General features: G+C 42.7%; 3 protein-coding genes and 2 pseudogenes across 5 annotated transcripts; 1 reads left to right on the forward strand and 4 right to left on the reverse strand.

Annotated features, from left to right (window-relative positions):
- The first annotated feature begins 7,046 nt into the window (after positions 1–7,046).
- LOC126354292 (O-phosphoseryl-tRNA(Sec) selenium transferase) lies at positions 7,047–93,074 on the forward strand. Of its 2 annotated transcripts, XM_050003838.1 has the most exons (10): positions 7,051–7,431; positions 7,774–7,947; positions 11,335–11,464; positions 25,505–25,648; positions 37,450–37,608; positions 38,846–39,110; positions 39,213–39,334; positions 66,165–66,350; positions 69,161–69,301; positions 85,616–93,074. In XM_050003838.1, the coding sequence occupies exons 2-10, from the start codon at positions 7,834–7,836 to the stop codon at positions 85,912–85,914; spliced, it is 1,560 nt and encodes a 519-aa protein (XP_049859795.1). In that variant the 5' UTR covers positions 7,051–7,431; positions 7,774–7,833; the 3' UTR covers positions 85,915–93,074. The 2 variants fall into 2 exon arrangements, with proteins under 2 accessions (XP_049859796.1, XP_049859795.1); XM_050003839.1 differs by lacking the exon at positions 7,774–7,947 and having other exon boundaries at positions 7,047–7,431.
- Positions 93,075–123,021: 29,947 nt separating this feature from the next.
- Positions 123,022–844,478, reverse strand: LOC126354819 (integrin alpha-PS2-like). Of its 2 annotated transcripts, XM_050004759.1 has the most exons (21): positions 844,059–844,478; positions 586,840–586,967; positions 449,211–449,305; positions 345,638–345,764; positions 273,031–273,092; positions 212,279–212,327; positions 200,705–200,779; positions 198,118–198,293; positions 193,163–193,375; positions 192,883–192,985; positions 183,065–183,299; positions 175,138–175,304; positions 174,245–174,393; positions 173,955–174,154; positions 168,694–168,940; positions 157,743–157,912; positions 145,494–145,669; positions 145,233–145,324; positions 130,750–132,228; positions 130,370–130,600; positions 123,022–125,599 (listed from the first exon to the last, which is right to left on the reverse strand). In XM_050004759.1, the coding sequence occupies exons 1-21, from the start codon at positions 844,232–844,234 to the stop codon at positions 125,504–125,506; spliced, it is 4,446 nt and encodes a 1,481-aa protein (XP_049860716.1). In that variant the 5' UTR covers positions 844,235–844,478; the 3' UTR covers positions 123,022–125,503. The 2 variants fall into 2 exon arrangements, with proteins under 2 accessions (XP_049860716.1, XP_049860717.1); XM_050004760.1 differs by lacking the exon at positions 200,705–200,779.
- Positions 476,845–476,962, reverse strand: LOC126356684 (5S ribosomal RNA; annotated as a pseudogene).
- On the reverse strand, positions 575,060–575,177 carry LOC126356656 (5S ribosomal RNA; annotated as a pseudogene).
- A 146,545-nt stretch (positions 844,479–991,023) lies between the features above and the next one.
- Positions 991,024–1,022,691, reverse strand: LOC126356244 (tRNA methyltransferase 10 homolog A-like). The gene is made up of 6 exons (XM_050007074.1): positions 1,022,203–1,022,691; positions 1,021,694–1,021,859; positions 1,003,242–1,003,385; positions 995,492–995,638; positions 992,253–992,358; positions 991,024–992,169 (listed from the first exon to the last, which is right to left on the reverse strand). The coding sequence occupies exons 1-6, from the start codon at positions 1,022,505–1,022,507 to the stop codon at positions 991,742–991,744; spliced, it is 1,296 nt and encodes a 431-aa protein (XP_049863031.1). The 5' UTR covers positions 1,022,508–1,022,691; the 3' UTR covers positions 991,024–991,741.
- Between the last annotated feature and the right edge of the window lie 60,426 nt (positions 1,022,692–1,083,117).

Raw genomic sequence — 1,083,117 nt, forward strand, 5'->3', positions numbered from 1 at the left:
TGGAAATTCTTATTTTCCTCTCTATCAAAAATCTTGGGGTACAATCTGCTCTTAGCTGGAATTCTGAGGCTATCCCTATAAGGTTACCTGTCACGTGAACAGCTATTGTCTCGTTTATCTCACAGTTCTAGAAGAATGAAACAGGGGATAAAATATTAGTCTTTTTGTTGTGCTGTGCTAACACAATGTTCCACTATTGCAAATTTATCTGGTTGTATGACAACAGTGTTTATCATATTTAATTTGCATTCTACAGCATTTCGAGCAGTATGTGACATTTCGCAGTATCTCATATATGTCTTTTTCCCTAAAATCTAAGTCTTCATTGAAGAGGGCCCAACAAATTCTTCATTTTTGTAGGGCTCCAAGGACTCAGATAATGTTGTGTCTTACAGTCACAGATGTGAATATGGGCAGCCATCAGCTGTATAATGGAATGACGACAATGAAACTTTGAGTCAAATTGGGACTCGAACCCAGATTTCCCACTTCACACAAGCGATTGCTTTAATCGTTTTGGCTGTCTATGCGCGACTCAAGGCCAGAACCTAACTGCCGTAGGTCGTCATTCCTGAGCCACAACATGTACTTGTACACACATTGTGTAATTCCCTACAGGGGAGGACATTTTAATTGTAAGTCACTGCCTGGAATCAGTGGATAAATGCAACATTGCAGTGCCTTCGTTACTGAGAAGAATTATGCACTGTTCATTCGGACATGCATGTCTAAAGGAACATTTCTCAACAAATGACACACACACACTATAGTATGTATACATCGTAATGTTGTGTCTGCTGAGGACTCTTAACGATTCTTGAGGAAATACCAGCAAAGCATGTCAAGAATGCCTTAATAGTGGGTGCCTGTGTCTCTTCATTTTTTCTCTTGGTACTCTCTTTTTCGCTGTCTGCAACGAATTTGTTTTTTAGAACAGCATTCTATCAGAAAAGTGATCACTGGGACTCTACAAGGATCAGACACGATGCACGCTCTGTTAGCGTAATACACAATCACATTGTGTATTGTACTTGATGGTGACAACTTGTAGCTTGCATATACAAATCACTTTGAGATGGCTTGCAGTACACGCTGTGCCCCAGTGTGCTGTCAGCTCCCTTTTATAATAAAACGTCTACAATGTGTAATGCACCATCTGTTATCAACTCCATTGTGAACTGAACGTTCAGGTCGTGTGAAAATCGCATGCAATGTTAAAGGAGCATAGTTAACGTTTCTGTTCCATGATCCTGTACCACAAATGTATCAGTGACATGCTGTAGAAAGCAGGACACTTATAACATGGCCAGCTGTATTGCTTTCAGTTCATTATACATATGCACTGATTCACGAGGGGATGTCAACAAGTAAATGGACTTTTGAGAAAAGGAATATTTAATTTTAATGATAGCAAACTGAAACAGGGATTATTTTTCTGCCTAACCTCCCTCCACTTCAATTCATTTTGTCCACCGTTCCACAAGTTTTTTGATTCCATCGGAAAAAAGTTTTTTGGTTGCTGCAAATCGTCTTCCCCTGAGCGCTTCCTTTAATATATGGAATTCGCTTGGAACCAGGTGTGGACTTTATGGCGGGTGTTCCAGCAATTCAAATCATAACTCCTTTACTGTTTCGGCCGTCCATTCGGCAGTAATTGGCCAGCTTCATCTTGCTCCAGGATGACACCATCTCGCAGTTTTTTGCGACGTTTGGTTCTAATTGCAGGTTTCAGTTTATTTTACAACACATCACAATAGTGCCCACTGTTCACATTTTCGTCTCTTGTGGTGAAATGAAGGGTTACCACACCTTCCATGTGTTCAGAATAGTGTTAGCACAAATCTTACCAGCTGATGGTTGATGTTTCAATTTCTTCACTTCTGGTGATCATGGACGTTTCCAGACCTTGCTCACAATCTTATTTTCTGATTCTTGATGATGCACCCACGTTTTGTTCACAGTAATGAATTGCTGTAAAAATTCATCTCCCTTGTGATGGTAATGGGCCAAATGTTTACGACAGATGTCCATATTTTGCACTTTATGCTACACTGATAATTCTTTCGGTACCCTCCTTGCACACACTTCCTGAAAATTTATCCTCTTATGTAAGATGAAATACGCTGAACCATGACTGATATGTAAAAGTATTGGCGATTTCGTCCAATATGACCCATCTGTTTCCCATTGTCATACGCTCAATGACTTTCACTTGTTGACGTCGATCACCTTCCTTATCTTTCCTCAGCACATAGAGAAGTTCTTCCCTGTTAGAAGCTCTCTATCCATTCATAGATATTGCTTCACAATAAACAGCTGTCACCAAACTGCGGATGCATTCGACGAATATTTTCCGCAGGTTTAACACCTTCTGCAAACAAAAAGCGAATCATTGCCCTCATTTCCTCCTTGGTGTAGATCGACAATCTAGGTGCCATGTTTCGCGGTCTCCCACAATATGGCGACTAATGTGGGAATAAGAATGACATGTTGAATAGAACTCTTGCAGACGACGATATTTCAGCCCTCAATACTAGCAGAGTCATCAAGTCCTATGACGTGAAATCGCAAAAGTCCCTTTGGTTTTCGACTTCTCCTCATACAAACAAGAAATGTGGAAAAGAGTACAATTTGTCTGTGATATCACAACCATTCACCCAAAAGGTTTTGCTGTACCATACTTTTATTTGTAGTCCTTTTAATTAAGTTTTGTTCAGAAAATGTCTCTGGGCCCTATCTTCAAATATTGGCAAAGAGATATTTCCTCCTAGTCAGTCTCATTGAATTTTAGTACAATTTTTGTCACACACTAGATACTGCTTACATGAGGACTCCTGTTCAAACCCAAACAAGAAACTGCATTCACCCATGCAACTCAAACATAAGCAGAAAGGAAATGTTTTTGGAGCATTAGTACCCTAATTTCAAGAAATAAGGTACATGTAACTCCTGTTCCTCATTGATGGCTAGATTATTCTCGTTATCTTATCTTCAGAAATATAGTTGTGGCTGATAACTTCGACATTCTAAATATTATAAGTTGTAGACCAGTATAGATATAAATTGGAAACCTGCTATCCGAATGTCATTTGGGAGAACGGCTGGAGGAAAAGAGGAACTGCAATCTGACGATGTACTAGAAGAGGAAGTGTAGATTTAAAGTGGATCGACACAGGAATATAGCATCGATGCACAGAACAGATAAAAACTCCCAGCTCCCTCCAAACTGCTTCCCCTCTTCCTCGGCACATTATGTTTCAATGAAATGCAATTCATCTTGTGTCCATTTATTATTATCGATTAGCTTGGTTGGCTGATTTGGTATTTGTGCCACAGTCTCTCTTCAGAAACAATGAATTCGTAAGATTATAAAACGTTTGAGACAAGTGCCATTGGAGGATATGTGATTTCTCCTCAGTCAAACAAGTCATTGTTACTCAACAGTGTTGCTGAGCTCATCTTATATTGTCACTTGAAGAGATTTTTTGTCTTGTGGTAATAATGGGGTGACTGGTATAAACTGGGAATGATGTTATTAACTTTATTAACGCATTCTGTTTGCAAAAATTATTACAGGTTGATTACCACTGGTCGTCAGCCCAATACAAAATGGAATGAGGATCATAAACTCTAAAGCTGAAGTTTAGTTTTTATGTAACAAATAATGATTAAAAGTTGCCTGAACTATAGAGTCAAAATGATGCTAGCTTTATGGCCTCATTCTTTCACTGTATATGTATGAAACATTTTGATGCCTTCAATAATCAAAGAACTAGAAAGTACATTGACTCGATAGTCATCGGTAAAAAGAAGATTAAGTTTTAACAGGAGAAACTTTAAGTTCAATCTTGTAGGCAAATTGGGATTCATTTGATCTTGTAGAACAGCCAGTGATGGTTAAATAATATTTCTTGTATATGTTCCCGAAACTTCCAATGTAATGGCCACAACAATATGCAGAGATTTCAACAATATGAACAATATGTTAACTGTAAATTTGCCGATCAGCTCTAGTCCTGACTTGGAAGAAAGGTCGATTCACACTACGTATCAACAGACTGGAACAGACTCTCATGTCATGTCATCATCAATTGGTGGAGGATTCACACTAGATGGGCATCAAAATTATGTCAATTTACTTAGCTCAGTACTGAATGGTGAAAGTGAGGTTATGAGATATAACCTATAAAACTAAAAGTCAGAGTGTAGTATCAGAATTGAGGAACTAACAAGATAAAGTTTATTATGACCAAAGCAAATTTAATAGCAGATATTCTTCATCAGTTTTATGTGGTAAATTGCTGAGAAGTGAAACATTTCAAAATCGACATTTAATTGCCAATAAAAATATGTAAGTACAATATATATATGAGGGAGTACACAGGGCCTGTTTACCTTGTTATAATGTTTTTTTTCCTACTTAGAAAATGATGTCATTTTTCCCCTTGGGATAGAGGTGATTTTTTTTTCATTTTATAAAGGGTTATGTAAAAAAATGCTTCATCAATTGATGTTCTCATTTATGCAAAATGTAGAAGCTCTGTTCTGGCATTGTAAAATCTGAATTATTTTTCTCTTTCAGATATCTGGCCTCTCTTAAAGAAGAATACTCAATGGAAAAAAATATTCAAGTCATCACGGAACATTTGCAATTTGTCACGGAAACAAAGCAAATAATAAATAAATATTAATAAGAAAAAAAGCGCGAAACCCACTACTATAAATTGAGTGAACGCGACGATAAAAGGTTAACTCCTGCCGTTAGCAGAGGACAAAACGATTCCCCTCACCAACGTCAACGTCAAAACTATTTTCCTGAAAACCTTATGTGATAATTTGTTTTTGCTTACAGCTAACGTTGGTTGCTATTGTTACGAAAAACAATGATTTTGACCTCCGTGCGTAATGCAAGAGGTGCCTCCACAGCGCGAGGCAGGCATGGCTTGTTACCCCCTCCCACCGCAGCTCCTCAGCCCTTATCGATAGCTTTGGTGAGCTTGCTTACTCCGCTCTCTACAAACCCACAGGTGATCGGGCAATTACAGTTAACATACTGTATCAGCTAGCCGTGCTAATTAAGCCCTCTTAAAATTTCCAGTGAGGAAAAAGTTTCCATTGTATATCAATGAGGCGTTTGATCCCAAACATAAGGTTTTACGCACTTTTTTCATTATCTTGGCTCTTGTTATCGAACGGAGGTAGGCATAGGTTATTTCTTCAGTTTGCTTGCCATCAGCGATCGATACAGACGAATCTGTTGTAAAAGGTATTGACGCGAATAGTTCTTAAGTTTTCTTTAATTCCGATACGGATCTTTGCTAACAATGCAAGTGAGGTGGAGTAGTTGTAGCAGTTTCGGTATTAAAATCTCTTTCTGGCCACCATATGTACTTAAAAAAGGTCTCTGTGGCTTGTTTGAGTTATTTCGGACGAAATCTGGAATGGATCCTTCAACAATTTCAAGGGAAATCTCAGTCGCTTTCTTTCCAATGACTGCGCTAATGACATCGATATCAGCACTCTCATTAACATTTAAATGCTAGTTTGGACTGAGACAAAAATTTTCTGCTTTATTAGCGTTTTCTATTAGTTTTAATACTTACTTAGCGGTATTCAAAATGTTGTCATTGGTCTGAATTACTGTTTCGTCAATATTTTTTCCAGAGACGTGTACCTGGAACTTCTGCGGATATTTGCTTGCCGGAGCATGTTTATTACTCCATCCTAAAGCCCGGTCCACACGCAACGATCTGTCTGCGCAGACGTCGGCGCAGATGTCCGTGCATGCAAAAGATCACAGCAAATGTGGTGTGTTCACACGACACAAACCCCAATCTGCTACTCGCCCGCCATCTGTCGGGGTAGAAAAGAAATATCCGTGGCAGGCGACTATGCTCCCCGTAAACGTCAAAAATTTAATTCAGTTATTTTGAAATACAGAAACAGAGGAAGTTCTGTTGAGGTCTGTGTTCGCAACTTGTGTTGCAAAAAACATTCAGACCAACTGCAGGAAACAGAAAGCGGTCAAAATGGTGTAGACAGTGGCTGCTAAAGCGAAAGCAGTTTTCTCACGAAAATTTACTTCGAGAGTTGCAGGGCGAACCTGTTTTGTTTTACATTACCTCGTGTTCCATTTACTGGCACATTGACGCTCCAATTTCATCTTCGATTGTACTCCTGCTTGGTCTTGGCGTTTCTTGATCACTAAGAAAGCCAAGCAGATCAAAATACCATAACGTTGGCTGGTATACTTGATCTACTCTTACACCAGATTTATAGATTTCTCAACTTTGGATAACTCTTTTCGGTAAATAGTTCGCTGACAGACTTAATTTACTTGACTTGCCTTCCTGAACTCATCCTTCAGGACAGCGTAAATAGCTTAACATATGTTGGGTATTATTTTAATCGACGCTTGTTTCGATATTGCAGTTGAAAATTCCAAATCCTTGTAGCTCCTTCCTGTTGCTAGGAATCTTAATGTTACCGCCAGCCGTTCATGAGGAGAAATTGCCCTTGTCATACAAGTATTTTTTCTCATAATATGAGGGGTTACAAGCTTTAAGAGATAATTATAAGTTTAGACATCCATCCGCAAATAATTTCGCCAGTTTCTCTGTTTGCCGAGGCGTCCACTGCCCGCATTTTTTCAATTAGAGCATTGTATGCTGCTGTCTTTTTGTCTCGGTCACTATATTCTTTACTTTTAATCTTCCACTAACATGGGTGGTTTCTATGCACTTCAATGAATTCACTTACAAAGTCTCGAGAACGCTGACGAGTATCAACCATTTTAATGACCTGTGCGCACAAATACAAACACTAGACTGATCAAAAAGCTGTTTCGCGCCAGATTTGCGGCGATCTCCTGTCCACACGTTCCAACTTGTCTGCGCAGATGTGGTTTGAACCCACAGATTTGAGAGGTTTCGCGCAAACCTCCAACTCCAACTTCCAGGTTTGCACACGTCTCAGTTTGGTGCAAATCTTCTGTCGACATGCAACGATCTGTCTGCGCAGACAGATCGTTGCGTGTGGATGGGCCTTAATGTAAGAGGACTTGATCCGACTCACGCCCCAAACTGCAATTACGTTTACAGCCGAAAAGAATTGAAATATTACAAGCATTCTTATTTCGCCGGTGGTTTACATAGTCTTTCCTCGAGCGCTATAGTACGCTTTGAGTTAATGAATACGAGATTATTAAATGCCGTTTTTGGTATTTGTTTTGATGTATTCGTGTATGAGCTACTGGACACATTCCTAATTGTGAATACCTTGTAATTAGAGCGCCTGTATAGAGTCTACTACTAATCTACAATTAGCGGCATCTGTTGAGTAACACTGCTACTAAAACCGTGAACAGACGAAATACCTAGCGCGCATGTGTCAAGGGAAAGAAAGCAACGAAGGAAGGGTGTTGAGGTTTTGGTACGTGGTTTCTGCAAATTTTATGCTATTTCAGTATTTTCAGTGAGCACTTGGGATTGTTTTGAAACAAAAGTCAAAAATATTTCATAGAAACGCAGGCGAAATGCTGGAAAGTGTTAAAAATTTGTAGTTACGAGTTTTGCAGTTTACGTGTCAAGTGCATCGTTAATACGTTCCCCGATTGTTTTAATATAACAGTGCATTCTTGAATTAATGTTCATGTTGAATTAGTATTTGTACTTGGGGGTATTCTCTTCATTTGTCTGATAGTGCTCGCCATCTATGACACCTGTTTTCATTTCTATATCAACATCATACCTCATGTGACGCACTGTTTATTAGGAATGGCAGTTACAAATTAGCACCGCAAAGCTCTCCAGCCGACTCCGATTTTGTGAAAATATGAATAGTCACAGTTTTACATTAGCTGAACGGCTAATTCCGGCGACTTATTTACAACAAGCGGCAGCAGCAAAGAAAACGAGAGAGAGCCTCGTCAGACAACTCATTGAACAGGTAGGCCCGAGAAAGTTTTACCATCACATCTTGAAATACGAATAGCCCATAAATATACCCACTGTCATCCGCAGTCTGTTGAAACTTGATAAGCACTATTAATGTCTACGTGTATTAGGGGTGTGAATTTGTGTTTGTTTAGCGTGTTGATAAAATTTGGCGTTAACACGATACTCTGTAGTTTTCATATCGCCATAGGGTAATATTACTTACTACCTGTGTTTTAAGAAGCGTTTGTTATAAATGTAAATGGTTGTTGTACATTTGTGTGCGGGATTGGTCAACATTCCAAGTGTTTACATCCCACTGACAACCAGTATGTACAATTTCTTGGGAACTGTCGATTCATTTTTTGCACATTTAGCAGAGTTCAAAACTGGAACATGCACTTCTCTGGCTAATGTAAGCTTTGTAAGGCTTATGCAATCCACTTCATTGTAAAACAAATACAGTGCATTGATCACTAAGTAAGTGTACCCTCTGTAGGGATGGTGTTCCTCCTTGTTAGTGGGAAGTTTTTCCGTTGAAGAAGTTCAACATAATCGGTTGCCAGAAGTGTCAGTAGCTTTACTTTATTAGGCTATGTGGGATGACACAAAGATCCAATGCCACTTAGCAAAACATTATCATCACACTTTTTGTTTTATTTGTTTTTGTTTTTGCAGTTTTAAATTAACGTAGTTTTAATGTTTTGTAAATTTGTATGATTAAATTAGAGAGAAGCTAGAAGCACGTCCACATAAATAAGTTGACACTATTTTGTTCAATTAAATGTATTTCTCGTGGATAGATCTTTCAGCTTAGCTTTGTTACAGGAAAGTGAATAATTAAAATGGCCAGTAAGTATGGCTTTGTATGCTGTGTAGTACTTGTGAATGTGTAGCCTTAACCCAATGGTTTATTATTTTGCTTACAACATGCTATCATTGTTAACACCTAGCCATAACATTAACAATATACCTCCTTTTAGTAAATGCAAATTGCTACATAGAAATGAGTATATTCATAGGACATGATTGTGTATTTGAAGAATTACATGTTCACCATCAGCTATACAGATTTATTAATTATTTTCTTCTAGTTTCAGTCATAGCAACTATTGTCACTGAAAGACTATACATGGATTAGAATAAAAAAATGATTGCCAGTTAAGCATGAAAGATGGGCATGTTGTCAGTTCACTTTTATGCGCAAGCACAACATGGCTCCGGTAGCACTAGCTGTGCAGTTCCGTACTGAATATGTTCACATGTTCCCTATTAACATGCAGTCTTCAGTTCACTTTGCAGGATCCCTCTGATCTTATCACTTTCGTAAGCAATTTCACTGTTTGTGTCACTCATTCTGTTAAAGAAACATACCACATAGAGAAGCAAAACAAAGAGTAGATCACAACAATTAAGTGATACAGCACAATTTTCTGCTGCTGAGGTAATTGAGCGGTATGGCAGCAGTGCACATAGCAGAGAGTGTAATCCAACTAGTGCAATGATTGGTTGTTGCTATAGTAGTGTAAACAACTAACTCTGTCACTATGTTCACTTATTTTTGTTGGATAAGAATAACAATGTACACACAGGATAAAAAGCATAAGTTGTCAACTTTATCAAGGAAAATATGCAGAAGTACTAAAAGATCTGTGCATTTGATGGCTAGGCAATTCAATTTTCTTTGTAATGCACAGCTTTTTGATAAGTATCTTAAGTACTTCCACTTATAACAGTGATCAACCTGACAGCTTACTTGCTTTATCTTGTGTGTACATTGTCCATTTGCTTTTGTTGTTATAGTGTTCCCGTGAAGATGGTTGCTGTGACTGATACTGGTAGAAAATAATAATAAATTTTCAGCTGATTGTAAACATCCAATTCTTTAAATTCCTGACAGACATATTGAATCAGTCTGTTAACCTATAACAAACATATACAAAACTATACAATAACACTACCAAATTATTTTAAATAAATTGGCAAAATAGAGGAAGGAGGATGATAAGAAAGGTAAATAAATTAAAAGTGAGAGGAGCAGCAAATATTCATTGATTTACAATAATGAAAGCACTTTATGGTATAAGGAAGTTCTTTAGTAGCATGATTTCCGTTCTGCAGTACGAACTGAAGGAGTGACAACTTTTGTGAATACATTAGTGAATGTTTTTTCGTCCCCAACATAATTTTAATAATCTCCTGTAGTTTATTATCAAATTAAAAATAAGATTATATGACACAGCAATTATATGCTATATTTATATTCAAGAAAACTACATTTGTGGTGACAAATATTTTCTTGCAGGTCAGTAGCAATGCAAATAACATTTCCCCACAAAAACCAGTTGTCAACTTTCTCGCACCCTGCTTAGCATAAATATTTCAGTGAAGACGTCGCTGTTGCATCAAATAATAATAGAACTATAGTATTCATTAAAGCGAGTGTTCGTATGAAAATTTACTTGAATCTAACTCAGCATGTGACTAGCAGAGAATTCATCTCCCTTGATTAATGTCTAATCTGTATTTCTCTTTTACTGGCGGGACTATACTTTTGTAAGTTATATTCTGAAGTTCTGCCTGCTCAGTCTCGTGCTATTTCCACAGTAAACTGATATGCTTACTATCTTTCAGTAAATATGAAAAATAATTTTTGTAAACTAATTTTTTTTCTCTGTATTAATGTACTGAATATTTATATACTATATAAATAATATTTTAATTAGCGGTATAATGCTGTGGACACATTATCTCTAATTTTTTTTTAGTCCTGCTATTTAAATTCATAAAAATCTACATGATTGGTAGATGCTGTGGTGGTGCTGAGAACAATTTCTACCATGTTTATGGCTTGAATAAAATAACTTTTTGATTGACAGATTGCAGTGGTTCAGTTGGTGGAGGGGCGGGGGTGGGAAGGCAAAGCTTCGAACATGCTGCCAGCCATACTTGATGAGGCTCCACTTGTGGCAACTAAACGAGCAACACATTGAGCATGTGGCTCTTGAGAAAAAAAACTAAGGTTGGCTAGTGACTGGCCAAATGACAATCACAAAATTATTTTAATCTAAATTAGACATAGGTGGCTCTCACCGGGTGTTCGGAAGCAAGATGGTGGATTGACATCTAGTTTTATGTTGCCAGTGACAGAATAACAAAAGGCCTGTGTTGTGTTGGTGAAAGTAAGCTAAACTTGTAGGTCCCAACCTAACCCCAACCACAAGTTTTACTTTATGTCCGGCATTGATAATATTGATTGATCTGTGACCTCCCGTTGATACCTAAAATTGCCCTCTGATTGCTTATGTGAAATGCATTACCAACATACTAGCAGTAGTGGAAAAATGTTTTGGTCTTCTGTCTCTACTGCTGAAAATTGATTTTTGTGTTCTGCTTACAGAGAAAATGGCCAGAAGAGGGATGGGATGACACCACTATAGAGATGTTTCTCACTGATTTGTCTCAGATGGACAGTAATAATTTCCCTGGTAACTGTGGCATTGGTGAGAGAGAAGCGAGAATTGCCTCAGGTGACTGCACAGATTTAGATATCAAATACACAGAATAAGATTTTTTCCTGTCTTTGGTACAGAGAGTGTTAACTTTTTTGCATTCACTTTGTATTTTAAAACAGCATTTAACTGATTTTTGATATACTGTTAAGGATACAGGCTACTTTTCTGGCTCAGTATTATGTAAATATCAGCACCTATTTCTTTCAGGCACTGTTTATAATGTATAGGTTTTACAGATTTTTTGTGAATATCAGATAATACAGCACTCTTTCTAAACAAATTAGAAGTATTTTGGACATTTTCGAACCTGATTAGGGTTATTAAAAAAATTACAAAGAAATTGATGCAATTTTTTCCCCCCTAAATGCATCCTCAAATTTGAGGTACCATTTAATCCAATGTTACGCATTTGTAAGAGACCAGATTCGTACCAGATGTTAATGACATAATTGCTGAGGCACTAAACTAATTTAATTCTACCTATTACGTATATTATAAAGATAAAAAAAATCACATCTTACATTTTAATATTCATAATTTTTTCTTAATAAAAATGTTATTTTTTCTATAATTTAGTCGATTTTGCAGTAAAGGTTAGGGCTACTTTGTGAGTATGGACTATTGCAAGTTACAGAGAAAAATTAGAGCAATGCTTTATAAACTGTAGGAAATATTTGCACCTGAATTCTGAAAAATACAACTTGCGGGAAATTGTGAATGAAGATATGAGTCCAATTAAACTGTGCCTCAGAACATTCCTGAAGAATAGTCTTCATCCTTTTCATCTTCAAGCTTCCTCTTGGCATTACTTTTAGCACTTCTTGCTTCTTTGCTAACTGGAAGAGCGAATCTTTCAGTTTCATGCACCCGTTGTCTGTCACACGCAAGCAATTGATCTTCCATATTAGAGTGACATTTTATGCTTAAATTTCTCAGTACTTCCAACCTTCCTATCACTCCATCATTGAAACATATCACTGCATCTAGTAAACCAACTTTAATTGTTTTTAGTCCTACAAAAACATTTTTGGGTAATCTTTCACATATGCAATGGTTGAAACTTTCATTTGTATTCTGAGTGCCCCCATGAAGACATTTACTAAGCAAAACAGCGTTACTCTGGTCTCTAAAAATTGGTTTTATTTCATCCATAATAGGCACGGGAAGAGAATGCTTATGATGGCATATTTGACCACTTTCTTGTGTTATTTGGTAACCATACCAAGAATCTGTTCCTTTAGGGCAAAGTCTGTGAGCAGGGTGGTCATCTGTGGACAACTTACGAAAGTAGGTGGCCCATACAGCTTTTATCATTGCTGTAACATCATTCAGAGGTGCAGTTTGTCTAATAGCCAGTCCATAATAACTCAGAAGGGTGTCTATTTCAGTTTCTGTAAATCTGCCTCGGCCAGACGGAGCTTTTCCATTAAATAGCAACTTTCCTTTCGTTTCTCTTCGTGGCTTCCTCAATCTAGCACCCATCCTCTTTTGCACAAGTCCACAACACTCCAATTCTGTTACCAAGGTATTACCATAAACATTGAACTTGTTAATTTTATTGAAAGCATTAGAGTCCCCATCACGTTGGTACTTCGTATATCTAACGTTATAAATGGGCACCGACCTCTGAAGTATATTTAGAGCTCCATCACACTCCATACCTCTTCTTAACCATCATAATTCTTAGAACAATGATGTTCAATATGTCCTTCAGTGCTACCATAGCAGGTGTGGCAGTACTTACATAAGCACTCAACAACAACTACTTTTCTATTCTCCAGAGAAGTAGCACTCACAACACCATTCAAGGAATGCTCTTCTTGATGTTTCCATATCCCGTCAAGTGCAACAGCAGTGTCCCTGGTTTCACTAATATTTTTAGTTTCTTCTACTGCATGTTTCATAGATGCTTTAGACACAAATGTCAAGGCACCTAAAAGTATTTTTATGTACTAGTTGAACCTACTAGGAGGAGATGGAGGAGGAGGGAGGTCCATCAAACCACAAAACGTTTGAGCAGCCTTTTTTCCTTGTCCTATTGCAGACATTGCATACACTAGCTTCAAATTCACATCATAATGAATTATGCACAATGTTTGAAGTCATTTTCGAGGTAGATTTATTGCAGGATCTACACAGAACAACTAATTGTGATGCTAAACCCTTCCTTATACTTTGTTGTTCAGTTATTTCCAGACAACGTACACAATCACACTGTGTACATTTCGCCACTTTTCTTTATCAAAGAAGATAAGATGCCCACATCAACAACAACAAATCCACTACAAACAGCATTGATTTTAGCACAAAAATTTGAATTACCAGGAGATGTGCCACGTAGGAGTTTCTTCTTTGAAGAACTGATACATAGGTTACTTTCAACAGTGTGGCTTACTTTGTGTGTGAACTGGTTACCACGGAATTTCCTTTAATGAATTCCTTGATGCTTGGAATAATTTTTATTTTTTGCACACTAAAGGATATGTACTTTCACAAATATTTGTAGCACTTGGGCAACAAACATTCAGTAACACCTGAACAACTGCTTCACCTAAACAAAAGTAAATACTGGCAAAGATAATCATTTACAGACACTAGAAATCTGCACTGTTACCAACATATACCATGTATCATATGTATAAACACTGGAAACAGAAGGTTCACAGTTCTTTTCAAAATAATACTGGTTTCTGTAACAGAAATAAAGGGGGCGGGGCAGCAGACATGATCATAACTTTAAAACTTGGTATATATAGGTCATTTTTCATTTGAAAGCCTATAATGTATGTATCAATGTAATCAGGAAAGACTGTAGAATTTAATAAAGTCATAAAAAAATTCTGTTTTTTCCACCATTTATAAGTACCCCCGTATCCTTAAAAGATAAGTCATTTTATTTAATTAGTCCTTTAAGAATTGGCCTGTGGAATGATCAGTTTAAAAGACTCTGATAGGGTACATTAGTTTTGCAAAAACTAGTAAGTGAAATCACAGAGGTAAAGAAAAACAAAAGCACCAGTATCAACTTGGTTGTGATGTTTGATTGTATCTTGCGGAAGGATGCTACCATCATTTGTAATCATCGAATTAAACTGCAGTATCAATTGTATGTTGATGTCTGGTTTTAAAACAAAGCACTAATGCTATGTTCTGCCAAAATTGTTCACTCTGGGATGTTTTATTTTGTGAAGTGTGTGATCATTATATCCTGCAATTATTGGCTCTTTTGGAATCAGGTTGTGGTGTTAATTATGTTGTTAATTATTGACATGCCTTACTGGCTATGATATAATAGCCCCAAGGACAATAAAGAAAAAAAAGGCTTTCAGAGAAAACGAGATAAGGTCTTTCACAATACAGTATGATTGAATTTGGGAGTGGGGCAGAAGATGAGACCTTAGAGAGGGACTTAAACTTCTGTGGGGATAAGTGTTTTGGAGAAAAGGTTTATGACTCTTTTTTTCGGTCTGCTTAGGTTCTCGATTCTGTGGGGTGTTGGGAGGGAGTTTTTGTGGATGGGGTAAATATAGTAGGTCTGCGAGGCAGGGTTTGTCAGCTGTGGAGGAAGTGGGGAGGTTTGGAGGTTGTTGTAGAGGTCGTGGATAATGTAGTCCAAGACAGGAGTAGGAAGTGAACAGGTTGGAGAGTTTTTTGAGGGTGATGATGTACATGCTGTTCTCGTTCGTGGAGGGCAGTAGTTTCATTGTGTGATATGGAATCCAGGAATTTGAGATTGCATAGCAGGAGAATTTTTTGGATGGAGAGGAGGTATTGCAAGATGGTTTGGGCCTGATTGACATGGTTTTGCAAGTCTATGTTGGTGAAGGTTGAGGGCTTACAGAATATGAACATGTGGCAATTATCATGAAGGGAGGGGTTGTAACCGATGATGGGTAATTAGGTGGTAAGGCCATTTGGGGGCATTCCATGAGCCTAGCAACAACACAGGAAAAGTATTTTAGAGTTCGTTCTGGCGAGACATACGGAAACTTTTCTGTATTGATGCAGATGGAAGGGGCAAGGGTTCATTGTGGAGGATAAAAATTCATAAAAAATATGTAAAAAATGTAGACATAGCTGCAAAAAATACCAAAATACATTGGACAAATCACAGAGTTGGGGTGGGGGAAGAAACAGATGAATGATGAGGAAACAAGATGAAACCACAGGGAGAAGGCCTATAGTAAAAGGTAAAAACAACTGAAATTAATGTGAAAACATAGTGAAATCAAAGAAAAAAAACGCATAAAAAGATTGTATTGTGGATTGCAGGTCCTTGGTCAGATAAGTGCGAAGAAGAGGGTCAACAGATGTGACTAGATTACATGAAGCTAATATGTGCAAACTGGAATAAGAGAGGAGAAGGAATGGGGGGTTGGGGAGGAGTTGGTGGGATGAAGTAGAAGTTCACGTGGCACAGGAAGGTATGAAGAATAACATGCGAAAATATCTTGAGATTGAGGCAGGGAGTGTGACCAGTTTGAAGGTCTAGGATTACTGATATCGGCGGGAGTAATGTGGGACAAGAGATGCTACATCAAGTCAGAGCAGTCTTGTAGCCATCTGTTGTGCACGGACAAGATGTTGTTACAGTGTGGCTCATTGGTAGAGCATGCATTGCGGTTTTGGGGGTGACAAGTGAAACACAGGCAAGAAGAGAGTGGAAGATGGGTACGGAGTATAGTACTGCATTAGACAATAAAAACAATGGAAAATTCAGGATGGGATAATGACAATATTGTGAACCGTAGGATGGATTGTGTCTCACCATATAGCAGAAACATTGAGTCACAGATAGGTACAGTAAAAAGACTGTCAAACAGTATGCTTTTGGCCAAATAGGTCTTCATCAGAATTAAACAACACACATACATATGAATGCAACTCTCACACACATGGCCACAGTCTCTGGCTGCCAAGGTCAGACTGCGAGCAGCAACACATGATGGTAGTAGCTGTGTGGGTGGCGGGGGGAAGGGCGGGGAGGGTAAGTATTAGCAATATAGGAGTGGGGGACGTAAAGTACTGGTTGTGGGAGCATACTGGTGCAAGCAGGAGAGAGGGTAGGGCAGCTAGGTGCAGTCGGGAGGTTAGACGGAGGGCAGGGTTGGGAATGGCGTGGGGGAGGGGGGGGGGATGTCAGCAGGAAAGGAGAGATGTAAAGTGTGTGTTGGTGGAACAGTGGTCTTTTTAGTGCAGGAGTGGGAAAAGGGAAGGGGATAGGTGGATACAGGACAATGACAAATGAAGGTTGAAGCCAGAAAGGTTATGGGAATGTAGGATATATTGCAAGGAGAATTCCCACCTGTGCATTTCAGAAAATTTGCTGTTGTTGGGAAGGATCCAGATGGCACAGGCTGTGAAGCAATCATTAAAATGATGAACATTGTGGAAGCATTCTTAGTAATCATTAAAATGAACATTGAGAGGTATTCTCAGCAACTGGGTGGTCCAGATGTTTCTTGGCTTCAATCTGTTGGTGGCCATTCATGCAGACAGACAGCTTGCTAGTTGTCATGCCTACATAGAATGCAGTGCAGTGGTTGCAACTTATCTTGTGAATCACATGACTGGTTTCACAGACAGCCTTGCCTCTGATGGGATAGGTGATGCTTGTGACAGGACTGGTGTAGGTGGTGGTGGAAGGATCTGTGGGATAAGTCTTGCATCTAGGTCTGTTGCGGGGATATGAGCCACGAGGCAAGGGTTTGGGAGCATGGGTTGTGTAGGGATGGATGAGGATATTGTCGGTTTGGTGAGCGATGGAATACCATTGTGGGAAGGTTGGGAAGGATAGTGGGTTGGACTCTCCTCATTTCATTGCAGGACGAGAGGTAGTTTTAACCGTGTTGGGAAATATGATTCAGTTGTTCCAGTTTGTGTGGTACTGAGTCACAAGTTCCCGCATGGTACTAACCTAAGCCACACTATTTGTGGGCTATCTAAAGGAATCCTTTCTAAATACCCAGACATCCAAATCCCTCACCTGGTTCAGATTCATTGATGATGTCTTTGTGATCTGGATCCAGGATAAGGACACTCTATTCACATTCCTTGAAAACCTGAACACCCTTTCCTATTCACTTCACCTGACCCTCAAACCAACAAGCCACCTTCCTGAACGTTGTTCCCATCTTAGAGATGGCTGCATCAGTACCTTTGTCCATACTAGCCTACCAACCTACAGCAATGTCTTCACTTTGACAGCTGCCACCCATTCCATACCAAGAAGTCCCTTCCATAAAACTTACACACTTGTCGCTCTTGCATCTGTAGTGACAAACAGTATGTCTCAAAATATAACAAGGGTCTCACTGAGGCCTTCACAGACTATAATTACCATTTCAACCCTATACAGAAACAATCTCCCATGCCTTCTTTCTCATCACCCTCACCTCCAAAAGTTCCACCATGCAGCTACAGAGGAGCATTCGCCCCATGACTCAGTACCACCCAGGAATGGAGCAACTGAATCATATTCGCCACTAGGGTTTCAGATAACTCTCATTATGCACCAAAGTGAGAAATGTCCTACCCACTATTATTCCCACACCTCCCACAGTGGTGTTCTACCACCCACCGAACCTACACAATAACCTCGTCCATCCCTACACAACCCCCGCTCCCAACCTCTTGCCTCATGGCTCGTATTCATGCAATAGACCTAGATGCAAGGCTCGTCTCGTATATCCTACCATCAACACCTACTCCTGTCCGGTCACAAGTGTCATTTATCCCATAAGGCAGGGTTACACCTGTAAAACCAGTCATGTGAGCTACAAGCTAAGCTGCAACCACTGTGCTTAATTCTATGTTGACATGACAACCACTAAGCTGTCTGTCTGCATGAATGGCCACCGACAAACTGAAGCCAAGAAACAGCTGAACCACCCAGTTGCTGAGCACACTGCCCACCACGATGTTATTCATTTCAGTGACTGCTTCAAAACCTGTGTCATGTGGATCATACATCAACTTATCCTCTTCCCTGTTCCCACTCCAACACTACACACCCCTGTGTTCTACCAACACATCCACAGTCTTTTTACCTCTCTCCTTTTCTGCTGCTGTCACCCCAACCCTGCCCTCCATTTAGCTTCCTGACTGCACCTGGTTGCTCTATTCTCTCTGCATCTTGTCCCTGTATGCTCCCACAAGCAGCACTTTTCCATCTCCCATCCATATACAGCTATTCCTCTTCCTTCCCACCCCAACCCTCTTCTTAGTCCCACCATCTAGAGTGCTTCTTCCATCACACGCTGGTGCTCACAATCTGACATAGGCAGCCAGACACTGTGGTGATGTGTGTATGACTTCTGTTACGTGTGTGTGTGTGTGTGTGTGTGTGTGTGTGTGTGTGTGTGTGTGTGTGTGTGTGTGTGTGTGTTTGTCTGAATTCTGATGAAGGCCTTTTTGGCTGTAAAACTTACATGTTTGACAGTCTGTTTGTTGTGCCTGTCTGAAATTAAGCATCTCCGCCATGTGGTGATCAGCAATTTATCCTTTTCACAATACTGTCATTTCTAAAACTGTACTGCACTCTATTCTGTTTTTATAATGAATGTAATAGGGGTTTTCTGATCAATTTTTATACAAAGTCAGCAATCTCTGATGCTAGCAAAACACCTTTTGGACAGTTGACTACAAACTAAATATCTGATATGACTAACACTGTACAGATAATTTTCTGACACATTTACCTACACAACAAATTGGAAACTATAACACACTAAATTACAAAATTCCCGTTATTTTTTCGAATACACTTTGGTAGTAGAAACCTCTTTTTATAACAACTACTCAAAGTGAACTTGTATGGACATCACTATTTTACAGCAACACAATCTCTGTTGTCTCATTTAGATTTTGCACATCTTGTTGAAAGTTACAGGTGGCTAAATGGAAAGTTGGCCCAACTGTAGGGTGATTCAGCTAAACTGTTCATCTAAAATATTTCATAATTTTGTGTTCACCCATAACAATTGAGAGACTGTCTCACGAAATGACTTATACTTATTTTCCATAACTATATTAACTACAGGTTTATTAGTATCAACCTCACATTTTCAAATGAAATTACTATAATTTTTGCTGCTAGTATCGTAACTTTAAAGGAGATGAATTTAATGACATTTCACTGTTCAAAATCTGATTGGTAGTTATGAAGAAATGACAATATTTAGAACTTAAGATTTATCTGTTTGGAACATGAAACTGATTGCTGTCTTATGTAGAACTTCATTATTTCATATCCAAATAATGAAACTTGTCACATGAGATAAAGAACAAACAGTGTGTTGGACCACTGCATTACTGGTATAAAATGGGCACAGAGGAAATGTAGCATACGTTCTGCATTGTTCAAGTGCTGATAGTTTTAAAAATTAAATTTGTTTCAAGAACCAAGACAAACTAGATACTTTACTTGTTGTGGAGAATGCAGAAGGCATGTGAAGAAAACAGCTGAGCTGTAAACACAAAGATATCCTGACAGATGATGTGTGGAAAGTGTGACAGGTCAGTGAATGTGCAAACATTATTATTATTGGAAAGGTGCTGGAGTACTACTCGTAGGAAAATAGGCAAGCCTGCCAAGAGTACAGCAGTTGAAATAATTTTTTCTGTAGCTGTTGCTTGTAATCCACATATTAGTACCAGAGAAATTGTGAATACCTCTGGAATAACTCAGTCCACAATTGTTCGTATTTTGTGCACAAACAGCTTACATCTGTATCATGTGTTACTACAGCAAAAGATAAAGCAATGGGATTGCAGAAGAGGCATAGGATTCTCACACTCAGTTATGATACATGATGACATTTATTCACTGAACTTTAAAGTTTGCTTCCTATTCTCAGGCCTAGCTGTAAGAGTCAAACTGTACTGAAGACCATCCGTGCTCCAATTGTGCTGTTGATAAACAGCTGCCATGAATGACGATCATTAAGAAAATTAGAGACAAACATCTGGTTCTCAGTGGGCAATTGCTTAACAATAAAGACATATGCTTTTGATTATAGGATCAAATATAAGCTTTTAATGCAAAACATTAGCAGTCAAAGTGTGAAGAGATTGTTTTTCCTTATAACTAAATAAAACTCTCATCTTCCAATCTATGCAGACTGGTAGGTATGCTGCAGATCTCTATAACCATTTTGCATTCACATCCATAGGCTCATGACCTTGCAGACAAACCATCACATTCCAGTCTGACCTAGTCCTCAGTAAGTGCTGTAGGTTGGCCTCTCTCAACTAACATTTTGTATTTCATATAAAATAATGTATAACTATTTCAATGTAACAGGTGAGCTAACTGCTAATGTATCAATACCAAAAATATTGATGTGTGTCAAATGCTGAAAGTGCTGCCCAGGCAACATGTAAAGTTCATTTGTAGCATGCGAACAGCCCTTTAAGAAATCAAACTGTTTCAAAAGTTTTGTTAGATGCCCCTGTTATGATCAGTAGGGACTGCAATAAATATAGGGAGAAGCAGTTGTAATAATAGAAAGTATAAAGAATGAAATAATACTATTGTACCTATTTGACACAACTGTGAGATTGAGTGAGATGGCACAGTGGTTAGTACACTGGACTCGCATTCGGGAGGACAAAGGTTCAAACTCGGATCTGACCATCCTGATTTAGGTTTCCCATGGTTTGCCTAAATTGTTTCAGGCAAATGCCGGTATGGTTTATTTGAAAAGGCACGGCAGACTTCCTTCCCCATCCTTACCTAATCTGATGGGACCAATGACCTCGTTGTAGAAATACAGCAGATGTTAGACCACTATGTAGATAAAAAATGTTGGGTAATGACTTTTTGGTAGAGATGCTGGAAAATTGGGTGGTCAGTGGATGCATGGATTAGATTAGATTTTGGATTCCATTTGCTCACAGAGATGCTTGTGAAGATGAGGAATGGCTGAATAAAGATTCTCCTTCGTAATAGTACCTATTAGCTTTAACAAACAAGTGAATGGTGCTGTACGTGCATCATGGAATGGTTGTTTGTCAGGACTGAGCACTTGGCACAGTGGTGATAAGGTTGACCCACATTCAATTCACCCTTGTCTGATTCTTCAGATTTAGGTTTTCTGTGGCTTCCCTCAACCAATTAAGGTAAATGATGGGATGGTTTGTTTGAAAAGTGTATAGCTGACATCCTTTCCCTTTCCTCTCTTATTTTGTGTAGGTTGATAAAATTATGCTCCACTACACAGCATCGGAAGGTGTATTTCAGTATAAATGTCATTAAGAAATGCTTGTTGTAACCGTGAAAGAAATGAAAGTGGGATGTGAAGAAGACACGTACATTAATGAATTGAAGAGCAAAACAGAAGTTGGTACTAACGGGATTATTCTACTGTTTCAAGTCAATGTCTCTCAGCAAATACAGTAAGAGTTATGTACAAACTATATGTAAATATATTAGGCCAGTTAGTACTATTAGTTTTTTGTAAGTGTTTATCTTGTATTTGTAAATTGTATTTAACTTGTGGTGTATGGAAAATAGGAACAACTAAAAATGCACATAGTAGCTACAGGTTCTATCCTTCTGCACAATTTTCTAATTGTGTGAAATGTGTTTCTGTCTTCTATACAATACATGTTATCTAATGTAATGTTGTGGTGTAAGGAACCACAGAATTACTGCATCTGTATTCCTATGGTTTTTCTTCTGCTTGTGGCAATGTTATGTTCTTCACTAATTTTTGATACACTCATGGAATGTCTCACATTTTCATGTGTGTTAAACACGTGTCGGTGCTGTTTCACTCCGTACTCATCAAATTACATTCCATAGAATTTTAGGAAAGTACTTGCAATCATAGTGGAAATTAATTTCACTAGGGACAGAAGTTGGCTGAAACCGGATGTAAACAATAATGAAATCCTAAACTCATATTGGAATGTATACCGCAGAGACAGGCTGGACAGTGAAGGGGGAGGCGTGTTTATAGCGATAAGAAATACAATAGTATCGAAGGAAATTGACGGAGATCCGAAATGTGAAATAATTTGGGTGAAGGTCACGGTTAAAGCAGGCTCAGACATGGTAATTGGATGTCTCTACAGGCCCCCTGGCTCTCCAGCTGTTGTGGCTGAGCACCTGAAGGATAATTTGGAAATTATTTCGAGTAGATTTGCCCACCATGTTATAGTTCTGGGTGGAGATTTTAATTTGCCAGATATAGACTGGGAGACTCAAACGTTCATAACGGGTGGCAGGGACAAAGAATCCAGTGAAATTTTTTTTAGTGCTTTTTCTGAAAACTACCTTGAGCAGTTAAACAGAGAACCAACTCGTGGCGATAACATATTAGACCTTCTGGTGACAAACAGACCCAAACTATTTGAAACAGTTAACACAGAACAGGGAATCAGCGATCATAAAGCGGTTACTGCATCAATGATTTCAGTCGTAAATAGAAATATTAAAAAAGGTAGGAAGATTTTTCTGTTTAGCAAAAGTGACAAAAAGCAGATTTCAGAATACTTGATGGCCCAACACGAAAGTTTTGTCTCAAGTACAGATAGTGTTGAGCAACAGTGGACAAAGTTCAGAACCATCGTACAGTATGTGTTAGATGAGTATGTGCCAAGCAAGATCATAAGAGATTGAAAAGAGCCACCGTGGTACAACAACCGAATTAGAAAACTGCTGCAGAAGCAAAGGGAACTTCACAGCAAACATAAACATAGCCAAAGCCTTGCAGACAAACAAAAATTATGCGAAGCGAATTGTAATGTGAGGAGGGCTATGCGAGAGGCGTTCAATGAATTCAAAAGTAAAGTTCTATGTACTGACTTGGCAGAAAATTCTAAGAAATTTTGGTCTTACGTCAAAGCGGTAGGTGGATCAAAACAAAATGTCCAGACACTCTGTGACCAAAATGGTACTGAAACAGAGGATGACAGTCTAAAGGCCGAAATACTAAATGTCTTTTTCCAAAGCTGTTTCACAGAGGAAGACTGCTCTGTAGTTCCTTCTCTAGATTGTCGCGCAGATGTCAAAATGGTAGATATCGAAATAGATGACAGAGGGATAGAGAAACAATTAAAATCACTCAAAAGTGGAAAGGCTGCTGGACCTGATGGGATACCAGTTCGATTTTACACAGACTATGTGAAGGAACTTGGCCCCCTTCTTGCAGCGGTGTATCGTAGGTCTCTAGAAGAGTGTAGCGTTCCAAAGGATTGGAAAAAGGCACAGGTCATCCCCGTTTTCAAGAAGGACGTCGGACAGATGTGCAGAACTATAGACATATATCTCTAACGTCTATCAGTTGTAGAATTTTGGAACACATATTATGGTTCGAGTATAATGACTTTTCTGGAGACTACAAATCTACTCTGTAGGAATCAGCATGGGTTTCGAAAAAGATGATCGTGTGAAACCCAGCTCACGCTATTAGTCCATGAGACTCAGAGAGCTATAGACACAGGTTCACAGGTAGATGCCGTGTTTCTTGACTTCTGCAAGGCGTTTGATACAGTTCCCCACAGTCGTTTAATGAACAAAGTAAGAATGTAGGGACTATCAGACCAATTGTGTGATTGGATTGAAGAGTTCCTAGATAACAGAACGCAGCATGTCATTCTCGGTGGAGAGAAAAGTCTTCCGAAGTAAGAGTGATTTCAGGTGTGCCGCAGGGGAGTGTCGTAGGACCGTTGCTATTCACAATATACATAAATGACCTTGTGGATGACATCGGAAGTTCATTGAGGCTTTTTGCGGATGACACTTTGGTATATCGAGAGGTTGTAACAATGGAAAATTGTACTGAAATGCAGGAGGATCTGCAGCGAATTGACGCATGGTGCAGGGAATGGCAATTGAATCTCAATGTAGACGAGTGTAATGTGCTGCTAATATATAGAAAGAAAGATCCCTATCATTTAGCTACAATATAGCAGGTCAGCAGCTGGAAGCAGTTAATTCCATGAATTATCTGGGAGTACGTATTAGGAGTGATTTAAAATGGAATGATCATATAAAGTTGATCGTCGGTAAAGCAGATGCCAGATTGAGATTCGTTGGAAGAATCCTGAGGAAATGCAATCCGAAAACGAAGGAAGTAGTTTACAGTACACTTGTTCGTCCACTGCTTGACTACTGCTCAGCAGTGTGGGATTCGTACCAGAGAGGGTTGGTAGAAGAGATAGAGAAGATCCAATGGAGAGCAACGCGCTTCGTTACAGGATCATTTAGTAATCGCGAAAGCGTTATGGAGATGATAGATAAACTCCAGTGGAAGACTCTGCAGGAGAGATGCTCAGTAGCTCGGTATGGGCTTTTGTTGAAGATTCGAGAACATACCTTCAACGAAGAGTCATGCAGTATATTACTCCCTCCTACGTATATCTTGCGAAGAGACCATGAGGATAAAATCAGAGAGATTAGAGCCCACACAGAGGCATACCGACAATCCTTCTTTCCACAAACAATACGAGACTGGAATAGAAGGGAGAACCGATAGAGGTACTCAAGGTACCCTCCACCACACACCGTCAGGTGGCTTGCGGAGTATGGATGTAGATGTAGATGTAGAAGTCACTTAAATTTGACAGTAGAGAGAGAACAACAAACTTCATAGGGTGAAAAAGTGTATTGGAACCTGATGTTTACAAACATGAAGTAGCTATTTGGATGAATTTTCTTCATGTAATATATTTCTTTAGTTGGGAAAGTTTTTTTTTTTTGTGTGGTACCATCTATTCCTGTTGTTTTTTGTGACTTTTGGGTGGGAGTATGTAGGTAATAATATAGATGATATGGACACTTATTGGTGAGAGTTTCAGATTTCAAGTATAATGAGATTTTGATTTAGACAGTCTCAATTTCAAAACGTTGTTCCCCTCTGCTCATTCATTTTCATCATTCATTTGTGTTACATCAAATTAGCAAACTGAATGAAACTGATGAATGTGTGTAGCTGGGAAACCTCATTTATGGTTTATGCTGTTGCTATATGTCATATTATTATTGAAGTGTAATATGCTAAGGTTACACACTGCAGATGTTCATATTCAGTACTTGGTTTCTTTCAGCACTTGTGGCAAGAAGACATTATCGACTGGGTCATGGCATTGGGCGTTCTGGGGACCTGGGGGAAGTACAGCCAAAAGCTGCTGGTTCCAGTCTCATGAACAAGCTCACAAATTCTCTTGTCCTGGATGTGATCCGTTATATGGGTAATATTATCTGCTGAAGAATGAAGTTTTCCTTTTAAACATCTGCATAATGTTTCTTTTAAGTGGCACCTTTTATTTTATTTTATTTGTTAAAGCTTAATTATTTGCTGTTACATGATTTTGTATTGTGATTGTCCTAATGTACAAGAAGTAATCACTCATGTGTTTGAGTGTATGACAGATTTTTGAAAGTTCCCTTTTATGTTTAAACATGTTTGGTCTCTAAGATCGCAATTTTTGTTTAATATAAGAAATACAAACTGAAAAATTTCAGACTTAATCTTTTATCTGTGATAATGGTTTCTCTGCTTGTTCATGATGATGTTATGTCCAATCTATTTTGCACAGTGCAAATAATTTTTTTGTACCTGTTATGTCAGATTAGTCTTGTGCAATATAAACTAAGAGAACCTTTAATAAATGGCTACTATTCTCCTTTATGTCAATATAATGTCTGTCAACAGAACTGATTAAGGTGGAAATGGTTAAGGTACTGTACTCATATTAGGGAGTTGTCACCACCATCACCATCCATTTGATATTCACTGCTGGATAGAAAAGCATATCAGGTGGCTGCCAGGATTGCTTCTTTCTTTTTTAGAAAATGACCAATCTCCATTCTCATCCATGTTGAATGTTAGCTTTATTTCTTTGTGTGATGATATTGACAATCAGGATAAACTCAGTTATGCAGAACTCACCAGCTATGAATAAACAGTATCACAAACGTTTATATACATACTCTGTAAATCACTGTGAAGTGCAGGGTAAAGGGTACCACTTTGGGGTTTCTTGTACTCCATTCGCACATGGAGTGTAGGAAGAATGACTGTTTAAAAGTCTCTGTGCACATTGTAATTAGCTTAGTCTTGTATTGACAATTGCTATGGAGTGCTATGTTGAGGGCTGAAATATATTTCTACATTTTTCAGTTAGTATTCATTTTTGAAACTTTGTCAGAAGGTTTTTGCAGGATAATTTACTTCTGTTATAAAGTGTCTGCCAGTTTAGATTTTTCGCCTTTTTTATGCTGCTCTCCATAAGCGAGACAAACCTGTTACTATTTGTGGTGCCCTTCTTTGTATATGTTAAATACCCCCTTTGTAGTTCTATTTCATATGGGTTCCACACACCTGAGCAGTATTGTAAGGTAGGATCCACAGGTGTTTTTAAGAAGCATCCTTTGTACAGTGACCGTCTTTTCCCAGCAACATGTCACTGAACCAAATTCTGCTTCCAGCTTTACCTGCTGCAACTGAGCCTGTCATATTCTTACAAATTTCTATGCTCATGTATTTGTTTAGGCTGACTGGTCCCAGTTGTGACTCACTGATATTATAATCGTTGGGTACTACTTTTCTGGATTTTGTGAAGTGCACAATTTATGTTTCTGAAAATTTAAAGCAAATGCCATCTCTACACCACATCGAACTTTTACCTGGGTTGTCAAGATAATTGTGGAGCTTTTTTTCAGACACTATTTAATTATAAATGACTACACCATGAGGAAAAAGACTGAGATAAATGGTCATTAATGTACAACATGAATAGCAGATTTTCCTATATACTTCCCTTCACCCATGATAACTTGCTGCATCCTCCCCACGAATCCGGTCAAAAATTTTGTTTGATACCACATATGATTATACTTTATTAATAAAACATTAGCATGGTACTGAGTCAAAGGATTATTGAAAGCCAAAAGTACCGCACTCATCGTATTACCCTGACCCATGGCCTGCCGTATGCCGTGTGACATAAGTGCAAATTGGGTTTTACATAACTGATATTTTCAGAATCTGTGTTGGTTGGCATATAGGTCATTCTGTTTGAGGTATCTCATTATCTTTGTACTCAGAATATGTTCTAATATTCAACAGCCGATGGTTGTCAGTGAGATTAGACAGTTATTTTGTGGATCACTTCTGTTAGCCTTCTTGTAGTTTTGTGTGGCCTATGCTTTATTCTAACTCTTCGTCCCAAGTCTTTTGTTTGAGGGATCTGCATTATATTAAGAATAAAATAGGAGCTAACTCTGCTGAAAAACTTTGTACAGAATCAGGGGAAGATTTCATCGGGCCCTAGAGCCTCATTTAATTTTGATGGTTTCAGCTGTTTCTCCATGCAACTGACACTAATACCTGTATCATTTATCACTACATCAGTGCAAAAATTAAACTGCATCATTATTTCTGTATCTTCCTTTGCAAATACATTTGAAAATTGAGTTAAACAAATAACACACCTATAGGAATGTGCTTATGGTGTCGTTGTGAATAGCGAAACTGATGTACATGTCATACACCTGATGTACATGTCATACACTAAACATACATCAATACATTTTTAAAGGAAAAAAGGAATGAAATACATAGATTTTGAGAACATATTTCTTAAAAACACTGTTATACAAAAAATTTAGACTACAAAAATACAAAGAAACCATAAAATAAAACACCATTCAGCAAACAAATCAAACATCGAAAAAGTAGAAACAGTATAATAAAAAAATTACCATACATGTTTTCTTCCAAACAACCCCTCCACCACAATCACCAATAGCCATGTTCATACACTAAACTCCAAACAATTTAAAATTAAGTAAAGTATATAGAAACACCTTTTTTGGAACAAACCAAAAGAAACAGACATAAAACTTCCCATTCAGGGTATTGTATCCCTCCAATACCTGTCCCCTTTGTGTCAGCAATACAAAGAGTTTGTACCACCATATCAGCACCCAAATCTCAAGCTGAAATTACAGACCCAAACCAATCCTTCCTGTTCCCACACCCCCTCCCATAATTCAGCCAACTTCCTTTAGTATGTGCATCATTTCCATAAGTTAAAAAAGAAAAACACTGAAAAGCTCAACAATTATCAAGCAAACTCTTCTGCCAGCAGTACTCATCTAAGTGATCCTAAAAGGTAGATCATCTTCTTTCACTCCTCTCAAAAATGGATTTAATGGGTGCTCACTACCCTCTCTCCAAACCCCCTCCCGATCACATCCCCCCCCCCCAATCGCAACACCCCCCCCATTGCAACACCCCCCCCAATCGCAACACCCCCCCCCCCCCCCCCCCCCGCCACTCTATTGTATTAGTATGCGATGCAGTCTCATTTCCAAATTCCAGTCTATCATTTGAAGTTTATTATACCCCTTTTCCCCAAATCCCTGTAAAGAGCAAAAAATTTCAACTCTGCTGTTAACCCCACAAGCACCGTCTTCATTCTTTCCTCAAATACTCTCAAAATATTATTGGAACCATAATCCTCTGATGCAGCAGTTCTACACATCCCAGTACTCACAACTTTCTTCCCTTTTCCATACTTCACTTTTTCCAAAGTAGACTCATAAGTTTGTGAATAGGAAAATTGCTATTCACCATGTAGCGGAGATGCTGAGTCGCAGATAGGCACAACAAGAAGACTGTCACAAATATGCTTTCAGCCAGTAAGGCCTTCATCAAATTAGATGACACACACACACACACACACACACACACACACACACACACACATATATATACACACACAGATGCTACCAAAACTAAGAAACCAAGAAAAATATGTTGCTGATTGCCAGTCTAAATTTTTCAAACCAGGTTTCGCACTGAATAAATCTTGTCAAGTTGTCTTCCCACAGCACCATATAATAGTGTAGCATTTTCAGGAAGGGACAACTGTTACCATTTTTATTTCCTTGCTACAATGGTGACTCTCCACCAATACAACATACTTCTGGAGTAACTTATGGTGCTCAGCATATCAACCATGGTTTTCACCAAGATACAACTCCTATATTTGACAGTTAGATCCATTACACCTCAACTCAATAAATGACCTTCTACAAATAGCAGCATTCCTCACATTTTTTTCTGAAATTGAAATTTTTCACCTGAGTATGCTGCCTCAAGCATCACACCTGTTATAGAAGCCCTCTTCTCATATACCAACCTTAAAATACTACACCAAAAATACACACCACAATGTCATTATGTAATGCATCAAAGTCAGCAAGTATCAAACATTGGTTGTCCTGAATATTTAAATGACCAATGTCATGAATAATCCATCAAAGGAATTTCTTTGCTATTCAAATTGCAGTATTGCTCAGATAATCTGAGTTACTTTCTAAAAAAGCGATACAAAACTGAAGCTTCAACATTTGGTTCAATTCATTATGCAGTGCTAGTTTTATTAATTAATTATTTCATATATCCATCACATTCCAAAGATCCCATTATAAAATATAACCATGTGGGACAAATTGAGATACACATTAACAGAAATAGATTCAGCAGTTAAAAATTATTTCTGTATACTATATTAACAGAAAGAATAGCACTATGCTACATTATGTTAAACTGGTATGGGAAACTTAAGGATGAGAGTAACTTTCACATGGTGTGGCGTTGCCAGGTAATGTAGCTCGATGAAACTTGGATCTTACATAAAAATAAACAGAAGGTAACTGAGAGAAATATGCAATTAGATGAACAGAAATGACACTTCTATATAAGCACAATAATTACACTGAAGTCACTGCTATTTGTAATGGTCCCCTGGATATTACAAAAGGTGGGACATGGTGCTTAATAGGGCAGTGCTTGCTCTGCAATGTGCTCCCATGCACGTTCTTGTGGTGAGGTGTACCATTCATCCTCCAGTGCAGTTCACCATTGTTGGATGGTTGTGGGTGCATTCGGAAATGTTGCCATACATGACTCCAATGCATCCCACTCATGCCTGATGAGATTTAAATTGGGGGAACAGGCAAGTCAGTCGAGTTGCTGAATATCCTCTTGTTTTAAAAACTCCTCCACCTGTGCAGTTTTATGTGGCCATGCATTGCCATTGATAAAAATGAAGTCTAGGTAGAATGCAGCCCTGAAAAGATGAGGAAGGAGCACAGCGTCGCAATAACATTATCTAGTGAGTGTACCATGTTCAAAGGTTTGTAGGCCAGGATGCCCATGCAACATTATGCCTCCTCACAGCATAACAGCTAGACCACCAAAATGATCATGTTCAACAATGTTCCTGGATGCCTTACTTACTGTTCTTAGTTGAGAGATGAGAAAAAATTGCATATTTCTTTCAGTTATCTTTTGTGCTATACTTTAGTAGTTCTTTTCATGGTCCAAGTTTACTTGCCAGTGACGCATCATGCAAAGTATTGCACACTAGTGTGTGTGTGTGTGTGTGTGTGTGTGTGTGTGTGTGTGTGTGTGTGTGTGTGTGTGTGTGTGTGCGTGTGTGCGTGCGTGTGTGCGTGCGTGTGTTTGCACAGTCTAAATTTAAATACTTAGTTAACAATGCAAAGATGATTTAGAGGGGAAAAATGCTGCTATTCCTTTACACTTAGTAGCTGCTTTTTGGACAGATATATAGAGTGCATCCACAAATCAGAAGTATGTTATGGTTCTAACCTACACTTTAAAAAACCTTGCAACAGATCACTTATATAAAATGCAAAAATGCGGCAGTGATAGTTAGCCACAACATGCTCAGAAATGGACCCACAAAATCAACATGAATGCATCCTTAGGGCTGGGCTGCTGTAGACCATGGAGAAACGATGACTTGCCAGCTGTCTTTTGACTAGCACACCGAGAATACACAGCAACCAAGTGTTCCAGTTCTCTGTCAATGCCGAGTATGTAAACGTATCTGTATAAGCCAAGGCTTTTAATACGGGAAGCACCCCAGTGCCTCATACATAAAAGCTGTAAAACTTTCCATTGCACACTCCAAGGAGTGACCACCCGGGAAACTATGTTGTCTGTGGAGATGAGGAGGACCCCATCTGAGACCAAGAGATGATGGTGCAAGACCGAATAGTTGCGAAGCGGGTCTGATAAGTGCCATGGATGACAATTACCAACCCTGCTGGATGAGAGGGATTACTTGCCTGAGGACTGGGTCAGCCGCTGTTGCCTTGGTGACTCCAGCACCAGTGATTGGAATATCTTCTACTGCTTGGTGAGAGGAGACATGCAAAAGAAAACACAAGAGCTCCTCACTATTGAAATTGGGGTCTGAACCAACTGTGCAAGGATAAGACGTCCATGTTGGCATGACACCCTGTGGGGTGAAAATGAGTGTCACACTTGTACTTGGAGAGGAACAAGGCCCACCTCTTCACCCTGTGAGCTGCCTTCTTGGGGATCGCGGCAGGCAGACTAAATAATGAGGTTAAGGGCTTGTGGTGCATAGTAAGTTGGAATTTGGTGCCATACAAAAAAATTGGTGATTGTATACACAATGGCCAGAGCCTCCTTGTTGATTTGAGAGTACTGGACCCGTGCTGGACTGAGAGCTTTGGATGCAAACGCCGGTGGCTGCTCCGAGCTGTCTGCATTCTGATGGATGAGGACCATCACAGTGCCATGCTGTGAGGCATTCACAGCCAGAACCAATGGTTTGTTGAGATCAGAGATAGGTAGACACGGTGCTGAGCAGAGCCAATCCTTCAGTGTGGTGAAGGCCTGGCTGCACACTGAAGAGCAGACAAAGGGAGCACCGTTTCATAGAAGGAGATGCAGTGGGTGCACGTTGGTGGACATCCTGAGAATGAAGTAGTGGTAATAGGCAATTTTACCTAAAAAAGACAAAACCTGCAGTTCACACAACGATGTGGGATATGCAGTCCATAATGGTGCTGACAAGACTATCCTTGAGTCAGACGCCCTGGCTTGAACTGATGGCCATATACTCAAGAAAGGGTTGGAAAAAATTGGACTTTTGGAAATTACAACACAGACATATGTCAGGAGTTTTTGAAAGTGGGCTCGGAGATTGTGCAGGCGCTCACTTGTAGTTCACCCAGTAATGATGATGTCATCCAGGTAGTTGATGTAGTGGGGAATATTGGAAGTTACCTGGTCCAAATAGCACTGAAAAATTGCGGGGGTACATGCCACCTAAAGAGCAACAGATGATATTGATAAAGGCTGAGTGGCGCATTAATGATCATGATATGCTTCGATTCATCATCAAGGGGTAACTAGAGATACACTTTGAAAAGATCAAGTTTGGAGAAGCTAAGCGTGTGAACAGTTCGTCAAGACGTGGTGGTGGGTATGTGTTGACCAAGGACTGTGAGTTCGCTATGGCCTCAAAAGGTGCAAAGGTGCAATTTGTCAGAGGGTTTCTTAACAATGGTAAGGAGTGTGGCCCATTCATTAGAGGAAATGATCACAACTCCAAGAGAGGTGAGCCTGTTCAGCTCCCAGTTGACTTGGAAGTGGAGAGCCAGGGGATCTGCCTAGCATGAAAAAAATCTAGGGTGGGCCAACTGTTTCTAGGCTATGTGGCCTGTAAGTCTGTAGTGCAGCCCAGGCCTTCCGCAATGATATCCTGAAATTCGGATCACTGTATAGTGTCCATGACTGAAAAGCCAAAGGCCTGAAAGGCATCAAATCAAAGAAGGTTTGCTGAACTAGCATCGTGAACAACAATAAAAGTAATGGGTCGAGTCACTGGATTTACAGGTGAATTCCACCATGAATTGGCCAAGCAATGGGATTTGCTGTATACCGTATTCCCTGAGGCGTCTGACGACTACCGAGAGCTGAGGTCTGAATGAGTTTGGGCATTCAGCAGGGAAACTGGTACACTAATGTCTACCTGCTGGAACAGCTGCCAAGAGAGAAGTAAAATCTCAATGAAAACCTTGTTTCAATCATGACCTGGAACTGTCCCTGACGATGACGGTTCCTCAATATCCATATCCATCGTCTCTAATGCTGCATTCTGTGCAGTTGCATGGCAGACTATCACAATGTGGTCTTTTTGCCAACATTTACGGCAGGTAGTCCAACATTGGGGGCAATGTAAACTGTCTTGTTTGGAGTAACATGGTGGTAACAGAGAACAGTGGCAGGAACACAGCATGTGCGCTGTGGGGGTGCCACTGGATCAACCAGTTTGCATTGCCATAATGTCGTCCTTCCCAGACACCTCTGGACAACTCTGTACCACTGTGACATCAAACTGGGCTTCCAGTTGCTGACCAGCAGCTTGTGAGACCTTCTATGAGGGAAGGATTTTGTAGCCGGACTTCTTTATCTAGGGTGGAGCGGATGATAACATTGCAAACCTTGACATCTGTTTATGACTATTTTGGCTTGTCCATGACAAAATGGCACTTTAGACTAAGGTTGTGGAGGGACATTGCCCGGGCATGCTGAGACTGGTGGTGCTGCTTCTTGCTCTGGTAAAATTCAACCCTAGTGGCCATGACGTGTGCGGTGGCGATAATAGGAAAACAACAATAAAGGTGTCAAATGACGACAAGGAAGGTTGCTGCAACATCTGGCACAAGATGGGAGGAATCTATCACAAAAACAGTGCATCAAATACGTGTGCATCCATAATGTGGAAGGTGTGAAAATGCTGCTGTGAGTGGTTTTGTATATCTCCCAATCTTCTGCCCCTTGTTGAACAGTGGGAACTGAGATGGAAGTGCAGATGAATTTTTGGAGAGCTATACTGGCAAACCTGTTGTATGAATGTGATGAGGTCCTTCTGTTGCTGCATCAACATTTGAATTGGGGACTTCATGCCAAGACAAAACGCTAAATTCAACTGCACTACTGAAAAACACTTGAAATTATGACCCTATTCATTGCCATTGCATTTAATCTGAAAGAGACCAACACACGATGTCTGACCAAAACAAACTTTATTCAGTGTAAAAAAACAAATTATAATAGATACGTAGCCCAAAGTGGCTCAAAATAACAGTTTGATAACCCCTGTGCAGTGGTAGACATGTAACTGAGTTAAAGCTGGCCACGTCCGTATATTAAAGCCGTCGGACCGCACCTTATGAATTTGTGGCATCTCACTACAGGTCTGGTTCGCAAAGTTTAGAGGTATCAGATAGTTACATTTTGTGATGTGGACCAGAATGAGTAAAATTTAAGCAGCAGTGAGTTATGGTCATGTCACAGTCAGGAGGAGAGCACTTATTGCTGATCAGTATTACACATGGCAAACAGCCGGTAAGGAGACTAAATCTTGTTGGCTGCAGACAGTTAGTGGTTGAGGAAATGTGCATAACATTCGAAATTAAGGCCATATTTCAATGCGATGTTTGCTGTAATACAGAACCTCTCATGACCTATGATGATAATTACAGTTGACTTGGACGTTATAAATATCTTGCCATGCCACAGTTCCATAAATAATTAATAACTGCAGTGTGCATGAATGTGGGCAATCTACATCTACATTTATACTCCGCAAGCCACCCAACGGTGTGTGGCGGAGGGCACTTTACGTGCCACTGTCATTACCTCCCTTTTCTGTTCCAGTTGCGTATGGTTCGCAGGAAGAACGACTGTCTGAAATCCTCCGTGCGCGCTCGATTCTCTCTAATTTTACATTTGTGATCTCCTCGGGAGGTATAAGTAGGGGGAAGCAATATATTCGATACCTTGTCCAGAAACGCACCCTCTCGAAACCTGGTGAGCAAGCTATACCGCGATGCAGAGTCTGCCACTTGAGATTGCTAAACATCTTTGTAACGCTATCACGATTACCAAATAACCCTGTGACGAAACACGCCGCTCTTCTTTGGATCTTCTCTATCTCCAACATCAACCTGATCTGGTACGGATCCCACACTGATGAGCAATACTCAAGTATAGATGGAACGAGTATTGTGTAAGCCACCTCCTTTGGTGATGGACTACATTTTCTAAGGACTCTGCCAATGAATCTCAACCTGGTACCCCGCCTTACCAACAATTAATTTTATATGATCATTCCACTTCAAATCATTCCGCACGCATACTCCCAGATATTTTACAGTAGAAACTGCTACCAGTGTTTGTTCCGCTATCATATAATCATACAATAAAGGATCCTTCTTTCTATGTATTCGCAATACATTACATTTGTCTATGTTGATGGTCAGTTGCCACTCCCTGCAACAAGTGCCTATCCGCTGTAGATCTTCCTGCATTTCGCTACAATTTTCTAATGCTGCAACTTCTCTGTGTACTACAGCATCATCCGCGAAAAGCCGCATGGAACTTCCGACACTATCTACTAGGTCATTTTTATATATTGTGAAAAGCAATGGTCCCATAACACTCCCCTGTGGCACGCCAGAGGTTACTTTAATGTCTGTAGACGTCTCTCCATTGATAACAACATGCTGTGTTTTGAAACTTCCTGGCAGATTAAAACTGTGTGCCCGACCGAGACTCGAACTCGGGACCTTTGCCTTTCGCGGGCAAGTGCTCTACCATCTGAGCTACCGAAGCACGACTCACGCCCGGTACTCACAGCTTTACTTCTGCCAGTACCTCGTCTCCTACCTTCCAAACTTTACAGAAGCTCTCCTGCGAACCTTGCAGAACTAGCACTCCTGAAAGAAAGGATATTGCGGAGACATGGCTTAGTCACAGCCTGGGGGATGTTTCCAGAATGAGATTTTCACTGTGTTCTGTTTGCTAAAAACTCTTATCAAATGATGCTGGAATGCTGTTTCTTGTATGTACATTAATACTTGTTGCACACCGCAATTAGTTCTTTAGTGTGCTGTACTTTTCTTATTTCATTGTAGTGCCGAAGTTGTTTGAAGGTCATCTGTGCTTTCAGTTGTGCACATGTTTCTTTCAGAAGAGTAAAATTACTGTCTTTTACCTTCAACCATATGATACTTGAAACTCTACAAGCATTTTGAAAATTGTAGTTCTGTCACTATTCAACACTTCTTTGAAGTCAGAAGCTAAAAATAATGCAATAAATAATATTTACTTTAGCAGTGTTTTACAGCCAACCCAATTAAGGAATACAGTATCCACCTCTCTTGGAATCAGTTATTACATGTTTATGATTGATGGTCAAAATAATGTCTACTGCAAAACATGAACAGATTATGGCATAAATACTATGAATCCTTATGATGATGGTGCAGTTATAACTGTTTTCATATTCAGGTAATTAAGGAAGCTAGATATATTTGTAAAAAATATTTGCTGTATGTTATTTTTTTGTGGAAACATGGATGAATTGAATTGTTGCAGCAAAGTGAATATCCTCTTCTTGGCTATGTTGTACTGACTGATCTATCTGATCACTTATCATGAGCCATCTCAGTATCTAATTTTGTCGTCACGTCTCTCTCTTACATTACAGGATCCACAAAGGTTCCACAAGCCTAGCGAAAGACCAAATAGATAGAATACACAGTTAGAACTGTAACATGGTTTGTGTGTTGTGGTTGTTGCTTATTCAGTATGTGTAAAGTTAGGGAAGAGAGGAGGGTTCATGACTGCTTGCAGCATCAAATTAAGTCATGCTACTTCATGCAGATAGCAGAGAATTCCTTGCAAAAAGCAAAAGCAACCACATGAATTATTGTGGTGATATCAAATTGTAGCACCATCTGTACAGACAAAGTATACAGTGACGGTATCTTTTTAGAATAATAGAGGATATCACTTTTTAAAGTAAAATTTAATTATGTAATGTTATTGAAATGACACTATAAGTGTCTGCAACTGTGAACCTTTGTGAAGGGGGGGAAAATCGACTCTGTTGTTAGCTTTCCCTCGGTCGCTGCAATTCTGGTTCAGAGGTAGTACCCTGGAAACTAAATTCTTTCTCTTAATATAGCAAATTTGTTTGTCTCGTGCTCTACTCAGTTGCATTTTATATGAGAAATTATTATTTTAGCTATATATTAAATTGAAATATTTCACTTCATGTCATGATACTACATAATAATATTATGTAATATAAAGCTTAAACTTGATCTGCAAATTCTAATGTTTCAGGTGTTAAGACTACTGCTGGTTGTTTTGTTGTTCCTATGGCCACTGGAATGAGCTTGGTATTGTGCATGCTTACTCTGAAACAGGAAAGGCCAGATGCCAAATATGTTCTTTGGTCCAGAATTGACCAAAAATCTTGCTTTAAATGTATAATAACGGCAGGTGAGATTTATAATATGTGTTTAGATTATGTCTAATCAGTATTTGTGAAAATGTTGAACTTCCAGTGCAATCTGAACATTTCAGTGGTAGATATGATTTTCTTCTGCTATAAATGGCTTTAAGGCAGTGTATTTGATTATATCGTTAAGAGCCACTTTATATTTAGTGCTGAATAAGCACCACGTGCGAAGTTACATGATGAGCTTAATCCCAAATTAATTCTTGTTGTATCTTATACCTCTTTATTTTATAGTTTGTCATTATTTCTGACATGTTTTGTGTTTATCTTTTTTACAAGTTGCATTTCGTCCAAGGTGCTCTACCCCTTGTTTTTTCACATGTTGCCTTCTCTTTCACAACGACCAACATTACCACAACCACAAGTGTGACACTATACTATATGTACGCACATCATAATCACCTGTATGTGACAGCTTCAGTTGAGACATGTAACAAGTGAGCTGTCTAAGTTGCATCAGCAGACAAAACTTGAACCAGGCCATGAGCCACGAGTGAAATCTCTCTTCCTGTAACCCTTTTTCTGTGCTAGGTAAAGACTACAGTGATTTTTTCTCAGCAGTTAATGAGGTTCCTTTTAAAAAATTCTGTAGGTTTAATGGATTACTTCCAGCTTTTCAGTCATTTGTATTGCCATTTTTGCACAGTATTTTGATGACTGACCCAGTCATTGAAATATTGTACGAAAATCGTGATACAAACTCAGCTGAACACCCGAAAGTACATCATTAATCAGGCATGCCTAGAAAATATAGTATTTGCTGTTTAATTTTTATTGAAACAAGGTCTGATAAGAAGGAAAAAACAGATATGTTTGCATTAATAAGGAACTATTTGTCATGGTGTATTAGTTTACAGTTGTTTTTCTGGCTTGATATATTATGTTTTACATTTTTTCAACAAAATTGACCTACTCGTTGACAGTGAATGATCAGTTAAGTACAAATGAGTTTTTGAACTTCACCAGAAGATAAAAATAGAGGAAGGCAACCACCAGTAACTCAAAATAGTTGATAAATTGATTAGCTTGTCTTTTAAATTGTACACATTACTTTCAGATTTTTTTAAAGGCCTTGTGTATTAGAAAACTGTTCTTTTAATGTTTTAGATCAGCATACCTCATTTGTGATGAGCTCTTGAAAAAACTTGGCATTCTGATTTTTATTAGCACTGTAAATAACTTTTAAATTTATTAGAATTTATATTTTTGTGTTAATAGGTTTGCAGCCCATTATAATTGAAACCATAACATCAGGTGATGAATTGCGAACAGATCTAACAGCAATGGAGCATCAGATAGCAACCTTAGGAGCAGAAAATATTTCTTGCATCATGACGACAACGAGCTGCTTTGCTCCAAGAGCTAGTGATTCTGTAGAACAAGTTGCAGTTTTATGCAGTAGATACAATATACCACATGTTATAAATAACGCTTATGGTTTACAAAGCTCACGATGTATGCATATAATTCAAGAAGCAGCAAGGTAAGTAATGAAGTAATCTAACCCTATTTGTTTCATTGTGGATTCTGTGCTCATTGCTTTCACATATTGCTTACTTGGAATACACTGTCAAACAATTTACAGGAAAGGAAGAGTGGATGTGTTTGTACAGAGCACTGACAAAAATTTTCTTGTCCCTGTGGGTGGTGCAATAATAGCAGGATTCGATAAAGGGCTAGTTGAGCGAATATCTCGAATGTATCCTGGTATGTACTTGTTATATTTAAATATACTCATTTGTGTAATTTTATATTTTTAAATTGGTCTTCAACTCCAAATTTTTTTTTTTATGAATGTAGAATTTATTCCATTCCATTCTGGTCAGCTGGTTAAGCATCTCTTTTGAATTGCTTCAGAATGACAAACAGCCTGGGATGCAAAGGTTATATATTTCAATAACCCATTTCATCATTTTGGGGCATCATCAGATTCTCTATAAAATGGGAAAACAATCCATTAAAAACAAATTAGAAGGAAGGGCATGTTCACATCTTCTACATCTACATAAGTAAATTAACTGAAATATATACTAGAACTTATGTAAAAGAACTGGATACAAAACCCATTCATCATAAAGTCATACAGAATGAGAGGTAGACCTGATTTTTTTTTTTTTTAAAAAAAAGCCACCCCATATATGAAGAAGACAGAAACACTTTTCAAAAAGTGACCATTTGTTATTGTAACTAATTAATGGAAAATCTCATATAAAGATGTGAAACAATTACTAACAAAGAGATAGAGGGGCTGGCCAGTACTTACCTCAGCTCAGTACAGCCGATAGAAACACAAAAAACAACCGAAAATTTAAGTTCCTAGCTTTCGGAATAAATGTTCCTTCATCAGGGAGGAGAGAGGGGAAAGAAAGGGAAGAAAGGAAAGTGGATTTAGTTACTCACAACCCAGGTTATGAAGCAACAGGGAAAAGAAAACAGGAAAGGTAGCAAGGATGGAGGCATGGTTGTCTGAGGGAAGCCAAAGATATCTTTGGCTTCCCTCAGACAACCATGCCTCCATCCTTGCTACCTTCCCTGTTTTCTTTTCCCTGTTGCTTCATAACCTGGGTTGTGAGTAACTAAATCCACTTTCCTTTCTTCCCTTTCTTTCCCCTCTCTCCTCCCTGATGAAGGAACATTTATTCCGAAAGCTAGGAACTTAAATTTTCGGTTGTTTTTTGTGTTTCTATCGGCTGTACTGAGCTGAGGTAAGTACTGGCCAGCCCCTCTATCTCTTTGTTAGTAATTGTTTCACATTTGTTATTGTAGTCACACTAACAAACATCACCTCAGCAGCACAGCATAGGACCATGCTTACACAAGTATAAATGCAGTATCAACTGCAGATCTGTTTACCAGTCACTATACTTGTCTCAGAAGGGAAGCCTCAAGCTGTGTGATGGAAGCCAAAGCAGCCTGTAGCTGTGAGCAAAGGGTCGCCAACTCATCTCGCATCTGTACACACCAATCACAGTTCCTATCCATTACTGCAGTCGCTCCTGTTTGAAGCTCATAAAAAGATGCAACAAACGAACAGTGTACTTGCCTTATTAGCAGTGGGAAATCAAGGTGCTGTCTCACTGACAGTCTAACCGACCCTGAGCTGTTCTAACCAAACAAACAAAAGCCTGTGCAATACAAGGGTCTATAGCAACGGTGTTACTGCACACTACACTGTTATTGAATTAAAAGCTTGTGCCTAGTAAGAACTCAAACACACAAAAAATTACAAAATTAAACTAGTAACTACCCAGAAAAGTGAAAATAAGTCGCTCCTGTTTGAAGCTCGTAAAAATACGTAACAAGCGAATGGTGTACTCGCCTTATTAGTAGCCGGAACTATTGGTGCACTCTCACTGATGGTCTGATGTTTTTAATTGTTATGGATGGATTGATTTTATTGATTTACACAGGGAGACAAAACAACAGTAGTCTTAGTCCACAGTTGCCTGCACTGAAACTGAGTTTATTGTCTGGTATCTATCCCTGTCATTGTACTAAAGTCAGCCAGTACTTTAAAGATAAGTGTGATACCCTTTACTAGTTCTTTCTTAGAAACAGTTCCTCCATGGCTTAATGACTCAAATTTTCCTGTCTCTCTTGACGTCCAGTGCTTCACATTGTAATATTAAATGTGATGGGGTTTGTGTCCCCTCACCACTTAGGGGCTTTTTCCCCTGTAACCACCGTGCACAGGTGTTTTCTGAGTTTCTCATGGCCAATCATCAGTCCTACCATGAGTTTAATCTGTCTCCTATTCAAGACAAGGATTGCAGAACTTCTCTTAAAAAATGGCCCTGGCATTGTTAGCTTGCCACATTTTTGTTTGTGAATCCATTGTTCTTTGTGCTGCCTCCTTATCCAGCTACGGATTTTTGATTTTACTATCACCTTAGTGATTACGACATGTTCCATTATATCAAATGGTTTCTTTACTCCTGTCCTGGCTAGCCTGTCAGCTTGTTCATTTCTATTACTTCCTATGTAATGAGGAACTCACAGCAAGTTTACCTTGTTGCTTTCCCTGAGGTAATGGAGTCACCACTTCTGTCTTGGCCAGCCTATCAGCTTGTTCATTGATATTACTTCCTTTGTAAGGAGGAACCCACAACAAATTTACCTTGATTCTTTCCCTTAGTCTCACAAGGGCTTCACAGCATTTTGCAATTATCTTTGATCTTGTTGCAGTGACTGATGGAAATATGTCTACTACCTGGTACCTACAGTGCTGTTCTTGCTACATCTCACTCCACGAAGGATGTGGCCATGCAGAGATACAACCTCAAATTTAACAATGCGGTTGTGAAGTAGCCCAGCATCATGGTAGCGTCCCTGTCTTCTCCTCCAGCTGTGCAACATACCACCAGACTTTCACCTCACGGGGTGGAGTCGAGAGCAATACAACCGGCAGGCCCAAAAGGACAGTGGGAAGACTGCATAAGTCCCTCTAGCCAACCAACATCTGAGTCTTTTTCTACCAACAGGGTAGGCTCCAAGCAGTCAAACAAAGGCAAATGGTCTTCTCCTTCACCGACTCAGAGATCATCTTCGACAGTGTCGCCATGTGATACTCTTGCCTGGTCAACCTTCATGTTGCCAGTGTGCACCACCAACTGTATTTGTGCCGTGGACTCCGCATGCCGACATGAGGACGATGTCAACACTTTTGTAAACATCATAGAGCAGGATCCTCCTGCCTCTGTTCCCTGTAGCAACGAGTCTTTGAAGTTTGCAACCTGCTGAGGTGACATCCCCTTCATTTTTTCCTTTTCATGACTCTCCGCCAATGGAACATTCACAGTCATTGATCCAACAAAGAGGATTTATAGTTGCTCTTAGAATCCCAATGTCCACATGTTCTCTGCCTTCGGGAAACAAAATTGTTTTGTCATGACATTAGTCTGTTTTCACCCCCACCCGTGCTCCCCTGAGGACGACATTCCATCTCATAGGGGAGTCATGCTGCCCATTCGGGATGATGATCATAGTCAACCCATCTCCCTGACTACCTGCCTTCAAGATGTTGCAGTTCGCCTATTTCTTCCCCTCTTGAACTTTTCCCTTTGTACTGTTTGCATACCTCCATCATATGATGTCACCAGGATAGATTTCCTCCAGCTTATTGGGCAGCTATTCACTCCTGTCTACTACTCGGTGACTTTAATGTGCACCATTCCCTTTGGCGTTCTCCCAGAATATGTCTGAGAGATGCCCTCTTAGCTGACCTTCTCAGTCAACTTAACCTCTTCTGCCTTAACAAAGGAGAACCTTTGTTCTGTTCAGAATCCCCCCCAAGCACACCTTTTCCCATTTGGACCTATTATCTCCACTGCCCAGCTTGCCCATTGTCTCGAGTGGTCCATTCTCTCTGATACATACAAGAGCAACCATTTCCTGTGTGCTATCCATTTACTCACTCCTTCCCACCTACGCGCACACCCAAATGGCAGGTTACTGAGGCCGACTGGAGGCTTTACTCCTCCCTGGTGACCTTCGATGAACAACATTTCCCGATTAGTTGAAACTACTGGGTTAAGAGGCCATGGTTGATCTATAAAACTTCCTCTTCCTGACATTTTATTGCCAACTGCGGGCAACATCTTCTGAGGAGGTGAGTCAACAACTGGCTGCCAGGCCGTGGAGGTCCCGTTTATATAGAGCCCATAGAGGGCTCCACCATACGTCATGTGGGGCCGACTGTAAGACTATCTCTGACTAATGTCATTATTCTTGATTGAAGGAAATCGATTGTCACATCGTTGGTGCAAAGCTGACCGCCATATCTTATCTAACTTCAAGCCTTCCTCTTTCCTATTAAAATTATTGTGGTGTTTCTGAATCTCTATAGCTTCTCTGTGCATATATGCATGCATAATAATAAGAAACTAAGGGAAACTAATATTTACTGGAGGGGATGTAGAAGAAAAATGCCTGTTAGCTGAAAAGAAATCTGCTAAAGAGTGTCTACAAAAATGTAAGCTTAATACCATTAAAACAAGCAAAAGTTCTTTCTTGATGCACTGGAATATAAATCTTCCAGCAGGCTAAGCTACAAATTCGGTGAGTTACACATTCTTCTCTCAGAATATAAAAACATAAAAATTATTTGTTTAAATGAACACTGACTTAGCTATAATAGAATAAATATTTTAAATACAATTGAAAACTTAAAAGTTGCAAGCAGCTATTGCACTGAGAAAAAATTTCACGGAGGTTGCTGCATACTACTGGACTCTTCCGTAGTCTATGAAGTGAAAACAGATTTTAATTGCATAAATGAAGAGTGCATATTCAAAAGTTGTTGCGTAGAGTTTAAATACCTTAATATGTTGGTCATTTCAATGTATATAATTCCAGAAAGGGCTTTAGTCACGCCATTCTCTCTAAATTCCAGTGCTTGCTAGATAAACTAAGGAAAGAAAAGAATTGTAATAGCAGCAGATTTTAATATAAACACTGCAAATGAGAATAAAGAATCAACGTCATTTATTGATTCAATTAAAAATCTGGTTTTAAACTAAATTTTTTGGAGTTCACCAGCGAAAATATTCACTCAGCAACATGCATTGACAACATTGTAACAAATTACTACTTTGATAATGTACATAAATTCTGTGTAGACTTGGGACTTTCTGATCACTCAGCCTTATTTGTCTCACTGCCAAAAACTGATAAACATAATATAATAAAAACATATACCAAAAGTTTCAATTAAACAGATATTAAAATATTCTATGAGAAACTAAGTAAAGTTAAGTGGTATTTTGGGGATGGTGATTCAACAAATGAAATCTTTAGTACATTCTTAAACAGTTTTCTTGAAGTATTTAATGAAGCTTTCCTACCAAGATCATATTGCAACAAAACATCAAGTAAGATAAGATGGATCACACCAGGAATAAAAATATCGAGTGAGAGGAAAAGGAATCTACACAATCAACTGAAGTACAACAAACATCCTGATTTTGTAAAATATGTTAGAAACTATAAAACTACTTTTAAAAAGTTGTGAAAGCTTCAAAACAAATGGCAAATAACAAATTCATTCCAAGAGAGAAAAATAAAACAAGGGCAGTATGGTCTGTAGTTAAGTCTGAATTAGGTGTCTGAAATCATAAACAAGACATTTTAGAAATCAAACTTAAGGAAAAATTGGTTTAAATCCAGTCAAATATCTGAGTGCTTCAGTGAGTACTTGATAAATGTAGCAAAATCTGATTTAGACATAGCAAATAATGAGCAGAAAGTAAATAGTTTTGGTTTAAAAGGCAATACCAGTGAATGTCTCAAAAAATTCAACACAGTCTCAGAAAAATGTGTTGAAAATGTCATACTCTCCTTAAAAGACAAAAACTCTGCTGGCTGGGATGGGATATCCACTAAAATAATTAAAAAGTTTTCAACATAATAGCTCATCATCTCTCTCTTTCTCTCTCTCTCTCATAATAAACAAATACTTTGAAGAAGCTTACTTTCCTGATCTCCTGAAATACACAGAAGTAAAACCATTGTTTAAAAAAGGTTCAAAAGAAGATGAAGTTATTGCCCCATCTCTATACTCCATCATATCAAATATATTTGAAAAAATTGCTGCTTTACAGATACAAAGCTTCATCACACAGAATGATATCATTTCACATAATCAATTTGGCTTCCAACAAGGCAAAAACGCAGCAGATGCAATAAATGAGTTTATCGAAAAAATTACTTCATCACTAGATAGGAAAGCTAAGGTTGCAGAAATTTTCTGTGATCTTACAAAAGCATTCGACTCTTACTTTTAAAACTCAACAGGTATGGAATAAGGGATGATGCTTTGAAATATATCTCTTGGAGAGGAAACAAAGGGCAGTAATCACCTCAAATGGAGCAGGTAACTTCAAGTGGGGAAACTGTGTCACAAGGTGTTCTTCAAGGCTCAATCCTTGGACTCATTTTATTCCTGTTCTATGTAAATGAACTGCCTCTCAATATAAATACTTACTTAACTTTGTTTGCAGATGATACTTCTGCCCTAATTGAAAATGAAAATTCTGACAATATACCACAGTGTCATGAATACATTAAGTAACCTAGAAACATGGTTCAGTCAAATGGCTTAAGGCTAAACATTTCAAAAACCCACATGATGTGTTTTAAAACCGTACATTCAAAAAGTGAAGATATCTGTGTCACTCACAACAATCAAAAAACGGAAGAACTTGACTCAGTCAGGTTCCTGGGAATACACTTAGACAGAACTTTGAGTTAGAATTCTCATATAGAACATGTAGCAGATAAATTAAACAGCCTTACATTTGCAATGGAAATTTTAGCCTGTGCCACTGATATAACAACCAGGAAAATAGCATATTATACCTACTTTGAATCGGTTATTCTATATGGAATAATTTTTGGGGGAAACTCGGGAAACGTTAACACGAATTTTAAAGTTGCAAACAAATAATCATTCACAACATGTGCTCTGCACAGCCGAGGGCATCATGTTGACCATTATTTAAAGACCTAAAAATATTAACTGTCCCCTCTTTATACATCTTTGAGGTGGTTCTTTTCCTATGCAGCAGAGCTGATCTATTAAAAAAATCATTTTGAACACGCACATGACACAAGACATAAAAAGAACTTTATGCTCACCTCTCATCACTTAAAACTGCATGCTCAGACTCCTCAGTAAAAAGTCATGAAAATTCACAGCACAATAAAAGGGTGTGACATAATGATTATGAAGATAAATATTTTAAAAAGCAAGTTACATGATTTTCTAACTGAACGATGCTACTACTCTGTGGAAGATTTCATGAAGGATGAAGTGAGCTGGATCCCAAAAATGGAATAAAAATTTCTGATAGTTATAGTAGATGTAAATGCTGGAAGTTTGACAAATTGCAAGTAAGTAAACGCTCCACAAAGAATTATTGTAAATGTGACAAAATTTTAAATAAGCAAATTGTAACCTTCACATGTCTCCTGTACATCAGACATGTGTTCTGAGATTGTGTACGTTATGAGATGCATAAAACACATTTCACTTGTCCTGGCTGGCATGCTCATCTCACTAAATTTTATTTAACGATCACCACCTTTGAAACGATGTTTCGCTACAGCTGATTTGTCAATATGTCCAAGTTGACAGTTCCTTTTGTGTTTGATTATGCGGGTATTGACACTTCTTTTTGTTGTTCCAGTATAAACCCTCCCACAGCTACACAGAATTTTATACACCACTGGAGTTGCTAAGGGGCGTCGAGCATCATTCGCTGAACTTAAACTCTCACTAATCTTCTTGGTGGGTCTAAAGATTGTTTCAACTTGGAACTTGGCCAAAACTTTCCCAATGCAATCCATAATATTGCGAATAAATGGAAGAAACATTTTTCCAGCTGACATTTTTCTTCTGGGATGGAGTGCTCGATCTTTCTCGTTGTCAGCATATATATTTTTCTTAAAAGCCATTTGCAAATGATTTAGTTCACCTTGCAAATAAACTGGCTCACAGATATTATTAGCTCTGCCGACCCATTTTTTAATGACACCCCTCTTCTGCCTGGGATGGTTGTTCAAATCCTTATGGAGGTAACGGTTGGTGTATGTATCTTTTCTATACACTCCTCTGGTGTATAAAATTCCATGTAGCTGTGGGAAGGTTTATATTGGAGCAACGAAAAGAATTGTCAGTACCTGCTTAACCAAACGAAAAAGGAACTGTCAACTGGGACATATCGATAAACAACTGTAGCGGAACATGTTTTTAAAGATGGTGATCACGAAAAAAAAAATTTGGTGAGACCAGTGTGCTAGCCAGGACATTGCATTATTATGTACGAATGAATAGAGGAGCTATAGAACCACAATAATTTTAATAGAAAAGATGAAGGTTTAAAGTTAGATAAGATATGGTGGTCAACTTTGTACCAACGACGAGACAATCAATGTACCTTCGGTCGAGAATAATGACCTCAGTCAGACATAGACTTACAGTTGGCCCCACGTAACATATGGTGGTGCCCTCTATGCGCTCTATATAAATGGGACCTCCACGGCCTGGCAGCCACTTGTTGCCTCACCTCGGAAGATGTTGCTTGCAGTTGGTAACAAAACATCAGGAAGTAGTAGTTTTATGGATCGACCAAGGCCTCTCTGCCCGGAAATTTTAACTAATGAAGACGATGGCCATGAAAGCGTACATATTATGAACATTTCCCCAGTTGTATTGACCCGGTAGTATATATTACAAACATTATCCTTACTGCCGCAGAACATTACGTTCCCCCTCTCACTTCCTCTTTACCACGCCATGTCCCGGTCCCTTGGTGGACTGAGGCATGCCGCGATGCAATTCACGCTTGGAGAAATGTTTTCTGTGTTTTTAACTGTCATGCTACGATGGCAAACTACACTCATTATAAATAATTGGGTGTACAGTGTTGACATGTTTTTTGGGATAGCAAAAAAACTAGCTGGATTTCATTCACTAGTTCTTTTAACAGTTTTACTGTCTCTTCTGCCATTTGGTCCAACCTCAGACAGCTCTCCCCAGTTTCCAGCCTGACAGTAGCGGACAATGTCATCATGGACCTTGTTGCTATCTCCAACATTATGGAGATTTTGAGCTCATCCCTCTGTCGACCTGCCTTCCTCCTCCAGAAACGAGCGGAGGAGGCTCAGACAATACACTTCTCTTCTCAGAATCGTGAGTGCTACAGTGCCGTTTTTACTATGAGGGAGGTAGATCGTGCTCTCCCTTCATCCCGATCCTCCCCCCCAGGGCCTGATGATGATCACATTCAGATGCTGCAGCACCATTCTCTTGCGGGCAACCACTTTCCACTTCATATGTACAACCGAATATAGGGAGAGGGCACATTTCTCAGATGCATGAAGCCAGTGTCGTACCCATACCTAAGTCACAAACAGCTTCCTTCTAGCTACCGCCCCATTTCTCTCACTAGCTGTGTTTGCAAGGTGATGGAATGTATGATTCATGCCCAGCTGGTGTGGTGGCTTGAGTCTCACAATTTACTAACTGCTGCACAGTGTGGATTTCAAGTGCTCCGTTTTACAGTTGACCATCTCGTCACTTTGTCGACCTACATCATGAACGGTTTTCTGTGGAAATTCCAGACTGTGGGTGTGTTTTTCGATTTGGAGAAAGCCTACGAGACCAGCTGGAGGACTGGTATCCTCCCTGTACTCTCTACACATGAGGTTTCCGTTGCTACCCACTCTGTTTCCTTCAGGAATTTTTAAAAGACCTAGTTTTCAAGGTATGTGTGGGTTCTGCCCTGTCGGACACCTTTATCCAGGAATTCTGTGTGCCTCAGGGTTCTGTCCTGAGCATCATCGTCGTTGAAGATTTTGCCATCTATTCTCCATGGACCGTCTCATTGAGCAGCATCTTCAGTGGTGTCTCGATCATCTGTACTCGTGGAGGATCAACAATGGCTTTAGCTTTTCCACAGACAAAACCATTTGTATGAATTTTCTGGCAGTGCAGTTGGTTTCTTCCAACATCTTTATATCTTGGGCCTGTTGCTCTTCTGTTTGTTGAAACTATGAAATTCCTGGGACTTGTGCTCAATAGGAAATATTCTTTGTCCTCCTGCTTGTGTTACCTGGTAGCCCGCTGTATGTGATCCCTCAGTGTCCTTTGTGTCCTCAGTGGTACTTCCTGGGGAGCAGATCAAATGACCCTCCTCCATTTGTAATGGTCTCTTGTCTGTTCAAAACTAGACTATTGGTGTTTCGGTTATGCATCAGCATGCTCATCCCTCTGATGCCGTCTCAATACTATCTACCATCGTGACATTCGTTAGGCCACTGGCGCCTTTTACACTAGCTAGTTTGAGTGTCTGTCTGCAGAAGCTGCTAAACTACCACTGACCTACCACCATGACTTTCTCCTATGCACGCTGTTTGTCTGCCATGCATGGCCACCGATCCTATGCCTCCTTCTTCAATGACTCCTACAATTACCTCCTGGAGTTCATTTTTGATATTTGCTCCAGCAGCTTAACTTCACGCTACCTGCAACTTTCCTGGTGGGTGTAAACCCTTTACCACCTTGGCATTGTGTGGCAGCCCTGTTCACCTTGACCTTCATTCACATCACAAGGACACTACTCCAGCTTCTCTCTATTACCTTCAGTTTCACAGACTTTACATGGGACGTCGCTATTGTACCTTTGTGTACACTGATGGCTCTTGGGCCGAGCGTGGTGTCAGGTTTGCCTTTGTCATTGGCACCAATGTTTTTCGATATCGGCTTCTGGAACACTGCTCAGTATTTACAGCAGACTGTTCACCCTGTATCAGGCCACACAGTACAGCTGGTGACAAAGGCTTTTCAATTGTGTCATCTGCTCAGACACTCTTAGTGCCCTTCAAAGCATCCGTGTGCTGTACACTGTCCATTCTTTAGTGTGACTGATCCAGGAAAGCTGTCACTTGCTCACTCTTGATGGAGCCACTGCAATGTTCATATGGGTTCCTGGTTGCATTGGTCTTACAGGAAATGAGGCTGCTGATGCTGCTGCCAAGGCTGCAGTCCTCTTACCTCAGCCCACTAGTTCCTACATTCCCTCAGATGATCTCTGTGTTGCCATCTGTCAGCAGGTGGTATCACTTTGGCATCACCACTTGTTCTCCCTTCATAGGAACAAGCTCGGTGTTATTAAGCCTCTCCCAGCAGTTTGGATTACCTCTTCTCGGCTCTCTTGCCACGAGGAGATCATTTTAACTAAATTGCGTATTGGGTGCTTTCTTTTTAGCCATCACCATTCGTTAACTGGTGCTCCCCCACCACTTCGTGCACAATGCACTCAACTTTTGACTCCCCACCATTTCCTGACAGAATGCTCCTTTTTTACCTGTTTATGTTCTCGTTTGTGTTTGACGTCTGAGTTATCGGCCATTTTAGCAAATGATGTGCAGGCTGTCAACCATGTTTTACTTTTTTTCCATCATAGCAATATGGCAGAGGCCATTTATTTATTTATTTATTTTCTGGACCTCCGTTTCTCTATGGCGTATTTTGTAGACCTTTCTCCACATCCCTGCTTTTAGCTGCCTTCTCTTCTGTTCATTGGGATTGACATGTAGTTATTTTTAACTCCTATTTGTCTTCGTGTTCTGTGCGCTTGTGACCCTGGTTATTTTTGCAACAAACAACATGTGGTCAGCTAAGGATGGAGCCATCGTCACATGCAATGTTCGATATAACTACCAGTTAGGTTGGACCCAAACATTATGTCAATTACCACTTCCCATCTTCTGTTGCTGAATCTAGGTGCCATACCCTATTCAAGATCTACAAATTATTTTCCAATACATATTTCAATAGTACTCACCTCTGCTGTTGGTATCACTCCTTCCTACATCAGATTTTAGGCATTGGTGTCTGCACCAACCAACATTTTTTTAAATTGAGCTGCAAGCAGCAGTCTATCATAATGAATAATTTACACTCTGCAGCAGTGTGTCCACTGATACTGAACTTCCTGGCAGATTAAAACTGTGTGCCGGACTGGGTCTCAAACATTGGACCTATGCCTTTCGTGGGCAAGTGCTCTACCAGCTGAGGTACCTGAACGCAACTTATCATCTGTCCTCGCAGACGTACTTCTGTCCGTTTAGAAGGTAGGAGAAGTAAAGGTAGAAGGACAAGTTGTGAATTGAGCTGTGGTACCTTGGTTGGTTGAGTTTTGCCCACAAAAATCAAAGGTCCAAAGTAGCATTCTGACACACAGTATACTTTGTCAGGAAGTTTCATATCAGCTGTCTACCAGTCTTGTCACTTCCTTGTCTACAAGCCTTGTTACTTCCTAGGAAGGAAGAGCACTGTCCTCGTAAGGAAGGTAAGGTGAGGCCAGTAAAAATTCCCTTGTGCTTTCTTCCTCACACTGTTTCATCCGGATGGTCACGAAATCCCTAGAACAAAAAAGTCCACCATTGGCTTGAATAAAATTCTGTTCTTAAGATATAAGCATGTTCTGAGGTCTTTTAGATTTCTAGCATAAATCAACTTACCTACACTTCCTCTAAGGCCTGATACATCCCCTGTTTGTAAATATGGTTCCTGGATCAAGGCCACATCCACCTCCCATCTTCACAGATGACTCAAGGCAGCAGGTGCCTGGCAATCAGATACAAACTTCCTGTGATTGCCCTCCAGCCCTCTGTCTAGATTGTCTAGTTCTGCACCTCAACTTTCTCAAACAGAGTCTTGGAGGAAAATCGTTAAAAAGTTTTGGGGATCAAATTGATACCCTTGTAGTCTTGAATAATTTCGCTGCTGTCTTGACCCGCAGCTTTACCTCTTCCCTTGGAGATATTTTGGACATCATCTCCTTAATCCTATACACTGTTGCCATCCCCTCATAAACAAAAATTAGACCTGTAACCCCTCTCCCCCACTGGTCAATCTTCTCGTAGAGCCATCTGAACTAGCTTCTCATGCTATGAGGTGATATTGAACAGTCTGTATCACAGTTGGTTATCCATCATCTTAACAGCTGAGACTTCAGTAGTATAGGTTTGTTTCCCTATTTCTTGCCTCGGATTTTCTGGGTCCAGTTATCCGAGACATGGGAGTATTAGATTCCTCCCTTATTCTCTTGTTCCATGTGTCTAGGTGCGAGGGGTCTCTTTACCCCCTTCTCTGTGAGGCTGCCTTTTTTTTGGGGGGGTCTTCGGTTCAAATTTTCAGTAACATTTTCCAATTCCTGGCCCTGTCTGTTACCCAGTCCAGTAGCAGAAATGGTTCCATCAGTTTTAACCCTATGTTTGGGTAATTGAATTATCAGCTTCCACAGTTTTTGAACTATTTTCTGTGTTCTCTGTATTGATCCCATGAGAAGTGGGGACATATCAGGTAAACACCAGTGGAGCTCCATGCTGATGTAAGGCTAATTACCCAGGGATATCATCTGACATGTTTGAGGCTCTGTCCACAACACAACTTCCTCGGTGCCTGCACTCTTTGACATGGACTGTACATCTTGGGATGGGTACCTGGGGGGGGGGGGGGGGGCAGTTATAGTAGCAGTACTGCAGTTCTGCACTCACATTCTGACAGCAATAAGAGAGAGTTTTTTCCATTACAGTAAATGCAGCATAGTTAGGAATTTAAAAGATGATGCAGTTGACAGATCCTCTGATTGTGAGTGCTTTGACAAGATTGTGACTACTAACGTGCTGAATGTCATCTGTTGCTCATCCATAAAATGAAGTTAATACTGAAAGTATTGGACAATGAAAACAAAAATGTTGCATATTCTACAATATTAGGAAAAATTTTGCATTTCCATTATGAACTATAACAAATTACTTTTTTTGAGATTACATCGTAGAACTGGTAACTGAAAGTACATTTACACATTTAGATGCAAACAGCATGTTGTTGCATTCTTTGAATTCAGTGCTAGAGAATGTGAGTCATAATGACTGTGGTGCTGTGCACAGCATCATATAACATCACTGCATGATGCATTAAATGCCAATGCCAGTACCAATACCCCCATTCATCTCACAGATAATAGTTTTCAAGCAATCCTCCCAACCTTTGCTCCCATCCTCCCACACTTAGCTCCCTTCTTTGGCTCCTACCTTCCCTCCCTCCCTCCCCCCTTCCTTCCTCCCTCCCTACCCCCTTCCTTCCTCCCTCCCTCCACTTACTCCCTCCACCTTGCACTTGCTTCTTCCTTCATCCTGCTCCCTCACTTCCTCCCTCCTCCCTACAAGTAGTCCTTCCTTTGACCTGCTCCCTCACTCTCTGCACTTGTCCTCCTTCCACTTGCTCCCACCTTCATTTGTTGCATGCCTTCCTAATTCCTTCCTCCCTTTGTTGGCTCACTCGCCCATTTGAACTTCACTACTTCACTTATTTATCATGCCTTTCGGGTGTAATTTATTCTCTTCCTGCTCTATTCACTCCCTCCCTCCCTGTTCACTCCCTCCCTCCCTGTTCACTCCCTCCCTCCCTATTCACTCCCTCCCTCCCTATTCACTCCCTCCCTCCCTATTCACACCCTCCCTCCCTATTCACACGCTCCCTCCCTATTCACTCCCTCCCTCCCTATTCACTCCCTCCCTCCCTCCCTATTCACTCCCTCCCTCCCTATTCACTCCCTCCCTCCCTATTCACTCCCTCCCTCCCTCCCTATTCACTCCCTCCCTCCCTATTCACTCCCTCCCTCCCTATTCACTCCCTCCCTCCTTATTCACTCCATCCCTCCCTATTCACTCCCTCCCTCCTTATTCACTCCCTCGCTCCCTCCCTCCCTATTCGCTCCCTCCTTCCCGCTGTTCGCTCCCCCCCTCCCGCTTTCGCTCCCTCCTTCCCGCTGTTCGCTCCCCCCCTCCCGCTTTTCGCTCCCCGCTCCCGCTTTTCGCTCCCCCCTCCCTATTTGCTTCCCCTCCCTATTTGCTCCCCCCTCCCTATTTGCTCCCCCCTCCCTATTTGCTCCCCCCTCCCTATTTGCTCCCCCCTCCCTATTTGCTCCCCCCTCCCTATTTGCTCCCCCCTCCCTATTTGCTCCCCCCTCCCTATTTGCTCCCCCCTCCCTATTTGCTCCCCCCTCCCTATTTGCTCCCCCCTCCCTATTTGCTCCCCCCTCCCTATTTGCTCCCCCCTCCCTATTTGCTCCCCCCTCCCTATTTGCTCCCCCCTCCCTATTTGCTCCCCCCTCCCTATTTGCTCCCCCCTCCCTATTTGCTCCCCCCTCCCTATTTGCTCCCCCCTCCCTATTTGCTCCCCCCTCCCTATTTGCTCCCCCCTCCCTATTTGCTCCCCCCTCCCTATTTGCTCCCCCCTCCCTATTTGCTCCCCCCTCCCTATTTGCTCCCCCCTCCCTATTTGCTCCCTATTCATCCCCTCCCTCCCTCCCTCCCTCCCTCCCTCCCTCCCTCCCTCCCTCCCTCCCAATTCACTCCCCCCCTCCCTGTTCGCTCGCTCCCTCTTTGCTCCCTCCCTCCCTGTTCCCTCGCTCCCTCTCTGCTCCCTCCCTCCCTGTTCGCTCGCTCCCTCTCTGCTCCCTCCCTCCCTGTTCGCTCGCTCCCTCTCTGCTCCCTCCCTGCTCTCTCCCTCCCTTCCCCCTTCCCCATTTAAATCAAGTTGCCAATCTTTGCACCACTTTTAAATTGTGTTAAAATTTCACTGAATATTTATGCAGCTTCAGTCAGACAGTACTTCATCATAGCGCATGTGTGTGATGGAGACACTTAACATTTATAATATCATCTCTCTTGGATGCCTATGTGCTATGTATGACAATTTTGTAAAGCCTGCGTGTTGTCGGCAACTATTGATATCACCATTGTCTGCCTTGATTTTGTAACCTGTATGTGTCCTAAGATCTGATGATGGTGGCTGTAGTTTCGCCGAAACTGGTAATCATGGAATAAAAAGAATTTCTGTGATCTTGGCTACCAGTTTTATTGTTTCACAACCATCTAGATCACTCCCACATGAGCACAATGTGCTCCCTAAAAAAAAATTGGTTCCAGTGCATGTCACAGTCTGCAGTTGGTTGCACACTGTTCCCTCAGGGGGTGCTGGAATAGACTCCTCACCATGTTGATTGTCCCCAGGAGGTTCGCCACTCTTTGGCAGGTTTGTGCTTCGGGACTGTGGGGCCCCAGCCTTTGCAGCATTTTTTCCCGTCTGTGCTGCATGTCTTTCCTTCTTGCTATCCTTTTCCCCTCACTTGGGGAACATGTCTGGGATGTTATTGGGAATGTTCTGCATCGTCTGTTGCTGACGTAAGAACAGTCTCACCTTTGTTTTTCACTACCTTTTCCTTTCTGTGTTTCCCTTCTCCTCTCTTTCCTCCACTTCAGTGTTCAAGGTTTCTCTTTTTATTTTTTCTCCCTGTACCGTCCTGAATCCCGCCCAACATGTCTGATGCATAACACGTGACTTGGTAACAAGTAATTCCCAGTCCTGGGTCGACAGGTAAGGTGGTAGGGTTCGCATGTACCCCCTGGTACAGGCCAGGACCAGGGAGGGGTGACTACGTGAGCTGCAACCTTCCCAAATTGCCAATTGGTCCCTCTGTCAGGTGTTCGGGAGGTGTGACCTGAGGTGTCACCAATCACCTAAGGCGGATGTGCCCCTTGTGAAGGAAGGAGCACCCCATCGGAGATGCTGGCAATTGTGGGGGATTTACTCGCAATGAGTCAATCATCTTCCCAATCAGTATCTACGAATCGTAAACGTAAAGAGGCTAATGATTCAAAGACCGTTCCTGCTGTACCACAGTTCCTTGTGGTCTCACGTACTGAAGACAGTCAGTCCTTCGCCATGGTAAATCCGTTTATTATGCAGAAATGTGTTGATGCCATTGCTGGCCCAGAGAAATCCTGCTCTCGATTACGGAATGGCATTTTGCTTTTGCAGACTACTGCTGATTCTCAAGCACAACAACTACTTGCTGGGTCGCTTCTCCATGACTACCTTGTTCGTGTCGAGGCCCGTAAAACTTTGAATTCTTCATGTGGTGTAATTTACACGAGACTGCTCGACAGTCTAACTGAGGCTGAAATCCAATCTTACCTCTCTGATCAGGGTGTCATTGCCATCTATTGTGTAATGAAAAAGGTAGACTCCTCCTTATTGCCCACCTGCACTCTTTTTCGTACCTTTGGTAGAATGGTGCAGGCTATGAAATTACCACAGTCTGGCCGTATATTCCAAACCCGATGCACTGCTACCAGTGTCATCGTTTCAATCACACTAGAACATCTTGTAGACTCCTGGCCAAATGTGTGTCACCTGTGGTAACGATGCGCACGAGGTCAATTGTCCGCCTCCTTCTCCCCGCAGTATCATTTGCAATGGCAGCCATGCCACCTCCTCTCGGGTTGTCCTGTGAATCTTGATGAGCAGGCTGTCCAAGAGACCCAGGCGAAGGAAAAAGTGCCTTACTTAGTGGTTCACAAGTTACTGGCTAATCGTAAACCCTGCATTCTCCCGCCTGGCACCTATAGTTCTGTTCTTATTACCCCTCGCTCCAAGAAGGACATGGCCACGCAGATGTGTCACCTCTAATTCAGCCCTGAGGTTGTGAAATCGCCCAGTGTCAAGGTAGCATCACGATCCCACTGTCCAGCTGTGCAACAAGCCGTCAAACTCTTGCCTCAAGGGGCAAAGCCACTAGCTACACAACCAGTAGGCTGGAAAGGACAGGAGTAGTACTCCCGTGAAGACTTCCTTCGTCCTTCCAGCCAAACAACACGAAGTCTTCCTCTATCCGGAAAGGCCCGAAGAAGTCCACCAAAGGCAAATGGCCTTCTCCTTCGCCAACTCGAAGATCCTCATTGACGGTGTCGCCACATGATGCCTTAGCCTGGCCGGTCTCTGTGTCACTGTTATGCAAAACCAACCGTTTTTCAGCATTGGAGTCCACAGGCTGACCGCACAAGCAAGCCTATGCTTCTGTGGACCCCATGGAAGAGGATCCTTCTGCTTTTGCACCCTGTAGTAGCGACTCTTCACGAGCTGTCACTCGGCAGCCGCCGAGGTGACAACCCTACGTCTCTTCCTCATCATGACTCTCCTCCAATGGAACGTTAATGGCCTTCGGTCCCACAAAGAGTATTTACAGCTGCTTTTAGCATCGCAGCTTCCCCTTGTACTCTGCCTTCAGGAGACGAAATTGCACCCTCACGACCACTTTGAGTTTTCACATTTCGTACTGAATCATTTTGAACTTCCCCCTGAGGTCAGCATACTACCTCGTGGGGGCGTCATGCTGCTCATACGGGATGACATTCATAGTCAACCCATCTCACTGACTACCCATCTTCAGGCTGTTGCTGTTTCCCTTTTTCTTCCCCACCTGACTTTCTGCCTCTGTACCATTTATGTCCCTGCGTCATTCAGTATCACCAGGGAAGACTTCCTTCAGCTTATTGGGCAGCTGACTCGCCCATTTTTGCTGCTCAGTGACTTTAATGTGCATCATCACCTTTTGGGTTCTCCCAGGAACTGTCAGAGAGCTGCCCTCTTGGCTGATCTTCTTAATCAACTTAACCTCTTCTGCCTTAACACTGGAGCATTCACATTCCTTTCTGATTCCTCGCACACCTCTTTCCATTTGGACCTATCCTTCTGCCCTGTCCAGCTTGCCCATTGTCTTTAAGTGGTCCGTTCTGTCTCACACCTACTACACGAGCGACCTTTCCTGTGTGCTGTCCATTTGCTGACTCCTGCCCCATCCACATGCAGCCCAAATGGCAGCTTACTGAGGCTCACTGGCAGCTTTACTCCTCCCTGGCAACATTCAAAGAGCAAGATTTCCCCAGTTGTGATGATCAGGTGGATTTCAAGCACGGCATTCTGCAGTTGACCATCTCGTTACTTTGTCCACCCATGTCATGAATAGTTTTCTGCAGAAATCCCAGACTGTGGTTGTGTTTTTCGATTTGGAGAAGGCCTACGACACCTGCTGGAGAACTGGTATCTTCTGTACTCTTCGCATGTGGGGCATCCATGGCCGCCTGCCCTGTTTCCATCGGGCATTCTTAAAAGATCGAGTTTTCAAGGTGTGCTTTGGTTCTGCCTTGTGTCCCTCAGGGTTCTTCCTTTAGCGTAGTCTTCTTTGCTATTGTCATTAACCCTATAATGGCCTGTCTCCCACCAAGCATCCCCGGGTCTATTTTCTGTTGACGATTTTGCCATCTATTGCAGTTCTCCATGGATCTGTCTCACTGAGTGGCATCTTCAGTAATGTCTTGATCGCCTTTACTCCTAAATCATTGACAGTGGCTTTCGCTTTTCCACTGACAAAACCATCTGTATGAATTTCTGGCGACGCAGTTGGTTTCTCCCACCATCTTTACATCTTGGGCCTGTTGTCCTTCCATTCATTGAAACTATGAAATTCCTGGGGCTCATGCTTGATGGGAAACTCTCTTGGACCTTCCATGTGTCTTACCTGACAGCCACTGTAGGTGGTTCTTCAATGTCCTGTGTGTCCTCAATGGTACTTCTTGGGGTGCCAATCGAACCACCCTCCTCCATTTGTACCAGTCCCTTGTCCATTAGAAACTAGACTATGGGTGCTTTGTTTATATATCTGCACGTCCATCCATCTTAAGTCGTCTCAACACTATCCACCATTGTGGTATCCATTTAGCGATGAGCACCTTTTACACTAGCCTGCTTGAGGGTCTGTATGCTGAAGCTGCTGAACTATCATTGTCCTATACCCATGACTTTTTTCTCAGCAGGTATGCATGCCGTTTGTCTGCCTTGCGTTGACACACATCCTATGCCTCTTTCTTTGATCGCCAGTTTGGAGCATGTCTCTCTTCTCTGTTACCTCCTGGAGTCTGCTTTCAGCACTTGCTACGGTGACTTAACTTCAGACTACCTGCATCATTATCAGTGGGTACGAATCCTTCATCACCTTGGCTTCGTGAAGTGACCCATGTTAACCTTGGCCTTCATTCTCTTCCTAAGGACACTACTCCAGCCTTGGTCTCTCACCTTCAGTTTCACAATTTCAGGACCTATGCATGGAACTTCACGATAGTACCTTTGTATACACTGATGACTCTTGGACTGACCATGGGGCCGGGTGTGCCTTGGTCATTGGCACCCCTGTCATTCAATATCGGCTCCTAGCACACTGCTCAATATTTATAGCTAAGCTCTTCACCCTGTATCAGGCCACAGAGTACATCCAGTGACAGTCTTTTCGATTGTGTCCTCTGCTCAGACTGACTCAGCACCCTTCAAAGTCAATGTACAGTGTACACCACCCATCCCTTAGCGCAGCGAGTCCAGGAAAACTCTCACTTGTTCACTCTTGGAGGAACCAGTGTGATGTTTCTGTGGGTTCCTGGTCATGGCAGTCTGCCAGGAAACAAGGCTGCTGACGCTGCTGCCAAGGCTGCTGTCCTCATACCTCAGCCTGCGAGCTGCTGTATTCCCTCTGATGTTCTCTGTGTTGCCTTCTGTGGGGAGGTGGTGTCCCTTTGGCATCACCAATGGTCTCTACTTCACAGGAATAAGTTCCAGCTTGTTAAGCCTCTCCCAGTGGCTTGGACGACCTTCTCTCAGCCCTCCCCGAGGAGGTCACTTTAAGTAGGTGAATCGGGCACTGCCTTTTTAGCCATCGTTATTTGATAAGTGGTGCTACCCCACCACTTTGTACACATTGTGCCCAAGTTCTAACTGTCTGCCAATTCCTGATGGACTGTTCATTTTTTAATCATTTATGTTCCCACTTGGGTTTGCTGTCTGAGTTCAAAAATGGTTCAGTGGCTCTGAGCACTATGGGACTTAACTTCTGAGGTCATCAGTCCCCTTGAACTTAGAACTACTTAAACCTAACTAACCTAAGGACATCACACACATCCATGCCCGAGGCAGGATTCGAACCTGCGACCGTAGCGGTCGCGCCATTCCAGACTGTAGCGCCTAGAACCGCTCGGCCACCCCGGCCGCGCTGTCTGAGTTACTGGCTATTTTAGCAAATGACTCGTGGGCTGTTGACTGCATTTTACTTTTTATCCACCAAAGCAATATGGCGAAGACCATGTAATTTTTAGTTTTGGACCTCTGTTTCTGTATGCCTGTTTTTAGCTGTCTTCTATTATGTCCATTGGGACTGTCATATAGTCGTGTTTTTAGTTTTGGCTTGGGTGTGTATGGCCCCAGTTGTTTTTTGTGTCCTAAAGCAAAACAAAGCCAAACCAAACCTAGTTGAGTGAGGTCTCTCAGGCATACTCACTGAGTGTGTATGGTGTCCTTGCTGCCGTTTCCCTAGGGGTACCATCGTTTGCCATATTTTTGAGCTTCCTATTATTAATAGACCCTACCCTTCTGCATTTACCTCTTCTTGTGGCAGGTTTCCCCAAAACAGGTAAAGTGAGTCCCACTGACTCGGTATATTTGTTTCAGTCTCAGTGAAAGGTAGCACCTCATACGTCTTGGTCAGGGAGATCTGTATGACACATCGAGTCATCCCTGGTCGCTGTCCACCCTGTACAGGATGCCTACTTCTACCATTGATAATGCCACTTGCATTCAAGTGGATGAGTAATGACAGATGCTGCATATCCTTCAGAGAAGACAAGAACCGGAAGAAAAGATAATACTTGAGGTACCTTTGGTACCGGTACCATAAGTGCATGACTCTCTGGAACTCCTCAAACACCCCGATTTTCAAGTGCTGCCAATCGTTTGATAGTAGTTTGGGCAATTTCAGTCTACCAACTCATACTGTGTTTGAGAACAGCATTCACAGTGAGGCTGCGTTTTGGCTTGTCCATTGTATTCCAGAGCAGTAAACAAATAAGCCCACTGATTATCTTGTGATCCTTTCAGCTAAAAAGTTGTTAGTTCCCCATAAGAATTGAAACAAATACATAAAATGAGATTTCTATTACGGCAACACAAAAACCTTCAGTAAAAATTTCTAGTTTCTGAAAACCCGTCCTCCATCCCTCCGGTCTTTTTTGGCAAAAACATTATGTGAGTGATGAGGTGTATAACAACAGCAACACAAAAAAATGACCAAAAAGTTTCATTGCAGTTTTTGACAATATGTCTATCATCATTTGAGGCATAGTTGTTGATCAAAACAGCATGTAATGCAAGTACCTTTGCTATTATGAGAACAGCTAGATTCTCGAAAGGAGTCACACTGTGATCAAAAGTATCCAGACACATGGGTGAAAATGACTTAAAAGTTCATGGCAACCTCCATCGGTAATGTTAGAATTCAGTATGATGTTGGCCCACCCTTAGCCTTGATGACAGCATCCACTCTCACATGCATCATTCAATCACGTGCTGGAAGTTTCTGTGGGGAATGGTAGCATTCTTCACAGAGTGCTGCACTGAGGAAAGGTATCAATGTCAGTCAGTGAGGCCTGGTACGAAGTTGGCATTCCAAAACATTCCAAAGCTGTTCTATAGGATTCAGATCAGGACTCCATGCAGGCCAGTCCGTTACCGAGATGTTATTGTCATGTAACCATTCCACCACAGGCCATGCATTATGAACAAGTGCTCCATCACGTTGAAAGATGCAGTCCCAATCCTCGAATTGCTCTTCAACAGTGGGAAGCAAGAAGGTGCTTATAACATCAATGTAGGCCTGTGCTGTGATAGTGCCAAGCAAAACAACAAGGAGTGCAAGCCCCGTCCATGAAAAACACAACCACACCATAACACCACAGCCTCCGAATTTTACTGTTGGCATTATACACGCTGTCAGATAACGTTCACTGGGCATTCACCATACCCACACTCTGCCATTGGATTGCCACATTGTGCACCGTGATTCATCACTCCTCACAACATTTTTCCACTGTTCATTCGTCCAATCTTTACTCTCCTTACAACAAGCGAGACGTCGTTTGGCCTTTACCGGTGTGATGTTTGGCTTCTGAGCAGTCGATCGAGCATGAAATCCGAATTTTCTCACCTCCGGCATAACTGTCATCGTACTTGCTGTGGATCCTGATGCAGTTTGGAATTCCTGTATGATGGTGTGGATAGATGTCTGCCTATTACACATTACGACCCTCTTCAACTGTCAGTGGGCTGTCAGTCAACAGACGAGGTCAGCCTGTACACATTTGTGCTGTATGTGTCCCATCAGGTTTCCACTTCACTATCACATCGGATACAGTGGACCTACGGATGTTTAAAAATGTGGAAATCTCTTGTACAGACGTATGACACATGTTACAGCCAATCACCTAACCACGTTCAAAGTCCATGAATTCTGTGGAGTGCCCCATTCTGCTCTCTTATGATGTTTCATGACTACTGAGGTGGCTTATACGGAGTACCTGGCAAGAGGTGGCAGCACAATGCACCTAAAATGAAAAACATATGTTTTTGGGGGTGTCCAGATACTTTTGATCACAAAATATATGTCAGGGCTCTGGTGACACTTCCCCTCCCCCACTGTTCAACATATACGTCATGAAATTGCCATCTAATTTGTTACTGCTGAAGTAAAAGTTGGAAGGTGTCTTTTGACCCTGTTCAATGATCCAGTGTTAAATGTTCCTTTCACAGTGGACAGTGTGTATCAGTTTGCAGCCAGTGGTGTCCCAACAAGACAGCCTGTGGCCAAAATGCTAAGAACAAGAGCATTATTGCAGATTATGATGTGACACTATTATTCAGGCATTTTTAATATAGAGGACAACATGCAAAAACATTTTGTCCCAAATATATAGAAAACATTGTTGATCCGCCATTTGCCTATTCTTTAGTTGTTAAAGACAGTGGGTAATACAGTTTTAGATTATTTTCTGTTGGAAAAATTGGAAGCATGAGTGGGTGAGCAAAAACCAATAACATGCAAGCTATAATATTAAATTATAGTTTACTGATAGGAATGACAAGATCATTGTACACTGAGGTGTCAGAAGTCGTGGAATATCGATATGGGCATACACAGATGGCAGTAGTATCACATTTTTTTGTTGTAGTTTTTGTTATTTTCATCGCTGTTGTTGTCGTTGTCATTGTTGTGTTCTTCAGCCCAGAGACTGTTTTGATGCTGCTCTCCATGCTACTCTATCCTGTGCAAGCCTCTTCATCTCCAAATAAATACTGCAGCTTACATCCTTCAGAATCTGCTCAGTGTATTCATCTCTTGGTCTCCCTCTATGATTTTTACTCTCCACAGTTCCCTCCAATACTAAATTGTTGATCCCTTGATGCCTCAGAACGTGTCCTACCAATTGATCCCTTCCTTCTTCTAGGCAAGCTGTGCCACAAATTCCTCTTCTCCTCAATTCTACTCAGTACCTCCTCATTAGTTACGTGATCTACCCATCTCATCTTCTGCATTCTTCTGTAGCACCACATTTCAAAAGCTTCTATTCTCTTATTGTCTAAACTATTTATCGTCCACGTTTCACTTCGATACGTGGCTACACTCCAAACAAATACTGTCAGAAAAGACTTCCTGACTCTCAAATCTATATGTGATGTTAACAAATTTCTCTTCTTCAGAAATGCTGTCGTTGTTATAGCCAGTCTACATTTTATATTTTCTCTACTTTGACCATCATCAGTTATTTTGCTCCCCAGATAGCAAAACTCATTTACTACTTTAAGTGTCTCGTTTACTAATTTAATTCCCACAGTATCATTTGATTTAATTTGACTATATTCCCTCATCTTCATTTCGCTTTCTTTGATGTTCATCTTATATCCTCCTTTCAAGATATTGTCCATTACGTTCAACTGTTCTTCCAAGTCCTTTGTTGTCTCTTACAGAATTACAATGTCATCGGCGAAGCTCAAAGTTTTTATTTCTTCTCCATGTAATTCCTACTCTAAATTTTTCTTTTGTTTTCTTTACTGATTGCTCAATATATAGATTGAATAACATCTGGGATAGGCTACAATCCTGTCTCACTTCTTTCTCAACCACTGCTTCCCTTTCATGCCCTTCGACTCTTATAACTGCCAACTTGTTACTGTACCGATTGTAAATAGCCTTTTGCTCCCTGTATTTTACACCTGCCACCTACAGAATTTGAAAAAGAGTATTCCAGCCAACATCATCAAAAGCTTTTTCTAAGTCTACAAATGCTAGAAATATAGGTTTGCTTTTCCTTAACTTATCTTCTAAGATAAGTCATAGGGTCAGTACTGCCTGTGGAATACAAGTTGATCTTCCCCAAGGTTGGCTTCTGCCAATTTTCCCATTCGTTTGTAAAAAACTCGTTTTAGTAGTTTACAACCCTATATCACACTTAGTATCACATACACAAGGTATAAAATGGCAATGCATTGACGGAGCTGCTTTTGTACCCAGGTGATTCAGGTGAAAAGGTTTCTTATGTGATTACGGCCAAATGAAGGGAATTAACAGACTTTGAATGTGGAATGGTAGTTGGAGCTAGAGACATGGGACATTCCATTTTATAAATCAATTGGAAATTCAGTATTCCGAGATTCACAGTGTCAAGATTATGCCAAGAGTACCAAATTTCAGGCATTTCCTCTCACCTTGAACAATGCAGTGGCTGACGGCGTTCACTTAATGACTTGAGAGCAATTGCGTTTGTGTAGAGTTGTCAGTGCTAACACATAAGCAACATCGCATGAAATAACTGCAGAAATCAATGTGGGCATGTGACAAACATATCCATTTGAATAGTGCAGCAAAATTGTCATTAATGGGTTATGGCAACAGACAGCCAACGTGTCTGCCTTTACTAATAACACTAGATTGCCTGCAACACCTCTCTTGAGCTTGTGACAATGTTGGTTGGACACTAGATGACTGAAACACTGTGGCCTTGTCAGATGAGTCCCGATTTCATTCGCTAAGAGCTGATGGTAGTGTTAGAGTATGGCACAGGGACCCAGGTTATCATCAAGGCACTGTGCAAGGTGGCGGCAGCTCCATAATGTTGTGGCCTGTGTTTACGTGGAGTGGACTGGGACCTCTGGTTGAACTGAGCTGATCATTGACTGGAAGTGTTTATGTTCGGCTGCCTGGAGACCGTTTGTAGGCATTCCTGGACTTCATGTTCCCAAACAATGATGGAATTTTCACAGATGACACTGTGCCAAGTCATCAACCCCCAGTTGTTTGCGATTGGTTTGAAGAATGCTTGGGACAATCTGAGAAAATAATTTGGCCACCCAAATGCCCAAAATGAATGCCATCAAACGTTTATGGGACATTATTGAGAGTTCAGTTCGTGCACAAAACCTGGCACTGGCAACAACTTTGCAAATGTGGGTGGCTATAGAGGCAACATGGCTCAATATTTCTGCAGGGGGCTTTTCAGCAACTTGTCGAGTACATGCCGCATCGAGTTGCTGCACTACCCAAGGCAGAATGAGGTTCAGTTTGGTATGAGGAGACATCTCATGACTTTTGTCACCTCAGTGTATATCTTCTGTTTCGTTTCATGGTAATATAGCCATATTGCATACTTTGGTAATGATACTTTTTTCATTAACTTTGATTTCTGAAAATAGAAATACATGTAGCAGCTACTGCTTTATTCAAAGAACCATTTTTACAAAACTAGTAAAAGTCTGGTAATAAGTGGAGAAGTAACATAAAATTGCTCATCTAGTGCACAATTCTGGGTTTTTCAGTATGTTAGAACTGCTGTAGTGGCAAGTGAGATGGCTGCAGCAAGGAGACATTGAATCATAGTTGCTCGTAGATGCCACTAGTAAAAGTAGGTGGCGTACTCCAAGATGAAGTGTAATCAATCAGTTGGTAATTAAGACTACATGAATTATTTGAGAGCAGAATAGAGTTGCTTGGTTGCTGTGTTATTTGGTTGGCTGCTGAAATTTAGTCTTTTATCCGTAGGAACACTTAAATAAAGATAAGACCCCTGTTCATTTATATAACATGCTAATTAACTAACTGTAAATCTCATACACAATATATACTGGTCATCAAAATGCCATTTGTAGTTTAGTATAATTTTTGATGAAATTGCTATTTGTAGAAAAAGAAGTGCATTTTCTGTGTTTGTTATAGGAAGAGAGTTTGTTTAGTTTTACATGTATTTTATTTTTCAGGCCGTGCATCTTCCAGCCCTGCAATGGATGTTTTCATCACACTTCTCTCACTTGGTGTGTCAGGGTACAAAAACCTCGTTACACAGAGGAAAGAAATGTATAACTACCTCAAAGAAGAGCTCACCAAAGTAGCATTGAAACATGGTGAACGCCTGCTTGATACAAAAAATAATCCAATATCAATAGGTAATACTGTCTCAAATATGATGCAGCCTGTTCTTAAACTAAAAAATACAAGGAGAGACAGAATGGCTGGCCAGTACCTGCTTTTAGGAGACCTAATTCCATCACTGCCAATGGACAGATTTAAAATTACATAACACTATCCTAGCTTTTGCAACTACTAGTGACTTTCTCATGTCCCACTTGTTGTGAGGATGATGGGAGACATAATCAAAAGTGGAGAGTTGCAGCTTGTATACTTAAATGAAATGTGACAGAACAGTCGCAGTTTGTGATAGGCATATGAAGGAGGTAGCAAGTGAGATTATGACTTTCTAAGGCTGTTCAGAGATGATTGTTAGGCACAAGAGTCACATGTTAGAAAATGGTTATGAAGTGCAGTGAGATCATGAATGATAAAATACTTGGGAAAAAGACTGGCACGTGTCCTAACAAAAATAATGTACCGTATTATATTGTAGCATAATTATTATGGGATAAAACCAACATTTCAGACATGGTTACATAAGTCCCATAAGGTGAGTGACCCACTGGTAGCACAAATAACAGATTTCTAGACAGTGACTGGAGAAACAGAATATAGAGCTTATATATTATGTTTTTGCATTCACTACTTTCTACCTGTCACAGTTTTTATGGGTGCTCATATCCAGCAGTGTTACTTTGTTCTTGGCAATATCAGAAACTTATAAGCATTTTTCTGCAAAATAAAGCAACTGTTTCATTAACTCTCCATTACACGTACCTACTAAAAATTTCCGTGAAAAATGCTCATCTTGTAGCTGATAATCATGGTAAGTCCTCAGCCATTTTACGTCCACTGCTGAATAAAGGCTTCCTCAAGATTTTAATGTGCATTTATACAGTCTTTGGAAATATGCATGCGTGCTGTTACTGCATGTTTTCCAATGGCATCTATCCATCTTCCATTTGGTCATATTTTCTTCTTTCTTGGCATTTGATTGTCAAGCCTGATAGTGCTTAACTTCAGTGATATGGTGGAAACTTGTGTTACCATTGTGGCAAGACCATTGGCTAGTACTTGGCTGGGTGGCTGTTTGGATCAGTCGGACACTGTTGGCATGTGGAGTTTACTCAGTCCTTGTGAAACAAATCGAGGGGCTACTTGACTGAGAAGTCTCATGAACTGACAACAGCCGGGAGTGCGGTGTGCTGTCCACATGCCTCTCCATATCCGCATCCACTGATGCCTACGGGTTAAGGGTGACATGGCAATCAGTCATTACCAATGGGCCTTCAAAGCCTATTCGGATGGAGTTTAGCTCTTGTCCTGTGGAATCCAGCAGAAAACTTTCTTGGGCCATCATCAATTTGGCTCATATCTGTTCCATTTTTATTACAGTCATAATTTTCTTCTACTAATGTTTGTTCACTGACCATTTCTTTATTTTACTGTCTCTAGCAGTTTCTAACACCCATCTCGTCACTCTGCTTTGTGAACAATCCTTAGGTTTTTAAGGGATAGGGATTTTGCATTGAAAGTTCATGTCTCACTGCTGTAAGTATTATGTAACGTAGGTAACCAGATGCTTTGTACAGACCTTTAACTTGCTTCCCAGTGGGTTTATTCCTTAATGGTATTAGCTGCTGATGAAATCAGTTTCAGTTGAACTGTGTTATGCTGTCACAATTTAGGTCTCAAAAAATTGTGTAGTCTTTTCTCCATCTAGAGTGTTCAGAGTGGAGTTACATACACTAATGAAAGGTATTCAGCAAACTCCAATGTAACAAAAGCCTTGATTCATTCAATGGGATCTTTGGAACATGATTAATGAATGGATGTACATCGTATGTTAAGAAGAGCTGGCTATTTGTTCCAGTTTGGGGACCTCTATAATGTCAGTTTGTCAGATTTATTGCGAACTTCTGTCACTAGATGATGTTAATGAATTTAGGGTATTGATATTTTGTCTAACAAAATTATATATGTAAGAAAACCACAGATAAGTTTTTTTTGTAATTAATTCATTTTATAGCAGTCATGAACCCACACAAAATGTGAGTTGAATAGTGAATTTCAGTATCAGAAATTTCTTTGTATGGAAAGGAAGTCAAAGATATTGAAGGAAGTGAGAGAACGCTGGATTAGTAGTGAAACCAATAAGGATTCAAGGATTAGTCCGATTAGTAGTGAAAACAGTAAGGATTCAACAGCAGCACTATTTTGACCTTATTGGGACTATGCTTGTTAAATCTGCCGAGTGACGTAGTTTCTACATTGTAGTAAGGCAAAGATCAACAATGATTATAGTAGATGCCGGCCGCGGTGCCTGTCTGGTTCTAGGCGCTACAGTCCGGAACCGCGGGACTGCTATGGTCACAGTTTCGAATCCTGCCTCGGGCATGGATGTGTGTGGTGTTCTTAGGTTAGTTAGGTGTAAGTAGTTCTAAGTTCTAGGGGACTGATGACCTAAGATGTTAAGTCCCATAGTGCTCAGTGCCATTTGAACCATTTTTTTTAAATTATAGTTATAACCATTCAGTTGTCACGAAAATGCTTTGATGAACACAGTCCGTTGCTTGCCAGTCCTTAAATGTATCACTTATTAATTTGGCTGTACCTTAAGACTTTATTCTTCTGATGTACTCCACATATATATTAAATTCCTGTTAGAGATGGTAGTTCATATTGTCATTTACTTTCTTTATAATACAGGTCACAAGATAAACAGTTAGCAGCGTGTTGGTATCTTAAGGGTGGTGACATGCATGTTCCATAGTAGACATGTTTATGGATATGTACACACACTTATTCATAATTATGTGAACATAAAATGTTTTTTCTGTTACAGGTATGACACTGACTTCTCTGGTTGGTACTGATACCAAAACCATAACAATGCTTGGGTCTATGCTTTTCCTCCGTTGTGTATCTGGTACAAGAGTTGTTACAGGAACTGATATAAAGGAGGTAGCAGGTCACAAGTTTGAAGGTAAAAAATTGATAAATATACCAATGGACCCTGACAATACACTGAGATGAAAAAAGTCATGGGGATATCTCGTAATATCATGTCGGACCTCCTTTCGCCCTGCATAGTTCAGCAACTCAATGTGGCTAAACAAGTTGTTGGAAGTTGGCTGCAGATTTTGAGACATGCTGCCTCTATAGCTGTCCACAATTGCAAAAGTGTTGCTGGTGTCAGATTTAGTGCACAAACTGACCTCTCCATTATGTCCCATAAATGTTCTATGGGATTCATGTCGACCAATTTGGGTGGCCAAATTACTCACTGCAATTGGTCCAAAATGTTCTTCAAACCAATCATGAACAATTGTTACCCACTGTCACGGCACTTTGTCATTCATAAAAATTCGATTGTTGTTTGGGAACATGAAGTTCATGAGTACTGCAAGTGGTCTCCAAGTAGCTGAACACAACCACTTCCAGTCAGTGATTGGTTCAGTTGGACTAGAGGACCCAGTCCATTCCATGTAAACACAGCCCACACCAATATGGAACCACGACCGTCTTGTGTAGTGCTTTGTTGACAATTTGGGTCCATGTCTCTGTGTGGTCTGTGCTACACACAATCCGTACCATCAGCGCTTCCCAGCTGAAATTGGGACTCGTCTAAGGTCCAACCAATATTGTCACGAGCCCAAGAGAGATGCTGCCGGTGATGTAGTGCTGTTAGGAAAGGCACTAAAATCGGTCATCTGCTGCCATGGCCACTGCATTGCCCAATGATAGAGCTCATGCCTGATAATTTGTATTCTTGGCATACTCTTTACACTATGGATTTTGGAATTTTGAATTCCCAAACAATTTTCAAAATGGAATGTCCCAAGTGTCCAGCTTCAAGTATCTTTCCCCATTCTGTGGCCATAATCATGTCAGAAATCTTTTCACTTGAATCACCTGAGTACAAATGACAGTTCTGCCTGTGCACTGGCCTTTTGTACTGTGTATATGCAATACTACCTCCATCTTCGTATGTGCGTATCGTTATCCAATGGCTTTCATCACCTCAGTGTAAGTGGACAGTATTTCACATTTATTATTTTATGTAGTATTGTGCACCATGATATTGGTAGAAACTTTTACAATTTTTTAATTGGATAGTACTTGATGCTTTTGTTTAACTTCATTTACTACTTGACAAGGGAACTGTAGACTTGGTTGTGGTGGCAACTAACTTGACCCCTTACTGGTTACAGCCGCATTACAGTGCAAAATGGGTCGCATTGTTACTCTGCAGGTAAGTATGGGAAATGATTGCAAGAAATGCTGTTGTGGGTGACAGTAATGGCTTGCCATTGACACCATTGAATTTATGGGCAATAAGGAGGGAGAAGAAGGTGTAGTGTAGAAGGAAAAGATGACAGAACATACGTGGATTGTGTTAAAGTGTGTACAAACTGGCTGGATGGATACAATGTTGAGTGGAGTTGGAGTCAAGTATCGACCCCACAGAAAAAGAACAAAATGCACACAGAAATTTCCCATAGGTGATACGATTAAATGTGTAATGGGGCAGAAATTTGTTCAAGATTAACTATACAAGGAACAACCAGTTTTCCGAAGCTTTCACAGTTTTTGTCCCACAAGACTGGACTTCAAGCTAAGTGAGGCATTGACAAATAGGCTTGTTGTGTATGATAGCATTCCACCTATAAGAATACTTCAGTGAATACTATTACTACTGCCTCTCCCAGTTTATTGAGCATAAACACAATGGTGCTGCCACCCTTGTCATGTCTTCAGCTTGTTTTGTTATGAAATACAATACCATCTAACCATTTTTGAATTGTTTTCATTACAAATAAATAGTTTTGGAATGCTATTATAGGAGTAGGACTGACAGTCAGTCACGCAGAAAATATCCCCCCAGGGGACTCGCCACTCTTTGTCGGGTTTGTGCTTGGCTACCAGGGGGCCCCAGCCTATGCAGCACTTTTTCCCTTCCGTGCTGTCTGTGTATCCTCTTGCTATTCTTTATATGGGTGTTATTGGGAATGTTCCGCATTCTGTTGCTGACCTGCGAACAGTCTCAACTTTCTTTTTGGCTCCCTTTTCCTCTCTTTGTTTCCCTTCTCCTCTCGTTTCTCCGCTTCGGTGTTTGAGGATTCTCTTTCTTCTTCTTCCTCCCTGTGCGCTCCCGAAGGTCGGCCCACATGTCTGACACATAAAAGGTGACTGGGTAATGCAGAATTCCCAGCCCCAGGTCGACAGGTAGGGTTTGCACCTGCCCTCTGGTACAGGCCTTTCCAAACTGCCCATTGGGCCCTCTGTCAGGTGTTCGGGAGGTGTGACCTGAGGGGTGAACAATCACCTAATGCAGGTGCGTTCCCTTGTGAAGGGGGCCCCCAGTTGGAAGGAGCGTGCTATCGGAGATGCTGGCAATCGTGGGCGATTTCACGCGATGAGTCAGTCATCCTCTCCATCAACGTCGACAAAACATAAACGTAATGAGGCTACTGATTCGAAGACTCTTTCTGTTGTACTGCGGTTCCTTGTGGTATCACGTACTGAAGACGGTCAGTCCTTCGCCACGGTCAATCCATTTATTATTCAGAAAGGTGTTGATGCCATTGCTGGCCCTCTGAAATCCTGCACTCTTTTACAGAATGGCACTTTGCTTATGGAGACTGCTTCTGATTCTCAAGCACAACAACTACTTGCTGCCTCGCTTCTCCACAGCTACCCTGTTCGTGTCGAGGCACATAGAACTATGAATTCTTCTCGTGGTGTAATTTACACAAGGTTGCTTGAAATACTCTCTTACATTTCTGATCAGGGTGTCATTGCCGTCCATCGTGTAATGTAAAAGGTCCATTCCTCCTTGGTGCCCACGCGCATTCTTTTCCTCACCTTTGATAGGGTGGTGCTGCCGTCCAAGGTTAAAGCAGCCCATGAAATCATCACAGTCTGGCCGTACATTCCGAATCCGATGTGCTGCTACCAGTGTCATCGGTTCAATCACACTAGAACATCTTGTCGATATCCAGCCAAATGTGTAACCTGTGGCAGGGATGTGCCCAAATGCGATTGTCTGCCTCCTTCTCCCTGCTGTATCAACTGCAATGGTGGCCGTGCCACCTCCTCCCTGGATTGTCCCATGTATCTAGGTGGGCAGGTCATGCATGAGATTCGGGTAAAGGAAAAAGTGCCTTACCCAGTACCTTGCAAGTTACTGGCTGGTCACAAACCTGGTGTTCTCCCATCTGGCTCCTATAGTTCAGTTCTTGTTACACCTCGCTCCATGAAGGACATGGCCACGTTGACATGAAACCTCAAATTCAGCCCTGAGGTTGTTAAGTCGGCCAGTGTCAAGCAGGATTTCCATCCTCCCATCCCACTGTGCAACAGACTGTCAAACTCTCACCTAAAGGGTTGAATCTACCCACTGTACAATGGGCAGGCAGGAAAGGACGGAAAGAGTACTCGCGAAGACTCCCTCCATCCCTCCAGCCAATTGACATCCAAGTCTTCCTCTAACCAGAAGGGCTTGAAGAAGTCCGCTAAAGACAAACGGTCTTCCCCTTCACCAACTCGAAGATGCTGCTTGACGGTGTTGCCCCGTGGTCTCTTAGCCTGGCTGGCCTCTGTGTCGCCGGTCTGCACCACCAACCGTTTTTCAGTGTTGGTCTCCACAAACCGACTGCACAAGCCTGCCGATGCTTCTGTGGACCCCATGGAGCAGGCTCCTCCTCCTTCTGTGCCCTGTACTAGCGACTCTCTACTGGCTGTCCCTTGGTGGCCACAGAGTTAACATCCCTGTGTATCTTCCTCCTCAAGACTGTCCTCCAATGGAACATTCATGGCCTTCAGTCCCACAAAGAGGATTTACGGCTGCTTCTCGAATCACAGAATCCCCTTGTGCTCTGCCTTCGGGAAACGAAATTGCGCCCTCAAGACCGCTTCGGGCTTTTGCATTACTTACTGATTCGTTTTGACCTTCCCCCTGGGGTCAGCATCCCATCTTCTGGGAGTGTGATGCTACTCATAAGGGATGACCTTCGTAGTCAACCCGTCTCCTTTACGACCCATCTTCAAGCTGTTGCTGTTCGCCTTTTCTTTCCCCAACTGACTTTCTCCCTCTGTACCATTTATGTACCTCCGTCCTTCGATGTTACCAGGGAAGACTTCCTTCAGCTTATTGGGCAGTTACCTCCCCCGTTTTTGCCACTTGGTGACTTTAACATGCATCATCCCCTTTAGGGTTCTCCCAGGACCTGCCAGAGAGGTGCCCTCTTGGTTGACCTTAACCAACTCAACCTCTTCTGCCTTAACACTGGAACACCCACTTTCCTTTCTGCCTCCTCGCACACCTATTCCCATTTGGACCTATCCTTTCTGCACTGCCCATCTTGCCCACCGTCTTGAGTGGTCCGTTCTTTCTGACGCCTACTCGAGTAACCATTTTCCATGTGCTCTACTACGTCTGCTGACTCCTACTCCATCCACATGCATGCCCAGATGGCAGCTTACTAAGGCTGACTGGCAGCTTTACTCCTCTCTGTCAACCTTCACAGTACAAGATTTCCTCAGTTGTGATGAGCAGGTGGACTATCTCACCAACGTTATCCTCACTGCTGCAGAACATTCCATTCCTCCCACTTAGTTACCAGGTCGTGTCCTGGTCCCTTCGTGGACTGAGGCATGCCGCAACACAAATTGTGAATGCAGACATGCTCTCTTCGTTTTTAACTGCCTCCCTACACTGGAAAACTGCATTCATTATAAACAGTTGCGTGCAAAGTTTCGTCGAGTTCTTCGGAATAGCAAAAGAGCTAGTTGGATTTCTTCGTTCACTAGTTCTTTTAAAAGTTCCCCACCTTCCTCTGTTGTATTAGCCAACCTCCGATGGCTCTCTGGAACCAAGATACATTCCCCCATTTCTGGCCTGACAGTAGGTGCCAATGTCATCGTGGATCCTGTTCCTCTCTCCAACACCTTGGGCCGCAATTTTGCAGAAGTTTTGAGCTCTTCCTAATACCACCCTGCCCTCATCCATCAGAAATGAGTGGAGTAGGCTCTTGTGATACCCTTCTCTTCTCCGAATCGTGAGTGCCACAATGCTGCCCTGACTATTGAAGGAGCTAGATCATGCTCTCAGTTCATCTCAGTCCTCCACCCCGGGGCCAGATGCTATTCACTTTCGGATGCTGCAGCACCTCTCTGTTGTGGGCAAGCGCTTTCTACTTAACACATACAACTGCATCTGGGCTCGGTGATCATTTCCTGGACACTGGCTTGAAGCCACCGTCATACCCACACCTAATCCCGGTAAGGGCAAAATCTTCCTTCTAGCTACCGCCCCATCTCTCTTACCAGCTGCATCTGCAAGGTGATGGAACGTATGATTCATGCCCGGCTGGTGTTGTGCCTTGAGTCTCACCATTTACTCACAAGTGCATAGTGTGGATTTCGAGAGCGGCGTTCTGCAATTGACTGTCTCGTTACTTTGTCCACCCATGTCACGAATGGTTTTCTGCATAAATCCCAGACTGTGGCCGTGTTTCTCGATTTGGAGAAGGCCTAAGACACTTGCTGGAGAACTGGTATCCTCTGTACTTTTTACATGTGGGACTTCCGTGGGCGCCAGCCCTATTTTGTTCGGGCATTTTTACAAGATCGAGTTTTAAAGGTGTGTGTGTGTGTGTGTGTGTGTGTGTGTGTGTGTGTGTGTGTGTGTGTGTGTGTGTGTGTGTTCTGCCTTGTTGGGCACCTTTGGTCAGGAAAATGGTGTGCCCCAGGGTTCCTTCCTGAGCGTCATCCTCTTTGCTATCGCCATTAACCCTATAGTGGCCTCTTTTTGTCGATGATTTTGCCATCTATTGCACTTCTCCGTGGGCCTGTCTCACTGAGTTGCGTCTTCAGCAACGTCTTGATCGCCTTAACTCCTGGAGCATTGCCAATGGCTTTCACTTTTCCTTTGACAAACCGTCTGTATGAATTTATGGCGGCGGAAATGGTTTCTTCCACTATCTCTCTATCTTGGGCCTGTTGCTCTTCCGTTTGTTGACTGTATGAAATTCCTCGGGCTCATGCTCAATAGGAAACTCTCTTGGCCCTCCCATGTCTCTTACCTGGCAGCCCACTGTACACAGTCCCTCAATGTCCTATGGTCCTTAATGGTACTTCTTGGTGTGCCGATCGAACCACCGTCCTCTATTTGTACCAGTCCCTTGTCCGTTATAAACAGAGTGTGGTGCTTTGTTTATGCATCTGCACATCCGTCTCTTTTATGCCGTCGCAACACTATCCATCATCATGGCATCCATTTGGCCACGGGCGCCTTTTACAGTAGCCCAGTTGAGAGTTTGTATGCTGCAGCTGCTGAACTACCACTGTCCTACCGCCGTCACTTTCTCCTCAGCAGGTATGCGTGCCGTTTGTCTGCCATGCGTGGCCACCCCTCCTCTGCCTCCTTCTTTGATGATTCCTTAGATTATCATAATGGGGCTCGTCTCTCTTTTCTGTTACCTCCTGGAGTCCGCTTTTGCCACTTGCTACAGCCACTTAACTTCACATCACCTGCAACTTTCCCAGTGGGTGTGAACCCTTCACCACCTTCGCTTCGTGATGTGGCCATGTTAACCTTGGCCTTCATTCTCTTCCTAAGGACACTACTCCAACTTCGGTCCTCGGTCTATCGCCTTCAGTTTCACGATCTTCGCATGGAACTTAGCGATAGTACCTTTGTTTACACTGATGGCTCTTGGCCTAACCATGGGATCTGATGTGCCTTCATCATTGGCACCGTGTCTTTGGATATCGGCTTCCAGCACTTTCCTCGGTATTTACAGCCAAGCTTTTCGCCTTGTATCAGACCACGGAGTACATCCGGCGACACAGCCTTCCCAATTTTATCTTCTTTTCAGACTCATTCAGTGTTCTCCAAAGTCACTGTGTGCTGTATTACTGATAATCACTTAGTGCAGACTCTCCGGTGTGGCCAAGCGGTTCTAGGCGCTTCAGTCTGGAACCGCGCGACCGCTATGGTCTCAGGTTCAAATCCTGCCTCGGGCATGGGTGTGTGTGATGCTCTCAGGTTAGTTAGGTTTAAGTAATTCTAAGTTCTAGGGGACTGATGACTTCAGATATTAATTCCTATAGTGCTCAGAGCCATTTGAACCTTACAGCAGTGGGTCCAGGAAAATTGTCACTTGCTCACTCTTGGTGGAGCCAGTGTCGTGTTTCTGTGGGTGCGTGGTCATGTCGGTCTGCAGTTAACGAGGCTGCTGACACTGCTGCCAAGGCTGCAGTCCTCGTTCCTCAGCCCGCGAGTACCTGTATTCCCTCCAATGATCTGCATTGTTGTCTGTCAGGAGGTGGCATCCCTTTGGCATTGCCAATCGTTCTCCCTTCATGGGAATAAGTTCCAGCTTATTAAGCCTCTCCCGGCACCTTGGGCGACCTCCTCTCGACCCTCCTGCCAGGAGGAGATTATTTTAGCTCGTCTGCGTACTGGACACTGCCTTTTTAGCCATCGTCATTTGCTTAGTGCTGCAGCTCCACCATTTTGTATGCATTGCACCCAAATTTTAACTGTCCACCACTTCCTGCTGGAATGCCCTTTTTTTTACCAATCCACATTCCAGCTTGGGTTTGCCACCTGATTTTTCAGGCCTTTTAGTGAATGATGCGTGGGCTGTCGACTTCATTTTACTTTTTATCCACCGATGCAATATGGTGAAGTCCATTTAATGTCTGGTTTTGGACCTCCATGGTGTTTTTTTAGCTCTTTCTCCATGTGCCTTTTTTAACTGTCTCCTATTCTGTCCATTGGGACTGACATATAGTCTTTTTTCATAATGTGGGGTCACAGTCATAATATATTTCTTTAAAGTCAGTACCGCCATTAGACTGTTGTTTATTTACAGTGTTACATTTACACTTATATAATCATGATTTTGGCTTCAAAGTGCCATTATCAAGTGTTTTCTGAGAGCATATTAGACAATAACTGTGAAATACATAACAAGTGATATAACCATATAAGAATCCATATTTATAATGCTTACTTACAAGTGTTATACAGTGCCTAAGATGGCATACTGCCGTATTTATAATACACTGTTAGACACATTGTCTAAGAGCTGATATTTCTGGCAGAGCCTACTGCTTTGTTTCATCACTGAGTATACCATCTTGACTGAATGACAGTTGACAAAGTGTCAAATTGTCTTGGTCAAAGAAATTTCTGTTACAAGCAGGTGACTTTTTCTTTTAATCTTTGGACTCAGTGTCCGGTAGGATAGGAAAGGTTAGGAGCAATTTATTTTCTTTAGAAGTTGTTACATCTTCGCAGTACCTGTTTATCTTAGTGTACAATGAAGTTGCCTGCTCATAAACATAAACAGTAGCAGACCTCTGGATAATAATCACTGCATCCATAAATATAACAGTCCAGCTAATCATTGACGTTGTTTAAAGTACATTTAGTAGCTAAATATACAGCTTTGTGAAATTAACACATGGCCAACTCTAAGTTGTGTAATTTTGCCTCAATTCAGAATTAATACAATACAGTGCAATTACTTATTCTATTCACTCATTAATTGACCAGTGAGGTTTGAGGTGATATTTATGATATGCCTTAGATGTGCTGTTCATGCAGTACTAACTGTTTACACGATTCTGTGGCACAATGTTGTAGTAATTGTAAAATTTTTCTTTGAGGCAGTTGGTCATTATCAGTTGAAGCTTTGCCTGTATAGAGATGTGTATAGAGAAGTGACAAAGTAATCTAGATGGTTTGGAGAGCATAGATGTGTAGAGGAAGGGGGGGGGGGGGGGGGGAGGGGCTGTAAGGCTATTACAGGAAGCATGTGCAGCTAGAACTCACAGCCAGAGAAATGAACTACAGACCTTACACCGACAAAAATGGGAAGCTTGTCCTCAATAGATCATTGTGTTTACACTCAAACATATAGTTCATACCCAGTCCAGTTGACCGTTAAGCACCCATTGGCACTTTAAATTTATTGATCTGTGACCTGTGATGATTTATTTCCCCACACATCACTGTGGCACACTTTTGAAGTGTTATGAATATCCTTGTTGATTAATTTGTTTTCCAAACACATTCCAACTGATTCTTTAAAGAAGAAATGCTGAAAGGCCGAGTTGGCTAAGAGGATCGTGATTTCTTTGTACTTCATTTCATGGTGTTTATTACACTCTAACTGATAATGTCAGATATTTCTGTCTTATCTAATCTAGTGTGACATTGATGTTCATTGCATCTTATCTTTAAAGGCTTGTGGAAGACAGAGGACAAAAGCACTTCAGTCAGCAGTTAATGAAACCTACTTGTTTTTCATGTTGCCACATGGAGACACAATGCTAGATTTATTCATAGAATATTGAAAATCCCTCCATCCTATAATTATTAGTTTCACATTCGAAATGAATGAGAATGGAAAGTACCTTCTTGTGGATGTTACATGTTATGATAAAATCACTTCTTGTAATGGCGTTGAAAGATGGTCTAACATCTCTCCATCAGCTACACGAAATCACAGTTGATTGTTTAAATTATTCTTTTATTAATGTACTTTTTATCTAAAAAATTTAAACATATATAAAGATCACTTCTCCATTCCACAGCATTACGATGGAATGTGCAAGTGATTGATGGTACATGAAACTAATTAACTAACTATAATTCATTTCTGTGACTGTGGTTCAATTGAAGATTTTGTTATCTTTTGAATGACATTGTGTACAGACAAGTACACCCTCTGATCAAATTATCCAGGCACCTATTGGTGGACATTAATATAGGGTGTGTCCACCTTTTGCTGTTAGTATCGCTTGAACTCAGCTGGAGACACTTTCAATGAAGTATCTGAATGTCTGTGGAGGACTGGCGGCCTGTTCTTCCTTAAGAAACCAGAGAAGGTAGTGATGATGGATGCTGGGGTCTGGACTGAAGTCCACTTTTGAACTCGTCCCAAAGTGTTCCATCAGGTTCAAGTTGGAGCTCTGAGCAGGCCAACACATTCCAGGAGTGTTGTTGTCCACAAATCATTGCCCCACAGATGCTGCCTTAAGACAGGGTGCATTTTCATGGTGATACAGTCAGTCTGTCTCCAAATTGTTCCTCTACTGTACACAGTAAACAATGGTTTAAAATGTGTTTATATCTTTCCCCTTTTGTCATTTTGTTAAGTGCAATAGGTGGACGATACCGTACCCATTAAAAACACACCAACACTATAACACCACCTCCTCCATACTTAACTGTTGACACTACACATGATAGTAGGTAAAGTTCTCCAGGCATTTTCCAGACGCAAACCTTTTCATCAGTTATGACCCCATAATTTGATACCTTTGACCGTATCAATCCAAAGCAGTCCAGAATCTTCGATCAGATTGTCACAGGGTATAGCATGAGTTATCACTCCAAATCAGTCATTTCTAGTCATCTGCTGTCAAATGACATTGCTCTTTGCACCAGCTCCAGTGCCACTTATCATTGACTACAGACTTAACGAGCATCCGCTTAACCATTTTATCCCATTCTTTTTAACTGCCTACACACAGACAGTGATTCTGTCCAGTGATTTCATGTGTCTTTTACTATTCTCCAGAATATTCTAAAGTGCCTGTCTGTAGTACCTGAGGTTGTGCCTGGTCTTTGTTTAGCTGTGGATTTTCTGTAGTTTTACCATTGCACAATCATATCACCAACAGTTGATGTGGGTAGCTTTAGAAGGATTGCAATACCTCTTATGGATTTGTTACTCAGGTGATAACCAACCCATTCTGCTTTTTCTACTGACAACACAATATTCCCTGCCTCCATTTATACTGGTGGCATCTGGTTGACAGTTCTGCATTCTGTAGGGTTGTCTGGATGCATCTGATTGGACAGTGTAGATGTTGATCCTATAAATAAAATCAGGATGATGATGATGATATGCTGAGTCAGGCTTGACATGTAATGTCATTAAGGGTCTTGAGAAGGGTGTTCAAAAAATCTCTCCGCTGTGCCGTATAATTGTTAGCTGCGTGTGCCGTATGATTGTTCTCCTGCCTGGATTTATTCCCTTCAAGGGGACTCTCCCAACATTCCACTGTTTCGTTTATCTCAGCCAGCAGTAGTATCATTGGTGTGTGTCGTTACGTGTTGATGTGAACATTTAATTTTAGTTCCTTTGTTCGTTTTTGTCACTGTTAAAATGCTAACCATTGAAGAGTGTGTGTTTTTAGTCGAACAAGTGTTCAAAGCTGGCAGTAAACACACAGTTTCAGTTCACTAAACAATTAATTCAGTTTTCCCAGGGACAACACTCCCACATTGGGATATTGTTCAAGATTTGATTAACAAATTTCAAAGTACGGGTGCAGTGACAGGTGCACAGAGAAGTGCTCATCCTAATGTTTTGTCTGATGATAAACTACTCGATATTTCCGATAAAATGTCCACGAGTCTGAATAAGTCAGTAAGAAAACTCGCACAGTAAATCGATGTTAGTGTCGGAACAGCCCACACAGCTATAAGGAAAAAATTAGAACTTCTCCCTTACAGAGTGACAGTCATGCAAGAACTGAAAAATACTGATCCTGGCAAGAGACTGCATTATTATTAATGGTTCAAAAATTTCGTTCAGCAAAATGGAAGGGATATTCTTCATGAAACGTTTTTCACTGATGAGGCATGGTTTCATTTATCCGGGTACATGAACTCGCAAAATTCTTGTATGTGGAGTACTACAAATCCATTGTGTAATCACGAGGAACCGCTTCATTCTGTGAAAATAGGAGTTTGGAATGTAATTTCTAGATGCCAGATTTTGAGTCCCATATTTTTCAATGAAACACTAAACACACAATGATACTGCAGTGATATTCTGTACCCATACATAGGAGAACTTGTGTTAAGTGAAATACTGAACGGTTATTTTCAACAAGATGGTGCAACTGCACATACTGCTCGTGTTTCAATGTCACTGCTTGCTGATGTTTTTGGTGAAGGCATAATTTCACAGAGACTTTGTGCTCCACAATCCCCTAACTAACCCCACCTGACTTTTTCTTCTGGGGTGCAGTGATGGCAGCTGTCTATAAAAACCATCCAGAATCCTTCGGTGAATTGAAAGCTGCAATATCCACTTTCACTGCTTCTGTTACAGAAGAAATGTTGCATCTTGTGTTTTGAAACTTGATTAGACGAACTGAATTGTGTGTTCAACAACAGGAGGGACACTTTCAACTTTTAATGTGAACATTTGTAAGTAAAAATGAATATTCAATAAATTAATAACTTGTGTTTTTCTGAGTTTCATTTCAGTATATTCACTGCAGCATACGGCTTGTGCGGCTAACAATCATACGGCACTGCAGAAAGACTTTTTGAACACCCTGTATATGGCCTCTATGTGTTACACAAAGCAAGCATTCCTTTAACGTCCATAATTAGTAATGTTAGTGCACCTGCATACCAGCTAGCTAAATACCTTAAACCATTCTCAGCGAGAATATGGGGAAGTCCAAACATCACATTTGCAACTCAGTTCACTTTTCACACCGTCTCAGTCAATTGGGACACTGGAAAATGGATGTCATGGTCAGTTGTGATGTAATGGGAGTCCCATTTTGTGAATCCTTGAAAGTGATAATGGAAAAGTTTGACAATTGTTTCACTGAATTTTTTAGGCATATTCTGACTTTAGCTTATTTCATGTTTGATAAAAGGGTAGTTTATCACTTGTTGTGACAAACCTATACACAGAACACTTTGGAGGAAAGGCACTAGAATTTGCCAAATTCAAACCAGTGTTTTACTATTTGCATGTTTATGGTGTGGCTACAGGGAACGAGAAAAGTTACATGTTCATGGAACATTTAAACTCGATCAGTTGGAATATAGAATTCACAGTGAAACTTGAAAAAGAGGGCCAGCTTACTTTTCTCAACATGTTAATTAAGACAAGACTGGGCAGATTCTTGAGTCATAGTTAATATAGAAAACCCACACACACTGACCTCTACCTCTGTGCCTCGGGCCACGCCCATCTGTCACAAAGAAATTCAGTGCTAAAGACTCTTGTCTAAAGAGCTTGAACACTGAAAGACAAGGAGAGCTTCACCAAAGAATTAAAAAACCTACAATTAGTGCTCCTTAGGAATGTGTAACCAGATTGTCGAATTGAGTGGGTGTTGCAGTCAAAATCAAGAAAGCCTAAGAAAGAGATTGAGACTTCGACACAGAAAAAGAAGCCAAGAATAACTTAGACAAGTTATTCTTAAGTTGACCATGTATTCGGAAAAGTCAGTAGACTCGTGTTGAAAGTTGACATCCTGTGTATTTCACTCCTGCAACCAATTATAGAAAGTCTCCTTTGTAGTGTTAGTTGGTCTAGGTCTCCAAAAGCTGGACTTGTACAGCTGTCCATACAAATATGGCTTGTCTTACATGATGAGGATTATTAGAACAGTCAAGAAGAGATACAAGGAACATCAGTGACATGGCTGACTAAAACAGCCAAATCAATCAGCTGTCACTGAGCACTTCCTCTACTATGATCTTTAAATGAAATATAATGAGACTAGTATTGCAGTGCATACACTAAGTTTCTGTGGGAGAGTAATTAAGGAGCCTATTGAAATAAAGATGTCAGAAAACATAATAAACAGGACTGAAATTTCAGTTTAAAAAAGACGTGGGGAGCGACTCTCATTTTATTATGATCTTGATGGCCATCACCTGTCGGAGCAGGGAAATGCTTAGAGAATGTTTAATGCCATATCAGTGCAGGCTCTGAAAAACAAGGGTGTGTCAAAGGGTGTAGTGAGTGTTGGGAATCATACTTAAAATCAACTATTATTAGTGGCTTAAGACCAAGAATAGTTTTGTGTCTGCGTGATGTCCAGGTAGTGAGAACACACAATGGCACAACTCACAGCACCTGAGGAAGACAACTAAGTCGATTATTGAAGTATTGTGCATAAAATGGAAACAACAGCTTGGCTGAACACTCAGAAGTACATCATTATTGAAGAAATTTCTTGAAAGAAAACAAACCAGTTGTGTTTTGCCTGAATGGGTGTTTATTTTGTTACTACATAGTTTCCAAATCCATTGGCTCATCATTAGATGACAATAAAGACTGGAAGTGTGTCATATCAGAGACGGAAGTACAAATTGCTGATTAGTAACAAAATTAAAAACTGTTTTGATGGCAGGAAAAAATTACATAATTGTGTCACGGCTTTAAAGTATGTCATGAGCAGATGATTCACCACTGGTTTCACACTTTTGAAGCAAATATGTGGCCAACTGATATCTCAAAACTGGTCAGTGAGAAAATAAACTACCATATGTGCTGAAATATACCTTTGGTTCCATCAGATTCACCTGGTCCTACTCCAAATCACATGCCACTTTCCTTGACGTTGACCTCCATCTGTCCAATGGCCAGCTTCACACGTCCATCCACATCGAACCCACCAACAAGCAACAGTACCTCCATTATGACAGCTGCCACCCATTCCACATCAAACGGTCCCTTCCCTACAGCCTAGGTCTTCGTGGCAAACGAATCTGCTCCAGTCCGGAATCTCTGAACCATTACACCAACAACCTGAAAACAGCTTTCGCATCCCGCAACTACCCTCCCAACCTGGTACAGAAGCAAATAACCAGAGCCACTTCCTCATCCCCTCAAACCCAGAACCTCCCACAGAGGAACCATAAAAGGCCCCACTTGTGACAGGATACTCTCCGGGACTGGATCAGACTCTGAATGTGGCTCTCCAGCAGGGATACGACTTCCTCAAATCCTGCCCTGAAATGAGATCCATCCTTCATGAAATCCTCCCCACTCAACTAAGAGTGTCTTTCTGCTGTTCACCTAACCTTCGTAACCTCTTAGTTCATCCCTATTAAATCCCCAAACCACCTTCCCTACCCTCTGGCTCCCACCCTTGTAACCGCCCCCGGTGTAAAACCTGTCCCATGCACCCTCCCACCACCACCTACTCCAGGCCTCAACCTCTGCTAATTTCAAGTTGCCGCCGCTCATACCTCACCTGTCTTTCAACAACATCTTTACCTCTGTACTTCTGCCTCGACTGACATCTCTGCCCAAAGTCTTTGCCTTTACAAATGTCTGCTTGTCTGTGTATATATGGATGTGTGTGTGTGTGTGTGTGTGTGTGTGTGTGTGTGTGTGTGTGTGTGTGTGTGCGCGCGCACGCGAGTTTATACCTGTCCTTTTTCCCCTTAAGGTAAGTCTTTCCACTCCCGGGGTTGGAATGACTCCTCACCCTCTCCCTTAAAACCCACATCCTTTCATCTTTCCCTCTCCTTCCCTCTTTCCTGAAGAAGCAACCGTTGGTTGTGAAAGCTTGAATTTTGTGTGTATGTTTGTGTGTCTATCGAGCTGCCAGCGCTTTTGTTTGGTAAGTCACATCATCTTTGTTTTTAGATATACCTGTATTTAATGAAACTTCTTACACACTCAGTTTCAACATCACATTTGACTTATTATGTGAGTTGAAACAGTTACAAATAGCACAAGAGAATAGTGGTTCTCAGATGTACAGAAGTAATTTAAAACAATGTATCCAATATCTTCCAGTTTTTACCTGTGTTCAAAATTACTGTGTGGGAAACGTTAAGTGTTAGTTTAGTGCTTAAACAAGGTGCAGATTTAGTTATTAATTAAAGTAAAGGTACATACAGGTCCGCATTCTGGCCCTAGATGACCAATCAGGCCAAACTAACGGCCATGTTGTCCTCTGCCAGTGGTGTCAGCGGTTACAATATGGAGGAGCTTGTGGTTAACACACCGCTCTCCTGGACGTTGTCTGGTTCCTTGACCTTGGAACTAGTCCAGCCATTGTCTGGTTTCCTGACCTTGGAACAGCTACTAATCAGTCAGATAGAACTTCAGTTGACCTCAAGAGGCTGAATGTGCTCCTAGCAGTCCTCTTACCAAGGAAAAATCCTTGACAGTACCATAAATTGAACACGGGTCCTCCACATGGCAGTGAGCCAGACCAACTGCTCAGCTATGAAGGTGGACTAGCAATTAATTGCTGCTTATGCTCTGTTAGTGTGTACCTTGATTTGTTTCACATTCCTGAAATGTTTCCTTCTTGATAGTATCTGTGGAACATTATGAATAAATGAATGAAGTATGTGAAATAAGGGACAGAATAGTTGCTTTTAAATACTGCACTTTTCAATGTGTGTTATCACAGAATCCCTTATGCACTCTACAATCTCTTCTCCAATCAGTGTCGGTAGTAAATTTTGGTTTACTGTTTTTTGTTGCAGGCTGGGGTGCACATAACAGTAGTTACCCTGTGCCATATCTGACAGCTGCAGCAGCACTCGGTATGCGCAAAACAGATGTAGATCTGTTTGTACATCGCCTAGACAAGGTCCTAGGAAAACTGAAGGGACGTAGTGCTCCACCAACACCAACCTCTGCAGAAGAGCTGGCAGCCATGCGCCGTGTTATGCGTGGCGGATCGAGTGCACTTAATGGAGAAGCGAGTGGTGGCAGTGAAATGCAGAGCCAGAGCAGCAACAGCACGTCACTCGCCAGCAGTAAGGACTCTTTGCGCAAGTGATGGTTGGTGTCCGTCGATGCCCGCTGTGACTGTCACCGCGGTGCATCCGACGATAGTGATAATGCCTCCAATGGGAGCCTGCCTTAATGGTATAAGCTCCTTGCTACCGTCTTAAGAAATTTTAATTCCAGCCATGAAGTCTCCATGGGTGTATCAGTTATTCCATATTTGCTTGGGGTGAAGACTTGCTGTTACATCTCTCTGATCTGAAATTTTAGGTACTTTATGTTTCTACAAAATGATTTACCCATTTTGTACAAAAGGACAACTATTTTTATGTTTGCCCTATCCAAAAGTGGCATGTGGCAAGAGTATCTGCAATGTAATCATTACAATGCCCTGACATTTTGCTACGTGTAAAATATATTGCAGTGACATTATTTGCATTTGTTACAAATTTGACATGTTAGTGGCATCATAGTAGAAGTGTACCCAAGCCTTCCAGTAATATTTTTAAACTAGTGTGTTTTACAAATTGTCAAAGGATGTGGCTGGCATTCATTAAGCTGAAGAGAAAATACATTAATCACCTTTACACAAAAGCAATGTTTTCCAGAGATCTTGGGGAGCAACAAGAATAATTGAAATAAGTGTTGATATTGTATGTCAGTATGGGTCTCTTAATAGAGTTTACTTAGAGGTGTCACTATACAGACACAAGTGTAAAGCCAGTAATAGACACAGAGCTTAAATGCAAATGACAGGAAATGTACAGTACTGTGTTACCTGCTTGAAGATAGTTTTAAAGATATAAATATTTATGCTGCCTGGTTTTTGTTTTGCAGTTTGTTGAATTGTCCATAAAAATAGTTTTTGATACTTGTGTAGTATACATGCATGTACAAAAGTTAATGTTAACCATGTTTCCCAGGTAAAAACTTTGGATGTTACTGATCTGTTTTGTTAGTAAATTATTAAATGTAATAGTTGGGTAAAATCTGATTTGTATCAGCATAGCCACAGCTTTTAATGTATATGTATTATTTTTCCAGCCAGATTAAGGTTTACAGTGAAGATTTGATAGGCACAAATGTATTGTGGATGTTATGATCTTTTATTGGTGTTGAAGTGTGAGGATGTGGTATGTCCTTGCAAGACTATTGTGCCTGTGAGTTAATGTGAATGTTATAATAGGCTGTATGTCATCAAAGTCTTCCATCTCTTTGATTTAGTGAGGGGTTTATATTTAATCCACTTGTTAAAAATAATTCATAGTTTATGTGGTGCCTTGAAAGACTTTTAGATTATCATTTAACTTTTGATTGGCTGTAGCAAAACAGTAATAATTTGGTTTCAGTTAATTTTGATAATTCTTCCTGGAAATTGTGGTCTGACAGGTTTTGCAAAGCCAGTATTTGATGTGAATGGTGGGTTTCTTACATTGTACATGAGTTAACATTCACAGCTGACAGACGCTTCGTTGCAGAACACAGGATGGGAAAAAAATGAGACAAGGTTTTGTTAGGAAGTGAGAATTCTTTTAGCTGAATCTTTCTTACAAATTATTTCTAACTGCCAGAAAATTTATTTTCTCTGTCTTTTGAAAGTTATATTTAATGTTGTTAAAATCTACTCTTTAGAATTTGTTGGTCAGGAAACAAGAGACCAGTTAAACTTCACAGTGTTATTGGGTACATGGTAAATAATATCTTTGAAAATAATAAGAGCATTGAGAATCTGTAACAGTCAGGATGCACTTCTGTTTTCAAGGACTTATTTCTTTAATCATCTGCTATGAACTCAATGGAACATGAAACTATTGCTTTAGAAATTTTGGTACCTTTTGCTATTGTGATAGTGAGAAGAAAATAACTAATTGCTATGTACCTGGTATGTATTTTAAAATTTCAGTGTAACAATGTTTGACAAATGGGTTTATGGTTTTGATGGAATTTGCTTGATCATTTGAATGGTGTTTGTTTTGTTGTATGAGATGCTAAAATTACTGTTGCTGTAGGCATGAGAATATTACATCTAAGTAATTGAAAGTGATGGGTTGAGGCTCAGAAAATTTGTAATATATAGCAATACTTATTTCAATTCTGATTAAGCTGGTTGATGCATTTTTGATGTTGGCAACCAAGAAAATTGGTTATAAGATGCTGTTAGAAGCATATATGATAAAGGGAGTGATATGTACAGAATAACATTTTGTTAAATGTATATTTGTTAAGTATGTGATAATGTATAACCTGTTTATTGAGACTCCATTACACCAAATTAGTGGAGGTTGTTTTTTAGTTTTTTATGAGTGATTTGTATGCCAGTACTAGGCTACATGGAATGGTGATACATTAACTGAAGTTAATGACTGAATAAATATTTACAGAATTGCATGATTAGTACAAACACATTTTATATCATGCATGTAAGGAAACATGCAGAGGACATTTAAAAGAAAACAAATGTTTCGCTGTTGGAAACTGGAATAGTGCAGTGCATGAGTGTTAAGAATACATTTTGATGCACTGTAAAAGCTTTTGTTAATGTTCCTAATTTTATTTGTGATAGGTTTTATGGAATTAAAATAAGAGTCATCTTGTTTTACTTTAGTAACCAATTTACAGGATTCCAAGATTCAGATAGTTTCTTGTACAGAGTTACAATCTGAATTAAATAGTAATATTTTCCAGCCAATTATTTGTTGAAATGTTCTTATGAAACTGTAATATTTAAATCTGTCGAAATTAGCTGCCGAATTTATGATTGATTTTTTTAAAACTAGATTGTCATTTATTTATAAAGGCTGTTAGTCTTAGCTACATTTGAAGGTAAAATGGGTGTTCTAGCATTAAACTATCTACCAAAGAAGATTATGAAAGTAAAAGAAGCTACAGAAGTGAGTTTTAAGTGTTGCAATTATACTCCTGTTGATCAACATCGAAAGGCTCAGGAGAACACTTCTTTTGCTGTGTATAGCCTAATCTCTCGTAAGAAACAATGTGTGCTTGCAAAGCATTTTCTTACCTGTTATTACTTAAAAAATAAACATTGTCATGTAGTGTTACAGTATTCCATTGAAATGGGGAACTTCTGTATAACATGTGCCTGTAGTCTGCATGCATACACCCAACAGGTGCATGAAAAACAATAGCTAACATTTGATTGCCCAGTGGAAAACTTTTGTTTAAAAGTATTGCCATTGTTTTTACAACGAAAGCCGCATTGGCTGGAAAACAAGAAGAAAATTGAAATACTCTGTGATTAGTATAAATGTTCTGCAGTCTTGCTCATCATCTGTTCTTCAGCAGTTATCAAAGCAGTACTATAATTTTGCCCTGTAACCTGAAGTTTGGCATGTGGTCTGATTTTATTTGTTTTATTATTTTTTTTTCTACTGCTATTATTAGTAATTTTGGTGAAATGTTAATCTTCTCCGTGCCCCATTTATAAGTTTTTGGCAGCATACAATTGGTTCTTTCTCATACTACAAAGCTCTGTGAGAGGCAGGTGTGCATGCTTCAGATGTCTTCTATGTTATTCATTTATGTCTTTCAAAAGATACCTGTTCTGGAAATATGTTTTCTGAGAATGGTTTAAGTACTGGAGGACATCAGTTTGAGCTAAAGTGTAATTTTAATTCTGTATTTAGTGGTATAAGTCTGGAATTAAACTCTTTATTTATTGTGGTGCAAGACATGCATACTGGCATGAAAACAAAGCATGTCACTGATTTGTGTGAAAGAAGAAACATGTTTTAATGATGTCTCAGGTGCAGCTTGGTAAATCGAACTAGGGTTAACACTGAAGTGCCAATTTCAACATTTGATGTAGGAGAAATAACTGAAAAATACTGCATGTTGTTGTTAATTTTTTATCAGAACTTGTCTTCCATTCCTTTGAGACCACTAATAAGTGACAGAAACCAAAGGAAATAGTTCACATTGAATAACAGGTGTGCTCCGCACACTGACAAAGGAAGACTTGAAAGTTGGTTGTTGTATCCATGTTATATTTTGTCACTTGTCAGTCTGTCAAAACACTTTGTATAATTTTCCTTTGTTTTTTACATTTTTTAACTGTGTTGGTTTTATAAAGGCATTTTTTCCACTTATTGTTTTCTTGTATTTTGACTGAGCCTTTTTCTTTCTTCAACAACAATAATAATAATAATAATAATGTATTTTAAATATTGACTGATCACATCATAACAAATTACCTTTTCAGAAATGCTCTACATTACCTATTTCCCTTCAGCAATTCCATATTTCTTTCTGTGAGATAACTTTATTTGATTTGTTCTGTTTCCATTTTTAGACACTATTGGTTGCTTTGTGCTAGTATGTCATGTCTGTTTGAGAGGTTTCAGGATTATTTTCTTCTCTGTGTTGTAATATGACCATTATTAATTTGCTACGTTTGTAATATATTTTGATGTGTGATGTTACATTACAGGTGTACATCTTGTTCTGATGTCACGTGATAGGCTTTCATCTAAATTTTCATTGATGTCATAGTTTATGAATTTGCCTTATCTGTTCATTGGTTCTCTTAACAATATTTTATTTAATGATAGTGAATCTAATTATGGTAGTTTATTGGGTCAATAATAAAATGAATATTTGTATTCTTGAAGTTATTACATCGGTTGCAGAAGGAAAAGTTGTTGAAAAATGCTTTGCAAACATACAATATTGATGTTAGTTGCCTCTGTTGCCATGCAACTAACAGTAATATATTACAACAAAAAAAGTATGTATTAAGGATAAATGGTAGTGTTAATTCAGTGTCTTCTGTTAATTGCCATCAGATGAAAGTTTTTTTAAATTAATTTGTGGTAGCAGTTTGTGTGTGTGTTTGTGTGTGTGTGTGTGTGTGTGTGAGTGAGAGAGAGAGAGAGAGAGAGGGGGGGGGGGGGGGTGACGGTGATCGTAGGGGAGTTGATATCTATGGATATTATGTGTATATGTGTATCTTATAGTCTGAAAATTTAGAGAAACTGACAGTGTGCTTCATAAAGTAGTTGAAATTATTTTTAGAATTTTTATTGGACAGATAGAGAAAAGAAAGGTGTGTGTGTGTGTGTGTGTGTGTGTGTGTGTGTGTGTGTGTGTTTTAGAGAGAGACAGAGGGGGGGGGGGGGGATTTCCTTTTAAGGGAATGGAGAACGATGATGAATAAGTACTGAGCTACAGCATGTTGGGATAACATTGTTTCACAAACTTCTTGCTTTTGTGCAGTGTCTATTGTAATCTATAAGTGTGTAATACATGAGAAATGCTCTCCATCCTTGTTCTTCACTTTTTGCTGTAGCTAGGTGTGCTATGGAGGAAATTAGTATGGGGCCCATTTTCATTGTTGCAAGTTGTTTTTTTTTTCCATGTGGTGGTATATGGCGAAACATCAACAACAAGATAAGGGAAGACTGTTGCAATGAGTTCATTTGACATATTGTCTGTCAGTGTTTCCCAGCCAGAAGCCAGTTACAGTTGTAGCACAGCAAGGCATAAGTAATGAAATGATTATTGATGATGTACAATGTGTAGCATTGCATAGAAGTGCTGTAAGTTTATGGACATTGTGTTTCCCGTTATAAAATGAAATGGCATAATGATCTGTAAAATTTGTCATTATTTATTGTTTATGTAAAGCTAAACTGGCATTCTTTTAAAAAGATGAGACACTGTTTACAGCATATTTTGAGAGTATTTTAATTTTCCATAGTGGTGAGAATTAAAAGTGGGAAGAGGTAGCTGAAACTGTTAATGTTTATAACTGTTACTGTACAAATGTTCTAGGCTGCTCAAAATCATAGTGGCTTTCACTGTTAAGCAGGAAGGTATAGTGTGTCTATGTTATGGTTATTCCATAAATTTAATAAATGGAAGCTGCCAACTTATGCTAAAATATTTTTAGGACCAGCAGCTTAACATGTGTGGATATTTGGATGTTATGCAGGTAGTTACAGCCAAGGCTTAATGTTGCAAATAAACTTCATGGACTTATTACTTCTGAGCAAATGTGCTAAGACATTATCATCATTTTTTGTGATACCCTAAGTTAATTTTTATTGTCAGGTGCTATGCAAGCACTAACACATGCATTCCTGTGATAGTGATTTTAGACTTCTTTTCAGTTACAATTTCAAATTTAGAAAATCTAAAATTTAGTTGAGGATTTGTAACTTAATGATATGCTGTTAGATTGCTAATGTAAAAGGCACCATTTTAGCTATCATGGTATCAGATATTAGCTGTATTGTAGTTAGAAGATTTTATTGAGCTTAAAATACAGTTCCACATACTGTAAGATTTTTCTAGGTTTTGGAAGGAAGTAATGATCACACATCTAACACATTTATTGTTTGGTATCTCTTGCATATATTACAATTTCTTCAAAATGTGCAGCAGTCACTGATAGTTTTCTTAAAAGCTTTCAGTGTATTACTTTCTTCCTGTTGGTATCCAACAAAAAGAAAGTCCTAAGTTAGACATATTTAATGCCAGTTAATGACATTTCAGCGACTAGATGCATAATGGATGAATGAATGATGCTATTATAACATTCTGTTATCCATACTGACAGATTACACTAGTCTAAAATTTGAATTACTGACAAATCATGATATGTGTCATGAGGTCCCAATATATTTTATGGCTAGTAGATTTGGCTGGTGTACTGAAGCTAATATATGCCAGTGCATACCAAGAAATATACTACCGGTAATGAAGCATAGCTGAATCTTTTAAGTTTCGTGTAAAGAAACTTAAAGGCTTATGAGAAGCAACGGAACAGTTAAATTAAAAATTTTGCGATATCATTTGTGACGTGCATTGACACTGCCCATGAAATTTTTGGTATTTCAACACTTTTATTTAAAATCATAAAACAAGTTCCATAAGGCATAATGTGTGTTTTTCAGCTGTCCTAAATCTTTAATAAGTGTTTAAATGCTTTTGAAACTATTTATGAGATAAAAAGACTCACTAGTATTACATATTTATTGTACTAAATAAACAGTGCCAGCCATTGCGGGTAATTTTAAAGTCAACGGACTATCCTTAAATGATTCCACAAATTGTGAATATATGATTAGCAATAATTTTAATGCTCTTATTTATATATTTTTGTGTAGTCATCACCAAGAACTTTTGTGATTTCATGATGTCACAAAAATGTTTTATTTTTATTAAATACAAAAGTATTTATTTGACCCTGATGATTACCTGACTTTTATATTTTTCTAAGTGAACATCAGTTGTATAACACAGAGAAAGGACAGAATTTAGAAGAGCACATGGTACATTCATTTAATATTACCTCACTGTCTGTTAAGTCTTATCACTCCCACACTTTTCTCGTAATACCACCATATATGTTCACCACAAGACAGGAAACAGCTTTTATTGCGAAGTATAGGTTTCTTACCAAAAATTACAAGCTGCAGAAGTGTACAGTATTATACCGCGTGAACATTAATAAAACCGACAAACTGTGATTACTGCGAAGTCCACCACCTCCCAGCACATTCGTCCATCTGAAAAGACCCTTGACCACACAAATGAACAAAAAAAGGGTTTGAAATGTTGTTTGATGTTATTAGTGTCTGTTAGTGCACTTGTTTTGGTATAGCCTTGCTGCTCTTAACCATTTCCATCTGCTTGGCATACACGAACGCCATGTTGGCTTGTTCCCCTACATGAATACCAGACCATTCTGCTGCTTACAGTACACTTCGTCAGTAAGGCAGCCTACAACACATGAGGAACACATGGCTCCTGGTCAGAGGAACTATCATTTGTCAATGCCATCTACTGTGGCAGTGATGCATTTCTGGACACATCTTCATAGGACCTTTTTCTTCTATTTCCAGTCAGAACCCCATCCTGCAGTTTGTTGGTTTTATTGATGTGGTGAATATTTCTTATCATGACAGGGGCACATTGCCAATATCAATGGATTTTGTATTCGTTACATCAGTGAATGGATTTCTTAACATCAGTCAAGTGTTGCTTTGATGTAAGAAACTCTCTTATTTATGTGGATTTTATAAGCAATGGATGGAAACTGAAGAACCTGAATCAGTTAAAAGAAGCCAATCTCACTTATGAGTTCACCTTCTGGAACAGGTGTGGACATTGGTTTCTGGGATGCGAGAAAGAAACCCCTGATTTCTAATTTTGCAAAAGGTAAAACAATAATTTTTAAATACCGAACAAGTCTTTTGGGCCAATTCTATAAAAAAATTATGTGATGAGATGCCTGCAGTACAAGGAGTGTAGGGAGGAGGAAGGTGGGGGGGGGGGGGGGTACAAATTGCTGAAACATACACCAACAAGTCTTTTGGACCAATTCTATAAAAAAAGAAAATATAATAAATTTTTAAAGTGCCTGTCATACATATAAACTGCTCCTCTGGTAGGTTCATTGGATGGCTTTGTTTCTGCAAACTTGTCCTTTCTACTATCACGGAGTCTCTGAAGAATCACAGTAACATAATTAGCCTGGTATACTGGAGGTGTGAAAAGTTTCCTTACTGCTCCTTAAAACAGTTCCTGTTGTTTCTGGTCTGATGTCCTGTTACCATCCTAGAGTGCTGAACAGTGAGCATCGTTTGGAAGTTCAGCAGTAGCCACCATCTTATTGTCAAGAATATTATTGTAAGCAGACTGACTCAAGGGATTCAGCAATAATCTGTAGTTTCAATTCCCGCACCATCACAAGCCTTGACCACTTCTCACATTAGATCTGTCACATGGTGTTTGTTGTAGAGTCTTACTTCTTCAGGCTCCATTATTTAAGTGGCATGGTGAAGACTTGTTAAAACCCAAAACATTTCCTGCTAACTACGTTCCAGAATTTGTGAAGCCATCTCTGCACTGGCATGCATGTTGATGTGCAGGTGTAAACAGATATTTTGTAGAATCCTCAATTTTTCTGGCCATTTCTTGCGCACGTCAGTTACACTGTTTCGAGATAGACAATTTCTAACTGCAATACTTGTCTTATTGTGTTAAACATTTAATATGAGATTATACCTCTTAATAAGGAGAACATGACAACATCCTAAATTTGGTCAATAATTGCACTAAATATGCAAAATCAATTCTTTTCACGTGGAAGCCCTAAGATAGGCAACCTGCAATTGGTATTGGGTTCTGGGCTAGTGATTTAACAATATATTTATCCTGTCACTTGGTTTGAGTGAATGGGGAAAACTGAAATTAGGATAATTGGACTGGGTAGACAAGCAGGCTTCATCTTCACATGAAGAGCTTTCATACATCATTAAGAATTTTAGTGATTTATAGTTGTAGTAAGCTGATATATTGACAGCAAGGACATCATGCCACTTAACTTCAAAGGTATAGATCCACATAACAAAACAAAGTAGAGCTGACTTGTCTTCGCAGGGAATAAGATTTTGTCACAGGAAAAACTTTCTAATTTGGGTTCAAAAGCTTATGGCTTGCCACAAATGGGATTAAATTAAAATGGAAGCCTATAGAAAATATATGTTACAAAGTGCTGCACACTTGTTTGATTAGTAGTTAATAATGCTCTTGGGATGTAGAGATACTCATTTATCACGCGTTCACCAAACGGATGATGCACTTTTTAAGCAAATTCATATCCTCATTTTTTAAATATCATGGGGATTTATCTTTCTTGCATGAACATATTATGGGAGGTATAAATTTTAAAAATGTGTTTACAATTAGATTAAAAATGATTCAGAGAATGTTTTGTAATGAGGAAGAAATGTGTGGTGCCTTCATCATACATATAGGACAAACTTGTAGCTTGGAAATATGTGCACAGATGTGCTGTAGTATTGTAAAAATTGTGGTGGTAAATAAATGAAGATACTACTACAAATTTAAAGAAAAGGACCCAAAAAACTTAACTGACTCTGATAAGTCTGGTTATAGACATTGCATCTTGAACACTAGGGTGGTGAAGTGTTCCTTGCATCTATCAGAGCACCATGTACGTGAACTGATTATGAGCAGAGTGGTCTGAGACAGTCCATGAGAGCTGAATGACTGAAAGGAATAGAATGGTTTGTTGTAGAAAGGAGGATTTTCCAAGTTTTTAGTAATTAAAAAGAACATTTGAAAATCAGAATTTTCAGGTTTGTCAAATTTTTATTCTAATGAAATTCCATAATGGTTCTTAGATATTAGGACGGCATTTACACTTTAAAAAAATATGTTCTAGATATTGTGGCACATGCTTCATTGTTGGACTCACCCCTTTCTTGCCACCGTACATATTTAAAAAGGTTTCTTTTTTTGTTTTTGTTTTTTTAGGAAATGGATTTCATAAAAAATTCGCTGCAAAATTGTAATTATTTATTTAATGAAAAACTGGAGAGATAATTAATTTTTGCTTCACAAATAGAATTATATTTTGCTTCACAAATAGAATTATATTTTTCAATCTTTACATTCTCCCTTATAACATCTGCAGTACTGTCTGTGTGCAATCCATCATAAAACCACTTACAATTTTTGATGACATATTTGCTGATTAGTTCCATTATGTTATGTATATTTATCCATCTTTAGTGGGCAGGAGTGAAAGTTTCATTGGTGACAGTTATTAATGTTAAGGAGGTATTGTTTTGAATGTTAAACATTTTTATTGTTGTGTTTTATTCACTTTTCAATGATTCCAAAGGCACAGTCACAGGTCACAAAACTGCGATCAAGTTCTAAGTACTTTTAAATAAATTATGCAGACACCTACATTTAACCAGAGAAAACTGGCATTGCATTAAAAGGTGATTTTTATTTTTGGAGATGAGAAGAAATAAAGCACATTTATATCTTCAATCAGCACTGAGTGTGTATAATGCTGTGGGAACTGATTGAATGATATGGGGATCTTTTGCCAAAAATAATCATCATATATGTATAAATGATTATTCTTAGGTTTGGTTGACAAAATCCCAAATTCCTTTTCTGAATCACCCATTATTCTTTATTATTACCACAAGAGAGTACATATAAGTCCAACTACCACCTCCTCCTCGCACAAACCCTTCAGTTGTCAATAGCGTGCAGAGTTGTAAATATTTTCTGTAAATCACATTCAATTATTTTTATAAGGTGTATTGCATAGAAGATTATTTGTCTGTTGTGGTTGCTTTGACTTTTTGGAATCTAATGTTAAAAGATGATAAAATGGTGTGCTTTTATAAATTCTGTGAAGACTGAAATTAAAAATAATTTGATAAAGTACACATTGGGATGTTCGAGTAATGTGGCTTAGCAGTAGTATTATTTGTAGATACAAAACATTCACTTTCTGCTTAAATTGTTGCATGTGTGTGCCAAGTCAAACAATATTATGTTACAGAGATTTTATTATTACTGCATTGGGTGTATTAAATGATCTGGTTTTTCTTGAGTGCTTTGTGGTTTAGGTTAGCCCTTTGTTTTGGTGAGTGCAATATCATACTTTAATGTTCAAATTTAAAGCTCACTTTCATTATGAAGCCTAGTTTCTGGAGGGATAAGACTGTGAGATAATGATAATTTATTTGTATGTAGTATTGTGTGTTCCTGAGGACCACAGGACCACACACATATCACTGTGGATATAAAATACGTCAATATTATCAAACATCCTGGCAGATTAAAACTGTGTGCCGGACCGAGAGTCAGACTCGGGACCTTTGCCTTTCGCGGGCAAGTGCTCTACCAACTGAGCTACCCAAGCACGACTCACACTTCGTCCTCACAGCTTTCCTTCTGCCAGTACCTGTAGCTGTGAGGACGGGACATGAGTCATGCTTGGTTAGCTCAGTTGGTAGAGCACTTGCCCGCGAAAGGCAAAGATCCCAAGTTCGAGTCTCAGTCCGGCACACAGTGTTAATCTGCCAGGAAGTTTCATATCAGCGCACACTCCGCTGCAAAGTGAAAATCTCATTCTTGTCAATATTATCGTTACAAAAGATTATAGAATGCTTGACCCTACCACCACTGAATATACTATTGCATTACACAGTATTGGTACAATTTTATTTTTAATTAGGCTAAGTTTGATGATACATAATGAGATACAACAGCTATGTGATGATAATCTCGTATATTCAACACTTATATTAACACTTGTTTCTGATGGTTGTTCATTTTTTAAAGTTTGCTTTTGGCAACTTGCCAACATATTAGAAAAACTATTCCATCAAATGTTTACAGTTTTTTTAGAGAAAAAAGTTCCTAAGGTTATGTCAAATCATGCCAACTTTTGTGCAGCTCCTTAACACCCCCTCTCCAAACCAGTCCTTACTCAGGCACATACATCATCCTTTTCTATTACATACCAGAATTTCTAAATAGTAATATTATACATAAGTCATAAAATTTTGATGTAATTGCTGGTTAGGCACATACATCAGCCTTTTCTATTACATACCAGAATTTCTAAATAGTAATATTATACATAAGTCATAAAATTTTGATGTAATTGCTGGTTAGTTCAGGAGGTGAAGTATCAAGTACTACCAGTGGACACACATGAAATTTTACTAGTGTTTGGAACTATTAGTTCCCTGCTCGGGAAAGAGAGAGGAAGGTTAAAAAGGAAGGGCAAGGGCAGGTAATTTGGCCCCCAGGATGAGATGGATCCCCCACCAGTTGTGAGAACATGGAGAGATGAAGATGAAGGGACAGGCATTATGCTTAACATCCCCATCCTGTGTATGGATCACCATTAACACACAATACAGAGTAGCTTGGAATTTAGTCCAGGACATTTGTGCAAAGACTGTGCTATCTAAATACCAGTAGCGAAAATTTCACACACTTCATAGCACCAACATGTAGATGTATGCTAGTGAATTTGAATACAGAAGAGGTTATATTGGTAATGAAACGTATCAAATAATAGCCACATGGGGTAGTGGCCATGGAATAGTAGAGAAAGAACTAAGCTGAATCCCTTTTGTGGTGGATGGGCAGAAGAAACCAGATTTTGCCCACTTCTAAGTAAAAGAAGAAATGTGCAGTGATTGGTAGACACCATAAAATAAAAAAGAGAGAGAGAGAGAGAGAGAGAGCCACTCTTATGCAACTGGCACAAAATTTAAATAGACATCATCTGTTAGATTTAGGAAAACGTCTACCAACTTTCACACATGTCGCACAACTCCTACTGGGTGTAGCGATTTTTTTTGCCATCAGAGTATATATGAAACCCTACAGTGTAAGAAACTTGTTAGCAAGATGATTAGATACTTTTTTGTTAAATAAGTATTGTTTATCATGTTACATAATTATTGTTATAATTCAGAAGATGGTAGGGATTAATATACACAAAAATAAAGTACTTGTTTAAGTCAAAAAGCAAAATACTTTAAGTGGGGTCAAAATGATCCCTTTCTGCCAATTTCAGAATATTAGAACCTCTAGTGTTAATGCTCTTCACAATGACAATTGAAAATCAGAACTGCCAAGTTGTGGAATGTTTTGTTTAACTTAACCTCTTCGACGAAATCGTATTATGAAGGGAAATTATCAAAATCTCGCCATTATGGGTACTGGCTTCATCAACTGCCAACTCCTGAAAACGTTGTGTCCACTGAGTGACTTGGCAAGCCCATGATATACTTCTTTTAAGTCGAATTGCTTCCCTTTTAGGCCTGTCATGATTTGGGGGAAGAGGAAGAGGTCACTTGGAGCCAAGTTGGGGCTGTAGGGTGGCTGTGGCAGTGCTGTCACATTGAACTTGACCAAAACTTCGGCGGCGATGCACGACGTGTGAGCTGGTGCATTGTCGTGGTGGAGAATCCAATCTCCCACTTTTCGACTGCGGTCAATGACACGCTCTCATGCTGCAAGCGATGTGCACTCTCCAGGGTTCCATAGGCAACTGCCCCAGTGTCAGTTCGTTCCCTGTGAGCCCCCACTACTTACCCCACCTGGCGGAACTGGTCCGCGCGCACTCCCCTTCTGAGTAATGAATCAGTCTTAAAACTTTTATATCACACCTTGTCTATGTTGTAACAGCTGTGACCTTTAGTTACCTTTGAGGTTGGAGGTGGTGAGTTCATGTTATGAAGCATGCCTTTAAGGTCACAAATACGCCATTAACAACACCTCACTGAGTTTGAATGAGGTCATGTAATAGGGCAACGAGAAGCTGGATGTTCCTTCTGCAATACTGCAGAAAGGCTTGACAGAAATGTAGCCATTGTACATGACTGCTGGCAGTGGTGGTAACCAGAATATAGGGTTGCAGTAAGACCACGCTGCAGATGTCATGTGGCACTACTGAGCGGAAGGACCATTGAGTTTGGCATATGGCTCTGGTGCATCGAACTGCATCTGCAGCAGCAATTTGAGTGGAAGTTGGCATCACAGTGGCACAATGAACTGTTACTTCAAGGACAGCTCTGAGCCAGATGCCCTGTAGTGTGCATCCCACTGTGCCCAAACCAAAGTCATTTATAACTTCATTGAGGTCAAGCAAAAGCTAATTGGAGGGCAGGGTGGAGATCTGTTGTCTTTTCTCATGAAAGGTGATTGTGCCTTGGAGCCAGTGATGGCCATGTGTTGGTTAGGAGGAGGCCAGTTAAGGGCCTGCAACCACCCTGTCTGCGAGCTAAACACATTGGACCTACATCTTGAGTTAATGGTGTGGAGCGTGATATCGCATAACAGCAGGAGCTCTCTCATGGTGGTCCCATGCACCACAACTGGAAATTTGTATGTAAGTCTGGTGATTCAACGTGTTGTGCTGCCATACATGAACAGTTCCAAGGAGGTGTTTTCCAACAGGATAATGCTCACCCACATATTGCTAACTGACATCCAGCACTTGTGCAACATAATGCATGCTTGTTTGAACACTTATGTTCAACATTCTGGCAGTCACAACAGTTAGTAATGTACCGGAATTTCACATTTGCAATGGCTTATCTTGCTCTTACATTAACCTGTGATACTGCAATGTTCATCGCTTAAATATGTTACCTAGACAAATGTATACCCAAAATTTTATTACTCTATGTTAATTATTTTTAGGTGTTGTGATTTTTTCCTTCAGTGTATTAACTATCTGTCAAATCTATATGCTACATATTATAGCCACATGTGTTTACAAACAGCTTTGTTACACTTTCTACTCGCGTCATTCAAATTTGCTAGATGCACTTGCTACAAGCGATTTGTGTTTTATGCAATGGAGAAAATATAGCCATAGACAAGCAGAAGGGAGCACTTTCCATGTGGTTCCTTGTCTCTCTGTCTATTCTGTTTCCCGAGGTGTGGGAAAGTGTTAGATATATGCCTCATGCCCACATTGGCTGAAATCCAGAATTTGAGATACTGTTTTTCAAGTTTATTGGGAAAAAACTGTGTGAACTTACATTTAGTTTTCTTTGTAAAAGTTGCTCATCTATGGTTACATTTTCTCTGGAGCAGTAAGAATAGTACTGATTTCCATGAACTTTGAGGTACAAGAACAAATATGTTGGCTGGTAGGCATTCAACTCGGGTTGATTTTTCATGAAAATGGAGAAGTGTGAGAAGCTCCTGAAATCTGTCTGTCGGCATAATGTCTTTGATTAATGTAGCCCCCACCCCCAAAAAGAAAATGTGACGAAAGATTATCTGCAGACATACCTCTTGCACAAGTGACACCCCCCCCCCTCCCCACTTCCCCCCTGGCCCCATGTGACACTTCAATATTGCACTTTCTGAGCATTTGATTCTGTGTATTTCTTCATGCTGCTTCAAAAATATGATGGAAAGCACTGGTGGCAGTCATCTAGTCTTTGGAAAGCTTAAGCAGTGGGAGCTCTTCTGGAAAGTTCACAGCTGACCTCTTTCCAGAAGATAAAAAATCGGCACTCTCATACCCAATTCCCAATTAGCAACCATCTTTGTAGAGGCATTCAGTTGGAAGTACTGTGACGGATTACTTGAGAATTGATATAGATCAGTATTTGAATCCTCGACTAATACTTCCTCATTCACAATATCTTCACTTATCTGTGGTACAAAATCCTCACCTTCATCATCCGCAGCTCGTGGTCGTGCGGTAGCATTCTCGCTTCCCGCGCCCGAGTTCGATTCCCAGCGGGGTCAGGGATTTTTCTCTGCCTCGTGATGACTGGGTGTTGTGTGATGTCCTTAGGTTTAAGTAGTTATAAGTTCTAGGGGACTGATGACCATAGCTGTTAAGTTCCATAGCGCTCAGAGCCATTTGAACTCACCTTCATAAGTGAATTCAGTTTTTGATTCAGTGTCGGAATTCTCTAAGGGAAATAACATCTGTCTATCAGAAAGTCCTCACTGACAAGACATATTGAAAACTGTCTTTCATGGACAAATAATATCATATGAATGACATGACAAACAGTGGCACATTGGAAGGTGCATATTCAAAGACATAAAAAAGGGCCAATTCATGACACTTCATTGTTGCATTATTTACTTACATTCAGAAGAGAGATTACAGTAGTTTCAAATTGACCAGTTACATCATTCTAGGTATACTGAATGAAATGTAAATGAAATACATGTAATTAAATTAAAATATTTTGTAAAATGTAATACACTGTTGTAAAGAGGAGGGAAAAATAGGAAATTTCGAATAATTTCATGAAATAAGTAAGAAAAACTGGATAGATATTGAAGAAAAAAGTATGACACTTCGTTTTTACCCATTCTGCCATCCTAATGTTAATATGAGATATATTAGTCAATTCCTGCATGGCGTGATACAGTGAAATACATTAGTCAGTCAATAAATATTGAAGGCTGGTGCCCCTGGAAAATGTTCTAGACAGTGATGATCCATTTTTCAGAGCTAACGATGAATACACGATGTCTGTTCAAAAAATTCCATAACTTTGTCCATAAAATTTCTGTACGCTTACGTTTTACTTATTTTGCATGGTCTCCTTCAAAATACTCTCCTCCAGAATGTTACACCAGTTCCAATGCTGTTTCCATTTCTAGAAGCAGTCCTGATACTCCTCTTACTAGATTGCGTGAAGGACCATCTGCGAGTTTTCTTTTATCTCATTTATTGTTGCAAATCTTCAATCTTTCAATGGGATTTTCAACGTTGGAAATAAAAAAAAAGAGTGTGCAGGGGCTAACTCTGAAGAGTACGGAGGATGAGGCAGCACAGTGATTTGGTTTTTTGTGCACTAGTCCTCCGCCAACAGCGATGAATGTGTGGGTGTGTTGCCATGATGCAAGAGTCATGAATTGTCTCACCACAATTCAGGCCATTTCCTTCTCACAGGCATTGCAACACGATGGCACAAATTCATGATGAACTAGACCTCCAAGTTAAAGAAAACTATCAGCATGGCTTTGACATTTGAACTGACCCTGCAATCTCTCAGTCAGTCTGCCTTTGATTAGCTTGCACAATTACGTTGTGTTCCTGACTTTAGTGTCATCAGTAGACGTTGGAGGGCATCCTGAATGAGGGCCATCTTTAACTTCTATCCGGCCATATTTAAACTATGTCAACCATTCATAACACCAAGTACAGCTTAAGCACACATCACTGTAGGCTTCCTGCATAATTTGGTGCGTCTCTTTAAAGGTTTTCTTTAGTTTCACGCATTGCTCCTCTAACTCTGCCATCTCGAAATCTGCAAACTGTGTGACCCAACATTCTATTCAATATAGCACTGAATAGTAACTAACAGACTTACAACAATGAAACTTACGGAAGTTACACCCCATTAGCGCAAAATTACGAATGTTCCGGAATGTTTTGAACAGACCTCATATTGTGAGAGTATATGGATGTTTAATGATTTTCCGCCTTCAGAAGAAGAAGAAATTTTGGCATCATAATGAAACAGCAGCAATTGTACTTAGAAAAAAAAGGTAGTCCAGTTTTTTTTTTTTTAATTTTTAATGTTGGTTACCAATTTTGGTCTACAAGACCATCCTCAGACCAAGGCTCCAGATGATGTGAGGAGGCAGTGTGCAGGGCTGCAGTTTTGTATTGACTGGTACCTTGCCGTGACGGATACGAGTCAGTACTACACAGCAGCTTTATGCTCTGGCCTTTGTCTTACAGGCCAAAACTGATAATCAAATTTAAAAAAAAAAATTATTTCAAGTTGCACTGCCTTTTATTAAAATACGTCAGGAGAATGCTGTAATTGGAGTAAGGTGGGAATCAAGCTCCACTGCCTTTTATTAAAATACATCAGGAGAATGCTGTAATTGGAGTAAGGTGGGAATCTGCTAGCCCCTGCCATGACTCTTGTCACATTTTTTAGAGTAGTCAGAGGTCAGTTCCAAGACTGTAGAAACAAGCATTGAATAAAAAATATGTAAATGGCCTGTATTCATCTATAGTAGCACTTGGGAGATTTAGGTGTCATATTGATTTGGTCTACATTTTGTTGTGCATCTGATTTAAAAGAAGCTATTTTTTGAGTTGGATTTTTGAAAAGGAGGCATTCTTGTTGCTGTGATGGTGTTTCTACTAGAGTATTAAAATCTTATTCTGAGTTGATATGTTTTTTGTTAGTCAGTGAGTACAGATACATTTCCTGTTAAGGATAAATCTGTAACACCCTTCTATAAAGTTAAGCAACTAACTTCTAATGCTGAGTTCCATATGCATAGATAATACATATGCATGCCCTCACCATTAGCTTTCTTTGCTCAAGACTGTCAGCCTACATTTGGAAACAACATAGTGGCACTGCATGTAGCACTTATGACACTCAGGAAAATTGAAAGTCATGTAACTTTCTGGCATGACTTCACCTCTACCTCCCTCCCTTCCTTTTGCCACCATCACATCCAACTAAGAGCTTCCACTGTCGACTGTAGGTGACACTAGATGATGAACATTTATTAATTCTGCTTCCTTTGCTTCACTAGCATAGCACTTGATTTGTTTATTTATTGACTTAAATACAAGTACTAACAATGGATATATTGGTCTAGGGGTAGCATCTTTGACCAGTAATCAAAACGCCCTGGGTGCCAGGTTCTGTTCTAGCAACCATTAAATTCTGATTAAAATCATTAGCATTGGTGGCTGAAGACTTCAGTTTAAGGAGGTACCCATGTCTTACCAGTGGCCTAGTCAAAGAGGGATGAGAAGGAAACAGAGGTTCAGGGTGCTCTCTTGTACTTTGAGTGGGTAACGGCCTCAAAAAGTTGGAAGAATCAGCAGTGAACAATGGCACAAGAATGCAGAATTCAATGGAAACAACTGTGTTAAAGACACTTAATGTATATCTACAGGACATATACTTATAATTGGAAAAGTGTCATGATGATCTCTCCATTGGCAAAAGATTCCAGGTTAATCAGCTGTTCATATATCTGTGAGAGGACTGCAAAGAATGAGGTGACCATGAGGAAAAGACTGAATAACCAACAAAAGGGTGACTCCTACCAGTGGCTGCATGGAATGTCAGAAATCTGAATGTCATAGGGAAGTCAGAAAATCTGAAAAGAGAAATGTAAAGTTGGAGGCCAGCAAAATGATATTTAAGAAGATAAGGATTTCTGGTCAGACAAATATAGGGTAGCATCAAAAACAGCAGAAAGTGGTATAAGGAAAGTAGGATTTGCCGTGAATAGAAAAGTGGGCCAGAGAATGAGCTACTGTGAACAGTTCAGTAATATGATTTTTGTAATCAGAATTGACTGCAAACTGACACCAACAACAATAGTTCAGGTATACAGACCAACATCACAAACAAAATATGAAGACAGAAGGAATGTGAGCGAATTAAATGTGTAATATTCAGTGTGAAAGGGAAATGATAATCTAATAATCATTGGGGTTATTGAACTTTGTAGTGTGGAAGGGAATAGAAGACAGAGTTACATGAAAATATGTGTTTGGAAGTAGGAATTAGAGAAGTGGAAGAATAATGAGTGCTTAAATAAATTTCAGCTAGTAACTACAAATAAACTGTTCAAAAATCACAAGCGGAGGGGCATATTTGGAAATGGCCTAGAGGCAATGTAAGATTCTAGTTACATTATACCATGATGAGACAAGAGATTCTGAATCAGATAGTGGATTGTAAGGCATATCCAGTAGCAGATGTATACTCATATAACAATTTGCTAATGAGAAGTGGAATACTGAAATACTGAGGAATGATACCATCAGGTTGTTGTTGTTGTTGTTGTTGTTGTTGTTGTTGTTCACTATACGAATTAAGTGTAAACCAGAGAAAGATGGAAGTAATGAGAGCAGCAGAAATGAGATTAGTGATAAACTTAACATTGAAATTGGTGACCATCAAGCAGATGAAGTGAAAGAATCCTGCTATCCTGGAAGCAAAATAATGCATGACAGACATGTCATGAATGATACAAAAAGCACACAGGCAAAGAGTCTCCTAGTATCAAATATGCACCTTAATTTAAGAAAGAAATTTCTAAGAATGCGTGTTGGAGCACAGCTTTATATGCAAATGAATCACGGACTACTGGAAAACCAGAAAATGATAGGAACTAAGGATATGAGATGTAGTACTGTTGAAGGATGCTTAAAATTGGATTAACTGATAAGATATGTGAAGTGGTCCTCTTCAGAATCTGTGAGGCGAGGAATATGTGGAAAACACTGACAAGGAGGAGGATTAAGATGATAGGACACCGAGGAATAACTTCCATGGTCCTTGAGGGCACTGTAGAAGGTAAAAACTGTAGGGGAAGACAGAGATTGGAAAATTGGATACAAGTGCTATCTGAAATAAAAGGGTTGGCACAAGAGAGGGATGTCTAAACTACAATATAAAGACAAGTTGTATTCATTACCAAATATGTCGAAAAGTTCTTGACTGACATTCAAACAGACATAGGCTGTATATTTTTAGTTTATACATATATAGTATATAGATATTCATACTATGTAAAGAAGAAATGAAGTTAGCAAAAACTTAAAATGTTCTTGACCAATTTACTTCAAATTTTTACATGTTACGAATATCAGCAGACGTAGACTACATATTTTTTAAAAAATATATGGCATGTAAAAACCTGTATCTATCCTACTATATAAAAATTGCTTCAATAAACTTTCAGATGGACATAGGCTACATAACTTTTAAATATATGTGGTATATAAGTGTAATATGTAAAGGGAAAATGTTGTTAGCAAAAATCTGAGTTCATGACCAATTTATATGAAATTTTTACGTGATGCACTTATAAAAATTAGACAGATGTAGGCTGTATATTTTTAAATACATATAATACACTGATCAGCCAGAGCATTATGACCACCAACCTACTATCGATATAAACCCGTCCAGGGAGTACCGGCATCACCTGCTGAGGAATGACTGCTAGTCAGACACATGCATCATGCATGTAGTATCAGTGACTGTGGTTTCCATGTGTAGAATGGGGAACACATGTGATCTATCTGAATTTGGCCAAGGGCAGATTGTGGCATTTCAGAAATTGCATGATTTGTTGGGTGCTCAAGGAGTCCTATGGTGAGCGTCTTCAACAGGTGGCAAAACCAAGGTGAAACCATGTCCAGATGTTGTGGGGCTGGACAGCCACCCCTTATTACAATTGTCAGATGTTGTAAGCTAGACATACTGCTAAAACAGGACAGGCAGTGAACTGTGTTAGATCTAACATCAGACCTTAATGCTGGGTGGAATACAAATGTGTCTGTACATGCAGTGCAACAGACACTCTTAACAATAGGCCTCTGCAGCTGAAGACCCATGCATGTGCCAAAGTTATTCCCACGACTTGGCAACTACAACTGAGATTGGCATGTGACCATCAGTACTGGACATTGGCAGATTGTTAGTTTTGCATGATCTGACGAATCCTGATACCATCTTTGTCGTGCTGATGTGGGGACACGATCCATCATCTTTCAGGGGAACAACTCCTTGACATCTGCACTGCAGGATGGAGACAAGCTGGCAATGGTTCCATTATGTTGCAGGGAACATTCTCAAGGGAATCCATGGGTCCAGTAGAGCTTGTGCAAAGCACCATGATGGCCAAAGGGTATCATACACTGGTTGCAAATTACATACACTCCTTCATGATGATCCTGTTTCCTGACACCAGTCACATTTCCCAACAAGATAATGCACCATCTCACAAGGCAAGGCATTTGATGGAGTGGTTTTGAACACAGTTGTGAGCTCCAATTGATATGCTGGCCCCCAACTCACCAGATTTGAACCTGACCGTACACATCTGGGATATGATTGAACATGGCGTCAGAGCTCATCGCCCCGCTCCCTGGAATTTATAAGAATTAGATGACTTGTGTAAGCAAAGGCACACACACACTCTCTCTCTCTCGCTGTGTGTGTGTGTGTGTGGGGGGGGGGGGGGGGGGGGGGCGAAATATGTGTGATGTAAGAAATGTGTATGAGGCAAAAATTCTTGACCAATTTACTGTGTTGTTGTTGACCTGGCTTGTTCTGTTTATCTGCAGTGATTGTTTTTGATAGTGCTGTTTTGTTCTTGTTCCGTTTTTTATGATGGAAAGTTTAACTGAACAATGTGCAGCTGTGAAATTTTGACTTTTACTCAATAAAAATGTTGCTCTGGGAAAAACTCAAGTGTACAAGTGGTTTGCATGACTTAAAAATGGCAACATGTCGATTGATGACAAACCTCATTCTGCATGTCCATCAACTGCCCAAATCAACAAAAATATTGAAAAAATTTCAGAACTTGTGCTCACAGATCATCGGCAGACAATAGATCGACTGTCAAGAGATTAGTTTGTTATCTTGGAGTTAGGCTCAGTGAATTTTAATACAAGATTTGTGACTGAAAAGGGCTGCTGCCAAATTTGTTGTTTGGGTTCTGGCTAACAATCAAAAGGAACATTGGGTTGAAACATGTCATGCTTTGAAACAACAGCTTAAAACAGATCCAGATTTTCTCTCAACGGTCATTACTGCTGATAACACAGGATTTTACAGTTACAACCCATAAGCAAAGCAACAGTCTAGCCAATGGAAGATGTCATCATCACCCCATCCAAAAAAATGTCATCAAATCAAATCAAACATGAAAATAAGACTATTTTCTTTTTTGATACCAAGGCCGTAGTTCGTTCATGGTTTATTCTCCCAGGCTGGACCGCCAATCAAACCTTTTACTTGAAAGTTTTAAGTCAAGTGTGCAATAGTGTTCATCTAAAAAGACTTGAATCATGGCAGACAAGAGACTGGTTCTTCTAACATGACAACACACCTGCACTCACAGCCATCTCTGTTCAACAGTTTTTGGCTAAAAATGATGTGGTTCTGCTGCCCCATGCACTTCACTCACCTGACCTGGCTGTATGTGATATTTTTTATTTCTACATATGAAATGGGGCATGGAAAGACACTGATTTGACAACATTGGAATAGTCAAGAAAAAAATGGGCCATTTCTAAAGATAACTACAAAAAATGTTCGAGTAGTTGAAGCACTGATAGGACAAATGTATTAGTTGTAATGGAGAGTATTTTGAAGGGGATAAGGTCATTTTGTAAGCAATTTGAAAATATTTGTCTTTTAAAAAAGTATTCCAGTTTTCTTGGGCATTCCTTCGTATGGTACATAAATATTTATGTAGCACGTAATGACAATATTATGAAAATGATACTTGGTATTCACCATATAGTGAAGATGCTGAGTCACAGATAGGCACAACAAAAAGAAGACTGTCAAACAAATCTTTCAGCCAAACAGGCCTTCACCAGAATTAGACAGACAACAAACAAACACACACACACACACACACACACACACACACACACACACACACACACACAAAACTCTTATACACATGACAACAGTCTCTGGCTGCCAAGGCCAGACTCCTTCATGTTATATGTAAAGGGGAAATGTTGTTAGTAAAAATCTCGAAGTTTTGATCCATTTATTTATTTCTTCATGATACTCTAATAAACTGTTGGATTTATATAGCTTACATAGTTTTAAATGTATAGGACAAATAAATTTGTTTGTAGTTTGCTGAGGGGTAACATTGTTAGCAAAAATCTGAAAAAATACTTGAGCATTTTACTTCAAATTGTTACATGACACTCTACTAATATTCACATGGACATTACCTATATATTTTTTAAACAACTATGTACAGATTTTCTGTTAAAAACAACTACAAGAAAGAAAGTACTATGCTCTTAAAATGTGTGGTTCAGTTTTTTTCCTTGCAGTCAGTTTTAACCTGGATATCAGAGTATTAAACCATTACAGAAATGGTTTCTTTCACATATATTCTTACACCTTATATATAATTTTGAACAAAAACAGTGTGTTGCCTTGTTTTCTTCATAACAATCAGTTTTAAGAGGTAAGAGGAACGTTCTATTTATAGCTTACCCACTTAAGGTTAGAATACTACTATGGAAGCTGAATCATCTGAAACTTTGCTGTCCAAATTGTTCACAGATTAAAGCTATGAGAAATACTGTCACTGAAGCTACTATCTACACTGATCCAGTAGCTGAAGAGGCAATCTATTTGTTCAGATGCAAACTCTGTACAGCAGTACACCACCATTCTCACCTCAGCCTCCTCTGGACATAATTACCCCACCAGCCTAGTTCAAAAACTGGTTTCCTGGGCCATCACATCCAATCCTGTTACTGCTGATCCCTCTAAAAAACAGCTTTGGAGTACACCACTTGCCTCACCATATTACCCCAGAAGACCACATCCCTGTTGTACACCCTTTTTAATCCGATTGCTTTGTTCTCATATTGTGTGGTAAGTCTCTCCTGGCCTCTCCCAAACTCTACCCCTTTTCCAAAATCTCACCAGCCACCTATCCAATTACTTGTATGCCCAATATCTTGTTCGCTCTCACTCCTGAACACTATATCTTCTGCCACTCTTCTTTCCACTCATAGCCCATTACACTTTTCAAATTTGCTTTCTCTGACAACTTTCTCCAAGGTGAGATTAAACTGTATGAATGACATTAAATCTCCCTGCCTGTAACAGTTCTTTTCAGGAAAGGTTGTGAGTATGCTCCTCATATTCTTACTATATTCCTTATACTACTTACACTATAATGTATAGCTTAAGATACAATGTATAGCTTCTGCTTGTTTTTTTATCCTTAATGTATAGCATAACTTGTATCACACCCCAGAAGGATCTTGATGGAATATACCAAACATGCCTGATGAATGAAGTAGATTTATTGCCACATAAAATATAACATCAGATATTAATTTTGCCAAACCACAAAAATCATTAATACTGTAGCATTCTTATGAAAACTTTCATTTCTTTCCCAACATTGCTGTTTTAATACATTAGTGGATTACTAGTTTCAGCAATATAAACTGCTGTCTTCAGATTTATATAAAAAAAGAAAATGCTTGATTACAGGGTTAAAAAATTATGTACCCATAAAACTGGGCAGTGGCAGTTATGTTATACAATGATTTAAACCGTTCTGTCAGAATAAGAACACACAGTGTCCTGTAAGATAATAAATCTCATAAAACTCTGTTCATCTGGATGGATACAATCCAAAGTCAGTATACAATAATAGATAAATCTGTTAACTAAAAGTAAATAAAAACATAATAAGAAAGTAGAGGCATTACAATAACATGCCAGATGTACAACCATAATGTATGTACTACTTAGAATTTGTATGACATGAACAAAACATGTGGCATATAATGTTGTTTCATGATTGAATTCCATGTTGACTTTGACAGATTAACTGGCAACTAGACACAGAGTACAACAGAAGTGCTAAATGCTGAGACGTAGCACCAGTGGCAGCCTGCACTGTGTGACATCAATTACAAAAAATGTAATACAGTTCCATGTTTGTATAACATTAGAGTTAAAGAAGTCAATTTAAATAAAAAATAATATACATCAAGTAATCATAATGACAAAATTACATGAATTATATTTAAAGAGAAACAATGTGCTGTGAAGTGTTGTACATGGTGGCCCAGAACATAGGAAGAATTCAATGAAAAACATTTTTGACGTAAAAATGACATAATATAGTTTATGCAATATTAACATATTGTATCAAACAAAATATAAAACAGAACTGCCTTCAGAGGAAAACTAAACCATCCACACCTACAGAGAAACCAAATAGGACTTGATCTTATTGGTCAGTTTTGCTGCAAATGAAGGATTATAATAATCAACAATGTTAGGAAACTGCAAAACAAGCCACTACACAATATAGGATAACAATATAGAATACAGTTAATGTACAAAAGTTTTTTATAAGAAATTGTGCACCAGCCTCAAAATATATGTATAACATAAAATTGCCTTTAATTCTAATGTTATACAAATGAGGGATCCCAGCACATTATTTCTAATTGATGTCACACATTGCAGACTGCCATCTGGTGGTACCTCTCAGCACTTAGCATTTCTGTTGTACTCTGAGTCTAGTCGTCAGTTAGTCTGTCATAACCAACACGGGATTAAATCATGAAATGACATTAAATGGCATGTGTTTTGTTCATGTCATAGAAATTCTAAGTAGTACATACATTATGGTTGCACATCTGGCATGTTATTGTATTGGCTTATTGTGTTTTGTCTTTGGATTGCATTTGTCCATATGAACAGAGTTTTATTATCTTACAGCAGGCTGTGTGTTTTTCTTTTCATAGAATGGTTTAATTATTGTATAACATAACTACCATTGCCCAGTTTTATGGGTATGTAATTTTTTGTCATTGAGTTTTTGTGAATACCCTACTGTGTGTGTGTGTGTGTGTGTGTGTGTGTGTGTGTGTGTGTGTGTGTGGTTTTTTTTTTTTTTTTTTAAGGAAAGTCTGCAACCTCAGCATATTTTCTTTCATAAATCTGAAAATGGCAGTTTATACTGCCAAAACTAGTAATCCACTACTGTATTAAAACAATAATGTTGGCAAATAAATAAAAGTTTTCATAAGAGGACTACAGTCAAATTTACAGAACACCTCCTGCACCAACTGATCATGCCAGGTAACTACAAAAACCATTAGGTCAATGAAAAGCAGTAAATATTATGGCTATCATAGCATTTCAGTCAAATTATTAAAATTTATTGCAGACTTAGTACACTACTGGCCATTAAAATTGCTACACTGAGAAAAAATGAAGATGATTAATGGGTATTCAATGGACAAATATATTATATTAGAACTGACATGTGATTACATTTTCACGCAATTTGGGTGGATGCATCATGAGAAATCAGCACCCAGAACAACCACCTCTGACCGTAATAACGGCCTTGATATGACTGGGCATTGAGTGAAACAGAGCTTTGATGGCGTGTGCAGGTACAGCTGCCCATGCAGCGTCAACACGATACCACAGTTCATCAAGAGTAGGGACTGGCGTATTGTGACAAGCCAGTTGCTCGGCCAACATTGACCAGATGTTTTCAATTGGTGAGAGATCTGGAGAAAGTGCTGGCCAGGGCAGCAGTTGAACATTTTCTGTATCCAAAAAGCCCGTACAGGACCTGCAACATGCGGTCGTGCATTATCCTGCTGAAATGTAGGGTTTTGCAGGGATCAAATGAAGGGTAGAGCCACGGGTTGTAACACATCTGAAATGTAATGTCTACTGTTCAAAGTGCCATCAATGCTAACAAGAGGTGACCGAGATGTGGAACAAATGGCACCCCATACCATCACGCTGGGTGATACGCCAGTATGGCGATGATGAATACATGCATCCAATGTGCGTTCACCGCGATGTTGCCAAACACGGATGCAACCATCAAGATGCTGTAAACAGAACTTGGATTCATCCGAGAAAATGATGTTTTGCCATTCGTGCACCCAGGTTCATTGTTGAGTACACCATCGGAGGTGCTCCTGTCTCTGATGCAGCATCAAGGGTAACCGCAGCCATGGTCTCTGAGCTAATAGTCCATGCTGCTGCAAATGTTGTCGAACTGTTCATGCAGATGGTTGTTGTCTTGCAAATGTCCCCATCTGTTGACTCAGGCATTGAGACATGGCTGCATGATCCGTTACAGCCATACGGATGAGATGCCTGTCATCTCGACTGCTAGTGATACAAGGCTGTTGGGATCCAGCACGGTGTTCCATATTACCCTCCTGAACCCATTGATTCCATATTATACTAACAGTCATTGGATCTCGACCAATGCGAGCACCAATGTTGCGATATGATAAACCGCAATCGCGATAGGCTACAGTCCGACCTTTATCAAAGTCAGAAACGTGATGGTATGCCTTTCTCCTCCTTACACGAGGCATGACAACAACGTTTCACCAGGCAACACCAGCCAACCACTGTTTGTGTATGAGAAATCGGTTGGAAACTTTCCCCATGTCAGCACGTTGTAGGTGTCGCCACCAGCGCCAACCTTGTGTGAATGCTCTGAAAAGCTAATCATTCGCATATCACAGCATCTTCTTCCTGTCAGTTAAATTTCGCGTCTGTAGCACGTCATCTTCATGGTGTAGCAATTTTAATGGCCAGTATTGTAACACTCCTCTTGAGTATCTCTATCAAAATGTGCTTCCTGAAAGACTAAAGCACACTGTGGTAACAGCCATAAAAATGGAGATAAGCAAGTGACCCACCTCTGTCCTTCCCATGTTCTTAGTAGCTTAAAATACTAAATACTACAGTTCTGACAGAACTAAACAAGAAACATAATCTTGTTGGCATTTTCTGTAATTCTGCAAAGGCAAGGTTATAAAATTTTACTACAGATATTACATACAAACATATCTTAATAACAGTTTGTACAGGGCCACATCAACATACTGCTGGGAGAAAATAAATTGAGACTGAAGAAACATAAAATAAGATGACCCTCAAGGTTCCACAAGTTAGCCGACCCTTGTTCTTATTCAGCTACAGCTGTTGTCTGTGACACATCTCTAGGGTGGCAAGTTATGTACTTAGCTTTTCCTGTGATTTCTTAGTAGTATACATTGCTTAAATTTCATGCGTTTTTTTTTTTGTATGTAAAAAGTTTAACGTTGTGTTGTGCAAGCATAAATTCAGAAAATATGCAGCTCAGTAGGCGTTTCTTCTGAACAGCCAGCTAAACAGTTCATTAAGGTATCAGTGTCCATTGGTTACCCGTCAGGAGGATAAGTTGCATATCTAGCATGCCCGGATCTACCAGGGGAGGGGTCAGGGGGGAGGGGAGAGGCAGATCAGGGTATCTTCTCCAGACGGCAATTTCAGGGGGGGTGCCAAATTTATATACTTGAAGAAAAAAAAAAAACTTGTTTCACAAAGCGCCTGGCATCCACTACTATCAAGTTTTTGCCTCAGTTTGAAAATTTCGTAGATCCAAGCCTGATGCCTGAGGTGTCCAACCATACAATGCACCAGATTCTCCACCCCAGCTAAGCCCTGAAGCATCAGACTGTAGGCAGTTGTTATAGCCTAAACCACATTCAACAGTTCACAAACTGTGGTCAGCTCCTCCCACGTCGGCACACAGCATGCACACATCCTGCCCATGCTAAGAAGACTAAAGGAAGAAGTCAACTATAAAAGCTGACAGATACCTCAGCCACAGATATACAATATTTGCAAACCAGGGCAAAAACTTGATAGTTGTGTCCCCCACCTCACGAGCATTTGGGGTAGGATGTAAAAAAAAAATTAAAAATATGTTCATTTTGTATTGCACATCTTTCTGAAGAATTTGATGTATAAAACATATATGATTGAGGAACGGTAAGACATATTATTTTGTTGTAAGTGTGTCAAAGTGCAGTGCCATGCCTCTTCCCACAATATTATTCTATTGCGTGTCACTGTACTTTGCTCTGTGGAATTCAAACATGTATATTTCGTAATGGCAGCCATTAAACCAATATTCAGGACAGTGGAAATTAAGATGTTTTGTGGTACCTCTCCTGCTCCAATCGACCAGTTTTACATCCTATCTCCCTTTTAAAAAAAAACCTCACAATTAATATTGGGTGAGATTATTTATGACAAGGAGAGTAGAATTCTTCAGAAAATTTGCACTCTTTCTTGTCTATTATCTAATAACTTTCTCTTTAGTCTGAGATAAAATTAAATAGTCGAGACAAGGGACAGGTATGGCAGTAAACATTTCTTCAGTCCTCAGGTCCCGGAATTTTTTTCCATCTAATTTTGCTGCAGGTTTACATGGCATGCTTTCCTTTTTACGGAAAAATCTATTATCTCATCAAAGTCTGTCAAATGTTTTGTTACATGAGAAACCAAAATGTCATTGTCTAACACTGAAAAAGCAGTTAATATGAGTAGTACCCAAGGCTGGTGTGGTTTCTTGATTTGATTTTGCGTATTTTGTCACTGTCTGCTAGATAAAATGAAATAAAACTGTCTAATATTGCAGCAGTTGTAACATATGCCAAATAAACGAGACGGTTTTGGCACAAAAGGCCATTTTTATCTATCTCATATACATAAATAACAGGACAGAATATAATTCATGAACTACCAATATCAAATGCCTATTAGGCCTTTTACAAGAAAAAAGTCTTATGTTAGGAAATAGCTTCATATTTCATTCATACATTTTTTTGCTTCAAGTATACCAATTTGGCACCCATGAAATTTCCACTCAGGGCAGATGCCATGGTACTTTGACGAACAAACACTAGTCAATATGCAGATAGGGACATCGGACCATGGTCAGAGTTAAGGCACTTCTATTGCCAAAATTTCATCAGAAAATTATCAAAGAATTTGTAATGAAGTTCCCAAATTTTCTGCCTTCCAGGAAAGTTCTTGTGCTCAAATTATTCTTGGGCTCAAGAGATAGCTAAAATCCAAAGCAGAAAGCCCTAAGATACTTAACTAATTCTGGAAGATTTATTGGAAAGGCAGATGAAGGGGAGTGTTCATTTCAGATTCCATCCAATTCTGCTGTGTCAGTTCTAGAGTCTACAGTCAGTAGTGACTCAATACCCAGATCATACAGTACTAGCTGGAGGCAACTTTAACCTACTAATTCTCGATTGGGACATCTATGGATTCATTTGCAGGGGGTGCAGAAAGACAATTTTGTGAAGTATTTTTGAACACATTTTCCGAAAACTGTCTTGAGCAGCTAGTTTGGCAGCCCAAGTGCAATGAAAATATCTTAGACTTTATAGCTACAAACAGGCCAGACCCTATTGATGACATCAATATAGAAATGGGGATTAATAATTGTGATGTCATAATAATGACTACGGTTACAGAAGTTAATAAATTAGTCAGTAGGGCAAGAGAGAATGTTCCTGCTGTAAAGGGCAGAAAAACAATTGACATCATTTAGTTCCAGTATGATGGGCATAGAAGGATTATGAACAAAGTTTAAACTGATTGTAAATCATACTCTGGACAAGTATGTGTCTAGTAAGTAGATTAAGGATGGAAAAGACACGCCGTGGTTTAGCAATAATATTCGGAAAATGATGAGGAAGCAAAGGCTGTTACACTATCAGTTCAAAACAGAGTGTGCAAATGTAACAGGCAAAAGTTAGTAGAGATTTGTGCATCTGTGAAAAGATCTATGCATGAAACTTTCAACAACTACCACCATTCATATCGCAGCAAAATATTTAGCTGAGATATGGTCCTATGTGAAATCACTAAGCAGGTCTAAGGCCTCCATCCAGTAACTCATTGACCAATTCGGTGTGGCATTTGAAGAAAGCAAAATGAAAGCTGAACTTTTAAATTCTGAATTTAAGAGATAATTCATGCAGGAGAGTCATACAAACATACCATAGTTTTACCATTACACAGAGTTCCATAGTAATAAGCATCCCCGGCCTAGAGAAACAACTGAAAGAGTTAAAAACAAACAAGTCCCAGGTACAGATAGAATCCTAGTTCGGTTTTACAATGAATACTACATGGTATTGGCCCCTTACTTAGCTTGCATTTATGATGAATCTCTCACACAGCGCGAAGTCCCAGGTGACTAGAAAATAGTGCAAGTGGCTCCTGTAAAGAAGAATGCTAAATGAATGGATGCACAAAATTACAAACCAATATCCTTAACATCAGTTTCCTGCAGAATTCTAGAATGTATTGTGAGTTTGAATGTAACAAATTTTCTAGATACTGAAAAGCTATTGTCCGTCAATCAGCACAGTTTTAGGAAGCATCGGTTGTTTGAAACTCAGCTTGCCCTTTTCTCACAAGATTTACTGCAAATTATGGGTGAAGGGCAGCAAGCAGATTCCATATTTCAAGATTTCTGAAAAGCATTTGGCTTGGTACCCCATTGCAGATTGTTAATAAAGGTACAAGCATACTTAATAGGTTCCCAGATATTTGAGTAGCCCAAAGACTTCCTAAGTAATAGAACCGAGTGTGTTGTCCTTGGCAGTGAGTGTTCATCAGAGACCGGGATATTGTCAGGAGTGCCCAAGGGATGTGTCATAGAACTGCTATTATTCTGCCAGGATGGTTCCTTTGAAACGGCATGGCTGACTGCCTTCCTCATCCTTCCCTAACCCATTGGGACTGATGATCTTGCTGTTTGGTCCCCTCTCCCACATCAACCAACCAACTGCTATTATTCTCTATATACATAAATGATTTAGGGACTGGGTGGGCGGCAATCTGTGGTTTTTCCTCGCGATTCTGTGGTGTACAGTAAGGTGTCAAAGTTGATTGAATTCAGGAGGACAGAAGATGACTGACAAAATTTCTAGTTGGTGTGATGGATGGTAGCTAACTCTAAATTTTGAAAAAAATAAGTTAATGCAGGTGAATAGGAAAAACAAACCCATATTGTTTGGATACAGCATTAATAGTGTCCTGCTTGACACCATCAAATTCTTTAGATATCTGGGTATAATGTCGCGAAGTGATATGAAATGGGACAGGCATGTTAGGATTGTGATAGGGGAAGGCTATTGGACGACTTCAATTTATTGGGAGAATTTTAGGAACGTGTGATTCTTCTGTAAAGGAGATTGTTTGCAAGACATTAGTGTGACCGGTTCTTGAGTACTGATCAAGCATTTGGGATCCGCACAATGTCATATTGAAGGAAGACATCGAAGAAATTCAGAGGCAAACTGCTAGATTTGTTATCTGAAGGTTCGAACAATGTGCAAGTGTTACAGAGATGCTTCGGGGACTCAAATTGGAATCCATGGAGGGAAGACGATGTTCTTTTCAAGGAACACTTCTAAGGAAATTTAGAGAATCAGCTTTTAAAGCTCATTGCAGAATGATCCTACTACTACCAACATACATTTTGCATAAGGACAATGAAGATAAGATACGATAAAAAGAGCTGATATGGAAGCATGTAGATTGTTGTTTTTTTCTTGCTCTGTCTGTGAGTGAAACAGGAAAATAGACAACTAGCCATGGTACAGGGTACTGTCTGCTATGCACCTTATGGTGACTTGTGAAGTATGTATTTATATGTAGATGTGAATTATGTGTCCAGGACATTGGAAGAATCTTCAAAACTGTGATGTCTACTAATGAGACAAATATACTGATAAAGGACCCAAACATATCCATACCAGATACAACCACAAGAATAATGGAACAGGTTTACAACTGGTCAAAGAAAACAGCTTAACCTTTAATATTGCAAAAAATTGTAATAGGCAGTTACAAACAGGTACCAGAGATGAAAACCAATGAATACACACAGTAGATAAGGCATCATGACTGAAAGTCATAGGATACAGATGAAGCACCAGCATATGTGTAAGGCTGAGTTCTGCCTGCTTAGCACTTGTATTGACCCACAATCTGGATTCTTAGCTACTTTCAATCAGCACCATCCATGGCATAATTATCTGGGCCAAAGCAGCTAAGATAAAAATATTTACTTTAAGAACATTGTTCAAATTTCATAATGGAAAATCCTGCAGAAACTTCTTCAGGGATCTAAGCATTTTAATGATATTTGTGCTTGCTATAAATTTGGATTTAGAATGAAGAGCGAAATTCGGCCACAATACTGGAAGCAAAAATAATTTCCATGTAGATTAAGCATCTCTTTTAAAGGTTTCAGAATGGAGTTTTATATTCTGATACAAAAGTTTATAAGAGATTTCTGGTAGACATCAGGAGGGAAGTTGTAAACCCCAGATACTGAAAAATTCAGTAAAAATCTTTAAGCTACTCCTATAGTGTATCAGAATATTTGTTCTAAGGGATACAAAATAACTCAAATGTTTATACACTGATGGAAAAAAATTGCATCACAAAAAAAAGGTAGTGAAATTTCATGATACATTTGTCTAGGTGACATATTTAAGTGACTGACATCGCAAGATCACAGGTTAATGTAAGTACGAATAATCCATTGTAAATTTGAAACGCTGGCACATAAATAATTGGTGTAACTGCCAGAATGTTGAAAGCAAGCATGCAGATGTGCTCTCGGACAATAAGTAATGGTTATGTCAGTTCTCGATGATGCAGGAGTTGTTGCCTGATGATGTGCCATTTGTGCTAAACTGGAGATAGATCTGGTGATCCAGCAGGCCAAGGCAATATACCAACACACGGTAGAGTATGTTGGGTTACAACAATGGTATGTGGGCAAGTATTATCCTATTGGAAAACATCCCATGGAATGTTGTTCATGAATGGCAACACAATGGGTCAAATCACCAGATTGACATACAAATTTGCAGTCAAGGTGTGTGGGATAACCGTGAGTGTGCTCCTGCTGTCATATGAAATCGCATCCCTGACTATAACTGAAGGTATAGGTCCAGTGCATCTAGCACGCAGAAATCTTGGTTGCAGACCATCAACTGGTCCTCTCCTAACCAAGACATGGCCATCATGGGCATGAAGGCAGAACTGACTTTCATCAGAAAACACAACAGACGCCCAACCTACCCTCCAATCTTTTGCTTGATACCATTGACGTTACAGAGGGCAATGGTTTGCGGTCAGTGGAATGCATGCTACAAGGCATCTAGTTTGGAGCTGTCCTTGAATCATCGAAGTAATCAATTTGTACTAGTTTGTTGTGTCACTGTGGTGCCTGCAGCTGCTCAGATTGCTGCTGCAGATGCAATACAATGCACCAGTCATTCTCAGTAGTGGCACATGCACAGTCTTCTTGCAATCAAACATTCTTGTAACCATCCCTGCCTGCAATCATGTACAGTGGCTACATTCCTGCCAAGTCTTTCCAGTATTGTAGAAGGAACATCCAGCTTCTCATAGCTTTATACACAAACTCATTCAGACTTAGAGAGGTACTAGTAATGGTGTTTTTGTCACCTTGGGCTGATTAATAGTTGCTAACAATCTAGCAGTCTTCAGATGTAAGATATAAAACAGTTTTTCCTTGTATTAGCAACATACCTAAGCTTACAGAACTGGCGACAATATCGTAGCATTGTTCAAGAGTATACACAAAAATTAATTACAGAATACATACCATAAATCATTCTTGATTAGTGTTGGAAATGATACAATGAAGGGACATGACACAATCAGTATTTAAATCACTTTGTAACAGAAGTCATCATATATATGGTGATGTGATGTAGTGTATGTGAATAGAATGGCAGTTTCTGTCCCTACAGCATGCAAGAAATGCTACATTTGGCATATGCGTAGAATACACACTATGGTGGACTGGGAACTTATGGCCACTAGATTTTTGTGATATGTTTACATTTAGTCATTAGAGTAGATAGTCCCCTACACAAATACTGTTCTATTTTCACTGCTTCTTCTCTATATTAATGTATATTTTAAAAACAAAGATTCCAAGACTTACCAAGCGGGAAAGCGCTGGCAGACAGGCACATGAACAAAACACACAAACACACACACAGAATTACTAGCTTTCGCAACCGATGGTTGCTTCTTTAGGAAGGAGAGGGAAAGACGAAAGGATGTGGGTTTTAAGGGAGAGGGTAAGGAGTCATTCCAATCCCGGGAGCGGAAAGACTTCCCTTAGGGGAAAAAAAGGACAGGTGTACACTCGCGCGCACACACACACACACACACACACACACACACACACACACACACACACACACATCCATCCGCACATACACAGACAACAGACACAAGCAGACTAATGTATATTTTCAGTTTTATGACTGTGCTTCAATTACATTGGCCACAAATAACAAAAGGCTGTTTTTAATTGTGTCATGTACGGATGTTGTAATTAAAAAAAAATATTTTAATGATATGTGAAGCCATAATGGCAGCAACACTAATCAAGAATGTTTTATGGTATGTGATCAATGATTAATTCATGTATATACTCTTGAACCCTGCTACAATATTATCTGCAGTTCTGTAAGCTGTTGTATCTTGTTAACACGAGATCTTCTTTATATCTTAGATCTGAAGATGGCTAGATTGTTAGCCAAAACTATTACTGAAACCAAATAAAAAAGATTTCATGCACGATCTTGACTTCTGGGTTTTTTAATTCCTAACATAAATAATAATAATAAAAATAATAATAATAAGCTACAGGACTCATATCACACAATATCCACCAGTACATCAATGCAATACAGCTACATCCAAACGTATATATACAGCTACAGAAATCTGTAATTATTGATACATGTTCAATTACCCAAAAGTTCCTAAATGCAATGTAACATATACCGTACAGTTAAAAAGAAGTCACGCTTGATCAAGGTGCGCGTCACTTTCCATTTTTAACCAGACATAACGTCTGAGAAAGGAAAGAAATAATAATAATATTGTGATTAAAAATTAAGTTTTAAAATTTTTTAATACTTTTTTCACAAAACATGTTATATGACTAAAATAGTTTTAGAAAGAGTCAATTTATATTATATAGTTGCACATTTTTGAAGAGTTTGAGAAGTTTTTTACTTCCACAATATCTTATGGAGAACATTAATGAAGTTTTAGCTTTTTACTGAAACAATACGAACATCTGGACATGCATGCACTCTACTGAAGCACAATAAGATATTCAGTTAAAAAAAACAAAGATGATAGAGTACAGGTAAAGAATATGCTGAGACTTAATATGTGTTGCGTGCATAATCACATCTGTCTCTCTCTCACACTCATGCACACTCTTTCTCATTCACACACTAAATGATGAAGACAGGAGCAACTAATGCATTGTACTCACTATTTCTGCAACAAAAAAGGAGTACATTTATTCACAAATGAGAGTCACAAGGAAACTACATGGTGAAAGAAACACAACATACCATCACTATTTTTGATATTAAATAGATTTATTTACATTATTTTTATAGTATGTACATAGCAAAATATGCAGTAACCATTTACATTTTACTAAAAATGTCAGCAATACATTAAAAAACTTCCTGCATGTGCATAGAAAATGCTGGATAAGTGATGTTTATTTTCACATCAAGAATATTCTAAGGCACTTTTATGATAACTTGTTAGGAACTCTTTACATTTTTTTTACAGACATAGATGATGTGATTGGAATTCCATCAATGAATACTCTATGGTCATATAGAAAAACTTCATTTTTTACCTCATACTGACGTTTTGTTTTAGAATATTTGCACACATTTGCATCGAATGGATATAACTTTTCGTAATATTATCCTAATGAGATGTGCTTAATTTCTGTAGATTTGTTACATTAAGAAGTAGTAGTTTAATAGTTAATAGCAATGAAGGATTGGAAATGAAGCTCTTATGATGAAAGTCTGTGGAGAAATGCAGGTCTTATGGATTTTTTCAGCACACATGTTAGGAATGGATGATATACTAAAACCTAGGAATATAAAAATGAAGTAATTTCATTAAAATACAAGTAATAAATATGCAGATTACACACCAACAGACATGTACTGTACAGTAATTAAATTTTAACAAGCTCTGCTGCAACTATGTTACAAATTTCTTACAAAAATCATGATACAAACAGACATACAACAGTCACACATCATATACAAATGTAATCATACATACATGTGGCATAACAATATTAAGGGAAGAAGTTACGCACATTCAGCTGTTAAAAAGCAATATAATTTTGTACAAATATTAAGTAAACAAAACAGTTAACTATCACAAAGCTTCGGTTCCTACAACTTACATACATTTTCATTGAAACGTGGTGAACTAATAATGGCCTTGCAGATTACTACATGTGAAACTGTGGAATAATAGTTGAATCTTTGATACACAGGTTGTATATTAAATTTTTGTGTGCAAAAAAAAACATTAACTATGTTCAGTTGATACAAAACAGATGTGTATCTTGATTTCTACAAAATGTAAAGCCTCAAGTTACAGACTTTAGACGGGAGGTAGCTTCCAAAAAATTGAAATATGAAAACAATAACGCATTTTCTGTGTGCTGAAAACCTTCTAAAATAAGCTAATTGCATTGTAATGAACCTTTCTAAAACTTATACAAACAAAGGAAACAGTCTGTGTGAGACAGAATAAAACCATTCATATAAAGTTTGTGAAAAATAAGGGAAATAGTTCATCCAGATCTGTAACTCTATAGAAAGTGCTTTTTTGTAAAATGCATAACACTTAAATAATTTCAGGATTCAGCTCTTTCACGTATGATAGTCATTTGACAACAGTCTCTCTACTGTGCATGGTACTTATATGATTCCCCATTCCACTAAGTCTGCCAATTTAAATACTGCATCTTGACTATCTATCTATGATGCTTACTCAAATGGTAATATTTAATTTACAAAAGATTTATTGGCAGTGTTGCATTGTTCATAATTTGCCATGAACAGTAAATGTCAGATTGTGTTTTGATTAATGATTCCAACTTGATTATTAAGTGTGAATCATATCATATAAACAGGATATTTTGTAGTTACTGCATTATGCTTTAACACAAATAATATGAAATAACAGACTTTTGTTATATAGATCATTTTATAGGTGTACAGGAACATTTATACAACAAAAAAAGTTTTTTAATCTTTGCTATTCATGCAACAAGGTATTGACCAGTTGAATGATCTATTTGTTCTGTGTTGCTTAGTCAGAGAATGTGTGATAGAAGTGAAACAAATAAAAACAAAAAACTTGAGCACTAAAACTGGACTGTTAAGCAAACTAAACAAACAAACAAATAAATCAGTCAACCAACCATCTGTATAGTATAGTAATGCACAAGAACAACTATTGGCGTTCTGTATCCTTTATGAAGGATTTTTGCAGTCTCCCCTTCTTTAGCTACAGTTAAACAGAAACACACAGAAACAACTTATACCAGTCTCACTGCTATACTAAAGCTGCCATATTAGACTCTAAAGTATATGACACAACCATAGGTAATTCTTTCATCTATACTGTCATATGTGTGTCAACATCCATGTTCTTTTATGCCTTTTTAGGTTGGAGGTTACTGTTAATTATTCGAGTATCTACTTGACGATCAACAAAATAATAGTTCCACTAGGGACTGAACTCCAAATTCTGCACATGCATTAGGGAGTGCATGCCTTACAACCTGGCATAGAAGAATATGAAAATAATTATCCTTCCTTTTGACTTAGTATTTACATTAAACATAATCAAAACTGATTAGTTTAGTTGCCTCAATAACTTAAATACTGGAATTGGTGTGGAGCTTCAGTTCCGATTCAGAACATTGATCAGTCTTCTCAAGAAATGTTCTACATTTCCAGAGCCACAAATGGTACAGAAAACAGGTTGCTTGTCTTCTGTTTCTATCCTTCACAGCGCTTCATCACCATTAGAGTAATGACCATTACGATTCAATGGTTCTTTCTCTGGTGTGTCAGTTGGTCTGTTCCTCTTGAAGAAGCCACACTGAAATGGTTTAAATTGTTATTTTACACTTCTTTTGAAGTAATAAGACACTTCACTCAGTTTACATCAAAGAAAACTGTTAATATTTGTATAACTGTTATGTATTGTGAAATTAAATGATTGTAAGTTGGCTACAGCTGAAAATCATAACCATGTAGAGAGCTGAATGAAGAAAAATGTGCATAAAAATGATACATTATTCAGCAAGGTATATTTTTAAAAACTCTTAATTCAATACTGCATTGACAAAACAAGATGAAAATGTTTTAGTATGGGATATGATATTTCAGCATACTGTTCTAAAATGGTGACTCTGAAAACTTCACATCATGAATGGAATAGGCTACTGCCTGTTACCTATTACGAACAAAGTAAAAAATAAAAAATAAAATAAAAAAATAAAAAAAAATAACGTGTAGCGCCTTCAGTGTACATATGGGCCAAAAACGTACTGGCTAGAGGGATGGAATCTCTTATGTAAAATCATCTTCACAATTAATTTACAGACAACAGCATATTCCATGATGCACAACACAGATTTTAAAAGATTAGGTCCACTTCTATGACTGTGTGTATTCTGGTAAGAAAGATAATCAAAATGTATGGAGAGTCAGAACCTATAGAATTAAAATTTTGTGATGTTAATGAATCATTGGACTGCATATCACACAACACCTTGCTGCGCAAGATGAACTGCTATGGCATTACTGGTGTTGTTCTGAAAACCTCAGTCCTATATAGAAAACAGCTGACAGTATACATCTGAGGAACAATATCATGGATCAAAAGCTAGAGTATAGAATGTCTCAGATATCCATACTTTCGTCTCTTTTATTTTAATATTTATAAATAACTTGGACTCTATTGAACAGATTTTCTAATTTGCAGATGGTATGAGGTTATACCTAATTCCGAAAATCCTAATAAAGAAATTCATGAAGCTGAGGTGTTATTCACTATGGACAAAGAGCAACTCATGCTAAACAGAATGAAAAGAATGATGATAAAAACACGAGTAGATATTATATAGCCTTGGTGGCACAATGTTCTTGGATAACACAGGTGCTGTGAAACACCTTGGTGTCATAACTGACAAGAAAATGCTGCACATGTGCATGAAAAACTTCCATGTGTTGTATACCTCTGGAGAAAATGAAGACGTATAATAACAACACATTATCTTTTAACAGTGCACCATGCACTCCTTCACAATATCAGTTATGGATTACAGTTGTGGGGCCACTTAACAGATGGTAAAAAGTCTTACTACTCCAGAAGAAAGCAAAGTTGGAACACCAATGGACCACTCGATACCTATGTTTGTAAAGCTATGAGTAATGACAGTACTCAATCTATTTGCTTTCAACAGCCAGAATTATGTAAAAGAAAGCCAAGAAACCATCCCAAATTGTCACTTATCCAAAATGTGTTACAGCTTATCAGTATCAGCATTGAAAATATTTAATATTTTACCTCTTGAAGTATAATAACTGGCACAGGAAAAGTTCTGAACAAAAATTCATAATAGTCTATGACTGTGACCATTGTATTCCAATGAAATTTTTGAGTCTGACGCGGAATGCATGTGTGAAACTGCATGAGCATGTAGCTAAATGAGATAGTGTTGATATGTTATGAATAATTTTATATTATTAATTTGCAGTGAGTCCTGTATTCCTGCAACTTTCACTATCAAAGTATTTTGATGCCTGATTTTGGCAGCAGCCAGCCTTTCCTTCACAATTTGATATTTTTGGTTGTTGTATCAACAACAATACACAATGTATATCTGTAGGAATGGCTGCTTTGATAACGTCAGTGCAGATGCACAACAGGATCCATGACTCTTGGAGGACTACAGGACTCACTGCGAGCAAGTAGGTGAACAGGAAACGAATGCTACTAGTGTATGACATGTTGATAATTTGAGACAGATGGGAAGCATGTTAGATGGTTGAGGTGGTTACGTCAACCAGTTGGGTTAAGTGGGAGATCTGTTCTCAAGTCCTGGTCTGGCAAAACTTTTTAACTTTCTCCAGTGGATTATTTTGATGCCTGACTGTGGCTGTGGCTGGAGTCAGTCTTTCCTTCAAAATTTGTATATAAGGCTGCTATATCAAACAGCCGTGGTGTGAAATGTCCAACAGAACAGACAACACCCACACCCACCCTCCCATCCACACAAAATATATATCTAAAAACAAAGATGATGTGACTTACCAAACAAAAGCGCTGGCAGGTCTTTCCCTCTTTCCTGAAGAAGCAACCGTTGGTTGCGAAAGCTTGAATTTTGTGTGTATGTTTGTGTTTGTGTGTGTGTTATTGACCTGCCAGCACTTTAGTTTGGTAAGTCACATCATCTTTGTTTTTACATATATTTTTCCCACGTGGAATGTTTCCCTCTGGTATGTTGATAGGAGACAACAAAAAACACACACACAAATTTCAAGCCTTTGCAACCGAAGGTTGCTTTGTCAGGGAAGAGGGAAGGAGAGGGAAGGACGAAAGGATGTGGGTTATAAGGGAGAGGGTAAGAAGTCATTCCAGTCCCGGGAGCGGAAAGACTTACCTTAGGGGGAAAAAGGGATGGGTATACACTCGCGCACACACACACACACACACACACACACACACACACACACACATTCATCTGCACATATACAGACACAAGCAGGAAAATGTCTGCTTGTGTCTGTGTATGTGTGGATGGATATATATATGTGTGTGTGTGTGTGTGTGTGTGTGTGTGTGTGTGTATAGCTGTCCCTTTTTCCCCCTAAGGTAAGTCTTTCCACTCATGGGATTGGAATGACTCCTTACTCTCTCCCTTAAAAGCCACATACTTTCGTCTTTCCCTCTCCTTCCCTCTTTCCTGATGAAGCAACCGTTGGTTACGAAAGTTTGAATTTTGTGTGTATGTTTGTGTTTGTTTTTGTGTCTATTGACATGCCAGCACTTTCGTTTGGTAAGTCACATCATCTTTGTTTTTATATATATAAAAATGGTGGCAGTGAGAATCAAACCTCAGCTGACAAACTGCCAGTTGGCATCCGCTTGAGCACTTAACCACAGCATCGTTACATCAGAGGGTGCCCAAAAATATTTAGAGAGCATTTTACCTTTTCCTATGGCCTACTCAAAGTATAATACGAATTTGAAAGGCACATCTTCCTGTTTCTACTCAATTAGTCTGAGCCAAATAAGTGAGCTCCATCTCAAGCCCACTGCTTGTTAGATTTAAATGCACTTTCAAAGAGAAATATTGACGTGGTGGTGTGAGCAACTTAGCAACAATAAGCACTCGATACTGGTTTCTACTTATCTTGGAGAGGGACTACAAAACGTGTTTTTGACCATTTTATTTGCATACTAACATGGCACACTCTTAACATAATTTCTGGCTCGCATTCAAATGGAAATGGCATAATTTAAGTTCAGTATTTAGTGTGCTGTAGCACATTAGCACATGATCGCCAACCGCTATTGTTATCACTACATGTTTGTTTCTTTTATAAGCTGTAAGCTGGCTACTGTGGATAAGGAGGTGGGGCTTCTCAGCAACCAATGTCACTTCCAGCATCCTCTGCTCAGTATCCAAGTTAAAGTGTGCAGTCTGTATGTCATTTTACTTTCATTTCCAAGTATTGGTGTGATAATGAGTGAAACACTTTTCAGAAGTTAAGAAATACTACAGCTAACCAATTGCCTTACATTTTTGTAATCCAGACTGGCTGGTGTGGAGAGGGTAATTTTGTTTGAAATACCTTATTATGTCTGAGCTCAAAATATTTTCTAAAATCCTACAGCACATGGATGTTCATGTAATGGAGAGTACTTTTGTGAATAGCTTCTGCTACTTTTCTTGTAAATGATTGTTTTCTGTGCTTCCTTTCAACTACTGGGAACATTTTTCGTTCCAGGGGCCTACATCATATTATGGTTCCAATAAGGTTGTATACAACCCAGTTTCTATGTAGGACCTGACAGGCATTCATTATTCAATTTTAGTGATTTCAGTTGTTTCTCACAGACACTAATATCAAAGAGACTAGTTCCAACAGATATCACCAAAACAAACAAATGTACTGGGCAAACTCCAGGTGGATGAGTCTCAATAAAACCTACAATTTTTGTGCCAGGTTAGTAAAATATTACATTCAAGCTCTGCCTTGTCTGGCACTGAGATAGTTTTGAACTCTTAGTATTTCACTCACAATGACGTGGCTCTTGTGTGTACAGATAATTTCCAGCATGAAATATCTGTGGGTTTTTACAGACTTTGAATGTTATCAATGCATCACTGTTCAACCTTCATAACATATCATTCAATTTTTGTGGAATCTTGACTCGAGCATTGCTGTGTGGACCTCTCAGTTAATGTGAGTAACAAATGATTTGTGTTAGTTTCTTGTGAGAGACTGCAGTAGTGATGAGACCCAAATTCTATGTGCATTATTCTTTACTCCAGTGCAGTTTTTTGTAATAAAGATCAAAATATGAAAAAATGGGAAGCTAGTACTACATAATAATTTTTGTAACACTTGTGCACAACACTTGATTCTTGTAGCAGCTGGTGCAATGCAAAAAATTTAAATTGTGAATATGATACACACATGGACAAGATGTAAAGCAAACAGAGTATAATGTAAAAAAGAAAAAAAAAAAGGTTAAATTTTCAGTATAATTGTATTGAGATATATATTAAATTAAACTCTGTATATGTTGTTACTAAGGAAAGCAATGTATTTTGAGTGTGTTTGTAATGCATACCTTCCAAAGCAACAGTATTAACAGCAGCAATATAAGAACGCCGGCACATGCAGACAAAACTACAACCCACAAAGGCACAATCTCTGGCTTTGTGGGTACATCTGTTGATATAGCATCAGTAAATACTTCTTCACTTCGAATGATAGGACGATAAGGCTTGCCAATGTAGGGCAGTTGAGTAACTTGCATTGCTAACAGTGAGGATACACGAAGTCGTTTGTTTGAAGCCACCTATAGAAGAGGAAAATGTAAAAATGAGAATACAGATTACAGTTTGATAGGTGTAACTTCTATTAAAGGTTTAATTAATTGGGGTTTTGCTTACATTTAATTCTCAATAGACATTATTAGAAAAATAGTTACAAAAGAGGATCATTTACCTTCTTAAGAGTTTGTACCCATGCTCGAGAGCGTATCTGTATGTTCACTTCCTGATCTTTGGTAAATTTCTTGATTACACACTTTAGTCGTACACAGTTTGTGGAATTACACTGAAGCAGCTGATCAAAGTCAGTATCTGCTTGCAGATCCCTTTTATGCCTACCATAAGGCACTGCTCTATCTTGCTGATAAGGAGTTCGATGTGCAGTGATGGTTTTCTTCTGAGAGTTGTATGTTTCTGTATATTCAGATCCGTCATCATAATAATCATCCTCATCACCATCATCATCATCTTCTTCTTCTTCAGCTTTTTCTTCATCATAATCTTGCTCCCCATCAGCTGTACTCTTGTGTTGTTCTTCCCAGTGAATGGTAGCTCCTGGATGCTTACTACTCCACTGGCGAGAAATATACTGTTTCACACCACTCCCATTATCTTCATTGCTAGTTGCACTGTATTCTATACTACTTTGAGTCATACCTCCTCTCGCTTCTGGAGATGGATAATAATATGAGCTGCCTCCTTGTACCTCATGATGTGAGCCACTTAAATCATTCAAATTGGTATGTTTTCCCTGCTGAAGAACTGTGTTTGAGCCACTGTTAACCCAATAGTGCCTCAGCTGACCATCAGAGGCTGTGGAACCATGAAGCAAAGTTCCCTCAAAATTATCAGGTGATGGAGTGGGCTTTCCTCCTGCAAGTTGCCATGCAGGAATAAACCGGATTCCACTCTCAGATTCATGTGCTCCTTCATCAATATGACTGTCACTCGCAAGAGCAGATCCATTGTTAAGGGAATGATATGAAGAGGATGACGTGAATTTGTGAAAGGTGCTAGAAGAGTTATTTGCTCCATCCGAAAAATCATAAGTATCATCGCCATCATCATGATCATCACTTGACCACTGTGCAGAGGAGGACCCAGTATCATCAGAAGTAGTGAAACTATAATTTTTATATTGATGTACTGGTTTGTCATTCTCTCTCCAAGTGACTGAGTAGTTGTGAGAAGTATGTATCTTCTTTTTATGTTTCCCTATTTTGTCAGCCATTCCATAATGAGATGTTATATTGTTAATTTCATGTCGACCAGCACTACCTTCCTGCAGTGTTTCACTGTGTGGTACAAGACCACTCTTCGAATAAACAGCTCCAGATTCACCAGTACTAACGTTTTTACTATCAGTTGTGTGTTGATTATGTTTCTCGCTGAGCATGAAATCACTTTTTCTGGGTTCTAAAATATCACCAGTTTTCTGTGTATGCTTCTCTTCTAGGCTTCCACTACTTCCTTGTATCTGAGTTCTGCTTTGATGCGAACCATTACTGAAAGTCTCATAATGAGTACTGGTGCTTGATGTTTTGTGATATTTCTCTGTGCTCTTTTTTCCTGAGGCTGAGCTGCCTTCCACTTCCACCATTCCATATTGTGAATGATGAGAAGCTGCTGCTATACCTTTTTTCTTCTGCTCAATCTGCAATTAGAAATGGAAACATAAAGCATACATTTAGAATTTCAGTACTTAAAATTAATTTTATCTTATTCCCAAAGTGAAATCTTCTGCAACAGTGAGTAAAAGCCAAAGTGTAGCAGGAATTATACCGGATAGCATCTACATTGATAAAAACCAATATATAAGTGTATACATGTATATGTGTGCATGTTCTAGCATAACTCTGGAATTCCTAGAATAAATTCAGCCAAACTTGGTACACAAAACTTAGTGTCAGTCACAAAAATACCACAAAGATAAAATTAGAGAGATTAGAGCCCACACAGAGGCTTACCAGATATTGTTCTTCCCACAAACCAGTCGCGCCTGTAACAGGGAAAAGGGGAACAGACACTGGTACTCAAAACACTCTCTGCCACACACCATGAGATGGCTTGCAGAGTACAAATATATATAAACTGGGAGAGAAGTACTGTGGATGTAAGATGTCCTTGTATAGTATAGTTGGCAAAAGAAGACTGCTGATGATTGGCAGCACTCTTGCCAGTTTTAAACTGTGTAACACAAGTGGCAGTGTCTACAACACTGAGGTATTGCCATAGAGATGCACACAAAATTGTGTTACATGATTTCTTGATGTAGCATGTGGTGCAGCCATGCTAAGCTGACATTAACTGTCAGGGATCTTCTTTTGCCAATTCTACTACGGCACCCATATTTGTGGGGACACAGTAGGGAAGAGATGAAACTGAAGCATAACTCTGGGATGCCTTGGGAAATTTCAACCAAACTTTACACATATATGACTTTCTTTTTGGAAAAATATATTGTTGAAAAGAACACCACAAGCAGCTTATGGGCAGCGTGAAGCTGTGAAAAGAGTGACACATAAAAATAACAGAATATGAACAGTATTACCACTGAGTAGATAATTTTCATATGATGTGAAAGATTACAGACTTCCTCAGGCTGCCCTTTATTGATGATGATTATTATCTATACAACATACATGACTTATTTCAAGATACCCATTCCATAATCATCATATGTATTTGTACACAATACAAGCACCAGAAAATGTTACCTTTCTTGTATTTAACAGAAAGTTGTAATGTAAAAAATGTAATACAAGAATGAAATGAGAACACACAACTATCATGCATGTTATAGTTTCCAAAAGTAAAAGTATGTATGTAAAACCAAATTTATGGTACAAAATCCATTTAACAGAAGCAGATCAATAATGTGACAAACAGACAATTAGATAAATAAGCTACTGGTGTAATCAGAAAGTTATATTTTTTTATTTTTAATATTCATATTCATACTGAACAATGAGCAAAACTTCAGAAAATAAAAAAACATATTTCCTTGGTATCAGGACAGCTCTGGAATTGTGTTGATAAATAATGTTCAAACAATCCTCCCCAACAGGAAAAATATATACACTATGTGATAAAAAGTATCTGGACACCCCCAAAAATATATGTTTTTCATATTACGTGCAATGTGTTGCCACCTAGTGCCAGATACTCCATATCAGCGACCTCAGTAGTCATTAGACATGGTGAGAGAGCAGAATGGGGCACGCCACGGAACTCATGGACTTCAAACATGATCAGATGACTGGGTGTCACTTGTGTCATAAGTCTGTATGTCCACACTCCTAAACATCCCTACGTCCACTGTATCCAATATGATAGTGAAGTGGAAACATGAAGTACATGTACAGCACAAAAGTGTACAGACCTTTTCTGTTCACTGACAGAGACTGCCGACAGTTGAAAAGGGTCGTAATGTGCAATAGGCAGACATCTATCCAGACCATCACACAGGAATTCCAAACTTAAGATCCACTGCAAATACTATGACAGTTAGGTGGGAGGTGAGGGAACCTGGATTTCATGGTCGAGCAGCTGCTCATAAGCCACACATCATGCTGGTAAATGCCAAACAATGCCTTGCTTGATGTAAGGAGTGTAAACATTGGACAACTGAACAGTGGAAAAATATTATGTGGAGTGACGAATCACAGTACATGATGTGGTGATACGATGGCAGGACGTGGGTATAGCGAATGCCTGGTGAATGTCATCTGCCAGTGTGTGTAGTGCCAACAGTAAAATTTGGAGGTGGTGGTGTTATGGTGTGGTCATGTTTTTCATGGAGGGGGCTTACACCCCTTGTTGTTTTGCCTGGCAATATCACAGCACAGGCCTACATTGATGTTTTAACCCCAGCACCACTGAGGGGGGGGGGGGGGGGGGGGGGAGGGGAGGGGGGGGTAGTGTAATATATCTGTTTGTTGGAGTGAAGAAGCAAGAATTTAGGTAGTTCTAGAAAAATATCTAGAGTATGTACTATCATGGTTTTATAATTTTTATGAATTATTTAAATCAACCTATTATATTTAAGTGAGGGCAGTTTTTGCCGCCCCCCCCCCCCCCCCTTAGACATTGGTGAGACGACTTTTCTCATTAAAATATTTCTCAATATGGCAGAAAGAAGTGCAGTTTCTGACTGTTGGTACTGCTGCATTGTGTTGACATTGTTGTTTTGAAATAAATCTCCTTTTTTGTTTGAGCAGTTGTACATAACTCGCAGTTCCAATAAAATGAGTCGTCACTATCAGAGGTTTCTCACAGATGAAGAGGTGTCAGCTATAATAAATGAAGCAAGTGAAGGTGATGAAAGTGATCTAGAAGAAGATGATACAGTTGTGACATAAGATAGTGACACAGCAATTGAAAATGAGTCAAGTTCATGTTTTCATCCCCTGATGAACATCATGTAGTTGCTTCCAGCATCACTGTTACAGCAAAAGGCAGTAGGGAATATATTACTGCACCTCCAAGGCAATTATGCAGGCCAGTGCAGAATATAGTGAATTTTTGTGAATGTTTGACTCATGACAGCTTGATCTCTAGTGTGTCAGAATCTTTTAAAAAGTCTACAACTCCCAAAATAATGAAGATTATCATGGACTATACAAACCAAGAAGCTCATAATAAGAACTTAAAACTTACAACCATAGAAGAAATCTATGCTTTCCTTGTTATTCTGATACTGATGGACACAAATAATGACACAAGACTGGCTCTTGAGGACTTATGAGTGAAAGTACTGGGAAAGAATATCTACATAGCTACAACGAGTTGTATTTGATGAGAACTTCTGTCCCTGACTTGATTTGATGATAAAGAAACAAGAACTGAAAGACGAAAGCAGGATAAGTTTTGTCTCTTTCATGACATTTTCGACGAAATTGATGAAATGTTTGTGAAATGCTACATACCACGTGCAGATCTAACGATCGATGAAATGCTCTCCCTCTTTCAAGGAAGATGTCTCTTTAAGGTCTTTATGAAAGACAAACCTGGGAAGTATGGCATATTGATTAGGATGTTATCAGATGCACACACCAAGTACGTTCTAAAAATGGAGGTCTATGCAGGGAAGGATGAACGACCTGCCGAGGAACGGAGTGCAAACGCAGTTGTTAGATGCCTAGTGAACCTGCTGGCAGGAAGTGGAAGAAATATAACAATGGATTGTTATTATACATCTACAGACCTAGCCGAGGAGCTTTACAATGATGACAAGTTAAGTTTGGTGGAAACATTGAAGAGTAACAGAAAACATACACCAGAACAGCTAAAGAAGATGCAGGGACGAGAGCTAATTTCCTCTAAGTTCTTTTTCACAAATCTGAAAACAGGCAACACCATTTACCTTGGTTTCATACATTTCCAAACTGAAGCTGGTTTCATACATCTCCAAACTGAAGCCTACTAAGAATCTCCTACTTCTTTCCACATTACATAATGATAAAAAGATGGATGAGTTAACACAGAGAAAAAAAGAAAAACATCAATCTCTACTACAATGAAACCAAAGGGAGCATAGACAGCATTGATCAAATGATGTGACATCATTAAGTAAAATGAGGGACGAGAAGGTGGCCATTATCTCTCTTTTTCACCTTGACAGATGTTGCCTGTCTCAATGCTGGAATAATTTTCATGATAAACAAGCCAAACTGGAATAAGAAGAAGCATACTGTAAGAAAGCTGTATCTGCCATAATTAGGTCAACATCTCATTAGGCCAGCTGTGGAAGGGAGAGAAAAGAATACCATGGGTTTAGAAAAGCCTATCATCTCTGCAAAGGAAAGTGTTCTAGGGAAAACACTACCCAGCATCACTGCAACTGCTCAGTCTGTTGAATTTTATTCAAGAGGATGATGTTACATCTGTTTGAAGAGTAAAAACTCTAAAGAGGAAAGACAAGATGACAAAAGTGTCTATAGTTTGTTGCAGGCATTCCAAGTATCTGTGTTCCATTCATTCTGCAAAATGTATCATATGCAAAGGTTGTGAAATTGAAAGTGAGTAGGAAGGAAAAATCCAATTGTGATTTCTGACTTTGATTTTCTGTTTTCTTATTTGTGGTTTGCTATTGTACATTCTTTTATGATTTCTTAATACAAGTCTGATGTATATGAAAGCGTTAGTTTCATGATAAAAATATAATAATATTTCTCGTACTTATTACTTTATTTATTCTGTTTGTATATGTTATAATGTTCCTGATAACCACTGAAAGTGTGTTGCAACCTAGTAAAGAAATTCCTAGTTCATTAAACAATCAAATCAAACCAAACAAACAAACAAACAAAATGTTAAAAAGTGAAAAGAGTGTGGGGCAAATTTTTGCCCCTACCCCCTAGACATCCATGTGACGGATCCCAGCTTCGTGGTGCTAGGGTTAAGCACCTTCTTGCTTCCTACTGTTGAAGAGCAATTCGGGGACGGTGATTGCATCTTTCAACAAGATCGAGCACCTGTTCATAATGCACGGCCTGTGACAGAATGGTCACAAGACAATAACATTTGTATAATGGACTGGCCTGCACAGAGTCCTGACCTAAATCCTATAGAACACCTTTGGAGTGCTCTGGAACGCCAACTTCATGCCAGGCCTCACTGGCTGACATCGATAAGTCTCCTCAGTGCAGCACTCCATGAAGAATGGGCTTCCATTCCCCAAGAAACCTTCCAGCACCTGATTGAACGTATGCCTGAGAGAGTGAAAGATGTCATCAGGGCCAAGGGTGGATCAACAACACCATATTGAATTCCAGCATTACTGATGGAGGGTGCCACGAACTTGTAAGTCATTTTCAGCTAGGTGTCTGGACACTTTTGATCACATAGTGTAAATCCCTGTGAGGGCAAAAGGACACAAAAAACATCCCAAAACTTGAAATGTGTATGTCCAATGACAAGCAATCATGGCCTATGTGTTCATAAAACCACAGTCAAGGCCACATACAGGGAAAAAACCCTGGTTAATACAGGTGCAAGCCAGGATTAAAGAAACGTAAAAAAAAATGGCAGCCAAATACACTCCTGGAAATTGAAATAAGAACACCGAGAATTCATTGTCCCAGGAAGGGGAAACTTTATTGACACATTCCTGGGGTCAGATACATCACATGATCACACTGACAGAACCACAGGCACTTAGACACAGGCAACAGAGCATGCACAATGTCGACACTAGTACAGTGTATATCCACCTTTCGCAGCAATGCAGGCTGCTATTCTCCCATGGAGATGATCGTAGAGATGCTGGATGTAGTCCTGTGGAATGGCTTGCCATGCCATTTCCACCTGGCGCATCAGTTGGACCAGCGTTCGTGCTGGACGTACAGACCGCGTGAGACGACGCTTCATCCAGTCCCAAACATGCTCAATGGGGGCAGATCCGGAGATCTTGCTGGCCAAGGTAGTTGACTTACACCTTCTAGAGCACGTTGGGTGGCACGGGATACATGCGGATCTGCATTGTCCTGTTGGAACAGCAAGTTCCCTTGCCGGTCTAGGAATGGTAGAATGATGGGTTCGAGGACGGTTTGGATGTACCGTGCACTATTCAGTGTCCCCTCGATGATCACCAGAGGTGTACGGCCAGTGTAGGAGATCGCTCCCCACACCATGATGCCGGGTGTTGGCCCTGTGTGCCTCGGTCGTATGCAGACCTGATTGTGGCGCTCACCTGCACGGTGCCAAACACGCATACGACCATAATTGGCACCAAGGCAGAAGCGACTCTCATCGCTGAAGACGACACATCTCCATTCGTCCCTCCATTCACGCCTGTCGCGACACCACTGGAGGCGGGCTGCATGATGTTGGGGTGTGAGCGGAAGACGGCCTAACGGTGTGCGGGACCGTAGCCCAGCTTCATGGAGACGGTTGCGAATGGTCCTCGTCGATACCCCAGGAGCAACAGTGTCCCTAATTTGCTGGGAAGTGGCGGTGCGGTCCCCTACGGCACTGCATAGGATCCTACGGTCTTGGCATGCATCCGTGCGTCGCTGCGGTCCGGTCCCAGGTCGACGGGCAAGTGCACCTTCCGCCGACCACTGGCGACAACATCGATGTACTGTGGAGACCTCACGCCCCACGTGTTGAGCAATTCGGCGGTATGTCCACCCGGCCTCCTGCATGCCCACTATACGCCCTCGCTCAAAGTCCGTCAACTGCACATACGGTTCACGTCCACGCTGTCGCGGCATGCTACCAGTGTTAAAGACTGCGATGGAGCTCCGTATGCCACGGCAAACTGGCTGACACTGACGGCGGCGGTGCACAAATGCTGCGCAGCTAGCGCCATTCGACGGCCAACACCGCGGTTCCTGGTGTGTCCTCTGTGCCATGCGTGTGCTCATTGCTTGTACAGCCCTCTCGCAGTGTCCGGAGCAAGTATGGTGGGTCTGACACACCGGTGTCAATGTGTTCTTTTTTCCATTTCCAGGAGTGTAGATCATATAAGAGGTCTGTTCAAAAAATTCCGGAACTTTGTCTACAACATTTTTCTACACTTACATTTTACTTTTCGTGCATGGTCTCCTTTGAAATACTCTTCTCCACAATTGATACACTTCTCCCAAAACAGTTTACACTTCCAGAAGCAGTCTTGTTAGTAAAGCACTTCTGCAAATTTTCTTTTATTTCATTTATCATTGAAAATCTTCATCCTTTCAACAGGGTTTCAACTTTGGAAATAAAATAAAAAGTTCACAGGGGCCAGGTCTGGAGAGTACGGAGGATGAGGCAGCACACTCATTTTGTTTTTTGTGCAATAGTCATCCACCAACAGGGATGAATGTGTGCGTGTGTTATTGTGATGAAAGAGGCGTGTACTGTGTCACCACATTTCAGGCTGTTTCCTTCTCTCATTTTCTTGCAGGCATCGGAACACATTGGGATAGTATCATCAATTAACAGTTTGTGCCTGTAGCATGAATTCATGATGAACTAATCCTTCAAAGTCAAATAAAACTATCAGCATGCTTCTGATATTTGACCTGACCTAATGAACCTTTTGTGGTCATGGAAAGCTTTCCTAAACCATTGTCAAGATTGAACCTTGGTCTCAACATCACAACCATAGACCCATGTCTCATCACTAGTTACGAATCTCTTAAGGAACATCTCATTCTCATTTGCATGATTCAAAAGCTCTTCATAGGTTGTGAAGTGAAGGTCTTTCTGATCTTGACTCATGAGCCATGGGATGAACTTGACAGCAATGTGATGCATTCCAAGATGCTGTGTCATGATTTCATGACATGATCCAACTGAAATGTTGCATTATTCTGCGTCTCTCATGCAGTCAGTCTTCGACTGGCATGCACAATTTTGTTGAGCATCGTCAGTAGGCGTCATACGGTGTCCTGAATGAGGGCCATCTTTAACTTCTGTCTAGCACTTTTAAACTGCATGAACCACTTGTAACACCAAGTTTGGCTTAAGCACTTATCACCATAGGCTCCCTGCATCATTTGGTTTGTCCCTGTTCTTGAGTTTCACACAAAATTTTATGTAAATGCGTTGCTCCTTTAATTCTGCCATCTCGAAATTCGCAAGCTGTGTGACACAATGTTCTACTCAATACAGCACTGAACAATAACTTACACACATACTGAATTAAACTTCTGGCAGTTACATAGTAAACACAGTCATGTGCAGGGATGCCAACCACATTTTGCTCCAACACACCATTGGCGTGAAATTATGAATTTTCTGGATTTTTTTTTTTTTTTAATCAGATCTTGTATATTGTATGAGAATAATCAGTATCAATAAAGTGCAGTCTGACAAAGTCTGCAACCCTTAACATAATAAAATATGTTGCAGCTGCTTTCCTCCCAGATGTCATCAACAATGGTGGAGTGATTTAAAGCACAACTTTCAGACTTTCAAAGACATTTTGCCCCTGGGAGTAGGTCGAGAGTTTGAAATGGGCGACATGTAAAAACAATGAAAAATGGCCAATATTATCATCAGATTCACTGGTTTTAACATTGTTAGGTTGAATGATTGGTGACAGTTTTAGACATGTTTGTTCCCTATGTGTTTGAGGGGGGGGGGGGGGGGGGGAGGGAAATTGGAGAAATGGTCAAAGGGGTAACATAAAAATAATTAAATAATCGGATATGCAAGAAATTAGTGTTGAATCAACAGCATTCAGAGTGGCTAGGCTGAATGGTAAATCCTGATGACAACTGATCCATAAGGGTGAGTGTGGGCTTTGGAAGGATGTGACACAAAGTGTAAGTGTTGAAAGAATGGAGTAAATCCAACAAAAATAATGTACAGATACTGTTTACTACCTGGAAAAACAATGGGGTTGAGATGTGCCTAGCACCCCCAAACCTGAGATGGGAAGCTGATGACATGAGAAACAATAAAAAAATGTCTGAAATTATTGTCATATCGAAATACTTTTGGGGTTGCTGACTAACTGGTTGCAATGAAGAAGATATTTCACCACCTATTGGTGGGGCAAGGGTGAGAATTAAGTGACATAAAAACATTAGGTTGGTGCATAAGTTCATAGTTGTTTTTTTTTTTTTTTTTTTTTTTTTTTTTTTTTTTTTTTTTTGCGTGTTGGTATCCTGGTTGCTATGGATTTATTTATTGGCTGTCATTTTTTATTTGTAGTTTTTGAGTTTACATATTGTCATTTTGTCATTAATAGATAGTGATTAGAGCTCTGGGTGCTAGAAAATGAAGCATGAAGTGGAGAAATCAGAATATTTCTGACATATTCTTCAGTTTGAGTTCAGCTGAGGGGTGACAACAGTGGAGGCAGCCAGAAAAAATTTCACCATGTATGAGGATAATGCATTGGACAGACCACTGCAAAAAATGATTTTCTCGTTTTAAGGAGCAATGTTTTGACATTAGTGAGTCTCTGTATTCAGGAAGCCCTTTGGGGTTTGAAGAAGATCATTTAAATTCATTACTCCCCAATGGTCCACATCATTGTTCTCAAGAACTGTCAAATGTGATGGAACTTTGAATATTCCTCATCATGTGACATTTGCATGCAAAGGGGAAGGTTAAAAAAATCGGGTGTATGGGTACTGCATGCTCTAAGCCAAAATCACAAAACTTGTGGGGAGGTCATAAGTGTGAATTCTACTTGCTCATCATCAATTGACTAAGGAACAACACCAGCCACTCCTATCCTGTATCATAAAAAAAAACACTAAACAGGAGTTGGGTTCGGAAGTCATTCCACACCCACCTTATCCACCTCATCTCACATCCTCAGATTTTCATACTTTTCTGCTCTCTATCAAACAAACTTCAAGGAACTTCCTTTATGGATGAAAATGCACTCCAAACATGGATCAATGAGCTGGTCACCTAAAAGCCACGTGGTTTCTACAATCCTGGGATGAAAAAGTTACCCCAGCATTAGCAGACAATTGTAAATAGGGGAAGAGAATATATTATTGATCACATAAGTCTCTGATATTTGTATCTGTTTTGTTTAGTAAACTTACAGAAAAACACTACAAGCTTATGGATCAACCCAATAACTAAATAGGCAGCTTTTGGATAACCAGTGATGTACACAAGAACAGAGACCAGAAAATTCTTCACAATTATTATCATGAGCAGCCATTTGATAGCCATTGCTGGATAAGCCCTTCTCTAGCCATCTCTATAACATTGGCAACACGGTCCCCATGGGATTATTGTGAACTGTCATCTTAAATAAGTAAATAAAGTGTTAGAAACTCTCCTCCACAAGGTGTTTTTATGTTATATCTTTTAAGGTCTGGGACTCCCCTCTGGCACTGTTTCAACTCTCTGTACTTTTCCAGACAGATCCTTTCATCCATAGGCTGCACTCTTTTCAGTGCCATACTACCAAGTTTTCACGTTTGCCCCCACTTCGGTTGAAGGCGACATTTCTGCATTGTCAACTGATAACCCTGGCAGCCTGTAGTTTCTATGTTTAGTGTTGTCACTATCCACATTCACATAGTGATACTCCAGTTCTGGTCCTTTTTGCTGCACCCCGTCTGTCTGCTGTTGGGGTGGCAGATCCTTTGAGTGTCACACCCAGTCCTCCGAGCACAACAGTACAAGACTGTAAACTTTCTCTTGCTTTTGCCACTTACCAACCAACAGAGGGGCCACGTATTGGTCTCCAAATTAACATTGGGTGTGGTCCTCCTTTTTACAGACATCCTTCTGCAAGCTCCAGGTCTGGCTCCTGTTGACGACTCTTTGCATGAGTGAGCTCTCTGGGCCAGTTACTCAATGCTGTTGTATCTCATCATTCACAGACTCGTGAGGGCACCACTGAGACCTCTGATTGCAAAAGCCAGCTGCTGACCACCACTGTGTGGCATCACTGGCATTATTGCTAGGTTTTGCTGTGGCTTGGCCTCTCCACCAGGGTGTTGTGTGACCTTCAGTGTTGTATATCATTGCATTTTCTTGCCATACCTTTTCCTTCCAACATCACAGTCACTTGTGGCACACACATCTTCTGTTGGACACAAACACCCCTTTCTCTGACTTTTACTAGTCTCATGCAATTCCACTTCTTTCAGAAAGAAGATTCAGCAAGCTGCAGCCTGTCGGCCTGTGGTCCACATGAATTTGCTCCATACAAAAAGGGTCCTCCGGTGGATTACAAAGTGGTCATCTCCAGGGTTGTCTTTCCTCCCTCAGGTCGGCCATGGCACAAAATACACTCCTGGAAAAGGAAAAAAGAACACATTGACACCGGTGTGTCAGACCCACCATACTTGCTCTGGACACTGCGAGAGGGCTGTACAAGCAATGAGCACACGCACGGCACAGCGGACACACCAGGAACCGCAGTGTTGGCCGTCGAATGGCGCTAGCTGCGCAGCATTTGTGCACCGCCGCCGTCAGTGTCAGCCAGTTTGCCGTGGCATACGGAGCTCCATCGCAGTCTTTAACACTGGTAGCATGCCGCGACAGTGTGGACGTGAACCGTATGTGCAGTTGACGGACTTTGAGCGAGGGCATATAGTGGGCATGCGGGAGGCCAGGTGGACGTGCACGTGCCCGTCGACCTGGGACCGGACCGCAGTGACGCATGGATGCACGCCAAGACCGTAGGATCCTACGCAGTGCCGTAGGGGACCGCACCGCCACTTCCCAGCAAATTAGGGACACTGTTGCTCCTGGGGTATCGGCGAGGACCATTCGCAACCGTCTCCATGAAGCTGGGCTACGGTCCCGCACACCGTTAGGCCGTCTTCCGCTCACGCCCCAACATCGTGCAGCCCGCCTCCAGTGGTGTCGCGACAGGCGTGAATGGAGGGACGAATGGAGACGTGTTGTCTTCAGCGATGTGAGTCGCTTCTGCCTTGGTGCCAATTATGGTCGTATGCGTGTTTGGTGCCGTGCAGGTGAGCGCCACAATCAGGACTGCATAGGACCGAGGCACACACGGCCAACACCCGGCATTATGGTGTGGGGAGCGATCTCCTACACTGCCCGTACACCTCTGGTGATCGTCGAGGGACACTGAATAGTGCACGGTACATCCAAACCGTCCTCGAACCCATCGTTCTACCATTCCTAGACCGGCAAGGGAACTTGCTGTTCCAACAGGACAATGCACGTCTGCATGTATCCTGTGCCACCCAACGTGCTCTAGAAGGTGTAAGTCAACTACCCTGGCCAGCAAGATCTCCGGATCTGTCCCCCATTGAGCATGTTTGGAACTGGATGAAGCGTCGTCTCACGCGGTCTGCACATCCAGCACGAACGCTGGTCCAACTGTGGCGCCAGGTGGAAATGGCATGGCAAGCCGTTCCACAGGACTACATCCAGCATCTTTACGATCGTCTCCATGGGAGAATAGCAGCCTGCATTGCTGCGAAAGGTGGATATACACTGTACTAGTGCCGAAATTGTGCATGCTCTGTTGCCTGTGTCTATGTGCCTGTGGTTCTGTCAGTGTGATCATGTGATGTATCTGACCCCAGGAATGTGTCAATAAAGTTTCCCCTTCCTGGGACAATGAATTCACAGTGTTCTTATTTCAATTTCCAGGAGTGTATGTGGGCAATCAGTCAGACTTCCCTGGTTCCATGATTGCTCTCTCTTGGAAATCTACACAGAAAAAGTCCTTACTGTAGAACTGCCTTATCATCAGCAGTGCATGGTTCTCCATGGTGTAGTCACTACATTCCTTCTCTTTCCAGATTCACCCAGGGTAGTTCCCATGCTAATTACAGATTCTGCAGCCAAACTTGGGCCATCCACACCAGTATCTAGATGCTTCTTCATGCCCTCAGGTCAGGATCCTAGGGATTGGTGCTTAAACTACATGGACACCCACATCCATGGATAATCTCTGTATGACATCAAGATGTCTCCATCATCTTTTTCCCTGATGGGGGAGTGGGGTGGAGAAGAGACTATGTATCCCTCACCTGAGACCATGTCTACCCGCATCACAGATATGGCTGACAAGTCAGCTGCACTTCAGCTTCGCAGGGGAAACTCCTGTGGCAGACTCTGATGTCAACAGTACTGCAGGCACAACATATAAATGACAAAAAGCTGGGTTGTGTTCAGAACACATTAGACTATTTTCAAGAATTACTTGAGAGCATTCTGTCTTATCAACAGTAAAAATATAGGCCTCCTCAAAAGAAAGTTACTGACCTTTAGCTGCAGTGAATTTACCTCCTCCAACTTCTCACAGACGACAGGGCCTGTAACTTCAGGCTGTTCCAGGATGTAGAAAAAAGGGTCACCTGAGGACAATTGTGATATTTTATGTTAATATAGTGACTGGACTTATATTTAGGTAATTCTAAGGCAATTGTATCTGAAAAATAAATGAAAAATGAATATAAAGAGCAACAAACAGATCTAGGAGTAGTATATCAATAGATTTTCTGTTTAACTCAACATGCAACTAACCTGACAGTGTGTACATGGGCCACAGAATGTACAGGTCAGCCTCCACAATGTCAGCTGGTCCATTGTTGATTACAGTATAAGTGTGTGTTAGCTGAGGTCCAATTTCTGATTCTCGTGTTACATTAACAACATTGTATCCTGTAGTATTGTAATACAACTCTTGTGGACTAGACACCCTAAAAACAAAAACAAATTGGCAATAAAGACTAATAAAAATGTTTGATGTGAGATCAGCCACAAGAATAAAGAGGTTTGATGCGAGTTTTTAGGCGAATGTTAAAAAAAAAAAAATCCTGAAATTTTATTCACTAACAAAGACTATATATTATTACCAAACTGTAAATGATAACAATGATTAAGCAAACCATTACTTACAGTGGCTTCTTAACTTTTTATCTCTTGAACCAGTTAACTGTTTCTGAAAACCATTAAGTAGGTGATGATTTCGATAATAAATGTCAAATAGTAGCAAAATATTAAGACCTAACTGATTTATCAGCTTGCCAATGCTTTCCTATCAGTCATAAAAAAATGTATTCTCATTCATTTAGAAGCTAATGTGAATTTTTGTGACTGTACTTTAAGGAATTAAATTGAGATGGGAGATTTACATGAATATCATGTCACATATGACATATGTGATTTCATTCCACCCATTTTTTAATTCACAAATATTTTGTATTCCACATATACCAAGAATTCTTCTTCAGAGACATGCTGTAGCTTCATGTTAGGAATTTGCAGTATATTTTGCATTTTCAATTAATTGTAATTCATCAACCATACTCCATTGCATTTGGAAAGTCTATAGATGAAAATAATAAAGTCAGCAGAAATTCTGGTACCATGAGGGAGGGGTGGGGAAGGGTGTAGGTTCTTGCGTTGCCCTGAAAGGGTCCTATTTATATGAGGAATGGTTACCAAGATCTGTGATTAATATTCTTCTAATTGTGCACAGATAGCCAATATGTTATCCATGTATCTGCAACAATCTTGTTAGAGACTTTAGAACCATAATCTTCACTCTGAATCCCAGAGAAGACATAGAGTCTTCAAGAAAAAATTCAGAAATTGATTTCTGTATTGTCAGAAAAAAAAGGTTGGTACATCTGGAAAGATGATGTTGATTTTGATCCGATGAAAGCATATACCATCTGGGGGATAGTAGATGTACTGATAATGCTATCAACAATGTCCGCCACCAGATAGGATAGTGGAATAGCTACCAGAGCACCATCTGTGTCTACCGATTAATAGGAAAAGATCACAGCCAGAGGGCTCAGCCTGATGCAAACGTATGAAGTAAGCAGGCAACCATGCTATGGAGATCTACTCGTGCTTCTTACAGCCAACAGAGCTAGCCTGAAAGGGGTCAAACTATGGCATTCCGAGTGGTGGTGGTATAGTCATTTTGAAGGACTACACAAGCTGGAGCTGCATCAGTTTTGCAACAGTACTGGTGTCATTGGTCACGTGAAAATTCTCACACCCAAAGATAAGCTGCAGGATGTCCACGCAGTGCAGATGCCCACCAGGACTGTCATATTGTAAGGGCAGAAGTGGCAAATCATACAGCTACCACAGCACAGACAAGAGGGCTTGTGAGCCCATATGTGTCAACATGAACTGTTGTGAACTGGTTATTAGCAGTGGGGCTACAGGCATACACAGCTCTAGTCTGTCTTCGACTCACATCACAGCATTGACATGCATGGCATGAATGGTCCAAATAGCATGCCGTGGTCTACAGCAAAGAAAGCAGATTCTGCCTGCATGCAACTGATGGTCGTTCATGTGTGTGATGTAGACCTGGTGACTGCAGTCTCATTAAGTGTATTTGTCCAAAATACACTGGCTCTACCACAGGCTTTAGAGTCCCAGGTTCCAAGAAGGTACAACTCTCATTCATCTTTGGTGTTTCTGGAGGGGACACTAACCAGTACTCGGTATGTGCAGAAAGATGTTAGCCCATTCTTTTTCCATTCTTGCAACAGGAAGGTGATGTATTGTACCAACAGGATAAAGATCACTTAACACACTGCCTGTGAAATTCAACATGCCCTCAAGACATGCAACAATTTCTCTGGCCAACATGATCTCCAGACTTGTCTCCAATCAAGCAGAATTACATAAACAGGTTTAGTGAGCATGGCATAATGTATCCCACAACAGTATTCACCATCTGTATGATCAACTGGATGCCAAAGTCAGTGACGGCATTACCACCTGTGAGGATTACACCATGTACTAATATGGGTGTTTCAGCATGGGTGATACCTGGTACCTCTGACCACTTAAGCTATTGACCTGTAAATATTGTCATTTCATATACTCCACATCAACTTTTGCAACAATAAATTTTTAGTGAATCAAAAACTTTAAAAGGGCATATTAATTTTTTTCCGACAGTGTATACATAATGCTTTTAGGACATGAATGTCCTAGGAACTGTAACAATTCCATGATCTTTGAAATTGTCCGTAAGATGTGTGTTGTGTAGTTTAAACACTGCTCCTATTGTTTATTATTATGAGCAAATACTTAACTGGCTGTATATACTATGTGATCAAAAGCATCCCGACACCTGGCTGAAAATGATTTGCAAGTTTGTGGCGCCCTCCATAGGTAATGCTGGAATTCAACATTGTGTCGGTCCATCCTGAGCCTTGACGACAGCTTCCACTCTCCCAGGCATATGTTCAATCAGGTGCTGGAAGGTTTCTTGGGGAATGGCAGCCTATTCTTCATGGAGTGCTGCACTGACGAGAGGTATCGATGTCAGTCAGTGAGGCCTGGCATGAAACAACCTCTTCATCTCAGAGTAGCACTTGCAACCTACGTCCTCAATTATTTGCTTGACGTATTCCAATCTCTGTCTTCCTCTACAGTTTTTGCCCTCTACAGCTCCCTCTAGTACCATGGAAGTTATTCCCTCATGTCTTAGCAGATGTCCTATCATCCTGTCCCTTCTCCTTATCAGTGTTTCCCACATATTCCTTTCCTCTCCGATTCTGCGTAGAACCTCCTCATTCCTTACCTTATCAGTCCACCTAATTTTCAACATTCGTTTATAGCACCACATCTCAAATGCTTCGATTCTCTTCTGTTCCAGTTTTCCCACAGTCCATGTTTCACTACCATACAATGCTGTACTCCAGACGTACATCCTCAGAAATTTCTTCCTCAAATTAAGGCCGGTATTTGATATTAGTAGACTTCTCTTGGCCAGAAATGCCTTTTTTGCCATAGCGAGTCTGCTTTTGATGTCTTCCTTGCTCCGTCCGTCATTGGTTATTTTACTGCCTAGGTAGCAGAATTCCTTAACTTCACTGACTTCGTGACCATCAATCCTGATGTTAAGCTTCTCGCTATTCTCATTTCTACTACTTCTCATTACCTTCGTCTTTCTCCGATTTACTCTCAAACCATACTGTGTACTCATTAGACTGTTCATTCTGTTCGGCAGATAATTTAATTCTTCTTCACTTTCACTCAGGATAGCAATGTCATCAGCGAATCCTATCATTGATATCCTTTCACCTTGTATTTTAATTCCACTCCTAAACCTTTCTTTTATTTCCATCATTGCTTCATCGATGTACAGATTGAAGAGTAGGGGTGAAAGGCTACAGCCTTGTCTTACACCCTTCTTAATACAAGCACTTCGTTCTTGATCGTCCACTCTTATTATTCCCTCTTGGTTGTTGTACATATTATATATGACCCGTCTCTCCCTATAGCTTACCCCTACTTTTTTCAGTATCTCGAACAGCTTGCACCATTTTATACTGTCGAACACTTTTTCCAGGTCGACAAATCCTAAGAACATGTCTTGATTTTTCTTTAGCCTTGCTTCCATTATTAGCCGTAACTTCAGAATTGCCTCTCTCGTGCCTTTACTTTTCCTAAAGCCAAACTGATCGTCACCTAACACATTCTCAATTTTCTTTTCCATTCTTCTGTATATTATTCTTGTAAGCAGCTTCGATGCATGAGCTGTTAAGCTGATTGTGCGATAATTCTTGCACTTGTCACCTCTTGCCGTCTTCGGAATTGTGTGGATGATGCTTTTCCAAAAGTCAGATGGTATGTCGCCAGACTCATATATTCTACACACCAACGTGAATAGTCGTTTTGTTGCCACTTCCCCTAATGATTTTAGAAATTCTGATGGAATGTTATCTATCCCTTCTGCCTTATTTGACCGTAAGTCCTCCAAAGCTCTTTTAAATTCCGATTCTAATACTGGATCCCCTATCTCTTCTAAATTGACTCCTGTTTCTTCTTCTATCACACCAGACAAATCTTCACCCTCATAGAGGCTTTCAATGCATTCTTTCCACCTATCTGCTCTCTCCTCTGCATTTAACAGTGGAATTCCCGTTGTACTCTTAATGTTACCACCGTTGCTTTTAATGTCACCAAAGGTTGTTTTGACTTTCCTGTATGCTCAGTCTGTCCTTCCGACACTCATATCTTTTTCGATGTCTTCACATTTTTCCTGCAGCCATTTTTTCTTAGCTTCCCTGCACTTCCTATTTATTTCATTCCTCAGCGACTTGTATTTCTGTATTCCTGATTTTCCCGGAACATGTTTGTACTTCCTCCTTTCATCAATCAACTGAAGTATTTCTTCTGTTACCCATGGTCTCTTCGCAGCTACCTTCTCTGTACCTATGTTTTCCTTCCCAACTTCTGTGATGGCCCTTTTTAGAGATGTTCATTTCTCTTCAACTGTACTGCCTACTGCACTATTCCTTATTGCTGTATCTATAGAGTTAGAGAACTTCAAACGTATCTCGTCATTCCTTAGAATTTCCGTATTCCACTTCTTTGCGTATTGATTCTTCCTGACTAATGTCTTGAACTTCAGCCTACTCTTCATCACTACTATATTGTGATCTAAGTCTATATCTGCTCCTGGGTACGCCTTAAAATCCAATATCTGATTTCGGAATCTCTGTCTCACCATGATATAGTCTAACTGAAATCTTCCTGTATCTCCCAGCCTTTTCCAAGTATACCTCCTCCTCTTGTGATTCTTGAACAGGGTATTCGCTATTACTAGCTGAAACTTGTTACAGAACTCAATTAGTCTTTCTCCTCTTTCATTTCTTGTCCCAAGCCCATATTCTCCTGTAACCTTTTCTTCTACTCCTTCCCCTATAACTGCATTCCAGTCGCCCATGACTATTAGATTTTCGTCCCCCTTTACATACTGCATTACCCTTTCAATATCCTCATACACTTTCTCTATCTGTTCATCTTCAGCTTGCGACGTCGGCATGTATATCTGAACTATCGTTGTCGGTGTTGGTCTGCTGTCGATTCTGATTAGAACAACCCTGTCACTGAACTGTTCACAGTAACACACCCTCTGGCCTACCTTCCTATTCATAACGAATCCTACACCTGTTATACCATTTTCTGCTGCTGTTGATATTACCCAATACTCATCTGAGCAGAAATCCTTTTCTTCCTTCCACTTCACTTCACTGACCCCTACTATATCTAGATTGAGCCTTTGCATTTCCCTTTTCAGATTTTCTAGTTTCCCTACCACGTTCAAGCTTCTGACATTCCACACCCCGACTCATACAACGTTATCCTTTTGTTGATTATTCAGTCTTTTTCTCATGGTAACCTCCCCCTTGGCAGTCCCTCCTGGAGATCCGAATGGGGGACTATCCCGGAATCTTTTGCCAATGGAGAGATGATCATGACACTTCTTCAACTACAGGCCACATGTCCTGTGGATACACGTTAAGTGTCTTTAATGCAGTGGTTTCCGTTGCCTTCTGCATCCTCATGTCATTGATCATTGCTGATTCTTCCACCTTTAGGGGCAATTTCCCACCCCTAGGACAAGAGAGTGCCCTGAACCTCTATCCGCTCCTCCACCCTCTTTGACAAGGGCGTTGGCAGAATGAGGCTGACTTCTTATGCCGAAAGTCTTCGGCTGCCAATGCTGAATATTTATCAAAATTTAGGCAGTGGCGGGGATCGAACCCAGGACCGAAGACGTTTTTGATTATGAATCAAAGACGCTACCCCTAGACCACGGGATGTCCATTACAAGGATGTTATTGTCAAGTAACCACTCTGCCACAGGCCGTGCATTGTAAACAGATTCTTTTCACTTTTTAACATTTGTTTGTTGGGTTTGATTTGATTATTTAATGAACTAGGAATTTCTTTACTATGTTGCAACACAGTTTCCACAGTTATCAAGAACATTATAACATATACAAATACAATAAATAAAGGTGCAAGCCCCCTCCATGAAAAATACGACCACACCATAACACCACCACCTCCGAATTTTACTGTTGGCACCATACCCACACCCTGGATCACCACATTGTGTATAGTGATTCATCACTCCACACAACATTTTCCCACTGCTCAGTTATACAATGTTTACACTCCTTACATCAGGCAAGGCGTCGTTTGGCATTTACTGGCGTGATGTGTGGCTTATGAGCAGCCGCTTGACCATGAAATCCCAAGTTTTTTCGCCTCCCATCTAACTGTCATAGTACTTGCAGTCGATCCCAGTCCAGTTTGGAATTCCTGTGTGATGGTCTAGATAGATGTCTGCCTATCACATATTACAACCATCTTCAACTGTCGGCAGTCTCTGGCAGTCAACAGACGATGTCGGCCTGTACACTTTTGTACTGTACTTATCCTTTCACATATCCACTTCACTATCATATTGGAAACTCTCCATACACCAAGAGCATGTTGGTTTTTTCTGCACTGGTAAATCCCATTGATCACTCATGACCTACTGCTCGGCTGCTTGGACTGCCACACTAGCAAGTCGCATTGCACTCAAAGAACACACAAGCATACTGTAAGCAAACATAATAACATGGTACCTAGCAACTAAGCAGGATGAACGGCACAAGAAAGTGTTAGTCTGGAAACTTTTCAAAATATGATCTCTCATAAATGACTCATGCTAGAATCCTGCTACAACCACTACTGACATTCTAATTTACCCTACTTTCAGTTTATTAATGTCAATACGCATTGTTTCATTTAAAAAAGTGTGTTTGCACAAAAAATACACTTTCTAAGTATTATTACAATCTGTGTATTGGCTAAGAATATGTGCCCCAGACTAGTCAACCATTCTGTGAAAATTGCACATCAATAGCACTTTCCATTTCCACAATATTTGGGGTGCAAGTTTTAGGTGATTCACCTTTTATGAAGGACTAAACAGAACACATGCACTATCATTACTTCTGTTTTGGCAACAATACTGAAAACTGCTTTAAAAGATTGTTTAATGAAGATCAACAATATTAGAGAAGGAAAGTTGCTACTCACCATGTGGTGGAGCTGCTGAGTCGTGATTGGCACAACAAAAAGCTCCGCTACATGGTGAGTATCAACTTTCCTTCTCTAATATTGTTACATTCCATCCTGGATTTTTCATTGTTTGATTTAATGAAGATCATATATAGGTAGAACACAGTATGTAATGAACAGCATGGTTTCAGGAAAAATAGGTAAGCTAAGACATCACTAAAATCTTTCTATCTTTCACTTCAAAGATGTTAGATAAAAAATGCTTGTGGATTGTTTCTTGATCTCTCTAAAGGTTTGTACTATGTCTGTCACAATATTTTAGTAAAGAAACTACATCATTATAGCACAAGGGAAAAGTCACCTCCTATTATAGGCTCCTTCAAGAAACAGAGAGAAAAGTGCATTGAGATAAAATATGAAATTAACAGTAGTATTGTTAATGTCTGTTCTGGATGCCTAAAAGTGAAGTAGAAAATGCAATAAGGTTCAGTGCTAGATCCATTACTTTTCATTCTCTACATAAATGACTTAAAAGTTGAAGAAGTTGTCAAGGTCATTTTGAAGAACTTCAAGAACCACTATCGAGTATCAAAAATTCAAAGTAATATTTCAGCAGCAACAACATGTCTGGGTATAAATGGAAGTAAAACACACACATGCAAGTACATGCCAGTAGAACCAGTCCATACTGACAGTGTTAGACTTGATCTAAGAAACTTAGCCCAGCTGGAAACAAACCACTACAACTTCCTAAGTATGGACATTGAGAGTTATTTGACTTCAAAACACTACATAGATAAGATCTGCTCAAAAATAAGCTGTAACATATTTCTAATGAGGAAAATGTCAAGTACAGTGAATGAAGATGCTTTATTAAAAATTCTCTCTTGTGTGTGTTCCTCATGTAGTTACTGTATACTGACCTGCATTGCACTGCAGATGTACAAATACTAAGGCTGCAAAAGTTTCAAAATTAAACTACTAGATGCACTGCCCAAATATCTCCATCAAATGTTGGATGGATAAATTTAAAGATCTGAAGATTTAACTGTCCTGTTGAAGCCATTCTTTTCTAACAACTTCATTAACACTCGAGTGGGTGTTCGTATGTATAGTGTGCCAACCGCAAATAACATTGTCTTGAACTGTTCCACTGGTGTTTCACAACTATGTGACTATACCTGTTCCTTCATTATTGTTTCATTTAACACAGTGATAAGTTGTGATGTTATACTACAAGTGAGCAGTTGTAATATACAACAAATAGTAAGTTAGGTGACAAAAAATTTACGATCTGTGCAAAAAAATGCCCCAGATTCTGAGCTAGCAGCACAGCCCCACAATGAGGTAGTTGGCTATGAGATAGTTAGTAACTGAATATGTGTTTGGATGGAATCTGCTGCAACTGTGCTGTTTAATGGTTTAGGTGGGTCATTACTGTGTGGTAACACTTGTATGTGGCAACATAGTGACATAATGAAAGTTTATTTTATTATTGTTTAATTAAACAGTAATTTAGCTCGTGTAAGTTTATTTTATCATTTTTTAACTAAAATAAGATTAAACTGTTATCTTGCTCATACATATTTACATTAGTACAGCTATTCTTCATGTGTGTACAAAGTATGCCATGCACCTGCTCTTGTTACGTACTAAGTTAAATATGTATGAACAAGATAACAATTTAATCTTAGTTTAGTTAAAAATGTTAAAATAAACTTACATGAGCTGAATTACTGTTTCATTAAACAATAATACAATAAACTTTCATTACGTCACTATGTTGCCACATACAAGTGTTACCACACAGTAATGACCTAACTGAACCATTAAACAGTGCAGTTGCAGCAGATTCCAGTCAAACATCTATTCAATTACTAACTACCTCGTAGACAACCACCTCCTTATGGAACTGCATTGCTAGCTCAGAATCTGGAGCATTTTCTTGCATGGATCGTAAATTTTTTCTTGCCTAGCTAGGTCGTGAAGAGTGTAATGAGGTCCAGAAGTCATGCAACAACATCCAGTTCTGTAGTAGTAGCAGTGAGCAGTAGACATGCTGCTGCAGAGGCACCTTTCCTTTTCCTTTTTTTTAAAAAAAAGAAAAAATAAAGAAGTGGAGCCCCTCTTACCTTCTAAAAATCTGTGTGTCCACTCAAGGGTTAATCAGCCATTTTCAACTAACATATACATGATTACAACAACTTAATAGGAATTATCCTGGGCCCCTTGCTGTTCTTACTTTACATAAATGACCTTCCTCACAGCCTACCAAACACAAAAACCCTTTTGTTTGCTGATGAAACCTCTATACTCATATCTGCACCCGAACAAATTCTCCAATCTCATATAGATAGGACCACAGATCAAATAAGTCGATGGCTTCAAAGTAACAGGCTGCTGCTAAATGCAAAAAAGACAATTGGAATAACCTTCCACACGGCCCAAAACAGAAATCCATTACTACCAACTATATCACTGGAAAAAAATAATGTTAAACTTGAAAATTAAATAAAATTTTTGGGCGTCACTATTACTGAAAAGCTCACATGGAAAAGGCACATTGATGTTACCAGCACAAAACTTAGTAAAGTATGCTTCATGATTAGATCAATAAGGAATGTCACTAACACAAGTACGCTAACCACAATGTACCACGCACTCTTTCACTCTGTACTTAGCTATGGAATCATCTTCTGGGGCCAAAATTCTGAATCAATTAAGATATTCAAACTGCAGAAGAAAATAGTCAGAACAATTATGTTAAAAAAACAAAGAGACACTTGTAAAGCATTATTTAAGAAACTAAATATTTTGCCCCTCCCATGCAAATACATACTAGAATTATTATTCTTTACCAAAAAAAGTGTCAACAAAATTAGCAAAAATATGGATTACCACGATTATGACACAAGATCAAAAACCTCTCTAAGAATACTTACCCACTAAACAAAACTGTACAGTGACGGTGTCAAGTGTATGGGAATAAAATTATATAATCATCTTCCAACTTTTATACAAAAAATCCAAGAAATAAATAAATTCAAACAGACAGTGAAGTCTCTTTTAATAAAAGACTGCTTTTATACCATCCAGGAATATTTGGTATCAAAATTGTCTTAGTGCATGATAATGTATCAAAGCTGAATGTTGTTAAGTCAATTGTGTCACATCATGTAACAATTCTCTGTAAAGCCGTAACTTTAAGTAACATAATTCTGTAAGTAATGTAAAATAATCATTCTTCTGTGTTCTTGTTTACTGTTTTAGACTCCTGTAAACCGTATATTTGTATTGACTTATCCCATATCAGTTGTACAAGCCATTGTACTGATTTGATCTATGGAACAAATAATAAATAAATAAATAAATAAAAATAATCACCTTAAACTCATGGATAAAGATCAAGTAGGTACAGGTAATATTTTCTACAAGCACACAACAAAAAGAATATCAAAGCATTATCAGTTTTTACAAATAAAAAAATAAAAAACTATCTGAGCTTGACTTGCTCATACAATTCAAATTGCACATAAAGTTCAACAGAATACCTGAATTCCAATGTCTTGTAACCCCACCAGACACATCAATGGAAGATGTGAAACTACTGAAAATTGCCATTATGACTAGATCCGCAAAGATTGCTGTCAGCAACTCTGGCTGATCAATCACACGAGACCAGCTAACTAGCCAATTTAAGCATGAGCAGCCATGAGCTCCCTCTCACTCTCTGGTAGTTAGCTGATGCCCAGGTCTGATCAAACTGATGTTTCTCAGATGATTGCACTATATTTATGGACTCTGCTGGATAGCAAAGCTGACTCCTCTCACTGTTGTGCAAATTGATTGTGTCCATGTGCAAGATTGCTAGCTTCAGGAGCTAAAAACTGCTGTACTTATACAGCCAAGCAAACTAACTAACTATTGCAGTGGTTCCCACTTCTGTCTGGCAATATTGCTCCACCTGTGTTACTATGTGGTCTCTGGCTTGTAATCCGTGTAACCTGTGGGCACAGTATTATTTGTTTGCAGCCCCCCCCCCCTCCCCCCACACCTTTCCTTGCACCAGTAACAGTATTTAACCCTTATGTGAAATTAATTTCAAAAATTATAGCTCAAATGTAATATCCAGTACTGTATGTTGCAACTTATGATGAAGAAGCCTGATTAAGGAAACTGATAAAGATTAGTGGCTGTAGGAGTGCTTATATTGTTACCTGTATGAATGGAAACAACAAAAGAACAATGTTACAGCGTACCAAGTGAGGGCAATGCAGCAATAGTCTTGCTGGACTTGCATTTGTGAAATGAGAGATTCTTATTTCTGCTGGCCATCCTGATTATTTATATTGTAGTTTCCCTAATCATGTAAGGAAAATTCCAGATAGTTCTCTTGAATTGTTCAATGTTTCTGCCCCATTTTAATTGCAGTATAAACATTTTCTTGGTCTTCTTATGTTCATATGTAAATTACTGTGTAATGTATCTTACACAATATTATTGTAAAAATTGTATACGAACAAACAGAAAAATGAAATTAAATCACAGTATTATCATCATCAGCATAACTGTGATGAGAGTTCAGATCTTGTGAATCTATTAGATAATTGTCACTCAGGAATATTAAACAAATTTAACACCCCAATGTTGAGAGCCTTGCTGAGCTATTCCATTTGCTGAGCTCACAGCAATACTATGTTTTCAACAAGTGGCTACATGTAATTCATTTGTGCAGTAGTATATTTAGTTACAAGGTACTCTCATAGTAGACGATTAGGGATCCATATGCTTTTGTCTAATGTAACTAATTACATTCACTGCCAAAGGAGTAATACTCTACCTGTTTCATCCAGATTTTCTCCAAATACTCAGATTTTTTATGCAAAATATTTCTGCAAAACATATCTAAGATTCATGTCTGCTTACCCTATAATAGAGACCCCAGTCCTTATAGATATGGGAACTTCAAAACGTATCACATTATCAAGTGTAGAACTCGACTCTTCTGGATTTGTACTGTTCACTTCCATTACAAATTCATATTGTGACTTCAGGTCCTCCTTATAGAATGGTTGTAGATGGACTTTGAAATGTAGCTGCAAAATCCACAAATACTCTACTTCAAACATTCTCATAATATTTACATTTAGTTTGTGCATGCAAACAATCAAGAGATTTGCCATAATAATAAAATATGCCCATTCTCTTAAACAATATATTCTCTGTAATTAGCTTAAGCACAACAAACTGTATTCTACCATTTTCAGGCATTGACATTTCCTGGAACTTGAAGTACATTAAAAATATTATAAAAAAGTGCATGAAAAAGAGGATATTAATCTATGTGATTTATTTCAATTTTAACAAGAATTACTTTGTAATGTAGTTACTATAATAGGGTGGAGTTTGAAGAAAGCTGAGTTGTGACTTTGAGAAATATAAACAATTTTACTGACAAGGAAACATTCCCTAGCATCAGTCAGAATGATCTTGATGAAACTTGGTGGGTGTTTATAGGAGGCAAAATAATGCAGTACATATATTTTTTATTTGCACCCAACTTCAATTAGGTACACTACTGGCCATTAAAATTGCTACACCACGAAGATGACATGCTACAGATGTGAAATTTAACCGACAGGAAGAAGATACTGTGATATGCAAATGCACCTCAGAGCATTCCCACAAGGTTGGCACTGGTGGAGACACTTACAACGTGCTCACATGAGGAAAGTTTGCAACCGATTTCTCATACACAAACAGCAACTGACCGGTGTTGCCTGGTGAAAGGTTGTTGTGATGCCTTGTGTAAGGAGGAGAAATGCATACCATCACATTTACGATTTTGATAAAGGTCAGATTGTAGCCTATCGTGATTGCGGTTTATCATATTGTGATTTTGCTGCTCACGTTGGTCGAGATCCAATGACTGTTAGCAGAATATGGAATCGGTGGGTTCAGGAGGGTAGTACGGAACACCGTGCTGGATCCCAACGGCCTTGTATCGAGATGACAGGCATCTTATCTGCGTGGCTGTAATGGATTGTGCAGCCACGTCTCGATCCCTGAGTCAACAGATGGGGACGTTTCCAAGACGACACCCATCTACACGAACAGTTCGATGACGTTTGCAGAAGCATGCACTATCAGCTCGGAGACCATGGCTGCGGTTACCCTTGACAGGAGCGTCTGCAATTGTGTACTCAACAATGAATCTGGGTGCATGAATGGCAAACCGTCATTTTTTCGGATGAATGCAGGTTCTGTTTACAGCATATGATGGTCGCATTTGAGTTTGGCAACATCACGGTGAAAGCACATTGGAAGCATGTATTTTTCGTCGTCATACTGGCATATCACCCAGCGTGATGGTATGGGGTGCCACTGGTTACACGTCTTGGTCACCTCTTGTTCGCATTGACAGCACTTTGAACGTGGCCATTACGTTTCAGATGTGTTACGACCTGTGGCTCTACCCTTCATTCTGTCCTTGCAAAACCCTACATTTCAGCAGGATAATGCACGACCGCATGTTGCAGGTCCTGTACGGGACTTTCTCAATACAGAAAATGTTCAACTGCTGCCCTGGCCAGCACATTCTCCAGATCTCTCACCAATTGAAAATGTCTGGTCAATGGTGGCCGAGCAACTGGCTCGTCACAATATGCCAGTTACTACTCTTGATGAACAGTGGTACTGTGTTGAAGCTGCATGGGCAGCTGTACCTGTACATGCCATCCAAGCTCTGTTTGACTCAATGCCCAGGCGTATCAAGGCCGTTATTATGGCCAGAGGTGGTTATTCTGGATACTGATTTCTCAGGATCTATGCACCCAAATTGTGTGAAAATGTAATCGCACGTCAGTTCTAGTATAATATATTTGTCCAATGAATACCTGTTTATCATCTGCATTTCTTCTTGGTGTAGCAATTTTAATGGCCAGTGGTGTAATTTGGCATATTAGGGTTAGAGCAAATAGCTGCAAAATCATGAGATATAAAAAAATGTGTTTTCTATAAAAGTTGCAATGTAACTAACATTTGTAAAAACTGAATAATATATTTTTGAAAAAAATCTGAAAATTTGCTGACTACCCCACCACAATTAATGAATTTTGCAAAATGGAAACTTCTGTTACAACATAAATTAAAGATGCTTCCACACCACAAACATCCATGTGTAGTAAAGCTGGTTTCTGTAATACCATTTTTGGAAAAAAAAGTTGTACACAATGTGCTTTCAGAGTATGTACAACACTCCTGATTAAAATATATAAACACTCATTATTATTCTAATTATTTGTTTTACTTATTTTGGTTTATGTTTTAAATTGTTATATTCCGTTGTAAATTATTCTATTTTGCTTCCTTTTTTTTAGTTTACTGTTTCACATACGTATTTTGTTAGTTGTAAATAAAAAGTAACCCATTATTATGATACTAAATTGTCAACATAATGAAAATCAATATAGAAATGATTACAATGTAATGTATTTTACACTATGCACACACAACAAATGAATTTTCTCCGGCACTGGGAAAGACATCTGTCAAATATCATTTGACTTGTTCAGATGTTAGCTTACCAGATTTTGATGCTGTCACAAGAACATTTGAGGCTTCAAAAAGAGATTCTCTAGGTCTCAGTCCAAACTCTCCATTCATTTCTTTTAAATGAAATGGGGCAGCAGGGGGAGGGGATGGAGGCATAGGTAAGCAGTTTGCTAGTTGCAGAGACTGTAGGCTGAATCGAGTAACTGATGGCAATGAATGCATAATGGATTAAACTTTCTTTGCACCCTTTTGCAACAAAGTATGTCCAGAGTGCAACTCCAGGTTGAATTCACTCTGAGATGTACACATTTTCAGGCACCAAAATTCTGATGTGCTGCTTAAATTGCATGACAAATCGTAAAATGACCTTGTCGAGATCATTTTTATTGTTTATATATTGTCTAGCTATAAAGTTAGTTATTTTCTGAGATACAATTCTATGTGCCTTTTCAAAATTCAATAGCCATTTGTGGCTTGCCTTGAAATTATATAACTATATTTCCCAGGTCATTTGCAAGGCCTACTTTTGAAGGTCAGTATCAGGGATAACCATTCAATGACCCATAGCCTCTAGTACTTTTTGTTGAGTCCAGCAGTGTATTGCTTTCATCTTATCACATTTTGAGTCATCAAGAAGAACATACTGGGTCAATCCAAATGAAGTGGACCAATAAAAATTAAGTTGGTTGCTTGACCATTTTTACATATTTTAATTTTTTTTATATGTGATTGCCCTATAACTGAAAAGTTCAAAACAGTTTTTAAAAAATTTTACCTTTCACTTTTACTGAATGGCGGCCATTTTCATTTGTAAGTGCGCGAAGATGTTTCAGTTTAGAGACATTAGAAAAAAATATGAATATCTCTGCAGTCAGTTAAGTTACAACATTGCAATTGTATTTAGATAAGTGTCCTCTCCAACATTTTATATTACACAAAATACCCTAAATTCAAAAATTACCAGTCAAAACTGACCTCCAAATTATGGTATCCAAATTTTCAAAAATCCACATTTTAGGCCCAAAAATAACAAACAGGGGGTGATTTAGAGTGTTTATTTTTTCCTATAGTTATATATCATACATTACTAGCCTCATATAGAGCAAGAACACATACAAATGTTTCCTTAATTTTCTATGAATTTTTGAAATTTGAAAATTTCATTTCGATATGCAACTGTTCCTAAACCTGGTGGTGAACGTTGAGAACTTCAGACAGCTTCTGTGATATAGAATAAGACTTCCCAGTTGCTGTGGTAAGTTCAAGAACTGAAAGTCTCCTTAAACCATTTTTCATTGGTATCCAAACTTTGTCACTAGTAGATTTCTTGAATGATGTTCTCCGGGCCATTAAGGTGGTAAAAATGCACAAAACATCATTGTTCTCCAAAATTATTCTTTCAACCTCTGCATGCCACCACTGTCCACTATACACACATGCCACTATGTCATTCAACATTAAAGACAGAGATGTAATTTTACTGACACAATGATCCTCATAAATTTCAGTTTCTGATGCTACATAGCATCGAACTAAGTTTTCTGCAGTTCCAAGGAATTTGTGGAAATGCCTTGTTCCTTTTATTGCTGTACAGTTTTCAAATCTGGTTTGAAGAGTTGATTTCATATGCAGAACTATTTCTTCTCTCTTGATCAGAAAATAGGTAATGCCTATAATATTATGCTTGCAAAAGACATACATGTCCTATACTGTGAGAATTTGGTCTGTGGTTGGTCTTTGTAAGCTAGCTTTACTTACTTCACATTTTGTTCTACCACCTACTCCATCAAATGCATTTTTACCAGGGCAAGATGAAAAAAAGTGCCATTCAGCCTCCAACCCTAAGCCTACTTTGTGGTTGCACAGATTTGAAAAATTCTTTTTGTTCTTATACTGACTACCACTTCCACCTGAAAAGTATATCAGCTTCTCAACCCTGGGAAAGTTTTCTTTTATGTAATTTATTACATACTTTTGAAACACATGTACAGCCGAAGTGTTGTGCTTCAAGTAGTCACTTAGAATGCAAATTGAAGAACTGCTAACTTCATCTTTCTCATTTTTAAAGTAGAGAATAAATTGATGCACTGTTGCCTGGTCATTGACCCAGTGGTACCCTTGTATTGCATCCTGAATCACAAATGTAAAATTTTCTGCACCATGCGTTCAGATTCATGAAGTTGTACTTATTTGTCCAAAAACTTACTTTGGATTTTAGAAACATAGTGGTGAATTTTGAGATTTTGTAAGTTATCAATTAAAGATTCCAAGTACTCTTCCTGATATTTAACCACTGTTATCATTTCTGTCCTGTCAGTTGTGACCCACTGTTTGAAGGTAATACTGTCTAGCATTTCCTCATCATATTCGTGAAACAATTCAGTAATGGTTTCCTTACCAGGGCATTTATTACACAAACTCATCATGCTGTCATAGCTGTTAGTGTCACAGACCATTAAATCTAGTAACTCTTTGTAGTTAAGATCACTGAGTTTTGCAGCCTCATTTTGATGATATAAACAAACACATATGGAGTGAGTCCCTGAGGATCCAGCCAAAATACACCACTTAGGGTGGAGGTCACAAAATTTTGACCATCCAATTTTGCATTTGGGATGAGAATTTTTGAAAGCTACATAAAGTTCATTTAAATTTGGCAGCACTAGCTATTTCTGCTTTGTTACTCTAACTCCATTTATAACAACTCTTTTACTATCTTTGCAACCTGGGCACATTCTACTGTTTTCATCGTCTTCAAAAAAACTGCTGGATCTTTTTTAATTTTTTCTTCATTTATACTTACTCCTTTCTTCTTTCCTAAAACTGGAAGAATGCCTTGCTCTTTCACTAATTTTCAGGTCAGTTTAACCAAACAATGAGAAATGTTGAATTCTTGAACTATTTTTTCTTTTGACCATGATTCAGGGAACAAACTTTTTCCTCATTAGATGTCACTGCACATTTAATTTTTAATTTCTCTATTAAGCTCAAACATTCAGTGTCAGATGATACTGGTGGTAGGTTTTCTTCTTCTTTAGAAATAATGTTGGTATCTGTATTATTAAAGCATGATTCCAAGTCTTTTCTAATTTTGTCTGAAATTTGTCATACTTTATTTTCAATAGCTCGTTTTATTATTCTGCTGCTTAATTTTATTATTTTCAAAGCATTAGATACATCTAATTTAGAACAAGCAAAATCCAATATGCTAACAGCTTCCTCATCAGGAATATAAATGGCATTAACAAGGTTACATGATTCTGGTTCTGGATTCACAAAAAATATTTTTGAGTAACAATTTGGGCACAGGGAGTTCCAGGAATCACATTACGTTTCACTTGGGGAGCTGTTTCACTCTCACGTAACAAGGACAAATGTTCAACTTTTATTTACCTCAAACCTTTATTAATAGGCCTTTTATGAACTTTATGTGGATCACAGCACTTTCTTCCAAAAATGTGGTTGTACTTCAGAATATATTTGTTCTCGTGATACTCAACACACTGATGTTACATTGGATTGTTTGGGGGAAGAGACCAAACAGCGAGGTCATCGGTCTCATTGGATTAGGGAAGGACGGGGAAGGAAGTCGGCCGTGCCCTTTCAAAGGAACAATACTGGCATTTGCCTGGAGCGATTTAGGGAAATCACGGAAAACCTAAATCAGGATGGCCGGACGCGGGATTAAACCATCATCCTCCCGAATGCGAGTCCAGTGTGCTAACCACTGCGCCACCTCGCTCGGTCACTGATGTTTCAGAAGAACTTACTCGAAATTTAAATAAAGTGTGCATAACTTCATCAAAGTCGTTGACTTTTTCAAGTTTTTTGAAACTGAACTGTAAACTGTGACACACTTCACTTGCTATCTGTCCAACAGAGCACCATTCGTCCATGTTATTGCATTCCAGTTAATCTCTCAAAATTAATTAAATATTACACACAGAACAAAGAACATAACATATTCTACCCTCTCTATGAAGTATGTAAGTTTACATCCACTCTAACAGAGGTTTCAGTACAGACTGACTACAGCAATGCCACACCCAGAAATAATGTACTTCCACAATGCCACACCCAGCAATAATGCACTTCTTTATTGACAATAAACCTAAACATAAATGAGCATTTTTATTACCATACAACAAAAGTGAAAGCTCCTATTGTTTAATATTGCATTACTAAAAATAAATAAACTAAATGAATATTGGGTGATAGTGTTGACTAAATATATGTCACAATTAAATTTTATTACAATGAAACAATAAACCATTTAAATAGGCAACAGCCATAAGATCGGTTGTAGAGTAATTGAATTATTTCATTTTCAAAAATTCATTTCTTTGTTCTTAGTCAGATATCAATGTTGAAATTTCAAAAATTCATAGAAAATTAAGGAAACATTTGTAAGTGTTCTTGCTCTATATGAGGCTAGTAGTGTATGATATCTAACTACAGGAAAAAATAGACTCTCATAAATCACTCCATGTTTGTTATTTTTTGGCCTAAAATGTCAGATTTTTGAAAATTTTGATACCAAACTTTGGAGGTCATTTTGACTGGTTATTTTTGAATTTAAGGTATTTGTGTAATAGACAGTGTTGTAGAGAACACTTTCCTAAAAACAATCATGTCAATTGCAATGTTGTAACTTAACCCAGTGCAGAGATATTCAAATTTTTGCTAATGTCTCCAGACTGAAAAATTTTCATGCACCTGCAAATAAAAATGGCTGTCATCCAGTAAAGGTGCAAGATAATTTATTTTAAAAAACTGTTTTGAACTTCTCAAATATATGGCAATCACATATAAATATAAATTAAAATATTTATGGATTGACCTTACTCTACCCAGCAATAGAACTGTTTCACTGCTGTAATTTTGCAAAATATATGCTGCCTGGATGTAAGTGACCTTCTTCCCTTCTTTGCATTTTTTTCAAAATTCAACCACAGATTTCTTATATTCGAAATTTAATTCCCTTTCTCAAGAAAGGACATTGCCTGCAATGAAGGACTCCTCCTATGTTCCACAATCAGATATGACACCATCATCAATGATAGCTATGTCATGGAGCTCAGATGCATCAAACCACAGCCCATTATCTTCTTCCATAATATTCAAATGTCCATCAGTGTTGTCAAAAATCAATGGCGCAATGGTGTCTTTCACTTCCATTTTTTTGCAAATTGATAGAACCCTCAGGGAGGCATTTGACACAGTTCCTCACAGTCGTTTAATGAACAAAGTAAGAGCATACGGACTATCAGATCAATTGTGTGATTGGATTGAGGAGTTCCTAGATAACAGAACGCAGCACGTCATTCTCAATGGAGAGAAGTCTTCCGAAGTAAGAGTGATTTCAGGTGTGCCGCAGGGGAGTGTCATAGGACCGTTGCTATTCACAATATACATAAATGACCTGGTGGATGACATCGGAAGTTCACTGAGGCTTTTTGCAGATAATGCTGTAGTGTATCGAGAGGTTGCAACAATGGAAAATTGTACTGAAATGCAGGAGGATCTGCAGCGAATTGACGCATGGTGCACGGAATGGCAATTGAATCTCAATGTAGCGAAGTGTAATGTGATGCGAATACATAGAAAGATAGGTCCCTTATCATTTAGCTACAAAATAGCAGGTCAGCAACTGGAAGCAGTTAATTCCATAAATTATCTGGGAGTACGCATTAGGAGTGATTTAAAATGGAATGATCATATAAAGTTGATCGTCGGTAAAGCAGATGCCAGACTGAGATTCATTGGAAGAATCCTAAGGAAATGCAATCCGACAACAAAGGAAGTAGGTTACAGTACGCTTGTTTGCCCAATGCTTGAATACTGCTCAGCAGTGTGGGATCCGCACCAGGTAGGGTTGATAGAAGAGATAGAGAAGATCCAACGGAGAGCAGCGCGCTTCGTTACAGGATCATTTAGTAATTGCGAAAGCATTACGGAGATGATAGATAAACTCCAGTGGAAGACTCTGCAGGAGAGACGCTCAGTAGCTCGGTACGGGCTTTTGTTAAAGTTTCGAGAACATACCTTCACCGAAGAGTCAAGCAGTATATTGCTCCCTCCTACGTATATCTCTCGAAGAGACCATGAGGATAAAATCAGAGAGATTAGAGCCTACACAGAAGCATACCGACAATCCTTCTTTCCACATACAATACGAGACTGGAATAGAAAGGAGAACCGATAGAGGTACTCAGGGTACCCTCCGCCACACACCGTCAGGTGGCTTGTGGAGTACGGATGTAGATGTAGATGTAGATGTAGAATTCCATACTGCTAAATGATCATTTAGAATTCAGCGAATATTTACTGGGTTAATGGTTGGCATCTTCCCTATTTGTAAACAGATGTACTTTATACACAAGACTAAGTCTCATGACAGGTCAGCAACAAGTTTGCTCAGCACCACAGGTTCAGTACAAGTACAAGCAGTGCGAAGTAGAAACAGAAGAAACGCCCGTGTTGATGGCCATGTCCAGAAATCCATGCAATGCACAGTAATAGAAAGAGCATTCAATGAGAGAGAGGTCCTGAAAAGTGTAATGAGGCCCAGAAGTCATGCGACAATGTACATTTCTGTAGTAGTAGCAGTGAGCAGTAGACATGCTGCTGCAGAGGCATTTTTTCCTTTTTCTCTTTTTTTTAAAAGAGAGAGAGAGAGAGAGAGAGAGAGAGAGAGAGAGAGAGAGAAGAAAAAGGAAGTGAAGCCCCCTCTGCAAGTTCACAGTATGTGGGTCTGTGATGTTGTCTGTACATCTGGGTAGGACTACTCACTACTATGGATCGCTCAGGAGATAGTAGTTGAGAGATATGCATGAAGAAATAATGGATTTAGGACAGAGGGAAAGAAACACCACGAGACAGTCTGGATGGGTAGTAAGGGCAGTATCAGACTTGCTTAGTACCTATGACAGAGAATACAAGGGTAGGTTACATTAGTAGTGGGTATCACACAGCTCGATACCATTGTCACTGCCATCTGTCTGTCATAAGAGCCCAGTCCAAATCTGTGCGGCAGCACCATGTGCTGCTGCGGAGAAGGTCAGTCAGCCCAGGTTGGTGTTATTACTGTTCTTTGGGTGCAGGGGTGGGTGGCAGGCAGCCACTGCTTGGTGCATCTGTTGGGTCTCTGCTACCAGTGCAATGAGTGCATTGACAGTTTTCTCACTTTGCTCAGCTTGGCTCCATGACATTCCCTGCGCCATTTAGAGCAGCTGTTCCTTGGGAGCACTTTCCAGTCAATTGTCACACTCTTCAAGTCATCCCAGTTGACTTGCGATTTCCCTCTGGTTGTCTGGAGTGTCACCAGTCTCTCTTCACTTGAGACAGTGGCGGATGCAGGTGTCTTCATTTTGGGGGTTCTCCTAGCAGTCTCTCACATTTATGTGGGTACTGAGAGAGTCGCTCTTAGCTCAGAGGCTCCTACTTCCACTATCTGCTTAGTGGTTGGAGTGGTGGCAGGAAAAGGCTCCTCTTCTTCTGCTGGTGGTCTACTCATGAGATCCGAATGCAGTTGCCACAGTTGGTGGCATGCTTCCTCGGTCTCTGCTGCCAGGGCAGCTGTAAAAGCATCTTTCTCTGCTCTATGGCAGCCATGAAGACTGCAGTTGCCACCTCAGTTGCAGCAGCCACCAAGGAATGAACATCTGTGGCAGGTAATGTCTGTTGCTCTTCGGCTGGTGGTCAGTCCACTGCTCCTCTGTCCTTGGTGGGGTGCTCCGGATGACAAAACCAGCTTTATTACACATGGATGTATGTGGTGTGAAAGCTTCTTTAATTTATGTTGTAACAAAAGTATCCATTTTGCAAAATTCATTAATGGTGGTGGGGTAATTTGCATATTTCAAATTTAAAAAAATTGATTATACACTTTTCAAGAATCTTAGTTACACTTCCACTTTTATATGAAAAGACTTGTTTTATATATTTCATGGTTTTGAAACTATTCCCTCTAAACCTAATACATCAAATTATCTTTTGAGGTGCGCTTTTCTCCTTAAAGCGCCAAAGAAAAAAAAATACAAATTGCATTTTTTGTCCCTTTCTACATACCCACAAAGTTTCATCTAGGTCACACATTGACACCTGGGTGGGACTGATTGGTTGACAGGCATCTGCTTACTGAAAACAGTTGCATATTATGGCTTCTGCTTACTGCAAACAGCTGCATATTCTTTAAATATTTTGGGAATGCCCTTCTATCAAAGATGTCTCATGATCTGTAAGATAATCTACAAAATAGACTTAATGGCAGATATTTTTTTTATTTGTGCACATTTTTGTTCACAATAGAGAATTTACATACCGGCTTGTTGCTGGGTAAAGGGTTGCCAATATCACATTTTAGAGTGTAATTGTTTTGTAAAGATGGAGCAGAACACAGGACTGGAATTTCACGCTCATTTTTATCAATGCGCTCTATTTTACTGTAATTAAGACCAGGTGGAATCTTCAAGTTATAAGTGGCTTCAAATGCATCTTCTCCAGTATTGAGAATCTTGACTTCCAACTCTAACCTTTCATTTGATCCAAGAAGGTATTTGGTAACAGTTCTGTAACAAAAGTATTTCAATTATCATTCCACACTCAGCCATTCCATATTACAAAAAGTAGACTCACATTTTAGTTCATGTTTATAGTACATTAATATTTTGACTTTGTGCACAGCTTTCTTTTAATGAAAGAACTGTTCAAATCCTTGTCACTTAAATCATATAAGAAAAGAGATAACATTGTCTCGAAATTTGGTAGAAAATCCGAAGAAATTCTGGTCGTATGTAAAGTACACAAGCGGCAAGACGCAGTCAATACCTTCGCTGCGCAGTGCCGATGGTACTGTTATCGACGACTGCGCCGCTAAAGCGGAGTTATTGAACGCAGTTTTCCGAAATTCCTTCACCAGGGAAGACGAATGGAATATTCCAGAATTTGAAACACGAACATCTGCTAGCATGAGTTTCTTAGAAGTAGATACCTTAGGGGTTGCGAAGCAACTCAAATCGCTTGATACGGGCAAGTCTTCAGGTCCAGATTGTATACCGATTAGGTTCCTTTCAGATTACGCTGATACTATAGCTCCCTACTTAGCACTCATATACAACCGCTCGCTCACCGATAGATCTGTACCTACAGATTGGAAAATTGCGCAGGTCGCACCAGTGTTCAAGAAGGGTAGTAGGAGTAATCCATTTAACTACAGACCTATATCATTGACGTCGGTTTGCAGTAGGGTTTTGGAGCATATACTGTATTCAAACATTATGAATCACCTCGAAGGGAACGATCTATTGACACGTAATCAGCATGGCTTCAGAAAACATCGCTCTTGTGCAACGCAGCTAGCTCTTTATTCGCACGAAGTAATGGCCGCTATCGACAGGGGATCTCAAGTTGATTCCGTATTTCTAGATTTCCGGAAAGCTTTTGACACCGTTCCTCACAAGCGACTTCTAATCAAGCTGCGGAGCTATGGGGTATCGTCTCAGTTGTGCGACTGGATTCGTGATTTCCTGTCAGGAAGGTCGCAGTTCGTAGTAATAGACGGCAAATCATCGAGTAAAACTGAAGTGATATCAGGTGTTCCCCAGGGAAGCGTCCTGGGACCTCTACTGTTCCTGATCTATATAAATGACCTGGGTGACAATCTGAGCAGTTCTCTTAGGTTGTTCGCAGATGATGCTGTAATTTACCGTCTAGTAAGGTCATCCGAAGACCAGTATCAGCTGCAAAGCGATTTAGAAAAGATTGCTGTATGGTGTGTCAGGTGGCAGTTGACGCTAAATAACGAAAAGTGTGAGATGATCCACATGAGTTCCAAAAGAAATCCGTTGGAATTCGATTACTCGATAAATAGTACAATTCTCAAGGCTGTCAATTCAACTAAGTACCTGGGTGTTAAAATTACAAACAACTTCAGTTGGAAGGACCACATAGATAATATTGTCGGGAAGGCGAGCCAAAGGTTGCGTTTCATTGGCAGGACACTTAGAAGATGCAACAAGTCCACTAAAGAGACAGCTTACACTACACTCGTTCGTCCTCTGTTAGAATATTGCTGCGCGGTGTGGGATCCTTACCAGGTGGGATTGACGGAGGACATCGAGAGGGTGCAAAGAAGGGCAGCTCGTTTTGTATTATCGCGTTATAGGGGAGAGAGTGTGGCAGATATGATACACGAGTTGGGATGGAAGTCATTACAGCATAGACGTTTTTCGTCGCGGCGAGACCTTTTTACGAAATTTCAGTCACCAACTTTCTCTTCCGAATGCGAAAATATTTTGTTGAGCCCAACCTACATAGGTAGGAATGATCATCAAAATAAAATAAGAGAAATCAGAGCTCGAACAGAAAGGTTTAGGTGTTCGTTTTTCCCGCTCGCTGTTCGGGAGTGGAATAGTAGAGAGATAGTATGATTGTGGTTCGATGAACCCTCTGCCAAGCACTTAAATGTGAATTGCAGAGTAGTCATGTAGATGTAGATATGTGAAAGTCTATTTGGAAATGAAACATCACAATAGCTTAGAAACACAACAGGATCAGATATTTTTTTCTTTTCTTTGTACTGTTTCCATGACTTTTACAAAAAAGCAACATCTTCATAGGAAGATGTCAAATTTGCCTTTAATCATCATTATCATACTAACTGTGTAGATTCTCCTCTTGTACTCTATTAGAGCCTTTTCATTATTTTTGGGATATATTTATTCTCTTGTATGTGCACAAAATGAAAATGACTTTAATACTTTAATATTAAAATCTAAACCCTTATGAACAAGAGATTAATAAAATACTATTATTCTGAAAAATGTCTAGAGGCTAGCATAACATTTAAACAGTGCGATACGCAAATGTGCATAGCTTGTTATGGTTTGGTATTAAGTTCTTGGAAGATGCAAGTTTCATAACACAAATATTAAAAATAAAAAACACAGCAATGGACTACTAATAGGGAATCAAGCAGGAATATTTTTTAAAAACTTAACATTTTGATATATATTTTTTTTTTTCATTGTGCATTTGACTTTATTTGCCATTATTTTCTCATGTACATTAAATCAAAAATAATGCAGCATTAAACCACTAAGTTCACAGTTATGAAACTAAACATAGGAAAATGATTTTCACAGAGTACTACATAGACAGGTCTTATATCATGAACATAAATTAATCTTCAGTATTGGGTTTTGTGTGTGTGTGTGTGTGTGTGTGTGTGTGTGTGTGTGTGTGTGTGTGTGTGTGAGAGAGAGAGAGAGAGAGAGAGAGAGAGAGAGAGAGAGAGAGAGAGAGAGATAACTAAGCCAAAACTTTGTTTCCATACTATAATTTCTGCATTATGCGTGCTGTGCTGTAAGCTTCTTGCGACTTATTCCTATATTATACAACATTACCTAAGTGTCAATAAATGTAATAATATAATAATAATAAGTATAAATAAAAATAACTGTGATATAATCATTATTATATTTAGATAAACGTAAAGGCTCAAATTAGGTTATACTAAGCTGTATCAAAATGGTCTAAGCAGAAAATGATATTGTGATCCCTGAGCTTAAACAAATTTATTGTATTATGAATGAGTTAGCAGAAGGATAAGAGACAGTGGAGTACATTAATCCAAGGCCCAACAATTAGATGGACGAACAATAAGATGGAATTATGAACCGAAGAAATCATGAGTTGAAAAAGCAATTGACATAAGTTGTTCCTCTACATGTTACAGTTTCCTCCTCTTATGTGCGATGTTAACTTTTCCTTGGTCATCCCATTTGCCTCTCTCTTCTTGGCTGATCTAGACATGTCTTTTTGGAAACAGGTGTGTATGCTTCACTCCATATAAATAATTTGTACTTTATTTAAAAAGTTCAGCGTTTGTAAGCTTTGACTTCCTCACAATTAAGTGATAAATTTATGAATATAAAACAGATTCTTACATAGGTATCATTTCTGTAGGGACCATGAATCACCAATTAATCTAATTAAAATGCACATACAGGCAACTGAGGAGTTATTCTTCCTGTGCCACATACATAAATGGAATGAAAAGGAACATGTTAATGTGAAACAGAATATTCCTGCAGATGCTTTGTTCCAGATTGGCAACATCATGAAAGGATTGGATTTTGAGACATTTGCATCAGTGGGTGGGCTTCTCACAACCCCATCAAGTTACCAGCTTTGACATCTAACACTACCAAACAAAAATGTAACTGTATTGTGACATTTCCATGTCTGCCATCTCTTCACTTCAGTGTTTTGCATCCTGGAGTCAAAGCTACTACACATTTAGTCAACATTTATCTGGTCCAGTACTGAGAGAGACTACAATGTATTTATTTGTCACTGCTCGATAAAATGACATAATTACTTGTCACACTGCAGGTCTGCTGAATACCTTCACCTCACCATAAATGCTTTTCAGTCACATTCATATTGACATTGATATGCTATGACTGCCATAAAAAGACCTTTAAGTGAGAATAATCTGCACATTCTGGATTGCCCTATCATGTTATAAATGACCTGGTATGTAATTAGACTACTGTTTATTCAAACCAATTTTGCTGGATGTGAAACATTTGGGCAATCGCATATTAATCAGTTACAAACAGCATTGTAGACAGTCTGCATCACGGCTCAAGACTTCAGTCAGATGGCATATCGTTATTGTTGAGCACTGGACTCACAACCTCCCAGTAGTTCTACACGGTCTATGGCTGACACTCAAGAAGGAACTCAGCGTGGTGGTTCCTAAAGTGATGTGTGGTAAAAGTGCAGCTGCTGCAGCAGAAGCAGCTACATCACTTATTACTAGACTACCTTCATTAGGCATCATTGTTATACAGATGACAAACCTGGCTACTGTGTAAAGCAACTGGCTCCTCCAAAACTAAACCAACAGCAGCTGCTAAGACACACACCATGCAGAACATCTGCTGAGCATACATCAACTGCGAAATGGATCTCTAGACTATGTCTGCAGCAGTCCCGACACATGAGCAATCATCCAGCACAACACCAGGATGATGATGCCTGCAGCCCCCACTACTGATGCCATTCCCAACAGCCTAGTGAGTACTCCACAGAGTTACACCATAAAATGTAAGACTATTGTTTAAGTAGAAGGAAGATATATGCCTAAATTTATTAATTCATTTTTTGCTGAATACTTATGGGCATGAATTTTGTTAGTCTGTTGTTTATATGAGGTCCATAACTGGTTGAAACAAGTTTTCTATGACAGAATAGTTTTGAATGTGCATATAGAAAAATCCGTTGGTGATTACTCCCAGGCCATGTAGATCTGATTACACTGAACAGAAATACACAAAATCAAATCTAAGAAATATAATTGGCACTTCAGGCTTCTTCTACATGCTCAGAAAAAAGGAAGGAGTTGGATGAGATATCTGAGTGGGATAGGTCACATTTAAAGCAAAAGTAATGACAGGCCAAGAAGTTACCTGAAAATAGATAGGTAAGTATTTCATCTTCTGTGGAAATCAAGAATACATTTATCACAATATATTAGTTTTAGTATGATAAATTGTGAAATATGCAGTTACTTACGGAAAAGCATCAAGAATGAGATTTGGTATGCAAATATTATCAGGGCCACAATTCTTTTGGATACTGACAAAATCATGCTCTGAGAGTGGTTTATGCTGGTCAAGAACTGGTGTCAAAGAACGCTGGACTCTTTGTTTACTATACTTTGTATTATATTTTACTTCCACTTCCAATGGTGAAAGTTTGTCTCTTATACCAGGCTACAACATGAAACATAATTTTCATTGAGAGAAACATCTAAGTTACCACTGTTAATAAGTATAAAAGTTTCAAAATAGAAATTATCTCACCTTTATATAAACTACATGACTTTTACAGTATTTGGAATTATTGTTCAGAGTTGCAGTGAAGTTCTTCATATGTTTTCCTTCATTCCGATGAAAAAATAATCGAGGACTTTTCATTTTCTTTGCATCCAGAATAAGCTGAATTTCAAATTCTGTTGATACGTAGTTAAGAAATAAAGTAGCAGATTATTATTTGGCAGAAAAACTAGTAAAAAAAAAGTTGTTATCAAAACTGAAGTTCTGAGTTTATTAGAAAGAAAAGAAATGACATCATGTGCTACTTTTAAGTTTACCAGGTTGAAGAATAGGGCATAAAAATGAATCTTTATTACAAAAAATCTTTATTAAAAATAAAAAAGTACAAAATATTCTATATTAAAAAATAAAAAAAGCTTTATTAAAAATAAAGTAGGAATGTACAACAAGCTTTGTTCTCATGAAAGAAGATTCTGTTCTGCACAAAAAAGAGAATGCAAAGTTCCTGTTCCTTTTTATAATGTAACTTAATATCTGTCTTGATTGCAAATTTTTTTATTCGTATGACCAGTTTCGGTTCATTCAGAACCATCTTCAGATCTGATATTTCAGTTACAGGAGTAACCCGTCCAAATCCAGCAATTTTCACATGCTACGTCATGGATTTTAAGTAACATTATAAAATCACTGATTGCTGTTATCCCATAAGACATTATGCCTGTTTTTGTACTGTTCCTTTTTCTCCTCTTTTCCTTAACTTGTGCTTAAGAAGACTATCATCATAACCAGAAGACCTCCTCTTTACTAGACAACATAATAAGGTCACAGTACGTTGCATTTTTAGTGACTGAAAAGTCAACCACTCACAATTAATTAAATGTTGCATAATTAGTCATCATTATCAAGCACAGTGTTCTCACCATGTTCTGGATTGACACCAATTCCACTGTACTCGAAACAGGCTGTGACTGTGGTACATGTGGTTGGTGTACCATCTCGAAGAGTGCAGTTTTTCTCATCAAGGCTTATGAGTTTTGATTCTGGACCAATTGTAACTTCAGCATCCATGAGTATTACTGGCCTTGATCTGAAATTAAATTTCATATGATTTATTGTTGAGAAGGGAAACCCTCCAAATATGTTTTGTAGTTAGAGAACAATGTTACTGTAGTTTTCAGTACTGACAACATAAAAATAGTCTAATAGCTACCTCCAACTAACAGCTTGGGCATGCACTTCAAGCTCCTGAAGAAAGAAAAATCCACAATTTTTGCCCAGAATACTCTCAAGAATGAAGACATTTTGGATGACATAGACAGCGTTTCTTCATCAGAGAAAATATGTGGGACCAAGTGAGGTGGTGCAGTGATTAGCACATTGGACCTGCATTCAGGTTCAAATCCTTGTCTGGCCATCCAGCTTTAGATTTTCTGTGATTTCCGTAAATTGCTCTAGGCCAATGCTAGAATGGTTTCTTTTAAAAAAGAGCATAGTCAATTTACATCCCAATACTTTTGTAATCCAAGTGTGTGCTCTGTCTCTAATGACCTCACTGTTGATGGGACATTAAACTCTAATCTTCCTTCCTCCTATTTGTGAGGAACAGGAAATTTATATGCTGAGACAGAATTACCTGGCAAAGCATCACGAAACCAGCAGCCAGGAGTTTTCATAGCTTGTGAAGCTTTTTAATAATATTACTATGTGTATGATTTTTCCATTTTTTGTAAATAATTTTTAGTTTGTAACTGTTTGCTGAGACAAATTAAACCTAGAGAAAAAATGTATATTTTATTTATCAATCAATACATACTACTAAGTTGTATGCAGCATTCATACCACACAGCACATACAAAGGAATAAACAATGGTGGTTAGAGATTAATTTTATTAAAATGTTATCTATGCTGCAAGTATTTGATGCCATTACCAGTAAAATGAGTGGAACACCTCTACAATGAGACTGCATATGTATTTGCTTCTAGATTCAGCCTTCAAAGAAAAATTAACTACAAATCTGGAGTAGTCGCCTACATAAATAGGAAACAGGTGAAAGGTTTGATGTCAGGAGAACACTGGTTAAATTAGTGTCCTATAGTAACAAGGCCATAGATGCGAGAGACTTTGATAAGCTGTTATGTAGAAGCCACATTACAAACAAGGAGGCCTGTGTCAATCACAGAACTGTGGAAGGATGGTGGAGGAAGTGGTTAATGTTTTGGATGTCAGAAGGAAGACATCCTTTGTGAAGGCTTTGACTACTTCTCAACATTTCCGGAGATGAGGCATATCTACCCAAAATCCTATCCCTATCGAAAAAGGAGTGTTCTATTGTCCCCCACCCCAACCTACAAAATATCCTAGTTCTTCCCTCTACCACTCCTCCTCCCTATTCTGCATCTCATTCCACTGTTGATGATTTACATATAAGAACTCTGTACGGACACCTACCACCTTATATATAGTCTTGTCGCATGCTTTTCCTATAAGATCAAAGGTACACTAAAAAAAAAAAAAAAAAAGCTAGTGTTGTTAGAGCTTTGGGTGTCTGTTGGGTTATACCTGTGAGAATATGTACTTAAATAGAAAATACGCAGAAAATTAAAAACTAGTATGTGCTTTCACATGCATCTATATGCCATGCATCTATCATCCACAGGTAAGATATTGTTTTTCTTCTTTTCTGTTTATTTTTTCTATATTGGGATGTCAATATAATGGAGTACTTCATTTACTTTACCTAAATGCCCTGAGAAGATAATTCATTAAGGCAACAGGAAGTCAGAGTATGTAAAATAACAGATATCTTTAAGTGATAAACATACCATATTGGATTTCTTGATTAGTTTATCTATGTCTACATCCAAAATCTATATAAAAAAACTGTGAAGTGCATGGCAGCAGGTACTTCCCATTGTACCACATTGTAGTGTTTCTTAACATTCCATTCACATATCACACATGAGAAGAATGACTGCTTAAGTGATTCTGTGCTCACTGTAATTAATTTAGTCTTATCTACACAGCCCTATGACAATGATATGTTGAGACTGTAGTATATTCCTTGATTTCACACTTAACACTGGTTTTTTAAACTTCATAAGTAGGCTCATGTGGAACAGCTGATGTCTGTCTTCAGGTGTCTACCAGTTCAGGTTTTTCAGTATTACTATGAGACTCTCCCATAGGTCAAATGAACCAGTGCCATTTTTTGTATGTGTTCAATATCCCCTATTAGTCCTATCTGATACAGCTCCCACTCCCATGCACTTCAGAAATATTGTAAATGGGACACATGAGTGTTCTGTAAGCAAATTCCTTTGTAGGATGGCTACCTTTTCTCAGTATCTTTCCAATGAACTGAAGTCCGTCACACATTTTGCCTAGAAAGTCTTATCTGACACTTTCTGTATTTAAAACACCAAGTGAAAATATGTTACATATAAGAAACTGAATCTAAGTTTCAGTATTTTCAATAATGACTCCATTTTAAATTTCTATTACTGCACTTGAAAAACACAATATTGATTCTATTTGCTCACTGAGTAAGAATTCTATGTGTAATTTTCATTCGTGTTTTCCTACTTTGTAAAACTGTTGAATGTTTTTGTAGTTTCTTGATGTGCTAGTTACCCTTAGATGGAGACCAATAAATTGTTTTTCTGGCATTTGTTAACATGAGTGGTACGTTGTTATTATCAAAGATTCACTTACTGTTATGGATGGGATGGAATCGAGCCCATAGCTGGAGGTTAGTACCAACAGTAACACTCTCTAAGAGTATTTTGCTGGCTGTTGGTGATGTGGTTTCTAGGTGGTTCTCTGTAGGACAACATTTCTGTATGGGGGTAACAAAGATTCTGTTTATTCTGAAGAAAGAATGAAAAACTCTAAAAATAACTAGAGGCTGGATTCCTTCCTTGCAGTAAACTCCGACCATATGTAGCAAGTCAGAAAAGATGTTAGTAATTGCCAGAGAAATGTTTACAGGTAATACTGGTGTGGGTGCTTATAACTGCTGCCTGTGGGTTTTATTCCAGTACAAAGTATATGAATTTTCCGTTATGCCATCTGTCTGTGTTGCTGGAATGTCTGAAAACAGCCACCAGCTAAAATAATGCCAACTGTTTTGTATTTTATTTTGATAATTCTGTATACATAATTTGTGGACTGTTTTGATGGTAATTGGTTTAGATATTGGAAATAACAAAGTAGGATCTTAATTTTCACATTATATTGCAAGAAATCAGTGTGCTCCCTGCCGCCATTGGATAAGCAGCTGCAGCAGCAAGTCGTATAACCCTAGCTTACTTATTTGTTAGATAGTTTAATTAATTTCTTTGCGTGTTTTTGGGTACTTGCATTGTTTAATTCATATATTTCGGGCGTATTATAGTATTTGAGGGTTGTAGCATCGCGCCTTAGTACCTGAATAGTGCAAATTCGCGTAGTCGTCTGTCTTCTGTTTTTGTTGTGAACGGCCAGTGTCGGTTGGTCAGTCAGTGTGCTCCCTGCCGCCGTTGGATAAGCAGCTGCTGCAGCAAGTCGTATAACTCTAGCTTACTTATTTGTTAGATAGTTTAATTAATTTCTTTGCGTGTTTTTGGGTACTTGCATTGTTTAATTCATATATTTCGGGCGTATTATAGTATTTGACAGTTGTAGCATCGCGCTTTAGTGTTTACTTCGTAGATTCTTATTTAAATTGCGTGTGAGTTTCGTATAGGAGGTGCAATTTCGAGTTTTAGTTACTGTAATCATAAATTCAGCAGATTGTAGCGCAGTCGTTAGGCATTTGTACAGGTTAGTTGATACATTCTTTGTGTGTTCCGCTTGCGTTATCTAGGCACGGACTCGTGTTTCAGTAACTGTTGTTAAACATCAATTAGAATGGACAGGGACTGCGATTGCTGTGTTCGGATGAGGGCTGACTTGGCATCCCTTCGCTCACAGCTGCAATCGGCGCTGACTTCGGTCGCGCAGCTTGAGGCTGTTGCCAATGGGCACCACTGTGGGGAGCCGGACTCGGGTATCACGGGGATGTCAACCTCATCCCGTCTGTCCCCAGATCGGTCTGCCGCTGTGGTTGCCCCGGTTGCTGCCCACAGTGGGGCTGAACCCTCACCTGTGGTTGATTGGGAGGTCGTTCCAAGGCGTGGCAGGCAGCGAAAGGCGTCCCCGGATGCTGATCAGAAAGCCTCCCCGGTGCGTCTGACAAACCGGTTTCAGGCACTGTCTCTGGCTGAGCCAGATGCAGCTGCCTGCCCTGTTTCAGAGGATCATTCTCAGCCTTCAAGGTCCGGGCAATCGCAGAAGGTGGGCTTATTGGTAGTTGGGAGCTCCAATGTTAGGCGCGTAATGGGGCCCCTTAGGGATATGGCGGCTAAGGAGGGAAGAAATCCAGTGTGCACTCCGTGTGCATTCCGGGAGGAGTCATTCCTGATGTGGAAAGGGTCCTTCCGGATGCCATGAAGAGCACGGGGTGCAGCCAGCTGCAGGTGGTGGCACATGTCGGCACTAATGACGTGTGTCGCTTTGGATCTGAGGAAATTCTCTCTGGATTCCAGCGGCTATCTGATTTGGTGAAGGCTGCCGGTCTTGCTTACGAGATGAAGGCAGAGCTCACCATCTGCAGCATCGTTGAGAGAACCGACTGCGGACCTTTGGTGCAGAGCCGGGTGGAGGGTCTGAATCAGAGGCTCAGACGGTTTTGCGACCGTATTGGCTGCAGATTCCTTGACTTGCGCCATAGGGTGGTGGGGTTTCGGGTTCCGCTGAATAGATCAGGAGTTCACTACACTCAGCTGGCGGCTACACGGGTAGCGGAGGCTGTGTGGCATGGACTGGGCGGTTTTTTAGGTTAGAAGGCCTCGGGAAAGTGCGGGATGGGCTGCAATGTCAAAGGGTGCTTGGCAATTACAGGACGTGCTTGGATCAAGGAACAGTCGGAATTATAGTTGTAAACTGTTGTAGTTGCGCTGGAAAAGTCCCTGAGCTTCAAGCGCTAATAGAAAGCACAGAAGCTGATATCGTTATAGGTACAGAAAGCTGGCTAAAGCCTGAAATAAGTTCTGCAGAAATTTTTACGAAGTCTCAGACGGTGTTCAGGAAAGATAGATTAGGCAGAATTGGTGGTGGAGTGTTGGTGTCTGTCAGTAGTGGTTTATCTTGTAGTGAAGTCGAAGTAGATACTCCGTGCGAATTGGTGTGGGTGGAGGTTATACTTAACAGCCAAATTAAGTTAATAATTGGCTCCTTCTACCGACCCCCAGACTCCGATGATACAGTTGCGGAACAGTTCAGAGAAAGTTTGAGTCTCGTAACAAATAAATACCCCACTCATACGGTTATAGTTGGTGGGGACTTCAACCTACCCTCGGTATGTTGGCAAAAATACTTGTTCAAAACCGGTGGTAGGCAGAAAACGTCTTCCGAGATTGTCCTAAATGCATTCTCCGAAAATTATTTAGAGCAGTTAGTCCATAAACCCACGCGAATTGTAAATGGTTGCAAAAACACACTTGACCTCTTGGCCACAAACAATCCAGAGCTGATAGAGAGCATCATGACTGATACAGGGATTAGTGATCACAAGGTCATTGTAGCTAGGCTCAATACCATTTCTTCCAAATCCATCAGAAACAAACGCAAAATAATTTTATTTAAAAAAGCGGATAAAGTGCCACTAGAAGCCTTCCTAAAAGACAATTTCCATTCCTTCCGAACTGACTATGCGAATGTAGACGAGATGTGGCTCAAATTCAAAGATATAGTAGCAACAGCAATTGAGATATTCATACCTCATAAATTGGTAAGAGATGGAACGGATCCCCCGTGGTACACAAAAAAGGCCCGAACGCTGTTGCAGAGGCAACGGAAAAAGCATGCGAAGTTCAGAAGAACGCGAAATCCTGAAGATGGGCTAATATTTACAGACGCTCGAAATTTGGCACGTACTTCGATGCGAGATGCCTTTAATAGGTTCCACAACGAAACATTGTCTCGAAATTTGGTAGAAAATCCGAAGAAATTCTGGTCGTATGTAAAGTACACAAGCGGCAAGACGCAGTCAATACCTTCGCTGCGCAGTGCCGATGGTACTGTTATCGACGACTGTGCCGCTAAAGCGGAGTTATTGAACGCAGTTTTCCGAAATTCCTTCACCAGGGAAGACGAATGGAATATTCCAGAATTTGAAACACGAACATCTGCTAGCATGAGTTTCTTAGAAGTAGATACCTTAGGGGTTGCGAAGCAACTCAAATCGCTTGATACGGGCAAGTCTTCAGGTCCAGATTGTATACCGATTAGGTTCCTTTCAGATTACGCTGATACTATAGCTCCCTACTTAGCAATCGTATACAACCGCTCGCTCACCGATAGATCTGTACCTACAGATTGGAAAATTGCGCAGGTCGCACCAGTGTTCAAGAAGGGTAGTAGGAGTAATCCATTTAACTACAGACCTATATCATTGACGTCGGTTTGCAGTAGGGTTTTGGAGCATATACTGTATTCAAACATTATGAATCACCTCGAAGGGAACGATTTATTGACACGTAATCAGCATGGCTTCAGAAAACATCGCTCTTGTGCAACGCAGCTAGCTCTTTATTCGCACGAAGTAATGGCCGCTATCGACAGGGGATCTCAAGTTGATTCCGTATTTCTAGATTTCCGGAAAGCTTTTGACACCGTTCCTCACAAGCGACTTCTAATCAAGCTGCGGAGCTATGGGGTATCGTCTCAGTTGTGCGACTGGATTCATGATTTCCTGTCAGGAATGTCGCAGTTCGTAGTAATAGACGGCAAATCATCGAGTAAAACTGAAGTGATATCAGGTGTTCCCCAGGGAAGCGTCCTGGGACCTCTACTGTTCCTGATCTATATAAATGACCTGGGTGACAATCTGAGCAGTTCTCTTAGGTTGTTCGCAGATGATGCTGTAATTTACCGTCTAGTAAGGTCATCCGAAGACCAGTATCAGCTGCAAAGCGATTTAGAAAAGATTGCTGTATGGTGTGTCAGGTGGCAGTTGACGCTAAATAACAAAAAGTGTGAGATGATCCACATGAGTTCCAAAAGAAATCCATTGGAATTCGATTACTCGATAAATAGTACAATTCTCAAGGCTGTCAATTCAACTAAGTACCTGGGTGTTAAAATTACGAACAACTTCAGTTGGAAGGACCACATAGATAATATTGTCGGGAAGGCGAGCCAAAGGTTGCGTTTCATTGGCAGGACACTTAGAAGATGCAACAAGTCGACTAAAGAGACAGCTTACACTACACTCGTTCGTCCTCTGTTAGAATATTGCTGCGCGGTGTGGGATCCTTACCAGGTGGGATTGACGGAGGACATCGAGAGGGTGCAAAGAAGGGCAGCTCGTTTTGTATTATCGCGTTATAGGGGAGAGAGTGTGGCAGATATGATACACGAGTTGGGATGGAAGTCATTACAGCATAGACGTTTTTCGTCGCGGCGAGAGCTTTTTACGAAATTTCAGTCACCAACTTTCTCTTCCGAATGCGAAAATATTTTGTTGAGCCCAACCTACATAGGAAGGAATGATCATCAAAATAAAATAAGAGAAATCAGAGCTCGAACAGAAAGGTTTAGGTGCTCGTTTTTCCCGCTCGCTGTTCGGGAGTGGAATAGTAGAGAGATAGTATGATTGTGGTTCGATGAACCCTCTGCCAAGCACTTAAATGTGAATTGCAGAGTAGTCATGTAGATGTAGATGTAGAACTGTTTTGAGATTTCATTTCTTGTATTTGTTTGTAATGAGGTTACACAGACAGCTCTTCAGCATATGGTGATTAGTTAAATTGGTAAATAACCTTACTTGAAGAAAATAGCTGTATCAGCATCATATGCACCAACCACTATGTCAGGATACTGATTGCCATCAAGGTCAATTCCGCCAGAAAGTGAAAATCCAAATGTTGTTATCTGACTATAGATACTTTCTCCAAATATAACTTGTGAAGCTTCTTTCATAATGCCAGTAGCTGATCCATGATATATGTACACAGCACCACCACCTTTCAGGCCATCGTAAGGAGCTCCAACAGCAATGTCTAGAATTAAAAATGAAAAAAGATGATTATACATACAGGTCTCAATCAAGGATTCATTATAAACTTTTTTCCTGCACTCACACCACCTTATTGTCTTTTAAGAAGCCACTTATGATCAACCCAGGTGATGAGTTAATTACACTACAGAATGGACAAAAATGTTAATCTTACGTTAGTTTGCATACACTTATGAGGTAGAAACAATATAGTTGTATAGTAATACTACAGTAAGCTTCAAAACACATAACAACTGTAGAAAACTGTTGATTTAAACAACATATTATTATGCTCTCATTGTCTTCCTCAGTTGAGTTGAACTAATATAGAATTCTCAGGTTTCCAGTCACATGAGTCCACTGAAGTAGCACAATATTTTATGAACTCACTCAATTGGAAACCCGAGAGCTTTATATTGATATACGAATAATTTTGAAAATTAAAAGTGGTGAGATTGTTTCAGGTCTACTAATAAGTATACATACCTGGCAACTTGAAAGACTTGGCTTTCAAGGTACTTAATACTTTCAACTACATTACAAACAAGTCATACGGTGTACTGTGAACTTGTCTGTTTCATTTTAACACATATCTGTAGTGTTTCAGATTTATTATTTTTGTATGCATGACTTTACCAAGCAGTCTTAGCACAAAGTTTTAAGTGCACTGCATCATTAGAAAAATTTGCTGCAACAGGTGCATTTAGCATAAGACCTACACCCAGTCTCTGCAATGGGACTGGATGCTGGACACATAACATAAGGCAGTACTTGCTTATGTTGCAGCAAATGAGCAATGAGATGTAGTAGTTATAAGGTAAATGAAGTCACATTGGAGAGGAGAAGCTCACAAATCCCATTTGGCATCTTCATTTAAGTTTCTTGTGATATGCTTCATCTCTAATGGCCTTATATTTGAGAGTATGTAACAGTCTTACCAACATGGGGAACCATCATGGCATTTGCCTGAAGCAATTTATGGAAATCACGGGAAACCTGAATCAGGATGGCAGAATGTGGGTTTGAACCATTGTGCTCCTGAATCTAAGTCCACTGTGCTAACCACCACAGCACCCAGCTCAGTACCAATGTTTTTTGTATTCCACAAATCTACATTAATAATAAATCTGCAAAACTGTAGTGTGTGTTTGTGGGTTTGAACACACTTCTCCCAAACTACCAGACAAATTTTCATGTGGCTTTTGCAGGTAACTTGAGCATAGCTTGCTGGCCGGGGTGGCCGTGCGGTTCTAGGCGCTACAGTCTGGAACCGCGCGACTGCTACAGTTGCAGGTTCGAATCCTGCCTCAGGCTTGGATGTGTGTGATGTCCTTAGGTTAGTTAGGTTTAAGTAGTTCTTAAGTTCTAGGGGACTGATGACCTCAGCAGTTAAGTCCCATAGTGCTCAGAGCCATTTCATCAAAATTGGTTCACAGAAAAAGATATTGTAACTGAAATTTTTATCCATACTAAGATCATAAATGTGAAAGTCACTCTATCTGTTATGTTTTCATAAGGAGCCTGCTGAACTGATTTCAATGAAATTTGGTATGGAGATAGCTTGAATCCCGAGAAAGAACACAGTCTGTTTTAGAAAGTGTGTAGTACAAGTTACTTATTGATTTGAAGAATGTTATATGGTTTAGAGAAAAATGTTTACTCTTTGAAAATGCTATTTATTCTTTGACATTGGTCCTTATCACATTTGTGTAAATGTTTTTATTGGTTGCTAAGTGCTGTGTGATATGATTAAAAGTAATGAATACAATGCTTATACAATCTTCAATGTGTGTAATCCAACTTCTACGCTATTTGTTGCATAATGTACTGTCAATGAGGAAAACTTTCTACCAGTCCGGTTATCTTCGTACCAGTTGGTATTTCTGTTTCAAAAATGTGGTGTTCCACATACTGGCATTACTATATACTAAAAGTAACAGTTTTATTTCCTCTATGATTTCTGCTTAGTATTTCAGTTACCTCTCCACTTTCCTACAGCCCCTTAGGCTTGTGATAGCTCTTTAATTGCATTGGCTACAAAGACAGTTTCTGATAACAGTGATTAAAGTTGAGCATTGCCATGCTAATATTAATACGATATTTCAAAGTTAACCTGAAATACTGTATTAACATTGGTTACTTTTACTTCTTATTGACGACTGATCCCCTTTTGGCATTATCTGAATTTATTCAGAGCATTTGATAAGGGAAAAATACTATGTTTTTTTAAGACTGGTCTAAAGTTAACCTGAATGACAGTGTAACATTGTACCAGTATTAAAACTGGATTTTTACTCTAGTAAGGCATAAGTAGTATACATTTTCACTTTCCCAAGCACTCAATAACTGTAGATGTAAAATGTTACAATGGCTGTTGTGATGTGTAATTTATTTGTGCCCAATATTTTAAAAAATGTTAAAAAAAGTGGTACAACAAAATCACCCCAGTTGACTGTGCATGTTGTATAATGTGTAGCTACTTCAATGGCATGATGCACAGATGCACACTCCTACCCATGCCCCTCTGTATGCACTGCTCAGCAGTGATACTGTGTATGCCAATGCAACATGCATTGGGACAGCTTTGGAGGGGGAGAGCAGGGAGCACATCATGAGCTACTCTTACCCAAACAGGCAGGAATGTGAGGCACCTGATGTTACTACATGTACAGTAGCTTACATACCCCCACCATCTCTCCTCATAACAAAACTACTGATATGCAAGTGCAGCCACAGTTAACAGCTAGTCTATACATAGTACTGCTGTTCACTTATCCATGAAATGGTATTTTAATAGTGATTTTTCTCTATGCAGTTCATGCAAAAAAATGATAAGTGGGGCATTGGTGAAATCCTGTTAGGAATAGCTAGCCAATTGTGAATAAGACCAGGAAAAGGAATTCCTGTCCCAATGCAGTTCTTAATTTATAATATTTTATGTAAGCAATGTAATACATAGTAATTAACTGAATGTCAAAATACAGAGGTTTCTTTGGCTACTCAGTCATTTTTCCTGGCCATTCTTTCAAAATATGTTTCAAAAATGAATTCAATGTGTACAGTGCACAGTTGCATGTGACCTCTGTGAGACATGAGAAGATGAGGCACAATCAAAGAAAGAATTTTCTCCACTGTCCCAATTCCCTTAACAATCTACATAGAATCTAGGATACAATATCAGTCACCCTCTTAGAAGAGCACATTGGTCACTTGGGAGTGCTGTAGATGATGCAGATCAGGCAGTCACATGGCCCTCCATTGCTTGAAACAGTCATGCAAGTGAAGTGGTGTGTAAGAGATGTGTTAAAAAAGTATTGGGAATTTCCATTTTTTGGAAATGATTTTATTTTATGTTTTGCCTAAATTAATGTTATCTCCTTCAAAGTAGTCCCCATTAGATGTCCTACACTTAAGCCAGTGCTTCTTCCAATCCCCGAAACACTTATACACCACAATCTTTGGGACAGCACTATGTTCTTTTAGCAATACACTTTTAATCTCATGTATGCTCATAAAATGATGGCCCTTCAAGGTTCTCTTTATTTTTGGAAACAGAAAAAAGTTACATGCACAAACAAGCAATAAAGTGTGAACAGGTGCATTATTGTGGTGCTCAAGCCATTAACTGTTTTGTCACAAATCTGGGTGTTTTTTCAAGATTCCTTCCTGCAACCAGCATTGAACTTGTAAGTAGTACTCCTTATGATCGTCTAGCTTTATAACAAGAACTCATAACGCAATACACCATTAAAATTGATGACAACAGTGAGCAGAACCTTCACATTCGACTGAACTCAGCAAGTGTTTTCAGTACAGGTGATCCACAATGCCTCCACCGACACAACTGAGCCCTAGCTTCAACATGGTACCTGCATGAAATGTTTCAATAGTTCTGCATTGTTGTTGACTTCATTTATTGACTCTTGAGCAACTTCTCTTCACCACTGCTTTTCCTCAAATTGTCTCACCTTTGGCACAAATTCTGCAGTACACATTTCATTCCCAAAAATATCTGAAAATATTTCACGACATGAGGCAGTTTATATGCCAACATCATCAGCAACTTCTATGATTGTGCTTTGGCAATCTTTTTTTTCACTTTTTCCACATTTTCATTGGTTGTTCATGTGCTGGGGTGTCCGGAATGCCATTCATCTTCAACATCTTCACAACAACCTTGCAAATGCTTATGCCACTAGTAAATCCCTGTTTCACTCATAGCAGACTCACCAGAAGCAATTCAATATTTCTAAAACCGTGTTACATTTTCTTCCATTTTTGTAGCAAAATTTAATGGAAATTCTCTAACTGAGCCATTTTTAAAGCAAATCAATAATGGCCACTCTTAAGCAAACATGTGTAATCTTCCTGACAACTGATGACAGAGTAACATATGATATGGCTACACATGTACAGATACATTTCAGATGCTGTTACCAACACAGCAATGAAAAATCACTTGGCTCTGACTAATACAACCCACAAAATTACAAAATACCAGATACTCTTTAAAACACCCATACATGCCAGTGGACTGTATGGAAATAGTGCAGTAAGATGAGGAGAATGAGAGAGTGGCAGAAAGGAGCTATCATGTTTGAACATGTACATTACCACACTGTGAATGAAATTACACAATTTGTTGGGGTATCAATGCAGACAATCCACCACAATCCAACATGTTTACACAGAATGGTGTACTACTCAAAACCCTGTAACACAGTGTAAGAACAGTTTTCGTAACATATTTCTAACCATTAGAGACTAGAGCTGAGCGATGTGCCTAATCAATGACAGTTGTTTTTGAATCTTACATAAATTGCTGATATCAGTGCATGGTGGTCCATCTCCGCCAGATTATGAGTGAACATTGTGAAAGGTACTTGTATGTATTGAACATATGGAGTCGGGTACCTCTCAAAACAACATGACTTTCAGCAGTACTCAATGCTGCATGTCTTCCATGGGCCAAACAACATCAAAACTGGATAGTAACTAACTGGAAGCAGGTAGTGTGGTCCAACAAGCTGCAATTTGCCTCTTTTCAAATGTTACAAGGTGTCAAATATTGAATGAGGTATTTAATACACAGTGTGCAGAGCATGTCAGTCAGGTCAGAGGTGGTTCTTGACCTTTTGGGGGGTGTTTTTCACACCATGACAGGCTTACTCACACTTATTACTTTCAGCAAAAACCATGATGTTTATTTCAACATTCTCACAGACAAAGTGTTGCCCTCCTTCTGCATCTCCATTACGCTCTGGATATCCCATCTTCCAAGATGACAACAGCTATGTTTACAGAGGTAAATGCACATGCTGCTGGTTCCACAAACAGCAGGCACCCTATCACACCTGGAACTGCTTATTAAATTCTATAGAAAGTATCTGGGTCCACTTGTAAATAAATATTGGGCAGGTGCGAGTAGGACTTGCATTTGGGGGTTCTGTTTGAATTTAATTATGTATGCAGACATTTCATCCTGGAATCAAGAATCTCAACAATTTTTGCCTGTCATCAACAGTGATGCTGTGATGGTATTGATCCCAAGAAATACAACACTTTCAGGAATGTTTTAATTTAAGCTTTAAGACAGACAACAAATGAACAAAAAAATCACATTAATAACAAACTGATACTTCCTAAATTTTTTTCCTTTACATGTACTGTTAAACCCTGTTTTTTCACAAAAATCATGATTCTAAGCCAACAGTAAAATTACTTAATAGGATAGATAAAAAAATCTACTCACCAAGCAGCAGCAGAACACACACATAAAAGGTGGTTGTAACTGGCAAACTTTTGAGGCCAGTGGCTCCTTCTTCAGGCAGAAGGGTTGAAGGGGAATGAAGAAGGGTGAAAGAAAATGACTGGAGAGGTCTGGAAAAGGGGTAGATTTTGGTTCCCAGAACCATGGATCAGGGAAGACTTACCATACAGGATGAGAAGGAAACACTGATTGTTGGGGACTGCATCGGATGAGATTTGAAAATCTGAGAGCTTAAAAGGTGGAAGACAGGTTAATATGCAGACAGAAATTGCTGCTTAAACATCATGCATGAGTCAATAAGAGTAAAAAGCTAAGTGCATTCTATGTAACAGAGGTGGGAGGGGGACAGTGAAAAATAAATGGGAAAGACATTGAAATATGCAGAAAACTAAAAAGGGGTGAAGCAAAGAGTAGTTACAATGAACAAATGCTGAGATGGAAGAATGTAAAATATATTAAGGGTAGGTGGGTGGTGAGAACCAAGGACATTGTAGTGCTAGTTCTCACATGCGGAGTTCTAGGGGAAGAATCCAGATGGCACATGTGGCGAAACAGGCACTGAGGTCATGAATGTCACGTTGTTAGTATACACCCTCTGCCCATTCATCCTAATTGATAATTTGGTGGTACTCATGCTGATGTAGAAGGCCAAACAGTATTTATGTAATAGCTGGTATATGACGAGTCGTTTCGCAGGTGGTTCTCCCTTTGATATTATATGTTTTGCCAGTTACAGGGCTCTTATAGGTGGTGGTAGAAGGGTACATAGCGCAAGTCTTGCAGCAGGATTGGTCACAGGGTTAGAAGCCATAGGATAGGGAGATGGGTTCAGAAGGAGAAGATCTGACAAGAATAATGTGGAGATTGGGAAGGCAATGGGAAGATTATAGGAAGTCATGGCTCTGCCAAAGTAGCTGATCAACATATTCCAGACCAGGATAATACTGAGTCACCAATGGTGTGCTCTGAAGCTGTTTTGTGGAGGGGTTAACAGTGCCAGGATAGGATGTGATGGCCCGGGAAATCTGCTTTTTAACTAGGCTGTTGGCATAATTACATGCAGTGAAGGCTGAGGTGAGAATGGTGGTGTATTAGTGTAAAGAGTCTGCAGCCAAACATATATGTTTATCTCAGATGCCAAGGCTGTGTGGAAGGGAACATTTGACATGGAAAGTGGCAACTGTCAAAATGTAAGTACTCTTGTTCGTTGGAAGGTTTAATGTGGACAGAAGTGTGTAGCTGGCCTTCAGTGAGGACAAGATCAACATCAAGGAAAGTGGCATGGGATTCAGAATAGGACCATGTGAAATATAATTGGGAGAAAGTATTCAGAGATTCCAGGAACTTCAGCAGGTCAGCCTCACCATGAGTCCATATGGTAACAATATCATCAATGTAACCAGGGGCTAAAGACTTATGGATCCTGGGAAAGCCCCCTACAAGTGACCCATGAAAAGGTTGGCATAGGATGGTGCCATCTTGGTTCCTGTGGCTGTACCCCGGATCCGTTTGTATGTCTGCTCCTCAAAGGTGAAGTAGTTGTTGGCAAGTATAAAGTTGATTAAGATGAGTAGGAAAGATGTGACAGGTTTCGAATCAGGTGGGTGCTGACCGAGGAAATGTTCAGCAGCAGACAGACCATGTACATGGGGGATGTTGGTATAGAGGGAGGTGGCATCAATGGTGACAAGCAGGGTGTGAGGTGCGAGTGGGACAGGCACGGACTTCGGATGATCTAGGAAATGGCTGATGTCTTTGATGTAGGAGGGGAGTCTTTGTACTATGGGTTGCAGGTGTTGATCAACTAAGGCAGATAAACGTTCAGTGGGTGCTTTGAAGCCAGAAACTATAGGGCGGCCAGGATGATTGGGTTTGTGGATCTTAGGAAGAAGATAAAAGATGGCGGCGCATGGTTTTGGGAAAGGGGGGGGGGGGTGAGAAGTTCTATGGATTGAGGTGTTAGTCCTTGTGAGAGACTTGAGGTTTTAAGGAGGGACTGCAGGTCAGTTTGAATCACAGGGATGGGTCTTGATGGCAGATGCTGTAAGTAGAGCTTCCTTCACCTTCAACCCTTCTGCCTGATGAAGGTTCTGAAAGCCTGCCAATTACAACTGTCTTTTAAGTATGTGTTCTGCTGCCACTTGATAAGTAGATGTTTTATCTATCCAGTTAAATAATTTTGTCAATAATTGATTGTTTTTGTTGTTATAAAAAGTCTGTGGTAAGTACTCCATACATCTTGATGATATAGTTCGTGAGTAACAAAATACGTTATTTAAATGGCTGCATATTTTAACTGCTTCAACTTAGAAGCTTACATTCGCTACACTGCCTAGGAATGATAGACCTTAGCGCATGACATATATTTCAAACTGATAGGTCTACCTGTTCTTGATAAAAAGGGGGTCTCAACAAACACAGAGACAGATGGACAACAGTTCACAAAAAAAATATTTTTTCATATGATATAATTACAAATATGCATATTCCTGATATCTTTCTATGGTTGTACTGTGAAACCTTGCTTCTTGCCAAATTTCATGATTTTAGGTTAAGGTAATCACCCCACAGGTTTTAAGAGTGAGTTTTCATTTATCAAAATATCTGACATAAATGGATGTATCTTTTGGTTGCACTGACTTGGAAGGTTCAATTTTTTACCAGTCTTAAATTTCAACTTGATACATTTACCTGTTCCTGAGGAAATCATTTTTAGCAGTCGGTCAGGGAGACAAACAGACAGGCAGACAGCACAGTTATCCTATAAGAGTTCTATTTTTAGTTACTGAGGTATGGACCCCCAAAAACACATGAAAACGTAGCCATCAAAATCCCCACAATTTTATAGAGCTCTACAGGCTCTAACCACCAACAAATGGCTTCATCTGGAAAATTGTGGACTCTCTTCGTAACTGAACTGAGGCCGTTAACATAACTAGAGGTGGTGCTATGCAGTATTGGCATGAAGTCTCCAGGGGGTTACTATTTTTTTTGCTTGGTCTGCTTATCCTGCATGGAAAATTATCCAAAGTATCTGTTATTCCCTTTTCCATCTATCAACACAAGGAGATAGATGGAAAAGGGAAGTTAACGGTATAACAGGACACTTTGGAATCCCTGAAACCAAGTAAGCTGAAAAGGAACTTGAGGCAGCTCTTCAGTGTTGTACGGAATCATCACCCAAACACAGCTGGTTCAAGGAATCAAATGACAAAGGGAGGCAGTACAACTGGAAATATAGAACAATTCATTGCTGTCACAGAGATAAAAAAAATTGTCCCTGTTGTGTCTACTCACAGCACTCTGAAATAGTAAGTGCCCGATTCTGTAGATAGCTCTGCCCTCTGACCCAAAGTTTCCTACTTTGGTTAAAAGGCTCACCAGTTTTTTTGTTGTTATGAATTATGTTTCCAGTAGGAAATGTTTCAAAAATGTTTAATGTAGCAGAAAACCTACACACTGTCTTAATGACAGAACAAGTGTATTCTGTATTTTACAATGTTGTATACCATCTTAATTCTAGAATCTTACTGTGGTATTCAGTGTCCAAATACATAATCACTGTATCCTCGTATCACTATCACAAGCAAAAACACAAAGGAGCAGTTCAAGAAAGGGATCTAGGATTGCTAATTACTGTCAATGAAGTCACGAGTTCCTTTATTTGTAGGCTCAGTTCTTTTCACTTTTCTCTATATAAAGAGTCACCCTTCAAAATTTAATTTTCTTATTTATTTTATGTACCAGAGCCACATCTCCAATCACTCAGACTAACTAAAGTATTGTGGTTTACAATATTATGATATATTACACTGACCTCCATATCCATCTTTATTAAGATCTCCAACTGATGCTAAAGAAAGGCCAAATCGTGATTTAGAATTTACACCATCACGCCAATGATGAGTGGAAAATCTGTTCTGAAATATAAAAAAGCAATGAAAGAATGAAGTTAGGGTAAATAGTTGGGCAGAACAAAAATTACAGAACATTTCAGTTTCTTAATTAGTAAAAATGTTCTATTGAAAAAGTTTTTAATACATTTTTGTTTGCACTGGTAGTTATGTTAATTTTGCACAACATTTTTATCACTTTACCGTTCCCTTTTTTTGGTAGATTACGTAGATGCGGCCAGTTTCATATTTTCCTTCATTATTTTGAAGGTGGGTGTAGAGGGGTGCACCAACAACGAGATCATCAGTTTTGTCACCATCCATATCTGATACACAAAGTGCATACCCAAAGTATGCACCCATCTGTTCACCAGTGAACTCCCCAACTTTTTGCAGGAATGATGAATATAAGATGACCTATGTACGAGACAAATATTCAGTATTTGTCAATGCCATTTCTTGAATACAAAACTCCATAAATAAAATAGAAAGAAACTTCCACATGGGAAAAATATATTAAAAACAAAGATTCCAAGACTTACCAAGTGGGAAAGCGCCGGCAGACAGGCACAATGAACAAAACACACAAACACACACACAGAATTACTAGCTTTCGCAACCGATGGTGACCCACATCCTTTCGTCTTTCCCTCTCCTTCCTGAAGAAGCAACCATCGGTTGCAAAAGCTAGTAATTCTGTCTGTGTGTTTGTGTGTTTTGTTCATTGTGCCTGTCTGCCGGCGTTTTCCCGCTTGGTAAGTCTTGGAAACTCCATAAATAATTATAAAAACAATATTTGCAATATTCGCTTCATTTTAATATGATATAGATTCTTTACTGTTTTAATATATGAACCTTTGAAATTAAAATGCACTTATTCAATTAAATTTAAAGCTATTATATATTAAATAAGAATTATTTACTCACCTGAGAGGCAATATGAGAAATAAGATATATTTTTAAGTGATGTGAAATAAGAAAGTTGTTCTTACAGATAAAATCTTAAATATTTTGTTAGCACACTGTTTTAAGTTTTACAGAATAACTACAATTCATTTGACATAAACACTTAAGCAATTGAATTGGAAATAGCTGCTGTCACCACAAAAAATGTATAGTTCAATGTGTCATGTCAGTAGGATTTTTTCAGGCCTACTGGTAGTCATCATTGTGACTCTCAAGTGCACTATGAACAAGCTGTGCAATATCAATGCAAGTCATCATGGGTGTCTGATGCATGGGAAAATCCATTACCAAGATTGTGTAGGCAATGGGCTTCTCATGTCCCCCTGTCAAGAGTGCATCTTGGTGCCCTATCTGGAGAAAACTGACACCAGAGTCAACAAAATGGGGATGTCACTGGTCATCAGTGGTGTAGTAGAGGAGGCGGGGGGGGGGGGGGGTCTACCACGCTTTGGGCACCACTTGCAGTGGGGCACCAATAGTCTCCAAGACGACAAACACGATTTTCTGGAAAATGTATTATTATTATTAGAATAAATTCTACATATTATATTACTATATGTGTTTGTGCTGAGGGTGGATGCCAGAGGAGGAGGGGGGCAGGGAGAGCGCCAATAAAGTGTTGTGCCCCGGGAGTCGAAGGGGATGGGGGTGACAATAAGGTGTCATGGTCTGGTCACCAGTTATCTTCACTACACCATTTCTGGTCACAACTGACTAACAAAGATTACATCAGAGGATAGATAAGACACAATGCAGTAAATCACTCATCAATTCTATGCCAGACTGCAACAGCCAATGAAAGTTACATAATCCAGAACCACCTCCTTGATAGGGGTGCAGAAGCCACAGACCCACACTTGAACCTGTTTTTGACATGTTTCACGGTAGAAAAATTAACTTGGGTAGTTACTGGACACTCAAAGTATAAAAATATTTCCTGGACTGATAAGTGATGAGTTTGCATGTACCTGAGTTTGAATTGATGAAGTTATGAGCATGTTTTATTGCAGATGACAATGGATACAAAAGCCTGTGGTCGTGAAAAATATGATTACGCTGGAACTCACCTCGAGATGATAAATCATGCTTGCCAACAGATCTCAGTTCAGGTGGACGGTGAAGGTATTCACGTGTGAATAACAAAAACATGGGATAAAATGATGCTACTGATGTGTCTGTCATCATCTGTCACTGATAAATGATACAGAAGTCCACTGTCGGATCATGTATATCCATTTGTTCACTTATGTCACCCTGCCAACATTCTGTACTTTCAGTAAGGCAATGCACCATGCTATTGCTCCCAAATAGTGTCAAATTATTTGAGGAACTTTCTTTGAATATGAGGAACATTGGTTGCCCTCCTGCTCCCTTTCCTCCAGGTCCTACTGAGTACTTGTGGGATGCCACAGAATGAGATGTGCACATCTCTCTCTGACCAATCTCTATCTGTTATGGGCTACGGCTCAGCAGTCACATGTCATGAGCTGCCCTGAATGTTTTCGATCTCTCGTGGAGTCTTTTGCCAAAAACTGTCACAGCCTTCAAGATGGTGAAAGAGAATGGTAGATGGTACTAGGTAAGTGTCTCTAATCCAAGTTCACATGAGTGTATTTCTTATGTCTTTTTATGTGATGAAAACAAATAATTGTAGGTAAGGTCAAAATCTGTAACATGTACCTTTGCACACTGTAAACAATAGTGTGGATTGTGTTTCTGTTTTGTGTATTTATCTTAGTATGTTACTTGAGACACTAAGATATTATGGAATCAATGATGTCTTATGTGCAAGAATAACTTGACCTGCCAATTCAATCATCTCAGATGCAAGCAAGACCATAGCTGAACGTGGTTACAGCTGCCACACTGAAAAATCTTTGACACTTAATTTTGCAAAAAACCTATCTTATACAGTCATAAGAAAATAAGAGTAATTTGCAGTTTCTAAAAATTACAGATATTGTTTACTTATCTCTGTCTTGTGAATTCTTGGCCCACCGGACACCTATTTGTCTGGCTACATTTTACAGCCAGCTCCACTTCATTTTCAATGGAGTCCTAATTACGTCAACTACTCAAGTCCCTGCCTCACAAGGATGCCTGTACGACAGTTAGTAGGGGGTGGGGGCCTAGGCCTGGGGGATTTGGAGGGTTTTTATGTTTTGGAAAATGAAAGGTGACTTTCAAAAAGCGATTACAAAGTTCCAGTTCCAACCATGTTAAAAATCTGCTTCATACCAACTTTGAAATAATTTTATTGAAAGAAAAACGCCTGAATATACTATGCTTTTTTCCTTTTCCTGAGAGGTGGGGGTAGGGATGGGGGGAGGCTCTCTTTCCCCATGGATATGGGTGCCCTTAATGTTTCACTGGCGAACAACAAAACTGTTAATACACTCTAATTCCATTTCAGACACCTTGAAATCTTTGTTTTAGAAACCCTCTTTAGTTTGCCCAAAGTACTCTAGGTTGTTATTGCTCTTCTATTTATTTTTCTCCTTTTCTATCCAATAACTACATTCAAATGCTTAAGTACAAAATTTATGAACTGGTTCTGCAACTTCATTGGCAGTTTATATTATTCTCCTTTGGATTATTTTATTACACATTATTTGAATCTTATTATAATTGCTCTGTTAAGTCTTCCATTGTTTTTGAAATATATCTGTACTAGAGACAATCAGTGCAATCTTATGAAGATTGCTCAGGTGTGTACCAATAACCAATATCCTGTCCTTGTTTTCCACTTTTAAGGATCTACAAACTTAGTCCATGGCTCCTGAGATTAGTTCTGATGATATGAAATCTTCTTGCCTGACTTTTTTTCAGTTTGGAATTTCCCATTACCTTGATCATATTTAACACAATCTGTGTGCTTTCCTTAGTGTCCAAATATTGGTTGAATCAGTGGACAGTTAATACAGGTATTGTTGGAAATGAAAGAAAAGTTTTCACAGAATTCATGAATCCCAGGTAAAGCTGTTATTTGTATTCATTGCTTCGTTCTACAGCTTTCCTCCTGGCTTGTGAGGGGTCCATTGTGTTCTACCCACTTCTAAACCCAGCTTGCTCCTTTGCTTTAATTTCAAATGAACTGTGCAAGATGTAAAAGTTATTTGTTACTTGACAAATTAAACTGTGGCCCATCCACAGCAGAAGCTGACTTGATCACATGACTAAGAAAAGCCATGCCCTAGTTTAAAGTGGTGCACAGTGCAAGTTGTTACCTCTCAGTTCAAGCCTGGAAAGTTGTCACAGAAAATGTCATTATGTGCAGACATGAGGGTACGCTGCTAATGTCATTAAATTTATTAACAGTGAGAAAGCAAAAGAAGTGAAGGAGCCAATGGGGAAGCTGATGGAAAAGTTACAGGCAAAGATGGGGAAGCAAAACAAAATTTCATTAAGATGATGGTATGAAAATTACAGAAGAAGAGACACTGTGCCGAGCAGAATGGGATTCAAGATCTATTCCAAAGAAAAGAAGCAAAGTGCACAAACAAATACCTCATTGCAGGTACAGTTAGATATATTAGACAGCAATTTTTGTGACTTTATAAACAATGCAAGGAAATACCAGTGTTGTAAAAACTTCATACTATATCTCACAGAATTCAACTGCCTAATTATCAAAGAAAATCCAACAAAAATGGCTCTGTCTATAGTTTTAAATATTGCAGAATGAACACCATGTGAGAATAGGAGAACATTGTTGCAAGTAGGGCATACAACATTAGATTTTTTACACAAGTACCAATCAAAGTTAAATGGTTGTGCATACAGGAGATCACATGACTTTCATTCCTGATTTACTTCTTGCATGTGAGTCTAACACCAAAAATTCAGGCTAAAAACCACACCCAGACTGGCTGGCACACTGATCCGTGTCGTTAGTCTGAGAAGCGGATTTGATCCTCAGCCATCTATCTCCCTGTGTCCCATATACTTTAGCACACTAGGTTATGTGGGTGGGTTAACTGCATCTGGATCACCATTATGTAAATATTAGATGCTTCTACATTTCAGACTTTTCTTTTACAATGGAGTCTTTAGAAATTATGTGTGTCTGTGAATAAATGACTCTATCTACTTAATCTCTCATAGCCTTGAAAACTTTGTTTTTAAAAAGGAAGTACATGAAAAAAGATATTTGTTTCAAAATAAAAAAGAGCTAAATTAGTCCTTATCATTACCTTTCCAACTAGTCTGTTCCCTCGTGGCATACCAACAGCAGCACCACTGGTTCCATCCCCGGTGAAATCACCAGTAGCCACCGAATATCCAAGGTAAGAATCATCTGACTGTTTTGGACCTTCAGGGGTACTAATAACATCAGGTCGATTATATAGACTCTGTGAGTAAACCTGCCCTGAAAGAAGTCACACCTTCTGCATACTTATTTCTTTCAAGCCAAGTGAGTGAGTGCTCACAAAACAAATACAAAGATTTCCTTCCACAACAATAATTACAAGATGTAACAACTACTTATAGCAACAGCACATACCAGTATTTACAATTATTCCTTCTGAATTTTGAAATTCTGATACATATTCTATTATGACTGCTGTAATGTTTGAACTAGAGAAATAAAATCTTTCACTTGGAATATACTGAAATGTATTTATATATAAAAGGCGTCAGATAAATAATAATGCAAACTTTGGCAGAGTCATCCCAGAGGCAACTGGGTCTTAATATGGCGACCTTGCTCCCTTTGCCCACTGCCACTTTTCTTGCAAAAATAACCAAGTTTTGTTTATCAATTTATGTTACTGCTGCAATCAGTGTATACGATCTGAGAAAGAGACTCATCTCTGAGAAGATTTATAATATTTGAAATATATCATTTATTTTTTCATTTCAGATGCATAGTTATTTTTTGTGTAAAACATATGACAAAATAATAAATTTTAAATACCAACAGCAATAACATATACCAGTTTTTAAAATTATTCCTTCTGAATTTTGAAATTCTGATACATATTCTATTCATACAATGAATTTGTTGACAAAGCGATTCACCATAAGCCTGGATGGCTAATAAGAGTACAGCAGTTAAGCAGCACTTTTGGGTAGCTTATTTTGAAATTGATGGAAAATGTTTCAAACAGATACTTTGGAAATATTAGCATTAAAGAAGTATGGAAATACTGTATAAAATGTATAAAAACTATTGAGGTGGCACACTGGCAAGACAATGAGCGACAGTTCAGTTCACTGTTCGCGCACCCATATTTAAAATTTGATGATTTACCTCATTACGTAAGGTGAATGTTAATATGGTTCATTATAAAGAGCATGGCTAATTTCCTTCCCCATCCTGTGCTTCTGCATAATCTCTAATGACAGGATGTTAAACCCTGATCCAACTTCCTTTACAACCGATTATGGGCTATTATTCAGAAATAGGAATTTTTTAAGCCATATGTTTACACGGATTTTTCTTGTGTTGGTCCCAGAAACATATTCCAGAAATTTGTACCATTATTTATCTGACGTTGTATGTTATTGAAGTCTGTATAGAATTAAGGACACTTGATGTAGTCATAATGTTTAATGCATTTTACACATAATTCCATGTTACTAGTTATTTATGTTACTAAACATTAGCCATCACCTATGAAGCATTATAATGACTCTACACTGTTGTCTTTGAAACAAAGGAAAGTCAGCTGCTGACATAGCCAAGATATAGTCTCAGTGGACACAAAGATTTAATGGAAACAACATAGTTACAGCATACGAGAATCTGTAGATGGTCATGCAAAAGTTGACCATCTGCTTATTAAATTACTGTACTCTAAAGCATCGAACTAACTTGTCAAAATTAGGGCCACATTGATGAGGAGTTAATGAATGAATATGACTTTTATTGGCTATGAGTTGGCTTGTTTCCAATGTCCACATACAGAAGAAGAAGACAACAATGCAAAACTCGATTGCAAAAATACCTTGTTTGTATCATTAAAAGCATATAGTAAGCTATCATCAAGTAAATGAATATAAGAAGCAGCTAGGCCTTTGTGGTACACTTTCTTATCAACACCTGTAACCCTGAAAAACTACTTACAATATTTTATTTAATGTTAAGCATATTACTTTAATTTTTAAGTGACACTATCAATTATAGTTAGATTTCTTCAGTATATATCAAAATTTCTGAAAGTAAATGTTAGCTCAGATAATCAACACTTCAGTAAACTTCCCTCACATAGAGAGAAGAACCACTGAAGCTTATATGTGTATTAGCATGTTTTATTTGAATATAAGATATTATTTATTGTATCAGATTTATTACTTGCCTATTTATTTTTAAATGTTACTTTTTACTTTATTTTAAGCAATATTAAGCTTACAGTTACAGCTGCTGTTAATTTGAAATTTACTTGAAAATAAATACAAAATTTAGAGTTGCGAGGAAACACAAAAATACAATAGTTATGTTCCCATGAACCACAACAGATGTAATGCAGATCTTACAGATTGGCTGGTAGATGATTATACCTTTCAGACCTTCAGAAGAAAGCTTGTTACAAGTATTATGCTTATACATTTGGCTGGGGTTTCACCAACTGTTCCATATAGAACGGATTTGTTACTGATTTTGCTGTCACCAAATTATGTTCATTTTTAAAAAGAATGGGATTGTGGTAATTGCACCATTAGAATCCAGTATTTACAATGGTTGCTTTGTTTGTAGCAGTTGCAGGGTTGAAGACTGAGCACTGGTGTAAGCCATCGCCAACACCTCCAGGAAGTAAGTTTATAAATTTAAATTACCTGGGGGATATGAGAAGTTGTAGACTGTATGAGACCATTTTAAAGATGCATATGCATTAACGGAGTACAGCCTTCCTATAAGGTGAAATGTGAAAAATAAATTAATTAATATACATTAATGAAGAGGCAAACTCTGCAATACATGCCACTGCTATTTCAATCTCAATAACTCACTTCCACATGAATTCTATGAACTATAAGAAAAGAGGCAAAAGTCCAACGACAGAATATGACAAGAAATGGCAGTTTGTTTCTGAAATTTGAGAAGGCTTCATTTATGGTTTCAAGACAATATTAACATAAGCTGATGCATTCAATGTGTGCTTTTGGAGCCTTATCTATGATGGACCTCGATTGTGTTATTTTAATGTATTTAAATGGCAGTCATATACTGTGCCCTAATAACATTTATCTCACTTTGATACTAGTTGCAAGCATTATGACAGTAGCTGTAATTCAAGATAACAGCACAGGAGGGGAAAAAATCTGTTGGCCTACTGCAGTGGTTACATATAAACATGGCATTTCACAGATATGGACTGATAAAATTAAGATGCCTCAATAAATGGCGACAACAGAAAGGGACATATACAATATTATCCAGAGATAATGCTTTATTTCAGAAGGACAAGGAGCAACGATAGCTATCGGCAAGACGAAAAATCTTGTCAGTTTTATTGAAAGTTTGTTATTTGTAACTAGGAAGAGAACAGACACAAAATAACTAATGTCTTTTAAAACTTTTTCATATAAGAATGTTTACGGACCAACCTCTGTAGTTCTATGTTTTACTATGTATTCTCCATAAGCTTGTTTTCCTGTTTTACAAACCTTTTCCTGATCATCCATCAGGGATGTTCTGTAATACACCATGCAATGAGTGTCCATCACAGTTCTTTCAAATATTCTTCTTTCCATTCTTCTCTTCACAGTGACTTTATAATCTAAGTGGAGCATAGTTAAAGTGCTGGAGTATATCAGTGTATCCATCACTTTCGATCCACCTCCTTAACTTTTCTTTGAAAAAATCATTAATGAGATAATCAGAAGCTGTAATAATGAGATATTGAAATTCTAGAGATTCATATGATGATCCACCTAAGGAATTTATCTGCTAAGTGGACCTACTGCAGAGAGTAGACAAAGTTTTGCCCTTCTTCATTTTGGAAACCACAAGCTGGGTATTCTATCTAACATCCCTCATTTCTACAGTCAGTATCACTGCCTGGCCTTCTGTGCTGTAGATGACTAACCTACAATATTTATAGAGACTGAGAAGACAGTAAGCATTGGATCAACTCCATCGAATGATCTGGCTGTTGAATGATGCATTCACTGACAGAGCAGCATGGTAAACAAAAATTATGAAGAAAATTATCTTTCTGGTCAAAAACTTTCACTGTAACTTTGTACCACAAGTACAATAAAATGTCGTTAAAAATAAAATCAGCTTTGCAAAATTCGCTGGACAGCTGCAGTGTGTTGTATTATCAGCAGATCTACACTGTTCATGTCCCCATTTACATAGAGAGATCACAACTAATCATAAGTTGAGTCAAGCTGTAGATTTTCTTTACTTGACAGATTGTATATTTCATTTTATGTGTAAACTGTGGCTGCTGATTTCCCTGACATTCATGTTCCCACTATCACAGCAATACTCTTTCTTCAAAGCACACTGGTGGAAATTTTACTCTCTACTCATTCTTTATTTCATTTTTGTATATGCTAACTCCTAGATTTGGCAATGATTGAACATGTTCATATGCACTGATAAAATACATGAACAATAATGATTATTGACTGTAATGTAAGTGTGTCATCCTGAGGCGAGGTCAAATGTCTGCTACTTCATATATGTATACCACAAATGCAGTTAATTGTGTGTTTGAATAAAGGACTCAGTTCTATAAATCACCTTGCAACTACTTCATTATTAGAAACAAGGTCCTCTGATCTCTGAAATCTCTAGAAAAAAGATACACAGAAAAGAGTTACAACCCCTTTCTGAAAATGCTTCAATTCCTGGTGATAAAAACCAATTAGAGCTCCATTAGAAAGCTCAACCACATGTTTTCAGAGGGACAATATTTTTCAACTTGAAATTCCACAGTCCTAAACATTATTCGAACTTCATTTAATAATGGACAAGTTAAAACAAAGTCATCACATAAGCAGTGAACTTTGTTCGTGAAAACTGTGTGAATGCTGTCTCACAATTTGTGTTTCGAAATGTAAACTTTTTCATTCAACTGCATGCATTACACATATTTTTTTCTTTGCCGTATTCATAAGGCTTCCCATTTCTGCAGAAACGTAAGACAAAGTACTCAATCCAAAATCTGCATTTCTCATTAAATGCTTTTGAGAAGAATCAAATTACCAATCCAGTCACTTTGAAGCTCAGATCAAGAATCTACATGTACATTTTAACCATACTCTTATGTCTAAATTCTGCCTATTCTTCACTGAGCTCCAAGGGTCTCTCACAGATTACCCTCTATCAAAGTCTATCCAACTTATCACCCACATAATAACACATTCACTTCTGTATCAATGAACCATATGTTCACTGGTTACCCTCCCTTCACCTATTTATTCTTTTCAGTGGCACCGCTTTGCTTAATGTTGACATTTGGCAAGAACTTTGGCTGTCAGTCACCTCCATCCTACAGCACAAAAAAATTCCTTTAATGTCATGGAAAAAGCCATTTAATGTTAGGTTAAGCAGTGTCTTGAGCTGTATCTTTTATCTCCTTTTGTGGACCTTTCCAGAAATAGAAGTTTTTAGTCAAGGAACATAAAAAATTTTATAATCATTACTGACAAGGATGGTTGTCCTTTATTTGAAACATTAGAATTCCCAAAACACTCAGAATTTTTCATACCATTAACCAGTATGACAATCATTATCACTGGTCACAATAATCTTTGAGGTACAACTAATGTCTCCAAACTGCATCCCAATCACACTCAGATAACTGCTCTACAAAACATTTTTTTTCTTACACACATAAATGATATATTGCAACACTGCAGCTCCCTCTGACTTCTCTTTAGTTGAGAATTGGCTGAAGAAACGAACCAGATGTTCAATAAGAGTGAAGTAAGAAAAACCACGGAGGTAACTCCTCAACATGTATATGAATCAAATAATGGTACACAGTGTTTAAGATGGATGAATTATATTTAGGAGTAGCACAACAGTTCACAAGAAATATGAGTATGACTATTCATTTTGTGTTATTTGGTCATATAATTTAATGTGAGTGCTGAGACCAATTCTTAACTCAATCCATCCAACTGAGCTACTGTTCCATCTGTAAACACGCTAGCAAAACTGTTATGATAATGTTGATGATGATAATAATAATAATAATAATAATAATAATAATAATAATGTCTGAGAAAGGAAACATAATAATAATAACAATAATAATAATAATAATAATAATAATAATAAACTATCTGAGGCTATTTGTGAGTTTATCAGTAATTTGACTTTATCAGTAATTTTACAATCCCCTGGCTGCATTATCAGCACCGTGCACATTAAGTTGCCTGATGGGGCTGCCATCTTAAGGAATTGCAACATGTCTAATTTTCTGTCGAGGTTGTCTCTCTTAGAGAAGCTTGTTTCTCTGTGCCTGTAGAGTCCTCTCTATTCTAAATTTTGGGGTACACTCTGTCTGTGCCAGTAGCAATGTTACTGCCAGCACAGCACTTAGCTTCACCGAAGTATGCAAACCCTCCCACATGGCACTTAAGGTGCATTGCAGATGAAGGGCTGCACAAGTTGAGACATGATAAGAAATGAAGATATTAGAGCAGTACTAACTATTTTCAACATGATTGACAAAAATTAAAAATAATATGAAGATTGAAGACAACACCTCATGAGCAAGCCAGGTCACAGAATTCCTCAGAAGGTTCTGAACTACAAGCCAAATGAGAAAAGAGATGTTGGAAGACTTTGAAAAAAAAAAAAAAATTTGTTTATGATTTCAGAACAGGCAACAGCCTATTCTTTGAAAGGAAAATGATGATGATGATTGTGATAGTAATAATAGTAATAATAATAATAATAATACTAATAACAGTAATAATAGCAGTAGTAAACTGCAATAATACACAATTTATCTACAGCAAGTGAAAAGATTAGGATATTACCAACATGTTTTACATAACAGCTAAATTGAATAAGCCAAAACAACAAAATTACTGAGCCATTGTTTTTAATGCTTGTCAGTTACTGTTGGTGCCAGATTGATTGCTACATAAATGATTTTACATAACAATGTCAGAAAATCATTGCTTTTAGTCTTTGGCTAAACTTGTGTTGTGCCACCAATGTGTAAAAGCTTCTTTGCACTAATTTAGGTGTGTGTATAAAATGCATTTTGGTGCACAAATAAGAGAGAATTACTGCCTTTCTTGCATAACTTTGAGGCTATTCATTATTGAGAAAGTGAAAAAAAGGCGTACCAACCACTAGTTGCTTGTGTTAAAATTTAAGTGTTTGAAGGACTATTAAAGTGCAAACAGTTCACAGTTGAAATTTTATTTTTGTCTGTATATCATACCAGTTTGTTAAGCATTAAGTCATGAACTAGCATAGTGCCAATTTTTGTAAGATTTAAATAATTAATGGCTGGGTGATGGCCATAGTAATGAAAGGCTCACCATGTAAACAAGTCAGTCAACTGAAAGAGTGTCACTGCATGAGTCAGCTGAGAGAAGTGGTAGTGCTGGGTGGGCATGGTGATGTGGCAACTAAAAACTAAAAACATGGAAAGAGGGAAGTTGAGTATGGCTGTCTTAGAAGAGGTCAACAAGTCAAACAGAGCTACTGTTGATGGATAAATGCAGTTTTGCCAGATCTATCTGATTTCCATTAGGAAGGTCTCTGTGAAATGGATGTGTCAGATGATCACTGTGCAAAGTGGTGGAAGATGGTTAATCAAATAAACTGATCAAAGTGTTTGGTATAGTCCTTCATATGTAACATCAATGTACAATGAATTACAGATAGTTATAATTATGAACTTAACAACACGTTTCGTCAAACCTCAAGTACCTTCGTTTTGTTAAATCTGTTTTTTACTAAACAGTAAACTCCCTCTTGTGTCATCTATAGCTTTAGTGCCAAGAGGTACCCCGGTTTAGAGCAACATGCAAATAGTTTGTTGTACATTACAACTTACTACAGAAAACAGTTGAAGCAGAATCATTCAAAAGATGTCATTGCTGAATTGTATGGTATGTAAATGGACAAAATGCTCTCTAGGGACAAGGGTGGCAGTCTTATTGTTCTTTGAGAGTACAATCTTTGCAAATATTGTTGCTGTGTCCTGCTACCAGAGCATGCAAGTTTGGGTGCACCGAGAGAGAGAGAGAGAGAGAGAGAGAGAGAGAGAGAGAGAGAGAGAGAGAGAGACTGTGTGTCTGTGTCTGTGTGTGTGTGTGTGTGTGTGTGTGTGTGTGTGTGTGTGTTGTGTGAGTGTGTTTGCATGCTCGAATCGGCTGCCAACTGTATCAGCATAGGCCGACCACTGGAGGTTGCCTGTGGGAGACAAGCACTCAACGTAGTCTCTGTCGCACCATCTGTCAATCACTTGCACATATATATGCATGGAGCAGCGCTGACTGACTCTCTGTATGTTCATCCAGTTGTACCACTCAAATCAGTTGTTCTGTGTCTTGTTATAAGTGAATTCATGAGAGCCATATTCGTTATTGTTCAGAGGTTTATGAATAAAGCCATATTTGTGTTACTACAAGACTCGCAAAGAGTTTGGAACGATATCCACGTGTGCAGTCATTAGTGTGGTTTCATCAAGTTAGTCACTATGGACGTTCAAGTTAGTCACTATGGGTGCCGTGATTACTTTGGCAGTAACTGACGCTGTGCTTACTTTGGCAGTAACTGACGCTGTGCTTGCTTTGGCAGTAATCACTTTGTCAGCTTCCATTAACAGCTTTCTGTTAACAGACAGAGTATTGTTCCACCGATCCATCCACTCATTTTTCCTCCATATGATGGCTCACTGAGGATTGGGAACCCTACAAAAAAAGACTCAGACAGTCTTTTTTTACTTTTGATGTGGCACACTTGAATTTGTGCAAAGCCTTCTTCCTCTTGTGGATTCCACCTAAAATGTATCAAATAGTGCATCAACTTGCCTCTTCATAAGAACCGGTTCATATTTTTGTCCACCAACCATTGCAAATGAAAGCACGTCATAGCTGTGCAATTTGAATTATACTGATGCTGCCAGAAACCAAACCTGCCATACACTGCCTGGGCACCTGAACTTCACAGCTTTAGGTGTAAGTGTTAATTCATTACTGATGTCCGTAATGACTCATGCAGTCTCTATGGTGTGTGACGCAGTTATCTGTTTATCTCCAGGCAAGGACATGCGCCAGAAGACCTCACTCTGTGAGAACCCCATTGGCAGAAGTTTTGCAAATAGCACAATCTTTTGAAGTTTCTTGGGCAGTGGGTGACCAGATTGAAGTGTGGAGCAATGTGACAGCAGTGTCATAAGCTTGGTCCACTATGATGATGTAGAACTTGCATGAGGAAGCGGGAATAGCTGCAGTAATTATGTCAGCCCATCGCCGCGCAGACCAAGGTCGGCCCAAGCAGCCGCAATTGCCAAAGCACTAGCGTTAGCGTTCCTGTTTCCATCTTCTCCTTTCTGTTTTGTCCAGCATGAATCTTTGGCATGCTGTAGGCACTGGGCTACTTGTAATGCTTGCCAGGAGAGAGAGGCCACATCGCCTCTATGTGTCGTTTGCCAAAGTTTGATCAGGACATGGACATGGACATAAAATGTGGGACTCCAATGCTTGTGACTACTCCCAAGCTGTTTATCGAGTAAAGTGTTCTTCGCCAAGTGCTCTGGCTACAGGTCAACACAAGTGCTGCAGTGACATTACTGAATTCAAACCTATGGAGTTTAGGCTCACCGTCATTCACACCAGTCACCTGGAAGCTGGTCAGTTACAACAAACACAACATTGCACTGTTGGGACAATTTACAGCATCTACATCTTACAAGCCAGTAGTTTGTTCCATTACATTCTTGGTGGTTGCTGATATTGGTGTTGAGAACTTGTTCGGGATGGATGCACTCCAGGTGTTTGGGTTTTCTGTCACTGAAGCAGTTCATTTTGTGTCCTATCAGGCATTGGAAACACTGTGTGAATTTCTTTGAAACCCACAGCTCGGCCTCATTTAAGTCTTGCATGTCCCATTCCTGTCACCCTGAAAGATCAAGAGAAAGCAAAATCAGAGAGACTTCAGTCTCTAAGGTTAGTGCAACCTGTTATAACTAGTGAATGTCATCTCCACTGAATCTAGTTCTGAAGCCACAGGGTAAACTTCACCTCTGTGGCAATTTCAGTACTACTGTCAACGCGCAGTTGATTGTGGACATGTATCCTCTCCCTTGCCAGAAGGAACTGTTGGCAATTATATCGAGTGGGCAATACTATTCTAAAATTGACTTTTTTGAAGCGTATCTACAAGTTCCTGTGGACAAAGAGTCTCGGTGAGTGCTGGTTTTGAATGCTTGTTTTGGTCTCTATCAACATTTGCACCTTCTTTTTGGTGTGGCTAGCACTCCTGCTATTTTCCAATGATTTTTAGAGCTATTGATTATTGCTGTTCTCATTTGCATTAATTATCTGGATGATATTGTTATGTGAGCTCTTCCACGGCTGATCACTTGAAAAATCTGAGCACTTTGTTTTCTGTCTTACAGTCCACAGGCTTATGGTGTAACCTTGTCAAATCTCAGTTTTTCAGCCTTCTATTGTTTATTTGGGGTTCAAGGTATCACAGGATGGGCTTCAGCATCTGCCAGACCACATCTCTGCTGTTCTGTCTATGCCTCACCCCTCACCCATGAAAGAACCTCAGGCTTTCCTAGGTAAAATAGCCTACGACCATAAATTCCTGTTGAGGGCAACCACATTGGCCCACCCATTGCATGCCTTGTTATGCAAGAATGTATCTTTTTGCTAGAGCCCAGACTGCAAATGTGCTTTTCAAATGATGAAATCCAAACTACTCTTGGCCCCTTGTTTAACTACGTTCTCTCTGGACCATCTCGCAGATTTGGTAACTGATAACCCACACTACAGTCTCACTGTGGTCCTATTCAACCAATAGGCTGATGGTTCTGAGCAGCCTGTTACTTTTGACTCAAAATCTCTCACTCTGGCACCACAGTGTTTCTCTTAGGTAGAAAAAGAGGCTTTTGTCATAGTCTATGCCATCTGGAAATTTCATGTTTTTGGTATGGCTCCAAGTTCCACTTTACACTTACCATAAACCCTTGGTTTGCTTGTTTAACCGTCATACTTCTTTGCCTGACAAGGCAGCATACCACCTACAATGCTGGGCACAGTTCTTGTCTCTGTACAATTATGAAATCCATTTTTGACCTACGTTTATGCATGCCTTGTCCCACCTTCCTGTGGGTCCTGATACCGATTTTGATTGTGAAGAATGGCTTTGCTTCCATCTTACTATCGAAATACAGGCTGCAGTCAATGGTTTCCCATTTACAAGCTCACGTGTAGCAGCTGCCATTGTTGCTGACATGGTTCTCTGTTGGATGGTTGTTTTTGCATCAGGGCTAACCAGATGAACTGCCAGATTTGGTTTTGGGCCCCCTGTACAACTATTTTTCCTTACAGTATCGCTCCTATTTTTGATTGTGTTTTGCTGTTGTCCACAGAAAACCACTCTCCCAGAGTAGTCATTCCTTCTGTGTTACAGTGTGAGGTTCTATGCCCTCTCCACATGAGCCATTGAGAATTTCATGCACTGAACTGTTAGCTAGGAGACATATTTTTTTTGGCCAGGGTTTGATGGCAAAATTGTCCATTTTGTTTCAGCTTGTGAGCTGAGTGCCAAATAACAGGCAGCTCCCAGGGCATCCCTGTCCCCATAGCACGCTCCCCAGTGGCCATGGGAATGCATTCCTGTAGACTTTGCGGCTCCCTTCTAAAATTGTCATTGGCTCTTGGTTGTGAATACATTAACCCAGTTTCCTTACATTTTCTGGTAAGGGTTGACATTGGATGAGGTCACAATTCACATGCTGTTGAGGCTTTTGCCTTGTACCTTAGTTTCCAACAGAGACCTCCAGTTCGTTTCTCACAACTTTCAATTGCTTTTTTGTTCCTGTCAAAGAATTTGTCATGTGCTCCACCTTCAATGAGGCCTAATGATTTATGCACATGTTCAAGTCCCAGATGAAGAAGTTTATTGCGGATTCTTCACCCGACAACTCCCTTATCCATTTTCTGAGCACCTATCACTTCACACCTGTGGAGGAGTGGAGTCCGGCTGTGTTGCTTCTTGGCCAGGAGTCATGCATGCTCCTCCACATTCTGCAGCCTGTGCCACACTTGCCACCATCAGATTCATCCGGCCACTTTGTGCTGGGATTGCCGGTGTGGGCACAAGTGCTTGATTGCAAGCTCAAGTGGATACTGGTCACTGTCGTCTGCCTGCAGGGTCGCCGTCTTTGTGATGTCTGTACAGCTGATGGGTTGGTGACTTGCCACTTTGATCAGTTGAATCTCCTCCTCCCTGCCAGAAGCTACTGGTTCGTGGATGTGACCCCTGTCACCATAGCCTGCCCCACTGCCCTCCACCTCGAGTCTGCCATTGCTTGCTGTGGAGATGTGCCCATTCATTTGGCTGCCTCCTCTATGTACAGTGCCCTGGGGTTCCAGATTGCTGGCACCGGGCACTAGTCCATCTCTGGCCTCAGTTCCATTGCCACAGCTTGCTGTTCTGGTTGAACCACCTCCACCGGCCCCCTTTCCATCATTACCTTTGCTATCATCACCAGTGTGTCCAGCCCCATCTATGCAATGGGACCTGCCTACTGATGATGTTGCAGAAATGGTAATTGCAGTCTCCTCTGCAGTGATGTCATTGGGTGCTGGCTGCATGGGCCCACTGTCCTCAAGCATGCCCGCATCCTCATGTGTTCTGGCCCTGTGCCTGGCACATTGTCTCATCCCTTCTGTCTCCATCAGCTGCCACAGCTCCGGATCCTATGGACACGTCCCTCATCGGGCTGACGGTGTCTCATCCATTGCATAGGCACCAACTTAGCTCAAGGGAGAGGAGTGTTGTATCCTAATACTAGTGCGTGTGAGTGCGAGGGCACCAAGTGTGGTGTCACCGCTTGGCTCTGATTGGTGCAGTCTCTGCCACGCCGTCGAGTTGCATTTATATATGCATGGAGCAATGCTGACTCACTCTCCCTATGTTCATCCAGTTACACCGCTTGCATTAGTTCTGTATCTTGTTATATGTTGAGTTATGAGAGACATCTTTCCGTTATTGTTCAGAGATTTATGAATAAAGCTATATTTGTGTTACTTGGATCGGTTTCATGTGTTGTCTGGTTACTACAATTGTCATCTTTCAACTGGTCAGTTTATTTTAAAATGAAATCAGTAAATTATGCAAATGACAGACAGTTACAGCTGAGTGATAGTTTGTTCTATGTGTTTAGAAAAGTGTCAGGGTGCTAGTTATAGGAAAATTTGCCAGAATCCATAAGAGCACACACTGTGGACCCATTTAAAACAAAATTAAAATCTTTTCTTGTAAATAAATGTCTGTACTCACTGAAAGAGTTCTAAGCTGTATGTATTATGTATTAATCTTTGTAGATAATCTGTTGTGTATTACAGCTTTATATACAAATATAATATGTACTATAGCTTTATAAACACTACAACATTTGCAGAAGTCATCATTTGATGACTACATGGCAAAAGGAATGTAAATAAAAATAGGATTTGTGGTGCTGAAATTAAAGGGATTTTATCCCTGTATCATCAGCAGTTTACATCAGAATGAGATTTCATTTCTGCCATCAGCCACCCAAATACCATGTCATTACAGGATTATGAGGGCTCACCCAACAAGATAAGAGGCTGACAATTTCACATTGTTATGCCAAAATAAGAAATGTACCTGGCATTCACTAACTAGTCAAAACACCGTTAGCACTAATTATCAGATAATAGTTGGCACAAAAAAACTCATTCCACTAACTGATTATGTATGCCATCTTAATTTGGAATCAAGCATAACATGATGCAATCCTTCTGTAATAAGATTACATTGTGCCATGTAGTTTTTCTTACAAACATTTCAATTTTTTGTCAACATTTCTTTTGAGTATGTCACTGTGGTAACACTTAAAACAGTCAAGTTTTTTTACAGGCAGCTACCTTCTAACAATGTCTAGCACAGCGGTGTACTGGTGGAGTCTGAGTCTGGCCGTGGCCAACTAAATCCAGTATTCAGGTACAACATGTTGCACTTGTCTCACTCATTTTTCAAATAACAAGTTAGTTCAGGCACTATCATCTGTATAATGATCATAAAATGAGTAACAACTGGGTGAATATGGATCCTTCGACCAGTATCATTGAATGACATGAAACAGCATTATGAAACGTGAAAAGTCAGGAGCTGGAGAGAGTACAATAAATATCTTTAGATCAATGTGAACAAAAACTCACCTTGCCAATACCAACTTCCTGGTGCTCCTATGAACACACGATCTCCATCCTGCAAATAATAGTAATAAAATATAATGAATGCAATAAAGACAAAGATATGACCACAGGAATTATGATGTGTGACAAATAACTTCTGAACTGAACATTTAAAAAATTTGCCGGAGAAATAATCCCATCCATGGATCATTTTTGTTATGGAATATTGGCACCATTGTTGATACTAAGACCCCTTCTCTGCAGTTCATAATCTGCCTAGAGTAAAAGGGCTTCAAAAAGTATGGTGAAATTTCTACACTGGCAGAAAATAATTATGAAATATAAGGAACGACATTTCCATATTTGTTGCCAAATAAAAATTGCACTATGGGGACTGACACCTGTCAATATTTATGAAAGTGATCTCTAACTTTGATGTAAATAAAACAGAAAGAAACTTCCACATGGGAAAAATATATTAAAAACAAAGATTCCAAGACTTACCAAGCGGGAAAGCGCCGGCAGACAGGCACATGAACAAAACACACAAACACACACACAGAATTACGAGCTTTTGCAACTGGCAGTTGCTTCGTCAGGAAGGAAGGAAGGAGAGGGAAAAATGAAAGGATGTGGGTTTTAAGGGAGAGGGTAAGGAGTCATTCCAATCCCGGGAGCGGAAAGACTTCCCTTAGGGGAAAAAAAGGACAGGTGTACACTCGCACACACACACACACACACACACACATATCGAGGTGGAATCTTCCAGTAACACACATAGGAATACAGTAACTTTTTTTTCATACCGCACTTTGAAATAACCAAGGACATACGAGGGTATCGGAAGCAATGTGATATAAGTAACATTTTCTTAACTTCAAGATAGATACATACGAAATTAAGGAAGACATTATAAAATTATTTCTACTTTAATGACAATCAAATTTCATGGTAGTGGTTCATGGTATCTCAGTGCTTACCAGATGAGAAAAGGAAGCAAAGTTAAACTGTCTTTCCAGCTGCACATGGGCCTAAAATCGCTTATATTACTTTGCAGTGTAGAAGTTTTAGTGACAAAAAGTTATGTAAGTGTAATGTTGACAGATCCATTAAAAAAAACTTAATCAAATCATAGAATCTATTTTATTGTAAAAACAAAGATTCCAAGACTTACCAAGCGGGAAAGCGCCGGCAGACAGGCACATGAACAAAACACACAAACACACACACAGAATTGCTAGCTTTCGCAACCGATGGTTGCTTCTTCAGGAAGGAGAGGGAAAGACGAAAGGATGTGGGTTTTAAGGGAGAGGGTAAGGAGTCATTCCAATCCCGGGAGCAGAAAGATTTCCCTTAGGGGAAAAAAAGGACAGATGTACACTCGCACACACACACACACACACACACACATATCCATCCGCACATACACAGACACAAGCAGACATATTTAAAGGCAAAGAGTAAGGGCAGAGATATATGTCTGCTTGTGTCTGTGTATGTGCGGATGGATATGTGTGTGTGTGTGTGTGTGTGTGTGTGTGCAAGTGTACATCTGTCCTTTTTTTCCCCTAAGGGAAGTCTTTCTGCTCCCGGGATTGGAATGACTCCTTACCCTCTCACTTAAAACCCACATCCTTTCGTCTTTCCCTCTCCTTCCTGAAGAAGCAACCATCGGTTGCGAAAGCTAGCAATTCTGTGTGTGTGTTTGTGTGTTTTGTTCATGTGCCTGTCTGCCGGCGCTTTCCCGCTTGGTAAGTCTTGGAATCTTCGTTTTTAATATATTTTTCCCATGTGGAAGTTTCTTTCTATTTTATTTAAATCTATTTTATTGTAATGATCTGAGTGTGCAGACTATCATGTTATGTCATGTACTACAATGTTATGCAGATCACTTGTTAATTAAACTAAGAAATATATTATGCACAGTTTGGCCTTGGTCACTGTCCATTATATCACTAGCCTCTCCTGAGTCGTTCACTGTGTTTTGTGGACCCTACCAAGAACAAGAACCAAATGGATGTGGAATGAGTTAAGGTGTACATGAACAAAAGACAAGGAAATCACATAAATATATTCTTTATCAAGAATAAGCTATCAATAAACTGCTTAATGTGATTCTTGCTTATGACAGATAAATTTAATCGCATAAATTAGGAAGAAATCCGCTGCTTTGCAAAACAGCTACTGCCCCTTCAGTTATAATAAACAGGTGTTTTTTTTATATTATTGATAGCTTAATATTTACTCAATTACAATTTTCAAAGAAAATATTTATCAACACCTGTATATACTGAGTCCTATTTGCAGTTCATTACTACTTGCTATGCAGCTTTACAATGAACACTGCTATTAACAATATAACTAACAGGTCATTTCAATAACTGAATCTAGATCATTTGTAGAAATAGTGGCTAATGAGGCATATTTCAGTTTTCTTTTGAATTGATAGGAATTCCCTATTTATTGCTTTATCCTCAAAGAATTTTCACTCTGCTGCAGAGTGTCTGCTGATTTTACACTTCTTTGTGGATTAAAACAGTGTGCTGGACCAGAACTCAAACCTGGGACCTTTGCCTTTCATAAGAAAGTGCTCTACTGACTGAGCTGTCCAAGCACAACTTATGACCTGATCCCACAGCTGTGTAAGTAAGTTTCTTGCTTTATGTTAGATGGAAGCTTTTGAATATATTTGCAACAGAGTACATAATTCCAGTATGAGTACTAGACAAGAAGGCAAAGTCTGTGTGAAATTTATTTTTGTGTTTGTTTTGTAATTGAGCGAATCAATATCTCACCTGTAACTGATTTTTAACTATTGGCAAGAAAATCTGTCAAGGAGAGGTGGGAGGATGTGAGTGCAAGATTACAAAGACTCTTAAAAGGCTTCTGCAAGATGTCCATGGAAAAAAATGATTGTATGGCATCAGCGGCCGGGAGTTCCCAGGCGGGAAGTTCGGCCGCCGAGTGCAAGTCTTATTGAGTGCGACACCACATTGGGTGACTTGGCGTGTCAACAAAGGGGATGAAATGATGATGAGGACAACATAACACCCAGTCCCTGAGTGGAGAAAGTCTCTCACCCCAGTCGGGAATCGAACCTGGGCCCCTGTGCGTGGCATTCCAATGTGCTGACCATTCAGTTTTTGGGGTAGACCGAGATGTCCATTTATCTACTTCAAGCAACATTCTTACTGTTCACTTCTGGTGCACAAACACTACAGCGAGTGAAAATCTTCAAAATAAGGCAATATTCTTCTGTTTAGGTTAACACAATGGGAGATGCTTCAAACGGGGAACCATGTTGAATTGAGGTTCTTGATTCATTAGTTTACGCTGTTCCAATGGAAAGTTCAGTACCTATGCAATAAGTTAATAAAATTATAAATAATTCTTTCAAATGAGTTAATTGATGCTTCTATAGTATATCTAAATGAGCATTGGTTAAGAGAGGATGGGTTACAGAGTGAACATAACAAAATATGAACTGACACCCTACACAAGTAGAAAGCAAACCCAGCATGGTGGAAAACTGCGTCTTTTCAAAACAGGAGTAGTTTCCGAACATCTAGAACTAAAGCCACTAAATAATTAAAAGGATTTGGAAATATCAACCACAGAATTATGATCATTCAAAAAAAATTGTTGTTTGTCTCTACAAATCTCCAGATGGAGGCATAAAAAAACTCTCATCACCATCACGAAACACACATTAATTGGAACTGGTAATTTTAGTATAGACTTTAGCAAAACCCTTAAATTACGAACAAGATTACTGAATCTCTTAGACTTTTATAATATGGAAATCACAATACATTCCTACACATGAGAAACTTGTTATACAAAATCCACAATAAATCAAATAATAACTAACTAATCAACAATATGAAAAAACAGAAACAGTTGAGTCTGGACTGGAGACCACTATGGGCATGCTACAAGTTTCAGCACTAAAAGTGACAAGACTAACAAACTGACAAGCACATATTTTAAGAAAGAGTAATGGGAGCACGGTAGTAAAATATCTTTGAGAAATTTAATATCTTCACTGATACAAGTAAACAACATTTTATGTAGCATTACCAGTTAAAACTAGGAGGTAAAAACTCAAGTCACACAAGCAAATGCATCACTCCAGGTATAAGAAAACCATATGCACAGAAAAGATTGCTGTACGGAACTACTAAAATGTGTCAGGTATCACCTGAATTAAGCTACAAAACAATACTCAAGAAGGTAATATCAAGCACCAAAATGCTGGAAAATGACAAATACATCAGAAACACATCCAGTAAAATTAAATCTCTTTGGAATATTGTAAAGGAAGAAACAAAAAGTAACAAAACTTAAATTAATAACTTACAATTGAATGAAAATTCGCAGACTATCAGCAAACCAAAGACTGTAGTTAATGTGTTTAAGTTATTTTATAAATGTAGTACAGAATTTATTGAGCAAAATGTCACCCATAAACATCACACACATCTAACATCAAAAACAGAACAGGTATGTAGCACAATATTTCTCATGCTAAAAATAAGCAGGATTACATTAAGAAATTAAGCTTCTAAAATCAAAACATTTGTCAGGAATAGATAATACCAGATTTTGTTGGAAAACAAATGCTTATCTCATCACTGAAGCACTGACTTCTCTTATAAACATATCCTTCTCAACTGGCAACTTTCTGACTTTATTAAAAACTGGGTAAAGTGAAACCACTTCACAAAAAAGGAAACTAACATGAGAGTCAAACTTCACACCGATTTTTCATTGACTGTATTTTTAAAAATTCTAGAAAACCTAGTTTTATAAATGAATGAAAAATCTCTGCCCCTATCTAGGATTGAAACCATGATCTCTATGGCCAGAGACTAGTGCTCTACTCACTAGACCACCACAAAAAAGTAATGAACTGAAACAGTTCCAATCCAACTGTGAAGGATTACTTGGTAAAGCACTAATTATATATAGTGAAGGAGTCCCTGCAAAAACAAAACTGTAGCACCAGATACAATTGCATTTGTAAAGTGTATTCGAGTAATAAAATATTGTGGAACATCACTTTTTGCTAAAATGATGTGTGTAAAAAATTTCTAGCTGTTGGCAGAATCTTCTGCAGAATGAAACATGTCGTCACAACATTGCCATACAGTGATGTAATGTCCACTGTGTTAGTATTTTACTCTCATCACGTACATGGGCTCAGCGGTGGTGAACATCTTTAGCAGCATTACTGGCAGGGTCACTATTACTAACAAGTTGTTTGTTGCACTCGTCGCATTATGTCATAGTGTCCGAACGAGGGCATCGAAACCTCAGATAAAACTGCTCATTTAAGACATATCTATAGACCAATTCTTTTATTTTCTTTTCCTTCCCATAGTTCTGAGTAAAGCTAGTACATACTGATTTCGACAACTGGGCTGTAATGCGAGACAGACATGGGGATGGCCTCATATGCTTTTCAATAGTTTGCAGTTTACTTTTATATACGTACATGATGTCTTCAGACAGTAAGTTAAACATGTATTCCCACACTATGACCATTTCACAACAAGAGTGGCATATTGTAAGAAGAGAGTACATGGTCTGGGTTTTCTGCAGACACTCCTGCTGTGGTATGGGTAGCTGTTACATCACAGTGTGTGATTGGAATGGTGTAGTAACTGGAAACGTTCTCCAAAGTAGAAGTACATGCGGCACTGCAATTCTTGTGGGCAGAACATCTAAACTGCACACAAATTTGCAATGAAATTGTGGAGGAATATGGGCCAACGCAATATCGCGTCCAGCCATAGTGAAATGGTGTCAAAAATTTGACCAAGGCTGCACAGACAAGGGCGATGTTGAGAGGGATGTCCATATGTTGCACCATAGGATTTCGGTCTTTTTAGTAAGCAGAAAGAACATATGAGGAGGGGGGGGGGCAGAGATTTTCCAACGATGAGGTCGTTCACCCACTGGTTCTTATATGAGGAGGGCACAGATTTTCTTAAGAATGAGGACTTGTTCTTAAACAGCTCCATGACGTAGGCTCGGATTTCTATTGTCGACGAATTGAGATATTAGTAAAGTATTACGACGGTAAGTCGGCGACTTTATGGAGATGTTGAGAAATAGTGTCATGTATCTGTGACATTTTGAAGTGTAGTGTAGCATTCAAAAAAGGTACTTGGTCTGCAACGATAATGTGTAACTTACTTTCTGAAGTCCCCTTGTATTTTGTTCGATGGCACGTTTTCTCCACTTTGGTCTGCAAGTGATATTCCAGGGCAAGCGAAACGGACATAAAGAAACCTTTAACAGAGTTCGCAAATTCTAATGCCGTACATTTTTATTATTGTGCTGTGTTTCCTTGCTGCTGTATTTCTTTTTCTGTGCTCTGGATGTCTGAGTTCAACACATCCAGAAAAATAGCAAATTTCAGGAATCAAGTGCCCAAATATCTTTAAATATCTTGTGTCCTTGTTTTTCAGAACAATTTCCTTACATTTATACCTATAGTTGTGGTTACTGTCACAGACAATCATTGTTATAAAGTTGTGAGACTTCGTAACGAATAAAAACCCTTGTGCCCAAATACCAGGAGTGGGCAGATGTGACTGTCTTGTCCCCTACTGCGGAGACCTATGCACGTACTTTTTGCTACATTTCTGTACATGAAGAGGAATGTTAAAACTTGATACAATGTTAGTTTAGTTTCCGTAGCTCTTCAAGTAGCCTATACCGATACCTAATACACTACTGGCACCTAAAATACCAGTATTGAGTTATTAACAGCATTTTATGTTTCACAGCTTACCTTTATCCTTTCTGACAATAGAATCAACAAAGTTCAGGAAGCCGGGTGCATAACGACACAACAATGTAGGTTTAGTACGTCAGACAGTATTGAGTTATTAACAGCATTTTATGTTTCACAGCTTACCTTTATCCTTTCTGACAATAGAATCAACAAAGTTCAGGAAGCCGGGTGCATAACGACACAACAATGTAGGTTTAGTACGTCTGCTCTCACCTCAATTGCAAATACCAAGCGGCATTTAATAAGAGTTAAGTCAATAGGTGGCAGCAGCGAACATAGCTCCATATACCAATATATTCCAAGAAACCATGCGCGCGAAAATGTGATATTTGAAGGGGTCATATCTCCGGTGATATTGATCGCAGAGATCAAGTGTTTTGGATAGATCTTGGTCTAGCGATCATTTATAAACTTATCGGAAGAATGGGCTATTCTACAGTACTGGGTCAAAATTTAGACATTATACACTTCCTCCAACCTATGCAAATTGAGCAAATCGGTTGGTTCTTTTGCATTAGGTGTGGTCTATGATGGGCCTTAGACGGCTTATATAAGCATCATTTGTTCATGGGCGGTTGCTCAGGAACTAAAAAAAACATCATGGTTTTTGGTTATGAATAGTACAAGTTGTGGGTACTGCCACTCCTGTAATTACTATTCATGGCACATCGTCGAAATTTTTATCATATGTTCTTAACATGATGTTCTCATGGAAATTATTTTTTGTATCATTATCCGTTACCGAGATAGAGGTTCAAAGCTACGCAAAAGCATCAAAAGATGGTTTTAGCCGTTTTCTCATCATGGGCTGCAGTCATCTAAATAATAAATCGTAGAAAATGGCTCAACACGCTTTGAACATTTATCGAGAAAACCCATTTTCCCGTTTTCGAAAATCTTTATCCGTTATCAAGATACGCCAAAAAAAAACCATGAGTTCATGGGTACCAAAAGTACCTATTGTGGGGATGGTCACTTCTACCATTTCTACTCACTGCAAATCGTCAGAACTTTAACCATGTGTTGTCAAGATGATATTCTAGGGGAACTTTGAAATTTTTTTCGATATCATTACCGAGATCGACAGGTGCAAAGGTGCCGTACTTATGCACTTAATAGCCGGTCTGGGGCATAAATGTAGTTTTAAATGACGTAGTGAAAACATGGCAAGGGCTCTGGGTCATCGCAAGGGTTCTGAAATTACTGAACTATGTTTTTGGTCACCATTTTTTCACCAATAAAACTTGGTGACTCCCTTTTTGTGCATAATGGGCAAAACCCGGCTGAATGGGCTGAAATTTTTGGATGGCCCCTCATAAAAAAGTATTTTGCCACACGAAATTCTTTGTTCTTGGAGGTGTAGCCTAAAAAATATTTTTGTGTAAAGTAATGTAAAGTAGTTTAAAGCGAATTTGTGTTGAGTGGGAGATGATTTTTATTTAACCCTAAATTATGAGTACTTATTTGTTGTGTATGTGTGTCAAAGTATGTGAATGTTTCGAAGTACATAAATAAAATGTCAAAACTTTACTGACATACAGACTTAATATTTTATAATCAGCATATCTTGCTATACAGGGAAAAGAAGAGAACCAGCTGAAAAATGCTCCTCTCGCAGAGGAAAATGGCGAATATGCTTGTCTTCAACCCTCCACTGGTCGCGCAGTTGTACTTGGTACTACACCAGGCTTATTTTAACTGCCCATCGCTTCCGGTCAGCTTCTCGGGATACTGGCGCCAGCTATTCCGTGTGACAAGGCTCTTCTGCCGCGAGCCTCTCCCCACCCCTTTGTTGCGGCTACTTTTCAGCCCGTAAACAAGTATTTTATAAAATGCATTGTAACCATAAGCTGTTTTTTGTCCCATTAGTCATCTACCGGATTCGGTTATTAACCATCATCCAGGAACTGTTCTACACTACATCTTGAATGATGGTTTATAACCGAAACCTGTAAATGACTAATGGGACAAAAAAGTCGATGGTTAAAACACATCTTATAAAAGTACTTACAGCTGTTGAACCTCACTTTATGGAAACATTATATAAACAAATAAGTACAGTTTTTTTATTTTTCTGAAGTCAGTGAGTAGAATATATACATTTGAAATGTTTTTATTAGGTGGAGCCCGGTAAAACTTGTAGATGTTCCTAGACTTTTCAATTATTAGGAGAAGAGTATGAAAAAAGATCTCGACATCAATCAACTCGACGTTTTGAGTAAAGCAATTCCGATTTGAGTGAGGAAGAAACAATAAATGCTGACCACGATTTTGAAACTGAAACTGAGTATATTGACGAAGAGGACGAAGATGAAACAGGAACTGAAGACTTTTATATGGGGAAGGATGAAGTTACGAAATGGTGCATATCAAGTCTATCGAAATCTTCAAAAATTAAGGAAAAAAGTAGTAAAAGCTGTGCGTGGTGCTAGAACAATAGTAAGGGATTCTGCAACTCCCCTTGCTCTACTTTCCAAACTTTTCAATGTAAACATGACTGATGAAGTTCAAAGACATACTAATTCAAAAATCGAAAACTTTTGCCTAATGTATGCGTGACTGAGATTGTACTGATCTATTGACCACTATCGCTATACTTATTTGAATCGGGTTGAAAAAGGAATGAATGGTAAATGTGCAGGAGTTATGGGCAAAGGATGGGACGGGAATACCACTTCTGAAAGCGGCATGTAGTCTCGGAGGTTTCCACTAATTTTGAGGAGCCTTCGATCTAATGATAGCACAACCTAGCAGGGAAGAAGGAAGCTTGATGAACTTGCTGGCACAAGATATACAATTTTTTTCTTTTTGCGTTTCATCTCATAAAAATGTAATACAATTATATACCCAAAAAACATTCTATTTTGAACATAAAACGGTTAAAATAGGTAATTTAACACACTTAGTACACAATAAGACCAATAATTGAAGCAAAACGACGCGTTGTTTTCTCTGCAACGCATGATCGCTCATTTAACAGATACTGGCGCGACCAATGGAAGGTGAAGAGAGAGTGACAGAAAAGTGAGGAACCAGCTGCCTCAGTCCTGATTCCACCTTCCTCACCACAAATTTTGACCTGCGTACATATTCGCGCTTTTTTGTGCTAAAAGAGAATAACAGAGAGACAGTGACAGTGGAAGACAGAGGAGACAGTGCCAGTGGGAGAAAAAAAGAGAGGAGATAGTAATAGTGGGAGAGAGAAAGTGGCACAAGAGAAAGGGAGAGGGATGAAGGCAACAGCAGTGAGAGCCAAAGAGAGAAGAGACAGTGAAAGTCAATGAGAAAATCACAGTAAAAGAGAAAGAGAGACGGAGTGAGACAGTAGCAGTGGGAGGAAAGGGAGAGGGGACAGTGGAAATGAAAAACAGAGATGAGTGGAGGCCATAAATAGGCTTGGTGGGTCTGGACCTTCCAGACCAGCGTATGTAAAAGCGAAAAAAATTGCCCACTTTCCCCCATCCCCTAAAACCACGCGTTAAAGTTTCCCTGCTGGCCTTTGTGGCCGTGCGGTTCTAGACGCTTCAGTCCGGAACCACTCTGCTGCTACGGCCCCAGGTTGGAATCCTGCCTCGGGCATGGATGTGTGTGCTGTCCTTAGGTTAGTAAGGTTTAAGTAGGTCTAAGTATAGGGGACTGATGACCTCAGATGTTAAGTCTCAGAGTCACTTGAAGCATTTTTGAAAGTTTCCCAGTGTAGGGGACAAAACCTCGAACAAATCATCCTCAAGGGCATGTGTGGAAAGCAGACAATGTGATCGTCAGTGTGATGCAAATATTGTCAACTTGCTTTAAATAACAGAATACATATTGGTTACAGTATCAATGAGTCACAATTGCAATCAGTCAACTCATGCAAATACCTGCGTGTAACATTTTGTAGAGATATGAAGTGGAAAAATCAAATAGGTTCATTAGTAGGTGCATACTAGGCTAAAGCACTCAGTCCACGAAAAACTCTCCTGTGATCCATCTTAGAATATTGTTCAAATGTAGGGTGACCAGATGCAATTGTTTAAAAAGGAAGACAAACAGCTTCAAAAAGGAGGACAAAGGAAGAAAAAAAAGAGGACACATCAAACGGTTCAAATGCAGATGAGGATACAACTCGTCAGCTTTGGACAAGTCACGTGACTGCCGGGAATTACCGGTAAAACTAGTAGTTAATTGTTAGTGGTGGTCAGGAGTTGATTCCCAGAACAATATTTTTTAGGAAAATTTTAAATAACTGATATTTGCATTCGCTTATAGGTTGATCAACGATAACATGGACGATCCTGGTGCCACCTACTAACACCGCCTTCGTGCGTGTTTATCACGAAGGCTGCACCAATAGTTAAAGTATTTAAGAAAAGAGCAATAGAACGGGACGAATTGTGAATTTAACTGTATTACGCTCAACTTTGCAAAATAGCCGGACACTGTAAAAATCCGCCCCGACCCCGGACAAGGAACTAAAAAGGAGGACATGTCCGGATTAGTCCGGACGTCTGGTCACCCTATTCAAATGGCACCCAACCAAAAAGGACTGGCGGAAGACATGTAACAAACAAAAAGAAGGGCAGCACGAATGATCACAAGTTTATTTGGCTCACGGGAAAGCATCACGGAGACGCTGAAACACGTGACTGGCAGGTTCAAGATTGATGCAAACTATAGCGCGAAAGCTTCCTTACAGAGTTTCAAGATGTGGCTTGAAGTGAAGAATCCAGGATATACCAAGGAGCTTTCAATAAGCAACGCAACACATTATTTTCCCGGCCAGTCTCCGTTGAAAATATGCAGAATTTATTGTAGAACATCGTGGTATATTCCCGCTTCAGATCGTATAGTTACATGAGTTTCCGACAGGAGGCGACGTTATACGTAGTTTTCAAAATGGCGTCTGTAACAGTGATGCGTTCCAAGAGGAAATCTGTCACTGAGTTACTTTTGGCGGAAACCCGGAAGATAGCAGATATTCACAGGCGCTTGCAGAATGTCTGTGGGGACCTGGTACTGAATAAAAGCACGATGAGTCGTTGGGAGAGGCGTCTGTGTTCATCGTCATAAGGTCATGTAAACCTGTCCGATCTTCCGCGTTCCGGCCGGCCGCATACAGTTGTGACCCCTGAAATTACTGGAACATGCTGACATTCTCAATCGAGGTGACTGACAGATCACAATCAAACATTTCGCTGCGTAACTGGATGTCTCTGTTGGTAGGACTGACACACTCGTGCCTGCTGGGTTTTATCACTGCCTAAGGCCGGTATTACACTATCAAATTACTTTGTCAAAGATTTGATCAAAGATGTGATCAAATATTCGTCAAATATATTTGACAAAGATCTTTGACGTGGCGCTAAAAAGGGGTATTACAGATCATATTTTTCGTCAAAGTTCAAGATGGCTGACAACAACAACTTGTCATTAACTGCAGCAGGTGCATGTACCACGATTTCACTGTGTGCACATGCGGAAGAGAAGTGGGGGAAAAAAGGAAACTTACCTGGGTGAAGCTGTGGGTTTTACTACGACACGATAAAAGCATTCAACAAAACTTGTTGTCTGAGCTTATAGTAGAGGACGTCAAGTCGTACATCAGTTACTTAAGAATGGATGAGCATACATTTTTGTATGTGCTCAGTGAAGTGTATCCTCATGTGACAAAGCACAATACTCACTTAAGAACTGCTATATCTGCAGAAGAGTGTCTCACAGTAACACTCCAATTCCTTGTTCCTGGCGGGGTCTGGGATTTTCTCTGCCTCTTGATGACAGGGTGTTGTGTGATGTCCTTAGGTCTTAGGTTAGTTAGGTTTAAGTAGTTCTAAGTTCTAGGGGAGTGACGACCATAGATGTTAAGTCCCATAGTGCTCAGAGCCATTTGAACCATTTGATTCCTTGTTACAAGAGAGAGTTATGTTAGGTTAGGTCAGGCCTCCAATCTTCTTAATCTATTTTTGTATTCAGGGTGCCTCACGTTATAAAGCGCCTCATCAGCTTCATACATCTCTATTAATTTTGTAGTTGTCGATACACACCAATTGTATTTACCGACAATGTTTATAAAAACACTACAGAAGACAGAATGCTGCATCGATGCTAGCGCTCCAAGTGAGAACATGTCACATTGCAATGAACAGAAGACAAGCGACTTCTTTGATCAAATCTACAGCGAGGCCCTAGATTTGATCAAATATTTGAAGACATTTGATAAAGTTCCCTATTACAACACCAAATTTCTTTGACAGAGATATTGGACAAAGAAATTTGATAGTGTAATACCGGCCTAACAGAAGATCAGAAAGAGCAAGGAAGGACCATCTGTGCGTAATTGCTTGTGCATTACTTGGATGATCTGGAGGCTACTGATGCAGAAAGATAGCTCCGACGTCGACAAGTGGAATGGTACCGTCCAGACATATAGGACCTTCCAGTAATGTGGGGTAAGGCTGTCTTATTGAATGGAGATTATGTTGAAAAATAGGGTTTTGTAGCCAAAAGAGAGGGGAAAAATATGGTATACTGGAGTCTTCAATAAAATCAATGTGTTCTCAGACTTTACTTTGTCCGATGGTGGAAGGATTCATCGATGTCCTCACAGGCATCGTTTCCAGGGAGCACCGGCTTTCCTAGACTGCTTTCAAAAAATCTGCCGCATTACCTATTGAACGCCCCTAGTGCTAAAGTTCTATGCGTATCGCCCTGGGAGGTATCACGAAAACGAAGTTAGGCTAATTATAGCACACATAGAGACGGTTAAAGCAATCACTCATCTCGCACTCCAGACAGGACTGGAAGGTGAGGAAGCCGCAATAATTGGTGCAAGGAGAAGCGCGCCCCCCCCCCCCCCCCCCCCTATCATACACTTGACAGCGGTTCGCAGAGTATCAGTGTAGATGTCGATATGTGCTGCGAGAAATGATGAGGCATTAAAGAGTGTTTTGAGCCGTGTGAAAGTATCGATTCTGTCAGATCAGGGTCGAGTCGTAGTATTTCGGCTGTTTAAGAGGCGTAAGCTGAGCAGCTGGTCTATATTATCGATGTCTGAGTGTTGTAGAGAGGGAGCTGAGTTGGAGAGCAGATCTGTGAACCGAGCGGCGAGCACGAGCGTAGCGAGGCTGTCTGCGAGTAGCTGTGGTGACAAAGCGAGGACGCACCGGGCCGAGCAGTACGCTACTGCTGGCCGCTGACAACACACAGCACGGAGTGCGGTGGACTCTGCAGCTGGTGGCGAGGCGGACCGCGCGGGGAATAAAGCTGTATCCGTCAGATGCTGCTCGATTATCCTGTATCACTGTGCGTGGACTGACAAGGAATCAGCGAGGACACGGGGACGTGTAGCTGATGTTCGACAACGTGCTAAGATAGACGGTGCGTGGATCTGGAGGATCGGCAGATGTAATGACAAGAGAAGTGACGCTTTCGCCATGTGATCGTGCTCGCGAACATAATTGAAGTGTTCCGGCATATTGACAATTTTTACATATGGACCGTCTGACAGCAACTGAATAAAACACAATTTTAGTGCCATATGCGTTTCGACTTTATTTTCTGCAAGGCATCATCAGTGGCCTGGAATATGTACCTATGTTTGCTATTTAATTTACATTTTTGTCACTGTACCTATAGGTTATAAACAGTTCTGGTGGTTGGTATTTCCTATTAAGTAGTAATGTTTTGAACTGTACTTACAGGTTGCGTGGACAGTTTCTTACGTATTACGCTCCTGTTGCATTTTTGGTGTTCTTCTTCTTCTTCTTCTTATGAATGCCAGTTTGAGTCAGAAAACAAACATGTGATAAATGAACAAACACACATCAGCACCGGCTCCCTACTACACTTAATAAAGGAAATGATAAGATAAAACAAAACAAAACTATACCCCCTTCACCTTCTGGACACACACAAACACACACACGCACAGCCCACAAAAAAATTGTATCACACCAAAACACGCACACGTACACACACACACACACACACACACACACACACACACACACACACACACACACACACAAACCCAAGCACATCCCACTATACAATTGTTGTTGTGCTGGTCTTCAGTCGTGAGACTGGTTAGATGCAGCTCTCCATGCTACTCTATCGTGTGAAAGCTTCTTCATCTCCCAGTACCTACTGCATCCTACATCCTTCTGAATCTGCTTAGTGTATTCATCTCTTGGTCTCCCTCTACGATTTTTACCCTCCACGCTGACCTCCAATACTAAATTGGTGATCCCTTGATGCCTCAGAACATGTCCTACCAACCGATCCCTTCTTCTGATCAAGTTGTGCCACAAACTTCTCTTTTCCACAATCCAATTCAACACCTCCTCATTAGTTATGTGATGTACCCATCTAATCTTCAGCATTCTTCTGTAGCACCACATTTCTAAAGCTTCTATTCTCTTCTTGTCCAAACTATTTATCGTTCATGTTTCACTTCCATACATGGCTACACTCCATACAAATACTTTCAGAAATGACTTCCTGACACTTAAATCTATACTCGATGTTAACAATTTTCTCTTCTTCAGAAACGCTTTCCTTGCCATTGCCAGTCTACATTTTATATCATCTCTACTTCGACCATCATCAGTTATTTTGCTCCCCAAATAGCAAAACTCCTTTACTACTTTAAGTGTCTTATTTCCTAATCTAATTCCCTCAACATCACCCGACTTACCCGGCTACATTCCATTATCCTCGTTTTGCTTTTGTTGATGTTCATCTTATATCCTCCTTTCAAGACACTGTCCAATCCGTTCAACTGCTTTTCCAAGTTCTTTGCTGTCTCTGACAGAATTACAATGTCATCGGCGAACCTCAAAGTTTTTATTTCTTCTCCATGGATTTTAATACCTACTCCGAATTTTTCTTTTGTTACCTTTACTGCTTGCTCAATATACAGACTGAATAACATCGGGGAGAGGCTACAACCCTGTCTTACTCCCTTCCCAACCACTGCTTCCCTTTCATGTTCCTCGACTCTTATAACTGCCATCTGGTTTCTGTACAAATTGTAAATAGCCTTTCGCTCCCTATATTTTACCCCTGCCACCTTTAGAATTGGAAAGAGAGTATTCCAGTCAACATTGTCAAAAGCTTCCTCTAAGTCTACAAATGGTCTGCCTTTCCTTATTCTTTCTTCTAAGATAAGTCGTAAGGTCAGTATCGCCTCACGCGTTCCAGTATTTCTACGGAATCAAAACTGATCTTCCCCGAGGCCGGCTTCTACTAGTTTTTGCATTCGTCTGCAAAAAATTCGTGTTAGTATTTTGTAGCTGTGGCTTATTAAACTGATAGTTCGGTAATTTTCACATCCGTCAACACCTGCTTTCTTTAGGATTGGAATTATTATATTCTTCTTGAAGTCTGAGGGTATTTCGCCTGTTTCATACATCTTGCTCACCACATGGTAGAGTTTTGTCAGGACTGGCTCTCCCAAGGCCGTCAGTAGTTCCAATGGAATGTTGTCTACTCCGGGGGCCTTGTTTCGACTCAGGTCGTTCAGTGCTCTGTCAAACTCTTCACGCAGTATCGTATCTCCCATTTCATCTTCACCTACATTCTCTTCCATTTCCAAAATATTGTACTCAAGTACATCGCCCTTGTACAGACCCTCTATATACTCCTTCCACCAGCCGGTCGCGGTGGTCTCGCGGTTCTAGGCGCGCAGTCCGGAACCGTGCGACTGCTACGGTCGCAGGTTCGAATCCTGCCTCGGGCATGGATGTGTGTGATGTCCTTAGGTTAGTTAGGTTTAAGTAGTTCTAAGTTCTAGGGGACTAATAACCACAGCAGTTGAGTCCCATAGTGCTCTCCACCTTTCTGCTTTCCCTTCTTTGCTAAGAACTGGGTTTCCATCTGAGCTCTTGATGTTCATACAAGTGGTTCTCTTATCTCCAAAGGTCTCTTTAATTTTCCTGTAGGCAGTATCTATCTTACCCCTCGTGAGATACGCCTCTATATCCTTACATTTGTCCTCTAGCAATCCCTGCTTAGCCATTTTGCACTTCCTGTCGATCTCATTTTTGAGACGTTTGTATTGCTTTTTGCATACTTCATTTAATGCATTTTTATATTTTCTCCTTTCATCAATTAAATTCAATATTTCTTCTGTTACCCAAGGATTTCTACTAGCCCTCGTCTTTTTACCTACTTTATCCTCTGCTGCCTTCACTACTTCATCCCTCAAAGCTACCCATTCTTCTTCTACTGTACTTCTTTCCCCCATTCCTGTCAATTGTTCCCTTATCTCTCCCTGAAACTCTGTACAACCTCTGGTTCTTTCAGTTTATCCAGGTCCCATCTCCTTAAATTCCCACCTTTTTGCAGTTTCTTCAGTTTTAATCTACAGGTCAAAACCAATAGATTGTGGTCAGAGTCCACATCTGCCCCTGGAAATGTCTTAGAATTTAAAACCTGGTTCCTAAATCTCTGTCTTACCATTATACAATCTATCTGATACCTTTTAGTATCTCCAGGGTTCTTCCACGTATACAACCTTCTTTCATGATTCTTAAACCAAGTGTTAGCTATGATTAAGTTGTGCTCTGTGCAAAATTCATCATACATTTCTTCAATTTCTTCATCATCTGCAGAGCTAGTTGGCATATAAATTTGTACTTGTGTAGTAGGTGTGGGCTTCGTATCTATCTTGGCCACAATAATGCGTTCACCATGCTGTTTGTAGTAGATTACCCGAATTCCTATTTTCCTATTCATTATTAAACCTACTCCTGCATTACCCCTATTTGAATTTGTGTTTATAACCCGGTAGTCACCTGGTCAGAAGTCTAGTTCCTCCTGCCACCGAACTTCACTAATTCCCACTATATCTAACTTTAACCTATCCATTTCCCTTTTTAAATTTTCTAACCCACCTGCCCGATTAAGTGATCTGACATTCCACCCTCCGATCCGTAGAACGCCAGTTTTCTTTCTCCTGATAACGACATCCTCTTGAGTAGTCCCCGCCCAGAGATCCGAATGGGGGACTATTTTACTTCCCGAATATTTTACCCAAGAGGACGCCATCATCATTTAATCATACTGTAAAGCTGCATGTCCTCAGGAAAAATTATGGCTGTAGTTTCCCCTTGCTTTCAGCCGTTCGCAATACCAGCACATCAAGGCCGCTTTGGTTATTGTTACAACGCCAGATCAGTCAATCATCCAGACTGTTGCCCTTGCAACTACAGAAAAGGCTACTGCCCATGTTCAGGAACCACACGTTTGTCAGGCCTCTCAACAGATACCCCTCCGTTGTGGTTGCACCTACGGTACGGCTATCTGTATCGCCGAGGCACGCAAGCCTCCCCACCAACGGCAAGGTCCATGCTTAACGGGGGTGGGGGTGGGGGTGGGGCAGGGGGGGGGGGTCGGGGGTTGGGCACTATACAGGGTGTTACAAAAAGGTACGGCCAAACTTTCAGGAAACATCCCTCACACACAAATAGAGATGTGTCCGGAAACGCTTAATTTCCATGTTAGAGCTCATTTTAGTTTCGTCAGTATGTACTGTACTTCCTCGATTCACCGCCAGTTGGCCCAATTGAAGGAAGGTAATGTTGACTTCGGTGCTTGTGTTGACATGAGACTCATTCCTCTACAGTACTAGCATCAGGCACATCAGTACGTAGCATCAACAGGTTAGTGTTTATCACGAACGTGGTTTTGCAGTCAGTGCAATGTTTACAAATGCGGAGTTGCAGATGCCCATTTGACGTATGGATTAGCACGGGGCAATAGCCGTGGCGCGGTACGTTTGTATCGAGACAGATTTACAGAACGAAGGTGTCCCGACAGCAAGACGTTCGAAGCAATTGATCGGCGTCTTAAGGAGCACGAAACATTCCAGCCTATGACTCGCGAGTGGGGAAGACCTAGAACGACAAGGACACCTGCAATGGAAGAGGCAATTCTTCGTGCAGTTGACGATAACCATTAGGTCAGCGTCAGAGAAGTTGCTGCTGTACAAGGTAACGTTGACCACGTCACTCTATGGGGAGTGCTACGGGAGAAGCAGTTGTTTCCGTACCATGTAGAGCGTGTGCAGGCACTATCAGCAGCTGATTGGCCTCCACGGGTACACTTCTGCGAATGGTTCATCCACAATGTGTCAATCCTCATTTCAGTGCAAATGTTCTCTTTACGGATGAGGCTTCACTCCAACGTGATCAAATTGTAAATTTTCACAATCAACATGTGTGGGCTGACGAGAATCCGCACGTGCTTGTGCAGTCATGTCATCAACACAGATTTTATGTGAACGTTTGGGCAGGCATTGTTGGTGATGTCGTGATAGGGCCCCATGTTCTTCCACCTACGCTCAATGGAGCACGTTATCATGATTTCATAAGGGATACTCTACCTGTGCTGCTAGAACATGTGCCTTTATAAGTACGACACAACATGTGGTACATGCACGATGGAGCTCCTGCACATTTCAGTCGAAGTTTTCGTACGCTTCTCAACAACAGATTCAGTGACCGATGGATTGGTAGAGGCGGACCAATTCCATGGCCTCCACGCTCTCCTGACCTCAATCCTCTTGACTTTCATTTACGGGGGCATTTGAAAGCTCTTGTCTACGCAACCCCGGTACCAAATGTAGAGACTCTTCGTGCTCGTATTGTGGACGTCTGTGATACAATACGCCATTCTCCAATGCTGCATCAGCGCATCAGGGATTCCATGCGACGGAGGGTGGATGCTTCTATCCTCGCTAACGGAGGACATTTTGAACATTTCCTGTAACAAAGTGTTTGAAGTCACGCCGGTACGTTCTGTTGCTGTGTGTTTCCATTCCATGATTAATGTGATTTGAAGAGAAGTAATAAAATGAACTCTAACATGGAAATTAAGCGTTTCTGGACACATGTCCACATAACATATTTTCTTTCTTTGTGTGTGAGGAATATTTCCTGAAAGTTTGGCCGTATCTTTTTGTAACACCCTGTATACCAAAACAGGCGCTTGCGCTTGCGCGCGCGCACACACACACACACACACATACACAGCACAAAAAAATTATATCACACCAAAACACACACACACATACGCACACACAAATGCATATACGAACAGATCACAGATACTTCAATAATTGCACTCGAAAGTTTGGCAATAACATTCGATCTTTGGCAAAAACAATTGACAGTCGGCAACAGAAACAAAAAAATTACATTTAAACAAGCGTTCAGTTCATAGTGCTGCGGAATGTGGAAAAAAAGACGTAAATTGGCATTCATAAGAAGAAGAAGAACAGCAAAAAAGGAACAGGAGCGTAATACGTAAGAAACTGTCCACGCAAACTGCAAGTACAGTTCAAAAAATTACTACTTAATAGGAAATACCAACCACCAGATCTGTTTATAACCTATAGGTACAGTGACAAAAATGTAAATTAAATAGCAAACATATGTACATATTCCAGGCCACTGATGGTGCCTTGCAGAAAATAAAGGCGAAACGCGTATGGCACTAAAATTGTGTTTTATTCAGTTGCTGTCAGACGGTCCATAAGTAAAAATTATCAATATACCGTAATATTACACGCAACTGAGGAAGAGAGGACTACAAAAGCTGATGTCAATGCAGCTATAATTGAAGCGCATTGCAGCTCTATTCAATACATGTAGAGTCTGACTGTGAAGGAGGTAGGTCTCTTGTCCTAAGGTAGCTGGTAGCTGACGATTAGTAATTTGATAAACTATGTACAGTGTTTTTTTTTAATTTTTTTGTTGAGCGAGGTGGCGCTGTGGTTAGCACGCTAGACATGCATTCAGGAGGACGACGGTTCAATCCCGCGTCCGGCCATCCCTATTTAGGTTTACAGTGCTTTCCCTAGATCAGTTTAGGCAAATGCCAGGATGGTTCCTTTGAAACGGCACAGACAATTTCCTTCCCTAATCCGAGCTTGTGCTCCGTCTCTAATGACCTCGTTGTCGACGGGACGTTAAACACTAATCTCCTCCTCTTCCTGTCCAGTTTTGCTGTCTTGTTCGTCACAGAAAAAGAGTAACGTTGTCTGAATTTTTTTGCCGGTCGAAGGCATAGATAGTGCTTAAGAAGTAAATTGCTTTTAATAATTGGGTTTAAGGTAATTCTTGTGTGTATATTTTATATGGCTTTTAAATGCGCAACCGCAAGAAAAGCTTTATAAATTTCCTGCCTTATTGTCAAATTAGTGTGTTTAGAGCATAGCTGGTCGAAGCTCAGTGTGATCTGTAAAAGCCTAGTAAGACAGTTAACAGCGTATGAAATTTTTTTATGAAGGGAAGTTTTTGTTAATTGGTGTTCTATATAAAATTTAAAACAGAATTTATTTGTGTAGACAATTTTTCGAGAGTTAATCTTTTTCCTCAGAATTAAGTGATACGATAGATCACAGTACAGCCGTGCAGCAATGTCCGATTCTTGATTGCGTTACTGATGTCAAATAATTATTTTTAAAAGTTTCTCCTGACATTCAGAAAATCTCTAGTGCCTTCCACTCCCCTAAATCCGTGTCATGTCATTGTTCGTATTTACCCCTCTTTTGTCTTCGGTCATATCGTTTATTTTATTTTATTTTTTAGATGAGCCCCTGTAAAATTCCGTTACATTTTCATCAATGATGATGGAATTTCGTATACGAAACACTGGCCTTGCCATCGCCCTCGGAGAGCGACCTAGCGGTGAAGCTAATGGTACCCTCGCTCCCTTTGTTGACCCGCCACAATTAATGACTGTGTCTGCTTTATGACACGCCGGCTATCGCTCCGTTTGCCGCTTTTATTTACTCGGGTCCCGTCCTGAAAGACAACTAATGGAAGGAGGACTTTAAGCAGTCACCCGCCAAGTCGGGGAAAGCCTCGATAAGGCAAATGCGGGGGCGGTAGTTTACATATCGCCATCCGTGCGTCGGCTCTTGGGTTATCTGTCTCTCTCCCTCGACCGTGGAGCGGGTAAGCATTAAAGGTTAGGCCCGGACGAGAGGTGGGGACCAGCCAGGCCCTCTTTCCTCCCTCCGTAAGGACACCAAGCGGTGGAGCAAATGCCCTGAAGCGCCAAAGAAACTGGTATAGGCATGCGTACTCCAATACATAGACACGTAAACAGGCAGAATACGGCGCTGCGGTCGGGAACGCAAATGTATAGGACAACACGTGTCTGGCGCAGTTGTTAGATCGTTTACTGCTGCTACAATGACGACTTATCAAAATTTAAGTGAATTTGAACGTGGTGTTGTATTCGGCGCACGAGCAATGGGACACAGCATCTCCGAGGTAGCGATGAAGTGGGTATTTTCCCGCACCACCATTTCACGAGTGTACCGCGAATATCAAGAATCGGGTAAAACATCGCTGCGGCTGTGAAAAGATCCTGCAAGAACGGGACTAACGACGACTGAAGAGAATCGTTTAGTGTGACAGAAGGTCAAGCGTTTCGCAAATTGCTGCAGGTTTCAATGCTGGGCCATTGACAAGCGTCAGCAAGCGAACCATGCAACGAAACATCATGCATGTGGGCTTTCGGAGCCGAAGGTCTGCTCGTGTACTCTTGATGACTGCACGATACAAAGCTTTACGCCTCGCCTGGGCTCCTCAACACTGTTGATGATTGGAAACATGTTGCCTGGGCGGACGAGTCTCGTTTCAAATTGTATCGAGCGGATGGACATGTTCAGCTATGGAGATAACCTCATGAATTCATGGATCCTGCATATCGGTACGGACTGTTCAGGATGGTGGAGGCTCTGTAATGGGGTGGGGCGTGTACAGTTGGAGTGATATGGGACTCCTGATTCGTCTGGATACGACTCTGACACGTGACGCGTACTCAAGCATACTGTCTAATCACCTGCATCCATTAGTGTCCATTGTGCATTCCGACGGGCTTGGGCAATTCCAGCGACACCTCACATCGTCGCTCCAGGAACACTTTTTTTGAGTTTAAACACACGCTGGCCACCAGACTCTCCAGATATGAACATTATTGAGGAAATCTGGGATACCTTGCAACGTGCTGTTCAGAAGGGATCTCCACACGTTCGTTCTCTTGCGGATTTATGGGCAGCCCAACAGGATTCACAGTGTCAGTTCCCTCCAGCACTACTTCAGGCATTGGTCGAGTCCGTGCCACGTCGTGTTGCGGTACTTCTGCGTGCTCGCAGGAGCCGTATATAATATTAAGCAGATGTAACAGTTTCTTCGGCTCTTCAGCGTATTTCAACTTTACTCATTAGCGAATAATTAGTGCTAAAACCTACACATCAAGGCATTCAGCCTCAGCTGTTCCATTTTAGTGACAGTAAACATCAATGACAGTGAGTTCAGATGCTAAGGATGACAGTATGCTGGCTAGTGTCCACAGTCAATATTTTGTTTAATTCGTTTGCGGAACTCACAAAAAACATTAACTTTCCACTTGAGGCAGTTTAGATTTCGATATTGGGGCGGTAAATTTGTGGAATTGACTGTTACATGCTTCGAGAGCGGGACGCACCAGTACATAGGTCGGATGTATTGGGTTGTGAGTAGAGATGTAGTAACAACGGAAAGGGTCACTCAGGAGAGCTCAGTGACTTCGAACTTGGGCAAGTCATTGGTTGTCACCTGAGTAACAAATCCTTGAGGGACATGTCAACCCATCTAAAGCTGTACAGGTTGACTGTTGGAGAGATGAATATTCGAATATAATGAATTTCCTTGAGACAGAGAAGTTGCTGTCCATGCGTCAGCACGGCTTTAGAAAGCATCGCTCCTGCGAAACGCAACTCGCACTTTTTTCACATGATATCTTGCGAACCATGGGTGAAGGGTATCATACGGATGCCATATTTCTTGACTTTCGGAAAGCGTTTGACTCGGTGCACCACTGCAGACTCCTAACTAAGGTACGAGCATATGGGATTGGTTCCCAAGTATGTGAGTGGCTCGAAGTCTTTTAAGTAATAGAACCCGGTAGTCCTCGATGGTGAGTGCTCATCGGATTTGAGGGTGTCATCTGGAGTGCCCCAGGGAAGTGTGGTAGGTCCGCTGTTGTTTTCTGTCTACATAAATGATGTGATTCTTGAGTTTCTCCCGGCGTATTTGATAATCAAAATATCCAAGGGTGTACTGCCGGTCTATAGTGTCCAACGGGCACAATATTTCGGCGATCAAACATGTCGCCATCATCAGGTGAACTGATGGACTGAACTCCTGTGAACGTGCCGGCACGGAGATCCATACGCTATGGCTGCTCTGCCCTGAGCAGCCATAGCGTACGGATCTCCGTGCCGGCACGTTCACAGGAGCTCAGTCCGTCAGTTCACCTGATGATGGCGACATGTTTGATCGCCGAAATATTGTGCCCGTTGGACACTATAGACCGGCAGTACACCCGTGGATATTTTGATTACATAAATGATATTTTGGATAGGGTGGATAGCAATGTGCGGCTGTTTGCTAATGATGCTGTGGTGTACGGCAAGGTGTCGTCGTTGAGTGACTGTAGGAGGATACAAGATGACTTGGGCAGTATTTGTGATTGGTGTAAGGAATGGCAGCTAACTCTGAATATAGGTAAATGTAAATTAATGCAGATGAATAGGAAAAATAATCCCTTAATGTTTGAATACTCCATTAGTAGTGTAGCGCTTGACACAGTCACATCGATTAAATATTTGGGCGTAACATTGCAGAGCGATATGAAGTGGGACAAGCATGTAATGGCAATTGTGGGGAAGGAGGATAGTCGTCTTCGGTTCAGTGGTAGAATTTTGGGAAGATGTGGTTCATCTGTTAAGGAGACCGCTTATAAAACACTAATACGACCTATTCTTGAGTACTGCTCGAGCGTTTGGGATCCCTATCAGGTAGGATTGAGGGAGGACATAGAAGCAATTCAGAGGCGGGCTGCTAGATTTGTTACTGGTAGGTTTGATCATCACGCGAGTGTTACGGAAATGCTTCAGGAACTCGGGTGGGAATCTCTGGAGGAAAGGAGGCGTTCTTTTCGTGAATCGCTATTGAGGAAATTTAGAGAACCAGCTTCTGAGGCTGACTGCAGTACAATTTTACTTCCGCCAACTTACATTTCGCGGAAAGACCACAAAGATAAGATAAGGGAGATTAGGGCTTGTACAAAGGCGTATAGGCAGTCATTTTTCCCTCGTTCTGTTTGGGAGTGGAACAGGGAGAGAAGATGCTAGTTGTGGTACGGGGTACCCTCCGCCACGCACCGTATGGTGGATTGCGGAATATGTCTGTAGATGTAGATGTAGAAGTGCGAACGCGAAAGAACAACCACAGCGAAAGGAAGGCCATACAGACTTCATGTATTGACGAACAAGGACCGTCCAGCATTGTGGAGGATAGTTGTAAATATCGCATGAAATAAGTAGGAGGAATCACCCGTGAGTCCCAAAATGCTGCCAGCAGTTCAGTGACCTAAAAAAAGTGGGGTGCAGTGGTCGAGCTGCTCTTCATAAACCATGCATTTCTGCGGTCAGTGCTAAGAGACGCTTGACTGGACAGTGGATGACTGGAAACGAGCGATTTGGAGTGATGAATCACGCTATACCTTGTAGCAGTCCTGTGGAGTGATTTGGGTTTGGCGAATGGCTGCAGGACATTACCTGCCGTGTGCCAACAATAACGTACGGAGGAAGTGGTGTACGGGGGTGGAGGGGTTCGTGGTGAGGTTGAGGACCCTTTATTGCGATTAAGAAAACTCTAAATGCGGAAGGACAGAAACATATTTTACAGCGTTGTGACTGCATAAAGTAGAGCAACAGATGGGAGATGATGACTGTTTATGTCAATATGGCAATACATCTTGCCATAAAGCAGCATGTGTGAAGCAGTCGTTTGTGGACAATAACAGTCCTGAAATCGATTGGCCCGACAAGAGTCTCGACCTGAACACAATGGAACAACTCCGGGTTGAGTTATAACGTCCATTTCGCCCAGAATCTCCAAACCCAACATCAATATTTTTCTCTTGTTTTGCTCCTCGTGGAATAATGGACTGCCATTCCTCCGCAGACACTGAGACATCTCACTGAAGGTGTCCCCATCAAAGATCAAACCGCCACAGAGACAAAGGGTGGACACACCTCATATTAATGTCCACTCGTAAGTTCCTGTATATTTTTGATCAGATAGTGTACAAACAATTGCACATAGTGGAATATTGTGACGCAGTCTATTAATTGTCACTTCATGGTCATTGACGATATTGGCCAGTGTAAATACACGAAGAGTACGAGTTTGAAAATGACAATGCAGGTGCAGAAGGAAGCAGTGAAACAGATCAGGGGAAATCTGATGCTTATAACGAAATTGAAGAGAAAAGGCACGAAGACAAAGCATTTGGTTTGAAGAAACAGCTTCAAGAATTGAATAGTATACACCCAGAATGTGACAAACATTTTCATTTTCTAAGCACTAGACAAAGTACTTCTGACGACTAACACAGGGATATACATTCCGCTAGCTTGACTATTATTTCCATGTTCCATTCATCACGCTAGCGATTAATGATTGTGATTGTTCAAATGGCTCTAAGAACTATGGGACTTAACATCTGTGGTCATCAGTCTCCTAGACTCAGAACTAACCTTAGAACTAACCTAAGGACATCACACACATCCATGCCCGAAGCAGGATTCGAACCTGCGACCGTAGCAGCCGCGTGGTTCCGGACTGAAGTGCCTAGAACCGCTTGGCCACAGGGGCTGGCTTCTATTCCATGGTCAATTGTTTCGATATCTGTAATTTTGTCGTTCGTGCGACGATTTACAGGAGGAACTAGTGCGCGATGTTCGTCTGTGAAACAGTTTTTGAAAAAGACGTTCAATATTTCGGCCTTTTCAGCGCCATTATGGTGCAGGCTGTCTGGACACATAGATTTGATCTATTTACTGGTAGAAGACCAAAATTTCCGCAGATTTTCTGTCAAGTTCATAGATAGACGTTTACTTTAGAATTGGCTGAGCGCTTAACACATGGGCCTCCTTATGCTAATTTTAGCTTAATTAAGTTTTTGTTTGTCCGAGAGCGTTTGGCTGCATTTAACTGAAATTTGACTGCTTGAATATACGCATAAAAGTTAAGCATATAATTGGTTCTTGTTGTGATTACGTAGGCTTTTCCGGCGTGATAAGTCTTGAAAGTCTCTTCGGGTTTGCTGCCGGAGTCTAAACTCAACTTGATATTTCGGCGATCCAACTGGTCACCATCTTCAAGAGAATGCTGCTTCTGCTGATGAGTCCCGCTTAGAACTGACGCCAGGTCGCAAATCGACGCCGCTGCGATTAGCCGAGCGGTCTAGGGGGCTGCAGTCATGGACTGTGCGGCTGGTCCCGGCGGATGTTCGAGTCCTCCCTTAGGCATGGGTGTGTGTGTGTTTGTCCTTAGGATAATTTAGGTTAAGTAGTGTGTATGCTTAGGGTCTGATGAACTTAGCAGTTAAGTCCCATAAGATTTCACATACATTTGAACATTAACTGCAAATCGACGTCCTATATAGGCCATTTGCATCTGTAGTGGCTGTGCGCCTCCGTCCAGGTATCGGTATAGACCTCAACAAGGCGGTTATGAATTTGTGTGCCTGATACTCCACGTGCCCACTCATAGCGGATAATAGCTCTCACTTCCGCCTTTGACCACGACTCCAAAACGCACCTTCTCTCCATGGCTCCGGGTAAAGACTGAGCGGCTGGCCTCCGCTTTGCACGGGCACTGCGACAGCGCCATCTGCTGGATCGCGGTCGACCTTTACCCAATGGTGTACCGGTGTCTTGCACGCATGCGTTCACCTGTCGTGTCGCCTTTCGCCCATATCACACAACTCTGCCCACAGTCGACAGGGGAAACTTATTTTCCAACTCCCTCTCGTATTATCATTGTTCATTTCGTAATAAAACTAGTTAATATGATTTGTTGTCCGCCCCCGGTATCTGAGTGGTCAGCGCAACAGAATGTCAATCCTAAGGGCCCAGGTTCGATTCCCGGCTGGGTCGGAGATTTTCTCCGCTCAGGGACTGGGTGTTGTGTTGTCATCATCATCATCATCATCATTTCATCCCATCTACACGCATGCCGCCGAAGTGGCGTTAAATCAAATGACTTGCACCCGGCGAACGGTTTACCCGACGGGTGGCCCTAGTCACGCGATATTTTTATATGATTTTTTTGCTGTTGTCTTGCGATCCGAGAAGGCCGGCTTTCTAGGCCCCACATCAGTGACGACAAGGCAGGATTCAACAGGGACTATGCTTAACTTTTTTGATAAGTGTAGGAATTCCAGAACTGTACCTCAGCAATGCTGCTCAAACGCTTAGTTCGTTAAAATCGGTCAAGGAGTTTAGAAATCATTGATTTGAAAGGTAAGTTCATGTGATCCATTGTCAATAAACAGCATTAAGTTACTTCGACAGAAAGTGTGTTTAGATGTACTTGCCCGCCTCGTTACTCTTTTTAGCGTGGTGCCATTGCCTGTTCTGTATCTTTATTAGAATCGATTTTACGTATGTGCGGCCGTGAAAGAATTTGAGCCTCTCAAGTCTTCATTATGGCGGCAACCCCATGCCATTAGCGTAACTGCAAGAGCCACTTGTCTGGGGAAAGCCGGTTGCAAATAACCCTTTAGACCACTTGCTGCCTATCTGGCAATCGGTTTACTTCGTAGTCTGTATACTTAGCCAGTAGCAGAGTCTGCTGGACAACCTCCTCGCCAGCTATGTTCACTTGTCTCGGGACCTCTGCCGCACTGCCTCTCAGATCAAGCGTGCGTCTAGTCGCGCCTGACTGTCATCTGACATGATATAGTCAAAGTGTACTACTTGTCTGTGGTCTCGTAAAGTGCGCAGCTTTACATCGCGCTACATTAGGAATCGTGCAGCATCCCCGAATGCAGCGGAGCGGTGCATTGTGGGTGCGGGGGACGGTGGCGCCGCGCCGTGGGAAGTCATAAAGCTCAGCGCAGCGCGCGCGCTCTCTCGCCGGCTCCATTTGTCACGGAGCGGTCCGGCCGGGAGGACTCATTGTGTCTTGTATTCCGTATACTGCCGCCGTATTGTTCCGCGCCGTCTCCCTGGGTGGCTACCGCGCGTAATCTCATGTCGCATACATGAATCTTAAGGCCTCGCTCTTTCATTTACATTCGTCCGAGTCAGAACTGTGTACAGAATTAATAACACAATAGCTCCTCCATACGAACTGTTTTATAATGCCCCTGCCAACAGTTTCAGTCGAGCGTGGAATACCGCCATCGATCTGGGCTGACTCAACTACTAACACATTTATTTATTTATTTATTGATCTACTTATACTGGCCAGATTACGGCCTTCTCACCTTATCTTATAAATAACCAGGCGTACTAGAAACATATTTTGCATTACATTCATTCCGCTAAGCATGTTACAGCTGGCTCCTAATGTACAATATTATAAAACATTTGGTAATTACTGTAGTGCTGAAAGAGAGAAAAAACAAACGCTATTTATATTCATTCATGAGTACAATAATAAAGAAAAGTTACAAGAAAATAGTTTTAAACTATGAGGTCTAACAAAAATGGACACGAGAGGAATTTTGGAAGACAGGGAGAAAGAGGAATATGATAAAACAATTAACGAAGACAACAGAAAAGAAAGTGACACGACTGGTTGAGAAATAAAAAGAGCAAGAAGCATAAATGAGAGAAGTCGCGGCATTTACTTTACTTTTAGACAGAAGTAAAACTTATGACAAACGTTAATTTTTGGGCGATGTTAGAAGTATGATAGTAGGAAGTGTTTCAGCTTCTTCTTAAAAGCAACAGGGCATTCTATTGTGCACAGAGTGCAGGGTTGCTTGTTCAAGAGGCGGACAGCACTAACGGTGGAGTAGTTAGCGAAAGTTTTTGTTTTATGGATACTGGATAAGCTCACTGAACAAAAAACTGATCACCCCAGTGTGTACTCACAGATGAATCATTAAGCTTTTATAGATGGTGCAATAATCGAGTAAAGTGCTCAGCGCCGGCCGGAGTGACCGAGCGGTTCTAGGCGCTTCAGTCTGGAACCGCTATGGTCGCACGTTCGAATCCTGTCTCGGGCATGGATGTGTGTGATGTCCTTAGGTTAGTTAGGTTTAAGTAGTTCTAAGTTCCAGTGGACTGATGACCTTAGAAGTTAAGTCCCGTAGTGCTCAGAGCCATTTGAACCATTTTAAGGTGCTCAGCCGCGTGCGCACTGCCTCTACGTGAGGATAACGAACTACTGGTAAGTGAGACATTTTGCAGCCACTGTGAATCAAGGGACAAAGGAATTTATAGACATTAACTGCCAGTGGGACTGATTTACATCAATGGGGCAAGTTTAAAATTTGTGCCGGACCAAGATTCGAACCCGGGTCTCCTGCTTACTAGGCAGATGCACTGACCACTACGTCATCCGGACACAGTGGTCCCTCCGCATCTGCATGGACTACCTTGGTACGCCTCCCATCAGATCCAAATTCTCAATTTGTACCATACACTACTGATGCAGTGCGCCTGCTCATTTGCCTGATTATACGCGGCATCACGCCATTCCCCGTAAGAGTTCGAGATTGCTGCACTGAAGGGATCATTGGCCGTCATCGCCTTAATTACATATGTGGTGTATGTTCTTTCAGGCATGAAGAACAGACCAACGCGAGTAATCGTTTTGTTGCCACGTCCCCCAGTGGTTTAGAAATTCAATGGTATGTTATCTAACGCTTCTGCTTTGTTTGAATTTAAGTCTTCCAATGCTCTTCTAAATTCTGGTTCTAATACCGGATCCCCTACCTCTTCCCTATCGACTTCTGTTTCTTCTTCTATCACGTCATCAGATAAGTTCTCCCCCTCTCAGAGTCCCTCAATGTACTCTTTTCACGTCTCCGGTCTCTCATCTGCACATAACAGTGAAATTCCCATTGCATCCTTAATGTTACCGCCCTTATTTTTTAACTTCACCGAAGATTCTTTTGTCTTTTCTATATCCTGAGTCATTCCTTCCAACTGTCATTTCTTCATCGCTTTCTTCACTTTTTTCATGTAGCCATCTCGCCTTTAATTACCCGATACTTCTGTTTGTATTTCTATATTCCTGAATTTCCCTGAACATTTGATACTTCCTTCTTTCGTTGATCAATTGAAGTATTTCTTCTGTTATCCATGATTTCTTCTCAGTTATCTACCTTGTACCTACATTTTCCTCTCCAACTTCTGTGGTTGCCCTTTTTGGAGATCTCCATTCCTCTTACACTGAACTTCCTACTGAGCTATTCTTTATCACAGTATATATAGCCTCAGAAATCATCAATTGTATCTCTTCATTTCTTAGTACTTCCGCATCCTACTGATTTTAGAAGAACGTAGAAGAACGAGCTCTGGAAACCGCTAAATGCAGTTTCCAGCATTTTCTGCTGTTCATTTTCTTGTGTTTTGTGCGGCTTTTGTAAATATTACATATTCTACATATTTATCACAGCTATATATCATAGCTATTTGGAGATATTTGTTAATTCTTCAGTTACAGAGGATAATTGTGAGTAAAAGTCTGTGTATTTTTAAAACTAATTACATAATGTGTGGACGGTTAAGCCATACTTCGTTAGTCGCACAGCATCTTGCACCTTGAAATAGAAGATGATCTTCCACCTTGGAACACGTGATATTGCCAAATGAACTGAGTTTCTTTAAGGTCTTAACAATTTTTCCTATCCTGAAAACGGAAATTGTATTACTTGTCAATAGCTTCTATTTAAAAATGTTTTTAACTTGCAGCAGGTTTTTGATACTGTTTCTTTTAACTTTGTTTTCAGTTACTGATTATTGACGTATGGTATAGAAATAATGTTGCGTGTAGAGTATTTTCTCGATTGCAAGAATTTTAAATTTGAACAGAATATGTATTGTGATTCTTCAGTTTCTCCCGGCGTATTTCTTGCTCGAACAGTCCACGGGTGTACTGCCGGTCCATAGTGTCCAATGGGCACAATATTTCGGCCATCAGACATGTCGCCATTATAAGGGGCGCTGACGAACTCAGCTCCTGAGGGCGGGCGGCCGTATTAAAGCCACTCCACTCGCGAGGAGTTCTCTCAGCGGTCCGCGCCCCCGCTTCAGCGGTCGCTGAGACGCTGGCGTCGGCGGCTGTGGTGGCGTCGGTGTAATTGCCTCGTCCACCCTAGTCGCCCGTTCGTTTCTTTTGGTGAGCGTCTTTTTAATTGGACTCAGTGTTGGTTCCCATGCTCTGCTGAGGTTGTAGCCGCAATCTCGGTTGATGGGTCCGTCCCATGTACGAATTTCGATAGCCTCTCTAACGACGCTGTCCCAGAGAGGCTCCTTACAATCATGTACACCCACTCGCTCTTCGGAAGACCCGTACCTAAAGACTGGTAAGTTACACAAGTCACACCAATACCCAAGAACGGAAATGGGAGTAGTCCGCCAAATTATTTGTAACATGTGGAGTATAGTCTCAGTTGCGCGACCGGATTCGTGATTTCCTGTCAGGAAGATCACCGTCTGTAACAATTGACGGAAAGTCATCGAGTACAACAGAAGTTTCCAAAGGAAGTGTTACAGGCGCCCTGCTGTTGCTGATCTACATAAACAACACAGGAAACAATCTGAGTAGCTCTCTTAGATTATTTGCAGATGATGCAGTCATTTACTGTCTTGTAAAGTCATCAGATGATCAAAACCATTTGCAAAGTGATGTAGACACTAAATAATAAAAAGTGTGAAGTCATCCACTTGAGTACTAAAAGAAATCTGCTAAATTTCGGTTAAATGATAAATCAGACAAATCTAAAGGCTGTAAATTCAGTTAAATGCTTCGTGATTACAATTACGAATAACTTAAATTGGAATGATCACATAGATAATGTAGTGGTAAAGTAAACCAAAGACTGCAATTTATGGGCAGAACACTTACAAAATGAAACAGGTCTACTAAAGAGACTGCTTACATTACGCTTGTCCAGCCTTTTCTATGCGCTGTGGGATCCGCATCAGATGGATCAGATGGGGCTGACGGAGGACAGTGAAAAAGTTCAAAGAAGGACAGCTCGTTAGTATTCATCGCGAAACAGGGGAGAGAGTGCCATGGACATGATACCTGAATTGGGGTGGCAGTCATTAAAACAAAGGCGCTTTTTGTTGCGGCAGGATCTTCTCGTGAAATTTCAGTCACCAACGTTCTCCTCCGATTGCGAAAATATTTTGTTGACACCTAGCTACATAGAGAGAAATGATCATTACGATGAAATAAGAGTAATCAGTGCTCGCACAAAGAGATTTAAGTGCTCGTTTTTCCCGCTCGCCGTTCGAGAGTGGAACGGTAGCGAAATAGTTTGAAAGTCGTTCGATGAATCCTCTGCCAGGCACTTAATTGTAAATTGCAGACCAATCATGCAGATGTAAGCTATCTAAGTAATCCTTCACTTGATCAAATTTTTTACTATCGGGTACTTTGTAAATCGGTTTGTCTCAGTAATCTCTTTAATCTCCTTAGGCAATGTATGTACAATTTCATTGCTTGATAGAAAATGCTGCTTCGAGTTTTATCTGTATTATTCCATAGTAAGTGTAAGTTCAGTCTAGATCTTGTTCCAAGATCATAGATATTTGTACAGTAATCATCAACTTTTTCATTGCTACTATTTGGCTGAAAAATGTGCTCACATGGCACAATTAAATCCTCGAATGTATTGAAAAATCTTTACAATTAGCGATCAATATTTGTGGTGATTATCCTCGTGGTTCTTTCCTACAGTTTAAAACTGTGTTCGCATTTAGTCATTCGTCCCCCGTTAAACAATTCCATAGCTATGAACTGAATGTATGACGAACAGAATGTAATTAAATGTCACTAGTTACTACACAACCAAGACAGGGGATCCAAGGTCATAATTTAGTGATGACACACTCTATGTATCATGGTGTGTTCACAGCACTCCAGTGAATAGCCAATATTCATTCCTAGAATTTCTGTGTTTGCAGCGCAATCTACAGAGATAACATTTAAGTTAAGAGTCTTAAAGTCCCTCTTCAAACTGAAATTAACTACACATTTGTTCTCTGTATTCAACGAAAATCTGTTGATGTTCACCTATTGCTAACTTTTTCGCGTATTTCATTTTCTTATTCTGAAATAGTTTTTTTTCAGTGACTCTGAGACTTTTTAGCATTGAGTACTACGGAAAGTCATTGATGTGTATCAGAAACAGTATCTGGCCTAATACACTACCCTGAGAAGTTTCTATATTACTATGTTTTGCGTTTGCTAAGTGTTTCGCTAAAAGCTTAGCTTAATTGTAGATTTTGTTACCTCTACACTTTGTACCACGTCTGCTATGTAGAATCGGAAACGGTCATTAAGTACGTCTCTTATACCTTATGATTGTAGCTTATTTAGCAGAATCTTCTGCTCAGCAATACAAATGCGTTGGACAGATGTAACTATGAATGTCCCTATCGAGGTCAGTATGTACCACTTTTCTAAATACTGTTCGGGCTGACACAGTACGTTTACCACTTTGAAAACCAATCTGTGACACACTTCTAAAGTTAAATTTACTCAAGTAATTCATTAATCTGTCTTTCGTAATTGATTCTATTACATTTGGAGAATTATGACAAAAACTGAAAATAAAAAGTCAGCAGGCTTAGATTAATTACCAATCGGTGTGCTGAAACAATACATATTGGGCATAAAAGCTGGCTTAAAAAACATTATTTATACTTGTTGTATACTTTTACTGAATTTTTGCTCTGTGGTTGTTAGTAACATCAGTGAATTTAGTGCATCATCATTTACACATGTTTTTAGGGTATTTTGTTGTAATTTATCTATAGTGCTCGTTCACAAAATTTCCTTAGACCTCATTCCTTATTTGTATGTTACTATGCTTTTGTTTGTCTCTCCCCGCTTCTTGTTGTAAGACTTTCCAGGCTACTTTGCTTTTATTCTCTGCGTTACATGTTATGCCGTTAAAATCTTTTGTAGCAATCAGTATGCTACTGTAAAATCTTTTGAACTTGTGTTAAAAATTTAAGCACTCTGTCACACTATGTCTCATTATCATGATTTAAAAAATGAGATATTGTAACATGTAAAGCAGTTTTATAATTTATTTTTAATTGTACAACCGGTTTCAGTCAGAGACCATTTCCAGTACAAATTTCTGGGAGGGCTTTGTAATACCAGATATGATTATATATATTCTAATGATCCCATTTGTCGCAAAGTATGATGATTTACTACGAAACGAACATTTGCAGGAGGCTTTGGGGATCCTGATGTGGAGGGAGGAGGAGAATTAGTTTAAGGAAACCATACTGAAAGGAAAGAAAAAGCGAGAGAGAGAGAGAGAGAGAGAGAGAGAGAGAGAGAGAGAGAGAGAGAGAGAGAGAGAGAGAGAGAGCATATATTTTACGATGTAAAGGAGAATAATCCATATAGAGTTGAGGAATGTTTCACTTCAATTTCTTCAGGAAAAGCTTGCTATATCTATAAGATTAATGGTTCTTCATAATTTCTCGGAGTTTCGCAGCTTTTTTATTTAATTTTCATCGGGAAAAAGAAAACAGCAGTTAACGGGCAATTGTGATAAGACGAAGCCTCATGTGTTCAACACCCAAAGATCCGAGGTCCACCGTTATCATGAATACTCATTCATTCAGTGTTTAACATTTACTTTTCAGGCCAAATAGCATTACTTAGACTGCGAGTCGTGTTATTATTTCAGTGTGGTTTTGTAATTTACTTATTAATATGTTGTATTTTTAGGATTGATAAAGCAGACCCGGTCAAGTACTTTCTAAAAGCGACTCATAATGACCGATGCACCGAACCAACTTTACTCCTCCGAGAGATTTGATACTGATCTGTCTCATCCACTTTCCCTTGTAAACTACGTTACACTAAACGAGCTGGTCAAGGAGCATAAGACTGACGAACTACTTGCGGTTACTTAGTCTGAGCTGTTTCACATAAAATATTTTCTAAAACCTTGATGCTTATTTCCTATTTTTAGGCGTACCTTCCCCCCTTCTTCGTGTTGTATCTGTTGAGTTGTTCCTTTGCGAATACTAACAGTAACGCAGATGTTGATAGTATCACCCACTCTCCCGTTTTATCCCAGTAACAGACATATCCCCCCATGAACCATGGACCTTGCCGTTGGTGGGGAGGCTTGCGTACCTCAGCGATACAGATGGCCGTACCGTAGGTGCAACCACAACGGAGGGGTATCTGTTGAGAGGCCAGACAAACGTGTGGTTCCTGAAGAGGGGCAGCAGCCTTTTCAGTAGTTGCAGGGGCAACAGTCTGGATGATTGACTGATCTGGCCTTGCAACATTAACCAAAACGGCGTTGCTGTGCTGGTACTGCGAACTGCTGAAAGCAAGGGGAAACTACAGCCGTAATTTTTCCCGAGGACATGCAGCTTTACTGTATGATTAAATGATGATGGCATCCTCTTGGGTAAAATATTCCGGAGGTAAAATAGTCCCCCATTCGGATCTCCGGGCGGGGACTACTCAGGAGGATGTCGTTATCAGGAGAAAGAAAACTGGCGTTCTACGGATCGGAGCGTGGAATGTCAGATCCCTTAATCGGGCAGGTAGGTTAGAAAATTTAAAAAGGGAAATGGATAGGTTAAAGTTAGATATAGTGGGAATTAGTGAAGTTCGGTGGCAGGAGGAACAAGACTTCTGGTCAGGTGATTACAGGGTTACAAACACAAAATAAAATAGGGGTAATGCAGGAGTAGGTTTAATAATGAATAGGAAAATAGGAATGCGGGTAGGCTACTACAAACAGCATAGTGAACGCATTATTGTGGCCAAGATAGATGCGAAGCCCACACCTACTACAGTAGTACAAGTTTATATGCCAACTAGCTCTGCAGATGACGAAGAAATTGAAGAAATGTACGATGAAATAAAAGAAATTATTCAGATAGTGAAGGGAGACGAAAATTTAATAGTAATGGGTGACTGGAATTCGAGTGTAGGAAAAGGGAGAGAAGGAAACATAGTAGGTGAATATGGATTGGGGCTAAGAAATGAAAGAGGAAGCCGCCTAGTAGAATTTTGTACAGAGCACAACTTAGTCATAGGTAACACTTGGTTTAAGAATCATGAAAGAAGGTTGTATACGTGGAAGAACCCTGGAGATACTAAAAGGTATCAGATAGATTATATAATAGTAAGACAGAGATTTAGGAACCAGGTTTTAAGTTGTAAGACATTTCCAGGGGCAGATGTGGACTCTGACCACAATCTATTGGTTATGACCTGTAGATTAAAACTGAAGAAACTGCAAAAATGTGGGAAATTAAGGAGATGGGACCTGGATAAACTGAAAGAACCAGAGGTTGTACAGAGTTTCAGGGAGAGCATAAGGGAACAATTGACAGGAATAGGGGAAAGAAATACAGTAGAAGAAGAATGGGTAGCTCTGAGGGATGAAGTAGTGAAGGCAGCAGAGGATAAAGTAGGTAAAAAGACGAGGGCTGCTAGAAATCCTTGGGTAACAGAAGAAATATTGAAATTAATTGATGAAAGGAGAAAATATAAAAATGCAGTAAATGAAGCAGGCAAAAAGGAATACAAACGTCTCAAAAATGAGATCGACAGGAAGTGCAAAATGGCTAAACAGGGATGGCTAGAGGACAAATGTAAGGATGTAGAAGCTTATCTCACTAGGGGTAAGATAGATACTGCCTACAGGAAAATTAAAGAGACCTTTGGAGAGAAGAGAACCACGTGTATGAATATCAAGAGCTCAGATGGCAACCCAGTTCTAAGCAAAGAAGGGAAGGCAGTAAGGTGGAAGGAGTATATAGAAGGTTTATACAAGGGTGATGTACTTGAGGACAATATTATGGAAATGGAAGAGGATGTAGATGAAGACGAAATGGGTGATACGATACTGCGTGAAGAGTATGACAGAGCACTGAAAGACCTGAGTCGAAACAAGGCCCCCGGAGTAGACAACATTCCATTAGAACTACTGACGGCCTTGGGAGAGCCAGTCCTGACAAAACTCTACCAGCTGGTGAGCAAGATGTATGAGACAGGCGAAATACCCTCAGACTTCAAGAAGAATATAATAATTCCAATCCCAAAGAAAGCAGGTGCTGACAGATGTGAAAATTACCGAACTATCAGTTTAATAAGTCACAGCTGCAAAATACTAACGCGAATTCTTTACAGACGAATGGAAAAACTGGTAGATGTGGACCTCGGGGAGGATCAGTTTGGATTCCGTCGAAATGTTGGAACACGTGAGGCAATACTGACCTTACGACTTATCTTAGAAGAAAGATTAAGAAAAGGCAAACCTACCTTTCTAGCATTTGTAGACTTAGAGAAAGCTTTTGACAATGTTGACTGGAATACTCTTTTTCAAATTCTAAAGGTGGCAGGGGTAAAATACAGGGAGCGAAAGGCTATTTACAATTTGTACAGAAACCAGATGGCAGTCATAAGAGTCGAGGGGCATGAAAGGGAAGCAGTGGTTGGGAAAGGAGTGAGACAGAGTTGTAGCCTCTCCCCGATGTTATTCAATCTGTATATTGAGCAAGCAGTAAAGGAAACAAAAGAAAAATTTGGAGTAGGTATTAAAATTCATGGAGACGAAGTAAAAACTTTGAGGTTCGCCGATGACATTGTAATTCTATCAGAGACGGCAAAGGACTTGGAAGAGCAGTTGAACGGAATGGACAGTGTCTTGAAAGGAGGATATAAGATGAACATCAACAAAAGCAAAACGAGGATAATGGAATGTAGCCGGGTAAGTCGGGTGATGCTGAGGGAATTAGATTAGGAAATGAGACACTTAAAGTAGTAAAGGAGTTTTGCTATTTAGGAAGTAAAATAACTGATGATGGTCGAAGTAGAGAGGATATAAAATGTAGACTGGCAATGACAAGGAAAGCGTTTCTGAAGAAGAGAAATTTGTTAACATCGAATATAGATTTAAGTGTCAGGAAGTCATTTCTGAAAATATTTGTTTGGAGTGTAGCCATGTATGGAAGTGAAACATGGACGATAACTAGTTTGGACAAGAAGAGAATAGAAGCTTTCGAAATGTGGTGCTACAGAAGAATACTGAAGATAAGGTGGATAGAGGGAGACCGAGAGATGAGTACACTAAGCAGATTCAGAAGGATGTAGGATGCAGTAGGTACTGGGAGATGAAGAAGCTTGCACAGGATAGAGTAGCATGGAGAGCTGCATCAAACCAGTCTCAGGACTGAAGACCACAACAACAACAACAGACATATTTTAGGTGAATTAAGTAACGATGGACCAAAAATAATCTCAAGGGAGTGCAGCTTGCAAAATTAAACCAGTAACATCTTGAAAGCTCTTAATCTGCGCTGAAGCTCGGCCGTCTGAAAAAAATTTGATTTAACGCCTTCCGAGGTTAAGCGCAGCACCACACGACAGTTGCGCATCGCACGTACGCATATCTTACAGGGGCGAGGCACTCCGAACTGACTTTTCACTTATCTTTTGGTACGGATGCAACTTCTTTCAACTGCTATGTAAATGCTATTTCAGTGTCTTCTGTGAATGTCTTTTAATAAATCTCTGTCTACTGCACTTACAAAACGAACCTGTGACGAAACGTGCCGATCTTCTTCAGATCCTCTCTATCTCTCTTATCAATTATGCCTGAGGTTTTTCTAAGCAACCACTTTAGTGAATAATTACGTTTCATTAGGATTTTTCAATGAATTTCATCTTGGCATTTGATTTACTATCTAATTTTTGTGCTAGTTTCGCTTTAAATGGCCTCCGACTCACACTCTTAGATTTTTAACGGTCAATACTGTCTCCAGCGATTAATAATCAATCCATTCATTTATGCTCGATGATGGCATTTTTCTTCAGCTTGCCTGCAATTTTCTGACACAGCGACTGTCCTACATGCAACAATATCATTCGCGAATAGACTCTTGGAATTTTCGTCGTATCTTGTACCTTGAAGTATGCCCTTAGCTATTCTGACGTTACACGGTTTCTCCCCAACACAAATTACTGAGTTAGACTAGCTAGGCAGTCTCGCAGTCAAACGTGAGATTACATACGACAGACAAGGTCGTGACTCTACTGCGACACTGACTGGATATCTCCTACCCAAGTTTGCAGATGAAAATTATGTACCACTGAAAGTGATGGTTTGTCCAAAGTATGTGACGTACAATCTGGTGTCTGGGTAACTCCGTATTTAATTCTCAACGATTCCAGAAATAAAGTAGCAGTTCTGTGAGAAATTAATTAAGTACTTGAACGAAATGAGGTTGCGTATTGTTCGTCGCACTTCCTTCAAATAAAGAGTTCTAAACAATGATTAGCCTGTTTTAGACCGAACTAGGGAGTGTTCTGAGATTGTACTCCCCTTCAAATTAGGGCTATGATTAAAATGTACATGGACATCAGGTCTACTATACCTAGCAATGCGTAAGGAAACGTGTGAAGAAACAAAAAAGGAACGGAAAATTCGACAGTAAAGGCACTCATCCTTATGTTTGTTTCAGCAGTACCTTGAGCACAAATGGTTGATTCCACATCTACGAAACCTTTATAGACCTCTTGCACTATACACACGCCGAATTTGAAAGCTTGGCTTGGGACGCATTTAGTTTCCGTTCTCTTCTTATAAATATTATTCACATGTATTCCCAAATAATATGTCTGGTAAGACTGACAAACTTTGAGTAATGAAAGTACTGCACCTCAAATCTTTTTACGATCATTCTTAAGTCTAGGTATAGTAGAAAATTGAGATACATGACGACTAATAGTGAACCCAAAATAGAACAACATGGGACTCCATTTGTTACATCTTCAGCGCAACCAAAATTTTCTCTTTCTGTTGACAGATAAAGTGGCATGGAGATTGTAAATTTCCTCTGTCGTGCCTATATACTGACGTGGATCCTTTTGCAACTGCTGAAGATCAATGAAGCTGTTTTATCAATCTTTGGCCTGGGTTGTTGGTGACGTGCTTCTCAAGTATTACCAGCCTGGCCCAATGGACGAGCTTAAAACTCTCTCTTAGTAAAGACTATAGCTGATCTGCTAGAGACTGTATGGAACTCCTAATTTCAGTGTTAGTGCCCACCGACTATTAATAAACGGATTTCCTGACGGACGGATAGAAAGAGACATATCAACTCCTTGGTCTTCATGTTCTCAGGACCTAAACCCACAATACTTTTATTTGTTGGAGCATATTAAAGCTCTTGTGTACCCAACCCTGGTACAAAATTCAGAAAATCTTCATGTTCGTGTTGTGGAGGACTGTGAAACCATAAGCAAAACTCTATGGTAATCCAAGCATCCGTTATTCAGTTTGGCCGCGGGTTGATGTGTGTCAATACCAACTGGTTGCAATTTATGGCATTTCGTATATGAAATATTTTCATACGGTATGCTCCTGCGTGTTCCCTATTGTTAATGTGCAACAAATAGTTGTAGAAAACGTGTTCTAATATGGAAATGAAATGCTTCCAGGATTGTGTCAATGTAACTTTATCGATTTTTATGTATGAGAAAAATGTCCTCAAACTACAGCTCTACCTTTTAGTTACACCCTGTATACAGGTTCAAAATTCCTATTACAGGCTTCTATGGATTGTAGAGTGTACGTAGTAGACAAATTTTTGGTAAGGAACTTACGAGCTTAAATGCACTGTTCAGATAAAAATTAAGTTTGACGATCGGATCACGTTCAAATCTCCCGCTTCACGGTACGCACACAAAACGAGAAGAGGATACCGTCGTTAGCCCCTATTGTAATTATGACAATGCATACTATTTTCATCCTACTGCAAAAAATGGCTGCAAAAAACGGGTTCGTTTCTAGGGTGGTTGTATGTGACGCTACATGGATGTGCTCCACTCTCGACTTTGAAGAGGACTTCCGTCGTCCCATAAAAGAGACGCCGATGACCATTAATCTGAACATTGCCATTGTCAAGGGCTTCTGCAGAGCACACATTGTCACTGCTGGCTTTTAGCAATGTGCAGGGGACTTGGAACTGACATGAGCGTCAATCGTACTTATTATCCAAAAGTATATTTCCAGACACGGGTTCTTTATCGAAACTTTATCTCCACTGTTTGCTCTACAACCACTAGATCACTGCATTTGGAACTGTGTAACACTGTTTGGTTTTCTCAAGCGATATTAATCGGCATTCGGAACCATACGAAATACTGCAGTCTAGAAGCATTTTCTGTCTACTCTGAAGAGCTTCTGATTCTCAAAAGTTGACGACGTGCTTCAGTATCTTTATTTATTTGTGTGTTCGACAAAAGCCATATTTTCCGTCCATGATCCTATTATTTATAAATGTTAATTAAATAATACTGACACTATGATTAGGGGTTAAGAAATTATTATTTTTACCTCTGCTATAGCTACCACCACTACTATAACTATTAATACTACTAACATTTAAGCAGGGACCGACACAGTAAAGTAAAAAGTGAAAGAATTCTCACATCTAGGAAGGAAGGTTACTCCGTACAGTAGAAGCCAGGAAGAGATCGGAAGAAGATGGATACAGGACAGCAGAATAAGAGAGATTTATTCATTAAGAGATATTGGTATTGAAATAAGGAAGAATGTATTTGTGTGGAATAGAGTATTGAACAGAAACAGAAAGCAAATACGCAATCGGCATGTGGCACACGTGGGGAGAGCGGTAGAGATGGAGGTTACAGGTACGCCCTGTACGGGAAATGCCAAACGTTGGAGAGCAAGTGCCATTCTACACTGAAGTCTACCCTCACATTTATTATAAATATTAAATGAGGCCCCTCCATGCCCACGCTTGAATTGTGAACAATCAAAAAGATCTACTGTGACCACTGCTTTGATTAGTATCTAAAAAGAATTCCGTCGAAAATGCAACAAATACAACGATTTATTTTCACCTGGCTTGTTAACTATTTCTAACATTGAGAAGTGTCATGAATGGCGAATTTTGAATAAAATTTACACATTTCTGTTGCTATCATGTCCAAATTTGCTTGTTTTGCAAAAACAGAGCAGAGTCTACATCGTGTCATCTCACTAACATTTTGTGCAGACGCAATTGCAAGAGAATTCTGAAACAGTGGTTTATTAAGTGAGGAAGTGAGGTAACGTAACGTCAGCAGCTTATGAAAATGCATATCATAGGTACAAAAATAAACGTGTAATGGCTTCACTCATCTTGTTCCAAAACTTAAAGCAATTCTCGTTTCAGCAGCTATCGCTGGCCCTTATAAACTACATTCTTTCATTGAAAGAGCCTGTAGTTAGTCGAATAACACGGTAGATAATGGAGTTTTATATAATAACCAAATGGCAAAATACTTTCCTCTTTGAATGCAATCGTCTGCCAAAATCTCATTTCGATATCTCAAACCATTTATGAAACACGATGAATATTGCGGATATTTCACTCCGGCTTTAACGCTGGAGCTCAACATCGCAAATGAGTGTGCTACATCAAATTAATTTTCTCGGAATCTGAGACAGATACACTACTGGCCATTAAAATTGCTACACCACGAAGATGACGTGCTACAGACGTGAAATTTAACTGACAAGAAGAAGATGAAAGTATTTGAAATGTGATGTTGTCGAAGAATATTAAAATTTTAGTGGTCAAATAGAGAGATACTGAAAAGAATAGGTGACGAAACAAGTCTTTGGGTGAACCTTGCTACCAGAAGGGTCAGGTTAATTCTTGATCTGCTACGCTATCCGCGAATAGTTAAGATCGCGCTCAAAGGACCAGTAGAGCCAAAGATTAGATTGAAGGTCGTAGGAGTGAGATGAAAAAAAGATTAGCAAGCACGTCATGTGTCGCTTAGTGTTGACACAGAAATGTGTGGATTATGAGAAGCTGCTCGACAATTGTACCCGATTCTTTTTGACACCATATGCACGGTAACGTTGCTAGATGGTCTACTGATAGCACTTTGGAACACACGAGCGATTCATGCAGCTGCCTTCATGTAATTTCTTACAACGACCTTCTACAGTACTTGACGGTTCCTGTCTGTCAGTACATGAGATCTGTCTGATCTTGATTTAGCTGTCGATGTTCCTTCACGTTTCCACTACATACTCACATCGGCAACAAGCATTAGGAGGTTTGAAATGTCCTTAATGGATTTGTTAATCTGGTGACGTCTAATGACTAGTCCAAATTCGAAGTCTCTGAGCTCGCCTGACCGACCAATCTTGCCATTACTGCTTTTCCTAACAATGCTACCCGCCTCTCTTTATACTGGCGGGCCCATTTCTCGTGACATCAAGTGGTCAATTCCGCGTTACAAAGAGCTGTCTGGGTACTTTTCATCATCTACATCTACATCTACATCTACATACATACTCCGCAATCCACCATACGGTGCGTGGCGGAGGGTACCTCGTACCACAACTAGCATCTTCTCTCCCTGTTACACTCCCAAACAGAACGAGGGGAAAATGACTGCCTATATGCCTCTGTACGAGCCCTAATCTCTATTATCTTTGTGGTCTTTCCGCGAAATATAAGTTGGCGGCAGTAAAACTGTACTGCAGTCAACCTCAAATGCTGGTTCTCTAAATTTCCTCAGTAGCGATTCACGAAAAGAATGGCTCCTTTCCTCCAGAGACTCCTACCCGAGTTCCTGAAGCATTTCCGTAACACCCGCGTGATGATCAAACCTACCAGTAACAAATCTAGCAGCCCGCCTCTGAATTGCTTCTATGTCCTCCCTCAATCCGACCTGATAGGGATCCCAAACGCTCGAGCAGTACCCAAGAATAGGTCGTATTAGTGTTTTATAAGCGCTCTCTTTGCAGATGAACCACATCTTCCCAAAATCCTACTAATGAACCGAAGACGACTATCCGCCTTCCCCACAATTCCTATTACATGCTTGTCCCACTTCATATCGCTCTGCAATGTTACGCCCAAATATTTAATCGACGTGACTGTGTCAAGCGCTACACTACTAATGGAGTATTCAAACATTACGGGATTCCTTTTCCTATTCATCTTCATTAATTTATATTTTTCTATATTTAGAGTTAGCTGCCACTCTTTACACCTATCACAAATCCTGTCCAAGTCATCTTGTATCCTCCTACAGTCACTCAACGACGACACCTTGCCGTACACCACAGCATCATCAGCAAACAGCCGCACATTGCTATCCACCCTATCCAAAATATCATTTATATAGACAGAAAAAAACAGCGGACCTACCACACTTCCCTGGGGCACTCCAGATGATACCCTCACCTCCGACGAACACTCACCATCGAGGACAACGTACAGAGTTCTATTGCTTAAGATAGCGTACCTTAAAGAACAGCGGCAGCACACTGACAAAGGGCATAGAATATTCCATTCATGTTAACTCTCGGGTTGCGAAGGATGTCCCCCAGGTCAGAGGACGCGTCGTCATATTCTATTCAGACTGTCGACGTGAAAAATTAGTGTTAGCCACACCCGCATCAAAAAGGCAATTCTTCTTTCGCACTCCAACGGGTCGGGTTGCTGCACGAAAGATCGAGCAATGCTATGTGACTGCAAATAGCCAATGCGCCACCCACTTGGCTCAAAACCGTAACAGGAGGGCGCAGCGTGGCTACCGCTGCAGTTAGCGTGTATGATATCTTTGGAAATCGCCCTCTGCAGGATGCCATTGGTGGTGCACGGAGAGCTGCCCGCATTCGGTAGCCGAGATGTCAGCGACCGACAGCTCCAGATCGGCGCTTGCATCGCGCAACGCGCGCTGCGCCAGTGCAACATTTGAAAACAATGGCTGACCCGGGCGTGGGCGCGCTGCACTTTGCAAATGACGCCGCCGACAATGCTCAATTTGCAAGCGCTGCGCCGCCGCTTTTCCACTACAAAAGACCGCGAGCCGGGGCTGTGTGTCTGCCACACGCATCCCCAATAAAGTAAGCTTCGACCGCCTCTAAAAACAAAGAGTCGTCCATACGGCACGCGAAAATAGCTCAGATAAGCGGCGTGCCGCGCGTCCGCCGGTCGGCCCGGCACAAAGGCGTGCTGCGGGCCGGTGACGGCGCGTTTTATGTCGAAGGACGCCGGCTATATGCGAGAGGCTGCCCGCCAAGCCACTGCTCGCTGTCCTCTGTCCACTCAGCACCAGACGCCCCGCCGCCACCCGCCTACTTAGCTGCCTTCCAACATCAGATTACACGGGGTGATTCAGCTGCCCCTACCGATGGGTTTTATGCTACCCGCAATGCCTTCAAAAACCTTACTCGAGATTTTCGTATTCTGTTGCTCGGTATGCACAAACTGTTAGTCGTACAGAGAAAATGAAGGCTATATTTTTGTAGAAAATTTAATGTAATTAAATTTTGTATGGGGATACGTTTTTGCTGGAGGCCACAGTTTTCCAGTGATTAGAAAAAAAAGCTTTTTAAGTTCACTTTTTAACTTTTTTTCATGAATAATTCGAAAACTACAGCCTTCAGAAAAATCATGCCTGTGTATAAAATTTCTTGTTGTTGTTGTGGTCTTCAGTGCTGAGAATGGTTTGATGCAGCTCTTCATGCTACCCTATCCTGTGCAAGTTTCTTCATCTCCCGTTACCTACTACAACCTACATCCTTCTGAATCTGTTTAGTGTATTCATCTCTTGGTCTCCCTCTACGATTTTGACCCTCCAAGCTGCTCTCCAATACTAAATTGGTGATCCCTTGATGTCTCAGAATATGCCGTATCAACTGATCCCTTCTTCTAGCCAAGTTGTGCCACAAACTCCTCTTCTCTCCAATTCTATTCAATTCCTCCTCATTAGTTATGTGGTCTACCCATCTAATTTTCAGCATTCTTCTATAGCACCACATTTCGAATGCTTCTATTCTTTTCTTGTGTAAACTATTTATCGTCCACATTTCACTTCCATACACGGCTACACTCCATACAAATATTTTCAGAAACGATTTCCTGACACTTAAATCTATACTCGATGTTAACATATTTCTCTTCTTCAGAAACGCTTTCCTTGCCATTGCCAGTCTACATTTTATATCCTCTCTACTTCGACCATCATCAGTTATTTTGCTCCTCATATAGCAAAACTCATTTACTACTTTAAGCGTCTCATTTCCTAATCTAATTCCCGTAGCATCACCCGATTTAATTCGACAACGTTCCATTATCCTCGTTTCGCTTCCGTTGATGTTCATCTTATATCCTTCTTTCAAGACACTGTCCATTCCGTTCAGCTGCTCTTCAGGTCTTTTGCTGTCTCTGACAGAATTACAATGTCATCTGCGAACCTCAAAGCTTTTTATTTCTTCTCCATGGATTTCAATTCCTACTCCGAATTTTTCTTTTGTTTCCTTCACTGCTTGCTCAATATACAGATTGAATAACATCGGGGATAGGCTGCAACCTTGTCTCACTCCCTTCCCAACCACTGCTTCCCCTCTTATAACTGCCTTCTGGTTTCTGTACAAATTGTAAATAGCCTTTCGTTCTCTGTATAAAATTTAATTACATTAAATTTTTCTACAGCAAATATGTAAATTTCTTCTGTAGGTCTAACAGTTTGAGTGTAGTGAGTGAGAGAAAATGAAAATCTTGCACAAGGTATTTGAAGGCATTGCGGGTTGCATAAAACTCATCGGTATGAGCAGCTGAATCACACTGTATACCCCTTCAGGCGAAAATGTTTTGAGATGGTGGGTTCAGTGCTTCACGTAACAATAACAATAATAATGTCAGTCTGCAGGCTTTCGTGGCCGTTGTCACTGACGTTAAAATCTTCTGGGATATTAGGCCGCGTCTTGTTTCTTCTAAAATGATCGACGTGATCTAGAATGTTCTAGCAGTAGTGGAGAGCAGAAGATCCTGAGGAAGATCCCAGCAGAGGGGTCGAAACGTCGATCATTTTAGAAGAAACATGACGCGGCCTAATAACCCAGAAGATTTTAACTTTAATAATAATGTCTTATGGCACAATAGTGTGATGCATTTCTTGTTAACTGGACGCAATTTCAGTGACCTACATGCCCCTATACTAACAGCAACCAGTGTTCCCAGGGGTCACCCATCGAATTATTCTGGTGTGCAAAACTTAAGGACTTTTGCATGATATGTCACTGCCAAGTAATGTAATTCAATAAAACTTCTACCATTCGTAAAAATAAATGCTACAGTATAGTACAGATTGTAGCTAAAAGAAATACGCAGTGACACAAAACAGAACCGACACTTCTATTCCTAGACAATAATTACACGAAGTCACTGCGATTCATGGTGGTCCCCTGGACATGACAAAAGGCGGGACACGGTTCCTAATAACGTGTGGTATGACCACAGACGTCATGGAATGCTTTGCAACGTGCTACCATGATGGCAAGGTTGGTAAGGAGTTCTTGCGGTAAGGACTTCCATTCCTCCAGCACCGGGATTGAAAACTGCTGGATGGTCGATGGTCCACGCAGATACGTCTCTCCAACGTATTCCAGAGGTTCTGGATGAGATTTAAGTCGGGGAAATGGTAAGGCCTGTCTATTTGACCAATATCCTGTCGTTGCAAGAGTTCCTCCACTTGTACTGCTCACACTAAGCCTCTCCACATTGTAACATACTGTAACACTAGGACCACCAAGTTCTACAGTGTGTCGGCGCGCATTAGATGTTCTCACCTCTTCGCGATATGAGGGTAGTCCAGTATTGTCGGCCATGGTCGTTTTCATATTCCAGGTGTTTTGATGGGGGGGGGGGGGGGGGGGTTATGATGTTGCCTGGGCGTACCGACTTCCAGATCTTAGAACGTGACACACTCGCCGGCCAGTATTGTACTACTTCCACATGTGCAAATTTTCAGAGGTGCATTCGGCCCTGACTTCGTTTTTGTGTATGACAAAGCACGACTGCATCAAACAGCGCGTGGAGAGCACATTCGGCGAATGGACGGGCCTGCCGACTCCCCCTAGTTAAACCCGATCGCGAAACTGTGGTATGCGTTGTAGAGACGTATAGCAGAATATCCATATGCACCATCGTCCATCCAGCACCGACCATCCAGCATTTGTCAACAGCGCTTGTGAATGAATGGAACGCCTTGCCATAAGAACTTACCAACCTGGCGACCAGCATTCGAACACATTGCAGAGGTTACATCGCCGTCCGTGGAGTTCACAAACCCTGTTAAGAACCATGTCCCGCCACTTTGCCGTCGGTGGGTAGGCTTGCGTGTCTCAGCGATACAGATAGCAGTAACGTAGGTGCAACCACAACGGAGGGGTATCTGTTGAGAGGCCAGACAAACGTGTGGATCCTGAAGAGGGGTAGTAGCCTTTTCAGTAGTTGCAAGGGCAACAGTCTGGATGATTGACTGATCTGGCCTTGTAACACTAACCAAAACGGCTTTGATGTGCTGGTATTGCGAACGGCTGAAAGCATGGGGAAACTACAGCCGTAATTTTTCCCGAGGGCATGCGGCTTTACTGAACGGAATGGACAGAGTCTTGAAAGGAAGATATAAGATGAACATCAACAAAAGCAAAACGAGGCTAATGGAATGCAATCGAATTAAATCGGGTGAAGCTGCGGGAATTAGATTAGGAAATGAGACGCTTAAAGTAGTAAATGAGTTTTGCTATTTGGGGAGCAAAATAACTGATGATGGTCGAAGTAGAGATATAAAATGTAGACTGGCAATGGCAAGGAAAGCGTTTCTGAAGAAGAGAAATTTGTTAACATCGAGTATAGATTTAAGTGTCAGGGAGTCGTTCCTGAAAGTATTTGTATGGAGTGTAGCCATGTATGAAGGTGAAAAATGGACGATAAATAGTTTAGACAAGAAGAGAACAAAAGCTTTCGAAATGTGGTGCTACAGAAGAATGCTGAAGACTAGATGGGTAGATCACATAACTAAGGAGGAGGTATTGAATAGGACAGAAGATAAATTTGTGGGACAACTTGACTAGAAGAAGGGATCAGTTGGCGGGGCATGTTCTGAGACATCAAGGGATCACCAATTTAGTATTGGAGGGCAGTGAGGAGGGTAAAAATCGTAGAGGGAGACCAGGAGATGAATACACTACACAGATTCAGAAGGATGTAGGTTGCAGTAGGTAGTGTGAAATGAAGAAGCTTGCACAGGATAGAGTAGCATGGAGAGCTGCATCAAACCAGTCTCTGGACTGAAGACTACAACAACAACATTATCTTTGAACTAAGTGTTATTTCTGTTCGTCTTACTGCGTATTTCTTCCCGTTAGCTTCTAAATCATACTGTAGCAGTTTTTTCTGTGTATGGTCCAAGTTTCATCGAACTTTGTTACGTGGCAAGTTATTTTCGTCCGTAAGTTTTGCGCAGAAGTGTACTCACCAGCCCTGCGTTGCTTAACTCCGGTGACCGTGTGAGAATATGTGAAGCCAACGTGGCAAACAATTGGAAATGCTTCAGTTGTTCTACTTTGCCTCGCCTTACTTGAGTACAACGCACAGAACCTTCATAAATGATGTGAAACTGCCAGGAAAGTAGTTCTTTGGGATATTGCTCTACACATGCGTCAAATTCACGTCTTCTTCGGTTTTAGTGAACCACCAGAGACCCGATCTACAATTTGTCGTTTTCTGGTTTCGTATTTATAACATCAAGTCTCGTCACCTGTGATGATTTTTTGGCATCCCGTGACGTAGATGAAGATAACTGAGTAATGCAGTTACGCAAAAGTCAAATATTTTCCAGAAACATGTAGCAAACAATGCTTACTACAGTAAAAGACGTTATTTGTAAAATTGTTGTTTAAAACAAGTAACTTAACCCTAAAATTGTCCGCTCCTGTTAGCTGAGTGGTCAGCGCGACAGAATGTCAATCCTAAGGGTCCGGGTTCGATCCCCGGCTGGGTCGGAGATTTTCTCCGTTCAGGGACTGGGTGCTCTGTTGTCCTAATTATCATCATCATTTCATTGCCATCGACGCGCAAGTCGCCGAAGTAGCGTCAAATCGGAAGACTTGCGCCCCGCGAACGGTCTGCCCGACGGAGGCCCTAGTCACATGACAACCCTAAAATTAATTTGAAAATCCAATGTACTGCACGAGGGAACATGTACAGCACCAACAAAGTCTTACCCTTCTCTCCTTACATCATATCTGAGGTTGACTACGTTATACCGGTTATATTCAGTTTTTTGTCCCTGCTGGAAACCTAGGAAATGTGGACATGATGCTTTTCTACAGTAAAACGTTCACATGGAGTCAGAACAACCCACGTGTATATCCCATGTTCTTCAGTCGCAGCGAGTCGTGAGTAGGCACTAACGTCCCAACACCAGTAATCGGTGCTCTCCACATGCATCAACATGTTTTGCGAAATTGCGTGTACACAATGTATTGTGTCCGATCACATGAACATGAAAGCTCGACAAACAAACAAACAAACAAACAAACAAAAATTGGCCATGTGCCTGTTTACGGTCAGAATAAAGAAGGAGGGCATGTAAACCGCTTGTCGTTTTCCTACAGTTTCTTCGAAGTTCAGCAAAACCGCTTGCTACAAAACTTAACGAAATAAAAGGTACCCCTTTAAGCAAGTGCTTCGCAAAAATTGCAGAAATGGAAAGTGCTAGTGATGTGCGATTTTCACAGAACGGCTTTGTAGTCCACATGTTCACATGTGTGTTAATTCTTAAGGGACCAAACTGCTGAGGTCATCGGTCCCTAAGCCTACACACTACTTAACCTAACTTACGCTAAGGACAACAACACACACACCCATGCCCGAGGGAGGACTCGAAACTCCGACGGGGAGGGGCTTTGTAGTCAGGGGCTCGTATTGGTAGTCAATACACAGATCGAATTAATACGTATAAAGTGTATTTTTGTGCAAACTTGCGCTTTTTTAAATGGAACAATACCTATTGACATTAACAGAGTAAAAGTACGGTAACTTTAGAATGTCAGTGATGTTTTTTGCAAGATTCTATTCTGAGTCGTTTACGAGATATCGTATTGTGCAAGGTTTAGGCATTTCAGCCTGTGTAGTCACTAGGTACGATACTACGTATGATTACAGTGTGCTTGTGTGGCCGTTGAGTGCATTGCGACTTGCTGGTCAGTTAGGTCGTGAGTGAACGATGGTACTTACTAAAGCAGAAAAAACCGACATGCTCATGGCCTATGGAGAGTGTAGTAAGAATGCAGTTCATTCTTGCACGGTGTATGCGACAAGATATTCGAATAGACGTCAACCATGTCGCCAATTATATATCAACCTCTTCAATCAGTAAAGTGAAAGTGGTAGTGTAACACCTAGACAACATAACAGAAGGAAAGAACTGACGACATAAGATGTTCTTGCTGCTGTTGCAGTTGATTCGCACTTTAGCTCCCGCATAATAGCAAGAGAAAGTGACATCAGTCAGGCAGTTGCCCTACGCATTCTCCATTGACAAAGGTTCCATCCCTATCACATCTTTCTCCATCAAGAGCTCCTTGGAAACGATTGTGAGAGTCGTGTCAACTTCTGTACATGGGTATTAAAACAGAATGCTCCACAGCCAATACGTATCTTTTTTAGTGTGAATTCACATTTACCAATCATGGCCAGATAAACCACCGAAACGTGAACTACTCGTCTGCTGACAATCCCCGTTGGCTTTGTCAGGTAAAGTACCAGCATGTTTGGAGTGTAAACGTGTGGTATGAGACAGTGAACCATTGGCTCATTTTCCCGTTTTTCGTGACGGAAACTGAACGTGCTCAAGTGTCGCAGCCTGCCAACAGACGATATTCCACGGATGGTAGAAGACGCTCCTATGTAGGCTAGGAGGAACATGAGGTACGAACATGGTGACTGTCCAGTTCATAGTGCAAGAAGTGCTACAGTGTGTCTTCGCGATTTATTTCCAAGTCGTTGAATTATCGCAGGAGGCCTGTACCGTAGCCGGCCCGTTCCCTAGATTTGGCACTTGTAGACTTGAAACTTCCTGTCAGATTAAAACTGTGTGCTGAACCGAGACTCGAACTCGGGACCTTAGCCTTTCGCGGGCAAGTGCTCTACCAACTGAGCTACCCAAGCACGACTCACGACCCGTCCTCACACCTTTAACTCCGCCAGTACCTCGTCTCCTACCTAAAGCTGTGAGGACGGGCCGTGAGACGTGCTTGGGTAGCTCAGTTGGTAGAGCACTTGCCCGCGAAAGCCAAAGGTCCCGAGTTTGAGTCTCGGTCCGGCACAATTTTAATCTGCCAGGAAGTTTCATATCAGCGCACACTCCGCTGCAGAGTGAAAATTTCATCCTGAAAACTTGTAGCCTTTTTTTCTGTGGGGAAAGCAGAAGGAGGCTGTTTGTAAGGACATACTAAGTACACTCGATAATATGCAAAGACGTAATACTGCAGCCTGCACGGAGGTCTCGGCTGAAATGCTAGCACGTGTGTTCCCTCAGGGGCACATCTAACAATTCTATCAGTCGCTTGCATAAGGACCAGATGTGGATGAAATGTGTTATTGATTTACTTGATTTGTGAAGCTCTTCCTCTTGAATAAATCATCCAGTTTTTATGAAACTGAAATCATTTGATTGCATATACCCGTACATCACACCTGCCGGTTTCCTCTCCATTCGGTCAGTTCTTTCGTGGCGTGTCATATTTTCGTTTTAGAATATACCGGGTGATCAAAAAGTCAGTATAAATTTGAGAACTGAATAAATCACGGAATAATGTAGATAGAGAGGTACAAATTGACACACATGCTTGGAATGACATGAGGTTTTATTAGAGCCAAAAAAATACAAAAGTTCAAAAAAGTCCTACAGATGGCGCTTATCAAAATAGCAATAATTAGCATAACAAAGTAAGACAAATAAAGATTATGTTCTTTATAGGAAATGCTCAATATGTCCACCATCATTCCTCAACAATAGCTGTAGTCGAGGAATAATGTTGTGAACAGCACTGTAAAGCATGTCCGGAGTTACGGTAAGGCATTGGCGTCGGATGTTGTCATTCAGCATCCCTAGAGATGTCGGTCGATCACTATACACTTGCGACTTCAGTAAACCCCAAAGCCAATAATCGTACGGACAGAGGTCTGGGGACCTGGGAGGCCAAGCATGACGAAAGTGGCGGCTGAGCGCACGATCATCACCAAACGACGCGCGCAAGAGATCTTTCACTCGTCTAGCAATATGGGGTGGTTCTAATAAAACCCTTGTCATTCCAAGCATGTGTGTCAATTTTTACCTCTCTATCTACATTATTCCGTTATTTATTAAGTATTCAAATTTATACGGACTTTTTGATCACCCGGTTTACAGATTGTTACAAAAAGGTACGGCCAAACTTTCAGGAAACATCCCTCACACACAAATAAAGAAAAGATGTTATGTGGACATGTGCCCGGGAACGCTTAATTCACATGTTAGAGCTCATTTTAGTTTCGTCAGTACGTACTGTACTTCCTCGATTCACCGCCAGTTGGCCCAATTGAAGGAAGGTAATGTTGACTTCGATGCTTGTGTTGACATGTGACTCATTCCTCTACAGTAGTAGCATCAAGCACATCAGTACGTAGCATCGGCAGGTTAGTGTTCATCACGAACGTGGTTTTGCAGTCAGCGCAATGTTTACAAATGCGGAGTTGGCAGATGCCCATTTGATGTATGGATTAGCACGGGTCAATAGCCGTGGCGCGGTACGTTTGTATCGAGACAGATTTACAGAACGAAGGTGTTCCGACAGGAAAACGTTCGAAGCCTTTAATCGGCGTGTTATGGAGCACGGAACATTCCAGCCTATGACTCGCGACTGGGGAAGACCTAGAACGACGAGGACACCTGCAATGGACGTGGCAATTCTTCGTGCAGTTGACGATAACTCTAATGTCACTGTCAGAGAAGTTGCTGCTGTACAAGGCAACGTTGATCACGTCACTCTATGGAGAGTGCTGCGGGAGAATCAGTTGTTTCCGTACCATGTACAGCGTGTGCAGGCACTATCAGCAGCTGATTGGCCTCCACGGGTACACTTCTGCGAATGGTTCATCCAACAATGTGTCAATCCTCATTTCAGTGCAAATGTTGTCTTTACGGATGAGGCTTCATTCCAACGTGATCAAATTGTAAATTTTCACAATCAACATGTGTGGGCTGACTAGAATGTGCACGTAATTGTGCAATCATGTCATCAACACAGATTTTATGTGAACGTTTGGGCAGGCATTGTTGGTGATGTCTTTATTGGGCCCCATGTTCTTCCACCTACGCTCAATGGAGCACGTTATCATGATTTCATACGGGATACTCTACCTGTGCTGCTAGAACATGTGTCTTTATAAGTACGACACAACATGCGGTACATGCACGATGGAGCTCTTGCACATTTCAGTCGATGTTTTCGTACGCTTCTCAACAACAGATTCGGTGACCGATGGATTGGTAGAGGCGGACCAATTCCATGGCTTCCACGCTCTCCTGACCTCAACCCTCTTGACTTTCATTTATGGGGGCTCTTGTCTACGCAACCCCGGTACCAAATGTAGAGACTCTTTGTGCTCGTAGTGTGGACGGCTGTGATACAATACGTCATTCTCCAGGGCTGCATCAGCGCATTAGGGATTCCATGCGACGGAGGGTGGATGCATGTATCCTCGCTAACGGAGGACATTTTGAACATTTCTTGTAACAAAGCGTTTGAAGTCACGCTGGTACGTTCTGTTGCTGTGTGTTTCCATTCCATGATCCATGTGATTTGAAGACAAGTAATAAAATGAGCTCTAACATGGAAAGTAAGCGTTTCCGGACACATGTCCACATAACATATTTTCTTTCTTTATGTGTGAGGAATGTTTCCTGAAAGTTTGGCCGTACCTTTCTGTAACACCCTGTATACTCAGCAGCTTTTCGTCTACATAGGATTCGTGTAAATTTTACTTGATTTATTATTCTCTGCCGTAATTACACATACTGACTCGTTCCATGCTCATGGAGACTGGCTCCTCACTTTGCTCCTGCGGCGCTAGAAGTGTAAATAAATAAAGAAAAAAAAAAAAGTTAAACGCCAGGGTGACTTCAAGCCACGTGAATAGTTGGAGTGGTGTGGAATGTCCTTCGCGGAACCAAAATTGTTCTTACGGCTGTACAGCTCCGTCGGTCGGCCGAACGACCGCGACCTCAGACAGAGCACGGCTATTAATACATTGGCGCCGCAAGGCGGGTAAGGCTGCAGCGTGGCGCCGCTAAAAGCCGCCAAATATCTGCGCCGCGTTCGGCCCGGCGCCACGGCGGGTCGTCCATTGTGGTGTGTAACGCGCCGCCGTTTGCAAATGACAATGGTTTCGGCCTAATGTATACGACGTCGCCGGCGCGGCCGTCACGTATGGAAATGGCGGTAAATATTTATGAGCGGGGGACTTTATCTGGCGAGCATTGTCATCGGGCGCCCCGCCACAAATCGCGCTGTCTTGTCCGGTGGCGGCGGCGGCCGTGTACCCGCGGGTCACCGGTTCGTCCTCCGCCATCCATCGTCAGCTGCCCCCGGCTCTTCTGTTCTGTTTTAGGCGGCGCACCGCGGCCAAAGCATTCCGGCGGGACTCGCTGGCCTTTTTTGCTCCGCCGGGCGCGAGACATTAACCTCCCATCGGCAACAACTCCCGCTTGGCGCCCCGTTCATTTCCTACTGTGACCGCGGCGAGGCACTCAGGCCTCTCGGTCTAGGGCGCTCCCCATTGTCATTAGCTTCTCGCGTTTCTTTTGACATTTAAGTGGCGCGACGCGGCCGCCCTCTAAAAACTTCAGTCCTCTCGTTCTAAAATTTGTACAGCGGTCCATCACCACGGCTCCGTATCCAAACTACCTAAAGCCGTCGGCACACTGACCGTGCATCCGAACGTTGAGCGTTGAACGTGTCGACTTTCTGACGTCATAGCGTGGAATAGCACGTTCGGGAGTCTTTCCGAACGTGCAGAGCAATACCTGGCATGTCAGATATTCTGAGCGTGCGTCTGAGCGTGGACCAATGAGATATCACAACGCCAACTACGTCACGCGCTCGCCGTGTCCCTTCAATACAGAGATAATGAGGCGCCATATTGGCATTCATTTCAAGCCTATACGTATATATTCCGTTTATGAGCACCATCAAATTGAGAATCATTGGAAAACCCGCTGTTAATTGTGTATTTCGTTGCAAAAAAATAATGAGAAACATCATATTCGAGGAAAAGAATTATTGTAACTTGCGTATTATGAGAGTAGGCTATTTGAAGGCAGCGACACACTGAGATCCACCCAAAACGCATTGTTCTGGGTACAATTTGTGACAATTAAAATTCAATTTATAACATAATCATCTACGACTAACCTTTTTAGCAATGGTTAATATGTTTACAGATATAGCGCGTATAGTTGGTTTAGCGTAATGGGTAGCGTCATTATTCCGCAATCACTTCGTCCTTGGGCGGAGATTCGCGTCCAAACACTGCCAAATTTTTTTCCTAACATTCGCGTTTTTATTAGGTTCTGATACTTTCTTATTAATTTAATATAAGTGCATGCTATAATATTTGATGTTATGTGAATATAAGTTCACCTTTTTTGAGGGGTGACTTTGTTCGATTGGCTTAATTTACAGGACAGCTGGCGGTACTTGTATAAAGATATTTTGCTCCTTTTTTTTTACGATTCGTAATTCACATGTTGCAAAGATTCTGATACTGGGTAGGAACAGTGATCAAACCTTGGGGTTTTACTAAAATGTGGGAATGATGAAATAATGATTATATTATGTGGAGAAGTATTCCAAATTTGTACCGCACTGTTTGTAATGGAACTTTTATAAGCCTATGTCCTTATGGTTTGGACATAGCACATTCCCTTTCGTGGAAGATGGAGGAAATGTGCGTTTTAATAGAGCTAACGTTGGAATTTTACGTGCTCCCGTTGAGTAAACAGTGTGATTTACAAACTAAAAACATCCCTCAACTGCCGTTGGAGTGCGTTGCGATCGCGTTTACCACGTTGGGGCCCACGTACCGTATGCACGAGTCGCTTCGTTCCTGAGCGTTCAGCAGCACGTCGAACTTGGCACGCTCAACGTTTAACGTTCGACAGCACGGTCCGTGTGCCGACGGCGTACCGCTCGCAAGCGAGGCAATACTCGATCTGCATCTACATCTGGGCTCCACAAGCTATGTTACGACGTGTGGGGCAGGTTACTTCTGATACCATCTTTCCCCACCTCTCCTGTTCCATTCACAAATAGCGAGCGGGAAGAACGACTATCGCCAAACTTCCGTGTGAGTTCTAATTTTTCGTCATATTCATTTGATAAAACATACAGGTGATAGGCAAAATAATGTTAATACGTGTAGTTACCTGGGAATGGTTTATCAATAAGGGTTTGGACCCCCATTTACCAGTAATACAGCTGCGACTCTTCTTGGAATACTGGCATGTAATCTACATCCACATTTATATTCCGCAAGCCACCCAACGGTGTGTGGCGAAGGGGACTTTACTTGTCACTGTCATTACTTCTCTTTTCATTACCTCCCTTTCCTGTTCCACTTGCGTATGGTTCGCGGGAAGAACGACTGTCGGAAAGCCTCTGTGCGCGCTCGAATCTCTCTAATTTTACATTCGTGATGTCCTCGGGAGGTATAAGTAGGGGGAAGCAATTTAATCTATACCTCTTCCAGAAACGCACCCTCTCGAAACCTGGTCAACAAGCTACACCGCGATGCAGAGCGCCTCTCTTGCAGAGTCTGCCACTAGAGTTTGCTAAACATATCCGTAACGCTATCACGCTTACCAAATAATCCTGTGACGAAACGCTTGGCTCTTCTTTGGATCTTCTCTATATCCTCTGTCAACCAGACCTGGTAGGGATCCCACACTGATGAGCAATACTAAAGTATAGATCGAACGAGTGTTTTGCAAGCCACCTCCTTTGTTGATGGACTACGTTTTCTAAGGAAGTGAAATGATCATATAAAATTAATTGTTGGTAAGACGGGTGCCAGGTTGAAATTCATCGGGACTTTCAACCTGGCACCCGCCTTACCAACAATTAATTTTATATGATCATTCCACTTCAAATCGTTCCGTATACACACTCCCAGATATTTTACAGAAGTAACTGCTATCAGTGTTTGTTCCACTATCATATAATCATACAATAAAGGAGCCTTCTTTCTATGTATTCGCAAAACATTACATTTGTCTATGTTAAGGGTCAGTTGCCACTCCCTGCACCAAGTGCTATCCGCTACAGATCTTCCTGCATTTCGCTGCAATTTTCTAATGCTGCAACTTCTCTGTGTACTACAGCATCATCCGCGAAAAGCCGCATGGAACTTCCGACTCTATCTACTAGGTCATTTATATATATTGTGAAAAGCAATGGTCCCATAACACTCCCCTGTGGTACGCTAGAGGTTACTTTAACGCCTGTAGACGTCTCTCTATTGAGAACAACATGCTGTGTTCTGTTTGCTAAAAACTCTTCAATCCAGCCACTCTATAGTCTCCAGAGGAATGTTATGTTACTCTTCGATCAGGACCTCTTCTAACTCCTGTAGTGACGAGGGAGGCAGAAATCTGCTCCGTAGTCTCCAATACAGCCCACAAGAGTTCGATAATGTTCAAGTGCTGGTCAGGGAAGACGCTGCAGTTCAGTTACGTGCTCCTCGTACCACGATTGTCCTGTCCTGACTGGGTGAATGTGTGCATTATGGTCCTGAAATACGGCATCGTTGTTGGGAAACAACATTTGAATCATAAGCTGCACCTGATCACCTAGAATGTTCATATAATCGTTGGCTGTAACACGTCCTTTGAGAGTAATGATGGGACTAGCAGAATACCGTGTATGGCTACACGCACTATCACACTTCCACCGCCACACTTAACCGTCTGTCATCATTGCAACAAGGTCGCGCAAACCCGCCCAACTTCCCGCTTGCCGACCGGCTGCCCATAGCTGCGACCCCTTCAGTGTTGGAACGTGCGGACACTCTCATTCGAGGTGATAGCTGGATCACAATCAAACACCTCACTGCACAACAGGAAATGTCTGTTGGCAGCACTGACACACCCGTTGGGTTACTCAAAGGTGTGTGCTGGCTGGTTTCAAAAAATGGTTCAAATGGCTCTAAGCACTATGGGACTTCACATTTGTGGTCATCAGTCCCCTATACTTACAACTACTTAAACCTAACTAACCTAATGACTTCACACACATCCATGCCCGAAGCAGGATTCGAAACTGCGACTATAGCAGCAGCGCGGTTCCGGACTGAAGCGCCTAGAAACGCTCGGCCACAACAGCTAGCCCGTTGGAATCAAGTAATGAGGATCGTAGGCTTCTTTTGGCGTTCTCCAGACAAGCCCTGCCCGATGTCGGTAATAACGAAAACGTTGACTCGTCGGACCAAATGACGTGTTTCCTCTGACCAGCGGTCCAGAATTTATGCTCCTGACCCCATGTTTTATGCTTGTTTGTTTTATGTGTCGTCACTAATGGTTTGGGTATAGCAGCTAGCCCATGAATATTTGCTTTATGAAGTGCTCGGCGGACAGTGGCTATAGGGAGCAAGTCACCTTTCTTTTAGACGTCGCTTTACCCAGCACCTGTGTTTCGTAAGCCACCTGCTACGAGAAGTTGGTCTAATTCAGTGATTTGGTAGATGAAGTGAAAGCCAGGTGCGAACAGAAGTCTGCGCACGTTGGACAAAGGCGTTTAGCGGACACATTGTGAAGAGCCTACGGGACATGAAGCTGCCTCTTCACTCTGCTGGCAACAGTAGAAAGGAAGTGTGCTTTGCACCTGCAGAATAGTTCGTCGATTTTCAGTACAACATATTAATTATAATAATATTTTGTTCTTTGGAACAGTATCATTGTGAATACTCAAAAATGGTAAGTCAGCACTTAGTAATTGCGTGCGGTATGTGAGACTTTTACGATCTTACCTTTGACAAGCATGCACTGAAGCCAGCCTGACAGTATCCTTGACGATGGTAACCCCATTCACCTGTAACAAACAAGTACTGATTAAACAGACGACAGACACTTTACCTGATGTATAGAAAATTATTAGTGACCTGATGCTAAAGCTCAGTCACTGAGATTAAATTACAGAAGCTTCCAAGAACATTTATACTCTAAACTACAAAGCGTTGCTATCCAACGGAAGTTAGCTGAAGTGCCGTAGATTTGCTCCAGAATTTTTAGTACGAAGTGCTCCAAGCGCTATTAATACGAATGATAAGTGTAAAAGAAATGATACAGACTCAACACTGATAATCTTATACCGAAGTGTGTCTAGTTTTGTCAGTTCTCAGTAACTTGAAGGTCCTCGACCTTTTCATTAAGAAATTAACTGCCTCAAAAGGAAAATAATGAATATTTTGCAATCTATCTAGAAATGGAAGCATCAAAGGAACCATCCCGGAATTTGCGTGGAGTGATTTAGGGAAATCACGGAGAACCTAAATCTGGATGGCCGGACGCGATTTGAACCGTCGTTCTCTCAAATGCGAGCCCTGTGGCTGAGCACTGCACCATCTAGCTCATTGAAAGTCTCTCAAACATAATTAACGAAATAGGCCGATAATTTTGTTTCTTTTAGATGAAATTTTCCTCCCATATTTCGGAGTCTTGGTAACAATGCGACATATTAACAGGCAAGATTTAGATTGGAATCTCTGTCACACCATCTTATAACTATCAAGCCATCTGCTGTAATAAAAAACTAAGTGAAAGTTCAGTAGATGGGATTTGATAGATGTCATGCGATATCCGCGCATAACTGCTGAAGAATAACAACGACGAAACAAATAGAAAGAAAAAAAGACAAACTGAAAAAATCGGTAGCTCTCAATATTGATAAACCCTGGATCGATGGTTCGGATCTCGTTTCGGTCGTGATTTTTTTTAAAAAAAGTGATTACTGTCGATGACTCTACATCGTGTGTTCGATTTCCAGCCGGATCGGCAGTTTTCTTTGCTCGGGGATTGGATATTTGTGTCGTCCTAATCATTTCATCTCATCTTCATCGACTCGCAAGTCGCTGAAGCGGCATCGAATAGAAATACTTGCAACCGCCGTCAATACGTCCATTTTATTTCCTAGGAATTCCACTAATGACTCTTCGCCGGAAACTGCTTTCCCTACGACTATACTTACGTGGTAGTTACACTTTAGGACGCGTTGGACGAATACCCTGGGTATTTTACAACAAAAAAAAGGTTCAAATGGCTCTGAGCACTATGGGACTTAACATCTGAGGTCATCAGTCCCCTAGAACTTAGAACTACTTAAACCTAACTAACCTAAGACATCACACACATCCATGCCCGAGGCAGGATTCGAACCTGCGACCGTAGCGGTCGCTCGGTTCCAGACTGAAGCGCCTAGAACCGCTCGGGGTATTTTACAGTTGTTACTGTTTCCCCTGGTTTATAAGCAACAGTGTCTGCCGCCTTATCTGGTTACGTTAACAACGCTGTCGCTCTCATATGGCATGCAACAGGCTCACAGAACTTTGAACCTCAATTTATCAAAAATTGGTGAAAAGCGCTTCGTACCTGAGCAGCACTTGTTATGGTTCGATATGTGCTACAGTCCTTTATTCTAAGTTATGGAATAATGGATGGGCAGTAACGTAGCTGCTAACGTTACAATGCCCAAAGAAATTTCGGACTTTCAACCAGTCGTCGTTTACTACAGTCCACGATATTTCGACTGGGCATCTGCCAATCATCTTCGGCTGAGCCACTGAAGGCAGACGAGAACTTCTCTCGCTCTGTAATTAATCAGCGAGAATCCCACACATGCAACTAGAGCGTGGTGGTACACTGATCACACCACCCCGTGGGCAGCGTCGTCGCTGGTGGAGTTGGAACTCAATTGTTCTCAGGCTGGCGCTCGCCGCGACCTTCGTCGTACTCTGGAAATGACGTGGTCCACGCATTATCCAAATGGTACCCGCCATCGCGGTTCATTACATTCTCTTCTACGCTAATTTTGGCCGATCTTTTTAGTTATAAAGCCCCAAAAAGATGTTACTATGGCTAAAATTATTCTTTTATTACACACCATTGAGAGTCCTTGGAGATGAATTTTCAGCCATAGCAGACTTGGCTGCAAAAGGCAAGTGCAGCATTGATGCTCGGTGCAGCGTTCTTCTACTGTGCTCGTGGTCTGGTCTATGTTAGCCGTACCACACTGGCAAGCAATTTGGTAAATTCCACCGTTCTTAACAACAGACCGTACTTCACTGATCCCAGTAGGTCTGTAATCTTTGATGGTGGGCGGAAAACCACTCTGCCCTGATATTTTCGGATGATACTGTCTGTCTTGAACGATATACTGGAATACACTACTGGTGATTAAAATTGCTGCACCATGAACATGACGTGCTACAGTCACGAAATTTAACCGACAGGAAGAAGATGCTGTGATATGCAAATGTTAGCTTTTCAGAGCATTTACACGAGGTTGGCGGCGGTGGCGACACCTACAACGTGCTCACATGAGGAAATTTTCCAACCGATTTCTCATACACAAACAGCTGTTGACCGGCGTTGCCTGGTGAAATGTTGTTGTGATGCCTCGCGTAAGGAGGAGAAATGTGTACCATCACCCCTCCAACCATTTTCGTGGAAGACCCATTATTTCAGGTCTTTCAACCAGTGGGTTGGCACTGCCTTCACGGACCGGAATAAATTCGCAAGAGACACGACTGTTAGATTGGTCACGGGGTTCGTTTTCTTAGTGGTGGAGACAGTGTGCCGTTGGGTCTTCATACCCAACAGTGACAAGAGACGCCATCAGTTGAAGCCATTTCTTAGCTGGAGCCGCCTAGTGATCATCGTCAGCTAGTAAGCTGCCACTGTTATGTACGGATGTGCATGGTTCCTACATCTGTAGCGGCCACTGATTGCGCGACTCGCTACGGTACTGTTAGTAGTCAGTTTGACCGTGCTAATCGTAACAGTTCCGACGCGTGCCGAACCGTGGGCTCGGAATTGCAATCTTAACTTCCCCTTCATGGGCCGCTCTTCTCAATTCATATAACTATCAGCATTTCAATTATCTCTTGGCCCACTCTCTCTTAATTTAGATTTAAAACCATCAGAATGACAGTAATTTGTTTCCTGTTTAATTGTTCTTGTGAACTATTCCGCAGCAAGACTAGTTCCCGCCAGATTCTTAGCTTAATTTCCGTACAGTAACTGTTATTCACTTGTAACAGGCTATCTTTCATTTGATACATTCTTCTCGAACAATAAATGCTACAAGTGCAACACTTTACCACATCGGTCTGTCTTTCCTCTGGCTGTAGCTTCCCCCTGTTGTCTCTCTTTATTATGAATTCGAATAAATACTTCAAATGGCTCTAAGCACTATGGGACTTAATATCAGAGGTCATCAGTCCCCTAGAACTTAAAACTACTTAAACCTAACTAACCTGAGGACATCACACACATCCATGCCAGAGGCAGGATTCGAACCTGCGACCGCAGCAGCAGCGCAGTTCCGGACTGAAGGGCCTAGAACCACTCGGCCACAGCGGCCGGCTTAATTCGAATACTGGAACCCCACCTAGACGGGATGGAGCCTGATGTCGGCTGCGATCGGGACAACAGCAGAACCGCAGTTGAGATTTAACATCACCAGCTCATTAGTGGAAAAAGGCAAACAGAAAGCCAATTTAATCACTGCTTTCATGCTTTCAACTAATCTCATCATTCACGACTTTACAAGAAATAGCAGCCATACTCTGTTTCCTGAGTGAACTGAGTATCCTTGTGAATCGAGTTAAGGTAATCTAAGAACTCCGTTAATTTATCTTCTTTATGAGGTAAGATTCATGCATATACCTCTGATTTCAGTGACCTCTCATTTAAACTCGCCGGGATAAATTTTAAAATGCGCATTACAGTGCTCTCTAATAAGAATTTGACGATGTTAGGGCACACACACACACACACACACACACACACACACACAGAGAGAGAGAGAGAGAGAGAGAGAGAGAGAGAGAGAGAGAGAGAGAGAGAGAGAGAGCGGGAAGACATATCTAGTCACTGCTCTTCCTCAACGACGGGGATGGGGTAGCGAGATCCCGCTACGTGTTCCCCGCTCCCTGCTTCTGCACTACGCAGCAAGAGGCGAGGGGCGGAGTCGCATAAATCAGAGAACGCCTCGTTACAGCGCGGGGCGGGACGGCGTCTCATTACCATCTGCAGTTCGTGGCCCGACATATCCCACTCGACGCCCACACTTATCACGGCGGCATGGCGCCGTCGAGGCGCCTTTGTGTCAATACGGAACGGCGGGAGGACAACCGAACCGTGCGTCGCTCTATGTACTGTACGTCCCCGCCATTGTTACGATGAAGTCGTAGGATAGGACGCACACACAGGAAAATGCGAGGGCCGCCCCGTAAGTAATGCAGCACATTCTTTTCTTGGACAATTTTGGTTGAAAAAATGCTGAATTTGTTGTGGGACGTCGTGGAATATTCCCGCTCCAGCGTCTCTAGTTTCCTGAAGTTCTGATACGTGGCCGAACTGTAAGTAGGCTTCGAAATAATGTCTGTAACGGGGATGCATTGCAAGCAGAGAGCTCTCACTGAATTTTATTTTGACGGAAAACCAGAACATCGCAGACATTCTTAGATACTTGCAGAATGTCTGCCGAGACCTGTAAGTTAACAAAAGCACCGTGAGCGGTTGGACGAGGCGTCTGTCATCATTGCAACAAGGTCGCGCAAACCTGCCCGATTTCCCGCTTGCCGATCGGCTGCCCATAGCTGCGACCCCTTCAGTGTTGGAACGTGCGGACACTCTCATTCGAGGTGATAGCTGGATCACAATCAAACACCTCACTGCACAACAGGAAATGTCTGTTGGCAGCACTGACACACCCGTTGGGTTACTCAAAGGTGTGTGCCGGCTGGTTTCAAAAAATGGTTCAAATGGCTCTAAGCACTATGGGACGAAACATCTGAGGTCATCAGACCCCTAGACTTAGCTGGCTTGTTTCCTCGCCGCCTAACAGAAGACCATAAAGACCAACGTAGGACCGTCTAAGTGGAACTGCCTGCGCTCTACGAGGCTGATCTTGACAGTTTTTTGTCGAACATCGCCACAGGCAATGAAACATGGTTTCATCACTTCACAAAACGGCAATCCATGGAGTGGTACCACACCACATCTACACCATGAACAGATTCAAAAACGCACACACAGCCAGTCGTCTGAGACTCTCAAGGGGTTGCTCTGACTGATGATCTCCCTCACTTTGCAACGATCAACTCTGAAGTCTATTGTGCTACCCTCAGGAAATTGAAGAAACGACTTCTGCCTGTTAGTTGCTACAAATATGCAAACCAACTTCTCCTTCTTCATAAGAACGCAAGGCCTCACACAAGTCTGTGCATTCGACAGGAGCTCACAAAATTTCATTGGACCGTTCTCCGTCTTCCACCCTACAGCATGAATCTCGCACCTTCCCACTTCCATCTGTTTGGTCCAATGATAGGCGCCCTGCAGTACGTGTTTGATGGAGAGGTTATTCATGCAGAAAGACAACGCCACAGCGTAACACTAGTTACTCCGCAGTTCACAACTGGCACTACGGATGATGAGAGGTAACATTCTCCAGCGTCTATAATGACCTCGATGTCGATGGTAAGTTAAACCAAACCTTGTGCGGTTCTAGGCGCTATAGTCTGGAACCGAGTGACCGCTACGGTCGCAGGTTCGAATCCTGCCTCGGGCATGGATATGTGTGATGTTCTTAGGTTAGTTAGGTTTAATTAGTTCTAAGTTCTAGGCTACTGATGACCTCAGAAGTTAAGTCGCATAGTGCTCAGAGCCAAACCAAACCTTCCTTCCTTTCTTACTTCTTATTGATTCAACATGGTAAGGGTCCCAGACGCATAGACAATACTCAAGAATCGGTGGAAGAAATATTTTGTATTTTGTCAAGATTCTCCCATGGAATCAAGGTCTAGCATCAGATGTTCCTCCCATCTGATGTGGTAATTCCTCCTTAAGTTCCTACGGATGGTTATTGCTAGGCACTTTACGGTAGTTACTGTTTCCAGTGATTTGTCACTAGAAGAGTAATTTTACAATAGCGGATGTCTTCGCGTACTTACTCGCAGTACGCGACATTAATCTAGGTTCAGGGTCAACTGCCCGTCCCTGCACCATTCACCGATCATCCTGCTTTTCACTACAATTTTCTGAAACTGCAGGTGTTTCTGATTCACGCTTGTTTGTCATATGTCTGTCTCACGTACGTGACTGTCCTGAGTTTATATTTGCCGGCCGTTGTAGTCGAGCTGTCCGGAACCACGCTGCTGCGGCGGTCGCAGGTTCGAGTCCTGCCTCGGACATGGATGTGTGTGCTGTCCTTGGGTTAGTTAGGTTTAAGTAATTCTAAGTGTAGGGGGCTGATGACGTCAGATGTTAAGTCCCATAGCTCTCAGAGCCATTTGAACCATGTTTGAGTTTATATGTAGCAGAGCGTTGAAGTTGCCAACGGTGTTTCCGCAGTAGTAACACCGGTTCCCGTCAGACCGCCGAAGTTAAGCGCTGTCGGGGTTGGCTAACACTTGGATGGGTCATCGTCCGGGTCTGCGGAGGGCTGTTGGCAAGCTGGGTGCACTCAGCCCTTGTGAGGCCGGTTGAGGAGCTACTTGACTGAGAAGTAGCGGCTCCCGCCACGAAAACTAACGGCCCGCTCTCTCCGTATTCGTATCCGGTGACGACCAAAGGTGAGCATGACATGGCGGCCGGTCGGTACCATTGGGCCTTCACGGCCTGTTCGGCCGGAGTTTTGTTGTTACAAAGTCTTGATGAAGGAAGGACAGAGTGAAACACAGTGGCCCCACATTGCTGAATGAGACGACGAGGACCACTGAGTTTAGGGTCCTTTATCGACGAATGAATTAAAGGGTAACACCACTGCAGAATTTCCAAAAAATCATTTTTTTATTGGGTTAAAAGACGCTTTTGAACATTCTTAGACATGAAGCAAGAAGTCTAACCCCCGGAATAAATAAATATATATGTGCTATGGAATTCCGAGGTCGTGCTCCAGCACATCGGCTGACCCGAAACGGCCAACTCGATACCCCCTGTGGTGTCTGGGTATACAGAAGCACTTCAAAACAATAACACGATAGCTTGGCTTCGCCAAGCGTCACTAACTGTACGAAAAAGACAATTGTTTCGTTTCGAATCTTAATTTTTGTGTGAATTGTTGACTTTTGATAGTTTGTGATCTTATAGTACTCAGGTTTGTCTTTCAAGTACGGATGAGTGCTAAGAAACTGTACTCTGGCATTAGAGGTACGAAAACATCCTATACAACACCGTGTCGAAGCAGAATGCCATCAAAGAGTTCAAAGAGCAGATTTGAGGCTGAGAACAGTGCGGAACGAATCTATTCCTCTGCTAGGAAACTGAAAGACAATCACCAGGATTTCGATGTGAATTTCGGATTGAGCTATAGCATTAGAAATTTTCCTGCTGTTTTCTCTGTTATTTCTCCGTACGTGAAATGTAAAACGTGCAATGCAGACATCGCGTTGCAAGATCGAAGTCCTAGAGGCTTAGGCTTTACAACAATTATTATTTGACCAAAATGCCCAAAGTTATTATAACAAGTACTATGTTAAGACCGAACGCATATGAAATCCGCCGTCGAATCGTCCTAACAATGCACCTGTTTGGAGGGGGAGAGATGAAATTGTTTTGTGAGTTCATGGAATTGTCACGAGCGATATTTCAATCGATCTATGATAAAATATTGGATATGATGTCCATCGCTATCGCAACAATATGACAGGCCAGTCCTAGGATATAAGATAAATGTTAAGAGTTTTCTAGAAGTAGATTTTTTTTCATATGTTCATGTTTATAACACTTATCTAAACTTCAAACGCGTTTTTCTCCAAACTTGATTTTTCAAATCGACACGTAGCGTAACTACAACAATTTTCAATCTGTTTATTTGAAAATTTAACCACAATTTTGAAATAACATTTCAAATTGAGCCACGTAGGGAATTTTCGGTTAGATTATTTTAACAATATTTCTTAACAAATGACTGTCCTTTCTTGGTGAAAATTGAACGACTTTATTCAAACACTTGCCAATTACACAAAAATAAATATTTCTAAGATCCCCAACGTGGTTCACTAGCTACATTCATGTGGATTACATAGATTTTTTTCTTTTTTCCAGATTCAAATTAACACAAGTTATAGTTTACGCCGCAGGTCGCTTCGGGAAAATTGCTGTAGTCTCGCCATTTTGTATTACTTTCCGAGACTTTTTTTTGTAATACACAAATATATGCTCACAAACTAACCCAGATATTATTTCTCTATTATTTCTCCTATTGACCGAAAACATTGTCAAGAAACTCTTCTTTTAGGCTGTTACGGTGATGTTATTTATCCCTTAACACCAATTTTTCCCTCAATCTTTACATCTGTACTATGAAAGCCAACGCATTTTGTGTTGTGGAATGTTTATAGCGTACCAGCCTATTCCCTTCTTTTCATATTACATTCGTGGATGGGGAAGCGGGAAAAATGTTGGCATTCCGTGGAGATAAGTCTGAATCTCTTTAATTTTATCGTCAATGGTCATTACATAAGATGACCTTCAGAGCGGTTTGCTTATTTATTTGTGAGCATATTTCCACTGTCGTGTTGACATGAGTTTCCGGTTTTACGATGTCTAACTTGGCACAGCAGCGCGCTAGTATAAAGTTTTGCTTTAAGGTAGGGAAAACCGCTGCAGAAACATAACAGACAACGCTTTATTTTACATCAGACCCAGACTTACGACGTGAGGGAGAGCTTTAGGATAGACTCTTAAAACTGGTATAAGAGTTTCAAAAACGGTCAAACATTAGCCTATGACGACGATTGTTCTAGCCGGTCGTCAACTAAGTTCACACCAGATAATGTTCACAAGGTGAGGGATATGATTCTGCAAGATCGTAGAAAGAACATCCAAGACCTCTTCAACACGCCTTGGGAATAACGTTTGAACGTATCCTGTCAGAAATATTGATCGCGAGAGCGATTGTGGCCACTGCTTTAAGACAACCAAAATCAATATAGGGGGGAAGTCTACAAGAGACTTAAACGTCTGTTTCAAGACAGTTCAAATTTTCTTTCAATTCCACAAGTGACGTAACTTGCGTTTTGGTTTTGACACTGAAAACTAACTAGCGATCGTCACAATCGAAGAATGCCTCACCTTGGCCAAAAAAAGGTCTAAAATAATATTAAGTACTTGATGATATATACTGCCCAGGAAGACATCGACCCTCCTGCTTTGAGGGCGTGGCGTAAAGTGTAAACGGCCACAGAAGTGGCTTACGAACGAGTGGGTACTCCACCACGACAACGTACGACTGCATACAGCCTACATTATTCTGCAGTTTTACACCAAAAGGATGACAACTCACCAAACTTAGCTATGAGTAGCTTCTCCCTCTTTTCCAAGATGGAAATCAAATTGAATGGGCGAAGATACATTGGAGAGGATTCGAGAAAAATCAATGAATTCTACATTCCCTACCACAGAAAGACAAGATGTATCTCAAAACGTAGACGTAGGAATCTGTGTATTCGCTGCCAAGGGTGACGGTGTACAATAAGATATAAGTAAGTCACAATAATTTAATGAAATGTACTTCGATAATTTTTCGATACCATCTCGTTTTTTACAATCGGTAGATGCTGGTGGACATGTAGACTCCGTCTTCAAAGATTTTCAAAACGTCTTGGATCCTGTAAACTGTACCACATGGTCAATGAAAATGAAGATAGGATCATGCGTAGTAGCTTCACAAAAAAAGTGGAAATCGAGTAAAAAGTCAGCACCTCACAGAGGGAAAGGAGTCATATTTTTAAATGTCCTTACACATTTCATATAATAGCCATTTGTAGCACGTATGATCCACAGAACGTGCAAATAACTAACGTCTGCATCAGTGTAGGTGACTTCTTCCAGTAAGAATAGAAGCGAGCAGTTGACGAAAGGCAGACACTTTAGCTGTCGACTGCTGTCCGTAGCACGAACACGTGCGTCCTGCATGTTCTGAGTGGCGCGGCGCAGTGCTTGAGTGCGAGGTGAGGGTTCTTCCCCGTGCGTGCTCTTGCTGATTCCAGCGTCCTTAGTGACCAGGACTGTCCACTCTTAAGAGCCCCACAGAGGCGGCAGCTACCGTTATCTCGAGTGCAACAGCCGACGGCTGGTTCCTCAAGGGACCACTTCTGCTGCGCGCCCCCTGTCTTCTGCTCTGCTGGAAGACCTCTGCCACGGCGTCATAATAAGCATGCCTTCATCTACATCTACATCTACATGGATACTCTGCAAATCACATTTAAGTGCCTGGCAGAGGGTTCATCGAACCACCTTCACATTTTTCTATTATCCCAATCTCGTACAGCGCGCGGAAAGAATGAACACCTATATCTTTCGGTACGAGCTCTGATTTCCCTTATTTTATCGTGGTGATCGTTCCGCCCTATGTAGGTTGGTGTCAACAAAATATTTGCGCATTCGGAGGAGACAGTTGGTGATTGGAATTTCGTGAGAAGATTCCGTAGCAACGAAAAATAGAGTCATGATATGATGCCCTTGTCAGTCCCTTTATTATTAGTACTAATGTTGGTAAGCTAGCGTGTAAGTGACCATGTCATGGCACCTTACACTATTTGCTCCTGAGAAAAAGCTTTTTTAACAGACGGAGAGAGAGGGAGACAGACAGACAGACAGACAGACAGACAAACAGACAACAAAGTGATCCTACTAGGGGGTCTGTTTTTACCGATTGAGGAACAGAACCCTTTAGTAATGTTTGGGAACTGACGAGAAATGCCGATAGATTAAAAATTATATCGGTTTTTGTCACCTGAGCATCTTCAGGTTTGATATTTTATCCACTTTTCGTTGGACGCAGAGCATCCTCAACTGTCACTAATATTTTTATTGAATGTAGCATTTGTTGCGCCAACATTACGCCACGACCGTATTTGGTCCTTAGGCCATTTTCAAGCGTTCACAACTGGACAACACGACCGCCTCTGTTAGCTGGATTACACCAGACACCAACTTGCTGCACTGCAGCTGTTGTTCCGTTGTGAACGTTGAAAATGACCTAAGGATCGAAACCGATCTTGGAGGACGTTTGCTGCACCCGGTCCTGCGACTGAATAAAAATATTATAAAGTCATTTACAGTAGCCCGTATGTACCGCAACGGCTCGTTTTAAAAAATTCAAAGCAGTCTAGACAGCAACCAAAATATGGTGTACAACCAGCGAATGTCTTCGAAAGACTGTTTTTGCAATAAAGATCTATTTGAAACTTCGTGGCAGATTGAAACTGTGTGCACACAGAACCTTAGCGTCCGTGAGTATAGGCGTTATCTAATAATTTATTCATTATGTGAGACCACAGTCATAATAGTCATAATATACACTCCTGGAAATTGAAATAAGAACACCGTGAATTCATTGTCCCAGGAAGGGGAAACTTTATTGACACATTCCTGGGGTCAGATACATCACATGATCACACTGACAGAACCACAGGCACATAGACACAGGCAACAGAGCATGCACAATGTCGGCACTAGTACAGTGTATATCCACCTTTCGCAGCAATGCTGGCTGCTATTCTCCGATGGAGACGATCGTAGATATGCTGGATGTAGTCCTGTGGAACGGCTTGTCATGCCATTTCCACCTGGCGCCTCAGTTGGACCAGCGTTCGTGCTGGACGTGCTGACTGCGTGAGACGACGCTTCATCCAGTCCCAAACATGCTCAATGGGGGACAGATCCGGAGATCTTGCTGGCCAGGGTAGTTGACTTACACCTTCTAGAGCACGTTGGGTGGCACGGGATACATGCGGGCGTGCATTGTCCTGTTGGAACAGCAAGTTCCCTTGCCGGTCTAGGAATGGTAGAACGATGGGTTCGATGACGGTTTGGATGTACCGTGCACTATTCAGTGTCCCCTCGACGATCACCAGAGGTGTACGGCCAGTGTAGGAGATCGCTCCCCACACCATGATGCCGGGTGTTGGCCCTGTGTGCCTCGGTCGTATGCAGTCCTGATTGTGGCGCTTTCCTGCACGGCGCCAAACACGCATACGACCATCATTGGCACCAAGGCAGAAGCGACTCTCATCGCTGAAGACGACACGTCTCCATTCGTCCCTCAATTCACGCCTGTCGCGACACCACTGGAGGCGGGCTGCACGATGCTGGGGCGTGAGCGGAAGACGGCCTAACGGTGTGCGGGACCGTAGCCCAGCTTCATGGAGACGGTTGCGAATGGTCCTCGACGATACCCCAGGAGCAACAGTGTCCCTAATTTGCTGGGAAGCGGCGGTGCGGTCCCCTACGGCACTGCGTAGGATCCTACGGTCTTGGCTTGCATCCGTGCGTGGTTGCGGTCCGGTCCCAGGTCGACGGGCACGTGCACCTTCCGCCGACCACTGGCGACAACATCGATGTACTGTGGATACCTCACGCCCCACGTGTTGAGCAGTTCGGCGGTACGCCCACCCGGCCTCCCGCATGCCCACTATACGCCCTCGCTCAAAGTCCGTCAACTGCACATACGGTTCACGTCCACGCTGTCGCGGCGCATGCTACCAGTGTTGAAGACTGCAATGGAGCTCCGTATGCCACGGCAAACTGGCTGACACTGACGGCGGCGGTGTACAAATGCTGCGCAGCTAGCGCCATTCGACGGCCAACACCGCGGTTCCTGGTGTGTCCGCTGTGCCGTGCGTGTGATCATTGCTTGTACAGCCCTCTCGCAGTGTCCGGAGCAAGTATGGTGGGTCTGACACACCGGTGTCAATGTGTTCTTTTTTCCATTTCCAGGACTGTATTTCTTTAAAGTCAGTACCGCCATTAGACTGTTTTTTTTATGCCGTGTTACATTTACACGATCATGATTTCGGCTTAAAATGCCATTATCAAGTGTTTTAATGTTATATAGTGCCTAATATGTCATACTGTCGTATTTAAAACACACTATTAGACACATTGACCCCTAGACAATGTGTCCAATAGTGTATTTTAAATACGACAGTAGGCCTATCCATCTTCGGCACTGTATAACGTTAAAACACTTGATAAAGGCATTTTAAGCCGAAATCATGATCGTGTAAATGTAACACTGGATATAAAAAAAAAACAGTCTAATGGCGGTACTGACTTTAAAGAAATAGGCGTTATCGTCTGAGATATCCAGGGGCAGTCACTGCTTTCCTCCCGCCAGTAGCTCCCTCTTACCTTCCAAATAAAACAACGCACACTCCGTTGCAGATAGAAATATTTATTCTGGAAAGAATAATTTATCAGTAGCTCTTGGAGGTTCTGAAATATCACATTCTTTAAAGGGCAAACGGATGAAAAAAGAGAAACCGACAGAAGGTGGACCTGGACCTTACATATTTTCCACTGGTAAATTTAATGTAAATAATGGTAAAACGGAGTCGCCTAGGAGATCAAAATCAGCAACATAACTCATACCTGTACAGTGATATATTTTACTGTGTGTTCCCGTGTGGAGGACAATGTGGAGGCACTACCGAAGGACTTGTATGTTGCGGGAGAGCAAAGCAAGATGTAGAGGAGGAGGGACACGTCGGTATTGTCTCGGCAGGGTATCCGGGAGGAATCTTCGAGTGGTCACGGTCGGTGGCCGGACCAGTATGCCAGCCAGCGAAACAAAAGAGTCGTCCGCGTGCACGTTTCCTTATTCGAGCGCGTTGATACGATCCGGCGCCGTCGATTCCAGATTTGTGGCCAGTGGATCATCGCGATAGCGGGCGGCGTCCCGCGGGAGGCGGCGGATGAAGCCGTACTGCCGCAGATCCTATCGGCGACCGTCAGTCGGGGCTCCCGGCCAGAGCCTGCCGGCCAGCAGGGCGATCTGCTGCGCGCCGACTGCCCGTCGCAGCCAATCGCGTCATCTCGTGCGTTTGAGCCGCCGCGAGCGAACCGACCGGAGTGCACTTAGCAGCACTCACTGCGCTGCTTGCCATCACCGGTTCTCTTCAAACGTGGAGAACACACACTACTGGCCATTAAAATTGCTACACCACGAAGATGACGTGCTACAGACGCGAAATTTAACCGGCACAAAGAAGATAGTGCGATATGCAAATGATTAGCTTTTCAGAGGATTCACACAAGGTTGGCGCCGGTGGCGACACCTACAACGTGCTGACATGAGCAAAGTTTCCAACCGATTTCTCGTACACAAACAGCACTTGACCGGCGTTACCTGGTGAAACGTTGTGATGCCTCGTGTAAGGAGGAGAAATGCGTATCATCACGTTTCCGACTTTGATAAAGGTCGGGTTGTAGCCTGTCGCGAATGCGGTTTATCGTATCGCGACATTGCTGCTCGCGTTGGTCGAGATCCAATAACTTTTACCAGAATATGGAATCGGTGGCTTCAGGAAGATAATACGGAACACCGTGATGGATCCCAACGGCCTCGTGTCACTAGCAGTCGACTTGACAGGCATCTTATTCGCGTGGCTATAAAGGAACGTGTAGCCACGTCTCGATCCCTGAGTCAACAGATGGGGACGTTTGCAAGATAACAAACATCTGCAAGAACAGTTCGACGAAGTTTGCAGCAGCATGGACTATCAGCTCGGAGACCGTGGCTGCGTTTACCCTTAACGCTGCATCACAGACAGGAGCGCCTGCGATGGTGTACTCAACGACGAACCTGAGTGCACGAATGGCAAAATATCTTTTTTTCGGATGACTCCAGGTTCTGTTTATAGCATCATGATGGTCGCATCCGTGTTTGCCGACATCGTGGTAGACGCACATTTTAAGCGTGTATTCGTCATCGCCATACTGGCGTATCACCCGGCGTGATGGTATGGGGTGCCATCGGTTACACGTCTCGGTCATCTTTTGTTCGCATTGACGGCACTTTGAACAGTGGACGTTACATTTCAGATGTGTTACGATCCGTGGCCCTACCATTCATTCTATCCCTGCAAAACCCTACATTTCAGCAGGATAATGCACGACCGCATGTTGCAGGTCCTATACGAGCCTTTCTGGATACAGAAAAGATTCGACTGCTGCCCTGGCCAGCACATTCTCCAGATCTCTCACCAACTGAAAACGTCTGGTCAATGGTGGCCGAGCGACTGGCTCGTCACAATACGCCAGTCACTACACTTGATGAACTGTGGTATCGTGTTGAAGCAGCATGGGCAGCTGTACCTGTACACACCATCCAAGCTCTGTCTGACCCAATGTCCAGGCGTATCAAGGCCGTTATTATGGCCAGATGTGGTTGTTCTGGGTACTGATTTCTGAGGATCTATGCACCCAAATTACGTGAAAATGTAATCACATGTCGGTTTAGTATAATATATTTGTCGAATGAATAACCGTTTATCATCTGCGTTTCTTCTTGGTGTAGCAATTTTAATGCCCAGTACTGTACTAGTAACACCAATAGCTCCAAAAATATGCCAAGATGATAAAAGTCATGGGATAGCGATATGTACATACGAGATGTTTCTAAAAGAGCGTGAAAAATTTAACAGGACGTAGAGGAACCTACACTGAACAATTTGAGGGAGGGAACCTGGGGTAGGAGAAGCTCACTTAAGGAGATAACTGCAACAAAATCACATTATGTGTAGATTTTTATTTACATTAGTTACAATTAAGTGCGAATATCCACATTGACACCATGAACGTGCCATTTGTACTGTATCTTAGAAAATGTGCTGAGACTGATATCCATCAAACTCAACGCAAGCATAACATCGGCGAACAAGATTCTGAAACACAATGACAAATATTCCGGGTGTGTTTCGAGTCACATCATAGGCAGTTACAATCCTGGCAACTAAATTCATCTCCTTAGCCACCGGGGTCTCATACACAACTGACTTAGATATCTAAAAATGGTTCAAATGTCTTTGAGCACTATGGAACTTTACATCTGAGGTCATCAGTCCCCTAGAACTTAGAACTGCTTAAACCTAACTAACCTAAGGACATCACACACATCCATGCCCGAGGCAGGATTCGAACCTGCGATCGTAGCGGTCAGGCGGTTCCCGACTGTTGCGCCTAGAACTGGTCGGCCACCCCGGCCGACTTCCCCACAGGAAATAATAAAGGGGATTGAGGTCAGGTAACCTTGGCGGCCATGGAATAGGACCTCCCCTTCCAGTCCAGCGGCTAGGAAATACAGCATTCAGGTGGTTTTGGACATCCACAATGAAGTAAGGCGGTGAACCGTTATGTTGTATCCACAACCCTTCACGAACCTCAAGTACAGGTGGCCATTCACACTTCCTAGTAATCAGGCTCGTCTTACATGTTTCCTTGCAGGAAATGAAGAATGTACATGTAATAAGCTTCACACTGCGTGTGAACTTGTACGCATGTTACTTCTAAACAAGCTGGAAAACAGTAATGCTAGACAAAGTGGCACCCAAGTTTACTTCCATGTCTCCTTAAGCTGGCTCCTTGATCCCATATTCCCTACCTCAAAGTTTCAGGCATTCCTTCTCACCAAGAACATCGCAGTGGCCGACGGCCTTCACTTAACGACAGAGAGCAGCGGCGTTCGCTTAGAGTTGTCAGCTCTAAAATGCAAGCAACACTGCGTCAAATAATCGCAGAAATCGACGTTTGATGTACGACGAACGTATCCGTTAGTACAGTGCGGCGAAATGCGGTTTTAATGGGCTACGGTAGCAGATGTGTATCTCTGTGTTTCTCCTGGGCTCCTTACCATATCAATTGGAACATAGTAGACTGAAAAACCGTGGTCAGATGAGCTCCGATTTCAATTGGTAGGGTTCGAGTGTGGCGCAGACCGCACGAAACCATGGACTCAAGTTCTCAACAAGGGACTGTGCAAGCTGGTGGTTGGTTGGTTGGTTGGTTGGTTGCTTTCGGAGGAGGGGACCAAACTGCGAGGTCATCAGTCCCATCGGAGTAGGGAAGGAGACGAAGGAAGTCGGCCGTGCTCTTTCCATGGAATCATTCCAGCAGTTGCCTGAAGCGATTTAGGGAAATCACGGGAAACCTAAAACAGGATGGCCAGACGCGGGTTTGAACCAGATGCGAGTCTAGTGTACTAATCAATGCGCCACCTCGCTCGATTCGGTCAAGCTCCATAATCGTGTGGGTTGTGTTCACAGGGAATGCCCTGAGGCCTCTGGTCCATCTGATGGTCCCGGAGGAGGTTCGAGTTCTCCCTCTGGCGTGTGTGTGTGTGTGTGTGTGTGTGTGTGTGTGTGTGTGTGTGTGTGTGTGTGTGTGTGTGTGTGTTTGTCGTTAGGATAATTTAGGTTAAGTAGTGTGTAAGCTTAATGACTGATGACTTTAGCAGTTAAGTCCCATTAAATTTCACTCTCATTTGAACATTTTTTTGATACATCTGAACCGAACTTTGACTCGAAATAGTTATGTTCGGCTGTTTAGCGACCATCCGCAGCCATTCATGGAATTCTTGTTCACAAATAGTAATGGGATTCTTGTGGATGGCAGTACGCCATGACAATGGGCGACAATCGTTCGTGATTGGTTTGAAGAACTTTGTGGACAATTCGAGCAAATGATTTGGCCACCCAGGTCGCCCTACATGATGAATCCCATCGAAACTTCATAGAAAATAATCGTGAGGACAGTTCGTGCACAAACTCCTGCAACGGCAACGCTTTCGCAACTATGGGCGACTACGGGGGCAGCGTGGCTCAATGTTTCTGCAGGGGCTTGCAACGACTTGCTGCCACGTCGAGTTGCTGCACTGCGCTGGACAAAAGGAGATCCGACACGTTATTAGGATGTATCCCATGACTTTTATCACCTCGGTGTATTTCCGCATGGTGTAGCAGTACATGTGATTGAACAAAAACATGAAAACGCCGCGTGAAATGCATGCTTGGAAACAAACACAGGTGCTAGACAGCCAGCAGGTGGCGCTGTTGTACACACATCAAAAAAAGTTTTGCAACTTCCCGGTTCCCAGAGCTTCTAAAGATAGACTTTGGCTGTGGATACTGTATCACAGACACAGTCCCTTTTTACTGTGCAGAGATGTTACTAAACCCGCCCAAAGACGTAAACAATCGTGCATGAGCAGCGCCTATTAGACGGAGTGGGTCCGATAACCGATCAGTTCCAGTCATTCCACCAGGAAGGAGGTACACGGTACACGGCTCGTGTTGTCTGTAGTTCAACCAAGCTTAGACGGTCAATACCGCGGTTCGATCGCGTCCGCGTTCTTAGTTTGTGCCAGGAAGGGCTCTCAACAAGCTAAGTGTCCAGGCGTCTCGGAGTGAACCAAGGCGATGTAGTTTCAGACAGGAACTGTGGATGACATGCCTCGCTCAGACTACCCAAGGGCTACTACTGCAGTGGATGACCGCTACCTACGGATTATGGTTCGGAGTAACACCATGTTGAATAATGCTTTTCGTGCAGCCACGGGACGTCGTGTTACGACTCAAACTGTGCGCAGTGGCCTGCTTGATGCGCAACTTCACTCCCGACGTTCACGGCAACGTCCATCTATGATACCACGACACCAAGCAGCGTGGTACAAATAGGCCCAACAAAATGCCGAATGAACCGCTCAAGATTGGCATCACGTTCTCTTCACCGATGAGTGTCGTATATGCCTTGAACCAGACAATCGTCTGAGACGTGTTTGGAGGCAACTCGGTCAGGCTGAACGCCTTAGACACATTGTCCAGCGAGTGCAGTAAGGTGGAGGTACCCTTCTGTTTAGGGGTGGCATTATGTGGGGCCGACTTACACCGCTGGTGGTCATGGAAGGCGCCGTAACGGCTGTACGATACCTGAATGCGATCCTCCGACCGATAGTACAACCATATCGGCAGCATATTGGGGAGGCATTCGTCTTCATGGACGACAAATCGCGCCCCCATCGTGCACATCTTGTGAATGACTTCCTTCACGATAACGACATCGCTCGACTACAGTGGCCAGCATGTTCTCCAAACATGAACCCTATCGGAAATGCTTGGGAGAGACTGAAAAGGGCTGTTTCTGGACGATGTGACCCACTAACCACTCTGAGGGATCTACGTCGAATCGCCGTTGAGGAGTGGAACAATCTGGACCAACAGTGCCTTGATAAACCTGTGCATAGAACGCCACGACGAATACAGGCATGCATCAGTGCAAGAGGATGTGCTACTTCCCTCAGTGAAATGGTCGCACGGGAAAATCCCCACTTCATCGCTACCTTGGAGATGCTGTGTCCCACTGCTCGTGCACCGACTGTAACACCTCATTCAAACTCACTTAAATCTTGATATCCTGCCATTATAGCGGCAGCAGTCGATCTAACAGCTGAGCCACACAATTGTCTTATGTTGGAGTTGCCGAACGCAGCGCCGTAATCTGCCTGTTTACATATCTCTGTATTTGAATACGCATTCCTATACCAGTTTCTTTGGCGCTTCAATGTATAACCGTGTATTGTCGCCATAGAGTAGTATAAATATCTATGGAGTGAGCATTCGGATGCGCAGAACGAGAAATCTGTGCGCAACATCTCCTGCTGCTCAAGACACGTGGTAATGGGTCGGCGCATGTTTGTCCGTATAGCGCTTAGCGTATTTTGAGTGATATTACTTCGCTAGAACAGATAGATCACCTTCAGAACTGTCCTGAAACATTGTATATGCGTTTTATAGACATCTTAACAATTTTTTACCTGGAAATGAAATAGTTTTAAAGCTGTGAAGAGCAAGTATATTGTGCTTTTGCGCCACAGTATCATAGCTCAGTTCCACTTTACTTACGTTTTTTCGGGTGCGAGAAAAGAAGTGGTAGCCAACAATATCTTTTTAGGTTTTCTGTTCACGTACTCATGTTGTTGAATCTCCGTTCTAATTAATTGCACAGTGAAACTGTATTGGGCGCCGATGCATCACAAGAGGAAAGGCGCCGATGCATCACAAGAGGAAAGGGGGGGGAGAGAACTTATTTGTAGCAGTGATATTGTTACTGTAAATAAGCAATTTACACCACATATGAAAAGCAACTGGTCCTCCTTTCACCTACTACTCTTTACATCTGTAGTAATAACAATACCGAACCATGGCTGTTATTACCACTAAAACGTGTAGAAACGTATGTAAAAAAAGATGAATACGTTTAATATTAAAGTTTCGCTGTTACGTCAAATTGCAGACAAGCAGCAACTTCTCTTTAGCACGTGCCTAGCCCGGTTCGATGTTGAGAACATGCGCAGTAGGGTATGATCTATAGTCGTCACACCTCACAGAGGTTTGTATTTCTCGTCGTATCGATCGAGACCGCAATGATCGAGATGCAGCAACGGTGACCTCAGTTTCCAGCAACGTATCTGGTTTACTCGTAGAGCGAATGTCGGTTTGTAAATAATAAAAGTTTATGATTTGATACCATAAGTCAAAAGCAGCGTTTATCTATATCGTGCACATAAGTGAATAACAAGAACTACAATCTAATATCTATGTTGTATTTTAACTGAAGCATATAATGTTAGCAAGCGATTGTTAGAGCTCGGTAATATTATGCGGCAAAAGGAAACAGAAGTACTGACGATACGTTGCTTATCAAGACTGTAAGTAGGCTGTTTAGGTTTTCATGTTGGTGACGCCAAGTAGCGCTGTGTGCAGTCTGTGGCTGGTTGGACTCATTGTTGGAAAATTCGCTAGTGTAGCGATGGAATGTTGGATGTGAACAGCCCGTAGCGTTGGGCAGTTGGAGGTGAGCCTCCAGCAGTGGTGGATGTGGGGAGATGCCAGAGTTATGAGATGTTAATATGAGCGGACGATCTGGACCTGTGTCCGTCAGAAAAAGGAAATTTTTCAAACTGGATGTAGCGAATATATATGATAGAGAACAAACAATGTATTTACCTTAATAGTGTTCAAAAGAATATATATATATATAATATAGTGTTCAAAAGAATATATATATATATATAATATAGTGTTCAAAAGAATATATATATATATATATATATATATATATATATATATATATATATATATATATATATAATGACTTTTGAACTCTATTAAGGTAAATACATTGTTTGTTCTCTATCATATATATTCGCTACATCCAGTTTGAAAAATTTCCTTTTTCTTGTTCTCTATCAAAATATTTCATTTGCTAACTATATGCCCATCAGTAGTTAATGCTTATAGTAGTTAGAATCTTTTCTTTAGCTGGCAGTATTGGCGCTCGCTGTATTGCAGTAGTGTGAGTAACGAAGATTTTGGTGAGGTAAGTGATTCAAGAAGGATAGGTTATTGTTAGTCAGGGCTATTCTTTTGTAGGGACTATTAAAAGTCAGACTGCGTTGCGCTAAAATATTGTGTGTCAGTTTAGAAATGATGAGAATAAGTAAAGAGAAAACTGTCTGAGTACGTGCAGTTTTACCCGGCTGTTTCAGTATCAAATAACGTAGAAGTTTACCAGCACAGTCATTCATACATTCAAATGGGAAGTTTCAAGACGACAGACAGAAAACAAAATTATGGTCTCTTGTTTCGATGGAGCGGATAGCAGCTATATACAGAATAAGAAGCAAACTGTAGTGGAGGAATTGTTACGGAAACGAATTCGCGTTATTGCTGAGGACCGGGATTCGAAATCCTGTCCAGCCATTCCGAAATAGGGATAAATCACTATCGGTGAATTCTTTCTTTCCGTTTCCCTAACCAGCTGACTAAGGGCTCCCTATTTAACGATTTTCCTGCTTTAGAAAATAAACCGTTTCGCTCAAAACGTTTATGACTTACCATTCCTCCTGGGATTGTAACACGAACATATAACGGCGATTTCACCGTGTTCCGGATTAGAAGTTGAGTTTTAGCCTGCTCAATAAATCTGATAATGAAAGTCAGTGAAAATAGCCGCCACCCTCCCCCCCCTCCCACCGTCCGTCCCTTTCCTTCTCCCTACTCTCTCCCCTTTTCTTCTTTAGACTCTGTCTTCCTCTCTTTCTCTGATTCCATCGGTGCCGAGTGAGCCACGGGGAAGCAGAGGGTGGTGGCTGCAGGCTCTTGGCTGCCGGAGTGTTGCCTGTCTCGCCTACGAGACGCGACATTTTTTCCACTTATCTCAAGGGCCAGTCTCGAGATCCTTCTCCCTCGACAAGTTCTTTATGTCTGGGTGCCGGGCCTGGAGCGCAAGACAGCTGCCTATCTTATCGCACTAAGTGCACCGAGACCAGCCTCGGACCATGAAATATGGCGAATCAGTTTTTGTCGCCTCTTATGGAAATCTCTTGCCGAACAGGGCCCAAACGATAAATGGAGAACCACAATCGCCACACTCTGGTCTGCATCAATCACGTTTCCTCAGTCAGAGCTATACAGCATTTAGCTAACGAATATATCTCTCCGATAGCTCCTTTATGGCAGTCGTTATACGTAAGGTACTTAAAGACTGCTGCTAGTAGTGAATCGTTACTTCGGTTCTTTCCCTGTGAGCCAGCGACTTGGATCGAGGTGTAAGGCGCCCGAAATACACACGCTTCTAAGGGTGTGCGGAGCAGCTGACAAAGAAGCTATTAATTCAAAAACAGTACAAGTCCACCTTTTGGCACTATATGAATTATTGTTATCAGTGTATTCACTCCACCCTAGGTAAATCGCTGACAGCCAGAACGGCACCAAATTCACAACTCAGGGGTATTTCATAGAAGCAATGATATTTATACAGTATAGGTCCATGGTTGAGTTCTGCTCATACCGACCTAGTTGCTATGATTTTACCCTTATAAAGACGAAAAAAGAAGGCACGGTATTGTCTACATACAAAATGACTGGGTCAAGAAACTTCGGGAAGGTTATAGTAATATGTTGTTGATGTTGAGCACTCCATGATCAGAGATTACAAAATTGTCTTCTCCAGTTTGAAAGAACCCGTTTCTCTATCATATAATCAAGGGATGTAGATAGTGACTACATATGAAATCAATGAGGACCATAAAAGCCATGTAGTTGTTAGCATTACAGCTAGTGGTTGGTCTAACTGGTGCATTGGAGCGTCAACAAAAATGGATTCTTAGTTATCGGTTGCTTAATTGTGCTTCTGAGGATTACATACCAATAAAAGCTGCTAAGGTAAAGGAGACTGAGAAGCATGTGGCATCCACTTATTGCCGTCATTACCGATACTTTCAAGGAGTGATGCAGAAGTACAGAATGCAAAAGTAGAAACTAGCTAATTCAGAAAGTGAAGTCTGGGACACAAATTAAAAGTGTGAATGTATTAGTTACACAACTGTAAACGCTTTTAACTGAAATGAATACCATTTCTATTTCGATAACTTAATTTGGACTCAATCTGGAACACAATGACTTCTAAAACAATACAAAAACAACGTACTCCAAACAGTTCTTGAAGCTGGTGCACTTGTAAATAAGGGTCACTAGCAACGGCTTGACCCGTGAGAGAGGCCTGAAATAGTTATTGCTTCATTATTAGTGATAAATGATTTGCAACACACTAAAAAAAATTCCAGGTTTCGAGCATGTAATACCATTTACTCGAAAAATGAACCACTTCTTTGCTCGAGGTAATTAACTAGGCACTTTATTACTCGCATTTTAACAAAATTCTGAATACTTTTAACAGAAATGTTATTTCCATAATGTGATATATCTGTAGAGCAGGACTGCTTCAGATGAATGTCTTTGTAAATGGGGAGTCATGTGAGTAGCAGTGGTACACCAGTTTATTGTGACAGTATGTGTGTCCTAAAAAAACTGAAACTGAGCAGAGAAAATTCATTACATAAAAATATTAAGAAAATTTGAAAATAAAAGACTTAAATAGCGATGTAGTTTCTTCATTCATATTGTATGTCTTCCTCATTAATTTTATCACCATAATCCTCCCACCCCTTCAAGAGACGAATGCTTTTCAGACCCATGGATTAAATCTGTTAATCCTGGAGATGAAACTTTTGCTCTTAAATACTTTTAGAACAATAATATACTGACAGACAGCCGGCCTACATATGATTTTCACGCTTTCCTTCTAGACAGAGAACCTGACACCCATAATTTCATGATAACACGTCATTCTAGTGGAATAATGATACGATATTTGTATTTTCTGTCTTTAGTGCGAGTTAACAATTTTCAAGAGTGTGCTCTATATGGCTTTGAGTGCTGAACGCTTTTGAAGACAGGTAAAAAGCGACTAGACTTAGGAGAAGGCTAAGGAGGACTGGTTGGACAGAAAGAACATCAGATGAAGATTTCTTGTGAGTAATGATGAGAGGAAACACAGAAACTACACAAAAAAGAAAAAAAACTTTTTGGACGTTTATTTTGACACTAGTTTTTAACAGGCGTAATGGAACTAAAAATTTTGGGAAAGAGAACCAAAAGGAGATCATGAAAAAAAAGTAGTCGAATATCAATTGGAATTAACAAAGTCAGAAAACTATCAAGAACTGAAGAGAACAGCGCAAAATCTTTTTGAAGAAAATGGTAAAATGTTTTGTGAAATAATTTGTCTAAAAGTAAGAAATAAAGTAGAGTGACGAAATGTGGGGCACACTTTAGAATAATGCTTCTAATTATGAACAGCAAATGAGACTGCACGGCCTTCATGATTTCCCAGACAAATATCCTCTAGCAGTCTTTAAAATTCTAAGTTATACATAAGACTTTAAATTCTCAATCGGCACCTTATTTGCTGTACATGATTTCGAGCATTATTCAGAGGCGTGTCAAATATATCTCTAATCTATTTTATTTATTCCTCCTCGACAAATTGACCGGTTTTTTCCAAATCATTATTCCGTGAAGAGATGAAATTGTTGACACTTCATTTACATAGCTGGCAGCAGCTATTTGGAAAATATTTCAGTTTTCTTTCAAATCACTAATTAAGTTTTCATTAACTACTCTCTTACTTTCAAGCACTGAAACTTTTCTTTTTTCTTTTTTTTTTCAAACCTGAGCTTCATTTTGATTAATTTAATACCCAATTTGTCTATTTCCCACTCTTCTGTTGACTATGAAAATTCGGACAATAGTCTGTTGTGTAATTTTCCTCCAGATCACAAAGTTTTTCTTAGTTTTCATGATTACTTTAAAGTTGTTTAATCTTAATTTGCAGAACTACTCTGGTCATTTTGATATCTCATCTGTCCATTTCCCACTCTTCGTTTGGCTATGACAACTCAGACAAAAATCCATTGTGAAATTTCGAGACAGTTTAATTTTCTCTCCGCTCAAACATTTGGCCAGAATATAGGAAAGAGTGGCAGTAGCAGAAAGAAACTTTCTGGCAGACTAAAACTGTGTGCCACACTGGGACTGTAGTGGTATAAAGGCTTGATCTTTCGAAGAAAACGAAGAAGAAGAAGATGATGATGATGATGTTGAAGAAGATCGTGACGGCTGTTCTGATGAGTGCGAATTACGTCAAGTATTACACACGAATTTTGGGCATAGCTGCTACTTTTGTTATCAGGGACGCAGCTAAATGTCTGATCTGTTCCGCACTGCTGGATGGATCGTGACGAACAGTGGCCAATAGTATATTTTTGTGTATAGTAAGTACCTGAGACAAGGGCTTTGTTTTCTTGTTCGTCCAAAATATGAGTGAGAATGCCCAAGGGATCGAAATTAGCTAATCACCAGTAAAATGGCGTGATCATTTCTAACAAAAAATAGCCTGATGCTAGATTTGGAACACATATTAGAATTAAAAGTACGAGGGTAATCCCAAAAATAAGGTTTCCTATTTTTTTTATAAGTATAGAACTCTGTGGCAGTTGGTCACACTGTTATGAAGAATGCTTCAAGCGCTGTGTGTAAACATGCGCACGCCTCGCTGAGATGCTCGGTCTTGGCTTAGCAGCCGTTGAGAATGGAGCTCCTGTTGGATGTTACCGCCAAGTGCGAATTGCGCGCAGTTATTCGGCTATTGAACGCAAAGGGCACTGCGTCGATTGAAATCCATCGCCAATTGACGGAAGTGTATGGTGAGCCGTGCATGGATGTCAAAAATGTTCGTAAGTGGTGTAAAGATTTTGCAGCTGGTGGGACCGAAATTCACGACGAACAAAGGAACGGGAGACCGTCCGTTTCTGAGAAGACAGTGTTGAAGATTGAGCAAAGCATGCGAGACATGGGCGTACCTAGCGAGGGGCAGGGGGGCGGGGGGGGGGGGGGGAGGCAGCTGCCCCCCCCCCCCCCCCAGAAGATATTCGCAGTTTTTCACTAGTTTACTGTTTTGTTTAATAAGAAATGCTGCATGTTTTCTCGGATTGTACTAGTGCATTCTTGTATTTAAAATGTTTATTAAAAGCAGTTTTTTCACTGGTTTACTGTTTTATTTAATAAGAAGTGCTGTATGTTGTCTCGAGTCCTTGTTTCCTGGGACTAGTATGACCTGCCCCCCCCCCCCTCCCCTATTTCAGATCCTGGGTACGCCCTTGACGGCGGATCACCCTGGATGATCTCTGCACGTTGATTCCTGAGGTTTCCCGAAGCACCGCTCACAGAATTTTAACGGAAACATTGAACTACCGGAAGGTGTGCGCAAGATTGGTACCACTCATGCTGACTGAGGACCACATGCGGCAACGAGCTGATGCTTCCCGCGCATTTCTTCACCGCCTAGCAGACGAACAGGACAACTTTTTGGACTCAATTGTCACGGGTGACGTAACGTGGGCATACCACTTTACACCTGAGACCAATCAACTATCACGCCAGTGGCGGCATCCTTCTTCGCCAAAGCCGCTGAAATTCAAACAAACACAGTCTGCCGGTAAACCTTTTTTTGGGATCGTAAAGGGATATTGTTGGTCGACTTTATGTCTACTGGGACCACAATTTACGCTGACAGGTACTGTGAGACTCTGAAAAAACTCAAACGGGCAATTCAGAACCGGAGAAGAGGAATGTTGAGCAAGGGCGTACCCATTCTCCTTGACAACGCTCGCCCACACATCGCTCGGCAAACCGATTCTCTCCTGCAACAGTTTCAGTGGAACATAATCACCCACCCACCCTATAGTCCTGACATGGCGCCCAGGGCCTATCACCTGTTGCCTAAGATAAAAGATCATTTGTCCGGAAAGCGATTCAGCTCCGACGACGAGGTGAAAGAATAGGTTCATAGCTTTCTGAAGAGCATGGCGGCGAACTGGTATGACATGGGCAAACAAAAACTGCCACAGTGTCTACAAAAATTCATCGACAGAAATGGTGATTATGTAGAAAAATAGCTAAATGTTCAAGCTGTAAACTGATGGAAACCATTGTAGAAATAAACAAGTCTATGTACCAGGTGATCAAAAAGTCAATATAAATTTGAAAACTTTATAAACCACAGAATAATGTAGATAGAGAGGTAAAATTTGACTCACATGCTTGGAATGACATGGGGTTTTATTAGAACCAAAGAAAAACACCTCATATTGCTAGATGCGTGAAAGATCTCTTGCGCGTGTCGTTTGGTGATGATCGTGTGCTCAGCCGCCACTTTCGTCATGCTTGGCCTACCGGGTCCCCAGACCTCAGTCCTTGCGATTATTGGCTTTGGGATTATCTGAAGGCGCAAGTGTATCGTGATCGACCGACATCTCTAGGGATGCTGAAAGACAACATCCGACGCCAATGCTTCACCATAACTCCGGACATGCTTTACGGTACTGTTCACAACATTATTCCTCGACTACAGCTATTGTTGAGGAATGGTGGTGGACATATTGAGCATTTCCTGTAAAGAACATCATCTTTGCTTTGTCTTACTTTGTTATGCTAATTATTGCTCTTCTGATCAGATGACGTGCCATCTGTCGGACATTTTTTGAACGTTTCTATTTTTTTGGTTCTAATAAAACCCCATGTCATTCCAAGCATGTATGCCAATTTGTGCCTCTCTATCTACATTATTCCGTGATTTATTCAGTTTTCAAATTTATACTGATTTTTTTTATCACTCGGTACTTATAAAAAAATAGGAGACCTTACTTTTGGGATTACCCTCGTAGTTTAAAATTTTATTATTTCAAAATTAGATGACCTGAACGTAGCACACAGCATACTGTACGATTTTAACTGTTCGCCGTCGATCGCGACCTGGGTGTTGGAAGCTCTCCTTTATGAGGGTCTCCTGGCTTTACGGTACTGTTCACAACATTATTCCTCGACTACAGCTATTGTTGAGGAATGGTGGTGGACATATTGAGCATTTCCTGTAAAGAACATCATCTTTGCTTTGTCTTACTTTGTTATGCTAATTATTGCTCTTCTGATCAGATGACGTGCCATCTGTCGGACATTTTTTGAACGTTTCTATTTTTTTGGTTCTAATAAAACCCCATGTCATTCCAAGCATGTATGCCAATTTGTGCCTCTCTATCTACATTATTCCGTGATTTATTCAGTTTTCAAATTTATACTGATTTTTTTTATCACCCGGTACTTATTAAAAAAATAGGAGACCTTACTTTTGGGATTACCCTCGTAGTTTAAAATTTTATTATTTCAAAATTAGATTACCTGAACGTAGCACACAGCATATTGTACGATTTTAACTGTCCGCCGTCGATCGCGACCTGGGTGTAGGAAGCTCTCCTTTATGAGAGTCTCCTGGCTTGTCTGATACACGCTCCATACTGTTGACCGGCAGCAAGGATGTAGCAAGGGTACTCAGGATTGTGACAAGCGCTAGTGACGCGTGCTAAAGGAGGCAGGAGGCGGCGTGCTATCTTTTTCCTTTCTTTTATGGTACACACACTTGCCGCCGTGTCACCTATCGTTCGTTGTCGGCGTAGACAAGCGAACTGTTAACCACCAGCCGTGCCACTTTCAAGTCCCGTGGGTTCGTCTCAGGTTTCGGTGTTGTGAAAGTACCTGTAGGTGTCGTTGTCGCCTCTGTTATCGGTCTGGAAATTCTCGTCATTCAGCGTCGACGAACCGAGCGAAGACCGAAGCCGGCATTGCCTTTGCCAGTGAGTGAGCGTGTGTACGTGCGGCTGTTACCGAACCGAGTGACGCGTGCCTACAAGTGGGGACGGAGAGGCACGCGCCCGAGCGGAGACGAAGGACCGGCAGGAGCATCGGAACGGCCCGTGGCATCTGTCTACCAGCGTCTTCTGGAGCGGGCCGCGGCGGGCAGCGCACAACGTCAATTTGTGTCGACACGCTTGGCTGTCAAAACGACTCAGTGCGCACCTAAACGCGTGTGGCTTGTACTACCCAACCACGATATTATTGCACTTGGCCTCCTGTGGCTGTTATCGGAAACACGCGGTGATCTTACCATTAAAAAAAAAAATACAGTGGTGACCGAGGATAACGCATCGCACTGGTAATGCTTTCGGGTCAGTAGTGAAATGGTTGAGCGTGTCTTTAGTCGTGAAATATTGTCCGCAGTGCAGATATCCGTCATCTCATATACCCACGAGAGTGGAAAACAGAGAAAGACGTCGCGAAAATGGACATATTCAGGCGATACAATTTTCCAGAATCAGATTTTCACTCTGCAGTGGAGTGTGCGCTGATATGAAACTTCCTGCCAGATTAAAACTGTGTGCCCGACCGAGACTTGAACTCGGGACCTTCGCCTTTCGCGGGCAAGTGCTCTACCAACTGAGGTACCCAAGCACGACTCACGCCCCATCCTCACAGCTTTACTTCCGCCAGTACCTCGTCTCCTACTTTCCAAACTTCACAGAAGCTCTCCTGCGAACCTTGCAGAACCAGCACTCCTGGAAGAAAGGATATTGTGGAGACATGGCTTAGCCACAGCCTGGGGGATGTTTCCAGAATGAGATTTTCACTCTGCAGCGGAGTGTGCGCTGATATGAAACTTCCTGCCAGATTAAAACTGTGTGCCGGACCGAAACCCGAACTCGGGACCTTTGCCTTTCGCGGGCAAGTGCTCTACCAACTGTGGCACCCAAGCACGACTCACGCCCTATCCTCACAGCTTTACTTCCGCCAGTACCTCGTCTCCTACTTTCCAAACTTCCGGCACACAATTTTAATCTACCAGGAAGTTTCGATACAATTTTTCCAGGAAGAAAAAAAAAAAAAAGCAGTATCAAGTAATGATACTTCTAGAGAAAGCAAATATTGCAGGCAGCAGAAGTGATAGAAAGTCAGAAAGAACAGCCAAATATCTCTTGAAAAACTTTATGAAAGTGGAAGAAACTGTGTGAAAATTAAAATTTCTGGAAACCAAAGGCATTCTAGGAAGGTATAGTGCTTTGATAAAGCACTATAGTTTAAGTATTACGGGCAGTAGAAGGAAATTCCGATGCTAAGCAAGCTGATAATATTTTTCAAAAAAATAGTTAGAGTTTTAACGGGGAAGGGAAACATTTTGGAAAATTCTGATAAAGATGCGAATTCGTAAAAATAAGAGAACCATAGTAAGTGATCGTTTCGACTTTGTTGCAAAGCGTGAGGAATACTTGAGAGAAGTCAGAAATGACGAAATACACCAGTGGTATTCACTGAGAAAATGTGGTTGCATATAAATTAAACGATGAAAAAGTGCTGGCAACCTGAAGAAGTTCTCCGTGTACTGGCTAATATCAGCGCAGGCCAAAGAGCTATTGTTCACACTGGAGGAGCAATGTGTTTGATAGACGGACAGAGTTAATTTATGATTCGAGACCAAAATCCCGGACTATCTCGATGATGTGAACGAGCATAATTATCACAAATGGTTTGAAGAGAAACTGATTTCTAGCATCCCAGTTGGTATTATACTTGATAAATGTATCGTGTCGTACCGTTCCCCTACTGCAACTCCCAAAAAGTATATATTCAATGGCTCATTCGGAACAGTCCTGCAGGCATACAATGGCTCATATCGAAACCTACCCTAAATTTTTTTATACAGCAAGAATGCACCGAAAGAAGACGTCAAAATTTTAGCTGCTAAGACACACTGCAAGTATTTTTTTAAAAGATGTTGAAAATTGCCTCATTCGTAGGCGACTGAGTAATGTATACCCTACCGTAGGCGCAGCAGACAGTGCATGCGCAACACGGCAGGCACATGTTCTTGGTTGACGGCACACTGGTAAACAGATAACACGGCGAATTTCACTTTCCAGTGATAGTTTCTCTGACACTATTGTTCACAGTTATTATTTGCTCGAATTTTCAAAGGGGTCTGATGACCTCAGATATTAAGTCCCATAGTGCTCAGAGCCATTTGAATTTTCAAACCATTTAATATCCGTAATACTTTGCAGTGGTTGCCAACAGCACCTGTCTATGTGAAGGTTCCAGAGTTTCACAGTTTTGTGGAATCCATTTAATGTTTTCAACCTTGCAAAAATGAAATACGAAGATTGCGGTGTACTTTCGAAATCACCTACTTCTCCTAAAGACCTATATATGTTTTACTTATTACCTAGTTTCCTGAACATTCATTCGAATGATGTCGACATTTAATTAGAAATTGTGGAAACACTAGAGCAAACATGAATTAACTTGGACAATTCCGTGAATTGTAATTCGAACGATGATTGTTTGCTATTTAAAGTTCTGAACAAAAGTAGACTACCTTCAAAACCAAAGGAAGCAAGTCCAGTAATAAAGGAAAGGTTGTAGTTTTTTGGTTAAAGTAGGGAGGGATTGTAAAATCTGAACACGAATTGAATAAATGCAAGAAAGATTTACACAAGGTACGAAATATATGGCAAAATGAAGCTAACGAAATTGTTAAAGAAAAGCTGCTCGTGTCAATCAGTGCCTTGTTACCGAGGAAGATCTGTGGCAGCGCGGGATTAGCCGAGCGGTCTCGGGCGCTGCAGTCATAGAGTGTGCGGCTGGTCCCGGCGGAGGTTCGAGTCCTCCCTCGGGCATGGGTGTGTGTGTTTGTCGCTAGGAAAATGTAGGTTAAGTAGTGTGTAAGCTTAGGGACTGATGACCACACACACATATGAACATTTTTGAAGATATGTGGGATTGGGCGCTCTGAATTACAAGTGAGATTAACATTACTGATTTCTAGGGATGACGATTGTCACTGAAACAGACGGTTTTCGGTTATATCTTTTTTTACGACACTTACTACTGAAACCGCTCAAAATAACCGGTTTCCGAAATCACCGATTTCTGTTTTTTGTTCCTGTTATTTCCTGTAATAAACGCAAAAATCTAACAAAGCCTGAATACTATTAATTGCCTCAATTTTAAGGTACATAGAATCAAAAAATTAAATTAATTAGGCAAATCAAATAAAACTTAGTCGATACACCGCCGCTTTTCTCGATAAGTGCTAACTGGCTGAATACTACAAAAAATCACAAGTATTCTATACATCTTAAGTTTTTGAAACTCTGCTCATGAGTCATGTTTTAATCGAGGATCATACATCTATTTCGGCATTACGAATATTCAGTGCTAGAGGGGGAAAAATAAGGTTGAAGAACTCAATTTTTCATGTTAATCTGTTCTTTTCAAGGGCTACAGTCAGATAAAGGCGTATTAAGTAGACGCAGTCAGGAGATCAGCTTTTGATGTGACTTCTGAAATTTTCCCGGAGTATTTCTTCTTCCAGTAATTTTCGGGTTTACAGCCGGATCCCATCAACCTGAGGTCTCTTCAGTACTTCGTCTACTCACCTGAGGACGGCCGGACGTCTCTGGGCCGAAATATCATGGCAGAATGTTGATGGGATCCAGCTGAAAACCCGAAAATTACTGGAAGATCAGCTTTTTATCGTAAACTATGAATGAATTGTTAAGTTTTAAGTTTTCTCCTCAATATCCCAAGTTTGTTGCGGCTAATTTTAGGACTTATTGTTGGGATTTTGATAAGACTTTCACTAATACATACATTGATTCACGAGGAAGGACCCTGTGTATAATTTATAAATATTTTGTGGAAATTAGCTGAAATATGAATTACAGTCCCCCGTCGCGTTTTTTTCTGTATGTAAAGGCTACTATTCTCAGGAAGTACTGTAGAGATTCTAATATTAGCGGCGGACTGGCGAGGCCGTCCTGCCGACAAATGAACGGCCGCGGAGGCGCGGCGTCTTTGATGCACGGCTCGCATTGTTAGCGGGTTGAGGACGGGATGGGAGAAACCGACCGGATAAAACTGATACCGGTATTTTAGATGTGAATAACAACTATTTTACGGTATTTCTTTATAAAAGGTGTTTTCCATTTGTTACTAATAACTGGGTAAAAAACCTGAAATATCAGTTAACTATAGAAGCAGTGGTAAAATTTGATTTTTAAATAAACCTTTTTTCTGAAAAAAACGTAATTTTTTTCGTAAAATATCCATTGCTTTAAAATACTGCGTTGAATATTTTTTTTTTTGAGTCATCCGTCTCCTCTCCTGTGCCAACCTCTTCATTTCAGGGTAGCCCTTGAAACCTACCTCCTCAATTATCTGCTGGATGTTTTCCTACCTCTGTATTCGTCTACTGTTTTGCCTTACGGTATAACCGAAAACCGATCGTTTCATCGATAACCGCCATTCCTAGTTGAGGTCGGGCAGTCCGTTCTCGTCTTTAGGCGGTGCAGTACGCCGGGAAGTGGCAAGTAGCGTGTGCTGCTCAAGTCGTTTAATTTATATGAAAGTGATGATATTCACTTATCGATTTTTAATCATAACTCTACACAGAGCTCTGTAAACAAAACTATTGCTAGGGCAGACAAATCGTACGGCCGTAAATGCTTAGAGTTACCTATGTGAAGCCAGGGCGGATCGTCAGTTATGTATAAATTACTTTAGAAGGGAGACGAGGAAAATAAATTGCTTTTTCCGTTATACGTCTCGTGCTCTAAGCATTTTGCTGAGATTAGAGAGAATGGTGCTTTTGCGGAGACGGCCTCGTACTTCACTCACACCACCTGCAATGGAGCAGGAAGGTGAAAGGGAAGAGTAGAATGATGTTACCTGATATTAATGACAACAGTATTGGCGTCTCATTTCAAAACCAAAATCTTCTCTGCAGGTGGGATCTCCTGAAGCAAACACTAAAACCTGTATGCCCCCCTACTCATCCAACCTTCTACCAGCCGCTCTGGGAGGTGACGTCAAATCGATGTGATATCGGTACGACATTCGCCATATTGGTTTCGAGGCGTTTTCTTTTTTTTTTTGTACTATAACTTGCAGTACGCTTCTTCAAGGGAATGGCGCAGTGAAGATTTGTCACAAATACGTCACCCTTCGAACGAATTCTTATATTCAGTTATCAATTAATGTCACATTGACAGTAAAAGCCTTCAGGACATCTTAAAATAATGTTAAGTATTTCTTGTACTGTCTGTGGCTGTGTGGATAAAGACGTCGAATTACGGTGCCAAAGAAAGCAGGTTCGCGTTCAACTGTATCCTTTTTTTTCATCTTAGCCTTTTGTAACAGTTTCTAGGACCTACAATCACTTTTTATTCGGCCTTGTGCGAACTTAACATGCCATATTTTCTGGTTACCATAAAATAAACAGTTTCACTAATGTGCTGCGTTAAAGATGTCTCCAAAACGCATCAATTTTTTGTAGTACGATTTGTTCTGCTAGATTGTTTGGGAATGTACGTACACCTGAAATGTGTGGAGGTAAGGCATTGAGCACTTAACTGAAGACCTTAGCATTGAACAAATCTACTTGACACTTTTTGGTAGCTTCTCATTACAAGCGAGCAGGAAATTTAAAAAACAGAACCCCGATTATTGACGACCAACGTAACCTGAAGAAAAACTAGTGTTAATATTCTAATTATTAGCAACCAGAGACATTTAACTTAGTGATTGTTTTGCATTTCAGTAGCTGCTCTACATGAGGTAGTTTCTGGTATCTGCAGCGACGCATGCGAAGCAATTCAATGGTTTTATTAATGTGACTTATATATCAAGAGGATAATGTCAATACAAAATCATTAATGAAATGTGAAACAGACATACAACCTTTCAGATAGGTTACTTGATAAAACCTGCAATATAGTTTGTTAGAGTTATTCACACGAAGTGTTGAGGGTTATCGACAAGGGGTTTCAGTTTGATTCCGTATTTCTAGATTTGCAGAAGGGTTCCGACACTGTACCTCATAAGCGGATTGTAATCAAACTGCGTGCTTATGGAATATCGTCTTAGTTACGCTATGGATTCGTGACTTCCGGTCAGAGGGTTCCAAATGGTTCAAATGGCTCTGAGCACTACGGGACTTAACATCTGAGGTCATCAGTCCCCTAGAACTTCGAACTACTTAAACCTAACTAACCTAAGGACATCACAGACATCCACACCCGAGGCAGGATTCGAATCTGCGACCGTAGCGGTCGCGCGGTTCCAGACTGAAGCGCCTAGAACCGCTCGGCTACACAGACCGGCCAGTTAGAGGGGCCACAGTTCGTATTAACTGACGAAAAGTCAAATGATTTAGGAGACGATCTTAGTAGCCGTCTTAGGTTGTTTGCAAATGATGCTGTCGTCTATCGTCTAGTAAAGCCATCAGAAGACCGATTGCGAAATGAATTAGATAAGATATACGGCGCGAAAATTGGCAATTGACGCTAGATAATGAAAAGTGTGAGGTGATCCACATGAGTGCTAAAAGGAATCAGTTAAACGTCGGTTACACGATAAATCAAACAAGTCTAAAGACCGTAAGTTCAACTAAATACCTGGGAATTATCGTTACGAACAACTGAAATTGGAAAGAACGCATAGAACATGTTATTGGGAAGGCAAAAAAAAAAAGACTGCATTGTATTGGCAGCAAACTTAGAAGATGCACCAGATCTACTAAAAGAGAGTGCCTGCACTACGCTTGTCCGTCCTTTTTTTGAGTACTGCTGCGAAGTGTGGGATCCCTAAGAGATAGTACGAACGAAGTACATCGCGACAGTTCGAAGAAGGGCAACACGTTTTATATTATCGAGAAATAGGGGAGAGAGTGTCACCAACATTATACCGGACTTAGATTGGAAATCATTAAAATAAAGATGTTTTTCGTTGTGGGATCTTCTCACGAAATTTCAATCTCCAACTTTCTCCTACGAATGTGAAAAACTTTGTTGCCGCCGACCTATACAGAGAGAAACGATCATCGTAGTAAAATAATGGAAATCAGAACTCGCATGGAAAGATATAGGTATTCTTTTTTCAGCGCGCTGTTAGAGAGTGGAATAATAGAGAATTAGTCTGAAGGAGTTCTATGAACGCACTGCCAGGCACTTAAGTGTGATTTGCAGAGTGTCCATGCCCTTGTAGATGCACAGTCCAGATACTGTGGTCATGGGTAAACTATTTTTATTTATCACCAAAAATCTTTATCATAACAGAGACACAACAGCCTTATAATTACAGATAGTATGAACGTATGAAACGAGATTTAATTGGTCTTTCATATATATTTAATGTGAGCCGGCTTAATACAATTCGCACGTGTTTACTTTCACCGACATTTATTGTGCGTTGCCTTTTTAATAAAAGCCTGTGCCTATTTACTTCGTTTCTGCCAGATGCAATAATCTATAATGAAAATTATCGTCTTCTTTACATCCCCTGTTGTACCAAATTGCTGCGAGTGAAATAGTTAGCTGTAGTTTCTGCAATATACGAGGGACCACTCATCCGCGCTTAACTTACTCGAAATGCGCTGCTGGCTGGACACGTGTACGTCATTTTGACCTCACTTCCGGGTATTCGGAGCCAAGCAGGCCTTACGCTCATGTGTCTACTGAACGCAGACCACATGCATTTCGTTGGCTGCAGAGGGCATAAGAAGTCTGTGAAGAAGTGTTTTGAAACACGAGCGCGGGTCGCTACAGGACAGCGCACGTGCGCCACAACCTTCCTAATGGCCCTCTGGAACTAATTCCGTCACGTCAGATTCACAGCGGGCGCAGCCTCATATGCTTCTCGCGTGACGAACGGTTCTTACGGAAAGGTATATGTGTGTTTCCTAGCACTTAATTAGTCATATCATGCTGCGACTTCATATACTCAAAGGGAAACGTGTCACTGCTGTTCCAGCCGTGGAAACGTAACTTCCTTTATGACAGTCCTAATGATATCTCACACGTATATTTTTTGCGTGGACGGTGGGTTGTAAGACTTATTTACGATACTCTGAATCGAATATTCTCCTGCTCATGTGGTTCTAAAATTTCTTGAGTATTTTCCGAGCTACGAATTTCGTCCTTTATACCCTAGTGAGTATGCAAAAAACATAGCAATTATTGTATTCTTCAGTGCAACTTGATGCTAAGCCTGTTTTGGTAAACAGCACGTGGAAACTACATCCATCTGAACCTGGCTGCTGCATTCAACCCTTCGTCTTCAGCCACCGTTTTAAATCCAGGTGTCCCTTCGTTATAGCCGGCCGGAGTGGCCGAGCGGTTCTAGGCGCTACAGTCTGGAACCGTGCGACCCCTACGATCGCAGGTTCAAATCCTGCCTCGGGAATGGGTGTGTGTAATGTCCTTAGGTTAGTTAGGTTTAAGTAGTTCTAAGTCTATGGGACTGATGACCTCAGCAGTTAAGTCCCATAGTGCTCAGAGCCATTTGAACCATTTTTTCCCTTCGTTATAAAATTAAATATTCTGTGATGTCTCAGGCTATGGCTGTACTACACTCATGGAAACAGGATATTATGTACCATGAGCGCCTTGAACGAACGCATTCATAGGAAAAGAAAGTAATTACTGTAGAACTATAGTATTGATGACAAACAGCTGTAAACAGTATCTACCGTAAAATTCCTAGGCGCAGCTGTCTGGAATGACCACATAAGACAAACAGTAGGAAAAGCAAATGAGAGACTGATATTCATAGAAAGAATCTTAAGGAACTGTAATTCATTCACGGAGGAAGTGACTTATAACGCGCTTGTTCGACCGATTCTTGAGTATTTTTCATCAGTATGGGATCCATACCAGGTAGGACTGATAGAGGAAATCCAGCGAAGAGCGACATGTTACGTTTTATCAACATGAGAACGTTACGGAGACGCTAAACAAACTCCACTGGCAGCCTTTACAAGGGAAGCGTTGCGCATCGCGGAGGGGTCTACTGTTGAAATTTGGAGACAGCAGTTTCCGGGAAGAGTGGGACGAATTATTACTTCCTCCCATATACATCTGACGTAATGGTCACGAGAAGAAAATTCGATAATTTAGAACCAATACAATCATTCATCCCACACGCTGTCCGTGAGTGGAACAGGGCAGGGGGAGATCAGTTAGCCGTACCAGAAGTAACCTCCACCTCACCCTATTAGGTGGCCTGCGGAGGATAATATAGATGTAGATGGAGAGCGGCGCCAAGCTGATACTTCAGCATTTCCGTGCCTGTCGGTTATATTGATTAAAATATAATTTTTATTCAAGCTTATTTTCAGGATAGGAAAAAAAGCCATTTCTACCTATGACGAATAGTGTGTGCACATGATGGTTATTGGGTGCCTCTAAGGTTACTGGAACTTTTAAGATGGTCGCAACGTTGCATGCCCACTAGGGGTGCACCTGCAGCTTATTGTAAGTTATCGACTTTTGAGAAAGGTCGAATCATTGACATGACTGTCATAGCAGCATCTCACTGATGGATCCGAGATGAGAACAGAACGTATGGTGAAGAAATGAACTGACAACATGTCGCAAAAAAAGGACCGTGTCATGAGGAGATTGTTCTACTGGCTCTGACGAATAAACAGATGACAACAGCCAAACTCCGAACAGAGGACACAAGCAATGTGTCACCACAAACCGTTGGGAATAGATTTCCGGAAAATTGGTTTAATGTGGAGCTGTCATTGGCGATTTACCGTTAAAACCGTACCACAGATAACAGACTTTAATGGTGCACAGCTAGAGCCAACTTAAAAATTAAGTGACATTCTGTGTTCAGCGAAGTTTTCGTTTTTAGTGGTCAGATCGACGCGAACGTATCAGTAGAAGACCAAATGTGAGGTCACAGGAAGTCGCCATTCTGGCGACTCACGTCTCTCGAGCTTCTGGAATCATAATGTAGAGAGCTATTGGTTAAGAGGGGGGCAAAATGATGGGCAATATTGCCAAACATTGAAAACACTGTTGTCACACCCTTCACGACTAGGCGTGGCATGTTCCACTAAGATAACACTAGAATCTGCACTGCATTTCACGACACAATCACGTTGAGGAATGTAAGGATCCTTAAATGATCTGTCCGGTTCCCTGATCAGGGAACATCTTTTCATACCAAACTTCAGCCAGCAGTCCTAACGAACTGCCACAGCTTGCGTTTCAGGCATGGCAACAAATTCTTCATGACGTGCTACCGTGTCACAATGAGTGGAGACCACACCTCATGCTATGTTGATAATGGACATCAATTTCGAATGGAATTAAAGTTTATTTATTCAATACCCGATATGGGATAAATAGCCTCTCAATGTTTGATAAATATCGGACTGTTGTTTCATGGTGTATCACTTTTAATTTCCGCTTGTGTACCTACTCGTTCCATCATACTTATTATTTTTGTCGGTGTCGGAGTAGTCACTTGTTCAACCATTTCTCACAGGTCAAAGCGAGGATGGTGACCGCCTCTCTTTTACAAGTGTAGCAGTCAAGTCCACGTTGTAAGGTTGCTACTCGTAGTTTATTTGTGGTATTCAATAAAAGTGATGTTAGCTCTCTGTTTATTTGAGATGTCATACTTCACATTTGCACACTCGATATATTTCAAACAGAAGTCATCAATAGTTGATATATAACGTCACTGAGGTTCTGAGTAGAAGCAATGTGATATTTTGCCAGTAGCATTGTTGTTGCCAGTAGAGCATTCTGTGTGAAATAGAGTGTCGGGTGCTGGCCACACTGCTGAGCAGTATGGAAGGGACCAGCAGAACACAGAGATACAGTTGCAAAGGATGTTCCTTTTTGGAAATATGATTTTGTAAAGATTGATTTACGAAGTGTTAGAAGTATTCATACAACGTTGTCACTGCGTTGCTTGCTCTCGCGTAATTTATGAGTTTGATAAAGACACATTTTTAGCAATAATTTTCTTTATTGATTCGGGTTAGTCAGTTCGACTGTCGAGACGAGATTAAGCAAAATTATGTGCTCACATGACCTGCTTTCATAGTTACGGATTTACCACTCGTTTACCATTTTTAACGAATTTCGTGTCAGCGTTATATGCTTTTAACAAGAAGTGAATTTTGTAAAGATTGTTGTAATGTTAAGCAATCAGAGTTTCACAATACAATTTTGCGCTTAGCGAAACATAGTCGCTCAAAGCCACTCATAAAGCACGATGTGCTTAGCACAGCTGCGTTTCCTTGCATTGCACCTGGGAAAAGTTTATTTTCTTTAGCTGGTTTGCTGCTGCGTTGCTTGTTAATATTCACCACTTTCGAACAATGCCAAATTCCCGTTACTGCAAAGTAACTCACAAAACTCTGTTAGCGCCAGTTCAACGTCACATTGAGGACGCAGTTATCTCATTCAATCTCATTCAGTCAAGCATTGCATTATACACTGACAAGCCAAAGAAACTGGTACACCTGCTTAATATCGCGTAGAACCCTCGCGAGCACGTAGAAGTGTCTCAACACGACGTGTCATGGACTCGACTAATGTCTGAAGTAGTGCTGGAGGGAACTGATACCTTGAATCCTGTAGGGCTGTCCGTAAATCCGTAAGAATACAAGATGGAGATCACTTTTGAACAGCACGTTTCAAGGTATCCCAGGTATGCTCAATAATGTTCATGTCTGGGTAGTTTGGTGGGCAGCGGAAGTGTTTAAACTCAGAAGAACGTACCTTGCGCCACTCTGTATCAATTCTGGACGTGCTGGGTGTCGATTTGTCCTGCTGGAACTGCCCAAGTCTGTCGGAATGTACACTGGACATGAATGGATGCAGGTGAGCGAACAGGATGCTTACTTACGTGTCACCTGTCAGAGTCGTATCTATACGTATCAGGCGTCTCCCCGCCCCATATCAATCTAACTGCACACGCCCCACATAATTACAGAGCCTCCACCAATTTGAACAGCCCCCTGCTGACATGCAGGCTCTATGGATTCATGACGTTTTCTCCATACTCGTACTCGTTCATCCGCTCGATAAGATCTGAAACGAGACTCGTCCGACCAGGCAATATGCTTCCAGTCATCAACAGTCCAACGCCGGTGTTGACGGGCCCAGGCGAGGCGTAAAGCTTTGTGTCGTAAAAAATGGTTCAAATGGCTCTGAGCATTTTGGGACTTAACTTCTGAGGTCATTAATCCCCTAGAACTTAGAACTACTTAAACGTAACTAACCTAAGGACATCACACACATCCACACCCGAGGCAGGATTCGAACCTGCGACCTAGCGGTCACGCGGTTCCAGACTGTAGCGCCTAGAGCCGCTCGGCCACCACGGCCGGCTTTGTGTCGTGCAGTCATCGAGGGTACACGAGTGGGCCTTCGGCTCCGTAAGCCCATACCGATGACGTCCCTTTGAATGGTTCGCACGCTGACACTAGTTGATGGCCCAGCGTTGAAATCTGCAGCAATTTGCGGAAGGGTTGCACTTCTGTCACGTTGAACACTTCTCTTCAGTTGTCGTTGATCCCTTTCTTGCAGGATCATTTTCCGGCCACAACGATGTCGGAGATTTGATGTTTACAAACAATACTAGTAACGAAACTATAAAGTTATGTTCATGTCGAACAAGACATCGACTAATACACATTCACAAAGACCAAGCTTCGTAATCTATCTTTACGGGGAGGGAATGAAAAGTAACAAAAAAAATTTAAGACATTGTTGCATTTCCCCGTATTGACTCGGGTTTACTCAGAAACACTGCATTCGGCACCATTGCCGCATATCTCACCTAATATGTTGCTACCTGCGTACATCGCTGGGATTCTTGGATTCTGGACGTGTTCGCGAGAGCGACTTCGTACGGCGACATCCCATTTCAGAGGACAAGGCAACGACACCAGCATTCCGCGGCGGCATCCTTCTATAAAATAGTCTCTTCTGTGTTCTAAGTGCTTCAGAACGGAGTTAAAACTCAAGCTGCCGAAGATTGCCACAACCTTCTTCGTCAGGAGATGACAGTCTGCCTGGAGCGAAGTCTGCTTTCCTTATAGTGGTGTTAAAGCTTGCGATTGGTCGGGTTACTTTGCTTCGAATTCTATCGCCCTTGACGTCACCTGGAGAGGGGATTCACGTGCGGAAATGCATGAAATCGGTAGTATGGATAGCGGAACACAGTCTTACGAAAGGCACAAGACGAAATTAGAAAAATCGAGTCCTCTGCCATGCATCGACCTACTGAGATTCCATAATAAAAGAAGCATGTTTAGCAACAACTTTAACAGAGACAGAAGTTATAATCTAAGTGGTGTATATAGAGGAGTTCTCGAGACGGAGCACCTTCAATCAAATACAACAAAAAATCGTAACTCCCTGTGGTTTGGTGATGGTAGTTGTGGTGTTCGTTCCCCTTCTATCCCTCCATCGCTGTCCGGCGGGGGAGAGGGGCATACAGCCACATCACCGATTTCCCGCCTTTGTGCAGGCGAATTCATCCTCAAGGTGAAGTCACTGTTGACAGAATTCCAAGCGAAGTCATCCGGTCAATAAAGAGGTTTAAGGGCACCATAGAGGAAGCAGATTTCGCTTTCAGCACTCAACCATTTTCTACCGAAGAGGATAGTGATAATCTTTGAAAGCTCGAGATGCTCGAGATTGAACTGCGATTTGGCGCGCTCTGAACACCGATAAGATTTTACCAGCGGAAAAATGCTCCTATCGGCGTACAAAAAGTGTGAATATGTTCCTGTTTATTTAAAAGACTCACTGAAAAGTGTACCAGCTGCCTCATTCTACCTACCTCAGCACCTATAAATTTCCCAAAAATTCTAGCATACGAACATGTTCGCACTTTTTTAATATGCAACTCACCTCAAATGCCCCCAAGCTCCCCTACCTGTGGTTCAGTAATACCCACTGCTCCATCGCAGTACGTCCTTCATACCCATTCACGCACAGTTGCCCTTTCTCAGTCACTCATTCAGTTTAACTTATTCAAATTATCTCTTTGCGTCTCTGGGTCTTTGTCTCCTGTGTCAAAGCCACAGTCTCCTTTGTTCTGACCTATTATGACAGTCCCCTCTCACTGTCACTGTCTCCCTCTTGCTCTCTCTTACAGCTAGTATCTCATTGCTTCTTTCCTACTGCTTCTATTTCTTCTCTCTTGCACTAACTCTCTCCTCACCGTTCTCACTGACATGTACTTTGCCTCTCATTATGGCTGGCTCTCACCCACTCCTACTTTAACTTTCTCTTTATTTCTTCCTCCCTCCCTGCTAGGGTCCCCTTCACTCTTTTCCTAGCTCTGTTCTGTCACTGTCAAGTATCTGCCACCACCGCTCTTTCTCTCACACTGCCACTGTCTTCTTCGCTCTTTCGGCGACTGTCTACTGTTGTCCAGTATTTGTTAGTTTTCCATCTTTTTGCCACTGCCACTGTCTTCTCTCTTAGCATAAAAAACCCGAATATGTTCGAATGCCAAACTCTTTGGGAAAAATTTTAGAGGTTCTGAGGAAGGTAGAATGAGGCGCCTGGTTCCAGCCTCTCCAGTCAGTCTCTTAAATAAACAGGACATATGCGCCTTTTTTGTGCTCCAGTAGAATAATTTTTCCGCTGGTTCCATTCTTTTCGCTGCTGCAACAGGGTATGTAACTCACACACACACACACACACACACACACACACACACACACACACACACACACACACACAAATGTACTGGTCAGTAAAATTTAGATAGTTATGTGAAACTGAACTAGTGCAAAACTAATTTTACACTTCAACACGGATTTTATGCAAAAAAGTGCCTGTGCTTCAGTTCTGCAACATGGGGTGCCCAGATGATAATGGAGGCATTTTACAGCATATTTTTCAGTGGTACGCCACTTTGTAATGCACGTTTTCGCTTGACGCCTGGTTTTTTGGTGTACAACTAGGGTCATTTTGAATTTTTGCATCTCGGAAATGGGTAAAGATACGAAGTAAATTTTCAAAGCTGTTCGAGATCAGGACCTTAGGAATATATATAAAAAAAATACAAACAATGTGCCGTGCATAGCCGTCTCGGAACCAGCGCACGGTTTTGGTACCCAAAAAATATGTTTTTGGGGGTGTTCCTCGATAACAGATAAGGGTTTTTGAAACGAGGAGCTGCCTCTTCTAGATAAATGCACAGAGAATATACCGTTAAAATTTGAACAATATGCTGCGGTTATTTATTGTTTAGATTTCGCCTCCCACCGGGTTTTAAGTGAAGAAATAGGGTAACTTTGAATCTCAGTATCTTAGAGACGGGTAAAGTTATCAAGCAGAATCTTAGGAATATAACATAAAAATGTCAGGCATTTGGTGTGCATAGCCGTCTTGCAACAAGCTGGGTATGGCCCGCTGAGCCGGCCGGATTAGCCCAGCGGTTCTAGGCTCTACAGTCTGGAACCGCGCGACCGCTACGATCCCAGGTTCGAACCCTGCCTCGGGGATGGATGTGTGTGATGTCCTTAGATAGTTAGGTTAAAGTAGTTCTAAGTTCTAGGGGACTGATGACCTCAGCAGTTAAGTCCCATAGTGCTCAGAGCCGTTTTGGCCAGCTGATGATGGCAAAAATATTGTAAAGGAACACTTTCTGTGGGGTTTTCCGAGCAATTGTCAATGAACTAATGGTGCATCGGTGAGTTCCATCAAGCTCACCTTAAATCACATCAAATGCAAAATTAACCAACCGATTTTACCTATACAGTACTATATGTATAAAAAACACCTTTATAATTAATGTAACAGTATCAACTCAAAACATAAATGTCTCTGTACTAGTCTAAAAGGCATTACAGTTGCCTAACTTAATATATGATTCTTCCCAAACATAGGACATCATCGTCAAATTTTACGATATATCATAGCATCTATGATACTCATACGTTTGTAAGCTCTTTGTATGTATCAAAACGTATGGTGTGTGGTATAAATCTTCTCAGTGGCAAAACTAAAGTGTTCAGTGAGAAAAATTTACGTGTGCTACTATAAGAATGCAGTGGTAATGTATTCACATCTGTTGGACGAATGTTATGAAAACAAACACTCCAAACGGACATTTCACGTAAGTCACATGTAACGAAAATCTGTAACGCAACCATCTGTGTGTGGCGTATTTATAATTATGTATCATTTATATTTTAGGGCAATTAATCTGTAAAAAACACACCACATGTCATAAAGAAAGCGTGTAAACCGTCTGAGGATGAATCACAACGATACGAAACCGGTAACGGTACTATTTGAATAAAGGAACTGAAAATAAATTTGTGACTGGTTGCTGTCCCATCACCATCAACATTTGTCTTCAATCAACAGCGACGGTCTCCATCATGTCATCATATGACAAAATTGCATATGTGATATTTGTACTGCTACTTGATAGTGTAGGGCCGAACGCGGTGGTCTCGCGGTTCTAGGAGCGCAGTCCGGAACCGTGCGACTGCTACGGTCGCAGGTTCGAATCCTGCCTCGGGCATGGATGTGTGTGATGTCCTTAGGTTAGTTAGGTTTAAGTAGTTCTAAGTTCTAGGGGACTGATGACCACAGATGTTAAGTCCCATAGTGCTCAGAGCCATTTTAATTTTTTTTTTAATAGTGTAGGATAGTGATATTAGATAATGATATTACGACGGTTCTTGTGTTGGGCATAAAAATGGTCTATAGGCTAAGGGCTATCCAAAACATTTGACCCTCCCTCTTTATCTCCGACAGTACCCGAGATTTGAGCACCGGAGAATCCTTTTTCATGCGCGGCGTTTTGAAACATACGTACGCATGCCGTCGCATTTATACCGATTCGAGTGAGAGGAAAGTTTCAGTATTTGCTCGGGATTAGTATAACAAGACGCGTATACAGTGAAGCCGCTGTGTGCGATAGCGGGAAGAAAGCCGCCCTGTGTTGGAGCCGGTCCCGCGGCTGCAGCCCTCGCGGGAGAGTCACCGCCAGGGGAGGGCATTTTTTACGCGCGCAGCCCTGCCCCGTTACATTTTCCAGTCGAGGGCTCTCGCGCTTGCCTGACATCAGTCGGGCGTTGTTGGTACGAATATTGCCGCCGCGCTGCCTGAGGGAAGACAAGCGGCCGCCCTTGTCCTGCGTCCCTTAACGTTCGGCCGGCTGGCGGCTGCGGCCAACCAAAGACGCCGGCCACCGCTGCGCTGCGCCTCTCCTCCTTTTTTTTTTTCCATCGGTGCTTGCGCGTCCGTAGGGGTGTGTTACCCCACACCCCTACCCCCGACCTTCCCTGACAACGCCCATTCACATTTGTTTTCCGTCACGCTCTCTCCATTCAGTACCCCCGCTTAAAAATGGGTGGCAGACATGAGGGAAAGGCTTACACCTGCTGTACCGATGTACAGTTATGATGCAACCGTTGCTTTATTAATAAGATTGTCAGTAACCATTGTCATCACTGGACACTTTTTTTTCCCTGCTGTTGAGTAACGTATGTATCTTAGCCAGCTATGCAACTGCGTTCCGAAGGCAGTCCAATGTACACTACTGGCCATTAAAGTTGCTGCACCAAGAAGAAACGCAGATGATAAACGGGTATTCATTGGACAAATATATTATACTAGAACTGACATGTGATTACATTTTCACGTAATTTGCGTGCATAGATCCTGAGAAATCAGTACCCAGAACAACCACCTCTGGCCGTAAAAACGGCCTTTATACGCCTGGTATTGAGTCAAACAGAGCTTCGATGGCGTGTACAGGTACAGCTGCCCATGCAGCTTCGACACGATACTACAGTTCATCAAGAGTAGTGAGTGGCGTATTGTGACCAGCCAATTGCTCGGTCACCATTGACCAGACGTTTTCATTTGGTGATAGATCTGCAGAATGTGCTGGCAGCAGTCGAACATTTTCTGTATCCACAAAGGCCCGTACAGGACCTACAACATGCAGTAGTGCATTATCCTGCTGAAATGTAGGGTTTCGCAGGGATGGAATGAAGGGTAGAGCCACGGGTCGTAACACATCTGAAATGTAGGGTCCACTCTTCAGAGTGCCGTCAATGCGAACAAGAGGTGACCGAGACGTGTAACCAATGGCACCCCATACCATCACGCCGGGTGATACGCCAGTATGGCGATGACGAATACACGCTTCCAATGTGCGTTCATCGCGATGTCGCCAAACACGGATGCGACCATCATAATGCTGTAAACAGAACCTGGATTCATCTGAAAAAAAAAATGACGTTTTGCTACTCGTGCACCCAGGTTCGTCGTTGAGTACACCATCGCAGGCGCTCCTGTCTGTGATGCAGCGTCAAGGGTAAACGCAGCCATGGTCTCCGAGCTGATAGTCCATGCTGTTGCAAAACGTCGTCGAACTGTACGTGCAGATGGTTGTTGCCTTGCAAACGTCCCCATCTGTTGACTCAGGGATCGAGACGAAGCTGCACGATCCGTTACAGCCATGTGGATAAGATGTCTGTCATGTCGACTGTTAGTGATACGAGGCAGTTGGGATCCAGCACGGCGTTCCGTATTACCCTCCTGAACCCACCGATTCCATATTCTGGTAACAGTCATTGAATCTCGACCAACGCGAGTAGCAATGTCGTTATACGATAAACTGCAATCGCGGTAGGCTACAATCCGATCTTTATCAAAGTCGTAAACGTGATGGTACGCATTTCTCGTCCTTACACGAGGCATCACAACAACGTTTCACCAGACAACGCCGGTCGACTGCTGTTTGTGTACAAGAAATCGGTTGGAAACTCACCTCATGTCAGCACGTTGTAGGTGTCACCACCGGCGCCAGCCTTGTGTAAATGCTCTGAAAAGCTAACAATTTGCATATCACAGCATCTTCGTCCTGTCGGTTAAATTTCGCGTCTGTAGCACGTAATTTTTGTGGTGTAGCAATTTTGATGGCCAGTAGTGTATGAAGGATGTTCAATAAGTGATGCAACACATTTTTTATCGGCCAATTTCGGTTGATTGTGAGGCATAGTGGAATATTCCCGCATCGGCCCCAATAGTTTTGTTAAGTTCCGATAGGTAGCGGCGCTATACGTAGCCTCAAAAATGGCGTCTGTAACTGAGATGCGTTCCAAGCAGAGAGCCGTCAATGAGTTCCTTTTGGCTGAATACCAGAGCATCGCATATATTGATAGGCGCTTGCACAACGCCTACGGAGACCTGGCAGTGAACAAAAACACGATGAGTCATTGGGCGGCGCATCTATCGTCATCGCAACAATGTTGCGCACAACGGCGGGGTTGTCAGTAGTCTTACAAATATCAAAAGAAACAAATGTGGATGAAATGGCTAAAAATGTTATCACACAATGAGAAGTAAACGTATAAAATGACACTCGCTCACTCACTCACTCAAATACTCTCACCTTCTTTCATACGGCTTAAGGCAACGGAGAAAACCTGAAGGGTGTTCTACCTAGGGTTAAAACATAAGTAAAAGGACAGTGTGTGTCATTCGCGTCTTGCTGACGGGGTATAGAGGTTATTTAAGAGAGAAATGGAATCATAGATTGGAAACTGTGACCATATCATTTACGATTCTGCACTTGCGTTCAAGTTTGCAAAATGCTTCTTGATGATCGGCAATTAATCTCAGGGACGCTGTAGCAAGTTGGAAATGGATAAACGGCAGAATACTAATTGTATTCGGCCATTGCGTCTCCACTCCACGATCCGTTAAGCCTGTATTGGTTGTTGGTTGTAACAACAAAACATTAAAACGTTTCATGTATCATATCTATTAGGAGAACTGTTAAAAAGAAAAGTCATGAGACTTAACTAATTCACATTAATTTAATTGCAAATGGTTATAAAAGTAATACATTATGCTTACATCAGATTTGTCGTCACAAAAGAAAGATTAGTTACTGATACGCAAGGAACACAACTGTAGAGTACAAATGCTAACTGACAAGAGAGAGAGAGATCCGAGCAGGAACGCTCTTCACTTTCTTAAATAAATAAAAGTGTTATAGTCGGTCGCAATATCTGATAATTACACTTCACAAAATTAATGTACATTAGTTATTTAGATATGAAGTAATTTACAGTAAAAAATAGATAGTGCGCATTTTTGTGTTTTTCATCGGTCTTGCGACGTTACATTTACATATAATTACGTCTGTCCACGTAATGCTTGAACTGAAGATACAATAACGGCACCCGGAAACTTGACTGGCTGACTACTTACAAAGAACATGGATGAGCCAGTCATCCTGCTAACACATTAAGAAAAACTCCCTAAAATTTTTAGGAAACAATTTGGACATATCACCAAACTCGTTTGAATATCATATTTTAATAGGTAGCAGATCTGTCGGGAAATATGCCGCCGCCCTCTAGCCTATTACGTACCGCTTGTCTCACCCCAGGCAACGAATTGCGCTATGGTTTGCAGTCCACTTGAAACTGTAGGTTCGCTTTTCAAAGAGTTTCTTTCTTATTTATTGATTGTCGGGCCATGTGCATTCAGCCATCCCAGCATTAATATCAGTTATGGCGAAAAGAATGTAAGGACGAAACAACACTAAGTTCCCGAGCGGGAATCGAACCCTTTCGCTTAGCAGGCCGCCGCGCTGACCGCGCGGCTACCGAGGCAGACTTTTTAACTAATTGGGTAACTCAAAACAAAGGTTAGGACACACCACCTCCCAAAACCAAAAGAACAGTGGCTACAGTAAGAGAATGCGAGCCGGCCGCAGTGGTATAGCGGTTCTAGGCGCTCAGTCCGGAACCGCACGACTGCTACGGTCGCAGGTTCGAATCCTGCCTCGGGCATGGATGTGTGTGATGTCCTTAGGTTAGTTAGGTTTCAGTACTTCTAAGTTCTAAGGGACTGATGACTACAGATGTTAAGTCCCATAGTGCTCAGAGCTATCTGAAACAAGAGAATGCGATGTTCAAATCAAAGTTCGGTTAAGTGCAGCTTTATAAGATAAATCTGTCCTTAACCGAAAAGTTACTTGGGAGGCGGAAGGACTCTGTGCTGTGAGCAGACTGAACAGAATTACTGTTTCTGGCAGGAATGTTACGCACGCCAAGCAACGTAAGCGACTCCTCCTGTTGTAGTGACACGGCAGGGCCGCGCGCTTTCGAACCCGCGTCGAGAACATCTGCTAGCGACTGAAAGCACAAACATAGCAGGGTTCGAGAGGCGGAAACAAAAGAAAGGCACGCGCAGGCGCATCTGCCAGCAAACTGCGTGCCGCTGCCATCACAAAATGTCGCCTAGCGGGGGGTAGGAACACTTGTGCACTATACACGACCAGCTGTTGCATTTATTTTCTTTGGCCTAAGTATAGTCTTCGTACGACGATTTGTGAGAGTTAGTAAAAAACTACAAGAAAATATATATAACGAAATAAGTAAATGCAAGCTATGCAACAAAAAGATGCGACTTTTTTGGGTTTGATGCGACCGTTATTATTTTCTCTCCGATGCCAATCTGTTCATTATTGAGCAGATTCTTCACCTAACGTCTGCAGTTATTTATCGTGTATATTTTAATATCTGTCTCTTTCTACAACGTTACCCCTTGACAGCTCCCGCCATTGTCATCGAGGCTATCCTCTGATGTCGTAACGTATCTTTTATCATGCTGTCCCTTCTGTATGTCAGTGTTTTCCACACATTGATCTCCACGCCGATTCTGCCGTTAACTTCCCCTCCATAGCACCACATATAAAAACCCCTCCATTTTCTTCATTTCTGTTTTTATCACAGTCCACAAGTCACATCCATACAGTACTGTACTACAAACGTACATTCTCAGAATTTTTTCTGGAAATTAAATCGTATGACACTAGTAGATTTATTCTGGCCACGAATGCCTTCGTTACCTACGCTAGTCTGCTTTTTACCTCTTAATTGCTTCGTCCATCATATTTTGCTTCCATGGTTGCAGAATTCCTTCACTTCGTCAACTTTGTTGTCCTCAGTTTTGATGTTACGTTTACCGCTAATCACAGTTCTGCTGCTTCTCATTATGTTCGTCTTTCTTCGGGTTACCGTCCCCCTGTGTGTGATCATTTGACTATCCTTTGTCACTTTCGCTGAGGATAGCAATGTCATGAGCAAGTCTTACCATTTATATCCTTTAATCCTGAATTTTAAACCCACTCCTCAAGCTTTTTTTAGATTTCTGTGTTGGTTCTTCGATATACAGGTTGAACAGTAAGGAAGCAAGGCTGTAATGCTGCATTAAGCCATTTTAATTTGTCTACTACGTTCCCTGAATTTTGATTGCACATTAGTTTCGAATTTCATTTCTGCTACTCCTTAATGTTTTCGCTCCGTAACACGTAACAGTCTCTTCGCAATGCTGTGAAAATTCATTCGTGTCGTGGTCCTCCTGCTCCAGGTTTTTACGGCACACGTACTCCCACTGCATAATAGATGTAAAACAAGGCATCGGGCTAGAGAAACAGAAGTGCTGTCAAGAGTGCCTTCGGAGACTGCCGTAGCAGAATACTGTCATAAGATATTTCACAAAGCCAAAAAAATTCGACTCTTATGTAAAGGCTACTAATGGGACCAAATTTAGTGGTTCAAATCGCTCTTAGCACTATGTGACTTAACTTCTGAGGTCATCAGTCCCCTAGAACTTAGAACTACTTAAGCCTAACTAAACTAAGGACATCACACACATCCATGCGCGAGGCAGGATTCGAACCTGCGACCGTAGCGGTCGCGCGGTTCCAGACTGTAGCGCCTAGAACCACTCGGCCACTCCGGCCGGCCCAAATTTAGTGGCCACACACTCACGGATGATATAGGAGTTGTAGCTGTGGGTAGGCAAAGAATAAGCAGAAATGCTTAAATCCTTTTTAAAGTATTCCTCTACAAAGCAAACCTAAATGAACCCTTGCACCATTGAGAAGATGGGTGAAATAAATATTATTATCAGTTGCGTTGAGAAGTAGCTGAGATAGTTAAAACTGAACAAACGTGCATGGCCCGATGGAGTCCTTATCATGTTATATATTGAATTTTCTGGTGAGTTAGACTCTCTTTTAGCTACAATTTACCGTAGATCCCCTCGGACAAAAACCGTGCCCAGTAGTTGGAAGAAAACCACACACCACAAGATCACAACCGTCTACAAGAAGCGTAGCAAAGGTGGTCTCCCAAAACTGCCGTCTTGCTTCCTTGACATCGGTTTGTTGTAGATTCTTAGACCGTATTCAAACGTAAAGAAGTATGTCTAACGGAATGATTTCTTTCATGCCAACTAACATCGATTCCGAAAACATCGTTCACGTGAATCTCAACTTTCATTTGTCTCACATGTCACATTGGAAGCCATGAATCAAGGCAGTCACGTAGATGCAGTATCTCTTTATTTCCGAAAAGCATTGGACTCAATCCCACATCTACGCTTATTATGAAAAGTAAAAAACAAAACTGTGACTGGATTGTGGACTTTTTGGTAGATAAGCCGCAGCAAGTTACTTTGGAAAGAGTCATCGACAGATTTGGCTGTTACTTCATTTTTGCCACAGGGCACTGTGTGGGACCCTTGCTGTTCACGTTATATATTAATGACCTTGCGCAATGTAAGGGTGCTATTGTGGAATACACGACAGTTCCTCCAGAGACTTTGTAATTTGCAGATATGCAAACAGCTGGTGCATCGACGCCATATGAATATGAATACATCAGAAAATGCAGATGATGAGGATCATCTGTTGATGTGCACTCAGGGGAGTAGTTTGATTACGTATTTAATTCTTATATATTCGACAAAAGTGTTTAAGTGTAGGGAAATAACACCGAAACTGCTTATTTGTTCGTTTCAAAAACTGGAATTATTTACTGCAGAATTACATAACAATACTACCTACCGATCCTCTGCAAATGGACATCTTAATTTTTTCAAGTGAATATATAGCTTGCAGCATTGTGAAAGTGAAATCCAACGGGCATATAAGTGTGTCCTTTCTGTGAACACAAGGTGTCACGAAGTTCGTCAATTCATTGAGAGATTTCTCGTTCTTCCTTAAAAAAATTCAATATTCATCTGGCTCTACTGCACGCTCTCTTAGCGTGTCAGTATGGCCGTATGTAGTACGTCATCCAAGCCATTTTTTCATTGACCGCCGCTCTGCTTTTTACAGATCGTAGCGACTGCAGTTACGGCACACCCGTGTTCTAAATCATAGCGATAACATGTTCCCTACGAAGCGAAGATTTTAACTGACGCGCCGTGGGCATAAATATTACTCAGTAACATTGTGCCATTCTTGCCCTTGCACTTTCGCGGAACATATTTGCACAATTGCGCAATAAATATTACGTGTGTGGAGCCCCTTTAGAAAAATAATCGTGTGAAGCGTAATAGCTAGACGTGCTGAGAAGTAATGCACCCGAATTTTTTATTTTGCTCTCAATATCGGTTGCAGTATTACATGTCACACATATTACTCGGTGTGCTTTCCACTTCGCTGACGCAAGTTGCAACACTCTGTCGCTACAGGGCTCCGAAATGTAGCTTGTAAATGGCGGTGCGTAACGTTACTATGTCGATGGGTGAGAAGCAGTATGTTTAAATCGAGTTTCTAACCGCAGAAAACGTGCCTCCAATTGAAATCCATAAAAGACTGTATATATATATATATTTTTAATTAATGTGTGAAATCTTATGGGACTTAACTTCTAAGGTCATCAGTCCCTAAGCTTACATACTACAGAACTGCAGAAACGACTTTTTTTAATTAATATGTGAAATCTTATGGGACTTAACTGCTAAGGTCATCAGTCCCTAAGATTACACACTACAGAATTGCAGAAACTCCTTAACAAATCTGTATTTGCAATTCGAGTGTTAGCAGACATAGACGACATAAAAGTGAAAAAGCTTGCATACTTTGCCTACTTTCATTCCATAATGTCATATGGTATAATATTTTGGGGTAACTCTTCATATCAAACAAAAGTTTTTAGAGTCCAAAAGCGTGTAATACGTATTATTTGTGGAGTAAACTCACGGACGTCTTGTAGAAACCTCTTCAAAGAACCGTGTATACTAACTACTGGCTCTCAGTATATTTACTCCTTAATGAAATTTGTCCTAAATAATATATCACTTTTTCCAACAAACAGCTCAGTTCATACATACAATACCAGGAACAAAAATGATCTGTACAAGCACTTAAAAGCACTTACATTAGTTCAAAACGGGGTCCACTACTCAGGAACATTCATCTTCAATAATTTGCCAGCAAACATAAAAAAATTAGTTGCAAATAAAGATCATTTTAAAAGGAGCCTGAAAGAGTTATTAGTGGCCAACTCCTTCTACTCCATTGACGAATTTTTTAATAGAAACAAATGATGTATTGTATATATTCATACTATTAGTATTGTTATTTCAGCTTTTAAAAAAAATAAAAAAAGGTGACATGTTCCACATCCACGAGGATCTCCTCAACATGGATCTATGGAACGAAAAACTAATCTACTCTACTTAACCTAAATTATCCTAAGGACAAAAACACAAACCCATGCCCGAGGGAGGACTCGAACCTCCGCCGGGACCGAAATTGTAATTGAAACGCTAGGTAACGAAAAGAACGTCAGCAAATTATCAGAGCCAACTACGATTCCACAAGGCCGAATTCCTTGGCCCCAAGCCCTTAGTTTGGTGTGAATTAAAAGCCGGACGCAATTGCATTGGCGACCAACATTCGGTCTAATCCAGTTCAAAAAATAGCTCTGAGCACTATGGAACTCAACATCTGAGGTCATCAGTCTCCTAGAACTTAGAACTACTTAAACCTAACTAACCTAACGACATCACACACACCCATGCCCGAGGCAGGATTCGAACCTGCGACCTTAGCAGTCACGCGGTTCCGGACTGAAGTGCCTACAACCACACGGCCGCCGCGGCCGGCCCCATTCCAGTCTCTGTCGTTCGTTGGCCTAGTGTGTACGCGCCTTATCACTGTCATCTACAGACATTGGTAATATTCGTATTATAACAACGAAAACACTGCCGTTTCCTGGCTCTTGTAGGGACTGCGGTGCGCGCAGAGTGTGCTGGAGCAGCGTCCGGGAGTATGGTAGGTCGGGGTGGCAAGAGTGGCAGCTGCGGCAGAGGGTCGGCCTGTGCCGCGATGGGCCGCACTTCCGCACCCAGCCGAGCCCAGCCCAGGCACCTGCTGGCCATTAGCACAGCTGGCGAGGGCGGGCCGCAGCTCCCCGCAGCGCTACGGCTGCCCCCACAGCTGGCCGGGCAGACACTTGTTACCCGCCTTCACAGCTCGCCCCATTCATAAAGCCCAGCCTCTACAGCCGACTCTGGCCGCCTCTGTGGGTCACGCCTCTACGTCGTGCCTTTGCTGCTGTGTTCAATTCGGAGGCAGATCACATCCAGCAAACGGCAAAAAATGACCTATTCGCATACGCGTTGTTGCGATCCATTCTTATCTTTAATTTACACTCCTGGAAATTGAAATAAGAACACCGTGAATTCATTGTCCCAGGAAGGGGAAACTTTATTGACACATTTCTGGGGTCAGATACATCACATGATCTCACTGACAGAACCACAGGCACATAGACACAGGCAACAGAGCATGCACAATGTCGGCACTAGTACAGTGTATATCCACCTTTCGCAGCAATTCAGGCTGCTATTCTCCCATGGAGACGATCGTAGAGATGCTGGATGTAGTCCTGTGGAACGGCTTGCCATGCCATTTCCACCTGGCGCCTCAGTTGGACCAGTGTTCGTGCTGGACCTGTAGACCGCGTGAGACGACGCTTCATCCAGTCCCAAACTTGCTCAATGGGGGACAGATCCGGAGATCTTGCTGGCCAGGGTAGTTGACTTACACCTTCTAGAGCACGTTGGGTGGCACGGGATACATGCGGACGTGCATTGTCCTGTTGGAACAGCAAGTTCCCTTGCCGGTCAAGGAATGGTAGAACTATGGGTTCGATGATGGTTTGGATGTACCGTGCACTATTCAGTGTCCCCTCGACGTTCACCAGAGGTGTACGGCCAGTGTAGGAGATCGCTCCCCACACCATGATGCCGGGTGTTGGCCCTGTGTGCCTCGGTCGTATGCAGTCCTGATTGTGGCGCTCACCTGCACGGCGCATACGACCATCATTGGCACCAAGGCAGAAGCGACTCTCATCGCTGAAGTCGACACGTCTCCATTCGTCCCTCCATTCACGCCTGTCGCGACACCACTGGAGGCGGGCTGCACGATGTTGGGGCGTGAGCGGAAGACGGCCTAACGGTGTGCGGGACCGTAGCCCAGCTTCATGGAGACGGTTGCGAATGGTCCTCGCAGATACCCCAGGAGCAACAGTGTCCCTAATTGGCTGGGAAGTGGCGGTGCGGTCCCCTACGGCACTGTGTAGGATCCTACGGTCTTGGCGTGCATCCGTGCGTCGCTGCGGTCCGGTCCCGGGTCGACGGGCACGTGCACCTTCCGCCGACCACTGGCGACAACATCGATGTACTGTGGAGACCTCACGCCCCACGTGTTGAGCAATTCGGCGGTACGTCCACCCGGCCTCCCGCATGCCCACTATACGCCCTCGCTCAAAGTCCGTCAACTGCACATACGGTTCACGACCACGCTGTCGCGGCATGCTACCAGTGTTAAAGACTGCGATGGAGCTCCGTATGCCACGGCAAACTGGCTGACACTGACGGCGGCGGTGCACAAATGCTGCGCAGCTAGCGCCATTCGACGGCCAACACCGCGGTTTCTGGTGTGTCCGCTGTGCCGTGCGTGTGATCATTGCTTGTACAGCTTGTACAGCCCTCTCGCAGTGCCATTCGACGGCCAACACCGCGGTTCCTGGTGTGTCCGCTGTGCCGTGCGTGTGATCATTGCTTGTACAGCCCTCTCGCAGTGTCCGGAGCATGTATGGTGGGTCTGACACACCGGTGTCAATGTGTTCTTTTCTCCATTTCCAGGAGTATAAATGAACATGTCAGCATGACGCTGAATTTTATAATCTAGTTTATATCATTCGTTTGAGTTTGAATAAGTTTTATGAACTTACTGTCAAATTGCATGGGAGTACAGTAGTTCTCAGACTCATCAAATAAGAGCACAGAAAATGGCAGCTTTAGAATCTTGTCACCTCTCGGATACACAGGGTGATTCAGTTGTCCCTACCGATGTGGTTTTATGCAATCCTTGTTATGCTATCTATAGTAACCGGACACGAATAGGACACACCGGCCAATCGACCGAAATACAACAACAGCAGTGGTTGGACAACGAAGACAACACGGCAGAATGACAAGTCCGGAGAGCGAACCAAATCGACAGCCTAGCGTAGCACTATCAGGAGCTAAACAGTGACAATACGAGAGCACAATCGGAATAAGACAGAGGTCCGGACCCTTTTGATGGTAGCTTCATAGCGCGGGCGTGAGCAGCGATAAGCTGCCACGGTGGAGCATAGCCCGTGCACATGGCTGAGTCGGCGACAGTAGCATCTGTCGTCCACGTCCATGCATTATGTCGGACTTTCAAGACCGTCTAGCCGGTATACGAGAGTATCCAGCAGGCGACAGCTCTATAATCGATATAAGTTCCCCTTCAGAGCTTTGGGCGACTGTTAGCAAATGGAATCATATTATAAAAAAATACATCTGAAGAATGACCACGGGCTACGCGGAGTTTATGCCGTGGTTCTTCCTCTTTCTACGTGTGGCAGTAGCGGTGTGTATCGATATTCGCACCTTGTATTATCTTTGGTCTGGTGCTTATAGTTCCTGGTTATCCGGTGGGCGGAGTAGGTCGGTTGGTGTGGATCAGCCAGGAAATCTCCGCGCAGCGCGGTGGGCCGGGCCCGCTGGCGGTCTCTACGCAGTGTCGGAGTGTGGGGGAGCTGTTCTGATTTAAATTCCTTACTTGTTAAATCTTAGATTGTTTGGGTCTTCAGCCTGTGTAAAATATTGTTTGAAGATAAAGCTTTGGGCCTTCCGCCTACTAAAAATTATTTTAATTGTTTTAAGTAATCGGCCCTCAGCCGTTTTTAAATTAAATTTTTTGTGTTTCGGGTATCAGACTGTGTGGGGCCTTCAACCTAATTGAAGACAAGGCCTTCTGCCTTGTGATTTTTTAAATTAATTTCACCTGCAGTCTTAAATCATGGGCCTTCAGCCGTCTTTAAACTAAACTTGTTTGCTTTTCAAGTGTTAGGTTTGTTGGGCCTTCAGCCAAGTTATAGAACTTACTTACGTGAGACCTTCTGCCTTCTAAATATTCCGTTTTGAGTCTGAATTTTAAGTTAATGGCTTTCACTCGTTTTTAAATTTAAGTGGTTGTACCCTTAAGACATAAGATAGTGTCGCCTATTCAGACGATAACTAAGTTTGCTGTTTTGTTTGGACAACTAAATAAAGTTATATGTATTTGAGTGTAACTGACAGCCCCCTTTTGGCCCCTTTTGACAATTTCAACTGTTCTGTCCTGCGGACTTAAGCAGGGCGTTTCACATGTAAGTAACAAATTTTCAATAGATAACCCAATGAAAAGACTCGACGCATTAATGTGCTAAAGTTACGTCGTAAACAAAATTTGTGCCATAGGTCTAAGAGGTCTTCGTATACTTTACCAGTTATTCTGTGACATTCTGTCAATGTGCTTCACGTCTCCAGAGGCAACTGGCCAACAACGTCGTTTTGCTGTGTTAGGTTGCAGAAAACAACATCGGTAGCGTCAGCTGAATCATCCTGTGTATTAACCTTTTCATTTGTTGTATACCGGAAAATTATTACTTCCCTTTTTGATATATCCTGTTAATTTCGCTGTTTCTGATGGTGAAACACACTGTATCAGGCAACGTTCCTGATAAATTTACGGAAGATGAAAAAATGATATGATCGTATGGCATTTTTGACTGGGATAACCGTTGTGGGACTTTCATTTTATTTGACGCAGCTTAAGCGACTTGCGCGTCGATGATTGTGAAGTGATGATGAAGATGATAACAGGCCCCGAGCCGATTAAATCTCCGATCCGGCTATGAATCGAACCCGGCCTCAGGCATGGCACTCAGCTGCACTGACGACTCAGTTATGGAGGCGCCCTACGAAAGATTAAGTTCTACAAACGGAATAAACTTACAGAGACTCCAAAACCTGTGTGATTACACCGATAATTACACAAAGAAAGATTGGGGACACTTGGATAAGTATGGCAGAAGTTCTTTCTTTTTCTCACTTGCGCCTTCGTCCCGCAATGGGCGCAGGGTCGGCGTGGTTACAACGGATTTGGCAAGGATAATTTAAAGGGATGGTCGGATCCCCTTCCTGCCACCACCCCATACCTCCCAGGACGGAATCAGTGTGCCCCAATTGTCTGCGTCTAGTGGAAACCATGAAATAGTGCGGAAGTGTTACAAATGTCTGCGTATCGTGTAACTGAGGCGGGATGTGGGCACCAGCCCGGTATCCTCCTAGCGGGGTGTGGAAAACCGCCTAAAAACCACATCCAGGCTGGACGACACACCAGCCCACGTCGTTAATCCGCCTGGCGGATTCTATCCGGGGCCGGCGCGTACACCCGAGTCCAGGAAGCAGCGCGTTAGCGCTCTCGGCTAAGCTGGCGGGTGGCAGAATTAAAGTATATCTTGGTCCAAAAATACCGTGTAACTCACGGCCAATCCATAATCGTATTTTTTGCACTATAATTCACCCAAAGCTCTAAGAGCGACTTATATCGATTACGTGTGTATCTCTTGTCTGGATACCGTTCCTGATACAGATATGGTATGAGTTGCGTAAAACGGCATCGGTAGGGGCATCTGAATCACTGTGTATCTCTGCAGATGCCCATGTTGGTGATATTTAGAGACAGCAGATGACCATTGCGTCAAGGAAGACACAGACGCGCTGTGTCAGATTCCTGTTCATACGTCTAAACCAGCGCGGTGTCCCACTATCTCACTCAGGTGGAGTCCCGCGTTTACCGCGCAGGCCTACAGAGCCTCAGTGTCGGCGGGCCGGGCTCGGGCGGCGTGCACTGGCCGCTCTATTTCGGTTCGGTTTACGGCGGACGGAGTAAATCGGAGGCGACACGTGCGGCGCAGGTTGCGAGTCGTAGGCTGGTGGCTGGTGGCGGCTTCTGAGGCGACGGCGGCTTCCTTCCGGCCGGCGGCGGCAGCAGTAGCAGGCAAACAGGAAGTGCCGCGCCGCTCCGGGGACGCCTGCGACACCCACATCGTGCCGGCTGTCCGACAGATGGCGCGGCAAAACCACAGACCACAGCGTAGCGGAGTGCTGGCTGCCAAGGAGCCTCATTCCTCTTTACTGCACGGGCGAAAAATATGGCAGGCCCAGCACTCCCGCACGTAGAGGAATATGGTGTAACTGGGCACGAAGTAAACGTTGCAAATACACCATAAGGCGAAAAAAAGACGCGCCATTAAAGAACTATCCGAATGGGACGGAAATCGGTAGACTTGATGTACATGTACAGAAGTCCGATGAAAATTTCAGAGAAATTAGATGATTTAATCAAGAAAAAGAGCTTCACGAACTGAGCAAATTAATAAGCGTTGGTCCACATCTGAGCCCTGTGCGAGCGGTTATTTGTCTTGGCACTGATTGACAGAGTTCTTGGATGTCCTCCTGAGGGATTCCATGTTAAATTCTGTCCAACTGGTGCGTTAGATCTCCAAAATCCCAGGATGATTTGAGGACCCTGCTCTCTGTGCTCTATTGGGGAGAGATCCGGTGAGCTTGCTAACCGAGGCAGGGTTTGACAAGCAGTAGAAACTCTAGCCGTGAGAGGGCGGGCATTTTCCTATTGAAGTGTAAGTCCAGGATGGATTGTCACGAAGGACAAATGGTTCAAATGGCTCTGAGCACTATGGGACTTAACATCAGAGGTCATCAGTCCCCTAGAGCTCAGAACTACTTAAACCTAACTAACCTAAGGAAATCACACACATCCATGCCCGAGGCAGGATTCGAACTTGCGACCGTAGCAGCAGCGCGGTTCAGGACTGAAGCGCCTAGAAACACTCGGCCACACCGGCCGTCAAAGAAGGACATCAAGACGTAGCTTAGAATACAGTCGACATACGCCTGTGCGGATGAAACCCGAAGAGTCCTGCTATGAAAAGCAAAAAGTTCACCCCAGAACATTACTCCTGGTTGTCGGACCGTATGGCCGTTGACAATCCGGTTGGTATCCCACTGCTGTCCGGGATGTCTCAAGACCCTTCTGCGCTGGTCATCGGGGTTCAGTTCGAAACGGGACTCATTACTGAAGACATATTAGGTCTTCAAGTTCTTCTTAGATTGTCCGGCAGTGGAATAGCACCTCAGCGTTGGACGTAATGGGAAAACGTACCTCAGGTTTAGGCGATCTATAAATCTGATAATTAAATTTTTCCTCGAGACATTTAAGTCTCACCTTTATCTACGATAATGATGGAAATGAACAAGTGAGTTAAAATTTATGTCTAACCTAGTCTTCTTGTCTGCTAGGCTTGCCTCCTAATTCTATTACAGCCAATGAGATTGCAGGCCGATGACGTGTCTCGAGACACCCTGGACAGCGGTAGGGACACAATTTGGATGTCCTCCAGGAGGACATCCAACAACTCTGTCAACCAATGCCAGGACGAATAACTGCTCACGTAAGGACCAGGGACGAAGTAATTCGTGAAACTATTTCTCTTGAATAAATCATCCAATATTTATAATATGTAATCCACCTATTTCTGTCCCGACGAAATAAATCTCGGGAGAACAGCCTGGTATGAGTATGCATAGGAGCAGGAGGGGGATTGTCCTATATATATACCTGGCGCCGGCCAACCTCCGATCAGTACATCAGCGCACCTGATGATGGCAACATGGTCGATTGCCGAAATATTGTGTTCTGTGCGCACTCATACCAGGCTGTTCACCCGAGATTTATTTCGTCATAAAATACGCCTGGAGAAATTGAAGAATCATATATCTGGCCCTTTCGGATAATTCCTTCGTAGTCCGTGATTTTTTATTATCTTAGAGTGTAATTTTAAAATGCTCAACAGGGGCGCATAAAGAACGATTGGCACTCTGTCAACGGAGTGTAACTGGACGTTTATGGGAAATGGAGTGGATTTGACAATATACCCCTTCAGACCAAAACGTTTTGAGACTGCATTAATAAAAACTAGAGAAATGTTAAAATTGAGGTTTTAATGCTGCGTGTGTTGTAAATAGTCCCACCACTTTAATACAACTCGCAGAACATTCATAGAATTATGTGAAAGCGCTAAAAAAAAAAAAAAAAAAAAAAAAAACAACTCCTTCTGTGGGATGTTATTCAACAAGCGGGTCACTGACGTGAATGTGGAATATATCGCCAAAGCGTTTGCCCTCCTTGTTAATTTCTGTACTTTGTCGTTTTGTGGCAAGTTCTTACTGATAACAACACGTCTCGCCGCTCGTGATGATTTTTCCAGAAAAAAATAATCCTCCATTTCGCATCTGAATCAAGTCGCGGCCAGCGTCCACACGTCGTCGTTTTTGATCGGGAGTCATGGTGTGCAGGACAAACTTTGCACTCACTTTTCTCTTTTTCCAAACATTCTGGTGAATGTTGTGAACAGTTGGTTTGGAGGTGCTGGTCTGTTGTGGTTTGGGACACAACAGCGCTGACATGCTACAGCCGCATCTTCCCTATTTAACGCTGCTTGCTCACTGGCTCGCAGAATGCATATCTGATAGTTTGCCACCGCAGTTACTGCGCTGACGTCGCCTGTACGCCAGGAGTAAAGTTAGTCTCGTAATCTTTGGACGGGTGGTGTATGTAACGTCGTCATAACCTCTCGTCCCTCCGTCCAGTAATGAGGTTATCAGAGGCGTCTGTCTTACAAACTTCGGATTGCAGTAACAATGTTGACGAAGCAGCAATGATAGAAGAGTTTATTAATGGTCGAAGCAAAATTCATAGCTCATGCGATGGTGGTGTTGATGGTACCGAATAATAGGAAAATTGCTTTTCAACCATGTAGAAGCATAATATACTCGAGAGAATATGTACATACAAACAATAGACATACGGATATTTGGTTGGCTGTTTCTGTATCTTTTTGTGTAAAATATAAATGCGTGACGTAATCAGTCACTATACGTTAAGCTTTTAATTTACGACGTTCCACCATCTGGTGGCAAATCAGCTGTTTATTTCAGGCGCATTGCTCGTGGGAAATCAAAGATATCGAAATATTTAGTGTGTTTTAAGTTTACCGTTTTAATTGTAGAATTATTTTGTCCAGTAAGAATAAACATTATAAAGGTAGAGCAAGCTGTTGAGAATTTGCCCATTGACGAGTCACGGATTTTTAACGAAATAGCAGGTGAACTGATAGCGGGGCTGAGGGAGTCACAACTGGGAACGTTTGGGGGGGGGGGGAGAGGGAGGGTGGAACTTCTAGTTCCGGTATTTGCCTTTCAACCAAGAGAAACACCCTGAAAAACCTTGGTCGGAACGGTGGGTTGGCAACTACATTTTATTTAGTTCTGGGATGATAGTCCCAGACAAAAAAGTATGGAGTCTATTATATGTGAATGTGTATTTGTTGACCGAGTGTCGATGACTTTCCCAATGTGTGAAGCGCACATTGCTTAGAGTGCTCCGAGAGCAGATATCTACGTAAACTCGCTCTTATAGCTTAATGATGAGCCCGCTAGTTGCGAGATTGCTATATGTATGTGGTTTTGAGGCGGTTCTCAGGTCTTTGGGTCAGCTGTGTACTGGTCTTCCATCTCCGCTTCAAAACTATACACTAACTGTTTAAATACCATAACACAAAGAACAAAGTTCACATGATTCACAGACAATGAGGCTATCGGACTCTATTCGTAATACAAAAAGAATATGCTATCAGAAATAAGGAATTACCAAAGACAGTAGTGTTTATTGAACCATTATTTGTTCTTACTGCTTAATTATTTATTCTTAAAAATTGTAATTGACTAAGGCTGTACGGTAAATTCTCCACATTGCTACGGATAGTTTAAGTTTGGCCCAAACAGTTTACATCATCAACCTGTTATTTGTTCGAGTAAACGCACACATACACACACACACACACACACACACACACACACACACACACACACACACACACACACAGTAAGTAGGCTGTTTAGGTTTTTATGTTGGTAACGCTATGTAGCGCTCTATATGAAAATCACTGACTGTGCTGTGTGCAGTCTGTGGCTGGTTTGCATTGTTGGAATTTGCTATTGTAGTGTTGGGCAGCAAATTCCAACAATGCAAACCAGCCACAGACTGCACACTGCAGAGTCAGTGATTTTCATAAGAGCGCTACATGGCGTTACCAACATAAAAACCTAAACAGCTTACTTACAACACATGCACACACACACTGACTGAAGAATAATTTGGAAACAAAACGTAGAGTTGTTTAACTCATCCACTTATTTGCTTCTATGTACCAAGTAACGTCAAAAAAATTGCTTTTTCCCTCCTTCAACTGAGCTATTTCTTTTAATTGTGAAAAAGATTTTTCCAATAAATAAACAGTTTCTCTCCTTCAACAGGGCTGACATTTTTAACTATAGAAGAAGTACTTTCAATGACTTTTTAAAACATGTATTTTCTTATTTATGCCAGCGAAGGTTTTGTATTTGTCTAGGTATTTTGCAAGGTGGTCAGAAACAGTCCGAAAAGCTTGTAATGGCGTTGCAGGGAAGTAACTGTTAAGAAAAAAATTCGGTAGTCACGCCCTTTCCGCATTATTTAGCATTAAAGTTATCCAACCAGGTCACTGCGTGCGCAAATTCGATCACTTGCACGTGCTAAAATTTGGTAACGCACAGACATATGTGGGACCGGGAGTTATTATTTGTTGAAATTGTCATTATCAGTTAAAATGCGCCTTTTTCGGAAGTGATAAATTTCAACTAGGTGAGGAAAAGCTACGTCCATTCAATCTGAGGAAACCAAACGAAGAACAGTTTGGCGACACTGTCCATGGGAGGCTGCTTGAATTTGCGTGCGCGAAGACCTGATCGTCTAACTTCCATCCTAAATAACTTTTATCTTATTTCTGAGCACAGCCTCCTCTGCAACACCCTTACAAGATTTTCAGACTTTCTCTGATCATCCTGTAAAACCTAAATCAGCTTTTGCTTACTCATATTTGTCTTCTTTTGTTGCAGAACACTCATAGGAAAAGTGTCAAGTACTCATGCAACGTTCGCAATGAGTCACGAAAACAAACCAGACAGTAAAATAAAGAGTCGGTAGAGGCAAAATCGCAAACATCTGTATCTTAACGTTTTTGAGCGCGGCGAAAATAGGTTTTTCCCCCTTCCCAACCAACGATAAAACACTCATCCGGAGAATGCTTGACGGTGACGTTCTGTTCCGTTCCGTCCTGTTTCTTTCCAATGATAATCTGCCTCAGTTCCGCCATTTGAAATGAATTGTTTAATGTTTTAGTCTTCCGTGGCGCTGCATGGTGTCGTGCGTGAATCGACCTTAACACAAGGCCCGATGAGCTGTCACTGCCACATCAAAACCAGAATTTTTTACACTACCAAAATCAGTTACTAAAGATAAACGTCTATATGGTCCAGTTAAAGAGGATTATTTTGAGACGGCGTAATAATTTTTATCTGCTACACACGAAAAAGCACGGCATTGTGCAAACATTGCTGCGTGGCTTGTTAACAAGATCACAAAGAGGGAAAAAACGGTCCAATCCGAATACCGAAGAATGCTGAACACACAACAGAAGTTCTCTTCAAAGGAAGCCGGCGCGTGTCGCTGCTTAGAACAACGCTACCTTTGCAGGAGAGGCGAAGCTGCTTACTGCTCCGAGGAAGCCGTAAATTAACGCGTTATTTCTGTCCCGGATCTTTATACATAGCTGCAAAACGGAAGATATATGTGGCCGGGGCGTCGTGTACCTGCTACCCGTTTGAGTATCGCCAAATAAAAGGCGCCACATTTGTAATAACTCTAATGAATGGCCTTGCGCGCCGCTCTTAGAATTTATTGTCCTGCGTTTGGTGTCGGTATGCTACCTCGTACGTATGCAACCCGTTCTGCAGCCCCGTTGAGGATGAGTATACTTATCAGGTGCGCACATTGAACACGGCGGATATATTCGAGGATGTCATTCCGTCTAACAAATAATTTTAACCGTAAACGTTCAGCCCAAGTTACGTTTAACGGTTACTGGTTCGTTATAGACATGCCTGTATCCTCTGTTAGAGTTTTGCTATTGTTTCGCAGCAGAACTGAGACAGCAGAAGATCCGTGTTATCTTTGGTGCAATACCAATGATCTCGCTAAAAATGAAGAAAAATGAGTTAGCCACATGGAAATGAATGGAAGATCTTCATCGGTGAGAAACTGTTTCTGACGTACCTCACGATACGTTGTTCACGACATGATACGAGGTTTGGCTATAAAATAAGGGGGAGTACTGCCGTAAAACATGTTGTTTCAAGAACATACACATTTAGTTATTGTCCCCCTCAGTCCGTACAACACTCCATGAGAATTTTGCGTTGATGGAAACAGCGCTGGAAGTCTTTCTCTGCGAGCTCCTTGATGACGCGTGTCGCTTTTTGTTTCACGCCTTCTAAGGATTCAAAACTTATTTCTTTTAACGCAGATTTGACCTTGGGGATGGGTAAGTCACATAGTGCTAGGCCAGACGAATAAGGTGGTTGGTCTAACACTGGGATGCTATACTTCGCTATAAATCTCTTAACAGACAATGCGGTACAAACCGGTGTGTTGTCTTGACGCAGAACCCATGACTTGTTCTTCCACAATTCGGGTCGTCTTTTTCTTATTTTCTCACAAATTTGAGCAATGATGTCAAGGTAGTAAAGTTCGTAAACAGTTTGACCTTCAACAAACCAGTGAATATACACAATTCCATGAATATCGAAAAAAAAAACAATCAACAGCTCTTTGAATCTTGATTTGCTCATTCGAGATTTTTCTTGCTGTCGGTGAAGTTGAGCTCTTACAGTGCATGGATAGACGCTTGGTTTCGGGATCATAAATGAAAAATCAGGATTCATCATACGTTATTACTACTTCCAAGAAATTAGCACCATTTTCATTGGTGTTCAAAGTGTCAGTACAAACATTTTCTCGAGCTCCTTTTTATTTGCCCATGAAAATTTTCGTTACCAGTATCGCACACAATTTTCTCATGTTAAACTGGTTAAGTAAGATTTGCCTTACGCATTCTTTGTCAATTCCTACATTTTCAGCAATAGATCGAATCAGATTACCTATTTTTTCGATATTTTATCGTTTTTGATGCTAAAGGGCGTCCCGCGCCTGAGCAACTTTCAACGTTTACTCAGCCTTCTTGAACCACTCAAAAACAAGCATACGTCATAAGGAGTCTTCTCCATACACTTCTTTTAGTAAAAGATAAATTTCAATGGCAGTTTTTTCAAACGTCATATGAAACTTCACGACAATCGTTACTCTTTTATTACAGTTATAATTTTTCTGGCAAAACAAAATAACAGCTGTTAGGCAGACGAAGGCTACGGGCACACTGATTTGTCTAATGACTCCAGAGATGCCATATTCGACTGAGAAGCCTTCATGCTTCACAGCTACTGATCGTCCACCTTTGGCACATGCGTACTGACTCTGTGACAGAATCAGTTCCGTTATTTTATACCCACATTTCGTACAGAGCGTTAAAATGGTTTGAATGTATTGAGAGATGATAGTATTCATCGATACAAGAGAAATAAGTTGAATAAAGATGGATCTGGAATGAAAAAGGCTGAAAGAATGTTGATTGTGAATATGAGCACAGTTGTTGTATTGGCGCTACAGCAGGGTGAACAATGTGCTTCGATATCTTTCTCAGTCAGGGTACTCTAGGTACACCTTAATCCGTGTATGAGATAGTCTACAGTCATCTCCTTGGTTATATTTAGACTGTACTGTAATTTCATTCATATAAGTGCGTGTTATTGTAGAACAAATTATCCGCAACTGTGTATATGTACCGGTGTGTCTTCCCCACCGAAACAAATGACTTCACTTTTGTCTTTACTGTTATTCTGCCGGCCACGGTGGCCGAGCGGTCCTAGGCGCTTTAGTCAGGAACCGCGCGTGCTACCGTCGCAGGTTCGAATCCTGCCTCGGGCATGGATGTGTGTGATGTCCTTAGGTTAATTAGGTTTAAGTAGTTCTAAGTTCTAGGGGACTGATGACCTAAGATGTTAAGTCCCATAGTGCTCAGAGCCATTGAACCATTTGTTATTATGCTATTTTTACTTAAGAAAGGTTAAATACATTTTCTTTGATGTTTCCCAACAGTTATTATTAATGGAAGCCAACTAACTGATATAGCGGATATGATTACCTGCTGTGGTTCAGGAAATGGAAGTGAATTGCGAGGTGACGTCTTCTGTCCTAAAAAATATCTACCTGACATAGTACTACCTGATAAGTTGTTTAGCTTTCTCCAGTACCTTATGAACTGATGATCCCTAGCTTCGGCCGGCCGGGGTCGCCGAGCGGTTCTACGCGCTACAGTTGGCACCGCGCGACCGCTACTGTCGCAGGTTCGAATCCTGCCTTGGGCATGGATGAGTGCGATGTCCTTAGATTAGTTAGGTTTAAGTAGTTCTAAGTTCTAGGGGACTGATGACCTCAAAAGCTAAGTCCCATAGTGCTCAGAGCCACTTGAACCATTATTCCCTAGCATCCAAAAAGTAGTGGAAGGCATCACTAAATTCCAAATGTCTGAAGCGAAGGAACGTACGCTGCATTTACTGAACGAAAGTACAGGACCCAGCACGCGATTAGCAGCAGCGGAATGCGTGAATCAATCTCATGTCTGAGGTGCACTACAGGAGCACTCGCTCTGCTTGAAAGAATGTACTGTTCCTTACGCTGAAGGCAGACGGATGTATTGCCATGGATTAACGTCACATTGAGCTGTTCTTAAGAACAAGTGTTCAGATCTCAGAAAGCAACGTTTCCGGGCTCAAATTTTCATTGGCCTTTTTTTCCTTATTTCTTTAAAAACACTGCCTGACATAAAAAGTAAAGCACCAAGAAGAGGACGAGGAAGGAAATGAAAATTCACGGGCTGAGAAGATATGCGATGTTATTGCAGCGATTACAGAATCGAATCAAGCTGACAAAGAACTTGGCAGTACGAACCCTCTTGTCAGTGTGACATTGCACCACATTTGGCCGGACGCGCGTTCTGATTCTATTAGGAAGAGTGTCACATAGCCGTTGGATCCTCTCCTGAGGCGAGTTGGCCTACATCTAACTTGCTCTTGGTTTCCTGGATAATGGGGCGAAATTGATAATGTTCTTAAAACGGCGCATACTGTTTTCCTCCAGATTATGTCAGAATTGTAATGAAATTAGGCACTATTTACTTTAAGTTAGATTGCGCTGACACTTTTTACTTACATTTCGTGTTATTTTTATTGCTAATGTTATCATTATCATTGTTATTACTATTATTATTATCGTCATTATTGACCCACGAACTATTAATAATTTCTTCCCAACGTATATTGCGAATTTTACTTGACCTTTTAAACTTGTTTTAACTCGAAACACTAACATTTGCTGCAAAGATGGACAAAATTTTAAGATTAGTTTGTTAAGAATTATACTCTCCCGTAACCCGCCCTGTATTATTCCAAAATTGTGTCTTGTTTGTACATTTTACACGAAATTTAACATACGCTGAAGTGCCAGAGATATCTAAACAGGCAGAATACGTCGCCACGGTCGGCGACGCGTATATAACACAAGTGTCTGCCGCAGCTGTTAGATTGGTTACAGCTGCTACAATGGCAAGTTATCAAGATTTAAGTGAGTTTGAACGTGCTGTTGTGGTCGGTGCACGAGCGATGGGACGCAGCATCTCCGAGGTAGCGATGAAGTGGGCATTTTCCCGTACGGCCATTCCACGAGTGTACCGTGAATATGAGGAAGCCGGTAAAACATCGAATCTCCGACATCGCCGCGGCTAGAAAAAGACCCTGCATAAACGGGACCAAAGACGAATGAAGAGAATCGTTCAATGCGACGGAAGCGTAGGGCCATCAACAAATTCAGCGTGCGAACCATTCAACGAAACATCATCGATACAGGCTTTCGGAGGCTAAGGCCCAGCCATGTGCACTTGGTGACGCACAACACAAAGCTTTACGCCTCGCCTGGGCCTCTCAACACCGACACTGGACTGTTGATGACTGGAAACAAGTTGCCTGGTCGAACGAGTCTCGCTTCAAATTGTATCGAGCAGATGGACGTGGACAGGTATGGAGACAATGTAATGAGTTCATGGACCATGCCTGTAATCAGGGGACTGTTCAAGCTAGTGGAGGCTCTGTAATGGAGTGAGGGATGTGCAGTCTGAGTGATAGTAAACCTCTGATACGCCTAAATACGACTCTGACAAGTGACACGTACGTAAACATCCTGTCTGATCACATGCATCCATTCGTGTCCATTGTGCATTCCGACGGACCTGGGCAATTCCAGCAGGACAATGTGACACCCCACATGCACAGAATTGCTACCGAGTGGCTCCAGGAATACTCCCCAGACATGAACATTATTGAGCATATCTGGGATGCCTTGCAACGTGCTGTTCAGAAGAGATCTGTACCCCTCGTACTGTTACGGATGTATGGACAGCCCTGCAGGATTTATGGTGTCAGTTCCCTCCAACATTACTTCGAACCTTAGTCGGGTCCATACTACGTCGTGTTGCGACATTTCTGCGTGCTCGCGGGAGCCCTACAAAATATTGGGCAGGCGTACCAGTTTCTTTGGCTCTTCAGGGTAGAATAATTCGGAATATTAAAAAGAATAACCTTGTGGATAAAAGTTTGATTGGTAACAGAAGTACTTATAAATTGTCACTGTAAGTAAAACAAAGTAAGTAAAAATCAAATAATTTCATAAATTACTCGCAAGACAATAGTCACTGGCGCGCAATAGTCAAAACTGTAATTAATGTAGTTCATATTGAAATTAAATGAGTAAAAACTGGCCAAGTACGAGTAGGATTCGAGCATTAAGGGTTCCGTAAAATCCTAATTATATATGTAGACAGTTCAACCATGCTGGAAATCAAGAGTGTCGACGATTTTTGGCTTTTCTCGACATCGATACTGACAAGATATCGATCCCAGGGATTCCAATACTTCTGAGAACGTTCGAATCTTAAGTTGGAAGTCGGATAACAAATGGCAGGTATTTTTTGCTGTGATACAATTACAGATCAACAAATTTCTGTTTCTTTACCTTTCTTGTACTGTAAAACCTTTCTTCTCCCCAAATTTCATGCTTCTGCGTCAAGAGGACGTGCCCTATAGATTGCATTGACTTAGAAGCTTCACATTCTTACATCGCCAAGGCACCTTAGATCTTAGTGACGTATGTTTCAACTTCATAGGTTTACTCCTTCGTGAAGCAAAAGGTTTTGAACCGTCGGACAGACAGAAAGACCGATAACAATGTGATCCCATAAGGCTTCCGTCTTTACAAACTGAGGTACGGAAAGCTAAACATGTATCAATGTTTGCTTAAAAACAAGGACATGAAAGAGTAAATTTCATCGTAACAAATGTATGTGAATAACTGTAGCTTTTTGCGTAGTTTAGTTCCAGACTTTGTACAAGGAAGAAGTTTATTCGTGTATATTGTGTATAGGATGAAGTTTAGTGCAATAATTTTAGCAATGGTTGAATCTTGGAGAATCTATTTCGTGAAGAAGAAAATTTAAGTGTAACTTAATGAGAAAACTTAAGAAGCGTTTCATTTGTGACAACAAACTATCTCTTAAAATCCAATGAACCTTTGCATCAAGAAGTTATTCCCTAGACAACTGATGATGATAATCTACACTGTGGATCTAGCCATTGTCACGAATGATGATGATGATGAAATGAAGAGGACAACACAAACACCCAGTCTCCGGGCAGAGAAAATCCCATACCTGGCCGGGAATCAAACTCGTGACCCCGTGATGCAGAGACAGTAACGCTCGTCACTAAACCACAAGCTGCGGATCTAGACAACTCAAGCAACAAAGACAACGACTGAAGAAGTAGTTTTTTACTTGTCTTGAACCAAATATCTTTAAACTGTTCTAACTGTGCGTCGTATTAAAGACACATTTCGCTTGTATACGTTCACAGTAAGATCGCGAGACAACGCAAATTGGTTTACTGATCAGCAACAAATAAAGAGAATGCAGAATCCACTGATGGCAGCATTTCTGTACCGCGTATTCTTCCCAGTGGCGGAGAGTGCGTCAAGATGAAAAGGAAGCACAGATTAGTAAGAACAGAACGACGGTAAAAAAGCAGTAGATACACTGATAGGCGTGTAATAGCTTGCAGGTGGTACTCACTGGTGCGGCAGGGCGCGTACTCGGTGATGCGCCGGAACTCGTCCCTGGCCACGTAGCACGTGCCCACAGGGTCCTCGAAGGGCTCTGGCGCCGTCGGCGGGAAGAACACGTACCGCGGCGCGCACGCCTGCAACAAAACGACGCATACCGTGCAGTTTACTGCACAAGTTGATATGTCAGCCGCTCGCACACTTAGTCGGAAGATAGGGAAGATAGATCAATTCTACGACTACATATGCAGGCTGTTTCGAAGTCTTTGCATGTAACTTCTAGGGGCGACAGATTACAACATGGGGAACAACTTCTGTTACAGGCAAAATGTTCGCTGACGCATCCCGGCAACTCCAGGCGTTGTTCTATTGAATTTACCGGTTCTGGAACGACAAGATTTGAATGAACCTGCAGGCTCTACTAACCAGGTGTGCTGCATCTGCATACTAGCCAAATCATTAAACTGATAAGGCGATTTTTCAACAAGAAAATCTTAAGAATGAGTGTCTCTCAGCGGAGAAAGATATTTTAGAAACTCGGCCTACCTCCTTCTACGCGGAACAGATGACTGGATGGTAGGCAACACACATTGCATACTAAGAGTGCAGAATGCCTACGCCCTGCTGCCTTTCAGGTGCAACACATCACCCCTACATATTTGATGCAAAGACTTTGAAACACCCGATATACTGTACAGTGCATGGTGGAGAGTACATTATAGCAACAGTGTCGATTTTCTTTCCTGTTCCATTCTCGTACTGAGCGAGGGAAATATGACCGTCCACATGCCTCTGTACCTGCCCTAATCCTCTTATTCCCATGATCTAAACGCGAAATGTATGATAGTGGTAGGATAATGGGCACACAGTTCCCTTCGGACACAGCTTCTCTAAATTTAGCCAACGGGGTTTCTTCAGGACTAAGTCCACCATTGACATTTACGGTCCCCGAACAACACTGTTAGAGTTTCACATGGGCTATGCATGTATTTTGTTAGCTTACATGTTAAGAACTCCAAACAATGGAACAAAATTCTACAATTGGTCGCTTCATCATTTTGCATGAATAAATGTAAGCACAGCTCTGGAACACCATGAACCATTTGTAACGAACTCGCTACGTTATAGTGTACTATTTGGCAAAAAAACAAATAGTGTTGGTAAAACGCTCGTAACAATTTTAGCAACATTAGCAACGAACAATATTACTGTCGCATCCATTGTTTTCGCGGCAACTAGCCTGCTAAGGCTCTGAGCACTATGGGACTCAACTTCTGAGGTCATCAGTCGCCTAGAACTTAGAACCACTTAAACCTAACTAACCTAAGGTCACCACACACATCCATGCCCGAAGCAAGATTCGAACCTGCGACCGTATCGGTCTCGCGGTTTCAGACTGAAGCGCGTAGGCTGCTAAGGATCAGTTGTGATGACATTTAGGCTCTTGGGTTGGGGGGGGGGGGAGGGGGGGGGGGGGGAATGATAGGAATGTATGACATGTAAAGCATAATGCTGGAACGCAATCAACTTTGACAGACATACCACTTATCCTCTGAATAATGTGTAGGATCAGGACGTCACCGTCATTCCTAGGGATGGAGGTTAGGTTGGAGACGGGGAGAGAATGAATTGCTGTTTAGCTTTATTTATCCTCAGACCGACTTCTAGCTGCTCCGCAGTATGAACCACATGTCCTCTTGGCTTGATACAGACCTTAAAACTCACGAGAGAGAGAGAGAGAGAGAGAGAGAGAGAGAGAGAGAGAGAGAGAGAGAGAGAGAGAGAGGGGGGGGGGGGGGGGTACTTTACTATTTCATTCCTGCTCCACGGTCTCGACACAAAGCAATTCATCTAGGATCCCGTTAGTAATGTCCTAAGCTTTTTGCTATCCTGGTTTTTCAGGATGATATCAACTAGTTTGATTTCTATACCGCCATATCACTTTAGAGACAATGAATTCGGAAGAATTTAAAACACCTGACACAAGATTAACGCTTCTGTGGTGACGGTAGCCATCGCTAAGAACAAGAAGTTAATGCTTTAAAAAGTATGCAATAAAATAACGGCATTAATTATGTGTGTCGATTTTTTCAGTTCAACCAACATTGTTACGACTGACCGACGAGGATGAAATATTCCACATTTCAACCTGCAGATGTGAAAACTGATGCCGGCCGCGGTGGTCTCGCTGTTCTAGGCGCGCAGTCCGGAACCGTGCGACTGCTACGGTCGCAGGTTCGAATACTGCCTCGGGCATGGACGTGTGTGATGTCCTTAGGTTAGTTAGGTTTAAGTAGTTCTAAGTTCTAGGGGACTAATGACCACAGCAGTTGAGTCCCATAGTGCTCAGAGCCATTTGAACCATTTGAAAACTGATGAAGGGGATGTGAAATTACGAAGTCTTATAGAGTGTCATCTTCCCTCGCTCAAGACGTGACTGCAGAGCGGTAGCGAAGTGATTCTGTGCCCCTGGAAGAACTGGAAAAACTCCGGCCCTCCTCCCCCTTCCGTAAAACTACCTTCTTGCAGTTTTTTCTATTGAGAATGAACACATTTCATAATCTTATAAAGAGCTTTAATAAAATTTATTGGAAAGTATTACTTAAACGAGATTTATTGGTATAAAATATTGCAGACAACAAATTAAATATATTATTGTAGTGAATAAATTACAAATTACATACACTTCCTGAACTAGTTGAAAATAAAATAAAATCTATATCTTATTGTTTTTGGCAGCTACTGTGATATGATTTTAGTACTATATATAATAAATAACAGATATTCTATTCATAATGCACAAATATAAATTAGAAAGAAAGAAAATGGGCTATCTATTCGTATCTTGTTAAACGACTATCCCGGAAGCCCTAAGCGACTGCAGGTTGTCTATCTCACAAAATTATGTCATTGTACGACGCATGGTTCAGGAGATACGATGTCTTAAATATTGATATGCCTGAATATCCAGCTTTTTCTGAGAACTTAGTGCACATGGCTCTGACCATACTCATCCAGTGTTTGGTAATAAGAGAACTTAGTGACTCTAAACTAGCTTAAAGAATAATTTCAAACTTTTCTAAACTTTTTCTCGCTTACGTCCTTAACATCAAATATTTATCACTAAGGCAATCAGAGATTTGAATCTGTTCTAGGTGAGTTAAATTATTTAAGGAATCGGGGGTTTGCTTGTAATTAAGAATTGAGAAAATATCCCATCCCAGGAATTGTATTTTTATTATAATTTTACACTGTCATTCCTTGCTTTGAGCGAAGCGAACTCATGTTGTCACTGAAGTTTAGTTTAGCAACTGGGTCGTATTCTGTCGACAAGATAGCAAAATCTGACATTCTGCTTTCTACGATACTCTTCCTGAAGTAGAATTTTTATCAGCTTTAATTTGTTGAAAGTGCTTTCACAATATGCTGCAGTCACTGGCAAATCCTCAAAACAATTTCGATATGTAGATAAGGACACTTAACCCAATATTTGACAAAAAGCTTCAAAATACAAAATAAGAAGCCGTGTACTCTTCATCATCTCTTTCCCTTTAACTTAGGAGCAGTTATTTCGTTGACTAACTCCATCGTATAAATACGCTGACCGAAAGAAAATCCCACCACAAAATGTAGAGTGAAGAAATTTCGGGAATACATTCGTACAGGCAACGTATTTAAGTGCTTAACGTTGCAAGATCACAGGTTAATGTAAGCGCAAGATAAGCTATTGCAAATGTCAAATGCTAGTATATTGATAACTGGTGTAAGCGGCAGAATGTTGCATGCAAGTATGCAAACATGCATACACTGTGTTGTACAGGTGCCGGATGTCAATTTGTGGGCTGGAGTTCCATGCCTGTTGCACTTAGACGGTCAATACAGGAAAGGTAGTGCCGTTTGTGAAGTTGTCGTCCGATGATGTCCCATATGTGCTCGATTGGAGACAGATCTGCTGATCGAGCAGTCCAAGGCCACACGTCGACATTCTATAGGGATACCCGGTTTCAATAGCGATATGTGGGCGAGAGTTATCCTGTTTGGAAAAACGCTCTCTGGAATGATTTTCGTGTATGGCAGACCAGAAGGTCAAATCGCCAGTTTTGCGTACAAATTTGCTGTCAGAGTGCGTGCATAACCACGAGACCATAACTACAGGTGAAGATCCAATGTGTCTACACACAGACAGGATGGTTGCAGGTCCTCACTTGGCCTCCTACTAAACAAAACAGGGGCATTCTGGCATCGAGGCAGAAACAGATTTCATCCACCCTGCCCTCCAATGAGCTCTCGCAAATCTTGATGGTAACTGTAATGGTTTGGGGTAAGTGGAATGCACGAAATGGAGTATCTGGATTGGAGCAGTCCTTAAAGTAACCGTATTGTAACTAGAATGAGATTTTCACTCTGCAGTGGAGTGTGTGCTGATATGAAACTTCCTGGCAGATTGTGTGCCGGGCCGAGACTCGATCTCGGGACCTTTGCCTTTCGCGGGCAAGTGCTCTACCAACTGAGCTACTCAAGCACGACTCACGCCCCGCCCTCACAGCTTTACTTCTGCCAATACCTTGTCTCCTACATTCCAAACTTTACAGAAGCGAAAGGCAAAGGTCTCGAGTTCGAGTCTCGGTCCGGCACACAGTTATAATCTGCCAGGAAGCTTCGGAGTGTAACTGTTCGTTTTGTCACTGTAGTACTAATTGCTGCTCAAATTGCTGCTGCAGATGCACTACGATGTGATAGAGCCACACGCCGAATACGATGGTTTTCCCTCTTGGTAGAACCACGCGGCCGTCCAGAGCTCTGTCTTGTTTAGAGCATACATTCTCGTGAACGCCGCTACCAGCAATCATGTATGGTCGCTACATTCGTGCCAAGTATTTCTGCAGTATCGCAGAAGAGACATCCAGCTTGTCGTATCCCTATTACATGACCTCGTTCAAACTCAATGAGGTGCTGATAATGGCGTCTTTCTCACCTTGAAGGCATTCTTGAGTAACATCAAATCACCAAGTCCAACCTCAAGTACACTCACGACCGTTTTCAGATTTAGAAACATGCCTATCAACTTTCGTTTTTGCCGCATAACTCCTCCTTGGTGTCGCGATTTTTTTTCCGTCATTGTACCTCTGCTATATTTAGCACCAAAATCAACTGTACATGTTTCTTCCAGAGTTTGCTGATGGGTAGTTTTAGTGAAATGGGACAGTATAATACACGTGAGATTTGATTTCCATTTCACTAATTATTATATAAAATTTTTTGATCTATAGCTCAAACAGATTCCTCAGTCGGCAGAAACTGGAAGCCTCCGGTCAAAGACTATATTTGATTCCACTCACTAGCTGACCTTTGAGGTCCTACAGTCTCTTTGCGAAGCAACAGCAAGAATAGAATTGTCGAACACTGGGGGAGCTGCGTAGGTGACAGCTTTGTTAACCAAGAGCTCTGTTGCCACATAGTCCGTATTAGCGATACGCGTTTGTTCGGTTGTAGTCGTTTCTTTATGTTGGTGCATGGACGAAACAATAGTATAAAAAAGAACAATGTGATGACACGAGGAGGAGGAGGAGGAAGGGATTAGTGTTTAACCTCCCGTCAAAAATCATGTGATCAGAGACGGAGGACAATCTCGGATTAGGGAAGGATGAAGAAGAAAAGCGGCCGTGCCCTTTCGGAGGAACATCCCGGCATTTAACTGAAGCATTTTGGGAAAGGACGGAAAATTTAATCAGGATGGCCGACCGCGGGTTTCAACCGTCGTCCTCCTGAATGCGTGTCCGTTGTGATAACCCCCTGCGCCGTCCCGCATTTACAGTCGGGCCAAGTAGAAATGCTACTTCTCATAGGCAGAATGCAGGAACACGAATGTCAGAATAAATCACTTTTCCGTGTCTGTTTCTGTTTGCTTTTTTTCCATTTAGTTTTTTCGGCGCCTCCGCGGCTTCGCCCTCGGCGGGGCCTGCCTTGCCACCCCTCCGTATTGTCCTTTGTGGACTGAATGGTACAGGGCGGGGCGAGTATCGAAACAGCGTACCCTCCGCCACGCACTGTAGAGTAGCTCGCGCGATGTGCGCACACATGCAGCTGCTGCTGCCGACTTCCCCCGGAGGCAGGCCGGAACCGAGTATCCGCGGGCGCAGCCTTTGAGATTGCAGCGGTGGCTCAGCGGCCAGCAGCCGCTTATGGTGGACCGGAGTTGTCCGCGCGTAGGCAGAGCGGAGCGTCCGCCCTCTGCAGTGATTCACGGATTCTCGACACGTGACGCAGGGCTGCGCACGGCGAGCGCCATTCGAATTGCACGACACTCTTGTTCTGGAGGAGCGCAGAACCAAGGATGGTCAGAGTGGGGGGAGGGAGGAGGAGGACGTTTTGGGCCCCTGGCGCTTCCAATCCTCCAAGGAAGCAAAGCCACTGTTTCAACCACATGCGCACACAAATTATTTTTATATCCGTCACAGTTGCGATGATAGTCATTTTGTATTGAAGAGTTATTACTTGAACATTTGTGGTTATATGTTCATTTTCTATGGTGTGCTCACCAAGTGTAGAGTTTTTGCCTCCATTGGGTGTTATTGTAATGGTGGCGAGAACTTTGTGCTTGGTGGACAAATCGTAGAAAATGAACGTATAGCGACAAATGAGCAAGTCAAGAAATGTGTTACCAAAACACAAACAAAGTAAAAACACTACACATAAAAAACTGTGACAAGATGAAAATTGTGTAGTGTAGTGATAAATCCAATTCCTTCAGTATCACTTCCTTAAATACTTATGTCAGAGAAAAGATGTTCGGGACTGAGAGTAGTCGATAAATGGTGAGCACCCCATCGTTGGGAAGTGTTTTAAATCGTAGGTGCGGATACCAAAGCTAAGGACCCAGTGACTCTACAGAACTGGATAGCACTCAGATGACCTATCTGCTGAGTTCCATGAAGCGGACGGCGCGGAGGAAAGAGCTCCATGAAATCTAAGAAGGCAAAATGTCAAAGATAATAAACGTATTGTAGTTTTTATTATCGAGTTGAATATCAGATTTGTCATGTACGTACTACAGAGAGGCAGTATACGAGTTGGTAGCTGTCCTCATTTATCATGCACTGAGTTGCAGTTTTGTTGATAATATAAGAAGGTGAATAATTGAATCTCACTTCTTATTTATGTGGTGTAATGAGTGAGAACGAGGCGTCGATTTAAGCAGCTTTATATGTAGCCTGCAAGGAGGCGAAGTCTGAGCCAAGTTGGAGAAAGAAGGCGCACGGATTCTGGGCATTGATTAGCAGGATCCTGATTACTAATACTTAACGGCGACCGAACATTCTGTAAGCAATATTCATCGTCTACAAAGGAGTATTCAGGTGGCAAATTATTTAAGTGTTTGGTGCACGAGGTACAGTTAACAAATCACACGCAGCCCAAGTCAGCCTGAAACAGTCGTAGGCCCAAATCTACTAGCACAAATATCCAATAGCTTCGTGTGAGAAGAGAAAATAAACCCACTCAAGATAGCATAGAAAGTGCTGAAACATGTCTGGGTGAGAACAAAACTACAAAGGTGTCTTACATGAGGCCGAAATTCTCTCGAATTTTCTTAGTAAGGACGTAAATAAGAAGAAATGCAACATTCACAACGTGATTGATAGTGATTTCTTTGTGACGACTGGTTTCGGGCATCGAGTCCAGTTTCAAACCATAGCCTAATCATACAGTGCACCAATGTACGCACCAGTAACCAAATGTTCACATTAGTCGTTTAATATTTGGTTACTCATATGTACATTGGTGAACTGTACCATTAGACTTGCGTTTCAGGCTACTGTTTGAAAATGCAGAAGATGGTCCGAAAGTAGGAGTTACAAAGAAATGTCTATTATCGCAAATGTGACATAGTATCGAAGTTGCTGGTCCTATCCTCCATTATGGTGGAACTTTTCAAATTATTTCTACAAGCTGAGACATAGCCGCGGATAAAGACATTGATCCAGGAAGTACAGAAAAAAATGTTCAAACGCTTGTGAAATCTTATGGGACGTAACTGCTAAGGTCATCAGTCCCTAAGCTTACACACTACTTAACCTAAATTATCCTAAGGACAAACACACACACCCATGCCCGAGGGAGGACTCGAACCTCCTCCGGGACCAACCGCACAGTCCATGACTGCAGCGCCCAAGACAGCTCGGCTAATCCCGCGCAGCAGGAAGTATAGAATTTGTTTGTTTAATACCAGTAGATGATCACAAAAATCGTCGTTAGAATATCCATTTCGGTCGATAGTGACCATCTTGAGATCTTATTAAAACGTAACAGATCTTATCTGTATTACTAAATGGCTAACCCGGTTCATGATTCATAGTTCATAGTTCAAGTCCCAGTTGCAGTGTGTCTGTCTAATGGCTTTCAGGGGTAACAAAAGGATGATGTTCAAAATTCCATGTACGCGTTGACCAAATCTAGAAGTCTGCCATAAACCACCCATTAAGAGGTATTATACAATAAGAGAAGTTTTACAAATAGAGACTATATTGATGTCTTGAGGCAGCGAAACTCATCTAGAGCAAATACACAGGCTACACACATTCAGTATTTGAGAATGAGAGCACTTAGTGACTTGTAACAAACTTTACACATAATTTCAAAACTTTATGAAACTTTTCCGAGCTGACACTCTCCACAAAACGATAAGGAATAAGATTTAGCGCCTACTACATTTTCGCTGTCCAAGCTGCCGCATCACGCGTGACGCTTTAATTTACTACTCCTTTACTACTAACTGTCTTCGCAACTCATTTTGTACACTGTATCCACGGCTTACAAAACTGGCGGTATATCATTGTACGACACGTAGTTCACGAGGTATGACATCATAAACATTTAGAAGCGAGAAACACTAGCTTTTACTTAAAATGGCACTCATGACATTTCAATGTATTACTTCTTCACTACTAATTCTATTAGCAACACACTTTGCAGACAGCGTCTACTTACATCAACGCATGCGCCTGGAAGATTATGTTATTCTACGACTCTCAATTAAGAAGATACAACTTCACAAAGATCGAGATGCGTGGAAAAATGAAAAACAGTGCACAAATTATCCAGACTATACTCACACAACGTTTAATAAAGAGAGCACTAAGTTTCTTCCAACAAATTACATAATTTCAAACTTTTCTAAAGATTTTCTCGCGTACACGCGTAATGTCAAATATCTATCTCATTAACTCATTTGTAAAGTAATTAGAAGTTTGAAAATGTTCTTCACATGCGAGGTCCGCTTTTTAAATGATCAGTGGTTCAGACTGGTATTATTGGCATCGTCAGTATGTGCAGAATGTTTTACAATTGCTGTTTCCGGTTTCAAGGTGTTGTAGAGGGGAAAGGTTTGATAAGCATCCAGGACCAAAAATGTTCTATCGTAAAATAGGATTGATCACTTCCAAATCTTTCGCTTCATGGTACGTGCACAAACTGTGAAGAGAGCAATTATGATATCACGTCGATTACGATTACGACTGCTGGTAGAAAATGTTACCTCTGCAACTAGGAGGGTTGACTGCGGTGCTCCACAGACACACTGCATTTCCAACTTCGAAAAGGACGTCCTTCGTCACACAGAACAGAACCTGACAACGATTGGTTCAAATGGCTCTGAGCACTATGGGACTTAACATCTATGGTCGTCAGTCCCCTAGAACTTAGAACTACTTAAAGCTAACTAACCTAAGGACAACACACAACACTCAGCCATCACGACGCAGAGAAAATCCCTGACCCCGCCGGGAATCGAACCCGGGAACCCGGGCGCGGGAAGCGAGAACGCTACCGCACGATCGTCAACGATTGCTTGAAACACTGCCTACGCGATGGGCTCCTTTAGAGCACGTAGGTCGGACCTCACGTCGCTGTGGGCGTACTGTGATAGAAGAGATTTGAAAAGGATCCAACTTTCAACGTTAGTTTACATCCAAACGGTACGTTTACCAACTAGACTTCCCTATCAACATCTACTATGTCGCACATATATAGGTAATATTAAAATGTTTCGCATGTTTCACAGTTATTACTAGCCTCTTCCCCATGGGTTAACTTATGTATGCATTCGACATAAATATTGTGCACATACCGTCATCCCTCCTCTGTGCCCACCTTGTCCTGCCGCTTCTCTTACCTTTCAATTCCTCCCCTCCGCCGGCCGAAGTGGCCGTACGGTTCTAGGCGCTGCAGTCTGGAACCGCGAGACCGCTGCGGTCGCAGGTTCGAATCCTGCCTCGGGCATGGATGTGTGTGATATCCTTAGGTTAGTTAGATTTAAGTAGTTCTAACTTCTAGGGGGCTGATGAGCTCAGAAGTTGAGTCCCATAGTGCTCAGAGCCATCTGAACCATTTGAACCTCCCCTCCCTCTCTCTGCACAGCTGTACTCATCTGCATGTGTAACCCCCCGCAAGGCAATCCGGTACTGCCTGCACAGAATGTCTTCTCCCCTTTCTCTGGCCGTCTCCTCCTTCCCATCTTTCTGTCCGTTTCTCCTGTCCCTCTTTGTCCATTTCCTTCTGGTCCCCACTGTCCTTATCCATCTCCTCCTCTCCCCTATCTTTGCCCTCTATCCATCTCAACGCACCCCCAGCTGTTACTATCCACATGAGTAGCCCCTACGAAACAGGCCGATAAAACAGGCCACTACTACTCCCACACATTCGTTGTGCAGGGCAGTCTATGGGTCAGAGGCTGGAAAACAGTTTTTTTCCCAATATCTCTGCTCCTATGAGAGCTACAAGGTTCTAATGTCCACAGTGCTATACTTGCGAAGTTTATTGTTTGTGTGCCAACTTTTGCTGAAATCGTTTCACGGGTTTGGGAGGAGGCGCCACACATACAGACACACATTCCGACACTACTAGGTTATTACAATCCTAGAACTCTGTGGTACATTAAATGGGAGGGTGAACAACAAATTGTTTCTTTCATGTGATGGCACATAGTGAAAACCTGTACTCCCTCTCCTCAGAACTGAACTCTTCTTCCGCATCTGAGTGCGCTTCAAATCAAAGTTCACCCAGCCAGATTTATTTGTATTGTAAATTGTGTGTGATTTCGTGTCTTGTCTAAGTAAACAACTAGCCGATTGAATTATGATGCTTCAGTTTTTCGGGAAGTGCTTAGTGTTTAAAGCCTGGTTTGCACCAATTGAAGTCAGATGATGGTTCAGATGGCTCTGAGCACTATGGGACTTAACATCTGTGGTCATCAGTCCCCTAGAACTTAGAACTACTTAAACCTAACTAACCTAAGGACATCACACACACACACCGAGCGAGGTGGCGCAGTGGCTAGACACTGGACTCGCATTCGGGAGGACGACGGTTCAGTCCCGCGTCCGGCCATGATTTAGGTTTTCCGTGATTTGCTTAAATCACTCCGGGATGGTTCCTCTGAAAGGGCACGGCCGACTTCCTTCCCCATCCTTCCCTAATCCGATGAGACCGATGACCGCACTGTCTGGTCTCCTTCCCCAAAAAACAACCAACAACAACAACATCACACACATCCATGCCCGAGGCAGGATTCGAACCTGCGACCGTAGCGGTCCCGCGGTTCCAGACTGTAGCGCCTAGAACCGCACGGCCACCCCGGCCGGCCCAATTGACGTCAAGCGTTATTTTATGTCTGTTGTAAATGGTAGGCAAATGCGAGGGAGCATTCAGTGATGCTACTGCTGTTACTGAACATGAATTGCGTGAGCGATGGAGTGGTGAGATGAGAATGTAATGCTGTTGACTGGAGACTCTTGTGAAAACCTAGAGACCCACAGCACAAAATGCCCAATAAACAAAAATACGATTAGCAGAAGGCCAGCATTTCGTGGTCGTGCGGTAGCGTTCTCGCTTCCCATGCCCGGGTTCCCGGGTTCGATTCCGGACGGGGCAGGGATTTTCTCTGCCTCGTGATGGCTGGGTGTTGTGTGATGTCCTTAGGTTAGTTAGGTTTAAGTAGTTCTAAGTTCCAGGGGACTGTTGACCATAGATGTTAAGTCCCATAGTTCTCAGAGCCATTTGAACCATTTGATTAGCAGAAGTTTGTCAAAGCGCTCAGTGGTCCAACTGGATACGTGACAAAGACGATATTTCATTGGTTGCTGGCAGGCGAGAACAGAGTGGAGAGGCACAATTTTTCAAAACCTGAAAGATCTAATCAAGCTCGTCATTTACATTAAAGGTAGCTATAATCAGATATCTGTCATTTTGGGAGTTTTTGATCTAACAACTAAAGAGGTAAATCTCGTTTCACTCCAATCACAGTGTCTTCCCTCCAACAAACTAAAGGGTGAAGCGTATTTTATGTGACACGTCTACGGATATTTTACATTACTTTAATTGTGCTTCATTATATTATCTTACTTGCATGTACTTTAATATAATTATTGAGTGCTTTGTATATGTCACTGCAGACCTCAGGCTGTTGAAATGAGAATCAATTAATAACGCAACTGTCCTCAGCTACTAAGAACCACAGTATAAGCGCTAATCATCCTTAGTTTGTTACTAGTCAGTAATTAGTGCTCTGCTATTAAAATTCTCCCTCCGTTACAATGAGAAGTCAGCGGAAAGTCGCACTCAACAGATTTCGAAAAAAAAATGGTAAGGACGCCTGGAGCAGCAGTTCAGTGTTCAGTGTACTGGCTTAACTTGTAGTCTCCTTGCGTAAAATTGCAGACATCTTCATGTTTTCTCTTGCTACGTAATTTTGCTTGCTTCGTCTAAAAAAGCGCTTTCATTATACAAAATAATACTGTATGACTATCAAAATTTTGGATCTCTCAGTGGCCCAACTGGAGATGCGACAAAGACGATAAATTCCTTGCTTACTGCCGCCAGGCAAGAACAGAGTGAAGAGGCACAAGAGGCACAAGATTTCAAAGCCTGAAAGATCTAATCAGTCCCGTCGCTTACATTAAAGGTAGCTGTAGAGTGAACACTGAATGCCGATTATCAGCGTCACTGTTGACTCTGGTGTAAACGAGGCTTAAAGGTCGTTCAATTCATCATAGGCAAAGCGTGTAACGCAGTCAATATTTAGCATTCGACCACAAGAGTGCACCGTAGAAGAACTGGCCGTATGACGTGACTCCGCATAACATGTGAATTTTCATATACAACTGCACTTGGTGCAAAAACTGTTTGTGAAGGCAGAGGAGTGTGATGGATATGCCCAAGCAAGTTTTTCAGTTCTTGTGCAAAGAAGGTCTGACGACAAGCGAAAATTTTTCGTCGACTGCAAGCCATGTTTACGGCGTGTGCTTGAAACGTAACACTGTGTTCACGTGGTGTGCTCAGTCTCGCAATGACCCACAGTTCACCGAACCTCCTTCGTCGTGGACAGGAAACTCAAACCGATCTCCGAATAATTTTTTGTGTCTACACATTTAGGTGGGACGCCACTGTGGAACTATACAAATGATAATACTCGTTTACTTGTTATTTATTTTTAGAGAATATTGCAATCGCAGCTCTATTGCCAATTTTAAGTCATTTATTATCATCGTAAGGTAATTACCCACACTGTGCTCTGAAACACGTCAAGAATAGCATACTAAACTTCTGACTTGACAGCAAACATCATGTCAACCTCACTTGCATGGCATACAAGACAGGAAAAATGTTCAAAAATTCTGATAGCTTCAGAATTCCGTCAAATGATCAGTCCTGCTAATAATGTGGTAAAATCAGAAAAAGAACACAAAAATCCTTTTAATAAATACCACATTACTTTATAAATGCATTTTACTTCACTGGAAAGTTTCCCCTCACTATAGTCTGGTTTGTTTTCATTACGGGATACTTAAATCCCTTCCTCAGGTACGTTCTACAGGCCGCCAACACTCGAACTCGAAAGCACAGTGTTAACCAAGACACGAGTCTGGGTAACGTGTGCGACCGCGACAACCAACATCCAACAAACCTTGGCCTGAGGATGGAATTTAAGACTTCTGCATGGGCGTTAATGAATCGTCAAAGAATTAAGCTACATGGTAAGGGCACTAGCTAAAACAAAGTCAAACCTCTTTTCATCTTTCTGTGGGACCTGCAGCACAGTCAGAAAAAAAGTCTTTTGACTCGTTTTGAGTGTTTCTGTCTGCGAACAGTTTGACGTGCCCACACTGATTCAGTTACAGGAATCACTCACTCAACGCCACTTTCGTTCTGTGAAGGAGCGTGACACTTGGGAACAGTTACTCGAATAAAGATATTGCTATGCTTTCTGAAATACACTCTTTGAAATTCTGAAGAAAGCAGAGACAAATTTAGGTAGCGAAAGATTAAAAACTTATACGAGCAAAAACTCGTCTACAGTTAGCAGACTCGAAGCGCTTCAAAGTGAAAAGTAGTTGAGGAAGGAGTAAGGATTGTAAGAGAGGATGAACGTTTACAAAAGTAAAAGAATGTAGTGGAATTAAATCAGGCGACGCTGAGGGAATTAGATCAGGAAATGAGGGAAGGACGTAGATGACGTATTTGGGCAGCAACGCAACTGACAGTGGCTGAAATAGAGAGGATATAAAATTTAGAGTGGCAATAGCAGTATAAATTAAAATGTTAAAAGCCTTTTCTATAGATTTCAGGAGTGTAGCCTTGATCATAAGTGAAACGTGGACGACAAACAGCTCAGAAAAGAAGAGAATAGAATCTTTTGAAATGTGATTCTCTTGAAGAAGGCAACAGTTACATGGTTAGATTGAATAACTGATCAGGGAGTACTGAATCGAACTGGGGAAAAAAGAAATTCGTGGCAAAACTGGAGTCGGTTGATATGACAAATTCTGAGGCATCAAGGAATAGTTAACTTCGTAATAGACGTTGAGGAATGGAGAGTAAGAATTGCAGAGGGAAACCAAAGGATGGCCGGCCGTGGTGGCCGAGCGGTTCTAGGCGCTACAGTCTCGAACCGCGCTACCGCTACAGTCGCAAGTTCGAAACCTGCCTCGGACATGGATATGTGTGATGTCCTTAGGTTGGTTAGGTTTAAGTAGTTCTAAGTTCTAGGGGACTGATGAGCTCAGTAGTTAAGTCCCATAATGCTCAGAGCCATTTGAACAATTTTTTGAACCAAAGGATGACTACTGTAAGCAGGTTCAAATGGATGTAGCCTGAAACAGCTGCGCAGAGATGAAGAGGCTTACACATGGAGAGCTGCATTAAAGCAGTCTTTGTACCGAAGAGCACGACAACGGCAAATAGTAACTGATTGCAGACAATCATCTCCGTGTCCAAATTAAGAAAGAGCGAGTGTAGGTGACAGAGTCGCGTCAGTCACCTCCACGTCACTCAGAGCTCCCGAAATTACTTCACACGAGCGGCGGGCGGGGCGTTATCAGAAGACGAGGGGGAGCAGCTCTGATGCGGCTAACAGCGCGCTTCCGGTTCCGGTCGCCACACTTGCCGCCGTCACTTGTGAGGCCGAAACAAGCGGCGCGCCTCCCTCGTCTGAGTGAGCCCCGACTGTCATCCCAGCGCCTTGCTTGATGTCTGCCACTCACAAGCAACGCGAAAGAATCAACGGTGTGCCTAGCGTTTCTTCTTCTTGCATATTTCTACATCTACAATTACATACATACTCCGCAATCCACCACATGGTGCGTGGCGGGGGGTACCTCGTACCACAACTAGCATCTTTTCTCCCTGTTCCACTCCCAAACAGAACGAGGAAAAAATGACTGCCTGTATGCCTCTATACGAGCCCTAATCTCTCTTCTCTTATCTTTGTGGTCTTTCCGCGAAATGTAAGTTGGCGGCAGTAAAATTGTACTGCAGTCAGCCTCAAATGCTGGTTCTCTAAATTTCCTCAGCAGCGATTCACGAAAAGAACGCCTCCTTTCCTCTAGAGACTCCCACCCGAGTTCCTGAAGCATTTCCTTAACACTCGCATGATGATCAAACCTACCAGTAACAAATCTAGAAGCCCGCCTCTGAATTGCTTCTATGTCCTCCCTCAATCCGATCTGATAGAGATCCCAAACGCTCGAGCAGTACTCAAGAATAGGTCGTATTAGTGTTTTATAAGCGGTCTCCTTTACAGATGAACCACATTTTCCCAAAATTCTACCAATGAACCGAAGACGACTATCCGCCTTCCCCACAACTGCCATTACATGCTTGTCCCACTTCATATCGCTCTGCAATGTTACGCCCTAATATTTAATCGATGTGACTGTGTCAAGCGCTTCACTACTAATGGAGTATTCAAACATTACAGGATTCTTTTTCCTATTCATCTGCATTAATTTACATTTATCTATATTTAGAATTAGCTGCCATTCTTTACACCAATCACAAATCCTGTCCAAGTCATCATGTATCCTCCTACAGTCACTCAACAACGACACCTTCCCGTACACCACAGCATCATCAGCAAACAGCCGCACATTGCTATCCACCCTATCCAAATGATCATTTATGTAGATAGAAAACAACAGCGGACCTACCACACTTCCCTGGGGCGCTCCAGATGATACCCTCACCTCCGATGAACATTCACCATCGAGGACAACGTGCGTGCGTCCTGACTAGAGTGCAAGATGTAGTTGTGACCGTAATCAAACGAAATGGAGCTTTGCAGCACATGTAGCCACGCGAATATACGGTAGATGGCTATTGGGAGTATTTCACTCCCTTCCAAGAGATTATAGAAGACCGAAGCGACTACTTTATAAAATATAGCTGGATGACTTTAGGGAGGGGCAACACGAACGTGTATTGCTACAGACCAATGCAGTGAAGAGTTTTCATGCAGTTGTAAGTGGGCTGCTTCTGTGTTGGCAGCGCTTTGCATTGGATCTCTGACTGCGCTTTCTTTGTAAGAGACTCTGTGGCTGGTTGGACTCGTTGTTGGAAGTTAATCGCCAGTAGTGTTGGGCAGTTGGAAGGTAGTCGCCAGCAGTGATGGAAGTACTGTTGGGAAGTTGGAGGTGATCGGCCAGCAGTGATGCATGTCAGATCTGAGAAGTTAGCATTGATGGAGGGTAGAGGTCTGAAGTGTCAGTGTAGGCTAACGATCTGTACATGTTCGACTTGGAGATATTATTTATGATTACATAGAACTGTACACGACGTTCAAAGTCGTCGCCATGCAACTCGTGGTGCAGAGAAATATGGTACGGCTGCAATCGATGTTGATGTAGCATACTCAACACCGACGTTTTTGAGATTCCCGATTCTGCTGATGTACGGATTAGCCGTGACAGCAGCTAAAACACCTACTTGGGCATCATCATTTGTTGCAGGTTGTGGTTGACGTTTCACATGTGGCTGAACACTTCCTGTTTCAAAAATGGTTCAAACGGCTCTGAGCACTATGGGAATTAACTTCAAAGGTCATCAGTCCCCTAGAACTCAGAGCTACATAAACCTAAGTAACCTAAGGACATCATACATATCCATGCTGGAGGCAGGATTCGAACCTGCGACTGTAGCGGTCGCGCGGTTCCGGACTGTAGCGCATAGAACCGCTCGGCCACCCCGGCCGGCCTTCCTGTTTCCTTAAATAACGTAACTATTCGGCGAACGGTCCAGACACTTGGATGACGTCGTCCAGGGCATACATAGCATACATAGCGCACGCCCGTTGGGCATTTTGATCACAACAGCCATACATCAACACGATATGGACCTTTTCCGCAATTCGTAAACGGTCCATTTTAACACGGGTAATGTATCACGATGCAAATACCGTCCGCACTGGCGGAATGTTACGTGATACCACGTAGTTATACGTTTGTGACTATTTCAGCGCCATATATCACAAAGCGAAAAAAGTACTACACGAGTATGTAATAAAAAATGGGGGTTACTATTTAAAAAAACGCTTTTGATATCCGTTTGACCTATGGCAGCGCCATCTAGCGGGCCAACCACAGCGCCATCTGGTTTCCCCCTTATGCTAGATGAGTTTCGTTCTTTGTAGTGTTTTCGTTTGATGATTATTTCATGAGATATTTGGCCCAGTCACTATCAATGGACCACCCTGTATACCTTAGTACTAGATGTCAATGACGATTTATGTTTGTGTCTGAACTGGATGTCTCATTATTAATGTAAATAAATACATTATTTGGTTTGCAACAAAATCTTTCCTTTGCCAACCAAATACCTGTTAGTAGTTAATGGCTTTAGTAGTTAGAATCTTTTATTTTCCTGGCAGTATTGACGCTCGCTGTATCGCAGTAGTTCGCTTAATGAAGATTTTTGATTTTAATGAAATGTATATGTTATTGTTAAGGTTTCTTTTTAGTCAGGGCCATTCTGTTGAATTAATTATTTGCAGTCAGGTTGTAAGTTTTTTGAGCAGTCAGATTACGTTGCGTTAGAATATTGTGGGTCAGTGTTTACATGATAAAAATAAGTAAACAGAAAGTAGGTTCACTTGCATTCAATTTCACTCGGCAGTTTAAGCAAAATATTTAATAAAGAAGTTTCACAGTTAATGATGACGATCGTGATGATGTATGCACCTAAACTGCAGAATTTGAAAAATATATACAATTTAATACACTAAAGTAAAAAGAGTCATGAGATACCTCTTAATATCGTATTGGACCTCCATTTTCACGGGGTAGTGTAGCAACTCGACCCGGCAGGTCTCCAGCCATTGGAAGTGCCCAGCAGAAATATTGAGTCATGCTGCCTCTATAGCCGACCATAACTGCGCAAGTGTTGCTGTTACAGGATTTTGTGCAAGAACTGACCTCTCGATTATGTCCCATAAATGTTCTATGGGATTCATATTGGGCGATCTGGGTGGCCAAATAATTCGCTCGAATTGTCCAGACTGTTCTTCAAACCCGTCGCGAACAATTGTGGCCCAGTTACAGGACATTGCTTGGGAACATGAAGTGCATGGACTACTGCAAATGGTCTCTAGGTAGCCGAACATAAACATTTCCGGCCAATGATCGGCTCGGTTGGATCAGAGGACATAGCCACCACCATCTTGCACAGTGTGTTGTTAATCTGAGTCCTTGTCTTCGTGGGGTATGCGGCACAATCAATTGCTACCATCAATCCTTAGTAACCTTAATCGGGATTCATTTGCCCAGGCCACGGTTTTACAGTCGTCTAGGATCCAACCGATATGGTCACGACCTCGAGAGAGGCGCCGCAGGCGATGTCATTCTGTTAGGAAAGGCGCGCGCGCCAGTCTGCTGCCATAGCCAATTAACGTCAAATTTCGCCGCACTGTCCTAACGGATACATTCGCCGTGGGGACTTCCCATAGAGACATTTTTATTCATTTATTTATTTATTTTTTTGCAGGTGTGTTGCTGTGCTGACTAACACCCATCTAGTACAGTGTTCTGCATCTCCGGCGACACGCAGCACGAGAGACCTGATGAGGCCGACACCTAATGCACTGGACGTGGCAAATTTCTGGTCAACCAAAGTATAATCTAACGTCGAAGATCTGCTTACTTTTGTTTATTATACGCTTTGTACTTCTGGCACGATAATAAATAAATCTAAACGTATATTACCTGGCAAAGAGAACTGAAGCTCTGGCCAGGGCTGCAGCACCTTAGTGTTTACGCAGAGTAACTGGGAGGGAAGTTTCCTCGGACATTCCTGTATTATTAAGGCTGCGACTCACGAGCGATCCAGCAGGATAAATGGCGTCGCACCTGTACGAGTCTCATCCAATATTTCGGATGTTTAATGCCTACTGTGCCGGCTTTTTCTTTAACTTGTTACTTGCTGTGATCTTCTTTCATTGATGCTATCTACGCTACACGACATTCGTAAATTTGTATATACTATCGTATCAAATGTTTCCGGTCACGTCTATGTAATGCGAAATTGGCAACCAGATGTCATGAGAGAAGGCAAGCGGGGAGTATTGCGTAGAGTAGCAGTAGCACCGGAATACGTCGGTCAGGAATCTCGGCGACTTCGAATGTAGTCTAGTTACTGGATTTTATCTGACTCAGTTCAACGCTACTAAGCTTGCCCCAAGTCGACTTTTGATGATGAGATTATGAAGTGGAAACGCGAAGGGACAATCACATATAAACCAAGACCACACAGATCTCACTTACTGAGACAGAGACCATCGAGCGTTGCGGAGGGTGACTGTAGAAAGTAGCATCAAATCAGCAGAAGGAATCACTCATCACGAAACACTCGTCACGAAGCTCTCATTACGAAACACTCATTACGAAACACTCATTACGAATTCCAAGTTGCTACCAGTAGTCCAGTATCGCAGCGAGCTAAAAAGAATACAGTGCTAGAGCGCCTCATAATCTACAGATTTCAGAAACGCCTGAGGTGGTATAAGGAGCGACGCCATACTTCGTATCCCTACGCGTTCACTGTAGGCTCAGAACTGGAAAGAGAGACGTGATTCGATCGACGGGCGTAGCAGAGATAGCTTCCAATATCTCTGTTCAACGGATTTTCACTGCGATTTCCATTTCCGATCGACCTTACTTTCCGAATAGCCCCCGTAGAATGCAGCCGGCCGCAGTGACCGAGCGGTTCTAGGGGCTTCAGTGTGGAACTGCGCGACCGTTATGGTCGCAGGTTCGAATGCTGCCTCGGGCATGGATGTGTGATGTCCTTAGGTTACTTAGGTTTAAGTAGTTCTAAGTTCTAGGGGACTTATGACCTCATATGTAAAGTCCCATACATCTCAGAGCCATTTGAACCACTTGAACCTACAATGCACACTTCGCAGATTCGTAACCTTCATTTCATTAAAAAAAAATTCCGTAATTCTACATTGGATTCATATGTGGCGCAATTTCACAGTCGGCCTCCCTACAGCTGGCGGATGCAGGCAGGCACACTCCGTCCGCGAACAGCAACTTTCTCGGAACGTAGCCTCCGCACCATTTGTGGTTCGCCGGAAGCGTCGACATGCGCGGCGCATACCTGACCCACCTCTGCAAGGACTCTTGTCGGGAGGGGGACTGTGCCATGTGGAAGGAAGGCAAGGCCAGCAGGCGCACGAGTCTCTGAGTATGTAGTGCTCGACACGGTTTAAAGCAAAGCTATACAAAAAGAGAGTTTGGCATACACTCAGATTTGCGACAAGGTGATGTTGTCGCGCCCACATGAACATTTTTGTTTTGTGATGTCATAAATCTTCTGACAAGTTCGGCGCTGTCCGTCGCATTCTCCTCTCCTATTCCAAACTCTTTATGGCAGTGTTCTGAATTATTTATTTTACGCAGCGCGAATCCGAAGTCCAACTACAGAGTTTCGCACTTTCTTCATTGGCGTTTTGGGAGTATTTTGCTACAAGGCGTCCAGCGTCTCCTATGGCTCGTTACTGAGCAGTTGCATTTGGTTTGATTTTTTACCCCATTTGACTTTTTGAATTTTAACGAGAGAAAAAGAAGGAAACGGGGCACCACTATGGAATTATCCGAAAAGGTTGGAAATCAGTTGATCTAACAAAAGATTACAATTTCGGAAAAAATGGATTATTTATTCAACAGATCTTCACAAACCGGGCACGTCAGTAAAGCGAAAAAAAAATTCAAATGGCTCTGAGTATTATGGGAATTAACATCTGAGGTCATCAGTCCCCTAGAACTTAGAACTACTTAAACCTAAGTAACCTAATGACATCACACACATCCATACCCGAGGCAGGATTAGAACCTGTGACAGTAGCGGTCGCGCGGTTCCAGACTGTAGCGCCTATAACCGCTCGGCCACACCGGCCGGCCGCTGGTCCACATATGGCCCTTATGAAAGCAGTTATTGACTGATAGAGTAGTTGGATCTCCTCTTGAGATATATCACGCCGAATTCTGTCCAACTAGTGCGTCAGATCGTCAAAATACCGATCTGGTTAGTAGGCCCTGTCCATTATGCTCCAATCGTTCTCAACTGGGGAGAGATCCAACGACCTTGTTCGCCAATGTAGAGTTTGCAAGCAGCGAGACAAGCAGTAGAATCTCTCACCCTGACCGGCCGGACATTTATCTTGCTGAAATATAAAAGGCCAGGATGGATTGCAATGAAGGGTAACAAAGCGGGGCGTAGAATATCGTTGACGTACAACTGGACTGCAGGGATGTCGCGAACGAAACCGAAGGGGCGCCGCTACGAAATGAAATGGCACCGCTGACGTCAGTCCAGGTTTTTTCGGGCCTTATGGCGAGCTACAGTCAGGCCGGTATCCAGACACGTCTTGCGCCTGCAATCTAATTGACTGGCCTGCATTTGTGTTTAGTGATGAGTCTTGCTTCGAATTGAGCCCCGATTACAGTTCGCAGCCTTGCATGTTGAGCGCTTGGTTTCAGGAGCACGAGGTCCACGGATCGTAAATCCCTGTCTGCTTTTTTGGCTTTTCTTTTGCCAACGTAATTATTATGTCTGTGCAAACTGTCATTATTGAATGATTCATAGAATATTTTCACAATCTTTATCAAGGAAAAGGGACAAAAAAGTTTTCGTAATGAGACCGGAAAAAAATTGATACTCAAGAACTTTCAATGACACCAGTATAATCATTTTACACTCCTGGGAATGGAAAAAAGAACACATTGACACCGGTGTGTCAGACCCACCATACTTGCTCCGGACACTGCGAGAGGGCTGTACAAGCAATGATCACACGCACGGCACAGCGGACACACCAGGAAACGCGGTGTTGGCCGTCGAATGGCGCTAGCTGCGCAGCATTTGTGCACCGCCGCCGTCAGTGTCAGCCAGTTTGCCATGGCATACGGAGGAGCTCCATCGCAGTCTGGTAGCATGCCGCGACAGCGTGGACGTGAACCGTATGTGCAGCTGACGGACTTTGAGCGAGGGCGTATAGTGGGCATGCGGGAGGCCGGGTGGACGTACCGCCGAATTGCTCAACACGTGGGGCGTGAGGTCTCCACAGTACATCGATGTTGTCGCCAGTGGTCGGCGGAAGGTGCACGTGCCCGTCGACCTGGGACCGGACCGCAGCGACGCACGGATGCAAGCCAAGACCGTAGGATCCTACGCAGTGCCGTAGGGGACCGCACCGCCGCTTCCCAGCAAATTAGGGACACTGTTGCTCCTGGGGTATCGCAACCGTCTCCATGAAGCTGGGCTACGGTCCCGCACACCGTTAGGCCGTCTTCCGCTCACGCCCCAACATCGTGCAGCCCGCCTCCAGTGGTGTCGCGACATGCGTGAATGGAGGGACGAATGGAGACGTGTCGTCTTCAGCGATGAGAGTCGCTTCTGCCTTGGTGCCAATGATGGTCGTATGCGTGTTTGGCGCCGTGCAGGTGAGCGCCACAATCAGGACTGCATACGACCGAGGCACACAGGGCCAACACCCGGCATCATGGTGTGGGGAGCTATCTCCTACACTGGCCGTACACCTCTGGTGATCGTCGAGGGGACACTGAATAGTGCACGGTACATCCAAACTGTCATCGAACCCATCGTTCTACCATTCCTAGACCGGCAAGGGAACTTGCTGTTCCAACAGGACAATGCACGTCCGCATGTATCCCGTGCCACCCAAAGTGCTCTAGAAGGTGTAAGTCAACTACCCTGGCCAGCAAGATCTCCGGATCTGTCCCCCGTTGAGCATGTTTGGGACTGGATGAAGCGTCGTCTCACGCGGTCTGCACGTCCAGCACGAACGCTGGTCCAACTGAGGCGCCAGGTGGAAATGGCATGGCAAGCCGTTCCACAGGATTACATCCAGCATCTCTACGATCGTCTCCATGGGAGAATAGCAGCCTGCATTGCTGCGAAAGGCGGATATACACTGTACTAGTGCCGACATTGTGCATGCTCTGTTGCCTGTGTCTATGTGCCTGTGGTTCTGTCAGTGTGATCATGTGATGTATCTGACCCCAGGAATGTGTTAATAAAGTTTCCCCTTCCTGGGACAATGAATTCACGGTGTTCTTATTTCAATTTCCAGGAGTGTATTTATATTATTTTGTCTGCATGTGTGGCACGTATAATGTGTAACCTACGGAGCACTGTACGAATCAGTATGATACTGGTAATAGAAACGCAGGAAACAATAATTATTGCGACATACAGTACGTGTGATGAATGCCGAATTTTTGCATGTGCATAGTTTTTTAACTGTGTCTATTGCAAAACAAATTACGGTTACATTGGTACGCTGTTCTCAGTCACCTCATAATTTCAAGGCATACCACGCATATCTATTGTTAGAATTCTATGGGAATGAAATAAAAAAAGAGAACCGGAAGCGAGATTCGATCCACAGACCTCGCGCTTACGAAACTGAGCGCATACTCGCTTGGTTGCGGAATCCTTGGTTACTAGCGACCATACGAAGTATGTTAGTACGCGTAAAATGTTCGAACTCGATTTTCTCGGAAACAGTTGTGAGCTGCGTCTTACTGTTTAACATATTTTGAAGTCCACGTCGTGCCCTACAAAACCTGTTAGTATGAATCAAATCGGCGAGATGGAGTTCGAACGGTCCTCTTGTGAGCACATACCCTTAATTTATTACAGCAACTTTTGCTGTCTTTGACGTGGGGGATGTCTTGAAAAGGATGTACGAACTCCGGAAGGAGCCGTGCGCTTACATTGTTAAAGAGAAATATTTGGCTTCCGAGAAACATCTAGGAAGAGACTTTGTTGTGAAGCTGGCGTATCTCTGTGACGTATTTGAAAAGCTCAATTCATTGGCTGTATCCCTTCAAGGTAATGAGTCCAACATTCTACAACTGAATTGGTTCATATGGTTCTAAGCACAATGGGACTTGACATCTGAGATCATCAGTCCCCTAGACTTAGACCTACTTAAACCTAACTAACCTAAGGACATCACACACATCCATGCCCGAGGCAGGATTCGAACGTGCGAGCGTAGCAGCCGCGTGGTTCCGGACTGAAGCGCCTAGAACTGCTCAAACACAGCGGCCGGCTATTCTACAACTGTCGGACAAAGTTTCAGTCTTCAGAAGGCAACTACTATTCCGGAAGAAAAAGCTGGATGATGAAGATATACATTATGTTGTCCCTGCTCTTCACACTGTTTTAGAAGACAATGGTTTCCAGCTGAGTGAAGAACTGAAGTCTACGTCTGAGGAGCATTAAACTGAGCTCACCTTCCATTAACACTTACTGTTTAAGAAGAAAAAGAAGAAGAAGAGCAATTTATTTAAGTTGCAGACATGATGTAGAAAAGATCTGAGTATGGTCATTACTGACTGAAACCGGTCATCGTCAAAAGAATTGATATTGTGATAAAAGACTGGAACAAAACACATTTAATTTATTAATATTTATTTAGATCTCACATTGAAATCGAAGTTTGTTTTCTCTCCACTACTGGATGGAGGAGGAGTGTCTTACAAATTTTGACTCATTTTGAAATATCGTACTTGTGTGAGGTAGGTTTCTCTGCGAGTGACTATGGAGAAAGGGATGAGCGTCGCAATTTTCAATCTTATGACGAGATCGTTTCTTGTTCATCATCACCGGTTCTTCAAGCTCATCCTTCCCATTGATTTTGTTCCAAGAATAGGATGCAGAAGATTAAAATTTGATTAAAATGTGTCATTTCAGCAGTTAATAAAGAAATAATAATGTCCAGGTGAGGGGAGCTATGGACCTAAAGGTTGAAAAACACTGAATTAAGATGAATACTCCGACAGTTCTGTTGACAAGGCCACAGACGAAATATCCAAGTTCAATTGGGGCGCGCACTCCACCTCGGGTGACCTAACCTTCCTACGTCGGCGGACGGCGGCCACTGCCGTTCGCACGATACGTCAGGCGACAGACTCCGGCACTTCCCCAGCTGGAGCGCGAACTCTTAATGGTCAGCACTGAAGCGCTAGCGGCGCCAATTGCGAGGTCAACGAGGAGGAAGAGGTTTTAATTGGCGGAGCAGCGCGCTGGCCCATACTCGGGTCCGCCAGAGTAGCGTCTGCTAATTCAATCAGCGGCACACCCAACCACCCACCAGCTCCATAAGGAGGGGAACCGCCGACTGGGAAACGCTCGCGGCTGCGGCTCCCAAATCCCCCTTCACGTCCGGCCCAAGTGCTTCGGCACTGTCGGAATGCTGTTGTTGTACTGAGTACAGAACACACATAATTAAATTTCTTTGTTCAAGATGTGACGGAATTCCGTTCGATTAATTATTTATAGTTGTTTTTTATGTCGTCTGTATTATCCAGGATGTTCCGAAAGCATTCGTTCAAATTAATTCACGAGGTAGTGAACATGAAAAAAAGGTGTATCGATAAGGATCATATGATCTCTGAAGCCAGTTTGTAGTGTCAGGGAACACTTTGTTAGTGGTGCTGATATTAGCTGCTGTGTCGATGTCGCTGACTGGTAATGTGTACTGACATTCTGATATCCACAGGTCGCATGTTTGGGCACATGTGAATCCACGACTGACTCCACTTCGTACTCATCAACAGCTATTTGGAGTTAATGTGTGGGCCGGCATTTTCAGAGATAAGCTGGTTGGACTTTACATTCTTCCATTCCGCCTCAACTGATGGAGATACCAGATCTTATCTTAGTGGAACATGCGATGCTGGGGGATGTACCTCTGAATGATAGACGAAGGATATACTTTCTGCACGGGGGTGGGGGGTGGGGGTGGGAGCGATGGATCAGCCGAGGTGGCCTTGTGGCCTGGCCACCCAGGTCTGGATTTATTTGGCTGGCCGCATACGAAACAGTTGGCGTACGAAATTGTCGTGGAAACAGAAGAAGACCTCGTTCGTAACTTTCCGTCGCTGCTGGTACCATTGCAGACAAGCTATGAACCTTCGTACGGGAACGACAGTGAATGGTCCGTCGATGTACTGCGTGCCTACAGGCCAATGGTCGCGCATTCAACCAGTTCTTGTCAATCTCGTTGCTGTCATTAGCATGCTAAACAACCTTCTGTGTAAATCGACCATAGAGGGCACATTATTTATCAAACTTTCTGGTCGAAACTGACTGCAATATTTCGCTTCTTATTCTATTTTAGGTTGATTGATTATATCAATACTTTTTGAATGCAACCCAAATGTTACAGTTAACTACAAACAATCAGAAATTGCCATCAAAGACCATGTGTACCACAACTGAATATATTTGTTTTCATGGTCTCTAACTCTTGTATTAATTTTAACGAATAGTTTCGGAACACCCAATATAATATGTCTAAATTTATATACAAAATACTCTCCACTTACATTTCCTATTTAATACGTATTGTGCCCGCATAAATTAAAATTAATGCAAAATTAAATTCCTAGACTTCCAGACGGCTTATGACACCGTTCCTCGCAAGCGTCTTCAAAACAGATTGTATACCTATGGAATATCGTTGTGCGACTAGATTCACGACTGCTTGTCAGAAAAGTCAGTGATTGGCAGAAAGTCATCAGGTGAAACAGAAGCGATATCTGGGGTTCCCTAAGGAAGTGTTATAGCCCTCCTGTTCCCAAACTGTATAAAAGATTTAGGAGAAAATCTGAGCAACTCTGTCAGATTGTTCTGAGTGATGCTGTCGTTTACGGCCTAGTAATGTGATCGGAAGATCAAAACCAACTGCGAACTGATTTAGAAAAGATATATGTTGGGTGCGAAAAGTTGGCAACCGGCTCCGAAGAATTTAAGTGTGATGTGCTCCTAAAACGATCCCGTTGAATTTCAGCTTTACGATAAATCAGACAATTAAATACCTAGGGATTACAATAAGTACAAAATACTTAAACAGAAACCATCGCGTAGAAAATGTTGTAGGGAAACCGAACCAGACACTGTGTTTTATTGGCGAAACACTTAGGTGTAACTCATGTACTAAAGACACTGCCTATACTACGCTTGTCCATCTTATGGAGTGTAGCTGTGCAGTGTGGGATCCTTACGATATAGGACTGAAGGAGGACATCGAAAAAATTAAAAGAAGAGTAGCTCATTTTGTATCATCATGTAATAGGGGGAGAGTGTCGCGGATATGACGTACGAGTTGGAGTTGCAGTCATTAAAACAATGTCGTTTTTAGTTATGGCGAGATATTTTAATGAAGTTTCAATTACCAACTTTATCTTAAGAATACCAAAATATTTTGTTGGCCCCACCCGAAATGATATCGTAAAATGAAGAAAAATCAGAGATCATACGGAGAGATTTAGTGTTTGTTTCAAGTGCTAGTCGAGAGTGGATGGTAGAGAAATAGACTGACAGCTCTTGCGTCAACTTTCTGCCAATAAGTTAAGTGTGAACGGCAGACTAGTCACCTACATGTAGATGTAGGAGCAGATGTGGAGACAGCTGAAAGACAGTTGAGTGCAGAGAGGCAGTTGAGGGCGTTCGCTGGACTAGTTGGCAGTACGATGCGCGAGAAACAAAAATTTAAGTTGCATTACGCTAAGAATTACTTATGTACATAGTATATGAAGTAAAGTGAGAGCAGACTGCCGGAGGTCGAGCGTGCAATATGGTGTGCTACATGTATTCAGAGATAGAACGTTACGATTTGGAAGGTACTCTATATACACTCCTGGAAATTGAAATAAGAACACCGTGAATTCATTGTCCCAGGAAGGGGAAACTTTATTGACACATTCCTGGGGTCAGATACATCACATGATCACACTGACAGAACCACAGGCACATAGACACAGGCAACAGAGCATGCACAATGTCGGCACTAGTACAGTGTATATCCACCTTTCGCAGCAATGCAGGCTGCTATTCTCCCATGGAGACGATCGTAGAGATGCTGGATGTAGTCCTATGGAACGACTTGCCATGCCATTTCCACCTGGCGCCTCAGTTGGACCAGCGTTCGTGCTGGACGTGCAGACCGCGTGAGACGATGCTTCATCCAGTCCCAAACACGCTCAATGGGGGACAGATCCGGAGATCTTGCTGGCCAGGGTAGTTGACTTACACCTTCTAGAGCACGTTGGGTGGCACGGGATACATGCGGACGTGCACTGTCCTCTTGGAACAGCAAGGTCCCTTGCCGGTCTAGGAATGGTAGAACGATGGGTTCGATGACGGTTTGGATGTACCGTGCGCTATTCAGTGTCCCCTCGACGATCATCAGAGGTGTACGGCCAGTGTAGGAGATCGCTCTCCACACCATGATGCCGAGTGTTGGCCCTGTGTGCCTCGGTCGTATGGAGTCCTGATTGTGGCGCTCACCTGCACGGCGCCAAACACGCATACGACCATCATTGGCACCAAGGCAGAAGCGACTCTCATCGCTGAAGACGACAGGTCTCCATTCATCCCTCCGTTCACGCCTGTCGCGACACCACTGGAGGTGGGCTGCACGATGTTGGGGCGTGAGCGGAAGACGGCCTAACGGTGTGCGGGACCGTAGCCCAGCTTCATGGAGACGGTTGCGAATGGTCCTCGCCGATACCCCAGGAGCAACAGTGTCCCTAATTAGCTGGGAAGTGGCGGTGCGGTCCCCTACGGCACTGCGTAGGATCCTACGGTCTTGGCGTGCATCCGTGCGTCGTTGCGGTCCGGTCCCAGGTCGGCGGGCACGTGCACCCTCCGCCGAACACTGGCGACAACATCGATGTACTGTGGAGACCTCACGCCCCACGTGTTGAGCAATTCCGTGGTACGTCCACCCGGCCTCCCGCATGCCCACTATACGCCCTCGCTCAAAGTCCGTCAACTGCACATACGGTTCACGTCCACGCTGTCGCGGCATGCTACCAGTGTTAAAGACTGCGATGGAGCTCCGTATGCCATGGCATACTGGCTGACACTGACGGCGGCGGTGCACAAATGCTGCGCAGCTAGCGCCATTCGACGGCCAACACCGCGGTTCCTGGTGTGTCCGCTGTGCCGTGCGTGTGATCATTGCTTGTACAGCCCTCTCGCAGTGTCCGGAGCAAGTATGGTGGGTCTGACACACCGGTGTCAATGTGTTCTTTTTTCCATTTCCAGGAGTGTAAATAGTGCGGGCATAGTTCGGTTAATTCCTTATTGTTTATAATAAACTATCGCTGGATTCAGTCAATTTTACAGATGACAATGCGGCCTAAAACCCAGTAGAATGTTATTGACTGTGACAACGGCTGCGGAAGTTGTATCTATCCGTTTTGACGATACAACTAGTGCGCGTGGTGTTACACCAGATGAGTTGGTTGTGTTGTGGCTAAGAGAAGTTTCCAATTTTCACGCTCCGTGTTCAAATCCAATCTTTGTAGTTTTATTTTTGTTGTTATCGAGTAAGTATGTCTTCAATGAAATCAGTACTTCTTATGGTATCGAGTCCGCAGCTCGTGGTCTGCGGTAGCGTTTTGCAGGAACTGTTTTTCCCCGAGCATTTCTGTTTAAATTTCGTATGGCCTATACCAGTCTGTTATGATGGTAGGAGCGCGGTCTGCAGATCGTGGTCGTGAGTTAGCGTTCTCGCTTCCCGCGTACAGGGTCCCGGGTTCGATTTCCGGGGGCGGAGGGTGGGGGGTGGGGGTCAGGGATTTTCCCTGCCTCGAGATGACTGGGTGTTGCTGTGTCGTCTTCATCATCATCATCATTCATCCTCGTTACGGTCGGAGGCAGGCAATGGCAAACCACCTCCGCTAGGACCTTGCCTAGTACGGCGGTGCGGGTGTCCCGCATCGTCCCCTGCGTTCCTCGGAGTATGGGACCTCATCATCATATGGTATCGAGAAATACAATGGAATTATTTACAGTAGAAATAAGCATTTCAAATCTTATTAAAAAGAGAATCACTGCAGATCTTGTATAATCTTCTATAATTAACATAATAGAAAATGAAAAATCTAATTCTCGTATTTCAATTGCAGTTTTGATTTTGTACTTACATACTTCAATAGTACCAACAAAAGTGTAATTTCTATCATAAAAACGTGCAAAGCATAGAAATTCGAAGCACCACCAGCAATGTGCGAAGTCACATATGCCACAGTCGCATTTTTAGTGTGAATATTATTAGGAAAAGCAACTTCGTTAATGTTGCTAAGTACCTCACGGTCTGGCGAAAACTTCGCGGCAAACCAAGCATATCAAAGCATTTTCTTGAAAGCTTGAGCTTGCAGTTGATTATTGTTCCAGGTGTGTATTTTATTGAATGTATCGTTTTTACTATGATTTGCTTACTTATGTGTTTGCTGTTCGATGAGAATAGGGCACTTGTGTATTGGGTGAATGTAATTTTTCATCTGTCAGCAAAAGTACACGCCGCAGGTTTGACTGAAAGGCACACATATTACAGTTACTTTAATGAACACGTCGACTTTCTGAATTCGTCCACAACTAGTCGATCATATAAGGAGGGATAGCTTTGTCCACCTCACAACTGATCATATAAGGAGGGGCTGCTTTCCCCAACTAACGAGTCAATCCTGTACAGAAATGACTCAATTTTTACGTAATGTCGCAATACTTTATCCAGAAACATATGATAAGTATTTTCTGTGAGCTTTCCAGATTTTGTGGCTGCCGCGCACACATTTTGATCTCATTCCAATAATTTATTTACGTCTTGTTGGACTCTAAGACTAATTTTGCCACTAAATTATTGAAGACCCTCAAAAACTGTTGGCAACATTTTTCGGGAAAGTGTTAATGATTCAAATGGCTCTAAGCACTATGGGACTTAACATCTGAGGTCATCAGTCACCTAGACTAAGAACTACTTAATCCTAACTAACCTAAGGACATCATACACATCCACGCCCGAGGCAGGATTCGAACCTGCGACTGTAGCAACAGCGCGGTTCCAGACAGCGCCTAGAACCGCTCGGTCGCAGCGGCCGGAGGGAAAGTGTTAATCTGTACCAGGCAGTGTATGCGTGTGCAAAGCTGCATAACAGGCAGTAAAGCTGTGCAGTTCAGTGTAACGATACGACGAAGGATTCCGCGAATCCTGTCGCCGACTGTAGATCTCTTTTCTTTCATTATTTGTTTAAGCCCGGTGTTTCTCTCAGTAAATTAGAATGTAATGAGTGAGAGGCACATTCGTTTAGGTAGGAAAACATAGAAATATTAAAAAATATTATTTTTCTGTCTTGCAGCTGATGCTAACATTTCCAGAAATGTTTTGCTTGTTATTGACACACAACATTTTATACCCTCTCTACTTCTGCCATCGTCACTTCTTTTGCTGCAAAAAAACAAAAAAAACAAAAAACCTCATCTAGTGACCTACTGCTTTTACTACTTCTCTAATCTAATTCTCTCAGTATCGCCTGGTTTAATTAGAAGACTAACCTTGTTTGGTCTTTCACCTCTTTTCAAGGCACTATTTCGTTCAATCAATCTTCCAGGTCCTCTCTGTCAGAGTCATATTGTAACTGGCAAACGTCAAAGTTTTTATTTGTATTCCCGTTAGATACATACTGTTGAACATCCACAATTTTGTGCTTTTGCTTTATAAATATTAAATAATTTTTTTACTTAGATTTTAAGAAACCAAATTAGGATAGCGAGAGTTGGGATCCGGGTGATGGACGTTTCCAGGACCCACGTTGATTAGTAGGGAGGCAGACAATCATCACATTTTTATTCTGATGAAGTGATGGATTTCTGGGGGAGACCTGGAGCTGAATCGCTTCTTTTCCTCGGCTGTGGCTATCGCTAGTGGTTCCCCTGCACTTTGGCTGAGAGCGGGGACGCCTCTGAGTCCGTAGCAGCTGCAGTGGTGGTAACCAACGGGCTTCGCTCTTGGATAAACAGAGCGGACCCCATCGAGTGCAGCGCTGCCTACCGTTAGCGTTCTCAGCGCAGGGGGGTGCTTTACGGCTGCTGGGCCTTTGTACAACTCCGTCCTAAATCTTCCCCGGCGTGTCCTCTGGTACAAAGACCGGGGATTGTCAATTGAATTACACGCACCACGACAGCTTTAATACTGTTGCAGCTGGAAAGACTGCGTGTCCATATTGTGTTGCGTAGGCCCTCCTTCAACACAATAATCTCCTTCCTCCAAGTGTTGAAACTGAGCGAAACACATAGGCAATTTTCAGTCGGAAGTCCGGAACAGGATTCGACCGTGTTATTCAAATGTGTGAGAATTCCTAAGGGACGAAACTGCTGAGGTCATCGGTCCCTAGACTAACTTATGGTAAGAACAGCCGCTCCCTCCTGAGGTTCGAATCCTCCCTGGGGCATTGGTGTGTAATCCGTAACATGGCGCCTCTAACCACTCGGAGCCACCTTATTAACTGGTGGTTGGGAAGTGCAGTATTTGAAACGACGAAGTTCCTTCAATTTATATATCTTTTCTTATACAGCGCAACGCCATAGCTAGCGAGACAGGGGATGTAAATTGCACAAGCGAAATATGGGCCCGGGAGGGGCCGTCGAAAGGTCCACCAACCCCGCTGTCCGAACTCCGCGACTATCCTGTTGATAGAAGAGCCAAAGACTCGTAACGTCACGTCCTGATGAAAAGGGCTGAAGATGCTCGAAGAAGAATTGTAATGCTAAACATTTTTACAGCTTGAGGTCATAATTTAATTTCCTATAGAACACAATCAAAAAGTTTTACTGATGATCCTACCTTCACAAACTACTATGGAAAACATAAACCAAATCACTAACTTGGAATTAAAAAACCACTTCTCTTCTTCTCTACAAAGTGTACATTAAGATTAATCCATATGTATTAAACTCTCGAAAATGGATGTGAGTATGTTCCACATTTCGTGCTAAATCGCTGCACCGATTCCAACGAAATTTAGTATACAAATCCCTTACTGTAGGTCAACAATCGCTATTGCGGTAAGAAACACCGATCTATAATAGTTCAGGAAATATGACGTCATAAACACTGAGATGCATGAAAAACTGCTGCGTTGTGCATGACGTTTAAAGTTATTACTTCTTTGTTATTAACCTATTCGCAACACAGTTTTCAGACGGTATCCACATATACCACTGAATGTACTTACAAAATTATGTCACTGAATGACACAAGATGTCACTAAACCCGCCAAAAGATGTAAACAAACATGCATGAGCGGCGCTTGTTAGACGGAGGGAGTCCGACAGAAGATCATTTCCTGTCATTCCACCAGGAAGGAGGTACACGGGTCGTGTTGTCTGTAGTTTAAGCATGTCTAGACGGTAAATACGTCGGTTCGATGGCGTCCCAGTGTTCCTTTGTGCCAGGAAGGGCTCTCAACTAGGAAAGTGTCCAGGCGACTCGGAGTGAACCAAAGCGATGTTGTTCGGACATTGAGGAGATACATAAAGACAGGAACTGTCGATGACATGCCTTGCTCAGGCCGCCCAAGGGCAACTACTGCAGTGGACGACCGCTACCTACGCATTGTGGTTCGGAGTAACACTGACAGCAACGCCACCATGTTGAATAATGCTTTTCGTGCAACCCCAAGACGTACTGTTACAACCCACACTGAGCTCAATAGGCTGCATGATGGGCAGCTTCACTCCTGACCTCCATGGCGAGATCCATCTTTGCAACCATGACACCATACAGCGCGGTACAGACGGTCCCAGCACTACGCCGAATAGACCGCTCAGGGTTGGCATCAGGTTCTCTTTACTGATGAGTGTCGCATACGCCTTCAACCAGACAATCGTTGGAGACGTGTTTGGAGGCAAGCCGGTCAGGCTGAACGCCTTAGACACACTGTCCAGCTAGTGCGGCAAGGTGGAGGTTCCCTGCTATTTTGGGGTGGCGTTATGTTGAGCCGACGTACATCGCTGGTGGTCATGGAAGGCGTCGTAGCGGCTGTACGATACGTGAATTCCATCCTCCAACCGATAGTACAACCATATCGGCTGCATATTGGGGAGGCATTAGTCTTCATGGAAGAAAATTCGCGCCCCCATCGTGCACATCTTGTGAATGAATGACTTCCTTCATGACAACAACGTCGCTCGACTAGAGTGGCCAGCATGTTCTCCAGACATGAACCCAATCGGAAATGCTTGGGATAGATTGAAAACGGCTGTTTATGGACGACGTGACCCACTAACCACTCTGAGAGATCTACACCGAGTAGCCGTGGAGGAGTGGGACAATCTAGACCAACAGTGCTGTGAAAACTTGTACATAGTACGCCACGACGAATACAGGCACGCATCAATGCAAGAGGACGTGCTACTGGGTATTAGAGGTATCAGTGTGTACAGCAATCTGGACAACCGCCTCTTAAGGTCTCGCTGTATGGTGGTACAACATGCTATGTGTGGGCTTCATTAGCAATAAAAAGGGCGGAAATTATGTTTAATTTGATCTCTGTTCCAGTTTTCTGGCCAGTATCCGGAACTCTCGGAACCGAGGTGATGCAATACTTTTTAGGATGGATATACTTCTACAGTCGAACCATTTTACGGAAATCCTTGACATCTAACAGTGTTTTTAACAGATTTCAGCTGCGAGTCTCAAACGGCTGTAGGAGAAAGCAAAAGCCGTCTATAGAACTTGCTTTAGACACGTTTACAAAAATTGCACTGTAGACATGCGAAGCAGCTACGCCCAGCTGTCTGTACATGTAACTAGAAATATTGTTTGTAAACCAGTTATTAAATAAAATTGAAGCTATATATACAACGTTTCTCAATTTGGATACTGTACTTATACATTTGAACAATAAGCATATTTGTTTGTTCGACTGTTTCATAGTTTCAAAGATATTGTCACGAGTGCATGGAAATGAATTTTTTTCGATATTAGTCTACAAACACATTTAATTTTTTTGAATTCGTTCCTAATAGGAAATTGGCAAAATGAAAACCTGCACAATGCCGGGTTTGTCGGCTAGTATAAAATGAAATATAGTCCAAAAGCGTGAATTAACCTACGGTAAGTGTAATGTACTGAAAGACTCGATTATGTAAGTACAAAAGCTGTCCGTGACTTTTCCTACTCTTAGCACTACATAGCGCGTCCTCTATACGGTACTTTAAAACATGACAACAGTTTTCTTCATGATTATAACTTGGTTATCATTGACATAATTTCCGACTGGAACCTGCGTGAACATTATAAAACTGTAATATATTAAGTAATATTTTCCTTTAAAGGAGCCGGCCTCTGTGACCGAGTGGTTCTAGGCGCTTCAGTCCGGAACCGCGCTGCTGCTACGGACGCAGGTTCTCGAATCCTGCTTCGGGCATGGATACGTGTGACGTCCTTAGGTTAGTTAGGTTCAAAAAATGGTTCAAATGGCTCTGAGCACAATGGGACATAACAGCTGAGGTCATCAGTCCCCTAGAACTTAGAACTACTTAAAACTAACTAACCTAAGGACATCACACACATCCATGCCCGAGGCAAGATTCGCACCTGCGACCGTAGCGGTCACGCGGCTCCAGACTGAAGCGCCTAGAACCGCTCGGCCACTCCGGCCGGCCGGTTAGTTAGATGTACGTAGTTCTAAGTCTAGCGGACTGATGTCCTCAGATGTTAAGTGCCATAGCGCTTAGAGCCATTTGAACCTTAAAAGGACAGAGTAGAATAATCAAATGTCTTATAATAGAAAACAAATTTCTTAAGGTGACAATGAGTAGTATGGTTTTTATTAATAGGTCAGAGCATGCATCATAAAAGAAAGAAAAGCTGGATTTAAACATTAAGGCAACTAGAACCACTGCAATAAACATATGTAAGAGAGTATATCGTAGAATGTTACGCCCACCGTTGCAGGCGCTCTTCTTTCTGCAGCAGCATGTTTACGTTGTTGGTCATTTGCTTGGCGGCGTCACACGGTTTGGATAGGGCGGCATAGTACATCACATCGGCCTGTAATACGGACCCTATATGAAAGCATTCAACGCATGTGGTGAGGCCACGTCGGCTGTCCGGGCCAGTCTCTACCACTTAGAATAGGAGCTTCTACTTTACAGGGGGCTAGCCATTACAGGCTTTGCCTTTGTTACTTCAACGATAGTTTGTCCAGCTACTAGTAACTGCTAGCTTTGATACATGGGCAACGGCTTCGCACCTACGTGCTCATCTTTACCAAAAGTTACGTACATGCTATTGACTAACATTCTCTATTAAATGTGCTTTTACTTTACATGCAGTACCGAAGTGCTTTACCCCTCCTGCTCCTACTCGCTTCCTTCATTCGGCCTATTTTGCAGATTACAGGAGCAGGCTCACGTGCCGCCTTCCAGGCGGGATACAAGAAATGGCATTAACTACTGACTCAATGCATAGTGCCAAAGAACAAATCACGGAACTGCAGAAAAAATCAGAGAAAACAGGACCAAAAATATCATTTAAAAAACACACTTTATGATAAATATCAATGATCCCTCTCCCTCCCCCCCCCAAAAAAAATCTTACAATTAACAACACAGTATCTAAAACGAACTCTTTTAAATATGTAGGAGAGTGGATAAAAATCAATACAACAGAAGAAATAGCGATAGAAAATAGAGTACATATAATAGAAAGGTTATTCCAGATGTCAAGCAACATATATAACAAAATATTTTTGTCCTGAAGCACACAAATAAGGCTTGAAAACTGTACTTACCGAAAACATTTAAACTAACAAGATTTGGAGAAAGAAGACTTCTAAGGACAATACTGCGACCTAGAAGTAATGGTAATGTTGAATACAAGTTAAGATCAAACAGAATATGAAAAGCTAATTTTTGTGAAAATATGGATAACAACAGACTGACCAAGCAGATCTTTATCTTACTAAACAGCTACAAATCCAAACCCACATGGTTAACTGAAATTAGCCAGCTCCCGGTAGCTGAGTGATAGCCGGGACGGTAGCTCAGCGTGTTCGGTCAGAGAGCCGGTTGGCCCCTGTAATAAAAAACTGAGTGGAAGGATCAACAAACGAACTTGAACGAATGTCACTGGGGCGTCCGCAACGACCAAACACAAAAGAAAGTGATCAGCGCGACAGAATGTCAATACTAAGGGCCCGGGTTCGATTCCCGGCTGAGTCGGAGATTTTCTCCGCTCAGGGACTGACTGTTATGTTGTCCTAATCATCATCATCTCATCCCCATCGACGCGCAAGCCGCCGTAGTGGCGTCATATCTGAAGACTTGCACCCGGCGAACGGTCTACCCGGCAGGAGGCCCTAGTTACTGGACTTTTTTTTTTTTTACTGAAATTGACAAAGTACCGAAGAACAAAAAAATGGTTCAAATGGCTCTGAGCACTATGGGACTTAACATCTATGGTCATCAGTCCCCTCGAACTTAGAACTACCTAAACCTAACTAACCTAAGGACATCACACAGTACCCAGTCATCACGAGGCAGAGAAAATCCCTGACCCCGACGGGAATCGAACCCGGGAACCAGGGCGTGGGAAGCGAGAACGCTACCGCACGACCACGAGCTGCGGACGAACCGAAGAACACTGGAGTTAGGATGGTCATATCAGATAACGAATTCTTTTTACAAAGCGTAATAAAAGCCAGGATTTCTGGAAAGAAAGAGGTCTGCAAAAGAAAAGATGTGGTCCGATGAAGAAAAGGAACGACACTCTCGAAGGATGGAGGAGGTCCGGGAGTAACGAAATTAAACACAAAGAAGCAAATCCAAATTTGATTTATCGTACCCTTCAGAAAAGTTATTGGAATAAATAGTGATTACAAATATCTTTAAAAAAAATGGTTCAAATGGCTCTGAGCGCTATGGGACTTAATATCTATGGTCATCAGTGCCCTAGAACTTAGAACTACTTAAACCTAACCAACCTAAGGACATCATACAAATATGTTACTACATTACAGTTTTCTGTTATTCTCTTGTTAGATGAGAAACAACTTTTGTGACCCAGGTTTCGAAAGGTTAAGTTACTATTTTGTCCTACTTACGATTTTTTGATCTTATTAATCCATCTCCATCGTCTTGAAGTTTTACTTACTTGGCCTCCATACAACAGCATATCCGGTTTTCTGCATTTTTTGAACACTTCACCTTCGTTGTTCACTGTGTATGGTTGTTTGTGTTTACTGTATTTAGTATTATGTTATGTTAACCGGGGACCTAGAAACGACGGAGAGGCTCCGTCCCCGCCGCAGCCGCAGCGGTCCGCAATCCCACGACAGTCTACCTCACCCCTCCGCCGCCCCACACCGAATCTAGGGTTATTGTGCTGTTCCGCCCCCGGTGGACACCCCAGAGAACGTCTCACACCAGACCAGTGTAACCCCTATGTTTGCGTGGTGGAGTAATGGTGGTGTACGCGTACGTGGAGAACTTGTTTGCGCAGCAATCGCCGACATAGTGTAGCTGAGGCGGAATAAGGGGAACAAGCCCGCATTTGCCGAGGCAGATGGAAAACCGCCTAAAAACCATCCACAGACTGGACGGATCACCGGACCTGGACACAAATCCGCCGGGAGGATTCGTGCCGGGGACCGGCGCTCCTTCACGCCCGTAAAGCCGTGCGTTAGACAGCACGACCATCCGGGCGGGCGTATATAGTATTGCTGTGTGTTTCGTTCATATTTTGTTTATCTTGTTGGTATTCGTTCGTTCGTTTTCTTATCTCTCTCTCTCTCTCTCTCTCTCTCTCTCTCTCTCTCTCTCTCCGTGTGTGTGTGTGTGTGTGTGTGTGTGTGTGTGTGTGTGTGTCTGTGTGTGTGTCTGTGTGTGTGTCAGCTGGTTTCTTTTGTCTGTGAAGGAAGATTAAGTTAATATTTAGTTTGGTTATGTTTTGCATCTCTGTTATTGTTTAAGTGACTAACATGATTAGTGAGTTGTTACTTATATTGATTGGGTCATTTCTTTCTTTCTTTGCGTGTGAAAATTTTCCTGTAATGTTGGAGTTTTCTGTTCTAATTGTTCATTCTAATAATTTCCATATTCTCTTCCATGTTAGATGGTTTATACCCATACTTAAGGTGGTTATTAGGAAAGGAAGAATGGCTAGTTTCATACTACAACAGAAGTTGTAAGAAAGCTAGGATGTGTAATGGACACGACTAGTAGCAAGTACACTAAAAGCTGTTTGTCGTGGAAGCTCAAAACTATTTCGTCATTCTCAGCTAATCTAAAATGATCCCCTGACCCGTTACAGCTCAAATGAACCTTTATGCTATCGAAACCTAAAGCAGTACCATATACATTATCAAGCTGATGTCAATTCTGATACCCCATTCATCGACAGTTCATCCCTTCCTTCGTTTGCCTCCAGCGAGATGAGTGGTAAAATAAGCTGTTTCAACTGGGAGGAGAGAATATTTCGCCATTCGTGACTACTTCAAGTAGAGAGGGGCAGAAATAATGATGAGATTGCAGCCTTGTCAGGAAATCCTCACTGCAGACGGACATGCGGTAGCTGAGGAAGACTGGTTTGAAGTCGATGACGAGGCGCAGTCTAAATCGGTCAGCGACGACGTGGAGCGCTGGAATCCAGCTGGCGTGGGCCGACAGGTGCCCCTTCCACGAAACGCGAAAGCGAATGAGTAGCTCCGAGCTCCGGATGCGGGCTGCCCACGCGGGGTGAATCTTCCCAGTGCGTCACGCGCAAGCGAGTGTCCAGTTCTCGTGTAAGCCAATGTTAAAGGTAGTGAGTTCGCCCAGGACGAAATGGAACACACTTGTACGCACACTCATCAACATATTTTTTTTCATTCGTCTTAGCAAGGTGTGTGGAATTTTAAGAGGCTGATCATACCTGTTGGTTGGAAAATTTAGAGGTTATAGTTAGTTGCGAAAACAAGTTTGCCGGCCTCTTCCGTGACTGTATGATTAAATGGCGAATAAAGAAACACTACGTAACCACTCACTAATCGATGTTTCGGAGACTTATCTTTGTCATGGGGTGACAGTTTTCTTCATCTCAGCAGCAATATTATAGATTAAGTTTGATTTTTTTGAGATATTGGGTTAAAAAGGAAACTGCAATATTAGTCGTCGGCTTTGACTAGTGGCGTAGTGACTATGCGGCAAACGGCGTAAATAACGCGGCGACTACTACGTCATACCGTTGTTTATATTTCGAAACATGAACAATACACACAGTTTTGATTACAATATTATAATTGCCTCCTCCCCCCTCCCTCCTCTCCCGCACCCTTTCCCCCCACCCCCTCCCCCCGGAAACAAAGGAATCGGGATTTTGTTTCTCGCATATAGCAGAGATCAATTTCTTTTACTTCGCTTAGACACCATTCAGTCATTGGCATTTAATAATGACTTTGTTCATTCAGTGTCCACTTCTTTTGGTGTATCTCGGCTTTTACAGTCCCTTGTAGTTTACTATCAACCTTCAAATCTGTCCATTACATATGAATTCGATTATCCCCTTGTAGACCCTAAAGTTCGGTTCATACAGCAAGAACTTGTCTGACAATGGTTGCGGAATTTTATTCTTGATAACATGTGCTAACAACTTCTTCCTCGCAGCACTATACATTCTGTACTGAAATAATATACGGTTGGTATTTCCCTGCTGTATTGTCATCAGAATCACAGGCGGCTGTTGGTTTATATGCAGTCGGTATAAATGCTCATTAAACGTCTCATGATTGACCGTTATTCTACTTAATGTGGATGTCGCTTGTTGGGGACCATAAACGTTCTCGAACCAAGGTCGTTTCAGAATTTTACACTGCTGTCTATCCAAACTGCAAGGACTGGAGATATCACAGCCAAATTGATTTGGGAGATAACAGGTTGGACAAAGATCTCATGGCTGAAAATACGGCCTCTAGAGAAGTGAGGATGAAATCAGTATTAAGTGTTTCCGCTGCTACACGCTTTGGCACAGAATCAAAAATGCACTGGATGTTTTGTTGAGGTGTAACAGTCCACGCTGCTTCCACATACTGCTAAAGTTGATCTTATGTAGCAGCAAGTGGTATGCTGAGCCACTCAGTCCGTGATGATCAAAAATGGTTCAAATGGCTCTGAGCACTATGGAACTTAACTTCTGAGTCGCCTAGAATGTAGAACTACTTAAACCTAACTAACCTAAGGACATCACACACATCCGTGCCCGAGGCACGATTCGAACCTGCGACCATAGCGGGCAGCGCGGTCCAGACCGAAGCGCCTAGAACCGCGATCATCAACCAGCCGTTTTTCGATAGGTAAGAGATCGGGAGAACAGGGAGGTCTAGACATCAATGCAATCCGATGTGGACGAAGAAGTCTTGAACACTGCGGGCCACATACGGTCGCATTAGCCTGTAGCGATGTGGCTGTCAGCAAGCTCTGAAGGTATGGTAGTACAAAAGACTCCAATACTTCAGAGATGTATCTCTGGCTGGTTAGTGTACTGGCAGTGCTTAGTCGGGGGATGCGGGACTGGAACGTCATACCACCCCAAACATTAACATCATGTGCAGAACCAGTGTGGCGCTGCTTAAAGCAACAATTCAACACTCTTTCACCACCGTGTCTCCAGACCCTAATTTGGCCGTCGTGTTGGTGCAGACAGAATCGAGATCAGTTTTGTAAAAATAATGTCTTTCCATTCGGTTGTCCATGTCCATCGTTCGTCGCATCACTGCCGGTGCAAACGGCTATGGTGTTGACCCACAAGGTCAAGGCAGCAACAGCAACACCGACTCAAAGGAGCCGGCCGGCGTGGCTGTGCTGTTCTAGGCGCTTCAGTCTGGAACCACATGACAGCTACTGTCGCAGGTTCGAATCCTGCCTCGGGCATGGATGTGTGTGATGTCCTTAGGTTAGTTAGGTTTAAGTAGTTCTACGTTCTAGGGGACTGATGACCACAGATGATAAGTCCCATTGTGCTCAGAGCCATTTGAACCATTTTTTGACTCAAAGTAAGGCCCCGGCGCTTGTTCGTGACGTCACGTCAGCTAGGCAGGCGAACGCCGGGTCTGTTGCAGGCATACTCATAATGGTGGTGTCTCCAGCCCTGACACAGGAAAATGTGAAACTATTGGCGGTAGTTGACCAACACACATTGTTCTGAGAGATTTCTGCAATCAATTAACTGTGCAATTCCTTACACTTCTTAACAAATAGTGTACTCCTGAAATTTCCACCTGTTTTAAGGATTGACATACAAAAACAACTTCATGGTCCAGCAGCAACAGAATTCGTGCTTCTTTACCTTATTTGTAAATCTGAGGAAGTTACGTTTGTACTGGGTTGCTTTTACAGGAAACTGTGAACATATTGGTGCTCTTCTTTAGATATCTTGGTTGACTATGGGGTGAGGAGCACTGAATGTTAATGATATATATTGCGATTGTACACGTTTGGGGTAGGCGGTGGGAGACAGAAGAAGAAGCAGAAGAGAGATACTTGTTTTATCAAATAAAATTTTTTATATTATATTCTCCTTTCAGTTTATCTTTTCTAATGTGCATGTTTAAAAAAATTTAAGGCTCAGCAGTATTTTCGATGTATGGAGCTATTTTGTTTCTTGTTTAGAATTCCTTTCGTTGAAAACGACCTTAATCTAATGAGTGGCAACAGTTGGACATTTACACATGTAAATTAGTTCACATTTCCAGTGACGATGTCAAACGAAAATAAGTAAATAAATAAAAGAAACGAGTTCATTGTAAGGGGGTTGGGGTAAGTTTCGATAACTAAATGGATCAAGTAAATATAGTTACTTGAATGTAAAATTTCCGAAGCTTGCTATGGGGCAAAGCATCTTCTCATATTGATCTACGTTTGTTTCGACAGGATTCAATAATACAGAACTACGATCTTCATTTGTAGCTATACGACAGTGAGACAATCTTTCATCTAAATAAAACTGCAGAATCCAAAACAATACCAAATATTTTGACCAAAAGTAAGAGATTTATAGTGACAAGCACGCCCAGGCTTTTGTGCCTGCAACAGACCTGGCGTACGCCGTGCCTAGCTGACGTGACGTCACCAACAAGCGCCGAGGCCTTCCTTTGAGTCGGTGTTGGCAACAGGCGCCTTGCGGACAGGCCACTCTGCTGCATACGACGTCAAATGGCAAGCGCGGACACTGCTTGTTGCTCAACGAACCGATTTTTTTGGTGGCAGTGGGATCCATCACTGCCATGCGCACAATGTGCCTGTCATCACGTGTAGCGGGGCAACGAAGTGGGTGCAAGCTCGCCCGTCGGTCCGTCGTTCCCTCCTGCATCCACCGATTACGCATACGCACCACAATTGCTTGGTTCCATCCGACACGGTCACAGATTTCTCTCAAGAATAATCTGCAATCCCTATAAGCAACTATTCTTCCTCTGCCGAACTCCAGAACGTGCTCTAAATACTCTCACTGTCTTCTACGACGTACTGAAGCTGCTTACACAAAACAGCTGCACGAAAGAACAATTCCAGTATGTCCACACTGCTGTCTAATTCCCCTTTATATAGCGCTTTTAGGTGGCGCCCGTGATGTACGCCTGCGCATGCTGCAAATTGTATCTGATTTGTATGCTTCTTTCATGGTGTTGCATTTTGGGTGGCCAGCAGTGTATTTGCGCACAGTCGCATCCTTTGTGTCGTGAACTCTGTGACCATTCTTCCCGCCAGGATCCAAATGCCCTTTATGGAATAAGTCGTCCATATTCCGTATAGTGAGGCTTTATGTGTATTGGTGTCGCGTTGTTCATAGCCTTCTTTGTCAACTGATCGGGTTTTTTCATTGCCTGAGATTCCACAATGTGCTGTCATTCGCATACAGGCAATTTGTTTCTGCGTTCTGAGGCATTCATAGTACGAATAATGAACTTATGTATTCATTAGTGAGTTTTGAGACTTTCATACTTGATATTGTTTGAAGTAAACTTTTACAGTCCGATAACATTGCATAGGACGTGTACTTTACACAACATTGTACGGGTATTAATACTGCGATTTTTTCGGCCAGATAGATAGAGCAAATCCAATGAAAATATGACAAAAAATAGCGCTTAGCATAATTCAATTCAAAATACGCAGCAAGATGTGATGTGGCAGAAGTTATTACTATGACTTCTCCTCAAGGCTGATGGTTAGTACCAAATATTCCTCTTGGCATTATTTACTTTCTGTACGTTGTACAATTTCGGACTAAGTCTATTTCCAAAACCTAGACTTATCAGTTGATCACATCATCATCAGTTCGTCGTGGCAATTTTGCCATGCGGGTCCTTGCACGTGCGTTGTACAAATCATGCCTATAGCCCCGGACTTCACAGCACAGATGTCGAATGTATAAACCTTAGTATGGAAGCATATCATAATGCCAAAATCACTAAATCACACTGGCTATACAGGCTGCTACTGGAGTTATAAGCCCGGACGGAGTGGCCGAGCGGTTCTAGGCGCTACAGTCTTGAACCGTGCGACCGCTACGGTCGCAGGTTGGAATCCTGCCTCGGGCTTGGATATGTGTGATGAGCTTAGGTTAGTTAGGTTTAAGTAGTTCTAAGTTATAGGCGACTGATGACCTCAGATGTTAACTCCCATAGTGCTCAGAGCCATTTGAACAATTTTTTGGAGTTATAATCCCAGCCATAGACCGTACATACTACTTGTTTCTTCCTCTTACACGAAGCATAACACGATATTCTCACAAGCAACCAACATTCAAATGCGATTATTGATTGAGAAGCCATATTTAAAGAATGAAGATCGCGTAACTCCTACCTACTTTGTTCTGTTGCGCTGAAATTCTAATCATATGCATATCCATGACATAGCACAATTCGTGCCAGTTTGACGTTTGTTGCTTGCCTTGTTCATGGCGTTACAATTGTAAGCTTTGGTAGAGCAACTTGAGACAAAAGAGAAGAGTTTATCAAAACGTTGTTAATGTTTTGGAGTTCTATTATTTTACACCTCTCCACAGTTTAGAATGCATCGAGACAGCTTACTTACGAGTATTAAAGAGACTGTGCCTTCCTTTGTGCACATTAGGCAGAATACTGATGAAGGTATTGAGAATAATGACGCTGAATTGATGAAGAGTAAACGAGCGGAATATTTACGCTTACCTCCGCTTGGCTCCAGAGAATAAATCAGCGAGTCTTCCCTCTCCTAGCAGTTCCGCTGAAAAACGTGACTGGAAGCGATAAAGTTGCATGCGTGTGACATACGAGCCGCCTCTCGGTACTGGTTTGCCAAGAGCTGCGATATCGGAGGCAGTGTGCCAACACACCCACGCATCGCCACCCTTCCGTGGAAACCAGTTACTCTGCACGTCCTCATCTGATACGATGTGTTGTGGGTTACGGCTGTGCTTAGCCTTGCTAGAGAGGCTGTATTTCCGTCAACACTGTGGCTGGATAAGGCTCGAGTGAGGACAAAAGAACTAATACTAAGAGAATAACAATAAAATTTATTAATTTGTGATTCCGCTATTCTGCTGTTTCAGTTGTCAATCCAAAGAAAGGTTTCTTGCAGTCTGTCCACTACAAAACTTTTCATCACCATCACCACCACCACCACCACCACCACCACCACCATCATCATCATCATCATCATCATCATCATCCTCACCACCATGGTCTTAGCACCATCGTTTCCTGGGCTCGCTCACGTGCTTTCCCCTTGAGTATACAGAGTATTACAAAAAGGTTCGGCCAAACTTTCAGGAAACATTCCTCACACACAAAGAAAGAAAGTATGTTATGTGGACATGTGTCCGGAAAAGCTTACTTCCCATGTTGGAGCTCATTTTATTACTTCTCTTCAAATCACATTAATCATGGAATGGAAACACACACCAACAGAACGTATCAGCGTGACTTCAAACACTTCGTTACAGGAAATGTTCTACATGTCCTCCGTTAGCGAGGATACATGCATCCACCCTCCGTCGCATGGAATCCCTGATGCGCTGATGCAGCCCTGGAGAATGGCGTATCGTATCACAGCCGTCCACAATACGAGCACGAAGAGTCTCTACAGTTGGTACCGGGGTTACGTAGACAAGAGCTTTCTAATGCTCCCATAAATGAAAGTCAAGAGGGTTGAGGTCAGGAGAGTGTGGAGGCCATGGAATTGGTCCGACTCTACCAATCCATCGGTCACCGAATCTGTTGTTGAGAAGCGTACGAACACTTCGACTGAAATGTGCAGGAGCTCCATCGTGCATGAACCACATGTTGTGTCGTACTTGTAAAGGCACATGTTCTAGCAGCACAGGTAGAGTATCCCGTATGAAATCATGATAACGTGCTTCATTGAGCGTAGGTGGAAGAACATGGGGCCCAATCAAGACATCACCAACAATGCCTGCCCAAACGTTCACAGAAAATCTGTGTTGATGACATGATTGCACAATTGCGTGCTGGTTCTCGTCGGCCCACACATGTTGATTGTGAAAATTTACAATTTGATCACGTTGGAACGGAGCCTCATCCGTAAAGAGAACATTTGCACTGAAATGATTGACACATTGTTGGATAAACCATTCGCAGAAGTGTACTCGTGGAGGCCAATCAGCTGCTGATAGTGCCTGCCTATGCTGTACATGGTACGAAAACAACTGGTTCTCCCGTAGCACTCTCCATACAGTGACGTGGTCAACGTTACTTTGTACAGCAGCAACTTCTCTAACGCTGACATTAGGGTTATCGTCAACTGCACGAAGAATTGCCTCGTCCATTGCAGGTGTCGTTCTAGGTCTTCCCCAGTCGCGAGTCATAGGCTGGAATGTTCCGTGCTCCCTAAGACGCCGAGCAATTGCTTCGAACGTCTTCCTGTCGGGACACCTTCGTTCTGGAAATCTGTCTCGATACAAACCTACCTCGACAGGGCTATTGCCCCGTGCTAATCCATACATCAAATGGGCATCTGCCAACTCCGCATTTGTAAACATTGCACTGACTGTAAAACCACGTTCGTGATGAACACTAACCTATTGATGCTAGTACTGTAGAGCAATGAGTCGCATGTCAATACAAGCACCGAAGTCAACATTACCTTCCTTCAATTGGACCAAGTGGCGGTGAATCGAGGAAGTACAGTACATACTGACGAAACTAAAATGTGCTCTAACATGGAAATTAAGCGTTTCCGAACACATGTCCACATAACGTCTTTTCTTTATTTGTGTGTGAGGAATGTTTCCTGAAAGTTAGGCCGTACCTTTTTGTAACACCCTGTATATCGCAAAACTTTTTTTTAGATCTGTGTTATTGCATTCTGTTTACATTTTTATTCCATTTCTACTGACATGGGTTAATTTTTTCTGTTATTGCAAATTTTTTAAGGTCGTTTGTAATGTCTTGGTGTCTTAGTTTATCTTGTAGTTTACATCCATTAACTGATCTGAAGACTTTCGTTTTCTAACATAATTATTCGATATACATCTTCCTTCTTTGCAATCCAATTCTCATATTCATAAAGTAGCAGTGGTACACCAAGTGTCTTACAGATGTCGAGCAGATAATAATACGGTATCACAACGCACGTGTCTGTCCCTCGGTAGCAGTGGTACACCAAGTGTCTTACAGATGTCCAGCAGATAATAATACGGTATCACAACGCGCGTGTCTGTCCCTCGAAGTAACTGTACCTCTGTGCAACTGACCCGCAGCCTCACCTCCTTCCTACGTTCCGGGAAGCCTCCGGCAACAAGCAGCAGTCGTTTCAACACGTGGGAGAGCGCCTGCCGTGGGCCCCGCTACTCGCCCGCTACTTGCTTTAATAACCTCTCTGAAGTGGCTCTTGAGCCGCGGCTCCAATCAGTGTTTATTTATACGGCAGCGGTTATCCCATCTTCCACGCTCCACTCACTGTTCGTCTGCCTCTGCGCGTTCCCGTCTAGTGTTTGACTACTAGACTGACGTCGTTCAAAGTTATACAAGAAGTCCACCGTAGGACACATATATTATTGAGTTTGCTCCCCCAGCGTCAATGTCGCTACATTTTATGATGTCAGTATCATGCAGCGTAACTTGCTGTGACAGTGCGAGAGAGAGAGAGAGAGAGAGAGAGAGAGAGAGAGAGACAAAGATATTGTTTATTACTCTGTGGCGGTCAGCACTCACATAATTATTGTTAGGATATAGAGCTTTTGTTCTTGTTATAAGTAATTTTACAAGAAGAGAGCCATTCTTGTGATGTAAAAAATCGACGCCATTGCGAGATTTTGATTCACATTGTAAAATATATGTGTATATCGAAGGAAATCAGTTAATAGAACAATAAAATATTGTTCGTTTCAAGAAGGTACGTGTTATTCTACAATATTGTGATTTAATAATAAATACCAGCTTGAGAACAGTTCCGACGGAAGCGTTCAGTTCTAGTGAAATAGTTCGGTGTTTTCTTCGGAAGAGAAGTCACTTCATGGATCATTCAAATCCACAATTGTACCTGGACATTTCTCAGAACTGAAAGCAATCTCATTGCTATGCAACAGAGCCCCGAAGAATATTTCTCCATACTTTGGTTACCACTCTCAGCTCAACACGGTATCTGCAGCAGATGGAGCAGATTTCTGCAACAGCGGAAGCGTGTAATAGCTATCAGTTTCACACATCGCTCTGTGCACGCTGTATGTATTTACCCACGACAGTGAACATACAGTCACTCATACGCATAGAAAGAAAAATACAAGGTGGTGTGGGAAACATTTCACTATAAATGTCCTGTAGAGCTAAACAGTAATTAGCCTAGTAGTAGTAGTAAACAATTTTTTTTCAAAGGAGCGTTTATAATTTGTAACAGCAGAAGGACTACGAGGCAGATGTTACTGTTCTGTGGTGGACACCAGTGTGTAATAGTAGTGGTATTAGCAGTGGTTCATTCATCTGTGGACCACTTTTACGAGTTTCTTGCGCATGTCGTGGTATTGTAAGTGAAGAACAAGAGGAAGTAATTCATATACACAGTCACCCATCTAATCACAGACCTAGATTGACACGTATGGGACAGGTAACCGACCTCGGCCTTATAGTAGGAATCGTCCCGGCATTTGGGGAAACTCAGAAAACATAAATCAGGATGGCCGGATGTTGATGTGTGGCACGTTCGTATCCCCGCAATGTGTTTAGGAAGCTATATCAGGCACTCACCATCCTCTTCCCCACTCCCTACCCCGCCCCATTTCGCTGCCACGTACATGAAAGAAACGAGAGGAGAAACGAGTACAGTGAAAACCGACAGCGTAGTAAAATGTGGTAATGGTGAAAATACACAACAGTGATATCTGCACATGTTTGTATCCAAACAATGAACTGAGTCAGACAATTACTGAATCTCTTTATAAGACACACAGAGAGAATTGAAGATATATATTGAGAGTTGGCAATACTCTCTTAGGATGTAAAGATTGGCTACAGCGCTCATACACAAGCTCTGGAATCTAAGATATTGTTGTCGCGCCTCGCAGCGCACGGATTAATTAGTGGCAGTGTGGAAGCCAGTGTAGGAGCCCGCCTGCTCTGGTGCGCACGTGTGATGGGCGAGGGGTCGTCGCCGAGCTGCCGTACTGCCGTGTCCTGCAGCAGCGACACAGGATTTCGTATTTAGTTGATATTTTTTATAATTTGCAGCGCGCTTATTAATTTAAAGAAAAGGGTTTGTGTATGTGCGTAGCAGCAGATGGTAATTTTGATAATGATAGGAGTTGAATACTTAAGGGGAAACCATTGTTAGATTAAGTATTGATTTTCGTCATTAATTTCTTTTGTAATTGTCAGGGAATTGTTTCACTATGTATTCAATTGAGAAGTATTTTATTATGTCTCAAGAGTTTGATTAATTTGTAATATTGCTTTAATGCCACAGGAGGCAGGTTTACAAACGAAGTGATTGTTCAAAGAGCTTCTAGCGTTTTGTTAATTGAATGAGAAAGAATCGCTTTCAGAATATAGTTTTTTGTTTGGGTTATCATTTATCGAGTTTAGATTTGACCAAACCCTTTCTCTTGAATTATGTGTAGTTGTAGTAAGCAGCAGCCGCAGCAACAGCAGGAGCCGCCATACAGAACATGCATTGCACTCAGCTTGAGTAATAGGTTTTTTTTTAATGTTTTTGTTAAATAAAGGAATGTAGCAGATCAAGCAGTGGCAGCAGAAAGACCAAGTAAGTTACTTGTTGCGCACAGCACCAATACAAAAATAATAAAGTTTTGGCGATCTCTGTAATAGTAAAGTTAACAAGAGTACAAGCACGAAACTTTCAGTAGAAAACACGAGATAAGAAGATAAAGAGCTCGCGTCTATACATATATATATATATAGTGCTGTGGCTATCTTCACTAGGTTTACCCATGCCCCGAACAGCCCGATCGACGTGCTCCAACATATTCTCGATTGGGTTCAAACCCGAGGAGTTTGGTGGTCAGGGGAGTATGGTAAAATGATCCTGGTGCTCTTCGGACCAAGCACGTACGCTGCGAACTGTGTGACACGTTGCATTTTCCTGCTGGTAGACGCCATCCTGCCGAGAAAAAACAGCCTGCATGTAGGGATGGATATGGTTCCCAAGGAGAGATGCCTACTTCCGTCGATCTATTGAGCCTTCCAGAACGTCGAGATCGCTCACAGAAAGCCACGAAAACATTACCCAGATCATAACGCTCCGTCCTCTGGCCTGGAACCTTCCGACGATTGTTACACGGTGTTCGCTTTCATTCAGTCCGATGAAGGATAAAAAGTGATTCATCTGTAAACGTCAGTGGACGTACAGTTGCGATACTGGCGTGCAAATTCCAGCCTACGTCGCCGATGAAAAGCAGTAATCATGGGTACACGAACCAGGCGCTTGCTACAGAGGCTCATACGCAGCAACGTTCGCTGAACAGTCAGTGAGGAGACACTGTTGCTAGGCCCTCCGCACATCTGGGCGGTCAGCTGCTCAGCAGTCAGCTGCATTGCAGTTGGCTCGACGCCGGTTTTGGATGGAGTCATTTTGCCTTACACGGTATAGTTTAGCGACGGCGGCACGCGAATAGTTTACAGTCTTAGCCGTTCTGGAAATAATACTGCTAACCGGATTATGTTTGCTTTTATAAAATGCATCTGTATAAGAAAATAATACCTTTATTAAACTTGATCTCATAGAATCGTATCGGACTATGTAACATGTAAAATGGTTCAAATGGCTCTAAGCACTATGGGACTTAACATCTGAGGTCATCAGTCCCTTAGACTTAGAACTACTTACTCCTAACTAACCTAACGACATCACAACTCATAACCTCCAGAAATGGTCTCCTGAGCACGAGGATGAATTGTTGCATCTCACCTGGCCACTACAGACACAATATATCGGTATTATTGAGCCTTTCCTATCCACATCGGTCATCATTACCTGCACTTGCCACAATTTTGCAAGAAGCACGGTAGAGGATTCCCTTGAAAACTATACAGGAACTGCATTTATCCATTCTGAGATAACTGGAAGCTGTTTTGACTACTAACAGTTTTCCTGCACCCATATTAGGAATGGCAATTTGTTGTCTTTCCAGTGTTCCCATATTTATGTCCACCTCCTTTGTATAGTAGCAGACAACCTTGAGCGACGTACAGATCTGATTTTGAAATAGAAATTAGCAGCAAAGCAACGTAAGAAAAAGAATACCCTCTGCTAGTCAGTGATAATATTATGAAGCAACTGCTTCTCACGAGGCATCAAGACGGTTTGGAACCTCTCTCCATCGAGTGTTGGGGTCGTGACGACTGCACGCCCGTCTTTATCCGGACTCTATTAATCTCGCAGGGGCGATACTGTCCCAGTGGCCTGCTTAATGAAACACATTCTGAACGCAGCGATCAGATAATTGGCTGTCTTGCCGCATGAATGGGCGCCTCATACTGGGCTCCACCCAGTGGCGCCACTGCTCGTTCGCTCGTTAAGTCGGCGGCCGGTTCATGTGTGTGCGGTGGGGCTGTGTGTACTCTGGGCGTTCGTATTTCAAGGGATCGCGGTTCAATACCCATCCGATCGTATAAGTTAAAATTCCTTGTGTTTTCCGTAAAGTGCTCCATATGTAACGCAGGGCTACTATTTTAACAGTTACCAATTATTAGGAATAAGAGCCAGGAAAATCAGGAAACGAAGGTCAGTCATAAAGTTTTAATTATTATCCCGATAAAATCAATTTCTGAGGACTAAACTTGGTTATAACCCTCTACATATCCAAGCTTTCAATGAGACACATCTCGCCCAACCATAAACGGCAATGAACTTTGCTTGCATACGTATACATTTCGGCTGTTCAGGAAACATTACAACTTGAGGATCACAACGTTGCCGTTCTGGAAACGGTTTCTTCGAACCAAGGAAAGTGGAAGAAGTCATTAGATGGCATGTCAGGAGAATATATGTGGTGGGGTAAAATGTGATGCAGATGAATTACAGACATTAGCTGCCTCTGAGTACTGATTTATATTAACGGAGCAAACTGGAAAATTGTTCGAACCCTGGTCTCCTACTTGTCTCGGCAGATGCGCTGACCACTACACCATCTGCAGACATTGGTCACGACAACTGCGCGGACTGTCCCAGCACTCTTTACGCCAGACCCAAATTCTCAACTTATACTACACACTGCTGATGAAGTGCCCCTGGTAGTTAGCCTCATTACTCGCCGGGGATCTCATCGACTCCTCTAACAGTTGCGTGCATCTGCACTTAAGTAGACGAAAGCCAGTGATTCCTTAAGTTGAGAATTTCGGTGGGCTTTTGTAATGGGTGTGGAGCTGTCACGGAACGCAGCGTGTGGTGACCTTTGTCATGTTCAATAATGTTATTCAAGAAGTTGATAACTGATACACGAATGATTTTAATTTTTCCTCTGTCGCCCCGATTGCTATCCGCCGGTCTTCACCCAACATCAGGATCTCCATTATTCTAGTGATTCTCGGTTCGTCACAGGGCAATGCTCTGCCATTTTGTTCTTCGTGATTCAAGCTTCTTCAACCACACTGGAACCGTCTGCTTCTCATACTCACTGTATCGTGTGATGGTGAAGTGTTCCGGAAAAATCCGATAAGTGACAAAAGCGAACGACGGACCCATTGAGCATCTTTTATTGTGCCACTTACGCAGTTACCATTATTAACAAATTGGCTGTCGCTACGAGTGAACGTGCATCGTTCTACTTCCAATTCTTGCTCTAAGGGAGATGGGCAAACTGCTAGCTTGTTCATGTACAGAATCTCTGATAATAAACCAATACTTACATTATAGCTCTAAAACAATATTTACAATATGCAGCCAATATTTTTATAGGCTGGTAGGACGATAATTTTCGGTCGATTTATGAATACATCGATACCTTTTGTCGACACATGAAACTGGATAGTGAAACACTTTTAAATATCTATATCTCTGATTCAAATATTTGTTAAAATGTCAACAGTCCTACTCTGGACCAGGAGCGCCTTCTGCCGCTTCTACGTAGGACGGCCCGCTGTAGCGACTCATCCCACTTGCGCTCCGAGCCACTTCGCCACGTGAAGCTACGCAGACGCTAGTCGCGCCTCCAGCACTATCGTTCGTGCTTAGTAAGACACTTCCCTGTTGACCTTACGAGCTCATTCTATTTCTGGCTGGGTTATTTATAACGAGTCTTCCATCAGCTAGAGAAATAAAAGTTAAGTAAGTCTTCTGTTTTATGTAATAACTTTTTCACTAATCGTTTCTGGTCCTGTCCTGCTTTCCTACGATGACTGCTGCCACACCAACTTTCAGCCCATCTCTCCTCACCATTGTGTCTGACGTGAAAAAAGTCGTACACTACAGCGAAAAGGAGAATTAGGACATGGCAACCATACAGCAGTGAAGAAGTGAAAGGTGAGAACATAGGACGACGATTTGCAGGCTTGGCATCAGTTTTCAGCAGGATTCGGCAGCAGCAGTGGCGTTCTCCTGAAGGTAGTGGACAGTTGGACACCAAAATATTGAATCACATTGATTTTAGGATCCGGAAAAAAAAACCAGGAGACTTTCAAGAAGTTATTGCTGATTTCCCTATTTTCTTATATGAGCACTCCACCTCACGCCTCCACCTGTCACATTTGACTTCGTCTGCCAGGGTCCTCTTTCATCTCATCTGTTCATTATGTGAATACGTGGATATTTTATCTTAAGTGAAGTGGATATGTTCGCTCCAACCGATAAACGGACGAGAGAAAACATAGATTTTAGCAGGACTGATGGAAAACTAATATAACCACTGAATGTGCCTTTAATAATAATAATAAAAAACATGTTAAATGGAGTTGGAACATAAATACTATAATCGAGAAAGAAATACGAGTTTCAACTGATGAAACGGAAATTTTGGGACTTCGCGCACTCTTGGACTAATTGCTGACATGGGAAAAGTCGGCCGGTGAAAACCGATACCAGTACTTCAGTTATGAGTGGCTGATATTTTTCCGTTTTTATTTGGTCTCGGTGCTAATATCAGTGTAATATACCGAAATATCGGTTAGCAATAAGAGGCAGTGCTAAATAAATGTTTTTAAAAGGAGTAATTTTTGTTCGTAAAAATTCCTTTGTTTTGAAATGTTGCGTTACTGTAGAAAACAGGAAAAGCGATCAGTGATATTTTAATAACAATGTTGACAGTAACGAGCAAGAAACACAGCATTGCTGAGACAATAATGTAACTGTTAGCATGTGGCGTGTCCTAGTGGACAGTACACGTGTACAAGCAATGTGTGAGACTTGCCCCATATGGTTTGTTCAAATGGCTCTGAGCTGTATGGGACTTAACATCCGAGGTCATCAGTCCCCTAGAACTTAGAACTACTTACACCTAACTAACCTAAGGACATCACACACATCCATGCCCGAGGCAAGATTCGTACCTGCGACCGTAGCTGTAGCGTGGTTCCAGACTGAAGCGCCTAGAACCGCTCGGCCACTCTGACCGGCCCATATGGTTTGTAATGTAATGTAACATTAGTTATATTGCGAAATGGTACATCCCTAGTCTGGAAGTATTTTACAAAGTGCGGTACCAATAAAGTACAGTGGATCATTTCCTTTAAAAGTTTACGAGTGCGAGGAGCCACAACAAACGCGACATCATCTAAGGAGAAAATTTATAACTTAACAATTCAGCAATAGTTTACAATGAAAACAGAAAGTAGCTCATTCGTTGTCTGCGTCTACGTAATATGCCTTTATCTGCTTGTAGCCTTTGACAATAGACATGAAAAATAGAGTTCTTTGAATTCAGTTTTCAGACTTTAGCACCGACTACTCCTAATGTACAAATGGCATGACCCTCGATTACAACAGGATTTTTGAGCAGAGTTTCAAAGAACTGGAATCAAAAATAAAATACTGATAATTTTTGGTAGTATTCAGCCACTGTCATCTTTCTGAGTAAAGCAGCAATGTTGGAGGAACTATGTTTTCTTTTTATTTTTGTGTTTAAGTTAGTAGTTTGATTCTCTGTGTTAAAACTGAAGTCAAACTTTTTTCAGGAAATAATAGGAAGAAAAAACCGAAAATCAGTTATTTCAGGAATCTGTTATTTTGAGCTGTTTTAACAATTAGGTTAAATTGGCATTGGAAAAAAAGAAACAATATAACCGAAAACCGGTTGTTCAGCGGTAACCTCCATTCCTACCCCATGTTGGACAGATGGGATTTGACCGGCCTTCCTAACGCTAATACGAATCTGGTGTCCTACGACTGTGCCACCTAGATCGTTCCTCTGACTGTAGATAGCAAGGTAAGCCAGTCTGAAATTACAATTAAATCAATATAATGAAATGAATTGATATACGTCAACAGGGACAGTTGAAAATGTGTACCCCGACCGTGACTCGAACCCGGGATCTCCTGCTTACATGGCAGACGCTCTATCCATCTTTTTTTTTCTTTCATTTTGTTCGCTTCTGTTCGTTGCATCTGCTCGAGGCGGACGTCGTAAGACATCCTTTTAAGTTCGATGTTGATCGATTAACTCAGTTTTTTTTATTACAGAGGGCAGCTACCCCTCTGACCCAACACGCTGAGCTACCGTGCCGGCTATCCATCTGAGCCACCGACGACACAGAAGATAGTGCGACTTATCTCTAGCACGCCTCCTGTGAGACCCACATTTCCAACTTATTGTCCCGCACTATATTCGTAGTGCCCGTGTCCATTATACTCATTACTCGCGGCTTTACCGATTCCCATAAGAGTGTGGCAATGTGTGTACTTCCGCACAGAAGATGGGCAAATGGCCGGTGAGCCGTAACTATACATATGAAGATGGTATCTGTTCTCTCGGACCATCTTCATACATGTAATCCATTCTGGCAAACGTACACCTCTTCCACTGGTGACCGTGCAAAACGAAAGGTGGCTCCTGCAGCCGTCAGTCAGTATATTTACGGGCGCTGCTCGCTGAGACGTAAACAATCGATGCGAGCGGCCCGCGGTCCTAACAATATCCTTGGCGGTAGCCCGCAGATGATACAGACCGCTGGCCCGTTCGTTCGCACAGCGCGGAGTGACTCACGCGCCGCAAAAAATGCCTGCGGGAACGCAGCAGAGCCCCGCCGGTTTTTCTGCGGCGACATGTGCTGCCCAAAGCGTTTCCCTCTCTCAAGAGGCCGCGCATTTCGCGACCTCTGGAGATGGGCACAACTCATTGTCTTTTCAGCTTTTTTGTACGGTGCGCCGTCATTCCTTGGCTATTGCTCTCCTACTCAGGAGCTCGGGGTTCCTCGCTTGCTGTCTCACTTCTCGGCCTAAAGCCGGGTTTCCACATGCAACGCAAGTTTCGCCACTTGGAAGTCACTCGACTGGCGACGCCGAAGTTGCGTGTGAAAGAACCCGCTTTAACTTTGTGAAGCCATTGTGCTTTTCCCGCCACCGATTAGCGTCAGAAGCGACTAGAGCTGCCGTCATCTTGATTAACGCGCTTCCGGTGCTAGTATGCCTATTTGTTGGTTTTCGTATTTACACTTGCGTGTTGTATTGCAATGGCAGGAAGTGCGATTTAGGTATATAAAAACTTCCGTGAGCGTATAATGGTTAGTTCAAATGGTTCTGAGCACTATGGAACTTAACATCTGTGGTCATCAGTCCCCTAAAACGTAGAACTAATTAAACCTAACTAACCTAAGGACATCACACACATCCATGCCCGAGGCAGGATTCGAACCTGCGACCGTAGCAGTCGCGCGGTTCCGGACTGAGCGCTTGAACCGCTACACCACCGCGGCCGGCCATAATGGTTAGTGTACATGGACAAAGAATGTAATGTTTCTATTATATGATACATCGATAATATTGTATTTGAGTTAGCAACTATTGAACAGTAATCGACAGAATTTTCTCAGCCGGCCGCTGTGGTCAAGCGGTTCTAGGCGCTTCAGTCCGGAACCGCACTGCTGCTACGGTTGCAGGTTCGAATCCTGCCTCGGACATGGATGTGTGAGGTTCGAATCCTGCCTCGGGCATGGATGTGTGTGGTGTCCTTAGGTTAGTTTGTTTAAGTAGTTCTAAGTCTAGGGAACTGATGACCTCAGATGTTAATTCCTTAATGCTTCGAGCCATTTGAACCATTTTTTCAAAATTTTCTCAGTTTGAGACTACTGTAGGGGCTATCTGTTTTACTTGCTAAAACACATTCGGCAGCCTAGATCGCATAAAATATTTGAGGCAACTTGTTTCGACAGACATTGCTGTCATCTTCAGGTATTAAAAATCTTTTTCTTGTAAATGTGTTCACTTTAAGTTGAGCCTAAGGTCAAATTGTCATGTGGGTCACGTGCTGATTTTCATCCACTTGACAAATTTGCCTCAGATTCAGCATAAAATGAACACGTTTTACAACAAAAAGAATCTTAAGATCTGAACATGACAGCAAAGTCTGTCGAAACCGGTTTTCTTAAATAAAGGAATATTTTATGCGATCTAGGCTCTTGAATGCTTTTTAGTAATAAATGACAGGCGATTTGTAGTTCCACTGCAGCTCACTTGATTCTAGAAATGGTGAAAATTAATGCAATATTCGCAGTAATTTTAATATTTTGTGGCACCTAACTGATGTGCGGTGCAAGAGTGAAATTATACCTTTCAAATGAGTCTTCAGGGTACTGTAAATGCCCACAACACATCGCAGAAACAACAACGTAATTGCAATCTTGAGGGTGCAGTGTAAATATTGGCCGGCTGGTGTGGCCAAGCGGTTCTAGGCGCTTCAGTCTGGAACCGCGCGACCGCTACTTCAGGCATGGATGTGTGTGATGTCCTTAGGTTAGTTAGGTTTAAATAGTTCTAAGTTCTAGGGGACTGATGACATCAGTTGTTAAGTCCCATAGTGCTCAGAGCCATTTGAACCATTTTTTTTTTTTTTTTTTGTAAATATTGGAGAGAGAACAGGTAATCACCAGATGACAAACATCAAAGTGTGCCTTGCAGTTTCACTCGAGAAAGCTAGATACTCAGTTTTCTTATGTTACCAAATTATGGTTCAAACAATGTATTTTCGTTTCCGAGTGCTACTTCCTTCTCAAGTATACTTGATACCAATGTGCTATTTCTGCATTTATGCACAGAACCCATTTCAAAACCAACATTTATGCTTTCTCCTTGCCGGCCGGAGTGGCCGTGCTGTTCTAGGCGCTACAGCCTGGAGCCGCGTGACCGCTACGGTCGCAGGTTCGAATCCTGCCTCGGGCATGTATGTGTGTGATGTCCTTAGGTTAGTTAGGTTTAAATAGTTCTAAGTTCTAGGAGACTAATTACCTCAGATGTTAAGTCCCATAGTGCTCAGAGCCATTTGAACCAGTTTTTGCTTTCTCCTTATTGAATTCTTAGCTCATTTCTAACGCTTTAACCTGAATGACAACACCAATGTTTGTCCGAATAATTTCAGTCGACGCCGTATTGAAAGCCATGCAAGTATAATTTTTGCAGAAGCGTGTGGAAACAGCAAAGGATGGCTCCAATACCGTTATTAGCCGTCATGCCAGTTGCTGTGGCACCACTTCAGACGCACGTGGAAACCTCGCTTACGAGGCATCTTATTCCGCGATGTGTGGATGGCGAACCATCAGTAAAAAAAAAAAAAAAAAAAGGAGTCATAATCATGGCTCTAACGGTTCTGCAAGAGACGGCTGCTGATTTGTGCATTTATTCTTGTCGAAAATTGAGATAACGGTACTTGAATACAGAATGGAATGTATTTTTATGTAATCGGCACTCGTTTGTAGTGACTTCCTAACCGACTCCCTAACAGCGAGTGAGTACAAACAGCTCGTTAGGGCGGGGTCCGCTCGTGAATTGGCGGCTTCAGCTGTAGTACTGGAAAATACTGTGATGGCTCAAAATGGCCGACTTTGATGCCATGGGCAGTATTTTCGCGCTTAGCAGCTGCCGGTTGTAAAATTTTTATCCCTAAGTGTACTTTGTGCATAGCATACGGGAGTTTACCGTCAGGATGCGGCAAAATCCCATGGGTGATGAAGGGGCTCAAAAGTAGCAGTATTAGAAATATACGTCCTTAAATTCCCCAGATAAAAGATAACACCCAATGAAGTTGCATAGTCACCTGAAGGTGTTTACACTTTCCTACATAGTTAAAATCGTGTGTCTATTTGTTGCTTGGGCAGTGTGGTCTGGACCTGCGTTAGCATACGACGTTCCTATAAAAATATTGTTGCTTATTAAGTGTCTACAGTACATAAAGTTATACACTGTGTTCATATCGTTATATTTCAAGATCGTTAGCCAAATTAACAAGAAACAAAATACAGCAAACTTATAATTTCAGGGGAAACTGACTCAGCTCTCCATAGGCAACAAATAAATCTATAATAGCACAAGACACAAGAGTGCAACGTTTGTTACGCTCTCTGAATAGTAACTGGTCGTTCAGTTTGGCCACTGCACACAATAACACAGCCACAATGAGAACAGCAAACTCAGGCATACAAAAGGCTATAGTCGTTATTAGTTGTAAAACAAGGATATTGAAATTTAAATTGAGTCAGAGTATAATAGATTTCTATTTGCTCTAAATGTTGGACAGAATTTACAAGAAACTGACTGACACTAAATTTGTCTAAAATCCTGTATGGGTCAGTTGGTTATCTGAAAAGAGTGTAGTAACGTGAGTCAACGTGGTTACACGGTATGGTAACGGAAAGAAACTATCGTGCTTGGACATGTCCATGACTACACCTTGAAGCCCCAGCTAGTTAGATGAGAAGCAGAATATAGGAAGTTCCAACCGCCATATTTTGCTAGTGCTAACAACACTCTTGCAGAAAGTGTTGGTTCATACCAGGTCTGTCCGGGATGTCTACAAGGAATGGTGTACAACTCACAGCCGTTGACTGGCGTAAGGGACTGGAGACGTATTTCTCGCCTTGTCAATTACAGGAATTGGTGTTGTAAGTGAAAGCACGTTCATCTCAGTCATGCAGTTACTTTGCCAAAGTAACTGGACATTTGGATTCGGGTACTTCGCAAAAGGCCACTGCTCACATCGTCCTGGATAGGCCAAACAAGACAGAAATCGGGAAGTCTCTGGTAGGAGGCATGTAGCACGACCCGATGAATAGCTATTTTCGGAATGAAAAATTCACTCTGCAGTTAATGCCGGAAGCAAAGCTGTGAAGAGGTGGGTCGTGCTTGGGTAGCTCATTCGGTAAAGCACTTTCCAGCGAAAGGCAAAATTCCCGAGTTCGAGTCTCGGTCCGGCACATAGTCTTAATCTCCCAGGAAATTTCAGTGATTTTTGTGTCTCATTTCAAATGATACTAGGGGAAGAGTGCACCGACAGCCCAATCAGGCGCCTAACCCGCACTGTTTAGAGGGTAGTTCTGTGATGTTCAGGAGTGTATTTGTTGTAATGGCTTGGGTCCACTCATTAAGATTATGGTAGAACTGAACCACAACGTTTATTTCAACGTCGTCGGGGAGCAAATATTGTCATTTCTTCTAAATCTCTGTGGAGAGTTTGTTGCCTGCACTCTCAACTCCCGGGACAGCCATGCTCACGAAACTGCGCGCATACGATCCTGTTTTGACCAACTCTGAGGCACCTACCACATATCGGCTTGCCCACTGTGTCACCTGATTTTAATCCCGTAGCAAATGGAACTATTTGGAATAATGGATGAAATGTAACAATCAACATTACGACAATTTGGTGGCTATACGGGATGTAATCGCCAATGAGTGACTTCAGATGGATTCGGCATACCTGGACTCACTTGCTCCCCGAAATGAGGTCATTATCAAGGCTTGTGGTGGTACACGCTATCAGCGTGATGTTCCCCGTAGTGAATAATACGTGAGGCGTTCAGTAAGCAATGCAGTACATTTTTCTCTAGTCCGCCCACAGTAGCTGAATGGTCAGCGTAACGGATTGTCAATCCTCTGGAGCCGGGTTCGATTCCCGGCTGAGTCGGGGATTTTATCCGCCCAGGCACTGGGTGTTGTGGTGTCCGCATCATCATCATCATCGACTGTAGGTCTCCAACGTGGCGTCAAATTGAAAGACCGGCACCCGGCGAACGGTCTGCCTGACGGGGCGTGCCCTAGCCATACGATTAAATAAATAAAATACATTTTTCTCAGAAAGCAGGTTTGTTTTATTCGGGATTCCAGTATACCAAATTTCTCCACTTTCTTTTGGCTACAAAACCCTATTTTTCAAGATAATCTCTGTTCAATGCGACGGTTGGGCCACATTACTGGGAGGACCTCTGTGCCGGGTTGATACTGGTCGACGTCGAAGCCAACGTCTCGCTGCATCAATAACCTTTCCACCATCCAAGGACTGCTTCCCGCGGAGTGCGGACTTCATTGGACCAAAAAGATCGTTCTTCGTTGTTGTTTATGGTCTTCTGCTCGGCAGCGACGAGCCAAGTAGGCATACACCTTTGAGTACTTCAACTACTGAACGAGTGTGTCAGCACTGCCAATCAAGACGTCCAATTGAGCACCGAAGTGTTTGATTGTGATCTCTCATGAGAGTATCCGAACGTTCCAACAATGCAGGAGTCACAGCTGTGTGCGGCCGGTCGGCACACCGGCCGAGGTGGCCGAGCGGTTCTAGGCGCTACAGGCTGGAACCGCGCGAGCGCTACGGTCGCAGGTTCGAATCCTGCCTGGGGCATGGATGTGTGTGGTGTCCTTATGTTAGTTAGGTTTAAGTAGTTCTAAGTTCTAGGGGACTGATGACCTCAGAAGTTAAGTCCCATAGTGCTCAGAGCCATTTGAACGATTCGGACAGCTCTGCGCGACCTCGTTGCGATCATAACAAAGGCCTCGCCCAATGACTCACCGTGGTTTTGTTCACTGCCGGGTCACCGTAGACATTCTGCAAGCGTCTATGAATATCTGCGATGCTCTGGTTTTCCGCCAAGAGGTACTCAATGACAGCTGTCTGCTTGGAACGCACCTCCGTTACAGATGCCACTTAGAAGGCTACGTATATCACCGCCGCCTATCGAAACTTCATGAACCTATAGAAGCTGAAGCGGAAATATTCCACAATGTCCCACAACAAATTCAGCATTTTGTTGACAGCTGGCCGAAGAAAAAAATGTGTTGCATTACTTAATGAACGGACCTCGTATTTTATTACTGTACCCACAATCTCCGTGTCAAGTCGCAAACTTTTATGAGGCTGTCCGTACGGAGTATTAATTTCGAAGGCGATCATTTTCGCCTAAAAAGTAATTTCCTATAGCTGCAAGGACATTGGAAATAACGATCTTCACTCAAAGGGGTAGCGATCTCTAACGAAGAACACATCTGGCTTACGACTTGAAAGAAAAAAAGAAACGGGAAAATGTTCTTGAAAAATAAGTGTAGAGGTTCTTTTCTGGATCTCTTCTTCCCACAAGTTATAACAATATCATTCAAAACGTGATAAACGACTTCCACCTGCGCGGTGAAAACTAAAATTAGTTCCCAGTGTGAAAAATGGGCTCGCATAGGTGACCTGTTGGCGCGAGCTGTCGCCGCGTGTGTACGACGTGACGGCGCGGAGAGACGCTTCGGGAGCGGAGGACAGGTGTCGTCGTCGGCGGCGGCTATTCCTGACCGCGCCGTGCAGCGCCGGACACGCCCCTCTCCGTCTCCACTCCAGCCCGCCATCTGCCAGGCCGACAAATCTGGGCTAATCACTTCCTGCCGCGCTCGGCAAACTGATGACGCGCCCCTGGGAAAGACGGGCGGCCCAGCTGCGCCTGAGGAGCCCAGCGGAAACGCTTACGGCCTTCCCACCAGCGAAATATTAAGGCGTGACTCATCCAGTAAAGTTGCTGTATCAGCTGCAGCTAAAATTTAAAGTCTTTCGGACTTGTGGATTTTGCAAATGTAACTAATGTTTTCTCCTGCTTTTTCAGTAGGGCCAGCCGCGGTGACCGAGCGGTTCTAGGCGCTCAGTCCGGAACCGCGCGACTGCTGCGGTCGCAGGTTCGAATCCTGCCACGGACATGGATGTGTGTGATGTCCTTAGGTTAGTTAGGTTTAAGTAGTTCTAAGTCTAGGGGACTCATGACCTCAGGTGTTAAGTTCCATAGTGCTAAGAGCCATTTGGACAATTTTTTTTTTTTTTTTTTTTTTTTTTCAGTGGTCCTCAAATCCTGACGCTGTACAGTTCTGTTCCTGGAGGATTCATCTTGTATTTGCTCTATGTTGTCTTCTAAAATGTATTAAGTGCATAGGTACAAATGGCTCTGATCACTATGGGACTTTAACTTCAGAGGTCATCAGACCCCTAGAACTTAGAACTACTTAAACCTAACTAACCTAAGGACGTCGCACACATCCGTGCCCAAGGCAGGATTCGAACCTACGACCGTAGCGGTCGCGCGGTTCCAGACTGTAGCGCCTAGAACCGCTCGGCCATCCCGGCTGGCTTAAGTGCGTACACTTCCACAACCAGTGTTACACTCTCAGACAAAAAAAAAAAAAAAAAAAAAAATTAAAAAAGTAAATAAAAACTACGCACCACAAAGGAATTATTCGTATGGGATGGAAATCGGCAGATGTGATGTACATTCACAAATGAAAGATTGCAAATGTAGGCTTTCCCGTTGCATGCTGCTGGTGAAATCTTCTCGGGCTTCCACCCGGGTATCTGCGTCGAAAATCCGCGACGTTTCGATGAGTGTCATTCTCATCATCTTCTTCGCCAGAAACCCGAGAAGATTTCATCAAGTGATTGCAATTTCAGAAATATTGTTTGATTTATTCAAGAGAAAGAGTTTCACAAACTGAGCAAGTCAAAAACGCATTGGTCCTCCTGTGGTCCTTAGGCAAGCTGGTATTCAGCTTCGCGTTGATCGACAGAGCTGTTGGATGTTCTCCCGAGTCATATCATGTAAAACTCTGTTCAAATAGTGTGTCAGGTTCTCAAAAGGCCGAGCTGTTCGGTGGGCCCTTCCCAAAATTTCTCAACACGTTGTCAATTTGGGAGATTTGGCGACCTTGCTGGCCAAGGTAGTGTTTGGCAGGAAAGAAGGCAAGTAATAGAAATACTCGCTGTGTGCGGGCGCGCATTATCTTGCTGAAATGTAAGCCCACACATCTTCGCTCAATTCGAAGCGGGACTCGTTTCTGATGACAATTCTACTCCAGTGAACGAGATTCCAGGCCGAAGATGTGCCTGGAGACACTACGGGCAGCGGTAGGATAGCAACCTGTCACCCGCCATACGGTCCGACAACCAGGGGTGCTGGTCATTTCATAGCGTCACCCTTACAGCACAGCGATACATGGACGGTATTCTACGTCTGATATTCATGGCAAGCCATCGCGGGCTTACATTTCAGCGTCATAATGCCATTTTTTAAACCGCGGTAGTTCCTACTCCTCGTCGTCGAGCTTGCCAAACTCTACACTGGCCAGCGGTGTCGCCGGATCTCTCCCAAACTGATATCGTTTGCAGCATTATGGGCAGGGAGCTCCAACCATCCCGAGATTTTGATTATTTAACTCCCCAGTTGGACAGCATTTCGCTTGATATCCCTTAGGAGGACATCCAACAAATCTATCAATCAATGCCAAGGCGAATAACTGCTTGCATAAGGGCCAGAGATGGACCAACGCGTTATCAACTTGATCTATTTGGAAACCTCATTCTCTTGAATAAATCATCCATTTTTTCTGAAATTGTGATCATTTGTTTGTCTGTGGATGTACATATCACCTACCGATTTCCGTCCCATTTTTTGAGCATTAACCTGCGTCATTCTGAAACTAAAAACGGCTATAAAAGCTTTGCATCGACTACTTTTGCAGCAGTACTCTCCTGGGAGGCTTAAGAGGCTGCTGAAGAAAATCGCTGCCTAGAAGGCATACTGTTAAAATGCTCTGGAAGAGTCGTTATCACAATGGAGCTGTAGTCTTAAGCAGTGGGATTCAAGTCTCAGACCACACGTCTTCATCAAGTTACCTATAGTTTACTTAAACCAGAAGCACAGCCTTTCATTACAAGTTGGTGAGGGATGGAGTGACTTTTACAGTGTCATTTCACGTGACTGTCTGCATGAACATGGCAGCTGGTTGAACTAAGCAAACCGTATACTATTTTAAAAACAGTTGTAGATTGCACAATAGTCTTTATTGTCTTAAGAACAGCCGGCCGCTCCAGTCCGGCACCGCGCTGCTGCTATGGTCGCAGGTTCGAATCCTGCCTCGGTCATGGATGTGTGTGATGTCCTTAGGTTAGTTAGGTTTAAATAGTTCTAAGTCTTGGGGACCTCAGATATTAAGTCCTATAGTGCTTAGAGCCATCAAAAAATTGAGCCATCCAATGTGAAGAGAAGGGCGCCAAAAGTGTATTGGTCCACACTACAGGCAATGATAAGTCGCGAATCACTGTGGTATTATGTGTGTTTAACGGTGGGAGAAGGATGCGATACTATATCACCTTGAGTCGTAAGACTATCCCAATGGAAAAGCTGCAACCCGGTGTCAAATTTCATTGAAATAGAAAAGGATCGACTACCAGTGAGCTGGTTACACACTGGCTCCACCTATACAATCTGAAGTAGGAGGCCAGGTGCTCTTTTAAAGAATCGTGGGATGTTGATCCATGATGTTTTCAGCAGTGATCGCAAAAATCCTGAAATTAAACACAGATCTTATCGTTATTCCTGAAGGCATGAGTTCTGAACTACAAGTGATAGATATAGTGGTAATAAACTATTTAAAGACCATCTGAAGCAGCTATACAACAGTTGGGTACTCTAAGATTGTCAAGCCCTGAGCCTTACTTGGATGTTGGTGAAACCTTTAGTAGCTCTAATTTGCGGAACAGATTCAAACTGCTTGGACACGCATATCAAGTACATCAGTTCTGAACGGCTCTAAGAAGTGGTGCGTAACAAATGCATTAGATTGGAGTGAAGACTATTTACTATTTGAAGAAATGCAAGATAACCAACATAGTGGCAGTGACACTGCAGATTTTGTGGACCACACCAATCAGGAGAACTAAGCAACATCTGTATTAGGAAGATTTTTATCCGATTTTATTTTCTGTGTACTTCTATTGTTTCCTTGAGCAGTTACCTGTATAAAGGTAACCATTCGTAAGTTTTCAAAATAAACCTAGAATTAGGTTCGTGCATAAGTTCGCACCGATTTTGTTTTGAATGTCGGTATTCTGGTTGCTATAGTTTTACTTATAGACTGTCATTTTTATTTGAGTTTACGTATTGCCATTTTGTCATTTGGAGAAATCTGAACATTGCTGACAGAGTCTTTAGAGATTCTTTTGTTTGAGTTCAGTAGAGGGATGACAGCAACAGAGGCAGCCAGAAACATTTACACCGTATGGAGGGATAGTGCCATTGGGCAGAGCACGACAAGAAGATGTTTTTTTTTTTTTTTCGTTTTAAGGGAGATCATTTTGACATTTGTGACACTCACGTTCAGGAAGATTTATGGGCTTTGATGAAGCCCATTTAAATACATTAATCCACAATGACTCGCGTCAGTGTACTTGAGAACTGGCAAATGTGATTAACTATGATGATTCCACCATCGTGCGACGTTTGCATGCAATGAGGAAGGTTCAAAAATCGGCTGTATGGGTACTGCGTGCTCTAAGCTAAAATCAAAAAAATCAATGGGTTGCCACATGTCAATCCTTGTTTGCTCGACATCAATTGACTAGTGAATAGCACCGACCATTCGTATCCCGTATCACTACTGGTGACGAGAAATGGGGTCTTTATGCTAAACAGGAAAAGAAAATAATGGCTGAGCCAAAACAGAGCAGCAACTCCCCGTACGAAGACCTGTGTGCATCCACAAAAGATAACGTTATGCATGTGGCGGAAGAGCGACGGTGTGATTTACTACTAATTGCTTCCACGGTGTGTAACCATCACTACTGACATTTATTGTCAACAACAGAGGGGTCTTGCAGACGCAGTCCAAGGAGAACGATCTGGACCGCTTGAAGTCATGTTACTCCACGATAACGCCCGGTCGCATTCCGAAAGATTGACAAAAGACACTATACAAAAGCTGGGCTGGGAAGTCACTCCGCACCCAGCTTATTCACCTGATCTTGCCCCCTTAGATTTTCATCTTTTCCACGCTCTATAGAACAGCCATCAAGGAACTTACTTTTCGAATGAAAATGGTTTTCGAACGTGGCTCGATGAGTTCTTCGCCTCAAAAACACGTTATTTCTACAATCGTGGTATTGGAAAGCTACACCAGCGTAGGTAAATAGTGAACGAGAATTTGTTATTGATGTTCCTGCTATGTTGTGTTTATTTTTAAACTTATGGACAAACGTTAAGCGCCAACCCAAAAAGTGTATATACATTTTTTTTTCTGTAATGCCTTACTGAAAAATTATATGTAATCTCGCATTCGGAGTCATCTTGGATTTGGAGATATTCGGTATTTTCAAATCTCAATGACGATACAAATGTGCCGTAACGCCGGCCGGGGTGGCCTTGCGGTTCTAGGCGCTACAGTCTGGAACCGCGCGACCGCTACGATCGCAGGTTCGAATCCTGCCTGGGGCATGGATGTGTCTGATGTCCTTAGGCTAGTTTGGTTAAAGTGGTTCTAAGTTCTAGCGGACTGATGACCTTAGAAGTTAAGTCCCATAGTGCTCAGAGCCATTTGAATCACTTAAACAAGAGGAAACCCAGTTCCCGCTGCTGATGCTTCACTTAGCTCTGAAATCCGTGATTTTGCAAGGGACGTTGAATAGGTACTGAATACATTTTTTCTCGGCCAATATCGGTTGAAAAGATGCATAGTTTGTTGTGAGACATCGTGGAATATTCATGAATTTCTAATAAGCCGCGGCGCCATACGTAACTTTCAAAATGACGTCTGTAACGGTGGTGCATGTCAAGCAGAGAACTGCTATTGAGTTTCTTTTGGAGGAATACCAGAGCATCGCAGATATTCAAAGGCGCTTGCAGAATGTCTACAGACATCTGGCAGTGATCGGTGAGTTGTTAGTGGAGGCGTCTGTCATCATCCCAACAACGTCGCGCAAAACTCGACCTCCCGCGAGCTTGCCGGCCGCCCACGGATGTGACTTCCGCAATGTAGGAACGTGCGGACACTCTCACCGACGGACCACAGTCAAACAGCTCGTTGCCGCTGTACCACACCATAAAGAGCAACGAAGAACCGTCCCAGTGAAATTGCTTGCTCGATACGAGGTTGATCATGAAAGTTCTTATTGCAGGAAGTCGGTGGCTTCAGCGTCGACCAGTAGAGTGGTACCATGTGGACATAAGGCCCTCCCAGTAATGCGGTGTGAGGCTGCCACACTGATCGGAAATTACACTAGTGGCCATTTAAACTGCTACACCAATAAGAAATGCAGATGATAAATGGGTATTCATTGGACAAATATATTATACTAGAACTGACATGTGATTACATTTGCACGCAATTTGGGTGCATAGATCCTAAGAAATCAGTATCCAGAACAACCACCTCTACCCGTAATAACGGCCTTGATGCGCCTGGGCATTGAGTCAAACAGAGCTTGGATGGCGTGTACAGGTACAGCTGCCCATGCAGCGTCAACACGATACCACAGTTCTTCAAGAGTAGTGACTGGCGTGTTGTGACGAGCCAGTTGCTCGGCCACCATTGACCAGACGTTTTCGATTGGTGACAAATCTGGAGAATGTGCTGGTCAGGGCAGCAGTCGAACGTTTTCTGTATCCAGAGTGGCCCGGACAGGACCTGCAACATGCGGTCGTGCATTATCCTGCTGAAGTGTACTGTTTCACAGGGATCGAATGAAGAGTAGAGCCTAGGGTCGTAACACATCTGAAATGTAACGTTCACTGTTCAAAGTGCCGTCAATGCGAACAAGAGCTGAACGAGACGTATAACCAATGGCACCCCATACCATCACGCCGGGTGATACGCCAGTATGGCGATGACGAATACACGCTTCCAATGTGCGTTCACCGCGATGTCGCCAAACAGGGATGCGACCATCACGATGCTTTAAACAGAACTTGTATTCATCCGAAAAATGACGTTTAGCCATTCGTGCACCCAGGTTCGTCGTTGAGTACACCATCGCAAGTGCTCCTGTCTGTGATGCAGCGTCAAGGGTAACCGCAGCCATGGTCTCCGAGCTGATAGTCCATGCAGCTGCCATCGTCGTCGAACTGTTCTTGCAGAAGGTTGTCTTACAAACGTCCCCATCTGTTGGCTCAGGGATCGAGACGTGGCTGCACGATCCGTTACAGCCAAGCAGATAAGATGCCTGTCATCTCGACTGCTAGTGTTATGAGGCCGTTGGGATTGCCGACCGTGGTGGCCGTGTGGTTCTGGCGCTGCAGTCCGGAACCGCAGGACTGCTACGGTCGCAGGTTCGAATCCTGCCTCGGGCATGGGTGTGCGTGATGTCCTTAGGTTAGTTAGGTTTAAGTAGTTCTAAGTTCTAGGGGACTTATGACCTAAGATGTTGAGTCCCATAGTGCTCAGAGCCACTTGAACCAAGCCGTTGGGATCCAGCACGGCGTTCCGTATTACCCTCCTGAACCCATCGATTCCATTTTCTTCTAACTGACGTTGGATCTCGACAAACGCGAGCAGCAATGTGGCGATACGATAAACCGCAATCGCGATAGGCTACAATCCGACTTTTATCAAGGTTGTAAACGTGATGGTACGCATTTCTTCTCCTTACACGAGGCATCACAACAACGTGTCACCAGGCAACGCCGGCCGACTGTTGTTTGTGTATGAGAAATCGGTTGGAAACTTTCCTCATGTCAGCACGTTGTAGGTGTCGCCACCGGCGCCAACCTTGTGTGAACGCTCTGGAAAGCTAATAATTTCCATAACACAGCATCTTCTTCCTGTCGGTTAAATTTCGCGTCTGTAGCACGTCATCTTCGTGGTGTAGCAATTTTAATGGCCAGTAGTGTATGTTGAGTAATAGCGTTTTGTAGCCAAAAGAGCGGGGATTAATAATGAGTATTGGAATCCTGTATAAAACTAACTTCCTTTTAGAAAATAATGCTGCGTTACTTATTGAACGCCGCTCATGGTATTGCTTGCGTGTCCTGCGGCTGCACCCAGGAGCGCTTGCAGCACAGTTGGTTATGACAGCGGCGGACACGGCCCACGCTTACGTGGCGACCACGCCAGATGTGCGAGACACGGCGGCGGCTGGCTGCAGGCGCGGCAAACACGCGGCCGGACCACAGTCTGGTTCCACGGCGACCTCCGGGAAAGGTCTGCAGACCGCGGTAGCGGCACGTGACGTGCCTACATGGCGTCCCCGCTGGCTGACTCACACCGTCTGCTCGCGCATGTCCCTCAGGCAGGAGTAACCAAAAACTACAAGGCCTCTCGTTCCTTGCTGGACACGCTGATAGCTGTTACGTCTCCTCGAAAGCCCTATAGAAGTTAAACTAAACCTATAACAGTCATGTAAATGTGAAGTGTAAAGGAAGCACAAAACTGAGTGTATTTCTGTCGATGAAACCGTAACAAATACGCCAGATAATTATAAAAATCCCTGTCTCATTAATATTAAAAACACTTGGTTCTAAATTCTAATACTACAGAGTGTTTCATTGAAATTTGTGGAATGGACTGTGGGACCAAACTGCTGAGGTCATCCGTCCTTAGGCTTACGCACTACTTAATCTAACCTACACTAAGGACAACACTCACCCATGCCCGAGGGAGGACTCGAACCTACGACGAGGGGAGCCGCGCGAACCGTGACAAGATGCCCCAGACCGCACGGGTACCCCGCGCAGCAGGGTGTTTCAAAAAGGACTTTACGACTTTGAAAATTCATATAAATTAATTCATAGTACCTACAGATGTGACTGTAGTGTCATTTTGTAGGGAAACACATCAAGGTTTGTTTCGTGCAGTTCGCTAATGCTGAATCGCACCGTAAGGAGTGCTAGCGGCAGTTGAGTTAAAGATGGCAGCCATCAAAGCGATAGTGTACCCGGATACGTTACAACAATTTTTGACACCATAGATCGATGAGGACGCCCAAGGACGAAATGTTTACCTCATGCAAGATGGTGCAGCACCCCACTACCTGGCTGACATCCGGGATTCTCTCAGTGACTGCTTTCCAGGTCAGTGAATCGGCCGGCATGCGCCAATTGCATGACTCCGCTCCCCCCCCCCCTCCCTCCCCCTCCCCCATGTTCCCCAGACCTGACACCACTCGATTTTTTTGTGGAGATTTATCAACGATATTGTGTTTGTACCTCCTGTGCCGGATTTTTTTACCTTAACTTAGAGCAAGAATTTACACCGCCACTGATCAAGTTATACCTGTAATGCTACAGCGAGTTTGGGAAGAAATTGACTTCCGATGAGATGTGTAAAGGGTAAACAACGGAAACCATACACAACATCTTTAGTTTAAGGTAAAAAAAAAGTGATGCCTTTCCCTACAAAATAGCACTAAACCGAGCTGTACTCTTCTTTCACTAAATTTATGAGTTTTTATAGTTCTAAAGTCCTTTTTGAAACACCCTGTACTTTTGTCTCTACTGTTGAAGGATTAAGTCGCGTACTGTTCTGACGCACAAAGTGTTTCATGTACCTATTTTCTGTTACAATGCGGGGTAAAAATGGAATTTCTCCTGTTTTTATTCAAAACCTCTCCCTTTTGTGGAAATATTTCAGTGAAAATAGTTATTTGGAGTGAGTTTTGTAGAAGATTCCCCCGCTGGCTTTCTATTGTCGCAATGGCGCACAGGCGGTCATTACGGGGAATTTAATTAAAGTATTAAATATTGAGCTTCAGCCTCAAGCTCATATAATAAATAATTTGAATATTGATAATAATTTCCAAGCATTAACATTTGCGAAGTTAATTTTATCCCATTTTTACGGAATTGCATAGATAAATTTAGCTACAGTAGGTATCAAATCTTATGTTTGCTTCACGATATCCTTGAGTGTGCAACTAAAGTTATTTCTCTCAAGTAAATACTTAACCAAAATGAAGCCAGTGTGATATAAATGAAATTATTTATCGTGAGTACAAATCCTTACGCTTACGCGATATGATCATATCGCCTCTCTCTTCGCAACAATTAATTTATCGGGTAATAACAGCAATAGCTTCAAGCTACTTCTGGTTACCTTTGAGGTAGTCGAGAGTTTGAATAACGTAATTAAACCGGCCGGCCGCGGTGGCCGTGCGGTTCTAGGCGCTACAGTCCGGAACCGAGGGACTGCTAGGATCGCAGGTTCGAATCCTGCCTCGGGCATGGATGTGTGTGATGTCCTTAGGTTAGTTAGGTTTAAGTAGTTCTAAGTTCTAGGGGACTGATGACCTAAGATGTTAAGTCCCTTAGTGCTCAGAGCCATTTAATCAAACCATTACAAACAAACTTCACCCATTTTACTAATATTTTTGCCTGCATAACAATTCTGATATTATTGTCGGCGTATATTTAAGCTGCATTTACGAGTCCTTTACCATTTTCCAAACAATCCCGACCACATCATGCATTAAATTCAAAACACTTTAATACCAAAGAAGAGAGAGAGAGAGAGAGAGAGAGAGAGAGAGAGAGAGAGAGAGAGAGAGAGAGAGAGAGAGACGATATACAACACAGTTTAATCCAAGCGACTGGAGGAAGGCATAGTTTATTCTCGTTCCCAAGAAGGTTCATTGAACCCACGCGCAGAATTATAGCCCCACATCACGCTGACATCAGTCTGTTATGGAATTGTGATACACTTATTAAGTTATCGTTTAATGACCTTTTTGGGGTTTTAGCTATTGCACTGTAGCATGTTGAGTGGGATACTCTATTTTAAATTTGGAAGGTAGCAGGGATAAAATACAGGGAGCGAAAATTTGTCTGCAGCTTGTACAATAACCAGACTGCAGTCATAAGAGCCAAAGGAGGTAAAAGGGAAGCAGCTGTTGCGAAGAGAGTGAGGCAGAGTTGTAGCCTATGTACTATATTAATCAATTTGAAAATTGAGTAAGCTGTATAGTAAACTAAGCCGACGGCGTCGATCCTCCCGAAGCGGAGAAGCGATAGTGGATCGGGCATGCAATAAAGACTCCCGAAGTACATTTTTGTACAGGATGGTTGAGGGAATTTGGTTTTTTAATTCAAAATGTCAAATCAAAAACACATTCAGTCGTCTATATTTCAAATTTTATTTTACTTATATGAGCAGTTTCGGCGTTTCACTATGCAATCTTCACGCCCCCTGCCCGACTTGTAGGAAGAACCCAACCGCATGTACAATCGAAAAAGGGGACAGCCTTCAGTAACGTGTCCGTAGACTTCGTTTTAAAAATGCGATCGCTTCATCCATCAATTGCAGACAGCTAGACAACGGCTGACGATAACGTAGTGGAACGTCTAAACTGGTTGTGTAACTAAAATAAAATTTTATATGAAGATAGTAACTGTTCTCGAAAGAACAGATACCATTGATGACCGTGCAGCTTGTTTAGAATAAATGATAAATTTGAAACCCTCAGCTGCCGTCAGGTGTTGTTGACATACCTTGATGGGGACAGCTGTAAATGTGTGCCAAGACCGGGACTCGAACCTGGGATCTCCTGCTTACATGGCAGGCGCTCTTTCCATCTGAGCCACCGAGGACACAGATGGATAGCGCGACTGCAGGGACTTATGTCTTGCACGCTTCCCGTGAGACCCACATTCCCAACTGTCCACTATCTACATGCGTAATGTTTCTAATAGATACTTTGTCCATCTATTCGTTACTCGCGCCCATTCAAGTTGACGATTCCCGTTAGAGTTCGGGCAACTTGTGCGCACTCTCACAGACGAAGGTCAATGGCCGGGTAGCCATTTTTAACTATATATGAACATAGTAACTGTTCTCGAAAGAACAGATATCATTGATGACCGTGCAGCTTCTCTAGAATAAATGATAATCAATTAGCAATTATCACCAGAAGCACGTCATCGAGCAACTGAGACAGGGTTACCGACAGGAAGTGTACATATGCCTCGCCTTTGAGACACTGTAGAAAATTTACTGAGCCCACAAGACGGTGGACAATAATCCTCGCCCACACGGCGAGGCGCCAGCCTCTGTGGCCGAGCGGTTCTAGGCGCTTCTTCCGGAACCGTGCTGCTGCTGCTGCTGCTGCGGTCGCAGGCTCGGATCCTGCCTCGGGCATGGATGTGTGTGCTGTCCTTAGATTAGTTAGGTTTAATTAGATCTAAGTGTAGGGGAGTGATGACCTCAGATGTTAAGTCCCATAGTGCTTAGAGCCATTTGAACCACTGTGATGCCGAACCGGTACTGATGTTTCGCTGCCACCATACCATGGGGAATCGCCCTAGCCCTTAGGTAAGTGTTGTCAAGGTTGACGATACCACCCCTCGTAAAGGTAGCCTCATCTGTGAATAGCATGGATGACAGAAATCCCAGATATCATGCTAGCCTGTGTGACAAACTTGCGGCAAAACTTTCTCCGCAGAGGTAAGTCCATAGGTAATAAGGAAGGCACGCCTTGTAAATTATACGAATGGTGGCAGCTATAGAGAATGTTCCACACGGTCATCTGGGTTACCCCATACTGTTGGGCCATCTGTCAAAGACATCTTGTCTTCACCTTCAAGTGATGTACCACCTAGGGAACGCATTTTCGGCCGTATGTCCGTATGACCTCCTTTTTTCATTCCCTCAGGGATCGTTTCTTCCAGTTGTTGCCTGAGACGTAGTAAATTTTGCTGTTTTGAAGAGCGCGCCGCAGCGCGCAGTGTGAAGCTGTCGCCCTCCGTTTCTGGCGGTGACGCCGCTGTGGCTATCGCAGCTTTGGTGTCTCCCTCTGGTGGAAAGGGGGAAAGATTGCCTGTTCACGTGCATTTAAGGGGCGCTATGAGCTCTCGAGGAAGTTGTTCAGGAGTGTTTTTACTAATGTGGCCGCCTTTTAACGTGTGCTTGTCTATTTAGTGTCTTCTATGAGTTTTGAAGAATCGCCAACTGTGTTTTTTAACTTTCTGGTGACTTTTTTGTAACTGTCCTCCATGAACGTCTTCGTGTTAGTCTATTTTTTTACCTCCATTTTCACCCGTTGTTCTGTTTTACGTTCCCCTTTATCGCCTTACGTATGTAACATTTTATTCTTATTTTAAATTGTCCTGTCACTCGGCTGAAGAGCGGCGGATTGTGCCGCTGACAGCCCTCCTCTGGGCTGGAATGAAATCACAATAAAGGAAAAAAAAAGAAACTCGTGAGGAAGTCAGTCTGTCAGTCTGAGTCTAGTCAGTTGGTCAGACAGCTCAGTGTTGGTTAGTCAGTGTCTGTCTGTCTGTCTGTCTGTCTGTCGGTCTGCTGTACGTTAAGGGAGTCAGTCAGTGGGAGGCAGTTGGTGAGCCAGGGCAGTTTGTCAATCAGGGCGAGTCTGGTCAGTTGGTCAGCCAAGTTAGTCTAGGTCTGTCTCTCGTTCGCATTGGTGAGGCGGTTAGTGTCTGTCGGTCGTCCGGAGTGCTACTATGTGTTAGGCCACCAGTCTACTCGTGTTTTCTCAGGCAATGGGCATTGGCGGTTGGATCGATTGATTAGTCGGTCGCGCACTGGGACACAAGATGACTTGTCCGCCTGGAGCGTCGGCGCATGTGAGTTCGCCACGTGAGTCCAGTGGCCGCGCCGTATAGCTAGGTGTAGTGGCTTCGCCGCCAGCACTAGAGTAACAGGAGTCAACCCCCGACATCGGTCTGCCCGGGGCGAACTGCGACGCCGTGAGATCGGCGAGCCTTCCTGCGTACGTTGAAGCGGCTGGCAGCAGACGGTTCGGGAGAGCGTCTTGGGGGTGCTGCGCCAGGTCTTTGCCAGAAGTGATTAGTGTTATGTTGTTTCAGTTACTTGTTAAATTCTACTTGTGTCCTTGGTCAGTTCTCGTCCCCAGCTTGCTCGTCTGTCTCTCGTCCGCATTTACTAGGCAGTTAGTGCCTGTCTGTCGGTCTGCCGTACGTTAATAGTTGCCTCATGTTTGTCGGATTCGGTGTTAACGAATTTGTTGCTTGAAGTGACGGCCGAATTCCTGAAATATGTTTTATCTTGCCTATCATCTTGTGAGGCGGTCTATGTGTAACGTAGAGCATGTTGTACACTTTATGTAAGTCTGAATTTCATGGGTTTTATTTAAATACTAATTTCAGTTTATAAAGTGGCCACCCTGCCACCGTAAGAGTGCTTTAAAAACAAGTTTCACTTTCGGTGGTAAATAAGTTCTTAATGTGAGTGTTTTGTACCATTTTTCATCCCTCTTACGGGGTCCATAGTTTATGTGTTTGTGTGTGTTGTTAAAATTTTTAGTTTAAAGTAATCTGATGTGTTGCAGATTTGCACCAGTGTAGTCTTTCAGAGGTCGTTGTGAGCGGTCGTAACTACGGCCGTGTTGAAAGGGAGAAGGCAAGCTTCTCAGACCGAAGGCTCCTACTATTACATTGTTCTTTTGCCTCCAAAACTGTTAAATTGTAACTTGATATTTCGAGGGTGCTTTTCTGCTTATAATTTTAAATCTGTTTTTGAAAAATCCTTTAGGAATAAAATTCACATTTGTTTAAAGTCATTTTCCATCAGTTACTTCCTGGCAACTACTTCCACGCTCACCTACTGTGATTAAATGTGTTAATGTTCTTGATGAATCGCTAGTAAATAAAGTAAATTCTTTAAGAAAAGATTTTGAAAGTAAATTTTAACGGTTCATTACCATTTAGAAAATCATTCTGTGTATCTGCTGCGAAAAATGGTCACAACAAGAAAATTGTTCTGTGTATGTTTGGGTAACTTCCTCAGCTGCCTGTATATATTTCAGACCAAATACTAATTAAGTAGTGCTTACGTTCAGGAAGTCATTGAACTCGGTTACTTTTAATAAGGCTGCTGGTCTCTCCTCTGTATTAATTTTTTTAGAGTGTACGCTCCCGTAGTGTTGCTGTGGTAAGAAGACCGGAATTAAAACTCCGGTTTTCGTTAGGAGTTTCTTAGCGGCATTGGACATTAATTACTGTCGCACACCGGAGACGCAGTCTGTCTTTCTCGGTAATCAGGAAAAGAACCAGAGGAGAGGAGAGAGGTTAACAGGTGGCCGCAGGCGACGTCGTGGGCGGTCCTTCCAGCCCGCGTGTTCCCATTTCCTCCCCGAGTGCTCAACACGGGGACACGGCTCTCTCGCATTTTATGCGCCGTCCCAGTCAGAGCCCGCGGCTGGAAAACTGTTAACGTCTCGGCGACAGGAAACAGCGGCTCTGTTGATTACACTCGGCAATTGTGGCCACCCTCAGACCGCGCGCCGGAACCCACTGCAGTGCACTGGACATCATCACCGCCGCGTTCTCTGCACACTAAACTTCCTCTTGCTGCCATCACCTTAACAGCTGTGCCAGCACTATAGCAGCTCAACGAAATTAACACCTCTTCCAAATAGTGTTGGGTAAAGAGATTCCATCTCAATAATTTTGTAAGAGGTCTTGCGTACCTCCCTTTTTGCTGCATCACCAGCCACTACTCAAGTAGATGGATAAGAATTTCACTCATATTTACTAACATGAAATCTAGTTTCGCAGGACAGAGCGGATCAGGTTGTGGTTGTAGAGGGTGCAAGATCCCCTCGTTTCTAAACTGATACTGTTATTACTCAGCTTAGCTGCAAGTCCGTAGATAGTGGTATATGTGACGTACAGTATAACTGGTCAGCATTTCCATCCGGAATTTGCGAGTGTAATTCGGACCTTCCTTGATCCGCCTTGGTGGGTCGTGTCGTCGGATTTCCTCCTACCTGTGCGCGGTGCAGCTCTCGTAAATGTATTCCCGTGCAGATTCATCAATGGCGCATTGGATGTCTCTGTCGGTGTAAGCTAATTATCTGAAATTGATGTCGATCAGCTTTGGGGTATCTGTTCACTCGAAATTAACATTCAGAATGCCGTAATATCAATTTTATTCCTATTAGATCAATGATGAAACACTCATGTCAAAAACTACTCGTAATCGAGAGCATGGTTACTATCTACCATTGAACAAGACAGGAAGAGCTCTTAACGCCGACTGCCGACTTTGGCGCGCAGTCCGTATCTCTTACTAGTTTCGTCACAGTTCGTGGATTTCCGATCACGTTCGTACTTACTAAGATATGCATTTGTCGATGAACCGGTGTGAATTTTAACGAGACAAAATTATGATAAATAGTTTTAAACATCCAGAGGCTCCTCCTAGTATTCATGTTGTCATAAATGACTTGAATTGTTAAATATAAATAAACAAAATCGCTGACTTTGGCGCCAAGGTAGCGGTACTTCCCGTCATGTATATTTCCCAGGCTGACGCTTGATGCTATGGTCCAGCGCCGAACCCCACCCCACTATGCGCGACATATGGTCGCTTCGTCACTTAACCAGCCAGCGTGGGAAATGCTCTCCGACTCATGGCCGACTACGGGCTACAGCACTTCCTAAGTATCGCGAATACATCAATAAGAGACAATAATTTATTAAAACTGGTAAAAATGTCTTCCTCACGTAAGAGGCACCTTACAAGGGGGCCGTAGTAAGTTACTGTTAGTTGCACAAAACACACAAACTTTTATTTTACTAAGAACCACTTAATTGTACATTACCTTAAAAGGATCAAATTAAAACAATATGGCTGAAGGTCTTGTTAAGAAAACTTTCAAAATTTAGTTTCTAAACAACTCAATCTTAATTTAAGTCAGCTGAAGGACTTGTTTTAAAAGTAAAACAAACTAAATTAATAGAAGACTGAAGGCCTCGCAAAGTATCTGAGACTAAAATGAAAATTACAATCTAAAACCAACAGAACAATGGTGCTCAGAAGTGCTCCAAGGGTCAGCCTGAGGAGATAGCTCTAACGTACGGTGAGGTTAGACAGGCAGAGTAAGGTTAAATAATCGGATGACAATCCGACCCAGGGACGGCTGAAGGACCGACCAACAACCTAATCAATTCCCATCCGACCGACCAAAAGGACGACAACGGAAAGTATCAAGCGAGGACGAAGATACCAGCAGCACTACGTCTTCAAAATTGGCGTCTAAAAGCAGCCAAGGCACAATAACCGCTCTAAGAAAAAAAAATGAACAAACAAATAAAAGCCTGTAGAACTACACGCCATGCCGAACAGTATCAACACAGCGAGGAAAAACACACTGCCGGAAAACTACGCTAACGACCATGGCAGGTTACTGGGGCATTGACAGCCAGAAGGCAGAAAATACCGCTGGTGCACTTCACTGATAAGTAACAACGAATTTAATAGTTAAAGACCATACAGGAAGACGGCTGCAAAATTTCGCCGACTCCAACACACCATACGTTGCTGCTAGCCGGAACGGCCCAAGAAGCAACAACCGACAATGAACGAAAAGATGTCACAGCTGTTGAGGTTTCATAACAGGTTAACTGATTACTCAACTTCAGTGTCCAGGTTCGGTGGGTAACGAATTTTGAGCTCTCGCAGGTAGCACCTCACAATCCGACAGGCTGATCCCGGCGGAGGTTCGAGTCCTCCCTCGGGCATGGGTGTGTGTGTTAGTCCTTAGGATAATTTAGGTTAAGTAGTGTGTAAGCTTAGGGACTGATGACCTTAGCAGTTAATTGCCATATGATTTCACACACATTTGAACAATCCGACCGCGTGTACATGCCGCCAGCAGTCCCGGCCTGAACTTGCGCCACGGAGACTTCCTCACAGCTCTGTCTCAAGCGACCGACTACCACACACGCCACCACACAGAAATATGGCGGTCACACCAAAGATTGTACAACAGTACTAGATCGAACAAACGGCATCAACGCGAACCGGCCACGGCTCATAACTATCTGATAAAAAGTATGTGGACACGTTTTAGTACCCATTAACGTGGGATGTGTCCACCCTTCGCCTTTACTACAGATTAATTTCTACTGGAGACGCTTTCGATGAAGTGTTTGAATGTCTATGGAGGAATAGCAGCCTATTCACCGACAAGAGCCGAAACCAGAGAAGGTAGTGATATGGGCTTTGGGATTTGGACCAAAGTCGACATTCTAACTCATACTAAAGATGTTCCATCGCGTTCAGCTTGAGACGATGGGCAGGCCAGTCCATTTCAGGCAAGTTACAGTCCACTAACCATTGCCACACAGAGTCGCTTTCTGTATGGGTGCATTGTCATGCTGATACAATCGTCGCCTCGTACTGTTCATTGCATGTCGTACACTATGCTGTAAGCGTTGAAATTCTTCCGCATTCAGCGTTATATTATGTGCAATAGTGGAACCACACCCAAAGCAGTAAATCCACTCTCGTATCGTAAGACCACCTCTTCCGTACTTTGCGGTTGCACTTCACATGATGATGGTAGGTAACGTTCACCAAGCATTCCTCAAATTCAGGCCCTTCCATCGGACTATCACTGCGTATGACGTCATTCATCACTCCAAGCCACAGGTTTCCACGCTGTCCATTGGTGTCTCCCATTACACCACGTCAAGCGTCGCTTACCGTTGACTACAGAAATGTGTGATGTATGGGGTTGCTCGACAATTGTACCCCATCCTTTTTATCTCTGTATGCACAATCGTTGTGCTAACTGGTCTGCTGGTGGCACTTTGTGACCCAGGACTGATTCCTTCCACTAATTTCATGCGCGTCTGTACATGAGGTCTCATTGGTCTTGGTTTAGCCGTGAGTGTTCTTCTCGTTTACACCTCACTATCACATCACCAGTAGTGGGCCTGTACAGGATTACAAAGTTTGAAGTGTCCCAGAACGATTTGTTACTCAGGTGACATCCAACGTTCATAAGTCACAGAACTCTCTTGATGGACACATTCTGTTGTTGCTTCTTCTCTGCTTACAACACTTCCCGCCTCCCTCTGTGCTGGCCGATCTGCCTCTCCTGGTGTCTAGTGATCAGTTTTGCAGTACACACAGGTGTACGGGTAATATAGATCACATAGTATATGTATGGTGCAAATCTCTGGGAAGGTTTTGCCAGAGGATATTTAGCATGGCACCACGTTAGGGTTTCTTCAGATTCCAGTCGCGTATGGAGCGGAAGAAGCAAGTCCACTTAAATGGTTCTAAGAGTAATCTACTTAGTCCTGTTTTGTCTTCGCGATCCTTATGTAGGCCATAAGCAGGTGACTTTAGAATATCTGTTGATTGTTCACTTACAACTGAACCCCAAATTTTGAAAACAGGTTTTGAGATATAATTGGTGTCTGTCTTCAAGAATCTGCCAGTTCAGGTAATTCAACATTTCCGTGACGACTTCCAGTGAATTAGACAATCTTGTGACCATTCTCTGTATACGACCAGTATTCCTATTGCCCTGTTTGGTACGGTTCCTACACACTTGAGCACCGTTATAGGATGTTTCGTGAGTGTGTTTTATAAGCTGTCTCCTTTTTAGACTGATTTGCATCCTAGTATTATACAAATGAACCTGCGACTGAGCCCATGTGATTGTTCCATTTCATAGCCCCACAAACTTTTACAACCAGGTATTTATATGAGTTGATTTAAAAAAAAAATGGTTCAACTGGCTCTGAGCACTATGGGACTTAACATCTTAGGACATCAGTCCCCTAGAACTTAGAACTACTTAAACCTAACTAACCTAAGGACGTCACAAACATCCATGCCCGAGGCAGGATTCGAACCTGCGACCGTAGCAGTCCCGCGGTTCCGGACTACAGCGCCTAGAACCGCACGGCCACCGCGGCCGGCTATGAGTTGACCAACTGATACCGTACCTTCACGATACTGTTAGATAACACGTATATGAGTTTTGCGGAGTGCACAGTTTTTCATTTTGGAACATCGAAAGCTAGTTACCATTCTTTGTACCACTTTGAAATCTTATCAATGTCTGAATGAACATTTGTGCAGCTTTTTCAGACACTTCTTCACTATGGGTAATTGCATCATCAGCGGAAAGTATGAGGTTATTCTTCATATTACATGCAAGGTAATTAGCGTACAACATGAAAAATAAGGATCCCAAAATACTTCCATGCGGTTTGCTTGAATTACTTCTACATCTGTCGACGACTCTCCATCCTAGATAACATGCTGTTAATGTTGTCATCTTGTTAACCGGAAAAAATATCCACCCGTAAAAAACTCTATCGTGATTCTTTGCAATGCACACATTGCACGAGGGGACTTAAAAAATTTAGTTTCACGTTATTATGGCAGACCAAGTAACTTTCATCGAACGCTGCACTACACTTTAAAGTGACGCAGATATGTGACATTGTTGTTCAACATACTCACCAAGTGTCTCTAAACAACGGTCGGCAAGTTCTACCAATTTTTCGACGATAGAAATTCGCTGCTTGGTCACGGAGCCATTCGAGAAAAGCTGTGTGAACTTCATCAGTGGAAAATCTCTTTTCCTCATACATTCTTCCTCGACTTTCTGGACATTTTCGTCTGTGGTTGATGTCTAGAAGCGTCACCCGCGTCTGTGCAGCCTTGGTCAAAATGATGGCAACATATCATTCTGGTTGGACGCGACATTGCATTTGGTTCTTATACCACCAGAATTTCAAGGTGAATCTGGGTGTAATTGAGACGTTTTCCCAACAAGAATCGCACTGTCTCTCGTACTTCAACACTGAAGTAAGTGTCCAGTTCCCGCACAAATTCCCTCGCACAATGTAATGCATCTGTTATACGTTTTTTTTTGTTTTTTTGAGCCAACAGTCTGCTGACTGGTTTGATGCGGCCCGCTACGAATTCCTCTCTTGTGCCAGAGTAACACTTGCAACCTATGTCTTCCTCTACATTTTTTACCCTCTACAGCACCCTTTAGTACCACAGAAGTTACTCCCTGATGTCTAAATAGATGTCCTATCATCCTGAAACTTCCTGGAAGATTAAAACTGTATGCCGGACCGAGACTAGAACTCGGGATCTTTGCCTTTCTCTGGGCAAGTGCTCTACCATATGAGCTATGCAAGCACGACTCACGCCCCATCCTCACAGCTTTACTTCTGCCAGTACCTCAACTTTCCAAAATTTGCCCGTCTTGGTTGGGTGGCTGGGATAGTAGAGCACTTGCCCGCGAAAGGCAAAGGTCCCGAGTTAGAGTCTCGGTCCGGCACACAGTTTCAATCTGCCAGGAAGTTTCAAATAAGCACACACTCCGCTGCAGAGTGAAAATCTCATTCTGGTCCTATCATCCTGTCCCTTTTCCTTGTAAGTGTTTTCCACATATTCCTTTCCTCTCCGACTCTGCGCAGAGCCTCCTCATTTCTCACCTTACGAGTCCACCTAATTTTCAACGTTCATCTACAGCACCCCATTTCAAATGCTTCGATTCTCTTCTGTTACGGTTTACCCACAGTCCATGTTTCATTACCATACAATGCTGTGCTCCAAACGTAAATTCTCTGAAATTTCTTCCTCAATTTAAGTCCTATGTTTGATACTAGTAATGCCATTTTTGCTAGTGCTAGTCTACTTTTGATGAGCTCCTTCCTTATTTTGCTACCTAGATAGTAGAATTCCTTAACTTCATCTACTTCGTAACCATCAGTCCTGATGTTAAGTTTGTCACTGTTCTCATTTTTGCTACTTCTCATTGCTTTCGTCTTTCTTCGATTTACTCTCAGTGCATATTCTGTACTCATTAGACTGTTCATTCCATTCAGTAGATCATGTAATTCTTCTTCAGCTCACTCAGGACTGCAATGTCATTAGTGAATAGTATCATTGATATCTTTTCACCTTGAATTTTAACTCCACTCCCGAACCTTTCTTTTAACTCCATCATTGTTTCTTCGGTGACAGATTGAACAGTAGGGGAGAAAGACCACAGCCCTGTCTTACACCCTTTTTATCCGTACCGCAGTAGAACTGTCTTTGCAGGAAACCCACAACATGTATTCCATTCTGGCAATGTCCCAATCTTGTCGCGCATTGGTCTTTGTGTGAGACGACACGTGTAGCTTCATTTTGAAGTCCCTGCGTATTTTAAGAAAGCATGCGACATTTCTCATTTTTTAATCCTTTAAAGGTACGTAGACATATACACGACTTTCGTAATTAATTTCAGAATGTTTATAAATTATAACTGGACTTTAAATGTACTTCCCGATATAAACAAACTCATTTGTGCTGTATCTTCAAAAATGGTTCAAATGGCTCTGAGCACTATGGGACTTAACATCTGAGGTCATCAGCCCCTAGAACTTAGAACTACTTAAACCTAACTAACCTAAGGACAGCACACAACACAAAGTCACCACGAGGCAGAGAAAATCCCTGACCCGCCGGGAATCAAACCCGGGAACCCGGGCGTGGGAAGCGAGAACGCTACCGCACGACCACGAGCTGCGGACGTGCTGTATCTGTGAAGGTAAAAGAGTGCGCAGAAATGCGAAAAGAACGAGCTACAAGTTGCACAACAAAAATAAGTGCAGCTAACTACTAAGTAAACTAAAATATACAACTTAGGAAACGAGGTGGGTAAAAGAGTTGTTATGTTACGAAGGGCGGCTGAAGCCTTCAAAATATCGACAGAAACGTAGTATCGATGAAGAAGTGAACGTATTACGCCAGTTTAAGATGGACGAAAACCCGAAACACGTCTTGGCATAAATGACGCAGCATAAAATGTGGCAGGTTGCCGCATGTCTTCAAGTAAACTAATAGAGGAATTTAATACAGCAAGTTTGATAGTTTGCCTAAAAATTAATTGTAATAAGACTAAAGCAAAGTGGTAAGGTGCAGATTCACAATATAACCGGTTACTGAGAAAAAAAAAAACCGTCGTGCTTTTGATGAACAATCAACTTCCTGAAATGGTCACGTCATCAATGAGATTTAGCGAGTGCAGTATTGTCAGCACTACAAAAGATTTCTGCCTCGAATGCAAAGTTTTGTACTAACGTACGACCACGTGCAATACATTACGCACCACCATCAGATCTAAATTGCTTGGCTGTGAACTTGGGTGTGTTCAGTATCATAAGCAACAGACGCAGATGTCGCATAGGGCATTGAAATAGATTATGTGTTAGCAAAAGACAAAGTAAATGTAAAGTCGGTGACGCAAGCATTTCAGTAGAACGCACAGGCTATTTACTACGGATACTGGTTTAAGAAGAAGCAAGATTACGATTAGAAGAAACAGGAATACAAACAGTCGGATCAGGGGACAGATTGGACCTGACGGCTTAATTACAACTGCGATGAAAATTAAAAGAAAGAGAGGCGGTGCATGTAGTCAGAAGATGAAAAACGGACTAAGGTAATTGTTTGCAGGAGAGAATAAAAGATCAAGACGACAGGCTAATTGAAGTTGTAAAGACGACGTTAAAGAAATAGGCACGTATAGCTGATGACCGTATTGTTTGAAAATGATTAGAGGCCACTTTTGTCCAGCAGTGGATGTCGAATGGTTGAAATGGTTCAAATGGCTCTGAGCACTACGGGACTTAACATCTGAGGTCATCAGTCCCCTAGAACTTAGACCTACTTAAACCTAACTAACCTAAGGACATCACACACATCCATGCCCGAGGCAGGATTCGAGCCTGCGACCGTAGCGCTCGCGCGATTCCAGACTGAGACGCCTAGAACCGCTCGGCCATGGCGGTCGGCAGTGGATGTCGAATTCACGACGGTAATGATGATGGTGGTGGTGGTGGTGTTGCATCATGAGGAACTGCGTCAGTTGCTTGTGTAAAACTAGAAACAGCATGGCTGTATGTTTCTACTACAGAAGTCAGCAACACTGTAGACTGTAACTTACCCACACGATTCTGTACCATTATATGTTCAGCAGCAGAGACTGCTGTGGCAGAACAGCCCGGGTGACCGTCAGTTCAAATGCGTCACTGGCTCACGCTTTCTCTTTCTCATCTTGTAAAGAACGAATGAGCGACTGAAGCAGAATGCAGACGAGGTGCGGGGATTGGTGAGAGAGAAACTTTTTCCTCCTGAGAACTCTATTACCTGTGGCAATAAAGATTATTAACGAAATGAATTTGTGCACAGTGGGGAGTTGGAGTACACAGCAGGAAACAGAAAAACCGTCTTGTATCAGAGATACTGATGGGAGGTACTGACAACTGAATGCGTTAGTCAATGGCAATTACGACGGTACGTACGCCTGCCACTTAGTGCCACAATCCTCGGACCGACAGTAGTTACCAGGTGTTAATCATAGGGCCGCGGTAACGACCCCAAGCTCGTCCATCAGCTGCGTCGTCTGCTGCCTCCGGCAGCTGATGGACTTTACGAGAGGAACGGGGACCGGGAGAGCGAGGAGAACGGGAGGGAATGCGAGGGACAGCCTCCCAAGAGGGCAGGGCCACCTGCTGCTTACCAACGGTATGAATGAAAGCTCGCGCTTTCACTCTCTGTGGTTTGTAACTTACAAGAGTCACACGAAAACCACTACAGCTACATCGGCACTCTGTAAGCCACTGTGCAGTGCACGGCGGAGTGCTTTCCTGGTCAATATTACCAATTTTGTGTCCTGTTTCATTGATCCCCTGAGCGAGGGAGCCAGCCGTTGTGGCGAGCGGTTCAAGACGCTTCAGTCTGGAACCGCGCGACCGCTACGGTCGCAGGTTCGAATCCTGCCTCGTTCATGGGTGTGTGTGTGATGTCCTTAGGTTAGTTAGGTTTAAGTAGTTCTAGGGGACTGATGAACTCAGATGTTAAGTTCCATAGTGATCAGAGCCATTTGAACCATTTGAGCGAGGGAGTAATGACTGCCTACGTTCCGCACGACTTGTCGTAATCTTTTTTCTTATACTGGGAATAACTGTCGAACCATTCTACCACGGATGTGTCTTAATACTCGAAATGTCTATGTCATGAGCAGCAGTTCAATACAACACCTTTGCTGTCAAAGAAGCAATGATGTAGGTCAAAGGAGAGCTAACAAGGAATATATAAGAGTGTCTCTCCTACAAGTCGTCAAGCACATTTTCTCTGGTGTTTCAGTAGATACTTACAATTCAGTTTTTGCAGTGTAAAGCTGCAATCAGCCCATACAAATACTGCTCATCACGTCATTTCCACATCTCCCAGTGCCGACAGAAAACGCGTTTGTTTCCCCTTCTAATATCCCTACCACAACAAAGGTCAAAAATTAATTATGATTGTAGTGTTGCTCACGCTGCTAAATATTGCGTTTTCGGACAACAACAAAATCATATTATGTGGCAGGTGTCATTAGAGCACAGTTAATAAAGTCATCTCTTGAAATAATAGATAAACTAGGCACTCATCTTTTCGTGTTTCCCACGCTGGTCTCGTTGTGAACTCATGGCTCAATCGTCGAAAATCTAGGTAGTGATGATTCCAAGCTCGGATGCAAAGAGGCCTGGGTGTTATTCTGGGATATTCAAAAGTTTTATAGATGTGTTTCATAAACCATTCTTGAAGATTAAACTTTTGCAAGTTAGCACAATGGTGATGTAAAAAAAAAAGTAATCAGCACTCCGAATTTAAGTTACACTTCTTTCTTATTACTTTTGTTGTAACATCACTTCACAATATAAAACATACTTGAAAATATCTTCCTCATTGTTAAAGTTCACATTTTATAAACTGACTACAATTTGCGTCTTTTCAACATGACGACCAAGACTTGACTCTCCAATAACCGCTTACGCGCCCAAAAATCAGAGTTACAAGTACGTCAAAGATCATAGTGACAAAAGAAAGAATACACATAAGAATAATATCATTGCAATATAAACATATCGATGTATCAAAGTACCTCTACATTAATGAAATGAAATCTGAATGTTGTCACAGAAATATGTTAACTACTTTACAGGAATACAGTAGAATATTGCTGGTATCGAGAGGTTGAGGTGAGGTGCCGTAATGGTTATGTAATTCAAGTACCATTACACCCTTACGAGAAAATGGGTTTTAAAGCGTTATTTTATGGGCCCATTCGACTGAGCGGTCCAAACTGCGTGTAGTGCGATATTCGTTCTATAGATCCCGTATTAACAGCGACAGTAAAACACGAAGAATAACCAATATGCCTGCAGCGACTGCACTCCCCTGGCCCACTCCGACCGCTGCCGCCACGCGGCAGCGCTATTCACTAGCTGCTGCAGGAGTGCTGGCTTTTTTTTCGTGTTTTTCTGTCCCCGTTAGTACTCCCTGTTAATACACATTGTTAAAACAAATGTGGCACTAGACTAATTTCGGACCACTCTATCGAACGGGCACGTAAAAAACCGCTTTAAAAAACATTTTGCTCGTAACGAGAAACAAACTGTCACTTTCTGTCGGGGCTGGGGGTTGCATGAAAGACTAGATGAGCTCTATTTGTTTGGTCTGACTCCAGCTACAGACTGAAAAAAAAAGAAATCGCAAATATCTGGCAAAATACCAGAGAAAATGCTTCTGACGATCCTGTAAATCCGAAATATAAGGTTCAATGTGTTGTCGCTCCTCCATTTGTAACTGAAGAAGATGTGGACGAATTTTCAGTAGAATGCACGGCTATTTACTACGGATATTGGTTTAAGAAGAAACAAGACGAGAGAAACGGAGAGCTGTGAGGAAAAACAGCGAGTGCATCACACTTTTTTTTATCTTTCATCCCTTCTGCTGAGGGTGGGCTGCAGCTAGAGCATAGCTCTTTTCAGCCATAGGTACTTTTATTCTGTTTGTGCCTCCATTTATTTGTTTCAATTATACTTCCTACAAAAATGGCTCTGAGCACTATGGGACTTAACTTCTGAGTCATCAGTCCCCTAGAACTTAGAACTATTTAAACGTAACTAACCTAAGGACATCACACACATCCATGCCCGAGGCAGGATTCGAACCTGCGACCGTAGCGGTCTCGCGGTTCCAGACTGTAGCGCCTAGAACCACTCGGCTACTCCGGCCGGCTATACTTCCTATTTTATTTGGTTCTCCACTCTGGTAGCTTCATTAAGTTCATTAATACATATCTTCAAATTATGTTCTTCTTCCTGATACTGATGAAAAAGAAGATGATCATCATGACTGAGTAATATACGAGTTTACGCAAAGTAGCCAAATCATGGAAGACAGATGGAACGTATTGACAATTGTGAAGGATGCTTTCTACGTGAGAGGAAGTGTACAGATGGCAAATGAGACTAGAAGCGTGGCGGGAAGAAGGAAGATTAGTGTTTAACGTTCCGCCGGCAATAGATCATCAGAGACAGAGCAGAAGCTCGGATTAGGGAAGGATGGCATAGGAAATGGTAGTATCCCTCTAGAGAATCCATTCGGGAATTTTCCTTGGTTGATTTGGGGAAATAGCGGGAAACCTAATTCTTGATGGGTGGACGGTGGCTTGAACCGTCCTCCTCTCGAATGCGAGTCCAGTGTGTTAGCCAATGCGTCACCTCTGACGTTAAGTGAGATGGAGGTGTCTATTAAGCGCACATGAATTATTACGAATAGACCACATTTTTATTACTTCAATATAAGCTTTTCGTTCAGCTACCGACTGAGCGGATACGAAGTAACGAACAGGTGAGCTAAAAGGCCGCCAGGTTGAGTGGTTTACATAAAAGACCGTTATCTGGTGGTCAGTTGTTGGTTAAATAATAAAAACAAAAATTTCTTCACAGAGGTACAAGCTTCATGATGTATAGGTAACTGTCTGAATTAGCAGGCACGATTGTAGATACAGAACGACTGACATAATTTTCATTTATCGTAATGAATAATAGTTCGTTTAAATATGAATACGTGTAATGCCTGCAGCAAAGGCAAAGAATCCTGTGCCTTGTACTATCCGATGACAGCCATGGCGGTTCGGTGTTTGTTATTGTGGTCTTCAGTCCGAAGGCTGATTTAATGCAACTCTCCATGCCACTCTATCTTGGGCGAGCCTCTTCATTCCCGAATAACTATTGCAACCTGCATCTTTCTGAATCTGGTACGATTTTTACCACTCACAATACAATCCGATGCTAAACTGGTAATCCCTTGATGTCTCAGAACTTATCCTATCAATAGATCCCTTCTTTTGATCACGTTTTCCCACAAATTCCTTGCCTCCCCAGTTCTATTCAGTACCTTATCATTAATTACTTGATCGACCCATCTAATCTTCAGCTTTCTCCTGTAGCACCACATTTCGAAAGCTTCTACTCTCTTTTTTATCCAAATTGTATATCGTCCATGTTTCACTTTCGTACATGGCTACACTCCAGACAAATACCTACATAAAAACTTCCTAACACTTAAACCTATAATCTATGTTAAAAAAATTCTCTTCTTCGTAAATGCTTTTCTTGACGTTGCCAGTCTACATTTTATATCCTTTCTACTTACATACATTATAATGTTATCGACAAACCTCAAAGTTTTTATTGCTTCTGCTTGAACTTTAATTCCTGCTTCAAATTTTTCTTTGGTTTCCTTCACTGCTTGTTCAATGTACATATGGAATAACTTTGGGGATAGAAACACCGTCTTACTTCCTTCTCAACAACAGCTTCACTTTCATGCCCCTCGACCCTTCTAACTGCCGTCTGGTGTCTGTAAAAGTTGTAAATAGCGTTTCGTTTCCTGTATTATACCTTTCTTACCTTCAGAGTTTCAAAGAGCGTATTCCAGTCAACAGCTTCCTCTAAGTCCACAAATGCTATAAATGAAGGTTTGCCTTTTCTTTACCTATCTTTTAAGTTAAGTCGTAGGGTCAGTATTGGCCCACGTGTTTCTGCATTTCTCCAGAATCCAAACTGGTTTTCCTCACGGTCTGCTTGTACTAGTTTTTCGATTCTTCTGTAAAGTATTCGTGTTAGCATTTTACAACCGTGACTTGTTAAATTGATTGTTCGATACATTTCACACCTCCCAGCAACTGATTTTTTGATATTGGAATTATTACATTCCTCTTGAAGTCTGAGGGTACTTCACGTATCTCATACATCTGGCTCTCCCTTTCGCCTGCTTCGTTTGCTGCATTTTTTAAATTTTCTTTCATTAGTTAAATTCAATATCTCTTGTATTATCAAAGGGTTCCTATTAGGTTTTGTCTTCTTTTTACTATCTGATCCTCTGCTGCCTTCACTATTTCATCTCTTAAAGCTATCCATTCGTCTTCTACAGTACTCTTTTCCCTTTTCTAGTCAACCGTTGTATAATGCTCCCTCTGAAGGTGTCTACAACCTCTTGGTTGTTTCAGCTTATCCAGGTCCTATCTCCTTAATTTCCAGCCATTTTCCGATTTCTTCAGTTTTAATCTACAGCTCACAAACAATGAATTAAGATCAGAGTCCGCATCTGCCCCTAGAAATGTCTTACAAATTAAAAACTGGTTCCTAAAACAGAAATTAGCTTTAGTCTCTCTCTTGTCCAACATCCCACTTTTAACCATTTCTATGAGTTGAGTTATATCCCCAGCTGACAATTTGACAGATAAAATCTCCCAATAGAATATCCGAGTGAGGTTAGCACACTGGACTCGCATTTGGGAGGACGACGATTCAAACACGCTTCCGGCCATCCTGATTTAGGTTGTCTGTGGTTTTCCTAAATCGCTTCAAGCAAATTCTGGGCATGGCCGACTTCCTTCCCCATCCTTCCCTAATCACTTGAGACTGATGGCCTCGCTGTTTGGTCCCCGGCCCAAAATCAACCAACCGACCAATCAATACGATCTTAATGTTTTAGTTATGAAATTTATGTGGGTTGTGGAAGGTAAAAAGCGGTATTAGATGGTTTGTTCACTGACGTAACAACAGCTCAATTTATAAAATTTAAACGTTGTTCGTGTACATGATAATAGCTGATTTCATCTCTACGTCTCATCTTACAAAGATATCACTAAGAAATTGTTCATGAGGGCTTTCTTGCGTCGTCTTCAGGCTTTCTATTTTTGGTTTTCAGTCATTTACCCCTCTGCGCGTTTCTTGCAATGCTAAATGTCTCATTACTTTTGTTGCACTTGTCTGATAGTAAGACATCTTCCTTTCTTGACAGTTATCCAGTAGTTAATGAAGTCGTCAACATTTTTGCTGTTGAAGAGGTCCAATTTTGTGTGTCTGACGGTTTTCTCCAATGTTTTTCGGTGGTCGTTGACACTAGTTCAACGTTTCCAGGGCGCTCCCGATTGTGTTCTGTCTACAGCAATCATTCCCCGAGGCTCCTTCCATAGGTTAAATGGGACGAACGCCTAGGATCAGTAATTGGGAAGACGTATTGACCAGGGAGTTTCGTTGGAAGGCCTCTGAGGAAGAATTGTGCAGAAAGTGGCACACGAAACTATAATGCAACCAATCCTAGAGCACTTCTCGAGCTTACGGAGGCCAGTTGCCGGACAACGGGCATCGAAAAGATTCAGAGAGTGGGCCACGAAAACCACGATATCGGCGCTTACGGTGAGCCAGACAGCGGACAGCAGCAATGCAGTAGGCAGTTGGTTCTTTGATTAAGGAAACGAGACTGGTAATGCAAAGTTCAGCAAGCACGACAGAGTAGGAACCGCTGACACCTTCGTCATAACCAGACATATGCGGTCATGTCGAGTGACATCGGGTAACCATTAGCCACTACTTCGCTCCATAAATACCCTAGCATGTTAGATCGTAAGGTAGTCGGTCGGACTGGATGATTAGGTACAAAACGTTCACAGTCGTTTCCATGATTACAGCAAAGTGACGTCTGGAACAAGTCTGTTGTAGATTTGATTTCTTGCACTCTACTCAGCAACGACAGCCGCTGTGGGGAGAGATGGCTACCTCCGCATAATGACCAGAGTTCAACATCAGTCTGCCGCTGTCGCAAGTAGGCGGCCGTTGTGGCCGAGCGGTTCTAGGTGCTTCAGTCCGGAACCGCGCTGCTGCTGCGGTCGCAGGTTCGAATCCTGCCTCAGGCATGGACAAGTGTGATGTCCTTAGGTTGGTTAGGTTTAAGTAGTTCTAAGTCTAGGGGACTGATGACCTCAGTCCCATAGTGCTTAAAGTCATTTGGGCCATTTTGCAGATAGATGACTACTGGGGTATTCCTGATCATCGTGCCATACCGGTCATGACACCAGCATTCCTGATACTTCGGCGGACGGGCCAGGGCCTACATGAAAGGCAGGACAGCGTCGTCGCATTACACGGCAACCGTCATCGCGGTTCAACAGATCAAGAACGGCTCTGAGCGGGAGGGCACGCACCACTTTCCAGACTGGTGCGTGGTAAGTCTAACTGACGCTCCGCCTTCACTCGCCGCCATGGACAACGACCGCCATAGCAGCAGCCGGCGGGGAGCGTGCATACGGCAAAAGCTGCCTTGAGCGGAATGAGGGCTGGTTACGTCGCGACTTTCAGCGCGCCTACTGGCGACAATAGGTTACTCCTTCCGAGGAAAACTGGCAAATCTGCCGGAAAAGTGCCTTCAAATGGTTCAAATGGCTCTAAGCACTATGGGACTTAATATCTGAGGTCATCAGCCCTCTAGACTTACAACTACTTAAACCTAACTAACCTAAGGACATCACACACATCCATGCCCGAGGCAGGATTCGAATCTGCGACAGTAGCAGCAGCGCGGTTCTGGACTGAAGCGCCTAGAACCAATCGGACACAGCCGCTGGCAAAGTACCCTCAGATACGGAACTATCTACCTCCGCCCTCACAACAATCGCCACTTTCAGAAACTATAATATTTAATAACTCGGCACTCTATAATATTTAATAAATCGTAGCATCCTCCTTAAAACAACAGGCTATTTACTGAACAAAATAAATACAACTATTGTCGATACCCAACAATAGAATAGTGCTTAGACTTCTTTTCCTTGCGCTCTGTACCCGTATTATCCCATGAAAATGCCGTACTTTAACAACGTTTTGTAGTTCATTTTTCATTCGCTTAGTCATTAATGCCCTCTCTACGGGGTGTCCGAGGAGGAATAAACAGGCTATTTACTGAACAAAATAAATACAACTTTTCTGGACATTCACCAACAGCATGGTTCTTAGACTTCTTTTCCTTAATGCCCTGTACGTGTATCTCATGAAAATGCCATGTTTCTAAACCACGTTTTATAGATCATTATTCATTCACGTAGTAACTGATATCCTCTCTGTATGGTGTGTCTCAGTAGGAATGATCAGTACTCAGTGACATGACAGGAACGATTACTCAAAGCACAAAGGTCTAGTAAAGATGGCCTGTAAAGTGCATTCCTTAGGGGCTATGAGCAATATTCATATTCACTAATGTGACACATATCTCTTCTGCTGTACTATAATTCTCATGTCTCTTAAGGTATGCATTCTATAGTCCGAGTTTACTAGAGTTTTTGTTTCGAATGATCGTTCACGTCGTATCACTGAATATTGATCAATCCTCCTGGACACCCTTCATAAGCAGAATAGCTGCAAATGAAATACTCATTTTGTTTTGCGCTTTCCACTCAGTACCAAACAAAATACTGTAATGGAAACTATCGCTAAGAATTCAAAATGAAAACATTAATTAGTTGGTGGATTACTCTTAGGTATTCTCAGTATATGAAGTGTGGATCCAGGAACTGTTTGAAAGGAAGCGTACTGTAATTCTCTGAGTGAATGCCCACATTATCGAGTTGATCAGGCGGAGCCTAAACTTTTCACAAGTTCAGATCGGAATGAATCTTGAATGGTTTTCAAATACCACTACCAGTCAGTCAATTTGTTGACTAAGAAATTCTTTATTTAGCTACTTGTTTCGAGGAGATGCCTCATCATCACGCTATAGTGGCATTTCAAAAACATATCACCTAAGTGCGTACAGACATTAAAGCTTTTTTATGTGACTGCTGCTATCACCCTGCGGAGAGAGACAAGGATGACCTAGTACGTGGCGATGTCACTTTTTATATTGGTATGCTGTTCACATATTTTTTATGTAACAAATCACTCACTCCATTAATGTGGCGCGGCAGTCTTATTATGACGTGCTGAGGTATCGTTACTTGCACAGCTCTCTTGGACTTACTCACCATTGTTCGCAAACTTCACAAGGTTCACTTTAAAACACGCTAACACAAAACAAATCAGCAGTGCAGAAAACAAGATCGCGGTCAAAACAAGAGAGGTACAAATTGACACACATGCTTGGAATGACATGGGGTTTTATTAGAAACAAAAAAATACAAAGTTCAAAAAATTCCCGACAGATGGCGCTTCATCTGGTCAGAATAGCAATAATTAGCATTTCAAAGTAAGACAAAGCAAAGATGATGTTCTTTACAGTAAATGCTCAATATTTCCACCATCATTCCTCAACAATAGCTGTAGTCGAGAAATAATGTTGTGAACAGCACTGTAAAGCATGTCCGGAGTTATGGGGAGGCACTGGCGTCGGATGTTGTCTTTCAGCATCCCTAGAGATGTCGGTCGATCACGATGCCCTTGCGACTTCAGGTAACCCCAAAGCCAATAATCGCACAGACTGAGGTCTGAGGACCTGGGAGTCCAAGCATGACGGAAGTGGCGGCTGAGCACACGATCATCACCAAACGACGCGCGCAAGAGATCTTTCACGCGTCTAGCAATATGAGGCGTTTTTCTTTGGTATAATAAAACCCCACGTCATTGCAATAAATAATTTAGCTGTCATTAAATTTTGTGAGTGGTAGCTGCATTTGAAAACCTTTTCATATTTTTGAAAAAGTCACGGTCGATTAATGGTCAATGTGGCTTCAAACTACGGAATGAATCTGCCTATTCATGTGCAGAGTAACGAGAGTTCTGCGTAGAACGGGCTGCATCCCACAGACGGCCGTCATTACTAAGCAGTTACCGGGCGAGTGCGCTCCGCCGTGTTCCTGGAAACTTGTTAATGTTTTTAATGACGCCGAGGGAGCGCGCCGAACACCACACGTCGCAGCTGCTGCGAGCGCGCAACTGCTCAAACGCATGGCCGCCGAGTCATTCGCGCCAACAGCATGGCAGTGCGCGTCACATCACATCGTAGTTACCGCCCGGACACGTGGAGTCACACTCGTCTCCACAGCTCAGGTCATTCCCACACAGTCAGCACCTCAGTGGCTCTCTCAGGTTCTACACACTCTCTCAAGCCAAAGCGTTTTTTTTTACGAAAAAAGATCCAAAGATCTCTTCAGAGTGAGGACACAATTGTGGAACATACAGTATCGGATAATGTTTCGGTGCGCTATGATGTTTCATACGTAAAAGATTTCTAAGTAAACAATGTTACTGAAAAAGTTATTTCACTTGATTTCACACCTTTACACATACCACCAAAGTTATTTCGTTATCATCCAGCTATTGGCTCAAATGGCTCTGAGCACTATGGGACTTAACTTCTGAGGCCATCAGTCCCCCAGAACTTACAACTAATTAAACCTAACTAACCTAAGGACATCACATACATCCATGCCCGAGGCAGGATTCGAACCTGCGACCGTAGCGGTAGCGCGGTTCCAGACTGTTGCGCCTAGAACCGCTCGTCCACTCCGGCCGGCAGCCAGCTATTACTTTCATTTTCTGATCAGAAGTATTCTGCCCTGACACCTTTCTTTTTTTTTGACTCATTATTCTTCTGACTAGCTAGTTTGACGCGGCCCGTCTCGAATTCCTCTCCTGTGCCAACCTCTTTATCTCAGAGTAGCACTTGCAACCTATATCATCAATTATTTACTGAATATATTCCAATCTCTGTCTTCCTCTACAGTTCTTACCTTGCACAGTTCTCTAGTAGCACGGAAGTTATTCCGTGATGTTTTAACAGATGTCCCTTCTTCTAGTCAGTGTTTTCCGCACATTCGTTCCCTCTCCCATTCTGCGCCGAATCTTCTCGTTCCTTACCTTATCTGTCTACCTAATTTTCAACATTCGTTGTAGCACCACATCTCAACTACTTCGATTCTCTTCTGTTCTGGTTTTCCCGACAGTCCACGTGTGTCACCATACAATGCTGTGCTCTAAACGTACATTCTCAGAAATTTCTTCCTATGGCCTATGTTTCATATTAATAGACTTCTCTTGACCAGGACTGCTCTTTTTGCCAGTGCTACACCTCGCTCCGTTTTACATTGGTTATTTTGGAGCCTAGATAACAGAATCCCTTAACTGTATCTATTTCGTGACCTCAGTCCTGATGTGAAGCTTGTCGCTGTACTTATTTATACTACTCATTACTTTCGTCTTTCCTCGATTTACATTCAGTCCATACTGATTAGACTGGTCATTCCATTCAGCAGATCCGAAATTATTCTTCACTTTCATTGAGGATGGCAAGTCATCAGCCAATCTTATCGTTCATATCCTTTCACAATGGCACCGAAGAGGCAGTTTTGACATGGCACTTGATAATGGAAGTAATACTGAAAAAAAGTCGAACACGGTCACAGGATTTGCCGATCTGGAAACAGCTGTCGACAATGTCAAATGGTGGGAGTCCATTCTTGAACCTTTCTTTTATTTCCATCATTGTTTCTTCGATGTATAGATTGAACATTAGGGACGAAAGACTACATCCCTATCTTACACCCTTTTTAACCTGAGCACTTCGTCCTTCTTATTATTCTCTCTTGTCTTGGTACATGTTGTACATTACCCGTCTCTACCCCTGCTTTCCTCAGAATTTTGAACAACTTGCATAATTTGACATTGTCGAACGCTTTTTTTAGGTCGATAAATCCCATGAACGTGTCTTGAGTTTTCTTTAATATTGCTTCCATTATCAACTGCAGCGTCAGAATTGCTTCTCTGGTGTCTAACTTTCCCAAAGCCAAACTAATCGTTATCTAACACATCCTCAGTTTTCTTTTCCATTCTTCTGTATACTATTTTTGTTAGTAACTTAGATGCATGAGCTGTTAAGCCGATTGTGCGATAATTCTGGCATTTGTCGGCTCTTGCTATCTTCGGAATTGCGTCGATGATGTTTTTCCGAAAGTCAGATGGTATATCGCCAGTGTAATAGATTCTACACACCAACGTGAATAATCGTTCAGTTGCCACTTCTCCCAATGATTTTAGAAATTCTGATGGAATGTAATCTGTCCCTTCTGCATTATTTGCTCTTAAGTCCTCCAAAGCTCTTTTAAACCTTGATTCTAATACTCGATCCCTTATCTCGTCTATATCGACTCCTGTTTCTTGTTCTATTACATCAGACAGACTTCCCCTCATAGAGGCCTTCAGTACACAGTTTGCAGACAGAGGCAAATTATTATACGACTAGGTTCCCGCATTCCATCACGATGGTAAGTGTAAATACAACTGTTATCTTTTCGAATTCTAAAATCTAAGCCTCTCTAGGCAGACAGGGCTTGAGTTGTTGCGATGTGCACTCACTTCTTTGTGGAGCTTGCCAGTTTTGAAACAAGTGAGAGAAGCGAGAGGGCGATGAGAAGAGTGAGTCTGCAGGGGACGAGGTGTGTCTGCCGGACAGATACAGGGCCATTAGGGCCCCGTACACTGAGACGGACGCCACAGGCCGTGGCCGCGTCGGCCGGGCGGCGTGCACTGAGGAGCACGTGGAGCGCAGGTGGCGCCATTAGGCGGTGCATTTGCATGTAAACTGGCCGGCGGGCTCCCACGTCCATCAGGCGGGCGCCCAAAACCTACTGGCTGATTTAGCGGCCATTAGCCGCGTGCCGCGTGTCCGGCGGCGCCTCTGAACACGCCGGAGCGCCGTAAACTTCCGGCCCACGCGCGCCGCCGCGACAGGTTCGACGCCCCGACCATCAGCCGGCCGAGATTAACTGCTGGCCGACAGTCCGACGCCGCAGCCCGCTAATCGCAGCAGCGGAGCACCTGTCACGACGCCCTATGCATTTTATGTGCTCGTTTCCGCCGGCAGTTGTCACCAGATCGGAGTAGAAGCTAATAGGCGGACGCGTTACGGAAGCCTAATAGCCCACACCGGATTCCTGTCACGGTCGCCAGTCTGCTATGCTTTCCACTGCCTTTAGCCGTCATAAAGTGCTGCTGACAACGGGCAGTTCTCCACTAGTTCCAATTATAGTGTCTGTACTACACATCCTAATGTTCCAAGTTTCTTTGTCAACCCAAGTTGCTTCAATGAACTAAGTGCTACAAGTCGCCAAATCACACACTGATGAAAAATCAGCTGCTCAAAACATCCACTCCATCAATTATATGCCATCTCCAGCATCTGTGAGCCGGCCGGGGTGGCCGAGAGGTTCTAGGCACTTCAGTCTGAAACCGCACGACCGCTACGGTCACAGGTTCGAATCCTGCCGCGGACATGGATGTGTGTGATGTCCTTAGGTTAGTTAGGTTTAAGTATTTCTAAGTTCTAGGGGACTGATGATCTCAGATTTTAAGTCCCATAGTGCTCAGAGCCATTTGAACAGTTTTTTCGCATCTGTGATTTGATGTGGAGCCTCTGTTCCTCCAGAGCAGGTGCACACTTACAAAACTGCAACGCTCACCCAGATGGCCACGAGATCACAAACTAGAAGCCCACAGACATTTCAGTTTGGCTATGGTTACTGTGCCAAACCAGTGGGCAGTGACAGTAGCTCACGCATTGGGGAACTACTGGATTTTAAAGTTTGGGTCAACAGAGACCGCGATGACTGATCACAGTACAAATTTCTTGCTGGAGTTAATGAAGTAGTCATGTAGACTTCTGCAAATTCATAAGCTTCAGAAAGGTGCATTAGATCCTTAAGAGTATGAATGGACTGAATGGATGCACAGAACCACAGACAGTGTGTCGTTATTACATGAATAGTCATCAGTATGATGGGGATCTATTACCATATGTGGTACCAGCATGTAATTCGAACATGCACCAAAGTACTGGATTACCACAGTATCAAGTCATTTATGATCATAAGATGCCTTCTCCTTTTGAATTATGTGAGCCAATAACTAGGAGGTCGTATCAGAGGTGCATAATTTTGCAAAGACATTGTGGGGCTCATGACGACAAGTTAGAAGACAATTTAAAAATCTATGAGCAGCCAGAAGGCATGCAAATGGAGAAGGATAAGCTGCCCAATCACCGTGTTGGGCTAAGGACAAAGTTAAACCACCAGGCCAGAGCTGGATCTAAGAGGTAGACGCGGATTTCTGTCACAACTGTTCGAGAAGCCACTGCCTTCAGACGTCACAAACCACTGTTGGCAGAAGGCACCTCTCATGTAGCATTTCCTATTGTAAGATGTTCACTGGTTTATGTGCGAATCCAAGATGCTTCAGCAGTCCAGTTGCCAGTTCACACACTGACAAGAATGTCAGCTCCTCAGTTCGTCCATTCCGTACTATCTCCTGGATCCATGATTTGACATGAGACCTCTGCCATCCGAGCAAAAATACGCGCACCAAACTGAAACACTCGCCCAGATGGTCACAAAGCCGCTGATTAGAATTCCGAGTCCACAAATGTTTCACGTTATCTGCCTATGATTGTTATGCTAAACCAGAAGGCAGAGACAGTAGCTCAGGCAATGAGGAACAACTGAATTGCAGCTCCTCAGTTGGGATAAAAGAGAGGGCGGTAACTGATCATGGTACCAATTTGATGCGCGTGTAAATGAAGCAGCTATGCATACTACTGCAAATTCATAAGCTACGAAAAGTACATTTCACTCTCAAGGAATGAGAGTATGGAATGGATGCACACAACCATAGGGAAAATGTTTTTATTACTTGAATAATAATAGTAATTCTCATGAATAGTCATCACAGTGATTGAGGACTTGTACAATCGTACATAGTACCAGGCTATAACTCAAAGGTGCACTAGTCATGTATGGGCGGGAAATGCCATCTCCTTTCGAATTATGTAAACCGTCACTCGAGGAGTATATATATCAATAGTGAATGAAGTTGTGGGGCACATGGTGCTAAATTAAAAGAGCAATTCCGAAAGCCATGGAGCAGCAAGAACGGGCGCCAAAAGGAAGGGTTAAGCTGTCCAAGTACCATGTTGTACACTGAGCAATGTTGACCATCAGTCCACAGTTGGAACTAATAGGTAGACGCGATACGGAAATTTGATAGCTTGTGCCGGGTTCGGTCACGGTCGCCAGTCTGCTCGAGCTGCCGTTGCCTTCTGCTGCCATAAACAACTACCGACAGAAGCCGCAGCTATCACGCAGCAGTTCTTATTATAGGAGCTGTACTCCGTCGTTGAACGTTTCATGGCTTCTAAGAGAATCCTTGATGCTTCAACAACACAGGCGCTAAATGTTGCCAGTGCACACACTGACTAGAATGTCAGCTCCACAGTATAAGTTCATCCCGAGTATAACACCTCCAGCTAGCTCCTCGATCGAATAAGGATGCCGATCACGTGCACGCCCAAAAAGCCGCAATACTCGCCCAGATGACCGAAAGACCGAATGGGAATTCTGAGCCTGCTTACGAAGTGCTCTTCCTCTTTCAAAGCCTGCCCTGCTGGTAGATCACTTTATTGACCATTTAAGCTCACTCACGCCTGACGTCAAACACGTGACACGTAAAATACCACATCCGCTCCCCCCCCCCCCTCCCCCCAATCCAAACCAGGGCTCACCACGGCACGCTTCCAACAACCCTGAGAGCTATCGGCTCAGGCTCATCTCCTCCGGTTTCGTGGGCTCCAAGTAGCCCCACGAAATTATTTTAAGCTTTTTCAACCAGTCAGCTTCAGGAACATGATTCAGGCATTTCCATCAGCCATTTCCTGTTCGCACTAAGGCACTCTTGTCGAATGAGCTGCTTCAAGTCATAGGTTTCCAGTTTATTGCCAAAAGAGGGTGAAACACTGGCGGGGATAAACTCGCCCTTAATGTCAGTGTAGTAGACATTTGACCACATCCCATTTAGATGGATTACGGAAAAAGTCTCATTTCCCTAGATACTAGATGGAGGGGGGGGGGGGGGCGTCACCATACCCAAAGACGCATTCCACATGTGGCCAGGAAGCATCTTACAAGTTTTCCTACAAGAATCACAACCTTTTCAAGTCGTAAGGAAGGTGCACAACTGATTTTGAGCAATGTAGATGGGCTGAACAGTGACCTAAGAGAATAGAATAGTTACCAAAGCACAGCTTTGTGCTAGCGGTAGAATTAAAAGGTTTTGTTTTTGTCTTTTTCGGTAGTGATCTATGCTGCGTAACGTACCTATATGATTTTGCGACGTCCGGGACCAAAGGCCAGAGTCCACCTAGCTACCGCTTACGTTTCTCTTCCGCCTTCAACTACCTTTCCAATAGTCCAACGGTGACGATAGCAATGTCCCCGTTATTTTCTGTATATGCGTCACGTAGTACTACACTCGACTGCAGAATCCGTGTTCGAGGCACCACAGAATGCGCTGGCAAGATTGCCGCGAAGTTGTGCGCTAAACCAGTAGCAGCAACAGCAGCAGCAGCGTCAGCAGCAGCGCTTGCACACTCACCACGATGGCACCGTCGCCAGAGCTGTGTACGGTGGCGCCGAACCACTGGTGTGACTTCCTGTCGATGTCCATCCCCGATGAGTTCTTGTTGTTACCTGCAAGCATACGCACACCGTTAATTAGACTTCACGTACTGATAGTAAATCTGCAAGTACTGTACTATGTCGAAAATAGAATCACCGTCATGTGTGTGCGCATCGATTGAAGTTACAATTTGTGAATGTCCTAGGAATAGCACCACCGACATAAGCTACTCTTCAGGTTAATTAAGATAAATATCCAGGCTTACAAGCTCCGAGTTTGAAATTGTGTGTACATTATGTGATTCGCCTGTGAAGGTAGTCCTTGCAGAAAAATCGTTCAATCAGTTCTCGATTACTGTCCGTCAGATATTCTTACCACATTATTCTTCAGATTTGTTTAGTCAGCGTGAGGGCAATCCAGAAGTTTTCAAGAACGGGCGGGATATACTACAAGAAACGCAGTGCACATTATGGAGAACTTCCTTTCAAAACTGTGGTCATGCATGTTCAAATGCAAGTCAAAAAACGTGTTACTTCCTCCAAAACACACTTTGCTTGCTCACGACGGTAAAATTAGAGATATTCAAAAGGTTTTATAGAGGTACACTGAGGTGGTGGTGGTGGTGGTGGTTAGTGTTTAACTTCCCGTCGACAACGAGGTCATTAGAGACGGAGCGCAAACTCGGGTTAGGGAAGGATTGGGAAGGAAATCGGCCGTGCCCTTTTCAAAGGAACCATCCCGGCATTGGCCTGAAACGATTTAGGGAAATCACGGAAAACGTAAATCAGGATGGCCGGAGACGGGATTGAACCGTCGTCCTCCCGAATGCGAGTCCAGTGTGCTAACCACTGCGCCACCTCTCTCGGTTACACTGAGGTGACAAAAGTCAGAGGACATCTCCTGATATCGTGTCGGGCCTCCTTTTACATGGCGTAGTGCAGCAACTCGATGTGACATTGATTTATCAAGTTTTTGGAAGTCCCCTGCAGAATTACTAAGCCAAGCTGCATATATCGCGGTCTGTAATCGGGAAAGTGTTGCCAGCGCAGGACGTTGTGCACGAACTGATCTCTGCATTACGTCCCATAAATGTTCGATGAGATACATGTTGCGCGATTTGGGTGGCCAAATCATTTGCTCGAATTATCTAGAATGGTCTTCAAACCAAAGACGAACAATTGTGGCTCAGTGACATGACGTAATTGTCTGGGAACTTTTAAGTCCGTGAATGGCTGCAAATGGTCTCCAAGTTGCCGAACACAAACATTTCCAATCAGTGGTCGGTTGAGCTGAAGCAGAGGACTCAGTCTATCCCATTTAAACATAGACCGCCCCATTACGGAACCACGATCAGCTTGCATGGTGCCTTGTTGACAACATGGCTCCATGGCTCCGCTGGGTCTACGCCAAACTCGCCTAGCATCAGCTCTTATCAACTGAAATGGCGGCTTATCTGACCACACCACGGTTTTCCATTTATCTAGGGTTCTGCCGATATGGTCACAAGCTCAGTAGAGGTGTTGCAGACGATGTCGTGCTATTAGCAAAGACACGTTGTTTTCCGCTGCCATAGCCCATCAACGCCAAACTTCGCTGCCCTGTCATAATGGATACATTCGTCGAATGTCGCACGTTGATTTCTGCAGTTATTCCACGCAGTGTTGCTTGTTAGTACTGAGAACTCTACGCAAACGCTGCTGCTCTCGGTCGTTAAATGAAGACCTTCGGTCATTGCCTGAAACATGGTATTGTCGGCACACTTCCGACATTGTGGGTCTCGGAATATTGAACTCTCTAACGATTTCTTAAGTTGAATGTCCCGTGTGTCTATCTCCAACTACCATTCCGCGTTTAAAGTCTGTTAATTCCCGTCGTGCGGCCTTAATTATGTCGGAAACCTTTTCTCATGAATCACCTGAGTACAAATTACGATTCCACTAACGCATTGCCCTTTTATAACTTGTGCTATATTACCGCCATCTGTATATGTGTATATAGCTATCCCATGACTTTTGTCATTTCAGTGTATAACGACAATGGTTATTTCCGTGTTACACGCAGACATGGCACAAAGTGGGGGAGGGAAAGGGGAGGGGGGACAATTATGGTAGGTACAAGGCCACCATGTAGCCCACCCTGGGCAACACAATGCGTCTTCTTGAAAACTACAGGTGGAAATGAGAACTGTTATTCGTGTATTGCATACACATATTTACCCTAACTTTTTTTAGAATCTTTATATTATGACGACAAATGCTCCACCAGCGCTCTCCCGAATGCAAGTTGTGTTTTTACAGGAGCAAAGTCGATCAGTCATTGACAGCGACGCTACTGTTCTCTTTTCCTGTTGAAAATTTACACTTAATTAGGTGATGATAGTACTGAAGTGTAGTTACTGCTTTCGATTTATCGCGCATATATTGCTGAGAACTGCGGAATTTTTAAAAGTTACTACAGAAATAATGTTTAATAAGACGTGACGACATTTAAAGCAGTGTTTTCTTTCATTCAAAACACGATATTTTTGCTAATTGTGTTGTTAGTAGAACAGAAAGCAGCTCAACATGTGCTGTCCACTGCCTTATCTTGTGGGAGATTAGTGCTTAATTAACACAGAGTCATGAAGTACTAAGAGTTGAGTTTAATAAACCACGACGTAACAAAATAAAAAATAAAAATAATAACTTTCATGTTATTTGGGTGGATCCAGATCTGTCAGCCGCCGTTTTCGCGGTGAATATTTTCTGTCTTACAATCACTTACAGTCTTTCACATTGGAAATATAATAGTTCTGTCATTGGTAAAGCTAATAATTCGTTGGGCAGTAACAGGATACGTCAGCTCAAAGGCTTCAAAGTCGAACACGATATGCTTGCAGTCAAGCTGTGTCCGTTTGTATATGTAACTGGTGAAACAAGGCACCCTTACTATCAGTTACCCAAACAAGTGGGCATTAGGATTTCCCAGTGGTATTTCCAGGTGCCGAAACGAATTATCAGTTGTGCTAGAAATCAGTCATTACGCTCACTCATGGTCTTGTATTTCCATTTGAAGCTTCCTCGAGTCTGCCCAGTCATAATGAATGCTCTTATCAAAATACAAAATTTATTCTCCTGGTGGCCTTACGACGGGAAACGCTGAGGTACTGTGCTCACGCTATTAGTGGGAATTAATCATATCTCCCCCTGCACTGTATCTCACTGTTATAGTTCCACAGTACAACTCTTTGAAATTGGTCTTTATTTTATGTCTTCTCAATCACAAGTTATCACTTAAAACACATATGAAAACAGATGTTAATATGACCTGCCTGTCTAAGGCTCAGCGTATTTAGCCGAAGGGTCAAAGAGTGTATCATACTGAAGAAATACAATCTTTTTTTTCTTTTGTTCGAGGCTTTGAGAAGCTTTGAGAAGCTACTAGGAGAATTTGCCACTTCAGTTTCGAAAGCCTTCAATGTTAGCGCCCACTTGTACTATAGGAAGAAATGAAAATGCGATAGATCAGCTCCATTTAGTTGTTGACTGCCTAAAAGCTTGCTTTCCAGTTATTTGTGCAACAGCATATTCGTCCTTTACGCCATTAGGTCGTCATATTCATTGTCGATTACTGGAAAAGCTGTTAGCGCTGTTATTATAATAAAGTTACTGAGAAGAAATCGCTAAGAAATTAAGAATATTGGTTAACGTGTTGTCGATGGCGAGGTAAGTGGAGACGGAGCTCAAGTTTAGTATGGTTGAGAGGGGGCATGAAATCGGTCGTGTGATTTTTCCAAGGAACGATCCCCACACTTGCGTTAAATGGTTTAGGAAAACCAAGGAAAACTTAAAGCTTGGTTGGCAGGACACGAATTTAAATTTCATTCCTGCCGAAGTTTAATCTCTCAGTCACTGCGACAAAGAAGTGTGTTTCTCGTAGAGTACAGCAACGTTGTATTTGAAATCATTGGAATACATTCTACCAGGTTTTCTGAAGTCAAAGTTGTAATATTGTGAATGAGGTAAACGTCTCTTCCTTCCGTCCGATTTAGTATATTCAGATATGGCAAAAAATCACCCTATTGTATTTGGGAAAAGAATGGTACAGCAACTGGTTACGGTCTCTTTTAATGGAACACTCAAGCATTCACCAAAAGCGATGCAAGGAATCAACTGAAAATGAGAATCTGAATGGTCAAGTGGGGATTTGAACCGCACCCCTTCTAACTAAGGGTCAGCGATTTTACAACTGAGCCATCACGCCAGGACCGTGACGAAGAGAACAAGACTTCACTTCAGTGAATGACGACTAGTGTGTATTAAGGACTGAGTCTGTGTACTGCCCGGCGAAGTGAACTGGAAAACTGGCCAGAGTTTGAACCAGACAAACACTGAGACATGAACAGTGTACTCTCGAGCAGTCGAGTAGGACACTGCCCTGCGCTACATGTGTGTACGCCAGCCCTCGGCACAGCGGAACACTGCTTCATTGAGCGGCACTTTCGCTTGGCGGTACCACTCTCTTACTGCCACAGCGACACCATTTATTCACAGCGTAACATGCGTGAAACCACATTTCGTCTAAAAAAACCACTGGCCGCTGTACTTCTGATGATTTATTTTCGTCTTGCCCGCACATTTTGATTCCTTTGTACGGGAACCTGTTGAAACGTGAAACTTCTTTATTTAAATTCTTACTTAAACTGCTGAGTGAAATTGAATGCATGTGAACCAACTTTCCCTTTACTTATTCTTATCTTGTCAACAATGACCCACAATATTCTAGCGCAACGCTATCTGAGTGCTCAAAAAGGCTATAACCCGACTTCAAAAATTAATTCGATAGAATGGCGCTGACTAAAAAGAAATCTTAACAATAACCTATACATTTCACTTAGCACTTACCTCACAAAAATCTTCATTACGCGAACTACTGCATCAATACTGCCAGCTAAATAAAAGATTCTAACCACTGAAGCCACTATCAATAGTTATGTGGTTAGCAAACGAAATATTTTGTTGCAAACCAACTAATGTATTTTTTACCTTAATAATGTGACATCCTGTTCAGACAAAAACATTAATCAGCCATTGTCATATAATACAAAGGTATATAATCATAAATAATATTTAATCTCCAGGTCGAACATGTACAGATCGTTAGCCTACGCTTACACTTCAGACCTCTACCCTCCATCAATGCTAACTTCTCACATTTAATATCCATAACTGCAGGCTGTTCACCTCCAACTGCCCAATAGTACTTCATCTACATCTACATCTACATCTACATTTATACTCCGCAAACCACCCAACGGTGTGTGGCGGAGGGCACTTTACGTGCCACTGTCATTACCTCCCTTTTCTGTTCCAGTCGCGTATGGTTCGCTGGAAGAACGACTGTCTGAAAGCCTCCGTGCGCGCTCGAATCTCTCTAATTTTACAATCCTGATCTCCTCGGGAGGTATACGTAGGGGGAAGCAATATATTCGATACCTCATCCAGAAACGCACCCTCTCGAAACCTGGCGAGCAAGCTACACCGCGATCCAGAGCGCCTGTCTTGCAGAGTCTGCCACTTGAGTTTGCTAACCATCTCCGTAACGCTATCACGGTTACCAAAAAACCCTGTGACGAAACGCGCCGCTCTTCTTTGGATCTTCTCTATCTCCTCCGTCAACCCGATCTGGTACGGATCCCACACTGATTAGCAATACTCGAGTATAGGCCGAGCGAGTGTTTTGTCAGCCACCTCCTTTGTTGATGGACTACATTTTCTAAGGACTCTCCCAATGAATATCAACCTGGTACCCGCCTTACCAACAATTAATTTTATATGATCATTCCACTTCAAATCGTTCCGCACGCATACTCTCAGATATTTTACAGAAGTAACTGCTACCAGTGTTTGTTCCGCTATCATATAATCATACAATAAAGGATCCTTCTTTCTATGTATTCGCAATACATTACATTTGTCTATGTTTAGGGTCAGTTGCCACTCCCTGCAACAAGTGCCTGTTCGCTGAAGATCTTCCTGCATTTCGCCACAATTTTCTAATGTTGTACGTTCTCTGTATACAACAGCATCATCCGCGAAAAGCCGCATGGAACTTCCGACACTACCTACTAGGTCATTTATATATATTGTGAAAAGCAATGGTCCCATAACACTCACCTGTGGCACGCCAGAGGTTACTTTAACGTCTGTAGACGTCTCTCCAGCAGTCTATAACTGGCAAAAAGGGCGCTCATGTCCAAGATAAGCTTACTAGTACCTAAAATAAGCCTGAATCAGAGGAATAAATTTCTGAAGACTTACATTTGGAGAGCACATCACTGTTGGCGACCAAATTCCAACTGCTCAACACTACTGGCGATTAACTTCCAACGACGATTCCGACCAGCCACAGAGTCTCTTACAAAGAAAGGGAAGTCAGAGATTCAATGCAAAGCGCTACACAGCGCTGCCAACACAGAAGCAGCCCACTTACAAACCCAACTCATTGACCAATAATTTCTCAGATTTTCCTTGCTAACCTTTTTTTGTGATAAGTTCCTATGAGACCAAACTGTTGAGGTCATCGGTTGCTAATATTTATCTATATCCACACTGACGAGCAACATAACTCGATGAGACTATACTGTTACAATACAGTACAGTAGAGAAGTTAACTGAAAGACATACGCAGTCAGACGAAAGAAATGATATTCTTACTCAAATACAGAATTACACTGTAGCCATCGCCATTTTGATGGTACTCTGGACATTACAAAAGGTGAGAGATGTGGCAGAAATGAGAAACGCGAGAAACTTAACATCAGGATTGGTGATCAGGAAGTAGATGAAGTTAAGGAATTTAGCTACGTAGGCCGTAGGCACCAAAAGAACCTATGACAGACGGAGCAAGGGAGACATAAAAAGCAGTCTAGCACTGGAAAAAAGGTCACTCCTGTCCAAGAGAAGCTTACTAGTACCTAAAATAAACCTGAAAATTCTGAAAACTTACGTTTGGAGCATTGTACGATAATGAAACATGAACTGTGGGAAAACCGTAACATAAGAGAATCGAAGCATTTGAGTTGTGGTGCTAGAGAAGAATGTTGAAAACTGGGTGAACAGATAATGCAAGGAATGAGGTGGTCTTCCGGAGAATCGGCGAAGAAAGTACAGGACGGCAGGACATCTGTTAAGGCCTCACGGAATAACTTCCATGCTAGTAGAGAGAGCAGTATAGGGTAAAAGCTATAGAGGAAAAAAGGCTGGACTACATCAAGCAAATATTTGAGGTCTTAGGTTGCACGTGCTGCTATGAGATGAAGAGTCTAGGACAGGAGCGGAATCGCCGGCGGACCGCAAAGCACGCTCTGCAACGTGCTGCCATGCTGGCCATATGGTTGGTTCAAAATGGCTCTGTGCACTATGCGACTTAACTGCTGAGGTCATCAGTCGCCTAGAACTTAGAACTACTTAAACCTAACTAACCTAAGGACATCACACACATCCATTCCCGAGGCAGGATTCGAACCTGCGACCGTAGAGGTCACTACGCCCATGTAGCGTTATGCCTCCTTAATACACATCACCTGGACCAGCAAAATGATCGTATTGGACAATGTTAGTGTGTGCAGTAAGTCTTCCCACTTATCGTATAAGGGTAAGTCCAGAATCACTGTTGTTGTTGTGGTCTTCAGTCCTGAGACTAGTTTGATGCAGCTCTCCATGCTCCTCTAACCTGTGCAAGTTTCTTCATCTCCCAGTACTTACTGCAGTCTGCATCCTTCTGAATCTCCTAAGTTTATTCATCTCTTGGTCTCCCTCTACGATTTTTACCCTCCAAGCTGCCCTCCAATACTAAATTGGTGATCCCTTGATGCCTTAGAATATGTCCTACCAACCGATCCCTTCTTCTAGTCAATTTGTGCCACAAACTCCTCTTCTCCCCAATTCTATTCAATACCTCCTCATTACTTATGTGATCTACCCATCTAATCTGCAGCATTCTTCTGTAGCACAACATTTCGAAAGCTTCTATTCTTTTCTTTTCTAAACTATTTATCGTCCATGTTTCACTTCCATACATGGCTACACTCCATACAAGTACTTTCAGAAACGACTTCCTGACACTTAAATCAATACTCAATGTTAACAAATTTCTCTTCTTCAGAAACGCTTTCCTTGCCATTGACAGTCTACATTTTATATCCTCTCTACTTCGACCATCATCAGTTATTTTTCTCCCCAAATAGCAAAACTCATTCACTACTTTAAGTGTCTCATTTCCTAATTTAATTCCCTCAGCAACACCCGACTGAATTCGATTACATTCCATTACCCTCGTTTTGCTTTTGTTGATGTTCATCTTATACCCTCCTTTCAAGACACTGTCCATTCCGTTCAACTGCTCTTCCAAGTCCTTTGCTGTCTCTGACAGAATTACAATGTCATCGGCGAACCTCAATGTTTTTATTTCTTCTCCATGGGCTTTAATACCTACTCCGAATTTTTGTTTTGTTTCCTTTACTGCTTCCTGAATATACAGATTGAATAACATCGGGGAGAGGCTACAACCCTGTCTCACTCCCTTCCCAACAACTGCTTCCCTTTCATGCCCCTTGACTGTTATAACTGCCACACTCTATACCAATCCGTAGTTGAAAACGGAAACCACGTGTGTGTATGTGTACCTCACCCCTCATATTAATGTACATACGCCTCAGTGAAAAATACCAATAAAAAGGTGTAGCATGTGGACGTAACGTGCTGTTCCAGTCTCTTCTGTACCTAAGGTCCATCACCCTTCCCTTTGGATCCCTACGTAATTTGGTGCTCTCCGATACACACGATCGAACAGCGGAGGAGTGGTACTAAAGCGTAAATTTTAGGTTACAATATCTCCGGATATAATTAACATTTTACAATGCAACAAACGCCACTGATTACGTATTTGTTTATATGTTCAGATGTGCTAACAAAACTAACGGGGTTCCATTTAAAAAAACGTAGGTTTGTGTTAAAAAACATACTTCCGTGCATTTTTTTACGATTTGTATTAACCAGTTACACTAGCCCCTCTCCTCGCGTTCGTTCTGTGGAATCGATTCGTCAGTATTTGATGTGGTTTACGAAATATATCCAGCGGTAATGTTAGGTGACTCACCCTGTATATTCCTACTGAGGTTGCCTTTGTATGTTATTTTGTAATACTAAAAGAGATGCCTGTTTTTATGAATAAATTTACTGTACAGTACTTCTCTTTGGCAAGTAAACATGTACAGTTCGATTTTCCGAACAAACCAGTTTTCCGAACACCCATGTCCCCCAATTACTTTGGATAAACGACGCTCTACTGTAATTATGTTAATGGCAAACCGAGGCTCCTGCTCGGAAATGCTGTTTCGGCCTTCGCTTTACATGCTCCCATTGTGAGGTAACACAATGCACTATTTTAAATTGGAACATGAATGTATCTAAGCACGTGATCAAGTTATTTGCCGCTAGGATGGGGTCAACAGTTCGCTGAGTCGAGTAATAATTGTCTGCTGTGACCGGGCACTACTGCGTTGCTGATTTTCTCTAATTGTCTCTAGCACCGACGCATGGGAGACAGTAAAATGCATCACCTGGACGCATCTCAGTAGGAGCTCCTAGGGAGGCAGGCACCGCCTGTTTCCTGGACGCGTCTGGCTGGGGTGGCCAGACTCCCTTAACGTGGCGGCTGGTCTAAATATTTCCGACTTGTCGGCCAAACAAACACGGCTTTCAGCGACTGCCGTCCTGTCCCCTGGTGGCGGGCGGCAGCACCTGGAGAAACTCCACCTTGCTTCCCCCACCCTAACTCGGACGCCCTCCAGTGAATTACAGCTCGTTATCAGCTTCCGCTGTCTGCTTGCTTCTCGGGAAGTACGTACCGCTTTTTGTAGTTAAATCTGCTGGCCATTAAGACTGCGACAAGGGGGCAGGACTGCAGGTCATGATATTTATCTTATTGCGAGTAGACAGAATAATAGGAATAATACACGATTAAATTTGTTGGTTATTTCGGTGTGTACCCGATGCGAAATTTAGTACGAAGAGCAGCCACTTCTGACGGCAACAACGGCTCCACACGTCTTGGACATAGTGTCGATATGAGCTTGTATGACAAGTACTTAATGCTACGACGATTCAGCTCTTCCGCAGTCAGTTGTAATGCCTGGCGTATGGTGACGTTCGTCTCCCGGCAACAAATGAACATATTATGTGTTCAGTGGGTGAGAGCTGTGGAGAACTTGCTGGTCAGGACTACAGTCGAACCTCTGTATCGAGGTATCTCAGGACAGCACGAGCAACATGCAATCTTGCGTTATCTTGTTGAAAATTTCTAGTGTACAGCCAACAGTCTTTATGCTTGAGAAATATACCGCCTGATATCCAAATCAGAGGCTATGAGGAGCTGATGCCATCGTGTTGTGTACCCAGTAGCACGCAATACCAATACGCCACTCGCTGGGCAATTATGACGACGAATGCACTCTGAGAACGTTCATTCCCCTCGAGCCCCGACACGCGGAAACGTCCATTATGCTGCTGTACGCAGAAAAGACGACGTATGAAGATACGACGTAGTGCCACTTCTGTGTCCAGTATTGTTGCTGGGCCTATCCCTGCTGCCTCTTCAAGGGAAGTCGGAACAATGCTCTCTGTACTAACAGTCTATAGTACTCCAGACGTCGGCGCGTGGATTACTTGTCTTATAGCAAAGAAGCCCATTTACTAGCTCAAGGTATGTGACGTGGATGTGCAATTCTGCGCCCTCTCGGGCGCTAGTCGGCTGGGGATCTATCAATTCCATATTAGCAAGACCCACTAACTCGAGCACCAGTGTTTCGGAACGATAAACCGCAGATTCGAGAGGACACAAAACAGCCGCTACCAAATTCCACTACATGCTGGTAAGCGTTTCTCCTTGTTATAGGAGAGTAACATGACCTTCTCAAATGGTTCAAATCGCTCTGAGCACTATGCGACTTAACTTCTTCGGTCATCAGTCGCCTACAACTAAGAACTAATTAAACCTAACTGACCTAAGGACATGACACACATCCATGCCCGAGGCAGGATTCGAACCTGCGACCGTAGCTGTCGCTCGGCTTCAGACTGTAGCGTCTAGAACCGCACGGCATGATCTTCTCACAAACAAACAACATTCAAATGCGATTTCTGGATACGAAGCCCGTTGCTGATTTTTTCCTTGCACGAAGAATTAAGATGGCGTTAGTCCTAGCTATTTCGCGCAGGTGCCTTGAAAAGCTAATCAGTACAGCATTGAACCTTCAAACACATCTCAGGCTTTCAAATCTAGCCATCTACACCTACAAGCTAGCTGCCTATACTATCGAACATCTGTCCAACTCTTCTTCGTCGAAAGGCGGATCTCTATTACTTTTGCCAGCAAGACTCTAAAAATGAGCCAGTTCCGCCATACAAAGATTTACCCTCGCTGTCTAGGAAACACCTCTTCTCCAGAAGACCCAATTCTCACCACTGGGCTCAATGGCGACATTGTGGAAACGTTAAGTGTCAAGCCAGGGAAACTTGGAACCACGAACTTATTGACAAGCGACCTGTTAAATCTATACGGTGTACGACCTTTCGGACATGTACGAAATAAAAGATATCACGTATAAATAAAAGCGAGGATGGCTAATGATCTCTTCACTGCAGATCCGCTCTGGGCTCGAGCTCTTACAGGAATCGGCGAAATGCCGCGCGTAATGAGGATAGTGGACAGAGGCACTACATTCGTAGTGTGTGGATAGTTTGAGAACTTGCGTCTGTCGGGAGTGCATTGCATTTTATTTGTTACAGACGCGTTTCGCCTTTTACTTTAAGGTTTGTTCAGTGGAATCTAGAAAGGAACAGTTTTGTTTTGATATACGCTACTTGTAGATCATAAAACAGTTCATGTCTTGCATCTTGCGTAAATAAGTGATAATTTACAGTTATTGGAGTTTTTGGCTGGTATCTGTGTTTCCTCTCATCTCAACACGTGCTGGATGTCGCACTATAACTTCACTTATGAAACGTAGCATATTTTTATATTACCGTAAAGTTCGTAACATGAAAATGTGCTTACAGCGGTCTCCAGTGCACGTTCCTCCGTGCGATTCTAAAATCGGTCACTAGTCTGAAACATCGAGCAGAAAACAACGTATGTTTCTAGGCAGAGTCTCCAGTAGGCACAACATTCTCCCCTACACTTCACACCAGTTTGACGTTTTTCGCACGCCGCCTTCACGGTGTTGCATTTTTAGTGGCCAGATGTATACAATTACACAATTACTCAATTCTGTACTGTCCATTTATATGATTGTTGCTGCTTTGTGCACTGCACTCTGAATATATACATTCTTGACGACAGTGACGCAGGACGAGATTCTACAATTTTGTTGATGTTGAAGCCACGGTAAAAGTGATGTTAAATAAGCTGATATAATTAGTTGTGTGAGCAGCTCCTGGTGGTACATAAATATGACTTTCTTTGATATTTCCTAACCTGGACTCGTAACTTTAAGCTTTGTGTTTATGGGGTGTTACAAGACCGAGACCTTAGCCGCGGCGGATGTTGATCTTGCTCTCGTCGCTAAGTCCGTGTGCGTCTACAAACACCAGCAGTAGGGGCCTGACTCAGCGAACGCCAGACGTGACACAAAAAAGGGAGCTTTGAGTCTGACGTCCCGTCGACGGCGAGGCGATTAGCGATGGAGTCGTGACACGGCAAGCGGCTCGCAGCAGTCGCCTCGTTGTAAGGAAAATGGACATGCCACTCGCTAAAATTTGCAGCATAGAGTCCTTACACGTCTTCTGACGTTGCAGAAAATTGTTGAATCAATCTGCGCCGACTAATACCTGGGAGTAAAAACGCTGTGCACTTCTTCGACACAGAGCTTCCCACCTATCTAAAACTAAAAATAACTCCTCCGGATCAGGCCATGAAGGCCCAACGGTACCGACCGACCGTCGTGTCATCCTCAGCCCATACGAGTCAGTGGATGCCGATATGTATGGGCATATGGTAAGCATATTGCTCTCCCGGCCGTAAGTCAGTTTCCGAGACCGGAGCCGCTACTTCTCAATCAGGTAGCTCCTCAGTTTGCCTCCCACAACCCTGTTCAACATACAGTCTCATGTGTTTTCACCCTAGTTGTGTTACGCTCTTCAATGCTGTTGAGTCAGATCGAGTCACTTCATGTTCTTTCCCATGGTGTTAGAAAACATGAATCGGATCAAATTGTATTATGTAAACCGCAGCCAACGATTCAAAACATATTATGTTCAAGGCAAGTTTCCTCGTCTGCGTCGTCAGCCCGCTCTTTTGCTTGCTGTTTCCGCTGCCTTCATCTTACATCTCACAGTGTGGCGTTGATTACATGACTGTGCACTTTCGATCACCAAGGAGGGCTATTCACCTGTGGGAGAGTAAGCGAAAACTAAAAGGCAGCTTGAAAAGGCAGTAATTTACAACACCTGATGAATTTTACGAATGATCGTTTTCAGTGAAGTTTCTGATGTTGCTACATTGATGTGTCATTTGTGTAGGCATGATTTGATGTTTTTATAGTTTGATTGAGCTTTATTATAGGTAGTTACGATGTGACGAGACGAACTTCGTTTTACGTACTTCAATCGAGATCCTTGTGTAATTTTGAGCCGCCTTGTTATCACAAAGAAGGCAGATTCAAGTGTGGAAGCACCTCAGTATTCCAGCTGGTAGAAAAAAAATTACAGCGTACCGAACAAAGTGGAGCAAGAACGCAGACTCAGTTATATGAAGGAAGCTGTATTTCTAAAAACACGAACTGGAAAGCATTATGCAAGAAAGCGTATACGAAATTCCATTGACAAACCGAGAGAATTACCTGATGCTAAGAAACTGGATGTCGATACTCTGTTGAAAAAAATATTTGGAGACAACTGAAAAGAGATTGATAGATTGTAGTTTTATGTTTAGACCCTAAACATCGATGCATCAGTTGAAACTGGTAGGCAGACACCTGTGGACGACGACTGTCACTGTTTGCACGAGGAACAAGGGCTGTGAGCAAGACTGTAACGCATCGATCTAACGTCAGCAACATGTTAGTAACTTCACTTTCTTATATGATGGGCTTGTCCAACAACAAAATCAATAAAAAGTTATGAAATGAACCTTTCAGATCATACTACGTAAAAATATGACTCTATCAAAACGTATTTTGTTAAGTAATTAGTTCAAAACATATTAAGAGTAATTTAAAATTATAATGGCGCCTTCAAGGAGTGGGAAATGATTTCAATCATGACTGATTCTGGAACGTAATCTAAAAAATTGTGGTAATTCCTGTGGGACAAAACTGCTACTTAATCTAGCTTAAACTAACTTAACGGTTAGGACAACACATACACACCCATGTCCGAGGGAGGACTCGAACCTCCGACGGGAGGGAGTCCACAATCTAAATAGCCTGTCGCCGACAATTTTGCCTTATTTCATTTGGTCAGGAAGAGAAACATGTTTTTCGCTTCTTGTAAAATTATAATCTGCGCACTTAACACGATTTACAACGACGCTCCTGAGATGTTACACTTGGATCATATTTCTGTGCAGTTAATACTTTGGGTTTGTGTGTATAATTGCCCCAGAAAAGTCATGACATTAATGAATGACGTTATGCAAAATGGGCTAGCTTTCTTAAGCTTTCGTGGCCAAAAACAGCACTTCATGCGTACGGTAAATGTTGCTGAAGTCAAGCGTTAGACAGGATCTATACTATCTGATATCCAGTTAAAGTTCTCATCAATAACACTTACGGGAAATTTGAAGATTCTGTGTTAAATATGTATTTTCCTCAATGCTCCATTGTTATTGAAATATCCTAATTGTACGGTACTAAACGAACGGTAACTGTTAATCGAATTTTTTCCGACGGCGGCCGCATTAATCAACGATGCGAGTTGAAAATTTGTGTCGCACCGGAACTCGAACCTAGATGCTTCTGCTTCTCTAGAAAGGTTGTTTTAACCACCTCGCCCATGGGGACACGATTATCGGCCGAACCAAATTCTCAACCAGTCATACATCGATGCGGCGTCCCGGTCGATGTGCCCATCGCTCGCAACGTGACTTGTATTCACGTGAGAGGAAACCAAACCTGGTGTGCATCCGCACCGAAGGAATCCTGTTTGGCCGTCAAGCCTATAGAAATGTTGCATCTACGGGATAGGCCGTTTCAATCCATAACGGGGAATAAATCGTGATATATATAAGATACAGCAAAATGTTTTAGATGAAGTTGTAAGTGGCAGAGACGGTCACTCATTGCTACTAATGGCCTTGACCTTGAACGTGATTTTTCTAGGTGATTTGGAGGTTAAACTGATTTTTTAAAATATGAACCATACTATTTAAAACTTGAGCGGAAATTTTACGTATAAAACGATACATTACTGAACGATTAATTCGGAATGGAGAAGGGACACAGCTAAATACAACGTTAGATACAAACTGGAAGGGGCATAATGGATCACGTTTCATTACCAATAACCGTGATCTTAAATGTAATTATCTAACGTCATTCGAAGGATGAATTTTTCTATCATGAGAAACACTATTTTCGAAGTCGGATGCAGAAAAAGGGAACAGAGATTTCAACGTTGAGTCTTGATTAACGTGGTTATTGCAAAAGTAAATACATCACAACGTATAAATGATATTGTGACACTTGTAAGACAGAACAAACATAAATAAAAAGTACATCATTGATTTACAAGTCGTAAAGTGCGTCCCCTACCTCTGTCCTCGGTATGCCCTTTCCAATTTGTGCGTAACATTGTATTTTGCTGTATCCTTCCTCTGTTTTAAGTTAATCCCTACTAGAAGTAAAAACATATTTGCTTATCCGGCGGTCACTAGCCACAACCTTGAATAATGTATCATTTTATGCGTAAAATGTGCCAGTCTTTTCCAATCTTAAATCAGATATTAGAAAATAGGTTTAACCTCCCAATAACCTTGAAAATCATGTTCAAGGTCATGGCTATTAGTAGCAAAGCGTGATCCTCTTTGCAACCTATAACTTTTATCTAAAACATTTTGTTGTATCTCATCCCTATCAAAATTTATTCCCCATCATGGTTTAAAATGGTCCAACCCGTACATTTGTGTGGTGTCTGTTCTGTCGCGCATGATTTAGCTGCCGTGAATATCAACATCCAGGCAAATTTTCCGACGGCGTCCTCATTGGCGTATGACTGGATGCGAGTCTGGGTCGGCCAAGAAGCGTGTCCTTTGTTGAACTTTATTATGATGCTTGAATCCTCGGCAAACTGCGTTATGTCTGCCAAGTCGGTGTAAGACTGGTGGTGATTTACATGCAAAAATCCTGTGACAAATGTATTTGGACTATGACTAGAATATGAGTGTCAAGCACACGAGTGCATTCAGTCATCCAGTATTTTATCTACATAATAATTGAGAATTAGTTGTTTACATCACCCGTTTCGACTTTTTTGATACAGTCATGCACTTTTTATGCTTCCTTAACTGTTTTCATCTCTATGTATTATTACATCTAACATTCAGAATAATATGTTTTAACTTATTCTAATCTTTGCTCGACCCTACTGTTGTTTGTGTTTTACTTCTTTCAGCGCTACGTCTACTGTAGCTGGAAGCGTAACAGATGTGTCACCACCCGTCTCTTCTTTTGGTACTGATATTCTTTTATACATTCACAGTGGCAGAAACACGTCACATAGCAGAATCGCGTGCATCGCAAATTTTGATGCACAGGCACCGAATCTCGTGCGATCTCGTGTAGCGTAGGTGGAGATAATTGGTAAATTCTGGAAGATTTCCCTGCTAGCGATAGCGACACTACAATAGCAGAGAGCTATAAACTGTGGACACACCCGCTGTAGCAGATTTGCCGGTAGGAGCGGCCAGCTCGCAGAGTCGCCAATTAACATATAATGGCAGGCATGGGGGGGGGGGGGGGAGGGGTGAGGAGAGGAGAGGAGTGGAGGGAGCAGGATGCCGGTCGGCGTGCGTCCCATGCGGAGAAGTCGGGAGCGTCTGTGGAGCTGCTGTGCAGAGAGGCCCGCGACTGTCCGTGCAGTCTAACTTACAAGCCTACCAGCTGCGGTCGAGTAATCGCTAGAGGTGCCAACACCCCCATGATCCATGGGCTCAAATCTCTGCACACACTGTGTTTTGTGCTGTGGCTCAAGGATGGTCAGTAGCATTGGAAGGTTCCTGCTACTTAAATCACCAACCACACCGTACCATCGCCGTCGGATGATATAGAGGCACAAGGAGAAGCTGAGTTTGAGAAAGAACCGTCCGGAACATCCCCGTTGAATCGCTACGCAAACAGCACTGGCCTCTGTGATAATACCAACTGCGATCCTCTCCCTCCCCCCTTTTCTTTATCATCATCATCATCATCATCATCATCATCATCATCATCATCATCATTAGTGGTCTGCCAAAAGACAGGTTTTCACATGGTAGTTCTCGAGGCTGTCCGGTCTTCTGCCATCCTCTTCAGGTCTGCATAATGTCCTCTTCCTTTTATGTCATCTATGATCTTGCATCTCCTTCTTCCTCCCAGTCTTCTCCCACTAACCAATCCTTCCAAAGCATCTGCTGGAAAGCACTCCTTTCTCAATGAATGTCCCAACTAGTTCTTTTTCCTTTCTCTTACAACCTTCAGCAGACATCTTCTCTCACCAACCCTTTCCAATACTCTTTCATTACTCACTCTTTCCATCCAGCTAATTCTCTCCATTCTCCTCCACATCCACATCTCAAATGCTTCTAACCTTTTTTCGTCCTCTCGTCTGAGCGTGCATGTTTCTGCCCCATATAGTGCCACACTCCAGACAAAACATTTGTCAAGCCTTTTCGTTAGTCCTTTATCTAATTTGCCACATAAGAGTCTCCTCTTCTTGTTGAATTCCTCCTTTGCTGTGGCAATTCGAGTTTTCACCTCCTGGTGACATCTCAAGTCTTCAGTTATTGTACTTCCAAGATATTTAAATGCACTTACTTGGCTATTGGTAGATTGTCCTATTTTAATATTGGACAGTCTGCGTCTTGTACTGATGACCATGCTCTTTGTTTTTGCTGTGTTTATTTGCATCCCATATTCCACAAAAGCTTCATTCAGATCTTTCAGCATGTTATTCACTGTCCGCTCACTTTCTGCCACTAATACCATGTCACCAGCAAATCTTATACATTCTATTCTCTTTCCACCAATACATATTCCTCTTTTACCATCTAAGCCTTTCGTAATAACCTCTTCTAGGTATACGTTAAACAACAGTTGGGAAAGGCAACAACCTTGTCTAACACCTCGTCCAATGATGCTTCCTTCAACATTTCATTTCCTATCCTTATCCTTACTTTCTGGTGTAAATATAGATTCTGTAGCAGTCGTCTCTCTTTCCAATCTACTCCTTTCCTCTTCAAAATATCCATCACCTTGTTCCACTGAATTCTGTCAAAAGCCTTTCCTTTATCAATGGAATGAAATATGTATAATGGTTTTATTGTCAAGTCTTTTTATTTTCGTACGAAATTTTACAATATGGTTGTTTTTAAAATATATGGCACCATTTCTTATTTCTATGTACTTACATACACACAAACAGTATGAAAAGTTTTTAATGGTGTTAGGGAAGGCTAAGCTGAGAAATGATTTTAAGAGAAAAATACGAAACGGTGCGCCGCTTCCGACTTAATTGGCACTGAAGTTGGCCAATCAGAATATCGCGCGCAAATTCAAGCGGCCCGCCAGGTAACCGTGCAATGAGTGTCATTTGTTGTCTTGGAGTAGATGATAGCGCACGAGATGCTCAGACTTTGGCTCTGGTTGGATCCTTACTACCGTCCCATGTCCAACTTTTGTATCGTTCTCTTGTTCGGTTTTAGCAATTAAATTGGAAACGGCGAAACTTACGGAAATTTTTTCTCTACAGATACGTTCAGTAAAACCACAAGACCATTACAAGTTTTTCAGACTGTTTCCGACCACTCTATACATAACGCATTACACTGATTGTGAAATTTGCTAATCGCGGATAAGATGACAAAAGTTAAAATATACTTGTATTTTAAATACAAAAATAAAATAGTGTTACGCTGCTCCCTAATTTTACGGGTTTATTTCAAGTAATAAGACAAACTGAAGCTGCCATCAAGCTTATTGACAATCATGTGATTTTGTTATCCCCTGTTAATCACGATCCTAATTGGTTTATTTACTTGTCCGTTCATTTCTCCTGGCAAGAGTAGGATCGTCAGGTCTTCTGTTACATCTAAGTTGACGATCTTAGTGTGTTAACATTCAAATGAGAAATTATATATTGCCGGTAGGAGCAGCCAGCTCGCAGAGTCGTCAATTAACATATAATTGGCGGGCGGCGGGCGTGGAGGGGAGCAGAGGAGAGGACTGGAGAGGAGGGAGCAGGATGCTGGTTATATACTCACACACACACACACACACACACACACACACACACACACACACACACACACACACACACACATATATATATATATATATATATATATATATATATATATATATATAAAAGAAATACATGCTTCATTAGCATTGTATTACGCAATTTCCTCGTTACCTCCTTGCCGATTGTAACAAACGTACGGCAACAGTACAGTGGGAACCAATGTGGATATCGCAAATTCGAATTCTGCCTCGGGAATGGATGTGTGTGATGTCCTTAGGTTAGTTAGGTTTAAGTAGTTCTAAGTTATAGTGCTCAGAGCAATCTGAGCCATTAGAACCGATATGAAGAATGGAGAAGTAGTTCACTACTCAGAAGAAGAGTTAGAAATAATGAAGGGTAAGATTAACAGAGGAGAAGAAAGAAACAGATAGAGATGAGAAAAGCGTTTATGATGTTTGGTTTGTGGAGCGCTCAACTGCGAGGTCATCAGCGGCTGTACGAAGACCCAAGTTTTCCAAAGTCCAAGTTTTACACAATCCACTGTCACAACTGATGATGATGAAATGATGACAACACCAACACCCAGTCTGCGGGCAGAGAAAATCCCCAATCCGGCTAGGAATCGAACCCGGGACCCCGTGATCCAGAGGCTGCAACGCTAGCCGCTAGTCACTAGACCACGAACTGCGGTCTGAGAAAAGCTTGGATAGATTACAATGTGAGGGAGACTATGGTGCACTTTCGGACAGAAGGAAAACAGGTGGGATATGTCGAGCGGGAAACTACACCGATGATAGCAGGTAAACGTCTAATGTCGTCTCTAATGTAGAGTCGTTTGAATAAGGCGCAGGATAGAGATTAATAAGGCTGAAATGGAGAAGGAGACTGAGAAAAATTGGGTCTGATGTATAGGTAGCGCACAAATGCTGGACGTATGCGATCTGGTATAGCAGTTACGGAATGACGATAGGTATCTCATATGTGGGGAGGGACACTGCTGACACCAGAGAGTGAGAAACAGACGAAGAAAGCAGAGGAGCAGAGCGTGTGTAAATCACATGGCCTATCCGGTCGCTGTAATCTTAAGAGAACAAAGGAAGGACTGATGTGATCAAACAACAGAATGTTAAGCGGATATACACTCCTGGAAATGGAAAAAAGAACACATTGACACCGGTGTGTCAGACCCACCATACTTGCTCCGGACACTGCGAGAGGGCTGTACAAGCAATGATCACACGCACGGCACAGCGGACACACCAGGAACCGCGGTGTTGGCCGTCGAATGGCGCTAGCTGCGCAGCATTTGTGCACCGCCGCCGTCAGTGTCAGCCAGTTTGCCGTGGCATACGGAGCTCCATCGCACTCTTTAACACTGGTAGCATGCCGTGACAGCGTGGACGTGAACCGTATGTGCAGTTGACGGACTTTGAGCGAGGGCGTATAGTGGGCATGCGAGAGGCCGGATGGACGTACCGCCGAATTGCTCAACACGTGGGGCGTGAGGTCTCCACAGTACATCGATGTTGTCGCCAGTGGTCGGCGGAAGTTGCACGTGCCCGTCGACCTGGGACCGGACCGCAGCGACGCACGGATGCACGCCAAGACCGTAGGATCCTACGCAGTGCCGTAGGGGACCGCACCGCCACTTCCCAGCAAATTAGGGACACTGTTGCTCCTGGGGTATCGGCGAGGACCATTCGCAACCGTCTCCATGAAGCTGGGCTACGGTCCCGCACACCGTTAGGCCGTCTTCCGCTCACGCCCCAACATCGTGCAGCCCGCCTCCAGTGGTGTCGCGACAGGCGTGAATGGAGGGACGAATAGAGACGTGTCGACTTCAGCGATGAGAGTCGCTTCTGCCTTGGTGCCAATGATGGTCGTATGCGTGTTTGGCGCCGTGCAGGTGAGCGCCACAATCAGGACTGCATACGACCGAGGCACACAGGGCCAACACCCGGCATCATGGTGTGGGGAGCGATCTCCTACACTGGCCGTACACCTCTGGTGATCGTCGAGGGGACACTGAATAGTGCACGGTACATCCAAACTGTCATCGAACCCATCGTTCTACCATTCCTAGACCGGCAAGGGAACTTGCTGTTCCAACAGGACAATGCACGTCCGCATGTATCCCGGGCCACCCAACGTGCTCTAGAAGGTGTAAGTCAACTACCCTGGCCAGCAAGATCTCCGTCTCTCGCGGTCTGCACCTCCAGCACGAACGCTGGTCCAACTGAGGCGCCAGGTGGAAATGGCATGGCAAGCCGTTCCACAGGACTACATCCAGCATCTCTACGATCGTCTCCATGGGGGAATAGCAGCCTGCATTGCTGCGAAAGGTGGATATACACTGTACTAGTGCCGACATTGTGCATGCTCTGTTGCCTGTGTCTATGTGCCTGTGGTTCTGTCAGTGTGATCATGTGATGTATCTGACCCCAGGAATGTGTCAATAAAGTTTCCCCTTCCTGGGACAATGAATTCACGGTGTTCTTATTTCAATTTCCAGGAATGTATTACACAAGCTTTAGTTTAACTGCACGTCTTACACAGGGCACATGCTATGAATAGTGCCAACATTGTAGTAAGCATATTTTAGTGTATATTCTCTGTTATGACAGAGAAGAGTTACGTAACATTCTCTAAATGTTTATTGTAGCAAACAGAACACAGCATATCATTTTTGTTGGAGGGAAATCTTCAGACGTAAAAGGAACTTCAGGTTTACTTAAATGGAGTGTTACAGGACCATCACTTTGCACAATACGTATGTAAATGACCTAGTGGGCAACGCCCGAAGTTCCCTGAAATTTTCCGTGGGCGATGCTTAAGTGTGTAGGGAAGTCGCAACACTAGAAAATTGTAGATAAATGCAGGAACACCTTCGAAGAATCGACGCGTAGCGCAAGGAGTGGCAGCTGATTCTCAACATAAACGAATGACCCATTATTGTATACACGAATGTAGAATACTGGAAGCAGTCAGATCCATTAAACATCTAGAAGCATGCGTACGGGGCTGTTTAGAGGGAATGACTACATAAAACCAATCGCAGGCAAGGCATATGGCAGATTCATTCAAGGATTCCTACAGGAGGTAGCATCGTTCGACCAATATTCTCTAGCTGACATGATGTCTACAACTTCTCGTTAGACCACCCTTAGTGTTTTTCCTCCGGTTAGTCTAGATTATTCGACGTTAAAGGTGTGGTTAGCGTATTAGCAGAGTTTCTGATTTATGATCATTTCGTGCATTTGATTGATTATGTTACTTCTCATATTTTTTTGTAGTTTCTGTTGAGGTCTTGGAGTGTGTTAGTCTTTTATGTCAACCACTATGTGAACTTGTTCTGTAATACTGTGGTTTGTGTGCGCATTTAACTCTATACATCCCTTTATTTTACACTTTGTGTAATGTAGCGACCTCTGCCAGTCTTGATTTGTATCTGTATTACTGTCTTGTATTATTCGCCGGACATACACGACATTGTACACTATGTGATCAAAAGTGTCCGGGCACCACCGAGAACACACTTTTTTCATATTAGGTGCATTGTGCTGCCACCTACTGCCAGGTACTCGATATCCTCACTAATCATTAGACATCGTGAGAGAGCAGAATGTGTTGTTCCGCGGAACTCACGGACTTCGAACGTGGTCAGGTGATTGAGTGTCACTTGTGCCGTATGCATGTGTGCGAGATTTCCACACTCCTAAACATCCCTAGGTCCACTGTTTTGGATGTGATAGTGAAGTGGACACCTGAAGGGACACGTACACAAAAGCGTACGGACCGACAGATTGACTGACAGAGACCGCCGAGAGTTGAAGAGGGTCTTAGTCTGTAATAGGCAGACATCTATCTAGACCAGCACTCAGGATTTGCAAACTGCAAGAGGATCCACTGCAGTTACTATGAAAGGCAGGTGGGAGGTAAGAAAACTTGGACTTCATGGTCGAGCGGCTGCTCATGAGCCACACATCACGGCGCTAAATGCCAATCAACGCCTCGCATGGTGTAAGGAGCGTCAACATTGGACGATTGAACAGTGGAATAACGTTGCGTAGAGTCACAAATCACGGTAAACAATGTGGCGATCCGATGGCAGGGTGTGGGTATAGCGAATGCCCGGTGAACGTCATATGCCAGCGTGTGTAGTGCCAACAATAAATTCGGAGGCTGTCGTGTTACAGTGTGGTCGTGTTTTCCATGGAGGGGGCTTGCACCCTTTGTTATTTTGCTTGGCACTATCACAGCACAGGACTACATTGATGTTTTAAGCACCTTCTTGCTTCCCACTGTTGAAGAGCAACTCGGGGATGGCGACCGCATCTTTCAACACGATCGAGCACCTGTTGATAATGCACGGCCTGTGGGGGAATGGTTACACGACAATAACATCCCTGTGATGGACTGGCCTGCACAGAATCCTGACCTGAATCCTGTAGAACACCTTTGGGATGTTTTGGAACGTCGACTTGATACCAGGCCTTACCGACCGACATCAATACCTTTCCTCAGTGCAGCGCTCCGTAAAGAATGGGCTACCATTCCCCAAGAAACCTTCCAGCACCTGATTCAACGTATGCCTGCGAGAGTGGAATTTGTCATCAAGGCTAAGGGCGAGCCGACACCAAATTGAATTCCAGCATTACCGATGGAGGGCGCTACAAACCTGTAAGTCATTTTCAGCGAGGTGTCCGGATACTTTTGATCACATAGTGTAGGAGTACCGCGCCAGAGGCAGGCAGTGTCTGTTGCTATGGTCCGGAGTGGGCAGTTGCTTAGTATTAAATATTCAGTGTAGCAATATCAGTGTGTGTATTGGTGGTTTATGGAAAAATAAGATTTGAAGTAAAATTAATTAACTGCTACACATATTACAATGAAATTTTGATGAAGATTCTTTCTAAATACTGTTACTTTGATCCACAATAAGGTAGTCAGTACTCATGTATTTACGCGCTTTTCCTGGAGAACGAATTTGAATGAGACCAGCTTTGCATGTAACCTCAAGTTTTTTATTGTATTTTTTGTAATGATCGTTTATTTGCGTAAATGTAATTTTTATGATACCGGTCAACAACTGAAAGTCAGCTTCACAGTGTAGTAAGATTTTCAAGTAAGATATTACAGTCATTCTCCTCAGACATGTTCCGCCTCCCAGTTCCAAGTTGTTTTTATTTAAACAAATTTTAAATGTGTCTCAGTTAAATAACTCGCATTTTGGATTTTACAGCTGTAGTTGGTTTAGTAGTGCTGAGAGCCGAACAACGCGTTGTCCATGGTGGTAAGAAATTCATTTAACACAGTTTATGGATTTTCGCACAGGGACCACTTTTGTACTTACTCAGATTGACAGGGCCGTAGTAAGATCGAGTATATTTGAATTTACTTACCTCTAATTTGTTATTATCGCGCTAAGGTTTTCATTAGTTTGGGTATACTGGTATTGCTTTCTTGCTAGTGGACAGAGATTTAAAACAGGGTCAGGTAAACATAGAGATACACGTAATCAGATACGCAGTCAGCACACCACTTGATATAACTGTTCTTTGTTAGACATAAAAATCACACATTACTTAAGACATAAACATTACTATGTCATGAATCGGGCGGCCACTCTCGCCGGAGTATCAAGTCCTCCCTCGGGCATGGGTATGTGTGTTGTCCTTAGCGTAACTTAGTTTAAGTAGTGTGTAAGTCTAGGAACCGATGACCTCAGAAGTTTGGTTCCATAGGAATTCAAACACATTTTTGAACGTAAACGTTACAGTGCATTTGCAATTACTTTTATAATGCAATTATTGTGGACGGTTTTTCGAGACATAACCTCACTGGCACACAGAACATAAGTTCACTTTGTATTAATTTCAACGTAAAAGCAACGGTAAATGCACGTGATGATAACAGCATGCTTCCGAAACGAGTCTTGCTAATAAATTATTAATAACAAGTGACTGTTACAGTAATATACACTACTGGCCATTAAAATTGCTACACCAAGAAGAAACGAAGATGATAAACGGATATACATTGGACAAATCTATTATACTAGAACTGACATGTGATAACATTTTCACGCAATTTGGGTGCATAGATCCTGAGAAATCAATACCCAACAGAACTACCTCTGGCTGTAATAACGGCTTTGATACGCCTGGGCATTGAGTCAAACACAGCTCGGATGGCGTGTACAGGTACAGCTGCCCATGCAGCTTCAACATGAGACCACAGTGGCGTATTGTAACGAGCCAGTTGCTCGGCCACCATTCACCACACGTTTTCAGTTGGTGAGAGATCAAGAGAATGTGCTGGCCAGGGCAGCAGTCGAACATTTTCTGTGTCCAGAAAGGCCCGTACAGGACCTGCAACATGCGGTCCTGCATTATCCTGCTGAAATATAGGGTTTCGTAGGGATCGAATGAAGGGTAGAGCCACGGGTCGTAACACATCTGAAATGTAACGTCCACTATTCCGAGTGCCGTCAATGCGAACAAGAGGTGACCGAGACGTGTAACCAATGGCACCCCATACCATCACGCCGGGTGATACGCCAGTATGGCGATGACGAATAAACGCTTCCAATGTGCCTTCACCGCGATGACGCCAAACACGGATGAGACCATCATGATGCTGTAAACAGAACTTCGATTCATCCGAAGAAATGACATTTTGCCATTCGTGCACCCAGGTTCGTCGTTGAGTACACCATCGCAGGCGCTCCTGTCTGTGATGCAGCGTCAAGGGTAACCGCAGCTGTGGTCTCCGAGCTGATAGTCCATGCTGCTGCAAACGTCGTCGAACTGTTCGTGCAGATGGTCGTTGTCTTGCAAACGTCTCCAGCTGTTGACTCAGGGATCGAGACGTGGCTGCACGATCCGTTACAGCCATGCGGATAAGATGTCTGTCATCTCGACTGCTATTGTTACGAGGCCGTTGGGATCCAGCACGGCGTTCTGTATTACCCTCCTGAACCCACCGATTCCATATTCTGCTAACAGTTATTGGATCTCGACCAACGCGAGCAACAATTTCGCGATACGATAAACCGCAATCGCGATAGGCTACAATCCAACCTTTATCAAAGTCGGAAAGGTGAAAATCGGTTGGAGACTTTCCTCATGTCAGCACGTTGTAGGTGTCGCCACCGGCCCCATCCTTGTGTGAATGTTCTGAAAAGCTAATCATTTGCATATCACAGCATCTTCTTTCTGTCGGTTAAATTTCGGGTCTGTAGCACGTCATCTTCGTGGTGTATCAATTTCAATGGCCAGTAGTGTACTATTTCATGAAAATTACACTATTGTAACAGGTAGGAAGAGGCGCTGTTTGGGCAGGTACGGGGACAGGACGCTGGACGGAGAGCGAGCAGCCGCCCATTGGTCCCTGGCACTCCTTATGTGGCGACAGACACCGCTGCCGCAGCAGCCGCCGCCCACCTTCGTCGCCCCCTCACTGGAGGTACCATCTCTGCCCACCGACAGCTGCGGCATCCCGCCGTTGCGAGCTGTGGAGAGGTGGGAGGCACTTGCACAGGCCTGTTTTTTAGACAGTAACGGCGCTGTTTAGGTTGAAATGTATATCTGCATTGAACCAGAAATCATTTATCTCGTAATCGTACAGCAGACAACTGTCTGCCGGTCTGCTGCATACATAAATATATCTTTGTTATCTCTCTGGCTCAAAGACCTTGTGAAATAACCAGACTCCCCAAGGGCGCAGCAAGCGTGGGGTATTTAGAACCTTCGGCAGGACGCCATTGTGGTGGTAAGTCTTGTAAATTGAAGATACTGTTGCTTGTAAGGACACAAATCGAACATTATATATTTAGTGATGCATACATACAGCATTTCTTAGACGTAACTCTGCTGCCTACACATACCAGTGTACGCGAAGAAAAATAGCGAGGAGCTGTACAGTGTTTAAAGCACGCCGTCTTCAGGTCACAAGTGGCCCATCGGGACCAACCGACCGGTGTGTCATCCTCAGATGAGGATACGGATAGGAGGGGCGTGTGTTCAGCACACCGCTCTCCCGGTCGTTACGATGGTTTTCTGTGACCAGAGCCGCTACTATTCCGTGAAGTAGCTCCTCAGTTGGCATCACGAGGCTGAGTGCACCCCGAAAAACGGCAACAGCGCATGGCAGCCCGGATGGTCACCCATCCAAGTGCCGGCCACACCCGACAGCGCTTAACTTCGGTGATCTAACGGGAACCGGTGTATCCACTGCGGCAAAGCCGTTGCTGTGCAGTGTTTAACAGCACGAATAAGCCTGGGAAATTAACCAACATTGCCTTTCGCAGAAGCGTGGGTGTGTTTAGATATTTTACATTAGCAACGTTCTGTCATAGAACTTACATTTTCAGAAGAAATACATCATTGTCTTTAGATTTTGTACGGTAACAATTTTGACTATAATGGTGGACATGAGGCTCAAAACGTTTAATTTTGTGGTGCTGAAAAATAGCTTGGATATTTGTGAGAACGTAAGGCAGTCAAGTATCAGCATTCACCTATATATTGCATACAGCACGAAACGTTAATAATGTAGCGTATCACATATCGGAAAAATCATGAGATGCAAAACACATTTCACTTCAAAAATTTGGAGTACTGAACGGCAGAATGTTACAGTTCACACTCATTCTAACGTAATAAGCAATATTTAATTGTGAACAAACAGTTATGGCATATTTCTTGTATTGTGTGAAAAAAAAGGTAGCCGGCCTGTGTGGCCGATCGGTTCTAGGCGCTACAGTTGGAACCGCGCGACCGCTACGGTCGCAGGTTCGAATCCTGCCTCGGGCATGGCTGTGTGTGATGTCCCTAGGTTACTTAGGTTTAAGTAGTCCTAAGTTCTAAGGGACTGATGACCTCAGAAGTTAAGTCCCATAATGCTCAGAGCCATTCGAGCCAAAGAAAGGTAAACAATGATTGGTTGCCGTTTGTTCAGAAATTGAATTGATATCTTCTAGTTACTTACTGAAATGAGGCTTATGTATGTATGTATACATTTATAAGTACGTACGGACATACGTATGTTTGTCACCAAAACATCCGCCGAGGCGCCTTTCCAATTTTCCGCTGTTAACGTGGCCGGCTTGCGGGAGTGTGAGGCCTTGCTTCGGCTGATCAGATCGGCAAGTATCGATGTCTGTTCAAAGCTCGTAGTTAAGTGGAATTTGGTATAAGCTTCGCTTGAAGGACGTGATTTCACGGGACTTATATCCACAAAGCAAACAGAGCTGTACAGGGCAAATGTGAGGCACTTACTCGTTAGATGCTCTGAGAGTAGGATGCAGCGCTCCGGCGGTCCAGATGGTATTTCATACAGGTAGTCTGTAAGCATTTAGTTCATACACCGCGATACTGACAAACTTAGGTTTTGCATCTTCGTTCAATAACGTACGCTCCCGCCTGCCAATACGAACTTTTCTGACTAGAATAATTAACTTAATAATTTTTTCCAGTTTATAAGGCTAATTTGTTAGTCGCCTGGAGTCAGTTTGAGGCTTTATCTCACGTTGTATTCCATTTAGTTTTACTACTGTATCCCTAAAATCAATTATATTGAGTTTCTATAGCTTTTATCTTTCGTATACGAAAAACGTAGAAACATAAAAATTGTTATTCCTTTTAGGCTCACTTGAATAATCTAAAGTAGAAGATCCCAGCCAAAATTTAGCAAATAAAACCATAAAAGGAATTATTCATGATTAGTCCACTTTGTCCGACGTTTTCCCATCAAGTACATACGATTATCAACAGACATTTCGCCAGAGAGAAATATTTTTGTCAATAAAATATCGTCCTTAGTCACAAAATATGTTTCTGTCCATATTGACTACAACCATAAATATATTACAGCATTTGCAGTGAAAGCGTAAATGTGCAACTTCTGTACCTATGCAGCAAACTGATATTTCCTGGCGAAATACTGAATAAACTTCAGCAGGTATGACTCCAAAAAACATCAATTTACTCCTTGAGAATGGAAGCGTCCTTTAGAAACCTGTCGGACTAGAATGTAAAAATATTATGTAGTGACTCAGGAAAGCTTATTAAAGACGAAAATATTCCTAACGTATACGTAAATACCTCTCCAGTAAAGCAATTTTTTAACTTCTGCAAAACATCCGTCTAAGGCTCCCACTACAGCTTCACGTTTTCCAACGAACTGGGGTCAAAGTCAGATGGTGTCAAATACAGTCAATAGGATAGGCTACTGTCAAATTGGAGATTATTACGCCAGCTTCCTCAAAGGCAATTAAGACATACGGTCGCCTAAAGTTGACCCAAGGAAGTATTTTGTTGCTAGGCAATACACCTTGACATACGCCTGAAATTGTGGCTACAAAATTGAAGATCTCTATTTCCAGTTGGTCAAAAATCTCCCTTCTGTCGAAATCACTTGACTGGATCCCTTACAGGCTACTGTCCATCTCGTAACCTGATGAAACACTTGAAGATTTGTAATTTTGATGACATGGAAGGCGTAAAAAAATGCAACCGGGGGACTATTTTGGTCACCTATTATATATCTTTTTGAATGGACTGAAATATTTGCAAGAGCATCAGTCTGGACGGAGGAAGGGAGGACGCTTTGAATAAAGTTATAGCGATAAGACTTATTCTCTCAGTGCAAGGCCTGTAACTTTTCAGCCCCATGCGCGTGGCATTGAGCTGCGCAATGTGTACCTGTTTAAATTATTTGGTATGCGCAACATGGTACGTGAGTACGTAAACTTATCATCATCATTTCTGTGGGTTAAAAGCAGTTGCATTTGGAGATATGCGATTTCGGTGTCGGAAAACTCTTCCCTCTTAGGAAATACCTGAATAGTAAGGTATACCGGTAGACAGATTAAGTGTCTTTTACTGAGGCAAAAGCAGAGGGCAGAGAGAGGTGATATGCCCGAGAACCTGTCTGCCTAACGTCGCAAAATGCCCGTGATGTAGTGGCCTCGGGCTCGGAGGAAGGTCAACACTGAAGCCGCAGGGGAGCTATTGTCGCTGCAGTAGTGGCCATTCCAGGAGAGCAGGATTCCATCGTCCGGCGCGGTGACGTCGCCGCTGCAGACAGCGGGGACCTGTTTCTTTTTGCCGTTGCCGACCGCCGCAGCGCCAATACGGAGGCGTATCAGCGGCGACCTCGAGAGAAAACACACACACACACACACACACACACACACGCACACGCTTTCGCAGACGACGTCAGGCCTGCAGGCCGCTTTGCATACAAAAAGGGCGCGACAGGGAAATAAGGGCGGTAAAAACGGATCCTTTGCCGTCGTTTCGTTACGCAGTCGGCAGGGCGGGGCGAACAAAAAGCAAGCGCAGCACTACGTCAGAGATGCAGAGCGCCAGCATCCAGCATCTGAGATGGGCGCGGCCCCTATCAGCGCGCGCCTGATAGAGAGATCTGGACAGCGCGGCCGCCGCCGACTCGTCGTTACGTTGATTGACGACGCGTCCCCGCTGAGAGCGGGCAGCGAGTCGCAGCGGGAACCCTCCACTCGCGGCCCCACGCCACTCTGAGCTCATCCCTCAGCCGGCGGCACACAAACTCTGCCGGCAGCAGCTGCGAACGGCTCCCGCCTGCGATGACGCGAGGGTCGCGGCACGACTAATTGCAGTGGCACGTCCCGTTGAGCCGCTAGTCCTCGTTCAGACGGCGACACTGTTCGTAGACGCTTCCGTAGCTATCGAAATTGGGAACATGAAATGTTTTATTATTAACAAAGACGGTTCTCTAATTTGTGATAAAACCTTCTGAGTCCTTAGGCCGCGTCATGACTTCTTCTTTTTTTAATTTTAATTTATTTTTTATTTTTTAAGTTATCTTCCCGGCTGGTTCGCTCCAAAACTCCCACCAATTCCTCTGTTATGACAATCTTTTCATCTAGAATTACACTTGCAGCTGGCCGGAGTGGCCGTGCGGTTCTAGGCGCTACAGTCTGGAACAGAGCGACCGCTACCGTTGCAGGTTCGAATCCTGCCTCGGGCTTGGATGTGTGTGATGTCCTTAGGTTAGTTAGGTTTAATTAGTTCTAAGTTCTAGGCAACTGATGACCTCAGAAGCTAAGTCGCATAGTGCTCAGAGCCATTTGAACCAATTACACTTCCAAATTTTGCCGCACGTCTTCAGTCATTTGTTGTCGCATCAGTTCACTCCCGCCTCAAGATCATCTTCAAATTTTTTCACTGTTGCGTGTTCAGGCATACAGGGACAATAGTGCAGTCCTGAAGATAATCCCCAGCAGAGGTACCGAAACGTCGAGTAGTGAAGAAGTCTGAACAGGAGTGAGACACGACATGATGAGTTCTATGATAACGGCAACGAAAGGCAGCTGACTTATACACTAAAGAGGCACAGAAACTGTTACACCTGCCTAATGTCGTGTAGGGTCCTGCGAGCGCACATAAGTGCCGCAACACTACGCGACATGGACTCGACTAATGTTCAGAATGGCCCTGAGCACTATCGGAATTAACATCTGAGGTCATCAGTCCCCTAGAACTTAGAACTACTTAAACCTAACTAACCTAAGGACATCACACACATCCATTCCCGAGGCAGGATTCGAACCTGCGACCGTAGCGGTCGCGCGGTTCCAGACTGAAGCGCCTAGAACCTCTCGGCCACACTGGCCGGCTCGACTAATGTCTGAAGTAGTGCTGGAGGCAACTGACACCATGAATCCTGCAGGGCTGCCCATAAGTCCGTAAGAGTGCAAGGGGGTGGAGATCACTTCTGAATAGCACGTTGGAAGGCATTCCAGATATGCTCAGTAATATGGTGGCAAGCGAACGTGTTTAAATTCAGACGAGTGTTTCTGGAGCCACTCTGCAGCAATTCTGGACGCGTGGGATGTCGCATTATCCTGTTAGAATTGCCATTTCCGTCGGAATGCACATCGGACGTGAATGGATGCAGGTGATCAGACAGGATGATTACGTACGTGTCACCTGTCAGAGACCTATCTAGGCGTATCAGGGTCCCACATCACTCCAACTGCACACGCCCCACACCATAGTAGAGCCTTCGCCAGCTTGAACAGTCCCCTGCTGACATGCAGCGTTCATGGATTCATGAGGTTGTCTCCATACCCATACATGTCCCTCCGCTCGATATAGTTTGAAACTAGACCCGCCTGACCAGGCAACATGTTATCAGCAGTCCAATGCCGGTGTTGACTGGCCCTCGCGAGGCGTAAAGCTTTACGTAGTGCTGTCATCAAGGGTCCACGACTGGGTCTTCGGCTCCGAAAGCCAATATCAATTATGCGTCTTTGAATGGTTCGAACGCTGACGTTTGTTAATGGCCCAGCATTAAATCTGCATCAATTTGTGGAAGGGTTGCAATTCTGTCACGTTGAACGACTCTCCTAAGTCGTTGTTGGCTCCGAACTTGCAGGATCTTTTTCCGACCGCGATGTCGGAGATTTGATGTTTTACCGAGTTCCTGATATTCACGATACACTCGTGAAATGATAGATAGTACGGGGAAATCTCCACATCATCGCTACCTCGGAGATTGTGTGTCCCATCACTTGTGCGCCGATAATAACACCGCATTCAAGCACACCAAAATCTTGATATTCTGCCATCCCATTGTAGAAGCAGTAACCGATTTAACAATTGCACCTATCTTCAATAGGCGTTGCCGATCGCAACGCCGTAATCTGCCTATTTACGTGTATCTGTATTTGAATATGCATGCCACATACTTATACCATTTTCTTTGGCGTTTCTGTGTGATTTACGTACTGTTAATACATGACTTGAAGATGTCCGCTGACCGAAAGGTCAATATATCTCGTCGTAACTCTATGTGATTTTATAGCTACCACACGAAAGGATGCTGGGTACAACAACAAAATATAGTTGCGGCGGTATACCAAATCGATCAGAATGCGAAAATGCCTGAAGATGAGAACACAGCTGAGTAGAAGAGGCTCAGTTTGTCAAAATACCCATACATCTTATGCATAGATGAAAACTGTATACGGTAATGAGCATAGAGCCTGTATCTTTGTGTTTCGTACGTTTTCCGCAGAACTGGTGAAGAAAGGAGCTTATGGAGAAGACTGTCAAGGAGATGACACAGGATGACAGGAAATGTGTTAAGACACTAATGAATAACTTCTGTGGGAGTCGTGCAGGGTCAAAACTGTGGAAGACTGAAATACATCCAACAAACAACAGGATGTAAGTCCTATTCTGAGACGAAGAGGTTGAGAGAGAAGAGGCGTGGCCGGCCTCATGAAACCAGTCACAAGACTGATGAGGAGGAAAAAAAAAAAAGTAGGAGGAAACTCTCAGTCTTCACAGATCAACTCATCGAACTCAAGTATCACCATTCACGCATTTCTTCTGCACAGTGGCTCTGTTGCGATACTAGATAAACTAGCATATATGTCTACACTCCTCAGGGCACCTTACGGTGTTTCCAACCAGAACGGTGCGTGAAACAGCCGACTGTCGATAAACCTCCATATGACTTCGAATTTCTCCGATTTTCCCGCCATGGTCGTTTCGAGTGATGGCATTAGTTTACTGTTTCTTGTCTGTGTGGCTGTGTCATATAAAACTTTTTGAAAGATATCACTATTTCCTCTGACAATTTACACTGGTTATTCGTTAAATCTAGGATTTCAATTTAGGACGTTTAGCATTTTCAAGTGGAATACAGAAAAACCGCAAAAAAACAGAGTTTGCATACAGAATCAAATCATTTTACTCGCTCATTGATATATATACGGGGGACGTTTGAAAAGTCCGTGCCAAATCCGAGAGTTGGCACCATCGGCGCGTATCAAGGTCATGTTTAGTTAGTAGCATCTTTGGAAAGAACGCACACCGAGTTTCAGTCATATTGGTCTATTTCTTTGTGTTTGGCATTCATGTCACTCAAGAAAGTCGAGTGACTGTCAAAAAATGGACGAAAAAGAATTTCGTGTGGTAATTAAACATTACTTTATGAAAGGCAAAACGCCTCATGAGACTAAAGAGAAACTTGAGAAACATTACGGTGACTCTGCACCTTCGATTAGAACAATTTATAAATGGTGTCAAACTTTAAGGAGTGGCCTTAAGGGCACAAGTAAGTGATGCTGAACGTTCTGGACGCCCTGTCCATAAATCATTGATAAAATCCATGATATGGTGATGGATGACAGAAGAGTTAAAGTGCGTGAGATCGCTAATGCTGTGGGCATCTCGAATGAATGGGTACATAATATTTTGCACACACATTTTGACATGAGAAAGCTATCCGCAAGATGGGTTCCGCGATTGCTCACGCTTGACCAAAAACGGAATCGTGTGAAGTGTTGCAAGGGTGGTTTGCAGCTGTTCAAGAAGAATCCGCAGAACTTTAAGCGTCGTTTCGTCACTGTGGATGACACATGGAAGCAGTACTATACTCCCGAGACCAAACAGCAATCTAAACAATGGGTTACCAAGGGAGAATCTGCACCACAAAAGGCAAAGACCATTCCATCGGCCGGAAGGTTTTTGTCGACTGTCTTCTGGGCTTCGCAAGGGATAATCCTCAACGACTATCTGGAAAACGGTAAAACTATTAGAGGTGCATATTATTCATCGTTATTGGACTGTTTTAAAACCGAGCTGCAAGAAAAACGCCGGCTATTTGACCGCAAGAAAGTCCTTTTCCATCGCAATAGTGCACCAGAACACACCTCCGCAATTGTAGTCGCAAAATTGTTGGAAATTGGATTCCAACTTATTTCCAATTCCCCCTGTTCTCCAGACTTGGCTCCCTCGGGCTGCTATTTGTTACCCAATCTGAAGAAATGGCTGACGGGACAAACATTCTATTCAAATTAGGAGGTGATTACAGGAACTAATAGCTATTTTGCAGACATGGACAATTCCTATTATTCGGAAGGGATCATCAAACTAGGACAGCGTTGGGTGAGGGGCTTAAATCTGAAAGGAGGCTAGGTCGAAAAATAAAAAAGGTTCACCCCAAACACGTAAGTAGTTTTTATTTTTGCGCGGACTTTTCAAACGCCTCCCGTATAGCAGTTATACAGCGATCAGTCACAATAATGTGATCAACTGTAAAAGACTGAATAATGACCTTTTTTTAGGGCGGACTGCTGTGAGACGTGGAGGAAGAGGGTCCGTGAGGTTCTGGAAGGTACCGACAGGGATGTCGAGCTATGGTAACTCCAGTGCCGTAGCCAGCTGCACTAGGTTTCTCGATTGAGCGTCCGTGGAGCGAACAGTTCGATCGGGGTGGTCTCACAGATTCTCTAATGGGCTTCAATCCGGGGAGTACAGTTAACCCATCCTGCTGCTCTTCTAACCATGCACCCACACCGTGCACGAACACTGCAAGCTGCGTGACACGTTACGTTGTCCTGCCCATCAATGCTATCGTGCTGAGGAAAGACAAACTGCATCTAGAAATGGACGTGGTCCCGAAGGTTGGATTCATACTTTTGTTGATCCACTGTCCCTTCCAGAACGAGGAGATCACCCAATGAACGTCCCGAAAACATTCCGCAAACCACAACCCTCCCTCCTCCGGCCTGGACAACGCTGACGATTGTTGCAGGATGTTTGCTTTAAGACATTTCATCCCGCACACGCCAAAGGCCATCTGATACGTGAAAAGGTCACCTGTTACCATTCAGATGACGTCCAGTCACAGTACTGGCGTGCAAATTCCAGCCTTCACCGTCGATAAACAGCAGTCTGTGCGGGTGCATGAACCAGGCGACTGGTGGGAGGCCCATATGCAGCAAGGTCTGAACGGTCGTTGAGTAGACCCTGTTGGTTCCCCTTGCTTCATCTGGATGCACAGCTGCTGAACGGTTGCACGTCTACTCCCCCGTATCCACTTACACAGGTCGTTCACCACTGTCATCTACGACCCGCGGAGCAGCACAATTGCCTCTGCGCCGGTTTTGGATAACACCATTTTGCCGAGCTTTATGTGCTTTAACCACGGCGGCACGCGATCAATTTAGAAACTTAGTCGTTTAGAAAATACTTCCACCCTTGGCCTGAAAGCCAATGATCATGCCCTTTTGGACGTCAGATATATCGCCCCGACTCCACATTACGCCCTGCACTGTTTTCCGTACCCACTCGACGCGCTTTCTACACGCTCCGCTGCTACTGCTGCTGTCTGTGAGTGGTTACTGCGCGCTGACGTCGAACATAGATGGTGGTCGCATTGTGTAGGCACTGTGTGTAGTAAAAAACACATTGCTTACATTTTCTCATTCTGTAGACATCAGCACTTTAAAAAAATATCTGGTGTGTGTCCACGGTGTTTCAAAGCCTCTACATCAAACGTCTAGGGATGATACACTCATGCTCATAAATTAAGGATAATGGTGATACATGGTGAAACAACGCTCTGGTGGGCGGTTTGCGGGTTTAAATCACCTCGGGTATGACCATGCGGTGCATTTGACCTGCGGTCGTCGCACGGTGGCGTCGGCAGCAGTCCGCATACGCAGATGTATGTTGGTGCATGTCAGAGTACGGTGCAGTGAGTAAGTGTGCAGACGTTTTCAGACGTGCTAATGATGACTGAGTGTTGTAAATGGCTCAGATAACACATATTGATGACGTTATGAGGGGTAGAATACTAAGGCGACTGGAGGCTGGTCAAACACAGCAGTATAGCACGGGTCTACCGTGTGCGGCAAAGTGTGATCTCAAGATTATGGCAACGATTCCAGCAGACAGAAAACGTGTCCAGGCGATACAGTACGGGACGTCCACAGTGTACAACACCACAAGAAGACCGATAGCTCACCATCAGTGCCCGCAGACACCCACGGAACACTGCAGTTAGCCTTTCTCGGGACCTTACCGCAGTCACTGGAACAGTTGACTCCAGACACACAGTCTACAGACGACTGAACAGACATGGTTTATTCGCCTGAAGACCTGCAAGGTGCATTCCACTGGCCCCTCGTCACAGGAGAGCCCGTAAAGCCTGGTGTCAAGAACACAGTATATGGTCATTGGAACAGAGGTCCCAGGCTATGTTCACGGACGAGTCCAGGTATAGTCTGAACAGTGATTCTCGCCGGGTTTTCATCTGGCGTGAACCAGGAACCAGATAACAACCCCTTAATGTCCTTGAAAGGGACCTGTATGAAGGTCGTGGTTTGATGGTGTAGGGTGGCATTGTGATTGGTGCACGTCCACCCCTGAATGTCTTTGACAGAGGAAATGTAACAGGTTAGATGTATAGGGACGTCATTTTGAACCAGTATGTCCACCTTTTCAAGGGTGCAGAGGGTCACACCCTCCTCCTGATGGATGACAGCGCACGGCTCCACTGAGCTGCCATCGTGGAGGAGTACCTTGAAACAGAAGATATCAGGCGAATGGAATGGCCTGCATGCTCTCCAGACCTAAACCCCATCGAGCACATCTGGGATGCTCTCGGTCGACGTATCTCTGCCCGTCTTCAAACCCCTAGGACACTTTAGGAGCTCCGACGGGCACTGGAGCAAAAATGGGAAGGTATGCCCCAGCAGCTCCTCGACTATCCGATCCAGATTATGCCAACCCGTTGTGCGGCCTATGTACGTGTGCATGGTGATCATATCCCATATTGATGTAGGGGTACATACGCAGGAAACAGTGGCGTTTTGTAGCGCATCTGTTACGGGACGGTTTTCTCAACTTATCACCAATACCGTGGACTTACAGATCTGTGGCGTGTGTGTTCCCTATGTGCCTGTGCTATTAGCGCCAGTTTTGTGTAGTGCCACGTCGTGTGGCACCACATTCTGCAATTATCCTTAATTTATGAGCATGAGTGTAGATCACGTCATGGGGAACAACTTTTGTTAAAGATAAAATGTTGGTTGACGCCTCCCAGCGACGCTAAGCATTTTTCTTATAGAATTTGCCGACCCTGGGGCGATGAGATTTTACCGAACTACGAGGATTCCTCAGAAAGCAATGCGCCGTATTTTTTGTCTCAGCCGGAAACAATGCTACGAATGCGAAACGTTACAATTGTATTATTTTAAGTCTCCTGAGTGAGAGCGCCAAATTTCCGTCACTTCTGACAGATAGAGTAGCCGCGAAATGGCGTCTGTAGGTGACGTACGTTACGAGCAACGTGCCGTTATTGAATTACTCACGACACAGAAAGAAATTATGGGAAATATTCGCAAACGCGTGTGCAAAGTCTATGGAGCATCTTCTGCTGACGGAAGTACAGTTAGTCGCTGGGCACGGAGGGTGAGGTCATCAGGAGGCGGTTCGGCGAAGCTCCACGATTTGCAGCCGTCGGGGAGCCCATTCACCATACAGCCGTGACCTAGCCCCCTCGGACTTCCACTTGTTTGGGCCATTAAAGGATGCCATTCGTGGAAGACATTTTGACGACGATGAGGAGGTGATTCACACAGTGAAGCACCGCCTCCGCCACCAGGACAAGAACCGGTACCAACAGGGCATACACGCCCTTGTTTCGCGCTGGAGGAAAGCTATAGAATGGGATGGAGATTACGTGGAAATATAGGGTATGTAGATAAAACACCATTCTGTTGTGTGTTTATTTCTCATTAGGTCCAGTGAAGATTTGTTAAAGAATAAAAATGCGATGCATTACTTTCTGAGAAACCCTCGTAGCAGCGTCTACGAACCAGGTATGCTGCATCTGCTTATTACCTACTCCAGTAAATCGATCGAAAACTTTAAGAATGACCTTGTCTAAGCTAGAAATATATTTTAGAAGTGAATTAGGAGCGCGGCCTACTCCCTTTCACATTAAGCAAATGACTAGCTTATACGCAATGCTAACTGGACAAGAACGCCACAGAGTGCCAACGCGCAGTTGTCATTAAGGGACACAACCAATAATAAAAAACGCCTGGTTTCCACTTGGAAAGCATACGCTTTAAATTTTAACAGTATGCTTGTTCTCGATCCCACTGGAGTTTGTTTGCATTTCCGTGACGCTTTCACATTTCTTAAACGAACCCGTAACGAATCTCGCAGCTTTGTTTCAGTTCTTCTGTCTCTTCTATTAATCTTACTTGGTAATGGATAATTTGAAATATTGAGGAATCGGCGGAACGTGAGTTTCGTTTTCACAACAGAAACTGTTTCTTGTATCTTCTTTGTCTATTGTATTTATTGTACTTTGAAACGATCCCAAACTAACGAGAACAAGGAATAGGTCGAACGAGTACTCGCACCTTTTTCATAGTTGAATATCATTTCGTTGGAATTCTTCTAATGCCACATTCTTTTCCAACAGCCAGCATTGTTTGGTTGTTCCACTTTAGATCGATGCGGAGGTATACTGCTACCTACTGTCCGGTTTTACGATTTTCAGTGATTGATCGCTAGTCATGTAATTCTACTTTTAAATACGAAACTTATTTCCTGTTAAGAAGTGAGCTATTGACGCTGAAGCTTTCTTCCCGTTGACATCACATGCTTCATCCGTTTAATTTTTCTGAGCTTGACACTGTCCCTTTGCAAAAGCTTGGTAACTTCAAGCGTCAGTAACATGTCGGGGTGGCTAGCACACTGGACTCGCATTCGGGAGGACGACGGTTCAATCCCGCGTCCGGCCATCCTGATTTAGGTTTTCCGTGATTTCTCGAAACCGCTCCACGCAAATGCCGGGATGGTTCCTTTGAAAGGGCACGGCTGACTTCCTTCCCCGTCGTTCCCTAATCCGATGAGACCGATGACCTTGCTGTCTGGTCTCTTCCCCCAAACAACGCAACCCAACCCAACATGACCGGAAAAAATTACAAAACATATGATTTGGCAAATTTCTACATGATGAAAATTAAATTTCCGTAGAGCTTAGAGGTTAAAAAGCTATACAAGACTGGTATCACGTCAAATCTTTCTGTTCAACAAAATTCATATCACAGCAGTCAGCAATTAGTCCTCCACATTCCAAAACAGCACAATTTCCGTATATACAATACTTGAAAAAGGGTGCACTGATTTTGGCAAAATCATAGAAAAATCTTACTAAATAAAGTGAGGCAGTTGTGTGACAGAAAATCAATTTGTAAGAGCTAGCATCTACCAGGAGTTGGATTTCCTACTCTTAACCTAAGGTTATGGACAAAGCAACATTAAAATCCATGACTAAACTCGAATCTAAGAAGCAATACTTCTTCATAATGGTCTCTCCATCTAATATTCATAAAAAAATAAATGAACGCTCCGTTTACTGAAGGATGAACATACATTAACAACTAATGCGAGAGTCAGTTTTCAGCCAGCCTCTGTCCGTAATGAATATTTCCCTCGGCGTTTCTGAATAGGCTCGGTGACACTCTGATAAACATAATGTGTCCTTTGTTCTCTCCTCACAGACACAATCGTTGTCCTGCGCCGTGACAAAAGCCTGCCGTGGTAAGGGCACGCCAGACATTCTTCAGTGGGACCGCACGCTGGGCTCATTTATTTCCCAGATTCGGAGAAAAATTTTGTGATAAATGAGTCGAAGTTCATTCGCGGCGACACGGAGATTGTTCCATAAGTATCATGATAACGGTGTAGTACAAGTGTGCCAGTCTCGTTGATTGACATTCATAATATTAAACTTTAAACGTGTGCACTGGATTTTAACAACTCTTCGGATTGTGAATGTGTAATGCGAACTCTAATATGATACGAGTCACGCCTGACTGTTCATTTTCTATTTTTATGTGGACCAATATTGAAGGGTACGCAAAACCAGAATTAAGTGCGCACTTCAGACAATAAGTTACACACGCTGTCCCTCGCTAAGACCATTATACAACTAGGATGGTGCATTGTCATAAGAAATTACGTGTTCCGATGCCCTGTAACCAGTTCTGTTGCGGTACGAAAACAAGTGCTTCAAAGTGTGCGAGTGAAATGGTGCTGGAAACGAACTCCGAAACCGCAGTACGTGAGATAGTGCGATTCTTGTGGGCAAAACGTCAAAATTGCACTCATATTCACCGTAAAATTCCGGCGGCGTATGAAGCAAATGTAATGTTACTCCCAGTCGCAGTGAAATGGTGCCAAAAGTATTTGACCATGATCGCACAGATGTGGATGATGCCTATTCACCACACGGAATATATCATGCGATTTCCATCTTTTCGGAAAGTTTGAAGGAATTTACGGTGGGAAACATATTTTCGCAGAAGAGCTTCTGTAAAGTTTGATAGGTAGGAGACGAGATACTGGCAGAAGTAAAGCTGTGAGTGCCGGGTGTGAGTCGTGCTTCGGTAGCTCAGTTGGCCAGGAGTACCGTGGTCGCGTGGTTAGCGTGACCAACTGCGGAGCGAGAGGTCCTTGGTTCAAGTCTTCCCTCAAGTGAACATTTTGCCGGCACGGTAGCTCAGCGTGTTCGGTCAGAGGGTTAGCTACCCTCTATAATAAAAAAAAAAAAACTGAGTGAATGGATCAACAACGAACTTCAACGGGCGTCAGGTGATGTCCGCCACGAACAATTCAAACAAACAATATCGACCAAAAAATGAGATTAAACGAAAAAAAAAGTTGGTAGAGCACTTGCCCGCGAAAGGCAAAGGGTCCCGAGTTCGAGTCTCGGTCGGGCACACAGTTTTAATCTGCCAGAATTTTCATATTTTCCAAGGATTAGGTCGTTTACACAGCAGTTCTCAAATGCTTCCGTGACCAAGAGGCGAATTTCTACTGCAGAGGAACTGAACAATTGGTAGAACGTCCCGACCATTGTATACAGACTGTTGAAAAATACTGTCATGTATCTGTGTGACTTTGAAGTGTAGTGCAGCGTTCAATAAGAGTGTCTCGGGTTGAGTCCGCATCGGAACAATTAAAGTCAATCACACCTGACAGAATATTCATCCTCATAAATCACAAAAAGGGCCTGCATTTCAGATATCAGTAAATTTTTAATGTCTTCCGAGCATAACCGAAAAAAATCCGCTCGATCCACATGACGCTAATTCCGTCTGATACCGCCCCAAGCCATTATGATTGACTCAACTCGACGAGAAAGAGAAGATACAATTTTCGTTGGGTAAGCCGTATTTAGCTGAAGCCACTAATTGGTCGTTAGATCCCGCACAAGCGCCAAATATGTGGGATTTTGAGTGGTACTGAGATCAGGCGGGTACTACAGGGAGGTACTACAGGGAGCCTGAGTATTCAGCAAATCACTACCGCAGGCGCTCAGTCCTATGAACAAGGGTATTATTACCTTGGAAAACGGGAAAGTACACAGCCTGGTCGTGAAGGTTTAGAAGAAAGGGCAACTTCTGGTCACCGAAAGTATTGATATAAACATCCTGCTTCATGGCAAAAGCAACGTCAGTGAGTGGTCCAAATCATTGTACGAGAACATCACAAAACCACCCAGGTGCGGAATACAACTTACGCAAACACGCACACTCACACACACACACACACACACACACACACACACACACATACTCTGTGTGTGTTGAGTCCATCACTCGTCTCCTTCCATCTTTGAAAAGAGAGAAAAAAACCACAACTCTTCGTACCACACTACACGTCTCCAGTCACCTTCCAGTTTTTGTGTTGTTCAGTCAATTTTATTATTTAAAAAGGACATTTCATTTGCTACCCCTGGAGGCAGAGCAGACTGTTACAATAATGATCCTTTGGAGTCTCAGGGACTTCTCAACCAAATTCCGGCCCAGCTAATAGTAAGGCAGGATGCTCCAACTGAGAAATTTTTGATAGCATTGCAAGTTTCTGAATTTGCATTACAAGCAAGAGAAACGCCGCCAAGAGTCTTAGTCAGAATTCCTGCATGACAACTGTTTTTAATTTAAACGTCAGACGTCCCAGATCAAAAATATGAAAGCCTGGTGTAACTGTATTTGTTTATGCGTGTACAGAGTAAAGTTGATTACCTGCCTACGTTCCTGGCGTGAATGGCTCGATCTTCTGCTTAGCTCAGTGAAGAGGTGGAGCTAAAAGGGCCGCTGCGCGTAATGGCCTTCTGTGAGTTACTCAACTCCAAAAGTCACGTAGCACAGCTTGCGTTTGTACACCACCAAATAAACTGGGCCACTCCATTTACGGTGAGGTCTTGGGCACGTTCAGGCAGGGTAGCTCTAGTCTGTCAGTTTGTCATGTCTTCGCGCCGAGACACTTTGCTACGCTGATTCCGTACAACGGACTGGCCCGAACACACCACTTCGCTACCATGTCTTGCGTCAGCTGCGGAGCGTCACATGACAGCTTAGTAACAGTTCTGCACCACATAAAGCTCTCCAAAGCGACCAGTGTTCTGTTTTATGGTGTTGGCTAATACTTTGTCCGTTGAGCCTAGATACGGAACAAACACAAGCTTGGAGGAAGAAACCTGAAAACAGTTGTCGTACAACGTGAATCAGGGGTGGTAGAAAGCCTGCATCAGTATGGCAACTAAAGGAAATGAAACCTGCTTCTCCCAAATGTGAGATCAAGGTGTTTAAACACTGTGCCACGTCACAACTCGTATGGTGAGCCAATGTTTTTCCTCTTTGGAAATAATATGTACTCTAAGAAAAGAATAAAGAAAAAAAGGCGCGCCACGAAGGAATTTTGCGAATGAGACGAAAATCGGTAGATGTGATGTGCTTGTACAAACAAACAAATTATTACAATTTCAGAAAATCTGGTTGATTTATTCAAGAGAACGGGCTTCACAAATTGAGTAAGCCAACCACGTGTTGGTCCGCCTCTGGTCCTTGTGCAAGCTGTTATTCGGCTGAGCACTGACTGGTAGAGTTGTGGGATGTTCTCGTGAGGGATATCGTGCCAAATTCTGTACAACTGGATCGTTACATGTCAACGTCCAGAGATGGTTCGAGGGCCTTGCCCATAATGCTACAAACGTTCTCAATTGGGAAGAGATCCGACAACCTAGATGGCCAAGGTAGGGTTTGACAAGCATGAAGACAAGCATTGGGAACTATTGTGTTGCAAAGCGGTACATCGACGATATTCTACGCCCCGTTTTGTCGCCTTTCATGGTAAGCTGTCCTAGGCTTACATTCCAGCAAAATAATGACCGCCTGCACACACAAGAGTTCTTATTGCTTGTCTTTATGCATGTCAAACCCTACCTTGGCCACCTAGGTCGTCGAATCTCTTCCCAATTGAGAACGATTGAAGCATTAGGGGATGGGCCCGCTAACCAGCTCCTTATTTCGACCATCTAATCCACCAACTGTACAGAATCTGGTACGATATTCCTCGGGAGGACATCCAACAAGTTTATCGATCAGTACGAAGCTGAATAACTGCTCCGAAGGGACCAGAGGTGGACCAAAGCGTTATTGATTTAATCAATTTGTGAAGCTCTTTCTCTTGAATAAATCAGTCAATTTTTCTGAAATTGTAATCGTTTGGTTGTCTGTTTATGTGCATTACATCTACCGATTATCGTCCCATTCGGGTAACATTAGTGTGCAGTGCAGTAGCAGACGATAAGCTGCTGAGCAAAACATGCGTTGTTTTTTGTCGTGGAATGTACATTCAGAGCCGGCCTGGGTGGCCGAGCGGTTCTAGGCGCTACAGTCTGAAACCACGCGACCGCTACGGTCGCAGGTTCGAATCCTGCCTCGGGCATGGTTGCGTGTGATGTCCTTAGGTAGTTAGGTTTAAGTGGTTCTAAGTTCTAGGGGACTTAAGTCCCATAGTGCTCAGAGCCATTTGAACCATTTTTGTACATTCAGAAAATGGGGAACAGAACGGATTTCTTGCAACATTTCGCAAGAGAAAACACATAGTCTCGTTTCAATTAGTTTATGGTTAAAATGCAAGAATAATCACACACGAAAGAGCCGAAAAGTTTTGCACTAATGTGGAAATTTTTTGTATTATTATTACAAATGAAGGAGAAAGATTTGGTTTATGACTGTTCTAAGGAAATTATCGTCTATCTGTAAACTGTACCGGTTAATTCATGAGTGACATGTGAACGTATTATACTGTCACGGCTCCTGTTCAGGGATTTGATAGATATCAACTGGCATGAATTTAACGATGATCACACAATCCAATCCGAGATTAACTAACTGTAGTTAGGGGAAGCAGCATGGTTATTTCAGTTAGCAGGCTAACGCTTGTGATCGGTCCTAGCGTGTGAAGTAAGACTCTGGTGCAAGCAGTCACACAGGTCGGACGCGAACCTCGTCAAGTGTGTGAAAGGGTCTTCAGGTTTTACAAGCAAGCTCTGCAGGCAGATGAAAGTTGCCGACGTCACGGTCTGGCGGGATGCACTGCAGAGGAAAATATATGAAACAAAGGCTCCGGTTCCCAGACTCGGGTTGGATAAGATTTCGAGTTTTCTCGAGTCGAGTGACGTGTGGCAGGCGAACGGCGGAGAATGCGATTGTGGTGCGGGCGTGACCCCTCGTTCTGTCGCCGCCGCCACCGCCGCCGCCCCCGTCTCGCCTCCAGCAAAAAGCGGTTTCAATGTCGGCCTATAAATAGCGGTGGCGGCTTCCCACACACACGAGAGAACCGTAGCAGGAACAACAACGTGACCAAAACATCGGCAAGGCCGCTTCACCAGTCAGCTTCCTGAGCTCTCCGCCGTTAAGTTTTTATATTGCTAAAATTTTGAATCTAGTATCTGTTAACTGTCAATGTACAAGTATGTTTCTGTTACCCCATGCCGCACATCGGCGTAGTTTACATCTCTGCTCAATAGGAAATGAATGATATCTTTATATCTTAATGCACAAGGCTTGCACTGTAAAGAAAAACTTCGATCAGATGTGAGGCACTTGTTTTACGCTCTAACTGTCGTTAAGGATATTCTGAAGTGTGCTACAGTGATTTATTTACAATACATCGCCTTCGATAACCTTCGGGACCACAACAAAAGTTATCGCCTGCATGTGCAACACATGTAAGTGTATAAAACTGTCTCACCTTACATGTAAGCAAATTCAGAAACATTTATTAATGGAACAACATTTAAAGTGGCTCTAAACTTTCAAATGTTCTTGTTCAGTACAGCAGCAGACAACATGCTCCTGAGCAAAAATCAATGGGATTGAAATGTTAGCCATCTAAGGAAGGGCACGGTAGCCTGAAGCCGGTTATGGCATTGAAATAAAGCAATTTAAGAGCATTTGTGCTTAGCAACAATGATATCAGAACGATAACCAAGTATATAGTCATGTTTTGTGTGTTACGTGATTAACACTCTCTGCCCCAAATGGAACCCAGAAAAGAAAACAAAAGAAAAAAGAAAAGAAAATAGAATAGAATAGAAATGAAAGGGAAGTGTCCAAGACATGGTTGGTTGTCAATGTAACTTCGAATACGTAAACACCATCGATAAATATGCAAAACGTTAGAGTTGGATTTCTCTCAGACATATAGAATGGTCACCAGAGTACGTTGGTATTTAATCTTGTTACCAGCCCTTTTAGGGTATATGAGCACAGTGGATTACACGGAGATGCAGTGTATTGGCGTGAGGCAGTGTTATCAGCACCTGACAAAGTTGGTTGATGTGGTTCAAATGGCTCTGAACTCTATGGGACTTAACATCTGAAGTCATCAGTCCCCTAGAACTTAGAACTACTTAAACCTAACTAACCTAAGGACATCACACACATACATGCCCTAGGCAGGATTCGAATCTGCGACCGTAGCGGTCGCGCGGTTCCAAACCGAAGCGCCTAGAACCGCTCGGCCACAAGGGCCGGCACATGACAAAGTTGGAGAGGACCTCATTGTGCTTCTCCATTTGGCTGCTTGGTTAAATCTTTCAATATCAAGATATGGACATTCGGGTGTGACAGTAGCCCAATGTTGGTCTGCATAAGAAGCCTGAGGGCAGGTATACTCGTAGTCATGGTTACGGGCGACTACGTCTGACCACCGTATTGTGCACCAAGCTCATCGTAATTCCTTCACAACTGCGGCTGCCATAAGAGGGCAAGTAATAGACCTCCTGCACCGTTCTCTGTCAACCTACACCATTGGTCGGAGACTTATCAGCAGCCGGATTATGGAATTAGCGTCCCATGAATAGAGTGCCGTTAAAACCACAATACAGACGATTGCGTTTGGATTGATGCAATGACCGGAAAGTGTTATGGTCAGTGGCGTCACATTGTCTTCAAGGATCAATAGTGGCTCTGCACTTCCACTGATGACCACTGTCGGCGAGCGTGAGCGACCTAGCGAAAGGTACCACTCTTCCATTGGTTTGGAGACAAATAACAGTATTGATGTGTACGTGTGTGGGGTGGAGGATCGGGGGAGACTAAATTCCCGGCTGATACTGGTTGACGAACTGACGGTGCAATGGAACATAGAGGATATCCAGCGACCTCGTGTATTACCTCTCAAGTGCCAGTATTGTGGTGCCATTTCTCATCTGGATAATCCTCATCCACACGTGGCACGTGTCTCTATGATCTGTGTGTGATGTACTCCCATGGCCAGTAAGACCCCCAGACCTTCCCGACAGAACACGTGTGCGATCAGTTGGGTCAGTCGCAGTGCCAGTATCTAGGATATCAATGACCTGTTGCAACACTATGGGCTAGGAGCCTCGGGAGTAGATTCATAGACTTTATGATACTCTTCAAAATCGAATCCGTGGCTGCATCCGGGCAAGTGGAATACTATGTCATACTGATAAATGGGATCATACTGACAGATTCTTTCTAAATTCTCTAAATGCAGTGAGGACAGCAGGCGAACACTTCACACATCGAGATAGATCAGGACACGTGGGCAACAGGTCAGAGAGACATCGAACAGACACCAGTGTCAATAGCTCATGAATGTAACGCCTACTGATGTAATCACTTGCTACGAGCAACAGAGGTGATTATGTGCTGGGCCCATCAGCAGTCCGTCAACATTACCTTCTGTGCTTCCCACACTATTACTTCCGTCAGAGTTACGACCCGTCAGAGAAGATGATATGGAGTCACTCCTGTGTCCAACGTCGTCGCTGAGCGCAAGGCTGTCGGCATGCCTGCCGGCCGCTGTGGCCGAGCGGTTCTAGGCACTTCAGTCCACTGCGTAGCTGCTACGGTCGTAGGTTCTAATCCTACCTCGGGCACGAATGCGTGTGATGTCTTTAGGTTAGTTTTAGTAGTTCTACGTCTAGGGGACTGATGACCTCAGATGTTAAGTCCCATAGTGCTTAGAGCAATTTGAACCATTTCGGCACGCCTCCCTCTTTGTTGCCGTGTCAAGCGAAGCCGCAATAATGGTTACCGTGTACTGATAGTCCGCGGTGCTCCTGGCGTCAGAGCACTGTCCTTGTGGATAAGTGTTTAGCTGCAAACAGGTCCATTCCGTGCTGTCTGCGCTAGTCGCGTAGTGTCAATGAGATCTTGAATGGAGTTGAGTATGACCCTCCAGAATGTATAGATTCCATTTTCGCACTCATGGGATCCCGACCAACGCAAGCATCAGTATCGTGGAGCGGTAAATCGCGATCTGGATTAGCCTCGACATTACTGCTGTTGAATTGTGACACTTTATAGTAGACGTCTCCCTTTGTTACACAAACTTAAAACCGCCTTCTCCCATGCAAACAATATTAAAACTCAATTTATGAGGCATCTTGTCACGGTTCCTGCGGCTCTCCCAGTCAGAGGTTCGAGTCAGGCGTGGGAGTGTGTGTTATCCTTAGCGTAAGTTAGATCAAGTAGTGCTTAAGCCTAGGGACTGATGACCTCAGCAGTTTGGTCCCATAGTCCTTACCACAAATTCCCAGTTTTTCAGTTTATGAATAAGAAATCTGCAGCCTAATCCTTCTTATACAGGGTGTTACAAAAAGGTACGGCCAAACTTTCAGGAAACATTCCTCACACACAAAGAAAGAAAATATGTTATGTGGACATGGGTCCGGAAACGCTTACTTTCCATGTTAGAGCTATTTTATTACTTCTCTTCAAATCACATTAATCATGGAATGGAAACACACAGCAACAGAACGTACCGGAGTGACTTCAAACACTTTGTTACAGGAAATGTTCAAAATGTCCTCCGTTAGCGAGGATACATGCATCCACCCTCCGTCGCCTGGAATCCCTGATGCGCTGATGCAGCCCTGGAGAATGGCGTATTGTATCACAGCCGTCCACAATACGAGCACGAAGAGGCTCTACATTTGGTACCGGGGTTGCGTAGACAAGAACTTTCAAATGCCCCCATAAATGAAAGTCAAGAGGGCTGATGTCTGGAGAGCGTGGAGGCCATGGAATTGGTCCGCCTCTACCATTCCATCGGTCACCGAACCTGTTGTTGAGAAGCGTACGAACACTTCAACTGAAATGTGCAGAAGGGATTTTCTCTGCCTCGTGATGACTGGGTGTTGTGTGATGCCCTTAGGCTAGTTAGGTTTAAGTAGTTCTAAGTTCTAGGGGACTTCTGACCATCGATGTTGAGTTCCATAGTGCTCAGAGCCATTTGAACCATTTGAAATGTGGAGGATCTCCATCGTGCATGAACCACACGTTGTGTCGTACTTGTAAAGGCACATGTTCTAACAGCACAGGTAGAGTATCCCGTATGAAATCATGATAACGTGCTCCATTGAGCGTAGGTGGAAGAACAAACTAAAATGAGCTCTAACATGGAAATTAAGCGTTTCCGGACACATGTCCACATAACATCTTTTCTTTATTTGTGTGTGAGGAATGTTTAACGAACTTTAGAATTTCATTCTGATGAAGACATTCTTAGAGGTGTCGAAACCTAGGTCAATGTACTAAACAATTATTTGCAAGCGGTTGGCCATATTTCTCCGTCGAGTTAAATCCGTTGCGTAGTTTTTAGGGGGCCTTGTTTTCGCTACGCTCAAACATTTGACCAAAAAGTATAATAGGCCGTTACTGCACGCCGCACGGTGACTAAGGGCTTGCGTCCCACCGTAGGCTCCCGGAGACGCGGCGGGTGGACGTGAAAGCCGTTCCCTGGCGACATATTTCGAGGAGGCGGCGTGTAATTCCCGGCGAGGCACGCGGGCCTGGTAGCCGGCGCGGTGCGGTATGTGCCTCCCCCCGACCTGGGTCCTGCGTGATTTACGCGACTCCAGCGCGGGCCATCCTTCAGGGCCTACCGAACAATATCACGATTTGTTTGCGCCGCGCACCTTGTCCGGCGGCGGGCCTTCGTTGGCCGGCGCACATACATTAGTGTGGCCGTTCCATCCGGAACGGGAGCGCCCGACCTCAGGACACGGTCGCTAGCAGCCGGGCGCCGGCGCAGCGAAAGCGGTGCGGGCCTAAATCATCTGCAGCGACGGCGCGCCTAAACTGGCGTTAACGATTTGTGGTCTCGCCAGTAGCCCCAGAAGCACACCGATATGCCGTTACTCTTGTTTAGCGTTAAACGCCGCCTGTAGTGTCTACCTAAATTTATTACTGTACGCCCGTACTCAGCATAATGATCAACTTGGGGTCGAGTCGTGCGGCTGATTAACGCTGACGGATTCTTATACACGCAGGTGATAAAGTCGTGGAATAGCGATATGCACATTTACAGATAAACAAGGTATGAAAGGGCTGTCACTTGTACTCAGGGGATTCGCGTGAAAGGGATTCCGAGGTGGTTCAAATGGCTCTGAGCAATACGGGACTTCTGAGGTCATCAGTCAACTAGAACTTAGGACTACTTAAACCTAACTAACCAAAGGATATCACACACATCCATGCCCGAGGCAGGATTCGAACCTGCGACCGTAGCGGTCGCACGGTTCCAGAGTGTGGCGCCTAGAACCGCCCGGCCAACCAGGCCGGCGATTCCGAGGTTGTTATGGAAGGAGGAGGAGGAGGAGGAGGAGGAGGAGGAGGAGGAGTTCAGTTTTTAACGTCTCGCCGACAACGAGGTCAGCAGAGAGACAGCCCAAGTTACATTTAGAGAAGTACGGAGAAGGAAATCGGCCGTGCCCTTTCGAAGAGACAGTCGCGGCATTTGCCAGTGTAGGGAAATAAAGGAAACCCTTAATGTGAATGGCCGGACGCGGGTTTGAACCGTCGCCCTGTAGAATGACGTCACTGTGGTCACACGATAGGAATTAACAGACTTTGAACGCGAAATGTAAGTTGGAGCTAGATGCATGGGACATTCGATTTTGGAAATCGTTAAGAATTTCAATATTCCGAGATACACAATGTCAAGGGTGTACCAAGAATACCAAATTTCAGACATTACCTCTCACCAAGGGCAACAGAATGGCCGACGGCCTTCACTTAATGACCGAGAGCAGCGGCGTTTGCGTAGAGTTGTTGGTACGAACAGACAAGCAACACTGCGTGAGATAACCGCAGAAATCAATGCGAGATGACGACGAATGTATCCGTTAGAACAGTGTGGCGAAATGTGGCGTTAATGGACTATGGCAGCAGGCGACTGACGCGAGGGCCTTTGCGAGCCGGACGAAATCGCCCGTAGAGCCTCTCCTGGGCTGAGGAACATATCGGTTAGACACTTTTTTTGGTCATCAGCCTACTGACTGGTTTGATGCGGCCCGCCACGAATTCCTTTCCTGTGCTAACCTCTTCATCTCAGAGTAGCGCTTGCAACCTACGTCCTCAATTATTTGCTTGACGTATTCCAATCTCCGTCTTTCTCTACAGTTTTTGCCCCCTAGAACTCCCTCTAGTACCATGGCAGTCATTCCCTCATGTCTTAGCAGATCTCCTATCATCCTGTCCCTTCTCCTTATCAGTGCTTTCCACATATTCCTTTCCTCTCCGATTCTGTGTAGAATCTCCTCATTCCTTACCTTATCAGTCCACCTAATTTTCAACATTCGTCTATAGCACCACATCTCAAATGCTTCGATTCTCTTCTGATCCGGTTTTCCCACAGTCCATGTTTCACTACCATACAATGCTGTACTCCAGACGTACATCCTCAGAAATTTCTTCCTCAAATTAAGGCCGGTATTTGATATTATTAGACTTCTCTTGGCCAGAAATGCCTTTTTTGCCATAGCGATTCTGCTTTTGATGTCTTCCTTGTTCCGTCCGTCATTGGTTATTTTATTGCCAAGGTAGCAGAATTCCTTAACTTCATTGACTTCGTCACCATCAATCCTGATGTTAAGTTTCTCGCTGTTCTCATTTCTACTACTTCTCATTACCTTCGTATTTCTCCGATTTACTCTCAAATCATACTGTGTACTCATTAGACTGTTCATTCTGTTCAGCAGATCATTTAATTCTTCTTCACTTTCACTCAGGATAGCAATGTCATCAGCGAATCGTATCATTGATATCCTTTCACCTTGTATTTTAATTCCACTCCTGAACCTTTCTTTTATTTCCATCATTGCTTCCTCGATGCACAGATTGAAGAGCAGGGGCGAAAGGCTACAGCCTTGTCTTACACCCTTCTTAATACGAGCACTTCGTTCTTGATCGTCCACTCTTATTATTCCCTCTTGGTTGTTGTACATATTGTATATGACCCGTCTCTCCCTACAGCTTACCCCTACTTTTTTCAGAATCTCGAACAGCTTGCACCATTTTATATTGTCAAACGCTTTTTCCAGGTCGATAAATCCTATGAACGTGTCTTGATTTTTCTTTAGCCTTGCTTCCATTATTAGCCGTAACGTCAGAATTGCCTCTCTCGTGCCTTTACTTTTCCTAAAGCCAAACTGATCGTCACCTAGCGCATTCTCAATTTTCTTTTCCATTCTTCTGTATATTATTCTTGTAAGCAGCTTCGATGCATGAGCTGTTAAGCTGATTGTGCGATAATTCTCGCACTTGTCAGCTCTTGCCGTCTTCGGAATTGTGTGGATGATTCTTTTCCGAAAGTCAGATGGTATGTCGCCAGACTCATATATTCTACACACCAACGTGAATAGTAGGTTTTGTTGCCACTTCCCCTAATGATTTTAGAAATTCTGATGGAATGTTATCCATCCCTTCTGCCTTATTTGACCGTAAATCCTCCAAAGCTCTTTTAAATTCCGATTCTAATACTGGATCCCCTATCTCTTCTAAATCGTCTCCTGTTTCTTCTTCTGTCACATCAGACAAATCTTCACCCTCATAGAGGCTTTCAATGCATTCTTTCCACCTACCTGCTCTCTCCTCTGTATTTATCAGCGGAATTCCCGTTGCACTCTTAATGTTACCACCGTTGCTTTTAATGACACCAAAGGTTGTTTTGACTTTCCTGTTTGCTGAGTCTGTCCTTCCGACAATCATATCTTTTTCGATGTCTTCACATTTTTCCCGCAGCCATTTCGTTTTAGCTTCCCTGCACTTCTTATTTATTTCATTCCTCAGCGACTTGTATTTCCGTATTCCTGATTTTCCCGCAACATGTTTGTACTTCCTCCTTTCATCAGTCAACTGAAGTATTTCTTCTGTTACCCATGGTTTCTTTCCAGCTACCTTCTTTGTACCTATGGTTTCGTTCCCAACTTCTGTGATGGCCCTTTTTAGAGATGTCCATTCCTCTTCAACTGTGTTGCCTACTGCGCTATTCCTTATTGCTGTATCTATAGCGTTAGAGAATTCAAACGTATCTCGTCATTCCTTAGAACTTCCGTATCCCACTTCTTAGCGTATTGATTCTTCCTGACTAATGTCTTGAACTTCAGCCTACCCTTCATCACTACTATATTGTGATCTGAGTCTATATCTGCTCCTGGGTACGCCTTACATGCCAGTATCTGATTTCGGAATCTCTGTCTGACCATGATGTAATCTAATTGAAATCTTCCTGTATCTTTCGGCCTTTTCCAAGTATACCTCCTCCTCTTGTGATTCTTGAACAGGGTATTCGCTATTACTAGCTGAAACGTGTTACAGAACTCAATTAGTTTTTCTCCTCTTTCATTCCTTGTCCCAAGCCCATACTTTCCTGTAACCTTTTCTTCTACTCCTTCCCCTACAACTGCATTCCAGTCGCCCATGACTATTAGATTTTCGTCCCCCTTTACATACTGCATTACCCTTTCAATATCCTCGTACACTATCGTTGTCGCTGTTGGTCTACTGTCGATTCTGATTAGAATAACCCGGTTACTGAACTGTTCACAGTAACACACCCTCTGCCCTACCTCCCTATTCATAACGAATCCTTCAGCTATTATATACCAATCTCTGCTGCTGTTGATCTTACCCGATACTCATCTGACCAGAAATCCTTGTCTTCCATCCACTTCACTTCACTGACCCCTACTATATCTATATTGAGCCTTTGCATTTCCCTTTACAGATTTTCAAGTTTCCCTACCACGTTCAAGCTTCTGACATTCCGCGCCCCGACTCGTAGAACATTATCCTTTCGTTGATTATTCAGTCTTTTTCTCATGGTAACCTCCCCCTTGGCAGTCTCCTCCCAGAGATCCGAATGGGGGACTATTCCGGAATCTTTTGCCAAAGGAGAGATCATCATGACACTTCTTCAACTACAGGCCACATGTCCTGTGGATAAACGTTACGTGTCTTTAATGCAGTGGTTTCCATTGCCTTCTGCATCCTTATGTCATTGATCATTGCTGATTCTTCCGCCTTTAGGGGCAATTTCCCACCCCTAGGACAAGAGAGTGCCCTGAACCTCTATCCGCTCCTCCGCCCTCTTTGACAAGGCCGTTGGCAGAATGAGGCTGACTTCTTATGCCGGAAGTCTTCGGCCGCCAATGCTGATTATTTATCAAAATTAGGGCAGTTGCGGGGATCGAACCCGGGACCGAAGACGTTTTTGATTATGAATCAAAGACGCTACCCCTAGACCACGGCAACCAGGTTGGACACTACACTACTGGAAAACCGTGGCCTGGTCAGGTGAGTGCCGATTTAGGTTGGTAAGAGGTGATGGTAGTGTGTGAATGTACACATGTCTCATGAAGCCATGGAGTCATGTTGTCAACAAGGCACTATGCAAGCTGGTGGTGGCTCCTAATGGTGTGGTCTGTATTTCCATGAAATGGATTGGGTCCTCTGGTCCAACGGAGGCGACCATAGATTGGAAACGGTTATGTTCGGCTGCTTGAGTACCATTTTCAGCCATTCATGGACTTCATGTTCCCAAGCAACGATGGTACTTTTATGCATGACGATGCGCGGGGTCACAATTGTTCATGATTAGCCATCCAGATTACCCGACATGAACCCCGTCGAACATTTAAGGGGCATAATGGAAAGGCAAGTTCGTGCACAAAATCTTTCACCACCTACATTTCGCAATTGTGGACGGCTATAGAGTCAGCATACTTCAGTATTTCTACAGGTGACTTCCAGTGACTTATTGAGTCCATGTTACGTCGATCTGCAGCACTAAGCCGATCAAAAGTAGGTCCGACACGATATTAGGAGGTATCCCACGACTTTTCACCTCAGTGTATAACGTCAGTAAAGAATCTTCACCTTTAGACGATTTACTTTGAAAGAAAGTATCAGCCCCAAAAAAATTAATCATTCAGAAGGGGAGGAGGAAACGAAATTAAATATCACAGGTTGATAAATTATCTAATTTTTTTTTCAGTGATTACAAACTCAACTCGAATTTACGCAGAACTCAGCAGTTTGAACTGACTTATCCATGTGACAGACGTTGCACCCTATCTGGCCTGGACGGGGTCACTGATCCGGTGGATAGAGTGTCGTAAAGCCATTGTACCCCCTCCTAAGGTAAGCTGGCCCACTCTTACTGTAACTGGTCTTTGATAATTTTGGTGGTGGCACTGTGAAGGAGTTGGCATTCGAGGTGGTTCCACAGATGTTCGATCGGTGACAGGTCTGAAGATCTTGCTAGCCACAGATCTCATTGTGCGCTTGAAAAATTTCGTCACTACACTGTCGTATGTGAGGCTACACGTGACGAATAGTTTCCCATTAGAGTTCCCTCAGTCACTGCCAGCTGTGACTTGATGTGATAACTGCTTGCTCCACAGGAGTAACACCACTGTGGCTCTCCTGAACACCGAAACAACGGGAACACTCCCCACATCTCTGCTATTATCGCCGGCAAACGTCGCCTGCGGCAGTTCAGAACCACAACTCAATACTCAACTCAGTATGACACTGTTCATCATAGTCCATATTTTCCGGTCACGGCAAAGCACCGAAGACAGCTGTTTGTGTCGTGCTGTTAACGGCAGCCTACGCACGGCACGGTAATTCCTTAGTCTGGATGCCGTTAGCCTCCGACCAGCGGTGCTGGACGACACGGAACGTTGCAGGAAGTCAGTTACTTGTTCTCGGATAGCATGCACAGTTGTGAAGGGGTTACAATATGCTTGGTGTAGAATATGCCCTTGTGATGGTCAGATATAGTCGACGGGAACGTTGACAGCGAGTGCGGCTGCGCTAAGGTTTCTATGCAGTTCAACATCGGACCAGTATCAGATTCGAATAGCGTTCATACCTGGATAATGCACAATTTGACCAGCCGACCAAATGGAGACCCATGATGAGACTCCTTTCAAATTTTGTCAGGTCCTGATAACGCTGTCTCACACGGGTATACGGAATTTCCGTGTCCTGCACAGTGATCACTCAGCATCCGATATTGTTCCTGCCACTTGTATACTCTAAGAGCCTATCACCAATAATTAACCCCAAAAAAATTCTACTGCGGTCTTTTTGCCTTTCTACATTTAACAGAGAACGTTTTATAGCACTCACTGACTTTCTGCTCTTGCCTGAAAGTCCTTGTCGGTCATGCTCTGCCTGACATTCACAATCTACAACTACATCTCCACAGTTTTAGTTATTTATAGACTCTCTAATGGCTGGCACATGTACAAAAAACACTGACATCACATCAAGTCTGCTGGGTGCCTCACTTTTTTTCTTGTTAGACAATGGTGTTCCAATAGTTTACACCTCATTCTGCGAAGGCATAAAAAAAATCATTCACGCATGGAATCTGCCAGGAAGTCCGTCTAAACATCAAAACACCAATGCTTATGAGTTGTCATTCTGATGTTTCCATGATGAATGTTCTTCGTGAACACGAGCTCAGTATTTACTTAATTCAGGGTTCAGATGGAATGGTCATACTGTAGGAAAAATCCTGGTGGTGTATGGCAAACAACCACGGCGAATTCAATAGAGACCAGAAATATTGCATCCTTTGTCTTCAAGTACCATGAAATATTTAATTTAGCCCATCCTGAAGATTACGAGTTGGAGATGTTAAATTGGGGGGGGGGGGGGGGGGGAGATGATCCAACGAAGAGCGGCGCGTTTCGTCACTGGATCACTTATTCGATCACTTATTCCTTGCCTAACGTTGAGGTTTATTTTCGACATTCTGAGAACGTTCGTTCCAAGAAAAGTCGGGGAACATATTGAATCCATCCAAATACGTCTCGTGAAATGACTATGTCGACAAAATCAGAGGCAGGAGGGCACATACGCAGGTTACCGGCAGTCATGCTTTCCACGCATCATTCACGTACGGGACGGAGTGGTGAGGGGGGGGGGGGGGGGGAGGGGAGACAAATAGTACTACCAGAAGTACATCCCTTCGTTCACCGTAAGGTGGCTTGTGCAGATGTAGATATAGGCTTTGAATGTGAGGCAAAGCATGAGCGACAGTGACTTGTAGAAAACGGCAGAAATTCAGTAAATGTTGGAAAAGATTAGGGTTGGTTCGGTAAAGTTTCTGCAGTTTTGAATAACGACTAATGGATGCTTAAGCAGTTCGAGTTCTAAAGGATCGTACTCCGTACACCGCAACCGGTCGCTTTCTTGCTGCTTACGGCTTGAGGTTTGTCTAAATTACAGTTAAAAACCGGTTACCAATCAAAATGAACCTATGTTGGCATAAAACCTGTTTTACTGAATTTTAATATTTCACACCGATCGCTGTTCACTCTCCATTGAAAGAAAGCTTTCTAAAATTTTACACGCCCTACGACTGTTTCACGGACAGCTGGCAGTTTAATTTCATATATTCTAAACGTTTTATCCGAATCTGATAAAACAGAATGTAATTATGCTGTTGTGTACCGGTAACCTAAGTATGACTCACGAAGCGTCCTCACAGCTTCAACTGTGCCTATACCTCGTCTCCTACCTTCCAACTATCACAAAATCTGCGAACAATGCAGAACTACCACTCCTGCAAGAAAGGATATTGCGGAGACATGGCTTACCCACAGCCTCGGGGGGGGGGGGGGGGGGGGGGGGGGAAGTTTCTAGAATCAAATTTTCACTCCGGTAGAGCACTTGCCCCCGAAAGGCAAAGGTCCCGAATTCGAGTCTCGATCCGGCACACAGTTTTAATCTGTCAGGAAGTTTCATATCAGCGCACACTCCGCTGCAGAGTGAAAATTTCATGCTGATCACATTACCTTATCCTACTACCTAAATCGGTTCATCAATATGCACTTTGCTGTCGCAACAATTTACGAATGATGTGGGCAGTTAAATTCTAGCTCTTCTGTGAACACTACCTTGCGAGGAATTTACTCCGAAGTTTGTATTTACTGCTACTCAAGCCTAGGCAGTATTTTAATAAATGTTCAGTCTTTATTAGCTACTGCCGATGTCCATACACTTAGGGTCGTTTGCAATCAGTTTGAATTTCACTCTCATATTTTATCACTAACTGTCTATGAAATGCCCTTAAGCTCTTTCATATTAATCACGACTGTTATCTTGTTATCGGAGCATTTTTTATCTGCGCTCATTATTTTCATCGCAGATAATTCCCATAAGGAAAAAAATTCAGCCTGGGAGCATCGCATTCACATATATTTGCTTGACATTTTTTGGTGTCAGTGACAACTTCTTCATTACTTACTTCTTTTCCTCTTCTTTTTACGCAAAACTAAAACCGTTCTTCTCTGGTGTCACTGTGTTGTAAACGGACGACTGCAACTGAAATTGATTTGAGAAATTTTGATAGTCAAAGTTAATGAAAGGTTATGGTGGCATAATCTGCGATTAACGTTTGTACAACATGGATTTCCGAGTACTGCTTGATACGAGTTCTTTTTTTGTGCTAACGTATCAGCTGGTTTATGCAGTCGTACCTAGAATAGCCACTGAGGCAGAAAGATTTAAAACACGTGTATTTATGGAAGTCATGGTTTTCTCGATAGGCTACAAGAATTTCATTGTTGGGGGCCCCCAAGTACTTGCTAGGTAGATCCCATTCTTTTGCTTTATTTATCGCGCTCTCCAGATCTACCGTCACTCTTCCATCCCAGCACATCGACCGCGTCTCTCGAGATGCCAACAGAGGACAGTCTGTAAGCACCGAAGATTTACCCACGCTACCTCGCGGTCGTTTTGCTCCGGTTGTCGACTGCCATCGCGAGGTGAGCCTGCGTTTTTAGTGGACAATCCTGACCGTCCATTTGTTTCTTTTTCCCCATAGCCGCGGGCACACTTTGCGTTAGCTGCGTCGCGAGGTCGCCGTTTTTCTGGATAACAGCTATAAATCCAGTCGAGCAGTCCAGCGAGGAAATTCCTGGAAGGCCGAACTAATAGCGGCGATTCACGCTGTTTGTCGGTATCCGCGCGGCAGGAGATCCTGTTATTTCGATTCATAGACCAGTATAATGGCGGTACGCTGTGCTGGTTGTAATTCCGAGTCCCATCTAATTCTTAACGATAACGCGTACAGACATGTCCGTCAGCATTATAGCTACCTTTTTTTTATAATTTATATTTGCCTGCCTTGACTAGTGCCTCATGCGTAAGTCATGAGTCCAATAAACTTTCACATTGAAGTCGTACGAGATGAAGAAGGCTCAAAGTTTCACTAACTGTCTTTCGTCCTCCATAATCCCATTGCACCAATGCTAATTCTAGGTTCGTCAGTCCACCTAACAGACAGTTAATAGAAGGACAAAAATGAAACAAGATTCAGGAAATGCAGGGTGATTCTATGACTATGTTACAAACTTACAGGGACTATGGAGAAGGGTAAATGCATCAGTTTGATGTAAAGGGACCCTGGTCCGGAAATTCCTCGACATCGAGTAAGCTTTCGACCGTCTCTGACACAACGGCCTCACGCAGACTAAGCGATGCTGTTTTTGCCGACGGGTTCGTGCGTCTCATACAGTCATATCTCACGAACAGATGTTTCAACACTTAGGTGCAGGGTAAACAATCGACCCAATACGGTATTCAAGCTGGAGTACCCGAGGGAAGCATACTGGGGCCCATCTTGTTCAACCTCTACATTACTGATTTCCCGGTAACACAAAACACACTGGCCATCTATGCGGATGACACAGCCATCCTTGTGCAAGATTGGAAACCGTCTAACATAAGTTCATGATTACAGACAGTACTGAGAACTTTTGACCCTTGATTGGAACGATGGTGCATTAAAGAAAACGTCGACAAGTGCGCAAGTGTCAACAATGTAGACAAGTAGCACTAAATGCATGCCCAATACGTTTCCGGGAGAGAGTGAGGTACCTCGGTGTCTGGCTGGACCGGAAACTTACATAGGGGGAGCACATAGAATACTTGCCAATAGAGCGCACGCGAAGCTCAAACAACTCTATTCAATGCTCAACGGGGAAAGCACACTAAACAGGAGGGTATCTATGTCCACATAAATGATACCGATCAGACCTCTCATGATGTACGCAGCTCCCGTCGGGGGATATGCAGCTCCTGTACGCCTGCGCCGCGTGCAGGTCATACAGAACAAAGTGCTACGCACTATCAACAACGCCCCACGCTACACTCGCATCGCGGATCGTCACAGTGAAAATCATCTTGAAAACCTCAACAGAGAACTCAAAACACTCGTCACACGACTATACAGGACCTCGAGACACTCGAACAGTCCTTTCATCCTTACTCTGAGTAATTACTATGATCACAACCACAGATGGAAGCATAAGCGACAGAAGACACTGCTATCTAGGGCATAACCACCAATGGCATGCCGGCCGCTGTGGCCTAGCGGCTCTAGGCGCTTCAGTCCGAATCCGCGCTGCTGCTACGGTCGCAGGTTCGAACCCTGCCTCGGGCATGGGTGTATGGGATGTCCTTACGTTAGTTAAGATTAAGTAGTTCTAAGTCTAGGGGACTGATGACCGCAGATGTTAAGCCCCATTTATTATGAAGGCCGGTTGGTTGGTTGGTTCATTTGGGGGAGGGGGGGGGGGGGGTTGACCAGTGAGGCCGTCGGTCCCATCGGATTAGAGAATGAAGTCGGCTGTGCCCTTTCGAAAGAACCGTCTCGGCATTTGCCTGAAGCGATTTAGGGAAAGCACGCAAAACCTAAATCAGGATAGCCGTAGCCGGACGCGGGTTTGAACCGTCATCCTAGCGAATGCGAGTCCGGTGTGTTAATCACCTCGCTCGGATTTATGACTGCATTGACCGTCTTGTGTCACAGTGGGATCAATGTATTAACAGTTATGGTGAGTACTTTTGAAATAATAAAAGACGGCCGTTGTAGCCGAGCGACCACTACGGTCGCAGGTTCAAATCCTGCCTCGGGCATGGATGTGTGTGATGTCCTTAGGTTAGTTAGGTTTAAGTAGTTCTAAGTCTAGGGGACTGATGACCTCAGATGTTATGTCCCAGAGGGCTTAGAGCCATTTGAACCATTTGAAATAATAAAAGCTTACTTACTTTCATCTACATCTACATCGATACTCTGCAAATCACAAATCACATTTAAGTGCCTGACAGAGAGTTCATAGAACCACCTTCACAATTCTCTACTATTCCAATCTCGTATAGCGAGCGGAAAGAACGAACACCTACATCTTTCCGTACGAGTTCTGATTTCCCTGATTTTATCGTGGTGATCGTTTCTCCCGATGCAGGTCAGAGTCAACAAAATATTTTCGCATTCGGAGGGGAAAGTTGATGAGTGGAATTTCATGAGAAGATTCCATCGCAACGAAAAACGCCTTTCTTTTAATGATTTCCAGCCCAAATCCTGTATCATTTCTGTGACACTCTCCCCCATATTTCGCGATAATACAAAACGTGCTGGCTTTCTTTGAACTTTTTCGATGTACTCCGTCAGTCCTATCTGGTAAGGATCCCACACCGCGCAGCAGTATTCTAAAAGAGGACGGACAAGCGTAGTGTAGGCAGTCTCCTTATTAGATGAGTTACATTTTATAAGTGTCCTGCCAATAAAACGCAGTCTTTGGTTAGCCTTCCCCACAACATTTTCTATGTGTTTCTTCCAATTTAAGTTGTTCGTGGTTGTAATTCCCAGGTATCTAGTTGAATTTACGGCTCTTACATTAGATTGATTTATCGTGTAACCGTAGTTTAACGAATTCCTTTTAGCACTCATGTGGATGAGCCTACAATTTTCGCTATTTAGGGTCAGCTGCCAATTTTCGCACCATTCAGATACATTTTCTAAATCGTTTTGCATTTTGTTTTGATCTTCTGATGACTTTATTAGTCGATAAACGACAAAGTCATCTGCAAACAACCGAAGACGGCTGCTCATATTGTTTGCCAAATCGTTTATATAGATAAGGAACAGCAAAGGGCCTATAAAACTATCTCGGAGAACGCCAGAATTCACTTCTGTTTTACTTTATCACTTTCCATCAATTACTACGAACTGTGACCTCTCTGACAGGACATCACAAATCAAGTCACATAACTGCAACGATATTCCATAAGGACGCAATTTCACTACAAGGCGCTTGTGTTGTACACTGTCAAAAGTCTTCCGGAAATCCAGAAATAAGGAATCGATCTGAAATCCCTTGTCAATAGCACTCAGCACTTCATGTGAATAAAGAGCTAGTTGTGTTTCAGAGGAACGATGTTTTCTAAATCCATGTGGACTTTTATCCATATGTTCGTTTGCATCTGACTGCCGCAACATGTGGAGTTGAGAAGCGTACGGGAGCGAGTAACATGCTAGTCGAGGCCACTGAGGAGTTCTAGTAACTTTCAGCGGAAAAACTCATGAAATTCGGTGACTGTTGTTCAAGACTTTGCCCAAAAATTTTCAATCTCATCTAGAAAAAGGCGAACTGAAATCTGCTCTCTGTAGGAAGCAAGACGCCATTGTATAACCCAAATAACCTCACAACTGATGTTAGTGAGAAAGGAGCTATGACAGCCCGCTGAAAAGTAATATCTCCGAATATTTGTTTCCGTTTTCAATATCGGTTGAAACAAAATGTGCTATGCATTATTCTCGTTTGACTTTCCCACTTCTCTGACGCAAGCCACGGGGCTCTGAACTGTAGAGTGTAACATGACGGTGTGCAACGCAACTACGCTTCCAGAAAAAAATTAGTACACCTGAAAAGATTACGTCGATTTTGATCCGATGACGGCATATTCCACCTGGCAGACAGTAGATATATTGATGATTGTTTTAACATCGTCCGCCAACAGATAGCTACCTGAGCGCCATCTGCGTACCTTTTAATAGAGAATGCCCACAGCCAGAAGGCTCAGCATGGTGCAAGCAGGCTGACATGCCACGGAGATGTACTCGTGCTTCCTACAGGCAACTGAGCCGGTTTGAAGGAGGTCAAATTATGGTCTTCCGAGTGGTGGGATGGTCACTTCAGTGAATTTCCACACAAGATGGGCGTGCTGCTTCAGTTGTGCATCGATGCTGATATCAGTGGTCTCGTGAACATTGTCACACCTGTAGACGGGCTCAAGTCTACATAGCACAGACGTCCGTCAGGATCGTCGTATTGAAAGGGCAGCAGCGGCAGAGCGTACAGCTACCACAGCGTAGGTATGAGCCCACACGTGTCAACGCGAACTGTTCGAACCGGATATTAGCGGTGACACTACTGGCGAGCACAGCTCCATCCCATCTTCCATTCACATCACAGCATCGACGGCACGGTTCGACTGGAGCCGTCAGTGAATCACATGGAAGACGGACTGGAGCGCCGTGGCCTTCAGCCATGAAAACAGATTCTGTCAGTACGCAAGTGGCGATCGTTTGCGAGTACGACGTATACCTGGTGAGCACTCTCTATTAGAGGGCATTGGACCCACCCTAGTCCTTATGGTCTGGGATGCGATAAGCTACAACTCTGTGTCACTTCTGGTAGTTCTGGAAGAGACGCTAGCAGCGCTCGGTACGTGCAGAGTGTTGTTAGACCAATTGGGTTCAAATGGCTCTGAGCACTATGCGACTTGACTTCTGAGGTCATCAGTCGCGTAGAACTTAGAACTAATTAAACCTAACTAACCTAAGGACATCACACACATCCATGCCCGAGGCAGGATTCGAACCTGCGACCGTAGCGGTCGCTCGACTCAAGACTGTAGCGCCTAGAACCGCACGGCCACTCCGGCCGGCTGTTAGACCAGTTCTTCTGCCGTTCTTGCAACAAGGTGATGTTTAGATCCAACAAGAGAATGCTCACCCACACACTGCCCATGAAACTCTCCCAAGACGTGCAGCAACTTCCCTGGCCAGCACGATTTCGGACGAGAACTGACACGTGCGACTCTTCAACCAACAACTCTTACGGAACTACGTGAACATGTTGTGCAGACGTGAAAAAGTATACCAGGACAGCATTCGCCATCTGTATGATCGACTGGATGCCGGAGTCAGCACCTACACTACCGCCCTTGCAGACTTGACCATGTACTGGTTCAAATGGCTCTAAGCACTTAACATCTGAGGTCATCAGTCTCCTGGACTTAGAACTACTTAAACCTAACTAACCTAAGGACATCACACACATCCATGCCCGGGGCAGGATTCGAACCTTCGATCGTAGCAGCAGCGCGGTTCCGCACTGAAGCGCGTAGAACTGCTCGGCCACAGCGGCCGGCTGACCATGTATTAACATGGATATTTTCGCATGGGTTGATACGTGGTACCTCAGAACCGCTTGTGTTACTGATCTGTCAATGTAATCATTTCATGTGATTCATATGCACTGTCGCAACAATAAATCCCGAGTGAACTGGAAGCCTCCAAAAGGGTGTACTGATTTTGCCCGGCAATGTGCGTCTGTGCGTGAGAAACAGCGTGCTGTAATTGAGTTTCGAACTGCAGGTAACGTGCCTCCAATTGAAATCCGTAGAAGGTTGAAAGCTGTGTAGCGTGGTCATTGTATCAACATCAATAATGTGCGACGTTGGGTTGTACTTGCTCATAGTGAAGGAAACGGTGGTTCTAATCTCAACATGTGTGACAGAGTTCGGAATCGGGTTCATGAATGATCACAGAAACTCGTCGCATAACACAGACACAGCTCTCAAGAAAGCGTGGCACATCACGAGAGCGTGTACAGGCCATCATTGAGGAGCTGCGGTACTGAGAACTGGCTGCACGATGGGTGCCTATAATACTCATCCCTGGCATGAAAATAGAAGATTGGACAACTGTCAACGATTTCTTTTGCGTTGTGAACGTTAGAGTGATGGGTTCCTTAACAGCATTCTGACAGGTGATGAAAGCTGGGTTTACAATTCTGACCCCGAAAAAGAAGAGATTATCACTGGAGTTCCGCCACAAAGAATTACTGACGCCAAAAACCTTTACAACAACTAGCAGGGAAGGTCATGCTCTCATTTTTCATACCTATGAAATTCAAACCAAATTTAAGGTTGACAGAATCTTCAGCTTTTATTAAAACCAGCACCTGTTATTCCTAGAAAGAATAATGAAACTGTCGTGGCTTTCGGTTTTGGAGCTAGACTCGCCCACAAGAACACGGAGACATCATAGTAGCCTGCGCTTCATGCGCCTGATAACGTTAGTTCTATATTGTTTAAAGTCGCTGACGAAGGAGCGTCTTTAAAATGAACAGGAATTTGGAGAGGAATCGGCTATTTGGTGAAAGTTAAATAATACCCGGTTAATTGTGAATATGGTGTGCACGCCTAAAGCACCATCATAAACTTTGCCCAGTTCTGTGAAGGCCTCACAAAACTGAAAGCACGAATTGGAAGAACCATCTCCTACAGCATGACAATGACGGACCACACACGAGCACTGAGACTCCTGCAACAATCCGACGGCTTGTGTTCGCAGTCACCGATCATCCTGCATACAGCCCCGACTTGCCCCATCCGATTTTCATCTGTTTCCAAAATTTAAAGAACATCTTCGAGACTTCACTTTCATAGTGATGAAACGATGCAAGCAGAGATACGGTTGTGGCTCTGTCATCAAAGTGGTCTCTTGTTGGGAGAAATGTGTTCGTCGTCAGGGTGACAATGTTGAGCCATGAATATGTAGACATGAAGAATAAGAATGAAGAACGTTAACAAAGTTTATTTCATTTTAAAACGTTTTCACATAAAACATTGAGAGGGATTATTTTTCAGCACGCCCTCGTAGAAGTGACAGAAAATAAGTTTAGTGCCTACTGGGCATTTAGCACCAGTCACCCGCTGACATCCCCTTAGCGATCGATTAATATGACATGTGCTGTGATTTGGAGTCCAAGTAAAACTTGAAGTCCCTTTATAAACTGCTGGGTGGTAGCACAGTTCAAAGGTCGGAGCAAAGTTAGAGCATAGAAACTCCAATAATACCACAATGTCGTTCAAACCAACCTTCAGATTAAGGGTAGAATTATATTTACAAAATCAAATATGCTACGTCACTAGCAGTTTAATAACATCATAGTTGTACCACAAGCTATAAAAGATAATATGCATTATCAGTTATTGCAAGTGATAGAATGACTGAGTAAACAATTGGTACAAATATATGTGCATTTTGAGTGCGTAGATTTTCTCGGAGTAGTAATCCCTGCTATCTTACTTGATTTGCAGCAGTATTCTAAAATTGATCTTACAATCCAGCTACAAACCCGCTAAAAATAACACACATATTCATTTTTACAATGAATGGATAGAGTAGCTGGATGAATAATAGATCTATTGCTCGAAGTGTGTTTTTTCACTTCTACTTGATTTAGAAATTTTCTTATGGCCTCTAAAGCGTTTTTCGCATTCCTCAGTATGTGTGAAATCAGTTGAGGCTGCACTATGGTTCTGTTTCCTCTCTGAGCGTAAATCTTCCGTTATTGGCTGGATGAGTTTGTGTAAGACAGCCTAAGGTGACATTTCACTCCAACAGGACCATACCTACGAAATTCAAACCAAATTTAAGATTGATATAATCTACAGCTTTTATTGAAAACCAGCACCTGTCATTCTTAGAAAGAATAACTAAACTGTCGTGGCTTTCAGTTTTGGAGCTAGACTCGCCCACAAGAACACGGAAGTATCACAGTAACGTGCGCTTCATGCGCCTGATAACGTAAGTTCTTTATTATCTGACGAAGGAGCGTCTTTGACAATGAACAGGAATTTGCAGAGGAATGGGCTATTTGGTGAAAGTTAAATAATACCAGTTAATTGTGTCATATAATTTACATTATCTGTGAAATGCCAGCTTGGAATATTAACCATTTTGTTGGCTGTAAATCCTGCGCCTCGTTGCACTCAGTATTTCAAGGATTCGCTCTCAGTAGCATTGCTTAGGAACTTAACTAAAAACGGTGGTCGCAAAGGGAAAAAGTTTCAAACTATTCCGAGCATGTTCCGTGGCATTCGTCGTGCCCATTAACGTCTAGCAACGTAGTAAATAGCCGTACGTATTCATACCCCATCTACATTCATGTGTGTCTAAGAAAACAGTGAAGCTTCGCATATCTGATTCTGTTAGGCAAACCTTACAGCATACGGTAGAAAGACAGGACAATGTTCTCTGTACGTAACACACCTGGTGTAACCAGTTGTCCAAGGACAGGCAATGCGGTCTTCGTACCTCTACGTATATTCCATTTGCTGTAGCTGACGGTTTACATGGAATCTGATTTATGCTAGAGGAAAGTTATTCAATGTATCAGTTCCTACTACTTGGAATGTTACCGAGAGTCCCTTGTTTTGGTATTAGGTCAATTCGCATTTTATGCTCCCTCTGCGAGTAATCAGCATCTCTAAAAAAAAAAATGATGCTCCTGTTGTCCACAGTAAATTGTTAGCTGACATTATTCGCATGATCCCTGATAGTGGCATCGAAAGACAAGTTTCAGTGTTTCTCGCAGCGCTGCCACCAGGACCTCGTATGGCGATGGGGCCAATGTACGCAACTGTTTGTGCTGAACTTTGACAGTTGACGGCGATAATTTCTTGATAGCCAGTGAATTATGTTCAACAAATAACTGTGTAGCTAAGTGGACGGTGCGGGAGATTTATCATTCAATATAACAACTAAAATTTCTGTAAAATGCGCGCTACAAACTGCCAACCCGCATGTGTAGGGGTATAGTAAATTGGGGCTCGAAACTCAATGGTCTTCTCGCGACAGAGGCGTAAAACTACTTTGACGGATTTACGACTTCTGCAATAAAAGTTTCAAGCTGCAAATTTCTCTAATGGCTGTTAACTTCCTGCTCGGACCCTGAGTGAACAAAATCAACAGCAGGAAAAACTTCTCCCATACCATACTTAAAAACCACACAGTCATTAATTTATAGCTGTATAAAATTTTTATCGTTGCTCATTTATCAGCATCACTGCTAGTTACAGCAAAAAACAACACGCAAAACAGTGAAATCAAATGATTATATACTTGTCATGAAGTAAAGAAGCTATAGGAAACTGTAAACACTGTTCGACATGATTATTAGTTTTCTACTGACCCTAAAGGATTTCGTGGTTGTCTCAGAAAAACAGAGTTCTGTAACTTTGTATTAACGCATCTTAACCACAGTTCGTACTTTCACACTAGGCAAAACCTCTCTTCCGGTTACATGGCTGTGGCAAAAAAGAGAGAGAGAGAGAGAGAGAGAGAGAGAGAGAGAGAGAGATATGAAGAGAAGTAAGAAGAAATAGAAAGAAAAACAACTGTTGATGATCACGTGCTTTTAGACACAAATAGTAATTGGAAAACTGAGGGGCAAAAACTTAAGTGTTACTTATTTGTAACTACTGCGGGTTGTGCGCTTCTTAGATACCAACTCCCATCTTTGGTTAACTGATACAACGGCGTAAATACTCTTTCTTCGTTTGGATGATAATTCTGTTTATTTTACAGAACACCTTCGTCCGAATCTAGGAATACACGGCTTAACACATTTATCTCTTATAATCTATTTTCTCCACAACCGCAATATTACAACCAACATAACCGGAATACCTTAACTCGTGTCGGCCCCGTCTCTAATGATCGCGCTGTCGACGGACGTTGAAACCTAAGCTTCCTTTTTTCGTGTTGGTCTGCATGCACCCGTTCCCACAATTTCTTCATTGCGATTTTTCTTTCAGCGACATCAAAACCTCTAATAATGCACCACAGAAGAATTAGCAGAATGAGTACCAGCAGCAAAATTAAACCCTCAATACATTCCGATGATGTGTTTGATATACGAATCGCTAATGAGCGTCTGCATTACAAACACCCACGTGGTACTGTGCTGCACCTGAGAGGAAACGCATACTGGGTCAGGTAGTTAGCCCAATTAAAATGTTGAGGGAGCAGACATACATTTTGTATTAATGTTTAGGGTCACCAAAAAGCGAACTTCTGCAGGTCCTCCAGAATTTTGCCACCGCGAAAAGCCTCGTAGAACTTACGATGTTGCCCAGCAGGTAGTTTATGTACACTGACGAAAACACTGAAGCACCCAGAAGAGGTCAAGGAATTGAAATGAAACTTGAGGATAGGGATGGTATTTGATATTACGCTGAAGCGCCCAAGAAACTAGTATGGGAACTCGTATTCAAATACAGACATATGTAAATAGAATACCGCGCTGCGGTCGCAACGGCTATATAAGACAAAAGCAGTTACTGCTGCTACAACGGCAGGTTGTCAAGACATAAGTGAGTTTGAACGTGATATTATAGTCGGCGCACGAGCGATGGGACACAGTATCTCCGAGGTAGCGATAAAGTGGGGATTTTCCCGTACGATCATTTCACGAGTGTACCTTGAATATCTGGAATCCGGTAAAATATCAAACCTCCGGCATCGTTGCGGCGGGAAAAAGATCCTGCAAGAACGGGACCAATGACGACTGAACAGAATCGTTCAGAGTGACAAATGTGCAACCGTTCCGAAAATTGCTGCAGATTTCAATTCTGAGCTATCAACCATTCAACGAAATATCATGGACATGGGCTTTCGGAGCCGAAGGCCCATTCGTGTACCCTTGATGACTGCTTTACATCTCGCCTGGGCCCGTCAACACTGACACTGGACTGTTGATGACTGGAAACATGTTGTCTGGTCGGACGAATCTCGTTTCAAATACACTCCTGGAAATTGAAATAAGAACACCGTGAATTCATTGTCCCAGGAAGGGGAAACTTTATTGACACATTCCTGGGGTCAGATACATCACATGATCACACTGACAGAACCACAGGCACATAGACACAGGCAACAGAGCATGCACAATGTCGGCACTAGTGCAGTGTATATCCACCTTTCGCAGCAATGCAGGCTGCTATTCTCCCATGGAGACGATCGTAGAGATGCTGGATGTTCCTGTGGAACGGCTTGCCATGCCATTTCCACCTGGCGCCTCAATTGGACCAGCGTTCGTGCTGAATGTGCAGACCGCGTGAGACGACGCTTCATCCAGTCCCAAACATGCTCAATGGGGGACAGATCCGGAGATCTTGCTGGCCACGGTAGTTGACTTACACCTTCTAGAACACGTTGGGTGGCACGGGATACATGCAGACGTGCATTGTCCTGTTGGAACATCAAGTTCCCCTGCCGGTCTGCCGGCCGCGGTGGTCTCGCGGTTCTAGGCGCTCAGTCCGGAACCGCGCGACTGCTACGGTCGCAGGTTCGAACCCTGCCTCGGGCATGGATGTATGTGATGTCTTTAGGTTAGTTAGGTTTAAGTAGTTCTAAGTTCTAGGGGACTGATGACCTCAGCTGTTAAGTCCCATAGTGCTCAGAGCCATTTGAACCATTTTGAACCTGCCGGTCTAGGAATGGTAGAACGATGGGTTCGATGACGGTTTGGATGTACCGTGCACTATTCACTGTCTCCTCGACGATCACCAGAGGTGTACGGCCAGTGTAGGACATCGCTCCCCACACCATGATGCCGGGTGTTGGCCCTGTGTGCCTCGGTCGTATGCAGTCCTGATTGTGGCGCTCACCTGCACGCCGCCAAACACGCATACGACCATCATTTGCACCAAGGCAGAAGCGAGCAACAGTGTCCATAATTTGCTGGGAAGTGGTGGTGCGGTCCCCTACGGCACTGCGTAGGATCCTACGGTCTTGGAGTGCTTCCGTGCGTCGCTGCGGTCCGGTCCCAGGTCGACGGGCACGTGCACCTTCCGCCGACCACTGGCGACAACATCGATGTTCTGTGGAGACCTCACGCCCCACGTGTTGAGCAATTCGGCGGTACGTCCACCCGGCCTCCCGCATGCCCACTATACGCCCTCGCTCAAAGTCCGTCAACTGCACATACGGTTCACGTCCACGCTGTCGCGGCATGCTACCAGTGTTAAAGACTGCGATGGAGCTCCGTATGGCACGGCAAACTGGCTGGCACTGACGGCGGCGGTGCACTTACGCTGTGCAGCTAGCGCCATTCGACGGCCAACACCGCAGTTCCTGGTGTGTCCGCTGTGCCGTGCGTGTGATCATTGCTTGTACAGCCCTCTCGCAGTGTCCGGAGCAAGTATGGTGGGTCTGACACACCGGTGTCAATGTGTTCTTTTTTCCATTTCCAGGAGTGTAGTATCGCTCGTATGGACGTGTACGGGTTTGGAAACAACCTCATGAATCAGTGGTCTCTGCATGTTAGCAGGGGACTGTTCAAACTGGTGGAGGCTCTGTAGTGGTATGGGGCGTGTGTAATTGGAGTGATATGGGACCCCTGATACGTTTAGATACGGCTCTGAGAGGTGACACGTACGTAAGGATTCTGTCTAATCACCTGCGTACATTTATGTCAGCTATGCATTCCGACGGACTTGGGCAAATCCAGCAGGACACAAGAACACTGTAAGCGAACATAACAACATCGTACCTAGAAACTACGATGGTTTAATGGCGCAGACAAGTGTCGGTGTGGCAACACTATAATTCTGAACTACCATCGCAGACATCCTAATTCACTCCTCTTTTAATTTGTTAAGGGCAATAAGCATTGTTACATTTAAATTAGTGTATGTTTACACAAAAATACACTTTCTAAGTATTATTCAGTCTGTTTATGTCCTAACAATACAAGACCGTGACCATAAATCCATTCTTTGAAAACCGCACATCACTAGCAATCTCCATTTCCGCACTATTTAGGTGATTCACCCTGTATACGCTGCCGGGAAAAAAAAATTAGTACACCCTTTTAGAAGTTTTCAATTTACTCAAGATTTAGTGTTGCAACAGTGCATATGGAGAACAAAACAATTACATTTGCAGATCAATAGCACAAGCAGCTCTGATGTTCCAGATATCGACCCATCCTGAAACATTCACATTAGTATTATTCAGTATGTTTATGTCCTAACAATACAAGACCGTGACCATAAATCCATTCTTTGAAAACCGCACATCACTAGCAATCTCCATTTCCGCACTATTTAGGTGATTCACCCTGTATACGCTGCCGGGAAAAAAAAATTAGTACACCCTTTTAGAAGTTTTCAATTTACTCAAGATTTAGTGTTGCAACAGTGCATATGGAGAACAAAACAATTACATTTGCAGATCAATAGCACAAGCAGCTCTGAGGTTCCAGATATCGACCCATCCTGAAACATACACATTAGTACGTGCTGAAGCGCCAACGGGTGGCAATGGAGGTGCTGTCTCTGGCATCCAGTCTATCGTACAGAGAGCGAATATTGTCCTGGGATACTTCCTCACGTCTGCACTACCTGTTCATGTAGTTCAGTTGGAGTTGTTGGTTGACGAGTCGCGTAAGTCACTTCTCATCATGTCCCATAAGTGGTCGTTTGGAGATAATTCCGGAGACCGTATTGACCAGGGAAGTTGCTGCACGTGTTGCAATGCGTATTGAGTTTCGCGGGTAGTGTGTGTGTGTGTGTGTGTGTGTGTGTGTGTGCGTGTGTGTGTGTGTGTGTGTGTGCGAGCTTTATCGTGTTGGAACAACACATCACCTTCTTGTTAGAGGAACTGCAAAAGAGTGGCTAGGGTTCCCTCCAGAAACGCCAATGGTGAAATACAATTGTACCTTATCGAACCCCAGACCATAAGGACAGGGTTCGGACGAATGCACTCTACGAGACGCACTCTATATCGTACGCACAAACGACCATCGCCTGCGTGCAGGCAGAATCTGCTTTCATCACTGAAGACCGCGGCGTGCCATTCCATCTTCAAGTGACCCTCTGACGGCGACCAGTCCATCTGTGCACGTCCATGCTGTGGCGTGAGAGGAACACGGCCTAGAGGTGTGCATGCCAGCAGTCCCAGTGCTAATGTCCGGTTCGCAACAGTTCATGTTGACACGTCTGGGATCAGAAGCCCTCTTATCTGTGCTGTGTTAGCTGTACGATCTGCCACTGCTGCCCATATAAAACAACGATCCTGGCGGGCGCCTGTGCTGTGTGAACGCCCAGAACCCCGTCTACAGTTGTAAGAATATTCACTCGACCACCGATACCAACATCGTCGCACAACTGACGCAGCACGTCGAATTTGTGTGGTAATTTCCCGCAAGGAATATCCTGCCACTCCCGAGGCCACTATTTGAGCCCTATCGTATTCTCGCAGTTGGGTGTGGGAAGCACGAGTGTATCTCTGTGACGCGGTTCCCTCCTCGCCTCACACGCTCCTACCACACTTAACCTTCTGTTTGTAAGCTTTCTCTATTAAAGGGTAGATACAGATGGCGCTCAGGTAGCTATGCCACTACACTATCTGTGATGGACAGCGCTGAGCAGTTTATCTACTATCCCCAGGTGGCATTTACCCGTCATAGGATCAAAAGCGACGTCGTCTTTCCAGTTGTACTAATTTCTTTCCTGCTGAGTATCAAATATGGTTGAAATAGCTCCTGAAGTACGCTCGTTTGTCACCCCCAACCGTGTGGGAGGTAGCTGGTTATCATCCCCTCACAAATCTTCGCGCGCTTTAGGAGAACAACTCACAAAACTTTTATCACAGTCGGATGGATGACATAGGAATGCATAGAAGATGAAAAACCAACAGAACAAACGAATACTGTTTCTCGTATAGTAGATCTACATCTACATCCATACTCCGAAAGCCACCTAACGGTTTGTGGCGGAGGGTACTTTGAGTATCTCTATCGGTTCTCCCTTCTATTCCAGGTCTCGTATTGTTCGTGGCAAGGAAGATTGTCAGTATGCCTCTGTGTGGGCTCTAATCTCTCTGGTTTTATTATCCTCATGGTCTCTTCGCGAGATATACGTAGGAGGGAGCAATACACTACTTGACTCCTCGGTGAAAGTATGTTCTCGAAACTTCAACAAAAGCCCGTACCGATCTACTGAGCGTCTCTCCTGCAGAGTCTTCCACTGGAGTTTATCTATCATCTCCGTAACACTTTAGCGATTACTAAATGATCCTGTAACGAAGTGCGCTGCTCCCCGTTGGATCTTCTCTATCTCTTCTATCAACTCTATCTGGTACGGATCCCACACTGGTGAGCAATATTCAAGCAGTGGGCGAGCAAGTGTACTATAACCTACTTCCCTTGTTTTCGGATTGCATTTCCTTAGGATTCTTCCAATGAATCTCAGTCTGGCATCTGCTTTACCGACGATCAACTTTATATTTTAAATCACTCCTAATGCCTACTCCCAGATAATTTACGGAATTAACTGCTCCCAGTTGCTGACCTGCTATATTGTAGCTAAATGATAAAGGGTCTTTCTATGTATTCGCAGCGCATTACACTTGTCTACATTGAGATTCAATTGCCATTCCCTGCACCATGCGTCAATTCGTTGCAGATCCTCCTGCATTTCGCCGGCCGCGGTGGTCTCGCGGTTCTAGGCGCGCAGTCCGGAACCGTGGGACTGCTACGGTCGCAGGTTCGAATCCTGCCTCGGGCATGGATGTGTGTGATGTCCTTAGGTTAGTTAGGTTTAAGTAGTTCTAAGTTCTAGGGGACTAATGACCACAGCAGTTGAGTCCCATAGTGCTCAGAGCCATTTGAACCATTTGAACCACCTGCATTTCAGTACAATTTTCCATTGTTACAACCTCTCGATATACCACAGCATGATGCGCAAAAAGCCTCAGTGAACTTCCGATGTTTTCCACAATGTCATTTATGTATATTGTGAGCAGCAACGATCCTACGACACTTCCTTGCGGCACACCTGGAAACACTCTTACTTAAGAAGACTTCTCTCCATTGAGAATGACATGCTGCGTTCTGTTATCTGGGAACTCTTCAATCCAATCACACAATTGGTCTGATAGTTCATATGCTCTTACTCTGTTCATTAAACGACTGTGGGGAAATGTATCTGTAATTGTTAATAACAGCGCTAAGATTAAGGAGTGATCGGGTAAAGATATGTACGTTTGCGCAAAATGTGTCGGTAGCCAAAGTAAGTGCTGTGAGCAGCTGGTTCGAGTCGTATTGCCTCGCGCGTGGGACGGTAATGGGAGGCGGGCACCGACCAGCGCTTATCTGCGGCCGCGGAGCGCCGGCATCCCCCAGTACGACGACAATGAGAAACGCACGCCAGACGGCAGCGGCGACGAGCCTCGGCGAGCGTCCTTCGCATATCTGAGCGTGCGGCGCGGCGGAGAGCGGCCCCATTGAAGTGCCGCCGCTATAGGCTGCAGCAACGCGGCCGGCAGACTCCCACCCTCACGTGTTAACAGCCGCAACTTCTGCAGCTAGCCGACACGCCTCCGGTACCAGGCGACGCTCGTGCTGCCACCTATCAGTTCACCGGGTCCCCCGTTCCATGGGCTGCTTTCACTCCAGAGGGTCATTAGCGTGGTCGACCCGCTATACAGGCGTAGCCGTCGCGCGGTTTAACCTTTCGGCACGCGCGTCTGAATTTCTGTAGCTAGTGAGCTGAGCTAATCGTTTCCGTCAAATCACCGAAGCACCGTCGACCTAGGCTAGCACTTGGACTGGTGATCGCCCGGGTCTACCGAGCGCTGTTGGTACGTGGGGTGCACTCAGCCCTTGTGAGGCCAACTGAGGAGCTACTTGACTGAGAAGTAGCGGATGTAGTCACGAAAACTGACAACGGTCGGGAGAGCGGTGTGCTGATCACTTGACTCTCCTTCCCCCCATATCCACATCCAGTGAGGATGACACGGCGGTCGGTCGGTTCCGTTGGCCCTTCCGAGGCTTGTTCGGGCGGAGAGGATAAGATGAATGTCCACAAAAGTAAAACGAGGTTATACTGTAGAATGTAATCGTGTAACACAGAGACCTTTCGAAGGAGAAACCACAACGTCTGTCCAGTCCAGTCGTCATTACAAAGGCAGAGGGCCAAATAAAATTAAATTCGTACTTTCAGTCACAGATTGGAATTTTTTGCAAACTTCAGAGTTCATTGATAATAATTCCGGACCTGACTGACAATTAATTACGAAGTCATTAAACTAAATCAGTGATTTTATGCAATAAGATGAGAAAATGTTCAAATATGTGTGAAATCTTATGGGACTTAAATGCTAAGCTCATCAGCCCCTAAGCCTACACACTACTTCACCTAAATTATCCCAAGGACAAACACACATACCCATGCCCGAGGGAGGACTCGAACCTCCGCCGGGACCAGACGTACAGTCCACGATTGCAGCGCCCAAGACCGCTCGGCTAATCCCGCGCGGCGTGCAATAAGATTAATTTTCTCCAGTCAACAGACACCATCAATCACTTGCCTGTACAGAGGACCATCAATTTTGTAGAGTCGTGTGATTTTCATCTTCACAATCTAACTAAATTATAAAGTACGAAATATGACGATAATCTGTAACTATCAGAGTTGGTGCTACGCCGATACGTAGGGGCACTAGTTCGTCCCGTATTCTGAAATTTGCGCCAAGACAAGTCTCCCAACTTGTGCGTCAAAAGGTTGTGCCGCCCCGCCAGTATAAGGCAGCAGCAACTGTTCCACTTCTACCCCTCTTATGTTGTCTACGGGAATCTTTTTGTATGCATCTGTGGACCCACTTTACGGTGAGGCATTTGAGTTCACAAAACTACAGAGATAACACTCTCCGAGCCATTCGGTTGCAGAACCTGCCTGTCTTCAGTCAGCAGATAGTAGTAGTGCCATTTTGATACACAAGCGTCGGCTTCCATTACGTTCGGAGCAGCCTTATGTGGAGGCAGTCTGGTTACTTAAAGTATCTCACGATAGGAGGCCTGCAGCAGCTGCGTTGGTTGCGATCGTGCAATCCAGCCGTTTGCGTGCGGTGTCGCTATTCCACCGACAGCGGAATGATCTTTTGGAACTCATATCTAACATCTTCACTTTTCTGATTGACCCCGGTTTAACAATTCTCGCTCGACAGGGCACCATGTTACTTAATTTCCATTGTCTCTTCATGTATTTTCTACTTCACTGCTTGTCCTGCAGCCAGATGGTAGCTTACCAACTCCCTCAGAATTGGGGGAGAGCTCGATGAAACACTGTGGCAGTACTGCCTCACATTTGTGCCGTATTTTTCAATATTATCTGAGATAATTTCAGTTACTGGCGATTGCTGATCTGTACCTCTATCACTGTCCTCTTTTTATTAATTATTGGGTTGGTGCCTAAGTTTGAAGCGTTTTCCCGTGAGTTTAATAAAAACGACAGATATACATCACAGAGACTAAAGTCATCAATAATATATTCTCCTTCCTGTTTACAACAATCTGCAACGCTGTGGTAACTTTTCGATTCAGCGACTGTAGAAAGCACGTTGTTTCGAGACTCATCGATCTATGTTTGATGCGCAGTTTCATCCAGGGAGGAAGTTCCTTGAAGCCTGTTCGATAGATAGCGAAAAAGATGAAAATCTAAGGGCGCAAGATCAGGTTAATAAGGTGTGTGTGGAATGATTTCGCAGACCAACTCCTGTATAGTGTGTGTGTGAATTCTTAAGGGCCAAAGTGCTGAGGTCATCGGTCTCTAGACTTACACACTACATGAACTAACTTATGCTAAGAACAACACACACACACACACACACACACACACACACACACACACACACACACACACACACACGCCCGAGGGAGGACTCGAACCTCCTGCGGGAGGGGCCGCGCGATCCGTGACATGGCGCCTCAAACCACGCGGCCACTCCATGCGGCTCCTGTATAGTGTTTTTTTTCTTTTTTTTTTGTCTGCATAGCAAAATATGGACGGACATTATGGTGGAGTAGCATCCCTTCACACAGTCTACCTGGTCGTTGTTCTTTGTTTGCATCTGAAAGACGTCTCAGTTGTTGACAATAAATATCAGCAGCGATGGTTACATAACGGGGAAGCAATTCGCAACACAACACACTTTCGCTGTTCCATCAGATGCCCAACATCATCTTTTGCGGGTGAGCGCAGTTCTTTGGACGGGGAGCTGCTGCTGTGTTTGGGCTCAAAAACTCCTTTCTTTTCCCTATGTTAGCCTAAAGACACCGCTTCTCGTCACCAATACCGATGCAGGACAGGAATGATCGGTGTAGATGACGAGCAAACACACATGGGCACCCGGTGATTTTTGGGATTTTGAATTAGAGCATGCGCTACCCATACACTCGATTTTTGAACCTTCCCCATCGGATGAAAATGTCGCACTATGGTGAAATGATCACAGTTCATCGCATTTGCCGGTCCTCGAGTATAATGACGTGGGTCATTGCGGATTAATGCTTTTAAATATTTTCATTGAACCTCGAAGTTTTTCCTGAACGTGGACAGTCACTAATGTCAAAACGATCCTCCTTGAAACGAGAAAAAAAAATTTTTTGGTGTGCTCTGTCCAATGGCATTATTCACATACACGGTGCAAATGTTACTGGCTGCGACTGCTGCTGCATCTATCTAATTCAAAAGGAAGATTATGCCGGAAATGTTCCGATTTCTCCCCTTGGCATTCCATTTTATAGCGTCCACAGTTACACTCAATATCTCCAACCGCAAAGTGTAATATGTACACTCAAATAGCAACAGCGAACTACAAAAAATTGACAATCCATAGAAATCGGAATACCAACATTGCAAAACAAAAACGCTACGATCTTTCGCATCAACCAGATACATCTTCAATTTAGGCGACGAAACACTCTGATAGGTGAATAAGATTGATGTCTTCATACGCTGGGGACGTGAGATTACCATGTGAGTGCAACTCCCTCGATGATAGGAAAACAGTGAGGCAGCTCATTCCCTGTTTCTGTACACTGTCGCTATAGACGGGACGGTGGACAAGGAACCATTCCTACTCCGTTAAGAAATAACACTGAAAGTAGTAGAAGGGTTTTGTCATTTGGACACCAAAACAGCTGGTGGTGGCTACAGTAGAGTGGATATGAAACGCAGTCTGGCTACAGCAAGAAAAGCGGCGTTTCCGAAAAAGAGAAGTTCGTTAACATTGCATAGAAATTTAAGTGTTAGGAAGGCATTTGTCTGGAACGTAGCTTTTCATGGAAGTAAAATGTGGACGCTAAGCAATTCATAAAGGAAGAGGACAGCAATTTCTCAACTATGATGCTGCAGAAGGAGGCTGAAGATTATATGGATAGACCGAGTTATTGAATAGAATTGAGGAAGAACGTAATTTGCGGCATAACTAAAATAGAACTCGTTCTGAGGTCTCAAAGAGTAATCATTTTGGTAATGGAGCAAAGTGTGAGGGAAAACATTGAAATTTGTGGTAAGGACTGTGGGACCAAACTGCTGAGGTCATCGGTCCGTAAGCTTACGCACTACTTAATCTAACTTACGCTAAGGACAACACACACGCCCATGCCCGAGGGAGGACGAACCTCCGACGGGGGGCGGGGGTGGGGAGGGGGTGGGGGGAGAGAGCGCGAACCGTGCTAGACGCCCAAGACCGCACGGATACCCCGCGCGGCTGAAGTATGAGGGATAAAACTGTGGAGTTAGACAAAGGCATGAATATAGTTACAAGATTCAAATGGATGTAGGTTGCGGTAGACATGCAGAGATGAAGAGCCTTGCTGAGGATAGGCTATCATACAGAGCTCTTTCTTAAACCTTTGGGTAAGGGAGCAAGTTAGACATAAATATAAACTAGAAGCAAATCTCAAGCAACTGTTTTTTATTGTTTGCTTTGTGTTCGTAACACACTGCGAAGGTTGATGAGGACTTGTATGTTTTTCCTATGATTGTTCTTCCACAAAAGAAACCAAAGAACTGAAAGAGAAAATGATTTACGTTTTACATTACCTGGGCAAGAAAACACCTACACTGTGCATACGTAAGAAACTACATTGGTAAAATACTTTAATTAACAACATTGTTTTAACGTTGAAAAAGTTAGCTGTATTGAAAAAGGAAAATACAGTTTCTTTTTTGTAGGAAATATAAACCACAATGATTAACGTAAAAAGGCTCTATTTATTGTCTTCTCAACATTGTTTGATGGGATTGTGTGTACATATTTTTGGTCGTACAAACAAGAGCGTCTTCAAGGCAAGGGGAAACGCTCTAAAATTGACATTTTTGTTATTAATGACTTGGTCCGTTTCCATAGTTATCATCCCATCAGAAATAAATTTTATAGGTGACAGAAAACTACTATATTCCAGAGAATTGTAGTGTATGAGAATGCTGTAATGCCTGAAAAGTTTGTTCCCCCACTCCCCTCCCTTGCAACCGTCTGTGTGTACAGACAAACGTCGAAGTTTTTAAATCTTTAGAAGACATCATTCTTTCATTTCTCAACATTGTGGAAAATCTGCCAAATAATAGTTATGAAGACCATCACTTGTCAGCTTTGTTTTCGCCATTGATAATCTCTATTCTTCGTAGTGCATTGATTCCGATACTACGCCATTTCGTGTCATATCACGGGCGCTGTCTCATAACCTCACTTTCCAAGTAAGGTAAAGAGCTAAGCAAAGTGGCTTTGTGTTGACGTCAACGAAGTTAACGTAAGAATTGAAATCATCCAGCAGTAACAATTCGTGAAAATAAGAACATTTTTTGACAATTTATAAAGAATTAAGGAACGGTGACTCCTCAGAACCCAAACCCAGTTCCGTACCTTCTAGCAGACTTGCTATCTTTCACAAGAAGCAGTTCACTAACAGTAAAGTACAAACATGTTCCGGGAAAATCAGGAATACAGAAATACAAGTCGCTCAGGAATGAATTAAATAGGAAGTGCAGGGAAGCTAAGACGAAATGGCTGCAGGCAAAATGTGAAGACATCGAAAAAGATATGATTGTCGGAAGGACAGACTCAGCATACGGGAAAGTCAAAACAACCTTTGGTGACATTAAAAGCAACGGTGGTAACATTAAGAGTGCAGCGGGAATTCCACTGTAAAATGCAGAGGAGAGAGCAGATAGGTGGAAAGAATACATTGAAAGCCTCTATGAGGGTGAAGATTTGTCTGATGTGATAGAAGAAGAAACAGGAGTCGATTTAGAAGAGATAGGGGATCCAGTATTAGAATCGGAATTTAAAAGAGCTTTGGAGGACTAACGGTCAAATAAGGCAGAAGGGATAGATAACATTCCATCAGAATTTCTAAAATCATTAGGGGAAGTGGCAACAAAACGACTATTCACGTTGGTGTGTAGAATCTATGAGTCTGGCGACATACCATCTGACTTTCGGAAAAGCATCATCCACACAATTCCGAAGACGGCAAGAGCTGACAAGTGCGAGAATTATCGCACAATCAGCTTAACAGCTCATGCATCGAAGCTGCTTACAAGAATAATATACAGAAGAATGGAAAAGAAAATTGAGAATGCCCTAGGTGACGATCAGTTTGGCTTTAGGAAAAGTAAAGGCACGAGAGAGGCAATTCTGACGTTACGGCTAATAATGGAAGAAAGGCTAAAGAAAAATCAAGACACGTTCATAGGATTTGTCGACCTGGAAAAAGCGTTCGACAATATAAAATGGTGCAAGCTTTTCAATATTCAGAAAAAAGTAGGGGTAAGCTATAGGGAGAGACGGGTCATATACAACATGTACAACAACCAAGAGGGAATAATAAGAATGGACGATCAAGAACGAAGTTCTCGTATTAAGAAGGGTGTAAGACAAGGCTGTAGCCTTTCGCCCCTACTCTTCAATCTGTACATCGAGGAAGCAATGATGGAAATAAAAGAAAGGTTCAGGAGTGGAATTAAAATACAAGGTGAAAGGATATCAATGATACGATTCGCTGATGACATTACTATCCTGAGTGAAAGTGAAGAAGAATTAAATGATCTGCTGAACGGAATGAACAGTCTAATGAGTACACAGTATGGTTTGAGAGTAAATCGGAGAAAGACGAAGGTAATGAGAAGTAGTAGAAATGAGAACAGCGAGAAGCTTAACATCAGGATTGATGGTCACGAAGTCAATGAAGTTAAGGAATTCTGCTACCTAGGCAGTAAAATAACCAATTACGGACGGAGCAAGGAAGACATCAAAAGCAGACTCGCTATGGCAAAAAAGGCATATCTGGCCAAGAGAAGTCTACTAATATCAAATACCGGCCTTAATTTGAGGAAGAAATTTCTGAGTGTGTACGTCTGGAGTACAGCATTGTATGGTAGTGAAACATGGACTGTGGGAAAACCGGAACAGAAGAGAATCGAAGCATTTGATATGTGGTGCTATAGACGAATGTTGAAAATTAGGTGGACTGATAAGGTAAGGAATGAGGAGGTTCTACGCAGAATCGGAGAGGAAAGGAATATGTGGAAAACACTGATAAGGAGAAGGGACAGGATGATAGGACATCTGCTAAGACATGAGGGAATGACTCCCATGGTACCAGAGGGAGCTGTAGAGGGCAAAAACTGTAGAGGAATACAGAGGTTAGAATACATCAAGCAAATAATTGAGGACGTAGGTTGCAAGTGCTACTCTGAGATGAAGAGGTTAGCACAGCCCACTGATTATTTAGAGTATGATACGGTAATTCATTTTCTGAATATCAAGGGGAACAACGCTGGGTTGGTGGAAGTGTACGGCAACAATGCACCACCAAATGACATAGTGATTAGATAGCGCAGATGCTTCGAGAGCGATTAAACCAACCTGAATCACGAAGAACGAAGTAACAGATCCTGTCATTGTGAGGAATAAGAATCGCAAGAAGAGGGGATTGTGATCGAATAATGACCGATCACAATCGAGGCGGTAGTGAAGAAAGTGAAAGTATTGGGTTAATTTTCAATACCTTGCGCGGAACATTATAGAAGTCTGCGAATACTAACGCCCGCCGGCCAGGGTGGCCGAGCGGTTCTAGGCGCTACAGTCTGGAACCGCGTGACCGCTACGGTCGCAGGTTCGAATCCTGCTTCGGGCATGGATGTGAGTGATATCCTTAGGCTAGTTAAGTTTAAGTAGTTCTGAGTTCTAGGGGACTGATGACCTCAGAAGTTAAGTCCCATAGTGCTCAGAGCTACTAACACCCACTCGAAAAACCCATCTGAGCAAGGCAAGAGCGTAAGTATTTCCGCTGTGTCAGGTAAGTCCACATGACCCCTTTTGCCAACTGATTATGGTGGACATTGAAGCAAACCGCGAAACCATGTGAATTCACCACCTCTGAAAGCGGCGCACGTCAATGCTGAGTGGTTTGGGGACTGCCGCGGTGTGGTGCTAACAGATTTATCTCGCAGGATTCATAGCACCGAAATCTCCTGACGATATTACTTGAGTTCGTCAACATCAGACATCCCAGGAAGTTGGCGATGGGACTTTTTTTTCTTCATGGCAACACCTCAACTCCTTCTGCACAGGACATCCAGTGGCTGCTTTCTCGTTCAGGAATGAAGAAGACACTGACGGGTGGCAGTACCAGGATGACGGAGAAGTGATTTTGCACGGGAAATATTTCGTGGTTGCTCAGAATGCCGACTTGTACTACCAACATCTCCGGCAAGTCATCCACAACTGCAAAAACGGTGTCGCACTGATCGCCGGATATCTAGAGGAGCTAACAGCTTTACCAAGTCTCATGGTCGCAACTTTAATTTTTTAATGTGGCGATCACAACTTTTGCCTAGTCCCCTAACATAGGAAATGAAAAACGCAAACAGAACAACAAACAAGAGAAACGTTCCAACATACTCGACGGGATGCGGAATACGGAAGTAGTTTCACTTCTTGCATCTCCAGATGCAACAACACGGCCCGCAACTCATTCCCAGTCGCGTGGCGTTTTATCTGCCTGCTCCTCCAACTCCGTCGCCTGCGTCCCCCCCAGAACAGCAATAAGAGTAAATCCTAGCTGGCTATCCCGGCCTAGCTATCGGGATGCGGTCTCCTCCGCTAATGCAGCCACTTTGCCGGCGCAAGCACTTATCTCGGCTCTCAGACCGCCCGCGTTCAGTTTTTCGACCGGCCGCGGCTGTACAGATGAATTACCCGCGGCCTTATTACACGTCTACTACTGTTTGGTGCCTAATGCAGCAATCACCGGTGGCCTTGTGGATCACTCCGGGGACGGCACTTCGAGGGCGGCCATCCTGTTCCGTCGGGAGCTTCTGGTCAAGACGTGAGCGAGCATCTCTGGTCGCCCCGACGCGGCTGCGGGAACGCCCAACTTCTCTGATGAGTTTCGGAAAATGAGTCTGACAAAGATGTGATTAACGGACTCTAGAAAAGGAAAAGGTTGATTTGGCCGAAACATACTGTCGACGATGAGATCATTACAGACGTAGCTGAAACACGGTTTATAGCGGTTAGGGAAGGAAATCGGCCATTGTAATTTTTTTAAAGGCATGAAATTTGTTTTTTTTTGGTTATCAGCCCCTTCATTTCTCGTCAGGAATTGGTTTCAGTCAATACATTTTGTTATTCTCTTGATGTGGCATTCGATTTTCTTCTTGAAGTTGTTTCTCTTGTATGTGTTTTCAACACTTCTAGGCCAACTATATAATAATATTTATAATTTTTGTCACTTTATAAAAAGTGTAAAGTTCTACAAAAGATTTTTTCAGTTTCATAAAATTTATGTCGTATAGTAGGTTAGGAGTATAAGTGCAGATATTGTGATCAGTGGCACCTTAATATATATACCCAGTTCAATGATTTTTTTTTCTCAGTGTCGCCTGGCCACCAAGAGCTGTTGCAGGACGATTGATTCACGGATCCAGTTATGTGGCTCCTTCCGTGTATAGCGATTTTACAACTGTGACGAGTGAGGCCTGAAGATGGCATCAATGTAATGCCGAAACGGGTAGCACATAGAAGTTCATAAAATAAAATAAATTTCTACAATACATACGGCTGTTGGTAAATTATTGCATCAACAAGATCATCATTTAGTGTCAGTATTGGCTACCGTTTTGCGTTCACACACCCTGATGCCCAGGGAAAATCAACATTAAAGGCTTGCTCGTGCGACATGTACCTGGATGTATTAAACTAAATTAAAAATATACTGATCCTAATTTTTATTTTGCAGACGAAGTAAATAAGGTGACGTATTGTTGTTTAGTACGCTGTCCTGAATCACCAATAAAAATATCTGCAATTATACTCCTAAAGTCCTGTTATGTCATTACCATATTTAAGACCGCCTCTGTACCAAAATAACTAGCATCGCTGCCTTCGATGACGTTACACCAGGCTTCGACTCCCGCTACCTTCTGATATTTATTTTCTGAGACAGGGAGGTCTGGTATGGGGTTCACCGAGTCCTCATTATTCCAGATGAGGAGCTGCTTGGATTAAGAAACAACGGCATCATCAGGACTCATCTACTGGCAATAATTGCTGGAAGTATTAGCGACATGCTGATCACATGTCCCACGATCGTAGAGCTGTCCAATTCGACTGTTGGTGATGCGATTGTGACGTGGAAACGCTGAACCAAGACCTGGTAGACTTCATGTACTGACGGAGAGGGACGTTCGAGTGTTGCGGAGGGTGGTCGTAACAAACCACGCTGAATCTGCGGAATTACTCCTGAGTTCCAAAGTGCTATCAGCAGTCCAACTAGCACAATGACTGTGCGGAAGTAGTTAAAAGGCTCCTCATAGGACAGGCATTTCTGCAATCAATACTAAGCGACTCCTGAGGTGGACAATAGATAACTGGTAACGAATGATTTGGAGTGATGATCCACTCTGTAACCTGTGACAAACCGACAGAAGGTTTAGGTTTGGCGAACGACTGGAGTACGCCACTTCCCATCATGTGTAGGGCTAACTGTGACGTAAGGTACGGACTGCCATTCGCTGTTAGGATATGGTCTCTTTACTGCGCTTGAGAAAACGCTAAATGGAGAAGGATACGAACACATTTTACGGCATTGTGTACTGTATACAGTTGAGGAACTGTTCAGAGACAGTGACTGTTTTTATCAACATGACAATGCACATCGTCATAAAGCAGCAGCTGTGAGGTTATGGTTTGTTGGCAACTACATTCCTGAAATGGACTAGCCTGCCTATAATCCCTTCTTGAACCCAATGGAACACCTTTGGGGTGAGTTAGTACGTCGACTTCGCTGATTATCCCAGCGTCTAACATGACTGCTTTCCGTGTTTCGGCTCTTGAAGGAAGAATGGTATTTCATTCCTCAACAGACATTCAGATACCTTATTGGAAGCGTCTGCAGCAGAGCTGAAGCCGTCGTAAAAGTGAATGGTAGAAACTTCCCATATTAGTGCCCTCAAGTAGGTGTCCAGATACTTTGGAAGAAATGAAGTATTTCTGTTTTGTTGTAGCGGTTATTACAACGGAAATGGCCAAGTTGTGTACGAACTTTTTAGTGGTGTACAATTTTCCAGCCCAGTGGTTTAATATCGGAATCTTTCCTGAGAGTAGTTGAATATATACGGGACTTTAATTATTACTTTAGAACAGTGCTAAACGTAGCCGTGTCTCGCGCGTCAAAGAGAGGCTGCTGACTCATAATTTCACCCTTATTTAGAATGAGTTAATATTGCCGACCGCTGTAGCCGAGCGGTTCTAGGCGCTTCAGTTCGGAACTGCGCGCCTGCTACTGTCGCAGGTTCGAATCCTGCCTCGGGTATGGTTGTGTGTGATGTCCTTAGGGTAGTTAGGTTTAAGTAGTTCTAAGTCCAAGGGACTGATGACCTCAGATGTTAAGTCCCATACTGCTTAAAGACATTTGATTTGAATTTGAGTTAATATTACAGTGCAGAGGATAAACCCAGGTTCGCGTGTTAACGTTTGCTAGGAAACCTGCTGAGCAATACGTTTGTAGTCCGTTCGCACAAAGAAGAAGCTCCTGAGCGGCCATGAGCTGGGTTTTGGGCGGCGCCACGACAGCACTGGAGAAGAGATGAAAGGAACGTTGCGAATGCTGTGATAAAATAACTATACATAACATTACATTGACTTTTCTTCTACAGTTACTTTTTCGGAATATGTACGTCTTGCACAAGATCCTGTTAACTGATTTATATTCTCTGCTGTTCTCCTGGAACACTGTAATGGATGTCTTGATTCTCAACAACTCAATGCTCTGTTTTCTCCTCTAACCACGACGGAATTTAGCCTCCCTGTTCTAACGAACGCATTCAAAGCGTTACGTTGTCACCGCAAGGAGGTGCTGTAAAATTACATACCTTATTGACGTCAGCGTCATAAAAATACTGAAAATTTAACAAATTTTTTGAACTAAATATCTCCGAATTAAAGCTAAAAAACACTGAAGAAGTTGTTAACTACTTTCGTATAACTTTAACGACAAGTGTGTTGCTACAAAGTGATTCTTACTTCCATAGATGTTTGTGCGAGACCGATGTACACGATTTCGAAATGTGCTTTTGACTGTGTACGAGTTAAATAAGTACATGCGAAAGTCTGGTACATAATACGTGCACAGATGTTGTGAAACTACACTGCATCTCCCTCGCCAGCTACGACCAGCATAATAGCAGGAAAGGCATGACGCACGGCGTGATGCGGTTGGGACGCTGATTAGTTTAGCAGGCCCGCGGAATGACATTCACAGTAGGTACGGAAGCCTCCATTTCCACTCGCTGGCAGCGGCTACCAGTAGCGACATATCGAGTACCTTCGTGCTAAAATGTATCTTTCATTTCGGGGTCTAAATCGCACATGTATTTTTATGATTAGTTCCTATCAATATTTAATAATTTCCAGATCCATGCAGTAGCGAAAGCAAAAAGCAGTAACTATACAAAACTACACATCCGAATACAGTATTCAGATGTGTTCTTCCGTGTAGATACGACGGGTTACTGAAGCCAGCTACATGGTCTGAAGATGAATAAATATTGATTGAAACTAGTCATCGTAACAGTAAATCTTCAACTGAGACGATGAAATAAAGGGCAGGTTTTAAATTTCAAGGCAGGTGCGGAATATTTCATGGCGAATATGTCAGCAGGAGCGTCTTGGTGCTGTTGGGGACTGCGTGGTCTCGTACACTTGGGAAACACAACAGACGCTTCCAGATGAGAAATTGACATGGAAACAGAAGGTTTTGTGCATAACAGTTTCAGCGGAAGCTTCGCTGCTCTGAACTCTTGGCCGTCGTCATCATCATCATCATCATCATCATCATCATCATCATCATCATCATCATCATTAGCCATTTGACAACCACTGCTTGATGAAAGCGTCCATTAGAGTTCCCAGTGCAGCTGTATACATACACGATATTAGTGTATGATTTCGAATATCATCTACCCATCCTTTTTAAAGGGGTAAGCGTCTTTCTTTTCGTCTGACTACATGCCCTCGCAAATCTCCATTTCGTTTTCAATACAGATATAACTAGTCTCACGCTCCAGTCTGTCCCCTGAACTATCTTTATTTTGCTGTCGCCTTAACTAATTTCAAACCTGCATCTCTCCATTGTTCACTGAGCATCCCTCAGATTTCGAATGGTTTTATTGTTTTAAAAGTCCATATCTCACTTCCGTACTTCACAACTGACAATGTAAATTTGCTGGGAACGGTTCTTTTCAAACAAATCTGTAGGTCAGGTTCGGACACCCTCCTTAATCTAAGTTAAAGTTCATCTGCACTAGAGGCAAGCACTGCAGTGTCATCAACAAATTGTTTTTCAGATATGTTCTTTTAATACAAACTAATTCCTCATTTACCCAGTTTAGGATCTGAAAACTTGCTCTAAGACTAATGGCAATAGATCTCGGCGTGTTGACTCACCTTCCTAATTCCGCTTTCAATTCTTAATTTTTATGGCGAAAAATCTTAGAAACTATAATAGTGACATTATATATATATATATATATATATATATATATATATATATATATATATATATATATATATATATATATATATATATATTCGGCAGTATAGTAACGTACGTTGCATCAATGCCATCAGTCCAGATTTATTTAAAACTGAGTAAAAGTTTACTGACTTCATTAGACACTGGCATATTTTCTGTACCAGAAACACCTAACCAGCATGGCAAAGGATATCATGAAAGTATGAACTACGTACTGGAATCTGTAGAGCCGAGTTTCACCACATAAAATTTCCCCCAAAAACCAGCTGATGGTGCGGGTCATGGAGCCAATAAGACAGTCGCACGTTTTTTCGGATGAATCCTGGTTCTGTTTACAGCATTATAATGGTCGCATCCGTGTTTGGCCACGTCGCGGTGGACGCACGTAGGAAGCGTGTATTCGTCATCGCCATACTGCCACACGTCTCGGTCACCTCTTGTACGCATTGGCGGCACTTTGAACAGTGGACGTTACATTTCACATGTGTTACGACCAGTGGCTCTACCCTTCCTTCGATGCCTGCGAATCCCTACATTTCAGCAGGGCAATGCACGACTGCATGTTGGAGTTCCTGTACGGGCCTTTCTGGATACAAAAAATGTTCGACTGCTGCCCTTGCCAGCTCATTCTCCAGATCTCTCACCAGTTGAAAACGTCTGGTCAATGGTGGCCGAGCAACTGGCCCGTCACACTACGCCAGTCACTACTCTTTAAGAATTGTGGTATCGTGTTGAAGCTGCATGGGCAGCTATACCTGTACACGCCATCCAAGCTCTGTTTGACTCAATGCCCAGGCGATCAAGGCCGTTATTACGGCCAGAGGTGGTTGTTCTGGGTACTGATTTCTCGGGATCTATGCACCCAAACTGCGTGAGAATGTAATCACATGTCAGTTCTAGTATGATATATTTGTCCAATGAATACATGTTTATCATCTGCATTTCTTCTTGGTGTAGCAATTTTAATGGCCAGTAGTGTACGTCAGTGCGTCATAGACAGTGTGCTCTAATAGAAATTCGAATTCCAAGAGTTCGTCGACGCATGGAGCACTGTCTCCTTCAGCGCGAGAATGCCAGAGCGCACACGAGCGCAGCGACGTCTGCTACAATCCGACGTCTTGGGTCCGCTGTCTCCAGTCATCCCCAACACAGTCCTGGCTGGCTCCGTCCGATATTCAAAACTACAAAAACATCTTCGACGACTTTGATACTGATGAAGCTGTGCATGCGGAGTTGAGGTTCTGTCTCAGTCAACTAAGGCACCACGCCCGGGTTCGATTCCCGGCGGGGTCAGGGATTTTCTCTGCCTCGTGATGACTGGGTGTTGTGTGCTGTCCTTAGTTAGGTTTAAGTAATTCTAAGTTCTAGGGGACTGATGACCATAGACGTTTAGTCCCATAGTGCTCAGAGCCATTTTTTTTTCAACTAAGGCAAACATTCTACATCGACGGCGCCATTAAACTGGTCTCGGGAGAAAAGTGTTCGTTGCCGGGATGACTATGTTGAGAGATAAATATGTCGGCACGACGAATAACGTATGTTTCCTTTAAAAAGCTGTTAGAGTTTTCAAATAAATAATTCGGAGGCATTAACTTTCAGCGACGCCCTCGTACAATGAATGCCAGGCGCGATGTGATATCGTAATCAGTCTCAGATCACGCAACTCTTCGAACAGTCCATTTGTTTCTTGCAAGCTGATAGGTGGCATCGCCGATGAAATTACATTTTTCCATGATTAAATAGTTTCAGTGTACTGTTTCTCGTAATACTTACCTTGTAATCAAACAACAGAGAGTCCTGTTGAGTCTAAGATTTAGCCTTTTCTCTTCAGTCTTAATCAGCTATTGCTGACATGTGTATTACATTTAACTTCCGAGTACACAGGGTGATCCAGCCACCCCTACCTATGGGTCTTATGCAACCTGCAATGACTTCAAATACCACGAGCAAGATTTTTCATATTCCCTCCCTCGCTATGCGCAAACTGTTAGTCCTATAGAAGAAATGGACATTACCTTTTTGTAGGAAAATTGCTGCACTTAAATTTTTTACTAGGATACGTTTCGCTAGAGGCTACATTCTCGAATTATTCAAGAAGAACGAACAAAAGTGACCTACAAATGCTTTTCTTTTAATAACTCGAAAACCATGGTCTCCAGCGAAAACGCACCCCAGTTCATTTTTTCGGTACGAATAATAGTTTGCACGTGATGAAAGAGACAACATCAGAATCTCATGTGTGGTTTTTGAAGAGGTCGTGGGTTGCATAAAATGCATGGGTAGGGGCAGCAATCAAATATTCGATCAGGCTTTCAAATTGGGGATATACATTAACGGCAATGTGACACGCCACCGAAACCTGGTTGCAATTTTGGTGTCATTGAGAACAGTACGCGATCTGTAAGACATGGGTGGTCAACGTCTAGCTGCAATGCTTTCTTTGTTGGCATTGTCAGGCGATGCTTAGCTGGTATCGAGTAGGTCCCTAGTTCTCAGCGTGTGATTTTCCAGGAGTTATTGGACGGTCTTGTTTGTCAGAGGGTTTTTCATTATGTCAGGAAGTCTTTTCAAGGTATTTAGATAGTGAATGTAGTTTGAGAGGTGCCGTCAAGAGGCAGAACCAAAAGTTTATGGCTGAAGCAAATGGTGTATTGTTGTAATGATGAAACAAGTGATTAGTGAAACATGGCGATTACGTTGGAAAGTAATCAAGACCAGAGCCATGCATCTGTGTGGCTGCAAGTGGAATGATCTATGAGAATTATCTCCTTTGGTGCCACTAATTCAGTGCTCTTTCTGTAGACACAATTTGGAGAAAAATAGAGCTATAACAGCATCTCTACTACAAAAATGGAGAAAAGCCAGTTGCTGATCGACCAACACCAATACGTAGCGTTACTATTCGGAAAATCAGAATTGTCTGTTGTAATGAATTTCTGAATAAAATAATCCCTGATCCTTAAGTCACATCATTCGTGGTTAATTAGCGTGTTTCACCCACTACAGAAAGCGTTGTGTACCGTGTAGCCACGGACTGACTGCGCCGGCCATGTACTCCGCTACTGCTATCTGCGTGTTTGATCATGAGTGTCCATGCCCTCACATATACCACCGTAAAATTGCTACCAGACGGAAACCGAAGACACTGCTGTCCCAGGAATCAAATATACACCGTTCGGTCTGGCTGTTAAAAAGCTGTGCAGCCGACGCCCACGTTCACGACCATAAAATAACACACGAGACACCTTGCGATCAAATCCTGATATGAATACGGAAGAGAAGGGGTAGCTCAACCGCTAATTAAAGATGTACGTGTTTTTAAATATGCTGGTGTGGCCGTATATGAGCAAATAGCAAAATTAAAACTCATACATGCGATTTAAAGCATGCCCGGCGTGAAGGAAGTGTTGTTAATTCCGTTCTCTTCAAGGAAATAAAAAGAATTTAAAAACCTGGCCCAATGTTTCGTGAAATAATGTCTAAAAGTAAGAACAGCATTTGAAGCGGCTTCAAAATTATGCTCGAAATCATGTACAGAAAATGAGATTGCGCACTCTATGTAATCCGCCAGACAAATATCATCTAACTGACCTGAAGTTAAACGTTACATTTTAAATTCTGTCGGCATGTCACCTCCTTTACATGAGTTCAAGGCGTGTCAAGTGTTTCTCTACTTTATTGCTTACTTTTAGACAAATCACTTAACAAAAGCCGGCCTGGGTGGCAGAGCGGTTCTAGGCGCTACAGTCTGGAACCGAGCGGCCGCTGCAGTCGCAGGTTCGAATCCTGCCTCGGGCATGGATGTGTGTGATGTCCTTAGGTTAGCTACGTTTAAGTAGTTCTAAGTTCTAGGGGACTGATGTCCTCAGAAGTTGAGTCCCATAGTGCTCAGAGCCATTTGAACCATTTTTTGCTCAGTGTCCCAGCTTGAAACCAAGGAAACACCTTTTGGACGAGTTAGAGCGTGGACTTCCCTACAGACCGCACCTTCCAACGTCACTACATTCTCTGGTTTTGGCTTTTAAAGAAGAATGGGCTCCCATTCCTCCAGAATTTCAGAAATGGTTCAAATGACTCTGAGCACTATGGGACTTAACATCTGAGGTCATAAGTCCCTTAGAACTACTTAAACCTATCCAACCTAAGGACATCACACACATCCATGCCCGAGTCAGGCCTCGAACCTGCGACCGTAGCGGTCGCGAGGTTCTAGACTGAAGCGCCTAGAACCGCTCGGCCACACCGGCCGGCTGGACATTGAAACACCTCACTGAAAATATCCCCAGTAGAGTTAAGGCCGTCATGAAGGCCAAGGGTGGACCACCTCATATTGATGTCCACTGACAGGTATCCAGATATTTCTCACCAAAGGATATTAAAGAACCAAAGAAACTGGTACACGTGCCTAGTATCATCTAGGGCCCCCGCGTGCAGACAGAAGTGCCGCAACACGACATGGCATGGACTCGGACTAGTGTCTGCAGTAGTGCTGGAGGGAACTGACACCATGAATCCTGCAGAGCGTAGGGCTGTCCATAAATCCGTAAAAGCACGAGGGGGTGGAGATCTCATCAGAAGGTTGCAAGCATCTCAGATATACCCAATAATGTTCAGGTATGGAGTGTTTGGTGGTCAGCGAAAGTGTTTAAAATCAGAAGAGTGTTCCTGGAGCCACTCTGTAGCAATTCTGGACGTGTGGAATGTGGCATTGTCCTTCTGAAATTGCCCAAGGCCATCGGAATGCACAGTGGACATGAATGGATGCTGGCGATCAAATAGAATGCTTATGTACGTGCCACCTTTCAGAGTCGAATCTAGACGTATCAGGGGTCCCATATCCAACTGCAGACGCCCCACACATTTACAGAACCTTCAGCAGCTTGAACAGTGCTCTGCTCGCATGTAGCTTCCATGAATTCATGATGTTCTCTCCATACTTGTACACATCCATCCGCTCAATACAATTTGAAACGAGAAGCATCCGACCAGGCAACATGTTCCCAGTCATCAACAGTCCAGTGTCGGTATTGGGGGCCCAGGCGAGGTGTTAAGCTTTGTGTCGTGCTGTCACCAAGCGTACACGAGTGGGTATTAGGCTCCGAGAGCCCGTATCGGTGACGTTTCGTTGAATGGTTCGCATGCTGACATTTGTTGATGGCGCAGCATTCATATCTGCAGCAGTTTGCGGAAAGGGTTGCACTTACGTCACGTTGAACGATTCTCTTCAGCCGTTGTCGGTACCATTCTTGCAGGATAGTTTTCCGGCCACAGTGATGTCGGAGATTTGATGTTTTACCGGATTCCTGATACACGAAATGATCGTACCGGAAAATCCCCACTTCATCGCTACCTCGGAGATGCTGTGTCTCATCGATCGTGCGCCGACTATAACAAAACGTCCAAACTCACTTAAATCTTGATAACCTGCCACTGTAGCAGCAGCAACCGATCAAACAAGTGCCCAAGACAGTTGTCTTACATAGGAATTGCCGATCACAGCGTCGTATTCTGCCTGTTTACATATCTCTGTATATCAACACACATGCCTACACCTGTTCCTTTGGCGCTTTAGTGTAAGTAAAACGGGTCTTCGCCGGCCAGAGTGGCCGAGCGGTTGTAGGCGCTTCAGTCTGGAACCGCGCGACCGCTACTGCCGTAGGTTCGAATCCTGCCTCGGGCAGTTCTAAGTTCTAGCGGACTGATGACCTCTGAAGTTAAGTCCCATAGTGCTCAGACCCATTTGGACCAAAACGGGTCTTCCGTCTTATGCAACATATTGTGTTGGCAGAAGAGCCAACACCGTGTTACGAGAGGAGGCCGAAATGCACGCGTTTTAGCTCACGCAGGCTGGCGTGAGGAGGGAAGAACTGTACTGACGCAAGGTCTGGAACATGACAAGGAATTAGAATTCAGAAAGCGGACGTAATTAGTTTGATACTTAACTTTAATCCATTAATGATGAACGTCGCTGTTGACGGTACATGATTCACAATATTATCTGTTCAGAATAGTAACTGAATATGGCGCCGTGCTAGGCCGGTAGCAAATGATGTAGCTGCAGGCTATGCTAAATTGTCGTCTCGGCAAATGAGAGCGTATGTAGAAAGTGAACCATCGCTAGCAAAGCCGGCTGTACAACTAGGGCGAGTACTAGGGAGTCTCTCTAGACTAGGCAATCGGGAGGACGACGGTTCAATCCCGTCTCCGGCCATCCTGATTTAGGTTTTCCGTGATTTCCCTAAATCGTTTCAGGCAAATGCCGGGATGTTCCTTTGAAAGGGCACGGCCGATTTCCTTCCCAATCCTTCCATAACCCGAGCTTCCGCTCCGTCTCTAATGACCTCGTTGTCGACGGGACGTTAAACACTGACCACCACCACCATCTCTAGACTAGACCTGCCGTGTGGCGGCGCTCGGTATGCAATCACTGATAGTGGCGACACGCGGGTCCGACGTATACTACCGGACCGCGGCCGATTTAACGGCTACCACCTAGCAAGTGTGGTGTCTGGCGGTGACACCACACAACAGATCATGTATATCTTTGCAAACAAGTAAAATTAGCGCTGTAACTTGTAAATGTGAGTACAAGGAAATCCGAAAGCGAGATCTCCCTGTCAAATACCAGCGCTAACTGCCATGTCACCATACTGGGCTTAGATTAGGGATAGCAGCCCCGCTCTCTGTTTTGCTTTCACGGTATCGCCAGACGTGTCAGTTTGACGTCTGATGGGAGCTTCCCGTTTGATTTGGGGGAGGCGTACCGTGACGACCTCGGACGTCACGGCGGGTTAACGCGCCCGCCTGTGCGGCGCCCGCTGTCAGCCCGCTCGGTGTGAAGTGCCGGAGGAGCGGCCGATGGCTCGTGCCAGATACCGCGCCGCGGGTAACCCGACGCCGGACGTAATCAGGCCGAAGTTTAGCAGCGACGCGGCGATGGCGCGCGCTGGCCCGTCCGGCTGATCCCCGGCGGACAGCTACACGCGTCTCCGCCTCGTCTCCGTCCTTACGACGGCACTAACACCGACCACTCGATGGTCTCTGTACTGGAGCGGCGGCGATGTACTATCAACACCCAGCGCCGAACAAGTCCCCACGCTTCGGAGATCACCAGTCCATATCAGTACCATGGCGTTACACCCTCACACGAGAGGAAGTCATGCAGTTTAATTACGCTGAGGTGACAAAGATTATGGGACAACGATATGCACGTATACAGATGGCGGTAGTATCGCGTACACAAGGTATAAAATGGCCGTGCATTAGTGGTGTTGTCGCTTGTACTCGGGTGGGTCACGTGAAAAGTTTACCGTCGCGATTGTGGCCGCACGATGTTAATTAACAGAGTCTGGACGCGGAATGGTAGTGGATGCTAAGCGCAAGGGATATTCCATTTCAAAAATCGTCGAGCAATTCAATATCCCGAGTTCAACATTGTCAAGAGTGCGGCGAGAACGCCAGATTTCAGGTACTACCTCTCACTACGGACAGAACAGTGGCGGTCGGCCTTCATTTAGCGACCGAGAGCAGCGGTGTTTGCGTAGAGTTGTCAGTGATAACACACAAGCAGTAGTGCGTGAATTAGTCGCAGATATCAATATGGGACATACGACTGATGTATCTAGTAGGACAGTGGCGTGAAATTTCTCGTTAATGGGCTATGGCAGAAGACGATGGACCGACTGCTGCTAACAGCAGGATATCGCCTGCAGTGCTTCTCCTGCGCTCTTAAAAGACGTCTGAATAAGGGTTTGGGTTAAGATTTTCGTCTTGTCATTTACTATCTGTTCATCCAGCATGTTACATAGTTTTCCTTTCAATGTAGAATGTAATACTTCCATATTTAGTACCATATCTGCAACTGAGTATTTTTCTACATCTACATCTACATGACTACTGTGCAATTCACATTTAAGTGCTTGGCAGAGGGTTCATCGAACCACAATCATACTATCTCTCTACTATTCCACTCCCGAACAGCGAGCGGGAAAAACGAACACCTAAACCTTTCTGTTCGAGCTCTGATTTCTCTTATTTTATTTTGATGATCATTCCTACCTATGTAGGTTGGGCTCAACAAAATATTTTCGCATTCGGAAGAGAAAGTTGGTGACTGAAATTTCGTAAAAAGCTCTCGCCGCGACGAAAAACGTCTATGCTGTAATGACTTCCATCCCAACTCGTGTATCATATCTGCCACACTCTCTCCCCTATAACGCAATAATACAAAACGAGCTGCCCTTCTTTGCACCCTCTCGATGTCCTCCGTCAATCCCACCTGGTAAGGATCCCACACCGCGCAGCAATATTCTAACAGAGGACGAACGAGTGTAGTGTAAGCTGTCTCTTTAGTGGACTTGTTGCATCTTCTAAGTGTCCTGCCAATGAAACGCAACCTTTGGCTCGCCTTCCCGACAATATTATCTATGTGGTCCTTCCAACTGAAGTTGTTTGTAATTTTAACACCCAGGTACTTAGTTGAATTGACAGCCTTGAGAATTGTACTATTTATCGAGTAATCGAATTCCAACGGATTTCTTTTGGAACTCATGTGGATCATCTCACACTTTTCGTTATTTAGCGTCAACTGCCACCTGACACACCATACAGCAATCTTTTCTAAATCGCTTTGCAGCTGATCCTGGTCTTCGGATGACCTTACTAGACGGTAAATTACAGCATCATCTGCGAACAACCTAAGAGAACTGCTCACATTGTCACCCAGGTCATTTATATAGATCAGGAACAGTAGAGGTCCTAGGACGCTTCCCTGGGGAACACCTGATATCACTTCAGTTTTACTCGATGATTTGCCGTCTATTACTACGAACTGCGACCTTCCTGACAGGAAATCACGAATCCAGTCGCACAACTGAGACGATACCCCATAGCTCCGCAGCTTGATTAGAAGTCGCTTGTGAGGAACGGTGTCAAAAGCTTTCCGGAAATCTATAAATACGGAATCAACTTGAGATCCCCTGTCGATAGCGGCCATTACTTCGTGCGAATAAAGAGCTAGCTGCGTTGCACAAGAGCGATGTTTTCTGAAGCCATGCTGATTACGTGTCAATAGATCGTTCCCTTCGAGGTGATTCATAATGTTTGAATACAGTATATGCTCCAAAACCCTACTGCAAACCGACGTCAATGATATAGGTCTGTAGTTAAATGGATTACTCCTACTACCCTTCTTGAACACTGGTGCGACCAGCGCAATTTTCCAATCTGTAGGTACAGATCTATCGGTGAGCGAGCGGTTGTATATGAGTGCTAAGTAGGGAGCTATAGTATCAGCGTAATCTGAAAGGAACCTAATCGGTATACAATCTGGACCTGAAGACTCGCCCGTATCAAGCGATTTGAGTTGCTTCGCAACCCCTAAGGTATCTACTTCTAAGAAACTCATGCTAGCAGATGTTCGTGTTTCAAATTCTGGAATATTCCATTCGTCTTCCCTGGTGAAGGAATTTCGGAAAACTGCGTTCAATAACTCCGCTTTAGCGGCGCAGTCGTCGATAACAGTACCATCGGCACTGCGCAGCGAAGGTATTGACTGCGTCTTGCCGCTTGTGTACTTTACATACGACCAGAATTTCTTCGGATTTTCTACCAAATTTCGAGACAATGTTTCGTTGTGGAACCTATTAAAGGCATCTCGCATCGAAGTACGTGCCAAATTTCGCGCACCCACGTGTTCGTCGATAGCCATCCTGTTTGTGGAAGAGTTTCTGACCAATTATTTATGTAGAAGATGATTTTTTCGTTAGATTTCCTTAGGCAGTTTTCAATTTTTTTCTATATATTACCAATGGGAGCGACTTATTATTTTTCATTGACAACTTAAAATGCTTCCTTTCTGTTCCTCGATTTTGCTACTTCTTGTCTGTACGGTTTCATGTGAATGTTAGTGATTTCCCTACTCTGTTACCCAACAATAACACGCAGTCATTTTCTCCTTACAGAAAATCGATAGCATTAGTGTGATGAACCCTCTGCTACGCATTGTACAGTAGCATGTGGACTGTATATACGAGGTGTGTAAATAAAGTAATTGGACTGACATTTTTACACATACTATATTCTACATCTACATCTGTACTTCGAAGCCACGTTACGGTGTGCAGTGGAGGGTACTTTGTGTACCACTGTCATTTTCCCCTTTTCCTGTTACAGACGTGAATAGTCGGTGGGAAGAACGAGTGCCGATAATTCCTCCGTGTGCCTTCCAATGTCTCCAGTTTTATCTTCATCGTCTTTTCGCGAGATCAACGTAGGAGGAAGCAATATATTCGATGACTCTTCTATGAACGTACGCTCTCAGAACTTTAACAATAAATCACACCGCGATGCAGAACGCCTATCTTCCAGCATGTACCATCCTTTCGTGCTTACTAAATGAACCTATAACGAAACGCGCTGCTCTTCTTTGGATCTTGTCTATTTCCACTATCAGTTTTATCTGGTACTGATCCCACACGAACAATAATGAAGCATTTGTTGACTGACTATATTTCCTGAGGATTCTTCCAATGGATCTCAGTCTGGCAACTGCCTTTTCTGCGATTAGTTTTACGTGGTCGCTCCATTTTAAATCGCTCCATACGCATACTCCTAAATGTTTTACAGAAGTAAATGTTTCCAATGGTTGTTTTGCAGCAATTTAATCATACCACAATGAGTGTTTCTGCCCATGTATGCGCAGTACGCAACATTCGTTTATGATGAGGATCAGTTGCCACTTCCTGCACCAAGCGTTGCTCCCCTGCCGGTCTTCATTTCTCTATAATTTTCTAGCGTTGCATCTTCTCTGTATACACCAGTACCACTCGCAAAAAGCCTCCTGGTGCTACACATGTTAACTACGATATATATGTTCGCTAGGCGGCAGTACGCAGAACTGTATCGAATACTTTTTTCGGAACCCTTGTTTATTCGTAAAGAGGAGATTTTTCCTGAAAACGGTAACGACCTGCGCTTTGTTTTCGGTCTTTATGAATGCGTCGTTTCTCTAGAGAACTGCAGTACACTGCCAATTACATCGCCTAGGAGTACTTGCCTGGTAAGCCAAACACCGCTGGAGACGATTATTCCACTCCTCATAGGCAAGCTGGAACTCGGATACTGGAATAGCTTTCAGCTGGTCGGTTACACCAATCTGAATGTTGTCCAGGACCCCAAAGTGCATTTTCAATGTAGAAAAGATAAAAATATTGCAAGGACTCAAGTCGGACCAATAATGAGGCTAAGAAACCAAAGAAATATTCTTATTGGCCAAAAAATAGGTTTTTGAAATTCGTGTGTGACTAGGCATATTGTCGTAATGCAACACCAAATTGTTTTCTATGTTTGGTTTCACACGTAAAACCCTTTTGCTCCTCGCTGTAAAAGTGGTGATGAATCCCTCGGTCTTGGGGCACAAACTCTTCATGAACTGTTCACCGGCTATCAAAAACGTAGGCTATATCATCCTGTATTTGATCTTTGGCTTGCTCTTTGTTACTTTTTTTGGCCTTTGGGAGCTTGTAGTGTGCCATTCCATGCTCTAACGCTTGGTCTCATCACCTGTAATGACACGTGCTAGGAAAAGGAGATCATTTTCAGTTGATTCCAAAAAGTAAACGCACATGTCCTTCCTCACGTCCTGTTGGTCCTAAATCAGGTTTCCAGTAACTATATTCGAGCAGTATTTTCTCATACCCAATTCATTGGTTAGTATCTGGTGGCCGCTGATGTGACGTAAATTCATCTCTGGCCCAGTCATTCTGGCAACCGACGATCTGCACTCACAAGATCCCGGATTCTGTTGACATTTGCATAAGTTTTTGAAACCGAAGGCGTTCCATTGTGAGGGTCATCTTCAGTTGACTGTCTTCCTTCTGTAAATGGCTTAACTCACGGAAATACCTGTGGCTGTGACAAAACACTGCCTCCGTACGCCTGCCGAAGTTTTGCAAACGTTTCCGTTGTACTGTATACAAGTCCGATTATACACTGTTGCTTGACATTCATGTAAGTCATCGCCATAAAGCGCAAGCAAAACATTCTTCACTAAAAAAGACCGTTAGGGACAATCAACGTTGCTCTAGCACGGTACACCCCGTGCAGTTTTATTACATGTTCACCTGCCTCTCCTCAAGTCTGGCGTCACGAGCTTTGCCAGATCGAACACTGCTCTATCACTTCAAAATTAATTCGCTAACTGCAAATTCCTGGACATCAGCTGTATTAGGTATAGATTTACTATCCAATAGAGACGCATGAAATTTTTGCCGTACCAGGACTCGAAAGGGATAACTTGCGGTCACTTTAACCACTTCATCTATCCGTGCACTCTCCCTGGACGAACCCAAACTTCCAAATGTCACACTTTCAGCATCTTTATATCGTAGTCCACTAAATTCGTCATCTAACGTTGGCAACATTACTTGAATTCTAGCGGCAGGGACAATGAGACAATGAGGAATCAAGACCAATGTTGCTATCCTCGTGTGCCCGCCTAGGCTTGTACAGAGAGCCGAAGTGCTTAGGGCGACCGCTCGCGATAAGCGGGAAATCCGGGTTCGTGGCCCGGTCCGGCACTAATTTTCGTATGTCATCGTTGGGTAGTAAATCTGTACATAATAGAGCTGAAGTCGAGAAATTCTCGGTCAGCGCATTAGTTTCGAAATACTTCGTAGATCTGTGGATCGTCAACAGCGTTCTTTCAGGCATGCCTGTAAGTGCTACGTTATGTCATTACTTTATTTACACACACTGTATGTGTAGATGTAGAACAAAACTTCTCTCTGAAATTTCAGTTTTCTAGAGAAATCACGTCCGTGTTTTGTTTTAAGAAACAATGGTGACTGGTACTTAAATTCCCATGTTTTCCCTAGTAGCCTTCACGTTGTTTAACGACGCCAAAACAGTTGCCGCGTGAGTTACTGGAGGCGGGTGTGCAGTGAGCGGTGTACGGTGGCACCCGACGCTATTCCTGGCCTCAGAGGCAGCCCATCCAGAGACCTCGGCCACTGTTTCTTGTAAGGCACCATCTGCCTTGGTTCTGTTACTCAGGGGGCACTTCGGAAGCTTACATGTTACATACAACCGTGCACGCTAAAGATATGGTACTTGGCTACAGGTTGCATGCTCGCTCCATAATCAGTACCAGCAACCGAACAATTCCCTCAGATGGGGAGTCACTTTACGAACTCCACATTTGTCAAATGAATTAGATTATTATGAAATAATTGTTATAAAAGACGAATTAAGACATTTAGTCAGCCACTTTTATATTCTTCCATGACACGTTTCGAGGGCTTACATTCCTTCAGGTAAATCTGTGGTTTCCATGAGTATTTCCTTTCCTGGATGTAGCTGGTGTCTGCTTTCCAGTTCATGTCGTGGCTGATTAGTTAATGCGTGTTACTTGTTATCATCGGACACAAATGCGTCTCCATAGCTGTGGTCGCTAATGCACGCCTGTGCGCTAGCGCTAGACTCGGAAGTAACGTAGATACATTCCCGCTGGTGAAAGAAATTTTGACCACCTGTACTTGGCCGGCAGTGGGATGAGAGATGGTAGCGCATCATTCCTGATAAGTACGCTTAGCGCCAATATCCTGGATTAAACTGCAAACCTCTACGCAATGGCCGGCACCCTGTAGAATGGTGATTAGCCCGTCGGAAAGGTTCTTGCGCCCGACGGCTCCGTCGCTGCTATTCGGGGGAATTAGGCTACATGTCAGCACCGGTTCCACTCATTCCCTTTCCTCATAACTCTGGACACACACACACACACACACACACACACACACACACACACACACACACACACACACACATACACAGACAAAAAACAAGCAGAAGTTACAGTCACCACCACACTTAACACACAACTCTCACATTTCCAGAAGCGCAGGTGGAATTGTGCTTAATGTAAGAAAAACAATGAAGCGTCTGAAACGGTCCCTCGGGGTCTATCAGCCGACCATGCCGTTCGATTTTTTAAGATAGCACTGCAGTCGTACAGTATAAACTATAATAAAGCTATGAAGGCAGACAGTTAGCTACATCCAGGTACAAAGTGTAAATCATTGATCCAAGTGTCGTAGAATGATATAGCGATCCTACAGATAATTGTTTTTCATAAGTAATGTCAGTTTCCAAATCACAGTCCAACATGGACGAAATGAAGTGCCTCTGTTAACAACAAAACTACACTTAGTTCCTCTAAAGTTAATATTTACAAAAAGTAATAAAAAAGTAAGTGCAACAAACTGTCAACGCCACATACCAACAATACGCGATTTGAAACTTCCTGGAAGATTAAAACTGTGTGCCGGACCGAGAGTCGAACTCAGGACCTTTGCCTTTCGCGGGCAAATGCTCTACCAACTGAGCTACCCAAGCACGATTCACGCTCCGTCCTCACAGCTTCACTTCTGCCAATACCTCGTCTCCTGCTTTCCAAACTTTACAGAAGCTCTCCTGCGAACCTTGCAGAGCTAGCACTCCTGAAAGAAAGGATATTGCGGAGACATGGCTTAGCCACAGCCTGAGAGATGTTTCCAGAATGGTAGAGCACTTGCCCGCGAAAGGCAAAGGTCCTGAATTCGAGTCTCGGTTCGGCACACAGTTTTAATCTGCCAGGAAGTTTCATATCAGCGCACACGTCGCTGCAGAGTGAGTATCTCATTCTGGAAACATCTCTCAGGCTTTGGCTAAGCCATGTCTCCGCAATACCCTTTCTTTCATGAGTGCTAGTTCCGCAATGTTCGCAGGAGAGCTTCTGTAAAGTTTGGAGAGTAGGACACGAGGTAGTGGCAGAAGTGAAGCTCTGAGTACCGGGCGTGAGTCGTGCTTGGGTAGCTCAGTTGGTAGAGCACATGCCCGCGAAAGGCAAAGGTCCAGTCTCGGTCCGGCACACAGTTTTAATCTGACAGGAAGTTTCATATCGGCGCACATTCCGCTGCAGAGTGAAAATCTCATTCTGAATACGCGATTTCATTATGATAATATGGGATAACAGGGTCAAGCCGTTTTTAACACGGAATTTCGAAGGTATCCTTCGCCTGTGTACCTTAATTATGTCACAAAAATACATGAGTGTGAACTTTTCATGTAGGACCGAATCCGTGGTTGCATCGAGTGTTAATTTGGAAACACAGGAAGATGCCAGTAAGGAACCACTTTAATAACTGCACGTCACTCTGCGGATTCTTTCGTATGCATGAACAAGTCCACTGAATTTTCATAGTTATCATGGTGCCTACATCGTCAGAAAGCACTGTATGGTGGCTCGCGAAGTATGTATGTTGATGTAGCTGCTAACTCTCGAAAACCTAAGACGACACTTTAAAAATTAGACATAACAAGCAGAAACTTTGTATAGCACGGTCCAGCAAACGACTACACGAGAAATTAATGCGAATATTGAAGGTTGTGTAACCTGAAATTGGTAAATTAAGAATTGTATAAACACGTGAATCTGAATCATAATAAATATGCTCCATCCGGAAACTGGGGTTAGTGTCTCTTACCATTATCACCGGTATGTAATTTGAGTTGGAAGAGAAAAGGCTAACACCATTGAATGAAACTACGGAAAAACTCAAGAGTGGCTAGACAAGAATTAACAAGGTGCTGGTCGCGCATTTGATAGCAAATAATTATTGTCTCATTTAAGAATTACGAGCCGTTCTAAAGAGAGTCATACTGATAACACAAGAGTTGGTATGACGCATCACTTTCTTTTGCTCCCAGCTTCGATCATAAGCGGTCATCTTCAGACACTGAAAACGTTATCCTAATGTTTGTTATACGTTAACAATTTAGACGGCGTAAACGACGTACCAGTGTCGAGTTACTTAGCTCGAATTATACGTCAAATAATCTAAATTTCTTTCAGATGGAAAACTATATCATCGAGAATAAGAATGAAACGTATTTGACCTTGTATCTACTTCGATACTGAATGACTTTTCATGGCTTTTTCGCCATTTTTTGCCTGTAGGTATGCTTAGATGATGTTTTGTGTGCCAGAGGATTATCATTTATCATCGAAATTGCTAGAAAACTGTATCATCTTATTTATAGAATAAAATTCTGCCTCAGTTGCTAATGATGTTCTTGATTTATTCCACAACCGGTTTCGAAGCTTAAAGCTTCATCCTCAAGACGCCACCAACTGCGAACAAGAGAAGAGGCTACAAATGTACAAGTACATGGGGCTGACATACTAAAATGACAGCTACAGTTGTGGAAAGTGGCGTATGCATATAATAATGGCAACATAAATGTGTGGCGTTGGATCAGTCAATGGCAAATAACATCCACGTCAGACAAAAGCACGGAACTGGGTTTCGTACTACATCTCACCTCTCGTTGTCTTATTGCTCACTTTTTAGATTTATTTTTATGTATCATTTGTTTTACTTGAATTTTTATCTTGTATTTCTCTTTAATGTGATGTTGTCTGTCACATTATGAATTTTTGCCTATTCTCCATGTTTGTGTGTTATTATATCCATTTATTATTATATTTGTAGTTCTATTTTGTATTCCATCTTGTAAACCACACTTATGTAATCTGGCGAACCAGTCAGCCCCTGTTTTCTATTCTCTTGCTGTTCCCCACTTCATTGGCCCCTATACCGGTCGCTCCCGCCTCCACCTCTCAACTGGCTTCTGGGCTGTCTGGACAAGTCGCTGCCGTGTCGTGCTGTCCAAGCGGTCGCTTTGGCTGCTGGTCCTACATGTGATTTCAGTTACTTATTAATCTACATTATTACTGATTTCTTTTTCTTTCAGAACCGCCCCGCAAGTAACGTTTTTGTTCCAGTCTCATGCCTTTGTTTGACAGTGAGTGTGATCCTCCATGACCGACTGGCACGGCCGCCACTCATCTATGTTCCCGTAATTATGTGAGTACAACACTTCACAACCATAGCTTTATGTATGTCGACAGCGTAATACTTGAACATAAGTAGTCCCTCCTCTTGTTCGTAGTTGGTGGCACCTAAAGATCAAAATTTAATCTTCGAAACCGGTCGTAGAATAAATTAAGAACATCACTGGCTACTGAAAGGGATTTTTATTCTATAAATATGTTCCTTCGATGCGGATATCACCTCATCAAATATTTTGTGTCATTTTAGCAACTGCTAGCACTTTCAGTAAGACCTTCTGTAGTTTTTCATTACCTACGGAATACCACCTATCAAAAAATAAGCTGAAGCGCCAAACAAACTAGTAAGGCATGCGTATTCAGAGCTATGTAAACAGGCAGACTACGGCAACGCCTAAATAAGACAAGTCTCTTGCGTAGTTTTTACATCGGTTACTGCTACAGTAGCAGATTATCAGGATTTAAGTGCATTTGAACGTGGTGTTATAGACGGCACACGAGTGATGGGGCACAGCATCTCCGAGTTAGCGATGAAGTGGGGATTTTCCCGTACGACCATTTCAATACTGTGCGGTGAATATCTCAAAACCGATAAAACATCATATCCCCGAGATTTCTGCGGCCGGAAAAAGATCCTGCAAGAACGTTACCAACTACGATTGAAGAGAATCGTTCAACGTGATAGATGCGTAACCCTTCCAATGATGGGCTATCAACAAGTGTCAGCGAGCGAACCATTCAAGGAAACATCATCCATATGGGCTTTCGGAGCCGAAGGCCCACTCGTGTACCCACACGACACACGACACAAAGGTTTACGCCTCGCCTGGGCCCGTCAACACTGACACTGGACTGTTGGTGACTGGAAACATGTTGCCTGGTCGGACGAGTCTCGTTTCAAATTGTATCGAGCGGATGGACGTGTATGAGTATGGAGACAACCTCATGAATCCATTGATCCTGCACATCATTAGGGGACTGTTCAAGCTGGTGGAGGCTCTGCAACGGTGTGGGACGTCTGCAGTTGGAGTGATGTGGGACTCCTGATACGTCTAGACACGACTCTGGCAGGTGACTCTGGCACCTATCTGATCACCTGCATCCATTCATGTCCATTGTACATTCCGACGGACTAGGACAACTCCAGCAGGACCATGCTACACCACACACGTCCAGAATTGCTACAGAGTGGCTCCAGGAACACTCCTCTGAGTTTAAACACTTTCTCTGGCCACCAGCCTGTCCATACATGAACATTACTGAACATACCTGGAATACCTTGCAACGTGCAGTTCAGAAGAGATTTCCAACCCTTCGTAATCATGCGGATTTATGGACAGCCCTGCAGGATTCATGGTGTCAGTTCTCTCCAGCACTGCTTCAGACGTTGGCCGAGTCCATGCCACGTCGTGCTCCGACACTTCTGCCTGCTCGCGCTGGCCCTACAGGTGTACCAGTTTCTTTGGCTCTTCATTTTACAGGGTGTTACAAAAAGGTACGGCCAAACTTTCAGGAAACATTCCTCACACACAAAGAAAGAAAATATGTTATGTGGACATGTGCCCGGAAACGCTTACTTTCCATGTTAGAGCCCATTTTATCACTTCTCTTCAAATCACATTAATCGTGGAATGGAAACACACAGCAACAGAACGTACCAGCGTGACTTCAAGCACTTTGTTACAGGTAATGTTCAAAATGTCCTCCGTTAGCGAGGATACATGCATCCACCCTCCGTCGCATGGAATCCCTGATGCGCTGACGCAGCCCTGGAGAATGGCGTATTGTATCACAGCCGTCCACAATACGAGCACGAAGAGACTCTACATTTCGTACGGGTGTTGTGTGGACAAGAGCTTTCAAATGCCCCCATAAATGAAAGTCAAGAGGGTTGAGGTCAGGAGAGCATGGAAGCCATGGAATTGGTCCGCCTCTACCAATCCATCGGTCACCGAATCTGTTGTTGAGAAGCGTACGAACACTTCGACTGAAATGTGCAGGAGCTCCATCGTGCAAGAACCACATGTTGTGTCGTACTTGTAAAGGCACATGTTCTAGCAGCACAGGTAGAGTATCCCGTATGAAATCATGATAACGTGCTCCATTGAGCGTAGGCAGAAGAACATGGGACCCAATCAAGACATCACCAACAATGCCTGCCCAAACTTTTACGGAAAATCTGTGTTGATGACGTGATTACACAACTGCATGTGGATTCTCGTCAGCCCACACATGTTGATTGTGAAAATTTACAATTTGATCACGTTGGAATGAAGCTTCAGCCATGAAGAGAACATTTGCACTGAAATGAGGATTGGCACATTGTTGGATGAACCATTCGCAGAAGCGTACCCGTGGAGGCCAATCAGCTGCTGATAGTGCCTGCACACGATGTACATGGTATGGAAACAACTGGTTCTCCCGTAGCGCTTTCCATAGAGTGACGTGGTCAACGTTACCTTGTACAGCAGCAACTCCTCTGACGCTGACATTAGGGTTATCGTCAACTGCACGAAGAATTGCCTCTTCCATTGCAGGCGTCCTCGTCGTTCTAGGTCTTCCCCAGTCACGAGTCATAGGCTGGAATGTTCCGTGCTCCCTAAGACGCCGATCAATTGCTTCGAACGTCTTCCTGTCGGGACACCTTCGTTCTGGAAATCTGTCTCTATACAAACGTACCTCGCCACGGCTATTGCCCCGTGCTAATTCATCCATCAAATGGGAATCTGCCAACTCCGCATTTGTAAACATTGCACTTGCTGCTAAACAACGTTCGGGATGAACACTAACCTGTTGATGCTATTTACTGATGTGCTTGATGCTAGTACTGTAAGTCAATGAGCCGCATGTCAACACAAACACCGAAGTCAACATTACCTTCCTTCAATTGGGCCAACTGGCGATGAATCGAGGAAGTGCAGTACATACTGACGAAACTAAAATGAGCCCTAACGTCGAAATTAAGCGTTTCCGGAAACATGCCCACATAACATCTTTTCTTTATTTGTGTGTGAGGAATGTTTCCTGAAAGTTAGGCCGTACCTTTTTGTAACACCCTGTATATGACTATCAGTGACGGCGGTACATTAAAATATTTGGTATTTTCTTATTACAGAGTGAACACCCAGCATGACGCTACGAAGTTAGAGATGTGAGGGTGAGCCTGAAAAAGTTCCAAAACTATGTTACAGGAATAAAAAATGTATTCCCAAAGTGACTGGTAGCTGTTTTCTCTAATTCTATTCAGTTCAAAATGGTTCAAATGGCTCTGAGCACTATGGGACTAATTAAACCTAACCAACCTAAGGATATCACACACATCCATGCCCGAGGCAGGATTCGAACCTGCGACCGTAGTGCTCGCGCGGTTCCAGACTGTAGCTCCTAGAACGCTCTGCCACCCCGGCCGGCTTCTATTCAGTTAATACCCTTTCACGTGTTCGAGAATATCCGTAAAGATAACCTAAATCTAAAATTTTTAAAAATGGGGAGCTTGGTTTCGCGTTCACGAGATGCCGCAGAACCTCCTTGTCTGCCCCGTGTCGACGCCGGCAGAGGGACCTGACTGTGTGATCGCGCCGCCAGCCTGGTGAGTGTCTGACGCTTCTCTTCGCTCGTTCAGGGAGTGGCAGAGCGGCCCAGCAGCCGGCTCTGCTGGCTACCCCTACCCCTGACGCCATAAAAAGCAGCCCCTGCCAACCACCACATGTGCTGCGGCCTAGGGTGCGGCGAGCAGCCGCGTAGCCCCACAAACCTGCACTTTTCTGCCGAGTTTATCGATGACAACTATGCACCCCAGGACACGCGTAATAGGATCACAATAGTCTCGAATAGCACCATACCATGCGCACTCTGATACATCTACACCTACGATCCACAAGCAGAAAGTACTTCGGGTGCCGCTGTAATGTCTCCCCTTTTGCTGTTCTAATCTCAGACGGTGCTTGTAAGACAGGCTGCGGGTGAATTTCTGTACGAGTTTAAATTTCTTTGATTTTCTACTCAAACTGATTTAGACAGATTTAGAGGGAGTGCGGGTCTCCCGCATCGTTCCCCTACGCTCCCTCACGGAGTATGGGACTTCATCATCATCATCATCATCATCATCTAGAGGGAGTAAGAAAAACGCATACAAAGTTTAGTTGGTTCAGAGGAGGTGAAAGAAACGCTTTATTATGTAGGAAAAATGTAAAAGGTGCGCTGCTTCCCCGCTAGAGGTGATGTCCAGAAACGCCGTTCAAACTGCTGCTGAAAAGGTGTTCTTTTGCGTTTATGCACAACTAGCATCTGAATGATAAAAACGATCAGCGCTCCATACAATTCATTGAATCTCTGGTTTCTAGTCAAAAACTAAATATGAAAATAAATATATTGTTTTTAATGCTCTTTATGGTAACCTTCAGTCGGTCTGAGTATTCTTATCGTGCACGTTTAGTTAACATAACATTCCGTTTTCGTTTCTTTTTTTTTTTTTAAACCATGTCTTGTTATAGAAATATTTCTGCGACCTACTTTAAAACCAGAGGTTTTCTCACTACTTTAAACGCCTATTTCAATGTGAGTTCTTGTTTTACAGTTCCAGAACACATAACTGAGAACAATTTCTTCGCAAATATTTCGAGAAACATCTAAAATTTAATTATTACACTTTACCTTGGAAATCACTTCCACTTGATATACTTCACACCAAAGAATACAACCCAATGACATATTCTAAGACATTAAGTAATAACATACTTGTTACTAGATCGTAACCAGAACAAGAACTAATAACAAAATTCATTCATTTTATATTTTTTATGTGTTAATAACCACTGCAGGAGGTAGAGGATAGAAACTGTACCGAAAAGCAAAGATTGGAATATATACAACAAGAATTTGAGAACCTACGGTGCAAGTGCTACTCTCAGAAGAAGAGGTTGGCACAGGAGAAGAATTTGTGACAAAAAATGTTACATTCATGTGATAATTAATGCTTTCTGAACACAAAAAAATTCTCTGTAAAATGTTTTGCCACATGGTTTATCTAATATTAAGAGATAGATTAGAGAAACATTTGACACACCTTTGAAAGGCGCTCGAAAAAAGTACAGGCACAGTCTCTCATGGTAAAATATTTAATCGTTTGATGTCACATAGCATTAGCATCCCACGGCTACGCATCAGCAGACTGCACGGTCTGTATCACACACCAGACAAATATCCTGTGGTATTCCTTAAAACTCTGAAGTCTAACATCGACTTCAAATTCTCATTTGGCACCTCATTTGCTGTAATCGTACATGATTCCAAGCGTTATTCAGAGGCGAATCAAATATTTCCGTAATCTATTTTCATTGTTAATCTTATACAAGTAATTTCACGAGACGTCTTTTTTTTACTTTTTCTAATTTCTTTTATTTTTTTCTAATGGGAATCGTGTACTGAGGTGGCAAAAGTCATGGGATGCCTCCTAATATCGTGTCGGACCTCCTTTTGCCCGGCGTCGTGCAGGAACGCGATGTGGCATGGACCCAAAGAGTCATTCGAAGTCGCCTGCAGAAATATTGAGCCATTCTACGTCTATTGCCGTCGATAGTTGCAAAAGTGTAGCCAGTGTGCACGAACCAACTTCTCAGTTGTGTCCCATAAATGTTCGATTGGATTCATGTCGGGCTATGTGGGTGGCCAAATCATCCGCTAGAATTGTCGAGAATGTTCTTCAAAACAATCACGAGCAATTGTGGCCCGATGACATGACCCATTGTCATCCATAAAAATTCCTTGATGTTTTGGGGAACATGAAGTCCATGAATGCCTGCAAATATGGTCCAAGTAGCCGAACATAACCATTTTCAGTCAAGGATCGGTCGAGTTCGACAATAAGACCAAGTCCATTCCATTTCAGCATAGTCCACACCATCATGGAGCCACCAGTAGCTTGCACAGTGACTTGTTGAGAAGTTAGGTCCATGGTTTCGTGCTGTCTGCGCCGCACTCGATACCTACAATTATCTGTTATCAACTGAAATCGGGGCTCATCTGACCAGATCACGGTTTTCCAGTCGTCTACGGTCCCACCGGTAGGGGAGGGTGGGAGTAATGTATTTGGTCCACGGGACGCGGAAGAGACGTGTTGGCTGCTCCCCTCTGGCCTATCGGTGCGGTTTGGAGAATTCAGCGGGCGGCTTCCTCGGGGCTTGTTCGTGCTCTACCGTGGCAATATACCGACTGGACTCGATAACAAGTAAACAGGAACCCAGTTGGAAAATTGCGACCTCGTAGGCCAGCAAGTCAACTTGTGACTTCCTGTGATTTTTTCCACGTATTTTACATTTCAACACCTACTTTTCTGTGTATCCAGTCATGTTTTTTCCTGTAATAAACCCTTCCATTCCTGAACTGCAGTGTGGTTAATAAATAAGTCATTCTAGGCCCTGTACTGATATAGTCTGCCTGGCTGCTATAAGGTTATACAGAAGCACGTGAGTGTTTGCATAATGTGTTACGGGCCCTACACACGCACCAACCAATCTACCGACAAACTGGAAATTCGTAGTCGTTTTGCAGAACCGATCAATGAACATTCCTTTTTGGGATGTCGGACAGCTAGGACCACACGGCGACAGGCGATTCCCCACAAGTCCACCCAACAAACTGTGGCATGTGTAGCCCTGTCGTACCAGTCTCCCGACATAAGTTCATCTTTTAACATTGCGCGCGGGATTAAACGTTGTTCTAATATACATGACAGGATGCGAGCCGGACGAAACTTTAAGTAAAAAGTTTGTGGAGAAATTTAAAGACTGCAGATGCTTGTGGAACACGTCATTTGAGTAGCATAGATGCAGGAAATTAAGCATTTTTTTCATTTTTTTTTCAACGAGTCCGCTATAGTTTCGTGTGGAAAGTAGAGAGACCATCTGTATTTCTGTTTTTAGATTTTATTTCTGATACTTGTTGTAAATGAAGTCTAAAAACCGAAATATCGACATACAATGGGCGTTAATTCATGAAATATGCTTGCTTCATTGTTTTAAGTGATAAAAAAGTCCAGCCTATATCTAAGCCTTCTGCTATGAAGAGAAAAGTGTTTAAGTTGCTAAATGCTTCATTCGTTATGTATCTATTGTTATAACATTTTATTTAATAATTATAGGGATACAACAGTACGAAATTTGAGGCTGGATAGCCGCGCGGTCTGAGACGTCTTGTCACGGTCCGTGTGACTCCCCACGTCGGAGGTTCGAGTCCTCCCTCGGGCATGGGTGTATGTTGATAGCGTAAGTTAAAGTTAGATTAAGTAGTGTGTAGGCTTAGGGACCGATGACCTCAGCACTTTGGTCCCATAAGACCTTACCACAAATTTCCAAACTTGACGACTGTATCCTTCGGGTTTTCGTCAAGAATCATTCGGTGACGTTCAGCAGCTCCGAAATACGTCAATTCATCCAGTCTTAGATAGTTACGGATCCCAGCTGCTTAAGTTACAGAACGTGGGCTTACATTAGCAATTTCTTTGCTCACAGCTTAGTCTCTGCTTTTTTCGTTGCCTTTTTACCTGTAAAACCAAGCGCGCTTCGTAGAACAAAAGCACGGTGAACTTAAACAAATCACAACAACAGGGCGGCGCTGTAATCGCCGAGTGCAATCGGTCGGTACGTATGTACCCTGCCACGAAATTGGTCGGTCGTTCGGCCGACGAATTGATGCGTGTGTAGGAATTTTTACCGTCACACGTTACTCTGTAGCAAGCCCACCGGGTACGTTTCCTCCAACATGAATAAACTTTTTATTTTTAATATTTTACAGTAGATATTTTTGTTCTTTAGCTCTCATGATCGCAGCTTAGTAGCTGTAAAGCTGTTATTGATTTCTGCGATGAAGACAGTGTCAATAAAGCAGTTGTCATATTTAACAGGTGAGAGAATCAGTTACGCGAAATGCCTGCTTGCGATGTTGTCTCGAGTCACTGAACGCCGAGTCAAACAGACCGTCACACGACACTCAGCATTATTGGCACGTTAGCGAATCGACAGCTGTCCACAGCTCACGTGCCCACGCACCGGCAGTCACGCGAGCTGCTCAAGGTCGCTACTGTTCGGCGGCCACGTAGGTGGGCAGACGCTACTGGCGTACACAAACCCTGCGCGATCAACGCGTGTCTCGAGATGTAATGCTACGCTGCTAATGCGCTGGGCGTACAGTAGTCTGTAGGAGCTCTAGCCTGGCCGCACGGGAAAAAGACTGACGCGAACAGCCTGGGGTGAGCATTCTGCGAACCATATTACTCGCGAGCGTGTTTACTCTTTGAGTACCAACAGTGCCGTCCTCGAGGTCAGCGTGAGCGCCCCTTTCTGCTCACAGAAAAAAGAGACTAGATGGCTCGCGCTGAGCGCCAGACGAGGCGAGCAACCTGCTCGTTTGCGCTTGTAAGTCGCTCGGCTTGCAAATGTGAATGCCCTGTTAACGACTATCAGCAACAGTTTCATCATTAATCAGACATGTTTTAAATGTAAGTAGTACGCTGATAATCTGGATTACAGTACCCACATCCACAATCCGTAAGTCACCTTACGATGTGTGGTAGAGGGTATTTCGGGTACAGTTATCGTGTTCCATTCAGGAATGTCACGGGGGAAGACAGACTCTCGGCAAGTCTTCGTATTTGCACGAATATCTTTGATTTATTCGTCACAGTCAGGTGCAGAACCAAGAAGGGGAGGGAGTCACTAACCATCTCCCCCCCCCCCCCCCCCCCCCCCGCCCAAGCTTACAGCTTTATATAAACATAAACACCAACTCGCGATTTCTCACCAAACTTTCCGAAACTAAAATGATGTGATAAATAAATACCTAGTAATTGGCAAGGGATTCTAGGAAATTGTTACGTTTATCTCAAGATACTTCTCAGTTGCTTGCCTGATGGCCTGTCCGAGTGGAAGGGATTCTAGTCTAACAGATAGCAGACAACATTCAAGCCAGGAAAACACAGCTTTCACGGTCTCGCCAAACCTGTTGCCAACAACATTTCAGATTTGATCGTGAGCCACACGTCTAACCATCAAACCACGGCAGCCGGCCATGGTGGCCGAGCGGTTCTAGGCGCTACAGTCTGGAACCGTACGACCGCTACGGTCGCAGGTTCGAATCCTGCCTCGGGCTTCGATGTGTGTGATGTCCTTAGGTTAGTTAGGTTTAAGTAGTTGTAAGTTCTAGAGGACTGATGACCTCAGAAGTTAAGTCCCCTAGTGCTCAGAGGCATTTGAACCATTTTGAAACCACGGCAACTAAGACAATACAGAGGGAGAATTACTGTACCTCCCGTTAAGGAAAACATTCAGAAACGCTCATTTTCATGAACATATGAGGGCGGATGCAGCATTCGCACCGTTTACGCTCTGCCTACACCTGTGCTCATAATCGTAGTGGTAAGGAGAATAAAATGGTGAGAGTCAAAGTAGTTCCATACCTATGGGGGTTGGGGTGGGATGGACGCAGAAATCTTGCATCGCCGTTCGAGGTAAGGTACTAGTGGTTTGCCTTTATCTTCCTCCGACCTGCAATAAAGTGTCAACTAGTGTGTATTGTGTAATGTGTAGTGTTGGCTTTGTGTTGTTATGAATGAATGGAAGGGAGAGGGTGAAACCGGCGCCGGCAAATAGCCTACGTCTCCTGAATACAAACAAGGCCATATCTGATACACGGACCACCGTCAGTAGTGTCCCAAGGCATGAGATAGCAACACTGACGAGAAGTTTGAACTTAATCAAGGACATGGTCTCCCGGAATGTCATTTAACGTCGCCGCTTCTGGTCCTCTTGCTGATCAAGTTCAAAAATGTTCAAATGTGCGTGAAAAATTTTGGGACTTAACTGCTAAGGTCATCAGTCCCTAAGCTTACACACTACTTAACCTAAATTCTCCTAAGGGCAAACACACACCCATACCCGAGGTAGGACTCGAACCTCCACCGGGACCAGCCGCACAGTCTACGATTGCAGCGCCTGAGAGCGCTCGGCGGTAGATGATGATGATGATGATGATGATGAGTTTCTGCACTGATAACAAGAATGGCTCTGAGCACTATGCGACTTAACTTCTGAGGTCATCAGTCGCCTAGAACTTAGAACTAATTAAACCTAACTAACCTAAGAACATCACACACATCCATGCCCGAGGCAGGATTCGAACTTGCAACCGTAGCGGTCGCTCGGCTTGAGACTGTAGCGCCTAGAACCGCACGGCCATTCCGGCCTGCACTGATAACAAGAGCATTTCGTGTACTATTATTATCTTCCACATCCTTATTTTATGCCAGAATTTCTGTATTGGATGCTTTGAGGATAGAATATAGGTCTTAGCTAAACACAGAAAAAAAACTCAGCAGCTATTTCTAATATTAAACCCTCCTTCGAAAAAAATTAGCTCTGTAGGTCAGGCCCAACAGAGTCACTAATAATTACTAAACTTGCTTTTAATTTAGTACTGAAAAGTTAATCATGAAATGCATTGTGCTGCACTGATACAGTCCTATTTCTAGATGCACTCTATCTGTGTCAATATTAGTTTCTATTTTTTATTGTGTGTGTATTTTACTTTGCTTTCTTTTCAGTAAAACAGTTTTTGTATTCATATTTTTTTTCTGATCACTAATCTCGCGCCCCTAATTGAGCATTATCACGCCCCCTAGGGGGGGGGGGGGAGTTCCTCGCAGGCTGAGGATCGCTGTTTATGGGGGGGGGGGGAGGGGGGCTCGTAACATATTTATGTAGGACATCAGTTAGTAATAAGATCTGCACACACGCAACCCCATGTGCCACAATGTCAGTATTGGCTGTTGAGCAAACCAGTTTGGCGACCACTGCTGTAGAGAAAAAGTTGCTGTTGACTGTGGTGATGGAGACAGGCAAAGAACATGTAGTGATTTTGAAGTAACAGTCTACCTAACACATCCAACAAGGATAAAAATTCATAATGTCTCTTGGTACAGTATTTGTAACCTTCGACCCGATAGCATCTCGCATCTCCAAGACTCTTTGTATTTGCTTCGGTCCGTGTGGCTCGTAGCTGATTCAGTTGTTCCCACTGCTACATTTGGCCAATAAAACAGCACACTATCTGCAGGAGATTAGCACTACAGTCACGCGGACACGGCGGACAGCGATTAAAGTGTTCTGCGTAGCCATCAAAGTGCCGGCGCCAGGAACAGCAGGTGCAAAGGACACGCGTCGAGCTTCCGGCGTAAAAGGGCTACCGACCACAGCGGCCAACGTTCGGGACGGACCACCACTGGCGTTGGCGGCGGAAGCTCGTGCGCCATTAAGGGAAGCGTGAACCTCCTGCGGACACGGACTCATCACTTCCTCTCATGTTCTTAGCGACCAACGTGTGACATTCTGAAACACAGATTTCCTCATAGTCAACCCTGTGCAGCATTTTTAACAGGGATGTTCATTAGAAAGGATCTCTGAATGATGTCGCTTAAAATAAAGGTGACGTGAGTCGCATTGCGACAATGAAAGCATAGACATAGCTGACTATGATGGAACGAGTGCTAAATTGTGACTAATGCAAGTCGTCACTGTGTAAATTACTTCAGCGCCAGAGTGGCTGAACACTTTGCCAAGAACAGGTACCGTTAACGGCTGTACAGAGAGCCAATAACGCTCAGACAGTTTCTAGGTACTACACTGCTGGCCATTAAAATTGCCACACCAAGAAGATGACGTGCTACAGACGCGGAATTTAACCGACAGGAAGAAGATGCTTTTCGGAGCATTCACACAGGGTTGGCGCCGGTGGCGGCAACTATAACCTGCTGACATGAGAAAGTTTTCAACCGATTTTTCATACACAAACTGCAGTTGACCGGCCTTGCCTGGTGAAACGTTGTTGTGATGCCTCGTGTAAGAAGGAGAAATGCTTACCATCATGTTTCCGACTTTGATAAAGGTCGGATTGTAGCCTATCACGATTGCTGTTTATCGTATCGCGACATTGCTGCTTGCGTTGGTCTAGATACAATGACTCTTAGCAGAATATGGAATCGATGGGTTCGGGAGGGTAATACAGAACGCCGTGCTGGATCCCAACGGCCTTGTATCACTAGCAGTCGAGATGACAGGCTGTAACGGATCGTGCAGCCACGTCTCGATCCCTGAGTCAACAGATGGGGACGTTTGCAAAGACAACAACCATCTGCACGAACAGTTCGACGACGCTTGCAGCAGCATGGACTACCAGCTCGGAGACCATGGCTTCGGTTACCCTTGACGCTGCATCACAGACAGGAGCGCCTGCGATGGTGTACTCAACGACGAACCTGGGTGCACGAATGACAATACGTCATTTTTTCGGATGAATCCAGGTTCTCTTTACAGCATCATGATGGTCACATCCGTGTCTGGCGACATCGCGGTGAACGCACATTGGAAGCGTGTATTCGTCGTCACCATACTGGCGTTATCACCCGGCGTGATGGTATGGGGTGCCATTGGTTACACGTCTCGGTCACCTCTTGTTCGCATTGAACAGTAGACGTTACATTTCAGATGTGTTACGACCAGTGGCTGTACCCTTCATTCGATCCCTGTGAAACCCTACATTTCAGCAGGATAATGCACGACCTCATGTTGCAGGTCTCTTACGGGCGTTTCTGGATATAGAAAACGATCGACTGCTGCCCTGACCAGCTCATTCTCCAGATCTCTCTCCACTTTAAAACGTCTGGTCAATGGTAGCCGAGCAACTGGCTCGTCACAATACGCCAGTCACTACTCTTGATGAACTGTGGTATCGTGTTGAAGCCGCATGGGCAGCTGTACCTGTACAAGCCATCCAAGCTCTGTTTGACTCTATGCCCAGGCGTATCAAGGCCGTTATTATGGCCAGAGGTGGTTGTTCTGGGTACTGATTTCTCAGGATCTATGAACCGAAATTGCGTGAAAATGTAATCACATGTCAGTTCTAGTATAATATATTTGTCCAATGAATATCCGTTTATCATTTGCATTTCTTCTTGGTGTAGCAGTTTTAATGGCCAGTAGTGTAGAAATGTCCGAGAACTTCAATGGCCATAACTAGGTCCTTAGACGACCTGCGCTAGTGAGGCTGGAAAGACAGGTAGAAAGCGAAGAGAGAAGCTAATTCCAAGTTTACCCCTTAAGGAGTCACTGAGGAGAAATTTGGACAAAAGAGGTATGGAAACAACGGTCGTCTCTCCTAAAAATCGTCTGGATTTACAGCATATAATTGCAGTTGCGTTTTTGCAATGTGTAGCTGGTGTCAGCTCAAACAAATACTGCTCATTACGTCTTTCATGCAATGTAAATACAGATATATTGCCTCGAAAAAATTAAGACCTTACAGAAAGGAAGGAGGAAACGAAATTGAGCTTCAGGCGTTGAAAGGGGACTGCTGTTATTTCAGTGACTACAAAATAATTAAATTTGCAAAGAAATTGGAAGTACGAGCCCACTTATCAGTATGAAGGTGCACCTCCTCTTCCTGGATGCATGCACTGAATCGAATGGGGATATCGCCGGGCACGCCGATTATCTCAATATTGTGCAGACCAACGTCACGTGTGAAACAGCTTTGTCTTGTTAAGAACTGGCACGACGATACTGTCGCATGAGAGACAACATATGAGGACGCAGAATGTGTGTGTGTGTGTGTGTGTGTGTGTGTGTGTGTGTGTGTGTGTGTGTGTGACTTGCTCATCCCCCACCCCTCCCCCACACAGCATGACGCCAGGAGAGAAACATAATTGTGACTCTCCAGAAGTTTGGAAGAACGGAACGTCACCCCAAGTCGACCGGCTTAAGGGGCAGTGCAGTCAATTTGTGCTGCACATCCCTGAGGCGGCAGTTCCATAGTCCGGCTGCGACTAGTCTCAGGCCAATTGTGCTGAATAACACGGAATGGTGCAGGGAGTCCACTGCCTGTTCTCGGGTTGGGTTGTTTGGCGAAGGAGACCAGACAGCGAGGTCATCGGTCTCATCGAATTAGGGAAGGACGGAGAAGGAAGTCGGCTGTGCCCTCTGAAAGGAACCATCCCAGCATTTGCCTTGAGCGATTTAGGGAAATCACGGAAAACCTAAACCAGGATGACCGGACACGGGACTGAACCGTCGTCCTCCCGAATGCGAGTCCAGTAATCACTGCGCGACCTCGCTCGGTGCCTGTTCTCCCACAGATTAGAAGGTATTACGATGTCCCCAGGACGGAGAAGGAAGTCGGCCGTGCCCTTTGAAAGGAACCATCCCAGCATTTGCCTTGAGCGATTTAGGGAAATCACGGAAAAACTGAATCAGGATGGCCGGACACGGGATTGAACCGTCGTCCTCCCGAATGCGGGTCCAGTAACCACTGCACCACTTCGCTCGGTGCCTCTTCTCGCATAGAAGGCACAGATGAGAAGGTATTACGATGTCCCCATGTGCTTGGTGCGCTATACGGCGATCCTCCGTTTTTACTCCCTGGTCGACCAGAAGCTAGACGAGTATGTGCGCTCTCACGTTTCCACGCTGTTCATCATCGAGCCTCTACCACATCCGAATTCCCCATAAATCCGGATATGGCATGATGGGAACAGCCGACAAGGTGGAGATCCACAGCGAGTCCCGATAAAAGCTGATACAGCATCTCACAATAGTGTACATCATCCTCAGTGTTCTTCCCATTGATCACTTAACATCTGATGCTCGTCACGCCTCTTGCACACCCTACCAGGCCTGATAACGACGCTAAATACGGACTAATGCTACTTCCTGGCGATTACAACTATATACCCGACCGGGAATCGAAGGTGGGAGCTTTGTCTTTCGCGCGCAAGTGCTCTACCGGGTGAGTTACCCAAGCACGTCTCCTACCCAGTACTTAAGGATTTATGTCATGTCCTACCTTCCTAACTTCTATGAAGTTATTGAAACGTCCCCTTGGAAAAATTGTACAAGACTGTGCTTAAACTGACACACAATATATTTTAGCGCAAAGCAATCTGACTTTCAAAAATCCCTAAAAAAGAATGGCCCTGACTAACATTAACATATACGTTTCACAAATCGCTTACCTCACAAAAATCTTTGTTACTCGAAATACTGCAATACAACGAGCGCCACTACTGCCAGCTAAATAAAAGATTCAAACTACGGAAAGCACTAACTACTGATAGGGATAGTTAGCAAATGAAAGATTTTAATAGAGAACAAACAATGTCTTTACCTTAATATCATCAAAAGTCATAATACGTATAGCAGTTCATGACATCCAGTCTCACAAATTTCAAAACTCCGCCATCTCTCTCCCCACATCCACCACTGTTGGCGGCTCACCTCCAACTGCGCAACGCTACGCGCTGTTAGCATCCAGCTGCCGCTGCCCAACACTACAATGGCAGACAACAATGCAAACCAGTCACAGACTGCACACGGCACAGCCAGTGATTTTCATACAGAGCGCTACGTGGCGTTACCAATATAAGAAAACCTAACCAGCCTACTTACATTATCCTGGCTGCCATACGGGCTAGCACTTCCGAGAGAAAGGACACTGCAAAGACTTGGCTTTACCCCAGCCAAGGGGATCATTTCCAAAATGAAATTTTACTCTGCAGTGCAGTGTGTATGTATTTGAAACCTCCTGACAGCCGGACCGGTACTCGAACCTAGGCCTTTGCGTTTCATGGGAAAAGTTTCTGATAAGCGGAACTCACCATCACACCCCAGTGATGGTGAGAAGGGCCAATGGGTAACCTGTCGTTAACTGAGCACGGATCAAGCAGGAAAAAAGGAAAAGGATGTACTGAAAAAAGAAGCAAAATCGAAACAGTGAACGGTCCATGCTCAAGAAGTACAACACTGAGCCACCTTCATGGTTACGTGGTCATGGTCTCAGACAGCTAAGGGGGAGATCCCTGTGTAAATCAGCCACATGTTCCATTTTTTTGTGCACAAAATTATGATATGTCCGTCCGATCATTGACGTGTCTGTGTCGTGGCATAAGGTCCATTTTCAACAGCTAGGCGTAAGGAAGGGATCCCCTATTTGGAAGTTTTGGCTCTTGAATTCCTTTGTTGTAACATAGTTCATACCCAATCATTTGTTGTTTTCATTTCTGTGAGATTTCCATGTCCCATCTCGCCAGGGCTCACCATTGATCACATTCACTTGAAATGGTAATACCGGGTGATTATAATAGAACTTTCCCTATTTAACACGTTATAACAAGGAAACTACACTCCTGGAAATGGAAAAAAGAACACATTGACACCGGTGTGTCAGACCCACCATACTTGCTCCGGACACTGCGAGAGGGCTGTACAAGCAATGATCACACGCACGGCACAGCGGACACACCAGGAACCGCGGTGTTGGCCGTCAAATGGCGCTAGCTGCGCAGCATTTGTGCACCGCCGCCGTTAGTGTCAGCCAGTTTGCCGTGGCATACGGAGCTCCATCGCAGTCTTTAACATGGTAGCATGCCGCGACAGCGTGGACGTGAACCGTATGTGCAGTTGACGGACTTTGAGGGAGGGCGTATAGTGGGCATGCAGGAGGCCGGGGGGACGTACCGCCGAATTGCTCAACACGTGGGGCGTGAGGTCTCCACAGTACATCGATGTTGTCGCCAGTGGTCGGCGGAAGGTGCACGTGCCCGTCGACCTGGGACCGGACAGCAGCGACGCACGGATGCACGCCAAGACCGTAGGATCCTACGCAGTGCCGTAGGGGACCGCACCGCCACTTCCCAGCAAATTAGGGACACTGTTGCTCCTGGGGTATCGGCGAGGACCATTCGCAACCGTCTCCATGAAGCTGGGCTTCGGTCCCGCACACCGTTAGGCCGTCTTCCGCTCACGCCCCAACATCGTACAGCCCGCCTCCAGTGGTGTCGCGACAGGCGTGAATGGAGGGACGAATGGAGACGTGTCGTCTTCAGCGATGAGAGTCGCTTCTGCCTTGGTGCCAATGATGGTCGTATGCGTGTTTGGCGCCGTGCAGGAAAGCGCCACAATCAGGACTGCATACGACCGAGGCACACAGGGCCAACACCCGGCATCATGGTGTGGGGAGCGATCTCCTACCCTGGCCGTACACCTCTGGTGATCGTCGAGGGGACACTGAATAGTGCACGGTACATCCAAACCGTCATCGAACCCATCGTCCTACCATTCCTAGACCGGCAAGGGAACTTGCTGTTCCAACAGGACAATGCACGTCCGCATGTATCCCGTGCCACCCAACGTGCTCTAGAAGGTGTAAGTCAACTACCCTGGCCAGCAAGATCTCCGGATGTGTCCCCCATTGAGCATGTTTGGGACTGGATGAAGCGTCGTCTCACGCGGTCTGCATGTCCGGCACGAACGCTGGTCCAACTGAGGCGCCAGGTGGAAATGGCATGGCAAGCCGCTCCACAGGACTACATCCAGCATCTCTACGATCGTCTCCATGGGAGAACAGCAGCCTGCATTGCTGCGAAAGGTGGATATACACTGTACTAGTGCCGACATTGTGCATGCTCTGTTGCCTACGTCTATGTGCCTGTGGTTCTGTCAGTGTGACCATGTGATGTATCTGACCCCAGGAATGTGTCAATAAAGTTTCCCCGTCCTGGGACAATGAATTCACGGTGTTCTTATTTCAATTTCCAGGAGTGTAATTACCGTACGAGTACGAAACGTGGCAGCACTAATATCCAGAGTATGGGGTGCATGATTTCTATGCGTCAAAGCGCCACCGTCCAGTTCCAACTATGGCCACCAGGTGCCGTGGTCTGCCACCGTTATTAATAGTCTCACACACCTGAACAGTTGCAGTGCACTTGTTGACGCGACGACAGGAGCCTGGAAAAAAGGAGCAGGGCGTTACTGGTGGAGCTCTATTATCAAAACAACAGCAACGCTGTCGCTGCACTTCCAGAATATCGCGGGCTAAAAGAATTACGGGAGGGTCCTCTTTCTCTACCTGCACGATGAAGAAGTTCGAATCAACTGGAGAAATGGGCGTCACTCCGGTTGGACCACAGACGATTGATGAAATCACTGTTGCTGTGGCAGACAACGCTGCCCACAATTCCCGATCCTCAGACAGTGCGTGCGCTGTGCCACTACTGTTGAATATACCGTGGTCCACTGTATGGAAGGTGCTTCGAACCGTTCTCAAATGCTATCCGTACAAGATCCAGCACAGGACGCATAACGACGTGTTGGCTTCGCTCTCCACTTTCTCGCAATGATTGAAGTTGATGATGGCTTTTCCTGCACCATCCTATGGACAGACGAAGCGCATTTTTCTCGGACGGATGAAGTGAACACACAGAATTGCCGAGTGTGGCAATCTTCACCTCCAATCAGTGTGAATAGAGTTCCTTTGTGTGGTGAATGTGTCACCGGAAGGTGTGGCTTCAAGCTAGGTTCATCATTGACCCATTCATTTTGGAAGCGATTGGCACTCAAGGACCAAAGCCATACAGTGTGACTGACCAGTGTCACTGCGATATGCTTCGGCAGAATGTCATTTCCGCCCTACATGGGAGAGACGCATTGAACTCATGCAAGATTGGGCACCACCGCATATCGCTCATGAAGTTCACCTGCTTCTCCAAAACACATTTGGAAACAATCTATCAGTGAGTCGTTTCCTAACGCTTGGCCGGCACGATCACCTGATCTCACTCCCTGTGATTTCTGGTTGTGGGGCTACCAGGACAGCGTTTACCAGGGGAACATTCACACATGTGCTGATCCGAAGCGCAGCATATCAAGAGAGGTAGCAATCATATCTACCAACATGCTTCGTTCCGCTGTGCAGAATGCAATCCTGCGCTTTCAGATTCTTTTGGGCAGTGGTGGGCATCATACTGAGCCCCTTCTGTAGCAGTAATGGTACCGGTATATAATGGTATGATGTACCGTAGCAGCATATTACAAGTATTTCAATTGAACTGACTCTGGATTATTTCTGTTCCTCATGTCCTAGAAATTAATGTTAGCAAGGTTGGTACTCGTACGGTAATTAGTTTCCGTGTTATAACGTGTTAAACAAAAAAAGCACCCCGTCTTCAGGTCACGAGTGGCCCATCGGGGCCATCCGACCGCCGTGTCATCCTCAGATGAGGATGTGTATTGGAGGGGCGTATGGTCAGCACACCGCTCTCCCAGTCGTTATGACTGTTCGGTCATGAAGCTTCTCTACTGGCATCACGAGGCTGAGTGCACCCCGAAAAATGGCAACAGTGCATGGCGGCCTGGATGGTCACCCATCCAAGTGCCTGCTACGCCCGACAGCGCTTAACTTCGGTGATCTGACGGGAACCGGTGTATCCACTGTGGCAAGGCCGTTGCCCCGACGTGTTAAACGGGGAAAGTTTAATTATAATCACTCGGTATATTCTTACCACATGACTCAATTTCTATAACCAATGTACAGTATAACAATTGCGAAGAGAACAGAGACGTCAATGACCGGAAGGAAAATTCATAATTTTGTGGAAAAAAAATCGCGCATAAGGGAGATTTGAACACGAATCTCCGGCTTTGCATACCTACACCGTGGCCACACGAACACGACGCCTTGATTCTTGAAATTTGCTAGTTGTGGCACATCTTGATGTAAGATCGTTCACGATTACTATTTACTTATTTTTTTCACAATTCAATACATCTTCTTCCTGTTTTCATGTTTGATATGTGTTAAGTTTTTGACGGGCTGTCCTCTTGGGCATTTTACCACCAAATCTGCAGGGGGGAGGGAGGGTGCTGCGAGGTTTCTCCTGTAAAGTAGTAGTTACCGTTCTGCTTCCGACGCTAGGTGAAAATAAACAAATTGACGGAAGAAGGTGAGATCCACGTAGCAGCTATTCCCCATAACGAACCGGCAGGGAGCGCGGCGCGTCGAGTAACTCGACGGAAGCGGAGCGCGGCTACGGCAGCGCCCGCGGCTGCGGCTGCGGCCACAGCTGGTCTTGCGAGGCGGCGCGGTGACCCGTGGTGTGGCGGGCTGGCAGATGCAGAGGGGCCGATACGGCAGCCGCAGCCGGTCACGACCGCCGCGTCCATCTCCGTGCCGGGTCCGGGCCGCCTGTCAGTGCAACCGCCGTGCGCCGGCAGCCCAGCCCGGAAATGCACACCCACCACCTTCGGCCATAAATATTGGCCCTTGTGAAACATTTCTCAGCATGGCTGTACGATGTTCTATGTTCTACGTTTTAGGTTAAAATGCACTTATTTTTCGAACGAGTCCTCTTTTAATACGAGGCGCTTTAAAGAAACAGGTTTCTTGTTTGGAAATAATATTATTTACTAATCTAAATCAATGTTAGCCCCATAAAAACAGTTCCCATTAGGTATTACGCACGTACACCAGTTCTGTTCCCAATCCCCGGAATACTTCTGGTACTCTTCTGGAATAGCGTTCAGCTCTCTCAGCAACTGCCCTTAAAACTTTAACTTATTTCTGAGAGTACGAAAAAGTCATATGGGCGAATATGGAGGCTGGGGCAACATTACAATATTGGTCAAGAATTCACAAACAGCTAACGAAGTCTGAGTATATTTGAGGGGGAAATGGCATTAATCTTTATTGTGGCATAAATCCGTACAATTTGTGTCGGGTTGCTTCACGGAGTTAACTTAAACACAGTGACTGGAATTACGTCTCCTTCTACACGTTTAAGATTTCGCCTCCATTTCTTTTTATATTCTCCCACTTTGTTGTTTAAGTTGAATATTTCTAATTCTTCTTGCATATTCTCATTTCTTGTAAGATGGTTCACTTACCAACCTTCGACAGATCTTAAAAATCTCATTTCAGCCGATTGTACGCCATTTTTGTCTTCCTTTTTTTTAAAAATACAAGATTCACTGCCATAGAATAAGACATGCTCAGACATTGTGTTTTAAATAATTTGGTGTTCTTTCTCGTCTTGTTCTTTAAGATTTTATTTATAGTTCTACACCTGGCCTGCTCTTTAACAACCTGCAATCGCCGCTGTGTTTGCTTGAAACTCAACAATTTTTGGACAAATTTTGTTGACACACGTTTTTATCAAAGACACATGAAAATATTTCATGACTTGAACCAGTTAATATGCCAACATCATCAGCGACTTCTCTGATTATGGTTCAAATGGCTCTAAGCACTATGGGACTTAACATCTGACGTCATTAGTCCCATAGACATAGAACTACCTATACCTAACTAACCTAAGGACATCACACACATCCATGCCCGAGGCAGGATTCGAACCTTCGACCGTAGCAGCTGCGTGGTTCCGGACTGAAGCGCCTAGAACCGATCGCCACCGCGGCCGGCTCTCTGATTATGATTCGTCAGTCGTTTATAATCATTTCTTTATTTCCTTTTCCACGACTTCCGTCGATGATGTCCTGGGATGTCTAAGGTGCCCGCCAACTTCAGCGTCTTCAGTTCTTCTTAGAGACTCCTAATCACTTCTTTTACTCATAGCAAACTCACCAAAAGCAATATTCAACATTTCTAAAACTTTGCCACACTTTATCCCATTCTTATAGCAATATTAGATACAAATACTACAAAATACACTCCTGGAAATTGAAATAAGAACACCGTGAATTCATTGTCCCAGGAAGGGGAAACTTTATTGACACATTCCTGGGGTCAGATACATCACATGATCACACTGACAGAACCACAGGCACATAGACACAGCAACAGAGCATGCACAATGTCGGCACTAGTACAGTGTATATCCACCTTTCGCAGCAATGCAGCCTGCTATTCTCCCATGGAGATGATCGTAGAGATGCTGGATGTAGTCCTGTGGAACGGCTTGCCATGCCATTTCCACCTGGCGCCTCAGTTGGACCAGCGTTCGTGCCGGACATGCAGACCGCGTGAGACGACGCTTCATCCAGTCCCAAACATGCTCAATGGGGGACACATCCGGAGATCTTGCTGGCCAGGGTAGTTGACTTACACCTTCTAGAGCACGTTGGGTGGCACGGGATACATGCGGACGTGCATTGTCCTGTTGGAACAGCAAGTTCCCTTGCCGGTCTAGGAATGGTAGAACGATGGGTTCGATGACGGTTTGGATGTATCGTGCACTATTCAGTGTCCCCTCGACGATCACCAGAGGTGTACGGCCAGTGTAGGAGATCGCTCCCCACACCATGATGCCGGGTGTTGGCCCTGTGTGCCTCGGTCGTATGCAGTCCTGATTATGGCGCTCACCTGCACGGCGCCAAACACGCATACGACCATCATTGGCACCAAGGCAGAAGCGACTCTCATCGCTGAAGACGACACGTCTCCATTCGTCCCTCCATTCACGCCTGTCGCGACACCACTGGAGGCGGGCTGCACGATATTGGGGCGTGAGCGGAAGACGGCCTAACGGTGTGCGGGACCCTAGCCCAGCTCCATGGAGACGGTTGCGAATGGTCCTCGCCGATACCCCAGGAGCAACAGTGTCCCTAATTTGCTGGGAAGTGGCGGTGCGGTCCCCTACGGCACTGCGTAGGATCCTACGGTCTTGGCGTGCATCCGTGCGTCGCTGCTGTCCGGTCCCAGGTCGACGGGCACGTGCACCTTCCGCCGACCACTGGCGACAACATCGATGTATTGTGGAGACCTCACGCCCCACGTGTTGAGCAATTCGGCGGTACGTCCCCCCGGCCTCCCGCATGCCCACTATACACCCTCGCTCAAAGTCCGTCAACTGCACATACGGTTCACGTCCACGCTGTCGCGGCATGCTACCAGTGTTAAAGACTGCGATGGAGCTCCGTATGCCACGGCAAACTGGCTGACACTGACGGCGGCGGTGCACAAATGCTGCGCAGCTAGCGCCATTCGACGGCCAACACCGAGGTTCCTGGTGTGTCCGCTGTGCCGTGCGTGTGATCATTGCTTGTACAGCCCTCTCGCAGTGTCCGGAGCAAGTATGGTGGGTCTGACACACCGGTGTCAATGTGTTCTTTTTTCCATTTCCAGGAGTGTATTTTAATACAAATTAAATAATCGCCGATAACATCGAAACATACGTGACCTTTCTGGCAGCTGACAACAGAATAAATGTTCGACATGGCTAACATTGTACCGATATTTTTTTAACGTGTTTACTAACACACTAACGAGCAAATCGCGAGAGTCTGACTAATACAACTCGCCAAATTACAAAATTTCCGTTACCTTTTGAAGACATTTCGTACAACTTTTCCGACATTCTTACGAATAGTACATCCAGCCCCCAATTTGAGATTATGAGTGATACGCAAAATCCCCTTTTACAGCTAACATGGTTGTTGTCGACGTCTGCATTCCGAAGACAGGTGCGGTGCAGCTTGCCACGCTAGTGTATCCTGTGTCAGTCTCTTCATCTCTTCACGTCTATCAAAACCTATATCCTCTTGAACTTCCTTAATGATTAACGGTCCAGAAGCGAAAATTTTTGCCGCGCGGGGTGGCCGTGCGGTCTCAGGCGTCGTGTCACGGACTGCGTGGCCCCTCCCACCGGAGGTTCGAGTCCTCCCTCAGGAATGGGTATGTGTATTGTTCTTAGCATAAGTTAGTTTCAGTTAGTTTAAGCAGTGTGTAAGTCTAGTGATCGATGACCTCAGTAGTTAGGTCCCTTAGAACTTCACACATCCGAACATTTTGCAAAGAATTTTTTGACGAACCAATTTCAAGTGTATGCATTTGGCCCAATCACACATTACACGAGCTACTTTAAAAAGCGATGTAGAGATATCCTAGCTCGAAATTAGATTGATCCTCATTTTATTTCCAAGTCATCTCTAAGCTAGGAAGAAGAGGTTGATAGCATTAAATTCTTAGAATTACAACGTGGTAATAATTTCACTTCGAAGGTGCATATCGCAGTACTGCTGAAGCGCTAAACAATATGTATCTTGTCAGATATGGGCACATAAAAAGAAAAATGGTAGCATATTCGCTGAGTTTCATCCCATATATCCGCAATATAAGCGAATATTTTTTGTGGTACTTCATCAAGCCAATCTACGGTTTTGCAGATATAAATGAGTGTAATACGAATTATTTGTAATGTAAACTCGACAACGGCCTAAAAAGGACTTTCCACGGAAATGTGAAATAACTACTATTGTTTCCCAATATATCAATACCTTACTTTGCCATTTGAACCATTTAGTTCAACTCGATTTCCAAACTGAAGGAAACACTTCGCGGCATTAGCTTCAGAACTGCTACAAATTCGTCGGACAATAGACCGCGCCACTCGAACTGTCAACACAACTGGCACTGTTAAGAGTATCCTAAGACTTCCACGTAGCTGTAAATGGGTTATACACAATGTTGGTGACTACTTTAGAGGTCAGTAAAACTTTGAAACATGTATCTATTTTGTACGAGCTGTAAATAAATAGTTGCCACTGTTACAGTTCCTACCCTCGTATGATACATCGATTTTTGAAAGCAACAGCTCATTTCATACAATGAAATCCAGAAATAAGAATAATCTACAGGGTGTCCACAAAAGAATGTCTAAGTGATAACGTCTCTGTCGGATCCGTTTCGTATTATTGAACTTCTATTTCGTGCTGTTCGCACCCAGTCACTGTGATTTAGATGTTACAATTCAGTGGTACAGAGCACCGTTATCGGTGTTTCCCAGTATACACTCCGTCCTTTGTATACCACCTACATTTTGGGCTTCCAAATTTCCTTTCTCTATTTATCCTCGGTATAAATAAGTGAGTGTGTATGTTGTATTTATCTTTTATGTGGTAGCGGTACAGCATTGGCTGTCTGCCGTGGTAGTAATAGTGTAACCAACGTATCTTTCTCAGTGGAGACAACGGGATTTGTACCTTTTCGGTAGTCATTCGACAATTGATAAGTGGGTGGCGGAAAGGACCTCTCTGGTCTCATCCCGCTGCCCGGGAGGGGGGGGGGGGGGGGGGGGGAAGTTCGTTATAAGGCAAGCGTGCTCTCGCCACTGCGGACTGAACCTCTGTTGAGTGAAGACGGTAGCCTTTAAGAGCGACTTAACACTGGTGAGTGTTAATGTGTGATGATATGTAGCTATTCCAACTGATATACGCTAGGTCAGTTTCAAGTTCGGTAATCGAATTCTTCTATTTTTCAGAGAGTGGTCACGAGTATCCGTGTTTTTCTGTAGGTAGTAAGTTCTTCCAGTCCTTGCTCTGTGTAACCAGAACACATGATGTAGGAAGTTCGTTACTCCAGCACAGGTTTAAACATCAATTGTTTGATTCCTCTTTTAAATGGATTGTGTTTCATTTATTCTGCGATTCATTTTGTGTCAGACTTAAGATTGTGTAGCTTTGCTCATACCACACTGTAGTGATTTCACTGTGCGTAACTTCAGTACCATCTTCTAGAAATTTCACACTTAATTCCGCGTTATATTTAATTGCTCTTTGTGTCTATACATTCACATATGTGTTCTTGAAGTCTTCACGAGTCTTAGTATTTTTGCCTTGTTGTAGAATATTCATGGTATTTCAGGGTGTTTGACGCTAGTGTACCTTAGTTGCATGTGGAAGATGGTGCAGATAACTTTCTTTGTCGGAAAGTGTTTCATAGTATTCTTATTCACAATAATTCAACGTAGCGCTAGGGATGAAACTCTGAACTTTTGACTTACTGTTGTGAAGGGCAAAATTCTTTTTATTTCTGTTGTGTGGGCATCGTATATAACTGTGTGAACTTTACCGACGCGCGCCTAAGATTTTATTTATCACCGCAATAGATCTCAGCACTTAGTATTGTATAATAATAGTGTAAGTGCGTTAAAAAAATTCAATAACAGGCAATGACAATTTCGTAGTTTGAAATTACTTTGTTAATTTTAATATGATTTTTTACTTCGGTACACTGTGTTACAACTGTAACGACTGTTTCTCGCCGTCCGGTGTGACCGAGCGGTTCTAGGCGCTTCAGTCTGGAACCGCGTGACCACTACGGTCGCAGTTTCGAAGTGCATGGATGTGTGATGTCCTTAGGTTAGTTAGGTTTAAGTAGTTCTCAGTTATAGGGGACTGATGACCACAGATGTTAAGTCCCATAGTGCTCAGAGCCATTTGAATCATTTTGAACTCTTGCTCAGACAGACACCTCCCTGTTCGTAAGATTATTTTAACACATCCAATTTAGCGTTCCTGAAGTCCGAAAGGGAGGCCTTATATTTCCTGATTTTTGTCAGATTATCTTTTTTTCTTGAGGATTAAGCTTCTGCTTCCTTTGAATTATTTCATTTATCATGTGTACTTACATTGTTCCTATATGCTCATTCCATCTGTTGTTTTGGAACTTACCAATTCGGTGATTAATTCAGTTCTTGTATTAAATTTTCCCAATTTTAATTAACCTGGGTAACAAACCAGCAAAATTTCGTGGCACACGGAACTTACAGTAGACTGCAGAGTTCCACATTGGATGCCCCAATTTCTGTTTGCAGGTCGCTTTCCGGTTAACCATTCAGCCATTAATGAACATTTACTAATCCAATTTTTCTTGTAAATTTTCGATATGTGCACCTTTACTTACATGGCATACATCCAACCTAAAGTGAAATTCTTATCATACTTTGATCAACAAGTCCGGAGTAAAGAAAGAAATAGCATCTTCAGTTCTGTGTCTTGACTCTGGCAAATCATTAGGTAGTGGTGGGACGTAGACACGATATTTTATGAAGCCTCAAAGGAAGCGTCCAGGCCAGCGGAAAAGAGCTCTGTCCCATTGACCATTACGACCAATCCAACGGTCATCGACTTCGACGTTCAACCAGTCACGTACAAAGAGATGCCAATGGTGACAGGCTCCATCTTTCTGCGAAATAAAGTTTTCAGGTTCACCTTCTAATTGAAAAAGAGTCATTCTTGAAACATATTCAAATAAACCTTCAGCGAAAAAAAAAAAGTGGTCTGCACACTTGGCATCGGGAAATAGCGTAAAAAATTGTTTAATTATTGGGAATCTCTTTGATATCGTACAGGTTGATGAGTATGTTCTGAACCCCAGATACGAACATTATACATTGAACACCATTCCATCGGCAACACTTCAATTGCAAATTTATAGCATACATCATAGTCATCTGACTCGAAGGCAACTGTAAGTAATATGGACGCATGTGTAAACCTTACATGCAGTCGTCTTTGGCAATTGTAGTTCAAGACTTTCATTGGGTGCAGACTTCTTAAGAATTCAAGGTAGTGCTGTGACAAGGTCAACTTCCTCTTCAGACACTTTTGTTTGGTCGTTTCGTACTTCGCCCCCCCCCCCCCACTCCCCCACCCCCCCACCCCCCACCCCTCACCCCCTCGCCCGACACACGATCATTTCGAATTGACAGATGACATTGGCAGATGACTTTATCAAGACAAGCTTTCAAGGAAACGTACGATGAACTGAAATTAAAGATTCACTCTTAGCGAATAATAGCTGACAAAGAGCTTAACTCTCAGAAGTCATCATTTTGTGTATGTGGCATATGTGGAGCTGCAAAGCAGGTAACCAACAAAACAGTATTCACACGTTTACTTATCTGTAATTGTATGAGTAACTCTTTGTGACTTTCAACCAAACTATACAGTGCTTAGAGCTGATATTGTCAAAATGGATAAATGGGACATTCATTTAATGACCCTGTAGATAAAGGTTTCAAGTAATGTCCATTGTTCCGGAACACACATTTTCAATAAATAGGTAGTAATCACAAAACGTTTAAAGGGTAATATAGTTCAGTTTAAGATAAGCTTAAAAATCATTTGTGCCATCTCCTTTTACTCCACCGATGTAAAACTGACTGACGTACTACTGGAATACAATCTGACTTCTGCACATCTATAGCTCAATAATGCGGTAATTGTAAATAACTAAGATAAACTAACTTTCTATTTGATGACATGCTGCGACAGTAAACTAAGAGCTGTCTTAGGCTCCTCAGAGCATTGTACATTTTCATGGTTTTTTGAAACCGGATTATGTTTCAGATGGTATCACTCACTCCACAGCCATTAGCTTCATTTCTCTTAGGATCTGTGGTAGCGATACTAGCACCTCTTATGTATTTTTTTTAATGCTGTAGACTGCCTGTCGCAATCACAGCTTTCAGAAACATATTTTTCTTCTGCGTGTTCTAGATCTCAGAAATATCACGAAGTTGTTTATGTACCCAGCAACCGACCACTGAAGGTATCACAGTCTTTGATGAAGGGATATCTGAAATGAAACACTTTGTCGAGCAGCAGCGCTAGCCAATAGACAGCGAGCGAACAGCGTGTTTCGCTGGGAACTGGTCTTTTAAATTGTACAAAGCGAGTCTTGTCCGTTCTTGTCTGACTTTCCTATAGGAATGCTTTAGTTGGAGTGGCGCTGTCATGATAGAGTAATGTACTGATTCGAATTAAAGTCACTTTCTGTTGATCATTCTTACATTTCGTGTTACAGATGTTTTTCGAGATTCTGCCCCGCTTCACGTAGCTTCGCGTAACAGAACTTGCAGTATTTCTTTGTCTGTCACGTGCATTCGCCTATGTACAAACTTGACGTTCGTGGTTCGGTGAGGTGGTCAGTTTTTGAGGCGTGGTGCATCAACGGGTTTTCATTAATTCATCTAAATCTTGGGACCGCTGAAATCATCGGAACTTCCTCTAATAAGATGTTTTCAACCACTATAGACCTATATCTCTAACGTCGATCTGTTGTAGAATTTTGGAACACGTATAATTACTTTTCTGGAGACTAGAAATCTACTCTGTAGAAATCAGCATGGGTTTCGGAAAAGACGGTCGTGTAAACCCAGCTCGCGCTATTCGTCCAGATACTCAGAGGGCCATAGACACGGGTTCCCAGGTAGAGGCCGTGTTTCTTGACTTCCGCAAGGCGTTCGATACAGTTCCCCACAGTCGTTTAATTAACAAAGTAAGAGCATATGGACTATCAGACCTATTATGTGATTGGATTGAAGAGTTCCTAGATAACACAACGCAGCATGTCATTCTCAATGGAGAGACGTCTTCCGAAGTAAGAATGATTTCAGGTGTGCCGCAGGAGAGTGTCGTAGGACCATTGCCATTCACAATTTACATAAATGACCTTGTGGATAACATCGGAAGTTCACTGAGGCTTTTTGCGGATGATGCTGTGGTATATCGAGAGGTTGTAACAATGGAAAATTGTACTGAAATGCAGGAGGTTCTGCAGCGAATTGACGCATGGTGCAGGGAATGGCAATTCAATCTCAATGTAGACAAGTGTAATGTGCTGCGAACACATAGAAAGATAGATCCCTTACCGTTTAGCTACAAAATAGCAGGTCAGCAACTGGAAGCAGTTAATTCCATAAATGATCTGGGAGAACGCATTAGGAGTGATTTAAAATGGAATGATCATATAAAGTTGATCCGTGGTAAAGCAGATGCCAGACTGAGGTTCATTGGAAGAATCCTAATTAAATGCAATCCGGAAACAAAGGAAGTAGGTTACAGTACGCTTCTTCGCCCACTGCTTGTATACTGCTCAGAAGTGTGGGATCCGTACCAGATAGGGTTGATAGAAGAGATAGAGAATATCCAACGGAGAGCAGCGCGCTTCGTTACAGTATCATTCAGTAATCGCGATTCCGTTACGGAGTTGATAGATAAACTCCAGTGGACGACTCTGCAGGAGAGACGCTCAGTAGCTCGGTACGGGCTTTTGTTGAAGTTTCGAGAACATACCTTCACCGAAGAGTTAAGCAGTATATTGCTCCCTCCTACGTATATCACGCGAAGAGACCATGAGGATAAAATCAGAGAGATTAGAGCCCACACAGACGCATACCGACAATCCTTCTTCCCACGAACAATACGAGACTGGAATAGAAGGGAAAACCGATAGAAGTACTCTAGGTACCCTCCGCCACACACCTTCAGGTGGCTTGCGGAGTATGGATGTAGATGTAGATGTAATTTCTAACGCATATTGAATTCTTGTTCTTAAATTCTTTCTTTTTGTTTTGATGCATTACAATGTATGTTCGAAGCACAACCGATTTCGCGGTTTATTGTAGCCATAGTTGTTCTTTAGATGAAATATTAATCACTTGAATCGAAATTTATGCGGTTTATTCATAATCCAGTGTCACTGTTTACTGAATCTTTTATTTTCACGATAGTGTGTGTACTTAGTAACCTTCATCGAGTTACCACATGTAACATGACAGACTTTCTGCCTTCTGCAGGGACTCATATCTTCGTGAACCACTGCTACAGTCAGTAGACACGTATCCTAAAACTGCAGTCAGCTGTACCCTTCGGCCATTTCTTTCCATGCTTTTTAGGCTAGAAGATAAGTGAACATCTGGAGATGGAGAGAAAACGCGTGGTACATCACTTTTAGTACGATGTGACTGCTACGTGTCTTTGGACTTCAGATTTATTAACTGAAAAGATTACATTAATATGTCGAGCCATGTATGCTCACTGCACCTCACATGCCACCAAATTTGCTTACTTACACATTAATGGTACCAGATTATGAACTTATTACAAATTAGTATTCAAATGTTCATTTATGCCAGCTATTATTTCGTTACGCACAGTAACTGGTACTTATCCTTCGTAACGTTCTACTCCTTGTAAAATTGTAGTCAGATAATGTTATAATATAGTTTCTTTGGTCTCAACTTTATCATTTTTCAAGGTATGTTTCAGGATACAGATTGACATGTATTTCAAATTTTTATAAAAAACGTAGGTAACTTACAGTATGTGATATGCGTTCTTGTTTTATGGCATGTTCTATATCCTTGAGGTTCTCATCATTGTGGATCTGCGGAAAAAGGTACATCTAATCTGATCTTTTAGTCTTTATCCTTCAGCATCCAATCTGCGGTGCAATGACGATTCTGTGGACGGTCTGATACCAGACTCCACGCCCAGAATAATTTGTACCGTTAGGTGGCGATCACGAACAGGGATGCTGGTCGATACAGGCAGACGCGAAGTAGAGGGGCTGGTAGGTGAAGAGTACGTACCGTGCCTGTCGAAGGGCAGTGGCTGGCAGTAGCCGTCGGAGCGAACGTCGCAGCGGAAGACGGCGCCTCCCTCCGTCACACCGAGCTGGAACTGCGACGTGTCCGCCTTGGGTGCGCCGACCAACACCCTGCAACAAGGCGGGACACAAGCTACAGTGTGCTGCACGCTGCGAGATGCTGCTGACAATTCTGCACATGTACAGGGTGTGTCGTAATTAAAAGCCAAAACCGACACGGCTGAAACGATAGGCTAATAGAAGCAAAAACGTTCCAGTATATTTCCAAGAGGTGAAATGTCACTCCGGCCGTGGTGGCCGAGGGGCTCTAGGCGCTACAGTCCTCGGGCATGGATGTGTGTGGTGTCCTTAGGTTAGTTAGGTTTAAGTAGTTCTAAGTTCTAGGGGACTGATGACCTCTGATGTTAAGTCCCATAGTGCTCAGAGCCATTTGAGGTCACACAGCTCGTACGTTTTTGAAAGAACGTCATACTACCGCGCCCAGACACTGATAAAATTCTTTAACAACTCAACATATTCTTAAAGGCAATTACAGCATCATATTGAGTGAATATAAAAAAATCACATCAGATAATAAAACCACGAATCTGTCACTGTTCGCACATCGTAATATAAATTACATGCAAACTGTGCTCGAGTGTGTACTGAGCTTCATTTAAAACTATTAGCCTTAATTTTAATTGTAAGTGTGAACGTATGGTTTTTATTTATTTATTTATTTTTTGTCATCGGCATTCTGATTGGTTTGATGCAGCCCGCCACGAATTCCTCTCCTGTGCCAACCTATTTATCTGGCAGTAGCACTTGAAATCTGCGTCCTCAATTATTTGCTGAATGTATTCCAATCTCTATATTCCCGTATGTTTATTTTCCCCTCTACAGCTCCCTCTAGTACCAATTGCATAATTAGAACTAAAAAAATAAGTTCACTACTGTCAACATTAATCATGTATACACATCCTGCAAACCCAGTCGTTTCACATCATTTCCAGTGATCTACGGTACATGTAACCAACCAACTAATTACAAAAAAAAATAAATAATAATGGTCAAATGGCTCTGACCACTATGGGACTTAACAGCTGTGGTCATCAGTCCCCTAGAACTTAGAACTACTTAAACCTAACTAACCTAAGGACATCACACACACCATGCCCGAGACAGGATTCGCCTGCGACCGTAGCAGTAGCGCGGTTCCGAACTGAGCGCCTAGATCCGTTCGGCCACCACGGCCGGGAACTAATTACAACACCCCTTCCTTGATGTCTTCTATAGATAGGGTCAAAACGTTGGATTTCTCCAAGAAATTAATTTGGTCACGGCTTAATAGCGTGGAATATTTTAATAAGTGTGAGGCCATGGCATACACTGTTGGCGTAGGAAAGGCACACAGGCGCGGCCAGAGCTGATATGTTATAAGCAGACGTTTCATCGTTCCGGTAGAGGACGTCGGCTTGTTTTGTTGATCACGGCAGCTGCCCGGACCCTCAGAACAAGTGGTGCCGCTGAGAGGCCGTGTGGAGCCTAGGCTAGGCTCCCGAGAGGCGAGGAGCGGGTTATCTGGGCGGCCGGGCCGCGCTAATGGACACTGCCGGCGACGTGGCGCGATAGCCGCAGCTCCTACGGCCAGATAGAGACCCCACCCGCTGCCGGCTTCCTGCTCCCTGCCCTCGCCACTGACAGCTGCTGGAGAGCCACCAGGGGGACGACCGCCGCTCCTGTGCCGTGTTATTACACGCCAGCACCATCGCGCTCATACTTCGCCTTGGCCACCGTCCAATATCGTCTCCGAATCGGAGGTCCCCGAGGCTTGCAAGCGCAGAGCAGCGTTGTAGAGTGCGCACGGCATAACGTGGCCGGTAGATGTGCGGTCGGCAGAGCACGCGTGCGTTAGGGGTTGCGGACAGTCCGTGAGCGCGCTGTAAGGCAAATGGCGAGCTTTGGAGGGGACGCACCGTTCTAAATTGAGGCATAGGCTCATACTTTTCGTAAATGTTAAGCAGAGCGTCTCCACACCCAAACTTGGACAGTGATCATTCGAAAACATCTATCACCTCTGCTTTGGTTAGTGTCTGAAAATGCAACAGAACTAGCAATTTATTTTCGCCTGACTTGTAAATTTTAGAGAAGAGTCATGAGTGGCGAATTTTGAGTAAATCCTACATTCTCTTATTGCCGTGTTAAAATTTGCTTCTTTTGCCAAAACACAGCTGAGTTTGTACAATGAGATCTCACTTACATGTTGTGAAGACCCAATTGCGTGAGAATTCTGAAACAGTGGTTTATTAAGTGTATTAACTTTGACATACCTTCCATTGCCGGTGGTGAAGCTTTGGCAATGCCAGCCACTCGTGCTGGCGAAACGTCAGTAAAATCATCAGACGAACGTCGGCCGAAGAACCCGAGGCAGATGCAAATAGGCAGTTTGTCAACAACTGGCCACGAAAGCCAGAACAATTTTGTATTAAATTTATTTTATTTAATCGCATAGCTAAGGACCCCCGTCGGGCAGACCGTTCGCCGGGTGCCGGTCTTTCAATCTGACGCCACTTCGGTGACCCTCAGTCGATGAGGATTATAGGATGATGATGACAGCACAACGCCCAGTACCTGGGCGGAGAAAATTCCCCGACCCAGCCGGTAATCGAACCCGGGCGCAGAGGATTAGCAATACGTCCCGCTGACCATTCAGCTACCGGGTGCGGACAGTGTATTAAGTGAAGAACTCAGAACAAGTAAGGTCAACAACTTATGAAAAAGCACATCCTCGGTACAAAAAATAAGTGTAGTGTCTTCACTTATGGCCGGCCGGTGTGACCGAGCGGTTCTAGGCGCTACAGTCTGGAACCGCGCGACTGCTACGGTCGCAGGTTCGAATCCTGCCTCGGGCATGGATGGTGTGGGATCCTTAGGTTAGTCAGGTTTAAGTAGTTCTAAGTCCCATAGCGCTCAGAGCCATTCTTCACTTCTGTTGTTCGAAAACACACAGCATTTCTTGTTTCACCACCTATTAATGGGCCTTCATATCCTTTCATCAAAAAAATCTGTAGTTAGTGGAATAACGTGGTTGATCATGAAGTTTCGCATAATAACAATATTGCTAAATACTCTCCTCTTTGTGTGCAGTCATTCACCAAAATCTCGTTTCGATCTCTCAAACCCTTTCCGAGGTATGAGGAACGTTGTGGATATTTCATTCTGGCTTTATCATATGCGCCCGCAGCCGCAAATCAATGTGCTAGGTAAGATCAATTTTCTCGAGATTGATGACAAAGTCTGAAGAAAAATTCCATGTGTTAGCTAAATTTCATACCAGAAACATATTATGCAACATACCAAATGCAAAGTCATACCAACCCCTATTTCTCATTGCAGCGTCTTACTTAAATGCAAATATTCTTACTTAATGCAAATATCATGACCGTTAACAAAATGATGAGCACGGGAATGTAATGTTCACGTATAAAGGTAAAGGTCACGCAAAAGTGATTTTTTTTTTTTTTTTTACGTTACAATTTCCGAGTAATCATTCTGCTTTGGTTAGTGTCTGAAAGTGCAACAAAACTAGCAATTTATATTCGCCTGACTTGTAAATTTCCGCCGGCCGGAGTGGCCGAGCTATTCTAGGCGCTTCAGTCTAGAACCACGCGACCGCTACGGTCGCAGGTTCGAATCCTGTCTCGGGCATGGATGTGTGTGATGTCCTTAGGTTAGTTAGGTTTAAGTAGTTCTAAGTTCTAGGGGACTGATGACCTCAGATGTTAAGTCCCATAGTGCTCAGAGCCATTTTTTGTAAATTTCAGAGCCGCGCGGGATTAGCCGAGCGGTTTAGGCGCTGCAGTATGTACGGCTGGTCCCGGCGGAGGTTCGAATCCTCCCTCAGGCATGGATGTGTGTGTTTGTCATTAGGATAATTTAGGTTAAGTAGTGTGTAAGCTTAGGGACTCCATGACCTTAGCAGTTAAGTCCCATAATATTTCACACACACATGTAAATTTCAGAGAAGCGTCATGAGTGCCGAATTTTGAGTAAATCCTAAATTTCTCTTGTTTCCGTGTTAAAATTTGCTTCTTTTCCCAAAACACAGCTGAGTTTATACAATGAGATCTCACCAACATGTTATACAGACTCAATTTTGCACAGTGCTGTTCATTGAAGCAAGACTGTACGTTTTCTGCGATTTGAATCGAGCTAGCTAGGTGATCTTGCTCTTTAACGATGCATACTCTAACATTTCTCAGATCAGCCTCAATAATTAAACACGGTTGCAGCAGCGAAACTGGATACCAACTTAAGAGCAAGTCAGTAAGTCACTTTGTGCAGGAGACTAGTACGAAAATCGCCTCTATCCTCTCACCAAGAAAACGCATCAGCTTACTAAGTAAACACGTAATTTTTATAAATAACTATTTCCATGAAAATATTCTTTACCATGGCCTGTCATTGCTAGTTACTACAAATGTTGTTATGATTTCTTCAAAAACGTTCAAATGTGTGTGAAATCTTATGGGACTTAACTGCTAAGGTCATCAGTCTCTAAGCTTACACACTATTTAACCTAAATTATCCTAAGGACAAAGACACACAGCCATGCCCGAGTGAGGACTCGAACCTCCACCGGGATCAGCCGCACAGTTTATGAATGCAGCGCTTAGACCGCTCGGCTAATCCAGCGCGGGCGGAGAGTCTGATGGTCAGAAAGTTTACGCCACCACCTTTTCTCGCTTAGCAGCCACGTACTCTTCCTCCACCATCAGGAATCGAACAGGCCACCTCTGAGTCATGCACCATCGCACAGGTCGGTGTTTGTGACCTCAAATACGGAGGCTGGTTCGAAAACCACTTGAAGGGTGGTTCCAGCAACAGACCAGCAGGACATCCCACTGAGGTACTGCCAGTTACAGACCCGCGTCGATCGGTTCCCGTTATGGTAGACAGCAATGGTCAAAAGACTAGACATAAGGTCGATACACGATCAGTGAGCGAGGAGAATTAAGTTGACACGCAGGTGACGATCAGCAGGCACGGTGGGTGGCGACCGAGCCCTCACCCCTTCCTAAGTATAGCGGCGCCGCTGCAAGACTATGAATAGAATAGGAGTGCGGCCGAGACGCCCGTTCTGGGCCGCGTTTACCCGCGTCTGCCTCTCCGTAGAGAGGCAACCCGCCGATTCCCTTATCACGCGCATCAAATCCATCACTTTCTCCTCCCATCAACAGACCATCGACGAAGAGTTCATTGGTGACGATTAATGTGATCATGAGTAGCGCACATCCCATCATAAAGGAAACTACACTACTGGCCATTAAAATTTGCTACACCACGAAGATGACGTGCTACAGACGCGAAATTTAACCGACAGGAAGAAAATGCAGTGATATGCAAATGATTAGCTTTTCAGAGCATTCACACAAGGTTGGCACCGGTGGCGACACCTACAACGTGCTGACATGAGAAAGTTTCCACCCGATTTCTCATTGATGAACTGTGGTATAGGATGTGCTACTCTGAAATGAAGAGGTTAGCACAGTGTACAGTTGTATAGTTACTTATCTGTGAAAATATTACACTACCTAAGTCTCTAATGTGGTGTAACTTGATTAGTGCTGCCATAGCCTATGATCGCCACATTTCGTCGCACTGTCCTAGAGGATACGTTTGTCGTACGTCCCACATTGATTTTTGCGGTTATTTCACACAGTGTTGCTTGTCTCTTAGCGCTCACAACTACAAGCTAACGCCACACCTCTCAGTCGTCAAGTGAAAGCCGTTGGCCAATTATCCGTGGGGAGAGGTAATGCCTGAAATTTGATATTCTCGGCACACTCTTGATACTGTGGATCACGGAATATTGAATTCCCCAACGATTTCTGAAGCTGAATGTCTCATATATGTCTAGCTCCAACTCCCATTCCGCGTTCATAGTCTGTTAATTCCCGTCGTGCGACCATAATCACGTCGTAAACCATTTCACATGACTCACCTGAGTACAAATGATGGCCTCTTTTGCTTCAGCCTGACAGAGACAGATTGGTCTCTGTTGTTCGGTGGAGTCTAAGCTGGTTGGCTATTCCTCCAAGCTGGCGGTGTGTGTCGGTTGTCCTTTCGTTGTGTTTATGTCCTTTCAGTCTGCTGGGACGGCGTTCCTGGCGTGCTTGCAACTTATTGGTCGCGAAGCAGGTGTGGCCATCTGGTGGCGTTGAGACGCTGCACACGGTGGCCTAGGGCTCGGAGGAGCGGATTTGTTGACTGCATGGTCTTCTCGTAGAAGAGTCGTGCAGCCTGGCGAAACCTCTCTCTAACAGTTGGAATGTTCGAGACTCGGTGAAGGTCGTCCGACAGGAAGTCCCGAGGGAGGTGCAACGCCAGCCGTAGGATCCGGTTTTGGAGTCGTTGTAGTCTTCCGACATGGCTCGCTGCGGCGTTGCCCCAAACCACAGCGGCGTAGTCGATGAGTGGACGGATTAGAGTCAGATACATCGCAACACCCAGGTCAGGTGGGAGTGCAGTTGATGGATTGAGGAAGGGGTAGAGCTGTGTCATTCTACCCCTGACCTTTCTGACTATATCATCGATGTGTTGTCTCCAAGTGAGCCCTCTATCCAGCGCTACACCCAGGTACTTTGCTGTAGTGCCCCAAGGTACGGCGGTTCCCCTAATGGTGATCTGCGGTAGAGCAGCTGGAATATGTTTCTTCGTGATGAGGAGGGCTTGCGTCTTAGCCCCATTGAAGCTGAGGCGCCACCTCCTGGCCCACTGACTAAGTGTGTCAGCTGCTGCTTGCATGCGTCGTTGGAGTAGAGCTGCATTCATGCTCCTTGCGTACATCGCTGTATCATCTGCGTAGAGGGCAAGATGGACCCTGTCCATCCGCGGCATGTCTGCAGTATACAGGATGTAGAGTATGGGGCCGAGGACGGAGCCTTGGGGAACTCCAGCCCTGACCAGACGGCGCGTCGACAAGTCCTCCGTGCGGACATGGAAGCTTCTGTTGGCGAGGTAAGATTGTAGGAGGCGGACATGCGGCAGGGGCACACCGAGGTCCAGAAGATTGAAAAGGAGCCCCTCATGCCATACAGAATCGAACGCCCGTGAGACATCCAGGAAGATGGCCCCGAAAAACTCCCGTCGTTCGATGGCATCAAGGGCCTCTTCGACTAGTCGAAGCAGTTGGTGCGTTGTTGCATGACCAGGGCGAAAACCACATTGTTCGTCCGGCAGTAGACGTTCTTCCTGAATGTGACGTAGTAAGCGTCTGAGATAAAGTCTTTCAAAGACCTTGCTGACCGCTGGTAGTAAGCTGATAGGCCTGTAGCTACTTGGTAAACGAGGGTCCTTCCCAGGCTTCTGGATGGGCACTACCTCCGCATGTTTCCATGCTTGAGGATAGTGTCCAGTGCGGAGAATGTTGTTGAAAAGTCGAGCCAGGTGTTCTATGGCTGCTGGTGGCATCTGTCGCAGCATTTCATTTGTGAGCTGGTCAGGGCCTCCCGCCTTGCGCTTGTTGAGTCGCCGAAGTTCTACGGAGACTTCATCAGCATCCACCTCTTCGATGTGATCGTCGCCCACAGGTGCATTGAGGAATACCGGAAGACGTTGTGTAACCAGTCGAATGTGATCCGGATCCATGGGGTCCATGATGGGCTGGAAATTTCGTTCAAAAACATCAGCGATGGCGTTGGCTTTGTCCGCTGGGCTGCTGGCGATGTTTTGACCGACTTGTAGCGGCGGTATCCTCTGTCGTCGGCGGAGGAAGAACTGCGTGGCTTTCCAAGCAGTACCATCATCAACCCGAAGAGTGGCCAGGCGGTTGGACCATTCCTGATGGCGGTGATTTGCAACGGCAACCTTTATCTCTCTCCTCATCCGGTTTAGTGCCCTCTTCGTTGCTGCGTTTCGTGTCAGCTGCCATTCACGGAATAGGCGATTTTTGGCGGTTATCGCCTCCATTAGATGTGGTGGCAGTTGCCGTGATCGGTCAGGTGGTTCAGATCGCGGCCGCGGTGTGGCCCGGTGCACCGCCTGTATAGCACAGTCTTGAAGGAATCGGGCATAGCCATCAACTCCAACCTCAGCAGCATCTGGTGCATCTCGGAGGCCCTCAGCGATCAGCTCCTGGTATCGGATCCAGTTGGTGTTCCTGGTCTGGATTCCTCTCCGCGACACTGGCTGAGCATCGACATCGATGTCAAAGATAACTGGAACATGGTCCGAGGATAAGGCGTTGCGAGTGCTGGCAGATATAACATAGGGCACCCCCTTGGCCACCGCAATGTCAAGCACGTCTGGAAGTCCACCATTGTTAGGAAAGTGGGTGGGATCATGAGGTCCGAGGATGATGGCGTTCCACCGCTGTGCGACTCGGAGAAGTTTTCGTCCGTGGATGTTGGTAAGACGAGAATGCCATTCAGTATGTTTTGCATTAAAATCACCGCCGGCAAAGACCTTTCCAGGTAATGTCAGCAGCGCTTCAACGTCCTGTTGGAGTAACTGCCTGCCAGGTGGACGGTAGACAGCCACAAACGTGATGCGCCCATGTGAGGTGTCAACAGCTACAGCAGTTGCCTCCATCGCTTGTAGTGGCGGAAGCTGAATCTGATGGTGCGCCAGTGAAGTCCGGACGTAGACCGCAGTACCACCGCCATGAGTTGGTCTGTCAGTCCGATAGCACACGTAGTTCGCTGCTCGGACGTGAACTCCAGGCTTGAGAAAAGTCTCCGAGACGAGGCAAATGTCAACGGCTTCATCTCGCAGCATCTGACGAAATTCGCCATCTTGGGTGCGGATGCCCTGGGCATTCCACACGCATACAGTGACTCCTCGTTGGCTAAGGGCCATGCTGGGTCTTCAGTGGTCCGGTGGTGATTGCCTGAACGGCTGCACTAACAGCGGCGATGAGTTGCCGCGGGATATCCCTGAGAAGCTCCCGAAGTTCTTGCAGGAGGAGCTTCATTTGTTCCATGCTGGAATCGGCCGCCTGGGAGGGTGCAGATGCAGCGTGTGGGTGTTGAGCTGGGGTTTCCACGACGACAGCCTGGCGTCCCTGTTGGGAGCGGTCGTGTTGTCCCTGGTCTTCACTCTGTTGCTGATCAGGACGCAGTGCTGGTGGTCACGCTGTGCCTTGTGGACGGCGGGCCTTCTTGTTGTCTGCAGCTGTTGCAACAGTGGCTGGCGCCGTCGCAGGTACGGGGGCCTGCGGAGAGGAGCCAGGGGAAACAGCAGCAGGAAAACTGACTCCAGGTCTGACTGGTGCAGGCCGCTTTATTGAGCCAGGGCGCTGGCCACGGCTCCGTGCCGCAGCCCGTTGGAAGCTGGAACAGCCGCGGTAAGAGGCAACATGTTCTCCCCCACATCCAGCGCATTTGGGCGGTCCATCTGTCCGCTGCCGTGTGCAGTCACGACTAGCGTGCTCCCCTGCACACTTAACACAGCGTGGGGGTAGCGTGCAGAACCGTGCTACATGCCCAACCATTTGGCAGTTGTAGCACTGAGGTTCTCCCCTGTTTTTCTGTAGTGACTGGTGTCGCCGCTATCTTCGCGACCTGCCACAGCCCACGGTTGTGTGGGATATCACAAGTGACCACTAGGACCAGCGGCGTCTCCTTTCTGGTTCGGCGAGACGGTAGGCGGGTTATCGACCTGAGTCCAAATCCATAGCCCATATCCTCCAGTTGCTGCCGGATGTGATCCAGGCTGTAGTTTCGAGGGAGCCCTCGAAAGACGATCTTTAGCGTCTTGTCCGTTGCCAACGGATAAATGTAGAACGGCTTTTCCTGTTCTCCGAACGCAGCCGTAACCTTTCTGTAGTCATCAGCTGTTTTCAGTGTGACCTTGTACAGGTTGGTGCCAGCAGGCTTGATGACAACGTTGTCTTGGCCAACAAGACGAAGCATCATCCTGTAGAGGCCGTCGTAGTCTTCAGTATGTTGGACCACAATAGGCGGCGGCCTTGGTTCACTCTTCTGAGTAGGTAACTCCACACCCTCAGCGAGCTCATCATAACTGTTTGTCGTCGGAACCGGCGGTGCAGATGACAGTTGAGCCTTCCTGGCCGGCCGTTTGACGAGTTGAAAACTTTCCTCATCGACGACGACATCCGCCGGTTTTGCCTTCTTTCCCTTAAGAGGGGCTCGAGTAGTTCCTGTGGAGGTGGTCGCCCTTCTTTTCGTCGTCCTGGTGGAGGTGGACGCTTCATGTCGTGTCGCCGTCTCGTCGTCTGATTCGGGCAGCGGTACTTGCAGTGCAGCCGACTCGAAATCCATAGTCGTGTCCGATGACGATGCCTGGGTCGTCTTAGGTGGGGGGCCGGATGGGGCCGCCGGCAAAGCAAGCTCTGCCGGACGGCGATCCGCCACACCCTTCGCTGTACGGACATCCTCTCGCTCCGACATCTCAGCGCAGACTGTAAAATGATGGCCTCGCCAATGTACTGTCCTGTTATACCTTGTATACGCGATACTACCGCCATCTGTATTTGTGGATATCGCTATCCCACGACTTGTCACCTCGCTGTATAGTTCCTGAATCGCACCTAAAAATTTCCTCCTCTTAGAGACAGTCTTGAGTTTTTCTTGTTGAAAAGCACTCTATCGTTTATTGGGGTAACTAATATGCAGCGCACAGCAACACAGAGGGCGACTGAGTTCCGCTATTCCACCAGCGAGGGCGCTGCCGGCGGGCAGTGTGGTTCATCTATCAAGTTTTCAACGCAGCCGCAGAATAGTTAGAGTTCGCTACAACGGAGGGCGTTTCGCCAGTCTGCCACGGCTCACCTGAAGATCACTAGCAGGTGCCCAGTTGAAATATCGTGCGAAGTATTGAACGACGACCGGCTGCAAGCCCGAAATTTGTTTGAACATGCAGCGCACCTGTTTAGCAGAGCTCAGTAGTTCGTCCCAGGGCTAGCAAGTACTAAAGGACGCCTAGCATTGCCACCAGCGGCAGTAAACTTTTTGTCTCTAACAAATTAACAAAATTTATTCCCTATGACGTAATCTATCACTCCTATCTGTTTGATGCAAAGAGTTGGAAACACCCTGTATATGAACTATCACCGTTCCATTTAGTCGATAGCTGCTGAAGATGTGGCATCCTCGTCTTTTGGTTAGCGTTTTTCACTGTTGATCATAAGAGAGAGGCAATAGAAAAATAGACAACCTAGACTTATAAACACTGTAATTTAACTCTCTCATGCTCACTGTTAAAATTACTAAAAAAATACGAATATCTATTTGGAGCCCTCTATACAGTTACTCATGTTTCATTTTCCACAAACAGGGAACAAACCTCAATTGTTTTGTGGCTTGACCATGGCCTACAAAAGCAAACACCGGCAGTGAAAGCCTTCACTCTATTTCTAAATAATATACATTCAAAAGGCTTTGTCGGGAAAGCCGACAGCAAAATCTACTGCTAAGCCTGATTGCTGAGGTCTTGGTTCTTCAGCCGAGCAATTGCGGCCAAAAAGTTCGCAGAAAAGCAACTCCTTTTAGAAGCGTTAAGTCAGCTGCGAAACGAAATTGCACACACAACTGACGTTGCTGCAACTGGAACAAATATGCTGCGCATATCGGACGGACTCATTTATCAGGTCACTTCTTTCATCGAAGACCAAGGCCAGCTTTTATTCCAAGAAAACGTTAGCTGTCTCGAGTGTGTGTGTTCGGCCTCTTTCATCCTTTCTATTGACCCGATACCACTTCGTTGCCATCAACCAGACCAAGTACTTCAGATTAACTCGCCTTTTCTCATACGTCAGAGACACTGGCTCATCTGTGAGCCAGAACGCACAGTGTAGGTACGTTCGTGCCCTGACATCGGTACTCCTGACCGTGTAGAAGAGGGCGGCTCCCTCCGCAGGGCTAGGTCGGCTAAATATCTGTACGGGAGCTGATGAACAACCGCACTTACAAACAAACAGAAGAGGGACGAGACCAAACACAGACACACCGAGGTGCTTACACGTCACTCCCGACACTTGTTTAGACGCTGACTACGTCCACTGAGGTAGCGGCAAATACACACTAGGCGAAGAGGAGGCACATGCCCGGCGAGGACAGCAGCAGGGCACTAAGAGCCCACAGGGGACGCGAGTACACGATACGCTTCGCCTTGATCGTAGACAAAGCCCGTCTTGCAACACTGCCCATCGTACATTCTCAAAACAATGTGTGCATAATGACTGCCTATGAATTTAGGAATTACACACACAGGAGACTCCTAGAGGGATGATAAATCTTACGTTCTTTCTATAGAATTACATGGCGAGATGACGCAGCGATTAGCAAAGTACGGAGCTCCAAATCTGCTCCTGCCCATCTAGGTCTACTCGTTTTTATCTAGTGGCTTCCCTCAATCACTTAAGATTAGAAGCGCAAATTCTCGACATCTTTTAAAACAACTTTTTTTAACAAATACAACAACTAGTCACTTTTTATGTACTTTTACTTATGCCATAGGCGTTTCGGATTTTCATTCACCTTCAACTGGCGTAATACACCTTTCATTCTTCAGTTGTACGTTGTTATTACATCGACATAAGTTTAGATACTTCAGCTGGCCCGTGCACATTGGCAAATTTGTTTACCTACTAGACTTCGCAAGTTACGTATTTAAGCACATTACTGATTGGATGTACTAACTTTCTACTATGCTTGTTATTGTGGGAACTAAGTACATCTAACCAGTAATATTCCGTAAATATACAACTCGCTAAGTATAGTAGCTAAATAAAACTGTTCATTTGAATAGACCAATTAAACAATCAAAATGTCTGTTGACATTTTAACTATGTACAACTAACAATTGAAATATTTGTTACGCCAACTGAAGATAAGTTAAATCCCGAAAAGCGTTCTGGCTAAACAAAAATACACAAAGGAGTTGCTGATTGCCGTATTAAAATAATATAATCCACAGCCACGGAGCTCCACAACCAATAAAATGGATAAGTTACTGAAAACAGCTGTTGTTTCTTCCTGTTGCTTTTTGTTGTGTTCATCAAATAAGTTTGGCACTCAACATCAAGGTATCAGAAAGCGAATCTCCCACTACAGAAAAGTATTTACACCACTGAAGGTGGCGTGCTTGCACACTTGCAGTTAGATGTCATCTTGCATTAATACTATAACCTAAGGAATGTGGTCAACTCAAAATTAAACAATTAACAATCATTTATTAAAATAAGGCACACCGAAAAAACTCAACATTGTGTTACGTAGATGCGAGGCACTCAGGTGAAGTATTGAGGCTGGTAACTCAGCGACTGTCTAATGTTATCGAAGTTCGATAATGATGTGCTGTCGATTCACAGTATTTTAGTTCAGGTTCTGTGAAACTTCCTGCCAGATTAAAACTGTGTGCCCGACCGAGACTCGAACTCGGGACCTTTGCCTTTCGCAGCAAGTGCTCTACCAACTGAACCACCGAAGCACGACTCACGCCCGGTACTCACAGCTTTACCTCTGCCAGTATCTCGTCTCCTACCTTCCAAACTTTACAGAATGAAAATCACATTCTGGATTATGGTCACTGTCCACCGGGACGTAGGTAGAAGGACAGTAAAATTACTAGGCGTTAAATGGTTGGACGTCCGCGACTCTTCATAGAACGTGTTGGGAGGCTTGTCTGCTCCGTAAAGTAGGACAGATGGTGATCTGTGACATCTCTTCAGAAAGAGCACAAAGCTGATGCACAGACAAGTGTTTCGGAGCATACCGATCATCGCACATTGTTGAACATAGACCACCGTTACGTGTTCACATGCTGGTCCAACGACATCACCTATTACGACTTCAGTGAACACGGGACCGTCGGGATTCAACAGCCGGTCAATGGAAACGTGTCGGCTGTTCTGGTGAATCACATTTCTTGCCACACTAGGTTGATAGTCGCCTCCACAAACGCCGTCATCGAGATGAATGGCAGCCCGAAAAGTGCAGTGTGCCACGGATGCACGCTGGTGAGAGCAGTATTATGCTATAGGAGTCGTTCTCTTGCGCTGTGACAGTACTCGAAGACACTCTGACAGCTGCGAACCACCTGCTTGATGTTTTCCCTGATGGCGATGTCATCTTTCAGCAGTATAGCTGTACGTGTCTCGGAACCAGAGCCGTTGATGTCTCGGCGACCAAATTCGCTGATGTAATTCCTATGGAACCCTTCCGGGTCGCTATTGGGGGTCATCACCGCGTACACATATCAGCGGTCCGTTATTTATGCGAATCACATGACCTGTGCGTACACATCTAATGCGACATACCTCCACAAACCAACTAACGAACTGTCGGATGCCTGATACGCAGAATCAGTGACGTATTTCATTCCAAAGAGCGACAAACAAATTAATCAGATAGCCATAATATTTTGGCTTATCAGTGTACATTTAAAAGCTCGTCTCTGGCCTTTTCTTTCTCCTTGTGTCGACCACTTAGTGATTCGCTTGATGGTCGCACTAGTAGGAAATCATTGATCTTGATGTGTGAGCATGTTCCCAACACTTTTAGTGCAATTGCCATTCCGTTGTAGCCGGCCGCGGTGGTCTCGCGGTTCTAGGCGCGCATTCCGGAGCCGTGCGACTGCTACGGTCGCAGGTTCGAATCCTGCCTCGGGCATGGATGTGTGTGATGTCCTTAGGTTAGTTAGGTTTAAGTAGTTGTAGGGGACTGATGACCACAGCTGTTAAGTCCCATAGTGCTCAGAGCCATTTGAACCATTCCGTTGTATCCGACAGTATTATCATTCAATGTAGGAAAAGTATACCGAGAATGAAAGAGGCATATCCCTTACGCTCAAAAGACCTGCCCTCTGTTTTGCAATTGAGTGTCACGTGCGGTCATGGTGCATTAGTTCGTCATCTTCCAGATTTCTATCAATGATAGCCAGTTGCTGGCTAGGAAAGAAGTATGTCCTTCGCTACTCCACAAACAAAATCTATGCCCGAGCAAGTCGGCGTTCTCGCATTTGTGCAAGAGTCTGTGGCACTGAATTGAATTCACTGCATTTTGTTGAATTTTGTCATTGACAATCGGAGAGGATCTGCGAAGGTAGAAATGTCTGGTGAATATTGCGCCTCAAAACTGACCGGTCCGCAGACTGCTTTCTTCAGTCGGGGTTCCAGGTAATAGCTTTGTCAGAATTTTGTATATCGTCGCATTTGAAACCTATGAGGTGTTTGTTGTGCTTTTGCGCACAATACTAAATTCCAAAAAGCGTTTCCGAATAGGCTGGAATTCAAATGTAATCACCGAGAGGTGAACTGGTGGCTCCAGACTCGTTGGTCTCATGCTGCTTAGAAGACTGTGAAAAATGCATAGGCTGCTGAACTTCCTTCATGTGTTTGATGAGGAGCGTTGCACGTTGTTGGGGAACGGTGACTTGTCCTGTACTCCTCTGTCTTCAACACTCTGTAGAGGCATTCTCAATTTGTTCCTCAAGACACATTCTATAGTTCTTCGAAGTAAATTATAAACAGCAGAGGCCCTACTACGATACCTTTACGTATGTCGGAGGTTATCTTCTCCTCTTATGATGTCTCCCCATTAAGAATGGCTGACAGAGGTCGTTCCCGAAATGTTCTTTTGTGGTAGACAATTCAGCCATAGGAATATTGATCTGCACCTCTGCCATTACGTTACCTAGCGCAAGACGTTTGAAAGCGGAAGATAACTGCTCCATGGTTCCTCCACTGCCAAAGTTCACCGGAGACACTACGCCAAAATGTTTGTTCTACTCATCAGATCTCCTACAGACTTGCGAGTTTCCCTCGGAACATTATACCAAGAGAGACGATGGACTCGCTTTGGTGGAAAATGGTTTCACATGTTTGTCCAGTCACCCTCATGTATGTTTTCTGTAGCTTCTCAAAAAAATACTGGGATGGTTCCTTTGAGAAGGACACGGCTGATTTCCTTCCCGAATACAAGCTTGTGACCTGTCTCCAACTTCCTCTTCGTTAACAGACATTTACTCTTCCTTCTTGTATTACTTCCTTCTTCCCTTGTATCATCAGAAGCAAACATTAGTAAGTCGAAATTTAATTGATAAATGTCAAGATATATGCCTTGATGTTCTCCCACACTTTATTTATTTATTTACTCGTCAAGTTCCGCAGGACCAAATTGAGGAGCAAATCGTGTAGGTCATGGAACGTGTCAGTACATGAATTTACAACATAAAAGTAATAACAGATAAAAATAAATGTTCATGAACCTGCAAGAAAATCACTCCATAAGTTTAAGCAAACGCTATCAGCTATACAATGAGAATCAGCTTAATTTTTCAAGGAACTCCTCGATAGAATAGGAGGAGTGGCCCTTGAGGAAACTCTTCAGTTTTAATTTAAAAGCGCGTGGATTAGTGCTAATAGTTTTGAATTCGAGTGGCAGCTTAACTAAAATGGATGCAGCAGTATACTGCACACTTTTTTGCACAAGAGTTAAGGAAGTCCGATCCAAATGGAGTTTTCATTTCTGCCGAGTATTAACCGAGTGAAAGCTGCTTATTGTTGGAAATAAACTAATATTGGTAACAAGAAACGACAATAAGGAATATATATGTATGTATTGAGAGGCCAATGTCAAAATACCCAGATTCGTGAACAGAGGTCGACAAGAGGTTCGTGAACTCACACCACTTATTGCCCGAACCGCCCGTTTCTGATCCAAAACTATCCTTCTAGAATGGGAAGAGTTACCCCGGTTTTTCCTGCTTTATTACAAACACTCATTTTAAAATAATTCAATTTCGATAATTGTGCACTGGAGTCTTCGTTAGTCATCTAGAGTACAGTATAAGCGAGATACGTGTACATCTCTTTACAGTGAAGTTACCAGAATGGGCTGCGTTCCAAATGAGGAAATCTGCCGCGTGACTGCTACGGTCGCAGGTTCGAATCCTGCCTCGGGCATGGATGTGTGTGATGTCCGTAGGTTCGTTAGGTTTAAGTAGTTCTAAATTCTAGGGGACTGATGACCACAGATGTTAAGTCCCATGGTGCTCAGAGCCATTTGACCCATTTTTTTAGGAAATCTGACGAAGTTTCAAATTCACTGTGACGTCCAGGAAAGTCCAAGAGAGGAAATTCCATTGTAACGGGCATGTCGTGAGATTGCACTCACAATTCGCATGGGCTGATGGTGATGACAATAGATGGTTCCGTAGAAAGATGACGAAAGAAGAGGGGATCGACTATTTTCGAGAGAGAAACATGTAGGACCCTGCATGAGACAGAGAAAAACTCAGTAGAAGAAAAGTACGCAGAATAACTGAGAATATGCACACATCTCTTTCCAGTAGTTTCGAATAGCAATCTGGCTACTACGAGCATGGCAGTATCAACATTACAACATATTCTGACTCTTGACCTAATAATCTTTCCACCATGTAAACCTCCAAACATCTCACTGTGCAGGCACTAAATGCGATGCATGAATTTGCCATCATTTTAAACCCTGACGCGATACGATAGCGAACGAGCTTTCGTCTGCCGCGTAACACATACAGGGACAGAAAGAAATATGCCTGCGCTAGCTATGAATTCTCAGACTTCTCATGAATATCTGGTTGGTTAAGATGGCTCTGAGCACTATGCGACTTACTTCTGAGGTCATCAGTCGCCTAGAACTTAGAACTAATTAAACCTAACTAACCTACGGACATCACACACATCGAAGCCCGAGGCAGGATTCGAACCTGCTACCGGAGCGGTCGCTCGGTTCCAGACTGGAGCGCCTAGAACCGCACGGCCTCTCCGGCCGGCCGTGAATGTCTGTCGATAGCTTCTGTTTATCAATGATTTAGACACAGTTACTTTACCAATCTTCACAACACTCAGAGCTATAATACTGCTTCATCGAAATTTCCCTGCTTTTCTCTAATCTTTGAACTGAATAACTCTGCCTGTTATGGAAGGACACAGTTTGACGTGGTCCCCAATCACGGCACAACTTGTCATTTTTCTGCCTTCTGAGTACCGAACACAGAGCTTCTGGACTTGTAGCCTGATACCCATGTAGCAGATTTTTCATTTTTAGTTACTTAATTCATTTATCAACATAGCGTAACCTGTGTATTTGATTCATGTGTATACCCATTTTTTAACACTGTAGTAACAAAGTTAAGACTGTCAGTGTAGACATTCCTCCTTGACGCACGTGTCCATCAATGCACGTGTGCTAATGGGATACAGAGTCCTTAGCACCCACCAGTCTAAGACAATGGTTCTCTTCAAAGCACAATGACCTCTTTTTGTTTATGCTAAGCTGCCTATGAGTATGAGCTATGGTAATCGTTAAGAGCGTCTAAGAGAGCAGCAACGAAAGTAAAGCGTGCTCTTAGCTTTCAGGAGGAGTTCATAACGGAGTTTTGACAGCAGTGTGGGAAAAAGTACTGAGTAATTTTTGATCAATTTGTTTTGTACGCATTTACTGTAAAATAAAACGAAGAAGGATCTTTAAAACCACACTGCTTAGCTATAAATGCACAATAAATTGAAAAAGGAATTAATGAATTTTTCTAATTTGGATTCCCTTTCAGATACCTTTATACTGGACAGTCATTCAGGCGCCTAGCGTTTTGTTTTCTGTTGGGTTATAATTGTTGCGAAATTCATAAACTTGCATGGTAAGATGGTGAATAACGCAATAAAACACAAATAGGTATACTTTCAAAACTGCTTTATTTTAATCCCATAGCGATTCCGGCTATTGTAAAAAAAAGACATGGAATGTAAAGTGCATGTGTGAGCCCGAATATATGAAGAATATTATGAAGTCTATGTGTTGCACAGAGATTTACTCGGAATGTGTGTGCTGTTTGCACTGCAACAAAAAAATGGCTCAGAGCACTATGGGACTTAACGTCTGAGGTCATCAATCCCCTAGAACTTAGAACTACTTAAACCTAACTAACCTAAGGACATCACACACATCCATACCCGAGGCAGGATTCGAACCTGCGACCGTAGCGGTCGCGCGTGCACTGCAACAGTTTATATATTGTGGTGAAGAAACGTAAGAACCATGGCAAGACAAAGTGCCGTCCTCTGGAACATTTTGCAGGAGCATATTGTTGCTTACGGAGACATTAATGCAATCGGAAACGTTTTCCATCTGAAAAGGGGCATAATAGACTGAAACTGGTTATGGCATTGAAATAAAGCATTTTTAAAAGCATTTGTGGCTGGTTGTGCTATTCACCAACAGGCCTTCATGACAGCAGATTACTCAGCACGGATGAAATAAGATTGCATGGGAAAATTTTAAACTGCTGCTCGCAGCTAGAAAACTGGGTAGCGATGTATATAGATGGACTTCTTGTTCAGAAAAATGTTAATACATCGTACTGTAGTACATATATGGCAGCAAATATTCGGTATCTTTTGAAAACCTCTCTTTGTCGGAAAGCAGTTAATGTTAATTGTTGCAATTATTGTGAAGAAAAATGCTAAAGAATCAGTCTCTTCCCAGGAGTTTCAGTAATGTTTTTCCACCCGACTGAAATCCTGTCAAGTATCCCATAGAACAGCCATGAGCCAGTTAGCCAGCGATTTCAAACATGTCGCTGCCTCGAAATCGGAGTGGTCATTTCACTCCAGCGAGGCTCTTTTGAGTCTAGCCGGACGACAAAGCTCCCGAACTTTTTCGTGTTACCTGGTGTAAACCGACTCGTATCAGCTGTGGGAGCAGGGGGGAACAGCTGCTACTCTGTACAGGTGAGAGTGGCGAGAAACTTCCAGCTGTGATTGCCGCGATGTCACGCATACTGAGCCACATATCGCTAGGGACTGTCCCTTACGCGCTATCGCCGGATCCCTCGACGAATTGCGCCAAGCTGGCTCTAAAAACAACCGAGTGCTGGGAAATACTGGACATTTATCTTCAATTTTTTATGTATGTAATTGGTTGTTTATAAATTCTTTGGTTATAGCTGTTAAGAATAGGTAGCCCATTTCAAATATTTAGAATGTGACATATCATATGATTAAGATTTGGATAGACTGAAAAGCTAATACTTACAATCGTATATGTGGGTCAATGAGGACAACGCTTAAGAGGAAAACAATGAAAGAAACAGAACTGAAATTTTGTAAAGTCACTGGAGTTCTCAGTTTATTATATGAGGAGGAAAGTTGGACGCTGAGAAATAAAGGTTTACGGCAACAATAAGCATCAGATATGAAATTTCTAAGATATCTGAAAGACTTACTACGGAAGACAAAATTAGAAACGAGGCAATAAGAGAAAATTACGGATGCAACCAGTAACCTAAAAGGCGATCTAATACAAAGAAAAATTGAGAGAACATATACTTCGTATACCGCCACAAAGATTCCCTAAACTTGCAACGTATTATAAACCAAGAGGCAAGAGTAGTGTAGGATGACCGAGGAAGAGATTCTGAGGCGATAACATGCCTTAGGATTAACCATGAAGTGGGCAGAAGAATAACGATGCGCTTGTGGTTGTCTAAGAGTATTTAACGTGAAATAAACAAAACAAATATTTATTTATACTTACGAGTATTTTTAATTTTACTACTATTTAATTCCAAAATTTGTCGGAAACAGTCTATTGTGAAAGTTTTTGTGTTTTTTGTTTCACACTGCATGCCTGAAAAGAATTTCATTGATCAAACTTCAGATGTGCATAAACGATAGTAGAGAGGAAACCTCAGACAGGGATTATGGTCTCTCGCATCGCTGTTGCCAAGTGTGGTTCAGAGTGACGAAACAATATAAACACTGGTTTGTGAAAGCTGTTGATAATTTTGGTCCCTACTGTAGTATTTACGCTCTCGACGTTTATCGCAGCTGCATCATAAACGTATCCTAGCACTCCGGGAGACGTTCGTCTCATGTCGCACAAAGATTAAAACCTCAATTGATCTACAATCGGAATTAGCTGCAGTGTTTTTTTCTGAAACACTTTAGGCTGGGTTAAAATAATTTTGGAATACCTAGGTTTAAGGTCCCCTCCACTCCCCGGGGAGAGATAACAGTTACACCAGACGTTTTCGAGTTTTCGCTTGAAATGGCAGCCCCATTTTGTGCATAATATTTCGATGGCAGATCGAGACGTATTCTGTAGATGGTCCAAGCAGAGCTGGTCTCAACGCTGTGAAGTATTACAGTATCTTTGCGGGATATTTTCCTGCATGCTGCGATTCTGTTTAAGTTCACAACCTTAGTTTTTCCACAACGTTTGAGTAGTTTGTGGTGTGTGCTTTACATTTGATTGTCCGTTGTTATGTTCCATTCATCTCTTCTATTCATTAGGTGCTGATTTTCTAATCAGTAGGTGCCGCCATTCTGTATATGTACGACCGATTTAGTGTGCAAGTGTCCCGCTATTACGGTTTTGGGACTGGCATGCCATCATGTATAGATATCCAGTAGTGCGTCGAACGTCTTTGACTTGTTGTAGTTACGCTATTGCGAGTCCCTTGGCTTGTGGACGTCAATTACAATGAACGGCAGTGGATATGACGTATTAGTTGGACATGAAAGTCCGTTGAGTCCACCTGCACTTCGGTTGCGTATCCTAGGACCGATCGGAGTAACTGCTTGTACTAATGTTCTGGTGACATTGGTGCACGGTTCAGTAGCGAGGTCAGGCACTTGAGGTGACCTAGCGTCTTCCTCCGCAGTTTCAGTGTGTACCAGTGACACGAACTGAGTGTTTAACGTTCTGCTCCGTCACACTGGATTTTCAATGAACATGGACGGATTGTAGACTGGCGGGGATGTTGCGACGCTAGAAGGCTTGGCTTTTGTCAGGTTTTAACAGTCTTATGATTGGATGCCATCAGATTCTCTGTCTAGCTTATGGACACTATCAGGCCGTTGTCAACATTTAAAGAGCTCCCATTTAATACATCAACTACAAATTTTGTCCCTCTTTCTTCATTTTTTTACGATTGTATAATGACCATATTTTCATTTAGAAAACATCAGTGACACTGATCAATAAAGAATAGGCAGTCTTGGTTATAAAATGGTTTTTTTATTTATTTAATTCGTGACGCATTTCACTCGCACAGGAGCATCATTAGACATCTGGGGGAGTAAACAAGTTTCCTCAGTTTAAAATTATGAACCAGGGAGCAACTAAATAAAGCTTCTGGGAAACCGCGACTCTAGTTGTGAAAAGGGCGTAACCAGACACAAACTCCCTGGGTAAAAGCACTCGAGTACCACTGGCAAGTGTACGGAAAGTCTCCCAATCGCCAAAAACGGTACGTCATCCAATAACATTTACAGGACACATCCACCGGGTAAAAATACTCGAGGACTACTGGCAAGAGTACTCTTGCCAATGGTTCTAGAGTGTTTTTACCCGGTGAGTTTCACTTTACGTTCTTTTCACAACTTGTGTCGTGGTTTCCCAATTGCTTTATTTAGCTGGCAATGTAGCTTCATAGCTGATTTCCGGCTCATAAATTTGTACCGAGGAAACTTGTTTTTTTGCTCCAGTTGTCACATGATGCGCCTGTGTGAATCAAACGAGTCACAAGTTAAATAAATAAAAAACTACACTACTGACCATTAAAATTGTTACACCCAAAATATATTATACCACCTTTGGCCGTAATAATGGCCTTAATACGCCTGGGCATTGAGTCAAACAGAGCTTGGATGGCGTGTACAGGTACAGCTGTCCATGCAGCTTTCACACGTTACCAAAGTTCAACAAGAGTAGTGACTGGCGTATTGGGATGAGCCAGTTGCTCGGCCACCATTGACCAGACGTTTTCAATTGGTGAGAGATATGGGGGATGTGCTGACCGGGGCAGGACCTGCGGTAGTCGAACATTTTCTGTATCCAGAAAGGTCCGTACAGGACCTGCAACATGCTGTCGTGTATTATCCTGCTGAAATGTAGTTCTTCGCAGGGATCAAATGAAGGATAGTGCCACAGGTCGTAACACATCTGAAATTTAACGTCCACTGTTTAAAGTGTCGTCAATGCGAACAAGAGGTGACCGAGACATGTAACCAATGGCACCCCATACCATCACGCCGGGTGATACGCCAGTATGGCGATGACGAATACACGCTTCCACCGTGTGTTCACCGCGATGTCGCCAAACACGGGTGCGGCCATCGTGGTGCTGTAAACAGAACCTGGATTCATCCGAAAAAATTACGTTTTGCCATTCGTACACCCAGGTTCGTAGTTGAGTGCACCATCGCAGGCGCTCCTGTCTGTGATGCAGCGTCAAGGGTAACCGCAGCCATGGTGACAGACCGAGACGTGGCTGCACGATCCGTTACAGACATTCGGATAAGATGCCTGTCATATCGACTACTAGTGATACGAGGCTGTTGGGATCCAGCACGGTGTTCCGTATTACCCTGCTGAACCCACCGATTCCACATTCTGCTAACAGTCATTGGATCTCGACCAATGCGGGCAGCAATGTCGCGATACGATAAACCGCAATCGCGATAGGCTACAAGCCGACATTTATCAAATTTGGAAACGCGGTGGTATGGATTACTTCTCCTTACACGAGGCATTACAACAACGTTTCACCAGGCAACGCCGGTCAACTGCTGTTTGTGTATGAGAAATGGGTTGGAAACTTTCCTCATGTCAGCACGTTGTAGGTGTTGCCATCGACGTCAGCCTTGTGTAAATGCTCTGAAACGCTAATCATTTGCATATCACAGCATCTTATTCCTGTCGGTTAAATTTTGCGTCTGTTGCAAGTCATCTTCGTGGTGTGGCAATTTTAATGGCCAGTAGTGTATTTTGCAACTGAGAGCGCCTATTCTTTTTTGAATATTTGTACCATTAGCCAAAAGATGGAGTGGTGTGGTTTTCAACGTGATCAATAGGGTAGAGTCGTTGAGCTCGGGAAGAGTCGTTTGTTTTACCTCGTAGAATACCCAATAGAGATACACCACCACTATTACTTCATAGTTTAACCGGAATCTAGTCACTGAACACATCTCTTGCAGCAAGAAATAAATGGAAACGTCAACTCAACTGGAAATGTGTAATCAGTCACATTGACGAGGCCTCATAAATTGCAGCAGTATCCTATAGAAGCGTGCGCCGTGTGCGGAGTGGGGAAGAAAGTCGCAAAGTGGTTCAGCACTGAGGCCTAGAGGAGCGAAGGGCGTGCCTGCGAGTCCAGATGCAGGAAACGGCGGAGACTGGGCAGAAACGAGCGTGAGAGAGAAGTGATGGATGGTATCCTGGGGACAAACGCTGTTGTAGATTGCGGCGTGAGCTCCGAATGTAAACGAAGCCATCGCGATTCTGCGCACGTCGGGCCCGCGCCATCCGTCTGGCCGCCGCCGGTTTCCGGCCACAGCACTGGCCACACGTCTCCCCCGGAACGCCATACGCAAAATCCACGATTTTCACCATTCACCGGCGTGCTGATCCTATTAGAAGTCACTCGTTAAATACAGCTGCAGTTATCCTGTCCCATTCCGGGCGTAAATGCGGGACATCGTTATTTCTTACGTCGAAGACACATTCAACAGTGCGGCGTCATGTTGGAGTTCTTGGAGCGTCTCAGTTAGCGTTCCTTTATCTCCCCTACGTTTAGAACGTCCCTCTCAAAAATTCGTCCTTCTGCGAACCTACATCAGTCAAATGTTGGGAAGGGCGATACACAATCAATCGAGGACATCCCTTGTGGTAGGGCGAACCAGCATCCCATTGCCACCTACCCTGTGGAAAAATCTCTGGCAGTAGTGTTCGGAAATCATAGATGGATACATATACTGAAAATGAACGTTTGCGTCACGCCTGTGTGATTGCTCCTTCAGCCAATTTGTGAAGGGGACTGATGACAGTAAGTGGAATTCCAGATTCGAGTCTCAATCTGGCACAAATTTTCAGTTGTTACTGCGTATTTGTTGCTCGAGTTTTTAGAGGGTTGATGGATAGGTACCACTGTTCACAATAGGAGACAGAGCTGGAGGGATCGTTGAGCTGAATAGAGGAAGTATAGGTGGTATGGATGGATCCTCGTTTACTTCAATTGATGGTTTAATATAGTAGCGATGGGAGACGTGTATGTGATGCATAACACAGAGAATACGTCTCATTGCAAAAAGGATTTGACTGTGGTGCCCAATACAAGAACGTGTCTCTTTACTTTGTAAATATCATAGTTTCTCAAATTTAAGTGATCCATGCCCGAGGCAGGATTCGAACCTGCGACCGTAGCGGTCTCGCGGTTCCAAACTGACGCGCCTAGAATCGCTCGGCCACACTGGCCGGCGAATGTTAACGTTTCCAAGATTTAATTCTTTGCTCAGATGAGGCGACCTTTAAATTCAATAATTGTATTTACTGGTCTAAGGAAAATCCATACGAATTGAAATAGAAAGGATTGTGACAGATAACTCTTACGTAGAAATGAGCATTATCAGTTCCAACAAGATGAGGCGCCACCTAACTTTGAACGACATGAGGAAATTTCTCAGTCACACATTCCCATCTATATGGATAGGATGAATATCGATCGCCTGATTTACAGCTTTGTACTTTTTGGAAACATTATGGACTCGCGACAGCGGCTGATCAAACAGTATGTAGAACAAAATCCAAACAACAGCCGTATTCTGGACAGTTATTACCATTTTTCTTTACCTTAATAGTTTCGTCACTCCATTGGTATCATCCTCAGACCCCTAGGCACACTACGAATGGATGTACTACAAAGCTCGGTGCAATACAACAGGAGTCATCAAATCTGTTGTCTAACCGTAGAGGTACTTACTTTAGAAAAAATATTCACGGACTTCAGTTTTATTTGATGACTCCTGTTGTATTACATCGAGCTTTCGTGGTACTTCCGTTCGCAGTCTGCATACGACCTGAAGATGGCATCAGGGAAGTGCCGAAACTGGGAGCTTAAAGAAAAGTAAGAATTATTGAAACTGGGCTGTTTGATTTGTTTTCTACTTATCTTTAGACTTAGGTCTCTGTTTTACTACCAGGAACGCACTGTAAGTCACAAAACTGCAAACACTGGCTGACGTGCAAATTGAGCAAGTTCGCGATAATAACACATTAGAAACAATACAATTAGTATGTCGCTCTGTTTTTAATTCGTCGATGGTACTTTTGAGTGGATTTTAATGTACATACCACTTCAAAAACTTTTTCGTTTCTGTTTTTATTAATTAAAGAGATATTCACTTCCAACGAGGATACACATTTAGATTATCAAAAGGCAATTAAAGTGAAAAAGATGCCTAATTCCATATTCGTGATTCGGGGAAGCGGCGTTACTGAGGGAACTAAGAGGTCAGCTGTTTAAAACTACCTCGCTCTCAGTTCAGTCTTAGCCTCGGGAAAAACCACTGCACGAGCAGCATTACTGCTACCAGTTGTAGTAAGATTGTTACTGACGCAGAAAACACACTCCTCCTTGAGTCGCCCTACTGTGGGAAACTAACGAACTTCGACCATCGAATTTTGTTCATATTCTCCACTATTGAGATCCGTAGTCATTCCCCGCCACTGAAGCTGATAATCAACAAGTGCCTATGGTTAAATCTAAGTATAGGGTTCCGCGGCCGTTGGCACTGTCGATAAAATTCTTCTGGCCGTTGACTGCATTGTCAATATATAAAACTGTCCGACGTTTCGCCCACTAATTGAAGTGGCCTTCCTCAGGGCTGTTCTGAGCTCACTGCTGAATGAGAGAGACTTAAGATCTTACATATTAGAGGGGGAGGAAGCTGTGTACGAAATTTGATAGGGCACTTGCGGGTAGGAGGAGAACTATTAGGCCTATGGTTTCCTGCCGGGGGATTTCTTCCCTTAGCTAGTTTTGGTCCACCCCAGATGATCGATTGTTCCAAAATTATTCTTCTCAGGAAGGCATTGCCTTGTCAATCGGGAGGTGCTGGAAGGGTGGGGTGGGAGGTGTACTAACAACTTCACACGGTCTCTTTTTATTCTTACTATTTATTATTCCTTGTACACTTACTGGTGAGACAAGCTAAAACGTACCAGTACCCTAATAATCCTGCAAAAATGATTGCTCTTTCACCACGTGTTGGTCATATATTTGTTTATTGCCGTATCGATGAAACCAGTTGCCTTGGTTTCTAAAGTGGGTTGCAATCTACACAATTTCTTTGCAAAACTTACGTCGTACAAGTAGTTACACAGATACCACTATTAAAAATAAAAAAAGGGTAAATGCGGGTAGGACTCTCGTTTGGGGGGTTACGTGCAAACTTCATTATATATAGATAGTTCATCTACACGTTTTCATTAGTAAGTCTGCGATCATCAAAATATGTGGCATAAGTGGCCATATCTTTTGATTTCTTTGAGCTATAAACTCATTTTTTTACACAGCGAAAGGCCGGTAGGTCTTAGTACTTGACATAAATTTCAACTTGATGCCCCCACCCGTTCTTGAGGGAAAGAGATGTTAAGGAGAGACGTTCATCAAAACACATACTATTTAAAAGATGTACCAAATCCATAATTTTGAAGATAAAACAATTAAATTTGGTACCATGCTTTACATGAAATTAAGACATTTACATTTTAACTTTTTTATGGAATTTAAAAATGTTGTTTTCAAAAAGTAATATAATTTGTACTGGACAAGGATTCCAACCCGGTTCTCCTGCTTAGTAGGCAGATGCGCTGACCACTGCGCCATACGAACACAGTGGTCATCGCAACTGCACGGACTACCGCAGCATGCCTCGCATCAGGCCCTGCTTCTCAGCCACACACTACTGATGTAGTGCCATTCTCCTCAATAGTCGCGGCGTTTCCGATTTCACGAGAACCGGTGAAATGCCGAAAGTAATGACGATAATGGGCAAGGAGCGCTACATCAGTAGTGTGTAGATAACTTGAGACTTTAGTTCTGACACGAGACGTACTACAGTAGTCAGTGCAGGTACGCTGATCACTGCGTCCGGATGCCGCAGTGGTCAGCGCATCTGCCTCGTAAGCAAGAGATCTGTGTTCGAATCCCGGTCCAGCAAAAATTTTCCCCACAGATTTAAACCAATGCCCACTGGCAGCTAACGTCATTAATTCCTTTTTGTCCTCATTCATAGTGACTGCGGGGTTAAAATGGTGTTTGTTCTTTCGGATATGTGCGACAAAACAGACACCACATATACATACCTTGTTACTTGTTTAGGCAAAATAAGAAAGGCGCATAGGTGGGCAATATAGCAGACCGTCACAAGGTCACGGTATACGGGCCTGTACCCTGGTCGTCCCGGTAATTATGGAGCGGCAGGATTTAGCACTGGCTAATATCGCGAGTTGCCTAAAGCGCCCACGCGTCACGGGAAACCCTGACGGCCAGGAATAGCCCCAAGTTTACACGCGGCCGTGCCGCCGCCGCCGCAGCCACCGCCGGAATCCGGACTACTAGTTCTTCCGACGGCGAGCATGCGACTCGCTAAATTTAGCGGTGATTTCGCGAGGCTCGCGAATACCGGGACGGGGGCAATCTACGTGAAAGCGGTTTTAAACGCGTCCGCGTTAATGGCGCCTGCTCGTATATCACGGGCACGCCCGACTGCAGAAACAAATGGAGGCCACCGCCGAAGGCGCATTAGCCGTGATAACCTCATCGATCCGCCTGCCGGCGATGTTCACGGCCGCGAGTTGATTACCGCCTGTGCTCACTGCACTCTGCGTTGGGTCAGTACTGCGGCATCAACAAAGTAGTACCAAGTAAAGGATTTGGTGAATGTGTTAAATCGCTTATCCTTAGTCCTCTCCCCTTCTGTCTCTGTCTTACACACACATACACACACACACACACACACACACACACACACACACACACATAACCTCCTCAGCTTACCACGTTTTCTTTCGACCGCGAGCAATAATGTTTATCTGCTAAATAGAGCCGAGCGGTTCTAGGCGCTTCAGTCTGGAACCGCGCGACCGCTAAGGTCGCTGGTTCGAATCCTGTCTTGGGCATGGATGTGTGTGATGTCCTTAGGTTAGTTAGGTTTAAGTAGTTCTACGTTCTGGGGGACAGATGACCTCAGATGTTAAGTCCCATAGTGCTCAGAGCCATTTTTTTTTTTTCAAATAGAACAAGTACGTAACCTCCTATAACAATCGTAGTCAAACTTTTTTCTTCAAGAGTCAATACTGACATTGTGGCGCGGCACCTAAGGACTCATATGTACCGATCTGATTATTAGTTGGCAACCTACAAAAATTACATTCGTCTTCAGAAAAAAAGAGGGAAAAAACAAAACAATTTGAACAACGAGAGGACGAGAGATAGGACGTTCATATTCGCAGGATGCTGGGTTGTTTGGTTTTTTGGGGGGAAGAAACTAAACAGCGAGGTCATCGGTTTCGGGAAGGATTGGGAAGGAAGTCGGCCGTGCCCTTTCAAAGGAACCATCCCGGCATTTTCCTGGAGCGATTTAGGAAATTCACGGAAAACCTAAATAAATAAGGCCGGACGCGGGATTGAACCGTCGTCCTCCCGAATGCGAGTGCAGTGTGCTAACCACTGCGCCACCTCGCTCGCTCGCAGGATGTGTTGCAGTAGTATGTTGTACAGAAATGATTAGGATTTCAGTTACGTCGGTTCAGCATGTGCCCTGTTGCCTAGTAGGCACCGGTTCTGCCATGGGCCCTGATAACTTGTTCCATGCGTGACGGAATCTACGCGTATATGCAACGAAGGTGTGGTATAGTCATCCATGCTAGATTCATCTGGTTCCAAAGTTCAACTGTGGTGGTCATCTGTAAAATTCTGACGTTTCGGTGACTCTTGCAAGGCACCTTCCTCAGGGTGTACTGCTAACTGCTACTGAGTTAGCAGTACACTCTGAGGAAGGCCCCTTGCAACAGTAGCCGAAACGTTGGAATTTTACAGATACAGATCTACATCTACATCTACATACATACTCCGCAATCCACCATACGAAGCGTGGCGGAGGGTACCTCGTACCACCCAACTAGCATCTTCTCTCCCTGTTCCACTCCGAAACAGAACGAGGGGAAAATGACTGCCTATATGCCTCTGTACGAGCTCTAATCTCTCTTACCTTATCTTTGTGGTCTTTCCCCGAAATGTAAGCTGGCGGGAGTAAAATTGTACTGCAGTCAGCCTCAAATGCTGGTTCTCTAAATTTCCTCAGTAACGATTCACGAAAAGAGAGCCTCCTTTTCTCTAAAGACTCCCACCCGGATTCTTGAAGCATTTCCGTAACACTCGCGTGATGATCAAACCTACCAGTAACAAATCTAGCAGCCCACCTCTGAATTGCTTCTATGTCCTCCCTCAATCCGACCCGATAGGGATCCCAAACGCTCGAGCATTACTCAAGAATAGGTGGTATTAGTGTTTTATAAGGGGTCTCCTTTACAGATGAACCACATCTTCCCAAAATTCTACCAATGAACCGAAGACGACTATCCGCCTTCCCCACAGCTGCCATTACATGCTTATCCCACTTCATATCGCTCTGCAATGTTACGCCCTAATATTTAATCGACGTGACTGTGTCAAGCGCTACACTACTAATAGAGTATTCAAACATTACGGAATTCTTTTTCCTATTCATATATATTAATTTACATTTATCTATATTTAGAGTTAGCTGCCATTCTTTACACCAATCACAAACCCTGTCCAAATTATCTTGTATCCTCCTACAGTCACTCAACGACGACATATTCCCGTACACCACAGCATCATCAGCAAACAGCCGCACATTGCTATCCACCCTATCCAAATGATCATTTATGTAGATAGAAAACAACAGCGGACCTACCACACTTCTCTGGTGCACTCCAGATGATACCTTCACCTCCGATGAACACTCACCATGACAAAGCGACCTCAGACCCAGAAGAATTTTATTGACTGTGACAACGGCCGCGGAAGCCTGCGTTTACAGTTGTCACCCTCATGCTGTCGCATGCATGCAGATAACACTAATTGGTAATGCCCTTAAGTAGAGTGCCTCTTTTCCTAATGCAGTTAACGTCTTTATCAATAAGATGGGTTGCTAACCGTCGGTAAGACACTTCACACAGGCACCCCTGTTGACGACCGTTCAGTGTAGCTGGCGGCGGCGCTCGCTCGCCGCAGAGTTTACTCCGCACAGCCATCCCGGCCGTTTCGCTGCAGCACTGTGCGCTGCGGTGCAGCTCGCGCGCGGGCGTGGTCGCGGCTGCATGCTGCTCGCCGCTGTTTACGAGCGCAATAACGGTGGACGCCGTCGGCCCGTCCGTCCCTTTACTGTACTTTACTGCGGGGCACGCTACTGGCCGCCAAGTGTCGCGCCGGCTGTCTGCTTCCTTTTTGTTAGCTCTCAGCAGCCGCAGAATGCACCGGCAGCGTGTGGAGGGGTTGGGGTGGGTACCAGGGCCCCCCACCGATCCAGCGTCGGCCTGTGCAGTGTCCGTGCGCCTCGTCCATTGTTCCCACTTTGGCGCCCAGACACTGCACAGCATCGATTATAATACTGCTGGGGTACCCTCAAACTACCATCAGTCGAGAAATTAAAACCACAGTGAATATCCGATTAAGCTTTGTGTAGACATGTTGCTCCATATCTCTAGCATACCCGTATATAGCATCACGTCGCTATTTTCAGTTGTGCGAACGCAATCAGATTGTCTGATGCATAGCGGTTGGGCCTCATTTTCATGCTGCATTCATAACTTAACTGTCATGCGTGACAGCGAAGTGCGACAGTTGTGCAGGAACTGTGAAGTAGGCAGAGTTGCGCACTACCAAAACTACGGTTAGGTACTTTTGATGCGGCACATAAATTACGTAGCAAATCTCAGGGTTACCGGCATTGTTGGTAGCACTGGCAGGGAAAGAAACATTAAAGAAAATGGGAGCCGACAACTTCTCTTTGTTTTTTGTTTGTTTATTTGCTTGCTTTGCGCATAATTAGAACCACACATCGTTCAGTATTAGTCTATTCTCTGTTTTATATCCTTACAAAACGCATATTACATTTTATAAGTAATAAAAAACTAATTGATCGTGCAATTTCTGTGCTTTTATGTAACCAAAGAACTTATTATTGCTTAAGTACCATTTACATGCAAGAACATTAAACAATCTATGTAATTAATTTATATTAATCAATAATTAATTAATTAATATTAATCAATAAAATGTTCATCATGATCAAATGCAGTAGTGTCCTGTTATTCCTGGTAAGTGCGAAAGTTGTTAATTAACAACAGAAACATGTTTGATTTTAGCTTGACGAGGTATTTAGAGACGTTTGATATGTTTATGTCTTGAGATTTCTTAATTTTGCTTTTTTTTTTTAGAAATCAGCATTTTCTAGTGCTATAAGACAATTTTTTTTATTTTTACTACAACATCCCCCTATTTCACGTCACAAACCAACAATTTTCGAATAAGATCTGAATCAAACATTTGACAGTTTCAATTTCTCTATAAATGCTGCTTGTTTTTAAGTAACAGAAAGATGGATAACTCTGTAGAACAAAAATGTTGCGTAGGTCATACAGCCCTTTATACATCTTCACTCAGTTACTAGATTGTTCACCGCTTTCGGTTTCAAAGGGAATTTTGTAAGACACTGATCACATACGCAACAAAGCTATAGAAGTGAGGTAACGCCCAAAAGGTATGCAACACGCCTAACGTCAAGTTAATGCGGCTACCAATTTAAATGGCCAAAGCTACTACGAAAACTACCGTCGACTACAGTTACTTATGCAGTCTACGGTAGCATATAGTAGTTTTACAACTCTAGAACCAGGGTGTGCAGACGTTAGTGATGTTTGTGGGGAGGGAAGGGAGCGAGTGACAGCTGATGATCTTGTTCAGCAAGTGGATCAGGCGATACTAGAAAATCGCCCATAAAAGGCAATTCAGAGCAAGCGAAGACGAATGTTGTCGTCAGGCATTGTCCTTTTCCATGGCAATGGTCAGCTGCACATTGCAACTCCAACGAACAGGCTCCTGCAGTATTTTCTATGGAAGTTTTTGATCAGCCACGATATAGTCCAGTCTTGGTTCCATCTTATTTTTATCCCTTTACTCAGATGGATCGCTGGTAGTATGGGCAGCATTTTGGCACAGACAGCTAGCCGCGGAACAGAGTAGAGAGTTAGCACAAAGCAGAGAACATTGAAAAGTTGTTACCAAGCTACAACAAATGTAGAAGAGGCGACTATATACACTCCTGGAAATGGAAAAAAGAACACATTGACACCGGTGTGTCAGACCCACCATACTTGCTCCGGACACTGCGAGAGGGCTGTACAAGCAATGATCACACGCACGGCACAGCGGGCACACCAGGAACCGCGGTGTTGGCCGTCGAATGGCGCTAGCTGCGCAGCATTTGTGCACCGCCGCCGTCAGTGTCAGCCAGTTTGCCGTGGCATACGGAGCTCCATCGCAGTCTTTAACACTGGTAGCATGCCGCGACAGCGTGGACGTGAACCGTATGTGCAGTTGACGGACTTTGAGCGAGGGCGTATAGTGGGCATGCGGGAGGCCGGGTGGACGTACCGCCGAATTGCTCAACACGTGGGGCGTGAGGTCTCCACAGTACATCGATGTTGTCGCCAGTGGTCGGCGGAAGGTGCACGTGCCCGTCGACCTGGGACCGGACCGCAGCGACGCACGGATGCACGCCAAGACCGTAGAATCCTACGCAGTGCCGTAGGGGACCGCACCGCCACTTCCCAGCAAATTAGGGACACTGTTGCTCCTGGGGTATCGGCGAGGACCATTCGCAACCGTCTCCATGAAGCTGGGCTACGGTCCCGCACACCGTTAGGCCGTCTTCCGCTCACGCCCCAACATCGTGCAGCCCCCCTCCAGTGGTGTCGCGACAGGCGTGAATGGAGGGACGAATGGAGACGTGTCGTCTTCAGCGATGAGAGTCGCTTCTGCCTTGGTGCCAATGATGGTCGTATGCGTGTTTGGCGCCATGCAGGTGAGCGCCACAATCAGGACTGCATACGACCGAGGCACACAGGGTCAACACCTGGCATCATGGTGTGGGGAGTGATCTCCTACACTGGCCGTACACCTCTGGTGATCGTCGAGGGGACACTGAATAGTGCACGGTACATCCAAACCGTCATCGAACCCATCGTTCTACCATTCCTAGACCGGCAAGGGAACTTGCTGTTCCAACAGGACAATGCACGTCCGCATGTATCCCGTGCCACCCAACGTGCTCTAGAAGGTGTAAGTCAACTACCCTGGCCAGCAAGATCTCCGGATCTATCCCCCATTGAGCATGTTTGGGACTGGATGAAGCGTCGTCTCACGCGGTCTGCACGTCCAGCACGAACGCTGGTCCAACTGAGGCGCCAGGTGGAAATGGCAAGGCAAGCCGTTCCACAGGACTACATCCAGCATCTCTACGATCGTCTCCATGGTAGAATAACAGCCTGCATTGCTGCGAAAGGTGGATATACACTGTACTAGTGCCGACATTGTGCATGCTTTGTTGCCTATGTCTATGTGCCTGTGGTTCTGTCAGTGTGATCATGTGATGTATCTGACCCCAGGAATGTGTCAATAAAGTTTCCCCTTCCTGGGACAATGAATTCACGGTGTTCTTATTTCAATTTCCAGGAGTGTAGATCGCTTAGTTAAGCATTGTCTAGACATCCCTGAAGGATGGGAGTTAAATGGAATGGGGTACGAAGGTCGAGCAGCTACTCACGAGGCACAAAATGCTGTAGTCAGTACTATGGAAGACTTGAAATGGTGTAAAGATCATCAACAAATGACAGTGCACGACTGGAGACGAGCTATTTTAAGTGATGGACTACCCTATAGCATGTAGCAATCGGATGGAAGCGTGTGGTTTGTGTTTCAGGAACGCCTGGAGAACGTTCAGATGGTTCAAATGGCTCTAAGCACTATGGGACTTAACATCTGAGGTCATCAGTCCCCTAGACTTAGAGCTACTTAAACCTAACTAACCTAAGGACATCACACACATCCATGCTCGAGGCAGGATTCGAACATGCGACCGAAGCAGAATCGCGGTTCCTGACTGAAGCGCTAAAAACCGCTCGGGCACAGCGGCCGGCTTGGAGAACGTTACCCGCTATTATGTATGGTGCCAACAGTAACATACGGAGAACGTTGTGTCAGGAGTAGCGGTGCTTTCCGTGGTTAGAGTGTGGTTCACTTATCGCGCTTAAAAAAAAAAGAATAAATGCATTTTACACCATTGTGCACTACACCCTGTCACAAAGCAGCGTGCATGAGCCAATGATTTGTGGACAGTAACATTCCTGAAATGGACTGACCTGCTCACATGCCGCACCTGAACCGAATGAAACACCTTTGGGATGATTTAGAAAGTCCATTTCACTCCAGATTTCAGCGATCAACCTCACTAAATTCTCTTGTTCCGGCTCTTGAGTAAGAATGAGCTGTCATCCCCCCAAAAAATTCAGGCACCTCACTGAAATCGTCCCTAGCAGAGTTTAAGACGCCAGGAAGGTGAAGAATGAATATCTACTAATGTCCATATATCAGACGTGTGAATCTTCTCTCCCTGTTCCACTCCCAAACAGAACGAGGGAAAATGACTGCTTATATGCTTCTGTACGAGCCCTAATCTGTCTTATCTTTGTGGTCTTTCCACGAAACATAAGTTGGCGGCGGAAAAATCATACTTCAGTCAGCCTCAAATGCTGGTTCTCAAAATTTCTTCAGTAACGATTCACGAAAATAACGCCTCCTTTCCTCCAGAGATTCCCACCCGAGTATCTGAAGCATTTCCGTAACACTCGCGTGATGATCAAATCAAATCTAACAGCCCGCCTCTGAATTGCTTCTATGTCCTCCCTCAATCCGACCCGATAGGGCTCCCAAACGCTCGAGCAGCACTCAAGAATAGGTCGTATTAGTGTTTTATAGGTGGTCTCCTTTACAGATGAACCACATCTTCCCAAAATTCTACCAATGAACCGAAGACGACTATCCGCCTTCCCCGCGACTGCCATTACATGCTTGTCCCACTTCATATCGCTCTGCAGTGTTACGCCCAAATATTTAATCGACGTGACTGTGTCAAGCACTACACAACTAATGGAGCATTCAAACATTACGGGATTCTTTTTCCTATTCATCTGAATTAATTTACATTTATCTATATTTAGAATTAGCCGTCATTCTTTACACCAATCACAAATCCTGTCCCAGTCATCTTGTATCCTCCTACAGTTACTCAACGATGACACCTTCTCGTACACACCAAATAAAGGCGTTATTCGTGTACATCAGAGATGAACACATAGTCACTATTCGGTCTGGTCACTCACCATAGAAACAGAAAAAATTCTCAGGCGAGGGAAAATGGGAACCGCGCAGAGGGCAGTGGCGCAGTGAGGAATCGCGGGGCGTGGCGAACGAAACAAGAGGCCGGAGACAACAGAGCTATTACAGCGTCCCGGACGTCGTCCGCGTCATCAGGCCACAAAGAATGGGGTGGGCGGGGCAGGCATCGCGTGTAAGCAATCAAACCGAGGCGCTGGGAATAAATAACGGAAGCTTCACAGGGCAACGCCAGTCTCACGTAGCGGTCTGTCCGTCTTTCTCTCCTCCAGCCTGGGGCGTGATATTGCCGAGGTTGTATCGGATCTGTTCTGCAGCACACATCCTTCCACTTGTCAGCTGATTCACTGCTTTTTGCGGGGAGTTTACTTTAAATCCTTATTTTTAGTTTCAGACCCGCGATACGGTTCCATTTTCATTTTAATGGATTCTTCGTTCATTTCTTGGTCGAATAATTCCATATTCAAGGATGAAAGGAAACGAACTGCTTTTTTTCGCCTAATATTTATCGTATTATGAGGCTGCCACCAGATGACTGATTTAGCGTCCACACGAGAATAGAAATCAAACGTTGGAAAATAAAGAAATTATAATCGCACAGATATAGGAAATTTAAAGTACTCCCACAAGCCGTTAACTATTACAGCATGATTGATACATAACACGAATAGTGAGTGCTAGATTTGACGTTTCGTACCTAATGTATGATCAACGATTCTGTGTCATTATAAAACCAGAGGAAAAATGCTCCTATCGGAAGACTATGAAAAGTGAGGACTAGCTGCCTCATTCTACCTTCTTCACAACCTTTAAAAATGTTTGCATAAATTTTGGCATGTGAACAAATTCGCTCTCTCTTTAACATGCAACTCACACTCTTACAAGCTCTTCTAACTGTAGCTCGCTCACACCACTCCCATCGTGCAAATCTCCCTGCCATTGACGGGAATCGAACCCGGGTCCTCAGCACGCCATTTAGCTGCGTTGATCAATCAGCTACGGAGGCGGACATAACATACGTCATTATGAACAGTTGCATGTAAACAGATCAGAATGAAACAAAATGTTTAACGATGGAAATTTCTTCCGTTGAAACTGACCCAAACCGAGATATTATTACTTGCAGAGCACAGTAACAGACAACATATTTCTAAAGTTCCGCACTTTACTGTATAAGTCTATAGTGTATAATTCGTGAATGTATGGTAGTGAAGATTACCTAAGGCGCTCCAAACCTCTGATGGTGTGCGTAACGAAATGGTTTTCATAAAATACTGACTAAGGACGCTTCAGTTCATCTCTAGCGTGATGATAAGAATCCAGACTTGGCGAACTCTTTAGCGAGCTCTTGCCGATCCATGTTCTTAATACCCGTCGGTAAAGAAAAGTCCAAGAAAGATGTTTATCCAAAACATTTAATGGGAGGACCATATGAAAATACTTATATTTTTCGACGACGAAAATGAACAGATGTTATCTGTCATACACTGAGCATTCTAACTGATACAGTGGAAGAGTACACACTGGGAATGGTGGTGGTAAATGCAGGAGTATTTGATGGATCGCTTTCTTTTCACGGCTGGGTATAAAGCTCATCAAATTTATATCAAAGCTTAAAGGTTTATTTCAAGAGCTGGAAAATCATACTTTTCTGTCTAGGTTAAGGAAACCTAAAACCGATAAACAAACGGATATCAGCAGGATTCTATTTCGGGATCCAAGTTCTGGAATCTAGATATAGAACCTGTAAGAGGAAAACGTATAGTGGTTTCGGAAATAAAATTTTGTATGTCTTATGTGAGACAGGTACAGATTAAAAATGTTCAAAGTTTTTTCTTTACTTTTTCTGTAAAAGCTTCTCGCTTGCCAAGCGGTTCTAGGCGCTTCAGTCCGGAACCGCGCTGCTGCTACGATCGCAGGTTCGAATCCTGCCTCGGGCATGGCTGTATGTGATGTCCTTAGGTTAGTTAGGTTTAAGTAGTTGTAAGTGTAGCAGACTGATGACCTCAGATGTTAAGTCCCATAGTGCTTAGAGCCATATTTTGATGACAAGTTTTTGTAACAGCCGTACACGCGAATCAAGCCACTCTCTACTATGTATTATCAGCCAGTAATCTGAAGGAACAACTGCAGTAAAGGAATAAAGGAGCAGAGGAAGAAGCATAAAATGAAGCTCTTTTTCTATCTCAGCGGTGTATGCGTGATGAATGCAACAGAAGTGTCGGCCACATCCGCCCTCTGGTCTGACATGAACTACCGGGTTCAGCTCGCTGTGAGCACTTCAAAATGTGAAACGGACAATGATTTTGAATGGCGTCCACTCATCTTTCCGACATTAGCAGGAAAGCTGCTCCAAGAGGCAGCGATATCGACACACATGTCGGTAGACTATCGCCTGGTCGAATCACGTGCACCACGTGATGAGCAGTGCGACGCCATAGTCGAAAGAGCGGATTTTGAAGCAAAAGGAACAAAGACCATTGCGTGGCGGCATCGAAACAGACCTCAAGGTCGTCTCAGCGCCAGTGTCGGTGTATTCTTGGAGCGCTGGCGCGCTGCAGCCGTTGCACCGTTGTGCTGCTCGTGCAGTTCCGTGCTGACCTACATCCGTACGTGCATAACGCCCCGAGCCAACTAAACCGCACAAGCGGGTCTGTGTCTGGGGAGCACGGAGGAGCTTCCTCTGACGTAAGCCGATCTTCGTGAGACCAGTACCCTCTGTGATACCGCAAACACCTCTGTGGTTGTGGCGACACTGGATACGAACGCTAGCCACAAGTGGATGCCGTATCCGTACAACTCGTCTGCCCTTAAAGAACCGGTGAGCCTTACGACCGAACAGACACAGTGTCATCGTGAAGTTGTTTTTAACGCCGCAGTCCTATCATTCTTCTGTCGTGCGCCTGGGTTCCAGACCAATAACGCAGAACGTTTGAAGTGTTATATCCCACTCCTTCAGTATGTTTTATCTATGTTTTATGACATAAAACGATTCCGCAATCATTGTTACAACCAGAGAAAAAAATGCTCCTAGCGGAACACAAAAAATGCAAATGCGTTCCTGTTTACTTAAGAGTTACTGAAAAGAGTAGTACCAGCTGCATCATTCTACCTTCCTCAGCACCTTTAAAAATTCTCCCAAGAGTTTTAGCATGCGAAGATGTTTGCAATTTTTTATGCTGAGAGAGAAGAAGACAGAGAGAAGTGGCAAAGAGATGGAAAAGTAGTAAATTCTCTGTTGCAAACGCATGAACACATTTTCATAGCCGGCCGTTGTGACCGAGCGGTTCTAGGCGCTTCAGTACGGAACCGCGCTGCTGCTGCGGTCGCAGGTTCGAATCCTCCTCGGGCAAGGATGTATGTGATGTCCTTAGGTTAGTTAGGTTTAAGGAGTTTCAAGTCCTAGGGGACTGATAACCTTAGATGTTAAGTCCCATAGTGCTTAGAGCCATTTGAACATTCTCATAAACTCCTTCCTATGCTTTGTACCAGCAGATTTCTCTTAATTTTTTATTGGTTAATTTTTACTAAAGTAGAGTACACCTTACTCCTGATAAACTTTACACGTTATGTTGGAGCTTAAGGGTGAGAGGCATTAACCCCACGTAACGGGTTCAGTTGTTTTATTTAAGGCAGGATACCCCAGTACACAGAACAGCACTGGTCTGTGATACGCTTTTACGCGTTAACTTGGCAAGATACGATGTATAGCCAATTATTAATTTAGCAAATTTAATTTTGTTTTATACAGGATAGTCAGAAACACTCTGAGAAGCTTTTAAGGTATTTGTTGGGTAGAGTGTGCTGAGAAATTACTGTTAAAAGTATTCAACACGTTGCGCCGTGTCCGAGTTATTTACCATCGAAGTTAGCCAATCAGGTCGTAGCGAGCGAAAATTCAAGCAGTTGCACGGGCTAAAATGCAGTAATGCACAAACATCCGTGAGTTACTACTTGTTTAAGGGCTATTTATCAGTTAAAATGCACCTTTCCGGAAGCGATAAATTTAAACTAGGTCAGCAAAAGCCACGTTTGTTTCGTTAAAGGGAACCAAACGAAGAACACGTTCAGCAGCACTGTTCTTGGTAGGCTGCTTGATTTGTGTCGCGACGACCTGATTGGCTAACTTCAATGCTAATTATCTCCTAAACGGCTCAGCCTATCGAATTTTTATCTTAACAGTTATTGCTGATCACAACCTCCTCTGCAACAACCTTACAAGCTTTTCGGTCTGTTTCTGACCACTCATAAATCGATCGAAAATTGTCTCTCTACAAATGGTTCAAATGGCTCTGAGCACTATGAGAGATAACATCTGAGCTCATCAGTCCCCTAGAACTTAGAACTACTTAAACCTAACAAACCTAAGGACATCACACACATCCATGCCCAAGGCAGGATTCGAACCTGCGACCGTAGCGGTCGTGCGGTTCCAGACTGAAGCGCCTAGAACCGCTCGGCCACTCCGGCCGGCTGTCCCTCTATAAAATTACTTATTTGTTTCTTTGTTATTTTACAGATTCTGATGATGGCTTAAGCCGAAATGCGTTACGGTGTATAATTAGAAAGTGTACAAAAAAGCGAACAAAAAGGAATATTGCATTTGTCCTTCATGTGTATTATCATACGTTGGGTGTACGTATTCTATCGTATTTCTTCCCAATGACACACTCCAATAGATTTTGAACGCGTTAATCTTGGAGAGAAATTCCAAATTGCTCTTATTTGCTGTACTTTGTTTTCGTATCTATATTCTGTTGAATTCCTCGAGGAGATGTTTGTGGTAGCTTTCATCACGGTACTGTGGAAATTAGTCTGGCAGTTAAAGTGCGCGTAGAGGTACTTTCGCGGATTCTGTTATAGATACGATATTTCATACCTCTCTCGCTAAGCCATTTCCAGGGAGAAAGTTCGATTGGCTTTTCGTTAAAATATCCAGAGCAGATTATGTATTGAGTTGTCTGGCCGGAGAACCACCATGTAAAGCGAAAAATTGTCTAACTGAAACCACTATTGTGGCTCCGGGTGGTCCCCGCGGACGTTCGAGTCCTTCCTCGGGCATGGGTCTGTGTGTTTGTCCTTGGGATAATTTAGGTTAAGTAGTGTGTAAGCTTAGGGACTGACGAACTTAGCAGTTAAGTCCATAACATTTCACACACATTTGAACATTTATTGTGGCTCCTGTGCAACAAACGTGTGTTCTAAATATCCTCAGGTAAGTAAATGAATTTTCTATTCATTCCATCAAGAAATGGAGTTGCCAATTCATGTGTGGTGCCAAATTTATTCCCCTCTCTGCTGTGTTACTCATTCCTGTGTCCACATCACACCGTGATTATTTCTATCTTCAGGCACCTACTTAGATGCTTAGAGTAACAGAGGTGAAAACATTGAAGCAATCAGAGTTACTGCAACAAAAACTAGCGTCAGATGATGCTTTCACGTTTTCTGGTCTGTCGAGAAAGATTTACTATCTGTTTTCCTATGATAACGTTTTCATTTCAGAGTAGCTCTTAGTCTTAACGTCCGCAGTAAGTGTTGTTGCATACAGGGTGGCTCACCTGCCCTGTCTATGATATTTATGCAACCCTCAACACCTTCGAAAACCATGTGCGAGATTTACACATTCTCTCGTTCGCTAAGTGCAAACCGTTAGTCCCACAGAAATGATGTACAGGACCTTCTATAGTAAATTTAATGTACTTAAATTTTATAGTGGAATGTTTTCGATATTGGCTACATTTTTCGAGGTACTAAAGAAAACTGCATTTGTAGATCAGTTTTGTACGTTTTTCTCGAATAATTCAAAAACTATGGCCTATTTCCTCCGCTCAGGGACTGGGTGTTTTGTTGTCCTCATCATCATTTCATCCCCATCTCCGAAGCGCAAGTCGGCCAATGTGGCGTCTAATGGAATAAGTACTTGCCCTCAATGGCCGAACTTCCTCGAATGGGGGACTCCCGGCCCAAAATACCGTACTCTAATTTCCACTGTAAGTCTTGGTCTTTTTAATGAAGTCCTGGTTTCCCTCTACGGGGTGAGTCCCCCCCCACCACACACACACACTTCTCTCCATTGCCAAACTCTTGACGTTTCAACCTACCTCTTCCTTTCAGAGAACTACTGCCATAAACTTCTTATATCCCTTATTCGGGAAAAAATTAAAATTGCAATGATCATTGTCGAATACTTCACCTCTACATGGATGCTAGACTGATTGACCGCTCAGTTACAGATGGGAAAATGACACAGCAGACCCTGTTATCTATTCTGTGATAGACTTCATTAACAGTAACATAATAAGACCTAATGTAGAATATCAGAAAATAGGTTATAATTTAGAGCAAATGAATAACTGAGTGCTATCGAGGAGACGCTGCCCTTCACACCTGGCCGTGGCACACGAGACACGCAAGCGCCCCCGCAGCCGCTGCGGCAATCTCGGCCAGACTTCCAATCCGTTTAATGGCCCGCACTGTCTGGCCGGCGAATAAATTGAGCCGTTTAGATGCGGTCGCAGCTCTCCGCTTTAATGAAATTTGCCGGGACTGACCGGTACTTAGCGGTTGCTTTCGGACGCATATCAAAGTGGCCGGCTAAAGCTGTCAGGTCCCGGGCAGGCGGACCAGGAACGCACAATTCAAGGCGCAGCTAAAGGACTATTTGTGGTAAAGCACACTGGCATAACACCTGATAGGAATTGCAACGATCTTTTGGTGCGAATTATGTTTACTTTTCGTAAAATTATTTTGTAAATTTGAGCCCGTCGCAGCCTTTAGTAAAAATTGTCACGTTTTGCTTTCATCGTAATCTGTACATGAAACTCTGAATCTTATGTCTCAACATAAAAAAAAATATTACTGAATCGCAAAAGCTTGGTCGCACACTGGAAGCGTATTCGGAACGACACTGGTTCAAGTCACTGCCCGGCCGCCTAATTTTAGATTTCCCAAAATTTGAAATTTGACTGAGTTGGTTAACGTAAATGTTGAAACAGTTCATTTGAAAGCGACAGCCTATTTCTTTTGCCGTCCTTACCCGATCCGAGGTTGTGAACTGTCTATAATGATCTCATGGTCGACGAGACCTTAAATTGTAATCCTTCTCTCTTTATTTTGTATTGAAAGTCGGCAATCATGGTCTTACTTTCGGAACGATTTGCTTTTGACACGGTGGACGCTCGAATAATGTTGATAACTGTTTCGTTTGTAGGTAACTATATCGAAATTTGGCATATTTCTGTAGCTAAAATAGCATTTAGTAGCTGAGTTCGAGTCTCACATACGGCACTATCGACTTTGATGGCCGTTTTACCAGGCACAGAGACTTTCAACTCTAATCACTTATATACCCGACGATGGGACGTACGTTGTACGAAGTTAGATTGTCATTCTACCGTGTTTTCTGGATGGTTCACTTTTTTTTGTCAGGCAGCCTATGTATGGTATACACATGCCTAAACACATTACTGTGTTCCGATAGTCGGTAGTAGATTAGTGACGGTTAGAGGACGCTGCAGTTATAGGATGGAGTGGGAAAGTGTCGTAAAACCATATGCCTGTCTTCAAAAACCAATAATTAAGGTAGAATATTTCCTCAAACAATAGAAACTCCCAGCTACAATAATATCAATATTATGAAAAGGATAGATTGTTACTCACCATACAGAAGAGACGTTGAAAAGACTGATATCCATTTAAGCTTTCAGCCAAAAGCCCTTCTTCCGAAATATACACTAATGAGCCAAAACATTGTCATCAGCTGCTTAATAACTTCTTTGTCGCTCTTTGAAACGAAATACATCTCTGATTCTGTTGTTGGTAGGTTTGTTGCGGGTCGTCGCATTAGGCAGGTCATGTGATTCACATTAATAACGGGCCACTGGCTTGGATACGCGGTGATAGCCCCTGATAGCGACCCAGATGCGTTCCGTAAGAATTACACCAGGCGAATTTTGTCACCGAGACTTCAACGTGAGTTCACTATAATGCTCCTCAAACCACTACAGCACGTTTCTGGCTCCGAGACACGTACAATTATATTGCTGAAAGATGACATCGCCAGCGGGGAGAACATCAGCCAGGAAGGGATCCAAGTGGTTCGCAGCCGTCAGTGTGTCTTCGATTACTATCACAGGTCCCATGCATGTGCGGGAGAACGACTCCCATAGCATAATACTGCTCCCATCAGCCCGCGTCCGTGGCACGCTACACTTTTCGAACTACCGTTCAGCTTGATGAAGGCGTTTGTGGAGACGACCAGCAATCTAGCGTAGCAAAAAAGTGATTCACCCGAAGAGCCGACACGTTTCCATTGATCAACGGTCGAATCCCTACGGTCCCGTGCCCCCTGCAATCGTAACTGACTATGTTGTTGGGTCAGCATGTGAACACGTGGGCGTGGTCTGTTGCGGAGCCTCATGTTCAACAATGTACGATGAACGGTGTGCTCCGAAACGCTTGTGCGTGCACCAGCAACGTGCTGTTTTAGCAGAGATGCCACAGATCACCACCTGTCCTACTTTGCACAGCAGACAATCCTCCGAACTCCACGTTGTGTTAAGAGCCGTGCACGTCCTACCATATATCGCATAGTGTAGTTTCAATGTCCTCCTACCTCTTTCCGTATATGCTCACGACATTAGGACGTGAAATTCGACTTTTGCATATAACAATCTGCTCTTTGTCTACGGATTTCTCCATTTGCAGCCAATATCATCGCTGCAATACATACTTTAGTTACCGCGTCATGTGCCCGCAAGCCACCAATTGGCATCCAACGTCGCGGTAGGTAATGGTGATAATGTTTTGGCTTATCAGTGTATAACGTACACAGATTCACACCGTCAAACTCGCACGCACATGAGAACTGTCTCCGGCCACAGCAGCTTTAATGTACAGCAGTGTTTTCGGAGTGCCTGTCTATCTCCTTAAAAGATTTCTCCGTCAGTTCATGGTCGTCAGAAAAGCTCGTTATACTTTTGGTCTGGACCACAGCTTAGTACGATGAAAATAATGCCTTTTAAAATGTGCTCCCATAGAAGAATGCTGAAGATTAGATGGGTAAATTTGATAATTGTCAAAGACGTACTGAATCGGATCGGGGATAAGAGAAATTTACATCAAAATTTAGCTAATAGAAGGAGTCGACCAATAACATAACTCATGAGGCATCGAGGACTGTTTGGTAATGGGACGTGTGTTTGTGTATGGAGGAAGGGGAGCGGTAAAATTGTTGTACAATGCTTGACATAGCAAGCATTCTTAAATGGATTGACGTTGCAACAGCTATGCAGAGATGGAAACACTGACAAGGGGTACACTAGCGTGGAGAGAAATGACACAATTTCAGACTTTATTAGATATATATAGACCGACACGGCGAATGAAAATTTGTACCTAGACCGGGAATCAAACCCAGGTCTCTTTCTCAGCAGGCAGGAACGTTAGCCACTAACGCACCAACGTAGTAAGCAGGAAACCAGGGGTCGATTCCCGGTACAAATTTTCACTCGTCTCTTCAGTCTATATACATAAAACAGCATTGAGAAATACATCAAATCCAGCAGTGCTAAGAGTGTGCTACTTTTTTACGGTTTTTCCTACGTCCTAAAAAGACTGCCAATTCAGTTGAAATTTCTCTAAGCACACCAGAGCTATGCTTGAACGTGTTACGCTGTTTGGGATAAAGCAATGTCTGACGCCATGACCATTACAAACGTAACATTACATTGCACTGATGGAGGATGGGTGCAGAACTTGATTTTGCCCTTCTTTAAGAAAACTCCCCTCATTTGCTTCTATTTTCGTACGCTGATGTTATGCTGTCGGAGCGAGACTCTCATTCAGAATGGCTAGGCTTGTATCGGAGCGATACGAACCTAATTTGGTTTGAAGCGTTGAGTCCGTCCGCGGAGGGCCCAGTCGCGGTAACGAAGGTAATTGTGTGAAGCAAATTTTGACCCGTCAGTTTCATTGGAACTTACTCTACATACATAACGAAAGCTTCATTCTTCATCCACCAGATCGCTGACTCGTTGCAGCTGGCTTTCTCCGCTTTTCCGCGAACTGACGGTATCCTGACAGGAATGCTTTATTTATAGCCTTGAATAGGATTTCTTGACGCTCGCCCAGCGGACGTTATCATTCTTTGAGACAGCTGTCAGCGCCCAGAATTCCGTTGTCAGTGAGAAGCTTGTCCAGGCTTTAGAGCATCCTAGCACTCTGGCAGCTCCTATAATTGTCTCTGACTGACTCGACAAAATGCATCGTGCCGTCCATTTTTAGTCACTGGAACCACACTTTAAAGAGACTTCCGGCCCGGAGAACGCTTGTCCTATATGAAGAAAACGCAGTGAAATCAACACTGTGCTTTTTTACATTATGCCAACAACGCACAATTCTTAAAAAGAGTTTTCCTGATTTGATAATTACTATCTTGAACACAAACCGCAGGATCCAGAATGAGATTTTCACTCTGCAGCGGAGTGTGCGCTGATATGAAACTTCCTGGCAGATTAAAACTGTGTGCCCGACCAAGACTCGAACTCGGGACCTTTGCCTTTCGCGGGCAAGTGCTCTACCAACTGAGCTACCGAAGCACGACTCCCGTCCGGTACTCACAGCTTTACTTCTGCCAGTATCCGTCTCCTACCTTCCAATCTTTACAGAAGCTCTTCTGCGAACCTTGCAGAACTAGCACTCCTGAAAGAAAGGATACTGCGGAGACATGGCTTAGCCACAGCCTGGGGGATGTTTCCAGAATGAGATTTTCACTCTGCAGCGGAGTGTGCGCTGATATGAAACTTCCTGGCAGATTAAAACTGTGTGCCCGACCGAGACTCGAACTCGGGACCTTTGCCTTTCGCGGGCAAGTGCTCTACCAACCGCAGGATGTTCGGAGCTAGATGAGAAACATAAAAATGACAGTAAGATCAGAGAAATTTTAACTTTGTTGGCGCATACTGAAGAATAGGCTAAGGCAAAAGCCAACTTTAATTACCGAATTGTTTCGTTTTTAAACTAATGTTGCGAAATTATTACCTTCATATTGATGAACTGCAATACTGTGCTGTCAGAATACAGTACCGCCAAGACATTCTTTGATTTTGGGCAGTTTCATCAGCAGTTAGAGAAAATTTATGTTTACTACTTCAAATGAAACATTTACGAAATGGAAGCCAGAATTAAAATGGGTCTCTCTTTCGAGAAATATTAACGTGAAAAAAATCTCAAAGAGTCCAAACACAGATGAAAGCGGAAAGCGGAAAGACAAGAAAGTGAACAATACTGCATTGGTCGGTCAGCTATTATCGGTTACGAAACAGTTGAAACCATAACCACATCAGAAAGAACGGTTGATATATTTTTGACGATTAACTATGAGGTAGCTCCGCTATTGAACTGCACGATTACCACTGTTTACGAGTTGGTACTTCGATGCCTGCACGCTCCGCTACGTGGATTGTGTCTATACTCCACATACTGTCATATATATATATATATATATATATATATATATATATATATATATATATAAAATGGCACCACAACAAGTGATCTTTGTGACATACGACGGCAAGGAGAAACTCCTGTCGCACCCATGGGGCCTATTTTCAAGTACGTTACAATTATGAGTAAAATCCTAGGTGCAACCTATTTTGGACGTAATATTGTAGAAGTATGCAAATGATCATTTTCGGATGTAGCACTAAATTTAATGCTGATATAGCACAACATTGGAATCACAGAACGATAGAGCCAAATAAAAGGCTGAACACTGAAAATCTTCTGTTGTAAGACGTCTTTCATATTATTTATGTTTATGTGAGTTTAAGTCATTGCTGAGATGCAAACACACTAAGCACTGTTTTCGTCTGCTGTGGAAGTCATAATCTTGGGCTGTGTAGCGAAAGGACAGCTGTACGCGATCTTAGGGAGCCACACCCTACTGACCAATCCGGTAACAGGATGGTTGAGGTCTAAGTTAGCGTGCATATATTGATGAAGAAACAAAGCATACTTGTGTTTCCGCCGACGTCTGACGTAACCTCTTCGCATAGACGCTGCCTGCATTTTTCGTGGATCTATGTAGTCAAATTCGTGGACTTTAGATAAATTTTTACTTCAGTGGCCATTCCTATGCTGAAACGTAATGGAATTTGCGGTGAGAAAGTTGCCTGGTAAAGCGCTGTAGTGTAATATTCTATTGGTGTAGTATTCTATTCGCATTATTTTTATCTTGTCAGATGTGTTTTCTTTTTGACCAAGTTTAAATCTGTTGTTAAAAGTGAGAGATTTTGTTCGATGTTGAAGGATCAATATCGGTCTTTCATTAACTCATTGTCCGGCCCAATAGCTGAGTGGTTAGAGTGACTGATTGCCGTCCTACGGGCCCGGGTTCGATTCCCGCTCAGGGAGAAAGTCTATCGCCAGTAATCCCTGCACACGCTGTAAGTAATAAAGGTAGCAACAATTCTCATGGAGAATGTTCTACACGGTTGTTTGGCTTGCCCTGTACTGGTACTGAAACGGCGGTCGCCTTCCTCAGTGTTAATTTTCCTCCATGTGTGGTATCCGAACATTTCGGGTACGTCCTTCATGATTTCCTGCTTCCTGAAACGACCCTGTCTCAGACACACGGCGAAACATTGTTGCAAACATTGAACGCTATAGTAGTAGGCGGAAATAGGTGTCCTCGTGCAACCATGCTTCCCGTAAGTAAACCCCACGTCGGCATACTCTCGATTCGAATACGGTACCATTGTATACAACGCTGTATTACATCCGCTACAAGGGGAGTCAGTAAGAGAAGTGAATCGGACACAACATTACCAATTACTATGGCAGTATAGGGCGCTAGAGCGTGACGTATGAGGAACAGTACCACCCTCTAGGAGGAAACTATGCATACTGCAACTGTGGCTGCATGGTGCAGCATGAATTAGACCGCAATCTCTGTAACAAAGTATGACTGAATAAATGGTCTCTAGCGTGGAAACCATCATTTCCGGACGTAAGTTCATTACACCTTTCTTGTTTCGTATCCTCTCATCGAGCAATCACTAGAGTTTGTACGCGATGGGAAAAAACCACCTCGTATTTTTCACTACAATCGTAAGTATTTGATGGGACGGGCAAGAAGGAGGGCGGGTGATAGAGCACTAGACTATTCCGCACTGAATCCTCCGCACCTGCTTCACTAATCAGAGAATCTGGAAACGAAGAAGATCTAAAAATCCTAGAGAAATAGCCACTGTACATCGAATCTAAATCAATATCGATGTTTGCAGCAGCCAGGAGAAACGGCTAGGATCCCCTGCCGATATTACTGAGGGGTGCCTTCGTGGCTATCGATTGCCCACGCCAGACTGCTTGGGCGCGCCCCGAGCTGACCTGCCGCACCATCTTTACGAGCGAGATAGCTGGCGGCCGAAGCGCGCCTCCAATTAGACCACCCCCGCCTCCCCCTTCTACCTCTAACCCGTTCAGCACTCTGCTCGGAGAGTTCTTCTTTTTCCGCGCTCTGGGAAATCAGACTACCAGCTCGAGGTGCAGTCAGTAATGTAGTTGTGGACACTATGTACAGAAAGTACACTGGTGGAAATGGGAAGCGTTACGTCCTTTACTTATCCAACTTCGTTAAGACATTCATCACATAACGGATATTACATGTCTTCACTTAAAACTTCCGGGCTGATAGACCGTGGTCAAAGTATAAAACTGTCTCCTGGCGTTTCGTCTCCGACTGCGGGAGACATCCTCGGCGAACTGCGAAGAGAACTCCAGGAAGCGCTGATTATGTAGGCAGTACAGAGGGCGCCACTGTCGATCACGTGGCGTCGGCTATGAGATTGTCTCTGGTGAAACGAAATGTCGTGTGACGAGGGCCTCCCGTCGGGTAGGCCGTTCGCCTGGTGCAAGTCTTTCGATTTGACGCCACTTCGGCGACTTGCGCGTCGATGGGGATGAAATGTTGACGATTAGGACAACACAACACCCAGTCCCTGAGCGGAGAAAATCTCCGACCCAGCCGAGAATCGAACCCGGGCCCTTTGGATTGACAGTCTGTCGCGCTGACCACTCAGCTACCGAAGGCGGATATTGTCTCTGGTAATGCCAACATTCTCGATTGAGAGTAATCGATCGTCACGTTTGAGGTGCAAAGCTGACATCCAAATTTTATCCAGTTTAACACCTTCGTTTTTCCTGTTAAAATCATTACGGTGTTTATCAATCTCGATAGCCTCTCTATACAAGCGTTCATAATAATACGAGGTTTTTGATATGACGCTCGTCTCGCTGAATTTTATTTCATGATCACCTTCCTGGTAAAAATGTTCCGCTATGGCCGATTTATCCGTGTGACCCAGGCGGCAATTCCTCTTATGTTCGACAAAACGGGTGTTCACACTTCTCTTTGTGGTACCGATGTAAACCTGTCCACAACTACATGGAATTCTATTTACCCCCGGTGTAGCCAAAGGCTGCCGTGCATCGTTGCCGACCTTAAAAATTCTCTAATTTTCCTAGTGGGTCTGTAAATAGTTTCCACCCCATACTTGCCTAAAACTTTCCCAATGCGATCGGTGACCTTACTAATGAACGGAAGAAAAACTTTGCCCTTGGACGACTGTTGTTCGTCGTTACACCTGATTCTCTGCGTAGAGCGAAGTGCCCGATCTATTACATGATTAGATTTCCGTTCCATTTGTAAATGACATCTATCATCATCATCAGTATGAGACGCAGCCACCACGTGCACGAATACAGTCTTGTATTTGTTGTGGCATGGAAGGAAAAGGCCTCTGTAAATAATCTTAATTTTATGCAGTGCCTGAAACGCACTCTGCGTCAGTCCATGTATATTTCTTACTGGAGTCTCGTAAGAAAGTATTTTTTCCCCACTGCATTCCAGACATGTTCCATGGGTGGCAAATCAGTGAACTGCGTAGGTGAGTCAAGAACCGGCACGTTTCTCAAGGCATTTTTCGAAAAGTGTAGAGGGGCGGGAATGTTTGCATTAATCTGTTGGAATGTGCCGTTTGGTACAACGGTCGTGAAGGGTATGGTATCAAGATTTACCACTCAAGTGTCATAATGCCGAGCACTCAGCTTTCATTCTACAGTTGCACAAGAAATGCTTTTTTAACGTTCAATAGCTCCACACATCATGGTTCTTTGAGATGGGGAGGTACTGGTCCCGAGAATGGGTCCTTCCGGAGAGCTTTCAGTAGCCTACGGCGTCGACCTGACCACCACAAACAGAAAATAACTCATCACCGAATCCCGCAGAACGCCACACAGTATCCCACTTAACGCTTTTGTATGGAGCTAGCCTTTAGAAGAGCAATTTATGTTGGCTATGTGATTTCAATTTCAAGAACTCAGTTTAAAGTACTTTGCCCACTAACTGGTAACCGTTGCGATGCGTACGTTTGGAATTTTGGATTAAAGGTCCTTCGTAATGGTGCAAAAGCATGGCGCCCTATGACACCACCCTCAGCTCCTGAGACGCTCCAAACAGCAAGGTGATACATGCGAAGAAAAGAGTAACAATTTCATGAGAGGTGGAAGGCGGTTAACGTCACATTGGTACCAAATTTCACCACAATTTTACTCAATGCTAACGTGGACGTACCATACGATGCTTAGGTCGTCACGCTTACCTACTTTCATTCCTCCTCTCGACCCCTCTGCGATGGGTTGAAGTGCAACGTCTAGCGTTGAAATCACGCAGTTTTCTAATTTGTGGCCGAGGAAAATCATTTAGACACACGGCCGCCCAGAATCGACACGAAGAAGCCTCAGTGGGTCATAAAGGGCCTTAATGAAACCACTGCTTTTCTTGGAGAGTTGATTCCCACATATATCGCGGTCGAAAACGACAGCTCGCAGTGCAGTGAGTTACAGGAGGACGTTCATGACAACTTTTGACAATGATGACACCCACCTAGGTCTTCTGTAAGGACATCGTGGGCTAGCAACCCCATGAAAAGTGATAGCAACCCTTTGGAGTACGGTGCCAGTGCACCTTTTGCTCTGGTGTACACGGTAGAACCACTAAAGACCATACAAACCATTCGACAATCCGAAGCAGAAAAGGATGCTTATGCAGTTTCAACACTCTTGTTTCGAGGCCTCTGGAGGAAGGGGAAGGGGGTAGATGGAGGAGTGTCATTAATACATGCGTGAATAAAATGGCAAAGGATCCCTCTGAGAATATGCAGTTCGGTAACACACTAGGTGGCACTTAGCACTTTGCACTTAGCAATTAGCACTTAACACTTTGCACTTTGCATCTAGCACTTTGTCGAGCACTTGAAACATCTATCTGCGCAGATATAAGCCACTACGGAGTACTGGAGCCCCCGCATGAGGCTGCTCTAGCCCCCGCTAGTGGGCTGGCGGAATCAAAGGCTGTCAGAAGGTTGCCTGCCTGCAGGCGCCGGGAACTCGTCTAATCCCTGAACAGGGAAATTTTTAATATGCTCAACAAAGGAGTGGAGGTGGCATCTAGGGCGTTGGCCACTGAGATTGTCTTAGAGGGTCACTTCGCGTTTTATTCACACTAATGTCAATGTACCATTGTAATGTGATGATGATGATGATGATCATGATGATGATCATGATGTTTCGTTTGTGGAGCATTCAACTGCGTGGTCATCAGCGCGTGTACAAAGTCCCAATTTTTTCACAGTCCAATTTTTACACGATCCAATCTAGTCACTGTCACTAATGATGATGATGAAATGATAAGGACAACACAAACACCCAGTCCCCAGCAGAGAAAGTGCCCAACCCGGCCGGGAATCGAACCCGGGGCCCTGTGATCCAGAGGCAGCAATGCTAGCTGCTAGACCACGACCGGCGGACACACTGTCCTGTGATCTCACCGCATGGTGTACAAAACAGGAGGGGTGAAACAGGATCAGCACTCTTTGTTGCTTTCTATCGTGTTCAAATTTCGTCGAATGGTTTTCAAAGATCTTCAGTGGTTCTACCTGTACAGCAGAATAAAAATTGCAGTTGCATTGTACTCTATCGCACTGCGAGCTGTAGTTTTCGACCGCGGTATGTATGAGTTCAAATGGTTCAAATGGCTCTGAGCACTTTGGGACTTAATATCTGAGGTCATCATTCCCGTAGAACTTAGAACTACTTAAACCTAACTAACCTAAGGACATCACTCACATCCATGCCCGAGGCAGGATTCGAACCTGCGACCGTAGCGGTGGTGCTGTTCCGGACGGAAGCGCCTAGAACCTCTCGGCCACCACGGCCGGCGATATGTGTGGGAATCAACGCCCCAAGATAAGGGATGATTTTATTGGCGCCATTTATAACAACACTGAAGCTTTTTCCAGTCGATTCAGAGCGACAGCAGGTTTGAATTGTTTTCGTCGGCCACCCATAAGAAAACCACGTGATTTTAACTCTGAGCGTCGTGGTTCTAACCATTGAAGAGGCGTAAAACGAAGGGTGAAATGTAGGTGAGAGGGGGTGTGACGACCTTCCTTGTCGTGTGACACCCACGGGGTGGCGTCGAGCAGAATTACAGTGAAATTTGGCGCCAATGGAATGCGATATTAACCCACCTTACACTTCACATGAAATTGTGTTCTCTTGGCTCTTTTTCACATGTATCGACACCTTTCTGTCACCGAGCCTGAGGGTGACGTCGCAGAGCGCCAACTTTTGCATTATTGGAGAGGATCTTTGAGCCGAATTTCAAACTTATGCGTCGCAGTTGGAGACATGTACAGGGATTCGAAAAAGTGATCCTTTTAATTGAGTTGCGCACTGTAAAGGTTTCCTGTTTTATTCCTTGCGTGGAGTATTTGCGACTGAGATTTCAGGTAGAAAAAGCTTTTTAGGTATAACAGTCGAGTTTTACCTGGTTCTTGAGGTTCTGAAGTACAGATGTTTTTTACCAAGAACTGTTTCATCTGACTATACAACCTATACTCAAGCTGATATTCTTTTATCTTTCCAAGGACTAAAATGGCGTGCATTCTGACAGTCGACGTAAATTGTCGAGGATTGCAGTGGTTGGGAAGGGAGTGAGACAGAGTTGCAGTCTCTCCCCGGTGTTATTCAACCTGTATATTGAGCAAGCAGTGAAGGAATCAAAAGAAAAATTCGGAGTAGGTATTAAAATTTATGGAGAAGAAATAAAAACTTTGAGGTTCGCCGATGACATTGTAATTCTGTCAGAGACAGCAAAGGACTTGGAAAAGCAGTTGAACGGAATGGACAGTGTCTTGAAAGGAGGATATAAGATGAACATCAACAAAAGCAAAACGAGGATAATGGAATTAGTCGAATAAAGTCGGGTGATGCTGAGGGAATGAGATTAGGAAATGAGACAATTTATGTAGTAAATGAGTTTTGCTATTTGGGGATCAAACTAACTGATGATGGTCGAAGTAGAGAGGATATAAAATGTAGACTGGCAATGGCAAGGAAAGCGTTCCGTCAGGAAGTCATTTCTGAAAGTATTTGTATGGAGTGTAGCCATGTATGGAAGTGAAACATGGACGATAACTAGTTTGGACAAGAAGAGAATAGAAGCTTTCGAAATGTGGTGCTACAGAAGAATGCTGAAGATTAGATGGGTAGATCACATAACTAATGAGGAAGTATTGAATAGGATTGAGAGAAGAGAAGTTTGTGGCACAACTTGACCAGAAAAAGGGATCGGTTGGTAGGACATGTTCTGAGACATCAAGGGATCACCAATTTAGTATTAGAGGGCAGCGTGGAGGGTAAAAATCGTAGAGGAAGACCAAGAGACGACTACACTAAGCAGATTCAGAAGGATGTAGGTTGCAGTAGGTACTGGGAGATGAAGCAGCTTGCACAAGATAGAGTAGCATGGAGAGCTGCATCAAACCAGTCTCAGGACTGAAGACCACAACAACAACAACGGTAAGAATACGATCTGTAGCAATGTTACTGCTTGTCACACCCGTGGTTTCGTCCTCTGGATTGACGATAATGTTACAATCCGGTTCCCATATCTCTGTTGGAAGGGGGTTTTGTCCAGCTTGGACGAGGTCGATCAGTCTTTTTAAGTGGGTTGTGGTCAGCGCCTGTTGTGCTAGTCACTTTACCCAGATAGTGGAGCTAAAATTTCGAAATCTTTCGCCAGGAACGAGGCCATTCCCGAGGAACAACTTTCTGAGGAAGGTAACCACGGCTCAGAAACACAGTGCAGAAGCGAGGTGGGGAGTGGTTAGCAGGCTGGACTCTGAGGACGACGTCTCGGACCCGCGTGCGGACATTCTGATTTAGGTTTTCCGTTATTTCCCTAAATCGCTTCTGGCAAATGCCGGGGTAGTTGCTTTGAAAGAGACCGATGACCTCGCTGTTTGGTCGCTTCCCCCAAATCTACATCTACATGACTACTCTGCAATTCACATTTAAGTGCTTGGCAGAGGGTTCATCGAACCACAATCATACTATCTCTCTACTATTCCACTCCCGAACAGCGAGCGGGAAAAACGAACACCTAAACCTTTCTGTTCGAGCTCTGATTTCTCTTATTTTATTTTGATGATCATTCCTACCTATGTAGGTTGGGCTCAACAAAATATTTTCGCATTCGGAAGAGAAAGTTGGTGACTGAAATTTCGTAAAAAGGTCTCGCCGCGACGAAAAACGTCTATGCTGTAATGACTTCCATCCCAACTCGTGTATCATATCTGCCACACTCTCTCCCCTATAACGCGATAATACAAAACGAGCTGCCCTTCTTTGCACCCTCTCGATGTCCTCCGTCAATCCCACCTGGTAAGGATCCCACACCGCGCAGCAATATTCTAACAGAGGACGAACGAGTGTAGTGTAAGCTGTCTCTTTAGTGGACTTGTTGCATCTTCTAAGTGTCCTGCCAATGAAACGCAACCTTTGGCTCGCCTTCCCGACAATATTATCTATGTGGTCCTTCCAACTGAAGTTGTTCGTAATTTTAACACCCAGGTACTTAGTTGAATTGACAGCCTTGAGAATTGTACTATTTATCGAGTAATCGAATTCCAACGGATTTCTTTTGGAACTCATGTGGATCATCTCACACTTTTCGTTATTTAGCGTCAACTGCCACCTGACACACCATACAGCAATCTTTTCTAAATCGCTTTGCAGCTGATACTGGTCTTCGGATGACCTTACTAGACGGTAAATTACAGCATCATCTGCGAACAACCTAAGAGAACTGCTCAGATTGTCACCCAGGTCATTTATATAGATCAGGAACAGTAGAGGTCCCAGGACGCTTCCCTGGGGAACACCTGATATCACTTCAGTTTTACTCGATGATTTGCCGTCTATTACTACGAACTGCGACCTTCCTGACAGGAAATCACGAATCCAGTCGCACAACTGAGACGATACCCCATAGCTCCGCAGCTTGATTAGAAGTCGCTTGTGAGGAACGGTGTCAAAAGCTTTCCGGAAATCTATAAATACGGAATCAACTTGAGATCCCCTGTCGATAGCGGCCATTACTTCGTGCGAATAAAGAGCTAGCTGCGTTGCACAAGAGCGATGTTTTCTGAAGCCATGCTGATTACGTGTCAATAGATCGTTCCCTTCGAGGTGATTCATAATGTTTGAATACAGTATATGCTCCAAAACCCTACTGCAAACCGACGTCAATGATATAGGTCTGTAGTTAAATGGATTACTCCTACTACCCTTCTTGAACACTGGTGCGACCTGCGCAATTTTCCAATCTGTAGGTACAGATCTATCGGTGAGCGAGCGGTTGTATATGAGTGCTAAGTAGGGAGCTATAGTATCAGCGTAATCTGAAAGGAACCTAATCGGTATACAATCTGGACCTGAAGACTTGCCCGTATCAAGCGATTTGAGTTGCTTCGCAACCCCTAAGGTATCTACTTCTAAGAAACTCATGCTAGCAGATGTTCGTGTTTTAAATTCTGGAATATTCCATTCGTCTTCCCTGGTGAAGGAATTTCGGAAAACTGCGTTCAATAACTCCGCTTTAGCGGCACAGTCGTCGATAATCAACCAGCCAAACCTTAGACATTGAGTAACAATAATAAAACACCGAACACTCAATAAAAATTTACATTATCATAAAAGTTATAACAAAAAAGTCTAGAATGGCGAAGTGTTTCCAAAAGCCGTACATCTGTATGAAGGTGCTTTATTCACAGGTACCGGTTTCACGTCAGTATAGACGCATATTCAAGTTTATAATGGTTATATTTTCGTAATGTAGATGGACAATTACAAAGTCCCAGCTTTCGGGAAGTTAGCCCGTGCACACAGTTTTTTTATGACAACCCTCCAGTGTGGTTTCACTGTTAACGTGGATAACTTCCAGAATACTGGGACCGCTATAAACAATGAAGATGCGTCTATACCGACGTGAACCCGGTAGCTTCGAGTAAACATCTCACCATTTTTTTATTCGTATAATTTTTTATGATGATTTAAAAGTTTATTGAGTGTTGATTGCTTCTTTAACGCTTTCCCGAGGAGTTCTACCAGCAGAAGCAGAAATGAGAGATAAAATATTTACATTTCTCCTCCTGTGGTTAACTGGCGGAAAGAGCTACAAGCTAAATTTCGAGGAGCGACCTGGAGTTCGCAATATAGGGAATGTAGCCGTCCAGCTACACAATTCTCATTAATCATTTTCTGGTTATCCAGGTGAATTCTGCGGTTTGGTGACATTCAACGGCCTCGGCAGACAAGGGCCTCAGATCAGTTCGTAGAGCCGGAAGCTAGCTTGAGGTGATGTTTTATAAAGATGGAAGATTTGATGAAACGTAATGGAAGCCAATGTATCCCTGTAGTTTTCGTGGAAACTTGAAATGAGGTATTTTCGTAAGTCTTTTGACTAAATGAGTTGCCGTTTCGTTTCTGTGGAGATTATCGGCGTCAAGAATCAGGCTGATCATGTCCATCCCATGATACAGTGTTTTTCACCAATGGTGGTGGTGTCTTCCAAATCGAGAGGGTCCCTGTTCGCTCTGCTCGCATCGTTGCAGAGCGACGATGAAAAGTCGCACCTGTGCCGGCCGCAGAAATCGCAGATATCAATCTTACCTAACCTTTGTGATTTAGTTTGGAGCGAACGGTGTGTGATCGCTATCCACCTCCATCATTGTTACGTGACCTTGCCACTATTATGCAGGAAGAATGGTATAAGATTCCCTTAAAAACGATACAGAACATGTATTTATCCATTCCGAGGCGACTGGAAGCTGTTTTGAGTGCCAACGAGTTTCGTACACCATGTTAGTCATGGTAATGTCTTGTGCTGTGTTTTTGGACGACCCATCTACATATTAACCGTCCTTCCGTATAGCTTATTTCTTTTTTCCTGACAGTTTCTAACATGTTGTACCATTATACTGTTGAACGCTTTTTCTAGGTCGTAAAATCCTGTGAACGTGTCTTAGTTTTGCTTGAGCCTTGTTTCCACGCCTGGTCCCCGGCACGAATCCGCCCGGCGGACTTGTGTCGAGGTCCGGTGAACCGGCCAGTCTGTGGATGGTTTTTAGGCGGTTTTCCATCTGCCTCGGCGAATGCAGGCTGGTTCACCTTATTCCGCCTCAGTTACACTATGTCGGCGAGTGCTGCGCAAACGAGTTCTCCTCGTACGCGTACACCACCATTACTCTACCACGCAAACATAGAGGTTACAAAACTTCCTCTCAGATTAAAACTGTGTGCCGGACCGAGACTCGAACTCGGGACCTTTGCCTTTCGCGGGCAAGTGCTCTCCCAACGAGCTACCCAAGCACGACTCACGCCCCGTCCTCACAGCTTATGCCAGTACCTCGTCACCTACTTTCCAAACTATACAGAAGCTCTCCTGCGAAGTTTGGAAGGTAGGAGACGAGGTACTGGCAGAAGTAAAGCTGTGAGTACGGGGCGTGAGTCGTGCTTGGGTAGCTCAGTTGGTAGAGCACTTGCCCGCGAAAGGCAAAGGTCCCGAGTTCGAGTCTCGGTCCGGCACACAGTTTTAATCTGCCAGCAAATTTCATATCAGCGCACACCCCGCTGCAGAGTGAAAATCTCATTCTGGATATAGGGGTTACCGCACAATAATCCTGAGTTCGGTGTGGGCCTGCGGCGGGACGAAGTGGACTGCGGTATTCGTCGTGGGGTTGTGGACCACTGCGGCTGCGGCGGGGACGGAGCCTCTCTGTCGTTTCTAAGTCCCCGGTTAACATAGAATACAATACAATGGCAACGTCAGTAGCAGCACGTCGAGCAATTTCTTTCGCATGCCTCTCTTCGCTATGAAGTGGACTGCCCGCGAACGAGGCGGAAAGAACCTTCCAGACTGCGTAACAGTGAAAAAAAAAAATGGTTCAAATGGCTCTAAGCACTATGGGACTTAACATCTGAGGTCATCAGTCCCCGAGACTTAGAACTACTTAAACCTAACTAACCTAAGGACATCACTCACATCCATGCTCGAGGCACGATTCGAACCTGCGACCGTTGCAGCAGCGCGGTTCCACAATGAAGCGCCTAGAACCGCTAGGCCACATCGTCCGGCCGTAACAGTGAATTAATCCTTAAACCAACAGAAACTGGGAAAAACTCAAATTGTCGCAACGCGTTTATAGCAGCAATACATTTCCGGGAACCCCGGTTTCGGAGTCGATATGATCTCGGACCAGTCGATATGATCTCGGACGCTTCAAACCCGCAACATTCCTGCAAAGTACCAGTTAGCCTGATCCGCATCGCGTACTCGCGAGTTCGGCGAAACGGCGGAAGGCATCTGGAGAGGGGCGGCGCAGTGTTCCCAGCGGGCAGGGAAGTGCCCGGTTTTGGCAGAGGCAGGCCGACGGCTTGCCAGCGCAGGGGACCAGATACCATTTGTATTCGAGGCGGCACCAGCAGCGGACGGCAGCGGCTGCGGCTGCGACCACCGGACGGGAAAAACAGGCCCGCTGTGGCAGGAGCAGCAGAGCCAGCTGCTCACCGCTTACTGGTAACTCACCGGGCCGCGGGCTGCAGCCTCCACGGTAACGTACTAGCGGAATGCGTCCCGTGTGGTCATTGGAAGTTTCATCCACCTGCTGAACCACAAGACGGCACACCATAAAGCGTGGTGAATGAGCAAACAAGAGAAGATAAATGCTGCTGTCAGAGCACAAAGAAGGAGAATATGCTCCTGTTTAAAAGATTCTGACTGAGAAATGGGGTACCAGCTGCGTCATTCTAATTTCCTCAGCACCTTTAAGTAATTTTCCGAAAATTACGCCGTGCGAATATATTCGCGCTCTTCTTTGACACGGAAGTCACATCTCGCTCCCACTACCTTCCCTAACTGTAACTCGATCACAGCCACTAGTCCATCGGTATAAAGTAGCCCATACCCATCCACTCCCACTTCTATCTACATCTTCATCTGTACTCCGCAAGCCACCCAATGGTGTGTGGCGGAGGGCACTTTACGTGCCACTGTCATTACCTCTCTTTCCTGTTCCAGTCGCGTATGGTTCGCGGGAAGAACGACTGCCTGAAAGACTCCGTGCGCGCTCGAATCTCTCTAATTTTACATTCGTGATCTCCTCTGGAGGTATAAGTAGGGGGAAGCAGTATATCCAATATCTCATCCAGAAACGCACCCTCTCGAAACCTAGACAGCAAGCTACACCGCGATGCAGAGCGCTCTCTTGCAGAGTCTGCCACTTGAGTTTGCTAAACATCTCCGTAACGCTATCACTCTTACCAAATAACCCTGTGACGAAACGCACCGCTCTTCTTTGGATCCTCTCTGTCTCCTCTGTCAGCCCGACCTGGCACGGATCCCACACTGATGAGCAATACTCAAGTACAGGCCGATCGTTCCGTACGCATACTCCCAGATATTTTACAAAAGTAACTGCTACCAGTGAAACGTCCCCTTAGAAAAATTTATGAATGAGTGTGCTGATAAACCTCTTACGTTATTTGACTTTCAAACAGCTGAGCAGAACTGAACGTACTCAGACATTTCGCTCTTTACCTATTCTGATCAACACTAAACTGACACACAATATTTTTAGCGCAACGCACTCTGACTTTCAAAAATCCCTACAAAAGAATGGCCCTGACTAACAATAACCTATACCATTCATGAATCACTTACCTCACAAAAATCTTCGTTACTCAAACTACTGCAATAAAGCGAACGCCACTACTGCCAGCTAAATAAAAGATTCTAACTACTGAACGCACTAACTACTGATGGGCATAGTCAGCAACTGAAAGATTTTGATAGAGAACAAACAATGCATTTATCTTAACAATATTCCAAAGTGATCATATATATACATCAGTTCATGATATCCAATATTACAAATTTACTCTTTCTGATGGACACAGGTCCACATCGTCCGCTCTCAGAATTCCATTTCTCTCCCCAAATCTACCACTGCTGGCGGCTCACCTCCAACTGCGCAACACTACGCGCTGTTCACATCTAACTACAATAGCAAATTCCAACAATGCAAACCAGCCACAGACTGCACACAGCACAGTCAGTGATTTTTATATAGAGCGCTACATGGCGTTACCAACATAACCTAAACAGCCTACTACACAATTGTTTGTTCCGCTATCATATAATCATACAATAAAGGATCCTTCTTTCTATGTATTCGCAATACATTACATTTGTGTATGTTAAGGGTCAGTTGCCACTTCCTGCACCAAGTGCCTATCCGCTGCAGATCTTCCTGCAATTCGCTGCAATTTTCTAATGCTGCAACTTCTCTGTATACTACAGCATCATCCGTGAAAAGCCGCATGGAGCTTCCTACACTATCTACTACGTCATTTATATATATTGTCAAAATCAATGGTCCCATAACACTGCCCTGTGGCATGCCAGTGGTTACTTTAACGTCTGTAGACGTCTCTCCATTGAGAACAACATGCTGTGACCACCGGACGGGAAATCTCATTCATTCATTCAGCCCAATTCATTATTATCTGTCTGTGTTTCTGTCATTCTCTCCTGCGCCACAGCGACAGCCTCTTTCTGTCCTACTGCCGTCTTTTCTCACTGTCGCTGTCTCACTCTAGCTCTCTCTTACTGCTCCCTACTTTTCATTCCTTCCCGCTATGCCGCGCGGGGTAGCCGCATAGTCTAGGGCGCCTTGCCATAGTTCGCATGGCTCCACCAGTCGGAGGTTCGAGTCCTCCCTTGGCCTCTAGTATCTGTGTTGTCCTTAACGTAAGTTAGCTTCAGTAGTAGCCTAGGGACCAATGGCCTCAGCAGTTTGGTCCCATAAGAACTTACCACAAACTTACCTTCACTCTGCTGCTGTCCCTTCTCACTATCGCTATTGCTTTTTATAGCTGTCAGTCACAGACTCTGTCTCTTTTTATCTCTGGTTCTCATCCCCTTCCACTTTATCATCATCATCATCATCACCATTTCCTTCCAAAAACTGAGTATTTTAGTCACCTGTTTCGCTCCCTGTCATCAATCTATCTAACTATCTAGTTCTCTCTTTCCAGACGCCGATAACTCATTACCTTGGCTGGCAGTCTGTTTTCTGTCATTCTACAAACATGATCCATCCATTCCATTCTATTTCCTTGTATCTTGACATTCATTGAAATTTTTTTTAAAATCTATTCCTTATTTTGTACACTTTATTACAGCCTCTTTCATATCTTTAATCTCTGCCGCCTGTATAGATGAGTTTTCGTTTGTTGTTGCTCTCGATGATTCGCAACCATATACAAGTGTAGGTATAGCGATAACTTGTAGAATTTCATTTGTGTTTCTTTTCTTGTTTTTCTTCACAAAGTTCTTCCAGCTGTTCCGCCGATATCTTGATAACTATTGACATTATTCTGAATGTCTTTGTCATAGTTAAAACTAATATCACGCATCAGATAACTCAAGTGGTATACTTGATATAAAATTTTCTCATTTATTATTATTTTCGATCTGACCGGATTCTTTCCCTTGAAATCCATTATCTTCGTCTTATTTACAGATATAGTTAAGTTGTAATATATTGCGTTTTTGCTCAATCTATATATTGCTCTTCATAAATTATCTTCTGTTTCCTGTGTAATTACCCGATCATCAGCATATAAGAGTATTTAATGGTACACTAGATCCTGTTTTAATTCCTAACTAAATTCCATCTTTCCACTTCATAACTAGGTAGTAACTTTCTCCTTCACACCTACCTAATAACTTTCTTCTTTTCTTTATTCCTCTTCCACAAGCACTAACTCCTTGACTCTTTTCCTAACACTGTTCCCTCACTGTCAACTATCTACCACTAGTACTGTGTACCTCTCTTTCTCCCACATTGCCATTGTCTCTTTCGCTCATTCTGTACCATAACCATTGTCTTCCAGTATTTCCTATTTTACCGCCTCTTTTCTACTGCCGCTGTATCCTTCCCTCACAGCTCAAAAAAATAAAAAAGAGGAAAAAAAACAAAAACGTGAATGTGTTCGCGTACGAAACATTTGGTTCTCGGCGCCAGTATTGTATAGCACCATTTTGCCATGGACTGGGTACTTTAACAAGGTCGGCAAGCGATCAGTTTACAAGCTTAGCCATTTCGGAAATCCTTTCCTCCCCTCGCACAAAAGCCAACGATCATGTCCTTTTGAACGTCAGATAAATTGCCCCTTTACCACATTACGACAACGACTGCACTGTTTCAAACGGAAAGTGCTCATTACTTAACTTTGCTTGTTTGCCAGGCGCACCAAATGGTTCAAATGGCTCTGAGCACTATGGGACTTAACTTCTGAGGTCATCAGTCCTCTAGAACTTAGAACTACTTAAACCTATCTAAGCTAAGGACATCACACACACCCAAGCCCGAGTCAGGATTCCAACCTGCGACCGTAGCGGTTAAGCAGCTCCAAACTGTAGCGCCAGGCTCATCACCAAATGGGCACGTATGTACAGCGATCACTACATGATTTTTCCCACAGTTTGGCATCGATGAGATGTTTGTTTAAGGCAATATCGAAGAAGGTTAACTGGTGGTATCCCAAAGTAAAAAAAAAAAAAAAAATAAAAAAATAAAAAAAAAATAAAAAAAGTTCAAATGGCTCTGAGCACTATGGGACTTAACTGCTGTGGTCATCAGTCCCCTAGAACTTAGAACTACTTAAACCTAACTAACCTAAGGACATCACACACATCCATGCCCGAGGCAGGATTCGAATCTGCGACAGTAGCAGTCGCGCGGTTCCGGACTGCGCGCCTAGAACCGCTAGACCACCGCGGCCGGCATCCCAAAGTCAGTCAAGGCTCTCTGATTCAGTTTCGAAACGAAGAGATGGTCTTCAGTTCAGCTTAGAATTGACTGACTATACCGTATACGTTGATGTATAAGTTAACAGTCACACCATCTATGGGTAATCAAATGATTACATCGTAAAACAAAAATAGTACAAAATACAAGGAAGAGGACGGAAAGATTAGATCAGAGTCCACAAGAAATGAGATATTTAACGTTTACATCGATGGTAGAACTGTAAATCAGAGAATTACCCAGGAATTAGGTAAATATAGTTCAGTACGCTGATTTTTAAGAATAATAAGGTAGTAAACGATAGTTAGAGATGCCGCAACTGTACATTTTTTTAAAAATATTTATATAATGGTCTTAGTTGCGACTAGTCACATATAAAATAAAACATTGATAAATATCTACTTAAGTAAACGGCAGATTGATTAATGAGGTAAGATTTGAATAATTTTAAATGTCTTCAGCTTATATTGAAATAGTTCACAAGCGAAGTGCCGGATGTCAGTGTCCAGCGGACAACTGATGATGGCAACGTGGTCGTTAGCCGAAATGTTGTGCCCGTTGGACAATGATATCCGGCAGTTCACCCGTGGGCTATTTCGACACGAAGTGCACCGGGTGGAGCTGCGGAATCACATCTTCAGTCTATGTTATTCACTTTCATGGTTATTTATTAATTTTCGATCAAGGGTCGCTCAAAGAATTTGTGATAATAGATTTTTGTGACGACCGAAGAGGCAGACAACTAACCTCTGCATACAAGACAACGTCGATTGTTTGTGGAACAGAATTTTTAGCGGCACTTGTCTGAGACAAAAATTATTCTGTGTTACTACAATGTGGAAGCATTTTCAATGATTCTTTGATAGTGCCCATGTGTTTTAGTCCTGCAGTCCGTTCTTGCACCGCTGCAGATATCCAGGGTTTATCGTGATGAAACGGTATATCCCTGAACTTTCATCAGAGGCAGACCGGTCGTTAACTAATGGACTAGCACTGTCGACAGGAACACAGTAGAAAGACGAAGCAATCAGGGCGTCACGCGAAGCCACGTCCGCAGAACAAAGGGCGGCAGAGGGAATTATATCAACACGCCAGCGGATTTCTCAGCACGTCGTCCTCCTCAAGGACAATGACTTATGGAGACTCCTCTTTCATGATGCTCCAAGCAAGATCGCTCAGATATATAGCTGTTGAGTTTCATTCTTTTAGCGTCTGACATTTAGAAGCAGTCGCGTCGCTTCTGTGTTGTCCGAATTGTAAGCTACACTGGTGTGCAAAACTAAGACCAAAGCAGCTTTCGCATGATGAGTCATTTCCAAGGAACATAGCTCGGTGAAACTTTCACCATACATTGAAAGAACCGCTACAACATAGTACACAATGTAACTGAAAGAAATACACAGTGAGACGAACAGAAATGACACTTTTACTCAAAGACAATATTGACACTGAAGCCACCGCGATTTATTATGGTCCACTGGACATTACAAATGTCGGAACATGGTCGTTAATAGGGTGTGTGATCACGACGTCCTGCAAAGCATGTTCTGTAACGTGTTACCATGCTGGTCACAAGTTTGCTAAGGAGTTCCATTTCTCCACTAGCACTATTGACAACTGCTGGACGCTGAGAAGAGACAGAATAAGGAGGAGATATGATGGTGGCTGGAAAGTTGGACCACGTACATTGGTAGACAACAGACTGAGATTTCCACTCTGCAGCGTAAAAAAACTGTTTTACAGGTCCTTACCAGGCAGATACCCAGATATAATTGATTCACAAGTTTGCACAGAATTTTATTGATTGTGCCGGCCGATATTATAGAAATCTCTAAGTTATTCCTAATCTCTTGTCGACTGTGACTGCCTCTCTAACATATATTGCTTCTTTATTTTATATCGTATCAATGCTAATAACTTGACGTATACATGCAGGTCTCATCGAAAAATAATTGCAAGCTACAGCTAATACAAATGCAGCACACGCTTTCTTTTGGGTGTTCACATGTTAACCTTGTAAGATCGTCCTGTCAACTGACAATGTTATTGATAGTGTGAGGTCGCTAAAATGTATTGAAAGTTTGACAAACTAGAATTGTCAGTAAATACTGAATGTGTGCAGGCGCATTTATTACCTTCAGAATTTCAAAGAGGTGCCAGTGTCACTTCAATTATACACTACTTTACACATTTGTAGCCTTGCGAGTTAAGTCTCAACTTTTACAAATTCCCCGTACGAACACTAAACGCTGGCACATTTCTGGCGTTCGGAAAGGTACATTCTAACAAAAAAAACGATGGACCACGAAGGAATCATGGAATCGTGTAATGGGGAATCGGTATGTGGTGGTTCTTTTTAGCCGGCCTTTGTGACCGAGCGGTTCTATGCGCGCAGTCCGGAACCGTGGGACTGCTACGGTCGCAGGTTCGAATCCTGCCTCGGGCATGGATGTGTGTGATGTCCTTCGGTTAGTTAGGGTTAAGTAGTTCTAAGTTCTAGGGGAATAATGACCACAGCAGTTGAGTCCCATAGTGCTCAGAGCAATTTGAACCATTTTTTTGGTTCTTTTTACGTATGTCTGTTGTTGGTATTTTTTTGTGATGTAAAGTTGGAATTAGTATTATACTGCCTGCTTCACAACCGAAAAATTATTTACGTCATTCACTCAGTTATGGCACTTTGACCAACACGCTGTTTTTATATTAAAATACACCACTAACGCCTAATATTCCAGATATCCAATTGCTTCATCAGTAAGGTGAATCTCGCAAGTAACTGAAATCATGTTACCTCTACATGATTCTGAATTCGAAAAACTGACTACTATTATTGCTTTAAAGGAAGAACCGCTAATCAAGAGAAATCTCCTACATTTACAGTTACTTTTATTATTTGTCAAAATTAGCAAATATTAAAAATATTTATTACGATTCTGGGCCGTTATCATTTAAAACAATGGGGCTTACCTCTGTACCAATGATCCCCTATGAAATTGGCATAAATCATTGACATATATCACTTTATGATTATAGGATTTGTTACAGAAAAACATTAGCGACGCTTTTAAGTATTATTTGATTATATTTAGGCTAAGTATTACAAGAAACGTACACGTTTTCGTGCCTCGTCACAAAATGGCTTCTTACACTACCAACGAACAAAAGGGAAGTGTGAGCGATCATTTTCGAAAGGAACAGAGATTACAATAACATTCGCAGCTCATGTTAGTTGATTACATAGTCTTTTCCATTTTTCTGCGATAATATTTATTTCGCTACGACGTTAGTTTTGCGAAATTCTTCAACATTATTTTTTCGCGTTGTGTGGCGTACCACCACAGGTAGACGTGATGTACATGAAGAGCCAAGGAAATGATTTATTCAAGAGAAAGAATTCAACGAATTGATGAAGTCAATAACGCGTTCGTCCAACTCGAGCACTTATACAAACAGTTATTCGACCTGGCATTGACAGCGTTGTTGGATGTCCTTCTGAGGCATACCCCGCCAAGTTCTGACCAACTGGAGCGTTAGATCGTCAAAATCCCCAGCTGGTTGGAGGACCCTGCCCATAATTCTCCAAACGTTCGCAGTTGGGGAGATATCTGGTGACCTTGCCGGTCAAAGTACGGTTTGGCAAGCACAAAAGCAAACAGTAGAAACTCTCGCCGGGTACAAGCGGGAATTATCGTTCTGAAATTTAAGTCAAGAATGGTTTGCCATGAAGGGCAACAAACGAGGCGTAGAATATCGTCGACGAACCGCTGTGCTGTAAAGTTGCCGCGGATGACGGCCAAAGTGGTTGTGCTATGAAATGAAAAGCCAGCCCAGACCGTTATTCCTGGTTGTCGAGCCGTATGGTGGGCAATCAGTGCCGAATAACTGCTTGCATAGGTGCCAAATGTGGCTCAAAGCGTTGTTGACATACCCACTTTGTGAAGCTCTTTTTCTTAAGTAAATTATCCAAATTTTCTGAAATTGTAATCATTTGTTTCTCTTAGAACGGGCATAAGCTTAGTCTGTTCCAACCGCCTCACCACGACATTTTAGTTTTCTGTGGACATCCTCTACTCTTCCAATCCCTTCGCGCAGTGCCCCCTTCCCCCCCCCCCCCCCCCCCCACCCCTCCCCACGCCGTCCTTTATCTTCTGACAGCAACAAACAAAAAGTGCCCGAATAGTAGAGCTGGTGGCGGCATGCATGCACTGCCATGAATTTTGCCAAGATGGATGCGTCCACTCTGCTACACTCTTCCATCAAACGAGTCGAGCAAAAAACGTTGAGGCGTGCCGTGCGTGTTTCAGTTCTACATCGTGATTCACTGGGCATATCCACTCTCACAGACCAACGCCCGCCGCTTTAGAAGATCCTACGTATGTTGAAATACGAGAGCCATTACTAAGAATTTTCCTTCTTTTGCGCACAACGGAATTTGAGGCTAGATATCTCGTGAAAGGAGTCCGCGCAAATCTTAGCGTAAATGTTTTCTCTTGCATCCATAGCATGTATGTGCGTCTTGTTCCCTCTCTCGTGTTACTCATCACTTAATCGAATGCCCCTAAACGATGTTCAAGATGTTCTATATAAGTTACCCAGTTGTTGCAGGAGAAATAAAGAGTAGAGTACGAATTGCAGCTCCTGTAACATCGGAACTTCTACTTTGTCAAGTTTTACCTGCTTCTACAAAATTTATCTACATTAAAGAACATTTATTCCAGATAACGCGACTAATGAAAATTTGTAACAATGTTGGTATTCGAATGTGGGTCTCATGCTCGCTAGGCAGATGCACTAATCACTACGCCACCCTTCCACAGTGGCTTTGCAAAACAGTACGCCTGCCTCATTCATTTCTCAGCTCATTTGGTATTCCCTCTAAACCCTAACAGCATTGACACTTTAGTAGCTGTGACGGTACGTCACATAAATATTGACATTTTTAGCGGTTGTAAATCGTAGTTTACGTATTTTATTAATATAATTAGTGTAAAAGATATAGTTAATGTTCCTGAAACAACTGATATGCAGCGATAGCATCTTTATTTAATGTCTATGAAAATAAAAAAGGATCGAAAGAGACGCGATTGTACGGCCGAGGAGGAAGGACTTGTTTTGTGGGGCACACACTGTTTTGTTTCGCTATACGGAAGGCACCCATTGAGCGGCTACAAATATTTTTGTAAGTTATTCGTATTTCTGCTTAAATAAACTTGTTATTATTATTACAAAATGAATTTCTTTGTAATAGTTGTCTCCTCAAATACTCGCAGTGGCTAACTATTTTTAATAAGCATTTTTTCAGTAATTTGTACTGCGAGAAGCTCATCTTCCGATGCAGCCTCTGGTCGGCCATTACGCGCCGAAGTATTAATTTACTTTCAGTGTTAACAGTAACTGTAAATGCGAGAGATTTCGTTATAAGAACCTTTTTAAATTACAACAGATAATTAATTTACGTTAAAGTTAATGTTTTTAAACTATACAGATTCCATGTGTTCGGCAAGTTTTTTCTTGGCCGCTCCACGGCAACAATCGAAATTCTCTCGAGCCTTGCTTTGCGATCAATAAATAGAAATTAAGAAAATTACATTCAATTCAGTTAACGGCAACTATATTTTAGTCATCACGGTCAATATCTAAAGTTGGTACATGAATAACTGAAGCCCTTCAAGAACCCGTTTCATATTTACTTATGCACCTAAGTAAAAGTGATAAGGAAAGACAATATCCCTGATAGAAAGAAGCATGCTGATAAATAATATATATATATGTGTGTGTGTGTGTGTGTGTGTGTGTGTGTGTGTGTGTGTGTGTAATTTTTTTGTATATAACGAATAACGAATGCCCAACGGACGTCACATAGCCTGTCCGGATCTGGGTGGTGAAATAAATTTTCATTGCCAAGAATTTTCTGACGAGGGAATTCTTTATCACCAGTGGGGTGAGTCGCGAAAGGGAATTTGGACTGATGAGGGAGGCGTGCTAGCATAGTCCGTACAGTTGTGCAAAGACACTTTGCTCGGGTGGCGTAGTGTTTAGTGCATCTGTCTAGTGAGAGCCAAACACGCTGGTTCGAATCCCTACCTTGGTACAAACTTTTATTCGTCACGTCAGTCTGCATATAGGCCTATACATCATAGATGTTTAAGACTTGAAAAGAACAATATAGTTTCATTAGATTATTTCAGACAAATTTGAAAGAAAGGAAATAACGGACAACTTTTCAGCAATCGCGAGCTCTTCAGCTTAAGATAAATGTAGCGAAAACAAGACAAGAGGTACTAAAATTAAATGTATAAAGAATGTGTGCCACAGTGCTCTCGATTTGTGTACTATAACATTTCCTTCAGCTCTTGATTACTATTTTACTAGCCGCCTATGTAGGCGAGGTCGCTTAACTACGCCTGTGGAGTGGTCTTAACTCTGTTGTAGCCTCTTCGGACCCCGTTGGTGGAATAATTCACCGTCAGGAATTTTCTGACAAGAAAATTCTTGACGAATAGTGTTTTCGTTAGCATCCTTCATTCCTTTCTCTTCTTCTTTGTCACTTCAGGGATTCGGCTCCTCGCCTTTTTCCGGGTTCTCATTTTCCTTCTGGTTTGAGGTCCTATACTTGTTCCGTTAATCTCCCTTGTGACATACTATCGATAATTGCTAACCATTTTTCTATCTTGTTCTATTTATTTGTTAACTGAAGAAATTGTCAACTGAGCTCTGATATCTTAAAAAAATGGTTCAAATGGCTCTGAGCACTATGGGACTTATCTTCTGAGGTCATCAGTCCTCTAGAACTTAGAACTACTTAAACCTAAGGACATCACACACATCCATGTCCGAGGCAGGATTCGAACCTGCGACCGTAGCGGTCGCGCGGTTCCAGACTGAAGCGCCTAGAACCGCTCGGCCACTACGGCCAACCTGATATCTTAATTTCTCATCTGATTCTTCAGACTGCAGTCTGTCGTCCACCTCGTAATTTCGTTTCAGTGGCCTGCATAAACGCTTCGTCTTGCTTTCGTACGTCCAAACAGGAGTATCTATTACTCCGTAATATATTTTTGTTGCTCTTCGTCCTTCGGTAACTTACGTTCTGTGCATTGTACAATCCGATATTTATTTAATTTTTTCTGTTTATCAATTTCTAGTTGGTGTCTTACGTCGCGAAAGAAGCTTGTGTTTGTGAATAAGCATTAGTCACTCTCAAAGACAGTGTCGTGCAAGTCCTGATATTATAGTGATACGCATGCCTACGAAAGGATTGTCTCACTTAAAAGTACTTATACAGTACACACTTTCATATTACTGAGTGCAAAGAGTAATAAATGGCCTGCATATCTCATTATATGATAGAATACCTAACGAAACAGATTCATGAAATTAACAGGTGCTACTAATGTGTTAGCTGCACGCTTGTGGCAATCCACAATGTAGTGGCGCTGTTTCCCGAGTATGTCCTCATCTGTCCACAGTCGATGTAAAAGGTAAACGTGTGAATAAGAATAGCACTGCCACATTCTCCAACATACAATAAATATGACTTCGTGTTTCGTCGCGTAAAAGCATGATATCTAGAAACAGCAACCCACTTCATCTTTGACTGCACAAAATTCCTTACTACCATACATGTTCCAAAATCTGATTCCAACCTTGCTTCATAGAACGTAACTGAAACAGATAACTTTCTGTTCGGTTACTGTTCGCCTAACCCCAAGTCAACAAGATGGCGATACCCTATGTGCATTTAACGAATAAATGAATAACGGGACTTACCTACAAATGACCGTGCAATATGTACTGTTAAAACATAATATATTGCTTTTCAAAACCATGTACAGAGATTCTAAGTCTACACAGAGAATAGTGTGTGTATTCAACCTTACAAAGTAAGTTGACATCCTCGGAAGCAAAATCCGATATCATTTAGCAAGCCGATCTTCTCTTTATCGGAAAACTTAGGATGGAGGATTTGAATACAGAGTGAAATGAAATGAACGATACAATAACCAGCTTCTCCGTTCTTGATCAATTCGCACCCCCTCTCAGAGGGATACACTATTGCATCCCGGCTCGCGGAAGAATACAAAGTCACGACCTAACTCACCTCAGACTGAAGGACAGAATTCAGCACTTACCGGAAACTCTGCGCATGTTGCAAACTATTCAGCACCACAGCTCTCCATCATGAAAAAATAATTTCAGCACTATTGTATGCTACTTGTACGATGACTTCCAAACAGACACGTCTTACACTACAAACACTGCAGGCAGAGGATAATGGCTGACCACCTTCGAACAAGGAAGGCACATACACACTATACTGCCAAGGCACGTTGTATGCTGAATGTCAGTGGCTCGTCAAAATCAATCTTTCCGATGCAGTAGTTATTCAAAGACTTCATGAACTTACCAGAATCTATACGTACTGAAGCTGAATAGTTTATGTCAGAGATACCTGTAAAATAAATATTATAGATCTTGAAAAAGATAAAAATAGGTGATGAGAAAATGAAAGAGCCAACAACAAGCATCTTTCAGTTGCACCCTAAGAACTTAGAACGGGAAATTTGTCTAGCAGATGATCATTTAGCATTATGTAGGAACGTACAGGGCCTTTTCTCTTCAAAGCCATAGCCCTAGTTGAAAAACGTAAAAATTTTAGTTCTTGCATATGTGGGCCACGAAATATATGCCATCTGTCTCCTGTAAAAGTATTTACTTGTCAGCGAACCTCATGGTGTGTATTAAGTTATCTGGTCCAATTTTAATACTTCCGTTGGCGTTGCTTATTCGTTGTTTGTGTTATAAATATAGATATTACAAACGGTGGGCGATAAGCTACCCCAATGTCTCGTACTGGTATGAACTGTTGGGGTTTCAGCTTTCTCACTACCCATGTTTATTAGCTTTCTGTTTCCTCAAATAGACGTTTAGTAACTTGTATTACGTGTCTGAGATGGACTCGTCTTTCTAAAATAAACTTTGTAAAATATGGCTTCTGACCAGGTCAAAAACGTTCACGTAGTTTCTAAAACAGAGATTTGTCGCAAATTCTAAGCGTCCCATAGAGAGCGTATGTAATGCTGTTGATTGTGGTCCGTCCGTCGGATAGTTATGTCAGTCACAAGACCAACATAACACTAAATTCTACTCCTCTCATCATAGACTGATCCGTTTAAGATACAACACACCCTACGGAAAGCAGAGTTGACATTGCGCCCTGGGAAGGAAAGCCTTCTCATTTATACCGTTGAATAAACCCTCGAGGTTCTCCCAACCAACAGTGCAATACCGCTGTACATTTTATTGTGTTACAGTTACAATTTATTCACTCGCATGCAATTATGCGTCCGTTGATGTACGCTATATATATCTTTACAGGGTGAGTTAGGTAACACCAATATTACATCCTAAACAGTTCGAGATATCAAAACGAGGCTTCCAGCAAATGATATCACGCTAACGGACATGTACTTTTCTTATACAGATAGTACTATTAACTCTTGCATCAACCAAGATACTGAAGCAAGTCAGAAGACTGATGAAAGTTAAAACTATGTACCGAAGTGGGTCTCCTAACCTGAGATGCGACAACGTGGTTAGCATTCAGGAGGAACGGAGTTCAGATATGTATTTATGTTTTCATTAGTTACTCTGTCTTAAGGTGAAGACTAATATGTTAGCTATCTAAAAGAACGAGGTGAGTTTACTTCATTTCTGTTCCACTTTTATAACTGTTCTTTGCTGTCGTTTTCCTTTTTACTTTCAAAAGTCTTGAAAAGAGCAATACAGATACGTTGATGTTGACACTTTTCGCAAAAGCGTCTGAGAAGTTTGCATAAATTGAGAGTCGAAGTGGGAAATTCGCTGTTACGATGTAAACAAACCAAGCGAGGCTCTCGTGCTAGACTGTGTAGTCTCGCAAATACTTTTCGATAAAGTTTCAACAGAAGCATACAAGCGTTATAGCTCTGTAATTCTCTTATTAACAGCTTTGTAATGGTATTTGAAAATTATACTGATCGGTTTAAAAATCGTGTACTTGTGAAATAGAATAATAAATAGCATCAAATAAAACTGTATGATCCTCATTTTACTACTATTTACCAAAAATCCCTTTTCGATATCTTGAACAAAAGATAGATAGATAGATAGAGAGAGAGAGAGAGAGAGAGAGAGAGAGAGACATTAAGTGCGCACATATGGAAGTATCTATCACATCTCGGTATGGTCCTTTTTCTGGTTGGTATCTTCTTTAGTAAGAGGGGCGTTCAACAAGTAATGGAACTCATTTTTTTATGAACTCTGGTTGCTTTTATTCGAGACACAAATACACCACATTGTTACTCAATGAAAACCCTATTTTTCAACACAGCCTTCGTTCAGTGTGGCAGCCTTACGCTCCCTTATTGGAGGGTTCTAGATGCCCTCGCAGTACCACTTTCTGGGCGACGTCGGAACCAAACACTTCATCATCCACGTGCTGCTTACCGCGGAGTGAATCCTTAACTAGACCAAACAGATGTAAATCGGAAGATGCTGTAGGGCCGATGAGGCAGAACAATGATGTTGTGTGACTTCCTCTCGGGTGCGCAGAATTATGTGAGTCCTTGCGTTGTCATGGAGAAGGAGAAGTTCATTTGCATTTATGTAGCGACGAACACGCCGAAGTCGTTTCTTCATTTTCCTGTTGGTATCATAACACGCTTCAGGGATGATCGTTGCACCGTGAGGGAGGGGCTGGGTTGTTTGAGGGAACAGACCAAACAGCGAGGTCATCGGTCTCATCGGATTAAGGAAGGACGGCGAAGGAAGCCGTGCCATTTCAGAGGAACCATCCCATTTACCTTGAGCGATCTAGGGAAATCACGGAAAACCTAAATCGTGATGGCCGGACGCGGGATTGAACTGCCGTCCTCCGGAATGCGAGTCCAGTGTGCTAACCACTGCCTTGAGGGAGGATAATAAATAGAATAACCCCTTCAGAGTCCCAGAAAGCCATATCCATGACTTAAGCGACTGAGAGAGAGGCTTTGAACTTCTTCTTCGAAAGAGATGTGCTGTGACGCCCCTTCATGGATTGTCGTTTTGTTTCCGGTTCAACGTCATGAACACATGTTTCGCCGCCTGTGATGATGTTCGACAAAAAATTAGGGAAATCACCCCCGTAACGCACGAGCAATTCCGCAGAGATGGTCCTTTGTTGCTTTTTATGGCGTATCCCAACCGGTAGATGAGTGTGTCAGTACTACCAACAGAAACGTCCAGTTGAACAGCGAGGGGTTAGACTGTGATCCGTGACCCCTGGGAATGAGAGTTAAAATGGTTCAAATGGCTCTGAGCACTAGGGGACTTAACATCTGACGTCATCAGTCCCTTAGAACTTAGAACTACTTAAACCTAACTAACCTTAGGACATCACATCAATCCATGCCCGAGGCAGAATTCGAACCTACCAGCGTAGCGGTCTCGCGGTTCCAGACTGAAGCGTCTAGAACCGCTCGGTCATAACGGCTGGCAGAATGAGAGTGTCCGCACGTTTCAACACGCAGCTGTGTGCGGCCAGCCGTCACGCGGGAGATCGGGACACATTTGTGCGACCTTGCGATGACGACAGATGCCTCAGCCAACGACGCACCGTACCTTTATTTACTGCCTGGTCTCCGTAGATCTCTGAACGTGCCTACGATTATTCGGGGTGGTTTGGTTTTCCGCCAAAAGAAACTCAATGACAGGCTCTCTGCTTGGAGCGCACCTTCGTTACGGACACCATTTTGAAGGGTACGTATAGCGTCACAACCTGTCGGAACCTCACGAAACTATCGGGGCTAAAACACGAATATTTCACGATTTACAACAAGAAATTCAACATGTGTTGCCATTACTTGTTGAACGCCCTTCGTCTAAAAACGTGACGTGGTGAATTTCAGAAGAGCTTTCTAGGTGCAGCTTACACTCAACACTGATGATAGAAAGGAGCTGAATGGTAATATACGTGAATGTAAATAAATAAGAAGCGAGGAAATATGGAGCAAGTAAAGTAGCAAGCAGCGTCGGCTCGTGAATCAAGTCCTTGGAAAGTATCCAACACAGAATAATGGCGGCGCTCTCTCATAAACTGCACTTCTCTGGATCGAAGACGGCTAAGTTCAACACATAATCGTTCCGGACACGATTTACTGCTCGTTATGTCACATTTTCCCCACTTTCAATTACCCAAAATAAAATTTTGTATACGTATTTTCCCGGCCCCCAGTAAAGTAAGAGTCAGCCTCCCGCCCGATGCTCACCACTGCAGTCGCCTTTGGCCGCAGTAATTTATGGAGACGTCCGAAACGACCATCTGCCGTACACTCACTAAATCTTCGACCACCAAAGCTCCTCTTAAGAGGCAAAACGTATAGCCTCAGACAAAGAACAAAATATTTAACGCTGCCCCAGCGTGCAGCTAACGGTAACTGTAATGCCCGCTGCTTGGGAGTCACAGACGGACACGGGGAGTCTTTTCCGGCTCGAAACGGCTGTTACCGGTGGGGAAAGTGGACGATTTAAGCCGTGCCCGTGGCGACGTAGCGTCGAGTCCGGACTGGACCGAGCGCCCACGAATAACGGCCGCACACAAAAGCTTCCCCCCGCGGCAGACGTCGGCGACGGGCCTGGAAACTGGACTGTGCTCCGGCGCGGTCTGGGCTTCCCGTGGACATCAATAGCCGTTGCTGTCGCCGGCGCAGCAAGCAGGCGGTGGGACCGGCGAGTTACGAGGCGCTTCAAAATTAAAGCGAGGCACGCTCTGCCGAGACGGCGCCGCACTTAAGGCCGACAATTGTTTCGCGCAAGGGCTCACCGATGCGTTCACTCGTCGTGAAAGACGTCCCCACGATGATGATGCCTGCGTTTCAATGCTTCTCTGCACAAAGGCGCAATCTCCGACTCTTGGAACACTTAAAATCTAGTACTGGAGAGGGGGGAGGAGGGGGAGGGGGAGACCCTAGATTGCGTGCGAGTGTTCTCCATTCCATCACCGAGGAGCAATAGGAAATACAGCCGAGTCTCGAAACACATCACGTCTCTCTCTCTCTCTCTCTCTCTCTCTCTCTCTCTCTCTCTCTCTCATACACACACACACACAACAAGGGAGTTATATTTTACCGTCCTCTGCCGTCGTATGTGGCCTTCCCTTGGTGTCAATAAAGCAATATGTGCGTCTTCACTGTCTTCACTCTCTAGCAACAGTAAGGACCGGTACTTTTGGCACAGTACTTAAACGACGTTCTAAATGGTAAATTTACCTGTAGCATTGGTAGGGAAAGAAACATAAATGAATGTGTGACAGTAACTGGAAGCCGACGACTTCTCTTTGTTTCAATTGCCCATAATTACAGCCGCACATCGTACACTGCTGTTCCGTTATTTATTTTGTAGCGTTACAAAATATACAATGAGTTTTATAAGTAATAAAAATTAGTTAATCACGCAACTACAGCACTCTTATGTAACCACACGAAGTACTTTGATACAAGTACAGTTTATAAGCATAAATGTAAAAAATAGTGATTGTTGTTTTGTTCTCAGTAGAATGTTCTTCATCATGACCAAAGGTAAGAATATGCTGTTATTATTGGTAAGTGGGAAAATCGTTTATGAGTAACAGAAACTTGTTTTATATAAGCTCGATGAAGTATTAAAGCGATGTTTCGTGTGTTTCTGTTACGCAGTTTTTTATTCTAATTATTTCCATATTTTCCAGCTTCAAAAATGACTGTATTCAATGCACTGGAAGTATGAAATAAAAAAAAGCCTTCAGTCACAACTTTTCGTGTTTTATTAAATACATGATGCATTTCGGACCCTGTGGTCCATCATCAGGTGTAATTTGCCTTAATATACGCTTTATTTTTTCTCTTGAATGAAGTAAAATGCGTATTCCTGTCATGAAAACGTTTGATGTTAGGTTATAAATTTCGTCAGCCAATCGCGGACACTATGTTCGAAATAGTGGAAAAAATGAAGAGGGTAGCCTCACCACATAATCGAAGCAAAACATATTTAACTTTTTAGTATCATCATACATTCTTTTCTCCAACCCGTTCGTACATATCACTTCACTCGAGAGGCACATTTGCATACACGTGTTTGTATACACTTCACAGATGTTTTTGTACTTTTTGTGGTCAAAGATGAGATGAATTTATTCATAGTGCCAGAGAGCTATTATTAAACAATTAGCATATGCACGGAATAACTGTGGCTTGCAAAATCTGTTTGTTCATTTCCTGCAGATTCTGGCTTTTTGATTTTGTAAAGAGTTTTTCTTTGTGGGGGTGGGGGGTAGGAAATTGCGTTCCCTAGTGCTGAATTAAAGACTGATAATTTCAGTTTTGCAATAAATATTGTTTGCTTTTAAGTAACAGAGAGAAGGATAACAATGTAGAACAAAAGTCTTCCATAGGTTAGTGGCCCTTTATATATATCCTTGCTCAGTTCCTAGATGTTTTAGCACTCCCAGTTTCTAGGGCAATCTAGTAAGACGCTGAAACTTTCTGGCAGATTAAAACTGTGCGCCGGACCGAGACTCGAACTCGGGACCTTAGCCTTTCGCAGGTAAGTGCTCTGCCAACTGAACTACCCAAGCACGACTCACGCCCCGTATTCACAGCTTGAATTCCGCCAGTACCTCGTCTCCTACCTTCCAAACTTCACAGAAGTTCTCCTGCGAACCATTCAGAACTAGCACTCCTGGAAGAAAGGATATTGCGGAGACATGGCCTAGCCACAGCCTGGGGAATGTTTCTAGAATGAATTTCATTCTAGTAAGACGCTGATCGTGTACACAAACAAAGTGATCGAAATTAGGTAATGTCTGATAGATACGCAACACACCTAACACACAGGTAATGCAGTTGTGATCTTAACTGACCAATGCTAACAGCAAAATTACTGTAGCCTTTGCTAACTTGTGACAATCTACAGTACTCTACGGTAATTTTACAACTCTACTCTGAACACCTATGTGGACACGAAAAAACGGCGTGTCCAGTCTTCGCCTTTATGACGGTTTGAACTCTGTTGGAGATATTTTTAATGAGGCATCTGAATATCTGTGGAGGAATAGCAGCCCATTCTTCCTCAAGAGCCCAACCCATTCAGGGTGGTGATGTTACACACTGTTGGCTGAAACGTAGTCGGCGTTTTAAGTCATCCCCCCCGCTGGGTTCAGGTCGTGTCGTGACACTGGGCAGGCCAGTCCATTTAAGAAATGTTATTGTTCGCTGTCCACCGCTTCATAGATGTTGCTTTACGGCTTGGTGCATTGTCATGCTAATACAGAGTCATTGTCTCCGAATTGTTCCTTTACGGTACGCCGAACAAAATTCTGTAAAATGTCTTCATACCCTTTTGCCTTCAGCATTTTCTTAAGTGCAATAAGGGAACCACATACTAACTACAAAAAGCTCTCTCACAAAATAACACCACCTTCCAAAACGTCACTGTTGGCCCTATACTTGATGGCAGGTAACTTTTTCAAGACATTCGCCAAATCCAAACCCTTCCATTGAACTGCCACAAGATCGGACATGATTCATCACTCCAAATCACTTCTTTCCAGTCATCCACTGCCCAATGGCGTCGCTCTTCACACCACCCTATCTTCGCTTAGTACTGACAACCGATTTGTGTGGCTCGTGAGAGACTGCTTGACCATTGTACTCTATTCTATTTGACTCTTTACGCGCAATCATTGTGCTAGCTGGACTGCCGGTAGCTCTTCGGAACTAGCGAGTGATTCCTTCCGCTGATTTCATGCGTTGTTTACGCCGGCCGGGGTGGCCGAGCGGTTCTAGGCGCTACAGTCTGGAACCACGCGAACGCAACGGTCGCAGGTTCGAATCCTACCTCGGGCATGGATGTGTGTGATGTCCTTAAGTTAGTTAGGTTGAAGTAGTTCTACGTTCTAGGGGACTGATGACCTCAGAAGTTAAGTCCCATAGAGTTCAGAGCCATTTGAACCATTTTTTGCGTTGTTTACAACCACCCTCCGCAGTGTTAGACGGTTGCTGTCCATCAGTACATGAGGTCTACCTGGTTTTGGTTTAGCCGTAGTTGTTTTTTCGTGTTCCCACTTCACAGATACATCACCAACAGTCGACTTGTCCTACTGCAGAAGGACAGAAGTATCCCTAGTGGATTTTTCACTCAGGTGACATCCAGTGACTTGACCACGTTCGAAGTCACTGAGTAGCCTGACCGATATTCTGCTGTTACTGCTTCTGTACTGGCAACGCAATAACCTCCTCTTCCTCCCGCCCCCCCCCCCCTTTTTAAGCTGGGTGGGGATTCGCCTCTCGTGACATCGAAATGATCTGTCCGAATTCCCTTTTTTTGGAGGGGGGAGGGGGTAGCGTATTTCACCGCCCTCTGAACCATCTGTAATCTTCTTCTTCGCCAGCACAGCAATACGTTCGTTTATATTCGTACGTCCGTCCGTATCGATATCGTGAAATAAGGCAAGCGTGTCATAACGTTTATGACTTTGGATTCATAATATTCGTACTCTGCAGGAAAGGGTCTCTAACATAAGTGTGTGATCTTGTTCAAGCTATTTTCCTTTTTAGACTGTTCCTGTATTTTGAAATGTACACTTTAATATTTAGCGTTTAACTAATATTAAGCTACATCACAATAAAAACTATTATACATGGTTTGTCGATGACATTGTCATTTTGTCAGAGACGGAAAAGGACTAGGAAGTGCAGTTTAACGGAGTGAAAAGATTCCTCCCCCCCCCCCCCCCCCCCCACATTTCTCTGATATATTCCGGAGAACAGTCTCTAAAGAGCCATGGAATTCCGGGAAATTAAAAGTTATGTTTAACACGGATAGTTATCAGTTGCTTGCTTGAGAGACATCAGTTCGTCAAACACTTGTGGTCGGTCTCCAATGCTGCGGTTTACACGTGTGTTTGGTCTATCTTTTCATTATTCGCACTTGTAAGTAAACCATACATTAAGTCAGATATGTTGTTACATCTTCTGTGAATTTGTGGCGCAACCTATTGAAGTACAACAGTATTTATATAATTTCTGCTTTATTCTTCCAAAAAAAAATCATTCGTCTGAAAGGAGTCTTGATTTGTTGTTAGGGGTTGTGCATAACTCCTATACATTTTGCCTACGAAGAATAATACTGGAGAAATTAAGTCTGTAACCGTGCGACCGCTACGGTCGCAGTTTCGAATCCTGCCTCGGGCATGGATGTGTGTGATGTCGTTAGGTTAGTTAGGTTTAAGTAGTTCTAAGTTCTAGGGGGACTGATGACCTCAGAAGTTAAGTCCCATAGGGCTCATAGCCATTTGAAATTAACTTCGCAGGACATGTGTCTAGCAACTACACACACTTGAAAAAGGCCCGACCTGGTATACAACCTTGACTGATTCAGGTGCCGCAGTCCGGCGAGCTACAAATGGTTCAAATGGTCTGAGCACTATGGGACTTAACATCAGTTCCCTAGAACTTAGAAGTACTTAAACCTAACTAACCTAAGGACATCAGACACACCCGTGCCCGAGACAGGATTCGAACCTGCCACCGTAGCAGTCGCGCGGTTCCAAACTGAAGCACCTGGAAACTCTCGGCCACAACGGCCGGCGCCGCCGCACAAGTACCTTGCCGGCTCCGAGAAAAAAGTGTCTTCACTGTGAGGAGGCAGGACTGCAGTGAACCACGGCAACACTAGAAGCCCAAATTTCAAGAAGATATAATGCATCGCGTTGAAGAGAACCCGTTAACGAGTACTCTAACTGCGCGTGCAACGTGTGTCAGTCATGGTATCGTCAGGGACGATCTTCGTGACCAACAATTACATCCGTACCACTTTCAAAGCTTACACTCTATGGGTACAGCCGATTTTCCATAACGCGTTCTCTACTGCATGTGGTTCCTACAACACTGCATCGACACACTGTTTCAATGTCGAGTTCTGTTCACAGATAAATGTAAGTTCATTAGAGACTGTGTTCTTAATTCGCGGAACAGCCATGTCTGGACAGACGAAAACCATCGTGCCACGCATGTTCAGCGATTTCAGCACCGGTTTGGTATTAAAGAAGGGGGGAGGGGGGCGGCAGGTATTCTGGACGGCCATGATATTAAGCCCAGATACCGTTCCACTCGAGCTAACTGGTCCTGCATACTTGATCTTTGGACAAAAACGTACTGGACCCATTCTTAGAAGGTGTGCCACTGAATACCCGACAAGAAATATGGTTTCAGCGTGATGGTGCACCACCTACTCCTCACATATAATTCAGAAATATCTGAACAGGCGGTATGGTGACGATGGATAGAACGAGTTGGTCCAACTGCATCGCCGCCATGATCACCGGGTTTAGCTCCTATTTATTTATTTATTTATTAACTCCTATGGACCAATTCTTGTGAGGTCACATGCAAAGTTTAATTTAAGAGATTTCTGTGGACACAGACGAAGATCTGCTGGCACTAGTTCTGGCTGCTGCACCAGAAATTGAAGAGACACCATTTGGGTTGGAGAGTGTGTACCAGAACACGCTTTGTAGGTACAATATCTGTAAAAACGTTGGTGGTCGCCACATCGAGCTGTTTACATATACATTTATACTCAGCAAGCCACCCAACGGTGTGTGGTGGAGGACACTTTACGTGCCACGTCATTACTTCCCTTTTCTGTTCCAGTCGCATATTGTTCGCGGGAAGAACGACTGCCGGAAAGCCTCCGCGCGCGCTCGAAAATCTCTAATTTTACATTCGTGATCTCCTCGGGAGGTATAAGTAGGAAACGCACCCTCTCGAAACCTGAACAGCAAGCTACACCGCGATGCAGAGCGCCTCTCTTGCAGAGTCTGCCGCTTAAGTTTGCTTAACATCTCTGTAACGCTATCACGCTTACCAAATAAACCTGTAACGAAACGCACCGCTCTTCTTTGGATCTTCTCTATCTACCGACCTGGCACAGATCCCACTCTGATGAACAATACTCAAGTATAGGTCGAACGAGTGTTTTGTAAGCCACCTCCTTTGTTTATGGACTACATTTTCTAAGGACGCTCCCAATGAATCTCAATCTGGCAACAGTTAATTTTATATGATCATTCTGCTTCAAATCGTTCTGTACGCATACTCCCAGATATTATACAGAAGTAACTGCTACCAGTGTTTGTTCCGCTATCATATAATCATACTATAAAGGATCCTTCTTTCTATGTATTCACAATACATTCCCATGGTCCCAGGTGAAGAACTTAACCGATTCTTCACATTACCCACAACTACAATTGAACCGCAAAAAACCAGAGAATCATTGATTACTTCATGGGGATGAACGACTGTAGCAAAGAAAAATTCTATCTACGGCACGTCACTTGCAATACTGTCAAGAAAGCCATAATGTGGATTAGATCAGCATCTACTGGACATGATGGCATCACTATCCAGATGGTAAAACTTATTATTGATCAACTACTGTCCTGTACAACAGACATATTCAACGATTCATTAATCACAAGTGTTTTCCTGAGGCCTGGAAACTGGGACAAATTAAGCCATTGCCTAAAAAGGACATCGCCACAGCACCCGCTGACTACCGCCCGATCTGCCTTCTTCCTGCACTATCAAAGGCCTTAGAATATATAGTCCATGACCAGCGCACCAACTACCTAACTACTAACAACCTACTAGACAAATACCAATCAGGTTTCCGTAAACATCGAAGCACAACATCCGCACTGACAAAGCTGACAGATGACCTGAAACTTGCCATGGACACACACGAAGCGACTATCATTTGCTTCTTAGATTTCAGCGAAGCATCTGATACTGTCGACTTCGACATCTTACTAGCCAAACTTAGCTGTCTAAATTTCTCACCTAGTGCAGCGCAGTGGTTTGGCTCATACATGACGTCTCGTCAGCAACGCGTCCTGTCTGGGAATATAAAGTCACAATTTCGGCAGGTAGTGTCAGGCGTTCCCCAAGGCTCAGTATTAGGTCCTATACTCTTCTCTCTGTATGTCAATGATGTGTCATCGGTTCTGACCTATTGCAAATATCATATGTATGCTGATGACCTTCAGTTGTATCTAAGTGCAATCTTAAGAAAACTATTGAAAATTTCAATACTGACCTCGAGGAACTATCAAAATGGGCACAGGACATAGGACTAAAACTAAACCCATCTAAAATCCAAGCGTTACTTGTTGGTCTCTCTAAGCTCATTAGCCCAAAACATCCGTACCATCTCTTATCCTAAATGGGAGAAATATTAACTTCTCTCCCTCAGCAAAGAGCTTGGGAGTAATAATAGATGAAAATCTAAATTGGACAGAGCATGTAACTGCAGTGTGCAAAAAAGCATCAGGATCCCTTCATGTCCTACAAAAATATGAAAAACTCTTCCCTTTCGATCTGAAAAAGAAATTAGTACAAACGCTTATACTCCCAATCATTGACTACAGCGATATTATCCTACAAGGCCTCTCTCAGGAAAATTCGCGACGTCTGGAACTGATCATGAATGCCTGCGTCCGATATATCTGTGACGTTCCGACTTTTTGATCACATTTCACCAGCATATCCAAAATTGTCTTGGCAGCGTGCAGACAAACGCAGAGATTTCCATACACTCTGTCTCATCTACTGCCTCATAAATTTACAATGTCCCTCATATCTCTCCTAGTCCTTAAAGCTTATGTCAGAACAACATGACAGAAACACACGTTCCCATCGTAATAAAATCCTCTCTGTTCCTCTGCATCGCTCAGTCACCTTCTCCTTTACAGTAGCGGGAACCCGACTCTGGAATTACCTCCCTCGTTATGTTAGAGAACTTAAAAACATGTCCGGCTTCAAAAAACAGTTAATGACGTATCTACTTAAGCAACAGTAATGCCTTCCTCTGTACATGAATGCACTTCACCTCATTACTTCCCTCTTTCCCCTTCGTTAAACCTCCTTCCCCCGAATCTCGCTGTGCTAGTAAACATCTACTTTACACACCAAGATATTAATGTACATATGCACAAATCTTCATTACTACTGCCAATTTTTCTCATGTTTATCATTATTATTTGATTTTTTTACTGCTATTATTATTGCTTTTATCATAATTTGTATGTATAGAACCTGTTGTAAAAATACTGCCAGCATTTACTTTATTAGGTCTTAGTCATTACTCTTTATTCATATTGTCACTAGAGTAATCTAATTTTCTTATTTAAACTATTGTCATGATGTAATTCTGATGTGTAAAATGCTGCATGAGTGGAAGACTGGTCCGATGTAAGAGAGGGCCTGATGGCCCTAATCCAATCAGGTTAAATAAATAAATAAATAAATACATTTGTCTATGTTAAGGGTCAGTTGCCACTCCCTGCACCAAGTGCCTATCCGGTGCAGATCTTCCTGCATTTCGCTGCAGTTTTCTAATGCTGTAACTTCTCTGTATACTACAGCATCATCCGCGAAAAGCCGCATGGAACTTCCGACACTATCTACTACTGTTGTGTTGCTGTTGGAATTCATCAGTACTGTTCTGTACATACAGTATACGGCTATCTTTTTTGTTTCGGAATAATGTAATGTAATGAAATTCTTAAGTGTTTATCATTAAGTGATAAACGAATGTTTCGTTAAGTTTTCTTTCGAAACGTTATTAGATAACTAGACTGCGTCACGCCTAATTCAGTTCCTCAAGCGGAAGTGGATGAGTTAAGTACGGTATCTGAACTGGAGCCTACGTATAACGGAGTAGTTGCGTACTCGCTTCCTAACTCGACTGACGGACAGGTGAACGCCAACTCCGGTACACGGGACGTCCCGCGGCAGCTGAGCGGACGACGCAGCGCAGCCGTCCGCCAGTTCCGCGTTGCCGGCGGCGGCATTCCGGCAAAGTTCGCCGGGCAGCTAGCAGTCCGCTGAAGGCCGAGGCCGGCTGCGGCTGCGGCTGCGGCGGTGTGCGCATGCGCGGCACGTTCCGCCGCTGCTACGTTTGGTAGCGGCCGGGCCGCGCAGCGCACTGCTCGAGAAGCGAAGCCAGACTCCGCCGGCCAGGCCTCCACAGTCTGGTCACCGGCGGCCAGCAGTCCAACCCACTCCCGTTCACTGCCCTCGCCTGTTGACTCTTCTCACGCGCCGTAGCCGCACTATAGCTGATAGGTTGTCTTCTATGCTCTTGTATTCACTTGCGCAGGAATGACTTCTCGCTTTCGGCAGTATACAAGATAATTAGTTTTGTCAAATGAAACTGTATGGTTCCAGGAACCTTTCCATGTCTCACAAGGAGACGGCACGACCGTGGGGTAGGGGATTTGTTCGAAATTTTGTGTGGTGAAAGAGGACCCCTAACACCTCACGTGGTTAAAGTATTAGGACGCACTACTCGGAAAATCCCGAGAAAAATCGATCCAAAGTTTCTTAGGTGCCGTTTGAGTATAAAATGTTAGTCCAGTACCGAGCCACCGTTTGGCCTACATGGTTAACGCTCGGACCTTTACGCCAGAGGTCTCGGGTTCGATTCCTCCTCCTGTCACTCCTTTTTTTTCTCCTGTTGCTGGCAAAATTGCAGCGCATTGTTACAGGAGAATCGTGAAATAAATTCCCGGAAATATTGTATAAAAATTCATTCTATAATTCACCATCAATTATCGTCACCAATGATCCGAGACGTGATTCAATATTCATGGTTTGCCTCAAAATTATCAGAAACTCAAAACATTTTCGTAAATGTCAATGGGGTATGTTTTTGTACAGATTTGCTGCAAACGCCCTGTGATTTTAAAAAATTCGCTTTTATATGTCGCGCAAGATATCGCGAAAATTATTACTTTGTTTGTTTTTACGATAATTGCCACTGCGGTTCTTGTTTATAATTATTATATGTATAAAAACTGAATAATTCCCAATTGACTTTGTAATTCTGATTAAAACCCCAATGTTTTATCCTCATATACTTTACAACGAAAAATGGAAAACACACATTGTGTTGTTGGACAAAAATAAAAATAATTTTTATTCAATAATGCCAATAATTTGTTAAAGATAATGTAGGTTTGGGAAACTTTCTGAATAATTGGTGAATTAACAAAAGAAAATGAAACAGAAGAAAAAAAGTGCCAGTGGAGGAATCAAACCCCAGACCTCTGGCGTAAGACTCCGAGCCCTAGACATCTAGGACAGACGGTGGCTCGGCGATGCGCTAACATTTTATACTAATGTGCCACCTAAGAAACTTTTGATTGATTTTTTTTCCGGGGTTTTCCGGGTAGTGCGTCCTAATATTTTAACCACGTGAGGTGTTAGGGGTCCTCTCTCACCACACAAAACTTCGGACAAATCCCCGACCCCACGGTCGCGCCGTCTCCTTGTCAGACATCTACGACGTATGTAAGCAGACTGAAGCGACAAACGAAAATTTGTACCAAGGTCGGGATTGGAATCCAGGTCTCCTACTCACCAGGTAGATGCGCTAACCACTACGCCAGCCGGACACAGTGGTTTTCCACAACAGCAAATTCCCATTCATGCCAGAGCCCATTTGATACTCCCCATGGAATTTGGATTGGGAAGGAAGGGGTGCTAGGGTAGTCCGTGCTGTTGTGCAAAACCACCGTGCCCGGATGGCGTAGTGGTTAGCGCATCTACCTGCTGAGCAGGAGACCTGGGTTCAAATCCCCGACCTTGGTACAAATTTTCGTTAGTCGCTTCAGTCAGACAGCGTTTTCCGGGAAGAGTCCGCGACGAGAAAATTCAAGAAATGAGAGTTATTATAGAAACTTACCGACAATCATTCTTACCGCGCGCCATTCGTGAGTGGATGAGGAAAGATGGGATCAGTTAGTGGTATCAGAAGTAGCCTACACCACACACAGTCAGGTGGTTTGCGGAGCGGCATGATGTAGATGAACTTTACAAATTAAGATGGTATGTGAGAATGTCCATGCAGTTGAGGAACTGATTCGGAGCAATCACAGTCTTTCCAACTATGAGGACGTTCACACGGTGGTTCACCAAAGGAGCGGATGTCTATCGTCGAGATAAGTGAACGATTCGTAGAACGTCTCGGCCGTTGTTTCTAGAGACTAGTTCGCTATCTAGAAAAATCGTGTCGTTTACCTATGTCACTTTGAGGTGCAGTACAGCATTCAGTAGAATTTACTTGGCCCACCATTATAACAAGTAACTTATTAATAATGGGTAACTTTTTTTAAGTACCCTCCTAACTTGCAGTGTTAGTACGAAAAGAGATAGCCGAAAATGCCTTCGTGAGCAAACACAGCGGCTTGCTGTTGACGTCTTTACATTTATTGACGCTGAAGAGGAGGAAAACGACGAATCGTGCAAACAAAACTTCTAGCTAATTGTGTCTCAGTTACGGTAGGACGGGAAGCGGTATTCAGGAATCTGTCCCACAGAAGAGGAAGAAGAATAAAATTATACCATTGACGATATAGATAAACGTGTTATTAGAGAGCAATATTGGTGCGATATTATGAACGATACAAAGAAAAACCAACTTTACGAAACCTTTAGAGATTTTGTCTCACTGAACTGGCTTGCAAGGCTCCGAGGAAAATGGTTTTGTCTGCAGGATTTGGTTTTAAAAGGGCCAGAATAACTAGTTCTCGTGTGTGCTAAGGAACAGATGGTATTTTTGCGCTGCACTTGTAGGAGTACTCTCAATTCCTGTTTCTCAGGAGTAAAAACGCTGTTGCTACTTCCACAGACAGGTTTTCATTTCGTTTTTCCGGGTGATACGAAAATGATTTCATCGATTATTCTCGACAAGTCGAAATGTTTCTTTCACTCGTCTCGGAGCACCACGATGTCAGATTCGTGGCCGCGATCTACACTCTTAGTGTTGTGCGGCGCGCGGTACAAGTCAGTCTAAATAAAGGTCATCAGCCTCTCTTTGACCCGCGAGACAGGGTTAAACTCCTCACAACTCCAGAGTCAATAACTGTCCACCTGCTTAGCTGGGTGGTAACGTGCTTGCCTCCCATGCGCTGGGCCCGCGTTCGATTCCCGGCCGGGTTGGGGATATTCTCCCCTTGGAGACTCGGCATTGGGTTGTCATCATCATTTCGTCTTCATCATCGGCCGCAAGTCGCCCAAGGTGGCGCCGACTGGAATAAGTCTTGCACTTGACGGCCAAACCCGAATGGGACCTGCCGGCCAATAATACCATACGACCATTTCAATTTTTTTCAGTCAATAATTACAAGCCCTGTACCTATACAACTCCTGTTAGGGAAGATTCCGAGATCCGACCACCGGACTGGAAAGCGTTCAACGCTAACAGTTGAGTACATCCCTTTCAACTGGTTATAGGAGATATAATAGGATTGAGGAGGTTTCCTGCAGAATAGGCGAGAAGAGGAACATTCGGCAAATACTGACAAGGAGAAGGCACAAGATGACAATCTGTAATCTCCCTAAACCGCTTAAGGCAAATGCACGGATGGTTCCTTCGAAATGGCACAGCTGCATTTCTTCCCCACTCTGCCCAAATCTGAGCTTTTGCTCCTTCTCTAACGACCTCATTGTCAACGGGACGTTAAACACAAATCTCCTCCATCCTGCAAGACACAAGGAAATAACTACCATGGTAGTGAGAGACGTTAGAGGGTAAAAACTGTAGGGAATTATAGAGATTGGAATATATCCAGGAAATAAATGAGGGCGTTGGGTGCAATTGGGAGAGATGAGGAGGACGGCACAGGAGGGCCATTTGTGGCGGACCGCATCAAATTACGAGGGTCACTCCAAAAGAAATGCACACTATTTTTGTAAAAATACAGTTTTCATTCTGCATGTGTGAAAGTTTTACAGTGTGTAGATACATCCTTCCCGCTTGCTTTCAAATTTAGTTCAACCTGTTCTCGTGAGTGGCGCCGTCACAGCATGTCTTCAAGATGGCTGCTACACTTTACGTTCGTCAGAAGCAACGTGCTGTCATAGAATTCCTGTGCTGTGAAAACGAGACAGTGGGGAACGTCCACAAGAGGTTGAAAAAGGTGTATGGAAATGCTGCTGTCGATCGCAGAGCAGGTTACGTGATGAAAGCTGGCATGGCAATATTGAGGACTGTCCTCGCAGCGGCAGGCCTCGTTCTGCACACACTCCAGGCAGCGTGCAGAGTTAACGAATTGGTGGCTGTTGACAGACGCTTCACAGTGAACAAATTGTCACGTTATGTTGGGATAGGGGAAGGAAGTGTTTGCAGAATACTGAAAATGTTGGCGTTAAAATAGGTTTGTGCCAGGTGTGTTCCCAGGATGTTGACAGTGGTTCACAAAGAAACAAGAAAACCGGTATGCAGCGAACTTTTGGAACAGTACGAGAATGGTGGAGATAAATTTCTTGGAAGAACTGTAACAGGTGATGAAACGTGGCTCTATCACTTTTCACCAGTGACGAAGAGACATTCAATGAAGTGGCGTGATGCAAATTCACCCAAGAAAAAAAGATTCAAAACCACATCTTCTGCCGGAAAAGTTTTGGCTACGGTGTTGTGCGATTCCGAAGGACTCTAGCTTGTGGACATCAAGCCAAGTGGAATTACCATTAATTCTGATGCATATGTGACGACACTGAAGAAACTTCAAACCCTAATGAGTCGCATTCGACCACATCAGCAAAAGCAGGATGTTTTGCTGTTGCACGACAATGCACGGCCACATGTCAGTCAAAAAACCATGGAAGCGATCACAAAACTCGGATGGACAACACTGAAACACCCGCCATACAGTCCTGACCTGGTTCTATGTGACTATCATCTCTTTGGGAAACTGAAAGATTCTCTTCGAGGAACAAGGTTTGAAGATGATGACTCCCTTGTACACGCTGCCAAACAGAGGCTCCAACAGGTTGGTCCAGAATTTTACCGTGCAGGGATTCAGCCGCTGGTTCCAAGACGGCAAACGTAGTGGAGAGGGATGGAAATTATGTGGAGAAATGAAAATATTGTTCGTAAAGGATGTATCTACACACTGTAACACTTTCAAACATGTAGAATAAAAGATGGATTTTTTAAAAAAATAGTGTGCATTTCGTTTGGGCTGACCCTCGTAGTTAGAAGGCGTCTAACACAAAAAAATGTGGGATTTTGTTTGCTTATTTTAGTAAGAAATAGATTTCATGTCGCTCGAGCCAGTCCTGCGTTGGCAAGGTGCTGGGTCGGCTGCTGGAGTCGTGGAAACCGGCGTTGCGAAACACCAGAGGCGCCGGTTAGCGCGGAGACTGGGTCAGGCTCGCCTTTTACAGACTTTGTGGAGAAACATTCGTTCTGGACACCAGCCGCCGTGGAAGGAGGCTTGTTTGGAATCCTTCCTAAAATAGCAGCACGCCTTTAGCCGTAAATAGCAAACTGTCCGCCGAGCCTGAGAAGAGGAAGAATATGCCGTGCTCGTACCGGTAGAAACGACTTCACAGTATGAGAATGTCACCGGCTATTTTTAGTTATTAATGGCCTTCCCGTGTGAACCACGGCAAGCATTCTGAGAAACCTGCTCGGTACCTATTTGAATGTATGGTGTCTGTTCTTTACGGCTTGTCCGAAAGAACAGACACCGACCTCCTGCGAGAATCTCAGAGCAGCGAGCATGGAGGAAATGGACAGAGACTGCAGGTAGGTAGCGTTGGTGGGTATTTGGTTCGGCCGTGGGGAGTGCCGAGATAGTCAGCGCAGTTGCGCTGAACACTGTGCCCTGGGTGGCACAGTGGTTAACACACCTGCCTACTACGTGGAAGGTCCTGGGCTCGAGTCCCAGTGCGGCACATATTTTCAATCGTCGCTGCTGATCCCGCGTAATGTCCCAATGCAGCTGACATCAGTAATATCTTCCCTTTCCTTTCAGTTCTTTTCTCGCCCCCCCCCCTCCCTACATCTCCAATTTACAGGTAATTGCTCGATATTGCTGTACCATTCGTGGCATACAAGTTGGCGCGACGTTAGAGTATCGCTTCTGTGCGAATGGTAAACAAATGACTTAGTGTCCAGTAGTAGTAAACTGTAACAATTCTGGCATATTTTTCCCGCCACTGATTTATGTTTTATTTCGTAGTTAGAAATCAAAAGGTGGAACAAAATTTCCTGAGGATTAAAACCGTCTGACTTGAAGTCGATTCCGTGCTTCATCATTCGTTGCCAGTGCTCTTACCAATTCAGCTATCTTGCCAAATCTCATGACCAGAGTAATCATTTTCACCTGGCAACTTTTGAGTTGACTTCCACCGCCGTTCACTAACATATTTCAAAAAACGCTTGAGCAGAATAAAGTCTGACAGACAGGTGTTGGGAGTGGCGTAACAGAGGATGTGGAGCGATAGAATTTTAGGAACTGCAAATTACATATCGCAATTTGATAAAAGCTCTGTGCTATATGAGTGATTAAAAAATACTCGGACTCCTTCTGCAACTGACTGCAGGCTCTCGTCACACGATAAGCAAAGATAGACCTTGTAAATTAGTAATAACAACACGCCAATGGCGGATCGGTGCCACATTTCCCCGCGAGGAAAGCTGAAAAATAGAACTTGAAACGCAATAGATATTGATATAAATATGTCGTCTTGTGAATGAACAAGGATAAACACGTATGTAACTCAAAATCAGTTCCTTACATTAAAAATCAATAACTACAGCCCACGATGCTTACATTCTGACAGCTGGAACAGGAGAGACAAATGCGAACAGCCAGGCTTCTCCTACCTGCACACTACAATATTTGATGGCTGCGCCCTCTTTTATTACAGAAGCATTTACGTATCAAACTTCTGACTCTTAATCGACACATCAAACTTTTATGCAAATATTAAAACTACTTCATAGGACGGAGGCCTTACAAACTCCTCGAAAACACCTCAATGATTGACCTACGAGAATTACTAAAATGAAAACCTTAAATTTGTAATAACAAATCGAAATTGCGCGCCGTTATCCTGTAAGTTGCTAAGCGTGCTACAGACAGCGTGCAGAATGGCCTGTAGCTGGCAGCATAGTGCAGATGCAGACAATACCGTGGCAATATCAGTATAAAGATGGCCGCCCCACTTGCGACTTGCACCATGGAAGAGCAGCGTTCTGTTATTCAGTTTTCGCGTAGTGAAGGGGTGAATCCTATTGAAATTCATCGATGAATTAAGGTTCAGTACGGTGATGCAAGTTTGTTACAGCAGCAAGTCTACGAACGGAGTAGGAAGTTCACAAATGGTGTTACTTCAGTGGAAGATGTTCCTCGTCCAGGTCAGGCACAACGAGATGTGATTCCGCAGAACATTGCAGCAGTTGAAGCCATAGTGAAGGATAACTGCAGAGTTACACTGAATGACATTGCAGCATGTTTACATATTAGTCAAAAAATGTCTGTGAAATCCTATGGGACTTAACCGCTAAGGTCATTAGTCCCTAAGCTTACACTCTACTTAACCTAAATAATCCTAGGGACAAACACACACACCCATGCCCGAGGGAGGACTCGAACCTCCGGCGGGACCAGCCGCACAGTCCATGACTGCAGCGCCCAAGACCGCTCGGCTAATCCCGCGCAGCACAGATTAGTCATGGGTCAGCACATTGTGCATGATGTGCTCCGGTTTCACAAAGTGTCTGCAAGATGGGTGCCACGGCAGCTGACTCCTGGAATGAGAGAACGACGCGTTGATGCTTGTGAAGAACTTCATCGGCGCTTTGAACGAGAAGGTGATGGCTTCCTTGCAAGAATCGTTACTGGGGACGAAACCTTGGTTCACTTCCACCAACCGGAAACGAAGAGAACGAGCAAGGCATGGCGCCATTCCTCATCACCAAAACCAAAAAAGTTTTGAGCAGAACCATCAGCAGGGAAGGTTGTGCTGACTGTCTTTTGAGACGAAAAAGGAGTCATTTTGGAGCATTACATGCCTAGAGGGACCACTGTCACCAGCGCATCATAAACAGATCTCCTAAAAAAATCATCTGCGGCCTGTAAACAAATCAAAGCGACTTGGATTTCTGTCAGCAGGTGTCGTTTTGCCACAAGACAATGTAAGACCGCACACTGGCCGTACAACAGTTGCAACAATCACAGACCTGCATTTTGAGTTTCTTCCTCATCCACCATACTCACCATATTATTGACTGGCGACTCCAGGGAGTGTTCTGTGCACCACGACCAGATAATGGATATAATTGGAAGGAGAAACAGCCTTGGGCGTATTTTTTTGTTTTATTATCCGCAAAATCGATTTTCGGTCACTTAGTGACCATCCTCAGTGCTGTAAGATACAATTAAAAGTATCAGGCACTGGTATTAACAAGCTTAGAGCGATCACATAAACTCTAAGCTTGTTAATACCAGTGCCTGATACTTATAATTGTATCTTACAGCACTGAGGATGGTCACTAAGTGACCGAAAATCGATTTTGCGGATAATAAAACAAAAAAATACGCCCAAGGCTGTTTCTCCTTCCAATTATGATTTCCATATGTTTGAACCACTCAAAGGCGCAGTGGGAGGAAAGAATGGTTCAAGTGGCTCTGAGCACTATGGGACTTAACTTCTGAGGTCATCAGTCGCCTAGAACTTAGAACTACTTAAACCTAACTAACCTAAGGGCATTACACACATCCATGCCCGAGGCAGGATTCGAACCTGCGACCGTAGCGGTCGTTCGGTTCCAGACTGTAGCGCCTAGAACCGCGCGACCACTCCGGCCGGCGGAGGAAAGAAGTTTCGTTCTGATGAAGAGGTACGCCACGCGGTGCATGAGTGGTTGCGCGGACTACCAAAAGATTTTTTTTCTAAAGGAATTTATGCACTTTGTAAGCGATGCAGGACTTGCATTGAGCGTGGGGGGTGATTATGTTGAAAAGTGATACAGCTTTGTACCAGTTATGCAGAATAAATAATATTTTTTAAAAAATGTTTGAGGTTTTCATTTGACTCACTCTCGTACATACCTCGTTGAACTAACAGTTGGGGGGAGGGGAGGGGAGGAAGGATTTGTGAAAATTAGGCACTACCACACGTCCAGAATTGTGATGGCGAATCCACAGTCTCTACAGGATGCCGGTAATCCATCAATATTACCAACAAACGAACAAAAAATCCTAGAATGTCAGGCAGTTCGAAGGTATGTGCGACTGCTGCTTCCTCGTGGTCGCAGTGTGACTCCGCCACCTTGCGCGGCGTGCTTCCCGCCTGCGTGCTGCGCAGCCCGCGGGCAGCGCGTGCTGCCTGCCTGTCGGCGGATACCGACACGCACGCCGGGCAGAGACCCCGCCGCCCACCCGAGCGCAAGTCTCGGATCGCTAATTAAATCGCCCCTCTGGGTTAACGTATTCCTCCGCCAACAATAGAGGCTAATGGCGGCACGTAGCGACTGCTGCCAGAGCGGGCCAAAAATGAGAAGCTCCGGTAATGACCCGGCAGCCGCGCCGCCCACTGCAAAACCGTACGCCCTGCGGCGCAGCTCAACCTGTTCCTAACATTATGAACGACTATCGGGAGATTATCAACGCGTGAACTGTAATTATAAATTTTGTGTAATCTCAGCACTGCTACAAATTCGATCTGTATTATCTCATCCTTAGTATCTGGACACCTACACGAGTAAGACATTAATATTGGGTGTGTCCACCCTTCGTTTTTATGACAGCTTGAACTCTGCTGGGGATATTTTCAGTGACTTATCTGGATGTCTGTAGAGCTCATTCTTCCTCAAACGGAGAAACCAGATTAAATAGGGGTGTTGGATTCGATCCTCGTCCAGCACAAAGTTGTAACCTGCAAGGAAGTTTCATAACATGAGTTTTGGATAATGTCAGCCTGCTTAGCTGGATGGTAAGGTGTCCGCCTCCCATGCAAGCGTGCCCGGGTTCGATTCCCGGCGGGGTTGGAGATTTTCCCCGCTCATGGACTGGGTGTTGTGATATCCACATCATCATTTCATCCTAACCACCTGCGCGCAAGTCGCCCAATGTGGCGTCGAGTGAAATAAGACTTGCACTTGGCGGCCGAACTTCCCCGAATGGGGGCCTCCCGGCCAGCGGTGCCATACGCTCATTTCCATTTTTTTTATAATGGTCAATGTTCTTACTAATTTACTGAAGTCTTGGGTATTGCGATTATGACTTGGATTAGACTGTAGAAGAAAACAAAAAAAAATGGTTCAAATGGCTCTGAGCACTATGGGCTCTGTGGTCATCAGTCCCCTAGAACTTAGAACTACTTAAACCTAACTAACCTAAGGGCATTACACACATCCATGCCCGAGGCAGGATTCGAACCTGCGACCGTAGCGGTCACGCGGTTCCAGACTGGAGCCCTAGAACCGCACGGCACACAGGCCTGCGTAGAGGAAGACAGATTGGAACACATCCAGCGAGTATTTGAGGACGTAGGTGCAAAGTGTTACTCTCTAACATGAAAAGATTGGCACAGGAAAGTAATTAGTGGCAGACCACATCGAATTAGTTAGAAAACCCAAACGGATGACTGAAAAGGAAAATAATAAATAAAGTGGTAAATGGTACAGCCTAATAGTTTAATTCATGATGTGGCGTAACTGTATGCTCCGACATTAGAATTAAACTTAAAGGGTTCTTTTTAATTTGAGCTATTTTACATTATGTAATGTAAGTGTATCCGTAGGAAGGCGTGTGTGTTTGTGTTTGTGTGTGTGTGTGTGTGTGTGTGTGTGTGTGTGTGTGTGTGTGTGTGTGTGTGTAACAATATTTTTACTTTACACTATTCTATTCGATAGGAGCAGGTCAGATATCAATACGTGTGTGATCAAGTTCTCTGATGCACTGATGTAACTGTAATTGTCGTATATATGCACTCATTTTACTTTAAATCTATAAGAATGTAGTTACCCAGTGTGATAAAAATACTTCGGTCCATGTATTATTTTGTAGTAGCGCTGAAGTCCATCTACAGTGTCTTTGTTTTAAACTGTTCTTAAAAAAGAAAGTTTTGATAAAGAGAGTTGATAAATACATTAATGTTTTTTGGCAAGATGCACTTGTTAACCTATAATGATATGGCATTTCATTCAGTACAATATACGTTCAGTCACTTTAACTCTGTAGAATTGGAGTTATACAGCATGATTAAATACTTTCCCACATCTCTTATCTTGTGACTGTTGGAGTGCATAGATCATCTCCATTTCAAACTGTTTAAAAAAAAAGAGATGACAAGTGGTTTCACGTTATTTCGCTTCAGACATAGGCTTACAGTGTTATTAAATATTTTGACTCATTTGTTAGCCAGTAATTGTGTGATATTCGCTTCAGTACATTACAGTTGCACTTACTTTATTATAATTCTCTAGTAATGTAGATACTTACACGTTGTGTTTTTATATTTGAATGCTTTTGTTTTTCTGTAACTGCATGACGTTGACTTCAGTACACCAATTATAATGTTCGGCATGTGAAAGTATCCTCAGTGTCTGATTTGTGACTGTACGCGATAGTACGTCGTACCAGCACCTCTGACGAAGAAAAGTGTTAAAGTAACATCTAGATGCCTACATTTCAAAAAACACCCCCCGGAATGCCACAACATAGTAGCGAAACCTATTTAAAAAAAAATCAAGCACTGACCATAATGACATAGGCCAAGAGCTATAACAGCTTTCTCTGTTGCAGATTATTGTTCAATTTAATTGAAAACATCATTATTTGCCACTAAGCTCAAGGGGCGTTTAGCAGGAAGCCGTGTGTCTCTACACATTGTTTTTTAATCGTTTTCACTAAATTTGTACTATTTTTAGTATCGGTATGCATTAACACTTGTACAGTTTAGAAGTTTTATTGATGGTACTACAATGATCTAACTGCATAATTAATGCTAAATAATGAACAAATAAATAATGCAAAGCCTGATTGATGCAATGAACTAATCGACTTACTGAGCGTTATGACATCTTTGACATGTTGGTGGGCTGAAGACATCGACAAATACCTTTGGAATGTGTTATGCTGTTGAGCCTCTACCGTAAGTTCTTTTGGCAACTTAGTTCAAAGCGAGAGAATAGGGTAGGCACACTCGTGTTAGATACTTACGAGATATGACTGTTACACATAGGCAGAAGGTAACATTTTAAGAGTTTCATTGGGTACTGCAACTGTGTAATTTTGTAAGAATTACCTTCCAATAATATGTGACGCTCTGTATGTAACGTTTGTACACATTAAGAACAATGCTTCATCGAGCGTTTCCTAAAATAATTGTATACATCTGTTATTTACTTAGCCGGCCGGTGTGGCCGAGTGGTTCTACAGTCCGGAACCGCGTGAGCTCTACGCTCGCAGGTTCGAATCCTGCTTCGGGCATGGTTGTGTGTGATGTCCTTAGGTTAGTTAGGTTTAAGTAGTTCTAAGTTCTAGGGGACTGATGATCTCAGAAGTTAAGTCCCATAGTGCTCAGAGCCATTTTGGTTATTTACTTAATCTCCTCTGGTGCTGGGGACCCGAAGATGGTCAAATTCATGACCGATATCGGTCGACTTTACTAAAAATTTGTGTGCAGTTTTTGTACAGCTCCCGCTACAGAAAAAAAAATCCTAGAGGAAATTGTCTGAAGTGTAGCCTTAAATGTAAATGAAACTTGGATCATAAACAGTACAGCCAAGGAGAGAATCTGGTGCTACGGAATAATGTTCAACATTAGACAGATAGAGCCGATAACTAAGAAGTACTGAATCGTGTCGGGAACAAAAGAAATTCATAACATAATTTGACTAAAAGAAGGAACTGGTTGACATGACACATTCTGAAGGATTAAGTAACGATGTTTATGGAGGGAAGCGAATGGAGTAAATAATATCGACGGAGATTATGGCTTGACTAACTAAGCAGCTTCGAGTGGAAATAGGTTTCAGTAGTTATGTAAAGATCAATAGATCTGCACACAATTGTCGATTGTCGACATCTGCACCAAATAAGACAGACTGGAGACATGCAGCACTAGATGTAAAATGTGTTGAGCACTACACTCTCTTCGTTTTTCTTGCTCCCGGCTGAGCGGCTCACGTTACGCTGGCGTGACCGCAGGTTCGAGCCTCCACGTGTAACGTGGCACACACAGTTCACACGCGACGTGGCAGCAGCAGAGGTCAGGCCCGTACTTGACTCAAGCTGCGTATACAACATCCGCTTCTGCATCACATACGAGCAGCTTACTCTTCCGAGTCCTTTTTTTTTTAGTTAATCCCTAAAGGTGTCCATTTTGAGCTTTTCATTTCGGAGTAAACAGTCCATCAAATTTCGGGCATGTAGCCGTGCAAATCCCGCCTCTTCTGCTAATATTTCGGCCACGTATCGCATGACCATCGTGGGAGGGAGGCTCTCGATTCGCACCGAGGATGGTCAGAAGATAGGCGTCCGGCATTTGCGAGCTTACTTGCCCGAACTTAATATTTTGGAAGTTGATTAGTTTTCCAGTGATATTAAGCTGAAAACTGTGATCGTAACTGTGTCGCGGGTTGTATGTTGGCCGGCCGGTGTAGCCGAGCGGTACTAGGCGCTTCAGTCTGGCACCGCGAGACCGCTACGGTCGCAGGTTCCAAACCTGCCTCGAGCATGGATGTGTCTGATGTCCTTAGGTTAGTTAGGTTTAAGTAGGTCTAAGTTCTAGGGGACTGATGACCGCAGGTGTTAAGTCCCATAGTGCTCAGAGCCATTTGAACCATTTTTTTGGTAGTATGTTAGGTAAGATATTCCATTCCAGATACGATTCCCAAAAGTTATATAGACGTGACTGAACTAAGGTCTTCTTCCAGTGTCTCTATTCAACGTCGACAGAAATATTACTTTCCCTGTAACCTGATGATAAGACAAAGTTTTGAAACAGCTCGGCGATCGTGGTGCACTTATACAACGAAGTAAATGTCTATATCGTAATTTATTTATCTGCATGAATTGTAAATTACGTATTTCGGCGGACTTGCATTGTAAGTGTCAAAAAGAGACAAATAATCGAAACGAAATATATAGGTCAACTGCAAACTCGCTCATGGTACAGAATTTGGCGGTGCTTTCCGAGAACTGTTAACGAAAATTCTGACAAAGACAAGGGTGAGATTCAGAGGAGCACTTTCGGAAGAAACTGTGGACAAGAAAAGTGTGAAAAATGGAGATGGACTCACCCATTTTGTTCGTCACAGCGCTGGAGGAAGCGGTCGGACACGGATGGCAATACATGACAAAATGGGAACTCCAGAGATGCACATGGGGGACATAAAGGACGACATGTCCTAGCGGACTGCTTAGCCTTTGCGGACGACATAGTAATAGTAAGCCGGACGAAGGAAGACGCACAGTAAGAGCCAGAAGGATGGGACCGAGATTCGCCTACAACAAGGCAAAGACAAAGCAGAGCGAACAGGAGCCAGTTAGACAATCTTCCTTTCTTTCCCTTATCGCACACCGAACGAGGTGGCGCTAGCACACTGGACTCGTATTCTGGAGGACGACGGTTCAATCCCGCGTCCGGCCATCCCGATTTAGGTTTTCCGTGATTTCCCTAAATCTCTCCAGGCAAATGCCGGGATGGTTCCTTTGAAAGGGCACGGCCGACTTCCTTCCCTGTCCTGCCGTACTCCGATGAGACCAATGACCACGCTGTCTGGTCTCCTTCCCCAAACAATCCAAATCCTTATCGCGCAGCTACACGGTGTCGCCAGGCTAATAATCGGAACTGGCATTGTAGATATTTGAAGGTGACCGGATGTCCTTCCTGCGGTGACACCTTTACCCGCTGAGACAGAATATTGTAGGCTGGCCATCACAGCGGTTCTCGTCGTTAATCCGCCGGGCGGATTCGATCCAGATTCCGAAAGCGATGTGCGAACAATCGCGCCTATCCGGGCAGGTAGATGGATATGACAAGATATACACAACAAAACAATTATATCTACAAACACAAAGACCAGATACTATAAGGCACCAGTGAGGAATGTTGCACTACATGTGGCTGAAACTACGAAGGAGTAGCCAAAAATACCGTAACTGTTTTTTAAAAACCACATATTTTCAAACTGTTTACAAGACAACCTTATCCTCTCCAAAATGCTCTCCATTCAAAAAATGGTTCAAATGACTCTGAGTACTATGGGACTTAACATCTGAGGTCATCGGTCCCCTAGAACTTAGAACTACTTAAACCTAACTAACCTAAGGACATCACACACATCCATGTCCGAGACAGGATTCGAACCTGCTACCGTAGCGGTCGCGCGGCTCCAGCGCCTAGAACCGCTCCGCCACTCCGTCCGGATTGCTCTCCACTGTTCAAAACATTTTTTGTATTCACCTTCTGAAATGGCTGACACCTCCTCCCTCGTTTTTTTTTTCCTTGACTTCTTGTGTGTTGTGAAATCGGAGTCCTTCCACTTCTCTTTTCATGCGTGCAAATAAGAAAATCTCACACCGAGCCAGGTCAGACAAGTGGGGCAGCGGAACTATGCATTTTTAGCCGCAAACTAACAGAGGTGTGTGCAGATGCTTTTTCATGCTGGAAGAATCAATCTCCTGTCTGCCAGAAATAGGGTCTTTTTGGACAAACACTGTTGCACAATCTTCGATAAACTTCCAAATAAAACGTTTGATTGACAGTCTCATCTGGGTAAAGAAACTCTGAATGAACTACCCCCTTGGCATCATCAACGCAAATCAACACTGTATTGATGTTTAATTTGACTTGATGACATTTTTTGGACGGGTTCACAATGATGTCTTCCATTGGCTGGAGTGTTGATTTGTTTCTTCACAGTAACCATAGCACAATGACTCACCACCAGTAATGACCTTTTACAGAAAATCTGGATCTGTTTCAAGCTGTTGTTTCAAACCACATGTTTCAACTCGAAGTTCCTTTTGGTTGTCAGTCAGAACCCGAGGAACAAACTTGGCAGCAACCCATTTCCTTCCACAATCTTCCGTTAAAATTCGCTAAACCGAGCTCGAAGATAACCCACTAACATCTGACAGTTGATTAATTGTCTGTCGACGGTCGGTGAGCATAAGCGCTCGAAGTTTTTCAATATTTTCGTCGATTCGGGCAGTTTATGGACGTCCAGAATGAGGTTTGTCATTAATGGACAGATCACCAATTTTAAATCGAGAAAGCCACTCGTACAATTGATTTTTTTCCCCCACAGCATCACCTTTGTAAGTTTTTTTTCACTATTAAATCAATTTCTGCATCATTTTTACCGAGTAGAAAACAAAATTTCACAACTGCACAGTGTTCACTTAAGCTTTCCATCATAAAAAACGAAACAAGAACAATACAGCCCTAGCAAAAACGATCACTGCAGATGAACGGAACAAGGCAGGTCGACAACACAGGCGGCTCTGAACTGGCAATGACATGCGTTATACATGCCTGGCTGCAGAAATGTGTACTACACAAGCTTCGCTCAGGGCAATGTTATTCTGGATGTTTTTTCTTTGTTGGGGTGGGAAAGGGGGGGGGGAGGGATACCCCTTGTATATCAAGTGAGACATGCTGCAAAACAAGTAGAGAAAGAAAGATACAGAGAGAAATACTGGGCCCTAACGACATGGTGGGAGATGGATACAAACAAGAACAGCACAGGATCATAGGGACAATATCAGGAGAAATCTGAAACGGGCAGTGTTTATGGGACGTGTAATAAAGATGTATACGGTATGACTGGCCAGAGGAAACGGCCAATAGGACAAGAGGAAAAACCCAAAAAGTGAGTTTTTGGACGCACGAGACAACTGTCGGGAATTAAGGAATAAGACGGAAGGGAACAAAACTGGAGAAGCAAATACACACTGACCTATACACAAGAGATAAACGACAGGAAAGGATACAGGAAAAGGACAGTCACCAGTGGTAACACTTAAGGGGATACTGAAGATGTCAGGAAAAGAGCGACAGAGAAGAAGAGAAAGGATGACGAATTGTGAGGAGAAGAAGTAAATGAAACCCATGAAGGGGCGACCGTGACAAAAGAAGCTGCGACTAACCGTTTCCTTAGATTTTTTCATATCCTATGGTACTGTTTGCAGATAAACAATGATGGAAAACAGCATGTGTCTTCAAAGGCGTTCCTTTGTTAAAATTGTTCGCCTTCCTGTGGGTACCTTTGTGCGGTTTCAGAGACGCCGTGACAAAGACCGCTACAGCGGACTTACCCCTGTGCGTGCACAGTTCCTGAGAAACGGCGAGGGGCCACGCCTCTCCCGGCAGTAGTATATCTGGGACGGACGTAGAAGTGTGCGGGAAAAAGTGTGTCACTGGCTAAACATTTGCCGAGCTGCGGCTGCGGCTGCGGCTGCGGCTGCGGCGCTTCTGGGAAGCCTGCCGTTCTCCAGAGCGGACACAGTGCGTGCAAGGCCGGCCCACGAGCTGCGTGTCTCAGCACGTCGTTTAATTAGTCAGCCCTCTTATTCTTGATTGCATGCTGTAGAGCTACCGGACTGCGGATATGTTATTCGTTTCGTTTCAACTATTCCAAAAGTCCCTCTCATTTTCTACAGGACTAACATCAGATGACTTACAGGGTCTACCCACAACCGATAGTGTGCCTGAGTGTTCGTCAAACTACGAGCATATGCGTGTGGCCCTGTGAACAACGCTGTGGTTGTCTTGGAAGACAAAGACGGGAACCTCCACAGCATCACACGTAAAAGAACGTTCATTCTGCTGTCTACCTAAAAGCTAAAACCTCAACAGCTTCTATGACACCATCGTTAATTTGATTTTATTTTCAGTCTGTTAGTCATGCATTATCTTACAATAAATGATGTAACCAGGATGTTTAGGTTTTTATGTTGGTAACGCCGTGTAGCGCTCTGTATGAAAATCACTGACTGTGCTGTATCCAGTCTGTGGCTGGTCTGCATTGTTGGAATTTGCTATTGTAGTGTTGGGCAGTTGGCTGTCAACAGCGCGTAGCGTTGCGCATTTGGAGGTGAGCCGCCAGCAGTGGTGGATGTGGGGAGAGAAATGGCAGAATTTTGAGAGCGGACAATCTGGACGTGTGGCCATCAGAAAGAGTAAATTTGTAATATTGGATATCATGAACTGATATATGATGACTTTGGAACATTATTAAGGTAAATACATTGTTTGTTCTCTATCAAAATCTTTCATTTGCTAAGTATACCTATCAGTAGTTAGAATCTTTTATTTAGCTGGCAGTAATGGCGCTCGCAGTATTGCAGTAGTTCTAATAACGAAGATTTTTGTGAGGTAAGTGATTCATGACAGGTATAGGTCATTGTTAGTCAGGGCCATTCTTTTATAGGGATTATTGAAAGTCAGATTGCGTTGCGTTAAAAATACTGTGTGTCAGTTTAGTGTTGATCAGAATAGGTAAAGAGCCAAATGTCAGTACGTTCAGTTCTGCTCAGCTGTTTGAAAATCAAATAACGTAAGGGGTTTACCAGCACAGTCATTCATAAATTTTTCTAAGGGGACGTTTCAATGATTTTCAGGGCAATCATCAAAGCTGTATTAAACTCTTTTATTCGCTGAAGTTTATCTGCTTTAGATGACGACATTATGGCCATCAGCAAAACAAAGAAGGTTCAGATATGTTTCATTAATGTAAGCATACCTTTGTCCTTTTCCTATCTTATGGATTTGAATATTTCCTCTAGATATGCTAAGAAAAATGTTGACAATTTGGATTCTCTTTACCCGACTCCTTCTTTAATTTGAAATATCCCGCACTCTTAGTGCATTCGAATGGGAAGTATGGTAATTATATAAGCCGTTCAGCACACTAAATTATATTTCTTTTTCTGTTGGGATGCCAGCACAATTTTTGCCTAAAGCCTTTTCAGAAACTATCAATTCCAGACTAATTGGTAATTCATACTTAAAGATTTCATTCAAGATTTGTAAATGAACATTTGTGCTATATTCACTTCCAAAACCAGTGTTCATTTTCTTCATTAGAAATGCAATGTCTTTTGTATACAGCTGGCTACAGTTTGAAAGAATTTGGTTTTCTTTACGGAGATGAGGCTTGTAGGTCTTCAATTATTTTATGGACTATCTGCCTCAAATAATTTCAGCAATCTATCAGTTTTGAAGAATTTTATTTTCTGCAGACTTTCTATAGGCCCGTTTTGTACCTCTTAATGTAACTATGTCTCTTATCCCCAAGCACCTCCCCCATTTTCATACTTCGAACGACTTTATTCATATCGCCTGCCATTACTTCTAGGACGTTTTGTTTATTTTATTAATTATCTTTGTTTCATACACAGAAATGAACAAGCATTTAAAAAAGCTTTCGCATCCTATTCTTAGTGAGCGTGCCATCTGTCATCTTAACTGATAAAAATGTGGCGTCTAACCACCGTAAATTTCTCTGTTGTCTTCTTCATACTCCAACTTGTTCTCAGCTGTTTCTCTTACGAACTTTTCGCACCACCTCACACCTTCTCACGAATATTTTCGAATATTTCAGTTTAAATTCATGTATTATAATTTTCTTGAAATGGACACCTTCTGTTTCATCGTTGCCTTATTCCATTTGGGTTTTCTCTACTTTTTGCCTTCTGCACTGTTTTGTTTGCATAAATATCTTTGTTAAACAATTGTTATGTATGTCTGTATGATATTTATTTCCTAAGACGCTAACCTTGTTGCTAAATTTTATCGGAGTCATCTTCCTGTTTTAAATGAAGCTAATTCCGTATGAAGATGTCTGGAAAGGTCCAACAGTCCGACCGACCGTCATGTTATCCCTAACCGAAGGAAGCCGGCCGCGGTGGTCTCGTGGTTCTAGGCGCGCAGTCCGGAACCGTGCGACTGCTACGGTCGCAGGTTCGAATCCTGCCTCGGGCATGGATGTGTGTGATGTCCTTAGGTTAGTTAGGTTTAAGTAGTTCTAAGTTCTAGGGGACTGATGACCACAGCAGTTGAGTCCCATAGTCCTCAGAGCCATTCATTCAAACCTAACCGAAGGTGTCACTGTGGATCCGCATCCACAATGACATCTTCGGCTAGTGATATGTTGCTAGCACACCGCTCTTCCGCCCGTTGTCTGTTTTCGTGACCGGAGCGGCTACTTTTCATTCAAGCTGCTCCTCCTATAACGCCACAACGGCTGAGTGCATCCCGCTAGCCCACAGCGCTCGGCAGACCCGGGCGGTCACACATCCATCTACTAGCGAAGTCCGACAGTGGTTAACTAAGGTGATCTCACGGGAACCGGTGCTACCACTGCGAATTCATTAGTTCTTTCTCATTTTGTAGGAGTTATGTAGGACAATAATATTCTCTAAAATCTGTTTGATGAAATGGAGGGACTTCATTTTTTATTTTCGTTTGGTACTCGTCCAATATCAGTGAGTGGGCCAATACTGCACAACATATTGATGATTATGATGATGATGTTTTGGATTGTGGGGTGCTCAACTGTTCGGTTATCAGCGCCCGTACAAATTCCCAACCTTTTCTCAGTCCAAACTCGCCACTTTCATGAATGATGATGATGAAATGATAAAGACAACACGAACACCCAGTCATCTCGAAGCAGGTGAAACTTCCTGACCCCGCCGGGAATCAAACCCGGGACCTCGTGCTCGGGAAGCGAGAACGCGACCGCGAGACCACGAGCTGCGGACTGCACAACATATTGTAATCATTATAGAAGTTTTAAGTTTTCATGTTCTTATGGAGCTCTCACTCTGGGAAGGAATTCTCAAACTCACTCTAGTTTCAGAAATGTAAATGAAATTTTACTGTAGCTTTCTTTACGAATAAAGCTAGAGCTACAGCAGTTTAATGACGAAGAGATGAATAAAGCACGGCGTACATCGCGTCCTGTACAAACTGTAAAAGCTGTGACGCTAACACTGTTCTCCTTCTGTCACCAGAGACGAGCAGCGGCGTGTCTTCAGTGCGAGCACAGGGACCCTCCCTCCCGCCTGTCTGTCTGTCTGGCAGTTCTGGCGCACGGCCAGCCAGCTGGCGTGGAACGCCCACCTTGTGTTGGGGCAACCGCCGGCCGCCTCAAAGCGTCCACACACCTCCCAGGGAGACGCGTGGCCCACCTGACATTTTGACAGCGTCTTACAAGTAGGCTGCAGAAAAAGACAAAAATCTGCAATGCATTGTCGTTGATGACGTACCGACAATATTCATGTGTACAGAACTATAGTACCCACCCGTGCGGTACGATACGTCATAAAATACACTCCTGGAAATGGAAAAAAGAACACATTGACACCGGTGTGTCAGACCCACCATACTTGCTCCGGACACTGCGAGAGGGCTGTACAAGCAATGATCACACGCACGGCACAGCGGACACACCAGGAACCGCGGTGTTGGCCGTCGAATGGCGCTAGCTCCGCAGCATTTGTGCACCGCCGCCGTCAGTGTCATCCAGTTTGAGGTGGCATACGGAGCTCCATCGCAGTCTTTAACACTGGTAGCATACCGCGACAGCGTGGACGTGAACCGTATGTGCAGTTGACGGACTTTGAGCGAGAGCGTATAGTGGGCATGCGGGAGGCCGGGTGGACGTACCGCCGAATTGCTCAACACGTGGGGCGTGAGGTCTCCACAGTACATCGATGTTGTCGCCAGTGGTCGGCGGAAGGTGCACGTGCCCGTCGACCTGGGACCGGACCGCAGTGACGCACGGATGCACGCCAAGACCGTAGGATCCTACGCAGTACCGTAGGGGACTGCACCGCCACTTCCCAGCAAATTAGGGACACTGTTGCTCCTGGGGTATCGGCGAGGACCATTCGCAACCGTCTCCATGAAGCTGGGCTACGGTCCCGCACACCGTTAGGCCGTCTTCCGCTCACGCCCCAACATCGTGCAGCCCGCCTCCAGTGGTGTCGCGACAGGCGTGAATGGAGGGACGAATGGAGACGTGTCGTCTTCAGCGATGAGAGTCGCTTCTGCCTTGGTGCCAATGATGGTCGTATGCGTGTTTGGCGCCGTGCAGGTGAGCGCCACAATCAGGACTGCATACGACCGAGGCACACAGGGCCAACACCCGGCATCATGGTGTGGGGAGCGATCTCCTACACTGGTCGTACACCTCTGGTGATCGTCGAGGGGACAGTGAATAGTGCACGGTACATCCAAACCGTCATCGAACCCATCGTTCTACCATTCCTAGACCGGCAAGGGAACTTGCTGTTCCAACAGGACAATGCACGTCCGCATGTATCCCGTGCCACCCTATGTGCTCTAGAAGGTGTAAGTCAACTACCCTGGCCAGCAAGATCTCCGGATCTGTCCCCCATTGAGCATGTTTGGGACTGGATGAAGCGTCGTCTCACGCGGTCTGCACGTCCAGCACGAACGCTGGTCCAACTGAGGCGCCAGGTGGAAATGGCATGGCAAGCCGTTCCACAGGACTACATCCAGCATCTCTACGATCGTCTTCATGGGAGAATAGCAGCCTGCATTGCTGCGAAATGTGGATATACACTGTACTAGTGCCAACATTGTGCATGCTCTGTTGCCTGTGTCTATGTGCCTGTGGTTCTGTCAGTGTGATCATGTGATGTATCTGACCCCAGGAATGTGTCAATAAAGTTTCCCCTTCCTGGGACAATGAATTCACGGTGTTCTTATTTCAATTTCCGGGAGTGTAGCTTACTGGATGTTACCTTGGCTCAGTTGTAGTCGGGAGCTTCCCTGAAGAGGAGTTATTTTGCTTACCATACACTACTGGTCAATAAAACTGCTACATCAAGAAGAAATGCAGCACGTCACCTTCATGGTGTAGCAATTTTAATGGCAGCAGTGTATATTTACTAATGCTACTCTGACAATGGAGCTTCCAAAGGGGAGAAGTGGCGCGAAACATCTCGCTGAGCATGGTACTGGTTGAATGGAAATCAGGAATGAAGGGCCTTGTGCGTGGCGTAGCACGAATCCCCGATGCAACCGTCCACGAGCGGGCTGCAGCGCCGCGGCTCGAATACTGGGCGTAGCGTGGCGTCGACCGCGTCTCTGGTCTGGTTCTCCCACACGGCCGCTCAACCCACGGCCCGCCAGACGCCGACTCAGTCGCCGACCTTATAAGCTCTCAGGACAGCTGGCAGCGGAGCCGCGCGCGAACGATAGCAGTCTGTTGCCGGACGACAGCCATTGTCTTTATACTGCATGTCTTCCATTACAATTCAACACCATGAAGATCGCAAGTAGGGTAATAATATTTTTTTAAAATCTGTAACAAAAGTAAGAGTATTGACATTATACGTACACCACACTGCGGCATACTAATCGCGAAAATAAATGGAGAGAGAGGTTGGCGTGACTCAGAACAAGTCGAGACTGAACAACAGTGTCATGTGACCACCAATGGACCCTGACGACAATGCTAGATCTGCTTGCAGCTCTGTTCATTAGGCAATGGTTGTGAATACTGCTATTTAAGCTGCAAGGGATCGTAGGCGACAGTGACGTTCCGCTACATACAGATTCCATCGGCCATGTGCCAGCCTTCAAATGGTTCAAATGGCTCTGAGCACTGTGGGACTTAAGATCTAAGGTTATCATTCCACTAGAACTTAGAACTACTTAAACCTAACTAACCTAAGGACATCACACACATCCATGCCCGAGGCAGGATTCGAGCCTGCGACCGTAGCGGTCGCGCGGTTCCAGACTGAAGCGCCTAGAACCGCTCGGCCACAACAGCCGGCGCCAGCCTTCGATCTCATTAGCTAACAAAAAAATGTTCAAATGTGTGTGAAATCTTATGGGACTTAACTGCTAAGGTCATCAGTCGCTAAGCTTACACATTACGTAATCTGAATTATCCTAAGGACAAACACACACACCCATGCCCGAGGGAGGACTCGAACCTTCGCCGGGATCAGCCGCACAGTCCATGACTGCAGCGCCATAGACCGCTCGGCTAATCCCACGCGGCACTAGCTAACACATCACAACTGCCGTACATTGTCACATTCATTTTGAAGTCTTTGTTTTATGCTGTCCTTCGGCTTCTATCTTGTTCTAATCTTTTTGTCTCTAGATACGATTACGCCCTCGATTTCCTAAAATCTTTAAACTTTCGATCGTTGACGAAACTGCAGGACGCAGCTGTACGATAAGTTGAGAATAAGAATGAATTTGCCTCCGACTGCAATTAAATTTTATTTGCAGCACGGTCGTTTTCGAGCCTAGTGACCTCGTTACCAGGTATACCTGTTCTCAATAAGAGATTACAAATAAGCCAATGCGTCATACTTACTGTTCATGTGTTAAAACTTCTTTGACTTCTTCCGGTCGTGAAGCTAATTAATGACCTTCAAGTCAAAATTTACATAAAGTTATTTTCACACAGTCATAGAAAAGAAATGAGGAGGAGGGATGGCGCTACAAGCGAAGCGGGATAGAAGCTACATCTATGGAAGTAGAGGGCACCACTTCACTACGCGCCATATCGCTGTTGCTATGACGTATACCAGCCAATCAGAAGCCGTCCTTTGCATATAAAAATGGGAGCCTCGCTAGTTCACAACAGCCAGTTTTAGCCCTGACGATGACCATGGAGGTAGTGGTCGAAAGCTTGGAGTTTTATCCTGAATTAACGCGGCATGTGCGCCGAGAGATTTTTATTCAGAAGGAGTGAAAATTTCAAACTTCATAAGCGCCAGATGTCACAACTGTCAGGAGAAACAAAAAACGGTGTATCTCTTTTTTTACGTCACGTATTTCTATCCAGAAACTTAAGAAGGTATTCTGATAGCTCACAATTATTCTGCAGAAAATGAGTCATATCAGAATACAAACAGTTTATTAAATGCATTCTTTCTGACATACCAAGTGACTGGTTCTCAGCGCCAGAAAGCAAGATTTTGTTTCAAGTGCCATTAATACAGAAGCACTATCTTTATTTGTGATAATACAGATACAGAAATACAACATTTTAACTAGCAAAACTGAAGTGACAGAAACCACTTCTCTTTTTCTCAGTCCACTTCCGGATCGAATCCGCCCTGCGGGGTAACGACGAGGGGTCGGTGTACTGGCCAGCCGGGATGTCGTTTTTAGGCGGTATCCCACATCCCACTAGGTGAATACCGGGCTGTTTCCCATCTTCCACTAAAGGCAGGCGCTACTCAAACATTTACAACACATTCTCACACTTACCGCAGAATTACTCTATAGGCATTGGGAACACTGCATCTGTCCGGTGGGTGAATAGGTGACTGATGACCTTAGCTGTTCGACCTCCTTAAGCACTCAACCAAGCGATAAATGGCAACATAGACAACAGATCTTTCTGTTTTGGAATTGATAAATTTGGTTGGTATTTCAGACCAATAGGGCGCGGCATATATATGTCATGCTCTTTCCTGTAGATACAAAGACATTTTCAGTTCCGTTTCGGAGTAAGAACAGGTATCTAAGATGGATGAGTACAAGTTGCTTTGATCATTTTGGATATCTGCCACGTCTGCACTGAGAACAATGTTTAAGCAGCATCTTTAAAATCTGATGTCAGTTGTATGTACTGAAAAGGCACTTGGAACTCTTAAGGGAAACACTGCTTGGCACAAACCTCATACGCCATCTATAATACTAACTCATGCAAACAATTTTTCCATGATGACATGGAACATAGTACCGAGTACACAACTGCACAGAAATTAATAATACATAAATAAAATAAAAATGGCACTTACAATTTTTCTATTACAACTCTTCATTTGCATCACACTGAAAATACCTGGTCAGTGGTGCAAATGTCGACGGTACGTGTTGTACATTTTGTTTCGTATCAAAGGACCCTTGCATTTGACAACAGTACTGCCCACTCTACTATTTTTCCTCAAGATTGCATTTAGTATGTTCGTTTCTGTTGCGGATATTTTTCCAGTAATATTGATTGTATAATAATAGGGAAACGCAGCGTTATGGATAGGTTACCGATGAGGAGTTGGTCGATATGCACCTGAGGATCATTGAATGAAATGGAAGAACGTCACAATTACACTGTGCTGAACTGTTCCCACAGAGCGACAAACCCACAACAAATGGTGCGTCTTTCGTCTGGTTATCGTTGCATTATTTTATATTCTGTGATGAACATTGTGGTGATGGCGTATTACAAGTCTTTTCATCATTTGAAGATATTTTCAGAAAAACACATGTGGTTGGGGAAGTGACGCGTACAGAGCAGCTTAATTTGAAACGGCCACATAAAACTAATCGCAGGTAACGCAAATGCCAAACTGAGATTCATTTGAAGAACCTTCATGGCCAGCCGGAGTGGCCGAGCGGTTCTAGGCGCTTCAGTCTGAACCGCGCAACCGCTACGGTCGCAGCTTCGAATCCTGCCTCGGGCATGGATGTGTGTGATGTCCTTAGGTTAGTTAGGTTTAAGTAGTTCTCAGTTCTAGGCGACTGATGACCTCAGATGTTAAGTCCCATAGTGTTCAGAGCAATTTGAACCGTTTGAACCTTCAGGAAGTGTAAACCACCCACAAAGGAGGTTGCTTGTTAAAACTTCGACCGACCAATGCTTGAATATTGCTTATCAGTCTGGGATGCTTACCAGATAGGATTGACAAAGGAAACAGAAGATTCAAAAAAGACCAAGGGCTTTGATACAGATTTATTCAAATGGTTCTGAGCACCATGGGACTCAACATCTGAGGTCATCAGTCCCCTAGACCTTAGAACTACTTAAACCTAACTAACGTAAGGACATCTGTAGGATCTGTAGGGGCATACAGAACAACTCCTGGGGGGAGGGGGGTGGCTCTATTGGTGCTGATGGGATTATGTCCACTGGACAAAAAATTAGAGAACAGGCAGCATGGTACAGGGTATCCAAAGGAAAGGTAGACAGGACTAGGGACATTTTGGGGGTTCAGTTAGGAGACAAGCTTGCTATTAAATGAAGAGGGGAGGAGTTGTGGCAAACATCATGGGAAAACGAAGAAACTGGTATAAGGGTCTTTCAACTGCTGCCTAACATCAAAGAAGGACTTGAGATGACCTACTTCGAGCCAAGTAGAGGATTACTGCACTTTCTCACGGGACATGAGCCATACCAGACATATGTATGCCTGTTTGGGAAAAGAGCTACACCAGCGTGTGACTGTGGCGCTCAAGACGGTACATCTGAGCACATCATCTATGGCTGCTTGTTATACGATGATGTGGCGCATGAGCTAAGAACACAATTACCCAATAACGACACCTATGCCCTAATACGGCGTGCCAATACCTTTAGTGTCCTTAACATTCTGGCAAATGAGGTATCACGGAAGATCTTGAGAGACTTTCTAAGGAACCAAAATGGTTAAAAAAAAAACGGAATAGACTGAGATGTACCCGCCATACTGCCATGTGCGGAACTGGCCAATCGCTGCACGACTGGAATCCGTCGCACCACTGGACCAGGCCAGTGGTTACTTCACCTCCCAGGCAATGGCAACTGCACTCATACTTTAAGAACTTGAACTTAATAGCAGTAGCAGTAGCAGTAGTCGTAGTAGTAGTAGGTCACTAACCAACACTAACAAGTAGGGACTGCAGCGACAAAACAGACTTGGCCAGCCCAGTGCCAGGGGCAAGCTCACTGGGCTTAGCTCGGTGAGCAGGCCACAACTAGTAGGTCTATACATCAACTGGCACACCTGTAATCGCTGCAGAATAGATCAGTTAGAAATAGGGTAGCTTAACAAAATAGATTAACCTTGCTCATAGTGAAGCCAGTTGTAGAAAATGTAATGTAATAATGCTGTTGAATGTAATAATATAATATGTAGACCCACTAATTATTAAGGTGGTGGTTTGTTTGTATTTTCATATTGTATTGATTGTATTGTGTTAATAAAGAGGACATCACACATATCCATGCCCGAGGCAGGATACGAACCTGCGACCGTCGCGGTTCCGGACTGAAGCGCCTACAACCACTCGGACACAGCGGCCGGCTCCGCGACAGGCAAGAGGGGCACGTGACAGTGGTACGAAGGAACCCTCCGTCACCCACTGTGAAGTGGCTTGCGGAGTATAGACGTAGATGCAGATATCAGTCATCTATTTATATGATATTAGGAAATTCCCGTTATAAAGTTCTAGGACTTGTAGAGGGATGTGAGTGCATAATATTTTGAACAGGGACTCATGCCCGGAAACAAACCGTTTATGTTCTACGACGGACCCGTGGAGATGTTTCGGTTGTGGGGCGCTCAACTGCGCAGTCATCAGAGCCCGTACAAAGTCCCAATTTTTACACAGTCCAATTTGTTTACCCAATCCAATGTAGCAGCTGTCAGGAATGATGACCATGATGATGAAATGATGAGGACAGCACAAACACCCAGTCCGCAGGCAGAGAAAAATCCCTCAACCCAGCCGGGAATCAAACCCAGGACCCCGTGATCCAGAGGCAGCAATGCTCGTCACTAGACCACGAGCTGCGGACACGACGGTTTCAGTTCTCGTGTGTAATCCATCCACGTCTGCTTGAGGAACTGAATCAAGCATGTCGCAATACAGTTATCTGGTAACAATTCGGAAGGAAAAATAACGAAATACTCATTCATCACTTAAGCACATTTGTTTGTGTTAACACTTAATGTTTAAGTGTTTACATTATTCTTCTAGACGCGCAGTCTGGAACCGTGCGACTGCTACGGTCGCAGGTTTGAATCCTGCCTCGGGCATTGATGCGTTTGATGTCCTTAGGTTGGTTAGGTTTAAGTAGTTCTAAGTTCTAGGGGACTGATGACCACAGCAGTTGAGTCCCATAGTGCTCAGAGCCATTTGAACCAATTTTTTACATTATTCCAAAACAATAAAGGATCCAACACGCTGTACGTACAGAACAGTAGCTGTGCATCACAACGGTGGCTCGATGACGTGACCACCAACGTTATTACATACATTGTGCTGTGTAGTCCGGCCAATACACAGCCAGGGCAAAAGCACCGCAGGCGCAAAGGTGCGAGCTGGTGCCAGTACCATAGAGACTCGCGAATTGCGTGGGTTCCACCAGCGCCAGGGCGGCGCTGAGGATGAAGATATCGACTTCGCCTCGGCCAATTGCCGGCCGAATACAATCCGCCCATGACCGGACGACAACGGACAGAAACCTACTCAAAATAGAAGAGCAGCTCTCGCCCACCTAGTTATAGATCATCGTCCAGGGCTGACTTAGACAGGGGACGTCGTTAAGTGAACTCTGAGAAGTGAACAGACAGTTGTTGTAAATTGGATTTGCTATGTAATGTGAAGTTTATCTACGATTAGTTGCCAATGAGGGCCTTTTTTGTGTTATGTCACATGCAGTGTTGCAGACTTAACCATTCAACTAATCATAAAGGTCAATAAACCTTTTAACTCATTTGTGTGATTTTGTTACTAATTCGTTGGAGTGTTGTTGTACCTTCATTCTGTCCCGTTACTTGACCCTGGGGGATAGCTGTGTAATAGTGGCAGGGAGAAATTGTGTTAGCGGTGTACTGCACCAGACGCGGTTTCACGAACTCACAAACTCGACCTAACGTAACAACAGTGGCAACTCGGCCTCCACAGTAGTAACGAGGAGGCCTTGAAAGGTCTCTGTTGGATTCCTTTCATGTTAATTTCCTAAATCTGTTGCCATTTACGGCATAATAAATTTCACTTGTAAATTTACTGTGGTGTTTCTGACTATCTGGGAGGAGACTGAACAGTGGAACGTGTTACTTTTACACATAAGCAAGAACGATCTGTCACACTACTACACTATAAAACGCAGTTTGCATGCAATTCATGTCACACAGTCTCATATGGAACCTACATGGGCTTTCTTTTATACAGTGTATATGATAAGATACTGTCATCCCCCTTCCCTTCTGTGTGAAAGGATGAATGAGCAAATGTATTTCTAGTTGCATGCTTGATGGTAGCAGACAAGCCTGCCTGCTAGAGAACAGTAGGACCAACGTCGGAACAGGTAGCTACGCTTTCTAAAAGCAAAGAGGTTTCTATTCTTGGTATGGTCCTGTCCGTCCCTTGTCATGTTGGTACAGGAAGCTGTCTCTCTGGTCACTTCCGATTGTATCTGTGAGGCACCCTCGGTAGGGGCCCACACCAGTCTGTCTGCAGCGAGTGACTCAAGTGGTAAGATCTCCAGCTAAGGGCGTGTCTGCTAAGTCCATACGACAATGGATTTCTTAAGTTCAGCCTAACTGATAATTTAATCACCTTTGTTTCAGGTTTACATCTAAAATATCTTATGTTATCTTAAATCGCAACACAGTGTAATTAGAGTGTGAAGTTCAGAATATCTTCCAGTAGTTGGTTTGTCACTACTTTGTGAGCAAAGTGGAACCACGTGTTGAGGATCAGTAACTCTAAGATCATCAATCTTAAATGCGAATGTGCATGAGATTATAACGTCTCGTCTTGACAATATTTTTCAATATAGCAACTTTTCTTTATGTTCAACCCATGTGGGGTGTACTTTGTGAGACCAGTATCACGTGCTTATTTAATTGTTTGACCCATCAGGTTAATAGTATGATGACAGTAACCAGTTAGAGGTTTTTCTTTTGTAAAGTTCATTTCGATGTAATTTAGTTTAATTATCAAAATTATTGTGGAGTTACACTCTTTGTGTAAACCATGTTGGCCACGTGAAGCATGTGGTGTAATTATCAAAGTAGCCCTCAGCTATTCTTTTCGAGAAGAGATTTCACAAATAGTTAGTATGAATTTAGTATACCAGTAATCGTAATTTCATGACGGACAGGATTGCGCTACAACCGTAAGTTCTTTGGGTGAAAACTGAATCGGTTGGTTGTGGTTAATTTCCTCTTGCATATGTTTCAACGTCCTTCGTGTGTAATTTTAGGAATGCAGTGTTGTATGCAGTCTCCCAATCTTGGTTCCATATTTGATGTGTTCCGTAAGGTTACAAACTCACATTTTCACAATCGTAAATAAGGAACTAGTTTAGTTATTAATCAAGTTAAATATGCTGAAATTTTAATGGAACAATGTTAAAATAAATGTCCAAATATAAACTGATTTATTTCTTTTTATTTAAATTCTCGGTTGTTGTAAGATAACTATTAAAAGATTATAATTAATGTTAGCCTGGTTGGCAATTTGGTAAACTAGACTGGATACCTGGTGAAACAGTTGCTCAGTAATGCAAGGATAACTTCCCCAGGTAGCTCACAGCTTTTAACCAGCTTTTATTAATTTGAATTTCAACACCGCTTTCAGAAAAAACTTAATGCATCAACATTACAGCCCTTGCAAAACTGGCGACGAGGGTTTACTAAACATTGTACCTACGATGCATGTTCTAGTACGCATTTTTCATCTTAACTGTTGTCTCTTCAATTTCTAGTGCAGCAGACGTGGAAGCGTTACACATCTGAACTGAAACCTCGTAGAGCGGCAAAGGTAGGTTTCCGGACGTAGGTTCCCATTCAAAATATTATGTACTCACTCCCCTCTATAAGCCCTAGAAGTCTGTAACGGGAATCTCCAAACACCGTCTATTATTACTCACTGACGAGGCAAAATCCGTGAAAAACCTCCAAACCTTTGTCGGTGGGTTTCGTTTTCAATGGTATTATACCAACACTCGTCTACCGCCGCGCCACTACTGAAAAATCAGAAAAATTCTATATTTAGCAATATTTCGTTCGTCGTGCTTCGTTTAAAAGCAGTTTTCGTGTCTCTGCTGCTGATCGAAAGTCCTGACGCACGCTGGTTGGGCGCCGTACAAGCGTCGCCACGTGTTCGGCTGGACCAGCGCCCGGCGCCGTATTTGGCGCGCCTGCCGGTAAGTGTGTGTGACGTCAGAAGCGCGGTGGGCGTCTCGCGCCCGCGACCCACTTGGCGCCACTTTCCCCGCTGGCCGTGAATGGCCGCGCGGAGGCCGCCCTGCCTCTGCCTCTGCTCTGGAACCTGCAGCTGTTACGTGGCCGACCGCCGCCTTTCGGCAGCCAGGTCCGCGGGCTCCACAGGGCACTGACATTGCCCCAGGATCGTTCCGTACGAAGGCTGCGCCCGCCACTGCCAAAGCATACCGTTAAGAAATGCGCCATGCGAGACGCAGTGGCTGAGCTGCACGTCTTTACAATGACACTGTCGTGGCCTGGTCTCGAATCTGTTTTGGGTTGGAAGGAAGTAAGCTAGAGTATAACGTCTTGTTGATGACTACGCCATTATAAACTGAACTCTACTTCAGTTGGTCAAGAACATCTCTGGCCATGTCACGTAGAGTGGAAAATAACAGAAAAGCAAAATCGTGAAGGCCGGAAGGGCATTTAAATATGAGGACATTGCCTTAGTTGTCGCTGTCTCGTAAAACTTCGAGCGTGGACGTTTTTCTAACTGTATCGTCACTGTCTGCAGGCAATGACCCAGGGTTCGGTTCTGTGAACGGTCACAGTTTGTTACTGTCTGTACCCCACAACCATCCACCAGCATCGACCCTAGAAATATATTACGTCTATGCTTCAATTCCTGCCGTTTTTACAGTGCTATGATGATTTATTGCTTTACATTACTATACAATATACAATAACAATACACATCATATTCAGTAATGCAATCATTTTTGCGCTTATGTGCCTTTCTTGTAGAAATGTTGTGATCTCGAGTTAAGGAAATAGCTCTGCGTGCTATGGGACTTAACATCTGAGGTCATCAGTCCCCTAGAACGTAGAACTACTTAAACCTAACTAACCCAAGGACACCACACACATCCATGTCCGAGGCAGGATTCGAACCTGCGACCGTAGCAGTCGCACGGTTCCGGACTGAAGCGCCTAGAACCGCCGGTCACCGCGGCTGGCAGTTGAGGAAATCGTTCAGCCAGTTCCTAGGGACAATTTCATCACGAAACACTTGTTCCTGAATGTTTTTTAGGAGGAAACCGGAGAAGATGATAATCACTGCATGAAAAAGTGGTTCCCAACGAAGTTAAGCAATCGATATTTTGTCATTCTGGCCTTCACGTTAATCATCGTGGAGTAAGAGCACCGGTTTACCCTGTGTCTTGTTTTCAATAACAACAGCAAGTCGTCTCCACGGTGTATGCGTCTTAGCGCTTAAAGTGTTTATACATTTACATGTATCACTTTTCAGATTTCTCAGGTAACTTCCGAGGAAAGAGGTAACACGAAAATCTGCAAAACCTGCTGGTGTGTGGTTGAGAAATCGTACCAGAAAGATGGAACTGCTGAGATTCGATCATACATCAGTAAGTCCCGATGTTTAATTGTAATTCTCCAACGGAATCGCTCTCCAACAAATGACCCTAACATAGAATCCTAACGTGGGGAATTGCTAAAAAATCCTTCTGAATGACAATTTTTACTCTCTCAACAAATAATAATAATGAAACTACAAGTTTCTTCAAATGAAATACAAATAGAATTAAACTGATGTTTTGTTACACAAATAAAAGTGGCCCAGACAAGTGGATATGATAGGACGTGAATGTATGCCTATAACGACACCGAAACACGTTGAAGCAATTGTCCATACAGCCGTCCGAACCCTTGGAACAAACTGACACTATCTTCATGCCTGACACAGTTGTTAGCAGACGCCAGCCTGGTCTCAGCCCTAGCTCGCCATCCACACCACCTGTCTGTGTGCGATTATTTTGTGTGGGCAGCCCTCAATTCTAAGGTGTAACGCTACAACCCTCATAGACTCCAAGAACTGTTGCAGAACACTTCGTATGAAACTGCAGCAATTCTCACACTCAAGCTTCGATCCGCCTTCAGCAACTTGCCGACCAGGGCCCAGAAGTGACCAGAGATAAATTGTGGTCACTTTCAATATCTGCCATAGTCAGGTTAGTACCGTATTTCCTTTCTTCTGCTGTGTTTCTTTGTGCCCTGGAATTCTGTTCTCACGACCACTTTTATTTGCCCAACCTATAATAAATGCAATGACACAGCATAAGATTCTCTAACATGGCTGTTAGAAAAAGTGATTGTATTAAAGGTATAAAGCAATTGGAATACTGTATCCTGTCCGCACATTCAATCACAAACACGAACGCAACCCACCAAATGTTCTAGTTACTCCAATAGTTGTCTGAATAATAAGTGAAAACGATACTATCACTGGAACCGGGATTAACGGTACTGTGACAACGGCACGTTTCCTTTGCAAACATCAACGCCCACCTATCTCTGGTGCTAATGCAAACTCACTAATCTGTTGTGGCGGTAAGTCGGTCGTGCTTGGTCGCATGTGAGGAACCACGGTCTTGCTCGTTAGGATTCGGGCACTGTGAACTCTCATCCACCGTCTGTACTCAGAGTTCTCGATGTCTAGAACCAGTTACCTTCCGCCTTCCACATCCAAACCGAGAGTGTCTGTTTTTACGTATTCCAGCTCTCGACTTTGCTGTTTGCGACTTTCCGCCAACAACCGCCAACCAGGAAGAATGTTACTGTTTCCGCCAATACATCTAAATCTACATTTACATCTACATTTATACTCCTTAAGCCACCCAACGGTGTGTGGCGGAGGGCACTTTACGTGCCACTGTCATTACTTCCCTTTCCTGTTAAAGTCGCGTATTGTTCGCGGAAGAACGACTGCCGGAAAGCCTCTGCGCGCGCTCGAATCTCTCTAATTTTACATTCGTGATCTCCTCTGGAGGTATAAGTAGGGGGAAGCAATATATTCGATATCTCATCCAGAAACGCACCCTCTCGAAACATGGACAGGAAGCTACACCGCGATGCAGAGCGCCTCTCTTGCAGAGTCTGCCACTTGAGTTTGCTAAACATCTCCGTAACGCTATCACGATTACCAAATAACCCTGTGACGAAACGCGCCACTCTTCTTTGGATCTTCTCTATCTTCTCCGTCAACCTGATCTGCTACGGATCCCACACTGATGAGCAGTATTCAAGTATAGGTCGAACGAGTGTTTTGTAAGCCACCTCCTTTGTTGATGGACTACATTTTCTAAGGACTCTCCCAATAAATCTCAAACTGGTACCCGCCTTACCAACAATAAATTTTATATGATCTTTCCTCTTCAAATCGTTCCGCACGTATACTCCCAAATATTTTACAGAAGTAACTCCTACCAGTGTTTGTTCCGCTGTCATATAATCGTACAATAAAGGATCCTTGTTTCTATGTATTCGCAATACATTACACTTGTCTATTTTAAGGGTCAGTTGCCACTCCCTGCACCAAGTGCCTATCCGCTGCAGATCTTCCTGCATTTCGCTACAATTTTCTAATGTTGCAACTTCTGTGTATACTGCAGCATCATCCGCGAAAAGCCGCATGGAACTTCCGACACTATCTACTAGGTCATTTATATATTTTGTGAAAAGCAATGGTCCCATAACACTCCATTGTGGCACGCCAGAGGTCACTTTAACGTCTGTATACGTCTCTCCATTGAGAACAAAATGCTGTGTTCTGTTTGCTAAAAACTCTTTAATCTGGCCACACAGCTGGTCTGATATTCCGTAGGGTTTACTTTGTTTATCAGGCGACAGTGTGGAACTGTATCGAACGCCTTCCGGAAGTCAAGGAAAATAGCATCTACCTGTGAGCCTGTATCTAATATTTTCTGGGTGTCGTGAACAAATAAAGCTAGTTGGGTCTCATACGATCGCTGTTTCCGGAATCCATGTTGATTCCTACAGAGTAGATTCTGGGTTTTCAAAAACGCCATGATACGCAAGCAAAAAACATGTTCTAAAATTCTACAACAGATCTATAGGTCTATAATTTTGCACATCTGCTCGACGACCCTTCTTGAAAACTGGGGCTACCTGTGCTCTTTTCCAATCATTTGGAACCTTCCGTTCCTCTAGAGACCGCCATATTTAATAAATTCCCACAACAGAGTGTCTCCAGACACGGGCCAATCAAAGCACACTTTTCCCGGCAGTTTGGTCTAGAAATTCCCGTCTGACTACAGTAGATGTTGGGCGAATCAATGAGTTGTTTATGCACTTCTGAATTTCCAGAAACCTAACCAACATGATGTGAGTTCCGCGAGCCTCCTTCTCCCACCGAGTATGCTCAGACATTTCAAGACTTGTGACTTCTCATCTTAAATTATTAGGTGGCAGCCGTCAGTTCAGACAACCGCCCTCAGCCCCCTACAGAGCCAACCGTGCCGAATACTGCGAACCCCGTCTTAGCTTGATTGACAGGGGAGTTCCGTGAGCCCAGTCAGATGGCTCCTTGACACGCGCAAGCCGGAACAAAGCCTCTGAATGCCGTGTGGTCTCCCTGTCACTCTCACGCTTTCTTAGAATGCGGCTGCATGCCTTGACCAACAACCACTTCAGTTTCATAAAATACGTTCCCTAGCATTAAATAACGTCATTAGACTTTTAGCATGATGAAATTAAGGTGTGCTGCCTATCGCCAGTCGTGACAAGAGGCAGATGAATCTAGCATATAAATGGAAGGAGGCATGTCAAACCACTTTTAAACTTTCTAACTAAGACTCTCGAAAAAGCTATGGAATTCCAAAAAAATCCAAGATGTGCTTTACTTACTACAATTGTCAGTTGTTTCCTTGCTGGCCGTCTCTACGACAAACACTTGTCACTCAATGCAACGGTTTGGTTCAAAATGGCTCTGAGCACTATGGGACTTAATATCGATGGTCATCAGTCCCCTAGAACTTAGAACTACTTAAACCTAACTAACCTAAGGACATCTCACAACACCCAGCCATCACGAGGCAGAGAAAATCCCTGACCCCGCCGGGAATCGAACCCGGGAACCCGGGCGTGGGAAGCAAGAACGCTACCGCACGGCCACGAGATGCGGGCAATGCAACGGTTTGTCTCTGAGATATTGAAGATCCAGTCTACACACTGTTGTCCTCGAAAACGCAAACCGTGTGTGATCTGCGATATGCTGTGATGTGGAGAGACTACTTGTCTACTTGACTTAAAGCTGCTGCAGCAAACATAACAAGTGTTTGAAACAAGTTTTTTTCCCCTTTTTTATTGGCTTTCGTAACGTGTCAATTCAGTTATCTCAATACTAGAATGTCAATTATGGCGATGCGAACGTAAGGATAACACAACACCCAGCCCTAGACCGGAGAAAATCACCGAACCGGGTGGAAATCGAACACGGGCCCATTGATTAACAATATGCCGCGCTGACCGCGCAACTACCTAGGTACGTAGAAGATATCTCACAGTACAACATGAGCTGTATGTAGAATATTTAACTGCCGGACGTGTAATCGGGCATAGAGGCCACCGTCCGGGGTGTCTGCTACGGGGGAAAAACAAATGTATACATATTGACACCTATAACGTAATATTTTGAATACAAAATAGCAGAAACATACGATCATCAAACGACTTGTGTGCCAATAAATAACGATGTATTGGTTTTTGGTTGAACCCTACTGGAAAAAAAGGGCGTGTATGCTGTGAAAATGTGGGGTTCTGACTGCGAAAATATGGTATTTAAACTACCAGAAAAACTGTTTCTCATACATTCTGTCTCCTTATATATCTCTGTAATTTTAAACAAAATTGTACACGACAATAAGCTGTTACGTTATCTCCTCCCCTGGTATCGGTTTGCAAAGGAAAGAGGAATGTTGTACTTATTGCTTATTGTCTTTTGATAAGAATGCTATTACACAATCTGAACCGTCCGAAACTCTAATCCTATCCCTACCCAGGTTGGCACTATTTCGAGTACTGTCAGTGAAGCTATTATCCTTACAGAGTCAGAAATCAGAGACGTCTCGCTCTTACCCCGTACACCCACGATCCCAACCGGTTTGCCAATTCAGCGATTTCTGTCCCAATTAGAGTTTCGTTTGAAATAACAATAAGCAAGGCTCAAGGTCAGACAGAGAGAACGAAGGGCAGGGGGAGAGGAGATAGACAGAGAGGGCCAGGAAATGGACAGGAAGGAGGAGATGGACAGAGGGGTAGGTGAGGAGGAGGGGGAGGAGGAGGAGGAGGAGGACGAGTAGGAGGAGGAGGAAATTGGAAATTTGTGGTAAGTTTTATGGAACCAAACTACTGAGGTCATCGGTTCCTAAGCTTACACACTACTTACTGTAACTTAAACTAACTTACTCTAAGGATAAACACACACACACACACACACTCACACACACATACACACACATGCCCGACGGGAGTAGCCGCGCGAACCATGACAAGGCACCCTGGACCGCACGGCTACGACGCGCGGCGGAGGAGGAGGAAGAGAGAGAAGGGAGGGAGGAGTAGTAGATGGACAAAGAGGGAAAGGGGAGGACGAGGTGGACAGAGAGAGGGAGGCGGAGAAGGACATTACGACACATATCATATATATATATATATATATATATATATATATATATATATATATATATATATATAATAGCAACGGCGCAGCGCTATCAGGTTCGCTAGTATATGATTTTTTTCTAATATTTGTTCAAAGCTGACCAGATCATAATTATTTGTAACCAGCGAAATTTCGAGTAAAATAAATGACCGGAGTGATATTGTTTTCTCTTTTTTTAGCTTCGTCATGTGAAATTATCATATAAAAAAGGATGTTCGTCAGTTACTGGACTCACTTCGTGGATCACCGAAAGGTACGCGGCCTTTGTATCAGCGAGTAATGTGAAATGTACGCCGATGGATGCCGGAAACTTACCGGATAGTCTCCAGTGCTGGCACACAGCAAAACTCAATTCAGAATCCAGCACGGAGGGCATCCTACCGAAAGTGTGGAGCTGCGGCACGTTGTCCACGTGGGCTCTGCCGCCATAAGAAGAGAAACTCGCAGGAATCGTGACACGCCGAGCACGCAGCCCTTATTGGTCTGTCAGTCATCCGGTGGCGCAGCAAGCTAGCTAGCTCTCCATTCTCTCCGCTGCAGAGAGTCGAGGAGGAGCTCTTTGTCCACTCGGCCGTACGTAGCAAGAATTTGAACTGCAGGCCGTAACCTGTTTTTGTAAGTCTGTAGGTAATGGGGAGCAGGCGTGGTAATTACGAAGATAAAAAAATCCCTCACACTCCCTTCACTTATTACGAATACGTTTATTCTCGCAGCGTATACGCCATGATCTGCCAAAAATACAGTTGTTGTTGCTGCGGTAGGGCAGCGACATCATTGGAGCGTAGAGCCACTGGTTCTACGTCCCCACAGTTAAACTGTCTGAATATTTCATATAGATACGATTTTTTTTTTTACCACAAATTCATTGGCAGAAATTTGTTGCAGAATCATCCTGGATTTTTCAGCTCTGAGCTTTTGAGTTTCCATAAACTATAATAGTAGGTATATTGGAACAAATAAGCCCTCGGTCACAAATATTAAGTCAAAATTGACCTGGTTTCGACGCTACTATGAGCGTCGTCTTCAGAACTGACTAACTGTTCTAAAACATATTCGGTATATAGAACATTAACAAAATTAAAGTTTGTACTGACTCGAAAAAAATGGTTCAAATGGCTCTGAGCACCATGGGACTCAACTACTGTGGTCATTAGTCCCCTAGAACTTAGAACTACTTAAACCTAACTAACCTAAGGACATCGCACACATCCATGCCCGAGGCAGGATTCGAACCTGCGACCGTAGCAGTCGCACGGTTCCGGACTGCGCGCCTAGAACCGCGAGACCACCGCGGGCGGCTGACTCGAAAAGATGTTACTCGTACAAGTCACATATTAAAAAAAGGTCTGCTCGTACTGTGAACAAGGGCTGCATCTTTTCGAGTCAGTACAAACTTTAATTTTATTAATGTACTATATACCTATTATGTTTTAGAACAGCTAGTCTAATTCTGAAGACGACGCTCATAGTAGCGTCGAAACCAGGTCAATTTTGACTTGATATTTGTGACCGAGGGCTTATTTGTTCCAATATAATTCTCTTTATTTATTTTTTATTTGTAATAGTAGGATTCAACATTAGAACACACACACACACACACACACACACACACACACACAGAGAGAGAGAGAGAGAGAGAGAGACGAAAGAGGAGGGGGGGGGGGGGGGGGTTGAGACCTCATCGCTTAAGTCACATTTCCACAGCAACACTCACACACAAGCACAAATTCACGAGCACGAAAATAACGATCACCAGATTACAGTCAAATTTCACGGCCGGCGATCGCAGTCAAAATGGCGGAGCAAACAACTGTCACCAATGGAGTAATAATACATTACAATTCAATTGCCCTTTCGCAAAGAGCAGAAAAACGCAATTAAAAAGCACCTACATACGTCACGAAACAAGAAAGGTGCAATATGCGGGATAAGCCATCTCATACGATGCAGAGCACATCCACAACAACATTGTGAACTGTGAGTTAAAGAGATTATGAAGTTTTCCACTACGGCTGTTTTTCGCTATATTACATCTTGCACGATTGGTTCATTTCGGCCTTACGGGTCATGGTTCAAATGGCTCTGAGCACTATGGGACTCAACATCTTAGGTCATAAGTCCCCTAGAACTTAGAACTACTTAAACCTAACTAACCTAAGGACATCACACACACCCATGCCCGAGGCAGGATTCGAACCTGCGACCGTAGTAGCCCCGCGGTTCCGGACTGCAGCGCCAGAACCGCACGGTCACCGCGGCCGGCCCTTACGGGTCATTTTTAAGCGCTGTAGGTGTCACTGTATCGTACAATTACCCGATTATATAACTATGGATAAAGCCGATCAATCGGATAGTTGTACAATACATTGAGAGCGCTTGAAAATAGCGTGTAAGTAATTAGCAACCAATGCTGTACAATCGCAATAAAGTCATGAGATGTTCAATTGACTCCTTAAGTAGAAAATGTTACACGTAACATATTCTAATAGAAGAGTAGATTCAACACCTCATGACTTTATTGCGATTGTACACGATTGGTTGCTAATTATTAACATAAAAGTGATATCAGGCCTCAGACAAGATTTTATGTCCTGTATATCATAGCGTGCAAGGCCGAAATTGGACAATAGAGCAAGATGTAATAATATGATTATTTGTCAAAAACAGTCTTCGTGGAAAGCTTCAAAATAACCACCTCAAAAGAAGAAAATGGTATATGTGAAATGTTCACATTTTTTATTTCAGTGTACATTTTGGCAGATGTTACAGTTTAGGACTAATTTTCCAATGGAGATGCAAGCCATCTGACATACATTTACGGACAAACTTGACTGTCACATAGTAACTTCCATATTTCAATTTTTGTGTTTTTTTATCATTTGGCGTACCTGTACTCGCAGTGTTTCTGCAAAGATGTTATTCTATAACTGGTATCGACTGCGAACGGCTTGGTTACCTGTGGAGTAGTCTGTGAGGATACGGGAGATATACTTTGGGCTTCCAGATGAATGAAGGAGTCATATCGCTAGGAACGCTGGGCCCGAGTTTTGAGTGGTCTAGACTTGTGATCAGCTGGCTAGAGAAAGGGCGTACTTGGGTCTCGGATGCCGCGTGTTGAATTTCACGTGTTGCTGGACGCTGGTCACATGCTTCTAGGCTGCGTGCAGACAGGGCACCCTTGTTATATGATCTCCTTAATCAATCACGACGAATGTGTGGTTGAGGCTCACGAAATTGTTACAACTTTCACGTGTTGGACTCGCGTCTCACATATAGCTATCAGCTCTTTGCGTTTTGGTGAGGTTAGCTCCCTTCGAGGTTTGGTACAAACCTGCTTGCTTTTAGCTTATCCCAATAATAATGCAGGTACTTTAGTGACTGTCTCTATCAATGAATCTTCATAAATGCCCATAAAAGCTTTTCGATCTATGTTGGTTCATATTTCGTTCAGTTCTTTACAGTTTAGCTTTCTGTGTGGTACCTGTTCCCCAGGCACAAGTAATACCTGAAGCGTTTTGACTTATTCACTTTGCTGAGAACGACTGCATCAACTTACATTTGAACTCTCTTTACAATCGTTCTCCTTTTCATGCATTTTCCTTTGTTTAACTAACTAGGCCGATCTGTATTCAACAGTTGGTACAACATCACTTGATCTGAAAATATCAGCGGCAGAATTCCATGATTTTCCCACTGTATTGTACACTGACAACGGTAGTAATCAGTACCAATATTATTCTTTACATTTCTGTGCAAACCTTTCAGCAAACAAGTATGTTTTGGAACTGATGCACGACACCGAGATGGAATGCTTGTACTACAGAAAGTGTGCGTATCTGATGTCCCAAGTTCTGTGTTTCTTTGCAACAAATGGGGAGGACACTCCTATTTCAATGCAGATGGTTATAAGCCACCTTGTTCTAAGACTTTTGTACCTGGCAAATGTTTGGCACGGCTGCTAATGCTGAGTTCAGTCACTTTTGTTTTACTATGTCCATTGTAAATCGTTGTGCTCGTAAACTGTTTACTGCCTATGTAATTTTTTATAAAGTATTCCAGTCGCATCCTTGGCCCAAAATTTTGTATGTGAGAGGACAATGTTCCCAGTTCAGGGCTTCTACGGATTTACGATCACTGGTAATCCAATTTTCAAACGTAGCCGTAACCTTACGAGACGGCATGCTACATTTTTAGAGGACTGTGGTTAAAATAGATAGTCACACATACAGTAAAATGTAATCTAAAGGTAAGATGCAATAGATACAAAAACAATGGAAACAGCAGAAGTAATCTAAACATTTCACAGTCACAGAATTTTCAACCGTTGTATTTTGAGAGGCAATAAGCAAACGCCAACCTAAGGATGTTACGACTGTTGTGAAACTTTTCTGGGTGGAAAGAACCATGGAACTGAGTTTGGGTGGAAGATGGACTGCAATAATTATTTGTCGGAGAAATTTGGAGCATGTGATCAAATATATTAACTTAAATGCGACAGAACGGCACTTCAGTGGATAAACCTCATAATCCCAAAGAAACACTGGTGTGAAATGCTATTTATTCCTGTCGTTTACAAGACAGAGAGGATTTACACAGTGAACAGATCTTCGTGGTAACGAATGAATGTCCTGAGTGTGTATGACTAATTGACGAACAGTTGGCTCACTTCTCGTATCGAAAGTAGCGGTCTGCAACACATGGGTTAGTAAAGCAGTCAACCCCAGCCCATCCCACGAACGGGAGACACAGCTGCCTTCTGTTGATGTTGTACGAACAATACAAATACAGTGTACATTATTCGAAGTATGTACAGATAATATGACAGGACCATGAATATATCGACAAATATCATATTGGTAAAGGAAATGAGCCACCTAAATAACATCTCTAAAAAATGTGATGTTGAGATTTCTAAAACAAAGATTAAAGTGCTGGACTTCTGGGGCAAAGATGCGGTCCGACCCTAAATTACTGCGGGTAATGTGATTTTAGAACAAGTATCTACCATTCACATATTTGGGATTCCAAATTGTGGCAATATTTAAAGTGTATGTAGACATGAGAATGGACAAGAAACGAGAATTTTTTTTTACAAAACTATGGCTCTAAAAGCACTTCCCAGACAGTAAACGAGTTCCCCAAACTGGCCTTAGCTTACAAAGAGGCAGGAAGAAGAGATGTCGGAAGACCGAAGATGGCATGGACAGACAATTGGTGAAGATGCAACAGGCTCAAGGAGTAATCCATGTGAAAAATATTCGTCTCATCACGAGTCTTTATTATACATCGCTCAAACGTATTTCTATGGCTGTCACTAATATTATTGCTTCTTTCCGAAGAAACATGATACATTGTAGTGGTACAAGTGTTTGATGGAGGGTAAGGAAAAAAAACGAGGATGCTGGAACGAAGTGCGCACAGGCTTCTGGTCCACCGTCATAGACGGTTGCTTTAACGACACAGTTTGATGGCTGACGCTCTCGTATGGTATTTAAAGGACTTATTAAATTTTCAACCCAGATTTTTTTGAAAAGTCTTGAGAAGCGCTTCGTATTAGAACAATATTTGTTACGTATAAGTAACTATTTGTTCTCCTCCGTAGTTCAGTAGACCACGTTTGAGACTGCTAGAGCACCCGTTTTCATTCCCCGATAACGCCAGGTAATTCTTCTTTTCCAGTCTGTAGATGCTAAATGAGGAGCTATTCGAATGGCAAGTAACTGACCAATGTCTGGAAGCCGACAACTAGTGGTAGAACGATACGCTCTGTGTTCTTCCACGATGTGTCCGAATGGGGTTGGTGGCAACGGCTGAGGCAGCTGGAGGAAAAAAGGTGCGCTATCTGATCAAAAATATCTGGACAGCCTTATGTAACGTGAAAGTGACGGCTAGATGTGAGAAGAGGCGGGTCCGCCGGCATGAAAAAAAGGCGGGAGTTCAGTGTTGTCAGTAGAGATCAGTCACTGCAGAATACGTCGGTCAGGAGGCTCAGTCACTTAGAATAGTCATTGGATGTCACCCAAGTAACAGATCCATCAGGAACATTTGAACCCTTATAAAGCAGCCCCGTTCGACTGTGGCAGTCTGATTGTGAAGTGGAAACATGACCTTTCGGACCTCATGTACTAACGGACAAGGACTGTCGAGCATTGGGGAGGATGGTTGGAAAAACTCCCAACTCAGCGGAAGGAATCACTGGTAGGTTACAAAGTGCCACCAGCTTCTACAATGACTACGCTTAAGGAGTTAAAAAGAATGGAATACAAGTTCGAGTAGCTCCATGTACACCACACATTTCTTTGGTCAATTGAAGCGAACTTGACGTGGAGTGAAGAGCCGCACCACTGCTCAGTGGATGACAGGAACTTTACGCGAAGGAACTTGCCCCCCCCCCTTCTTGCAGCGGTGTACCGTAGGTCTCTAGAAGAGCTTAGCGTTCCAAAGGATTGGAAAAGGGCACAGGTCATCCCCGTTTTCAAGAAGGGACGTCGAACAGATGTGCACAACTATAGACCTATATCTCTAACGTCGATCAGTTGTAGAATTTTGGAACACGTATTATGTTCGAGTATAATGACTTTTCTGGAGACTAGAAATATACTCTGTAGGAATCAGCATGGATTTCGAAAAAGACGATCGTGTGAAACCCAGCTCGCGCTATTCGTCCACGAGACTCAGAGGGCCATAGACACGGGTTCACAGGTAGATGCCGTATTTCTTGACTTCCGCGAGGCGTTCGATACAGTTCCCCACAGTCGTTTAATGAACAGAGTAAGAGCATATGGACTATCAGACCAATTGTGTGATTGGATTGAAGAGTTCCTAGATAACAGAACGCAGCACGTCATTCTCAATGGAAAGAAGTCTTCCGAAGTAAGAGTGATTTCAGGTGTGCCGCAGGGAAATGTCGTAAGACCGTTGTTGTTCACAATATACATAAATTACCTTGTGGATAACATCGGGAGTTCACTGAGGCTTTTTGCGGATGATGCTGTGGAATACCGAGAGGTTGTAACAATGGAAAATTGTACTGAAATGCAGGAGGATCTGCAACCAATTGACGCATGGTGCAGGGAATGGCAATTGAATCTCGATGTAGACAAGTGTAATGTGCTGCGAATACATAGAAAGAAACATCATTTATCATTTAGCTACAATATAGCAGGTCAGCAACTGGAAGCAGTTAATTCCATAAATTAACCTGGATTAGGTATTAGGAGTGATTTAAAATGGAATGATCATATAAAGTTGATCGTCGATAAAGCAGATGCCAGACTGAGATTCATGGAAGAATCCTAAGAAAACGCAATCGGAAAACAAAGGAAGTAAGTTACAGTACACTTGTTCGGCCACTGCTTGAATACTGCTCACCAGTGTGGGATCAGTACCAGATAGGGTTGATAGAAGAGATAGAGAAGATTCAACGGAGAGCAGCGCGCTTCGTTGCAGGACCATTTAGTAATCGCGAAAGCGTTACGGAGATGATGGATAAACTCTAATGGAAGACTCTACAGGAGAAAGACTCAGTAGCTCGGTACGGGCTTTTGTTGAAGTTTCGAGAATATACCTACACCGAGGAGTCAAGCAGTATATTGCTTCTTACGTATATCTTGCGAAGAGACCATGAGGATAAAATCAGAGAGATTAGAGACCACACAGAGGCATACCGACAATCTTGCTTTCAATGAACAATACGAGACTGGAACAGACGGGAGAACCGATAGAGGCATTCAAAGTACACTCCGCCACCGACCGTCAGGTGGCTTGCGGAGTATGGATGTAGATGTAGACAGGAAACGAGTGATTTGGAGTCATGGATCACGCCATACCGTTTTCAGTCCAATGGAAGGGTTTAGGTTTCACAAACGTCTGGAGAACATTACCTTCCAGAATGTATAGTGGCAACAATGACGTACAGAGGAGGTGGTGTTATAGTACGGCATTGTTTTTATTGGTTTCGGTGTTGTTCCCCCATTGTGTTTAAGAAAATGAGAGTGCTGAAGGATATGTGCACCTTTCACAAGGCTCTCAGCTGCATACAGTAGAGGAACAGTTACTAGAAGACGGTCGATTATTTGTATGAGAACGATCAGCGGTATCTGTGAGGCAAAGGTTCGTGAGCAGTAAAATGGCCAGCCTTGAATCTCGACCTGAACCCAACTCAGTACCTCGGGGATGAGTTAGAACGTCGGCTTCGCTCCATACCCTACCATTTCCTGCCATTCCTCCACAGACATTAAAATGCAACAAGTGTACTGAGGCGTGAATGGAAATTCGGGTTAAGGTGAAAAGAGTCCATAAAGGTATGCAAAGCCACTGTGCCAGGATGGCACCGTGGTTAGCGCATTTGCCTAGTGAGCAGATCCCGGTTCGAACCCGCGACTCGATGCGAATTTTTATTCGACGCTTCGCTTCAGTCTGCGTACATCATAGAATGTACACATTTTCATTCGTCGCTCCAGTCTCCAAATCTCCATCTCCACTAATGCGCCCCAGTAGGGTTCAAGGCGTCATAAAGGCCTTCGCCACAGGATGTCACTAATGTGCCTCGATACTTTTTAGCAAGTAGTTTATGTATTACAATCGCGCGAAATGTGTGCAACGAGGGAGGCTATATGATCCGAGAATAAAACAAAAGAAAATATGTGTGCATTGCAAATATCGAAAAGAAAGCCTCTGACAAGATCTTCTGTCCAGCTTCCGTAACTGATGCTTGTAATATGGGGAAGGCTTTCCGCCAGCCTGTATGCCCGAGAGTTGTACGTCGCTTCCAGACGAACAGATGCAGCGTGATGCGCTGAGACAGGAGTTAACAGGGAGGGGAAATGTAGGCACACTGGCTGCTACGCCGCGGTGCGCGACCGTCGCCAGGGGGCGTGCAGGTGATGCGCCCCGCTCTGTTGGCGCCCACTTCCGCCCTCTGGAGGCAATCCCAGCCTGTCAGCACCACCCACCCGCCCGCCCGCTGCTTACACGCTCGCCTGAACAACACTCTGTGCGCCGTAACCGAGTCTTCTGAACCGACGCTTTCAGCACGTTCTTACAAGGGGCGTTCAATAACTAGTGCAACACATGCAGTTTGACGGCCAATTTTCATTGAAAAATTGCGGAATTTCTTGTGGGAATATTCCCGCTTCAGCCCCCATAGTTTCGTGAAGTTCCGGTAGGTGGCGAAACTATACGTCGCCTTCAAAGTGGTTTCTGTAACGGATATCAGTTCCACGCAGAGAGCTGTCACTGAGCAGCATCGCAGATATTCACAGACACTTGCAGAATGTCTACGGAGACCTGGCAGTGAACAAAAGCACGGTCAGTCGTTGGGCGAGGCGTCTTTCATTATTGCAACAACGTCGCGCAAACCTGTCCGACCTCCCGCAGGTCGGACGGCCGCACAGAGCAGTGACTCCAGTAATGTTGGGACGTGCGGGCACTCTCCTTCGAAGTGGTCAATGAATCACAATTCAACTCCTCTGTGCACAACTGGACGTCTCTGATGGTAGTGCTGACACACTCGTGCACCAGTTGGGATACTCAAAGGTGTGTGCCCGTTGGTTTGCTCACCGCCGAACAGGAAACGATAGAGAGCAAGTCCATATGTACGGAATTGCATGCGCGTTCGAGACTGATCGCGAAAAATTTTGTCAAACATCGTCACATGCGAGAATGAGATTTTCACTCTGCAGCGGAGTGTGCGCTGATATGAAACTTCCTGGCAGATTAAAACTGTGTGCCGGACCGAGATTGGAACTCGGGACGTTTGCCTTTCGCGGGCAAGTGCTCCACCAAAGTAAAGTTTGGAAGGTAGGAGACGTGATACTGGCAGAAGTAAAGCTGTGAGGAAGGGGTGTGCTTGGGTAGCTCCGATGGTAGAGCACTTGCCCGCGGAAGTCAAAGGTCCCGATTTCGAGTCTCGGTCCAGCACACAGTTTTAATCTGCCAGGAAGTTTCAGGATGATAGGACATCTATTTAGACACGGAAACGAAACGGCACCCATAGGGTGGCGCCATACCACCTGTCCTTCGAAGAAGTAGTTCAAAGCCGCACCGTCTACTGGTGAAGCCATGGCGACTGTCTTCTGGGACTCTGAAGGGGTCATTCTGTTTGATGTCCTCCCTCGTGCTGCAACGATAAACTCTGAAGTGTACTGAGCTATCGTCAGGAAGAAATGACTTCACCATGTTCGTCGCCACAAAAATGCAAACGAAATTCTCCTTCTATTTGATAACGCAGGGCCTGACTAGAATAGCTCACAATACTCCATTTAATCGTAACCAGCATTAGCCGTCCCAGTACTGATCGATCAAATGCAAAAGGCACGGCACTCCAAACCACAAACTGACGTCCGGGACCTGTACAACACAATGAAAACGCGTTTCCATTCTTGCATTCACCATTCTGGTGGTTACACCGGTTATTAATGTCCCAGCATTTCATATTTGGAATGGCTTATCTCGCGCTTGCTTTCAGCTGTGACCTTGCTATGTTAATCACTCACATGTATTATCTAGACGAATGTATTCTCGAAACATCATTACTCTACAGTAATTATTATTTCGTCTTGCGATTCTTTTCCTTCATTCTGTGTTTAAAAAAAATGGTTCAAAGGGCTCCGAGCATCAGTCCCCTAGAACTTAGAACTACTCAAACCTAACTAACCTAAGGACATGACACACATCCATGCCCGAGACAGGATTCGAACCTGCGACCGTATCGGTAGCACGGTTCCAGACTGTAGCGCCTACAACCGCTCGACCTCTCCGGCCGAGTTGTGTGTTTCAAGAAGAAAAAAAACTTGCAATTTTGTAAAATGAATTTTTATGTTCTTGCTGCGGAAAATGCCGACAGTAAAAGGCTTGCCAGCTTTTTCTATTACTTTTACTCTGGTAAGAAACTTTAAGACACTGCATAAACCAAAAGACCTGACACGAAGTGTCACTTACTGTCGTAAGTCCTACGGCTGCAGGCAGCTGTTCTTAAAATTCCATTAAGGTAAAAGGGGTTTAGTGGCCTAGCCGAAGTGACAGGAGGCCGCCAAATTGCAAAGTATAAATTTCCGCGGATAGCGCGCCGCAGCCGGCCACAAAGGGCGCTGCCACCATCAGCGCCGGCGCTCACACAATTATAATTAACGGCGGGGCGGGGCGAGGCGGGAACGGCGCCTCCTCTACCAAAGGCCCGCCTCGCATTCCTGCCTGTCCACGGCCGCGGGGTCGCGCGGCTTCCGGCACAACAGCGGACTGCCGGCCACCATGCGCGAAGGTCCGCAGCTGCAGGCAGCGGGCAGCACGCTGGCCGGCCTGGCACTGTGCAGTGGCGCAGAATTGCCAAAACCACGGTCAGAGTGTACTTGAATAGCTATAACGAAGTGCCTGACCTTGCTAAGAAAGAATTCAAAAACAAACTTCAAAAACCCAAAATGCGAGAATCAGTAGGCGGACAAAATCCGAAAGAAATGTCGAAGATTTGTCGCTTAACTGCGTAAATAAAAATGTGCCCATAGCCACAGTTAATTATTGTTGTTTGCTGCATATCCTCCAGTTTTTTTTAAAGCAGTACTTAAGGCAATGGTTCAGTTGGTGAATACGGACTGCATTTCACCAGACGCTCTTTTCACAGAGATCGAAACCTGCTCACTCGAAAGTAGTATATGACAGAAGGGATTCTGTTTTTGTGAGTGGTGACATTAGCCGAGCGGTTGCCGGCACAGCTGCTCAGCGTGTTCGGCAATAACTGAGTAAAGGAATCAACGATCAAGTTGAATGGATGTCTTGTGACGACCGCCCAGACCAAGCGCAAAGAACTACATCGAACAAAATGGGAAAAAAAGCAGTCTAAGGCGCTGCAGTCACGGACTGTGCGGCTGGTCCCGGCGGATGTTCGAGTCCTCCCTTAGGCATGGGTGTGTGTGTTTGTCCTTAGGAGAATTGAGGTTAAGTAATGTGTAAGCTTAGGGACTGATGACCTTAGCAGTTAAGTACCATAAGATTTCACACACATTTGAACATTTTTCGCAGACCGCGGTGGTCTCGCGGTTCTAGGCGCGCAGTCCGGAGCCGTGCGACTGCTACGGTCGCAGGTTCGAATCCTGCCTCGGTCATGTATGTGTGTGATGTCCTTAGCTTAGTTGAGTTTAAGTAGTGCTAAGTTCTAGGGGACTAATGACCACAGCAGTTGAGTCCCATGGTGCTCAGAGCCATCTGAACCATTTTTTTTAACATTTTTCGAGTGGTGACAGCTGCCAGTTACTGCACCTGTGGTATCGTCCAAAGCTCGCGGTTACACACCAAACTCGGCAAGGCCCATTGACACCACAGAATGTCTCACTGCAATCCGTAACGACGAATGGGAGAGGCTGAAGAAGACACTACCTCTCTCTCTCACCTGACAGAGTTTGAAAGGGGTCTCATTGTGGGTCATCATATGGGCTACTGGTCAAATCCTGCAATATCCAGATTTGTGGGGCATTCGGATGTGACAGTGATGCCGATGTTGGACTGCATGGAAGCTTAGGGCAGATATAGTCCTCATCAAGATTCCGGTGGACCACCACAAGCTAGTATCGCCGTACTGTGCACCAAGCATATGCGCCTGCCATCCGAGAACAAATAAAGAATTCTCTGCAATATTTTGTGTCATCGAGCCCCATAGGTGGGAGAGTAATAGCAATCAGGCCATGGAATTACCGTCCTATGTTATGGAATTACCGTACAGTAACACCACAAAAGAAATGGCTCAGAATGAAGTTACGCCGTGACCGGGAAGTATGGACTGCCGATGAATGGAGTTGCACTGTATTCAACGATGTATCTGCGGTTCTACACTGCCCTGGACGACCACCATCGTCGAGTATGGTGGTGTCCTGGAGAGAGGAACGGTTCTTCCAATGTTTTTGGAGAGGGACAGGAGTGCTATTCTTGGCGTCACGGTGTGGGGAGCCATTGTCATTGCTGAGCGAACTCTGATGGCACACCCGTACGTCACGGACATCCTGCTTACTATTGTGTTCACCCCCGCTCGACAGCATGATGGCGCCATTTTTTTGACAGGACAGTGCTCGTCGGCGCATGGGAGGTGTCTACCACCAACCTGCGTGATGCTGAGGCACTCCCGTGGCCGTCAAGATCGCTAGAACTGTCTCCAGGCGGTGTGGCACAGTTGTTAGTACACTAGACCCGCATTCGGGAGGATAACGGTTTAAATTCGTGCCAGGTCATACGGATTTAAACTTTTCGTGATTTCCCTAAATCGCTCCAGGAAAATGCCGGGATGGTTCCTTTGAAGTGGCACGGCTGATTTCCATCCTCATTCTTGAAACATCCAGAGTTTTTTTCTGTCACTGATAACTTCCTTGTCGACGGGACGTTAAACCCCTATCCCCGTTTTTCCTCCGTTCTCCCTTGATCTGACCACGACAGCACATGTGAGTGACCAGCCCGGAGGTCAAGTCTGTTACAGTGCCAGTACAGCTGTGCGCCTGTTTGCATCGGAAGAGGACACGAAGATTTAGTGACCCCCCCCCAAATCCAATCAGTGCATGCATCCAGGCTAGACGTCTTGCAACGTCGTACTTTTAAGCGGGTTCCTCCTGCCAAGTTCTTTGTTAATTTGGCTCGATATCGTAATCACTGAAATAGCTTCAAATACCCTCTCGAGCGGTGTAGTTTCATTTCATTTCCTCCCCCTCCTCAGGGTACTTCGCTTTTTTTCTCAGACATTGTATGTTATAAATAGCAATGACCTAGACCTAATAACACTCCCGTAGGGAAAGCGATATATAACATTTTGATTTATTTTATTTACTTGTTTAACTTGATCTAATTAGGACCAGGACATTAGGCCCTTTCTTACATTGGATCAGGTTTTCACATATATATTTATTTATTTATTTATGCATTTATTTTACCTGGCAAGATTAGGGCCTTCAGGCCCTCTCTTACACCTAACCAGGCATACTCAGATTGAACGAGTTACAGTTTCTACTTAACATTAAGGACATATAGCCTATTATGCAGTATTGATGTTAAAGAAAAAAATAGATATTATAACAGTAGTACAATGATAATTATAACAATAAAAAATAATTATAACAATCAATAATAATAATAATAATAGTAATAATAATAATAATGACTATGTATATGAAAGTAAACATACTTTTCTTTTCTAAATGTCAGTCCCATTGTTAGTTGGGAATTTTCTCGTTATGTTCTTGCAGCTTGTGAGTTATTCTCATCGAGCAGAGACATAAGACGATAGAATGGGGTGAAAGAGATATATAAGAGGTAGATAGGTTAGAGGAAGAGAAATAGAACGGTAAAATTCGAAGCTGTGATGGAGAGGAGAAAGAAAGAGATGGGAGGGGCACAAGAATGGTGGCTATACCGTCCCTAATATGTAAGTTTTGAGTTCCCTCTTGAATGTTGAGTAGTTCTGGATAAGACGCAGATCACAGGGGAGCGCGTTCCATAGTCGTATGGCTGAGATGGAGAATAATCTATTACATCATAATTACCTTAGAAATAACAATTTTATATAACAACCAGTATGGCAGACGCAAGAAGAATTTATAGGCGTACAGAATAGATGTTTTCTGATATGGCGAGTTATGGAAAAAGAAAATGTAAGGAGATTGCGTCGGTTAAGAATACTGGGAAATGAGGAAGATTGGGTTGAAAAGAGGGATGTACAAGGATAACGAATACTTTAGTAGATATTACTTGTCTTCCGAAGCGGGAGGCGTTATTTACTTTTCTAACATGATACGGGGCCGGCCGTAGTGGCCGAGCAGTTCTAGGTGCTACAGTCTACGGTCGCAGGTTCGAATCCTGCCTCGGGCTTGGATGTGTGTGATGTCCGTAGGTTAGTTATGTTTAAATAGTTCTAAGTTCTAGGAGGCTAATGACCTCAGAAGTTAAGTTCAAAAATGGCTCTGAGCACTACGGGACTCAACATCTGTGGTCATCAGTCCCCTAGAACTTAGAAGTACTTAAACGTAACTAACCTAAGGACACACACACATCCATACCCGAGGCAGGATTCGAACCTGCGACCGTAGCAGTCGCTCGGTTCCGGACTGAGCGCCTAGAACCGCTAGACCACCGCGGCCGGCCAGATGTTAAGTCCCACAGTGCCCAGAGCCATCTGAACTATAATGATACGGGCTGTTGTTCCAGAGTCAGGTTTCTGCTATCGACAAGGGAAAATCTCCGTCGCATCCACCTCAGATTTAGTGGTGTAGAAGCCCCGTCGATTGTCCCTCAAAAACTGGACATAGATCAAACATGAAAACAGAAAAAACATGTACCAGACGGTGTCGTGGTTGTGTGGCTTCGGTGTTGGACTACAAACCTGGACATCTGTGTTAAATTCTCCCGCGCGCCCCCTTTTTTTCACAAAATTATGAATTTTCCGTCCGTTGATTGTCGTGTCTGCCCGACTTGTGTAGTCTTGGCAATTGTGAAATTATACATCGGTTATAGGATATGAGCCACGTGGTAGGAATACATTACCATCGCATGTAAATGCGATGAATAGTGAGAGCATGCGAGATGCCATATAGACCTCTCACAGAAATGAAAACAACAAATAAACGGGTATGAACTATGTTACAACAAAGGAATTCAAGAGGGAAAACTTCCAACACGGAAGGCAAGAGTCATAACTTGTGATACTTGTGTAGAACAAATACCAGGTATCTACGTCTGGAGGTCCCTTCCTTACACCTCACAGTTGCAAACGGACGTTACACCACGACACAGAGTCGTCAATGACTGGACGGCCAGTTCATAGTTTTGTGAGAAAGTCAAATGGGGAACAAGAGAGATTTGAACACAGGTCTCCCATTTCGCAGGGCAACACTGTGACTACATGACCACGATGCCGTGACTATTCAAGTTTGCTCGATGTTGCACATCTTAGGTGTGGGCCGCTCACTGTTTACATTTTGCTTCCTTTTTCACAGTTCTGTACATGTTCTTTCTGTTCTCAATCGCCGGCCACTGTGACCTAGAGGTTCTAGGCTCTTCAGTCCGGAACCGCGCTGCTGCTACGGTCGCAGGTTCTAATCCTGCCTCGGGCATGGACATATGTGATGTCCTTAGGGTAGTTAGGTTTAAGTAGTTCTATTCTAGGGGACTGATGACCTAGGATGTTAAATGCCATAGTGCTTAGAGCCATTTGAACCATTTGCACCATTTGTTTTCAAGCTTGATCCGTGTTTAGTTTTGGACGAGCTGTCCACTGGGCAGGGTGCGAATGGGAACCTTCCTTGTGAGGAGGTGTTCGGGAAGGTAGCTGAACGATGGCGTGGACAGAAAGGAATTTGCTCTGACCGGTGTTTCTGCCGTGTTTTTCAGACAAGAGCGCTAGGGTCGAGGAGAGATGCGAAGGACAGTGTTGACTGGTAAGACGGCAGGGAAGATAAGGGGTGTGGAAACCTCTGCGCTTGACTACTCGCAGCCGCAATAGCTGTGCATAAGATGATAAAATGTTACCAAAGAGTCGTACATTACAGATATAACAAACACTGGCTTTATGTGCTGGACACTGCATTTTCAGGTTTCTTTCAGTTGTACGTAGACGGGCGTATCCTGAAAATTATCAATATTCCCTGCAGTTGAGGGTCACAAAACAGCAAACGTTAAATATGTTAGGAAAGACAATATTTGAGAATAGCGAGGCAGATGTCAGCGCTTGCATCACAACACGGTAGCCGAGTCTCTGCAGAGAGTGTGGCGCAATGCGAGTGACCGCGCCGCGCTTCTGTGGAGACTCAGAAGTGTGTTGCGGCAATACGGGGAGCGGTTTACTGCAGCGCCTTGTAAGGGCACCGGCTGAAAGTGCGACGCGTGTCGTAGGCGCAGCTGCACTGCACAAAGCCCGACGTCGCTGCAACAGCTGTGATCCCAGCGGAATACTAGTTCACGTCCGTATGAATTCCCCTTTCAGCGTACTCATTCTGTACATGCAGGTAAGATCAGCCCGTCTTTTGTTGTCCTGTGCCAGACTTTATTGCGAGCGCTATTTAACTCTGTAATATTTTAGCGTTCCTACTCTTGTCAGTAAAATATACATACCTTCGAACTCGTTCTGCATTTCTCTACTATCGTCCAGCTGTCAGCAGTAACCGAAATGGCGTACTGGGAAAAAGATCTCAGGTGTTGCTGGTTTGTCAGACGAAACACATCAGAGCTATAACAGAGGTAGTAGTGCTTTTTCTGAACTTCTGACGGTAGCAGCGATAAAAGACAGAGAAGTGATGGTTCTTTATCAACGTACAGAAATCTGACGCAGTTACAAAAATCGAAGGACGTGACAGGTAAGCAATAGTTGAGGAGTGACTGATACAGGCTATATTATACAATCTGTGAGCAAGCAGTAAAGTGAAGCAAGGAGAAGTATGGACTTAAACACAGCTGCACAACAGCAACGGTTTCACGTAATAAAATTATAAACAGCCGACCAGTTGCAATGGATGAAGAAATTCTTTACCTAGGTTTCGACAAATATAAATTTGTCTTCTTCAGAAGGTAATAATACTACATTAGTAAGGACTAGTGTACCATCGCCGTTTTTACAAGATCCATGAGCTATTTTATATTAACGTGACGAACCCTAATTCTAGGGCTATATTTTATTTTTGACACATGGATCTATGCCGACAATTGTAAAAACGGCGACGGTACACTAGTCCTTACTAATGTAACATTATTACCTTCTGAAGAAATCAAATTTACATTTGTCGAAACCTAGGTAAAGAATTTCTTCATCCATTGCAACTGGTCGGCTGTTTATAATTTTAATACGAATTAGGGTTCACGGAGAATAAATTAAAACATTGCAGTTTACCGATGACTTTGTAAGTCTCTCGGTGACAGCTAAGGACTAGGAAGATCAGTTGAATGAAACAAATGATCTCCAGAAAAGAGATTATAAGTGGACATCGACAAAAGTGAATCAATGTTAATGGACTGCAGTCGATAATCAGGTGACGCCGAGGGAATTAGGTTAGCAAGTAAGATACAAAAAGCAGTCGACGAGTTTTGCTATTTGGGCAGCATGCTGATGACAGTGACGTTGTATATATACTGGAAATAACAAGAAATGTGTGGCCATAAACAGAAATTTCCTAACATAGAACATAATTTCAGTTGTTAAGTCTTTTCTGGAGGTATCTGGAGTGTGGCCTTGCGTGGAAATGAAACATTGGCGATTGGCCTTTTGGACAAGAAGAGGGCTGGAGATATGAAATGTGGTGCTACAGTAGAGTACTGAAGATTAGATGGGTAGATTGTGCAACTATTGTTGAAGCGAAGTCTGCGACGCAAGCCCGTGACCGGACTAGTGGCTGACTGAATGTGGAGTGTAGCCTTTCTTTTCTGCGACACTAGAAGGGGGAGGGTGGCGGATCGTCGCCCTGGCCGCCTTCCACCCGGAGGAAATATCAGTGATACGCTTTTGATCGTAGGTGAATGGTCATGTGGCCGTCCTGGAGGGACCGAAACGAGGGAAAATCTCCGCCCCTATCGAGGATTGAAACCGGAACTTGTAAGACCGGAGCGTGGTTGTCTACTCGTTTTTCTTTTAGTCTCATTTTGTTCGTAGTTGTTCGTTGCACTTGTTCGGAGCGGACGTCCGGTGACAACTGATCGAGTTCATCGATGATCCATTCACTCAGTGTCTTTATTACAGAGGGCAGCTAACGTTCGGACCGAACACGCTGAACTACAGTGCCGGCGCCCGTTAGGCTACGGCGGCCACGAATGCCGCACTGAATAAAATTGTAGGGAGAAGAGATTTATGCGACAACTTGACTAAAAGAAAGGATCGTCACTTGCTCTTTCCATTTTGTGATCACAAAATAGAAACTGCAAGAGATATATGCGATGTGACAAATGTGGGTGAAAGAACGCCAGAAATCTGCCAGCTGCAGTATGGGAACGAAGGAATATATCTCCAGGATGAGTTAACAGCGCTGGAAATCGCCACTGAATATGCTTGCCAAATAAAAGAAGCGAAAAATGTATGGCAATAAAGAAACTGCCTTCAATTAGTTCCATAGACGGTACATACCTCCACGAGGATATATTAATCGTTTCATTGTATTATGTACCAGAAAATAGTTACTTCCACACACCCCATTTTAAAGCTTTTTATTTCCGATGGTGAAACACGTTGTATATGATAACTTTTCTGGACTGTTTACGAAAGATAATGTCCTACAAATGGAATAAACTTACAGAGATATTCAAAACCTATATGACTATATCGCTAATTTAAAAAAAATGGCTCTGAGCACTATGGGACTTAACATCTATGGTCACCAGTCTCCTAGAACTTAGAACTACTTAAATCTAACTAACCTAAGTACAACACACAACACCCAGCCATCACGAGGCAGAGAAAATCCCTGACCCCGCCGGAAATCGAACCCGGGAACCCGGCCGCGGGAAGAGAGAACGCTACCGCACGACCACGAGATGCGGGCCGCTAATTACACAAAGTTATTGGCAACTGGAGAATTATGGCAGAAGTAAGATATATCTTGGTCCAAAAATGCCGTGAAACTCGTGGTCGATCCTCATTTTAATTTTTTACAGTATGATTCGGTTCGCTAACAGTTGCCCAAAGCTCTGGTTGTCGTCTGTATGAATACCGTTCCTGACACAGAAGTAGGATGGGTTGCACAAAACTACATAGATAGTGGTCGCTGAATCACCGCGTGTAAATATTCGTTTTATTACTTGAAACACCGTTTCTTGCTGCTTTCTATGTTTATTTATGTTCCAGAAATGTTTATCCCTTTAAATTAACCCATCTTCAATGAATTTCCTATCTGGATTTCAATGGATTTACTAATGGTCTGGCAAGAACAGCAAAGTTCTCTTACGAGAACACTCATGTATCGTACACAACGGAACAAAGAGACATGAGGTGAACGACGTGTTACGATTCCTTCACAGCTGGCAGGTAAAACTTCATAACTACCACTGTGCAGGGTGGTCAAAATAAACTGATCCGAAAAATATTTCATGCACCTTAAACTGCAACTGGGGCAGATTTGTGTAAGCTGGGCTGCCTAGCTTAAGCTGCACGAAATATTTTTCGGGATAGTTTTATTTTATCCACTCTGAATATCCTCGTATTCTGTACAGACAGAGAACTAGGAAAAAAATTATGCATAAATACCAAATAATGTGTGTTAACTGCGACACGTCCACGCAAGAGTAATACCACAACGGCTGAGAGGGCTGCTTCACTTTCACTCGCAGCTGCTCCGGATAATGTTACTTTAAGGGCAATGCTGCTGTTGTTTTGGACTGGCAGGATTACGTTCAAAACAAGGAGTTTTTTACTGTTTGATTCATCGTATCGCAGGATCAGTGCTGACCCCACAAAAAGTATTGAGAGAAAGACTAACAGTTTCTAATCGCAGCAGACCATAGAGTCTCAGTTCTTAGTGTACTAGTTCCCTTCGTTGTAAGGCCTCTCTAAGGTCCTCAAGTGAGGGGTTCCTTACATAGTTGTTGGTGTAACAAAACACCTTGCTATCCTGTTGAGCCCTATAGTACATCAGTGCGAGTACTTTGCCAATTTGTTTATGGAAGATTTCGAGGCACGTGCCTTTGAAACCCGCGTGTTTTTTCAGATATGTAGACTATACTTTTGCTGTTTTGTCTCATGGCAGTGAGAATTTGAACGACTATTTAGAACAGCGGAATTCAATCCACTCGAATATTCGTTTCACGATGGAGGTGGAAACGAATGACTTTCTTCCCTTCTTTAAGCTGTTGGTCTAGAGAAAGGTGGATGGTAGGTTGGGGTTTCTGTCTATAAGAAATCTTACGTTGATTTGTATCTGCAGGCTGTAGTTGTCACCATCCGGCTCAGCGTACGTTGGTTCACAGGTCCTATGTCATCTCGGACCCTGAGAGTTTGTCAGCCCATGTCGTGGTCACCTTTCGTGAGAATGGTTATGGTGAAAGACAGATTAGACGTGCGTTGCGCTGTCGACCAACTGTGCACCGGGTGAGTGGTGATAATTCTCAGATGGCACCAAAGCCTACGGCCTTGATGCCTTACGCAGAGAGCATTTCGAAGGAGTGGTCGTATTTTGCTGAAATTTGATATGAAGAGTGTTTTTAGACCACCATTTAAGATCAGAGTCCTTTTAGGTCGGTGTAAAGGAAAGTCTTTGTTTTGCGTAGGGAGTGAGTCTACCGTATTCCTTGCAGTTGTGGCATGTCATATATTGGTCAGATATCAAGACTGTGGAGGGCCGGTGTAATGAACATAAGCGGCACACACGCTTATAGCACCCGAGGAAAATCTGCCATTGCAGAACATTGTCTTGACAGCGGTCATCCTATGGAACACAACAAGACAGAGATTCTGTCATGCCCTTCCAGCTGCTGGGATAGTGTTATTAAGGAGGCTGCTGAAATTAAATTAGAAAGTAATCTTATAAGCAGAGATGGTGGGTTTTGTCCGAATTCTGCTTGGAATCCTGCTCTCTCATTTGCCAAGAAACTTGATTATTAATGTCACTGTCGATAATTTCTGATGTCGGTCATCTTTCGTTTGTGATGGCGCTAATGTTTATAGTGTGTTATCTTTACGAAGTTTCTGTGAAAACAGGTGTTTTAAATTCGCTTCCACAGCGCTTACTTACTGCACTTTTGCCTTGAAAATGGAAGGATGTGCTCCTTTCGAAATATTGGTGGTTGTCGACGACGTCACCCGGCTGCATTCCCGTAAGCTATGTGAACATTGAATACGCCGGGAGGAACTCAGGTCTCACAATGTTTTGTTTGTTTGCGCTTTACATGTCTGCAGTACTGGACATAGTCCCCGCGCCTCAGTATTTTAGCAAGCCGCTGGAGGAGCCAAAACAAAAAAAGCCTCAGCTCAGTGGTGAGGTGGAGGTGACAATCGCGCTATAATGCGCCCTTGTAAGGCATCTGGACATCACAGTTGCTATCATCTTCAGTAGGCGCTCTAAGCTGCAAGTTTTCGTCAGAAAAAAAAATCTTTTCCAACTATGAGTCTCTGAGTACTCAATTTATGATCCTCTACCTATTTGGAACATCCTGTACTGTACTGTACAGTACGAGACTCTCAGAGAAATTCCTTCTCCATTCGGCCACGTGGCAAGCCGTCAAACGTGGAGCATTAGCGCTTAGAGTCGACCAAGGCGGCGAGCTCGCCTTGCAACCCGAGAAGCCGCTCGCTGCTGAAACGAGAGAAGTGCACAGTCTGTGACACGCGAATCCAGGCTGCCCAAAATAGGGGACAGCCGCGGTCGACGCCCACACTCGCTGCATTCCTGCCGTGCTTCCCCGTAGACAACACGAACACACAGTGACCTGCCACTCTAGCGGGCTCGCTTCTTTGCCACTCAACACTAGTGACCAACACAACAAAACATTCTCTTACTGTGCTGTGAAAGAGAGTTGTGACTGCAACGCCACATCGACGATGGGGTGGTAGAGATTGGGCACAGGGTCGCTATAGTCCGAAGCGGCTCACAGTGGAGTGACCACATGAAACTATGCAAGGCAAATGCCGGCAGATTCAGTGGACGATTCCTAATAAAATGTCATTCAATAACGAAATAGTTTGCTTTCAAACCCCTTGTACGACCGGTTGTGTTGCTCGACTGTTGGCTCCTTTTCCCCTTCGATATAAAATCCAAAAGGAAGAAAAGCTGTTCCTGACGGCTTGTGTTCGCTTAGTCAAGGTTGTGTGCATTGATGAGACGCTTACGACGAGGTGTGTCCAGTAAGAACGCAATGCTTTTTTTAAAAGCAGGTTGGATTTATTCAGGATTCAAATACCGCGTACTATTCCCCATTCTTTTGGCTACAATGCCAAATTTACGCCACCTTACTGGGAGGGGCTGTGTGCCCGCATGATACTGCTCTACTGGTCGACGGCGGAGCCAACGCCTTGCTGCCTGAATAATCTCTCCATCATCCACGTACTGCTTCTCGAGAGATGCATCCTTCATCAGGCCAAACAGATGGAAGGTGCGAGATTCAGCTGTAGGATGGATGAGGAAGAACCGTCCAATGGAGTTTTGTGAAGTTTTTATGATGGCAGACAGCAGCACTTTACAACAGTACTATCAGCCTTAACAGGAACTGATCAAACGAGTTCCTTCGTTCTGTCCTGGAGTCTGTTTGGCCCAAACGCCTGCATGGTAATTTTGCGGAGCGGTGATGTGGTGACGCATCCGAGAAGTCAGCCGGCAGCTCTCGTGGAGTGCGGGACGCTACTTCTAAACCTTCAGGGGCGGAGGCGGTGCGACAGTGTGCATTTCGCAAGTCGGTAGTCAGCCATCAGTAAAGTTGTTCGCTACGTATGGAAACCTTACGAAGTGTTCGGAAGTGCGTTCCCGCGTGCGAACTGATTTCATCAACTGCCCCTTTTTCACAGTGGGTGATGCTTTTTAGCGAGCGTACACGGACTGATTACGATGAGGCCGCCTAACAGAGTGTGGTGCAAATAACTAGCTGGAGGCGTTGTCTAGCGAACGTAACGGCCTTGGCGAGGGTTATTAGAACGTACACTATTCGCCATTAGAATTGCTACACCACGAAGATGGTTCATGGTTCCTCTCATGGTTCCCCACTTCTGCAGTTTAGATAGTGTTTCGCAACATCAGATACGGAAGGTTTCTTGTCGGAAGCTCTCGGAATTTAGCTAGTAACTTAACGATAGACTGCTTATTGTCGTGAAACGTGTCTTCATTCCTCTACGTGTGCAGGTTTATTATGGACAAGGAATGTGTGGGCGTCCCTTGTGGAGTATTACCTACGGGGCACGCGCGGAATGTCCAAGCGATAGCCTTGCAGGATTTTGAAATCCTCGTGCTGCATCTAAAGACGCGGGAGCGGTGAAATCCTTCCAAATAAGGCTCCACGAAGGCGTTTCCGCATTAATTTCCTGGGAGCAAAGCGCATGTCAGTGCCATGCGTCCTCCATGCCAAAGGCACCGCAGTACAGTGTTGCGGCACTCAAGCCGATCCAGCATAGAAATGAATGTGTGTGTGTGTGTGTGTGTGTGTGTGTGTGTGTGTGTGTGTGTGTGTAGGAAAGAGACAGAGAGAGAGGGGGGGGGGGGGGGGGGAGACAAGACTCGATCTCACCTCTGCATGCACATGGGGCCATTTGCAGCATGTACGTCTAGCCAGAGCGCAGACAATTGCTACACACAGCAAGCCGGAGAAACGTCAGCAATAAAGAGTAGACAGTTGGATTTAAGCAAACCTCTCTCGGCTGCGGGAAAGACTGGATACTTTGTTGCTCATACAGAGAATAAATTCTTTAGCGTCGAAGTAAAAGACGTTCCCGGCCTGGTCTCGGATGTAAGCCCGACGTAGTGCGCTGTTGTGCCATGAATTCCGCAACGACGTTGGAAAACAAAACAAACTCGAGCGCCGCAGCCTAGAAATCATGTATAGGGACAGAGTGGGCAACCGTACGATACGGCGGCCATTTTTCTGCCAAACTGAGGGGCGGGACTTTTGAATGGCCAGTAGTGGAGTAGTGGAGTAGACACTCACCGAATCAAAAGCACAAGACAATATTGCGAAATCATTCGTTAATTGCCTTTCTTTACAGCGATAATATACTCATAGTAGCCTACTACGTACAGCAGAGGAAAATTTAATACAGTGGCTGTAAAAATTATTCGTTACTTGCATTCATCTCCTTTAAAGTTCGTTTACTAGACATATTGCAATGAAAGTAACGTAAATAAAAAATATAGTGTACATAGCATTTGTTTTGTATCGGAAGTGCATAGTGCTAAAGATTTAACGTACCTGTATTACGTCAGATGAATGAAAGTCGTAAGCAGTATCCCTACCCCCCAGTGAGTAGGCCTATTAAAAACTGTCTTCAAGAGTACCTACAATTATTTACTACGAATAATGTTGCAGCAACCACGACAACTGCGGAAAACGTACTTACAACTTGCCTGCGTCAACAGTCAGGCAATAATACTGAAACCGAAATAATGCCTAGTGTTCTGATTCGGAACGAAATTAAGTTTGACGCTATAAAGTCGAATGAGCATGGCACAACAATTACAGGAACTTTCCGTTTCCAGCAAGGAGTGTCATATATTGTCTTGAGAAAAGCTTGTGATGCTACCAGTATGCACGCGAACGCTAATTACGTACTAAAAACGATATACAACTAAATCCAGCATACATGCACAACGTATAACAAGTCTCTCAATAATTCAAATACCTTTTAATCGTTTCCAAAAGTCCTCTGAACTTCAATTCAACTCAAAAGCACGGCGAACATAGGAAGCGCGAGAGACGTTTGGCAGAAAAAGGGTACCAAAGGTAATCAACCAATCACGGGCAACTTCACCTATGGCCACTCTCTCTGTATACAGGCTCTCTACCGCAGCCCTGTGTCATAGAAGGAATGCCGAAGCGACAGCAGTCCTGAAAAACTCCCATTGTACGATCGTGTGTGTGTGGAACCCAACACCAGATGAAGTAGGTTGGGCGTGTGGTCCACATGTCCAGAAGCGTGCGCGATATCCTGTGCAAACCAGGATAATCGCTAGTCCGATGTCAAAAGAGTTTAAGTGACTGTCCGAGGTGTAACTTCACTTGACAAGTGAGAAACATGCTCCGCTGAGCATCCTGCCTTAATCACATAGTAGAACTCTTCGAACGACAGGGACCTCTTGCTAACTGGCTTTTCTAACATTTATTACTGACGAAAAATGTGTCACAAATCTGTTTGATCGGCCGCCTAATTTTTTATTCGTAAGAAGACATACTGTCATCAAGTGGGTGTTGCACCTGCAAAATCGAACTATATCATGTTTAGACGGAGGATACAGCGCGATCATAGAATCAAGATAAACGGAGAACCGATCAGACGCCAAAACGTGGCTAGGTATTTGGGATTTCATCTCGACCAGAGGATAAACTTCGAGCCACATGTCGAGCAAATATGCAATAAAACTCTTGCGTTGTACAATAAAATTATCACAATTGGACAAAAACGGTTTCACTTGCCGTCTAATGTAATAATGACAGATAACAACAGTTTGATTGCTTCGATTCTTGGCTACGGAGCAAGTGTCTGGGCCGTGAGGACAACCGCTGTCCTTCGCAGAGTGCAGCGCAATATTATAACAAGATCGGTGGGTGACTTTAGAATAAAACCGTCAGCTGGGCTAGGAATAATAATGGGTCTTTGCCTCAATGATTTAATGATAAGGCGGCGCGCTGCCATATATTGGAGTAAAAGAAATGAATGTACGACTGTAGAAATAATTATGGGAAGGGCATGTCAAAACATCAGAGAGATAAAGACCACATTATCAATATATGCCAAAGACAGAAGATCCATTACAGCCCGAACGGTGTTTGAATTTATACCATCAGTTGTAGAAAGAGTTAAAATAAAGTACATGGAGCCCAATAAAGAGATAATACACTTCTTAAAGGGGTATGGCCCATATACTGCGCATCTGCACAGGATATCGGAACGGCTGTCACCGGCCTGCGAATGTGAGAGGAGGTGGGCTCTCTAAACAAGACATTTGGGTTCAAATGGCTCTAAGCACTATGGGACTTAACATCAGAGGTCATCAGTCCCCAAGACTTAGAACTACCTAAACCTAACTAACTTAAGGACATCACACACATCCATGCCCGGGGCAGGATTCGAATCTGCGACCGTGGCAGCAACGCAGTTCCGGGCTGAAGAGCCTGCAACCGATCGGTCACAGCCGCCGGCTGACATTTGCTAAGGTTTGCAGCAGTTGTTTCAGCTGGCAGGCAAGCCACTAGAGACAGAAATGTAAACAACATATTGCGTGATCCTGATTTATACAGAGATTTTACGGCATTGTGCGAAACGCACTGCACATATATAAGAATGAGATACAGGAGCGCGAAAATTAGGAGAGAAAAGCCGTGTGTGCGGAATAGCACACATTGGCAGCAATCTCAGTCGTGACAAAACACTAAATATGACAAATATCACGAAACAGTCAGGCCGACCGAAGGGTCAGGCCGGCTTGCGCAATCAAGGACTGAGAGAGGTCTGTGGAGTACGCAAAAAGGTGCAAGGTTTCGCCTCTTCGTAACCTTCCATTCTGTAGTAATTCTGTTGCAAAAGGATGCCTGGCAGTAGAAATAGTTGTCAGTAGTGTGTAGTTAGTAGAATTATAGTTCACTTGTTGTGTAAAGAGAAAAACAATTATAATTAAAAAGATATAACAATGGTTTGGCTGACAGTAAACACACATGTCGAGAAACGTAAAGTCATTGATATATGGTTAATTCACTGTAAAGGAAGATTAAAATGTAGAATTACCTAGTATGTAGTCAGTCCATTCTTAGTTTCTATATAACAGACCAAATTATAATTGCAGATGTAAAAAAATATTTTGTCCGCAAGTAGCTGCTAAGTAATAATACTGAGTCTAACGTATAATGGTGTACTTGTATCCTCTAAGACCGACTTTCCTGTGGAAGCAGAGCAGCTTCACAGGCTCCTGTAGAAAATTTAAAATGGACTAATAATTGTATAAATTTTCGTAAAATATGTCTGTCTTTTTTTACTGCATTTAATACAAGATTACAGTTGTTTCTCGTATCTTAGTTTCCAAAGTGTTCTATCTCGCTAATCTTCCATCTTCAAATTCCTCTCTGACGTAGCTCTTCTGACTCACTCTCCTCATGCTGTTTCTGTGATTCTTCTTCTACTACTACTACTACTACAACTATTAGTTGGAATCCATTCCGTCATCTTCTTAGCCCATCTGTTCGCACCAATAAGCATACATTCTGATACTGACTCAGTCGTTTTGTTTTGATTGTATTCATTACAGTGGGGACCAGGTTCATTCTCCTACCTATGTTTTCATTTTTACTTTATGCTGCAGTGTCAACCTACACTAAAACTTCCAAAATCCCATCTCCATTGACAATAATTCCCTCTTAATGCTTTCATTTATTTTCCACGCTTCTGCTCCATACTTTGCTGTATTTTCTATAGCAGTTTGGAACATCTTAGTCTCTGTTTATGACCTAAAATGTGAACTCAACAAAACTCCACTAATTGTTTGGTTGGCTAATGCGATTCTTAATACCATTTTCACTGGATCCATCTTTGTTAATAATAACACTCAAATACTTACAAAAGTCTTCAGACTACTTCATCAAAATCTAATGTCAGGTTTTAACTCACTCATCCTTAACTAAATATTTCTTTTTCCCAAAATTACTTGTTAAACCCCATTTCTGATATTCTCTGTAGAGCTTTCGAGCCATGTAGTTCATGTCATCTTCATCCTCTGTAAAAACGACTTGGTCATAAAATGCAAAGTGAAGAACTTCTCGTCATTTATAGTCATACACATACTATGACTAAACTTACGGTACCATTTAAGTATATTTTATATAATGTAGATGCTATTGTGCATCCTCGTCTTAATCCTTTAGCCACCGAAATCTCTTCAGTTAGTTTTGTACCTACTTTAATTCCGCATCCAGTGACGCCTGTCCCCTGAGGATGACACGGTGGCTGGTCGGTACCTTTTGGCCTTCATGGCCTATTTGGGAGGAGTTTGGTTTTTAGTTTAGTTTTGTAAGTGATAGGTATTAGAAAATCCGTTTTTGCAGCGTCTAGGTAGTCAGTTCAATCAAGAGGTCTACACGTATTCATGCGATAGAGGAATCCCAGGTTATAGTGCAATATTGAGTTTCATAATATATCTCGTATTATTTAACATATCTGTGTACATTTCATGAACCGGCTAGCGCCGTGATATCTGTCTGCTACCATCAGGCAGCAGTGCTACCCAGTCCATGGTTATTGTTTCTTTTGCCTCTGTTAATAGACTCTAAGACAAAAAGGAACTACGCACCTCGAAGGAATGATACAAATCGAACGGATAAAGGTAGATATGATGAACCTGTACAGACGAAAAAAGATTACACTTTCAGAAAAATTGGATGATTTATTCAAGAGAAAGAACTTCCCCAACTGGTGTGATTACGGAGGCTTCCCCAACTGATCAACCCAATAACAAGTTAGTTCAACTCTTGCCCTTCGGCTTGGCATTGATTGATATAGCTGTTGGATTGCGTTCCTGAGAGATCCAGTGACAGATTCTGTCCAACTGATGCGTTAGCGGCAGAGGTTCGAGTCCTCCGTCGGGCATGGGTGTGTGTGTGTGTGTTTGTCCTTAGGATAATTTAGGCTAATTAGTGTGTAAGCTTAGGGACTGATGACCTTAGCAGTTAAGTCCCATAAGATTTCACACACATTTGATCATTTGAAGCGTTAGATGGTCAAAATCCCCAGATGGTTGGTGGGCACTATCCATTATGCTCCAAACGATATCAATTGGGGAAGGATCCGGTGACCTTGCTGGCCAAGGTAGGATTTTGCGAGTACGAAAACAAGCAGTAAAAACTCTCGTCTTGTGTGGAGGGGCTTGGCTTGCTCAAACTTAGGTCCACGATGGCTTGGCATGAAAGGCAACAAAACGGGGCGTAAAATATCATCGATATACCGCTGTGCTGTAAAGGTGCCGCCAATGACAACCAAAGGGACCCTGCTATAAAAACAAATTGTGCCCCAGACCACCCTGCCTCGTTGCCGGGACGTAAGGAGGGGGACAGTCCGGTTGGTATCCCATAGTCGTAAGAAGCGTCTCCAGACGTCTCTCCGCTCGTCATCGGGGCTGATTTTGAAGCGGGACTCATCATTAAGGACAGTTATACACCAATCAACGAGATTCCAGGGGATGCATCTCTTCCGCATCACGAATTCAATGAGTCACTACCTTCATCCTAGGAAGTGCGGCCACTAATGACAAGCTGAAATGCGGCAACGTTCCCAGCCTCTGTGAAATCAGAGAACGCCGAACACCGCTGTCGATGCCATCGCTATCGACGTGACCTCAAACAGCGACGTTGCGCAAACACAAAAGCAGCAGTGTTTGGCGGATGGGCTGGGTGACGGCCGTTTAAAGTTCCTCTGCTTTGACAGCCCGTGTTCGTGTCGGCGCGTGCTGGGCGCGGCGGCGTGCGACGCTGGAGAACGGCGGGTAGAGTTACCGGGCAGACGAGGTAGCGGGTTACCAACAGGAGGAGGTGACGCCAAGACGGTATGCTAAGAGCGGCTGCGCTCTGTGGGACGCTCCAGCTTCTCCGGCACGGAGGTGACTCATTCCTGCAACGGAGCCTTTGATTCTGGCGGAACGAGTACTGACAACTAAGAAGTTCCTGATTGCAACACGTTTTCGGTCTTATCGAAAGCTGATCTCGAACTCTTGGGAAACGTAATCGAAAAAAATACCTGTCGTTCTGTAGCATATCATTCTCGATCACATCGTCGCGACGCCGTCTTTGCTTTTAAGCACGCAAGAGAACTGGGTTCGACTACTGGTCCGCCATACAGTTTCATTCTTTTAAGAAGTTTCGGTGTAATACCTGATCATAAAATATCATAATAATCAACAGCATCAGCATAGTCTGGTTTTGACAACCTTCTGTGCTGTCGACAGTCGCCTCTGGCTTCGACAGTCGTCTGCCTCTGGCTTCGACAGTCGTCTGCCTCTGGCTTCGACAGTCGTCTGCCTCTGGCTTCGACAGTCGTCTGCCTCTGGCTTCGACAGTCGTCTGCCTCTGGCTTCGACAGTCGTCTGCCTCTGGCTTCGACAGTCGTCTGCCTCTGGCTTCGACAGTCGTCTGCCTCTGGCTTCGACAGTCGTCTGCCTCTGGCTTCGACAGTCGTCTGCCTCTGGCTTCGACAGTCGCCTCTGGCTTCGACAGTCGCCTCTGGCTTCGACAGTCGTCTTGGTTTTGACAGTGGTAATCGTCGTTGGTCTTGACAATCGTCGGTAGTACAGCTGTAGGTGGTTTCGACAGTCGTCGGTGGTTTCGACAGTCGTCGGTGGTTTCGACAGTCGTCGGTGGTTTCGACAGTCGTCGGTGGTTTCGACAGTCGTCGGTGGTTTCGACAGTCGTCGGTGGTTTCGACAGTCGTCGGTGGTTTCGACAGTCGTCGGTGGTTTCGACAGTCGTCGGTGGTTTCGACAGTCGTCGGTGGTTTCGACAGTCGTCGGTGGTTTCGACAGTCGTCGGTGGTTTCGACAGTCGTCGGTGGTTTCGACAGTCGTCGGTGGTTTCGACAGTCGTCGGTGGTTTCGACAGTCGTCGGTGGTTTCGACAGTCGTCGGTGGTTTCGACAGTCGTCAGTGGTTTCGACAGTCGTCAGTGGTTTCGACAGTCGTCAGTGGTTTCGACAGTCGTCGGTGGTTTCGACAGTCGTCGGTGGTTTCGACAGTCGTCTACCTCTTTCTTGTGGGGATCGAGTTACAGAAAAAAATTCTACGATGTGGTGTGCAATTCTTCAAAAATCTCTACAACGTGTTTTTAACAACATGCAATATCGTTTGCAGTTATCTGAATCACATGATTGAAGTCAGTTTCAATAGTTTTTTGTAATTTAGCTATTTTCTCATAACGGTGCATTGCTTCTGAACGCCCTACATCAACTAGTCTATTTTCATCTAAGGCGTATTTATACGCTTTGTGATGTTCTTTCAGAATGTGAGTACTGTGATCACGAGCTTCCTTGTTGTATTTAAAGGCAAAACACATGTCCGTATACTAGTTTACATGAAGATATATTCAAGCGAAGCGAGGAATTGCGGCCGAGTACGAGACAGATGAGCCGTGCTCTAGGATTCCCTAAGGAAGGAACCCCTGTGGCGCCAGCCGGAGGGTGTCTACGCACCGTGACGCCTCCTCCCTTCCTGCTGTCATTTAAAACTGGTCAGAGTGCGTTACTGGCAGAGACTCCTCGTCTTGCGACTTGCGGCAGCTGCTGCCAGATGTGTGACGGTCGCTGGGCCGCAATTTGCTGCTGGCGTACACACTCGCCCATGTTGTTAGGCGACACACAGTTGTTCAGCACAGCTGCGGGCTGTGCGTTGACATAATGCGTCAACGAGGGATTTAATCCCGTTTTAAAACGAGGAACCTGTCTTGCCTCATGACCACATACACTCTTTTCTTGTAAATAGTGTAATTTGTGGTTTTTATCATGACGACTTTGTTTCAAGTATACTAATGAAACCCCTGAGATCATTTTTTTCTTTTTTTTAATTTTTCGACTGATTTGCTGCTGTCCATCTACTCCTATCTTGAACTAAGCTCTATATCTCTAATAAAGTTCTGCATCCAACACTCTGTATGGTCTGTTTGGAACATTATAATCTTTGTCTCCCGTTCTTCCTCCCTCGACTGCTCCTTCCAAGGCCAAGTTAACTATTCATGGAAGCTACAGCGCATGTCCTATCAAACTGTTCACCTAGTAAAGGTATTTCATGCATTTGTTTCTTTGTAAGTAGGCTGTTTAGGTTTTTATGATGGTAACGCTACGTAAGTGCTCTGTATGAAAATAGCGGATTGCGCTCTGTGCAGTCTGTGCCTGGTTGGACTCGTTGTTGGAATATTCGCTAGTGTAGCGTTGGGCAGTTGGATGTGAACAGCGCGTAGCGTTGGGCAGTTGGAGGTGAACCGCCAGCAGTGGTGGATGTGGGGAGAGAGATGCCAGAGTTTTGAGAGGTTACTATGAGCGGACTATCTGGACGTCTGTCCGTCAGAACAATGAAATTTGTAAGACTGGATGTCATGAACTGATATATACATTATGACTTTTGAACACTATTAAGGTAAATACGTTGTTTTGCTCACTATCAAAATCTTTCATTTGCTAACTATGTCTATCAGTAGTTAGTGCCTTCAGTAGTTAGAAACTTTTATTTAGCTGGCAGTATTGGCGCTCTCTGTATTGCTGTAGTTCGAGTAACGAAGATTTTTGTGAGGGAAGTGATTCATCAAGGGTATAGGTTATTGTTGGGCCATTCTTTTGTAAGGATTATTGAAAGTCCGATTGCATTGCGCTAAAATATTTTGTGTCAGTTTCGACAAATAAATGGTTCAAATGGCTCCACCATGGGACTTAACATCTATGGTCATCAGTCCCCTAGAACTTAGAACCACTTAAACCTAACTAACCTAAGGACGTCACACACATCCATGCCCGAGACAGGATTGAAACCTGCGACCATAGCGGTCGCGCGGTTCCAGACTGAAGCGCCTAGAACCGCTAGGCCACACCGGCCGGCGTCAGTTTAGACATGATCAGAATAAGTAAAGATAAAACAGGCTCATTACGTTTAGTTTAGCTCAGCTGTTGGAAAATCAAATAACGTAAGAGTTTTTCCAGCATTGTCATTCTTAATTTTCTAAGGGGACGTTTCATCTACGTATGCTCTTTACGCACTTTTTCATTTCATACTTCATCCGTCAACTTATAACTTACTTAAATGGCGCCATATTTAATTAGTTTCCAGTTCCATCTTCTCCAGACTTCCAAAGACGCACGTTTTAATTCCACAGAATACTGTGTTCCGCATGTACACTTTTGACAACTTCGTTGCATGCACATATTTGATGGCAGCGGCGCTGTCTTATCGAAGAAAATTTTCTTTGCTTATGCCAATCTAATTGTGATATCTTCCTTGCTTTGAATGTCCTATGCAACCTTACTTCACAGAAAGGAGAATTATTTCATTTTTCTTAGTTTACCGTGAAGCCATATTCCGGGAACAATCAAGATCGAAAGTTCGATGCACCACGTTGACATCGGATACGACGGTACACAGATAAACGGTGATCCGTCAGGAGTATCACATTCCGTTTCAGTAAGCACTGTGGTGACGTTTGGGATCCGTGCGACGGCATTGTCGGCTACCCCATTCATTTCAGCTGCTTCATCTGCCTCTTGCCTTTTGTAATTCCTCCAACTACAGTTTTCAGCTACGACTAACATAATAAATCTGCTCAATTAGTCTCGCTCTTTTATTTGGTACGTTCTTTCTTAGTAATGTTTGTCGTTGACTCGTTGCAGGTCGTCTTCATTGCTTGTTCGACTATATCTGATTCTGAGTTCTTTTAACCACACATATCAAAGGCTTCTAATAGTTCAGCTTCTGTCACTCCCATTATCGATATTTCACGCCTACACAGTAATGTGCTCTGGAGACAGCTTCTTTTTTTAATCCTTTCCTTTTCTCAAGGTCTGTAATTTCATAGAAATCTAGTTTTCCTTCTGCGTCCTTGGTACTATGTCTCCCTTTCATCTTTCTTCTTTAGGTAATAGTAACCTGTCTACCACAAATTCTTTACAGAATAGAACTACCTTGCACAAACATGTATAAAATAGCCACAAACGTTTGAATACTACATCAATGATTTAACGTGTTAAATATGTGACGTTCAAGCTGTAAAACCTTTATTGCTCAAGAAGCAAAACTCTAATTATGTTAGTTTTGTTTGTTCCGGACTACTTACCCGTAGAGTAATGAAAAAGGTTTGAAATTATGTTTAAAGTTTGTTGGAAGCAGCCAAGTGCTCTCATTTTCAAACGCTGGATGAGTCAACTGTGGGTTATGTGTGTTCCGTTTTTCATGGATCTCACTGGCGATCGATTTTCTGTTGAATGATACGTCGTATAATAATATAATTTTGCAGGTATTTTCGGTGGTATATATGACTATTGCCCGCAAAATGTGTTGCGAATAGAGTTGGTAGTAAAGAACTAATCAATTAAAACGTCGTGTCAGATACCGAAGTTTTAGTCCACGAACAGCGAAAATGTGGAAAGCGACAAACTTTTTTCCTCTCACTATTTTGGGGGAATGCCAGCGGAAAAAAGTTTCGACAAGGTTGGACATTATGGTTACCGTGTTCTGAAACTCGTTAACTGTTCTCTGGTTAATTTGCAGAGCATGAGTTGCACAGCCTCAAGATATATACACAGTTTCTGACTTTTAATGCTTATTTTACCATGTTGAACTTTCAACGTAAGGTTATGTACCTCTTAAAGAGTAGATTATGTCTACATTCTAAATTTTTAAATTCATTAAATAATTATATGTAATACTGGAAGTCAGTTCTTTTCATTGCCCCTGGAAGCTGAAGACAGGCAATCTGCAACAGAGACTGTGCACCGTGCTTTATTTTAGCTGTTTAGTGCATTCCCTGACAACTGCTAAAGAACAGAGATATTGTTGGATAGTAATAATCACAGGCAATAATGGACGACATAAAACAGAGTACATATGTAACAGAGCTTGAGTGGTCTATTTATAACGAAAAATGGTACAGATTTCACCAAATGGGAAAACAAGGTAACAGAGATAAATAACGTTTATCTTTGACACAGGTGAGAGACCCAACACAGCGGTCGATATCTGACCCTCATTAAGAAATGACCCTTCCATGGGCACTAATGCACATTTTAGCACACGCTAGCTACCAGACTGCTGAGTCCTTGGGGGATATTGTCTCACTCCTCTCTGAAAGCGGTTTTCATTTCTTGCGTGATTCAGGAATGGGGTGTTCTTTGAGGAATACAAGAGAAATCGAGGCGCACACTATAGGATTTAGGGTCGGGGAGTATGCAGGACAGCCCACTTGCCACAGGAAGAGATATTCGTAGGAGAACTTCACTCTGCCAGCATCTCGTGGTCGTGCGGTATCGTTGTCGCTTCCTACGCCCGGGGTCCCGGGTTCGATTCCCGGCGGGGTCAGGGATTTTCTCTGCCTCGTGGCGACTGGGTGTTGTGTGTTGTCCTTAGGTTAGTTAGATTTAAGTAGTTCTAAGTTCTAGGGGACTGATTACCACAGATGTTAAGTCCCATAGTGCTCAGAGCCATTTGAACCATTTTTTTGAAGTTCACTCTGGACCATTCACTGCTTGTGACCCCAACCGAATGCTGCCTACGCCAACGAACTTTTTCTCGACTATAGCTTGGTTGAAGTTGGATGCCTCTGACAGGCTTCCGAGCGTACAAACCAGCCTGATTAAACCGCTGCGAAGTGAGTGTGGCAGAGACAAGTGTATCACTAATGATTTCAAGGTCTGGCGCGATCTGCCTAGACGTATAATGTTCCTTTTCGCCACTACGGCTATTTAACAATCGCCGTGCGATGTAGTCCGTCTACGATCACCGGCGTACAACATTTCCATCTTCAGAGGTCTTTTTTATGACACTTTTGGACACACCACTCTCTGTGTCCACAGTGATAACATTTTGACCGACTTCTAGCTGTCCAGCTGCTCGTCCACGACCTTAAGCAATCAAATAATGTCTCTGACATGTTTTCGTACAACACGGAGTGCCTCACTAATCGGATCCACAACAACCTTTATCAAAAACCATACTGCATGAAATGTCCAATGTGTGCAGTACGTTCGTGCACAGGCTGAGCTGCAGTTAACACGTCACGCCCACTGCACCTCCTTTTATTATCAGTGGTCGGTTGTTCCGTAGCAATTGTCATTTGTTTCGCAGCAGGTGGCAACCGTTCCTTAGCGGCTGTCAGGCAGTGTAATATTGATTCATTCATTTCTTCAAGATTTCTTATGCAAGTTTAGCACTGAGCTATCCAGCGCGTCCAGGGGTGACACACGCCATTACCTTAGATTTATTTTGGTCCATGTTCAAACAGAGCAGCATATGAGTCGGCTGCTTAAGGGGAGGTTTACTATCATTGAGAATTTTTTCTCGGTATGTGTTATAGATATCAATGTCTAATTTGGTCAAAATGTTTATTGATATTCCCTCGAAAAACTGGAATTTTTTCGACCGGAAATTTCGAAGAGCAATGGGCGAAGTGCCATCGGAACGAAACAAAATTCCGATGTAGACCTCTACGCGTGCTATGTCACAGGTCAGACGGCTCGTCTGAAATCAAAATTCAGTGGACGTTAGCGAAGTATATAAGATTCCTTAGGAGCTGTACCTCGATTAAGTTATTTGGACCATACGAAACAAAATGGTGGCCTTTTGTGTAAGTAGGCTGTTTAGCTTTTTATGCTGGTAACGCCACGTTGCGCTCTATATGAATATCACTGAATGTGCAGTGCGAAGTCTGTGGCTGGTTTGCATTGTTGGAATATTTGCTGTTGTAGTGTTGGGCAGTTGGATGTGAACAGTGCGTAGCGTTGCGCAGTTGGAGGTGAGCCGCCAGCAGTGGTGGATGTGGGGGGAGAGATGGCAGAATTTTGAGAGCGGACGATCTGGACGTGTGTCCATCAGAAAGAGTAAATTTGTAATATTGGATATCATCTTTTTAAACACTATTAAGGTAAATACATTGTTTGTTCTCAATCAAAATCTTTCCTTTGCTAACTAAGCCTATCAATAGTTAGTGCCTTCAATAGTTAGAATCTTTTATTTAGCTGGCAGTATTGGCGCTCGCTGTATTGCAGTAGTCCGAGTAACGAAGATTTTTTGAGGTAAGTGATTCATGAAAGGTATAGGTTATTGTTAGTCAGAGCCATTCTTTTGTAGGGATTATTGAAAGTCAGATTGTTTTGCACAAAGATATTGTGTCAGTTTAGTGTTGATCAGAATAAGTAAAGAGAATAATGTCCGAGTACGTTCAGTTTCGCTCATCTGTTTGAAAAACAAATAATGTAGAGATTTTCCAGCGCTGTCATTTATAAATTTTTTCTAAGGGGTAGTTTCACTTGAAAAAAAAAAGTTTTTCTTCATCGATTTTTTGACTTCGTCGGCCAAGTAAAAATATGTGTAGTTGATGGATCGGAATAAAAGTGGTACAACTCCTAGACAATTTAGTTAGCTTCGTCGGAAAAAAAGAATCATGCCAATCGGTTCAGTAAATTTGAAGTTAGTCGCAATAAGAAAAAGTCATTTCGAGAAAAACGCGTTTGAAGTCTTAACTACATATAAATGCAATATTATGCAAGTTACGTTCAATCTGCTATTCCAGGTCCATAAACTAGTCCTTCCTCTTCCTTATAGAGGACGTTATGCTCGATCTGGCAATCCTGCGCTGCTCTAGAGCCGTTCGTACGGCCGGTGACAAGCGGTTTTCGGCCGCTTGAATCCGGTGGTCGTCCGAATGCTTGGCGAACTGCGTCGAATGCAGTCCCAGGGTGACGTCCATCGTTGACATGGTCTTCAGAATTGCTGAATACCCTTCGTTGAAGCTGCTCACTGCCAGGAAATTCGCAATCTCCACAGTCTACGCACCAGAATGCAAATGCTTGGGAGCTAAATTCCAAACAAATGTGTTCAAACTCTCATTTGAATTTTGTGTGTTTCCTCCCAAGCACCGGTACAATAACTCGTCCTCCGAAAGAAAAAAAACTGGTGCGTGAAGAATGTCGATTTCAGGCAGGCGCATTTTTTTGTTCAGACGCGAATAACAAACAGTTCCGTTCCGTATTCGGAAAGACCGTTTCGGGGGTGGATTCTAAACACTTTTATGGATCCAAAAATAATGTTTTTTAGAAAATCGATTTTTTAACCAAAAGATAGTAAACCTCTCCTTAATGAAATGGAAGGGCTGTGATGTGGACGAGAACAAAAACAGGACGTGGTCGACAATTATATCCATGCAGCATCTTCGCTACCACACCATCTTATTCTTATCTACTGGCTTCTTGGTAGCCCAGGTGAAGGGCGGAAACGTCGGTCGGCGCTGGTTTGGTCATTGTGATATTAAGTTACTGAGCACAAATGCGGAAGAAGAAACTTGTGAACAGGAAGGTGGGGCGTGGCTGGCAACACAGCGGTACCGAAAGAGCCGGTGTTTGCCTACGAGGCAAGGTCGTGCGAGGTGGGCGAACGGCGAGGTGGGCGCGCCGACGCCGCTGTCGGCTGGCGACGCGTAGGACGCAGCGCTGCCCACGGACGTCCTCCACCTGCCCCGCTCTCCAGCCTCGCGAGGTGCGGACGACGACGCCCGTAGCAGCGGCGCTCGCAGCGAGGCCGCGCGGTCGCTGCCCGGGAAACACCTGCCTCTCGGAAAGCGGGGGCTGAGCTATCCAGGCGGCATTCACGACGCGTCCTCAGAGCAGCAGCTGCACCACAACCTTTCTTACCTTCTAAACTCCTCAGATAGACTACTGCCCATTAAAATGGTTGCACCACGAAGATGACGTGCTACAAACGCGAAATTTAACCGAAAGGAAGAAGATGCGGTGATACGCAAATGCCGGCCGCGGTGGTCTCGCGGTTCTAGGCGCGCAGTCCGGAACCGTGCGACTGCTACGGTCGCAGGTTCGAATCCTGCTTCGGGCATGGATGTGTGTGATGTCCTTAGGTTAGTTAGGTTTAAGTAGTTCTAAGTTCTAGGGGACTAATGACCACAGCAGTTGAGTCCCATAGTGCTCAGAGCCATTTGAACCATTTGATACGCAAATGATTAGCTTTTCAGAGCATTCACACAATGTTGGCGCCGGTGGCGACACCTACAACGTGCGCACATGAGGAAAGATTCCAACCGATTTCTCATACACAAACAGCAGTTGACGGGCGTTGCCTGGTGAAACGTTGTGATGCCTCCTGTAAGGACGAGAAATGCGTACCATCACGTTTCCGACTTTGATAAGGGCCTATCGCGATTGCGGTTTATCCTATGGCGACATTGCTGCTCGCGTTGGTCGAGATCCAATGACTGTGTATGGAATCCGTGGGTTCAGGAGGCTAACACGGAACGTCGTGCTGGATCCCAACGGCCTCGTATCACTAGCAGTTGAGATGACATTCATCTTATCCGCATGGCTGTAACGGATCGTGCAGCCAAGTCTCGATCGCTGAGTCAACAGATGGGGACGTTTGCAACACAACTACCATCTGCACGAACAGCTCGACGACGTTTGCAGCAGCATGGAATATCAGCTCGGAGACGATGGCTGCGGTTACCCTTGACGCTGCATCACAGACAGGAGCGCCTGCGATGCTGTACTCAACGACGAACCTGGGTGCACGAATGGCAAAACGTCAGTTTTTCGGATGAATCCAAGTTCTGTTTACAGCATCATGATGGTCACATCCGTGTTGGCGACATCGCGGTGAACGCCCATTGGAAGCTTGTATTCGTCATCGCCATACTGGCGCATCACCTGACGTGATGGCATAGGGTGCCACTGGTTACACGTCTCGGTCACCTCTTGTTCGCATTGATGGCACTTTGAACAGTGGACGTTAAATTTCAGATGTACCCTTCATTCGATTCCTGCGAAACCTTACATTTCAGCAGGTTGCAGGTCCTGTACGGAGCTTTCTGGATACAGAAAATGTTCGACTGCTGCCCTGGCCAGCACATTCTCCAGATCTCTCACCAATTGAAAACATCTGGTCAACGATGGTGGAGCAACTGGCTCCTCCCAATACGCCAGTCACTACTCTTGATGAACTGTGGTATCGTGTTGAAGCTGCATGGGCAGCTGTACCTGTATACGCCATCCAAGCTCTGTTTGACTCAATGCCCAGGCGTATCAAGGCCGTTATTACGGCCAGAGGTGGTTGTTCTGGGTACTGATTTCTCAGGATCTATGCAACCAAATTGCGTGAAAATGTCATCACATGTCAGTTCTAGTATAATATATTTGTCCAATGAATACCCGATTATCATCTGCATTTCTTCTTGGTGCAGCAATTTTAATGGCCAGTAGTGTATTAAAAATCTAACAAGTTTGAGTTTTTTAGCTTGTACTGTGAAAACTAGCTTCTTTCCGAATTTCATGACTTTAGGTCAACAGGAAGCACCCTATAGGTTCTGACGAGTGAGTTATCGAGTGTCAAAGTAAGTGACATAAATAGCCGTATCTTTTTATCTGAAGTGACTTAGAAGCTTAAAATGTTTACACCTCCAAGGGGTCATAGAAATTAATATGTGATATAATTTGAGTCTGGTACGTATACCCGCTCCTGAGAAGGAAGGTTCTTAACAGTCTGGTGTACAGAAAGACAGGCAGGCAGACAGACGGACAACAACGCTGTTCTATAAGAGTTCCGTTTTTGCAGGCTGAGGCACGGAATCCTGAAAGTAGTCTCATTCCTCATTTTAAGGACATTCTTAAGCTTGATAACGGAGACAGAAAATTCAGCTTACTTTTGGACAAGTATACCGATATTAGTGTTTCAAAATATCTAGGCACTGAAGCTATATATTGCAGAAAGTTTTAAAGAAAATAAACACTTTATTTCAACGCTTGCACCATTAACCGAATATACTGCGGATGGTATTGTCTGCGTAGTTCAAGACACCCTAGAGGAATTTGATTTGTACTATAAAAATTATGTTAGCCTCGCATGTTGAAGTATAAATTATTGTTATTGCCATTAATATAGTAGAATCTAAGGTAAGAAATAAAATGAAGGCAAAGATGATGAGTGCATTTTTAATGTAAGATTGGGGCTTCAACGAAGCGGCAAAACTTGTTATTCATAAGAACTGCACATACAGTAATAAATATTGTTGCAGTATTAAAAAGTAATGATAAGCTTTCGACTTCTGCAGCTCCTACCGTAACGAAAAGCTCAGTATTGAAAGTGGCAATGATTTAGATTTAGTTTTGTAATACATATGACTATTAGAGGTGATTAAAAATAAATAAAATCATTGTAAAAATTTGTGCCTACTGCATTTTTATTTTGGTGAATGTTGTCGACGGAAAAAATATTCTAACGAATTTTTTACGGAAATTTCCAGTCTTGTTGACGGAATGTTAAACTTATCTTTGGCAATCTCTGGTGTGTGTCACGAAACAATTACGATGTAAGGACTGCGTTTATAGAGTTAATTTGTGGCACACAGTCCTAGCAAAAAAACATATACTTTGAAACGTTTGTACTTTGGAATGTTTAGTTATGTTAGCAAATAGTGTTCCGATTTAATTAAAGTTTGATTCACGTAATTTATCAGTGGAAGAAACGCCATTCTCCGCGGAAAGAAATGAAAGTGTTGGAACCAGTGGAGGTTACCGAACTACGAAACGAGAAAATCAGCTACATTCGTCGATGTTTACACCTTACAATTTGACGTCTGCAGAACATTATCTTTGAATATATGTGAGAAAAGACGTTACGTGGAAAGACCACACAAAAGCAGTTGTAGGAAAAGTAGCTGCCAGACAGAGATTCACTGACAGGATGTTAAGGAAATGTGACTCATCCCCGAAAGAAGTATCTCACAAAACAGTCATTCTACCGATTAATTAGCACCGTTTGTCAGTCTCTGGGTGTTATCAGGTGAGATTAGTAGAACATATACAGAAAATACGAGAGGTGCACATTTCGTTACCACTTAGTTTAATAAGCGGGAGAACACCATGAGGAGACACTAGTGGCAGAAACAACAGAGGCGATGTGCATAATGGCGAGATTTATTGTTAAATTTCCGATAGCCCATAGAAAAATCAAGCAACATGTTACTTTTACATGAAACTCGTGAAATGACTATGATGGAAAAATCAAAGAAATTCAAGTTCTTACGGCGACCGATCGACAGACTTTCATACCGCGCTCCACTCACGAATGGAAGACGAATTAGAGGAATAATTGCAATATCGAACCGAAAATTTTGAAGCGACGAACTTCTACAGTCTATGGCTAAGTGTATTGTTAGATCGCCAACGCTGTTATGAGTAGCTGTATACATCGGATCAAAATACGTTGTCTTATGAGGAACTCAGCGCTCTCAGGAAACGAACATGATATATTCTGCTAACTTTAATGAAGATGCGATATAAGTTTGCCAGGCCAAAGTATGTATTTACTATTACATTCTACACACGTTTTCGTTTCGCAGACGCCAATAAGTTGTTATAGAGCTTACGACAGTTGTATGAGATGCAAGGCAGCTGTCTCTCCTCTGCATTATACTGTAGAGAAAAACGGGTAAATATACGAAACCGATACAGTAACATGAGCGTTCTCACACATATAAATGACATAGTACATCAATATATATTTACCGATATTATATACTTTTTGGCTTTAGCTTCATTGATCGTATCGAGTTTAAACTGATTCTCGTGGAAAATTTTGATCTCATTCGACATGTGGCAATGTTGCTTTTATATCACACTTTAGATTCAGTTTCACATTAACTAAGAAAAGGAAATTAGTAAAACACATTCGTCTGTGATAGTTCACGAAGCCTTTTTCCATCAACTACAAGTTAATATCTGTAGGCGCTGCCACGAAAACTGAGATTGGCTGTCGATCAACTGAGAAAAGATTAACTTCGCCAACCTGCACCCAGCGTAGCGTTAAACTGCGAGATGCAAATGAGATAGCAGGATAACAATCTTAATCACCATGAAAGGAGCTAAACCTGCACCTTTCTGCTTTGTCTTCGTTTTGTTAAAAATTACAGGAAGTGACCATTATTTTCTCATACGACTGAATTTATAGAGAAATTTGTGATTCCATAAAGCAATCCTTATATCCATAACGTAATCACGAAGCGTATTAACGATGTGCTTTACAACTGGAGTATGACTGGACATTCCTACAACTAATACTGACCAATTACTAATAAGTTCTAGCCACTGCTGATATTATTGCAGCATTTTTGATAGGAAAGGGGGGAAATGTATTGTTTACATTGGCTGTCAAAACTCTAAAATTGTCGTTTTTGAGGTAAATGAGTTGGTCAGTTTTGAGACGAATCATGCCACAAAAACGAAATTTTATAAATGACACAAAAATTATGCCCTTGCTTATCCACTAAATATTTGTTACACGTACATTACTTCGATACTTAAACCAATAAAGAAACGGTTATAGAGCAGTTGCTAAAGCCATATCATTGTCTCCCTCCGGTCAGTCACGTAGTGCTACGAGTACATTTGTCTAAGCGACAGGTTTAGCAGGCTCACGGCAAGTGAGTAGTATGTAGGAATTCTGTAATGAAGAAAAGCACTGTACTCCAGATTCTAAGGGCGAGCGGGGTCGGTATGAGGGTGTTGGAGACTGGGGGGAGGGGGGGGGGGGGTCAGATACCGTAACTTCGCGGACGCCTATGCATGTTGGCAACCATTACTAGTAATTAGTGAATCCTTGGATTATCAACATACAAAATGTGAAAAGTCATGATAATCTTTTTTTTTTTCGTTCAGCCTCGATTCTCTCAGCAACTTTTAGTGAGTGAGTTTTGAAGCTCCTTGACAACTTTTTCATCCACCTTTTTTTCTGATTTTAACAAAGTGGAGTAATTACCACAGCAGTAGCATCTTTATCTTCAGCATTCCGAACCACAATATTATTGAGCAGTCTAGAAATAAAACACTGTACAATAATATTGTGCCAAAGTTGGCAACTCTCGAGAGGGAAATAAGCTAAATTTGTCTACAAATAAAAACCAGAAAAAAAGCTGAAATGAAACAAGGTGTATTATTGTCCAACGAAAATGCAGAAAAGTAAATTTTGTTAGGTAACTGCAACTGCATCAAGAGCAATTTGATCAAATGTTATACACAAACAAGCCAAAATGTAATCAGTGCTTATCTTATTTTGATGGATTTTTTATAATGAATTGTTTTACTTTGTAATCAAGTTCTTGAAAAATAATTTACTCATATTCGCTCATATCAAGTATGTAATTTAGCTTGAAAGAACTTCAGGGAACAACGGTTCAAGAAGAGCCTGCATCATATTTTAAATACGTGTATTAGCCTACGTTTCACTTTAAAGGCTTTCACATCTGGAGTGAAAATGTATAGACATTTAAAACCGAAAAGATTCCAGAAAGTACAAAAGACTAAAAATGTATAGGCGTTTCTCGTTAGAGACGGGACGTAACATCTGAAGTCATCAGTCACCTAAACTTAGAACTATTTAAACCTAACTAACCTAGGGACATCACACACATCCATGACCGAGACAGGATTCGAACCTGGGCGCTTCCGGACTGAAGAGTCTAGAACGTCTCGGCAACATCGGCCGGCTTCTCGTTAGAGAAATGGTTTCAGGATGCACTTGTACTTCGAATGTAGTCATTTCGGCCTTCAGAATCTTCGTAAATCTGCAAGCTTGTTTCCTTTTCTTAATCATAGTTGAACTTTCCAGAATCTATGTCACTGTAACATTCATTTCTTCAGAATACAAAATAATATTTTCGAATTGTAGTGGATTCTTAGATTTCTCGGCTAGTTGCAATCTAAATAATAGCACTGATCTCATAGTTGCTTTCCGAAGTAACAACCCAAATCCTCACAAAACTGGTATCTGTATTTTAGTCTAACAAAATCCTTCTTACAATTCTCCTTTTCTTTGTCTATACTATAATTACTGTTACATCGAACATACGTAACAGCTGTTACAGTTATGCTGTTCATAAGATCCAACATTGTTCTGAGCGCAAATAAGTTGGCAATCGTGCGACAGCTGATGGGAGCGACCGTAAATGGGAAGTGCCTTTAGGTCGCTCTCGTCAGTCGCCACATCGAATACCAACTTGGTTAGCGCAAGACAGTGCGTCTCTAATCTATAACTCATCTTATTCTGTGTGGCGGATGGTACCACTGACGTTTCTTTATTTTCTGTTCCATTCGTGCACTCAGTGGACTGATTTTCTAACCTTACTCTATTTTGCTTGTTTCCCCATTTTTAGAAGCGATATTGTTACCGTGTATTGCATGTTCAGTTTTGTACGTTGCTTTATTCTACATATTCGGTATGTCTGTCCCTGTGAGACACATACTGACATCAAAATATCCACGGGTGTACTGCCGGTCTATAGTGTCCAACGGGCACAATATTTCGGCGATCAAACATGTCACCATCATCAGGTGAACTGACGGACTGAGCTCCAGTGAACGTGCCGGCACGGAGATCCGTACGCTATGGCTGCTCAGGGGGAACTGGGTTCGGTGGCGGCGGCGGCCGATTTAAATACCCTCCGCCCGCGGCGCGCTCTCTCCGCAGTCCGCGCCCCGCGCCACGGTAGCGCGGTGGAACAGATTGCGACGGCGTCTGAGATGACGTCGGTGTGATGGCTCTGTCCGCCGTGGTCGTCACAACTATGCGTTTGCTCGATTTAAATCTGTTCCACCGCGCTACCGTGGCGCGGGGCACGGACGGCGGAGGGAGCGCGCCGCGGGCGGAGGGTATTAAAATCGGCCGCCGCCGCGACCGAACCCAGTTCCCCCTGAGCAGCCATAGCGTACGGATCTCCGTGCCGGCACGTTCACAGGAGCTCAGTCCGTCAGTTCACCTGATGATGGCGACATGTTTGATCGCCGAAATATTGTGCCCGTTGGACACTATAAACCGGCAGTACACCCGTGGATATTTTGATTATCAAATATGCCGGGAGAAACTTAAGAATATCAACATACTGACATAGTTCTTTCCCAAATTAGCTCATAGTACTTCCCTCGCTTGATGACCTTCGGTGACGATATTTTTCTGGAACGATTTGTATTCTTCGCTTTTGTAGTTAATCTTACATTGTCTGTACGTGTTTGCAATAACAGGCTGCTGTTTGATAATGGGCACATCGTGGATGACGGTCGTGGCGTAAAATACGACGAAATAAAATTTTAAAATTCACCCGTCGGTCGCCACTTACCCTGGAGCTTGCTGCACCTGTATCAGGGAACCTTTTTCCGTCCGAAGTGACGTAGGGAAACAACAGGAAATAACGTCTACGTGACAGAATGGAAATCTGAACCTACTGAGTCAGCACAGAGAAAACCTACTGAGCCAGCACAGAGAAATACAGAAATAGATACAGTATGTAACATAGCTGCAAATAAATCAGTAACAGAGAATTTAAACCAGAAGGCAAAACGATGTGTGCGACTGACCGGGCTGTTGCTCGCCGTGGGCAGTCCGTATATGGAGTGGTTGCTCCGTGTTTACTTTTGTGAAGCGACACCCAACGTCCGGCGCGCGCAGCTGCTCGACGACTCGAATATAGCGTTACTACAAACGGAGCCATTGTCTCCTGCTGGGCTGTTGCAGTATTGTCTACCGTTTATTGTTCTGTTTCTGTTCGTTATTTATGAATGCCATGGCTAGAATGCTCCATAAAACATGTGAGGCGACAGCGGGAAGCTTCCTGCAAACATATTGTTTAAAAGAACCACAGAGATGACCAAGCATAATTACACACTCAGCGCTCTTTACCTCCCCTGTCTTTCTCTGTTCCAGGAGACCTTCGGATCTGATGGTGTTAAGCCAATAGTAATAATAATAATAATAATAATAATAATAACTGTCGTAGTGGCGTATACTGGGTGAGTCAGAAGGGAAGGTATATGTTTTGAGGGGTGATTGTAACAGTAAACAACAACTTCATATGGATGCAGACGTAGGCCCTATTCCGAATGGTGTCCGAGATAGAATGGATTTTAATGTACGTTGTAAGTTATTGCTATTCAAATACTGTCATTGTTTACAATGTATCACAGTAGTGCAGAGAAAACTGAGATGAACAGTTTGATGCAGGACACTAGTGGCGTATCAAGTCGAGAAACTACCTAAGCTGCAGGGCATGCTCTGAATTATATTCGAGAATGTTTTCGATGTTCTTTCACTGTCTTGGCGCAAAATATTACTCTTGCAAAGAAAACGAATAAGCCCTTTTTTTTGCAGGGAATTTAATGTAGTTTACTTTTGTACTGCGACATGATTTCGGAGGAGGGTGCGGTTTTCGAGTTATTCTAGAAAAACGTACGAAAGTGATATTAAATGTAATCTGTCTCGGAAACCATTCGGAATGGGGCACATGTTTTTTTGTTCAGAAGAATTAATACCGTCAACCCCCAAAGCATGTACCTTTCCTCCTGACTCAACCTGTACAGAGAAAAAAAATACAAAATGACGTCTAGATAAAGTATGGTACCTATCTCATGATGGATTCTCCCGATAATTAATCATTTCAGATAAAGCTGCTACATTTGATATCGCTGAAAGCCTCAGCACTTACTTCCAGAAATATTCAACGGATTCGCCTTGAATTCAAAAACTTCGCAGCGTACTCGGTATAAAATGCGACTGGAGTTCCGTCAGGGTCTGCTGCCTTCTTCGTTTTAGGTAATATTAAATGTTTTTTTTTTCATTACTGGGGATGATTCCATAAGTATATTTCACTTGTGACTGTGCGTGGCGGTCAAACATTAGTACGTTAGTATCCTAATGAGCAAATAAAGCTTTAAGTGCAATATTTAACGTTTCTGCATTCTGTGTGCTGCCTTCAGATGGATATACTACATATGACCAGGCATCGTAAGTTTATGACATATTTTACCATTATATGTCTGGGAAAACTGTAAGCACCGAGCGAGGTGGCGCAGTGGTTAGCACACTGGACTCGCATTCGGGAGGACGACGGTTCAATCCCGTCTCCGGCCATCCTGATTTAGGTTTTCCGTGATTTCCCTAAATCCTTTCAGGCAAATGCCGGGATGGTTCCTTTGAAACGGCACGGCCGATTTCCTTCCCAATCCTTCCCTAACCTGAGCTTGCGCTCCGTCTCTAATGACCTCGTTGTCGACGGGACGTTAAACACTAACCACCACCACCAAAACTGTAAGCTTCAACATAACACGGCTGACGGAGGTTACTATTAAGTCGTCTAAGTTTACATACAGTGTCTTTTGTAACTAAATGGTTTGTGTTTTCACAACAGTCTCCAAATGGCAGCATTAAACTAAGGTGGGTTTTGCTGTATTTTAAATGGTTTTTGCCGCATTTTAATAACTGATGCTTATTCATCCAGTCAGCTGTTTGTAACGTCTTTCAGCTTTAAACGCAATTGTTCTGCGTTTCCTGGATCTGTAACAGGTATTCTACGTTCATCCTCTAAATAAGTTGCTTGTTGCTGCCCAGCACTTCGAGCAAACACCATCACTCTACTAGCTTTCTCGGCAGCCTGTGTCTTTGGTGACCATCGATCAGGTTATAGCAATCCCTCTCTCATCAATTATTCGGAACGATCAAGTCTGTCGCTAGCGAAGAGGTTAAATATTTATTTCATATGTTTAGTCGGACTAATAGTTCAGAGCAGTTCTGACACAAAATTATTCAATATTATTTCCCGATATTTTTTCTTTTTATGCAGTTTTCCCAGTCGATATTTGGTAAGTACGGTATGCTTGCGGTAATACCGCGTTATCGAGTTTAGACTACCTTTGAGGTTAGGACGCTAGGCTCGCATTCAGGAGGACGACGGTTCAAACCCGCGTCTGGCAATCCTGCTTAAGGTTTTCCGTGATTTCCCTGAATCGCTCCAGGCAAATGCCGGGATGGTTCCTTCCTTCCTCATCCTTCCCTAATCCGATGGGACCGATGAACTCCCCCATATCAAGCAACCAACCAACCACCAGTGTGTATGAATATGGTGGTCGATAGAAGTTGATACGTGGGGAGGCGCTGTCGCCAGTCGCTTTCTCTTTTCGATTCACTCTGATCGAATGTTTCCCTCTGGCGTTGCTTATCTTTGCCTCTTTGGCAGGTGGTGGTGCTGGTGGGCTGGCGGGCAGACTGGGTTTTGGCTTCGGAACGGCCGGTACGTGTCGCTGCTCAGAGAGTGGAACTTGTGTTTGCGTGGAGTTAGCTGGATTTGACCGGTGTATGTAGCTCGGAGTGCGGAAGCGGGCCTGTTATTGAAAGTTCTTGAGGCGTGACTGGGCCATGGTCTTCTACACAGGACGCTGAGCAATGTGTTATTCGTTTTGGCTAGTGGAGTTGAACTATGGACCACACAGCTGTCTTTAAGAAGAAGTAGACATTCAAGTTTTCTAGTTTTTCACTCGGGCTTACCCGTGTTATCACTAGCTTCTACCTTTTCTTATGAGAGCCAATATTGTATAGGAACTGCGACGTACTGGTGTAATAATATTATGCTTTGTCTTGACCTTTTAAAACTAGTTTCTTTGTGCTGGGGCAATTTTACATAGCTCTGCAGTTAATTCTTTTAACCATTTTTAATTTGCCTTTGTCTTGATGTGATCTATCTTTGCAGAATTTTATCTTACTATATTCTGGGGCTTTTAAAATTGTTCCTTTTGGGTGTGGCTGTGTGTTTGTACTTTTCTGTTGCAGCAATGCAGCGGGCACCTAGTCCATGTCTAAATCGATGTCCGGAGTACGACGCCTTGGCCGACCAATACCAGAGGGAACCGGAGGTTCTTTTGGCCGCGGGGAAAATGGCAACCGATACGGCGGACACTGAGTTCTTCGGGTTGCAGTAAGTGGGGATCTTGCATTAAGTTATCTGTGCATTGGAACGCCAAGGCATCTGTTACGTTTGCTATACTGCTTATATATTTACCTTCAAACCCATAAAGGAAGGAGACTAGTGTTCTGAATTATATCTTATGTGCAGCGGGAGTTGAACTTACGTACATGTTAAAGAGGAATACTTGATGGGTAGCGGAAATTGGAAATTATGTGAATTGTCCTGTTGCGCTTGTCCAGGTGACCTATTTAAAGGAAACTTATTTCACCTTTATTATTCAAGTGCCCTTTGTTTAATGAAACTGATTTTACCTTTTATTATTGAAGTGCTTACAGTTGGTATAGAAGTTAGAAGTTCTTGTTTGCACCTAATTCAATTAGAAAGGTATTGTGTAATGTATTTTTCTAACTTATGAAGAAGAGACCTTTGTAGAAAATGTTTGATAAATACTGTGCCCTTTGGGTTAAACTGTTGCTCAGTAATAAATTAGTTGTATCTTGTAAGTCCTCTGTACTTATTATTTCACTTGTCACCGGTTTGCATGTAAACTCCAAGCACCAGAAGTATTACATTGTTTATCCCTCAACCGATCGCGGGTATTCTTGTCCGTATTAGTTCGCAGTTGGATTCATTTCTAACCTCGCCAGATATGTTTCTATCCATGACTTTGATAACACATCGCCTAAGAATGGAGAACTTCCAATCTTTTAACATGCGAGAGATGTTCGTCGCAGCGTATTTTTTTTTATGTAAACAGTTCACCACGCTATGAAACCGACGCGCGTATCGCAGACTGTGGAGTGTCGGCGCCCTGCTCAGAGCTGCGGCCACCGGCCACCAGACAGCTAGTTAGGTCAGACGTCCGCAGCCAAATGTCGGCCAAATGTCACCCGCCGGTCGCGCCCTGCGTCGTACGCTGCCGAAATAGGTAGGCGCCCTGTTTGGCTCCCTCAAAAGAACATTCTCGTCATCAGTAAGTCACCAGACAGCTGCGCACATTTGCAGACTTACATCGCTGACTTTAAGAAGTTATAGAATCACTAAACACATTATAAATTCACGTATTACGTGATTTAAAGCGAGAGTCAGCCTGGACTCCATGGAAAGCTATCTTGTGAAGCTCGGCTGCCTGCTTTCGCCCAATACATCCACACATCGGCAGTCAGCTTGATGCCATGTTTCTTCACTTCCAGCAGGCGCTCGATACAGTTCTGCACTGACGCCTAATGAGAAAATACGAGCTTGCACACTATCAAACCAGCTTTGTATTTGGATCCAAGATCTCCTGGCAAATAGAAGTCAACACCTCGTACGCATAGGCAGTTGTAGAGAAGGCGAATGATCGGCTACGGTTTATTGGGAGGATTCTTGAAAAATGTAGCGCACCGGTACCGGAGACTGAGTACAGAACAATTTTGCGACCGATTCTTGAGTACTGCTTGAGTGTTTGGGATCCTCACCAGGTCAGATTAAGCGGCAACATCGAAGCAATCCGGAGGCGAGCTGCTAGATTTGTTACCGTTAGGACAGATCAACACGTGAAGGTTATGGAAAGACCTGAGGGGGGGGGGGGGGGGGGGGCAGAGCCTTCTTTTAACGAAACACAATTCAGAAATAGCATTTGCGAAAGACTGAAGAACGATCCTATTGCCACAAACACGCATTTCGCGGAAGGACTGCAAAAACAAAATAGAAGCCAGGGCTCTTAGTCATCTTCTCCTCGCTCCACTTGTCAGTGTAACGTGAGAGAGAATGCAATATATTCTCATAAGAGAGTACAAGTTATCCGCTACCACCCACCGTAATGTTTTACGAGGCGTATTTGTACGTAGATGTAACGTTTTGAAATTTCTGGATATAACAGTAACATCGGCAGTGCACATCCTGTATATGTACGAACATGATTAAATTAACTCATTGCGCACAAAAAATGGTTCAAATGGCTCTGAACATTATGGGACTTAACATCTGTGGTCATCAGTCCCATAGAACTTAGAACTACTTAAACCAAAGTAACCTAAGGACATCACGCACATCCATGCCCGAGGCAGGATTCGAACCTGCGACCGTAGCGATCACGCGATTCCAGACTGAAGTGCCAAGAACCGCACGGCCACACCGGCCTGCCCATTGCGCACAAAAAAGTGAAACGGCTCATTATTGTTCGATTATATGACTGACAGTAATCACTGGAAGCAGTGAACCTGTAAAGTTTTTGAGTGATTTAAAAAAAAAAAGAAAAAGAAAATATAATTCACCGACGAAAGACGTAGCACACTCTCCTTTGGCTGATTCAGGGTGATTATTCTCTGTTATTTGTGGGTGGGCCTCCGCCTGCTCAGCTGAGTGGTAACGTTCTTGACTACTGTGAAGTGACCCCGGATTGGATTACCGACCGGGTTGGAGATTTTTTTCTCCCGTGGACTCGGTGTTGTTATCCCCATCATCACTGACGCGCAAGTCGCCCAATGTGGCGTCGCCTGAAACAAGAGCTACACACGGCGGCCGAACTTCCCTGGGCGAGGCCTCCAGCCCAACAGTACCACACGATCATTTTTTTCTTTTTGTTCTGAGTGAGAATTGAAATACATGGAACCAGATTTCACGCCGTTCCCACATGAAGATCCTGATTCCGATTTATGGGACTCCATCATAGTTAGAGTATTTCAGCGACAGTGAGCGTGCCATGAGTTCGTGAAGACGTCCTGTAATTAAAATGTACTGGTACGTTAGCAATATTCGTCATGAATCTGAAAACATTTGGTTACCAGCAGAGTATGGAAATAATTCATCAAGGTGATTTTCTGTAACGTTTTATATTTAAGTCAGTTCAGTGAGTGGGTTCTTTTAAGACGAAAAAGTGCTGAACCACATTGTAAACTGGTTAAAAGCGAACTGTTCAAATATTTAGTTTAATTGAACTATCTAAAAACTGAACCACTTATTTTCGTGTTTTTTTTATTGCTACCTGCCATACATCCAGCGTAATACACAGAAGTGATTGTACATTTAAATGTGTACTTATCCAACACAATGGTTCCATTGTAATTTTTTATTATGTCTTTTAAAGAGCAAGGGAACTGAAGTTCAGGGAGAAGAAATGAAACTTTAAGGTTTGATAGTGACATGGTCATTCTGCTAGAGATGGTACACGATTTGCAAGAGCAGATGAACGGAATAGACAGTGTCTTTCAAAGCTGTTGCAAGATGAACAACAACAAAAGTGAAACGATGGTAATGGAGTGCACTCAAATTAAACAAGGAGACATTGAGGGTATTAGATTGGAAAATGAGATACTAAAAGTAATGAGTTTTCGTATTTGGGTATTAAAATACCTGATGATTGTCGAAGCACAGTAGACATAAAATGCAGATTGGCTATAGCAAGAAAAACATTTCGATAAAGAGGAATCTGTTAACCCTGAATGTAAATTTAAGTGTTAGGAGATCGTTTCTGAAAGTATTTGTCTGGCGTGTAGCCTTGTGCGAAGTGAAATATCGACAATAAGCAGTTTAGACAAGAAGAGAATAGAAGGTTTGAAATGTGGTGCTACACAACAATACTGAAGATTAGGTTGGTAGATGGAATGGCTAGTCGAAATGAGGGAAAAAGAAGTTTATGTCGCAGCTTGGCTAAAAGAAGGGATCGATTGATAGAGCACATCCTGAGGCACCAAGGAATCATTAATTTTGCAGTGGAAGGAAGTGTGTGTGGGAAAGGGGAGGGGGTTAAAAATTGTAGATGGAGGCATAGGCTGTGAGCAGGCTGAAGTGGATGTAGGTTGGAGTAATTATTCGGAGATCGAGAGACTTCCACGGGATAGACCAAAGTGGGGAGGTGCATCAAACCTGTCGTAGGACTGAAGACGACGACGACAACAACTGATGGAAAATGAGTGTTAAAAGTATTTGTATCTAATGTACAGTGTCCCGAGAAATGACTGGATATGCCATCTATCCCAGTGCTGCCGAGAACTCTGAATAATTTGTAGTTAAGAGGGCACAGCCACGTGGGTATCGCATAAGAAAAATTGGAAAGAAATAATTTGGTGAAACGCTGATCCAATAAGGAATAGTAGGAATAGTAATTACAGTGGCTGAAAATTTTTCAAAGATTTTTCCACTGAAACCAGCTTTGCAACCGGATTGAGGCCAGGTGTACTTTTCTTTCAGGGAAAGTACAGGGTGTATCGACTGGTAGAATTAATCACTTGCTTCAATCTACCGTTACAAAGTACACTACAGCTCGAAACTGATATTAACACATCCTCTTTTATGGACCAATTCGTCTGTTTTCAAGATGGGTATCAATTAAAGGCAAGACCCGCCAGGACAGCCACGCGCGTAAGCATGTCGCTTCCTGAATTCTGGGACTCGTGCCAAATCCCAGTCGAATCTGTCCGGAAGATTAACGACGAGGGCCAGTGTGCCGTGTAACGCCCCAATGACAGAAAACACCAATTAACAAACTTAAAGTAGGGAAGTGAGTCATCTTGACAGTGCCAACAAGTATTGGTGATGATGATGATGATGATGATGAGTCCCATACTCCGTTTACCGAGCGTAGGGGAGCGACGCGGGAGACCCGCGCCGCCATACTAGGCAAGGTCCTAGTGGAGGTGGTTTGCCATTGCCTTCCTCCGACCGTAATGGGGATGATTGATGATGATGATGAAGACGACACAAACACCCAGTCATCACGAGGCAGGTGAAAAATCCCTGACCCCGCCGGGAATCGAACCCGGGACCCCGTGCTCGGGAAGCGAGAACGCTACCGCGAGACCACGAGCTATTGGTGATAAAAAACTAACTACCCTGATAATGTTTTGATTAACAACTATAGCACTTAAGTACTGAGAGTAATATACAAAAGAGGAGATAAAAGGAAAGGGTTGTCATGCATTATCTTTTAAACATCTGTAGAATAAATTTCAATCCATATGAACGAAGGTTAAATCCAAAGAGGTAGTTCGGTAAAAGACAACATTTACCGTGGAAGAGAGTTGTAGCCGTATCGAAAAGGAAATTCAATGCGCCTACAATGCAACTCGGATATGGAAATGTTTAGTTATTTGCTCTTGAGTCGCTCTAGAGTACTATTGCGATAGTCTTCTGGAAGCAAACGCTATTATATTGTTTCAACGTTGAAAGTTCGATAGTTGGTGAGAGAGAGACTAAAACCATACTCAGTCATTCGACTGAATAAAGTAATCTTTACCGTTATCAATGCGACGGTGATTTTAATTGAGTGATACTGATTTACTGGGCTTAACCTTCGGACTGAAGAACAGTTGCAAACTTCATAGTAATGGATCAGTGATAAGAAAACTATTCGTAGTATTGAATAGGACACAACAATACAAAGTCATGAAGAAAAACCAATACGCCGTTCAATGAAAAGTTGTAGTCAACGTCACGATTACTGGACCGATGAGAAGTTAATCTTCAATGACATATAGGTCGCGCGACTGCTGCGGTCGCAGGTTCGAATCCTGCCTCGGGCATGGATGTGTGTGATGTCCTTAGGTTAGTTCGGTTTAAATAGTTCTAAGTTCTAGGGGACTTATGACCACAGCGGTTAAGTCCCATAGTGCTTAGAGCCATTTTTGACATATAGGTGTGTGTGATTGATAGGGACAAACAATTAATTACAAAAAGATTAATAAACTATTAGTCAAGAGATAAATCAGATGTGTCGCCTACATGATTCAAGGAATAATATTACGTATGTTCATATTAGTGATTGAGTCTTTTAAACATTGTGACTGTATGAAGACAGGAATAACAGACAGTGAAAGGTGAATAATATAAAAATCAGATATTAAGGCGTGTTACAAGGACGTTAGTTCAACAGGAGTTACATTGGACCGTTGTTAATAATTTGACGTAGCAACGGCATATCGACGGAATTATGAACAGCAATTATTAATCCCCGCTAAGGATGATGTGAAAACGACCGTAATGATAGGATTAAGAACCATCACTGCTCAACGAAACTAACCGGGCATAAGATAAAAGATAAACAATTAATCAGTTAACACAAACTGGTAAGACTGTTACGGGCGAACAATAGAATCTTTCTTAACTACGCGAGGAGCTATGTTTTACGAGAGTTACAGGTGCTGTTCAACGTCATACTGACGGGGAGGAACATCATTACGAGTCACGTATCCTCCCGACGAGTGCAGAAAGAGGGAAGGGACGTCACAGCCGGTAAGCTTGAATGTGGTTTTTAGACGGGTTTCCTCATCCGACTAGGTGAGTCCGCTTCAGCTACACGATTCGCTAATATTTTGAAAAGTGTCAATCTTTCACATGGGATAACACTAGATGCAAACAAACGGGGTACACAAATTTGTCCCCGCAGCGGGTGTAGGTGTCGGTGGACTGAAATGGGTGGGTGGGGGGGGGGGGGGGGTGGACGCTACTAATATCGGCACATACGGAATGAAGAGCCGATCTCTTACACGTATGGGTAAAGGACAGTAAAACGGAGAGGATTGACTAAAGATGAGATAGTGTTTAGTGTTGAAACAGTCTAAATACGAAGCAAAAATGGTGTGAGGAAGTGACATCCAACTAATTTCAGCGGCGATCAGCTGTCGCTCGACAGATCGCTATAGGAGACGCGAGCACGAACCGATCCGAAAGAGCACGTCCGCCGGAGCGCTTCCGAACGATAAGCGGGTCATTAGATCCGGTGGCGTAAGAACTAAATTGGTAACACGAGCCTGGTGCGCGAAACAGCGCGCGCCTTTCATGTGGCCTTCCGTCGGTCGTGCTGCCCCCGAGGGTCACCAGCGATCGCCGCCATCAGCTGTGGACGTCAGACGTGCGCACAGCCGTTACCCGTGAGCAGGCCAGGCCAGCCTGCCGCGACGCACAAGGGCTGACACTGCGTGATCACTCACTGTTGCTTCTTCTTTTTCCTCCTGAAACGTTTCTGCTTGCACAAGTCGTTCACAGAGCCTCTCCCAAGATTATCTTTTCTCCGACAGTCTATAATTTAGCGCCTCCTCCCACTGTATCCCTCTTGGTTTACATCTACCTTCACCTGGACTCTCCATCTTGTTCGTGGTCTTCCAATTGGTTTTCGAGCAGATTCTGTCCATTCTAGGATTCTTCTCGGAATTCTTTCTGGGCCCATTCTTTTAACGTGGCCAAACAATTAAAGCCCATTACTCACCCCATTCAAGTGGTTTTTTTTTTTTCATTCCAGTCTTTGATCACAATATCAATTCTATTGACGATGACCGGGTTCAGTCAGTAGTGACCATCCTCAGATCTTTCCTACACCATGTTCTAAAGTGATAAGGCCGTAATGACATGGTCAAGACATAAAAATATAATCAGTACAGATCTATGTGACGACGCTGTGCTGAGTTTATATGTTTTGACGACGCCATTAGGGCGTTATAACTTTATGACATGGTGTAGAAAAGATCTGAGAATGGTCACTACTGACTGAAACCGGTCATTGTCAAAAGAATTGATATTGTGATCAAGGACTGGAATAAAAATGTTTGACAGTATTGGATCACTATTCATATACGCGACTATGTCGCAGTAGGTGACTCTCCACATTATCTTTAGCGGCCTAGTCCACAGCGTGCTTCGTATTGTATAATTCCCTTCCCCGTCTTACACAGCATCCCCCACAGAAAGCGCGTCTCTGTCGTTCTTTCTGTCAAAGTCCAAAATTCTGGTCCATAGGTCAAAATTGGCATATAATGTCACATCATGATCTATGATTGGGCAGGTATTTTCTAATTCCTGATTATGTCCGACACCTAATAATAAAATTTCGAACAATTTTCTATTCTCTCAGAAATTTCACCCTTAATGTTTCCTTTCTTGGTTAATGACTTCCTACATACTTGAAGGCATCACATCTATAATAATTTTTCAATTGTAAGCTACACTCTTCTCTTTTTCGCCTTTCTTGATGATTTTCATTACTTCGCTGTTTGTTAAGCTTATTTCCATGCCTGTTTCTTCAATTACTCTCTGCAACGTATTTAGTTGTTCTTCCAGTTTCTGTTCGCTTTCTTCCCGAATTATCGCATCATCTGCATGTGCTACGATTTCTTATCTGCTGTCAACCCCTGGCGAACTTTCCTTATGGTTTTGTTCAAGAATATGTTAAAAAGCGGTGGTGAGAGCACACGTCCTTGCAGAACCCCTCCGCCCGTTATAAACCATTCTGATTTCTTGTCGTCTGCTATAATACAATTCAAATGTTTCTGTTTCTCAGTTGCATTCCTTTTGACAGTTCCAGTCTATTCAGATCTTCTCATATCTCTTTCCTTCTGACATTGTATTCTTTATGCACTTAATGTTGTTACCTGGGAGAAAATATTAGAAACAATCTCTGGCCTCGGCTATTCTTTGCTAGAACTTTTAATTTCTGCATCATTTGTCGAACGTTTGGAATCGATTTGTTCCCTCACTCATCAAAATGCTGCAGCAGCCTTTCACAAGAGGCTCCAAAATTCCATGCATTTAACATCTGCTGATCATTTCGCCGCGCTTGGATTCCACATCGGGCCTCCGCTCTCGCTCGCTCGCTCGCTCTCTCTCTCTCTCTCTCTCTCGCTCTCTCTCTCTCTCTCTCTCTCTCTCTCTCTCTCTCTCTCTCTCTCTCTCTCTCTCTCTCACTCGCTCGCTCTCTCTCTCTCGCTCTCTCTAACTCTCGCTCTCTCTAACTCTCGCTCTCGCTCTCTCTCGCTCTCGCTCTCGCTCTCGCTCGCTCTCGCTCTCTCTCTCTCTCTCTCGCTCTCTCTCTCTCGCTCTCTCTCTCTCTCGCTCGCTCGCTCTCTCTCTCGCTCTCTCTCTCTCTCTCTCTCGCTCTCCTCTCTCTCTCTCTCTCTCCTCGCTCTCTCTCTCTCTCTCTCTCTCTCTCTCTCTCTAACTCTCTCTCTCTCTCTAACTCTCTCTCTCTCTCTAACTCTCGCTCTCTCTCTAACTCTCGCTCTCTCTAACTCTCGCTCTCTCTAACTCTCGCTCTCTCTAACTCTCGCTCTCTCTAACTCTCGCTCTCTCTAACTCTCGCTCTCTCTAACTCTCGCTCTCGCTCTCGCTCTCTCGCTCTCTCTCTCTCTCTAACTCTCGCTCTCTCTAACTCTCGCTCGCTCTCTCTCGCTCTCTCTCTCGCTCTCTCTCTCGCTCTCTCTCTCGCTCTCTCTCTCGCTCTCTCTCTCGCTCTCTCTCTCGCTCTCTCTCTCGCTCTCTCTCTCGCTCTCTCTCTCGCTCTCTCTCTCGCTCTCTCTCTCGCTCTCTCTCTCGCTCTCTCTCTCGCTCTCTCTCTCTCTCTCTCTCTCTCTCTCTCTCGCTCTCTCTCGCTCTCGCTCTCGCTCTCTCTCTCGCTCTCGCTCTCTCTCTCGCTCTCTCTCTCTCTCTCTCTCGCTCTCTCTCTCTCTCTCGCTCGCTCTCTCTCTCGCTCGCTCTCTCTGCACACAGAAAAATGTTCCGAACTCTACGTTATGGCTTGTTTCCAGTATATATTTTTTTCTCTCAGGGTCATCATGGTTGTAGGCTAGGTCAGAATCGAAAACCCGACCAGAGAAGAGGCATTTCCTTACCCCCGTCTCCCCATCCCAGGTTCTGCAGCAAAGAGTTCTTATTGATTACAGAAGTCTTGTACACTCCTAGAAGTACGACACTGCAGAGCCTGTGTTGTTAAGAAGAACGATGCAATATTTCTTCTGAAATGCATGTACGTCCGAAGGAACAGGCACTGCGGCGACTACAGCCGTTATGAAATACATGAAACGTATTCGCAGCTGCGAATACCGTCAACCATCCGCCGCATAAGCGAATAACGAGAATGAAAATTTGTAGCCGACAGGAACTCGAATCCGCATTTGCCACTTTACGCGCGCGGTCGCCTTAATCGTTTTGACTATACGTGCGCGATACACGTCCAGACACAAACTTTCATAAGTAGTCGTTCTCCCGTCACCAATTGTATTCGTACAGTGATGCATGCATGTCCGAAGGATCACTGCATCGTTCTTCTTAACAACACAGGCACTGCAACACATTATTTATCCGCCGAAAGGAGGCAGCTACTTTCAACTAAAAGTCTTCCCCTGTACGGGAATTACGTAATGTGTGGTTCAAAGGCTCTGAGCACTATGCGACTTAACCTCTGAGGTCATCAGTCGCCTAGAACTTAGATCTAATTACACCTAACTAACCTAAGGACATCACACACATCCATGCCCGAGGAAGGATTCGAACCTGCCACCGTAGCGGTCGCTCGGTTCCAGCCTGTAGCGCCTAGAACCGCATGGCCACTCCGACCAGCCGTAATGTGTGTACGAGTAGGAACGACGACATATGGAATTTTGGGTCTGCCGTAAGTCGTGCACGGATAGGCAAATGGTTAAGGCTACCTCTCGGACGGCCGTTGTCGCCGAGCGGTTCTAGGCGCCTCAGTCCGGAACCGCGCTGCTGCGACGGTCGCAGGCTCGAATCCTGCCTCGGGCATGGACGTGTGTGATGTCCTTAGGTTAGTTAGGTTTAAGTAGTTCTAAGCCTAGGGGTCTAGTGACTTCAGATATTAAGTAGGCCCGATGTAGAATCCAAGCGGGGTGAAATTATCAGCACAGGCATGGAATTTTTGAGGCTCTTGCGAAAGGCTGCAGCAGCATTTTGATAAGTGACGGAGCAAATCGGTCCCAAACGATCCACATAAGATGGAGAAATTAAAATTTATAGCAAAGAATTGCCAAAGCCAGAGATAGTTTCCAATATTTTCTCCCACGTTAACAACACTAGGCGAAGTTTACTGTCCTTGGCCCGAAGAAAGCATGTTCTTTCAGAATTTTTTTTCTCGGGATGAGTTATAGATATCAATGTCAAATTTGGTCACAATGCTTATTGATATTTCTGAAAAAAACATTACGTCTATCTTATTAACAACACAGGCACTATAATACAGTATTTACTCTCCGACACCAGACAGCGACTTTCAATTGAAATGTCGTCCCCTGTACGGGAATTACGTAATTTAGTCAACAGTAGCATTACTTGGCTGAATGTGGGTAGACAGTACAACAGCTTTACCAAGTACTATATGACATCACATGCCAATTGTACCGTCCTTCGCCCCCTCCCCCCCGCCCCCCTTCATCCCTCCAACCCCGGGATGGATTTACGCGGACGCACTTGGTTAACGAGTTCGTTCACATTCAGAGAAGTTCACCAATTCGCTACGGACGAAAAGTTGCACACTTCTCTAACACAAAAAAATGTGAACCGCAATTCAGTGTACTCACTCGCTAGCTCTGTCTCTCTCTGTCTCTCTCTCTCTCTCTGTCTCTCTGTCTCTCTCTCTCTCTCTCTCTCTGTCTCTCTGTCTCTCTCTCTGTCTCTCTGTCTCTCTCTCTGTCTCTCTGTCTCTCTCTCTGTCTCTCTGTCTCTCTCTCTCTCTCTCTCTCTCTCTCTCTCTCTCTCTCTCTCTCTCTCTCTCTCTGTCTCTGTCTCTCTCTCTCTCTCTCTCTGTCTCTCTCTCTCTCTGTCTCTCTCTCTCTCTGTCTCTCTGTCTCTCTCTCTCTCTCTCTGTCTCTCTCTCTCTCTCTCTCTGTCTCTCTCTCTGTCTCTCTCCCTTTCTCCACCATCCCCCGTCTCCCTCTGACCATTACTCCCACCCACCCTCGGCACGGTGCGGCAACATCTATATGTAGCAGTCTGCAGTGCACACAGCCCTACACGACGACCTAACGATAGGCAATTGCTATTCTCATGTCGCACGCGGCCGCATCGCCCAGGAGCTAGAGCCGGCGGCTGGCCGCGTTCTATTGTATGGTAAGAGGAGCGCCGCTCCCGGCCTGTTTATGCCGCTGGCTACCGTCCACTATTCGTCCTCCTATGCGCGCTTGGCAGAATACGATGTAGCGCGTCCGCAGAGAATTTACTGCGCCTCGAAAGTTCCAATGTGTCGTTCCTGTGAGAGCACAAGAAAAGTGGGATGTCGAGAAGACAAGGCAGCGCTACGAAGTGCGTAAAATAGGACTGAACCTTATCGCCACTGCTGTGCATCTGGTGGAGACAATATAAGAAATGAAAGAAAAGTTGAGAACAGGAACTGGTCGGGAATATAATCAAACTAAAGAATATGGTTCCAGAGACCTTTTCATGTCTCAAACATCTATGACGTAATACGCAGACTGAAGCAACAAATGAAAATTTGCACCAGGCCCGGAGTGCCCGAGCGGTTCTAGGCTCATCAGTCTGGAATCGCGCGAGCGCTACGGACGAAGGTTCGAATCCTGCCTCGGGCATGCATGTGTGTGTTGTCCTTAGGTTAGTTAGGTTTAAGTAGTTCTAAGTTCTAGGGGAGTGATGACCTCAGATGTTAAGTCCCATAGTGCTCAGAGCCAATTTTCTTTCCTTTCATGTCGAGCGTGGCAGCAAGATGATCCAGTAGGGACTCCAGACGCGGCGGACGACGAGAGCTAACCACTATTGCGTTGTAGTCGACGGCCGGCGTCTGAAAGAACCGTTGAAATATCATGCTGACCATTATTGAAGGATGTTTTATGCTTTTTTTATAAAAGAAAAAGGGGTTCAATGTTGAATGTAGAATGATAAAGGTTGTAATTGGATGTCAATTGGTTAACAACTGTTAAATAAACTTCCAGTTGGAAGTTAAAACAGTCAGTTGACTCTGTTGAGCCGGCCGGGGTGGCCGAGCGGTTCTAGGAGCTACATTCTGGAACCGCGCGACCGCTCCGGTCGCAGGTTCGAATCCTGCCTCGGGCATGGATGTGTGTGATGTCCTTAGGTTAGTTAGGTTTAAGTAGTTCTAAGTTCTAGTGACTGATGACCTTAGATGTTAAGTCCCATAGTGCTCAGAGCCCTTTGAGCCATTTTTTGACTCTGTTGCTATGACATACATCGTAAATATCACTTACGTGCGAAATTTGCAAATTTTATTAAAATTCAGACTTCTCGAAGAGATTATGGCAGAATTTTATCAGGAGTGTGGACGACCTTCAATAAGTAACTAGTTTAAAGTTTTATTAATGAGAAGTCGACACGTATTGACATTTTGAAAATAATCGATACTGTGAAGTGTATTAAAATTATGTTTTAGAACTTTATCGCCGATTGTGGTCAAGAAGATCGGTTTTAAAGTGGAATATTTCATTAAATGAGAACAAGATTGACTCTTTAGTGACATTAATTATTTAAGGAAAAATTAGAATTTCAATTTATTCTGGCAAAGATATCAAGGAGCGTCAGACCGCACAACGAACATATAGAAACTCGGTGACTTTTTGAACTGTCAAAAAATTTTTTTACGATAAAACATTTCAACAACAGGGACTGGTGAATTTTGCTGCGTCTATCCTTATCTTCTAGGATGAATCTGCTACAGCTTGATGTGTTCTTTTATGGATTTTTCAAGTAACTGGGAAAAGAACTTATAATTTGGTCAGCGGCGGACCGTAGATATTGGATACACGGATAGGCTGTTGCGAAACCTGTTGGTTTGCAGATTGCCTTTCTTTCCCCTGCTGCAGACATCGTTGCTGAGTCGCTGCGACAGGATCGGCGGTTCACTGCAACTAAGCACTACCCACCATGGCACAGTGACTTTATACAACTGCGCGGCCTACCTTAGCACGCTTCCCTCCTGAATCCAAATTCCCATTCACGTCTCAGCCCATTTCGTATAAGCGGAGCAGCGACGACAGGGGAATCTTTCTAGCAACAATACAGGCAGCTCATTTCATGTAGCTCCAGTGAAATAGAAGGCTTCGTTTTTATACAGACTGTATTTTAAAAAGACAAGAATATTTTACTTAAGCTCTTCAGTGTGTAGCCTCCGATTGCAACAATTTCAAAAACTTTTACATATTATTAAGCATATTGGGAATATCAGCGATCATAACGAACTAGTATTAAAATATTATGCAAAACAGTCCTGTTCGCATAAAAGCATAAGTGCTGACCGCATTCGAGCCGATGTGTATAAGCTTCGTACCATACTCTAGTGATGACGTGTGAACACTATGGCAGTCGACTGCTCAAAAAAATGGCTCTGAGCACTATCGAACTTAACTTCTAAGGTCATCAGTCCCCTAGAACTTAGAACTACTTAAACCTAACTAACCTAAGGACATCACACACATCCATGCCCGAGGCAGGATTCGAACCTGCGACCGTAGCGGTCGCGCGGTTCCAGACTGTAGCGCCTAGAACCGCTTGGCCACCTCGGCCGGCTTTCGTATGATAGCCGGAGTACTCTCTTGACCATCTAAAGCTCCCTGACTGCAGTCAGACTGGTGATTCGATATTTCTGCTGCCATTCATGAACAGAACTTCAGGGGTATTTTCCAACCGGATAACTCTCGCCCACATACCGCTGGTGTAACACAGAATGCTTTACAGAATGTCAACGTGTTGCCTTGGCCTACTCTATCAGCAAATCTGTCTCCAATCGAGCACATGCGGGACATCATCAGATGACAACTCCAGCTTCATCCACAACCAGCATTAACCGTCCCTGTACTAACCGCCCAGGTGCTACAGACACTGAACTCCATCCCACAGCCTGACATCCGGCACCCACACAATACAATGCATCCACGATTTCATGCTTACATTCAATATTCAGTTACACTACTGGCCATTAAAATTGCTACACCAAGAAGAAATGCAGATGATAAACGGGTATTCATTGGACAAATATTTAAGCCAGAACTCACATGTGATTACATTTTCACGCAAATTGGGTGCATAGGTCCGGAGAAATCAGTACCCAGAACAACCACCTCTGGCCGTAATAACGGCCTTGATACGCTTGGGCATTAAGTCAAACAGAGCTTGGATGGCATGTACAGGTACAGCTGCCCATGCAGCTTCAACACAATACCACTGTTCATCAAGAGTAGTAACTGGCGTATTGTAACGAGCCAGTTGGTCGGCCACCATTGACCAGACGTTTCCAATTGGTGAGAGCTCTGGAGAATGTCCTGACCAGGGCAGCAGTCGAACATTTTCTGTATCCAGAAAGGCACCCACAGGACCTGCAACATGCGGTCGTGCATTATCCTGCTGAAATGTAGGGTTTCGCAGGGATCTAATGAAGGGTAGAGCCACGGGTCGTAACACATCTGAAATGTAACGTCCACTGTTCAAAATACCGTCAATGCGAACAAGAGGTGACCGAGACGTGTAACCAATGGCACCCCATACCATCACGCCGGGTGATACGCCAGTATGGCGATGACGAATACACGCTTCCAATGGGCGTTCACCGCGATGTCGACAAACACGGATGCGACCATCATGATGCTGTAAACAGAACCTGGATTCATCCGAAAAACTGACGTTTTGCCATTCGTGCACCCAGGTTCGTCGTTGAGTACAGCTTCGCAGGCGCTCCTGTCTATGATGCAGCGTCAAGGGTAACCGCAGCCATGGTCTGCGAGCTGATAGTCCATGTTGATTTAAAAGTCGTCGAACTGTCTGTGCAGGTGGTTGTTGTCTTGCAAACGTCCCCAACTGTTGACTCAGGCATCGAGACATGGCTGCATGATCCGTTACAGCCATGCGGATAAGATGCCTGTCATCTCGACTGCTAGTGATACGAGGCCGTTGGGATCCAGCACGGCGTTCCGTATTACCCTCCTGAACCCACCGATTCGATATTCTGCTAACAGTCATTGGGTCTCGAACAACGCGAGCAGCAATGTCGCGATACGATATACCGCAATCGCGATAAGCTACAAACCGACCTTTATCAAAATCGGAAACGTGATGGCACGCAATACTCCTCCTTACACGTGGCATCACAACAACGTTTCACCAGGCAACGCCGGTCAACTGCTGTTTGTGTATGAGAAACCGGTTGGAAACTTTCCTCATGTCAGCACATTGTATGTTTTGCCATCGGCGCCAACCTTGTGTGAATGCTCTGAAAATCTAATCATTAGCATATCACAGCATCTTCTTGCCGTTGGTTACATTTCGCGTATGTAGCACGCCATCTCCGCGGTGTAGCAATTTTAATGGCCAGTAGTGTATTAATGCATCAGAATTTCGCATTTGCAATGCCTGTGAACTTGGATGTCAGCCACTTAAATATATTACGTAGACAAATGCGTTCCCAAAATTTCGTTATTTTATGTTAATTATTTTTTGGTGTTACGATTTTTTTCCGTGAGTGTACGTTATATCTGTTGGAACTAAGATAACAGAATGACTGTGGTCAGTCCACACAGCGCTGGTTTTTGAAGCGATTCCTACTCGAGAGGGGATCAGACGGGAGCCGCGTCGTGATTACAGCGGTCTGTATGCGCGGGATGCGAGGCAAGGGGCCGCTGCGAGTGCTGTTTACAGAGCGCCCCGCATGTCGCTGACCCGGCGGTGTCTGCAAGCCGTTACCGGGGCGAACCGCAGCCGCCGGCAGGCAGTGTTGTGCTGTGCTGTGCTGTTCTGTGCGCCCAGTGGGAGCCGCCGCCCATTATCCGCCTCTTTGTTTGCCAGCAGCACCCCTCATTACGGGCCGACTCCAATTATGGCAGCCGGTGCGATCACGGAGCTGTCCGCGGCGACCAGGGCTCCATTCCGCCGCCTCGTGAAACGCTTCCGGACGGCGCGGCCCCTGCCATTACCTCCCGACTCTCCGCTGCCCGGCCGTCCGGCGACATCAACGCTTCCAGCGAAGCCTCATAACAGGAATCGTGGTCCGGCGGGAAACTTGACACCGACTCAAAACCTCGTTCACAGCGCGCCGAGCAAAGGTTGTAACGGTACCAGGCCGAGATTAATATTATTGGTGGTTGCAGCTCGGTGCGCTAACAAGCAGCATTCCCGCTGTCCGGGCAGGGTACTCCATATGTATGAAGCAGTTACAAGAAGCGCACCGGGGCAAGGGGCGATGTACGTCTCCGTGGGCTACGAGCTGGAGTATCTACGTCTACATTTACACGGAAACTTTGAGAACTTGACTTACGAACGAAACTTGCTGGCAGATTATAACCGAGCGTCGGACCGGGACTCGAAAATGGGACCTCTGCCATTCGCGAATAAGTACTGTAGTGTTCTGTAGAGCATTTGTCCACGAAATTCAAAGGGCCCGGGTTTTTAACCTGCCAGGAACTTTCATCGAGACAGCCACATATCCGCGAAGGTACTCCGTAAGATCGTATCTCGGTCAGTAGCCGACGACTTAGTTTTGTGCTGAACGCCTTTCGGAATTCAAGAAAGACGGAATGCACCCCTTCTATTGCATCTATTACTTGCAAGATGTCTTGTGTGAATAAAGTAACCTGCGTCTCACACAAGTGGTTTTACCTGAATCCTTGTTGACACGCATTAAGGAACGGCACCGGCTGTCCCATTCCATAACCAAGAACTTTTCTTCATTTTTTTTCCCCTTTCACACGAAGCACGTTCCCTAATTCCTAGAAAGGGCTGCGCCGATGCTACAGTTCTATAATGTTAAACTGCTCATAATACTGTCTTTGATGTGATGGAACGGTTATAATTGTTACATCTATTTATTCATTTCTAGGTTTACATTTCTCCAACGAAGGCAGATTTCGGGCCCTGAAACGGAGAGCCTACAGTGTTAACTGTCCCACTCTACATCCAATTATGCTGTAGTACCTCGTACGATACTCATCACCAATTTGAGCCGGCCACTGTGGCCGAACGGTTCTAGGCGCTTCAGTCCGGAACCGCGCTGCTGCTATGGTCACAGGTTCGAATCCTGCTTCGGGCATGGATGTGTGTGATGTCCTTAGGTTAGTTAGGCTTACGTAGTTCTAAGTCTAGGGGATCGATGACCTCAGATATTAAGTCCCATTGTGCTTCGAGCCGTTTGAACCACCTTCGTACAGCCACACTGTGCAACGGAGAACGTCTTTTTCTACGGCGTCTGTCCCACTTCTGGGAGAAACCTGCAGCGATGAGATACCGCCCGAGGTGGCTCAGTAGTTAGCACAGTGGAATCCCCGTCCAGCCATCTAAATTTAGGTTTTCCTCTATTTTCCTATATCGTCCACGGCAAATGCCTTGGTCATTTCTTTGAAAATGGCAAGACCTATTTCCTTCCCCATATTTACGTAATCGGAGCTTGTGCTCTGTCTCTAATCACCTCGTTGTCGATGGGGCGTTAAACCGTAATCTTCCTTCTAACGATGAGTAGTCATTCATCAAAACAAGTTGGTAATTTCGGTAATGGATAACATATTGTATATTTTTTTAAGATTTATTGTGACAGCCTTAGTTGTAAGTAGTCACATTCCATGACTAGTTTCGGTCACCTATAATGCTGGCTGCCACTGATGTTGTCACAAGTGTGCTATAGCCTTATTAGTTTCTGACTTTTCACAACTAGTTAATAATCAGATGTGAAGATGATGATAACATGTGACCAAATAAATAGATATCAAATGTGACCAGATAAATATTAAAAAAATAATAATCCCACGTTTACTATATTAATTTCTTATAATTATTTTCTATGCTTGAATAATTTCGGCACCGCATTCATTTTCAAGCACACTTCCAGATCAGAAGAGCAGATGACCAATAACGGTTCCCGTAGCCACTGGTAACTGTGTGTGTCCTCCGACACTTACCAATGCTCCAGGCCGCCGAGACGTGGTCTCCGTTCACTGCCTTATGAGACACAGTCTGAAGATGATTTTTCATAAAAATCGAAACCGGTTACCATTTTGAAGCGTGATTACTAATTTCTAAAAAGCCTTGCGATCAAGACTGGTTAGTAATTAATTTGTTTGTTTGTTTTAAGGGCGTATCTGGTGACAGGAATGGAGAAGTGCATCAGACAAACCTTAGGGTTGATGATGACCTCAACAACGACAATGACAAAACTGCTTATATTACGAGCTGACTGCTAGTTTGATAATCGAAACCGATTACCATTTCGAAGTATGATTATTAATTTTTAACAAAGCCTTACGATCAAGACTAATTAGTATTTTAATTAGGCATCAGATCTCTGTTATTTTCCAGTAATATTTTCAAAATTTGTTGAATAAATAAATAAAATTTGCAATTCTCAGAATTTTTACAGATAACTGAAAAGTCTTGACTCATCAGTTACAATACTAATATCACATTTTTATTTCACTTCATATCAGTTCATGGTATTACCTCAATCATTGTATTTCATAAATGTATAAAGAAGTGTCCTTTGTTGTTTGTTCGTAATTCATACAAATCTACAATTTTATTCCGATCTGTATTAAATTTTGCACATTTTACCTTTAAGACAACAGGAAGATCGCTGTCTAAATAATATTTCGTAATATGACTTGACACATATATGCTTCTAATATATAAAGAGGAAAGGTTGCTACCAAAAAACTCGAAAAGTTCTTAGCCGATTTATTTCATATTGCTACACGATCCCCTAATGAACATTTGTGTGAATACAGTCTATATATTTTTAATGCACAATATATAAATAAATGTATATAAATATATGAAAGAGAAATGTTGTTACCAAACATCTGGAAAAGTACCTTATGCATTACAGATTTTTTTTTTTTTTTCATCAGTCTACTGACTGGTTTGATGCCGCCCGCCACGAATTCCTTTCCTGTGCATTACAGATACATTAAATTAATTTGTAATTTGAACAGGAATCAAAGCATAACCTAGTATGTAATTCTTATTTCTAAATTATGTCTAAACTTTTAGTTTGAAATTGATGTTTATTTGCAAAAGGCAGAATTTGATGTTTATGTATGCCGCAGGTGAAGATGTATTCATTCGTCGCATTCCGTTGACACCCAGTGACTCAAAAATGCTCCTCGATTTAAAGCGGTTGCAGTGTCCCATGCGGCTTGCATTCGCTGTCATTGTCACCAATGCACAGGGGCCATTCGCTTAGTGTGCAAATGCCGGGCACTTCAAACACAGCAAAACTGCTTGTATTACGAGCTGATTGCTAGTATTACATTTTCTCAGCAGTGGTGCCGGGAATTACGCGAGTCGTTGGCTGGGACAGCGCAGTTTGTCGTTGCGTCGGGTCGGAGTATTTTGGCGATCGTCCACAGGGCTGCCAATCACCGCGGCCCCCGCAGGTCAGCGGAGGTCTGCCGCTTCCTCCTCGGGGTCGGGCATTTATCTGGCGGCCTTCCTCAGCGCGGCCTCGCTCGCGGAGCGGCTATTAACACCGGCACAAAGCGACGTCGAGATAAGTGAGCCGGCAGCTGCCGTACTTCAGGAGCGCAGAAAGGCACCGAGTACCGCTGCACGCTCCGGTCACATTCTGCTCCTACCACTGCTGTATTGCTAACGTCTCGTTACACTCTCTTAAATACTGGCTCCTGCTTGTTCGTCCCCAAAGCTGAGAGGTCAGCAGTTAGCGTGTCCGACTGACATGTTGCGTACTCGGGATCAATCAGCGACAGAGGTGGAGTAATACTTTTTTATTTCTCGATTTATTTAATCTAACAGTACTACTACTACCCAGAAATTCTACATATTTTGCATTACATGCATTGCGATAAATATGTTATAAGTTGCCTCTTAATATACACTGAGGCTACAAAAAGACATGGGACAGCGATTTGCATGTATATACAGATAGCGATTGCATCGTGTACACAAGATATACAAGGCCAGTGCATTGGCGGAGCTGCCGTTTGTTCTCAGGTGATTCGTGAGAAAGGTTTTCGAAGCGATTATTGCCACGCGGCGGGAATCAACAGACTCTGAACGCGGAATAGCAGTTGGAGCTCGAAGCATGGGACAGTCCATTTCGGAAATCGTTAGTCAATTCAATATTCCGAGATCTACAGCGTCAAGAGTGTTCCGAGAATAGCAAGTTTCAGGCATTACTTACCACGGATAACGCCTTCACTTAACGACAGAGATCAGCGTCGTTTGCAGTTTTCACAGCTAACAGACAAGCAACACTGCGTCAAATAACCACAGAAAACAATGTGAGGAGTGCGGCGAACGTATCCGTTAGGAGAGTGCGCCGAAATGTGGAGTTAATAGGCTATGCCAGCAGGCGACCTACGCGTGTGCCCTTGCTAAAGGCACGATATCGTCAGCAACGCCTCCCTGCGGGGCAGTGGGTGGCACCCCGCCACAACCTGTCACTGATATCACCAAAACTCATAGAACAACGCCGACTCCGTAGACAAACGGACGAAGAGAAGTGGCAATTAGAAAGAAACGAACATTCAAGACAAGTAAAAAATGCGCTCTGTAATACCCTCTAAATACTGTCTCATTCTTCATTCGTGTGGCCAGTATCTCTACGTCATTCATAATTATTAAACGAACATGAAATCTGTTTTTGCATTAAAAATGTGTCTTTTACCACCAGAAAACCCCTGATACTTTAAAGAATCGAACTCCCGCGTTCAAACTAGTTTCAAAAGTCTGATAACTTTACAAAAGAGTTAATATGTTAAACATTTGCCTTTACGCGTGTAAAGTGAGAAAAAAATTAGGAAAGATTTTAAATTATGCTTACAGTTTGTTGGAAATGGCTAAGGTCTCACATTATGAAACACTGTATGAATGTCAGGGCTGTCAGTCAGAAAGCTTTGAAATTATGTGGAAAGTTCGTTGGAAGTCGCTAAATACCCACATTCTCAAATATTGTATGGCAAAAATTCGGGCATTAGCCAGCTATCAGTTACGTTGTCTCGAGACAAACACACAGTTTCTAACTCCAATACTTGCCTTATTGTGTCAAACCTTCAATGTAAAACTAAACTTCTTAATGACTAGACTATGACAACATTTAAAATTTTTAAATTCTATCAGTAATTACTTGAAACATTGAAAATAAAATTTTTGTTGCCCTTGGAAGCCGTTAAACTGGCAACTTGCAAATTGTTTTGGTACCATGTCCTGGATTCCGAGATGGCCGTTTAGTAATATAGATACGTGTCAGGTTTCATTAATTTAGATTCTTAGAACTACGTCCTTGTCTGTAATATGTGTAGCACTGCAAGCCAGCATAACATTGGGCTAGAAACGTCAGTGACAAAACTGAAAAATGCGCAAGCACACGAAGTTAACCAGATGTAAACGGAAATAAGAAAAAATGCAGCAAGTTAAAATCAGACTGGTATATTTTTCTTTTTTCTGTTTTTTTTTTTTTTTTTTGCAATAAACAGTTTTTAGACCAAGAAGCAAACCAAAGCTATAAACAAGTTTCATTCCGGACTGCGGAAGATATTTAAAATTAAAGTAATAACGTTAATAAAACGGAACGGTCATTGTGAAATAAACAGACAATTTTTTTTTAGTTTTTGCAAAGATTTAAACACCTTTCATAACTATTTCATTTGTACCGATTTTGTCGATGGAATAAATGTTGATGTTTCCTTTGGTGCAGAGCCGTGCTGACGGTCTGAATCAGAGGCTCAGGTGGTTCTGTGACCGTGTAGGCTGCATTAAAACAAAGGCGTTTTTCGTTCCGAAGGTATCTTCCCACGAAATTTCAATCACCAGTTTTCTCCTCCGACTGCGAAAACATTCTGTTGGCACCCACCTACTTTGGGAGAAATCATCATCACAATAAACTAACAGAAATCAGGGTTCGCAAAGAAAGATTTAAGTGCTCGTTTCTCCCGCGCGCCGTTCGAGAGTGGAACGGTAGAGAGACAGCTTGAAGGTGGTTCATTGCACCCTCTGCCAGACACTTTACAGTGAATAGCAGAGTAATCACGTAGATGCATATGTATGTGTAGAAATGTTTGGAAGACACATTCTCTACTGTTTCCGTTCAGTGGTGTGGAAAACGTACCTTATCAATTTTGCCAAGAACATTCGTTGTGAATTTTGCTTCGGTCAATAATAAACTCTCTCTGATTACTAGTCCCTTAAAGCTGATACTGCAGTCCGACTTTTTGTAAGAAAGGCAGTGACTCTTTACTTTCACCCGTCTCTACAGAGCTTTCTGTTCATTGTGAACGCGCCACGATTCGAGCGTAACAGTGACGTTCTGTTCCGTTCGGTGATGATCCATTAACGTTCAGTATGTCAAGTAACAACTTAGTATTTATGCGACACTTAGATGAGTTTCCCACTAGTCATCTTCTGTGGCCCCATGCTTACGCAGTTAAAGTCTTTTGTGTGTTTATTGCTTCTCAAACGTGCGTTACGCGGAGACGTCAATGTAAGAGTAGCATCTGCGTACAACGGAATGGAGAGGCTTCATAAAACGACACCCAGGTAACTCCACAAGCGACTGAGCTCGATCGTTTTCGGGGTAGCCGCACGCTGGGGAAATACTTGACCATCGCAGCGGGTATCGCACAGCAGGCGCTGTCTTATGCATGACCAGATACAGTTTGCCTAACATCCCCACGGGTAACTCATGACCCCCGTAGTTAAGGGCCGTGCGTTACCATCGTAAATCATCGACAGCACACAGTAGTTACCTTGGATAGTATCTCAAAAGGAAACAGGATACGACTTAATACACGTAGCAAGTGAATTGTCTGAACTGTTATTTCACACTGAATACGACACAGGAAACTAGCATAGTGTCCCTTACCGAGTGGTATTAAGGTCTACGTGTTAGTAACGATTTTGGATCGATTCTACCTCGGGGAAATAATCTACTAGCACGAGTTTTCAGTATTGGATTTGTTACTGGCCTTGCTGCAATAACTTTGTTATCCCCATACTAGCTCCACAATTTTAACTGCATTTTTGCTTCCATATAAACTGTGTAGATAACTACTTACAACATATTATATTACTAATTTAAGCACTAGCTTGTGGCCGGCCGTAGTGACCGTGCGGTTTTAGGCGCTAGTGTTTGGAACCGCGAGACCGCTAGTGTCGCAGGTTCGAATGCTGCCTCGGGCATGGATGTGTGTGATGTCCGTTAGGTTTAATTAGTTCTAAGTTCTAGGCGTCTGATGACCTCAGAAGTTAAGTCGCATAGTGCTTAGAGCCATTTGAACTAGCTTGCGTTTTGCGAACAGTAAATCTCTCAACAATCAAACTGAGGAAAAGCTTATACCGCCGCTCGGTGTAGCCGCTTGGTTTAAGGTGCCTTGCCACTGTTCGCGCGGCTCCCCCCCCCCCCCCCTCCCCACCCCCCGTCGGAGGTTCGAGTCCTCCCTCGGGCATGGGTGTGTGTGTTGTCCTTAGTGTAAGTTACTTTAAGTTAGATTAAGTAGTGTGTAAGCCTAGGGACCGACGACCTCAGCAGTTTGGTCCCATAGGGACTTACCACCACAGAGTTTATACCGACTTCGGACGTGTCCTTTCCCTTATTTCCATTACATGGGAAGAGTAAGGCGTTTACTGTCGCTCCATTTTCCGGTAAGCAGGACTGACATTTAGCCGCGGTTGTGATATTCAGATTGTTTCAAGAAATTTGTGCCATACAACTCGTAAATGTTTGAAAACCCTCGTAATACACCGCAGGAGCTGTTGATAAAAATTTACTCGTTATGTAACGAATTCCGGTACACAGACCATCATCAGACATAAAATATATAGAACATCAAAGAAGGTGATGTGAAACCAGTGGTGTCAAATACGGGGTGGTACGAAATACGTATTAGAAAGTATTTCTCCATTGTGGTTTAATCCTCTATCGTAAATGATTCTTCTTGTTATACTGTTGTATCGTAGCTCCCACAATTCTATAGCTCACTCACTGATGTCCCAGTTCACATTTCAGAATGGATACAATAACACTGAAACAGCTGTACTGTGAATCCAGACGTTCAACCTGCTGCTTCACGTCATCCAGAAAAAGCCATTAGTTGGTGCGCAATCGGTGCTTAATGCATTATTGTGCCCATTTTTATTGACCAACCTGTCAAAAAAGGCAAATACAGACCGAACTGCACGGCGCCAGATGATCTGAAACTACTATCTCATGGAGAATGGAGCACATTCAGAGAGTACCGCGGATGTCTTCCATTTGCTGCTGGCGACGTTCAGACGTCAGATTGTCGCCCTGGACATATTAGCAATGATTAGACACAGGGCGTAATGGCGACCATATACTCACGCTCTCAACGCTTATGATTATTTCTTAATCGGATATGTAAAGTACAGAGTCTTCAACTATGTTCCCGTAACACTCCAGGACCTTCGTACTCTAATCTCCAGAGAGATTCGTCCAGCCGATGATGATGTCCTTCAAGAAGTCGTCACGAAATTCAGTTTTAGGGTCTATGAAGTCATCACTGAAGAAGGAAACCACTCTGAAAACGTTTCATTGTAAATTTCAGGTTGTCTACTGTAGCGTAAATATGATACGTTTCAAAAAGCTCATAGCTCTGAACTGCTTTAAGTACCGGATGATGCCTTACGGCCAAGACCGGTAGTACTAATGGAATCCAGTTAATGCAGTTCAGTGTCGTGAGTTTTTTGAAACATATATCGACTGCTGAAAATTACCTGAAAAAAACCTATGCAAATATGATAACAAGAATATAACACACATTTTACGCCGCCCTGTAACATAAAATCAATGGTTCATCTCTGTTGTCGAATAGCAAATTGGGGCAGTATGTACAGTGCCGGCCGGAGTGGCCGCGCGGTTCTAGGCACTGCAGTCTGGAGCCGAGCTACCGCTACGGTTGCAGGTTCGAATCCTGCCTCGGGCATGGATATGTGTGATTTCCTTAGGTTAGTTAGGTTTAATAAGTTCTAAGTTCTAGGCGACTGATGACCTCAGAAGTTGAGTCGCATAGTGCTCAGAGCCATTTAAAGCCAGTATTATGTACAGTGGCTCCTCTCGTAGCGTTGTAAACCACCTGTTAGTAAAGCATGCAGGAGAGCAGTGTGTCATACACTTTTGTTATTCACGGTGTAATTTAGATTTCTATTTGACAACAGGAATGAGTCATGGATTTTAAATTACTTTACGCCCTTGATTTTGCATCGCCTCGTATGCTGTTGTAAATACACTCCTGGAAATGGAAAAAGAACACATTGACACCGGTGTGTCAGACCCACCATACTTGCTCCGGACACTGCGAGAGGGCTGTACAAGCAATGATCACACGCACGGCACAGCGGACACACCAGGAACCGCGGTGTTGGCCGTCGAATGGCGCTAGCTGCGCAGCATTTGTGCACCGCCGCCGTCAGTGTCAGCCAGTTTGCTGTGGCATACGGAGCTCCATCGCAGTCTTTAACATGGTAGCATGCCGCGACAGCGTGGACGTGAACCGTATGTGCAGCTGACGGACTTTGAGCGAGGGCGTATAGTGGGCATGCGGGAGGCCGGGCGGACGTACCGCCGAATTGCTCAACAGGTGGGGTGAGGTCTCCACAGTACATCGACGTTGTCGCCAGTGGTCGGCGGAAGGTGCACGTGCCCGTCGACCTGGGACCGGACCGCAGCGACGCACGGATGCACGCCAAGACCGTAGGATCCTACGCAGTGCCGTAGGGGACCGCACCGCCACTTCCCAGCAAATTAGGGACACTGTTGCTCCTGGGGTATCGGCGAGGACCATTCGCAACCGTCTCCATGAAGCTGGGCTACGGTCCCGCACACCGTTAGGCCGTCTTCCGCTCACGCCCCAATATCGTGCAGCCCACCTCCAGTGGTGTCGCGACAGGCGTGAATGGAGGGACGAATGGAGACGTGTCGTCTTCAGCGATGAGAGTCGCTTCTGCCTTGGTGCCAATGATGGTCGTATGCGTGTTTGGCGCCGTGAGGTGAGCGCCACAATCAGGACTGCATACGACCGAGGCACACAGGGCCAACACCCGGCATCATGGTGTGGGGAGCGGTCTCCTACACTGGCCGTACACCTCTGGTGATCGTCGAGGGACACTGAATAGTGCACGGTACATCCAAACCGTCATCGGACCCGTCGTTCTACCATTCCTAGACCGGCAAGGGAACTTGCTGTTCCAACAGGACAATGCACGTCCGCATGTATCCCGTGCCACCCAACGCGCTCTAGAAGGTGTAAATCAACTACCCTGGCCAGCAAGATCTCCGGATCTGTCCCCCATTGAGCATGTTTGGGACTGGATGAAGCGTCGTCTCACGCGGTCTGCACGTCCAGCACGAACGCTGGTCCAACTGAGGCGCCAGGTGGAAATGGCATGGCAAGCCGTTCCACAGGACTACATCCAGCATCTCTACGATCGTCTCCATGGAAGAATAGCAGCCTGCATTGCTGCGAAATGTGGATATACACTGTACTAGTGCCGACATTGTGCATGCTCTGTTGCCTGTGTCTATGTGCATGTGGTTCTGTCAGTGTGACCATGTGATGTATCTGACCCCAGGAATGTGTCAATAAAGTTTCCCCTTCCTGGGACAATGAATTCACGGTGTTCTTATTTCAATTTCCAGGAGTGTATTTTATGATACGGTGCACGATGCTGGTCTGTGGACAGACACTGGCTGTATAACAAAGAAATTTTTACTAGTAACTCTTGGTGGTGTAAAGCAACTTTCAAACCAAACAACAACATCATCATCATCATCATCATCACATCCTGTTTTGTTGCCATTCAATGCAAGCCATCCTGGGCTTACATTTTTAGGAATATAGTGCCCGCTCGCACGCATGTTTTCATGCTTGCCAAATTCTCCCTTAGCCGGAAAATTAACCCGATTTCTCCCGAATCCAGAACATTTGGATCATTAAGGATGACTGATATGCAAAATCTGATTTGGGGGGGGGGGGGGTATATCTGTAAAGGAGGATCATGATAATTGAATTAAGAATCCGTTTCAATTATGGCTAATGAATCTTTTTATTGCACGACTAGTTTCGGAGGCTTTATAGCCTAATCATCAGGTGCCACCCAATGAATGTTAAGTCATGGGTATATGGTGAGAGAGTCGATTAATCACAAGGAACCAAACTCAAGCCTATGTGACACATGGGAGCGCCGGTACAGCGCTTATGGCACCTACCTCGCCGCCAGCCACAGAACTAAATGAGCCTTTGTGATGAACTAACCTGCCCAAGATACACCCATGACTTCACAATCCATGTGAGTAAGCCTTTAATCATCGCTTTACATTTGTTTGTTAGAATGTTTATGCAGTTTTGTACTATTTCCTAATCTCTTGTTGCAGTCGGCGGCACATGATGAGGGAGCTATAAAGCCTCTGAAACTATTCGTGCAATAAAAAAATACATTAGCTACAAATAAAGCGTATTCTTAATTCTGTGGTATCGTCTAGTGGCGCCACAACAGAGTCAGAAACGCACATCGATACCTCAGACATTAGGGATGTCTCGTCGAAATCAGCAACCACGAATTGGAGAGACTGAACAAGACATGCCCTTTCTCTCAGCACAGTAGCAACCTCGTATGGAGGTCAACACAAAGCTGAGCTTGTAAGCGCTCTGTCCAATTTGTAATCTTAGTTTATCACCATCATCGAGTGGGTCTAAGGAGTTATTTGAGTCTCAGACGAAAACGTACTTTTGTAAATGTTTCTTCAAGAGAAGAAATGGTTCAAGTGGCTATGAGCACTATGGGACTTAACATGTGAGGTCATCAGTCCCCTAGAACTTAGGACTACTTAAATCTAACTAACCTAAGGACATCACACACATCCATGCCGGAAGCAGGATTCGAACCTGCGACCGTAGCGGTCGCGCGACTCCAGACTGTAGCGCCTAGAACCGCTCGGTCACTCCGGCCAGCTAGAGAAGAAATTGTTAATTAGTTCATCGAGTGATGAATTAATAGCCAATGACAGTTTTAAATATTCAAGCACTCCTGTGACAGTGGATAGTATCAAGGTAAGTAAATCTTTCTGTCAGCCATGTAACAAAGCGAACTAATATTTCTTGTGTTATAGTTCCAATGAGCCATCTCCCAGAGCAAGCAAAGAACCTACAATTATGGTCGATGATTGTAGTTTCATCTGGTCATAAGAAATTCAATTACCAAACCGGTTGGCCTTTAGAAAGGCTTATGTCCTCACTCAGTCTGGCAAAATTCAAAAGTGATCAGTTGTGGGTGAATGGATTCTCTGTTCAAGGCGCAAAATATCATCAAATTTTATCTTCAATGGGCTCAAGACGTGTTGTGGGTCCAGCGCCATGGATGGCAGCAAAACCAACTTGCTCTAGGAGGAGAGCGACAAAAATACCGACAGTGATGAAGCAAATATATACTAGGTAGTGGAGTAGTGAAGCTAACTGTGATTGTGAGGATGTCTGTGTAATCTATCTACATTACGATATTAAGACAATTGATTAAGAATGGCTGTACTGAGAACAGTTTTTGTTGTTTTTGGGGAAGGAGACCAGACAGCGAGGTCATCGGTCTCATCGGATTAGGGAAGGGTGGGGAAGGAAGTCGGCCGTGCCCTTTCAAAGGAACCATCCCGGCATTTGCCTGGAGCGATTTAGGGAAATCACGGAAAACCTAAATCAGGATTGCAGGACGCGGGATTGAACCGTCGTCCTCCCGAATGCGAGTCCAGTGTCTAACCACTGCGCCACCTCGCTCGGTGCTGAGAACAGTTTTCGTAAATACTTAATATGACATAAATTTTTCTCCTATGTCCTTATGTCTTTCTTCCCCTTTACGAAATAAAGGATGTGGCTTATATTCTGGCAAGTACGGTATTTATATTTACGTTTTAATGAACTGTTACGTTCACTGAATCAGATTCCCCGCTGCAGAGTAGTTCACAACAGAACTATGTTGCGCCATTAGGGCTTAACATCTGGGAAATCTCTCCCGCCAGAGGCGTCTACTTGTGATTCAAATGAGGCCGCGTTTGAATGTGCGGTATAGCTGGTACAAATAGCCGCTGTGTGTCCCCTCCCTCCCCCTCGTATGGCCGCTGAGGCTCACAGACCGCCGCGGAAGCGCACGTGGGCTACAAGTGGCCAGCAACGAGCCGAGCCCCGGTCGGCCGCCATTGTCTCTCCTCGGCGGACGGACCATTTACGTGGACGTGACCCGAGTCGACATCGATACCACAAGTAGGTAATGCTGTAATGGAAAGCTTACCCCCTGCCTTCAGTGTCTTGTAAGAGAGTGCTGCGATTTCTTTGTAGACTGCTGCGTTCCAGGCGTAGCAGGTGGCCATGCTGGATAACTAAATGTTTAACTTAAGCAAAAGACTCTTGAAGAAGTGGGTGTATGCTGTTACAGTGCAGTAGATAAAGAAGGAACTTCCGTGAAAGACACAGCTCACACATCGACATTCACTCTGAGACAAAAAAAGGGCTTTCCACGAAGGAATTATCCGAATGGGATGGAAGTCGGTAGATGCGATGTGCATGTAGAGACTAACAATTGATTACGATTTCAGAAGAATTGGATGATCCATTCAAGACAAGGAGCTTCACAAATTGAATGAGTTGGTCCACTTGTGGCCTCTGCGCAAGCAGTTATTCAGCTATGTAATGACTGACACAGTTGGTGCGTTATATTGTCAGAACCCCGTGCTTTTTGGAGGGTCCCATTCCTAATGCTCTAAATGTTCTGGAGAGATATGGCGACTTCGCCGGCCAAGGGAGAATTTGGCAAGCATGAAAACATGCAGTAGAAACTCTCACTGTTTGCGGGTGGCATTACCTTCCTAAAAATGTAAGCCCAGGATGGCCTGTATTGAATTGCAACAAAACGGGATGTGATGATGATAATGATGTTTGGTTTGTGGGGCGCTCAACGGCGCGGTCATCAGTGCCCGTACGAAGTGCCAGTTTTTTCACAGTCCAATTTTTTTACACAGTCCAACCGAGTCACTGTCACGAATGATGAGATGAGGATGAAATGATGAAGACAACAGAAACACTCAGTCTCTGGCCAGAGAAAATCCCCAATCCGGCCGGGAATCGAACCCGGGGCCACGTGATCCAGAGGCAGCAAAGCTAACCACTAGACCATGTGCTGCGGACAAAAGGGGATGTAGAGTATCGTTGACGTACCGCTGGGCATTAAAGGTTCCACGGATGATTACCAAAGAGGTCCTCCTATGAAGAAGAAAAAGAAAGGCACCCAGACCATCACTCCCAGTTGTCGGGCGATATGAAAGGCGACAGTCAGACGGCTATCTCATCTCTGTCTAGTACGTCTCCAAACACCTGGAATCTCATTGACTGGAGTAGAATTATCTTCATTGGTGGGTCCCGCTTCGAACTGAGCCCCGATGACCAGACTGTACTTCACACTATACTTCACTGCGATCATTAATATAAACAATGTCAACAAAAACGGACCCGACACACCTCCATGGTGTACGGCGGAAGTGTACTCGCTTCTCCTTTCCGAGCGAGTACAGACCGCTTGTAGTCAACAGCAGACTCGACTGACGAGTGGGCAGCTGCAGAAACTCAAGAGTCGAGTCTGCCAGCACACGGAGGCAGCTAGTCCCAAGAGGAAGTCATAGGACTCGCTGGTGAGCTTAAACTGAATATACGGAGCTCATTTCTGATCTCTACCGGCCATGTCATTAGGCGTAAAATGTTTCTTTCCGAACATATTAATGAAATCAGTGCAACGCCCTATATATTTGAAAGCCGCCATTGCGGTTAATAACATCTTCCTGCAAATATATTCCCACAGATTTCTTAATAATTTAATTCCTAAACCACTTCGTCAGGTCAAAATTTATGTGGCAGAATAATCCATGGGGTTTACAATGCTCAGCGATGCATGGCTTCCTGGGCAAGAGTGGCGACCACGTTCAAAGCATCTTTCACGCATGAGGGCTGACCAATGTAGACTTTGCCACACTGGTATGGTATTTAGTATACTTCAGCCTTCCGTAAAGGCTAATCTGGGTTTCCGGAAGGCGTTCTGCTAGGCTGTCGAAGATGGTAATTACTACCTTTTTCACAGTCGGTTCCACCGGATTAGGGAAGAGCGGGGAAGGAAGTTGGCCGTGTCTTTTGAAAGGAACCTTCCCGGAATTTGTCTGAAGCGATTTAGAGAAAACACAGAAAATCTAAATCAAGATGGCTGGACGCTGATTTGAAACGTCGTCCTCCCAAATGCGAGTCCAGTGTGCTAACCACTGTGCCACCTGGCTCGGTCATTATTTTCATATTTTATAATACAAATACAATGGTACTCTTTATCTGAAGATTGCCACACTGCTGACTGACGTGTTGCGGGGAGTGGCCATGAGCATATCGTAAGTGTGCAGCTAGTTGCGGAGATGCGGCAATGGCGGTATTGGGCAGTTACGAGCGACTTACGAACTTAGGAGACCGAGCAGCGCTCTCTGGAAGGTGAAAGTAAAGTTATGCGAGGGGTAGTTCAACAATGGTTCAAATGGCTCTGAGCACTATGGGACTTAACTGCTGTGGTCATCAGTCCCATAGAACTTAGAACTACTTAAACCTAACTAACCAAAGGATATCACACACATCCATGCCCGAGGCAGGTTTCGAACCTGCGACCGTAGCAGCAGCGCAGTTCCGCACTGAAGCGCCTAGAACAGCTCGGCCAACAGGGGGTAGTCTCCTTACAAAAGATCGAAACGCGATAATAGAACTTAGGAGCCTGCATAATTTAATAATGAGCCAAGCAAAATTCCACCATGCTGAGAACGCAAAGAATAGAAAAAGTGTCGTCCAAAATTTGAAAACTCTATTATTTATTACCTCGATAAACTATAGATACGTACAAATACATGAAACAATGTTTAGAAGACACTACATAGCGCAATTACGGAAATAAAAGGAATGCTCAAGGATGGGATTAAAATTCAGGGTGAAAGTACACTCCTGGAAATGGAAAAAAGAACACATTGACACCGGTGTGTCAGACCCACCATACTTGCTCCGGACACTGCGAGAGGGCTGTACAAGCAATGATCACACGCACGGCACAGCGGACACACCAGGAACCGCGGTATTGGCCGTCGAATGGCGCTAACTGCGCAGCATTTGTGCACCGCCGCCGTCACTGTCAGCCAGTTTGCCGTGGCATACGGAGCTCCATCGCTGGTAGCATGCCGCGACAGCGTGGGAGTGAACCGTATGTGCAGTTGACGGACTTTGAGCGAGGGCGTATAGTGGGCATGCGGGAGGCCGGGTGGACGTACCGCCGAATTGCTCAACACGTGGGGCGTGAGGTCTCCACAGTACATCGATGTTGTCGCCAGTGGTCTGCGGAAGGTGCACGTGCACGTCGACCTGGGACCGGACCGCAGCGACGCACGGATGCACGCCAAGACCGTAGGATCCTACGCAGTGCCGTAGGGGACCGCTCCGCCACTTCCCAGCAAATTAGGGACACTGTTGCTCCTGGGGTATCGGCGAGGACCATTCGCAACCGTCTCCATGAAGCTGGGCTACGGTCCAACACACCGTTAGGCTGTCTTCCGCTCACGCCCCAACATCGTGCAGCCCACCTCCAGTGGTGTCGCGACAGGCGTGAATGGAGGGACGAATGGAGACGTGTCGTCTTCAGCGATATGAGTCGCTTCTGCCTTGGTGCCAATGATGGTCGTATGCGTGTTTGGCGCCGTGCAGGTGAGCGCCACAATCAGGACTGCATACGACCGAGGCACACAGGGCCAACACCCGGCATCATGGTGTGGGGAGCGATCTCCTACACTGGCCGTACACCTCTGGTGATCGTCGAGGGACACTGAATAGTGCACGGTACATCCAAACCGTCATCGAACCCATCGTTCTACCATTCCTAGACCGGCAAGGGAACTTGCTGTTCCAACAGGACAATGCACGTCCGCATGTATCCCGTGCCACCCAACGTGCTCTAGAAGGTGTAAGTCAACTACCCTGGTCAGCAAGATCTCCGGATTTGTCCCCCATTGAGCATGTTTGGGACTGGATGAAGCGTCGTCTCACGCGGTCTGCACGTCCAGCACGAACGCTGGTCCAACTGAGGCGCCAGGTGGAAATGGCATGGCAAGCCGTTCCACAGGACTACATCCAGCATCTCTACGATCGTCTCCATGGGAGAATAGCAGCCTGCATTGCTGCGAAAGGTGGATATACACTGTACTAGTACCGACATTGTGCATGCTCTGTTGCCTGTGTCTATGTGCCTGTGGTTCTGTCAGTGTGATCATGTGATGTATCTGACCCCAGGAATGTGTCAATAAAGTTTCCCCTTCCTGGGACAATGAATTCACGGTGTTCTTATTTCAATTTCCAGGAGTGTATATCAATGATTTGCTGATCACTGCTGACCTCAGCGAATGTGAAGAATTACAGAATCTGTTGTATGGAACGAACAGCCTGATGAGTACAGAATATGAACTAAGAGTATACTGGAAAAAGGCAGAAATGAGAATAGCGAGAAACTGAACATCAAATCACAGAGCAGAGCAGACGAAGTTAAGAAGTTCCGCTTCCTTGGATGCAAAATTACCCATGACGGACGAAGTAGGGAGGACATAAAAAGCAGACTAGTCCATGCAAAGAGCCAATTCCTGGCCACCAGAAGTCTACTAGCATCAAAAGAAGACCTGACTTTAATAAATTTCTGAGAATGTATACTTAGAGCACAGCACTGTATGGTTCAAATGGCTCTGAGCACTATGGGACTTAACATCTGAGGTCATCAGTCCCCTAGAACTCAGAACTACTTAAACCTAAATGACCTAAGGACATCACACACATACATGCCCAAGGCAGGATTCGAACCTGCGATCGTAGCGGTCGCGCGAGCACTGTATGATAGTGAATCATGAACAGTTGGGAAACCGGAACAAATGAGGGTCCAAGCATTTGAGATGAGGAGCTACAGAAGAACGTTGAAAACCCGGTGGACTGAATGAGGAGGTTCTCGTCAGAATCAGCGAGGAAAGGACTACACGGAAAACACTGAGAAGAAGGGTCAGGGTGGTAGAAAAACTCTTAACATGTCACGGAATAACTCCCATGGTACCAGGGGGAACTATAAAGGGCAAAGCTTGTAGAGGAATCCGGGGATTTGAATACTTCTAACAAACAATTGAGGACTCATGGCACAAGTGCTACTCTGAGATGAAGAGATTAGCGCAGGAGAGGAATTTGTAGTGGGCCGCGTGCAACCAGGCAGAAGACTAATGACTCAAGAAACAAAGCGCCTTTTTACTATATCATTTGAGGTTTTTATAAGTGCCGTATAACAATCAAAACTATTTGTCTCCTTCAATAGAACGGACGAAATTGGTGTAATTTGAATTTGCATTTTTGAACTATTTACATTCTTATTTGTGTATATTGTAGGCTTTTTCCCTGTCCAGGTGTTGTAAAACTAAAATAAGTTTTTGTTTTCTGATATCTGGAATCATTTCTGTGAAAACACTCGAAGCCGATATATGACTTGTCATGTTGCTATTGTAAAGAATCACATTAACAAGTGGTCTAGTGGCTAGCGTTGCTGCCTCTGGATCAGGGGGTCCCGGGTTCAAATTCCCGGCCAGGTCGGGGATTTTCTCTGCCCGGCGACTGGGTGTTTGTGTTGTCCTCATCCTTTCATCATCATCATCATTTATGATAATGGCTGCATTGTGAAAAAATTGGACTCTGTAAATATTGGGACCTTGTACGAGCGCTGATGACTGCGCAATTGCCAGCCCCACAAACCAAACATCATCGCCATCATCAACACAATAACAAGGCAGATAATAAAATAAGTACAAAGACGACAAGGCACAAACTACATTACAATAGCACGAGTGAGCGAGAGGAAAATAGGTTAACTTCATATGTTAGCAGACACCAGCACCGTTTCCTGTTCCCACACATGCGCTGCCAACTACACTACTGACCATTAAAATTGCTACACATCGAAGATGAGGCTACAGGCGCGAAATTTAACAGACGGGGAGAAGATGCTGTGACATGCAGCTTTTCAGAGCATTCACACAAGGTTGGAGCCGGTGGTGACACCTACAACGTGCTGACATGAGGGAAGTTTCCAACCGCATTCTCATACACAAACAGCAGTTGACCGGCGTTGCCTGGTGAAACGTTGTTGTGATGCCACGTGTAAGGAGGAGAAATGCGTACCATCACGTTTTCGACTTTGATAAAATCGGATTGTAGCCTAACGCGACTGCGATTTATCGGATCGTGACATTACTGCTCGCGTTGGTCGAGATCCAATTACTCTTAGCAGAATATGGAATCGGTGGGTTCAGGAGGGTAATACGGAACGCCGTGCTGGATCCCAACAGCCTCGTATCACTAGCAGTCGAGATGACAGGCATCTTATCCGCATGGCTGTAACGGATCGTGCAGCCACGTCTCGATCCCTGAGTCAACAGATGGGGACGTTTGCAAGACAACATCCATCTGCACCAACAGTTCGACGACTTTTGCAGTAGCATGGACTATATGCTCGGAGACCATGGCTGCGGTTACCCTTGACGCTGCATCAAAGACAGGAGCGCCTGCGATGCTGTACTCAACGACGAACCTGGGTTCACGAATGGCAAAACGTCAGTTTTTCGGATGAATCCAGGTTCTGCTTACAGCATCATGATGGTCGCATCCGTGTTTGGCGACATCGTGGTGAACGCACATTGGAAGCGTGTATTCGTCATCGCCATACTGGCGTATCACCCGGCGTGATGGTGTGGGGTGCCATTGGTTGAACGTCTCGGTCACCTATTGTTCGCATCGACGGCGCTTTGAACAGTGGACGTTACATTTCAGATGTGTTACGACCCGTGCTCTACCTTCATTCGATCCCTGCGAAACGCTACGTTTCAGCAGGATAATGCACGACCACATGTTGCTGGTCCTGCCCCGGTCAGCACATTCTCCAGTTCTCTCACCAATTGAAAACGTCTAATCAATGGTGGCCGAGCAACTGGCTCGTCACAATACGCCAGTGACTACTCTTGATGAACTGTGTAATTGTGTTGAAGCTGCATGGGCAGCTGTATCTGTTCACGCCATCCAAGCTCTGTTTGACTCAATGCCCAGGCGTATCAAGGCCGTTATTACGGCCAGAGGTGGTTGTTCTGGGTACTGATATCGCAGGATCGATGCATCCAAATAGCGTGAAAATGTAATCACATGTCAGTTCTAGTATAATATATTTGTCCAATGAATACCCGTTTATCATCTGTATTTCTTCTTGGTGTAGCAAATTTAATGGCCAGTAGTGTACACTACCGTAACATGAGTGAGCGAGACGAGAATAGGTTAACTTCGTATGTTAACAGACACCACCAGCATTTCCTGTTTCTACACATGCGCTGCCTTCAGCACACTCGTGATTTTAGAAGTGTCCAAATGCAGCACAATCAACTGACGATTGCCGTCACCGATCCACTCGCGACCTGGTTGATTTATGCACTGGCTCGCGACGTACACTCAACATGAGCAATTTGTATTGACCAAAAAGTCGCCCGTGTAACCCCAGCCTCGTGGTCCAGAAGTCGCTCGCAGCGCCATGTGCCCCTGTGACGGGGTCTCCTAGAGGCGGTAGAGCGCACGCACCTGAACGCGTAGGGGAGGCAGCAGGCAGGGCTCCCGCATCCGGTGTCTGGGCCTCTACAGCCAACAAAAACAAAGCCAGAGCGCGGCTTCCAGAAGGGACGAAGGGCCAGCGCGACGCGGGACGGTGCCTAGGCCGCGGCCGATGCCATCAGGGCGCCCGTCTTAGCGACGTATAGAGACACCGCGCCAGACCTAAATCGTGATTGTGTACTCTTATCCTTCCGGAAGCGAGTTCGGTATCTTAACCACGGAGCTGTCTCGGTCGGGCCGTGCTGAAAGTTTTTGTCCTTTCAAGACCGAACGAAGTGGCGCCACTGTAAGACACAGTTTCACATGTAAGAGAATCGGAGTCAAAGCCGCATCTAACCGTCCACATTATGGTTTCCTGTGATTATCCGAAATCGCTTAAGCCGAATGTCGGGATGGTTCCTTCGAAATGACCTAGTTCTTTTCCCATTTTCTCCCAGTCTGCTCCGTCCCCAGTGACGCCGTAATCGACGGAACGTCAAACATTCCCTCCTTCCTCCCTTCCACTGCCAGGTTGTTGGCTACCAATATTAAGCACAGTAAGCCAACAAAACATACTTCAGACAAAAGGCTACACGGAAAACTTCTGAAAGAGCGACGCTGAAATATAAGGAAGATTCGCGACAAAAACAGAGTGGAACATGGTTGCATGGTAAAATTCCGGAAAAGACAGAAGAATTACAGAAGCTGGCGGTAGATATTAGTTAAAGGAGGTTAATGTTTTATCCAGTCATCCACAGGCTCCTTCAACACGACTTGCCCAGCCACAAAATTTTAATACGCATAGAAGGACTGAAAACTATATCACGGATTCAAAAAAAAAAAAAAAATAAAATCTACATAGGGCCTACATTTAATATCCCCTATGTAATGCGGAATCGACAACTAGATGTCACCAGAGGTGAATCCACCAGGATGAAAGAAGGCGGGGAGTATTGCGTTGTCATTAACAGCAGAATGTGTCGGATGGAAATCTGAGTGTCTGCGAACGAGTACTAACCATTCGATGTCACATGTGTAACAGATCCGTAAAGCGATAAATACAAAAATTTTCCAGGCTAGATCGCGTGTTGAAATAATTTTATTTTCGCAATGACCGGCTGAGGAGATAAAAATACTTGAACAAGTGACCTTGACTGCTTAAATTCTTGTTTATCACCAACTATCAGATCGCGCCGAGAAACATGTGCAACTTATATAAATCGGCCAACGACATTTCAACCCCTCCAAGCCTGTCCAAGTCAACTGTTAGGGACGGCCTCTGACCAAGCGGTTCTAGGCGCTTCAGTCTGAAACCGCGCGACCGGAACGGTCACAGGTTCGAATCTTGCCTCAGGCATGGATGTATTTGATATCCTTAGTTTAGTTAGGTTTAAGTACTTCTAAGTTCTAGGGAAATAACGACCTCATACGTTAAGTCCCACAGTGCTCAGAGCCATTTGAACCATTTTTCCAATGTTGGTGATCTCATCGTTAAGCAGAAACGCAAAGGAAATACCACTGTGAAACCGAGACCATGAAGACCTGATGTACTGACGGACAAGACCGTCCAGCACTGCGGAGAGTGGTTGTAAAAAAATTTCATGAAATCAGTGAAAGGAATCAGTTGCAAGTTCCAAAGAGCTACCGGCAGTCCAGATAGCTCAATGTGTGTAGGGGCTTAAGAAGAATGGGGTAAAATGGTGGAGCAGATCCTCATAAGCTACACATTTCTGTATTCAAATAGCGAGGCTTAAGATGATGTAAAGGACACACCAGTGGACAGTGGATGATTGGGAAGGAATAATTTGCAACGATGACTCACGCTGTACCCTACGGCAATCCGAGAGAAGTGTTGGCTTTGGCGAGTACATGGAGAACATTACCTGCCATCGTCCTTACTGAAAACAGTGAAGTACGTAGGAAGCGGTATTACCGTGCGAGGTTATTTTTCGTGTTTAGGGTGCGGCTCCCTTACTGCGCTTGAGTAAACGCTAAATTTGGAAAGATATAAACGCATTGAACACCATTGTGTACCATACATAGTAGAGAAACACTTCAGAGGCGATGATTGTATCAACATGCCAATGCATCCTGCCTTAAAGCAGCATGTCTGCGGCATTGGTTTATGGCCAGTAACATCCCTGAGGAGTGCTAACCTGGAATCAATGGGAACGCCTTTGGGGCGTCGCTAACCGAAATCGGTTGTGTAAGGGCAAAGAAGCTTCGTAGCCATAGATAGAAATAAAAGAAATTTCTAAAAAATTTAAAAAAAGGCATGTGCTGCGTGGAAAGAGTTTGTGAGAACCAATTAGGTCCAGCTGAGGATGTTTCGGTGGTTGAGTAATAAAATGAGAGTAGTGAGGGACGCTGTGTGGACTATGACTCTTACATTTACTTAATGCATACTGGCTAAGTCCCTGATGTTTGAAAAACCGCCGATGTAATTTCTTTTTTTTTTTTTTTAAGGCCAAAGAAATGTATGTGACAGTTACAGGCGTATAAGTCTCACGGATATAGTTTATAAAGCTTACTAAAAATACTAAATAATCGCTTGAAAATAGTAACAGATGCATGTTTGGGAAAGGATGTTCGTGCAGCGGTAATATTTTCAGCATCAAGAGAATTTTAGAACACCAACGAGAAGTTAGTTTAGAAACACACGTTGCTTTCATTGACTTCGAAGAAGCCTCTGAGTCGGTTATTAGAAACAGACTATGGGCAATAATCGACAAGCGGAGGATACCCCCTGCATTTAATACAGGTGATGAGAAGCATATATGAAGATATTAAAATAATAATAATACAGGCATTTGAAAAATAAAGAACATAGTAATAATCAAGGTGTCAGACAGGGATATAGGATGTCTCCGACTCTTTGGCATCCGTACTGAAGAACTCATAAGAAACTGGAAGAAGGGAATTCATGAAGGTGTAAAGCTGAAAAGGAGCTACGATCTAAAAGCTATGCCTTTTTGCAAATGACGTAATTGTATTACAAAATACTGAGGTAGACATACAACACTCTGTGTATGAGTTATATGAGTTCGCAAGAAAACATTACACTCTAAAAATATCTGTTACTGGATCTACAGTTATGGCCCACTATGTAAGCCGGCCTAAGTGGCCGAGAGGTTCTAGGCACTACAGTCTGCAACCGCGCGACCGCTACGCTCACAAGTTCGAATCCTGGATGTGTGAGATGTCCTTAGGTTAGTTAGGTTTAAGTAGTTCTAAGTTCTAGGGGACTGATGACCACAGCAGTTGAGTCCCACAGTGCTCACAGCCATTTGAACCATTTTTTGAATCCACTATGTAAAATTTCCAAAAAATGGTTCAAACTGCTCTGAGTACTATGGGACTTAACATCTGAGGTCATCAGTCCCCAAGAACTTAGAACTACTTAAACCTAACTAATCTAAGGACATCACACACATCCATGCCCGAGGCAGGATTCGTACCTGCGACCGCTGCGGTCGCGCAGTTCCAGACTGAAGCGCCTAGAACCCCTCGGCCACACTGGCCGACCAAAATTTCCATTTCGATCAAAGATTGTTATTAAACACAAGATACTTGACCAAGTCCCCAGCTTCAGTTATTTAGGCAGTGACGTAAGCATGGACACAGACAAAGACATGAAAAATAAAACTAACTAATTTCAATATATATGTGGAACTATATTTTTAAAATTTTTAAAATAAAGTTAACAAAGCCACAAAATAGAACTATATAAACAGTGGCAGCCCGTGCTACTTTAAGGCAGAGAATCCTGCATAAAGAGAAAAAGAGAGAAAAGTAATACAGTGTCAGCAGTAATGAGATTTTTAATACATTGTCACAGGTTGCTCAAGGAAAGTCCACTTAAAAAAATGGTGACTTTCGGACAGAATTGAAAATTATAATTTAAATGAGAAGACAGAAGAATACAGGGAAAAATGGTGCAAATTCCTCAAGCGGATGAATGAAGACAAAATTCCAATCTTTGTAAACAACTAAAAGTCCTCGGAAGAAGAGACATGGAACGGCAACAGAAAGAGATGACTTAATTGTGAGAAGTCGGAACAGGCATTTTTCCAAAGGCTTGATGTACAGAAGAACAAGACTAGCCGTGTGGGATTAGCCGAGCGGTCTAAGGCGCTGCAGTCGTGGACTGTGCGGCTGGTCCCGGCGGAGGTTCGAGTCCTCCTTCGGGCATGGGTGTGTGTGTTTGTCCTTAGGATAAGTTAGGTAGTGTGTAAGCTTAAGGACTGAATACCTTACCAGTTAAGTCCCATAAGATTTCACACACATTTGAACAAGACTAATCACTTGCTTAACTTCCTGGGTAAGTCAATTAAGAGGTTGGAGAAAGATAACGGTATACTGCCTGCAATAAGACCGTGGTTAGTAAAGCATAAAACTTCCCTTTTGAAAAATTATGAATGACTGTGCTGGTAAACTACGTTATTTGATTTTCAAACATCTGAGCAAAACTCAATAGTCAAACAGTTTTCTCTTTACTTATTCTAATCATCACTAAACTGACACACAATACTTTTAGCGCAACGCTGTCTGACTTTCAATAATCCCTACAAAAGAATGGCCCTGACTAACAATAACCTATACTTTTCATGAATCACTTTCTTCACGAAAGTCTTCGTTATTACTGCAATACAGCGAGCGCTAATACAGCCAGCTAAATAAAAGATTCTAACCACTGAAGGCACAACTACTGATAGGGATAGTTAGCAAATGAGAGATTTTGATACAGAACAAACAATGTATTTATCTTAATTGCTTTCGAAAGTCATAATAAATATGTATTTCAGTGACATCCAATTAAACAAATTTCCTTCTTCTGAGAGACATACGTCCAGATCGTCCGCTCAAAACTCTGGCATCTCTCTCCCCACATCCACCACTGCTGGAAGCTCACCTCCAACTGCCCAACATTACTCAAGTGAATATTCCAACAATGAGTCCAACCAGCCACAGACTGCACACAACGCAGTCGGCGATTTACATACAGAGCACTACGTGGCGTTACCAGCATAAAAACCTAAATAGCCTACTTACAAGCACTGCGGTGTTCGAAGCAACTTTCGACTTGATGACAGCTTTGAAAAACAATGATAGTTTTTGGTGATTTTGAGACGCCTTCTGTGAATCATTTAAGAGCTGTGGGGCAGTCCGTTCAGAAATTATTGGGAAAGTGAAATTGTATTATTTATTCCTGAGTAGAATATTTTCGCCAAGCTAAAACTGCAGCGGTGACTCGCGTTTTCAGAAACCGGCGGTGTGAGGTGGCAGCTGAGGCGGTTCCAGAACGTGAGACGGGTCTGGGTGAGTCAGTGAACTCCACAGTACGCCAAAACGACGGAGCGGGAGCGCTGGAAATAGATGCGGAACCGGCGACCGCACGGCTACGCGAGTGCTTTACGGGCGGAAGTGTCGGCGGCTAAACATACCGGGCCAGAGCGGCCGGCGCGCCCGCACCGCTTCTCGCGGGCACCTTCTGCACCAGCGTGACGTCATCGCTCCCAATAACACACTGCCTCTGGCGAAAAACCGGATCCACGAAACTGCAGTCTGGGGGCCACTGACCTAGTGTCACACGGTGGCACCCTTTCACTGACTCCTGTTACGTCTGGTAGCATGCGTCAGCACCATCTCCCACAACCAAGGTCGCACTCAAGCACAGAACTACACTGACAAGGGTACCCTCCATACTGTAAATCACGAATTTTGATGCGCTTCAAATAAGTTGTAAAGGCACTTAGCCTGAGTGCCTTGCTATCCGGTTCTTTTGCGACGGGCCTCGGTTTAAAAAAAAAAATCGATTTTGTAGTTTATTACAAGCTTTGTCTACCCGTAACATTACATATATTCCGAGCAAGTCAGCGTAGCGCAGCGGTAAAGGTTCACCGTTACCGCGCTGGAGAAACCGTGTTGTTTTTAAGCTGTAGACAAGTTGCGAGTGTATTTATGTTTTTCCCATTTTTTGCTGCAGATTTGATGATGGTCATTATAGACCATTGCATTTACGGGTCACTATTTTATTCGCAACAATGTCGCAGCTGGTGAATGCTATATTTGTTTCTCCCGCAATTCAGACAGAACCGATGCTAATTGACAAAATATAGCGAAGATAAATCTCATGCAGGTGTAAACTGAGAAACGTTTTACTAAAGTCCTGGCTGTTGATAATATACCATCGAATATTAACCGCTACTCAGAACGTCACGAAAATGTTCTCAGAATATAAGTCTCAGAAACAGTTACATGAACTATTGGCAGGCAAAGTCCGTGTCTAAATAGTTCTGTTATATTCACGGAGATACTGACACATCCGTTATGTCATGTTGTATACCGAATTCGTAAACGCACGAAAGTCAGATGTGAGATCAATGGCCGTCGCGATATCTGAATGACAATGTCCTAAGGTCGAGAACCACGCGAAGGGCTATCTGGCTGTCCGATCGCACGCTCTTCCTCCCCTAGCGCTTCACAGGCATATCAAATTGTGTGTGGGAATACGTAAGAGACACGTGGAACAGTCAAACAGAATGCCTGTTGAATCAAACGTAATTGCACAGGATGAGAATACAAAGGGGAGAGAAATGATGGGAACTGGCGTCCAGTCAGCGCCATGCTCGCGATATTCATGGGACAAAAACTATAAGACGCCACTGACCTACACCTAGAATACTTAAGGCCAAAGGAATGACAGCTGTGGTACTCCTAAGAGAACCTGCTTCCAGGAATTTTCATAGAACAATATACTACTCCCTGCACTCATTAGCCGGAACATATGAACAATATATCAATATAAATCCTTACATGCGGTACTAGCGTCACCTGGCGAGGAACGACTGCTATTCAGACACACGCACGGTGCATGAAGTATCAATGAGCGCTCTGCACATGTGTAGAATGGGAAAGGCGCGATCTGTCCGAGTTTGACCAAGGACAGATTGTGATGACCCAGCAGCTCGGCACTAGCATTTCAGAAGCTGCACGACTTGTGTCTTCAACACATGGTGAAACCAAGATGAAGCGACGTCCAGACGTCGAGGGGTTGGGCGGCCACTCCTCATTACAGATGACGGACGTCATAGGCAGGGTAGACTGGTAAAACAGGACAAGCAGTGAACTGTGGCGGAAGTAACATCAGACTTTGATGTTGGGCAGAGTGCAAGTATGTCTTAAATACGCAGTGCACAGAACATTCCTAACGATGGGCCTCCGCAGCCGACGAGCCATGCATGTGTCAACGTAAACACCTCGAAGTCGGCAACTACGACTGAAATGAGCACGTGAACATCGGCACTGGACGTGGTCTGATGAATCCTGATACCTACTTTATCATGCCAATGGGAGTGCGCGAATCCGTCATCTTCAGGGGGAGCAGCTCCTCGACAACTTTACTGTGGGATGGAGATAAGCTGGCAGCGGCTCCCTTATGGTCTGGGGAACATGTGTCCAGTGGATCTTGTGCAAAGCACCATGAGGGCCAGTGTGTATTGTACACTAGTATCCGACCAGGTACACCTCTTTATGACAATCACGTTTACAGACTGAGTGGTATTTTTAAACAAGACAATGCGCCATGTCACAAGACCAGGAATGTGATTGAGTGGTTCGAGCAACACTGGCGAGTTCCAATTGATGTGCTGCTGCCCCCCCCCCCCCCCCCCCCCAGGTTGCCAGATCTGCATTCCATCGAACGCATCTGAGATGTGATTGAACGTGGCGTCAGAGCTCATCGCCCCTCTACCTGGAATATACGGAAATTAGGTGAGTTGTGTGTGTGGAGATGTGGTGCCAGCTCCCCCCGTCTTCTTACCAAGGCCTAATTGCTTTCATGCCACGACGCGTCGCAGCTGTTATCCGTGCAGAAGGTGAACATACCGGCTGTTTAAGTAGGTAGTCATAATGTTCTGGCTGTTCAGTGTATTTATCAAGCAGCTGTCAAACTATGTAAGTGTACTATCTGAAATTTTCAGTTATCACACTTTTGCAAGCAGCAAATAGAAGGTGACGACACCAGACTTTCTGGCAGATAAGAGCTTTCATATCAGCGCACACCAATTTGCAGAGTGAAAATTCATTATGTCCGCAGCTCTTGGTCGTGCGGTAGCGTTCTCGCTTCCCGCGTCCGGGTTCCCGGGTTCGATTCCCGGCGGGGTCAGGGATTTTCACTGCCTCGTGATGACTGGGTGTTGTGATGTCCTGAGGTTAATTAGGTTTAAGTAGTTGTAAGTTTTAGAGGACTGATGACCATAGATATTAAGTCCCACAGTGCTCAGAGCCATTTGAACCATTTTAAAAAATGCGTTATGGCCGTGGCTAATCCTTTCTTCCACGAGTACTTTCAGTGTAGCGTCGAAGGCCGAGATGAAGTGCTGGCGGAAGTAAAGCTGTGAGCACGGATTGTAGGTCGTGTTCAAGTAGCTCATTTGCTAGAACACTTGCTCGCCAAAGGCACCGGTTCCGAGTTGGAGCCCCTGTGTGCCATGAAGTTTTACCTCAGCGCACATTGATGACGATATCAGAACTAAACTCCGTCTAACAGGCCTTGAAGACCCTACGATACCGACCGACCGCCGTGTCATCCTCAGCCCACAGGTGTCACTGGATGTGATCAGCACACCGCTTCCCTGGCCGTTGTCAGTTTTCGTGACCGCAGCCGCTACTTCCCAGTCAAGTAGCTCCTCAACTGGCCTCACAGGGTTGAGTGACGATATCAGATTCAAATGGCTCTGAGCACTATGGGACTTAACTTCTAAGGCAATCAGTCCCCTAGAACTTAGAACTACTCAACCCTAACTAACCTAAGGACATCACACACATCCATGCCCGAGACAGGATTCGAACCTGCAACCGTAGCGGTCGCGCGGTTCCAAACTGTAGCGCCTAGAACCGCACGACCACACTACATCAGATTCATAAACTCGAGGGGTAAACACGAGCTGGTCGTAGGTTGTGTTCCAAAAATTTACAAGAGAGACTGGAAACAAACCCATATGGAACTTCACATACAGGCCACTAACACTAATCAGACCACAATAAAAGAGCATCGGAAAGAGACTTGGCTTCATAGACGAATTATGAGAACTAACAAGAGAAATACGTGACATCTAAAGCTCAGAACGTCACGAAAATGTTCTCAGAATATAAGTCTCAGAAACAGTTACATGAACTATTGGCAGGCAAAGTCCGTGTCTTGTCATGAATGACTCAAGATCCAAGACAGGACCTTTGGTAACGCGAATAAACGAAATATCGATATAATACGACCAAAAACAGACCGAAGACAACTAAATACTGCAATCCTCTTGACGTGTACTTCTTTAGGCAACATAGTCTTTACATTGTTTTATAGGACTACAATCTGAAAAACCAGAAGTAAAATTAGAAATCAGCCTTCTACAACCAACTTGCTGCACCGAAGTACAATTCTATGTAACAGTATGCTCGGCAGCTTATGACTCTGACATAACAGTATCATCGTTTGAAGGTGTAGTTAGTGTGGGGTTTGATACTGGGCTGCTTGGACACAGAAGTGATGTTTAATGCGAAAAGTCAGATGTGCTTGCTTTCTTCATTGAAATCTCACCTCCGTAATTTGAAGACTGAACAGCTGTGCAACGCTAAGAGGTCAGTAGAAAAAGTTTGTTGATCGGGTAGCGTAATTCTTTTAAGCAGAGGGAAATTGACACCACAACATCCAAATGTGTGTGTATTTTTAAGCCTAAAATATCGTTGTTTTGTTTCGCCGGATAAGCAATGTTCCTCTCTTAGACCCTGAATAAGTGATCATTGAAATGTATCTTGTGCCAAGAGGCGTAGTTTTTCCAGCGAATGGTTCATACCGATGTTTTTGGGATGAGTGATTTGATTCTAAGCACATTTTAGTGCGGTTCTGAGCGTTCTCCGTAGCATCGCCGAGGAAAGGAATGTATGTAAAACAGAGAAGAAGAAGAAGGGGTGGAATAATAGGACATGTGTTAAGACATCAAAGAATAATGTCCATACTGCAAGAGAGACCTGCAGAGGGCAAAAAACGGTGGGAGAATACAGAGATTCGAATACATCCATCAAATAACTGAGGACGTCAAGTATTACTTTGAGGTAAAAAGGGTATCATAGGAGACGAAGTCGTGGCGGTCCACATCAAAAACGTCAGAAAACTAACGAGACACAAACTAGAGCTCTGTGTACGAGCTCGTGCGAGCATTTAGCATTACAGGTGCCGTCCTGTCAGTAGTTTACTTGGAAAAGCTAACGGCGCCACATGCATCATCACCCGCAAAAACTCCATCTTATTCTTGTAGCTTTCACATGTCATACGCATAATTTTCCTGTTCTTGTTTTTTAGCGTTGAGTGACCATTTCAATATTTTCAATCCTACCAAATCAAATTTTGTCTCTAAAAACTCAAACGTTTACTTAAGGCGGGTAGGACGTCGAACGGGCCGTCTAGGAGCAGGAGAGACACCACAGGACATTTTAATTCGCACTGTCTATACTTTTACGAATAAATTCATAAAACTTTGTCAGCATGACCAGGAAGGATTCAGGATTCACACTCATAGCAGTGGAAGTTCAAAAACATTAAAAAATAATTTTTTTACATGTGAACTTACATCATTTTTTTCACTTGCTATTGGCTGCGTTTGTTGCTACAGGTACACGTTTCTTCATAAGTAAGAGAGATTCTTCGATGAATTTTGCAGGTGTATAAAACTCTAGAAATTATTTAATTTATGAAAAAATGAATGTGCTGTTACATTTTAAACTTCGTGTTTAGAAAAAGCTCAAATTTTATAGTTAATTATCTCATTTGTTACCACAGGTTTCAATAGAGTTGGAAAATTATAGATTTTTATACACCTGTAGGTATGGTTTGTATGCTGTGCAAAATTCATCGAAGAATCTCCCTTATGAAGAAAAGTGTACCTACAGCAACAAATGCAGCCAACGGTAAGTGAAAAAATTTCATCTTTTAATGCAAAAAAAATATTTTCTTATATTTTTGGTCTTCCACTGCTATGAGTGTAAATCCTGAATCCTTTCTGGCCATTCTGACAAAGTTTTATGAATTTATTCGTAAAAGTATAGACAGTGGAAATTAAAATGTCCTCTGGTACCTCTCCTGCTCCAAATCCTCCCGTTTCACGTCCTTCCCCCCTTAACTTAAGAATTCAGAATGGTTCAAATGGCTCTGAGCACCATGGGACTTAACATCTGAGGTGATCAGTCCCCTAGAACTTCGAACTATTTAAAACTAATTAACCTAAGGACATTACACACATCCATGCCCGAGGCAGGATTCGGACCTGCGACCGTAGCGGTCGCGCGGTTCCAGACTGAAACGCCTATATCCGCTCGGTCGCAGCGGTCGGCCTCTGATGTATGCGCCTTGCATATTGGATTTAAGATTCGCCGTCAGTTTTCGAGCACAAATCTGTCTCATTTCTCTTTTAGGTGATACGGTTCTGTACCTAAGCGTATATCTTCACGGAGAATGCAATATGTATAGGTGTTTAACCCCCGTATTTGGCAAATTTCACCATAAATTAGATGATCATCTTTTCTTTGTACCGCATTTAGGTAGGCCAGATCACAACTTCGACGAATAGAAAGCACTTCCTGTTGCTTTCACATGAGGAGCGTATTTCCGGCAAGAAGAGGGAAACCCATAATAGGCTTAAGATGGGTGAGACGGAAGTAGTAGCGAGCACGAAACTGCGTGTCCGTGGTGAAGCGGGACATTGCCTGGTTCTCGGTACGAGATTACGCCTCCTAACAACAATGAGGGGGTAGTGAGTAGAACAGGGGAAAAAAAGAAATTTGTAGCATAACATCACTACAAGGAGGGATCTGTTTACAGGATGCTTTGACACTTCAAGGCCGCGCGGGATTAGCCGAATGGTCTGGGCGCTGCTGTCATGGACTGTGCGGCTGATCCCGTTGGAGTTTAGAGACCTCCCTCGGGCATGGGTGTGTGTGCTTGTCCTTAGGATAATTTAGGTTAAGTAGTGTTAAGCTTAGGGACTGATGACCTTACCAGTTAAGTCCCATAAGATTTCACACACAGAACAGACACTTCAAGGGATCATCAATTTAATATTTTAGAGGGAGAAGGAGGAGGAGGAGGAGGAGAAGATTAGCATTTAACGTCCCGTCGACAGCGAGGTCATCAGAGAGGGAGCGCAAGCACGGATTAGGGAAGGAACAAACCTGTAATTTCCCTAAAGCGACTTAGGAAAATCACGGGAAACCTAAATCTGGACGATTGGACGCGGGTTTGAGGTGTCGTCCTCTCGAATGTGACCCAAGTGAGCTAACCACTTTGCACCTCGCTCGGTTGTAGGGGAAGACCAAGAGATGAACACAGTAAACAGATCTAAAAGGCTGTAGGTTGGAGTAGTTATTCGGAGATGAAGAAGCTTTCACAGGATAGAGTAGCGCGGAGAGCTGCATCAAACCAGTCTTTGGACTGAAGACCACAACAACAGAAACAGCATAGATCGAAGTGCCAAAACTGTTTAACGGTGTAGGCGTGTTATGATAGGTTCACAGCGCAGTAAATTACAAACGAAGAAAACTTTTACCTCTAATCCCGCAAGCTAAGTGGCGATTCAGTTACTGCACTTGTTGATCCACTATCTGCAGCTCGGCCCGCGAGTCTCGGACGCTGACGTTCGAGTCCGCGAGGGCGACCTTTCAATAGTGACGCATGGCCGCCTGTTTTGTGGCGACTATAATTGGCCATTGTGCGAGCCGCGAGTCGTATAGCTGCGTCTCTTTGTACTCCGCCGCGCTCCTGCCAACAGATCGCATTTCTGCCGCGGCCGGGCTATTAATTTGGCGAATGGCACGCTGGACCAACTGAATTTCTTTTCGGAACCACTGTACATTATGCCCTTCTGTCCGCAGTGGCGTACGGAACGAGTACAAAACTGGTTCAGTTTTTGAGGAGAAGCGGCTGCCTTTATAGTTACAGTAGCTTGGCGAAAGGCCGGTGAAGTGTCTTTGACCGACGGGACGCAGGAAAGCAACAGGTGTTTACTGTGTGTGACGGACAAGAGATGTAGTTCAAAGTCGCTAGCCTATGTATTCGCACTTTCCCTCTTTGCTTACGAAACCACTTTAGCTCATTAGCATTAAGAACAGGTTCTCATTCAAATGAGCAAAAAATAGGGCAAGTTTGGAAATTTTTTTAATACAATGAAACGACACACAAAGAACCTGTTTGGGAATTATGACTGATCATAATTTTTTTTCGATACAAAAAAAAATGGCGCCCGCAATTATGGTTTGATCAACGGCCTGCGAGAGTGAAGTATGCACACTGCGTGCAGTGTAGCCTCTCAGGGGTTATCTGAAATCAAAAATAGATAACATCAGTCGATGAAATATTAAATTTATGGGAGCTTATACTTAATTGCAATGAAATAACCTTAAATTTAACTATATGGTGATGACTTGAACTTTGAGCTAGATTTCTGTTTTTGTTTCACTCTTTACGGCTTTACAAAAAATAGTTAATATTAAAAAATTTCATCTATTAATTGTATAAGCTCCCAAAGAAAGCGTTTACTTTTCGGGCATCAAAGATACGAACCCTTCCCCTAACTTGAATTGTTCCTGGAGAGCAATTACGTTGTTCTTCTTGGCGAGAAAAGCCGATGTGGCTGAGCTGGATCTGCTACTTTCGGCAGCCTGCACACGTTGTTCGTCAGTATTTTCGGCGAATATGCTTGCATGCATACTGCAGTAGAAATCATTTTGTGAACGCGCGTCACGGCACAAGTTTTCTGCCTGAGTCGGGCGTCTCCGGCTGAGAGCGTCTCACAGCGGCCGTGACACTGCTTCGAACAGTGGGCTGTAGAAAGTTTTGTAGCGCACGGATTAAAAATCCTTTTCGTCCCAACATTCTAGACACACATACGTTTCAAAAAATGCAAAAAAAATTAGAATTATCGACCATTTTCAATGAGGACTTGGCCTTAACCCTACTATCAGCAAATGTTCCGCGAGAGCACGTTATTTTAAAAATCGTTGTATTTCTAGTAGTCGTGGCCCTAGAAAACGTAGGCGTATAAATTATGATAGTCAAGGTGACTATTTCTCTTGTAAATGTAATACTGTATGTGTATAAATTGTGTGGTAATTGTTATAGAAACACATATAGGTGAGATTTTTTTGGAAAAAATCATATTTACAAAAGAAGTGTGTGTATAGCTCTTAAAAATTTCTGTCCATCACAATAACATGTCGCATATTTAAAAGTTAATTTCAGTAAATTAAAAATTGCCCGCCCGGTTAGCTGTGCAGTCTAACGCACGGCTTTCCGGATGGAGAAGGAGCGCCTGGTCCCCGGCACGAATCCGCCCGGTGGACTTGTGTCGAGGTCCGGTGAGGCGGCCAGTCTGTGGATGGTTTTTAGGCGGTTTTCCATCTGCCTCGGCGAATGCGGGCTGGTTCCCCTTATTTCGCCTCAGCTACACTATGTCGGCGGTTAGTGCGCAAACAAGTTCTCCACGTACTCGTACACCACCATTACTCTACCACGCAAACATAGGTGTTACACTCGTCTGGTGTGAGACGTTCCCGGGGAGAGGGGGGGGGGGGAGGGGGGAAGAGCGGGTAAGAGGGAAGAGGGGGAGGGGGGTGATCCACCGAGGGCCGAACGGCACAATAACCCTGCAAGAGTGGTTCGGTGTGGGACGGCGGAGGAGTGAAGTGGACTGCGGTAGTCGTCGTGGGGTTGTGGAGGACTGCGGCTGCTGTGGGGACGGAGCCTCTCCGTCGCTTCTAGGCTCCCGGTTAAGATACAATACGAATTAAAGTTAATAATTAATAAAGATTAATATTAATATTATTGTTATGGAAGGGTAAGGAACATAAAGAAAGCTACTGAGACCAGCTACTGTGGTATGGTCATTAAGAACGAATGAATGATAGCAGATGCGCAGGGAAGCAGTGGAGGTAGATCCCAGACAGAAAAAGGAAACGAGGTCTGCCATCTAGAAGATGGGTGACGGAAGTCAGAGAAGGTATGGACTCCAGAGATCTTCAAGGGAGACTGTAAACTGTGGAGGTTGAGAAGCGAGAAAAGACAGTACCTTTGAACAACTCTCATATACAGGGTGTCTCAAAGGCTTGGCGATAAACGTTTTGGGGTGAAACGTCACGCCATGGAAAACAACTTTTGTGTCAGAGACAATGTTCGCAGACGCTTCCCATTCTTCCCAGTGACGCTAGACATCGTTTAATATTAGCCAACCCTGCGACGATCAGTTTTCACCGAACTAGCAAGATATACTAACCAGGTCTGCAGCAAACTGCCTGTCCCAGCAAGTTAACAGATTTTCAGAAAAAAAAACATAAGAATGAGTGTCTCTAAGCAGAGTAGTATATTTTAGAAGCGAAGCAGACACTTCAGTTTTGTTATGCCTGTTGCCTTTCACGCGAAGCAGAAGACAGGATGATAGGAGTCACACGATGCTTACGAAGTGTATACGCCCTGCCGCCTCTGAGGGGCACAACCAGTCTTAACAGTCACCTAGCTTCGTCGGAAAACGTCAGCAACAACATTTGTTCCCATGACGTGATCTGTCGCTCCTAGGTCTGCCCTAAAGACTTTGAAACACACAGTACATACCTCCTAAATGTCATCAGGCTCATTTTCTCACGTATTTCGTCAAATATTTGGAATTTAGTTTATAGTTAGACTCATCCCAAACAATTACTGCTTATCACATGTTTCATGGAACATCCAGTGTCGACGAAAACAACGGTTTGTATTCCGTTACAAACAAAATTATTTTTAAAACGATATTGTACATGTACGCTCGATAGGGAGGTGTCATAAATTAGTCTAGTGCGATATTCATTTCGTCGGTACCTATTAAAGGGAAAAGTAAAACAGGAAGAATAACCAGTATTCCAGCAGCGACTAGCGTGTCACGGTGGCCATTGCTGTCTTCTGCCTCCATGAAACAGCGCTTTCACTCACTGCTGGAGTACTGGTTACTCTATCTGTCTTAATGTCCTTGTTTATATATATCGACAAAACGAATATTACACTGGACCAATTTGGGACCATTTATCGAATTGACATGTAAAATTCCACTTTAAAATTATTTTCTTTGCAGCAGGAAGCAGACCGACGTCTTCGATTGTCAGTGAGCGTCTTATAAATAAGTAATGAGTAGCATCTGGTTACATGTATCTCCCGTAACACCAGAGAAAATGCGCTTGACGATTCTTAGGAGAGATGCCACGTTGTGTGTGTGTGTGTGTGTGTGTGTGTGTGTGTGTGTGTGTGTGTGTGTGTGTGTGTGTGTGTGTGTGTAAGCGCGAGCGCAAATGTAATTGCTTTTCTGATGTCTGTTATTATTATTATAATTAGTATTATTGTCGTAATGATTCATATCAATCACTATCATTATTCGTGTCGGTGATTATAATTACCCTCACAATGGTAAAGACAACTGAGCTACAAGTAAGCATACAAACTGAGAAGCTTGGTAAACAATGTTTTACACATGTTTTGAATATGTATCCTTCTTGGTCAGATATAAGAGGGAGTCTGAAGAGCCACAATGAATAAAATATTAGGTATACATTGCACTCCTAACTACACTAAGCTCGGTTTTCTACTTAAATGACTACTTCTGAGTGTACATACTAGGTGACAAAAGTCATGGGATGCCTCGTAATATCGTGTCGGACCTCCTTTTACCAGGCGTTGTGCACCATCTCGAGGTGGCAGGGACTGAAAAAGTCTGAAGTCCCTCGCAGAAATACTGAGCCATGCTGCCCCTACAGCCGACCGTAACTGCGAATGCCTTGTCGGTACAGGATTTTGTACATGAACCAAGCTCTCGATTATGTCCCTCAAAAATTCAATGGGATTCATATCAAGCGATGTGGTTGGCAAAATCATTCACCCAAACTGTCCAGAACGTGCTCCAAACCAGTCGCGAACGACTGTGGCCCGGTGGCATAAAAATTCCATCGTTGTTTGGGCACGTAAAGCCCATGAATGATTGTAATTGGTCCAAGTAGCCGAACATAAGCATTTCCAATCAATGATCGGTTCAGTTGGACCAGACGACCCAATCCATACCATGCAAACACTGTCCACACCATTATGAAGCCACCACGAGCAGGCACAGTTCCTTGTTGACAATTTGGATCCATGGCTTCGTGGGGTCTGCGCCTAGCTCGTATCCTACCAACCGAAATCTGGGCTCGGATGACCAGGCCACATTTTTCGCAATAGCCTAGCGTCTAACCGGAAGGTCAGCGCCCAGAAGAGGCGCTGCAGGCAGTGTTGTGCTATTCGCGTCAGTAGTCTGCTGCCATAGCCCACTGACGCCAAATTTCGCCGAGCTGTCCTAATGGGTAGGTTCGCCTTCCGTCCCACATTGATTTCTGTGGCTATTGCATCCATTGCTGCTTATATGTTAGCATTGACAACTCCTCGCAAACTCCGCTGCTCTCGTCGTTAAGCGAAGACCGTCGGCCACTTGCATTGTTCGTAGTGAGAGGTAATGCCTGAAATTTGGTATTCTCGGCACTCTCTTGGCACTGTGGATCTCTGATTATTGAATTCCCTAATGATTTCCGAAATGGAATGCCCATGCTTCTAGCTCGAAGTACTACCCCGCGTTCAAGATCTTAATTCCCCCACAATCACGTAGAAAACCTGTTCGCATGACTTACCTGAGTACAAAGGACAGCTTCGCCAATGTACTGCCTTTCCGTACCTTGTATATGTGATATTACTGCCATCTATGTAAGCACATATGGCTACCCCATGATTTTTGTCACCTCAGTGTATATTGTATATCTGTTGCTAGCTAACAAAATAACCGCCTTCCCTCCAGTATACTCTAAATTGATTCACATTTAAATGAATTGAATAATTTCGCCTAGTTTGTAGTGGAAGATATCGCTCCAGTGTTTTCCGTGTTTCTAAACGTTTTGGCTATCGGTAAATATTAGTGATTACTGTTATCAAAACAAAACAAGTACGATGACTACTCCTCCTCTTCCTGCATGTTGAGTCCAAAACTTATTAATCAAACTTAATGATATCTTTTTTTTCAGTTGAGGATTTTTGTTGAGTTATGGATTTATTTTGTATCAGTAAAGGTGAATACATGCTCTTCTACAACAACACGTCAAGTAAAAGATATATGTCGTAACAATGTTCTACTTTATTGATCCTATAATTTAGTATCTATAACTGCTTGTCTGCAACTATCGTAACATTACAATTTTTTTTAATATTTATTTCACATATTGATATAACGACTACTGTAAAAGTAGTATCTGCACTTCTGATGCGTATGTCCATAATTTATCGTTGCAATGTCAGGCTACTCTCCATGGCTCATTATTCAGTTTGAATAGCAACGGAACCTAGCGGCACAAATGTGCTTTTGCATTGTTCAGCATGAAATAACCATCGATCTTTTGTTAGTTGCCGGCCGTTGAGGCCGAGCGGTTCTAGACGCTTCAGTCCGGAACCGCGCTTCTGCTACGGTCGCAGGTTATATTCCTGCCTGGGGCATGGATGTGTGTGATGTCCTTAGGTTAGTTAGGTTTAAGTAGTTCTCTGGACAGACAGAGGTGGGAGGATTAGGTGAACAGAGAGACAGGGGCATGGACACAGAGAGGAGGGTGCAGAAGATGCGTGCAATACATGTGTCAAGCATGTACTCGTATGTGAGCAAAGCTGCAGAGAAAAACCTAGTTCATTAATAAATTTCTGACTAGTGTCTTGTTAACTGCCATGTAATAGACTCCAGGAATATAACAAAGCGTCATAGGTAACCTTTACTGTATGTACATACGTAGCCTTGTGTAGGGTCTGTTGGTGGATTGCTTATGACAGTGCAGTTTCACAGGCTGCGACGTGGTAGCGAATAAAACTCTTTTACTTCACGTCGATGGTCACAAATATTTTTTTATCAGACTACCAGTTTCGGTCTATAATGACCATCTTTAGATTTGTTTTATTAAAACATTCCATAATACACTATGGCTCCGTTTTTATAAAACAGATCTGAAGATGGTTCTCGTATGACCTAAACCAGTACTCTGATGACCAATCTGCGACCATAGACATCAAGTAAAGGAAATGTATAGTGCAGTTTCTATCTGATGACGGTGTACAAGGCGTAGAAACCGTCATATGTTAATAAAAATTCATGCCTTAAAGGCAAGACCACTTTAATTTAAAATTGGTTGAAAGCCGATGACTTAAGACTCAAACCAAAATCAGAATTCTTAAAAGGCAAAAGGCCTTATCTTAAAGCAGTTCTCTAATTAGGATGAAGGCCCCAAAAATCTAACACCTTAAGAGCAAAACAACTTTAATTTTAAAATCGGCTGAAGGTCCATCACTTCAGACTCAACAAAATTATATTTTTAAAAAGGCCAAAGGCCTTACTTAAAACAGTTCTTTAATTAGGCTGAAGGCCAAAACAATCTTACGCCTAGAGGGCAAAACAACCTTAATTTAAAAATGGACTAGAACTCTTACAAATACAAACAACAAGAACCAATAAGAAAAGGCAGTACACCCAACGGCGCTCAGAAGTTTCCGGAGGGTGGCTAAAATTTGCCAACTTGAAAACACACGTTGTCGCTCGTGGGAATATCCCAAAGGCCGACAACGAAATTCTAACGACACAATGTGAACAGTCGTGACTTGCTGGCAGATTAAGTCAAAACTCAATTTTCGTGTCCAGGATCGGTGGGCCACGGGCCTCGTAGCAATGGGAACAGCATCATACACTGCTACCGCGCGTGGACGCCCCAGCGGCCTCTGCGAAACTACGCGCCGCGGAGATTTCCTCGCTGCTCCACGCCAACCGACAAACTCACTGCACACAGCACAGCCGGAGGCTATAAGCGCCAGGCCAAAGATAATACACAACGCTGCTGCGACTCGCGGAGAGAGAGGATAACAGCATAATCGCGATAACCGCGGGAGACTAAACACAGAATAGCAACCAAGGTTTAATGCAAAGCATAACATGAGCCAGCCACGGCTCAACAATACTTTGTGACAGAGAGAAAAAGCTTTACATTGCCGCCAGCCGGAGTGGCCGAGCGGTTCTAGGCGCTACAGCCTGGAACCTCGCGAGCGCTACGATCGCAGGTTCGAATGCTGCCTCGGGCATGGATGTGTGTGATGTCCTTAGGTTAAGTTAGGTTTAAGTAGTTCAAAGTTCTAGGGGACTGATGACCTCAGATGTTAAGTCCCATAGTGCTCAGAGCCAATTGAACCATTTTACATCGCCCTTATTGACTTTTACAGGTAAGGATTTCGATCCACGTCTACTTACTCAAATGTTCAAATGTGTGTGAAATCTTATGGGAGTTAACTGCTGAGGTCATCAGTCCCTAAGTTTACACACTACTTAACCTAAATTATCCTAAGGACAAATACACACACACCCCTGCCCGAGGGAGGACTCAAACCTCCGCCGGGACCAGCCGCACAGTCTATGACTGCAGCGCCCAGACCGCTCGCCTAATCCCGCGCGGCGTCTACTTACTAGGAATTCCGGATCCAGTCACAAAGGTAGACCAGTGTACTGCAGGCTCACATTTTCTTTAACGAAAGAGAGTGTGGGACTGTACTGAATGCTTTTCCAATAGTTGAGGAACTCAGCATCACTGTAGAAGAGATGGATACTTCAGCAAGTACAACTTCGCTCTTGTTAGCTGCCATGCGGCCGAAGCTACAGCAGCGTGACAAACTGTCATAGGTAACCTCTACCGTCTGTCAGCGCGCGTGTAGCCGTGAGTAGGGTCTGTTGGCGGGCTGTACACTTGGTAGTGTCACAACGACGGACGGATCCCGGCGGCCATTATTCAATTGCGCAGGCCCGCCTCAACGCCGCGAAGAGAGAATTAGAGGCGGAGACGGGCGGGACGGAGCGTGTTTTTAGAGTTGCGTGGCGCCAGCGGCGGTCACACGCACAAACAAAACACGAGCGTGACAACGCTCTAAAGGGCGGCGTGTCCGGACGCCGGCGCGGATGTGTATACGACCCGTGGGCCGAGGCAGCACGTGCGCTGCGGGATTTGTGTGGAAGGCGCGGGGAATACCGAACGGCATTCCCACTGTCCGCGGCATAGGCTGCGGTGGTTTTAGGCGCTTGTGACTGGAAAGGCGGAGGGGAGGGGAGGGGGAGGCGGGGGAGGGCTGTGTGGCGGCAGGCGCCGCGCGCGGAAGCCAGGATGCCAGCACGCGTCGACGCCTCCGCACGTGTTCCCTCGCGGCAGCGCGCCACGCTTGCTAGGCGACGAGCGGCCTGAAGGCGTGTCACACGAACAAAGCGTACAACGCAGCGGCGGACACCTGTAGCCTGAACGTCGCGCTCCACGGACTTGCCAAAAAGGCACTCGCCGGGGAGATCAGCTGCTATTTATTGTCTCCCCCACACGGGCTGCCGCGAACTGCTTTGAGCGACAGCGGGTGAGGCGCCGCGAGTAAACAAGCACGGCTTTCCTTGTGCACTACCGGCCATTAAAATTGCTACACCACGAAGATGACGTGCTACAGACGAGAAACTTAACCGACAGCTAGAAGAAGATGCTGTGATATGCAAATGATTAGTTTTTCAGACCATTCACACAAGATTGGCGCCTGTCGCGAAACCTACAACGTGCTGACATGAGGAAAGTTTACAACCGATTTCTCATACACAAACGGCAGTTGACCGGCGTCGCCTGGTGAAACGTTGTTGTGATGCCCCGTGTAAGGAGGAGAAATGAGTACCATCACGTTTCCGACTTTGATAAAGGTCGGATTGTAGCCTATCGCGATTGCGGTTTATCGTATCGCGACATTGCTGCTCGCGTTGGTCGAGATCCAATGACTGTTAGCAGAATATCGAATCGGTGGGTTTAGGAGGGAAATACGGAACGTCGTGCTGGGTCCTAACGGCTTCGTATCACTATCAGTCGAGATGACAGGCAACTCATCCGCATGGCTGTAACTGATCGTGCAGCCACGTCTCGATCCCTTAGTCAATAGATAGGGACGTATGCAACACAACAACCATCTGCACGAACAGTTCGACGACGTTTGCAGCAGCATGGACTATCAGCTCGGAGACCATGGCTGCGGTTACCCTTGACGCTGCATCACAGACAGGAGCGCCTGCGATGGTGTACTCAACGACGAACCTGGGTGCACGAATGGCAAAACGACATTTTTTCGGATGAATCCAGGTTCTGTGTACAGCATCACGATGGTCGCATCCGTGTTTGGCGACATCGCGGTGAACGCACATTGGAAGCGTGTATTTGTCATCACCATACCGCCGTGTCACCCGGAGTAATGGTACGGGGTGCCATTGGTTACACGTCTCGGTCACCTCTCGTTCACATTGACGGCACTTTGAACAGTGGACGTTACATTTCAGATGTGTTACGACCCGTGGCTGTACCCTTCATTCGATCCCTGCGAAACGAGCCTTTCTGGATACAGAAAATGTTCGACTGCTACCCTGGCCAGCACATTCTCCAGATCTCTCACCAATTGAAAACTTCTGGTCAACGGTGGTCGAGTAACTGGCTCGTCACAATACGCCAGTTACTACCCTTGATGAACTGTGGTATCGTGTTGAAGCTGCATGGGGAGCTGTAACTGTACACGCCATCCAAGCTCCGTTTGACTCAATGCCCAGGCGTATCAAGGCCGTTATTTCGGCCAGAGGTGTTTGGTCTGGGTACTGATTTCTCAGGATCTATACACCCAAATTACGTGAAAATGTAATCACATGTCAGTTCTAGTATAATATATTTCTCCAATGAATACTCGCTTATCATCTGCATTTCTTCTTGGTGTAGCAATTTTAATGGCCAGTAGTATACTTTGGATCAGCCGCGGGGTTTTAAAAGGTGAGTAGCAGACGAATAGTCCCCGTAACCCCGTAACTCATGTTTAAAACAAATAGTATACAGGTTGGTAGCTATGTAACTTATTATCACTTTTTGAAATCAATGGTTGGAATACATCTACATGTACATGACTACTCTGCAATTCACATTTAAGTTCTTGGCAGAGGGTTCATCGAACCACAATCATACTATCTCTCTACTATTCCACTCCCGAACAGCGAGCGGGAAAAACGAACACCTAAACCTTTCTGTTCGAGCTCTGATGTCTCGTATTTTATTTTGATGATCATTCCTACCTATGTAGGTTCTGCTCAACAATATATTTTCGCATTCGGAAGAGAAAGTTGGTGACTGAAATTTCGTAATAAGGTCTCGCCGCGACGAAAAACGTCTATGCTGTAATGACTTCCATCCCAACTCGTGTATCATATCTGCCACACTCTCTCCCCTATAACGTGGTAATACAAAACGTGCTGCCCTTTTTTGCACCCTTTCGATGTCCTCCGTCAATCCCACCTGGTAAGGATTCCACACCGCGCAGCAATGTTCTAACAGAGGACGAACGAGTGTAGTGTAAGCATCTTCTAAGTGTCCTGCCAATGAAACGCAACCTTTGGCTCGCCTTCTCCACAATATTATCTATGTTGTCTTTCCAACTGAAGTTGATCGTAATTTTAACACCCAGGTACTTAATTGAATTGACAGCCTTGAGAATTGTACTATTTATCGAGTAATCGAATTCCAACGGATTTCTTTTGGAACTCATGTGGATCATCTCACACTTTTCGTTATTTAGCGTCAACTGCCACCTGACACACCATACAGCAATCTTTACTAAATCGCTTTGCAACTGATACTGGTCTTCGGATGACCTTACTAGACGGTAAATTACAGCATCATCTGCGAACAATCTAAGAGAACTGCTCATATTGTCACCCACGTCATTTATATAGATCAGGAACAGCAGAGGTCCCAGGACGCTTCCCTGGGGAACACCTGATATCACTTCAGTTTTACTCGATGATTTGCCGTCTATTACTACGAACTGCGACCTTCCTGACAGAAAATCACGAATCCAGTCGCACAACTGAGACGATACACCATAGCTCCGCAGCTTGATTAGAAGTCGCTTGTGAGGAACGGTGTCAAAAGCTTTCCGGAAATCTAGAAATACGGAATCAACTTGAGATCCCCTGTCGAGAGCGGCCATTACTTCGTGCGAATATAGAGCTAGCTTCGTTGCACAAGAGCGATGTTTACTGAAGCCATGCTGATTACGTGTCAATAGATCGTTCCCTTCTAGGTGATTCATAAAGTTTGAATACAGTATATGCTCCAAAACCCTACTGCAAACCGACGTCAATGATATAGGTCTGTAGTTAAATGGATTACTCCTACTACCCTTCTTGAACACTGGTGCGACCTGCGCAATTTTCCAATCTGTAGGTACAGATCTATCGGTGAGCGAGCGGTTGTATATGAGTGCTAAGTAGGGAGCTATAGTATCAGCGTAATCTGAAAGGATCCTAATCGGTATACAATCTGGACCTGAAGACTTGCCCGTATCAAGCGATTTGAGTTGCTTCGCAACCCCTAAGGTATCTACTTCTAAGAAACTCATGGTAGCAGATGTTCGTGTTTCAAATTCTGGAATATTCCATTCGTCTTCCCTGGTGAAGGAATTTCGGAAAACTGCGTTCAATAACTCCGCTTTAGCGGCACAGTCGTCGGTAACAGTACCATCGGCACTGCGCAGCGAAGGTATTGACTGCGTCTTGCCGCTTGTGTACTTTACATACGACCAGAATTTCTTCGGATTTTCTACCAAATTTCGAGACAACGTTTACGTGTTTTCGCAGTCGCAGTGGCAGTCGAGTTTTAATTTTTAGTCATGGTAGATGCAAGCGGTCGCAATTACTCTACTGAGGAGCGTTCAGTGACAAGTGTGTGGATGCATGAATGACAACACAGAGCAGAAAATGAGACAGATTATGTGTGCGTTCCATGAAAGATTTAATAAGGCTCCACCGCGAAAGGAAACACTTCGAGATTGGGAAAGAAGTGCTTTTGCTTTTGGTAGTCTTAAAGGTAGGCCGCGGCGTGGGAGGAAGGAGACACGAGAAGTAACATGCGCCGGAATCTCCTATAAAATCGACACGTAAACATGCTTCGTCACTCTGTTTACAGAGCACAACAATGCAAGATAACATGGAAAAAGACCTTAAAATCAAATCTTTTTCGACCGACGTTGGCAAAGGAGTTACACTATATCGGCCGGAATGAGCACATTTTAGCATGCCGTGCTTTGTTAAGTCAGTTTCCAAATGCGGTAAACCTTACCAAGGTTATGTTTTCAGACGTATGTGCCATTTATCGCAGCTAACGTACTAGATGTACTGTCCCTGGGATGACAGGGAATCATCATTACACAGTAGTCAGAAAGGAACCCACATCACGTCATCACATCTACATCTACATGGATACTCTGCAAATCACATTTAAGTGCCTGACAGAGGGTTCATCGAACCACCTTCACAATTCTCAATTATTCCAATCTCGTATAGCGCGCGGAAAGAACGAACACCTATATCTTTCCGTACGAGCTCTGATTTTCCTTATTTTAACGTGGTGATCGTTTCTCCCTGTGTAGGTCGGTGTCAACAAAATATTTTCGCATTCGAAGGAGAAAGTTGGTGATTGGAATTTCGTGAGAAGATTCCGTCGGAACGAAAAACGCATTTCTTTTAACGATTTACAGTCCAAATCCTGTATCATTTCTGTGACACTCTCTCCCATATTTCGCGATAATACAAAACGTGCTCTCCTTTTTTGAACTTTTTCGGTGTTTCTCCGTCAGTCCTATCTGGTAAGGATCCTACACCCTCTAAAAGAGGACGGACCTGTTGGCAGAACTGTTAACAGACAAATTTGTAGGGGGAAAAATATGAGTTAAGGAAATTACGGAAAATTCAATCACACAGTATTCAGCGGAACAGAAAGGCGGTAAGATGTGACAGCTCATCCAACGAGTGAAATCTTGACAGGTCTCAGACAACGTCACCAATGCTGATATTATACGCATCTCCTAAGTAGCAATGAAGTGGAGATTTTCCAGTACGACCATTTCACGAGTGTACCGTGAATGTCAGGAATCCGGTAAAACATCAAATCTGCGACATCGCTGCGGCCGGAAAAACATCCTGCAAGAACGGGACCAACGGCGACTGAAGAGAATCGTCCAACGTGACAGAAGTGCAACCCTTCCGAAAATTCCTGCATATTTCAATTCTGGGCCAACAGCGCCAGCGCGCAAATTATTCAACGAAACACCATCGGCATGAGCTTTCGGAGCCGAAGGTGTACTCGTGTACCCTTGATGACTGTACGACACAAAGCTTTACGCCTCGGCTGCGCCCGTCAGCACAGATATTGGACTGTTGATGACTGGAAACATGTAGCCTGGTCGGACGAGTCTCGTTTCAAATCGTATCGAACGGATGAACGTGTACAGATATGGAGACAAACTCATGAATCCATGGACCCTACATGTCAACAGGTGACTGTTAAAGTTGGTGGAGGCGTGTGTATTGGGAGTGATATGGGACGAGTGATAAGTCTAGGTATGACTCTGACAGGTGACACGAGCGCAAGCATTATGTCTGATAAACTGCAGCCATTCATGACTATTGTGCATTCCGACGGACTTGGGTAATTCCAGCAGGACAATGCGACACCCCATACGTCCAGAAATACTTTTCTGTGTTTAAACACTTCCGCTGGCCACCAAACTCCCCAAACATGAACATTACTGAGCATATCTGGAATGCCTTGCAACGTGCTGTTCAGAAGAGATCTCCAACCCCTCGTACTCTCACGGATTGATGGACAGCCCTGAAGGATTCATGGCGTCAATTCCCTCCAGCACTACTTCAGAGATTAGTCGAGTCCATGCCACGTCGTGTTGCAGCACCTCTGCATGCTCGGGGGGGGGGGGGGGGGGGCGTATACGTTATTAAACAAGTGTAATAGTTTCTTTGGTTCTTCAGCGTAAATGGGAAAGTGTGTCTGTCAACTTTTCACAGCTAAAGCGCTCAACCGATTTTGATGACATTTTATATGGAGATAGCTTGAACGCTGAGGAAGAAGTTAGGCTACTTTGGAAAGAAAAAAACGTCGACCCCCGAAGAAGTTAAACTAGGGAATGGAACATCGCTTCTTTACTATAGTGATCATAAACCACGTTAAAAATTACAACCTACAGGTTGTGCAACGATAGCTACTTGCACAGTGTATACATGCGCGCTCCAAGCATGCCCTTTTACACGCACTGCTCGGAAGCGACGCTGTGTGTGCCGCGCAATCATACATTGGGGTGCACTTAACGAGCTATGCTTACTCCAATAGGCACACACGTGAGAGCAGCTGACGGTATCGCAACTCACTCACCATCACTCGTCATCACTCATCATATGCGAGCGCAGCCACAGGTTACAGCTAGTTTTGAATAAAATCCTCGAGCTTTCGAAAGTTGTCTCCAATATCGTCATCAAGAATAAAACTACTGATTTCCGAGGTTGGTACTGTGCTCTGCCTTTCTGGAAGGTTCTGGACGTTTCTCTGCTTCCTCACCTATTTACACAAATCAGGTTGCCAGCCCTAGCAATCAGTCCTGATGAAGATGGCAGATACAGCTGACAAAGCTCGAGGATTTTATTGGAAATAAAACGACCTGAAAACTAAAAATGCTTATTTGGCCATACCGCCGCCAAAGACTCCGGGACCACTTCACACAGCCATTTTTTTTATCATTCTGGCTGTATGTGTTAGTGTTCCTTACAGCTAGCAGAAACTGCCAAGTGGTCGATAAGTAGGAGTATGCAAGCCAGGCCAGTCGTGAAGCACACTGCACTGACTTAGTGGCGCAGGAGAAATGGGTGTTGCGAAATGCCCAACAAAGACCCGTCTGTGCCAAGGTCGTACTGCCGACATTCCGGCTGAAGGCTGCAGCCTATATGCAGGCCGCTCCGAAGGCGTTCGTTGAGATTATCAGCAAATATCTCTGATCAGAGACTCTCGTGCGAAAGGAACGAGTTATGAGGTGCAGCAGTTGCGATAACTATCCTCGGAAATTACAACAAATACCCTTTTGAAAATTTAGAATTAGAGCAAGGTTTACCGTGGTTTCTCTAAATCACTCTAACGAATGGCCCAACGTCATCTGATGACATGCGATGTGAAGTCGTTCGTCGGTCGCTAAAGGCCGGCCGCGGTGGTCTCGCGGTTCTAGGCGCGCAGTTTGGAACCGTGCGACTGCTACGGTCGCAGGTTCGAATCCTGCCTCGGGCATGGATGTGTGTGATGTCCTTAGTTTAGTTAGGTTTAAGTAGTTCTAAGTTCTAGGGGACTAATGACCACAGCAGTTGAGTCCCATAGGGCTCAGAGCCATTTGAACCATTTGAACCATCGGTCGCTAAAGCCTGGCTCTTTGGAGGCGACACAACGTCCGTTCGTCAAACACTTGTGGTAGTCCAACGCGGCGATGTATACGTATGAAAGCATTGTCTATGCGATACTGAAGATTGAACCTAGACAATGTTGACCTCGAAAATCCCAAAATATTGTGTAATCGCTGGTGTGCTATGACGCACGCATCTTGTCCCGATTGTCGTGCGCTATTCAAAGTCGATCAACTAGTGACGCCCTGCCATATTGACTACACACCCTCCAGTAACAGACAGCTCAGACATAGTGTCTAGACTCACGCCATATGCCGCATGTAGCCACAATGTTCGGGTCTCATATATCACCGTATCTTCAAATGCGACAATCCATTCCGCCATGTGCCGACACACCACTTAGTTTCTTTTACTTATTTATTTATGTATTGTTCTTAATTAAAGGTTATTATCCGAAACGATAAAATAGACAATGCAAATCGCATTTCCTTGGATAGTTATAAATTTGGTCTTAATTATTTACTTCTGACACTTAATTTAAAAAAAAAAGAAAAAAGAGGTGAAAAACTACAACTAAACTGCATTAAAAACCAGAACTAATTACCCAGCAAATAATCTACTACAAACACTACAAAATTTGTTCTCTGTTTGTTCGTTCATTTTGGTGCACTTAACATGTAGATGGTTATTTATTTCTAATTTCTGTTACCAGTTACTTTTTTATTTTATGTTTAATCTAACATAATACAACGCGTTTCGAACATGTTCTGTTCATCTTCAGGCGTTTATACGTACATACAGAGACATGCTACTTAAATATAAACTGTCTAGATTGCTCGAGACCTCTTTGTCCATTGTTTGTTACTGTAGTGGCTGGTGTAGCATTTGGGGGGGGGGGGGGAGTAGAGGGGCAGTACATGGGTAGAAATCGAAATCAGTGATGTATTCTGCTGGTTGTGGTTGACTATGTATATCACAGCCTGTATATGATGTAGATAGATTTGCATCAGTTATGTGTTACGAAAATAGTGTGAAAAGCTTTTATATGACAGCTCATCATTTAGATTTCGTCATCTTGTTGTTTCACTTGCATCACTGCTGTAATGGCAAGTGAAGCAGCAAGTGATCAACTTCATATAAAAGCCTTTACATTATTTCGTTACACATAACTGATGCAAATTTATCTGCATCCTATACAGGCAGTGATATCATAATCAACCACAGGGAAGAAAACCAGCAGAAGACATCACTGATTTCGATTTCCAGCCATCCACTGCCCCCCCCTCCCCCCCAATCCTCCTCCTTCCCAAATGCCACACCAGCCGCTACAGTAACAAACAATGGAGAAAGAGGTCTAGATAATTTAGTTTAAGACTGTTTATTTTTAAGTAGCATTTCTCTGTATGTATGTCTGTATATATTAACGCCTGAAAATGAACAGAACGTTTTCGAAACGCGTTGTATTATGTTAGACTAAACATAAAAAGTGATGGGTAGCAGAAATTATAAATTAATAATTATCCCACACAGTCACGGTTCACAAACATAGCCATCATGGCCGGGAATAATGTAGACGGTTGTTTCCGCTGCTGCATCCGCCCTCGTATCTCCGAGTAAATTTTGTAAATTTGTGGTAAGGTCTTGTAGGACCAAACTGCTGAAGTCATCGTTCCCTAAGCTTGCACACCACTTAACTTAAACTAACTTACTCTAACGACACCTTACACTCTATGCCTGAGGGAGGACTCGAACCTCCGTCGGGGGAGCCGTGCCAACCGTGTCAAGGCGCTCTAGACCGCGCGGCTACTTTGCGCTGCTCATACCACCGAGTTTGAGTTTCTTAACTAACGTTACAGTATTGCTCCTAGACTTTGTCCGAGCAAAAGCAAAGCGGAACTGAGAAATAAATGTCACGAGTATAAAAGGAGGCGGGGAGTGCTGTGTTGTTAGCAGAGAAGCACACCAGCAGGAAGGGTCAGTGGGAAAAACGCGGACTAGCCGTTGGACGTCCATACAAAGTGTGACACACAGTATCGTAAGAGGAATGCTCCCATTTTATGAATTAAAATGGAGAAACAGTGCTGATTTGGACCCTGAATGGTTCAAATAGCTCTGAGCACTATGGAACTTAACATCTGAGGTCACCAGTCCCGTATAACTTAGAACTACTTAAACCCAACTAACCTAAGAACATAACACACATCCATACCTGAGGCAGGATTCGAACCTGCGACCGTAGCGGTCACGCGGTTCCAGACTGAAGCGCCTAGAACCGCACGGCACACCGGCCGGCTTGGACGATGAAAAATTTTTTTTATTTTTTTAAGTGACTGGATGGAGGCGACTGGTTTATTGACGTGTTTCAGTTACAATCATCGCCAGAAAATCAATGCAGGGAAAAGAACTTCATATCTACAGTATGAGATCAAGTGAATGTGACATTCCAAAACGATGAGTAACGTTTGTTATGTCTCATATTCACAAGATCTCATACTGTACGTATGAAGTTGTTCTCCCTGCACTGATTTTCTGATGATGACTGCAATCGAAACGCGTTGATAATCAGTCGCTTCACACATGTTGACCTACGAAAAGAAAAAAAAAAATATTCAGCGTCGAAATCAACACTGTTTCTTCTTCATTTTAATTCATTGGAATTCACCTAATAAATCCATCAGGGACATGTCAATCCAGCGAATGCTGTCCAAATCGGCTGTTGGTGACGTGACTGTAAAGTTGAAACGCGAAGGAACAACCAGAGCTAAAGACGGCCAGGCAGACATCGTGTGCTGGTGGAAAGGGAGCTTCAGCATTGCGGAGGGCGGAGGTAAAAAATCGCATCAAATCAGCTGATGAAAGCACTCAAGCGTTCCAGAGTGTTGCCAGCAGTCCAACTAGCCACTGACTGGGCGTGCGAAGTTAGAAGAGAATGGGTACGATGATCGAGAAGCTCCCCATGATCCACAAGTTTCTGTAGTCGGCGCTAAGCGACGCTCAGGTGATGTATGGAACACAGGAGATGAGTGATTTGGAGTGAGCAATCACACTGTACTTGGTGGCAATCCGATACAAGCGTTTGGATCTGGGGAATACCTGGAGAGTTGCATCTCATCGTGTGTAGTGCCAACAGTGAATTAAGAGCCAGTGGACACTGGAATAGTGATTTGGATTGAGTAATCAATCGGTACTTGGAAGCAATCCCATACAAAGATCTGGATTTGGGGAATACCTGGAGAACGTTACCTCTCTTGATGTGTAGTGCCAACAGTGAAGTAAGAAGGAGGTGGTATTGGGGTAGGTGAGTGTTCTTCGTAGTTATGCTGTGGTTCTCTGTTTGTGCTGAAGAAAACGCTAAATGCAGCATCATGTGATGATTACTCGTATCAGTTTTTCAGTGCACCCTGCCATAAAGCATCTGTGAGGAAATACTCTGAGAACAGAGACATTCCAGAAATGCACTGGCCTGAAGAGAGTCCCAGCCTGAAACATTCGGATGCCTTGAAACGTCCAGTTCGAACTAAAATCCAACGTCCAACATTTCTACTTTCTCTGGCTTCGGCTCTTGACAAAGAGTGGGCTGCCGTTCCTCCAGACATTCAGACGCCTCACTGAATGTTTATGCAGCAGAGTTCGTCTTGAAAGCGAAGGGTGGATACACTCCACATTAATAGGTGTCCCAATGCTTCTGATTACATAGTGTATATCCTTGCCCATCTGCACTACTGCTCCGACTCTGATGGTGATGTCTACGGGATTGAACGATGCTTTTACTCTGCAGCGAAGTGTGCGGTGTTCTGAAACATACTGAGAAATTAAAACTGTTTGCTGGGCCAGACCCTTGCATCTCGCCGGCAGTCGTACCGATGAGATAGCAAAACACGACTTACGACACGCCTTAATACCTTCAATTGAACTAAAGCGGTACCTTTACTTTCCAAATTCACAGAAGTTTTCCTGCGTTCTCTGCTGCAACTGACTTCTCAGAGAAAGGATATCGCTGGTAAATGGCTTAGCCCCTCCAAGAGCGCTAGCCCAACAGGCTTTACAGAAGAGCTACAGTGACGTTTGGAAAGTGGGAGAGAGGTACCTGCAGATTTGTATCAGTGAGGGCTGGTCGTGACTGGTGCCTGAACAGCGCAGTGGGTAAGAGCACTGCCAGCAAAGGCAAGGTTCTGAGCTCGCGTCCCAGTGGGGCGTATAGTTTTAGTCTGTCAGAAAGATACATGTGTACGGGGCGTTTGACTTCAACGCCTTCCCCTCTCTTCGCGTCTCGAAAAAACAAAACGTGTTTTAAAAAATGTAAGATCTTAAAATTATTTGAGCTATGCGGACGAGCTGTTGGTCATGAATTGTTATTCTTTGACATAGTCAATGGGGAGATGCGCGATCTGTTGATTTAAAGCGTGTGGATAAAAATCCTACGTCAAGATCGCAAATTTTCTTCATTTATTACCGGTTTGGGCTCATTACTGATCCAACTTCGTATCAGTCTAAAATTTTGTTCAATTTGTGACTTTCATTACCCATCGTAGTATTTTTAGAGCTAAGCTGGCCCAATCAAATAAAAGATTCTAAAGTGAAAACCGTGGTTGGTTATGTAAATTGACAACGTTAATCACTCATCACTGTAACAAAATTTGATTAGTGATTAACGTTGTCCATTTGCATAACCAATAACGTTTTTCATTTTAGGATTTTTTATTTAACTAGGGGACTTAGCTCTAAAAATACTACGATGCTTAATGAATGGCACACACTGAACAACATTTTAGACTGATACTAAGATGGCTCAGTAATGAGCCGAAACCGGTAATGAACAAAGATAATTTGCGATCTTGACGTAGGATTTTTATCCACACATGTTAAAAAACTGAACTGTTCTTTTTGAGTACATGCAGCTGTCAATGTTCAAGGAACCGTGTTTGTACCCAAGTTTGCGCTGCGACAGTCTATCCATTGCTTGTTCTGCAACCAATTTTTATCATAATAGGTGCTACTTTGTAAGTGACGTCCCCTGGAAAGAGATATCTTGGAATTGTTACGAAATGTCTTATGGGGGACAGTGTAAGGTACGAGAACATAGGAAAAGAATTAAATATAAACAGTGCTGTGGATCAAATAAGAAATAGCGCTGGACCTAGGATCCAACAAGTATTCGTTAAGCCAGGTCCCATAAAACATTTGAAATGTAAATCTACCGACAGGAAAGGTCTGAAAACCGCACAATACGGTATTTATCATAATAAGGCCATTTAGTCTAATATTCGAGTGAAAATGAAGAAAAAGGTTTGCAAACGGTGGCCTTGGAGAAGTGTCCATAGACTGAAACTTGAACAGAAGAAGAAATCAGAGCGCATATACTATATGGCGCCTTCTGATATCCATATTAATTATTTCTCACATTAATCAACTACATTTTTTTTCCAAGCATCTGCCAAGCCTAGGTAAAGCAGAGACCTGACGCATAGTCGGTCGTGGCATTGAGACGGGTAGATTCAGGGGCGTAAGTTACTCTTCGGGAAGTTTGAGCCTCGTGTCTTATGTTTAGTGTACGTATCTGTGATGACTCTGTGTAAGAGTAGCGTGAGTGTTTTGATGATGTTCATGAAATAGCACGAATTTTGTGAAACCTAGCTTACTCCTCTAATAGCACCATGGAGACTACCGAACGTAAGCCGGCTGGTGTGGTCGAGCGGTTCTAGGCGCTACATTCTGAAACCGCGCGACCGCTACGGTCGCAGGTTCGAATCCTGCCTCGGGCATGGATGTGTGTGATGTCCTTAGGTTAGTTAGGTTTAAGTAGTTCTAAGTTCTAGGGGACTGATGACCTCAGCAGTTAAGTCCCATAGTGCTCAGAGCCATTTGAGATACCAAAAGTAAAACCCCCATCCGATTGAAGGATCACCATCAACAGCGCCACAACCGTCACACCCAGAGGTTTCGCGGTTACCTCATAATGTTATCGCAATGGCTGTTCATCAAACTGAGCACCTTTCCCCGTTTACCAGTCAAATACAGGCGCTGAAAAGTCTTAATCTACCGGGATTTTTGAACCACCTATCTTCGATTCGAATATCAACCGAACTAATTGTAACGTCCCACCGGCTAGTGAATAGCTAAAGATGGTTTAAATACCTGTGTCCCTCGACGACTGCATACATGAGCGAAAATATGCTTGTTCAATAAATACAGTACACCATAATGGATTTCAGTACAATGATGTAGGCCACAACTGAAGTAAAGTAAGTACGTAGATTTATTCACTTCAAAACCTATATCTTATGAGCTCATGATCAATCTTCGGCGTAATAAGCCTCGTTGTTACTACAGTAGCTAACCGATGGTAGCACATAGTCTACTGACGATACTGAATCGTCTAGATGCAGTAATTTGATAGAAATGCGTGTGTGTTAGGTCCGTTGCATTGTTCAACACTAATACTCAACAAAGTACGAATATAAAGTCACATATCATTCTGCCTTTTGCTATATTAAAGCAAACTGTTTAACACTCCGAAATAATCCGTCACTGCACTGTTCTAATATGCTGTTTTAGACAATGTCGAACACACGAGTTGCTCTATTGTAAATCTAAACCTGAACCATGCAGCAAAAAGTTATCTCAACTGCACGCACAGATCTGTCCTCTGGTGGGTCCAACACTCATCTGCCCCAACATTACTCGAGGCCGAGTATTTCCACTCTTCCTATAATGTACTACTGGTTGTAATAATGTAAAACATAACTTATAATATGAAATAGTTTAACAACATCATCAAACCCTCTGTAGTATTCTCTACTTTGCTAGAGCAAGTTTAAGACATTTTTCTAAACACATAAAAATCACATTAATATTGAAATTGCAGAAATAAGTATTCTAACAGTGCTAAACGATCAATTATCTATATTTTGTTAATTAGGCTCAAGATTTAATTCCTGCTATTTATAGATGATAACGAAATGTATTATTCTTTTACCCAAACATTTTCCATCTGATTTTGATTGTTTATGGTACAAAGGGTGTTGTAAATACTATTGTTTGGTATTGCTATTATTCTTCTAGAAGCCTTTTTCCTATTATCGAAAAGTAATTTAATTTAATTATAGTTGTAGATATAAGAATATTCACCTAGTAATACATAATGCAGGGGTGGTAACCATAAGCCTGGATGTTACATAGTGTGTGTTAGCGACCTTGGCAAAGAAGGTAGGGTGTAAGGTTAGGTGTAAGCACAGTGTACGTCCTTCCTTTACAACAATGAAAATAACTTTTTTTTAAAAAAAGAAAGCCTGTCACTGTTCCAAATTAAGTTTTAAGCAAGGCCCTAAGAATGAGACTATTTACGTGTGCGGTATACTCATAGTTACTTTCATTCTGTATTTTTGAGGTTTCCACTTTCAGCAAATAACGAGGCCATTATGATGAAGGAAAGTTTGAATTAGTAAGAAATTGGCAGCAGTTTATCTGGAGGAAGTGTCCTAGCATTCATCTGATGAGATTGAATGAAGTTATAGAAAACTTTTAACTTGGCAGTAAATGTAGGATTTGAACCAGGCTCTTCCCAAATGGGAATTCAATGTCTTAAACCCCTGTGTTATCTGGCTTTGTCATGGTCATTAGCGATAGAAAACCAGTTCTACAAAACAACATCGAATGACAAGTTTTCCACCATAAATGATATCACTATCTCGTTATATTGCAACGGAAAAGTTGGAACAATTAGGCTGTTTCAGAACTTGAATCTGGCTTATCAAAATGTCCGTTGTCTTCAAGGCCCGACCTATAGGCAGAGTATCTAAGATTCTCATCAGTCAACCATGTACGCCGATGGAATGCAACGTACCGGCGTACACTGTTGACTGACAGCTTCATCACCAAACAGCAACTCCATAGGGCAAGGGAATAAAAACTCTTGTCCTTAATAAGCACTCAGCAGAGCAACAACTTTTTTTATATATATTTCAAGCAAAGCCAAGACAGTGGCAGTTGGGGGTATTTAGAGTGACGGCGGTAATTTGGTTTCATCCCGCCTCGCACGAGACTGAAAAAAAAACCTTAGAAATTTTTGCTATAATGCTAATATCTGCCTGTGAAGCAGTTCGAGATGGTCCATTTGCATTCGTGGTGATTACCGCTGGGCGACACGATGATTAAAGTAAATTGCAGGCAAAGGGAAGTGACTGCTATTATGGAGGTAACCGGTTTCGCGAAGAGCTGATAGCAGAGCCAGCGGATGAAGACTCTCCATGGTCGCTCGCTTTGTTACACCAAAGCAGTAAACACGTAGCCCGTACGACGCCTGAACATCGCATTCTCCCTTTCGCTGACAGCGTTTCTTCAGTACGTTCTCTCTCGCTGTGTTTTAGGTGGAACGGTAACACTCGATACATATCCATGGACGATTAGTCGAAACGTGACATTAGGTCGAGCACAGTCAAGGAAAATCGTTATTGCAGAAGCCAAGATTTCCAACTAAAACATGTATGAGAATTTAAGATCATTTCTGACTTCTTCCATCTACACGGAACATCTGGTGGATGAATTACGAGTATACAGGGTGTAGCAAAAATGTACGGCACTAACTGCAGAACACATTCCTCACACGTAGACGAAGAACGTTGTATGAACATGGGTCTGGAAAAGCAACTCATTAATCGTGGGAAACACACAAGAATAGAAAGTTAGAATTATGGAAAACACGTACTCTTGGTCACGTCTGATTACGTTGTGCACCGCCATTGTTTTGTTTTACCTGGCCTTCTCGTCAAGCAACGTACGTCATTGCTTGTTTACAGGTAACATCAACTGTTTCAGTGATCAGTATGACGGCTGCATGCACACGGATTACTACGTAGAGCTAATCACAGACTTTGCTCGTCCAGTGGTAGTGTACACAAACGCAGAGAAGGCAGATGCTCATTTGATGTATGGACTAGCTGACAGCAACGGGGCTCGCGCGCAACGTTTGTACCGGGAGAGATTTCCAGAACGAAGGTGCCCCGACAGGAAACGTTTGACGCCACTGATGGTCGATTTAGGGAACATGAGGCATTTAAGCCTGATACTAGCGACCAAGGAAGACCTAGAATGACGAGGCCACTCCAACGGGAGGCGGCGGTTCTTCATGCAGTTGACGGCGACCCTGGTGTCAGTACAAGACATGTAGATGCAACACTGTATGAGGCCACACGACTGTTTGGTGAGTGCTACAGGAGGACCAGCTGTTAGCACACCATTTACAGCGTGTACAGGCACTATCAGAAGCCGGTTTTCCGGCACGGGTACTCCTCTGCGAATGGTTTATTCAACAAAGTGTCAACCCTAATTCAGTGCAATGGTGCTGTTCACAGATAAGGCATCGTATCAGCGAGATCAGATCGTAAATTTTCACTATCGGCATGTATGAGCACGCAACTGTTAAATCAAGACATCAAAGATCCCTTAATCGGGCAGGTAGGTAAGAAAATTTAAAAAGGGAAATGGATAGGTTAAAGTTAGATATAGTGGGAAGTAGGGAGTGAAGGGAGAACAAAATTTAATAGTCATGGGTGACTGGAATTCGAGTGTAGCAAAAGGGAGAGAAGCAAACATAGTAGGTGAATATGGACTGGGACTAAGAAATGAAAGAGGAAGCCGCCTGGTAGAATTTTGCACAGAGCACAACTTAATCATAGCTGACACTTGGTTTAAGAATCATGAAAGAAGGTTGTATACATGGAAGAACCCTGGAGATACTAAAAGGTACCAGATAGATTATATAATGGTAAGACAGAGATTTAGGAACCAGGTTTTAAATTGTAAGTCATTCCCAGAGGCAGATGTGGACTCTGACCACAATCTATTGGTTATGACCTGTAGATTAAAACTGAAGAAACTGCAAAAAGGTGGGAAATTAAGGAGATGGGACATGGATAAACTGAAAGAACCAGAGGTTGTACAGAGTTTCAGGGAGAGCATAAGGGAACAATTGACAGGAATGGGGGAAACAAATACAGTAGAAGAAGAATGGGTAGCTTTTAGGGATGAAGTAGTGAAGGCAGCAGAGGATCAAGTAGGTAAAAAGACGAGGGCTAGTAGAAATCCTTGGGTAACAGAAGAAATATTGAATTTAATTGATGAAAGGAGAAAATATAAAAATGCAGTAAATGAAGCAGGCAAAAATGAATACAAACGTCTCAAAAATGAGATCGACAGGAAGTGCAAAATGGCTAAGCAGGGATGGCTAGAGGACAAATGTAAGGATATAGAGGCTTATCTCACTAGGGGTAAGATAGATACTGCCTACAGGAAAATTAAAGAGACCTTTGGGGATAAAAGAACCACTTGTATGAACATAAAGAGCTCAGATGGAAACCCAGTTCTAAGCAAAGAAGGAAAAGCAGAAAGGTGGAAGGAGTATATAGAGGGTCTATACAAGGGCGATGTACTTGAGGACAATATTATGGAAATGGAAGAGGATGTAGATGAAGATGAAATGGGAGATATGATATTGCGTGAAGAATTTGACAGAGCACTGAAAGATCTCAGTCGAAACAAGGCCCCGGGCGTAGACAACATTCCATTGGAACTACTGACGGCCTTGGGAGAGCCAGTCCTGACAAAACTCTACCATCTGGTGAGCAAGATGTATGAAACATTCGAAATACCCTCAGACTTCAAGAAGAATATGATAATTCCAATCCCAAAGAAAGCAGGTGTTGACAGATGTGAAAATTACCGAACAATCAGTTTAATAAGCCACAGCTGCAAAATATTAACACGAATTCTTTACAGACGAATGGAAAAACTAGTAGAAGCCGACCACGGGGAAGATCAGTTTGGATTCCGTAGAAACACTCGAACACGTGAGGCAATACTGACCTTACGACTTATCTTAGAAGAAGGATTAAGGAAAGGCAAACCTACGTTTCTAGCATTTGTAGACTTAGAGAAAGCTTTTGACAATGTTGACTGGAATACTCTCTTTCAAATTCTAAAGGTGGCAGGGGTAAAATACAGGGAGCGAAAGGCTTTTTTACAATTTGTACAGAGACCAGATGGCAGTAATAAGAGCCGAGGGACATGAAAGGGAGGCAGTGGTTGGGAAGGGAGTGAGACAGGGTTGTAACCTCTCCCCGATGTTATTCAATCTGTATATTGAGCAAGCAGTAAAGGAAACAAAAGAAAAATTCGGAGTAGGTATCAAAGTCCATGGAGAAGAAATAAAAACTTTGAGATTCGCCGATGACATTGTAATTCTGTCAGAGACAGCAAAGGACTTGGAAGAGCAGTTGAATGGAATGGACAGTGTCCTGAAAGGAGGATATAAGATAAACGTTAACAAAAGCAAAACGAGGATAATGGAATGTAGCCGAATTAAGTCGGGTGATGCTGAGGGAATTAGATTAGGAAATGAGACACTTAAAGTAATAAAGAAGTTTTGCTATTTAGGAAGTAAAATAACTGATGATGGTCGAAGTAGAGAGGACATAAAATGTAGACTGGCAATGGCAAGGAAAGCGTTTATGAAGAAGAGAAATTTGTTACCATCGAGTATAGATTTAAGTGTCAGGAAGTCATTTCTAAAAGTATTTGTATGGAGTGTAGCCATGTATGGAAGCCAAACATGGACGATAAATAGTTTGGACAAGAAGAAAATAGAAGCTTTCGAAATATGGTGCTACAGAAGAATGCTGAAGATTAGATGGGTAGATCACATAACTAATGAGGAGGAATTGAATAGGATTGGGGAGAAGAGGAGCTTGTGGCACAACTTGACCAGAAGAAGGGATCGGTTGGTAGGACATGTTCTGACGCATCAAGGGATCACCAATTTAGTATTGGAGGACAGTTTGGAGGGTAAAAATCGTAGAGGAAGACCAAGAGATGAATACACCAAGCAGATTCAGAAGGATGTAGGTTGCAATACGTACTGGGAGATGAAGAAGCTTTCACAGGATAGAGTAGAATGGAGAGCTGCGTCAAACCAGTCTCAGGACTGAAGACCACAACAATAACAATACCCAAAGATATTCAAAACTTCATTACGGACTTTAGCGAGTGACAGAGCGAAGTGGACAACATTTTACAGTAACGTCAAATTGTCGATAGTATAAATCAGATGAAACATTCGTTAACGGAAACACATATGCGTGTAATAAAGCAAGAACTACGGCCATCATCTTGTTTCCCTGCTGTCAAGGTCAAATTTTGTAACATGGAGATTAGAATCAACGAACTGTGGCGTAGATTCGTTGCTAGATGACCTGCTCAAGGTCTTTCATGGGTAACAATAAGTAGGCGACGTTCCAAAAAAATGGCTCAAAGCACTGTGGGACTTAACATGTGAGGTCATCAGTCTCCTAGACTTAAACCTGATTAGCCGAAGCACATCACACACATCCATGCCCGAGGCAGGATTCGAACCTGCGACCGTAGCAGCAGCGCGATTCCGGACTGAAGCGCCTAGAACCGCTCGGTCACAAAGGCCGGCGGCGACGTTCCATTCAGCGTCTGATTGCCTCACGCAGGAATCGAGTTCGATATGCCGCACTGCCAAGGATCTTTAGTTGGTAGAAGTGCTGGAAAGTCTCCCCTCAAATACTAAACATCGGCGGCTATACTTGAAGCAGAAGTAGAGACTCTGGTTTCACAAACTGGCTCTGACAAAACGCAAGCTCCTCAATTCCGCAACTTGCCCTCCAGGTGAAAGAGCGCGTGCATGACAGGCGAGTCATCTGCACTTAAGAGAACAACAATGGCCGCGATAGTTTTCATTCTCGTTCTAATTCACAGTCGACTAAAGAGTCGGGTTTGGTTCCTTGGCCGGCCGCGGTGGTCTAGTGGTTCTAGGCGAGCAGTCCGGAACCGCGGGACTGCTACGGTCGCAGGTTCGAATCCTGCCTCGGGCATAGATGTGTGTGAAGTCCTTAGGTTAGTTAGGTTTAAGTAGTTCTAAGTTCTAGGGGACTGATGACCACAGAAGTTAAGTCCCATAGTGCTCAGAGCCATTTGAACCATACTTTTTTAGCCTGGTTCCTTGCCGAAAACTGACATGAAATAAAGACATCCGTCAAGATCGAAATTGTTCAATGGCAAAATAGTGAAATGAACAGACTGCTCATTTTGAAGTGTGTTTCGTACAAATCTTAAATGTTACCGTTAGCTTAAAAATATCTTCTGTTTTGTAAACCCTCGTCACCAGTTTTGTGAAGGCCTCCTCGTTACTGCTGTGAAGGCCGAGTTGCCACTGTTGTTATGGTTGTTCGAGTTTGTGAGTTCAACGCTCAGAACTGCGTATTACTTTAGTGAGACATATGTACTCCGTCAACCCCGAAAGGGTTAATTGCTCTTCCGTAATCAACACAATCGTTATCATCAAACCCAGAAACAAAAAAACAAAAGAAAATGGTGTGAAATCTTATGGGACTTAATTGGTAAGGTCATCAGTCCCTAAGCTTACACACTACTTAACTTAAATTATCCTAAAGGCCGGTCGGTGTGGCCGACGGTTCTAGGCGCTACAATCTGGAACCGCGTGACCGCTACGGTCGCAGGTTCGAATGCTGCCTCGGGCATGGATGTGTGTGATGTACTTGGGTTAGTTAGGTTTAAGTAGTTCTAAGTTCTAGGGGACTGATGACAACAAATGTTAAGTCTCATAGTGCTCAGAGCCATTTGAACCATTTTTTTATCCTAAGGACAAACACACACACACACACACACACACACACACACACATGCCCGAGGGAGGACTCGAACCTCCTCCGGGACTAGCCGCACAGTCAATGACTGCACCGCCCTAGACCGCTCGGCTGATCCTGCGAGGCGAAACTCAGAAACAAATGAGCTCATACCGTGTATCTACGGTGAACTTGAACTCCACCAACAACGTCTCGGAGTTGTTGAAGCACATTTTCTGATTATTTTGGGGCAAGAGACCCGTGGTTTCCGATGACGCGCTACAAATTAGCTGTATTTCATTTGATTCCTTACTCCCTATTTATCATTGTATCTGTATTGCATTAAAAATACCTGCAAGACTGTGCAAAATTCGACGGTGTACGGTGTGTGCCTTGGTCGGAAGCAAAGTTGTTCTCGGTACTTGCTGTTGTAAACAGCGATTCACCTTTTCTTATTTTATATGGCCTTCAGCAGTATAATACTAATTACCCACCGACAGGTGCAATAACTATAATACAATTCTATCTTCTACACGGCATTTTAGTAAACACAAAATTTTAGAAAATACACTTCTCTTGTAATCGATTTTATAGGAAAAATTGTAATGACACTGGTTTTATACATTGTTGATCAAAGATCTTCGCCTTGAAGTCTGTTCTGTCTTGGGGTTGTATTTCCGGCAGTGATAGTTGTACTTTAACAGCGATACACAGCTGTATCGATATGTCTACTGATGAAGCTCTGGCCGATATGCACCTCGTCTATTAGTTCGCTTAACGCAATTGGCGAGCGGTACAACGACGTTATCCGACGCAACCACGTCACAGTACATTTCTATCTATCTGGGTTTGCGGTGTACGTTTTATTGACTACATATTACAGACAATTTCTCTATTTTGAGCGCATTTTCAGAGAAACAAAATCAACTGGAATAACAAACCAAATAAATCTCAACCACATTAATCCTCCAACGAGCCACAGGAGAGAACGGGTTTGTTATACCAAAATACTCAGAAAATATCCCTCAACAACCTCCGAATTTTTACTGTCGCTTTCGGGTTCATACTGTACAACAACCCAATGCAATACTCCTTAGCTAAGCAAACACACCATAGAGGTTATGCGAAACTGGTTACGCGGAGGAGAGGTTCAACGCCACGTATTACTACAACTTTGCCCGATGCCGCAGCTAAATATTACGATGACGACGGCGAGCGGTACTCGGCTTCTACGGTGCTGTACCAAGGACGTTCGTCGACTGCTTGCGATCCGGCGTCCCGCTGTTATCTCGTGCAGCAGCGTGTAAACACCGGCTTACTACACGTGCAGCGGCGCAAGTCATGTTGCCAACAGCCACGTACGCTCCATAGTACAACTCGTCAGTGTTGCCTCCGTTCACTGTTTGTCATTTGCCGGACTGCCCCATTAACGATACAAGCGTGGCTTTTCATGCTTGTACTAACAAGGTACACGCTGCCCAGCTCTTTAGGTACATCTTGGTAACGATACCGCATCACACAAGCTGCAGCCACGCTGAAACTAGACTAACAATACACTTAATCTGCTCTGTTCGGCTCACTACAATCAGGATAAAAGACAAATCAACAGTGAGCCGAGAGGTAATATTCGCATCTCATTAATTACACGAAGCAAACATAAAAATCATGTAACAAACTTCTTCAGGAAATCTGCAAGTCATACTCATAACCTCATAGGTTCCTCAAGCCTTGCACCAAAATCACACAGCCAACACAAGAATCGCATGTAACTTTTAACAAAATGACACAGATTATTGCTTCGTTTGACATTTATTGGCGAAATAATGCTTACAGTTACGTTTCGGCAGCATGCCGGCATCCCCAAGTGCCTGCACACACTAGGACAAACATGCGTCCAGTGAAAGCCGATAAAACTACGCTGTATACAAGATGAAGAGGTAGTATGAGTATTATAAAATACCTGTCCTGACTAAATACAATAAACGCCATTTTGCATTGCTGAAGATTTCGGCTGCTATAGAAACGCATCACTCCGAATAAATTATACAATAGCGGAGAATGTGTCAAAGATTTCACGAACGAACCTGGATGGCGACAGTCAAAACAAGGGCGTAATCCTCTCCCAAAAATTGTCAATAATACTCTTGTCACGTTGTCAAAATATTTTGTTGTCTTCCACTGACAGAGATGACTTAGCATAGGTATAAAGATCATGGAAAGATTTAAGTGAGTTTATTTCCAGCGCGTTATTTCAAAGTGGCGCGGCAGAGATATAGTTTTAAAGTGTCTTGGATCTTATGCCAAGTGAATAAAAAGTGACTGGGAATCACAATACAAATTACAAAGCATATGTCACTAACGTCAGAAAAACGATAACCTTGACCAATACATTGCAAGACATGTTAGCGCACTGCTTTATAACGCAAATTACTGCACGACTTTGGAAACTTCCTTGATGCCGGTAGGCAAGGATATATGTTGCCCGACCAAAATTCGTATCAAACGATGAGGTTTACAGAAGTAAACACTCTTTCTAGCGCATCTGCTTCGAAAGGTCTTTCGACGAGACCATTTGGCATGCTACTCCCCCAAATACCACGCTCAATAGAGTAGTGTTTCAGTTCCATTACTCCTTTTCACTGTACACCACTCACGGAATGGATAATCCCTCATTCCACGCGTTCGACAAAATAACATGCAATATCACAGACTGTGCAGAGATGTCATATGAAGATGACGCACTCGCTTGCTAGAGATGGGTTCCTGAAGCAAGAAGTACTCACCAGTTTCCCTGGCGGTCTCGGTGCTCGGCGACGCTGAAGCCGAACATGGAGCCCCTGGTACCTCGGAAGCGCACCATGTGCTCCGTGTCCACGTTGAAGCCGGCGACGCCGGTCGCCGCTGTCAGCAGCCACGCGACGGCCGTCAACCAGCGTCCGTGTCCAGCGCACTCTGTCATTGTCGTACGTAATAAACGTAACCGTGTCAGGAAAAAAAAAAAAAGAACGCGACTATATCCGTTCGATTAAAAAGACGAACAGGCTAAGATCGTGCCTGAGGATCTGTGTGACGAGATGAGCGACGCCGTGTAGGATGCGGGTGGTCGTCAAGTCGAGCGAGCGAGAGACGCTTGTCTGTGACAGGCGGTGTACACTGCAGGCCGCGCCGCCACCTCCAGGAGCGGCTGAGGACGCAGTCAAACTGAGCGCCTTCGCCGCCGCCGCGTCGCTCCAGCGGCGCCGCGCGCGCCGCCTCGCGGCCGACTCCGTAACCAGCGCAGCCAGCGGCCACAGGCCCATAACGTCTCCGGTCGCTTCGCGGTAGAAGGCTAGGTGACCGTGGTTAGAGGTCTGCTCGCGTGAGATGTCTACAGTAGTACAACGACGCGCCAGACACTGATATACGCATGCGTATTCAAATACAGAGATATGTAAACAAGTACAACACAGCGCTGAGCTCGGCGACGTCTCTATGATACAAGTGTCTGGCGCAGTTGTTAGATCGGTTACTGCTACTACAGTGGCAGGTTATCAAGATTTAAATGAGTTTGAACGTGGTGTTATAGTCGGCGCACAAGCGATGGGCGCAAAGCATCTCCGAGGTAGCGATGAAGTGGGGATTTTCCCGTACGACCATTTCACGAATGTGCCGCGAATATCAGGAATCCGGTAAAACATCAAATTTCCGACATCGATGCGGCCAGAAAGAGATCTTGCAAGAACGGGACGAACGACGACCTGAAGAGAATCGTTGAACGTGACAGAAGTGCAACCCTTCGGTAAATTGCTGCAGATTTCAATGCTGGGTCATCAACAAGTGCAAGCGAGCGAACCATTCAGCGAAACATCACCAACATGGGCTTTCGGAGCTGAAGACCCACTCGTGTACTCTTGGTGATTGCACGACACGAAGCTTTGCGACTCGCTTGGGCCTGTCAGCACCGACAATGGACTGTTGATGACTCGAAACATGTTGGCTGGTTGGAAGAGTCTCGTTTCAAACTCTATCGAGCGGATGGACGTGTACGAGTATGGAGAAAACCGCATGAATCCGTGGACCGTGCGTGTCAGGAGGCGACTGTTGAAACTGGTGGAGGCTCTGTAATGGTGCGGGGCGTATGCGGATGGTGTGATAATGGACTCCTGGTACATCTAGATATGACTCAGACAGGTGACACGTTTGGTCTGATCACCTGCATCCATTCATGTCCATTGTGCGTTCCGACGGACTAGGGCAATTCCAGCACGACAATCCGACACCCCAAACTTTCAGAATTGCTACAGAGTGGCTCCAGGAACAATCTTCTGAGTTTAAACGCTTCTGCTGGCCACCAAACTCCCCAGGCACGAACATTATTGAACACCTCTGGGATGCCTTGCAATGTGCTGTTCAAAATAGAACTCCACCCCTTAGTACTATTGCGGATTTATGGACAGTCCTGCAGGATTCATGGTATCAATTCCCTCCAGTACTACTGAGACATTAGTCGAGTCCATGCCACGTCGTGTTGCGGCACTTCTGCGTACTCACGGGGGCCCTACGCGATATTAGGCAAGTGTACCAGTTTCTTTGGTTCTTCGGTGTAATTACGTTACGCACAAACGCCGATGCCGATGTGAATATCTGTAAAGGTCTACGCCTACGTACGAGGGTAAGTCAAAAATTATCCGCAATGTTCACATAACACTCCTTACATTGTTCATAGTGACCTTTATCCTCGTTTATTTTTTGTTGCACTGTTGTGGTCCTGCTATGAAAATTTGATCCTATGTCCCACATTTCTCTTCCTTTTATTGCAGGTAGACTATGGAATCTCCATTAGACGTTAGCACCAAACAGTTTTTGTGGTCAGGAGGTGTATCGAGGGCCACAATCCATCAAAGACTTTCGGTTCAATACGAGAACAGCGTCTTACTGCATTGGAGTGTCTACGAATGGATTGCAAAAATAAAAAATGGTCACTCGAGTGTTATCCATGAGGACAGAGCTGGACAACTATCCACCATTACCCGGCTGGGGTGGACGAGCGGTTCTAGGCGCTTCAGTCCGGAACCGCGTGACCGCTACGGTCGCAGGTTCGAATCCTGCCTAGGGCATGGATGTGTGTGATGTCCTTAGGTTAGTTAGGTTTAAGTAGTTATTAAGTTCTAGGAGACTGATGACCTCAGATGTTAAGTCCTATAATGCTCATGAACCATTTATCCACCATTACAAATTATGACAACAGTAAGTGTGCACATAACGTGGTTGTGGTGCACGGCCGAGAGACTATTCATAAAGTAGCAAATCGTCTGCAGATTAATCATCGTTCTGCCTACGAAATCACCAACAAAGTTTCTGCAAGATAGGTCCAGAAACTATTCAGTGTTGAAGAAACAAACGTGCTTGGACATTTGCTAAAAACATTTGGATCGCCGTGGTAAAGAACGTGACTTCTTAGTCAGAATCATCTCTCGTGACGAAACATGGCCCCACCATTAAGAGCCGGAGAGTAAATGGCGGAGTATGAAATGGAAACAGCCACAATCGATCAGCAGGAAAAAGTTGACGACCCTGCTGTCATCGAGAAAACTGAATGTTGCCGCTTTGTGGGACGCACAGATCCCAGAACCGAAACGTTATCGGGAGAGTGGTACAACTATAAACAGCGTGCATTATAGTTAGATGCTGACTGGCAGGCTAAATGCTGCAATTCGAAGCAAACGCAGAAGACCGATGTCGAATGGAGATGAATTGTTGAGCGACTGTGTCCGTCCACTTAACGCTGCTGAAACGCTCCGGAAACTCAAGTTTAATGTAACTGCTGATCCTCCATAAAGTCCTGATCTTGCCTCTTACGACTATCATTTGTTTGGTCCATTTAATGTGGCATTAAACAAAGAGGTGAACGACGCGCTGCATGCGTGGCTTGCTGCTCAGCCGAAAACCTTCTTTTCTGAGGGCATCAGGAAGCTTGTGCAACGCTTTATCAAGTGCGTTGAAAAGCAAGGGGAAGATACTCTAAAATTATGTTAACTTACATTTCCTATTTGTATTGCAAATAATTTTTGACGTAACTCTGTATCTACTCCACAAGCCAATGTGGCGGAGGGTACGTCGTATCAATTTTATCAAGTTTCTTTCCTACTCCATTCGCATACCAAGCATGCGAAATATGACTGTCTAAATGCCTCTCTTACCATCATGATCACTTACATCCTGGATTAAGTTCGAGGAATCTAGTTCCAACTGCAGCTCCTTAGCTCCATCGTATCCTGGGCCGATCTACTTCCCTTTTCCATTTGGATATAAATTGCAAAACATTTTTTACGATATCAGCCTTGTTGCGTTCTGTTCACATGTTCCTTCCATTCTACATCTACTCAGCAATTCACACTTAAGTCTCCGCCAGAAGGTTCATCGAACCACTTTCACACTATTTCTGTTCCGTTCCATTCTCTAACAACGCACGGGAAAAACGAACACATAAATCTTTTGCAGGCGAGCTCTGATTTCTCTTATTTTATTACTGTGATCTTTGCTCCCTATAAAGGTTGGCATTAAAAAAATATTTTTGCCTTCAGATGAGAAAGTTCGTGATTCAAATTTAGTGAAAAGATCAATATATATCAGTTCATGACATCCAATCTTACAAATTTCCTTTTGCTGACGGACACACGTCCAGATCGTCTGCTCTCGAAACTCATCTCTCTTCCCGCATCTACCACTCCTGGCGGCTCACCTCCAACTGCGCAACGCTACGCGCTGTTCACATCCAACTGCCCAACACTACAATAACAAATATTCCAACAATGCAAACCAGCCACAGACTGCACACAGCACAGTCAGTGATTTTCATACAGAGCGCTACGTGGCGTTACCAACATAAAAACCTAAACAGCCTACTTACAAAGTCATTGTTTTAATGATAGTCATCCCAGCATGCATGTCATATCTTTAACATTCTCTCCCCTATTTCGTGATGACACAAAACGAGCTGCCCTTCTTTGTCAATGTTCTCCTTCAATCCTATCTTATGCGGATCCCATACTGCGCAGCGGTATTCCAAAGAGGACGCACAAGCGTAGTGTAGGCAATCTCTTTAGTAGGCCTGTTGCATCTTCTACGGAGTCTGCCAATAAAACTCAGTCTTTGGTTCGCCTTCCGCACAAGATTCTCTATGTGATCGTTCCAATTTAAGTTGTTCATAATTGTAATACCTAGGTATTTAGTTGAACTGACAGCCTTTAGATTTATGTGATTTGTCGTGTAACCGACATTTAATGAATTCCTTTTAGAATTCATGTGGATGAGTTCACACCTGTCATTATTTACAGTCAATTGCCATTTTTCGCACCGTACAGACACCTTGTCTAAATCATTTTACAATTGCTTTTGATCATTGATGACGTTATGAGACGATAAATGGCAGCATCATCAGCGAACAATCTAAGAGGACGGCTCAGATTGTCTCCTAAATCGTTTGTACGAATTAGGAACACTAGATATCACTTCTGTTTTATCAGATGCCTTTCCGTTGTGCTAAATCCAGCCTAGTCGTCAAGTATAGGAAGCCTAGGAAACCTGCTTTCTCGTATCGCTGGACAAAATTCAAACAAATCGTATTAATGTGTTTTATTAGGAAACGAAAAGATTACAATACTTAACTTTGTCAATTACACAGATGTGTCGCAAGCAAAGGGCGACATGCAAAATAAGCAACGTTCTTCAGTATAAACAATTCTCAAGCCCGTGTTACATGTTGTTGTTGTTGTGGTCTTCAGTCCTGAGACTGGTCTGATGCAGCTCTCCATTCTACTCTATCCTGTGAAAGCTTCTTCATCTCCCAGTACGTACTGCATCCTACGTCCTTCTGAATCTGCTTAGTGTATTCATCTATTGGTCTCTCTCAACCATTTTTACCCACACTCTGGCGTCCAATACTACATTGGTGATCCCTTGATGCCTCAGAACAGGTCCTATCAACCGATGCCTTCTTCTAGTCAAGTTGTGCAATAAACTCCTCTTCTCCCCAATCCTATTCAGTACCTCCTCATTAGTTATGTGATCTACCCATATAATCTTCAGTATTCTTCTGTAGCACCACATTTCGAAAGCTTCTATTCTTTTCTCGTCAAACTATTTATCGCCCATGTTTCACTTCCATACATGGCTATACTCCATGCAAATACTTTCAGAAACGACTTCCTAACACTTAAATCTATACTTGATGTTAACAAATTTCTCTTCTTCAGAAACGCTTTCCTTGCCATTGCCAGTCTACATTTTATATCCTCTCTACTTCGGCCATCATCAGTTATTTTTCTCCCCAAATAGCAAAACTCCTCTACTACTTTAAGTGTCTCATTTCCCAATCTAATTCCCTCAACATCACCCGACTTAGTTCGACGACATTCCATTATCCTCATTTTGCTTTTGTTGATGTTCATCTTATATCCTCCTTTCAAGACACTGTCCATTCCGTTCAACTGCTCTTCCAAGTCCTTTTCTGTCTCTGACAGAATTACAATGTCATCGGCGAACCTTAAAGTTTTTGTTTCTTCTCCGTGGATTTTAATACCTACTCCGAATTTTTCTTTTGTTTCTTTTACTGCTTGCTCAATATACAGATTGAACAACATCGGGGAGAGGCTACAACCCTGTCTCACTCCCTTCCCAACCACTGCTTCCCTTTGTTGCCCCTCGTCTCTTATAACTGCCATCTGCTATCTGTACAAATTGTAAATAGCCTTTCGCTCCCCGTATTTTATCCCTGCCACCTTCAGAATTTGAAAGAGAGTATTCCAGTCAACAATGTCAAAAGCATTCTCTAAGTCTAGAAATGCTAGAAACGTTGGTTGCCTTTTCTTAATCTAGCTTCTAAAATAAGTCGTAGGGTCAGTATTGCCTCACGTGTTCCCATATTTCTACGGAATCCAAACTGATCTTCCTCGAGGTCGGCTTCTACCAGTTTTTCCATTCGTCTGTAAAGAATTCGCGTTAGTACCTAATACCTTCTTTCCTTAATCAGTCCGTGTTACATAGACTGTACAAACAAAGTAACTAATGTCGATGCTGCTATAGAACTCGCCAATCTTAAAGCTACTCTTCAACTGGGCCGCGGCACGTGTGTCCATTTCGCATAGGGGCCGCTGTTGTCGCGTGTCGTCCTGGAGAGAGGTCTGTCAGTGCGTTCGGCTGACGTCTGACGTCTTCTCACAGCCATCTCTTCTCTATCGTTCCCGACTGGCGTGCCGGCCCTTGACTTTATGCCCTAAAAATGTTGATTACAATGAACTGTAACCTTTGCACGGGAAATCACGGATGCAGTTGCATAAGGTAGACGACACCCCATAGACAAGCAATCTGACTGGTAACGGGTTGTGAAGAAGAGCCTTCTGGAAATCTAGAAACACATGGAATCAGTTTGAGAACCCCTGTCGATAGCACTCATTACTTCGTGTGAATAAAGAGATAGTTACGTTTTTTGACTGTGCTGACTACGTGTCAGTAATATTCCTGCTTACATGTGTCGAATTTTTCAGTTACTGCAAATGTTCTGAGTACATTTCTAATACCTTCTTTCCTTAATCAGTCTACTAGTTCAAATCCTTTAATTGATCTGAGGTATTCCATTCCTGATGACACTATTCGATTTATGTCTTTCTTACTTGCTATCCAAGCGTCACATCCGTAAAGTAGCAATGGAACAGCTACTGTTTTGTAGACTTTCTGTTTCGTTTCTTTAGCTGTCTTTTCATTTCATTTTCTTTTTATGATCCCACGAACATCCTGAAATTTTTCTGTCTTATTCTTTATTTCTTTACCATAATCAAAAGAAATGTTGCAGTCCACCTAGTTAGATCAGCTTAAAATGAGTTACTAGCTCGTTTAAGTTGTTTTCTATTATCTGTTTTTCATCTCATCTACTGTTTTCCTCGGAAGGACACTACTTTTGTCTTTTCTATAGATATTTTCAACAATTTCTTTGTAATTCTTCTGAATTGGATATTATAGTCTGGTCGTCAGGACACATTAATATTTTTATACAATAGCTCTAATCTAGTTTTATTCCTTTGTTGTTTTTCTTTTCCTCATTCAATTTTTTAATCATATCATTTATATATATATACTGAATAAAATTGGCGTAAAGCCGCAATCTTTTTTAACTTCTTGGTTATAAAGCCATTCTTTGGTATTTTGTGCCTTGTTTTTATTACAAACTAGTGAACCTGTCAACGCTTTGCAGTTTCTAAATACACTCCTGGAAATTGAAATAAGAACACCGTGAATTCATTGTCCCAGGAAGGTGAAACTTTATTGACACATTCCTGGGGTCAGATACGTCACATGATCACAGTGACAAACCACAGGCACATAGACACAGGCAACAGAGCATGCACAATGTCGGCACTAGTACAGTGTATATCCACCTTTCGCAGCAATGCAGGCTGCTATTCTCCCATGGAGACGATCATAGAGATGCTGGATGTAGTCCTGTGGAACGGCTTGCCATGCCATTTCCACCTGGCGCCTCAGTTGGACCAGCGTTCGTGCTGGACGTGCAGACCGCGTGAGACGACGCTTCATCCAGTCCCAAACATGCTCAATGGGGGACAGATCCGGAGATCTTGCTGGCCAGGGTAGTTGACTTACACCTTCTAGAGCACGTTGGGTGGCACGGGATACATGCGGACGTGCATTGTCCTGTTGGAACAGCAAGTTCCCTTGCCGGTCTAGGAATGGTAGAACGATGGGTTCGATGACGGTTTGGATGTACTGTGCACTATTCAGTGTCCCCTCGACGATCACCAGAGGTGTACGGCCAGTGTAGGAGATCACTCCCCACACCATGATGCTGGGTGTTGGCCCTGTGTGCCTCGGCGGTATGCAGTCTTGATTGTGGCGCTCACCTGCACGGCGCCAAACACGCATACGACCATCATTGGCACCAAGGCAGAAGCGACTCTCATCGCTGAAGACGACACGTCTCCATTCGTCCCTACATTCACGCCTGTCGCGACACCACTGGAGGCGGGCTGCACGATGTTGGGGCGTGAGCGGAAGAAGGCCTAACGGTGTGTGGGACCGTAGCCCAGCTTCATGGAGACGGTTGCGAATGGTCCTCGCCGATACCCCAGGAGCAACAGTGTCCCTAATTTGCTGGGAAGTGGCCGTACGGTCCCCTACGGCACTGTGGAGGAATCCGTGCGTCGCTTTGGTCCGGTCCCAGGTCGACGGGCACGTGCACCTTCCGCCGACCACTGGCGACAACATCGATGTACTGTGGAGACCTCACGCCCCACGTGTTGAGCAATTCGGCGGTACGTCCACCCGGCCTCCCGCATGCCCACTATACGCCCTCGCTCAAAGTCCGTCAACTGCACATACGGTTCACGTCCACGCTGTCGCGGCATGCTACCAGTGTTAAAGACTGCGATGGAGCTCCGTATGCCACGGCAAACTGGTTGACACTGACGGCGGCGGTGCACAAATGCTGCGCAGCTAGCGCCATTCGACGGCCAACACCACGGTTCCTGGTGTGTCCGCTGTGCCGTGCGTGTGATCATTGCTTGTACAGCCCTCTCGCAGTGTCCGGAGCAAGTATGGTGGGTCTGACACACCGGTGTCAATGTGTTCTTTTTTCCATTTCCAGGAGTGTATGTATTGGAGTTGTACATCCTTCTTAATCTCCTTGTCCCCCCCTTCCCCTGTCCATCTCCTTCTCTTCGTCCATCTCCCCTCTCCCCTCTCCCCTCTCATTGTCCTTTCCCTCTCAGTCTCTCTTCTCCTCACACCGCTCTCTGTCCATCTTCTCCCTTCCCCTCTCTCCGTCCATTTTCTCCTTCCCCATATGTCAATTTCTCCTCCCTCTAGCTCTCTGTCCATGTCCTCCACCGCTCTCTCTCTCTAACATTAAGCCTTGTTTATTGTTACTGCAAATGATACCTCGCTTGAGAAATAAAGTCACGTATAATGAATGGGTAAAGCGATTAGGATAGTTAGTATAAGGGGTACAGGGGAGACCTATCCAGCTGCTAGATCTATAAGAATAGAAGCTTTGATGACAGTACTTCTCATTGTTTTAATTTGTGAACGGGTAGGATCGCAAACTTTCAAAAAATTCAGTTAGCCTATAAGACACAAATACGACATTCTTCTGTCCTCTTAAAACTAACTGCGACGAAGAAAATAAAAAACACAGTCTCGTGTATACAATTTTTGTGTATACAATATTTGTGGAAGAAGCAATTTGCCAGATGGTTTAAATGATCTGACTGCTACAGTAAAACAGACTGCAACGAAGAAAATGAAATCTTTAGTATTTTCTTTCTTGCAGTTGTTCACCGTTGATTAAAAATATATAGCTCATTTCCGTCTTGATGTCAGCAGAGTATCGTGTGACATTTTAAAGCAAATAGGTCGTGATCAGCGATTATCTGTTCGAATGTTTATTAGGTCGGGTAAAAGTTGGTGAAAGTGGACAAAGAACTTTTCGAAACTTTTGCCAACAATGTTTCCCCTTCACATATTACATACATATTTATTTACCATATATATTTAAAAATATTTATCTTACGGCCGTTTGAAACTTCATGAGAATTTCATGTAAAAATATAAATCGGTCAAGAACTTTTCGAAACTTCGGCTAGCAACGTTTGCGCTTAATATATTATATGACATATGTATTAAAAATACATCCTATCTTCGTCCGAATGTTTATTAAAGCATCGTGTAAAGTTTGAAGTAAATCGGTCAAGAACTTCTTGAATTTTCTTCTAACAACGCTTCCCCTTACGTACTATATACATTTATATACCACTTACATTACAAATTTGTAGCCTATGTTCATCCGAACGTATATTACAGCATCATATAAAAGTCTGAACTAAATCAGTAAATAACATTTCGAGACTTTTCCTAACAATGTTTCGTCTTTATGTTTTATGTACATGTATTTATATACCTAATATATTGAAAAATATGTAGCCTATGTCTGTCAGAGCATTTATTACAGTGTTGTTTAATAATCTGAAGTAAATGGGTCAAGGACTTTTCGAGATTTTTGGTAACAATATTAACCAACGACTTGGTTTTATACAGTAAGTATAGATGATATGTTAGATATATTTAAAGATATATAGCCTGTCTCTGTCCAGATATTTATTAGAGCATTGTGTGAAAATGTGGAGCAAATTGGTCAACAAGTTTTTGAGATTTTTTGTGACAACGTTACCCCCTAATATGCAGCAGCATACACAGTATTTAGTGTCCTTTTATAAGCTTTTTAAGGCCATATCGGGTATTTCTAAGTTGAATTTTCTTGTAATACTAATCAGAGTTTTTTCCCGTTTAATATGTCAAACACCTTGACATAGTCAATAAAAGCTATGTGTGTCTCATTATTAAATGCTCATCTTTTATCTGTTACTATCTTCAAAGTGAATATATTTTCAATTATTGTCATTCTGATGTAAATCCAGCTGGCGTTCAGTTCGACTTGCACTGTACTATTTTATCCTCATTGTCCCTAAGCGAGACGCGGTGGCATCGTAATGGTACTACAGCGTTTCTCGAATATAAGTTTTCTAATTTTATCGAACAGGGTTCCGCGAGAATATACCGCCTGTCTTCCAAAGCTGGAGCGAGGTGGCGCAGTGGCTAGCACATGGGATTTATATTCGAGAGAACGACGGTTCACATCCACATCCGACCATCCAGAATTAGGTTTTTCGTAATTTACCTAAATCGCTGCCGGTGTGGTTCCTTTGAAAGATCACGATCGATTTCCTTCCCCATCCTTGCAACATTCCGAGAGCGTGGTCCGTCTCTTATGACCTCGTTGTCTTCTCCCTTCCCCCCTATATAAGATTCCCATGGAAGTTCCCCGTACATTTCCGTTACAAGTTACTATGGCCTACACCGATCTGTTACGATTCGAGCAGCACATCTCTAAATTACTTCTAAGTACGTTGTCATGCGTACCGGTACTTAAGAAGGACTGCAAACACTGGAACAGTATCCTAGAATTGGTCGCACTGACCTGTTGTATGCGATTTCCTATAAGGACATAGCGCACTTTCCGAGAATCCTTCCAACAATCCAACCGGTCTCCATAGAATTGATTTCATGGGATCATTTCTTTTCATATAGCTTTCTAGCATTGTCACTAAACACTTATACAACAGGATGTGCTCAATTGACTCCTCCCTAATCTTATAATCACATATTTTCGTATTATTCCTCTTTGCTATAGTTATGTTACATTTATCAAAATTTAAAGAGAATTTCTATTCCTCAGACCAAGAGGAAATAATGTCAAACTCTTCCTGTAATTCCTCACGATCTACATCTATACTCAATACATCTGTTCTCTGAGGTGCATGGCAGAGGGTACGTCCCATTGTAGCAATTATTAGGATTTCTTCACGTTCCATTCATGTATCGAGTGCGGGAAGAACGATTGTCTGAATGCCTCTGAGCGTGCAGAAATTATTCTAATCTTATCCTCATGATTCCTATGTGTGTTATACGTAGGGGCTGTAGTATATCTCTAGAGCAACCATTTCAAGCCAGTTGCTGGAACTTTGTTAATAGACCATCTCGGTATAGTTTACGTCTGTTTTCAAAAGTCAGTCGGTTCCATTTCTTCACTATCTCTGCGACACTCTACCACGGATTAAACAAACCTGTGGCTTCGTGGTTGTTCTTCTCTGTATACGTTCAATATCCCCTGTTAGTCCTAGCTGGTACAGGTCCCACACACTTGAGCAGTATTCTAGGATGGGTCACACGAGTGATTTGTAAGCAATCTCCTTTGTAGACTGATTGCACTTCCCTAGTACTCTACCAATAAACCGAAGTCTGTCCGCTGATTTACCTACGACTGAACCTATACAATCATTCCATTTCATATCCCTACAAAGAGTTACACCCAGGTACTTGTATGAGTTGGCCGATTACAACGGTAACTCATTGATATTACAGACATAGGGTAGTCCTTTTTTTGGTTTTGTGAAGCGCGAAGTTTTACATTTCTGAAAATCTAGAGCAAGTTGGCAATCTCTGGACCACGTTGAAATCTTATCACGATCTGACTGAATATTATTGAGCATCTCTCAGATAGTACTTCATTGTAGATAACTGTATCTGCAGTATCGCCCAGTGTCGATACTTTCCTGTACTCTACAGCATCGTCAGCGAACAATGTGATAGCGCTGCTGATCCTGTTCCGCGTTCTGGTCCTAGACGGACCACACGCGCCCGACCGACCGCCGCGTCATCTTTCGCTAATGGCATCACTGGATGCATTATGGAGGGCAAGTGGTCAGACACCGTTTTCCCGGTCGCTATCGGGTTTCTTGACCTTGTAACTGCTACGCCGATCGGTGTGGCCGAGCGGTTCTAGGCGCTACAGTCTGGAACTGCGCGACCGCTACGGTCGCAGGTTCGAATCCTGCCTCGGGCAGGGATGTTTGTGATGTCCTTAGGTTAGTTGGATTTAAGTAGTTCTAAGTTCTAGGGAACTGATGACCTGAGAAGTTAAGTCCCATAGTGCTCAGAGCCATTTGAACCATTTTGAACTGCTACTAATCGGTCGAGTAGCTCCTCAGTTGGCCTCACGAGGCTGGATGTACCCCGTACCAGTCCTCCCACGAAGGAAAAAATCCGTGACGGTACTGGGAATCGAACCCGGCTCCACCCCCATGGCAGTCAGCTTCGCTGACCAATCAGATACGGAAGCGAACTGTTCAAGCGTCTGTATACTGAACACATTCCGTGGAGCACAACCGTAGTTACTTTCGTTTCCCTGGAGGCTTAGCCGCTAGTATAACGTCCTGGGTTATATTAGTCAAATATTCATCGAGACCATCTCATAATCACTTTGCTGTTAAAAGTTAAAGGATAACGTCAGTATCACGTTTTCATTTTTTTAAGCGCAAACGATAGTAATAGTAATTATTATTTTTAGTCTCTCTTGTTACCTGTTCGGCATGTATTACCACTATGCTGGCTGGAATGCATTGTCCTGAAAAAGGATAGACGTCTTCTTGGTTCCTGCGAGGGCTAAAGATCGCAAGACGCCTTCCCTCCTGGCTTTCCGCACTATTGCGCGTACATCCTGTTTCCGTCGTACCAGCACCTGTGTTACTTCTTAGTCATTCCCGTTTCGTCTCCATTAGCTGCTGTCACCTATGCAATTACCACGACGTGACATGAAAATTAATCTAGCACACTCCATCGTTTGAAACTTTCATTCCACAACAACAAAATAATAAACGGTGTACAGTCAGTCAATTTCTGAACGTTTCTAGATACATTGAAACGCTTTGTTCACCGAGAAATATAGCACCTTATCATCATTTAATATTGGAATCCTCACGAGACAATCGAGAAAGCCCAAAGAAGGACAGCTGATTTTATGTTGTCACTATATAGCAGACAGAGTGTCAGGAATATGTTAAGCGCATTCTGATGGCAATAATTATTTAAATAAGGCGTTTTCACTGCGGGGAAGCAAATACTCACACATCTTTCTCCTCCAAACGCTTAAATATTTCATCGCTTTCTACTTACGAAGGGAGAATGCAATATCGCCATAAAATAACAGAAATCAGTGCTCGCACGGAAATACGTGCGCTGCTCCAGAGTGGAACGCATTAAATATGACTTGAAAGTTGTGTCTTGCACCCTCTGCCATTCACTTGAGTATGATTTGCAATCATATAGATGTAGATGCTGGTAAATGAGGGGCTGTTATCATTCAGTTTTATAGATTTGTTGCACGTTACAGTATTTGCGAACAGGCAGTCTTTTCTCTAACAATTCTAATTCTACACTCACATTGGTGTAAATGACAACAAAAATGGTTCAAATAGCTCTGAGCACTATCGGACTTAACATCTGAGGTCATCAGTTCCCTAGAACTTAGAACTACTTAAATCCAACTAACCTAAGGACATCACAAACATCCATGCCCGAGGCAGGATTCGAACCTGCGACTACTTAAACATAACTGACATAAGGACATCACACACATCCATGCCCGAGGCAGGATTCGAACCTGCGACCGTAGCGGTCGCGCGGTTCCAGACTGTAGCGCCTAGAACCGCCAGGCCACCACGGCCGGCGCGATTTATGGAAAACACAGTAGTGCACAGACTTACCAATTCATAAATTACAGTTAGAAGTCAGTACTGTAAATGGCTACTGCAGTCTGTGCATGATGGTGGGGGTGATCCTAAAATGCTCTTTTTTCTCTGATTAAGCGAGGCTGCATTTATTAGTGCACTTGAATTCGTAGAACAATCGACTTTGGAGTTCTGAAAATTCTCATCTGCTATATCAAGAGCCTATGCATGAAGTGAAAACAAGAGAACCAACACAATTAACAAAAAAGCACTATGGGACTTTAACATCTGAGGTCATCCGTCCCATGGAACTTAGAACTACTTAAACCTAACTAACCTAAGGACATCACACACATCCATGCTCGAGGCAGGATTCGAACCTGCCACTGTAGCGGTCGCTCGGTTTCAGACTGAAACGCCTAGAACCGCTCGGCCACTTCGGCCGGCAAATGGCAACAATATCGTGATTAAACCAAAAGCAGAGCATTACTCTGGCAAGCATTACAATCGTTATTATTACCAATATGGCTATTACTACCACAACATATATGATTGTCCACCATTATTATGGTAGACGACTATCAGTAGCTTCATTACCCGTCAGTTCAGTAATCATTTTTCATTACTGCATTGCCACAACAAGCTAATATGCACACAACAGATACACTTTTTCATTTCTCTTCGCAGCACTTCATTTTTTTAAATTTTGTTAGACGTAGGCACCATTAACCAACCTAAAATACCAACAAGAAACCAAATCTGACGAAGGGCAGCACACAAACACCGCTGCTCTTGGTCGTTAAGTAAAGGTCGTCGGCCTGTCCGTGGTGAGAGATAATGTCCGAATTTTGGTATTCGAGGCACAATCTATAAACTTTGGATCTCTAAATACTGAATTCCCTAACGATATGCGGAATGGAATGTCCCATGCGTCTAGCTCCAACTACCATTCCGCGTTCGAAGTCTGATAATTCATATCTTGCCGTGCGGATATAACCACATCGCACAACTTTCCACATGGATCACTCCAGTATAAATGACAGCCTCACCAAAGCACTGACCTTTATAGCTTGTGTACGTGTTAGTACCGTCATCTGTATATGTGCCTGGACTTTTGTCGCCTCATTGTAATGCTCTAGTTGACTTTATTTCGTGTTTTGACATTTGTGAGAATAAAAGATTTGAAGTTATACTCATCTCCACAGCTACATCGATGACCTATTTCTTGTTTGTTGATAGTGTTGACACATTTGAAAATAAGTTTTAAATATTTGTAAGCAACATGTAAAAAAATTGTTTAGTTACTATGTTCTACAGTTCTGCGCTATTAAACCACTATTATCAAAGTAAACTGTGCTGAATTTTGTTAATAGTGTTCTCTACAGTGTGGGAGCAACATCTGTTATTGTAAATAATGTTCAAGATGATGATGATGTTTGGTTTGTGGGGCGCTCAAAATAATGTTCAAGGAACGGTAGGTGCGAAAATCGAAAGTTTTTAGAGCTTTTTCAGTCGTGGTTCACTTCACCAACCACCGTTTTAGTCGAGATGTCAATGCATCGTGTTCTAAACTCCTATTGGTATTGTTGTCTGACTATTATAACTTTTTATTCTACTTTCATTAGTTTCAGTTTAAGTCCTAGTTCCACTGATGGTTCGAAAATCGAACTGTAACTACTCGACACTTTTAGAAGTTTTTCGGTGATGTTTCACTTCGTCAACCGCCATTTTGGGGGAGAAGATAATAATGCAATACGCTCTTTAATAGAAAACTTTAATTGTTGTTCTCTGGCAAATATGGGTTGTTATTCCCATTTTGTTGGTTTCGATTATAGCAGGAGGGTTGAAAAGATGAAACATTATACTATGAGCCTTTGAGAGGATATTATTAATTAATTTTGCTAGATTTGCTGTTTTTAATGTAATTATAGTGAAGGGTAGATGCCCCAACATAAATAACAAGTTACTTGTTTTGGCCATTTTCGTAGTAGCTGTATATAAATTACAGTACTTGGAAACAGAAACGTCTTTTGCATGGTGCACATTAAGATTCTTAAGCCCAGATGCGTTTCACTTTAGTTACAAGGCATTATCAGTGGGTGTTAGAGCAGCGTCTAATTCATTATATGTCAGCCAAACAGCTTTCTCTCAGATGGCAAATTAGTTGAAAGTTTGCAGTTCCTTTTTGGTCACTTTTTTCAACATACAGCACTTTAACTGACGTTGTATGTATAGTGAATGTCAGTTAAAGAGCTATATGTTGAAAAGTAAGACCAAAAACAAACTGCAAACTTTCAATCAATTTGCCACCTGAAGAAAGCTGTTTGGCTAAAAAATAATGAATTTAACGCTGATCTGACAACCAATGAAGAGGTCTCGTAACTAAGGCAGAGCGTATCTGGGTGCACAAGATAAACAAAAGAGCAGACAAAAGGCGTTTTTCTTTTGAAATACTGTAATTTACTCAACATAAATGTAGGCGTTGCAAACAGATGGTAGATTTATTTCGTATTTTGACTTTTGCGAGAAGAAATATCCGAAGTTACAGTCATTTCCACATATAAATCAATAACCTAATTTTGTTGAATGTATTTGAAAGTCTGTATTATTTGTTATTGTTGCGGTCTTCAGTTCGAAAGCCGGTTTGCTGCAGCTGTCCATGATACTCTATCCTGTGCAAGCCTCTTCATATTCGAATAACTAAACAACCCTTCTGCATATGCTTACTGTATTCACCTCTTGGTCTCCTTCAATTATTTTTACCCCCATATTTCCCTCCAATAGTAAATTGGTGACCCCTTAATGTCTTAGAATATGTCCAATTAACTCATCCCCTCTTCTACTCAGACTATGCCACAGATTTATTTTCTCCCAATCTATGTTCAGTACTTCCTTATTAGCTACCTGATGTACTCATCTAACATTCAGAGTCGCGCGGAGTGGCCGCGCGGTTTGAAGCCCCATGTCACGGATTGCGAGACCCCGTCCCGCCGGAAGTTCGAATTCTCCCTCGCGCATGGATGTGTATATTGTTCTTAGCGTAAGTTAGTTTAAGTAATGCGTAAGTCTAGGAACCGATGACCTCAGCAGTTTGGTGTCTTAGGAATTCACACACATTTGAACATTTTGAACATTCTAATCTGCAGCATTTATCTCGTAGGGCCACATTTCATAAGCTTCTATTCGCTTCTCGTCTAAAAAGTTTATCATCCATGTTTCACTGCCATACATGGCTACACTCCCCACAAACACACATCAACCTGTACAGAAAGTTGGTATAGAGATCAACATAAACATCATTTCCACTCTTACTATTGCTCATGAAAACCACACATTGCATGTTGTACCACTTGTATGAATATCAGGAGCTCAGAAGAAGGGAAAGCAGAAAGATGGAATGAGTATATATAGGGTCTATACAAGGGCGATGTACTTGAGGACAATATTATAGGAATGGAAGATAATGTAGATGAAGATGAAATGGGAGATACGATACTGCGTGAAGAGTTTGACAGATCACTGAAAGACCTGAGCCGAAACAAGGCCCCGGGAGTAGACCACATTCCATTAGAACTACTGACGGCCTTGGGAGAGCCAGTCCTGACAAAACTCTACCAACTGGTGAGGAAGATGTATGAGACAGGTGAAGTACCCTCAATCTGTATATTGAGCAAGCAGTAAAGGAAACAAAAGAAAAATTCGGAGTAGGTATTAAAATCCATGGAAAAGAAATAAAAACTTTGAGGTTCGCCGATGACATTGTAATTCTGTCAGATACAGCAAAGGACTTGGAAGAGCAGTTGAACGGAACGGATAGTGTCTTGAAAGGAGAATATAAGATGAACATCAACAAAAGCAAAACGAGGATAATGGAATGTAGTCGCATTAAGTCTGGTGATGCTGAGGGAACTAGATTAGGAAATGAAACACTTAAAGTAGTAAAGGAGTTTTGCTATTTGGGGAGCAAAATAACTGATGATGGTCGAAGTAGAGAAGATATAAAATGTAGACTTGCAATGGCAAGGAAAGCGTTTCTGAAGAAGAGAAATTTCTTACCATCGAGTATAGATTTAAGTGTCAGGAAGTCGTTTCTGAAAGTATTTGTATGGAGTGTAGCCATGTATGGAAGTGAAACATGGGCGATAAATAGTTTGGACAAGAAGAAAATAGAAGCTTTCGAAATGTGGTGCTACAGAAGAATGCTGAAGATTAGATGGGTAGATCACATAACTAATAAGGAGGTATTGAATAGAATTGGGGAGAAGAGGAGTTTATGGCACAACTTGACAAGAAGAAGGGACCGGCTGGTAGGATATGTTCTGAGGAATCAAGCGATCACAAATTTAGCATTGGAGGGCAGCGTGGAGGGTAAAAATCGTAGAGGGAGACCAAGAGATGACTTCACTAAGCAGATTCAGAAGGATGTAGGTTGCACTAGGTACTGGGAGATGAAGAAACTTGCACAGGATAGGGTAGCATGGAGAGCTGCATCAAACCAGTCTCAGGACTGAAGACCACAACAACAACCATACAGCGAGACCTTCAAAGGTAGTGGTCCAGACTGCTGTACACGCTGGTGTTTTTAATACCCAGTAGCTCGTCCTCTTGCATTGAAGCATGCCTGTATTCCTCGTGGAATACTATCCCCAAGTTCATCAACGCACTGTTGGTCCAGATTGACTCTCTCCTCATCGACGATTCGGCAGAGATTGCTCAGAGCGGCAAGGTGACTCACGTCGTCCATAAACACTTTTCAATCTATCCTAGGCATATTCGATAGGGTTCACGTCTGGAAAACATGCTGGCCACTCTAGTCGAGTGATGCCGTTATCCTGAAGGAAGTAATTCACAAGACGCGTACGATGGTGGCGACAGTTGTCGTCCGTGAAGAAGTGTCTCGCCAGTATGCCGCCGATGTGGTTGCAATATCGGTCGGAGGATGGCATTCACGGATCGTGAAGGCCTTACGGCACGTTCCATGACCACCAGCGGCGTACGTAGGCCCCACATAATGCCAACCCAAAACAGCAAGGAACCTGCACCTTGCTACACTCGCTGGGCAGTGTAGCCTGACCGGGTTGCCTAAAACACGTGTTCATGATTGTCCGGTTGAAGGCATATGCGACACTCATCTGTGAAACGAACGTGATGCCAATCCTGAGCGGTCCATTCGGCATGTTGTTGGCCTATCTGTATCGCGCTGCATGGTGTCGTGATTGCAAAGATGGACCTCGCCATGGATGTCTCGAGTGCAATTGTGCATCAAGCAGCCTATTGCGCACAGTTTGTGGGTGCACGAAAAGCATTATTCACCATGGCGGCCTTGACGTCAGTGTTCCTCCGTGCCATAATCCGTAGGTAGTTGCCATCCACTGCGGTAGTGGCCCTTGGGCGGCCTGAGCGAGGCATCTCAACGACACTTTCTGTCTGTCTGTATCTCCTCATGTCCGAACAAGATCGCTTTGGTTCACACCGAGACGCTTGGACACCTCCCTTGTTGAGAGCCCTTCCTGGCACAAAGCAACAGTGCGTACGAGATGGAACCGCGTTATTGACCGTCTGGGCATGGTTGAACTACAGACAACACGAGCCGTGTGCCTAATTCCTGGTGGAGTTACTGGATCTGATAGGCTGGGCCCCTGCCGTCTAATAGGCGCTGCTCATGCATGGTTGTTTACATCTTTGGGCGAATTTACTGACATCTCTGAACAGTCAAAGGGACTGAGTCTGTGATACAGTATCCACAGTCAACGTCTATCTTCAGGAGCTCTGGGAACTGGGGTGTTGCAAAACATTTTTTGATGTCTGTACTTTCAGAAAAGACTTCCGCCACGTAAATATGTATTAGATGTTAAATATTTCTTTTCTTCAGAAACTCTTTTCTTGCAATTACCAGCCCTCTCTACTTCAGTGATAATCAGTTACACTACTGGCCATTAAAATTGCCACACCAGTAAGATGACGTCCTACAGACGCGAAATTTAACCAACAGGAGGAAGATGCTGTGATATGTAAATGATTAGCTTTTCAGAGCATTCACACAAGGTTGGCGACACCTGCAACGTGCTGACACGGGGAAAGTTTCCAACCGATTTCTCATACACAAACAGCAGTTGACCGGCGTTGCCTGGTGAAACGTTGTTGTGATGCCTCGTTTAAGGAGGAGAAATGCGTACCATCACGTTTTCGATTTTGATATAAGTCGGATTGTAGCCTACCGCGATTGCGGTTTATCGTATCGTGACATTGCTGCTCTCGTTGTTGGAGATCCAATGACTGTTTGCCGAATATGGAATCGGTGGGTTCAGAAGGGTAATACGGAACGCCGTGCTGGATCCCAACGGCCTCGTATCACTAGCAGTCGAGATACAGGCATCTTATCCGCATGGCTGTAACAGATCGTGCAGCCACGTCTCGATCCCTGAGTCAACAGATGGGGACGTTTCGAAGACAACGACCATCTGCACGAACAGTTCGATGACGTTTGCAGCAACATGGACTATCAGCTCGGAGACCATGGCCGCGGTTACTCTTGACGCTGCATCACAGACAGGAGAGCCTGCGATGGTGTACTCAACGACGAACCAGGGTGCACGAATGGCAAAACGTCATTTTCTCGGATGAATCCAAGTTCTGTTTACAGCATCATGATGGTCGCATCCGTGTTTGGCGACATCGCGGTGAACGCACATTGGAAGCGTGTATTCGTCATCGCCATACTGGCGTATCACCCGGCGTGATGGTATGGGGTGTCATTGGTTACACTTCTCGGTCGCCTCTTGTTCGCATTGACGGCACTTAGAATAGTGGACGGTACATTTCAGATGTGTTACGACCCGTGGCTCCACCCTTCATTCGATCCCAGCGATACCCTACATTTCAGCAGGATAATGCACGACCGCATGTACGAGCCTTTCTGGATACAGAAAATGTTCGACTCTTGCCCTGGCCAGCACTTTCTCCAGATCTCTCACCAACTGAAAACATCTGGTCAATGGTGGCCGAGCAACTGGCTCGTCACAATACGCCATTTACTACTCTTGATGAACTGTGGTATAGTGTTGAAGTTGCATGTGCAATTGTACCTGTACACGCCATCCAAGCTCTGTTTGACTCAATGCCCAGGCGTATCAAGGCCGTTATTACGGCTAGAGGTGGTTGTTCTGGGTACTGATTTCTCAGGGTCTATGCACCCAAATTGCGTGAAAATGCAACCACATGTCATTTCTACTATAATATATTTGCCCAATGAATACCCGTTTATCATCTGCATTTCTTCTTGGTGTAGCAATTTTAATGGCCAGTAGTGTATTTTGCTGCCCAAATAGCAAAACTCATCTAGTACTTTAAATGCCTTTCCTCACATAATTCTCTCATCATCATCTCATTTAGCACGACTACTATCCATTATCCTCGTTTTGCTTTTCTCGGTATTCATCTTATTTGCATCTTTCAAGAAACTCTCCATCCTTTCAAGTGCTCTTCCAAGTTCTTTGCTGCTTCTGACAGAATTACAATGTCATCGGCAAACCTCAAAGTCTTTATTTCTTCTCCCTGGACTTTAATTCCTACTCCAAATTTTTCTACTGTTTTCTTTTGCGGCTTGCTCATTGTTCAGATTGAATAACATTGGCAATAGACCCGAACCCTGACTCACTCCCTTCTTTACCACTGCTTCCCTTTCATGCACCTAACTTTTATAACTGGTTACTGTACATGTTATAAATAGCCTTTCGCTCACTGTATTTTACCCCTGCTGTCTTCAGAACTTCAAAGAGAGTATTGAAGTGAACATTTTCAGATGCTTTCTCTCATTCTAAAAAAGCTATAAACTACGTTTGCCTTTCTTTTATCTGTTTTCTAAGATAAGATATAGGGTAGTTATTGCCTTGCGTGTTCTAATATTACTCCGGAACCCAAACTGATCTATGAGGTCGGTTTCTACCAGTTTCTCCATTCTTCTGTAAATAATCCGTGTCAGCGGTTTGCAACCATGATTTTTTAAACTGATAGTGCGGTAATATTCCCACATGTCTGGCCCTGCTTTCTTTGTAATTCCAGTTCTTACATTCTTCTTGAAGTATGGGAGTAAATTGCCGTGTCTTGTATATCTTGCGCACCAGGTGGAGTAGATTTGTAATGGCTGGTCAACAGTTCTGACGGAATGTCGCCTACTCCAGGGGTCTTGTTTCGCCTTAGGTCTTTCATTGATCTGTCAAATTCTTCTCACAGTATCGTATCTTCTATCTCATCTTCATCTGTTTCCTCTTCCCTTTCTATAATACTGCTTCAAATTCATATACCTTGTACAGCCCATCTACACCGACGGAAAAAAGTCGCAACACTAGAAAGGAGTCGTGCGACATAAATTCGGTAGGTGTATTTATGCATCTGAAAGATGAGATCTATTAAAATTTTGCCCCAGTCACCTAAGAGCGGCGTTAGTAGCTCCACGTGAAGATCAAGTATGCTTTAAATACACACTGTAACGGCCTTGAGCGTCAGCTACGTTTGAGATTCGACGTAGTGGGTTAACGTTAGTCAAGAATTTCTTTAAGACGACGAAGACGCCATTACCAACAGCTCGCTAAGTTTCAGAGTGGTCGTGCAATAGGGCTACGAGAAGCTGGACATTCTCTCTGTGATACTGCAGGCAGGCTTGGCAGGAATGTAGCCACTGAACATGATTGGTGGCAGCGGTGGTGACGAGAATGTACGGTCGCAAGAAGACTGGGCTCCAGACCGCCACGTGGCACTACAGGGAGGAAAGACAATCATGTTTTGTGTATAGCTCTGGCGCATTGTACTGCCATCTGCAGCAGCAATCTGAGCAGCAGGTAGCACAGCAGTGACACAACGGGCTGTTACAAATTGGTTACTTCAAGGACAGATCCGAGCCAGACGCCCAGTATCGTGCATTCCAAACTTAAGTGAAGCCAGAGCTCATTGGAGGGCACAGTGGAGATCTGATGAAAGCTGGTTCTGCCTCGGCACCAGTGATGGCCGTGTGCAACTAAAAATGAGGTTAGTTGAGGACCTGCAGCCAACCTGTCTGCTTGCTAGACACACTGGACCTATACCTGGAGGTGTGCTCTGTGTACGATTTCGTATCACAGCAGGAGATCTCTCGTGGTCATCCCACGCACTTTGACTGCAAATTTAAACATCAGTCTGGTGCTTCGATATGTTGTGCTGCCATTCATTAACAGCTTTCGAGAGGGTGTTTTCCAACAGGATAACGTTCGCACACATACCGCTGTTTTAACCCAACATGCTCTGAACAGTGTCAATATGTTGACGTGGCCTGCTCGATCATCACATATGTCTCCAATGGAGCACATGTGGGACATCATCCGATGGCGCCTATATAACGCAATACGGCAACATCTGCATGCTTGCATTCAACATTCTGGCGGTTACACAGGTTACTACTGTACCAGCAGTTCACATTATGCTTTTATCTTGAAATGTTAATCACTTAAATATTTTACCTAGTCAGATGTAGTCCCGGAATTTCATTACTCTACATTAATTATTTTTTAGTGTTGTTGTTTTGTTCGTCATATATCCCTTCCATGTTTCAGCTTTCTTTTCTTTGCTTATTATCGGTTTTTCATCTAAGATTGTGATATTCATGCAGCTGCTTCTCTTTTCTCCAAAGGCCTCTTCCATTTTCCTCTATGTGTTATCTATCTTCCACTTAGTTATGCAAGCTTCTATAGACTTACATTTGTCCTCCAACCATTCCTGTTTAGCCATTTTGTACTTTATGTCGATCTCACGTATTAGGCATTTGTATTCCTTTCATCTGCTTCTTGTGGTTCATCTATGAGGCATAAGATAGCGTCCACATATATATACTAGTACAAGGCTTTGCTTTGGTTTCTATTGTTTCTAAAAACGACCTATTTTCAATGTGATTCATTAAAATACTCGTTAGTATTTGTGACACTGGGCTTGCCATTGGGATGTCTTCTTTTGTAGTATCAATTCCCCTGTGGTGGCATTTCGTAATTCTGGGTTTCCTGCCAGATTTTTTTTTATGATGTTCATTGTGTCATGAACTTGGATCAAACTGTACATGCTTTGGACATCAAAAGAAATCAGTATTGCAGTCGGCGGGATTCATATACCTCTTATTTTACATTAATGCTACAGAGTTTCACACTCTGACGTTGTTCTCTAGCTTGTAATGTTCAGCTAAATATTAGTGACCCAATTTTGTAATGAAGTATGCGAGAACATTCTTGAAATCGATAGCTGGTCTCAGGGGACTATTTCTTTATATGTTTTAGGTTCGCTTCTGGGTGTTTGTACTGGTGGTTTTCAGTGGACTGTTTCGTGTCTGTGAGTAGGTTTTTGATGTTTTTGAATTTCATTTTGAATTTGGATCAGACTTCGGTTGTTCAACTTACTCATATATTCCCGTGTATCTATGATTATTTCCTTGTTACTTTTGTCTGCTTTTGCAGTTATTGTCTTTCGTGTAGTTTTTTCTTTATTGACTTAACTGTTAGAGCTTCTTTGTTACCTTTCTGTTTGTGTGTATGAGTTTTCTTGCTTTTGATGAAACCTTTCACTTTCTCTACTATCAGTTCCCTGATTAGTTTTCCATTTATCTTTGTTTTGTTGTCTTCTCTCTCCTGTGCTATGAAAATGTTTTGTTTCTGTCCCTAATGCATGTGTCTGTTAGTTTGTCTAACATTTTTGTTTCCACTTCACAAATTTGTAAATCAGTGACGTTCATTATTTTTGGAAATGCGTCTGTCAAGAGAGTTGACATTTTTTATTTCCTGCTGTTCTGTTGATATTTTCTTGGTTGTTCTGTTCTTCGTTAGCTATCACGTGCTTTACGGCTGTAGGATTGTTCAGTTAAGTTTCTGTCTGCAGGAACAAATTGTATAAATTGTGTTTAGTCCACATTTTTTGCACTCTGTTGCCTATATTCTTTGTTTAAGCAAGATCTACACGCTCCTAATTTAGCTTTGTCTGTAGCTCTATATCCATTAATTATCTTTATATAAATGTAATTTGGACTCAGATGATAATGATTAGACTTTTTGTTGAATATTGAATTGTTTCTTAAGCTGTGGTGTTGTCGGATGGTCTTCTCTTATGTGTTGTAAATCCACAATGGAAATTCTTGACGGGTGGTAATAAAATTGCTAATATTTGTAGCTTTTTTTGTCAGTTGCCGCAGCACTTCAAGTTTATCATGTAGATAAGAACAAATGTTATCCATCCCACCTCAACTAAACCTAAAACCGAAAGTAAAAGAAGTTTAATAAAAAGTTAGCCAGTCAAGGACGTCAGGAATATGTTTATAGCACAAAATGCATTATGGATAGTGTCCCATATACTTCCAAACCCAGACAGTGTTACATCTTTATTATTATCCAGGCTAATTTGACACCCCAGTGATTGGAAGACGACATTTACTTTAAAATCACATTATTAGCAATAGTTTTGGATTGAATCGCATCTATGTCCAAGAAAGCCTCAGACTCGGTCTTAGAAACATCAACATTGTACTTGGTAGTCCGCCCCCCGTAGCTGAGTGGTCAGCGCGACAGACTGTCAAACCTAAGGGCCCGGATTCGATTCCCGGCTGGAACGGAGATTTTCTCCGCTCAGGGACTGGGTGTTGTGTTGTCCTAATCATCCTCATTTCATCTCCATCGACGAGCAAGTCGCCGAAGTGGCGTCAAATCGAAAGACCTGCACCAGGCGAGCGGTCTACCCCACGGGAGGCCCTCGTCACACGCCATCATTGTACTTGGTTTCGGCATGAGTCTCCCATAGGCTGCCGGCATCCTGCAGGTGTCCCACCATCCAGCCTGTACCTGACTGGCTAAACATCACCTAGGAATCCACTGCTTGGTCAGTACCACCGTCACCTTCAGGCAACTAGCGAGAGTAGAGTTTTATAAAACTATGGCTGTTCCATCTGTTCTTCATTGGAGTGTACGGTGGAAAGGTGAAAAATGAACGCTTGGTAAAATACATAGTGCAGAAATGAAATTTCTAAGACGAACGAAAGAATACTCAAGAACAGATCACATAAAAAGCGTCACAGTACGACAAGAACTAAAAGAAGAGCCGATTGAAAGCATAATACTGTGGCCAGGTAAGTTGTTTGTCCAGTACCTCTGCTTGTACAAAACCACATAGCCAGTGGGTTGCCATATTCTAGGCTTCGACCATTATTTTCAAATTGATCAAGTTTTGTTTTATTACCAGTTCCAATTTCAAATCAATGGCGTTGCATCAGATTCAGTTTTTGTGTTATACTTAAATTCTTGCAGTTTTGGTTTGGTTTAAAGTTATTGACAGTTTACATTCTACCAGTCAGAAAAATTCAGTACAGGGCAAAGCGCATAAGCGACGAGATAAAATACACGTTCGCATGCCATTCCCATTCTAACATGTGCTGGGAGATACTCTCAGTTACGTTAGTTCAAACATACATGTTTCACATAGCGAAAATTTGTGCAGATCGAAATTCTTTTTGGCATCTTTTGAAGTAATACTGTCAGGCACACGCTCTGCTCTTTCTTACTTAGTAAGCGCAGTCAGCAATTTACTGCGCATTTACTATTCTGTCAGTTATTCCTAACAGGTCAACGGCAAATTGCTCCTTATTTCTTGTCTATTTGTTTGTTGTTTGATCGTATCTGTGCATCATGCCGCGTAAAGCGATTAATAGTACTACCCAGTCATGGACAATGCCGAAAATACTCATTTGTCAAATAACTGTTGCAATGAATACCAATTCTGACAACACTACATTGACGACAGTGCATCACACGACAGTTAATGAAAGTGCATCTGCAATGCCAAACAGTCAAACTACCTTGAATTTTTCTTTACTTACCGATGTCGCAATTAATCAGACGACACATTCCACAAATGCGGAAGCCGCTGATCGGTATACTTACCATGTACAAAATGTACGCGAAATACTTTAAACACTGATGATCAACTATCAGATTATGTCATTATGATGATGTTTCAACAAATCATGGATAGTAATAAAAATCACAGCAGAAAATAAGATGAAGATTTCACTAAAATTAGTGACGCGATGAACCAACAGACTCAAAACCTCAATCACGAAGTTAATGAAGTCTCACAAAAACTAGAGAAACAGACACGCAGTATAGAACAAATTAATGAATGTTCTGAACAACGAGAAACGCGACTTAATGAACTACTCACTCAGCATATAGAAGAATGTAATCGATTTCAAGAGCAAGTTACACTTCGCAATCCAAGCGAAAAATAAGACCATTAACAAACAAAACAAAAAGATCGAACAGATACACGAAACTCTCGTTCACGAGCAACTTGAAATCACCAAAAATGTAATAGCTCACGCAGAAAAATACATAGACAATTCCTACAATAAAGTTTTTGGTGATCTTAAAACCGTACAAGACACGAACACACAGCTTCAAAGTGCTTTTACAGAGCAGGAAACACAAGTAGAAACTCGCTTGAGTCAACAACACAAAAAACACCAAGAAGACCTACAAATTGCCATAAGTAGACTTGAACAATTTTAGAACACAATACTGATTACCGTAGTCAAATCCGACATTCGCAAACTTAATAATTGTAAAAAAAGCTGCAGAATCAGATTGACGAAAATTGCGCCAACAATACTGCTTAAATTTCATCACAGAAAAACTTGATGACCTTTCGAACACTAGAAATTTTATAACGTAATGCCGATACCAAATCTGAAAATACACTGCCTTCTCCTTTCATTCAGTCTGAACAATTTCTGTCTATGAACCGTGCTATTAATGAGCTGAACTAACATAGCAGTTCACTCAATCGTAAAGTTAACAGTTTGCAGAATGAAATTGTCACGTTAAAAGATCGGAGATCATACAATCAAGATCATAGTAGCCTCCAATGTTATCAGGCAGAACAATCTGACACTACACCACTTTAAAACTATCTGGGCAGATCACGACGCTTGAGAGAATTAGACCCGGAACAACGTCCGCAAAACAGATTTTTTAACGGTAATGAACCGACACAAAATTGCCGACACGACGGTTTCGATTACAAGCATTTCTTCTCAGTACGTAAGTTCAAAGTATTCCGCAAAAACAAAATAGATATCAATCCCTTACACTGGGTACAACAGTTTTGATTCTCGTTACGAACTCATTGGCCTTTTAACCAGAGAGTGAAATTCTTTTGCAGTTTTTTGGAGGGCGAGCCCGCCGCCAGGATGTACCTCATTGCAATACAATGCTACTCATTAGAAGAATTTCAAAATGCGTTTTTGTCAGCCTATTGGTCGGAAACTACACAACGAAGAATTAAAGATCAGTTCACCATCCTTTGAAAATTCTAACTTCCAACCATTACGCGAGTTTTTGAACACATGTTTCAACAAGTTAAGCAATTTACGAGCCATTTAGTCAATCAGCATTAATACAACTATGCATATCTGAATAATCCCTGTTAACGGAACAACAAAAAGAAAGCGTTACTGCATTTAGCGATTTTTTACAACTTTTGGAAGCACAACATTCTGATAATTCCGTTGTCAATAAAAATTCCTCCCAAAACAGCAGTAGTAGTAACACGTATGGATATCAAAACTCGTCAAGAAATTTTAGTGACAGCCGTAATAAGAGGTTTAGGAATGGCAACAACTTTCAGAATAGTTTTCACAGACGTGAAAATTTTAATAATCATTATTCACAAAACCAACAACAGAACCAACAGTTTGGTAGCAACAACCAGACTTTTCAACAACAAAACCAGCTAGTTGGAAATTCCGGGCAACAATGTTTCCCGCAAGATGAACCTAACTTCAATGGTTCGCCGCAAACTTTCGTGAACACGCAACAGCATAGCAATAATACTACACCACAAAGCAATAATTCGGTGTATAGAAACCAGACATCGCATTTCAGCCGGAATGTTCCTTATCACACATCTTGTTGAAAGAACGTATCTGCGATTAGCCAGACACGAGCTACTTCATTTACTTGATGATGACCTCTAGACGTCATCTAGCGAACGTGATCTATGCACTATACTACTTCAATTCAACTCCCGTTTCCAATGTCATTGTTCTGAGGTACAGCATCCTAAATGGATTTAACCGAACGCCGAGATTTTCCACAACGTACTGCAAAGTATGGAATGCAGACTCAGGGTGCGTAGAACCAAGAGGTGGTCACTTCTAGCAACTTCTGTAAATGAAAATGTGTTTGGTAAGTCCATCATTTTTGTGCCATGAATAACAAATGCTTTCATACCTTTTCAACGATTTTCGAACCCGTGTTCATGTCAACTTTTTGTAATGTTTTGACGTAAGAATAAATCCCTTAGATTTCTGACAGATGTTTCTATACACCCTGTATAATATAACCGCTATATATAATGTGGTTAGATACAATATACAATATTAATCACTTGAGGTGAATCCCAGGATATCTTCAACAAGTTGACGAGAGGGAATCCTTGAATTTTTTATCTTCAATTGAGCTAGCGTTCTGTCCTCCATTGACCTGAAAGTCGACGAGAAGTTTACTGTAACATTCCTTCCTTTGAGGCCGTCATTCTATGCAGGTAGCTGTTTATAAACAGGCGGCGGTTTACTAGAGGGAGGGGTCGTGCAGCATACGGTACCATACAGAAGGCAGTTTAAGATCCCACCGTTTCTCATCCAAGAGAGATCTCGGAATCTCTACGCATTTGTATCATTGCTCGGGTTCCACTGCCAATAGCTGACAGCTGCCTGTGGAACACGTCATACACTTTCCTAGGAATGAGGTTAGCCAGTTAGTTGGACGCTAATTAATTTCCGATTGCTCACGAGAAGCATATAGGTGTCCACAAAAGAACTGTGAGCAGGGAGATGGTGACCATCATACTGGCAGAACTCGTCAAACATTTGGGGCGAAAACGGGCTTTTACTGATTTAATACTTCATTTCATTTGAAAAGTGCAGTCATTTAAAGTGTTAGAGCGAGAAGGTAAATGGAGTCACAAATATATATAATAATTTAATTTTTTTTTATTGGGGCTCAGAGCTACGCAAGAATTCTTGAAAGACATCATGGACGCTTTCTACTGTTAAAGCAGCTGATTCATAAAATCAGTTATTACACTCTCCGACGGTTAACTATTTTTATGTGGATCCCTGGCAAAATTACGAAGCAAAACAATTTGCCTGGACTTCCGAAAACAGCTAAATAGCCTAAACTGCAACTGTAGATTTTATGGCTCAATTTTTTTAACAGTCGAGTGGGGGGGGGGGGGGTGATGTCTTTCAAAATGGTGGTAAGTGAGTACCCTATTTATGAACGAATCCCCAAATCAACTGCAGCGATGACTCTTTTGGTGAAATAAATCAAATATTTCTCTTTTGTTCTTGATGTGAATATCATAAAAATGGACTGATCCGTTACTCGAAGAATCAAAAATTGGATTTCCTTGTGATATGTCCTGCTTACTATTCTTAAACTATTTAGTCAGCACGACAGCGTTAAGGAAATGCTCAACAAACTCCGTTGGCAGATGTTACAAGAGAGGCATTGTGCATCAAGAAGAGATTTACTATTGAAATTTCGAGAGAGTACTTTCCGGGAAGAGTCGAACAACATATTACTTCCCACACACACGTCTTAGGTAATGACCATGAGGAGAAAATTCGAGAAATTGGAGCCAATGTACAAGCTTGTCGACAGTCATTCTTCCCACGCGCCATTCGCGAGTGGAACAGGGGTGGAGGGCTCAGTTAGTGGTACAAAATTTCCCTCCGCCACACACCATTAGGTGGCTATCGGAGTATGATCGTAACATGTCAGCTTGTATCTGTTTTTGTTCTCTCAATATGGCATTCATTTTGGCGTATGATGTAACAAATAATTCATAATATTGAAAAAATTCATATTTTATGGTTTCAAAATCTCACGTCTCAAGGTATTTTCGAAAAAATGAAGAGGCAACAGGAAGACGATAAACCTGTACAAAGTTGATACAAACCGCCCAAACAAAATAGAAATTTTCTGGGGAGCCGTTATAAACCTGAAGACCTGAACGACAAAAGTTGTACAATCTTATATCATCGAGTAATGCACTTACTGGAAGTCTTTTAATCACAGTGTTTCCGTAGATATATACAGAGGTTTAGCATTAATGTACATTGTTATAATCATTTGCGATGTCAATTGAAATTGTTCCTACTCAGCAGAGAGACAGCTGGTAAATAAGAAAACGTCAATGAATAACTTCAAAATGGTAATAAACATATTCATGAATGTAATTAATTTGGAAGGGTCGAGAAGGAATGAACCTTTAAATACTCGGTCACATAAGAGCATGACTTGAGCAAGCTTTTATAAATGCGCGTAGTGCGTGGTACGATACGGCTTGTTTCTTATATCCGCTCACCTGTTGTTGCTCACTTCCTGCAACGTAGACTACAACGCCATAGTTGATAGCAGGGAAACTAACACGCCGTTCGAACGGCAACTACTACTTATCTTTCATCGTCAAACTGGGAGAGGCACAGACAAACATTTTTGCACCAATTATGTCGTCTGAAAGTAGAGTTTCCCACGAGTGCTGCCGTTCTACTTTCTCTGAGTAATCTCAAATACAATAAAGTCTTTTTAAAAGCCGGCAAGATATCTCAGCAGTATAATGCAGTTGTTGCTGTTGTCTTCAGTCCTGAGACTGGTTTGATGCAGCTCTCCATGCTACTCTATCCCGTGCAAGCTTCTTCATCTCCCAGTACCTACTGCAACCTACATCCTTCTGAATCTGCTTAGTGTATTCATCTCTTGGTCTCCCTCTACGATTTTTACCCTCCACGCTGCCCTCCAATGCTAAATTTGTGATCCCTTGATGCCTCAAAACATGTCCTACCAACCGATTTCTTCTTCTAGTCAAGTTGTGCCACAAACTTCTCTTCTCCCCAATCCTATTCAATACCTCCTCATTAGTTACGTGATCTATCCACCTTATCTTCAGTATTCTTCTGTAGCACCTCATTTCGAAAGCTTCTATTCTCTTCTTGTCCAAACTAGTTATCTTCCCTGTTTCACTTCCATACATGGCTACACTCCAAACAAATACTTTCAGAAATGACTTCCTGATACATAAATCTATACTTGATGTTAACAAATTTCTCTTCTTCATAAACGCTTTCCTTGCCATTGCCAGTCTACATTTTATATCCTCTCTACTTCGACCATCATCAGTTATTTTACTTCCTAAATAGCAAAACTCCTTTACTACTTTAAGTGTCTCATTTCCTAATCTAATTCCCTCAGCATCACCCGATTTAATTTGACTACATTCCATTATCCTCGTTTTGCTTTTGTTGATGTTCATTTTACATCCTCCTTTCAAGACACTGTCCATTCCGTTCAACTGCTCTTCCAAGTCCTTTGCCGTCTCTGACAGAATTACAATGTCATCAGCGAACCTCAAAGTTTTTACTTCTTCTCCATGAATTTTAATACCTACTCCAAATTTTTCTTTTGTTTCCTTTACTGCTTGCTCAATATACAGATTGAATAACCTCGGGGAGAGGCTACAAACCTGTCTCACTCCTTTCCCAACCACTGCTTCCCTTTCATGCCCCTCGACTCTTATGACTGCCATCTGGTTTCTGTACAAATTGAAAATAGCCTTTCGCTCCCTGTATTTTACCCCTGCCACCTTTAGAATTTGAAAGAGAGTATTCCAGTCAAAATTGTCAAAAGCTTTCTCTAAGTCTACAAATGCTAGAAACGTAGGTTTGCCTTTTCTTAATCTTTCTTCTAAGATAAGTCGTAAGGTCAGTATTGCCTCACGTGTTCCAACATTTCGACGGAATCCAAACTGATCCTCCCCGAGGTCCGCATCTACCAGTTTTTCCATTCGTCTGTAAAGAATTCGCGTTAGTATTTTGCAGCTGTGACTTATTAAACTGATAGTTCGGTAATTTTCACATCTGTCAGCAACTGCTTTCCTTGGGATTGGAATTGTTATATTCTTCTTGAAGTCTGAGGGTATTTCGCCTGTCTCATACATCTTGCACACAAGCTGGTAGAGTTTTGTCATGACTGGCCCTCCCAAGGCCGTCAGTAGTTCCAATGGAATGTTGTCTACTCCCGGGGCCTTGTTTCGGCTCAGGTCTTTCAGTGCTCTGTCAAACTCTTCACGCAGTATCGTATCTCCCATTTCGTCTTCATCTACATCCTCTTCCATTTCCATAATATCGTCCTCAAGTACATCGCCCTTGTATAAACCTTCTGTGTATTCCTTCCACCTTTCTGCTTTCCCTTCTTTGCTTAGAACTGGGTTGCCATCTGAGCTCTTGATATTCATACACGTGGTTCTCTTCTCTCCAAAGGTCTCTTTAATTTTCCTGTAGGCAGTATCTATCTTACCCCTAGTGAGATAAGCCATTACAGCCTTACATTTTTCCTCTAGCCATCCCTGCTTAGGCATTTTGCACTTCCTGTCGATCTCATTTTTGAGACGTTTGTATTCCTTTTTGCCTGCTTCATTTACTGCATTTTTATATTTTCTCCTTTCATCAATTAAATTCAATATTTCTTCTGTTACCCAAGGATTTCTAGCAGCCCTCGTCTTTTTACCTACTTTATCCTCTGCTGCCTTCACTACTTCATCCCTCAGAGCTACCCACTCTTCTTCTAATGTATTTCTTTCCCCTATTCCTGTCAATTGTTCCCTTATGCTCTCCCTGAAACTCTGTACAACCTCTGGTTCAACCAGTTTATTCAGGTCCCATCTCCTTAAATTCCCACCTTTTTGCAGTTTCTTCAGTTTTAATCTACAGGTCATAACCAATAGATTGTGGTCAGAGTCCACATCTGCCCCTGGAAATGTCTTACAACTTAAAACCTGGTTCCTAAATCTCTGTCTTACCATTATATAATCTATCTGATACCTTTTAGTATCTCCAGGGTTCTTCCATGTATACAACCTTCTTTCATGATTCTTAAACCAAGTGTCAGCTATGATTAAGTTGTGCTCTGTGCAAAATTCTACTAGGCGGCTTCCTCTTTCATTTCTTAGCCCCAATCCATATTCACCTACTATGTTTCCTTCTCTCCATTTTCCTACACTCGAATTCCAGTCACCCATGACTATTAAATTTTCGTCTCCCGTCACTATCTGAATAATTTCTTTTATTTCATCATACATTTCTTCAATTTCTTCGTCATCTGCAGAGCTAGTTGGCATATAAACTTGTACTACTGTAGTAGGCGTGGGCTTCGTATCTATCTTGGCCACAATAATGCGTTCACTATGCTGTTTGTAGTAGCTTACCCGCATTCCTATTTTCCTATTCATTATTAAACCTACTCCTGCATTACCGCTATTTGATTTTGTGTTTATAACCCTGTAGTCACCTGACCAGAAGTCTTGTTCCTCCTGCCACCGAACTCCACTAATTCCCACTATATCTAACTTTAACCTATCCATTTCCCTTTTTAAATTTTCTAACCTACCTGCCCGATTAAGGGATCTCACATTCCACGCTCCGATCCGTAGAACGCCAGTTTTCTTTCTCCTGATAACGACATCGTCTTGAGTAGTCCCCGCCCGGAGATCCGAATGGGGGACTATTTTACCTCCGGAATATTTTACCCAAGAGGACGCCATCATCATTTAATCATACAGTAAAGCTGCATGTCCTCGGGAAAAATTACGGCTGTAGTTCCCCTTGTTTTCAGCCGTTCGCAGTACCAGCACAGCAAGGCCGTTTTGGTTAATGTTGCAAGGCCAGATCAGTCAATCATCCAGACTGTTGCCCCTGCAACTACTGAAAATGCTGCTGCCCCTCTTTAGGAACCACACGTTTGTCTGGCCTCTCAACAGATACCCCTCCGTTGTGGTTGCACCTACGGTACGGCCATCTGTATCGCTGAGGCACGCAAGCCTCCCCACCAACGTCAAGGTCCATGGTTCATGGGGGGAGGAATAATGCAGTACTGAGAACAATATTAACTTTCGTTTCATGTTAAAACACAGGGTGTTTCCGTAAGATCGTGCAATAATTTAACAGGGTTTAGAGGGTGCTCCACTGAACAATTTGAGGTAGGGAACCTGGGATCGGAAAAGTCAGCTTGAGGAGATAATAGGAATAAAATCACCTTAATGTGTACTTTTTTATTTACGTTAGTTACAGTTAACTACCAATACCATCATTGACACAATGTATGTACCATTTGTACCTTATAAAATGGCCGAATCTAACGGCCAACAACATCAGTGAAAGCATGACATAGGGGAACAAGATTCTGACGCAGCCTCACAAATATCCCTTGTGTTTTTCGAATCACATCACAGGAGGCTACAATTCTGGCAACTACTTCCATCTCCAGATCCAACGGGGTCCCATACACAAGTGACTTAAGATATCGCCATAGGAAATAATCAAGGTGATTCAGGACATGTGGCTTCGCAGGCCATGAAGTAGGAACCCCCCCTCCTCCGAATCCAGCGACCAGGAAATACAGCACAGAGATGGTTGCAAACATCCACACTGAAGTGAGGCAGTGCGATGTCATGTTGTATCCACATCCTCTCACGAACAGCCGAGGGTACGTTCTTCAACAACTCAGGTAGAACTCTTTGCATCAACCTCAAGTACAGGTGGCCAGGTAGAAGTTACGGCCCAAAGACATTGGTGCCTGCAATGCAGGCCCAGATATTCGCAGCAAAACGTATTTGGCGGTGTGAACCTATTACAGCTTGAGGTTTTCCTCATCCCCTCATCCCACAATTGGCTTTGGTGCAAAGTCAATCGCAAGCAGTGCATGGACTAGTTGTGGGCGATATGGGTGTAATTGTTATTCGTGAAGTACTCGCCGCTCGCTAGTATGTGCAGCGCCCATTTCGAATGCAATACAACGAGTACTGCAACACGCTCCAGCCCCTCATCTTCAAAATCGGGTGTGCGAGTGGTCACCATGTTGCCCGTTACCTAATTTCTTCTTTCTAGTGAACCGATCTCCTGCATTCCTCCATCGAGAGAAATAAACACTCACTGTGATGGACGATTCCTGTTATCAAATCGTTCCGTGTACAGCCTTTCAGCTGCGAGAACATTGCATGTGCTTCCCCATACACAAGGTGCATGTCAGTGAGTGTTGCGAAACTATACCGGTACTGTTCCATCGTATTGTACTGTACGTCTCTGAATAGCACTGAGTAATGAATGGGTCTGTCATTGATTCGGAGCACATTTTGTGATGGGACCATGTAAATACGATACAACGGAGTTACCTTATGGACGCATAAAGTAAACAAAACCTGCATTATTACTTCCTAGTAATCAGGCTCGTCTTTCTTGTTTTCTTCTTTGAAATAAAGAATGTGCATGTAAATAAACAGCACATAGTGTGTAAACATGTACGCACGTTAGTTGAAGCTGGAAAACAGTAATACTAGACAAAGCGGTAGACAAGTTTACTTCCATGTCTCCTTAAACTGGCTTCTCCGATTATATTTTTGCACGCTGGTACGGAAACACCGTGTATCTGTGTAGCCATTTCAGTTAAGATACTGAGCATTTGTGTCTGTTATTCTTATTCTTTCACATCTGCATCTACGTATATACCCAGCGAGCCACCTTGCCATTCGTGACGGAGGGTACTTTGTGTACCACTGTCAATTTTTCCCCTTTCCTGTTACAGTCGCGAATAGTTCGCGGGAAGAACTGTTGGTAGTAAGCCATCATGTGGGCGCGAATCTCCCGAATTTTATCTTCATACATACGAGGAAGCATTACATTTGTTGGCTCTTCTAGGAACTTACGCTCTCGGAACGTTTCTTTATGTTGAGAGTCAACTGCCACTTCCTGCACCAAGAGTCGATCCTCTGAAGGTCTTCCTGAATTTCGCCACAGTTTTCTAGCTTTGCGACTTAACGGCCATGGAATTTCCGATGTTGACTACTACCTCACTTATATATACTGTGAAAAGTAATAGACCTATAAAACTCCCCTGGTGTGCGTCCGAAGTCACTTTTACGTCTGAGAATGACATGCTGCGTTTTGTTTGCAAGAAACTCTTCAGTCCAGTCATACAGTTGGGCTGATATTCGTCTACTTTTCCTTATGGTGTACATTTTTCCCGTTATTTGTTCGTTCCTTTCGTTTTCTCTGTAGGTGTGGTACCCCATTCCCTCTTTTCCCCCTTTTACTTTCCCAAACGTACTGTGGGTGTTGTTTTACCTTGAGCCTAGTTTGCGTCAGGAAATGGGACCGATGACCCTGTAGTCTGGTCCATTATACGCCAAACCAACCAACCGTACACTCGTATTTTGTTCATTAGGCAGTTGTGCGGAACTATGTCGAAGGCCGTGAAAGGAAGTCAAGGATCACGGTATCTATCTGGACACCGGTATCTACCACCTTCTGGGTCTCGTAGACTAGCAGAGCGAACTTGAGTTTCACATCATCATGTTTTCGGAACCCGTGTGGATTCCTACAGGGCATATTTTTGGTCTCCAGAAAACATTTTCTAATATTCTACTACACCGCTGTCACAGACGTAGGGCTATAGTTTTGGGCGCCTATTTGACGTCCCTTCTTGAGGACGGCAATGTCCTGTGCTTCTTTCCAATCATCAGAAACACTTCGCTCCTCCCGAGACCTACGGTACACTGATGCTAAAGGAGGGTCTGGTTGTTTCGCATACTTTGTGTAAAATCGCATTGGTATTCCGTCAGGTCCAGTGCTCTGTTGACCTATTTTAGTTGATTTTCCTTCGTATGGTCACTAATTTCGATATCAGTCATTTTGTCGTTCGTGTGATAATTTAAAAGAGGCTCTATAGTGAGATCTTTTGTGAAACAATTTTGGAAAGAAAGGTTAGCATTTCAGCCTTTTCTGTAGCTTCCTCCCTGTCAATGCCATTATGGTCAAAAGAGTGCCTGGGCAGACGGCTTCGATTCTTTTACTGATTTAACGTAAGACCAAAACTTCTTAGGATTTTATGTCAAGTCGCTAGAATTGAATTGTTTAAGGCTTAACGTATAGCTCTCCTTGGGTAATTCTTTTAGCTTCATTCCTTAAAACTGTTGTGTCAGAACAATTAACTATGTTAGTCTAGCCCTTAAAATTTTACGCAACACGCAAACCAAGTTTGTTAAACCGGTACTAATTTATTTATTTATATTTGTGTATCTTTAATATTTCTTCCATCTTTTCCTTTAAATTACCAAAACCTCCTGTTCACTATTTTACGTGCATGTCAAAAATCAACAGCAGACTTCCAAAACCCTTTATTAAACTTGTACATGTATGCTCTCGTACTATGTCATCAATTTATTTCTAGTGTTTGTCAGTTATGTATCTTTTTCCTGGCTAAATTACCGATAGCTGCCGCAGGCCAACTGAAAAACTCTTTCATTGTGCCACGGTGTGCAATCCCAGAGACAGTGAATATGAATAGAAGTATAGTTCGGGATATTATAAGACGACCTGAGGAGGACTGTTGCATAGAATGATCAAAAAGGGCAGAGGAGGACGCTAAATGAAAGTGAAAGTCACTCAGTATAAGACAGATAAAGTGCAATCCCCGATTAAGTGTTCCTAAAATTGCAGTCCAGCCGCCGGAAGTGCGGTAAATAAGTGAATCAACTGTCTGGAAGATTACCGGAGAGCGAGGGTACAACGGAAGAATGATAAGGAAAAATTGCAGGAAAAGATAGAATGCTGCTTACCGTAAAGATGACAAGTTAAGTTGCAGACAGGCACAGTTAAAATATATTCCTGCACGGAGTTTGCTGAGGCAGAAAGCTTTTCTTCACATGGGACCACGTTAACACATTTTCAAGTTGATGGAATAATGTTATATTTTTTTCATGACAGCGAATTCTACGCGTTTCCAACAGGGGAAAGAGGAAGACCTATGGAGTGGCGAAAGCCAAATTATGAACTTCAGGCAAAACATTTGCCACCTACTATAAAAAGTGGGGGTGAAAAAGGGGGGGAGATTGGGCGGGCAGGCTATGGGGCTAATTTCATCATCTGGTGTGCCAGAGATTACTTTCATTGACAGCACATTAAACAAGAAGGAATGTCTCAAAAAAGCCTGTAACAAAGTTGGCATAAGAATGCAGAAAAGTTGGGAATTAGGTCTATATTCAAATTTATTCGACATAATGAACCGCAATACACGTAATAAATGTTAAGATAATGGATTCTTTATACTTTTCATAAGTTATTCCGACCCACCTTCAGTCGCCAGCCGTAAAGCCATTGAGAATTTATGAGACGAACTCGATAGAAACTTCAGGAGGACTACAATCAACTCGAAACAAGATGTGGAAAAGTATATGAAGGAACAATTGGAACGAACTGGGTCTCAGTGCTGCAAGAAACCATTTGTAACACGCAAGAGCGTTTGAAAGCGTTATAAACCAAAAGGGAGTTTCCATGGAATGTTGAGATTCGATATTATTCCTACATAGGACGTCTGAACCACGAGTGGGAGCACATGAACAGCTTTATTTGCTCATAACAAGTCAAAGGCGCTGCATCACAGTGTCGAAGAAAGTACAGCGACACTAGGTGTCCACGCCACCTTGTGCAATAACATTGTTCCTTCCGACTTATGAACGTAATTTTTCTCATGTGTTACAGATCGACAGAAAAAAGTCCGTCAGACGAAAAGCCACTACAACTTAATCACAGCCCGTAAGAACTGGAGCCAAGGATCCCCTCCAAAACATCTCACAGCGAGCCCATACGTCATCTGAAGATGACCAGCAGCACACTCGTTGAAGCGTTTGTTTCTAGACTACACTGTCATTCGGTTAATAACGCGAGAAGATTTCATCAGCGAAATTCGTTGAAAGAGTCTGTAGCCTTATACATCATCATTGTCACAGTCATTCATCGCCACGTCAAGATTAGTTTGAGAGAATGTAATTGATATTATTTCCATTTTTTCAGTTTTTCATTTCCAGGTTTCTTATATGTAAAATATACGTGGCTGAAGAGCAATGATTAGCTGTCCCACGCCGACTGGGGAATGAAAAACAATAAACAAAAGGACTTTCCCCTCACAAAACTAATTAAAATGAAAACCATATGGATTAAAGACAACTCTCTTCGAGCTTCAGCGAAATAACTTCAGCGTGTTAGGCGATCGTGGTGTCTTCTCGCAGGGTATTGGCGTCTCAGTGCTATTATTAGCATGCTGAGCAAGCAAAGGAACCACAGCGCTTCTCGTCACTGCCACGTCATCGGGGAGCCAATCGCGTAGCACACTTTATATCCGTCAAGCAGTCATCGGGATTCTCAGGCGCCACAGTGACAGTGATCTACAAGTTCTTAAAAACAAATTCTGCGTGCATTAATAAGCAACTTTTCGAAAGTCATGTTGCTCTCTTGTGGTTCAAACGTCTAACGGCGATGTTATTCTATCAATTTACAAGTTCCCGGATGTTGGATGCAGTGTACTAGCATACCGTCATATTAAAACGTCTGAATAGTACTCAGATGTCAATACAATGTGTTCTATTGATACAGCTGTTGTTTTTAGCGTTATACACAGAGAGAGAGGGGGGACGTCATTTATATATTCACTCAGATGCTGTAACGTGTAATCAACAAATACTTGTACCTGATGATTACTAAAAATCGAAACTGGTAGCAACAATAAATATTTTCATAGCAGCTGGGGAGGGGGGAGGGTGCTGATTTTCAACTAATATGTGCAAGCGGTGGGACACTAATTACTGAAAATATTTCAGTTCGTAACCATTTGCCATAGCACAACAGTGTACGCTGTTTTTCGAGACTCAGTTGCATCATTGGGCAGTAAAACTTCACCGAAAGCGATAATGTAGGATATTAACAACGTGAAATACTCACATCAAAAAATAGTTTTGCATCACCTTGGTTCCCAGAGTTCCGGAACCTGTACAGAAAATTGGAATAGAGATCAACATAAACATTATTTCCCCCCTTTCTATTGCTCATGAAACCCACACATTAGCCGTTGTACCACCATACAGCGAGACCTTCAGAGGTGGTGGTCCAGACTGCTGTACACACCGATACCTCTAATACCCAGTAGTACGTCCTCTTGCGTGGATGCATGCCTGTGTTCGTCGTGGCATACTATCCACAAGTTCATCAAGGCACTGTTGGTTCTGATTGTCCGACTCCTCAACGGCCATTCGGCGTAGATCCCTCAGAGTGGTTGGTGGATCACGTCGTCCATAAAGAGCCCTTTTCAATCTATGCCAAGCATATTCGATAGGGATCATGTCTGGAGAACGTGTTGGCCCCTCTAGTCGAGAGATGTCATTATCCTGAAGGAAGTCATTCACAAGATGTGCACGATGGGGGCGCGAATTGTCGTCCATGAAGACGAATGCCTCGCCAATATGCTACCGATGTGGTTGCACTATCGGTCGGAGGATGGCATTCACGTATCGTACAGCCGCTACGGCGCCTTCCATGACCACCAACGGCGTACGTCGGCCCCACATTATGCCTACCCAAAACAGCAGGACCTCCGCCTTGCCGCACTCGCTGGACAGTGTGTCTAAGGCGTTCATCCCGACCGGGTTGCCTCCAAACACGTCTCCGACGATTGTCTGTTTGAAGGCATATGCGACACTCATCGGTGAAGAGAACGTGATGCCAATCCTGAGCGTTCCATTCGGAATGTTGATGGATCCATCTGTAACGCGCTGCATTGTTTCGTGGTTGCAAAGACGAACATATCCATGGACGTTGAGAGTGAAGTTGCGAATCATGCAGCCTCTTGCGCTCAGTGTGAGTCGTAACACGACGTCCAGTGGCTGCACGAAAAGCATTATTCAACGTGGTGGCGTTGCTGCCAGGGTTCCTCCGAGCCATAATCCATAGCTAGCGGTCATCCACTGGCTCTTGGGCGGCCTGAGCATCGACAGTTCCCGTCTCTCTGTATTTCCTCCATGTCCGAACAACATCGCTTTGGTTCACTCCGAGACGCCTGTACGCTTTCCTTGTTGAGAGAACTTCCTGGCACAAAGTAGCAATGCGGACTCGATCGAACAGCGGTAATGACCGTCTAGGCATGGTTGAACCACAGACAACACGAGCCGTGTACCTCTTTCCTGGTGAAGTGACTGGAACTGATCGGCTGTCGGACCCCTCCGTCAAACAGGCCTTGCTCATGCATTGTTGTTTACATCTTTGGGCGGGTTTAGTGACATTCCTGAACAGTTCTGGGAACTGGGGTGACGCAAAACTTTTTTGATGTGTAGATATGAACGACCTCCCGGTCTCATTTGCAGGCAAAGCAAGTGACAGGCTATGATTTATTTGTAAGGGACTAGGAAACTGCAGTCCGTGTACAAAAGAGCGTGCACACAGACCAGTTGTACGGATCACATTTCAGTACTGCCTAAGTGTATTGAACACATGTCAGGTCGGACTAATAGGACACATGGAGCGAATACAATATCGGATCACAAATATCAGGACACCCCTACGTAATCCGGAATTGGTCACTGAATGTTGCGTAAGGCGGGGAGCGCCGTGTTGTCAGTAGAGAAACAGTAACAGCAGAGTTGGTAGATCAGTAACATCGAACGTCGGCTAGTCATTGCATGTCACCTGAGTAACAAATCCATCAGGGATATTTCGGTGTTTCTAAAGGTGGCCAAGTTCACTGTTGGCGATGAGTGATTGTGTAGTGGAAACGCGAAGAAAAAGCCACAGCCAAACCAACACCTGACAGACAGGTACCGTCCAGCATTGCCGAGGATGGTTGCAAAAATGTCGCATGCAACCAGCGGAAGGAATCATTCATGCGTTCCAAAGTGCTACCGACAGTCCAATGACTGTGCAAAAAAATGTTCAAATGTGTATGAAATCTTATGGGACTTAACTGCTAAGGTCATCAGTCCCTAAGCTTACTTAACCTAAATTATCCCAAGGATAAACACACACATCCATGCCCGAGGGAGGACTCGAACCTCTGCCGGGACCAGCCGCACAGTCCAAGACTGCAGCGCCCTAGACCGCTCGGCTAATCCCGCGCGGCAATGACTGTGCGTCAGGAGTTAAAAACAATGGTGTACAATGGTCGAGCAGCTCCTCACAAACCACACATTCCTGCAGTCAGTGCTAAGCGACGCTTGAGGTACTGTAAAGAGCGACGCCAGTGAAAAGTGGATGACTGGATACGAGTGGTCTGTAGTGACGAATCACTCTGTATCCTGCGTCAATCCGACAGATGGATTTGGGTTTGGCGAATTCTTGGAAAATGTTCCTTGTCATCATATATAGTGCCAACAGTGAAGCATGGAGGAGGTGTTACGGGATGAGAATTGTTTTTGTAATAAAGTAGTATCTGTGAGGTAATGTTTTTTTTGGACAGTGACTTTCTAGAAATGTACTGATCCGGCCAGAGTCGCGAGCTGAATCCAATGGAACCTTTGATATGAGTTAGAAATGCCTCAGACCCCAGCGACCATCATCATTACCTTCTTTGGTATCGGCTCTTGAGGAAGAATAGGCTGCGACTCCTCTACAGACATTCAAAACCTCGCCGGACCTGTCCTAAGCAGAGTTGAAGCCGTTATGAAGGGGAAGGGTGGACGAACCGCATATAACTTTTGACTAATAGGTGTCTGAATACTATTCAACTGATAATATACAAAGAAGAGCGATGCAGATGACCACAGGCTTGTTCGACTGGAGACAGGGTGAACGAGATATGTAGCCAAATACAGGGTGTTCAAAAATGTTTACCTGATTTCAGGAGATTATGTCATGAATGCAGATAGAACAAATGTTGCATCTTAACTTATGCACAGAACTACAGCCTTTTTATTTTTCAAAAAAACTTCCGGTTTTACAAGAGTTTACATTTCACATGCATGCACATACAACGTTCAGGTATTTTTTACAATTACATTTAGGCTCAATGATTTCATTTACCACCCACAAATGTTCAGTGTGCCCTTCACTGGACGCAAGACAAACATCCCATAATTTCAAGAGCATGTCCGTAATTACCGCATTCACTGGTGTTGCTATGCACCGTCGCAGTTCACCCAAAGTTTTTGGAACGCACCGCACACAGACGAGTCTTCCACAAAGCCTCATAAAAAGAAGTCCAATGGTGCAACGCGAAATCCGTAGGCCCCTTACATTCGTTGACGCATTTCATTGTTAAGAAATCCGGGAGCCACTGCGATAATGCTCACTACTTTGGTAAAATGCAATTTTCGTCACGTTCTCACAGTCGTGAAAAAATTCAGATATCCACTACAGTGGGATACATGATTGTGTAACAATTCAGCGAGTGCGCATCTGTACCACGATGTCATCTACAAGCAACCATATGGAATGAAATGAAATGTCGTGTGGCCAGGGCCTCCCGTTGGGCAGACCGGTCGTCTAGTGCAAGTCTTTTTACTTAATGCCACTTCGGTGACTTGCGCGTCGATGAGGATGAGATGATGATGATGAAGACACAACACTCAGTCCCTGAGCGGAAAAAATCTCCGACACAGCCGGGAATCGAACCCGCCTTAGCATGGCATTCCGTAGCGCTCACCACCTTTTTTTTGCGTTTTTGGTCGTTATTGTTAGTTGCGTTTGGTCTGGGCGGACGTCACAAGACATCTGTGCAATTTGATCATTGATTCCTTTACTCAGTTTTTTTTTTTTATTACAGAGAGCAAACAGCCCTCTGACCGAACACGCTGAACTACCGCCCCCGCACCACTCAGCTATCGAGGCGGACAGCAACGATTTGAAGCGTCAACTTACAACTGGCGACAAGATAAAATTTTTTAGTCTGGATGAGTAAGTTAAAGTCCACCCCATATATTTATCTTCATTCACGTGGAAGACATACACTGAAAAAATATCCCAACACCAAGGAACAAGTAATGTAGTGTAGTGACATTTTGGGAATAAATTCGTCTAGGTAATATATTTAAGTGGTTAACTTCGTAAGATCACAGATTCATATAAGCAGGAGAAAAGCCGACGCAAAGGCGAAATGCTAGTGTAAGCGCCAGAATGGTGACTGAAAACATACAAAAGTGCTTGCGTTGTGTCGTACAAGTTCCGGATATCAGTTTTTGGGATGGCGTTCCATGCCGGTTGCACTTGGTCAGACAATACAGGGACGGTTAATACTGGTTGTGGATGACGCTGGAATTGTCGTCCGATGATGTCCCACACGTGCTGGATTGGAGACATATCTGATGAGCGAGAAGTCCAGGGCAACATGTCGACACTCTGCACGGCACGTTGAGTTTTAGTAGCGGTATGTGGGCGAAGGTTATCCTGTTGAAAACACCCAATGAAATACTGTTCATGAATGGCAACACAACAGGTCGAATCACCAGCCTGACGTACAAATTTTCAGTCAGGGTGCATGGGATAACCACGAGAGCTCTACTGCTGTCATACGAAATCGCACCCCAGACCGTAACTCCAGGTGTACATTATGTGATCAAAAGTATCCGGACACCCCCAAAACCATATATTTTTCATGTTAGATGCATTGTGTTGCCACCTACTGCCAGGTACTCGATATCAGCGACCTCAGTGGTCATTAGACATCGGAACTCACGGACCTCGAACGTGGTCAGGTGATTGGGTGTCATTTATGTCATACGTCTGTACGCGAGATTTCCAGGCTCCTAAACATCCCTAGGTCCACTGTTTCCGATGTGATAGTGAAGTGAAAACATGAAGGGACACGTTCAGGTCGACCTCGTCTGTTGACTGGCAGAGACTGCCGACAGTCGAAGAGGATCTTAATGTGTAATAGGCCGACATCTATCCAGACCATCACTCAGGAATTCCAAACTGCATCAGGATCCACTGCAAGTACTATGACAGCTAGGCAGGAGGTGAGAAAACTTGGATTTCATTGTCGAACGGCTGCGCATAAGCCACACATCCCGCTGGTAAATGCAAAACGACGCCTCACTTGGTGTAAGGACCGTAAACATTGGACGATTGAACAGCGGAAAAACGTTGCGTGGAGTGATGAATCACGGTACTCAATGTGGCGATCCGATGGCACGGTGTGGGTATGTCGAATGCCCGGTGAATGTCATCTGCCAGCGTGTGTAGTGCCAACAGTAGAATTCGGAGGCGGTGGTGTTATGATGTGGTCGTATTTTTTATGTAGGGGGCTTGCACCCCTTGTTGTTTTGCGTGGCACTCTCACAGCACAGACCTACATTGATGTTTTAAGCACCTTCTTGCTAGAAGAGCAACTCGGGGATGGCGAATGCATCTTTCAACACGATCGAGCACCTGTTCACAATGCACGGCCTATGGCGGAGTGGTTCACGACAATAACAGCCCTGTAATGGACTGGCCTGCACAGAGTCCTGACGTGAATCCTATAGAACACCTGTGGGATGTTTTGGAATGCCGACCTCGTGCCACGCCTCACCGTCCGACATCGAAACTTCTCCTCAGTGCAGCACTCCGTGTAGAATGGGCTGCCATTCCCCAAGAAACCTTCCAGCACCTGACTGAACGTTTGCCTGCGAGAGTGGAAGCTGTCATCCAGGCTAAGGGTGGGCCAACACCGTATTTGAATTCCAGCGTTACCGATGGAGGACGCCACGAACTTGAAAGTCATTTTCAGCCTGGTGTCCGGATACTTTTGATCACATAGTGTATGTAAGTCCAGTGTGTCTAGGTTGCAGACAGATGGGATGCAGGTGTTCACCTGGCCTCCTCTAAACCAACAAATTGCCATCACTGGCATCGGGGCAGAACCAGCTTTCATCAGAAAACACAACAGACATCCATCCTGCTCTCCAGTGAGCTCTCGCTTGACACAATGAAAGTCACAAACGGTGGGGGTTTGGGGTCAGTGGAATGCAGATTCTGAGTTGTCCTTGAAGTAACCAATTCGTAACTTCGTTGTGCCACTATGGTGCCAACTGATGCTCGAATTCCTGCAGCAGACGCAGTACGATGCGCCACAGCCGGATGCCGAACACTGCGGTCTTCCCATGTCGTTGTCCAGAGTCTGGTATTCTTCCAACCGTACCATCCTGTAACTACTGCTGCCAGCAATCACGTTTAGTGGCTATATTCCTATCAAGCCTTTTCAAGTATCGGAGAAGAAACATCCAGCTTCTCATTGCCCTATTACACAGTATCGTTAAAACTCAGTGAGCTGTTGATAATGAGGTCTTCTTCTTCCTAAAGGCACAGACGCATGTAATCACACCCCGTGGCGCGCACACCACTTTTACTCCCGCCACGTGCTTCACACCGGTTTAGAGATCAGTGTGCTAACCTGTGACGTCACAGGCATCACATAACTCGAATGGAGCGTTTAGTGGTTTTTCAAATTACTTCAGTTTCATTCCATTTTTATAAAGGAATACTAAAGTTCAAGAGGGGAAAAAAGAATCTTAGTAGCATAAAATGACATAATTAATCATTTTAAGACAATTTGCAGAAAACAGTCGAATACCCTATTAATGTTCTAGTTTCAAAACCCTGTAGAAAGAGGATCACTGCTCAGAATCGTGTCAAATCTGAACAGCATATTATTGACGCGGGGGGAAACGGCACGGAACAGAACATTTTAAGGAAAATTTTACCAATCGATGGCGCTCTAAGCGTCATAACTTAAATTGGGCCGGCTGCAAATGACAAATGAATCGCAAACCGATGGCTAGTGTGAGTGGAGCAGTGCAAAGGGGACGACGATACTAACAGTGGAGCAGAGGGTGTTCTTTGTGGTAAGTTGTGAGAATTCAGTCCTGGAAACGGTGTGGTCAGTTATTTGATGAGAAGTTGAATGGTTTCAAAGTGCCAGCGACGAGTGCCATGCAACGTTTAGTCCGGAAATGGGGTCCGACAGGATCTGTTTTGCACGAGTCAAAAAATATTCCGAAACGTGCCCATTCAGAGTCTTACCAAATCAAACCGATGCCTGTCGCAAGAGACCAGCATATCACGTCGATCATGCGAACGAATACGTTCTCCATTTTGATATCCACATGCTTCTCTACCGAGTGACTTGTTCATGCATTAAAAAACCAGCAGATGCTCCTCAGCGCCTCCAGCATTAACAGAGGAGGATAAGACCTACAGTTACTTCCAACAGGATGCAGCAACTTCCCACACAGCCGGACAAACCTTGGAGAATATTTATACAATTTTCATGCCTGACACAGTTGTTAGCAGAGGTCAGTCTGATCGCGGCCCTAGCTGGCCTCCCAGGTCACCTGATCTGTCAGTGTGCGATTACTCTGTGTGAGGAGCGCTCTAGTCTACGACGAATCGCAGCAACCCTCATAGCCTTCAAGAACTGCAGCAGAACATTTCCCATGAGACTGCAGCAATTCCAACAGACCAGCTTCAATCTGCCTTCAGCAACTTGCTGACCTGGCCCCAAAAGTGCTAAGAGATTAATGGTGGTCACATTCAACATCTTATACAGTCCGGTTACTACCGTATTTCCTTTCCTGTACTGTGTTTCTTTATACCCTGGAACTCTGTTTTCCGGGTCACTTATTTGACCTACCCTTGCTTGCTTCGGCCTAAGAGATCACCATTGCTGATCAGTGGTTAATTGTTGGTGTTGTAATCTCCAGTGCTAAGCTGGCTCCGTGTTCCCCAAGTTCATTACTCTCACTAGTTAAGTTACTATTATTTAACAAAATTCCCCATTCGTTTTCAGAATCAGCAGCTTAGTTGGATGGTCTACTCCCGGTAGAGTCATCACAGTTAACATTCATTATCAAGCATAGCAAATGACCTATCTATTATTTCTAAAAGTCACACCCATTTACAGTTTGCTGTTCACAAATTATCGCTCCTTTTCAACATTACTTTCAGCGAAATGAGGCGCCACTGTGCTGGACTGCAGCGCTCCCACCATTTATTGTAGTTCAGGTGCATCGGCCGTCTCCGAAGTCTGACACATGCGTCACCAACTGTGAGTCTCCGCTTGCCTCACTTAGGTGAGAAGTACACCTCTCCTTTTCGACAATGACTCGTTGATTAATCAATAATATTTAATTACTGACGGATCAAGTTCCGATAACACAACACTCTGAGATGCTACCATTCGGTTATTACTTCCTTTGTCGTTGGAAATCATGAAATGAGAACAATGAAATCATGGCACGAGATTCTTTAACACCTCACCTTCAGAAGCGACTCATTCTGGGACAATATTGCCTACAGTGGCGCTAATGTAAAATAATCTTCGCGCACGCGGCCGAACACACATTAGGGCACCACTTTATAATGTCTCTTATCGACTTCGGCCAACCTGGAACGAAAACCCCACTACTGATAAGAGCCACTGAAGTCTGACTGTTGTGACCAGAGATGCTTAACCGCGCATTGCGACACCTCAAAGGGGCTGTATTTATTCTACTATTGACAGCGAGGCAGGCTCAGAATGACTATACAAGAGATTTCCAAAATAAAATAATAACTTGTTTCTGCCCGTGATTAACTTTATAATCAGGCACCAAACAAAAGAAAGAACAAATTAGCTTCTACCCATTTACAATGGCGCACTAACATATACTGGGACCAGCAACTGATTGATATAGCAATCTACAATTTACTACTACCAACACCCAGCGCCTGAAGACAATATATCCACACAGCATTAAAATTACTATCTCTACCACAAGGTAAGCAAAGACAAAAAAAGTGCCAGTAAACAAAAGACACCGTACAATTTGACAATCAAAATGTTACGCTCTATACCACAACAGCCACACCGTGCGGAATACTTGACGCAAGTTGTGGACCAATCAAATTCCCCAAGGGCTCGCTGTGCTTTCGAACATCAATAAACTGAGTCAAGCCGACTTCACCTAGCGCAGTGCACATTGCCACAGAGTAATCCAGTCGGTGAAACTCTGACAAATATCATTGCTTGACAATAGTAAATATGGTCCAAAAAAGTATGCGGTCACTTTGTGCTCTGCACTGTGTTACCGTAACCAAGTTCTTCACCATTCCTCCTCACTATGAGCTGTAATCTTCTCCCGGGCACCAACAAGAAGACACCATAACCCCATATCGACAATGTCCACGTTACAGCTGGCCATTGGAGTACACTGCCACTCTTTTCATGTTGTTCGTGGTTCCACGGCGCTCTCCTCTCCAGGGTTTTCTTACTTCGGGGCCGTCCACAAACAACATCCATCATGCACCTTCAAAGGGTGACAGGCTCCAACCGCGTGCCAAGCTACACTAATGGGAAGACAAGTCTGTCTGGTCTGCCAATAAGGCCCTGACGCTGCCAATGACCAGTCTGCCACTGCCCACAGTGGCCTCTGTCACTGATAGAATGTGATGTTGCTTCTCCTGCTCCTTTTGCTGACTCCCGCTTTAACTGGTGACTGCTTCCCGCTGTAAAGACACAGGCCACTTCCGCTAGCAAGAGCCAGAACTGGGACACTGACCAACCATCAGGAAGCTTCTGCACTTCGACTCGCTACGCTGTTGCAACCACTGGACCTCGACTCCTGGTCGACACCCTTCCGCGTGACGTGGAAACGTCACGTATTTCGCTTGATCAGCTATATTCGAAACCCCGGTCCAGCCGAGTTGGTCATTGGTGCGTCACTCGTCTGTTAGAGATCGACAATATACTACTGACGTAGTGATAATCCGTGCAGGTGGAACATGCTGTGCCGGACGACGCAGCTACCACCGCCGCACTAAAGCCATGATCCGACAGGTGTGACCAAGGTTCCTGGCACTGCCCCACAATTTGTCAACCGCTGTTCGCTGCAGCTGTTAGCAAATGGGAGAAGAGATCCACTACTGCTGAAAAATCACTTGAAGGAGACACACGCATAAAATATGAAAGAGTTATCCACAAATTACCTTACAGTGTAAGTAGGCTGTTTAGGTTTTTATGCTGGTAACGCCACGTAGCGCTCTGTATAAAAATCACTGACTGTGCTGTGGGCAGTCTGTGGCTGGTTTGCATTGTTGGAATTTGCTATTGTACTGTTGGGCAGTTGGAGGTGAGCCGCCAGCAGTGGTGGATGTGGAGAGAGAGAGATGCCAGAGTTTTGATAGGTTACTATAAGCGGACGATCTGGACTTGAGTCCGCCAGAAAAAGGAAATTTGTAAAGATGGATGTAATGAATTGATATATATGGTGACTTTTGAACATTATAAAGGTAAATACATTGTTTGTTCTCTATAGAAATTTTTTATTTGTTAACTATGCCTGTCAGTAGTTAGTGCCTTCAGTAGTTAGAGTCTTTTATTTAGCTGGCAGTATTGGCGCTCGCTGTATTGCAGTAGTTCGAGTAACGAAGATTTTTGTGAGGTAAATGATTCATGAAAGGTATAGGTTATTGTTAGTCAGGGCCATTCTTTTGTAGGGATTATTGAAAGTCAGATTGCGTTGCGCTAAAAAAAAATATTGTGTGTCAGTTTAATGACGATAAGAATAAGTAAAGAGAGAACTGTCTGAGTACGTTTAATTTTACTCAGCTGTCTTTGTATCAAATGACGTAGAAGTTAACCAGCACAGTCTTTCATAATTTTTTCTAAGGGGACGTTTCAACAGGTCGAGCAACCGCAGGAAAAGAACTTGTGCATAACGTGAAAGCCAATTAAACAATTTAAAATCAGAGATGGTAAAATAGTCTATATTAAATTGAGTGGAAGTCCAAATCCGCAATAACTGCTTATTGTATTTTCACTGTAAGACGAGCGGATCCATACCCTGGAGGTATATCTTCAGGTCATATATGCATACAGAATGAAACTATATACATAAGTAAAAGTGCTAATAGTCAACATAACCTACCGAAAAAAGTAGACAGCAAAGCCCTGTATTCACAAACCTAATACTTCATGTGCCACGACTTCCAAGGTGCAAGTACGCTTAAAAACATGTCACTCCTTGGTAAAACCTTGTATGAAACGGCAGAAGAGCGTCCGACCCGAACCATGCATGATCAGTAATACATCTCCAAAACTCTGTCAAGGAACGAGCCCGGATAGCACATGACAATCTACGTATGATAAGATGAAACCTATGGGCACAAAACGTCTCAGAATGAGCGTAATGTAAATTAAATCACAGTTCGTTGTGTAGCTGGAGTATAAAAAAAGGAGAAACCTACCATCGTCAAAATCCGCAGGGGAAACAAAGAAATAAAAGACACAATCCTTGGGAATCGCCAACACACTAAAATATATTGGCAGGCGTCATAGAAGTGCACGTAACAGTGCTTGTCACACATTGAGTACTGTGAAGACAAGCACGGGGCACGCTTTCGCGGGTTGAAGATGGCGACAAGTAGCGGTGAAAACCAAATTAAAGGACACACAGAGGAGACCTTGTAAATTACAGTAACAAAGTAGATCCCAGTGTTAAATAACAATCCAGCACAAGAGACAGAAAATATAACCAATTACACTTATGAAAACTAAGATACATTTAAAATTCCTTACAGCTAAGGAAACAGGCCTACCTGGTTACATCCACAACGAGAAGACAGGACCCAACTGAATTCCTACTCCTTGATGGCGAAGTATATTAAACCTTTATAATATATATATATATATATGCAAAAAACAAAATTAAATCAACATGGAGAATATACAGGTTGTTACAAAAAGGTACGGCCAAACTTTCAGGAAACATTCCTCACACACAAATAAAGTAAAGATGTTATGTGGACATGTGTCCGGGGACGCTTAATTTCCATGTTCGAACTCATTTTAGTTTCGTCAGTATGTAACGTACTTCCTCGATTCACCGCCATGATTTCATACGGGATACTCTACCTGTGCTGCTAGAACATGTGCCTTTACAAGTACGACACATGTGGTTCATGGACGATGGCGCTCCTGCACATTTCAGTCGAAGTGTTCGTACGCTTCTCAACAACAGATTCGGTGACCGATGGATTGGTAGAGGCGGACCAATTCCATGGCCTCGACGCTCTCCTGACATCAACCCTCTTGACTTTCATTTATGGGGGCATTTGAAAGCTCTTGTCTACGCAACCCCGGTACCAAATGTAGAGACTATTCGTGCTCGTATTGTGGACGGCTGTGATACAATACGCAATTCTCCAGGGCGGCATCAGCGCATCTACATCTACATCTACATGACTACTCTGCAATTCACATTTAAGTGCTTGGCAGAGGGTTCATCGAACCACAATCATACTATCTCTCTACCATTCCACTTCCTAACAGTGCGCGGGAAAAATGAACACCTAAACCTTTCTGTTCGAGCTCTGATTTCTCGTATTTTAGTTTGATGATCATTCCTACCTATGTAGGTTGGGCTCAACAAAATATTTTCGCATTCGGGAGAGAAAGTTGGCGTCTGAAAATTCGTAAAAAGATCTCCCCGCGACGAAAAGCGTCTTTGCTGTAATGACTTCCATCCCAATTCGCGTATCATATCTGCCACACTCTCTCCCCTATTACGTGATAATACAAAACGAGCTGCCATCTTTTGCACCCTTTCGATGTCCTCCGTCAATCCCACCTAGTAAGGATCCCACACCGCGCAGCAATATTCTAACAGAGGACGAACGAGTGTAGTGTAAGCTGTCTCTTTAGTGGACTTGTTGCATCTTCTAAGTGTCCTGCCAATGAAACGCAACCTTTGGCTCGCCTTCCCGACAATATTATCTATGTGGTGTTTCCAACTGAAGTTGATCGTAATTTTAACACCCAGGTACTTAGTTGAATTGACAGCCTTGAGAATTGTACTATTTATCGAGTAATCGAATTCCAACGGATTTCTTTTGGAACTCATGTGGATCACCTCACACTTTTCGTTATTTAGCGTCAATTGCCACCTGCCACACCGTACAGCAGTCTTTTCTAAATCGCTTTGCAGCTGATACTGGTCTTCGGATGACCTTACTAGACAGTAAATTACAGCATCATCTGCGAACAACCTAAGAGAACTGCTCAGATGTCACCCAGGTCATTTATATAGATCAGGAACAGCAGAGGTCCCAGGACGCTTCCCTGGGGAACACTTGATATCACTTCAGTTTTACTCGATGATTTTCCATCTATTACTACGAACTGCGAACTTCCCGACAGGAAATCACCAATCCAGTCGCACAACTGAGACGATATCCCATAGTCCCGCAGCTTGATTAGAAGTCGCTTGTGAGGAACGGTGTCAAAAGCGTTCCGGAAATCTAGAAATACGGAATCAACTTGAGATCCCCTGTCGATAGCGGCCATTACTTCATGCGAATAAAGAGCTAGCTGCTTTGCACAAGAGCGATGTTTTCTGAAACCATGCTGATTACGTATCAATAGATCGTTGCCTTCGAGGTGATTCATAATGTCTGAATACAGTATATTCTCCAAAACCCTACTGCAAACCGACGTCAATGATATAGGTCTGTTGTTAGATGGATTCCATGCAACGGAGGGTGGATGCATGTATTCTCGCTAACGGAGGACATTTTGAACATTTCCTGTAACAAAGTGTTTGAAGTCACGCTGGTACGTTCTGTTGCTGTGTGTTTCCATTCAATGATTAATGTGATTTGAAGAGAAGTAATAAAATGAGCTCTAACATGGAAAGTAAGCGTTTCCGGACACATGTTCACATAACATATTTTCTTTCTTTGTGTGTGAGGAATGTTTCCTGAAAGTTTGGCCGTACCTTTTTGTAACACCCTGTAGAGACCATATGCAGATCTTAATGATGTTATTTACTACAGACATATATTTGCACTGCCCCTCAAGACTAATACAAAATACGTGAACCATATTAAGTGAATTATGAAATATGTTATGGCGGCAGTAGTCGTTTTCTTAGAATAACACTGGTCAAATCGTTTCTGGGTGTCACACTACAGAGAGTATGCAAGAGCTCAACCGTTGTTGCCTCTTGACAGAGCAACAGATACGGATGAGACTTGTAATTGCGTACGAATACAGTTCAAGATCAAAAACAGGCACACAGTAATATGTCACGAAAAATAGATCCTTAGTTATGTGAACATATTGGTTTCGTTTTTTCAAGGTAAGTATTGTGAGTACCTGTATATGTCTTTAGGTCAATGACTGCGGTCAGTAGTAGGTACATGGTTGTGGTCACTGCCGATTAGTTCATATTGCATCGGACGCCAGTCAGTTTTGAGTGATTACATGTAAGCACACAGTACCAAAAATTAGTTGCTTGGATAAGATGTTACTTCAACACCTAGTAACACAGCCTTTAACCTTGATAACTATATTAACTGGGAGAGGAAAAGAGCCCACAAGTTTCTTCAGGTGTATTGTAACCAGCTGAAGCCACTCATTTACGACTGGATCCAGTGGAGTTACCAAATTGCAAGGATGTTGACTGCTAATTTTCACCCGCTGTTTCAGATATCGCCAAATATGTTCTACGAAATTAAGTGCCTCAATCGAGGTTCAATAGGATGCCAGATTGTTGGTCAAACCAGGAATGTATGTGGGCAGCCGTGTGAACCATGCTATTGTCATGCCGGAAGATGCGAGTGCCCACGGCATACTCACCATAAAAATATAAATGTAAGACTAACACCTGAATGAGTGGGTGCACGGTATGTTATGTAAAAGACCCCCAAAACGTCACAAAATCACCTCCGATGCTGTTTCAAAAACACACTCGAGCTTTCGATGACTATCTCCGCCATCGTCGTCAGGAGTAAAAATTCACTGACTGCCCGGGTTGGTACGGTTACCGTTCATATGGGCACGATTGCAGCGTCTGACACCAGTCAGAGAGGAATCACCCGAAAGGCGAGCTGCGCAGTTCGCAGCAGCTGCAGTCCATATAAATATCTACGGAGTGAGCAACCAAATGCGAAGAACAAGAATTCTGTCTGCAGCATCTCCAGAAGCTCAAGTCACGTGATATTGGGACGGCGCATTTTAACCCGCGTAGCCTTAGCGTATTTCGAGTGTTATTACTTCGCTGCTACAGACAGAGCACCTTCAGAAGAACCGTGAAATTTTGTGTACGTGTTTTACAGGCATCGTAACAATTCAGTACCAAGAAATGCAGTTGCCTTATAGATGTGAAGAGCAGTGGTATCTTTCTTTTTTTTCCACAGTATCACAGCTCCGATTCCACTTTATTTTTGTTTTTTCTTCAGCAAATGGGATAAGTAGTGACAGCCAACTTTTTTTTTTACATTTTCAGTTGCACTTATTTATATTATCGAATGTCTTTTCTAATTTAATATGTTACAGTGACACTGTAGACAGCACCAAGTGTCACGAAAAAACAACACATCTCGAACTATGAAATTGTTACAGAAAATACGGTAAGCGATTTGCACCACCAGCTTGTCCGTTGTTATTTCAATTTTTATTTTTTATCCATCTGCTTTTTATAGAGATGTAAAATATTTATATATTTTTCACCATCTCATCAGAAAAATAAAATAATACACAACATACAAAAAATAAAAAAATACAAGATCAATACTCGAATTTTGCAATAATAAAAAAGTGGCAGCACACAATATTTTTCTTAGGTTTTCTGTTGCGCTGAGTCATATTGTCTGATCTAAGAGTCTCATGCAGAAATACTTAGCTACACACATGGGTTTGGGAACATGCATAGACTGTAGAAAATTAATCAGACTGTCATGCATAAATTTTGTCTGCTTATAAACATAGCATGAATATGTATGCACTGACTGACAGTTTACCCAAACAAACTTGCAAATTTATCTAGCAATTCCAGAATGAGATTTTCACTCTGCAGCGGAGTGTGCGCTGATATGAAACTTCCTGACAATTAAAACTGTGTGCCCGACCGAGACTCGAACTCGGGACCTTTGCCTTTCGCGGGCAAGTGCTCTACAAAGTGAGCTACCAAAGCACGACTCACGTCCGGTACTCACAGCTTTACTTCTGCCGGTATCCGTCTCCCACCTTCCAAACTTTACAGAAGCTCTTCTGCGAACCTTGCAGAACTAGCACTCCTGAAAGAAAGGATACTGCGGAGACATGGCTTAGCCACAGCCTGGGGGATGTTTCCAGAATGAGATTTTCACTCTGCAGCGGAGTGTGCGCTGATATGAAACTTCCTGGCAATTAAAACTGTGTGCCCGACCGAGACTCGAACTCGGGACCTTTGCCTTTCGCGGGCAAGTGCTCTACAAACTGAGCTACCAAAGCACGACTCACGTCCGGTACTCACAGCTTTACTTCTGCCACCATCTGAGTTACTGTAAAGTTTGGCAGGTAGGAGACGGATACTGGCAGAAGTAAAGCTGTGAGTACCGGACGTGAGTCGTGCTTTGGTAGCTCAGTTTGTAGAGCACTTGCCCGCGAAAGGCAAAGGTCCCGAGTTCGAGTCTCGGTCGGGCACACAGTTTTAATCTGCCAGGAAGTATCTAGCAATTGTCTCGCTAATACACGGCCATAAAATCGCAGGAATTATCTCTATAATAAAAGACTTTATAATACCGTGTCTCGATATTTTTCAACACATAAAGTGCCTCACGTCAATATGACTGAGCCATGCTGTGGCTCGCATTGGTGCTGTTTGTAGATTTGCGTCCTCTATTGAAGGCCAGACCGTATCGTTTAGTTGACATGGTTGAGGTTGTTTGTGTTCTTCTTTTTTTGACTGGCGCCTCTTGGTTTTGCAAGCGTTGCCTGTCCGCTAGTGGCAGCAGCGGCGGTTATCGATATGTGGTAACTGTGGCCCAATCTTTGGGGTGACGTCGTGGTTCTTCCGGTCGAGTCAGTGTGCAGTTCGGTTGGGGACTCAGGAGGAGCCAGGTCCGCGCAGTGCGAGAACACGCCAGGACTGCCGGCGGCGCGGATGGACTGCCGGGTCGAAGGCCTGTGGTCACGAGGGTGCACGACCTCATCGTAAACCGGATGCTGCAAGCTTTAACTTGAGTGCATTTGGATTCAAGTAGAGAAACCTCCACCACTGTGAGATCTTGCGATTCTCCAGTGACTTGGGTTCGTGTCACCGCTTGTAGTGCCGCCGAGGCGAACAGCAGCGAGTGGAGTGCTTGGGGAAGGCGGATCTGATTAGCTTTCCTCGACTTCTAATTATATTTGATGCGTTGAGTTTGTTACTATTTGTTATGTTCAACCAGCGGTATTTTTCTTACCTCACGGCCGCTAACGCCCAGTTACCTGCCCTGGGGGTTAATGTATGTAACGGCAGTGTACGTTTCCTCGCCTTGCCGTTGCTGTCCGGTGAGGCGTGTAGTTTTGACAGCTTTCTTGATTGTGAAGTTGGTTGGCGATTCTTCTAATCTGATGGTAGTGATTCCTTTCTCGTTCCGGGTGCTCTAACACAGTATTCTGCAGACGGAGTCCAGACCGCCAGTTCTGGCTTTGGTGTATTTTTACATCTTTGCATTTGGTTTATTGGACGTCAGGTAGCCTCAGAAAGATTATCATTAGTCATTTGTTGGACTGCCACTAGTCTGAGTTACCATCTTGTGAAGTGAATGCAACTCTTGGCTGCCCATCTCATCGCTCGCAAAAGTGTTTTCTCCTGGACCTACTCGGAGGTCGATTCCTGGCGCACCATCTGTGACTGGCCCTTGTGTGTTATTATTGTATTTGCTGTTTTATTGTATGTTTCTAAAATTTTTAATATAATTGCCATTCTTGGCGTTACAGCAGGTTTAAATGGTTGTGCTACCAAGTTTACCGTCATTTTGTCTCACCCATTTGGTGATCAGTTACCTGTCTTTTTAAATTAACCTGCTGTTTTACAGTACGTTTGTTAAACTTTTCATAATTACCGTTCTTGGCGTTAAAGCCCTTCAGCCTTAACTGTGGTTACTTGCCTTAAAATTCTAATTGGGATCACATTGGCTTGTTTTTAAAACATTATTTGCTGTGTCTGTATTTTATGCTCATTTGGTAAATTGTAATGCACTGAAAGCACTATTAATTACACAGTTTTTATTCTTTTATTAAAACGTGTGATATTTTATTTATTGCTGAATCTGGTATTACCGTTTTAAAATAAATGTGTGTAATTGCAAAAGGGAACCAATAGTAACTGATAAAACGGCCCCATCCACAATCGTAACTAAATCCTACCTTCCCTTGACTATCACGCTCCAATGACATGTACAATTATGCATTTGTTGTACATACCTGCGAAAAGTAACTGGTTCTCCTTTCACTTACTTTTCTTTATATCCATACCAAAGACAATAATGCACCATAGCTGTTACTAAAACTCAAACGTGCCGAAACGTATGTAAAGAAAGATGAACACGTGTATTATTCAAGTTCCTCTATTATCGCAAATTGTAGTCAAGCAGCGTCGTTCACAAAATCACGTGACTAGCCGGGTTTGCTCTTGAGAAAATGCACAGTAGACTATGCTCACTCCGTAGATATACATCTCTATGCCCCAGTGACATCGGGAGGCGCGAGGGGCCGGAGACACGTTTGAAAGCGCCCCTCCCGCCTCCCTACAAGCGCCAAGCACGCCTATTTGCTTTCTTCGCCCACCCCCCAAGTAACTAGTGACGTACAATGCACAATCAAGTGTCAGTTACGAGGGCAGGGTCGTGAAGAATAACTAGCACTTCACATTTAAAGCATGATTATCGAGCACGCACCAAAGCAAACGAGGAGCAGAACTGCCTGCTTCGACAGACAATCCTCCTATATATAAGTACGTGTAATGTGTTGTACACAGGGTGTCCATACTTAAAGTTGCAGTTTCAAACCGCTGTAGGAAGAGAACCATTAATCAGAACCACGTCAAATTTGAACAGCATGTTATTGACGCAGGGGGAAACGCCATGGAATTTCAAAATATTAATGAAAATTTTACCAGTAGACAGCGCTGTAAGCATCTTACGGTAAATGGGGTCGGCTAGAAATGACAGATGAATCGCAATACGACGGCTATGGTATGAATTGCACATTACACCATACATACTGTTCAATGGACATGACTGCATGACTTCGGCAATCAACGCTTTTGGCACTGTTAGTTAGGTATGCCCCGGCAATCAACGCTTTTGGCACTGTTAGTTAGGTAAGCCCACCCATCATGCAAGGTCGTACTGCATCGGATGGAAAAATCGGTTTTTAATTTCCTGACGCCAAAAACCACATAAAAGGCAAAAGGATCGGTTTTTAATTGTCCTGGGATCAAAAACCTCATGAAAAACAAAATGACATCGGTTTCTAACTGTCGTGAGACTGCCGTAAGACATGTTCCATATGCTGTCCATAACACAACATGTTGAACACATCTTTCAGATATCCCCACAGTCAGAAGTAACACGTATTAAGATCAGGTGATCTGGATGGCCATCCACTAGGGAAATGACGGCTGATAATTCTAGCATCGCCGAAATGTCTCTGCGGCAGCCGCTTCACTGGCTGTGCAATGTGTGGAAGAGCGCCTTCTTGCATAAAAATGGTCCTAGCCACACATCAACGTTGTTGAAGGGTTGGAATGACGCTGGTACGCAAAACACTCTCACAGCGTTTGCCAGTGACGGTACGTGTACCAAGACCCGCAGGTCTCATGCCCTCGAAAAAATACGGCTCCACCATAAACTAAGCCGTCAACCCGCACCACACAGTCACCTTTGCAGAATGGAGTAGTACATTCTGAAGTGCGTGCTGATTTTCCGTTGCCCATATTCTGCAATTCTGTGTATTGACGTGTTCTTGGAGATGAAAATGGGCTTCGTCTGTGCAGAGTATGTTCCGTGGGCATTCATTGTACACCTCCATACGAACAAGAAATTCCAGAGCGAAAGTTTGCCTTTCTGGCTTGTCAGCAGGAAGCAACTCCTGAACATGAGTGATTTTGTATGGATAGTAATGCAGGATGTTTTGTAGGATTGTATGCATCTTGCTCTCGGTCACGTCCAAAATTCGGCCAATTCTTCGTACACTGCATGTTTACATCTTACCGTTCGACCCCTCCTGCCGTGCTGTGGCCGCATCTTGGACAGACGTCGGATCAACTGCTTTCCTCCCTCTGCCACAATGCACTTCAAAAGAACCTGTCTTTTTGAATTTTGTAATCATTTTCCCAATACCTTAGCAGTCATCGGACAAATGCCTTTTTTCATACCCTTGGGTGTCCGGAAATTATGCATGGCTACTGGCGCTCAATTACCGTTCTTGTAAAAGAGCTTTACCAGCAGTGTGCGATCCCTCCGCACGTCTGTTGGTGATGTGAGAGTTCGTTTATATTTTAAGTTACCTCGTTGTAATCTTCAGGTCGGAGTAGTCTGCAAACCCCCAACTTGTTAAATATTCCAGAATGAGATTTTCACTTTGCAGCGGAGTGTGCACACACCGTCAGGTGGCTTGCGGAGTATGGATGTAGATGTAGATATGAAACTTCATGGTAGATTAAAACTGGGTGCCGGACCGAGACTCGAACTTGGGACCTTTGCCTTTCGCGGACAAGTGTTCTACCATCTGAGTTACCCAGGCACGATTTACGCCCCGTCCTCACAGCTTTACTTTCGCCAGTACCTCGTCTCCCACCTTCCAAACTTCACAGAAGCTCTTCTGCGAACCTTGCAGAACTAGCACTCCTGGAGGAAAGGGTATGGCGGAGACATGGCTTAGCCACAGCCTGGGGGATGTTTAAAGCATGAGATTTTCACTCTGTAGCGGAGTGTGCGCTGATGAAACATCCTGGTTGATTTCCCGCGAAAGGCAAAGGCCCCGACTTCGAGTCACTGTCCGGCAAACAGTTTTAATCTGCCAGGAGGTTTGTTAAATATTCTTCTTATCCGTGGAATAACTTTTTTTACTAAAAACCAGGACTTGGCAATTCCGACCTTTTAAGGCTTTTATCGCGCCTTTAAATACAACACATATTAGATGGTAAGTATCTTGTTACAGGAGACTTCTGTAACGATTAAAAAATTTTCAATACTTTTTCAATACATACATATACACATTATTGGTATAAACTTAATGGTCATTGGTATTCCTTGACAGTGTCGCTGGCGCAGAAGACTCTTTGCCGTCTTTGACTACTTTTCCCGTCAAGACTCCAAATACGTCTTCACATTTCTTGGAACGGCACGGAGACCAGGCAGAACACCTTATACAAAAATAATAAATCTTTTTACATAATAATTAGTATTTTATATTCTGAACGATTATCCTGGATAACAAAAATGCATATAATTCTACTAATAAAGCTTTCTGTTTTACATTCAAAATTAGTACGAAATTTCACTCCGACTCAATGAAATTATTTATTTCCAAATATTGGCTACAAAATATCTGGAAAAACTCGTGCTCTCACAGTGTGCATGTTCTGACACTCACAGCGCCATCTATTGGTCAAATTTTCTTTGACCTGTTTTTGTTCCATGACATTCCCCCTCCGTCAGTAATATGCTGTTCAGATTTGATGCAATTCTGAGCAGTGGTTCTCTTTGTATTGCGTTTTGAAACTGGAACTTTAAGTATGGACAAAAAAAGTGAAGCGCCCAGAAGACATGTTTGGATGTCAACGTAACTTCCTACAAGTACACGTCACCCATGGGTATGTAAATGATTGGAGTAATAACCCCGTGTGACAAATAGAAAGTGCATTAGTGTTTTTCGTATTTGGTATTGTTACCGCGCTTGGTGAGATAAGTAAGGGGTGTGAACAGCGTCAGATATTGAGTGATCACTACAAAAGCGTGTTCTCTGAGTTGTAGAGTCTGAAAGGGGCCTCATTGCTTGTCTCCATTTGACGGCTCTCCATTTTTTGGCTGATCGAATCGGGCATATCCAGATATTTGGAGCATTCGGATGTGACAGTGGCGCGATGGTGTACTGATTAGGAACGTGAGCGCGAACGTACTCTCCTCGAGGTTTCAGTATACCACGTCTGGCCACAACGAGGGAGGATCGCCACATTGTGAATCAGACACATCGTAAATCCTTCGCACCTGTTGCTGCCATCCGAGAACAATGAACTACCTACAACTTTTTGTGTCATTACTAACCGCAGTCGGGCTAGGCTGCTAGGGTGCCATTGACACCACAACATAAACGGCTGCGTGTAGACATAGTGCTGTTACCGCTGGCACCATGGTGTGAGGAGCCATCGCATATGATTTAATGACACGGCTGGTAATGACTGAGGGACCTCTGACAGCACAACGAGGTGTCACAGACATCCTGAGGCCTCATGGGTTACCTCTCACACCACGTTATGATAATGGCATTTTTCAGTACACCAATGCTCGTCCATAAAGGTAATGTATCTGTGAGCTGTGCACGTGATGTAGTCCAGCAAGATCCAAACTAAATTCTTTGACTGTACCTAATCCGAAAATAGTAACATTTGCAATCACAATATCTGCTTATTTAAGATTAAAACTACTTTATCTTTAACTACATAAATTTGCGTGTCGAAATTGCAGTCAAAGGCAGCTTTTGCAGTTTTTGTAATCGTAGTGAAAAGTTCTGTAACTTTAAAAGCTGTAAATTTTCAATAGAGTGACAAAGTATTGCCAAAACGAAATGCTTGTTCTCGTTTAAGGTGGAGTGCAGAGAGCATTGCTTGTAAAGAGGGTCTCTCGCCAGCAGCTAAGCAGCATGGGCATACGAGAGACATCCTGCGCTGAGAAGAGACGTTAGCTACCAGCCGTTGAGCGAACTCTATCAAAACATCCAGTATGACGAGACGAGGCCGTCATTAAAGCACGAATGACGACGAATTTTCAAGACATCAGCCGGTGCTACATGAACGCTACGAATCTGGAATGTTGTGAACATCCTCTGTAGGCCAAGCTGGGGCAAAAATGGCTGCTATAGAGTTACAGAAAAATATTGATTTAATCGACTTAAAATGCAGAAATACGAGGGTCGGTCAAAAAGTAATGCCTCCCATTTTTTTTCTACTTAAAAAAATTAAGTTACGTGAAAAATTTGAATTTGGCGCCATTCCTCAAACCTTCTTCTGCAATCCACTGCAGTAGTAACTTTCTGTGTCAACAGGTGGCAGCACAGCAGAAGTTTGTAAGATGGCCGACATCGATGTTCGTTTGAGACAGCGTTGTGTGATTGAATTCTTGAATGCAGAAGGTGAAACACCCATACGCATTCATGAAAGACTGAAGAAGGTGTATGGTGTTGTGACAGTGAATGTCAGCACTGTTAGACGATGGGTTCGTCGTTGTAAGGAAGCTGAAGGGCAAACACCGTTGACTGACGAAAAGCGGAGCGGCAGGCCGGTGAGTGCAGTGACTCCACACAACATTCAGCAAGTTGATGACATCATTCGTGGTGACCGTCGGGTGACTGCAGATGAAGTGTGTCGCATTATTTCTCTTAGTAAAGGCACTGTGATCACGATCATTAAACAATTGGGGTACTCAAAAGTTTGTGCACGGTGGGTTCCAAGAATGTTAACCGATCAGAATAAAGAGGCAAGGTAAACACTAGCCTCCCAACACTTGCAGCGCTTCCGTTTGGAGGGAGATGAGTTTTTGAAAAAAATTGTGACCGGGGACGAAACATGGGTGCATTTTTTTGAACCCGAATCAAAGAGGCAGTCAATGGAGTGGCGTCACACAAGCTCGCCGAGGAAGAAAAAATTCAAAACTGTGCGATCGGCAGGGAAAGTTATGGCAACAGTTTTCTGGGATACAGAGGGTGTGATTCTGGTTGATTTTTTGGAGCAGGGATGCACAATAAATTCTGTTCAATACGTCACAACCCTCAAAAAACTTGAAGCACGTCTTCAGCGAGTTCGCCCAACAAAATCAATGGCAGATGTTCTTCTTTTGCATGACAATGCAAGACCACACACCCGTCGTCACACCTCTGACGAGATTGTCAAAATTGGATGGGAAGTTTTGCCTCATCCCCCATACAGCCCTGACCTGGCACCATCAGACTTCCATCTGTTCGGGCCACTAAAAGAAGCTCATCGTGGGATTCATTTTGAAGATGAGGAGGCCGTCAAAACATCCGTGCGTCAATGGCTTAGGAAGCAGAGCTGTGATTTTTACCGTGCTGGGATACATGCCCTTGTTCAAAGATGGACCAAAACTGTAGAGATGGGCGGAGATTACATTGAAAAATGACAAAATGATCCTCAATGTTGTGGTTTTCAACCTATGTAATTGCATTTAAATTTCCTGACAATTAAACGTAGAAAAAAAATAGGAGGCATTACTTTTTGACTGACCCTCGTATGTCGTGCTTTGCGATGTTGCCCCGTATTTATATTCCTTTTCCTCTATGCTGTGTGTTGCTAACAGAAGCGACAATAAGACTAATTCATCTTAAAGCTTGTGAACTGAAGAACACAATTCTTAGTTATTCTTACGAAGATTATGCTGTATGCTGAAATAAAGGCGCTTGTTTAACTTCTTAACCGATTTTAATGTAAATCAGTAATATCACCGTACCTGCATCGCCTATCTCGCAACTACTTAGTTGTCAGAAGTTTTACAGTAATTCCTGGAAACTATTACGGAAATGCCCTCGAATGCTCATTTTATCTCAAAAGAAATGTTAAAAAATATATTGGCTCAACCACTTGTTTATAGTGTAAAACACTAAGTTGACGCGTTTCGGAAGTCAAGCTTCCACCATCAGAATAACAAAAAGTAAAAGAACCTGTTAAAACTCGCTAAAATGGAACATTTACCAGGCACAATAAAATTGATAATAAAATTAAAACATCGTGACTACTTCCCTTGTTGCAGGACTTTCTTCCTCTTCACAGAACAAGAAAAAATGCGCTGCTCCGTCATGAATCCGAAAGCTCCACGATTTAGATCCCAGTTTAAGGTACATAAGGAGAATTGTCCTGCTAGAGTAATTGTGAATTCTAGAAACAGTCCTTTATGCAAAATTATTAAAATGATCGATAAAATTTTAAAAGAATCTTTCATGTTCGAGAATAAGTTTTCAATCACTAATTATTCAGCTTTGATAAATGAAATTAAGGATAAGCCTATTGCTGACACGGCCCGCCTGGTATCTCTAGAGATTAAAAACCTTTATGCGAATGTGCCGGTAAATGAGGCCATTAAGGTCATCAAAGAAAATTTGCTTAAGTACAAAACATTGTCCCAGCAAGAAATAGTCGAATTCATCGAACTGTTAGAATTCGTGCTGAAATATAATTATTTTTGTTTTAACAATAAATTTTATATGCAAAAAGATAGACTGGCTATGGGTTTCAGTATATCTGGAACCATAGCAGACATCTTTATAAATCATTTGGAAAAAAGACTCCTCGTTAACCCGCAACATCCCGTGGATAATGACGTATATTACAAAAGCTATGTAGATGATACGCTGCTTCTTATTGATGGACAAGAAAAAGAAGTTGCAGAAATAGTAAATAAATTTAACGAGTTACAGGGTAAAATTGAATTCACTGTGGAAGAAGAGAAAAATGGTGAACTGCAGTTTCTCGACCTAAGTATTAGGAAACAAAATGGTAGGCATGTTTTTAAAATATTTAGGAAACCAACTACAACTGATGTGTTGATACAAAATAATTCCTGGCATCCTAATAGCCAGAAACTTTCTGCTTTTAGATCTTTGATAGATAGAGCCTTTAGAGTCCCTATGAATGAAGAAGACAGAATGACTGAGCTGAACATCATGAAACAACTAGCCAGAGCTAACGGATATCACCAAAACGTCGTCAATAAATTAATACGACAGAAACAGCGCGTGATTGCAAGTAAGAATACCGCAAATAATATTACGAGAGTCACAATATCATACTTCTGTGATATTTCGCAAAAAGTGGCTAACATTTTCAAACCTTGTAATGTTGATACCGCTTTTCAGACCAATAATATGCTGCGGTTTAAACTAAGAAATAATTTACAGCAGGAAAGCGATAAAGATGAGAGAGCTGGGGTCTATAAAATTCAGTGTAACACGTGCAAGGCAAGTTATGTTGGCCAAACTGGTAGGTCCTTTAAAGTGCGTTACAAAGAACATGGCGATGCTTTCCGGCTTAACAGTTTCGAAAAGTCAGCTGTAGCCGCGCATATTTTGGAAACGGGACACCCCATGTTGGGAATAGATTAGGATCTCGTTATTTGACACAGACAGGACAAAGGCAAAAAACTGGATCTACTTGAACAGCTGGAAATTACGATACATAGCGTGGATAATCAGAACACACTGAATGAACAGTTAACTGGTGATACAAATAACTTTTTCAAACATTTCACTGGTTTCTTTTAGTAACTACATTTTTAGCAATTGGCAGGATACCGTCATTTCATGAGGTCCTTGGAACATGTATACGTTATCCGCTTGTATAGACATCTCTGTGACTTCCTTGTTTACTGGCGCGTGAGCTCACTCGCGTTTCAGTGTCGTGTTTGGCTGCGTGGTGTGTGGTATCAACGAAGACGCACGGGTGGTTTACGACGATAGAGGAGAGAGACATGTGATTAGATGTTGAACACCATAGGCGACACCATTTTAGGTTGTTTTTTTTATATTTTGACGACTATGTGGAGATGCACCTTGAAAGACACGGCTGCAACAAGGGAAGTAGCCACGATGTTTTAATTTTATTATCAATTTTATTGTGCCTGGTGCATGTTCCATTTTAGCGAGTTTTAACAGGTTCTTTTACTCTTTATTATTCTGATGATGGAAGCTTGACTTCCGAAACGCGTCAGTCTTAGTGTTTTACACTATAAACAAGTGGTTGAGTCGATATATTTTTTAACGTTGACATTCACAACCACGACCTCTCATCCAGTATGGATAAAATCAAAGTGTAGCAATGTATTTCGTCTGTATTTAGAAGTGTTATTACGAAATTATCAAGAGAAATTGTCTTTTCGCAAATTTAGATAGTTAATCTAGCCCATTACATAGTCCGATAGCCTACTCTGTTGTATTTGGTGTACATCAGAGCGAGGTTGATTAAGTGAATATCCTTGTACTGCAGAAGTTAGCAAATTATTGCATTAATTGACTTTTCCGTCAGTTCTCGGTGGAATATTTTGTATGTTACGATTGAAAAAATGCACGACACTTGTGTAATATTACACATTATTCATTATTTTATAAAAGGGTGTTCGGCTGTTACACCATCGTTAGGTACCAAGATAAATATGCGTGATTGTGAAATGTATATCCATATTTATCTTCATACTCGACGATGGCGTCGTAGGCTAAAACCATTTTGTAGAATAATATATTAGACCAGCGTCGTACTTTTTTATTAATAATTATCAAATGACGATATTCTAACAGTGGTTTGGCCCATAGTAGGCCGATTTGCATACAGCGTCACGGAAATAGTTTATTACAACTTAGTGCAGTGATTTCCTTAATTTTCGCAAATCTTCGCGAACAGTAATTAAAGAGTCGACTCGTTACAACCATACAAAAAAAGATACGACATTCTTTTCAAATCCGAGGATGAGGGTGTCTGTTGTTCAGATGCTTACAATCATTCATATCGAAGTGAGGTGGTGCATCGTCGGTTCGAAACCACATCCCCTAGCATACAAGAAGAGCAAAAGCCGCCAAATATTGTGGAAGGACATCTCGAATGAACACAAGGTAACGTGTACCATTCAAACAGTAAGGCAATAAGTAAGAGCCTACTAATCTATCTGACCAGTTTCAAGCTCAAAAGTTAATGGAGGACCGTTGTTGGTGATATAATGCGTGTATGGCGTATGGGTTTTCATCACTCCAGATATTCTCTATTGTAAGGCACTTCATCCGGCTATAAAACAAACATTATGATGTTCAGCACCGCAATCTGGGTTGCATAGTCTGCTAACAAGACTGAATTGAGGATTAAAAGTCATTTTACCCCATTGTTTGCACATATTTTTTATGGCTGGTGTGTAATCGCTGTTCCTCAAATAGTCTAACACCGTACTCATAGGAGTATGCATTTCACAAGTAAATTCATCGGTCCTTATTGTTGACTCTTTTCCCATAACATACTCACATCCTAATGTTCGAACAGTTGGTTTTCGAGAACTTTGGCCAACTCTTTTGTGGCTTCAATGACCCAGTTTCTCATAAGCTTGTATCCATGGTGATAAATGCCTAACAGTTGCAAAACTTTTATCTGTACAGGGTGGCCGAGCGATTCTAGGCGCTGCAGTCTGGAACCGCGCGACCATTATTGTCGCAGGTTCGAATCCTGCCTCGGGCATGGGTGTGTGAGATGTCCTTAGGTTAGTTAGGTTTAAGTAGTTCTAAGTTCTAGAGGACTGATAACCTCAGAAGTCCCATAACGCTCAGAGCCATTTTCTCTGTACATTCGTCCGGCTTTCCGGACACTGCATAACTAACTGTTGCCTGTAAACAACGGTAAACTCCATCGTCGACTGGTGACGGACAACTGTGTGTTGCTTTTCAAGGTTGCGCCACCGACTTCGATGTGGCTGGTAGTTGTTTAATGTGAAAAATAAACAGTTTAGGAACATGTGCCTCACACGTCAGACGCCATAGCGACTGGCAATATTCATTTCCAACCATTTGTTCCTTAGCTTCAAGCATGTAGTCTCCTCAGCCGTCGGAACAATTGGGCCCCTGGAGGTTTGGCTGGCCCTGTGTTTTGCTGCGCGGTAAACAGGTTTGACAGTGAAGTGCTGGTAGCTGTGAAGTGCATGTGTGATCCGGCGTGGGAGTCGGTGTACCCGCTGACTCAAGCGGGGCGGCGCGTGCAGGCTGTCCTTGTTCTGCGCTGTTTGCTCACACGTTCCGCGTAGCTTTGTTTGTGCTGGCTCATAAACCCCGGCCACACATAAAGCGCCGCTGATGCTGCACCCGTCTGACCATCTGCCATCTGATGGCGGTGTGTTGTACCTCACTTTCTTAACCTCGCGGCAACTGTTGCAGCCACAGTATAAGATAAACCACGATAAGTACCGGCACATCTTCTCTCTTGAGGCAACAAGGCAGCGAACTCGAATCGTTAAACTGTAGTGGCCCCTCGTCGTGACGTTAAAGGTCACTTTTTGTGTCCGCCTTTGCTTTCAAACTAACACTTTCTGAGAAGAGTCTGTCTTAAGGAGATGCAGTTTTCTTTTCTTTACACCAAAAATGTTTCAGTGAAGTTTCATCATCATCCCTTAATTTCATCTTGGACCAGTTAATATGATACATATACAGAGTGAGTCAGGAGGAAAAGTACATGCTTTGAGGGGTGATAGAATTATTGATTCTGAACAAAAAGCTTCATATGGACGTATGCCCTATTCCGAATGGTTTCCAAGATAGAACATACTTAATATCGCTTTTGTACCTTCTTCTTAAATAACCCGAAAACCGCACCCTCCAGTGAAAACGTGACGCAGCACAAAACTAAACTACACTAATGGCCATTGACACACCACGAAGAAGACGTGCTCCAGACGTGAAATTTAACCGAAATGAAGACGATGCTGTGATATGCAAATGATTAGCTTTCCTGAGCATTCACACAAGTTTGGCGCCGGTGGTGACACCTACAATATGCTGACATGAGGAAAGTTTCCAGCCGATTTCTCATACACAAACACCAGTTGACCGGCGTTGCCTGGTGAAACGTTGTTGTGATGCCTCATGTGAGGAGGAGAAACGGGTACCATCACGTTTCCGACTTTGATAAAGGTCGGATTGTAGCCTATCGCGATTGCGTTTTATCGTATCGCGACATTGCTGCTCGCGTTGGTCGAGGGCCTATGACTGTTAGCAGAATATGGAATCGGTGGGTTCAGGACAGTAATGCGGAACGCCGTGCTGGATCCAAACGGCTTCGTACCACTAGCAGTCGAGATGACAGGCATCTTATCCGCATGGCCGTAACGGCTTGTGACGCCACGTCTCGATCCCTGAGTTAACAGATGGGGACGCTAGCAAGGCAACAACCACCTGTACGAACAGTACGACGACATTTGCAACAGCACTAAGCTCGGAGACCATGGCTGTGTTTAACGTTGACGCTGCATCACAGACAGGGGCGCCTGCGATGGTGTACTCAACGACGAACCTGGGTGCACCAATGGCAAAACGTCATTTTTTCGGATGAATCCAGGTTCTGTTTACACCATCGTGATGGACGCATCCGTGTTTGGCAAAATCGCGGTGAACGCACATTGGAAGCGTGTATTCGTCATCGCCATAGTGGCGTATCACCCGGCGTGATGGTATGGGGTGCTATTGGTTACACGTCTCGGTCACATCTTGTTCGCATTGACGGCATTTTGAACAGTGGACGTTACATTTCAGATGTGTTACGACCCGTGGCTCTACCCCTCATTAGATCCCTGCGAAACCCTACATTTCAGCAGGATAATGCACGATCGCATATTGCAGGTCCTGTACGGGCCTTTCTGGATACAGAAAATGTTCGGCTGTTGCCATGGCCAGCACATTCTCCAGATCTCTCGCCAATTGAAAAAATCTGGTCAATGGTGGCCGAGCAACTGGCTCGTCACAATACGCCAGTCACTAGTCTCGATGAACTGTGGTATCGTGTTGAAGCTGCTTTGGCAGCTGTACCTGTACACGCCATCCAAGCTCTGTTTGACTAAATGCCCAGGCATATCAGGGCTGTTATCACTGCTAGAGGTGATTGTTCTGGATACTGATTTCTCAGGATCTGTGCACCCAAATTGCTTGGGAATGTAATCACATGTTAGTTCTAGTATAATATATTTGTCTAATTAATACCCGTTTATCATCTGCATTTCTTCTTGGTGTAGCAAATTTAATGGCCAGTAGTGTACATCGCCTGCAGTGCCTCTCCTGGACTGACCATGTCGGTTGTACCCTAGACGACTGGTAAACTCCTGCTGGAGATTGGAATCCTCCTCCTGGCATGGATGTGTGTGTTGTTCTTAGTATCACTTTAAGTAGTGTGTAAGTCTAGGGACCGATGATCTCACCAGTTTGGTCCCTTACGAGTTCACACACCATTTGACTAGTTTCTAGCATTTGTAGACTTAGAGAAAGCTTTTGACAATGTTGACTGGAATACTCTCTTTCAAATTCTGAAAGTGGCAGGGGTAAAATACAGGGAGAGAAAGGCTATTTACAATTTGTACAGAAACCAGGTGGCAGTTACAAGAGTCGAGGGGCATGAAAGGGAAGCAGTGGTTGGGAAAGGAGTGAGACAGGGTTGTTGCCTCTCCCTGATGTTATTCAATCGGTATATTGAGTAAGCAGTAAATGAAACAAAAGAAAAATTTGGAGTAGGTATTAAAATCCATGGAGAAGAAACAAAAACTTTGAGGTTCGCCGATGACATCGTAATTCTGTCAGAGACAGCAAAGGACTTGGAAGAGCAGTTGAACGGAATGGACAGTGTCTTGAAAGGAATATATAAGATGAACATCAACAAAAGCAAAACGAGGATTTTCTGAAAGTATTTGTTTGGAGTGTAGCCATGTATGGAAGTGAAACATGGGCGATAACTAGTTTGGACAAGAAGAGAATAGAAGCTTTCGAAATGTGGTGCTACAGAAGAATGCTGAAGATAAGGTGGATAGATCATGTAACTAATGAGGAGGTATTGAATAGGATTGGGGAGAAGAGAAATTTGTGGCACAACTTGACTAGAAGAAGGAATCGGTTAGTAGGACATGTTTTGAGGCATCAAGGGATCACAAATTTAGCATTTGAGGGCAGCGTGGAGGGTAAAAATCGTAGAGGGAGACCTAGAGATGAATACACTAAGCAGATTCAGAAGGATGTAGGTTGCAGTAGGTACTGGGAGATGAAGAAGCTTGCACAGGATAGAGTAGCATGGAGAGCTGCATCAAACCAGTCTCAGGACTGAGGACAACAACAACAACATTAACTAGTAAACCGCGGCCTGGTCGAATGAGTGCCGATCGCAGTTGGTTGGAGCTGATGGTAGGGTTCCAGTGCGGCGCAAACCTCACTGACCCAAGGACCCAGGTTGTCAACAAGGCACTGTGCAAGCTGGTGGTGGTTCTACAATAGTGATGGCTGTGTTTGCATGATATGGACTGGGTCCTTTGGTCCAACTGAACCGATCATTGGCTGGGAGTGGCTGTGTTCGGCTATTTGGAGATCATTTGCAGCCATTTGCGATGAATTTTTATTTATGACAGTGCGTGATGTGACCGGACCACAATTGTTCGCGTTTTATTTGAAGAACATGCTGAAAATTTTGGTCACCCAGATCTCACAAAATAAATCCTATCCAGCATTTATGAGACATAATCAAGAGTTCACTTCGTGCATGGAATCCTGCACTAGCAACACTTTCGCAATTATGGACGGCTATATAGGCAGCATGGCTCAATGTTTCTGCAGGGGACTTCCAACGACTTGTTGAGTCCATGCGACGTCGAGTTGCTGCACTACGCCGGTTAATGGGAGGTCCTACGCGATATTAGAAGCCATCCCATGACTTGTCACCTCAGTGTATATTCTTTTATACCAAGTTCTATCGTTCAAAGACCGCTGTGAAAACGAAGTTCATAACTCCCAAACAAATCATGTGAGACAAGACAGAACAACAGTTCAATGTTTCGTAAACAGTGAGAAAGTTTGTCGTTGCCAGTACCGTTTTGTAGAGTCCTGACGACGTGAAAATACAAAAAAAAAAAAAAAAAAAAAAAAAATTACAAGGTTTCCCACTCACCAATTACAAAGCCCATCGCTACTACCGGTAAACGTCCCCACAAACAACAAGCAGAAACGCTTTCGAAAACAGTTAATAGAACCTAGTAAACAAAAGCTGATAACTAATGTAGCAAGGTATACAGCAGATAGTAACCTAACAATAATAGCAGAAACATAATACACACATCAAAAGAAGTTTTGAATCACCTTGGTTCAGAGAGTTCCGGAACCTGTACAGAAAATAGAAATAGAGATCAACATAAACATCATTTCCGCCCTTTTCCTTGATCATGAATACCACACACTGCGTGTTGTACCACCAGGCAGCGAGACATTCAGAGGTGGTGGTCCAGATTTCTGTACTCACCAGTACCTCTAATACCCAGTAGTACGTCCTCTTGCATTGATACGTGCCTGTATTCGTCGTGGCATACTATCCACAAGTTCATCAAGGCACTGTTGGTCCATATTGTCCCGCTCCTCAACGGCCATTCGGCGTAGATCCCTCAGAATGATCGGTGAGTCACGTCGTCCATAAACAGCACTTTTCAGTCTATCTCAGGCATATTCGATAGGGTTCATGTCTGGAGAACATGCTGGCCACTCTGGTCCATGAAGACGAATGCCTCGCCAATATGCTGCCGATATGGTTGCACTATCAGTCTGAGGATAGCATTCACGTATCGCACAGCCGTTAAGACGCCTTCCATGACCACCAGCGGCGTACGTCGGCTCCACACAATGCCAACCGAATACAGCAGCCGGCTGGGGTGGCCGAACGGTTCTAGGCGCAACAGTCTGGAACCGCGCGACCGCTACGGTCGGAGGTTCGAATCCTGCCTCGGACATGGGTGTTTGTGATGTCCTTAGGTTAGTTACGTTTAAGTACTTCTAAGTTCTAGGGGACTGATGACCTCAGAAGTTCAGTCCCATGGTGCTCAGAGCCATTTTTGAACCAAAACAGCTCGCTGGACTGTGTGTCTAAGGCGTTCAGCCTGGCCGGGTTGCCTCCAAACACGTCTCCGACGATTGTCTGGTTGAAGGCATATGCGACACTCATCGGTGAAGAGAACGTGATGCCAGTCCTGAGCGATCCATTCGGCATGTTTGTGGGTCCATCTGTAACGCGCTGCATGGTGTCGTGGTTGCAAAGACGAACATCGCCATGGACGTCGAGAGTGAAGTTGCGCATCATACAGCCTATTGCGCACAGTTTGAATGGTAACGCGACGTCCTGTGGCTGCCGAAAAGCATTATTCAACATGGTGGCGCTGCTGTCAGGGTTCCTCCAGGCCACAATCCGTAGATAGCGATCATCCACTGCAGTGTTAGCCCTTGGGCGGCCTGAGCGAGGCATGTCATCGACAGGTCCTGTGTCTCTATCTCTTCCATGTCCGAACAACATCGCTTTGGTTCACTCCGAAACGCCTGGACACAGCCCTTGTTGAGAGCCCTTCCTGGCACAAAGTAACAATGCGGTCGCGATCTAACCGCGGTATTGACCGCCTAGGCATGGTTAAACTACAGACAACACGAGCCGTATACCTACATCCTGGTGGAATCACTGGAGCTGATCGGCTGTGGGACTCCCTCCTTCTAATAAGCGCTGCTCATGCATGGCATCGTTTGGCGGGTTTAGTGACATCTGTGAACAGTCAAAGGGACAGCGTCTGTGATAAAATATCCACAGTCGACGTCTGTCTTCCCGAGTTCTGGGAACTGGGGTGATGCAAAACTTTTTTTTGATGTGTGTATAATTCAAACACCAATAGTTTCATTTTAGGCCTAATGTTTTCGTTTAGTACAAGCAATGTGCAATAAGGAAATTTTTATTAGTTGCAGATGATCGCTGCAAGAACAACTCTGTGTGTCATTAACGTATATATTTTTTTGTTAAAGTGTTATGTTACCACAATCCCTAAACTGTCTGCATTATCATGCAACTTTTCACTTACTATTCGACAGACAATGAATGGAGCCTACTTGAGATGTTGAAAACATCCTACACACAAGCAACTTTTGGGTTTCAGAAGACATACAAAAAAAGTCACAGATCAGTGGATAGAGGAGCTTTCGATGCTTAATACGCCTGCTGTTGCGCTCTCGTGGCCAGCAGCGGCAGCCAGCTACGTAAGTGTACTGCACACAATTATTGATGTTTGTCGCCTTATATTGCCCACTTACGGTCTTAGAGTAAAGTTCTATCCAGTGACAAGTGTGTTTTCTGTGTTTCGTGTAGTTTTTTTACAATAGCTTTCTGAAATCTAAGAGTACTTAGAAATAATTTTGTATGTACCGATAACTGTTATATAGGGATAATTGTTAACAAAATACAAGAGGGGTGTAGAGGAACTCGAAGCAAACAATTTATTATAAGATACGTGTGGTCTCTCAACCCTGGAAACAGCTTCAGATTGGCCTATAAAAGCCCGTAAGCTACAGCTCATGAACGCCACAAGATATCATTAATATCATCTCGCCCTTTTCTGAGACTAGCTTTTGTTAACATTATTAACCTTTCCTGTGAGGATAGTGAAAGGAAAAGACTTTTGAACATTGTCACTAACTAATCACGTTCCCAATTCGATCTAACTTTGACCCTTAGAAGCACAGTCGTCTCGTAATTAAGAAGGGCAAACAAACAAAACAATCTAATTGTTAATTTTATGCTGTTAAAATTCACAAAGCTGCAACAAGTTAACATATACATGAATATCAGTTTTACAATTTGTAAGTGCTCAACTAAGCTGGTGGTATAAGAGAGCGAGCGAATATTATACAGTCTCATGAGGCGAGCATGCGCGGCAGCTCAGGTGGCCTTTGTAGACCAGTTTTAGGCTGTTTTCTGACGTGCTAGACAGTAATTGTTTCATATCAGACTGTTCGTCTCGACTTTTCCTACACGACTTTGATACATGGTGAACAGCTATCGTTTACATCCAGTATATGATGGCGTCCGGAAAAGTAATGCCTCCGACTTTTTATGTGGTAATTCATTAAGCTTTTTAAATAAAACAAACGTTATTAATATTTGACATCTTTATTCCTCATTTCTACATATTTGCAGCCCTCAGCCACTAGAGAAGTCTGAATTGCAGCGTGTAATATGGCAGTGTCTAACGTACGCATTGTCGGTGCGCGAGAAACAGCGCACTGTAATCGAGTGTCGAATTCGAAGAACTCGTACACACATGGAGCACGCTGGTCTTTAACACGGCAATGCCAGACCACACATGAGCGCTGCAACATCTGCAACAATTCGACGCCTAGGAGTGACGTCATCGATTTTCCTTCATGCAGTCCCGACTGGGCCCCACCCGATTTTTATTTCTTTCCAAACCTAATTCCTTCAGTATCACCTAATTCGCCTGTATTCCATTATCCTAGTTTTGCTTCTGTTGATGTTCACCTTATACCCTCCTTTAAAGACACTGTCCATTCCGTTTAGCTGCTCTACCAAGTCCTTTCCTGTCTCTGACAGGATTACAGTGTCGTCGGCGAACCTCCAAGTTTTTATTTCTTCTCCCTGGACTTTAATTCCTACACCAGTTTTTTCTTTTGTTTCCTTTACATTTGCTCAATATACAGATTGAATAACACCGCGGTTCGGCTACAACTGTCTCACTCCCTTCCCAACAACTGCTTCCCTTTCATGCCCCTTGACTGTTATAACTGCCATCTGGTTTCTGTACAAATTGTAAATAGCCTTTCGCTCCCTGTATTTTACCCCTGCCACTTTTATAAGTTGAAAGAACGTAGTTTATCTTTCCTCAACCTTCTATGAGAAGTCGTAGGGTCAGTTTTGCCTCACGTGTTCCTATATTTCTCCGGAATTCGGACTAACCTACCACTAGGTGAGCAAGAGGTACTAGACACGTGAAATACCCGCAGACTTCAAAAAGAATATAGTGATTCCAATTCCAAAGAAAGTAGGTGCTGACAGGTGTGAAAATTAAGAACTATCAGTTTAATAAGTCACGGTTGCAAATTACTAACACGAATCGTTTACAGAAGAACGGAAAAACTGGTAGAAGCCGGGTTATAAGCCCATTTTAAAGTACATAACTGATTCCCAAGGATGATAACGCACACATAAACATGATGATAAGGCAAACTTAGTCATTCCGTAGCTTAATGTAAAATTACTTCAGTGACCATATTTTAACAAATTACCTGTGGAATAACACAATTCAGCAATTACACTAACTTGACGGGAGTAAAGTTATGCATCAGCCAAGAACTTTTTATCTACTGGTTGACTGAGGCCCAAAGTTTTGCTTCTCTCCTGGAGTTGGGATCTCATCTAAAAGAGGTGAGTAACTGTGTGTAAGACTTGTACATCTATTAAGTATTTGTGGTTATTGTTCAGGCAATGTTCCGCAAAGGCTGAATCAGGCTTCTACAATCTCCATCTTCTACGATGTCCTTTAAGTTTGGTGCAGATTGGCCCCCATGTCTGTGCAATGTAGTAAGACTGACATTCACGGCATGTGATTTCACAAACCCCATTTTTCGTGATGGCTGGTAGTTTGTCTCTCGAACTGAACAAGCAACTACCTACTGTCTGAAGAACATAGAAAAACACAGAGAAACACTTTGCCTTCAAAATGTTACTTACAGTATTTGATGTTCTCCCTATAAAAGGTAATCTGCACCATTTCTTCTCCAGTTTATCTGTGTTTTTCATGGGGACAGTAGGGACCTGGCTTGCTTCATTATCTTTTTTATCTAGAATTTCATCAATGTTGTTGGGGATAAATTCATTATTTGTGGCCATTGTTTTTATTGTATTAAGTTCCTGGTCAAAGTCTTCTTCGGACATAGGGATAGAAAGGAGACGGTGGATCATGTGGTGGAATGCTGCATGTTTATATGTTTATAGACTGCAGGATGTTGGGAGGAAGCCGGGATGAACTTGTCAGTGAAGGAGTATTTTCGATAAATTTTAATGTTAGTGACTTCTACCTTTAAGCTAATGGCCAGAAAATTTATGCTGGACCCCCCCCCCCTTCCTCCCGACACCAATGCTGACCTTTACGTTAGTGCGCCACTGGTTCATATTTTCCACAAATTTGTGGAGTTATCTATTGGAACCTTTCCACATACAAAGAATATCATCTACAAATCTGTACCAATACACAACATGTTTTGCCAATGGTTCCCTCTTAAGAATATCAGTCTCCCACTTGTCCATGAACATTTGTGCTAGTAAGGGGGATAAAGGAGAGCCCATTGCCAGACCATCTGCTCGCTGATAATAGCTCCCTTGAAAATAGAAAAAAATGTTGATTTAAACAACATTTCACTGTGCTAACAATGGTCAGCTGTCCTTCTGGATTATTGTATGAATGCAATGATTGTGACACAATATCTACATAGTCTTTCACTGGAATACATGTGAACAAGCTATGTACGTCAAAAGAGACTAATTTTGCATTTCTTGGAATCTTAAAATCTGTTAATTTTCTACCTAAACCTAAATTGTTCTTAATGGTATATTTCCCTTTGAAGTTCAATTTCTTCTTAAAGATGATATTGATCCTCCTGGCAATCTTGTGTACTGGAGCTTGTATTGCGGGTACCACAGGACGGATTGGCACTTCTGGTTTGTGGAGCTCCGGTAAATCATACAGCTGTGGTGCCTAGGGTTCATTTGCAGTATGCTCTTACAGGCATATTCACAAAAGATGTTGGAACACTTCTTTACATCCTGCTTAGCCTGAGCATTGATATTTCGACTTGGTACTCTTTTAGACTAGTGAAATTGATCCAACGTTTCCTCACTGAAGAGGTTCCATCCGAGAACTTTGATTCCTAAAGAACTGCAAAATAGCCACCTGCAGCTGCTACAGGCTCTTCATTAGGCCCGACACTTCTTAAGGCACTAACTTCTTTCGGTATGCAAGTAGGTTGGTGTCTATCGGTATATAGGCTGAAAAACTCACACTTGAAACATTGCAGTTTTCTTCTTGCCAAAGCACGTAAAGACGACGTTCAATTTCCTTATGAATTACTGCTTTGTTGGTTTTACAAACTGCCCGTCCGTACTTGTATTTAACAATATTGCGTTGCAGCAAATGCAAAGCAGGGGTGACCAAGAAATTGGCTCACGAGCCATAACCTGGCTAGTATGCCTTAGTGCTCAATCTGACTGCACATTCCTCCCACCGCCACGGCACGCTGTCTGAATGGGAGAAGAGGGCTGAGGGTCAAACTGTGAACGCGCCGTATTTAGATGGCAATGCTGTCGGCTTACACATGACTTGGCTTCATTTTCATATTTCTCAGCAGCATGGATCACAAACGAAAAAATTTTCAGTCATTTAATAATTTTTGGCAAGCTAAAGATATAAAATGATTTTTTCTTAATACGAACTGTCGGCATACAGAAAAATGGTTCAAATGGCTCTGAGCACTATGGGACTTAACATCTGAGGTCATCAGTCCCCTAGAACTTCGAACCTAACTAACTCAAGGACATCACACACATCCATGCCCGAGGTAGGATTCGAACCTGCGACCGTAGCGGTCGCGCGGTTCCATACTGTAGCGTCTAGAACCGCTCTGCCACTCCGGCATACAGAGATATGCAAACAGTTTCCTAGACTTTCGTACTCAGGCTGCCATCATGATACATTTAGTTTCATTATCGAAGAAAGATCTTTCGTTCACAGTTGTTGTTGTAGTCCTCAGTCCAGAGACTGGTTTGATGCAGCTCTCCATGCCATTATATCCTGTGCAAGCTTCTTCATCTCAGAGTAACTACTGTGACTTACATCCTTCTGAATCTGCTTAATGTATTCATCCCTTGCGCTCTCTCTCTCTCTCTCTCTCTCTCTCTCTCTCTCTCTCTCTCTCTCTCTCTCTCTCTCTCTCTACGATTTTTACCCTCCACGCTTCCCTCAATACTAAATGTGTGATCCATTGATGCCTCAGAACGTGTCCTACCAACCGATCCCTTCTTCTAGTCAAGCTGTGACACAAATTCCTCTTCTCGCCAATTCTGTTCTATACCTCCACATTAGTTGCTGATCGACCAATCTAATCTTCAGCATTCCTCTGTAGCACCACATTTCCAAAGCTTCTACTCTCTTCTCGTCTAAACTATTTATCGTTCATGTTTCACATCCACACAAATACTTTCAGAAAAGACTTTCTGACACCTAAATCTATACACGATGTTAACAAATTTCTCTTCTTCAGAAATGCTTTCCTTGCCATAGACAGTCTACATTTTATATCCTCTACATCTACATCTACATGGATACTCTGCAAATCACATTTAAGTGCCTGGCAGTGAGCTCATCGAACCACCTTCACAATTCTCTATTATTCCAATCTCGTATAGCGCGCGCAAAGAACGAACACTTATCTTTTCGTACGAGCTTTTATTTCGCTTATTCTATCGTAGTGATCGCTTCTCCCTATGTACGTCGGTATCAACAAAATATTTTCGCATTCGAAGGAGAAAGTAGGTGATTGGAATTTCGTGAGAAGATCCTTTTAATGATGTCCAGCCCAAATCCTGTATAATTTCTGTGACACTCTCTCCCATATTTCGCGATAATATAAAACGTGCTGCCCTTCTTTGAACTTTTTCGATGTACTCCGTCACTCCTATCCAGATTATCTCCCAAATCGTTTATATAACTAATGAACAGCAAAGGGCCTATAACACTACCTTGGGGAACGCCAGATATCGCTTCTGTTTTACTCGATGACTTTCCGTCAATTACTACGAACTGTGACCTCCCTGACAGGAAATCACAAATCCAGTCACATAACTGATAAGATATCCCACAATCACGCAGTTTCACTACGAGCCGCTTGTGTGGTACAGTGTGGAAAGCCTTCCGGAAATCCATAAATACGGAATCGATCTGAAATCTCTTGTCAGTAGCACTCAACACCTTCAAGTGAATAAAGAGCTAGTTGTGTTTCACAGGAACGACGTTTTCTAAACCCATATTGACTGTGTGTCAAAAGACAGTTTTCTTTGACTATCATCAGTTATTTTGCTCACCAAATAGCAATACTCATTTACTGCTTTAAGTGTCTCATTTCCTAATCTAAGTCCCTCAGCATCACTTGATTTAATTCGACTGCATTCCATTATCCTAGTTTTACTTTTGCCGATGTTCATCTTATATCCTCCTTTGAAGACACTGTCCATTTCGTTCAGCTGCTCTTCCAGGTGTACAATGTATTCGGAAAACCTCGAAGTTTTTATTTCTTCACCATGGATTTTAATACCTACTCCAACTTTTTCTTTTGTTTCCTTTACTGCTTGCTCAATATACAGATTGAATAATATCGGGGATAGCCTACAACCCTGTCTCACTTAACTGCCATCTGGTTTCTGTACAAATTGTAAATAGCCTTTTGCTCCCTGTGTTTTACCCCTGCCACTTTCAGAATTTGAAAGAGACTATTCCAGTCAACATAGTCAAAAGCTTTCTCTAAGTCTAAAAATGCTATAAACATAAGTTTGCCTTTCTTTAATCTATCTTCTAAGATAAGTCGCGTGGTGAGTATAGCCTCGCGTGTTCCAACATTTCTACGGAATCCAAACTGATCTTCACCGAGATCTGCTTCCACCAGTTTTTCCATACGTCTGTAAAGAATTCGCGTTATTATTTTGCAACCATGACTTATTAAACTGATAGGTAATTTTTACATCTGTCAACACCTGCTTTCTCTTAGTTCGGAATTATTCTATTCTTCTTGAAGTCTGAGGATATTTCGCATGACTCATACATCCTGCTCACTAGATGGTAGATTTTTGTCATAGCTGCCTCTCCCAAGGCTATCAGTAGTTCTAAAGGAATGTTGTCTACTCCTGGGACCTTGTTTCGACTTAGATCTTTCAGTGATCTGTCAAATTCTTCACGCAGTATCATATATCCCATTTCATCTTCGTTATCTGCCATTTCCATAATATTGCCCTCGAGTACATTGCCCTTGTATACACCCTCTGTATGCTCCTTCCACCTTTCTGCGTTTCCTTCTTTCCTTAGAACTGGTTTTCCAAAGGTCTCTTTAATTTTCCTGTACGCGGCATCTATCTTATCTCTAGTGATATATGCCTCTAGATCCTTACATTTATCCTCTAACCTTCGCTGCTTAGCCATTTTGCACTCCTGTCAATCTCATTTTTGAGACGTTTGTATCCCTTTTTGCCTGCTTCATTAACTGCGTTTTTATATTTTCTCTTTTCATCAATTAAATTCAACATATCTCTTCTGTTACCCAAGGATTTCTACTAGACCAGGTCTTTTTACCTACTTGAGCCTCTTCTGCCTTCACTATTTCATATTCAGAGCTACCCATTCTTCTTCTACTTTATTTCTTTCCCTCGTTCTTGTCAAACGTTTCCTAATGCTCTCTCTGAAACTCTGTACTACCTCTGGTTTAGTCAGTTTATCCGGTCTCATCTCCTTAAATTCCCACCTTTTTGCAGTTTCTTCAGTTTTAATCTACAGTTCATAACCCATTCATTGTGGCCAGGGTCCACATCTGTCCCTGGAAATGTCTTACAGCTAAAACCTGGTTCCTAAATCTCTGTCTTTCCATTAGTATAATCTATCTGAAACCTGCCAGTGTCTCCAGGCCTCTTCCACGTATACAAACTTCTTTCACGATTCTTAATCAAGTGTTAACTATGACTAAGTTATGCTCTGTGCAAAATTCTTCCAGGCGTCTTCCTCTTTCACTCCTTACCCGCTTTCCATATTCATCTACTAATTTTCCTTCTCTTTCTTTTCCTACTGTCGAATTCCAGTCCCCCATGACTACTAAATATTTCGTCTGCCTTCACTATCTGAATAATTTCTTTTATCGCATCATACATTTGTTCAATCTCTTCATCTCAGGAGCTAGTTGGCATATAAACTTGTAGCACTGTGGTAGGAGTAGGCTTCGTGTCTATCTTGGCTAGAACAATGCGTTCACTATGCTGTTTGTAGTAGCTTACCCGCGCTCCTATTTTTTTTATTCATTATGAAACCTACTCCTGCATTACCCCTATTTGATTTTGTGTTTATAACTCTATTCACCTGGCCAGAAGTCTTATTCCTCCTGCCAGAGATCTTCACTAATTGCTACTATATCTAACTTTAACCTATCCATTTCCCTTTCTAAATTTTCTAACCTACCTGCCCGATTAAGGGATCTGACATTTCACGCTCCGATCTGTAGTACGCCAGTTTTCTTTCCCCTGATAACGACGTTCTCCTGAGTAGTCCCCGCCCAGAGTTCCCAATGGAGGAATATTTTACCTCCAGAATATTTTACCCAAGAGGACGCCATCATCATTTAACCACACAGTAGCGCTGCATTCCCTCAGAAAAAATTACGGCTGTAGTTTCCCTTTGCTTTCAGGCGTTCGCAGTACCAGCACAGCAAGGCCGTTTTGGTTAGTGTTAAAGGGCCAGATCAGTCAATCATCTACACCGTTGCCCTTGCAGCTACTGAAAAAGCTGGTGCTCGTCTTCAGGAACCACACGTTTGTCTGGCCTCTTAACAGATACCCCTCCGTCGTGGTTGCAACTGCGGTACGCCTATCTGTATCGCTGAGGCACGCAAGCGTCCGCTCTATTGTGTCTCACAGTTTAGAGGCACAAAACGCGTGGATGTTTTCTGCTCGTTACTAAATGCAAATAAGGGGGAGGCCGAGTTGATAGGAGCTGAAGGAGTCCAGGTTGCAATAATATGCGGTACGGCATACTGTTAGAGAGAAGTATTATTATTCAAGAAACACGTAGTACAATGAAATTACTTATCTTCAGTAGTTTGTAGGACTGCAGCTGCGGCTAGGACCTGACAATCTCGTAACGTGGAATACTATGAACTAATACAACATATTCTCAGGGACTAAGCTTGATGTGCCCTCCTCAGAGAATCAATGCAAACATTACAGAACTGGCTGAGGACCGATTATGAAAGTGCGTCTGCCTAGATTGAAATCTAGCTAAGAAGTGAACGAGGCACACTCCAGTTCCGTCGAGCTGCACAGCCCGCTAGAGTGAGCTGTGCTCGGCAGACGACGGGCTGCCAACCTTGTGTTGGCGCGGTGTTGAAGTAGTATCCGTGTCAATGATACTACACGCACCAGCAGTAAGGTATATGGTTCATATATTCATAGGATGATCGAAATATTGTAGCGCTTTTGGAATCTCATTAAGGAGACATGGAAACTAACGGAGGAAAACAATGACGACGTCGTGGACAGTTCTAACGTGAAACGGTTTGTCTTTAAAACATGAAAGAGCTACATCTGCACCTGCACAGTAGCGCTTTCCACTGAACCGATAGGCAGTCTCGAAAGCAGTTGTACAAACGGCAGTGTTCCCAAAACTTTGAGTTATCTATACTTGTTACGGCGTAAAGTCAGCGTCAGCATGCGTCGGGAACGATAGGGAAGAGAAGGTTGTGAGAAGAAGTCAGCCAATCGCACGCTGACCGACCTCCCTTCCAGGACGACAACGCGATAGCAAACGACCCCTATGTGAAGAGGACACAAGCGCCGCGCCCCACTGGTGGGAGACCACTTCGACAGCAGCTTCAATGTTAGCGACTTCGTTAGCTGGCTCTACGTAGCACAGACTTGTTGGTCTGTCCCGAAGAATACTATTTGCTTGCGAAACGTCTACCAAAGTTAAATACTGCAATTGTCTTTTGTAATAAAACTCATTAATACGAGTCGTTTGAGTGCTTGTCTACCGAACGGAGTACGCAGGATACCTAGACGTAACAATCCTTGTACGTCTTTCAAGGCCACAATGAATTCTTCAAGTCTCGCGTGCTTTAACGCCAGTGAGCTTAGGGAATTGGACTGTATTTGTCAGATGTGTCCATTCTACAGTAAGATTTTCTGTTTAAAAGCTTCTCCATCAAATCAGAAACAAGTTACTTCTCACCTTGCAACGTCTTACTGTGGACAGTGCGCAGTCAAGTCCATTCAAAATGCGAGGTCTGCGGTCGATTACGGATGTTCTAATTTTCGTTCCTGCGCTCCTTTTTCCTTCATAAATTCAACAACTGCGTGTTTTAAATCGAAAACTCGTTTCAGGCATGCCCGTTGACGCATCCAACGCAGTTTTCAGTAAAATATAAAGTCTCCATACTCTTCGTTCAGTTCGATCGAAAACTGTTGGAACTGACAGTGGAATAGCGCGTAAGACTTCAGAAATTTTATTACTCTTACCATTAATTTCTTTGCGTGCTCCATACCTGCAAATTTAGCACAAAGCGCTTCTTAATGTACAAAACAAAGAATCCTATCTGCCGATTATTGTAATTTTCCCTCTTTGATTATCATTTAAAGCTTTAAATTATTTCTGTGCAGTATCGTATCGCCGTTTCGCAGCATATTTGCAGTACCCAATGATAATGCGATTGCATAACAGATTTGAGAGTTCTCATCCTCACTTCTGTCATTCACATTCATTTTTAAAGGTTTGTGGCGAAGGACGGCTAGACTGCCTCTTTTTGTGCAAGCAGCCACTGTGAACTTACTTCATACTACGAATTGCGAAGGGTAAACAGCGCTGATTCGCGATTCAGCCGAGAGAGTTGTGCCGACCGAAAAATGCTACACCACAATCCTAAATGATATATCGCGCTGTACGGGGTGTTTCCGAGAAGTATCGAACAAATTCGAGGCGGACCGAGCCTGAGTTCGCACGTGACCCACACATCTGCCTCGCACACAGTTTGGCACCCCATGGCCCGCACTGGTATAAAGCCATCTGAAATAGCAAAGGAACGAAAACGATAGGGCATTTCGGTGAAGGTAAGTAGTAAGTCAGAGTCAGACCAAACTGACTACTGACATACAGGGCTCAACACAATAGTGCAAATCTGCCCTTCACAGGAAGTTAACAGTTGGTTTGGTTACTTATTTCGCCTAGTCACTTACTACGAAGCAACAGAAAAGGTTCCTATAAATGTGATCCTGTATTACAATGGCTTTCTATAAATTTTGTCCGCCCGCTTAGCTGAGGGGTAATGTATTTGCCTAGCATGCAGTGGACCCATGGCTTATTCCCAGCTAGGTTGAAGATTTTCTCCGCTCGTGGACTGGGTGCTGTGTTGTCGTCATCATCCTTTCATCATCACGGACACGCAAGTCGCCCACCGAGGTGACTCGCTACCCAGCGGCCGAATTTCCCCTGATGCGGCCTCCTGGTCAACAATGTCACGCGATCATTTCATTTCTATAAATTTTAATAATCGTGTCGCACATGGTCACTATCGGAAACTAGTAGGGAAGTGGGGAAGGAAGCAGGTGCTTTCTGCTTCCTGTTGTAAAAAATTTATAATCAAAACAGACGAACTGAGGCTCAAAACAGATCTTATTTTCTATTGGATTTCGATTTCCCCCGAAGGGGGTGGGCTGGCAGCAGCTTAGTACGCTGCTCTTCAGCCTAAACAATTTTTAAAACATAATAAGATAAGAAACAATAAAAGCAGGCGATAAACGGTGACGTAAATTGTCAAACGGCGGAAAATTATGGAAAGTTAAAACATAAAACAAATTGTGGGCGATGATAATAAAATACACAGGAAGCAGATGGGGAAAAATAGTAGACAGACAATTAAAAAAAAAAACACAGCGACGGTCTGGTTTCTGTTCGGAAGATATATAAAAATCACGCCCAGCGACAGTATGATGTCCATTCGCAACAGTTTGGAAAGGTGTACAACACTACACTAAAAGGTCGGCATGAAGATGACACACCACAGGCAAGGCCAGACGGGTGGGGGGGTGGGGGGAACGGGATCTGGACAGATGAGAGGGGGAAAAACGGGGAGGAGAGGAAAAACGAAATCGGGGGGGGGGGGGGGGGGGGGGATCGACAGAGTGAGAGGACTCAGAAGGGGGGAGCAGGGCAGACGCAAGAGGGAATGGGGAAAGTCGGTGGAAGGAAAAGCAAAAGCACTCGGGGGAGAGAAGGGAGGCAGAGAGAGGGTAGGTGAGGAAAAATAGGATGGAAGGAAGAGGGATCCCAGGAAAAGGACAGAGGAAAGGAGGGGGAAGTGAGGATCACAGTTGATAGGAGGGATAAATGGAGGGAGAGAGGGCATCATCTTGGAGGGGGAGTTGACGGAAGCCACCTTGGGAAAGGAGATGAAGGGTGTAGAGATGGAGGGTAGGGGAGACACAACAGTGAAGGCCCGCCAGAGGGCGGGGGTTGGAGAGGAGAGGAGCAGCCATGGGATGAGGAGGAATCAGAATTTTTTAAGAGCTCACCTCCCAGGCATCCTAATTCAATTTCAGTACTGTAGTCGCCTTAGTAAGTTACTGGCGGCAAGGCTGAATTTGTCCAAATATCTGGTAGTTGTAACTGAAGTGCAGCTGTTCACAGACGTCCAGTGTGGGCTGTAATTAACGTACTGCAGCGAAATTTCGTAGATATTCAAATGCGGAGCCGATTTAAGCTGAGAAAAAATTAGTTCCCATTTTGGCCACCAGGTGCCGATTTCTCACAGTCAGTGCAAGGTAAACAGACAGAAATGTTTCCATATGTAATTGATTAGGAATGGGATGTGGGCAGAAAGATCAGACAAGTGAGAAAAGCATAATATTGATATTATTTATCGTCGCTTACGCAGTTTGTTCATCAGTAACAGAGCGTCGTCAAGATGGTGTGGGGCGTATGCAACAGACTTGTTCATCAGTAACAGAGCGTCGTCAAGATGGTGTGGGGCGTATGCAACAGATTTGCAGCCGCTGGTCGGAGTTGGAACTCTATTTCCTCGTAGCGTAAATCGGTTCCGCACTAACGCAGAATATCTACCAAATTTCGCTGGCATTCCACAGTTACAACCTACACTGGACCTCTGAGTAGCTCCAGTTTAATTATAACCACTGGGAGCGAAATGTGCTTCAGCGCAGTAGCATCGTTCTGCAGTAAGTTTCAAATGCCGGTTATTTGAATTTTCTCAGTAGTGGTCCACGAAAAGAACGTCACCTTCCGTTTAGGGATTTCCATTTGAGCTCCTGAAGCATCTCCCTAATATCTGCAAATTACTCGTACCTACTGAAAACGGATCTAGCAGCTCGCCTCTGAATTGCTTCGGTGGCTTCCTTTCATCCCACCTGGTGTGGATCCCAAACATTCGAGCAATACCGAAGAACAGGTCGCACTAGCGTTCTATATGCGGTCTCCTTTACAAGTGGTCTACACTGTCCTAAAGTTCTCCCAGTGAATCGAAATCGAACATATGCCTTCTCTATCACAATCCTCACATGCTCGTTCCATTTTATATCACCTTGCAACGTTATGCCCAGATATTTAAACAACATGATTGTGCCAAGCCGGACACTACCAATGCTGTATCCGTACACTAAGAGTCCGTTTTTCATACTTATCCGCATTAACTTACATTTCTCATTTAGAGACTTTCATCACACCTAACTACAAATTTTGTCTAATCATCTTGTATCCTCCTACAGTCACTCAACTTTGACACCTTCCCATACACCATACCATCATCAACAAACAACCGCAGACTGCTGCCCATCCTGTCCAGCAGACCATTTATGTACATAGAAACTAATAGCGGTCATATCACACTTCCCAGGGGAACTTATGACGGGACCCCTGTCTCTGATGAACACTCACCATCGAGAATCGATTCTGTTACTTAAAAAGTCTTCGAACCACTCACATATCTGAGAACCTATTCTCTAAATGAATCGCCTTGGAGAAAATGACTTACTGATACATAACCAACACGGTTTCAGAAAATATCGTTCTTGTGCAACACAGCTAGCTCTTTATTCCCATGAAGTAATGAATGCTGTCGACAAGGGATCTCAGATCGATTCCATGTTCCTAGATTTCCAGAATGCTTTTGATACCGTTCCTCACAAGCGACTATTAATCAAATTGGGTGCATATGGAGTATCGTCTCAGTTGTGTGACTGGATTCACGATTTCCTCTCAGAGAGGTCACAGTTCGTAGTGATAGACGGTCGATCATCGAGTACAACAGAAGTGGTATCTGGCGTTCCCCAAGGTAGTGTCATGGGCCCTCTGCTGTTCCTGATGTACATAAATGATCTAGGTGATAATCTGAGCAGCCCCCTTAGATTGTTTGCAGATGACGCTGTAATTTACCGTCTATTAAAATCATCAGACAATCAATTCCAGTTACAAAATAATCTACTTGGTAGAGAGAATTTACGTATGGCGCGAAAAGTTGGAATTGGAACTAAACAAAGAAAAGTTCAAGGTAAACCACATTTGTACTAGAAGAAATCCGATAAATTTTGGGTATACGATAAATCGCACAAATCTAAGGACTGTCAATTTGACTAAATACCTAGGAATTAAAATCACGAGCCACTTAAATTGGAAAGGCCACATAGATAATATTGTGGGGAAGGCAGAACAAAGACTGCGCTTTGTTGGCAGAACTCTTAGAAGATGCAACAAACCCACTAAAGAGACAGCCTACATTACACATGTCCGTCCTCTGCTGGAACATTGCTGCGCGGTGTGGGATCCTTACCAGGTAGCATTGACGGAGAATATCGAAAAAGTGCAAAGAAGGGCAGCTAGTTTCGTGTTATCGCACAATAGTGGTGAGAGTGTCAGTGATATGGTACTCGAGTTGGGGTGGCAGTCACTGAAACAAATGCGGTTTTCTTTGTGGCGAGACCTATTTACGAAATTACAATCGCCAACTTTCTCTTCCGAATGAGAAAATATTTTATTGACACCCACCTAAGTAGGGAGAAATGATCATCATAATAAAATAAGAGAAATCAGAGCTCGAATGGAAAGATTTAGATATTCCTTTTTCCCACGCGCCTTTCGAGAGTGGAATGGTAGAGAAGTAGTATGAAAATGGTTCGATGAACCCTCTGCCAGGCACTTAAGTGTGAATTGCAGAGTAACCATATAGATGTAGATGCTCGTACCTTCGTTAAGTCTGCAATTGGGCTCCGTGTCAAGAACTGCCCGCCATCCATAGTACGCAGTGTATCGTGTGAGAAAAGAGTAAGTTGAGTTTCACACGAGCGATGCTTCCTAAATCTGTGGTTATTCGTGGGTATAAGCTCTTCGGTCTGTAGGACATTTATTATATTTGAATTAAAAATGTGTTCTAGAATTCTGTAGCATGTCTCAATAACAATAAAAGAAACCCACAGATCTTCATGGTAGGACATGATAAGTTCTCATCATTCAAAAGACACAGAGAGCACAAACCACAAAGCACGGGCGTAACTATAATCACAGGTGCCCCGAGCCAGCTAGCAGAGTTGTGGCTCCGTCGTCTTCTCTCAGCCGTTTCCCCACTCACTGAAGCGTCGCCTGCGTCTCATCCTCACAGCCAGTCCCAGTTTGTCCCTGGCCACACATTTCGCACTTTGATCAAAAGCTAAAATAAATGACAGAACTTACTGAAATGTATATTTTATTTTTATACTTGGTGAAAACATAATATAATCTTCTTTTGTTAAGTTATTCGACCCTTCAACATTGGACATAACAAATACTAGACACTACCCAATATAAATTTTAATGAAATACAAAACTACAAACTCTGTAATCAACTACTACCGCAACCTACTTAAAATCAGAATAGAAGCAGAGAGTTAATCTGAAAGCTTCACTTAAAAATGAATATTCGTGATAAAATATAAATGTATGCGCTTAGTGACGTAAACTTTTGATTTACTTATGTATTCTCATCCTTTTTGTACCACTAAAGTTTTTGAAAAACTATTGGAGGAGGAATTGTAGATTAGTGTTTGACATCCCGCCGACAAAGAGGTCATTATGGAGGGAGCACAAGCTCGGATTAGTGACGGAAATCGGCTGTGTCCTTTCAAAAGAACAATCCCGGCATTTACCTGAAGCGATTTAAGGTAAACACGGAAAACCTGTATTAGGATAGCCGGACCCGGTTTTGAACCGTCGTCCTCCGAATACTCGTCCAGTGTGCTAACCACTGCGCCACCTCAGTCGGTCTGAAAGATTACTATTTCGCGCTGTTTCGTTTTCTGTTGACAGTATTGCCAATCTTAACCTATTGTAAGACGCAATTTTTCTCTTTTTTTTCTAGCTTGGTAAACATGCATAGGTACAGTGAGAGATAAAATGCGTGGGTAACTTAACAGCAGTGAAATATTTTACTCATAACGGCTCTGCTAATTCTTGTAAACCAGACAGTTTTGATATTCCTCCTTGAAGTTCTCATCAACTTCAGCTGGGCTGGAAGCAGTGAAGAAACGTCATCATGTGATATTGTGAGCTTAAGTGCTTCGTTAAGAACTTCGTCACACGCGATAAGCATGAACAAATGCTGTGTTGCTCTGTACACGTTTATAAATTCCTTCTTTCTTTGAAACTTCGTATTTAGTGGAGAATAAAAAAGAGACAACCATTTAGTCACTCTAAATCCAGTTACTGGCTCTGTCATCCTCTCGTCATCGCAGTGCTCGTTGAAGTACTTTAATGTTTTTATTTCTCTGTTAGGGATCTTCATAGATTTTGAAAGCATCTTCAGCAGTTCGAATGATCCTGTTTCTCATAGTGCCGTACGTAAGAAGTCATAACAAATTGCAACGTCCATACTGTCACACTGCCAATCCTCAGATATTCAAATTCTTTGGTCTGAATTACTAACAGGGTAACTAAGCAACAATATTCAGTTTTGCTTTTAAGACCAATTGCTACATTTCGTTCATTATACTTCTGACTCTTAAGAATTATGTTTTCCAGAGCTTTAAGGAAATAGTTTGGCAGAAATGTGAGGAAAGAGACCACATTAAGAGTGCACAGCGTAGTGGCTAGCCTGCTCTGAAGAGCCAAAGAAACCGGTACATCTGTCTAATATCGTTTACGGCCTCCGCGAGCACGCAGAAGTTCCGCAACAGGACATGGCATGGACTCGATTAAAGTCTGAAGTAGCGATGGAGAGAACTGACACTGTGAATCCTGCAAGTCTGTCGATAAATCCGTAAGAGTACGAGGTGGTGGAGATCTCTTCTCAACAGTACGTTGCAAACCTTCCCAGACACGCTCAATAATGTTCATGTCTGGAGAGTTTGGTGGCTATCGAAAGTGTTTAAACTCAGAAGAGCGTTCCTCGAGCCACTCTGTGGCAATTCTGGACGTGTGGGGTGTCACATTCTCCTGCTTGAATTGTCCAACTCTGCCGGAATGCACAATGCACATGAATGGATGCAAGTGACCAGACACGATGCTTACATACGCGTCATCTGGCAGAGCCAGAGACGTATCAGGAGCCCCATATCACTCCAATTGCACACGCCTCATACCATTGCACAGCCCCACCGTCTTGAACAGTACCCTGCTGACATGCAGGGTCCATGGATTTATGTAGTTGTCTCCATACCTGTACACGTCCATCCACTCGATACAATTTGAAACGAAACTCGTCCGGCCTGGCAATATGTTTCCATTCATCAACAGTCCAATGTCGGTTTTGACGGGCCCAGACGAGGCGTAAAGCTTTGCGTCGTGCAGTCATCAAAGATACACAAGTGGGCCTTCGCCTCCGAAAGCCCATATCGATGATGTTTCGTTGACTGGTTCGCCCGCTGATAGTTGTTGATTGCCCGGCATTGAAATCTGCAGCAATTTGTGGAAGGGTTGCACTTTTGTCACGTTGAACGCTTCTCTTCAGTTGTCGTTGGTCCCGTTCTTGCAGGATATTTTTCCGGCCGCAGTCATGTCGAAGATCTGATATTTTACCGGATTCCTGATATTCACGGTACACTCGTGAAATGGTCGTACGGGAAAATCCGCACTTCATCACTACCTCGGGGATGCTGTGTCCCAGTCTCGTTCACCGACTACATAACCACGTTCAAACTCACTTAAATCTTGATAACCTGCCATTCAAGCAACAGTAACCGATCAAATAACTGCGCGAGACACATGTTGTCTTATATAGGTGTTTCCGACCGCAGCGCCGTGTTCTGCCTGTTTACATATCTCTGGATTTGAATACCCATGCCTATACCAGTTTCTTTGGCACTTCCGTGTTCTTCCTAGTGAAAACTGGATTCTAAGAAAAGCAGAACAACAAAGGAGTCGAAGCAGCTGAATTGAGGTCACTTCTTGGATTAACATTAAGAGACAGACTGCGAAGTGAAGATATAGCGATTAGACAAGAGAACAACAATGAATAGAAGAGATTAGGCACTGCAAAAAATGTATGACATCAAAAGGTTGTCGCCTGTGCGCCTGCCATGGCAAGCATAACATTTAATCAAACTGGAAGACGGGATATAGGACGGTCACTGAAAAGATGGAGACAACAGATCTGTTAAGCTCCTTTGGTTTCAGAACGGGCTAGCACTCACTTCATGAAGTGGAAGTAGTAGTAGTAGTAGTAGTAGTAGAAGAAGAAGAAGAAGAAAAGTCTTAAGTGGATAAGTTTCATTAAAACGCTTTGTGCTTCAAGGACTTCAACGTTACCTGGAAGAACTCACGGTAGGGACCGATGACCGTGGCAGTCTGGTCCCTTTCATCCCACAAACCAACCAACTCACGGAATAAGCCTTTAAACCTTGCCACCGTAGCATGATGTGGTCAAAACATCGGCATAAGCCAATTCAAAAGAAATTCCTTGTGGCACTGGGTCTAGCATTCTTCTGGGGCAGACAACCATAATCCTCAAGTGGAGTACTTATTCTTACCTGGGAGATGTGCTGAGACATACTTCAGCACCCGTCGTCTGACTGTCATTTGTCTGCGAGCCAAGGCACTGGCAAAGTCCAAACGGACCGAAATCCGTTTACCTCGCATTCACGCTTCTTGTTCCAGTATACAGTTATTGACCACCAGTACAGTACGGACATTTTCGGACATGCGTCGATACACATCATGTTTTAAGTTTTTCACTTTTCCTTAGTGTTTAAATTTTTCATTATTATCCGCCGTTCTTATCTCTTAGACTCCCTTGGAGTCCCTTACACTAGGAGCTCCCGGAGCGTTTCCCCGGTTACCCCAGCCTGGTTACGCTCTTCCAGCAGTCTTCTGAGCTGGTAGCACGTCCAGAACCCTAATTCCGTATCCCGATATTTCTACGATTCATATGTCCCACGGCTACTGCGCCGCTACTGTCGCCTGCAAGCACTGCAACCCGCGCAACGGAGGTGAGCGAAGTGTTGCATCGCTGCAATACCTCCAAATCTGTATTTTTTGTCCAAGTTGAAATTTTTAACACCAAAACTGTGATAACAGCAGCCAGAAAAATTGAAGAAACTGTAGATAAGAATACTTGTCTTCGATTTTTTTGGCTAGGTTGTGCTCGAAGTATTAGAAAAATGATGATCGCCGGCAGGCTGCAAAATGACTTTATTAGTCATTGATAGAGGTACGCACATCTAAAAAGATTAGTCTGCTTTACATTTCCTCCATACTCTTTCATTTATTCATTTCTTGTTTTCCTCTCTACTGATTCCTTCCAGTGTTCTTAGATCTCGCTTCAGTTCTATTTTGTTTTGTTTTCCATCTCTTGTTCGCTTAAACCACATTCCAACAGATGTCGACTTACACTTCTAAACAGATCAGATGTACCTTTCAGTTTTTCAAAGTGACTCCACAAAGTGTCTTATAGACATGATAAGACCCTTTCTTTTCCTAAAATAATATTGTATTTTGTTTTTCTAATTATCACTGTTCTACAAAAAAAAATTTCCTATTTCTGATAAAAAAATATTGTGATCCTAGTTGTATTCTGAGTGCTGAATTGAAAACTGTTTTTGGTTTTTTTCTGTCAGGGATAGTTTGAGTAATCGCAATTTTATTTCTCTTTTCAGTTTCTGATATAGTGCAGCAAACGTGAGGTGAAATTCGACAAACAAATGCACATCTTTATGATGTTTCAAGTTCATCACATTAATAGAGGGTGGGATCTAACATATAACACAGTAACCTTTGTGTATACACTTTGAAGCATTTATTTGACATGAGAAATTGCAGAAAATTGAGAAACAATGAGCCACTGCCTTGTAATACACATCATGTTTTTCTCTTGTATTGTGAATCTTTCTTCTCTCGAATGATATTCCAGCAATAATCTGCTAACATAGAAGGTACCCACTTCCCTTCATAGCGCCTTTCTATGGTAGAAATGTCTTTATGGGATCTTTCCCCATGTTCATCCGATACGTCACTACAACTCTCTGTGAAGTAGTCCATATGAGAGTCCATCATATGTACCTTCAAAGACATATTGCACCCCAAATCCTGATATGCTTTGATCATATCCTTCACCATTGCTTTGTAGTTAGTAGCTCTTTTTCTTCATCTTCATCTACATCTACATTTATACTCTGCAAGTCACCCAGCGGTGTGTGGCGGAGGGCACTTTACGTACCACTGTCATTACCTCCCTTTCCTGTTCCAGTCGCGTATGGTTCGCGGGAAGAACGACTGTCTGAAAGCCTCCGTGCGCGCTCTAATCTCTCTAGTTTTACATCCGTGATCTCCTCGGGAGGTATAAGTAGGGGCAAGCAATATATTCGATACCTCATCCAGAAACGCACCCTCTCGAAACCTGGCGAGCAAGCTACATCGCGATGCAGAGCGCCTCTCTTGCAGAGTTTGCCACTTGAGTTTGTTAAACATATCCGTAACGCTATCACGGTTACCAAATAACCCTGTGACGAAACGCGCCGCTCTTCTTTGGATCTTCTCTATCTCCTCCGTCAACCCGATCTGGTACGGGTCCCAAAATCATCATTCCATTAATTTTTTTAATAAATGATAATGCTGAAACTTCCTGACTGATTAAACTGTGTGCCGGACCGAGACTCGAACTCGGGACCTTTGCCTTTCGCGGGCAAGTGCTCTACCAACTGAGCTACCCAAGCACACCATCTTGAAACAGTCCCATGCGGTTTTTTTTTATCAGTTAAACATGCTTCAAAATTAGCATCTTTCTGCACCTCCCTGATTTTTGGGCTCACAAATACACCTTCCTTTATTTTTGCAGCTGAAAGACGGGGGTAGCTAGATATGCAAACCCACAGCCTGTTGGATCCATGGCCTTCACGAATTGTTTCATCAGGCCAAGTTTGATATGAAGTGGTGGAAGTAGTATATATTCAGGAGCTACCAGACTTTCACGTTGTACATTCTTCTCCTCAACTTTCCATCTTTGCCTAGGCCATTTCTTTTTCACGTAGTGAGAATTTCGGTCTCGACTATCCCACTCGCAAAGAAAACAGGCATACTTTGTGTAGCCTTGTTGCATTTCCAGTACCATAGCAATTACCTTGAAATCTGCACATATTTTCCATTTGTGTTCATTGTATTTTAATGAATTTAGCATCCTTTGTACGAATTCGTAATTCTCTTTTGTCAAACTAGTGTAAGCTACTGGAACAGAGAGTATTTTATTTCCGTTATGGAGAAAACACCCTCCAGACTTGTTTTCGATGCATCTATGAAAAGTCTCCACTCCTGTGAAATATAAGTGAACTTCAGCACTTTCATCAGGCCAGCAACGTCATTGCAAAATGTCAGTGCTTCCTCAGTTGAAAAATAAGAAATAAAGGCATGTTCTCTGTGCCTGAACACACTGATTTTAGTACTTTGGTGCAGTAGATTATACTCTTGTAATCTTGAACCAAGCAGCTGCGCCTTTTGTTTACTTAGTCCTAGATAACGTACTAAATCATTTAAATCTGCCTGTGTTAACAAATGTGGCGATGACTCGCTTGTGCAGTGATATAAAGAATCATCATCTCTGATTTCTTCAGTACTACTTATTTCACTGTCACTCGGAATTTGACATCGAGCTCTTGAAGGTATTGGAAGGTTGTCGGAATGCTGCACTGGCATTCTCGCTGAAGGCAGATCTGGGTAAACAATGTGCCTCTTAGACTTTTTGTTTGTAAAACCCTGAATTTTTGTTAGACAGAAATAACAATCAGTAACATGGTCCTTAGGCTCGCTCCACACCATGCGAACAACAAACAACGCCACACTCTCTTTACCTTTACACCACTGAATTAGTTTTCAGTAATATGTAGCGCAACAGAAATGTGGTTCCCATTCTTTATCTTGGTCTCCTACCTCTACTCCAAAGTAATGTTTGTATGCTTTCTTTGTGACTGAAGAAATTTTCTTCCTATTTCTGGGAAAAGTGAACTTCCCACAGATGTAGCAGAAGTTGTCCGTCTTATATCGACATCCACGACGACGTGGCATTTCTGCAAATTTAAAAATACCACTTTGGTAAAACACCTGTATTAAATTAATAGTAGGGAACTAGAGGAACGCTGATGTGTAAAAACAAGCAGTCGTTTTACCTTCAGCACCGGGCTCAATCAGTTTACACACAGGAACTAAAAAATTCAACCGTGCTCGAAAATATGACAGTTACTTGTCAGCCGAAACACCCACTCGTTAAGACTGACACAAATTGCGGCTATCACCACTGTTGTAAACTCGATGCACCTGCCCCTAGGAGGCGTGAAGCTTTACTGCCGAGGCAGCGACCGGCTGTCGCCGTTCGAGTTAATGAGATGTTTCAGGTGTTCTAAATGACATAGGTGTGGCGGTGGATAACCTAATGATATCTGATTCTTCCCACCTGCTGTTGCACAAGAAATTATCACGTTCTATCACTACTGGATGCGGCAACATACCCGTATTTCTCTATAACGTCTCTGTGTTTGCCATAAATTGTGAATATACATATATATACATATTACATAAAAAGTATCCCTGACAACGATATTTCGTTTACATATTTGAATTTCCCACGGTAAAATGGTCTAGAAGCACATACTTTAATATCAGAAATAGAACCCATGTCGAACAGTGTTATTGTTTTCGCCATGTTTTTATTCTCGCGTGTGAATTGTTTTTTAATGATTTTTCCATTTCTTCTTGCAGATTCTAAACTAGTGTTTGGGGCGTATATCTGTTGAATGGTCATTATGTTTTGACGTTGAATTTTTGCGTTTCTACGGAGTTATTTTGTTGCTGTCATCATCTGTTAAGTGGAGTGTAAAGTCCTCCTTTCGTAATTTTACTCTGCTATTTTTTCCTCCCTCGCCCATGTGGTTCAATTCGTTTCTTCATCTGACTTTTCTTTGTTTTGTGCTTAGGTTGGGTAGTGTAATTTCATTGTGAGTTACAGCTCAGTTTTTTTCCCAAACAACTTAAAAACCCGTTTCCCTACTTTGTCCAAACGTATGCTTTACGCACTTTCGAATGTGTTATATTTTGAACTTTCTTTCAATTTTCCAAGTACATTACAGGTAAAACTATCGCCGGCCGAGGTGGCCGAGCGGTTCTAGGCGCTTCAGTCCGGAACCGCGCGACTGCTACAGTCGCAGGTTCGAATCCTGCCTCGGGCATGGATGTGTGTGACGTCCTTAGGTTGGTTAGGTTTAAGCAGTTCTAAGTTCTGGGGGACTGATGACCTCAGAAGTTAAGTCCCATAGTGATCAGAGCCATTTGAACCATTTTTGTAAAACTGTTCCACTTAAGGTTCTCGCTCATAATGCACATAAATAACCTTGCCTCGGTCTGCTAATACATTTCTTTTACGTATGGTCAGGTACCGTTAGGTTTCGAGGAATGCGCTTGCTCTTTCTTTGTTGGCCCTTCACTGACTAGGTCCCCCTGATGAACGGTTGTACAGTGCGTACCATCTTTATTGTTACCCCTCTTACATGTTAAAATAAAGTACGCCTAAGTAACAATAACGTACACATTTGACAACATTAACTGACCACTGTTGTATATACTGTTGTTGGTTGTGTATTAACATCTGTACTGTAGTGATCACAACTGTGTTAAGTTCATTTTAAAGTGTTGTACGTATGTGCAGTATATTTTACATATGTAACTGTGTGTTTCTTAATGTTTTAATTCATACATTACAATGAGTGGTAAGAGTAAGAGAAAATTTGTGCCGCTGAATGTGCTTTGGAAAGAATAGTCAAAGGAGAAACATTAAAAAAAACTTGCTGCTGAGTATGGAGTCGGTGAAGTGACGGTTGGAAATTGGCGTAGAAACAGAGACAAAACTGAAAAGTTTGCATCAAACAAGTGTTCTGTTTCGTCGTTTGAATGATAGTGAATGAAGAAATCTGAGTATAAAAAGACGAGTGAAGCTTTGTTCGTTTGGTTTATTCAACAATGACATACAGGAAATCCAATTTCAGGGCCTATTCTGCCAGAAAGAGCTGTATTTTTTTAAATGAGGTAAAGGAAGGTGAGGACGATTTTTCTACTAGTTGAGGATGGCTGGATAAGTGGAAGAAGCAATACGGCGTAAGGCAGCTTGAAATTTGCTGTGAAAAACTTTCTGCAGATTCTCAAACTTGTGAGAAATCAAGAAAAATTATACAAGGAGAAAATATGACTCTTGGACAACTATATAACTGTGATGAAACAGGGCTAAATTATAAAATGCTTCCATCTAAACTCAAGCCTCAAAAGAAGAAAAGACTGTCCCGAACTACAAAAAACTAAAGAGTAGTTAGCAGTGCCTGCTGCATGGAATGCAAGTGGAGACCTTAAACTGAAGCTGCTGGTAATAGGGAAGTTGCCCAAGCCTAGAGTTTTAAAAAGTATCACTGCATCTGCACTTCCTGTAACATACAGCCACCAAAAATGTGCTTGGATGGACAACAATATTTTCAAGATTTTCTTCCAGAGACCAAAAGATACCTAAAGAAAGAGTGCTTGCCTTCGAAAGTAATCTTAATGCATAAGAACGCTGGTTCACACCCTGGTGAGGAGGAATTACAATATGACGAAATTGGCTCATTGTTCTTACCCCCTAACGTGACGAGCTTAATAAAGCCTACGGGCAAAAGTTTTACAATGCTTGAAAAAGAGGTGTCGTCGTCTTATGCTTCAGGCGCTTCTATAAAACAACAGATGGTGAAGGACTCATCAAAGAACTTCTAAAAAGAAACAACGATAAAAGACGTAGTTTACTGGATAGCCGATTCATGGTCCGAAATAAAGTCGTCGACGTTTTTAATGTCTTGGAATCAGTGTTCATGGAATGAAACACATACCTACAGTACAGGTGGAGATGACCTATCGCTGGCAGAACTGATGAAAAAGCTTGCTGGACGTGAAAATGCGGACGCAAGCATGAACAGTGACGAACAGTTGGTGAAGTGACCCATCTTGCAATTGTTGTAATGGTTATTGAACCCGCTGAAGACAGTGGCGAGAAGTACTGGCTGAAAAAACTGTACCAGTGATCACACACACCGAGGGTTTGGTAGCGCTAGATGTGGCATTGCGTTATATACAGCAGCAAGCGGAAGCTCTCCATCTGTCCCTACGTTTCTTAGATGATGGCGCGACATTTCTGCTAAAAAACGAGGTTCTATTTTAAAACAAAGGACTTTGGAAATTCTTTTTAATGTGTAACTTATATTTTTGCAACTTGGAAATGTGTGCTCATATATGTACATATAACACAGGTATGTACTTTTCTGTTTCTTAATTATTTTTAATCATTATTGCGCTCATTAAACATTTATTCTTGATTTACCCATTGATTTAGTGATATTTTCCATATTATCAGAGTTTTTTTTTATAATTTGAAGTAACTCTCAGCCCCAGTTAGCTCGAATTACTGGGACTTTACTGTAGTACAAAGCTAAACCAGACTGTTGCCCTTAGCTCAAATTGCTTCCATGAATTCTACTTAAAGTTTTGAATTTAGTAGTCTCTTGTAACAGTTCTTATGTTTGAAACTTCCTGGTAGATTAAAACTGTGTGTGTGCCCGACCGAGACTCGAACTCGGGACCTTTGCCTTTCGCAGGCAAGTGCTCTACCATCTGAGCTACCGAAGCACGACTCACGCCCGGTACTCACAGCTTTACTTCTGCCAGTATCCGTCTCCTACCTTCCAAACTTTACAGAAACTCTCCTGCGAACCATGCAGAACTAGCACTCCTGAAAGAAAGGATATTGCGGAGACATGGCTTAGCCACAGCCTGGGGGATGTTTCCAGAATGAGATTTTCACTCTGCAGCGGAGTGTGCGCTGATATGAAACTTCCTGGCAGATTAAAACTGTGTGCCCGACCGAGACTCGAACTCGGGACCTTTGCCTTTCGCGGGCAAGTGCTCTACCATCTGAGTTACTGTAAAGTTTGGCAGGTAGGAGACGAGATACTGGCAGAAGTAAAGCTGTGAGTACCGCGCGTGAGTCGTGCTTCGGTAGCTCAGATGGTCGAGCACTTGCTCGCGAAAGGCAAAGGTCCCGAGTTCGAGTCTCGGTCGGGCACACAGTTTTAATCTGCCAGGAAGTTTCATATCAGCGCACACTCCGCTGCAGAGTGAAAATCTCATTCTGGAGTTCTTATGTTTCCTTAACTATTCCGAGTTCTTGCAGAGAGTTCAACGACTACCGTCTGTGTACAGAATCATAAGTATGTTTAAAGCAAAGAAACGCGTTCTTTAACTCTTTCTTCAAACACCATAAGGGGTGATCAAAAAGTTTCAGTTCGAAGGCCAAGCGTGCAAAATCGGCATGCCAATCAGGAAAAATCGCCGTGTGCATTGAGGCAATCATCCCACAGACGCACTAGGCTGAAGATATCCGCTTGGTAAAACACCGTGCCCTGCTGTGTAAAGAAGTTCGTAGCTGCCTGCTGCGAATACCCTTCCAACACGAATCGTCGATTGTCCAAGGCCTTTTTTGAGGTACCGAAGGCGTTACCATGACATGGGGAGAGACCAGAACTATAGGGCAGATGCTCGAATGAAACTTCCTGCCAGATTAAAACTGTTTGCAGGACCGAGACTCGAACTCGGGACCCATGCCTTTCACGAACAAGTGCTCTACCATCTCGGTTCGGTCCGGCACACGGTTTTAATCTACCGGGAAGTTTCATATCAGCGCACACTCCGCTGCAGAGTGAAAATCTCATTCTGGAAACATCCCCCAGGCTGTGGCTAAGCCATGTCTTGGCAATATCCTTTCTTCCAGGAGTGATAGTTCTGCAAGGTTCGCAGAAGAGCTTCTGTGAAGTTTGGAAGGTAGGAGACAAGGTACTGGAAGAATTGAAGCTATGAGGATGGGTCGTGAGTCGTGCTTGGGTAGCTCAGATGTAGAGCACTTGCCCGCGAAAGGCAAAGGTCCTGAGTTCGAGTCTCGATCCCTCAAACAGTTTTAATCTGCCAGGAAGTTTCATATCAGTGCACACTTCACTGCAGAGTGAAAATCTCATTCTGGGGAGATGCTCGAATGTCTACTACATGAGTTGGCATAACTTCTGCGTTACGAAATTTGCTATATGAGGTTGTGCGTTATCTGAATCAGCAGCAACCTTTGACGCACTATTCCACAGCAGTGGTTTTCGACACACACGCTGTCCCACAGACATCCTTCATTCTCTGATGGAAGTCTCCTGGTTTTCGTTCTTCGGCAGCATAGAAAATAATATCAGTAGGTTGCCCCTGTTTGAAAACGTTTGGTAACAATGTCACTTGCTTACATGTCGGTGTTTATATACCTGCATGGTAGAAGTGCTACATCGCATATACACTGCAGCAATGTCTTTGAACAGAAACTTTCTGATCAGTTATGCACAAGATATAGCTATCCATCAAAAAAACAAGCAAAATATCGTCCGAACAGGCCTTGAACAATACTGACCGGCCACCATGTCATTCTCAGTCCTTAGGCATCATCGGATGCGGATACGGAAAGTCATGTGGTTAGCACAACGCTCTCCCAGCCGTTGTCAATTTTCGTGACAGGTACCTCTGCAACATCGTACTTGGTATTTTGATTCTGTCTCCACACAGTCTTGGTTCTGGTGAGCTCTGTCAGAAAAAGAATTTTGCATCGTTGGAGGTAGTAGGTCTACACCTATAATTCTGATGTACTATTTTGTACGAATTGTTTTATATTGAGCAGAACAGTACTTTTTTTTAGTCTTTTGGGTCCTTTCCTTGTTGCCAAACGTTGGTAAGACAACCTATTCGCGATAAGCAGAAATTTCAGCTTAGAATCCTGATCTGACACAAACTTTCGTCTGTCACAACATATTTATTATACTGCAGGTTCCATATTTCTTAACTTTTTTCTTTAATATCATTTCATCGGTATGCTTTGCACTGATCTTCACTGATTTCGTGAATTTGATTTATGTTGGTCTGCTAATAATAAAGTATTCATAATTTGAAGAAATAAGTGTCGGAATGTTTCTTCATATTTTTGGAAGATGTCTCCCGCACCAGGCGACATCAGATTAAGCACGTCGCACAGGAGGTCAACATCGGTAATGAAACTATAAATTACGCGGTGAATCTTTCGGTTATTTTTCGAACTGATGTATCTGTCCAATCATTTGTGCTCGGCAAAGATTCCAGGCAGGCAATGCTCGAGGACCCATAGCACGATTGGCACCTGAAGAAAATTTTGAAGTGGGCTAAAAGTTCTCAGGATACTCTCACATAAATTGAACGTATTCGTTATTAGACTATTAATTTTATCTTACACTGCTGTGAAAGGCTGCAACTGAAACACTATGGTTACCATCACCTAAGAATTCCTGACTAATGGGCTAACAGAATAATACCCCAGAAGTTTTGAGTGGTGATAGTACTGGCCATGAAAGCTTACATTCTATTAAGTGTGGTTACCGTAAAGCAGAGGGAGGGGGCGCGAGGAATCAAAGTAATGATAAATCGCAAAAAGTTATGTCAAATATGATTCAGCTTACCCAAATATGAATAGATGTCACGGTATATATTAAGCAAGAATGTTAGAAACGGTGTATCCTAGCTTAAAATGTAGCTGAAAAATGCAGAGTCGATAAGACAATATAGTGTAGGGCAAGTAACGCTGTGATGCCCACAGGATACATACTGGTGTTTGATGTTAGGGAACCATCCCAGCATTTGCCTGAAGTGATTTAGGGAAATCACAGAAAACCTAAATCAAGATGGCCAGATGTGAGATTGAACTATCATCCTCCCAAATGCGAGTCCAGTGTGCTAACCAATGCACCACCTCCAAGTCCTGTGATGAGGTGTGGATGTCCAACACACTGTCACATAATCATGGTCTCACGGTCCTTCAACCAGTTTCCATAAATGCTCAAGCCAACATGGAAACAGCCAATCAGCTTCGACATTTGTGAGTTCCTCATTCCCAGGTGCTGTGTCACAACAACCTACAGTTCATCAAAATCGCTTATATTAGTGGATTTTCTCATTTGCGGCCCATATCATCCTTACGATTCCCCGTTCATCTCTGTTCTACTTACATACATTCCTTACTGCCTCATGTGGCCGCAACACCACCAGGTGGTGTCCGGTCTCGTGGTGGGTGGTGGTCATAATGTTTTGCTTCATCAGTGTATTCTGTGGGTGCACAGAGTTGCAGAAAATATTGATACCATAGAACAAAGAAGACAATGGAAAGAGATTATACTAAGTGAATAAGTGTCCCTGTTGTAGTGTCTAAGGTAGTGAAGACTGGGAGACAATATATGAAGAATATAATACTTACATATAACTTATGTGAAGAAGAGTGACATTAATTTCTGCACGCGATCCTGAATGTGATTCTTCCATAGACAGAATTCCATCACCCTTCAGCCCCAATAATTTAAAATGTGTTTCTTGACTAACTTTCTGGTTACTTTGTAATAACAAAACTTTGAGTCTACTGAAAGAGTTTCATGTCATGAACAAGATACACTGTGCAGGAATTCATACAGATGGCAGGGGAGGAGGGCCATGATAAATGAAGATCTCAGACAAAGTAAAGCAACTATCAAGCAGAAGGCAGAAGTTTTAAGCAAACAATAATAAGATCATGAAAGACTGGTGACTGATCACTCCAATTTCATACTGTGTAATTTTATACTGTGTAAATTATTACCCTACCAAAGTTTGAGAGTATTTTTTACTGTTTCAGTTCTTAAATCAATTGCATGACAAATTTACTTCTCAAACTTTTGAATGAATGCTTTCCAAATTGTGAATTTCTCTTAATTGCAGTTTCTTGGCAGGATGAAGTAGCTGTATACCAAATATTGATGTAAGTAAATTATTATATTCAAATATTATATTATTGTTAACAAATTATTTTGTTATATTAACATTTTATTGTTATTAAAATCCTACGCATATGTGAAGCTGGGTTGACGACTTGTTTCATATAGGGGGAGGGGCAGTAAAAAACTGAGTGCCTGCAACCACACCTGACAGTGTGTCAAAATTTGGTGAAGACCTGTCTCTGTCTTTGTCTCTGTCTCTGCCTCATCTTTAGTCATTCCTTCATGTACCCCAACACTACTGATCCAATTCTTGTCAAATCAAAATACATCTACTGCCACTTCAAAAGCTAAATCAACATTCATTAGTGAAGAGATAGGATCTGACTATGTGGGCAGCTCTTGGTGTTTGCACTGCAAATATTCCTTGCTGTAAAGAGCTGTAGTAATACACAGTGACGGGTGCCTCACATGGTAACACCTTCATGAATCCTTTTGTTCAATGTACTCGATGATGTCACCCTTCCACCATCTGCAACAAGGCAGACTGTAATTGGCATGGAGCTATGTTTACATACCTATAAATGTACAACAGAAAATATTACTCATCAATGCCCATCATAGCCACTGACCCTTCTTGGTCGAGCTTTACTAGACATCCAACTCTTAGGAGCAGTTTCATAAATTAAGAGATCTTCTTGTTGTTGTTGTTGTTATTGTTGTTGTGGTCTTCAGTCCTGAGACTGGTTTGATGCAGCTCTCCATGCTACTCTATCCTGTGCAAGCTTCTTCATCTCCCAGTATATACTGCAACCTACATCCTTCTGAACTGCTTAGTGTATTTATCTCTTAGTCTCCCTCTACGATTTTGACCCTCCACACTGCCCTCCAAATACTAAATGTGTGATCCCTTGATGCCTCAGATCATGTCCTACCAACCGATCCCTTCTTCTAGTCAAGTTGTGCCACAAACTTCTCTTCTCCACAATCCTATTCAGTACCTCCTCATTAGTTATGTAATCTACCCATCTAATCTTCAGCATTCTTCTGTAGCACCACATTTCGAAAGCTTCTATTCTCTTCTTGTCCAAACTATTTATCGTCCATGTTTCACAAGGCTGCACTCCATACAAATACTTCCAGAAAAGATTTCCTGACACTTAAATCTATACTCGATGTTAACAAGTTTCTCTTGTTCAGAAACGCTTTCCTTGCCCTTGCCAGTCTACATTTTATACCCTCTCTACTTCGACCATCATCAGTTATTTTGCTCCCCAAATAGCAAAACTCCCTTACTACTTTAAGTGTCTCGTTTCCTAATCTAATTCCCTCAGCATCACCCGACTTAATTAGACTAAATTCCATTATCTTCATTTTGCTTTTGTTGATGTTCATCTTATATCCTCCTTTCAAGACACTGTCCATTCCATTCAACTGCTCTTCAAAGTCCTTTGCTGTCTCTGAAAGAATTACAATGTCATCCGCGAACCTCAAAGTTTTTATTTCTTCTCCATGGATTTTAATACCGACTCCAAATTTTTCTTTTGTTTCCTTCACTGCTTGCTCAATATACAGATTGAATAACATAGGGGAAAGGTTACAACCCTGTCTCACTCCCTTCCCAACCACTGCTTCTCTTTCATGTCCCTCAACTCTTATAACTGCCATCTGGTTTCTGTACAAATTGTAAATAGCCTTTCACTCCCAGTATTTTACCCTTGCCACCTTCAGAATTGGAAAGAGTATTCCAGTCAACATTGTCAAAAGCTTTCTCTAAGTCTACAAATGCTAGAAACATAGATTTGCCCTTCCTTAATCTAGCTTCTAAGATAAGTCGTAGGGTCAGTATTGCCTCACGTGTTCCAATATTTCTACAGAATCCAACTGATCTTCCCCGAGGTCAGCTTCTACTAGTTTTTCCATTCATCTGTAAAGAATTCGGGTTAGTATTTTGCAGCTGTGACTTATTAAACTGATTGTTCGGTAATTTTCACATCTGTCAACACCTGCTCTCTTTGGGCTTGGAATTATTATATTCTTCTTGAAGTCTGAGGGAATTTCACCTGTCTCATACTTCTTGATCACCAGATGGTATAGTTTTGTCAGGACTGGCTCTCCCAAGGCTGTCAGTAGTTCTAATGGAATGTTGTCTACTCCCAGGGCCTTGTTTCAGCTCAGGTCTTTCAGTGCTCTGTCAAACTGTTCACACAGTATCACATCTCCCATTTCATCTTCATCTACATCCTCTCCTATTTTCATGATATTGTCCTCAACTACATCGCCCTTGCATAGACCCTCGATATACTCCTTCCACGTTTCTGCTTTCCCTTCTTTGCTTAGAACTGGGTTTCCATCTGAGCTCTTGATGTTCATACAAGTGGTTCTCTTTTCTCCAAAGGTGTCTTTAATTTTCCTGTAGGCTGTATCTATCTTACCTCTAGTGAGATAAGCCTCTACATCCTTACATTTGTCCTCTAGCCATCCCTGCTTAGCCATTTTGCACTTCCTGTCGATATCATTTCTGAGACGTTTGTATTCCTTTTTGCCTACTTCATTTAATGCATTTTTATTTTTTCTCCTTTCATCAATTAAATTCAATATTTCTTCTGTTACCCCAGGAATTCTTCTAGCCCTCATCTTTTTACCTACTTGATCCTCTGCTGCCTTCACTACTTCATCCCTCAAAGCTACCTATTCTTCTTCTACTGTATTTCTTTCCCCCATTCTTGTCAATTGTTCCCTTATGCTTTCCCTGAAACTCTGTACAACCTCTGGTTTAGATGAGAGATGCAACATTGTTACAAAACTCAACACTCATACAGAAAAATTCAAGAAGTGTTGTATTGTTGCAGCCACACTTCAGATTTCTGCCATGAGAGCACAGCAGTGAGCTGTTAGGAAAGACAACAAGAGGTGCTGAGTAAGCTTATGCTTACATCCGTCTACCGTAGTGGTGCAATGACATTTCAGAATGAAGTTCAACAAACATCTACTAATTACCCACTCCATTCAGTGATGATATGTATAGTACAAAGTTTGAAAATGAAGCTTCAAGATGTCACTGCAAGGATAAATTAATGGGTCAGCCTGCAGTGAGTGAAAAAAAAGGTCAATGGCATGTGGGCTGGTTTTTCATCAGGACACGGAAAATTGGCTCATGCTACAATTGGAGATTAAGTGTGAACTTCATCTACCAAAAAGATGGTGTTCCACCCAACTTCTTATCATGACATTCACAAATTCTTCAACAGGAAATTGAGAACACAATGGATCAGCCATCGTGAGGATAACAGTTCATGTCATGGCCTCCATGCTCTCCTGATCTAGCCCCAGGCAGTTTTTTTGTGTGGGGTTATGTGAAAGATTCAGTGTTGATGCCTCAACTGTCTATAAGCCTATCAGAACTGCAAGCTCACATCAACAGTACTTTTGAGCAGGTTGGCAGAAACCCGACTTGCACTTTTCTCACATGACGTACTGAAAGCTTTGGATCAAGGCAGCAAGGTAGATTTCTTGATTTCTGAAAAGCATTTGACTCAGTACCACACCTATGCTTATTGTCAAAAGAACAATCATATGGGGCATCAAGCAAAATTTGTGACTGGCCTGAGAACTTTTTGGTAGGAAGGACACAGTGTCTTATCTTTGATGGAGAGTCATTGTCAGATGCAGAAGTATCTTCAGGTGTACCCCTGGAAAGTGTGTTGGGACCCTTGAAGGTTGTGTTGTATATTAATGACCTTGCAGAAAATATTAATAGTAAAATCAGGATTTTGCAGATGATGCAGTTATCTATAACAAAGTACTGTCTGTCATAAGGAGCTTAAAAATCTAACACGGTGCAGAGATTGGCAGTTTGCTCTAAATGTTCAGAAAAGTAAAATCTTGCACATCACAAAATGGAAATACGTAGTATCCTATGAATATAATATCAATGAGTCACTGCTGGAATTGGCCAAGCTGCGTGTAACACTTTGTAGGAATATGAAATGGAATGATCACACAGGTTCAGTCGTGGGTAAAGCAGGTGGCAGACTTCTGTTTATTGGTAGAATATTGGGGAAGTGTACTAAATAGATTGCTTACGAATCACTCGTGTGGCCCATCCTACAATATAGCTGAAGTGTGTGGGACCCATACCAGATAGGAGTAACAGGGGATACTGAACATATACAGACAAAGGCAGCACAAATGGTCACAGATTTGTTTAATCCATGGGAGGGTGTTACAGAGATGCTGAAGGAACTGAAATGGCAGACTGTTGAAGACAGTCTATTAACAAACTTCCAAGAACCAGCTTTAAATGATTATTCTAGGGATAGACTACAACTCCCCATGTATCACTCACAGAGGGACGGTGATAATAAAGATTAGAATAATTACTGCACACACAATGGCATTCAAACAGCCCTTCTTCCCATGCTCCATATGTTAATGGAACAGGAAGAAACCATAATAACTGGCACAATAGTACACACCCTCTGCCATGCACCTCACGGTGGTTTGCAGAGTGTAGATGTAGGCTGCATCATATTCCTCTCCAAACTTCTTCAGCATTCACTATTTCGATCCCTCTGCTGGAATCTTCTTCAGGATTCCACTGTTATCCCTGGATGGCTCAACACTTTGTCTGTAAGCTATGACCTGCACTTGTTTTTCCTAATCTATGTAAAGTGAGTGGCAGAGTGGAGACAGTACTTGCTGAAGGTCTGCAAGGATGGCTTAAGTGTTAGACTTTCTGGTGACATCAGGTGTTCTGCCAATACCATTCTGCAGTGCCACAACCCAGTCTTTGATCAGAAAATTCTTACACTTTAACACAAGTACACAAAAGTAGGATGGCAGCACCAGATATTGTTGAATTACAGCTGCAGGTCAGTAGCTGTAAATGTGGTGATGTGCATTACAGTAACAGAAAGAATATGCAAGGACAAATGAGGCACCTTGTGGTAATACTTCAAACACGAACTTCCATTTGTAAGAAACAAGTATCTTTAATAATCTGTGTAATTCTACTGTTAAAACTGTTCTTTACTCAGTATATGTCTGTAATATGATTAGTTAATAGTACTTATCATCACTTTGCTACATAAACCAGACTGACACTAAAATTATCATGGAGCATACTCCTATTATGGTACATGCATGCTAGGACAAAGTCTCACCCATAATTCTTATGTTTGATACCTTGAGGGGGGGGGGGGCTGTAAAGTGACGGAATGGGAATGCATTTAACAAAAACTGCAATTCAGATCATCTCAAAATATCCAATACTACATTATGAACCTTATTTGAAGTTACATAAAGCTATAACCATGCATTGTAATATTGTTAATTCACTGTATTGATGAAACTGAGGTACCCGAAATGTAACTAAGATGAAATATAAGCAATAGGTCACAATATCTAATTAATAACTGAAAATATGTAAAACCTGCTGGAAACAAGAGTCCACACTATGATTTACAAAATTCGTACTACAAAAAGTGATAGTAATTGCCCTGCAGCTATTCATAAAGATGCAGCATTCATATTAGTATCAAAATCAAATCTGTACTAATAAATTTATTAAGAAAAGTAGTTCAAACATTACGGTATATAGGCATTTCATGCAATTTGGCCATAATGGTCAAAATAGTTCAACATGTTAACTCACTTATAAATTTTGTAAGAAAGCACAGAACCAAATTGTGTAATGAATTTTGTAAAATCAATTAAATTTTAATTGTAAACTTTAAGAAGTCTGCAATATTGCAGTGGCTGTGTTGTTCGGAAGAACAATGAAATCCTTTGGATATGAATGATGTCCAAATGAAAAGGCACTGCAGCAACTACAGCCATTATGGGATACATGAAATGAATTTGTGGTTGTGAATATGGCCAACTATTAGTTGTGTAACAAATTTCCCGCTCATTGCAAGCGGTCGCCTTACCATTAGGCTATAGAAGCACGCTTCACAGCCAGATCTAAACTTCCATACATTTGTCAATCATGGGTCTACAACCAGCATGCATTCATGTCTGAAGGAACATTGCATTGCACTTCTGAACAACACAGACACTGCAATATCATATTTTTCCACTAACAGTGTGTAAGTCACTTTCAATTAAAATGTCTCCCCTGCACAGGAATATACATAATGGACGTATGAGTGCAGGTTGTACACACATAGTTGGTTGGCTGATTTGGTGGAAGAGACGAAACAGCGAGGTCATTGGACTCAATAAGATTGGGGAAGGGAATTGGCTGTGCGATTTCAAAGGAACCATCCCAGCATTTGCCTGAAGAGATTTAGGGAAATCACAGAAAAATTAAATCAGAATGGCTGGATGTGGGATTGAACCAATTGAACCGTCATCCTCCTGAATGCGAGTCCAGTGTGCTAACCACTGCGCCACCTCACTTGATGTAAACACTTGGTTGACGACATGTGGAAGTTTAGGTCTGGCTGTGAAGCATGTTTGGATAGCTTAATGGTAAGGCAACTGCTCAAAATAAACAGGAAATCTAGGTTCATATTCTAGTCTGGCACAAATTATCATTGTCATCATTTCATTATAAACGTAATGGTTGTCCATATTCATATTCAAAACTGCGAATACAATTCGTGTATTCAAAAAGTCTCTTTAAAACTATGTATGGAGAAACATCTAGATTGTTAAAATGTACATAAATACAAGAAGCAAGAGCCATAAAGAGCTAGTATTGTCTCAATTGTTGAAGGGCCAGTGTTACATCATCTTCCAGACACTAGCCTTGTGTCAGTTGTGGTACAACGGACAGGATTTTTAAAGTATTTTACCATTTTGGCTTCTTCAATTGATTTGATTTGATTAACTTGCCAAGCAGCTCCTGGTGTATGAAGACCCAAAGCTTTCATTACATGTGGAAATTAATGCAGCAAAGAGATACTCAACTCATTTTAATAACTGCAATCAAGAAGTTAAGGAAGAGATTCATAGCCATATAACCTGGTCCACATTTTATCTCCCACACTCCTTGTTCCAGTCACTAACTCCACCCAACACAACTCCCACTGCAGTCAGGCTGTAATATTGAAACAACAAAGCCCTGCAAGAGTGTGGTTTTGTTAATCTGTTAGTTCCAATGAAGTATACTGTTCAAAATTATACTGGTGATTTCAATCTTGTTTACGTGTATATTAACACATTTATGCCTCAGCTATAAAGTGAGTGGCTATTCCTTCCTATTTGTTTTGTATACCACCTAGAACTTTTCAGTATGATATCACACAATTTGCTATTTCATACTCACTGCTCTATTCCACAATTTTGTAAATGATTTGTAAAAGCTCCATTGTGCGCGACCTCACCTCAAATTATGTCCTGTTCAGTTTAGCTTCCTATTCTTCATTGTCAGCAACTTCTTTTGACCTTCTCTTACTCTTCATGACTTTATCAGTCCAGCTGATCTCCATTCTGCGTCATATCCACATTTCACATGCATCAATCCCCCTCTCATTCTACTTTCTCAATGTCAATGTTTCTGCTCCATAAAAGTTCACACCACATATTTCAATAGTCGATTTCATAATCCTATTTTCAGATCACTAGCTAAGATCTTTTCCACTTTCGAAATGACTCTTTTACCAGTGCCCCTTTCACTTTGATTTCTATCCACACTGCATACCTTCCTACTCCATCTTCCCAAATCCTTGAATGCTCTCACCTGTTTTATGGTTTCTGTCACTAACTTCCTATTCTTTCATTCCAGGTATAACAATGCTTTTCATTTTCTCCATTCAGGGTGTGTAAAGGACCTAAGGGAAAAATATCCCAAATTTCCAGTTTAAAGATATACTTTTTTCTGGGTAATAATTTGTAATCTCACCTTTAACATATTTCAAGCATGAATGTGCCAGTAAAATTTTAAATGGGGGCATAAATGGCCTGAAATTTTTCCAAGTGACTGGTCCTCAAAGTGTTACGGTCTGACAAACACTCCATGATTTCAGAAATTCATCACACATTCTCACACATAACATAATTTGTCTTGCATAAAATGAAATTTACACTGAAAATAACAGTTCTCAAACCACCATTTGCAATATTTTCCCATGACCTGTTAGAAATGTAAACAGTTGTGACATCACGTTCGTCAAAAGCAGTTTGTTGTTATGAAATATTGCATGATGTTCATCCTAAAGCATTTGATACATTTTGCTGTTGGCAGATCCTTGTATGTGCACTGTGTTTCGTTGTTATAAATAGTGCATTTTCTTTGCAACTAAAGATTTATGTCAGTGTTATTCTCTCAGTTATGTTTTTTTACTGCAGTATTATTGTGCAGTAACAGGCTAAAGTGAAATTGTTTGTTAGAGTACTGGTTCTTATCAATCAAAATCCCAGAAATTTAACTGAGAACTAAAATAACAAAAATACCAAGACTCCTAAAAAATATATGGGTACTTCTTGGTTTTTTCCAAATGAAAAAATTCCATGATTTTTCCTGGATTCCCCAGGACATATATACTGTTATTTATTTTCATACCATATGCTACACAGGCTTCATTAAGTCATTTAGCATTTTAATCAGTGTCTCTCTATTTTGTGTAAGAATCACCAAGTCATCTGCAAACCTTTTGCATTCTATTTTCTGCAACCTATCCTGATGCCTCTTTTCCCATCCAAACATTCTCATTAATTTATTTAATTATGCAACCATTTGAAGAAATCGTCGAATACTGGTACAATATCACTCTATTGTTAGTAACTCGCATTTGCCATTGTAACCAGTGTAGCATAATGTCTATTACACTGTAGTTCCCGTTTTGTCTTTATACTCTTCACTTGTTTCTCACATGAAATTTTTGTTATACCTTCTTCACATACACTCAAGGACATTTCCAACCAATTTTGTTTAATTTAGACTCTTCTTAAATAAGACTATTATCCTTTGCTTACAATGTTTGCCTTCTACCTAATAGCTGCCTGAACCCATTTAAGATTTTCTTTTGATTTCTTCTTCACATCTGCAACATCTTCTCCCATTTGCCTAATTACTTTAAAAAAAAAAATAACTCCCACTTCCACCAATGTTTGTATGTCCTACATTATCCTAAATACTAGGCTGGTTGCCAAATTTAATCTAGCATGCCTCTGTTTTCATAAATAAATTCTTGTATTGCATGTCTCTTATTCCCTGCCTGGTAAGTGAGTTCCTTTTTATATTTGAATATATTGTAGTGACCTCTACATATGTTGACTGCTGTGGTCGTGTGTGTTAGCTCTTTTTGCACCATCCAGAGATGCAGTTGTGGCTCGAGTTGAGTAACTGTGCGCTGACAAACGAATGTAATCAACCGCCAAGTTTGTGTCCACCACTAGGAGTGCTGTGTTAATGTTTATTACTTACTCCTCAGAGTTTTAATTCTTATTTTATTTTTATTCTGTGCTATTCCTGTTGTACTTTGACAAAATGCCTACAGCAAGTGGTTCTTTTTGTTCTGTTATTTCAAGTTCATAAAACTGTTCAAGCATATTTTCAGCATGTGTCTGAGCACTTAAGGACGGGTAGCATTACACAATCTAATATTTCTGTTAGTGGTGACCACGACAAAATCATCATTGACAAGACTGGTATGCAGTAACATTGATTACAGAACATAACTGCCTGCATTATCATGACTGGCCGTTCACCTCCCACCACTTTGGACGCATAATCCAGTTCTTTGGTTTGCCAAGGTCGAGGCCAGCTTTTGCGATGTCAGAATTACAGGAAAATGCGATTAAATTTGCATTGACAGTGAATCAGCTTGAACAACACTATGCCTCCGAAGCTCAGAATATAGCCACGGCTCCACCGACAGAGAATGCCTACAAAAGACTAGAGACCGAGCTTATTCGTAAAGTCACAGGACTACAGCAGGCAAAGATGATCAACGCATCACAGACAGAGATATCGTACACACCCCTGACTGCCCAATTACATCCCAGCTCCAGGAAACACTGAAGTACTTGTGTAAGATCCAAAGAAATGCTCCCCCCCCCCCCCCCCCCCTTAGAGAAGAAATTATTAAAAATTCTACTGATCACCTGCAGAATCATTTGAAATAGTGCCAAAGTTAGAAGCATTCCTTAAAATCAGTGCCACTCACCTAATACTAAGTACAGAAAGCTATCCAAAATCTGAAACTGACATCAGTCAGAGTATTAGGGTTAATTTATATTTATGTACAGGGTGTTACAAAAAGGTACGGCCAAACTTTCAGGAAACATTCCTCACCCACAAATAAAGAAAAGATGTTATGTGGACATGTGTCCGGAAACGCTTGATTTCCATGTTAGAGCTCATTTTACTTTCTTCCACCTACACTTATTGGAGCACGTTATCATGATTTCATATGAGAGCACGTTATCATGATTTCATACGGGATACTCTATCTGTGCTGCTAACACATGTGCCTTTACAAGTACGACACAACATGTGGTTCATGCACGATGAAGCTCCTGCACATTTCAGTCGAAGTGTTCGTATGCTTCTCAACAACAGATTCGGTGACCGATGGATTGTTAGAGGCGGACCAATTCCATGGCCTCCATGCTCTCCTGACCTCAACCCTCTTGACTTTCATTTATGGGGGCATTTGAAAGCTCTTGTCTATGCAACCCCAGTACCAAATGTAGAGACTCTTCGTGCTCGCAGTGTGGACGGCTGTGATACAATACGTCATTCTCCATGGCTGCATCAGCGCATCAGGGATTCCATGCGACGGAGGGTGGATGCATGTATCCTCGCTAACGGAGGACATTTTGAACATTTCTTGTATCAAAGTGTTTGAAGTCACGCTGGTACGTTCTGTTGCTGTGTGTTTCCATTCCATGATTAATGTGATTTGAAGAGAAGTAATAAAATGAGCTCTAACATGGAAAGTAAGCGTTTCCAGACACATGTCCACATAATATATTTTCTTTCTTTATGTGTGAGGAATGTTTCCTGAAAGTTTGGCCGTACCTTTTTGTAACACCCTGTATATAGGACAAGTTAATGAGAAATGGAGGTGGCATATTCGTCACAGTAAATAAAAGAATAAAGTCCGCAACAATCGAAACAGAAGCTGCACAAAATCAGTCTCAATGGTGAGTATTAACACAACTGTGGCCTTCTATTAGACTCAAACTCACCCTCAGATACAATAGAAAAATTCAGCATGCTAGTATGTATGTTCCCCAATCATACTGTCATAACTGGAAAAACTTCAAACAATTGATTGTCATAGTTACAGTTTTTGTAAGTGTTAATGGTGACAAGACATTAAAACAACATTAAATGGCCTCCTCTTAAAACTACTTATAAAAGATAATTCCGAAGCCAATTCATGACAAAAATATATTAGACAACTTTAATAGAACATAGGTCAAATAAAGCAAATAGAAATATTGGCAATTCCCTGAAGTATCTAAAGAGACGCTACTGTCATTTCTTCAGGAGGAACTTTAAAGATTTAATTCTTAGCAAGAGAATGTAGAGGAACTGTAGGTCAAGTTTAGAAGTACGAGGGTCAGTCAAAAAGTAATGCCTCCTATTTTTTTTCTACGTTTAATTGTCAGGAAATTTAAATGCAATTACATAGGTTGAAAACCACAACATTGAGGATCATTTTGTCATTTTTCAATGTAATCTCCACCCATCTCTACAGTTTTGGTCCATCTTTGAACAAGGGCATGTATCCCAGCACGGTAAAAATCACAGCTCTGCTTCCTAAGCCATTGACGCACGGATGTTTTGACGGCCTCCTCATCTTCAAAATGAATCCCACGATGAGCTTCTTTTAGTGGCCCGAACAGATGGAAGTCTGATGGTGCCAGGTCAGGGCTGTGTGGTCTTGCATTGTCATGCAAAAGAAGAACATCTGCCATCGATTTTGTTGGGCGAACTCGCTGAAGACGTGCTTTAAGTTTTTTGAGGGTTGTGACATATTGAACAGAATTTATTGTGCATCCCTACTCCAAAAAATCAACCAGAATCACACCCTCTGTATCCCAGAAAACTGTTGCCATAACTTTCCCTGCCGATCGCACAGTTTTGAATTTTTTCTTCCTCGGCGAGCTTGTGTGACACCACTCCATTGACTGCCTCTTTGATTCAGGTTCAAAAAAATGCACCCATGTTTCGTCCCCGGTCACAATTTTTTTCAGAAACTCATCTCCCTCCAAACGGAAGCGCTGCAAGTGTTGGGAGGCTATTGTTTTCCTTGCCTCTTTATTCTGATCAGTTAACATTCTTGGAACCCACCGTGCACAAACTTTTGAGTACCCCAATTGTTTAATAATCGTGATCACACTGCCTTTACTAAGAGAAATAATGCGACACACTTCATCTGCAGTCACCCGACGGTCACCACGAATGATGTCATCAACTTGCTGAATGTTGTGTGGAGTCACTGCACTCACCGGCCTGCCGCTCCGCTTTTCGTCAGTCAACGGTGTTTGCCCTTCAGCTTCCTTACAACGACGAACCCATCGTCTAACAGTGCTGACATCCACTGTCACAACACCATACACCTTCTTCAGTCTTTCATGAATGCGTATGGGCATTTCACCTTCTGCATTCAAGAATTCAATCACACAACGCTGTCTCAAACGAACATCGATGTTGGCCATCTTACAAACTTCTGCTGTGCTGCCACCTGTTGACACAGAAAGTTACTACTGCAGTGGATTGCAGAAGAAGGTTTGAAGTAGAAAAAGTCCGCAGCTCGTGGTCTCGCGGTAGCGTTCTCGCTTCCCGAGCACGGGGTCCCGGGTTCGATTCCCGGCGGGGTCAGGGATTTTTCACCTGCCTCGTGATGACTGGGTGTCTGTGTCGTCTTCATCATCATCATCAATCATCCCCATTACGGTCGGAGGAAGGCAATGGCAAACCACCTCCACTAGGACCTTGCCTAGTATGGCGGCGCGGGTCTCCCGCGTCGCTCCCCTACGCTCGGTAAACGGAGTATGGGACTCATCATCATCATCATCATCAAGTAGAAAAAAAATGGTAGGCATTACTTTTTGACTGACCCTCGTATAATTTCTCAAGCACTGGACAGAAAGATAGCAACTAAAATAGTTCTTGATGACACAGTTTCTCCATGGTAAACAAATGCCTAAACAAACAGCAACTACTGCACCATAGATGTAAAACAAAGTGCAGGAGCATTGAGAGAGAGGCTAAATGAATCTAATTTGGCTGTCAAAACAGCAATGTGTGAAACCTTCAGTAACTATCACACTAATCTTATCGAAAGACATCTCAAAAAATCCAAGTTAAGGCAACCAGTGGCGCACACACACTCATGGACGACACAGGGAAGTAGATTGAAGACAGCAAAGCAACATCAGAAATACTGAACTTGATTTACAAACAGGATCTTGAACTACTGCAATAATTTAATTCCAGCATCACTGCAAAGATGAGTGACATTAGTGTCAGTGGTATTGGGAAACAGTTGAAATCACCAACATTGAACAAATCTCCAAGGTCCAATGAAATATCCATAAGGCTCTGCACAAAATTTGTGGATGACTTAGGCCCTCTTTTAACCATAATATACCACAGATCCTTTGAACAAAAAACTGCCTATAGTAGATGGAAGAATGCACATAACACACTGGTCTACACGAAGGCTGTTAACCTGAGCCAGCAAATTGCTGTCCAGTATTGCCACGCGCTGCGATGCATGCAGTGTGACATAACGATTAGTGTCACTGGTTGTGCTGCACACCACCAGCTCAGACCCAACTACCAGCAATTATTTGTTATTCAGCATTTATCATTTCTGGGAAAATCTTTAAGTATCTTAACATCTTACACTTCTATATTCTGAAGTATTCAATTTCAGTACAAATACCAACATTCTGGAATACTTGTATAAACAGCTGCACTCTCCGTCCAGAGGTGAATGCTATTCTGACTGTAAGTTGGTGTCGGTAATAAAAGTACTTTCAGTTCTAAGTGTTGAGAACCCTGTATTCAGCTTTGGACTTGATTATGGTTACAAAGTGACACTGTTGGTTGGAGATGCCAAGTACTTCGAAACATCTACACTCGTGCTCATGCTCATAAATTAAGGATAATTGCAGAATGTGGTGCCACACAACGTGGCACTACACAAAACTGGCATTAATAGCATATGCATGTAGGGAACACACATGACACGGTATTGGTGATAGGTTGAAAAAATCGTACTGAAACACATATGCTACAAAACACCACTGTTTCCTGCACACGTACCCTGACATCAATATGGGATATGATCACCATGCACAGGCCGCTCAAAGAGTTGGCATATTCTGGATCAGGTGGTCGAGCATCTGCTGGGGTACGGCCTCCCATTCTTGCATCAGTGCTTTTCGGAGCTCCTGGAGTGTCATAGTGGTTTGAAGACGTGCAGCAATACGTCGACTGAGAGCACCTCAGACATGCACGATGGGGTTTAGGTTTGGAGAACAGGCAGGCCACTCCATTCACCTGATATCTTCTGTTTCAAGATACTAATCCACGATGGCAGCTCGGTGGGGCCGTGCATTACCATCCATCAGGAGGAAGGTGGGACCCACTGCACACCTGAAAAGGCGGACATACTGGTGCAAAATGATGTCCCGATACACCTGTTACAGTTCCTCTGTCAAAGACATGCAGGGGTGTACATGCACCAATCATAATCCCATCCCACAATATCAAACCACGACCTCCACACAGGTTCCTTTCAAGGACATTAAGGGGTTGGTATCTAGTTCCTGGTTCAGGGCAGATGAAAACGCGGCAAGAATCGCTGGTCAGACTATACCTGGACTCATCTGTAAACGTAACCTGTAACCTAGGACCACTGTTCCAATGACCATGACACCAGGCTTTATGAGCTCTCCTGTGACCAGGGATCAGTGAAATGCACCTTGCAAGTCCCCAGGTGAATAAACCATATCTGTTCAGTCGTCTGTTGACACTGTGTCTGCAGACAACTGTTCCAGTGGCTGCGGTAAGGTCCCGAGCAAGGCTACCTGCAGTACTTTGTGGCCATCAGCGGGCACTGATGGTGAGATCGGTCTTCTTGTGGTGTTGTACACTGTGCACCTCCCGTACTGTTTCCTGGACATGTTTCCTGTCTGCTGGAATCATTGCCATAATTGTGAGATCACAGTCTGTGGCACACAGAGGGCCCGTGCTATGACCTGCTGTGTTTGACCAGCCTCCAGTCACCCTAGTATTGTACCCCTCATCTGAAAACGTCTGCGCACTTACTCACTGCACCATAATCTGACATGCACCAACACAACTCTGCATATGTGGACTTTTGCCAGCGCCACCGTGCAACAACTGCAGGTCAAATGCACTGCATGGTCATACCCCAAGGTGATTTAAACCTGCAAATCACCCACCAGAGCATTGTATCAGCATTGTCCTTAATTTATGAGCATTACTGTACATCAATGTGGTTCCAATTAGGCAATGTAAAAGCCACAATTAATAAAATGTTCTGGGCTGTTATGCCGTGGTTGAATGGATTTCACATTTAACCCTAATGTTTCGTCCCCACCTACAGAGGAGATTTTCAAGGGGGATTGTAGCTTCTTCAATGTCCAATTCACACCTGGCCCACTACTGACTGCAGCAAAATTCCATTTACACGTGCTTCAGTGAAGTGATGTGAAGTAATATGTTTTGAAAACCTGTTGTCAACCACCGTTGTCTGCTGTTACTATCGCCCTGTGGTGGAAGACTGTTACACTTCTTCAGCACCGGAATCTAGATGTCATTCAATTTCACATCCCCCTCCTTTCAATTGAAATTCCTGGGTGTTTTACAATCTCTATGGCCTCTCTACATAGCCTTTCATGGTATTCTCTTGCGGCTGCCAGTACTTGAGTCCTATCAAAATGAATGTAGTGGTCTCTTGCCTTGCCTGGATAGCATGCTCCACAACAGCTGATCTTAATCTTAGTAACCATGTGCCCCTCCCTACAACTACACAGAATTCTGGAAATTTCTGTGTTGTACAGCAGTTGGCAAGCATCCTTAGCCAAGTTTAGGGGCTCTCGCATCTTCTGGGGGTGTGTGGGGGGGTGGGGGTCTGTAGATTACCACGATGTGGTTCCCCCCCCCCCCCCCCCCCCTCCAAGATTTTTCCCTATGCACTCAGTAACATCTTTAATGAAAGGATACTCTAAGGAGCTAGAATCCCCCTTAATAAAGTCCTCTGCAGATGGGGACAAAACAGTGGGTTTAAATGTGACATCCACTTGACCATAGCATAATATCTCAGTACATTTTATTAACTGTGACACTGCCAGCTATAAAAGTTCACATTTCGAAATGTAAAAGCCAGCACCTACATGGACAGGAAATGGAACAAGAGCAGTATACCATCCATAAGATCCATATATTCAAAGGATGGATGGATTCCAAAACAGCATCAGTCAGCTGCACATCATGCAACCATCACTGTTTTCTGGAGCACTGACTAGGACCCAGCGAAATGGCTGAAAAGATTCACCCGAGCTACCATGTGCAACACATGAGATGACATGATGTGTCTGGCAAATAGTACTTTTACTTGGATGACTCATAAGAACGAAGAGAAACTCAATATGTGGGACAATTTTCAGGACAAACTGAAGTAAAGGTTTGGCGATGATCGGCAGCATGTCCGCTTAGCAGCAGAACAATTGAAGAACAGGATCCAATGTCATCGGGAAACAACATAATCATCTGTAAAGAATGTTTTGCCCTGTGCTATATAATGAACCTGAATATGACAGAAGCCAAATAAATCTCACACTAGATTAAAGGAGTTGCAGAAGACATGTACCGAGCTCTTCTGGTAAAGGATGTCTTAATGATAAAGAAACTCATACAATGGTGCCAGTGAAATGTAACAGAAAGGAGTCTGATGAATGAAGAATGACCAATTCCTGAATGTGGTCCCTATGGCAACTGTGACAGATCACCACCAGCTCTCTCTCTCTAGCACCAGCTACTAAGGGTAAAGATGCAGCAGTGAATAACAGCCAGAAATGCCAGACTAAGTGCAAAAGAGATGCCAGCCACAAATGTTGATCTGACAAGTCAGGAGGTACAGTCCGCACAGAATACCATGGCTGGTAGATGCGCAGTAGGCAGGGCACACTTGGGGAGACCGGTAGCAGTGGAGGTTGTGGGTGGGCACTGTAGGGGAAATGCCAAGTGCTGGAAGGGAAGTGCCTTTCTAAACTGAAGCCTGTACTCCCATTTTTGTAAATATTAAGCACAACCCCTAGATGCCCGCACTTCGATGGTGACTATTCAAAACTATCTGCTGCCACCACTGCTTTGGTTACCATCTAAAAGGAGTTCCACTGAAAATGCAGCAATTTATTTTCACCTGCCTTATTAACCATTTCTAACTTTCAGAGAAGCATCATGAGAGGCAAATTTTGAGTAAAACTTACATATTTCTCTTGTTGACATCTTAAAATTTCCTTATTTTGCCAAAACTCAACAGAGTTTATACCGTCTCACCTCACTAACATGTTGTACTGATCCAGTTGCAAGATAATTCTGAAACTTTGGTTTATAAAGATTATTAAGTGAGGATCTGAGGAAAACTAAGGTCAATATCTTGTGAAATAGTGCACCTTTGGTATAAAATAAACATGTAATGTCTTTACTTATGTTGCACCAAAACCCATAGCATTTCTCATTTGACCAGCTATCAATGGCACCTAAAAATTACATTACTTCATCAAAGAAGTCTGTCCTTAGTGGGCTAACACAGCAGATAATGAAGTTTTGCGTAATAACCATATGCCAAAATACTCTCCTCTCTGCATGCTATCATTTACCAAAAATCTCATTTCCTTGTCTGAAGCCATTTATGAAATATGAGGAATATTGTGGACGTTTCACTCTGGCATAACAATGGAGCAGCGCAACTGCAAATGAGTGTGCTACACCAGATCAATTTTCTTGAGATTAGTGAGAGTCAGAGACCTCCAAGAAACACTAAAGAAAAATTCGATATGTTAAGTTTCATACACAGCAACATATTATGTAATATACACCAAATGCAAAATCATAGCAATACCAATTTCTATTCCAAAGTTTTTTTTTTTTTTTTTTTTTTTTTAATTTCTCGCAGTGTCTTACTTCCATGTAAATATCACAATAACTATAACCATTCATGAAATGATGGGCTCATCAACATGAGCCAAGCATATAGATATAAGTAACACAATAGTGATATTTTTGACCAAACAGTTTCTGTCAAATCATTGAGACATCAGGGCATGCACCTCGATTCTGTCATCACCAACTGGCCGAAAGGTGAAAATATTGTTGGCCTCCCCTTCTGAACAAATGAGCGAATTCACTGAGTGCTTTGGACAAAAATTGGTCACTGCATCAGCTATCGTATCCTGCGTGGACAGAGAACATTGAAGAAAGGGTGTATGTCTTAGCACGACATCTCTGGGGGACACCACCTTGACGAAGCACTGCCGTGCGGGTGGAGAGGCTTGCATATCCACATGAAGCCGAGGGCTATGCCAAAGGTAGAGGACCTACTGCCGGAAAGGCCTCAGCCGATGGATCAGACTAAGTGTGTCCCACAATGTCCCATCTTCCCTATCCACTCCTAGTCCTACCCAATTCCCTTTCCCAACCCAAGGTGTGATGCAATCTGTGCCAAGGGGTGCGTGGCACAAGGGAAGATGTGTCGCAAACGAAACCTCAGGGATACCGGGTGACCTCCCTGAGTAAGTAGCCTTACACCATGCAGGGAATTCATGGTGTGGACCGTGTAGATTCCCAAATCTCATGGCACCCAGATGGACTCGGTTAAAGAAAATAAACAACAACAAACTGAGTGGCAAACTGAGACCTCAGACACCCAAACATCAGGGTCAGGACTGATGGAAGGCATTCCCACTTCTGAATCGGGGTCTAGACCTGAGCCAGGAATGGGAAATGTAACCGAGAAGTTGGACCAGATCAAGATTAAAGCCTTGTCTGGGGCCTAAAGGAGGAAACTACTCAGGGGACAAAGGAAAAAGGAAGGGAAAGATTGGCTTTCTAAAGACAAATGGAGGGAGTTAAAGGGACTTGAATATACGACCCCCAAGAAAAAATTGTCTCAGGTTGAAGAGGATACGCAGACCCCGACAACATCGAACACAGGCAGCAAGAGGATAAGGGAGGAATCTAAGACACCCTCCTCCCTGGATAAGCGAGCCCAGAAGAAACCGAGGCAAGAAATAGTGAAACAGACTTATAATACAGCAGTCTCGGTTTTTAAGATGGCAGTTATCCAGAAAGGCTATGCACTGGTGGCCATCACCTCACAGCAGGAGGAATCTGTACAGATGGCCCTCTTTGAAAAGCTTGGAGGGGGGGGGGGGGCGGCGAGAGGCAGGTCCAAGACCCAACTTCAAGAGGGTCTGCTGGTCAAGACGGCAGCGGAACTTGTTAACACCGCAAAGGTGTCACTATGGGTAGCAAAGATTCTTAAGGATGTCTCTACTAAGACTTTAACAAAATAGGGGCTCAGAACCCAAAAGTCTCAGCAGAAGACTGGAGAGTGATCAACCAGAAGGTTGTATCAGAAGCACGAATCCTGGTGGTGGAGGTCAGAGAGAAGTACCTGAAGGCGATGTGAGAGCAGAACCTGAAATTGTTTTAGGGTTCTCGTAGGTCACTGTCAGGGTTCTCAAAGACCTCAAAGGCAATAAATAGCAGCAAGGGTGAGACTGGAGGTGCTGCAGATTAATCTGCAGCATAGTAAAGGGGCCACTGCTCCCCTGAGACGCTGCCTGGAGAGGCAGGAAGTCAACATGGCCCTGATACAAGAACCCTACTTATATAAAGGGGGCGTTCCGGGCCTCAGTGGCACTAGAGATAAGCTGATTTATGCCAGAAATCTAAGAAACTCCTGGAAATGCATATATGTAAGAAATGGAATTTCTTTCACGCCAATGATGGATTTCTGCTCCAGGGACCAAGTGACCATTAAAATGCAGCAATGTGCGGAAGGTATCACGAGGGAAATTATTTTGGCCTCAGCATACCTTCCTTGCGAAGACAGCTCTCCTCCTCCTTTGCAGGAGAGGAGACTGGTAGAGGCCTGCCATCGGCAAGGTGACCAACTGCTGGTGGGATGCGATGCCAGTGGCCACAACCTGGTGTGGGGCAGCTAGGAGACCAACAGTAGAGGTGAGTACCTTCTTGAATTTCTTTTAGCTAACAACTTGGAGGTCCTGAATAGGGGAAATGAACCTATATTCAGGAATAGGAGAAGGGAAGAAGTAATTGATGTAACTTTTGGTTCCATGATGATGGGTAGCAATGTCAAACAATGGCATGTAGTGTTAGAACCATCCTCATCGACCACATGTACATTAAATTCAAGGTTGGAATGGGAATCAGACAGACCATGACCTATAGGAATCCCAGGAAAACAGACTGGGAGACATTTAGGAGGGACCTTGACTTAGACTTATCGGAAATTAAAACCTCAGTAAGGAATACAGTAGAGTTTGAGGAAGTAGCAGAGGCTGATTCCTCTGCCATAGTTACCTCATATCAAGACAATTTCACAATCACCAAGAAATGCACAAATAGGAGTGTGCCTTGGTGGAATAACAACTTACAAATTCAATGAAAACAGGTACAAAGACTGTTTAACATTGTGAGACGTAAAGGACAATGGGCTAAATATCGTGAGACCCCTGTCAACTACAACCTTGCAATCAGACAAGCAACAAAGACATCCTGGAAGGCATTCTGAGAGGAAGTGGAGTGCACGGCTGCTCAAGCCAGACTTCACAGAATTCTCACTAGAGTACAAATCAATCTAGGAAGTATGTTAAGGAGGATGGGGAATATACAAATACAGCTCTTGAGATGCTGGAACTGCCCCTCAAATCTCACTTTCCTCAATATGCTCTGCCAGACAACACAGACCAGAATGTGATCCCGGAGAGACAATGGTTCCCAGGAACTCTAAAAGAGGACAGGGAATCGGCCAAGGAGTGTGTGGACTTTAATAAAATCCAATGGGAGGTGGGAACATTCCAACCATTCAAGTCCCCTGGCCCAGATGGAATCTTTGTTTTTAATATATTTTTTCCATGTGGAAGTTTCTTTCTATCAAGTGGCCCATGGTGAAATAGTGTATTGACACTGTGAATCGTCCACCAGTTAGCCAGCCCTTGTATAGTGTATTACTCGCTGAATGAGCCCTCGGTCTTTCCCTGTGGTCCATGAGAAGAATTGGGTGACACATGGTGTTTTTGTGTCAACTACCAACGACTGCTTGAAAGGAGAAAAGCACTTATCAACTATGGATACGCTGACAAGCTACTGGCAAATCTAGGTCAATGAGACTGATGTAGAAAATACTGCATTCATAAACCTGATGGTCTGTATGAGTTCAAAGTTACGCTGTTCGGATTGTGTAAAAGGTCCAGCCAGCTTCGAACACACAATGAACAACGTACTTTGACACCTTAAATGTATGATAGATCTCTGCTATTGGGATCATACTGTCACTATTTTCTAAGACATTTGAAGAACATCTAAGCCACTTGACACTAAGTGTGCTCAGACTGCAGACCTCTGCCTTAATCCAAAAAAAGTATTTCTTCGTCGGCAGCATAGAGCGCTTGCCCGCAAAAGGAAAAGGTCCCGAGTTCAAGTCTCGATCCTGCACACAGTTTTCATCTTCCAGGAAGTTTCATATCAGCGCACACTCTGCTGCAGAGTGAAAATCACATTCTGTTTCTTCATCGCTTGAGAAATAAAAATCTTGGGGCACCTAATGGATGGTGATGGAGCCCACCCTGATCCAGAGAAAATAAAATGTCGCAGATTTCTCAACTCCTTGCAGAATAGTGATGTCAGACGTTTTTTGGAATGCACTTGTACTATCGGCAACTCGTAAAGGACTTCTGTACCAAGGTACATCCATCGCAAGAAGTACTTTAAGCAGACACCAAATATTCCTGGAATGAGGTTCACGAAAGATCTTTTCTTCTGCTTAAGGGAGCACTAAAATCTTCAGTCCTAGCTTTGTATGATGACAATGTTGAGTCCGAACTTCAAGCTAATGCTAAGAGTTACTGTACAGATGCAGTTCTAGAGAAAATTGAGAGGCAATAGCCTATGCTTTCAGAGTACTGCCAAGGCAGAGATGAATTCTACAACTGAGGCCTAAAGGGTACAATGTCACAATGGTATACAAATGCAGAACCTAACACAAGGATACTTACTGCCTTTCAAGGAATCTTCAGGTGGAACACGGCTGCTTAGATGATCTCAGTCCCTACTGCACTAAATGACACTGCTGCTGAACAAAGAGAAGGTCCTGAAAACCATAGAAACCTTGGAGGAGGATGAATTGAGTAAAGGAGAATACTAATTAATAAACAGAACATTTTATACGAAGAACTATGAACCACTGGGATGGAAATAGTAGTTCGTCATACCACATCTACATCCAACTACCTTTATTTCGACAACATTCCTACATCTGGTCACCTGGGTTTCATGAAGACTTTATATAGAATTAGACACAGGTATCCCTGGTGGGGTCTCTTCTGATCCAATAGACACTATGTGAGCTATTGTAAAGAATGTCAATGTCAGAAGGTTCCCAAAGTTGACAAACGGTTATTGACCTGCACTGACTACCTCATCTGGAACATGCAACACTGTCACCAAATCTGTGCTGACTGCCAAAGCTCCAGAAATTGCAAATCTCATTGTAGAAGAAACCATATTGAAGCATGGTACACCCCTTGTGATGATCTCTCATCATAAAGTTTTCCAGATGAGACTAGTATAAGGAGTAATTGTATGTTATGAGATCACCTATAGGGTGAAAACTGTCTACTGTCTACAGATGAATGGTCTCACAGAATGCTTTAATAAGACTCTGGTAGATACAGTACTACTCATCAAGAAAATCGTTTACAACACAGTGAAGCAAGAGACTACATACTTCACACTATCATTCTTTTTGCTCCACGGTCACAAGATCAAAATAACAATTGATGCACTGTCCCATATTAAACAGACAATACTAAGGGAGACTAAAATTAAACACCTCATCACCATGAGTGAAGAAGCTAGGTAGCTGGCTTCCATGTGGATCCTGGATGCCCAAGAAAAAGACCAAGTGTGCTATAATGCCAAGCACTGACCAGTAAAATACAGCTCAGGAGGCTTGGTATCAATTTTTACACCTGAGTGGAAAATGGAACTTTAGGAAAAGTTACTACTTCGGACCATACTATATCCTTCATTGCTTGTGGGATGTCATATAGGAAGTCAAGGATTATGACTCTTCATCAAGAAAACAAAAGCACCCTCCATATGAAGCCATACTACAGTCCTGAGATGAAGACTAGATTAGATTAGATTAGATTAATACTTGTTCCATAGATCATGAATACGACACTTCGTAATGATGTGGAACGTGTCAGGTTAATGAAAGATGTCTGTACAAGATATTACATTACACAAAATATTGCATGACACTAATGCTTAAGTTAGTTTTTTTCCCTCCCTTAATTTATATCTAAAAATTCAGCCAATGAGTATAAGGAGTTGTCATCTAGAAATTCTTTTAATTTATTTTTAAATGTTGGTTGACTATCTGTCAGGCTTTTGATGCTGTTTGGTAGGTGACCTAAGAATTTTGTGACAGCATAATTTACCCCCTTCTGTGCCAAAGTCAGATTTAACCCTGCATAGTGAAGATCATCCTTTCTCCTGGTGTTATAGCTATGCACACTACTATTACTTTTGAACTGGGCTGGATTACTAACAACAAATTTCATAAGTGAATACATATACTGTGAGGTTACTGTGAGGATCCCTAAATCCTTAAATAGATGTCTGCAAGATGACCGTGGGTGGGCTCCAGCAATTATTCTGATTACACGTTTTTGAGCAATGAATACTTTTCTACACAACGGTGAATTACCCCAGAATATGATACCATACGAAAGCAGTGAATGAAAGTAGGCATATTAAGCTAATTTACTGAGATTCTTATCACCAAAATTTGCAATAACCCTAATAGCATACGTAGCCGAACTCAGACGTTTCAGCAGACCATCAATGTGCTGCTTCCAGTTTAACCTCTCATCAATGGACACACCTAAAAATTTTGGTAATTCTACCTTAGCTACAGACTTCTGTTCAAAGTCTATATTTATTACTGGAGTTGTGCCATTTACTGTACGGAACTGTATATACTGTGTTTTATCAAAATTTAAAGAGAGTCCGTTTGCTGAGAACCACTTAATAATTTTGTGAAAAACATCATTTACAATTACATTACTTAGTTCTTGGTTTTTGGATGTTATTACTATACTTGTATCATCAGCAAAAAGAACTAACTTTGCATCCTCATCAATATGGAATGGTAAATCATTAATGTATATCAAGAACAGTAAAGGACCTAAGACCGAACCCTGTGGGACCCCGTGCTTGATTAGCCCCCCCCCCCCCCCCCCCAGTTTGAGGAATCAGCTGTTGTATTAACATTACATGAACCACTTATTTCAACTTTCTGCATTCTTCCAGTTAAGTATGAATTAAACCATTTGTGCACTGCCCCACTCAAACCATAATGATTTAGCTTATCTAAAAGAATTCCATGATTTACACAGTCAAAGGCCTTTGAGAGATCACAAAAAATACCAATGGGTGATGTCCGGTTATTCAGAGCATTTAATATTTGATCAGTGAAAGCGTATATAGCATTTTCTGTTGAAAATGGGATGTTCAAGGAAACTGACAACCCACTCAAAGGTTGTGAAGCTTCAATGGGAGGGGCTGCCTTCAATGCTTATCATAGTGAAGGGGATGAACATGACATGAATGAATGGATCTACCAGTGACACCATACAAAGGACCAGTGACAAGATCTAGGTCCAGGGTGCTGTAGTTGGCTCCAATAAGGACTTCTGAAACATCAGGCTGCTGGTATTCCAGCAGAGGGAGCAATGCTAAGAGCTGTTGCGCATGTAGTTCAGTGTAGTGGTTAGCTGGCATCACCAGCTCTAACACGATCACCAGTAATCATTTGCTATACAGTATTATCATTTCTGGAAGGTTATTAAAATATCTTATGTTTTGTCATGTTTGTGTACTCTGGAATAGTCACTGTTTGCATAAATATCAACAATCTGGAATATCTGATTTTTGTATAAATAGCTCCACTCTGTACTGGAAGTCAGTTCTGTTCTAGCTGCACACTGATGTAAGTAATAAACGTGCCTTCAGTTCCAAGTATTGTACCTCACTGATGACCATGCCTTCGGATTTGGATTTGATTGTGGTTTGAATGTGACAATATCATTGACATCCGTCTGTCGCAAGTCTTAGGACATATTGTGAGCTCAAACATAATGAGGTGTTTTGAAAAGACACACACACACACACACACACACACACACACACACACACACACACACACACACACACACACACACCACACCAACCAGCATGTATTAAGGAAATGCTGTTCGTGCAAAACACAATACATCACGTATTGAATGCCATAGAGGAAGACAATTAGGTAGATACAATATTTGTTGACATCCGTCGGCTCAGTAATGTGCAAACAATTATTAATACAAGAACAATAACATTTTATGTCACACAAAATCTGTGGCTAAAATGAAGCTTTCTCAGTGTGGAGAATGAAGCATGTTATCTTAGACAGGTGTGCCCCACTGAAGTTTCTTGGTAGACTTGTAGTTCATGCTGCATATAAATGACCAGGCAGGCAACACTAACAATGTTCTGCACATGATGCAAGTATGTATAATGAGGTATTATCTGAAAAAAGCTGCACAAATATCCATTTACATCTTGGTTATATTTAAAAGTTGTGCAAATATTGGCCACTTGCTTGAAATGTTCAAAGATATATAGCTCTGCACTTTACAATTCACGAAAATGTGATAATCAAACAATGGAGAATCCAGGATGGGATAACAATATATATACACAATCCCTACTTGCAACCCATTGCTTCATGGTTCATATCCCTGTAATAACCCTACAGTGAAACCCCACTTTTATACTTTTCAAGGGACTTAAAAAAAATGGTGTAAAATGAGCGAAAATATAAAAGTGGGAAGTAACGTTTTAAGATGTAAAAGTTATGTACAGGATACCCCCTTGCATTTTCAAACTTGATGTATGTGTGCATAATAGGCATCAAAAACTTCTTAGGAACTTGTTTATTATCTAATAAAGGTTTATTATCTAATAAAAACTGCTGATATAATGGGAACTGATAATTGGGATGCAGAAATGTTTGACTGACTTTCATAAATCATTATTGATGTTTTTAAATGCCTGTAGCTGTCAATCATTATTTAAATAATGAAACACTGCATCAGTTACATATTTTCTCATGTTTAGCACAGTGCGTTTCGAGAATTTGTTCTCGATATCAAGTGCAAATATTTACATAAGTGTTGTTGTGTGTCTCTTGAACTGTAGTGATCTTTTTGAGGTTATCTGGTACTGTGCTTCCTCAGTTATGTAGAAAATCACACACACACACACACACACACACACACACACACACACACACACACACACACACACATTGTTTTTTTGTGTAACATCACAAACAATACTTTTGTAAATATTGCACCTAACAATGAGAATAAACCATTAAAACATGTTTTGGTCAGCATGAGAATATATGTAATTCGCACTGTGTTCAAACGAAAAACAATTGAGCAATGCAAACTGAATGAAAGTATCAACTAGTGCTACAAGAGGCCAAAAGACGAAACACACTAAATATGGTTTGACAAAGATGTGGTGATGATTACAACAATCACAAAACTGTGCATTCACTGTATAGACAGTTTCACAATGGTTGTGATTGATCCTGATTTCTTTAATCTTTATTGGTACAAATCTAGTTACCAGCCACCATGCAGAGTAGAATTTGGCAGCGGCATGAACTGTTCCAATTTTTACATGTTTAAATCCACTAAGTAGAGATCCCTGGTTTCAAAAAACTTAGCCACATAATGTTTGTAAACACTACTTGACAGACAACATCATGCCAGCATCATTTTGCGTCAGTATTTTTTCTAGGAACATGTGTTCTTAAAGAATGAACCATGGTAAAATCGGGTGTGAATTAACATTTTGGACATAGGAAATTTGATGGGAGCAATTAAAACATGTCATAAACGATGGGAAAAAAATTAATTCTGGGAACGTAAAAGTGGATTTATACTGTAGATAAAAGGCTTGTCCCATACATCCTCTACCACCAACTCTTCCAGTCCAGTCATAAACATCACCTTTCCCATCAAAGGCACGGCTACCTCTAAAATCATTCGTGATTTACAAGCTAAGCTGCAAGCACTGTGCAGCATTCTGTGTGTGCATGACAACCAACAAGCTGTCTGTCTGCATGAATGGCCACCGACAAACTGTGGCTAAGAACAACTGGACCACCCTGTTGCTGAGCACGCTGCCCACCAAGACGTTCTTCATTTCAATGACCACTTCACAGCCTATGCTATCTTAATTCTTCCACTCAACATGAGCTTTTCTGAAATGTGCAGGTGGGAACTCTCCCTGCAATATATCCTACATTCACGTAACCCTCCTGGCCTCAACCTGCGCTAGCCACTGTCCTCACCCATCTAACCCCTTCCCTTTTCCTATTCCAACACTACACATCCCTCTGTTCCATCAATGCACCCAGTCTTTATTCTTCTCACCTTTTCCGCTACTCTCCACTCTTCCCTGCCCTCTGTATAACCTCACAACTAAATTTAGTTGCCCTACCCTCTCTACCTCTTCCCTGCATGCTCCCACTAGAAGTTCTGTACCATACCCCACCCCTACGCTGCTACCCCTTCCACTCCCCACCTCAGCCCACTCATTTGCCTCTCCCATCATATGCTGCTGCTCGCTCGTAGTCTGGCTTCAGCTGTATGGTGTGTGTGTGTGTGTGTGTGTGTGTGTGTGTGTGTGTGTGTGTGTGTGTGTGTGTGTGTGTGTGTGTGTGTGTGTGTGTGTGTGTGTGTGTGTGTGTGTGTGTGTGTGTGTGTGTGTGTGTGTGTGTGTGTGTGTGTGTGTGTGTGTGGTTTTTATCCTATTTTGATGAAGGCCTTGTTGGCCGAGGGCTTATTTTGTGGCAATCTTTCTGTTGTGCCTACCTGCGACTCACCATCTTCGCAAAAATTTATAACCTGTGACTTCACTATCAATGAGTCAACTGCAAGCTGTTGGGTTGCAGAAATAACTGCGTGTAATAAATTTTAGACAAAGACTAGATTTAACTAACACAAGCATGCACAGAGGTGCTTATGCAGACATTCATTCCACACTCCCCAAGTGAATCGATTGGAAAAAGACCATGCACTTCACAGTGGTTTGCAAAGTATATATGTACTAACAAAGAGATAGAGGGGCTGGCCAGTACTTACCTCAGCTCAGTACAGCCGATAGAGACACAAAAAACAACCGAAAATTTAAGCTCCTAGCTTTCGGAATAAATGTTCCTTCATCAGGGAGGAGAGAGGGGAAAGAAAGGGAAGAAGGGAAAGTGGATTTAGTTACTCACAACCCAGGTTATGAAGCAACAGGGAAAGGAAAACAGGGAAGGTAGCAAGGATGGAGGCATGGTTGTCAGAGGGAAGCCAAAGATATTCTACTGCAGGTACTGTGCCAGCTTCAAGCCAAAGAGGATTGCAGTAGAATATCTTTGGCTTCCCTCTGACAACCATGCCTCCATCCTTGCTACCTTCCCTGTTTTCCTTTCCCTGTTGCTTCATAACCTGGGTTGTGAGTAACTAAATCCACTTTCCCTTCTTCCCTTTCTTTCCCCTCTCTCCTCCCTGATGAAGGAACATTTATTCCGAAAGCTAGGAGCTTAAATTTTCGGTTGTTTTTTGTGTCTCTATCGGCTGTACTGAGCTGAGGTAAGTACTGGCCAGCCCCTCTATCTCTTTGTTAGTAATTGTTTCACATCTTTATATGAGATTTTCCATTAATTATTTAGATCACCTATATGGTCCACATTCTTCATTGTTTTGTCCCTTTTGTTAGCTATCACTTACATCTGTCATCTAAACACTTTCTCTTCTTCAGTGTTTTATTTTCGTCACCAACTGTGCTAGTTTCATTTGCCTCCTATTGTCTTGTTCGGTTTATAGTCCACTTCTCTTTTTCTATTTATTGATTTATTTATTTAACATTCCATTATTTAACATTCCATAGTTTTAACGTTCGTTATTCGCTGTTTTCCAGCCAACAATCACTGCCAACAATCTCTTCCACACCTATCAGTATCATCCAATTCCGTCGATTTCGTGTTGCTGGTGATATTTTCGTGCCATTGCCTATCTTTCTCTGCCACAGGAAACATTTTTTGGAACATTTCTGCGCCACCCGCGATCTTTTTTGCGTCACGCGCGATCTTTTTTGCGTCACGCGCGATCTTTTTTGCGTCACGCGCGATCTTTTTTTCGCTACTCGCTATCTCTGTTTTTGAGCAGCGTGTGTTCTTTTTCCCCTGATCTGGACATACCTGCTTGGTCTGGTCAACTTTTTCCGTATTTTTCTTATTCGGTGGTCTTTCTTTGGTATTTAACGTTACCAACACAATTTCTTTCTTTCTCGCCCTTCCTTCCGTGTTTTATTCCTTCTTATGATTACTATTCTAACTTTAGTTATTTAATTTCCCTACCCACCAGTTACCCACTATGTACCCTAATCCTATACCACATTATTTACATTCATTCCGGAAACATGCATTTACCGTAGCCAAACTGCAATCCCACATACTTTTCCTCCGTTCCTGCTTAACCTTTGGAATTACCCCTAAAGGACTTACCTTAAAAGTTCCCATCTCTGGGTGCAATTCCTCCTTCCACCAATCTCTCCTGGACTTCCAGAACCTTCAATCCTTAGCCCTTACCCAACTTGTCCTGAACCTCTACACTACTTCATGTAACCACCACTCCCAACAGCTCCTATCTCTCTTCAAAGTCCTCCACCTCTCAAACCCCTGCTTGGAGAACACACTCAGGAACATCATCCTAGAAGCCAGCCGCAAACTTGAGTCCCATGCCACACACCACCTGAAAAAACTATCCACAGTGCTAGTGCAACACCTAAGAAGTGGGGTCCCTCTCCCTATCCCTCACAAACACCAACCACAACAGAACCGTCAACAAACCCCCCTCATAGCCAACAAACCTAGCCTAGCCACCCTACTCAATCTCCCCATCCCAGCACATACCCCACACAGACCAAATCTCAACTATAACCACAGTCAAATGCCACATATCACCAACGCCAATTCAGTTCTAAACCTCTCATCCAGATCCCTCTCTCCTCAAGAGACATCTGTTCTATCAAAAGGCTTAACCTTTAGCCCCACACCTAAATTCAACCACACTGCCCTGGTTAAAGATCTCCTCTCTTTCACCCGGAACCTCAACTGGAAATATCACTTCACCACCCAAACACAGCCCCCAAATACTAGACCCAGTGTTGAACCTTGTTTAGAACAGTTCCGACCGCCTTCTCAAAGGGATCCTCCTCCCCTCCCCCAAAACCATCCCTTGCAGACGTTTCAGGAATTCCTCACATCCAGTGTTGCCTCCCAGTCCTTCTTGAAGAACATTCCGACAACCCCCAACATCACCCCAGCTGAATCCCGTGCCATTAAACAGCTGAAAACAGACCGCTCTATTGTAATCCTTCCGGCGGATAAAGGCTCCACAACTGTGGTACTTGACCGTGTGGAGTATGTGGCAGAAGGACTGCGTCAACTCTCCGACACCTCAACCTACAAAGCTGTTACCCTGGATCCCATTCCCTCCATTCAGACTGAGCTGCAGAAAATCCTAAAAATCCAAGGTCCCTCACAAGGCCTCACAATGGCTTCCATAGACTTACTCACTCCACCTGAGCCACGTACCCCTACCTTCTACCTATTACCCAAAATCCACAAAGAGAACCATCCTGGCCGTCCCATTGTGGCAGGCTTCAAAGCCCCAACAGAACGTATCTCAGCTCTGGTAGACCAACACCTCCAACCTATCACCTGCAGGCTCCCATCCTACATCAAGGACACAAACCACTTCCTAGAACGCCTCAAATCCATTCCCACTCCTCTCCCACCTGAAACCTTTCTTGTCACCATAGATGCTACATCCCTTTACACAAACATCCCACACACCCATGGTCTCTCTGCCCTTGAGCACTACCTCTCCCAACGCCCACCCGAAGATCTTCCAAAAACCTCGTTCCTTATCACACTTACCAACTTCATCCTCACCCATAATTACTTCACTTTTGAAGGCCAGACCTACAAACAAATCAGGGGAACTGCCATGGGAACCAGGATGGCTCCATCCTATGCCAACCTCTTCATGGGCCGCATGGAGGAGGCTTTCCTGAAGACCCAACAGCTGCTTCCCCTGGCCTGGTATAGGTTTATAGATGACATCTTTGTGGTCTGGACTCATGGTGAAGAAACACTCCTTAATTTTCTCCATAACCTCAACTCCTTTTCGAATCTGAATTTCACCTGGTCCTTCTCCAAAACCAAAGCCACCTTCCTGGATGTTGACCTTCATCTTGTTGAAGCTCACATCCACACCTCTGTCCATATCAAACCCACCAACAAACAACAGTACCTTCACTTTGATAGCTGCCATCCATTCCACATCAAACGCTCCCTTCCCTACAGCCTAGGTATTCGTGGCAAACGTATCTGCTCCAGTGACGAATCCCTCAACAATTACACCAATAACCTGACCAGTGCTTTCCTCTCCCGCAACTATCCTGCAGACCTTGTCCACAAACAGATCTCCCGAGCAATACATTCCTCCCCGTCCAACAACAATATTCCTAGCCTCAGACCACACAGAAGCATCCCCCTTGTCACCCAATATTATCCTGGCCTCGAATACATCAATAAATTACTCCGCCAGGGATATGACTTTCTCAAGTCAACCCCTGAAATGAGATCATCCCTTGACAAAATTCTCCCCACACCACCCAGAGTTGCCTTTCGTCGTCCCCCTAACCTCCGTAACATCCTTGTTAAACCCTGCAATATTCCCAGACTACCTTCTCTACCCAGCGGTTCCTACCCCTGTAACCGACCCCGCTGCAAAACCTGCCCCATGCATCCCCCCACAACCACCTACTCCAGCCCCGCTACTAGGAAAACATACACAATTCAAGGAAGGGCCACGTGTGAGACTACACATGTCATTTATCAGCTGACATGCCTGCACTGCACAGCCTTTTACATCGGTATGACAACAACTAAACTGGCTGAGCGCATGAACGGACACAGACGAACTGTCCGCCTAGGAGATGTCCAATACCCAGTAGCGGAGCATGCCCTCCAGCATAATTCTAGGGACCTAGGAACCTGCTACACTGTACGTGCCATTTGGCTTCTCCCACCCAACACCAGTCCCTCTGAACTGCGGAGATGGGAACTTGCACTCCAGCACATCCTTTCATCCCGCCATCCCCCTGGACTAAACCTACGTTAAACAACCTCACTCCCATTTACTTTTCAGTCTTCTCCTCTTTCCCTTTCCTCTTTAGCCATTCATGCATCTTTCCATCCTACATCTTTATACTATACACCTCTTTACTTCTGTATGCATCCTCTTTGGCTTGAAGCTGGCACAGTACCTGCAGTAGAATATCTTTGGCTTCCCTCTGACAACCATGCCTCCATCCTTGCTACCTTCCCTGTTTTCCTTTCCCTGTTGCTTCATAACCTGGGTTGTGAGTAACTAAATCCACTTTCCCTTCTTCCCTTTCTTTCCCCTCTCTCCTCCCTGATGAAGGAACATTTATTCCGAAAGCTAGGAGCTTAAATTTTCGGTTGTTTTTTGTGTCTCTATCGGCTGTACTGAGCTGAGGTAAGTACTGGCCAGCCCCTCTATCTCTTTGTTAGTAATTGTTTCACATCTTTATATGAGATTTTCCATTAATTATTTAGATCACCTATATGGTCCACATTCTTCATTGTTTTGTCCCTTTTGTTAGCTATCACTTACATCTGTCATCTAAACACTTTCTCTTCTTCAGTGTTTTATTTTCGTCACCAACTGTGCTAGTTTCATTTGCCTCCTATTGTCTTGTTCGGTTTATAGTCCACTTCTCTTTTTCTATTTATTGATTTATTTATTTAACATTCCATTATTTAACATTCCATAGTTTTAACGTTCGTTATTCGCTGTTTTCCAGCCAACAATCACTGCCAACAATCTCTTCCACACCTATCAGTATCATCCAATTCCGTCGATTTCGTGTTGCTGGTGATATTTTCGTGCCATTGCCTATCTTTCTCTGCCACAGGAAACATTTTTTGGAACATTTCTGCGCCACCCGCGATCTTTTTTGCGTCACGCGCGATCTTTTTTGCGTCACGCGCGATCTTTTTTGCGTCACGCGCGATCTTTTTTGCGTCACGCGCGATCTTTTTTTCGCTACTCGCTATCTCTGTTTTTGAGCAGCGTGTGTTCTTTTTCCCCTGATCTGGACATACCTGCTTGGTCTGGTCAACTTTTTCCGTATTTTTCTTATTCGGTGGTCTTTCTTTGGTATTTAACGTTACCAACACAATTTCTTTCTTTCTCGCCCTTCCTTCCGTGTTTTATTCCTTCTTATGATTACTATTCTAACTTTAGTTATTTAATTTCCCTACCCACCAGTTACCCACTATGTACCCTAATCCTATACCACATTATTTACATTCATTCCGGAAACATGCATTTACCGTAGCCAAACTGCAATCCCACATACTTTTCCTCCGTTCCTGCTTAACCTTTGGAATTACCCCTAAAGGACTTACCTTAAAAGTTCCCATCTCTGGGTGCAATTCCTCCTTCCACCAATCTCTCCTGGACTTCCAGAACCTTCAATCCTTAGCCCTTACCCAACTTGTCCTGAACCTCTACACTACTTCATGTAACCACCACTCCCAACAGCTCCTATCTCTCTTCAAAGTCCTCCACCTCTCAAACCCCTGCTTGGAGAACACACTCAGGAACATCATCCTAGAAGCCAGCCGCAAACTTGAGTCCCATGCCACACACCACCTGAAAAAACTATCCACAGTGCTAGTGCAACACCTAAGAAGTGGGGTCCCTCTCCCTATCCCTCACAAACACCAACCACAACAGAACCGTCAACAAACCCCCCTCATAGCCAACAAACCTAGCCTAGCCACCCTACTCAATCTCCCCATCCCAGCACATACCCCACACAGACCAAATCTCAACTATAACCACAGTCAAATGCCACATATCACCAACGCCAATTCAGTTCTAAACCTCTCATCCAGATCCCTCTCTCCTCAAGAGACATCTGTTCTATCAAAAGGCTTAACCTTTAGCCCCACACCTAAATTCAACCACACTGCCCTGGTTAAAGATCTCCTCTCTTTCACCCGGAACCTCAACTGGAAATATCACTTCACCACCCAAACACAGCCCCCAAATACTAGACCCAGTGTTGAACCTTGTTTAGAACAGTTCCGACCGCCTTCTCAAAGGGATCCTCCTCCCCTCCCCCAAAACCATCCCTTGCAGACGTTTCAGGAATTCCTCACATCCAGTGTTGCCTCCCAGTCCTTCTTGAAGAACATTCCGACAACCCCCAACATCACCCCAGCTGAATCCCGTGCCATTAAACAGCTGAAAACAGACCGCTCTATTGTAATCCTTCCGGCGGATAAAGGCTCCACAACTGTGGTACTTGACCGTGTGGAGTATGTGGCAGAAGGACTGCGTCAACTCTCCGACACCTCAACCTACAAAGCTGTTACCCTGGATCCCATTCCCTCCATTCAGACTGAGCTGCAGAAAATCCTAAAAATCCAAGGTCCCTCACAAGGCCTCACAATGGCTTCCATAGACTTACTCACTCCACCTGAGCCACGTACCCCTACCTTCTACCTATTACCCAAAATCCACAAAGAGAACCATCCTGGCCGTCCCATTGTGGCAGGCTTCAAAGCCCCAACAGAACGTATCTCAGCTCTGGTAGACCAACACCTCCAACCTATCACCTGCAGGCTCCCATCCTACATCAAGGACACAAACCACTTCCTAGAACGCCTCAAATCCATTCCCACTCCTCTCCCACCTGAAACCTTTCTTGTCACCATAGATGCTACATCCCTTTACACAAACATCCCACACACCCATGGTCTCTCTGCCCTTGAGCACTACCTCTCCCAACGCCCACCCGAAGATCTTCCAAAAACCTCGTTCCTTATCACACTTACCAACTTCATCCTCACCCATAATTACTTCACTTTTGAAGGCCAGACCTACAAACAAATCAGGGGAACTGCCATGGGAACCAGGATGGCTCCATCCTATGCCAACCTCTTCATGGGCCGCATGGAGGAGGCTTTCCTGAAGACCCAACAGCTGCTTCCCCTGGCCTGGTATAGGTTTATAGATGACATCTTTGTGGTCTGGACTCATGGTGAAGAAACACTCCTTAATTTTCTCCATAACCTCAACTCCTTTTCGAATCTGAATTTCACCTGGTCCTTCTCCAAAACCAAAGCCACCTTCCTGGATGTTGACCTTCATCTTGTTGAAGCTCACATCCACACCTCTGTCCATATCAAACCCACCAACAAACAACAGTACCTTCACTTTGATAGCTGCCATCCATTCCACATCAAACGCTCCCTTCCCTACAGCCTAGGTATTCGTGGCAAACGTATCTGCTCCAGTGACGAATCCCTCAACAATTACACCAATAACCTGACCAGTGCTTTCCTCTCCCGCAACTATCCTGCAGACCTTGTCCACAAACAGATCTCCCGAGCAATACATTCCTCCCCGTCCAACAACAATATTCCTAGCCTCAGACCACACAGAAGCATCCCCCTTGTCACCCAATATTATCCTGGCCTCGAATACATCAATAAATTACTCCGCCAGGGATATGACTTTCTCAAGTCAACCCCTGAAATGAGATCATCCCTTGACAAAATTCTCCCCACACCACCCAGAGTTGCCTTTCGTCGTCCCCCTAACCTCCGTAACATCCTTGTTAAACCCTGCAATATTCCCAGACTACCTTCTCTACCCAGCGGTTCCTACCCCTGTAACCGACCCCGCTGCAAAACCTGCCCCATGCATCCCCCCACAACCACCTACTCCAGCCCCGCTACTAGGAAAACATACACAATTCAAGGAAGGGCCACGTGTGAGACTACACATGTCATTTATCAGCTGACATGCCTGCACTGCACAGCCTTTTACATCGGTATGACAACAACTAAACTGGCTGAGCGCATGAACGGACACAGACGAACTGTCCGCCTAGGAGATGTCCAATACCCAGTAGCGGAGCATGCCCTCCAGCATAATTCTAGGGACCTAGGAACCTGCTACACTGTACGTGCCATTTGGCTTCTCCCACCCAACACCAGTCCCTCTGAACTGCGGAGATGGGAACTTGCACTCCAGCACATCCTTTCATCCCGCCATCCCCCTGGACTAAACCTACGTTAAACAACCTCACTCCCATTTACTTTTCAGTCTTCTCCTCTTTCCCTTTCCTCTTTAGCCATTCATGCATCTTTCCATCCTACATCTTTATACTATACACCTCTTTACTTCTGTATGCATCCTCTTTGGCTTGAAGCTGGCACAGTACCTGCAGTAGAATATCTTTGGCTTCCCTCTGACAACCATGCCTCCATCCTTGCTACCTTCCCTGTTTTCCTTTCCCTGTTGCTTCATAACCTGGGTTGTGAGTAACTAAATCCACTTTCCCTTCTTCCCTTTCTTTCCCCTCTCTCCTCCCTGATGAAGGAACATTTATTCCGAAAGCTAGGAGCTTAAATTTTCGGTTGTTTTTTGTGTCTCTATCGGCTGTACTGAGCTGAGGTAAGTACTGGCCAGCCCCTCTATCTCTTTGTTAGTAATTGTTTCACATCTTTATATGAGATTTTCCATTAATTATTTAGATCACCTATATGGTCCACATTCTTCATTGTTTTGTCCCTTTTGTTAGCTATCACTTACATCTGTCATCTAAACACTTTCTCTTCTTCAGTGTTTTATTTTCGTCACCAACTGTGCTAGTTTCATTTGCCTCCTATTGTCTTGTTCGGTTTATAGTCCACTTCTCTTTTTCTATTTATTGATTTATTTATTTAACATTCCATTATTTAACATTCCATAGTTTTAACGTTCGTTATTCGCTGTTTTCCAGCCAACAATCACTGCCAACAATCTCTTCCACACCTATCAGTATCATCCAATTCCGTCGATTTCGTGTTGCTGGTGATATTTTCGTGCCATTGCCTATCTTTCTCTGCCACAGGAAACATTTTTTGGAACATTTCTGCGCCACCCGCGATCTTTTTTGCGTCACGCGCGATCTTTTTTGCGTCACGCGCGATCTTTTTTGCGTCACGCGCGATCTTTTTTGCGTCACGCGCGATCTTTTTTTCGCTACTCGCTATCTCTGTTTTTGAGCAGCGTGTGTTCTTTTTCCCCTGATCTGGACATACCTGCTTGGTCTGGTCAACTTTTTCCGTATTTTTCTTATTCGGTGGTCTTTCTTTGGTATTTAACGTTACCAACACAATTTCTTTCTTTCTCGCCCTTCCTTCCGTGTTTTATTCCTTCTTATGATTACTATTCTAACTTTAGTTATTTAATTTCCCTACCCACCAGTTACCCACTATGTACCCTAATCCTATACCACATTATTTACATTCATTCCGGAAACATGCATTTACCGTAGCCAAACTGCAATCCCACATACTTTTCCTCCGTTCCTGCTTAACCTTTGGAATTACCCCTAAAGGACTTACCTTAAAAGTTCCCATCTCTGGGTGCAATTCCTCCTTCCACCAATCTCTCCTGGACTTCCAGAACCTTCAATCCTTAGCCCTTACCCAACTTGTCCTGAACCTCTACACTACTTCATGTAACCACCACTCCCAACAGCTCCTATCTCTCTTCAAAGTCCTCCACCTCTCAAACCCCTGCTTGGAGAACACACTCAGGAACATCATCCTAGAAGCCAGCCGCAAACTTGAGTCCCATGCCACACACCACCTGAAAAAACTATCCACAGTGCTAGTGCAACACCTAAGAAGTGGGGTCCCTCTCCCTATCCCTCACAAACACCAACCACAACAGAACCGTCAACAAACCCCCCTCATAGCCAACAAACCTAGCCTAGCCACCCTACTCAATCTCCCCATCCCAGCACATACCCCACACAGACCAAATCTCAACTATAACCACAGTCAAATGCCACATATCACCAACGCCAATTCAGTTCTAAACCTCTCATCCAGATCCCTCTCTCCTCAAGAGACATCTGTTCTATCAAAAGGCTTAACCTTTAGCCCCACACCTAAATTCAACCACACTGCCCTGGTTAAAGATCTCCTCTCTTTCACCCGGAACCTCAACTGGAAATATCACTTCACCACCCAAACACAGCCCCCAAATACTAGACCCAGTGTTGAACCTTGTTTAGAACAGTTCCGACCGCCTTCTCAAAGGGATCCTCCTCCCCTCCCCCAAAACCATCCCTTGCAGACGTTTCAGGAATTCCTCACATCCAGTGTTGCCTCCCAGTCCTTCTTGAAGAACATTCCGACAACCCCCAACATCACCCCAGCTGAATCCCGTGCCATTAAACAGCTGAAAACAGACCGCTCTATTGTAATCCTTCCGGCGGATAAAGGCTCCACAACTGTGGTACTTGACCGTGTGGAGTATGTGGCAGAAGGACTGCGTCAACTCTCCGACACCTCAACCTACAAAGCTGTTACCCTGGATCCCATTCCCTCCATTCAGACTGAGCTGCAGAAAATCCTAAAAATCCAAGGTCCCTCACAAGGCCTCACAATGGCTTCCATAGACTTACTCACTCCACCTGAGCCACGTACCCCTACCTTCTACCTATTACCCAAAATCCACAAAGAGAACCATCCTGGCCGTCCCATTGTGGCAGGCTTCAAAGCCCCAACAGAACGTATCTCAGCTCTGGTAGACCAACACCTCCAACCTATCACCTGCAGGCTCCCATCCTACATCAAGGACACAAACCACTTCCTAGAACGCCTCAAATCCATTCCCACTCCTCTCCCACCTGAAACCTTTCTTGTCACCATAGATGCTACATCCCTTTACACAAACATCCCACACACCCATGGTCTCTCTGCCCTTGAGCACTACCTCTCCCAACGCCCACCCGAAGATCTTCCAAAAACCTCGTTCCTTATCACACTTACCAACTTCATCCTCACCCATAATTACTTCACTTTTGAAGGCCAGACCTACAAACAAATCAGGGGAACTGCCATGGGAACCAGGATGGCTCCATCCTATGCCAACCTCTTCATGGGCCGCATGGAGGAGGCTTTCCTGAAGACCCAACAGCTGCTTCCCCTGGCCTGGTATAGGTTTATAGATGACATCTTTGTGGTCTGGACTCATGGTGAAGAAACACTCCTTAATTTTCTCCATAACCTCAACTCCTTTTCGAATCTGAATTTCACCTGGTCCTTCTCCAAAACCAAAGCCACCTTCCTGGATGTTGACCTTCATCTTGTTGAAGCTCACATCCACACCTCTGTCCATATCAAACCCACCAACAAACAACAGTACCTTCACTTTGATAGCTGCCATCCATTCCACATCAAACGCTCCCTTCCCTACAGCCTAGGTATTCGTGGCAAACGTATCTGCTCCAGTGACGAATCCCTCAACAATTACACCAATAACCTGACCAGTGCTTTCCTCTCCCGCAACTATCCTGCAGACCTTGTCCACAAACAGATCTCCCGAGCAATACATTCCTCCCCGTCCAACAACAATATTCCTAGCCTCAGACCACACAGAAGCATCCCCCTTGTCACCCAATATATCCTGGCCTCGAATACATCAATAAATTACTCCGCCAGGGATATGACTTTCTCAAGTCAACCCCTGAAATGAGATCATCCCTTGACAAAATTCTCCCCACACCACCCAGAGTTGCCTTTCGTCGTCCCCCTAACCTCCGTAACATCCTTGTTAAACCCTGCAATATTCCCAGACTACCTTCTCTACCCAGCGGTTCCTACCCCTGTAACCGACCCCGCTGCAAAACCTGCCCCATGCATCCCCCCACAACCACCTACTCCAGCCCCGCTACTAGGAAAACATACACAATTCAAGGAAGGGCCACGTGTGAGACTACACATGTCATTTATCAGCTGACATGCCTGCACTGCACAGCCTTTTACATCGGTATGACAACAACTAAACTGGCTGAGCGCATGAACGGACACAGACGAACTGTCCGCCTAGGAGATGTCCAATACCCAGTAGCGGAGCATGCCCTCCAGCATAATTCTAGGGACCTAGGAACCTGCTACACTGTACGTGCCATTTGGCTTCTCCCACCCAACACCAGTCCCTCTGAACTGCGGAGATGGGAACTTGCACTCCAGCACATCCTTTCATCCCGCCATCCCCCTGGACTAAACCTACGTTAAACAACCTCACTCCCATTTACTTTTCAGTCTTCTCCTCTTTCCCTTTCCTCTTTAGCCATTCATGCATCTTTCCATCCTACATCTTTATACTATACACCTCTTTACTTCTGTATGCATCCTCTTTGGCTTGAAGCTGGCACAGTACCTGCAGTAGAATATCTTTGGCTTCCCTCTGACAACCATGCCTCCATCCTTGCTACCTTCCCTGTTTTCCTTTCCCTGTTGCTTCATAACCTGGGTTGTGAGTAACTAAATCCACTTTCCCTTCTTCCCTTTCTTTCCCCTCTCTCCTCCCTGATGAAGGAACATTTATTCCGAAAGCTAGGAGCTTAAATTTTCGGTTGTTTTTTGTGTCTCTATCGGCTGTACTGAGCTGAGGTAAGTACTGGCCAGCCCCTCTATCTCTTTGTTAGTAATTGTTTCACATCTTTATATGAGATTTTCCATTAATTATTTAAAGTATATATGTAGCCTGTCAAAAAGATCACACATAGACATCTCATCACTTAAAAGCAGTTGCAAATAGTTAAGCTCTAATTTAATTTGTCATTTTCAATAAGCAAATTAGTACAGAAACTTCTTTGAGTTTACTGAAAACTGTAATCCAGAAAGGATATGATAAACATTTCACATTTATCAGAATTTTGCAATGATAAAAATAAAGTCAGTAAACCAGTCATTATACTTTCATGTATTTACTTGCTTAATATGCTTAGTTGCAACTAAAAATTCTGATACACAAGCTTTGTAATCTTTCACCTCATAAAAAAATTCTGCCACAATACAATGCATAAGAAATGCTTTTAATATTTTATGTGTGTACACAATGTGCAGATGTAATATACCATACCATCCACAGTCATATATAATAAAACATAGTTACAGACTGACATTATTGATTGTAGCTGGACATTTTAAAACCACTTGTCCGTAAGTGTCACAGTCATTGCAGTACACGATTGTAACCTAGAAAATGGTTACAGTGGTTCATCCATTATTCTGATACATTGTAGTAGTTCATCCATTATGATCCAATACTTTTGTTTGCAACACTAAATCATAAGAGATTATGATTGTTTCAAAATTCCACAGCCAATATGCTCAAATTAGGTGAAATTTTCTAACAACATAATGTAAACAAAGTAGGCACGATTTTACATAAATTCTTCTGCAGTTCACATTTTAGTTGTTCCTCCAATAAAGGAAATGGATGCACCAACTTTTATCTGACTGTACATTTTATTCTACAGTAACACTGTCAGACTTTGCATTTGCTTGCTGTTCTCGATCTGTTTCAAGATTTTTGTCAGGTTTTTTTTCACATGGTCTTTTCACATCTGTTTGTTTTTCTCCATCTATTTCAAAATTTGTGTCAGTTTTCCTCACATCGTCTTGGTCTTCTCCATAAGTTTCAATTTTAAGAGGTCTTTTCACATCAGTTTGGTTTTCTCCTTCGGTTTTAATATTTTTGTCAGGTTCTGTGGCCACAGATATTTTCACATCAGTTTGGTTTTCTTCTTCAGTTTTAACATTTTTGTCAGGTACCGAGAGCATATCATTAATCTCACTAGTATCTTTCTCTTTAGCACCTTTTCTTGGAGGTAATACTTTCAAAAATGCTTCTTTCCAACTCATGCCACTACTAACACCTAGCAGGATCTCAAAAACTGAAAAATAAGAATTGCTGTTGTTACATTCATTCACATAGTAACATACTTCTTATTTCACAGGATAATTCACACATTCTCACCGTGATCGACTGTCAGTACTTTCCTTGTCTTCATTTCCAAGAACTCTTCAATAGGAAGTTGTCCATGGCTAATATTTTGATCCACAGCCACTCTGTAACACACACCCTGAAGCAGGAAGTTTTTGAATAGCTGAGAAGGAAAATGGGAATGCTTATGTATCAAACAGAAAGAAATATATCATCAGAAATGGCAGAAGAGGTGAAACCACTAAGAAAAGGGAGGAGAGGCCTTCTTTATATCTTAGTGAAGACTAAAAGGAGCCACCTAGTCCAGATGTTCATACAGTAGCTGTTAGAACCTATAAGATAGCAATCCTGTTGGAAAGCCGTATGGTGAACAAACATGGATGGCTACCCACCAATCCAAACTGTAGGTAGCATGGTGAGCCAAACTTGGCTATCATACTGATTAAATGTATTGCAGATCAGACTGAGTTGAGATCACCATGGGCATGTGACCAGCAAACAAACTGCTCAAGTTGATCCCATGCACTGAGACCTGCTCTGAGAATGTTGTGAGTATAGCTTTGCTATGATTTAGAATTGTTCACATATCTCACAGAACTCTTCAGGCCCTGAAAGATAATTGTTAGAGGCTCTAATGCCAAATCTGAGTTCCAGGGACAGCAATAATTCATAACAGGAGAATGAATATCGAGTGTAGTGGAGAGACAGAACTATGACTATGGCTTCAGTTACTGGGGACAGCCAATACATCAAAAACTTCATCTTACTGCATTAAGTTTGACTAAATAGACAACAACAGGGAGATTATGCTTTAAACTGATTCTACTACTATTTAAATAGGATCAATAAAATGTGGAATGTTAGGATATGAAGACAGCATAGCGGAGTTGGAAGAGGAGAGAAATAATATCAAATGAGGTACAGCAGCACTAGCAGAAATGGAGTGGAAAAACAAATACCACATAGAATTAAAATTGGGGAACATGTTTTGCAACACACTTAGGAGGAAATTTAGATTTAATCTTTACTGCAAAAAAGGAAAGCAAAACCTATATTACAGATACGGAAGGAGCCTCAGACAGTATAGTATGGCTAGATTCAAAACCGAAGGCACCATACTCAGTGAAAATAATTTACGCTTATGTTTCAATCTAGGCAGCAATGTTCTCACATTCTAATGAGACGGTATTCATGCAGAGTTACAGAAAATACTAAATAGTTGCAAAACACTTTACAAGAGGATAATGGCAGATTCTGTAGCAAAAGTAAGTCAAAATTTAAGAACGGTTCTTCAGCAAGACACCAAAAATTACAAAAAGGTCATATGTAAATATAATTTGCCAAAAGAAACAACTTATGTTCCTAACTCATGCTTCCAGCAGAAAACAAACAAATGGACTTGGCAAACAGATCCAAAAATGAAAGTGAATATACAGGATATGAGTTGTAAAACAGAATAAGCATAAGATAGAGACAGTAATAAACAAATCCTAAGCAACAAGTTCTGCATCTTACAAAATTAAAATTTTACAGACACAGGCAAAAGGAGACATATTTAACAAAATTACTTATGTATACAAAAAAGACATTGCTTGTTTGACAATAACAAATCAAAAGAAAACCACACATGGAACAAGCCAAATATAAAATGTTAAGTTGAACAAAATGTTTTGAAATGTCTTCTAGAGGATGTGAAAGATACAATGAAAATTACATAAGAGAATAACTGAACAAGGGTATAAAAGAAACAAAGTGATGTTAGTAGACATAACATTTCAGCTGTTACAAGGATCAACTTTTAAGTTTTTTACAAATGGCAATTAGATGGCACTAATGAGATGTGACTTTAGTGTGTTAAAACAATGATGGCAGTTCAGTAACTGGCAGAGTAGTTTCTCTACAGTGAATGTTTAAAGACAGTATTGTGAAAAACTGGAAATTTACATTAAGGTTTTCATAAATAAATATCTATACATAAGCCCAGTTGTGTTGAAATTACTTCAGGCATAACAGAGGTGGGTTGACATGTCTCTTTGTACCCCCTTCCCCGACCCCCTCCCCCTTCGTCTCTCTCTCTCTCTCTCTCTCACACACACACACACACACACACACACACACACACACACACACACAAAGGAGTGAAATGTCGTCAACACTGTCACCAAAGAGCCTCCATCAAACCCAAAAGCCATGGATTCCACGCTAATGTTGGTCATTGTTGAATATTTTTACATGTCATATCTCCTCATTCATCGACATATGGTAAGTAGGAGTCTATTACTTACAAAGTATTTTTATGCATATAATGAATCATCTACGTACAAAATTTGGCTGACGTTGTTGCACATTCCTGATTCATACTTGTACGTTATCCCATTTTCATACCCACCCTTACTCCATGGAAGGTAGGTGTTCTTACTCACATACTATTTCTTTCCAGGTAGTAAATAATACATGAACCAAGTATGCTTGAAATCAATCCAGTATGTGTATCTCAAACATATTGGACATACTGTCTCCTCCCCGCATCTCTGTCCATCTCCTATGCCCCTCTTCATTTTCCAACTGCCCACCACCCCTCTCCATCTCCAATCTGCCTCCTACACTCCCCCCCTCCCTTCCTCTATTCACTTCCTCTTCCCCTCCCCCTGAGCATCTCCTCCCCCTTCCTCTCTCTGTCCATCACTTTCTCGCCCTCTGCCTACCTCTGTCCATCTTCTCCTTCCCCTCTTTCTGTCCATACCCTCCTCACCCTCTTAGTCCATATCCTCCTACTCTCTCTTTCTCTGTTCATCTCCTACTCCCCTATCTGACTTCCAATTCCTCTTTCCCCTCTCTCTACCCAGCCATGCCATTCCAATACTACCTGCACAATATGCCAGTCATGCAATGTAGCCTAGATGAAATAGCTTGAAATCTATCCAGTGGTTTAGGAGGAAATGTAATACAAACAGGACTACATTTATCAAAAATTATAAGAAAATCATCATGACTATTGGCAAAAGTGTGATATGAATAAAATTATTTAAGTACTGAATTCTGTTTGTAATGAAAACAATATTATCAAAACATTATTTCAAACATAATGTTCAAATAGAATATTAAATAAATCCAAAAACACATTTTCGAAAGTTATTAATTTTCAGTAGCCAACAACCTATGTCAAAAAGAAAGAAAAAGTGCATCTCTAGAAGAAAATGACAATCTACATATTTCTTATAAAATTCTAAAAGTTATTGTATTTTTAATTAGTAAAATAGAAATTTAAATACCTTGTGAGCATTATGATCCACCAATCCACCAATTATGTACACTTTATCATCCTCCAATTCAGTAATTATGTTATCAGATTCACTTGTAAGGTACACTAGTTCACTCTTATTAAAGATTTCAGTGTAGCTGTCACTGTGAAAATAGATCTGTTCAGAGATATCAATTTAGTCATGATATTACCAACAGCTACACAACAAACCTATGATAATAATTATCACATACAAATCTATTAATACATAATAATACACGTAATGAATAATAAACTACTCCACACTGTTAACTGCTTCCTCAGGGAGGAAAGAGGGATGGGTTTAGGATTGCTGGGAAAGAAAGGCAGTTTACTTAGACCTGTAGTTTATATGGCAGTAGTCACCAGAGTTGCTGCACCAGTCTGAAGTCTTACTGTGAGCCACCAAAAGAAACTAGGACAGAAATAATAACTTGTTTGGGAAAATCTGACAATTGCCTATAATGTTTCATTTCTAGAAAACATGAAATTAATTTTAACTAAACTACAAGAAAAAGAATGTCTTTTTATCATCAAGCTTATTAACTGTAATGAGAAGTTTTTAATGTTTGGAGAGTAAATAGTGACTGCCATTTGAATACAGTTCTCAAAGTGTCCATCAGTCAGCCTGTTTCCATAGCTGTTTTTATAACTTTCATAATGGAAAAAGAAACTTCAGACATATATGTAAACATGGACATTTCCTTCACTTTGAGACCAAGCTGGATCAAAACTGGGTATTTTTCTTTAAAAACAAGAGTCCAAATATTTTCAGAGCTTGAATAAAGTAATTTTAAAGATAAATCATTTTGAAAATCAATCAGTCTCAACTCAACTGCAGCAATGTCTCCTTGAAAATCTAAATGCTCCACAACCCAAGTAAAGAACTCTTCTGCAATTTGACAGACTGTGCTATAATCGAAATGCTTTTGAAATCTTAGAATTGTTTGTTGAATTGACTTTTCATAGTATGCTGCAGGATGGGGGCATTGAAGAACCTTGCTTGTCAAACATTTGTTTCAGACAGGTAAAGTGTTTGTATTCACTTTGGATGAGATTTTTTCCCACAGTTCCAGCTTTTTTGAGAATGAAGCGACATCTGAAACTTTTCTGCTAATATCTTTATCCTTAGCTTGAAGCTGGAAGTTAAGGGTAGTAAACTTTTCCGTGATATCTGTGAGAAAACCAATTTTTTTGTTATTTTGATTTATTTATTCATATTCCATTGATTCAGTATGCAAGAGAAATGCATGGGCATGGAACAAGTCATAATTATACACAAGAGCAGTACTTATAGATGCTAATAGATATAAATTTTAGTACTGTATGGGAATAAAATACGCTAATAATTACGAGCTTAGCTTTTCCTGCAGTGAAAAAAGGTATAAAACAATCAAATAATACATCACAATTCTTACACATTACAAGCTTCAAATGTGATAGGATTGAAATGCTTTGTTATGAAATGATTAATGAATAATTGAAACCAGATTTTCTAGTTCACCGAAGAATTGGCCTCAGTCTTTCAAAAATTTACTTAAGGCAGAAAGCAACTCTTCAAGTGCTGTAAAATTCTACCTCCACTATGCCAACAAACATGAAGCAGTTAATCACAATAGTGGCAATCTAGTTCATCAGTCAGTGCGATGATGAAACATCTCTGAATTGCATGAGCTCTAACTTTGTTCACAGCTTTTATGATTTTTTTCATTACACTGTTCATTCTTAAACACTATCCACTGCTGGTGTATTACACAGCTTTAAATAATTTTTGAAATTCAGAATGGTGCCTCAGTTGCTGCTTTATTCTTGTCTAATGGTTTTTCAGAAGTTGATTGTTTAGCATAAAGTTTGAATTTTAGATGCCTAGCATTTTCTTTCCTTAGAGCACAATCCAGCAGAAAACCCTTTTCAGTCCTTGAGTGAATGGTTTTGAAGTGACATCTGATGTTCCCTTTCTTCCCAACTGATACACTTGCATAGCATAGTAAACACACACATTTGTCCTCCACTTCGTAAAAAAAAAGTTTCCCATTCCAAATGAAAATTAAAAGGTTTATGGTTTTTCCTTGAACATACCATCATTAGAACAAATGTGGCTTAATATCTATGCCAAATCAAGCTGTCCACATTAGCAAATGTCTGATACACACACGAAAAACATAAGGTGCATGACCTCACACATATTCAATCAACTATGAGGCCGACAATGTAGTACTCTTCACTGACAATGGCAGTAGTGGGGAAGTAATAAGTACCTGTTGTCCTGAGCATGGTCTGAGCTCAGTGAAGCAATTCATGTTATCTAATCAGGGCAGTACCACAGGCTACTGAAAATGTCCTTGGAGCTGCTAGTAGCTCACAATCAATGGTTAGGCAGTCATTGGTTTAGAGGGACTCATCTGTTGTGAGTTCTCCTCTCAATCAAGGGTCTCAGTAAACTGCCCTGACCTCCCTCTCCCTCCCCCCCCCCCCCCTTTCCCAGAAATCTCTTTTTCCTCTAAGAGGGAAAAACTAACAGTTTTAAAAGCTGAGAATAGGATTTTCATTTTTCAATATTATCTATTGTCTACTGTCTACTGACAGACCCGCCTCCCACTTGCCCATTCTCACTCACTCATTCACCCCAACTCATTGTCACTATCTCTTTGCGTCTCTCTAACTGTCACTGTCTCCTGTCTTACAGCCACAGTCTCTTTCATTCCGTTCCATTACTACAGTTTCCTCTCATTGTCACTGTCACCCTCTTTCTCTGTCTTACTTAACTTCCTCATTCATTTTTTCCCACTGCTGGCCTGTCTCTCCTCATTGTCACTTATCTCTCTCTTCCTTGTTGTCACTGTCGTAGACTCTGTCTCTGATTAACCATTGGCTCTCATTTACCTCCAATTTTTTTCTTCTCTTTATTCTTCTCCCTCTGGCACTGTGTGTGTGTGTGTGTGTGTGTGTGTGTGTTACAGCTGACAGGTGCTCAGCATCAAGGTTATCAGCATCCTTACACATATTAAAATAAAAGAATGTGGAGAAAATAACTAAATCTGTTGTCACACAGTAAGCTTATAAAATGACAAGCATTCACTCACTCCCACATCAATCATGTTCACTGACACTGTCTCCTTCAATCTTTTCATAGCATTGTTCTGTCGCTGTCAACTATCTTCCACTGCCACTGTCTTCTTCTCTTTCTCTCATACTGCCATTGTCTCCTTCGCTCTTTCTATACCACAACCACTGTCTACTCTCTTCCAATATTTATTACTTTTCTGTCTCTTTCCCACTGCCACTGTCTTCTCCTTTCTCTGCATGAATATGTCGACATCCCAAAATTTTTGGGACAATTTTAAAAAGTGCAGAGTAAGGTAGAATGAGGCAGCTGGTACCACACTTTTAAGTCAGTCTTTTAAACAGGAGCATATTCATCTGTTTTACGTTCGACAGGAGTACTTTTCTGCTGATTCCATTCTTTCCGTGCCACAAGAAGGGCATCTAACTAGTATGAAAAAACAATTATCGGTCAATAAAATTTTGATAGTTTACTTATGTGAAACTGAAATAGTAAAAAACTGTATAATTTTGCCAGATTTTACGTGCACAAAAATTTTACATGTGCTTCAGTACTACAACATGGGATTTCCTGAACCCTTCTTATGATAACGGAGCCACTTTACAGCATACTTCTCCATGCTAGGTCACTTTATGAACTATGCTTTTGCCTCACACTGGATTTAACATGCGTATTTTACATGTACAAGTAGGGAGACTTTGAACCTCTGTACCTCGAAAATGGATTATAGTACCAAGAAAATTTTCAAGATTGTTCGAGATTGGGATGTATCACAAAATTTTCAGGTATTTACTGTCATAGCCATCTTGGGCTCGGTGCCTCATTTTTTGTATGAAAAGAAAAAAAAAAGTTTTTTTGCTCCCTTTGCCTAAGCAGGAGGAAGTGTGTAATATTCAAACTTTGACCCTGTAATGTAATACTGATACTAAGAAAAACCTTCTGTTGGGTATATAAATGTTCCCAGACCCTAGAGCTATACAAAACACTTAATCTTACCTTTTCATCACCAACTGAACCTGAAGTATGAACCCCAGAAGAATCCCGTTTTTATGTGCACCATTTTGGAACATAGATAGTGCATGCTGTCACATGTGTACCGACAGGTGAGAGGTAGCACTATTTTAAACATCCTGTCTTGTTACTATTTATTCACCTCAGCATACTTGCTTCCTCTAATAAACTATGTACTACATACATTATACTCTAGACATTTTTATAACCAAATTAGTGAGTACTGTATATCTTTCAATTTAAGCTATAATCTGCTTCCAAAAATACAGAGGTTTTTATCATCTATTCAAAATAAATCTTCTCCAACCACTAATTTATCAAGTAATTTCTGTAACTTCCTTTTTTATTTCAATAAGTTCAGTTCTGACACACAATATATACACTGATGGCATACAACTTTTTCATGTAAACGCTATTGTTCCTGTAATTTCCCTGGCTTACTGGTATTGACCAGTTTTACTCCCAATACAGCACAGTTGTATGTACAAACCCCACTCAACTGAAATACTTCACTAGAATAAGCTGTTGACTGATTCACTTTAATTTTATCAATACAATTATTAATAAGTTCTTAAAGTACTCCCCTAAACACTATATTTAGCTTTTATAGCTTTCAGTTGACATCCTGAACTACTAATTAAAACATGTTATTCAACAGCTTTTCTGCCTGTTTTACTTTTTTCCTAAATAGGATGCAACATAACAAATTCTAATGCTAAGAAACTCAACTGAACTGTGTTACTGATGTCCAAGATTATTACTCGTTTCCATCATTACTTCCTCGACACATACCTCTCCAGAGTGTCATTTACAGTCAGTTTAAACTTTGCCCACAATTCTTCTACATCCATCATACTGGAACTAATAGGGGAATATGGGCAAAGTTTAAACTGATTGAAAATGGTGCTCTGGAGAAGTATGCATTGAGTAAGTGGACTAAGGACAGAAAAGACCTATCATTGTTTAATGACAAATTTCAGAAAATGCTGAGGAAGTAATACAGTAAGGCTTGGGCCTGAATCATTCTGATCTCTTCATATTTTTATCGTGGTGTCAATTAAATGGTTAAGAATATTCACCCAGCCAACAAAAATGTTATCAAATCTTTAAAGGCCCAAAAATATAATTACACTTTTCCTCTCTGTTTCAAGCATGAACTGTACATTTTTAAGCAGGCTGATGATAGGTTGGTGAAGCCTCTGTAGATGTGTTTCATCAAGTTAGTGAACATACCATCAATGAATCTTCCAATAGCACAGACATGGTGGCAAAGAACTTAATACTGTTTGCGCCAAGCTCTCCACAAGTGTATCAGCTACTACTGATGCAAAAAAATCCATTATCGTAATACATATTAAAATACGTCAACAACAGATTTAACTAAGCTATATCATATTTATTTAATGGGAAATATCCTTGAGACACACTTAGTCTCTTATTAGTACTCTGGTTAGTAAGAATGTAACATAAAGCTGAATCTCAGACCTGAACATAAAATACGTTGTCCCCATATACAATGAACGAAGTGCACTAAATGTTGAGTATGTGACTTTAGGTGTAACCAAATACGCAATGTAATTTTGATGCCTGTCTCCTCAGACTGTAAGTACGTAGGTTGGAACTTAAATAGTGGCAACACTGCTGTGGAGACACTATGCAATGGAATCTACTATTGTCGCTGATAGCACACATTGTTGACTTACCTACCTTACCTCTGAGCAAATAGAATAGCCTGTCCCACGTCACCGACGTGCGCACAATTGAGGGAAAAGCAGTCACTTGTGAGTGAACGATCTAACGTAACGGTGTCGCTATGTTTTTGAAACAGAAACAACAGAGTTGGATCAAGATTCAATGTGCCAGAGGTTTTACAGCACGGCAGTGTCATCAAGGTCTTCAAGAGGCATGCGGAGAATTGGCATTGCCATACAGAACAGTGGCACGTTGGGTAAAAGCCTTCAACGAACGTCGGAAAACTGTGGCAGACATGCATCGGACTGCTTGTCCTATCATGCTGTTGCCGTGATAGTGGAGAGTGACTGTCACCACACGATTCATGGGCTTGCCCGCGAAACCGGATCAACGCATACAACTGTGCTTCACATCCTGAAGGAACCCCTGGGTATGTGAAAAACTGTATCACGATGGGTTCCACATGACTTGACGGAAATGGAGAAATGGATGCGTTACGACACTGCTCAGATGCAGTTGGAGGGCTATGAGCACAAAGGAGAAGCTTTCTTACACCGTATTGTAACACTGGATGGGGCATGTGCCAGATCGTACGAGCCAAAATTGAAACTCCAATCCAACAAACGGCATCATTATGGGTCGCCGTGAAAGTCGAAAGTGCGTCACAGCCCCGTTATGGTGATTCTCGTGTACGACTGTGATGGTGTTCTCCTAATGCATTACGTTCCTCCACAGCACACTGTCAATGCCCAGTATTACTGTTCGTTTTTGGAGCATCCATTATATTGCACGACAATTCATGGGTTCATACAGCACAAGCCACAGCTGCGCTGTTCGGTCTATGGGAAGTACTGTATCATCCACCATACACCCCGGACTTAAGTCCTTGCGACTTTGATTTGATTCGGAAGATGAAGGAACCATTTCGTGGCATTCGCTTCAGAACTGTTACAGAAATTCTACAGGTGATAGACCGCGCCATTCGCACCATCAACAGAACAGGCTCTGCTAACAGTATACTACATCTTCCACATCACTGGCAAAGGGTTCTACACAATGCTGGTGACTACTTTGAAGGACAGTAACAGGTGCAAACAAATAACTTTTGCACCAGTCATGAATAAATAGTTGCCACTATTTAAGCCCCAACCCTCGTAATTGATCTGACCACACCAGCTATGGGGTTAGCTTTATTTATGCGTCTCTGGTACCCCATTAATGTTTGGTGCCTCTGTAAATCCTGACAGTAGCACCTCAGTTGTGATAACATTGATTCTTTAACCCTTCTTTGGGGAAAATCTCTTTTGTATCACTTTAAACCACAGTCATTCTTCAGCTGCATGAAGACCTATTAATTACTTAGCCACTTGTGAGCAGATGTTTCCTCACATTTTGACACAAGCAACTGGAATTTAATATGGTATAAAGGTGACCTACATCTCATATTCACAGAGCAGAACACACTACCAGTTGTTATTTGAGTGCTCTTCAGACAGTTAAGACAGCACATTATGAGTACAGATGAATTTTTAATATGAAATGGTTCAACGAAATCCGTTGTTTTTGCATTTGATGGGCTACAGTCACCAGTAACAAAAATATATATATTTGGAATAACATGACCTAACACAATCAATGATGAACAAATGCACTGAAAAAAATAAACTCCCAAACTGTGTCATTCAGAAGTGCTCAAGATCTGGGTTATGAGTATAGTTCATCATTAACAACAGAGATACATTTTTATTTATTTAAAGGAACAATGCAGTCACAATCAAGCCCACATCAAGCACTATATGCCTAACAATGAAAGTGATAGCAAATACAATGACGATACTTGAAATGCCATTAAGGTCAACCTGGATGTTTCAGTGGAAGTATTACTGTACTGTATGACACAAACAAGAACATGGCCACAGTGAACCAAAATTTATTCTTTTCTACTTTAACTTTGTTGTTAAAAGGTAATACATACATCCCAGTTTCTATAGCCATCGTGTTTTTCCATTTCCTGCGCCACTTTTCCATTAAAATTTGTGAAGTACAGTTGCATAGGATTTTCTGCTCTCCTGTTTAAACTGTAGCAATGCAGCATTTGTTTAACACATTTGCTCATATCCTGTAAAATAAACATGAACAACAGATTTTTTTTTTAATCACTAAAATGGTAGTTATGTTTGCTGTAGTCACACGAATGAAAATTGCATTTAAACCTTAGCAACAATGATCTGTATAAACCCAACACAAATACAGGACAGATTCATTTGAAATAACACAGTCCTTACCATTCCATGCGCAACAAGTAATACCAACTAAATCTGTGTTGCTTCTCTCTTCCATCCATTTAAAATACTGTGACAGACTTATAACAGAGACTTAAAAAAGTAATTGCAAAATATTTACCTGAACTATCTATGGTTTTTCATCATAAATCACCTAGATCCAAAAGCAGGCAATACAAGGTATGATTCAGAAGTTTCAAGACATTCATTTCTTAGTACGTGAGCACATGCAGACTGGTTCCGTCGGGTGGGGGAAGTAGTGGGGGGGGGGTCTCAGGGAATGAACAGATGCTGTAGCAGTTGCCTCCAGAGACCTGTAGAGTCCGCATTGGTTGAAGCATAAGTGCATGTCACTGACCTCGGTCGAAAATTGGGAGAGGTGAAAACGTAGCAGCACTTTGAGCAGCGTTATGTGATTAGGTTTTGCATGTGACTGAAGAAACCGCCACGGAGGCTCTCGGTATGATTCAAGAGGCCCTTAAGAAAGAAGCCCTGTCCCGTGCAATGGTTTTTATGTGGCACAAACATTTCAAAGATGGCTGTGGGAATGTTGAAGATGACTGCTGATTGTTTTCTTTTTTTTGTAAAGGAGTGATTCACAAGGAGTTTGTTGCTTGTGGATGGACTGTCACAGGTGACTTTTACACTGGAGTGCTCTGCAGCTTGAGGGATCGAGTTCACCGCATCTGCCCGGCAATCAAGGGCGATTGGATTCTCCACTATGACAATGCGCCCGCTCACATGGCGCGCGCTGCCGCCGAAGTTTTGGTAAAGTTCAATGTGGCAACACTGCCGCAGCCACCCTACAGCCCCAACTTGGCTCCAAGTGACTTTTTCCTCTCCCCCGAATCAAGACATGCCTAAAAGGGATGCGATTCGCCTCCGTCAATGCCATCCAACAGGCTTCGATGAGAGCCCTTGACAGAATGACGCCAGAGGCCTTCCAGAAGGGCTACGAACAGAGGAAGATGCGCTGGCAGCGCTATGTTGATGCTGAAGGATCATATTTTGAAGAATTTTAGTCCACAGTACTTAAATGTCCAACAAATTTCTAGTTCTGACTTAAGTCTTGAAACTTTCGAATCACACCTTGTATAATTAAATATTAAATTTCTCTGAGATACATCAGGTACATTTTCTGTCAATAAAATTTTTCATGATATGTCAGTGCACTCTCAATACATAAAAATCTCCAACATTTGGACCATTGTTGTAAATAGCCTTCCTCAACAGGTTTTTGTTAACTGTGGAGTGAGAAAAGTTTTAGATCTTATATATTCATGGATTCTCATTCAGTAGTTAGCAAAAATACTCTGAGGAATGTCATTTGCAACAATGGCCGAAATATTGGAGAATTTTACATATTGACAGTGAAGTCAGAAGAAGTTTATTGACTGTGACAACAGCCACAGAAGTATGCAATTACAGGTACAGTTTGATTAAAATGTCTGTAACTGGGAGTGTAGGTGTGCAGCACTTGTTTCCTTCCTGTGCACAATACACTTGAAAGGGTTGCAACACTGGATTGTGAAAGCCACCCTACATAAAGACCATAACTAATATGAGTCACTCAAGGGTAACATACAGGAAACAAATTACTGTACCTTTGATAAATCTTCAGGGGAGAGACGGCAGGTAACAAATAAAAAAATGTAAGTGACAAACCATAAAATAGGTATGTAGAGCTATACTGCTGAACTGCACAGGATTTACAGAAAACTCTGCACACCCCTTGTGAATGCAGAGGTTACAGCAGTGTTTGTCTGAAGTGTAGGCCCTCAGTTGCAGGAAAGCTTAGAGGCAGCATCCCATGCCACCAACATTTTCACATTCAATGCAGGGCTAAGTGAAGTGATAGAGGACTTAGGGGCTTTATGTATGGATTTTTCAAAAGAGGACCCTGTCGTGATAGAGAGTTGTGTGGCAAACGGTTTGGACAGGGATGTGGCTTGTGACACAGATGTGCAGCTGACCAAAATAGCTTCCCCGATCATGGCGCCAATTTACACTTTGTTGAGCTGTTCCAACGTCATGGTTGGCCATGCCTTAATGGAGCTGGGAGGTGGGTTTATGACTTTGTACATGTTGCTCTGATAACAGTCGGGGCTCTCAATAGATGGAGTTTCACTAGGTGTGGTCTACACCTGAACAGGACTGTGAAACAAACATTGGTATAACTGATTCATGAAAGCAAAGGGGTGGATCTAAGGTCACGCATGGTCAAATACCTGTTGGCATGGGTAGGACATGTAGGTCTTTTTTAGAAGAAAAAAAAAAAAAAAAAAAAAAAAAAACAGACATTGTGTTACCTGCCCAAGAGTATATCCAGCAGTCTCAAAAATCCTGAAATAATCCCTCACAAGATAGATTTTAAAACAATAAGTCACACACATACTATATATCATTAAGAAAACTAAACTATACAATAAATACAATGGGACATTTCACAGTAACCCTTCATCAAAACAAACAATCAATAAAAAGAATAAAATGCAGCAATTTGAAATTGAGACACAGCTGTCCAACATGTATTACCTTTGTATGCAACGGCAGACTCTTCTCCTATAAGACTAGTTCAAAGAATGGAGGATCATGCATTTCTAGCACAAAAGGAACAAAATTTAAATCATGACATGTCACTGGTACAGAATGTGAAGACAAATACTTTGAAATATCAGCTATCGAATTAGCGGAGCTTGACCTCGCCAAGAAAATAATCATTCTGTGTGTGTTTCAGTCCCCCAGTGATAATGTGGACACTTTTATCAATAAATTAACAAAGTTCCAGATTAACCCTTAGTTACAAAAGTCAACATAATTTTGTATGGAAACACAAAAATTAAACACAAATATCATAAATGATACTACTAGCACCCTTATAATAGCCTTTAAGTTATGACATGCTCCTGTTGGCTCACAGTGCAACATGGGTTACTGCTACATTTACATAATTAATTGACCATCTGACCACAAACATGGACAGGAAGAAAGGTGGTGTACCTGTAATAAAATCTGGAATTATCAGACCATTTCTGCCATATAATAACAGTGAAACCGAGTATGGAAAAATTCCCTGAACTGCTGGTCTACTAAAGACTTTATTATAAATCAAAACACACAATTTTTCAGGAAACTAGCAATCATTAGTTGAGATGAATTGTATAGAAAGACAAATGTCAATGTGAAGTTCTCCAAGTTCTGAACTTTATTTAAACTGAACTTCAAAAAGAGATTTTCAAAAGTATTCATGCACATTAGTATTAATGTCTCACAAAAACAAATAGATAACAGCAGGTATTAAGAAGTCCACCCAAACCCTTAACTGGGCCTACTTTATTTCCATCAAAAGAGAAGTGATTAGCCATCATTCTTAAATTTATGTCAGTCACAAAAAGATAGTGCTGACTGCTGCAAAAAAAGTCAACTAATGGCATAATTATACAATGGAGGAGGATATTAGTGTTTAACGTCCCGTCGACAACAAGGTCATTAGAGATGGAGCGCAAGCTCAAGTGAGGGAAGGATGGGGAATGAAATCGGCCATGCCCTTTCAAAGGAACCATCCCGGCATTTGCCTGAAGCGATTTAGGGAAATCATGGAAAACCTAAATCAGGATAGCCGGAGACGGGGTTGAACCGTCGTCTTCCTGAATACGAGTCCAGTGTGCTAACCACTGTGCCACCGCGCTCGGTCAATTATACAATGCAGGGTAGAATGGCAAGTCATTAAAAAGGAAACAAGGAGAGGCGTAATAACATACTGACAAGAAAAAGTGTTAAATGATCCACATCACTTAGCAAATTACAACAAAAGTCCACAAAAACCAATGTGTCACCTCTATGTATTTATGCACCAAGTACAATGACTTGACTATCAACCACAGAGAATGAAGTTAGTGAAATTGCACAAAACCTAATAAATAAAAAGTCAGTAGTTTTAAATGTAGTACCAATGTCAGCACTGCATACATTGCATACACGCTCCCTTAACAGACATAATAACTGTAACAAGAACATCAGGAAAATTTTCAGAGTATTTAAAACAGGCATGAGTTGCACCTCCACTAAGGAAAGGTAATGCAGAAGACACTAAAACTACCTGCGCATTTCCCTGTTGCCTCATTCTCAACAATAACAGTATCAATTATGAAAGACAGGTTAATGAATTACTTGAATAAGTACAGCCTTTCAAGTGAATCACAGTTTGGTTTCTGAAGTGGCAGTAGTACAGAATCAGCTAAAAAAAGAATTCAAAAAAGTAGTACTTCATGCTCTTGACAAAGATGATTGTGTCACGGGCATATTTTAAGATGTTTCCACACCTTTTGATGCTGTTGACCATAAGATTATTCTAAATGCTAGAAACATTAGGAATAAGAAGTGTAGCTGATCATATCTTGCAGATAGGGTAGAGCCTAAACTTTTAGTAAAACACTTACCAGAACCAAGACTTCATCAGGGTAGCGTATTAGGGCCAATACTGTTCCTTGTATACTTCAATGACATTCCCAATAGTGTTAGACATGGAGAAAAAAAATTATCTTTGTTGATAACTGCAATATAACAGTCCATGAGACAAGTGATTGCTTTTGGCATTTCAGGCAGGTATTGGCAACGCTGCCAAACATGGCTTGCGGCACTCTGCACACGATCACTATTGTGCACATTATCTAGCAGCAGAAACATAAGCATCAACAACATGCAGGTTGTGTTTGCATGCATGAATTTATTTATCAGTTGCCACTTGTATTATATAAACCCAAATAATTGAAAGGAGCTATTTAGTACCCAAAAATGCTGGAATATCATGAAGTTATTTGCAAACTTCACCACAGAAATGAAAACTATTTTTGCAAGTCACTGAATATTCACAGTTCTTCTTTCCATTGATAAATATTATCATTATTAATTAGTTCTACAATGAGTGACATAATAATTTATCAGTGTATTAATAGTTATACTCTGAAGAAGATCATCACAATGTGATGATCCTGGTGGTCGATGGCATGCTCACTACTTACATTCCTGAGTGTTTTGTAGTTACACCAATGGGAAACACAACCCACATTACTGACAGAATCTGATTTAAAACAGTCTTCTTCTACACTGCAAAACTATCACTGCTCACTCTCGGCTGTATAATTAAATTTTTTAAGCTTTCTTCCACAACACGTTCATTCTGACTGCCTCTCTGATGATATCTGCAGTGGTGTTCACAATTTTCGTACACATGTAGCTCATCACTTGATTGACAACTGCTACAAAAAGATATTTCAACATCAGAGATAGGGAATATTTTATTGTTTGCAGCAACATAATGTTTTATTTGCAACCATATCCCTTCAATGGTACTGATGTGACAATGGCATGGAGGAAGCAGAATGATTTCGTACCTGTGCCTGGTAGCAATCTTGTCAATGATGTATGTTATAAATTGTGGTTCAGCCTTCTTCATATCTTCTCTACAACCCTCATTGTGAACAACAGAATGATTTGTGGCATTATCCATAACAATTACTGATGGACTTGTTAGATTCATCACAAGCGATGTCTCAAACCACTTTTAAAAAAGTATGCTGTTCATCTCTTCATGGTAATCACCTGTCTTTTTTGAATGAAATATTAAAAAAGAGTTTGGCATAAAACTGTCTGATGTACCTGCATGTGTAATAATAATTTGCCCACCTTTTCCAACACATACTGCCAAGGTCTCCTCAGGAGTTCCATCACTCCAGCCTCCATGTAATGAATGGCTGGCATTAATCTAAGTTTCATCTATCCACACAATATTGTCAAATCTCTCACTCATGATGCAGAAATCTGCACCACCCAGCGACTACATCTTACCATTAATATTTTGCAACCATTGAACAATGAATAGCAGATGAAACCTATGTCTTTCAGCACTGTATGCAATGAAAGATCATCTTTTGAAGTGACACAAGTAATTTAGAAAGAGTAGGATGTTCCACTCTCTTATGATAGTTATATACATGGTAGTCAGAAACAGTGTGAAAAGCTTGTAGGGTGTTGCAGGGTAGGCTGTGCTGAGAAATAATTGTTAAGAAAATAATTCAATGCATTGCACCATGCCCAAGTTAATTAACACTGAAATTAGCCAATCAGACTGTTGCACACGCAAATTCAAGCAACCTGCCAGAGACAGTGTCACCGAATGTGTTCTCCATTTGGATTCCTAAAGTCAAATGAGAGAGTGATACAAAAATTGGATTTGAGACGATGGTAAAGGTTGAACCCAAGCTAACAGTTCAGCAGTCTCGTACACTATCGCCTATGCTATGAGAACAATAGACAGAGTTGCAACGTGACTTGAGCTTCCTGCTCAAGTGCAGGCCCTTGTTGGCTGGCTATTTGCTGTCAATAGGCAACAGTACAATGCTAGTGAGCTGTCAGTAAGAAAGATTCACTTCTAGACTATATAGTCACTGAGAAAACAAGAGAAAACCCTGCAGAGAAAGCAAATGAAACCCTCAAGGAAATTTACAATTGGTTAATATGTGGTAAAGTGACACTGAACAAAAAGCAAACAAATGCCATGAATTTCAGTTTGCAGAGGAAAAATAACACTCTCGAACTGAATGGAAATAGCACCACTACAGAATATGTAACAGAAAATTTCTAGGAATGAAAACTGATTCTCAGGGGAGGTGCTGTGAACATGCAAATACACTTGCAAACAGAATGTCATCAGTGTTTAACAGCCAGTGTCTTTTAGTTGCATGCTATTCGTATGTACACTCAATTGCTTTCTGGGGAACAAATACACAACTACAGAAAAGAGCCATAAGAATAATAACCAAAAATAGTAGCTGAGCTGACTCTAAACAGCTGATCCAAACAACGAGGATTTTAACTACACCATGTAAGTATATTTACAGTCAGTTGTACACATAAAAAATCACACTGATAATTATCGCACAAACAACTCAGTCCATGACATGGAGCAAGAGCTAGACTGAACTTACTTTACCAAGAACAATCTGCTGCTGCCCTCTGGTCTGAAAATAAAACACAGGCCAGTAAAATGTGTTGCATGGTGATCTGCACGCCACAAGCACCACACACTGTAAGGTCCTATCACTGAAACAAGAAGCCATGTGTCAGAGGGCTGTGACTTTCAGGCACTCGTCTTCCCACCAACACATGACTCTGTACCTCAACAGTAAGGTGATATGATGCAGGGGGAGGGCACGCTGAAATAACTGAGGATCAGGACATGCCTCCTTAGCTGCTACATCCACTCTTTCAAACCCAACAATACTCATGTGCCATGGTTTCTAACAGAAAGGCATCTCCTTTCCCAGCTGTTATAGTTGGACAAGGGCATCCTGGATATTCTGGACTTTATCTGCTGGGTACAAGCATTGTAGAGAGTGAGGGACACTCAAGAGAACTGTAACACAAGGAATTTAGCACTCTAAACACGTCTCATCTATTTCAGTGCCCACAAGATCACGCAATTCTGTGTCAAAGACAGAAAAGATTCGAGGCAGTTAGACCTTAAGGACATGACAAGGGAAACAACAGGGAAACCAATGAAGTATCCCTGTTTGAACCCCATTAAGACAGCTGTAGAGTTGTGATGCTCAGTTGAAAAGTCATAAAATAATGTATTGAAAACATATGCAGGAGTGAAACCTCCCCTGTGCTGGCCTAAATCTAAATTACTCTGGGCATCTGCAGTAACCAGAGTGGCAGGCAATCAAAAGCCTGGATTTTGGGTTGTACGTGCTCCACACAAAGTGACTCCAGCACATGCTGCATGCAGGTTCAAAACAGCATTGTTGCTCATGGATGACTGGAGGAAAGATGTTCCAGAGCTGCGAGGAACTTACATGGCTGACGCAACATGAGCAGCTGTCGCCTGATCGTGAGTGGTGGTTCCCCACAGCCTCAGCACAAAGGCTGGCGATGGGACTGGGTCTATAAGCACCCATGGCCAGCCCATTCCCCTCGTGGTGGATAGTGTCAATGATCTGCAGGTAAAACAGCCCACACACAGTGCACTCATAGTCTAGATGTGAATGCAGGAAACCCCTACACAACTGGAGTAGACACACCCTGTCATAGCCTTCTGGGTTCTGGCTTTCAGGTCTCTGAGGTGTGGCAACAACGACTGCTTGGAAACTGAGGCCCAGAAAACTCATTGAGTCTTTAAAATGTAGAACTGTGTCCCTCATATACAAGTCAGTAAATTAAAAATATAACAAGAATGATTAAAATGAACACACAGACACACACACACACACACACACACACACACACACACACACACACACACACACACACACACACACCTGCAGGAAACTGAAAACCTGTCTTTGCAGGCCACTCCTCTAATCTCTGCACTGCAAGTTGCATAAAAAAACATGGCTCCAAGTAAAGATAGTGACAAAGATCATCTGTCAGTTTTGTTATTATGTAGTCATTCCATATGGAATATGAGCTCCCAAAAGGTAGTAAGAGGTATTTTATGTACAAAATGCTAGTGTTGGTACCCTGTTATTGGGTGAAAATAAATCTCAAATTCAAAGGAAATAAACACAGTAAAAGAAGAACTCGCAGTAATACACTCTGAACATGAACTCTTAAAGAAACACAAAATAGTAACAGAAAAACTATCTACATAGTGCTTAGTTGTAAGCAAGCTCAAAGTCCTTTTGACATCATACAAGAAGGGGAAATTAACACACTAAAAGGAGAAATGGCTACAGCACATTCCAAATATGAAGACCACACAAAGAAATTCGAAGAAGTAGAGAAAAAACTAACAACACAAAGTGATCAACACACAACTGGTGTACTGTGTTCAAATGACTCACGTGTAACAAAAATGCCAATAATAACAAGCTTGTTATTCTGAATAAGAATTCTAGTGCTTCAAATAAAACCTACAAGAATAATGTGTGTATAGGAATAATGTGAGTATCACCAGTGACAAAAAGCCAGGGCAAGCATAGTCACAAAAGCAGCACCGGTACTGACTGCAGTATTAATAATGATGGTAATGAACACTTTTCAAAACAACGGAAAACTAAATTGACAGCTAATGACAGTGGCTTTTCAAACAAAAATCCATGAGGTAATAAATACAATATGCTGTTTTTGGCTGATAGTCACAGCATGAAATTAGCAAGTGTATTTAAGGACATAAAAGTGATAGTGCAGCTACTGGAATCGTGAAACCAGGAGCAAAACTGAGCACTGTCCCAGAAGATATCGGCCAAAAGAAAATAATGCTAAGTGTTTCAAAAAATTGTTCAAATGGCTCTGAGCACTATGGGACTTAACAGCTATGGTCATTAGTCCCCTAGAACTTAGAACTACTTAAACCTAACTAACCTAAGGGCATCACACACACCCAGCCATCACGAGGCAGAAAAAATCCCTGACCCCGCTGGGAAGCGAACCCGGGCGTGGGAAGCGAGAACACTACCGCACGACCACGAGATGCGGGCTGCTAAGTGTTTAAGTGGATGCCTGTATTACAGATATAAAGAAGTTCTTAGAATATAACCAATCAAAAAATACAATTGTTGCTACAATACCCCACAGACACTATTTAACCATAAGTTCAGGCGTCAACAGAGAAGTATACAAAACAAGCACTCAGATCATACAGCTTTGTTCACAGAATGATAATTGTGATGTAGATGATATTGATTGATCTTTGCATTCCAAACATGGGCCACATTTAAATTACAAAACAAAACATTTTTTTTGTGCAAACAAGTTTACAGAATAACTGAGAAAAGACTCAAAACAAAAGAATGGGTTCAACAAAGTGTACAGTCAAGGAAGATCCAGTCTCTTTTTTAGACAACATTGTAAAAGTTTAGTTCCAGAATCATCACAGAGTATAACTACTTAATGTAAAAATCATGTTACTAATCATTTACAGAGAAAGCAAAGAAAATACAAATTACTTACCCTCATGCAACTCAACATTCACAGTATTAGGAATAAATTATTAGAGTTGGAACATTTTTGTAAGGTAAAAACATGTGATATATTGTGCATCTCAGAACAATGGCTTACAGAAAATAAAGTAGATTTTTCATACCGAATGAGTACATTCTGGCAGCTATACTGTGCACAAATGGGAGAAAGATTGGGGGGAGGGGGGGGGGGGGGAGGTAAGGGGAGGTGCAATATTTATCGGGCAATACATAAAATTTTCTAAAATAGATGTAAGCTCATACTTCTCTGAATTAAGTGGAGAATTTAGTAGACTCATCATTCAGAATATCATAATTGTCAGTTTGCTTAGATCTCTAAATGGTGACGTTAATTTATTTTTTGAGAAATTTGAACAAATGATAAGAAAAATCTTAAAACTCAAAACAAATGTTGCAGTATGTGGTTACTTCAACATAGAGTTATCTGGCTCAGATGAGCCCAACTCAAAAACATTTTTAAACTTATTCAGATCTTTAAATTTATATTGTATTAACAATAGCCCAGCAGTTGAGAATGGCTGTTTGGACAATATTACAGATAATTTCTCATAAGATCTATACTCTGTTAGCATAGCAGATGAATGCTTTGCAGATCACGATCCACTACTCCTCACATACCACTATGCACAGCCAAATAATGAATACATGACAAAAAATAAGAAGCCAAGCATGACATGGGTTAGAGATCAGAAAGAGGAATGTATTTAATTCTTCCCAGACTGTCTTGGAAACACAAACTGGGACTTTGTTTATGATTATGATGTGAATAAATCAACTGTTGTAACTCACTTTAATAATTTCTTGAAGACACATATTGATTTATGGAACTCTTCCTCACCACTGAAAAGAAACAGTTCCAAACCAAACAAAAAAGGTAAAAAGCTTAAATAGTACACTTATGACCTTGCTAGTATCAGGAAAAAATACTTTCACTGTACAAAATGTGTAAAGATAATTGCAAATGTTGCACAGAGCAGTATGATATTTTTTATAAAGCTTACCTGAAATGTGAAAAACATTATAAAGCCAAACTTAAACCTGCCTAACAAGTTGCCTATGAAAATTACATAAAATGAGCTCCAACTAAATGCCTGGGATATTACAAAATAAGAATCCACTTCAACCCAAACTAAAGGTGTTTTGCTTGAGCCAGAAGAGCTCAATAAATACTTTATTACTGCAGAAAATGAATTAAGATCTAAAATTATGCAGTCAAAGACAACGGCAACTGATATACTTGCTGATGAGCTTCCTACAGTACATGAATTCCACTCGGATGTTGTCACACCCACAGATATAGTAACTACTAATATAAAATTTAGACACAAAAAGCATGGACTGCTACTATCTAACAACACAATAAAAAGAACACTACACATTATTTGCAAACCACTTGCTTTTATTGCAAGTGCCTTGAATTTGGAGTTTTCTCAGAACAGCTCAAAATTTCAAATGCTATACCTATATACAAAAACGAGGAAAAGTATCTCTCTGAGAACTACAGGCCAGTGTCTATTGTCACAATATTTTCCAAAATATTTGAAGCAATTTTCCACATACAGCTTAGAAACCATGGTTATCTGGAGTCGCTGAAATTGTTAATCAGATATTGATTGCATTTGAAAATAAGAATATGATCTCTCTGCAATTAACATCTACCACTTTATGTTGGGCTTCAGTCAGTTTTCTGCTATGAGGGCGACACTAATCACCACAGATTGAGTTAGGCTAAGGTTACACCAGAAATAACAGGACTCACTCTTCTTAACACTAAACTGGTTCACATCTAAGAAATGACTGTGCAATCCAGAGGCAACTCAAAGCCTGCTGCTAAAGACATGGAAGCAAAATCCATAAAACTGGCTGGAATATATACTGATTCCAAATTAAATTGGCACCTCCATATTAATCACGTCTGCAGAAAATTATCAAGGATGTCCTATCTCACGTGGAAATTATCTTAGGATAGCTCACTTCAGATTTTTTCCAACTTTCATACCCCACGGGCTGTTGTATGGGGTCACTCATGTTAGTGATACATTACTGATTCACAAAAGCGTACTAAGAATAATGTCTAAAGTTGGTCCAAGGGAACACTAACACCATTTATTCACTAAGACCAAAATAATGAGAGTGGTAAATCCTTACAGCTATGCATCACTGATATAAACAAAAGACAACATAATACATCAAAAATAAAATAAGTATTGACATTCCTAGACGTAGGCTGACAAAACCGGTAACACTCACAAAGTGAGCTGTTTGAAATTTTTTAATAAATTGCCACATTCTGCAATGAATACACCTTTCAATAATTTTAAAAGTAACATGGTAAACAATCCATTCTACAGTTTAAGAGGATTCTTGGATACTTGTATTGTAGAAATTGGACTTAGAATTACAATTCTGTAACACAGATTAATATAGGATAAATTATTTGTACATCCAATATGAACAATAATTAATATAACAAATGCTATTGTACATCAATGTAAAGCCCATTCCACTACATGTGGCCAATGACTAATAAAGAATCTGAATCTGCAACTAACGAGTCGCTGTTGCAACACTAGAGGAGGAACAGAAAATTACAAAATGTTCACAAATAAGGAACATTGTACAGGACTCCTTAAAGTACACATGATACTGTTTATGGCTATGGCAGAGAGGGTAACATTTAAAATACTGCCCTGAGAGACACCATTCTCATGCTCAAAATGATCCAACAGTGTGTCAGAAACTAATGACCAAAACAACCATTTAGACAGCAAATACCATATGAACATGTGGAGGTGGTCGCAAAAGCCCCATTGATGGAGTTGCACAAGTATACTGCGTCTAAAAGCAGTGTCATATGCAGTACTGATTCAAATAATACACCAAGACAGTGATGTTTATGTAGAAATGCTTGCTGAATAGCTGCCTCTAGCAGGGGCACGTTGTCAACAGTGGACCAAAATCTCCGGAATCCACACTGAGAGTGGCTAAGGAGTTGCCTGATCTCTGACAACCACACCAGACCAGACCAGACATTATTTAAATGTTCACTGCTGGGTCTTTCATACACAGCTCATTAAGGCGACATGTGTGGTCCTTTCTTGGTTTGAAGAGAGAGATCGAACTGCCTCTCTCCCTGAATTGGGGAACTAGCCTGTCGGCCTATCAAATTAAATCAGCTGAAGAGGATTTCCTATTATGCTGTTAGCAAATGTAGAAGCATGCAGTACCAGATTTGGTCATGATGAGGTGCAGCATCACGAGTCTCAGACAGTGCCAAATCCAGCTCCCGTATAGAGAGGGCGGTTGTAAGATTCAAAATAGTTGAATCTGAAGTCCAACTTGCCCCTCTCAAAAGTCATATGTTAGCAGTGGAATGCCAGATCCTGCCTGGCTTTGGCAGCAGTCATTGCAAAATGCTCTGCCATTATCTGAGCGATGTCTCTGGGCATTGCCCGAAGAAACCTTTGTTTCGGTACTGCTGCTGCTGGTAAACATCTTTATTTACTGGAAATCATCCTGGTGGTTTCCCAAACTTTAGTACAGCAAGTGGGATGGTTGAGGGAGTCCAAGAACACCTGCCATGACCTTTTCTTACTCACCTTAATTATGCGTCGAGTCTTGGCTCTCATGACTCTAAAGTTCTCTGGTGTTGTGTGGTTTTTAAACATTCTAAGAGCCAAATGCCTGACCCAAATTGCTGAGTGGCACTCATCAGTCCACCAAGGTACAAGGCCTCCTAAGGTGACCGAATGATTTTGGGATGGATAAGTCAGCAGCATGATGGATTGTTTGTGTGAAGTGGTCCACCCATTCTTGGACAGTGACACGGTGTTCAAACACAGCCGGCTACCTGGCAGAACAGCATCCAGTTAGCCCTGCTGACCATCGATTTCAGTGCTTCTGTTCAAGTAATGCTCCATCCAGTAGGTGGATCCACAGTGGGAAATGGTCACTGGAATAAAGGTCATCAGTTGCTTCCCACTGAGCAGAGTCTGCAAGGGCTGAAGAACAGAAAGAGATGTTGATAGCAAGGATGACCCTGTAGCAGCTGACAAATGAGTGGAACCACCAGTGGTGAGGATGCACAGTTCCTGAGACATCAAGATGTTCTCAAAGACTCAATCCCTAGGGCAGTATAGTTCAAGCCCCATAATACATTATGGGGAATGAAATCCCCTAGTAGGAGAAATGGGCAGGGGATTTGTTCTATAAGGTCTGTGACAGCCTCAGTGTCCATCAAATCCTGTGGAGGTAAGCACAATGAGCAGATAGTGATTTACTAACCCACATGACCTGCAACAGCTTTCGCTTTGTAGGGCAGTAACCAACGACAGAGCAGAGGAGTGGTGTGTTATTCACAAACAAAGCAACCAGTCCCTTAGCACTTTCCCCAGTCAGAACATCCTTGTGATGAAGGGTGTAGCCTCATAGTACAGGGGCACCAGAAGCTTTAAAATATGTTTCCTGCAAGCACAAGCACAGCAGGCATTTTCTGTGCTAGGAGTTTCAGTTCCTCTGCATGTGTCCTGAACCCATTAATGTTCTACTGTAATATGGGAGACATTTATCATTTGGATTGCACTTTTGCCCTGTTTTTTCCACCAGGGAGGGGAACCCATAGTGGCTTGAGGCTCAGTTTTGGGGTGAAATGAGTTCCCCAGGCTGATATTAAAGTCCATCGGCTCTGAACATGAAACGTGAGAGACATCATAGAGAGATAAGTTGACACTGTTGGCCTGCTTACTTCCTGTCTCCATCAGTAGCTGATTCTTTGCCTTTGACTGACTTCTTCTTCTTCTTCTTCTTTTTTGCTTGAGGAGGTTTCGTAGCAACAATCATGGAGGTGTTAGTGGTAGCACTGGACAATGAGCCAGACTGCACCTTTAGAGGAGCAGGGAGCTCCACAACATTGGCAACCACGGCCTTTAACCAGACTGCACCTTTAGAGGAGCAGAGAGCTCCACGACATTGGCAACCATGGCCTTTTCTGATGTTCCAGACAGGACATATGAGCTTTGAAGAAACTACAGCAGCCCAAGTGCACTGACAACCATAGATACTACTGCTGACACTAGCAACCTCCATTTGTGTCACAGCATTGGTCTTCTGAACTGGCTGTTTGAGAACAAAACAAAGGAGGTAGCAAATGTGGTGGCAACGAGCTTCTCCCTTACAACCAAGAGTACTGTGCCCAAAGTGCTGCCATTTAAAACAGCAAAATGGGTTGGGGACAAAAGGCATCAACTGAGATGAAGTAAACCTCCTTTGATGTGCTCTGGGAGATTCAAGCTGCTGAAAGTCAGTATAAATGAGCCATGTATTCCATTGACGCACATCACACTTTCAGATCAAGGACAGTACTTACCAGTACCCAGTTCAGAACCCAGGGGTTGCCAAGCCCATATGCAGCAAATGAAGGCTGAGCCCCTGAGGGGCACACATCTTGAAACTGCATAGAGATGATGCTGTCATTACCAAACTTTCTTGAAGTAAATCTTTCACCTCACAAGTGACATGTGGTGTCACCCCATCCTAACTGGAAAATAGTGGTGTGGTCACAATTGATTTCTTGCAAAGCTGGATTCACATGTCATACAAGGAGGTCCTTATAATGGGCAGACGTCACTGTACACCCAACAGGCTTGGGAGGTATCGTCTCCTCGAAGAAAAACAAACTGAATATGGAGGAGGCTTGTGAAACCTCACTATACATAAGCTGCATGCACTGGGTGTTCTTGCACATCATGTGGCTTCATAGAATCCCATATGTTCTGTGCAGTCACAGCACTATGCAGAGTAAAATGTGCCCTGTCCATATGAAGAATATTCCCCAACCATGTCACCCATTTCCATTGGTGTCAAAAAACAAAGGGTAAAGTGACAGTGTTGTAGCCTATCTTGGGACTTCATTTGGTGCACATTCCGATGGTTGGGTTGTTTGGGGAAACAGACCAAACAGTGAGATCATTAGTCTCATCAGATCAGGGAAAGATGGGGAGGGAAGTCGGCCACGCCCTTTCAAAGGAACCATCATGGCATTTGCCTCGAACGATTTAGGGAAATCACAGAAAACCTAAATCAGAATGGGCGGACATGGGATTGAACTGTTGCCCTCCTGAATGCAAGTCCAGCGTGCTAACCACTGCGCCACCTCGCTCAGTGGTGCAAATACCGAGTCCTGTATAGAAATACCAGAGTAAAATGCATCACAAAATCTTTCGAACTGTTGACCTGGTGAGAGGCAATTCCCTTGACACAGCTCAAGCACTGGCTGCAGAATTTGAGGCATCTGTCAATTATAGATACAGCCACTTCATCAACAACTGCCATGGGAATGGGCCACCTCCCTCTCCCTGCTGAACCATCTAATTCACCTGTTTTTCAGCTTTCTTTATCATATTCTTTAGCCCATTTATTGACATGTGGGTCTCTTCACAGTTGTTTCTGTCAGCGATATTCCCACAATGCAGTGCTACTGTTGCTGCCATTCTGATAGAACAATTTTAGCAACAGTGCATAATCTTTCTTCTCAACAGGCAATGCATTTTTCATGGAAAACTTCAACATTCTTAACCCTGTACACCAAAAGTCACCTCACAAAGGAAATCAACACATGTTGCCAAGCAACAAAACAGTATACTGACATCAAAACAGGAAACATTTCACATTCTGATGGCTTCCAGTACCATATTTTCACCTGCTAGCAGAAAATGGACCTATTACTTTCTTCAACATACTCTGTGAGTACACTTATTAATGAAACTGAAAACATGTGAAGGACCATTCTGCATCTGCCACCACCATTTATCTCACATTGGGATCATGAAAATAACATAACAGAGGATAGGGCACATACAGAGCCACAGAGTCAGTCATTTGCTCTTGCTCAATATGTGTATGAAATAAGACAAAATCGCTAAGACTGGTATACACTAAACAGTAGTTTATGAAGTACATGTACACATCAACAATGTGAGGACTAAAAGTTTTAACACTAATGCACGAAACAGCCTGTAAGGAAACTATCTAGCACGATGAAATTTGGATTAAAAGTATCCTGCATTTGTTGCTTAGGATTTTTTTTTTTTAAGAAAATAACTACGGATTACCAGTTTTAAGAAATCATTGTCATTTTCAAATCCAGTCATTGTGAAGGCTGCTCTGCTTTCTACCATGTGAATATGAAAACAGCACAAAGCAGGACATCCCCACAGCTTCTGGATGTGAATAATGGAGGTGATTCATTGAATGCAAAGTTGTATATAGCAACTGAGATAAACCCATTATGTACTGATATATACCTTCTTCACAGTCATCACAAATTGTTCCCTCTGTAATCCTAACAAAATAGACCACTACTCAATCAACAGATCAAAACTAGACAGAAAAGTCTTATTTTCTCATATTCTGTTCCACATTTGCATTCCTCACTTGACAGTCATACTTTACAAAATCTACACTGTATGCCTTCAAACATATCACAGAACACAATACAACTCTGCTCACATGAATATGTGGAGATTTTTCATTTTTTAAATAGTACTATTATGCACATATGAAAGTTCTCCAACAGTTCCATTTGCAATACAGTCTACAATATTGGACTTCATAGTTTGGTCTCCAACTGAAAACTTCAGATATAACAAAAATTTAAGCCTGTAACAGATGCAATACCCCACAAAAATTATACATGAAGGTAAATTATCTTAGAATAACACTGCAGAGCATTGAAATATCTGTTTTAAACTCTACAGCACTTACCCATCACGCTTCCACATACATATGTTCAATCCACTTTACAAAATTTTCAATACGGCACACAATAAACATTTGACTTAACTACTGGTTACTTTGCTACAACACATTTTTTTTTAGTTTTACATTTGCTGGCTTAGCTAAATCACAACCAAATTGCCAGCTTTCAACTTAACCTAGACCTCGGTTTGCGCTACAGATCAGTCTGTTACAACTAACATTTGGGGGGAGAGGGGGATAGAGGAGGAATGCCAAACTTCAACCCAATTACCAAAAAAATATTAACCAATCGATTCAATGTCATGAGACTACAGCAGTAATTACTGCCGAGCTTCCTCTGAGCTGCAACAACAAATTTTGTAACAGATTTTTTCTTAGTTACTAAATCTAATATATGACACAGTACATACCGAATCAGACATCAGATCATCAAATGACAGGTCTATGACAACACGAACTTTGCATTTACTATTTGCCATTGTACATTTCTTCAGAAAGCTCCGCGATGGTCCTAGACTTATATTATTTAATCTTGCCAGCATTCTTTTCCTTTTCGCACGTTCTTTCTCTTGTGCTCTGCGAATAACAAGAAAATATTCATCACTAAATCAAATAGACATTGACACAAAATAGAAAATGTTTCACGAAAAATATCTCTAGGTCTGCTGCATTTGTATCATTATTCACGAAACTAGATTGTTTCATGTCTTGCAGTGCGGTAAATCAAGTTTCAGCAGTAGATACTTGATGTATCGCTTGTTTCTAACACCATTCGACAGGAAACACACCAAAAACAAATTTTCATGAAGTCCTCGAGATCCGCAGCGATTTTCATTGTGCAGCAGTTAATGTTAAGAAAATGGAGCAAATCCATAAAAATTTATTGATAAATAAGTTTCTATTCTTTAATTTTCGTTACCTCCTCTCCTTTTTTACTTCCTCCCACTTCTGTATCTTGAGAAGTTTCCGCATTTTCTTTTTGGATACGGCGTCCGACCAAATAATTTTTTTCTCATCCACTGAAAAATCATTACCACACGCTGTAGATTGATCATAGGCTTTTAAATCTCCTATTTCTACGTCTTGCTCGATTCTGAATCTCTTAATGTCATGGTTATCTATGTCATTGGCTTCACGTTTTACTTTGTTATTCTCCACTTCTGAGAATTTTTGCTCAGAGAATTCGAAATCCTGAATTTCGGCACATTTTTTATTGTCTTCCATATTTTGTTATTACTATTTTTTTCACCACCTACCACAAATTATTTACTAACATCACATGTTTTCGTTGATGCGAATTTGTTCAGGCTAATCGAAAACGTAAGATCGATCCCATTGATCACACATAGCAAAGAGACTCAAATCCATGTTAAAATCGAAGGAGATCAACATTACAGCCACAGTCTGAAGGCAAGTGTCCACAAGCATTTCTTACACGTGCTCAACCTCCCCCATTACTAAGCTTACATGCGCGTTAGCGTTTCCACACGTCAAAATGCTGCTTAAAGGCCCGTCCATACGCAACGATCTGTCTGCGCACATCACATCTGCGTAGACAGATCGTTGAGTGTGGACATTATATTTGCACCAACCTGAGGTGTGTGCAAACCTGGAAGTTGGAGTTGGAGGTTTGAGCGAAACCTCTCCAATCTGTGGATTCAAACTACATCTGCGCAAACAAGTTGGAGCGTGTGGACAGGAGATCGCCGCAAATCTGGCTTGAAACAGCTGTTTGTTCAGTCTTGTGTTTGCATTTGTGCGCACAGGGCATTAAAATGGCTGATAGTCGTCAGTGTTCTCGAGAGTTTGTAAGTGAATTCATTGAAATATATAGAAACCACCCATGTTTGTGGAAGATTAAAGTAAAGAATATAGTGACTGAGACAAAAAGACAGCAGCATACAATGCTCCAATTGAAAAATTGCGGGTATTATTTCACTCAACTCTTGTTTCGATATTGCAGTTGAAAATTCCAAATCCTTGTAGCTCCTTCCTGTTGCTAAGAATCTTAATGTTACCGCCAGCCGTTCATGAGGAGAAATTGCCCTTCTTTATACAAGTATTTTTTTTCTCATATGAGGGGTTACAAGCTTTAAGAGATAATTACAATTTTGGAACATGTATTATGTTCGAGTATAATGACTTTTCTAGAGACTAGAAATTTACTCTGTAGGAATCAGCATGGATTTCGAAAAAGACTATCGTGTGAAACCCAGCTCGAGCTATTCGTCCACGAGACTCAGAGGGCCATAGACATGGTTTCCCAGGTAGATTCCGTGTTTCTTGATTTCCGCAAGGCGTTCGATACAGTTCCCCACAGTCGTTTAATGAACAAGGTAAGAGCATGTGGACTATCAGACCAATTCTTTGATTTGATAGAGGAGTTCATAGATAACAGAATGCACCATGTCAATCTCAATGGAGAGAAGTCTTCCGAAGTAAGAGTGATTTCAGGTGTGCCGCAGGGGAGTGTCGTAGGACCGTTGCTATTCACAATATAAACAAATGACCTGGTTCACTAAGGCTTTTTGCGGATGATGTTGTAGTATATCGAGAACAATGGAAAATTGTACTGAAATGCAGGAGGGTCAGCAACGAACTGAAGCATGGTGCAGGGAATGGCAATTGAATCTCAATGTAGACAAGTGTAATGTGCTGCGAATACATAGAAAGAAAGATCCATTGCCATTTAGCTACAATATAGCAGGTCAGCAACTGGAAGAAGTTAATTCCATAAATTATCTGGGAGTAGGCATTAGGAGTGATTTAAAATGGAATGATCATATAAAGTTGATCGTCGGTAAAGCAGATGCCAGACTGAGATTCATTGGAAGAATCCTATGGAAATTCAATCCGAAAACAAAGGAAGTAGGTTACAGTACACTTGTTCGCCCACTGCCTGAATATTTTCACCAGTGTGGGATTCTTACCAGATAAGGTTGATAGAAGAGATAGAGAAGATCCAATGGAGAGCAGTGTGCTTCATTACAGCATCATTTAGTAATCGCGAAATCGTTATGGAGATGATAGATAAACTCCAGAGGAAGACGCTCAGTAGCTCGGTATGGGCTTTTGTTGAAGTTTCGAGAACATACCTTCACCGAGGAGTCAAGCAGTATATTGCTCCCTCCTACGTATATCTTGCGAAGAGACCATGAGGATAAAATCCGAGAGATTAGAGTCCACACAGGGGCATACCGACAATCTTTCTTTCCACGAACAATACGAGACTGGAATACAAGGGAGAACTGATAGAGGTACTCAAAGTATCCTCCGCCACACACCGTCAGGTGGCTTGTGGAGTATGGATGTAGTTGTAGATGTAGATGCTGGCTTGTTTGCTGGGTGAGGGTCTTCGTTACCGTCAACAGGCATGTAACCTGGCTTCACTCTTTCTATTGGCAACATTGTTGACTTCCCACTGTAGGAGATTTCCAACGTATGCGTGTTTCGGCGCAAAACATTGTAAGGCCCCAAATACGGTTGTTGAAATGGTAGTTTGACGATGTCTGATCTCAGTGTAATGTGGGTACAACCACTCAGGTCTTTGTGCACGGAAGTTGGTTGATGTCCATGCCTAGTGCCTGGAATTGTGTCCAGTCGCCACACTTGTGGTCGTAACTGCGCTATGAACGTAGGTGATGTATCAGATATCCTGTTGTAGGACTCCTGTCTTCAATGAAGTCCGCTGGGACGTGGATATTCTGGCCATACGCCATATATGCAGTAGACGTGCCTAATTCAGGCTTGTAAGCAGTGCACAAACCAAGTAATACTAAAGGCAGAGCCTGTGTCCATTTATCATCATTACTCTTGGGATGACAACTGGTAGTTTTGTGGTGGTTCATTCCACGCAGCTTGGCTAGTTGTTGAAATAAAGTTGACTCAAATTGTCCCCTTCTATCCGTGGTTACATGTACAGGACATCCAAAACGCGCTATCCACACGCCCATGAAGGTCTTTGCTGTCGTTTCTGCTGAAATGTCCGCTATCGGAGCGGGCTTCCGCCCAAAGGGTATATCGATCAATTACCGTAAGAAGGTAGCGGAAACCATGTGAGGGAGGTAATGGTCCCACCAAGTCAAGATGGACATGAGCGAATCTTTCGCAACTGTCAGGAAAAATCCCTAATGGAGGATAGGCGTGATGACTCACTTTGCTTCTTTGGCAGGCCAAACATTCTTGCACCCATCTCCTGCATTATTTGCTTACCTGGGGCCATACGAAATGTTCTGTCACCAGGCGGATAGTGCTCCTGATGCCATGATGGGCCAGATCATGAACGCTATGATATGCTCGTCTGCAGTAGTCTGTTGGCACAAATGGGTGTTTTCTACCTGTAGAGACATCGCAACAAACTTTGAGACTCGAGTTTGGTAATCTAATTTGCACTACATTGATACCCGTATTCACGTTCAAGAGGAAATGCTGCAACTCTGCATCCTTCTCTTGTGCCACTGCCAACTCGTGAAAGTCAATGGTTTGGGATATGCCATTTATTTGGGAAAGATAATCTGCTGCAAAATTATCTGCCCCTGCTATATGCCGTATGTCGGTTGTGAATTGAGCTATAAATTCAATCTGCCTGTGTTGTCTCAGCGACCTGTGTTTGCTTCGTTGTTTGAAAACAAACGTTAAGGGTTTATGGTCCGTGGAAATGGTGAAGTCTTTGGCATCTACTGATGTTGTGAAATATGTGATTGCCTCAAAAACCGCCAGCGACTCACGATCATATGCACTCAGATTTCTTTGCTGTGCATTTAATTTGATGGAAAAAAAATGCCAAAGGCTGCCAAGAAAAAGTAACATATTGTTGCAGGACTGCGCCTATGGCTGCCTTACTTGTATCGACAACAATTGCCAAAGGTGCAGTCGGATCAGGGTGTGACAGAAGCGTTGCGTCAACTACACTTGTTTCATTGCCTCGAATGAGCGTTCATTTCCATAGACCACTGGATTCTGCGCATACCTTTAACGTTCGTACCTGCGAGTGCTGCTGTCAACGGCTCCTGTTTCTCCGCCGTCCCTGGTAAGTGCCGCCTGTAGAAATTTACCATTCCTAGAAACCTTCGTAATTCTTGGTATGTGGTCTCGGGTGATACTTGTTGTAACGCTTGCACCTTCTCCGGCGTTGGAGTAATTCCTGCTGCGGTAACTAAATACCATAAAAAAGTCACTTGGTTTTGTCCTAGGACACACTTCTTGCAATTAATGGTCACACCATAATCACTGAGACAATGAAAACCTGTGCCAGTTGATCCTCATACTCAGCTGCAGTTTTAGAAAATACTAGAATGTCGTTAATCTAAGCGAAACAAAAATGCAAGCCACGCAAAACCTCGTCGATAAACCTTTGCCATATTTTGGCTGCATTTTTAAGTACAAAAGGCATATAAATGTGTTCAAAAAGGCCAAACAGGGTAATTATAGCTGTCTTTTTGACGTCTTTGCCGCCACTGGAATTTGCATATAAGCTCTCGCACAATCCACTACACTGAATACATGTGATCCCGCTAAAGTGCGCGTCATTTATGTTGGCGGCCGAGTTTAGGAGCGTTCTGCGCATCTGACGTCACAAAACACAATCAGCCAATGAACAGAGAACGATGTTGCCAGATCTCGACTGGAGTGCAGAGCACGGACGAGTGTCTTCAGTTTTAGAAACGTTCAGTCACAAATAAAGTAATAGAACAAAGCAATGTCTTGATAGCAGACTTTCTTTTATAGAAAATTTGAAAAAGCATTCTTTATACCAATTGCTTCATATTCTATTAATTAATTAAACCAAACAACCAATAAGCCCTAATTAGGCGATAGCAAGGAAAGGTGTTTGTATCAATCTCACGAACCGTTTTTCGCAATAAAGAACAGTGGTAATTGTTTATTTCCTATAGTCATGCCAACAGTGTTCGTCAGAATTTTGCATGACGTGTTAGATTCCTTATGGAGTCACATTGCTAGATAAGTTGCGTTAGTGTAACGGTTAAGGTGTTGGGCAATGAAGTGTAAGGTTATGAGTTGAAACCTTGCCTGGTGCATGATATTTTCTTTATTTAAAAACAATATCGAAGTGTCTTACTTGACGAATTTTATTCGTTTGAATGCAATTTTTTTGAAATTTCTAGTACTTTGTTTCTTCATTAACCGTTTCGCTGCTGCAGACACGTGCCCCCCGCATTCTGCGCTGTGCGCGATTTTGTTATTACTGCACTGATCGCCTGTGCAGACACGTGGTGTTCCAACTGCTTTGACACTCTTATCATTCGATTTCACAAAAACTATTTGACCAGAAAATTTGATTTTTGCACATCTTCTTGACTGATACCTTCCCCCCATAAATGACTTAATTTTGTTTCGATGTTCAACGCAGTTATTTGGCAGCATTGAATGTAGTAAACCATTGCACGAAATTATGAAGAGTTTGCAGAGGTAAAAGTCCATAGCGTATACTTTCCGTATGGTTGATTTTAATTGCCACAATGTTGAGAATGAAATGTGGACAAGATACCTAAATTTCATATAAAATTTACTGTATGACAATATCTAATTTAATTTAAGCAACACATAGGTGTCGTATGTAATATTGAGAAATATTCCGTCTTTCGCGACTGTAATAAACGTTTTATTTACACCGGGCGCGAATGATAAGAGTGTCAAAGGAGTCCGAACACCATGTGTCTGCACAGGCGAGCAGTGCAGTGACAAAATCGCGCACACCGTGGAATGCAGGGAGCACGTCTTTGTAGCAGCGAAAGGGTTAACGCGGCCGTGGTGGCTATACTTCATGAACTGCGCGCTACAGCTCTTGGCGCGTGCGTCGTGGGCAACTGGTAACACAGCAATCTTCCGCGTCTGGCCGTGCATGCGCGAGCCGCCAAGATAAAAGAATTGAACTATAGCAAATTGTTAAACTCCTGTAAATTCGGAACCGGGTACTTAATCTGGTATTGTCCTTGCGTTTATCGCCCAGAAATCGCTACAAGCTCCCCATGGTTTATCTTTCTAGGCAACTAAATGCAACGGCAAAGCCCACGGGCTGTCAGACGGACAGATCATGTTTTCCTTCAATAATTTCTCAAATTCTTGTCTTGCTATTACTAGGCGGTCAGGTGGTAATTTCCGTGGCCGTGCTGACACTGGTGGACCTGGTGTGGTTTTGATGGAATGTTGCGTATTATGTTTCACGTCTTTCTACTCGTATTGTGGAGTAGCGATCTCGAGAAAGTGCTGAAACAGTTGCGTAAACTCATTTGTGACAAATGCTACTCGCATCTGTTTCATGGGATAAGATGCTTGGGTGCCTCTTGTACTGCAACCGGAAGCATTGTCGATTAGACAGCCATTTCTGACATCAGGCAGTAAGCTGAAATTCGCGAGGAAGTGTGCTCCTATTATAGGTGCTGCTCCATCACCTACAATAAACTGCCACTGATATCTCTTCCTCAGTCCGAAATCTAACGTCAGAGTTATTTCACCAAATGTCTTAATCACCGAGTTGTTTGCTGCAGAAAGCTGTAAGGGCATGGGCTCCACACGAACGCGTAACATCTTATACGGGTATAAGGAAGCATTCGACCCTGTGTCTTTGAGGAACTTGTACCACGAAAGTTTGTCTGACACAGAGAGTCTGTGCGAGAATGAATTGTTTCATTGGCACTATAAATACGAGAATGAGTCAAATGAAAACATTAAATATTTTTTAACATATTATTTATTGTGCAGAAGTGGTACAAAGCTGTATCACTTTTCAACATAATCTCCCCCACACTCAATGCAAGTCCTCCAGTGCTTACAAAACGCAGACATTTCTTTAGAAAAAATTATTTTGGTAGTCTGCACAACCACTCCTGCACCGCCTGGCGTACCTCTTCATCAGAACGGAACTTCTTTCCTCCCATTGCGTCTTTGAGTGGTCCAAACATATGGAAATTACCTGGGGCAAGGTCTGGTGAGTATGGTGGATGAGGAAGACACTCAAAATGCATATCTGTGATTGTTGCAACTGTTGTACGGGCACTGTGGGGCCGTGCATTGTCATGTTGCAAAAGGACACCTGCATCTCGCTTTGATTTGATTGCAGGCCGCAGATGATCTTTTAGGAGATCTGTGTATGATGCACCCCAACAGTGGTCCGTCTAGGCATATAATGCTCCAAAATGACGCCTTTTTCATCCCAAAAGAGAGCGGCCATAACCTTCCCTGCTGATGCTTCTGTTCGAAACTTCTGTGGTTTAGGTGATGAGGAATGGCGTCATTCCTTGATCGCTCTCTTCGTTTCCGGTTGGGGAAAGTGAACCCAGGTTGTGTCCCCAGTAACGATTCTTGCAAGGAAGCATTCACCTTCTCGTTCAAAGAGCCAAAGAAGTTCTTCACAAGCATCAACACGTCGTTCTCTCATTTCAGGAGTCAGCTGCCGTGGCACTCATCTTGCAGACACTTTGTGAAACTGGAGCGCATCATGCACAATGTGGTGTGCTGACCCATGACTAATCTGTAAACATGCTGCAACGTCACTCGGCGATTTTCCTTCACTATGGTTTCAACTGCTGCAATATTCTGTGGAGTCACAACTCGTTATCCCTGACCTGGACGAGGAACATCTTCCACTGAAGTCGTACCATTTGCGAACTTCCTACTCCACTTGTAGACTTGATGCTGTGACAAACAGGCATCACCGTACTGAACCTTCATTCATCGATGAATTTTAATAGGATTCACCCCTTCACTACGCAAAAACAGAATAACAGTACCCTGTTCTTCCCTGGTGCAAATCGCAAGTGGGGTGGTAATCTCTATACTGATACTGTCATGGTATGTGTGCATCTGCACTATGCTGCCACCTACAGGCCATTCTGCACGTTGTTTGTAGCACGCTTACTAACTTACAGGATAACAGCCCGAAATTTCGATTTTTTATTACAAATTTAAGGTTTTCATTTGACTCACCCTCATAACTCCTGCAGCCGGTCTCGCCTATTGCCAGCTGCTCGAGAAGTTGCACGTAATTGCACGTTGGTGAGCATCGTGTTGCAAATTAACCAAAGCGGCCTTGATACAAACAAAATGTGGGCTCGGGCTGTTGCTCCTAGCTGGTGATTGAGAAAATGTTTTCCGTCGTCTCTGATTATTTTTCTCTTTATCGTCAACTTCCGTTTGCTCATGTTGCACTGTTATCGTCTCTACTTGGCATGACAGTTGCTGTACTGCCTTTGACAACTGTTGCAACTCGTCCTGTGTGTCTGTATGGTACTCCCGCTGTGTTGCTGCCATAGAGTAAAGATCTCTGAAATGAACATTGCGTTCTGCGCATGTTGTCAACATTAGACCAGAATTGTCACTTATTTTCAGGACTTCGCTGTGCGTGTGTGCTTTCTACAGAAAATAAGGAGGAGTAATTTTGTCCCCACGAAATATTCCAAAGTATGTTCAAAACACTTTGAAGAAAAATGTTTATATAGAGAAAAATTTGGACGAGTGTGGCTGAAGGTAGATGCTATACCAACTATTTTTAATTTTCCACAGCACCTACTACCAATTTCTGCCTTCAGCTTAAATACATTTTCTGCACAAATCAAATGAAAAAAACAATATTGTAGCTAATCAAAATACACATTCATCTTCTTTGGCGTATTTTGCCTTCAATTTATTTTCTTCACCATTTGATTAAGAACCATAAAATATTAGTAATCATGTCCCCAAACTCTTTCATTTGTGTCACTTTCCACTTCCCTTAATTGTGTTATATGGGTCGACTGTTACACGACCAACTGCATTTGCTTTACAGTACATTTATTCTCCGATCGCCTTTTCTTCCCCTTATTACTCAGTCTACTATTTATTTAATAAACTGGGAGTAAGTACGTAAAATGCGTTAAATAAACACTTCAGTAACAAAAATTGTGCTTTAGGTCGCAAAAACGAGAAAATAAATACGCAGAAATAGCAGAAAAAAGGACGAATAAGCAGGGGTATAATCGCTAATGTGTGGTAAATTCGGTGTTTTTCGGACACTTGCAAAAGTACTAGTGTACCTCAAGTCGTTTTGCAAGATTATCACTGCAAAAGTGTACGTCAGGTTCTGTAATACTATAAAGGGCCGTATCACACCGAAAACTACCAAAAATCGAGTGCATCTGAACTGTGACACCTATCGCAAAGAAGCAGAATGCAATATCACTTGCCCTTAAAAGTTACATAGCTGGTTTATTCCCGGTACCAAATTATACTATTAAAATGTCTGCGCAATATATATAAATAATCCCCGACACGTACGAAAAGAATCCGTCTGTACTAGGGATGTAGTGGCATTCGAAATATACAGGGCGCTATACGGACAAACACACGATGTCCCGAGAACACGTGACCAGGTCGGCAATGTGTGTTGACAACACAAAATCTGTTCTGCGCATGTGAATGCTCACTCCAGAGATATTTACTGTATGGTTGCTGCTGCCATATCTGTTGACGTTGCTGTATAATGTCGTGGAAGCTCTGTGATTGGAGGTAGAAATCTCCTTGGTGTCGCATAATCTCTGACTCACTTTACTCATGCGAACCTGAGAATGTTCTCCAAAATGTCTAGTGGAAAAGTGTATTGTCCATTTTAATCATACCACCTATGCTGACACACAGATGACAGCCAGAGCATTTGTAGTTTTGAGCATGAATAATTACATTTTGTCACTACAAAATAAAAAAAGGAGACCATGTGAAAGAAAATAATGGGCTTACATCAGTCCACACATATAAAAATCAGTAATTGTTAAGTGAGATACAAGCTATCAGTTACCATAATACAAATTCTAACACTTAGTTTTATTTATAATTATTGTTGCAGTATGACAGACATCAATTGTTAGACCATTTTCTGCATGAACTTTCAGGGCAATTTGATAAATTTTTAGCATGTCAAGACAGATTTAGAGCTGCTTCTTCAAACGATTGAACTAAAAAAAACTAGAAAGATACTTTTGGAGGGAAGTTACATCTGCTAAAGTTCTTTTGGCAGTGACTCTTCGATGTCTTGCTACACGGGACAGTTCCAAAATCCTACATTTCATGTTTAAAATATCCACTCAAGTGGTATCACTGAACGTGCTTTCGCAGAGCAATATGTGAGGCCTTGAAAGACAATGTTCAGGTAATGACTACTTTTGAAATTACGTTCAGTATCAATGTATGTCAAAGGGACTATTAAGTTGGAAACGTCTACCTATCATTTTCAGATACCCATGCCAGTGATTTCATTGTTAGTGCCTTAAGTTTGCAAAATCGATATTTCAAACACCATAAAATTCCACCACACAATCTAAGGAAAACGTAAAGTACAGACTGCAGGTATGTGGAAAAATGTTTGTTAATTGAAAAAGGACACTTTCTCAGAAATATAATTAAAAAGAAAAAGAAAAATCATTTGCTAGGATTGCACATTAACAAAGCTCTTTCTGTTATGTCTTTGGGCTCAATCACCTACTGTTTCTTCCCCAAGCCAGAGCTCTATGGCTGTTGCATATTCTGCATATATTGGTTGAAGCTCGAACTTTGGTGCACTGTTATGTATTGATTTTTTACTGCTTGTTTTTCTGTACAAGAAGTTGTCTATTGCATGCATAGTTTCCTCCCTTTCTCGTTCATCAATTTTTTAAATTTTCTTTGCGAGAAGTTGGCAGTATAAGTCTGTCACATCAGGTTCTTGTTCTTTTCTTTCTGATGTTGTTGTTGTGGTCTTCAGTCTGAAGACTCGTCTGATGCAGCTCTCCCTGCTCCTTTATCCTATGTGAGCCCCTTTATCTCCGAGTAACTGCTGCAATTTACATCCTTCTCAGTATGGTTACTGTATTCATCTCTTGCTCTCCCTCTACGATTTATACTACCCACACTTCCTTCCAACACTAAACTGGTAATCCGTTTGTGTGTCAGAATATGTCCTATCAATTGATCTCTTCTTTTGGTCACGTTGTGCCACATGTTTCTTGCCTCCCCAATTCTATTCAGTACCTCCTCATTAGTTATATGATCGACCCATCTAATCTTCAACATTGTTCTTCAGCACAACATTTCGAAAGCTTCGATTCTCTTTTTGTCTAAAGTGTTTTTCACTTCCATATATGGCTACACTCCAACCAAATATCTTCAGAAAAGATTTCCTAACATTTAAATCTGCATTCTGTGTTAACAAATGTCTCTTCTTCAGAAATGCCGTTCTTGCCTTTTCCAGTCTTCGTTTCATATCTCCACTTCACCCATCATTATAGCCACACTCATCTATTACTTTACGTGTCTCAGTTCCTAATTTAATTCCCTTAGCATAGCCAATTTAATTCGAGTGCATTCCATTGCCCTTGTTTTATATTTGTTGATAGTGGTTTCGAAATTGAGGCAGGCTGGTCCATTTGTTTTTTGGCATGTTCTGTTACTGGCTGTCTATGGCGTTTGGTATCAGCCTGTGTTTCTGTTATTCTTTTGCTACTGAATCCGCATTACTCGTTTACCAGTCTGCTTTACAGGAAAGAGTCTGAACGAAACACACAATGTTAGTAATTGGGAACGTTTCCTATAATTAATAATGCGAATGACAATCATTTTATACTATTATAGAGAAAGTACTAAATTGTTTTTGTTTATTTCTGATCAGTTGTCCTGCAAGTTGTGAAGAATGGCTTCTTGTAGTTCAAAGATTTGAAAGCACTTGGCAATTCCCACATTGTTTGGGGCCTTTGGATGACAAACATGTCAAAATAAAAGGTCCTATCAATAGCGGATCAGAGTTTTTTTATAAAAGTAGTTTCAGCATAATATTATTAGGTATAGCTGACAACTTTTTGTTTGTGGATATTGGTACCTATGGCCAGATGAGTGATGGTGAAGTTTTTTATGATGGCTTGCCATTCTGCCCTCTCAGGGGACACCACCTTACAATAGGCACCTTCAGTGCCAGGCAGGAGGATTTGTGTGCTTTGTCGTCGAATTCAAAAGCTGTGCCAGTGGTAGCATAGCTATTGGCAGGGTCACCAAAGCCAGAATGGTCTCAGCTGAGGAACCTAATACAACTCCTGGCCCTCCTGGTTGGGGGCTGGTCATGGGGCTAATAACTCCAAACTGTAAAAAAGAATATTACAGAAATTCAACAGAAGCCTCAAAAAGTGGGCGGAAAACATGTCTCATGACACCAGCAAAGGAAATGGATAAAGGATCTCACAATATCATCAAAAATTTGAAGACAACGCTTCAGCGTGGAAAAATGAAAGAAATAACTAATGAAATTTTAAAATTGCAGCAGAGCTACAAGAAATAAGATAGAAAGAAAAGGGGGATGTAGCTAAACCTGAGTACACATTGGTTTATAATAGACCAGAAGAAAGTACAGGCCAATTTGGAACAGGGTTTATAATAACTAGAGAATTTAGGAAACGCCTATTAGAATTTCAACCCACAAATGAAAGGCTCTGCAGAGTCAGGCTAAGAGCGAAATTTAGGAATATGTCAATAGTAAATGTACATGTCCAATAAAGGAAAAGAGGATACAATGAGAGAAAAGTTCTATGAAGACTTGGAAAAGTATGCTGCGCAGTATCTATACACAATCTTATGCTAGTAATAAGAGGTCTCAATGCAAAAATAGGGAAGATTGAACATCAGTGTGGAGTTTCTGGAAAATATTCACTAGATGAAGAAAACAACGAGAATGGAGATTTACCATGGCAATTCCCAGTAAGGAATAATATGATTATTAAAAGTACCTGGTTCCCAAAAAAAGTATCCATGTGAGTACTTGCAAGTGTGCAGTCAATGGAGTAGTCAATGCGATTGACCATATTTTAGTGATTGCACGCCATTCCATATCAATTACAGATGTACAGAGCTGCACAGCCCCAGACTATTTGAGATAAAATCAGCATTGACAAGAACTGTCATTAACGAATGGCAACAGAACAGAAAAGAAGATGAACTGGGATAATGAAAAACTGAAAATCTGTGATGAATTAAAAAAAATACGAAGCAACAAAAATGGTCCAATTGGCTCTGAGCACTGTGGGACTTAACATTTGAGGTTATCAGTCCCCTAGAACTTAGAATGCTTAAACCTAACTAATCTAAGGACATCACACACATCCATGCCCAAGGTAAGATTCGAACCTGCGACTGTAACGGTCGAGCGGTTCCAGACTGAAGCAAAAAAGAGGATCATGTGAAACCCAGCTCGCGCTATTCGTCCACGAGACTCAGAGGGCCATAGACAAGAGTTCCCAAGTAGATGCAGTGTTTCTTGACTTCTGCAAGGCGTTCGATACAGTTTCCCACAGTCGTTTAGTGAACAAAATAAGAGCATATGAACTATTAGACCAATTGTGTGATTGGATTGAGGAGTTCCTAGATAACATAACGCAGCACACCATTCTCAATGCAGAGAAGTCTGCTAAAGTAAGAGTGATTTCAGGTGTGCCACAGGGGAGTGTCATGGGACCGTTGCTGTTCACAATATACATAAATGACCTTGTGGATAACATCGGAAGTTCACTGAGGCTTTTTGCGGATGATACAGTGATATATCGAGAGATTGTAACAATGGAAAATTGTACTGAAATGCAGGAGGATCTGCAACGAATTGAAGCATGGTGCAGGGAATGGCAATTGAATCTCAGTGAAGACAAGTGTAATGTGCTGCGAATACATAGAAAGAAAGATCCATTATCATTTAGCTACAATATAGCAGGTCAGCAACTGGAAGAAGTTAATTCCATAAATTATCTTGGGAGTAGGCATTAGGAGTGATTTAAAATGGAATGATCATATAAAGTTGATCGTCAGTAAAGCAGATGCCAGACTGAGAGTCATTGGAAGAATCCTCAGGAAATGGAATCCGGAAACAAAGGAAGTAGGTTACAGTTCACTTGTTCGCCCATTGGTTGAATATTGCTCACCAGTGTGGGATTCGTACCAGGTAGGGTTGATAGAAGAGAGAGAGAAGATCCGACAGAGAGCAGCGTGCTTCGTTAGAGGATCATTTAGTAATCGTGAAATCCTTACAGAGATGATAGATAAACTCCAGTGGAAGACTATGCAGGAGAGACGCTCAGTAGCTCGGTACACGCTTTTGTTAAAGTTTCGTGAACATACCTTCACCGAGGAGTCAAGCAGTATATTGCTCCCTTCTACGTATATCTCGCGAAGAGACCATGAGGATAAAATCAGAGAGATTAGAGCCCACACAGAGGCATACTGACAACCTTTCTTTCCACGAACAATACGAGACTGGAATAGCAGGGAGAACTGATAGAGGTACTCAAAGTACCCTCCGCCACACACCGTCAGGTGGCTTGCGGAGTATGGATGTAGATGTAGATGTAGAACAGCCTAGAACAGCTCAACCACACTGGCTGGCCCAGTACCAAGTAACACTAAGCAAAAAGTTGAGCAATGAAGAGACTGCAACAGTAGTAGACGAAAGGTGGAGCAAGATTCAAAAAGCCATTAAAGATGCTACAGAAGAAATAATGGGCATAAGAAGGAGCAGAAGAACCCAGTAGTGGTTTGCTGAAGATTGCTGGTCAGCAACAGAGGAAAACAACATGGCAAGAATAAAAGTGCTACAGAGATAAACCAGAAAAAATGCCGAACAATTCAGAAAATTAAGAAGAAGAGCTAACAGACTGTGCAAGAGAAAGAAAAGAGAGTGCACTAAACAGAAATTTCAAGAAGTAGAAGAGTTAAAGGAACAGAGTGAAACAAAAGTTCTATCATGCTGTGGGAAAAATAAAGAGCAGATTCCAGCCGAAAATAATGGCATCCTCCAGTAAAGATGGAAAAATAATAAGGGAGGAAGAACAGATAGCGGAAATATGGGCAGAGTATTTGAAAGATAGTCTAAACACTGACCTAGAAGGTGAAGCGACAGCTGCATAGGTGGAAAGAGTGGAGCTGAAACTAGACAATGGTGCCAATGAGACAAAAAAGCCAACACTACAAGAGGTCTCCCAAGCTGTGCACAAGACGAAAAACAGTCGAGCCCCTGGGGAAGATGGTATAATCACTGTATTAATGAAAACTGGTGGAAAGGGTGTGATAAAGGGACTACACGCATTAATTTCAGATACATGGAAAACGGAGACTGTGCCAGATAGTTGGAAAACTGGAACAATAATTCCCATTTATAAGAAAGGGGATATAACAGCATGTGAAAACTATAGAGTCATAATACTCCTAAACATAGCTTATGGATCTTACCAAGTATATTAAACGATAGGATACAGAAAAACACAGAAGACAAACAAGGGGAATATCAGTGTGGCTTTCCAACACACAGAGGAACAACTGATCAAATACTTGTGATAAGACAAATGATGGAAAAGTTCTATGACTATGATATAGATCTGCAATTCTTATTCATCGACTTCAAGCAAGCCTTTGACAGTGCAAACCAGCAAGAACTATACAGAGTACTGAAAGAAGTTGGCATACATGCTAAAGTAATAAGACTAATAGGAATGACAATAACAGAGACAAGAGTAAAAATAAACGTCTTTAGCAGAACAAGTTGAAACTGTGACGTTAATAAAAGTGTGAGCGAGGTGATAGTCTTTCCATTGTCTTAGTCAAAATAGCCCCGCATAGTGTAGTAAATAAAATCAACGTATTCAAGAAAACTATCCAGATATGTGTACACACTGATGACATTGCTATAGTAGGAAGAATTATCATTACACTCTGAGAAACATACAGTGTAGTGGGAACAGAAACATTAAAAATTGGCTTCATAATAAATGAAAACTTAATAAAATGTATTGTAAAGCCACAATCTGAACATGATAACCCCAAAAGACCTCAACATCAATGGGAAATGCTTCAAAGGAGTGTTCTCTTTTAACAAATGATAACAGTATTGAAAAGACTAAGAGGGAAAGAATACGGAGCTTACTTTGCAAATATGCAACTTCTCTGAAAGAATCTTGTTACAAGAAAAACAAAATTACTAATGTATAACTCCCAAGTCTGTACAGTCATCACGTACAGGTCAGAGGTATGGACGTTGACAAAAGATGACAAAAATATGATAAAGAACCTTTGAGTGGAAAATCCTATGCAAAAACTATGGTCCAATAAAGGAGAAAAAAGACTGGAGAATATGCTACAATGCTGAACAACAAGGAGTAATACAAGGTAGATATATAATAAAATTTGTGAAATAACAGCGAATACAATAGCTAGGACATGTGGAAAGAATGGCAGAGGATAGAATTCTAAAGAATATGATGTAAGTTTGATCCTTTTAGCTAGGCGAAATGGGAGACCTAGAAGAAGATGTATTAATAAAGTAATAGTGGATCTCTGCATAATGGGAATCAGGAGTTGGAAAAGAGCAGCAAGCAACTGGGATGTGGAGGAAAATCATTGAAGAAGCCAACCAGCTTCTCTTCCTGGTCGAAATCCTCCAGTTCCTACGTTTTTGCACCAGGTTGTGCCTTTGGATTAAGAGACAGAAATATGAAGCCTTATCCTGGAGTCAACAGAGAATATTCAGTTGTCAAAGTTGTAACTGAATGTACATTTGGTATAATGACATCTGTTTTCAGACTCTTTCAGAAACCAAAAATTTTGGGACCGAAAAAATACTTGCAACCCTCACATGTGTCATATTGCACAACTTTTCGAATAAAAGTAGAAGTTCACATAGCATGTAAACGCTTGAAGGTGCAAAACAACGCATCTGACAGGAAAACCAACCTTCACCACTGCAACTAATTAATGCACGAAGGCAGACAACACAAAGTGCGAGAGAAATACTTGAAGAATTATCAGATGACTTTTATTCAGCTAGATCTTAAATATGAAAATATATACAATAACTTACATGATAATGAAAACGGTATCATACAAAAACAGCTTTGTTACAGTTCACTTACATCTATTTTTATTGAATTAGTACTCATCTCTGTAAACCTGACAAGAAAACCATCCAGTAAGTTGTAAACAAACCATGTGCATCTGTATATTTCATCAGTTAATGTCTCTCAAATGAGTGATTCTTTAGTTTTCTTTTGATACAGTCGATATGTGAAGATTAAAGATTCTTTTTCCTTCATAAGTTCGTTAACAGTACAGTTCAGAATCGGACTAAATTTCCGTTTTATCCTATGCTAAGCACCTGCATTTGCATTGCAGTTTTGTGACTGCTTCTTGCTGTATTCCACAGAGTACTTGCTTGCTGTTATAGCTCCAAACCTCTCGCACTTGATTATTTATCCACTGTTCTTGTGTCATTTCGAAATTGCCACATGGAAATAAATAATGCGGAAATGAACGATCGATCAAAGAACCTCTATTCCGAAGCTACAATGGGAGGAAGTAACCACAGTTCGCGCCAATATGTGGATGGTGTATCGCTATTGGCCTTATGTTCTTTAATGTTCGGTATAAATATCGACAAGCAATGGGCTTGTAACACATTGGGGCCAAAACTGGTTCCAGTGCTGTTTCACAGATTCAGTCAACATTGTTGGTTCTATCATTGGCTACAATGCATGGATCTGGCCTTATGTGATTTTAAATAGGGCTGTAAATGAAACTATTCATACAGGAGTTTAGCAGCTTTTAGCGAAGGAACTTATGGACACGTTAACGAACAAAAAGTGTATATGCAAATGTTGAGTATGAAAACAGTCATCTCATAGGAAGCATTTGGGAACATCCAAATTGCTAATAAGAGAGCTATCTGCCAGGAATAACATTTCGTTCGAAAATCATTTTCGAATGACGAAAATCAATTTTGAAATCTTTTTTAGCCATGCTTCTGGTCCTATACAAAGGTCTAATACAGGTACGTAAGATGTCATTCCAGCTCGCATTAAATTAAAAATAACATTAAAATGTCTGGCTACTGTAGTCACTGCAATGTAAGCATTGCACTCTGAAGACATTGTTTTTAAATATTTATGTTGTCTATGATACACTGAAGGAACATAGGAATGTAAGGTTTTTGTCTCAACAGTTCAGCTTTGTTTTTATTTTCAGGGTTAGTAAAGGTTCTGATAGGTCACTGGTGTTGTAAACATACTTTTCTTTACTGGTGCAGTACTTAATTTTGTAACCAAACTTTGTATTACTGTGCAGAACAGTCATTACTCAACAATAGCGCCAATACGAAACCTGTTATATTTGCATAGAGTTGCTGAGTACATACCTTTTATAAAACTACAAATTTTGTCCAGTTCCATGGAAATTGAAAGTTTCCGAATATGTCACAATACTTATTTGTGGATATGAAGCAGATGTATAATAATATCGTAAATAGGACAAAAGGTACACACTGGTTACGAAAGCTCTTCAGTTTATACAATTCAGTAACAGTCTTCCAGTTTTAAACATTCTGAACAAATAACACTTGCATGTTTTGAACAGAGAAATTTTATACATTCGCAACAGCTGTACCTGATAGGCCTGTTCTTCTTCTTGTCACAGTATGCACAAAATCCTCTTTGTTTATTAGGATGTTTGGTGGTCTTCCTTTCGCTTCAAATTTGGAAAACTTCGCAAATCCTTGAAGGAATATTAGTTACATATGTTACTCAAGGCAGCTCAGATTCTTACATCTTCTGTAACAAGCTCATAAGACAAATGGTGCAGAAAATCTCCTCATGGAATGCAGCTGTTTGGGCTGTCAGCAGCATGAATCACTAAAGAATTGATACCTCCAACACAGAGTAAGGAATAAAATGTGATCATCGGTCACTGGCGAGTGTGTCTTGCGCAACTGTAGATGGCACACAACTTGTCACACATGTCTATGCCTCCTATTGTCTTGGTATAGATGATTATCATTTCTGCTTTGACCATCTCTTTATCAACACTGTGATCACAGTGAAGACTGGATACCAGTACAACATTTTTTTCCATTCTCTGGAACATGATATAGGAGTGCAAGATTTTCTGAAGGCAAACATTTTTGAACCCACTTGACACTTACTTGGCTTCATGAATTCAGTTGGTAATTGCTTTTTTGTTTTTTCGTATGGTTTATAATAAAGTTACATAAAAATAAGTTTTCAATGGTTCAACAACTGAAGACTGGTAAACCAGTTATCAACTGTGATATGCCTGCCAGTTCCTTTGATGGAGGTACACAGACTCTGAACTACATCAGCTGGAGTATTACTTGCTTAATATGGTCCCTTTGGTTGTATTATGAAATACACTTCCATATTCATAGTATAATGCATCCTAGTTTCACAGAGGGCAACTTTTTTTATTCCATATTTGTTTGGCTTGCTGGATATACACTATCAAACCGACAACTTCCTCGAAATGCTTCTAACTTCTTATCAATGGTGGGGTATTCGAAGGGAGTGTATAATGTTTTACAATTCTGGACGAACAAGTCAAAAATATTTCTTACTGGAGATAACGTGTCATATTTCAGTATTTCTTCTCTTGTTAACCTGTCATCAAAATGCAGATATCTGAAAAGGAAAAATAATCTGTTCAGTGACATTGTGAGCTTGAAATTTGTACCCCTGCGCCATTAGTCTTCCATAGATCATCTGCATTTAGATAGTTGGCCTTCATCATTCCAGCCAAATACAGTAAACATAATAGAACTTGAATTTCACTTGTAATCATAGTTTTGCATTCCCTGCCTCCTGAAAATTTACCTCTTTGAAGTTGATAAACAGGTTCGCGTTTTCTACTATTGTACTCATAATATCATCAGTAGATAAGTGCTTCCAAATTTCATTTGGCGTTATCGGATGTTTCACAGTAGTTTTTACACCAGGAAGATGGGTTACTAAATTTTCAGACCTGGTTCTAACAGAGTTACATGTTTATTGCATTTTGTAACCTTATCTTTTCCAATATACATTGGATCGTTTGTGATATTGTGAACAGTTTCTTCACCATCAGACGCCTCTTGTGCTGTATCAGTATTTTCAGGTTACTCTTCTATGTTATCTGCACTTTTTCCATATTCATCACCTTCATGATCACTCTTTGCAAAAACTTCAGCGAGGAGCATTCTAATTCTTTCAGACGCTTTTTTATATGCATCCATTCTGTAAAAAATATATAAATAAAATAATTACCTAACCTGAATCTTACCAAACAATATAACTAATAGAAGGTAACACTGCAATAAGAAGAACCCCCTTGAAAATTAGCAATAATATGGCAATAATTGCTTACCTTTTACTATTACTGCTAAAACCAACACTGTAAATTACACAGAACACTGTTGCTTGCACAGGACTGTAAGTATGCAATTGTTGACCATTCCAGCACTGCTGCTCCAGTTCAAATGAAATAATGGAGTAATGTAGTACTGAGGATTTTAGGAAATTCCATGGGTCAAGTGATTCTAAGGTCCAACAAGATTAAAAGGAAAGAAAAAAATTAATCCATGCAGACTGTCAGTCCATGTGCGACTACTGTAGGATTAATGAGGGTCAAAAATAATTTTAAATCTCTGAAATCAGAAATAAATTTCCATTTCACCTTGGCACTTACACTGAAGGACAAGTAAAAAATTGTCGTCGTTCTACTGAAAGAATAAATGCTTTCACAATATTGATTGCTCTTCAGTAATATTAAACTCAGCATGGCCACACTCTCAGTTACAATACTTTTTAATCCATTTCGTAACTTCAAATGATCTTGTGTTACTGTATTACAAATAAGTTATTATAAAGAGTTGCTGAATGCTGAAAAGTTGTTCCTGTTACATTGATTAATAAAAATTTTCCACTTAAGAAAATATTTATTTACTTAGTTGAGGACTATACCTATTATTTTGGCATGATGCTAATTTTTCATGTGAATGCTCACATGATTCTATATCTGTGTCATCCAACAAACTGGAGTAGAATGTGGGCAGAGCCACCTATCGGCAGCTGCTGTACCTTGTATGCACTGTTGAGGGAATACAACATCATGCAAAGAAAGTAGAACAACTTTCAGCTGTTGTGACTTATATATAAGATGGCATGACTGTGTGAAAGTTGGGCATTTCCACATGTAAGCTGACATGTGCGAGTGGTGTTGAGGGTAAGAAATGGAAATGCAGCTTAGCATAACAGTTGTGACACTCCAACTTGTTAGCGCCCCAAGAGGCCAGCAAGCGCTACTTCTGAATACAATACCAGATGAGTGCAAATACTAACGTTTATTTTGATCTGGAATACAATTGTTACAGTACGGATTGTATTTAATATCATTAAAATCGATAATAACCAAAAAATGACACCACATTTGTTATTATTTAGTTTCCTAAGTGCCATGGGAGGTACAATGTGCTACTTTGCAGGACATTCACTTTATGATTCTCTGTGCTATGTGGAAGTTTACTGAATAATGTTGGTTTCGTTTAATAACAAAAAAATATTAGTTAACAATAGAAGACCTGGCGTTTTATAGGAAGACGTCCTATATCTACCCAACATGCAGAGTTTTGGCCAGTACTCTTTCTGTCAAATTAGTGAATGAGGAATGTAGAAAACCTATACAGAATGTAATACATACATTATTTAACGTACCAAATACGCCATTGCAACTGTATCTTAAGGGAAAACTACACAGACGTGATAATAAATCATCAAAAGAAACATAACTATATCCTAACAGGCAAGATGCCAATTATACAATTGTTGCTAAATCTGAGCCATAAATGGCAGGAATCTTCAACATATTCAGTTTTTAAGCAAAATTAATTACATTCACAAAAATATGTGTGTATTATAAAGTCATCTGAAGTGTAAGAGAAGTGTCTGTGATAGTAACAGCAGACAAAAACGGAACTATACGCTTTTTAGCATGAAATGTTTGCATATATTCTTTTGTTTTCAGTGGAATAAGCTGCAAATATATGCATATTCGAAACAATTTATTTATGAATAAGCTGTAGCTCATATCATGGAATCAGTGTGATTTGGCTGTTTTTACGATATCTCGTGATAATTCTTGTATCTTGGTTACTTACTAATGCATAGAACAGAAAAATAAGTATAAAATAATTAAAAACGAACATTATCCTTATGATGCATTTCACTTTCACACCACTTGGAGCGATAGTGTCACTCCAGCTGTCAAACAGTAACAACTTTCCCAGCAGAGAGTTTTGTGGCTGTATGTATTAGACTGTAATTGAATCCATCAAATAACATAATTTGAACTACAGCATTCTTAAGACTATTATGAATTCGCCAAATGGGGTAGACATTCGGTCTGAGGCGTCTTGTCATGGTCCACACGGTTCCCCCCGTAGGAATTTCGAGCCCTCCCTTGGGCATGGGCGTGTGTGTCGTCCTTAGTGTACGTTAGTTTAAGTTAAATTAAGTAGAGTGTAAGCTTAGGGACCAAAAACGTCAGGAGTTTGGTCCTATAAGACCTATCACAAATCTCCGAAAATTTACTATCAATTCTTTCATTATTCTGATTACCACTATCACAAATATATATTATCTGAAACAAATTAAATTTAACTTCACATGATTAATCAAAATGCCTGTTAGGATAAAAATCTTTTAATGGTGCACCATTTACCTTCGTTTCAGTTTTTTATTATAATATTATATGACAGTTTCATAGGATTATTCCCTTAAAATTCATCAAGAACTTGTCACCTAGCACAAACATTTTCAAAAGCTCTACCTACACGACTAAGATTTATATCATTTTCGTGAATTAATCACATCAGTCATATATCTGCACACTTATTCAAGGTATACCTAATGCATTAACATCATTTACAGTTATAATTGAAACAATTAGAAATGTTATCCATCCAGCAATCTAAAGCAATAAATTTAATCTCACTATTAAATATCGATCAAATATTATTGTTGATCCTAGAATCAGCAGTTGCAATAATTTAAGCTTACATATTGTCTGTTTTATGTGCTCTGTATTCAAAAGAAGTATATTAAACATGCTCACATCACCTCTATAACCTAGTAGATTACAGACACTGGCCATTGACAGGAGCAAATGTCGCAATAGTTTTAGCTAAATGATTTTATTCATTCAATATTAATATTTCTATAACTGGATTTGGAAGTGCATTATTTACAACAATTCTTTGAGAAGAACTGCAGCTGCTAAAGTTACACATCAAGGATTTATGTACAAGATTTGCTTCACCTGAATTATGATGAGTAATAATTCTGTTTATTGCATCTGAAATTTAATCATACTTTTGATCTTTCTTCAGAATTATATTAGCACCAACTACTGAATTAGGAATACTATGACCACCAACCGAAATTCAAAATCACAATAATTACATAATAAAGCTATCCTTTTTGCATCAAGAGCAATTGTAAGAGAAGCACATCATATAATTATCGAATCTAAAAATATACAAGCATTGCAAGGTCTCTTCTCCAAGTATTACTAGGACGATCTTTCACTATACTTCAGGTATATAACTATTGAGAAGCGTCCACCATTGCTGGTGCAGCTGATGGAACGACATCGTTTTTCAGTGGGGTTTCAGGGTCTTCACCTTATTGTTGGAACAATCTTCCTATGAACATATTTATTTCAGTATTCATTAAATCAATTCTTACAAAGATAGAACTTTAGATTTGAATCTTTGTATGACAATAACACTTTGTAAATGTGTATTTATTATTACTACATACTTCAATTTACCAGGGAAGTAGATAGGAAGTTTGGAACTTTAATAGTAGCCACTATTTATTTATAGTTCGTACAAAATAGATACGTGTTTCAAAGTTTTATTGACCTTCAAAGTAGTCACCAACATTGTGTATAACCCGTTGCCAGCGATGTGGAAGTCGTAGGATACTCTTAGCAGTGCCACTTGTGTTGACAGTTCGAGTAGCGTGGTCCATTGCCTGACGAATTTGTAGCAGTTCTGAAGTGAATGCTTGGAAACTTTACGACATGAATGGGTATACAACGTAAAAGGCATATTATTGTAAACAAAACTAGGTCTACTTTGCGTCTTCTGGTCGATTCCACAGTGCCAAGCCTTGTAGGAGATGACATCTTGGTTGGCAAAAGATTCTAGTCCAGGTAGCGAGGCGTTCTCACAGCGGACAATTGCGAGTGTAAACCACCCACTGCCAACTGCTCCAGTTGCGACATAGAGTGAAAAATTAACTCGACAGCCACGGAAAAATATAGGTCCATTAAGAATACCAGACTGTGCAGTGACATTTGCTCCAAGTCTATTTTCCAGGCTGATTATGTGTTTATAAACTGGCATGCAGTGGCGACGATGACGATACACACGCCGACGAGGCATTGTGCTTCAGTGCTGTTGCAGATAGAGCTCACAGTTTAGAAATCGAATTGAACTCACGAGGGCTTAAGTCAGGGGTGTGCAGTAGATAGTATAGCACTTAGGAGGCCCATTAGTGAAACAAATCAGCACTTGCCCGCAAAAGGCAAAGGTCCCGAGTTCGAGTCTCGGTCAGGCACACAGTTTTAATCTGCCAGGAAGTTTCATATCAGCGCACACTCCGCTGCAGAGTGAAAATCTCATTCTGAAATCAGTAACAGCTTGCACTGTACGTGCTTGAGCATTGTCCTGCAAAATGATGGTCAGGTCATGCAGAAAGTGTCTCCATGCTGTTCATTTTTGGAACACAATCTACGACCAGCTCCTCAATCAACAGAACAATGTGTTCTAGTTAACTTGGAGATTGGGGAATATTTCAGTTAGATTACATCATGGTCAGGCAGAGATTACGAAATCATATATTGGATTCTAAGGCATACCCAGAAGCAGATACAGACTCAGATCACAATTTAGTAATGATGAAGAGTAGACTCAAGCTTAAGAGACTAGTCAGAAAGAATCAAAACCCAAAGCAGTGGGATACGAAAATACTAAGTAATGGAGAGATATGCTTGAAGTTTTTTTATGCTGTAGATACTACTATACTGAACATGCTAGTAGGCAGTTCAGTTAAAGTGGAATGGATGTCTATAAAAATAGCATTCATAAAAGTTGGGAAGAAAAACCTAGGTACAAGGAAGGTAACTGTGAAGAAGACATAGGTAACAGAAGGAATACTTTCTTGATGATGAAAGAAGTATGTTAATAAATGCTCAGGTAAATTCAGGTATGCAGACATCCAGTTCATTTAGGAATGAAATAATTAGTAAGGGCAAGGAAGCTAAGGTGAAAATGCAACGTGAAAAATAAGAGGAAATCGAAAAAGAAATGAATGTCAAAACGAGTGACTCAGCATATAGGAAAGTCAAAACAACTTTCAGTGAAACTAAAATTAAGAATGGTAACTTTAAGAATCAATGGAAATTCAATTTCAAATGTAGAAAAGAGAGCTGATAGATGGAAGGGGTACATTGAGGGCCTGTATGAATGGGCTTGTCTGATGATGTGACAAAAAGAAGCAACAGGAGTCGACAAGAAGGGGTAGGGGATCCAGTATCAGAATCAGAATGTCCATGAAAGAGCTGTTGATGGCGTACTACAAAATAAGGTATAAGGGATAGGTAAAATTCCATTGGAATTTATAAAATCATTGGGGGAAGTGGCAACCAAATGACTATTCATGTTGGTTCGTAGAATGAATGAGACTGGTGATATACCATTAGATTTTCAGGATAATATCACTAACAAAATTCTGAAGAATGTAAGAGCCGAAAAGTGTACGAATCATTGCACAATCAGCTTAATAGCTCAAGGGTCCAAATTGCTAACAAGAATAATATACAGAAGAATGAAAAAGAAAACTGAGGATCTGTTTTTAGAGGATGTTGAGGCACCAGAGATACAGTTCTGACATTGCACTTGATAATGGAAGCAAGACATAAGAAAAATAAAGACACATTAATAGGAGTTGTCAAACTAGAAAACTATTCGACAATGTAAAATGGTGCAAGATGTTCGAAATTCTGAGAAAAATAGGGGTATGTTATTGGGAAAGATAGGTAATATAGAATATGTAAAAGAACCAAGAGGTAACAATAAGCATGGAAGACCAAGAACGAAATGCTCTGATTACAAAGGGTGTATGACAGTGATGTAGCCTTTCACCCCTACAGTTCAATCTATACATCAAAGAAGCAATGACGGAAATAAAAGAAAGGTTCAATAGAGTAATTAAAACTGAATATGCAAGGATATTAGTGATAAGATTAGCTGATGAAATTGCTATCCTCAGTGAAAGTGAAGAAGAATTAAAGAATCTGCTGGCTGAAATGACAGTCTAACTAATATCTAAGGATTTGAGAATAAATCAGGAAAAGACGAAGTCAATGAATAGTAGCAGAAACGAGAGAAGTGAGAAATGTAATATCAAAATTGGCAGTGACAGAATAATTGAAGTTAAGGTGTTTTTCTATCTAGATAGCATAATAAACTGTGACAGAGAGAGCAACAGAGCAAGAAGCTCGTAAAAAGCAGACTGGCACTAGCAAAAAGGGCATTCCTGGTGAAGAAAAGTTTTCATTATCAAACATGGGCTTTAATTTGAGGAATAAATTTCTGAGAATGTATGGTGTGGGGCATAGCATTGGGTGGTAGTGAGATATGGAGTTTGGGAAACCAGAACAGAACAAAACTGGAGCATTTAAAACGAGGTGTTACAGAAAATGTTGAAATTTAGGTGGATGGATAAGGTAAGTAGTGAGGAGGTCCTCCAAATAATCAGGAAGAAAAGGAATATATGGGAAACACTGACAAGAAGAAGGAACAGGATGGGAGGGCCTCTGTTAAGACCTCAAGGAATTACTTCCATGGTAGTGGTGAGAGCTTTAGGGGCTGAAAGCTGTACGGTAATGCAGAGATTGGAATACATCCAGCAAATAATTGATGTACAGGAATGTGGCCGTGCAGACTGGGAACTAAGGTCAGTAAGTTTCCCTTCGCTTTCTGACTGGCCACCAAATTAGTTGCCAGGCTCGCGTGATTTAAGGTGGCAATGTTCAACTTTCATTCAACATTAAACAACGACTTCTTCGCCGTCCCACATATGTTGCATCGGCAATAGTCTGTTACGTGAAATGAACATTCAAACAACTCATTCGACAACTTCTTCGCCGCCCCACAGTAGGTTGCAAATCCTGCTCTGAGATGAAAAGATTGTCACAAGAGACGAATCCATGGCAAGTTGCAGGAATTAATTCAGAAGACTGATGATCCAAAAAACTTAACTATAACATTTGGACCACATTAAAAAAGTATTTCCATTAATCAGTCAATCCGAAATTGAATAAGACATTTATTATTGTACTCAGTTTCGATCTGGGAGTTTGGCAAACTATTCTCTTATTCTATACTAACTGAAACCAAAGAGAGATGTTTTGCTTTTAATAATATAAATGAACTGTTAAATTCTAATTAGGGAAATGTGAAGTCAATATGAAAGCTGCAAACTATATATATTTGCATTTAAATTTCATTAAAATTTGTAATATTTACATATGTTCAATAGCACATTACATTTTCACTGAAAAAGTAATATATTTGTGTTATTAATACACCAAAGAACAAAAGTATTTCTTTAACATGCCTTGGAGATAGAGAAAGTTGGTTGTCTGTCCTTTTTAGACGTCTTTGGCGACGGAAGAGTGATGGCACACTTGATCACTCGGTGTACAGAAAGCCCACTCATACAGACCAGTACCTACAAGCTACTACTTGCCACCATCCAGCACAAACAATGGGCGTTCTCAAAACCTTGATCAACCGTGCCCATACCATCTCTGACGCCGACAGTCTGCAAGTGGAACTGGAACACCTGCAAAAAGTATTTCTGAAGAATGGCTTTTCACCCAGGCAAGTGAGCAGAGTGATGAAGACCTACAAACGACGGAACAAGGAAGAGGAAGAGGCCTTCAGGTCGACTGCTTATCTACTATTTATTGGAAGTATCTCTTCACAGATAGCCAGAATATTGAGAAAGTATGAAGTGAGATTCATCTTTCGCCATCTTTCCAAAATTTCATCACTGGTGGGATCCGTTAAAGACGACCTGGGCCTGCGTAAATCAGGTATTTGCAAAATCCCGTGTGAATGCGGCAAATCTAATATAGGGCAAACAACACGAAGTGTGCAGGAACGCATTGTGGAACACCAACGGCATACTCGCCTTCTCCAACCCACCAAGTCCGCAATCGCCGAACATTGTATTTCCACAGACCATTCCATAAATTAAAACGACACAAAAATTTTGGGCCATACATCAAAGTTTTGGAGCTCGATTATCAATGAATCTGTGGAAATAAGATTGTCTGACAACGAGACTCTCATCAATCGAGATGCGGTTATCCGCTAAACTCTGCTTGGAATCCTGTCATAGAGAAACTTCGTAGCCAACGTAGTTATCTGCATAAAGAAGAAAATCGATCTGATATCGATACGCGAAGCTTTCACCGTCGAGGGCGTGAGGCGCATCGCGCGGAGCTGTTGTGAACACTCACGCTGAGCAGCGCATGCGCAGTGCCACTTCAGTAAGGCTTTATATAGCGGAGCTCAGCACTCACCAGAAGATGGCCAGAAGACTCTGCGACGAAATATCGTGGCAGGACGTTACTGATATCCTGCAGTTCTCCCATGTTTTTATGAATCTGTATGGCGGGAAAGCTTTAAACATCACACTAGTAAAACTATTGACTGCCTGGGCTGGCACGATTTTCCCCTTACGTACCCAGGATTACGGCCGCTGGCACCAATCGGAGAGGGCGAAAACGATGGGTGTGCATGTCAGCTGGGCAGCTCGTTAGCAGCTCCACCCCGCCACAGGACCAAGTGACGTCAGGTGACGCAAGGAGCCTGAGCCACGTTTGAAACTGCCGCTCCCGCCTGACTACAAGCGTTAAGCATCCGTCGTCGCTTCCTTTCGACATCAAAAGTCCGCCCTCAGACCGTATTCAGTGTGATCCCCTGGTCTCTGTTAACTGAACAAGTATGGAGCCGTTTTTTTCGAATATGGAATAACATCAAATCTCAACGTCTTGACATATGCTCGTTGTCCCACAGTATGGCAGGAAAACCGCCGGCTCGGCTTCTTCTGTTGATTCACGAGGCGTCCTTCTTCCGTGACACCTAAAAGCGTCTGCAGTGTCTTTTTTGCTATAACCATTCTCTCTGGACACTTGTCTCAAGTGCTGCAATGAAAAACGTAGGTGGTCGTCATCAGAAATAACTATGGCTCTGTGTATTAACGTATTCAGGACCGTTTTCTTGGCGTTCAAATATCGAACAGTGTGGGACACGATTTCCTGTACACTGAATGACCAAGGCGGCCTCCTGCCTTCCGCTCAACTAAAAAATCCAAAAACGGTAGCTTGCCATCCTTCTCCATCTCGATGGTAAATTTAATAGTCCTGTGATGTATGAACCACTGTAGTGTATTTTCACTGTGAGGCCATATCGGGAAGGTGTCATCGACATACCTTAGGAAGCAAGACGGACGTAATTCGTGTGGTCAAGAAATCTAATTTTGGACAAGAAAAGGTAAAATTTTTAGTACACATAATCTCTTCAGATGGCGAAGTTATGTTACTATGTACATTATATCTATGTATTTACAAATTTAAGTGTTGAAAGTAACATACTAATTATAATTAAGGAATCAGAAAACCCTTGATGCAGGTAAACAAGCGAGTACAATATGAGTGACAAACTGAATAAAAGGTCGCATCATGCCTATAATACACTTTATCTTGCAGATTTATAAGGTAGGTAGAGATTCACGCATAGCATTAAATGAGTTTGTGATAGCTTGACTGCTCACTGAATTAAGTAAATACATGGTTGAATGTATGAAAGAGGTATTAGTGGCCATACTATACTAATCTATGCAGATTTAGTTTTAAGTTAATATTACGTTTTTTCTTCCAGGGATTGATGCATCAACATGCCCTAAAGTGAAAAAAGATAAATGCTTGTCGAATGTTAGATACCATATAAATATAAGAAAGGACTGCACTGCAAGTAAATATAATTGTAACTTTATGATATGTATGAATGTGGTAGTATGAAAATATGTGTAGGAGAATACAGTTGCAGTACGTCGCAAATCACGATGCTCAACTAAGGCGGAGCACTCTCAACCTAATAATTAAAACTGGACTAATAATTTTAAAAAGCCTATTGAAAGAATAAACAATAAACAATAGTAACAAAATGATTTATATTCTTTGTTGTTTCCATTACTCGGACAGACCCAGTGGATAACAAAACGTATTGTTATTTTCATCTGTCAAAAACGGTTAGAATCACCTCACAGACAAAACAAAAATTATGTAGTATCCCAATATGACATCTTCTCTCAGGCCTGTTCGTCATAGTCAATAATTACCAGTACGAGAGACTCCTAAAGACATGACAGAGAGAGAAGAGGAATTCAGACAGGAGCAGGACTGTACAGAAGAATGGCCTACTAGTATTGGAGTATTGTCTGTACAGGACAATATTATTAACTGTACAAGAAAATGGTGAAAGGAAGACGAATGGACTCATTTATATGAGAAGTTAAATAGTACCAATGGATGTGGTCTGCACTTGCCTTCCTCTGACTTAGTGGCACCTAGATATTGATGACAGGTCTTAAGTTTAATTTACAGTCTAAAAATCTAAACCCTTGTGTAACAGCACATTTTGTGTGAATACAAAGTACTGTAGGACTTAAAACTCCTATCAAGTATCAGAGCAATCCTATGACAAGCATGAGATATCAAGCACTGGAACAATCCTATGAAAAACATGAGATCAAATCTAAGACCTCTACACTAGCAGAACAAATGAACTTGTTGATCATTGGAGTACTGATAAACTTTTAGTGCAGATTACTGACTATATTCGTAAAAAGATATTTAGGATTAGCTATAACTACAATTAGAGATGGGCCTTCATAAATTTATGATCCACAACTTAAGTTAAACAGTTGATATGAATATAGCACAGAGTGAGTACAGCCATTAAACAAAGACTTCATGTCAGTGAAATGTAACTGTTAAAATTTTGCACAACACTACAATAGCATGAACCCACAATAAAGGCTGACAACATCCTAGTAAAATTTCGTGATTTCTAGCGTCTGAAAATACTTCATATACTCGGGCTATTGTTTTTTAGGGACTATTGCATCATGTATTATGAGTAAAATCCTTACTTTCAATTAAGATTGCATTTAATAGAAGGCTTTCAAACAGAAGAGAAATGCATTAGAAAGTGTATGATGCCTATCTGCCACTTCAAAATCGTTTAATCCCCTTAATTTGGAATATTATCCTATTTTTTTCTATAACTATTTATGGTGCAAAAATCAATTACTTTAATCCAGTTGTTAATTCCCAGATGATGTAGCTGCTTTTTATTTGAAGCTGATGGGTATGGAAAGTGTCTCCGAACAAAGACCAGATGTGTGAAATTCTACTCAAATAGGTGAATATTTTGTTTCAGTCTTCAGCAGAAGTACTTCTTCTAACAACAGAGTACACCCTGTTAAGTTTGGTCTAGCTAGAATGAATGAAGTAGAATTCTGATAGTTTTGCACAAGGATTGTAGATGTTGATGGTGTGAAGATTTAATTAAGCCCATTCTCGTCTACACAATTCATCAGGTGTAAATGACTTATCAGCTAATTCTTCAGTCATCATCCATGCAGGATTACGATCTTTTAATCTCATTGCAGCACTCTTGTTTCCCGACAGGTGGCATTGAGCAATTCTTCAGAATCCCAGATCGTAATCTGACAGCATACATGTTCATCAGTAGGGGTAAGCAATGGATTAGAGATAAGATTCTCATTAGGTGGCTCAAATGAATATCAAACAGTCAAGTGTGGAAGTTATCCAGCCATACAACAGAACGATATTGAGCTTGTGAATATATCAATGGTAAGGCAGTTGTTTGTAGCATCCTTGCATCTGTACTCCATAAATTTCCAGTTAGGAAGTTGTTACAGCTCTTAAATTAAGAACCTGTTTTCTGAAGATGCTACTAATAGGTAAGCATCTGTAAAAGGGGCACATCCAGGTGTTTGGGAGGGATTGCATTATATTGTGTGATTCTTTGTCTTCCTGTTTCTGATGTGGAATGTGGTTGTTTCTTTCATTAGCGAACTAAACTGAAGACTGTATTTCATGGTGTAGTCAACCATCATCTGAAGTCCTTCAGTGTGTTCTCCAACTAAGTGAAACATCTTCTTTTTATCATGAAATTGATTTTTTTTGTACTATCAGTCTTCTGACTGATTTGATGGGGCCCACCATGTATTTATTTTAGAGCAGCACTTGCACCCTTTGTCATAATTTGTTGGATATACTCCGTGTTCTGTCTTCCCCTACAGTTCTAGCCTCCACAGCTTCCTCAAGTACCATGGAAGGCACTGCTTGTTGTTTAATACTTCCGTGAGCAAATTAGTTAATATTTCGTGTAAAATTGCTCTCTAAATTGGTTCCCTGCCTTTGGAGTGGATGGGAAGTGAGGTTATGTTTCTAAATTTCGTTGTTGTATATAGGAAGAAAGTGAATATTTTGATTTCATCAAACAGTTTCCAAGACAATAAACCAGTTAGTTTTGTCAACTGCTCACTATCTGAAAAATATAATATTCGTCACAAGATAGATTGAAATGGTTCAGCATCGACTTTATCCTGCTCTGCATCCATAGTAGAGTACACAGCTGTAATGAGAGCTGTAGACCGGTTCGAACAGTGCAGAGAAACATATGCTGTTGACAGTAGGTCACTCAAATGGTGGCATCGTCTTTCTTTTCTTCTTTTGGACGTTCCAATAGTAAACAGATTCATTAAGTGGTCTTTAATCATGGAGGAAAATGTGTGGAACTATCTTTTCACATTGATTTTGTAAGATAGAAATGTAAAGAAAATAGGAACATAAGCATTCATCAAACAAAACACTAACAACAAGTTCATGGAGTTTTCCATTTCACATCAAACGAAGAAAACTAAAATAACATTACAGCACCGAATAAGCTACATAAATGTAAAAATTTAAACTCAAATTTGAACAAAAGCCACAGGTACACGTTCGCTTCACAGACTGGCCATAAGGTGAAGCCAATTTAAAAGCATTTCATCATTAAATATATACACGAATTTAAATATTCCTGACAAACAGTGTAAAAAACACAATAAATACATTACCTAGCTGATCCTTTAGAGACAGGAAAAAAATTACATCAGACAGCCAAAACCCAAGGCACACAATATACAACTGAAACAACTAATCCATATTCCATTAACTTTCGGGCTTGCAGCCACGCAAATAAAATTTCTTCCACTGATATTTCGGCCAAGTATCGTCGGCCCACCCTCAGAGTGAGTCTCAACACGAGACAATCATTATGACGCGAAAAGTTGAAAATGCTCAACAAATCAAGCGATACCTCACCGCATTAGGAGCCGAACAACGAGCCTGTTAACTCCACACGGTTGATATATTCAAAACTAGTTTCCAACACCACACAGAGGTGGGACTTTTACATCCCTGTGAACACAGGAAATCACAATATAGAAAATATATGTCCCATTGGTCACGTAATGGCTAACAAATGCCTATCATTCTGTCCCCTCTTCTTGTCAATTTTTTCAGATGCTTCTCTCGTCATCGACTCTGAGGAGAACCTCTTCACTTCTTATCTTTGTAGTCCATCAGATTTTCACCATCCTGCTACAGCTTCACCTCCACCGCTTCGATTCTCTTCTTTTCTAGTTTTCTCACAACCCATGTTTCATTCCCATGCAAGCTGTACACCAAATGGACATTCTCAGAAATTCATTCCTCAATTCAATGCCGATATTTGCTACTAGTAGACTTGTAATAACCAGGAAGTCTTTCCTTGCCTATGCTATTTTTTCTTTCACGTTCTCTTTGCTTTGTTCATCTTGCGTTATTTTTCTTAGAATGCAACAGAATTCCTGCATTTCATATACTATGTGAATCTACAGTTTGATATTAAATTTGTGTTTAACCTCATATCTGCTTCTTGTCATTACTTTCGCCTTTTTTCAGTTTACTCTAATTCTGCAGTTTGCAGTCATATATCCTACTAAACAGATCTTGAAGTTCTTCCTCATTTTCTTGTAAGAATAGAATGTCATCATCAAATATTACCACTGACATCCTTTCACTCTGAATTTTTTCTCACTAACGATCTTTCATTTTATTTCTGTCATTCTTTATTTGAGGATTTGACCCATATTACTTCAGAAGGGGCTGGATGATTTAATATGTCTATGTCATTCGAAAATCTTCAGATGAGTCACATTTCTAATACTGATGTACCTCCACCCATGAAAATGTTCATGCTGTCTAAGTCACATGATCCTACCCACAGCTGAATTCCTACCAAATCAGTTCTTCTCAGTTGTGGACAAAACATACTTGTTTTCTTCTGGTCTTCCATTCATATGTTGCCTGATAAGTTGCTGTACATATTGCGTTTTACCTGTCTTTCCCTTCAGCTTACACCACCTATATTACAGAGAATTTCGAAAAACTTGTATCATCTTATAATCACGAACGTTTTTCTACAGTGACAGATCCTATGAACGTGCTTTATTGTTTCTTAATTCTTGCTTCCATTACCAAGTGCAACATCAGAACTGCCTCTCTTGTGCCCTTACCTTTCTTAAGGCCAAACATACGATCACATATCCTCAATTTTCTTTTACATTCTTCTGTATACTGGTCTCGTGGCAGCTTGTATGGATGAGCTGTTAGATGCGATAATTCTCGCAAATCTCTCCGCTTATCGAAATTGTGTGGATGATATTTTTCTGAAAATCTGGTGTATATATGGTGTTATTGCAGACACACAGAGCCTCCAAATCAGTTTGAATAATCATTTGGTTTCCACTTCTCCAAATCATTACAGAAATTCTGAAGTTATGTTAGCTGTAAATTTCACCTTATTTGGTTGTAAGTGTATCAAAGCTCTTCAAACATTGGATCCCTTATGTCTTATGTGTCGACTTCTATTTTTCCACCAATCACGAGATCACACAGTTCTTCCCTCTTATAGAAGCTTTCTGCATTCTCAGTCCGCCTATCTGCTCTCTTCTGCATGCTTAACAGTGCAATCCCTCTTGCACACTTAAGTTAGGGACGTTTTCTTTTAATTTTACCTATGGCTGTTTTGAATTTTCTATATACTGAATCAGTCCTTGTGTTGACCAATCCTTTTTCGCTTTCTTTGCACTTTTCCTGTAGCCATTTCGCCTTGTCTTTCGTACACTTTCTATTGATTTCATTCCTAAGAAACATATTGCTATATTTATGTTTTTTCCAGAACATTTCTATATTTCCTTCTTTTGTCTATCAATTGAAATGTTTCTCCTGCTACCCAAAGTTTCTTTGCAGTTATCTTCCTTGTACCTATCTCTGTCTGTCCAACTTATGCAACTGCCCCATATAGAGGTATTCATTCGTCTTCAACTGAATTACTTGCTGTGGTATTCAGTATCACAGTATCTACAGACTTGGAGAACTTCAGCTGCATCTCTTCATTGCTCCATACTTCTCTATCCCACTTCTTTACACACTGATTCTTACAGATGAGTTCCTTAATCTTCGTATTTCTCTTAACCATGACTAAATTGTGATCATAGTGTATATCTCTCCTGAGTACGCCTTTCAATCCCATACCTGATTTGGAATCTCTGTCTGACCATCAAAATTTTGCTAAAATCTTCCTGTATCTCCTGACCTCCTTCAACTGTATCTCCTCCGTTTGTGGTTTTTGAACAATGTGTTTGTTATTACTTGCTGAAATTTGTTAAACTACTCAGTTAGTTTTTCTCGGTCAGTTTTCTGCTTGTGACATCAACTTGTATGCCTGATCTATTGTTGTTGGTGTCGCTTTGCTATCGATTATGATGCCAATAATCCTATCCACACTTCCATCACACCATTTTTTGCTACTGTTGATATTACCCCATATTTTTCTGGTCAGAAATCATTACCTTTTTTACATTTCACTTCACTGACCCCTGGATTTTCCTTTTCAGTTTACTAGCTTCCTTGCCACATTGAAAATTCTGACATACCACACTATAACTCGTACAGTGTTATGGTTTCGTTGACTATTTAATCTTTTTTTGTCACATTCCCCTTGGACATATGAATGGGGGACAAATCTAGAATGTATTGGTAATGAAGAGGGCATCATGACACTTTTTCAAATACAAGTCATATATCCTGATGATACAAGTTACATGTCTGTAATGCTGTGGTTTCCATTGTCTTCTCGATATTGATGCCATTGATCACTGCTGATTTTTCTTTCTTTTAGGAGGATTGTCCCATGCCAAGGGTAAGAGAACGTCCTGAGCCACTATTCACTCCAGCTCCCTCTTTGACAACTGTGAGATGCTCTTGTTCATATTTAGTTCTGCCTACTAGCATGTGTTCTGTTTTATGAGTAGTCCTGCTTTACTTGCTGATATAGCGACATTTTTTTCATCTCCCGAAGATCGTGTTCCATCTCACTGATTAACGTTATGTCACCCACACAAGCTATTGAAACGTGCCGCCTTCCATTCACAACCCATTATACCCTTCAACTTTGCTCCCACTACGACTTTCTCCAGGATGAGATGAAACATTATGTATGACAGTACATCTCCCTGTCTTAATGCCGTTCAAATGTGAGAATGTCCTGAGCCTGGTCATCCAGGTCTTAATGTCTCTCTTGATTCACACTGCAGTAATCATTTCAATTGTTCATTTGGTATTCGTAACCCCTTCAAATTTTTATAGAGGCAATCTCAATGAAAACTGCTGTTAGGTCTTTCAGAATCTATGAACAGTACCTGGGTTTTTCTTTTCCCAGTATGCCACAAGAACTTACCTAAGAACAAAAACACGGTTTGGGCGGAATCTAGTCTATTATTCTGCCATGACATTTTCTGCGAATTCTTATAGTATTCTAAAATAATTGCAGAAACGATCTTTAACACGACGTTAAGTAACCTCATTCCTTGGTAGTTAGAGTAATTCATCTTGCTTCTTTTCTTGTGTATTGGACAAATGACAGCTATCTATCATCTGTTGGGCAGCGTTTCAATCTTCCAAATGAAGTGAATGAGTATGCACAGCTCAGCCTCTAGTCTTCTTCCTTCATATTGTACTTCAACGTTTCTGCATATACCTTATCCTCATCAGGCGCTTTATTTTGCTTTTCATCGTCTGTATAGCTTTCACTATGTCATACATCTATTGTCAATCTCTGTCTAATTCGATCCTTTTTATCTTCACTAAACTGTAACTCTCAGTTAGTATAGTTGAATAGTTCGTAAAAATATTCTTTCCATCGCTATAATACCGATTCAGTATCCATGATCACATTTCCATTTTTCTGACTGATGTACTGATTTCTTACGTCGAAACTTTTTCTTGCTGTTTTCACATGTAGAAAAAATGTTCTGCAATTTGTTTTTCGGTTATGCAGTTCCACATTTTCAAGAATTTGTTTTAGGTATTTTCTCTTTTCACTTGTCAGCACTCTTCGCAGCACTCTGCTCACACCTAGATACGTTACAATCAGTGTCCCATTACCTGCATCCTGTAGCCGTAGGTCACACGCTTTCTTGCTCCTCTTAACTGCATCTCTACTTTGCTCATTAAACCATCATCTTTTCCCCTGTTTTGTTCTTCCTAATCAGCACTTAATTCACATTTTCTGTCATTGCTGTCTTCACATTGTGCCACACTTTCTCCACATCTTCTTCATTATCTGCATCTTGTAGCACATCTAAACGGATGTAATTGTAATTAAAATTCTTTACATTTTTCTCACTTTTTAGTTTTGCTACATGAAACTCTTGGCTTCCATTCTTTGTTTGTAGCAAATCAGAACTTTTTAAAGTCTATGTGAAATGCACTCATAGTTACTAATATGAAAACCATAGGCTATATAAGGGAATGACCACAATTAAATTTGTGCCAGACAAGGACTCAAGCCCAGATTTCCCACTTTACGTGAGCAGTCCTCTTAACAACTTTGGCTATCTGTGCACGATTTAGTATGGGGGAGGACATTTTAGTTGAGAGTCGCTGCTGATATCGGCAGATAAATACGATATTGCAGTGCCTAATGTTTTAAGGAGCATGTTGCAAATGATCCTTTGGACATGCATGCATGACACATTACATTAGCGGATAAATACGATATTGCAATCCCTGTGTTGGTAAGGAGAATGATACAATGCTTCTTCGGACATCCATGCATGTCCAAAGGCACATTGTATTGTACTTCTGAACAACACTGGCAGAGCAGCATCTTATTTGTCGCCTAGTCTTGCTTGCATCGAGAAATCGTCAGTTCTACACTTCACCCTCTTGGCACTGTAATATCTCTCACTATTTGGTTGCTCTACATGTCTATCATTACATGATATATCTGACATATGATTTTACCATACAGTGAGCACCATTTCTTAGATGAATTTTCTTGTGTGGGAATGCTGTTAAGCTGATAACCATATTCGTTGTAGTGGAAAATGTAATCATTCTGAAGATGTTATTATTGGTTAGTTTGTACAAGCTGTACTTTACTGTGGTCAGAGAATAAATATTTTCTTTTCCTGCTTCAGTGACAAAAATCAGTTATAAGTTCCTGTATGTTTCTTATTTGGACTTCTTTATAATGCTCTTTAGGACTTCCTAAAACTCATCTTTTTTGTCATCTGTGTTGTCTTCAGTAGGAGATGGATATTGATGATGGTGTTGCCATACTACCTGCCTGCTACACGGACGTCTGAGTCACAGCTCTTGTACAAGATAAGTAATTTAAGTAGTAATAAACTGTTTTTTAACACTTTAAACTAATTTATTACGTTAATTATAGTGCTCTGCAAGCATACCATTAAAGGTTTTTGTCTTACTCGCGTATTTTCACAGTAATCACGTAAAGTTCATTTTGTTTACATATCGCGGCCAGGCCGAACTTTTGAGTTTTCAGATTAAACTTCATACCGCAATCTTAAGTGCATTTACTGATAGTTTAGTGTGCTAAATACGTTTGCTGCCCATTTATATCTGTAGAGTATCGTCATCTCTTAAGTAATTTCCAGTAAAAAACTTCTGAACCACTGTTTACATAGTCGCGAGTAGGCCTAATTTTTCGTACACGTATTTTCATTGTTTTCCGGTAACTTAATTGTCTTTCTGTCACTAAAATAGATTTTTACCATGAGTGTAAAGTGCCTGACGTGCCGTAGGATCGTTAGCTCCGGGGTCTGGTGTGATGGATGTAGTAACTTTTTTCATTGGGGCGACTGTAGTGGCGTGGGAATTGGGAAAATGAGCGAGACTCATCAGTGGTTCTGTAGGCTATGCAGTAGAGATAGGAAGATTGTGGAACAGGAGGGGAAAATTGCTGCCCTTCAGGCTGAGTTAGATGAGGCTAGGCGAGAACTGGGCAGGTTAAGGGGGGAGAAGGGTAAACAGGGGTGGGAAGTGGCAACAGGCATGAGGAACAGGCCAAGAAATTCTTCTGACCGCTTTGTTATTAATGTACAAAATAGGTTTGACCTGTTGCCTCAGTCAGAAACTGATGAGCCTCTCACAGAAGTAGATGTACACAGGGCTCAACAAGCTTTCAGCAGCAAATTGATTAAGAATGTAGGGAAGTCTGCAAAGAGAAAGAAAGTCTTGTTGCTAGGTAGTTCGCATGCTAGGGGTGTGGGCCAACTTCTGCAGGATGAATTAGGGTTGGATTACCAGGTCACAAGTTTTTTCAAACCTAGTGCTGAACTTGGGCAGGTTACAGAGGATTTAGGTTCACTATGTAAAGGTTTTACTAAGGAAGACACCGTGGTTATTGTGGGTGGGCCGGGCAACAGTATTGACAGAGATCCGGGGTACAGCATAGAGTGTGACCTGGCAAATATTGCATCGGCATCGAATCATACCAGTGTTGGGTTTGTGTCGGTTCTGGAGCGCCACGACCGACCTCATTTGACCTCTTCTGTCAGGAGAGTTAATTTGGAGTTGGAACGGCTACTTGGATCTGATGCGGGGTCACACATTGGTGTGGTTCGTGTTGATTCACTCTGTAGGTGGGACTATACTAGACATGGCCTACACCTCAACAGGAAAGGGAAGGGTAAACTGGCTGGGCTGATAGCAGGAAATTTAAAGGGGGGAGGAACTACATCTCATGGTGGAAACTCTTTTTTAGTGTAAGATCAGTGTCCAGTGGGAAACTCAGCCATGCAAGTACTAAAGATGTCAAAAAAGTTCAAGATAATTGCAAAAGTAAAATGAAAAATGTTAGTATATTTCATCAAAATATTGGGGAATTGAACAATAAAATTGATGAGCTTCTGCTTTGTTTAGAAGATACAGAAACTGAGAATGTAATAGATGTACTATGCCTGTCTGAGCATCACATTGTCACTGATATGCAAAAGGTTAGCATCAATGGGTACAAATTAGCTGCACATGTAAGTAGAGATAATATGATGAGAGGAGGAGTTGCCATATATGTCAAAAGCTTCCACAGTGCAAAAAATTTAGAAACTAAAAAATTTTGTGTAGAGCAACATATGGAAGCATGTGCCACTGAACTTAAACTAAAGGATGGCACTTTCATAATTGTAACAGTGTATATGTCCCCCTCAGGGAATTTCCAGCTATTTCTGGAAAACTTGGATGCTTTGTTGTGCTATCTGTCAGACAGGGGGAAGCAAATTATCATTTGTGGGGATTTCAATGTTGATTCCCTGAAAGAGTGTAATAGGAAGAATGACCTTTTAGTATTACTCAGTTCTTTCAATTTGAGCTCCGTCATTGATTTTCCTACTCGGATAACAAAGAACAGCAGTACATTGATAGATAACTTTTTTATAGACCAAGATAAGTTTAAGGACATAAATGCTTATCCTGTTGAGAATGGTCTTTCAGATCATAGTGCACAGCTTGTTACAGTACATGACATAGCTCCATGCAGTATAATAAATCAGACTTTCAAAGCAGTGCGTTCAATTAACAATATAAATATTGCAAACTTTAGGGAAAGCCTACAGCAGCTAGACTGGGATGAAGTGTATAAGGAACCCGATGCAAACTTGAAATATAACTTATTTCACAATACATTTTTAAGGGTATTTGAAAATTGTTTTCCCAAGAAAATAGTTAAACATAATTCCAAGAAAACATATAAAAAACCTTGGCTAACTAAAGGAATAAGAATATCTTGCAACCGCAAAAGAGAACTGTATCTAACAGCAAGATGGAGTACTGACCCCGAAATTGTTCAATATTATAAAAACTATTGTGCGGTACTAAGAAAAGTTATTAAAAAGTCCAGAAGCATGTGTATCATGTCTGAGATCAGTAACTCTGATAATAAAATTAAAGCAATTTGGAATATTATTGAAAGGGAAACAGGGCAACCAAGAGCACAGGAAGACTTTAGTGCAATAAAATTGAATGACAAGTGCACTAACAAACAATCAGAAATTGAAAATATTTTGAATAATCATTTTTTAAATGTTGTGGAGAAAATAGGATCTAGATCTTCACTAGAAGAGGCAAGGCTATTAATAGAAGAGGCCATACCTGCACAGTTTGAAACAGCTGTAATTCCACCAACCTCTCCCTCTGAAATCAGTAAAATAATAAACTCACTGAAAAGTAAAAGCTCTTACGGAATTGATGGCATTTCCAGCAAAGTACTTAAAGCTTGTTCCCCACAGATAAGTAGAATTCTCAGCCACGTATGTAATAGCTCTTTGGAGCAGGGTGTTTTCCCTGATAGACTGAAATATGCCATTGTAAAACCATTGCATAAAAAGGGGGATATGTCGGATGTCAACAACTATCGCCCAATCTCTCTTCTGACAGCTCTATCAAAAATTTTTGAGAAAGTAATGTATTCAAGAGTAGCCTCCCATATTTGTAAAAATAAAGTACTAACAAAATGTCAGTTTGGTTTTCAGAAAGGCTTTTCAACAGAAAATGCTATATATGCTTTCACTGATCAAATATTAAATGCTCTGAATAACCGGACATCACCCATTGGTATTTTTTGTGATCTCTCAAAGGCCTTTGATTGTGTAAATCATGGAATTCTTTTAGATAAGCTAAATCATTATGGTTTGAGTGGGGCAGTGCACAAATGGTTTAATTCATACTTAACTGGAAGAATGCAGAAAGTTGAAATAAGTGGTTCGTGTAATGTTAAAACAGCTGATTCCTCAAACTGGGGTGCTATCAAGCACGGGGTCCCACAGGGTTCGGTCTTAGGTCCTTTACTGTTCTTGATATACATTAATGACTTACCATTCCACATTGATGAAGATGCAAAGTTAGTTCTTTTTGCTGATGATACAAGTATAGTAATAACATCCAAAAACCAAGAACTAAGTGATGTAATTGTAAATGATGTTTTTCACAAAATTATTAAGTGGTTCTCAGCAAACGGACTCTCTTTAAATTTTGATAAAACACAGTATATACAGTTCCGTACAGTAAATGGGAAAACTCCAGTAATAAATATAGAATTTGAACAGAAGTCTGTAGCTAAGGTAGAATTTTCAAAATTTTTAGGTGTGTCCATTGATGAGAGGTTAAACTGGAAGCAACACATTGATGGTCTGCTGAAACGTCTGAGTTCAGCTACGTATGCTATTAGGGTTATTGCAAATTTTGGTGATAAGAATCTCAGTAAATTAGCTTACTATGCCTACTTTCATTCACTGCTTTCGTATGGCATCATATTCTGGGGTAATTCATCGTTGAGTAGAAAAGTATTCATTGCACAAAAACGTGTAATCAGAATAATTGCTGGAACCCACCCACGGTCATCCTGCAGACATCTATTTAAGGATCTAGGGATCCTCACAGTAACCTCACAGTATATATATTCCCTTATGAAATTTGTTGATAATAATCCAACCCAATTCAAAAGTAATAGCAGTGTGCATACCTATAACACCAGGAGAAAGGATGATCTTCACTATGCAGGGTTAAATCTGACTTTGGCACAGAAAGGGGTAAATTATGCTGCCACAAAAGTCTTTGGGCACCTACCAAACAGCATCAAAAGCCTGACAGATAGCCAACTAACATTTAAAAATAAATTAAAAGAATTTCTAGATGACAACTCCTTCTACTCATTGGCTGAATTTTTAGATATAAAGTAAGTAAAAAAAAAAAAAAAACAACTTAATCATTAGTGTCATGCAATATTTTGGGTAATGTAATTTCTTGTACAGACATCTTTTATTAACCTGACACGTTCCACATTATTACGAAGTGTCGTATTCATGATCTATGGAACAAGTATTAATCTAATCTAATCTAATCTAGCTCTTCTGCTTGACTGTAATGTATGACAGATACTTGCCCATGGCTTTGAATTCCTTTACTTAGTTTGAATTACCTTGACATGCTTTCAATTTAATTTTGCGTCTTCTCACCTGTATTTTCTGGGGCAGTAAGAACAGCAGTGTGGCAGCTTTCGATAGTCTGTTACATCACATTTCCGACTGGCAATCCTACTGTTACAGGTCACAAAACTGTCACTATATACTTTCTTTTGAAATGTCGGCATTTTGAGTAAAATTTAAGTAAACACCTTTCATAGTATTAATACATAAATTCGTTTAGCCATAGTATAGAACTAAAACTCATTATATTAATTAAATTCTTAACAGATATCCACACTCGTAAGTGAACGTTATTTCTAACACAGAATAAATAGCTTGTAATACTAGGCTTTGTACTTTACTGTATGTTGAATGTTCAGAGTGAATTTTGACCATTACTAAATCGCCTGTCTGAAATGTTGGTTCTGTAGCATGCTGGTTGTGTTTAGACAGTCTTTGTACAGCTTTTTGAACCAAAGACATGCACTAGATTACTTTGTATGATCATCTGATTACCTTCATTAGGCAACCAGGTTATTAATAAAAGTAATGATTCCCCTATTACCTTTTCACCTACTATCCTTAGGAGGGCCAATCCTACTTTCAAGTGAGGCAGCTTGTTCAAAGTTTTCCCAAATTTGACAATCAGCTGGCCCACCTAGAATATTTTGAGCAACGGTATGTTCTACAGAGATGAGTTAATTCTTTTGTTGTATGTACTACAGGATTTGCTTGTGGATGATATTTGGATATTAGTACATGGTTAATGTCAAATGACATTATATTCCTTTGAACTGGTTACTTAAAAATACACTGCTGTTACCACATATTAATCTTTTAGGAACTTGCCAATGTATAAAGTAGTCATGAGTTAAACTTCAAACAGCCCCCTGTACAATGGTCTTTTTTAATTTCTACAACTCCACATGCTTAGACCATGATTCTATAGTAAAACGTATGTATGTAACACCTCTCAGACTTCCGGGAAGTGGTCCAAAATAATCCACTGCTACTAAATCTCACAATAATTTTGGAATGATAGATTATAGCTTACACTGCACCTTTTGACATGTTTAATACTGATCTCACAATGTTATTAAAATAATAATATTGTATCAAATGTTTAACATATTTCTTCACTCCAAAATGGTCATAGCCTGCATTCATGTATTTTTTATGTAATTAATTCTTGAACTGCTGAATAAGACACACAGATTTTATTAAGATAATTCTAGATGGGAAACTTTCCAATAAAGTACATCTTTATATATCACCTATAGTTTGTGAATTGTTCATGTCTTTTCCTTCCATTATTGTCTGAATTATTTTTTCTAACTGTGAATCATTCATTTGCTCAGATTTTATGGCAGCAGCAAGCTATGTGAACCACTGGAAGTGATTTCCAATATTTATAAATATAGTTCCTATATGGTTCCCAGTCCTTTGGTGGTTTTTGTATCGCTTATGCCCATAGGCACCTGAGGTGTGGTATGAAGACCAGCATTCTGTGAAGCTTTCATGTAATGCACTTCATATTCAAATTCTTGAAGACATAGCTTCCATCACATCAATGTATAGTGCAGAAAGTGACTGTCCATCAGAAATGTTAATGCTTCAAGATCTATGTAAACTATTGTTTCCTATCTGTTAGTACACACCATAACCTTTGAAATACTTTGCTGTTGGGTAATAGATCCTCTCATGTTTATTAAAAACACAGGTAGCAAAAACAATTGTATGGTGTAAGTATTACTCAACACATAATTCCGAATGGAAAATTTCACATGGTGTCCCACAATCTGTACTATCTGTTGTCAACTTTAACACTTACTCAGAACTGGGATGGAACAAAATTAGTGCATTTATTAGTTCTCACTTTATACTATTATAAATGTTTTCTTCTTGTCCCCCCCCCTCAGTGCCACATTGCAAGTCTAGTGATAGGACTGGTCAAGTAAGTTCCTGGTAAAAATCACTTAATAAGTTCTACCATTCCCAAAAATGACTTTACCTGTTTTCTGTTTCTTGGACTAGTGCATTGGAAAATTGCCACCACACCCAGATGGGTCAGCCTTTGGCCCTCTGCTGTGTATAATATAACCTAGAAATCTCGCTTGATGCGTTTCCAAAAATCATTTGGACAGCTTAATTCTGATTCTTTCTCTTTCATCTTCACAAAAACTTCCTTTAATACTACCATATGTTCATTCGAAGTCTGATTTATTATTAATCATCAGCAACCAATTTTTTTAATAGCTTCCCTATGAGCTAAGTCTAATGCTCAAATAAAAACAGCAGCCAAAATACTTAAACCCAAGTGCAGCACCTTGAATTGGAGGGACCTGTCTTCAAAAGGAATGCTGCATACTTTCTTTAATGCTGTTGCAAAGGCACTTATCCATATCTGGGGTTATATCTGCACTAATATACTTTGACGATTCAAGTTCAACTGAAATATCTTCCATACAGATATAGTGAACTCTTGCATTTCGACAATTTTGTTTAATGCCATAGCATCAACGAAATGTACGCCCCCCCTCCTGGTTTCTTTACTGCTAATAATGGATTATGAAAAATATTTTGTGACCTTTCAACAATTTTGCGAGCTATCATTTTCGTGACCTCACTCACAGCTGCTTCTTTTCAAGTTATGGTATAGGGGATACACATTTAAAGAACAAATCTGGGTTGTTGATTTTTAATTTACACTTGTATTCCCTGATAACCTCAGGTTCACCAAGAACATTGTGCTACATTCTAATAACAGTTCTTTTAATTTGTTCCTTTCATCCCTGTTTCGTGAATTACCCTTGTTCTATTTGTTTACTATTCCCTCGTCTGTGTGAAGTGATCACTATGTTCTGTTTTCAACAGTAAGATTCCCGGAACAACTACCTAAACATGGGCATTTAGCGTAACTTGTTCTTTTTTTTCTGAAGTCACAAATGAAACAACCATGCCTTTATCATAGCTTTGTAGGCTAAAGAGAGCTTTTTAAATCTTTTGTGCATTATATGTTCGAAGCTGGTCGATATATAATAATAGTAAAATGCTTTACACACTGTGATACCTACAACTTTGAGTCCTTTAACCATTATGACAGGACAGTCCTATTATTTACGTTTAGACCCGTAAAGTTCTTTGGCAGTTACTTAACATCACTCCTAGAAGCTAGAATAACGTTCGCTGACGGCTCCTAAATCATGCCCTTGGTTATGGCTTCCTTATGGATGGTATTTCCAACCTTAACGTTTTCCAAAACCAAATTATGCTGTGAACTTCTTATTTCATCATATTACATTAAGTTTATAACTACAGACTAACTATTATTCATTGTTTCATGTCCCACATATCGGCCCTTGCCTCAGGTCAACATTAGTTTCCCCAATTTTCAATTATCACTTCCCCTGTGAGATGTGGGTTTTCCCTTACAAACTCATTCTCCTGTGCCCTAAGCATTTCTGAACCATATGCATTATCTCCTTTTGCCCAGATATCAGGATTTTGTCTATTGATCTGACAATTATTTCTCCTTCTTTGCTCTGAGTTACTTTCCTTACGGTACCCATCTCTGTTACTCCTATCCTGTCATCTTCCCTAGAGTTATCAAATATATTTAATTCCTCCAGGTGTAGCACTAGCCCTTGATCATTCTCTTTCCATCATTTTTTACCTACCGTACAAGGGTATTCTACTAATAAGTACCATGATGAGGTGACTTACGCTAATATGTTCGTCAACATACTTTCTTCAGCTCAAGTGTCACTCTACATATTTCCTAAATGCTCCCCATATTTCAGCGAAAGGCCCTAGATTTAGTAATTCTAGAATTTTCTTGTACCTTGGATTTCTAAATTCCTTGTGTCATTCTTCAGTATCATTAAATATAGTTTTATATCCCATTTTCTGTTTTTCCTATTCCTCTTCAGCATCAGATAATACTTCGTTGATAGGCTCCAAAAACACTTCATGAACTAAGTCAGTTTGGTCAAAAAACTCAATATATATTGCATTCGCAATTAGAAATTCATATTCAAATGGTTCAAATGCCTCTGAGCACTATAGGACTTAACATCTATGGTCATCAGTCCCCTAGAACTTAGAACTACTTAAACCTAACTACCCTAAGGACATCACACAACACCCAGCCATCACGAGGCAGAGAAAATCCCTGACCCCGCCGGGAATCGAACCCGGGAACCCGGGCGTGGTAAGCGAGAACGCTACCGCACAACCACGAGATTTGTTCAGAAATTCATATTCGCTTAACACCAGTGTATATATATATATATATATATATATATATATATATATATATATATATACTGGTGTTAAGCGAATATGAATTTCTAATTGCGAATGCGTATTCTCAGTTCTAGCGTGAACACTATATACCATTGCACTGAGATTATCAATCTGTAGTTTCAATTCCGCTTTTGTATTCGCAACCTACGAACTATTTAACTATGAGTTCAAACCTTCTATTTTTATATCAAACACATTCACATAAAGGCGCATCCTCCTTTCAAAAATTTCGTCAGACACAATAGGTAGTTGTAGTTCAAATTCTTTATAATGTAATATAAAATACCCACAACTGTTTGTTAAGCATACATAACCCTTCTCACTATCGTTTTACACTGCACTGTAGAGTTATTTCACTGGCAACATGAATTGAACTCATTGGATAAATTAATTGTAAACTGTTGGCTGGAATGTGGTGGAGACCACCCGATCCCATGTAGCAAGTTGCCCTGCTGCCACCACCAGGTCATGATAGTAGAAGGGCAATAGAGTTTCTGAGAGAATTGGTTAGTGTAGGTTCCATAAATTCAGGGGGAAGCACACATGCAGAAGCAAACTTTACAGATTTATGACCTTAAACTATTGTTCAACTAAGTAGTTTATGACCCCCTGGGGATTGATTCATGGCCCCCGGGGATAAGCTGTCTTTCTGAGAACCCATACCCCTTCCCCTTCCCCCCTCTACCACCCCTCTCCCCACCCCCTAACCGATGCAATCGCACTTTTGGTATCAAATTAAGTGACTAAGTATTTAATTGATAAATTAATTAATTAGTCAGTTAATTTTATATCAAAGGTGTGCTTGTATTGTGGGGGGTGGAGAGGAGTAGGAGGGAAGATGTGAGAGGCAGAAAGGTGGGGGGAATGGGTTCTCAGAAGGACAGGTTATCCCTAGGAGGCCATAAATCAACCACCAGGGGATCATAAACCACACAGCCGAGTAATTGCTCAACTTAATAAAACAATAAAATTTGCCCCTGAATGTGTGCTTAGTCCTGAATGCATTCTTGCCCCTGAATGTATGCAACCTGAAATTACAAATTGTCTCAGAAACCCAGTTGCCCTACTACTTAAAACACATCCACAATTTCGCCCTTTTATCATTTGGTTCAAATTCTCCATAATACATACTTCCGACTAAGAGAATGTTGAGTAGTGATGTATTTCATACTATTCCATTTCTGTTTTGAAATATCTATTATTGACCTCGCCACCATGATCTGTACGTAAATTATAAGGGATGTGGCTGCTTCCTGTCAGCAGCAATTTCCCAGACACCTGTGCAAATGACTTATCTGTCTTTGTTTTGATGTGTAGAGCCTAGGCAAAATTCGAGTATACATCAATGATCACCAAAATGTATTTGAGATCTTTATTCCCCATGATCTACAAGATCCTCTTGCCGCAAGTCATCCTAAACCCAAATTGTATCCTGTGTAAGTGAGAACTCCTTGCGTGCTGGTTTATAGAGTTCTTGAACAATTGTCTCCATAATTATACGACGATATGTCTTTCTCTGTGCTCTAAAATGCAGAAATTACAGAAATGATTTCATTCAGATGGGCTATATTCTCATGCAGATGATGCTTGAGCAGCTGTAATCTTTCAACTATTTTGTTGGGCTCGTCGTAATAAGTGTATTTGTTGGGATCTGTGTTTAATTTTCTTATTCTGAAAGTCGTTAATATCACTGCTGAGTACGTCTGCTTACATACTTTTAAAACGTTTTTCTATTTTCAACTTTTCATGAATTTTGCTGGTACTCCATTGGCCTCCTTAAATCCTTCTATCATATGTAATTTCTGACCATAATTTTGAATAAATTTTGGAGAATAGCTGCCCAGTTTCCAGTTTTTAAGAATATTACATTCAGTAGCTCAGTCATTCTTATGAATTCTCAGTCATCAATCTGTATTGCACTCTCGGTTGAACTATGAGTGTCCAGCATATATGGTTTTTTCCTTATTTTGCAAGTTCTATCTTTCTGACTACCACTGTAATGTTTAATGAAATCACCATTGGAATCTTCTTCCACCTCTTCTTTAGCCGCCAATAGTCATTCAAGAGGTTTTTTGACAAAACTAAATGTTTCCAGAATGAGACTTTCACTTTACAACAGAGTGTGCACTGATATGAAACTTCCTGGAAGATTAAAACTCGGACCGAGTTCGAGTCTCGGTCTGGCACACAGTTTTAATCTGCCAGGAAGTTTCAAAACTAAATATGTCTCTGAGCGATTGGTCTCTTTCCGAAATACCTAATTTCAACATTCACCGTTTCTCTCGGGTAGCCATACATGGTTCATTGACTTTATGTTTTACTGACAAGTTGTTTTATACTAAGAAGACTTTGGAACTGCATACAACTCATTTACATTCCTGTTTGCCTTCTTTTCAAGTACTTTAATCTGTGCAGTTAACTAGCATGTCTTCTTTTCAGTTGCATAAAACCTTGCACTTAATTCGTTGATTAGCTTTACAATGGCCTGGGAATAGGTATTTAGCCACGTGATAATTTTTTTGTGTTTCAGGTCTAAGAGTATGACGTTTAATACTGTCACTAGTGTCCTTATCTTCACGTGATGGTATAGACGAATATTCTGAGTTTCGCTCTTAGACGAACTGTAGAAGCACCATCTTACAAAAGTCTTCATAACATAAAGTATAATGACATAATTAGTGTGTCATTTCTGTATACATACACTGAAGACGCAATGAAACTGCTACACCTGCCTAATACTGTCCAGGACGAGCATGCAGTAGTGCCACAACACTATGTGACATGGACTCGACTAATGTCTGAAGTAGTGCTGGAGGGAACTGACACCATAAATACTGTGGGCTGTCCATAAATCCATAAGAGTACGAGGGGGCAGAGATCTCTTCTGAACAGCGTGTTGCCAGGCATTCCAGATATACTCAATAATGTTCATGTCTAGGGAGTTTGGTGGTCATCGGAAGTGTTTAAAAGCTCAGAAGTGAGTTTTTGCAATCACTCTGTAGCAATTCTGGATGTTAGGGATGTCACATTGTCCTGCTGGAATTGTCGAAGTGCACAATGGACATGATGGAGATAGGAAATCAGACAGGATGCTTACGTATGTGTCACCTGTCAGAGTCGTATCTAGACATATCAGGGTTCTCATAGCACTTCAACTGCACACACCCCACACCACTACAAAGCTTCCACCAGCTTGAACAGTCCCATGGTGACATGCAGGGTCCATGGATTTATGATGTTGTCTCCATACCCATACATGCCCATCTGCTCTATACAATTTGAAATGAGACTCATCTGACCAGGCAACATGTACCCAGTCATCACGAGTCCATTGTCCGTGTTGACATGCCCAGACGAGGTGTAAAGCTTTATGTCATGTAGTCATGAAGGGTACATGAGTGGGCTTCCAGCTCCGAAAGCCCATATCGATGGTGTTTTGTTGAATGGTTCACACGCTGAGACTTGTTGATGATAGAGCATTGAAATCTGCAGCAATTTGCGGAGGGGTTGCACTTCTTTCACGTTGAACGATTCTCTTCAGTCGTTACTGTTCCCTTTCTTGCAGGACCTTTTTCTGGCTGCAGCGATTTGATGTTTTACCAGATTCCTGATATTCACGGTTCACCCATGAAATGGTTGTACAGGAAAATCCCCACTACATCGCTACCTCGGAGAAGCTGTGTCCCATCGCTCATGCACCGGCTATAACACCACACCCAAACTCACTTAAATCTTGATAACCTGCCATTGTAGCAGCAGTAACTGATCTAACAATTGCGCCAGGCACGTGTTGTCTTATATAGGCGTTGCCGACCGCAGCGCCGTATTCTGTCTGTTTAAATATATCTGTACTTGAATATGGGTGACTATCCAATTTCTTTGGCGCTTCTGAGTGTATGTATGCACGAACAAACACACAATTATCTCTTAAAAATATCCTGAAGGCTCCAACGCTGTGGACCTACATTAAACTGCATCACTTTATCAATAACTAAAAAGCTATACTATGAGCGATCCTACAGATCTCTACATAAAGTTGTAAATTCATCAGATGTAATGTCAGATCTTATATGTGGACGGTAAATGTGTTTTAAAATCGTATTAAATTGTTAAAGCAATATTGAGTTTCAGATAATCTTCTACCGGTTACTTTGGGATCCTTGAATATTCTGGCATAGATTGAAAAAAAGATCTCTTTGATGGCTGGAGCAGAAATATTTATGTATATGGTGGTCGTTTTTCACTATGGCATCGTCGAATATGAACACTGTATTAGGTTTTAATCCTTGAGGTACTGGGACACCAAGCCGGCCAGAGTGGCCGAGCAGTTCTAGGCGCTTCAGCCTGAAACCGCGCGACTGTTACGGTCGCAGGTTCGAATCCTGTCTCGTGCATGGATGTGTGTGACGTCCTTAGGTTAATTAGGTTTAAATTGTTCTAAGTTCTAGGGGCCTGATGACCTCAGAAGTTGAGTCCCATAGTGCTCAGAGCCATTTTTTGAACTGGGACACCATGACTTTGGATGAAAGTCTTATAACTAATACCACCAACAATTGAAAGTATTTCATTGAGTAGGTGGTACTTGGGCTGGAATGTTGTTTTTGAAAATATATGTATACATTCTCGAATTGAAGACGACCTGGAAGCACTAGCAGGGACGTGAGAATGTTATTCTTCTGCAGTCGTGAACCTACGACAATCAAACTGTAACTGCTTCACAGTAGTGACCCATTCCTGTTTTTCTGCTTTTCCAAAGTATCCTCAGACCATTCAGTTACTACCAAATCCTAGTGAAGAGGCTGTTTTGTTAATCCAGTCATCATGAATACTATAAGAATACACTAGCATGCAGGATGATTTGTAAGGAAAAAAGAACACTTGTATCATACACATGCTTCATTTATTTCTACACGTAGCTGGGTATATATACATACTCAAATAAAATAGCAGTTCTATGCCTGAATCATATAAACTCATGCAAATGAGGGTCTACTGAAAAGTAATGCCTCCAAATTTGTCATGTGAAAACTCTAAAGCTTTTAAAAAAACAAACACTATTAACATTCCACATATTTCTTCTTCATATCTTCATATTTATTTCTCAACACAGCCAAATGGTAATGAACATGTTTCTCCCAATCAGAGACCACTTTCTTGATACAATTACTGTAGAATGATTGACTTTGTTGATGGAAGCACAATCTCACCTCTGCTTTTATTCTTATATACTAAAGTTCAGAGCAGTCTAGCGGCAGAGGGCTGCAAATATGTCATGTTAATAGCGTTTGTTTTCTTTAAAAACCTTAAGAGAGTTCACATAAAACATTCTGAGGCATTAGTTTGCCGCACGCTCTTGTGTTAATGTGCATCACACATCGAAATATGGAGGTACATCTTCCTCCATGTTGTAAGGCTTATTCACTAAATGAAATAGAAGTAAATAACAGTTGGTATGGTGTATTACCACTTGGTTCATCTTTTAATGCAAATATAACGAAAATCATCTGTTTATTCAAAACATTGATACTTTAAATACTGTCGCATGCTGAATACATGAGTGGTACACAGCCTATGGTTTACGGAGGTTGCGTTATTGAGAAAAGTGTGAGCAAGCTAGTGGGTAATAGGCAAATCGAGTTGCAGCCTTTCACAGTAGCAGTTGTGAAGTCTTGGAGAGAGGGTGCTGAATCAGGGGGGAATAAGCAGTTTGAACTGTGGAGGTGGCACACAGAGATTTCTATTTGAGATACTCCATGATGTGTAATCTGAGAAAGAGGAATGGTTTTTAAGGCCATTGTATTAAGAGACAGCACAGTTAGCTGCAAGTGCAAGTTCAATAATTATTGTTCTGCAAGGATTTCATTGTGTCCAATAACATCAAAGTGGTGGCATCCTGGAAGAACTGTCAATCATGTTTCAGTATTTTAATTAGCCCTTCCCAGTTAACATTAGAGAAATTATGTTGTATTACAAAGCCAAGAAAGGAAATGTTTGTAACAGAAATATTTTGTAGACCCAACATTATCCGGCATGAGAATATAGAGGCAGAGAATTGTGGTTAATTGTATTAGTTGGAATTCATTTTTGTGTCATGCAAAGGATTGAATTTCAAACCACTTTCTTTGTCATTTACGAATCTCACACAAAGTGTATCCCCACTGTTCAAAGAAAAATTTGCGTTGCCATGCCTAGAACTTTTGAGTGTAATAATTGATAATTCTGGAAAAAACAGAAACTTATTTGCTAAAACAGCAATTTAAATAAAATAAGAAAAAGACGCAAACTCCTGTGCAATGATTGATTTGAGATCATCAATTGCAGTGCAGCTGGAGGAGAGTCAAGTTATTTGTTGGAAGATAATAATTTGTTGTAGGGCATAAGCGAACATCTTTGACAGAATAGTAGTAACAGTTTCCAATTAATGAAATTTAAGTAAATTCAACATATACGTTTTTGTAGTAGGGCACATTTAAATTACATTGCAGTTAGTCATTGTGAGTATTCTTGTAAATCATTCCTTTATGCAATTTAATTTACAGAGAGTTAGGTACATTTCAGATTAATTAAAATCACATTTCTAAAAACGTAATTTTCTTAAATCAGTTCATGTTCAAATGTGTGGAAGCTTTGCCAGTTCTAGATGTGAATCTGTAATCAGAATTTTAGAAGTCAAATAGTTTTCAGATCGTTAACAAGAAATTCAGTACACACAGTTTCAGTATACAACTCACAAACTACAGACGACTTTCACCTTCAGCCTTTCTGCTCAGGATACATTCCTTTGCAATTTTTTGGCTTTGGGGTTAGATGAAGACACTCTACTCTGCAACTGTACTCACAATTTAAATTAACTGAACTGTTTGGATATATTTCATGCATAGCTAATAAGATGCCTGTGCACCACAAAGCATTTCTGCAGTCAAATAACTATCTGTGCCTTGTAATTACCCATTGGTTGTGTTGGAATATTTTGAGATTTTATGTGTTGTCGTCTACAATTGTGTTACTATATTGATGACTACCAGATCCAAATGAAATGCTAAAGGTCTGGAAGAAGCTGCTTCTGATGAGACAGAGGCCTGCTCAGATTATCAATTCAAATGAGGTAGGTGTGATAATGACAGGCATGGAGTAGTAATACATCAGTAATTATAGATAATCATGATTATATGATCAGAGATTTCATACTCAAAAAAATGTTTCTAGTGCGTGATTTGTGACAGTATACAAATTCAGAGATTGGAGACCTAGCTTTTGCCACTGTAACACAAATACACACTGATGCAGATTTACTGTCTTCCAGTAATAACATGGAGCTTGGTAGGAATGAACCCCTGCTATTTACACAGGAGGATCTAATCTCTTCTCAGTAAATAGTAATTCTGCACAGCCAGCCTAAGTACAGCAGTGAATGAATTCAAGTATTTGTCTAAATCACGATCGTTCACAAATGATTTGCACCTACAACAATTCAGAATGAAAACGTTTTTATTTTACTAAATCACATCCACAAAAAAAAAAAAACTGATGGCCACGTGATACTATGTCGGCAGACCTTAGCCACAACGACCTTACTGCACCAATGGATCACGATCAAAGACCACGACCTAAAAGACAATAACTTATTACGCAGAGGTTCTCAATCATCCATACACCTTAATTTTTTATAAAACATGTTGTTTAATGTTCAAAATATTATCCCTGCTATTATGCTTTAAATTTGAGTTTTGAACTATTTTGAAGAGCTCTTATGTTTATGGAGTACTCCTATTTCAGTGATCAGATACCCAGAAAATCCAATGATTAGCAAGACAAGCACACCTTACATTATTAACATATGTACCAAGTTATGCACTAAGATATAGGCAACTATGTGACTAAGTAATTCAATGTGAAACTGTTATGTGCTGCATTCTCTCTTTATAAAGAAGGTGACTCCATATATATATTGACTTGTGCTTGCTACACCCCAACTGTTCTTCCACAGTAAACATTACCACATCCAGCAAATTAGTTACACTAGTATAGTATCCCTTGTAACTTCACATACCCCAACTTCATGGAGACATTTCCTTAGTAATGGCTACATGAAGTAGCACCAAACACTCCCATCCCATTTTACTATAATCAGTGTGGGTATCAGAAACACACAAACATATTACCAAATACTGTATCTAGCAATTTAAAATTAACATACAATTTAATAGTTTCATATTGAGTCTTATATCGAATAAATGCCCATGTTAGTCTTTGTAGGGTGCACACATTTCACACAATAACACGTCCACTTCTACACAGTTAATTCTGTAGTTGTACCAGTGTGATTCAATTAGTCCCTTGTGTCCATAAACTTATTAATTGGAATGCAGCTCTAAAACATGTCAGCCAGCAGTGCTGTGTCTCCTCTCGTCAGCCAAGCCATTTTATCAAAATTCAAACAGTTACCCCAAAGAGTGATCGTCCAAACAAAAGATCCACAACTTCCCCAGTGATCAGTCAAAGTAAACCTTCCCATGGTCAGCATATGTCTGCTGTGCATTGCTCGAGTGAAGCCTCCAGATAACAGTCATGAAGCCTCCAGATAACAGTCACAAAATACATAATATATGAATACAAACATGAGTTTAGACCTACTAATCTTCTTACAATAAATGTTCCACATGACTATAGCAGCATCAGTTCTACCCCCACGCACCATTTTCATCTCCAGGTGCCACTGATGCAGCCATAAATTTTAAGAAAACTGTAAGGCTAATTGTAATAGTACTTTAAATTTGGCCATCTCACAAACTGCACCAGCCCCAGCACCTGTCTCAAGCTCAGAGTGCAACTGTCATAGGCATATTAATCAAACAGTTCCTCAGTTGTAAATATACATTTGACATAAGAGCCCCGCAATAATAACAATCACACAAAACATGGCGAATCATTATGTACTTTATACATATGAATTTCTTTTTTTTAATTTTAATTCGGTTACATTTCTTAATCCAAACCGGTTCCTTGATGTAGGATATACTAGTCTATATGCATTTGGGTGAGGACATTCAGACACCAAAAATGGTCAACGATATACACTCCTGGAAATGGAAAAAAGAACACATTGACACCGGTGTGTCAGACCCACCATACTTGCTCCGGACACTGCGAGAGGGCTGTACAAGCAATGATCACACGCACGGCACAGCGGACACACCAGGAACCGCGGTGTTGGCCGTCGAATGGCGCTAGCTGCGCAGCATTTGTGCACCGCCGCCGTCAGTGTCAGCCAGTTTGCCGTGCCATACGGAGCTCCATCGCAGTCTTTAACACTGGTAGCATGCCGCGACAGCGTGGACGTGAACCGTATGTGCAGTTGACGGACTTTGAGCGAGGGGGTATAGTGGGCGTGCGGGAGGCCGGGTGGACGTACCGCCGAATTGCTCAACACGTGGGGCGTGAGGTCTCCACAGTACATCGATGTTGTCGCCAGTGGTCGGCGGAAGGTGCACGTGCCCGTCGACCTGGGACCGGACCGCAGCGATGCACGGATACACGCCAAGACCGTAGGATCCTACGCAGTGCCGTAGGGGACCGCACCGCCACTTCCCAGCAAATTAGGGACACTGTTGCTCCTGGGGTATCGACGAGAACCATTCGCAACCGTCTCCATGAAGCTGGGCTACGGTCCCGCACACCGTTAGGCCGTCTTCCGCTCACACCCCAACATCGTGCAGCCCGCCTCCAGTGGTGTCGCGACAGGCGTGAATGGAGGGACGAATGGAGACGTGTAGTCTTCAGCGATGAGAGTCGCTTCTGCCTTGGTGCCAATGATGGTCGTATGCGTGTTTGGCGCCGTGCACGTGAGCGCCACAAACAGGACTGCATACGACCGAGGCACACAGGGCCAACACCCGGCATCATGGTGTGGGGAGCGATCTCCTACACTGGCCGTACACCTCTGGTGATCGTCGAGGGGACACTGAATAGTGCACGGTACATCCAAACCGTCATCGAACCCATCGTTCTACCATTCCTAGACAGGCAAGGGAACTTGCTGTTCCAACAGGACAATGCACGTCCGCATGTATCCCGTGCCACCCAACGTGCTCTAGAAGGTGTAAGTCAACTACCCTGGCCAGCAAGATCTCCGGATCTGTCCCCCATTGAGCATGTTTGGGACTGGATGAAGCGTCGTCTCACGTGGTCTGCACGTCCAGCACGAACGCTGGTCCAACTGAGGCGCCAGGTGGAAATGGCATGGCAAGCCGTTCCACAGGACTACATCCAGCATCTCTACGATCGTCTCCATGGGAGAATAGCAGCCTGCATTGCTGCGAAAGGTGGATATACACTGTACTAGTGCCGACATTGTGCATGCTCTGTTGCCTGTGTCTATGTGTCTGTGGTTCTGTCAGTGTGATCATGTGATGTATCTGACCCCAGGAATGTGTCAATAAAGTTTCCCCTTCCTGGGACAATGAATTCACGGTGTTCTTATTTCAATTTCCAGGAGTGTATTAATTTCTCTATCCAGAGTACTTGATTTTTCTTTGGCTTTTGACCAATAATTTGTCTCTAGGTTTGAAATTTGTTACTTTATATCTTCCATCATGGCTTCTCTTTCTTTCTAGTCCCCCTTTTCTCATTTGTTGCACGAGTTTTCTCATTGTTAAATAATGCACTTAGACCTATGTCTACAACCTCCTTTCAACTGTCTTCATTGCTGTTTATATTTTTGTTATTTGCACCCACAACCATTACTGTCTTTTCTTCCATTGTTTTAACATATATTTGTGAGCATAAACCTACATTATCTTCAACATTTATCGGCTGATCCCCTTCATATCTATCAAACATTTCCTTGATGTGTAAATATGATTGACCATAAAATCTGCTTTTATTCCATTGCCCATCTTGTTCTCTTCTATGCGAATTTCTATGTTTATTGTACCCCACCCCCCACTTCCTATAATAGCACCCATGTGACATATACCCATTTCTACACTTTCCCTGTGATACTGATTCTTTGTTTTACTGCATCCCTGCCTGGTCCTTTTCCCTGCATTGTCACCAGCTCCCCTGCATACCATGAGTGAGGCTTCAGTTAGTTTTCCAACTGTTTTTTCTCGAAATTAGCATTTGGTGGTCCCTCATGCCTTCCCCCTGTTCATCATTGCTCCTTCTGCGCTCAAGGCTATCCCTCCTTCCTAAGAAAGGAATATTCCCTCCAGGCTGTCTATTCCTTCAATATCTGTCATGATTACTGTGACAATTTCTGTCATCCCTCAATCGATTACCACTGCTTCCTTTTAAGCTATTATAGTCTCCCTTATCCTGATTTCTATCATTCTGCACAACATACAAGGGCCTGTAACAGAGAGCTCTATCCATATTTTCAATGAAATTGAGAAATTCTTCCATATAATCGTTTGGAATATGAACCAGCTCCTACTGTAATTACTGAGGCAGCCTTCTCTTCATAGTTGAAATCTCAGTCAACACACCTAATGCCCAGTCCAAGTGAATCAATTTGTTTAATTCTTTCACACAAAACTCCCTCATGCTTTCCTTCCCAAATTTGTATTCTGGCCCATTCAGAAAATGATTTTGTAGCCTCAACTGCTTCGCTTGTTCCCAGAACTTATTCAAAAACATTGTCGCAAATGTCTTAAAATCCTTAAATTGTTCAGTATGTTGATTAGCCCAGGTTTGAGCTGCTCCTTCTAACTGCCTTTTTATGTATTTTATTTTAACACACTCAGTCATACCTGGTATAAAACAGTCTTTGCAGGCTGACATGAAATCCACTGCATGATATCTGCCCTCTCCACTAAAGGGTTTAGTAGGGAATCCTTGGCCCATAGGTGACCCTAATTATACACTTCCTTGTCCAGCAGCTACACTGTTTATGGTTTCTTTTAAATTATTCACCTCCCCTTCCAATTTTTTATTGTTATCTCTATTCATTTTTTACACTCATATATATCAGTTTTAATTAGCTTGAATTCTGTATCTGTTTGCTTTTCATATAAACGAGACCCTTGTTCCTGTACCTGAACCTGCCTCACCAGATCACTCTGTACAGTTTCAATTTTGTCAGTTAGCCCCTTGTTTACTTCCTTAACCTTGTCACTAACTCCCACTACCAATTTAGCATTACTGTCAAGTCTACTCTCAATATCTAGAAATTTGGCCTGTAATTGACCAACTTTGTCAGATACGGTTTTTATTTCATTCCCAAGCACGGTTTTTAATTCCTGCAATTTTGTGTTCATACTACTTTCAAATTTATTGCTAAGCTTGGATTCCAACTCCTCAACTAATGTAGATTTCATACTCTCGATTTTTGAATCGATGCTCCCTATCTTGGAATCAATATTTTATAATTTTTTACTCAATTTATCAAAAAATTCAGAAAGTTGACTTCCTGGCACCCAACCGATTTCTTCCCGTATTCCACAATTACTAATACCACTCCCTACTTCTCACTCACGTTAGCTCTGCGCCTTTTCAGTATCCTTGGCCATGGCTGATGATCCAAAACATTAATAAAACTACGCAACTGCTGCTGTTACTTATCTCGCTTGATGCTGCTGCACGATGCACTCCAGATGCGACGTCAGTAATCGCCGTCTGCAGTGAGGAGATGCCGTGGCGACGCTACAACGATGATGCGACAGCTGCGTCGAGGAGGAGGCGGCTGGGACCAACACCGACTCAAAGGAGGCCTCGGCGCTTGTTCGTGACGTCACGTCAGCCAGGCACGGCGAAGGCCAGGTGTCTTTGCAGGCATACTCATAATGGTGGTGTCTCCATCTCTGACACACGAAAATGTGAAACTATTGGCGGTAGTTGGCCAACACACATTGTTCTGAGATATATCTGCAATCAATTAATTGTGCAATTCATTACACTTCTTAACAAATAGTATACTCCTGAACTTAATTTTCCACCTGTTTTAAGGATTGACAAACAAAAACAACTTCATGGTCCAGCAACAACAGAATTCGTGCTTCCTTACCTTATTTGTAAATCTCAGGAAGTTACGTTTGTACTGGGTTGATTTTACAAGAAACTGTGAATATATTGGTGCTGTCCTTTAGGTATCTTGGTTGACTATGGAGTGAGGAGCACTGAATGTTAATGAAATATCTTGCGTATGTACACATTGGGGGAGAGGGTGGGGGTCAGAAGAAGAGGCAAAAGAGTGATACTTC

Source organism: Schistocerca gregaria, chromosome 3, assembly GCF_023897955.1.
Source record: "Schistocerca gregaria isolate iqSchGreg1 chromosome 3, iqSchGreg1.2, whole genome shotgun sequence".
Classification (NCBI taxonomy): Eukaryota; Metazoa; Arthropoda; class Insecta; order Orthoptera; family Acrididae; genus Schistocerca; species Schistocerca gregaria.

What these genes read in the sequence shown, in the direction of transcription:
- LOC126356244 (XM_050007074.1), bottom strand. Translation starts at nt 1,022,507, where the DNA reads ATGGAAGACAATAAAAAATGTGCCGAAATTCAGGATTTCGAATTCTCT. An exon ending in GAAGTAAAAAAGGAGAGGAG is followed by an intron (nt 1,021,860 to 1,022,202) that starts GTAACGAAAATT and finishes TGTTATTCGCAG; the next exon opens with AGCACAAGAGAAAGAACGTG. An exon ending in TGGATCATAATGCTCACAAG is followed by an intron (nt 992,359 to 995,491) that starts GTATTTAAATTT and finishes TTCCTGCTTCAG; the next exon opens with GGTGTGTGTTACAGAGTGGC.
- LOC126354292 (XM_050003838.1), top strand. Translation starts at nt 7,834, where the DNA reads ATGAATAGTCACAGTTTTACATTAGCTGAACGGCTAATTCCGGCGACT. An exon ending in AGAAGCGAGAATTGCCTCAG is followed by an intron (nt 11,465 to 25,504) that starts GTGACTGCACAG and finishes GGTTTCTTTCAG; the next exon opens with CACTTGTGGCAAGAAGACAT. An exon ending in TAAATGTATAATAACGGCAG is followed by an intron (nt 37,609 to 38,845) that starts GTGAGATTTATA and finishes TTGTGTTAATAG; the next exon opens with GTTTGCAGCCCATTATAATT.
- LOC126354819 (XM_050004759.1), bottom strand. Translation starts at nt 844,234, where the DNA reads ATGACAGAGTGCGCTGGACACGGACGCTGGTTGACGGCCGTCGCGTGG. An exon ending in TCAGTGCATGCTTGTCAAAG is followed by an intron (nt 212,328 to 273,030) that starts GTAAGATCGTAA and finishes TATTATTTGCAG; the next exon opens with GATGGAGATCGTGTGTTCAT. An exon ending in GGAACAGACTAGTTGGAAAG is followed by an intron (nt 193,376 to 198,117) that starts GTAATGATAAGG and finishes TCTCGTACATAG; the next exon opens with GTCATCTTATATTCATCATT.